The following is an 849,490-nucleotide window of genomic DNA, read 5'->3' on the forward strand; positions in this document are numbered from 1 at the left end:
GGCCAGTACCAACCAGGAGGGGCATGGGTCCAGTAAACACGTGGTGGCATTCAACCTACCCAGCAACCTGTCCATGTCCTCGGGAGCCACAGGATCAAACTCATCCCAAACAATCTCCACAAGACCACCCTCAGACGTCTCATCTGGATTGTGCTAAACAAGAGCAATTATTTCTGTATGGATGGGAATGAAGGCCACATAATTTTTTCACCCACTTCTACCTTTGGTGGCTGCTACTATGAAGCAATGAGAGCATCAGGCATGTTTTGATCAAAGGAGAAAAGTGGAGAGAAAGAACTGTTATATGCAGAGCAACATTTGGATGAAACCCATGAGGCTTCTGTACGTTTCATTCCTTTGAATGAAACCTCATTCTGTGTCAATGTATCAGGGAAGGAAGGAAAATGTTGGGTTATCAAGACAAAAGATATGAGCATTCACTCTGATCCTTCCAACAGTAGAACTGTAATAACAATGAAAAGAATATCAAGTAAGATCTTGTTTAATAGCAAAGCCACTGTCAAAATGGTAGATTTGCAATGACACAAACCAGGAAGCAAAGCAGATGTTTACCAAACTGTTTTTCTTGAACTTAGAGTGAAATATGGAATCAAGTATACAGAGATACATGGGTATATAAAGTATACAGGGACACGGTGGCTCAGTGGCTAAGATGCTGAGCTTGTCGATCGTAAGATTGGCAGTTCAGCGGTTCAAATCCCTAGTGCTGCTTAATTGGGTGAGCTCCCATTACTTGTTCGAGCTTCTGCCAATTCGAAAGCACATAAAAAATGCAAGTTTAAAAACAGGGACCACCTTTGGTGGAAAGATAACAGCATTCTGTGCACCTTTGGTGTTTAGTTCTGCCGGCCACTTGATCGTGGAGACGTCTTCAGGATCGCTGGCTCTTCAGCTTTGAAACGGAGATGAGCACTGCCCCTAGAGTCAGGAATGACTAGCACATATGTGCAAGGGAAACCTTTACCTTTTTATACAGAGGTAACAGGATTTCAACTGGGTGGACAAAATTTGAAATTTGTCACATTTTTTTTAGAGATATCCATCAAACACATTACTATTTACGGCTATTTATGGGACCGCCTGCTGCCACCGATAGCCTCCCACCGACCTGTGCGCTCACACAGGGAGGGTCTCCTCAGGGTGCCGTCAGCCAAACAATGTCGGCTGGCGACCCCCAGGGGGAGAGCCTTCTCTGTGGGAGCACCTACCCTCTGGAATGAGCTTCCTCTGGGGTTATGATTACTCCCCGACCTCCGGACCTTCCGCCGTGAACTCAAGACCTTCCTGTTTTACCGCACAGGGCTGGCCTAATACACTGCTGTTTTTAATTGGGGTTTTTATTATTTTTCTATTATAGTTTTTTAAAAGGGGTAGCCAAATTGAATAAGATTTTTAAAATGTTTTTTTCATTCTATTTATAAAATTATTTTTTATGTTGGCTGTAAACCGCCCTGAGTCCTTCGGGAGAAGGGCGGTATAAAAATCAAATAAATAAGTAAATAAATAAATAAATAAATAAATAAATAAATAAATAAATAAATAATACAAAACAAATAGATTATTTAATACATACTAGTTATTAAATTATTCATCTGTTAGACATAAAATAACAAAATACCAATTAGGCAAGACCAAATTTATCCTGGTCTTGTGCTCTCTTTGCGACCAAAACAACCTTCTGGAACTCTGAGTAGAACTGGTACTTTGCTTCCTCTGATTCTGGGCTTATCACAGTTATTGGGATGAATATCCATTTGAAGGCCTTATGTTCTGTGAAAGATAGGGTTAGTTTTCTTAAACAAAAGTCTAGAATATATTAATTTGTTAGACTGATATCTTATCTTTTGTTGAGGAGCTCAGAAGAACGCATTCAAAACTTAGTTTTGTCCAAGGCATGGAGTTAATGAATTACTGAATGTGTGTCTGTGAGTTCTTTTGTTTAATTTGTATTGCTTTTAAGCTTTATAGTTTGAGCTGTCTGTATGGTTCCATGTTTTATCTGTTTTAAGAATATTTTTGGTTTTGTATGTTGCCCAAAGTTTATTGTATATTGTTGTAAAGTTGAATGAATGAATTGTTTTATTTTCTCTTCCCATTTCACCTGTAAGAATAATAACCTTTCACAGCTAAAAAGTACTGCATGAAATAGTTTGGGCTGAGACAAAGTCACACAGTAAGTTTTCATGGATTGTCTCAAACCTAGGTCTCTTCTGGGCCAGTGCAACATCTAATCCCTTATACCATACATAGTAGGTCTCAAAAGGAATCAGGTTTCAAGTGGTTTAAGTTCAGAATTCTTGCTCTGTACATTTGCATCTCACAGCAGATAATATTAAATGATATAAGCATGCAGACATTGTTCATTATTATATAGTCTTTATAACCAATATTATAGCAGAACTGAGTACATTGAGAGAGTTCACATACAGTTACAGCATGCTTTTCAAACAAGCCATAACACCTTCATTTATCTACATAGCAAACTGTATTGTAGTTCTAAAACCAACTGCATTTTGATTTGCTTGTAAATCAGGCATTTATCTAGTATTATTTTTCCAGTTCCAATTCCTATTTTAGTACATCTTTTTATCAATAACTTAATAGTCTATATTTTCTCTCATATAGTTTCCTTATTTTTAACATTTCTAACCTGCATTTTAGGGCAAAACCCCTTCTAAGAAGTTTCTAGGAGAAACGAATGTCTACATCTAACAATATCAAAACAGCGCTCTTGTCTCAGATGTTAACTTTCAAATATAATACGGGCAATAGGACTGTGCAATGCATTTGAAACTGATGCTTCTCCTGCATGCTAGTCTGACTCAAGCCTTCTCTTCCAAGTGTTGAAGGCTGCCTCTTTATATCTTATAGATGGTCTGCATTGCACAGACAACATTTCTGCTGGGAACATCAGCAAAGCAAAATGCTTCTGTAGATGCACCTGGGAAGTTTTGCAAAAGGAGAGAATTGCTTTAATGCTTTCATCAGTTACCATGCAGGGTGCAGCAACTGTTTCAAATCTTTTGCTCAAGTCACAGCTGTACGCCGTGCAAACAAGGCAATTCCTATAATTCAGTGTGTTCTAAACCTTGATGAATTGAAGATGGGTGGATTTCAACTTCCAGAATTCCCCAGCCAGCCAATTGGAGAATTCTGGAACTTAAAAGTCTACATCTCTTCAAGTTCTCCAGGTTGAGAAATATTGCTTTAATGCTTCAACAAGAACGCTAACCCTAATCCTAACCAGGACTATTATTTCATGCACTCCCATGAAGGTATATCAGTCTAAACTCTTATTATCTTCCATTTGCAAATCATATGCTGAGCATTAAGGAAAACATGTTCAGCAAAAAATAGGAGCTATGTTGTATTTTCAAAGTTCAGTAAAAGGACATCTTTACTTCTTCATGGGTAACCTCATTTACTGTAATTATTTGAGCCTGTCTATTGAGATTTTTTTTTTTGCTTCAAGAAACATTTTGTAAGAGTAGAAAAAGTTAAAACTCACTGTCAATGCTATCACAAATAGAATGGCTGCTCTATTATTGTAGCTACCATTCATGAAAATGCTATTTATCCTCAAAAGCTACCCGATATCACCCAAAAAATGGCAATTGTAAGACCCAAATTTATTTTAAATCTACCATAAAAAATGGAATGAAAGGAAATTGAAATGTCAGGGCAACTGGACCTTAGAGATAAAATAAAATGAATTAATGCTGATAGTAGAGGATACGCAGGGAAAAAGAACAACTTCAATAAACTGGTGGGGGTTTTTTGTACACAATATAGCAAAAAAATGTCTGTCTTTTGTGCATCTCTTAAATGTGGCACAATTTATAGTCTGACCTTGTCCAGGCTTGGAAGCTAAGCAGAGTTAGGCCTGGTCAATTTTTAAATGGGACACCAGCAGGAAATAGGAGACGGGCTAGACAGTGGCAGATGAAAAGGCATTTTGAAAGAAAGCATTGGCAATCCACTTGCCTTTTGCTGCCCAGAAAACTATATATAGGTATGTGGAGCTGAACTCGATGTGTAGGAGACCTGACCTTAAGAAACTAAGTAAAAAATGAAAAATGCATTGTTCTGTAATTTTACGTTGGCTTTCCCCAATGTCATATCTTTGTATGTATTTCCAACCAAAATGAGCAGATCTGATAGATTTATGTCACCCCAGTCAATGACAGAAGCATATATCAAAATAATATCTATTCCTTCCCTCAGAATAATTGGGACTCGCAAAGAATAAGAAAACAGATTCTTTAGAGCTGAAAATAAAAAAAATAAAATAATTCAATAGCATACTGGACCAACGTACACAACATTAGATTTGAACTGGTCTTGGCATTTACAAATTTGGAGAAAGCTTGGGAGAAATTGTTATTATTCTTATTGTTATTATTCTTATTTAAGAATAATAAATTTACTGATTTAATTTTCCCAAGTGATTTTTTTTTTTTACTTCCACACAATGAGTTGCAGGACAGAAGGTAGTCATCTTTTCTCTTCTCCATTTTTTAAGACTTAGAACCCTCCTGAATCTTTTAAAACCTTCATATTAAAAAAAAAGTGTGATTGTTGAGACTATATTTTAATCCCAGGAATTACAGATTTCAGCAATTAGGCATTCTGTTTCTGATAGTGGCTATCAAAATGCCGCAAGAGGCTTACAAAAACTTCTAACTTAGAAGTTGGCCCAATGAACATATACAAATATGCACAGGTTATTATAACTGAGCCCAGAATTATGGTCATAAACTGTTGGTCTTTAAGTGGGTCATCATACCTTTTTTATGGTGGTAGTTAAGTGAACACAGAGGTCATTAAGTGAACCCATTATACTCAATGCACAGTTCTTCCCAGAAACCAGAAACAAAGACTGTGAATGTGGGCCATCTGTCAAACACCAAAATGTAATCAAATGACTGCAGATGGAAGAATTTTGAGTTCTTTGAAATTGGATCATACGTAGCTCTAAGGAGGTTTGTTGTAAGTTCAAATGGTTGCTAGTGGTGACTGTCATAAGTCAAAGGCAACCTGTTCAGAACATCTGGTTGTAAAGATCATGATATTTTATTTCTGGAATTTAGTTGCTGGAATCAGAATATTCACAATAATCACGATATTATTATTTCCTGTACATTATTGCTTTAAGTATTAAGTACCTAATTACGACTTAGTAGTAAGTCTTAAGTAGTAAGACTTCTTCAGCATCTCAGATATACTAGAAACTTGCAAGACACAATAAAACACCTAGCATTGCTTTAATTACAGCTTGGGGAAGACCAAGCTTACAAGAAATACAGATAGTCCTCCACATATAACAGTTCATTTAATGACCGTTCCAAGTTACAACAGTACTGAAAAATGTGACTTAGGACTGTTTTTCACACTTATGACCACTGTGGCATCCCCATGGTCACATGATCAAAATTCAGATGCTTGGCATATGACTCATATTTATGACGGTCACAGTGTCCTGGAGTCATGTGATCACCTTTTGCAACATTTTAACCAGAAAAGTCAATGGGGAAGTCAGATTCACTTAACAACCGTGCTAACTAATGTAACACCTATGGGGATTTCACTTAACAACTGTGGAAAGGAAGGTCATAAAATGGGGCAAAATTCATTTAACAAATGTCTCATTTAACAATATAAATTTTGGGTTCACTTGTGGTCGTAAATTGAGGATTACCTGTATTGCCAGCAGCAAAAGAGGCTTCTGATTGCTCCTAAGTATGACTGAAGTCTAAATCTCTTCTCTGCTGGAGGGGAGAATATATATATACAAAAAGTCTCCAATGGGAATTCTGTTTATTTTATTTTTTTGCCTTCTAGTTTCAGAGCACAATTTTGACTCCATTCTCGCTGGATGTAAAGCTCTCTGCCTTCTTTTCTCATGAACAGTATTTGGATAAGGATCGCCCTTCTCCTTCCTTTTGTGTGACTGTAAGAAGCCAAGGCAAAGAAGATATACAGCTACATATTTACAGAAGGGCTGCTTTGACCCTCACACCTGTTCTGACCAAATGCTTTGAGTACTTTTGCTGTCCTTATTAGTCCATCTCCCAAACCAGCTACCAATTTACTTCCAATTCTGTGATGTCTATCTTATTCATAGGCTGGGTGCACGTCTCTCTTCCTCCCCTCTCTTATTGCAAGAGTTCAGTGAGTCACAGTAACCTTTGTTCTGAATACAGAGACTAGTTGAGAAAAACAGCTCGGCTTCTCTGCAGCCTCAGTTTCTCCCCTCCTAGAATTTATTCGGTTATCTTAATCATAAGCCCATTTTATTTAAACAGACAGAAAATGCAGGTAGCCCTTGACTTACAACAGTTCATTTAGTGACAGCACTGCATAAAGGGACTTACAACTGTTTTCACACTTATGACCACTGTGGCATCCCCATGGTCACATGATCAAAATTCAGATGCTTGGCATATGACTCATATTTATGATGGTCACAGTGTCCTGGAGTCATGTGATCACCTTTTGCAACATTTTAACCAGAAAAGTCAATGGGGAAGTCAGATTCACTTAACAACCGTGCTAACTAATGTAACACCTATAGGGATTTCACTTAACAACTGTGGAAAGGAAGGTCATAAAATGGGGCAAAATTCACTTAACAAATGTCTCATTTAACAATATAAATTTTGGGTTCACTTGTGGTCGTAAATCGAGGATTACCTGTATTGCCAGCAGCAAAAGAGGCTTCTGATTGCTCCTAAGTATGACTGAAGTCTAAATCTCTTCTCTGCTGGAGGGGAGAATATATATATAAAAAGTCCCCAATGGGAATTCTGTTTATTTTATTTTTTTGCCTTCTAGTTTCAGAGCACAATTTTGACTCCAATCTCGCTGGATGTAAAGCTGCCTGCCTTCTTTTCTCATGAACAGTATTTGGATAAGGATCACCTTTCTCCTTCCTTTTGTGTGACTGTAAGAAGCCAAGGCAAAGAAGATATACAGCTACATATTTACAGAAGGGCTGCTTTGACCCTCACACCTGCTCTGACCAAATGCTTTGAGTACTTTTGCTGTCCTTATTAGTCCATCTCCCAAACCAGCTACCAATTTACTTCCAATTCTGTGATGTCTATCTTATTCATAGGCTGGGTGCACGTCTCTCTTCCTCCCCTCTCTTATTGCAAGAGTTCAGTGAGTCATAGTAACCTTTGTTCTGAATACAGAGACTAGTTGAGAAAAACAGCTCGGCTTCTCTGCAGCCTCAGTTTCTCCCCTCCTAGAATTTATTCGGTTATCTTAATCATAAGACCATTTTATTTAAACAGACAGAAAATGCAGGTAGCCCTTGACTTACAACAGTTCATTTAGTGACAGCACTGCATAAAGGGACTTACAACTGTTTTTCACATTTATGATTATTGCGGCATCTTCGTGGTTATGTGATCAAAATTCAGATCCAACTGGCTCATATTTATGACGATTGCAATATTCTGGGGTCGTGTGAAGCTTCTTCAGCTCTGACTGGATCGTGGGGAATGGAAAGATTCGTACTCCATTTGTATTCTATTTCCAGCCAACCAGTCAGACTTGAAGAAGCTTCTTGGATGAGCAGTGAAATGTCTTCAGAGAAAAACAAGAAAATCCAGTTGCCTCTTGAAACAGCTCCTTTGGGACAAGGTCTAGATGATTGAGTATCTCCATAGAAGTTTACACCTGTTCTCCAGTTCAAGAGTGGAACTCTAATAAATGGAAATAATGGAAAAGAGACCCTAAATTCATTATAATGTTTATAATGAGAATTTCATCAGAATGCGATAAAATGGAGAGAAATGTTAAACCATTGTGAGATATGGCATGCCTAATTTCATAGAATTTGGGAGCAAGCATTTCCAAATTATTTTGATTTTTTAAAGTTTTTTGTTGTTTTGGGATAGAACATACTAAAATTGGTAGTAAAGAGGGGGTTATATAGTGAGAAATATAGGGAGCAAATTTCAGAATTTTGAGGAGTTTTAAGATTAAGTACCCCATGGGCCTGATCTGGCCCCTGGGCCTTGAGTTTGACACCTGTGATCTAGCATCATCTTCCTTTGGAAAATTAACTCTCTATTTCCATGTGGTAATATGGGAGATATATGCTTGTTGTGTCTCCATTGGCTACATTCCTCATATAAATATAGGAAACTCATCTAATATGCATAATTCTTTAATGACTCTTCATTTCTTTCCCCAACAATTTATTGGCAAGACCCTGTACCAAGAGTTTCTTTGTTAAGTATTTGGTGAATTTATACTACTGCCTGTAGATCTATTGAGAATATGCTTTCTAGACCCATTCTGAATAAAACTGAATGTCATTCCTGAATCAGAGTGTCCTGAGGAGATGGTCCTTTTTAATTGGAGGGCCTTTTCTTAAGCCAAGTGCATCTTAACAGCTAGCCCTCTCTTTTGATCCAGGCAAACCAAATCCATTCGTAGTTATGTAATAATGTCTAAGAGAGCGGGATATTAAGAAAATGCATATTAATAATTGTAAGCCAATAAACACAGATTCTAAAGTAACCAGCATTTTTATTTTCTTAGAAAAAGGAAATATTTTAAAAGGATTTCTTTATTTGGCAGAGAAATATTAAAAATGATTGTTAAGATTATAAAATTTGTGGATGATTTTAAAAAGTTACAGAGACATTTTTAAAAAGTTTCTTTTCTGATTCTTCATAATATTTCAGAGCTTAATTACTCTGTTAGATTTGTAACATATTTTAAAAGTTATCAATAATTAAAACCACAATACATTTGAAGATAAACTATATGCTTATTACTTAAAAGTAAGGAATGAGTGAATCTAAAGACACTGTAAGACCATAATATATACATAATGTCTGTACATAGTGACACAATTGTGAATCAAATACAAAAGGTAAGATTGATTTTGTTGGTTCCAAAAGCATCATTTTTATCCGTATATATTTTTAGACACCTACATTTGCAGATAAGATACTATTCCCTATAAATTAATGCTGATGCAGGAACCTAAACTATATTCTGCATTAATATATAAGCATAAACTAGCTGAAATTTATTGAACCAATCAATGCATGAGAAACCAACTGTAATGTAAGCCTAGAACATGATAAGTGGTTTTCCTAACACTTTAATGTAAAAGATTATACAGCTATAATACTAAACTACATTGCAGGCATTAGGACAATTAATTTCATAAGGCTTACATATGCAAATGCAAAGATAAAGACACAAATGCAGTGTCTTAATGATATTTTGATTGTTCTAGAACCCATTCAGAACCATAGTTCAAGCTCCTGGTTGCTTTGGAGTGCATTCAGTTGAGTAATTTTGTAACCATACTTAGAGCTATCAATAACTGTTGGAATGTGAGAATCATGGCAACCAAGGTTTCATATTGTTGATTTGGGTTGATGAATATAATATTGCAAACATTTTAAACATATTGAAGACACAGAAATTTTACAACTTAATCTCTCACGGTATCTCTTCTTTCTCATTGGACAATCCCAGAATCAACAGAGGCTTGTTTCCGAGTGGTCTTTGGAGGTGGCGGTGGCGGTGTTTTGCTTGGTAAAGGAGGTGGCAGCTGCTAGAAGAAAATTTGGATAAAAGATCTTACTAGAGAATTAACTGTATTGATTCAACTATAATTTTATATAATGCTTCTTTTGTTATAGCAGGATAAAAACCTATACCTATTTAATCCACTCTCACCTCAGTCTTATGAACAGGGCTTTACTAATGACTGTAACTCAATTGAATATTCAGTAAGGACATCTAATTATTCTACAGTGTGGTTGTTAACTAGTTTATCACTATCCATGGCAGAACCATGAAGTCATTTTGCAATGCTCCATCTAGCAGTTATAACAGAATAACTGAGTTGGAAGGGACCTTGGAGGTCTTCTAGTCCAACCCCCTGCACAAGCAGGAAATCCTATACCATTCCAGACAAGTGGCTGTCCAGTCTCTTCTTAAAAGCCCTCCCCCCCCAGCCCCCGTGATGGAAAATTCACAACTTCTGACAGCAAGATGTTCCACTGGTTAATTGTTCTCACTGTTAGGACATTTAATTAGTTCTAGGTTACTTCTCTCCTTGACTAGTTTTCATCTTATTGTTTCTTGTTTTGCCTTCTGGGGCTTTTGAAAATAGGTTGACACTCCCCCTCAAATATTTGAATATCCCTCAAATATTGGAATATCATCATTCAGTAAATTTTACTTTGTCAGGAGTACTTTCCATTTTCATTTTACAATGTCTTAAGACTTGCTTTTGCACTTGTTGTTTTCCTACGTTGTCCTCCCCCCATTTTTTATTACTCTTCAAGTAAATCCATTCCATTTCATACTGTTACTAAACAAGTTATTACAATTTTAGCAATTCTAGGACTCTTCGGCAATGAAAACAAACACATAGAATATCTGTCATTTTTCCCCACTATTATCATAGGAAAAGTACAAGCTACGAGCTGAAAATATTACTACAATGTCTATCAATTTGTCTCTGAGAAAAATGTGAATATTTTTAAAAGTATGGAACGGAACAGTATTTGTCCTCTTAAACTTTGATTCCTGGCTTTTCAGTTGTCAATTCAGCATACGTTTTTTCGAACAAAGAATTTGTTTTGACATCCACTCAGATACATTAGATCCATAGTTTAAAGGTAACACTTAGATAAGGATAACTTTTTGTTTAGTAGTAGGCAATTCTTTGTGGATAAAAGGGCAATAGGTAATCAGATCATTTCCCAGGAAAGTAATGGTCACGTCAAATTTCTTGCAGAGTGTTTCCAGAGAAATATTTCTGATGTAAACACCTTGCTTCATTGTACAATAGAGCCAAATGAAATTGTTTTCCATTTATAACCATCTTGTGTTTTTCTCTTTTTTTCTTACACACACACACACACACACACACACACACACAAAAATACCAAATATCATTTAAGAGTAGTGCTGTGAACTTCTATATACCACTTTTAATGCAAATCACTATGACTTGCATTCAGATGATCTGTGAATATTGGGTTTCCTAATAATGATATTTTTCAAGACTTCTCTGTTTTAGCAGCTAGTGTAGATATTTTTCAAGACTTCTCTGTTTTAGCAGCTAATGTAGCCCAAAGCTCCAGGATGAATGCAAAACAGCTTTTCTGTGCTTCATAATCCACTTTCAAACAAAATTGCTGGAAAAAAAGGCAGCGATTTCTTGCCGTTTTGAAATAGCAAAAGTATACAGTTATTAATGTTAGAGATTCCACAAATCTCTCTTCTACAAAAGGACATGTGCAACAGTTATTATATATTGTATATACTATAATATAACTTAATAATAATTTATAATATATCAACTATATTTATAGTTGATTTGTTTCATAAATAGGTATTCTCACTGTTTCTGTAGTTGGCTTGTTGAAGTGGAAGAATGGTCTGAAGAAACTCTTACATCCATGGTCAAAATTTGACCAAAACCCCCAGTTATGTAAAAGTCAGGTAATGAAGCCATTTACATGGTGACATATCTTTCAGCTTTTCATTTGAGGTCAGTTCTGTTTCAATATCAGGATGGAACAAATATTCTGTTTCATCTCTCAGTAAGAATTATATCCTAGAGAACGTAATTATTTTTCTGTAGAGAAACTAGCTTTAGTCATGAAGTAGACCATTTGTTCTCTGCATTATTACTTACTTCAAAATCCTTTGTTATTTAGCTACAGACTGTGCACCTTTAGAGTGGCTATGTAACATAATCAATACAATGTCAGCAAATAACGGATGACTGATTTACCATAATATTTTATATTGTGAAGGGCATATGCATAGTAATATGCATTTTTGACTTGATAGATGAATGAGGGGATTAAGAACCCCAAAAAATCAGAGAAGGATACAAATTTAAAGGAAAGGGTTTCTGAAGAATTGAATACAGCTGCTGCATCTTATAAATCTTCACAGGGCAAACAATTTAGGCTAAGGGATAAGGAGTTAAGACAGCAGCAAGCTGAAGGTCCTGGGTTTCATATTAAAGGGGAAGCATTTAAATTTCAAAGGCAACTGTAGAAGGAGAAAGTGAAAAGAAAGTAAAGAACCAGAATGATATAAATCTCAGTTTAATAGAAAATATCAATAAAGGAAAAGATAGAGGAACAAGATTCTAATAAATGCCTGTGAGAACAAAGCCTTTTCAATGAAAAGTAGTGCTGCTTCCCCTCAGAATTAAGGGAAGGTGTGGTTTCATAGAATATTTAAATAATAGAAAAATATTACATTAGTCATCGCCATCAGCCATTCAGTCATGTCTGACACTCAACCACTCAATCAGCACTATCCCTGCCCCTCTGACTTACACCACCTCCTTCAGATCTGACATGGTCATCCTGCTGTCATCCATTAAAATGTCCAGCCAACAGGTACTATAGTGGTCCCTTCTCCTTTTTTCGCTGATCACTCCAATGTAATTGACTTTTTGAGTGAGCCAGCTCGTACTAATAGTACTGGAAAGCATCACCAAGAAAGTTGGACTGGAACTTCCTTCTGGATCAAAACTAATAATGGCTTTTGATTTCATGCTTATCAAGACTGTATCATTTTGATTGTCCCCATAATCAAAAAAGCCAAGAATGCAGTCCTAGATTTAACTTCCACTCATAACTTGATAGATCCTAACTGAATAATCTGCTTTAGCGCTGTCTTGATCTCAAAAGAAGATTGCAATAATGACGCCAAAAAATTACAACCTTACGTATAATGAAAAGATGAGATCGGAAAAGTGATCTTAGCAGTCTAAAATATTAATCATCTATTGAGATCGAATTCATTTTAACCCTACAAAGGCTTTTTAGAAGAGCAGTAGGACAGGGAAGTATTTTTCTCTTTGCAATTTTTTCATGTGGGCTGGAAAGATGGTCATCTACTGCAGATGCTCAATCTCTGCATTTTTTTTTTTTTTTACAATAACAGCAAGTTGGATTCCCTGGTTTACACACACCTTTTAAGATCTGGTAAGATCACCCATATTAACTTCGGATCTCTAAATCCTAGTATGAACCTGAATTGGTACAATCTCAATATGTTAAATATTCTAATTTTACAAAATAATTATCAGACTTATGAAATAATAGTTTTAGTGATTAGAGCTATTATGATATTTTTTGTGGGGGTATGAGCAAACTATCAGCAACAACAGCACTGATAGTTTGGGTAATGAAATGTCTGCAAGATGCAAGAAAACAACCATGCTCAGTGAAGAAAAGGAATTAACAATATAAAATTTCTGCATAATCCCGAGTTGTGTTATTCCATATTAAGATACTTGAAAAGGATACTAAAATACCTATGTTTGCCCTAAACTGGATTAACTCTGTGGGCCTCTGTGGCTCAGACTGGTAAGACAGTCTGTTATTAACAGCAGCTTCCTGCAATTACTGCAGGTTCAAGCCCCACCAGGCCCAAGGTTGACTCAGCCTTCCATCCTTTATAAGGTAGGTAAAATGAGGACCCAGATTGTTGGGGGCAATAAGTTGACTTTGTATATAATATACAAATGGATGAAGACTATTGCTTGACATAGTGTAAGCCGCCCTGAGTCTTCAGAGAAGGGCGGGATATAAATTCAAAAAACAAACAAACAAAAAACTCAGATATGTCATTAGAAAGAAATCTTGTATTTTAATACTATTAAATTAATTGAGTACAAACATATTCAGTAATAGATAGGGCTGCAAGTAATGCTTTGCTGGCAGAGTAGGTAGAATATAACACATTTTGAGACTGAACTCTTAGATCAATAGTAGTTGCAACTTCTTCCTATCTTCTTTCCACTTTTATAAACATGCAGAATGTTCCTCTAGTTTCTGTCTACCTCTTTACAATGAAAGAAGGGGGCAAAACCTATTAGTCCCTGCAGAAAAGCTTGACTGCCAATCACAATATTCTTGAAACAGAGATCCAAATTTTCTGGAAAACTGAAAGGTACCTTCCAATTGAGCTTACCCCTAGTGACTTAATTAACACATCCGTGTAGTTGTCTTGGCAACAGTATGGAAGTTGGTTGCTGCCTTCTTTCAAGATATTTTGTCGACTTCCAAGTTTAATCTGAGATTCTGGTATTTCTTAATGACCTCCCTTCCAAATATTAAGTGAGCCTGACCCTGCTTAGTTCCAGGGTCTGTTTCAAAATTTGTTTCTATATAGGTGAAAGTGCACTATTGTTATTCAGCAAATGTCTCAGGCTGGCTGGGTATTTATAAGCAGCTTCTGGCTTGTAAACCTGTACTAGTGAAACTTAATTATAGGCAATATCATTGGTAGCAATTACGTTTTTATTTGTAAGTGAAAAACCTTTTACTGCTTTCTTTTCTGTGTCTATTTTATATTCCCAAAAAGTTTGGCCTTTTTGGATCAATTTAAATTTCATAATTTTAAATCACTTGTAAAGGATAATCAAAATAAAATAAAAAAATAAAAAGACTCTATTTAACTTCGAATCTATGGTAGATGAACAAGCAAATTGCTATCAATAGTTAGACTATGGACTAATCACATTTAGTAGAAACAGAAAACACAGACTTATTTATTTTCCAAGCCTAAATAAAGAGGGCCAGGAGCTCTATGTATATTTTATACTTTCGTTAAATAAGGACTGTATTAGATTTTAACAATGGTAGGTTTTAAGAGAGTGACTGAAGTAATGATATGGTCTACCAAAAATTAAGGGCACACCTAGACCAATTTCCTACAGTCAGGTGACCTTCAGGAAAAATAGAAATCTTATTTAAAAGATGCATCTGGAACATGGAAGCATTTTGTCTCCAATCACCTCTCTTTAATTTTTTTTTTACTATATTAAAAGAAACAGCTGTCCTTGTTTCTCTTGAATTTGCCTTTACAGAAATGGGTGAGATATAAGGGAATGGGAATTTTTCTCCATGAATTGAACAAAAACATCTGGGGTTTGCATTTAAAATTGTGGCCAAGAAATTAAAATCGCTACTTAAAAACAAATTGTAGTTCCTTGTCTTTCTCTTCCTCTGTCTCTGGCACAAAAGGATATGCAATTGTTTATCCTTATCTACATGCATCTTACTTTATAATTTCCTTATATAGAGCTAATTCTCTCTTTTTCATAAATTATACAATATTTTGAATACACACACATAGTTGATTGCACTGTATGATAATGTAAACAATAATTCCCATAGCATTATTGAATATTAAACATTTGAGAAATATTTGTAAGATAGTATAGAAGAACTGACTGCAAACAGTAAATTATAACCTTTCTGTTTCATTTTGCCTTTATTTATTTGAATTCTGTTAATTCATGCTCATAATTAAAGAAACTTCCCTTTGCTGGTGTTATTTATTTATAACTAGGACTTATACACATGTATATATTTATACACATATCACTAGAGAAAACATAAAAACAATCCCTATAATAAAAACATCACTACCACCCTCCAAATCAAATTAAAATAACAGAAAAAGATAAAATAAGAAACAATAGTGGCTCAGCTACCACCAAGCTTCAAAATCTACTTAAAGTTTACTAATGTTATTTATAAAAACCCACTGATCTAGTTTGACCTCTATGGTCAATTTGTATCCAAAGTCATGCCGAATTTCAGATTAATAAGATATTTGCCATATAAAAATTTGATATAGTCATAAATGGTTTCTAATTTTGATAAAAATGTATTTCATTGCTTTTGTCAAGAACAATATAACTTGTCAAAAAGACAATCCTTTATTGGTTTGCTAAAGTTCTAAATACAGGTTCAAAAGGCATAGATACTATGAGCAGACAAGATGCACGGATGAGTATTGTTTTCAATTTACTGCACATGATTACATGTTTATTATGAAAGTAATAGAACTGGGGTACAGTTATCATATAATGTTTTTGTCTTCATTAGTTCTGCTAATATATATTTCTTCTTTAAAAGGTATATAAAGTTTTGCATGCAATTTTAGATAAATTGAGATTAAATTTTTATTTCCATTCTGAGTAGACTTCCTATGTTTTAAATTAAACTCTCTTTCTTTTGAATTTGTTTTCTTGATTCTATTTAGTGTGTAGCTAATTTTGTATTCAGTGAAGGGTACAATCCAGGGGTGAAATGCTCCCGGTTCGGACCGGCTCACCCGATCCGGTAGCGATGGCGGCTGGTGGCTCGGAAAACTGGTAGCAAAAATCCCTGGCCCCACCTGCTGCCCCTGCTGAGCCACGCCATCATCAGAAGTTTTTTTTTTTTTACTTTTAAAAGCATTTTTTCTTCAGCCAAAAAAATGCCTTTAAAAGTTAAAAAAAAAGAAAGCCTTTGATGATCCCGCAGCTCAGCTGGGATAGTCAGAGCCTTTAAACTCTTTTTTTTAAACAACCTCTTGGGCCTGTTTCGCAAGGGATGGGAAACCAATACTGTAGTAATGTATTAATCAGTATTCAATTACCATATTTTTCAGAGTATAAGACACACCTTAGTTTTGGGGAAGGACAATAAGAATAAAGTTCATTGGCAGGTGGATCAGCCTCCCAGAATACCTCCAATCAGCTGTTCCCATAGGTAAATTTTAGCAACAGGTCCCTTGGTTGCGAGCTCTGTGCCTTGTTTTTTTTTGCTTTTTTTTCTGCCTCTGAAACTCCGTTTCAGAAAAAACTTTTTTCTGCCTCCAAAAGCCTCCGAAACAGAGCTTCAGAAAAAAAGCCTCTGAAGTTCTGTTTGTGGGCTTCTTTTCTGAAGCTCTGTTTGGGGGCTTCGTTTCTGAAGCTTTGTTTCTGATGCTTTTTTCAGTCTCTGAAACCTCCGTTTGAGAAGTTGGGCAAGGCTACATTCGGAGTATAAGTGTTATGTCCTCCTTGCCTCCGTCCGAACGATGGCTTAATTAGCCGGCTCTTATCAGCTCTGGCAGCAAAAGAATCAGCGTCTGCCAAGAGCCCTCGATAGCTGCCAAGACGCTGGTGAGTCACAACCTTCAGCTCTAGTCAATCCATGGATTTGCCTGATACAAAGAGACACACCAGCTCTTGATGCCTTTTATATCCTGTGGGGTGTGGCTCCATGACTCAGCACTTCCTAGGCCTGCCCCTCCCCTGTTTCTGTCATTCCCTTCTCTACTGCCTACGAAACCTGGGATTGAGCCAAGCTTGATTGCTGTCAGCTGGGTCTGCAGGCGTGGCCTGGGGTGGGGGAAGAGTCAGGAGAAGGAGGCCTCGTTATCTCTTTCACTTGGCCTGCTTCTAGCTCCTGGAGCTGATCCAGGGAGGCCAGTGCTTCCGAGGTAAATCCTGACTGCCCTTCTCTCTCACTGTCCAAATCATTTTCTGGCAGCAGGCCCGGCTCCAAGGCACTTTCTGGCATGGGGCCAGGTTCGGGGGTGGGAGCCACAACAGTAAGACGCATCCAGATTTCCCCTCTTTTTTGGGGAAAAAAAGGTGCGTCTTATACTCTGAAAAATACGGTAGGTGGTACAATATGTGTATATGTGTTGGATTTTTTCTCATTTTTAATACACTTTTTTCAATGTTTTGTTTGCTTTGTGTTTTTTCTTTTTTAAAAATTTGTTGGAATTTTGTGTTTTAACTTTTTTCAAATAAAATAAAAAGAGTTTTTTAAAAAGACACAGATAAGCTACCACAATAGTTTTAGGCTGGTTAACTACTGTATTTTTCAGAGTATAAGACGCATCTTTTTCCCCACTAAAAGGGGGTCAAAATTTGGGTGCGTCTTATACACTGAGTGTATCCCCGCCCACCCACTGGCCCCCACTCTTTGGTCTCAGCCTCCCAGCAATTTACCTCCTTGCAGCAAGCAGCAAGAAGAAACAGCCCATTTCAGCTTCAGCACAGCCTAATTAGCACAAGTTGATTGTCTGTTAGATTGGCTTCCTGACTCTCAGCTGTTTTACGGGGGCCTCTGCTGCTTGCTGCAAGGAGATAAATTGCTGGGAGCAGTTTTTTTTTCTTGTGCTAATCAAGCTATGCTGAAAATGAAAATGAAAGTAAAGCAGGCCGTTTGCTGTTTGCTGCAATAAGGCAAAATTGCTGGGAGGCAGGGGCAGATTTCTTTTTCTCGTTTTCCTCACCAAAAAAGATAGGTGCATCCTATTGTCCGGAGCGTCTTATACTCCGAAAAATACGGTATATGAGCCACTGTACTGTCAGTTAGTTATCAATGAGCCAGGTTCAACCTCTGTTGCCTTCACGGACAAGCACATGATGTCTCATCCTGATTTCACTGACAACGTATAGCTCTACTAAGGATGTTCAGTAATAGCTTTAATTCTGTCTATCTGTCCTTCCATTTCTCAAGTCTTCTTACTCTTGCCGACCATATTTTTTTTCTACTTCATCATCCATTCTCATCACATGTCCAAACTATGAGAATTGTGGCTTGCTTTTTATTGCCTCAAGGAAGCTGCCACTCTCTATTTGGTCCAGGATTGATTAGAACTCCTTACTGTCTCTAAACCCATAATTCAGTGGCATCTGTTTTCTTCCTCTCATTCTGTGTATCCATCTTTCAAAGCTTTACCTTTTTACATTGGAAAAAACAAGTATCCAAGTTTGTCATTGGTCTCTAAGATTAATCTCTTTACTTCTGTAGCATGTTGGCCATCTTTATTCTAGAGACCGATAAAATTCATCTAATTTCATTTTTTTGTAAATTTAGTAAGCATGCAGTTGGATTTTACTTTTGTCTACTTCACATGTAACATTAACCTGGATTTTTCACTTTGGATACTTTTAATCTTATTTACTTTAGACTGATACAATGACCTGTTACCAAATCTAAAATTATATTTTGACTTCCATTTTGATTCCAGCTATCATATCTTTCAATTTTAATAATATATTCACTATATAATTTAAATAAATTTGGGGCAATATATGTATGTGAGTATTTCTTATTAACACTTTTAAATAAAAAGATAAAAGCTAATACAAATGAATAGAAAGTATAAAAGAAAAAAGAAAGTAATAAAAAAGTGCATGAGAAGCAAAAAGATTAAAGATAGAAAACAAAGAAAAAAATGGCTTCAAATGTTCTTCACAGCAACTGTAAGTACAAATATATTTGACCTCTCTAAAGATATATTCTATTACTTTTTTCTACAACCTATCCTGTTTAATCATCACAACCATAAGTCATAAGTTCATTTTTCCCCATTTTTTACACATAAAGTCCTTAAGCAGATTCTAGTCAGCAATAAATGTAGATAATGCTTTTTCTCTAATCAAATAAGTTGGGGCAATATCCATCTTTATCTGATTGCCTTCCTTATTATGAACCTGTTTCCTCGCACTCAATTTTTGCAACAGCTTTTTTTTATTGAAAGGATTCTGCAGAAAAATAATTAGGTGTTCTGGCACATTTATTAGTGATTGTATGATCCACATTTTGACATGATCTTGGCTAAAATATGTCAAGGATCTTATTATACTCAATAAAGCAATGGCAAATCTCCATCTTGTACTCTCTTTTTCCATTACCCATCTTTTGTTAGCTATCTTACATACATTTGCCTTTTCTGAAACCTGCCTCTGCCTCCTCCTCCTCCACATTTTCATCATCATCATCATCATCATCATCATCCATCATCATCATTGCAGTCAACCAAATGTTCAACGGTTGGATTACTGCAATGCTCTCTACATGGGGCTGCCCTTGAGGTGCACCCAGAGGCTGCAGTTAGTCCAGAATGCGGCTGCGCGAGTAGTAATGGGAGCCGCTCGTGGCTCCCACGTAACACCACTGCTCCGTAGTCTGCACTGGCTTCCTGTGGTCTTTCGGGTGCGCTTCAAGATTTTGGTTACCACCTTTAAAGCGCTCCATGGCTTAGGACCCGGGTACTTACGAGACCGCCTGCTGTTACCCTATGCCTCCCACCGACCCGTACGCTCTCATAGAGAGGGTCTTCTCAGGGTGCCGTCCGCCAAACTGTGTCGGCTGGCGGCCCCCAGGAGTAGGGCCTTCTCTGTGGGAGCATCGACGCTCTGGAATGAACTCCCCCCTGGCCTATGTCATTCAAAAAGTTTTTATTAGTCAAAAAAGGTTTATACAAATACATATCAGGTATGGTAAATTTTCATTTTTCTTATCTAAAATAAGAATTTTACTCAAATTTTTTAACACATACAACAGCCATAAGGCAAGCAGGTGACACGAAGTAGCTAAGTTTGCAAATTTTAAATACGTAATAAAGAAGAGTCAAGAATAAACAGAATATCGTACAAAAGAGAATAAGGAAAACCAACACAAATATCTTTATCACTTCCTAGTTTTGGATCTCAGAACTCTGGGTTCAGCCTGACCCAACTCCAGGGCAACAGCGGCAGCCTTCAGCCCCATGATCTATAACCTCCCTCCTTCAATTCCTGGGTCATCTGATTCCAGGAAGGCTTTGTGTTCCTCCACATAGGCCGTAGCCTCCGCAATTGTACTGATTTTTTTCGTAATGCCCTCCCGGAAAATCATCAATCCCTCTGGCATCAGCCATCTGAAGCCCACTCCCTTCTGGTACAATTTGCTTGACAAAAAATAATATTTCTTTCTTTTTCACGCACCTGTCTGGGAATCTGCCTCAGAATGGCTATCTCCTGCCCCTGTAAATCAGTGCCCCACTCCTATGTTTTCTAAGAATTTCATCTCTCGCCTCTTCTCACAAATTTGACATGAACCTCTCTGGGAACTGCATGCGTGCGTGCATATTGTGATTAACTCTATAAACTCGATCCACATCCCAATTCATGAAATCAACACCTCTCCCAAGAAATTCTGCCAACAATTTAGTCACAACATAACTCAAGTCATCATCCATCATCCATCATCCATCATCCATCATCATCATCATCATCATCATCATCATCATCATCATCATCATCATCATCATCATCATCATCATCATCATCATCATCATCATCATCCATCATCATCATCATCCATCATCATCATCATCATCATCATCATCCATCATCATCATCATCATCATCATCATCATCATCATCATCCATCATCATCATCATCCATCATCATCATCATCATCATCATCATCATCATCATCATCCATCATCATCATCATCATCATCCATCATCATCATCATCATCATCATCATCCATCATCATCATCATCATCATCCATCATCATCATCATCCATCATCATCATCCATCATCATCATCATCATCCATCATCATCATCCATCATCATCATCATCATCCATCATCATCATCATCATCAATCATCATCATTCTCAATTATCATCCATCATCCATCATCCATCATCCATCATCATCATCATCATCATCATCATCATCATCCATCATCATCATCCATCATCATCATCATCCATCATCATCATCAATCATCATCATTCTCAATTATCATCCATCATCCATCATCCATCATCCATCATCATCATCATCATCATCATCATCATCATCATCATCATCATCATCATCATCATCATCAATCATCATCATTCTCAATTATCATCCATCATCCATCATCCATCATCCATCATCATCATCATCATCATCATCATCATCAACATCATCATCATCATCATCATCATCATCATCCATCATCATCATCCATCATCATCATCATCATCATCATCATCCATCATCATCATCCATCATCATCATCCATCATCATCATCATCATCATCATCATCATCATCATCCATCATCATCATCATCATCCATCATCATCATCATCATCATCATCATCATCATCATCATCATCATCCATCATCATCATCCATCATCATCATCATCATCCATCATCATCATCATCCATCATCATCATCCATCATCATCATCCATCATCATCATCATCCATCATCATCATCCATCATCATCATCATCATCCATCATCATCATCATCATCCATCATCATCATCCATCATCATCATCCATCATCATCATCCATCATCATCATCATCATCATCCATCATCATCATCATCATCCATCATCATCATCATCATCATCCATCATCATCATCATCATCATCATCATCATCCATCATCATCATCATCATCCATCATCATCATCATCCATCATCATCATCCATCATCATCATCATCATCATCATCATCCATCATCATCATCATCATCATCCATCATCATCATCCATCATCATCATCCATCATCATCATCATCATCCATCATCATCATCAATCATCATCATTCTCAATTATCATCCATCATCCATCATCCATCATCCATCATCATCATCATCATCATCATCATCATCATCATCATCATCATCATCATCATCCATCATCATCATCCATCATCATCATCCATCATCATCATCATCCATCATCATCATCATCATCATCCATCATCATCATCATCATCCATCATCATCATCCATCATCATCATCCATCATCATCATCATCATCATCATCATCATCCATCATCATCATCATCCATCATCATCATCATCCATCATCATCATCCATCATCATCATCCATCATCATCATCCATCATCATCATCATCCATCATCATCATCATCATCATCATCATCATTGCAGTCAACCAAATGTTCAACGGTTGGATTACTGCAATGCTCTCTACATGGGGCTGCCCTTGAGGTGCACCCGGAGGCTGCAGTTAGTCCAGAAAGCGGCTGCACGAGGAGTAATGGGGGCCGCTCGGGGCTCCCACGTAACACCACTGCTCCGTAGTCTGCACTGGCTTCCTGTGGTCTTTCGGGTGCGCTTCAAGATTTTGGTTACCACCTTTAAAGCGCTCCATGGCTTAGGACCCGGGTACTTACGAGACCGCCTGCTGTTACCCTATGCCTCCCACCGACCCGTACGCTCTCATAGAGAGGGTCTCCTCAGGGTGCCGTCCGCCAAACTGTGTCGGCTGGCGGCCCCCAGGAGTAGGGCCTTCTCTGTGGGAGCATCGACGCTCTGGAATGAACTCCCCCCTGGCCTATGTCAAGTGCCTGATCTTCGGACCTTCCGTCGTGAGCTAAAAACATACTTATTTATTCAAGCGGGACTGGCATAATAGTTTGATTTTAAACTGGGGTTTTATTAATATTTTTAAATATTTTAAATTTTAATTTTAATTATCAGCCGTTTCCGTTATTCCGTAATTCGTTTTTAACTGTACATATCTTGTATTTTATTTCTGGCTGTACACCGCCCTGAGTCCTTTGGGAGAAGGGCGGTATAAAAATTTAATAAATAATAATAAATAATATTAATAATAACTGGCATTTTTGTCTACCTATTATTATTTAAGATTTAATCTTCAAATCGATTCACAGTCTGGGACTAGTAACTTAACAGTTCAAGTCCTAACCAAGAACCTAAGAGCTATTAAGGTAATATCTGAGATGTTGATGATGAGATGATATATTCTTTCTTGGTTGACATTCTTTTTTTTTTTTTTTTTTATAAAAAAGTTTTATTTTTACAATCTTATCAAATAATTCATCCAATGTACAGTTATATACAATTAGTCGGGCCTGCCCAGTCACCACCCCCCTTTTTAACCTTCTTCCCTCTTCTACCTTCTTTTACTTTCCAAACCTTCCTCTCCTTCTCTTATCTACCTCCTCTCCTCCCTCCACCCTACACTCTTCTCCCTCTTCTCCCCCTCTTCCTTCCTCTTCTCCTCTTTCCTACCTCCTACTCTCTCTTTTTTCCCTCCCCACCGTTCTAAAATGGCAACTGGTCAGACCCGACCCTACATTAATTATATTTATACATCTTCAATAATCCCTGTACATTAACCATCACTCCATCACTAACCTCAACCCCCCAATTCCCTTCCCCTTTACCCCCCACCCCCCACCCCGACTTCCCAGAACAAAATGCAGGGTATCAAAACTAACAATCATAATCTAAAATAATTCCTAAATTATAATCTCTAGTCTCTCCACGCTTATTCACACTCTCAATTCCCCTCTCCTTCAAAAATATATCTAATACAAATTATTTCCTAAATTTACTCATATGCTATTTGATATTTTTTTATCTGATACTTATTTTGAATATAATCAATCCACATTTTCCATTCTAAAATATATTTCTTGTGTATAGTCTTTCAAGTAAGCAGAGATTTTGCCATTTCTGCCAGATTTGATACTTTAAGAGTCCATTCTTCAATTGTAGGTAATTCTTCTTTCTTACAATATTGAGCAATCAAAAGTCTTGTGGCTGTTATTAAGTTCAGAATCAATTTAGTCTCTATAGCTGTACAATCCATAATTATTCCTAGTAAAAAGAACTGCGGGGTAAACTTAATCTTCTTTTTCAAAATATTCTGCATGATCCACCATACTTTAATCCAAAATGCTTTAACTTTTTTGCAAGTCCACCATATATGATAATAAGTAGCATCTTCACAATCACATCTCCAGCATTTAGCCTGTACATTAGGATACATACATGACAATTTTTTGGGGTCTAAATGCCATCTATAAAACATCTTATAAAAATTTTCTCTCATATTTTGCGCTTGTGTAAATTTAACATTCCTCACCCAAATTCTTTCCCAAGTTTCCAACATTATTGGTTGCTGAAAATTTTGTGCCCACTTAATCATACAATCCTTAACCAAATCAGTCTCTGAATCTATTTCTACTAATACATTATACAACCTCTTAATATGCTGTTGACCTTGATCTCTCATTTGTTTTAACAAATTATCCTCAATTTGCTTAACACCTATTTTTGATCTAATTTCCATCTAGCTTGTAGTTGTCCATATTGGAACCATGTATAATTTTTCCCTTCTTCCCCCATCTTTTCTCTAGATTTTAATTGTAACTCCCCCTTTTCCATACAAAGAAGTTCTTTATAAGTAACTACCTCCATCTTTTGATATATATTTATATTTTCTATCATGTGTCTCAGGTTTGCCCATATTGGAATCTTTCCATCTAATTTGTATTGATATTTCCTCCAAACCCTCAATAATGCATTTCTAATTATATTATTTTTAAATATTTTATCAACTTTCTTATCATATAATAAATAGGCATGCCACCCATATAACAAACCATAACCTTCTATATTCAGAACTCTTTCCTCAGTTAAATTAATCCAATCAGTAATTAATGATAAAACAACTGCTTCATAATACAATTTTAAATTAGGCATTTTAAGACCCCCTTTCCTTATATCCTGCATTACTTTTAATTTTATTCTTGGTTTTTGCCCATCCATACAAATTTACTAATCCCTTTTGCCATTCCTGTAATTTAATATCATTCTTAAACACCGTATCATTTGAAACAAAACAAAACCTGGGCAAAACATTCATTTTATAGCCGCTATTCTTCCCAGCAAAGATAGTTGTAACTTCTTCCAACTCTCCATTTCTTTCCATACCTTCTGCCACAATACCTCATAATTATTTTTGTATAATTTAACATTTGAAGCTGTAATATATATTCCTAAATATTTAACCTTTTTAACGATTTCAAAACCTGAAGTTCTTTCTAACTCTTCTTTTTGTTGTATATTCATATTTTTAGTTATCATCTTTGTCTTTTGCTGATTCACCTTAAATCCAGATACTTTACCATACTGACCAATTATATCTTTTAAACCAGTTACTGAGTATATTGGTTGAGATACAGTAACAACCAGGTCATCTGCAAAAGCTCTTAATCTATAATCTTGATGTTTAACTCTAATTCCCTTTATTCGATCGGAACCACGTATGTTATTCAGAAGAATTTCTAAAGTTAAAATAAAAAGTAATGGGGACAAGGGACATCCCTGTCTCGTCCCTTTCTCAATTTTAAAAGTTTCTGTTAACCCACCATTTACTATTATTTGTGCTGTTTGCTTCTGATATATTGCTTTAATTGCATGGATAAAATAATCCCCAAATTGCATTTTTCTATTACTTTAAACAAAACTGCCAATCCAATCTATCAAAAGCTTTTCAGCATCCAAAAAGGAATGCCGCTGATACTTGGTTGTTTCGTTCCAAATATTCAAGTAAATTTACGATTTGCCTCACATTATATCTCATCTGCCTACCCTTAATAAATCCTGACTGATCATTATGAATTATTTGATTCATCACTGGCATTAATCTATTAGCCAATATCTTGGTAAATATCTTGTAATCAGTATTTAAAAGTGATATAGGCCTATAATTCTCTGCTTTAATACCATCTCGATCTTCCTTCGGTATTAACGAAATAAAGGCTGTCCTCCATGAAGGGGGAACATCTCCTCCCATTTGAATTTTATTAAATAACTCTTTAAGTGGTTCAACCATCTCATTTTGTAAATTTTTATAATAAACAGCTGTGAAACCATCTGTTCCTGGTGCTTTACCGATTTTAAGTTGTTTAATTGCTAAGAAAATTTCCTCTGAAGTAATTAATTGATTCAATTCTTCTCTTTGATTTTCTGTAAGCTCACAAATATTTTGTTGTTGTAAATATCTTTCTATCTCTGTATCATCAACCATATCCCTAGAATATAACTTACTATAATACTCTAAAATGCTTTTTTAATCAAGTTCTTTTGATAAACTTCCTTACCCCTATATTCTATTTTATCAATCGCTCGTGATTTCTGTTTTTTCCTTATTAAATAGGCAAGCCATCTTCCTGGCTTATTGGCATTATTAAACGTATTATGTTTTACATATTGTAAATTAATTGCTACTTGATCTGCCATCAACATATTAAACTGACCTCTCAATATATTTATTGATTCTTTTATTTTACTATTTCCTGGGCTATTTATCAATAATTGTTCTTTCTTTTTAATTTCCTCTTCCAGTTCCTTTTTCTTTTTCTGCAATTTATTTTTGTATTTAATATTCATTTGTATAAGATTTCCTCTCATATAAGCCTTACTGGAGTCCCAAATCATCTCTATAGATGTCTCTTTTTTCATATTCATAATAAAAAATTCTTTCATTTGTTTTTTACATTCATTTACATTTTGTTCATATTTAAACAAATTCTCATTCAACCTCCATGATCTCCTAGCCTCCTTTTCCGATCAAATTCAATCCAAACTGGACTATGATCAGATAAAGTTCTTGAACAAATCTTCGTCTTCTTCACTCTAGAATACAAGTCATTAGTAATCAAAATAAAATCAATCCTCGAAAATGATTGGTGCCTATCAGAAAAGAAGGTAAAATCCCTCTCTTCTGTATTATGTTCTCTCCAAATATCTCTTAATTCCAAGTCCTCCATCATTTCAAAAAAAGCCTTTGGTAATTTCGCCTGACTTGATATCTTCCTTAAACTTTTTGTCTTTTGAGTATCCAACACACCATTCCAATCACCCATTAATATATATGATTTATAATCCCAAAATACTATTCTTTTATGTAAAACTTGACAAAATTTTCTTGTTGTTGATTCGGAGCATAAACTCCTATTAATAATGTCTTCTTTCCCTCCAACAAGAGTTCAATAGCAATGTATCTTCCTTGCTTATCCACCTCAATTAATTTTGCTGATATATCCTTCTTTATATATATAACTAAACCATTTTTTTTCTCCAAAGAGGAGGCAACAAAATGTACTCCCAGTTTTGAATTTATCAAATATTTCTGGTCTAAAGATCTAATATGTGTTTCTTGTAAACAAGTAATGTCATTTTTAAATTGTTTCAAATAATGAAATACTTTCCTTCTCTTCTGCGGTGAATTCAAACCATTAACATTCCAAGATAATAGTTTAATTGCCATTATCGGCCAAAGGAAACTTTTGGAACACTAGCCGCAAATCACATTTTGCTTTAGGCCTTGCTCCTCCCACTGTTTCCGTTGTAGTAGTTGCCAGTTGTTGTTGTGCCTTCATCTCTTGTTCCTTGCGTTTAGCAGCAGCTCTTGTCAGCCTTTGTTCTTTTGAATCTGGACCCGTCATAGGTATTTCCAACACTTGTAATAAATCTTCTTCCATCGCAATCTGTTCTTGAACCTGCTTCACTTCTCTTTCCTTCACTTCAGTCTCCTTTCTTCTAGCATCCAGTGGAGAAAGACTTCCAACTTTTAATGCCTCAACATAAAATTCTCTCGCTTTTCCAACTGTATTGAGACGATGTACTTTCCCTGCATAATATACTATTATACCAGTTGGAATATCCCATCTATATTCAATCTGACGTTTTTTAAGTTCATTCACCAGGAAGGCAAATTCCTTTCTAGCCCTTAACATTTTTGGTGGAATTTCCTTTAATATTAAAATATCCTGACCAGCAATCTGAATCTTCTCCCCCTTATATGAGGCTTGCAAAATCTGATTTCTCACTGTTCTATTTGTAAAATAAATAACAACATCCCTTGGCAACTTTTTTTGCCTTGCTATCCAAGAATTCACACGATATATTTTATCAATTTGATAAGCCACATCTGCTGGACGAGCTGCTAATATCTCAGCAAATACTTCAGAAAAATTTTTCCTTAAATCCTCTTCTTTATTCTCTTTCAGACCACGAATTCTTAGATCTACTTCCTTATTTCTGTTTTGTATCAAAATTATTGCATCATTTGTTTTTCTCATTTTACTGTGGAATTCAGCCATTTTATTATCTAATTTTGAATTATGTTGCTTAATTTCTTCAGCCTCCTCGTTCAATAAAATCACATTATTTGCCAAACTTTGTACTGCAATTACAAATCCTTCCTTAACTTCTTTATTTCCCACTTGAATTTCTGATATCTGCTCTTTCATTTCCAACATCTCCTCAGTTATTACTTTAAATTTTTCTTGCATAAAGTCTTTTAAATTCTCTTGTACCGCCTCTAAGTTCACTGTTCTAGTCTCCACTGTATGAGCTGGAGAGGCACCAGCTGAGAGATTCCAGAGCCCTTTGTTACAGTAGACTTTAATTGTTTGGCTGCCATCTTCTATAAAATTATTTATTTATTTCCAACTTAATATTCAGTTTAAATCTTCTTAACCTCTGAGAAACACAGTCTTTTAAAGCAATATTTAAAAGAAAATCTCTCCTAGATTCTAGGCAGCAAAGAGTTAAAGAGTTGAAGTAGCAAATAACATGCAATTTACCAAGAGCAGACGGCAAGCTGTGAAAGTATCACTTTCGCTTTCCACTCGTTAACTTGTTAACAATTCGCCTCCATTTTCTTGCTGTTTTCAAACTTGTTACAAAGTATCAGGGAATCGGCTTGGCTACTTGCATAAAGTTCTCCCACTTTCGTTCTGTCCGGTATAATCCTTTATTGTCCAAAATAAATCTCGGCGTTTGGTCGTGGTGATTGGTTCCGCCCAAGCAGAAGAATCCTCGGATCTGGAGCTCTTCGGGTTGCTGGAGGGAACTTAACCCTTCAAACCCCTTTTTTTTCAGGGGCTTTAGGGAAATTCAACCTCTGCCCTCAGCTCACCCCCTCCTCTTCTCCCGAAGAGAGGGTTTTTCGAACCGCTGGACAGCAGATTTAAGCTGTCCTAGCGATTCCACAAAATCCAGAGGTTGGTGATCGTAAAGATCACCGCCATCACCTACGGTGCCAAACCGGAAGTCCCCCTTGGTTGACATTCTTAAGTGAAGTATCTTTCCCCCTCTACCTTGCTTGACATTAGAAAGCACGTATCCTTCTTCTTAACCAGGGCTTTCATCTTCCAGCTCTCTATGGCTATCATCATAACTTGTTCTAAAAGCCTCATGGATCTTTTCCTCTGGGAATATTTCTCATCTGTCCTTGCTTGCACAATATCTCTTATCACAGCCCATGCCTCCTTCCCTTGCACAATGTAAGCCTCAATCCATTCCTTACATTGAACTTATATTCCAACTGCATGTTTTCCAAATCATATCCTGCTGGCCCAACTTGCCTCTTTAATTTTCTGAGTTTAACCTGTATATTTTACATGAATTATTCATGGGATGTTCCACAACTTGTAGCAAGAAATGTTCTAACTGACAGGATCACACTTCTTCATCTTTTATATCCTATTATATAGCCTATACTATGTTTTTAAAGTTGTCCATCCAGTCCAAATGTAAAGATATCCTAACTATAAAGAGTCATGAGCTTTAAATTATTTTCAGCAGGGAACTGGTACCTAACGCAAACCTTTTACTGCAGCTCTGTTTCTTGTTTTGATCAGTCGCCTGGTCACTTACATTTTCATTAAAATATCATTTCTGGCCAGTTTTCAAGGTAGCCCATGTGAAATTCACTTCAAGAGTAATGATGGGCTGGGCTTCAAGTTCTCAAAATTTGAACAGTTCAGAAAGGAAATGTATCTGGCATACCAATAATAATTGTATGCAATCACATTTCTTGCCAAGGTGTCAAATCCAGTAACAGCTGGGAACCAAAGCGCATACCTAAATTAAGAACTTTTTCTTTTGTAGTGCAACCTTCTTTACAATAGGTTTCACTTCAATCCTATGTCCTGTTTTATCAACAAAAAATTTATCAATTTTTTTTTTGCTTGGATGTGACTTTTACTTTGTTCTTTGTTTTTCCTCATCCAGTCTATTATTGCTATTAAGACAGGATTTGACACCCTTAGAGTCTTGAATCTGTATGTCAGCACTACACTGAAGTGCTCATTTCAAAGCTCTAAATGATCTTATATACTGCTTCGCTTATCTGCTGCTTCACAATCCTTTACAGCCCTCACTAAGTCACTCTATTGCCCCCAACTCTATTGCCCCCAACAATCTGGGTCCTCATTTTACCAATCTTGGAAGGATGGAAGGCTGTATCAACCTTGAATCAGTCAGAATGTACAACAGAACCACAAAGGGGGAGGAGGCAACCCAGGCAACAGTTTGGACACTGTCAAAAACAGCAGCTTTAATTTAGCAGCAAAAATATCTAACTAAAATATTGGAGACAAAAGGCTGTAAATTAAATACTGTCTTACTGCATTCCAAACTTATACAGCAAAACCTGTGTAAGAGGGAAAACAGGAGGGACAGATCTAAACAACAATTTATTTATTTAAACTGCCTGGATGCTGCATAATTGGCCTTTCGACCCGAAGGCGGAATTAAACAATTTTCCTATCTTTGTTATGAAAAACAAAATCAGAAGCACATATCCTGAAATCCTCCGATTATCTTTCAGCATAACATAAGCCTCATGGCAAATGTGATGGCAAAAATTGGACAGATTATCTGGCCTGTTTCAGCCACGATTCAGGCCAAGATATGGGGGCCGAGTCAACATTGATGACTCGGATGACCTCTGGCGGGAGCAAAATGGGTAGTGCATCCATCCTTGGTCTTCTTGATCTCTCAGTAGCAGCCTTCAATAACATTAATCATTGTATCCTTCTGGACTGGCTTCAAAAGTTGAGGAGGGCAGCAGGTGTTTTGCTAGTTCCTCCTTTCTCTGGGATAAGTTGCATTTTCCCTCCAGATATTAGAATGGTCCTGACCCTGTTGGCCTTTCATAAGGCCTTGAAGACCTGACTAGGTATCTGGCCTGCAGTCCTAAATGTGTGAAGGCACCTGTTTCCTGGTTAGGTTGATACAGATAGATTGGCTGCTATTTCTAGGTGTTGGATTTTTTAAATTTATTTATTTTATTATTTATTTTATTTTATTAGATTTTTATACCGCCCTTCTCCCGAAGGACTCAGGGCGGTGTACAGCCAAATAGTAAAAAACTCACAATATAAACATTAAAACAGAACTAAAACCAAGCATATTACAGGAATGGCTAAGATTTAAAACAATTTAAAAATCCTAAAATTTATAAATAGCCCCAATTAAAAATTAGTAAAACTTTTAAGCCAGTCCCGCTTGAATAAATAGGTGTGTTTTCAGCTCGCGGTGAAAAGTCCGAAGATCAGGCACTTGACGTAAACCAGGGGGAAGTTCGTTCCAAAGTGTAGGAGCTTCGACAGAGAAGGCCCTACCCGTGGGGGCCGCCAGCCGACATTGTTTGGCGGACGGCACCCTGAGAAGGCCCTCTCTGTGTGAGCGTACGGGTCGGTGGGAGACATAAGGTAACAGCAGGCGGTCCCGTAAGTACCCGGGCCCTAAGCCATGGACCGCTTTAAAGGTGGTAACCAAAATCTTGAAGCGCACCCGAAAGACCACAGGAAGCCAGTGCAGACTGCGCAGGATTGGTGTTACTATTACCCACGCAGCTTGTTCTGGACTAGCTGCAGCCTCCGCGTGCACTTCAAGGGCAGCCCCATGTAGAGAGCATTGCAATAATCCAAACGGGAAGTGACAAGAGCATGAGTGACCGTGCATAAGGCATCCCGGTCAAGGAAGGGGCGCAACTGGCGAACCAAGCGTACTTGGTGAAAGGCCCTCCTGGAGACGGCCGCCAAATGATCGTCAAATGACAGCCGCCCATCCAAGAGGACACCCAAGTTGTGCACCCTTTCCATTGGGGCCAATAACTCGCCTCCAACAATCAGCTGCGGCTGCAGCTGGCTGTACCGGGGTGCCGGCATCCACAGCCACTCTGTCTTGGAGGGATTGAGCTTGAGTCTGTTTCTCCCCATCCAGACCCGTACGGCACTTCGACAGCTTCGTTGGGGTGGTCCGGGGTGGAAAAGTACAGCTGCGTGTCATCAGCATACAGATGGTAACTCACCCCGAAACCACTAGTGACCTCACCCAGCGGCTTCATGTAGATGTTGAACAGAAGGGGCGAGAGAATCGACCCCTGAGGCACCCCACAAGTAAGGCACCTTGCGGTCGATCTCTGCCCCCCTGTCAACACCGTCTGCGACTGGTCGGAGAGATAGGAGGAGAACCACCGATAAACGGTGCCTCCCACTCCCAAACTCCCCAACTGGTGCAGCAAGATACCATGGTCGATGGTATCGAAAGCCGCTGAGAGATCTAATAGGACCAGGGCTGAGGAACAACCCCTATCCCTGGCCCTCCAGAGGTCATCCACCAACGCGACCAAAGCTGTCTCCGTACTATGACCGGGCCAGAAGCCGGACTGGAATGGGTCTAGATAGACAGCTTCATCCAGGTACTGGGGAAGCTGCCATGCAACCACACTCTCTACAACCTTCGCCACAAAGCGAAGGTTGGAGACTGGACGGTAATTCCCCAAAATAGCTGGATCCAGGGAAGGCTTCTTGAGGAGGGGTCTCACCACCGCCTCTTTCAAGGCAGCGGGGAAAACCCCTTCCGCCAATGAAGCATTTATAATTCCCCAGAGCCAGCCTCGTGTCACTTCCTGTGTAGCCAGTACTAACCAGGAGGGACACGGGTCCAGTAAACATGTAGTTGCATGTAACCTCCCCAGCAACCTGTCCACGTCCTCGAGAGCCACAGAATCAAACTCATCCCAAACAACCTCAACAAGACGCGTCTCCGTCATCCCACTTGGATCATCGCAATTTTGGTCCAGACTATCCCGAAGCTGAACGATTTTATCGTATAGATAACCGTTAAACTCCTCAGCACGTCCCTGTAAGGGGTCATCCCGTCCCTCCTGATGGAGGAGGGAACGGGTCACCCGAAACAGGGCGGCCGGGCGGTTATCTGCCGATGCAATGAGGGTGGAAACGTAAGAACATTTCGCCTCCCTCGTTGCCACTAGGTAGGTCTTAGTAAAAGATCTCACTAGTGTCCGATCAGCCTCAGAACGGCTAGACCTCCAGGTGCTCTCTAGGCGTCTTCTCCGGCATTTCATCTCCCTCAGCTCCTCGGAAAACCAAGGAGCCAATTGAGATCTACGCCGGGTCAGAGGCCGCAAAGGCACGACACGGTCCAAAGCCCCAGCCACGGCCCGTTCCCAGGCCGGAACTAGTTCTTCAGTCGTGCCGTGGGCAAGATCCTCAGGAAATGGCCCAAGCTCCATCAGGAACCTATCAGGATCCATCAGGCATCTGGGACGGAACCAACGCATTGGCTCCATCTCCCTGTGGTGATGAGCGGCGGTCCGAAAGTCCAGGCGAAGGAGAAAATGGTCTGACTATGACACCGGTTCTGTCACTAAATCTCCTAATTCCAGATCATTAATCCACTGTCCAGAGATAAAAATCAGATCTAGTGTGCCTCCCCCCCGTGTGTGTAGGGCCATCAATTACTTGAATCAGGTCCGTGGCCATCATGGAAGCCTGGAACTCCTGAGCCACCGTTGATGACAAGCCGGCTGATGGCAAGTTGAAATCCCCCATGACCAAAAGTCTGGGAATCTCAACTGCCACCCCGGCAAGCACCTCCAGTAGCTCAGGTAGGGCTGTAGTCACGCAGCAAGGAGCCAGGTATGTGATCAACAGACCCATCTGATTCCTATGGCCCCACTTCACAAGGAGGGATTCACAACCAGCTATCTGAGGCACAGTGGACTCCCTCGGCTCTAGGCTTTCTTTAATCACAACCGCCACCCCCCCACCCCTACCTTGGGCCCTTGGCTGATGGAATGCACGGAAACCCGGAGGGCACAGTTCAACCAGGGGTACACCCCCCTCTGTGCCCAATCAGGTCTCCATAATGCCCGTAAAGTCCGCGGACTCCCTCTGGATAAGGTCACAAATCAAGGGAGCCTTATTAGCCACGGACCGGGCATTGCACAGCATCAGCCGAAGACCCAAGCTCTGAGGGTCTTGGCCATCCGGGGAACAGGTAAGGACTGAGGGGCCGGAGCACGTGATTGCTTTTAAACATCGAGCACGTGCTCCCAAAGAACGATACGGCCCCTTGCCTCCACCATATCTGCCTCTCCCACTTACCGTACAGATGGAATAACACTCTACGCTCTGAACATCCCCCTCCCCCCCTGTCTCCGGACCAGATGGAATAGTGCCGTGAGCACGCACCAGGACTGGACATACCCTCCCTGACGGGCTTCTCCCCCTACCCGTCAATCCCCTCCCCCCCATTAAAAACCCTTATTTAAAAACCTATTAAAAAAAACCCAAAGATTCTTCTTCGATGCTTGTTTGCCTCCCAAAGTCATTGGTTTGTGATGGGAAAATTGAATAAATAAATATAATATTAGATTGCACTACTTTATTAGCATACATATCACAGTATCCACAATAAAATCCCTTGTTTGTTTAAATAATGGTTCCTGACCTACTCTCTGACACTCCCATAGGGTCAAAATGCCATTTCTCCCATTTCTTTTGCTGAGCTGAGTTACAGCAGAATCTGAAGGGGAAGTAGGCCTTCTGGGTGCTTGTTATCTTAGCTAAAAAAATCAACTTCCCTCCCTGGAAAGAAGAAGCAGGAGAAGTTGGTCATTTGTTGTCAGCTCTCAAGTCTCTGTAGATTTGTGGAACTGGAAGAACAGAAGCCTTTCTCTCTCCTTTCTCCTGCTAGAAGGAAGGGAAGTGAATGTTTTGGGTGCCAAGTCTCTTTCCAGAAGCTAAATTAATGGAGGCACTCTGGATTTTGTATTGTGAAATAATTTTCCTCGCAATTGTTTCCAGATGGCATTTCCTTACGTTGCCACAAATCATCTCACAATATTTTCAGGCAGTCTGGAAGCTTCAGGAGGAAAGAAAGATGGATAACAGCAGTTCTACAAGCTCTATTTTGTTGACAAATGGACATAGGGAACACCCATATACCCTGTTCTCCACTATATTAGTATACTGATATTACCCATATTTATCATGTTTTATTATCTGTCAAATGTAATAATTTTACCATCAAAATATTTTGAGGCTGACAATTCAGCTTGTTTGCATGCTTTGGTCTAACATGGAAAAAAATGTTAACTGTGCCTATGTGTCAGAATATAATGAATAGCTTCTAATTACAAACAGCAATATTTTCACTCAATTATTTTGACAAAATTGCATGTTCCAAAAACAAAATATGCGATCAAATTGCTGGCCTTAAGATTGATCTTTAATTTGTTTCTGTGTATTACCCTATAAAAGTAATATTTCACCAAGCCAATAAATACTATGTAGACTTACTTCTAGCAACGGTACTTACCCTTTGAGGTACAGGGGGGGAAGTGGCAGTGCTAATAGATTCATGGCTCTCCATGACATTTCCATAATCTGCCAGGCCGCCTTTCAGAGGTAATGGTGGAGGAATGTCCATCATTTCCAAATTATTCATGCCATTTAGTTCTGAATCTGAAAATAAGGATGCAGTTAATGCAACGGATTATTCACATTCACAGCTAATCTATATTATGAAATAAGAAAACACTTTTTTTAGTTTCACAAATTTCTCCCAATATCTCTTATTTGAAAAATGAGAGAGTAGCAACAAGAAACATCCAACAGCATAAAGAGTCTTTTTCTCGTAATATGTAATTGCTAATCAAGTTGATCTCTATTTTTGCTCAGAACACATTAGAAATTATAATATATGTCCTTGATTGTGACAAGTATTATAATGTGTAAGCACTATAATTTGGTGGGTGCCAGAAAGATGCGAAGTTGAAAGGCTTCTTCATACATAAATTCAAGGTTAAATTCAACAGAAATAAACAGTGCACTTGTAATGTTATGGTTGCTTTATCACATCCATAATAACCAGAAATGTCAAGACTCCTGCTGAATGATCATAAAGCTGGGAGACTAATCAGCTTTTCTTAAAAGATATTTGATACTGTAGAGTTAGCCATTACTAATCTTTGCTCCCTTTCCAACAAACCATTCTTAATCAAAGTTGAAGTTGTGTCCCATTGCTCCTTCTTTGACAGAGATGGTTAATATCTGTATCTCATCAGGTGGAAAAATTAGGAGCATCCATACTGCAAACGATCCTTCAATAACAAAAATGCATCATCTGAGATGGGAATTTCTAGATATTAATTTACAATATCAATGATTAAATCTTGGATGATGTATGAGAAGTGGTCTACAAACGCTTTTACATAGTATTGTTATAAATACTATTATGAGGAAAGAATAGTAAACCATCTCTTATACTTTTTTACCTATTATTCCTTAGTCACTGATTATAAATGATTCAGTATTTTAATTTTTTCCCCTAGGATAAACACAATTTAAAAGGACTCTTCCCACAAACAATTTAAAGAACTTGTAACTTTGTAACTATATAATTTTACTAAAATGTTAGAAAATGACTGTAATGTTACATGAGGTAAATAGCTATGAGTGGTCTTTGTTTCACAACCAAAACTGAGCCCTAAGCGAATCAGTTGATAAGTGAGTTTTGCTCCATTTTACAACCTTTCTTGCGACAGTTGTAAGTGAATCACTGCAGTTGTTAAGTTAGTAATATGGGTATTATGGAAATCCAGTTTCTCCATTGACTTTGTTTGTCAGAAGGCTGCAAAGGGTGATCATATGATCCGGGACACTGCAACCATCGTAAGTATGAGTCAGTTGCCAAGTGGCTAAATTTTGATCATATGAGCATGGGGATGCTGTAACAATTATAAGCATGAAAAACAGTCATGAGTCACTTTTTTCAGTGACGTTGTAACTTTGAATAATCGCTAAACAAACTCTTGTAAGTCAAGAACTACTTGTATTGCACAGCTTCAGGTATCATGAGGAACAATGAATAGATTGCAATATCATTGTAGATATATTCTTTTTGGGCTTTTTAAAAAATTGACAGAAGTTTGTTAAAATCTTTAATTCCAAATAAGGCAACATTCTGTACATACAATATGAAATGTGCGTTACAGGTTCTTGTAAATGAGGCCCTAGAGATGTTACAGATCCAACTTCAAATTAGATTACAATAGTCTTTTAGCCTATTGTACCTCACAAGGTAGTTAGAAGGAAGAAACAGGGATAGGAAAGAATCACATACACTGCCATGAACTCTTTGGAAAGGGGATCAGGTATATGTAGTTAAAGGGAAAAAATGTCTTTCACCTGACTACTATTTCATTTTTATTTTCTACCTCAGAAAAGTAGTAAAAATAAACTTCCTGAATTTATGTTGGGAACCTGCACCATCGAGAAACAGCCCATCAGACTTTAGCTTCATGCATGTGAAATACATCTATCTCAAACCTTTTAAAGCTTTACACTTGCAGACAACTGCCTTTCTGCAGTATTAAAAGACAGGAACTGATTGTGAGAAGTAGACAGCCCATTAAAGAGATGAAATCTCAGTCATCAGATGAGGAAACTGCACCTAACTAGTTCCAAGGGTACCTAGAAGTGGATTCCATATCTAATAAGCAAACAATTTATCTCAGCTTGGTCTGTGCTGCCAGGGGATTCTGGAAATTGTAGACTGCTCTGCAATACTGAATAAGGCAACAGTGACTTTTATAGTTTCAGCCAGCTTGGAATTGAGTTCCATATACTCTTGCCACACAATCTCCAGCTGGCCCAAGGCAATATACTCTATTGTTTTTTCCCCAAATGGGGCAATTTTAAAACTAACTTTCTAATCTTCCTGACACATATTTTATTCTTTAATTTTCTTTCTTTTGGGACATTGCAACTTTTCACACGGTCAAAATAATCCTTGCAACTGGGCCTGTTTTTTTGTGTTCATGTAGCTCAGTAATGAGACTGCCATGACTTAGCTCCTTTGTTCTTGCTTATTAATAAAAGAATAGAACCCTTATTGGGTACAAGAGAAATTGTAAATCTCCCTATCAGAAAAGGAGCAAAAACAAACTATAAGTGAAGTAAAGAATTCAGAAGTCTTTAGATAAAAAAGTATACCGATATTAAGATGCATCCTTTATATCTCATCAAACAGTTTAGAATTATGATTGTTGGTGCGTCTGTTTAGTAAAAAGGAATCATACTCTTTAATATTTCAACAGACTGTCAATCTATTTAGCAAATGTTAACTTCTTTAAGAAATTGTATATACTAATTACTAAATTAAGAACTTGTTTTACTGCTTTACAGTGGTCATTTTATCTTCCCTAATTTCTGTTAGGAAATCTGTATTTCTACACAAGTAATTTTTAATGGTCAAATCCTGGTAATGGCTAGTGCCAGGAAAAAGTGGACAAAAACTATTTTACCTACCTATTTCTACTGTAAGTTTTGCTACAATCACTTCCTTTTTTCCAGACTCTTCCATTTCCCTCTCCTCCTCCCAGCCCCCTCCATCTTCTCTACTGAGCTGCCTTCCAGGGAACAGATTGCTCTGTCAGAAGTGATCACCAACTGAAGATTTCCTGACTTAGTTCCTGTGCTTATTTTTGCTATTCTCACTTTTTTCCTTGTTAAAAGTCAAAACTGATCACTTGGAAAGGACTTTCCCCCCATTCCTTCTATTTCTCTATTTAAGCTCCTTCCATTTGCATGAAATAAGGCTACCTAAAATGAGGTTCTTGGGCTACAAATTACCTGCCCTTTTTTAGATAACAATTGAATGGATCAGGAACCTGCCATAGACCCTCTTTCCCATATATTATTTACTTCCTCTCTAATAAGTGTTTATTTATTGATTTATATTAAGCAAATACTGTATATATAGCAACATGTGTTAATCAAGAAACTTGGGCAGGTAACCAAAAAACAAGCAAACAAGGCTACCCTTAACAATTCTGTAAAGCATAAAAACCAAACACACATAAAGGTCTCCACTAACATCCCTACCACAGTGCCTGGAAGAATAGCCAAATATTCAAGGCCATCTAAATCTCAAGGTGAAACTGTTTCATAGAATAGAATAGAATAGAATAGAATAGAATAGAATAGAATAGAATAGAATTTTATTGGCCAAGTGTGATTGGATACACAAGGAATTTGTCTTGGTGCATATGCTCTCAGTGTACATAAAAGAAAAGATACATTCATCAAGGTCCATCATTTACAACACAACTGATGGTCAATATATCAATATAAATCATAAGGATTGCCAGCAACAAGTTATAGTCATACAGTCATAAGTGGAAAGAGATTGGTGATGGGAACTATGAGACGATTAATAGTAGTGCAGATTCAGTAAATAGTTTGACAGTGTTGATGGAATTATTTGTTTAGCGGAGTGATGGCCTTCGGGAAAAAACTGTTCTTGTGTCTAGTTGTTCTAGTGTGCAGTGCTCTATAGCATCGTTTTGAGGGTAGGAGTTGAAACAATTTATGTCCAGGATGCGAGGGGTCTGTAAATATTTTCACGGCCCTCTTCTTGATTCGTGCAGTATACAGGTCCTCAATGGAAGGCAGGTTGGTAGCAATTATTTTTTCTGCAGTTCTAATTATCCTCTGAAGTTTGTGTCTTTCTTGTTGGGTTGCAGAACCGAACCAGACCGTTATAGAGGTGCAAATGACAGACTCAATATTTCCTCTGTAGAACTGAATCAGCAGCTCCTTGGGCAGTTTGAGCTTACTGAGTTGGCGCAGAAAGAACATTCTTTGTTGTCCTTTTTTGATGATGTTTTTGATGTTAGCTGTCCATTTTAGATCTTGCAATATGATAGAACCTAGAAATTTGAAGGTTTCTACTGTTGATACTGTGTTGTCTAGTATTGTGAGAGGTGGAAGTGTGGAGGGGTTTCTCCTAAAGTCTACCACCATTTCTACGGTTTTGAGTGTGTTCAGTTCCAGATTGTTTTGGTTGTTTAGTCGTTCGACCTCTCATTTATATGCGGATTCGTCATTGTCTCGAATGAGACCAATCACTGTTGTGTCATCTGCGAACTTCAGTAGCTTAACAGATGGATCATTGGAGATGCAGTCATTGGTATACAGAGAGAAGAGAAGTGGGGAGAGCACACAGCCTTGGGGGGCCCCTGTGCTAATTGTACAGGTATTGGCAAGTGTATAGGACAAGTGCCCTGACAGAAAGTTTCTCCAAGCAAGTTTGCTTCACAAGAGGGAGCCAGAGCATACCCACCCTGACAGATATAGTGGAATGAGATAAAGCTACTGGAGATGTGAGTAATCATGCCATGTGTGGCTTTAGAGATCACAACCAGCACTTCAAATTGCCCACAAAAAAAATTCTCTTAGCTGTGGTGATACGTAGGTGGAGAGGGCGCCATGACTCAGCAGGTAAAGACAATGAGCTTGTCAGCTGGAAAGCTGACAGACCAGGTTCGAGACCCGTGTCCAACGTGACGAGGTGAGCTCCCATTTACTTGCCCACCTAGCAGTTTGAAAACATGCAAATGTGAGTAGATAAATAGGTACCACTTCAGTGGGAAGGTAACAGTGATCCACGTGCCTTAGCATACAGTCATGCTGGTCACATGACAATGGAAATGCTGGCTCCTTTGGCTAAGAAACAGAGATGAACAGCGCCCCCTAGAGTCGGACACGATTCTAAAAGGGAAACCTTTACCTTTACTTTTACATGGGTATATATGGTGCACCCCAACTTCATGCCCTGCTGAATTTTTGAAGGTAGTGAAAGTGAAGTTCCAAAAGCTTTTCAAGGGTAGCCCTATGAAAGTGCATTGCAACAATACAACTGTGAAGTATTTAAAACATGAATGACTGTGAGTGGTAACACCCAAACTAGGAATGGTTAAACCTGGCACATAAGAAGGATTTATGCAAAATACCTCCTGGCTACAGCTGCCATTTGCTTCCCAGCCATGAACCTGGAAAGACTTCCAAATTGCATACCAGCTGTAAATAGGGAAATGTTATCCAGGCAGAATTAACAGTAAAAGGTCTCTAGATTTAGGGTGCTAAAACTCATAGCCCCCCAGTCTTGGTAGGATTCAGCTGAAGCTTCTTTCCCATCCAGAACTACACAGCCTCTAGGCAATGGGAAAGGACTTTGGCAGCATGGCCTGGGCAGAGATATACAATATGATGATACATAATCTTATGCAAATAGATGACCATTCCCGGAGGCTTCGTGTAGATATTAAGTAGGAACAGGGAGACAGTTGTGGCATCTCTCAAAGCAGATGCACGATGCAATTATTTCTTTTCAACCCAAGGTCAATATGAGTGTGCCCCTGATGGAAATATTCTATACATTTGTTTATTAAAATAATACATCTAGACATAAAATATTTTAGACTTACTGGGCTGTAAAGTGAAAGAAAGCTTGGTTCTTGGAGTGATTGGTGGAGGAATACTTTGAGGAGGTGGCAACGGGGAAACAGATAATCGTTTTTCACTTCCCATAACATTAATAACTTGGCTCTTTGGTCTTTGTGGTCTCAATGGGCTGATCTGATTGGGAAGAAAAAGAGAATGTTAGACCAATTTGAAGTATATTTTACCCTAAAAATGAAAAAAACAGTGGTCCACAACATATTGTTAAACTATAGTTCTTAGCATCACTTACTACTGGTCATGATGGTTGATAAGAGTTGTAATTCAGTAATATCTAGTAGGCCAAATTACATACTACATTTGCCAAGAAATACAATAAAAACTAATTTGATCTTAGAGCATAGCTGTTGGATATAAGAGAGAAAACATGAATTTATGAGCTGTCAATATTGTGATAAGTGTGTTCCAATATGTACATCATAATTTCATAATGATAAGAAAAGAAGTTTTTCTCTCAAGGCAGCATTATTCAGTCAAATTAATAAAATAGCATTAATAAAAGGACCTTGGTGTGTCCTTTTCCAAAGATAAAGTGATAGATTTTTCTCTAGTTTTTTTGGGATAATAAAATGTTCCTTACAACTAACAGATTAAAAGATAGATGAGGATGAAAAATATTTCTATAATGATTCTAATCTTTATGCTGCAATCATCAACATCTTAATGTTGAGTTTTCTCATTCAGGCCACTAAACCACATACTCTTGACTAGTATTTTTAGTTATTGTTGGAACATCATACCGGTTGTACTGAATTATCTGTCTTAGCCTGTTAGGGAAACTATAGAGCTAATAAGAGTTAGATAGCGACTGATATACAGTGGAAATGCACTTATAATTTATCATGTTTCTTAGGGTAAAACAGTGATACTGCATTTTTTCCCCTGTTACTGAAAGCCAAAGATATGTTGAACTGGGAGCACTCAGAAAGCAGCGTTATCACTTTCAGGAAGTATTTATCCCCCTTGCTTCCAAATTCCATTTCAGAACATCTTCCTGTACATCTACTGTCCCTAAATATCTATGCTTATGCAGGTCTTTTGCGATTATTTTTCAATAAAATATAGAAAGCCACTATAACTGTTTTTATACCATAAATTATATACTTAAAACTCCAATCTTTTTCAGCAGAAAAGATGCAATCCACCACAAGTGGTAGTTAAATAGAGTTATTTGCTTGCACACTTCTCAAGCTAAATAATTTCAGTAGATACTTAAATACAATTAAGCGGTTTTTAAAAATTTTAAACCATGCTTTCTAATAGAAGAGATTGATCTGCAAACTGTTAGAATCAACAACTATCTCTCATCCTCTGGAGAAGAAAATTGAGAAAAAAAGATTTGCTCTTTGATTATATGTGTATCCCCCTCCTCCTGATTGTCAGGTATAGAGAAATGGCAGACAAGATAATTAATACATCTTATCTGCATAAGATTAATATTTTTAGGAAGAGCTGTTTTAAAAAATTATAGCAATATCTGTATTAAAAATAGTATATTGTAAAATAAATTGCTGCCCTATACAGTTAATACAGAATTGTCATGAACTGAGATTCAGATGACTCTGAAGCTGAAGAAGCTGTTTCAGCTGAATTAGTGGAATGTCAAGCTCAGGAGATATCAAGGTAGAAATCCCTTGAGGCTGATCAAACACAGGCATCATCAGAACAGTTGAAGCAGTCAGATGATGACTTAAATATGCAAAATATATGAAGAATGTGTAGTATAAAATGGCTACTATAAATAGGGAACTGTTTCTTCTGTTACTTTTATTTGGTGAAGCTCAAGCTAGAGAAATCGTTGCTTGCAACAAAATTAATCAAAAGAAGCAGATTTTTATGAAGTCGTTCAAGATCTGGAATACCAGAATTATTTTCAATTTCCCAGTAAAATTATAGTATGCATTTTGTGGGTGGGTGTTTACGCTTGGACTTTTTGAAATGCAAATTCATGGCCAATTTGATTATTACCTCTTTGATCTCCCTTTTCATCATTAGCTTGATTCATAGTTTATATTAAGTCAAAGTTTATTTAGTAAAATATCACAATTTTCTAAATGTGTATAATTATTAAATTCATATCATATGTTAAACTCTGAACAAGTAAGTTACATAATGTGCAATATGGGAACTCAACCTATGTTTCACGAGAGAGAGATATTAACTTTATCAAATAGTTTTAGCTTCTGTGACCAGTACCTGTACTGAGACTCCTAAATATTGTGAGTATTAGCCTTTGGAGCTTGCAAGAGTACTGAATCTGTTATAACTCTAGAATGCAACAGCAAAAATAGCAAGGGACTATCATGTTAGCCCTGTAAAACTTGACTAAGTTACCCATTTGTTTCTGAGTGCACTCCAAAGCCTCGGAAGATACATTTAAAGTCTTAAAAAATTAGGTTCAAGATACTTCACAGAATGCTTACGTCATTGTCATTCTGCATGTGTCCTAGGTTTTCATTGTACAGCTATCCTCTATCAATCTGACGCTGCCATAGTCAGTAGAAAAATGGGAAAGGGAAATTCTGGCTTATCTGGAGAGACTGGACTGGCAGCTTCCTCAATGGCCTTTGTTAAAAAATTCAGGTCTTTTTAAATAAGAAATATAAATGTAATTTAAATAATAATTTTAGCTGCCATTTTGACTATGCTTTTACTGTGATTTTTTTCTTTTAGCTCCTTTATTAATTTTATTGAATGTAACCATTTTTAATTATTGTGAATTAAATCAAATTAAGCACTATTTAATTGGATAATAATAATAGTAATTTATTAAACTTGTATGCTGCCCAACTCTCAATGACTCCAGGAGTCTCACAACTTTTACACACCCACACACACAGACACGTGTGTGTGTGTGTGTGTGTGTGTGTGTGTGTGTGTGTGTGAATCATTTACAATACAGTTGCTGCAACACTGCAGGAAATGCCTGTCTATTGAAAAATACATCATCACTATGATATGCGTGAATACAACTACATAAAGGTAATGAATAATTTCCACACATCTGTAGCTTGAAAAGGAAGGTAAAGGGAAAGATGCATACAATTTATCATGTTTATAACATATATATATGTTTATATATATATATATATAATATATGTTTATATATATATATATATAATTATAATTATATATAAAATTATATATATATAAAAATATGTTCAGTGGAACTGGTAGTAAAGATAATTAGTACCCACCTATATTTTATTTATTTATATATATATATATATATATATGTAGGTCTTTGGTTATTCGGGTTTTCTCCCGCGTAAAATTGGAAGTGTCTTGGCAACGTTTCGACGAAGTCTCATTTGTCATCTTCAGGCTTCAGCTTCGTGTTTCTGGGAGCAATGTGTGATTGCAGCTGTTTCTTCCTTTTTAATTGCTAGTGGGGGTTTGAACTGATTGGGTGGGAGCTTGACTGTGCTCTGATTGGATGGGGTTTTCTTTGTGCTCTGATTGGATGGGGGTGTGTCCTGTTTGGGTGGGGGCTTGGTTGTGCTCAGATTAGTCTGAGTTGCAGGGGGATTTGAGCTGGTGAGCTGCATTGCTGTTGTTTGGCTTCGTGTTCGTGTTCGTGCTACATCTTCATAGTGGGTGTCAGTCTGCTGCATGTATGGATTGGAGGGGTTTGAAATGGCTAATGTTGCAGCTGCGGTCTGGCTTCTGGTCCTTGGTCATGCTTCATGATCGGTGTGGGTTTGGGTCTGCTTTCTGGGTGGATGTGTGGTGGTGACATCCTGTGTGGACCTCGTGAGAAAAGGGAGATTTTACGTGGGAGAAAACCCGAATAACCAAAGACCTACATACAAACACCCACGAAAACCTCAGAAAACATATATATATATATTTATATTTATTAAAGGTGAGTTCTACTTACCTTTACTACCAGTTCGCAATGGGATCGCCATTAAACTGAATGGCTAAATGGGAAATTTCATTTTTTATCTCTCTAATTTAGAACTGTCTAGTTCAGAACTATCATACTACCTCCAACTATGTAAATCCACACCAGCTGTAAATGTAATACAGCTGTTTTCTATTTCAGCATGTAGAAATAAAGTAACCAACATTTGTTTTATTTATTGGTTTTACGGTTGTTGTATGCTGTCCAGAATTGCTTATGATGGATGACCATATAAATCTTGTACATAAATAAAGCCTTTCATACCAATTAGCATGAACAGAGAAAATTTTCCTAGATTATCTAATCTGCTATATAATGAAAATTTGAATTTAAGAACTATTGTCAAGAAAAACACATGTTGATGTCCATGCAATCACTTGAATTCAAGGGACTCTATTAAAACGCTAATAAACACTAAGGACTACGATCAATACTATGTGAAGAGGTTTCTGATAGCACAGCAGGACTTCTGTCACTTTCCTCTTTCCCTCTAGTACTGTGTGCCTAAACCACAACCTGGCTTTGGAAGATTTCCTGTCTCTTCAAAAGAAAGGAGGAATCCTTTCCCTGGCCAAATGACATCCATCAGTAGAATGGTCTCAAAGCACCAGAGTAATGATGCTTTTCTTTACCCTAATGGCTTTGCAATGTATTTTACCCAAAGACTGAAGGCTTTAAGAAGGAAAAAGGAAAGAGTTGGTACTTCTACATTCTCAAGGTATCTTACACTTTATTAATGGCATTAGTTTGGTTGATATGTTTGTTATTTATGTTATTAAGAGTAATACAACACAACACAACATTTCACTTAGTTTTACCCTTGGTTAACTCTAAGGTTTAGGCTCCCTATTTCTGCAACACACTACTGGTCTCTTAGTAGTATACAGAAGGATACCCTAGAATAGATGAGAGCACATTCTAGTAATGCATCCATTATAGTTTTCCCCAAAACTAGAATTGACATGAAAAAAAATTGAGATTTTCCTAGCATAGAATGTGTGACAATCTTCCTAAAGGATACATATGTTTATAATTGTATTAATCTAGAGGCAACTGTGCATTTAAAACATGGAGAGTATATGGTATATTACACTTCCCCTCATTTGCTTATTTTTGTGTATTGTATGCATGAGATATCATGCCTTTTATCCTCTCCCCCCATATAGAAAACTAAAAAAACTTAAACAATACAATATTTAAATGAACCAGCAGGTAATTTTGGAAACAATAAGGCATAAGCCTAAATGCAGTGGTATGGGGCTTCTTGATATTTATGATTTTTTCCCTACTTCTTCAGTAAGGCCTCTAGGCAGAGCACAGATATCACTAATAAAATAGTTGCAGAAACATCACAAATAGAGTCGTCTCGCTCACTGCCATCCAGTCCAGATTTGACAAGGCCCTCACCAGCTGACCCAAGAGCATGGATTAGGAAGATACATTAAAAACTCCAAGATCCCTTCCAACTCTGTTATTCTGTTGTCCTTTACTATTTAACTCCCAAATCTCATGATGAATTGTAAACCCAGATTAATGTAAAAAATATCTACTGTACCACAAAGAAGCATAGCAATTATCCAGTTTGGTATTTTTAAAGATTCTGTGCTGGTTTCTCTAAACAGTAGACAAGGAGCAGTAGATAACAGCAGACAAACAGTAGACAAAACTGTATAACTGAAAAATAATTGTTTACGATAGTTAGATGTAAGAGTAATTTCTTTTTGTTCTCTCACACCCCTATATGGATAGAGATAATTGGAGATTCTTTTGACTGTGCTTAACATACCTCCTTTAAAGACTGAATATAATTTATGATCATTTTAAGATTATGGTAGGCCTGGAAAAACTTATTGGATACTGATTAATCTCCACTCCCTGAATTCTCTTTAAGATGGCACAGTATAGGATTAAAAATACATATGGGGATAAAGCTGCATAATTTTCCAAATAGCACATGGGATGCGCTATCTGATCACTTGGCTAAATGATCTAGAGAAGAGGCTTCTTCAAGCGAATATACTAATTATTCTGCTTCCTCTCTGTTGCACTCACAAGGATTTATAAGTTTTGAGATATTCAAATCAGTCCTAAATGATACAAACTCTTTAGTGATGTCAGATTTTAAGAGTATAACCCCCCTTCCAGCATTTTGACAGATTGAATTCTGATATGCACAAGTTATTTTTTAAATAAAGTATGAGTAAATTATAATTACAGTTTCTGAAAGTATTACTGCTTCAGACTGCTGCAGAGGAATATCAGTTGATTTCAATTCTTTCTCAAATATTTCTTGGTGCTTGCTGTTTCTCTTTTCTTTCTTCTTTTCTTTCTTATCTTTATCTGAGTCATCTTTATCCAACTTATCTTGTGATCGAGAATGCATCTTCTTTGGCAGAAGGGGCTCAAGCACAAACCTAAACAATATTATTTATTTTTTTTAATACGCAGTTAGTACCATGAAAGCACAGCTCTTTCAGCATATTCATTCTACTTCAATCAAACAAGGAAACGTGCAAAAACATGTTTGTTTACAGATACGTACTATATGGAAACATGCATTTAGAGATTTTCATTCTCTAGGATTATTTTTCAAAACAGTTTACAATTCAATATTGCATTTTGTAAATCAAAGAACATTGGAAGGTCTTCTTAGTAAAACTGCAGCTGATGACATCAATCATCATTATACATGTTCCCTGTGGCTACTTATTCTTAAGGAACCCAATCACATGCTAATAACACCTATATGGAACTGTAGTTTATAGTTGCTAGCAGGGGTTGAAATGCTCCCGGTTCGGACCGGATCGCCCGAGCTGGTAGCGATGGTGGCAGGTAGTTTGGAGAACTGGGAATCTGTTTTTCCTCCCAGCAGGTTTCCATAAAGCTTCCCTGAAGCCTGATGGGAGGGAAAATGGACCCCCCCCCCCGTTTTTTGGTTTAGCTATCAGGAAAGCCTGCTGGGAGGAAAAATGGGGTGTGTGGGGAGGGTTCGTTTTTGAGAGAGAGAGAGAGAGAGAGAAAGAAAGAAAGGAAGGAAGGAAGCAGGGAAGGAAGGAAGGAAGGAAGGAAGGAAGGAAGGGGTACAAACCTGGCACTAGACGCAGCTTCAGGGGATAATCCAGGGTTGGAAGCGACCTGGAGGTCATCTAGTCCAACCCTGCTCCAGCAAGACATTGCTAGTGAGTTTCTGTCTTTTGATCCCCCAGTCACATAGCCACGCCCACACAGTCACATGACCTCCCCACCAAGCCATACCCACCAAGCCACGCCCACAGAACCAGTAGATTTCACCCCTGGTTGCTAGTATCACAGGATGTACTCATATTGTCTGCTTTTTAAGGAAAGCAATCACACTGTAGTAATTGTGGGGAAATTCCTGCTCCAGATTAAGGCATAACAGAACTTTCTTGCCAAAAAATATTTCTCTGCTATCTATTTGCAGCAAAATGCAAATAGGCATGCTTGCCTCCCCAAAGAATAGCCAGTTTAAACATACTTTTGCTAATGCACAAGTATCATAACCGGTTCCATTTTTTAAAAATTCTGTGTACTTTTACATGCCAAGATAAAGAACATTTCAAAAGCTATTTATAAAGCTAAAGTAAATACTACTGGTAAATGCCTATTTTATTATGTAAACAATGGCAAGAATTAGAGATAAAGGGTCTGGGTCAAAATCTTGCATTCTACCAATACATAGGTAATTACTTCTACTTCCTCTGTGCAATGGGACAGGGATCATGGTGTATGCAACATCAAAGTGATAAAACAAAACAAACAAAACTAGTACAAAAACTCATCTAACCATTTAATATTTTAACATTAAATAGTTAGGGAAATTTTAAATATTTTAATTTTAAATATTTTAAATATTAATATTTAATATTTTAGATAAAAAGAGGCTGATAAGAATCTTCCGAGCTAAATATCTTTTTGCTCTGTCTAGCTATAAGACTGATTTTCAATTTGCCTGGTTTTATGAAATAAAAGGAAATAGCTCCAGAATGAACTAGAAAAATTGACCTCTTATATCTTACACATCATGATAGACTCTTATAACTTAGATTTGATTTTTAAAAAGACAAAAAAAAGGGTACAGAGCAGAACTATAGAACACATTATGGTGCATTTACCCATCTGAGCCAGGCCTAGAAGGAGCACTGTCAGAAGAGATGGAAGAAATAGAAGCAACAGATAGTGGCCTTGAGGAGGATGGCATTGTGAACGATCGAACCATAGACCTTGGCCGACTGCCTTGCCGGTCATCTACTGATGAGGGCTACAAAACAAAACAGAAATAAAAATAAAATATAACAACTTCTGTTACAAAGACATAATAAAAAAATGAAAATGAAAAAAAGTATGGTGACTTCATCAGACATTATTAAGGGCACCGTTACTAACTGGGGTTCCAAAGATATCACTTATAAGGATCTATGATAGCCTTTCTTCAAGAAGGGTATTTCAAATAACAGTTGTTATAATTATAATTACACTCAAATTTGACAGACATTGGTATGTGTGTAGATTATGGAGCTAATCATGAAGAAGAAATACAATAATGGTTAAGTAAACAATAATTTAGCCCTGGAAAGAAAGAGGGAATGAGAAAGAAGTTCAATATCTTGATTGTCTCTAACATAAGTGGAGGTCAAGGGCAACTCTATCAGACTTTTAAATTCTTTAAATATACTCAAAAATCCCCCCAAAAGTTCTAGTAGTCTTTGTGGTATTGGTTTCCTGACTTGGCCTACTCAACAGCAAGCTAGAATTCCTATTGACCATTCCATCTCCTCACTTTTCCATCCTATTGGGTTGTACCATGGAGTAGGCTGATGACACAGATTAAGGATGTACATTCCTTCTTCAGCAAATCACCCCGTCCCCCTAGTAAGATTGTTAGCAAATCACCAGCTGCATCCAGGATTTTATATATAGGATAATAAAGATTTGATCAGTAGCTGACTTTATATGAAGAGCAGCACTTTTGGTCACCTTTACTGTTACTTTGACTTCTTTGGTTAGACTGCAACCTCAAAGGAAAAGAGGACAAACAGCAGCCTGCCCTAATTAGCCAGCAATAACCAAGTTGTACACTCTCATCTTATTTCCCCATGATGATTTTTACTTCAGTGTTTATTCTCAGGCTTCTTTCCATTCCTTGGAAACACATTCCTTATCACCAGATATCATTACAAACCTTGCCTCATTTGGTACCTACATTATAAAAAACAAGATGGAGTAGAGGTGAGCTGAATCTGACAGTTGCCTCTCTGGTGGCAACCTCACTGTTTCTGCTCAGCTCTTATAGCAATAGCAATAGTAATAGCACTTAGGCTTATATACTGCTTCACAGCCCTCTCTAAGCAGTTTAAATAGTTAGCATATTGCCCCCAGCAATCTGGATCCTCATTTTACCCACCTCAGAAGGATGGACGGCTGAGTCAACCTTGAGCAGGTGAGTTTTGATCTGCTGAACTGCAGCTAGCAGTCAGCTGAAGTAGCCTGCAGTACTGCACTCTAACCACTGCGCCACCTCAGCTCATTATTTTAAATACAGGCCCCAAGAAACTGGTGTAAAAGACAGAATCAGGAATCTCATCCCATGGAGGGATTCTATTGTCTGAAATGTAAGGAATTTCCTGGCAAGGAGCAGGAAAATGGTATGTTCTTTGTCCTCACACTCTACTTGGAGAGAAGATTTTGGCATCTGCTTCAGCTCACCTCTCCTCACCTGGGGATTGGCAATTTCCTAGATCAAGAAGGGAGCCCATGATTTTGTGTGTGAATGAGATTTTATTTGATAGTGATCTAACAGTCCCTTACATTTATTAAATACTATTATTTAAATGGACCAAAATGTTATAGAAACACAAATACCAGTACTGATATTCAATTACCTCTTTTTATAAACAAACAGAGATGGGGATAAACCTATGTAAAATACTTTCAACATAAAATTTTACAGTACTGAATACTAAAGATTTGATAGCTATTGATAAATAATATGCACACAAAATACTAGTGCTTTTCTGACAAAAATAAAACTCCCGTGCTCTCTGATCATTGATAAATAGTTCAAACCATTAATTAATAGGAAAAGGGTTCTGCACTAGGTAATGATAAAAGAGATATAACATTATCTATTTTAACATGATCTTTGCTGTGATTAATACAACTGATAGGATACCATCTGGGCATAAATAAGGTCATTAATTTTGCCACAATGTTAATAAATGATGTATAAGTAGAATTTATGTCCCTATATTTCTTTTCATGTGGAAAATATTTAGACTGGGGATGGCCAACTGACAATTACTAAAGCAATTTATCTGCCTCCAGTATTACTCCTATAATAATTCTACAGTTTTATACACTGGATATGGAACATATTAGGGGATGACTTATGGAGAATGGGAGACTTATCCCTTTTCTTGTTATCAGTTTTGTTACTGTTATTTTTAGTAATGATGGTGAATCATATAATTTAAATAACACTAAATTGAGAAAACCCTGAGCATTTTCTTAGTCTACAACACTTTTGATTCTCCCAACGCAAGCCTGATTTATCTTCTTTTTAAGGGATTGACTACTCCTAATCAACTACTCCAATTTTATCATGATTGCCTAGAAAACAAAGTGAAAATTAAAGTTTGTACCAAAGATTAACTATAATATTTATACGTGGTAAAAACTATAGGCGGAAACCACTATAATAAATATAAAATAAAGGAGAAAAAATATCAATAGTTTATGTTTTTCTTTAAAAAAATCAGATACAAATAATGTAACACAAAGCATGACTAAGTCAATCTTATATTTTTCCATATATTAGATTTGTCTTCAAAGAGTTGTATATTTTACTCTTTCCCATTCTATTACAAAAATTTTATAGTACTATGAGAATCTTAGGCTCATATCCTTTAGAATTTTCTCTGTTTATCGAAGATTATTTATATAATCTAAAATTATATTTATAATCTTAAATAGATTATTTATCTATTTAAGATTATAAATATATATATATTTGTTTTCTGAGGTTTTCGCGGGTGTTTGCATGTAGGTCTTTGGTTATTCGGGTTTTCTCCCGCATAAAATTGGAAGTGTCTTGGCGACGTTTCGACGAAGTCTCATTCGTCATCTTCAGGCTTCAGCTTCGTGCTTCTGGGAGCAATGTGTGATTGCAGCTGTTTCTTCCTTTTCCCTAGCAGTTAAAAAGGAAGAAACAGCTGCAATCACACAACTCAAGCACAAAGCTGAAGCCTGAAGACGATGAATGAGACTTCAAACGCCGCCAAGACACTTCCAATTTTACGCGGGAGAAAACCCGAATAACTAAAGACCTATATATATATATATATATATATATATAGTATATATATATATACATATATATATATACTATATATATATATATACTATATACTATACTATATACTATATATATATATATATATATATATATATATACAGTATATATATATATATATACATATACTGTATATATATATATATTCACATGACAAAATCAATCATTTTAGGAGTATATGAAGACTGTTCACCAAGAACAATTCCCTGAAAATAGTATGTCAGTTTATTTCAATTGCACATACACTAATGAGCAAGTTCAGTTTCTGGTTTCCAAATGTATATACAACTTCTAAATGTAACCCTTAGAAAGAAGTAACAATTAAAATTTAAGTAGGTACCTTAGGAGTTTTTCTGATGTCCCTCTTTTCTCAAAAGACTCTCATTTGCCACCAGCATTTTGAAGCATGATTCATGTTTCTAAATTACAGTGGCAAATCATTAGGAAATAATCTCTAATTAGTTATTAGGAAATATTTTTTTTTCTTTGATACATTTTGTTTTTCCTGGTCACATTCACCTTTGACTGCTACATGAAACTGGATTCAGCCCTTTGCTGAAGATTTTGCAAGCCAGCAACAAATTAAGAGAAAATGTTAAGAGTAAATGCAATTATCAATAGCAAATCTCATCACCAGCAATAAAAACATACCGTAATCAAATAATTGCCCATCAATAAAAAATAAAGCTGCAGAACTGGAGAAAACCTTAAAGACCATATATGCAATACTTTTATTCAAATAAAGAAATCTGACCATGGCTATCCAACCTGCTTTTAATAATTTTAAGAGTTCCCTCCACAAAACCAATTTTGTTTAATTCTGAACTCCCTTGAAAGGGGCTTTTCCTAATATTTACCAAAAATCAATTACTGTATGTTATAAAAACTCAAGTATTACTTTTTTCTTGAGAAGCCACTGAAGCAGGTTGAAGTTAGATCAGGATCATCTGCCACAAAACTTTATCATTCATATGAAAAAAGGCAAAATAGAAATTGGTACCTTGTAGGGTCCAATTAGTCTACTGTAAGACTGTAAGACCCTCTCCCTAGTTGGGCTGTATTACTATTATCCTTCTCATCTTCTCATCTTTCCCCTATTTTCTTAGCTTCTTATGACTATAACTTTGAGGTGTGTGGCTCATGATTTATGTTGACTGCTATTGTTTAGTATCCTATTATTATTTATATTGATTGATTATTTAGTATCCTATGACTATCACTGTTGCATCTTATGATTTATGAAGATTGTATTTTGTGATTATGATCATGATTTATAACTTGTTGCTTGTACGTACACTGATAACTTATGCACAAATTCCTTGTGTGCCCAATCACACTTGGCCAATAAAGAATTCTATTCAGTTCTGGTTCTGGTTTTATTCTATTCTATTCTATTCTATTCTATTCTATTCTATTCTATTCTGGCAGTATTGCGTTTCTTGGGGGAGGGAATTTCCTTTGACTGCCAGAGATACCAGAACTTCACCCATGGTTTTCCTTTTTTTATTTTTTATTTTGTCCTGGTAGCAATATTAATCTTGTGAAAGGGATTTAATGAGATCAATGTTCCTATCTGGGAGATCCCTGATCTTATCTCACTGAGTGTGGCAATGGTGCCCTCTAGACTCACAGGCATCAGAATAGGGATCATTTTAAGGGATACAGTGATGGAACCATGCTTGGTGGGAACAATAAGATAGTTTGTCTGCAGAAAAGATACCGGTAAATGGTTTTGTTCCCTGCTTCTACTTCTCCTAAAAGCAAGCAAGCAGGCAGCAGGAAGAAAGGAAGGAAGGAAGGAAGAAAAAGAAAATGCTGCTAACAGCCTTTATAGCAAGGGGGTCAAACTCGTCGTGTCATATTGATGTCAGGTGACATATTGGAATTTTTTTTGCCTTCATGGAGCTGGGGTGGGCATGGCCTGTGTTTGATGCATCCAGCCAGTGGGCCGCCAGTTTGACACCCCTGTATTAGAGGAAAACAACTACTTTGTCTGGCCACAGTGGTGGATGAAAGGTCTTAAATAAAGTAGTTTCGTACTGTCCACATATATTCCATGGATATTTAGAGAGTTCATTTTCATAACATAAACTGTCCCTATAAAATTGGAAATCCACTAATGAACACAAAAATTAACATCATTTTTATTTTTATTATTATCTCTTTTATTCATTAAACATGAAACTCAGTTAACAAATATCACAAATATCATTGACTGGCGCTGATGGTTGATACAGGTTGCTGCCAGCATCCTAGGTATCAACCAAGTATCCTCCTCCTCCTCCACCTCCTCCTCTTCCTCATTATTATTATTATCTTTCCATCACTTCACTTTCAAGCTGAAGAGTGTTTAAAAATAGCATATTTAAAGAGCTACTCACAAGACTTCTAATTCCATATTGTTTTTCAACTTTTTCTTTCAGTTGTTTAAAACAGGCTTCCATCCTCTCATGAAATGGCCTTAGTGCTTCTGTAACTTTATTCCCATGAATTCGGATGCCTTCTGTCAGGAAAGGGATCTGTAATGGATAATTACATTTTATTTTCTTTTATGATCTTCTTTCAAATGAAATTGGAACCCAGTGAGATTTTCAGCTATATACATAAGAGTTGCCAGCATAAAAATACTTGTAAGAATGTATGCAAAATATTATAACAAAATGAAAATTACAATAATTACTGTTAGTTATTCCACAAAACTCATATTTATATCATGTATATGTCATGTACAGTTTTTCTATTATCCATGGTTTTATGTATATAATTTCTTCAAGATAAATACATGTTTTTAAGAAGGCATATACTTAGAACGATAATGATGAGTCTCATGTTACATTATAACAGTCTGAACCACAATATTTTTTTTAAAAAAAACCTTTAAAAACACATGCTTTGGGCTAAAGAGAATTAATTATGACCACTAAAATATTTTATATGAATTTGTACACATCTTTGTGTATTTAAGTGTTTATAAATCGATTTGCTTACTGCTAAACATACATATCTAAACAATGGTTTAAAAAAATTTAAAAACAGAAAAAAATATTCTATTTTATGACTGAAAATAACCAAGCCTGAGGCTGCTGTCATAAAATGTCAGTTTAAGATAATTACCTCACAGTATGGAGGTAGGGCTGACCTTTAAAGTATTTTAAGAAAAGCACTTTATTCCCAAAGCTACAAACCTTCCTGTTTGTTGTTTCCTCCCTCCCTTCCTCTCTTCCTCCCTCTTTTTCAAACTTAATGGAGTGGTAATAAAATGAGATACCTGTTTTCAGTGTTTAGTATTCTTCATAGTAATCAGGCTAAGAGGCTTTTTCTTAATCATTCATAATTAAACTCTAATACTGATTAAAACAATTTTTCCTACCATCCCTAAATATCCACCTAAATTAGCAGATTTTATTATTAAGGAAGAGAAGAAAACAAGCAAACTGCACTTAATGTGTTCAAGAAATCTTACAGAATGCAATCTGGAATCTGATCTGAAGTAGAATGCAATTGCCAGTTCATTTGACTTCCAACAAAAAATAGACTTGAGAAGTATAATATTTACATATTATATTATCTGGTATCGTAATTTTTTTAAGTCACTCTTCTGCTGCTTCAATTAGGCTACTTCCTTATAATCAAACATCAATTATAACCTATTCCACTATGCAATGGAACTTAAATATAAGGTACCATAATTATAATTACTCTTCTTCTACTTGTTCATTCTTCCATTTTATTAGGCAGCTAAGAAATAAAAAGATGACTTCTCCTTTATCACATCTTATTTTTCAATAAGTGAATAACAAGGAAAAAAAACAAGCAAAAAAAAGAAGAAAGTTTTCAAAAGATGTGTTTGCTGATGGTTTTTAGCTACTGTAGTAAAATATGATAGAAATAATCCTGTATGTTAAAAAGAAAATACTGTTAAAAGTGATCTATATAAAATAAATTACTCCATAGCTTTTTAGTTATGTCACTTCCCAAATCACCATATATTCTGATTATGATCCCAAGATGCTCAGAACCACAGAGCCAACTTACTAGAATCAATAACATCATTCTTGCTCAGTAAGGCCCAGGAGAAAATATCAGAGATTTCTTCCCTTATTTTATAATTAATCTATGATTTCTTACTACCATTTGGACCTACTGAATCCCTTTGCAACGTTCTAGTACTTAGTCAACAATTTCTTTTTTTCATTACAGTTTATTTAGTGACCGTTCGAAGTTATAGCGGCACTGAAAAATGTGACTTATGACAGTTTTTCACAGTTACGACCTTTGTAGCACCCCATAATCATGCGATCAAAATACAGATGCTTGGCATTTGGTTCATATTTATGACTGTCGCTGTATCTCAAGGTCATGTGATCCCCTTTTGTGACCTTCTCATAAGCAAACTCAATTGTGGTCGTACATCGAGGATTGCCTGTATAGGGTATGTTTGGGCTCCCCTTTTTTCTTTAAGCCTTAAAAAAAAGCCCTTAAATCCATTTACTCCTGGAGAAACACAATGGATTGGCTGTTTGCAAAACTGTACAAAATATTCTCTATGTGGACCTTGCTACATTCTGGGGGCAAAAATGAGATAGTTTTAACCAAGAGAGATTCCTTTTCACAAAATATAGTAGTGAAGTTATTGTCAGGGGTGTGCTTTTTGATGCATAAGTGCAGTTTCTTGCTATGGACCTTCACCCTGTGAAGGTGATAGTCAATACATTACTATCTTTTCTACCCACTTTCCTATAAGCCTTTTCTATTCTTGTAATTTATAGCAATTTATAGTATTTTATAGCATCAGCTAGCCTTGCTGTTATGATATAAAGCTTGTCTTCATTATTGATGTATCGCCACAGCAATGGCTGGGTGGCTATAAAAAGCTATAAATCATTGGGTGAAATGGCCACTGCGTGTGGCAAGTGACTCCCTGCATACAGTGGTAAAAATGTTAGTCAGAATCCCGCTGCTTTCAGAAAACTGGATGGAGATGAGTGAAAGGAATACTGCACGGTGTTATCTTGGGAAGGGATATCCATTTCCTCATAGCTCTATCACCAGCCCTAACAAAATTTATGATATTGGAATTTTTGTATCCAATTTTGAATTGTGTTTTTAACTACAATAATTTAATTAAATTATTTAATTTAAAATACAATTCAAAATAGGATACAAAAATAGGGTATAAAAACAGCCTTCCAATACCATAAATGCTTATGAATAGTTGTTTCTTTAAAAATTGCTCCAAATGTTTTTGAGGAACTAACAGGATGTTTCAAATGCTACGAACAATCAATCCCCTTTGAAAATTGAAACCACCTCAAAGAAAATATTTCAAGTTCTCCTCCTCTAGTGGGCTATTTACATAATACACAATAATATTCACATAGATAATAATTTACACTGACTTCCTGCCATTTTCTGCAACATATTTTTTAATGTTATGTCAATTTTCTAGAGAATTAGGCATCCCACTCAATTATATATAATCTGCAAATACCATAAACAATCTCTCTATCTTTTCATTTTGGTCATTAATGAAAATATAGAAGAGTCATGGACTCCAGACCAATCCACCAGGCACTTCAATGATGAATCAATAATTAATAACAGCACTTAATTACATCCAGACTGTAGCATCAGCATGTCAAAAATGTTGAAATCGAGTTACATGCTTAATAGATTATCCATAATCTATTAAGGCTATTACTCAGTCGAATTGTGAGAAAAGACTGATCTGCAAAGATTAGTTACAAATCCATGGTAATATCTAGAAATTATTGCATTCTTTTTGATCTACTTATGGAGAGACTTCTTCATGATTTTCTCTAGAATCTTCCTAGGGATAAATGTCAGACTGACCATAAAGATTTGCTGGATGTTCCTTTCTCCGCTTTTTAAAGATAGAACATTTGCCAATCAGCTGGAATTTCAGTATTCTAGGAATTTTTCAAATGTAATATATTGAGGTCAACTGTTAGTTCCTAGTATGCCATAAATATAGTTTTGGAGACAACACATTCAAAGAAAAGAGGTATTCTATGATTATGTTTCTATCAATCTTAAGCTTTACCTGCTATGCCATAATTTCTTGGTGGAACATACAGTCTATTTTTGAAGTAGAGTGAATTGAAATACAGTATACTAGGAGGATTAACTTTGCTTTTTTGGGTTACCTATTAGCAGTTTGTCTTGAGCATCTGATATTCATCTTTCTCATCTTTATTTGCTTTCATACATCTGGAAAAATCCTCTTTGGTTATTTTTAGCATCTTTCGCTAACTTCAGCTCTCTATTTTAAATTTACTGATATCAGCTGTTCCATTTGTGGTTACCTGTCTGTACTCTTCCTTTGTGATCTGACCCTTCTTATCTGCATGTGTCCCTTTTTGATTTGCAGGTCTTCCCTAAGATTTTGTGTGTGTGTGTGTGTTGAATTCTTTTGCTGTCTTCAATTTTTCCCCTCAATGGAATTATTTGCAATTGTGCTATAAATATCTTCCTTATTTAAGAATTCCCCTCTTTCTTGAGTTCCTTTCCCCTTTAATCCTTCTTGGGTCCTACTAATCATTGTTCTGAACTTATTAAAATTCACTTTTACGAAATCCACAATATATCTTTGACTACATTATTTTAAGGTGATGGCTCAGTGGTTAAAGACACTGAGTTTGTCAGCCGAAAAGCTGACAGCCCGGGTTTGAGACCCGAGAACTACGCAATGAAGTGAGCTCCAGTTACTTGCTTCAGCTCCTGCCAACCTAGCAATTCGAAAACATGCAAATGTGAGTAGATAAATAGGTACTACTTCGGTGGGAAGGTAACAGCATTCCATGCACCTTGGCAGATAGTCATGCTGGCCACACCATCATGGAAATGTTTTTGGATAATGCTGGCTCCCTGGGCTAAGAAATGGGAATGAGTCCTAGAGTCGGACTTGACTGGACAGGAGAAACCATTATCATTACATTATTTTAGTTTCCCTTAAAATTAAGACTCCAGCATTACATGATCACTTTCTTCTAATTTCCTTGCTACTTGTAATTCCTCAGCTAAATCTTTCATGTTGATTTGTATCATGTCAAAAATACCTGATCCATTTGAATCTTCCTCCACACTGGATAAAGTTGTCTGAAGGATTTTCTAAAAGGACTATGCCTGGCACAGCTTGTCTCCTGATATCAGGGAATCTTGACCAGTAGGTTTGTGTTAGGAGTTAGTATTATTATGGCATGGGATATATAAACATTTAAGTGGTAAATGAAATAACCTTTGATAAAAATAGTAACATTTTAGCTTAAAACTCTTTAAAATAACAAGGCAAAACTAAATGTGACTATAATTATGGTTTTATTCACTTAAAAATGGATAATTCATGTTAAAGACAAAAATGTGCGGAGAGTTTGTTTAACTGGATGGTATTTGTATTTTCTAAATGTTGTCTCCCGGTACAGCAAAATCATTTTTCGACAACTGTGATATCTGGCGTGTTGTGTTCCAAATGACGATCTGTCTGTATTCAAAAGTCCCACAAGATTTTCACCTTCTCATTTTTGAGAACTTTTCCACTTTTTGCTTCCATGACTTTTTGGATGCAGGTAAAATCATATTTTTTACATAATGACCAGTGCATTAATTTAACAACTCGGTCATGTCTAGCTTTGTAATCAGTTTGTGTGATTTTCTTGCACTCACATATTAAATGTGAAACAGTTTCAATTTTGTCATTGCAAAATTTGGATTGTCAGTGGATTTTTGTATCCTCACTTTCATGGAATTAGTTTGTAGTGCTTGTTCTTGAGCAGCAAGTATTAAACCTTCCGTTTCTTTCTTGATGGTTCCCATCTTAAGCCATGCCCATGTAAAGTTGTTATCACATTATCCTTCAATGTTTTTCAAGTGCTGTCCATGCAAAGCTTTGGTTTTCCATCTATTTAATCTGTCATCCAGCTGTTTTTCCTTATATTCTGTTTCTGTTGTTTTTATAATCTCCGTTTCCACAGCCTGTAGCAATTTTTCTGTACTTTGATTCACGTAGTTATTCAAACTTTGTTTTTCTTCTTCTACAGTTTGATGGATTTGCAATAGCCCTCTGGCCCTTTTTCCCTCGGCAGGTACAACCTGTTGATGTCACTTCATGGATGTAAAACATGGTACATATTCAAAAATTTGCATGTTTTCCGGTCCAAGTTTTCCAGTTCAGCCAAAGTCCAGTTGATGATTCCAGCTGAGTAGCGTATTACTGGAACTATTATTTACAGTAATATGCTACTCAGCTGGAATCATCAACTGGATTTTGGCTGAACTGGAAAACTTGGACCAGGAAAACTACTACTACTACTACTACTACTACTACTACTACTACTACTACTACTATTTACTTTATTAATTAAACATGAAACCTAGTCAACTGACATTCAAAAATTTATCACTAATACCATTGACTGGTGCTAATGGTTGATACGGGTTGCTGCCAGAGTCCTAGGTATCAACCAAGTACCTTCTTAAAATGTACGATGTTCCAAGTAGTGCAGTTTTTTGCAGTTCCGCTGGTGTTATTGCAGGAAGCTGCAATTTGTTGATGTATCTTATAAAATTCTTGGACATGGTACCAAGTGCTCCGATGACAATGGGTATCATCATCATCATCATCATCATCATCATCATCATCATCATCATTATTATTATATTCTGCTGTATCTTCCCCTAAATCTCTTATATTTACAATGATCTGAAAACAATTTCTGAGTTCCAATGGTGCAAAATATCCTCTTTGTTTTTGCTTTTGATCATTAGACACCTCTATAGCTCTTGCTCCTCCGTTTCTGTGTCTTCATAATGGAGAATCACCTCCACTGTCTCTAAGCCTTTTTTCTTGGAACAGATACGCCCTTGTGCTTTCTCATCAACTGAAGTTTGCCCTTGATGGTTGAATCCTTTGACTTGTTCTGCTATGACTTTTCAATTGCTGAAAATATATCTTAGTTGATTTCAGCCAGGGACATGCCATAAGCCCTGTAGATATTAACTCCCTATTCTTGTACTTTTATCTTCTTTTAATCATTGATGAAAATTTTAATTTTAGTGGCAATTCAATGCATAATTATTAACACATGAAAACAGCTGAGTAAACTCAGATAAAATAGCATTTTATTTTAATTTTAAATTCCTTGAATAAGAAATAAATAAACAAAAAAATAATAATAAGTACAGTGAAACCTCCATTTAGTGGACCTCAATGTAATGGACTTTTTATGCAATGGAGCAAATTTCTGTGGCAATTTACATCATTTTCATCATTTGCATAATGAAATTGGGCATCATCTGCACATCACATAAATCACTATAATGACATACGTTTATATTTAATAGATATTTTTGAATTACAGATATCCTCTAATGATTTAGTCATTAGAAGGTTTTACTTTTTTCCTTCCATCAATGTTACTTCTTTCTGCAACATCAACTTCATATTTCTTCTGGTTTATAACAGCAAACTTCACATCTGAGATCACTTTTCCCCTTCATTGGTTTTCTTCCCTTTTCTTATTCTGTTTTAATTTATACTAACCTACTGTCAGCAGTATTTGTAATTAATTTTCTAATTAAGTAATTTCCAGTCAAAACTCACTTTTAAATACAAGAATATATAGGAGAACCATATAATTTCATAATCCCCAGAAAGTTACTAAACCTGGTTTAGAAAAATCATTTAAAAAGCTCAATGAAGTTTAAGCATATTCAATATTTTCTGAAGCCTCAGGCAGGCTGTTTTATGATGCAGAAAGCAGTGAGAAAAGCTGAAATATACACCTGTTTTCTTACTTTTAGCTACTTTGGAAAACACCGTCTATTAATTCTAGTTTCTTATTTTTAAGATTTTACCTTTTTTGGTTCCCTAACTTGATGCCTACAAGGTATATTGGATTAGTTCTCATAATAAACTCAAAAAACATATAAATTCCAAAGAAACTAAATTAAAAAAATTAAAATACAATTCATCACAAGGGCAGCAAGTTGGAGAAAAGCTGCTCTTTTATTTATTAATTACTGTATATTTTTATTTATTTATTTATTTATTTATTTATTTATTTATTTATTTATTTATTTAATCAAATTTTTATACCGCCCTATCTCCCGAAGGACTCAGGGCGGTTTACAGCCCGATAAAAATACAAATATAATACAAGATAAAACACTAATTAAAAAACTTATTTAAATAGGCCAAAATTTAAAATTACAATTAAAATGATAAAACCCCATTAAAATTAAAATTAAAAATTAAAATTCTAGTCCAGTCCTGCACAAATAAATAGATGTGTTTTAAGCTCGCAGCGGAAGGTTCGAAAGTCAGGAAGTTGACGAGTTTTCCATATTCTATACTTTAATCTGGATCTAGCATAACTTTGTCATGAAATATTTGTAATATTATCACAAATATCTTATATGTAATAAGATTTCCTCTATCCCAGTATGATAATTTACAACTGGAAGTCTAATTTATATCTCTATATTATTTTTCATCACTAATGGAATAAATTAGCCCAGGTAATAAAGATATGCATTAGAGCAGTGGTGGAATTCAAATTTTTTTACTACTGGTTCTGTGGGTGTGGCTTGGTGGGCGTGGTATAGCTTGGTGGGCATGGCAGGGAAAGGATACTGCAATATCCCCATTCCCTCCCCACTCCTGGGGAAAGGATATTGCAAAATCTCCATTCCCACCCCACTCTGGGGCCAGCCAGAGGTGGTGTTTGCCGGTTCTCTGAACTAGTCAAAATTTCCACTACTGGTTCTCCAGAACCTATCAGAACCTGCTGAATAGCACCCCTGCATTAGAGTAAATTCTTTCATGCCTCATTTTTGTCAAAAGTGGCAATAAACTATTTGAAAAAGACATTTGGTTCCTTGTCAATCTGATTTACCTGCCATGCAATTAGATCCTTTAGCTTTTCAATTTTTTCATGATCTTCTGGGTGTTCATATATGTATTTCTCATTAAAGAAAGCCTAATGGGGAAAAAAGCCAGCAGTTATTTAGTACAATAGCATTTATACAATGCATAATAATAGGTAAACATAATATTTAACGTTAAAAATGGTTCTGAGGAAAATCTTTCTGAGAAGGATGCCTATTTCACTTGTGCTCTTCTCCCCATTTCCTTAAGGGTCATTGCCACCAACTGAGCCATGGGAGACTTGGAAGGAAGGCTAATGATGGCTATATCAGAGCTTGTTTCAGCTGTCTCTTCCTCCAATAGGGTCACTGTTAACAATTGCCTTTTGGGGAAAAATATTTCTGTTTTATTAGTGACATGTTGAAATAAATATATATTGGTTATAATAGTAAAGCTAAAGTTCCCTGTCAGTCATGTCTGACTCTAGAGTACGCTGCTCATCTCTGTTTCTTGGCCGAGGGAACCAGACAATTTTCATGGTCATGTGGCCAGGATGGCTATACACCAAAGGCACATGGATGGCTGTTATCTTCCCATGGAAGTGTTACCTATTGATTTATTTGCATGCTTTTGAATTGCTACATGGGCAGGAGCTGGGACAAGTAATGGGAGCCCAACCCATTGCGCGGAGCTTGCGTGTCAAACCTGGACTGTCAACTCTCGAACTGACAAGCTCAGTGTTTTTAACCATTGAGCCATCATGCCCCCACTATTATACCAGTATAATTTTATGTTCAGTATAAAGGCACCAAATAATAAAATAATCATATTGTGATTTGGATCATCAAATAAGGTTATCAGCTTATGAAAGAAAAATAAGACCTATCTCAAATGTCAGTATTCAAAAGTATTAACTGGTATATATAAAAAATGTATAAGACACTTAAAGCATTCATGTTTAAACAGATGACCATGAGAAATGAATCAGGATATGAGCAAAATAGCAGTCTCCCACTTGTGTTTTCCAAAAAAAATATAAATAGAACCATATTGAAAGTAATACCTGTCATTACGATTATTAGACATTGATGGCCTATTACTTCATAAATGACTGTGCCTTTTAATAAAAAGTTAAGAGCAGTTCTAAAATGATTTTTGGGGAAAAATAAACTTTTTACAGTGGAAAAATAGACTGAATTGGAATTTTAACATTTCAAAAGAAGGTAAATATCTGAACAGGCATAGTATTGACTATTACTGTTATTAAAGATTATCATGATAATCATAGAGAATGAAGATTGGAATCATGCATTGTGAAATATGAGCCTTCTTTCATTTAAAAGAGTTAATGATGGGAGCATTTTTATGAGTGGAAAGAAATATATAATATAATATAATATAATAATAATATAATATAATATAACAACAGAGTTGTAAGGGACCTTGGAGGCCCTAATCCAACCCCCTACCCAGGCAGGAAACCCTACACCATCTCAGTCAGATGGCTATCTAACATTTTCTTAAAAATTTCCAGTGTTGGAGCATTCACAACTTCTGCAGGCAAGTCGTTCCACTTATTAATTGTTCTAACTGTCAGGAAATTTCTCCTTAGTTCTAAGTTGCTTCTTTCCTTGATCAGTTTCCACCCATTGCTTCTTGTTCTACCCTCAGGTGCTTTGGAGAACAGCCCGACTCCCTCTTCTTTGTGGCAACCCCTGAGATATTTGAACAATGCTATCATGTCTCCCCTAGTCCTTCTTTTTATTAAACTAGACATACCCAGTTCCTGCAACCGTTCTTCATATGTTTTAGCCTCCAGTCCCCTAATCATCTTTGTTGCTCTTCTCTGCACTCTTTCTAGAGTCTCAACATCTTTTTTACATCGTGGCGACCAAAACTGGATGCAATATTCCAAGTGTGGCCTTACCAAGGCATTATAAAGTGGCACTAACACTTCACGTGATCTTGATTCTATCCCTCTGTTTATGCAGCCCAGAACTGTGTTGGCTTTTTTAGCAGCTGCTGCACACTGCTGGCTCATATCTAAATGGTTATCCACTAGGACTCCAAGATCCCTCTCACAGGTACTACTATTGAGCAAGGTACCACATATACGGTACCTGTGCATTTTGGTTTTTTTGCCTAAATGTAGAACCTTACTTTTTTCACTGTTGAATTTCATTTTGTTAGATAGCGCCCAATGTTCAAGTCTGTCAAGATCTTTCTGTAACTTGAGCCTATCTTCTGGAGTGTTGGCTATTCCTGCCAGCTTGGTGTCATCTGCAAATTTGATGAGTTCCCCATCTATCCCCTCGTCCAAGTCATTGATGAAGATGTTGAAGAGTACTGGGCCTAAAACAGAGCCTTGGGGTACTCCACTGCATACTTCCCTCCATGTGGATGTAGTTCCATTGAGGACTACACGTTGAGTGCGGTTGGTCAGCCAGTTACGAATCCATCTGGTGGTGGTGCTGTCTAACCCACATTTTTCTACTTATCTAGTAGTAGGTTATGGTCTACTTTATCAAATGCTTTACTGAAGTCCAAGTAAATTATATCGACAGCATTCCTCTGGTCTACTAATTTTGTCATATAAATGACAACCATCTTTTAAAAGCCCCTTAAAGTGCTTCATGTTGCATTTATACAACCTTGCTTCATCATGGGTTATATTTACTGGTGAGATCTTTGTTAGAATGGTGCCAAATGCTATGATTCTGAGCCACTAAATGATGTAATGTGTATGTTAGAAAGTCACAGAATTATACCTGCACAGATTATTACAGGCCATTTGAGGAAGCATAATTAAATAAAATGATTTTCATCTGGTAAAAATAGCATAATTTTGTCTACTTATCTATCAATCATTAATCATTGCTGCCAAATTTGAGGACAATTTAAGGCTTTTCAATATTAACACATTATTCTAATCAGGGAATATAAATCAGCTCTTGGTCTAGCAAGGTGATTCATTTCCTGCCCCCATTACAGGTCACCAAAACCTGCATATGGTGGTTGAATCCAACAACAGCCACCTAAGGTTTTTTGCCCTTAGAACAAACACACCTGGGTCAGAAAATGTGCTTTTATTGGCTTACCTTATCAGCCATTCATAGCATTCTACTCTTGTACCTAGCAGCACATAGTCACTGTAATAATGGAGAAACTGTATCTAATTCCTTCAATCCTGGTTAATATAATGAGGCCCTGAGCAAGAAGTGTACTGGCTGTTGTTCTTTTACAGAATTGTATACTATCACATAGATTATGGATTTTGAGATTTTCACAACATAGGCGGGCAATCTAAGTCACAACTAGAAACTGGCAATTGTAAACCTGCAAACTGAGTCACAATTTGGGGTTAAATTGCTGCTCCCCTGGCCCACTATTGACCGTTAATAGATTCACATGACATCTGGATTAAGCCATTGTAAAAATGTGGCTGAAGGGCTCTCCTCAAAGCCTTACTCGTGGCGCCAGCTGACCCAGTGGTAGATTAAATATGGCTTTCAAATCAGATTTAATTCTTTGGGTTGTCTAATAATTTAGAGGGGAGAAGAGGAGAAAGAAACAAGGCCACATAAATTCTGTCTACTAATCCTCATTACTTATTCATCAAACAAGAAATGGTTCACCTTAGTTTCTGTCTTACCTGAACTAACTGCTACAAAAATGTTTTAAAAGTATTTAATTAGCAAATGATTACCTGTTTTTAATTTGAAATACATTCTACTAGTAATGGCTACTAATCAGTTTATTAATAACTTATTCAGTTGTGTCATTGACATTAAGCTCTTTATTTTTCATCTCTATGGCATCACTACTGAGAGAACAAAAACCAACCAAACCTTTTCATAATTGGTGAAGCCTCCCATGACTGCAGGGTCCACAATGCCATTTAGCAGCATAGACAGAGGGTTAATAGGTAGATTTGGATCATTCAAATGTTGCTGAACCATATTGTTAATTTTATCATTTGCTAACTGCATCGTTTCAATTGCATTTTCAAGTGGACTGATTTCAATCTGAGAAAACAAAGGTTTAACAACAACAAAAATGATTACAAGAGCTGTAATAGTTTGAATTCAAATATTAACTGAAAACAAGATATTTTTGTTCCTGAAAAAAATAATAATGTAGTTTTAAAATGCAATATTGAATAATGATACTCATGCTCAAAAAGTTGGAGCCATAAATACAACGACAATAAGCAAAAAGTGGATTTTTTTAGATCAACCATCACTCATGTAGAGTAACACAAAAAAGGAACACTTCAAAAGCAGCATGGCAGCTCTTTGTACATTTGATGGACAAACTGCTGTCACCTTTTACTATCATGCATTGTATCGCAGGGTCGATTCTTTTTGAAATGAAAAAACTGCAGGATGAAGAGGACTGAAAGAGAATAAAAAATTCTTAATCTCTAGCGTGTATTTCATGTCACAAAGATTTTTTTATTAAATACACAAAATAGTAGTGTACTGCAATATTTTGAAAGGTGTGCCATGAAACAGGAGCATGACGACAGTATTTCTGTTTGAACCAGCAATGCAGTTTCTATTTCCTATCAAATACAGTTGCTTCAGAAGCTGTTCATGACTATGCATGCAGCAACAGTTTTATAATAATTTTAATTTTATTCTAATAATTTAAAGAGAGATCTCCAATCCAACAGACATACCCGTTTGTATAATAATGACATATATTTGAAGTATGCAAAATGGAATTTTATATCTGATTGCTATAATTTTCATAAACTGTAGAAAAACACCAGTATCTTATGATATTTCTGAAAGACACATAATCAAGTCTTTATAACTGTCACTTACATACACACATTGATTATGTTCAACCTGTGTTAATTAACTATCTTAATTAATTATGTTTCCAAAATATTTAAATTTTAACTTGGTTATTAATGCTTCCAGCAAGCTGTGTGTTTTTAATTCATCTAGTACTGAATGAGTCTTTTGGTTGAAAGTATTCTTACCAATTTTCTACACTGGTGACTCCCAACCTTTTGTTCCTTGGAGAGAGGTTTTCACGTGGACCATAGGGGGCATGGTTTCACATGCTCTCTGCACCCCGCGGATGGGGCTTCACTGATTTGTGTGGCCCGGTTTCTGGCATGCAGCGTCCGGGTGCCAGTCCTAACCCTAACCCTAACCCTAACCCTAACCCTAACCCTAACCCCATGTTCTACATACTATAATTTAAAGGATTTCCCCCCACCCTAAAATTAACTTTCAAAGGGATACATCAGAATTGGAAACAAAAGAGACTAGAAACTAAATCTTACAAAGAGAAACTGAAGGAAGTTTGAGAAGAGAAGAATGATAGGAAATATAACTTTCTTCTAGAAGTTTCATAAAGAAGATGGACAAGATCTATTCTCTATTATTTCACAACTCCAGGACATAATATAATGGATTTAAGTTACATAAAGCCAGATTTCATTTAAATGTTAGAAAATCATTCTAAAAATAAGATCTAAAGGCAATTACACAGAGTGGTAGTGAGGTCCCCTTCAGTGCATGCACAAAGGAAGCTAATCAGCTATCATTTGGCATGATTTAATTTGTATTTTTGTGCAGAGCAGGGAGTTACATCTAATGGCCTAACAATTTCAAACTCTGCAGCTATACTGTAGTTCTCATGTTATGCTTTCTAACCTGTTCTGATACACCGTATTTTTTGGAGTATAAGTCACACCTTTTCCCCCCCTAAAAGAGGGTGAAAATTTGGGTGTGTCTTATACATCGAATGTAGCCCCACCCAGCCTCTGAAATGGAGGTTTCAGAGGCTGAAAAAAGCCTCTGAAACCTCAATTTGAGAGGCTGAAAAAAAGCCTCTGAAATGGAGGTTTGAGAGGCTGTAAAAAATGCAAGGCACAGAGCTCACAACCAACGAACCTGTTGTTAAAGTTCACCTCTGGGAACAGCTAATTGGGGGTATTCCAGGAGGCTGATCCATCCCCAATCAGCCTTTTTCTTATTTTCCTCCCCAAAAACTAAGGTGTGTCTTATACTCTGGTGCATCTTATAGTCCGAAAAATATGATAGCTTAGGCAAAAAAGACTATACAGATATTTAGATTAACATTTTCAATTTTTAATATATATTTTTTGGGAAAATATAGAATATTTGATCTATAATCTTATATTACAGAGATTCTGTACTTTTTCCTCCATAAATATCCTTCACTCTACTTTTCTATTGTTTTACAGCCTATCAACATAGCTATGATCATACTGTTATTTCATATATTCAGTGAATATACGAATCCTCTAATCTCAGTGCCTTATGATCTGTCCTATCTTCTTTTCTCATTGTAAATTTATGTGTAGATTTCACTTGAGTTATCCACTACTTACTCCAATATTTGCGTCAGTGAAGAGGAAAAGATGATTTTTATCAGGACTTCCAACCCTACAACCCATGATTGAGACACTTTTCAGAATAAACTATTTTTGACTGGGAAACTTCAGAGTAAAAATAAATTACTGTACTATGAATCTGTGATACCTATGTATATTCACCAACAGGTATGGAGAGAAGGAACAGAGATGGAAACAGAGATAGAAATACATAGAAATGACATTAGATTTTAATGGGATGTATTTGACTTCGTTGGAATAGTTTCTGTTAATTAAATGTTACTGTTTAACCCAGGGGTGGATTCTACTTACCTTTACTACTGGTTTGCAACGGGAGTGTGTGCGCTTCTGCGCATGCACAGAAGCCCCTTGATGACATCGGGGTGGGTGGGCAGAGCCTCCCGCTGCTTTTACTACTGGTTCTATAGAACCAGACAGAACCGGGATCAACCCACCACTGGTTTAACCTATAACTCAAAGGACAGAACTAAATTTGAAGTAGTGTGTTTATTCCTTATTAAGAAATTTCAGGATATATTCTACTTCTTATTGTTTTATTTTGTGATTGTTTACAATGCAAATACAGGAGTAATTATAAACTCCTGTTTATAGGGGCCTCTGGTGGCTCAGCAGACTGTCTGTTATTAACACAGCTGCTTGCAATTACTGCAAGTTCAAGTCCCACCAGGCCCAAGGTTGACTCAGCCTTCCATCCTTTATAAGGTAGTTAAAATGAGGACCCAATTGTTGGGAGCAATAAAGTTGACTTTGTATATAATATACAAATGGATGAAGACTATTGCTTAACACAGTGTAAGCCGTCCTGAGTCTTCGGAGAAGGGCGGGATATAAATTAAAATAAATAAAAAAAAACCTCTCCAAAATCAGTATTTCTTTGCATAGTTTCTTCTATTATTCTTTGCAAATATATAACTAATAAAATTAATCTGGAGAGCATAATGTTCATAGCATAATATGCTTTTTATTCATTCTATCACAAATACTAATACTAAGAAGAGGCTGATTTTAGACTGAAATTAGCACAATTTCCATTTAGAAATAAAATACTAGCAATACAGCTGATTGCTAAAGATTATTTCTGTTTCCAATAATTTACAATGCATATAATTTATTTCATGTTATTTTCTACTTTGGGCATAATATTTGTGTCAAGAATTAAGCATTTTGGAATTATAGAATTCTGGGATACATAACTGCATTAGTAGCTTTCTATCTTATATGACAGCCTGAACAGGTTCTGTGACTTTGGTGGAGGTGTATTAAAAAGTTAAATGCTCTGTTTTGAAATATTAAGATTGGTTGAGGTGATGTATTGATTTCAATTGTGTATCATTATAATCTTTATTTACAAAAAGCTTATAAAAATTAGAAACAATTATGCATAATCATGTGATATGTGTAAAATTGATCTGTTTCATATTGTCATTGCCTATCTAAAGAAAGCTGATTTCATAACAGAGGAATTTTAATCAGATAACATATGACTAAAGTCATCAAATAAACTATATTCCATCAATATCAGTGTAAAATTAAAGTATTCTTTGAGTTTCTCTGTTTGCTCATTCAGTTTTCAGTGCTGAATTTAACGATGTGGTACAGTTCATTTTAGAACATATTTAATTTGATTTTGGAAAAAAACTCCACATTTTTAAATTATATTACCATTAAATTTCTATGGTTCCCATCATAAATTACTGGGTAGTTTATTTAGAAAATACTGACTGCTCTTTAGAAGGCCAGATCCTGAAGATGTAACTGAAATACTTTGGCCACCTAATGAGAAAGAAGGACTCACTGGAGAAGAGCCTAATGCTGGGAAAGATTGAGGGCAAAAGAAGAAGGGGACGACAGAGAACGAGGTGGCTGGATGGAGTCACTGAAGCAGTAGGCATGAGTTTAAATGGACTCCAGAGGACAGGAAGGCCTGGAGGAATGTTGTCTATGGGGTCGCGATGGGTCGGACACGACTTCGCAACTAACAACAACAACAACAACAGTATTATGATAAAAATAAATGGTAAATTCCATTAACAGTAATTAAAACAGTATAAAATAAATGTATCTACGAAAAGGAATAGATGCATCCTCAATCCATATCTGGAAGGTGAAACTTCTTTAGTCAGCCAAATCATGTTGAAACAAGTAATTTTCACCATCCTCCTAAAACTTAGCAAGGAAGCATCCAATCCAACCTCAGAAGGCAAATTATTCAACAAATGGGATTACAATAGGAATGGTCTACCTCTAAGCCCCTAGCATCTTAATGTCATGTGGAGAAGAAAACTGAAGCATCCCCTTCCAAAATAACTTTGTAGGATGGACAAATTCAGTTTGGAAAGATGGTATGTAAGCTACATGAATCTCAAATCCAAAAGCCATTCTGCTCTAAAGAGAAATTCCTTACACAAAAATGCAAACCAATTGCAATGAAAGACTTGTAATTTATTCTCAAAATTGATGCAGGTAGAAATTGTGTTTCATCCTAATATAAAATAATTTATTTGAATCCTTAGTTCATTCGTGATAACATTTTAGAATCTTTCATTTCATACCCATAGCTCACAAGACTATTCTTAATCATTTCAGATGTCCCAAAACACTTCATAGCAAAGTGAAGCTCTGCTGTCCACCATTTTTAAATTCTATAAATGGATCTAGGCCAGTGGTTCCAAATGTGGTGCCCACGGGGCAATTTGATTTTTAATGGGGGCAATTGGAACCTTGTTTAAACCAAATTAATGGCCTTTTAGGCTTCCTCTGCGTGAGTAGGAGTTCACTTTTTGAATACTAAGAATTATATGCTAAGGGGGTGGGGGTGGGGCATCAGGATTTTAGAGTTGCTTAGGTGGGGCATGGCCAAAAAAAAAAAAGGTTGGGAACCACTGATCTAAGCCAAAATGGTGCCCAGATGGAACAATAGGAATGACAAGCAGATGAAGTATTTCACAATGAAGCACTTGTTGCCTTCTAAAAAAAATCAGCAATGTATTTCCCAAAGTATTTAAAGTGTAATGTTCTAGTTGTCATGAAGATAGAAGGAGAGGAGAAGCATATTTAAATTTGCAAGAATTTATAATAAAAGTAATATTGGCCTCCATGACTTTGGTTTCCTGGTCTGGTCTCCCTAGAGCAGGGGTGTCAAACTCAAGGCCCAGGGGCTGGATGTGGCCCACGGGGTGTTTAAATCTGGCCCGAAGAGCCAGCCTAGAAATATCAAAGGACCGGCCTGCGGTGCCTCTGCTGGCCAAAACACGCCACAGGGGGACCATGTGCGGCCCCCCTGCAGCCCGTTTTTGGCCTCCATGGCCTTCAGCAGCACTCTGCTGGCTGAAAACAGGCTGCAGGGCCCATTTTCCATTGGCAGAGTGCTGCAGGAGGACTGGATTGGACTGGATTACAATTTATGTGGCCTTAAGTAAGTACTGGATAGAAAACAAGCAACATTCTATGTTAATACTACAGTTTAATGCCAGATTTTACATACTACTGGTCCATTTAATCTACAATCAACAATCTATGATTGACAGCCATTTCTATTTACTATCCTGGGAATTTACCTCTGCTGTTAGATCTTGTATTATCATGTTATTAGTTGAACAATAAAAATACAATAGTATAGTATTCTGCCTGGAAAAAAACAATTTACTATTAAACAATTGGGTAAAAATTTAGAAATAAAAAGTTTAGTGGAGTATGAAGAATAAATAATAAATGTTTGCCAGTAATATCTGGTAGAAGAGATAGGAAAATAGTTATAGTAAAGAACTGTGGAAAGAAAGAAGAGAAGGGGGAAAAATTCATCTTGAGCCTATGTCAAACACCCACCATGGCCATGCCCACTCTGGCCACACCCACTATGAACCTCCCCACCCCCAACTATACATACCCCCAGTCCTCCAAGGTCAAACACAACCCTGATGCGGCCCTCAATGAAATTGAGTTTGATCCCCCCTGCCCTAGAAGGACTGATGCAAATATAATTTCATGGAACATTTCTGCAAACATTCAAAATGCAAGCATCAGCAAATTATATACATTTTGATTTGTTTAAAAGTATCGCCCATCTAATAAAGTTACCTTATTAAACAATCTTCTGATTAAAACTTACCATAAATACTGATTTGACTTCAAACCATCTTAAAATACCAGGTAGTTTATACGCTGTCACATAAATAGTTCTCTCAATCCACATATTCTGTAATTTAAGAGAAAAGTTTTGAAGTAAAATGCTTATAAACTAATAGACTTATCCTAACTCAAAATTTGTACAAAAGCCTAGAAGCAAATGTACTAACATCACTGTGGCAACACAACCACTCAAAATTGGTGAAAGAACACTTGTGCAGCCAGTTTAATTAATGTTCTTTAAGTTTTGTCATGAGTTTTTGAATTCATATAGTGAATCATCTCTCACTTCATTTCAACATGTACATAAACAGTCTATACTGCAAACAATTATTTCATCCTCTAGTATTCTGTAGGCAGCTATTTATTGAGGATAAAATTGTAGAGAACTGTTGCTTAGAAAATGAACAAGATAAAATCCCCAAATGGTGCAAATATCAGTTTCAGAAGATGGACGAAAAGAGTTTAATTTTCTCTTTTCCTATTCTAACTCCTTTAATTATTTCTCTCTTCCATCCAGTTGAGACAAGCTTTCATATTATGTGCAAAGAAGCATTTAATATTATTTGTAATTTAGCCTCAGTAAAGTGTTTATAATCTTTGTTTGCCAATAATGTGATGCATACAGGGAACCTAACTCAATGGAGCCATTTTAATTTTTGAGTGAAGTATTTTAAAGTATAAATTAGGTAAACTAAATGAAAAAACTGGTATTAATGAAAATCATTCATGCAGGAATTAATTTTTTATGACTAGAATCTTTACATTACTGCAACCACTTTTTAAAAAAACTAAACACTAAATGTTTCATATTTTTGTTCATCTTGGATTTGATGACAAGAAATTCCTTAACACAAGAAACTAAGTGTCACATATTCATACAAACTGTAAAGGTTTACAGAAAGCGTATTATGCTCTTATACAAGGACATAAAAGACATTAAGGAAAGTGCATAACATGTTCAAATTACCGCAAATTCATTGTCTGGATTTTTCTCTCCTTTTCGAATGGGTCTTGAATACTCAAACCGCTGAACCTCATTTACCCTATAGAAACTAGAAAGAGAAAAAAACATACAAGTGCATTTATATTCTCATATGGCCACAATACCTAAGATAACAATAAGTCTTTCAGTATTAAGCATTATACGGAAGTGATATTTTTATAGGGCTAATATATGTATCCTAGTAGCCTAAAATTAGGATTTTCAAACTGAAATATCACAATCACCTAAAATGATAAATGGAATTGGGTCATCCTACCCTTCCGCCAAAAATCTGAGTGTCAAGTCTTCATAAAGAATAAATATGTTGCTTATTTTTCATAATTAAATTTTAATCTATGTATAGCAAATTTTTTAGCTCTGCAATATCACAACTAGCCAGTACTGCAGGCCTGTGCAGACAAAGTAAAAAGCAAAACTTGGAGTTAGGTTTTTCTCATAAAGATACATTAAGAGATTGTGATCAGTCTTGAGCCGCTATGGCTGGTGATGGTTGAATGGAAACTCTGCATTAGGACTCTCTCAACTGAGACCTGAGAAAGAGGATTCTTTTTCTCAGAGTCTGGGAAAGAGGATGGCAGACTGAAAAATATTATAAGTTCAAAACACACACTCATTATTCTATTATCTGGAAAACTGAGAAGTAGCTCATATGTTCATCCTTAAAAAGGTTCCCCCCCACAAGAGAATGAAAATGAACTCCCTATAAATTGGGTTCTAAAAGCATTCAGTTGTTGAGATTTCTATAATCAAGTCCCTTTTCTCTTTTAATAAATCTGGTTAGAGAAGCTTTTTCAAGAGTCTTGTTTCTGGGCGCACTAGGCTGTCAAGAATTTAATGCTATTGACACTATCAGTATGCGCTACGGATTATTTGGCAAATTGTGTCATGACATCTGTGGCCTATATGTAATTTGAATCAACTTGGTGATGACATTATGACACATGACATGACTTCGTCCCTTTGCTCCTTTTGAGAACGCCGATGGCCAAATTAGTTTTTGAAATAAATAACAATGCTTTTAAACATAGTTTTCAGAATTTGAACATATGTTCTTTTAATGGTATACCAAGGCCTTAGATCAGGGATATCAAACTTGCGTTGTCACAGCGGTGCCATGTGACATATCGGGATTTTTTCCCCTTTGCTAAATAGGGTGTGGGCGTGGCCAGTGCGTGATGCATCCGGCCCACGGAGATTGATAGTATTGCCATGATAACTGCTCAGGAAAAGTTTCATTTTGGTTACTTGTTATAATATTCAGACTACATTCATTTATTTTATGGAAAACTGTATAGAAGGAATTATAAGGAGGCATAAGTCATTTTTAGTTGCAAAAATCCATAATTTCGGTTAAGAAATAAGAAAACAAAATCTGATTGAAAGTACTGATCTATCAGGGGTAATGCCTTGTGCATGTATGCAGAAGACAGAAATTGCACTAACAAAAAGCCAGGCACAAATTTTATCAATATTGAAAAATAAATGAAAACGGAGAATGAGGGACAGAGCAGCCATGAAATAAAAATTATTATTTTTTCCTGAGATAAATGTAAAAAAGATAATTTCTTGCTGCACCTTAAACTGTTTCTTTCTTTTTGTGTTGATGAATTTAGATGCAGTTCTTCAGGCCATTTAGCAGGTAATGCATTTAACCAAGTGCAGTCTACGAAATAACTACTATTCAGAGTAATTGCTCATTTCGAATGTCTGTACCTTAAAATTTGCTCTGATACAGGCTTGTGAAATTTTGATGGTAAGTCCAGTTTTGGCTTTACTGTAAAGCACTGGATATCTGTGTTACAAGTTAAGAATTACAGTGATGTCTAATTAAAGTTATGCAACTAGAATGCCTAACTTATCTCACACGCGCACACAAGGAAATACATAAACTGAGTAAAGGTAAAAAATAATTCACTCAAGTTGTGCTTGACTCTTTATGATTTCTTTTACCACCATATGGAAAGGAAATAGTCTGCCGGCTACTGTTTTTCCCCCCATTTTCCATTCTAATCTATAGTTCTAGAGTTTCTCTTGATGCATCACTCAAGTATGATCCAAACCCAAACCTGATTAGCTTTCTTCATGATCAGCCAAGTTAGGCTAAATTTCATCCCATCTTATCATCTTGGCCTAGATACATTTAATATGTAATAATAAGAGAATGTAGGTATGGCAAGAACCCCATAAGTTGTTGAGATTCTTATTATAGCAAGGCATATAGCAAACATTTAAAGGATACATTGGCCGTGAGAATTTTTAATATCTTCACCAGGAGGTGATGTAGTCTTCATTTTTTCTGCATTAGGAAACTGTGTTAATAATCTTGCTTCAAAATCTTCTCGGCGTTCATATTCTTTTCCTCGGTAAATAAAGACTTTGCTCTATAAACAGATATGTTTTAAGTTTTTGACAGGTTCCACTTAAATATACAAACGCACACAATTTCTGGTTGAGAATATCTTTGATTGCTTCTACATTGTGAAAGTAATCATTTCTAGAAACCAACAGAAAATAAAATTCTACACAAATCATTAGCTTTTTTAAAAGTGATCCTGAAACAAGAATATGCTTATACTTCCACATATTTACTTAACATTCACCAATTTTTTATTCTGACACATGTTTTTGAATTAAATGAGTACATTATAGTTTTTAATTTATGGAATAGAAAAATATTTGTGAAATGAGGTTATTTTATGATAATGACTATTTTATGCTGGTTGGTTAAATTCCCTTAAAAGTTTAAGTGCTCTTTATAGATTAAATCTGGATTTACAGAAAAAAACCTACTGACATCTACCAAACCTGTCAATTATAGATTCAACAAAAACAATGTTCCCAAAGATTTTACTGGGTCTATTCTAAGATTTATTTTCTTTGGACTGAACTCTTATGTGCATTTTTATTACTGCTATATAAGGATCAGAGTCTTTAGAAACAAAATGGATAAATATAAAAGCAGTAGGCAGGCGAGTTTTTAAAAAGGGTGTGGGGGGGACGAATTATTATTAAACATTTATTTGTGACTACTAAGCCTTACATTTTTACTTCCTCACAACAAACGTAAGAGTGCTATTGTCTCATTAAGAAAGCTAACATATTTTGATTAATATTTTTCTAAACCTAACTTCATTATATTCTGTCTATGAAAAGTTTATTTGTATTTCCACTTAGCACATAAGCAATTTCTGCTATTATATTTCTACTTTAAAAGAAAGAAATAATGTACTTGAACGTGTGAAAATTGTTCTCTTTCATTTTTTAGGATAGCACTGTTATTTCACATTCTATGCCTTACTCAAATTCAAATATTTTGGATAGCTTTGCCTCCTCCCAAGTGATTCCTTGTGGTTTTCCACAAGGCTGCATTTAGTTATTCAACATTATTAGCATTTATCTCTATAACTGTGAAGCCAGCAAGGAAATATGAGTCATTTTCTAGCAATATTTTTTAGTAAAACACAGGTTGACTTCATGATTTACTTGGCTTTTCATCCAGCATTCAACCATGGGAAATAAAACATTGGTGAATGACTTACTCAGCCTATAGAAACTGGGGTGGGAGCACAAAGTTAAATTCTAGAGCACCAGAAAATGTCTGAAAATGTATCAAAATATTAGTGAAAATTCAAGAAAAAACCTGAAACGAGTATTCATTGGTGTACCATGACCACCCACTGTATCTTCCACTCTATTTTATTCTCAATAAAATGGATTTATGAACATTTGGAATACTGTCTTTCATTCAAAGTGTATAGAATACATAATGTGTTTTTCTGGCCTGCAGCAAAATCAAAGTAGAGAAGATTTTTTTTAACTTACCCGCAAAAATGTTGGAAATCCTTGTCCATAATAACCAACTGCAAAGTAATCTGGTTTAGGTCTTATTACTTTCACAATATTTTCATAGAACTGTGCTTGTTTTTTCTGTGTTAAGAAAACATAATTTTTAGAATATTCTTTTTCTTCATAAACCTTCCCAATCACCGCTACTTACAAATAAGAAACATTTAATGCATTTCACCCTAGTTCTATAGGAACTGAGAGCACATGCACCAAGACAAATTCCTTGTGTGTCCAATCACACTTGGCCAATAAAAATTCTATTCTATTCTATAGGATGCTATGTTAAGAAGGTAAGTTAATTTGTATGCAAAATCTAACTGATAATTGGAAAAGAGAAGACCAAATTTCTCTTAATTTGTTTTATTTATGGACTGGACTGTAAGTTTTTTGCAAATGTATCAGCTAGTAGTCAAGGGGACAATCTGATAGTCAAATACAGAGAATTACTTGCAGCTTTTATAGTGGTATCAGGTGGAACAAATATACAATGGTATCTTTCCAAACGGGGCAGATTTTTAATGAGAAGATAAATGAAACTACTATTGGAAGTACGTCTTCCACCTATAATACTGTATGCTTTTGATTGAACCAGGAAAGGGTAACAATCTAATGCTCAACTCTTAATAATCTAATGCTCTACTCTGGCACTACTACTAAGAGTAGTACCCCTTAATCATAATGCTGCTTTTCTTTTCTAATATATCTTTTCTAATATCCAATACTACTACATTCAAGCAGATTCTTCCTTTATACCCAATTCTTAGATGTGAAACATGTCTGCTTCCTCTACAGAAAGACTGAAGCTACAAGAATTGATTGGAAAGTTCTGCATCAAGAGGCCTGAAAGCATTACATATATTCATTTCTTATTTATGATACAGTTAATCCAGTATGTGATACTCTTTTACCACTTCATAGGCTGCTTTTCGATAGCTCATTCTGCCATAAGATGTTGACTGCCTTGATCCCAAGGGATTCTAGAGCAGGGGTCTCCAGCCTTGGCAACTTTAAGACTTGTGGACTTCAACTCACAGGGTTTCTCAGCCAGCTTTGCTGGCTGAGGAACTCTGGGAGTTGAAGTCCACAAGTCTTAAAGTTGCTAAGGTTGGAGACCCCTGTTCGATAGTATTTTATACAGATGCATACATATGGGCAACTGTCATGGGATGAATTAGAAACTTAATTTAAACTCACTGACATCAAATTTATATCCCACCTTCTTCTTCTTCTTCTTCTGTTGTGTGAAGAGAGCAGTGTATGGGTGTTAATGACATAGGATTTGGGAATTTTGTATTTTGAATAAAAATAGACGAGCTTTACTTTTCATCAGACTTAACCCTGGAACACCCAAGATGTTTTGCATCTTTAAACTATAATTACGTTGGCTATAAATTTCTGGTTCTAGTTTGCTGCTTGATTCAATTCAGATATCATAATATTCTTTTACACCAACTTATACTTAGTGCTATATAAAAATATTATAAGAGAAGAGGAGGTACTTGAATGTATATCATCATTTATTATACCTAAAGAACAAATAATTATATACCCATCTGAAAATATATGCAAAGAAATTTGCAAAAACTTTCTGTGCACAAAGTTTCACAAGCTAATTGTTTAGCAATAAACATTTCAGTATAAATCTGTGGTCTGTGCTCTTAAAACAGGCACAGACCACTACTGAAGTCAGTACTCACTTAACAACCCACATGGTCCTTGCTTAACAACAACAACCAGAACTGTCAGAATTGCTATTGCTAAGTGATATGATCATGAGACACTGAGTTTTATAGCCGCATTGCTTAGCAACAGAAATTACAATCCAATTACTGTCCCAGGACTACCTAAAATCTAAAATCAGTAGCAAATATGCTTTATGTTAAAAAGGCATACTTCTAATTCAAATGTGTTACTTTTAATATATTGTGAAATATGCCCTGTTCAGATATCAGCACAGTCCTATGTGAATTTGCTTTGTAATTAATACGGAGATATTTATGTTAAGTATCGTGATTGGAGTCATTTACAGTGAGTTAAAGACAAACCTACCAGTACTTCGCTAAGTTGTTCGTAATCAAACATTTCATTTTCATATTGTTCTGCAAGCTCTTTGCCCAAGACAATGGCTTCTTCCCACATCTGTTAAAAATATAATTAAATTTTAATTAAGTTTAAAAACATCTTTTAAAATTTCCAGTATTTAAAACTAAAACTCAGTTAATATTTATTCAACAACAGCAGTAGCAATTTCAATTTTATCTCTGCTTACTGACAGATTCTAGTTAGCCATTCAAGGTGGCTAATCAGAAAGATAAACATAAAGAGTTAAGTAATATAAAGACATAAATAATGTAAGTATTAACCAATTCAGATGAAACTGGCTAGAAAGAAACATTCTGATTAATTTCATAAAAGTAGAAGAAGTATGGAGCTTAGCTATCCTACACTACATTCCACAGTGTGCAGTGGTTGGTTTCAAAATATTTTACTACTGGTTCTGTAAGAGTGGCTCGGTGGACGTGGCATGGCTTGGTGGGCGTGGCTTGGTGAGCATGGCAGGGGAAGGATACTGTAAAATCTCCATTCCCACCCCACTCCAGAGGAAGGTTACTGCAAAATCCCCATTTCCTCCCAATCAGCTGGGACTTGGGAGGAAGAGAATAGATGGGGGCGGGGCCAGTCAGAATTTTTACTACCAGTTCTTCGAACTACTCAAAATTTCCACTACCAGTTTTCCAGAACTGGTCAGAACCTGCTGAAACCTACCTCTAGCAGCGTGGAAGAAGTATAGAATATGACTTTTTTACAAAAACCGATGACCACATTGATGTAATTGTAAGGAAGTTTTAAGCGTGTGTATAAATCATACAACGTGCCATTATAACCTAGGGTTACGGAGATTAGGAAAAATGTATTCCTACAAAACAAGAAGAATTACCGAAGGCTAATGACAGAAAAAGACCCAGATCCATAGGCATGGAAACCACAAGTTGCCAAAATAGGAGAAAACTATGAAAAACCTTGAGAAATGATAGGATATATGTGCACAGCAGAGAGAGAGAGGGAGAGGGAGAGAGAGGGAGGGAGGGAGGGAGGGAGGAAGAGAGAATACAGTGTCATTATACGATATTAAAAGACTAGTTTTTACTATCTGATGAAAACTCCATAACAATCAACATGCTGACCCCAGAGTAGTTGTTGAGAATACAATCTGACTATTACAAATGTCTCTGGAAACTGAAATCTATTTTTTTTAAAGGTCAATAATGTCCAATTTCAGCTGTTCCTAAGATTTCTTGCTTTGGAAAAAAAAATCCTCAACATCATTTATGACATGACAAATTTCCAGAATAATGAGCTACCCTAAGTGATATATCCAGTAAATCCCAGCATTTTCCCATCTAAGTTTTAAATACGTGAAGGCAAAAGTTATCTTAAAGAGGCACAAGTGAATAAAGCTGCAAATTCTTTAAAAACAACTCCTTTGAACGAGGAAATTGCAGCTTTTTAAAATGAAAGCATAGATCTTGAGATTGGCCAGGGGATCAGAATTTTGGTACTCTTCTTGTTGAGAAAGAATCAGACTCTAAAAGAAAGCCTCTCTTTTTAATGTTAACCATTTAAAATTCAATTGAAGCAGCTATATACATTTTTTTGTTTTCTTTCGTTTTTGTCTTCAAGTCAGTCTTCACTCCTGATGACTGTTCGGCAAAGTCCCTGTAATTTTCTTTGCAAAATTTTTCAGAAGTAGTTAGCAATTGCCTCCATCCTAGGCTGAGAAGAATTGTCTGCTCTAAAGTTACTTAGCTGTCTTTGTGCCTAACATGGTATCTATAACACATGATATCATGCTTCCTAAATACATGTCTTTATCCATAAAAAGAATATATGGACCTTGTATCGGTATTGACATATCACCTTCTACAGCACTGAATATCCAGGGTAGGGGATAATACATCTATATGTCACAATGAACAGAATTAGATGTTTATCTTAGTGAAGATATGATACAATGATGGGGAAACCCATACTATAGTTTAGTATGAACTAGTATTATGGTCTAGTGGTTAAGGCACCAGGTTACAAATCAGAAAACTGAATTTTAGTCTTTTCTTAGACATGAAGGCTTTAGGCCAGTCACTCTCTCTCAGCCTGGCTCATTTCACAGGATTGTTGTTGTGGGGAAAACAGGAGATGGAAAGATTAGATATGTTCACCACCTTGAGTTATTTACAGAAATAAAGCTGGGATATAAACCAATAAAAAAATAAAGCTCACATCATTTCAATTGTGTATTCAGGATTCCTTTCCCTACGAGACAATCAAATTGATAAGCAAATAGCACTTTGTTAACTAATAGTGCCTGGAGTCAAAGCAGAAGAACTAAGTAGAAAAGGAAAAATCAAAAGGAATATTTGAAAAGGTTCATTTGAGTCAGTATGAAGGGAGATTGGTGAGGAAGAGCAACTGCATTAATCAAAAAAATGGGATGGTATGCTCTTAAAAATGTAGAAAATACCTGAAATAACGGAAGCGTTAGCAAAACTTGTGAAGAAACTATTACAATTTGCACATTTTACTGGCAAAGCATTGGGTTACTTACATGTATCTCTAATTAAAGTAAAAGAGTTACATAATTTATTCTGAAAAGATCAGACATCAATGAAATTATTTTTAAAAATGGCAGGAAATCAGAAGACTATATTAAAAAGACCCAACATTCATTCAGCTATTTTATTTCTTTGGTTTAAAGTTTACTTTTATCAAATTTAAATGCAAGTTGGTACCTCCATGGTTTCCTTTAAAAGTATACCCTACTGACGAGAGTAGAGAAGAGTGGCTAATTCAGTATTTCAGGTGGCTCCCTGCTAAGACCTAGATGAAAATTACTTTTTTAAAACTATGAGTCGCATTGGTGAAACCTCTGCACCTGGGTTAAAGGAATTGCTTTTCTCTCTCATGACTTAATGTAAATAACAGTAGTCTACAAGTAACATTAAATGCATTCTCAATAATATTTTATTTTTAAATTATTTTCTTCATAGCTTCTTTAGTCTGTCTTCTCCCCCTCCCTACTTTTTCAATTTCTTTTTCTCCTGTATTCATTTTCTTACCATCCTTTCATTATTTGCAGCAGACCCACCTTGAAAAGTGGCCATTTTAGCTTATGTTTCATATAAATAAAGTATCATAGGTATAAAGAAAAATAAATATCTAGTATTTTATTCCAAAATTGTTTATCTAGTCATTAGAAGTAATAATGTTAATATGGATAGACAAATTGCTCTTCTACAATATACTTGTAATCATCAGTAAAGTACAAGATGTACTTCAGTTGATAATTAGAGAATATCTCAGTGGCTTCCTAATCAACAGGAGTGAAATATGGAATGATGAGCGCTCTCAGGACGTCAGTTTTCTAAATATAGGTCTATTTTATCTTTCTCTTATTATCAGTATTTAGATGGAAGATTCCCAAAGGTGCTACCCAAACATGTATATTTCAGTAGTTGAATTTCCTTGATCACTGTACTGATGACAACCTTAGGAAACTAGCGCTGTGTTTTCATTTTTTTCATTCCCTACTGAGAAGCTGAAATACTTTCTCATCTTATTTATTTCTGTCCTCTACTGAAAAGATATTCAGAAGCTTCCTTCACTTATTTCTTATAAACGTACATAAATGCTTCGTGGGGTATCATTTAGATCTTTACACAAACTTACACTGACATTTTCTATAGCTTTACGTGCATGAACTGTGGGAACAATGTATTTGAAATGCTTCAAAGAAAATGTTTTGATAACTCTGAAACTAGCATTGCCAATTTGAATCTTATTAGGAACTGTTTTTATCAAGTGTATATAAAAAAACTTCATAGCACTAATAATATCCTCCTGTTTTTTCTTGGATTTACTTCTTCTGCTTCTGATTTCCTATATATTTGCAATATAAAAAGTTAAAGGTTCCCCTCGCTCATACGTGCTAGTCGTTGCCGACTCTAGGGAGGTGGTGCTCATCTCCGTTTCAAAGCCGAAGAGCCAGCACTGTCCGAAGAGGTCTCCATGGTCATGTGGCTGGCATGACTCAATGCCAAAGGTGCACGGAACACTGTTACCTTCCCACAAAAGGTGGTCCCTATTTTTTCTACTTGCATTTTTATGTGCTTTCGAAACTGCTAGGTTGGCAGAAGCTGGGACAAGTAATGGGAGCTCACCCCGTTACACGGCAGCACTAGGGATTCGAACCGCTGAGCTGCCGACTTTTCAATCGACAAGCTCAATGTCCTAGCCCCTGAGCCACCGCATCCCATTTGCAGTATATAAAGCCCTAAGATAAGTAGTTGTCTTTTGAAAGATAGATAAGGATCCTTGAGAAAGAGTGAAGCACTCAAGAAATAATGTTATCTGAAATTTCATTTCATTAAACGCATTTACAGTCAAATGTCACATGTTATCTGGTTACTGAATTAATCTGTTTCCTGATTTATACTTACTCACAAGCTAACCCAAAGGTTCAAGTTTGCAAATCACAGGAAGTCACACAAACACACACAAAAACCAACTAAGGTTAAAATTAACAAAAGTCACGTGCTATGAAAATATAGAGAATAACGTGTTTGGAAGGGAACTTGTCCAACCTCCTGCTTGAGCAGGAAACTTATGCTATTCTAGACAAATGGTTGTCCAATCTCTTCTACAATCCTCCAGTGATGGAGCACCCACAATTTCTGGAGAAATGTCATTCCACTGATTAATTACTCTCACTGTGAAGAAATTTCCAGGTTGGATATCTCTTTAATGATCTTCTACCTGTTATGTTCTGCCCTCAGATGCTTTGGAGAATAGGTTGACTTCCTCTTTTCTTTGAGAACTCCTCAAGTACAGGAATATTGCTACCATATCACTCCTCCTCTTCATTAGTCTAGACATACCTAATTCCTTCAACCTTTTATTGCATGATTTATTTTGAGATCCCATATAATCTTTGTTGCTCTTCTTTGCACTCTTTTATGTTCTCAGCATCTTTTTTGTATTGTGGTGACTAGCACTGGACAGAATATTCCACGTGTGGTTTCACTAGTGGCATTATCACTTTTTGTGATCTTGATTCCATCTTTCTGTTGATTCAGTCTAGGACTGCATTGGCTTTTTTGGCAGATGCAGCAAACTGTTGGATCATACTTAAATGATGGTCTATTATGACACCTAGATCTGTCTGTTGAGTCAGGTACCACTATTCTATACATGTGCATTTGTTGTTGTTTTTTGCCTAAGTGTTGGGCCTTCCTTTTCTCATCACTGAGCTGAATTTTGATGGATATGGCCCAGTTTTCAAATCTGTCAAGATCCTTCTGAACCTTGAGTTGATCTTCCAAAGTGCTAGCTATTCTCCCTAGCTTGGTGTTGTGTGCAAATTTGATGAGTCCTCGTCCTACCCCCTCATGTAAATCATTTATGAAAATGTTGAAGGGCACTGGGCCTAAGACAGAACCTTGAAGTACTCCATTGCATGCTTTCTTTCATCTAGATGTAGTTCCGTTGAGGACTACACATTGAGTATGATTGATCAGACGATTGTGAATCCATCTGTTGGTTGTACTGTCTACCTCACATTGTGAATCATGTGCTGAATCCATTTTGCTGAGTAACACATATGCAAGTATGAAGAAAACCTATGAAGGATTAAAATTTATCCCAGATGATATATATTGTAGACCAAATTCTGTTCTTAGAGTACTAATTATTGGCTATGCTGTTGGAGATTTGGACTGCTTTACTTCCATAATATATGGCGATTTAAAAATAATTGGAGTAAGCATTTCTCTTACTGACAGAAAAAGAATCATCTCAACTTAATAATCATGGTGCCATGGATACTTTACAAAATGCTTTGTTTAAATCAAGATACGCCTACTGCATTTTCACATTCTACTAAGTAAATTACCCAATCAAAAATGAGATTAAGTTACTCTGGAAAGGCTTATTCTTGACAAATTCATACTGACTTCTAGTAGCTATCACAGATGCTTACAGATATATATCTCTTTATGATCTGTTGCAGAATCTTCCCAAGAATTAATACTGAATGGTACTGGATTTTAAAATTTTCTTCCTGAAGGTATGAATAAGAACCCCCCTCCCCTTTCAATTTTTTGGTACTTCACCCTCTCACTATATTTATCACAGATATTAAATAAAGAGTCAACCAAAGGATCAGTTATTTCAGAACCCTAGAATGCAATCATGTGGTCAACTAATTCAGAGTAAACAGACATTTCTTGACCATCTTTCTGTCACCCTCTATCATTCTGCTCTTTATAATTATTTGTGGAACAATTAATCTCATGAAACTGAAATGGAACTTGAGTAGTTTCCTTTTATTTGTGAGCAGCTAGTATAGAAATTCCTTTCTTCTTCCTTTTGTTTTGAACACACTTGAAGAAGCCCTTTTTACTGTTCTTAACAGGGTTCCTCCTCCCCCAACTTCAGCTCATGTTGAGCATTAACTTTACTGAAACAATCTTTGTAGTATATGCAGGCACTCTTCCTTGGTGACCAATCATTTTTCTGCTTGTTATATGTATCCTTGTTTTCAAAGAACTGTACATTCATGTTGACAGAGGGCAATCTACATTTTAGTAGCTTCTTCCTAATATGCAGTAAGATTATTATCACTGCAGACAGGGTTGTGAAACCAAGAAGCTGATTTCAAGCCTTGAGCCTAACTAAGCTATGACAAACTGAATGTGTGAGATTTCTTCTAAAGTCATGTCTGAGATTCTGATAATATCTTTCTCCTTTCTCCAGTGCACAAACTGTGGTTCAGGGCTTCTACTGCCAATCATCATTATAAAAGCGGCTATGCTTTGGCCAAACATAATATATCAGTTTTATCAGCTATAATCCATGTTGTCCAATGGCCCATCTTCCTGAAAACAGAAACAATGGTCCTAAAAACCGTATCTCCTACCCAATTTTCATAGTCAATCGAAGTACTCATCTTTTCTTTTCTGTTCCTCTTCTATCAATGGAAAGGATGCATAAAAATATTCTTTCATTTTTTTCATGTTCTATCCTGTATTTGTTTTAATATTTTCTTCAAAGTGTTTGAATTTTTTTTTAAAATAAAATAAAATAGAAATAAAGTCAAAATAACTTCTCTTTGGCTTCTTGCAAGATACAGTTGCATCCTCTCTGCCTGTTTTTCTTTACTGCAAGATTTCTCTGTTCTCTGAAGTCTCAAAGGCTATTTTCTTTTTTAGGGACAGGAGGCTTAAAGCTGTTTCTCAAAGTAGAATATTTATTTATTTAATTTACATGCTGCCTATTTCTTGCAACTCTAGGTAATTTACAATATATAAAAGTCACAACATATAAAGCAATTGTTAAAAAAACCGTGCCAAAATTCATGTTCCAAGTCCTTCTAAATCTAACAATAATCCTAAGTAAGCTTAAAATGATTAATGATGTGAACAGTGAGGGACAAAAGGGCTGGAAATAAAAATGACGAAGGTGAAGGGTGCAGGGAAAAATAATTTCTCACCTGCTAGCATAAAGCAGAACCAGTGGGGGGTTTTTTTTGTTTCCAAAAAGTAAATTAATATATAAATGAATATCTCACAGATACAAGTGTATAGTCTAGGATGGAACTGTGATCTAAAATAATTTTTATTCAATATTTTATTCAAATGTATTGAAATTATATTTCTGTTTTGGTGAACTAAGAAATGAAATGTAGATTCAGTTTCTTTTTGCTCACCTATTATTTTTTTTAGCCACTCAACATTTTTTGTTTCATTCATTTGAACAGAAATTGTGAATATTTTGCTCATATGTGTTACTGTGAACAAATCTAGCTGTTGAAACATGTAATTTCTGTATTTATTTAAAAAGAAGGTGAAATTGTATTACTTATTATGAAAGAGCACTAGAATTCTAAAACATGTTATCAGCTGTATTGGATGATTATTGCAAGATGTATAATCTATTTAAAAAAATCCCATGAAAACAAAGTTAAAAATAATAATATATATTTGTCAAAAGAAGTGGTACAATTTATCATAATCATTCAGAAACAATTTGTAATCTTATTTTTATCCCAATTATTTTTAAATTCAAGAAATATTTCCTCAGATATAAGCTAGTTTATCAGTAGCAATCTTTAAAACACTTTTCTAATCTCTCCTAGCCTTTATTTAAGGAAAGTTGCTTAATGAGATATATAGGTAGTTGTTGACTTATGACTGTTATTTAGTGACAATATGAAGTTATGGCAGAACATCCAAAAGCATTTTATGACCCGATTCCAAAGGTACAGCTGAGTGCCCCTGCACTCAATCACTCTTATGACTGACTATAGGGGCTGCTGCAGTGCTCCCCACCCCATCTCCTTCCATTTACTCCCACAGGGTCTTGGGCTGGTTTTCCACCCCACTGGACTCCATATCCTATTCCTCACTTTCTTTTTGAAGATCTCCAGAACTTCATTTAGAGAAGAAAGACAGACTGCTCTGTTCTTGGCCCGTGTGGCACGATCCTAGATTAAAGTGACCAGATTTCAGCGATGGCAAAGCGGGACACCATTGACGGGGGGGGGCTGCGCATGCGTGCTGAGTCTTGCCATCTGCCTGAAGGAGGAGGAGCGGCTGCTGCTTCTCCGCTCTTCCAGGCAGGCTCGGGTCTCCTCTCGGCTCTTTTCTTCCTCTCTTCCTCTCGGGTGAAGTCAAGCGGCGTCTCTCCTCCCTCTCGCGCCCCCTTCTCCGCCTCCTCCTCTTGCATTGCCGCCTCCCATTTTCAGAATGGGAGTGAAACAAAAAAAAATCGGGACTTTTTGGAATTGCCGCGGGACGCGGGACAAATTATTAAAAAGAGGACTGTCCCGCCAAAAGCGGGACATCTGGTCACTATATCCTAGATGCGACCACCATTTTCTGAGTGTCCACAGTTCAACGTGTCCTAAATGGCAGCTACTTTGGGATTACTCCACAAGGCTCAGGAATGGAGCAGTCTCTGAAGATCTTCAAAAGATAAATGCACAATGAGTGTTGCAAGGTTAGGAGGGTTTGGGGCCTGGTGGGATAGGAAGAAGGCCCAAGATCTGTGGGACTGCAAGGGACATGAAGCAGACCACCAGGTACCTCACTGGGAGGGAAAAATATGTGCTACACCTCTCGGGGCCCCTGAGGCATTCCATACTCTGCTTAATGATCCACACACTTGTTTAATGACCACATGGACCACATGGCCACCAACGACCACATTTATTTATTTATTTATTTATTTATTAAATTTTTATACCGCCCTTCTCCCGAAGGACTCAGGGCGGTGTACAGCCAGAATAAAAACAAAATATATACAATTTAAAACAACATTTAAAAAGAGCAAATTTTAAAGGCTGATTATTAAAATTTAGATTTAAAAATTTAAAAATATTAAGAATGCCCAATTTAAAATTCAACACAAATTATGCCAGTCCCGCTTTAATAAATAGATATGTTTTGAGCTCACGACGGAAGGTCTGAAGATCAGGCACTTGACGCAGGCCAGGGGGAAGTTCGTTCCAGAGCGTCACTGCCCCCACAGAGAAGGCCCTACTCCTGGGGGCCGCCAGCCGACACTGTTTGGCGGACGGCACCCTGAGAAGACCCTCTCTGTGAGAGCGTACATGGAGAGGGTGCGCAACTTGGGCGTCCTCCTGGATGAACGGCTGTCTTTTGAAGACCATTTGATGGCCGTCTCCAGGAGAGCTTTCTACCAGGTTCGCCTGGTGCACCAGTTGCGCCCCTTTCTAGACCGGGATGCCCTATGCACGGTCACTCACGCCCTCGTGACGTCCCGCCTGGATCACTGCAATGCTCTCTACATGGGGCTCCCCTTGAAGGGCATCCGGAGACTGCAGTTAGTTCAGAATGCGGCTGCGCGGGTTATAGAGGGAGCCCCTCATGGCTCCCGTATGACACCTATCCTGCGCAGACTGCACTGGCTACCTGTGGCCTTCCGGGTGCGCTTCAAGGTTTTGGTAACCATCTTTAAAGCGCTCCATGGCATAGGGCCGGGTTACTTACGGGACCGCCTACTGCTACCGAATACCTCTCACCGACCCGTGCGCTCTCACAGAGAGGGACTCCTCAGGGTGCCGTCAGCTAGGCAATGTCGTCTGGCGACGCCCAGGGGAAGGGCCTTCTCTGTGGGGGCTCCCACCCTCTGGAACGAACTCCCCCCAGGACTCCGTCAACTTCCGGACCTCCGAACCTTCCGTCGCGAGCTTAAGACACATTTATTCATCTGTGCAGGACTGGACTAGATTTTAAATTTTTAGGGGTTTTAATTAGTTTTAATATTTATATTATTTTTTAAGAATCTGGCTTTAGAATAAGTTTTTTAATGGTTATTTTAATTTGTACATAAATGTTTTTATTTGCCTGTGAACCACCCTGAGTCCTTCGGGAGATAGGGCGGTATATAAATACGAATAATAAATAAATAAATAAATAAACATGTGGAAGAGCAGGGATTACTTCAACTGTAATGGTTACTTCTGACTGTAATGAGCAAGTCCATTATGGTTGGTGGTCAAGGACCACCTTGGTACATTCACCATCACTTCCCAAAAAGTTCATACCTTGAAGTGGCTCATATATTATAACTATACATCCTTACCTATGTTTCAAGATGGAGAGAGGGGGTCTTGTCTGAAAATTTGGAAACATAAACTATTTTTGGCGCATATTAAATATAATAGTTTGTTCAAAAGTGGATTCAAAGTGTTCCTAAATTCAAGTGTTTCCTAAATGTGAAGAGCCCGACAAAGCAAATTCAAAGTTGCAGACAGAAAATTCAAGGACAATGAAAGAGCAATAACATTTGTTACATAAATGCTAATGACTAAGTAAAAAAATTTGCTGATCTTTTGAAATGCAAAAAGGAAGGAAGCAAGTAAACGCCTAGCAGTGCTCAAACTAGCTGCCTTCTACTCCCTTTTTCCATTTATGACTACACTACTCAACACAATTAGAGCCAAAATAAAAATGAAGTTGTTTGATAAAACAATGTTCTTGCAAACTGTGAATTCCTCGTTTTGTAAAGGTCAGCACAGATTAAGGCATTGTAAACAGATACTTTACCTGCTGTTCATAAACAGCCCATTAATATCATAGTAGCAGAAATGCACAAATCAGTTCTTTAAAAAATATATAGGTACTGCAGTTGCTTCCTCCACAAGCATCTTAAGCCATTAAAGTCATTAAATATGCTGCAAAAAAATTCCAGCTTTCTAATTCAGTTTGTTTCACTGCCTGAAAATTCATATTTAAAAGCTGTCCCTATTATTTCCTTTTAGAAATAGCTACATAGAACAGATTGGATAGTTTTTGTTAACCCCCAAGTTTATCATTAATTATTATTTATCACATTTGTACATTATTTTTCTTTTAAGCCTTACAGGAAAGACAGCATATGAATGTGATGGATTATATTTCTTATTGTTAATACTTAACACAAAGTAACTCACTGATAATACATAATTTCTCTACTGGGAAGAGGAGGTGAAAAATGAATTCTAGAACTCGAAGTGTTCAATAACATCTGGTCCATCTTCAGGTTTAAAGAACTGATACTGGACGGAGCTACATTTATCTCCATTATTATTATTTTTTGTAAAATGATCAGGCAGACAACTTGTACTTATTCTCAACAATACTTGCTAGGCCAATTATGTAATTTCAGGCTGAATGTTATATTTTTATATTCAGATATACAAAACGGCTCAACTTCCAAAATTGTTTTGCTACGCTGCCTGGAAGCACTGCAATTTTGAGATGCTTAAGCCTTTCCTTGCCTGAGCAACAGACAGCTATTCTTCCTGTTGATGTCACCAGTGGGTGACTTAAAGACGAGCTAGCAGAAAGAAATCTGCTTCCAAGGTGACTGCATAGTGATAGCTGCAGGGGGTAAAGTTGGTTAAGCATTCAAGCCAGCTTCTTACCCCGTGAAGACAAAACAGATTTTGGATTTCCTCTATTCCAGGGGTTGTTGTCACTAGCCTGAGGATACAAATCCTCTCTAGGAAAGTCGGAAGAATAAATATAGGTAGTCTTCAACTTACATGTGATGACCCTGGGCTGGGCACAGAAACAACATAGCCAGAACTCCCCTTTATTGTTCCAACTTTCCCCCAAAAGTCCCACCATTCACTGCAAGTCCAGGAGCCAACTTCTAAACATGCACCTCCAATAAGTCCCGGTTGGTATTAGTCCTATTAGCTATTAGTAGAGGAACAGCACAGTTCTGAGAGCAGCCACAGTTCAAGGAATTTGGTTTCAGAGAGTCCTTCTCACAGGAAGAGTTCCCTAGGAATGCAGCACCACCCAGAGTATAACTGTGTCACTGCAACCTCGCACGTAGCCAGGCCAGGCAAGCAAGGCCAGCATGGCAAACAAGGCAAGCACAGCAGAGTATCCAGACGTCAGTAACAGCACGTGAGACTGGAAGAAACAACACTTGTTCCCAACAAACGCCCCTACCAACGGCGTCTCCCTAAATCTCATTCCTCAGGTAAGCCTTGTGAAGAGTGGCGGGATGCACTCCTCCTGAGTCGTCAGGTTGTACTGCGCTGATCCCACCTCTTCTCCATTTTCATGATTGGCGGGAGGTAATTGCTTGTCACTGAAATTCCGTCACTCCTTTGCTCCACTGCTTGCCCTGTCCTCCCTCTTCGCCCGGTCTTCCGGCGCCCCCTCTTTCTTGTTGCTGATCCTTCCCTCCCAGGCTTGGGGACCCGGGACTGTCTCATCCTGCTCATCCAGTTGTTCCTCCATTGGCCCTAGCTCCATCTCATCCTCCTTCTCAGACTCAGGCTCCGACAGGGCCATGACAATACAACTATTTGTTTAGCAACTACTCAAAATTACAATGGCACTGAAAAAGGAGATTTATGACCAGCCCTTGCACTTATGGCCATCCTAGCATTCCCAAGATCATGTGATCAAAATTCAGAAAACCAGCATGAATTTAGGATGTTTGTAGCATGCTGGGGTCATATGATTGTCATTTGCAATCTTCCCAGATGGTTTCTAGCAAGCAAAGTCAATGGAGAAAGCTGGATTTGCTTAAGAACTGCATGATTAACTTAACACCTGTACTGATTCGTTTAACAACTGTGGCACAAAAAAATTCAAAGTTTTTTTTTCCATTTAATTAAAAAAATTCATTTTTTAAATTAGATATGTTTTTTTTCTTTGAATAAGACAATCAATTTAACCGTCTCGATTTAAATTTTGGTTTCACTGGTTAGATAGGTTTGTTGTTATAGAAATGGCCAGTACAGATAGTCCTCAACTTACAACAGTTCATTTAGTGACCATTCAAAGTTACAAAAGCACTGAACAAATGGACTTACAACCATTTTTCACAGTTATGACCTTTGCAGCATCCCTATGATCATGTGATCAAAATTCAGATACTTGGCAACTGACTCAGATATATGACCGTTGTTATGTTCCAAGGTCAAGTGATCATCTTTTGCAACCTTTTGACAAGCAAAGTCAATGGGGAACCCAAATTCACTTAACAACCAGGTTACTAACTTATCAACTACAGTGATTCACTTAACAACTGAGCCAAGAAAGATACAATGGGGCAAGGCTCACTTAACAAATGTCTCACTTAACAACAGGAATGTTGAGCTCAATTGTGGCCATAAGTATGTATGTATTACTATGTAAAAATAAGAAGTTGAGGCTGCAATGTTATTATCTTCTACTATACTCAAAAGATTCGGAAGTCCGTGCCTTTTTTTTTCTTTTTCCCCTTCTATCCCACATGTTTTCCCTTTTTTTTCTCTCTGATAGTTTCCCATTATTTTCATTTTCCTTTGTATTTTATATTCTGATAAACTAATAAAAATTTGAAACCTGAAAACTATGGCAAAAATGTGGTATAAAATCAGGTGTAACTCTCTTAACAGCTGCCTTGCTTAGAAACAGAGATTATACTCCAATTGTGGTCGTAAGTTGAGGACTACTTGTATGTGCCTAGAATTAAATATATTTTATGAATGAAGGCAAATATACGGGTTCCAGGATAATGTTGCAGGATCTAATCTGAGTCGGTCACCAGGACCAGAGGTTTAGTCTTCTGAGCTTTTGTTCTCGTCCTGGAGCCCATCCTCAGGGAATTTTTTTCTAGCAAAGTGTGACTTTTCTCACTTAACAACAATTCTTGAAAATAATCATGCAACATATACTATTTTTATTTTTTTTTCACTCTGGGGAATCTGATAAGGAACTGGGATAGAATGGGGAAAAGGAGAAGGAATTTATTCAGAAGAACTGGAAATACTGAGTCCACTGTTCATCTTGTTTTTTTTAAAAAAATTGATGTGATTCTCATATAATATCTAATTCACTTTTTAGTGTCTGTTTAAGGCAGGGAAGAGAGAACATCTTTCATGTTCTCAAAAATCTAAAGTGAGCAATATCAAATTACTGGTCATTTTGTTTGATATTCTCAGCAAAGAAAAGCAATTCAAAGCTGGATATTTTATCAGTCCAGCTCTTAAGATTCAGAATCAGTAACAATAATTCAGAAGGTTCACTTTTGTAGTAAGCCCACATAGTCTCATAAAAGCAAACTATTTTCTTTAGAGTTAAAACGTAAGGTGCTGAGAAGTCTTATGAACCTGCAGAGGTTATTCCCATAAATCTCTAATAACTATAACCATTCCTAGCTAATTGGAAATGCCACTTTATTCTTCTCATGTCTAGAATACTCTTCATAATTATTCAGAACGTACTATTATTCTCACACAGAGTTTACAACTTTTGGTCAAATAATGTAACTTGGGCTTTTTTCCCCCTTATTACCTTGCCCTTGTCAAAATAATGGATAATTTCTTGATAGAGCTGATCTTTCAGTTGTCCTTGCGTTGCTGCCTGGTAGCCATCTCGTTGAGTAAGATGTGCTGCACAAGGTTCTTCAGACCACTATATCAAATGAAAGCCATGAAGAAATTAAACATTAATAATGATTAATGTACATATAGCTCTATCCTGCTTTAAACAAATCAAAAAAAATTATTAATTTATTTATTTATCAATCCTGCCATCTCACCAAAGGCAATTCTGAGCAGCACGCCTGTCGTGCAACAAACAGACAAATATAAAACCCACAAATATTTAAAAAAAAAATCGCACTAACAGTAAATATAGTGGTAACTTGATACTCAACTGCCCTGAAATTTGACAAATTTGCTACTCAATGCATGTTGATGAGAATTTTTTCCCCCGCTACTCGTCATTTGTTTGGTACTCTGTGCACAAGCTAGAAGTTGTCTATCACCTGCCTTGTGACTCATTACCCTTTCCAGCCAAAATAAAATGTCACATGCTTGTCTTTGTTTGGCACTTATTTTTTTAGTACTCATCATCCTCCTTGGACCAATTAATTATGAGTACTGGAGTACCACTGTACTAAAAGCCACCAGGGCCTCTGGTGGCTCAACAGACTAATGCAGTCTGTTATTAACAGCAGCTGCTTACAATTATTGCAGGTTCAAGTCCCACCAGGCCCAAGGTTGACTCAGCCTTCCATCCTTTATAAGGTAGGTAAAATGAGGACCCAGATTGTTGGGGGCAATAAGTTGACTTTGTATATAATATACAAATGGATGAAGACTATTGCTTGACTATTGAAGACCTGAGTCTTCAGAGAAGGGCGGGATATAAATGCAAATAAAAATTAAAAAAAATTAAAAAATTAAAAAAACACGGAATTAATTTGTGAGGAATTTTTTTCAGGATGTAGACTATGATATCAGTGCTGGAAGTTCAGACTTCACCTGCTAAAGGACATCAGGAGCTGAATGAAAAGCTATTTCATATAAAAATGCCTCACATAATCATTTATAGAATTGTTCTGTTGTAAATGAGCCTGCAGCACTGATCAGTTTTGAGTAAATAGAATAATGAGACAAGAAAGGGGAAAAAATCAGATATGATTTGGGATTTTAAGAAAAATTAGTATATGTTGTAACCCTTCTTCAGATTTCCAAAATATCAGTTCCTTGAGGGAAGATGAAGGTACATATTCTAGCCTTCTTTCTTCAACCCCAATCCCTCAATGCTGACAGGAAAAATCTGCAAGGAAAAATCAAACCAACCAATCTGCAGTCATATTGGCTGGAGATTCATGTGGCACTATATCAGAACAGGTTGAATTGTAATTGTATTATCAATCCTTGCTATCAAGAGGTAGAAGACAAACACTGAGATTGTTAGAATATGATTAGATTACAGTTTAAATTATAAAACATATTCATTAATTAGTTATTTTAAGAGATTCACAAATGAGCATACAGTTAAAAAGACTTCTATGAGATGGCAAACAATTCAATCATTGATTACTGTTCCCAGATTTGGGCCAGTACTACAATACATAATTTATAGACGTTCAAAATCAACATATGGAAAATGCAATTGCATGCCCATGGATTTCAACACAGCTGCTACCAAATGTTATGTGTGGGTCTTTTATCTTACATGGAAGAGATGAATGAAGCTTTCCTGTATTATTGAATTAATACAGGACTAAAATTATAAAATCAAACACAGGGATCCTGCCAAATGTATAAATTAGAGCTAATATATCTTAAAGAATTTTTAATGAAGCTGAATTGAATATTTATTCAAAAGTATTTATTAAAAGTATTTAAGCTAAAAGAATAATATTGATACTGAAGGTATGCAGGCATAGAGAAATCTGTTCTTTCTGTGAATATGTATCTTTATTAATTAACACAAGGAAATCAGAAAATTATGATCTTGCTTGTTACTAGGACTTTTCTCTCTTTCTTGGTTGTCTTCATAATGGAAGGGATGGTTACCAAATCAAGTTCCAAGTAGCATCATTGCTGCTTACTGAGGTTTTTTTCAATCAGTCTTATTATCTTGTTTCCACAGGTAGTAGCTGCTGCCCCTGCCCCTGTTATTCCAAAATTGCATTCATTTCCTTTGTTACTGTTATTTTTTTCTCCCATCTTCTATCCATATCCTCACTAAGACCTTCTCATCTGAAGAACTTTGGACCATAGATCCAAACAGATTATGGGTACAGCTGCATTCTTGAAAAGAGGCAATTGACATTGGCAAGGATACAAATAGGGTGGGGCTGTGTTCTGTTTTTTTGTAGGAAAGAAGAGATGCCATTTACTTTGGAAGCACTTTTCAATATTTGTTTGGAAAGTGGCAGCAAAAGAAGGAGAGAGAGCCATCTGAGTGAACGTCAGAGGCTAATGTAGAAGGACCAGTCTTCATCTTCTTAGTCAGACAGACTGGTCAGGCCTCTCCAGTATGGGTTTCAAAGGTTGCCTGAGCAGACCTCCACCGCACATCACAAGTCAAGAAGACTGTCCTTGCAGTAGCAATCACTTAAACTGCCAAAATGAGCTGCTTTATTATACTTCGTTGATAATTCAGGTTTGTGTTTGAATGCTACTGAAACGTATAAACACTCTATCTCATGTTTTGTTATTCTAAAGTTTATAACTTTATTAGGAACTTAGACTAGGTGGCAGTCCTAAATTTCTGTAAACAGATGGACTACAATTCTGAGGAAATGTGAAATGAAGTACAGTAGATAGGGATCTTCTTATCTGGATTACCTGCACATTATTGTATTTTCTTTCCTTAAATAATCTATTTCTCATTAACAATTAGAAAGCTCACAGTTTTAATAAAAGCTGTTTGGCGACAGCTTTATTCTTTAAGCCTGACCTTAATATCATTAACATTTTGTTTTTTATAATAAAATCACAAGAAATTTTAGAGAAGATGGGTACATCAACTAAAAATGTCTCTGCATTGGTCTTACAAATCTACTGCAAATCTTTTCAGTTCTGACACTGACATTTTCTTACATTTAACATAATGTAGCTGTTCTTTCATTTTCTTCTTATTTAAAGGCGTTCTTTCAATGTCCTATAATTTATCTTTTGTCTCTATTTTTTTTCTGAAACCTCTTTCTTATATAATATCAAAACAGATCACAGACTAGCATGGCTCATAACAATGATTTTAAAATGAACCATAAATCCATCAGAAAATCATTTTCATCATTAATATCAGTATCATGATGTTATGTATGGATTTTCCCCCCCAAATACTGTATGGTATTTGTACGTTTTTAACATGGCTTACAAACACTAGGATAGTCAACACTTAGAATATTGCCCAGCAAACAAATATTACATTGAAATGCTGATAGAAAAAAATGGTCTTTCTGTCTCACAGAAATGAACAAATGCCACAGTCAGCTGGTTGCTGGAAAGTTTGAGAACTTGAACTGGAGGAAAGGGATATAACATGGTCCACATGCATTATATCTTTGTGTGTGTCACCTCCATTTGCACAGAACTCCTAACTATGCAGCATGAATCCAGAGTCACAAAAGGAGTTCTATGCTTTATGTGTGCAAATGTAGAGTTGAGTTCCCTGCCAGACTCTTGTGATTCAGCATGGATCTGTAGGAAGATCTGAAAGGAATAGAAATGATGCCCTCCAATAGGAACCAGGTGTTTTAAGGCAGATGAACCTGGAGATCCTACGATATGTAAGCATATTATCTGGCCTAAATATTCATGCAAACAATATTATAGGGATGATTCAGCTTTATACCAGAATGACCCCTTTTGTGATAGATGCACAATGAAAGGTGACTGAAGAATGCAGATTATACGGTGATTCTTAATCTCTCATCTGCAGTTTTTTGTGCATTACCAGATTCAGCTTAAAGCTTTAGAGAATGCTGAAAGGCTTGAGGATCAGAAGGAAAGGAGAAAAGTTTTCAGATATTCTATCCTCCCTGTTCCATTTATGGAGGCCTTCAATCAGCAAGGAACACTTGTTTTCGGCAAAATAAGATGGACCTCACAACGTCACTTTCTTTATCTTTTCAAAAGTAATTTGTTTACTACTAATTTACCCAAAGGGTTAATTAGAACATTAGCATATGAATGGTCAAAAACCGCTTAGGAAAAACTACATTCAGCTGACCCATCTGACCATTTTAAAAGATAATGAAATTATTTTTACTGCTGTATTCAACTATCTATATTTAATCTATACCTCTATACCTCTATCTATCTATCTATCTATCTATCTATCTATCTATCTATCTATCTATCTATCTATCTATCATCTATTTTGCCATATGTATACACACACACACACACACACACACAAAAACCAGATTGAGAAAAAAAGGAAGATTTATTTGAAGTAAAGAGAATTTCATTATCTTTTAAAACTGTGTGTGTGTCTATGTGTGCATGTGCGTATGGATATCTAACTTGATCTTACTACGAAGTACAAATATTAAAGAATGCATTTTCTATCTACACATATAAACATTCTTAGAAACATTTAGTTGACTTAATAGCATTGTAAAGTAATTATAAAGGGGTGGAAGGGCAAATTGCAAGAATACAGCTATAACTACAAAGACTTATCTAAATCATCTCCCACCCCTTGATCATTATAGAAATGGGGAAAACTATTATGATTTCTTTTTCTACCAAGTTACATTTAAAGATACTTCAAGGCAAATATCAAGAGATGCTCTTGTTGTGAATAGTTTCTCGTATTTTGAAGTATCCATATTCTTCAAAAACTGTGATATTTGGAGAAGGGTACAAAGTTGTAACGAGTCACCCTGCAGTGCTAAAAAATCTGCTACCTAAAGAAAAAAAACAACTGGAGAAGAAAACGAAGCAGGTACCACTCTACAAACTTGGAATATTGCTTATAAGTTTCAATATCTTACTTGCAATATTTGGATCCAAAGCGGGAAAGACGTTTCAGATCTAGCATGACTGTTAGCTGTACTTGTCAGCATATCCTTAAAGAAGTCTTGACTTTCCTTGGGCTCACATGATAGCCACTTGATTCAGAAAAACATGTGTTAAGAAGGCATTAATGAATTGTCAACAGAGCAGTGACATGGTTGCATCATGTCACATCTCCTTGATTCAAACATATATTTTCTGCATAGCTATCATGCAAACCCTGGAAAAAGTAAGGTATCTTTAAGGCCACACTAATAAGGATGGTGAAACGTGCCCCATGCTGAATCTAAACAGATGATACATCACATCGTGGTTAACAATCTGTACTGACATTTGCGGTTATTCTCTTGGGGTACTTTGTCTTTACTTCCACCCCAGGTCCTTGGGTGATTGACTTTAAACTAAATTTCAGGCAAAAATCCAGTAACAATTCTATACCCTAGCTTTCTGTTTCTTATAAAATTGTATTTTGTATGCAGGTATTATTTATTTCTGGAGAAATTTTGCATCTTAAATTCTAAACCTTCAAGATTAAAAGTATGTGAAGTATATACCTTAAGAAGCTTTGCATGGAGAAGTAATGTGTAGGCGGCTTCAGTGTAGTTATCACATTCTTTGTGCAGGTCACAAAGTTTGTACAAATACCTGAAGTAATAAAATATAATTTTCAACAATATTACATAATAATTATGGTTTAAGATCCCATGAATTCTAAATGCTGAAATACGAAATAAAATTAATGTTTTTTTTTAAATCTTATATTTCAAATCAAAGAATACTTAGTACCTGGCATTCAAAAGAAGTCTCAGCAATTATACGAATAATGCATTTCATGAAGTTATATTTTCCATGGTTAAAAGATTCATTTTTAAAAAAATACTGATTTTCTGAAAAGGGTCAAAGTATCATTTTGGTAAGTATATAACTGAAAAATTCTATTTTTGAGCCTAACTTTATTTTCTTTAAAGTAATTCCAAAGAAACAAAAACTTCTTTGCTACTTTGAAAATAAATAAGAATCCACCCTAATATATAAAATATGATTTTTATGAAAATAGCAATTATATGTATGGATTATATTTATTATATTTAGGAGCCATAGTGGCACAAAGGTTACATAGCAATATTGCAGGCTAACTCTGCTGACTTCCAGCAGTTCGATCCTGACCGGCTCAAGGTTGATTCAGCCTTCCATCTTTCCGAGGTCATTAAAATGAGGACCCAGATTGTTGGGAGCAATGTGCTGACATTTGTGAACCACTAGGAGAGTACTATGAAGTGGTATATAAGTCTAAGTGCTATTGTTATATTTATGCTGATAACATTAGCATTGTTGTCTTAGTGTGTGTTATTATTATTCATATATTTGATAGTGTTGATAATTTTGAATCAGAATCAGAGTTTTTTTTAATATGGTGACCAAAACTGGATGCAGTATTCCACATGTGGTCTTACTAAAGCTTTATAAAGCGGTATTAATACTTCACGTGGTTTTGATTCTAGGCCTCTGTTTATACAACCAAGGACTATGTTAGCTTTTTTGGCTGCTGTCGCATACTGCTGACTCATGTTTAAGTGATCTAGGACTCCAAGGTCAAAGTTACTGTTTTCAAGCCAAGTTTTTTTTGTTTTGTTTACATTTATATCCCGCCCTTCTCCGAAGATTCAGGGCGGCTTACAGTGTATAAGGCAATAGTCTCATTCTATTTGTATATTTTTTACAAAGTCAACTTATTGCCCCCCCAACAATCTGGGTCCTCATTTTACCTACCTTATAAAGGATGGAAGGCTGAGTCAACCTTGGGCCGGGCTTGAACCTGCAGTAATTGCAGGCTCTGTGTTCTAATAACAGGCTTCTTTACCAGCCTGAGCTATCCCGGCCCTTCTTTTGCCTAATCTGTACTTGTACCTTTGGTTTTTCCTGCCCAGGTGTAAAATCTAACTTTTCTCCACATTAAATTTCATTTTGTTTGCCCATTGTTGAAGTCAGTCAAGATCTTTTTGGATTCTGAGTTTGTCTTCTGAGGTGTTGGCTATTCCTGCCAGCTTAGTGTCATCTGCAAATTTGCTGAATTCCCCTTCTATTCCCACATCTAAGATTTATGAAGATATTGAAAGTAATTGCATTATTTTAATTTTATTTAGTTCCATATGCATTTTATATATCAACCAGAATCAAACAATTTGTTTCTTATTTAATTTGTTTGCCACCCATCTGGGCAGCTTACAACATTTAAAGCAGTAAAACCATGACAATAAGGATACAAATGTATAATTAAAAGATGGGAGGGGAGGCAGCAAGATATGCAGGGGAAAATGGGATCCACTATTAGTCCATTAACCACCTCCAGCATAGTACTCCTCCTTGGGCCTCAGCTCAACTGGCAGAGATAGATCTTCAGGCTCTTGTGGAAGGTTGACGCCCCATAGAGGCTCTTGTAATAAATATATAAAATAAATACTTACATATTTATTTAGCTAACTTCGGAGAACTTACATCTCAGAAACATATATAACACCTTTTTACCTTGGCATGATTGCATATTATATTAGGATCCTGATGGTGACTGTAATGTGGGAGAGCAGGAAAGCATGGAGAGAGCAATTTTAAGACTTTCTATTCGGCTGCATTTGAAAGTCATACAACTCTATATTTCCTTCCAGTGCAGCTATTCACATTTAAGTATTTTTTTTAAAAAATGATGCTAATGCATGTTAAAAATAACAACTTATTGTCATGGAGTAGAAGTTATAGAAAGAAAGAAAAAAATCTTCCTTCCTGATGTAATGAAGTGCTACTGTCTTGGCTTCAGTTTTAGACTAATGAAACCTATATAATATGTAGCTTTGTCCTCTTCTACACTGCTACAGAATTACAGAAAATCTCTGTAATTTCTGTCATTCTGAATAGGTTACATTTTGAGTTGTTAATGATCAAAATCAAAGCTTCAAATGGAGGAAAGATACTACCTCAAAGAGGTTCCATATATTATTAAAGAGTTGCTCAAAAGCAAATAATCAGATGGTACTTTTACAATCTTTTGATAATTAGAATTATAACCTGGGGAAAGAAGGTTTTAATATCCATTGGAGAATGCAAGAATGCAGTTGTGATAATAAAAGATAATAATAATAAAAAGCAATGAGAAATTGTTCTTGCTGCAGAAAGGTGGTTGGTAATTAACATCCCCTTTCCCTGTTAAGAAACAAATTAAATCAGTGATAAACAAAAACAAATGAAAGGGCCAGGAGCTAAAAAAAAAAAAGCTCTTGCAACCACAGAAAAGGAGCAAAGAAGTACCAATCATAAAGTCATTAGAAGAAAGAAAACTTAACGACAAATAGACAGTTCAAAAGACAGTGGGAAGTGTTAAAAAAGCAAGATGGCAGGATGAGGGTGGGGATGGGAACAAAAGAACATGGTAATCCTGTCAGGAATCAACGTTAATATTTGGAAAAACTAAATGAATAAATTACATCTGCTGAGAAAAAAGAGGTGTGAAAGCAAACCTTGAAATTACATATCTATATATTCTGAATAAGAGTCTCCTCTAAGTATGCTGCCTAAAATTTAATTCTGTGATATAATAATACGATCCATATTGCACACAGCCCTACTTTAATCAATACTTAGGATTTCATTAGGTGTTTGCAGATATATGAATAAAAGGGTCTGCTTGTGCTGCATTTGTGTATATGCAAAATCGTGTATTTATTCTTTAAAAATGTCTAATAAAATTCATATTTACAAACCTTATGTACATTTCTTCTCTTTCAATCTCTTTGTAGAAATTCTAAGGAGGAAAAAAAGAAGTATCAGCCTATTTTAATGAATTTGGTTTTACACATATGTGCAAGGGTTTTACACTATACTATATTAGGAATTTATCACTCTATAATATTGTAATGTGATGTTTGCATCTTCTAGAACTCATTTTTTCACCTATGAAATACGAAAACATTGTTTTTTTAAAACATTTTATTACAAGAACTCCATATGCCCCCAATAGGGCACTTTCAAATCCTAAACCATTAGCTCTTCTCACTTTTGCAATGTACTAGTCATCATAATGTACTGAAAAACAATTTAAAACTTTAAACAAAAATTAGCGTTAAATCACCCGTTCTTGAAATCTAATAAATTAAAGAGCATATTAAAAACATAAATAGCTTCAGGTAGGAAGGAGGATGAGTGCTGATAATTATAAGATTACTGGAATAATATATTCCTCCCTTCTGATGCAGAACTAAATAAAACTCCTCCTCTGGAATATAGTTTTTCATTAAAAACACAGATGGACTACATTTTCCCCTTTATGCCTGCTATAATTCCCATAATTAGCACACCCACAGCACTGGTATTATTTGTTACTCATTAGAAAACTTCACTTTAGCTGTAAAACTCATTTGAGGTTAGGTTCAGTTTGTCTCTTCCTTGATTAAAAAAAACATCCTTTTAGAACCGAATCATAGTCTAAAACATAAAGAATTCTATTAATATAAATGACCAGTCTATTGAGAAAATGTTTCTATGCAGTGATGTTGTCTAAGAAACCTGCTGTTTGTTATGTATAATTATAGGCTTGCAGCTTTGAGCACAAATTCTAAGTTGACAGTGTTTCCAATGGACATTGTCCATTGGATTATCAACATTCAAATCATACATATTTCTTTAGCCATAAATGAAAGCATAATATGTTTTAGTTTAGTTTTGCTGGGTTAGTACTTTGATACTACAGATGGTGGTTTGATACCAATGATTGTGGTTTCTTTTGGTCAGTAGCATCATTTTGTAGCAGCTCTGCTTATTTCCATTTCCCTTTTTAGCATAACAAGTTGATAAATGGCTCTGGATTTAATAATGCAGTGCGATAAATATGTTAATGCCACTCAGTTTTATTTCTATTTCATCAAATCCAGGAATGACACCTAACTTTTCTCCTTGAGTTTTTTTTTTTTTAAATCAATTGCTGACTTGATGAGGGTGAATCTACTTATGTCAAATACAGGCAAGAAGGTTGATGATCAGAGGCCTGAATGGACTGCATAATTCTCAAGATAGGAATATATCGTTTCAATTAACAGACACAGAACATCACCACATGTGAACTGCCAACAGGAACATGATAGTGTGAGCCTATTATCTCAGTGTTTGTTAGGAAAGACTGATTATTATAAAAATATTTTCTCTTTCTGGACAAATATTATTCTGGATATAATTTTTTTAAATCATGAGATTGTAGAGTATGTGGTCAATCTGTGAGCCATGTGTAACTTTTCCGCCCCAATTTTGCAGATTCCAGAGCATTTTGCAAAATCAAGCAGTACAGATGTTGACATCCAGGGGAGTCATTGAAGAATGTGAGGTTCCCCCCTCCTCCGAATTAAGAAGCTGTTGATGGATCCAATAATTTTGGGAAACTTTCATACAGGCTGGCAGGTGGCTGGGTAAGAAGGAACAGAATCAAATTCAACCAAATGGCTTTGTAACTGAAACCTCACTTCCCTATTAGGGACTGGTGTGCAATTTGGGGGTTATCCTAGACCCCCAGCTCCTGTAGTAGTGGCCAGAGGGGCCTTCTCTCAGATTCATGATATGTATCAACTGCACCCAATTTTAGATCTGAAGGCACTACAAACAATTATTAATGCTTTCATCACTTTGCACAAGGATAATTGCAATGCGCTCTATAGGCGGCTGCCCTTGAGGACCATTTGAAGCTGCAGCTTGTGTAGAATGAAGTGGAATGAGAAATGATGACCATGCCACAGTGTGACTGTGTAACATTGCTGCTTTGTGAGCTACACTGTTTACTAGTATATTTCAGGTGCATTTGAAAGTGCTGGCTATCATCTTCACAGCTGTTGTGGCCTGCCAGTGGCCAGCAGAGCTGGCAACAGATTCGGACAGTGCAGAGGTTGGGGAGGAACGTGGGCCAGTCCTGTAGTCTGGGGAAGGCTCGGAAGATGGCTCTGAGTCAGAGCCAGAGAGGGGGCCAAGGCCATCTGGTAGTTCTTTGCTGCCTCTGGAGTCTCCGAAGTCTGACATCAGCAAGGCAGAAGAACAGCGTGAGCCTGTTACCAGTGTGCGCAGAGCTGCCACGAGACAGGAACAATTAAGGAAACAGGGTCGACTTGGGAGTAAGGCTTGGAGATGACTGGCCCCTCCCATAAGACATAAAAGAGAAGCAAACGGGACGTGAGTAATTAGTTCATCTAGCTGATTCAAGTTTTGAAAAATCTGTTTGTGACTCTGTGCCAAGTTTGGCCTTGTTCTGCGTCTGGAAATTAGCTCTTTGGCAGCATTCCATGTGAGATAGATGGGTGTTGATAACCTTCCTCTGAAAGACTGTTTATCAAGCCTTGTGGACAGTAAATGAAAGTAATTTACAGCCGTATGAATTAAAAAGGTTTGCCGGGACTAAGTTTGTGCTGTTAAATTTCTAAGGAAGCCTAGGTCAGAACAAAAGCCTTTCATGGCCATGGGCCTGGACAATTGAGGGACCATCTATCTCCTATAGCATCTGCCCATTGTGTCTTGTAGACTTGGCATGCTTTGGGTCCCATCAATGAAATAGTCCCACCTTTTCTGTTGTGGTACTCACCATTGTAATATCCTGCTTGAGATTTATATGTACCTGGGCTTATCTTATTCAAATACGTTCTTGAAAACTGGCTCTTCCTTCAGACTTTGAGTTGGCTGATTGGCTGGTAAAATGCTGCATGTTGAGAGTGTTGTTTTTTAATCCTTCTCCATGATTCACTATCTTTGTTTTATAGTTGCTTTTTGTTCTTTCTATCGCATACCACTCGGAGTTGCTATAAATCGGGCCACTTTACAAATTTTAATTTAATTAAAATATTTTTTCACCCTATAAATCCCTTTATCTCTCCTTCAAAAATAGTGTGAATATTTCATAATTGCCCATTCTCGTAATACCTTCTTGACACCAGACTTGCTTCTTGAAAGTAATTTTTTTCAACTGGAAAAAAGTCATAAACTTCAACCTTAAAAAATAGCCTATAACAGGGGTCTGCAACCTTAAATATTCAGAGCCCTTTGGACCCGTTTCTCACAGAAAACACTGGGAGCCACAAAACCTGGGTGGGCTTGGCCAACTCAATGTCACACCCACCAAGTCACATGACACCCCTCCAGCCACACCTACCCAGGTTTTGTGGCTACTGGTGTTTTCTGTGGGAAATGGGTTTCTCTCTCTCTCTCTCTCTCTCTCTCTCTCTCTCTCTCTCTCTCTCTCTCCCTTTCTCTCTCATTTGCTTTCCTCTTTTCCCTCTATATCTTCTTTTCCCTCCCTCATTCTCTTCCTCCAGCTCTCTCTCATTTCTCTCTCCTTCTCCCACTCTCCCCCTTCTCTTTCTCTCAATCATTTCTCTCTCTTTTTCCTGTCTCTCATTCTCTCCCTCCATCATTTTCTCATTTCTCTCTCTTTCTCCCCTTTTATCTCTCTCTCATTTCTCTCTATTTCTCACCCTCTCATTTATTTTTCTCTCTTTTTCCTCCCCTCTCCCTCTTTCTTTCTTTCCCTTTCCCTTCTCTCTCTCTCATTTGTTTCCCTCTCTTTTCCCTCTCTCTCATTCTCTCCCTTCAGTTCTCTCTCATTTCTCTCTCCCCCTCTCTCTCCTCCTCCTTCTCTCTCTCTCTCTCTCTCTCTTTCTTCTCTCATTCTCTCCCTCCATCATTTTCTCATTTCTCATTTCTCTCTCTCTTTCTCTGCCCTTTTTTCTCTCATCTCTCTCTCACGCATGCAAACGTGCATGTGCACAAGCAGGATACTGTCCTGGGCCGGGATCACAGCAGCAGCGACTCCTCCTCCGGCTGCCACCACTGCATGCTCAGATGTATATCAGGCTGCACTGCGCAGGAGAGCTAAAGCTCTTCCCTTCCTGCATCCGGAAGTGGCTGCTCCTCCCTGATCCCCTCCTTCCTAAGCCAGAATGAAGGGGACCATGGCTGGTGCTGCGCTGCCCATGAAGGATGCGGAATCGCAAAAAGCAGCCAATCATGGGCAGTGCGGAGAAAATGCTAGGGCTGCTTCAGCTGTGTGGCTCTGTGGAGAGGCTCGCACATTCTCAGGGTGGAGAGCAGGTCATGCGACCAGGTCAGCCCAGTGTTTCAGAGTAGAGAGCAGTTTGTGCGACTGGGTCAGCTGGGAACTGCAGGAGAGGGATCAAAGAGCCACATGTGACTCTGGAGTCACAGGTTGCCGACACCCAGCCTATAATCAAATCTGCCCAGTCCTAGCCTCCTTCCATTAAATATTTTATAAACATGGTGTCCACCTTTATTTTTCTGTTTTGAAATCATGACATTAAAAATAAATAAATTCATGCAGGTAATGCACATGCAGGAGACAGTTACCCAAATCCAGCCATTCCCCCCCCCCCCATAGAATGAAAACTTCTTGATGCTTATAAAATAAATTTTCAATCATTTCATCCTTCAACACCTGTCTTCTCTATAAGTTTTAAATGTGAGTGCCTATTAAACTGATGATTCCCCAGGGTTTCTAAATGTGCGTGCGCAAAAAACTTTCCTTGTGAGTTAAAAATAGTTATTCCACAAATTAGAGAAATAGTGCATTAATCTACAGCATACATAATGTACTTCTATGAAAGTACATACATTGCACATAAGAAAGTTTGCTGATGCTCAGAGGATGTCTACCACAATTACAAAAAAAGTAACTTATAGTCCATATTTTCTAATGAAGCAACAAAGGGGCTCCAGTAGCATTTTAAGAATCCAGCCGGAATATTTTTTCTTTTCTTTTCCAGGTTGGATTCCAAACTCCACAATGGGTCAATTTGTAGGGTAGAGGTGAAATTAAGTAACTTTTGCAGAAGCAATCCAGATAGGTGGAGTAAAGGACTAATAAAAATTAGGAACTATGTTTTTTTTATGAAGTAAAGCAGCAAAACAGGAAAATAAACGAAAGAAAAACTATGCCAAATACTTGTTTATAATAAAAGAAATAAGACCTCATTAATGATAATCCATTTTATGGACGGAATCTACCAATAAAATACTTCAAGCAATGAGTCCAGAGGTCAAAAAAACACATAAATCATTTTATACCCGTCCCCACAGAGATAGAGAAAGAGAGGAGGGAGGGAGGGAGGGAGGGAGAGAGAGGGAGAGAGAGACCTATTCTACAAATAGAAAGGGTTACGTAAAATATGTACTGCAGAAGTCTGAAGAATCAAGGGAGTTCTGAGAATTTATGTACCTGAACTCAATGCAAGATAGGGACTGAGCAACCAAAATAAATTATTAGCTGTTTCCTATATTTGAGAACTGCAAATTTATATAATAAAACTCAGGCTCTCTCCCTACTAGAATATAATTTTAATTAAAAATGCAAATTAAATGCAAATTAATTTTAAATCACCTTTAAAGTGGTTTATATTGACCTAATGGCATAGGGCCCTAGATTTTGGAGAGACCAATAGTTTCTGCCCATCCATGCCTTTCATCAGAGTGGAGTGCATTCCAGCTCTGTTCCATTAAATATTGCCAGCTTGTGGGACCTAGGAAGTATGTCTGCGCAAGTGCAACTGCACTCTCTACAAGAGCATCCCTCCAGAGGTAAGGATGGACTCCACCTGTGCTTCAAGGAAGCTTTGAAAACCTGGCTCTGGTGGCAGACCTAGGGTCTATCTTTGTCATTGTTTAATGGCCCTGTTTTGTTTTGTGGATTTTTGTTAACAGAGTATTTTAATTGGGCTGCTTATTGATTTAATGTTTCTGTTTTTATGAGGGCTTTTTTTTTTAGTTTTGTAAGTTATCCAGAGGACATTGGAATTGGTAATAAATAAATAAATAAATAAATTGATTGATTGATTTCTGGGGAGCCAAGCTAATAGTGGTTAAGATTCTAGACTAGAAATGAAACTATCCAGATTTTTGTCCAGTCCTTATGTCTTTGTTCAAGAGTAAGAAGTAAAAAAAATGTTCTCTATGGAAACAGCGTGGCAGATTACTGTCCATAACCTTTACTAAAGAGACTTGATTTAGGAATAATGATGATGATGGTGATGTTATAACGTGATAAATGGCTGGAACTATAGAAGTTGTAATGTCATTTAATAATATGTACTTCTAACTTTTATTTAGAGTTCTTTCTTGAAAAAAGAATAATACTAAATCTCAAGGATGTTTTTTTCTATTTTTCTTGTTTAAATTAGCTTTATGCTCTCTTTTTCCCCCAACTGATGCATAACCCACATGAGGGATGACAGGTAAAGAGCTTTCGAAGCTGCTCTGGCCCCATGAGTTTATGACTGTTTGCAGGGATTTAGTAGCTTAATTCCTGGAAGACCATAATAAAAGATCCCGGCAGATATTCCATGTCAACAAGAGCCAACAGACTTTCTTAAAAACTTCATGCCCGGTTTAGTGTGTATTTTATAAAGGTACTAAGGTTTCTGTTTCATTCTGTATAGGTATATTTATGGATCACTTTCCTATATTATGGCAGCCTTGAGACACCAAGGAAAAGGATTTTCAACTTGGCAGTTAAATACAGAGGTGATACTTTAATTAAACCAATAGTATATCTGGTTACCATGCTATCTGATTTTTTTTAAAAAAAAATTAATTGTCAGGTTACTTCTGGTTTGAAGCTATGCCTTCCGTTTATATTCTCAAATTTATCTTCTATTTTTATTTTCTAGAAAATTGCAGTAAACCAATGCATTAATGGTTTACACCCCCCTCAACGTATCAGACTTGTTAGTCCCCTAAATCCACCTAACAAAATTGACTAAAAAGGCTAATGTACTTTTAAGATGCAGCATTATTTACCAATCAAACTCTTTTGCCAAAGTTAGAGTTCATCATCCTACATTTCCCCTTTTATTTGTAGCTTTCTTAGTTGAATTATGATGGTGCAAACAGAACCATATATTTAATTTAGGCTTGGTTTGTCTAATCCTGATTTCTAAAGTAAACACCAGTTTTGAAGAAGAAGAAAAATAAGTTCTCAAGTTTTATTTTTTTGTGAAATATCCAGCAGGCAGAATCTTATCCACTTAATTGTAGTCATAAGATTAGGCAACCCTGAGAGAAAAAGAGATTGTGTAGAATTCTTCTTTATCCCACATATAACCATCTTATTTCTCACCAGAACATTGACTGTACAGCTCATGCGGTTTTCCTTGTTTTCATCATGCATAATAGTTCTGTAATCTAGAAGTCTCTCCATCAGCCGTACCACAAGTTTAACAAAAGTTTCACCATTTTTGGCAAGGTATTTATGTTTTCTGCAGTGTTCTAAAAGACTGAAAAAGTGATAGTAAAAAAATTAGTATTAGTCAAACTTGGGAACATCTTTCATAAAAGACTAATTTGAAATATTTTGTATCAACAAATGTTAATTAATCATAAATCCAGCTGTTATGAGCACTTACATTTTGTCAAATAACACTTTATATTGTTCATCTCCTCTTCCACCTTCCACTTCATGATCCAGTTTTGTGATTATCTCATTTTCAAACTGTAATTAAATAGAACAAGCATAAATAATTAACACTCCAAATATGTCATTATAGAAATGGTCAGGTTATAAAGTTGTTTGGCTTTACAATAAATGCAATATTTGATTGAATTTTAATAGTTTGACATCTCCAGTACTACTTCCAGCTTGTATATAATGATCTGTTGCCATATGAGCATTTGGGAAATATTTGGCCATATTGTTAAATGGAGCTTAGGTGATTTTTTTTTAAGCAAATCTAAATAAGACGGTTAATTATGGTAATAAGAGATAAGAAATCATATTCAAGGCAGGCACACTCTATCTTTCACAATAATTGTAATAGCTACAAATGCAAGCAAATTGAAAGCATTATTATGGACGATATATTAGGCTGCACTGCCAATTGCATCGTTTGGTTAAATGAAATACATTCAATTTATTTAGAAGACTACAGACTTGGCTCACCCCAGATACATCAAACAAGGAACTTCAAAGTCATTGCATTAGGGGAGGGAGACAAGGCAGAAAGCAGTTAGTAATGAGGCTTTAACATGATCGTAATTTGAAAAAGACCTTAAGCAATCAGTTCAACAGATTGTCAGTATCTTTTTCTAGCAGTTGAAGATGATTACTGTTATTGTTATTATTATTGCTTTGCAATGAACATCAGTGTGTATGAAGCACCTCCGTTAAAATCAGTAAAACAGCCAAATCTTGTTCCAGACTTATACCATTTTTTTCTGTGTAATGCCTTATACAGAAAAGGCTTTTCTGCAGGCACAACCCATTTTCTTAATTTCCTTCCTCTTCTGTTTTCCTTCCCACCCTTTCTTCCCAGCTATTAGTAGTGGAAAGTGGCTGTGAGCTACCTGTAGTCTGAGAGTTATACATGTGCTTCCTAAAGCAATCAATTGTATGTACCTTCATTTGGAAAATGTCACTAGAGTGTCAAAACATTGAATGGCCATAAAATGATAGTGAGGTGTATTTTGTGGATAGTCTTGGGAAGAGATGCAGAAAGAGTCAATAAAAGGAAGCATAGGAATTTAAGGTACAAAAACCAAATGCCACCTAGAATTATTTATTTATTTTACAGGGTTTTATAGACCAACTCAAAACAACTGAATGGGCTGCAACATAGCAATAAAATAAATCAGTATTATAAAAAAATAACAGTACAATAATTCAATAGTAATAAAGCAACTCTCTTGTGAGATGGATGCCAATAAACTTAGCTAGGGTTGGAAATCCTGGGAATAAAGATGTTTTAAAAGATCTTTTATAAGCCATGAGGAATAAATCTAAATGATTAGGATGGCTTTCTGTGGTGGCTGTGGTTAGAATGCAGTATTGCAGGTTAATTCTGCCAATTGCCAGGAGTTCAATTCTGACCATCTCTAAATTGACTCTGCCTTCCATCCTTCCAAGGTTGGTAAAACGAGGACTCAGATTGTTCGGGACAATATGCTGACTCTGTAAACTTCTTAGAGAGGGCCGTAAAGCACTATGAAGTGGCCTATGTCTAAGTGCCTTTGATATGGCTATCTGAATTACTGAATTTTTCTTGCTTCTAATTCTCATCTCTGCCCTCTCAATATCTGTACTTAAAGACAATGATTGCAACCACATGTCACCTTTTCTGTACCCCCACTTGTTTTTTGTTTTTTGTTTGCTTTTGATATCTCTGCCACTGACAAAGAAAGTTTCATCTTCATATCTTAATAAAGATCAAGTACATGTAAAATAAAAAATGCAAATTGTACATAATGTATATAACTCAAAATAATTAGGGGTTTGGGTTATACTTACCACCGAGACAGTTTGTGCATTAGAAGTATGAATGACATAAAGTAATCCTGTACTTTGACAATGCAAAATCACTTTTACTTGAACAGATAATCAAAACCAAACAGATAAAAGCACCAATGTGGTAGAAAAAGATGGTAATACCGTGAATTATGGATAAATGCAACGGGACAATAGGTATTAGCAATGAAATTATATTGTAAGTACACCAATTCTTAATTCCTAATTATAGGACAGAATGAATTTGCCTGTATGTGTACCCTAAAAACACCTGCAACGTCAACAGGTTTCAAAGCTGTTATATATTGGACACTGCAGGAGAGAAAAACACAAGCACATAAATGCATGTCATAAATGTGCCTTTAGCACAATGCAAATATGTATCTAACCCACAGGAACCCATTTAACTGAAAGAATTCATTCTCATTTCATCTGCAAAAAATTACTTAGCTGCGGCGTAATTTTTCAAAGAATTTCAGCAATTGTTTCTTCAGACATTACACTTTCTCTCAATATCATTGTGATCTGGAATAAACTTTTCTAAAATCCACAAGCTGACAAATCTCTTAAAATGTAATTTTGTATGGCATATACTTGCAGTATGCCACTCATTTTGACAGGTTAGGAAAAAAGACTAGGGTCTGCTCTGCAAGCTGGAAATACTGAGGAGGTTCACAATATTGTTGTATGTATTCCTAGGTGGGTGAGAAATGATTTTTGCAACAACCAGTTGTAGTCCTACATGCCTAGGAAATCCATGAAGTTCACACACCAAAACTGGGCTCCAAAAATCTAGATAAGCACGAGATGACAGCAATGAGTTACCCATTTCCTGCATCTCTTTTCTGTCATCTATGGATTTTGGAGCCAGATTCGATATTTTAGCATTAGATGGTTGCATAATGCAAATGCTTAACCTATTCCTGGTGTCTGTTTTGAAGCAAAATGCATTCCCTCAGACATACCATGTGTATGCCATGAACTGCTCAAAAGGAAGACAATAGGGTCCCTCCCACCTAGTTAGTCCTCCAAGAAAAGCAGCTGGGGCGACAGGCGGCTGAAAAAGCCAAGTTTGCAGTATCTGAGTCCTGATAGCACTGAATTCATCTCTCTGCTGATATTCCCTGCAGACTGCTTAAGGATATTTCTGCAAACAATTGCACCAGCAATATGTTCAATTGATCAAAAATTCTCAGTGGAGCCTATTACATCTAAGCTCATAAAATTTTTAAATATCTCCCTCATATGCCATGTATAAACAAACAATATTCAGACCGCAGATGTGTCTTGGGAGTCGTCAAACAGCACCAGGTATCTTTCTGTGACTTTATGTCAGCTCATGCAGCTTATCAGGGAAAGGAGGCTTCTTTCCATCTTTGCCAGAGTCCACAATCAAAATGGATATATTGTATGGCTCAATTTGGTTGAAGTTTGTGAGAGTTCTTGTATAATGTGGGACTAGGAGCACCACTACTCCTTTTGTTCTCCTCCATATGCTCTGCTGCTTGCCTACCCAATAGGAAGGTTGTTAATCCTTTTATGGTGCAAAGGCACATCCAATTCCATTTATTTGGATTTTGTCTGCCAGAACCCATGGCAAAGAGATCTGACTGTGTTAAGCAAATAGCCTTAGGAACTGTAAATCTGACCTCCTTACTCAGTTTTAAGGCATTCATTGGAAAGGCTAATAATTCTAAAGTCGAATGAAGCATCTCTCTTTTTTTACAATTTAAATAAAACCCAGTGTTTTTCATTTACTTTTCTATTCTACCTTGTTCTGTTTTCTTTCCTATTGCAGATTTGCCATTGCATTCTGCACTTTTCTTTATTTGATTTATTATAGTATGAGTTTTGTGTCATTATTGTTATTACATGTCCCGCTTAGTTTTGGAATAGCTTTCTTTTTCTTTCTTTTTTAATTCCCACCTTTTAAGAAATCACCAATCTCCTCTTCCCAGGTATCCTTTCTTGCTTACTATATTGTTTGCAAAGAAATAATAATAACAAGAACAATAGCAGCTGCATATCAGTTTGTAAGGTTCACAATCTGGGAACTGCTGATCCATGAATATGTTTGTGTGTGCATGTGGTGAAGTTGTAAGTCATTTCACTGAGTGATAATGTAAAGTAGAAATGCTTAAAAATATACAAGGTAGCTCTTCAGTGATCAGAGCCCTGTGATAATTGAATTTTTATTCACTATCTCAGCACTTTAGGCTGCTCTTAAGAGCTGGATATAGTTTGGCTTCCATAATATTACCAAATTTAATGATGTTCTCTAACCTTGGTGACATTTCAAAGGTGTGAGGCCTAACTATACAAACCTACTTGTCCAATTTGCTACTCCTAAGTGACACTCCAACAGAAGATGGGATTTACTACAAAATTCTTTGGCCAAGGTTCATCAACATTTGGAACTGTTTCTAAATATAAATGTTGAAAAGTTCATGGGTAAGTTGACTTGACATACTTGCTCCTACTGACTAAGTCCAAATTTTAATTAAATAAAAATGAGACTTAATTATGAAGCACTGAAACATTTCTAAAACACTCATTTTGTATAAATGATAGCTAATGATAAAGTTTGACAAGATGGTAAGAGGGGCAATTGCTAACTTTATAAAATAACAGGGGGGAAAACCCTTCTGACTATATTTCAAGAGAATACAAAGAATGAAAGAAATATTTTAGAATTCCCGTAGTAAATGTCAAAAAGAATATTAAAAATCTTTTCCCACTGCAAGCAGTCCGTTAGCAATGATTACACTCCAAGCAAAGCATTTTCTGGCCCAATTTTTGCATTTTAGGAGAAAATTAAAATGTGAGGCAAAGAGGAAAATGTCAAATAAGATGAATGTCAGGAAATACTATTCACAATAAATACTATTTTACATTTAGATTTTTAAAAGTTAATTACAAATTCTTTTGCTCAAGGAATTTTTTTTTTGCATTATTCAGCAATAGATTTTCAATTTCAAAAGCAAAACAAACCTAGAGGTAAAAGGGGAATGAATATTGTTTCAAGTATTGCTTATGTTCCAAGCAAAAAAATACAAGCACAACACACATCCAATAATATTTTAGAGCAAAGAAACAAATGAACAAACTTGGATAGATACACTGATCTCTACCAAAGAAGACTGATACCTTATTACAACATAAAACTGAGAAAAGACAAACAGGAAACTCTTCTATTTATATAACAAGAGATCCAGCTGCTATACAAATAAATTATCACAAGTAAAATGAACTTGAAATACACTGGATTTTGTTCTTCCATGCCATCAAATTCGCTACACCTATGAAATATAACACAAGGCAGATATTGATTGATTTGTTTTTTCATCTTTGTGGTGGTGGTCAGAACTTGATTGCCAAGTCAAGTTCTTTTTATCTATTATATGATTAAAACTATTTGGCTAGTACTAAATATGTACAGCAATTTATCAAAAGCATGTGAAGCTGAGTTGTAAAATAAAAATAACTGGTATGGTCTCTCACAAATTGGTTTTGTATTGTGCATTTAATAATTAATGGCATAATTACTTGGTCTGTTGTGTAGATGTTTGGGTGATTTAAGGATGGGGAATTTTGGTGGGTGGGGGTGTGTCTGGGGATTGTTATGTGTGTTGGGCTTGGTCTCTGGGTGTTATGTGAATTTTGTTGTAGAGGGGATACTGTGTATATATGTACAATGACAATAAACTTTATATATATATACAGATAAATACATGATGTGCCATCATGACTAGTCATTATTGTAGCAATAGCTTATAAAATAATTACACCCCATGATTTGATTCAACAGGATGTATCAAATTCTTGCTGCTCTAAGATTTGGATTATTTAATCATGTTTAATTTTTTTTCTTTTTACCAGTGATTTTCAATTTATTTTTGTAATTTATTTGTTCAATCAGAAATGAGTCAAGAATACATAAACAGTTGTCTGAGTGTTACTTAATGTACAGCTATGAGTTAGCATTCGTTACAGTTCACATATTAAAGCTGTCCTGACTTTTATTAAACATCCAAAAAAGGAAGTACACCATTGCGATTTTTAATTAGATATTATAGTGTTGTTGCTTTAGCAAAGGTAAAATGACTATATATGTATCATATTTATATATGTATTCACATATATAATATACATATGTGAAATCCTTTTAAATCTGTAAGATGAGGAACCAGATTGTTGGGGGCAATATACTGACACAGTTAGAGAGGGCTGTAAAGGAATGTGAAGCAGTATAATAAATTATCAAAAGTAAAATGACACCTGAAATACACTGGACTTTATTCTTCCATGTCATCAAATTAACTACACCTATGAAATCTAGTCTAAGGGCGATTGCTATCAAGTAATACCCATTAAATGCAGATAATTTTTGACCTGTGACCATACGGAGCCTGGAATTTCAATTTTAAGTTGTTATGGTCAAGCTGAAGGACCACAGGATGACATAAAGCGAGTCAACACAGTCATAAAGTGAATTGTGTGGTTGTTAAGCAAATCCATTCTTCTGAATGGGTATCTTATGCCAGAATCCGGCAACAAACATTGTAAATCATGATCAAATCACAAGTCATTTATGTGAACCGGTTGCCAAGAGTCTGAAGTGCAATGACTTGACCATGAGGTGGGATGGCAGTCATAAGAATGGATTATAAGTAGTTTGCCTAAAACTGCCCTCAAGCAGCAAACAGCCCCAGAACCACACTACTTTTGGGGCTTTTTGGTGCAACTCAGCTCTGGGACTGCAAGAAGCTGCTAAGCTGCAGTGTAGCACAAAGCCCTTTGCACCATAAAACCTCGACCCAGCCCAACCTAGCCCCATCACTAGAATAGAATAGAACAGAACAGAACAGAACAGAACAGAACAGAACAGAACAGAACAGAACAGAACAGAATAGAATTCTTTATTGGCCAAATGTGATTGGACACACAAGGAATTTGTCTTGGTGCATACGCTCTCGGTGTACATAAAAGAAAAGATACATTCATCAATAATCATAAGATGCAACACAATGATAGTCATAGGGAACAAATAAGCAATCAAATCATATTAGGAAACAGTCAATATAAATCGTAAGGATACCAGCAACCAGGTTACAGTCATACAGTCTGTATGACTGTATGGGAGGAGATGGATGATAGGAACGATGAGAAGATTAATAGTAATGCAGACTTAGTAACTAGTTTGATAGTGTTGAGGGAATTATTTGTTTAACAGAGTGATGGTGTTTGGGAAAAAACTGTTCTTGTGTCTAGCTGTTCTGATGCGCAGTGCTCTATAGTGTCATTTTGAGGGTAGGAGTTTAAATAGTTTATGTCCAGGATGCGAGGCGTCTGTAAATATTTTCACAGCCCTCTTTTTGACTCGTGCAGTATACAATTAAAGTTAAAGTTAAAGCTGCTACCCCAGGAAGCCTCAGCAGCACAGGTGAAGCCACCACCCCAGAAAGCTCCAGTTACCCCAGTCCAGCTGCCTCAGGCTCCAAGATCCTGCACTCTGCCATTCCAGTTGAACTTCACTGTCTTGTTGCTCCTGCTGGCGACAAGGCATACCTGCCCTGACCTTTTGCGAGGAGCTTCTGGCTACATGAGGCATTTGACATGTGACCATATGGAGCCATAGAGCCATGGTGACACAGTAGTTAGAATTCAGTATTGCAGGCTAATTCTGCTGACTGCCAACTGACATCAGTTTGATTCTCATCAGCTCAAGGTTGACTCAGCCTTCCATCCTTCCGAGGTCGGTAAAAATCTAGGACCCAGCTTGTTGGAGGCAATATGCTGACTCTGTAAACAAAGAGGGCTATAAAGCACTGTGAAATGGCATATAAGTCTAAGAGCCGTGGTGGCACAGTGGTTAGAATGCAGCACTGCAAGCTACTTCAGCTGACTGCTAGCTGCAGTTCAGCAGTTCAAATCTCACCAGCTCAAGGTTGACTCAGCCTTCCATCCTTATGAGGTCAGTAAAATAAGGACCCAGACTGTTGGGGACAGTATGCTGACTCTGTAAACCACTTAGAGAGGACTGTAAAAGCACTATGAAGCAGTACATAAGTATAAGTGCTGTTGCTAAATGCTATTACTGTTTCTCCCCGGTCTCATGAGGAAACTGTGATGCATGACTATGGAAGAAAGCCTTGGGTGGCCAGCAGCTATCTGGTAAAGAGTAAGGGTGGACATCCTGTGGAGTGCAGAAGGACAAGATGGCATAGGTGGGGGAAGATAGACTGGTGGGGGAGGAATTGGCCCCCTGTGGTCGTAAGTGTGAGAGGGCTGCCAAATGCCCAAATTTTAATCCCATGACGGGAAACACTGCAATGGCTGTAACTTCAAACAGTTGCTGAACCAATGATGGTAAGTTGAGATCTACCTACATATGGTACATATTCCTGTGAGAGTAAGTTTTTCCTTTCTTTGGAGGATGGGATGGAGTTGCTTTTGTTTGTTTCGCTTCTTCTTTTGCAATGGCTGTGGTTTTTATGGGAAGCTCTTTTCTTTTATTGAGTCTTAATTTTGTTAGCTGTATCTCTTACATTCTCTGCCTAAGTGATTAGTGTTTCCATAGTTGTACAGGGAGCTGTTTCACTGAACAATATCTTTTAGATATGCATTCTCTTGCCTGCAGATGTAAAGAAGAATTGCCTTGGGTTTGGTTCTGGCTAGCAAAGCCTGCAAAGAGCCTTCAATAATCCAAGCTATAGGAGCTTTTATCAGCAAAAGGAGCCACAAACATAAGTGGAAATGAATCTCTTCTATTAAGTGATAAATATAAGGAGTTAAACCAGCCAGGGCTAGACAGACAGTATGATATCTTTGCCTAACCTCTTTTATTGCAATGTGGCACAGTAGCACAGTTACAGCAAAATGAAGAATTGTCAATATTGGATTCAGCCTCTAAATTACCCTGGGCAATGTTCAATTCTGACAACCTGATGGGTCAAACAGTATATATTAACAAAGCTGTGATTTTTCAAGAGCTGTTTGAAATCACAGAGACATTAGGCAAGCTCCATAGCTCCTTGATCCATCTTGCTAGGTCTCTGAAACAGAGGGTTAAATATGAAGTAAGCAGAAAGGGCTTATTCTGGATATAAATTAGAAGGTGGTATTCAAAGTTGCTATTGAAGAAAGCCTCAAAGTATTTTCAGCTCTTGTGTTTTACTACCTGTTCACTCCTTCTCATTAAGAGTAATAATATAAGCAAGAGAATATCTACTGCATTCTTTGAGTGAACCATTATGCTGTCAAATGTACCAAATACATGTACGAGGAGCCACGTGGCTACCCAAAAGCAGCAATGGTTATAGAATTTTGCTAAATCTTAGCAATACAATTATCCCTTTAAATCTCCGTAAAATGCGGATGCTTTTGACTCTGTTCCAAGTGTATCCAAGTTATGTCTTTCAAGATTATATCACTGATACGGAAAGTGAAAAATCAGCTTAGAACGAATCCTTCCAGATGTACAGAAAAAAAATGTGAGTCTAAGCACTAACAAAGCGGCCTTGAAACTTAGAAGAAATTGGCACCCTCTTTAACAACTCTCAAGAATATCATTTATTCATTCAGAACACCAAGAAGCAGGAGGAAATTCTCAAAAAATTAGTCAACTGAAAAGTTTAGCTATCATCTATATAACACCTTGTAAAATGAAATAAGATTCACTCTGGCTCACAGGATGTATCTATAGGTAATCTGCCTAATGTCTACTGGAAGAAGCTCACGCTGCTCCCTTAATTGTCTGGATGGCATCCCTTTTGTCCAATGCAAACTTTTCTCAAATTCAGTTGCCTTCCATACAAGCAACCACTCTAAAAGGAAAGAGTGAGGATGACACCATTTGCATGAAGAAAATACTCAGTTGACATAAAGAGGACATGTTATTAACTCTTACACTGGCACATCTGCTGTGTTTGCAATGTCATCTCTTAATTTTGAAAAATTCTTATATTAAATCAAGTATTTTATTAGATCAGTATGATGTCCAGGCTCAAATGCGTGAAGACATGGAAAGTCATGTTAAGTCTACTACCATTTGCTTGATGTTTTGTTTTTCAAGAGAAATAAAAATGTGAGTTACTGAAGTTTGAAAGTTTAATGTTGGCATCATGGTGGGCACCTACAACTACCAAGAAGGCCTTTAGATAAGTCACATTTAATTGGCTCCAACATATATGCATAGTCCCTGCCCCCAACCTCATTTTGAATCTATCAGTAGACATTTAATATATATATATATATATATATATATATAGGTCTTTGGTTGTTCGGGTTTTCTCCCGTGTAAAATTGGAAGTGTCTTGGCGACGTTTCGACGAAGTCTCATTCGTCATCTTCAGGCTTCAACCGTGCTTCTGGGAGCAATGTGTGATCGCAGCTGTTTCTTCCTTTTAACTGCTAGTGGGGTTTGAACTGATTGGGTGGGAGCTTGGCTGTGCTCTGATTGGATGGGGTTTTCTGTGCTCTGATTGGCTGGGGGTGTGTCCTGTGTTGGTGGGGGCTTGGTTGTGCTCAGTCTAATCTGTGCTGCAGGGGGATTTGAGCTGGTGAGCTGCACTGCTGCTGTTTGGCTTCGTGGTCGTGCTACATCTTCGTAGTGGGTGTCAGTCTGCTGCATGTATGGATTGGAGGGTTTGAAGTGGCTAATGTTGCAGCTGCGGTCTGGCTTCTGGTCCTTGGTCGTGCTTCCTGATCAGTGTGGGTTTGGGTGTGCTTTCTGGGTGGATGTGTGGTGGTGACATCCTGTGTGGACCTCGTGAGTGTGGGTCTGGTGTCATTCCTCGTGTTAGGGACACGTTTGTCAATAAGGGCAGGTTTCCAAATGGCTGGTAGGCGGAGGTATCATCTCGTTTGTTCATGCTGTGTGGGCGTTTTCTATCTCGATGGCTTCTCTGATTATTCTGTTGTTAAAGTGTTCAGTTTTGGCGATAGTTCTGGTCTTTTAAAGTCAATATCGTGTCCTGTGACTTTAAAGTGTTGGACCAGGGAAGAAGTTAGTTCCTCTTTTGAATGAGTTCTTGTGTTCTTCAATGCGTGCACTTATTCTTCTGTTGGTTTGTCCAATGTATGTGGTGGGGCAGGCGGTGCATGGGATTTCATATACTCCTTGATTTTCTAACTCAATTTTGTCTTTGGGGTTTCTTAGGATGGTGGATATTTTTGGTTTGTGCAGAATGCTGTCTTGATGTTATGTTTGTGGAGGATCTTGCTGATTCTGTCTGTGGTGCCTTTTATATATGGGAGGAGGGCTGTGCCATTTTCTTGCTCTCTGTCTTGGGTTTTAGTGGGGGTTCTTTTGGATTAGTTTGGTAATCTTATTTCTCTGGAATCCATTGGATGTTAGTACGTTTGTGAGAGTGTGTAGTTCGGTTTTAGGTGTTGTTCGTCAGCTAAGCATTTTGTTCTAGAGATGAGTGTCTTGGCTACGGAGTTGATCTGTGCTGGGTGGTGGTGTGAGAGTGCATGCAGATAGCGGTTTGTGTGTGTTTTCTTCTGGTAGATGGTGTGTCCTAGGAGCCATTGGGTTTCTTGTAGACTAAGACATCTAGGAAGGAAGTTGGTTGTTAACTTCTGTTTCCATGGTGAACTGTATTTTGGGGTGTAGGCTATTGAGGTGTGTGAGGAAGTTTTCAAGTTTTTCTTTCCCGTGTGGCCAGATTATGAAGGTGTCGTCTACGTATCTGAGCCAGAGTTTGGGTTTGTGATCAGATTTTTCTAGTGCTTGGGTTTCAAAGTGTTCCATGTAGAGGTTGGCAATGACAGGTGAGAGGGTGATCCCATGGGTGCGCCTTCTATTTGTTTGTATTTTTGTCCGTTATAGATGAAGTATGTGTTGGATAGGCAGTGGTTGGTCAGATCTAGTATGTGCTTGGGGGGGTTATATTTGTTTTGGATAGCTGTCAAGGCTTCTTTGATTGGCACTTGGGTGAAGAGGATATGACATCAAAGCTCACGAGTAGGTCGCTGGGCTGTAAGTTTTGTTTCTTTATGATCTCTATGAACTGGAATGAGTTTTTACGTGTGAGGTGATGGATTCTGCATAGGGCTGTAGTTGTTTGGCGAGAAATTTGGCTAGGTTTTGTAGAGGTGAGCCTATGGAGCTGACTATGGGTCTGAGTGGGGGTTCCTTCTTTGTGTATCTTGGGAGGCCGAGAGCTTAGGGCATCTGGATGATTTCTCTCTGGGAATGATTCTTTGTTGGATTTCTTCGCTGATGGGGAGGCTTTTATTTTGGATCTAGTGGTTTTTCTAGGTAGGTGGTGGGGTCTGTTTTAGGGGCTTGTATGCAGGGTCTTGGAGTAGGTTGGTTAATTTGGTTTGGTAGTCAGATGTGTTCATAACCACCGTGGCGTTGCCCTTGTCTGCTGGTAGGATTATTATGCTGGTATCTTTTTTCAGGTTAAGTAGTGCTGTCTGTTCCTCTTTGGGTAAGTTGCTTTTGGGTGGCTTGCTGCTGCAGAGGATGTTGGTGATTTCGAGTCTGATTTTGTTAGCGTCATCGGGGTTGATTTTGGTCAGGCTGGTTTCAACTCCGCATATAATGGTCTCAGTGGGGATGTATTTGGGAGTGACTGCAAAGTTGAATCCTTTGGAAAGGACATCGGTTTCAGCTTTGGTGAGGATCCTATCTGAGATGTTATGCACTGTTTGTTTCATGTGTTGCTGTGAGGGTGGAGGGGTTTGTTTCTGGCGTTCTTGTAGTCTTCGGAGTTTGTTGGTGTGCGTGTCTGTCTTGAGGGTGGTCTGTGTTTCGGCTCTCCAGACGGCAAGTTGTTTGGATTTGTCCCAAAGTGCCGGGTGCATCTTGTTGCTGAGTTTGAGGTGAAGTGTGAGGAGATCTTTGTTGATTTGATCTAGGAGGAATCTTTTTGTGTGAAGTTCATTTCTGATTAAGGCCAATTCTGTTCTTTTTAGGATGCGTTTGGTGGCTGCAGAGTTGGAGTGGAATTTCAATTGGAAGCATTTGGGGATTAAATTTTCATCGCGGCAGTTTCGTAGGAATGCGAGGTCACATAAAATGGAAGCTCTTTGGACTTCTAGTTTTTCATAGGTCCTGGTCAGATGGTGGATTTCCTCCCCGTAGAGGTGCAATATTTGTTTTCTGAGGTTTTCACGGGTGTTTGTATATAGGTCTTTGGTTGTTCGGGTTTTCTCCCGTGTAAAATTGGAAGTGTCTTGGCGACGTTTCGACGAAGTCTCATTCGTCATCTTCAGGCTTCAGCTTCGTGCTTCTGGGAGCACCAGAAGAACGCCAGAAACAAACAAGAACGCCAGAAACAAACCCCTCCACCCTCACAGCAACACATGAAACAAACAGTGCATAACATCTCAGATAGGATCCTCACCAAAGCTGAAACCGATGTCCTTTCCAAAGGATTCAACTTTGCAGTCACTCCCAAATACATCCCCACTGAGACCATTATATGCGGAGTTGAAACCAGCCTGACCAAAATCAACCCCGATGACGCTAACAAAATCAGACTCGAAATCACCAACATCCTCTGCAGCAGCAAGCCACCCAAAAGCAACTTACCCAAAGAGGAACAGACAGCACTACTTAACCTGAAAAAAGATACCAGCATAATAATCCTACCAGCAGACAAGGGCAACGCCACGGTGGTTATGAACACATCTGACTACCAAACCAAATTAACCAACCTACTCCAAGACCCTGCATACAAGCCCCTAAAACAGACCCCACCACCTACCTAGAAAACCACTAGATCCAAAATAAAAGCCTCCCCATCAGCGAAGAAATCCAACAAAGAATCATTCCCAGAGAGAAATCATCCAGATGCCCTAAGCTCACGGCCTCCCAAGATACACAAAGAAGGAACCCCACTCAGACCCATAGTCAGCTCCATAGGCTCACCTCTACAAAACCTAGCCAAATTTCTCGCCAAACAACTACAGCCCTATGCAGAATCCATCGCCTCACACGTAAAAACTCATTCCAGTTCATAGAGATCATAAAGAAACAAAACTTACAGCCCAGCGACCTACTCGTGAGCTTTGATGTCATATCCTCTTCACCCAAGTGCCAATCAAAGAAGCCTTGACAGCTATCCAAAACAAATATAACCCCCAAGCACATACTAGATCTGACCAACCACTGCCTATCCAACACATACTTCATCTATAACGGACAAAAATACAAACAAATAGAAGGCGCACCCATGGGATCACCCTCTCACCTGTCATTGCCAACCTCTACATGGAACACTTTGAAACCCAAGCACTAGAAAAATCTGATCACAAACCCAAACTCTGGCTCAGATACGAGACGACACCTTCATAATCTGGCCACACGGGAAAGAAAAACTTGAAAACTTCCTCACACACCTCAATAGCCTACACCCCAAAATACAGTTCACCATGGAAACAGAAGTTAACAACCAACTTCCTTCCTAGATGTCTTAGTCTACAAGAAACCCAATGGCTCCCTAGGACACACCATCTACCAGAAGAAAACACACACAAACCGCTATCTGCATGCACTCTCACACCACCACCCAGCACAGATCAACTCAGAGCCAAGACACTCATCTCTAGAACAAAATGCTTAGCTGACGAACAACACCTAAAACCGAACTACACACTCTCACAAACGTACTAACATCCAATGGATTCCAGAGAAATAAGATTACCAAACTAATCCAAAAGAACCCCCACTAAAACCCAAGACAGAGAGCAAGAAAATGGCACAGCCCTCCTCCCATATATAAAAGGCACCACAGACAGAATCAGCAAGATCCTCCACAAACATAACATCAAGACAGCATTCTGCACAAACCAAAAATATCCACCATCCTAAGAAACCCCAAAGACAAAATTGAGTTAGAAAATCAAGGAGTATATGAAATCCCATGCACCGCCTGCCCCACCACATACATTGGACAAACCAACAGAAGAATAAGTGCACGATTGAAGAACACAAGAACTCATTCAAAAAGAGGAACTAACTTCTTCCCTGGTCCAACACTTTAAAGTCACAGGACACGATATTGACTTTAAAAAGACCAGAACTATCGCCAAAACTGAACACTTTAACAACAGAATAATCAGAGAAGCCATCGAGATAAACGCCCACACAGCATGAACAAACGAGATGATACCTCCGCCTACCAGCCATTTGGAAACCTGCCCTTATTGACAAACGTGTCCCTAACACGAGGAATGACACCAGACCCACACTCACGAGGTCCACACAGGATGTCACCACCACATCCACCCAGAAAGCACACCCAAACCCACACTGATCAGGAAGCACGACCAAGGACCAGAAGCCAGACCGCAGCTGCAACATTAGCCACTTCAAACCCTCCAATCCATACATGCAGCAGACTGACACCCACTACGAAGATGTAGCACGACCACGAAGCCAAACAGCAGCAGTGCAGCTCACCAGCTCAAATCCCCTGCAGCACAGATTAGACTGAGCACAACCAAGCCCCCACCAACACAGGACACACCCCAGCCAATCAGAGCACAGAAAACCCCATCCAATCAGAGCACAGCCAAGCTCCCACCCAATCAGTTCAAACCCCACTAGCAGTTAAAAGGAAGAAACAGCTGCGATCACACATTGCTCCCAGAAGCACGGTTGAAGCCTGAAGATGACGAATGAGACTTCGTCAAACGTCGCCAAGACACTTCCAATTTTACACGGAGAAAACCCGAACAACCAAAGACCTATATACAAACACCGTGAAAACCTCAGAAAACATATATATATATATATATCTATATAACACCTTGTAAAATGAAATAAGATTCACTCTGGCTCACAGGATGTATCTATAGGTAATCTGCCTAATGTCTACTGGAAGAAGCTCACGCTGCTCCCTTAATTGTCTGGATGGCATCCCTTTTGTCCAATGCAAACTTTTCTCAAATTCAGTTGCCTTCCATACAAGCAACCACTCTAAAAGGAAAGAGTGAGGATGACACCATTTGCATGAAGAAAATACTCAGTTGACATAAAGAGGACATGTTATTAACTCTTACACTGGCACATCTGCTGTGTTTGCAATGTCATCTCTTAATTTTGAAAAATTCTTATATTAAATCAAGTATTTTATTAGATCAGTATGATGTCCAGGCTCAAATGCGTGAAGACATGGAAAGTCATGTTAAGTCTACTACCATTTGCTTGATGTTTTGTTTTTCAAGAGAAATAAAAATGTGAGTTACTGAAGTTTGAAAGTTTAATGTTGGCATCATGGTGGGCACCTACAACTACCAAGAAGGCCTTTAGATAAGTCACATTTAATTGGCTCCAACATATATGCATAGTCCCTGCCCCCAACCTCATTTTGAATCTATCAGTAGACATTTAATATATATATATATATATATATATATATATATATATATATATATATATATATATATATATATATATATATATATATATATATATAAAATGATGTGTGGGACCTCATTGAGGAATGCAGCTAAACTCAATCTCTATTGTTCCCTGATGTGATTATCTTAATGGTCGGGAGCTTAAACACCAGACTTGAGGTGAGTGTTGAATTGCTGCTTATATATTTTAATAATGTTGCCTTCATTGAGATGCTTCTACCTCCACTTATTCTCACTACTATAAAGACTATGAAGTAATTGATTCTCACTGTTTTCCAAATAGCATTCAAATACTATATTTTTTATCCTAAACAGATCAGCTGAGGGGAAAATGATGGGGAGCCTACCATCGTTAATGTAGAGGCGGTTCTAATGACTTTTAAATGGTTTCTTCAATTCTATCTTTGAACATTAACTTCTTATAGATTAATAGCAGCCTATCTGCCTCTAGTCACTAAACTAGAAGATCAATGAACTCTTTTGTTCACCACAACTCTCAAGGTCAAGTAAATTCTCACTCGGTAAAGGATATGAAAATGGAAGCTCTAATATTCTGTTGGTTCAAATAAAGCAACATATCTCAGACACTTCATCTATAATGGACTGTCTATTATCTAATGCTATCTACTATCTACTAGTACTACTATCTACAGTGTCTCAAGCCCAAGTATTACCTTATGTTTTTATTCAACAGTATATGTACCAGAGCTAGGGCAAAATTAGTTGGAAAAAACCCAAGGCTTTTACAGCTGCTAATTTTAATTAAATTCACATATATTAGAAAAGAAAAACATAGAGAGTAAAATCCCTGTTAAAAAGGGACATGAAGATAAGAACAATAACTGGAAAACTTTACTTTGGTACTTTGTCTTACCTGCCTTCCCAAAAAACATTACTTGTTCATTTAGTATCATTCCTCAGAGGAAGATCAGCATAATTAGCACTGTCATGTTCTATTTAGCAATAATGCTAGTTCCTTACCTATACTAGACATTTGTCTTACAATATTCTCAGCTGGACCTCTTGTGCCTGTTTCTAATGCTGCTAAACTTGTTTCTCAGTTAAAACAAGGCAAAACTGTAGAGGTGACCTACTTCTGATTATTATTTAAGGCAAACATTAACTAGCGGGCACTCATCCTGGCTAATCTATTTATGCATATTTATGTTCATTCCAGATGCCAGCAGACTGGAATAAATTTATCACTGTCCTGTTGCATAAAAAAAAGGAGACAAAAGCATTCTATCTCATGCTACTGCTCTATCAGTCTGGTGACTACATAAATAAGTTGTATGACAAATGCCTTATGGAATACGGTTGAAGGGAACGTCATGGGATAAATTTTTAACAGAAGAATAGCTAGCTTTAGGAAAGATAGGTCAACTTTAGATCATTGCTGTTCTTCTGAATATAGTCATAAAGTATGCTGCTCTACCTGGGAAAAATTATATGTTGACTTCACAAATTTAAAGGCAGCTTCTGAAACAATCCTCAGAAACAAGTCCTGAAGGAAATTGATCGCGTTCTTCACTGACAGATGTGTCCGCATTTAATTACTTAGCTCCATAAGAACAATATAGTGCAAGTCTGATGTGGCTTTCAAGGATATTCTATAATTTTCCCTTCCCTATCTATTCAAAAAGGAGTGAAGTAATGCTGTATTTTTCGAACCTTCTTTTTTAATTTGTACATCAATTGTGTTTGGTGCAAGACCTCTCAAGATCAGATTTTTTTCCTCTACATTTTGATTGGTAGAACCATTTTATTGTATGCAGATGACTCAGCCATTTCACCTATATTTTAATGAGCCAGAAACAGTGCTTCAGAAATCTTGCTTTTTAGTGGAGACAAAGGCCTCATCACCAATCCTGATAAAACAAAAGTAATTTTATTCTCTAAAATCACCCTTGGAAAATGGAAGACACCAGTATTATTTAAACTAAGTCATTCAAATATCTCAGTGTATCTTTTTCTGCCTCAACATCTTAAAAAGACAAACAAGAACTACTTTCTGGTGAGGGTCGTTTGTGAATCCCACTTTCCAGTTTGCTACTCATGATCATAATAAACCTATGTTTATCATAATAAACATATGGCAGCAATTAGAATATATAAAGCAGTCATAAGTACTTGATCCATTTGGTAGTGTGTAGACCTCCAAATGTTGTAAAATGGCTCGTTGAGAAACTGTTCAGTTGACATTCTTGTGTCTTTTCTATCTATGCCCTGCTATGTAGCTAACAATTTATTACAGATGGAATTTAGCAAGATTTCAAAAGAAGCTGACGCATGGCTTTGCCTCCAAAATACTAGATTACTTTGAGAATTATCTGGGCATTGATCCTTTGGGATAATGTAATATCTTTATGGATTACTGAGAGAAATTCAGATTTGATGTCCTGTAACCTTTCCATCTATGAGCTTGACAATCACCACTATCAAACTTAATTGAATTCAATTACAATTATTTATCTCTAAATTGGCTGACCAGGCCTGTACCAAATGTTTTGTTCAGCTTTCTATTTTATACAACACAAGTGACAATTATTAATTTTTCATTTTTAATAAAAATAGAAGTTTAACCACCCTCTGACAACTATGTCAGAAAATGCTGCCTGGTTGATATTATAATTTAACGTCAACCTTAAGAAATGAATATAAATATCCTCTGTTCTCGCTGGCAGCTTTAACTCAATTAGCTGCTTTGTATAATAGAACTTAAGCCCGAGGTTCTTTATTTGCATCAGTAGTTTTGCATTAGCAATCATATGTATTATCCATTTGTTTTTTTACCATTATTTGTGATGTTTCTCTCTTATTTTATAGGCATCTAGAAATAAGATGCATCTTATTTCTATGTTTAGGTTCAAGTATATATTGTATATTAGATAACATTAATAAATATCTAGTTTGGCAAGAGTAGCTAGATGGAAGCCTCTCCTCAGTGCAAAACACATGAAAGCCCACTTGGAGCTTGCAAAAAAGCACCTGAAGGACTCACAGACTGTGAAGAACAAACTCTAAGTGGGCTTTTGTGTGTTTTGCACTGAGGAGAGTTCCATCTAGCCACTTTTCCATAAAGCCCAGATCAATAGAGGGCTGCAGTGATGGTTATCCTTCTGGAGAACTGTCCCATCTCCATACAGGATCCCTGGAGCTCAATCAGAGAGACCATCAGGTTTTTGGTCACTTCATTGTCTAAGGCCCTTCTCTCCCAATTGCTGTTTGATTAGGTGACCAGTTCTTGGAAGAGTCCTGGTTGTGCCAAACTTGTTCCATTTGAGAGTTATGGAGACCACTGTGCTCTTAGGAAACGTCAGTGCAGCAAAAAATTTATAGTAGCCTTCCTGGCTTGCAATAATCCTGCCTCTGAGCACCGCAGGCAGTTTCTTTGACCTCATGGTTATTGCTCTGCTAGAGTATGCATTGTCAGCTGTGACACCTTCTATAGAGAGATGTATGCCTTTCCAAATCATGACCAACCAATTTAATTTACCCCAGGTCAACTCCATTCAAGGTAGAGAAACATGTCAGCAACGATCAAGAGAAATGGGAAGCACTATAGCTAAATTTTACGTGTTGTTGCAAAGGATCTGAATACTTATGCCAATGTGATATTTCAGTTTTTTCTTTTTAATAAATTTTCAGACATTTCTAAAATTCTGTTTTCACTTTGTTATTATGGAATACTGAATGTAGATTAATGAGAAAAAAATGAATTTCAACAACTGTAAAATCAGGCTGCAGCACAACAAAATTGACAAAAGTGAAGCAGGTCTGAATACTTTCTGAATGGACTGTAAGTCTATTGTACTACTGTAAGTGCTGTTGCTATTTTATACAATTAAGGATTTTTCTATTCTCAAAATAAAACCGAGAATGAAAATTTCTATATGATAGCTCCTTCATTTTTTTTGTCCAAAACGATCAGCTCATAAACATTTCAGATGATATGTCTCCCCACTTACATGACTGGAGATGATATTAAAATAGGAAAATCATGATAGTTTCCAAATGAGCTAAAGTGGCGACAATACAGGATTCACACTTATTCGAAAACCAACATAGCCCAAAGGTTCCACTTCTGCCTAAAATATCCAATGTCATCAAAATGATGTCAACACAGAGTGGAAGATTAGGCAAAGCAAACAGCTGGTAGGAAATTAATAACATCCAAGTTTTTGCATTGGCACTTTAGCAAAATTATGGTAGAGATACGCCAAATATGTCTTCAGCATGAAGGTTGACTCTAATCAAACAAATCTCTCTAATCAATCCTCAGGGCCTCTAGAGAGCTCGCTTAACCTTTTAAACACTTTGTCCCTTTCAGAAACAGTCATTTCAAGGGATTTACTTCAAAATGGCTATTAATTCCTACACATACCATATGCACACACACAAGCACACCGAATACAGAAATTGAATCACTATAAACCATGATTTCAGTTGTTCCAAGTGCTGTTTTCCTAGTTGGGAAAACAGAAGAAGCACAAAGCTGAGTCTGAAAGTCCTCAGTCAAAGTAGGCCAGCCAAGAAGTGACAATTTCCTCTTGAATCTCATGACATTCACAGATAGGGAGGCAGTGATATTATCTGTCCCCCCCACCCCAAAAAAAAAAAACACCAAAAAAAACACCCCTGGAATAAAAAAATATTGCAAAATTGAGTTTGCTAGACACAACTGTGGATTTACAAGTTGTGCAGGCCTATTTTAAACAAGTGATATTAAACATGTTTTTCACATTCACCTTGATTAAAGCAAACACATTTTGTTAAGAAAACAACTCTTACCATCTGAAAACTTCTAGTAGAATGAAACTCACACTGCATCATATCAAAGAATATGGGAATTGTAGCTTTTCTCAGCTCAGTTTCGGGAATCAAAGTCATTTCTAACATGGGCCCCACCATCTCAGGAATGAACTTGATTTTATGCTGACCTGTTGGGAGAAAAAACTGAATGTAAGGGGAAAAAATTATTTTCTTATTTTAAGAATAATAAATAGGTCAACTCTAGTCTATGTAGAAATTGCATTTGTTGTATGAAAAGTACAGCCCATTATTATAAGGAGCAGGACTTTCATGCAAAAGGATGAATCTCAATTATATTAGGCCATTCTTTTTATAGCTAAAAAGTTAAAATACGATTAAAATTAATATTTTTTCTTTAGAAGATGCATTCCTTGATCACAGAACAAAATGAGAGAATACACTGGAAAAATAGTTTTTGTTCCTCTTTCATACATGATCTATCATAAAAAGAGAAAGTGTATGCATTATTTCAGACCTGATCTTTCTATTAATTCTGTATAGATGCTGGGGCAGGGAGAACAACAGTGTTGCTATTGGAGGTAAGAACTGGGTACATCATTGAACTTTGATGCATTCTTACGTCAAAGGTACAGTGCAGAATTCTGTTCCATTACCAATGTTGAAATAAGTTTCAGAGATACTCCATTATGTGAAATTTGTGTGGTATGTGGGTGTATATGTTTGTATTAGAGAGAATTTCTAGCTTTTGTGGTGCCACAGAATGCAGTATTGCAGGTTAAATCTACTCAATGCCAAGAGTTCAGTTCTGACTGGCTCATGGTTGACTCAGCCTTCCATACTTCCAAGGTCAGTAAAATGAGGACCCAGATTATTGGGGGCAATATGCTGACTCTGTAAACTGCTTAAAGAGGGCCATAAAGCACGGTGAAGCGGGATATAAATCTAAGTGCTATTGCTATTTTAGTTTACAACAATAGAGAATTTTCTTGGCTCAGCATTGTACTACTATCATACATAGATTGCTTTTAACATTGGTGCACTTTGCTTTAATGCTTTGCACGTGGCACACTTTCTACAAAAATACAGAAAAGTTTACCTCTGAATTTCTAATGGCACTTTAAAGAATTCTTATGTTTATTTTACTGAACATCCTAGCTAGCAATCTCAGCATTGTCAGTGAGGAGCCTTCAAGTAAATTAGGAAGTGCTTTTAAAAATATGAAAGAATTGTAAGGATTTATTTCTGAAACCTCATTGTTATAACCAATTCTCCTGCACCTTGCCTAAGAACTCTGACAGAAAACACATTATGAGGTCACCACATTATTTGTTAGGGCCACTATCCATGCCAGGAAATTACTCTTATTTCACAAAGATTTATGTTTAATAATGGAATTTCAAAGAGAACAGAAAATTGAGCAGTTTGAAGTAAATCTGCTAAAGAAATATGTTTCTGTGATGATTCATTTAAGCTTCATATTACTCGTTTTCATTCTTTAGGTACTTCATCTAAAACTATTTCAGAAGCTTTCTTATTCATTTCAATTAAGAAGAAAAATCCACAATTGAAATGCTCCATTTTCATTAAAGAGGCAAAGTGAGAAAAAAACCAACAAGCCACAATCATGATCTGGTGCATCAAGGAACAAGAGGGGTATGTTTGCAATGGATATATGCACAGAGAATTAAAAAATAATTAAATTCAATTTCAAAATGTGTTTAGATCCAAGTAAACTTGTGGGTCTTTGGGGGCATGTTCTAAATCTAATCCTTTCTTGATATTTAATTGAAGCAAAGTGAGAATCAATGAAGGAAAGGTCATCTTTATATGAAGTCATGGTGGCACAGTAGTTAGAATGCAATATTGCAGGCTAATTCTGCTAACTGCCGACTGCCAACTGTTCAGCAGTTCGAGTCTCACTGGCTCAAGGTTGACTCAGCCTTCCATCCGTCTGAGGTCGGTAAAATGAGCACCCAGATTGTTGGGGGCAACATGCTGACTCTGTAAACCGCTTAGAGAGGACTGTAAAGCACTATGAAGGGGTATATAAGTCTAAGTGCTATTATTAATATAATGTACAAAAATAGTATACCATGAATTGGAAGCAGAAAGGGTAATTGGAACAGATTAGAACATGTATAATCATATTAAAATCTTTCCATTCTTCCTGAAGGTTATTTACATGATCAATTCACCATCTCACCATATTTTGCACTTCAAACATTATGGCAAAAACCAATCATGTTCAGAATGTAAGAAAAAATTATTCTAACCAGGAAGGAGATGTTCAGATTTAGCTGTAGATAAAATCCATATCTGATTTACCGGTACCTCCCAAATTCCTTTGGGAATGTAAATTTGGTCCACGGTCTCTTTAAAAAGTCGTAACTCTTGCTCTTTTTTTGGCCCACTAAATGTTTTTGGCCACAAATGTGTTCCACGATCACACATATATTTTCAAATGCATTTTACTTGCTCTATCTTGCTAAGATAGATATATATATATAAGTAAGTTGTTGATTAAAAAGAGTTTACAGAACCTACCTGTGCAAATTTATCTGTCTTTGGGCAAAACATTTTGGAAATGAGATTTTTTCATCAGTGATGGCCATAATTTGTGTAAGAAGAGGATACAGCCTAAAGCTATCCATCAGTATTGTGACACTCATACAGCTTTTATAGTTCTTTAAATTGCAGAATTCTGTTAGGCATCAGTCCCTTCCTTAGGATACAATGACTTTGAAAATATATTCATTCATTTATTTAAAACATTCATCTCTTCTGACAACTCTGGGCAGTTCCCAAATAAAATAATTAATTAATTAAAGATTATCCCAAGTTCTAATCAGAATCTAATCAAGTTTTATATATCAATATTGGGTTTCTGGTTGACTTTACCCTGTCTGTGGCTGTCTGTTTCAAATGGTTTGCCAAGAAGATCTTGTGTAATGCTGATCAGGATTTTAATTTATTTTGAGCAGAATATTTATATGTTTTACATTTCTTGAAGTCAAACAAACTGATTTATTCTTGGAAAGGTGCTGAAAGAAATGTATATTATAAACATGAATATTACATGCTCAGGCAAACAGTATAGTCAATATTTAGCATTACTGCAAATTCTGAATAGCAAATAAAAAAATTATTCAAGCTTTATATGCTCATAAGAGAAGATATCTTGAGTAAACAGGGAAAAGAAGGGATAAGGGAAAGAGAATGGAACGATTAGAATCTTGCAAACATTTGGTTGAAGATTCCACTTGTATGTATTTTCTTAAAGTATATCGTGATTCCAAAGATAGAAATGTTATTTTTTGATCATTATAATAAAGCTCTGATACTGATATCTTTCATCTTGATGACAACGGTTAAATTTCTGCAATATATGAATAATTGGGAATATATATGTCTGTAATCTCTCATTTTGTGGAACTGAACAGTTTTGAATCCAATGTGACAGAAATCATATAATATACTGTATTTTCTTGGCATCTATTGTTTTTAATTAAAATTTATTTGTCGTAAAAGACAAAAATAATAAGTTCAATACAGTCAAGGGAAAAATAGGAAATTAACAAATAATTAAAACGGCTTTTTAAATCTAATTTAAGGTCAGGGGACAAAACACAAAAAACAAATATTTTTTTTTAATTCAGGTATCAACTAAGAGGAAACATTAATCTTTTTGTCCCATCTTGCATGATTATGAATCAGAAAATGATTTATCTGTTCAGTGCATCATGTGGTGTACCAGGGGCAAACCTCCTACCATGGAGGATGAGCAAAATTTATTCTGGACTGGACCAATCTGAAATTTTCTAAAACAGACAGAGGCAAAAGTTGGGCAAAATTTTGGGCAAAAGTAAAAGCTCTCCCATGAGATGAATTATAGATTTTTGGTTAAGTATTTGCATGAGAGATTTGTCTTCCAAATAGACCCACAGCATACCAAATAGGAATTTTGTAAAAAATAATAATAAATCCAATGAAACTTCAGTGTCAAAGTCCAAATGTTTCCAATTTAAACAGATTCTTCCTGGTTAAGAGTCAAAATAGTAAATGGTGGAAGAAGATAAAATAGTAAATTAAAAAAAATAGATTGGCCAAGATCTCTTTTTTAAAATGTGGGTATGTAGTTGTTTTCAGCAACAGCATGGAGATCCAGCTATTATCAGAGAGGTGTTAACTTAATCAAGGATTTTAGCAAACATAATTACATATGAATCTACAAAGGAGTTAGACCAGTAATGGTATTTAGGTAATGAGAGTAGCAAATCTATCCTCCATATAAGAAGCATTGAATGACCTTGACTCTAAAGACTTTTATGTCTACTGGGATGTGGTTATTTCCAGTCTGATGTGCAAAATGAAAGATAGCTTTTGAAAGCCTGTAGGCTTAAACAGAAATGACCCTAAGTACTTTTATATATTTACTAGACAACCTGTCACCCTTTGGGTCATCCTTTCAGAGATATTCCCTTACCAGATTCCTCAATGTCTTCAACAGCAGTTACAGAACTTCTAATATACTGCCTTCACTGGCAGAAGATATATTCAGAAAATGTTATCTGCCCATGTTCAAAATAGCTCATATTGAACTGTATAGCACAAGTCCTGTTTATGGCATTTTGCATTATGTTACAAACTGTTTTATGATAATGTTTATATCATAAATGTTTTCTAACATTTGCCATAATTCAATTCCACTGAAGCAATCACTCCTTGATCTTGGATGAATTTTGTCAGTTAGCCCATTTGACGTACCTAATGTTTTGCCTTATGGTACACTATTTCACCCAGTTAAAAATTATAGGAACCATAGTTTTAATAGCTCTATCTATCTATCTATCTATCTATCTATCTATCTATCTATCTATCTATCTATCTATCTATCTATCTATCTATCATCTATCTATCTATCATCTTATTTGTATGGACAGCATATAGCACTTGATTAGAAAATCATAAATGCATAATCACACTAAAAATAATGATTAAAAGACACACAAAACAGGAGGCAATGATACTAATCACAGTAAGGAAACCATCACAAAATCTTCCAAGTTCCCTGGGACCCCCATGTCAGCTAACATAGGTTTTAACGGATTTGTGAATGTTGAAAGGGATAGAGCTAGCCTCACTTTCTGGGGGAATATTCATTCAAGTTCATTCAAGGCTTAGAAACTTATCTTGAGGTAATTAAATACACTTTGTTGTTTACTGGATGCTGAGGGAATTAATTTTCCAGGAATCCTGGCAGTGGAGAGTTCATTTGGAGGAAGTGACTATTTTGGTTTTATTATTGTAGCGATGACAAGTTCCTCCTGTCTGCAACACTAGGCAGGAACACAAAGGCCATTTTATCAGTTCATAATTTACCCTTATCCTGACAGAAGTCAGAGATATTCAATTTATATCATCATTATAACATTGTGGCTTTCTTTATGAATAAAAACACAGTAGTTTAAATTCACAAGTTGCAATCCTGCAATTAATTACCTCTGCACATCAGTGGGCATTGTATGTGTTCATATGTGCCAGATGACTACTTTAATTTAAACATTAAAATGAAATAATTTCCTATGGCAGTTGACATTTTCTTTCCACTGTACTGCTAGTTATTTTTAAAAAATCAGATTCCAATATCTGTGCAGCAATATTTTTAATGCATCTTGCAGCGTTCCTCCCCCTAATTCTGTTTTGCTTTACGTAAAGCCACTGGAAGAGATCATTCACTGACATGGGATTAAGTATCGTCATTATGCTGATGATGATACTTATACATCTATGCCCCACACCAGCTAGGAGATGTTACCTTAATTCTGTCTCAATGTTGGGAGCCCATGGGATTCTTGAAGGGGGTCTGGTTCAACCTGGCAAGACTTAGTGGTTTTGAGTTTTGCCCACCCATCAGTGGTGAGTTTTAAAAATTTCTACTACTGGATCTGTGGGTATGGCTTGATGAGCATGGCTTGGTGGGATAGGAATCATAGTTTTAATAGCTTGCTCTATCTATCTATCTATCTATCTATCTATCTATCTATCTATCTATCTATCTATCTATCAACTTATTTGTATGGACAGCATATAACACTTGATTAGAGTGGGTGTGGCTTGGTGAGCGTGGCTTAGTGGGTATGGCAGGGGAAGGATACTGCAAAATCCCCATTTCCTCCCAATTAGCTGGGACTCAGGAGGCAGAGAATAGATGGGGGCGGGGCCAATCAGAGGTGGTATTTACCAGTTCTCCAAACTACTCAAAATTTCCGCTACCAGTTCTTCAGAACTGGTCAGAACCTGCTGAAACCCACCTCTGCATCCCATTCCCCACCTCCATTTCTGGGATTTATTTTCATCCTTGGCTCTAGATAGGATTGTACTTCCCTACTGAATCTTATATTTAATCTGGACGTTCTCCTGAGTTGCGGCTCCTGTTGGAAAGCAGGTGGCAGTTGTGACTAGAAGGACCTTTATAAAAGTTTTGTGGATTTTTTTGTGCATCAATTACATCTGTTTCTGTATTGGGAATATCTGTTCGCAGTTACTCATGCCTTAATCATTTCCTGGTTGGATTTTTGCAATACATTCTACATGGGGCTGCTCTTTTTTTTTTTTTTTTTGAAAATTTTTATTTAACAAAAAAACCCAATATCAAATCAATTGAAACACTTTACAACGTGCTGCATGGGTGTTAACATATCTTCTTGTGCATTCACAAAATAAACATTCCTTTCATACATATATCTTATATTATCTTTTCTAACATATCTTTCCATCTAACCAATGATAAAATAAATCCCATACTTTATAGTATTGCTTATCTTCTTGCTCTCTAATTTCAAATGTTAATTTACTCATCTCCGCATCATTTACATGGGGCTGCTCTTGAAGACCATCTGAAAACTGCAGCTGGTCCAGGATATGCTTCAGGGCATCTAAATAACATCACTACTTTTCAGCTACACTGGCTCCCAATAAGCTTCTGGGGGCAATCAAGGACTGATTCTTTTCCTGTGCACTCAGCAAATATGGTAGATAGCAGCAATAAATGAATAAGTAAATAAAGAAATAGTCTTGTATTAACGTGGTATGGCACCTGTTTTCATTTTTCTATTTTGGATCTTTCTTTTCTTTTTCTTTTTATTATTGTATATCAGCCAGAGTCACAAATTGTGAGAGGGCTGGCTTATAAATGTTGATGTAAATAAAAATGAGAATTGTCAGCATTTTTTAGCTTTATTTCCCAGGTATGTTGGAATACCTTTACTATCGGTTTCCTACTTGGTAACCTGTAAGGCATAATGATGAAAAAACATCCTGCTTAGTTTAAGCGTTAAATGCATCTTCTCTATAAGTGCCTGTTTATTTAGTGTGAGTGCTGGAGGGTGGTCATGTGCTGACTTGAGAGATATTAATTTTGTGTGTAGTTCTGGGAAGCTTTGGGATAAACAAAAACTTAATTGTGATCCGGTCTGGTCCTATTGTGCAATATTTTAGAATTTTTAAGAATTATTTTTATTTGGTTATTAAATGTGTGTGCCTCCTGATTACCGACAACTCCCAAATATAATTTTGAATATATTTTAAGTTTTTAATGAATTATTTCATTACTTTTATTTTATTATTGTGTTCAATGATAGTATTTTGCTTGTGAAGAAAAAATGCTAGTTAGGAACAGTATGGATAAATAAATAAATCCATCACACCCACAGACGCCTACACACATTGTAAATATGCCTATTGGCCTTAGTTATGGGAGACTAGAAAATCCAAAAGACTTGAAAAAAATCATGTTGGAGTAGAGTTCTTATATATAGTCCTTAGGCACAGTCATTCAGTGGTGACAGTAAGATAAACTCCTCCTTGTCTTTTACAGTACTCTAGTGTCAGTTCATAACACTGTACCTTATTAATCTTGGACATGTTCAGATGACATATACTGTTAGGCTTCAAGGCTACATAGATACCACCATTCAATAATTTGCACTAAGAATTATATACAGTCAATGTTAGACTATTCCTCTATTGCCAGAAGCCAGGCACAGCCTAAAAACAACTAATTTTATATTCTCATTCCTCCTACACACTTTAAAAAAAAAGTGACAGGCACAGTGGCAAATTTAACACTCAATCTTCTGCAACCAGCAGTAATATCCAATTACTTATAGTGGCTCTGAATTTTAAATTTCTTCCAGAATATCTTTTTCCAACTTAATAATTATGAGTTTGACAGGATTAAGGCAGAGAAGTTGTAGATCAAATGTCAATAATTAGTTCACAGCACTCTTTCATCGATTACTTTAGTGGGATTATTCAACTGTATTTCTGTGACTATTGAAAATAGTGATACTGCCTCTGTCTGAAAAATAGATTTATATAATATCATCAACTTGATATTATGTCAAATCTATTAGGTCAACACTTTGGAAACTGAAGTTCTGGTTGAAGAAGAGTAATAAACTGAGTACAAAATTAAGCTAGAAACCCATGGTCTATGGATAATGTTACTAGACATTTGATGATTAGGTGCAGAAATAATGTCACACTCTCCCTAAAAAAAGAGAAACCATAAAAGTTAAATTCATATGGTCTTCTTGTTGAAATCAGTGATGAATGAAACCGCTAACGTTTTCAAAATTTTTTGATGAAACAACATAAAAATATCCACAAATCATGCCATGTATGTATGTGTTTGTATATGCAATTTCTTTTATCGCTTGTCTTATAACAATGACTCTGGATGGTGTACAAGAATTAAAATCAAAATAATAAGAATCCAAATAACAATTGTTCAAAATTACAAAAAATAATCTGATTCCAATTTAAAATGCCAATAGCAGCTGAGCTCATTTAACCTTTCAGCACTCATACAAGACTTGTTCTTCATAAAAAGTAATGCTGAGGATAAACTTTGTGAAGGGCAATAGTCTTACAATGAATTAGAGAGATTGCTTTTGAAAAATGCCAAACTGAAGTGAGCGGAAGGACATTTACAAAATCCTGTGCTGTTCTGCCAAAGGAAGGTTCCTGAACAAAACTGAAAAGAAATTATTATAGGAAGAAAAGCCATCTGAAGCCCCAGACATCCCAAATTCAGTATTAACTGACACAATATAATTAAAAAGGAATGAATGACATTAAAATCCTGCTGTATTCTGCACTTCAAGTAAATCATAGAACTCATACTTTACAAAGTAAATTACAGAACTCCTGCTTAGACTCCTCCAGTGCAGCTTAGAGAAGTTCAGCATTTTGAATAACTAAAAGCTTATAATTGGATGGAACCTCAAATATAAATTCATCCAATCCAAATCAGGAAATCCTGACAGTTTACCAACTAGACTTTTTAAAAACTATGGCAAATGAGAACTCAAACCGTGTTCCATAAATCAATAACTTGCATCATCAGGAAGTTGTGTTTTAATCAATCAATCCTTCCTTCCTTTCTTCCTTCCTTCCTTCCTTCCTTCCTTCCTTCCTTCCTTCCTTCCTTCCTTCCTTCCCTCCCTCCCTCCCTCCCTCCCTAATCTCGACCCTACTTTTTTTTCTTTTTGCCTGTTCCTAGGAAGTTTCCAAAGAGGCAATTAGTCTGGACTCCTGGTGACTGCTTGGACTACTCCCTGACGCTTTGTTTTTTTTAGCAGGATTGTGCATAGTAGTGTGCATTTGCCTTTTACTTAGGGTTGAGGAGAGTGACTGGCCCAAAATTACCCAGTTGGCTTCATGTCTAAGGCAGGATAAGAGCTCATGGTCTCCCAATTTCTAGCTGAGAGCTTCAACCAAACTGTTCTCAAGTTCGTATCATAAATTTCATTCATTATACAGTATAACAACTCTGTTATATAACAACTTAAAGATGGTTATCATATTTTATCTTAAAATCATGTACAGTAAGAATACCTAACACCTTACAAAAAACCCAAGGTTTTATTTCATTCTTCAGAAAGAAAGAAAAATAAGCAGCTATCAATTGTCAGCTTTTTAGGAATATCTTATAAGAGTAACAGAACGTATCATTGAACAATCTGTTTCATGTCCATTCTTCTGCTTCAAGACAAGCCCACACTTTCCTCTTTCCAAGGTACTATACTTTTCCACATTTCTGAACATTAGCAAACATCCCCCATATCTATTTTTGTGTATTTCTTAATGTTTACTTATGTGAACCTGATCTCCTGAACAGATTTGATTCATACAATCAAAAATCTTAACTCTAAGCAATGTACTTATTATCAAGATAAAGGTAACCAGTAACAACAAATAGCATCAGCATAGGAATAGTTGCAGTAGGTTTCTATGAAAATTATCTGAAAGGTTTTGTAATTTGTAATTTATGGTTTTAGGATCAGAGTTCATATAAGGGTGTTTCAATTGTTTAATACTATGTACTGTATTTTGCTTTATTCTTGATTCAAGTGATTAACACATTGAAGTAAAGAAAATAATTCAGAAGTTTCTGAAGAGGCAGTATCTACTGTCATTTTCTTTACCACATAACTGTTCTAGCAAATTGTATTTCTAACTCATAGAATTACTATTATATTAATTTTCTTTCTTATTACATATATGAATTCACATAATAATCAGGAGATATATCGGAACATTGACTGCTTTACTACACTGAACATTCTATAACCCTGGCTAAGAATTATTCATAAAATTGGTATTTTATATTCAACACTTTTCCACTGTGGTACTTTAAAAATATAATAGATATGATTCAACCAACATTTAGGTGGCTGTCAATTTAAAAATCAAATAGTTACATTTAGAATATCTTTAAAGATTTCAGATATTTCAATTTACAATATTTGTACTGACATTTGATGAAAGCGATTGTCCTGATCTGATGTTAATTACTCCATGCAGCAAAGATTGTAAGAAAATAGCCACAATAAAATTGCAAAAAAATATGACTAAATGTTTTAAATATATTATAAACTATTTTATTAACAATACAATAAATTGTGTTTTGTTCCGTCTTGTACTCTTTCAAAATTGCTCCATATATCAATTTTAGCTTTAATCACAGGTTTCTATGGGTCATTGCATTATATGTTACAAATAATCATTTCTGGAGAAGTATCAGTGCTATGTATTACTGCAAAAGTACAAAAAATGTGTATATATATATATATATATTTGTTTACATTTATACCCCGCCCTTCTCCGAAGACTCAGGGCGGCTTACAGTGTATAAGGCAATAGTCTCATTCTATTTGTATATTTTTTTACAAAGTCAACTTATTGCTCCCCCAACAATCTGGGTCCTCATTTTACCTACCTTATAAAGGGTGGAAGGCTGAGTCAACCTTGGGCCGGGCTCGAACCTGCAGTAATTTCAGGCTCTGTGTTTTTAATAACAGGCTTCTCTATTGCCTGAGCTATCCCGGCCCAAGGTTGACTCAGCTGACTATATTTAACAAGATATAACTGTAGTCCGGAATTCACTTAATCAAATTAAAGAAGTATTGCCCTAAATTATAGAAACAATCAATCTCTTGGCAGAAAGCAAGGCTCTCCATGGGTTTAATAAGATTTATTGAAGAGAATAAACTCAAGTTACAAAAATCTGAACCTGGACAACTTTCACTTTTAGAGTTCCATTTATCTCTCAGCTAGTTAAAGTGGAAACTTTTTCAGTCTAATGACAGATTGTGTGTGAAGCCTCAAAGGGGCCATGCTCTTAACTGATAAGAGAGGAATGTCCAGGGGCCAGATAGTTCTCCCTGTATTTTGGGATACAAATTCCACAATCTATACTACTGTGGTTGATAGGAATTGTATTTCAAACTATCTAGAAGAAGCCATGTTGCCTACTTCTGCACAAAATTTGTTCTTCTTCTAGAGATACATTCAAGTTATAAAACAAGTATATTCCAGGTAGTGAGTAAAAAAAATAAAGAACATTATAAGAAAAATGTATTAGAACAAAGCCTTTTCAGCAAAATCTATAAAGTAATTTAAATATTGTTTCTTTAAGTGCTATGTGCTTTCTATAATATTTATAAATGGTATGGTCATTCACTAGACTAGGAGTGTAAAACTTAGGGTGCTTAAATCCAGCCCATGGGGCTGGCCTGGAAATATCAAAGGACTGGCCTGCGGTGCCTCTGCTAGCTGAAAATGGGCCTCACGGGCCCATATTTGGCCGGCAGAGTGCTGCAGGAGGCCATGGAGGGTAAAAGCAAGGTGCAGGGGAGCTGCACGCAGCCCCGTTCACCCTGTTTTGGCTGATAAAATGTTGCAAAAGGCTGTTCAGGCTGAAAATGGGGCAGAGGGGGCTGCACATGCCTCTCATGCCCCGTTTTGGCTGGCAGGGTGTTACAGGGGGCGTCCATCCCGTCTCACCCCCGCCCATGGAGGAGAACTACAATGTTGATTCAGCCCTCAAAGAAATCCAGTTTGAAATCCCTGCACTAGACTTAAAGATACCAATGAATTTGAAGCAACAAAGGTAAATAAAGAAACAGTTACATATTTCAAATACTTAAAAACAAAGCCAAAATTAATATTAGACTGCAATCTCCTATTTTCAAAAGAACTACTCATGCTGTATACCAATGAATAAATTTCAGAAAAGGCAATTCCTGAAATGAGTTAATTTATGGGTATAAAATAATGTGTCACATCAAAAATCTCTGCTAATGGCTTTGCTGCACAAGCTATAACAATAAAAAGCCTACTGTATGTATATTTTCTATATGTCAACTACATCATTACAAAGTAATACAGAAATAAATATACAATTATATGTCCACAAAATTTGCAAATCAGGCATAAATTCACACAAGCAGTATATCTAAAGATCAAATATTGGGATTCTTACCTAGATTATACCACATATCCCGAATCTCAAAACCAATTTGTCTTCTCATATCACCATACCTAGAGAAAGTGCAAATGTTTATTAAAATTCTTTTAATACTTTTCATTGAAATTCTTTAATAGTTTTAATAGTTTTGATAGGGGCTAAAACAAGTAGCATTTAGAACTAAATTTCATTTTATAACTTTGAATAATGGCAGCTTTTTCAATGTGTTAAGTATTATTTCCACTGTTAACCACAGGAAAAATGTAAGCAAACAATACATTGACATTCAAAAACCGTACAGAAAGAAAATGATTTAAATAATAAATAAAAAACAATTCTAAACTCACGCAGCCTAGCTCCTACTTTAACATCTGTATTTGACAATTTTTCTTAAAGGAAAAAATAATTCCAGTGGGTATTAATTTTTTTTGTAAACATTTCACTTGTGGGATTTTCACTGACATATCATATAACTGTCCCTTGTGAATCTAAGGTGGAGGTGTAGATTAATGAAAGTATTTTTCATTTCTCAGTCTCTGATATCTGAATAAAACAAATTCAGTACCCTTAGGAATATTTTGTGTTTAGCTTATTTTAGCACATATGGAATGTAGAAAATGACAAATGATAAATAGCCCAAATCAAGAACATCCAATCACATTAATTATAAAGTTATTTTTTAAAACAACCATGACACCTGTTGAGATAGTACAATTAAATTAAATGTACAATATGGTGTCTGGAAAGCTATCCAGCTAAACAAAAATAGAATATCATTTTATTAGATGTTGCATTTTTTAGAAAAAAAGACGGATATGCAGGGAAATTAGATTCAGGTGAATCCTGAACACATCCTGTGTTCAGCTTTTGGTTTTCTCAGACTAAGTGATAGCTGACTGTCCACAACCTTAAACATACAGATGACATCTAGAGCATTAGTTCTTAAACTGGGGTAATTATGCCCAAGGGATAATCTGGGCATAGCCTGTGGGTAATGGAGCAATCTGTAATTGCTAATTTGTGAATCTGGGATCTAGTTTGGAACTGTTTCTGCAAAAACACTGGTGTAAAACAACCAAATCTAGTTTGTTGAGGAAACGATATTTGAATATGGAAAAAATAATTTGAGACAAACAATTTCAAAATATAGATTTCAAGTTTCAGATGAGTAACGGTAACGAGTAATGCTGAAAAATTGCATGATGGTTTTTAAAATGTTTTGGGAATCACTAGAAAATGAAAAGTTGATGATTTCTCCTAGAAGTTATCTATGCTTCTGGGGAAATAATTGTAAATATGATAGTGAGATCATTAGTATAAAAATACTGATGAAAAGAATCTGAAAAACAACAGGTAAATCATAAAATTGTCAAAAGTGCCTTTTCCCATTAATTTAGGGACATTTAATTTAATTTCCTGGGCTCAAAATTCAGAATGAAAATAATCTATCATCAAATATCATGGTATTTATACATTGTAGAAACCCTCGGGATGTTCAGCATTTACATGAAATCTCTGAATAAGATCACTCAGCTATTGTTATCTACAGCAGATGATCTGTATATTAGAGCTTATGTATCCTGTGTGGAAGTTTATATAACCCAAATGCAATAATTTGAAGAAGGTAATTAGGATACTATAAACAATTCAAATTAAACCAAATAATTTGTTCTGTTTGATTTTAGAAGACAACCCTGCAATCTAGATAATTTACATTTTATGGCATAAGCTTGAATTAAACTAATTCAGGTCAAATACATGGATCATGACCCTGAGCTTGAACCAGAAACATAGCAAGAAACCTCAGTCAGAACTAAACCAGAACAAGAAAAGCATTTTAATTTTCAAACTGAATCTAGCCATATTTTCTCAGCTGTAAGCACTTTCTGTGGATATTCTCTTCGCTGTAGACTCTTTACTGTAATTTATGGACCTGCTTTTATTTTTATGCACACATAAACACACCTGCCAACTGTTCTCAATTGGCTGAGAAAGTCAGGGCAGTGGGAATCATTCTGTTTGAAAAATTCATCATAAGAGATCCAGACATGGCAACAGAGAGGACAAAGCATAGCAACAGAGAGGACTGAAAGTGCTCTCAAGAGCCAAATTAGTTGGACTCTGTGGCACAATGATGAAACATGGACTTCCTTATTGTAAGTCTCTAGGCAGAGAGAAAGGAATTGGAAGCAACCAAATGGGGTACTTTGAGGGCCTTGATTCAGAGAGGCTATTTTTGCTCGAATACTAACCATGTAAGGTCAGCTGCTGTGACTGGCATATTTATATTATATTAAGAACACTAGTTCAGGGATTTTTATTTTTAATGGAAGTATAGAATTTGCCACTTTGAATAAAAAACAGCTATACGGTATATGGTGTTCTAGATCTTGTTAGAAGAATAAGGCCTAAATTAAGAAATTACAATAACAGGAAGAAAATATAGCGATTAATACTCTACCAGTAAAAATCAGATATAGCAATGTATATAACCTATGATTATAATTATAAGGTGGCTTAATATGTCAACTTAAGCATTGGTGTTTATGTGTTGGAAGGGTACAAACCAGAAGAAAGGATCCTGATTTTCTGAAAGGATAAAAGATCTTGACTCTATTTATTTATGTATGTATTACATTTATATGGCACCTATCTCATTGACAAGCGACTTGGGAGAAATTTGAAGGGATTTCACCATCAACTGCTACCATGATTAGAGTTCTACTCAGCACTTCCCTGACTTTTCCATGATCATCTTGATTTCTAGTTCAATAAGCAATTCAGCTAGAATTTGCCACTTTGAATAAAAACAGCTATACAGTATATGGTGTTCTTAGAAATTATTAGATATCGAATGCATCTTGTATTCGAAACCAGAAATGATTTTTAGCTTCTGTGTTTTTACTTGCTTGTTACTTGGTAAAATAAAAATTTCCCACTGAATTTTGATTTAGTGATTAAAGCTATGTGGTAAAATATACTGAGGAAACCTCCTATGTTTAGAAAAGAAATAAGGAAGGAAAACAGCATGCTGACAGCTGAACATCTACTCCCTGAAGCTGTCATCTTAGCAACTGGCAGGAAATGAAGGTTGCCATCTGTGATTGAGAGCCTAGGAGAGTTATGTAAATAAAACAGGTACTGGATATGAGGATAAGTATTTTGAATGTCCTGTTATATTCTAGGTTTGGGTACAAACTGATGTGTAATCTAGAAGGTTAATGAGAAAAGTAATAGAGTTTATTTGTAACAATCTTTCTTATCCAGAAGAGTATTGTATTTTTAATCTATTTAAGTACGCTAATCATAAGACTTGTTAATTTTAAAATAGCATCTAATTTTCAAAATTATATATTTTTCTTTTGGTGAAACAAAAATCTAAGCAAAAACATAGAATATTATCACATTCTACAGGCCATTTAGACATACAAACTTGCATTTTCTGGATCCAATCTTCAGAAATCAGCGACCGAGTGGGAAACACCGAAGCTAGTTACTTGCTTGGTGTGTGACTGTCCATTCATCTTTCTGAACGTCTATTTATTTTGTGCAATTTGTATAAAGACATGAATGGTAGAATACAGGAGAGCCATAGGGGGATTGTTCTCAAAGAGTTTTGCTTATGTGGAATGTGGAAACATAGCAAAATTGAAGCCTCTGGAAAGAGTCAATTCATTCTCTCTCAAAAAAGATTGTTCCCTTGAGAATTGCTTGAGGTAATGACAGTCAAATAAAAACATGCCAGGAAAAGTTATCAGACAAAGCTGGGGCTTGCCAAGGCTTGTTAGAAAGTATAACACTGAACGGGAACTTGTATTTTGGAGCCATCAAACCAAATGAGGTACTCTACACAGTGGGCTTCCTGCTTCAAATTTTCTGGAACTGAAATAAAAACTGAATGCACAAATTACCACACCAAGCAAGAAGAAAACCTTCTACGCACAAATTCCAATCGTGCCTTTTATAATTTTGTCAACAATAAACTTAAAGATTCAAGATCCATCCCACCACTAAAAGATTCTAACAACAAAGAATGCAATGACGAAACAGTCAAAGCAAACCTCTTCAACATTTTCTTTGGCTCAGTTTTTGTTAACTCCGATAACACATATCCAACATTCCACAAACGAACCAGCAATGACTATGATGATTTAACTCATATAGATTTCACAGAAGACAACGTTGGTAAAGCTCTTCACAACTTAAAACCATCACTTTCTATTGGACCTGATGGTCTATGTGCATATTTCTTAAAAAAACTTTCCATTAATATAGCTGAACCCCTAAGTATTATCTTTGATAAAGCTTTCACTACCAGTTCTCTTCCCAAACTTTGGTCACTAGCCACAGTCATCCCCATCTTCAAAAAAGGAGACCCCAGCTTAGTCGAAAACTACAGACCGATCTCCCTTTGCTGCGTCACCTGCAAAGTCATGGAATCTATCATCAATCAATCCATTACCTCACACTTAGAAACTAACAACCTACTCTCCAACAAACAATTTGGTTTCAGGAAAAGTTATCATGTAACTTACAACTTCTCCACTGCAAAAACATATGGACTTCAAATCTAGATCAAGGCAAATCAATAGATGCAATCTACATAGACTTCTGCAAAGCTTTTGACTCAGTAGTACACGATAAACTTCTCCTTAAACTAACATCCTATGGCATCTCAGGACCCCTCCACAAATGGATATCTGCTTTTCTGTCTAACAGACAACAAGTGGTCAAAATTGGCAATGCTTTATCAAATCCTGTTCCTGTCAAGAGTGGAGTTCCTCAAGGCAGCGTCCTTGGACCAACACTCTTTATTCTATACATTAATGATCTTTGTGACCATATCTCAAGTAATTGTGTTCTCTTTGCTGACGATGTCAAACTATTTAACACCACAGACAACACTTCTATCATTCAAAACGACCTTGACCATCTAACCGCTTGGTCTAAAATTGGCAGCTCCAAATTTCAACCAGCAAATGCTCAGTCTTACATATAGGAAAAAGAACTCTAAAACTAAGTACATACTAGATGGACATTACCTTACAGATGACCCCATCCCGTTAAAGACCTTGGAGTTTTCATGTCAAATGATCTAAGTGCCAAAGCCCACTGCAACTACATAGCAAAAAAGCTCTAAGAGTTGTAAACCTAATTTTATGTAGCTTCTTTTCCAAAACACCACACTACTAATCAGAGCATATAAAACATTTGCTAGACCAATTCTAGAATACAGCTCACCTGTTTGGAACCCTCACCACATCTCTGACATCAATACAATTGAACGTGTCCAGAAATATTTTACAAGAAGAGTTCTCCATTCCTCTGAAAACAACAAAATACCTTATCCCACCAGACTTGAAATCCTAGGCTTAGAAAACTTGGAACTCCGTCGCCTTCGACAAGACCTAAGTTTAACTCACAGAATCATCTATTGTAATGTCCTTCCTGTCAAAGACTACTTCAGCTTTAATTGCAATAATACAAGGGCAACCAATAGATTTAAACTTAATGTAAACCGCTTTAATCTAGATTGCAGAAAATATGACTTCTGCAACAGAATCATCAGTGCTTGGAATACTTTACCTGACTCTGTGGTCTCTTCCCATAATCCTAATAGCTTTAACCAAAAACTTTCTACTATTGACCTCACCCCATTCCTAAGAGGACCATAAGGGGCGTGCATAAGCGCACAAACGTGCCTACCGTTCCTGTCCTATTGTTTTTCTTTTCTTCTTCCTATATATGTTTATATGTGTATATACTATATAATCTTTTTGTATGATGTTGTGACAAAATAAATAAATAAATAAATATTGATTCATTAAAATCTGAGCTTCATAAACATGTGAATAAATGAAGCTTTTAATGCAGAAAGTAACCAACAGAAGTTGTAAGCCTGAATTTGTTTCTGCACAGCCTGAGTTTTTGGATAAACAAAAATAAATAAGTGCTTGTGGTGTTACAAAGGCCTCTGCTACATCTTTCCATTTAATAACCCCACTGTTTTAAGCTTAGGAGAAGGCTGCCTCCATCACAGAAAATACTAGTTCAGTTCCAATTATTAATATCTTAGATTTTTACCTTTCTAAAGCTGTAATGAGCTGCATCAATAAGTCAATATGGGCGTTTATAATGAATTATGAACAAGACATTATGCAAACATGTATCTCTACAATATGTTTATATCTCTGATGCTGGGAAATTGGCATCACTACTATAAAAATGGTTACTGTTATAAGCTACAAACTAGTTGCTATCTGCAAATTCATAAACATCTCTTTATTTAACATTTTTGGTACTCTATTAGTGACAGAATTTATTGTTTGGATCCAACAACCAGTCAGTCAGTCTGTCTGTCTATCATCTATCTAATCTCATTTCTACTTTATTTTGAATAATTCACTGAGGCACATATCTCGTCCTATTTTTCCAACAATAGCAATTCTGAGAGGATGTAGGATTGAGAGGGCTGGACTGAAAGAATAGATTAAACATGGATGAAGTTCCATGTTGTTCACTTCTAAAAGTAAAAAGAAGGGGAGTATAATTCTATTATTTACAACCACTCTAAAAATCTACGAAAAGAACAGGGACAGGGAGAGGAAGGGAAACAGTGGAAATAATGTGTAACACAGTATGAATATAGACCGTGCTGTATCAAAACTCTTTGCATTCACAAAATCCTATTGGAAAGACATATTGTCTCTGTGGACATTCTCCTCCTGGAGGTGAGGTGGGCTCCCACTCTGAGGCCTTGCTTGGGGTGCATGGAGAAGCACGCAACCATAGAGTAGGTTACTGCCCTGAAAGCCCTGCCACCACCTTTTAATTCATTTTTAACATCATGATTCTTTAAAATTTTATATAAATGGTTAGGATTAAATGGTTTAAATATTTATTTGTACATCACCCAAAGTACAAATGTGAGGGAGAGGAACAATTTAAAAATTTGATAAATAAAAAGAAAATAAATAAATGTTTAAATTCAATGCACTGTAATTTATATGAGTTTTAAAACTATGAAATTTTAAATAAAATCTGTGAACTACTCCTCTAAAGCTAGAAAAAGCAAAGGCATGACAAATGTCCAAGATTTATTCATGGAATTCACATTAAAATTAATCTCAAAATTAGCTACAAGAACTTTTATTATATATTTTTGTTGCAAGCTTTACAAAGAACATAAAAACTAACACAAACTAATAAAAAGTAAAAGTAGCAAATATATTTGCAGATAATTATATTTGTAATTATACAATTATCTCTTGCTTTATGATTACAGAAGAAAGGGTTTTTTTCTAATCATCAAACCAACTAATAATAAATACTTCATTTTCTCTTTTACGCAAAAAAATTATAGGGGTTTTTCAATCAATGATAAATATAGATCTTGTTCTCCTCTAATCAAAGAGGTTAATGTAGCCATCATACAAAATTTCCATCATCTCCACATTTATAGCAATATAATATTAAACAACTGTTAAAATGAGATTAAAATGAACAGGAAAAACTAGAGGATTAAAATGGTGATTTCTAATGGTAATTCTAAGCATTTTTACTCCATTTATATGATGTAAGGTGAATGTTTGCTTTATACTTTAATTTTGGATTCTAACTTGATGCTAAAAGTATGATAAATACTTGAATCATAGTTTCAAATCTAACCTTTCATCATACTATGATTACTTGTCAACCTGTCTTGAGTTTTCTGAGCATCTCAAGTAATATTATGCTAATAAACTTTCAAGTTCCTATTCGTGGTTTTTATCTGACATACTTACTTGTTAAGTATTTTGCATCTTTTAGCACTTGAAAAATTCTCCAGTTGTAATGACTCTTGAGTAAGAAAAGCAACAGCAAGATGAAAATAGTTGTTCCAAAGCTGGAAATTGTAAAAAATACAAAAATTGTCAACATTTTAATACTGAAATATATTGATACAGGTAAATAGCAAAGATGTAATTTATATTGTGTATATTAATATCAAGAAAACATCAAGCTACTATATATTTATTAACAGAATCTTTGTGTATTGTTGCATTTGGGGAGTTCCATGCTGGAGGTGGCTGCTAGATTGATGGTAGATTTCACCTCCCCACTTGCTCTCTGCTCTCTACCTGTCCATCTTCTGTTATCAACTTCTGTTTTGTTTAGATTTCTGTTCATTCCTTCCTTTAAGTCATAGAGTAGCTCCACAAGTTTGTTTTTTGAGCAAAATTTGGCTTTGCAAAAATTATTCAATAAAGCATCTGAGCAAATTATATGACATAAAACAAGTGATATTATCTTTGCTTGATTAAAATAAAGAAATCCCAACTGGTTCCTTTATTATGGAACCAAGTTGCCTTAATGACATCCTCTTGAGTTTAAATCAGTTTCTGATTCCATTCTAAGCGATGATTATTATTGGGGTTCTTTTTAATTCAAGACTACACCCTAAAAAGATCAATTAGCTAACATACAAAACTGCCCTCTCTCTCTGAGTTGCTTTGATGAAAATAGGCAGTTTGACCATTAGTATTTGGATCTTGTTTGGTAGAAATATTCAACAGAATTTTCAAGATGAAGCTGCAGATTTTTGGGATGCCTTGGCTTACAAAATCCAGTTGGTGATTTTTGCACTTCATTAAATGCCTTATCTATTGAGAAAAATCCTGAGATACAGCAATGTAAATTTCTTACGAAGCCAAAAATATAAAAAGCTTGAAATAATAGCATGGGGAGTTCTGGGAAAGGAAAAGGAAAGCTTGAAGTCTGAAGAAGAACCTGCTTATATGAACATTAATATTTTTATTTATTTATTTATTTATATTTATAATTACATTTCTATACCGTACCATCTCCCGAAGGACTCAGGGCGGTGTACAGCCAATATTAAAATACACACACCAATATAATATAAATATAATAAATAACACTATTTAAAAACAATTAAAAGCAAATATTTAGTGGCCGAATCACTAAAACGGTCAAAGACCGATTAAAACCCATTTAAAATTTCGCTAAAATACGTCTTAAGCTAGTCCCGCTCGGTGAAATAATAAAGTCTTCAGTTCACGTTTGAAGGCCCAGAGGTCGGGGAGTTGGCGTAACCCCGGAGGTAGCTCGTTCCATAGGGCTAGTGCCGCCACAGAGAAGGCCCTCCTCCTGGGGGCCGCCAACCTACATTGTTTGGTCGACGGCACCCTGAGGAGGCCCGCTCTGTGGGAGTGCACAGGTCGTTGGAAGGCAATCGGTGGCAGAAGGCGGTCTTGCAAATACCCCAGTCCTAAGCCATGGAGCGCTTTAAAGGTGGTAACCAGCACCTTGAATTGCACCCAGAAGGCTACCGGCAGCCAGTGCAAGCCGCGCAGGATGAGTGTTATATGGGAGCAACGCGGTGCCCCCTCTATCACCCGCGTGGCCGCATTCTGGACTAGCTGGAGCCTCCTGGTACTCTTCAAGGGGAGCCCCATGTAGAGACCATTGCAATAGTCCAGGCAGGAAGTGATGAGGGCATGAGTGACTGTGCGTAAGGAGTCCCGATCAAGGAAGGGGCGTAACTGGCGAATCAGGTGAACCTGATAAAATGCTCCCCTGGCGACGGCTGTCAAGTGTTCTTTTAAGGACAGCCGATCGTCCAGGAGAACGCCTAAGTTGCGCACCCTTCCCCTGGGGGTCAGTATTTCCTCCCCCACAGTCAGCGATGGTGTAAGCTGACTGTACCGGGATGCTGGAACCCACAGTCTTGGAGGGGTTGAGCTGGAGCCTGTTCCTCCCCATCTATGGAGAAAAGACTTGAGGTAGGCCACAAAATAACCATACAGTCAAATATTCTTGTTTTAGGAATAAAATGTGTAAACATTTATGTATTATTACTAATATGCCAGTACAAAATCATGGGAACCTGGTTTTTAAAAAAACAGATTAGAAAAACCAATTAAGTTCTTCTGAAATTTGGTTTATGGTATAATAACCTTTTGGAATTTTTCTTCTTAAATAATAAATGTGAAGCAACTGTATGGAGAACAGCTTGGGTGATCTCACATCCTCTCTTTATCCAGATAGGATTGAAGGAGCCAATCTACTTGTAGGCTCTCTGTCTTTTGCTGCAAACATCAGCTCTACTTTTGGTGGAGTTATCTTCAATCCACCATTCTTCCCCAGAAGCAGCAATTCCTGGAGGGTGAATCAGGAGCTAAGGCATTTTGTCATACTTGCTCCAGCCACAAATGGAGCTTTGTGCATACTAATCTGGTAGTATTTGAACTGGTTTTGTACTTAAATGTCTTTCCATTTGAAGTAAGGAATTTTTGTGAGCTTCTTTTCTTTAAAGGAGAAATTATCCCCCTTTGTCATGTTAAATTTTAAACTTTTGTTTATCTTAGGATCCTGGAATTTCTTTATGTTTCCTAAATGTGGTTTTTAATATAATTAAAAATTGAGAGATGGAAAATTATTTGAATAGGACATGTTTGGGGTGATTCTGTTTGGATTTAACTAACATCTGGAAAGGAAAAAAACATGTTATGGCTTTGATTACAATAGACATGTTATTTAAGCTTTTTTCCCCTACATTTATTTTATGTTTTCTAATCTGATATCATTTAAATTGGCTTTATATTTAATTGCCTTTCTATTTAAAGTGAAGGGTATCTGTGATCTTAAAAAGTGAAACCACTCTTTAAATGTTGGCATGTCTACAGTTAAGAGTTGAAATATGGAATATTGAGTTGAATAAATATTAATCTAATTATCAGCAAAGAGTCCAACTCTTTGCTGATAGCTAGATTAGAGAAGATGTTATTTATAGATAACCATAAGTAAAAGATGAGGTATGGGATGAAAACAAGGTGAAGAGATAGTGAACTTTTTTATACTTGTCATGAAAAAAGTGGAGATTACTTTTTTAAGGTTGATATTTTTCTACTTTTTTCCCCTTGCTTTTTTGCATCTTCTTTCTCTTTTAGTCTGTATTATCTTTTATTATCGTAATCAAAACTTTTAATAACATTTTTATAAAAAGAACTTAAATAATATGGATAAGTGAAATACAGATTGTCATGATGTCCAAAATATGTATAAACTCTAAATATCTATAATATACAAATTATCAGTCTATCATAAATAATTACATACATATCATATCTTATGCCACATATAGATAGCATATTCAATGAGAATGTTAAAAAAAGAGGACCATAGAACTATATATTGAGAAGGACTTCTAGAAATAAGGAAGACAATATTTGGTGTATGTTTTACCTGTAGCTCAAAGCTGGTTTGATCAAGGAATTTTTTGTTCAGCATATCTGCATACTGATTAATTGCTCGCAAAAAGACTCTGAAAGATCAGGAGAAAATTACATAATTATACTTTAGTACCTTTGTAAGTTTGGCATTCCAATTAGTCATAAATCTAAAAGTGCCAGGAAAATAGATGCCATAGCAATAATTTCAAAATATGTGCAATTTTACCACTATTAAGTATACAGAATTATATGCAGATATTTCAGAATCAATCAAGGAAATTAGCATATGTAGAATCTGATAAACAACAAGAAGCCTTTGGATGAATTCATTTCTCTTTACCATAAGATCAAGGAAAGATAATTAACAATTCTATGTACATATAAAGCAAAAAAAAATATTTGTTCCAAAAAGCCACAAGTCTTCATTGTTAAGAATCAATAGCTGATGAACAGTGCTTTGAAAATTCTACTTGTCAAAAGCTTTTATCTTTCTGTATAATTTATGCATAGTTCATCAAAAAGAGTATAATTGGATAAAAACCTTCCAGAAAAGGATTTGCTTTCAGCAAGAACAAATCTTATTATTCAGTAACATAATGTAACATAACTCCCTGGTCCTCAAACTGAAGCTTTCAGATCTCCTTCACCACCATGGTGAGAAAACTGAAGTCCTGAGCCCAAACAAGGCTGCAATAAGTGAAGGGAATACTAGCAATGGTAGATCACATTTCTATCTCTTCCTCACTACTGCTGCGGCAGGTCTGAGTTTCCCTGAGGCAGAATGGAAGAACTAGCCACAGCCAACTTGCTGCAGCCAACTCGCCACGGCCAACTTGCTGTAGCCAACTCATCACAGCCAACTCACCATGGCCAACTCACTGCGGGACAACTTGCCATGGAACAATTTAACCATTTAATTTAATTATTTAAAATTAATTTTAAAAAATTAATTTTTGTCATTCACATTTCATTTTGTCCATCCTTTTGTATCCTTTTTTTAATGATACTATTCCACCATTTCTTTGATATTAGTATAATTCTTGTCCCATGGCAAATTGGCCGCAGTAAGTTGGCCGTGGCGAGTTGGCTGCAGCAAATTGTCGTAGACCTCCCCCGAGGACTTCCCCTAATCTATCCAGATTCAGCAAAGCATCCATTCTGCTAAGAAGAAGAAAAAGCTGACAAAGTCAGTAGAGAAAGGGGTATTGCAATAGCCTCTCCCTTTCTTTTTAAAGATTAAAGAGACAAAGTGAAAGTGGCGAAACCTTTACTTTCAAATATTTTATCAGCAGATTGTTCAAACTGATGTTATTAACATGCCAATTAATGTCTTGGTAAACTATCCTGACTTACTTTTTAAAAGGTATAAATAATACAAATCCTTGACATTATCTGAAAGCTTTGCAATTATAAAGGGCAGACTCTAAAATTCTTTCTGAATTATTTATCTGGTTTGCATAAAAACAAATAGGGTAAAGAGGAACCACATTAGGACAGAAATAATAAACTTAATTACTCATAATACATTTCAATATTAATTAATAAAGATTAGAAACTGAAAATATATGGCACTTCATAGTCTCTTGAAGAGACGGGAACTCTTCCTATAGAGCAATCAAGAATCATTAGGTACATTTAAAATTACTGTATCTCTTAGTATACTAAAACTAATACATCTATTTCTCTTCCATTTTGATTCTTTTCTTTTAATATTTTGAAGAGGATCCTTAGTCAGACATTTTACTTTCTTAAAAACATCCTCAGAAAGTTATTTCTGAATTTATTAAATCACTAGAGAAATCTACTAAATTAAAAACTAGGTAATTTTTTTAAAAAAACTTCCTTTTCATCTAGTTCATTATTTTTGAAAGAAGCATAATTATACATATATATCACTGTTCAACAAAATTTTATTCTACTAATAAAAAATTATTAAGATGCAAAGCAACCATACTGAGTTGGACAATTGCTGGATTCATGCATCACTCTTAAGTAAAAGCAAGTCAGAATTTGTATATACAATATGTTGCACAATAAATCATGGCTTATAAATGTCAATTTCATATAGCACACTAAGCCATGACCAAGAAATACTATGAGATATAGTATAAATTAGTAGTATATAATAGTATAAGGTAGTATAGCATAGTCCCTTCATGTTAGCATATTACTGTATTTTTGGGTGTATAAAATGCACCGGAGTATAAGACCTTAATTTCTGGGGAGGAAAACAAGAAAAAAAGAATTCTGCCTCTGCCTACCAGCATCAAGATCAGCTGTGTCCACACTTCCACTTGATTTTAATAATGAGTAGCACAGATCTTTTTATCTGTTTTAAACAAACCCTATCACTCTACATGCATTTAACTGGAATGAGTGGGGTGGGGGATGATTTTCATGGCTGCAGAAGAGGGACTTGGCACCGAAGGCTCTGCTCCCGAAATGCCCTGTCTTCCTATCTATAGCTCTGGGGGGAGGGTCGGGACACAGCCTGAGGAACAAACCTCTTCAGGATGGTGGGGGGGAGAATTTGCCCAGCAGCTTCGGCAAGCAAGGTGGGCCCCACGATTCAAGGCTGGTCACCCCTCTGGCCACCCAATGAGCAGCTAAGGCCAGACAAAGGTCACATTGACTTCACTCCCCAGCAACGTTTCAGATTCAGGGAGGGGATTGCAGTGCTGCTGCCTGAAAATGCTCCTTCCCGTTGCACATTGCAGAGGCGCACACCCTTGTCCTCCTTCTCATGATTTCCCGATTCCAAAGGAAAGCGCTTTTCGGCAGCAGACCCACGATCCCCTTCCTGATTCCAAAAGTGGGGTGTGCAGGGGCAAAAAAAGACACACCAAGATTTTCACCCTCTTTTGGGGGGTAAAAAGGTGCGTCTTATACATCGAAAAATATGGTATTTCTCATCATGAGGATGGCACACACAGAAGAAACTTACCTAAAATATAGCTGAGTATTTGAAATTATCAGGTGGAAACTGCTACAAAACTAATCATAGAATAGAATAGAATTTTATTGGCCAAGTGTGATTGGACACACAAGGAATTTGTCTTGGTGCATATGCTCACAGTGTACATAAAAGAAAAGATACGTTCATCAAGGTACAACATTTACAACACAATTGATGGTCAATATATCAATATAAATCATAAGGATTGCCAGCAACAAGTTATAGTCATACAGTCATAAGTGGAAAGAGATTGGTGATGGGAACTATGAGACAATTAATAGTAGTGCAGATTCAGTAAATAGTTTGACAGTGTTGATGGAATTATTTGTTTAGCAGAGTGATGGCCTTCGGGAAAAATCTGTTCTTGTGTCTAGTTGTTCTGGTGTGCAGTGCTCTATAGCTTCGTTTTGAGGGTAGGAGTTGAAACAGTTTATGTCCAGGATGCGAGGGGTCTGTAAATATTTTCACGGCCCTCTTCTTGATTTGTGCAGTATACAGGTCCTCAATGGAAGGCAGGTTAGTAGCAATTATTTTTTCTGCAATCACAGATGATATTGCCAAAATTGTCTTGAGTTTACTCACATATTCCTATTTAGTAGACAGCTGACTTTAGAGGAGAACAGCAGGCTTGATATCTAATTCATAATCAGATTCAATTAGTCCTCAACTTACGCCAATCATTTTATACAACAGCCTCAGAATGGGTGTTTTATGGCCCATAAAGTATTTCTGGCCATCGTAAAATGTCACACATATTTCCACAATCATGTGAAGGTATTTCAGGCATTTGGCAACTGCTTGCATTTATGACCGGTTGCAGATTCCTATGGCCGTGTGACCATGTGAATTTGTGATTATGTATTTTTTTCCGCTAGAAACCATAAAAAAACACTCATTCAGAATAATGGGATCGCTTTAGGACCATTGTAAAAGATGACAGAAAAATAGGTCCTGTCGCCTTGACTTACAACTGCAATTACCAAATTTCTGGTCCCAATTTGATGCTAAATTTAAGATGAAAAGTGAAAGTTAATTATGATACATCAATAACTGATAGACAATTTCTCCAAAACACATAGACATACACAAACACACAATGAAGTTTTGGTTTTCATCCTGTTTCTTCCACTTTTGTTCTTGATTAAGCCAAAATGTAAACAAAACTCATTGCCCGGAGGAGAAGTGGTTGAAAGTGAAGAAAAAAAAAGAACGTGCTCTTTCTACACTAGCATTATAATCAAAATTATAATACAGGTGTAGAATCTGTTCTGCTACATTAGTCTGAGAATACTTGTGTGGCAGACAGTGCTGGAAATGGATCACTAATGCCTGGAAAAAGAAAAAAATCTTCTGAAGCTTTAGGTAATCTTCTGACTAGCCAAACAAAAGCTGACGTATTTTCATATTTTAACAGAAGGGAGAACATAGTTTTTTAGAAGCAAGAAAGGGTATGTTAAAGTAATTCTGGAGAAAAAGTATTCTAGCAGCTAGTGGGGAGTTGGGTCCACACAACAGGGGGCCTGGAAGATAGAGATTATCTAGACCAGGGTTCCCAACCCCCAGGCTGTGGCCCACTACCAGGCCGTGGCCTTATTTGGAATTGGACTGCATGAGTGGCTGGCTAGAGTGCGTGCATGCATAGCTCAACTTGCCTCAAGTGGCAGGGCCCCCGTGCATGCATGCCAGCCCACTGCTCACGCAAGGGCTGCATGTGTACGCTGGCCCACCAGTCTCATGGCCCAATTCCCTCTCTCTCCACCAGTCCACCAAGCCGCAAATGTTGGTGACTGCTGATCTAGACCAGTCAGACTAGTTTCAGACTGGGACATAATAATTTATTTTTTTTTGCATTTATATCCTGCCCTTCTCCGAAGACTCAGGGCGGCTTACACTATGTTAGCAATAGTCTTCATTCTATTTGTATATTTATATACAAAGTCAACTTATTGCCCCCAACAATCTGGGTCCTCATTTTACCTACCTTATAAAGGATGGAAGGCTGAGTCAACCTTGGGCCTGGTGGGACTAGAACCTGCAGTAATTGCAGGTTCTGCTGTTAATAACAGACTGCATTAGCATTCTGAGCCACAGAGGCCCCTAATGACGCAGCACTCATGATGGCGTTGGAACAGAGGCCAACCATTCTGGTTCTGCTTACCTTTCTCGATATTATTGATCATGGTAATCTTCTGGACCACCCATGAGATTAGGAGTTGGGGAATCACAATGTTCTGTAGCACTTCTTTCTCTATGATTGGGACCAATCAGTTTTGATAGGGATAACAGATCAAGTGAAAAACTTTGTCCTATGTAAGGTATTTCAAAGCTTGACACTCTCAGCCCTCTTATTATTTAAAATCCTCCCAAAGCTGCCAAGGGAGTTCATCCATCAATTTAGTATCCAATATCATTAGATGAGATCCAGATGTACTATATATCTGGGCCCAGGCTGATCAGATAATGCTGTAAGGTATTGCTTGTGAAGATTTGGATTTGGAAGAACAGGCTCAGTTCTGTAAGCCTAATGGCTGTGGTTGTTTAGATCAGGGGTCTCCAACCTTGGTCACTTTAAGATTTGTGGACTTTGCTGGCTGAGGAACTCTAGGAGTTGAAGTCCACAAGTCTTAAAGTGACCAAGGTTGGAGACCCCTGGTTTAGATTGTCACATATTGAGAGGTCCATGACATGATAGCAGTGTTCTGATATGTCACAGGTTGCCACAAAGAAGAGGGAGTCAAGCTTTTCTCCAAAGGACCTGAGGGCAGGACAAGAAGCAATGGATAGAAACTAATCAAGGAGAGAAGCAACCTAGAACTAAGGAGAAATTTTCTAACCATGAGGATAAATAACCAGTGGACAGCTTACTTTCAGAAATTGTGGGTGCTGCAACACTGGAAGTTTTAAAGAAGAGATTGAACAACCATTTGTTTGAAATGGTGTAGGGTTTCCTGCCTGACCAGGGGGTTGGACTAGAAGACCTTCAAGATCCCTTCCAACTCTGTTATTCTATTCTATTCTATTCTATTCTATTCTATTCTATTCTATTCTATTCTATTCTATTCTATTCTATTCTATTCTATTCTCATTTTTAGATCAGAAGACGGTTGTGCTTCCTCTTTCAAGGCTGGTGCACAATTTAGGAATCAGCAGTTATAGTTAATAATATAATTGCATGAGTTCATCTAGTGTCAATTGTGACAAACCTGGACCAGAAGGGTTTTACAACAGTTACTCATGTGTTGGTTGTCCCAAAGATGCTTTTTCAGGAGACAACTGGACTAGTTGTTTTTTTAAGATGTTTTGCTTCTCATCCAAGAAGCTTCTTGGATGAGAAGCAAAACATCTTCAAAAGAAAAAACAAGAAAGTCCAGTTGCCTCCTGAAAAAGCACCTTTGAGACAATCATGACCTGCATGACTGAGAATCTCTACAAACATCATGTGTTGGTTCCTTAAATTTGCTTACATGGCACAGCCCTTGAAAGTACTTGCCCGCTGCAGCTGATCCAAAATACAGAAGCATTTAATACCCTTGCTTCTTTTAACTACATCCCTATCAGTAAGCTCCATGGAACAATTCAAAATGCTAGTTATTACCTGTATAAATAATATAATACCTAAGTATTTGAAGGATTACTTATCCCCAGAACTTTTGGACAGATTTGATATAGTTGATTAAACAGTATTTAAGACCCAAGGATTATAAAAAAGCTTTCTACTAGATCAATTTTGCAAATATGTGAGATGTTCTTATAAATCCCAGAGCATTTAATTATTGTCATGAAAAGTTTATACACTGGACAGGAAGTCACAGTCCAGACAAAATATGGCAGAATATACTACTCTAAGTTGGCAAAAGAGTAATATAAGGTTACATACTGTCTCCTGATTGATTCAACCAATAAGCTAAATACATATCTAGGGATGCTGGATTGGAAGAATATGACAAAGGTTTTAAAATAGGAGGAAGAAACATCAATAGCCTAGATCCCTTAGTTCAGATCAGTAGCATTTCTGACTACTGAAAAACTGAAATTTAATTTGGATCAATATGTTGTTATTCCTCAAGAGAAAAAATCAATAAAATTTATAAGTCTTGTAATTTAAAATGCATACATGCATTTAGATCACACAAGAGACATAACACACAATAGTCAGGATGAAGTACTAATAATCAAGTGCTTTCTGAGCGGTCTCTTTTCCCAGACATTCATGTCATTCAACATTGCTAATAAAAAAGAGTAACCCTGTATATTTGTCTATTTGCCTTCTTAAGAGAAAATATAAATAGATTGAACATATTAGACTGATATAAATTTAATAATGATATTAGTTATAGTGATATAATAATGATATGCCATTAGCATAAAAAGGAGCAAATTTAAGCCTTGCTACCTTCCACATTAAAGAAGCTGAAAGCTGAGAAGATGAATGAAATTCAAGCAATATTTGAATTGTTATTATATTTCTTTTTTGTATCTCTTTACTGACATCTAGCAATTACCTGTATTTTTGTCCATATATGTTGATTAGGTAGGTTTTCAGATTTTTATTCAAATCAGAATTTTCCAAATACGTTAATCCTATCTTATCAGTCCACAGAAGTCTCATAATTAATTTGAGTTTAATACATACATTAGATTTTAAAGAAGATTGTTCTTATTTTTACAACAAAACATACTTCTTGGATTAAAAAAAACCAATTTTTTTAAGCAAAAAATATTAAATTGTTTGTTGTCACTTGTATGACCAAGTATTCCTTTTATATCTTATTAGGTAAAGAAAACAAATACTGTCTGACACTTATCATGACAAAGTGAATACTATTTTTATGTGTTCCAGTTCTTAAACATGCCCAACAATCACATCATAGAACTCCAGCTGCCAGGAGTTGATAACTGTCTATAATCTTTGTAAATATGTCATATTATTTGATACATCTATCAATAATACTTTAATTATAACTGCAGCAACAATATAAACTATGAAAATCTAATTAGATTTTTAAAAATGAGAAGACTATAATCATCTTTAAATTTTATTTCTTTTCTGTCCTTTTTTCCCCCCTCTTTGAAATAAAGTCTTAACAAGTGATAAATCTGCCAACTTGCTCGGGTCATTAGGAGATTGTAGCATTCTATTTTGCATGTTTATTGAAGCTTATAATTTTGTTTCACAAGTGGGTTCAGCATGCTCTTAAATCATAAAGTCAGTTGACTCTTTCTGCTCTGTGGCTGTTGCTGTGTTTTTGAAGCCCAGTATGTAGAATCACTCTTTATGATAGCTTTTGTAGCTACAAGCAAAGCAATTTAGAAAACACTTTTATAGTAGCAATTTCTATATACTGCCTGCAACAAATTGCTTTGCCGTGGAAACGTTTACAAAACAGTTTAAGTAATACAAATAAATTATCAAATGATCATCACATAAACAAATAGAAAACTAGTTTTGCATCAACAAATTCACTTCAAGTTAGAAAAAAAACCCAGAATGATTTATAGGTAGTCTTGATGACCCCAAGAGGGACTGGAAAATTCATTGTTAAGTGTTATGGTTATTAAATGTTATGGTTGTTAAGTGGGGCAACACATCACCACACCTAATTTTTATGACCTTTTTTTGCTGTGGTCATTATAATAACAACAACAACAACCACAACAACAACAACAACAGAGTTGGAAGGGACCTTGGAGGTCTTCTAGTCCAACCCCCTGCCCAGGCAGGAAACCCTACACCACTTCAGACAAAAGGTTGTCCAATCTTTTCTTAAAAATTTCCAGTGTTGGAGCATTCACAACTTCTGCAGGCAAGTTGTTCCACTGATTAATTGTTCTAACTGTCAAGAAATTTCTCCTTAGTTCTAAGTTGCTTCTTTCCTTGATTAGTTTCCACCCATTGCTTCTTGTTCTACCCTCAGGTGCTTTGGAGAATAATTTGACTCCCTCTTCTTTGTGGCAACCCCTGAGATATTAGAACACTGCTATCATGTCTCCCCTAGTTCTTCTTTTCATTAAACTAGGCATACCGAGTTCCTGCAACCATTCTTCATATGTTTTAGCCTCCAGTCCCCTAATCATCTTTGTTGTTCTTCTCTGCACTCTTTCTAGAGTCTCAACATCTTTTTCACATCGTGGCGACCAAAACTGAATGCAATATTCCAAGTGTGGCCTTACCAAGGCATTATAAAGTGGCACTAACACTTCACGTGATCTTGATTCTATCCCTCTGTTTATGCAGCCCAGAACTGTGTTGGCTTTTTTGGTAGCTGCTGCACACTGCTGGCTCATATCTAAATGGTTGTCCACTAGGACTTCAAGATCCCTCTCACAGTTACTACTATTGAGCAAGGTACCACATATCCTGTACCTGTGCATTTTGTTTTTTTGGCCTACATGTAGAACCTTACTTTTAAGTGAGGTCCTACATTAAGTGAGACACCATGTGAATTTCACTTGAGACCTCTTTGTTCCCTAAGGACTTGGTTTGTTGGAAGCTGCCTGGCCAGGTCACAAATGGCAACCACATGAGTGTAGGATGTCCTAAGTGTGAGCTGATTGCCAAGCATCTAGATCACAATCATTTGGCCACAGGGACACTGTGACAATCCTAAGTGCAAGTGTTTGTAAGTAAGTTACTTTTTTCAGTTACTATGGAGATTCTCAGTCATCCAGGTCATGGTTGTCCCAAATGTGCTTTTTCAAGAGGTAATTGGACTTTCTGGTTTTTCTTTGAAGACGTTTCGCTTCTCATCCAAGAAGCTTCTTCAGCTGTTCGCTTTTTTCAGTGCTGCCCTAACTTTGAATGATTGCTAAATGAATGGTTGTTAAGAGCGGACTACTATGGTCAGCATCTATTCATTTCTTTTAATCTAAGCAGGAGCCAAGAAAACAAGATCTAACCTGTAGACCCTTTCTTGTGTGTCAGGCCCTCCATGACATATGGCAGATCCATGGGGACCAGTTAGCCATGAATTCCCAAGCTGCTTCCATCTCTGTACTGAGATTAAAGTCTCCTAGGACCATGAATCTGGGAAATTATACCACCAAGCCAGCCACGGCTTTGAGTAGTTGTGAAACAGAAGCTAACAGAAGCAGCAGGGAGGCTAAAAGCAAAGTGGTAATCCCATCTGTCCTCCAACTTTATAAAAAGGGTCTAGCTAAGTGTGGAGTAATGCTTTTGAAAGCTTCCAAAATGTCTCAGGACCTAGATGACATTTCCTGCTTCTGCCTCTAACCCAGGGAAACAGTTGATATCATAATAACCAAGTGGGCCCATTGACAACAGGGGTACCTCTTTCCCTCCATGCCCATCCAGGTCTCAATAATATACATAGGTTTAGCCCTCACATCATGGAAAAGTAGTGTTTTATGCTATTCAGTGATCTGGCATTGAATAGCAAGAGCCTGAGTCCATAGAGTTACAGGGTGGAATTGATAAAAGACACTGAATATAGGTAGTTCTCAAAATATGAATAGTCATTTAACAGCCATGACAGACCTCTCAGTGGCTATATGAGCCTATTTTGAAGTTATGATTACCCCCAGATCATTTGTCCTTGCAACTGAGCACAGTGCCTGACCAGTTCGCCATCTCCAATCCCACCCAGCTGGGACTTTAGTTTGGCAAAATTCTATTAGATATAAGCAAATAAAGGATTTAACTCAATTGGATTTCACTGTCTTGTCTCTAGGCCAGGCATGAGACTACATGCAGGAAATCTTATGGGAATTTACAATAATGACTACATTTATTTTAAGTTAATTGGGAAAATAATGTGACAAGACAGTAAAAGCTACGAGAAAAGAGCACTGGGAATAATAGCTGCTTGAAGTAATGTTTTGTATTTTTTTTCTGAATATATATACAATAATTGCAATGGAATAATTCAAAATTCAAAACACAGTCTATCTCTGCCTACTCAGGAATACAGTAAGTTCCTTGAAACTCATGAGAGTTACTTTCAGAGAAGTACATAACTTTTTCCACTTGAAAACGGTAAAAGAAAGATGGAAAGAAATTTAAGTTCAGAGAAAGAGGCAAGGTTTGGAAATTCCAGATACTGTGTATATGAAGGTACATTTCCACTGAATTAAGTGGCATTTGTTAGGCAGTGGATAAGACTCTCATACAATGATCCATCTGATGTTTTTTGTTTGGGATTGAACACTAGTTTCCTGCTATTTCTTGCACTTGTTATTGGCAGAGTAAAGAAGAGCATTAGCCAGTTAAAAGGGACTCCTGAGAACTCCCAGGTTAGTGTGAAAATGGTGAATTTAGTTTAGAAGGCAAAGCCAGGGAGGCAAAGCTTGTATATGGAAATGTCACTTTTGACATCATTTATGCTACCTTAGACCAGTGCTGCCATTTTTTTTAAAAAAAATGTTTAAAAGGACTGAAGAAATGGAGAAATACTGTGTTTCCTTGAAGAAAATAAGTCCTAGCATGATTTTTCAGGATGCTCATAATATAAGCCCTATTCCTAAAATAAGCCCCAGTTAAGATTGTCAGTCAGACAGATGCATTTTAGTCCTGTATTTCTCTTAAAGTAAGACCTAACTGGAAAATAAACCATAGTGCATCTTTTGGAGCAAAAATTAATATAAGATCTGGTCTTATTTTCAGGGAAACACGGTAAAAGGAGTTGTTAGAATAGAATAGAATAGAATAGAATAGAATAGAATAGAATAGAATAGAATAGAATAGAATAGAATTCTTTATTGGCCAAGTATGATTGGACACACAAGGAATTTGTCTTGATGCATATGCTCTCGGAGTACATAAAAGAAAAGATAAAGTTAATCTGTAAAATATATCTTACAAGCAAAAATTATATAGAATGTGACCGTCTGAGCTGTTAGGATTGATAAGAGATGGAACATGTTCCGATACTGTACATATTTAAGGAGGATTACACAGCAGTTGCCCACAAAGCAAAAGGAGGATGCCATAGGCAGACAGAAGGCAATAGATAGAGAAACAGCATTTTCTTTAGTCTTGCAAATTACTTCTTACATGCTTTATCTAATCTAATCCATATTTAATTAATGTCTTCTATGAAGTAGTCTGATAGACATTCACATCACTATGTAGAACCGTATGATTTCAGTCCTCAGTATTTGGGGAAAAAAACCGTGTTAATTGCAACCTACTTTCATGCATATTAATGTTTCATATATTACCATGAAAAATGTTAACAGATATCATTAGCTTTTAACTACGACTCTGTAGGACTGGGTGAAAATAATATAGCTTTCCAGCTTCCTCATAGTTGGGAAGTTTGCTGTGGATACTTTCTCATTCAAAGTCTCATCTAGTTCAAGGATAGGAACTGAAGAAGAGTGCCAACTCCCTTCTTCTATTTATTTATTTATTTATTTATTTATTTATCAAACTTATATACCACACCATCTCCCGTAGGACTCAGGGCAGTTCACAGGCATATTAAAACAATATAAAACAATGTAATAAATAAACATTTAAAACTCAGATTAAAACTAAATATTATCAAAGCCTGATCACTAAAACAGTAAGAACCAATAAAACCCCCATTAAAATTTGGTTAAAACATTGTTCTTAGGCTAGTCCCGCACGCTGAAATAATAGAGTCTTCAGTTCACATCTGAAGGTCCAGAGGTCAGGGAGTTGTCGTAATCCTGGAGGAAGCTCATTCCACAGGGCTGGTGCCGCCACAGAGAAGGCCCTCCCCCTGGGGGTTGCCAACCTACATTGTTTGGTTGACGGCACCCTGAGGAGGGCCACTCTGTGGGAGCGCACCGGTCGTTGGGAGGCAATCGGTGGCAGAAGGCGGTCTCGAAGGTATCCCGGTCCTAAGCCATGGTATTGGTACTGTCACTCCAAAGTGGCCATTTCACAAATATATTTCATATAGAAGGAGAAAAAAAATGCTATGCTTTGCTCCATCAAAACACCTAGCATCTAGGGAAGAAGTGTCTTCCCTTATCAATTATTCTCATTGGAGCAAATTTTGATGCGAGCCTTTCTTCCTCCATCTTCCTCTCTTTTTTCCATTCTTCAGCTGAATGCAGCCTTTTTTTCCCATTTATGTAAAAGGTGGGAAGTATTGTCGAGAAAAATAGCTAAGATGGAGAAACTCACCAAGAGCTAAGAACTTCAATTTTTCCCTTTCTGACTTGGTATAAAAGGACTGAAGTCCATAGACGTCTTCTCCATTCTCCTCCAGACAACTTTTGAGAAGGCAAAATCTTCTTTATGAAAAGAATTGAATAATAATTCGGTTCATTTAAATATAGAGAAATGATTGCAGTGCTTTTAAAAATTGTAGAATCCCTGCAGTTTAGTTGCACAGATGCTTTCACAAAGAGAAAGATACTCCTAATATTAATGAAATATTTATAAAATATGCAGAAAAATGCACAAAGACAATTTCTAATATTAAGAAGGAAAGTTGTGAAAAGGCCAATTAAAATCTCTACCTCAATTCTCTTCCTATCATATTCAAAGATAGTTGAATGTTTTAATAATTTCTTCACAAAGTTTTATATACAACATTTCTATATTCTAATTTTTAATTATTTTTAAATTTTTAGTAATAATTGCCTATATTTTGTAATGATTGTTTTTATACTGTGATTCTGATTGTTGTATGCTGTCCAGAATCACTTCTGGTGGGATGGGCAGCTATATAAATTTGGTAAATAAATAAATAAATAATAAAAGCTTTTATAAGCCCAATAAATAAAATAATAAATATTGCATTCTTGATATATAAAGACATAAATAATTTTTAGAATGAGCTATGTTTCTCTTGATTTGATACCAACCACAAGTGGTATTCAGCCGGTTTGGACTTGTTTGGGCAAACTGGTAGTAGAAATTTTGAGTATTTTTTTTAAAATTTGCATTTATATCCCGCCCTTCTCCGAAGACTCAGGGCGGCTTACACTATGTTAGCAATAGTCTTCATCCATTTGTATATTATATACAAAGTCAACTTATTGCCCCCAACAATCTGGGTCCTCAGTAGTTTGGAGAACCAGCAAATACCACCTCTGATTGGCCCCGCCCCTGCCCACCCGCTCGCTGGCTCACTGCTCACCCTGCCTGCCCAGTCATCACCTGCCCCATCAGCCCACTTGCCCCACCCCTGCCCTATATATCTTGCCTTCGCCACTTGGCCCAGCTAATCTCCATGCCTCATCTCCATGCCTTGCCTGCTCTGCTCAACAAAGGTAAGCATGCTGCCAGCTCGCCGTTCACCTCAGATTAGGGCCCAGGGATGTGCCATTCTCCAGCTCTGGCCTTGTCCCAGAGCCTCCTCCACCCAGTCACCATTCGCCTCGACCGGGTTGGGCAACATACCATTCCCTGGCTCCGGCCTTGCCCCAGAGCCTCTGCCCACACACTGTTTGCCTCTAACCCCTCTGGACTCAAACTCAGCCCCCCAAGCCGAAGCAATTTATTCAGCCTGCAGCCTGTCATGCTAGGCCGAATGGCCATGTGCGGGACGTGGGCACAGGAAGGCCAAAGCAGTTTGGGAATGGACCAGAGTCTGGATGGTTCTTCTTACCTGTAAGAAGTCCCATCCAGAAAGTGGTGCAACAGAGATTTTGCAGCCACTTCTTCCATCCCTTGCCAAGCCTCGGTCTCTCTCAGAGATGCTCCATGTGCTCTCCAGGTCGGCTGCTGCTTCTCTCCGCTGCTGCTCTTGGTGGGAGAGCGTCTTGTGCAATTTAGCAGCTGTGAGCCACCGCTTTCCTCTAAGTCCCATCCAGAAAGTGCTGCAGCTGAGAGAAACAGCAGCCATTTTGAATTCTGTTTTTCTCAGCCACTGCGCTTTCCAGATGGGACTTGGAGGAAAGTGGTGGCTCATAGCAGCTAAATTGCACAAGACACTCTCCTAGCAGTGCGGAGAGAAGCAGCTGCTGCCCCAGAGACCAGAGATGGAGGGAAGCAGGCCCAGAAAGGTTGCTTGATTGAGCCTCGCCGTGTGGCGGAAGCAGCACATGCATGGAAGCCATGCACGGAAGCTGTGCACGCATGCATGTGCAGAAGCCATGCGCACAAATGCATAGAAGCCTCACGCGCATGCGCAGAAGCTGCATGCATCTGCATGTGCACGCTCACATTTTTGGCAAACCAGTGGTAGAATTATTTGAATCTCACCACTGATACCAACCTGAGTTTTGCTGTCAATATATTACTTTTTACTGAAAAATGTAGCAACTCAAAAGTCTTCTTAGTCTAGCATTATGTGACATAGTGTCTGACACTTTTCTGCCAAACAAGCCTTATCACATAAATGCACAAGTAAATTTTTCAGTCACAGTGTAAATAGCTCAGGCTTGTTAATTATTTAGTTTCACTCACTCCGGAAGTCAAGCACAACAGTATCCTACAGTATTATTGTTCAAAATGTATAGCAATAATAACTCCTGAAAGTACTGTTTCACAAATTGATCCTCCTACAAAATTTTGCTGGTTAAATTTTTACATGCAGACTTGAAAATGCTTCTGTATATCCCACATTAAAATGTATTAGTATAGAGAAGAAACCTAGGTAACATCTCTCCGAATGAATAAGCCTAAATCATGTGTATGTATATGTTATATTTGAAAATAATGATGCATGCATGCAGAAGCTGCATGCATCTGCATGTGCACGCTCACATTTTTGGCAAACCAGTGGTAGAATTATTTGAATCTCACCACTGATACCAACCTGAGTTTTGCTGTCAATATATTACTTTTTACTGAAAAATGTAGCAACTCAAAAGTCTTCTTAGTCTAGCATTATGTGACATAGTGTCTGACACTTTTCTGCCAAACAAGCCTTATCACATAAATGCACAAGTAAATTTTTCAGTCACAGTGTAAATAGCTCAGGCTTGTTAATTATTTAGTTTCACTCACTCCGGAAGTCAAGCACAACAGTATCCTACAGTATTATTGTTCAAAATGTATAGCAATAATAACTCCTGAAAGTACTGTTTCACAAATTGATCCTCCTACAAAATTTTGCTAAAATTTTGATAAATGGTGACAGGAAAAAACTTGTCACAACAAACTCTTAAAATGCTAGTTAGAATGGGCCCAATGTGTGAAATTCATATCACCTCTTCTATTGATTTAGAATCCCAAATGCTCCAAAGTATTGATTGCATCTTTTTGTGTGATATTAGCAGCCAGTTGGTTTATAGCAAAAAATAAAAACCTTCAGTAAATAGATTTATACAGAACCTTCTTATACTGAATTAGTATATATATATATATGTATGTATGTATGTATGTATGTATGTATGTATGTATGTATATGTTATATTTGGAAAATAATGATGCATGCATGCACACACATGGCATAGGACCGGGTTATTTACGGGACTGCCTGCTGCCACCGATAGCCTCCCATCGACCTGTGCGCTCACACAGGGAGGGTCTCCTCAGGGTGCCGTCAGCCAAACAATGTCGGCTGGCCACCCTCAGGGGAAGAGCCTTCTCTGTGGGAGCACCCAACCTCTGGAATGAGCTTCCTCTGGGGCTACGATTACTCCCCGACCTCCGGACCTTTCGCCGTGAACTTAAGACCTTTCTGTTTCATCGCGCAGGGCTGGCCTAATACACTTTGGTTTTAATTTGGGTTTTTTATCACTTTTCTATTATAATTTTTAAATGGGGTTAGCCAAATTGAATAAGATTTTTAAAATATTTTTTAAATCTATTTATCAAATTGTTCTTATGTTGGCTGTAAACCGCCCTGAGTCCTTCGGGAGAAGGGCGGTATAAAAATCAAATAAATAAATAAATAAACACAAACATTCCAAATTCCTTCTATTAATAACCATCAAAATGTTATTGGAAGCAACCAGTTTCTCTGCCAGATTCACTCAATACTGTAATGTCATACTTCATTTTTTCTCAACAAAACTGTTTCAGCCAAAATGAAGTGAGATGTGTAATAAATTGACCAACTGAACCAGCCGTAAAAAGAAAGCAGTAAGCAGAAGTAAAAGATTGCAGAGTGGGGGAATTATCCCTATTCTTGTTCGTTTGTTTTTTGCTCAGATATATACATATATCCTCATCATACAATTCTCTTTTTAATTAGGCGGTGTTATGCAAAGCATAATCCAAGGGCATCTAATAGTCCCATAGATACTATTGCTTATCATGACTTTGCCAATCAAGCCTTTCACATACAGAGAGTATATAGACCAGGTATGCAGACCAGGTGTACAAGTACCAATTTTGGCACATTTTGACTACTATACCACAAGGGTGATGAAAGCCCAGTTTTACCCCAGGCATGCGCCTGCTATTTTATGCAAGTCAACATACGAATGCTGGAATTCCATCAGTTCAGAACTTCATGCAGTAACAAAAAATACAGAAGATGCATTTACTCAGGAATGCTTGTTTAAAGATTCCCTAAAATCTTTTGAATCAGATAGATCCTATGAACTTAGTTGATATTCTTTCTATAATAATTGCTGGTCTCTCTGATTAAACTGCTGCTTAAAATGAATACAGGAGACGATTAAGGAGGCGGGTGGTATAAATGGACATATTGCTTGCCTTTCACAGGCTGTGAGCTGTTACCTTCCCAGAGGAGTCTGTGATGATTTGGCACAGCCAACTCACCACGGCCAACTCACTGCAGGAGAAGAGTTACACTAATATCAAAGAACTGGTGGAATAGAATCATTAAAGAAAGGATGCAAAGGGAGGGACAGAATGAAATGTGAATGGCAAAACTTAATTTAAAAAAAAAAATATTTTAAATAATTAGGTAGAATTGCTAAATTGTCCCACAGCGAGTTGTCCCATGATGAGTTGGTCATGGCGAGTTGTTCTGCAGTGAGCTGGCCATGGCGAGTTGCCCATTCTGTTCCCAGACTTTGATCATCTGCAGTTTTTCCTGTTTGTCAGGAAGGAAAGACCCATTTCAAAACAAATAGCAGAACTGCTAGAAAAAGAAAAGCACATAATCCCAAAATAAAATTTTGATGAGTTTGAAAAGCTGACAATCTATTTTTAAAAACAAAATACAGTGTGTGATATACAGATATATCATGCCATCAGTCATTGTCATCATTCCATTTTGAGAACATTTTATACACTATAAGTCTGATTCCTTATGAACAAACTGTCATTCTAGATTTAATCCACCTATTGGAATACTGTTATTTGATGGCATTTTTAAAATATTTTTTAAAATAGGACTTTGCAGTTTTTAATAATTATTTTCCTATCATCTCATTCATTTTTATCAATATATTAAGCTGGAAAAAAAATGGAACTTCTGAGTTTCACAATGTAGAGAAAAAATAAATTTGTGTATTTGTGGAAAATTATCTCTTCTGCTAATCTTCTACAGCTATCGTTTATGGTTTTGCATTTGCTTTATGATTATAGAGAGTAGAAATGAATGAGAAACACTTCAAGTGAAAGCAATGGTGCTTTAGATTTTTATAGACTAACAATATTTAAAATTTTCAGAAGGTAGTTTAAACTTTGTTTCAAGGAATTGAGATTAGAATGAAGATTTGCAAAATTAACTAACATTAGTTATAATCATAATGTTTAAAACAATCTTCCAAAAAATTTAAATATTCTTCTCTCATAACCAATAAAACAAATACAAAACCATAGTCCAAACCAATCAATATGACAATTGAGAATTATAGTTATCAAATCTCACCAGGCTCAAGGTTGACTTAACCTTCCATCCTTCCAAGGTGGATAAAATGAGGATCCAGATTGTTGGGGGCAATATGCTGACTCTTAGAGAAGGCTGTAAAGCACTGTGAAGCGGTATATAAGTTTAAGTGCTATTGCAATAGCTATAGAAGATTAGCACAGGAGGTAACTTTGCAATTCATTTTCTTTTATGTAGATACATTTTTACCCATCTTGTTTATGGGTATGATCTTACATGGTTAAGTACTAAGAAATAGATTTATTTTAATATTTAAAGGCTTGACTTAAAATATTTTAGCTTTAAAAAAATCCTATCGTAATGTAGTATCTATCCTATACTACTTTTGCTGATTATCTTCTCTCTTTTTTGGTTCATTAAATAATCATTTTAATTTTATTGTGAGCTAAACATACTAATGTCAAATAACAGGATATTTTTAATTTTAGGACCACCTTAAGTTTAAATCTAATAACGAATCCTACAAAAATTGTCCTTAGGCAGAATGTTCCCATGAAAAGCAAGAGAAAAAGCACTATTTAAACTTGGTTTATCCTCTTCTCAAGACTTGTTCAGGCTTAAAAAGGAAATGAAAGTTTGTGATTTTAATTAAAAAGGACTCATATGCCTGAGCAGAATAGGCAGGGTGGTATTACTGATAATGGCTCCTATACTCAGCAGCCAAATGTGGTATCAACAATTGAGGGAAGAGTTAGTAAAAAATGCTGAGGACTAGGGTTTTAAGGAATTTTGCTGGCTTTTAATGATTTAGTTTGAAAATATATTAAATCATAATGTTGCTTCACTTGATTTTGGCTCAATGTTATATGTGAAGCTAAAAAATTGATTAATTCAATAAATCCATGTTGGTTAGCCAAACCATCATTTGCTACATAAATATGATCAATAATTCATTTTGGAACTAGGGAGATAATTCTAATTGCCTTCCTTGCTCTCTTGGACAAAATTAATATGTTGGCCATGGTATGTATACTTTATCACAGTGGCTAAGTGTACACTGAAATATCACTGTATAAGTGCCACCCTTTCATACTTGCATCATAAGTTTGCATGCAAGAGAATTTTTTTGTATCATAACAGACATTTCCTAACTTGCCTCCTTGGTCCATGTGTTACCTACGATGCAGGCTTAAATATCTTAGGTTGTTAAACGAACATGCACTCTGGCTTCCTATTCTAAATAAATCCCACAATCCAATTCAGATGGATCTATTTCTTTAATTTCCTTTTCAATGTAAAATAATAATTATAGGCAGTCCTCAGCATACGACCACAATTGAGCCCAAAATTTGTTCTGCTAAGTGAGACATTTGTTACGTGAATTTTGCCCCATTCTACAACCTTTCTTGCCACAGTTGTTAAGTGAATCACTGCAGTTATTAAGTTAGTGACACGGTTAAGTGAATCTGGCTTCCCCATTGACTTTGTTTGTCAGAAGGTCACAAAGGTGATAATATGACTTCACAATATTACAACCATCATAAAGATGAGTCAGTTGCCAAGCATCTGAATTTTGATCAGATGCCCATGGGGATGCGGCAACATTTCTAAGTATGAAAAAGGGTCATATGTCACTTTTTTCAGTGTCATTGTAACCTTGAATGGTCACTAAAAAAACTGTTGTAAGTTGAGGCCTACCTGTACAAGTAAACAGTAGAAATAATGTATGGCTGATTTCTATAAGCTTATTCTGATTTTAAAAACAAACTTCAACATTTGACAATCTATATGTCAAAAGTTACTGACATCTCCAATGCCACTATCGCTAATTATTTGCAAATATGTTTTTGAATAAACAATAAAATTCCAATATTCACACAATTGAAATTGGCACTGGAAAAAAGGAAAGTATTACATCGTCTTTTCAAAAATAGCTGTTACACGATAATGACTTATGACAAACTTTGTGAAGCACTCCTATTTTAATTTAACACTTCTACTTCTACTTAATTACTTAGTTCACACCAAAGCTTTTCAAAGTAACAAACACATCTACATGTTCTTGCTCCTGACACTTGTTAAAAGAGAGTGAAATATAGCAACACTTCAAATGTGACTAACACCAGTTTGGTGATTTGTTTTAAATAAGTAAAGAAGAAACTCTTGTAAAGCTTCACTCAAGGCTGAAGTATTCAAGGTGTTAATACAGAAAGCATAGTCCATACAGTCTGTGGAAATAGCTTGTTTATTTCTTTGTCATCACTGTCACATTCATTTTGGGGAAAAATATCTAAGTAGAACATATGAAACTTAATTTTAATTCATTTTAATATCACTGCATATCAGTTTTTCAGCAATATATTTCAACTCATTTTTATATTGCCTGCCCCTTAGAAATTCTTAAACATTTTTACATAGGTAAAAGTCAATGTATTAAGACAAATTTCATAAGGCTTTAAAATCCCGTCCCTCTTTTTGCCAGCAACAGAAATCTTTAATTCTTTCTCCAAAACCTACATTCTTAAAATATCCACAATATGAGATTGTTAAGCATTCTGCTAAAGGAAAATGTTGTTTTGCCCTCATTTTTACAGTTGTTTTGGTGATTTAATTGGAGAGACAGAGAAGCTTTCTAAAGAGAGGACAAGAAAAAAAAACCTAATAAGCATTAATCACCGTAAAGAAATTTATGTTTTGATTATATTCCTGAGCCTTATAGTCCATTTGCACTTGGAAAATTTTCCTTGGGCAGGGGGTGGTACTTATATGCTATTAGAATTTCAGGAATACAGTACAAAACCATTAAGTATTGAACATTTTATTTGTAGCAACGGGAAAACTTTATTTGAGTATAACATTTGAGTTTTACCAAATTAGATACTTTGGAATAAAATAAACCTCATGCTTCAAAATCTATCTTATCATACATCAGTGTGAACAGAGCATCTGGCTTGCCATTAAAGAAGAATATAGACTACCAAGTTCCATGAAATTAAAGCTACTGTATATATAAAATGGAAGGTATTGCCATACTTGCATGCTGTAAAACAGTGCTTCTCAGTGGGTTGCATGAATATTACAGGTAATTCACAAAGACCCTGAATATAACATGAGTCAAGTCCATTTAGGGGAAGGGAGGGCAAGGAAGGGGAGGGGAGGAGATGAGGATAGAGCAACATCTCCAATCCAATAGACTGAGGCAACTTGGATTACTGATCATAGCTATGGCAGTTTTCCAATGGCAGGAAAACCCAGGGCAGATTCTCCAATATATTTGCTAGGAAAAGTGCCTCACTCCATGATCTCCCTTCAACATGTTAGTGTTAATACCACTTTATAATTCCTTGGTAAAGCCACACTTGGAATACTGCATTCAGTTTTTGTCACCACGATGTAAAAAAGATGTTGGGACTCTAGAAAGAGTGCAGAGTAGAGCAACCAAAATGATTAGGGGACTGGGGGCTAAAACATATAAAGAACGGTTGCTGGAATTGGATATATCTAGTTTAATGAAAAGAAGGATTAGGGCTGACATGATAGCAGTGTTTCAATATCTCAAGGGTTGCCACAAAGAAGAGGAAGTCAAGCTATTCTCCAAAGCACCTGAGGGCAGGACAAAGAAGCAACGGGTAGAAACTAATCAAGGAGAGAAGCAACCTAGAACTAAGAAGAAATTTCCTGAAAGTTAGAACAATTAACCAGTGGAACAACTTGCTTCCAGAAGTTGTGAATTCTCCAACACTGGAAATTTTTAAGAAAAGATTGGACAACCTTTTGTCTGAAGTGGTGTAGGGTTTCCTGCCTGAACTTGGACTAGAAGACCCCCAAGGTCCCTTCCAACTCTGTTATGCTATTCTATTCTAAAATTTACTGGAGAGAGCACTGGGCAAAGAACAGGACTGTAACACACACACACACACACACACACACACACACACACACACACTAAACACAACACAAACAAATATATGGGGATGAAAAGTTTCACATAGCAAATAGGGAAACCTGGCTAATAATATTTGAAAACATAGGTAGTCCTTGATTTATGACCACAATTGAGCCCAAAATTTCTGTTGTGAAGTGACATATTTGTTAAGTGAATTTTGCCCCATTTTACCACCTTTCTTGCCTCAGTTGTTAAGTGAATCACTGCAGTTGATAAGTCAGTAACCTGGTTGTTAACTGAATCTGGCTTCCCCACTGACTTTGCTAGTCAGAAGGTCGCAAAAAGTCATCACATGCTCTTGGGACCCAGCAATGGTCATAAATATGCCACTTGCCAAACATCTGGATTTTGATCATATGATCATAGAGATGCTGAAAAAGTCATAACTGTGAAAAAGTCATAGGTCATTTTTTCAGTGCTGTTGCAACTTTGAACAGTCACTAAACCGTTCAAGATGGCTGCGCACATGGAGGCTGCGGCTGGGTGCTTTTTTCACCCATGGTGGTGATGATTTTATGTGTGTTTTTTATTTTTTTCCTTGACTGAACCCTGTGGGGCAAGGAGCATCTATAGTTGGCAAGGCTTGTTACAAATTGGACTGAAATGTGAAAAGGCCATTACGGATGATTTTATACGTTATCATAAAATACCAGAAGAGGCAGCTAGGACCTTGGCGGAGCCATGGATTACTATCCCTGCAGGTAGGAGGAGGAGGTGGAGAAAATGGAGGGACAGGAAGAAAAAGAGAGGATGTTGTGCGGGCGTTCTTTTTAAGATGAGTAAGTTTCTACACAAGCCTTCAGTTCCAAGTATATTCCTTACCAATGCAAGATATCTTACTAACAAAATGGATGAATTAAGGCTATATATTGCAAAGACTAAATTAATCAAGAACTGCTGTGTTTTGCTAATCACAGAAACTTGGCTTCATTCACTCATTCCGGATGCAGCTGTTGAGCTGGAAGGCTACATAGCTCATCAGCAGGACAGGAGTAGAGAATCTGGCAAGAGCAAAAGTGGAGGTTTAAGCCTTTATGTGAACAATAGCTGGTGTATCAATGTAAAGACTGAAGACCACCACTGTTCCATGGATCTGGAGTATATGACTCTTAAATGTAGACCCGTATATCTTCCACGTGAGTTCAGCGTGGTTTTTTTTTTTTTTTATTCAAAAAGTTTTACAAATTTTTTTCCCCCTTTCCCCCCCTCCCCTCCCCTCCCTTCACAACCTCCCTCCCTCCCCCGACTTCCCGGAACGGGCACAAGGTATAGTTAAAAATAAAACAAACATATGCAAAAAAAATTTCATCCCAACTTAATAATACACCTACAATCATCAAATCCTATCTTCCCCCCAAAACAATCAAAATAATACATCATAATCATTCAAAACAGTCTGATAACTCTTAGTCTGATATCTACGTTGAATATAGTCAATCCATTTTTCCATTCCTTTAAGTATCTTTCTTGCGTATTGTCTTTCAAAAAAGCTGATATCTTCGCCATCTCAGCCAAATTGGCAACTTTCAATATCCATTCTTCTATTGTAGGTACTTCTTTTTTCTTCCAGTATTGTCCTATTAGTAATCTTGCTGCTGTTATTAGATTGAAAGTCAATTTAGTCTCAATTACTGTACAATCCGTAATAATTCCCAACAAGAAAAATTGCGGCAGGAACTTTATCTTCTTTTCAAAACATTTTGTAAAATCCACCAAATTTTTATCCAAAAGGCCTTTATGTCCTTACAAGTCCACCAAATGTGAAAATATGTAGCGTCATCACAATTACATCTCCAACATTTTGCTTGCATATCTGGATACATACACGATAATTTTTTAGGATCTAGATGCCATCTATAAAACATTTTATAAAAATTTTCCTCAGATTCTGTGCTCATGAATTTAACATTTCTAACCCAAATTTTTTCCCAAGTTTCCAATAATATTGGCTCCTGAAAATTTTGTGCCCACTTTATCATACAGTCCTTTACCAAGTCCCTTTCAGAATCTATTTCAAGTAACACATTATACAATCTCTTTATATGCTCCTGAGACTGATTTCTAATTTGCTTTACCAAATTTTCCTCGTTCTGCTCTATACCAATTTTCTGATCTCCTTCCATCTAGCACGAGTTGCTCATATTGAAACCAAGTATAATTTTTCCCTTCCTCTCTTAATACTTGCAGAGATTTTAACTGCAAATTACCTCTTTCAGTATACAAAAGATCTTTATATGTAATCATTTCCTGATTCTGTTCTATGTTTATATTTTCTATTGTATGTCTAGGACTTGCCCATATAGGAACCTTATAATTTAGTTTATAAGAGTATTTTTCCAAACACGCAGAAGGGCATTTCTTAGCACATGATTTTTAAAGGCCTTATCCACTTTTTGTCATAAATTAAATATGCATGCCATCCATATAGCAAATCATAACCTTCTATATTCAAAATTCTGTCCTCTGTTAAATTAAACCAATCACTTATTGCAGAGAGAGCAGCTGCTTCATAATATAATTTAAAATTAGGCATTTTAAACCTCCCTTTCCGAGAATCTTGAATTATTTTCATTTTAACCCTAGCTTTTTACCTTCCCATATAAATTTGTTAATTCCTTCTGCCATTCCTCAAGATTCTTATCTTTCTTAATTATTGGTATCATCTGAAAGAGGAATAAAAATCTAGGTAAAACATTCATTTTAATAGCAGCAATTCTCCCAGCAAAGATAATTGCAATTTTTCCAAACAATCAACTCCTTCTGAACTTTTTGCCATAAAACCTCATAGTTATTCTTATACAATTTCACATTTGACGATGTAATATAAACCCCTAAGTACTTAACCTTCTTTACAATTTCAAATCCTGTTATTTCCTCTAGTTTTTCTTTCTGTTGTCTGGCCATATTTTTATTATCACTTTTGTCTTTTCTGATTTACCTTAAACCCTGAAACATTCCCATATTGATCAATTATTTCCAACAAAGATTTACTAGAATTTATAGGGTTTGTTAAAGTAATCACCAAATCATCTGCAAAAGCTCTTAACTTATATTCATATTGTCTAACTCTAATTCCTCTATCTCCTTTACTTCTCGTATTTTATCCAATAATGGTTCTAGAGTTAAAATAAACAATAATGGTGATAAAGGACATCCCTGTCTTGTTCCTTTCGCAATCTTAAAAGGTTCTGTTAAGCTACCATTGATTATAATCTGTGCTGTTTGCTCTCCATAAATTGCCCTAATTATTCTTAAAAAACCATCTCCAAATTGCATCTTTTCTATTAATTTAAATAAAAAATCCCAATGCAATCGATCAAAAGCTTTCTCTGCATCGAGAAAAATAAATGCTGCTGGAATAAAAATTTTCTTTTCTAAGTACTCCAGTAAATTAACAATCTGCCTAACATTATTCCTCATCTGTCTCCCTTTTATAAATCCAGATTGATCATTATGAATTCTTCGCTGCAGAATCAACATTAATCTATTAGCTATTATTTTAACAAAATCTTATAATCATTATTTAAAAGTGAGATTGGCCTATAATTCCCAGGTTTAGAACAATCCTGTTCCTCTTTGGTATCAATGAAATAAAAGAGGTTCTCCATGAGGGGGGAATTCCCCCTCCTAGTTGTATCTGATTAAATAATTCCTTAAGTGGACCTAACATCTCATCCTGTAAATTCCTATAATAACTAACTGTGAGCCCATCCGTACCAGGAGATTTCCCCATTTTTAATTGTTTAATTACCAAAATAATTTCTTCAGAGGTTATAGGCTGATTCAGTTCATCCGTTTGTTCTAAAGTTAAATTTTTAACCTTATATTCCTTCAAATAATTATCAATATCCCTATTCAATATATTATCTTTAAGATATAAATTTGTATAATATTCTAAAAAAGCTTTTTTAATTTTATCCTGTTGATATCTCTCTTTGCCTTTGTATTCTATTTTTTCTATAGTATGTTGTTTTTGTCTTTTCCTTAAGGTGTATGCTAACCACCTACCAGGTCTATTTGCATTACAAAAAGTATTATGTTTGGCATATTGTATATTTGTTGCCACCTGATCAGCCATTATCATATTAAATTGATTCTGTAGTAACTTTATTGCATCTTTAAGTTTTTGATCATGTGGATTATGTATTAATAATTGTTGTTTCTTATAAATTTCCTCTTCTAGATACCTACGCTGTCTTTGTTGCTTATTTCTCTGTCTATTATTAAGATATATTAATACACCTCTCATAAAAGCTTTACTGGCGTCCCAAACCATTTCTATCGATGTTTCATTATTCAAATTATAATCAAAAAATTCTTTCATCTGCTTTTTACATTGATTTACATTATCCTGATATCTAAACAAATTTTCATTTAATCTCCAAGTTCTTCTACCCTCTTTTCCATATTGCAATTCCATCCAAACAGGACTATGATCAGACAAACATCTTGGAAATATCTTAGTTTTCTTCACCCTAAAAAGCAAATCATTAGAAATTAAAATAAAATCAATACGTGAGAAGGATTGATGCCTATCAGAGAAAAAGTATAGTCTCTTTCCTCCAAATTCGCAGTCTCCATACATCTCTTAACTCAAAATCTTCTATCATATCAAAAAAGGATTTAGGCAGCTTTGCATGTGCAGGTATCTTCTTGGAAGAAATTCTCTTGTCCTTTCGTGTATCTATTACTCCATTCCAATCTCCCAATATAATGCACGATTTATAATCCCATAGAATCAACTTATCATATAACATTCTATAAATTTTTGCTTGTTGCTGATTGGGTGCATATATACCAAACAAGAGAGTCCTTTTTGTTTCTATTGTAAGTTCAATAGCAATATATCTTCCGTGAATATCTGCCTCTATTAACTTGGCTGGTATATCTTTTCTCAAATAAACCACTATGCCATGTTTTTTCTCCAAAGCTGAAGCAACAAAATGTTTACCTAACTTTGAGTTTATTAAGTACTTTTGGTCTGATAATTTAATATCGTTTCTTGTAAGCAAATAACATCATTTTAAATTGTTTCAAATAATGAAATATTTTTCTTCTCTTCTGAGCTGAATTCAAACCATTGACATTCCAAGTCAAGATTTTATTTGCCATTACTGGGCTGCTGAAGCTTTTGAGCAATCAACTGAAGATCGTCCTCCCGTATCTTTGGCCGTGCTCCTCCCACCGCTTCTGTAGCAGAATCCTGAACTTTACTTTGAGTTTGTTGCTCCTTTTCTTTACGCTTAAGGGCTCCCCTCGTCAGTCTTTGTTCTTGTGGTTGTTCCTCAGATGGTAACATCACTGGAATCACCTCAGCTTCCACACCCATTTGAGTCTCTTGAATTCTTTTTTCTATTATTTCTATTTTCAAGTTTCAGCACTGTAGAAAGAAAATCTTTGGCCTTAAGCACTGTGTCAATACGATATCTCCTTCCTTGATAATACACTGTCAAACCAACTGGAACCTCCCATCTAAATTGAATCTGGTATTTCTTAAGTTCTTGTGTAAAAAATGTAAAGTCCTTTCTATCCCTTAACATCTTGGGAGGAATCTCTTTCAAAACCTTCAACTCCTGTTCTCCTATTTTCAAGTTTTTCTGAAAAGCAACTTGCAAAATTTGATTCCTCACTGTTCTTTTCAAAAAATAAACCACAATGTCTCTAGGAAGTTTCTTTTGCCTAGCAATCCAAGAATTAACTCTATAAATTTTGTCAATTTGATAAGCAACCTCTTGTGGATCAAGTTCAATAAATTCAGCCAGAGCTTCTGATAAAATTTTTTTTAAATCTTCCCCTTTCTCCTCATTCAAGCCCCTAATTCTCAGAGCTCCTTCCATCATTCTATACTGCATCACCACCACTTGATCTTCATTTTTATCCAATTTGATTTGCATTCCTCCCATTCTATTTTCTATTTGTTGATTTGACTGAACAATTTCTTGCACCTCCTCCTCCACCACCTCCAATCTTTTTGCCAAACCTTGAAAAGCCATCAAAATATCTTCCCTTATTTTTTATTATTCTCTTATTTCTTCTCTTATTTTCTCATTATTATCCATAATCTCCTTAAACCTTTCTTCAGACACTTTCCTTGCTCTTTAATCAGATCTTCTAAAGCTGGTTCAGAACCCTTCTACCCCAGTCTTAGGTGGTTTAGTAGCCATTTCAGTTTTAAAATTCACAAAATATAAGTCTAGAAACTTCTTTTCCCTTTAAGGATAGGAGAGCTCACTTCACTTCATTAAAATCCACACATAACATTTCTTATCTTCTTAGTTACACAGGCTGTATGAAATTCCATTCGTCACTTTCACTCCCTTTCAGGCGCCATCTTTAAGAGTCAATTAAAACAAAGAAAAAAGTTTCTTTTTAAAAGGTAGAAGTCAGGAAATCAAAAATACTTGCAATCCAGTAATTGTTCGCTCGCACTCATTCCGTCTGCTTAAAGAGATCCATAAAGATAAGACAATTAGCAGAGATGGACACTTTCTTCTTTTCCTGCTTTTGCAGGCACGCACTGAAGTCGGAGCATGGCAGGAATATTTATGGGACCGTCGACCCTTCAGGGCTCTGCTTAATTAAAAACAAAGCCCCTGGGGAGGTCTACCAACACTTCCCTGCTGCTCTTATCTTTTCCCTTTCATCCAGGGAAAGAGATTAAAGCCGGCTTTTCTTGGCTTTACGATGTTCAGTATGGAGCCCCTTAATTAGGAGCTCAGCGAAGAGGTGGCGCCACCGGAAGTCCGTTCAGCGTGGTTTTGATTACTGCAGTCTATATCCCACCTGATGCCAATACTACCATAGCTTTTCGATTCTTGTAAAAAATTGTTAATAATCAGCAGAATAAGTATTCTGATGCTGTGCATATTGTAGCGGGGGACTTTAATCAGGCTGATTTAAAAGCAGTGCTCCCTAAATTGTATCAGCATGTTAAGTGTGCTACTAGAGGAGCAAACATATTGACAAAGTATACACCAACATTAAATATGGCTATGAGGTTATACAATTACTACAATCAGACCATATGTCACTATTTTTAGCATCAGCATACATCCCTCTTAGGAGATGGGCTTTGCCTATAATAAAGACAGTGAAATCTTGGCCAGAAGATGCTTCCCAACAACTTCAAGATTTTTTTGAGAACACAAATGGGGACATTTTTTACCACCCTGACTTAGAGGAGCTCTGCAACTGTTCTGTGTTATCAAACACTACACAGATACTATCACTGTGGATAAACATATTAGGATTTATCCCAATCAGAACCCCTGGATGACCAAGGAAGTCCAGCACCTCTAGCATGACAGGACCAAGGTCTTTAGGTCTGGTGATGGGGTAAGATACAGTGTTGAAGAAAGGTACTTGGAAGGCCAAGACTGATAATAAGAGGAAGATTGAGGATAAGTTTTATAGTAACAACATGAAACAGGTATAGCAAGGGATTCAACAAATTACCAACTATCAGTCGACCAATGTCATCCCTGCTGATGGGGATGCTTCGTTGGCAGAGGAGCTGAATCATTTCTTTGCTCGCTTTGAAGCAGAGACATCAGAGACAGCTAAAATACAGCCACCAGCCCTTTGTAGGCCCCACCTCATTGTGGAAGAACAGAAGGTGAGGAACATTCTGAGGACTGTGGACCCTAGAAAGGCTGCCAGTCCTGATGGTATCTCTGGCTGAGTGCTTAAAGACTGTGCTGATCAGTTGGCTGAAGGCTTTACCAGACTCTTCAAACGATCTTTATCCCAGTCCACTATTCCATCTTGTTTGAAGGCTTCCACCATTGTTCTACTGCCAAAGAAATTCCCTATCAATAACCCCAACAATTACAGACCAGTGGCATTACTCCTATCATCATGAAGTACTTTGAGAAATTGGTCTGCCGGGCACATCATTTCTGGTCTTCCGCATACGTTTGATAAACACCAGTTTGCATACAGAAGAAATAGATCTACAGAGGATGCTATAGCCATCACTCTTCACACTGCTCTGACTCATTTGGAACAGACTGCTATGTGAGGATGCTTTTTGTAGATTTTAGCTCTGAATTTAACACTGTACTTCCACATAAGACTAGTGTCTAAATTTATGGATCTTGGACTTCCTTATTCAATCTGCCTTTGGATTATGGATTTCCTGTCTGGCCACTCTCAGACGGTCAGTTAGGTAATCATATCTCTTCATCCCTTATTCTTAACACTGGTACACCACAGGGTTGCATTTGAGTCCCTTACTCTATATTCTTTATGTGCATGACTGCATTCCCACTCACACTAATAATAATATTACTACATTTGCAGGTGATACAACAGTGGTAGGACTCATCTCCGGAGAGTGGGGGGTATGAGTCTGTCTATTGAGATGAGGTAGACTGGTTGCTTTCATGGTGTGGAGACAGTAACTTGGTCCTTAACACCAATAAGACCAAGGAGCTTATAGTGGACTATAGAAGGAATAGATCAGAAATCCAGCCCTTGCTTATCAATGGAGACCAAGTGGAGCAAGTGGCCAGTTTTAAGTTTCTGGGTATTCTCATAAAAGAGGACCTGACCTGGGGCACTCACATTGTAGCACTGGTCAAAAGGGCCCAGCAGAGATTATACTACCTGAGATTTCTTAGGAAACAACAACTGAATGAAAAAACTGCTGGTACCTTCTACTGCTGCACCATAGAGAGTATTTTAACTTACTTCACCTGTGTATGGTTTGCCAATTGCACAGTGGCAGATAGGACAGCACTCCAGAGGGTCAACGTCATTGCCCAGAGGATCATTGGTTGCCCTCTCCCCTCTTTGGAAGCACTTTATAGTCCCATTGCCTTAAGAAAGTTCAAAACGTTCTTAAAGATCCATCTCATCCTGGGCACCCTTTTTTGAACTATTACCATCTGGCAGATGGTATAGGATAATAAAAACAAGGACAAATAGGCTGAAAAACAGCTTCTATTCCAGGGCAGTAACTATATTGAATTCTACTGTATAGTGCAATATTAATACAATATTGGGTTTTCAATTCAATTTTATAGAATGTGAAGGATGTGTGTTTCTGTTTTATTTTTATAGGTATAATGTACACTGAAGATGGCCTTTAATTTCATTGTACAAGGTGCAATGACACTAAACTAAACTAAACTAAACTAAACTAAACTAAACTAAACTAAACTAAACTAAACTAAACTAAACTAAACTAAACTGCTGCAAGTCAAGGATTATCTATATTAGCAGCCAGGCAGGCAGAACAGTTCGAGGAAGAGAATTTTCAAAGAATAATGATCATTCTGATAGAAGAACAATGTTTAGTAAAAAAAATAATAATATGAAGAATGAGATCCAAACAGGTCCAAGCAATATTTAAGCCTTCAATATATAAAACATAAATTTATACATAAAGGAAAAAAATTATTTGCATGGGAAGATGACTAGCCTAAAAATGCTGTAATAAATCTCATTACAGTTCTCATGCTTCACACGATAGGTTTAACATTCAAAAGATCTTAAACCAATTACATCTTTATAAATTATTTCAAAGGTATTCACTAATACGCAGATAACTTTCATCTCTTGCTACAGTATCACTGTACTAGTTAATCTTGGCAGACACAGTATTTTATTAAAAAACATGTTCTTTTTCATTTTTTTCCTTCCTGTAAAATATCAGAGGCCTAGAAGGACCAAGTTCTGATGCAAGGAGCTGAGACTAAACATGCCTACTGCAAATAATACTCAAATGTCAGCTGAGTGTCACCCACAGATACACAGGGAAGGGTGTACACTAACCCTCATTTTATGCTCTAATTATGTCTTTTCCTGTATTGAAAATAAAGCTAGGTTGCACAGACTTTGAATGTTTGCCTGCTAGCTTTTGAGTTTGAGTGAAGTCTGACAAGCCTAATTTTATTTTTCATATTTAAATCTATATTTACTCAAAAGGAAGGTTGTCTTCCTGCCTCCCAATAATTACGCATGGGTAGGGTTGATTTCATACAACTTTTGTAGAGAATCATTCTCTTTCCTTCTTGCAAACAAATAACAAAAAAAGTTCAGAAAAAACAGATTACTTAAAATATTAGAGGCCTAGAAGTAGAGACAGATTATTTAAAACAGGGGAGTCAAACTCATGGCCTGCGGGCCGGATGTATCACATGCTGGCCTGGCCCTCGCCCTGTTTAGTGAAGCGGGGAAAAGTCCCAATACGTCACATGACATGCCATGATGACGCAAGCTTGATACCCCTGATTTAAAATATTAGAAACCTAGAAGGACAAAGAGCTGTCTTGTTGTCCTTAAGTAGAGACAGATTACTTAGATCTAATGGTGGTTCTTTCATCATATATGTATCATATATATGGCTTTTTCATCATATATGTCTCACAAACATGGACTTTACTCCTACAGTCATCTGCAGAAAGTTCAAGAGCAGAGTGACTTTTTAGAAGAAAACACCTACTGCTGTTTACATAGTTTCTTCACTACTCCCTGAAATGCTTAAAAGAAAATACAGCATGCCTCATAGGAAAATGAATATTCAAGTGACTGCTTAAAGAACCTCAGTAAGCATATAGGCAAGCAAGTTGTTATTTATTATTGTGGTCTCATCACCTTGTACTTCTGGATGACTTGCAAGCCAGACTCATTGACTGGGGGACCATCGATTTGGAAGTATTTAATAAAGATCAAAGACTGAGATGACGTCACAATGCCTATAGCTACAGCTTAAGAGTTTATAGACCATAAAGGTGGGCTCCCCAAAAAGGGATGATGATGATGTGGCTATTATTCTTATGGAATATGCCATAAATATGCTATATACCTTTGGTAAGGGAGTTTTGTAATTATAGAATCCAAAATGACTTATTTCTGTGAAGAGCTGGTGACCTTTCTTTTTGACACTCATAGCACTCCAGTAACTGAGGTGTTTTTCTAATCAGTGTGTCCTACAAACATAAAAAGACAAAACTAATTGAACATTTAATGAATGCAATGATGACATATTCACTGAAGAAGAAAACAAAGACAGCGACATAATATCCTGACTGAAGAAGAACTAGTTATTACCTTCAGAAGCAATGTGGCAGCTGGAATTTATTCTTTTTTTTTTCATGGCACTTAGGTAGCTGTTTTAGCTAGCTAAAGATCATTTTGTTTTCTGAATGTTTTGGAAGGGAGGCTTTTGTGGAATAACTGGGATGAGAAAGGAAAATATGTGAAAAAAGAATGTGTGAGTTTTACAAGGGAGTAGAAATCTATACAATATTAAGAGGATATATGATTGACTATGCAAGAAGGAAGGTCAGTAAGAAGCAGAATAAGGAAAAATTACATTTTTGGAAGGAAAGTGAAAATAGGAATGGCAGTTGATTAGGTCCAGAGCTTGAGCCACCCAATCTTTAGATACTCATGGAACTAGTAAAACTGATTTATACATAGAGGATAACGGCAAATTAATACTGGAAGATGGCAAAGCAGCAGTAAATGTCACACTTGGTTGGACAGCTGCAGAAAAAATAGTGGTGACTGAATAATGGAGCTGTAGGAGAATCCAATTCTCCTAGGTTGGTTGGTTGGTTGTTTTTTTTAATAGATGAGATGTGATCTGAACATTGTAGGCATTGACAATTATTCTTTACTTTGGTCAGATCACTTTCTGTTCAAACTGCAGGTTGTGATTATATTGTACCTCTGTCAGGGTGAAGGACCCATTCAGATGGTCTACCACAGACACCTGATGTAACTGGATGGCTTTCAGATGTACTTGAGGATTTTCCAGATGATTTGACAGAATGTTATGCCCTGTGGATCTTTGGAATGCAAAGACCACTTGATGAATTTGCTTCTGCAAGGCCTCTTCCCTGTCATTTTAGGGCTTCCTGAAACACTGAATATGGAAGACAACACAAAGAAAAAGGTACTTCAAGTGGCTGTATTGTAAGTAAGTGTGAACTGACTGAGAATTGGCATGAGCTCGTATTTGTGTCTCTAGGGTGGTCATAAAAAGCAGAGGAGTGTCTGCTGTATTGCATCTGTGAGTTCCCAGCCAGTTATGCTGCCCAGGATGACCCAGAGCCTTTTAGGGGGGAGGGGAAAGGGAGAAACTACTCTTAGGCCATCCAAATAAATCTGAAGGCTTTCCTTCAGGTATCTAATGCATATTGATTCTGGTCTAGATACCAATTGACTAGAGATTGTGAAAACTAATAAAATGGGGTATAATTTCTGTAGCATGAATTCTGTCACAAAAGAAATTCTGTTTTTATCTTGTAAGAGATATTAAAAATAAAATTAACCCAGAATGTCCAAATTATGGGTTGAATGAGAGTTCCAGCAAAGAGTTTTTGAGATCTTTATAAAAGTTGTGAAATAGCAGGACATGATCCAAAGTTTCTACAGATTAACAATAACAACAACAACAATAATTCCACTGACAATAATCCTATGAAACACAAAACTAGGATACCAAATCTCAAGCAAGCATGGCAAGATAACCCATCTACTATATATAGATGACTTAAAAATATATGCGAAAAGCCCCACTGAACTTAAATCAATACTCAACACAGTTTGACTGTTCAGCAGCGACCTCAAAATGAACTTTGAACTTGAAAAATGGCTATATTATCCATTCAGTGAGGAAAAAAGGAAAAAAATAGAAGGAATAGAACTAGGAAATGGAAGCATAGTGAAAGCATTAGCAAAGGATGATGATTACAAATACCTAGGCATATTGGAAGCAGATAACATCTTGAATGGAAAAGAGTCAACGCAAAAGGAATACATCAGGAGGGTTCACAAAATCAAAGCTGAATGCTGGAAACGTAATTAAAGCTATTAATATATAAGCAGTTCCAGTGATATGCTACTCAGCTGGAATCATCAACTGGACTTTGGCTGAACTGGAAAACTTGGACCAGAAGATGCACAAACTTTTATTCTCTGAATGGGATTGGATTTTTATGCTTTAGCTGGTTTTAAATACTTAATTAATTTGTTCTATTGCTTTACATATCTTATTACTGTTAATTGTTAAAATTTTTTGAAGGATTTTGGTTATGTTAGGAGGAAGTCAGAGCTAGAGAGGGAAAATTGGTATAATAGTTTTGGGGAAAAATTTTCTTAGCATATGTTTGTTTTATTTTTAACTATACCTTGTGCTTGTTCCGGGAAGTCAGGGGGGAGGGGATTAGTGAAGGGAGGGGGATTTCTTTTGTAAAACTTTTTGAATAAAAAAAAAAAGAAAATGCACAAACTTTTGAATATGTACCACACTTTACATCCACGAAGTGATGTTGACAGGTTGCTGCCAAGAAGAATAGGGGGCAGAGAGCTTTTGCAAATTCATCAAACTGTAGAAGAAGAAAAATGAGGTTTGAATGACTTTGTGAATCAAAGTACAGAAAAATTGCTACAGGCTGTGAAAATGGAGAACATTATAAAAACAACAGAAACAAAGGCAGAATATAAGGAAAAATAGCTGGATGACAGATTAAATGGTTGGAAAACCAAAGCTTTACATGGATAGTGCTTGAAAAACATTGAAGGAAAAGGGAATGGCTTAAGATGGAAAACATCAAGAAAGAAACGGAAGGTTTAATACTTGTTGTTCAAGAACAAGCACTACAAACTAATGCCATGAAAGCAAAGATACAAAAACCCACTGACAATCCAAACTGCTGACTTTGCAATGACAAAGTTGAAAATGTTCCACATTTAATATGTGAGTGTAGCAAAATCGCACAAACTGATTACAAAGCTAGACATGACCGAGTTGCTAAATTAATCCACTGGTCAGTATGTAAAAATATGACTTACCTGTATCCAAATGGGAACATAAAGTAGACAAACTTGTCGAAAATGAGAAGGTGAAAATCTTGTTGGACTTTCAAATCCAGATGCATCGTCATTTGGAACACAACACGCCAGATATCACAGTTGTTAAAACCGAAGCATACAATTTATTGATATTGCTGTACCAGGAGACACCAGAGTTGAAGAAAAAGAACTGGGAAAAAAATCATGAAATATCGCGACCTGGCCATCGAAACTACACGATTATGGATGAAACATATAACAGCGATACCCATTGTTATCGGGGCACTTGGTTCCATGTCCAAGAATTTTACAAAATACATCAATAAATTGCAGCTTCCTACAATAACACCAGTAGAACTGCAAAAAACTGTGGAACATCGTACATCTTAAGAAGGTACTTGGTCGATACCTAGAATGCTGGCAGGAACCCATATCAACTATCAGCACCAGTCAATAATATTTCTGATACATTTTTAAATGTTCAGTTGACTGCATTTCATGTTTAATGAATAAAAGTTAATAATAATAATAATAATAATAATAATAATAATAATAATAATAATAATAATAATAATAATAATAATAATAAGTAGTAGTAGTAGTAGTAGTCGTCACCAAATATCAAGATTTGAGAATCGAATTGCAGAGACTCTGGCATAAACCAGTGCAGGTGGTTCCAGTGGTACACTGGGAGCTGTGCCTAAAGACCCTAGGCAAGCACTTAAAAGCAATTGGCGCTGACAAGATCACCATTGGTCAGCTGCAGAAGGCCACCTTACTGGGATCTGCTCGCATAATTCGCCAATACATCATGCAGTCCTAAACATTTGGGAAGCGTTCGACGAGTGATCTGTGATACGAAATCCAGCATAGTTATCTCGTTAACTGTGTATACTGTCATTTTGTGTAAATAAAATAATAATAATAATAATAATAATAATAATAATAATAATAATAATAATAATAATAATAATAATAATAATAATACAACTATCTCATTAGTTGCTGCAAAAATATTGCACAGACTGACTACAAACAATGGCATGACAAAATAGCAACAATGGTGCTATTGGAAGATCTGCAAGAAATACCATTTGCCTGCAAGCAAGAACTGGTGAGACCATAAAACAGACAAAGTCATAGAAGAGGAAGAAGCTAAAGTGCTCTGGGACTTTAGAATTCAAACAGATGGGCACCTTCCACATAACACTCCAGGCTTAATAATTGCTGGGGAAAAAAGACAATAAAAGTACACTGATGAAATTACCTAGTTTGATAATGAAACTTCTAGAAGAATAATTTTAATTGACTATAGAAGTATATAAAAGAAATGCTAATTTTTAAAAGTTTACTGTAAATTAACTTTTTCCTCATTGATTAGTATTGCTGTGGCAACCGTCAGTCAGGACTTAACAACTACCGCTAATTCAATGAGAAGAAAAACAAGGAGAAAATGAGAAAATATTTTTTTTAATCGAGGGATAGACAGTTTGCTGAAATTGGCCCTATTCATTAAAAAAGAGCATCATTAATTTCCAAAAGTTACTTATCATTCACAAAGAAGGGTATACACACAGCACTGAAAAAATAAAAAAATATTTAATCATGTTAAAAGCATTATAATTTGGCTTTGACTCATTCATCAATAGAAATTATTCACTAGAGGACAGAAATCTAAACAAGTATTGCAGCATAAACTATGATGAATGCTCAGCTTATTTTCAGCCCTAGACAGATTGTAATGTTATTTCTACACATGGCTGAAGCTTTTCCTAAATTACATTACTGTAAAATAAAGCAACTCAATATAGACTTAACACTCTAAGGAGGAATTGCCATACAAAATAAAATAAAATAAAGCTATGTATTATTATTATTATTATTATTATTATTATTATTATTATTATTATTATTATTATTATTATTATTATTATTATTATTATTATTATTGTTATTATTGTTATTATTATTATTATTATTTATTAAATTTTTATACCGCCCTTCTCCCGAAGGACTCAGGGCGGTGTACAGCCAACGATAAAACAAAATATATACAATTAAAACAACATTTAAAACATAGCAAATTATAAAGGCTGATAAATTAAAATTTAGATTTTAAAATTTTTAAATATTAATAAACCCCAAATTTAAAATTCTACACTATTATGCCAGTCCCGCTTGAATAAATAGGTGTTCTGTTTCCCTCCCCCCAATACTCCCAGCAAAGAGTCAGTCAGAGGCCTTCTTTTCTCCTTTTATTTACATAGATATATGTCCTGGCCACGTCTACCCACGGGCCTGCCAAGTTTCTGGAGATAACGAGGAAATTATAGATAAGGCCAGAATTACTCACGAATATATTCTTCCCTCCATTGATACAGTTTGCCCGCGCCAATTCATTGCTTTGTCCAAGACAAAAAACCAGGAAGTCCCGCCTCCTATTTATAGTCTCTGCAGATGTCACTGCATGACCATTATGACTTGGCTTTATCCCAGCACTGCTTCTGCTGCGCACGCCGGTCACGCCTGCGCAGCCTTGCATCACTCCAAAACTGTTCTTGGGGCGTTGCCAAATCAGAAGAAGGCTCCAGGGAATCAGGTCTTGCCGGCCCCTCCTCCTCCCTTTGAGTGGGTGCCAGGGAGGGAAAGGGCTCAAGAGAAGCACTTGACGTAGGCCAGGGGGAAGTTCATTCCAGAGCGTCGCTGCCCCCACAGAGAAGGCCCTACTCCTGGGGGCCGCCAGCCGACACTGTTTGGCGGACGGCACCCTGAGGAGACCCTCTCTGTGAGAGCGTACAGGTCGGTGGGAGGCAAAGGGTAACAGCAGGCGGTCCCGTAAGTACCCGGGTCCTAAGCCATGGAGCGCTTTAAAGGTGGTAACCAAAATCTTGAAGCACACCCGAAAAACCACAGGAAGCCAGGGCAGACTACGGAGTAGTGAAGTCACGTGGGAGCCACGAGCGGCTCCCGTTACTACTCGCACAGCCTCATTCTGGACTAACTGTAGCCTCCGGGTGCACCTCAAGGGCAGCCCCATGTAGAGAGCGTTGCAGTAATCCAACCTAGATGTAACCAGAGCGTGAGTGACTGTGCATAAGGCATCCCGGTCAAGGAAGGGACCAAGCGGACCAAGCAAACTTGGTAAAAGGCCCTCCTGGAGACGGCCGCCAGATGTTCATCAAAGGACAGCCGTCCATCCAGGAGGACGCCCAAGTTGCGAACCACCTCCTTTGGGGCCACTAACTCGCCCCCAACAGTCAGCTGCGGATACAGCTGACTGTACCGGGGTGCCGGCATCCACAGCCACTCCGTCTTGGAGGGATTGAGCTTGAGTCTGTTTCTCCCCATCCAGACCCGTACAGCCTCCAAACACCGGGACAGCACTTCGACCGCTTCGTTGGGGTGGTCCGGGGTGGAAAAGTACAGCTGAGTGTCATCAGCGTACAGATGATAACTCACCCCGAAACCACTGATGACCTCACCCAGCGGCTTCATATAGATGTTGAACAGGGTAGGCGAGAGAATCGACCCCTGGGGCACCCCACAAGTGAGGCGCCTCGAGGACGACCTCTGCCCCCCTGTCAACACTGTCTGTGACCGGTCAGAGAGATAGGAGGAGAACCACCGATAAACGGTGCCTCCCACTCCCAATCCCTCCAACCGGCGCAGCAGGATACCATGGTCGATGGTATCAAAAGCTGCTGAGAGGTCTAATAAGACCAAGGCAGAGGAACAGCCCCTGTCCCTGTCCCTCCAGAGGTCATCCACCAACGCGACCAAAGCTGTCTCCGTGCTATAACCGGGTTGGAAGCCGGACTGGAACGGATCTAGATAGATTAGGATTAGGATTGATTAGGATTAGTAACATTACAATATTATCACTGTTACTATAATAATATTAAACAAAATTTAAGAAGTGTTTTTAATGTATACCTGTTAATATTGAACATGTAAGAAAAAATGTTAAAAGGCTTAAGAAATATCCCAGACCAGTGATCCAAACCGTTAATCCATCTGTTCAGTTCTATCAAATTTTTTTCTATGTAAGGAAATAATATATTCCTAAATGCTAGAAAATCAGCACCCATAAACTTTATATTCCTAAGTGAATTGCACCACTGTGTATCTTAAAAGCAAGTACCTAAAAGATACATAAAGTACATGTTTCATTTAATAGTTGACTATTGGTATGGACAATTTATCAAGGAAACAGCCCCTTCTTGTAAACCATCAAATCACTTTCATTTTAGGCAAAGATAGAAACAATTAGGCTAATTTAATCTCCCCGATTTTCTTTTCAGTTCATTGGGTTAACAGCATTTTTAATCATTTCCTGACTAAATTTGGACAGCCATCATTATATCTAGCTAGTACTTTTAGAAGTGCTAAAAATCAGTCTTGCAAACAGCTAGAAGAATACTGCATGAAAGGCCACATCATACTTGAATTTGCGCAAGTCAAAAAGATTCAAATACAATTTACTGCTCATAAAGGGATGCCCAACCAACAAGGTGTATAGAACAGATGGCAAGAATATACAGAAGAGCTGTATGCTAGCAATAATGAAGTCTATCCTCCTCAGGATCAAGAAACAGAAACAGAAATAGAACCAGTCATCCTTTGGAAAGGTCATATGGGCAATGCATTAACTGCCAAATAATAAGGCTCCATATGTTGATATCATCAAGATAGAGAAACAAGCGTGGCAAAGTTGAATTTTTTCCCCCACCCTTCTTATTCAACCTGTAAAGTTGAAGTAAACACAAGAATGCTGGAACTCGAAGAATTAAAAATAATTGGAGTAAAGATTGGAAGAAGGAACGTCAACAGTCTTTACTATGCTGATGACATAACTCTCCTTTCAGAAATCAATGAAAGTATAAACATCTGATCAAAAGGATTAAAGAAGAAAGTGAGAAATTTGGCCCCTTCGTGAACATCAGAAAAACCAAGCTCATGACCACAACTAGGAATGTAGATGTCAAAATACGAACTGATGGTAAACAGATTGAATATGCAAGAATTCACTTTCCTAGAAGTGCAGATTGATCAAAGTGGTGAATGAAGTCTAGAAATAAAGCATCAACATATACTGGGTTGCACAGCAATGATGAACATTAAGAATACAGTATGAAAAAGCAAAGTTTGGTGACTAAAAGCAGATTAATCCACACTATCGTGTTTCCCTATAGTTGCAGAACTCGGACCATGAAAAAACTAGGCCAGAGGAAAATCAACTTGTTTAAGCTGTGGTGTTAGAGAAGGCTCCTGTGCATTCCTTGGACAATAAAAATGACAAAGAAGCAAGTTTGTGTGTAAAACAAAACATTGCTGGAAGGCCAAATCACAAAATTCTGCCTCACTTATTTCAGCCACATCATGCACTCCAGTACTCTGGTTATGCTCCAAATGGTCAGCAGTAAAAGGAAACAAGGCCACCAAAAACCAGAGTGGTGAGACACCATCAAAGCCAGATCATAAAATAACTGAAATAAGCCATAAAGATTGGAAAGTGTGGAGAGCTGGTCCTACTAAGAAAAAAAAAGTTCAGCACAATAATAACTCATGCAAGATGGGAGACGACTTCCGGTATCCAGCGGCAACGGACGTCTGGAAGGCTTCTCCTGCCTCCAGCGCCCGAATCCGGCCGCCGCCGAGGCCCTCAGGGGCCAGGTGTTCCGAAAAGGACACCTGCCGCACGGACGGCTCGCCAGGGGTCTCCCAGCCGACATACAGGACTGTGGGGACCGATGCTGGCGCGTCCTAGGCTTGGCGGGGTTTGGAGGCCACAGGCCGCGGCCATTATTTTGGTCGTCGCCTGGGCCGCTGTGCCCGTGACACCGGGCATTGGATTTATAACTGCAGCAGCCTGGTGGTGAACAGGGCACGGAGAAGAATTGAGGAGGAGAAGGGAAGGAATATCGGTAAATGTGAGTGGAGTGCTCCGGTGCGGGGGTTTTTCTCCCCTGCGGTTGGAAGGAGCACGAGTTATTCTGGAGAGAGGAGAACTTAAAATAAGAAGATTACCGGTTTTGTGGAGCTCTGGAGAGAAGAGGTGATGGAGAAATTTAGGAGGGAAGGTTTGAGGCCCCTCCTTCTGGGGAACAGTGGTGGCGTCAGCTTCCGCCTTCACTATGAGAATTTTGATGACATCACTTCCCTTGACTTCCTGGTTGACTAACTGTACTCTGGACTCGTTGCTCCTGTGAGTGCCCCTGGTGGATCCGGAGGAAATTACAAGGATACTGTGCCTGCCTGAGGATTTTGTATTTTTTTCCTTAATGGCAAAAGGTCAGAGACCAACTGCTGGAGAGATGGAGAGAATTTTGGAAAAGTTATCTAATATGGACAAGAAATTGATGAAATAAGAGCAGAAATTGTGACTATCCAAAAGGATTAAAGGATACTCAACAAGTTTCAGCAGAAAACAAGCAGAAAGTGGAAGGTTTGGAGGGCGAGATGCGGGCAGTGCAGAAAAGAGAGGAGACGACAGGCAATGCTGTGCTTGGACTACAGATGGATAAAATGTCTTATTTCCTTAGGTTTCAAAATTTGGAAGAAGTGGACCAAGAAGACTTGAGAGATGTTGTGACTAAATTGTTGGGAGAATTTCTTGGGAGAGGTGTTGATTTCATGAATTGGGATGTGGATCGAGTTTATAGAGTTAATTCAATATGCACGCACGCATGCAGTTCCTAGAGAGGTTCATGTCAAATTTGTGAGAAGAGAGACGAGAGATGAAATTCTTAGAAAACATAGGAGTGGGGCACTGATTTACAGGGGCAGGGAGATAGCCATTCTGAGGCAGATTCCCAGACAGGTACGTGAAAAAAGAAAGAAATATTATTTTTTGTCAAGCAAATTGTACCAGAAGGAGTGGGCTTCAGATGGCTGATGCCAGAGGGATTGATGATTTTCCGGGAGGGCATTACGAAAAAATCAGTACAATTGCGGAGGCTACGGCCTATGTGGAGGAACACAAAGCCCTCCTGGAATCAGATGACCCAGGAATTGAAGAAGGAACGTCAACAGTCTTTACTATGCTGATGACATAACTGTCCTCTCAGAAATCAAAGCAAGTATAAAACATCTGATCAAAAGGATTAAAGAAGAAAATGAGAAAGTTGGCCCTTCGTGAACATCAGAAAAACCAAGCTCATGACCACAACTAGGAATGTAGATGTCAAAATACGAACTGATGGTAAACAGATTGAATATGCAAGAATTCACTTTCCTAGAAGTGCAGATTGATCAAAGTGGTGAATGAAGTCTATCCTCCTCAGGATCAAGAAACAGAAACAGAAATAGAACCAGTCATCCTTTGGAAAGGTCATATGGGCAATGCATTAACTGCCAAATAATAAGGCTCCATATGTTGATATCATCAAGATAGAGAAACAAGCGTGGCAAAGTTGAATTTTTCCCCACCTTCTTATTCAACCTGTAAAGTTGAAGTAAACACAAGAATGCTGGAACTCAAGAATTAAAAATAATTGGAGTAAAGATTGGAAAGTGTGGAGAGCTGGTCCTACTAAGAAAAAAAGTTCAGCACAATAATAACTCATGCAAGATGGGAGCGACTTCCGGTATCCAGCGGCAACGGACGTCTGGAAGGCTTCTCCTGCCTCCAGCGCCCGAATCCGCCGCCGCCGAGGCCCCTAGGGGCCAGGTGTTCCGAAGGACACCTGCCGCACGGACGGCTCGCCAGGGGTCTCCCAGCCGACATACAGGACTGGGGGGACCGATGCTGGCGCGTCCTAGGCTTGGCGGGGTTTGAGGCCACAGGCCGCGCCATTATTTTGGTCGCCGCCTGGGCGCTGTGCCCGTGACACCGGGCATTGGATTTATAACTGCAGCAGCCTGGTGGTGAACAGGGCACGGAGAAGAATTGAGGAGGAGAAGGGAAGGGAATATCGGTAAATGTGAGTGGAGTGCTCCGGAGTGCGGGGGGGTTTTTTCTCCCCTGCGGTTGGAAGGAGCACGAGTTATTCTGGAGAGAGGAGAACTTAAAATAAGAAGATTACCGGTTTTGTGGAGCTCTGGAGAGAAGAGGTGATGGAGAAATTTAGGAGGGAAGGTTTGAGGCCCCCCCTCCTTCTGGGGAACAGTGGTGGCGTCAGCTTCCGCCTTCACTATGAGAATTTTGATGACATCACTTCCCTTGACTTCCTGGTTGACTAACTGTACTCTGGACTCGTTGCTCCTGTGAGTGCCCCCTGGTGGATCTGGAGGAAATTACAAGGATACTGTGCCTGCCTGAGGATTTTGTATTTTTTTTTCCCTTAATGGCAAAAGGTCAGAGACCAACTACTGGAGAGATGGAGAGAATTTTGGAAAAGTTATCTAATATGGACAAGAAATTGATGAAATAAGAGCAGAAATTGTGACTATCCAAAAGGATTTAAAGGATACTCAACAAGTTTCAGCAGAAAACAAGCAGAAAGTGGAAGGTTTGAGGGTGAGATGCGGCAGTGCAGAAAAGAGAGGAGACGACAGGCAATGCTGTGCTTGACCACAGATGGATAAAATGTCTTATTTCCTTAGGTTTCAAAATTTGGAAGAAGTGGACCAAGAAGACTTGAGAGATGTTGTGACTAAATTGTTGGGAGAATTTCTTGGGAGAGGTGTTGATTTCATGAATTGGGATGTGGATCGAGTTTATAGAGTTAATTCAATATGCACGCACGCATGCAGTTCCTAGAGAGGTTCATGTCAAATTTGTGAGAAGAGAGACGAGAGATGAAATTTTAGAAAACATAGGAGTGGGGCACTGATTTACAGGGGCAGGGAGATAGCCATTCTGAGGCAGATTCCCAGACAGGTACGTGAAAAAGAAAGAAATATTATTTTTGTCAAGCAAATTGTACCAGAAGGAGTGGGCTTCAGATGGCTGATGCCAGAGGGATTGATGATTTTCCGGGAGGGCATTACGAAAAAATCAGTACAATTATGGAGGCTACGGCCTATGTGGAGGAACACAAAGCCTCCTGGAATCAGATGACCCAGGAATTGAAGAAGGGAGGTTATAGATCATGGGCGGAGCGGCTGCCGCTGTTGCGGCCCTGGAGTTGGGTCAGGCTGAACCCAGAGTTCTGAGATCCAAAACTAGGAAGTGATAAAGATATTTGGGATTGTGTTGGTTTTCCTTATTCTCTTTTGTACGATATTCTGTTTATTCTTGACTCTTCTTTATTACGTATTTAAAATTTGTAAACTTAGCTACTTCGTGTCACCTGCTTGCCATATGGCTGTTGTATGTGTTAAAAAATTTGAGTAAAATTCTTATTTTAGATAAGAAAAATGAAAATTTACCATACCTGAAATGTATTTGTATAAACCTTTTTTGACTAATAAAAACTTTTTGAATACAAAAAATAACTCATGCAAGATGGTAATTAATAAATGTTCTCCCTCATCTATTTTTTGCACATGTACTGCTGGTACCTGTAAAAGGAATCTATCAACCAGACTGTCTACAGCACAGGTGTCAAACTCATAGCATCATGTTGCCGTCACATCACATTTCGCGATGTTTTTTCCCTTTGGTAGAATGAGTGTGGCCCACATGTGACGCATCCGGCCCATGGGCTGCCAGTTTGACACTCCTGGTCTATAGCATTAGGCAGAATGAGAAGATTACATTAGTTGGTACATACAATAAGTAATGGGGCATCAGTGAAGTGCTGGAATTTCAAAAATCTGCATTGCAAATTTTGTTTTGCACTATTCCACAGTAGCCACATTTTGTACTAACTGAAGCTTCAAAGTGATCTTTAATGGTAATCCCTCAAAAAAGTGCTCAAATAGAGCATATATACTGTAAATAAAGCAAAGCAAAACAAAACAAAACAATGAGTTATATAAAGCATTACTCTAATCCAGGTAGGTGATTATCAGAGCATGATGACAATTGGCAACCATTGAAAACAGTAATAGCTATAGCAAGTAAAGCGATTAAAGTCATGTGGCCCTCAAATTGCTGTACTAAAATAACTATTTGTTTCTTATATCATGGAAGGAGCAACCCTCTCTAGAAAGACAACATAGTTGTAATCAGTGGTGGAATTCAGCCAGTTCGCACCACTTTGGGAGAACTGGTTGTTAACTTTCTGAGCAGTTTGGTGAACTGGTTGTTGGAAGAAATCATTAGGGCAGAGAACTGGTTGTTAAATTATTTGAATCCCACCACTGGTTGTAATACATGGGGGAAAACTTACATAAAAATACTTTTAAATTCAAGATTTCTGAAAATTCTGCATTCATTGCATGTTTAGAAAACATTAGTTGTCTTAACATATTTTGAAGGTTGCCAAAGGCAGTGTTTTTGCCTTCTCCCAAGGAATAAATATGTCAGACTTCAAGCACAGGAACACAAGTTTTTTTTTAAATTTTTGGAAGCAAATAGCATTTAATAGGGGCCATGAGAATAAAATTTAATTGGATTTGCAAAACTCTTCAACAGATTCCCCCAAACACCAGAAAGAGCTAGACTGAGAATTAAGTTTAGAAAATTAAAATGTAAAAAAGAATCTTGAAGTATAATATCTCTTAGGACAAAATTTTCAAAATAATTATGCAGAGGACTTTATCTAACAGTATTCTTGGTAGAAACTGCTCCTTTCAATGATGATATGCAGTTTGATTTTTTCTGGGTCAACCCGCCACCAAATCAACATTTTGTACTAAAGTGACTACACATAACCAGTGAAAAAAAGCCAGAGAAAGTCAGTTACATCCTAGAACTTATATCCCACATGAATACAATGGTTAAACCAGATGATGCTAATTAGATTTCCAAGCATTGTATTTATCAAATTCACAAAGAGAGAAAGCAGAATCTAGGCTGCATGCTGTATGTGCTGCATGTACTAATGAAACTACTTCATTGCAAAATTAAAAATTATTCCACCTTTATGTCTCAGCAGGTGGCAGCATCTAGCTGATCTCATCTAAGTTTGGAAGCTAGGGAAGATCAGACTACTAGGCCACTTGAAAGTTAAAAAAAATAGAATACCGTAAAAGAATATTAGAAATATAGGTTAGATTGGGAATCTGAAATAGCTCCTGGAAGGCAGCAATTGCAAAAAGGTAATGGATTACTCCTCCTGAAATTAGATGTTTTTTCAATGTAGTTGCTGGGAATCTTGACTTTAGGGTGTCTTTATATTTTTATAATAGTATATTATTATAATATTATAATAGCACAGGCTATTAACTATACTATACATTTATATAGCCACCCTGAATTCAATATAGCATGGGTGGCTATATAAATGTTTTAAGTCAGTCAATCAATCAATCACAACTTTTATGAGTTATAATCCAAAACCATCATTAAAGCTATCTACTTGCACTATCATCTTCTTCCATTTTCTCAGTTATATTCAAATCCTTACACTATTCAATCAGAATGCTACTTTCCAATCCAAAAGACAGCACTGATTTTCTGAAATATGTATTACTGTGGAGTTGTTTTTTTTTTTAATGATTGTTTCTACAGGGAAACTTTTAGGGTATATCATTTCATAGATGCATCAGAGAACAAATGAGAGAATATTCAAAATATCAAATTCTTTTTCAAAGAAACCTAGAATTATTTCTATTTCTGGGGAACTAATTAGTAAATAACGTATAATAAAGAGGCATTGTTAGCAGCATTTGGGAAAAAGAAGCATGTTATATTACTCATTCTACTTGTGCTGACAAAGAATTGAAAAGATCTCCTGTCCAGTTCCAGAACTGGTACTCATTATTATTAAAAACAAAATAAATTCTGGACAGTCACATTCTTTTTTCAAAGAACCATGGAAACATAATTGAGCATAGAAACTGCAATGCATAGTTTTGTACCAGTCAACATGCGCACAGCTCAATGATTTTACTCTGTGCGCATCTCCTTCTTGAGAACAGAATCATCTCTTTCAAAAAAAAAATTGCAACAACGCCCCTCAAAAAAAATTCAAGAAATAATGAATAATTTATATTGTTACTTTCTTTATAAAGTGATGTACGATGACCAAGAGCATGAAAACCTTTCCTAGTTATTTGCATATTTTAACTTGGCAGGGATACCAGCAAAATAAGATTCTCTTATGCCTAACCCACATCAAATTACAAATAGTAGATCACATGCAATTAAATGTCAACAATTTTAATAAGATTGGAGGATCCAGATGATGCAAAAAAGCTACTTTAAAATAAATTATCATACACAAATTTAAAGCTGATTGTTGTAAATCATAAGTTCCCAAAAAAACAATTTTTAAAAAGATGCTTGTCAATAGCATCTGAATGTATAATTTAAAGACCCATTCCTTAATTTTAATTGCAATCTATAGACACAAAAATTCAACTTAGAGAAAATTTTATATCAAAAGGTATTTTCTGCCAGGACATAATACTTTAGATCTGGACATAAGTATAGCTGAATACTAGAGCATTTTTTAAAAAGCTCTTTACTGAAGCTCTATTGCAGAAATGATTTGAAGTTACAGATTTAAACCCTTAATGAAAAAAAATGAAAATGAAAAGCTGCTTAGATCTCTGTGCAAGGAATAACTTAAGGAAGATCATTCTACACTCACAGTCAGACCAGTACGATTATTTCCATTGCTCAGGTAGATAAGAACACGCAGGACCTTAATGGATGGTTTTAAGGAAGCTACTTTTAATAGTCTACCTGCAAAAGCATACTTTGATTAAACGTGCTGATTATTTGACGGGAACGCATGTTAATCTATGGCCGCAAAATAGGCAGTAAGTGTGGTAGCACAATTTCATTAGAATGGAAGCTGCAGTGCATTTGATGAAGACAGCTGCTGATTGCTAGGAAATACAATTCACAGTAATATAATTTAAACCTCAATATAATACGGACAAACAATAGGAGAAGAAAAATAGTAAAAATCATTTCTATTAAACTGATGAGTCGAAAAACTTTTTCATGTATGAATTTACTCCAAAAGATTTTTCAAGGAACTTTTCTATCTCTGTTGGAATTATTATAAAAGGAAGAACACTTAATAAATATTATAGATTGTAATTACAACAGAAAGCTTATTAAGTCAAGAAGAAGGCAATTTATTTCTCTTCACTGATCTGCTAGCCAGAAAAAAGCATTTGCTTTGTCAGGCTGGGTTAAGCAATTAGTTAAACAATGGTTTACTAATTCAACGTTTACTAATTGAAACAAGAGACAAGGAGCAAAATCAGTGATATTGTATTGCCATGTCTGAATGAGGTCACTGGCAATTTTATTAGTTATTATTTAAAATCTCTTTTATAATTCTGGTTAGCAAAATATTTAGTTTAACCAACAACAACAAAAGCTTTCCTCTGTGTGAGAAACAATGTTGATTATGAAATTGAGTAAAGACAAAGGTTTAACGATGCATGTGACAAAATAATATCTAAGAAAATGTATTTATTTTTTTGTACTTACTTATTCTGCATCATGTTCATTATAACCCAGTCAGAAGGATAGACATTCTTCCCAATAAGATTTTTGAACATGATGAATGTTTCCATAAGGAAGTCCTAAAAATAAAAAAACAAAATACACAACTATTTTACATAAAGAATAAAAGAATAAAATTAAAATTACTTTCATAGAATAGAATAGAATAGAATAGAATAGAATAGAATAGAATAGAATAGAATAGAATTTTTATTGGCCAAGTGTGATTGGACACACAAGGAATTTGTCTTGGTGCATATGCTCTCAGTGTACATAAAAGAAAAGATATGTTCATCAAGGTACAACATTTACAACACAATTGATGGTCAATATATCAATATAAATCATAAGGATTGCCAGCAACAAGTTATAGTCATACAGTCATAAATGGAAAGAGATTGGTGATGGGAACTGTGAGAAGATTAATAGTAGTGCAGATTCAGTAAATAGTTTAACAGTGTTGAGGGAATTATTTGTTTAACAGAGTGATGGCCTTCGGGAAAAAACTGTTCTTGTGTCTAGTTGTTCTGGTGTGCAGTGCTCTATAGCGTCGTTTTGAGGGTAGGAGGTGAAACAGTTTATGTCCAGGATGCGAGGGGTCTGTAAATATTTTCACGGCCCTCTTCTTGATTCGTGCAGTATACAGGTCCTCAATGGAAGGCAGGTTGTTAGCAATTATTTTTTCTGCAGTTCTAATTATCCTCTGAAGTCTGTGTTTTTCTTGTTGGGTTGCAGAACTGAACCAGACAGTTATAGAGGTGCAAATGACAGACTCAATAATTCCTCTGTAGAACTGAATCAGCAGCTCCTTGGGCAGTTTGAGCTTACTGAGTTGGCGCAGAAAGAACATTCTTTGTTGTCCTTTTTTAATGATGTTTTTGATGTTAGCTGTCCATTTGAGATCTTGCGATATGATAGAACCCAGAAATTTGAAGGTTTCTACTGTTGATACTGTGTTGTCTAGTATTGTGAGAGGTGGAAGTATGGAAGGGTTTCTCCTAAAGTCTACCACCATTTCTACGGTTTTGAGTGTGTTCAGTTCCAGATTGTTTTGGTTGCACCACAAGGCTAGTCGTTCGACCTCTCGACTATATGCGGATTCGTCATTGTCTCGAATGAGACCAATCACTGTTGTGTCATCTGCGAACTTCAGTAGCTTAACAGATGGATCATTGGAGATGCAGTCATTGGTATACAGAGAGAAGAGAAGTGGGGAGAGCACACAGCCTTGGGGGGCCCCTGTGTTAATTGTACAGGTATTTGATGTGATCTTGCTTAGCTTCACCTGCTGCTTCCTGTTTGTTAGGAAGCTTGTGATCCACTTACAAGTCTGTTCCGGTACCTGTAGCTGGTTTAGCTTAGTTAGAAGAATGTCTGGAATGATGGTATTGAATGCTGAACTAAAGTCTACAAAAAGGACCCTTGCATAGGTCTTTGGAGACTCAAGATGTTGTAGGATGTAGTGCAGAGCCATATTAACAGCATCATCTGTTGATCTATTTGCTCGGTATGCAAATTGCAAGGGGTCTAACAGCGGATCCGTGATGGTTTTCAAGTAGGAAAGCACTAGCCTTTCAAAGGTTTTCATGACTACAGATGTTAGAGCAACTGGTCTGTAGTCATTCAGTTCCTTGATGGTGGGCTTCTTCGGCACTGGGATGATGGTAGAGCATTTGAAGCAAGAAGGAACATAACACATCTCTAGTGATTTATTGAAAATATGGGTGAAGATGGGGGCCAATTGGTCAGCACAGACTTTTAAGCAAGAAGGAGTTATCTTGTCTGGGCCTGGAGCTTTTCCTGGCTTTTGTCTGTGAAATAGGTCCTGCACTTCTTTTTCTGTGATCACTAGAGGTTGTGAACCCAATGAAATGGGGTCAGTTCTAGGAGGCTTGGCTGTTGTTGGTGTGTCTGAGATGGGTGTTGTGGAGATAGGTGGCTGTAGTTTTCTTTCAAACCTGCAGAAAAACTCATTCAGGTCATCTGCCAGTTGTTGATTACCTTCAGCCTGGGAGGGAGGTTTGCCATAGCCGGTGATATTTTTAAGAGTTTTCCACATGTTTGCTGGTTCATTTGCTGAAAACTGATTCTTTAGCTTTTCAAAGTAGCTTCTGTTTGCTGCTCTGATCTCCCTTGTTAGTGTATTTCTGGCCTGATTGTACAGCATTTTATCACCTTTTCTGTAGGCCTCCTCCTTCATTTGCAAGCGTAATAGGAATAAAGGAAGAAAAGTCTCAATTCTTCAATTAAATTGAAGAAACTCTATCTTGTTGAACAAATAAATGTATCTCATCTCCTCTAAACAACATTGTATCATGCAGCAATACCCCCAAGAATCATATCATAATACATTTTTATTAGTATTGCCAGCTCCAAGCAAAGCCGATTTGCAGCAAAACTAATACTGTAGGAATAAACAGCCTTTAGATGTCTCAGACTGTAGTTTCAAAGTTCCAAATCCCTCACTACAGAGAAATACTGCTGTTGTTTTTTACAGTACATTGGGTTTTACATCAACTGACATCAAGTTGTTTTTGTATTGGGTTTTCATATATTGACAATCACCCAGATTAATTATGGATGGATGGATGGATAGACAGACAGATAGATAGATTGTAGTAAGCACAGCGAGCATAGTCAATGATTGGGAATTGAATGTTCAATCAAGAATGTTTCATCATATTATAAATTGATCTATTTTAATTTGGCATAGGGTTTCATTGGCACAGCCTGATAGCTGTCCAAAAACTTCTACATTCAGAAAAATAAAGTATTGATTTTCAGTCAGATTCCCAAATTCAAAGAGAGCTTAAAAATGCTATAATATTCTTAGCAAGTATCAATGAAAATCAGTATTTTGACATCAACAGTATACATTCCATATTTAAAAATGGTTAAGTAGCTGTTATTAACATACATTGCTAGCACCACAGAAAGTAAGTATTTCATTTTAAACATTTAAATATTTCATTTCACACATGTAACATATTTGGTGTCCCCCTATTTGAATGAATACATTCGTTTATTGTTTTCTGCTATCATGGTGAAGTTCGATGATTTTTCCAGAGCAACCCTATTATTTTTCTGAATTAATTACCATATTACCACTTTTTTCCCAATCAGATGGATGATTTGTTTTTTTAATGAAATGCTTGATTTCCTTGTTTTACAATTTAATAATTGTACAGCCATAATCTTAACAGGATTTATACTCAAGTACATAGGGACTGAATTGAACTTGTGGAATTTATCCATGAATATTTTATTTTTCCCAGTGCATACTTTATTAAAGATCCTGTTTATTTCAACTATAGGGTTTACATATCTTTCCTAAATTTGGAGGCTGAATTTTCACATACTTTTACTTTATAAAAACTCTTTATTAACTGCAGAGCAAGAACATCACTGACAATCATGTACTGTCACGCTTACATATATTTAAGCAATGTACTTTACGATATACACTCTAATATTGCAAGCAGAAACACTAACAACTCTGGCAATTCAGCAGAGAAAATTATTGAAAAAGAAGAGTTACTCCATTAGCATCAAGTCCATTTTGCCACTTTGTTTCTGAACTATTATAATTAAAATTAATAATTATAAGAGCTCATACTTAATTGCCTAAACAATTTTTTTTCTATTCTTTTCCCTTCCATGTTGTTATGGCCTATAAGCTTATAGTAGATTATCAGTCTTATGAAGGCTGTTTAGAGAGGGTGATGTTTTTTCAGATGAAGAGTAATTAGAGTGCCTTTAAAGAAAGAGTAGCTAAGTGGTTTCTGGCACACTACTATGGGATACATGAATATTGTTCTCTGACCTCTCACCATCACTACTTTTTCTCTTTCCTCCCCTAACAGCTTGCAATAAGTAGTCGGACAGAGAAAATAAGACTCAAGTAGTTAAATTAAGGACATCTTATCTATTCTCGCCAGTTTTCTTTCAAGAGAAAGACTGTATAGTATCAAGAAAAAAAAGAAGAAGACCTGGAATGTTCCTTCCTGAATGCTTCCAGTCTTCTATCCAGTAGCCAGAGAAAGTAAGCTACATAGAACATGGGTTCTTCTTTCTTAGTGATATTATCTGTTGATTTATTTTACAAAGGTAAATGCTACAGGAAGGCCGGAGGGAGCAGGGTGTGGTTGGGTGCAACTTCTGGATGGTTGGGCCATGGATATACCAGTGAGGCATAAGTGCAGAAAATCCGAGGGAAGGATAGCGCAGCAGGGCATGAGCTCAAGAAACCCGAAAGATGGACAGCACAAGGGGGTGTGAACTAAGGAAGGCCAAGAACTTACCAACTTTCAGTCTTTCAGCAACTTTCCCTGCCAAATTTTCTAGCGATAGAGATAGCACTTAGACTTATATACTGCTTCATAGTGCTTTACAGTCCTCTCTAAGAGGTTTAGAGAGTCAGCATATTTCCCCCAACAAACTGGGTCCCCATTTTACTGACCTTGGAAGGATAGAAGGCTGAGTCAACCTTGAGCTGGTGAGACTCGAACTGCCGAACTATTGGCAGTCAGCAAAATTAGCCTGCAATACTACATTATAACCACTGTTAAAGTGACCAGATTTCAGCGATGGCAAAGTGGGACACCATTGACAGGGGTGGGGGTGGGGGAGGAGGGGGGGCTGCGCATGCGCACTGAGTCTTGCCACCTGCCTGAAGGAGGAGGAGCGGCTTCTGCTTCTCCGCTCTTCCAGGCAGGCTCGGCTCTCCTCTCAGCTCTTCCAGGCAGGCTTGGCTCTCCTCGGCTCTCCTCTCCGCTCTTCTCTTCCTCTCAGGTGAAGTCAAGCGGCATCTCTCCTCCCTCTCGCGCCCCCTTCTCCACCACTCCCCCTTCTCCGCCTCCTCCTCTTGCGTTGCCGCCTCCCATTTTCAGAATGGGAGTGAAACAAAAAAAAATCGGGACTTTTTGGAATTGCCGCGGGATGCGGGACAAATTATTAAAAAGCAGGACTGTCCCACCAAAAGCGGGACGTCTGGTCACTATAACCACTGTGCTACCATGGCTCTTTACTTTATTTAATGGGAAGCTGGCAGGAAGATCACAAATGTTGATTATGTGACTGAAGGATGCTGTAGCTGTTGTAAGTGCAAACCACTTGGGAAACATTAGCATTTTGGTAGTAGCAAGTGACAAGTCTGTATATTATTATTATTATTATTATTTATTCAATTTTTATACCGCCCTTCTCCCGAAGGACTCAGGGCGGTGTACCATCAAGATAAAACAAAACGGTACAATATACAATTAAAATACAAATTAAAAAACTTATTATATTGTTGGCCTAAAAACTTTAAAATATATAAAACTAAAAAACCCCTTAAAATTAATAATAGAAATTTAAAACCAATAAAATTTAAGCCAGCCCCGCGCAAATAAATAGATGTGTTTTCAATTCGCGGCGGAAGGTCCGAAGGTCAGGTATTTGGCGTAAACCCGGGGGAAGTTCATTCCATAGGGTGGGAGCCCCCACAGAGAAGGATCTTCCCCTGGGGGCCACCAGCCAACATTGCTTGGCGGATGGCACCCTGAGAAATCCCTCTCTGTGAGAGCGTACGGGTCGGTGGGAGGCATAAGGTAACAGCAGGCGGTCCCGTAAGTACCCAGGCCCTAAGCCATGGAGCGCTTTAAAGGTAGTAACCAAAACCTTAAAGTGCACCCGAAAGGCCACAGGTAGCCAGTGCAGTCTGCGCAGGAGCGGTGTTACACGGGAGCTACGCAAAGCTCCCTCTATCACCCACGCAGCTGCATTCTGGACTAACTGAAGCCTCCGGGTGCACCTCAAGGGGAGCCCCATGTAGAGAGCATTACAATAATCCAAGCGAGAGGTAACGAGCGCATGAGTGACTGTGCACAAGGCATCCCGATCAAGGAAGGGGCGCAACTGCCGAACCAGGTGAACCTGGTGGAAGGCCCTCCTGGAGACGGCCATCAAATGATCTTCAAACGACAGCCGTTCATCCAGGAGAACACCTAAGTTGCGGATATGATTCTTCTCAATAGTTTCCTTCACATGATTTACTTAACCCTGGTTTACTTTAATATTTTCAATTTCCTGGCACACAATTATGCTATAAAATGTAGTTAACTACTTTGCAATTTACCATGACATTTAAATACTGCCTAGAATGTAGACAAGTTGTAATTCCAGCAATGGCCTGAGATTTCACACCTTTGCCTTAATGTCAAATTTAAACAAATTTAAAGAACTACTGTCACCTCCTTCAGCCTGACCAACCTCTTAAGATTAGCAGGCAAACTCTTTTCAAGCTTTTGATAAAGAGAACAATTATTCTGATGGGCACAAGGGACCGGATTATTTCAGTTTAATCATTATGGGCTTAAAAATGCTTAAAGACTACTTTAAGTCTTAAGGTAGTCAGCATATAAATCTTTTAAATTAATTAATCCAAACCAAGACACAACTGATAAAATGTGCTAAAAACAAGATATTGGATTAAAAATCTTCCTTTGGAAGATAAAATAGGACTTTGAAAAGAAGAAACAAAATTACAGAATACGTAAGCTACAGGACTTCTGTAAAGCATTATCAGTTACAATTTAATTATTTAGATAAAGTACATTTTGCTGTATATACAGTGTTTAAAAATAATAAAGCAGTTTAACGTAGCATCCAATTAATTATGCTTTTTCCAGTGGAGTATGGTAAGTAGTCAGTGCAAAATAGCAAGACTATGAAATGTTTGACACAATATGCATTGGTTTCTACTACACTGTATATAATTTTTATTATATTTATTACATACCATTATGTAATTATTATATTATCTATTTATTTATTTATATTTATTATTTATTTCTTTAACTATTACATTTATATATTAAAGCCTTGTATCAGATGGGCATTAAATTATTATGTCACAAAATATAGTGAATAAAGAAGCTGGCTTTGAAGGATAGAAGGAAGACCCACTACTAACGCAACAAGTCAGATCAATGAAACTTGAGCCTAGACCAAGAAAATAATTTGTAAAAAGGCTCAGAAGCAACACCCTCTCTATTCCCAATTCTCATGAAGACAAAAGGAGGAAAAGTAGCAGATTCACACTTGCAAATGTTTGCTAATACAGTTGTTGCAAAATATGTAGATTTACTTGTCTGAACAATGTTTGTTTCTTAGTATGGTCTACCTGATAGGGCTGGCACAAACTTTAAAGCTTTTTTGAAAGTATTTACCATCTCTTAGAAGAGACTGATTCCCCTTTCTCTTTCCTCTAGACCGGGGGTGTCAAACTCAGTTTTATTTAGGGCCACATCAAGGTTGTGTTTGACTTTGGGGGGCTACAGTGGGCCAGGGAGGGTGTAGCCAGCTTGACATCACTCGTGTTGGGGGCACCTGTGGTGACCCAAGCACTCTGCCAGAGAAAATGGGCTCCCAAGCTCTGTTTTGGGCTGCAACAGCCTCCTGCAACTCTCTGCCAGCAAAAATGGAGCTCCATTTTTGCTGGCAGAAGCACCGCGGACCATCAGATGTTTTTGAATTTGCATGGAAACTTACAGATAGCACAAGCTGCATTCTCGTCATGTTCAATAGGATGATATTGCAATGTGTGATATTTTAGGGTTAGTTTGTCAGCTGTAACCCAAAAATGTATAAACATCTGAGAAAATGTAGGCATTTATTTTTGTAACTTGTTATTCTTACAATCATTTTAATTTTTAATCAAGCCTGTTTTTAATTTATAGTTTAACATAATTAGCTAAATTAGGGAAGTAACATGTATATTATTTATTTTTATCCCTAATTTCTCCCATCAAAAGATGATTTAAATTGAATTATAACTTTACAGGATAAATTGTTAGAAGTGGTAAAGCATTACTTCCTGTATTTTGGATAGGAGTTAAAATGAATACTCTTGAGATTTCTAAAACTGATTTAAAGCATCTTCTTGTCAACATAACTTTTTAAGATTGGTTTCCCTGCTTTGAGTGTTACTAAAACAAAACACAGAAACAGTTTAGATGTATATTATCCTCTGTGAGCAGCACTGTCATCAATCTAATCTAGATTAGATAAATTTACAAGCAAGAGGCAAACTAACTTGTCACATTAAGAACTTTAAATATAGATATATGTAGTGTTTTTTCTAAGTTTATATAAAGATAAAGGTAAAGGAGTCCTGGTGGATTTTACTCAGCTAGTCATTGCTGACTATATGGGGTGCTGCTCATCTCCCTTTCAAAGCCATTGAGACAGCACTGTCTGAAGACATTTCCATGGTCATGGGATGAGCATGACATCACAGAGCACAGTTACCTTCCCACCAAAGTGGTACCTATTTATCTACTCCCATTTGCATGCTTTCAAACTGCTAGGTTAGCAGGAGCTAGGACGAGGATGGGAGCTCACCTCTTCATGTGGCACTCGGGTCTCGAACCTGGGCTACCAGCTTTCCTGGTGACAAGCCCAGCATCTTAACCACTGAGCCACTGTTCTGCCCCTCAAAGTTTATGTAAAGGTATTTAATGTGGAGAATTACTACTTTACATGTAACTATCCTATTCCTACTGCAGAAAAACAAAAAGTTTCAAGTGTAATATTGAATCTTTATATTAATTGCCTATAATATACAATACCCTTTCAATGAATATTCAGTTTCTGTTCTTTTTTTTTTCCTAAATAGTGTTTGTCCTGATTATATTTGTTGAAATATAACTTTATGTCTGCCAAATCTAATTTAAAAAGTCTGTATTTTGCATCTTTTTTAATTTCAGTTTTCCAACACTTTTTATTATATTTTATAAAAGTATTTATCTACAACAGATTGGCGATAATAAACCTTGATTCTTCATTACCGATAGTTTTAGAAGTGCTGATCTAGATCACAAAAAACAAGGATTACGCATATTGGAAAATGAGACCCAGTTTTGTGTAGCCTGCAGGCACCAGGCTAGAAACCTGGAGCCTGTGAGTTCTAGTCTTTCCTTTAGGCATGAAAGCTGGATGGGAGAGGTTGGGCCAATCATTCTCTTTCAATTCAATTCACTTCATGGGGTAGTTGTGCGGGAAACAAGAGGAAGGAATATTGGATATGTTTGCCTTGGGTTTTTTATTAAAATAAAAAGACGGGGTAAAAAAATCTCTAAAAATGACTTTGTAGGACAAGATATGAGGCAGGATTTTACATGGGTATACTGTGCTATTCATTTGTAATCAAAGCTGATTGAAATTGGATATGCTTAGGTATAAAGCAGGGGTGAAAACTTGCAGCCTGCAGGCCAGATGCATCATGCACTGGCCACCTCCACTCCCATTTTAGCGAAGGAGAAAAAGTTGTGATACATCACGTGACAATGTGTCATCACAAGTTTGACACCCCTGATATAAAGTGACAACATCTTGCATTTTACGCCCTACTGAATGCCATGCAATATAGTACTGACAAAACTTCTGGAGTAGTGTAGCTCTGCATACTCTATGCCATGTCTTCAAGCTACATTGGCTTTTCTGGAAACCTTGATTCCTCATCTAGACCTGCGTTATGTTTTCACTGCTATCAGTATGAAATGTTTTTTAATCCAACACAGTCTGAATGATGGCTACAACTTTCCTCTTTTACTTTACTTTAGACTGTTAGTAATATAGATTATGCTTCTGTTGTTATTTGGTAAAAATTTGCTCTGGCTCAGGAAAAAAATTCATTTCACACAATTATGTAGACTAATATATGCAACTTGCCATCGTTCAAACAACTATTCAGCTGCTGATATGAACAGTTAACAAAAGTTAATCCTATTTCATCAACTTTAGAAAATAAAACTTTGGGTTTTAAAAACATAGAAAAGGGGATTTATGCTTCGACTTTGACAAAATTTTAAACTGTTTTTCCCAAGATGGCAGGACTAGACAGTACTATATTATTTAATAAAGTCACAACAAAAATTATAATTTTAAAACAAATAGGACTGAATATATACTACTGAATTTTCTAGGTATGACATATCAAATATTCTTATTAATGGATCAGAACGTAAAATTTAAATACTGGTCATAAAATTGGAAAATCGCTGGCAGAAATTTCAAATTCTAGTTTTGCATCCAGCATTTTCCCGTTCAATTCCCTATATCCATATGAGAGAGCAAGCATACAGAGCCATTAAATTCAGTTAGCAAAAATAGGTTGATGCTTATTAAACATCAGCAAAATTAACAGGCAAAACAGGAATGGGGGTTGGAGGGAGGGAAGACACAGTATAGATGTAGAAGTTAATAAACTTGAAATCTTTAGACTCACTGCAAACAATACTGTATGTAATTGGGATGGACAGTTCCAAAGGAAGTAGCCTTTGCTTATTCCAGCTTCAAGCCTTTAATGTAATAACAGCAGTAAAACAATGATCCGCCTTCACCGTAAAAGATGGAGGGACCGTAAATTTGTTGGATGGTGATGATATATCTGACCCTTGAAACTTGGGCAGATGCATGAGTCAAGATAGTGCTTCAAAGAGCTTGTTTCAAACTTACACTAATACCTTAAAATATACTTTTTACATGCCTTGTGCATTGGTGCAATGTGCAATTTAAAAGATTTGATGTATTTACATTGTTTTGATGGTAAACTAAAGCAACATATTCTTTTTTTCAGATAAGACTGTACTTGGCAGGCAGTAGTAAACATTTGCTTCATTGTGGCCTGCAAGTTCCATACATTTTAAATCTTAACATAAAAAAAAATAAAAAATTGCATCAGTTGTAAGGAAAAATAACTGCTTTTAGTTCTTTGCTCTGAAGCTCCACTTTGCAAAAAACATGATTGGTATAACATTTACAATAAACGCATATACTGTTTCACATGTATTCTGAAAACTACAACTATCTTTTTAGAGAACTGTAAGACAGCCCATTAATTTTCAAGCTCGGTAAATGCCGAACTGTAAAGAGGCAGCAAATTGATATAGAAAAATCATACTTTGATGCCATATTATTGTCCGTATTTTTGTGGCTTAGATCCTAACCTTGATACTAGGAGGTAAAGGAGAAAGATGCAGCAAATCAGTTTCATAAACTTCACAATTTATTCATAATTAGATTCAATGAATTTTTCCATTTTTATGTCATTTTGCTGTGTTTTTTAATTTTCTTTATGGGTTAAATATGAGGTGCTTATTTGTGTAATAGGTGTAGTAATCACTACCTTTTGAATCATACAATGATACTAAAATAGTTCTGACCTACTGTAGTTACTGAATGGAGAAGTGACAAAAATAACAAAAAATAAGCTCCTTCCTTCCTGCCTGCCTGCCTGCCTGCCTGCCTGCCTGCCTGCCTGCCTGCCTGCCTTCCTTCCTTCCTTCCTTCCTTCCTTCCATCTATGACCAAACTGAGATGAATGTCATTAAATGAGCCAATCACTTATTTCCAAGCATATTTCTAATTGGAGTCACTAAATTGAGAAATCTGTTTTCTCTCCTTTGCCTCTATCTGCAGTCAGAGTTTTTTCCTCATACTGTCTGAAATGCTGTACCACAGAATCTAACTTCCCTAGCAACAAAATCTGTATCTAGCACCATAGTATGGACGTCATATTATCTGCTAATTAATAGATCTCAGCTAATAAATGTGAGTCTGCATTTGCAGAATGCATTTACCAGAGGCTACAATAGTGCCAGGTCATTAGAGATATCCACCCTTGACTATTAATTCCATTCTATCATACCCTAATTAAGTAGTGCTACATAAACAGAAATATAGATTAGAAAGAATCTTGAGGAGCTTGATATATTGTGCCTATTAATAATCAAATCTATCTTTAAATCTATGCATGTTTAATAATAGATCACCCATAATGATTAGGGTGGCTACTACATCAATAACCTAAGAGTTGCTTGAACAAATTAAATGATTTTAGAAACCTAGTATATACAGCAAGATAGAACATACATACAATAAACCTGTTAGTGGAATAAAGAAAGCTCCAATACAGTATCGTATATGATAAATGATTCATTTAGGAGTAGGATTCAAATATATACATTATTAATGGCACAAAATGAAATGTTATATATTTGACTCCAACCTAAAAACCTGATACAGTGTGCTTCCAAATTTTGATTTGCCTTAAGAATCTTATTTAATATAAGGATAATTACGCATTTTCTTGTTCTTGGAATGGAAGGCAAACAACAGATATACCACTGATTTTCTTGTCTGGTCATAAGTTTCTCAGAAAAAGTTTTTTCAGCTTTGTAATGTTTTATCATATAATACATTTTTTTAAAAAAAAGAAATAGTGTAAAAATGGAACAATGTTTCAGGTTTAACTTACAACAACGTCAGTTCTCATCTTCCCCAAAGTCTTGATTAAATGAGCATAATGATAATCTTCCATTTGCCTTAAAATAGCTGTCATGCTTGCAACAAAATTTCCCTGAAAATAAAGCAAAATGAACAAAGATGTCACACAATATGCAGATTATCAGCAATTCCAGGCAAATCGCAAGTTATATGAACATTTCTTTTTAAAAAATAATTAATAAAAGTATGAACTTGCTGCTGTTACTTCTTAAGTCCCTATAATTTTCTGAGCACTATATTGTTCCATGTATATGCTTTGTAAAACTTTTGGCTCTTACTATCTTTTAATAATTGTTCAAATATATTTTTCTTCTCCATAAAATACAATTAATTATATGAGGTGCTGTACCATAATTTTTAATGAGTAGATTGGATGAGAAAATAGGAATCTGTATATTATGTCCTGAAGACATGAATCCTAAATTCAGAAAATCCTGCAAAGTATTATTTTGGCTGTGTGTGTGTGTGTGTGTGTGTGTGTGTGTGTGTGTGTGTGTGTGTGTGTGTGTGTGAATACAAACACAACTGTCCATTTGATTACTGATCAATGCAAAGTATGTTTTGCTTCATTTACCTACAAGGTAAAGGAAAAGGTTTCCCCTGTTCAGTCGTGTCCAACTCTAGAGGGCAGAGCTCATTTCTGTTTCTTAGCCAACATTGTCTGAAGACATTTTCGTGGCGATGTGACCAGCATGACTATACACGCCAAGGGATGAAATGTAAAATTTGTTACTACCGGTTCTGTCAGCATGGCTTTGTGTGTGTGTGTGGGGGGGGAATGTGACTGGGTGGGCGTGGCCAACTTTTCTTTTTTCTTTTTACTTTTAAAAGCATTTTTTCTACAACCTCTTTGGCCGAAGAGTTGTAAAAAAACTGCTTTTAAAAGCCTGTGATGATCAGGCAACTCAGCTGGGGATCGCCAGAGGAAAAAAAGCTTTTAAAGGGTTCTGAGGATCCCAGCTGAGTTGCCTGATCGCCAGAACCTTTTAAAAACATTTTTTTCTACAACCTCTTTGGCCGAGAGAGAAAGACAAGACTACTTACATTGAAATTATATATTGTAAGGGACAAATTTTCTAAATCAGATAAACATATTCAAACATTTACTAGCACCTGCAACATCCTCTAAAACATTCTTCTTTTATGTTGTAATCTCATGACAATGCACTGTTTGACTGTTTTCTCCAAGACATTTTTTAAAAGCCATGGTGGTGCAGTGGTTAGAGTGCAGTATTGCAGGCAAAATCTGCTGACTGAGACCTACTAGCAGTTCGGCAGTTTGAGTCTCTCCAGCTCAAGGCTGCCTCAGCCTTCTATCATTCTGAGGTTGGTAAAATGAGGACCCAGATTTTTGGGGAAAATATACTGACTCTATAAACTGCTTAGAGAGGGCTGTAAAGCACTGTGGAGCGGTATATATTCTAAGTGCTATTGCTATTTTTAAAAACCTTAGCCTCAAACTCTTACATGCATTTTAATTCTGATTAATAGCTTTAGTAATTAATTTTCTAGTTAATGTTTTAGAATGTGGTCCTCAGGTTATGGCCATTTGTTCCATGACCATTCAAAGTTATTTCAACATTGAATGGGTAGTGAGGAGAATTGTGACCTGTACTTGAAGTTGTGGTTGTTACAGTGTCCTTATGGTCACATGATTATAATTCAGGTGCTTGGCAACTAGCTAGTAATTAAAAGGGTTGCAATGCTCTGCATTCATATTATCACCATTTGTGACCTTCCCTGCCACTTCCCATAAGTAAGGTCAATCTGTGGGGACCCAGCAGGAAGTTACAAGTCATCCCCACTGCTTTTCTGTCCACCCGTGATGATCTGTAGTACCTACCTGCCCATCTACCAACTACCCATGGCACCCACCCACCCTCCATACCAGCACCCCATAGCACCTGTCTGCTGGCCTGTACTCCACAGCATTCACTCGTGGCACTCGGATGCCTACTCACAGCTATCACTTGCCAGCTTGGTTGCCTGAGACTCTTGTCTCTTCCCATGTCATGGTCATGTGAGGTCCTCACTTAACAACCTACATAGTCCTGAGATTATGATGGCAACCAGGACTGCTGGGATTTCTGTCACTAAGTGAGGCAGTCATATGACATCACTCTTTATGACCACATCACTTGCAAATGGAAATTCTGGTCACAATTGCCATTGTAACCCAAGGACTACTTATAGAACATACTCATTCAATAGGAATTCTTAAGGTAATAATTCTAAATAATGATGAAAAAGGAAAACATACAACAACTTAATATGGGTCCTGGGGAAAAACATCAAGTTAACTTTATGAAAGTGAGCTAAGGCTTCCTGGATTTAGACACAACTTCTAAATCAATACCTTAAGGAAAGATGATTAAGAAGATATCTCCTTTGTACATTTTTGACTTATTTCCTTTTCAAACAGTTAATTACTTAAGATTAATGTTTCTGCAGATGAATCCATTTCTTATTTTTCCAATGCCTTCAGTTTTTATCAAGGGATCCTAATCCTCTCTTTGTAATTGTACAGAATTTCTTTATACGAATTACTAAGATAATGTTGATCAGTAAATAAAGAAAATTAATCATTGCACGAATTAAAGTCTACATAAAATCATTTCATGAATTATCATTATGAGAGTTTTTTTAGCATTATATTTTTTTAAAAATCATGTTAAAAAATTCTAAATTATGAAACGGCCAAAAGTGGAATAGTAGGTGTGCTGTGGGAACACTAATAACTTCCAGCCAGCTTCCCAATTGATTTTGCTTGTGGGAGACCACAGGTAATATCAGAAATTGTGATCACATGCCTGCAGGAATGTTGTGATGGATCAGTGGTGGGTTACTACCAGTTCACCTTGGATCAAGCGAACCGTAGCAGCCGAAATTGAAACCCACTACTGTGATAGATTTTGCAAACAGTTGCAACTTCACAGCCAAATGTAAGTCCCCCTTGTTCAGTGCCATCATAATTTTGAACGGTTGCTGAATGAGTGGTTGTAACCTAAAGACTACCAGTATATCCAATGACCTGATTTTATGGTTAAGAGTAATAGAAGGCTCACAGGAAACAGAAGGCTTAGAGTTAATGTACTTCAGAAGATAAACCAACTTATTACAGATTTCTAGAAATCATTTTTCTTTGTTCCTAGTAAATTGGATTATAAACTGTTAAAGGAGGATCTTAATTTATACCTGTAATTTATTCATGAAAGCAGAAATTGCTTTCATTTATGTATTTTCTTATTCCATCCTTATTGCAACAAGTTCTGGTTACCATACACAATTATTCTTAAAGCTTCTCATATCCTGTGAGGTTTTAATTGAATGAAAAACATCCCATAAACAGATTGTAACTGTATGGAATTAGATTTCTGAATCCTTAATCCTGATTTGACATCTAAATCATTACACCAGACTGATTTTCTTTCTCCTGCTTTTCAGGTGGCAGAAAAGGTGTGGGAATAAGTAAAGCATATTTTAAAAAGAATGAAATACAATTCCCATTAAAAAAAGAAATCATATGGATCAATCTGGAAACTTTTTAAAAAAATCCTAGGAATCCAGATTGGTTTCTTCATTTATTTTTTTAGGTTTTTTTTTTAGATTTAGAGTCCCCTCCCCCAATTCTATATGTGCCTGGGCACTTAGTTTTTGTGTTAAATAGGTATAACCTGGTAGTTATAGCTGAGAGCATATGCACCAAGACAAATTCCTTGTGTGTCCAATCACACTTGGCCAATAAAAAATTCTATTCTATTCTATTCTATTCTATTCTATTCTATTCTATTCTATTCTATTCTATTCTAGTTTTGAAACTACAGTATTCTGGCTGGCGGGGTCAGGAGAAGGTCATTTTCTGCCATGGCTCCTGCCCTTTGAGGTGAGATTGACTTCCAACCTTTTGACCTTTCATAAGGGCCTGAAGACCTGGCCCTGCTAGATGGCATGGGGCTCAATGGGGAATCATCGTATTTGTGGTGGTTGAACAATTAAGAGCCAATTCCACTTCCTTCCCCATACATCCAGCTCTCTCCCCATCTTTTAACTATAATTCTATTTTGATTGTAATTCCATTTCCATTGCTTTCAAAGTATTTATCTTTTATGGTTTTAATGGTTTTAATGCTATAAGATACATAGTCCTTTATGAGATGGAAGGGCAAATAAATCTAATCAATAAATAAATGCATTAGTTGATTTCTAATGGAATGGCATGGCAATCATAGAATCAGCCTTTGCTTCCTGGTTTTGTCAGTTGTGAACCATTTATGCTCTGAATGCTGTTAAGTTTTTGCTATCATTCAATGTTGATACAATACGTGCAACATGTCAGGTTGCTCAGACACAAATATACAAAGAAAAAGCAGAAAAGCTTTTAAGAAAAAATAAAACAATTTTAACCATAATTCTCCATCTTGCAGCCTCAAAAACATCAGAAATAGTAGAGGGAAAAATTAAATATATTGATCTTACCCTAGATAAGTTCCTGAAATAAAGTGTAGCCCTCACAGTGAAGAAAAATCAGAGGCATTCCTGTTTTGAGCTTGGATTGTTCCCAAAGGTTTTCATGCTAGATATCACGCTAGTTAAAACTGATGCCTACAACCTTTAAATTAACAATCAGTAATGTCAATAACATGAATTATAGTTTCTTTTTTTTTCTTTGCTGATTTGGTTCATACATTTCATTTAACTTTTGCTTTGACTTAGCATGATATGTGAACCCAGCCACTATGATTTGTAAACCATGGTTGATGGATAGATTGATCAACATTTTTGCAGTTGGAAGGATACATTTTTTAAAGTAATTATTCTGTTACTGATGTGTGACATGGATTAGGTAGTTACATGAAAATTCTAATGGACAGATGATTAATTTTATATTTATTATATTTTCTTATCACCATATCCTTACAAATCAAGATAGAAATGTACATACACTATGATGCTTGACCTTTACAAACTATAATGTTAACATTAAAAAAAAATTCTCTACCACATTTCAAATGATCGATGCACAGCATACAGAAAATAATATATTTCGCTCTAATTTCTACATGGAGTTCAGTGAAGAATAATGGAATGGGATATTCACTCAAACATTTGTATTTTAAAAAATAGGTTTACGCATTTAGGAATGTATATTTCATATGTAGAAAATAAATTCTGAATTTTATTCTTTGGTAAATATTTAAAAAAAATAGTAAAAGCAAATACAAATTAAATTCAAAAAGAAAAACTTATAAAGCAAAAAGAAAAACTGCACAGAAAAAGAAAAATATGTTGAGAAGGGAATTCTAGTCTTTATTACAAGGAAAAACAAACTGATAACTTATCAGCAACTATAAAATTATAAGCAAATATGTCTTCTTCCTATATAACCCATCTCTTCTATATGCAAAACCTTAAACCATCAACTTTTTAGTCCTGGTATCACCAAAAACTCCGTAAAGGATTACCAGAGCTTTAAAAATATATCTTTGTCTTGTTTTAACCTTGGTCAAATATCAACTTTGTATTTTTCTTTTATGTCTAACAATCTTGATCTTTAATTTGTTCAGATGCTGTCTTATTCCCACTCAAAGACTTCATCAGAGCTTTAAAAGAGCTCTTTTGTAAATCCAGTGTAAGTCTTTATGCAGTGTTGGTTTGTCTTTTGTACTTTCCCTTTGATTTTCAAAACCTTTGTGTATCCAGTAAAAAGTCCTTATCACAATAGTTCTCTTGGTTCTTCTCTATCTTGTAATCCACAATTTTTCCTATCATTATTATTTTCAACTTGAATGATTTATTTATGTTGCAATCCAATCATTTATTCATTATTTCTGATTCTACTATTTCTTCATCAAGCAACTTTTGTTTCAAACCTATCATTCCTTTATTAACATCTTTTAGATATAATCTAACCACAGAAGCAGACATTCTTATGGATATTGTTGATATTGTAGCCACTAATTTCTGGGGCCATTCTTCAAAGATCTTTAATATTTCAAGTGTTCTAGTATTTTGTGTAATTTCATAAATGCCAATTCTAAAATGTAATGGTAAAGAGGAATGACCTTTGGAGACTGGGTGAAGAGTTGTAGCCTAGGGAACGGTTTTGACAGGCAAGATAGGGATGAATTATACTTTCAGATTTGCAAGATTCTGTTAATATAGCTTTACAATAATGTAGAGTTAGTTTACTACCTAGTAAGGCTCTTATGCTGAAGCACAAAACAAAACTATATAAATTTCTTCTGTACTGCAATTGACTGACAATAACAAGCAGGAAACCTTAATACTGAACCATATATTTGTCAAATATTCACAACTCGGGTTTTCAAAAGTATCTTGCAAAAACAAAACATATGGATTTCTTTTTTAAGGCTTTCCCCCCTATATATTGGTCTGTTGAAAACCACTTCCTTCCAAAGAATACAGAAATGTACTTTCTTTCATGGTGTTTTATTAAAATATCAGATCACAAAAAACACGATAATTAATTTTCTAATCCAGAATAAAAATTTAATTTGAAATTTTCTCCTAAAAATAACTTTTAATTGATCAATATTAATTATTTATACATTATTTGCTATTTATCATGTATTTAATTTTATTTTTCTAAAAATTGCTTTTAACTGTAATATTAAATTCCAAATAGATCTAAAGATGTGTCTTAGTACAGTGAAACTGAATAATTTATAGATATATTTTGCATAAAAATCCAATCTGTGTCAATACAGAAATTATGAGTGCAGTTTATGACTGAAGATTAGTTTGCAAAGCAAAAATTACTCTTTGTGTAATAGTAATGATCTATGAAGCTTGTCTAATTTAATTGTGATGGCACTTCTTTAAAGTCTTACAAAGGAAGCAATGTGAAGAGAGGAGGTTTTATAATTTATATATTTGAATTACATTCTATTAAAAAATCCATTTCAAATAAATGGAAGAATCCAGGTTGTAATAGAATCTTTTATGGACAGAAGTCAACATAAAAGAGAGAGAGAATAGTCTGAGATATTGATCTTTTCTCACCACAGAAAACTTATTAAGACTGAATTGCTCCTGCCTCTATTAAGATCTGGTTGAAAGCCCAGTACATCACAGAATACAATTGAGGTAATCTTGAGATTTCAGTTATCTCAGTTGGGGTGAAAGTTATTTAGCTGCTTCATCAGCTTCTTTATCATTAAAGATGCATGTCACGTTAACTATAGGATGAATTGCATATGGTATACATTAACTATGTATTATAATATGGGGGTTCGTTTACTGGTTCCCTTGTTCCTGTCTTTCTTATTGCATGTATGTTAAACGTGTGATTAAAAACATTTCTGAAGGACTTCTATTTTTATTTTAAAAAGATAGATGAATAATCATAAAGAGAACACAGATCAATTTGCTGACTTTGCTGTAGTTATATAAATGTAGCTTTACAATTACTCTTGGTATAAAATTGAAATTGATTTTTCAAAAATCACATTTCTCCTTTTCTGCATGGAACATTACGCTATATTAGGGATGCAGAGATGAAACAGTAAAACATGCAACTGATTACCCACTAACCCAGCATTTTTCAAAACATTTTATAAAAAGCAATTACTTCCTGTAGCTTAATATTTGGTTAGCCTACATTTAGTAAGTCTAACTACTGTAGTGTTAAGTAGATAAGGGCTGCACTAGCTAATTTCAGGTCTTAAAATTATAGAACATACTGGTATATATCACCATGAATAAAGATTAATTTGATCTGAAATTGAAGCATTTCACAGCAGGTTTACCTAGCCATCAAGTTCATCCTTCTTATCTTTTGTTTCAGTCTCATTCTTACTTCCAGGAAGGAAGAAATGATAATCTAGAAACTCAGGGGTCCAATCAATGACCTATCTTCCTCATTTTGTTATTTCATTTCAATTCAGTAATGTGTAAGGAAATTTGATTGATACAGAATAGAGATGGGTAATGGCAGGGAATGCTGTTCTGCCACCATACCTTCTCACCGACTGGGAGAAAGAAATCTAGGAACCAGAAGGCAGGAGCTACTGCAAACCTAGAGGAATGTGCTGCAGGAATGAGTCTTCGTAGAAGGGCGGTATATAAATTTAAACAATAAATAAATAAATAAATAAATAAATAAATAAATAAATAAATAAATAAATAAATAAATAAATAAATAAATATCTTCTAAAGCTTAGCCAATACAGTTAGTGTTCACTTAGCGAAATGTTCAAAGTTATGATGGAACCTCCACACGGGTATGAATGACCCAGTTCTGAAGTTCTCATGGCCATTCCAACCATGGTCATGTGACTACATATCAGGCACTCAGCAAGCAGCTTGCATTTATGGCTGTTTGCACCATGCTGCCGTCATTGCATTTTGGCTGAAAAATGGCATTTACAACCATGGTGGTAGTTTTACGACAGCAGCATTTGCTTAATGACTGCAGCAAAAAGGCCATAAAATCAGGTCTGTCACATGGTGACCCATTTTAGAACCATTACAACTTACAACTGTGATGGGCAGGCTCCATTACAGTTCTAAGGCAAGTAATAGCTGTAAATAACTAAATGGCTTTGGTGATCTGCTGATTGTTATGCTTCTTAAATTGAGATGATCTGCTTCACCAGTTCTTACTCTGGTAATTTTCTGAGTTACTGTGATACACTTCATTTATCTCATTTATTTACTTATATCCCTTGTTATTTTTATTTTTATTTATTTATTTGTAAAAGTTTAAAAACAAACATAAAGTTACATAAAAGTTAAAAACAAACATTAAAACTAAAAACACATGGTAAGAATGGGGGAAGAGGGGTGAAGATCAACCATCTCCATTGCGCTGATCTCAGGGGTGAAATGTAAAATTTGTTACTACCAGTTCTGTGGGCATGGCTTGGGGGATTTTAATGTGACTGGGTGGGCATGGCCAAGTTTTCTTTTTTACTTTTAAAAGCATTTTTTCTACAACCTCTTCGGCTGAAGAAAAAATGCTTTTAAAAGGCTCCTCTGAGGATCCCAGCTGAGTTGCCTGATCGTCAGGGGCTTTTCTTTTCTTTTAAAAGCATTTTTTTTGCCTTTAAAAGAAGGCAAAACCTTTTCGGCTGAAGAGTTTGTAGAAAAAAATGCTTTTAAAGGGTTCTGGCAATCCCAGCTGAGTTGCCTGATCACCAGAACCATTTAAAAGCATTTTTACAGCCTCTTCGGCCGAAGAGCTTGTAAAAAAATGCTTTTAAACAGTTCTGATGATCCCAGCTGAGCCACATGATCATCAGAGGCTTTTTTTTTACTTTTAAAAGCATTTTTTCGGCCAAAGAAAAAATGCTTTTAAAAGTAAAAAAACCTCTGATGATCGCGCGGCTCAGCTGGGCATGGGTGGGGGTGAGGGGGCAGGGATTTTTGCTACCAGTTCTCCGAACCACCCGCTGCCATCGCTACTGGATCGGGCAATCTGGTCTGAACCGGGAGCATTTCACCCCTGGCTGATCCCCTACTGGAGCCCCAAGCCAACTGGCACAGCCATGTCTTTAGGCCATTACAAAAAGATAGGAGGATTGGGGCCAACCTCACATCAGGAGGCAAGTTGTTCCAGAGGACAGGAGCAACAGCAGAGAAGGCTACGGGCCAATCCCTGTGGGGTGAGAGGTCCCTCAAGTAACCTGTATCTTGCCATGAAGGGCTTTAAAGGTGATCATCTTTAATTGCATCCAGAAGCAGACTGATAACCAGTGCATCTCAAGGAGCAGTAGACTCACAGGGGCCATTTTTGAGGGGGCCAAAAACTATCCATGCCACCGCACTTTGCATCAGCTGTAGCTTCCAAATGCTCTTCAAGACTAGAGTGCATTACAGTAGTCCACTCATGAGATACTAGCCTGAATAACTGAGCACAGAGAATCCTGGTTTTTATAATTTTTTGTTATTTATTATTTTTATAAATAACTCAAGGCAGTGAACATACAAAATCTTCTTTAATTTCTTCCTCAACAACAACCCTGTGAAGTGAATTGGGCATAGAGAGAGTGACTGGCCCAAAGTCACTCAGCCTGCTTTCATGCTTTCAGTATGGTCTAGTTATTAAGACACCAGGCTAATAAGCAAGAGTAATAACATATTCCTGTTTATTAGCCTGGTACCTTAACCACTAGACCAGTGGCCCTCAATCTTTTGGGCACCAGGGACCGGTTCCATGGAGAAAGGTTTTTCTGCGGACCGGAAAGTTTTGCATGGTGCCTGCATCCTGTGAATGGGGCTTTGCTTGTTTGTGTGGACCAGTTGCTGGCATGCTGCAGATCAGTGCCAGTCCACAGACTGGGGGTTGGGGATCCCTGCACAAGACTACACTGGGTTTGCACTTTGAAAATGACTTAGAAGTGCCAGCAATCTCTTCTGAGACTATATAACACTGAACATCAAACTGCATTGGCATTATATTCCATCACAGCAGTTAAATATACAAATGAGTGATTTGTAGGAAAGAAGTAGTAACATTTGGTGACATAGAATGAACGAGAACTGCAAAGATAATATACGAAGAAAAACATGAATGTCTGTTAAAAAAACAAAAATAAAATAGGAGGTTAAGGTGCAGAAGTGATTCCTTAAGTTGGGATTCATTCAGTTAGCTCCAACAAATACTGAATATACAATACATTTAAGTTTGTGTTTATACAACTAAAATTATATATTTTTTAATTTAAGAAAGTCTGTACCCACATTAAATGCTATTTGTTTTATGATTCGGAATGTTCTCCGAGTCATAAACTTATGTTAGATTTCTTTTACAACCCAGCTACTCTCTGACATATTAGTATTACCATAGTACTATTTATATATATATATATTTTTTTTTTGCAAAATTTTTTTTATTTTTCCATAATAATTCCCACAATTTGACCAGTGTACAATACAATACAATCACTTATCCAACAATCAGTCCTATACTCAAATTATACTCAGTCAGGGCTGCTCGACTGCCACTCCCCCCTTTAATCCTTTCTTCCCTTCTCATCCTTCTTAAACTTCCCCCACCACCTTCTCCTCGCTTTCCTACTTCCCCTCCTCTTTCCCACTTCTCACTACCATCCTTTCTAACCCTCTATCTTCTCCTTCTTCTCCTCCTCCTATCCTTTCTTCTCCTCCTTCTTTCCTCCCTACCCACCTCCCTACCTACTTTCTTCCTTCTTTACTCCTCTTTCCTTACCCTTTCCCTTCGGGAGTGTTTGCCGAGCAGTCCCGACATTACACCATTCCAACTTGTTTAATTCTACCATTATTCCTGTACAATGGCAACCAATCAATTTATAGTCTTCCCTTCCCGCCTCCTTCCCCGAGACTTCCCAGAACAGAATACAGGGTATTGTAACTAACAAACATAATCTAAAATATAACATAAAACATATTCCATTTCACACCATCACACTATCAATTCCCTTCTTTCTTAAACTAATACATAATAATTCCTAACTTCACTCAAAAACTAATTGATATTTTTTAATCTGATACTTATTTTGAATATAATCAATCCACTTCCTCCATTCCAATATATATTTTTCTTGTGTACAGTCTTTCAAGTAGGCAGAAATTTCTGCCATTTCTGCTAAATTTGATACTTTACTAATCCATTCTCCAATTGTAGGTAAGTCTTCTTTCTTCCAATATTGTGCAATCAATAATCTTGCAGCAGTTATTAAATTCAGAATCAGTTTTGTCTCTATAACAGTGCAATCTGAGATTATTCCTAATAAAAAGAACTGTGGAACAAACTTGATCTTCTTTTTCAAAATGTTCTGCATAATCCACCATATTTTTAATCCAAAAGGCTTTAACTTTTTGCAAGTCCACCATATATGATAATAGGTAGCATCCTCACAATCACATCTCCAACATTTTGCTTTCACATTTGGATACATACATGACAGTTTTTAGGATCTAAATGCCATCTATAAAACATTTTATAAAATTTTCTCTTAAATTTTGTGCTTGCGTGAATTTAACATTCCTCACCCAAATTTTTCCCATGTTTCTAACATTATAGGTTGTTGAAAATTTTGTGCCCATTTTACCATACAATCTTTAACCAACTCCATTTCTGAATCAATTTCAACCAATACATTATATAATCTCTTTATATGCTGTTGACCTTGATCTTTTATTTGTTTTACCAGATTATCATCACTTTGCCTTATACCAATTTTCTGATCTATTTTCCATCTAGATTGCAATTGTCCATACTGGAACCATGTATAATTTCTTCCTTCATCCTCAATTTCTCCCTAGATTTCAACTGTAATTCCCCTTTTCCATAGTCAAAAGCTCTTTGTAAGTGATAACTTCCATTTTTGTAATATATTTATATTCTCTATCATATGTCTGGGGATGGTCCATATTGGTATCTTTCCATCTAACTTATATTGATATTTTTCCAAATCCTCAACAACGCACTTCTGACCATATTATTCTTAAATGTCTTATCAATTTTCTTGTCATATATTACATATGCGCCATCCATATAACAAACCATAACCTTCTATATTCAAAATCCTTTCCTCTGTTAAATTAATCCAATCAGAAATTAAAGTTAAAACAACTGCATCATAGTACAATTTCAAATTAGGCATTTTAAACCCCTCTTTCCTAACGCCTTGCATTATTTTTAACTTTATCCTCGGTTTTTACCCTTCCATACAAATTTATTAATCCTTTTGCCATTCTTGAAAATTTGCATCTTTCTTCAAAATTGGAATCATTTGAAACAAAAATAAAAATCTAGGCAAAACATTCATTTTTATAGCTGCCACTCTTCCCAACAATGATAATTGTAACTTCTTCCATTTCTCCATTTCTTTAATTACTTTTCCCCACAATACCTCATAATTGTTTTTATATAATTTTACATTCGATGCTGTAATGTATACTCCTAAGTATTTAACCTTTTTAACTACTTCATATCCAGTTATTCTTTCTAATTCTTCCTCTGATGTGTATTCATATTTTTAATTATCATTTTGTCTTCTGTTGATTCACTTTAAACCCAGATACCTTACTATACTGATCAATTGTCTCCATCAAATATACAGCTGAATGTATTGGTTGAGATAAAGAAACAACCAAATCATCTGCAAACGCTCTTAATTTATAATCTTGATTTTTAATTCTAATTCCTTTTATTCGATCTAAACCACGTATCTTACTCAATAATATTTCCAAAGTTAGAATGAATAATAATGGTGACAAGGGACATCCTTGTCTAGTCCCTTTCTCAATCTTGAAAGATTCTGTTAATCCACCATTTACTATTATTTGAGCTGTTTGCTTTTGATATATAGCCTTAATTGCTTGAATAAAATAATCCCCAAATTGCATTTTTTCCTATTACTTTAAACAAAAACTGCCAATCCAATCTATCAAAAGCTTTTTCGGCATCCAAAAAGAGGAATGCTGCTGAAACCTGGCTGTTTCCTTCCAAATATTCAAGTAAATTTACAATTTGTCTCATATTATATCTCATCTGTCTCCCCTTAATAAATCCTGATTGGTCATTATGAATTAATTGATTCATCAGTGGCATCAATCTATTCGCTAGTATCTTAGCAAATATCTTATAATCAGTATTTAAAAGCGATATTGGCCTATAATTCTCTGGTTTAACACCATCTCGATCTTCTTTAGGTATTAATGAAATAAAAGCTGTCCTCCATGAAGGAGGAGCTTCTCCCTTTGTATTCTGTTAAATAACTCCTTAAGTGGTACAATCATCTCATTTTGTAAATTTTTATAATAAGTAGTTGTCAAGCCATCTGTACCTGGTGCTTTATTCGCTTTAAGCTGCTTAATTGCAAACACTATTTCCTCTGAAGAAATTAATTGATTCAACTCTTCCCTTTGATCTACTGTAATTTCTAAAATACCGTGGTCCTGTAAATATCTATCTATATCTTTATCACTAATCACATCTCTAGAATATAACTTAGTATAATATTCTAAAAAAAGCTTTTTTAATCAAATTTTGCTGATATACTTCCTTACCTCTATATTCTATTTTATCAATTATATGTCGTTTCTGTTTCTTTCTTAATAAATATGCTAACCACCTTCCAGGTTTATTAGAATTATTAAACAAATTATGTCTTACATATTGTAAATTAGTTGCCACCTGATCTGCCATTAACATATTAAATTGACCTCTTAATATATTTATTGACTCTTTTGTTTTACTATCTCCTGGATTGCCTACCAATAACTGCTCCTTCCTTTTAATTTCCTCTTCTAGTTCTTTTCGCCTTTTGTGCAGTCTATTTCTATATTTATTATTCATCTCTAATAAAATTCCCCTCATATAAGCTTTACTGGTGTCCCAAACTATCTCTATAGGTGTCCCTTTATCCATGTTCAAAGAAAAAAATTCCTTCATTAGAGTTTTACATTCATTTACATTTTGTTCATATTTAAACAAGTTCTCATTCATCCTCCACGACCTCCTGGCCTCTTTTTCCCGATCTAACTCAATCCATACCGGCTATGATCAGACAAGGTTCTAGAACAAATTTTGTCTTCTTCACTCTGAAAACAAATCATTAGTAATTAAAATGAAATCAATCCTAGAAAAGATTGATGTCTGTCAGAAAAAATGTAAAATCTCTCTTTTCATTGCGTTCTCGCCATACATCTCTCAATTCTAAATCTTCCATCAAATCAAAGAATGCCTTTGGCAGTTTTACACGATTGGAAATATTTCTAAGACTTCTTTTATCTTTCTGGGTATCCATCACTCCATTCCAATCACCCATTAATATATAAGTTTTATAATCCCAAGATGTTATTCTTTTATGTAAAAACTTATAAAATTTTTCTTGTTGTTGATTTGGTGCATAAACTCCTATTAAAAGTATTTTTCTCCCTTCCAATAAAAGTTCAATAGCAATATATCTTCCTTGATTATCCGCTTCAATTAATGTTGCAGATAAATTACTCTTTATATAAACAACTAGTCCATTCTTCTTTTCTGTAGCAGATGCAACAAAATGTATTCCCAATTTCGAATTTATCAAATATTTCTGGTCTAATGTTCTAATATGTGTTTCTTGTAAACATACAATGTCATTTTTAAATTGCTTCAAATAATGAAATATCTTTCTTCTCTTTTGTGGTGAGTTTAATCCATTGACATTCCAAGATAAAAGTCTAATTGCCATTATCAGCAATCGGAAACTTTTGAAGCACCAGCCGCAAATCATATCTTTCTTTGGGCCTTGCTCCTCCCACTGTTTCCGTCTTGGTAATAACAGATTGAGCCTGTTGAGCCTTTTCTTCTTGTTCCTTGCGTTTGACAGCTGCTCTTGTCATCCTTGGCTCTTTTGGAATCTCTGATCCCATCTTAGACACATCCAACGCTTGTAAACGGTCTTCTTCCATTACTATCACTTCTTTTTCTTTAATTTCACCTTCCTTTCTCCTACCATCCGGAGATGGTGGACTTCAGCTTAAGCACATAAGCATAAAACTCTTGTGCTTTACTGACTGTATTAAGACGATGTGCTTTCCCTTCATAGTAAACTATTATACCAATTGGGATGTCCCATCTATACTCAATCTGACGTTTTTTAAGTTCGTTCACCAAAAAAGCAAACTCCTTCCTACCTCTCAACATTTTGGGGGGAATTTCCTTTAGTATTAAAATATCTTGGCCGGCTGCTTGAATCTTGTCTCCTTTAAAAAGCTTGTAAAATCTCATTTCTCACTGTTCTAGTAGTAAAATAAATAACAATGTCTCTGGGAAGATTTCTTTGTCTTGCTATCCAGGAATTCACACGATAAATTTTATCAATATAAAATGCCACATCTACTGGCCGAACTGCCAAAATCTCTGCAAAGGCCTCCGAAAAAATTTGCTTCAAATTCTCATTTTTACATTCTATTAGTCCACGGATTCGTAAAGCAAGTTCCATTGCTCTATATTGTACCAAAACAATTTCATCATCAACTTTATCCATTTTACTTTGAACTGCCTCAATCTTATTTTCCAATTTTAAATTAACTTCTTTATTTCTTCTACTTCCTGCTCCAATAAAATCACATTTGATGCCAGACCCTGTACTGCTGACACCAAACCTTCTTTAACTTCTTTATTTCCAGTCTGAATTTCTAACATCTGTTTTTTCATCTCTGACATTTCTTCTGTAATTAATTTAAACTTATCCTCTATCTGGGAAGTTTGCCAATTCATAGCATCGTTAAGAGATTCTTTCATAAATTCTTTCAGGTTATCCTGAAGTGCTTCCAAATTTAGTGATTTTTTATCTGCTGTATGTGCTGGAGAGACTCGGTGTTAATGTTCCTGGAGTTTTTGTAGCAGTTGACTTTAATTGTTTTGCTGCCATCTCTTAAAATTTCTCTTTAACTTAATATTACGATAAACCTTTTAAGTCTTTTTTTTCCAGTCTCAGTATCTCTTCTCCTTCTCATTACAATGTTTAAAAAATTTCCAGCTGGCCTCAGCAATAAACAACAGACAGTGAGACTTGTAACACTTTCGTTTTCAACTGTGTAGCTCATTAAAGAACGATCGCCATTTTCACTTTGAAGTCAGATCCAAAACTTAAAAAAAAATAACAGGAATTGATTGATTACTTGCTTTTATAATTAGAGCTCTCCTGTTTCTGTTCAGTCCGGTATTATCTTCTTTAAGTTAAAATTGGTCCCGCTAATATTACGTATAAACCTTTTAAGTCTTTTTTTTTTTTAAATCAGTCTCAATATCTCGATCTCTTCTCCTTCTCATTACAATGTTTAAAAAATTTCCAGCTGGCCTTCAGCAATAAACAGCAAACAGAGAATTGTAACACTTTCGTTTTCAATCATGTAGCTCATTAAAGAACGATCGCCATTTTCACTTTGAAGTCAAATCCAAAACTTAAAAAAAAATAACAGGGAATTGATTGATTACTTGCTTTTATAATTAGAGCTCTCCTGTTTCTGTTCAGTCCGGTATTATCTTCTTTAAGTTAAAATTGGTCCCGGAAGTTGGTCGCGGCAATTAGGTCTGCCGGAGCAGGAAAAAAGCCTCAGATCTGGAGCACTTTGAAGTTCTGAGGGGGCTTAACCCTTCGAGCCCCCTGGTATCTTCCAGGAGCTCTAGGGAAGCTCTACCTCTGCTTCTTTTTGCTCACCACCGCTTCTTCTCCCAAAGAGGGGGGTTTCCGAACTGCTGGACAGCTGATTGTCGCTGTCTTAGCAGTCCAACATGATCCAGAGGTTGGTGACCAGAAAGATCACCTCCATTGCCAACGGAGCCAACCAGGAAGGTTCCGTACTATTTATATTTTTGTAGTATTTAGTTTGTATGTGTTTAGGTTTTCTACAGTTTTATCCTTTTAATATTGTAAGCCATACAGAGTTACCCTGTGGTAACATGGATGATCAATAAATTTAATAAATTTGATTCAGTTAAGTAAAATGACTTTTGATTAATATTATTCTTTTTTTAAAAAAAACCTATTTTCTATCTCACTTTTAAAAAACTTTTCAAGCTTCTGTTTAACAATTCCATTAGGCATTTTTCTAAACAGTTAACCAGCTTTACAAGCACCTCAAGCAAACTGTGAAGCAGCAGTATTTGTAGAGTTGCCTATAATGCACAACAATTTTTAATGTCAAAAAAATGAGATTTTATACAAGTCTAGAACTGCATGAAACCATGACCAGTCTTTTCTTATCAACACCCCTTTATAACTTTGCTGGCCCTATATCTCTGGAATCAGACATATAAAGTGAAGGGCTAATGTGATATATATTGGGTGGTACATGAGCATGAAAGAAAATGCAGAGGGTGGGGGGATGAGCAGGCAATCTGAAACTGCCTGATGATCCTAGAAGGAGAAATTGTTGTTTTTTTCTCTTGGATTGAAGGGATACTATTTGGGTGTAATAAATATCATTTTTGTGCCAGATGGCACTAATTGGTAGGTTAGGGAAACAGAAATCACCACTGCTAATTAGAAAACAAATTTACAATTAGGAAAGTTGTTTAGGATCTTCTGGGAGATAGCAGGAAGTTGGAACCAAGCAATAGTCAATGCCTCAATGAACAAGGTGGGTTTTTTGTCACTTCTAAAGAAGCAGATTATGCAGCCCCAGGCTCAAGAAGCCTTCACTCTCTATCTCTTCCTTTTCATGAAAAGGCTGTGGAGAAAGTATCAGCCCTGAAACTGCATTGAACCTGTTCTGATCATTGGTCATGTAAATGACTGCAATGGATCCTAGAGAAAGGAGATTATTTGGAGCCTTCGACATCAGGTATCAGGCTGCTTGCAGCCCAGCAACACCATTTATGGATGATTTTTGGAGAGACAGAGATCTTAGGACAACAACTCTCCAGCTCTTTCTTGATCTCCAGAAGTTTCTCACTTGCTTCCTAAAATGTTCCATTTGGTAGTAGGGAATGAGGATAAATGGGCCGTGAAAATATTTACAGACCCCTCGCATCCTGGATATAAATTGTTTCAACTCCTACCCTCAAAACGACGCTATAGAGCACTGCACACCAGAACAACTAGACACAAGAACAGTTTTTTCTCGAAGGCAGTCACTCTGCTAAATAAATAATTCCATCAACACTGTCAAACTATTTACTGAATCTGCACTACTATTAATCTTCTCATAGTTCCCATCACCAATCTCTTTCCACTTATGACTGTATGACTGTAACTTGTTGCTGGCAATCCTTATGATTTATATTGATATACTGACCATCAATTGTGTTGTAAATGTTGTACCTTGATGAACGTATCTTTTCTTTTATGTACACTGAAAGCATATGCACCAAGACAAATTCCTTGTGTGTCCAATCACACTTGGCCAATAAAATTCTATTCTATTCTATTCTAAATCTATCTGGTGACCTCTACTTTGTACAGTGCCTGGAGTATCTCTCTTCTCTCCAGTCCTTTTTAACATCTGTATGAAGATGCTGCGGGATATCACCTGCTGATACAGGGTTCAGTATCATTACGCTATTGATAAATATCTTGTCCTTAGTTCAAACAGGTGATATAGCAATAGCACTTATATACCATCCCATAGTACTCTGCAGTTTATAATGTAAGCATTATTTGCATATTCCCCCCTCCAACAATTTGGGTCCTCATTTTACCAACCTCGGAAGATGGAAGAATGAGTCAACCTTGAGCCACATCAGGATCAAACTCCAAACTGTGGCCAAGGTTTCCCTGCAATACTTCACTTTAAACACTGCACCACCACAGCCGTTATATAGTAGAAGAGTTAATACACTGGAGTGGCTTTGGGTTTTTGAGCCTGATGATTCCAGGTATATTCAATCTCAAGGCTGAGCAAGGGTGTACTCCTCTATTTAAAGTTTGTCAGCAATTTGGGCCTTCCAGTAACTCCTGCCTGAGGAGAAAGTATAGCTATGGCTATAAACACTTTTTACAGCTAAATCTTATATGACAATTGTGACATTTTCTGGATCAGGAGGCCCTGTTCACAGTCTCTTGCAGAAGAAAATATGGCACTATAAATTACAGTGAATTACCACATCCCCAAATATATTTTTCAAGGAGAAATGTACTGTCAGATCAGCCATGAAACACTTAGATTCAAAGGAATGCTAATTCAGATACTAATGGATAGTAGTAGTACTCAGATGGATGAATCTGTAGGAATATGCACCATTCAAGAATTTTAAATAAACAAAGATATTGGAAATGTAGTACGCTCATTTTTTTAAATCTTTGTGTCATTATTTGTTGTGTGACATTTTAAATAAATACATATAGGTCTGTGGAAAAGTTTTCACATCCTTTTAAGTTTAAATGTTTGGATATCTGTGCTGCAGAATGTGAGCTACATATATCACCGGTACTAATACAAAAAGGAAGCTTGAATGAATAATTTATACTAACATTGATGTATATTTCATTTACTTCATAAACAAAAACATCCAATATATGATGTGCCATTGTTTCCATAATTTAAATAAATTCAAATAAAAAATGTTGTATGAACACTTTGTTAAAAAAGCAAGGCTGATTTGGGTCAACCCTGCACTATAGATAACTAAAAACTATGACACTATTTCAGTAAATTCTCACTATTTTATTATTTGTTTGTTTACTTGTATCGTGCAATTTATTTTTACAAATAACTCAAGGTGAACAGATTCAACACACCTTCCTCTTCCTATTTTCCCCACAACAACCACTCTGTTAGGTGAGGTGAGGTGAGATGAGGTGAGAGAGAGTGACTGGACCAAAGTCACCCAGCTGACTTTCATAACTAAGGCGGGACTTGAACTCACTGACTCTTGTTTTCCATACAGATTCTGCCTGCTCAAAATAAATTTTGGATAAAAGTAAACAACCATGTAATTTATGCCTAACAATCAGGAAAGAGTATAAAACATTTCTAAAGTTGTTAGGCTCTATCAAGCCACATTTGAAAGATGGTATCATGAAACAGAGACGATTTGAGACAATGGTGAATCTTTGCAAGACTGGCTATACCCGTGATGGCAAACATATGGCACATGTGCCAGAGGTGGCATGCAGTGCCCTCTCTGTGGGCACGCGCGCCATCGCCAGCTGTGTTGTGGTCTGCCAGCAGCCTGCAAAGCTGGCAATGGAGTCGGACAGCAATGAGGCTGAGGAAGAGTGTGGGCCAGTCCTGGAGGCTGGGGAAGGCCCGGATGACGGCTCTGCGTCGGAGGCTGAGGTGCGGCCAGGGTCATCGGGGAGTGAGGTGTGAACTCCAGAGCCTCCAAAGACTGACAGTAGTGAGGCAGAGGAACAGGAGGAGCCTATTCCTAGTGGACGCATGAGAAGAGCTGCCAGAAGGCAAGAGCAGCTCAAGCAAAGAGGACAACTTGGGAGTAGGGCCAAGAGATGATTGGCCCCTCCCATAAGGCTTAAAAGGCCAGCAACGGCGTTTGGGCTTTTCCAGAAACAATGCTGGTACATTTGTCTCCTTGCATTTATTTTGTATCGGTGTCTTCTGAACTTTTGCCAAGAACGGCCTTTGGCAGTTTGCCTAATTAGACCAAGGTTTGTGATAGGACTGAGGAATTTGTGTTGGGAGGAATTTGCTTTAATTTAGTTGAACTACACTGAGAATGAAGTAATTCTCATCTGTTCCAATAAAGTTTGTTTGTTTTTACACTGACTGAGTTTCCTACTACCTACTGGGGCCTGGGTCACAACAAGCTGCTCTTCCGGTTTCTGGCATGCACATGCGCACCGGACAGCTGGTCTTCGGGTTTCGGCTCTCTGGCATGCACATGCACACATGCACATTCCGGTTTGGGCATTCGGTGCCGAAAAGGTTCGCCATCACTGGGCTATACCATTAAAATAACTCCAAATGTAAAATCATCCTGGAAGTCACAAAAATCCTTGGATCTGTAGCTCTTTTTTGTTTTGGCTAAAGTCAGTATTCATGATTTCACTAACAGAAAAGCACTATCTAGATAAAAATGGATTTCATGGGACTGTATCCTTCTAGAAGCTACTGCTCATTTCAACTTTGCAAAATGGCATCTAGATAACGCTCCAGACTTCTGAAGGAATGTTGTACAGACAGTTGAGTCAACAACAGAACTTTTCAGGTCACATGGATATTGTATCTAGTGGGAGACAAACACTATGTTTCACCATAAGAATCTTATATCGAGGTAAGAACAGGAGTAATAATGCCATGGATTAGGAGTACTGTATTCTTCAAGGTCCAAACAAGTTTCCAATATGCATTGTGAATTGGATAAGAGAATTCTATTCAAAAATATCTGCTGAAGTGGAAGTGGGTTGTGCAGCAAGACAACAATTTCAAGCATACAAGCAAATCTATAAGACAATAAATGAAGAACAAATTTTCTGGAATGATCAAATCAAAGTCCAGAACTAAGTACCTCATAACTGCTGCGACAGGAACAAAAGCAAGCGCTTTGTGCTAGAAACCACCCCAATGTTTTTTATTTAATACATTTACCATAGAGGAATGGAACAAATTTTCTATACAACTATATGAGAGGCTGATCACCAATAATAAGAAAGTTGGTTGCTATTAATTCAGATAAACCAGTTATTGAATCTTAGGAAATTATCACTTTTCACCCTAGCACATTATTTTTGAAATAAAGAAAGCAAAACCCTAATGTTAGTATTTTGTCACTGATAACATATAGTAGTTTAAAATATGCAAAATTTAAATAAATCTGAAAAGAATTAATACTTTTTACAGCACTGCATATTAGGTGTGATGATTCAACCTTTCTTCCTCATTCATTAATACGTTAATACTGAGAAGACTATTGTTTCATACACTTCACCTGCTATAAACAGCAAACACACACAATGCCATATGTTTTAAAATGTAAGAAACATGTATTTTTTAAATGTGATTATTTAAACTTCAAAATTGCTAAATTGGATTGGTGGAAGAAAAAGACAAACATTTATCGTATTTTTCTGACTATAAGATACACTCCCCCCCCAAAAAAAGTGGGTGGAAATGTTTGTGCATCTTATAAGAGCGAATACGGGCCTGTTTTCGGCCTCCTGAACCCTCCCCGGTATCCAGAAGCACTCTGCAGGCCAAAAACAGGCCCATTTTTGGCCTGCAGAGTGCTTCTGGACATGGAGAGGGCAAATACAGGACCCATAGAGGCAAAAAACTATTTTTTTTTCTTATTTTCCTCCTCTAAACCTAGGTGTATTTTATAGTCTGAAAAATACGGTACCTTCCAAGTCTATCTTATGGAATATTTTGATACTTGACTGATTTGGAAGAAAAGCACCATTGTCATTTGAAATATAAATGAAAAATGGACAGCTACCTATACACCTGTGAGCTATTTCCGTATTGTCATCTTAGGGCAGCAGGATGCAGTATAGTGAAATTAAATGACAATAGCACTGCTTCTTCATGTAGATTCCAGATGTGTTCTTTCTAACCAGCAACTATCTTCTGATATTATAAACCAGAAACTTCTTATTTGGGGATCAAAATTTCGATCAAGTTGGCTTTTTCCAGCAGTTACTAATTGCAGAGGGTAACAACTTTTGGAAGGTTACTGCATTTGAGGGATTTAAAGAAAAGTTTTGCAAACCAGATTTCAAAAAAATGTTTGGACAGAATGTATGCCTCTGGAGATGATTTGCATAACCAACCTGTTTTGGTACAGATGTATATGTTTATGTATATGCACATGTATGTAACTGTACCTTACATATATACCTTTGGACATTTAAGATTCATATATAAATACTGTAGGGATATCACCAGTAGAAAATCACATCTTTCACTGCATATATAAAGCAACATTTCAAAGTTATAATACAAAGCAGAATTTACATTAAACATTACTACAGATTTACAATGATACTTTGATGAACAGTAAACTCTTGACAGTTTACTGTTTACTGTTTTGATGTATAGTTTCTTAATATACAAACATTACAAACAATTTTACAATAGTTATGTCACAGTTTGAAGTAAATTCTTTTGGAATATATCAATATCTCTATCTTAGCTTTTTTAAAATATATATATAATTTACAATAAATTTTAATTTGGGATTAGCATATCTGTTATGAACTGCAGTGAAATTGGAATCTCTCTCGCTCTAGAAAACATAACTGCCTAGAATTATGTAATAATACAATAATTTTAAAATTGATAACATGGAAATCTAATTTTGCTATTGACATTTTTCTAACAGATGCTAAGAGAGCGTCATTTATGGTGTTATTAGAGAAGCATTTTCAGTTTATTACATTAAAGAACACAAAATAAGAAGCCAGCTAGTTTGATCACAGAACAAAAACAAAATATTGAAAACCTGAACTGAGATGGTACCATGATGCTCTGCCTGTATAATGATAGAGGAATAAAAGTTGTAGCATTTTTGAATTTTTATACAGTACTGCACATGCATTATTATGTTACATAAAGCAGCTGAGATCTGATTCAGAACCAGTATGGTGATGTGTTGTGGATCATATTGGATTTCAATAATTAATTAAGAATTAATTATCTTAGGAAGCGATTTTTAATTTGTCTCTTGCTAGATGGAATCTAGCAAATAGTAATGTTGTAGGCTAGCTTCTTTAACCACCAATCCAGATTTAAAGTAGAGACAAGTAAATTCATCCTACATAACTAAACCTAACAATGACCTACACAATTTCCCCAGAAATGTAGCAATAATAGCACCAAGATTAAAGTAAATATCATGGAAACGTACAGTTGGAAAGGACCTCAGAGCACATTTAGTCAAAATCATTTCAGCCTTAAAATAATGATTTCAGCCTTTAAATAAACATGTTGCAAACCTCCAATGGCTTCATTATAAGATTTCCAAAGTCTAAGAATAATATATGAAATATGTGAACAGTTCGGCTGGATGTACATCTACTTGAGAATGCAGTAATGGTAGTAAAACAAATGTATTGATATGCACATACAAACATTTACATGCATTCCTGCAGTTACACAGATAATGTCCTATTCGACTCAGATGCTTTTACACATATTTTTCAACAGCAAGAAAACTTAGCATTATCATCTATGATAAGTACAGCTACCAATTTTTTTACAAATAAGTATCAGCAGGAGGCTTGTATAAAGAGAACTGTACTTGGTGTAGTATAATTTAGGTAGCAACTAGCAACATGTACTACAACTAGCCTGAATATGCTTCTAGCATAGCTTCAAGGTTTCATTTTATTAACAGAAACAGAAATCTTATGCTCTCATTTACAATATACACAGAGAAATACATGTAAACTCAAATCTAATACCATAGATACAAAGGGTAACCCCAAAATATCTATCTGCATAGACAGCATTAAGCCTACAACTTTTACATTCTAAGCCTAAAAGGAGCATTTCTCTTATAGCCCTAGGCCAGTGTTTATGTTCTCTATCTTCTCTAGCTTAAGATTCCACATAAAGCCATTAGGACTGCTACTTCAACTTACAGTGTTAAGTAAATATAGTGTGTGCACACAACTTCAAAGTAAAGTCATTGTATAAATCAGTGTTGATAGCCAATCCTAAAGGAGTCCTACAGAAAATAATGCAGACTATAATTCAAAATGTCAGTACTGTGAAGAAGCTGTAATATAACGTTTACCAAGATACAATGAAATCATCCAAATGGGACCAAATATGTAAGATATACTTGCATATATCCAGTATAAACTGGCACAACAAAAAGTTCTGCATTACTGGATTTCAATATATATATTAAAGCATCACAGTTATATGGATGACATCTGGGACTTTACAGAAATTTTTGTCAACCAAGAATTTTGCAAGAATAGAATCGAATAGAATTTTTTATTGGCCAAGTATGATTGGACACACAAGGAATTTGTCTTGGTGCATATGCTCTCAGTGTACATAAAAGAAAGAATACCTTCATTTTTCTTAGTCTTTCACTCATAGTTCCACAGAAACCTCAGCAAGCTTTCTATTCACTTTGAGGAAAACATATAAATGTGGCTGTAATTTACTGCCCTAATATTACTTGCTAGTCTATCTATACAATGACTGCATGCATTGTTATAATGAAAATGTAGGATAGGAAAATTCAGATCATCATAGTTTTGGAATGTATTGTAATTTACCCTTAAATTGACCCAGTGGATGGTATGAAATTGGAAACAGATTTACATGCATTTAATTCTACACCAAAGACTATGTGCTTTTCCATATATACTATGCATGACTGCATGCAAATATGAACATTTCATACAAGCTACCCTTTCCCCCATAATAAGATATCCCCTGATAATAAGGCCAGTCGGGCTTTTGAGCGCATGGCAATATTTATTTATTTATTTTATTTTATTTAATCACATTTTTATACCGCCCTATCTCCCGAGGGACTCAGGGAGGTTTACAGCCTAATAAAAATACAAATATAAATACAAGATAAAACACTAATTAAAAAACTTATTGAATAAGGCCGAATTTAAAATTATAATTAAAATAATAAAACCCCGTTAAAAACTAAATTTAAAATTAAAATTCTAGTCCAGTCCTGCGCAGATAAATAGATGTGTCTTAAGCTTGCGGCGAAAGGTTCGAAGGTCAGGAAGTTGACAGAGTCCTGGGGGAAGTTCATTCCAGAGGGTGGGAGCCCCCACAGAGAAGGCCCTTCCCCTGGGTGTCGCCAGTCGGCACTGCCTGGCGGACGGCACCCTAAGGAGTCCCTCCCTGTGAGAGCGCACGGGTCAGTGGGAGGCAATTGGTGGCAGCAGACGGTCCCGTAGGTAACCCAGCCCTAAGCCATGGAGCGCTTTGAAGATAGTTACCAAAACCTTGAAGCGCACCCGAAAGGCCACAGGTAGCCAGTGCAGTCTGCGCAGGAGTGCTGTCACATGGGAGCCACGAGGGGCTCCCTCTATCACCCGCGCAGCCGCATTCTGGACTAACTGGAGCCTCCGGGTGCTCTTCAAGGGAAGCCCCATGTAGAGAGCATTGCAGTAATCCAGGCGAGATGTCACGAGAGCATGAGTGACCATGCATAGGGCATCCCGGTCTAGGAAGGGGCGCAACTGGCAGACCAGGCGAACCTGGTAAAAAGATCTCCTGGAGACGGCCGTCAAATGGTCTTCAAAAGACAGCCGTCCATCCAGGAGAATGCCCAAATTGCGCACCCTTTCCATTGGGGCCAATGACTCGCCCCCAACAGTCAGCCACGGCTGCAGCTGACTGTACCGGGGTGCCGGCATCCACAGCCACTCCATCTTGGAGGGATTGAGCTTGAGCCTGTTTCTCCCCATCCAGACCCGTACGGCCTCCATACACCGGGACAGCACTTTGATAGCTTCGTTGGGGTGGCCCGGTGTGGAAAAGTACAGCTGAGTATCATCAGTGTACAGTTGGTACCTCACACCGAAACCACTGATGATCTCACCCAGCAGCTTCATATAGATGTTGAACAGGAGGGGCGAGAGAATCGACTCCTGTGGCACCCCACAAGTGAGGTGCCTCGGGGTCGACCTCTGCCCTCCCGTCAACACCGTCTGTGACCGATCAGAGAGATAGGAGGAGAACCACCGATAAACGGTGCCTCCCACTCCCAATCCCTCCAACCGGTGCAGCAAGATACTATGGTCGATAGTATTAAAAGCTGCTGAGAGGTCTAATAGGACCAAGGCAGAGGAATAACCCCTATCCCTGGCCTCCAGAGATCATCAACCAACGCGACCAAAGCCGTCTCCATGCTGTATCCGGGCCGAAAGCCGGACTGGAACGGGTCTAGATAGACAGTTTCATCCAGGTACTGGGGTAATTGACGTGCCACCATACTCTCTACAACCTTCGCCACAACGATTATGTGTTTTCTGTACTATATTTAAAAAATTCTACTGAAATTCAAAATTATTAAACACCACCTCAAGATTTTGGAATACTAATGCCAGAATTCTGAGAATCTACCATTACTTGAACATAGAATACTGTATATATGATCCTATTTATGGATCAAATAATAAAGAAAACTCAATAAATGTTTGAGCTTCTGCCTTTTTAAGCTGCTTTGAAATAAGACTTTATAGCCAATAGGGCTTAGAGAAACATCATAATTCATCATTTTAGCCATTGTCTATCCTCTTCCGCATGTTTCCAACCAATACTGTCCTGAGCTTTCTTTGGACAATTGGGCGCGCAATACTTGCTGATATTGCCGATCCATTTTATTTTAGGTCTGTTTTGTGGATGCAAAGAGCCATGGAAAGATACATGCTTGGCATTACAAAACAAGATAGAAAGACCTGTGCAGTAGAACTTCTGGTCACAAACACTTCTGACCACGATCAAATTGGCTTCCGTCCAAAAAATCCACAATTTTTTCCACGGCCAATTTCCCCTTCCGCGCCATTTTTTTTGTTAGTACCAAATTTCCAAAATTAGGTCTGGGTCATGTTCTACTGTACATGGATTAGAGAACAAAGGTGGGTATACGATATTATCAAGAGAGTAAAGGAATTGAAAAGGAAATGGGCTGGTTACATATCAAGAAGAACTGATGGCAGGTGGACCAAGGCAGTCATAGAATTGTGGGAAGCCCCCCCCCCTCCCGAAAAGAATGAAATATTTTGGGGGATATTAAAAGAGGCAGGATGTTATATTTCCCCAAAGGAGAAACGGAGAAACATGCTCTTAAAGGCAGAAAGCACCCCAGTCTTCCCACTATAGGAAAACTCAGCTGTCTCAAGAGGAACCCTAAAGTCTTTAGAGATGGATATTTTTTGTCCCTTACGAAATTCAGGCCAGCCAGAGACTTCCAGTTGACAGAGTCCTGGGGAAGTTCATTCCAGAGGGTGGGAGCCCCCACAGAGAAGGTCCTTCCCCTGGGTGTCGCCAGTCGGCACTGCCTGGCGGACGGCACCCTAAGGAGTCCCTCCCTGTGAGAGCGCACGGGTCAGTGGGAGGCAATTGGTGGCAGCAGACGGTCCCGTAGGTAACCCAGCCCTAAGCCATGGAGCGCTTTGAAGATAGTTACCAAAACCTTGAAGCGCACCCGAAAGGCCACAGGTAGCCAGTGCAGTCTGCGCAGGAGTGCTGTCACATGGGAGCCACGAGGGGCTCCCTCTATCACCCGCAGCCGCATTCTGACTAACTGAGCCTCCGGTGCTCTTCAAGGGAAGCCCCATGTAGAGAGCATTGCAGTAATCCAGGCGAGATGTCACGAGAGCATGAGTGACCATGCATAGGGCATCCCGGTCTAGGAAGGGGCGCAACTGGCGGACCAGGCGAACCTGGTAAAAAGATCTCCTGGAGACGGCCGTCAAATGGTCTTCAAAAGACAGCCGTCCATCCAGGAGAATGCCCAAGTTGCGCACCCTTTCCATTGGGGCCAATGACTCGCCCCCAATAGTCAGCCACGGCTGCAGCTGACTGTACCGGGGTGCCGGCATCCACAGCCACTCCATCTTGGAGGGATTGAGCTTGAGCCTGTTTCTCCCCATCCAGACCCGTACGGCACTTTGATAGCTTCGTTGGGGTGGCCCGGTGTGGAAAAGTACAGCTGAGTATCATCAGTGTACAGTTGGTACCTCACACCGAAACCACTGATGATCTCACCCAGCAGCTTCATATAGATGTTGAACAGGAGGGGCGAGAGAATCGACTCCTGTGGCACCCCACAAGTGAGGTGCCTCGGGGTCGACCTCTGCCCTCCCGTCAACACCGTCTGTGACCGATCAGAGAGATAGGAGGAGAACCACCGATAAACGGTGCCTCCCACTCCCAATCCCTCCAACCGGTGCAGCAAGATACTATGGTCGATAGTATTAAAAGCTGCTGAGAGGTCTAATAGGACCAAGGCAGTCATAGAATTGTGGGAAGCCCTCCCGAAAAGAATGAAATATTTTGGGGATATTAAAAGAGGCAGGATGTTATATTTCCCAAAGGAGAAACGGAGAAACATGCTCTTAAAGGCAGAAAGCACCCCAGTCTTCCCACTATAGGAAAACTCAGCTGTCTCAAGAGGAACCCTAAAGTCTTTAGAGATGGATATTTTTGTCCCTTACGAAATTCAGGCCAGCCAGAGACTTCCAGTTGACAGAGTCCTGGGGAAGTTCATTCCAGAGGGTGGGAGCCCCACAGAGAAGGCCCTTCCTGGGTGTCGCCAGTCGGCACTGCCTGGCGGACGGCACCCTAAGGAGTCCCTCCTGTGAGAGCGCACGGGTCAGTGGGAGGCAGATATGGCGGAAGGGGATCAGACGGTCTAGGGGTCAGCGTTCGATGTCTGCAAGCGATCGCGTGCCCGATCCTCTGACTTTTCCGTTCCCGGATGGTCAAGACCCTCAGAGCCTGGGCCTTCGTCTGATGTTATGCAACGCACGGTCCGTGGCCAACAAGGCCCCCTAATACACGATCTTATCCAGGGGCGCCATGATCTTATAGGCGTTACGGAGACCTGGTTGGGCACTGAAGGGGCGTGCCCTGGTCGAAATGTGCCCACCGGTTTCCGTGCATTCCATCAGCCGAGGGCCCAGGGTAGGGGTGGGGGTGGCGGTTGCTATTAAAGAGAGTCTAGAGCCGAGGGAGACCACTGTACCTCAGATTGCCGGTGTGAATCCTCTTTGTGAGATGGGGTCATAGGTGTCAGATGGGCTTGCTGGTCACGCCTGGCTCCTTGCTGCGTGACAGCTGCCCTGCCTGAGCTCCTGGAGGTGCTTGCCGGGTGGCAGTGGAGACCCCAAACTTTTAGTCATGGGGACTTTAACTTGCCATCTGCCGCCTGCCATCGACAGTGGCTCGGGAGTTCATGGCTTCCATGACGGCCTTGGTCCTGACTCAAGTAGTTGATGGCCCCACTCACATCGGGGGTGGCACTCTGGATCTTATTTTTATCTCTGGTCAGTGGTTGAAGGATCTGGATTTGAGAGATGTAGTCATAGAACCTTTGTCATGGTCAGATCACTCTCTCCTTCGCCTGGACTTTCTGACCGCCACTCAACACCGCAGGGAGGCGGAACCACAACGTTGGTTCCGTCCCAGCGCCTGATGGACCGGAGAGGTTCGGACGGAGCTTGGGCCACTTCCTGAGGTCTGGCTCACGGCACGGCAGAGGAACTAGCCGCAGCCTGGGCGGGCTGCGGCTGGGGCTGAACCGTGTCGTGCCTCTGCGGCCTCTGACCCGGCGCAGATCCCAACCGGCTCCTTGGTTCTCCGAGGAGCTGAGGGGATGAAACGCCGGAGAAGGCGCCTAGAGAGCTCCTGGAGGTCTAGCCGTTTAGAAGCTGATCGGACACTAGTTGGGTCCTATACTAGGACCTACCTAGTGGCACTGAGAAGCGGCGTTGCTCGCCTCCTCCCTCATTGCGTCGGCAGATAACCGCCCAGCCGCCTTTTGGGTGACCCGTTCCCTCCTTCACCAGGGGCGGGATGACCCGTGCAGGGCGTGCTGAGGAGTTTAACGGTTATCTATCGATAAAATCGTTCAGCTCGAGGCGGTCTAGACCAAAATTGCGGCGATTCAGATGAGGCGTCTGAGGGTGGTCTTGGTGACATTTGTTGGGATGAGTTTGACCCTGTGGCTCCGAGGACATGGACAGGTTGTTGGGTAGGCTGAATGCCTGCGTGTTTACTGGACCCGTGCCTCCTGGCTGGTGCTGGCCACTCAGGAGGTGACACGAGGCTGGCTCAGGCGATTCTGAGTGCCTCCTTGTTGGAGGAGTCTTTCCGGCCGCCTTGAAAGAGGCGGTGGTGAGGCCCTCCTCAAGAAGCCCTCCTGGACCCGGCTGTCTTAGGTAATTATCGTCCGGTCTCAACCTTAACGCTTGGCGGCGAAGGTTGTAGAAATATGGTGGCATATCAGTTTCCTCTGCACCTGGATGAAACTGTCTATCTAGACCCGTTCAGTCCGGTTTCGGCCCGGTTACAGCACGGAGGCGGCTTTGGTCGCGTTGGTGGATGATCTCTGGAGGGCCAGGGATGAGGGTTGTTCCTCTGCCCTGGTCCTATTAGACCTCTCAGCGGCTTCGATACCATCGACCATGGTATCTTGCTGCGCGGTTGGGGATTGGGAGTGGGAGGCACCGTTTATCGGTGGTTCTCCTCCTATCTCTCCGACGATGCATGAGCAGTGTTGACAGGGGGCAGAGGTCGGCCCGGGCGCCTCACTTGTGGGGTGCCGCGGGGTCGATTCTCTCGCCTTCTGTTCAACATCTATGTAAACCGCTGGGTGAGATCATCAGTGGCTTCGTGTGAGGTACCAGCTGTCGCTGATGACACCCAGCTGTACTTTTCCACGGGCCACCCCAATGAAGCTATCGAAGTGCTGTCCCGGTGTTTGGAGGCCGTCGGGTCTGGATGGGGAGAAACAGGCTCAAGCTCAATCCCTCCAAGACTGAGTGGCTGTGGATGCGGCATCCCGGTACAGTCAGCTGAGTCCTCGGCTGACTGTTGGGGCGAGTCATTGGCCCCGATGGAGAGGGTGCGCAATCTGGGCGTTCTCCTGGATGAGCGGCTGTCTTTTGAAGACCATTTGACGGCCGTCTCCAGGAGAGCTTTCACCAGGTTCGCCTGGTGCGCCAGTTGCGCCTTTCTAGACCGGGATGCCTTATGCACGGTCACTCACGCCCTCGTGACGTCTCGCCTGGATTACTGCAATGCTCTCTACATGGGGCTCCCTTGAGGGGCATCCGGAGGCTTCAGTTGGTCCAGAGCGGCTGCGCGGGTGATAGAGGTCGGGGCTCCCGTGTTACCTATCCTCGCAGACTGCACTGGCTACCTGTGGCCTTCGGGTGCGCTTCAAGGTGTTGGTGACAATCTTTAAAGCGCTCCATGGCATAGGGCCGGGCTATTCTGGGACCGCCTACTGCTTCAAATACCTCTCACCGACCCGTGCGCTCCCACAGAGGGACTCCTCAGGGTGCCGTCAGCTAGGCAGTGCCGTCTGGCGACACCAGGGAAGCCTTCTCTGTGGGGCTCCACCCTCTGGAGCGAACTCCCCAGGACTTCGTCAACTTCCGGACCTCCGAACCTTTAGTCATGAGCTTAAGCACTTATTCATCTGCGCGGGACTGGATTAGATTTTAAAGTTATTGGTTTTAAGGGGTTTTTTATTATTTATATTGTTTTTAAATTAGGCAATAGAATAAGTTTTTTAATTGTTGTTTTTTAATTTGTATTTATATGTATTTTAACTGCCTGTGAACCGCCCTGAGTCCTTAGGGAGATAGGGCGGTATATAAATTTGAAAAATAAATAAATAAAAAATAAATAAATTTTCAGGGAAACACTGTATTTCTTATAACTTCTATATTTAATACGACCAGATTAGCTGGCATAGTATCTATATCTATAATGAGACTATAGTATCTATCTATAATGAGACTGGAATTTATTCAATATGTGTTCATCTGGGTATTTACATGTCTCTATACATACATCTATATTATCTAGCTACACCAACACATATTTTAATGTATAACCATTTTAGGCTTACTATATTTTATTTTATTTAATCACATTTTTATACCGCCCTATCTCCCGAGGGACTCAGGGAGGTTTACAGCCTAATAAAAATACAAATATAAATACAAGATAAAACACTAATTAAAAAACTTATTGAATAAGGCCGAATTTAAAATTATAATTAAAATAATAAAACCCCGTTAAAAACTAAATTTAAAATTAAAATTCTAGTCCAGTCCTGCGCAGATAAATAGATGTGTCTTAAGCTTGCGGCGAAAGGTTCGAAGGTCAGGAAGTTGACGGAGTCCTGGGGGAAGTTCATTCCAGAGGGTGGGAGCCCCCACAGAGAAGGTCCTTCCCCTGGGTGTCGCCAGTCGGCACTGCCTGGCGGACGGCACCCTAAGGAGTCCCTCCCTGTGAGAGCGCACGGGTCAGTGGGAGGCAATTGGTGGCAGCAGACGGTCCCGTAGGTAACCCAGCCCTAAGCCATGGAGCGCTTTGAAGATAGTTACCAAAACCTTGAAGCGCACCCGAAAGGCCACAGGTAGCCAGTGCAGTCTGCGAGGAGTGTGTCACATGGGAGCCACGAGGGCTCCCTCTATCACCCGCGCAGCCGCATTCTGACTAACTGAGCCTCCGGTGCTCTTCAAGGAAGCCCCATGTAGAGAGCATTGCAGTAATCCAGGCGAGATGTCACGAGAGCATGAGTGACCATGCATAGGGCATCCCGGTCAGGAAGGGCGCAACTGGCGGACCAGGCGAACCTGGTAAAAGATCTCCTGGAGACGGCCACAAATGGTCTTCAAAAGACAGCCGCCCATCCAGGAGAATGCCCAAGTTGCGCACCCTTTCCATTGGGGCCAATGACGCCTCAACAGTCAGCCACGGCTGCAGCTGACTGTACCGGGTGCCGCATCCACAGCCACTCTGTCTTGGAGGGATTGAGCTTGAGCCTGTTTCTCCCATCCAGACCACGGCTCCAGACACCGGACAGCACTTTGATAGCTTCGCTGGGGTGGCCCGTGGAAAAGTACAGCTGAGTATCATCAGTGTACAGTTGGTACCTCACACCGAAACCACTGATGATCTCACCCAGCGGGTTTCATAGATGTTGAACAGGAGGCGAGAGAATCGACCCTGTGGCACCCCACAAGTGAGGTGCCTCGGCCCACCTCTGCCCTCCCACAACACTGCTCTGACCGATCAGAGAGATAGGAGGAGAACCACCGATAAACGGTGCCTCCCACTCCCAATCCCTCCAACCGTGCAGCAAGATACCATGGTCGATGGTATCAAAAGCTGCTGAGAGGTCTAATAGGACCAAGGCAGAGGAATAACCCCATCCCTGGCCTCCAGAGATCATCAACCAACGCGACCAAAGCCGTCTCCATGCTGTATCCGGGCCGAAAGCCGGACTGGAACGGGTCTAGATAGACAGTTTCATCCAGGTACTGGGGTAATTGACGTGCCACCATACTCTCTACAACCTTCGCCACAACGATTATGTGTTTTCTGTACTATATTTAAAAAATTCTACTGAAATTCAAAATTATTAAACACCACCTCAAGATTTTGGAATACTAATGCCAGAATTCTGAGAATCTACCATTACTTGAACATAGAATACTGTATATATGATCCTATTTATGGATCAAATAATAAAGAAAACTCAATAAATGTTTGAGCTTCTGCCTTTTTAAGCTGCTTTGAAATAAGACTTTATAGCCAATAGGGCTTAGAGAAAACATCATAATTCATCATTTTAGCCATTGTCTATCCTCTTCCGCATGTTTCCAACCAATACTGTCCTGAGCTTTCTTTGGACAATTGGGCGCGCAATACTTGCTGATATTGCCGATCCATTTTATTTTAGGTCTGTTTTGTGGATGCAAAGAGCCATGGAAAGATACATGCTTGGCATTACAAAACAAGATAGAAAGACCTGTGCAGTAGAACTTCTGGTCACAAACACTTCTGACCACGATCAAATTGGCTTCCGTCCAAAAAATCCACAATTTTTTTTCCACGGCCAATTTCCCCTTCCGCGCCATTTTTTTTGTTAGTACCAAATTTCCAAAATTAGGTCTGGGTCATGTTCTACTGTACATGGATTAGAGAACAAAGGTGGGTATACGATATTATCAAGAGAGTAAAGGAATTGAAAAGGAAATGGGCTGGTTACATATCAAGAAGAACTGATGGCAGGTGGACCAAGGCAGTCATAGAATTGTGGGAAGCCCCCCCCCTCCCGAAAAGAATGAAATATTTTGGGGGATATTAAAAGAGGCAGGATGTTATATTTCCCCAAAGGAGAAACGGAGAAACATGCTCTTAAAGGCAGAAAGCACCCCAGTCTTCCCACTATAGGAAAACTCAGCTGTCTCAAGAGGAACCCTAAAGTCTTTAGAGATGGATATTTTTTGTCCCTTACGAAATCCAGGCCAGCCAGAGACTTCCAGTTGACAGAGGCTTCTTGTTGACATCCCAGCAAGATCGAACATGGGGAACAGGTCTCTGCACTCCTGTGCCAAGTTCTCCCTGTTCATGGGCTCCAAAAGGAGCCAAAGCTACCCTGTGGGGGTGGTGAAACAAAGAGGGGTGCCCTGTGAGGTCATGGACAGTCGCAAGTCTCCTATCTGACCCGAGGTTCTTTTTACCTCTAAGCCACAGCAAGGAGAAGAGGCAGCCTAAAGATGGCTGTCACAAAGCTGGGACAACCGAGGAACAACTAAGACTGGTGCTGGAGTGAAGTAGGTTAACAGTGACTGGAACTGAGGGAGAGGATTCCTTTTCACATAAAAAAGAACCCCAAAGAATAATTTTGAACTACTTGCTCTGAATTATTTGTTAAGCGGCAATTAAGCACTCTGAGACAAATACCAGACTGGAAGGAAAAGATTTAAAGAGAGAAAAACAATAAATCTCTAAAAATACAGAAAATTGGACTGTATTAAACTGGGAAGACATGGTAATGGGAAGGCATTTTAAAATGCTGGAATTATTTACTTAAAAAATGTATCCTGTTTCTATAATTGAATTACAATTTAAACTACGATCAAAATAACTAAGATTAGACTGACTAGTGGCAACACTGAAATTTAAATTAAGTTGAAATTTTCTTTTCATCAGTTCCTGCTGACGAAAGGAAAATATACAAGCCTGGGAATACGTATATGAAGGATTGTGAAAATATTTACTGGGTTATATCTAACTACCCCATGACTACTGGAGATTCAAATATGAGAACAAGGAAATTATTTAATTAAAGGGAACCCTGAATGCTTTTGATAACTTCTAAGACTATTTAAATGGAACTGACTACCTATAGCATACAAAGAAATGTGATTACTATACTTCTTGAAAGGCAATTTTAGGTCTGAATAAATGGTTCTTGGACTACTGGACAGAAGTGGGATTTTTTAAAAAACAAAATAAGATGCTTCATAAGGAAGAAATCAGTGGAACTTTGAAGGAGATGGCATTGATTTTCCAAAGCACAAAGGACATCATGGAGAAAGGATTTAAGGAGGTTGTGGAAAAAATGGAAAATACTATAGAGGGATGATGAGTAAAGATCTAGACGCTCAGAAAAGGGAGGAGTTAAAAGAAGGAATGGAGGAAAAGATAGAACCAAAGAACCGGTGAACTAAAGAAGAAGAAAAGGAGGAGATAATAATAAAAATAAGAATGATTGATGAATTAAGCTGGGGGTGGTGGTTTATTTTAAAAGAGTTGAAAAAAGAATTGGAGATACAGGATAATACTTTTAAACAGGGGATAGGGGTTTAGGCATATACATTGGCTAGGCAAGAGGGTAGAGATGGGAAAAAGACTTAGATTGAATAGCCAAGAAGTAGATGCAGATAGAGATAAAGATGCAAGAGAGGAATATGTGAGGCAAGTCAAAAAAAGCATAACATAGGAAAGGGTTTCTCTGTTCTCTCTCTCTCTCTCTCTCTTTATGTTTTGATTTGCTCAAACTGCCCAAGGAGCTGCTGATACAGTTCTAAAGAGGAATTATTGAGTCTGTCATCTGCACCTCTATAACTGTCTGATTTGGTTCTGCAACATAACAAGACAGACACAGATTTCAGAGGCTAATTAGAACTGCGGAAAAAACAATTGCTACCAACCTGTCTTCCATTGAGGACCTGTATACTGCACGAGTCAAAAAGAGGGCTGTGAAAATATTTACAAACCCCTCACATCCTGGACATAAATGGTTTCAACTCCTACCCTCCAAACAATGCTTCAAGCACTGCACACAAGAACAGTTTTTCCCTCTGAAAAAATGAATGCCATTACTCTGCTAAACAAATAATTCCCTCAACACTGTCAAACTATTTACTAAATCTGCACTACTATTAATCTTCTCATCGTTCCCATCACCCAGCTCCTTCCACTTATGACTGTAACTTTGTTGCTTGTATCCTTACAATTTATATTGATATTGATTGTTTCCTGATTGCTTATTTGTACCCTATGACTATAATTAAGTGTTGTACCTTAGCATTCTTGATGAACGTATCCTTTATGTACACTGAGAGCATATGTACGAAGACAAATTACTTGTGTGTTCAATCACACTTGGCCAATAAAAAATTCTATTCTATTCTATTCTATTCTATTCTATTCTATTCTATTCTATTCTATTCTATTCTATTCTATTCTATTCCATTCTATTCCATTCTATTCTTTTTCTCTTTCTTTCCCTTCTTTTTTAGAATGGTGGCATGATTAGAAGTTAGGTAGAGAAACATTGAGCAATTAAATAATGAAAGAAATACTTTAATATAAACATGTGTATTACTTTCAGAATTATATAGATTTGATGATTGTAAAGAATATGATTAGAATAACTTTGTATGTCTAAATAATATTGAGATTAGAATTGTGCATTGAAACATTGAATAATGAAATAATGAATGATTGTATCTTAATACAAATAGATGTAAAGTGTGAAATATGGGAGGTAAGTTAAAAATGAACAGGATTCAAAGTACCAAAGTGGGCAAGAGATATTGGATAGAAAGAAAACGTCTTTTAATAAAAGGGTGACATGATTAAAAGTTAGACTAGAGATAGAAATAAGAGAAAGGGGGAATAGTATATATACATTTTTACATAATCTTTGAAATTGAATGGCGGTATTATTATGTATGATCAAATAATATGGTGAGTGGCATTAGACCAATATATTAAAACAATATATTAAAAATGATAGACTATAATTTAACATAAATGTGTAGTATTATTACAAATATATAAATTGGTTGCATGTAATAACTATGATTAATTTTACTAGTTTTATTTGTATTAGAATGTATGACACACAGGTGCCACACTATTCACGCATTGGTATGTATATGTAAAATAAAATAAAAAACTTGGGGGGGAGGAGAAATCCAGGCCAGCCTATTCATAAACAAAATGCCTTCAGCCCAGCTCTCCCAGGCTGTAGCTGATGGGATTAAGGATTTACATTCCCCCGCCCAAATTCTAAGGACAGGACAGGACTTTTGGGATATAACAGGATTAACCCACCACCATTGAAATAGTAAAAGACACAAGGCTCACTACATTGCACAACCCGCTGGAGCATCTCAGTCACCAAACCCAAGAACCCTATAAAAATCTATCCACTCATTTAGCCATTTTGTCAGCCATCCCAGAAACATTCTACTGTCACTGAAGTTTCTGGAAACAAATAAACAGAGACTTTCTCTCCAACCAGCCAGCCTCCATTTTATTTCCAGAGCCTTTCTCCCGGCTTGGACTGGACCAGATTTTTCTTCCCACAGAATGGATCCCACTTGATAAAAAAGAGAAAATATAGAATATCCAAATGAGGTACATTCTAAAAACAGAAATTCCAGTCCCAATTGTGATCTTAAGTTAACAACTATCTGAATTTTAAGTAGCATAAAACTGTTTTGAGTTACTTTTACCATCCCTTTTAAATAAAATTAAATACATACAGTAAGGACAAATTTGCCTCAATATATTATCTGAAACAAAAAACAGTAAGAAATGTTGTGACTGCATAAGGGGTGGGTTCTACTTACCTTTACTACCGGTTTGCAACGGGATTTCTCAATATGGGCAGGACAAAAATCCCTCACCCAATGCCAGTGAGATTAAGAATAAACTCTGAGCCTGAGGAAGAGGAAATAGCAATTGCAGAGGAGTGCCCTATGGTCCTTAGGGGAAAGAAGATTGCCAGTTCTTAGCCTAGATTGTGTCTTCATCTCCCCCAATACAGCTGCAAACTTTGCAAAGAGGGAAGCAAAGTTTAGACACCACATATTAGATACAGAATGGTATGTCATGTAGAAGAAGTCAGGAATATAGAATCAGAAATAATAGGTAGAATTTGTAGCTACTTAGATATTGCTTCTATATAAGGAAAAGGCTCCTGATGATAAGGCCTTTTCAAGAAAGAGCACCCTATGGACATTGCAGAGACTCCATCTTTTACAGTTTTAAAGAAGAGCCTGGCAGTCATACTTAAGGATGGTTTAATTGCAGAGTTGCATTAGATAACTTTCATGATCATTTCTAACTAAACTATTCTATGACTTTGCAAAATTAGGTGTGACATTCCTCTGAATCCTTTGAATATTCCAGAAATGAACTTACAAAATCTGTAATCTAAAGAAAAATCTGCAATTACCTTAATTTATAGTGCTGCCCTAATTACCACTGAAATTTAAACATATTTTAAAGGGGGGACATACCATTTATATAGTTTCCTTTGAATAAAAGCATCAGAAATGCAGAAACTTATTTTTGTATGTAGTATTTATAGGTAGAATAGTCCCTTTTTAAAACACATTCCACAGAATTCACTGAATGTAATATCCCCAAGCTCTACCAAAAATATTCCCTTTAATACAGTAATTTGAGATTAGATAAGAAATTGTTAATAGATTGCTAACAGATATTAAGCCTATAAGGGTGTTTACTTGTTCATGCATCTGTACTAAAGACAAAATTTAGCATGGACAAGATGCTGCAGGAAGAAATCACTAGAAAAAGTACTTAATGCTGTGAATACGTCAGTTGAAAAGTTTAGGAATCATCTGCATGATTTTAAACTTAAGACTATAATATACTGTATGTACAGAATGGTTAACAATATACTTAAGGATACAAATCAGAAATTCTTAAATCCTGGGTCAGAACTTCTAAGTCAGAAGGAGGTGTGATTTAAAAAAACACCTGACTGGCATAGGCAAAATGAGAGCATTTCAAATGCTACTGACTTCTCATTTTTCCTGTACATACCAACATTGAGTGGTTGTAGTTTGAGAACCTATATGATATACAAATTAAATACTGATTAAACGTAGCATATTTATTTCTGCCTCTAACACTAAGGAAATCATTCATCTAGACTCACAAATATTTATCATTTTAAAGGTATGTGGAACTGCAAAATTTGAGAACTGATATAAATAAAGATATATGTTTTTAAAAAGCAAAAAGGAAGAGCAAATATATTTTTGCCTGTGCTGCAAAACAACTGTAAGACACTGAAGTGTTCTATATGTTCAACTGACATTTAACTAAATATGAAAGCTACATAATAAATGGAAGTTTGTTCTTGATCTCGGAAAGCAACAACTAACGAACACATTTCATGGCTGCAAGAACAGAAAATACTGTATTGAGTCTTTTCAACAGTCTTGTATATTTTATATGTCTGGAACAAAACAGCAAATCTGAAAAAGTTATATTATTTTCCAACTCAAATACCACTGCATTAGTAAATTTTTAAATTTTTAAATTTTAAATATCAATTTTAACTGGGGTTGAATTAATTTATGTGAATTTTAAGGGTTTTTAGGTTTAAACATTTTAAATTTTGGCCAATTATATAATAAGTTCTTTAATTCTCTGTTTTAATTGTACACTTTTGTTTTATATTGGCTGTATATTGGCCCTGAGTCCTTCGGGAGAAGGGCGGTATAAAAATCTAATAAATAATAATAATAATAATAATAATAATAATAATAATAATAATAATAATAATAATAATAATAATAATAATAATAATAATAATAATAATAATTTCATATTTTAAATACTAATATTAAAATATACTGCCACTGGTCCAGATGGGCTGATAACTCAACATTACAAAGAACTTGAGGAGAAACTTTGAAAATAATTGACATCACAATGAATAAAATTACAGAAACAAAGACAATACCACCAATATGGGAAGAAGAATGTTTTATAATCAGGCATAACCGTCATTTATAAAGAAGGGAAATGACCAAAGGAAACCACAATTAATCTTGCTGCTGAATATAGATTATACATTTTTACAACAATACAACTGACTGACTAAAGAAATATGTCCTGGATATTAGACATATCAACCAAAAAAGCTAAATTCCAAGGAGGAACATTAAGGTAATAGCAGTTTTATAATAAATGTAATAGAATATATCAAGAAATGTAATAGGCTATATAACTTAAAAGAAAAAAACTGTATTAATTTTTCTGGATGTGAAAAAAAGCCTTTGATAATTTACAGTGGTCATTTCTACTAACACACTGAACAAAATTAACTCTGGGGAAGAATTCAAAACTTGGATTAAAAGTATATAGAAAGGGCAAACAGGAATTATTACAGCTAATGGACTACTAACAGAAGACTTTCAAATGAGCAAGGGATCACACAAGGTTGTTCTACTTATTATTTATGCTTATTATTTATTCTTGCTTTAGAAATATGGCAGAAAAAGTCCAAGACAACAAACAATACCAGATCTTAAAATCCACAGAATAAATTATCACAGAAAGAGAAAAGGCAATAAAACAATTGATTAAAAATCCAAAGCTTCAGAGAATTCTACATATAAAAACAATGTTCAAAAAATCAAAAATAAATACAAAAGAATTTTAGAAATTAAGCTGGAAATGATATCACATTTTTTTACTGTATAATTCCCTGGGTGATTCAGGCCAAGTGCTATGCCCACCGATTCATCAAGCCCCTCCTACACCATCATGAAAGTTCTTTCAAGCCCTTCAGCCAGCATCAAAACCTCCTTCACCAACTAAAGTGCTAGAAAGCAGGGGGATGCTGCCGCCCCTCATCTAAAGGCCCAGTGCATCATCAAAATCAGCACTTTGCACATAAGTGGCATCCCACAGATTTCTCACACAAGCCAAGTGCCTCATTATCGGCAATCACTGAGCAAGAAAAGCTTCAGCTATGTGAGCTCAGCAGGTAGAGGATTTAAACTGTGCAGGGATTGTCCTGTTCCTGGAAGCAGCTATGCCATCTATCTAGCTCTACCCTTCCGTGCTTTCTCATTCTTGACTATGAGCTTGACCCCAGCATATTCCTTACCAGGCCTATGGCTTTTTTCATAGCACGTTGTGTGTTTTCAGATTATGGACTGTTCAGCTTGGCTTTGCATCTCCTCCTCAGCCAGTAGTAATTGTGCGAATGAACACTCTTCATTCTCCTTTCCCAACTCTGTTTTGTTTTTTTTCTACACCCCTACTCTCTTCGTACCTCTACATCATTCTCCCACTGCGGCTTTTCAGTCAAGCAATGTTTCTTCTATGTGCCCAGCTCCTGTTGTTTCCATAAGCCTCATTGCAATCGCACCACTTCAACCATTAGCTCCAATGCTCTCCTTGAAGTTCTCACTCACTTCCCCACTGCTATCAAACCCTCAACCAAGTGTGTGTGCCCTTTGCAACTCCTATACATAATCCAATTCACTGCAATATATTATTGTGGGGTGGTGGTGGTGGTGTTGCATGGACATTTGGTCCTTTTGCTGAAGCCAGTCCATGAAAGGCAGAGTGTTCTATAATGTGTGAATTGGAGAGGAGGAGGCTTATTTTATAATGTATAAGTAGCAGGGGCTCACATTGTGATCTCGCTGAAAGCAAGGTCCATGGTGCACGATCCCGTTAGTAAAGGTAAGTAGAACCCACCCCTATCTATTGTATAACAACAATATTAAGAAGGCACATGAAAATTGAAATCTGTTTTAGTAATTACATTTCTACTTTTGGATGGAGAAACATCATTAAATCTCTGTTCACTTTTAAGTATATAGATCAAGTCTTCTTTCTGAATTCCCAATTTGTAGAGCTATCTTCTAATTAGAATACTAGTTATGACAGGAAATTCTTTCATATTTGTTATCACAACTTTTAAAAAAATATGAATTAAGAAAGAAAGAGGAAAAAGAAGAAAGGGTTAGAAAAAGAGGAGAAAGAGAAAAGGGGAGGGAGGAGTCTTGTTTATTATGCAATGTAAATTGGCAACCTTTTCAGCTTGAATGAATTACCGAGAACCTCATTCCTGCAAGTAACTATAAATGAAGAAATCATTACAATGGTGGCAAACTATATGCTTCTTCGAATATCCAACACGAATCTTATATACTGTATTATTACAGTTCTAAATTCAGTACATCTTTTTAATAATTTTGACCTAGATAGGCTACATAATAATTGGGAATGTGAGACATTTTGCTTCTGTCCTGAAACTTCTTTATGTTTTCTTCAACCTTTTAAATATGATCTACTTTTATACAGAACAAAGGCTTTTAGATCTGTCATATTTGAAATCAAAAACATTTAAAATAACAAAATGCTTCAAATACTGTTTCTCTCCTTTTAGTATCTTGTTCCAGTCTTTCAAATAAACACCTAAATAGACATGCCAATTATGATATAAATTACCAAAAAGTTAAACTGAGACTGGGTTTTATTTTTTAAAAAATCCAAAACCCAATAAACTAAAGACAGCAATTTACTTTAATCACTGTTCAGAACTTAAACCTACTCCTGTCTACTGTCTTGCACCAGTTTGAAAGGGGCCCCTGTTGGTTGCTTCCTTTATTGACCATGCCTTTTTCCAGCTTCTATGTCAGATTCTGACATCTGCAACTATAAAATTAAAACGGGCATCAGAACAGACGTGTAGAACCTCTGAATCAAAGGCTGTGTGGAGCCTTTCTTAATAACCCAAAAGAAGAAATGCCACTGAGTTTTGGAAGTGGAGATAACCAGCGCAACATATACTTTGACAACAAACTGATATTTCCTTTTCAAGTGAGCAATATCACCAGTGTAACACAAAGGCTTTAAAACTGGTATGTTTTAGTTGTAATAGTAACCATTCAATATGCCTTCTTGATGAGAACTAGTGTGTTTTAAAAACTGAATATTATTTTAAATCCAAAATGTAAACATAGTAATATTGTACGCATAAAGCATTTGTCAGCCATTTATTCACTTATTAAATGGGTGGCCCTGATTTTATAAAAATGTAATTAAACCTTAATACTTTCAGGAAATACTATATGCTATAAATGTAATTCCATTATGGACCTTTATTTTGCCCAAAAAAGGTTCTAGGTTCAGTTTTGTCCCAATTTGTGATATTTCTGAAAATACTGTGCTAGATAGACTAATGATCTGTTTTAGAGAATAAGAAACTTATGTTCTAATGTAATTAAGTAAGCAAGCTACTATCTTAACAGTAGCACTGTAGATGAATGAACACTATTATTCTCCACCAGAAAAGACTAAATATTCCTCCTTTAGCAACTGGCTTTGGACTGGCAACCTGGTCATTAAACAAAGAGGTTGCTTAAGAGCAACTGTGCTAATGATTTTACACAGGACAATGCATACTGATTAAATATAATGGTAAACAGATGACTGACAGAGACACCATGGAAAATTATAAATGCAGGCATTGGTCATAATTATTTTTTCAATACCATTGTAACTGTGAGGTATTGCTGTCCAAGGCAATTGCTAAGTGAGGACTACCAGTAATTGCTATTGTGTCTTATTCCTAGGATTTTAAATTAGAGTTTTAGATATTCAGTCTGTTCCGAAGCAGACAATATCTGATAATTAGTGAAAATTCCAAATGCTGACTGCGTATTTAATACACTCGTTAGAAATCAACCAATCAGATTACTGATAATTTATTGAAAGGCAATATAATTAACTGTGGATGAATTAAATCAGTGGTGAAATTCAATTTTTTTTAACTACCGGTTCTATGGGCATGGTGTGGCTTGGTGGGCGTGGCAAGGGAAGGATACTGCAAAATCTCCATTCCCATCCCATTCCAGGGGAAGAATATGGCAAAATCTGCATTCCCACCCACTCTGGGGCCAGCCAGAGGTGGTATTTGCCGGTTCTCCAAACTGCTCAAAATTTCCGCTACCGGTTCTCCAGAACCTGTCAGAACCTGCTGGATTTCACCCCTGATTTAAATGCACATCATTTGGTAAGAAATAAAAATATATTGTTAGCATTTGATTTTGACAGCTTGCTAATTTAAAGTAAATAGAAAACAAACAAAAACACTTATCAAACTGTAGCAGAAACATGGATATTAATGCTTTTAGGTTAGACCTCAAGTACAAGAGTGATTCATTCATTATTGGAATGATATCTTGACGACTATGAGATAAAATATGAAAGGACACACGGAAGCTGACCATACCAAAAGTAGCTGTGCTGCAAGAAAAAGTAACCTTAGCGATAAGTCTAATGATAAGTTTAATAAGATATTTTGCCAAAAAGATGTTAATACCAGAATGAACTGGTGTTGACATTCCGTTCCAGACAAGTACTACAGCATCAGTTATGGGCACAAAGCATCCAAGAAGACATAATAAACTGTCCAACAACATATTGTATTCCCATTGGCTTTCGTTTCTATGGGTACACAGGAATATGACTGGCCTTCCAATATTCTTACACCTGCACCAGCGGGCAAATTCCCTCACAAACTGCTCTATTTTCAACACTGTTGAATATGAACGAATATGTAGGAAAATCATGATTATAAATGTAGTTCTTCTTTATGTACATACCTTATTAAAAAATTGCAAGGAAAGAAACATGACCGTTTCTTGGTATAAGTGATGTATGCGTGCATAAATGACAGTAGGAAAAAGGAATGGGAATTACAGGCCAATTCCAGCACAGAATGAACATTATAAGTGGGAGGAGGAAGAGACAAAGACATTTTTCATGACAGAGATTTATTGCAGTTCTGATTAGTTATTAGTGTTGACTAGCCTACCCTAACCTTGCATTGTAATAATCCAAGGGCAGGAGTGGTTTTGTCGTCCATCCCTCAAGTAGCGTATTACATTTGCCCAAGTACCATGGGAAAAGATGTACTATGTGGAAAATTAGTGAAAATTATTAAGTAATTTCCAGTTAGCAGAGGAGGAGATGACATTTTTTAATAATAGGTCTCTCCCCCCCCACCCCCGCCAAATTAAACAGTTAACACTTTAGCCATTTCTCCAATTTATCTCTCAGAAACCTTTGTGAATAAAGTTAATCTGAGTACAAACAGTTAAACTAAGATCACTTGGTAAGCATGAATGAATAAATTTTGGGTTTCCACTAATGGTCCACCATCACTTTGGAAACTTCAAAAATATTTTTCTGTGAATATTTTGGATTTTTACTGTTTTAATTAAGACCAGATTTATTATTAATTAAAAGCATGACAAAGAATAGTCATTTTTCCTATCCCTATTTGATGTAATTATATTACTGATGTGATTATAGAGTAACTGTTTGATTATAAACCATCTGACAAATTATAAAGAAGAAAATTTGTAAACCAACTCTCCAGATGTTATTTCACAGTACAAAATATTTTATTGGTATAGCTTTTGCATTTTTCTTACCTTTGAAATGTGAACAGTTAATTTCTCTGTCAGAAAACATAGGCCTTCCCCACATCTACTTTTGTCTTTACATTTTATCATTTTACGTTTATATTTTAATATTTGTTTTATTTATTTAATGTGCAGTCTTTGGCACTCCCTGAACTTGGTTGTTTTCTTGCAGATATTTCATTATCAAACTACATAACATCATCAATGCTAGTAGGGAGTGGAGTTTCTCTGATTTTATATACTAGGTGCGTGCCCTGTCAGTTTTAATTGAAATGGTCTTGGTAATCCCTTTGATTGGGTTGTTGTTTACTGTTTTTGGGCAGTTTCTTGATTGGAATATTATTGTTTGCTTCTTGACTGTTGGTCTAATGTTTCTCTTTGGTATTAATCTCTGCTCATCTGGTGTTTTGTTTTGTTTTTTACATTTATACCCCGCCCTTCTCCGAAGACTCAGGGCGGCTTACAATGTATAAGGCAATAGTCTCATTCTATTTGTATATTTTTTACAAAGTCAACTTATTGCCCCCCCAACAATCTGGGTCCTCATTTTACCTACCTTATAAAGGGTGGAAGGCTGGGTCAACCTTGGGCCGGGCTCGAACCTGCAGTAATTGCAGGCTCTGTGTTCTAATAACAGGCTTCTCTACTGCCTGAGCTATCCCGGCCCCTTGTTGATTGCTGGTGAGAGGCATTTTGGTATTTTTGTTTTCTTTTTGGCTTTTTGACTGTCTCTTTTAAATGGTGTGTAGATGTAAGTATACTGAGGGCTACGCTTCCAGGAATTCTCCAACGTTTTTGGACTCACCTTGGATGCTTAAGATTCCCAGTTGAAACTATATGGCAGGGGCGTCAAACTTATATCATCACAGTGTCATCACATGAGTTATCGCGACTCTTCCCCCTTCGCTAAACCGGGCTTGGGCATGGCCAGCATGTGACGCATCCGGCCCAGTTTGACATCCCTGCTATATGGTATCCCAGTTGAAACTACTATATTTTTTGGACTATAAGATGCACTGGTGTATAAGATGCACCAAGATTTCAAAAACGGGCCCATTTTTCACAAATATGGGATGAGCAGGGCGGGGCTTCAGGAGGCCAAAAATGGCTGTATTGTGTATAAGATGCATCAACATTTCTACCCTCTTTTAGGGGGGAAAAGTGTGCCTTATACTCCGAAAAATACAGTATATGTTTCCAAATTTAAGATATATTCACATGCACAAAAAGATTAGAATTACACTGGTTAATAGAACAATGTAAAGCACATAGGGATTAGCACCCAAATTAATAGAGATTTTCTATCTTTGCTTGTTAGTCCATGATGTATAGTGAGCCTCCAGTTATGACACAGTAAAACAAAACTAAGTAACTTTATAGGTTTGTCACTACGGAAATGAACACTCCAACAAAATTAGCCTGTACATTAAGCAAGATGGCTGCTAATATAGCAATGCATGAAGAATAGATCAGTATAGATGGGTTATAAACAAAATGAATTCTGACACTGCACAGTTATGATCCTAAAATTTAACTATTAAAACTATCATTAATTGCACAATCCCTTCTGTACAAACATACCACATTGCTAACTCTACTTTTTCAGATGAATGTAGGTTTTAATTAAATTAAACATCACTTTTCAGATCTAGCAGCCTGATTGCTGATGAAGACAACTGATAACTAATTATTCATGATATAATTATGGAAAACATTTTCAAGCACTGACAATGTAAAAAGCTTCCTTTTATTGTTCACCCATGGTAAACACTGAAGGTTAACATAGTATCTTTGAACCATGGTATCATCTACTCGTATGACTGCATCATTTAATTCCTTGAAAAATAAATATAGCTCTATCTTATCTTATTGCTAGAATGAGGCAGTAATGACAATGTATGCTTTGCAGAGATTTAATAAACAGATTATAATAGGATAGCAGTTATCCTACTCATCCATAATTTAATTGATCAGTGCATGATATTACAGCAATCATCAGAGAAATTATGAGGAGGTTGCATCAAAGCTGGCATAAACTATGAGTCGTGCTCATATAAAAGTCATGAAAACTAACCACTTAGAAAACATTAGTCAACCAATAGTTCAGACTAAAAAATTATTCCATAGATCTCCCATTCTTAAAAAAAGGCAGATTTTTCCTGCTTCCTATTTAATGGTGCAGGAAAACTGTTTACTGGTTAAGATTGATGCATTGAAAAGTCTGAGCAATTTTAACACAAGAGTAAAGAAAACATGATAGCCAGTTTGGAGTATTGGTTAAGACAGGGGTCGGACCTGTTTCCCACAGAAAACAGTGGGAGCCACAAAACCTGGGTGGGCGTGGCCAACTCGACATCACTCACTTCCACCCAGTCACATGAAACCCCGCCCCCAGCCATGCCTACCCAGATTTTGTGGCTCCCAGTGTTTTCTGTGGTAAACAGGTCTCTCTCTCTTTCTCTCCGTCTTTTTCTCTCTAACACTCTCTCTCTCGACCCCTCCGTCTCTCTCATCTTTCTGTCTCTGTCTGTCTGTCCGTCTGTCTGTCTCTCTCATGTGTGTGTGTGTTTGTGTGTGTGTGTGTGTGTGTGTGTGTTCCCTCTTTAACCATTTCCACAAACAGGTGACGGTTGCAGTTCAATTTTTTTTTTTGCTGATGTTGTTTTTTCTTCTTTGGGAGCTTTTTACCATGATTTAAATCAAGAGTCATTTTAGGTTCCCAGATAAATGAAGCTCTTTCGTCCCCCTGCTGTAGCTCCATTGGCTGGCTCCACCCCTCGCCCTCCCCTCCCAGTCACTCCTTCTTCTCTGGCCCTTGTTGGTGCTGCGTGCACCTCAGTTACTCGGGGAGACGCATGACTTGCTCTCCGTCCCAAGACACTGGCCGTGCCCGGCTGTGGCTGATGCTCTGCATCGTAATGCCCTTCACCATGGGGGAGATGGCGTTCTCTTCGCTCCCGTTCTGGAATATCCATCCCCCGCCATCACCCTTACCTTCTCAGGCCAGGTGAGTGTGACTGGGAGGGGAGGGCAAGGGGCAGGGCCAGCCAGTAATGGGTTTAGTCAACAGGGAGCCACAGCTGGGGGACGAAAGAGCTCTAGAGCCAAGGGATGCCGACACTTGGGTTAAGACATCAAGCTACCATGAATTCAAGCCCTGCCTTAGGCACAAAGCCAGCTGGGTGACCTTGCACTAGTCACTTTATCTCAGTCCTAGGAAGGAGGCAATGGAAAACTATTTATGAAAAACCTTGCCAAAAAAAACTGTAGGGACTGGTCCAGGCAGTTTCTGAGAATTATAATTCTAACATGGATCAAAGAAAACGATTGCTTTATTTTCCTGACCGTACTTCTCCTACCAAGGAGAATCATTTGCTAGCAGTAAGACAGGCATCAGTTGCTACTGGTATGTGGTTAAGGAAGACTTAACAGTTGGATGGGGGCTTGGGACAGGAGATTTAACCACTTGTGTATAAAAATTGTCAGCAGAATAAGTCATGTATAAAAAAACAGATAAAAACAGGCGCAATAGGGAAGCCACCTAAGATCTTATAAAGGTTGGATCTCGCTGGTGAAGTTAACCACTACAGTGCATTGTAATCCTTGCAAATTATTCAAAATACGCTGTACCAGAGGTAGATTTCAGCAGGTTCTGACCAGTTCTGGAGAACTGGTAGCGGAAATTTTGAGTAGTTCAGAGAACCAGTAAATGCCACCTCTGACTGGCCCTGCCCCATCTATTCTCTGCCTCCTGAGTCCCAGCTGATCAGGAGGAAATGGGGATTTTGCGGTAACATTCTCCTGGATTGGGGAGGGAATGGAGATTTTACAATATCCTTCCCCTGCCATGCCCACCAAGCCATGCCATGCCCACAAGCCACACTCACAGAACTGGTAGTAAAAAAAATTGAAACCCACCACTGCCATATACCTGCTATCCATACAAGTTCAATATTTCCTGCAAAACTACATGCAGTTTCTAAAAGTTAGACGGAACTTGTCCAACCAGCGTGGAAATTTCTGCAGCTTTCGGATAGGGGTACGGAAATAAATTTCAAGAAAGAAACAAGGGAACAAGGAGACACAATACAAAACTAAACATAACTCGGGTGTATAGGTTTTAGTTCAGTTAAGTGGAGAAGTTTCGTTGCTTTCCGTTCCGCTGTTCATTTCCTTGCATATTTATTGGTCAAGAACCTAAATGATCCTTGCCCCTATTTCCACGGAGCCCCAAAACGTACTTTGGTTATATTTTGCATTACCGACAAACAACAACACGGGTTGCCTATGGAGATTCTCAGTCATCCAGCTGTTCCAAAGGTGCTTTTTTCTTTTTCCTCAAAAAGCAACTGGACTTTGTGGTTTTTCTTTGAAGACGTTTCGCTTCTAATCCATGAGAAGCGAAACGTCTTCAAAGAAAAATCAGAAAGTCCAATTGCCTCTTGGGAAAAAAGCACCTTTTGGACATTAACACGGGATTTTTTGGGGGTGGGGGAAGTCAGTGTCAAGAGTTTTGAGCCGTTTGTGCCGTCGCCGGTGCGGCATGGCTGTTTTCGACGGCTCTCCGCTCCCGAAGAGTCGTCGCTTGAAGGACCTTGCTCGCCCCAACCTCAACAAGTCCGCCGCTCGCGGTCTGGCGGCGTCGGAGGAAGGCGCCAATTCTCCCTAGTGGAGAAGCAGCGGCAGTTCCCCCATCCCTTTTTCCGGCGCTAGGCGGCGGCGCGCGCGCGCATTCTCACAGCCCCTACTGCCGCTCGCCACCAAACCGACAAGCTGGCAGTACGCGCTCTCCATTCTCTCGTGCATTGCCTAAAGTAGGAGGAAAGCCAGCTTCCCCGAGCGCCCGGTCTGCAAAACAGGGAGGGAGGGAGGGGGGGAGAAAACGATAGAAAATGCTTCAAAGTGAGCAGCTCTGGGATCCAGGTTTGAAACCAGGACTGGCGAAAGCGGCAACCCCGCCGCCACCCACCCGTCTTTTCTCCGCCTTTCTCCCTACAACAGCCTCCCGCCCTCGTTTTATTTATTTTTTAATCAGATCTGAGATCCCATTGGAGGGAGTTCAGTAAATGAGGACATTTCCAGGACTGCGTGGCTTCTGCTGTTACTCTGGCATTGAATTGCCTCCGCGACTCACGAGTGAATTAATGTTGGACTGCGAAATCTAACGAGGAGAAGAGAGAAAGCAGGCGTTGATAGTGGTTAGGGGTCTCCGGGAAGATTTCTTTTTCTTTTTTAAATCTCCTTGGTATTATCTTGCAGCAGATGCTCTTGCGAGAGCGGCTCGTTCCTCTGCAAGCTTGCAGAAGTGAGCCGGTAGAGATGCATCATCGCAAAGGAACTGCACTGACCTTTACTTATTTTTAAGGAAACGCTGTAAGGTAAGCAACCTCGCGCTACAAATCAGCTGAAATTTCTGGGGAAACTGCAGACGCTGCCCCCCCAGATTCCCCGAGGATCAAGAGTGCCTTGACACAAGCCTCAGCATCATGCCGGAATGAGGCTTCGGGAGAACAGTGAGTTACCATGGCTGCCTAATTAAAACTTCACAGGGAGAGAAGTATGAGCATGCATATACGAGGCGCGTAACATTTCAAGGGGGAGGGCGAAGGAGAGAGAAAGCGGTTTTTGTTATGCAATAGGACGTGGCTCCCCTTCCCATCCAACGGTAGCACCTTACAAGTTTCAGGGGAAATAAAGGCAGCGGGCGGGGAGGGGGGAGAAGCTGAGGGAATACTACTCCACATGTCCTCGAATTGCGCTCTTCTAGAAAAAAAAATGCCCACAAATCGGGTGGCTCGCTATTCATTTTACAACAAATGCTGAGGCGGACGGGGTTGCTCCTTTCCCCGGGCGTAATTTGGCAACTAATCCTTCCCGCTGGCTCTGAAGATTTTTCGCCGCCGCCGTTACTATTACTCGCTTTTCGTCCAGAAAAGGAGATTCTAAATGACGTCCGCCCTGGGGCTGGGGGGAGCTGCGTGATACACGGAGACTTATCCCAAGTCAAATTAACGTGCCACTAAGTTGAAGTGCGGTAGAGAACTTCCCACAGAAAGACACACCGCGGACCTTGGTGTGATTATTATCTATGGCTTTGAAGTCGGGGCTGTATGAGGAGAACCGTTCTCCGGAAAATTCTCCTCCCCTTTAAAGCCCACTAAGCAGGTAAATCCCATTGAGATGCGCCAGGTTAAAAGGAAAAGAAAGTGAGCAAAACGCGCGTATCGGGATCCAAAGTCACAGCGGCCAGCTCGCCGGGACCTTGCGTCCTGCTGCCTCATGCTGACAGGGAGGGGGGGAGGTGTCCGCCTTGCGTCTTTAGCACTCGAATAAAAATCCTCTCCTGTGACCTCAGCTTCTCCACTTCATAAAACGCTACAGCGAGCTCCAATAATAACTGGGCGCAAAGATTGCAGCTAGAGAAGCTGGCTTTTGGAGGAGGGGGGATAGAAAAGGCTGGAGAGTTCAAATGTCTTTTTTACACGCCCGGGAAGCCCTGGAACGAAATGCTGTGTTACTCTGAACGGTTGTCTCCAAAGATCCTGTCCCAAAGGAGGAGTAGCCTCCTTGGCATTGCAAAGCTAGAGAAGGCAGTGAAGTGGTATAATTTCGACCTTGGCCGGTTGAAATGGGTGAGATCCGACAGGCACATAGGGGATTATTTAACTCATTATTAGCTGGAAAAGAGATTAGAAAGATCATTCATTGCATCCCAATTCTGGAAAGCAAATGCATGCTGTACTAAAATATAGGAGGTATACAAACAAAATGCTATAAAGAATTGTCCATGGGTTCCTTTCCTTTCTGCATTCTGAAGTTCATACCTCTCATATGTAATGTAATCTCTGATTCTAAAGGTATGTAGGTTAGGATCAAGATTATGGATGAAAAATTACTAGGCAGACATCACATGATGTAACCATTCCATCATTATGCATTTATTCATAATTTCACTATTTAAGTTTTTAATAGAAATGTTAAACTAGGAAGATAAACTAATAGCTGCATATGTGTGTGTGTGTGCAGATGATACTTCCATGTTACAGGTAGATGAGTTATTACTAAAATTAAAAATAAATTTTAGTTTTTGTTATATTTATGTTCATCTTATAATCAGCAAAAATGCAAGTGTGCTGAATTTAACAACATACCTCAATCTCATTACTAGTAGATACATTAGAGCATTTTTCAACAATATCTGCACAATTTTCTCTTAAAGTATTTTAATGTGAATTCATGTGTTCAATATTAATTTCATATTAGTTTAATCACATTAGCATGAATTTTAAATAGGTTTTAAAGTGGGATCAATATTCTAGTTTCAAATGAATTTTATCTAAAATATTGTGAACATTTTAAATACCTGAAAATTGTTATTTATTAGAAATAAATGAGTAATCAATTAATTACAAAAATGATAATGAAATAAACCACTGATCAAAGGTTTAAAAATTTAAAGTGCTTAACATTCAGTACACTAGTTTCTTCATTAAGTTAAAAAGGCAACCCTTACAGAAACACCTTAGAATGTTGCAAGTGAGCAATTTTGTTGAGAGGGATAGATATCAGACTGAAAAAGACTGAATAAAAATAATCCAATAGTAAACTATTAACAATAGAATTATGTGAGCAACCATGAAATGTGAAGTAATTGCTATTGCATATGAGAAAAAGAAAGCGGAATTGTTTTTTAAATTAATTCCCCCACCCAAAGAAATTTAGGGCTGAGAAATAAAGTACATAGCATTGTTATTTTTGTATCAACATAACAAAGCAATCCTAAAGATATATTCACAATAAATCCTATTGAATTCAATTGGTGCCTTATTCCAAACACTGGATAAAGGATTGCAGTCTAATTGAAAAAGTTCTTAAATATGTCCTGAGTCACAAGCAGCAACTATAACCACTAATAGAAAACCAGCCATCTTTAACATAATGCTGTCCAGATGTGAGGGGATTAATATTCAAATTTAGTGGACATAGAGAGGAACAGTTTAGAGAAAATTTGAACTAAAAGAAGAGTTCTTTCTCTTAAAAACAAGTGTAGAACCCAGTATTAACACATATACACAGAACTTTATGAAAGACTGCAAAAACTAAAAAAAAAATAGTTTTTTCCATATACTTTACGAGTGATCATAAATTTGGAACTTAAGTTTCATAATGAAACTAAATATACAGTTCAATGCTGAATGGAAGTCATTTATTATTGTGCATGATAAATGCCAGTTGCTGTAGATAAATAAGAAAAAATATCTGTATTCTCAAATCTAGAAAATAATATAACTTGAAAATAGCATAAATGAAAAAAATACAAAATAGTAGTTTTTAATTATGATTCTGTCCCTAAATTTTACAGAATGCAATAAAACTTTTCAACTCTTATGTATTTGACACTTTAAAGAAACTAGTGACATTGCCTGACCAATATGCTAGACTGCCAAATTGCATTGCCAAAGATGTTCTATAGTTCTGAAATTACTTTCTAGTTTTCATTTATAAACGATGCATCTACAGGGCTCTGTGGGTCTTGCTCATAATGGTATTAAATGACAAATCTCATGCTTAAGGGTCACTTTGTTAGAATTGATTAATAAGACATAACCAGTCTTCTCATTATTGACATTACTGTTTTGGCATTTATCAGATCTTTTTTTCCTAAGGCACATCTGCATTTGCAACTTGAGAAAGGTTTTCAAACTACAGTATGTATAAAAACATATTGCTAATTAATATCCTTTTAAAATGTTAATGTTTTATAAACAAACTATGAACATAACATACAAAGGTTTCATAGGCACATTCATTTTATTTACAAAGTATTCGCTTTTCTATTAATCTCACAAATTATTTATATATAATCTTGTTGATATCCTTCTGCATACGTTTTACAGATCAATCAGTTAAAAGTGCAGTTGGTTAATATCTAACATAGTTAACATCACTGCATGAGATATATCACCAGTGAAGTAGAACATACCCCGATGATTTGGACTAATAACCAATAAAACTAATGAAATTTTGCCATATCACTGGAAAGTAGTTCTGGAGCAAATGATTTATACCATCATATGATGCACTTGACACTGCATTAAATGATGAGTCACGTAGCATGTTTTCCCTTTAAAATGTAAAAATAGTTATATAAAACATGGTGATTCTGTTTGTTTATGCTGGGTTAATATGATTCTAGTTCATGGGTTGACTTCATCAAAAGCCTATATAACTGAAAAAAATGGACAGCTCAGTAAACTCAACTGTTTTCAGTACACAATTCTCAAACAGAATTCTATATAAATTAGCTTCACAGTTCAACTGTAAAGTTTCAAACAGATTTATGTCAAGACACTGTCAGCGTGAATAATTACAGCATAGGGTTTAACATTTTTAGATAACCTCATTCATGAATCATTACAAGTGATTAATGCTCCAGTGTACATTCATGAATAATTTAATTCACAGAACCTGGGGCTAAGGGCATAACAAAAATTCAAAGACTACAGTAACCTACATCTAGTCTTGGGTATTCAGAAAACCCAGAAGACTATACAAATTAGATTTTTATATCTTCAACAGAAAGAAGACCCATTATTAAAGAAGTCCAAAGAATCAATGTATTAGTTTCAAGATAGTAAGTGCTTGAATTTTCCCCCAAACATTTTGCAGCTTATCATTTTTCAAATTGTTTTATAAACTGTGGCATTCAAGTTCTATTTACTTTTAGTTCTGTAGGCCAACCAAATTATTGGCACAGTGAATTTATAAAATGCAGGAAGACAGACATAATATATAACCAAGAAGAGAGGGGCCTTAAATTCTATGTGAGCAGCTGGAACAATCAAAAGGAGAAAAAATAATCTCAAAACTGTATAGTAATATCAATTAAAGCATTTAACTAGACATAGTATAATTATACAACAACATTGTTATTCCTCTCCACTCCTGTTTTCCTACTTTTCAGACTCTCTCCCTTATGCAGCAAAACTAGAGGTACTCAAGGAAGTTAGGCAAGTAAAGAAATAAGGCCATGTCTGTTTCTGTGCAGTTAAATGTCCTGTCTAGGATTTAGGGTTGTGCCAAGGAACTATTAGATGTAGTGATGACCATCAACGTGGATAATTTTAAATAGAGGATTGAACCAAAAAATGCATTTTAAATTAAATCAGTACATTTATAGGGGATAAAGACTGTCAGACTACTAGTTTTTATGGTTCAGTTATCTTTGATATCAGAGCTAATATGGATGAATGAATTATCAGGTGTGTTTTTGTTTTGTCAACTTTTCACAATCTTTTCATAGCCATAAAGAGACCAGAATGCCAGATTACATTTGTCCTTCATCTGATCCTCCACAGCTTTTCTTAGCCTGTTTTCATTGCACCTCACTTACATATTTGATGGTTCTTTGGCATCAGGTTAGGGAAGGCTGACCATAATGTTCCTTTTAAGTAAATGTACTGTCTCAAAATGTTTACATTAGGAAAAGCAGGAATGTTACTGAAGTGGTTATATAACTGTTTATAATTTTATTTATTTATGTACTTTCACATTCCACATGTATATATTATACATGGTAGTACATGTTTCTTTCAGCATAAGTTGCATTTTTTCATCACATATGAAAAACTTTGACATTTAATTCTACATTCGGGTCATTTAGTGAGTTATTAAAAGTACACAATGAGTTATTTCAAACAAAATGTCTACAGTAAAATATATAAAATTGCTATTGCATGTAAAGTTTTATCAGAAGACACATGACAGTTATGTTTCTGCAACATAACTAAGATACTATTTCTCAAGAAGTGGTAATGTCTTAATGACAAGAGTTCAAGTTGAACAAAATATCCTTCCTTAATCTTCAGTTCCATTTTTCTCTGCCAAATATCTGGGAAGTAGCATCATAACTCAGAAGGGCATGTACAGAGAACAAGTTACAACTAAGATCCAAATGCAGTGCTGATTTTATCTCTTCTATGTTCATACTTCGCTATTTTCATGAATCCTGTTTTTTGTTTTAATCTAAACAGTATTATTTACTCTCCCAAGTATAAACAGTACAGACTTCTGCAAACAATATATTTTCTTGAAGTAGCAACACTTTTTTATAACTTGTCATTGTTTGTTTTTTATTGAGATTTTCCTTGTTTGTCTGTCACTGAGCATATTAAAATCTATATATTGTTCGTTAAACCTCTTAAACTTTAAAAAAAATATTTAGTGTCAGTACTGTTTATACATTTGTACATTTAACAACTGAAATTGAATTTCTAGATAGTCTCAAATCATCCTTTAACAGAGGAATCGGGAAATACAAGTATGAGCTTTCCATATGTATGTACAAGAAATATAACAGTTGCTAAAGTTGACAGAGAAGAGAGATACAAGAAGAAATACCTTCCACACATAAACTGGGTCTTCTGTTGTAACTGTCAAAGACTGTTCCAGTTCTAACCACACAGTATATGCCAGGACCATTATAGCTAGCTTATAGTTAGGTTGTCTACTATTATAGTCCTCCTTAAATGCTGGAATAGCATCTGACAATCAATCTGGGCTATTTCATAATGCAATGTTGAGTTTTCTATTCCTTTAGTAAAGGAAATAGTTTATTTGACTAACAAATGAAGCACTGAACTGTATTTGTAAGATATATGACAGTAGTGATTTCTTCATAGCATTCATAGAACTGCATGGCAATTTACAAATATTCCTCATATTTGTGCAATGGTAAATTCAGATGAGAGACCAACCCATAAATGATTACTGCACTTATGTACTTCAATAAAACACTTCGATGGATTTTCATTTTCATACACATCTATGCACACGTACACACACACACACACACACACACACACACAGAGTCATACATATCTTGGAATAAAAGCTTATAATCAGTGGCTACTATGCATGGAAATAGTTTACCATAAAGAATGCAAGCCATTTGTTCTCATTGCTGTGAGAAAGCTTTCAATTCATTTAGCATCTGAAAACATACAGTGATATTACTATTTTGTCATATTCTGTTTCGGTTTTTAGTTTCAATAATATGGTAATCATTTCTAAGATGACATAGCCCTGTTTATACACTTGCTTCCTTACGATGAGACTGATCTCTTTCATAAAATGTTTTATATCATAGGTAACACTACATTGTTGCTTCCTTTTACTTTTGAGGACTGACACTCTTTTCCATCAGATTGAATTGGTGGAAGCGTCAGGGATTATTAGAATGTTGGGGCACTCTCAATAAGAATGCTTTCTTTCATGTGTCACTGTCCTGTCACTAAGCATATATTAAATTGTTACCTTATAAAGCAATTATCAACCACAACTATCTGTTGTATCATTAATAGATCATAGGAATGCTTATCTTTGTTCAGCATAGTTAAGATTAGTATCACTGTTCTAGGTTATTTCCTTTCGGTTCATTCGCCATACTGCTAATTGCCTTTTGCCATAGTGGTTAAGAAAAATGAGGTTGAATATATGTCTAATGTTTGTATATGCAAAAAACAACAACAACAAACACCTAGTAATTTTTTCACTGTGACTCCTGCCCAAGGAGGATGAATCCAGTATGATATCTGTCAGATATTACACCACAGAACACTAGGCAAAAAGTTACTGGAAACTAGCAGGTTTCAGAATAGATGAATAGCCCTTTATATATCAGTAATTGATAAAGTTCAAGGAAAGAACAGTGGTGAAACAGATTCTTATAATAACATAGACCTGTCTGTTGGGCTCTAGGTACTACTGTGAAATTGGACTATAGGCTTCAATTGCTACTAATCTTAGACTCTTAATCATGTCTATGTTATGAAAAGAACAGATGTAATAATATGTTGCTATGGAGTTCAACATCATCAAGCTTATATTGGACAAATTGGCTTGCACTTTTTGTTGCATCAAAGAAGGAATGGTATATTTCTCATTTTTCACTACATGAAGAACAGAAGCCATGATGAAATAAACCAGTTGGAATCCCTAAAGTGAAATAACATTGCTAGATATTTGTGAAAGTGCACAATTTTACAGTAATTTGTCTTTGGTTGCTTGTGTGATAGTTATGGCAACTACTGAGAAAACATTTTTTATCTTTGTTGCGTAGTGAGAGTTCTGAAAGTTCTGCAGTATAAACATTGTTTTTCTTCTGCAGATGTTATTTATTCAATCAGATGCTTCAAACATCTTCACATCATTTTTAATTAGTTTAGTTGTTGTTGCTGTGATTTCTACATCAGCACTTTCTTCCTTCACACTTACTATAGTGTTATTGGAGAAAAGACTGAAGCATTTTTGAATATTGCCTCTACTTCTTTTTACCTGTTAAGTCAGTGATTGCAATCTTATTATTGAGCTGTTCTTGAACTTTATTATTTGAGTGCTATCCTGAATATCATCAGAAAGTGCTCAGATCTTCCTTGTTCTTTTTAACTGAATGTGGTATGATTTTTTTTGTTCCTCAAATTATTTATATGTTTATTCCTCTTTGCTTGGCTCCTTTTCTAACTGCCACATTTTAGCTGAAATTTAATCAATCAGCATTGAAGCTATGTGAAAGTATTTTCTGAGTCCTGAAATTAACCTGGCATTATTTATGCATGCTTATAGATTATATTTCTTGGGAGTGGGGAAGTCAGCCCTATACACTCTGATTTTAGTTTTAATTTCTGATGCTGCAAGAGCCTTGTATATTATTGAAAAAATAAGTTAAATGGCAATTAACTCCTTTCCACTAATACAAGTAAATGTGTTTAATAGAAGAAAAATACTTATATATATATAGTTTGAACTGTTTTAACATTTATGTATAATCAGCAATGCTCTTATCACTTCTGCATTATATCTTCTGGCTTCAGTTAAATAATTAATGCCATCATTTCTCCCCACCTCCACCCCCATTACTGTCGATTTTTTGTACGGATTCTTATGACAAATCTGGACATCAACGTTTGGCATCATGTAGAAGTGAAAGGTTCACACTGTCCAAATTATTTTAATAGGGTTTTTTTTCTGACTCTGAAATACAGCTATCAAATAAATGGGCTAACCTGAAATGATAACTCAGTTCTTAATAAATTGAATATGGGTCCCACAGACTTGACACCTTAAATTAGAAGCATCCAGTTAGTTTACTATCGTAGATTATGGGTTGGCTTGTACTATGTTACAGGTTCAATAACCTTTTTCTTCCTTTTAAAAAAATTACACTGTATATCTACTAAAAAGTAAAAAGCCCCCTAAAGAATTTCAAATCAATTTTTATCTCCTTTTGTACTTCTGTTATTTTTTTATTCATATTGCTGGTAGTTAAAATGGATTTTCCTCTACATTCTAAAGTGGGTGGAGTGTGAGAATGTTTGTGTATACACACATATTTTGCACTCATTTAAATCCTTAAATGCAGAATCAATTAGTTGACAGTCAGTGGTGTAGTGGGTAAGGCATTGACTACAAATCAGGAGACAGTGAGTTCTAGTCCTGCCTTAGGCACAAAGCCAGCTGGCTGATCTTGGACCAACGTCTCTCTCAGCCTTAGGAAGGAGACAGTGGAAAACCACTTTCGAAAAACCTTGCCAAGAAAACTGCATGGACTGGTTTATACAAAACCTGATTCAAAGGCACATACAAACACAATTCCTTGTGAATTGGTGTGAGAATGATATACAAGTAGTCCTCGACTTACAATAGGTCATTTAGTGACGGTTCAAAGTTACATCAGCACTGAAAAACATGACATCAATTTTCACACTTATGACCAGAACATCCCTATAGTCATGTGATCAAAATTCAGATTCTTAGCAATTCTCATATTTATGACCGTTGCAATGTCCTGGGGTTATGTGATCCCCTTTTGTGACCCTCTGACAAGCAAAGTCAATGGGGAAGGTAGATTCATTTAACAACTGTGTTACTAACAACTACAGCGATTCACTTAACAACTGGCAAGAAAGGTAGTAAAATGGGGCAAACTTACAACAAACGTTTCATTTAACAAAAATTTTGGGCTCAATTGTAGTCATAAATTGATGAATACCTATTGTAATCATACTATGTACTGATTAACAGTCTGGCTGCCATATATTTCAGTCATTAAAACTTGTGCAAATCTTTTTGACATTCAGGAAAAAGCAGCAACAAACATAATTATGCAAACACATTTTTTAATTAATTGCTTCATTATTGGTAGTTGAAACAAGTCTTTCAAGGCAAAGTATTTTCAGTGAGAGTAGGATCCCTTCCACAAAAAGGATGGATTGCAATCCAAGAGATTTTCTCACGATCTACACTATATTCCTATTTAACTTAAGTAATTTAAGCTTGTTTAATCATCAGGCCCAAAAGAACTTTAAATAAGTAACCCTTTCCATATATATTGGGACGGGGAGTTTTGTGACCTAACTGTTGAGATTGATATTGTTATTTAATTTGTGCCATTTTCTCCCAGTATGGCCCTTTAAAAAAACAAAAAACTTCTGATTACACCAGTGGTAGTCAACCTGGTCCCTACCGCCCACTAGTGAGCATTCCAGCTTTCATGGTGGGTGGTAGGGGTTTTGTCCAATACTGAAGCATTTTCCTTTTTTTAAATTTAATTGACTTTTTAAAAAATTTTCACAGCATTATTTAAAAATATTTTCATTAGGTTTTCATAAAATTCCCCGTGACAATTTAAATTTCTGAAAATATACTATTTGTATCGCCTGCACATAAGTTTAGTTCACGTTACGTAAGGGAAACTAAATGACACTATAGTGCGACCGCAAACAAAAGAGCCTCGTCCAAGAATAGCTCACGCATCTCCCCCCACACCACCCAGCTGTAACAGTCAAGCAGAGCTGGTAGCCGGCACCCCCCCAAACCAATCCATGATGCATGAGAGGCATGCGCAGACGAAGATACACAGTGCATTACTGGAAGCGGTGGGCGGTTAGAAAATTTTACGACTAACAGAGATACAAAAGTGGGCAGTAGGTATAGAAAGGTTGACTACCCCTGGATTACACATTTAATTATAATTCTCATAAACTGTTCATAAGAATTGTGAACAAGTGAAAGGCTGTAGAAAATACAAATAATGAACATTGTAAAAACAAATGCCTTGCCTTCATTCATGTAAAACCAAACTCATATTTCTACTGTTTCCTCAGATAACATGTCAGCATAGTTGAAACATCTGTTTTTATAAACATATTTATAACACCTCATTCCAGAGCCCAGAGGTTACATTTGTATGTTGACACAATAGTACAAAACAGATCTGTGTGAGACAGCATAAACCAAGATGGTCAGTTTTTGGCTGCAGTCGCATATCTCTCCTACAAATTGATAATGCAGACTTGCTCACTTCATTGCATTGGGTTAATCCTTAAGGGAACAGAGTTAGGGCATAACTTCTCCAATCAGACCATGAACTTTCTCCAGATTGAAGGAGAGTTTTTTAAAAGCATTCTTATAATTTCCTCTTTGGTGTGTAACTCTAACTGTAAAACTAAAAACTAAATCTTTTAATATTAAGTCTAATCTTCAGAAAATAATTTATCATCACCTTAATTGTGAGATCCCTTAGCTCTAGACCTAATTTAATTAGAATGTAGGGGCAAGGATTGAAGAAACAAAAGGTAGCCCTCATCATTTCAATCACCTTGTAAGTACTGTAATTAACTACCTAGTTAGAATCCAGAATAGCTGGACAAACAATTGCCAGTTTGATCTATTAATCTCATATTTTCTGTTGTTGATCTACAAATTTTACAAAGCTATTTATCAACTATTTTGGTTCATATATGAATCTTAGCAAAGACAGAGGTTTTCTTCACTGCCCTCACAACCTTAGTGAAGTTCTCCAAATGGATAATATCCACATGGACTTTAATCCAGATTTAAATGATTTAGTTATTTGTTGATTGATTTCAAAATTTGTATATTGTAAATGTCCATCTTAAATCAACTCTGGGTGGCTTCCAATCAATAAAACAATATAGATAGTCATCAACTTACAACAGTGCCTTTAGTGACCATTCAAAATCACAATGGCACTGAAAAAAAATGTCATGCTTTCTACAGTTATGACAGTTATAGCATCCCTATGATGACATAATCAAAATTCAGATATTTGGCAACTGATTCATATTTATGATGGTTGCAGTGTCCCTGGGTTATATAATGACCTTTTGCAATCTGACAAGCAACATCAATGGGGAAACCAGATTGACTTAACAACTGTGTTACTAACTTAACAACTGCACAGTTCACTTAACAACAGTGGCAAGAAAAGTTGGAAAATGGAGCAAAATTCACTTAACTTCTCACTTAGCAACAGAAATTTGCTATGCAGTCGTAAATTGAGGATTACCTGTCTACAGCCAACAAATAAAACTAAAAACAGAAAAACCTGATGCCCCAAATCTTGAATTCAAAATACTTTCAAACAGCACATGTACATTCAAAATGGGTGCATCAAAATTTAAACAGACTTCATTCCAACTGTTTGTGCATTTTGACTGTCCATATATTAGTTTTACAAACTTAATGACAGTATTTTTAAGGGTTTTTAATTGCCCTGTTGTATTTTATTTGGTATGTAACAATTTGATTTTCTTCATAAATGAAAATTGGGGGGGGGGATCAATTTTAAATAAAAGGCTGGCCTGGACATAGCAATGGCCCGTGGTGTTTCTGGCAACCAAAATGGGTCGCAAGGGGCCATGTGAGGCCCCCCGCACCCATTCTTGGCTGGACGGCCGCCTGCAGCACTATGCGGGCAAAAACAGCCCCATTTTGGCTGGCAGGGTGCTGTAGGAGGCATCCATCCCATCTCCCCCCACCTTCCCAGCTGGCCTGCGGAGAAGAACTACAATGCTGATCTGGCCCTCAAAGACACCCCTGCCATAGAGCATAAAGATAAAGTTGCATTTTTGAAAACTACAAGATGCATAGGAAAATAAAATTCTGTAAAGAAGTACAAAACAAAAATAAAAAATCAACAGAGGTAGAACTAAAAACCGATACAGAATGGACTTGTGCATTTGGAGGTATTTTTGGAATTAGTTTGACATATGGTATAATGGTAGGGTCTTATTCCTTAAATAAAAACTACTTATAAACAGGTGTTCTTTGACTTACAGCAGCAACTGGGACTGCAGGGATTGCTGTCAGTAAGTGATGTGGTCATAAAGCACAGCTGCAGTGTTTAGTGACAACAATCCCTGCAGCTTCAGTTGCCGTTGTAACTGATTATCAGAGTTGTTAAGTGAGGCAACCCCTTCAGGCTTCCTACAACCAAAGTCAGTGGAGAAGCTGGTGGGAAGTTAAGTGCCCCAGGTCTGCAGGCAAATAAATGGTTACTACTGGGTGGGAGAGGGAGTGAAGTGGGGGGGGAGTGTGTGCAAGAGGTGCAGTGCAAAGGAGTGCATAAGAGAAGCTGAGAGAATACATGAGAATTGTGGGGCGGGTGTGCAAGTAGGTTGGGAAAGGTATACAAGAGGCATCCCGCAGGTTTGGAAGGTGCAGGTTGGGTATTTGAGCAGGGATGTGCAAGTGGCTGGCACACGCAGAGAGGGACTGGTGTATGTGTCTGAAAGGAAATAGACACTCAACCTTCCCTGCTGGTTTCCATATCCATATTGCCTTTTTGAGGAAGCCAACAATGGAAAGTTGCAAATGGAGATCAGGCTATGGGATGTTGGGATGGCCAGAATTCTGAGAATCTGTTGTTAGCCATCATTTGTTCAACACTATTGTAACAATCACTGAACAAATGGTCATAGGTCAAGAACTATGTTACCTGTTGATAGAAATTTACAAGCTCAAGCATAAAGTGTCGGTCTAATAGCAATAAGAAAACTATGTGAATATATACTAAAGTTTTCACTAAACAAATGTCTAAAATCTGATTGGTGCTTAATATTCTGAACTGCTAGTTATTTTTTCTGTTTGACGACAGTTAGGTTGCCAATACTTCTAAAAGTATGTATTCAAGCATCATTTGTGTTCTCTGGAAGAGTAGATTTTGTCGATGGTTCCAAAAACACAAAGATTTATTGACGTTAAAAAGGGGTTTTATTTTCCAGTACCGTGTACAACCAATTAGTAATAGTATATTTGTTATATTTTAGGCTGAGTAACACGATGGCCAAAGGAACTGATCATGAGATGAGGAACCTTTCATCTCCAGCCTCACAATCCCTCAATGATGAAAGTAAGTGGTATGTCCCTGGATTTCTGTTGGTTTTATCTAATAGAACTTTTATACACATGGTGTGACATACAGTAGTTTATATAAAAATATTTATGTAACTTGTTTAGGAAACCTCATATAAATTAAATATTGACCAGAGAAGAAAAATAATTCAGGCTACAGGTGACTCATTATATAGATAAATTTATTTGAGAATTAGTTTCCATTTACTGTGTTTGTAAAGATTAGAGTTTTTTGTTTCTGTATTTATTTATAGTTGGTTTATACATATCCGCATCTAAAAAATAGTGATTCTGGGCAGTAAACACAGAATTAAAGCCAGTAAAACAAAAGGAATAAATAACAACAATAGTAAACATAGACACAATTACAGCACAGTGGCACCCAAAGGCAGTCAGAATTCAGCCACAGTTATGTGAGAAAACTGCAATGATGAGTTTACCCAACCTACAGGACCCAATATCCAAGTTTTCAAGGCTTTACAAAACACCAGCAGGGTTGAGTATTACCACTATTAATCTCACATTTCTTTCTAGAAGGTATTAGTATTATTCCATAGTATTTAATTTTCAAAATTACTGTCTAAGCAAATAAGTAAGCCCACTGGCTGTTTCTCAACCATAAAATTAGCAAAAAAACAGCATCAGGATATCAGCAATTTAATACTAAAATATGACCTTGTTCCCTATTCCCTATTTAGTATTTTTATTTGGTACCTAGTTGTATCTAAGTATAGTGCTGTATGTTTTCTCATCCTGTGAGATAGATGAACAATTATTTAATTGTTCTATATTTAATTAAATTTAATTTTAGTTCCTGATACTCAGGCAGGACAAATGAAAGAATCCCAGTGATTTCAGAGTGAACTGGTATAGAAATTAATAAATTAAAATCGGTAAGCCCATTTCATTTTCTAAAAAGAAAGAGCAAACACAACTCATGCACTTAAGAGTCTTAGCAAAGAAGAATTCATCCATCAAATTACTGTCCTAAAGTCCTTTGTATCCCAAATATATTTAGTTCAGTGTTATAATACATATATTTACTTGTATTGAAGCAAAGCAAATTCTTATTCACTAACCAACTTTACTTTACAGTTGCACCAAAGTAATGAATGTACAGAAATATTAAGGATTGACAGATTTTTGCATTTGTCTTTTAAAAGTATAACTTTAGTTCGTTCAGAGTAGCTAAAAAGAACGATGTTTATGAACTATTTTGAATTTATTTTCTTGACTGATGGAGTGAAATTGAATGCACATTTCATTTTCAAGGTAACAAAGTTGCTATTTCAGTATTGAGAAACTATAAGCTATTAGTATACTTACTGATAGGCTTCATCTTGTGATCACTATTTTCTTTTTCTCATGCCAGCAAATGATTTATATATTACTCCTGTTTTATGCAAATGTAGTATTTCCTTCTCCATAATGCTATTTAACTCCTTGGCTTTTGGGTACATAAAGTATCATCATTTTTATTTCTAACCTCTAAATTCCTGCAAATCCTTCTTAATTGTTTTTTTAATGACTTTGCTACTTTGCTTTGCTTTGTTTTATTTATTTTATTTATTTTAAGTGACCAAATTTACACTGGCCTTTTTTTTTTATTATTCAATTATGGCTGATTCTTTGAGACTGCCTGGACAAGTCCTTACAGTTTTCTAGCACGGTGTTTCATAAGTGGCTTGCCATTGCTTCCTTCCTATGGCTGAGAGAAAGTGACTATCCCAAGGCTTCATGGCCAACGTGGACTATTCATGCTCCCCTAGTTTCTATACAGATGCCTTCATCACTACACCAAATTGTACCGGTATATATAAGTGCAAATAATATTTGTTATTCCCCTTTAAATGTGTTTTTTCTGGTTTATTTCTTCAGTTTATTCTATAAACTGTTACTACAAGATAGCAAGTTTAAAACATTTTCCCTTACATAGTGAAAATGGATAAAAAATAACCATGGTTATGCTCTTTTTTCATGCAATTTGGCATTGTTCTTCAGAATATAACTTATTTTCTTGTCTTAGCAATCAGGCTAAATGTTTAAAACAGATGGCTGTTTATACACATTGACATTTCTCTTAAACATTATTCTTAAAAATAACGAGTATCATCCAATTTGCAATCAGTTCGGTTCAAAATGAATTGTAATAAATGCAGATCTGTTTGTCCTAAAAAAAATTAATTGAAGCTTTTGCATTGACGAGATTTAATCTCATGGCCTAAATTTATGATTTTAAGTTTACAGTAAGTTATTTCTATCTATAATCTCCTCAAGAGTTAATTATACTGTCATCAAACAAATGTAGCAAATGAAATGAAGAACCTCCAAATAAAAGGTAAATTATAAGGAAGGATATATTAGTTACCAAAATTATTCAGTGACAATCATTCTGCAGAATGAAAATATCTACTGCATAGCATTAAAACATCAATAATATATAGCATTTTTAATAACTGTTTCAGCTGCTTTTTCCCTCCTACCTCTCCTCACTATGGAAATAATGATTTCTGCATAAATATAGAGAGCATTCAGCCATAGCCAATAGTTGTTGTCCATTTGGCCAGGTTTGAATATTCTTAACCATATATGTTTAAGCAAGAACGTTTAAACATCATGGAGAACATAATCTTTTATATGCATAATGTGTTTCTGAGGGCTTACTGTCTCATTTACATCTGGAGGGCTGTGATATTACACTAAGTTATAATGTCAGCATAAAACAATTTAAAGCAGTATTATCTTTCCTAAGATAAGTACGTAAAGTGTTTTGAATACACTTCCCTATCTAAGACCACAGATAATCCTTCCATAATGACTGTTGCATAGTAACCATTCATAGTTATGACAGGCCACCTAAAAGCTACTTATGACACCGTTCCAAAGTTCTGATGGCTGCACACATCACATTTCAGGTACTTGGCAGCTAGCTCACCTTTATGGATGGTTGCAGCATTCCATGATCATGTGAGTATGATTTATGACATTTTTTGCCAGTTTCCAGCCTTATTTGGCTGGTTTCCAATAAAAAATGCCCATAGGGATACACTGATTTGTATTTAGTCACTTGTTAATGACTACCATATTCACTTGACCATGGTGTGTGTTTAACAATTGGAGCAAAAAAATAAATTCTTTATTGGCCAAGTGTGATTGGACACACAAGGAATTTGTCTTGGTGCATATGCTCTCAGCATACATAAAAGTTCATAAAATTTTACAATTGAATTCAGTAGGGATGTTAAATAGGTAGTACAAATTCTAATATTTTGCTGTTTAAAATTAACATTTCCTTATTTCTGTATGAATATTCTATAAACTGTTACTACAAGATAGCAAGTTTAAAACATTTTCCTTACATAGTGAAAATGGATAAAAATAACCATGGTTATGCTCTTTTTCATGCAATTTGGCATTGTTCTTCAGAATATAATTTATTTTCTTGACTGATGGAGTGAAATTGAATGCACATTTCATTTTCAAGGTAACAAAGTTGCTATTTCAGTATTGAGAAACTATAAGCTATTAGTATACTTACTGATAGGCTTCATCTTGTGATCACTATTTTCTTTTTCTCATGCCAGCAAATGATTTATATATTACTCCTGTTTTATGCAAATGTAGTATTTCCTTCTCCATAATGCTATTTAACTCCTTGGCTTTTGGGTACATAAAGTATCATCATTTTTATTTCTAACCTCTAAATTCCTGCAAATCCTTCTTAATTGTTTTTTTAATGACTTTGCTACTTTGCTTTGCTTTGTTTTGGGTTACTCATTTATTTTAAGTGACCAAATTTACACTGGCCTTTTTTTTTTATTATTCAATTATGGCTGATTCTTTGAGACTGCCTGGACAAGTCCTTACAGTTTTCGAGCACGGTGTTTCATAAGTGGCTTGCCATTGCTTCCTTCCTATGGCTGAGAGAAAGTGACTATCCCAAGGCTTCATGGCCAACGTGGACTATTCATGCTCCCCTAGTTTCTATACAGATGCCTTCATCACTACACCAAATTGTACCGGTATATATAAGTGCAAATAATATTTGTTATTCCCCTTTAAATGTGTTTTTTCTGGTTTATTTCTTCAGTTTATTCTATAAACTGTTACTACAAGATAGCAAGTTTAAAACATTTTCCCTTACATAGTGAAAATGGATAAAAAATAACCATGGTTATGCTCTTTTTTCATGCAATTTGGCATTGTTCTTCAGAATATAACTTATTTTCTTGTCTTAGCAATCAGGCTAAATGTTTAAAACAGATGTAAAGCAAGGTAATAAACTAAGATGTGATTCTTCTCCCTAAGTGGAAGAAAACTGCCACCTGCAGCATCTTAGTTGAATAGAATAGAATAGAATAGAATAGAATAGAATAGAATAGAATAGAATAGAATAGAATAGAATAGAACTCCCTCCAGGACTTCGTCAACTTCCGGACCTCTGAACCTTCCGTCGCGAGCTTAAAACACACTTATTCATCTGCGCAGGACTGGATTAGATTTTAAATTTACTGGTTTTAAATGGGTTTTATTATTTATATAGTTTTTAATAATTCGGCTATGTAGAATAAGTTTTTTAATTGTTATTTTAGTCTGTATTCATATGTACTTTTTACTTGCCTGTGAACCGCCCTGAGTCCCTAGGGAGATAGGGCGGTATATAAATGTGAAAAATAAATAAATAAATAAATAAATAAATTCTTTATTGGCCAAGTGTGATTGGACACACAAGGAATTTGTCTTGGTGCATATGCTCTCAGCATACATAAAAGTTCATAAAATTTTACAATTGAATTCAGTAGGGATGTTAAATAGGTAGTACAAATTCTAATATTTTGCTGTTTAAAATTAACATTTCCTTATTTCTGTATGAATATTCTATAAAAGTATAGCTTTGATGCATTACATTAAAAGTAAGATAATGTTTTTCTTCTAGAATATTGATTTTGTGGTAATTTGAAACCCAATAAATGTGGGTGGTTCCATTGCCAAGAAAGCAGTTAAGGGCTACATTTTCAGAAGTATTAACTTTGCCTATAAAGAAATAGGAGCGCTTTTAAAACAGATGGCTGTTTATACACATTGACATTTCTCTTAAACATTATTCTTAAAAATAACGAGTATCATCCAATTTGCAATCAGTTCCGGTTCAAAATGAATTGTAATAAATGCAGATCTGTTTGTCCTAAAAAAAATTAATTGAAGCTTTTGCACTGACGAGATTTAATCTCATGGCCTAAATTTATGATTTTAAGTTTACAGTAAGTTATTTCTATCTATAATCTCCTCAAGAGTTAATTATACTGTCATCAAACAAATGTAGCAAATGAAATGAAGAACCTCCAAATAAAAGGTAAATTATAAGGAAGGATATATTAGTTACCAAAATTATTCAGTGACAATCATTCTGCAGAATGAAAATATCTACTGCATAGCATTAAAACATCAATAATATATAGCATTTTTAATAACTGTTTCAGCTGCTTTTTCCCTCCTACCTCTCCTCACTATGGAAATAATGATTTCTGCATAAATATAGAGAGCATTCAGCCATAGCCAATAGTTGTTGTCCATTTGGCCAGGTTTGAATATTCTTAACCATATATGTTTAAGCAAGAACGTTTAAACATCATGGAGAACATAATCTTTTATATGCATAATGTGTTTCTGAGGGCTTACTGTCTCATTTACATCTGGAGGGCTGTGATATTACACTAAGTTATAATGTCAGCATAAAACAATTTAAAGCAGTATTATCTTTCCTAAGATAAGTACGTAAAGTGTTTTGAATACACTTCCTATCTAAGACCACAGATAATCCTTCCATAATTACTGTTGCATAGTAACCATTCATAGTTATGACAGGCCACCTAAAAGCTACTTATGACACCGTTCCAAAGTTCTGATGGCTGCACACATCACATTTCAGGTACTTGGCAGCTAGCTCACCTTTATGGATGGTTGCAGCATTCCATGATCATGTGAGTATGATTTATGACATTTTTTGCCAGTTTCCAGCCTTATTTGGCTGGTTTCCAATAAAAAATGCCCATAGGGATACACTGATTTGTATTTAGTCACTTGTTAATGACTACCATATTCACTTGACCATGGTGTGTGTTTAACAATTGGAGCAAAAAAATAAATAAAAAAATCATAAAATCAGGTTCTGTCTGTACATGCAGTCTGTGGATTGATTTACGATGGATATTCTGGATTCCACTTTAGTCATAAATGAAGGACTACCTGTGTATTTTTTTTGCCAAAGAAAAGCAGAGGAAATAAGGGAGGAGGAGCTCACCCCTTATTTGTTTGTATTAGGATGTAATCTGATGTCTACAACTATACTATATATATAATTTTAGAATGTAGTCTGAGTCTAAACTATCTTAGACGCCAAAGAATTTAGTCTAATTGTTGTATCACCCTATCTGACAGGAATTTTGGGTAACTTGAAAACTTGCACGTATTTACTACTACGTCTTTTGGATTTCATTATTTGCTTCTGTTATGTATGTATGGTACTATTTTTAAAGTTCTAATCTGTTAATCTATTATTTTTCATGAGATGGTGTTATTTATGCATTTTATAAAGACAAAAACCATTACCTTCCCACTCCCAAAAGCAAGACTTCATTTTTAGGTAGCTAGAGGGTCCTAAGCCTTCCTTCTTTCCTTCCTCCCTCCCTTCTTACAAAAAGTCACACCATTTGAATAAAAATATCCATAACTAGCGTAGTAACAGTCTTTCTAATACTGCTTTTTGATTTCAGGTACCACAGGAAGTGAGGAACCCAGCAAATGCTTGCTTGCAGTCTCTGAGGGTGAAGTTGATTCAGCAACATCACTTGCCTTAGAAATGAAATATGCATTGGATCCCAACCGACAAATCAAGAAGAGAAACAAAGCCCTACAGGTGAGATTCAAAGACATCTGCGAGGCCCAGAATGAGCAAAGGGAAAAACAGCTCTCTTTGTTACAGCAGACCGACCAAAAGGAAGCAAAATCCATCTCTTACAGAGCAGCTTACCGAAAATACATGACAGTGCCTGCCCGAAGATCAATCCCTAATGTTACTAAAAGTACAGGAGTTCAAACTTCACCTGAACTTAAAAAGTGTTACCAGACCTTCCCTTTGGACCGGAAAAAGGGAAATATAATCAAAAGCATAGCTTCAGTTGACACTTTTCCAAGTCAAAATAATGGATTCCTAATTGATGTTAAAGAGAAAGACAGCAAAATCTCAGGAGAGGCTGTTCAGTGCAGCAAGAAAGTCACTGGATATGTGACAGCTGAATTTATTTCACATACTAATGAACGCATGAACGCAATAGAGCCGCTTTCTAAGGACAACTGTTTGGAGACATGTATAAGCACTGATTTGCACAGCTGTAGTAAAGAATCTCCTTCTCTACAGGACTCAGCAGCTTCAGTTTTAGAAGAGCCTGATTACTCTTTGCATGACAAAGCAAAACACCACACTGGGCCATTGAGGTACGAGGAAGCTAATCCAGCCAGCCAAGGAAAAGTGTTCAAGACAGAAGTAGCTTCTGTCTACTTGCCCGCATCTGGTTCACACATCTCACTGGCTGACCAGCAACATTCGGCAGCAACAGGGAACTGGTCCCTGTGTCCAGCCGAGGAGGAGGACAGAAAAAGAACTCTGCATCTTAATGGTCTGCAGTCACAAGCTGTAAGTACAGTTCAGGCCTGTCCCATGCAGGCACAGTGCCAGTCTACCCAATGTAACGAACAGACCCTTCTGGTAAATGTTTCATCTATGGAAGGAAAACAGCCTTGTCAGACAGCAGTTGCTGTGAGTGAAGGATGTCAACAAATTGTGCCTCACACTGAAGTAGTAGATTTGAAAGCACAGTTACAGATGATGGAGAATCTGATCAGCTCCAGTCAGGAAACCATAAAGGTCTTGTTGGGTGTTATTCAGGAGTTGGAAAAGGGAGAAGCTCATAGAGAAGGGTAAGTTGATTTTTAGTTTAGTTTTTTTGATATATGCAAGAATCTCATTTGGGGAGGAAAATCACTTGCATGAATTCTGTTGAAAAATTTACATGTTTCTGTTTACTCAGGTGTTAGAATTGCTCAAAAAGCATGTGCAACATATGTGTCACCTTTCTTTATTAATATGGATTATTTTAATGAATAGTTATTCCTGACTCACAGTACTTGAAAATTATAATTTAGCATCTAACTTCACAGTAATGTATTAATGCTTTAGATGACCTTTATTTCATTGTGTTCTAATGATCTTACAATGTATGTGCTTTAGTACAAAGATACTCCTAAAAATACGCTTCTGGTAACAGAACTGCTTTCAAAGAATATTAAAATTAAAATATATCACTTATATATATTTGTCATAAAACAAAGGGTCATGTTAAAGCTAATAATATCTGCTATATGATTACCCAAGAACTCTTTCATTAATTATTTAAAACCAGAAGAGACTAGGAGGCAACAGAAAAGATTGTTTAGAATGCTGAAGCTGCCCAAAACAAAAGCATCATTTCAATCACCTTGTAAGTACTGTAATTAACTACCTAGTTAGAATCCAGAATAGCTGGACAAACAATTGCCAGTTTGATCTATTAATCTCATATTTTCTGTTGTTGATCTACAAATTTTACAAAGCTATTTATCAACTATTTTGGTTCATATATGAATCTTAGCAAAGAAGAATTCATCCATCAAATTACTGTCTAAGCAAATAGTAAGCCCACTGGCTGTTTCTCAACCATAAAATTAGCAAAAACAGCATCAGGATATCAGCAATTTAATACTAAAATATGACCTTGTTCCTATTCCTATTTAACTTAAGTAATTTAAGCTTGTTTAATCATCAGGCCCAAAAGAACTTTAAATAAGTAACCCTTTCCATATACATTGGGACGGGAGTTTTGTGACCTAACTGTTGAGATTGATATTGTTATTTAATTTGTGCCATTTTCTCCCAGTATGGCCCTTTAAAAACAAAAACTTCTGATTACACCAGTGGTAGTCAACCTGGTCCCTACCGCCCACTAGTGAGCATTCCAGCTTTCATGGTGGGTGGTGAGTTTATCAATACTGAAGCATTTTCCTTTTTTAAATTTAATTGACTTTTTAAAAATTTTCACAGCATTATTTAAAATATTTTCATTAGGTTTTCATAAAATTTTACAATTGAATTCAGTAGGGATGTTAAATAGGTAGTACAAATTCTAATATTTTGCTGTTTAAAATTAACATTTCCTTATTTCTGTATGAATATTCTATAAAAGTATAGCTTTGATGCATTACATTAAAAGTAAGATAATGTTTTTCTTCTAGAATATTGATTTTGTGGTAATTTGAAACCCAATAAATGTGGGTGGTTCCATTGCCAAGAAAGCAGTTAAGGGCTACATTTTCAGAAGTATTAACTTTGCCTATAAAGAAATAGGAGCGCTTTTAAAACAGATGGCTGTTTATACACATTGACATTTCTCTTAAACATTATTCTTAAATAATCTTGAGTTGGGTGTAACTTTTGCTAATCAAATTTGCAGATAATAAGCTACTTTATTCTAGGTGGTTAAATGTATGATTGTAAAGAGCTCTGTAAGGCACTTTTTGAACTGAGTAAATGATTAACCAAATAGTAATTTAAGCTTGTTTAATCATCAGGCCCAAAAGAACTTTAAATAAGTAACCCTTTCCATATACATTGGGACGGGGAGTTTTGTGACCTAACTGTTGAGATTGATATTGTTATTTAATTTGTGCCATTTTCTCCCAGTATGGCCCTTTAAAAAAACAAAAAACTTCTGATTACACCAGTGGTAGTCAACCTGGTCCCTACCGCCCACTAGTGAGCATTCCAGCTTTCATGGTGGGTGGTAGGGGTTTTGTCCAATACTGAAGCATTTTCCTTTTTTTAAATTTAATTGACTTTTTAAAAAATTTTCACAGCATTATTTAAAAATATTTTCATTAGGTTTTCATAAAATTTTACAATTGAATTCAGTAGGGATGTTAAATAGGTAGTACAAATTCTAATATTTTGCTGTTTAAAATTAACATTTCCTTATTTCTGTATGAATATTCTATAAAAGTATAGCTTTGATGCATTACATTAAAAGTAAGATAATGTTTTTCTTCTAGAATATTGATTTTGTGGTAATTTGAAACCCAATAAATGTGGGTGGTTCCATTGCCAAGAAAGCAGTTAAGGGCTACATTTTCAGAAGTATTAACTTTGCCTATAAAGAAATAGGAGCGCTTTTAAAACAGATGGCTGTTTATACACATTGACATTTCTCTTAAACATTATTCTTAAAAATAACGAGTATCATCCAATTTGCAATCAGTTCCGGTTCAAAATGAATTGTAATAAATGCAGATCTGTTTGTCCTAAAAAAAATTAATTGAAGCTTTTGCACTGACGAGATTTAATCTCATGGCCTAAATTTATGATTTTAAGTTTACAGTAAGTTATTTCTATCTATAATCTCCTCAAGAGTTAATTATACTGTCATCAAACAAATGTAGCAAATGAAATGAAGAACCTCCAAATAAAAGGTAAATTATAAGGAAGGATATATTAGTTACCAAAATTATTCAGTGACAATCATTCTGCAGAATGAAAATATCTACTGCATAGCATTAAAACATCAATAATATATAGCATTTTTAATAACTGTTTCAGCTGCTTTTTCCCTCCTACCTCTCCTCACTATGGAAATAATGATTTCTGCATAAATATAGAGAGCATTCAGCCATAGCCAATAGTTGTTGTCCATTTGGCCAGGTTTGAATATTCTTAACCATATATGTTTAAGCAAGAACGTTTAAACATCATGGAGAACATAATCTTTTATATGCATAATGTGTTTCTGAGGGCTTACTGTCTCATTTACATCTGGAGGGCTGTGATATTACACTAAGTTATAATGTCAGCATAAAACAATTTAAAGCAGTATTATCTTTCCTAAGATAAGTACGTAAAGTGTTTTGAATACACTTCCCTATCTAAGACCACAGATAATCCTTCCATAATTACTGTTGCATAGTAACCATTCATAGTTATGACAGGCCACCTAAAAGCTACTTATGACACCGTTCCAAAGTTCTGATGGCTGCACACATCACATTTCAGGTACTTGGCAGCTAGCTCACCTTTATGGATGGTTGCAGCATTCCATGATCATGTGAGTATGATTTATGACATTTTTTGCCAGTTTCCAGCCTTATTTGGCTGGTTTCCAATAAAAAATGCCCATAGGGATACACTGATTTGTATTTAGTCACTTGTTAATGACTACCATATTCACTTGACCATGGTGTGTGTTTAACAATTGGAGCAAAAAAATAAATAAAAAAATCATAAAATCAGGTTCTGTCTGTACATGCAGTCTGTGGATTGATTTACGATGGATATTCTGGATTCCACTATAGTCATAAATGAAGGACTACCTGTGTATTTTTTTTGCCAAAGAAAAGCAGAGGAAATAAGGGAGGAGGAGCTCACCCCTTATTTGTTTGTATTAGGATGTAATCTGATGTCTACAACTATACTATATATATAATTTTAGAATGTAGTCTGAGTCTAAACTATCTTAGACGCCAAAGAATTTAGTCTAATTGTTGTATCACCCTATCTGACAGGAATTTTGGGTAACTTGAAAACTTGCACGTATTTACTACTACGTCTTTTGGATTTCATTATTTGCTTCTGTTATGTATGTATATTACTATTTTTAAAGTTCTAATCTGTTAATCTATTATTTTTCATGAGATGGTGTTATTTATGCATTTTATAAAGACAAAAACCATTACCTTCCCACTCCCAAAAGCAAGACTTCATTTTTAGGTAGCTAGAGGGTCCTAAGCCTTCCTTCTTTCCTTCCTGCCTCCCTTCTTACAAAAAGTCACACCATTTGAATAAAAATATCCATAACTAGCGTAGTAACAGTCTTTCTAATACTGCTTTTTGATTTCAGGTACCACAGGAAGTGAGGAACCCAGCAAATGCTTGCTTGCAGTCTCTGAGGGTGAAGTTGATTCAGCAACATCACTTGCCTTAGAAATGAAATATGCATTGGATCCCAACCGACAAATCAAGAAGAGAAACAAAGCCCTACAGGTGAGATTCAAAGACATCTGAGGCCCAGAATGAGCAAAGGGAAAAACAGCTCTCTTTGTTACAGCAGACCGACCAAAAGGAAGCAAAATCCATCTCTTACAGAGCAGCTTACCGAAAATACATGACAGTGCCTGCCCGAAGATCAATCCCTAATGTTACTAAAAGTACAGGAGTTCAAACTTCACCTGAACTTAAAAAGTGTTACCAGACCTTCCCTTTGGACCGGAAAAAGGGAAATATAATCAAAAGCATAGCTTCAGTTGACACTTTTCCAAGTCAAAATAATGGATTCCTAATTGATGTTAAAGAGAAAGACAGCAAAATCTCAGGAGAGGCTGTTCAGTGCAGCAAGAAAGTCACTGGATATGTGACAGCTGAATTTATTTCACATACTAATGAACGCATGAACGCAATAGAGCCGCTTTCTAAGGACAACTGTTTGGAGACATGTATAAGCACTGATTTGCACAGCTGTAGTAAAGAATCTCCTTCTCTACAGGACTCAGCAGCTTCAGTTTTAGAAGAGCCTGATTACTCTTTGCATGACAAAGCAAAACACCACACTGGGCCATTGAGGTACGAGGAAGCTAATCCAGCCAGCCAAGGAAAAGTGTTCAAGACAGAAGTAGCTTCTGTCTACTTGCCCGCATCTGGTTCACACACCTCACTGGCTGACCAGCAACATTCGGCAGCAACAGGGAACTGGTCCCTGTGTCCAGCCGAGGAGGAGGACAGAAAAAGAACTCTGCATCTTAATGGTCTGCAGTCACAAGCTGTAAGTACAGTTCAGGCCTGTCCCATGCAGGCACAGTGCCAGTCTACCCAATGTAACGAACAGACCCTTCTGGTAAATGTTTCATCTATGGAAGGAAAACAGCCTTGTCAGACAGCAGTTGCTGTGAGTGAAGGATGTCAACAAATTGTGCCTCACACTGAAGTAGTAGATTTGAAAGCACAGTTACAGATGATGGAGAATCTGATCAGCTCCAGTCAGGAAACCATAAAGGTCTTGTTGGGTGTTATTCAGGAGTTGGAAAAGGGAGAAGCTCATAGAGAAGGGTAAGTTGATTTTTAGTTTAGTTTTTTTGATATATGCAAGAATCTCATTTGGGGAGGAAAATCACTTGCATGAATTCTGTTGAAAAATTTACATGTTTCTGTTTACTCAGGTGTTAGAATTGCTCAAAAAGCATGTGCAACATATGTGTCACCTTTCTTTATTAATATGGATTATTTTAATGAATAGTTATTCCTGACTCACAGTACTTGAAAATTATAATTTAGCATCTAACTTCACAGTAATGTATTAATGCTTTAGATGACCTTTATTTCATTGTGTTCCTAATGATCTTACAATGTATGTGCTTTAGTACAAAGATACTCCTAAAAAATACGCTTCTGGTAACAGAACTGCTTTCAAAGAATATTAAAATTAAAATATATCACTTATATATATTTGTCATAAAACAAAGGGTCATGTTAAAGCTAATAATATCTGCTATATGATTACCCAAGAACTCTTTCATTAATTATTTAAAACCAGAAGAGACTAGGAGGCAACAGAAAAGATTGTTTAGAATGCTGAAGCTGCCCAAAACAAAAGCATTAGTTCATAAAAATGAAGTGCAGAATATATTGTTCTGCATTCTATAATTTTTTTAAAGCATTACTCACAAGATACTTAGCAAGTGCAGCTATTTACTCGCTTCTATAATTATGTCTTTATTTGATAATTGCAACTTCTGTTCTTTGGCATCTCACTTACCCTTCTAAAAGATATAATGCCTGTATTTCCTAGTTAATTCAGTGATTGTATTCTAACAAATGCAACTTTCTGTCTCCAGCTTCCTGTTTTGTGTAGCTCATGCTTCCCCCCACTTCAGTAAATGTTCCCTCTTTCATTCCTTTCATCATAGCAAAATTACTAATATGTGTCTTTTTTATTTGTGGCTTTAGAAGTTGCTTTCACCCGAAACAAGCTACTGATTAGTGCATGTTAAAGATGCAATAATTATAAACATGGTAATTGTTCTATGTAATAATTTTGCTTAGTCAAAATGATTTACAGCACTTATTTAAATTTAAACTATATCTATGTCACAAGGACAGGCTATACATTTCAAGTACAGCAGAATGGTTTTCAATGTTTGTAGATTTAACTGATCATTTATTTTGTGCATGCTCTTTGACATCTAATGGCATAATGCAGCCCTTTAGCTATGTGTATTGAAACTCTTTAGGCTTTTCATGTCTGTATTTCCATTATATCATGGCATTAATGTTTTGTTGCCTTAGAAAGTCTGAATGTGAGAGGAAATACAAGTATGGCACTGAAGAGGCCTTGTGGCTTGTGACTATCAAAGCAACAGACCTTAATGTTGACCTACTAGCAGAGATCCTATGGCTGATGATAACATAACATAACATAACATAACATAACATAACATCAGAGTTGATTTAGATTGATTTCATGATTTAAATTACAAACATGTAAAGTTAAAGGTTTTGTGCATATTTTTTCAGGAAGTAATCAGGAAACTACTGATGGCAACAGTACAACCCAGTTAGCATATATATAAATAAGGATTTAGGTCTTCCTGATGGAAAATAAACAGTGAAGTCTTAAAACTAACTTGTAAAAAGGACTAAGATTCAGAATACACAGTTTAACATATAAAATGTAGCCTAACCAGACTTATTCTGTGATATTACTTTAATTAGCAGTTTCTACCTCTTCTTAAAGATGCTTGTAGTGAGGGAAGCATTATTTCTATTTCACATGTTAGTTTATTGGTTGTTGTTATTCTGATGCAAAAGACCAATTCCTTTTGCATCAGACCCATTGCAAACTATCATTTAAAAAAAAGTTTTAGTACCTTGTTTCCCCGAAAATAAGATGTCCCCGGATAATAAGCACAATCAGGCTTTTGAGCATATGCACTAAAATAAGCCCTCCCCTGAAAATAAGCCCTCCCTGAAAATATTTACCCGCATGCACAGCCGGTTCCCACCATTTCCTTTGGTTGCTTGCCATACAAACAACACAAGGTGAAGAGGCGAGGCTGGAGGGGGGGAAGGGAGGGGGGAACATGCCCCACACTCCTCACATGCCCTTACCTAACGGCCGCTCCCACAACTCTAGCCACCAGGCCACTCCTGTCATACTAATGGCCGTCGCAAAAGCTATTAGCGAAGAATAGGGAGGCGACGGGACATCCGGTTGCAGCGGTGTGGCCAGGCCAATGGCATGGTGCAGAGTCCTAGAAAGCATGTCTGGAAGCACGTGCACGGCCTCAGGGCCGAATAGCTGCCGAGCAGCTGTGTCATTAACAGCCATGAGGTGACTACATTCATCGCCTCCTGCACCTCAAAAATAATAAGACCTTCCCGAAAATAAGGCCAAGCACTTATTCCGGGGATCAAAAGAAAATAAGACTATCTTATTTTCCGAGAAACACAGTATATCCCTGGGAAGGATGGAACTACATCCTTTGCCCCATTGAAGGAAAAGGGAGCAATTGATCTTTATTTATCATGGTAGAATATAAATTTGAGGGGAAATGTCATTGAGATTCAAAATGCAGACCAAGGATCTAGAAACATAAGGACACTAGGACAGATAAACAGGAATACCAGTGATTCATAACCACGAATCATTATGTGTTGTCAGAGGTTCATAAATGTTTTCACCATTCATAGCCATGACTAGGCTGCTCATGAACAAAGGTTTAGAGTTCTTTTTTTTCTTTCAGCATAGAGAAGAACAAAGACCTACTTCCCTTGTTTAGACTTAAATGATATTCGAAAACCAGCAAGACTTAAAAGTAATTGCAGGCCCTCACATAGTTAGTTTTGTATATATTTGCTTATATCTCAATTAGAGTGAACAAATTTACATATACACAGAGAGAGAAAGCAACAACAACAAATTGGTATAAATGTCATAGCTTTTAATTGACATTATTTATAAAAAAATATTAAAATAACTGTGGAAACTAAAACATAGGCTCTTTTGAAAATATTTACACTTGTATACATTTTATATTTATTTAAAAAGTTGCATGAATGTCTCATCTGATATATATATATAGTATTATGCATCCATCTCAGCAAGGATACATTGATTACTCACCTTCCTGCAGCTAATGGTTTATGGTTTAATTCATTTCGTTCTTTTGCTTAAATGAACAAAAATAAATTTCTTCAATGCTTTATGTTACTATAGCATTTTTACACTAGAAGAACCTATTGTGATTTTTTTCCATTTCAAAACTATTTCAGTACCCAGGTACTTTTGAAAGGATAAGAATTTTAGGAGAATCAAATCATATTGAAAACAGTAAATTGGCTGAGAACAGTAATAAACAAAATCTCTCTGTGAAAGTAATAAGGCTTAACCATTGTTATTTTAAAAATACTTTTACTGATATATGGTTTGTTACAAATATAGGCTCTATTTCTAATGAAGAAAAAGATAACTTTGAAACTAAAAGATTTAAATATTATGAAATGCAATGCAACAGAGGAAAATATAATTCCTGCTACTAAACACAGTCATAACAAAGCCTGCATAGGCTTGTGAAAGGATTATTTAGTAACAGCAATTTATGTAGCTATTGGATTTAAATCCTAACTTTTTTACTTAGCTTGCATTACCACTTCTAGATAATGTATGTAATCAGGATGTTAAATTCAACAGAATCCATTTAAAAAATAGAAAGTGAATTCAATATTTAGAAGGTCTGAAACTAACCTTAGTTTAATTCTTAGGGAATTAATAATATTATTATTATTAAAATCGTACTATATACGAAAGAAAAGCAGTGCTGTACCACTATAAATAGACAATGAAGAACAACAAAATGCAGCCAATTTGTCTTCTCTTTTCATAGAACTCTAGACCATCTTCTTCCTCTTTTTATGGTTTTCAGTGTTCACTCAAAATAAAATAAACAGTGAATAATCCAGATCATCACTGATGCTGGACCCTGACTTGCTTTTTTTTTTATGGGCCTGCCTATTTGTTTATTTAAAAGACTTATTTTTGCAGACCTTAGAATGAATGCAGATAACTTGGTCATTTTCATTGACAATGTTGTTTCAATCGAATAAGGGTAGACAATCAGCTTGCATGTGTGAGACTCCATTAATATATGCTGAAATAATAATGTTTGTAGATAAGGAAGGGGAGAGGGTTTAATGTGCTATATCACTTTCAAATTCTAATAAATTTTTAAGTCTAATTAAAAGTCTTACAGTTTCCTTATTAAGACTATATATGGCTTGGTTCCTTTTTATTTTTAGGATTGTCTTTTCCAATACAATCAACCCATTCAATAAAATATTCATGAGAGATCAGGGGTGCAGACCAGTAAGTTGCAATTATGGAACATCTTGGTGAGGTTAGTTTGGTCCTTTATGGTATTTCAAAAGGCTTTGAAGACTTGTCTTCTTTTAAATACTAGTTATTCAGTCAGTTTACCACTTTAATTTTGTTCTTTTACTGGCTTTGGATAATGTTTATCCTGGTGCTATTAATATATCTAATCTATAATATAATTAATTATATATACATACATGCATGCATACATACATACATACATACATACATACATACATACATACATACATACATACATCTAAAAGGGATGCAGTGGCTCAGTGGCTAGGACGCTGAGCTTGTCAATCGAAAGGTCAGCAGTTCAGTGGTTCTTTATCTTATTTCATCTATTGTAAAGAGAAAGAATAAAATTGAAAGTGGAATATACTTTTTTTTTAAAAAAAGAAAGCTAACCATATGTATTATTTACAGTAACCAGGCCTCATTTTTTGGAAGTCCACTCTATAACTAGCAAAATAATAGGGAGATAGACGAGAAACCCTATCATATATGAAAGCTCTTATGCTGAGGAAAACATCTTTTGAAGTGCTGTTTAATTCAGATGAATCCTAGTTCTAAATGTATTGTCATGTTTAATATATCAGTTGGTTTCTGTCAGAAAGTAAGTCTCTTTTTAGGAAACTAAATAAGCCATTCCTTTCAAACTTTCAAAATCTTTCCATACTTATTACACTGATTATCTGATTAAATATTACATCTGCTTGATCTCTGTTCCAGGGCAATAAACTCAATCTTTGATTTTTATTTTGAGTTGGAAGGATGCACGTGACATAATTTAAAATCATTCTCTTAATTCTACATCTTAAACTTAGAGAAAAATGTTCTCAACACAATTATGCAATTACAAGTACACTTAATCTTGCATTTTCCATTATATATCTGAAACTTTACACTTCTTAAAAGAACAGCTATTAACTGTAACAGTTAACTGATCAGCTATTAACACTTTTGTCCCAATCAGTATTTCTCTTCTACATAAATTATGTACAGCAAAATATCTGTGAAAAATGTTACATAGGTCTACAAAAATCAGATTGCTGCTTTTTGCTGTCCCATTTCCCCCTGCAAAATCCAGCTGGATTTTGAACCCTAATCCTACATAATTTTTTCACATGTATTTTTTCACAGATATTGTTCCAAGGGGAAAAACTTTATGTCGAAATCGGACCTTGACTATGTAATGAAAGCTTCTTCTCATTTGTTGAGACTTGACCCATTAAAGTAAGTCTTCTACTATCAGTGCTATCGGACTGTTATAAATAATAAATTATTTCATCCTAGTTCACGTATTAGAAATAATAAGAAAAGTCCATTATGTATAAGAGAACTAGTAATATAAGAATGTCTTGAACAACTAAGGGAAAATATAAAACTGAATACAACTACTGTTAGAAAATCAAAGGAAGTAAAAGGATTGCTGAATTTTGCACAAAATTCAATACAATACAGAATGCTCTATAATTCACTTAAAATGACATAGTAATATTGCTAAATTATAAACTTGTTGCCTTTTGCGCAACATTACTGAACCAGGAAGAACCCAGTTTGGATATTAAGGTATAACATGCACAGGAACAATAGTATACTCCTGGATATATCATACAGCATGGACTGATTGTACTTGTCCATGTTTTCGGTTTATTGTGACAGCTAGACTCATGGATATGGGTAGCCCATCAAATCTCAGTAAATTGTTCCTTATTTTTAGCCAGATTCTATCCTATAACATTGTTTGCCTATCCATACTGGTAATTCGGATAGAGAGAGGGGAAATTATTTCCTGAAAAATCCTGAAAGGCATGTACCAAATATTGGATCCAGATTCCAAAAGAAAAAAATGCTTCTTCAAAAAATAGAAACTGGGAGATGAAAGCTACAAGCTGACGTATGTTTAATGAATATTTATTATACTTCAATAAGAAGTAGCTAATATAGATTACATTGTTTTTATTTATTTCTTCTTCTTCTTTTGCTTTCACCATTTTTGCATTTAATTAGATAAAGATACATATAAAGAACATACTTTTTAACATACTAAAGTCAAGACTTCTTTTCCACAATTACAGCCTGGCTGTAATTCTGTAGATATGTTTTTAATATATTTTTCATGAATGTTTTAAAGTTTCTTACAGCTTGCAACAATTCACCATACTAGACAGTAAATACTGCAAGTATATTTTGACATATTGTTGTCAAGATATAACTACCATAGAAGTCAATTTTCTGTTGACTTTTGCCTGCAATGTCCGCTTGTTTGACTGTTCTTTCAGTTATGCTGTCTCTCTTATTTTTATCATGAACCTTTGTCCTAGGAGTTTATTTCTTATGGGAAAAAAGCATTTTAAAAAATGCTATTGTTTCAAAACAAAACTGTTAAGCACAGATCTTCCCAGAAAACATTTATTATCCTTGTACCATTAAAAAGATTATTGGAAGTTTTAGAGACTTCAATGAACTAGTTAAAACTAGCACATGACTCAAAATTGTTTTCTCCCTTTATATTTAAACTAAGAAATCATTCAGTTTGGTATATCAATCTGAAAATCTGAGTATTAGCTTGCCTAATTTAAGCCAAGCTATTCTGGAGTTCCATTATTTTATATTATGGTTTTGGTTCTTGTTTTTTCCCCCTTGTGCTGAACACCTAATTCCCAAGGAAAGTGTTCAAGACAGAAGTAGCTTCTGTCTACTTGCCCGCATCTGGTTCACACATCTCACTGGCTGACCAACATTCGGCAGCAACAGGGAACTGGTCCCTGTGTCCAGCCGAGGAGGAGGACAGAAAAAGAACTCTGCATCTTAATGGTCTGCAGTCACAAGCTGTAAGTACAGTTCAGGCCTGTCCCATGCAGGCACAGTGCCAGTCTACCCAATGTAACGAACAGACCCTTCTGGTAAATGTTTCATCTATGGAAGGAAAACAGCCTTGTCAGACAGCAGTTGCTGTGAGTGAAGGATGTCAACAAATTGTGCCTCACACTGAAGTAGTAGATTTGAAAGCACAGTTACAGATGATGGAGAATCTGATCAGCTCCAGTCAGGAAACCATAAAGGTCTTGTTGGGTGTTATTCAGGAGTTGGAAAAGGGAGAAGCTCATAGAGAAGGGTAAGTTGATTTTTAGTTTAGTTTTTTTGATATATGCAAGAATCTCATTTGGGGAGGAAAATCACTTGCATGAATTCTGTTGAAAAATTTACATGTTTCTGTTTACTCAGGTGTTAGAATTGCTCAAAAAGCATGTGCAACATATGTGTCACCTTTCTTTATTAATATGGATTATTTTAATGAATAGTTATTCCTGACTCACAGTACTTGAAAATTATAATTTAGCATCTAACTTCACAGTAATGTATTAATGCTTTAGATGACCTTTATTTCATTGTGTTTCTAATGATCTTACAATGTATGTGCTTTAGTACAAAGATACTCCTAAAAATACGCTTCTGGTAACAGAACTGCTTTCAAAGAATATTAAAATTAAAATATATCACTTATATATATTTGTCATAAAACAAAGGGTCATGTTAAAGCTAATAATATCTGCTATATGATTACCCAAGAACTCTTTCATTAATTATTTAAAACCAGAATAGACTAGGAGGCAACAGAAAAGATTGTTTAGAATGCTGAAGCTGCCCAAAACAAAAGCATTAGTTCATAAAAATGAAGTGCAGAATATATTGTTCTGCATTCTATAATTTTTTTAAAGCATTACTCACAAGATACTTAGCAAGTGCAGCTATTTACTCGCTTCTATAATTATGTCTTTATTTGATAATTGCAACTTCTGTTCTTTGGCATCTCACTTACCCTTCTAAAAGATATAATGCCTGTATTTCCTAGTTAATTCAGTGATTGTATTCTAACAAATGCAACTTCTGTCTCCAGCTTCCTGTTTTGTGTAGCTCATGCTTCCCCACTTCAGTAAATGTTCCTCTTTCATGCCTTTCATCATAGCAAAATTACTAATATGTGTCTTTTTTATTTGTGGCTTTAGAAGTTGCTTTCACCCGAAACAAGCTACTGATTAGTGCATGTTAAAGATGCAATAATTATAAACATGGTAATTGTTCTATGTAATAATATCTGCTATATGATTACCCAAGAACTCTTTCATTAATTATTTAAAACCAGAATAGACTAGGAGGCAACAGAAAAGATTGTTTAGAATGCTGAAGCTGCCCAAAACAAAAGCATTAGTTCATAAAAATGAAGTGCAGAATATATTGTTCTGCATTCTATAATTTTTTTAAAGCATTACTCACAAGATACTTAGCAAGTGCAGCTATTTACTCGCTTCTATAATTATGTCTTTATTTGATAATTGCAACTTCTGTTCTTTGGCATCTCACTTACCCTTCTAAAAGATATAATGCCTGTATTTCCTAGTTAATTCAGTGATTGTATTCTAACAAATGCAACTTTCTGTCTCCAGCTTCCTGTTTTGTGTAGCTCATGCTTCCCCCCACTTCAGTAAATGTTCCCTCTTTCATTCCTTTCATCATAGCAAAATTACTAATATGTGTCTTTTTTATTTGTGGCTTTAGAAGTTGCTTTCACCCGAAACAAGCTACTGATTAGTGCATGTTAAAGATGCAATAATTATAAACATGGTAATTGTTCTATGAAATTAATGAAGTAGTTAGGAACTACAAGTCAGGTTCCATAAACTTGCCATCTTCACATACATTTACTTATTATTGTTTCAAAACAAAACTGTTAAGCACAGATCTTCCCAGAAAACATTTATTATCCTTGTACCATTAAAAAGATTATTGGAAGTTTTAGAGACTTCAATGAACTAGTTAAAACTAGCACATGACTCAAAATTGTTTTCTCCCTTTATATTTAAACCAAGAAATCATTCAGTTTGGTATATCAATCTGAAAATCTGAGTATTAGCTTGCCTAATTTAAGCCAAGCTATTCTGGAGTTCCATTATTTTATATTATGGTTTTGGTTCTTGTTTTTTCCCCCTTGTGCTGAACACCTAATTCCCACAGTATTCTCTTACATTTAAGTATATTTATTCGTAGGTTATGGCTGTAGTAGTATTATCCTTCTCTATTACTTCCTCTTATTGGTATCATTATTATGATTATTATTACTCTGTTGTTTTGCATATACACTGAGCTTCTGCACTCGAGACAAATTTCTTGTATGTCTAATTACACTTGGCCAAATGAAATATTTGAATAATGTACTGTATATTTGTCTTAAAGTAAGGAACAGTCTCTTTCATTTTATGAAACCATGGTTTTAAATAGTTGTCCTGTACCTTGTTAATTACAGTAACTAGCATTATCTGGGAGTAAGGTTTGCATAAAGTATAATGTTTAGTCTGCCACGGCAATAAGTAGCTTGGGTCAACTGAGCATTTTTTGAACAGAACTTTAAAGACCATTGTTTCTGCTACATTAGTTCAATTACACATTGATTACTCACCTTCCTGCAGCTAATGGTTTATGGTTTAATTCATTTCGTTCTTTTGCTTTCACCCGAAACAAGCTACTGATTAGTGCATGTTAAAGATGCAATAATTATAAACATGGTAATTGTTCTATGAAATTAATGAAGTAGTTAGGAACTACAAGTCAGGTTCCATAAGCTTGCCATCTTCACATACATTTACTTATTATTGTTTCAAAACAAAACTGTTAAGCACAGATCTTCCCAGAAAACATTTATTATCCTTGTACCATTAAAAAGATTATTGGAAGTTTTAGAGACTTCAATGAACTAGTTAAAACTAGCACATGACTCAAAATTGTTTTCTCCCTTTATATTTAAACTAAGAAATCATTCAGTTTGGTATATCAATCTGAAAATCTGAGTATTAGCTTGCCTAATTTAAGCCAAGCTATTCTGGAGTTCCATTATTTTATATTATGGTTTTGGTTCTTGTTTTTTCCCCCTTGTGCTGAACACCTAATTCCCACAGTATTCTATTACATTTAAGTATATTTATTCGTAGGTTATGGCTGTAGTAGTATTATCCTTCTCTATTACTTCCTCTTATTGGTATCATTATTATGATTATTATTACTCTGTTGTTTTGCATATACACTGAGCTTCTGCACTCGAGACAAATTTCTTGTATGTCTAATTACACTTGGCCAAATGAAATATTTGAATAATGTACTGTATATTTGTCTTAAAGTAAGGAACAGTCTCTTTCATTTTATGAAACCATGGTTTTAAATAGTTGTCCTGTACCTTGTTAATTACAGTAACTAGCATTATCTGGGAGTAAGGTTTGCATAAAGTATAATGTTTAGTCTGCCACGGCAATAAGTAGCTTGGGTCAACTGAGCATTTTTTGAACAGAACTTTAAAGACCATTGTTTCTGCTACATTAGTTCAATTACACATTGATTACTCACCTTCCTGCAGCTAATGGTTTATGGTTTAATTCATTTCGTTCTTTTGCTTTCACCATTTTGCATTTAATTAGATAAAGATACATATAAAGAACATACTTTTAACATACTAAAGTCAAGACTTCTTTTCCACAATTACAGCCTGGCTGTAATTCTGTAGATATGTTTTAATATATTTTCATGAATGTTTTAAAGTTTCTTACAGCTTGCAACAATTCACCATACTAGACAGTAAATACTGCAAGTATAATCCCGTGAAGCATAGAACAGTGGCTATATGTTCTTAACAAGAAGTCTGTCCCCAGAATTTCTCAAGGAAAAAAATGTAAGTTCCAAAATTTAGAGAAATTTGACTAGTGAAACAATCATTGGCAACATAGTACTTTGAATGCAGAGCAGGTTTTTTTTCCCCCCTAGAATCATATAAAGTATTCTTAACCTTGGTGGGGGGAAAATACTGATTTTTAGTTTATATACAGTATCTTATGGCTATGTGGCCATTGTGAATTCTGATATCAGAGTAGAGACCTCTGGTATACCATAAATAACTAAATATACCTGGTTATCATTTAATTTCATATTGAAGGTCACATGGGCCACTAGATGGCGAAAATGAGCATAAACCAAAGAAATTACTACTGTAATGAGAATTCACTGAACTTCTCTTAAATGAGACACTGCAAAACTATTGTAGGTTTTGTTCTTAATCATTTGGAATACTGATTAATTATTGGGATATGTAAACATAATACATTTGTTTAGCGAATACACTTAGCCAAAAGTAAAGGGCTTATATTGCCTTTTGTTTCATTTTGTAATGGAAGAAGTAATCACTGAGCCAAAATAGAAATAGAAACCACTGTGCAATTAATGCTGAGAAGAGCTTGGTCAGAGATGAACATCAATGTAAAAATTTTCTTTCATATAGTTCAAATATTTGTATCTAAAATTACTGGAACTTACAGATAGTCCTCGGCTTACAAGCATGCGTTTAGTGACCATTTAAAGTTACAGCAGCAATGAAAAAGTGACTAATGACAGGTTTTCACACTTACGACCATCTCAGCATCTCCATGGAAACATTATCAAAATTCAGATGCTCGGCAACTGATTCAAATTTATGATGGTTACAGTGTCTCGGGATCATCACCATTTGCGACCTTCAGTTGAGCAAAGTCAATCGGAAAGCCACTTTAAACCATATTACTAATTTAACAACATTTAACAACTGCAGCAAGAAAGGTCATAAAATGGGGCAAAACCCACTTAACAACTGTCTGGATTAACAACAGAAATTTTGGGCTTAATTGTTGTTTGAAGTTGAGGACTATCTATACTTATTTTTGAAACTGGACTTGCTCCAGAATAGCTTCACCCTAAGGAATAGATCTGATAGCTGAAGCACCCAAACTAAATTCCCACCTTCAGAAATGTCAAAATAAATTTCTTCAACGCTTTATGTTACTATAGCATTTTTACACTAGAAGAACCTATTGTGATTTTTTTCCATTTCAAAACTATTTCAGTACCCAGGTACTTTTGAAAGGATAAGAATTTTAGGAGAATCAAATCATATTGAAAACAGTAAATTGGCTGAGAACAGTAATAAACAAAATCTCTCTTTGAAAGTAATAAGACTTAACCATTGTTGTTTTAAAAATACTTTTACTGATATATGGTTTGTTACAAATATAGGCTCTATTTCTAATGAAGAAAAAGATAACTTTGAAACTAAAAGATTTAAATATTATGAAATGCAATGCAACAGAGGAAAATATAATTCCTGCTACTAAACACAGTCATAACAAAGCCTGCATAGGCTTGTGAAAGGATTATTTAGTAACAGCAATTTATGTAGCTATTGGATTTAAATCCTAACTTTTTTACTTAGCTTGCATTACCACTTCTAGATAATGTATGTAATCAGGATGTTAAATTCAACAGAATCCATTTAAAAAATAGAAAGTGAATTCAATATTTAGAAGGTCTGAAACTAACCTTAGTTTAATTCTTAGGGAATTAATAATATTATTATTAAAATACTTTTACTGATATATGGTTTGTTACAAATATAGGCTCTATTTCTAATGAAGAAAAAGATAACTTTGAAACTAAAAGATTTAAATATTATGAAATGCAATGCAACAGAGGAAAATATAATTCCTGCTACTAAACACAGTCATAACAAAGCCTGCATAGGCTTGTGAAAGGATTATTTAGTAACAGCAATTTATGTAGCTATTGGATTTAAATCCTAACTTTTTTACTTAGCTTGCATTACCACTTCTAGATAATGTATGTAATCAGGATGTTAAATTCAACAGAATCCATTTAAAAAATAGAAAGTGAATTCAATATTTAGAAGGTCTGAAACTAACCTTAGTTTAATTCTTAGGGAATTAATAATATTATTATTATTATTATTATTATTAAAATACTTTTACTGATATATGGTTTGTTACAAATATAGGCTCTATTTCTAATGAAGAAAAAGATAACTTTGAAACTAAAAGATTTAAATATTATGAAATGCAATGCAACAGAGGAAAATATAATTCCTGCTACTAAACACAGTCATAACAAAGCCTGCATAGGCTTGTGAAAGGATTATTTAGTAACAGCAATTTATGTAGCTATTGGATTTAAATCCTAACTTTTAAAGAACAACATTTTAACTAACGTGAGGAGCTGGGGAGTCGCTATGAAAATGTGTGATCTAAGATTTAATATAACATTATTTTCACCCCATCTTGTTTTTAAATCTGCTTGTGTATCCCTCTCCCATTTTTCAGTTGTCTAAGTTACACCATAGCATAATTCACATTTAACGTTCGATGGCACAACTGAAGATGTATTTTACATAATTTGATGTTCTTCTATAAACATAATCTACTAGTTAGGAATTTGAAATTTGGAATTGAAATAAATGTTTGCTCTTTATTTTTCTGCAAGTATAATCCCGTGAAGCATAGAACAGTGGCTATATGTTCTTAACAAGAAGTCTGTCCCCAGAATTTCTCAAGGAAAAAAATGTAAGTTCCAAAATTTAGAGAAATTTGACTAGTGAAACAATCATTGGCAACATAGTACTTTGAATGCAGAGCAGGTTTTTTTTCCCCCCTAGAATCATATAAAGTATTCTTAACCTTGGTGGGGGGAAAATACTGATTTTTAGTTTATATACAGTATCTTATGGCTATGTGGCCATTGTGAATTCTGATATCAGAGTAGAGACCTCTGGTATACCATAAATAACTAAATATACCTGGTTATCATTTAATTTCATATTGAAGGTCACATGGGCCACTAGATGGCGAAAATGAGCATAAACCAAAGAAATTACTACTGTAATGAGAATTCACTGAACTTCTCTTAAATGAGACACTGCAAAACTATTGTAGGTTTTGTTCTTAATCATTTGGAATACTGATTAATTATTGGGATATGTAAACATAATACATTTGTTTAGCGAATACACTTAGCCAAAAGTAAAGGGCTTATATTGCCTTTTGTTTCATTTTGTAATGGAAGAAGTAATCACTGAGCCAAAATAGAAATAGAAACCACTGTGCAATTAATGCTGAGAAGAGCTTGGTCAGAGATGAACATCAATGTAAAAATTTTCTTTCATATAGTTCAAATATTTGTATCTAAAATTACTGGAACTTACAGATAGTCCTCGGCTTACAACCATTCGTTTAGTGACCATTTAAAGTTACAACAGCAATGAAAAAGTGACTAATGACAGGTTTTCACACTTACGACCATCTCAGCAAGGATACATTGATTACTCACCTTCCTGCAGCTAATGGTTTATGGTTTAATTCATTTCGTTCTTTTGCTTAAATGAACAAAAATAAATTTAGTGAATTTGGGGCAATTGCAATCAGAACATCTTTAAATATATATTAACCAAAAACCTGGTAGAGAAGTGGTTAGACATTTATCAACGAAAGAATTAAAAAATGTTCAAGATGGCTATAGAAGCAAGAGAAAAAGTGAATAAATTGTACACAGAACACTTTATTACCAAAGAGATAGACAGAGCTGGCAAATATAACTTTGCCTAATACCTCATCAAAGGTTATTAAGTAAACTTAGCAGTCTTGAGACAAGTGGACCTGTTTTATGGAATAATTGATTAAAACAGAATGAAAAGAAAAGAGAATTATTTTGAATGCCGAGAAAGAATATGTGTTCTTTCAGTTCTGGGATTGGTGCTGGGATCAGTTCTGGGATTGGTGCTTTTTAATTTATTCTTAAATAATCTTGAGTTGGGTGTAACTTTTGCTAATCAAATTTGCAGATAATAAGCTACTTTATTCTAGGTGGTTAAATGTATGATTGTAAAGAGCTCTGTAAGGCACTTTTTGAACTGAGTAAATGATTAACCAAATAGTAATTTAAGTAAAGTAAATTGGGCATATAGAAGCAAAAGTTTTTAATTTTATGTTTCCAGTTGTGGGTTTGAGATGTTTATAACTAGCAAGGGGAAAAAACATAATAGATAAATGAAGGGTAAAATGTTTAGAGCATAGGAGGAAGGATATGATGAAGAGGGAATTTTAAATCATGCATTGTATAGAAAATGTGAACAGAGAAACATCCTTTTGAACAGAGAAACATATTTATCCTTTAGATATCAGGGCCAAGTGCCAGCTATTTAAATTGATTAAAACAATTTCTAAACAAACATTACATAGAACATAAGTGGAAGTCATTATCTAAAACTGTGATGGCGAACCTATCGTACACATGCCAGAGGTGGTATCCAGAGCCCCTACTGTGGGCACACTGCCATCGCTAGCTGCTCTTCTGGTTTCACAGAGCCCTCTTTGGACACTGTCGGCAGCTGGTCTTCGTGCACCAGAGTGCTGGAAACCCAAAACCAGCTGGTTGGCATGCACATGCGCCTTTTTCCAGCGCTCCAGCGCATGCATGTTCTAGTTTGGGCACTTGGTGCCAAACAGGTTTGCCATCACTGATCTAAGACCAGTAACTTCGATGCATAAATTCATAGAGCCTATGTATTACAAGAGATACTAATTTTGAGATTCAGTGGTTACTCCATATTGGGGATGCCTCCAAATGCCAGAGGAGCAAGTTTTCACCTTACGCTTCAGAATATTTGAGAAACATCAGAATGGTCATTGTGAAAAACAAAATTGTGAAATATGACAGGCTTTGGCCTGATCCAGCTGAGCTATTATTATGTACTGTAAATATTTTACTAAATGGATTATTGTACCTATTCCTGATTCTTGTCAAATTCAATAACAAAATCAGTGATGCTATAGGCAGCCTCCAGATGACAGTAACTAATGCTTGCATTGTGGAAATGTGTAGTTATCTTCTATTAAAAATTGGGGTTACAAAGTAAGCCTTATATATTTGAAGAGGATAATATGAATCTTTGTTTACTTTTCTTTATGAAAAAGTAGCTACCGTATTTTTTGGAGTATAAGACGTACCTTAATTTTGGGGGAGGAAAACAAAAAAACAAGAATTCTGCCTCTGCCAGCATCAGGATCAGCGGCATCCTCACTTCCATTCGGATTTTGATAACGGTAGCACAGATATTGTTCCAAGGGAAAAACATAATAGATAAATGAAGGGTAAAATGTTTAGAGCATAGGAGGAAGGATATGATGAAGAGGGAATTTTAAATCATGCATTGTATAGAAAATGTGAACAGAGAAACATCCTTTTGAACAGAGAAACATCCTTTTGAACAGAGAAACATCCTTTTGAACAGAGAAACATATTTATCCTTTAGATATCAGGGCCAAGTGCCAGCTATTTAAATTGATTAAAACAGAATGAAAAGAAAAGAGAATTATTTTGAATGCCGAGAAAGAATATGTGTTCTTTCAGTTCTGGGATTGGTGCTTTTAATTTATTCTTAAATAATCTTGAGTTGGGTGTAACTTTTGCTAATCAAATTTGCAGATAATAAGCTACTTTATTCTAGGTGGTTAAATGTATGATTGTAAAGAGCTCTGTAAGGCACTTTTTGAACTGAGTAAATGATTAACCAAATAGTAATTTAAGTAAAGTAAATTGGGCATATAGAAGCAAAAGTTTTAATTTTATGTTTCCAGTTGTGGGTTTGAGATGTTTATAACTAGCAAGGGAAAAACTTTATGTCGAAATCGGACCTTGACTATGTAATGAAAGCTTCTTCTCATTTGTTGAGACTTGACCCATTAAAGTAAGTCTCTTTTAGGAAACTAAATAAGCCATTCCTTTCAAACTTTCAAATCTTTCCATACTTATTACACTGATTATCTGATTAAATATTACATCTGCTTGATCTCTGTTCCAGGGCAATAAACTCAATCTTTGATTTTTATTTTGAGTTGGAAGGATGCACGTGACATAATTTAAAATCATTCTCTTAATTCTACATCTTAAACTTAGAGAAAAATGTTCTCAACACAATTATGCAATTACAAGTACACTTAATCTTGCATTTTCCATTATATATCTGAAACTTTACACTTCTTAAAAGAACAGCTATTAACTGTAACAGTTAACTGATCAGCTATTAACTGTAACAGTTAACTGATCAGCTATTAACTGCAACAGTTAACTGATCAGCTATTAACACTTTTGTCCCAATCAGTATTTCTCTTCTACATAAATTATGTACAGCAAAATATCTGTGAAAAATGTTACATAGGTCTACAAAAATCAGATTGCTGCTTTTTGCTGTCCCATTTCCCCCTGCAAAATCCAGCTGGATTTTGAACCCTAATCCTACATAATTTTTTCACAGATATTGTTCCAAGGGGAAAAACTTTATGTCGAAATCGGACCTTGACTATGTAATGAAAGCTTCTTCTCATTTGTTGAGACTTGACCCATTAAAGTAAGTCTTCTACTATCAGTGCTATCGGACTGTTATAAATAATAAATTATTTCATCCTAGTTCACGTATTAGAAATAATAAGAAAAGTCCATTATGTATAAGAGAACTAGTAATATAAGAATGTCTTGAACAACTAAGGGAAAATATAAAACTGAATACAACTACTGTTAGAAAATCAAAGGAAGTAAAAGGATTGCTGAATTTTGCACAAAATTCAATACAATACAGAATGCTCTATAATTCACTTAAAATGACATAGTAATATTGCTAAATTATAAACTTGTTGCCTTTTGCGCAACATTACTGAACCAGGAAGAATCCAGTTTGGATATTAAGGTATAACATGCACAGGAACAATAGTATACTCCTGGATATATCATACAGCATGGACTGATTGTACTTGTCCATGTTTTCGGTTTATTGTGACAGTTAGACTCATGGATATGGGTAGCCCATCAAATCTCAGTAAATTGTTCCTTATTTTTAGCCAGATTCTATCCTATAACATTGTTTGCCTATCCATACTGGTAATTCGGATAGAGAGAGGGGAAATTATTTCCTGAAAAATCCTGAAAGGCATGTACCAAATATTGGATCCAGATTCCAAAAGAAAAAAATGCTTCTTCAAAAAATAGAAACTGGGAGATGAAAGCTACAAGCTGACGTATGTTTAATGAATATTTATTATACTTCAATAAGAAGTAGCTAATATAGATTACATTGTTTTTATTTATTTTTTCTTCTTCTTTTGCTTTCACCATTTTTGCATTTAATTAGATAAAGATACATATAAAGAACATACTTTTTAACATACTAAAGTCAAGACTTCTTTCCACAATTACAGCCTGGCTGTAATTCTGTAGATATGTTTTAAGCCCGCGGAAGGTCCGAAGGTCCGGAAGCTGGCGGAGTCCGGGGAAGTTCGTTCCAAGGGTGGGAGCCCCACAGAGAAGGCCCTTGCCCTGGGCGCCGCCAGACGACATTGCCTTGCTGACGGCACCCTGAGGAGACCCTCTGTGAGAGCGCACGGTCGGTGAGAGGTATTTGGTAGCAGTAGGCGGTCCCGTAAGTAACCCGCCCAATGCCATGGAGCGCTTTAAAGGTGGTCACCAAGACCTTGAAGCGCACCCGAAGGCCACAGGTAGCCAGTGCAGTCTGCGCAGGATGGGTGTTATACGGGAGCCACGAGGGCTCCATCTATCACCCGCGCAGCCCCAGCAAGCCCCAGTTCCTTGAAGATGCAAGCCCACTCAGCACAACTGAAGCCTGCAGGTGGTCTGCACGGACGACGGTCACCCTATGTCGCACAGGGAGATTGAGAGAAATCGTGGGAGATTAAGATTGAGAACACACACACTCCTGTTGCTGGAAGAAGGGCTTCTTCTCCTGCAGTCCCCCCTTATTTATTTATTTATTTATTTTATTATTTTATTAATCGTATTTATATACCGCCCTATCTCCCGAAGGACTCAGGGCGGTTCACAGGCATTTAAAAACATATAAATATAAATACAGAATAAAAACAATTAAGAAACTTATTTGAAAGCCCGTTAATTAAAATATACAAATAAAACCCAATTAAAACCCATGAATTTAAAACCTAGCTCAGTCCTGCACAATTAAATAAATATGTTTTAAGCCCGCGGCGGAAGGTCCGAAGGTCCGGAAGCTGGCGGAGTCCGGGGAAGTTCGTTCCAAGGGTGGGAGCCCCACAGAGAAGGCCCTTGCCCTGGGCGCCGCCAGACGACATTGCCTTGCTGACGGCACCTGAGGAGACCCTCTCTGTGAGAGCGCACGGTCGGTGAGAGGTATTTGGTAGCAGTAGGCGGTCCCGTAAGTAACCCGCCCAATGCCATGGAGCGCTTTAAAGGTGGTCACCAAGACCTTGAAGCGCACCCGAAGGCCACAGGTAGCCAGTGCAGTCTGCGAGGATGGGTGTTATACGGGAGCCACGAGGGCTCCATCTATCACCCGCAGCCGCGTTCTGGACTAACTGCAGCCTCCGGATGCCCTTCAAGGGAGCCCCATGTAGAGAGCATTGCAGTAATCCAGGCGAGACGTCACGAGTGCGTGAGTGACCGTGCATAGGGCATCCCGGTCCAGAAAGGCGCAACTGGCGTACCAGGCGAACCTGGTAGAACGCTCTCCTGGAGACGGCCGTCAAATGGTCTTCTAGAGACAGCCGCTCATCCAGGAGGACGCCTGTTGCGGACCCTTTCCATCGGGGCCAATGACTCGCCACCGATGGTCAGCCGCGATTAAGCTGACTGTACCGGGTTGTCGGCATCCACAACCACTCTGTCTTGGCGGGATTGGGGTTGAGCGTGCTTCTCCCCATCCAGACCCGTACGGCCCCCAGAGACCGGGACAGCACTGATAGCTTCGCTGGGGTGGTCCGTGAAAAGTACAGCTGGGTGTCATCCGCATACAGCTGATACTTCACACCGAAACCACTGATGATCTCACCCAGCGGCTTCATCTAGATGTTGAACAGGAGGGCGAGAGATCGACCCCGCGGCACCCCACAAGTGAGGCGCCTCGGAGTCGACCTCTGCCCCTGTCAACACCGACTGCGACCGGTCGGAGAGATAGGAGGAGAACCACCGATAAACGGTGCCTCCCACTCCCAATCCCTCCAACCGCGCAGCAAGATACCATGGTCGATGGTATCGAAAGCCGCTGAGAGGTCTAATAGGACCAGGGCAGAGGAGCAACCCCTATCCCTGGCCCTCCAGAGATCATCCACCAACGCGACCAAAGCCGTCTCCGTGCTGTAACCGGGCCGGAAACCGGACTGGAACGGGTCTAGATAGACAGTTTCATCCAGGTGTAAGGGAAACTGATATGCCACCATATTTCTACAACCTTCGCCGCAGCGAAGGTTGGAGACCGGACGATAGTTACCTAAAACAGCCGGGTCCAGGAAGGCTTCTTAAGGAGGGCCTCACCACCGCCTCTTTCAAGGCGGCCGGAAGACACCTCCACCAAAGAAGCGGTCGAATCGCCTGAGCCAGCCTCGTGTGACCTCCCGAGTGGCCAGCACCAGCCAGGAGGGGCACGGGTCCAGTAAACATGTGGTGGCCATTGTGAATTCTGATATCAGAGTAGAGACCTCTGGTATACCATAAATAACTAAATATACCTGGTTATCATTTAATTTCATATTGAAGGTCACATGGGCCACTAGATGGCGAAAATGAGCATAAACCAAAGAAATTACTACTGTAATGAGAATTCACTGAACTTCTCTTAAATGAGACACTGCAAAACTATTGTAGGTTTTGTTCTTAATCATTTGGAATACTGATTAATTATTGGGATATGTAAACATAATACATTTGTTTAGCGAATACACTTAGCCAAAAGTAAAGGGCTTATATTGCCTTTTGTTTCATTTTGTAATGGAAGAAGTAATCACTGAGCCAAAATAGAAATAGAAACCACTGTGCAATTAATGCTGAGAAGAGCTTGGTCAGAGATGAACATCAATGTAAAAATTTTCTTTCATATAGTTCAAATATTTGTATCTAAAATTACTGGAACTTACAGATAGTCCTCGGCTTACAACCATTCGTTTAGTGACCATTTAAAGTTACAACAGCAATGAAAAAAGTGACTAATGACAGGTTTTCACACTTACGACCATCTCAGCATCTCCATGGAAACATTATCAAAATTCAGATGCTCGGCAACTGATTCAAATTTATGATGGTTACAGTGTCTCGGGATCATCACCATTTGCGACCTTCAGTTGAGCAAAGTCAATCGGAAAGCCACTTTAAACCATATTACTAATTTAACAACATTTAACAACTGCAGCAAGAAAGGTCATAAAATGGGGCAAAACCCACTTAACAACTGTCTGGATTAACAACAGAAATTTTGGGCTTAATTGTTGTTTGAAGTTGAGGACTATCTATACTTATTTTTGAAACTGGACTTGCTCCAGAATAGCTTCACCCTAAGGAATAGATCTGATAGCTGAAGCACCCAAACTAAATTCCCACCTTCAGAAATGTCAAAATAAATTTAGTGAATTTGGGGGGGGGGGCGCAATTGCAATCAGAACATCTTTAAATATATATTAACCAAAAACCTGGTAGAGAAGTGGTTAGACATTTATCAACGAAAGAATTAAAAAAATGTTCAAGATGGCTATAGAAGCAAGAGAAAAAGTGAATAAATTGTACACAGAACACTTTATTACCAAAGAGATAGACAGAGCTGGCAAATATAACTTTGCCTAATACCTCATCAAAGGTTTTTAAGTAAACTTAGCAGTCTTGAGACAAGTGGACCTGTTTTATGGATTAATTGATTAAAACAGAATGAAAAAGAAAAGAGAATTATTTTGAATGCCGAGAAAGAATATGTGTTCTTTCAGTTCTGGGATTGGTGCTGGGATCAGTTCTGGGATTGGGGCTTTTTAATTTATTCTTAAATAATCTTGAGTTGGGTGTAACTTTTGCTAATCAAATTTGCAGATAATAAGCTACTTTATTCTAGGTGGTTAAATGTATGATTGTAAAGAGCTCTGTAAGGCACTTTTTGAACTGAGTAAATGATTAACCAAATAGTAATTTAAGTAAAGTAAATTGGGCATATAGAAGCAAAAGTTTTTAATTTTATGTTTCCAGTTGTGGGTTTGAGATGTTTATAACTAGCAAGGGGAAAAAATATAATAGATAAATGAAGGGTAAAATGTTTAGAGCATAGGAGGAAGGATATGATGAAGAGGGAATTTTAAATCATGCATTGTATAGAAAATGTGAACAGAGAAACATCCTTTTGAACAGAGAAACATATTTATCCTTTAGATATCAGGGCCAAGTGCCAGCTATTTAAATTGATTAAAACAATTTCTAAACAAACATTACATAGAACATAAGTGGAAGTCATTATCTAAAACTGTGATGGCGAACCTATCGTACACATGCCAGAGGTGGTATCCAGAGCCCCTACTGTGGGCACACTGCCATCGCTAGCTGCTCTTCTGGTTTCACAGAGCCCTCTTTGGACACTGTCGGCAGCTGGTCTTTGCGTGCACCAGAGTGCTGGAAACCCAAAAACCAGCTGGTTGGCATGCACATGCGCCCTTTTTCCAGCGCTCCAGCGCATGCATGTTCTAGTTTGGGCACTTGGTGCCAAACAGGTTTGCCATCACTGATCTAAGACCAGTAACTTCGATGCATAAATTCATAGAGCCTATGTATTACAAGAGATACTAATTTTGAGATTCAGTGGTTACTCCATATTGGGGATGCCTCCAAATGCCAGAGGAGCAAGTTTTCACCTTACGCTTCAGAATATTTGAGAAACATCAGAATGGTCATTGTGAAAAACAAAATTGTGAAATATGACAGGCTTTGGCCTGATCCAGCTGAGCTATTATTATGTACTGTAAATATTTTACTAAATGGATTATTGTACCTATTCCTGATTCTTGTCAAATTCAATAACAAAATCAGTGATGCTATAGGCAGCCTCCAGATGACAGTAACTAATGCTTGCATTGTGGAAATGTGTAGTTATCTTCTATTAAAAATTGGGGTTACAAAGTAAGCCTTATATATTTGAAGAGGATAATATGAATCTTTGTTTACTTTTCTTTATGAAAAAGTAGCTACCGTATTTTTTGGAGTATAAGACGTACCTTAATTTTGGGGGAGGAAAACAAAAAAACAAGAATTCTGCCTCTGCCAGCATCAGGATCAGCGGCATCCTCACTTCCATTCGGATTTTGATAACGGTAGCACAGATCTTTTTATCGGTTTAAAACCAATTCTATCACTCTATTTAACTGGAGTAGATAGGGTGTGGTGGGGGATGACTTTCATGCAGGCAGAAGAGGGACTTGGCACCAAAAGCTCCACTCTCGAGACACCCCGTCTTCCTACCTATAGCTGGAAGCACTGAAAGCCTGGCTTTCTCGCAGCAAGACCTCATAGAGATGCTGCACTTCAGTCCTCCTGGACGCCGCCATCTTGTAAACACAGTGCCGGGCTTCCCAGCAAGCCCCCTGTGCCTTTGCTGCCTTGGTCGGACCCTGATTCCGGAAGCAGCCTGGGGAAGCGCGAAAGTCGGGACTTGCTTGGTGAAGCAGGCGCTGTGCAGGGGGCAAAAGGCAAGGCGCTGCCACCCAAAAACCCTGTTGCCACGATCTTCGCTGCCTGTAGATCTTGGCTGCCTCCCTGATTCCAAAAATGGGGTGTGCAGAGGCAAAGGAAGAGCATCGTGTTTTCGGGCAGTTCCAGGCAGCGGAGATCGCGGCAACAGTTTTCTGGTGGCAGCACCTTGCCTTACACCACCTGCGCAGCCCCCAGCAAGCCCCCAGTTCCTTGAAGATGCAAGCCCACTCAGCACAACTGAAGCCTGCAGGTGGTCTGCACGGACGACGGTCACCCTATGTCGCACAGGGAGATTGAGAGAAATCGTGGGAGATTAAGATTGAGAACACACACACTCCTGTTGCTGGAAGAAGGGCTTCTTCTCCTGCAGTCCCCCCTTGTCCTTGTGCCTTCCCTTGCACCTACATTCTTACCTCCACAGCCACCTTCTCCTCCCAAACAGTCTTTGTGCCCAGAGGGGCTCCATCTGCAGTTTAAGTTGGTTCCCCTCCCCCTTGCTCTCTTAAACTGAACTGCGCTGAGCAGCTGGCAGGAGGGAGGCGTGAAGGAGAAATGTCTCAGCTCCCCACAGCCGCTTGGCGTTTTGACCACCCGAAATGGATCAGCGCAGTTTTCTTCTTCCCTTTTAGGGTGCGCGGCTCTGTGAATTGCATCAAAGAGGAAAATCCCGGAAAACGTGATGCATGGAGGCAATGCTCTTGTGAAGTGGGCGCTTCTGCATGAGAGGCGTAAGGCAAGGTGCTTGCTGCCAGGCCTGCCCCTTCTCCAAATGACCCAGACTGAGGGCAGTCGTCTTCTGCTTCTGGCCCAGGAGGCTGTTCTGGCCAGGAGGAAAGAGAAAGTGAGACTGCGGAAAAGGAGGAGGAGAAGGGTGCGCGGCTCTGCAAATCGTTTTGGGGGAATTGAGGAGGAAAACGCCAGAAAACGCAATGCATGGAGGCAATGTTCTTTTTCCTCCCTGATTGCGCAAAGCAATTCGCAGAGCCCTCCTCCTCCTTTTCTGCAGTCTCACTTTCTCTTTCTCCTGGCCAGATCCATCTTATTTATTATTTATTTATTTATTAATCACATTTATATACCGCCCTATCTCCCGAAGGACTCAGGGCGGTTCACAGGCAAGTAAAAACATATAAATACAAATTAAAATAACAATAAAAAAACTTATTCTAAAAGGCTGAATTATTAAAAAGCAGTATAAATAATAAAACCCATTAAAAACCAATATAAATTTAAAATTTAAAATCTAATCCAGTCCTGCGCGGATGAATAAATGTGTTTTAAGCTCGCGACGGAAGGTTCGGAGGTCCGGAAGTTGACGGAGTCCTGGGGGGAGTTCGTTCCAGAGGGTGGGAGCCCCCACAGAGAAGGCCCTTCCCCTGGGTGTCGCCAGACGACACTGCCTAGCTGACGGCACCCTGAGGAGTCCCTCTCTGTGAGAGCGCATGGGTCGGTGAGAGGTATTCGGTAGCAATAGGCGGTCCCGTAAGTAACCTGGCCCTATGCCATGGAGCGCTTTAAAGGTGGTTACCAAAACCTTGAAGCGCACCCGGACCAGGAGCAGAACCAGGAGCAGGACCATCTCCCGGATCAGGAGCAGAAGCCGACTGCCCTCAGACTGGGTCATCTGGAGAAAGGGCAGGCCGGGCGGTGAGCTACCTCTTGCGCAGAAGCGCTTGCTTCACAAGAGCATCACCTCCATCGCATTTTCCTCCCCAATGCAATTCATAGAGCCTCACGTCTTCATGAAAACGCAGCAGTGGGGGTTTTCGGCCGGTTCCAAACAGCACCCTAACCATTTCCGCTGTCCATCTCCCAGTGTGTGGAGACCGAAAATGTGATGCTCATTTTTGGCAATGTGAGGATCCTCGCCGCCTGAAATCACCAGAAAATGTGATGCGTGGAGGCCAACAACTTCCGAAGGGTGGAACTACATTCGGAGTATAAGACACATCCAGATTTTCACCCTCTTTTTGGGGGTAAAAAGGTGTGTCTTATACTCTGAAAAATCGGTATTTTCTCCCTTCCACATCATCTATAGGAAGATAATAATGTTTGCATTTCCTGGCAATTAATTTTTGTAACCATGCCAAAAATGCAAACTATTCCCATTTCAGAAATAGTAATAAAATATATATTATAAAATATCTTACCATATTTTATATTAAATAAATAAATCAATGTATGTTATAAGATATCATGAGATAAAGGGCAACCTATTTTGCCTACTTTCTGGAACGTTATTAAGAATACCTTTTTCCAACAGATGGTGGATCTGGATTGCTTATGGAATGTATTAATGTATTAGTATTGATGTGATTTAAGGTTTTACTTTTCTTAAACTTCCTGATCATTTAAGGTAAGGCAGGATAGAAATGGGATATAAACTAATATTTACTGTATTTTCATTACTGAATTAGCATAGTACTATTGTGTTTGTTAATTCTGAGTTGGGCCTTGCTTCATTCAGGTTTATAACTGGAATACCTCTAAAAAAGATTGAAAAAAATTAGAATATAGCCAAATCCTGGACATAGGTATAATATGTTTGATATGAACCTACTGAAACAACTTTTAGATAAAGTCTTTACATGCCTTGTTAATATAAACATTTTATCTGGTATTATTGCTTCTATTTTCTATAAGAGAGACAATCTAGTTGTTATTTCCACATTGATTTGGGAATTCCTTTTTTTATATACAATATTTATATTGTCACCCATCATATATATATATATATATATACATATGGAGGTGTGTGTGTGTGTGTGTGTGTGTGTGTGTAGGCGGTGGCTAAGACGTTGAGCTTGTTAATCGAAAGGTCAGCAGTTGAGCGGTTTGAATCCCTAGTGCCGCATAACAGGGTGAGCTCAAAGTTACTTGTCCCAGCTTCTGCCAACCTAGCAGTTTGAAAGCAAGTAAAAAATGCAAATAAAAAAATAAGGACCACCTTTGGTGGGAAGGTAACAGCGTTCCATGCACCTTTGCCGTTTAGTCATGCGGCCACATGACCATGGAGACATCTTCGGACAGCGCTGCCTCTTAGGTTTTGAAACGGAGATGACCACTGGCCCCTAGAGCCATGTGCGAGGGAAACCTTTATTTTACCTATCATATATATAAGCATAACAATCATGGGTCATGCTGAAGTGTGCCTCCAGGCCAGTGGTGAAATTCAATTTTTTTTATTACCGGCTCTGTGGGCGTAGTTTGCCTTGGTGGGCGTGGCTTGGTGGGTGTGGCAGGGGAAGGATACTGCAAAATCTCCATTCCCACCCCACTCTGGGACCAGCCAGAGGTGGTATTTGCTGGTTCTCTGAACTACTCAAAATTTCCGCTACCGGTTCTCCAGAACCTGCTGGATTTCACCTCTGCTCCAGGCATCTTTCTCTTTACCTTGCAAGGGATAAAATGTCCAGCAACAATTTTTAGGATGGGAACACAGGTAAACCTGATCCTAATAGGAAAAACGATTTGAGGACTTGTAGTACTAAGTCATGGAGGGCTTTAAAGATTAAAAGCCAGAACTCTAGGCACTATTGAAAGCAATGCTACATTGAAGAAGACTACTTTTATTATAACTGCTATAGTAAGTCCTACAAGTCTTAATGTGTTTCTTCCTTTCTCACTTTATGTGAACTAGGGAGGGGCTCTTCTGGGATGGTTTCTCAAATTAGTTTCTTGGCCCAGGCTCAAACTTTGCTTATTTGCCTTGGTAGAAGCTCTTCCTCTTGCCTTCAAGGTCATTCCCTGTGGCCTATATAATAATCAACGCAGTAATCTCAACAAAGGTGTAACTTTATTAAATCCACTTCATGTTGCTAGCAATCAGGTCACTATAATTTGAACCCATTACAACTAAATTTTCAAGGAACCCATGTAAAGTACATTGCTTTAATTTACTTGCAAGTTCATAAAAATTCATTGATGCATGATGATCTAGGTCAGCTGGAGCGCTTGGTGAAATTGGGTAAAACCCTCATGATCAGGTTTCCACCTCATACTTGAAAAATAATAATCCATGTCCAAGGCCCCATGTTTGCATACTTGCTTATTCAGAGGAGCGTAGCCCTGTCTGCAGCCAACTTTGGGACTGTTCAAGTTGGAACCTTCATCTACAACTTTATACCAGTTCTAAAATTAGCTCTCCTGCACTCCTCTTAAGGATATTTGAGATATATATGCACCTATTATTCACCTCTTTTATTAACTTTGTCTTGCAAGGATTTAATATGAATTTGTTTTGTCCTATCTAGCCCCTCACAGCCTCCAAATACTGAGTCAATACTTCCATAGTTTGCTTAGAGCAGACTGAAGTTGTGTTGTACAGTTCATCATCATCATCATCCTGCTGATATCTCATCCCACTTCTAGCAATTTCATGAAGATGCTGAATAACATGTTGGGTTTGGCTGGAGATTCGCTTGGATGGGAGGATTTAATTCCCCTTTCTCTTAAAAGTTTTACTGGAATATGTAAAATAATCTAAGAGGTGGGGAAAGGAACTCTGCAGAGGAAATTTTGAGAGCAAGAATGAGTTACATAGGAGATGCTGTTGGCCTTGTCCCTTTCTGTAGACAGAATGAACTTCTGCTGGTATATTACGGAATTCCACACAAAATATGAAAACATTCATGAGACAGTCATATAATCTCAATACTCCAATATGGTAATTAAATGTGGTAAAAAGTAAACTGAAATTTAAAACAACTATCTGGATTTTCAAACTTTTACACTGCAAAATTGATACCTATTTCATTAGAGTGGATGTGTGACATTGTGGGTATGGTATACAAAATTATGTAGTTTTTCACCAAATCTAATAAACTGAAAAGTTGCATATAAGTAATATTTTCTAAAATGTATTCAGATTTATTCCATAGCTGTTGAATAATGTGGATTTTATAGATGAATTTATTTTGTATACACTTTTTAGGACAAAATATTCATCTATCTATGAAAGAGCAAACATTTATTGTTGCTTTCAGCTTTGTATTGTTCTGATCTATCTTCTTAATGTTTATATGTGTACAAACTGAAATCTATAAATACACTGAAACTTCAATTAGAAGAATTTATAGCCAAAGTAGATATTCCTATTGGGAATGCAATTTCACATTCTAAAATCATTTTTTTTTGAAATGGTAATATATAGCAGTACTACTCTAGTACAAAGAAAGTCTAATAGAGAAAATGTTAACTATGTAATTCACCAAAGTTGTTTTGCATATTTTTTAAATCCCACTTTTATTATTTCTATAAATAACTCATGGCAGGAATACATAATACTCCTCCCTCTTCCTATTTTCCCTACAACAGCAATCATGTGGGATGGGGTTGGCTGAGGGAGCATGACTGGTCTAAAACAGGACTAGCAGTCAGAGTCTTCTGGTTTCTAGCCTGATAGAACTGCAGCTATAGAAATCATTCTGTTGAACTAAATGGAAGATACATTTAAAAACTTTGCTAATGCTTTGCAATGAAATGCTGCACTCAGTCAAGAATACTGTCTTGTGGTTCAGAGTAACAAATGTTTGCTTATTGGTACATTATTCTGAACTGTGTTTACCATCACTTTCTAAGTATTACTCAGTAGTATCACTTAAATACAGGTAGGCCTTGAATTACATCCACAATTTCAAATTGGAATTTAGATCGTAAATTGTTGCAGGTATTGTTTTCCCAGGCATGATTGTTCAATGGACAGAGAGGTTGTTCATGTGCAGAAGAGAACTGAAGCACTGGGGCTGGAGAAAACCTTTGTTTCCCGAATTTCTTTTCTCCATTCCAGAGCTGCAATTTTCGTCCTGCCTGCCAGAGAAACGCCATCCCATAAGGCGGGCAGGACTTTTGCTCTCACGGACGGTAGCTGAAATAAGGCCATCTCAAAATGCAAGCAAAAATCCAAGCTTGGATTTCAAGACAGACTTTTTCAGTCAGGAACCAGATAGCAGTCTGTGGCCCTACTTGGAGGGAAGATTGCAAAAGCCGTTTGGCAACCTGCTATAAGTGTGAGCTGGTTGACAAGGGCCAGATCGCAATCACATGACTGTGGGAGTGCAGCAACAGCTGTAAGTCCAGGCACAGATCATAAGTCCCTCCGTTCAATACTTTTGTAATTTTGAACAGTGACTGAACAAATGAAAGTGGCAAGAAGATGACAAGCAACAGGGAGAAAGCAGATCTACTTAACTCATATTTTGCATCTGTCTTTACACAAAAGGAAAAAACAATCCAACCTATCAAAAACAGCACTACAAAAAACAGATTAGAAACACAAGTTAAAATAGGGAAGAAAATGGTAAGTGAACACCTGTCTACCCTAGACGAGTTCAAATCACCAGGACCGGATGGATTACACCTCAAGGTTCTGAAGGAACTGGCAGACGAGATCACAGAACCACTGAACTATATCTTTCAGAGAACCTGGAGCATAGTGGAACTGCCAGAGGACTGGAAAAGAGCTGATGTAGTTCCAATCTTCAAAAAAGGAAAAAAAAAACCTATCAGCCTGACCTCAATACCGGGAAGATTCTGGAAAAGATAATCAAGCAACGAATCACCAAACACCTAGAAGCAAACAAAGTAATAACCAAAAGCCAACATGGGTTTGTCAAAAACAGATCATGCCAGACTAATCTTATCGCATTCTTTGACAAAATGACAAAATTAGTAGACCAGAGGAATGCTGTCGATATAATTTACTTGGACTTCAGTAAAGCATTTGATAAAGTAGACCATAACCATAACTACTACTAGATAAAGTAGAAAAATGTGGGTTAGACAGCACCACCACCAGATGGATTCGTAACTGGCTGACCAACCGCACTCAACGTGTAGTCCTCAATGGAACTACATCCAGATGGAGGGAAGTATGCAGTGGAGTACCCCAAGGCTCTGTTTTAGGCCCAGTACTTTTCAACATCTTCATCAATGACTTGGACGAGGGGATAGATGGGGAACTCATCAAATTTGCAGATGATACCAAGCTGGCAGGACTAGCCAACACTCCAGAAGATAGGCTCAAGTTACAGAAAGATCTTGACAGACTTGAACATTGGGCGCTATGTAACAAAATGAAATTCAACAGTGAAAAAAGTAAGGTTCTACATTTAGGCCAAAAAACCAAAATGCACCAGTACCATATATGTGGTACCTTGCTCAATAGTAGTACCTGTGAGAGGGATCTTAGAGTCCTAGTGGATAACCATTTAGATATGAGCCAGCAGTGTGCAGCAGCTGTTAAAAAAGCCAACACAGTTCTGGGCTGCATAAACAGAGGGATAGAATCAAGATCACGTGAAGTGTTAGTGCCACTTTATAATGCCTTGGTAAGGCCACACTTGGAATATTGCATCCAGTTTTGGTCTCCACGATGTAAAAAAGATGTTGAGACTCTAGAAAGAGTGCAGAGAAGAGCAACAAAGATGATTAGAGGACTGGAGGCTAAAACATATGAAGAACGGTTGCAGGAACTGGGTATGTCTAGTTTAATAAAAAGAAGGACTAGGGGAGACATGATAGCTGTGTTCCAATATCTCAGGGGTTGCCACAAAGAAGAGGGAGTCGGGCTGTTCTCCAAAGCACCTGAGGGTAGAACAAGAAGCAATGGGTGGAAACTGATCAAAGAAAGAAGCAACTTAGAACTAAGGAGAAATTTCCTGACAGTTAGAACAATTAATAAGTGGAACGACTTGCCTGCAGAAGTTGTGAATGCTCCAACACTGGAAATTTTTAAGAAAATGTTGGATAACCATCTGACTGAGATGGTGTAGGGTTCCTGCCTAGGCAGGGGGTTGGACTAGAAGGCCTCCAAGGTTCCTTCCAACTCTGTTGTTATGTTATGTTATGTTATGTTATGTTATGTTATGTTATGTTATGTTATGTTATGTTATGTTATGTTATGTTATGTTAAATGGTTGTTAAGTGTGGACTACTTGCAATTTTTTTCCTAAGTGCCCAGATCCTAGTGAAACTAAAAACATATTATTTAAATAATTCTATTTTTCCAACCCGTACACGATAAGAGGTAGTAATATTTATAATCGGACTTCAAATCAGATGTTCATTGTAGCAAATTGTAATTAGAACTAAATAAATCATAATTTATTGTTTAGCATTACTGATCCCAAAGTGGGCCACATTATGATATTCTCTAGAATCTGATTGGACAAAAAAGTTTTCCTTTATGTAATTAGGGTGTTATTAATTTCTGCATTTGGCCAGGAGCTTTTAGTCACAGTTTATGAAATAAAATCTCAGAACACCTAAGAACTAATTCAGCTGGGGATTCTCACCAATAATGTATTTCTGAAGGTTGAAATTTATCTCAAACTGCTGTATAAGTTATACCATTAATATTATCATTCTACCTAACCTTTGAAAATAAAGTAATTTCTGTTTAAATTAATTTGGCTAGGATTCAATAGAATATGTTGCACAACCATTTCTTCTTGGGTAAGACCTGAGTGATTGTAATTACATTGTTCAGTTTCTGGCTAATTACTGATAAAGTCTGAGAAAATATTGCTCTAAAAGTTTATTAGCCAGAGACAAAGTTATTAGAAACTTCCCTATATTAAATATATTATAATGCACAGCAATGGTCCAATAAATGTTCTTAAGTTCAGGTGTCCAGGAAAAGCAAAAAGAGCCTTAAACTCCTTCAGAATCAATCCTGAAAATGAAAGTTTATACTGGACCAGAATGGGGATTTCATCAGAGACAGGTTTTTTTTTTATGGCAAGCATGCTTTTTATTCAGCTAACTGTTCATTGAAAATGACATTTCAATTTGGTAGATGTGACTCAGCCTTGTCACTGGGTCCAGCTTCTGAAGGAAATAATCCTATTCTGAACCTAGTTCTTCACACAATATAAATTGTTATACTAAAAGAAAGACCACAGAAAGACTATTTTCCTACGATTCAGACTCAATTCTTTTTCTTTTTCAACTAGCTGTACAATTATATAAAAAAGGAAAGGATTGTATTTCTGGCCCATTCTGGCCCTATGGGAAGCTGGTTCATTTTAAAGAACTAAAGCTATGTTTTCATTAATTCTTGTGTACCTCTTTCAGAACATTAAAAGAACATATAAAATCCTCATATTAATCGGGAATAGCTATCCATTAAGCCTCATATCAGTTAAATAATAATTTACATCATAGGCCATCAATGTTATGTCACTTTTATAATTATGTAAATGATTTAAGTTCATCCAATTGTCAGTTGGGATGTTATGATAAAAATTGACATGAATCACCCAGATTAATTTGACTAAAGCACTATGGGGTGCCTGAACAGAAATTTTGCCCCTTGTTTCTGAAGTGAAGTCTGCTAAACTATTCTGTCAAATAGAAAGTTCAATGGATTTAGGAAAATGTGTATCATGATACCCGATATTGTGAGCTATTAGTGGGAATTCCTAGAGTTAGTTATTTTTAGGTTATACCAGTCGTCTGAAAGGTTTGACCTTAAGCCATGCAATATCTTTGGAATGTAAAACATGCAGAAGATCTTTGGCACAGCATTATTCATCTTCAGTTAGAATTAGAAAATATTTATCTTCCCCCAGGAAGATAAACTTCCTGACCTTCGAACCTTCCGTCGCGAGCTTAAGACACATCTATTTATTTGTGCAGGGCTGGCCTAGGGTTTTAGTTTTAAATTTAGGTTTTTTTTATTTTTTTATTTACATTTATAATATATATATTTATATACTAGTTTTTAAATGGGGTTTTGTATTATTTTAACGATATTTTTAAATTTGGCCTAGTGTAATAAGTTTGTTAAATGTTGTTTTAACTTGTATTTATTCTTATGTTTTTATTAGGCTGTAATAGTCCTTTGGGAGATAGGGCGGTATAAAATTTTGAATAATAAATAAATAAATAAATAATTTAAAAAAATCTGATTGAACTAGTCCCTTGATGGCGAACCTATGGCACGCATGCCACAGGTGGCACACATAGCCATATTGGTAGGCTCGCAAGTTCAGCTCTAATTTTTGGGCCTTCTGGACCCACTGGAAGTATGGAAACAGGCTGTTTCCTGCCTCGGGGGTGGGAGGCCCATTTTTCCATCTCCCCAGCCTCTAGACCCTTTCTAGGAGCTTGGGGAAGGTGAAAACTGCCTTCCCCACCCCCCCAGAGGCCGAAACGGCCCATTTGCCAACTTTCAGTGGGGTCGGAAGGCCCATTTTTTGCTCTTCCGAGCCTCCAGAGCCTTTCTAGGAGCTTGGGGAGGGCGAAAACAGCCTTCCCCCCCCCGGAGCCCCCCATTTGCCAACTTCTGGTAGGACCAAAAGGTTAGCCATCACTGAACTAATCTGTGGCCATAATAAGGTAATCTGAATGTATCTGAACTCAGGACATCCAATATTACTTTGTATTGTGAGCCAGAAAAGCAAATGATCCAAGTTGTAAAGTTAGTTTTCTAATTTTCTATTCCACAGCAAATACCCTATTGAAACATTATCTACCTTCACAAGAAAAGAAAGGGGCTACCTGCAGCAATTGAGTGTATATGCATTCCCCCGTTTTCCCCTGAAAAAAAAAAGTCAGAGCTTTAGGGGCAAGGAACTATTTCATTTTCTCTGCAGTTGTATATCTGACAGCTCTGCGCAAATAAAAAGATAATTTATGGCTGCATAAATTGGGAAATTTGAGAAAAGCAAATTTAAAGGTCATTTTTGTTCCTGGTACCCCATTTAAACTTCTTTGGATTCTTAACTGGATTTAAAATAATGCAATCTCTAATGCACTCACAAATAAAAGTCAAAGCAAGACAATATATAAATATGCATGAAATTATTGAGACAACCAAGAATATTAAGCATGGCTTCTTTGTTTCAGAGTCTCTCATATTTCAAGGCCACATAATATAATACATGCGCATAAGTATTTTGTCTTTTCTTACTCTGAAATAAGGCTTAAATTAAAGATTACAGCCTGATTAATTTAACAAGGGTAGGACTTTTGGGGGTGGGTGGGTTATATTTTGTTACTATACATGTATATATTCCTCTTGGTCGGGTGAAATCCTACAGGTTCAGACCAGTTCAGGTGAACCAGTAGTCATGATTGGCATCAGTTTGCCGAACTGGTACCAATCATTCCTGATGGCCCTGCCCCTGGTTGCCCGCTCAACAGGCACGCTGGGGCTGCCTTGCCCGCCACCTCCATGCACTGCGCTTGGAATGGGCTGCCACTGCTCTCGCCGCCCTCCCCGCCTGGCTGCAGACGTCCGCCTGCCCTCCTGGAGCACCATCGCGGCACCATCATTCGCTTTCTTCATTCTCCTGCCGCAAAATGAAAGTGAATGGTGGTGGTGGTGCTTTGGGAGGGCAGGAGGATGTATTCATTATAGTTGTCAGCTGCGGATGTCTGCCTGCCCTCCCGAAGCACCACCGTGGTGAACAAAACAACCCCATTGCGCTGCGCCTCCTCCTGCAGGCAAATGTGTCCAGTTGTGCGTGCCCTTTCCTCAAATGGGTTGTGCATGGGGCGCTTGGAGAGAGAGAGAGCAAGAGAGCTCTCAAACCTCTGTTTTTGTGTGTGAGAGAGAGGGGGGGAGGGAAGGAGCGATCTGAAGCAGAGGTACTGAAACTTCTGGCAGTGGTGGGGACAGTTTCTGAGCAGCTCTGAGTCAGCCAGCTCCACCTGACCTACACCCTGAGTCTCACCGTTCTCGCCCCCACCACTCAAGCAGCAGCAGGCTCTGCGGGACAACAGGGCCTCTCATTTTTCCCAGAGTGTGGTGTGTCAGCGTTCCAGAAAACCCCTACTTTCCTACATCAGGAAGAGTGGCAGCGTGTGGAAGCCTTCGGCCTAGTATGGCTTCCAAAGCTGACATGGTGTACGCTTGCTACCTCTGCTTGTCTGCTTGCAAGCGGTGATCTTCTCTGCTTCTCTTAGGATGCTGGTGCGGGCATCATGCATCGCTTGTCGGGGCTCAGCAGGTAAGCTTCTGTCATGGCACTTCCCCGAGCGCAGAGCCAAGGCCGTGCGCTTCCTCTCCAAGCTGGCCACCAGCAAAAAGCCACGTAGCCGACAGCCACTCAATGCCCAGCACGCATTGATCAGCCTGGTGGGGACAGAGCAGCCAGCCCAGTTTGGGCTTGGGCTGGCGGGCTGGAGCAGCGCTGTAGCCGAGGCCCCCATGCCAACAATCACCAGTGAACACAACTTTAGTTGGGCCATTCAGGCTGCCGCTGCAGGGCCAGCCACCTGGTGCAAAACCTTGTGTTTATACTCCTCCTCAGATTATTTCCTTCTTTTCTCCCTCTCTCCTTCCTTCCTTCCCTTCTTCCTTCCTACCACCCCAAGCCCAAGCTGGGCTGGCTGCTTTGTCCTCACTGGCAGCTGGGCAATGCTGCATGCGGGTAACCAGCCCAGAGAGGAAGCACACGGCCTCGGCTCTGTGCTCGGGAAAGCGAGGGGGAGTGGTGTGACAGTGGCTTACCTGCTCAACCCCCACAAGCAATGCATGGTGCCTGCACCAGTGTCCTGAGAGAAGTAGAGAAGATCGCTGCTTACAAGCAGAGGTAGCAAGCGTACACAATACTGTAGGAAAAATGAGAGGCCCTGTTGTCCTGCAGAGCCTGCCGCTGCTTGGGGTGGGCGATGAGAACAGCAAGACTCTGGGAATAGGAGCTGGCTGACTCAGGGCTGCTCAGAAGCTGCCCCTGCCGCTGCCAGAAGTTTGAGTGCCTCAGCTTCATATCACTCCTTCCCTCTGTCTCTCTCACACACAAAACCAGAGGTTGGAAAGCTCTCTTGCTCTCTCCAAGTGCCCCATGCACAGCCCATTTGAGGAAAGAGCATACATGGCTGGGCGCGCTTGACTGCAGGAGGAGACCCGGGTGGAAGGTGGCCTTTTCTGCAGCATCCCCCTCCCCTCTTTCGATCACCCTGCAAGGGAGGGGCTCTACCTTTGAAGAAATGGGGCAGATGGTTTGTACAGAGGATTGGTGGGGGAGGGATGTGCAGCTCTCCGGGATGGAGAGTGGGGCAAGAGAAGGCTCCGAGGTTTGCTTGGGTAGTCAAGCCAGATGGCAGAGGGAAACTCAAAGTGTTGGGGGCTTCAGAAGGGGAGAATGTGCAGGTCCTGGCTCTGACAGTGAGTGACATGAGTAGCGTCAAGTTGGCCATGCCCACCAGTCACATGACCACCAAGCCACGCCCACAGAACCGATAGCGAAAATCTTTAGATTTCACCACTGTTCTTGGTCTGAAAAATGATGATATAATGAAAGCAGGGATATAAAAAAAATTGCAGCCCAGTATTGGGGAAGAGCTATTAAGAACCTCTTATCAGTTTACAGATACCAATAATGCCTGGACATCATATTGCTAGTCTTTTTTATCTGTCTTGCCATAATTAGAACTAGTGCTGCTTCTTTCACCTAAATGTTTGTGCAGCTAAGAGAAATTTGTGTAGTTGAAAGTTTTGTAGTTATGGAAATGACTAATATAATGTTCATTTGAAACAAATGTAACATACTGATACTGGGTGCTGAGGTTTTATAGAGGGAAAGGGGAAGAGGCACATTTTTGACAAACTCCATGGATGAAATTTACGATATCCAGTCTGCCATAAATGAGACCCAAATTTCATTTTCTATCTTGGACATCCAGTAGCTCATCCCTATCATTTATACCCTCTAAGTATATTGTTTTGTTTCAACCAGAGCAACTTTAGTATCAAAACTGGAAAGTATATGTACAGGGACAGCCCAAGAAAGTTGACATTAAATGAGGATCTGTCTGCTATGCCTACTGTTCTATCCTGCTTTCCTATACCCACCTTTTCCTTAGTAGCAGCACCACCACTAGTCTGTATGTAGCTGGCCATCACCCCATAGATATCACTGAGGGATTCATTTGTTCTGATGTCACAATTCATTACTCCAATGACTCCTATGGAGTGATTCTCATACCACAACCAAAAAGCCTATATTTTTCTTTGCTTTGGGGGCAATGAAGCAACAGGTCTGGTAAGGGTCTTGGGACACTTCACTGGTCATCCTGATTGGTCACTCACAGAAGATTCTTGGTTTCACCTAATAGTTGGTATACCATTGTCATGCAGTTTTCAGTACAAACATAAAGTGGAAAAAGTCGTAAAATTATTGAGAAAGATAGATGTTGCTAAGCTTTTTATTCTGAAACAACAGATATGACTTTACCTGTAATCAAAGTGCAACACAAATATTTAATTTCAGATTATTAAAATCTCTTGTATGATTTTTACGTTGCTGAAATAACATTAAATGATTTCTCTATTCATATTGTAATAAATTTAGATGGAAATTAGGCACACAGAACATTTATAAGACATTTATATGTGGGCAATAGACTAATTATAGATGGTATTACATTTTACAGTATGCTTTAAAGTTTGTGAATCCTTTTGAATTTTCAGAATGTCTGCATAAATATGATCTGAAACTAGATAGAGAGCCCAATTAAACATATTTGAAATATTTGACTCTAATTTCTCTTTCAAATGAACTGATGATCACATACTTCGTGATATGTAGCTTTGAATCATTTTTATCAATAAAGATATGAAAAAATATGCTTTTGACCTAGGTTTTTACCAAACTTGTAAACTATATCAGAGCTCTGTATCAGGCAATTACTGTTCATTTCAAAGTGACCAATTTATTGCTTTAAGGTAAGCTGCACTCTATACTTAGGTTATATGCGTAATAATTCAAGTAATAATGCTGAAAGCACAAAGGGTGCGAATGCAAGTTACAAGAGCAATCTGTGTGTCTTCCCTGACAATGAAATGTGTTTATTGGATGACTTCTAAAATTTACCAATTATATCAGGGGTGAAATGCTACCGGATTGGACCGGATTGGACGAGTAGGTAGCGGAGATTGGTTCTGGTTCGCCGATCCGGTAGCAATCGCTGGCTGGCCACGCCCCCGGGCCACTCCACGGCCCGCAGTCCAGCCTTCGCAAGCTGGACACCGACCGGAACACCAGGAAGGCAGCTCGCCACCTGCTCGCTCTTCGGTCAGTGGCCGGGGCCCATTCCCCGAGGCCCCGGAGCCGTCACCTGCCCCAACCGGGTCAGGGAATGCACCATTCCCCGACTCCGGCCTTTCCCCAGAGCCACCGCCCGCTCTTCCTTTGCCCACTTGCTGCCCACTTGCCGCCTGTTCCCCCTTTGCCTTTGGTCAGGGCCCAGGGATACCTCATTCCCCTGAGACCCCAGAGCCACCCCCTGCTCATCGCCTGCCTCAACAGGGTCGAGGAATGCACCATTCCCCGACACCAGCCTTGTCCCGGAGCCACCGCCCACTCTTCCTTCGCCACGCAGCGTATACTTACTTTCTTCCAGCGGCTGGCTGCCAGGAAAGGCAAGCGTCCAAAAGTTACTAGAGTTCCTCTCCTTGAATATGCCGCAACCATTGCTGCTTGTTCCATGCACCGACTGTGCAAGCGCACACCGTTTATTTCATTTATTTATCAGCGGCAGGTTGGGTGTGCGCTTGCGCAGCCGGCGCATAGAACAAGGCGGCATATTTAAGGAGAGCAACTCCAGTAACTTTTGGACGCTTGCCTTTCCTGGCAGCCAGCCACTGGAGGAAAGAAAGTATATGCCGCGTGATGAAGGAAGAGTGGGCAGCGGCTCCGGGGCAAGGCTGGTGTCAGGGAATGGTGCATTCCCTGACCCAGTTGAGGAGGAGGCGAGCAGGGGGCGACTCCAGGGCCTCAGGGAATGGGGCATCCCTGGGCCCCGGCCCCTGACAAAAGGCGAAGGGCGAGCCGGCGGTGAGTGGGCGGCAGCTCCGGAGAAAGGCCGGAGTTGGAGAATGGTGCATTCCTTGACCCCGTTGAGGCAGGTGGCAGCTCCGGAGCCTAGGTGAAGGGAGAACAGGTGGCGAGGGAAAGGGAAAAGACAGAATAGATTTTTTTCCTTCCCTACTGGGTTCTGTGGGCATGGCTTGGTGGGGGGAGGTTGTGACTGAGTGGGCATGGCTGTGAGTGACATTGAGTTGGCCATGCCCACTCAGTCACAGGACACACCCACTCACCAAGCCACACCCACAGAACAGGTAGCAAAAAATTTTAGATTTCACCCCTGAATTATATCATTCTTATTGCATGTGATTCCAGCATTCCCTTATGGACAATATGTATCATTTGAATGGAGAAAATCTGATAAAAACATTGTGACAGGCATGTACCATCCACAATATGTAAATCATGCTTAGGCAATTTGATTTCAATTGTCAATATATTAACAAACTGTGTTACCTGAATATCAAAACGTATAAGTATTCTTACGTGCCTAAATGCAGATACAAAATTGACAATCAATCCAATGAGAAGTTAAAATTACCTCCACCCACTTAAAACAATGAAGAAGCAATTCTTTTAACTATATAATGTTTTTATATTTTCAGGCTTTCATATCGGACTGGTCAAGACACATCCAATTGTGACACATGTAGGAACAGTGCGTGTATAATCTATAGGTAAGTAACTTCTCATGTTTCCACTTTTCAAATTGGATAAAAATGATTTTATTCAGTAATAGAACCTGCATGCAAGCCACTGTTTTAAATTGGTATTTCAGCATGAATGCCCTTAAGAACAGGAAATTAATGTTTACTGTACTATAAAGCTAATTTGTAGGTATTTAAATACAAGAAAGAAGAGAAATGAGATGAGGATAGTGGTATGCATTAACTTGTACAATAATAGAATAGAAATTTGCAGCAAGTACTTCATCAAAATATCTTTTTTTTTCATTTAAATAACTTATTGATGTCTACAATAATAAATTTGAAAACAAGTAACAGTGGAAATTATGGATACTCGGAACATTAACTTTTTAAAAAGGTACACACCATATATTTGCAATGTATATAGCCTAAAAATGGAATGTCTTAAGTGAATGTGCACAGAACTGGTCAACAAAGTTCCAGAAGCATATTCCCCATGGTCACGCAATTGCCATTTGGGACTTTCGCTGCCAGCTTCTGACAAGGAAAATTAATGTGAGAAGCTGGCAGAAGGTCGCAAAAGGGGTCATAGGGTGTCATGCTTAATGATGTTGCAGGAGTCGCTTAATGACAGCATCCAGAAGTGCCATAACAGCCATCACGAAGCAGCACTGTCATGTGACGTGCTTCATGTGTTGTTTAGCAACAACTTCTGATCCCAATTTACGTAGTTAACTGAAGACTACCTGTAATAGATTATGTATCGATTTGCCTTTGTAAATAATACCTCCAGAAATTGGAAAAATAGCAAGCTGGTAAAAGGATAGATTTTAATTATTCTTTACAAAACTAGAATAAGTTGATAAATGTACATAAATATGTACACATATATTGCCTAAGTAGCATTTAAAGTACCTCATAGTGGTATATATTGTTTATATTTTATCATCTTTATAAGTGATGAGAATGCTGCACGTTATATTTGTTGAACAGTTTTCTGGAATAATTAGTGATTAAAATTTGTTATATTAACTGAGTAACCTATGGAGTAGTTATTGCCAGAAATAATGTAGGATGTTTTAGGATACATCTTGTGCTGTCTGTTTGCATAATCCATCAAGCATAAATTGGTGCAGTATCGATTGAGCTGCAGAGTCTAATGCCATCCTATTCATTCTCCTGTGCAATGCACGCCATTAATGAGATGAGGCGTTTGACTTCAAAAGTTCTTAGAGAATAAATTGGCTTTAGGTGAATTTTACTCCATACTTTTCAATTGTGTATAAGCAACTAATGTTTTGAACTATACAACCGTCCTTTAGCAATTAAGTGTTGCATAAAGATTTTTTAACTGATACAAACTAAATACTGTGATTGTAAGAATCCTGAAATATTGTGCATGGAAAGCCATACAGGTAATCCTAGTGTTACAATGGCAGTTGGGACTGGATGTGTCATTGCTAAGTGCTGCAGTTATAAAATACATCATGGGTCCACATTGTTTAGCAATAATAGTTCTGGTTGCTAAAACCAAGATGTGCAGGTTATTATTCAGGAAGTGGTGAAAGTCCCAAGAAATGAGCTCAGGAGGGTTTGTGGGGGGGCTACAAGGAGTGGGGGTGGCCCTGGAAAATTGATGCAGGCTATGAGCACAGGAATGCCAAGAGAGTAATTGGCATAGCGAGACACGAGTCCAGAAATTCTGGAGGTGGTTGGCACAGCAGGGCATGAGCACAAGAAGGATAGGGCGTGTAGGGCTTCCTGTAAGTACAGTAAAGCGAGGGGACTTACCATAGTGATTTGGAACTTTCTCCGATGGCTTCCTCATTGACTTTGCTTATGGGAAGCCAGCAAGGAAGAATTTGCAATCCTGCAGGACTCTGCAACTGTTGTGAGTGTGACCAGTTGCCAAGAACCTAAATCAAGATAAAAGGACTGCAAGGGCTCTGTGACAACCAGAACTTTGTGAATCAGTCTTAAAATATCACTCATTTAGCACTGTTGCAACTTCAAATGGTTGCTGAACAGATGGTCAGTAAGAAAGGACTACCTATATTTACCGGTAGATGTTCATCAATGTTTCAAAATCCAGGAAGGAGAGATTCCTTATCCTTGTCCTTTTAAAGAACTATCATTCCATGGACCCTACTTCCACCTTTCAGCAGCCTAAGATACTACATACCTAAATTTTAGTGATATACTGTAGTTACTGTCAGTTTGTGGGCATGGGTGTGATTTAAACAAAGATAGACACAGAAGGGCCGGCTCTGAGAGTTATTTTTTTCCGTTTCTGTATAATTTCTGGAAAATACTCTCATCTGCCATTAAGTTTTCCATTTTGGTTTCTTTTTAAAGGTGGAACTGAGAATAGACCGTGGGAAACAAATTGTTCTCATCCTCTTTTACTCTCTGATAGTATTTAGACTTGTTGGAAGGAATTTAAGAGTAAAATGGATGCAGTTTGCCTTCCAGAGACTTTCTATTGCTATTCTTGTCCTAAAAAGCCCATAAAACTGGATTGGAAAAATCAGCTCTTCTCTTTCAATAATGGTTTGTATTTTCTGGAGGACCTTTGGAAAGTCAGGAAGCTGATGTGACTCCCAATCTCTCCAGTTTTGTGCAGCTATGCCCCACAAATCAGTCAAATCCTGGGCTACTTTAATAGCATTTTTTTTCTTTACTCTAGAGTAGCGACTATAATGATTTATACTCTAGGTCCCTCTGTAACTCTATTTTCTGGCTTATAGCAATTTTTTCCTCTTCCATTTCCATAGCATTTTCTTGGCAGATGCCATCATCAGAAGTGATGTACTGATCCATTTGCTCTAATACACTAATCAAGCAATTCTTTGTTGCTACATGTTCTTGTGTGAATGCTAAAAATAAACTTTTGACTTGAATGGTTGCTTGCGATCATTCTTCTTCATTTTAGAAGTGACAGTTCTTCACTTGTTGAATGAAGGACAGTTCATAAATTCATTATATGCATTTCTTTACCTCTGGAAAAGGCCCACTTTCTAATGTCATTTGGTCCAACAATGTATATTAAGGCTGTTGCAATATATTTCATTCACTGATTTTATCCATTCCTTTTTTCTAATTTTCTTTCCTACTATTTTATATGCTTAATAGCTTATCCTTTTTCTATAAAGCAGTGGGAGTTAAAAGCTGATTGAGGAAGCTCAAACTTTACGGTTCAAACTTTATCCTACTGGAAGAATCTATTTCACTATACGTACGTACGTACGTACATACATACATACATACATAGTATATAAAATAATATATTGTAAAGTGCATTAAAAAAGTTCCAGCCATCTCTCATGTATGTTTTCATTCATGTCTTTGTTCATTTAGACAGTATTTTTTTCTGGCTAGGAATATGTAAACACATCTAAATTTGATCCACATTAGCATCAAACATATTCTTTCTGCATGCTTTTTCATACAAAATCTTTAAAAATATACTGTTCACTTTATCCCAACTGCTTGTTTTTAAAGCATATTTTAATAGGTGACAATAATTAGCAACCTCTATTCATGGCTGCCAGAGCAGGCCATTTTTTATATCCTTGCATCACCTTATCCGTGCTTTTCCTAGGAATATATTCATCGTCATGTCTCCTTCAGGATCGTAATTGCACAACTGCTGAAAGGAAAGTACCTTTCCTTTGGCATTGTAATATTTAGGAAAGCATTAAAGAGGAAGATGGGCTATGGGGGTGGGGAGTTGTTCCCCCCCAAAATAGTTGCTTTTCTCCTACTTTTTACCCTCACTCTTCTATACACATGTGTACATGCACACGTTAAGAAAAGCATATTCATTCAGCAGAAGAAAAGTAGAGATCCAGGAAGAAATGTAATAATATACCTCCCTGCCTTAATGAAAAATAGATGGTGAGGTAGCATAAAGCATGGAATGAGTCTATAGAGCCACTGTTTGCCAACAAGTACCGCTATTATATTTCAAGCCAAGCCAGTTACATTGAAGCCCATAAGCAATAACATCCTTGAAAGATCGTATATAGGAATTCCTACATAGAGCAGAGGTAGTATATGTTTATAAGTCATGTAAGTGAACCTCTTTAAACTGATTTTAATGAAACACACATACACAAACAAAATCCAAACATCCTGGCCTAATAAAACTTTTACTTTCAGAACTATCCAACTATATCCTCACATGCCATGTACAGCATAACTGAGGAAGTGGAATTCAGAATTCATTACATGCAATTATTTTTAAATCAAGATGACATCATGGATTCTTTATTTATGTTATATGGAACAGTAGCTAAAGTCCAATTAAAGTGCATAATTGATCAAGTATTTAAATTTTTATAGTAATATTCGATTATTTGGGTAATATGTTATTTTTTTTATACAGGAACTTTTGTTTTCTGTTTTGTCTGAAAATTAGTTGGCAATTATGGTTTTGGATGCTGCTGCTGAGTGGGAGAGAAAGGCACACCAAAATCGTGGTTTTGGTGGGGTATATTGCTGAAGCTCAGTGTTTAGTGGTTTCTAAGGTATAAAAAAATATAGCACAATAAAGTAATTAAAACTAAACATGGGATGAAGAATCTGGGGTTTTCAACAGTTCATACCAATTATGGTTAAATGATGTCTGTATGACCAATAGCGAGTGATAATAGATTTATGGTTCATCAACATCTATGGGTCTCTTAAGTTTTTCACTTCTGACTAGGATCCATCCACAAGAGACCAAGGAAATTGGGCTTGTGCTGAGTATATAGTGATATCAACACTTTGCTCTCCTTCTCTAACAAAGTAATTTATTTTCCTATTAGCCTGCCTGATTTGTTGCATTTTTTATTTCTTGTCAGGTATTGGCTGTAGGTCTTTGTAACAAGTCTTTCTTTACAAATTTACCACTCTCATAGGTAATCAAAGACTCAAAATACAAGCTGCCCTTCTTGCAGTGAGTAGCAACTTGCACATAGGCCATAGAATAGCAAGGGAGGGAGAGAAGCCCCAAGGCTTCAGTTCTGAGTTTATTTCCCTTGGTATTTGGTAGTAACAGATTGCTTTCAGTCTATTTCTCATGCTAGCTGATTGGTTGCACCTGGCCTGTGTTATTGTGAATAAAACATTATAGGGACTCATATGATCTCATATAATGTTTCTAAGGACAAAGGGCAGGGGGAGAATTTCCTGAAAATATTCTCAGTTTCTGCTTTACCAGGTCAAATACCTTGCCCATTTAACTTTACCATCAATATTCTAAATTTTGGAAATTTGAAAATATTTATGCAGAATAATACAGTAAACTACACATGGCATGGGGTAATATTTTCTACAAATAATTTTATTCATTGCAAATAGAATATAAACTAATACAAACTACAAAAATAAAGAGATACAAAAAGTAAATGAAAAATGTTTAAAGAACAAAATAAAGTAACTTCCCTTTTCATCCCAGCAAAGTAAAAACAGTTTTAATATCTTATCAGCATATAATCTTTTTTATCCCCATAACTCATCTCTTAACTCTAAAATCCCGAAAACAAAACTATCATCATTTATTCTTTATGAGCAAAATCTATATATAATTATGGAAAATCTAGATATAATTAATTCTTTAAGCTGGAAATATCAAACTAATTCTGTATTTCTCACCTGAATTTTTATCAAACTTAATTTTTGGTAATTTTTCAAAATTTACAGACCTCTTTTATAATCCAGTAAGAAAAAGTTATCTGGATCACTTTTCTCACTAAATATCCGTACATCTCCTTTAATCAGTAGAATATCCATCAGCTTCATTTGCACATCCAGAAGAGAATAAATATCCTTCTCTTCAATGTATTTAAATCCACATTCAAATTAATTTCAAATTTATAAATTATAGCTTGTTCCTGTGACTTCATTGTTGCAGAATCTATTTGTATCAAATAGTTTTAAAGACCAAAATTCAAAAATGTCCCTCAAAGATTTTGTTTCATTGTCTTAACTAGATGAATTGATTGTTTTCTACCTCCCTCTAGTGTCTCAAACCTACTTATTTATTATTTATTTATTTATTTATTTATTCAAATTTATATACCGCCCTATCTCCCGAAGGACTCAGGGCGGTGTACAGGCATTTAAAAAACATATAAATACAATATAAAACAATTAAAAAACTGATTCTAAAAAGCCCGTAAATTTAGAATTAAAATATCAAATAAAACCCAATTTAAAACCAATAATTTAAAATCTAGCTCAGCCCTGCACAATTAAATAAATACGTTTTAAGCCCGCGGAAGGTCCGAGGTCCGAGAGCTGACAAAGTCCGGGGGGTAGTTCATTCCAGAGGGTGGGGGCCCCCACAGAGAAGGCCCTTCCCCTGGGTGTCGCCAGACGACATTGCCGCGCCGACGGCACCCTGAGGAGACCCTCTCTGTGAGAGCGCACAAGATCCAATTATCATGGTTTCTTAAAACAAACAAACCAAATAACCACCATTCATCTAATGAATTCAAAACTATAATTCCGACTACACCTGATTCCTCAGTCTTTTAACTTTTTAAAATCCATATTCTAAGCAGCCTTTTGTTGTTTAATCCAAAAGTTAGTATTTTAAAAAAAACCTTTAAAATCATATTTAAAGTTCTTTTTCCAAGTGGGAGGTATCTCACCTAATTAATATAGAAAAATTCTTTTTGGTCTGAAGTGTCTTAATATTTTCAATTCAGTAAAAAAAAAATCATCTCCAAAAAGTGATAAAGAAATGAGGCACAATCTTTCATCCTTAAAAGATTGTTTTATAAGCTTGAACTTGGTGATATCTCTTGAATAAGAACTACTCAACTCAAAAGTCCATTGCAGAATGATGATTCCTGCTATCTACATATTGGGGATTGACTGTCCACAGTCACATAGATGCTAAACTTTCTTACACATATATTCCAGTAATTTGTAGCAAAAAAAATAATACTGCATTGTTTGTTAAACTATGTCACTGAATGTTTGTCAAACATTAATGTCACTGAAGATAATAGAAATATGATTAAGACCATCTACCTTGTAACTTTAATCTGTATCTTAAAAATGCCACAGATTCAGAGGATTCTGGGTAACAATTCATTTTAATGTATTAATAAGGAAAGAAAAAGTAGACCCCCAAAAAACTTTATGATTATTACATGGATTATTATTTTGTGCGCATTGTTCAGTCAGACCAAATAGATCCTCTTAGAATGAAAAATCAGATCATATATATCTTCCATTCGGAATCAGCCATATATTTTATAAAACCACAACGAAAATTTATCATTGACATTAACATATAAAAATATTAAATATTAAAATATTTATTATTTATTTATTTATTTATTTATTTATTCAAATTTATATACCGCCCTATCTCCCGAAGGACTCAGGGCGGTGTACAGGCATTTAAAAAACATATAAATACAATATAAAACAATTAAAAAACTGATTCTAAAAAGCCCGTAAATTTAGAATTAAAATATCAAATAAAACCCAATTTAAAACCAATAATTTAAAATCTAGCTCAGCCCTGCACAATTAAATAAATACGTTTTAAGCCCGCGGCGGAAGGTCCGGAGGTCCGAGAGCTGACAAAGTCCGGGGGGTAGTTCATTCCAGAGGGTGGGGGCCCCCACAGAGAAGGCCCTTCCCCTGGGTGTCGCCAGACGACATTGCCGCGCCGACGGCACCCTGAGGAGACCCTCTCTGTGAGAGCGCACAAGATCCAATTATCATGTTTTCTCTTAAAAACAAACAAACCAAATAATCACCATTCATCTAATGAATTCAAAACTATAATTCCGACTACACCTGATTCCTCAGTCTTTTAACTTTTTAAAATCCATATTCTAAGCAGCCTTTTGTTGTTTAATCCAAAAGTTAGTATTTTAAAAAAAACCTTTAAAATCATATTTAAAGTTCTTTTTCCAAGTGGGAGGTATCTCACCTAATTAATATAGAAAAATTCTTTTTGGTCTGAAGTGTCTTAATATTTTCAATTCAGTAAAAAAAAAATCATCTCCAAAAAGTGATAAAGAAATGAGGCACAATCTTTCATCCTTAAAAGATTGTTTTATAAGCTTGAACTTGGTGATATCTCTTGAATAAGAACTACTCAACTCAAAAGTCCATTGCAGAATGATGATTCCTGCTATCTACATATTGGGGATTGACTGTCCACAGTCACATAGATGCTAAACTTTCTTACACATATATTCCAGTAATTTGTAGCAAAAAAAATAATACTGCATTGTTTGTTAAACTATGTCACTGAATGTTTGTCAAACATTAATGTCACTGAAGATAATAGAAATATGATTAAGACCATCTACCTTGTAACTTTAATCTGTATCTTAAAAATGCCACAGATTCAGAGGATTCTGGGTAACAATTCATTTTAATGTATTAATAAGGAAAGAAAAAGTAGACCCCCAAAAAACTTTATGATTATTACATGGATTATTATTTTGTGCGCATTGTTCAGTCAGACCAAATAGATCCTCTTAGAATGAAAAATCAGATCATATATATCTTCCATTCGGAATCAGCCATATATTTTATAAAACCACAACGAAAATTTATCATTGACATTAACATATAAAAATATTAAATATTAAAATATTTATTATTATTTAAAAATAAATATTAATATTTAAAAATATAAACAAGGACAAATAGGCTGAAAAACAGCTTCTATCCCAGGGCAATGACCATATTGAATTCTACGGTATAGTGCAATATCGGGTTTTCAATTTCAATTATATAGAATGTAAAGTATAAATGTTTGTGTTTTTATTTTTATAGTTATAATGTACACTGAAGAAAGCATTTAATTTCCTTGTACCATGTGCAATGACAATGAAGTAAATTAAAAAACTAAACTATTACGATCATTAGTACTATTAAGGTACTCTTAAATACACATACATTTCTGCCTTAGCAACTTATGATTCAGACAACTGCATGTGTGCAGAAATTACATTAATCCTACCTTGTTCTAAGTAATTTGATAAAATAAGTGAGAATATATTCTTCTATAGTTATTTCCTAAGAGACTTGCCCTTTACACTCTTCCTTAAAAGTTTTTTGTTTAATATTTTGTACACTGATCTGTAAGTTACCAGGAAATGATTTTAATGACATAAACATTGAAAGCTATCATAACAGTTTTCAATTTATTTAGGAAACTTGAACGCTCTGTAAGCTAATTCAAAGTTATTTCAGGTTCAGTGAAAAAAGTATCTGAAATCTACCATGATTAATTTCTGCAGTAAAAAATTGATTAAAACACACTATAAAATTGAAGATCTGGAGTAATGCTAGCAAAAGCCAAATGAACCTATCATTTGTTTTTGGGTTTTTTTCTTGGACTTCAAAAAAACATACTGACTACTTATTTTAATTTCATCCTAAATGTTATGGTTCTCCTAATGCCCAATTCTGAGATCAATTGAAAACAAATTATAACTTGTGAAATGTAAGCATTCAGTCCAAAATTTCAAATAAATAAATATTAAGAGCACCAAAAGTAGATGAAAGCTTATATAAAATCAGCATCAGTTTAGGTGTGAATAGATATGTGTTATCACAAAATGAGAGGATCTGCATTTAAAACTCTCCAAAATAAACACAGGACAAGACATAAGACAAGACACAAGACATAAGTCTTGAAGCAATGTGTGTTTAATTAATTTTGTAATGAACAGTGGGGGTGCTGTATACAGTCAGTTGAGCCTGTTTGCAGCCAGTTTTTCACTCAACAAATAGCCTAAATGCACTTTCTGATCCAAACTGGTTCATCAGGTTATGTATAATTCTGACTTGTGAACTAGGGGAAAGAGAGCCATGTCCTCTTGTAACATATTATGGGTAGAAAACAAAATTATTTTTATTTAGTCAGAATGGAAATAATTGTACACAGAAGTTGAAATGTAGAAGATATTATAGGAGAATAGTTGTGCAAAAAAATCAGGATTCTGATGCAGCCTTTCCCACCAAATTTTATTAAAAGACATAAATACTTTCGAGTGGCAACTCAAATCAGATTCACAGAGTGGCTAAATTGATGCAGGGTTTAAATATGGGTAATACAGAATGGAGGGACAGTTTATAGGTTATGGAGATGTAGATTATATGCATCTAACCTTTGGGTTTTTTGGGACTGATTGTCAACATTATGTTCTTCAGAAAGACTAATGATTTTTCAACAAAGATTCTTGAAGAATGTTCTTGGTTTGAATAAACTGCAGTCATAGAGTACTTGCCTTTGTATGGCTAATTTTTTAAACAAAAGCAAAGAGTAGGAAAAATGAATTATTATGCAATGAAGAGAAGGGAAAAATATTCAGAATTTATGTTGGAGTTATTGCTTTTTAAATTATTGGTATAAATTATCTTAATTTAAGAGTAGGAGTTGGGTTGACTAAACATAGTTATCAAAAGTTGAAGGATGTTTTTTGAAGATGCAGTGATAGATATGGTGGCAAGAAAACCTTAAAATATATTAAATTTGTATTTAATGATATTAACTGAAAGACATTCACAAATAAATCTGTATTTCCTGGAAATAGGGAGATGTTCCAGAACTGTGTGGGATGTAGTGCAGGTGGTTACAGAAAGTTGAAAGAAAAATTAATTTTTTCTATAGTTTCTTATCTTAGAATCCAGGTCCAACTTTAGACTGTTATCTCCAGCAGACTTCCAAATTCATTCTGGTCTTTGTTGTTGTTGTTAGGGTTAGGGTTAGGGTTAGGGTTAGGGTTAGGGTTAGGAAAGGGAAAGCGGGGAAGCATTATTTCTATGAATACTAGTAGGTTTATTTGTAGAGTGAGAAAATGTTAAACCACACTAAAGATTTCCCTCAGTTTTGAACCATATCCAGATTATTCCCTCGCCTTCTGCCTTTATTCTTGCCTCCTAGATCTACACTCAGGTACTGAAACCCCTACATTTCAGTTTAAGATGAAAAAAATATTTTCAAAGCAATTTGTTTTACAATTATCTTTTTCTAAATCGCTGTGCATTACCATTACTAATTACCTTTCTGTTACAGCTTGAAATCAGGTATCTTTGTTTTTATAAATTAAAACTGAAACATATTTTATGAATGGTATCTCTGAGCTATAATTTCTTCTGGATCCTTCCCCCACCCCCTTAATTGCAGAGCAGTCATCAGGGTATACTCTTCTGTTTGAAATACACTTACAATTTGGGATAAATATTTTATAAGTGTAATTTTACTTTTACATAGAAATTTTGATCTTCAAACGAGTAAGAGATCTAGTTTGTTTCTTTCCTTGCATCTATGTTTTGAGATTATGTTTAGTGGCATGATGTTCTACAGCTGTTTTAATAGCTCTAACTTTATAATTAGCTGAAGTCAGGTTTATATACAGCAAGGATCTAATCTCACAGCGATAAGAGAAATAGAAGAGGTCATTATTTCAACAACTTTATAAAGTGCATAAAATATACCAAAATCAAGAGTATATTATGTGAATATATGGATAAGCACTGCAACAAAAATTTTACAATCCTGAAACCACTCATGTTTAGAATTAAGAATGGGCTTGTTTACACATTAATTATGGGTGAATCAATAGCCCTTGGTTATTGGAATTATTTTATTTATCTCTTTGGTACTATCAAGCTTACTTCTTAAATACTGGATAAAAAATAAGTGAATAACAGCCAAGGGATAACTGCAATGTAATGGGAGGAATGATTGCAGTTATATTGGGATAAAACTAATTTTTCATGTGCCAGATGTACACAGAGGCTCTAAGTATAGGAGTAAACACTGTATGCCTTTATTATCTCCTATTCTAGTGGGATTTTTATATTGTCATCCTGATCCCTCTGAATATTTTGTTGCTGAATAATCAATTTGTAATGAACTAATATAAGATATAAACATAAATTTATATTGAAGATAACCTTACAGGGAAAAACATATCTTCTGCAGCTCAGAGATAAATGTTAACTTTCCAACTACCAAGATGATTCCATTTGGATGAAAAGGAAGCCAAGTCTTCAACCAAAATCCAGCATCACATTTCCACTGCAAGCAATCTTTTCACAAAGGGTGCTGGAAGTACTACAGTTTAGCTTAGTGGCAGAATAGATCTGTCTAGACCAGGAAATTCACAGGCTAAATCCAGAAAACTCTGATGCCATTCACGATAGACAACTAAGGGTCTGACTTAGTTTAAGAAAGCTTTTATGAAGAAAGCTTCTTGTCATCTTAGTGGGGTAACAGTTCCATGCTACAATTAATATATTTAAATATGATTTTACATTTCAGATGTTACTTGTTTTGCAATACAGTATTTCTTGTCAGTATGTTGTGTTAGAGGAATGCAGAATCTGGGTTTCTTTCACATATCAAATTCATTTTCAATGTTAATTTAACAAAAACCTCTATCTTGGCAACTGATTGTGGTTCTCTTTTTTTCCTTCCACTATTTAGTGTGGAATTAGATTTTAAGCAGCAAGAAGACAAACTTCAGCCAGTTCTGAGAAAACTTCACCCTATTGAGGAAACTCAGGTTGCACCTTTGCCTTATTCTCAGGAGAGTTACTCCTCAACTCCCAAGCAAAAATCCAAAACTGAATCAAAAAAACATGGAAGATGGAAACTCTGGTTTCTTTAACTAAATCCGTATTATATGGAATTTAAGGTCGCCTTCATTTTAAAAAAAAAAACTACATCCACATGAACTTGTGGAGTTTTTAAAAAAGGATCATAGTAATTTGAACAGGTGACTGTCAGCAAGTGTTACTCTGACAATATTAAGAAAGCATTCTTTCTCACCATATGTACCAAAAAAGGCCTTTGTACCTATGAATGAACTTTCAGGAGTAAGGCATTCAAATTTCATACCTTGTCAACTTTTTATTTGAATTTCACCAATGTGGGATGTTAAAGAATTTTTAAAGCCAGGATAGAAATTCATGTTAGCAAAAAGAAAAAGTATAATTACTTGCCCATCGTTCCTTTGTTAAAAATTACATGTTAATGTTATTTTTCAGAGTCTAGATTTTGTTTTTACTCTTTGGTTTCTTTCTTGTAAAAGAAAGGGCAGAATGTTTTTCCCCTGAAGTCGTTCACTGTATATTTAATTTTCCACATATAATGCTGGGGTGGGTAGAACCATTTTCAGCACATAGATATCCTGAGGAAAGCACAATATTTTCAATGGTCTGAGACCATGAATAATCTTTTAAGATATGATTATGTGTATACTTGCCTTTATGTGCTGTAGCATTATGCCAAGTGATTGCACCTCAGTGAAATGCTGGCACCTTTGATTTACTGTCATTTTCATCACATAACCTACTGCTCACTTTAAATGGTGAGCAGTCAAAAGCCACCTAAAGTCAGGGCATGCCTTTAATTACTGGCAGTTGACAGGGTCAAAGCTAAGGACACTAAGCTCTCTTAGATATTATTTTTAATCTGTTGGTACCCAACAGCTAAGACTATATGTTCTGGCACCGTATTTGGAATGAGGGAAAGAGGGAAGGGAAGAGATGCATAATAGTAAGTAACAGATCATTGGCAGCTGCCACAATTTAATACACTTTTGTAATTTAGTCTCAAGAAAACACTATACTTTCTTGACGCACTGTGCCAGAAATTTTATAATATATTGTGTTTTGCTTTTTAAGAGTTCACAAGAGCCTGGCAGTTTTGCACATTAAAGGAAGATACTGAACCATTCTAATCCTTCTACTAAAATAATATTAGCAAATGAGAACATCGAATGAAAATGTGCAATTAACAGTTTAAGAGTAATTACACATATTGAACAAAAACAAAAATTAGTTATTTTTAGATACTTTCAATTCCATCAGTTTCAGTGGCAGGGGATCAAGCACATAATTAACTGTCCACTATTTCCTGTAATTAAACAATATCTCTGAAAAATAATTCTGTAAGCTTTCTTTTGAGATTTTTTTCCATTTTTTTAATACTTCCAATTACAATAAGGTATTTGGGAAGTTCTAGATACATAGTTTATCTCAAATTATACAGGTTTTTTTTTCATAACTAGAAAGCAGAATAAAGTGAGAAATAGTGGTGGAAATCTCCAGTGAAAAAATAATGAACGCAGATGTGCTACAATCATTTATTTAATATTTAAACCACTTTCATGTTATTTATATTGAGTTTTATTAAAATATAATTTGGTTGTTTTATGGAAAAATACCTGAGATGTGCATATGAAAATATAATTGATACATGAATTACTTCAACTTCAAAATTTCTGTTATTCTATAACTCATTTTCTACTAATATTCCAAGAGGGCTACCAATGACTATTGTAAGGAAGTATTTCTGAGTTTTATTTTTAGTATTACTTTTAAATTGTTTTTTCAGAAAGTACAAGGCTCAGAAAGTCATTTTGATGCTGCTGGAAAAGTGTGACTATTTATATTGGAAAAGAATGGAATTAAACATAATATATTTTACAGTCTTTTTAATTAAAGTTGATAACTTTAGTCGATCCCAACATACATTAGAACCTAATCCCAAATATCTTAAATAATTATATGGTATTCTTACTAATCCCAAGACACATTTTCAAAAAATACATACATAGATTAAGCTGAGATGTTGATTGTGATCCTACAGATAACATCACATACATATACAGTAATGTCAACGTGCAATGAAACATGTTTGGGCTTGCATCTCTACATGTCAGAAAGATTTTAAGTCAGTTACATCTTTTTCTTGGCTTGACACAGCTGCCCTCTGCAATTGATGTGATCGCAGGAAAATATATTTGGTTAAAGAATTTCTGGCAGATTCTATATAACACTTTATGTTTCTAAATCACATTTCACCCTTTGAATCTAGATCATCGCACATAGTCCTAATAAGCAACCTAGCTATTACAACCATTTATTCATGATCTTACCCGTAGTATGTATCATGGCCATTATTCTTAACGAGAAATGCTGATAGTAAATTTTATTCTTCAGATTTATAGTAACTTATTAAATTCTCCCAAGTCCAAAAATCAATTAAAAAGCCATCATAAAGATACAGACCGGATACAGCTATAAACATGTGCTCTCTCATGTAACAGTGAATTTCCCTGCCTCACAAATTGTTAATCTGCATGTTAAAAGCTGCACATGCATACATACGTTTTCCTGATTTTCTTCTAACAAACTTTTAATGACTCTCCTAATCACATAACCCAGCTGCAACTTCTCTCATGACTTAATAGCTTGGAAATAATTGTGAAGAAATGCACCAGAAACCTGGGCAAATTATAGGGTGCATGTCTGCGGGTTTACAGACTATATCCTGCTTTTTTTCCCTTTTCTTTAAATCTGGGCTAAATCAAACATACATCAAGTATGCATATTATAAATATGCTGCTCTGAGATTCTTAGCATATGACCTGTGTATTTCAAAAATAGCCCATATTCTCTTGGGCTTCCATCATCCAACAAAATTTCCTAAAATATATTTGCTGGTTGCCAAGTAACACACATTCCATTATATAGGAATCAAACGATGAAAAGAAATGTTAAGAAACCATTTTGGAGTTGAGAAATTGATTCAGTATTCTTAATACATGAACAAAATGTTTTCCTAAACCGCTTGCAATTTTTAATTTTTACATTTCCTCTTTCAAAAGATAAAACACATATTCGTGCTAAAAGCTACATATTGTGTTATCGTACCATACTATGTAACTTGTAATAAAAAATTTTTACAAGTGTGTAAAATGTATCATTGTATTACAGTTAGGATCACTCAGGCAAAATTTAGAATTCTGTGGCGAGAAGGCTAAAATCTGTAGTAAAGTATAATATTTAACTGACATGAAATGAAAATACTTTTATTGGAATTTGTTGTTTTAAAAAACCAGGTAGGAAATCCAAAATGTGTGTATCATTATTCCAACTTGTGTATTCCTTAATTTGCTGCTAAATTCATTAGCAATATCATGTGGTTTCAACCACTCGTTTACTCAAATACACTTCCATGTCATGCTTTAATTCCATTTCTAAATAATAAATGCTGCAGTAATTTTATATTACTTGCTATTTTCATACTATAAGGACAATATTTTCTAAGTTTGCATAATTCCCATAAAGCAGCAATGACATAGATATTTGTTTTGAAATTAATGGGAAACAATACATGTAAATATCACTTTTTTTCTTAAAAAAACAGACCACTGTAATATACTTTATGTAGTCAAGATAAAATTGAAAATATTAATGTTAAAAATGCTGAGTATATGAATTGTTTGCTTTGCTTACATTATTTTGATTATTTTTGCCTCTGAAAACACTTTTGTACCACAAATACTGGCTGAGTGTCTCTCTACTTTTTCTTCAACATTTAATTGCTGTACCAAGTTTTAAAACCCAAGGGATTTTTTGTGAATGTTTTAAAACGAAATTAGAGTTTACATAGCACTAGTTCAGCATCTGTGTAATAGCAATGAGTTGCTACTACAGTATATGTAAACTTGATAATTATTGCTATTATTAAGAGATCCCATATTTCACTACAATGAAATTGGATTTCCAACATCTCCCTCAATAAAATGAGTACAAATAATTTAAATATAAGATACTCAAAAGTATCCCTCCATTTACTTGAAATGTTCTTCAAAAAACTTTATTTATACTATCTCTCCTAAAAAGGAGAATTGAAAGTAAAAATAATAATGAAAATGAATTTATTGCAATTACAGCATGTAGAAATTAGTTATTTAATTTATTACAGGTAGTCCTCAACTTACAACCACAATTGAGTCCAAAATTTGTGTTGTTAAGTGAGAAATTTGTTAACTGAGTTTTGCCCCATTTATGACTTTTCTTGGGACATTTGTTAAGTGAGTCACTGAAGTTGTTAATTAGTAACATGGTTGTTAAATGAATCTGGCTTCCTCGTTATCTTTGCTTGTCAGAAGTTTGCAAAAGGTGATCACATACCCTGGGATACTGCAGCCATCATAAATATGAACCAATTGTCAAGCATCCAAATGTAAATCACGTGACCATGGGGATGCTGCAACAGTCATAAGTGTGAAAAATGGACATAAGTCACTTTTTTTCAGTGTCAACAGTCATTAAACGAAGTGTTATAAGTTGAGGACTACCTGTATTATGTATTTGACTTACTGATTAATCTAATCTAGAAACAATTATCAAGAATCTTTGAAAATCTCCATCAAAATGTTAAAATATTTTGGAATAGAGAAGACAATATTCTCAAAAGCCAGGATTCAAAAGACGAAGCTATACATAAATGCCTTATACCTTATCACTTGAAGGGATCAAGACAATGAGCTTTTTCAACATGAGGTTATGATATAAACTCACAATTCAACTAGACTTATCAGACCTATGTTACCTGTTACATACCTGTCTATGGTAACCAGAAATATCAACCAAGAAAGAGTTTATGAAGGAAGCAGCAAAGATCAGCTATCATAGTAAAAAAAACAAATAATGAACTCCAGGTTGAGGAAGCAACTATTTGCCTTCTAGTAACCTATTTGTATTTCTTGACTCTGGATTCTACTTTTGTTGAGTCTTGGAACAAAAGCAAGTCTCTTTTTCCTTGCAGAAATCAATGGAATTGAAGCAAATTCCAGGGCCTACTTTTGCGGTGGTGTAACTCTTGCATGGTAGCTAATCATCAGATGAAAAAACTGATACGCAAGATCCCAGTAAAGACAAGCCCATGATAGACCCAAAATATAAAATTGAGCTGCTTGAAGAGTCTCACAGTCTCCCTTACAATAAAACAGATTTTCCCATCCAAAGCATTTGCTTTCTGAGAGAATGCTACCCCTCCAGTGGACAATATATAGATGCTGGAACTAGACCAAGGGTTGGACAGTTTTATCCAGATTGCTGCTAAAGGAGTACATATTCTACTGAAGAGTAACAAAAAGGATTTTCTATTTTAAAGTACCAATGACAAAGATTTACCAGCACCAGTTCTGATTAATGCGTAGCTGATACTAGAATTCAGTATGATAAAGTATAAAGTAGTTTTAAATCTAGAAAAAATACTTACAAAAAGAGCTTAATGGCTCACTATCAGGGGTGAAATGCTGCCGGTTCTCCCGATCCAGTAGCAATGACAGCGGGTGGTTGTAGGAAAAAATGCTTTTAAACAGCTCTGACAATCCCAGCTAAGTTGCCTGATCGTCAGAGGCTTTTTTTTCCTTTTAAAGGCAAAAAAAAAGCTTGTAAAAGAAAACAAAAGCCTTTGACGATCAGGCAACACAGCTGGGAAGAGGTTGTAGAAAAAATGCTTTAAAAAAGTTGGCCACGCTCACCCAGTCCCATTACCCCCCCCAACAAGCCACGCCCACAGAACCAGTAGTAACGAATTTTACATTTCACCACTGCTCACTAGGTTGTGAATTACCTATTACTGGTGATTACACAGTACTAGAATGACAGATGTTTGACCCCTGTATATATCAGCTGTGAGATATTCCAGGAAATTCAACTGTTGGAACAAGGACAGCACTGTTCAGGCCTCCCTTTTATCCTACCAATCCAGTCTAATTTGTTCAGGGAGGGAAGGAGGGAGGGAAAGAAGGAAGGTTCAACAGAAGAAGAGGAAATAACAATGGTGAAGCAATCATCTATTTAAAAAATCATTTATCCACAGAAAAAGGTAAATATGGGGAGGAAGGAGAATTGGGTGTGTTTGCGGCCTTGACTTATTTATAACAAAGGTGGGATATAAATAAATACAAATAAATAAAAAGCTATATCCCGTTTCTGTGCTGAAGAACTGAATCATTCTTCTCTACTGTATATTAAATGGGCTGCACTTAGAATATTGCATCCAATTCTGGGCAGTGCGCTTTAGGAAGGAAAATAGCAAATAAGCGTATTGAGAAGAGAACCACCAAGATTACAGAAGGCCTGGGAAGAAAATAAGCCTATGAGGAATGGTTGAAGTTATTGGATATGTTTAGACAGGAAAAGAGAAATAAGGGGAAACAATACAATATATGTTTGCATATATCTGGAGGGCTGTCTTGTGTTCAGAATTATTCCAGAAGATAGAATAAGATACAATGGTTGTATAAGGAAGTAGACTTTATTCAGCTAGCAGGAGAAAAATATTAACTTTAAGAGCAATTCAATGACAAAATAGGCTGCCTTAAGAATTGTAACACAAAGGATGTATACAGGCAGTCCCCAGGTTATGAACAAAATCTGTTTTTAAGTCTCTCTTTAACTTGCTGTATATTAAAAACATGCAGCTTCAGCAATTCATGAAAACATTGTGCGGCTTCAGCAGTTCAGCTCAAGGAAGGAAAATGCCATTCACTAGTTTTAGTAGTAGGCAGCCAATTCATAAGTGTAAATTATCTGTAAATTGGATGTTCTTATGCTGGGGACTTCCTGATAGTTAAAAACTGAGATGACATTCATCAGGACCTATCCATGGTTGTTAAAATTCCCAGAATATGGGAATTCAATCAGCAGATGCAGTAGGCAATCCTGGAAGAGGATTGAGGGGTGAGGTGAACAGTTAGCATTGGCTTACTCAGATGAGCTCTGTTCAACAGGGGTATCAAACTGGTGGCCCATGGGCCAGCTGGGTCAGATGCAGGCCATGCCCACCCCAGTTCCACAAATGGGAAAACCATGAAACGGCACATGACAGCAATGTGACACGGCCATTTTGACACCCTTGCTGTTCCACAATAGCTTGTGAGAAAAATGCACCAAACAATTTCATGGGAACAATAGAGCTGTGTATGTTAAATTCCATCAAATTGCAATAGACAAAAAGGTCAGCTTCATCTGCCAAATACCCTCTCCTTGAGCTGACTATTATGGATTAGGAGGAAATTTCAGCTTTGGGCACTTTAGCCTAAACCTAAGGAGAAACGGAGAGACAAGATGAAGGAAATCTAATACTAGTTTTATTTATTATTTATTTATTTATTTTATTTGATTTTTATACCGCCCTTCTCCCGAAGGACTCAGGGCGGTGTACAGGCATAATAAAACCGACAATACAATATACAAGTTTAAAATACGATTTAAAAAACTTATTTAAAAAATTTATTTTATTTTAAATTCTTTAGTTCTTTTGAATGACTCTGACATTCAAAATGAGACCACATTGAAATTATGGAACATATGGAGATTATGCTTTAAAATTATGTCTTTCTTAATAGATAACGAACTAGTCCTCAAATTTTCCTACAGAAGATTTAGGAAGGAGAATCCCCACAATAAATGGCTATCTATCAGCTATATTATGGAAACCAAAGGTAGGTTGATTCCAAAGTAGTGTTAGTAGTTTACTTAATTTAATATTTTGAAATGCTTTTTAACTATTTGGTTAAAAAGTATTAACTGATTCATAGAAAAGGAAGTAATTTACTAGATAATTATTTTCCCTATTCTATAAGGCAAAATTGCTCTGCTGAAAAAGCAACTGAACAAACTAGCTGGTGAAAATATTATTATTATTTATTTTATTTACATCCTGCCTTTATAAATAATTCAAGGCAATGAACATATTTAATACTTCTTCCACCTTCCAGTTTCCCCGCAAAAAGACCCTGTGAGATAGGTTGGACTGAGAAAGAGTAACTGGCCTAATGTTACTCAGCCATCTTTTATGCCTAAATTGGGTTTTATTTTATTTGAAATAATGCTTTGAAATATTAGACACTTGGAGCCAAAGCACACTTACACCCAAGCTAAGAAGGAAACAAAAAGATCAGAACACAGGATCTACAACAATCAAATAGAAAACAATATCCAAATCAAGGAACTACCAAGTAGAAAACTACATCTCCACCAGTACTGGCAGGACAAATTATTGCATATAAACGGAGCAAACTCCACACTCATTAGCATTGATGATGTTAACTAGTTGGGTAATGAAATATCTGCAAGCTAACAACCAAACTTGGAGAGCACTAAGGAGTTCATAATTCAATCCTAAACTACATGTATTCTCTGCTATTGGAAGATTAGAAATAATATCCATATATTTTAATGGATGTTCATTTCTAATATTTAGCTAGGTGACCTTTCTAATCTGAATCCTATCCCTTATTTCTTGGAGTTCAATAGTGAAAAATTATTAAGTTATTTTACCTTCATATAGATAAATTGAATACATGGACTATTAATCAGCATCAGATTCATTAATTTCTATAATCCTAATATATATCCCTCAAACTAACTGTAACACATGCATAAACACCATGTGCAGTATCTAAATAAAAACTTGAAAAGCTCAGGAGTGTACTAAATGTCACATAATATTGATTGTGTTCCATAGCAGTGCTGTAACCCAAACAGAGTGACTGCTGTCAGATAAACAGTATATTATATATTCATGTACTGTTAAAATGCCACCCAGAAAATTTCATTTCAATGAGAAAAGATATAAAACAATTAGAGCCAACGTAGTCTTTAATATAGTGATTGTCAGTATATTATAAAATAAATTCAGAATTGCAATTTAATCTTGAGACTATTAATTTTATAAACTTTATAAATTAATTAAATTAACATAACTCCACAAAAGAAATCTAGAGATTTATACAATCGGTACTTTTCCCTAGCATGAAGCAACAAATTAAGATTTTAATGAATTATAAAATCTGAATTAAAAAATAATCTAAGATGAGGAAATGTGATTTAATTGTGAACAGATCAAGTATGGCACAATACAAGGTGTATTGAATGATTAAAAGATTATAGTTGAAATTCTCAGCCACAAAGATTACTGAATTAGCTTGTCTTCCTTACACTTTCCTCATATGATTTTGTAAGGTTTAAGGCCCAGAACCATATTCACAACCTTAAATATGTTGGAGGAGATGTGCCATCAAACCAAAAATACACGAAAAGTAATATCTAATTTCTGCAGAAAGTTAAACCAAAATTGAAGGAAAATGTGAGCTTCCAGATATTGTTGAAATTCATTATAAGCAATGGAGACATGTAGAAACTTGGTTTCTATCTCCCTAATGTTAATGTAAACTAAATTTAAAGAGATGGCACTATATTTTTGGCAGGCAATTTTGAGTGCACTTTGTCACCTAGACTGCATACACTGCAACTCAGGAAAATTTAAATGGCTATTATGTCCAATGGTTAACACTGTACAAGCCACATTGCTTCTATTTTAGTGAATCGACTTGGTTCATTCAACTCATCAAGTATAATATCTCAGGTTAAAAAAATGTAATTCTCATGAGAAAGGTGCCTTGCCTAAAAACATACTTCAGGACATGCAAAATACAGTTCCATGGAATTAATACAATACAAATACAATGCATAACAAAAAGGTGTTTCTTTTAAAATATTGTGCTTTATCAGAAAATACAAAGCGTATACATGTGGGTATGCAAGTTCAGGATCCAAAGGACAGTTTGGCACAAACCATCAGTGATATTCCAAAGAATAATTTTACTAACAGCATACTTGTATTCTAAATGTGAAAAAAACCTTCCATCTTAAAGATTACTGTGGAGTGACTTAATCAGATATGCTCAAGTATGCAAGCACTTCTGCTGAAGTAACAGCAAGTAAGTGGGAAAAAAACCCACAGCCTTTTTCTTAAGGATAGTAAGCAAGTTGTGTGTTGTGCCCTGAGAAATGCTACAGTGTTGTCAACATTTATGAAGTTGGATGCAAAGCCTAAAATTGCCAAAACAAGTGATACAGAAGACCCCTGGCTACCAGGGAGCATGGCATAGATTTAATACCGCCAATTGAAGCAAAGACATATCTATTGATTCAACATGTGATTAAATTTGGAGAGGGAGGTGTGAAAATAAAGGGCCAGAAAAGCTGAATTTTCCAAAGACAATGTATTCCTAACAAAATTGCATATTCTACAGAAATGTTTAATAGCAATGTTGAAAACTGGAACTATTACTGTATCACTGCACTAGCAAGAAAAATTCAGCAGTAGCAGTGACAGATGTATGGGACAAAATTAGGACAAATCTGTATGGCGTGTGACCCTCAGAAGGGCCTCAGCCTTGGAAGGACTTTTCAATGCCAAATTTATTAACTTGTCTATGACTTTGCAATGATAAGTGTGTGAACAAAAGTACTGTATGTGATTAGGAGATTTCTGATTTAGTTTTGAGAAAAATATTCATCACTAAATCTTGAGTCACACTATTTCAGTCTTCATTTATGAACAGCCCTCGATTTGAACAGCAATAAAGTACAACAATTAATAATTTAAGATTTCTTAACCAATCCTCTGAATTATATATGTCTTCTTGGATCAGTAAATGCTGTATGCAGCACCATTGCAATCTATGATAATTTAAATTTCTGTATCAAGGGGGAAATTACAATACTGAAATTGCATTGTGTTTTCAGAAAACTATTTCATTTCCTATCCTGAAGTAGCACCAAAGAAATGTCTTCTGGTTTCTCAACTTTTTGTGCTTTTAGCATAATGACTGAAGATTTGCTCCTATGTCCTTGTTTTGTCTGTTGGTATTACTATCTTGCCCTATCAGCACTCAGTTAGCCTTGGAATATAACATGATTAGAAGAAAACTAAAATTTCATGAAATAACTGATTTAAACCAAAAGTGCAATGTCCGGCCACATCTATAATATTCATGTTAAAGTTTCTTTACTCCAATTACCTGAATTTATGTATTTATGTCTGAAATTGCCAGATTTAGGTTGTCACCTAAATCTAGCAATTTACTTTTTGTTGTTGTTGATTTAATTTAAAGTACAGGGAATAATCAGCTTCATCTTTCAATCATATTTTCCTAAATAGTTAATTTCCTTTAATTTGTAAGTATTACCTAGCCATTACCTAGAAGTATGGAGCTGGCCATAAACTGTGAGGTCAAACACTGGGAAAAGCAACTCCTGCCTTTAAGATGATTATAATACAATTTGATGAATGTAAAAATAGAGAATCAGCAATTTTACAAAACGTATTATTCTAAACATGAACTCACCTAAATATTTTCAGCTGTATTCTCTTTGAAAAAATAACTAGCATTATGAACAAAGACAGGCTTGCAGTAGCTCACATTAATGTAAGGACTACTCATAAGTATACACTTGCCACATCATGACGCTAAGATTTTAACACTAAGCTTATTTTCCTGGGAGAAATTCTTGTAGAATTGGGAATAAAGATCTAGATTAAGGTATCAGTTTTGAGAATGCTGCTCCTTTCTTATTCATTTTAATTTTCACAAGACTATTCTAAGTCAATCAAATGTGTGTGGATGGCAAAAAGATCTATCCTTAGCTATTAAGAATTAAGTGTTACTTTTTATAACAATTTTTTACTATCATGTAATACTGGAGTACCTTCATATCAATCTTACATCCTGATGATTTAAGGAGTGACCTACGAATAGTAGTTTTAGTGGCAACAGTACAGGAATGGTTTGCTGTTGCTTTCTTCTGGCATAGTTTTTTAGTTCCCAGTTCAGTCTACAGCTCTTGTGTCTCCTGGATGTCTCCCATCCACTACTAACCAGATCCAGCCTGCTTATTTTCTAAGCTCAGAGATCAGTCAAGTGTTGCCACCTGTTGCTTCAGTGTCAAATTCATACTCTTATCAGTTTCAGGAGAAATAAAAAGCATAATAATTAATTTGACATTAATCTGTGGAAGGTCAGAAGATACATGCTAAAGTATATTTGCAATGAAAAACTGTTATTACATAATTGCTTGTATAAAAGTGAATCATCACTGATTTTGCCAGAATGAATTCCATTCAGAAATGCATTGAATCATAAAAGGTAAGTGCTCCTCTAAAATTCTTGGTGCTGTCAGCATTCATTAAATACTTATGGTCTGTTCAACTGCACTGCTTTCTCAGTTATTGCTCATTTTCCAAATGCACATATTTAATAAGGGTACTTGGTGATAAATGTCCACTTAAAGCTAATAGTTCAAATAGAATTTACTAGATTTCAGGCAACAGAAGACAAGCCTGTGCAAAATCTATCAAATCAAATCTTAAATGTATCTTGGTTTATAAAGCTATAAATCACAAAGGAAAATAAATTACATAGCACAATATTAAAATATAAAATAAGGATTACAAATAACTAATTAGCTTCTCAGCAATGCACAAGATTATTAAGGAAAAGTCACACTGATTTTCCCAATTTCCTCAAAAACCTTGAGAAAAGGAGTAAGATAGTAACATGCTTACAATCCTATTTGGCTTATCATTTCATCAAGTTAATTTTACTGGAATGCAATGGCATCCATGGATGACCTTATTGCTCATTTTTTGATGATTGGTTGAAATGAATTTGACAGAAATTCTGTACCACAAAGAGTTCAAATCTCAAATGCTCTTCCCCGGAATATGCCATGCCCAGTATAACAGCTTGAAGTGTTCCATTATAATATTTCTGAAACAGTATCAATGGCAGTTAATTGAATTTTTGATAACACAAAAAAACCCTAAAGTGTGATATATGTGAGTGTGCGTGCATGTACAGGTTCAAAAATTAGACCTTCTCCGCAGACTTTATCAAGTGAAATCATTGAGATTAGATAATTCTGTCTAACCTGAGAACTTGGTGGTTCTTTTCCCCCCACATTAATCCTTTATTTAATAGAAAATAAGCATTAGTAATTAGTAATCACATTAATCCACACATGGCAATGCTCTTCTGCTATTAAAAAACCCCCCAAATAAATTAAGTATAGAGAGCAGGCTCATATATACAATTCATGGTTTGCTTCAAAATTCATCACTGTCTAGTCTCTCACTGTACAGAGCCATAAACAATGATTTGCAAGCCACAATGTATGTTAATACAATACAATGACTTGTAAATATAAAACAGAAATTATCGTTTAGCACAGTTTGTGAACCTAATTTGGTGACTGCTGCTTTCTAATTCTTCTGAATGAAAGGGGGGGTTATAGATCACATATTCTGAACTTGCTCCGATGGAATAAATTCAACCTCTGCTAGAAAATACATACTTTACTTTTCCAGTGCATTATCCAATTGGTTTTATTTTTCAAATATATGACAGTGATCTTGTACTACCAATGATTACATCTTGAGTGCAGCTAACATCATTTGTAATTAAGCTTTTTGAACTTCAAACCCAGTCAACATACAAGACAGTCTAAAAAATGTTATTTTTATAGCATAAAATATCAATGAAACTAACTTTCAATTTCCAGACAGTGATAATTTATCAGTCATTAACTTCAAATTTATCTAAAAGGAATTATAAAGGATTGTTTCATCTCAAAATGATTGAAACTTGCTGGCATATGGCTTTTTTCCCTTCTTTCCATCCAAAGGGAATCATTTAAATACTGCTTTAAATGAGCCCATTTTCCTCCTGTTAACAGGGATTTAAAGTTACCAGCCAGCTGCTTAAAAGAATAGAAAGATCACACGTTATTTCCCTCCAAAAAGCATCAACAAAACTTCTAAGCAGCAAGACAAAACTGTACAAACAAATATTACTAGACAAGGATCCAAACATTAAAAAGCTCAATCAGTGCCAATAATATCTCCAAGGAAACAAATTAAAGTTAAACAATTTCAAGTACTGCTAAACCAGGCAAAGACAACAAATTAGCACTAAAATGGCTATAATTTGGATAGACTCAGAAAACTATTATACAAAATTGAAAGAGAACGAAAACATTCTTTCTCCTTTGATAGTTTTAACTTGGGGCCAAACATTTTATTTATTTTCTTTCTTACTTAACAATTAGTGCTTATATGCCCAAGGACACTGAGAGGCTTCCATTCCCTTTTCTTGTTTAGAAGTTTAAAACAACAACAGTAAAACAAAATAACTACTTGACAATTAAGATTTTGAAAAGTTTTAGCACCCAAGAAGACTCATTAAAATACAAACATTAAAATACAAACAATAAAACGGAGGGGGCTATTTCATTCCCCAAGATTTCTTTAAAATATAAGTTTTAATTTTTCTACTGCTAAAACATATATGCCACAGTAAAGTTTAGTTAATGGACTAATTATATAATAATATTTCCATATTCACGGTTATATGGTATTATTTAATGGAAACAAATATAAATAACTGAAGAAACAAGAATCATGTCATGTCAGTAAAGTCAGTCTTGTATTCTTGAATTCTATAAGAGCAACAGAAGAATGGGTCCTAATTAAAAAAAATCTGTTCTGAACAGGTAATAGTTCTAGACTAAAAGTGGAAATGTTTTGAGGGGTTGCTTCATACAAAGCTTCGCTGAAGAAATGTTCTCTTCAGCAAAGCTTTGTTGAAAATTAAAAATTCAGAGCCTCCACAGAGTAGTACATATCATACTTTCTTTTATGCTTAAATATTTTCATTAAAGAATGCTTACATTGCAAAAGGACATGTAAGAATGAGAATTTAATATAATTTCTTTTTATCGGAATTTATATAATTTTGTCATTGATTATGCTTTAATTTCTGATTTATCATGTAAAGCTCACGGTTTTTAATCATTTACATTGCAACTTCATTTGATTACTCATTTTACACTGGTTACTAGCTGATTACATTAGTTATATTGTAATATTTATTATGCTTTTATTATTGTGAAATGTATGGATTATTTAATACAATCTTTTCACTCATTTTTCTATGACTTGCTACCAGTTTGTCTATTTTAAATTTTATAATTTTTTTTTAATTCATCAGTCACTGTCTATAAACTAACCCTTCAATCTTAATCCAGTGGTCATCCTCCATCAGCTCACAGAATGAACCCAGAATAAAAATAACACTGAAGATAGATACAAGTGAGACAGATGGAAGAAATCCTAAAGAAAAATATTTTTAATACAGATAAAAATAATGTAATAAAAATAAATAAATTCAATGCAAATAATAATATATACTGTATCATGGTCTTCATTATTGTATCAATAGTTCCTATTTTAGGAAGAATTCCTAATTTAATCTTTAGACATTATAAAGTGAAAATGCATAAATGCCAAAACTGTTATTTATATATTGGAATGAACAAAGAGTTCAATTTCATATCTTTCAGAGCATCTGAAATGTAAAATTGCTTAGTATCAATCCCAATGAAATTAAATGGGCAATTTGGATTTTTCCAAAATATTGTAAACATATTGGGGGTCCTATAGGAGGAAACTCTAGTGGATTATGCATTTTCTTATATTATAAAACTAATTTTGTATATTTATCGAAAAGTACTTACTATGAGTTCTGAGTCACGTCCCATTGATATGACTGTTCTGTTTACTGTCCTCAATAGCTTTTCCATAATTATTTGCACATGTCGTTGTGTTGGTCCCTAAAAATAAAACACAAAAAGAAGTAGACCAAAGCCAAGAAGATTAAATAGCTTTATGTATAAAAAGGTAAAGGTTCCCCTCGCACATACGTGCTAGTCGTTCCCGATTCTAGGGGGTGGTGCTCATCTCTGTTTCAAAGCTGAAGAGCCAGCGCTGTCTGAAGATGTCTCCGTGGTCATGTGGCCGGCATGACTAAACGCCAAAGGTGCATGGAAAGCTGTTACCTTCCCACCAAAGGTGGTCCCTATTTTTCTACTTGCATTTTTCACGTGCTTTCGAACTGCTAGGTTGGCAGAAGCCGAGACAAGGAACAGTAGCTCACCCCGTTATGTGGCACTAGGGATTCGAATCGCTGAACTGCCAACCTTTCAATTGACAAGTTCAGCATCTCTTACCCACTAAGCCACCGGTTCCCAAGCTTTATGTATACAGCAAACAATTTTGAATCCTTGTTTCAGTTTCACTATGAATCAATGCTCAAATGTACTGATCGTCTAAAGCAGCATTCAAATATGGGAATTCTATTAAAATTATTCAGCTCTATAGCCATCTTTAAATAATGTAGGTAGGATAAACTAAAAGGGGAGTGTATGACAAAGCATACATCCCCAAATATATGCCATATGTATTTTCTTTTCTTTTGACAGTTCAACCATGGCAACTGGATTTCTTTTCTTGTTACTTCGAAATGTTTTATTGCTTATCCAAGTAGCTGCTTCAGTCTGAGCAAGTTGGTTAATTGTAAATTTTCTTTGGTTGTGATCTTAAATATATAATTTTCAAAATACATCTCTTTTTCCTATTGATGTTTATAATCAGGGCCCAAAAACTAATGTATTCCATGCTAAGGACGTGTATAAATAGTAACTACAGGTGATACCCCTAAACTCAACTAGTATCTCTGTATTCAGGTGTTGTACTGTATCTAGAAGCAAAGTGAAGCCCTACTTGAAAAATTGAGGACTGGCCTCACTCTCTCATGCAGTATATATGAGTTGTGGCTGCTAAAAAGGGAATTCTGATTCTCACATCAGAGAAAACCATTACTAAAAAGGGACAGATGGCAGCAACTCTCAAGAGTGGAAGTGCACAGCTGCACAGATACCGATTCAAAAAGGTGACAGTAAAACGCCAAGGAATTAAACCTGGGGACTAACATATATGGAGGACAAGGTTCCAAGATGCTCTTAAGTGACAAATTTCTCTGTGTAGATGACTTCCTAATTCTCTGCCATAAATCTACTTTTCAAACCCTATATTATATTATCTGCTTGAGAATGCAAAGCAGGAAGAGAATTTAATCACTCTAATTGGTACAAAGAGTGTACACAACCGCCCCACGCAGTGCTTACTTCCAAATGGTACTACTATAATGTACTTTATATAGAGAAGCTTCTAAAGACATTTCAATAATTGAAATTGCAACAAAATAATTCCAACCAGCCTCCCACAGTCACCTTGTAGCATAGGAGGTGGATAGCATAGAAATTTAATAAATAAATGAATACTAAAATAAACCAGTTGCTGTTGAGAGCCAAGAAATCAACAATTGTAATTAATTTAGTCCAATCACACTTTCTAATAATAATAGTGAACTTAAAAGTTTAAATAAATGGAGCAATTAGAAGAATATCGCTATTCCTTATTATATGCTTACAATAAAACACACACACATATAGAATCCCCTTTTTTTACTGATTCACACCTATTAAAACTTGCAATTGAATTTTCTTAATATTGTCTTATGGTGGCTCTTGCAGTTTTTTGCACATTACTTTATGAAGATGTTCTTCAAACGATTATTTTATTGTTTGCTAATAAAATACATTTTTAAAACAAAAATTACAAACGGAAGAGCTTCAGTATTGTGCATGTATTTGTTTTTGTATTCAAGAAACAATGAATTGGTTTCCTTGTATTGATCACCAGTGCTTGTTAATAGGTTTTCTTTTTGTTCCTTGACCCTCATAATTAAATTTATCACCAATAAATATTCTCTTCCATTTCCCAATAATTCCTTAGGAAGTGGTCTTTTGTCACCATTCAAAAATGAGTTCCCTCAGTTCAGCCTATTTATCTTTTACCTACTCTGCCTTCTCAGCAGGTCTGCTGGCACCTTCCTAAGCAAAAAGTCTTCGACTTTGCTAATCTCAGCAGGTAAAGAAACTAGAAGATAATTGCTTATGCCCCAAGGTGCACAGCAACCAACTTTTTGGGTTTTTTTTTTTGTAAATATTAAACACTGCACCACTGGATTGTATTACCAATCAAAATCACATTTCACAAAGAGAGCAGGGAGGTTTAAAACATAGGCCACTGTTATATATCTTGCATGTTAAAAAGCAGATTTCAGGAGAGTTTGCTTGCTTAATCCTTAATGAATACCAAGGCCTTTCAGTGTATAAAAGAAACTTGGTCAAAACAAGCACAAGAGCGTTATCATGCTGATGAAGTTACATATTGAGATTAGGAACAATGGAAATATAGTGCAGTAATAAATTCAGTTACTGACAGCCATACAAAAGAATTGCCATGCTGGGTGTGTCGAATTCACACTTTTGGGTAGGATATAACAATGCCTTAAAAAGTATCTGCTTAATATGCCCCTTGCTGAGAGGCTGAATCCATATCTTGTTTCCTAAACAGCTTCTCTCACATAATATTTTTATACAAAGCACTACTAGTGAACACTAGTCAGTGTCTTTATCATTCAATCTCAGCATCATAATTGTCAGATCTGGCCGATTAACGCAAGATTTCAGAGATGGAAATTTTGCATTAGCTCGTTGGTCTGTTTACCAGTGGCTTTCATTAATTTTCTCTACGTTAGAAAACTGGGACAATATTGTTAGAAAAGAAAGAAAAAAAGAAACTAAGAACTCCCTAACTAAACAGGATGGAATATGCTGAGACCCTAGTTAGGCTGAGTGGTTGCAGCTATCGTAATTATTCTTTTAGGAGAAAGGAATTACCGGAAAGCTTTAAAATTATTCTCCTAATCAGTGACATCTGTGAAATGTTGTGTATTAGTAACAAAGGGACAACCCATCTTTAGATTATCATGTAATTCTCAGAGCCGCATTCTCTATTCTTTTTAGTGTGATAGTCAATACGATATACACCGTTTTAAGAAGTTAAAACAATTTTATGATTTGATATGCATTTTAAATTTATAGGTTAATAAGTCATATTTAAACACCAATGCTTATAAATAATCAAAAAAGAAAACCAGTTTGGTCTAGTGGTTGGTTAACTCACTGGAAGACTGTAAGTTCTAGTCCTACCTTAGGCCTGAAGTCCTACTTTCAGACTATTCTATGTCACAGGATTGTTATTATCAGGAAAGGAGAAAGGGGAAGAAGTATATTTGCTGTCTTAAATTTTTTATAAAAATAATAAAGGTGGAATTAAAATAAATAAATATAAATAAATAAAAAGCCTTCTTCAAAAGATTATGGCATGAAAATCTAAAATTCTCATTGTAGAATAGCAGACAAACAGTAAGACAGAGCAGAATCACAAGGCCACACTGCCTGCCTAATTCTGTATTACTGTGCTCATTGAAATGAGGAATATTGTTAAGAAGCCTCTTAATTTCTAGATGTAATTTATCATCCATCCATCCCTATCCCTTGTTTAATTTGTATGGCAGCCCAATCACCTAAACTACTCTGGGTGCCTCTGGGTTTTCTTGTTATTTCTTTTAGGAATTTAAGTATGAGGGCAGCAACAAACAACCGGCCCCTAAACTGAATAAAAAAACAAGTGGTCATCTATACAAATCTGGTCTATGGGTTAAAGTATCAGAGCTCAATCCTGCTGAACTATAAAACAGAGATTACACTTTTACCACAGGATCTTAACTGAATAGTACAACATAGACCATCCTGAAGTGTAGTGCTTCACTGCAGTCTCTAACAGAAAGTCTAAAGTTCTCCATCAAGCTATCACAACTGCAAACAGAACTAATATGCTTGCATTCTAGTAGTTCTGGATGTTTTAGTGCCTAAACAAATTATATATCTGATAAAATAAAGATAAAATATAACATACCAAATGCATGCCATAATGCCAGCTTTTCACCTTTTCAAAGCAGAAATCTAGGTGAATGGCATTATTACAAAAACAAATGACCCATTTTTTAAGCCTCAATTTTATTCATAACATCTTTAAACATTCATAATGTCAGAGTTAAATATATACAATGGTTACTAACCACATCTTTCCTATAAAGAACTTCAAGAATATTACTGAGTAATCGGCAACAGGCATCCAGGTCTTCTTGCCTTTCCAAATGATACTTCAGTTGATCCGTCATCATTGGCATCAGAATCTCCCTACAGTCTATATATCAGGGAAGATGGGGTGGAGGAATAGATGGGAAATGAAATAGAATCAAATAGTATCTATGAAATTGCTTTATTTATGACAAAACTTCAAAGTAAAGGTAATTATCTCAAAATCTATCTTTAAAAACCCAGAAAATCACAAGTTCAATGTCATATTTTTAAAAGTAGCAATTTGGTTTTATGAATATATCCGCTATAGAGTTTCTAATCTCCAAATATGTCCATGTAGTCTCTTATTTTTATCTACAATATAGTATATAGCACTTTATGTACCTCATCACTCAACCAAAAATATATAGGTCTTTTTGAGACTTGTTGACTAAATCACACCAAATATATCTGAGTATATTATTATTATTAATAATAATAATTTATTATGGCCACCTATTCCAGAAGACTGGACTACTGGACTAATAATTTGTTTGTTTGTTAATCTAATGAATATAGCTGCCAATTTCTCCCAAATAAAACTCCGACCACCATACAACAATAAATAAAACAGCCAATATAAAATAGATAAGGATGTTCCATAAGCTGGGCACCACAGCAAAGAAAGCATATTTACTGGGACCCCTTAGACAAAGATCACTAGCCAACAGCACCTTCAGCATGCCTTCTTTGCTAACTCTAATGGAGTGGGCTAATGTAACCGAGAAGAAATGCCCCCTCCCCAGATAATCTGGACCCATGCTATGACAGAGGGCATTGTTCTCAATACATATGAGGCCATTAGAATCAATATGGTAATGATACCCTATTCTCCACTATAACATTTGAATTAAGAGATAATACAAGTGCTAAAATGATATCTGGATATAGTAGCAGTAGCAATAGCAGACTTATATAACATTTCCCAGTGCTTTACAGCCCTCTCTAAGCGGTTTACAGATTCAGCATATTTCTCCCAACAATCTGGGTCCTCATTTTACCGACCTTGGAAGGATGGAAGGTTGAGTCAACCTTGAGCTTGGTGAGATTCGGACTGCCAAATTGCAGGCAGCCAGCAGGTAGCAGAAGTAGCCTGCAGTACTGCACTCTAACCCCTGTGCCACTGCAATATAGTAATTCATTGGATCATTTAAAATGGATATGATGGGAGATCTCCAGATAATGGAGTTTGCATACTCTAAATGGATTGGCATTCTTCATAAAATGAACTACATCATTTGGGAGTGACTTCCATAGTCGTCATTGTCACTTACGTGATTTATATTTTGAATTATTGGCCTTATATGTCTGAGAAATAATGGGCATAAAGACAAATGGAGCCTTTTGTATTCTGGGAAACAGATTATTGAGTTGTATCTGGACCCAAAAGCTTTGCGAAACATTTTGAATCTAAGTATTACAAACCTCATTACAAACAAGTTTACATTCAGAAAGCCAAGCTGAAACATTAGCAGATGGAGAACTGGCTTATTGAGATTCAATTTCAACCACTTGATAGAGGCCTTGCTGAGCCAAGCCACTACATTACTAGAGATTCCTATAGATATCCCACATTTATTAACTGCAAGTTTATTCCACTCTGTTGAGAACCCTGGAATCTGTCTTTTCTTGCTTACTCAGATAAGCTTTTACATACTGTAAACATTATTTATTTTCATCAGTATATTATTTCCGGTCAATTCTTTAATACCAAAAAAAAAAATTGCATTAAGCTCCAGAAAACTGACATCTGTCTTAAACAACATGATGTTGCAAATTTCTTTCTTGGCATCTAAGCAAATTCCTAAACAGAGCCTTTGGCTATTGTCTCCCACGAAGGCCAATAACCTTCAGTGGCGTTGGCATCAGATTAAACAGGCACATTTGCTTTGTTTGCCAACTTTGGAAAACCAAACAACATTCATTAAAGCGAATGAGTCTTGCTTGAAATTCTTGATGTTCCAGATCATCTGGATCTGAAATGTTCTTGAAATGTCTCACTACACATCAGTTGATCTGAAAAGACCTTCTGTTTTTTGCTTGCCCTTTGTAAAGAAAATATTTTGTTATATGCTTCAAACAGGATAACATTTGGAATATTTCCCAAAAAGCTTTATTTCTACAAAAAGGAACTGATTCAAAACAAGTTTGTGTACCTATATCCTGGTGCTAACTGTATGCTAGATATTTCTTCTAGCTTCAAGGTTTGTTGCCATAACAGCAAGGCTCAAAAGCAAAGAATCTGCCAGAAGAGCAGCTGTTCAAGAAATGTTCTTGTACATCTTCCATCAGTTTAGGGATATTATCTATGTCTGCCATTTCCTCTATTCACACAGAGGTTGCTCTAACAAGGCATTGGTAGCTGCTGTTTGAATAGCAAGCAATTGTAGCTTTGAATTGCCTGTGAAAGGCCATTTTTGTGCTCTTGTTGGCTATGAAGGATGTGAAGGTTGCAATAAGTGCATCAACCAAAGGAACATTTGATTGTTCTTGTCGGAGATGACAGTTCCATTATATTAGAGAAGATAATTCCTGTATCTGTCTATAACACTGCTTGATTCTGGTTAGAGAGCCCATTCTATCCTCCATATTTTTCTGAACAAATTGAGAAAAAGAACCATCAAGATTTCGATTGATCCTTTTAAACAAAAAAACTTTCTAGGCACAAGGGAAGAAAAGACAAGATCTTCCTCTCTGTTGCCTGTTGTGTATATCAGTTAGAAGAAGTAACCTAAACTATTTTGAATAGAAGAAAAAAGAAGATATCAGATGTCTCTTGTTTTGGGGGACCTCTAGTTCCTGTTAAAAAGTTATGTTCCTTCAAAAATCGCCAGATTGGGGAAAAAAGGAAGGACATTATGTTTCAATCTAATTTACTGTTGCTTGTTATTGTTTAATTATTAGCTTCTATCTATCTATAGGTTTACCCAATTGTATGGGTGAGGAAGTGATGTCTCTCAGCTATTGTATGGAGTGTGGTACATCAGGGCATGATAGAGATTGACAAATAATAAATCATGTAGCAATTTAAGTCCTTTTTAAACCTATTAAAGATTTTTTGTCTTACCATGTTGTGTGAAAAGATCACTGTGAACTATTTCAATCAAACAGTACAACTTCTGAATTGTGAGACGACCCATTGGAACATTCAGTATAAAATCTGTAAATAGTTTGCTAATCAAACAAGAAAGAATAAGACATTTTTTTATTTATTTAGAAATATTGGGACATAAGTTTAAAAATCCAATATTTGAAAAGGCAAGTAAGAATTCATGTGATCTCCTGTTATTCTGATCTTATCTGTATTAACTCCTTATACATTTTTAAGACTTATGTAAAACCATCAGATTTATTTCTTACTCCTGAGCATTAATTTAATCTGAAAAATAAACATCTTCTTGATTTTCCGTTAAGTACCTTTTTCATCAAATGTTTTATGTTTTTTTTTCACTCCTATATTTTTTAAAATAGTGTGTTAAAAATGATCAGTGAAATAACCTTTACAAGTATTCAGTTTATTCCTTCAGGATTTAACTATCTGCAACTAATCATCAACAGATAATAAGATGAATTGAAACTCTGCTATGTAATTAATGCATGCCTCCTCTATAGTTTAATGCAAAGGTTGCCTGTAGAAGATACCAGTCGGATAATTATTTTTGCTCTTCAAAGTGCCCATGTGCATTGGGAATAGAAGCATGCAAATATTTCAAATTCACATTTTTATTTAATCATTTACCATTTATCTGACCACTTGAAACTACCAGACTCTAAGCACCTTAAAGAATTTACATAATAAACAAGACTACAAAATTAGAATAAAATTGATTAAAATAGTGATGGGCAATAAAAGGCTAGAAATACTGAATTATAGAAAAATGGCACTGCTGTATAAAATTAGTGCTCCAGAAAAGGTTTGCATTAATTGCTTTTAGAAGGCCACAACAATGGGGGTGTTCTATGTTTCAGAAAACAAGCAGTTCAGAGGAGGGAGGCTGCTACAGCGAAACACAACGCTCCTTAAGAAAGCTGATTCATAAATATACATCATTATGTAATTGCAAGCACACTCAAATATTTACTTTGAATAAGACTCACTGAGTTCACTATTCCCCACTCCCAACTATTTATTCAGCTGTGAAATGTATAGACCCTGCCATACCAATCTGTCAGAACACAGAGTAGCTCACAAAATAATTATAAAAACAAAGGAAAAATAAAGAATTATGTGATCAAAAGAGAAAATCCAAAAAGTTAATAACAATCAGGTTAAAAAAATTTCACTTAAGGGGTCTATCACATTCCTTGTGTCTCAAAGTTTGGGGATGAGAAATAGGCTTTAATCCCTTAAATTCCAGAAGAAGGCAATTGCAAAATATGGGGACATGGCTATGAAATGCTATGATATAGAGCTCCATTTGAAGGAGGCTTTACCATTAATAAACGAACAGCCTAGCAACTGTTTCCAAGACAATCCTAAACTTAAGCATAGGACCATCTCATGTTCAAAGAGAATTATTATTAAGTAGGAAAAAAACGTAGTCTTAGGCATATACTTAATACAGATGTCACATACGTACCTAAGTTCTTTGGGATCAAAAACAAGCTTTACATCGTTCACAATTGTTGGCAAGTATTTAAGAGCAGCTCCCTAAAAATAAGCAGAATAATTTATTTAAAGAAGAATTAAATCATACAGTTGAATTCCTTGAAGCACTCCTTGCCACTGCTTCTCAAATATCCTTTCCAATAATGTTATTTAGCTTTCCAACAGCTTTAGGCAATTACTTCCTTTGCTACCTCCTATGTTACTCTCTGGACTTAAAGAATCAGGCTACCATGTGGAAAACTTCCTGACTCACAATTCCTCCACTGTCATTTTAGTCTTTTCCATTTGTTTCAATTCATTCACTTCATTTGTTCTTTATTCCTTCTTTATCTCCAGTTGTGAACCACTGTACTGCAGTTATTCTCTTTCAATTTATCAAATAAAACCTTCAGCGCAGCAATTTTAGAATAGAGCTTTATTTTCTTCCACTTTTATAGTTGATTATATCATTAGTTCCTATGCATTTATTTCTATCTTTGTAGCATCAGAAGATTTTAAAAAATCATAGGTAATATTGTAGAGTTTCTATCTATTTTATGTAATACTTAGACACAATTGACTTGAAATAAATGCTACCAACTTTTGTACAGTTTTCATACCAGAATTACAATGCTGTTATTTTATACCAACTGTACAAGGCAGAATTCGGTATTATTTTTAAACATGCTACCAGGAAGAAATAAGATAATTTGACTTAAATCTAGTCTGGATGAAAAATTATAATTTTCTAAGATGTCATATTCTTCATTTTTATAAACATGAGCTTTATGATGCCAACCATTTGGAGCAAGGAGCAGGACAAAGTCTAATAACAACAAAATCTTTACAATTAAAATACCTTTTAAAAATAAAGGAAAGATTTTGTACTGTATTATTTTGCAAGATATAGATTCATTGAAATGAATTTTCTTTCTTCCTATAACATTACATGAGGTTCCTTAAATTCTGAGGAGCTCAACTTTTTGCTGTATCATACCACCTGCATTATTAATTATTATACAACCCGCACTATTATACATTATTATACAATAATTAGTATACAATCTGCATTATTATAATTAAACTTATAATTATATAATATATTATATTATATTATATTATATTATATTATATTATATTACATTATATTATATTATATTATATTATATTATATTATATTATATTATATAATTATATATATTATATTATAATTATATAATATATTATAATTATATAATATAATTATATTATATAATTATAAGTTTAATTATAATAATGTGGTTGTATAATAATTATTGTATAATAATATAATAATATTATAATTAAATATATTATATATTAAATACATTATTGTACAACCCGCACTGCACATCAGACATTAATACAATTGACCGCATCCAGAAAAATTTCACAAGAAGAGTCGTCCACTCCTCTGCTCACAACAAAATACCTTATGCCACCAGTCTTGAAATTCTGAGTTTAGAAAATTTAGAACTACGCTGCCTTCGGTATGACCTAAGCATAGCTCATAAAATCATCTGCTACAATATCCTACCTGTCAATGACTACTTCAGCTTCAACCACAACAATACACAAGCACATAATAGATACAAACTTAAAGTGAATTGCTCCAAACTCGATTGCAGAAAATATGATTTCAGTAACAGAGTTGTTAATGCCTGGAATGCACTACCAGACTCTGTGGTCTCATCCCAAAAACCCCAAAGCTTTAATCTAAGACTGTCTACTATTGATCTCACCTATTCCTAAGTGGTCTGTAAGGGGCATGCATAAGAGCACCAGCGTGCCTACCGTCCCTGTCCTAATGTTCCCTTTAATTGTATTCACTTTAGGTATTCAATTAATGCTTATAATTATATATATTATTTAATATGTACTCAAAAAAATAAATAAATAAATTTTAATTTGCCTACAGCTTTAATAGAATAAGTCCATTGCACTGGATTTTTCTTCCTTGACTCTTTGCTTTAAAGATTTCATTCACATGAGGATACAAATGTACTAAGCAGACTACACTATTCTTCTAGTTGCAACCAGAGTCTAACTCAGAATAAGGCAGTTCTATTTGCAGCTTTAGAGTGAGTTAATCAGGCCCCAAGTTTGTTATCTATTAACCATCAAATTTATAACTGTCTTTGTGACTAAAATATAGTTATGTCTGATGATTAATATGAAGTACTTTGGGGTAAAGTTCAGGGTACATTATTCAGTGTAATTATTTTAATTAAACCATTAGCATATCTTTACATAAGATAAGAGCTATCAATGATACAAAATAAGCTTTTTTGAATAATGCATGAAGTAATTTTTAATTTACATATTTCTCAAGATGATGCCTATTACACTGATTTCAGTTAGCAAAGTATGAAGTAAAATTTCAAGCAACCATAAATATGGCTATTCTTTCTCAGAAAGAAGGGAATAAGTATTCTATATGTTCTGCACAATTAAACATGCCTAGAATTATCTCCTCTGTACCACTGTAATACTTTTCTGTTTCTAAAGAAACAGCACCTAAATGCCTAGAGACAACAATATAATCAATATATTATAATATGTTGCTGGTACCTGACCTTCATTAATCTGTAAAAGTTAAGTTGAGTTATATTATATTATATTATATTATATTATATTATATTATATGTAATTATATTGCATTATGTTATAATAATATACTTATATTATAATAATATATAATATAATTATATTATATAATTATAAGTTTAATTATAATAATGTGGTTGTATAATAATTATTGTATAATAATATATAATAGTACGGGTTGTATAATAATTATATTATTATTAATATAATAATATTATAATTAAATATATTATATATTAAATACATTATTGTACAACCCGCACTGCACATCAGACATTAATACAATTGACCGCATCCAGAAAAATTTCACAAGAAGAGTCGTCCACTCCTCTGCTCACAACAAAATACCTTATGCCACCAGTCTTGAAATTCTGAGTTTAGAAAATTTAGAACTACACTGCCTTCGGTATGACCTAAGCATAGCTCATAAAATCATCTGCTACAATATCCTACCTGTCAATGACTACTTCAGTTTCAACCACAACAATACACAAGCACATAATAGATACAAACTTAGAGTGAATTGCTCCAAACTCGATTGCAGAAAATATGATTTCAGTAACAGAGTTGTTAATGCCTGGAATGCACTACCAGACTCTGTGGTCTCATCCCAAAAACCCCAAAGCTTTAATCTAAGACTGTCTACTATTGATCTCACCTATTCCTAAGTGGTCTGTAAGGGGCATGCATAAGAGCACCAGCGTGCCTACCGTCCCTGTCCTAATGTTCCCTTTAATTGTATTCACTTTAGGTATTCAATTAATGCTTATAATTATATATATTATTTAATATGTACTCAAAAAAATAAATAAATAAATTTTAATTTGCCTACAGTTTTAATAGAATAAGTCCATTGCACTGGATTTTTCTTTCTTGACTCTTTGCTTTAAAGATTTCGTTCACATGAGGATACAAATGTACTAAGCAGACTACACTATTCTTCTAGTTGCAACCAGAGTCTAACTCAGAATAAGGCAGTTCTATTTGCAGCTTTAGAGTGAGTTAATCAGGCCCCAAGTTTGTTATCTATTAACCATCAAATTTATAACTGTCTTTGTGACTAAAATATAGTTATGTCTGATGATTAATATGAAGTACTTTGGGGTAAAGTTCAGGGTACATTATTCAGTGTAATTATTTTAATTAAACCATTAGCATATCTTTACATAAGATAAGAGCTATCAATGATACAAAATAAGCTTTTTTGAATAATGCATGAAGTAATTTTTAATTTACATATTTCTCAAGATGATGCCTATTACACTGATTTCAGTTAGCAAAGTATGAAGTAAAATTTCAAGCAACCATAAATATGGCTATTCTTTCTCAGAAAGAAGGGAATAAGTATTCTATATGTTCTGCACAATTAAACATGCCTAGAATTATCTCCTCTGTACCACTGTAATACTTTTCTGTTTCTAAAGAAACAGCACCTAAATGCCTAGAGACAACAATATAATCAATATATTATAATATGTTGCTGGTACCTGACCTTCATTAATCTGTAAAAGTTAAGTTGAGTTATAGTATAGTATATCAATGGGAATCAAGTTATAGTATATCAATTATAGTATATCAATTATAGTATATCAATGGGAATCAAGTTATAGTATGTCAATGGGAATCACCAAAAAATACCAAGATTGCACGCTAGAATGTGAAGGATTAAAAATATCCTAGAAAAAGGTATAGTAAACCTTGTCTATATTGTTGCCAAAAAAAGTACATAGTTTTTTCCATATATAAACAAAAAATGGGAGGAAGGGAAATAAAGAGAAAGACCTAAAAAAACATGAAGTTATTTCCAATTAGAAAGCTTTTTCTAATTTACAAATTCTGGAAGCTACTTTTTCAGTATTATCTTACTGTTGGACATTATATCCTACCAATATTAGTAACAGCTTTGAGATAAATGTTCTTGCAAATTTCATTTTGAATTTTGAAAACCTGAACACTCTAATAATAATTTTGAAGTTCTGAGATAAAACAAATGCCTCTTAATTTGAAAGAAATTGTTCAAAAGTTACGTGAACCAACAAAAAAAGTTTTTTTCCTTTGAGAATTACTGCAATTTTATTAGAAAAAATTGACACTATGTATTTAAAAAAAGGCACCTGAGCTTTGGATAAATATTTCTCTAACAATATAAAATTGTTTTAATGTAACCTGCATATAAGCTAAAGTCCTATTACATATACCAGGACTGAAAGTGATTCCTATCAGTGTTCTAAAATAATTTGCCTTTCAGTTTAGCTTTGATAAATTAATGATTAGTATATTTGTTAATATATAAAATGCTAATTATCTTTATGTATTTTTTTTAATTCTACTACAGGAAGTCTTCGGTGGATTTGAAATAAATAGCACTTACTTTTATAAAATAAATTAATGATGACAATACAGACAGATGACTAATGTCTCAAATTCTAATTAAAATATTTAATTATCTGAATTATGGCTTAGTTTAAAAAGTAAAAGAAAATAGAGAGACTCTAGAATAATTTAAATTAGAAAGCTGATTAACTTTATACAAGGTCAAAGCTAAGTTTTATGAAAGCCAAATAGCAAATGCGACCTTTACTCTATTTGCAAGCTATAGCTGAAATGAGATCCTGCATGATTAGTGGCATCATTACTATGTTAGCTATTCCCAGATGCTGATATACGTGAAAAGAGGGAATATTAATTTCAGGCAATAGTTATCAGATATCAACGGAACATCAGGAACAATTACCAACAATTAAACAGTTTGTTAACTTCTTAAATTAACATTATGGATTAAAATTATTAATTAACATACTTGCACATCACTGAGCCAAGGTTCATATCCCTGTTCCCATCATAGCAAGGACAACAGAATTTAATCAACCTAATGACAACACACATTTTCATAATCTCATACCAATACAGAACAAAAAGCTAATCCTTCATTACACTTAGGTAGCCTTTTAAAAATTACCAAATTCCTATTCTACATTACTGTTCATACTTGTTAAGATACCAGTCTCCCGTACTACAATTACTACTGTCTTGTGATTTCATCTAAACAGGAATATGAACTTGGATGTTCTAACTGCCTCTTAGTGTCTGTAATTGACATACTGTTAGTTTGGGACTGTCAACCAACAAACAGAGCCATATGACCTTGCTCAGAAATATAAGGGTGAGAATAAGTAATAAATTCATATGAACTGATTTTATGTAGAAATATACACATCATGCTATTCTTTTTCACAATAAATAACATGAAAATTACACAAAAGGAAGTAAGAAATACTAAGATAAAGGAACTGAATAAGTGAAAGAAAAAATATAGTTGAATTTATTTTACATTGTTAGGCTTTGAACTTTTCATTAACTCCATCCAATCACAACCTTCTTGGTGTTCCTCTTCCTCTTAACCCATTCATTCTTTCTTCATATACTGCTTATGCGATTTGGTCCTCATTTACTCACATACTTTACATACATACCAATTGTTCCTTTTTCTTTCAGGGTAAACTATGTTTTGCAGAATACAGAAGAAAAATATTTGTAATAAAATAAAAAACCATAACATAAGAAAAAGAGTATCATTATAATAAAATGAATACTATTACATCAGTATCCGTCACATATTGCTCCATATCTTTCTATCTTGCAAATCATCACTCATTATAAAATATTATATATATATCCATTCCATACAGAGCCTTTCATTCTTTAAATTTCTTATCTCACCTCTTTCTCTATCCAATTATAATTTTTATAGTGTTTCATTTTGACCCATTCAGCCTTTATTTACTTATTTGTAGTTGAATCATTCATTATGACTACATGGTCAAATCACCACAATCTAATACTTTCATAATGGTCACTCATTTTTGTGTTTAATCCATTTAAATTCATTCATGACTTTTTCTCTGTTTCTTTTACCATATCCGTTCTCTTATACACAACCACTTTCTCCAGAGAGCCAACTTGATACAATGGCATCATTCTAGACACTGGGGAACCATGGGTTTAAGTTGTGTTTAAGCCCCAAGCTACCCAAGTGACCTTGTGTTAAACCAGATTCTCTACAGACTACAGGAAGTCATCAAGCGTAATACTGACCAGAAGGCAAACACACAAACACAAATCTATTTCTCCCTCTGTTTCTCCAACTATAGCAAACTACCAGGTTATATAAATTTGGCTACTTGCTCTTATTTTTGCTATTTACATATGACAGGCAAGCATTCAACCCATTTTGACATAAAATCTTGGTATTTGCTACATTGGTCTTCAGATCAATATTCTGTTGCATCATAAAATCTAACAATTCCCGCAAATCATTCAGATAAATAGACAACATAGTAATATGTCCTTGAAAAATATCATGAATTCTAACACATTTATTCATAAACACATTAAACAGCCAAGAAACATCGCATTCCCTTATTTTATACCTTGTTCATGTTGAAAAAATATTTTATCCCATTTATTTTCATGTATGCTTTACTTCCATTATATTATTTTATTTATTTATATTTATTTATTTATTAGATTTTTATACCGCCCTTCTCCCTAAGGACTTAGGGCGGTTCACAGCCATAATAAAACAAAGACAGTATACAGATAAAAACAAAGATTAAAAAACTTATTATATAATTGGCTAAAATTTAAAACAGTATACTGTTAAAAAACCCCTAAAAATTTATATCGAAATATGAATATTAAAATTAAACTCTTTAAAATTATAAAATTATAAAATTTAAAATTATGAAGCCAGTCCCGCGCGAACAAACAAAGACGTCTTCAGCTCGCGGCGGATATATCACTCTTCTCACATTCAACAACTAATTTTCAACTCTACATTTATGAAAAATATTTCCTAACCCAAACCTATTTGCTTCATAATATACTAGGAATTATTTTTCATAGAAGTAGGGTAAAAATAAATAAAAATACAAATATTAAATATAGCTAGATAGGATACCCTAACCTCACAGTAAGCATGTGGTTGTGTGTGAAAGAGAAGATATATAATGAAAAGAGTAAGATGCGATGCCCCCCCCACACACACAAAACATGCTCAAAATTTCAATTAAATGGTCTCTTTTCTGATTAATAAATAAACTAAATGCCATGATGACACAAACTTATTAACTGGATACATTGGTATGAAATTATTCTGTTCTCAAATCTTATTTTGCCTTCTGTTAAGTGATGACTTAACAGACTTCTGTATAATAAGTTTTTTAATTGTATTTTAACTGTATATTGTTCTTTTTTATCCTGGCTGTACACCGCCCTGAGTCCTTCGGGAGAAGGGCGATTTATAAATCCAATAAATAATAATAATAATAATAATAATAATAATAATAATAATAATAATAATAATAATAATAATAATAATAATGACTACCTATTTGCTATGTATATTTTTCTATAGAGTGACTGGAGTTTCAGCCACCATAAAGTTAATTATCCTTTAATGAAAATGACACCGTTCACAAGCAGAGTTATTATAAGAAACAAATTTCTCATTTATTTCAGTGACTAAGTACTATGTTGCAGAATACGAAAGGACTATTTTCTAGACTGATATGATTTAATAGAATTCTAATTTCATAAACCATCAATTGCTCCAAGATCTATCTATCTATCTATCTATCTATCTATCTATCTATCTATCTATCTATCTATCTATCTATCTATCTCTATCTGTTGCATTGTTTGTGATAACATGAGACAGGAAAAATAAAAAGCCATACTTTACTCAGTCACACACACACACACACAAACACACAAATAAATATACATCCCTAAACAATCTGTTCTAAATCCAAGGGGCAGGGTATGGTGGGAGGAAACAAAAAAAGCAAATAGAAAAAATCCTATTCTCAGCTGGCTCTGCTATTTTATACTATTATCCAACTCCCCATAACCCCAACACTCTTCAAAATTATAAAGTATAGTCTCAGCCGGTATCCATTTGCTCTGTCTTCGGTTTCTAAGATGATTTTGTTTTGATGTTTTCTTTGTGTAAGAGAATACAGGGCTTAAGAAGGTATAATTAACTCACTTGAGTTCATACAAAGCAATAGCATAACAAAATCATAGCTGTGCCACAGCAATATTGTCAATTCAGAAAGAAACATTAATTCCTATGGACAAATTTCCTACTTCCATACTAACACACTAGAATATTAATTTCAGCAACAAATACATTTGCAGAAAAAGTTTCATTACAAATTTCAGGCTACTGAAAATACTCTGGATGCATTTTGAACTTCATTTTTCAAACAAAGTAAAATATAAAATTTCCTGCAATATGTAAAACTGGATATTTTTATAAATAAAATAAAAAAGGCCTTCTATTTCCAAAACATACCTTTACTGTAACAGTCTGGTCGGAGGCACTGTTCATCATTTCATTAATAGATTTAAAGAGCTGAAGCAAGGATTCCCTAAAGTCAGCTTCCCCTTTATTCTCATATAGTCTGAGAAAACAAATAACACCAAAACATTTAAAGAGAGTACAATAATTAAAATTAATTAATGAGTACTTCTTTCACTAAACACCCTCCTTATCAGTCTTCTTATTCTTCCACCATATCAAGAATAGGAAAAATGCACACTAATTCTGGCTATGGTGGATTACACGGAGATACAAACCTTTCTCTAGGATGTCACATGGTTCCCCTACAACTATTGTATGGAAGCTGCAACAGCGATGCGTGAGAGAAAAAGGCTTAAGAATCTTGGTTTGAGGAAGTAAGTGGAGCTTCACTTGTCTTCTGAATAAGTTTTATATGTAATATCACAACACTGTTTTTTAAAGAACACCACAAATTGCCAAAGAGAAAATTAGGATACAATTTTTATTTATACTACCCTTAAAAATAAATCATTATTCTCTTTTGTTTGTATTAACATCTAGTTCAAAATTCAGAGTCATATTGTACTGGATACAAATATTAGACTTTTTGTTTAGAATTGACTTTTTAAAGAGTTGGACATAAAGTTGTGTGAACAATGGATGCAGTATGGAAATTATTGTCACTTAACAAATTATTCTCATCTATTCCAAAGAACCTCTAGGCCTTGTCCAGTATATTATATAAACGTCACAAACTAGCTTTAAATGGTCCAGTAACTGACAAAAATCAGCCTATTATTTTTAATAAAAACATGATAATGATAAACATTAAAGACTTAAAACTGAAATATCTCCCTCCCCCAAAAAAACATGAACTTAAGAGAACTGAAATAAACAGCCAAATGGAGGAAACTAATTTAGATATGAATCAATATGAAAAGCCCCCTGCTGATTCTGAATTTTTTTGAATAGGTATGTTTTGCCAAGAAAATATCTTTACCAATAAATCTTTATACATTTCATATGTAAATCTGTTTTTAAAAAATCACATCTGTATTACTAGTATTTTTCCTCTTTAATAAGTGGTATTGTTATACAAATTACTTCTTTATAGTAATTAAAATATCAGATAATAATTACCAAAACTAAGGTAGCATAACTAATTTTTTAGATTTTTAAAAAATTCCACTTTCATTATTTTTATTAATGACTCAGGTGACAAACATATCTAATTCTCTTCCCTTCTCCTATTTTCCCTCAAAAACCCTGTGAGATAAATGGGGCTGAGAGAGAGTAACTGTCCAAAGTTACAAACCATCTTTCATGCCTAAGGCAAAACTAGAACTCATAGCCTCCTTCATTCTGGCCTGGTGCATTACTGGACCAAACTGTTTCTAACTTTTCTAAGTATTCATATGATCAAGTAAAATTAAATTGCAACAATACTGTATTAGTACATTGCTGGGATGAATACTTGGACATTTTGTCTAGTAATTCAAACAAGATCCACATGGCCTTGCCAAACAAGCAGTACAACACACTGAGTTAACAATTTATTTATTTAGTGTATGGCATACAATGTCAGGGAAATCTATAAATGCTAGACACAATGCATTTCTGACAGCTTAACAGTTAACAATTAGTCAGCAAGAAAAGAACTGACCAACATCCAATGCTAAACATTTGGTGTTCTTTTCATCTATAACTAATGAAACTGGTAGTGATTACTGTATATCTCAAAAAAAAATACTTCACATCTTATATTATTTAATATAAAACCATCACTATAAAAACTGAAGTATTTTGAAGGATGCATTATGGACAAAGATGTTATAATACTTACTGGTTGAACAAAATTCTTGATCGCACAATAAATTTAAAGATATATTCTAGAGATCTCATAGCCTTAAATAGTTGATCAGTGACACCAGCATTGTCCACATAAGTCCTTAAAACTTTTGTCAGTTTTCTGAGGAAAACGAAAAATATAGATCATACATACAATGAGATGTAGTAGCATACAACATAAATCATGATTTGTGTTTAGAGAATTTACACAGACAACAAAAGAAAATAAAGAATAAAAAGAGAACTCAAGATATGCTAAAAATAATAAAAGCAGGATAAAAAAATTATTTTAAAAAAGAGAAAGTGAAAGAAAATGTAAAAAGAAAGACCTTCACTAGAGAATCAAAAGACTTTTAAAAAGATGCCTTCGTTTTTTGGATCAATGCTAAAGAAAATTGCACAAAGCTGCATCTATTTTGCACACAAATGTCAGAGCACTTGTGTAACTTTTTCATGACACAGACTGCAATTTTTTCACATTTTGACAAGCCAGTAAATGTAGTATGAAGACCTGTTTTCATCGTTTTCTCTGTTTACTGTGAAGACATTTCTAGATATATTACAAATGGTTTTAAAATATTCTTCTTTATTCAGGTTTTCTAAACAAAGGTTTTAGAATAATGCAACAAATATTTATGTGCAATTAAATGAAATATGTTTCTGTATCTGTCCATACTCATACAGAGTTTATTAAAAAAGAAAATGGCACAAAAGGCTTCATAGGAAGAAAATTACAACCACACCGTTTAGCAATAGAGTGCCAATCTCTATTGCAGTTGGTAAGTGAGAATTACCTGTATCTCGTTTTCCTAGACTAAGGACATATTTTGCTACTGATCTTCACATAATTTCTTGAAGGGTATCTTTATGGTTCTCTACAGTTGTCATAGGCCAAAATTCAGATATTGAGTCTGAATTTTAATTTGAAGAAACTGATCAAGCAGATCTTATAATGTCAATCTCAGGAGACACAAAGCTAACAATCATCACAGTCTGATCAAATACAGGTTTCACCTGAAAACTGGAGGAACTGGGTGATGATGACAGCAGGCCTCCCAGCACCCATACCAAACAAGCAAAGCAAAGATATTCAATGAGGCTTTTTGCCAAGCAAGGGAATAAATCACTTGTTTAGAGGCAAGAAAGTAAATCTCGAGTTCCATTAACAACTAAGTGTAACTGTAACCAGGAACAGCTCTTAAGTACAATTCAAGATTATTCTTGCAATATGCAAAAGCCCAGACAATTTAAATATAGGATTCATCAAAAACCACTTTCATCCATAACATATGTGGTTGGTTACTAAGATCAGAGGAGGTTCAGCGGCATGTGCCAATGCAGTACCATCTTCCAGTTACTCATGGAAAGCCTTTTTTTTTGTCATACCTGCAATCTGTGATTGCAATCTATCATACCTGCATATATGAACTACTTAGCTATGGACACAAAAATATCTCTCAGATAAAAAACCCAGAACAAACAAAAAAAGATTTTAATTTTGAGATCTCTCAAATGGTCCAGAAAGTAAGACTGTTAGAGAACTGGATGAATGAAATAAAAAAATTATTTTTTACTAATAGTCTAAGAGGCCCTCAGAATAGTAAGTTCGACAACAAACTGGCCTAGTCAACCTACAAAACAATGTAAGCATGTACGATAATGACTTTTTCTACCTCCTATTTAAATAACTAATTTTGAGCCATGACATAGTTATTTAACCACTTACGTATAAGCCAAAGTAGCACTGAAATGTTTCTTAATGTACGTTTCTAAAACAGGATTGAAATGCTGGAACTTCCGGTCAGCAATTAGTCCAATGATAAAAACCTGTTCAATGGGAAAAGGTATTCATTATCTTGAAAGTACAATGTTTCAAATATTTACATTTTTAGTGAAAAAAATTAGAAGAGAGCTCCATATGTAAAACATAATTCGCTGATAGGATTTCACTTCCATATATTAAATTTAAGGGGAAGAGATTAAAGTACAATTTTGAATAGACCTAAACTGAGAGTAACAATGAGGCTTTAACAATTGTCTTCAAATACAAAATAGGTTGCTGAAACATTGACCTATGAAGGTCGCCAGCACAACAGAATTCTTGCTATCTGAAAATCCATGGCATTTTACTTTAGTGTGTCTCTTGATATCTAAGGAAATTTATCCCTTTGGACACTTTTTTTTCTCACTAAGCTTGCTTTTGTTTTAGGACCTGGAATGGAATTATGTACAGGAAAAACTTGACAAATTTATACACTGATAATTTGGGTAACGATCTGCTGTTTTGGAAGCCATAACAGGCCTTTTCTCTGCAGGCAATACTGGTTGGGTTCATAGTTCTTGCTAATTCATGGTTTGTTGAGTAAATCCTTGTGCCATAAAACTACACCATAATCCACAATTTAACATTCAAAGTAGTTGGTTTTGCATACCATCTAAACCCAAACCAGACATATGATGGCTTGCCATGTTGTTATCAATCCTTCCATCAAGGAATCTAAATGAAATAATCACAGCAAAAGTTGTGATTAAAAATCTGTATTTTTAATATAGCTGTAAATATACCAGAAGCTTTTCAGCCTTGCTGAATCTTGCTGTTCTGTCCCCAAATGATGCTAATGGGTACTAAGAAATATGCCTGGATTCATGTAAGTGCCCAAAGGCAGTGTGTCAGGGATCCTAAGAAGTAGCATACACTGAAGATTCAGTCTTTATGGGTTTCTCAGCCTGCTACTATTTATTTTATTTAGGTGAAAGTTTTCACAAAACTTGTGTGTTTAAGATTACTTCTATGGTATAAAGTCCAAAACAGTATTTCATGTTGTCAATAATACCATAAGTCCTTGGAAAGTAGTATGATTGCATTGGCGCAGAAGACTTGAGATTCATAGAAGTTTCACTGCTTACAGACGACAAATATGAAATGAAATAAATCACTACAAAGCAATATATGTCTCTGTATGTTTGTGTATACGTATATAATACATAATATACATATATATTACCAAAGCATCAAACACCAATGTGTCAAATGTTTCACTTTCTGAATTCTCCATCATAATGTTAAATAATGCATCCAGTGTATCTTGAAGGAACTGGAAAAAAAATATTATGGTCAATATTATAACAGATATTCAAAAACTAAACTTTATCTAAAAAGTAATTAAATACCTACTGGTTCAACAGTGATGGTTATATTGATTTTTTACAACGGAAAATAAAACAAAAAATGCTTTATTCACATTGTCCGAAGAAAAGTATGTATATGGATACATTTTATGTTCATACATAGAGAAATGTAACTATAAAAATCATAGCCAAAGGAAAATGAAATTAAGGAGGTACACTGAAAGTGATGAACTCGGACCATATACCATCAGCCTCCAAGGTGTTTCAAGGACATTGTAGTTTTCTTGAATAATGGCTCTGTCTTTGACTGTTTTTGAGGAAACCCAGTCCTGACCGCATAGATTTTGAAATTTTTTATAGCAATGTCTATCACAAGGATGGAATATAGACCATATCTGCTGCAAATCAGCATACGTAACTACCACATTCTGCACACTTGATATATGTTCAGACTTCATTTTTAAAGAGAAAAAGTATTCTGGATCAATGACACAGAGAAGGGCATTAATATCTAATATGTACGATTTCTTACATTCTGTTCTTAATAGTATCTTCTTTACTTGAGGTATTTTTATCATATCAAATGAGGTATTGGCAACATTCCACCAAGGATTCAATAATTTAGATCTCAACAGCAGGGTTTGCAAGGTGTGAGAATGTGGCACAGTTCAGGGAAGGTATGAGGGAGAGCACAAGAGGTGTGGCACAGGTCAGGGAGGATGTGTATGAGGGACTGACCTGAACATAGTGGACTGCAAAAGAATGGACAAGTGGGGGAGACTTCCAACCTTCCCTGTCAGCTTCCCAACTGAAGAAGCAGGCAGAGAAGGTTGCAAATGATGATAAGGTGACCGTGGAGTGCTACAATCAGTTGTAAGTGTGAAACAGTTGCCAAGGATCCAGATTGCAATTATGTGATCATTGGGTTCATGTGATCATTGGGTTGCTAAAATTCTGAGGACCAGTCATAGCCACTATTTATTCAGCACCATCATATTTTAACAAGGTTGCTGAATGAATGGTGATAGATTGTAAAGTTGCCTGTATGACTGAATATACATACTTATAGAATTGTAAAGTTCAAAGGAGCCTCTGAGACTGGTGAATCTAGCCCCATGCTCAGTGCAGGAATTCAAATTCACATAGATAGTTTATGGCTTCTGCTGAAGGGGATTTCACCATTTTTCTGTGCAATTATTTTCACTGTAAAACTGCTTTTATGATTAGGCAATTGATTAACATTCAGTTGTAATCTGGCTTCCTTTATACACACACACACACACACACACACACACACACAGAGCGGGCAAGGAGAGCTCCGTCACTGGCGGAAGCAATGGCTGAGCAGCACAGCAACATCCATTACAGCATTCCCAAAAGCCCACCTTTTCAGTTCACACTTGCATGGCTCCCTGCATGCATATCCATGCACAATCCCTACCCTCATCCAGAGTCTGCACACTCTTCAGCAGTTCATAGTAAGTCTGCTGTTTTCAGCAGTTCATAGTAAGCCAAACTGATTAAATAATCTGTATTGCTTTGGATATAAATTTGGTTTAAGGACAGACTTAGGAATGGAAGTTGTTCTTAACCTGGCAACTTGCTGTAACTTAAATCCATGATTCCATGTCTTAAAATTGTGGGATAAAAGAAAACAAATCTATGCAAAATAAGATGCTTTCATTTCATTCAGTAAAAGTGGACTAGTTGCCAAATGCCCAAAATGCAACCATGAGGTGGGGGAGCATCCATCAGAACTTCGGAACCGGGTCATAATTACTTTTGGGAAAATCCATCATAAACTTCAAGACCACCTGTAGGATATTTCATTTTACTAGCAACAAGAAGCAGGATATTTTCATACTATAAAAATAAAAAATGCTGCTCCTTCCATATCAATAATCCTTGCTGATCGCCCCCACCAAGCAAAAAGATTTCTTACTTTAACAACTTCACCTCCATCAACTTTCATCAGTTGTCTTAAATTCTGTTGCAGTATATTTGTGTTGGATCGCCATTTCAAAAGCCCCAGTAAGTCCACTAAAAAGGAGGGAGAAAAGTTGGAGACAGCAGAAAAAGACTGAAACAACTCCTACCAGCTGCAATCTTACATATGTTAATCTGAATCTAATAATGTTTATCAACTGACAGAAAGGGATACAATCTTTTCCCATGCCATCCCACAAATCCACTGCAGAATGTTAAGGAAAATCTCCAAAATACATTTTCAGCATGTTATCATTGGGAAGGATAAGTACTTTTGGCCCAAAAGATCTCTTGTAAAGTACCAGATGTAGCCCAAGAATTAATAAGTCCAGATTTTAGACATATATGAATTCAGAAATCCTCTATATCACCCATCTCTTTTGGAACAGAAGAAAACATGCAAGCAGGCTATTTCACATGTTGATTCTGAATTCCTGCAATCCAATGTCATACTAATCAAATAGATAAATGAGATACATTTTTAAATAAACGCAGTTTATAAACCATACTTCCAGTCAATTTAACCTAAAATCTGGGGGGGGAAAGATTTAGCCACAGAAATAATATAAGTTTTCTAAAGCTATATAAAAGTAAGAGAACTCAGAATTTCTAAGATATTATTTTTTATGATTAATGGCTTCGTAATTTTATGGGAAATTACTGATAAATGGTTTAAAACAAGAAAACCCGGTTGCGTTTTATAGAGCAAAATATGAATCTATTTTTCTTATAGCTGTGGAGATACCTAAACTCTGGCATCTCTAACACGACATATTCATATTTGTTTTATTTGTGAAGCCATAGATAGCATCTAATCTCCATCATTTTCTCCTTCTGTTCATTGGTATTTGTGTTAATTGTTAATTTGTTAATTAAATCATCAATCGTATCAGCATGACCAAAGGTCAGGTATGATGCAAGTCCAAAATTATTAGAAGGGTCATACATTCTCTAGTTTGGGGTGGGGGGATGCTTCAAATAAGGTTCTGTCAAAAAGAATTCCAAAGGTTTTTTTGTTTGTTTGTTTGTTTACATTTATATCCCGCCCTTCTCCGAAGACTCAGGGCGGCTTACAGTGTATAAGGCAATAGTCTCATTCTATTTGTATATTTTTACAAAGTCAACTTATTGCCCCCCCAACAATCTGGGTCCTCATTTTACCTACCTTATAAAGGATGGAAGGCTGAGTCAACCTTGGGCCGGGCTTGAACCTGCAGTAATTGCAGGCTACTGTGTTCTAATAACAGGCTCTAACAGCCTGAGCTATTCCGGCCCAAGACTGGGTCGCATAAAATACACAACACTTTGTATTTTATTTCTGAATGCCTTCCATGTCAAAAATAAAAGGGTGACTTAGAACTGAAATTGTCAGCATTAATCCTTACAACACACAAACTAAATGACTTTTTTTCCTAGAATTGTATTATCATCCCTACCATTTTGAGTTAGTTTCGTTGAGCAGACAAGAGTAGAGATCTGGAATGAATCTTTACTGATAGTACAGCTTCCAAGATTTTGCAGGCCCTTGCCAGCCATGGAGTGACCTTTTTCTTCCAATTCCAGTTTAGTAGAGGGCAAACTTAAATATGTTGAAAAATCTTCCAGCTTCTTTGCTTCTGCCTGCAACATTATTCCAGAACAAAATATGTATTAATTTTTACGGTATTCACATCTCACTATACTTAAACACTGACATCTTTAACTGTTTATTTCATTTTTAATAGTGTCATAGTTGGTTGCACGTCTCCTTCACTGCTTTCACCACCTTGAAAAGTAGATTAAAATGTCACAGAGCAATACTAACACTGTTTCAACTCCAGTGGCAAATCACCAACATTATAACATACTAAGTCTGGAGGGAACAAGGAAAAGAAATACTTCACTTACTGAACAGTATGTAGTTTAAACATTCCAAAAACTTTAAATCATAAAAACTTGAATTATTTAATGAGATGTCTGATTTTTACTGAAATACCTATATGAAAAACAACTTTTGCTATTTCTTTTAATACATAGTCTTGTGCCTGGATCTGATGAGGTAACAAAATCTGATCACATTATGCAAAATTATTCTTTTATATTACTTTGAACAAAAAAAATTCTTGAATTGTTGGCTCCTCAAAGTGTTATAGCATATATTTAAGATAATACCTTGTATACTATAAGATCATGTTCTCCATCTCGTAGAGTTGTTCCATCATATCGCATTAATTTAACAAATGCCAGAGCAAATATTTTCTCAGATTTATCTTTGGCTGTTCAAAAGAAAACAAATGACTATACTGTAAAACAACTGATAAAGACGAATATAGCAATGGTAAAATACAAGATGTATATGTTAATGAAGTTTTAGAAATTATTAGGTGCTGTGTATCAAAAAAAGACTTTTGAAATATAGGCTAAAATGAAAGAAAGAGAGAAAATGAAAAAGATTGTGAAATTCAGTTTATAGTGCAAATCAATCATAAAGATACATCAAACACTCTCTATTTTGTGTGTTTGTGTATGCATACAAACACACATACAGAAAGAGACAGAGAGAGATTGGTATGTAAAACTTTGAGAACTTTTTTGAATATTCAATCTTTCTGCATATAATGATGTAAAATGTTATCTGTTCTCCACACAAATCATAAAACTAGAAAAAGAGAACCCATTTAAGCAAATGAGTCAAAATATTATTTATTTATTTATTGAGGAAAATATCCCAACAAGCTAACAACAATGTTCAGATCCTGCTGTACAAGGAGGTATTCCCAGGGGGAAAAAACAAAGAACATGGCACAGGGATTCCAGGAGTATTTATTCCCATCTGGGTCACCCAAGTTATCCCATCTGCCTAGTGAAGTACACAGGCACTTATATTGGACAGCAGCAATATGGCAAGATACTAGAAGTGGATTACTAGTTTAGGGAAAAGAGCAAAGCATCAGTTTCTACTGAGCAAGAAAAGGCAATAGTAAACCATTTCTGTATTTTTACCAACAAAACTATAGAAAATATAAAATGATTGAAGATATAGTGCTGGATGATGGGCCTCTCGGATTGAATTGCAGTCAGCTTGCTACTGAAGAAGAACTAAGGTCTTTTAGAATGCTAATGACATTTATGAGATAGCTTGACTGAAGCCTTTGGGAAAGTCCAAACCTGCAGATAGAACTACAGTCGAAAGCTGGAATGTAAGAAACATGAGCACCGAAAAGCTCAGTACTGTGAAAGATGAAGGAATCAACTATACATTGATATATTCAGTATCAGCAAATTTGTTGGACTAGAATTAGATCCTTTTGGTCAGAAGGTGATATACTGCTTACTATTCAGGACGTGAATAGAAAAGAAAAGGATTGCTTTTATAGTTATGTAGCAAGAGCAATACTTGAATACAGTATAATCAATGATTGAATAATATCAAATAGACTTTGTAGACAACTCTTCAATGTAACAATGATCTAAGATGAAACATTGATCCAGGAAAAAAAACAACCTGATGGATTTGATAATCCAATTTGAAATTGATACAATATGCATGAAGTGTTGTCAAAGACTGGAATGCCAACATTGGAAATGTAAAGGAGAAAATGTTTTCGGATTAGATGATTTCGGAATTGAAATGAAGAAGGCAAGCTTATCAAATTCTGAAAATTCAGTTATTTCTTCAAAGCTAACACTTTATTCAAACATCTAAAATGGTGACTACATACATGGACATCATTGGATGGAATACATAGAAATCAAATTGACTTCCTTATTGCTAAAAAGAGGTGAAGGAGCTCAGTTATAACATCAAAGGCATGGCCAAGAGGGGCTAAGGAAAAGATTACAGACTCTTCAATCGCAAATTTCATATTAAACTAAAGAACAAGATGAAAGCCAACCAAAGTCTACAATATGGATACTCAAGCATATATTTACTTTTTTCCAAAGAGAATATAAAAATTGCTTAAACGTCTGGAACCTCATTGAGAACCAGAACCAGAGGAACTGTACAAAGTAAATAATTTGTTAAGGATGATTATGACAAAGGACTGCCAAAGATGAAGAAACAAAGCTCATTGGAAACTTCCAGGTGAAAAATGGTGAGCTAGCAAGTCCCCAAATGAGCCAATTGAGCCAAATGAAAAGTATTGGGGAATGAAGAGGTGGGGGAAGGCTTGCCTTTGTCAGCATTGGCACAACATGACACAAAATGATACGACATTTTAAATAATCCAGGAGATATTTGAAGAATGGGGACAGAAATCAGCAGTTATCAAGTCAGCAATGAGCTCTGTTTGTATGGATAGACTATTTCCAAAAGATGTCAAAGAGGAAATGACAGATGAGGAAAAAATAGCCTGGCAGATCTACAGGATTAAAAGTTGAAAAAAGCCTGATATTCATGAGATACAAAAATATTAGAAAATAAATTGAAATATTGAATTTTTTTAAAAAATTGTAGTTTTTAAGAGATGACATCTAAAGCATAAATTCACTTTTAGTGATAAGCCAATAGAATGACCTGGATCATGACTCCTTACTGCATTTATAAAAATGGTTTACTAAAGCATTGATGTTGCTTTTGAGATGGGGGAAAAAAACTGAGGAGAAAACAAGTCCTATAACAACAATCGAATGAATTAAAGATCAAGATTATTAGAAACAAAAAAAACCCCAAGTTGGCTTGTATGACTATGGTTAACATAAAACATGTTTCTATAAACTTTTGGTTACTTTTTATTAAATTTTTGCTGAGATCAGGACTAAATATTATGATTTAAGGCAGGGGTGTCCAAACTTGGTCCCTTTAAGACTTTTGGACTTCAACTCCCAGAGTCCCTCAGCCAGCAAAGCTGGCTGAGGAACTCTGGGAGTTGAAGTCCAAAAGTCTTAAAGGGACCAAGTTTGGACACCCCTGATTTAAGGGTTTGTGTATGGATAAGGAAGGGTTATAAAAAGAAGAGATATTTTCATGTAATCTTATAGAGGTGAAGAATCATATTTGTATTTGTGGTGACGATCAGAAGTCACTTCTTTATTCCTTTTCATTTTTTCTTATTTTTATCTTTTTTTCTTTTCTTGTACTTTTTATTCTTTCTTTTTCTTTTATTAACTTATGTTTATATTAACTTTTATTATTTCTTTTAAAAAAGGTTTTAAAAAGCAGAAATCAAACTAGATGTCAAAACAAATTGTGAACATTGCCAAGAGAAGCCAGAGACAAAAAAGATAAATATCTCAAGAAGGAACTTAACAAAAAATTTCAAAGAGCTTCTTAGAAAAAATAAAAAACAGTATTACAACTATATATATAATATATAAAGACAGTAACTAATTCAAAGATCAAAGATGGAAAGAATATACTGAATTTCTGTATAGCAAAGATGTTAACATCCAACAAAGAATCAGTAAATGTTCTAGCCAAGCTACACCGACAAAACTGGAGAATGACACAGTGGAAAATAATATCTAAAAAAAGAATATAGAGAACAAATTATCATATAATATTCTTAATCCAATGCAGATTAGAGCCGAGGGAGTCCACTGTGCCTCAGATAGCCGGTTGTGAATCCCTCCTTGTGAAGTGGGGCCATAGGAATCAGATGGGTTTGTTGATCACGTACCTGGCTCCTTGCTGCGTGACTACAGCCCTACCTTAGCTGCTGGAGGTGCTTGCCGGAGTGGCGGTTGAGATTCCCAGACTTTTGGTCATGGGGGATTTCAACTTGCCATCGGCCGGCTTGTCATCAACGGCGGTCCAGGAGTTCCAGGCTTCCATGACGGCCTTGGACCTGATTCAAGTAACTGATGGCCCTACACACATTGGGGGAGGCACACTGGACTTGATTTATATCTCTGGACAGTGATTTAATGATCTGGAATTAGGAGATTTAGTGACGGAACCTGTGTCATGGTCAGATCATTTTCTCCTTCGCCTGGACTTTCGGACTGCCGCTCACCACCGCAGGGAGACGGAATCAATGCGTTGGTTCCATCCCAGGCGCCTGATGGACCCTGAGAGGTTCCTGACGGAGCTAGGGCCATTCCCTGAGGATCTTGCCCACGACACGGCTGAAGAACTAGTTGCAGCCTGGGAACAGGCCGCGGCTGGGGCTTTGGACCGTGTCGTGCCTTTGCGGCCTCTGACCCGGCGTAGATCTCAATTGGCTCCTTGGTTTTCTGAGGAGCTGAGAGAGATGAAACGCCGGAGAAGACGCCTAGAGAGTACCTGGAGGTCTAGCCGTTCTGAGGCTGATTGGACACTAGTTAGGTCTTTTTCTAAGACCTAGCTAGTGGCACTGAGGGAGGCGAAACGTTTTTACGTTTCCACCCTCATTGCGTCGGCAGATAACTGCCTGGCCGCCCTGTTTCGGGTGACCTGCTCTCTCCATCAGGAGAGGCGGGATGACCCCTTGCAGGGACGTGCTGAGGAGTTTAACAGTTATCTATACGATAAAATTGGTCAGCTTCGGGATAGTTTAGACCAAAATTGTGATGATCCAAGTGAGATGACGGAGACGCGTCTTGTTGAGGTTGTTTGGGATGAGTTTGATTCTGTGGCTCTCGAGGACGTGGACAGGTTACTGGGGAGATTACATGCAACTACATGTTTACAGGACCCATGTCCCTCCTGGCTGGTGCTGGCCACACAGGAGGTGACAGTGTTGTGTCTCGTCCGATCTCACCACCACAGCCGGGGTCTGCTTATCTGCTTCCGAACGCTGAAGAATGTCCTAGCATGCCTCCCGGCCCCAGCCCTGGCTCCATGCCCAGACAGGCTGAGGAGGGGGCATCTCCCGGCCCCAGCCCTGGCATGCCCAGACAGGCTGAGGAGGAAGAAGTACCTCCAGCCCCCAGCTCTGGCTCCATGCCCAGGCAAACAGAGCAACTAGACCCCTCCCCCTCCTCCACAGCATGTGAGCCTGAGGAAGGTCAATTACCAACAGCTGCCGATTGGAGTGACCCTCGCGTCAGAAGACTTGATAGGCGGAGGCAACAGAAGGAAGGGAGGGGCAGGCCTGGAGAAGTGCTGAGTCATGGAGCCACACCCCATGGCCTATATAAAGGATCTGCTTTCTGGCATTCTCTGAGTCAGGCAAAGTCTAAACATATCTTGCTGAAGTCACTTTCTGGTCTCCTGCCTGCCCTGAGGACTTTGCTAGGACTTTGGCAGAGCTGCAGAGGCACACCTGATTCGGATTTCCCTGACCCGGCTGTCAGCGGAGGAATGGGACACGACAGACACGAGGCTGGCTCCAGGGAATTATAAATGCTTCATTGTTGGAAGGGGTTTTCCCCGCCGCCTTGAAAGAGGCGGTGGTGAGACCCCTCCTCAAGAAGCCTTCCCTGGACCCAGCTATTTTAGGAAATTATCGTCCAGTCTCCAACCTTCGCTTTGTGGCGAAGGTTGTAGAGAGTGTGGTGGCATGGCAGCTTCCCCGGTACCTGGATGAAGCTGTCTATCTAAACCCGTTCCAGTCCGGCTTCCGTTCCGGACATAGTACGGAGACAGCTTTGGTCGCGTTGGTGGATGACCTCTGGAGGGCCATGGATATGGGTTGTTCCTCTGCCCTGGTCCTATTAGATCCCTCAGCGGCTTTTGATACCATCGACCATGGTATCTTGCTGCACCAGTTGGAGAGTTTGGGAGTGGGAGGCACCGTTTATCGATGGTTCTCCTCCTATCTCTCTGACCGGTCGCAGACGGTGTTGACAGGGGGGCAGAGATCGACCACGAAGTGCCTTACTTGTGGGGTGCCTCAGGGGTTGATTCTCTCACCTCTCCTGTTCAACATCTATATGAAGCCGCTGGGCGAGGTCATCAGTGGCTTTGGGGTGAGTTACCATCTGTACGCTGATGACACCCAGCTGTACTTTTCCACCCCAGGCCACCCCAACGAAGTTGTCGAAGTGCTGTCCGGGTGCCTGGAAGCCGTACGGTCTGGATGGGGAGAAACAGGCTCAAGCTCAATCCCTCCAAGACGGAGTGGCTGTGGATGCCGGCACTCCGGTACAGTCAGCTGCAACCACAGCTGACTGTTGGGGGAGAGTCATTGGCCCCAATGGAAAGGGTGCGTAACTTGGGTGTTCTCCTGGATGGACGGCTGTCATTTGAAGATCATCTGGCGGCCGTCTCCAGGAGAGTTTTTTACCAGGTGCGCTTGGTCTGCCAGTTGCGCCCCTTCCTTGACCGGGATGCCTTATGCACGGTCACTCACGCTCTTGTCACCTCTCGTTTGGATTATTGCAATGCTCTCTACATGGGGCTCCCCTTGAAGTGCACCCGGAGGCTTCAGCTAGTTCAGAATGCAGCTGCGCGGGTGATTGAGCCACACGTTGCTCCCACGTAACACCGCTCCTGCGCAGTCTGCACTGGCTCCCTGTGGTCTTTCGGGTGCGCTTTAAGGTTTTGGTTACCACCTTTAAAGCGCTCCATGGCTTAGGGCCCGGGTACTTACGGGACCGCCTGCTGTTACCTTACGCCTCCCACCGACCCGTACGCTCACACAGAGAGGGTCTTCTCAGGGTGCTGTCCGCCAAGCAATGTCAGCTGGCGGCCCCCAGGGGAAGGGCCTTCTCTGTCAGAGCTCCTACCCTTTGGAACGAACTTCCCCCGGTTTGCGCCAATTACCTGACCTTCGGACCTTTCGTCGTGAGCTGAAAATGCATTTATTTATTCAAGCAGGACTGGCCTAAATTTTTAATCTTAAATAATTTTAATTGGGGCTACTATTTATGAATTTTAAGGGTTTTAAATTTGATTGTTTTAAATTTCGGCCATTTATGGAATATGCTTGTTTTAAGTCTTTGTTTTAATTGTATATTGTATTGTTTTATAATTTGGCTGTACACCGCCCTGAGTCCTTCAGGAGAAGGGTGGTATAAAAATCTAAATAAATAATAATAAATAAATAATAAATAAATACCTGGGAAAAAAGATGCCAGATATTCAAACAGGCTTTAGAAAAAGCCGAGGAAAACAAGATATTATTTCATATGCATGCTGGGTAATTGAGAAAGCAAAAGAATACCAAAAAGAAATCAGAATGTGCTTCATAGATGCAAAAAGGCCATTATCATACTGATCATGTCAAGCTGTGGAATGTGCTTAGAAAATGAGAATCTCAGAAACTCTTGTCCTCATGCAAAATCTTTATTCAGGTCATGAAACCCGTATGGATACAATATGGCACAAAAAAGAGAGGGGATGAGGGAGGGAGAGACTGTCTCGGCAAAGGAACAAGACAAAGCTCTATCGCCTTACTTACTCAACCTATATGATGAAATATAGCACGAGTTAGGTATAACAAAGCTGGCTATTTTACCACAGACATTCCAATCTGCTGTGGCGTGAAACAGGGATGCAATTTAGCTCATCTACAGTTTAATATTTATATAGATTCATTTATGGCTTTTACAAAAAAAAGAATTTAAGGTCTGTGCCACTTAATGAAATGGAACAGGAACAGACACTTGACAATGCTTTGTATGCCAACAATGCAGCAATCCTCTCACACAGGTTGGAAAAGTTTGCAGGCAGTAGCAGAATTCTGCGAGAAGGAAGATCTTAGTATTAATTACTCCAAATTAAAATTATGGGAAGACCTAGCTACCATAAATTCTATGACAAATAGAAGCTCATAAAATAGAACAATTTCTACTTTTAAATATCTTGGGAGTAATTTTTCAAGCCTCTGGAATTTGGCAGGAACAAACTAGAATCCTCTTTGCCAAAGCCAATAATGGTGCCAAGATAATCTTGGTCTTTTTTCACTCTAAGGGAGGTCGAGGCATACCTGCTGCCATTAACTGGATTAAAACAAAATCTACATCCCGTATGCTGTCTGGCTGATAGAGATGCACCTACAATTATCTGAAGCCTTCGGACCAAGCCCTTGGATCGATCCATCTTTTGCAAGCACTTTTCTAGATTCCATGTTATCTGCCAAATGTTATAATTCATATGGAAACAAAATAATCCCACTGGAAATAAGATTCCATGTTTGCCTACTCTCTCATTCTATTTTCTATTTTCTTCAGGATGAAAAGTAAAAATCGTAGCTGATTTGTGTTATTGCAGCCTTTCTATCCACTCTTTGAGACCTCTAGGCCTACAGAAAAATGAAAAGTGGAAATTTGTCAAAAAAACTTCCATATTAGATGTCAGACAGACTAGACCTGTTTAGCAATTAGCAAGAGTGGGTTCCTTTCTGGAATTTTTTTAGATCTGCAAACTATTTGTTCAACTTAAATTATTCAAATTGTAGAGCCTTTGAGGAGGGGGTTCTGATTGCAATGTTCCCTCTAATTTCTAATGTGCCATGTGTGGAAAGAAAATGTTTGGGGCAGTTTTTCTCAAATCAAGTACAGATTTGGGTGCCATAAGTATATGAGTAAATTGCAAATACATGTAAAAACAAAATGAAAAAATATTTACATATTTATTGCCTAAAGCATAGAAACTAGAAAATAAAACTATATGCCACATACCTGCTTGAAAAGTTACATTTTCAAATTATATTGCTTCCTGCACTTTTCTTGTGCAGTATTTTTCAGAAGTGAATTGCCAGTTCCTTCTTCCTAAGGCTGAGAAAAGAGAAAAAAGCTGCCTTTTGCAATTGACTGATAGTGATTTTGTCAATGCCGATGGTAATCATCTGATGCACCAAATGTTCTGGGATTGCACCGAAGGCGCTTATTACTACTGATACTCTCTTTGCTTTCCTTTGTCACAGTCATTCTACTTCTATTTCAAGTCATTGTATTTTGTGATTTTTTTTCCAGCCCCTTTCTCTTCTATTCTGATGTCTCCAGCTACTGCCATGTCTACTATGCATACTTTTGTGTCTTTCTTATCAGCAATTGTTAAGTATGGAATATTATGCGGTGGGTACTATTCTGTTTCAATTCAAATGTCCCAGAGCACTTTAGCTTCTTCATATTCCATTACTTTGTCTATCTTGTGGTGTTATTAATTCTTGCTTGCAGGAAAATGGTGTTTCTTGCACATATTCCCATGCACCATTGGTTCTACTTTGTTTGTGGTCTGTGCAATCTTCTTTGGACAGCTAACTAAATAGTCCACTGTTTTTTCAGCTTCTTTGCAGAGGTGGACATCTGTTACTGTCTTCTCAATTCTGGCTTTATATGCACTTCTTAATGCTTGGTCTTGTGCAGCCAGAATTACCCTCTTAGTTCTTTCTTTAAAGTTCCTGCTCTTAGCCACTGCCAAATTTTGTTATCTGCTTTGCCTGCTGGCTCTTTTATGTACTGGCTATGTTATACCTTGCCCTCCCATATATAAGGCTAAGTAAGCCTTCATGAAGTTCTAGCTTCTTCACTGTCCTTCAGATATTCTTCCAATTCCCTTTTTCTTCTTCAACTGTCTGACATACTTGCAACATTCCAGGTCCACCTATGTTTCTTGATAAGCAGAGATTGGAACTGCCCAGGGTTAATTGCCTTGACGGTATTTCCTCAACTAAATTTGGACTTTAAAATCTTATTCACTCTAATAATGTATTCGCTTCTAACCTTCTTGAATTCAGTTGTGCTTGATGTTTTCAGCCTGAAAGATGGCCTGGTATTTGTAATAATCATCTTTATCCAGACTCTTGATTCTATTTCCATAGGGCATCTTTATTTATTTATTTTATTTTTATTTATTTAATTTTATTTGTCATAACAATATATACAAGCGTTACATAAAAGGTTATAAATATATGAACGTATATATGAGGAGAAATGAGGTACTAAAAACGTGTATATACATAGGGAAAGAAACAGTAGGACAGGAACGGTAGGCACGTTTGTGCTCTTATGCACGCCCCTTTAGAGTCCTCTTAGGAAAGTGGTGAGGTCAACCGTGGACAGTTTTTGAGTGAAACCTTTGGGGTTATGAGAAGAAACCACAGAGTCAGGTAATGCATTCCAAGTATATACAATTCTGTTACAGAAATCGTGTTTTCTGCAATCTAAACTGGAACGGTTGACATTGAGTTTGAATCTGTTTGTAGCTCTTGTGATATTGTTATTGAAACTAAAAAGTCATTGACAGGAAGGACATTACAACGGATGATTTTATATGCTAAACCCAGATCCAGTCGAAGCGAAGTTCCAAGTTTTCTAGACCCAAGATATCAAGTCTGGTGGAATAAGGTATTTTATTAGTTTCAGAGGAATGGAGAATTCTTCTCGTAAAATACCTTTGGACACGCTCAACTGTGTTGATGTCAGATATATGGTAAGGGTTCCAGACAGGAGAGCAGTAATCAAGAATTGGCCTAACAAATGTTTTATATGCTCTGGTCAGTAGCGTGGTGTTTTTTGAAAAGAAGCTACGTAAAATTAAGTTGACAACTCTTAGAGCCTTCTTAGCTATGTAGTTGCAGTGGGCTTTGGAACTTAAATCGTTAGATGTAAAAACTCCAAGGTCTTTGACAGGGTGGGGTCATCTGAGGCAATGTCCATCAAGCATGTACTTTGTGATTGGGTTCTTTCTTCCAATGTGCAAGACTGAGCATTTACTGGTTGAAATTTGTAGTTGCCAAATTTTAGACCAGGCAGATAGATGATCAAGGTCCTTTTGAATTGTGGATGCATTGTCAGTGGTGTTGAAAAGTTTGACATCATCAGCAAAGAGAACACAGTTACTTGAGATATCAATACAAAGATCATTTATGTATATTATAAAGAGAGTAGGTCCAAGAACGCTGCCTTGAGGAACACCACTCTTGACAGGAACAGGATTTGAAAGAGCATTACCAATTTTAACTATTTGTTGTCTGTTTGACAAAAAAGCAGATATCCAGTGGTGTAAGGGTCCTGAAATGCCATAGGATTTTAATTTTAGGAGAAGTTTATCATGTACTACTGAGTCAAAAGCTTTGCAGAAGTCTATGTATATTGCATCTATTGATTTACCTAGATCAAGATTAGTAGTCCATAGGTTTTACAGTAGAAGTTGTAGATTGCATGATAATTTTTTCCTGAAGCCAAATTGTTTATTTGAGAGAAGGTTGTGCATTTCTAAGTGTAAGGTAATGGATTGGTTGATGATGGATTCCATAACCTTGCAGGCGACGCAACATAGGGAGATAGGTCTATAATTATCAACTAAGCTGGGGTCGCCTTTTTTGAAAACTGGAATGACTGTGGCTAGCGACCAGAGACTGGGAAGGGAACTGGTTCTAAAGGCTATATTAAAGATTATACTTAGGGGTTCTGCTAGATTACTAGAGAGTTTTTTAAAAAAGTAAGCACAAAGACCATCAGGTCCAATGGATAGAGATGGCTTCAATTTACTTAGAGCTATACCAACATTTTCTTCTGTAAAATCAACAATTGTTAAGTTGTCATGCTCATTGATTGTACAAATTTGGAATGTTGGATGAGTGCCATCACTGTTGACAAAAACTGATGCAAAGAATTTATTAAAGAGGTTTGCTCTAGATTCTTCATCATTGTATTCATTGCCATCAGGATCTTTTAGAGGTGGCATGCGTCTAGAGTTTTTAAGCTTGTTGTTGACAAAATTATAGAAGGCACGACTGGAATTTGTGCGCAGAAGATCCTCTTCTTGTTTGGTGTGGTAATTTGTGCATTCAGTTTTTATTTGGTTGCATATAGTTCTGTAGCGTTTTTTAAAATTAGCTACATAGCCCTTTTTGTTTCTTTTCCAGAGGGATCTTTTTTTAGATTGAAGCTTTTTTATTGATATGGGTAGTTTGCTTTTCCTAATCTTGATGGTAGTTAGTGGTACATATAGTTCGATGACTCTGTTGATTTCGAGTAGAAAAACTCTATAGTGGTCTTCAGCAGTTATACAGGTTGAGAACAGATTTTGCCAGTCTAGAAATGAAAGATCATTGTTTATAGAGTCATAATTGGCTTTTTTGAAGTCCTTTTTTTGAAATCTTGAGTCCTTCAGTTTGCATTATTTTTTCCAGTTGATGGTATGGTTGGCACATTTGCCCATTTCAAATTCTATTTCAATATTTTGGCTGCATATATAGATAATTTTGAGCAGCGATTCCATTTCAGGTGATGCTTTTCCATATAGCTTCAAATCATCCATGTGTCGTGTCCCACTCCTCTGCTGACGGCCGGGTCAGGGAAATCCGAATCAGGCGTGCCTCTGCAGCTCTGCCAAAGTCCTAGCAAAGTCCTCAAGGCAGGCAGGAGACCAGAAAGTGACTTCAGCAAGATATGTTTAGACTTTGCCTGACTCAGAGAATGCCAGAAAGCAGATCCTTTATATAGGCCATGGGGTGTGGCTCCATGACTCAGCACTTATCCAGGCCTGCCCCTCCCTTCTTTCTGACGCCGCCGCCTATCAATTCTTCTGAAGCGAGGGTCACTCCAGTCTGCAGCTGTTGGTAATTGACCTTCCTCAGGCTCACATGCTGTGGGGGAGGGAGGGGTCTAGTTGCTCCATTTGCCTGGGCATGGAGCCAGAGCTGGGGGCTGGAGGTACTTCTTCCTCCTCAGCCTGTCTGGGCATGGAGCCAGGGCTGGGGCCGGGAGGCATACTAGGACATTCCTCAGCGTTCGGAAGCAGATAAGAAGGCCCCGGCTGCGGTGAAAGCGGACGAGACACAACACCATGTTAAGGAGATGGAATATTCTGGCGGATGTTTTTGATGTTTGAAAGCCATAGCCAGACTTGTTCGGTATTGTTGACAGAGGAATCAACAAATAGTAGTGTCAAAATGTGTATCCTCGAAAGATTTCTCACTTGATATTAATCTCTCCTAGTCTACAACCATTGATCAACAATACCATTGATCTTTGAACAAGCTTCCGATATTCCTACTAATTTGTGTTATTTCTAGGCACTTGATTATCTAATCATGAGGCAGGGAGTCAAATGACTTCTGGTTATCAATCCATGCTACCAGTCAGATGATTCAACAAAAAACCATGAATTCATCTTCATCTAGTACTGACCAATTTTTGCTTTTCCTTGCCTTTCCCCGCCCCACCATTTCTGCTGTTGTTACAGGTTTTTTTTTCATTTCAGCTTCTTTTTTATTCTGCTCTATCTCCTTTATCCAAACTGCATTCTTGTTTTAGTGGTAATGGAAACCTTGCAAAAGATATTCAGGTGTCAGGATATATCTGTATTCAGGAAGATCAGAATCATGTAGGCAATGGTTTGCCTGGTGACACACTATGGAAGTGAAAGTTGAATTTTGAAGAAACAGGATGTTCTGATCCAGCCTTAGCAGAATCAATAAACAGATTCCTTGTCCCAAAAAACCCCTCTTTATTTAGCTACTGTGAATTAATGGCATTCACATACCGAAAAATCCAGGCAATAATCTTTCAAAGAGTTAACTGCAGTAACAGATCTTATCAGTTCCTTGAGATAATTGCCAGGCCAGGAGCTTCTAGCCACAATGTTGTAAATTAAGTTCTGGCAACCAGAACTGGTTGCTCTGAGGCATGAACCATGATGAGCAAATCTTCTGAAAGAAATCCAAATGGTTGTCTCCTGCAACCACCTCTCCCCTTTCCTTCTATTTATTCCCCAGCCAGGGAGGGGCCATTCAGCGTCCATGTGTGCCTTTCTTCCCGAGTCAGCTCATTGTCCTCAATTGTTCTCCTCTCCTAACAGCTCTGTGCATGCACACATCTGGAACAGGCCTCAGCTGTTCTTTCTCCCCACATCTCTGCCTCCGAAGGCAGCTGGGAAATGTCGGACAGCCCTGGTTGTCTTCCTTCTTTCAACACAGAGCATCCATCAGAGCCTTCCCAAGACTCCAGGACTGGCCCAAGTTCTTCCCCAACCTCCCCATCCTCCAAGTCTGCCACCAGCTCTGCCACACCACAGGATAGAAAAAATATTGATATTTTTGAATTTTAGTGTTCAATAAGACTCTTGAGAATACCATGGACAGCCAAGGAAATAAATAAATAAATAAATCCACAATTCTCACTTGAGGTATAACTGACCAGGTTCAATTTATCCTACTTCAGACACATTATGTGAAGACCTAGCTATGGAGAAGGTTCTAATGATGGAAAGGGTGGAATGAAAAAGAAGATGACCAAGCACAAATTGAATAGATAGTTACAGTGACAATTTATGTGCCATCGGAAGACCTGAAGGATCAGGTTAGAGAAATTTCTTCATGGAAAAAAATTGATCTATGAGGTCAATAGGATTAACACAAACTTGATGGCACCTTGTCTGTCTGTCGATCTGTCTATATAATCTATCTATCAACAAATATATATAGTTAGTAATACAAAAAGTCACTAAAAACTACAAACCAAAGCTATTGATAGAAATTTTGCGATCATTTTGGAAAGTTTTTTTGGCACTGATCATATAAAAGAAGACCATGAACCTCATGATCATAAGAAAAGGCACATTTTTCTGGCAATAAATGATCTGTTCCCCACCAAATGTACGCTGGGTGTTTTAACAGTATGCATGATACATATTCAACCTCCATATTAGAGCATACATAAGTATGCTTTTTATAAGAGAAGTGATATCTCTGCTCATCATCACACTAATGGGTACCAATCAGGCTAGGGAGAAAAGTTTTATGTGTGGAATATATAAAATGCTTTAAAAAGATCTAGGAATAATTCAGGTGGAGGAGAAAATTCTACTAGAGTGGAGATGGAAATCTCCGGCTTTATCAGTTTGCATGAGTTGGACCCAAATTGTAGGCCTAAATTCATCTGAGGTTTTATCAACGCCAAGACTAGATAGTGCTGGAATCAAAAAAGATATAACATCCAGATATATTTATCTGGATGTTGAATACTTTTAAAATAATACATATATTCATATGTGTGAAAGCATTAAATAAACGCTATTAAAGTCAACAGGATGTACTTTTGACCACATATTGTGCTTCAAAATACAAATGGTCAAAATTCTACTGCTTATTTGCACATATTGAAGAAATACACAAAATCCACCTTCCACTGAAGTGCCTATGCTGAAAGCTTGTATATCTTAACAGGCCCTGATTATCATTCTAAGAGGCTGCAAGCATGCAAAGTCTATACCACAGTCATCTCGCATGCATAATTACCCAGAAAACTGAGAAACAGATATTAATAGTCCTTTACTTTTGCCTCAAAGGCATCTTGCTTCAGGCACAGTCACACAAACTACTCATGAGATCACTTACAAGCTTTGGCTAGAGCAGTGAGTTAAGTCAAAAACCTTGTTAATGACAATAAGAATAAGAGATGGATGAAGAAAATGAAGTGTTCAGGCTCCACTGGCTCTATTGGTAACTGACTATGAGCAGAAGTCTTTACTCATTGTTAACAATTCCCATTCCAAAATATGAATTGATAGGAGCATGGAATTTCAGGTACCTTTTAGGTACTAATCTCTTGCTGTTACTTATTCCATTATCACAGTTTGATCAATAATAAACTATAATGATAATAGCCAGGGACTTTTATTTCCTCATGAAAAAAATCCTTTCAGAGTGCATACATGAACAAAAATGTTGACATCCTGTATAATTTCCTGATAATTCCACCAGAAATAATCGTTTCAAAATAGTGATTCTTTTACCTTAAGGAACTATTCATGTTCATATTAAAATAACAGAATTGTATGGTAATAAATCATGTTAGTTATTTATCAAGTAATAAATAACATAGATAAAGCTGCCCTCTCACAATCTTGTTAATTAAAGAGCAGGCAATTCATAATGATAATAAACAGTAAACTGTGATTATTTGCATGCAGATCAGGAGTGCCATAGCTATTTTACAAAAGCCTACACCTTTCTGCAGTTGCTCCTCCACTCCATTATTTCCAAACCTCTTCTGTCTTGTCAAGGTAGCCTTCAGAGACTTGCAATAATTCTCTCTAGAACACAGCATACTTACAAGAAATCATACAGGGTGTCAAACTTGTCTACTACAGTTATATGCATTCAGGTAAGTCCTCAATTATCAATGGCAATTAGGGCTGGAATTTCCAATACTAAGCTGTGTAATCATAAAGTATGACATCACATGACTGTACTGCTTAGTGATTACAATCTTAACCGTTGTTAAGCAAGTCATTAAGCCAGTCATTAACCAAGAACCTCTTCCTAACTTCCTGCTAGCTTCCTATAAGCAAAATAAATAGGGAAACCAATAGGAAGTCACAACTCCTGGGCAGCTCACAAGAAGCCTGCTAGATTATCCACATGACATCAACCATACAGCAATAGCACAGCTGGGCTGGGAAGGGCTGCTACCAGGGCGGGAGGGATGAAGAAGATGAAGAAAGCTCATTGGAAACTTCCAAATGACAAATTGGAAGTTTGTCTGCAACCTCATTGTAGTTCACAATGGTGCACAAGCAACTTCTGTGGCATCATCCAAGCACAATTGGATCAAGAGTGGCTGCTGCTAGGGTAGGAGCACGTGCCCTGGGCCCTAAATGAGCTGCATCTTCTTCTTCCTCCCACCCGATGAGACACACCCAGACTGGTGCAAAGGAGACAGCATAGCATACAATGACAAATGAAGTGAAGCTCAAGGTGGCAGGGACAGCAGAGTAAACAGCAGCCAAAAGGGCAGAGATAGGGAGAAATAGGTGGGGGAACTGATGTGCACCCTGCAATCATAAATGTGGATAGGTTGCCCAATGCCCGAATTTTGATCTTCTGACAGTCAGGGTACTGCAATAGCTGTAAATTCAAGAAGTGAATGTAAGTACCATTCATTCAGCACTGGCATAATCTCAAACAGTCACTGAACAAGTTGTTGTTAAGCAAGGACTACCTATAGTGTTTTCATAAATAATTTATTCCCAATCTTCCTTCTTCCCACTTTCTAACCTTCAACCCTATTATGTGTCTATGGAACCAGTATCACTCCCCTCCCCCTTAAACCGCCATCCTCTGTACATTGAATAGGACCTGTAATTTTATTTTAGTATAAGAAAGATCAATTTTTGCTATAAAGTTTGATTTCCATTGCCAGAATATTTTAACATTTATGTAAAGCAGGATTAACACCTTATTAAGTCATCAAACTAACATCCTGCTACAACTGCAGGACTCTCAGTGATTCGTTAAGTAAGACTATACAATAACAAAATAAAAACATAAAACAATTAAAACACATAGTGCCAGGCCCAGAAAAAAAATCCAGGAAAGTTCTTCAGCTTTTTCCAGAAGGCAGACAAATTGCAATGCAAAAAAAAAAAAAAATGGTAAGGAGAATTTGAATGACAACCTAGATCAACCCAGTGACAATTTAAAAGATGTATAAGAGAGCACTGTAGCAGCAGTTCTAAACCTTATAGCATGAAGATTATAATAATCTAAAGCCTAATTACTCTGGCCAACTCCTATCTGCTGCAACTTAATTTAAATGCTTCCTACTAAAAGAATTTGTAGTTAATGGTCATAAATATATCAGTAAATTACTGTGTCTTGTTTTCATTAGTAAAATTATTAAATTTTCTGTTAAAATTATTGCTTTCATTCAATGATTAATTTTACAACAAAAGCAGCAGCTCTTTAATTACATAAGCACTAAACATTATGAAGATGTCAAATCTTACAAGTTCTAAATATAAATACTGAAGATTACATGATTAAAACTTTGATTTTTTGGCCAATATTACAATAAAAATTGAAGGTAGGTTTCTAATGGATTCAGTAACATTAGTTAGATCAGCTGTAATCTTATTACGAACTAGTAAGGCATTATTAACTGCATTAATAATAAACATGAAACAAGCTAAATACCAGTTTATCTTACTGAAACATAGCAACTTTAAACAGCAACATTAACAAGTGATGTCAATACTTGGCTTATAAGTAAAATGCTAACAAGCTTTCCCATAGACTTCATGACTAAAGAAAATCACAGCAACCCATTAACAGTATAAGCAAGTTAGGGTTGCTTATAAAACATTGTAAATATCTATATGCCAGCCTCTAAGAAGCAGACACCCAATATTATGAATTCACTTTATCTAAAGAAGTATAAAGAAGAAACTATAGGAAAAGGCATCAAGACAAGATGCCAAAAGAACAGGGGTTCAAATTAGAAAGAAATCTCTTCTTTAAAGTACCTTAAAAAAAAATAACAGTGGGTGTGAATTACTCACAATCCTGTGATGATCTGTGCCGGAACGTAAACCTTAGGTGACTGCGGTTTACATCTTCAATGGGGATTGCAACCTTCACAAAACAAAAGATAAATATATGGATATCCAACATTTTATTGAGATATAATATTTTGCATGTTTTTATTTTTTAATGGTTAATCACTCAAAGTTGCTCTGAGAGTGAGATGGGCAGTATTTAAATTTGATCAATCAATAAATAAACTAGACAGCTATTATATGTTTCTGTGCTTGTACACACACACAAATACAGAAATTATACATAAACACAAATACATACACAGACAGACAGACAAAAACATACTAGCCTAAAAGCCTGTTGTCTAATCCAGAAGAATAACAGTCAATTCAACACTCACAGTGTTTAATAATATTTAAGCTAATTGCTTAAAAGAACCAGCAAATGAATATTGTCACAGGAACTTCCTTCATGATTAATTGTAGCCCACTTCTCCTTTCTCCAGATTTGAAGTTATAAAGGTGATATGACAACAGCAAAGCCATATTTTCAAAATTATGTTAAACAACATTTATTGAAGTACCGTATTTGAAACCATAGGATCAGTTGGAACATTTCTTTAATAAGAAAATATTTCTCCAGAGTTTCAACAGCTAAGTACTCAAAACAGAATCAGTACTTTTTCAGAAAGAGAATAGTATGGAATAAAACACTAAATATTTTCTCTTTTTGTTCTGTAACCCAGACTGACTTTTCAGTTAGGCGGGAATTAAGCTGTCAAGAACTCCTCAGATGAGTAATTCAGTGTGTTAGTATGTCATTCAGTAGATCTTTACTGAACTTTACTGAATTTATTTAAATAAATAAATAAATAAATAAATAAATAAATAAATAAATAAATAAACTAATGTGAGAGTTTGCACACTGAAAGGAATTACAGTGATCAAAGCAGGGACCCGTTTCAGAAGAAAGGCAAGCTTCTACCCTCATACATTGAAATAGTTTTGCCACCTAAATTATGTCTATGTATATGTAACATTAAGTACATTTCTTCTAATAATACTCTTAATCAGAGCATTTCTGTTCTTGCTCCTTATTTAAGTATTCCTAGTCCAAACTTCAAGAAGAAAAGATTGACAGTTAACAGTTTGCCCATGAACAGAACCCTCTGGGCACCTTTTTTATATAGCATAAGGTAAAAATATTTTTTGCTCAACCTTCCTTTGTTACTGTAGCCTTAATAATAATTACTCATACCTAAGTGTGAGTTATTATTACAATTATTCATTCAAGTAATTGAAAGATTACAATTCAGAAATAAGAAATAAATCTCCTTCTCTATTTGACTAGTAACCGAGGAAAGTGAAATTGTGCTATTGAGAGCAAAAATTTAGAACAGCGAAAAGGTGACCAGATTCTAGTGTTTGATGTTTTTCCTAGACAGTAGAAGATTGTTCATCTTCTTTACAAAGAATAATGTTAACGCATCATGTTTATTTTGTTAAAGGATGCTTTCATTTATGATCCAGGTGTTTAATCTTATTGCTATCAAGAAATATCAAATCTCCCAATTGTGGTTTTTTGTCATTGTTCAGTCTTTTAAATGTTCTCTCAACCTTTAAATAAACTCTCTTGGTCACTTCCTACTTCATATCACATTAATCTCCCAAAAATTTCACAACAGAGAACTACTGCTGCTGTGTTATTCTTAATATTTTAACAATTATGAATACTTGCTGTTACCTATCAAAATTCTCTATACAATCCATTAAAAGTCTTACTGAAAGGTAAGTCAATATAAAAGCATTACCGTATTTCTTGGAGTATAAGACTCACCAGAGTATAAGATGCAGCTTAGTTTTGGGGGAGGAAAATAGGGGAGCGGGAGAGAATCTGCCTACCAGGTATTCATCTGGCTAGCTTCCTTAGTCTAGTCAGCTTCAGCACATTCGTTTCCTGTTTTTTATATCCTGCTTGGGGATAAAAAAAACAGCTTCTAAAGCACAACTGATCTTTGGAGAAAGAAGCACTTAGAAAAGCAGGCAAACCACGGAGATTGCTTCACTCTCTAGCGCCTCATTAGGGCTGAAAAAAAACTTCACAGCTGAGAGTCAGAGGGAGCAGGCAAAGCACTTCACTCGCTAGTGCCTCATTAGGGCTGAAAAAAAGCTTCACAGCTGAGAGTCAGGAGGGGACAAAGCAGAAAGATTGCTTCATTGAAAAAAAGCTTAGCACGGAGATTGCTTCACTCACTAGCGCCTTGTTAGGGCTGAAAAAAAGCTTTGAAAAAGCTACATTCAGAGTATAAGAGTATCCAAATTTTCAGCCTCTTTTAGGAGGGAAAAAAGTGTGTCTTATACTCCAAAAAATACAGTATATTATTTTTAGCAATACATTATATTTTACCTTGCATAGGAAACGGCAACTACATAGGTGTAGCAGTACTGACAGTATGTACAAAATACCTTCACTGTAGATCATCAAAGTAATTCCTCAATTCGGCAAAATAAAAATGTCTTTATTATGATGCAGAAAATACCACAACAGTGTTCCCTCTAAAGGGAAAGTACTGCATAGCTGGGACCTGACTACCAGAAAAGGCCTTTTTCTGAAAGCTATTCATCATCTCTCATTCAGCAGGAATATCTAGAGAAGCACTTCAAATCCTATCATCCCAATAGTAAATATGGCAGGTGATGCCTCTTTCAGACAGCCTGACCTTAAGCACTATTCTCTCCAAATTGCACCTAGAACTGACTCACACCGGAAAACACAGCAAAACACTGACATAATATGCTCATATCAACCATTCTGTCAGTTGTCAAATCACCCTATTCTGATCTATCTGAAGTTTCTGAACCAATTTCAAAGGCATCCCTTGCTCCCTGCAATAGTCAAAAGAAGAAGATACCAGATGTAAGTAACTGCTGCAAAGTACAAATTTTCCTGACTTTGTTGAAAACAAGTGTATTTCGAACTATTGAATAAACCCTTTTAGGAAAAGAGCAACCTGCTGTGAAATGAACAACCACATAACCAGAGAGGTAAATATAGACATATCTGGATTCAATCTCACGTTATTAATCCACATGTATTCCTCTACCCAAAAAAGGCAGTATTTGAGTAACTGACCACCTTGCTGTGTTAGATAAGGACAGTTAAAAGAAAGGTAAAGGTGGAAGTCTTGTGAATTTTGGTGATACCTCATCCCAAATCCATTGATAAACTTTCCAGTGGCTTCCTCTAGGTTTAAAAAAAAATCAAAGGTACTTTCATATTTGGAATTTCATCCTGTAATTACCACAGAACAAGATAAGATAACCTTTATTGTCCTTTTTTTTCTGTAGGACTCTGGCACACATTAAAAATGAAATTCTGTTGCCTGCTCTTAAAAGTGTATGCCTATATAACACACCTATAGATATGCTATATACATACGTATGTATATAACATAACATAACATAACATAACATCAGAGTTGGAAGGGACCTTGGAGGCCTTCTAGTCCAACCCCCTGCCCAGGCAGGAAACCCTACACCATCTCAGTCAGATGGTTATCCAACATTTTCTTAAAAATTTCCAGTGTTGGAGCATTCACAACTTCTGAAGGCAAGTCGTTCCACTTATTAATTGTTCTAACTGTCAGGAAATTTCTCCTTAGTTCTAAGTTGCTTCTTTCCTTGATCAGTTTCCACCCATTGCTTCTTGTTCTACCCTCAGGTGCTCTGGAGAACAGCCCAACTCCCACTTCTCTGTGGCAGCCCCTGAGATATTGGAACACTGCTATCATGTCTCCCTAGTCCTTCTTTTGTTAAACTAGACATACCCAGTTCCTGCAACCGTTCTTCATATGTTTTATCCTCCAGTCCCCTAATCATCTTTGTTGCTCTTCTCTGCACTCTTTCTAGAGTCTCAACATCTTTTTTACATCGTGGCGACCAAAACTGGATGCAATATTCCAAGTGTGGCCTTACCAAGGCATTATAAAGTGGTACTAGCACTTCACGTGATCTTGATTCTATCCCTCTGTTTATGCAGCCCAGAACTGTGTTGGCTTTTTTAACAGCTGCTGCACACTGCTGGCTCATATCTAGATGGTTATCCACTAGGACTCCAAGATCCCTCTCACAGGTACTACTATTGAGCAAGGTACCACATATACGGTACTGGTGCATTTTGTTTTTTGGCCTAAATGTAGAACCTTACTTTTTTCACTGTTGAATTTCATTTTGTTAGATAGCGCCCAATGTTCAAGTCTGTCAAGATCTTTCTGTAACTTGAGCCTATCTTCTGGAGTGTTGGCTATTCCTGCCAGCTTGGTGTCATCTGCAAATTTGATGAGTTCCCCATCTATCCCTCGCCCAAGTCATTGATGAAGTAGTTGAAGAGTACTGGGCCTAAAACAGAGCCTTGGGGTACTCCACTGCATACTTTCCTCCATGTGGATGTAGTTCCGTTGAGGACTACACGTTGAGTGCGGTTGGTCAGCCAGTTACGAATCCATCTGGTGGTGGTGCTGTCTAACCCACATTTTTCTACTTTATCTAGTAGTAGGTTATGGTCTACTTTATCAAATGCTTTACTGAAGTCCAAGTAAATTATATCAACAGCATTCCTCTGGTCTACTAATTTTGTCATTTTGTCAAAGAATGCGATAAGATTAGTCTGGCATGATCTGTTTTTGACAAACCCATGTTGGCTTTTGGTTATTACTTTGTTTGCTTCTAGGTGTTCGTGATTCGTTGCTTGATTATCTTTTCCAGAATCTTCCCCGGTATTGAGGTCAGACTGATAGGTCTGTAGTTTCCTGGATCTGTTTTTTTTCCTTTTTTGAAGATGGGAACTACATCAGCTCTTTTCCAGTCCTCTGGCAGCTCCCCTGTGCTCCAGGATCTTTGAAAGATATAGTTCAGTGGTTCTGAGATCACGCCTGCCAGTTCCTTCAGAACCTTGGGGTGTAATCCATCCGTCCTGGTGATTTGAACTCGTCTAGGGTAGACAGGTGTTCACTTACCATTTTCTTCCCTATTTTAACTTGTGTTTCTAATCTGTTTTTGTAGTGCTGTTTTTGATAGGTTGGATTGTTTTTCCTTTTGTGTAAAGACAGATGCAAAATATGAGTTAAGTAGATCTGCTTTCTCCTGTTGCTTGTCATCTTCTTGCCACTTTCTCCCAGCAATGGGCCAATTGTTTCCTTGACTTTTTCTTGTTTTTAACATGTTGGAAGAAGCTTTTTATTATTTTTACTTTTGTCGCTAGCCTTTGTTCATTGTGAGCCTTAGCTTTCCTCACTTCATCTTTACAGGCTCGGCTATTTGCTGATATTCTGCCTTAGTTATTTGCCCTCTTTCCACTTTTTATATTTGTCCTTTTGTCTTTCAATTTGTCAGATAGTTCTTTATGCATCCATGCTGGTTTCTTTTGTGATCTACTATTTTCTTCTTCATTGGTATTGTGTTAGACTGTGCTTTTATAATCTCACTTTTCAAAATTTCCCAAGCTTCTTGAGTTGTTTTCCCCCTGAGGATTCTCATCCATTGAATCCTTCTCAAGATCTCTCTAAGTTTATTGAAATTAGCTCTCTTAAAGTCCAAGACTCTAGTTTGACTTTGTTCTACTACTTGTATTTGCTTAATGTTGAATTCCAATATTGCGTGGTCACTTGCCCCAAGGTTCCTGTAGCTTCAACACCTTCTATCATTTCATCTCTGTTAGTGAGAATTAAGTCCAATATGGCTGATCCCCTTGTCGCCTTCTCTATTTTTGGGAAACAAAGTTGTCTGCTAGGTTTGTTAGGAACCTGTTGGATTTTCCACTTGGTGCAGAGTTTGTTTCCCAGTTGATGTCAGGGTAGTTAAAATCCCTATTACTACTGTGATGTGCTTCCTACATACCTTAGTTAGCTGACTAGCAAAAAGTTCATCTACTTCCTCTGTTTGGTTGGGTGGCCTATAGTATAGACCTATGGCAATATCGTTTTTCACCCCTTTTATATTGACCCAAATACATTCAAGATGATTTTCATCATTGTTGTGCTCTATTTCTGTAGAGATGTAGTTATTTCTTATATATAGTGCAACTCCACCTCCTCTTTTATTTGGTCTATTTCTTTTAAATAATTTATATCCCTCTAGCTGTATGTTCCATTTGTCAGTTTCATCCCACCAAGTTTCCGTAATGGCAACAATATCATATCATATTCCGTAATGGCAACAATATCATATCATATCATATCATATCATATCATATACCTACACCTAAACATATAAATAAATATAAATATTAATCACTGTCCATCTTGAATACATAGTGGAAAGAGGAGGTTTAAGAGGTCACAAGGTTGATACTGCAAGGAACAAAACTGTGGCTGAATCTGGATGTTCTGCTTCAGATACCACAAAGCTTCCTCCCAGAAGGTAACAAGGAAAAAAAGGTTGTGAAGAGGATGCGTAGCATCCCAAACAATCCTGCGGACCATGCTCAAGCAATGCTTATATGCTACAGTATGTCCTGGATAGAAGAGAGTGAACTGCCAATAGTCTTTTCTGCCATCCTCATCACTCTTTGCACCGTCTTCCTGTCTAAAACAGTAATGCTTCCAAACCAGACTATAATGCAGTAATAATCTCCAAGTATCACTTTCTAAAACAGACAATGAAGTAGGAGAAGAACTCAGTGTGATATATAGTGTCTTCATACTGCAACTAAAACAACCTATATAGGATAGAACACTATAAGTGGAAGGTGCTGAAAGCTCCTGAAAGATCTAAAATTAATAATCTAATGGCATCCTAAAAGACTAGCAAAAGAATTGACTCATAAGGTTTGTGGATCTCAGCCCACCCTATCAGATGCATGGAATATAGTCATAAGTGTATGCTGTTCTTGGCCTTGGTGGTGGAGAAGAGGTCTAAGGGACTTAACATGATTGCATCTTCTCTCAGAGCAAATGATCACACTAGAAAAACAGAGCAATTTCACTTTCTGAATGGCTGAATGGTTCAAAACAATCAGTTGTATCCAAATATTTTTGGACTTCTGAGCAACAAAGAATAGTTGTTTTGTCTTTAGATTCAGATTAGGTTTCTTGGCATTAAATATAGCAAACTAAAAATGTCCAAGAGTCAAAGATGAAAATATTTGGCCAAGCCTGACCAAGCATCTTTTCAACATACTTTGATTTCAGCAACTGAAACTCATCCAACATAATTGAATCAGACAATGCTCGGCACATCTACACTACATGTATTGAACTAATTCTGAAAGCTAAGTTGTAATGGATGTGATCAAAATGTCTTGCATACTGGTCACAGTGACATTCCAAAACTGACAACTATCTCTCTTTCTAGGTCAGGTTGCAATAGGTCACTGATCCTTTAAAAATGATCAACTAAATAATACCATAAGGCTACACAGGTCGTCCTTGACTTACGACCACAACTAAGCCCAAAATTTATTTGCTAAGTGAGACATTTGTTAAATGAATTTTGCCCCATTTTACAACTTTCCTTCCACAGTTGTTAAGTGAATTGTTGAAGTTGTTCAGTTAGTAACCCGTTGTTAAGTGAATCTAGCTTCCCCATTGATTTTGCTTGTCAGAAGGTCGCAGGAGGGGATCACATGACCCTAGGACACTGCAACCATCATAAATATGGATCAGTTACCAAGTATCTGAGTTTTGATCACATGACCATAGGTATGCTGCAACAGTTTTAAGTGCAAAAAATGGTCATAAGTCACTTTTTTCAGTGCCATTATAACTGAATGGCCACTAAATGAATTGTTGTTAGTCAGATAATGTACATGTACAATTTTGTGTCTAAAATACAGGTAGTTTTTTACTTACAACAGTTTATTTAGTGACCATTCAAAGTTACAATAGCACTGAAAAAGTGACTTTATGACCGTTTTTCACACTTACAACCACTGCAGCATCCCCATGGTCATATGATCAAAATTCAGAGGAAAGATGTCCAAGTTGCCTTGACTGGAAGATAAAAAGGGAAAGAGACAGAGATATTGTGATCAGTATAGGACTTCATCTATACTAGACCTTAGCAACATGGAAAGATTATTCTGACATGGATACCAAGAGGTTCTATATCTCTCTTATCCATTTCTTTTAAAAATAAAGTTTAATGCCAAGCATACCTTTATAGTTTCAAACCAGCGGGGTTGCTTTACTTGGTAATATATAACAGATTTATATTCTGAAAGAGCTTCATCTCCGGCCCCAGGAAAAATCACATTCTTAAAAAAAGGAAACAAAGCAAAAAATCAGTGTTGCAGTTGCAGGTATAAGCAAATGCTATCACTATATTTAAGAGACAATCAGAATAAAAATTAACTTTTAAATTCAAATATAATAGAAGAGAAATAATATTTTTGTAATATAGGCAAGTGAAATCTTAAAAATATGTAACAATATGAATATTTGAGGGATCTTTGGGACTCTCTGAGCTTGCTTGTTTTCTTGCAGACATTAACTAAGTAATATCATCAGTGCTAGGAATGAGTGCTGTTTGCTGTCAGTTTATATTCTGGTGTCTTGCCAGTCTATGTGGGTGGGGACAGTCTTAGGGATTTTTTGGCTGGGCTGTTTGCTGTAGGCTTCTTTGGCAGTTTCTTGATTGGGGTATTGCTTATTTGATTGTTGGTCTGAAGTTAACCCTGGACTTAATCTATGCTGACCTGGTTGCTGATTGCTGGTGTTCTCTTTTGGGCTGGTTGATGGTCTCTTTTGCATTGTCTATAGATGTTGTTAATGTCTGTATCTATTGATGACTGATTTATCAGAGTCAAATTTTTCTAGAAGCCTGACACTCAGACTAATCAGCCATCAATAGACACGTAGACATTACAATATCTATAGATTCAGACCAACAATCAAGTAAGCAATACCCCAATCGAGAAACTGCCAAAGAAGCCAACAGCAAACAGCCCAACCAAAGAATATCAAAGAGTGCCCCAACCCACACATATAGGCAAGTCTCCAAAGTATAAACTGACAGCAAACAGCACTCCTCATTAGCACTGATGATGTTACTTAGTTAGGGTAGTGAAACGTCTGCATTTCAACCTTGAACTACAAATATTCTCCTTTATTAATATGAATATTTATACAGGTAGTCCTTGATGTACAAGCATTTCTTTAGCAACGGTTCAGTTACAACAGGACTGAAAAAAGTAACCTATGTTGGTCCTTGCATTTGACAACTGGCATGCATTTACAACAGTTGCAATGTCTTGGAATGGCCAGCGTCGCGACAAAACGGTCGCTCACCCCGACAGCTCCGGGGTGAGCGCCAATATTCCCCCCGAAATGGGGGTCCATTCTGGACCGTAGCTGCCTCGAAGGGGCAGCGAAGAATGGGGAAGCCGCCGGCACGTTCAGGGAGGAAGCAAACTCCCTGCAACCCCAGTCTTTTTCCCCTGACCCATCGGGGAGGAGTAGCAGCTGCCATCAGCTGCTCCAAAGTTGGAGACGGCCACAAGAAGCGGGCAGGAGGAGAAACATCTAAGAAACAGATTATTGAAGTTGGGTGAGTGGAAATAAACCCACGAAGAAGTATTAAATAAAGATTGGCACAATAATGGAAGAAACATTGAAATAGCGGCTAAATTAAATGCATAAGTGAAACTGGGAAGAAACAATTTTAAAAGATACCTAAATTCTGTAAGAAAGGGTTTAAATCGGAAGTCTAGAACCCTAATGGAAATAAACTGGCTGTAAAATGTTGGGACTCTGAGGCACTTTTGAGAAATGAATACACGTTTTAAGAAAAACACTGTAACAGCGGCTAATTACTAAGTGAAAGTTAAAGATAATTGGACTTTGACAATGAGGGCTTGGAACTGAAGCTCAGAGCCCTAACAAAAAATTAAAAATAAACTTTTCTTGAATTCAAACTTTGTTTAACATTGTAATAGCGGTTAATTACCAAGTGAAAGTGAAATGGAAGGAAAGATATTTAGACCTTTACAAGAAGGGCATGGAACTGAGGCACAGAGCCCAAATTAAAAATAATGAAGAATACTGATTGATGAAAAGAGTTAAAAGAGATATTTTACAGATTCAATGGAATACCCTGGATCCCTTTTTTCTGTGTGGTTTTGGACTATAAAGAATATAAAGAACTTACTAATGGGACAAGGTTTGGAAAAGACAAAAGAAAGGCATGGCTTAGCAATACAGAAATAAAATGGCTACTGTTAAAAAGGAGATACTTCAAAACAGAGGAAGAAATGAAAAAGAAACTTTGCTTTAATCAAATTGGAAGTTTTGACTAATAATGCAGGATTTGCAAGAAAAAAGAAAGGAGTTAAAAAAATATTGTTTTGACTCTATTGGAACACTTTGAATCCCTCTACCCCTCGGAACTTGGAATTAAATGAAATATAAAGAAACTATTAAATTGACTATTGGACTATTTTGAATCCTCCACCCGTTGTAACTTGGAATTAAATAAAATACAAAGAAAATATTAAAGTGCGAAGAGACTTGGAAAAAAGGAAATATATGAGGACAAAGGAAAGGCGTGGTCTAACACTAATAAAATGGAGAATGAGCTACACCTAATGGCAAAGGAAGAAATGACACAAGAAGAAGAAGAAATGACACAAGAAGAAGAAGGAGGAGGAGGAGGAGGAGGAAGAGGAAGGGGAGGAGGGGGAGAAGAAAAAATAATTGCTACCAACCTGTCTTTCAATTAGAACCTGTACTGCACGAATCAAGAAGAGGGCCTTGAAAATATTTACAGATCCCTCACATCCTGGACATAAACTGTTTCAACTCCTACCATCAAAACGACGCTATAGAGCACTGCACACCAGAACAACTAGAGACAAGAACAGTTTTTTCCCGAAGGCCATCACTCTGCTAAACAAATAATTCCCTCAACACTGTCAAAATATTTACTAAATCTACACTACTATTAATCTTCTCATCATTTCCATCACCAATCTCTTTCCACTTATGACTGTATGACTGTAACTTTTTATTGCTATCATTAAGGGTTAAATTGTACCCTATGACCATTATTTGTGTTGTAAATGTTGTACCTTGACGAAGTATATTTTTTCTTTTTCTTTTATATACACGGAGAGCATATGCACCAAAACAAATCCTTGTGTGTCCAATCACACTTGGCCAATAAATTCTATTCTATTCTATTAATTGTTTTCAAATAAGATAGATTGGTCATTTTGCTATTTGTGATTTGTAATTATACTTAGAGGATATTAAGAGGCAGAGAAAGATAGTCAAGAATGGAATGGTTCTTGTGATTTCAGAACCATTCCCCAGATGGCACGACAGCTTCAGGAAAGGATTTTGGATGGCTAACCTCTGATTTAAATATAAAAGACCACTTTGTTATTTGTGATTAGTAATTATTCTTAGAGGATACTAAGAGGATATTTAGAGGCAGAGGAAGATAGTTAAGAATGGAATGGTTTTTGTGATTTCAGAACCATTCCCGAGATGGCACAATAGCTTTAAGAAAGGATATTTGATGGCTGACCTCTGATTAAAATATAAAAGGCCACCTTAGATTTAAATATATTAAAAATTAAGCAGAGAATTGTGTCATTTATGTAAGAATATGATGTGTTAATGATAGAATAAATATTAATGGGGAATTATTTGGGGAATGGAGGAAAGGATTATAAAATAGATTGGGGAAAGAGGAAAACGAGTTTTAAATTTTTGAGGGAACAGTTGAATAGAATGTAAGAGAACTAAGTTAAATATGAAATTGAAACTGAATTGTTAGGTTAGACATTTTATATTTGCTTTTTTTCTTTTCTTTTTTCTTTTCTTGTAGTTTTTTTATGAGACTGTTATATTTGGATTAAAGGAGTAGAAGGGGTTTGAAATTTGGGGACTAGACTTGATTTAGCTGTGGGAAAAGCATGGGAAAAGTATGGCATTAAATTATTCAGTAAATGTTCAGGAGAGAAAAGGAGGGAAGGGGTCATGCTTTAAAAATATTTAACCATGATTTAATAAGTATCTGAATAATCAATTACGTCATTTTGAACCAACCCAAAATAAGGTATCAACTTTCTACAAAAATACCTCTAATTTTTTTCCATCTTCATCATAAACAGATACTGTAACCTCTACATTCTTTGCTGTAGTTTTGTTGCCTTTGTCAAAATCTCCTTGAACTAATGTTACATAAATATCATTACGGACATCACCTAGAAACAAAAGAGAAGAACAATTCACTGATTTAGTATATTATGACTAAAAACAGAAAGCAAATTTTAAGAATTATAGTGGCTTATGATTTGTTTATCTGTTTTTTTATATTTTCCTCTAGACTATAAAAATGTCAATGCTACATTTACAGAAAGTGCATGTTAGAATAGCAACAGTTATTTAACATTCTCTGAGCCTGTGTTTTAGAGTGTTGAATGTACATAAATTTTCCAGACTATCATCTATCATCTAACCCAAAATAACACTTCAAGAATAACTCAAAATTTACAATTCACATATAACAAGAATAGCAATAGCACTTAAGACTTATATACCACTTCATATACCACTTCATAGTGCTTTACAGCTCTATCTAAGTGGTTTACAGAGTCAGCATATTGGATCCTCATTTTACCAATCAAGGTTGACTGAACCTTGAGCCAGTCAGGATCGAACCACTGGCAGTCAGCAGAATTAGTCTGCAATACTGCATTCTATCCACTGCACCATCATGGCTCTTCTAAAGAATTATCTGCACTGTGAGTAAGTGGCGGTCTGCTATGCATGACAAATGAAAATGATTCCTATTGACGCAGCACATTCATAAACAAGTATTTCTTTTACCTCAAAGAAAAAATAGACAGAATTTAACTAGATAAGGGGCGTGCATAAGAGCACAAAAGTGCCTACCGTTGCTGTCCTATTGTTCCCTTCATTATATCAAATTAATATAGTTTATGCATATTTTTTTTACTTATATATATTTTTTTTCTTCAAGATATGTTGTTTTATCTATGACAATTGTTTGTGTATACTGTTGTGACAAAAAGAAATAAAAAAAAGATATTGTTTATGCTCAACAATCCAAATAAAGTTGAAATATGTTCAGACTTCATATTTTTGACAACAAGCAACTTTTAATTCCTCCAAATACTATTTAATACAACTTCATGACTTAGCCTATGTTGTACCAACATTTTTAATTTTATCACTGTATAGTCTTACCAGGCATAATAATTTCTGGAAAGCCCATTTTCCGTGCTACAGCTGTGGTTCTATCAACTAAGTGAGGAAATTCTTTCCGTATCTGATGTATGTCTCCTGGAAGAAGTTTCAGTGTCACCCACAGACCTGTAGAATTTAGTAAAAAATATTATTTCATAAACTGGGGGGTTTACATATAGTCTAACACATTGGGATTTTTTAATTTTAATATGATGGAAAAATGTAAGCCTAAAAACAGAATTCAGAGAAAGAAGAAACTACAGGTACTTCTCAATTTATAACCACAATGAAGCCCAAAATTTCCACTGCTAAGCAAGATAGTTGTTACATGACTTGTGTCCCATTTTATGACCTTTCTGCACACAGTTGTTAAGCAAATCACTGCAGACATTAAGCAAATCTGGCTTTCCCATTGACTTGGCTTGTCGGAAACTGGCTCAGAAGGTTACATATAGTGATCACATGACTCTAAGATAGTGAAAATGTCATAAATACATGCCAGTTGCCAAGCTCTTGAATTTATGGGAATGCAACAACAATCTACATGTGAAAAACAGTCAAAAGCAGTTTTTTTCAGTGCTGTTTAAATGGTCACTAAACAAATGGATATGAATTGAGGACTACCTGTGTTTATTTTAAGTAATCAAATGATGTCATTCCATATTTGACTGCTATGTCTTACTAACTAAACCATAGATAGATAGATAGATAGATAGATAGATAGATAGATAGATAGATAGATAGATAGATAGATACATACATACATACATACATACATACATACATACACACAGCTGTGTTTTTATTCAGGAGAACAATATCTCTGGTTTAGTTAGTAAGATAGAGCAGTCAAATATGGAATGACATTATTTGATTACTTAAAATTAACACAGGTAATCCTCGATTCACATCCATTCCAGGGGTGGGTTCTACTTACCTTTACTACTGGTTCACAACAGGATCGCGTGTGCGTTTTTGCTCATATTACCCATGGTGATGTTGTGGCAGGTGGGTGGAGCTTCCTGCCGGTTTACTACCGGTTCTATAGAATAAGACTGAACCGGGAGCAGCCCACCACTGATCCATTTGTTTAGTGACCATTTGAACAGTGCACGCGCACGCGCACACACACACACACACACACACACACACATATATGAAGTGCTCCTTTTGTTTGACAACTCTGTATTTTCCATCATCCATATTAATATAGAAAGAAGCAAACAATGCCATCTTTAAAAATGTAATTATTATGCAGAGAAAAATGAACCAAAATAACTAAACACAGACTATGCAATATAAATAAATCTTACCATAAGAATACCTAGGGCCAATGAAATGAGTAAAACTCTAGTAATCACTTAAGTATAGCTCTTTAAACATTATGTAGACAAATATTTTAAATATTTATGAACAATTCTAGCTGAGATTCTAAACCAAAAAGCAGCAATTCTAATGTAATGGTGGTGCTAAAAAATATTGATCAAATGTCCCTATTCAAACCTCCTCCCCCCCACCTTTTTTTTTTTTATGACTCTATAATCCTGTAATTCGGAGTAGAATCAGAGCAACTGGATGGAGCTGAACATTTACTGGCTGGATGCCCTTCCTGACATCACGTGGAATTTGTAGCAGATATTTTCTGCTACATCTGCTGCTACCTAGGACTGAACTCTCAACTTTCTGAGTTATAAGATTATTTTACCTCTTTTTTAAAAAAATCCTTATTAGTTTATTTTACACATTAATAAATTGCAGCAGTGATACACAGACAAATTAACACAAGACTTTTGTTTTCTTAAAAACAATCTTTAAGACAAAAACAAAAAGAAGCCTTTTAATAAACTTTTAAATAAATTTTGCAAGAAGCACACTGCTATTTCTAAAATAACTTGAAAAGGGTTTCTACATCCATATCCAATTTCTATTAAGGCAGCAAGAGAACTAAATAATAAACTGAATAACAAAAAGCATCTGGCATCTTAAATACATGTACGCAAAGTTCAGATAGAGTTATTATTTTTGATACAGCCAACTAACCATGATCTCAAATTAAGATTTTTTTACAGTAAAAAATTGAAAAGAACATTAATAAGATGATGAATGGTTAGATATCAGTGAAAGATGCAAAAATGATAAATGCGTATTTTAAAACATGGCTTCAGAATGATCATCATTCTTCATGAAGCAAAAAAGGAGCAAATCAGAAACAAGAAACCTTTTCCATGCTAAGAACAACTCAATAGTTTTAGTACAAAATTTATTACTTTCCTAATCATTGCTAATGGTAACAACCTAAGGAAAGGAAAATACCTACCTTGACCCTTATGATTAACTTCTTTAGCAGCAATCACTTTGTTTATTACAGTCTGAAGAAAATCATTCTCCCCTGCCACCCTGGGTGAAAAACGGGATGATATGTTCAACTGCTTGTGTCGAATGGTGTTATCCAATGCTAGCCTGGAGAATGCACATGACGACCAACACCAAAAGGTAACAAAGATGGAAGGGGCAGAAAACCAGAAATCACAGAACAAAGACATAACAGAGAATATCACACAGGTGACAAAGAGTATTTGTTAGTCAGCACAAGACAAAGAAAAAAAAGGAAGACACAGAAAGATAATCAATCAGGAAACTAATAAGGAGAAATGAATTTATGATTTCAGAAAAAAACATAATCCAGATTTATCATGAAGGTATGTAGAATAGAGATGGAAAGCCTGAAAAAAGTTACATATAAAATAACAACACCAAAATGTAAACATACCACCCCCATGGACCAGTGAAGTCCAGTTTCAGGGATGAAATGACTACAATTCTAATAACAAATAACAAAAAGCAGAACGCTACTACAAATAAAAGTAGCTTAGTGGGGTTGGAAAACAATCAAGAAAATCCATGAAACGATTTCGCTACATGATGGAAAGGATGAAAATATTGAAGTAACAAATGAAATGTAGCATTTAGAAAAATTTCATCCACCAACCCACAGCAATTTGGCCCCAGGTTTAATGACAGCTGTTTTATTTTTTCAATGGCACCCAAAATTCAACACATGGAAAGAAAAATACTAAGTAACACAAGAAAGATGCAATACAAAAGAAATAAGTAACAGGAAGTTCTTCATAAATTGTATATAACTCATTCTTGATAAAAGCTTTTTCTAAAGAATAATTTAATTAAGCATAATATAAAAAAGAAAGCTACAAAACATGAATAGAAAATATTTTATTTCAAAAAATTTCCAGATCCGTGAAATATCTCATTTCATTTTTAACCAGAATGCTTTTAGAAATATATATCAGACAATTCATAATATAAAACAAAATAATATTATTGGGATCGTTTGAGAAATATTACTAAGAAACTATTAATTAAGCAAGTGGAGCTTTGTTTCATTTATCTCAAGCCCAATTTTATTCTCTCATTAAGGCTTTCATTTTATACCAGAAGTGCCCACCCTTGACAAATTTTAGACTTGTGGACTTCAATTCCCAGAGGTGCTTGGGGAATGCTGGGAGTTGAAGTCCATAAGTCTTAAATTTGTCATGATTTATACTGATTTATGCTATTTAATTTTCTTCTTTTTATTTAAACAGCATATGCTATTATAGATGCACCCAAATAATGTTCATTTGTTTGTGTTTATTATATAACTTTTTATATAAATTTATGTTGGCATATATGTAAACCAAAAAATGCAAACACATTCAACATTAAGCTTATTGGAACAAAAGATGCTCTTCTACTCAATCATTAGCACTAATCATAGAGCAGTCTGTATTCTGGTTTTAGAAATTTGATAAATTGATTTGATAAAAAAAAATCATTATACCCTGAGGATTATTGTTCTCTTACTTCTACTACAAGATCTAAACAATTCACATTCATGTATCATGTTTTTTCTTTAAATTTAAAATACTGTATTTTAAATTTTGTACTCAAGCTTTCATTTTAGTTCAAATACTTTATGCACGTATCTTATTTCATTGAAACAAAACAGTTAGTTCTAAAATGTACATATTTGAAACTATTAATATTCCAATACCCACATCTCTGATTCTTATCCACGAATGATACTAACAATTCAAGATTTTGAACTGCAAAGTTAAATAGAAAATGTATTCACAATATAGAGGACTTTGTCTGCAGTCAGGTTGTGCTTGTAGGAACACTGAAATTATCTTAGTTTTACACACACACAAAATCAGAGCTGGCTATTTAATTCTTTGGGAAGAGACTCTTTAATCACATAGGTTAATTCCAAAGTAAATCATTTTTTCTTCCAAAACTGTCCTGTCCATTTAGCTTTTTATTCTTCACATTTTCAAAACTGTGAGAGTTTATTTTTAACAAAGAATCATAACCTATCTATTCCTGATATCAGTCCTGATTACTTTTCTGTATTAATTTGCACTTACGGTTGAAATGGAATGAAGTGCTGCTTGTCTTCATCATCTACTTTCCCATTAATTATGTCAGTTATATCCATCACTGAATTCAAAGAGAAACAAGCCTCATTAAGGATTAAGTTACAATGGAAAAGAGTGGCAAACAGTGATGATAACAGACTGCTTAGAATTATTTTCTGTCAAGAAGTGTTACTCTGCTGAAAGAGAAACTTGCTTCACTCATATCAGTAAAACAAGGTGGAATCTTCTGGTGGTAATATTGGGTATTTATTGGCATTAACCAATGAATATACAGTATCTATATCAACAGTGGCCGGATAGCTCAGGCTGGTAAGGCCTGTTATTAAGAACACAAAGCCTGCAATTACTGCAGGTTCAAGCCCGGCCCAAGGTTGACTCAGCCTTCCATCCTTTATAAGGTAGGTAAAATGAGGACCCAGATTGTTGGGGGGGCAATAAGTTGACTTTGTAAAAATATACAAATAGAATGAGACTATTGCCTTATACACTGTAAGCCGCCCTGAGTCTTCGGAGAAGGGCGGGGTATAAATGTAAACAAAAACAAAAAAAACAAAAAAAAAACATCTACATCCATATCTATAACTACCTAAACGGATATAAAAAATTTTTTAAACTTAAAGCATTAAAATTGATAGCAATCAGCCAAAGCCAAGAAAAGAAAACCATGGTTGTGTTTCACAAGATAGGCAGGCACCTTGTCCAAGGGCTCTTGAAATGTTCTTACCTCTTTTCTATTATCCTTCCAGAACAATGGGTTGAGCCAGAATAAATCCCATTACCATGACACGCTACTTTGAAAACAGAGAATTTGGCCAGTCTTCTGTCTAGTGGCAAAGGCCACAGTTTTGTCCCCTTGAAGTCTACCTCAAAGCTTTCTTTCTGGGAGGAAGGGCAGAAGCTACCTCACTGTAGGTTTTTTTTCTGGGCCCAATAAATTGAGCTAACTGGTCTCCCCATTGTCATTTATTGTAGGTTTCTGTTGGACAGCAAGTCAACTCACACTGCGCTGGTCACTCTTGCACCCCTTAGGATCCCTGTGCACCCGCAGTGCAGCATTTCTCACATATACTCTTGGACCTTCCTGACGCATGCAGCACCTCTTCTTTCGCATCCCCACTTCAATTCATGCAGCAATTCTCACACATATCCTGCCTCCCTCCCCCATCCTTGCAAGCCTTTACTACCTGCAGGTCTGGAACTTGCAACTTCTTGCCAATTTCTCCATTGACTTTGGTCAGGTTGGGGAGCTAAGAAAGTTTCCTTGCCTAATGAATGTGGGATTCAGTTAATCATGGCAACTGGAACTGCAGGAATTGCCATCGCTAAACGAGGCAGTCATACTTTACAACCGTGTCACTTAGTGATAGAAATTTCAGTCCCAATTCCTACCATAAGTCGAGGACTTCCTGCATGCAAAAAATATGTTACAAAGAGATTGAACAAAACTATAGTAGGTCAAATTGCTTCAATCCTCAGCAGTTGCTATTATTGGCAAAATATTTTGACAATGTACTGTATTACCTGCTACACCAAAAGGTCGCCGTAGCCCAGAAGTTAATTTCCTTGTGTTGTTCTCTCTTTGTTCCATTCTGCCAACTCGTACAATCTGACACACAAAACTGATCTTCTCTCTCTTCCGGTCTTTACTGCTGCCAAGGTCCTAAAAATATGAATTTTTTTCCTTACAAAATTCTCTCACACAGCTATTTTACAATTCATACTGAAGTTTTACTATTTAGCCTGTCATTTCTTCATTTTTACAATTCTTTTTACACAGCTAAATGTTCATACAGCTAGTTAAGGGATATATTTACTTGGATCTCTTAAAAGCTGTTATATAAAATCTTGAATAATTTTGCTAGATTTAAAGGCTATTTTTCCCTCTAACTGTAAAAACTATTCAAATTTGTTTATTTTGGAGAGAGCACAGAGAAATGTTATTTTAATAATACCATAGGGAAATCCATGTAGATTTTAAATGCATTAACAAAGAGTAAACAAAACTCATGAAGCACATTCTAAATTAGTCTTTTCTAAATACATTCCCAGTCCTGAAAAATCAAGCATAACTCCATCAAGGACCAATGATCCTACATATGCATAGAAATCGGAAAGAAGACTTGCAGGAATAGAAAGAAGCCTTCTTCTACCATCAAACCATTTGTCTACCTCTATCGTTTATGTCACATTTTACCAAAGCTTCTAGCTTTATGAAGGACAGATACATTTGGACCCAAAATTCCTAGCTATCACAGTCACTGAAATTTTCTAGTGTTGGCTTTTCTTCTAATTTATGCTAGAGTGCCAGAATGGAAGGCTCAGCTCCATAATATTTAAAGGACTCTTTCCCATTTTTTTCGACGAAGTCTCATTCGTCATCTTCAGGCTTCAGCTTCGTGCTTCTGGGAGCAATGTGTGATTGCAGCTGTTTCTTCCTTTTTAACTGCTAGTGGGGGTTTGAACTGATTGGGTGGGAGCTTGGCTGTGCTCTGATTGGATGGGGTTTTTTTGTGCTCTGATTGGATGGGAGTGTGTCCTGTTTGGGTGGGGGCTTGGTTGTGCTCAGATTGGTCTGAGTTGCAGGGGGATTTGAGCTGGTGAGCTGCATTGCTGTTGTTTGGCTTTGTGTTTGTGGTCGTGCTACATCTTCATAGTGGGTGTCTGTCTGCTGCATGTATGGATTGGAGGGGTTTGTTTGGATTGGAGGGGTTTGTATGTATGGATTGGAGGGGTTTGTATGTATGGATTGGAGGGGTTTGTATATATATTTGTTTTCTGAGGTTTTCACGGGTGTTTGCATGTAGGTCTTTGGTTGTTCGGGTTTTCTCCCGTGTAAAATTAGAAGTGTCTTGGCGACGTTTCGATGAAGTCTCATTCGTCATCTTCAGGCTTCAGCTTCATGCTTCTGGGAGCAATGTGTGATCGCAGCTGTTTCTTCCTTTTAACAGGAAAGGAAGTTCAGTTAAAAGGAAGAAACAGCTGCGATCACACATTGCTCCCAGAAGCACGAAGCTGAAGCCTGAAGATGACGAATGAGACTTCGTTGAAACATCGCCAAGACACTTCCAATTTTACACGGGAGAAAACCCGAAAAACCAAAGACCTACATATATATATATATATTCCAGTACGACATGGAAAATACTGAAACAACCGGATAACTTACGGGACCGACTACTGCCACCGATTGCCTCCCACCGACCCGTGCGTTCTCACAGAGAGGGACTCCTTAGGGTGCCGTCCGCCAAGCAATGTCGGCTGGTGACCCCCAGGGGAAAGGCCTTCTCTATGGGAGCTCCCACCCTCTGGAATGAACTTCCCCCAGGACTCTGCCAATTTCCTGACCTTCGAACCTTTCGCCGCGAGCTGAAGACTTATCTATTTATTCGCGCAGGACTGGCGTAGGATTTTAGTTTTAAATTGGGTTTTTACTGTTTTAATTATATTTTAATTTGGGCCAATTTAATAAGTTTTTTAAATATTATTTTTATCTTGTATTTATTCTTGTTCTGTTTTTATCTGGCTGTAAACTGCCCTGAGTCCTTCGGGAGAAGGGCAGTATAAAAATCTAATAAAATAAATAAAATAAATAAATAAATAATGTAAGAATCACAAATATAAAAAAAATATTTACCGTAAAGACAGCTCGAAGATTGTGTAATTTATCTATGTCTTTTGGTAGACCAGAACTTGACCATCTCACTAGATAATTCTCACTATGTAAATAAAAATAAAAATTGACTGTCTTATTCATTATGAAAGCAAAAGCAGTTTTACATTAAAATATGTTAACATTATATTTAAACATACACACTGAGGGTTATTCAGAGTTTGATGCAAACCACATTTATTTATTTGCACAATTTATAGATTGCCCAATAACTCTAGATAATTTACAATTAATAAAGTAAAAATGTATAAACATTTCTTTAAGTATATCTCTCTATATAGAGATATATACAGACAGACAGACAGGTAGACAGATAGATAAACACAAATATGTCAGATCTAAAAAATGGAAATAAGGACAAAGTACGTTTTTTCTTTTAATTGTTACCGAATAAAACAATCTCAGAGTGCAAGGAAGAGCTCATTTCTTTCACCATAATACACCAACAAAAAGAGATTAGCAACATGCTATGTCTAAAGCAAAATAAATTCAAAACAGCCTTCTCAAATTCATTTTCTAGTGATGTGTCAGCTTACTAATGTGAATTTTTAAAAATACAGATTGTAAACAAAAAGCTTTATATCTATTTTAATAATCATTTATATTTGTGATGTATCATTTGTTTCAGAGCTTTCATCCTGTCTGATCTCAAAGCAGACTTGTGATGTTGACTATTATCATTATCATTCTGTTTTAGGATGAGAAAACATCTATCTCTCAGAAAAAGAATCCCTGGAAGATTTTTTGATGGATTTTATTCTTTCATGTGAAGCTATATGGAAATGCAAAAACAAAGGATACTGAATATCCATTATAAAAGTTCTAAACCTTTTAGCATTGCATTTTTAATGTCTCATATTATACAAACTGGGAAATCCACAAGAAAAGTAATTTGTCTTTTTGTTGTTGTAAAAGGAAATAGCACAACAGGACCAGAAGGTCCCAATAATGCCACGAACTATATAAATGGTAATTAACACTAAAACCTTTCATAGACACACGATGATTTAGGAAATTTCCACAGACAATTTATGGCTAATGACTAACAGCAGTATTTCTTAGATAGCCTCTTTGTCCTTCCCTGTTAATACATATTACATAATATCTGTTTTATGCCTTTAATATTTTGAAGTTTTAAAACAAGCATGGGAGCAGTTAAAGCACTGACCTTATAAACTTGGATTCCAAAGGATCATACAAAGACATAAGGACTTCAGCATCTTCTCCAATTTTGCAAACAACATTTTTCAGATTTACGAATAATGCAAATGAAGGTGTTGCAGCAAATTTTGCTTCTCTACTAATGTCAAGGTTCTGCTTTTGAGACTACAATCCAAGAGAGAAAAGAAAAAAAATTATACAATATTCTGCAATTACTATCGTTATATCGTAATACAATCAATTACATATATCTATTTTTGTAAGTGTATATGGATTGGGGTATAATTGTATAATTAACTAATCCCTAGTCACCTTAATTCCATTTATGTCTTCTCTTCTAAATGTAGAACTGTTCTAAGAGATGTGGAAATGTAAAAAGTGAAAGAACCTAAATAGATTTTGCAGGACTACCTTCAAAGTAAGTAAAAGCACAATTCACTATTTCTATGTGCCTGAATAAACAGACTAATTACACATTTGCAAATCCACACAAATCCTGGCGAAGCATAGAATTTATCATTTATGAATCCAAATTTCAGGTTCTGCCTACAATATTCCCCAAAAGTCTAGAAAAAAGTGTAATACTACTACAACCAGATAAATCAAATAATGTATTTTTGAAAATATAAATGTGAAGAACATTTTTGACTGAGCATTCTGCCCAAACTTTTTTTGTAAGATGTACAAAAGATTCAGTGCATGAGCTATCTTTTACAAGCAAAATTGGTTTCAGATGATCTAAGGCAATGGTCCCCAATCAGGGATCAGTTCTGTGGAAGACAATTTTTCCACGGACCGGGGGTGGGGATGGGGCATGCTTTCACACAAAGCCTAGATCCCCTGCATGCTAGATAAAGCTTTGCTCACTTTCCCACTGCATGTGCAGCCCGGTTCCCAATAGGCCATCTGGTATCTGTTCATGGTCCAGAGGTTGGGGACCCCTGATCTAAGACCTAACCAAATTGTGCCTGTTTCAGGTGTTTAGGTTCCATGCACAGAACAAGATGTGGCAGTTTTGCTTTGGGCAGAAATGGTTGATGAGAACAAGAAGAGAAAGTGCCAAGATTATAAGTGGCTGAAACATGGATAAAAGGGGAGTGGGGGCTTGTAACACTGAGAACAGAAACATGTCATAAGATATAACATACAGACAGACTGAGTATTCTGTGCAGTTAAGAAAAATATGGGGGCAAGAAGCGGTGACATTAGTGTTTGAAGGAAAGGAGGGAAAGAATTACAAAGATTGAAGACTCCTTTCTTTATACAGAAATGGTTAAGGGAAACAGGAGAACAGTCAAAGACAAAAGCAAATGAGGAAAAGGAGCAGAGGGTAGGAAAGGAGCTTGGACTATTAGAAGTGGACAGACCAGTGGGATATGACATACTGGAAGCTGAACAGACTAGAGAGGGGGAACGTAGACAGTACAGAAGGATGTCTATTCACCTAACAATATTTTATTTTCTTCAAACCAGAAAAAAATAGATCATTATACAGGAAATCTTCAACCTACAATTACAATTGGAACAGGGAGTGGGGAAGTCAGGGAGACCACAGGAGCTTCTGCTCTGGCACTGAAAATGCTACCTGCAAGCAGGGTTTTCAATGTCAAACCAGAGAGACAGCCTGGTCAGGTCTTTCATACTTGCCTGCAGCAGCTCGCATACCTTATATTATCATTGCTTCCAAGTATATAATTATTTAGGAGTGACAGTAATTTGCTGAAATAACTTTGCAAAGGAGCCTAGTCTCCTAGCAAAGAATCGGGGGGGGGGGGGCTTGCTCTTTCCAAAAATCCGGCCACTGCTGTTGCATGATGCCCACTTCTCTCCCCATCAGGAACAGCATGTGTATCTTTAGTAGGAAAGGCACATCAGAGCAGGAGGGAGCCAGAGGAGGAACAGAACAACAAAGCACACTCCCTCCTCCATCCTTTTTCTCTCCTGTTTTTTCTCTTTGTCCTCTTAATGGCCTCCCTCCTTTCTACCTACTATTCCTCCTGCCCCACTTTTTTTTTTGCTCTTTATGTGATCAAGCAGATTGGCTTTGGCTTGGGTTCTTGAGGGTTGAAAACATCGAGCATATTCCTTAAAGCGGAGGATGTGCTTCCTCTCTCGGAATCTGATTGATGGATCTGATTCCACTCTAGGAATCTGCACAGGAGTGGGAAAAAGAGTATTTGTGTGTGTGCGTAAAAGAGGGAGAAGGAGTGAGTTTGAGAGTGAGAAAGAAGAGGCTCCTTTGCAAACTTATTACTGCAAATTCCCGTTGCTGCTAAACAGAACAGAGAGTAGTAGCCCAAGCAGAAAGCACCAGCTTTCCAGAAAAGCAGACAGGGAAGATTGCAAATGGTGCTCTCATATTGTGGGGCACTTGGCAACTAGTCATAAGTGCAAATGGGTTGCCAAGTGTCCAGATTGCTATCACAGGATAGTGCGTGTATGAGATGTTTTGCATCCTTTCCAAGGCCATCACAAGATTGAACAATTGTTAAGCAGACTATGGTAGATTGAGAACTACCTGTAATTTCCATTGTTCTGCCAAACAATGGCTGACTCACAACAGTTTTCCGAAACCTCCAGAACACAATTGCTTGATTTGTGTTTAAAAAAAACCAGTTTCTTTTAGTATGTATGTATGTGAACACAAGTGCATGCACACACATGTGCATATTCATAGTTTACAGCCACTTATATTGTCATATCAGTCGGGAGAAATAATTTTGTATCTTACTTTTTCTTCCAGCAGTCTTTCTTCTACTTGTTTGGAAGTTGTTTCATGAGCTCTGAATAGGCTAATTGTGCTGGTTTGATCTGGATCTAATATGTTACCATCTTCATCCCTTACCACTAGATCCAAATCGAGAATTCTGTATGGAACGGAAAACACCAAAACAATATCATGGTTAACATAAAATCTGCTCAAAAACTCTGCTATCAAGTCCCTCTGCCTGCAATCCAAATGGTTATAAAATGTAATATTCAATTTGAAATAGAAGAAAGAGTGATCAACGGTCCTTTTTAGTACTCTTTTATCAGACAAAACAAAACAATACATTTTGAAACTAAGGCTGAGCAAATTTATTATCTGTCTTTTGGTAGAATATACATAAACTACCAAAAACAACACAGGAATTCCTTGACATATGACCACAAATGAGCCCAAAATTTCTGTTGCTAAGTGAGACATTTGTTAAGTGAATTTTGCCCCATTTTACAACCTTTTTTGTCACAGTTGTTAAGCAAATCACTGCAATTGTTAAGTTAGTGACATGATTGTTAAGTGAATCAGGTTCCCCATTGATTTTGCTTGTCAGAAGGGTACAAAGGGGATCACACGAACCCAAAACACTGCAACTGTCATAAATATGAATCAGTTGTCAAGCATCTGAATTTTGATCACCTGACCATGGGGATGCTGCAGTGGTCATAAGTATGAAAAATGGTCATAAGTCATTTTATTTCAGTGCCGTTGTAACTTTGAACAGTCATTAAATGAACTGTTGTAAGTCGAAGACTACCTGTATTTTACAAAACTGTCTTACAATATTTCTGAAAAAGAATGAGAGGGAAAGACTGGTCTGTATTTTTCACATAGCATTTATTATAAATTTTTATGTCTAGAAATAGCCAAACTGAAATTCTCATGTTGGATTCATTATGGAAAAACATTAATGCATATTTGCACTAAACAAGAATGGCAGTATTTTATGCTACGTAATATGCACAGAAATTCAAACTCAATTGTCTCAATTCTAAAGGATACATAGCAATCATTTAATTATTCCATCAAAACAATAATGAAAAAAAGATGCATGTAATGTTTTAACGTTTAGCACCTGGAAGTTGAATAGCTAGTTCCGTATCCAGATGGCTAAATAATATAGCCAACAAATAATGCTGAAACTTCTGGTAAATTGTATGAAAAAGAAAAGATTGAATCTTGACTATAAATGTTCTACAACATAATGGTGTTAGCAGAACTTTTTATAACCATTTCTGGGATGGAAAACAGAAAGGCAACTATTTCCACTGATCTCCAGGAAAGCCAAATAAATAAATAAACAAACACAAACAAAGCAGCTTCTGGTACTTTCCACCACATTGCAAAATGTTTAAAATACTTAAATTCTCCTTCCATTTATTTGCCTTAAGGTAGGTCTTTCTCCATTATTTTTTCCCCCACACAACAAAAACTTTTCCAAGCCTCACAGAAAACAGTCAAAGACCTCTAAAAGCATGTAAAAATGTAGTTTATGCAAGGTATTGACTAGGCCTGCTGAATCTTAATGTTGCCTTGGATAAATTCAAACTGTCATCTTAAATGTATCTCAAAATCTCATTTATTTGAGTGCGACTATGGAAAATCTAGGGGTAAAGAAAGGAAAGAGGCTGCTTTTGAAGGAAACATGTTCAATGACCATTATCATTTCACTAGAAACTTCCACAGGCCAACACATTCTGAAAACCACTGCTATTTCCAAGTTTCCAAATGTGGCTATGTGAAACAATTTACTTTTCTCCTAAGCAGCCAGAAGAATAGCATATATTATACTGGTCATCGATATGTGTGTGTGTGTGTGTGTGTGTGTGTGTGTGTGTGTGTGTGTGTGTACATGCATACATTCTGTATATATGTATACACTTACATGTTCAGAAATTTTCTCTTCTGATTGTGACATACTGTTTAGCATAGCCAGATGTGCCAATTATTTATAGATGTTTGAACAAATGACTGCCAGCGCAGGTGATTAAGTTTATTGTAGAATTTGTATTATGATTTTTTAACTTGACATGGGTCATCCTGAAAGTGGTTAAAATCTTTTTTGCAAATTGATCAGTTAGTTAATAGATTTTATTAATTTTCAAGCATTTATGAAATATATTTAAAGTTATCTTCTCTAAATGCCAATTATAGTTTATTACTAAAGCTGGGGATCTGAACTAATTAATTGGTTATATGCGTATTATCTTAACACATATTACTTAGATCAAAAATCATTGCATAGCTGTAGCTTTGAACTGACCGCAATTTTGGATACACAAGTAACAAATAAAAATTATTTACACTTTTTTTTGCTGAGTTCTCCGTGGAACAAAAATACATTTGGAAAATTATATCTTAAAACACTTTCTCTAAGCAATCAAGAAAGAGGATACTTTGAGTCTATAAATAATATTTATATTGCCGTATAAATGTTTTTAATGGACATATGATATATGGTACATAAATAGAAGTATTGAAGATCATCAAAGCAAAAAATAAAAATAAGGAAATATATGCATGTTTCAAGCTAGTCATCACGAACCTGTTTCCATAATCAATCTTTGCTGTGACTTTCTTTTTTAGCTCTTTGAGCTCATCTTGTGGAAGTGTTCCAGACAGTATTTGTGATCGCCATTCAATAAGATCGTATATCATATGTCTTACATTACGAAACATTTCTCTGTTGTCTTGCTGTGTGATAAGAATACATGTTAGTTCTCTCATTGATTGTAATCCTTTCTTTACATAGAAATATACATATATAAACAATATAAAACAGAAGTGAAAGGTAAGTATGGAAGCAGGTTTCTATAACTTCAGTGTGAAATTTATTATTTGACCCTATAGGTCATCATTTCTTATCCCAAACCATTGGTATTTCTTCAGATGGGAAAATATTACACGTGAAATCAACCACAAGTAACTCATCTGTGATTCAAGAATCAGTAGTCCAATAAAAATTAAAACTATTCATTTGCTAGAAAACTATAAATGAACATTTTGAATTAAATCTTCAGAAGATAGATTTAGGTTCAAGTACTGCATTCTATCATGAGAAGAAATTTTAAGTGGGCTGCTTAAAAAACTGTGACTTTTTTATCTACATTCCTCATTTATATTTATAACCTTTTAACTTGTTTTTCTTCTGGAAGGGATGACATCTTAGCAAGATATTTGACATAGAGGTTTGCAATAATTTTCATAAAACAAGAAATGACAAAATTATTATCTTAGTCATGATCAAAAGATCCTCAGCTGGACCAGCTAATTTGAAGGTGAAGAATTAACTGCATTAAAATGAAAATCAGCAGTATGGATTTAAATAGCATATAAAATATAGTTATCTGACGTGGTATGTTATTTGGTCCAAAGGGACCAGTTCTTACCGAGGACATCCATCCCTCACAATAGAATCAGACAGAACAAGTGCTCACTGACAGTTGGAATTCTATTACAATTAGCTGGGCTGTCTGATGTAAGACCTAATATTCGTTGACTGTCAGTCTAAGCAAATCTAGGTTATATAATTAATTATTAATAGTGGAATGCCTTCCAAGTCATATATAGATGATACACATCACAGCATAAAACTAAGCAGCAGAAAGAAAAGAAGAAAGCAAGTTAACTGATTCATTCTCTTCACCTCAACTGGAAAGGGAAAATAGAATAGAATAGAATAGAATTTTTTATTGGCCAAGTGTGATTGGACACACAAGGAATTTGTCTTGGTGCATATGCTCTCAGTGTACATAAAAGAAAAGATACGTTCATCAAGGTACAACATTTACAACACAATTGATGATCAATATATCAATGTAAATCATAAGGATTGCCAGCAACAAGTTATAGTCATACAGTCATAAGTGGAAAGAGATTGGTGATGGGAACTATGAAACGATTAATAGTAGTGCAGATTCAGTAAATAGTCTGACAGTGTTGAGGGAATTATTTGTTTAGCAGAGTGATGGCCTTCGGGAAAAAACTGTTCTTGTGTCTAGTTGTTCTGGTGTGCAGTGCTCTATAGCGTCGTCTTGAGGGTAGGAGTTGAAACAGTTTATGTCCAGGATGCGAGGGATCTGCAAATATTTTCACGGCCCTCTTCTTGATTCGTGCAGTATACAGGTCCTCAATGGAAGGCAGGTTGGTAGCAATTATTTTTTCTGCAGTTCTAATTATCCTCTGAAGTCTGTGTTTTTCTTGTTGGGTTGCAGAACCGAACCAGACAGTTATAGAGGTGCAAATGACAGACTCAATAATTCCTCTGTAGAATTGGATCAGCAGCTCCTTGGGCAGTTTGAGCTTACTGAGTTGGCGCAGAAAGAACATTCTTTGTTGTCCTTTTTTGATGATGTTTTTGATGTTAGCTGTCCATTTGAGATCTTGCGATATGATAGAACCCAGAAATTTGAAGGTTTCTACTGTTGATACTGTGTTGTCAAGTATTGTGAGAGGTGGAAGTATGGAAGGGTTTTTCCTAAAGTCTACCACCATTTCTACGGTTTTGAGTGTGTTCAGTTCCAGATTGTTTTGGTTGCACCACAAGGCTAATCGTTCGACCTCTCGTCTGTATGCGGATTCGTCATTGTCTCGAATGAGACCAATCACTGTTGTGTCATCTGCGAACTTCAGTAGCTTAACAGATGGATCATTGGAGATGCAGTCATTGGTATACAGAGAGAAGAGAAGTGGGGAGAGCACACAGCCTTGGGGGGCCCCTGTGCTAATTGTACAGGTATTTGATGTGATCTTGCTTAGCTTCACCTGCTGCTTCCTGTTTGTTAGGAAGCTTGTGATCCACTTACAAGCCTGTTCCTGTAGCTGGTTTAGCTTAGTTAGGAGAATGTCTGGAATGATGGTATTGAATGCTGAACTAAAGTCTACAAAAAGGACCCTTGCATAGGTCTTTGGAGACTCAAGATGTTGTAGGATGTAGTGCAGAGCCATATTAACAGCATCATCTGTTGATCTATTTGCTCGGTATGCAAATTGCAAGGGGTCTAACAGCGGATCCGTGATGGTTTTCAGGTAGGAAAGCACTAGCCTTTCAAAGGTTTTCATGACTACAGATGTTAGAGCAACTGGTCTGTAGTCATTCAGTTCCTTGATGGTGGGCTTCTTCGGCACTGGGATGATGGTAGAGCGTTTGAAGCAAGAAGGAACATAACACATCTCTAGTGATTTATTGAAAATATGGGTGAAGATGGGGCCAATTGGTCAGCACAGACTTTTAAGCAAGAAGGAGTTATCTTGTCTGGGCCTGGAGCTTTTCCTGGCTTTTGTCTGTGAAATAGGTCCTGCACTTCCTTTTCTGTGATCACTAGGGGTTGTGAACCCAATGAAATGGGGTCAGTTGTAGGAGGCTTGGCTGTTGTTGGTGTGTCTGAGATGGGGTTGTGGAGATAGGTGGCTGTAGTTTCCTTTCAAACCTGCAGTAAAACTCATTCAGGTCATCTGCCAGTTGTTGATTACCTTCAGCCTGGGAAGGAGGTTTGCCATAGCCGGTGATATTTTTAAGAGTTTTCCACATGTTTGCTGGTTCATTTGCTGAAAATTGATTCTTTAGCTTTTCAGGGTAGCTTCTTTTGCTGCTCTTATCTCCTTGTTAGTGCATTTCTGGCCTGATTGTACAGCATTTTATCACCTTTTCTGTAGGCTTCCTCTTTGGAATGTCGTAGCTGCTTAAGTTTAGGTGTAAACCAAGGTTTGTTGTTACTGTGTATTCGCAAGTTCCTTGTAGGTACACATAGGTCTTCACAGAAGCTGACATATGATGTTACAGTATCTGTGAGTTCATCCAGGTCTGAAGAGGTATCTTTAAAATATTCCAATCAGTGCAGTCAAAACATGCCTGTAGCTTTAATTCTGATTCCTCCGTCCAGGTTTTCACTGATTTAATTATTGGTTTTATGGCTTTAAGTCTTTGCCTGTAAGCAGGTACAAGGTGAATCATGCAATGATCAGAGTGTCCTACAGCTGCACGTGGTAAAGACCGATAGGCATCTTTTAGTGTTGTGTAGCAGTGGTCTAGAGTATTCTTGCCTCTGGTGGGACAATTGACATGCTGAAAGTATTTTGGTAGTTCTTTCCTTAAGTTTGCCTTGTTTAGATCTCCCAAAACAATGGCCAGTGAATCAGGGTGTTTGGCTTCAGCCTCCATGATTTGGTCAGCTAGAGTTCGTAATGCCTTGTTTACACAGGCTTGTGGTGGGACATAAACAGCAATTAGAAGAAATGAGGAAAATTCACGAGGCGAATAGTAAGGTTTGCAGTTGATAATTAGAGTCTCTAAATTGTTGTCACAGAATTTGTAAATTATGTTAAAATCTTGACACCAGGTTGAATTAATATATAGGCATAAGCCTCCTCCTTTCTTTTTACCAGATGTTTCTGGAATCCTGTCTGATCGTTCAATTTGAAATCCTGGAATGTTCAGGCTGCTATTTTCAATTGATTCATTTAACCAGGTTTCAGAGAAGCATAGGACTGCTGAATTGCGAAAATCAGAATAGTATTTGTTTAAGAGGAGTATTTCATCCATCTTATTTGCAAGTGAGCGTATATTTGTTAGGAAAATTGAAGGCAGAGGAGTTTTAATGCGACTTCTTAATCTGTTTAAGATCCCAGATCGTTTACCTCTTCTCCTTCGTTTCCGTCGTTTGGGTTTTTTTGTAATCCATGGCTCCGTGGGAATTGCCTCCTCCTGTGTTAGAATCTCCTCCGTGTTTGTAAAGACAGGCGGGGGTGAGATTAAAGAAAGCTGCTCCTTAAAGAAATGTTCCTTAATTTTTAGCAGATGGTCTCGTGAGTAGGAAATCCGTAGTGAGTCACAGAGAACAATTAGAAATAAAGAAACAATTAGAGAGCATTTCACCGAGGCAGCCTTCGTCGGCGCCATCTTAGAGGGTTTGGTAAAAGAACGTTTGGTAAAAAAATCTTTGGATGCAAGATCCAGCAATAAAATTGCACATACAAGGTGTGATGTATATGGAAATCCAGAAATGAAGACTGCCTTAGCTATATCTGGATGGCTTTATCCTCTGGGTATTTTTGACATTAACACAAGTTACAAAATTAAATTCACAAATTAACTTCAGCTCTTTTTAATCTACTATAATCCCCTCTCTAATTCTCTATATTCTGTATTGATCAAAATGCCCTGAAAATATTGTGTCCTGTTCCAAACACTTCACTTTAGGAAGGACACTGATATATACAGGCATGTCCAGAAGAGACCAACCAAAATAATAAAGTTTGGCAGGGGGAAAAAAAGAGGAATGACTAAAAGCTTTGAATATGCTTAGCATGGGGGGAAAAAAGACTATGGGGACTCATAATAGCTATATTCAAGTATTTGTAAATATGTCACGTAAAAGACCAGGCTAAATTCTTCAGAGTTGTTCCAGAAGATGAAACAAAGAATTTAAATTCCATGGAAGTAGATTTCAATTGGACATCATGAAAAAATTGTTAATGGTAAGAGCAGTTAAATAATGGACCAGGATGACCCAGAAGATGGTGGCTTCTTCTACTCTGTTCAGTAGTTCCATTCTTCAAAGCAAATTAAACTTATCTAGAGACAATCCTCAGATCTTTTCACCTAATACAACTGTAGGACAGTAGTCAGTTTTGAGTAGTTGTGATTTACAGGCCTGCAGTACGGATTGTCTTTTTAATAGGGAATAAAACAGTTTCTACTTGGGAAAGTTAATATGCAAAGCATATTCCTTTTCTTCAGCAATTATTTCAAATCACTGGCATATACTTAATTGGTTTCTTTAGCTTGGCTGGTTTATAGATTATGCTCCTTGGTTATCCTACAAAGAAGCATTCTAAATAAACCTACAATACTTACAATATAAAGCTGTCGCCATATTGTGGACCATTCCCGTAGTGTAGAGGTAACCTCCTGAATAAGTGGTAGTTCATTTGGTATAACAGTTTCATGTTGTCTAAGAATGTGGGAATATCAAGGGGGGGGGCAGAAAACATAAGACAATGTATTAATTATCAATATTTATTTATTTTATTTATTTATTTAATCAAATTTTTATATCGCCCTATCTCCCGAAGGACTCAGGGTGGTTTACAGCCAAATATATTAAAATACATTTAATATATTAAATGTATTTAAAATACTATCATTTATAGTATTCTAGATTATTTTTACTTAACAATTCATAAACATGGCTTGCAAAAATATGTTTCTGATGTTTAAAATCTTAAGTAAGAGATAATATTTGGTATTATTTTTGTTGTTGTTAGTTGCGAAGTTGTGTCCGACCCATGGACAACGTTCCATGAGGCCTTCCTATCCTCTATCATCCTCTGGAGTCCATTTAAGCTCACGCCTACTGCTTCAGTGACTCCATTCAGCCACCTTGTTATTATTATAATATAAATATTAAAACTGTATGAAATAGGGCTTTTTGTTTTAAAACATTAGCATTCCAGTAAGCTAAATCCCCAAAGAATAAAGTTTTCTATGGTTTTTTTTTAAATTCTATATGGAATAAAAATCTCAATATTGCTGTCCCGTAGGGAAAACTGAATGAGAACTGAAACAAACTTTTTGCTTCCTATTCAATTAGTTTGGTGGTATTCTACTGAGGATTCTGTATGACTTAACCTACAGAAAAATTATCTCATGTTGTGGCTATTTTTTTTTTTTTACAAAAGGCAACTTTAAAAAAATACTAGCAAAAATAATGAAAATATAATTCCAAGTGCGTTCTTTCTACTTTTCTTATACAAATCACCACTGAATTCCAATAAAGAAGGATATCTTGTGGATTCACTTTTTCACAGCCTACAAATAACAACAACATTCTCTTCCTAATGCATAAGTACAATGTATACTTTTTAATTTGGCAGCATTTAACAAATTAAAGTAACACAGTCTGTCTATTTAACACCTTACAATCTATAAAACTACAAGAAAATCAGACAAGTCACTTTTTATCAGTTTTCATGCTTAGGATCATTTATCCAATATTGTCTCTAATTGCAAGCAAGACACTGATTAACTGGCCCAGACATATCAACAAATGGAACCCAAAATCAACATATCTCCTTCTGAGCAAATGCTTAAATAATTGCTGCTATTGCTGTTATTTCCTTCTCCTTTCAATTAGTCTTATCCAGCAGTAGCAAGTAGGGACTTATCTCTGTTGTAGCAAAAGAGGGGGGCGGGGAATGGAAAACAAAGTCAATCACAACTTAAGAAACAAAGAACAAAACAGAATGTGAAAGTTGAGTTAAAAATGGTTTAATCCCAAACTCAAAGCAGTGGGTTTTATTTCAAGGTAAGAAGAAAATTCTTTGAATACCAACATTTTGAACTTAATACCTACTCCACAGGCATTTCAATCTCGAAATGGTTTGAGCTTAGAACATTCTGCATATTCCTTCTAAACATCTTTAGCGCTGTATAGGACTTGGCTCAGTCCCAAATGCTGAACAAAATCTTTTGTAGTTTTAAAGATAAAGGAACTTATTTTGCAAGATTCTATCACTTTACCTCTGCAAATTTTCACTCAAATAATGCATCACTGGAGCTGTATATAATTACTATATTACACATATATGAGAAATATAACATTAATTGAAGAAGTTTTGCAATCAGTCAAGAAAGGCACCATTATACAGTAATCAAATAATTTGCATTTTTATAATTTGAATATATAAAGACTATCAAAATAAATCAGACTAACTCTTTTATCAAATCATCTTCCTAACTTTTTCTATAAATGAATTTTGTTATCAATTTAATTTAAAAAATACCATCTGAACATGAAAAATAATGCTTTGTTACAGAAGACTAACATGGGAAAGACACGGTTCTGTAAGTGATCGTTGCTATTTGAGGGTAGATATTTGATGTCTGGCTTTGACATGGCCAGACTCTGAAATGGTATATCCTGTAGAACAGCAAACTGTCAGCTCTGGCGTGCCCAACGGCCCGGAGCTGCCATTCGGGGGGGGAATGGCCATCGCTACAGCCGCAGAGGACAAGGGCCCTGCATGCTACCTTGCCAGCTACTGAGGACTTGAGACGGAGGGCAAGGAGTCATTCAATCAGGAAGAGAGCGACAACACTTCATCACGACTCTCACTGCTGTCCTCTTTCAATCCCAGAGCCGGCTGTTAAGCTCATAGCCAGGATTGAGCAGCGTGTTCCAAAGAAACCCACATAAACACTTCCCCCTTAAGAGAAGGCTTTAATAATTATAATGACTAGAGTAGACTTTCCCTTTAAGAGACTGACTTTAATAATTAGAGTTACTGGAGTAGAATTTCCCTTTTAAAGGACTGACTGTCATACTTACAGTTAGAGTAGAACACATTAACCATGCTTCTGGGTCACAAGGGCAGGGTAGGTGTTGGGGATTGGATAATGAAGGCTGGGTTCGCTGTGTATTGTATAAAAGGTGATGGGAATCCCGGGCAGGCAGCCCTAACAATAATTCCTTCTAGGAGTGTCAGTGAGTACCAAGAATAAAGAGGCAGCAGTAAACCTGGTTTGTTTGTGTCCTTCAATTTTTGATCAGTTTGGAACCTGACACAGCCTGCCTCAGAGAGCACTTGGAGTGATTTGGCTGCAGAGCCTGTGGAGCAACTGGAACCAGTAGAAGATGAAGGGTTTGATCTAAGGCCTTCTCCCAATTCAACAGCAGGTAGTGCTGAGTGAAAAAGAGGACAGGTCTGTGCAGCTCTGCTCTGTGAGCCAAGGGTGTTCCCACTGGTGGCTGTTTGCACCTGCTGGGATTAAATTTTAGGGTCATGACTAGCAAGCGATCCTTAACTGGGAACAGCCATTCTATTTATTTGAACCTTGGTCTATTACGTCCTGAATTCTTCCCTGTGGAAACTCCATGCTTATAGCTAGAAATATTAAATAAGATTAAGATTCTCCAAAAATTACCAATCAGGAGATCCATTACTATCAAATAAGTCTATCCCAATACTGCCCATGTAAATAGATAAACTAAAGAATAGAATAGAATAGAATAGAATAGAATAGAATAGAATAGAATAGAATAGAATAGAATAGAATAGAATAGAATAGAATTCTTTATCGGCCAAGTGTGATTGGACACACAAGGAATTTGTCTTGGTGCATACGCTCTCAGTGTACATAGAAGAAAAGATACATTCATCAAGAATCATAAGGTACTACACTTAATGATAATAATAGGGAACAGTCAATATAAATCTTAAGGATACCAGCAAAAAGGTTGCAGTCATACAGTCATAAGTGGGAGGAGATGGGTGATAGGAACGATGACAAGATTAATAGAAGATTAATAAAGACCAATCTCATAAACATTGGCTTGTGTTGTACATAGGTTTTCAGGGAATATCAACTAGGGAAATTAAACTTTAACACTGATGGTTTACTTAACTAAAGTATCTTAATATTTTATAACAAAACATAGGGGGAAATGCAAATCAAGCTTTTGATGTCTCTCATTATTTCTCTTATCATTTGGGTTACCACAATATTCATAATTAGAAAATAAATTTTAGACTTCATTTTTTCTGCACACTAATATTTACATTCAAAATCATACAATATTTTTAAGCCCCAAAACTTACCCTTTTCCTTCAACTATTGCTTCTTTAAGTTGTATATAGGAAGAAGGAAATATGCCCTTTTAAATAAGAAAAATAAATGTATTACTAGTTAATTACAACATGCCTAGTAGAGTTTTTAATTATAATCTTTTTCTAGTGATCCATTTTAGAACATAAACACCACCGGAACAAATGGTCCAAATAATAAGAAATATAGTCTGAAATATCAGGAGAATCTAAAATAAGACCATTCCAAATGTTGGTCTATGTTAATCCATTAGACTATCTTCCTAATTTTTGGATGATCTGTGAAAAGTGTTCAATTTCTTTAAAAAAAACAACAACAATCTTACTGAGTCTTTGGACATAATTGTAAAGAATGTTTCATTGATAGTAGCCAGTTTTAGAAGCTAGTAATAGTTTAGCTCCAAAAAATTTGCGGTAGTCCTAAACAGCGAGCCCAAACAAACCTTGTATCCATCAACTTTCCTTTTGCTATGTATGTAGGGAAAGAGTTTGGAATTTTTATTTCCACTTTAAGTTACCTACTGTTGAATTGATGTAGTGCAACACAGAATAAAAGCTTTTATCACATTGACAAGCCTTCATTCCATAAACTCTCCCTCCTTATACTTAAAAACTGTAAGTTATCTTCTAATATATTTTAATAATTATCTAATTTAAGAAGGAAGCAATTTCAATTAAACATTTACACTGAAACCCAGAACTTCAAATTATTTTTAAAGCAAAACATAGGTGCAAATAAAGGCTAAATCAGTCTTACTTGTTTTTGAAGAGAGATGTAAAATATAATGAATCTAATCTACTACTTTTCAAGAAGTAAAGACAACAAATTCATGTTATTTATTTGTTTGAAAAAAAAGTAATGTTAAAATAGCATTAGCCAATTAAAAGTTTTATTTCATCAACATTTCTGCTTTAATCTAAAAAGTTTCAGACTACAATAAAACACTTTGGAGGTTACTATAAATGCCTATGCTTTTTTTAAAAGTGATGTCATTAATACAGAAACAAAATACTTACTTTTTTTGATTTTTTCCTCAAAGTATAACCTCTGTACCAACCTAAAAAATAAAATGTCTTAAGTTTTATAACTAATTGGAAAATAAAAATGCCCATATATATTATCATTCATAATTGTGATGTATCTTTGTAATATAAGAGCATTTTATTAATAGTTATTAATTTTCTGGTTTCTGGTTTCTTACCGAAAAAGTATAGATTGACAAGTATATGAGAAAATTCCTTTATTATAAATTAAATTATTCAACATAATTTTATTCAATATAAACATAAAAAGATTAAACTTCACCTTTCCAAGGACAATAATCCCACTAGCATTTGCCTACAACCTAGTAGAAAACTAATGATGGCAGTATATATTAATATATCATGTGACATGTCGTTAAAACTTAAAACACCATATAATTTCAAGGTTCCTCATAAATTCAGGTAAGAACATTAAGCCAAGCAAGTCCAACCCACAGCCCATGGGCCATACACAGTCCTGGGCAGCTAGTAATCAGCCTCACAAGATCATAATTTTTTAACATTATTATATGATTAGGCAAGCCAAAAGATTAGATACCCCTGCATTAAGCCTTATATCCCTTGAAGAAATAACATTCTCACTGTATCTTAGACTGCAAGTTCCACAGCAATTTTCCCCAATCTAGATTCATATAGTGAAGGCTACACGTCCTTTTAATTCCAACAAGAAGAAATCCAAATTAGGATGATTGTCCTACATTTTTTTTACATAAATGCATTCTCAATCAGAAAAAAGTACTGGATCACTGTGATCAATATCCATTCAAATTTTTATATGGTTTGTTTTTACACTGCTTCAGAAAACTTCCATACCTTGAGCATCAACATCTATATTCATTTCTCATTAGGTAGACAGTTCCATTTCCATTAAAGCAAAGCCTAAAATAATTGAGATGGGCGTTGGTACTTACCTGAGACGCATCTTCTAGTTCAGTGGAGACAGCAGTCAGAGTGGGTGGAGCTCCTCTGTTCAGATTGGATAACTGAGTCTGTTGAAGCTGAAAGTCCCGCCCCTTGCTGCTGGGAACCCCAGATTTTGATGAAGGCGAGAAAAACCAGACTCAATGCGTCGTGGAAAATAGAGAAACAAATTTTATTATCCAAAACAAACAAACAAAAGAGGATCCAGACCGAAATAGGGAGGGGCTGACTGCTGTCTCCACTGAACTAGAAGGTGCGTCTCAGGTAAGTACCAACGCCCCTTCTCCGTTATGGTGGAGACAGCAGTCAGAGTGGGACATACCAAAGCCTAGTGTCCCTAACTACGGGAGGGATCGGTCTGGACAGATTCAACCTCAGATACAAGTACCTGCTGCAGCACCCTACGGCCAAAGGCAGCTTCAGCCGAAGCATACTTGTCCACTCTGTAGTGTCTAATAAACGGAGAGGGCGACGACCAGGTGGCTGCCCTGCATATCTCTGGCAAGGATGCCTGAGTAGACCAGGCCGCTGAGGTAGCTGCACTGCGAGTGGAATGCGCTGTTAAACGCGGGGGCCTAGGCAGGGATCTCATCTCGTAAGCCTTAGCTATCGTATGCCTAATCCATCTGCCTATAGTGGACGATGTCACTTTACGCCCTAAAGAAACAGGAAGGAAAGACACAAACAAGGACTCTGTTCTCCTTAACTCTGCTGTTCTCTTAATGTAAATTCTCAAAGCTCTTCGAACATCTAAAGTATGCCAACGGCGCTCTAACCCGTGGACTGGGTGAGGGCAAAAATTAGGCAAATTAAGTTCCTGCATGCGATGGAAAACTGAATTTACTTTAGGAATGAATGAAGGATCCAAACGGAGCACTACTCGATCCGGATGGAAAACACAAAGATCACTGCGGACAGAGAGGGCAGCTAATTCTGAAATCCTTCTGGCAGAGGTGATAGCCACCAAAAAGGCAACCTTACAAGTTAATAGCCTCAGAGAGGTAGACCTCAATGGCTCATAAGGAGGCCCTGTTAGGGAATTTAGGACCAGCGAAAGATCCCAAGTGGGATATCTGTGGACCACGGGAGGACATAAATTTTTGGCCCCTTTGAAAAACCTCCTGATAGAAGGATGTTGAGACAAGGAAGTCAGTGGATCACAGGATAAAACCGTGGAAATAGCTGCTACCTGTCTACGAAGTGTGTTGGGAGCTAACCCCTTGTCTAACCCTTCCTGCAAAAATTCCAATATATGCAAAATGGAAACCCGGAGTGGAGAAACCCCCGCCCTTTGACACCCGGAACAAAAAGCCCGCCAAGAGGCTGAGTAAATGCGCTCAGTGGAAGGCCTCCGGGACGCTAACATAGTCCGGATAAGCCTGGCAGACATATTGTTGTGTCTTGCCCGCCCTCAGAGCAGCCGGGGCCTTCTTACCTGCTCCCCAACACTGAGGAATGTATGCCTTCCGGCCCAAGTCCTGGCTCCATGCCCCCACAAACTGCAGAAGAAGGAGCATCTCCCTGCCCCAGCCCTGACTCCATGCCCAGGCAAACGGAGCAGCTAGACCCCTCCCCCTCCTCCACAGCAGGTGAGCCTGAGGAGGGTTTACTCCCAAGAACAGCTGATTGGAGTGACCCTCGCATCAGAAGATTGGAGAGGCGGAGGCAACAGAGGAAAGGGAGGGGCAGGCCTTAATGAGTGCTGAGTCATGGAGCCACACCCCATGGCCTATATAAAGGAGCTACTTTCTGGCAGTCTCTGAGTCAGGCAAAAGTCAAACTTATCTTGCTGAAGTCACTTACTGGTCTCCTGCCTGCTCTGAGGACTTTGCTAGGACTTTGGGCAGAGCTGCAGAGGCAAGCCTGATTCGGATTTCCCGGACCCAGCCGTCAGCGGAGGAGTGGGACACGACACATATTGTCTCTTCTCATGGCGCCCCGCTCAAGCGCCAGGCGGTCAACTGGAGCCATAGAGGATCTGGATAAACCAGAGCCCCTTGAGATAACGACACTCTGCTGACAGCGACTTGAGATCTGCGAACCAAGACCTCTGAGGCCAGTGAGGGGCGATTAAGATGACCTCTGCCTGTTCCTCCAGAATCCGACGGACCACTCTCGGGATGATTGAGAGAGGCGGGAACACGTAGAGTAACCCCTCTGGCCATGGACTGCGAAGAGCATTGACTCCCTCTGCTAGATGATCTGGAAACCTGGCAAAGAAACGAGGAAGCTGCGTGTTCTGCCGTGTTGCGAACATGTCCACTACTGGAGTGCCAAATCGACGTGAGAGGTCGTTGAACAGATCTGGATGCAGACGCCACTCCGCCTGGTCGATGACTTGACGACTGAGCCAGTCTGCCTGAATATTGGACACCCCTGAGATGTGTTCTGCAGTCAAGGACAGAAGATTCCGTTCTGCCCACAGGAATAGGGTCCTTGCTTCCTTCATCAAGGACTTGGATCTGGTGCCCCCTTGTCGGTTGACATGAGCCTTGGCTGTGATATTGTCCGTGAGCACCAGTACATGCTTGCCTAATAGATGGTTCTGGAAAAAACAAAGAGCTAGATAAATAGCCCGTAGCTCTAGCCGGTTGATAGCGTTCAGTGATGGACCAGCTCCCTTGAGCCACCAGCGATTTGAGGTGTGCACCCCAACCGAAAAGACTGGCATCCGTAGTTACCACCAAACGATGAGGCTCGTGCAAAGGAGATCCCTTGGAAATCGCTGATGATAACCACCAGAAGAAGGACTTGCGAACCTCCTTGGGCAGTAGGACTTTGAAAGTGGAATTGCCTGTGCCCGCTCTTTGGAATGGCAACAGGAACCACTGGAGGTCTCTAGTATGAAATCTCGCCCATGGAATGATGGAAATGGTTGAAATCATCTTTCCCAGGAGTTGGGATAATGACAGCAAGGAAACTCTGCTTTCCTTTATTAAAGAACCAGCTAAAGATCTTAAACTACTCTGTCTCTCCTGAGATAAAGAGACTCTACCTAATATGGAATCAATATTTGCTCCTAAGTGAAGTAAACAGGTTGAGGGGGTCAAATGACTTTTCTCTATATTAATAGAGAAGCCATGTAAAGAAAGAGTCTGAACTACAATCTGTAAATCCCTTCTGGCCATTGACTCTGACGATGATAAAATTAAAATATCATCCAAATAACAATAAAGTCGAATAGGTATGGACCTAAGATGAGCTGCCATAGCAGCCAAGATCTTGGTGAAAACCCTCGGGGCAGAAGACAACCCAAAGGGCAGTGCCCTATATTGATAGTGAACCCCCTTATAACAAAACCGGAGAAACTTCCTATGATCCGGGAAAATAGGGATATGAAGATAAGCTTCAGTGAGGTCTATGGAAGTGAGGAAGTCGCCCTTCCGAACGCCATCTAGAATCGAACGAAGAGAGTGCATTTTAAACTTATGATAAACAATAAAACGATTTAGTCTCTTGAGGTCTAAAATGGGCCTCCAGCCCCCCGAAGATTTGGGAACTAGGAACAAAAGAGAATAAAACCCATGTCCCCTTTGCCTTACGGGAACTGGTTGAATAGCCCTAATCTCCATTAAATGCTTAACTGCTGCCGCCATATGGACCGTTTATCCCTGTTCCTAGATACCGGACAGCGAATGAAAAATCTTTGGAAGGAAACAAATTCCAGAGACAAACCGTATCGAATTGTATTCTTAACCCAATTATCAGAAGTAGTGAACTCCCATTGATCCGCAAAATGGGCTAACCTGCCCCCTATGGGAGGACTAGCAATGCACCTATCGATGACGCCGGAATGGACGACTTCCTCCTCCACGAAAGGGCCGCTTGGAAGGAAAGGGCCTACCCCGTGAAACTCTATCATGACCTCCTCTTTGTCTAGGAGCCCAGGACCCCTGGAACTTGGAAGAACCAGCCCCCCATTCAGAACCTCGAAAGGAAGATTGACGAGAAAGGGAGTAAATCTGGCTTCCCCTCTGCGATAGACTGAAGGTAATATCTTTCTTTTGTCTTTAGTCTCGACCAATAGAGGGTCCAACGCAGCACCAAAAAGTAGCTCCCCTGCGAAGGGAGCCGATGCCAGCCTCCATTTGTGGCGGGCATCCGCCTGCCAATGTCTAAGCCAGAGTAAGCGTCGAGCCGTCAAAGCTGAAGCCATGGATTTGGAAACAAAACGTATGGCATGTAAAGTGGCATTCGAAAATTGAACAGCTGCAATTATCTTATTCAGGTCCTGGTGGATACGAGTATCCTCTGCTGGAAGTTTATCCTGTAATTGTCTGAGCCACAACAAGGTGGACCTATTAAAGAAAGATGCTGAAGAAGCCGACCGGATTGCCCAAGCTGCACCTAGATGAGCTCTCTGCAGGACTTGCTCCGCCCATCTATCCTCTGGACGAAGGTTCTCTTCAGGCTGGCCCGGAATGGATGAGGAAGATGCCAGAGCTGCAACTGGACCATCTACAGTGGGTGTCTGTAGAGCTGAAGCTAATTTGGGGTCCACATTGAAGAAACGTTTGTCTGCTGAGGAAGGAACCGTAGAAGAACCAGGGGCTGTCCACTGGCGTTTGATTACGTCCATGAAAAGTGGGGTGCTGGAATAGAATCCGAACTTGGTCAGGTTCAGAAAAAAGAATGTCAGATGCACCCTTGGAGGATGATGCCACAGGTTGATCCGAGGAAGAACTCAATTGAGCCACATTCTTTGCCTTGAAAAGCAAGGACTTAAAAAGACTAGGAGGAAAAAGACCAGTAAATGCCGGCTGGTCAGGTAATAACCCTTCATCTTCAGACAGGTCAGGATCTCCCCTTTCTAATCCCTCCAAAAGAGAGGGATGGCTAGTTACTGAGTGGGTAGGCGAGACTGTACCCAGCTGTGACTGCATTTCCTCCTCTTCAGGATCCTCCTCCCTCACTGATAGCCTTGAATGGGACAAGGAAGCCCTCTCAGATATCTGCATGCCCGATAAAAGGGTCCTTTGAATCGTCTGTTCAATGATTGCCTGAATATGTGGCGAAACAGGCAAAAGAGGCTCTGCCCCCTGACCAACAACGTGGGTTGCAGTAGAAGGAACTATCTGAGAAAACTCCTCAGGAGACTCAATAACTGGTGCATCAACTGTATGAGAAACTGGAGGAAGGGATCCCCCCCATAATGCGTCTGTAGGAATATCCACTGGGCAACATTGTAAGGAAGCTTGACCAGGAGAGGTAGAAATAATACCCTCTCGAACCCAGCAGAAGTACTGGGTTCTGGATTGGCCATTGAAGAAGAGGGTAAATTAGAGACTGCCCTACTACATATTCTCTGCTCATCCCTCAGAGATGCTTTAGACGACTTACTGCGGCCTGAAGTAGGTGGGGCCTTGGTTTTCTGCTTGGAAACACGGCTGCACTTTGCAATAGGGGCCTTGGGAGAGACCCCTCCTGATGGACCTTGCTCCTCCGGCAATGGAGACCCCTGGCGTTTGTTGGATTTTGCCAAGGCCTTAGGCATGATGAAATATTAAGTTTCTAGACCTCAATAAGGCCAAAGAATCACTTCTCCTCTTTTTTTTTTTAAATTCAAAATGGCGGCCGCCAATAGAGAGAGGGAGAAACTGACTATTAAAGTCCGAACTGGAGGAGAACTGCAGCTGAAATAATGAGAGCACAAAGCTCCACGCCCAAATTAGCCCCTAACTCCGCCTAATGTAAACTTCAGGACTAATCTTCTGAAGACTCACTCCAAATGTGCTCAAAATGGCCACCGGAGTTTGGATAGGGGAGGGATGGAGTGAGCACTAAGCTCTAAGCGTCTCCTTCCGCAGCTGCAATAAGCAATCCATTTAAACTGTTTTGGGCGGGAAAAATCAGATTGCGCGAAATAGGAGACGGAGGGCTGGGTAAATTGCAGGCTACCCTGTGGGAGCGGAAACCAAACTCCTCAGCGATCATAATTAAAGCCGGGCGGCAAACTAATCCAAACAATTTCTATACCGCCCAGCAAGCCCTCGGCAGTGCTAGAAGCTGCCCCAACGATACTGGGAGTGAATAACTCCACTCATCCAATCCCTGCTGGCTTCGGGGGCGCTAAAAACCCCACCAAAAATATCCTGGAACGCCTGCAGCTCAACAGGATTGAAGCAGAAGTAATAATCACTTCTGCAGCCAGCGGAGAAAAAATAAGAAAAATGTTACTCACAAGTATGTATCCTGCAAGTCAGGCAGGGAGATCACAAGTATGTATCCTGCAAGTCAGGCAGGGAGAAATCCACAACGCAACCGTCCAGGCTGAACAACTGAGTCAAAATCTGGGGTTCCCAGCAGCAAGGGGCGGGACTTTCAGCTTCAACAGACTCAGTTATCCAATCTGAACAGAGGAGCTCCACCCACTCTGACTGCTGTCTCCACCATAACGGAGAATTCTCCATTCTCCTGTTTGTTTATATCAGTCGTCTCCAACCTCCAGCTCTGCAGACTGGCGGGGGCAGGTGGGGTGCTTTTGTATGTGTGCTGCTTGGCACTGGGACACAGATCAGGGGCTCGGGACCCTTGTTTATAGCAAGTTATTTAAAATCTACACAGGTTGTATACTGACATATTTTGCTCAAAAATAAATGTGTTACCCAATCTAGATTCTACTTCTACTTTCCTCATATCTTTCTGCATGAATAAGTTCTTTCCCTCTCCCAATTTTAATTCTACAGTCGTACCCGAGATATTTTTCAGATTGCCTTCATAACTATATATTGTAGTATAATTTCAGTGTATTAAAACTTTTTTCACATTTGGGGAAACAACATGCCGTACTCTAGAAATAAAATGGTAATGTCTCATTTACTATGTCCCAATCTGCAACACATCTGCAAGTGATCAGCATCATGTGTTTTTATTGCTAACAAGCCCATTCTGGTTTAGGATGAGTTTTTAATTAAAATAAAATCTCAAAAACAATAATCATTCAGAATCACGGTGCTATGTCAGACAAATTGGAAGATCTTTCACACAAAATATATCCAGTCAGCACGGATTTGGCAGGAAATTTTGACTGCAAACTGTTACATATGCCAGGCTAAGGCTCAGGGAGTTCAAAAAAATGAGGGTTTACTGTATTTGGGGCCCATTCTGTAATTATTGCTACAGTTTTTGAAATTTGCTTGCTGTTTCATTTCTATTTTCTCCCTCTATCTCTGATTTTATCCTTTTATCTTTTTCCTTCCAATATTTTTATCTTTTCATTCCCTTCTCTTTCCTTTATTCCTTTTTAATTTGTTGCTTCTTGATAGGAATTCCACATTTAATATATTGTCTTTAGTTTTCTCTGTCATGACTCAGGCTCAGGACTCAGATTCTGAATCTGAAGAAGCTACTCAAGCTAAACCGGTGGAATGTCAGTCTCAGGAGACACCAAGCCAATAATCACATAAGGCTGATTATTACAGGCACCATCCGGACAACTTGAGCAGTCAGGTGAGGATGATGTACTGCCTTCCAGTCTGTCACCCAGCCAGCAAGTAGAGAGGAGAGAAGAGACTTTTCATAAGGCTATTTGTCAAGCAAGGGAGTAACTCTCTGAAGCAGTTTGCTCAGCCCGTTTTAAGAAGCATGTCTGACATATGTTCCATTTCTGAAAATAATCTGATCTTTAGTTCTTGTTTGACATTTTTGTAAATTCTCTTCATATAATTCTGACCTTTCTATTGGCTGACAAACAATGACTTAGCTCTCAGAACCTTGGACTTAATCTGGACTATTCTCCTGTGCATTCCTATTAAAAGCAATTTTTAAAGCAAGCTGCTGTCAGAAATTATATTCTGGTTTGCATGCTTTTGCTATCTCTTGACTTGTAGAAGATGATCAGGCTGAGCCTGAGGGAGAGGTGCAACGCATCACTAGTCATGAGTCCCTTCGTGCCCACAAAGGTCTAAATCCAGTTCACCTTGAATTCCTTATTTATCACCAAATTGCTTTAACTGTTAGTAGTTCAGATTCTTGTAGAGAGCTTAAGCTTGCAATAAATCTTTATTCCCATTTGAACTGTCTGGATCTCCTGATTTCTCTGGTGCTTGACATGAATTTAAGTAAACTGTGAACCTTCATAGCAATTGTGTTTGAGTGGGTACTTGAAAACAGAAACAAGACACTCTTCTTCCTTTTATTGCCACTCACTAAGCTTGGCTACAGTACTACTGCAGGTGGAAGGCAAATAGGGAAGAGAGAACTTTTGTTCTGTAATCTAACGGTTATCTTAAATATCAACACATCAACTGATTTATTTTAGAGTACTTTAGCAAGAGGGTTTCTATTAAAATAAAATCTCAAAACAATAATCATTCAGAATCACGGTGCTATGTCAGACAAATTGGAAGATCTTTCACACAAAATATATCCAGTCAGCACGGATTTGGCAGGAAATTTTGACTGCAAACTGTTACATATGCCAGGCTAAGGCTCAGGGAGTTCAAAAAAATGAGGGTTTACTGTATTTGGGGCCCATTCTGTAATTATTGCTACAGTTTTTGAAATTTGCTTGCTGTTTCATTTCTATTTTCTCCCTCTATCTCTGATTTTATCCTTTTATCTTTTTCCTTCCAATATTTTTATCTTTTCATTCCTTCTCTTTCCTTTATTCCTTTTTAATTTGTTGCTTCTTGATAGGAATTCCACATTTAATATATTGTCTTTAGTTTTCTCTGTCATGACTCAGGCTCAGGACTCAGATTCTGAATCTGAAGAAGCTACTCAAGCTAAACCGGTGGAATGTCAGTCTCAGGAGACACCAAGCCAATAATCACATAAGGCTGATTATTACAGGCACCATCCGGACAACTTGAGCAGTCAGGTGAGGATGATGTACTGCCTTCCAGTCTGTCACCCAGCCAGCAAGTAGAGAGGAGAGAAGAGACTTTTCATAAGGCTATTTGTCAAGCAAGGGAGTAACTCTCTGAAGCAGTTTGCTCAGCCCGTTTTAAGAAGCATGTCTGACATATGTTCCATTTCTGAAAATAATCTGATCTTTAGTTCTTGTTTGACATTTTTGTAAATTCTCTTCATATAATTCTGACCTTTCTATTGGCTGACAAACAATGACTTAGCTCTCAGAACCTTGGACTTAATCTGGACTATTCTCCTGTGCATTCCTATTAAAAGCAATTTTTAAAGCAAGCTGCTGTCAGAAATTATATTCTGGTTTGCATGCTTTTGCTATCTCTTGACTTGTAGAAGATGATCAGGCTGAGCCTGAGGGAGAGGTGCAACGCATCACTAGTCATGAGTCCCTTCGTGCCCACAAAAGGTCTAAATCCAGTTCACCTTGAATTCCTTATTTATCACCAAATTTCTTTAACTGTTAGTAGTTCAGATTCTTGTAGAGAGCTTAAGCTTGCAATAAATCTTTATTCCCATTTGAACTGTCTGGATCTCCTGATTTCTCTGGTGCTTGACATGAATTTAAGTAAACTGTGAACCTTCATAGCAATTGTGTTTGAGTGGGTACTTGAAAACAGAAACAAGACACTCTTCTTCCTTTTATTGCCACTCACTAAGCTTGGCTACAGTACTACTGCAGGTGGAAGGCAAATAGGGAAGAGAGAACTTTTGTTCTGTAATCTAACGGTTATCTTAAATATCAACACATCAACTGATTTATTTTAGAGTACTTTAGCAAGAGGGTTTCTATTAAAATAGAATGAACAAGCTATCCTTCTCTTGAAAATATATTTACTTGTTGAAATATTAAGGAACGGGGTCAAAATTGCTAATATAAATCATATACAGTACATATTAGCAAACTATATTTGCTAATAAAGATGTACTATATTCAGTACAATCACAGTAATTGGTGATATTAGGATGAATACATATGTGGATTTAAATAAATAGTGGTTTAATGTTATACATCTCAGCATATGCCAAGGAATCATTATGATATTGCCAGAATATTATCTTAATCCTATAACAATCCCCTTTTCCTCACAGAAAAGTTCCTAGTGCTATCAGTCTTACTAAACACTAACATTATGGTTATCAGAATTAACTGGAAGTACAGCTGAGAAAGAATATATTTTCTCACAGCCCTAGACTGCCTTCCTCTTATTTCACACAAAATAATGTATCACACACACAAAAAAAAAAACCTGAGACATAGTCTCTATTATATGTACCTATATAAATTAATCGATTCCAGAAACTCAGATGTGCATTATAAATGGGAATTCTATATATGAATCAACTATATCCAACCACTGACTGAAGCAAGTAACTAAATTACTTACCTTTATTAAAGGATAAATAATTTATTATGGCAAATAACTACTTTACTACATGTTACAAACCAGTATCAATTTCAATTTTGCATACAGATGATTTTTTTAAGAAGGACGTCATGATTTAACCATAGTCTGTGATGTAACTTCCATATTGAGATTATGATTCCATTTTTTCAAGTGTTTAAATCCATATATAAATGACTGACATACAACCAGTTAAATCTCATCAAGCTAAATTACTAAAATAATTCATCCCTTCAACATTAAAATATGTATAGGCCTCACAGAACCATGTAATTCATAATTTCACTAAATATCATTTAAAATAATTCTTAATGTATTCAACTGGGACAAACCTTTAGCACGAACATTTTCTCAAGTGCCGAGATCTTCAAAAGCATAACTAACCAAAATTAATGGTTGTAATTTTCCTGCTTTAAGCATATTTAAATATTTCTAAATATTTAGCTATCAGTTAATATTTAGTTATGCAGGAAGCAAAACCATACCAAAAATATTAAAAAAGACATTCCTTAATTATCAGTTGATACCACAGCTGACATTAAAAAAACCTGCATGCATGGATTGTCCTTTCAAGATAGGAAAGTATTATTGTGAATAAGTTTATCATCTTGATTAAATACCATATATTAAAGTTGACTTACAAATATTTTATTAACTAATCAATAAAGAGAAAAATATTACATAATTAAAAACATTAATGTTAGCTAGAATTATTAAATAAGATTAAGATTCTCCAAAAATTACCAATCAGTAGATCCATTACTATCAAATTACTCTATCATATTTTATCAACTATCAACCCCGTCTGACAAATAATATTCAAGCATCACTTAGATCAGATAATATACAGTTCAGCTTCAACAAAAGCTGCATTATTTCTCTAGATTAAATGAACATTTCTAGTACTCGATCTGAAAAAAAAGATGCATAAATGGCTGTTTCCTAAATAAACTATTAAAATTAGTAATGTTTATTACTTGAATTCAAAATCCTCGTGAAATAATAAATATCATTACATTTTAAATGTGTACATTTTCAGTTGTGGTTTTTACTGCTATATGCCACCTAAAGTAATTGTGTATTAGTTGGATGGCCATTTAAAGTTGTTTAATGAATAGTAAAAGTTTATTTAGAAAACAGTCATTTCTTCTTCTTGACTAATGCATTTGGCATTTATTTTATGTTATGCTAACATGTAGGCATGAATTACAAAGAAATGAATTGCAAGTGTTTTATCAGATTGGCAAATTTAACTTTAAAGCTCCACCTAAATTGAAAAGTGAATAATTCTGCAAATAATGTAAAATACATATAGCATCCCAAAGCCAGTCCAAAAGAGTAATACTTTTTCAGAAAATAGAATATACTACTTTAATGTTATAGAGACAATACTCAGAAAATTAAATCCTCAAGCAGACCTTAAGAATAGAAGGGAACGTTGTCTTACCTGAACGTCCCTTCTTAGAGAGGGGAAAACGGCCGTCAGGACTGGGTATTTTCTCCTGGTTGCTGATTGGACCGAGTCTTTTAATTTGTTGTTTGTTGTCCCCGCCTCCTCCCATTTCCCTCCAGCTTTTTCGGCGAGGATCCGACCGTCGTGGTGAACTGTAATGAGAGAGAATTAGTGCCCTCCCACCCCTTAACCCCAATTAGACAGTCGCCTTGGGTGGGGCTGACGGCCGCTTTTCCCTCTCAAAGAGGGGACGTCCAGGTAAGACAACGTTCCCTTCTCCCTGTCGGGGAAAACGGCCGTCAGGACTGGGACATACCAAAGCCCAATGTCTTACCGGGAGGGTTGAAGGCGGTCTGTCATTGTTGATGAGACAAAACCGTTTGCAGGACACGCCTGCCAAACGCCGCGTCAGCCGGCGTAGGAATCCACCTTATAGTGCGAGCGAGCGAAGAGGGAGTGGACCACGTCGCCGCTCTGCAGATCTCATCGATTGATGCCTGGCGCTCAAGCGGCAGAAGAAGCCGCGCTTCTGGTCGAATGTGCCGTAATATTACGCGGCACCGGCAGAGATTGACTTTCATATGCTGTGGCGATGGCCGCCCTGATCCATCTAGCCAGAACCGATTTGGTCACCTTCTGACCCAGCGAAAGTGGTTGGAACGATACGAAAAGGGCCTCTGTTTTGCGGAAGGTTGATGTCCGATCAATGTAAATCTTCAATGCCCTCCGTACGTCCAGAGTATGCCACACTTTTTCCAAATGGTGCTTGGGATTTGGGCAGAAATTAGGCAACACCACTTCTTGTGCCCTATGGAATTGAGAGTTCACTTTTGGTAGGAAAGTAGGATCCAGACGTAGAACCACCTTATCGTTGAAGAAAGAACAGAGGTCCTGACGAATTGACAGGGCCGACAATTCCGAAATCCTGCGGGCCGAGGTGATGGCTATCAGAAAGGCGACTTTCAGCGACAGAAAGCGAAGAGAGGAATCTCTGAGTGGTTCAAACGGCGTCTTCGTCAGAGCGTTGAGCACCGCGTTTAACCTCCAAGATGGAAAACGGTGGACCACGGGCGGATTGACATTAGTAGCCCCCCGGAGAAACTGTTGAATGAGAGGCTCTTTTGACAGGGGTAAAAGAGAACCACATCGAAGTACTGAGGAAAGTGCCGCTATCTGCCTCTTGAGAGTATTGGTCGCCAGCCCGGAATCGAGACCTCGCTGGAGAAAGGCCAGAATGTCTAGTACTGAAGCCATGGAGGATACTAAATTTTGAGATGAACACCAACTATCAAACGTGCGCCACGTGGCCTCATAAATTCTTTTGGTAGAGTCTCGGCGAGAGGCCAGCATGGTGGGAACGGCCTGAGGAGGAACCCTTGCCTTAGTTAAGATGCTCCGCTCAATCTCCACACGGCTAAGCGTAGCCACTGCGGTTCGGGATGTTGGATTGGTCCCTGGCTGAGTGACACCCGGTCGTCCGGGATTCTCCATGGTTCCCGGATTGAGAGAGTCATTAGATCCGCAAACCAGGGTCTCCTGGGCCAAAAGGGGGCGACCAAGATTAACTCTGCCTTCTCCGTGAGGAGCTTCCTTATTACCCTGGGAATCAGTGGAATCGGTGGGAAGGCATATAGGAGGCCCCGAGGCCAGCTGCTGCGGAGAGCATCCACTGACTCCGCTCCACGCGAGGGGAACCTCGAAAAAAACCGAGGCACTTGATTGTTCGTTTCGGAGGAGAACAAGTCCACTAGGGGAAGCCCGAAACGGGACGATAACTCGCGGAAATTCGCTGGGGACAAGGCCCATTCTCCCTGGCTGATAGTCTGACGGCTGAGGGAGTCCGCTTTGCAATTGTCCGTCCCCGCGATATGTTCTGCCTTCAACGACCGCAGGTGGGACTCGGCCCAACGACCGAGGGAGAGAGTCTCTGTCATCAACCTGCGAGAGTGAGTGCCACCCCACCTGTTTATATGCGCTTTCGCCGTCATGTTGTCCGTGAGAACGAGGACATTCCTGTCGCGGATAAGATCCTTGAATGCCAGAAGTGCCAGACGGATGCCAAGGAGCTCCAGAAAGTTGATGCCATGACTGACTTCCGCGTGGGACCACGTGCCCTGGGCTAGGTGTTGCTCGAGATGTGCTCCCCAGCCCGACAGACTGGCATCGGTGGTAATCACGTCCCTCACTGGGTCCCTGAAGACCGAGCCCCTGGCTACCACCTCTGGAGTCCACCAAGCCAACGAGTCGGCTACCTCCCGTGGAAGACTCACCCGTCGCCTGGAAGAACTGCACCGTTTCCTCTGATGTGGCAAGAGGAACCATTGAAGAGGCCGACTGTGGAGGCGAGACCACGGGACAATATCGTATGATGACACCATTTTCCCTAGGAGCTGGGACAGTTGTTCTAAGGAAACCGACCGCGAGATCCTAGCTGTGCTGGCCAACTCGGCTAAGCTAACCTGACGTTCAGCTGACAGGAAAACCCTCGAGCTTTGTGAATCAATTTGTGCACCCAAATGAACAATGGAGGTAGAAGGGATAAGATGACTCTTATCCCAGTTGATCGAGAACCCGTGAGATTGCAATGCTTCAATGGTTAGAGAGATATCCCTATTTGCCTGTTCCTTAGATGTAGACAGAATGAGAATATCATCTAGGTAAGCTTGAAGCCTAACAGGAATGCCCCGAATGTAGGCAATAAGCGCCGCCATGACTTTGGTGAAGACCCTGGGGGCCGATGATAACCCGAAGGGTAGGGCCCTGTATTGATAGTGAGAGCCATTGAAGCAAAACCTGAGGAACCTACGGTGATCTCGTCTAATGGGAATATGCAAATAGGCTTCCGTTAAATCAATGGAGGCCATGAAGTCCCCCTGCCTAATGCACTCCAGGATGGAACGTAAAGAGTGCATTTTGAAGCGATGGTATACAATAAATTTATTTAGGGCTTTAAGGTCTAGAATAGCCCTCCAGCCACCCGACGGTTTGCTTACCACAAAGAGTCTAGAATAGAAACCCTGTTTCTGTTGGTCCAAGGGGACCCTCTGAATAGCCCGGATAGACAGCAAATGGGAGACCGCAGATTCCACGAGGGAAGCACTAATGCTCCGGAAGGCAACCGGGCAGGGAACGAAAACCGTCGGGGGAGTGGAGAGGAATTCTAAGGCCAGTCCGTGTCGAATTGTATCCCGGACCCACCTGTCCGAAGTAGACGAGTCCCATTGGGATGAGAAATAAGCCAGCCGGCCTCCAATGGGAAGATCTGATGGAAGGTTACTTGAAACGGTTGTACGGTTTGCCTCGTCCCCCCCGGAATGGTTTACGGGTAGTGAATTTGGCCCCTGTTCTAACCTGATCGTTCCGCTGGGAGCTGCCTCTGAACGGTGGAAATCTTTGCCGACGAAATCCCGACCCTCCGAATTCCTGGGCACGAAAGGAAGAAGAAGAGGAAGAAGCCTGGGAGGGCGAGGGACGAAAATAGGGCTGTTGTCGTAGATCCCCCCGTCGGGATAAAGATGGTAACACTTTCTTCTTGTCCTTGGTTTCCACCAGGATTGGATCTAAGGAGGCACCGAACAAGTGCGAGCCTGCGTAGGGGGAGGAAGCTAGGCGCCATTTATTTCTGGTGTCAGCCCGCCAGTGGCGTAGCCATAGGAGCCTGCGGGATGTGACCGTAGATCCGATAGACTTGGCTGAAAAGCGGGCCGCGTTCAGTGTCGAATCCGCGGAGAATTCTAAGGCTGCAATTACCTTGTTAAGGTCCTGATGAGCCCTCACATCTGATGTTGGTAACCGGCTCTGATGCTGTTTGAGCCACATAATAGCTGCTCTATTAAAAAATGAAGATGCGATGGATGACCTGACGGCCCAAGCTGAAGCTTGATGGGATTTGACCAAGGATTGGTCCGCTCTCTTGTCCTCAGGGCGAAGGGCCTCGTTCTCGGGACCCGTGACATGGGAGGATGTTGTTAGGGCCACTATTGGGGCGTCCACCGTGGGCACCTGCAATATGTTTTCAAGGTCTGGCGCACAATTATAAAATTTTTTGTCCGTGGCATTAGGGTTAGAGCCCGAACTTGGATGGGACCACTGCCGTTGGACAACGTCCACGAACATCTTAGGTGCCGGGATAGTCTCTGCTGGCACCGTGGGTTCCACGAACAAGTTAGTAGAAGTACTAGGTAGGGCTAGAGGATCTGCTGAGGGAGCCGCACTGCCCCCAAGGCCAGTGGTTGCCAGGGCTTTGAACAGAAGGGAACGGAACAGGTGTGGTTTAAAAAGCCCCACAAATGACGGCTGATCCGGCCCCAAGCCCTCATCCTCTGACAAATTGTCTCCTGCATCTTCTTCCTCTGACACCGAGGCCAGACTACCTTCCTCAATGGATTTTTCCCTTTGAGGACTGGCTCTGGTGGGTGCCGAACTAGGAGTATCGCCCCGTTTTTTCCCACTGTGGGACTTGGCCGAGGAAGATGGAGCCGCCTCTCGGTGAAGGGAGTGAGCTAACTCTTGACGTATGGCCTGCCGAATCATTAATCCAAAGGATTCAGGCAGTTGAAACACTGGCATCTGTGGCAACCTGGCTTCTGTGAGTTGCACGGGAGGCCCGACTTCTTGACTTACACCTGCTGGTTGGGCCGGAGGGACCTCCGTATAACTTTGGAGCTCCAGCTCGGAAAGAGTGCGGAACAACGGAGTTGATCCAGCTTGGCCCATGGGCAAGGGGGAATCCCTGTCAGGGGACCAGGAACCAGACCCCTGCATTGGCTGGGAAAATGGATCTGGAGCTGGGAGAGTAGGGAGGCCCGCCCTGTTATGCTTTTCCCTCCCCTTTGGTGAAGGGGACCTATAAGCCCTCTTGGAGGCCTTAGAAAAAACTTTTTCTAGAGCCTTATGGCGCCTCTCCTCTGCCCTCGCCCCCTTGCTGGCCTTGGTGCGAAGTGCCTTCCGACCCCTGGGTGGGGAAGCCTGGGATACTGAAGAGGGGCCCTCCCCCGGAGAATCCTGTCCTGCATCCTCCTGAGGTGAAACAGGCCGGTCTGCCTGAATATCAATGGCGTCCGCCATTTTGGAATGTTTTCCCGCCAAAATTATGGCCGCTGCGGCCTACTCACGGTTTCGCTGGGACTGCTGTAGTTCTAGGCCGACAACGCCCCGCTGTCTAGCTGGCGATTGCTGCGCTTCAAGCGGGAGGCGTAAGAAAGGCTCTCTCTCCTTTATTTTTATTTTGTTATTTCTCTCCCTGGGCCGAGCTCGTTACTCTGGGAATCAGTTCTGCTGACCGCCGCTTGCTTGAAGATGCGAAGGCCCCGGCCTGACGATCTGCTTCTATCCCCCTCGCGCGCTTCTAGCGCCAAAAAAGGAGCTGCCCAATGCAAGGGCGGACGAGCCGCTCGCCTGGCGGAGTTAGGCAGGCCTGTAAAGTTCTGAGCCTTGTAGTGCGAGGGGGAGTGAGGCCGAGGAGGGAGAGAGAGAGAGAGAGAGAGCCGCCGGTCTGGGGTGCTGCGTGGAACCGCCCGAGAGCCTCTCCGATTTCTTTTCGGCTCTTGCGGCTTTAAGCGCGTCGGGGACCCGCCCGTGAGCACTTTCCACGGCCCTCCAAGCGACGAAATTGCCGATGAAGCCCTCCGCGGGCTAGGGAGCTTGCCCTCTGCTCCCGTTGAGCCACGCCAATAAATTGTAAAAAAAAATAAAAATAAAAATAAAAATAAAAATTTTAAGGAAGGGAGGAAAAAAATAAAAATAAAATAAAGAATAACTGCCCAAAGGGCGCCAAAATGAAAGAACAAACAACCCTGCGAGCCCCAAAGCTTGAATATCAAGCCTGAGGAAAACGCAAACACGTTCGGTCCGTAGCCAACCGAGTCGAAAAAGCTGGAGGGAAATGGGAGGAGGCGGGGACAACAAACAACAAATTAAAAGACTCGGTCCAATCAGCAACCAGGAGAAAATACCCAGTCCTGACGGCCGTTTTCCCCGACAGGGAGAATTAGACTTATATACCGCTTTGTAGTGCTCGGAAGGTTGGAAGGCTGAGTCAACCTTGAGCTGGTCAGGATGAAACTCCTGGCTGTGAGCAGAGTGAGTCTACAATACTGCATTCTAACCACTGCCCATCATGGTTCATAATAGCAAACAACTTCTTTGCTTTAGAGAAGTTCAGACATTAAGATTGCACAGTGCTATCTTAAAACAGTTGATATTTGACAACTTCTATAAAACTAAAAACTTTTCTGTACTTTAACAGCCTGATTTGAGCTTAATTCTGCATTCAGCTTTTTTTAGATTAATGCACAATCTACTTGTCTCTCTTAAAATAGAGAGGAAGGGAATTCTGAGTATGACTTCTAAACCCAAGTAGTTCATTCACCCAAAGTTTATCTAGCTAATTTCAAAAAGCCAGGTTAGATCAGAATACAAGTAGAATAGGATACATCAAGAAATACTGGGCCTATAAGCTAGAATGAGAAGTTGAAAATATATAAGGTAATGGCAAAACACTGCCACACTATTTAAAAAAAAACATATGACATGTCATATCCACAAAGTCATGAGTTGAGCTAAAACACAAAATATTTTTCTCTTATTGTACTTTTTAAATAGTATAAAGAAATAATTAAATTAAAACAGAGTTGCATAGGTCCGCTTATGCACCTAAAAGTTGACACATCCTTCCATCCTTCCAAGATTGGTAAAATGAGGACCCAGATTGTTGGGGGCAATATGCTGACTCTGTAAACCACTTAGAGAGGGCTGTAAAAGTACTGTGAAGCAGTATATAAATCTAAATGCTATTACTATAAGACCATTAGAATAACATAGAATCCAAGTGTAAAACATCATTCAGAATCTAATTTATGCTGCCACCCACAACTATCATTATCCAACAATGAAGCTTGACCTTTAGAAAAAAAAATATTAAATGAAAGTGGAAATACATATAATTTGCCACTGAAAAGACACATTACTATGTATATTATAAGCAAGCAGTTTTTCATAGCTTACACAGTACTGTAGCAGTGGTGGGTTGCTACCTATTTGCCCCGGATCAGGCGAACTAGTAGTGGCAGTGGTGGGAGGCTCTGCCCACCCACCCGGACACTTCTGTGCATGCCCATGAGTGAACTGGTAGCAACAGTTTTGAAACCCGCCCCTGTACTGTATCAGTGGAAACATCTTCCATTTATGTCTAAAAGTTAGAGAAAAAGGAGTAAAGGAAGAGCAAGCAAATGTATATATTGATGAGAAAGAAAATAATTACAGCAAGAGCTTACTGGGAAGGGGTAGTAGGGTAGTAGGAGAGAATTGATAACATTGTTAAAGGAGTGCAGCATTGTATTTGTAGATTCAAGGAGACTGAAAACATAATGCATTCAAAGGTAGGCAAGCACAGCCGGATGCAAGAGAAAGAATGATTGCCTCCTATCTTACTGTACTGAAAATTCCTGGGTACAAATCCCTATTCAAAAATGGAGATTTTAATTTGGCAAATCACTTTCACCTTAACTGATTTCACAGAGCTGCTAAGAAAACAAAATGGAAAGGGCTCTGTATACATTTCATTAATTAAAGATCTCACAATAGTAAAGATTCCTGCTGCTTTAATTTATGATGAAGAAAATGCATATAAAAGGTTATTTCTGAAATAGCTGATCACCATGTAAAAGCATTGCTAGATTTTTTTTTACAAAGGAATATAAGTAATTTAGAAGATAAGTATCTTTTATATTTTCAGCATTTAAGATGGATTTTATTTATTATCTGCAAGGGTACCAAGAACATCTATCACCTTTCTAACTCCTTAACAGATACCACCAGAGATCCATACAAATTAAGGTACACAAACATTAACCTTGGGGTTTTTTTCCAGAAAAAGAAAAAAAGACATTTGCATCCCACAAAGGTTATTCATCTATTATAACATGCCTGTTTAATGTGTAGTGACTGTTAATTTTAGTGCCTATTTAAATGTTTCAATATTTCATTACGTCTCAAAATAGAACTGGTTTTCCAAAATAGCAAGACACACTAAGCCAAAATGCTAATAATAATGATTGCGAGAATAATGATTAGGAAAGAAACATTTATTCCACTTGCCTTCATGTGTTTCCAGTATGTGCATGGTGTCTCCTATTTGTAGTGACAGCTCATCTGGACCCCGGGCATCATAATTATAGAATGCTAAAAGGAAAAAGAAGAAAAAATGGTCATTATTTTAGCATTTTAAAAAATGCCAGAAAGAAAAACACCAAATGAGCAAAACCTTTAGACACACACACACATACTTTATAGTCATTATTTTGCTGACATGGTTGAAAGCACTTTAACCAAATCAAAGTCCCTTAAACATTTATTTATTGAATTTATATACTGCCCATTTCACTACCTAAACAACTTCGTAAAACGAAGTTTAACAAAAGCAAAGTATAATGAAGTTGTACGTATCCGTCCTGGGTAATGCTGTGGTTGCACTGCCCAGAGCACACTTAGCAGATAATGTGAAATAGGCCCATGGCCACCATGGTAGTCATGAACTCTCTAGCTGTTTCCAAGATTCACCCTAGAGATGGCAAATTGAAGTCCACAACCAATCCTGAGCTGGCCTCCAGCAGCAGCATAGCTTCAAAAACAGGATTTCACACCAACGATTTGTGGAGCAGCATTACTGAAGATTAACAGAGATTCCCAAATGACTGCTGCCGTGCCCCTCCTGCCCTGAGATCTTGGCTGGTGTCATACACACAGTCCAGCTGGACACATTTCAGAGAGGAGATATACTGACAGTATATCAAGCTTAACATTTTGTATAGATGAATTCAGCCTAATATACTAACAGTGACTCTTATATATGTTTAATATATAATATATATTATTATATATTATAATATATATTATATATGTTTAATATATATGGCAATCCTTATGATTTATATTGATATATTGACCATCAATTGTGTTGTAAATGTTGTAGCTTGATGAACGTATCTTTTCTTTTATGTACACTGACAGCATATGCACCAAGACAAATTCCTTGTGTGTCCAATCACACTTGGCCAATAAAAATTCTATTCTATTCTATTCTATTCTATTTATACAAAAATAAGTTCTATCAAGTATCAGGTAAATAGATATGTGAGATCGAATTTGGGTCGGTCACCTGGACCAGAGATTTACTCCTGAGGTACGTATATTTGCCTTCATTCGTGAAACAGATATGTATTTCCACTAGAAAGTATCAATTTTTGTTAATACTTTCACTGAAAACAATGTATGAAAAGTATGTAATAGAAATTAATCTAGTAACTACAAAATGGACCTTGGTAATCTGGAACATCTCTCCCTCTACACTTTCCTTCATTTGAGGCTCATTCAGTTATATTTGATTTGGATTACTTTACTGCTAGAAGCTTATGTGTGCATATATATTCCTAGCATTCAGACACGAGGATTATTCCCACTTTCAAGAAAAATGCCACTCTCAAAGAATTTATGGTAGTAGCATTGACACAGAGGGCTCCTTCTTGTTCTTTACCTAGTTTCATCTTTTAAAAAATTGAGGGGGGGGAGCCATTAGATTTGAGAATGTTACTAATATGTCTCATCAGAATGCTAAATCCTTGTCACTTAATTCCAAGTAAGAACCAGATGATCTTGAATGCTGCCCAAATTATCTAACAGGCTGGATCAGCATGATGAAATTGAAATTAAATCCAGGCAACAATGGACAGCTGATCAATATAAAGCAAGGCTAGGGGATTGCAGTTTAGCTTGTTCTCAACTAAGATCATACATCATGATATTGTGAAAATTACTGTTTCTCAGGGCAGGTGTTCATTAGGCCTATATGAAACAAACAAAATGTGAAAAAGTTACAATATTTATGTAGTTACTTACCAAACACATCTAAATTATATTAAAGTAACCAAAATATCTTTACAATTCCCAAGGCATGTCACAACGTTAGCACCCTAACATTTGGAAATCGAAAGCTGAAAAATTTGACATGTCCTAGATCAATAATCAACAGTCACCTTTATGACTGACTGATTCTAGGCTAAATTGTAGAAGTAAGAATTAATAATTACAACAACAGCAACAACAACAATTCTCTATGATTGTAGGATTTTTTTAAATTATAGAAGTGCTAAGAAAAAGCTGAAAGATGTATAAATTGGTACAATATAAATAAATAACTTTTATATCTATCACACATCCATAACAAAACTGACAGTATAATGCTTCAATGTGACTTGTAGACTCCAACATAAAATATTGAATAATAAATGAGTCAGTATAAACAGACATATTTGACTGAGATTCTAGATTATGTTTATGCAGGTATCTCTCTGTACAGTTCTATTGAATGCTTAATGGGTCTACTTTTTTGTACAAAGCAACTATGTTCAAAACATCAAAATCTGTAATATTTTAAGCTTGAAATTATCATATCAATATTTTGAAACTGATCATGGAGAGATTCAACCTAGGAATAAGGAGAAATTTTCTGACAGTGAGAACAATCAACCAATGGAACAGCTTGCCTTGACATGTTGTGGGTGCTTCATCACTGGAAGCTTTCAAGAAGAGACTAGACAGCCAATTGTCAGAAATTGTATAGGGCCTCCTGCTTGAGGAGGACGTTGGACTAGATGACCTACAAGGCCCCTTCCAACTGTTATTCTGTATTCTATTCTGTACTTCTGGATGCCAGTTTTCGTTAGGAAAGAACTACAGAATGTACACTGTAGGGAAGATGACTATTACTAGAGATTAATCACAATAACTTGATTAAATTACTTTGGGACCAGTTTCAGTCAGTTTGAGGGCCTATCCTCAAGAGATACCCTAGATCTCTGCTCTGTGGACTGCCATGGGGTTCTCTCTCTCGGTCTCTCTCTTCTCCATTCAACATCTACACAAAACTGTTGAGTGAGGTCATCCAACAGCATGTGGTTCAGAATCATCAGTAATGATAACCAATTATTTATTTCAACTCCAGGCCAGGCAAGTAGGACTCTCAACATCCAACCCCTACACCTGCAAGTTGTGTCAAACTAGATAGGAGAAACAATATCCTACTAGCATCTCTACCTAGACCAGGTAGTCAGTACAGGTAGATCCCAATTTACGACAACTTATTCAAGGATTGTTCAAGCAGTGTTGAATGAAGCAATTTATGACTAATTCCCAAAGATGGATTCCCCTAACCCTGGCAACACTGGAATTTTTTCCAAATTATCTAGGGTGATTTGTTTCACCAAATTAATTTGCTCATCACCAAATGCTTCTCTAAATTGGTCAGAGACAAAGCTTTCCATCCCATATTTCTGGCAAATATTTAAAATCCAATGTACATGCTGACATTCTATGCTAATCGTGCTTAAGTTTGCAGGTTTCATGGTTGATGGCCATGTGTCTTTATATGGTTATCAAAGAACTTCTAAAATTTTGATTAACTTTTTGATAATTATCCAGTACTGGTTCATCATCCTCAATAATAGGTAGGGTCATTTGGCTCCAACCTTCTCTTTCTACCTTGTCTGGAAGAAATTTTGGTATGGAAGGCTACTTCTATATCCAATAGTGATCACATATACCAACCAATTGGCTTCTGAAGTGAGACACAACCCATTATCAAGCCTTAATTCTCTCTAATATAAACACATTTGTAGTATTTTTTAAATAAACAGGTTATCTAAGAAAAATGAGAATAAACAAAGCATAAAAGTCTGCTTCTTGGAAAAACAACTTCAAAGGTATATACAATGAATACAAAATATTCAGAAGATAAAAACCTTCTATGGATAGTTTTTGACAGCATTCATCTTCATTTTCTTAATGGCTTTTTTAAAAAGCTACGTCAGCATTTTCTCCAGTCATTCTCTTCAATTCCTCTTTCTTATCTTCTCACAAAATCATGAAAAGTGTGGCCTGCCAACACAGCTTTAAATTAACATTTGAAATGGTGCTTTCTCCCTTTAAAACAAAAATTCTCTCTTCTTAGATCATTTTTAGAGAAGCACAAAATTGCTACAGATGTATTTTCAACTGAGTCACTTCCTCATTACATGCATATTGTAACAGAACTGTCTTAATAGAATTTCATTCTATACATGCCTTCTCTGGAGAAGCCATTACTTGCTTCACAGTACTCTGAATTAAAAGTAGTTATTCCAAATACAAGTTTATCTCAAAGCCAGTCCTATTGAATTCCTTGGGGCCAACTTTTGATAAGGCATGTACAAGATTTCACATTAATATATCAGCAAACTTTGAAAAACATTTTTTTCAAAATATAATATTTAAAAGACATCACAAAAACCAAAGACCTACTATACAGTTAAATATGTTGAAACAAACAAAAATATAATGCAGAGGACAATCTAGCCTACCTTTGTTCAACTTGGTCCCTTTTTTGTTGTGTTGAATCATGTCCTGCAATTCTCAATTATCCTGGCTTGTTCCTTTTGGTTAGAGATTATGGAAGATGAAGTCCAACACATTTAGAAGGTGCTAGACTTCACAAAGCTAATTTAGCTAACAGGAAATGTCAGGAAGATACACTATTTTATACAGTAATTCTAGAAAATGATAATACTGCACAGTTTTTAAGGATGTACATTAGTCAATAACGTATTGCTGGTCAAAAAACTTCTCTGCTGCCTATCCCTAGGGACTATACTGAAGCACTGCAGAATGTTGCGATTTTTGATTATGTATCCAAGGGTTCTATACTTTCCTAAATGATAATACATAAGAAGTTCTATACACTATACTGTCCATAGTATTTGGAAGTTGGCAGAAATGTTCCATTTTCAACCTAGACTCTGCTATTTCTAATTCTAATATTATTATTTTCAGCACAATGCATTCCACTGAAAAGCTGGCTGGAAATTACAGAAGCTGTAATAATGTAACTTGGAAAAATACCATGTTGGAGACAGTGCTTCCTTAGCATACAGAATAGCAGGACATACATGTAACAAGGGTTCTTCTACAGTACTTCCAAGACCATACAACATCTCTCAATTCTGGTTCAGTCTACAAGCCTATGAGAAAACTGCTAATCAGTCTATGACAATTTGACATTGACACTCATTACAACACAGTGTCTATACAACAATCTACTTCTTAAATAAAATAAGCTAAATAGGCATCTGATAGGAACTGTCATTCACATTCCACACTGACCTCTGATGAATTAGAAGCATTGATCCACAGTACTTTGTGATAGGATTTTAATTAAATTTCTTTTTTTAAAACCAACTTGTTAGAGAGATAGCCTGAAGCGTGTGTGTGTGTGTGTTTGAATCCATCATGCTAAGCTAAACAAAATTATGATAAGAACAGGAAACGGATGAAATGTAGTGAACAAAGAAATTGTCAGAGGTTAAAATGAAATTTAAATAAGCCCAGTTTACACCAACACTATTTTTTATGTCTGTATTTTTCTGTCCTTGAAAGTCATACCTGATTCTACCCTGTCAGTATAGAAAGAGACCATCTGAGAAAGAGAAAGAAAACCAGATTTTGAATATTAAGAAAAATGTTGATGTAGAAGCACTAAGTGAAATTCTATACAGTCCCTTTTGCACCAGCATCGGTCCTAACTTCCATAAATCGCTCACTACATTTTTCCTTCATTCACAATACCTTGATCTCTGACACATGATCTTTTAAAAGCCATGCTGTAAATTACATCATACAAGGTACTAATTTACTGAGACTCACTTGGATTCTTCACCAACAGCCTAGCATCAATTACAATGTACTGAGAAATGTATATTTGCCTTAATTCAAAACTGAAAAAAATTCAGGATAAAATAAGGTAGGCCCAGATAGCCAGAAGCACATAATCTTCTTTAGCTGATCTCAAAAACATTAAGCACAATTTAAGCATTGTTAATACTTAAATAGGAGCCCACTAAAATCTATAACTGGAAGTTAGATAAGTAAGTACTCTGGAGAACTGTTTCTAGGAGACCTTGATCCATTTCCAAGGACATTGGATGGGAAAAAATATTTTGGAGTTTTCTATAATATTGTGTTCTGAACTTCCAAATTTGCATACCCCCTACTGGGAACTTATTTGCAAAAAAAAATTTCAGCAGGAGAAAATTACAAGCCACTTTCTTACTATTGTCAAGAATGTTGACTATGAAATGAAGTCACTATAAAAATTTTTAATGCCAAAGAATATTATGCAAAATCATTTTCAAGCTGGAATCTTAGACAGATAAGCTCATGATGGTGCTGGTGCTTAACTTACGTCATGATTCTGGTGCTTAACTTATGTCATGATTCAAATACTTTCTTTAAAATTAGTTCTTGGAGCAATGACTGAAATTCCTTTTTTTTTCCATCCAAGTATTTACAAGCAGTCCTTGACTTACAACAGTTCATTTAGTGACCATTCAAAATTACAACACTGAAAAAAATGACTTCTGATCGTTTTTCAGTTACGATCTTTGCAGCATCCCCATAGTCACATGGTCAAAATTCAGATGCTTGGAAACTGACTCATATTTATGACAGTTGCAGTGTCTGGGGTCATGTGATCCCCTTTTGTGACCTTCTGACAAGCAAAGTCAATGAGGGAGCCAGTTTCACTTAACAACCGAATTACTAACTTATCAACTGCAGTGATTCACTTAACAACTGAGGCAAGAAAGGTTGTAAAATGGCACAAACTGACTTAACAAATGTCTCATTTAACATCAGAAATTTTGGGCTCAATTGTGGTCATAAATTGGGGATTACCTGTATTCACTTCACTTAAAGAGCATTTTCAAAAGTATGTTTTAAATATATACATAATGCAAACTGGCTTCAATATGTCAAAGTTCTTTTTTGCAATATATTATCAATTCTTGGCTGTTATTAATAGCACGAGTAAGAAATATTAATACTAACCTTGATTTTATTTTTAAACCTTATCAAACTGAACTATTGATTTCATTCAATCACTGCATCTCTTAGTAATTCTAAAATTACAGGTATTTTGCAGACTGCTAGAGCCTTGAGGCCATAATGTTTAATTAGTACACATTTCAGTTGTATATATCAACTGAGACAAAAGTTACAGATAAATTATATTACAGATAAATTATATTCAACATGCAAATCTATCAACATCTTTAAAATAACGATAAGAATTTATTCCTTCTTTAGACCAATCATTCTGGCAAACATCTTCTATCTATTTTCAAATACAGGTGGTTCTCAATTAATGAACATTATAATAATTAACATTATTAACATTATTCAGATTTGCAATATTTGAAGTGATATTTCTACGGAAAATATGATAATTGTTCCAGCTGGATGGAACTAGGCTATGAAAATGTTTAAACCTAATTTTTTAAATATGTATTAATGAAAGCAAACAATTAAAAGAAATGAAAGCAAACAATGAAACAATTAATGAAAGCAAACAATTAAAAGAAAATACTTATAATTGAATAAACCTAATTTTTAAATATATATTAATGAAAGCAAACAATTAAAAGAAAATACTTATAACTGAATAAAAAATTCTAAATATGATCCATAAAGGTAAGCTTACAGACAAAAAGATATTGGGTTCATATGGTTAAAGCATATAAAGAACAACTGCAGGAATTCAGTATATCTAGTTTAATGATTCACTGGAGAAGAGCCTAATGCTGGGAAAGATTGAGGGCAAAAGAAGAATGGGACGACAGAGAATGAGGTGGCTGGATGGAGTCACTGAAGTAGTAGGCGTGAGCTTAAATGGACTCCAGAGGATGGTGGAGGATAGGAAAGGCCTGGAGAAACATTGTCCATGAGGTCGCGATGAGTCAGATACAACTTTGCAACTAACAACAGTTTAATGAAAAGAAGGACTGGGTTGACATGATATAAATGTTCCAATATCTAAGGAGCTGTCACAAAAAAGAAGGGATCAGTCTATTCTCCAAAGCACCTGAAGGCAGGACAAGAAGCAATGGATGGAAACTAATCAAGGAGAGAACCAACCTAGAAACAAGGAGAAATTTCCTGACAGTTATAACAATTAATCACTGGAGCAACTTGCCTCCAGAAGTTGTAGATGCTCCAACACTGGAGGATTTTAAGAAGAGACTGGACAACCATGAAATGGTATAGGATTTCCTGCTTTACCAGGGGGTTAGAGTAGGAGACCTTCAAAGACTCTTCCAACTCTGTTATTCTGTTTATTGTCTTGCAACCTATTTTAGAAGTATAAATTGAACTGCTTTCTCTTTCATTAAATCTTCATAAGTATATTGGTAGAAGCAGAATATTTTATCTGCATCCAAAATGCACGCTTCAACTGAGCTGAGGGTATGGGGGGGTGGTTGGTTTTTTTTGTTTTTTTTTGTTTTTTTGTTTCATGCCTTCTACAGCTCAAACAATATCTTCAAATTCCTTGGTTGTGAAGTTCACCTGCACTTTACTGTTTCTTCTGATGCTCTCTTCCTTTTCTCCATTTTGTACACATAAAAATTAACAGTATTTAAAATCCCAATGGCACCTGCATGTGTACAACCCACAACTGCATACTTGCAAGCCTCAAATTAACTGAATTTTGGTTTGCATTAAACACAATCTGGTATCAATTTACAATTCACACGAAATCAAATATCTTTATAATTTGTAAAGTATCCAATTAAAAGGTAACATTGGAATTCCTTTTAGAATATACATGAATTCAATGTATTATTCATTTTGATAACATTAACTTTGGTCTAAAAACTTAATTAGAGATTTAGATATTGAGTTATATCTACTGAAATTACACCTATGCATTTAAACATGTTTAATTCAATATACTATTATATATTTCAGGGAAAATAAATAAAGTCAAGTACTTTATGGAATCTCTAATCTTTTACAATAATCTACAAATATAGTAGATCTCAAAGGCAGGTTCAGGTCTACTATATTTGTTCCAATAGTATAATCCAAATACTGTATAAGCCATATTGTTTGTATGACTGTATGATTCTGATAATGACATTACATAATTATCAAGGATAATTCCAATAACATTGACATATAAGAACAATTTACAGTCATGGTTATGTGTCAATACAACCTCAGTACCTTGAAACTGTCTAACAGAAAACAGAGGTACAGTAAACAAACTGAAAATTAAAGGAGAGAAGGAACATGTTTCCAGATGCCATAATATAATTTGAAACATTGAAAAACAAATGCATTCATAATATTGGCAAACATATAACTGTAATGAAATTATCATTCAATGAATAAAAGATGGTGGAAACCCACTTCTTAGAAATATCTTCATAGATTCAACGTTAACTATATGAAAATATTTCATTGTCCAGTTAAATTAGACCAGGTGATTCTAATTTTTCTGCTGCAATATCCACAATAATAATTACTGAGGGACGCTGTCATGTGCTTACCTATTTTTGTAAATCCAGATAAGATGAATAAATTACAGATTATATTACTTTCTGTAACCTCCTAGCTAGTATCTCTGGAGATTCTCAATCATCTAGATCATGATTGTCCCAAAGGTGCTTTCCAAAAGGCATCTGGACTTTCTTAGATTTTTTTCCCTTGAAAACATTTTGCTTCTCATTCAAGAAGCTTTTTCAGTTTATAGCTAGTACTATAGTTAATATATTATATTCACATTAAGCAAAAATATTGGTTTACAGCTTGCACATCTTGTAGGATCTTTCTCAAATTTTAACATTGCGGTAATATAAATTTCATAATAAAGGAGATATATAAAGATTAAATGAGACACAAGAGATTTTCAATAAATCTGTAAAGTACCATTCAACTGATAGTTCATTTCGTCTGAGGGCTTTCCCTACTTTTTTTTTAAATTGCAGCATTTTTGTTCTTTCTTGAAACTGGTTGTGCCAATTTAGTTTTATCTTCTTGTGAAATCTCTTCCATTTCAATATATTACAAAAAATTGATACGGTGTTCTGAAGTTACAGAGGTACAGGTGGTCGTCGACTTACAACTATTCACTTAGTGACCATTCAAACTTACAGCAGCACTGAATAGAAGAATAGAATAGAATAGAATAGAATAGAATAGAATAGAATAGAATAGAATAGAATAGAATAGAATAGAATAGAATAGAATTTATTGGCCAAGTGTGATTGGACACACAAGGAATTTGTCTTAGTGCATATGCTCTCAGTGTACATAAAAGAAAAAATACCTTCATCAAGGTACAACATTTACAACACAATTGATGGTCATAGCATACATTTTAACCCTTAATGATAGCAACAAAGTTACAGTCATACAGTCATAAGTGGAAAGAGATTGGTGATGGAAACGATGAGAAGATTGATAGTAGTGTAGATTTAGTAAATAGTTTGACAGTGTTGAGGGAATTATTTGTTTAGCAGAGTGACGGCCTTTGGGAAAAACTGTTCTTGTGTCTAGTTGTTCTAGTGTGCAGTGCTCTATAGTGTCGTTTTGATAGAAGGAGTTGAAACAGTTTATGTCCAGGATGTGAGGGATTCGTAAATATTTTCACGGCCCTCTTCTTGATTCGTGCAGTATACAGGTCCTCAATGGAAGGCAGGTTGGTAGTAATTATTTTTTCTGCAGTTCTAATTATCCTCTGAAGGCTGTTGTCTTTCTTGTTGGGTTGCAGAACCAAACCAGACAGTTATAGAGGTGCAAATGACAGACTCAGTAATTCCTCTGTAGAACAGGATCAGTAGCTCCTTGGGCAGTGTGAGCTTTCTGAGTTGGCGCAGAAAGAACAGCCTTTGTTGTCCTTTTTTGATGATTTTTTGATGTTAACTGTCCATTTTAGATTTTGCAACAAGATAGAACCTAGAAATTTGAAGGTTTCTACTGTTGATACTGTGTTGTCAAGTATTGTGAGAGGTGGAAGTATGGAAGGGTTTATCCTAAAGTCTACCACCATTTCTACAGTTTTGAGTGTGTTCAGTTCCAGACTGTTGTGGTCGCACCACAAGGCTAGTCGTTTGACCTCACGTCTATATGTGGATTCGTCATTGTCTCGAATGAGACCAATCACTGTTGTGTCATCTGTGAACTTCAGTAGTTTAACAGATGGATCGTTGGAGATGCAGTCATTGGTATACAGAAAGAAGAGAAGTGGGGAGAGCACACAGCCTTGGGGGGGCCCTGTGCTAATTGTACAGGTATCTGATGTGATCCTGCTTAGCTTCACCTGCTGCTTCCTGTTTGTTAGGAAGCTTGTGATCCACTTAAAGTCTGTTCAGGTACTTGTAGCTGATTTAGCTTAATTAGAAGAGTGTCTGGAATGATGGTATTGAATGCTGAACTAAAGTCTACAAAGAGGACCCTTGCATAGGTCTTTGGAGATTCAAGATGTTGTAAGATGTAGTGCAGAGCCATATTAACAGCATCATTTGTTGATCTATTTGCTCGGTATGCAAATTGCAAGGGGTCTAACAGCGGATCCGTGATGGTTTTCAAGTAGGAAAGCCATCAAAAATTCAGAGTGTATTTTCAATGACAACTAAATTGAGTAAGAAAGCCGTGATGGTTTTCAAGTAGGAAAAAAAGTGACATGACCATTTTTCACGCTTATGACTGTTGTGGCATCCCCATGGTTATGTGATTTACATCTGGATGCTTGACAACTGACTCCCATTTATGATGGTTGCAGTGTTCTGGAGTCATGTGACCACCTTTTGCAACCTTCTGACAATCAAAGTCAATTGGAAAGCCAGATTCATTTAACAATCATGTTACTAATTTAACAATTGCAAGGATTCACTTAACAAATGTGGCAAGAAAAGACGTAAAATGGAGCAAAACTCAACAAATTTTTCACTTAGAATCAGAAATTTTGGGGTCAATTATGGTTGTAAGTTGAGTATAGTAGACCTGTACAAAATTTATCTGAGTATCAGAATCTTAAAGATGATAATTAATAGTTCCTGTTTCAATAAATAACAAGGCATTATTAATCTGAAATCCAAAAAAAAGTTTTATTGTTTTTGTTCTTTAAATAATTTTCTACACTGAATGATGCTACCAATACAGTAGGTATAAACACAAGTGATAAGATTGGGACATGAAATGAATACATCTTCCTTATTTCAGTCACTCACAGCAAAACTAACACTTTACTTTTGTGATCATTAGAGTTTGATCACCACTGTCAATTATTCACAAATTCAATTGCAAATGAGTATGCCAATATCAAGCCTAATGTTTGTTATATGAGTTGCAGTTGCACAATAAAATACATTTGTAAAATTATCAGGCCACCATTTGTAGCATCAGAGGTTTTAAAATATCAACGAAGAACCAGGATAGTATATTGTTGCTCCTGATAAATTCAGAGTGTATTTTCAATGGCAACTAAATTGAGTAAGAAATTCATGTTCTTGTGACCCATTGTCACAGGTGAGTATAAGAAATGCTAAAAAAAAATGATTTTAAGAGGAAAGAAACTACTCACAATTCTCTACTAATACAGATATAAAAGAGAGAGAGAGGAGATAATAATAAAAACCTGGTACCCTGACCACAAATTACATTTTATAAGCTCTCCAATGGTTAATGCAACTGAATTTATTTTATTGGGTTTCTATCTCAAGTGCCTCAAATGCATAACAGTTCCAACAGTTCTTCACAATGCTAATTAATATAAAGTGACATTTTATAAATGCAGGAATTAAACAGGGGAAATATGGCATTTACCAGCTCCATTATGTATCCAGTCTCTGGTTCTCATTGCTGTTTTATTATTCATACTCTTCCAATTTTCAAACCTGTCCTCCATATAGTTGAACATAACTGTTAACTTATATATAGCTACACACAGATACCACCCCCTACAAAAGAGTATTTCACTAGAGCTATATAAAATATTAGCAGGAAACGATAGCAGTGACCTTCTAACTGCTCCAAGCATTTGTTTAGTCCAACAATACACTCATTTAAAACATTTTTTAACAAGTATCTCTTTCATTAACCGTAATTTCAAGCATTTTGTTCGCACATTCAATGAGCTAAGCCATATTTTCAGTCACACCCAAAAAAAGTTCATTAATAAAGCAATTAGTAAATTATTCAATACTACTATATAGTACTGTAGCAAAAGGAACAATGGACGTTTTTTGTGGAGGGGAAACCAAAAATAGAATAGCTATCTATCCTTTTAGATGCTCAAAATCACAACGCTTCTAACAATTAGTACAAATAAAGAAATCTGCCCTAGCAATCCCTCTGGCTCTCTTTTTCACTTAAGCCAACTGTTGGAGAGAAACTTTCTGCCAACAGCTGCAGTTTGTGCCACTAATGTTTTCTCAAGCAGTTGAAGAATAAGAACTCGCGTTGCTTTCCTGCCCAATAGCATTTTAACCCTCAGTAATGTAACCAGACACTTAAACAAGTGGCATTGTCAGTAAACCTTTAAAAAGAAACTATTGTTGTTGATGAAGGAGGAGGAAGAGGAAAGGTGTTTACTTGAAACCAAAAATATATTTGCTTCCTCAACAGGAAAGTATCAGTTTAGTAACAAGGAGCTACTACATTCCATAATCAATGCTTCTGAGCATCCTTGCTGTATGACAATCCACTTTTCTTTCACATGCAGTGTCCTCTAATTTTGCCCTTCATACAATTCCTGTTTTAGGCACCACTGACAAGCAAAATATAATTCAAGTCAGGCAGACTGAATGCATCTTTCATGATTTTACTCTCCACAAATCAAATACACGTCCAGCCAAAATTAATGTCTCCAAGAGACTATTCTTGGAGACTTCAAGAGACTTCAAGAGATATTTCAAACCAAGAAATCTGAACACACACATAAATCCTGAAAATGGTGAATCTGTCAAGAATATGCACCTACTGGCTAAAATTTACAATGCACATCCTTAAGTTTTGATGTAATAGAACAAATTTTCTTGAAACAACATTTATCTCGGATATTATATTCCATGTCAGTTTCAGCATATGCCTTATGCTTTCAAGCAAACCCTCAGCATCATATACTTTTCCATATATCCTCTATAGATTTCTACAGTGAAAACTATTACTTATTATTCAAATTCACAAGAGATATCGAACAAATCCAGAGACTTGCAATCTGTCAATACTGTAAACTCTCCTAATCGTTGGGTTTTCCCTATCAGCTATATATCATTCAAAAGCTGTATGTCAACAAGCTATCAAAGGAAAATGTTTCTAATTCCTATCTTCATCTTAGGATCGTAAAAGCAGTAATGCCATTCAAATCAGGCAGAACAAGCATAACAAATTAACAAGTTAGTTAGTTAGTTAGTTAGTTAGTTAGTTAGTTAGTTAGTTAGTTAGTTAGTAAATTTATTTGCCGCCCATAATGTATCCAAAGACTCTACTAATAAACTACTATTAAAAGACATGGTGACTCTGTGGTTAGAATGCATTATTCCAGGCTAATTCTGCTGACTGCCAACAGTTCGATCCTGACTGGCTCAAGGTTGACTGAGCCTTCCATCCTCCGAGGTTGGTAAAATGAGCCCCCAGATTGTTGGGGCAATATGCTTACTCTGAAAACCACTTAGAGAGGGCTGTAAAGCACTGTGAAGTGGTATATAAGTCTAAGTGCTATTGCTACTAATAAATGTAAATCATATGAAAATGCTAAAGTGGAAGAAAGCTTTTGCCTTTTAGAATTATCAATGGTAAGGAAATAAGAAGTCAAGAAATATGCCATATGCTAGCTGTATTGGTATGTGAGAATGACCTCTGGACATGAAAAAAGAACTACAGCCAGAGGAAATGCTCCAATAAGAGGCAGCTTAGCCCACAAAAGGATAGAGGTGTTGTGGCACACCAGTGATCAGCAGAGCTGACAGCAGATTTGGACAGTGAGGAGGTTGGGGAAGAACGTAGGCCAGTCCTGGAGTCTGGGGAAGGCTTGGACAAGGGCTCTGCATCAGAGGCAGAGAGGGGGCCATGGCCATCTGGTAGTTATGTGCTGCCTCCGGAGCCTCCAGAATCTGATATCAACAAGGCAGAAGAACAGTGTAAGCCTCTTCCCAGTGTGCGCATGTGCAGAGCTGCCAGAAGGCAAGAACAATTAAGAAAAAAAGGGTGACTCAGGAGTAAAGCTTGGAGATGATTGGCCCCTCCCATAAGACATAAAAGAGGAGCAAACGGAGGTGAGCCTTTGCAGGAAGCAATTAGTTCATATAGTCAATTCAAGACCTTAGAAGTCCATTTGACTCTGTGCTCTGTTTGGCCTTGCAAAACTAATTGGCAATTAGGTCTCTGGCAGCATTTCAAGGGAGATAAAGATGGGTGCTTATCAACATTACTCTGAAAGACTGGGTCAATTCGAGCAGAGATCTGTCGGAATCTTCACAGATTGTGAATCATTACAGGCAATGAATGACCATAATTCGCAGTCTTCTCAATAAAAGAGGTTTTTTGGGACTAAGATTGTGATTTATGCTTTGTCAGGAAACCTAGGTCAGAACAAGAGAGTGAAAAACATCTTCCTAGTTAGGCTGTAAGACAACAGGGGAGAAATGTACTTTCAGACATGTAAGATTTTGTTAATGTAATCTTACAATGAAGTAGGACTAATTCATGTCAATATGCTTTGCAAGGCTGACACTAGCACTCTGTATGATAGCAATGAAGGCTTTGAAAAGGATATTCAAATATTCTGGCGTGTTTATATCTATAAATGAAAATGGCTGATCTCACTGAGTAAGTTGAACTGGGCCCAGTCAAAACCTAGACAAAAAAACTTGGGGAACATCCACACTATTGCTATAATGTATGTCAAGAAAGCATTTTATATCATGACTAAAAAAAAGTACGGTATGTGGCAATGAATTTATCAGGAATTCAGCTTGATCTCAGATAGACTTTTTTAATATATACTATATGATATATGGATGAGAAATATCCTATTCTGTGAGGTTAAAAGAGTACACTAATTCCAAGATTTTACAGACAGGAAAATAATTTAGTGAGCATGAAGCCTTTTATCAAATTCATCACAAGTCTCATTTTGGCATTATTGTTCACAAGCCCATGTAACACTCATAGAATGTCAGTTCATGCAAGTACAGTAATTATGCATATTCTGTACAAATTCTAGCTTTTGAATGAGTCAGACACTGCACTAGAAGATTCTGATTTATGAGGCAACAAACCTGATGCCTGTCCTGCCGAAAGACTGGGAAGTAGTTTTCCAAAGGGTCCTTGATAATGCATTAAATCTTGGGGATCCTACAATTTGAAGAAGTACTTTATTCAAGTCTACATAACATGTTATCTCAGATGAAGAAGTAAGGGGATACTATAGCTCAGCGGCTTCCAACCTTTTGGGCGTTCTCTGGAGAGCAATTTTTCCATGGATCTAAGGAGCAAGATTCTATGCATTGCCTGCATCCTGTGTGTGCATGAATGGGCCTCCACTCTCTTGTGCGGTCCAGTTCCTGGTAGACTGCAGACCCAGGTCTGTGGACCAGGGGTTAGGGACACCTGCTGTAAATAGCTCTTTCATTCTTATGTAGTTGTGTCAATCTACAATATTTCCAGTTTTCTCTGGTGAAAAAAAATGAAATTTGGAATCTACTTCCCAATATTTCATTCCAGCCTTTATTTCATGAGTTTTTAACATCTATGGTTGGAATGATTTGGGGCCTTTAAAATTTTCCAGTTTTGGAGCATTCTGAACCCAAGCAGGGGTTGGAACCCCCTCAAATCTGCCAAAAGAGTTCCACTGCCAAAGATGAAGGCAAGTTGCCAATATCGGATATGTGTATATTCTGCCAATTTCTGTGGAAAACAAAAAAAATATATATTACATTCAGTTTTTAGGGCAAGCTGTGTGTGTGTGTGTGTGTGTGTGTGTGTGTGTGTGTGTGTGTGTGTGTAAACTTGCCCATTTTTTTTGGCAGCCTCAGGCTGCCAAAAATAATAAACGTTTAAAAGTTCAACTCCAGCTGATAGAAAGTCTTATAGAAAATGGCATTATGTAAGCTTGACATATAAATAAATGACTAAAGTAAAACTAAGATTTCAGTAATCATAACCCCTTTATAAAATGACTAGTATATGTCTGGATTTTATCAAACACAAAAATATCTCCTGTGCTAACCATCCATATTAATAGAAAAGGTATTAAATATAATCAGTATGTCAAAATGGTATCAAAATAATAGAAATGTGAATATTTTGATAACATTGTTTTGGTGAATATGGGAAAGAGGGAGAGGTGAAGCTATTGTGAGAATGCTGATATTAAGACTACAGTGATCTAGATGTGAAGGAGAAAAGATGATACAGAACTCATATGAGGACACAAGTAGCATCAGCTGACTTTTCCTTAAAGAACAAACTTCTTTTGCTAGAGTTGGGCAGACATTTGGTACAAGAAGCGCTAATAGGTGCTGTGTGTACATCTGTGCAAACTTCAAATCATTTTTTCTCCTTTGAGCCTCAACTGTTCCGCAGTCCAGTACAATGATGGCGAACCTATGACATATATGTGAAAGGTGGCATACAACGTTTTGAATGACAAGCCAGTGTTCAGCAATACCCAACAACTAGTCCCCAAAGCATCATCCTGTTATTTCATCATTTTCAGAAGTCACACAAGAATGAGGTGTGCTCTGGACTCTTCAAAGTCGCATAAAACTCATACAAGAAGGCTATGTTCTCTACAGCCTCTGAAAACTGTGTGAGAATGCCTATTTTGACTCTGCTGGTATGTCACCCTGAACAAAAAAGAAACAGTGCCCTATCTTGTTCCTATCTAGGCGCCCCTGAACAGCAACACTCAATCGCAATGCCAAAGTTTCGCCTGAAATAAAGGCCTGGTCCTTGACCTGAGCTCTACCGCCACTGAAAAAGGCCACCCGGTGTCATCCCCAAGATGGAACAGTGCTATTGCCTGTGAACAGCACTTCATAGGCTCTGCTGTACCAATACCTTTAGACACTGTTCTCTTTCTGTTTAAAGACCCCTGTGGCCTATCTGAGGCCTTCATTCTTGAAGTGACTCTGGAGAATGCTTTTTTTGTGGCCTCTGCAGCCACTGAAAATTGTGCAAAAGCACCTCCCATTTTCTGATTTTTTGAAATGCCAAGCTGCAAAGATTCACCATCACTGGCCTAATACTATACTGCATAATCCACTTGTAACTGCCTGATATGCTTCAGACATCTAATTTGGTAAGAGGCACTATTTTCATTCTTCACCTTCTGTTAGCAGACTTTTTTCTTAAAGCAAGACTGTTTAAGGACCCTGAGGCAGTGGCAAACAGACGTTACCCTAACACAAGCTTCTGTGCCTAAAAAAAAAGAAATTAACCCAACTCTTCAAATCTTAACATTTTTATTTTAATGAAAAGCTAAATTACCACTTAACATGAGGGTCCCTTACCCTTTTCATTCTCAACTGCCTCCAGTTTTACATCATATAGTCAAATCTCAGGGGGAGGGAAACTATCTGCGCACAGATAAAACTAGTTATTTAGCAACTCTGGAAGCTTTGGGCTACTATGCTATATTTGCAGTGATAGCAGACAATTAAAATGTAATGACTAGAATTTGCAAATGTTTTAAAATGTCTTCGTAATATTGTTTTAAGTGTCAGGCTGCTTTCAAATGACTTAGATCCTTATAGTGTGCATCCAGAGTGGGACACGTATCTTCAGCTCACACATGTATAGAGTTGTTGGTTAAGGAGCAATACTTTTTGGAGGCAATAGCTGCAATCAAACACTTTCTGTAGCTCTGAATAAGACTTCTCCATTTCTCAACTTGCAATTAGTCCAGACTTCTTGTGCAAATTGTTTCAGTTGTCTTAAGTTTGATGGACTCCTCCCACCTGTAAGTTTCACCTCTTTCCATGGATGTTTTGACATCAGGATTCATGGCAGGCTCTTTCAAAATAGTTCAATGTTTACTTTTCACCATTTTGGTTCTCTTGGATATAGGTAAGGTAAAGGTTCCCCTCGCACATACATGCTGGTCGTTGCCAACTCTAGGGGGCGGTGCTCATCTCCATTTCAAAGCCGAAGAGCCAGCGCTGTCTGAAGACGTCTCCGTGGTCATGTGGCCGGCATGACTCAACGCCAAAGGTGCACGGAACGGAAAGGGAAAGGTGGTCCCTATTTTTTCTACTTGCATTTTTACGTGCTTTCAAAACTGCTAGGTTGGCAGAAGCTGGGACTAGTAACGGGAGCTCATCCCGTTACACAGCAGCCCTAGGAATTCGAACCGCCGAACTGTCGACCTTTCGATCAACGAGCTCAGCTGTCTTAGCCCCTGAGCCACCTCATCCCTATCTCTTGGATATATATTCTGTATTATTATCCTGATAGAAGACCCTTGCCCTGAAATTGAGGCACATTGGGCATTATGTTTCACTTCAGAACACCTTGATAGTCTTCTGATTTTATTGTGTCCATACAGATCCAAGGCACCCGATTCTGTAGGCAGCAAAACAATGGCATTACATTATAGAGCTTCTTCCATGTTGGAGGGGTTTTCTTTAAACTATTGGTTTTTATTCTGTGAACATAGAGCAAGTGTGACTTATCAACAAGTTCTAATTTTGTTTCATCTGTCCAGATATAGTCTCTCAGAAGGACTGCTGCTTGCCAACATATATTCTCTATAGGGCCTCTGGTGGCTCAGACTGCTAAGACAGTCTGTTATTAACACAGCTGCTTGCAATTACTGCAGGTTCAAGTCCCACCAGGCCCAAGGTTGACTCAGCCTTCCATCCTTTATAAGGTAGGTAAAATGAGGACCCAGATTGTTGGGGGCAATAAGTTGACTTTGTATATAATATACAAATGGATGATGACTATTGCTTAACATAGTGTAAGCCGCCCTGAGTCTTCGGAGAAGGGCGGGATATAAATGCAAATAAAAAAAAAATTCTAGCAAACTACAATCTGGGTTTTTTGTGTCTGTATTTCAGAAGTGGGATCTTCTACCAAGGAAGCCATTTTCAGTAAGACAGTGTTGTATAGTACAACTTGTGTTGTACCGTGATTTTGGAGGTCAGCCAGGATCTTTATTGAAGCTTTGGTTTTGTTTCTTATTTTTCCACCATTCAAATGTTCTTCCTGTTCTGTCTGGGGTTAATTTTCCTCTTGTGGCCACATCCAGGGAGACTGGCTATGGTCTTTTTGATAACATTAGCGACTGTGGTCACAGGAACATGAAGCTTTAGGGAAATGGTAACAGCAAAGGCTACAAAAGGCTTTCTTCCAGGGGTGAAATGGTCCCAGTTCAGACTGGATCAGCCAATCCGATAGCAATGGCGGTGGGTGATTCAGAGAACCGGTAGCAAAAATCCCTGGCCTCCCCACCCATGCCCACCCAATCACCGGTCACCTGCTTCCCCGCTTTATTTATTTATTTATTTATTTTTAGTATTTGTATACCGCCCTATCTCCCTAGGGACTCAGGGCGGTTCACAGCCAACTAAAAATATACATATAAATACAAAATAAAACATCAGTTAAAAAACTTATTAGAAATGGCCGAATAATTAAAAATAACAATATACATAATAAAACCCATTTAAAACCAATTTAAATTTTAAAATCTAATCCAGTCCTGCGCAGATAAATAGATGTGTTTTAAGCTCGCGGCGGAAGTTCGGAGGTCAGGAAGCTGACGAAGTCCTGGGGGAAGTTCGTTCCAGAGGGTGGAGGCCCCCACAGAGAAGGCCCTTCCCCTGGGCGTCACCAGCCGGCACTGCCTAGCTGACGGCATCCTGAGGAGTCCCTCTCTGTGAGAGCGCACGGGTCGGTGAGAGGTATTCGGTAGCAGCAGGAGGTCCCGTAAATAACCCGGCCCTATGCCATGGAGCGCTTTGAAGATAGTTACCAAAACCTTGAAGTGCACCCGGAAGGCCACAGATAGCCAGTGCAGTCTGCGCAGGAGAGGTGTCACATGGGAGCCACGAGGGGCTCCCTCTATCACCCGCGCAGCCGCATTCTGAACTAACTGGAGCCTCCGGGTGCTCCTCAAGGGGAGCCCCATGTAGAGAGCATTGCAGTAGTCCAGACGGGACGTCACGAGAGCGTGAGTGACCGTGCATAGGGCATCCCGGTCTAGAAAGGGGCGCAACTGGCGAACCAGGCGAACCTGGTAGAAAGCTCTCCTGGAGACGGCCGTCAAATGGTCTTCAAAAGACAGCCGTTCATCCAGGAGGACGCCCAAGTTGCGCACCCTCTCCATCGGGTCCAATGACTCGCCCCCAACAGTCAGCCGCGGTTGCAGCTGACTGTACCGGGATGCCAGCATCCACAGCCACTCTGTCTTGGAGGGATTGAGCTTGAGCCTGTTTCTCCCCATCCAGACCCGTATGGCTTCCAGGCACCGGGACAGCACTTCGATAGCTTCGTTGGGGTGGTCCGGGGTGGAAAAGTACAGCTGAGTATCATCAGCATACAGCTGGTACCTCACACCGAAGCCACTGATGATCTCACCCAGCGGCTTCATGTTGAACAGGAGGGGCGATAGAATCGACCCCTGAGGCACCCCACAAGTGAGGCGCCTCGGGGCCGACCTCTGCCCTCCTGTCAACAGCGTCTGCGACCGATCGGAGAGATAGGAGGAGAACCACCGATAAACGGTGCCTCCCACCCCCAATCCCTCCAACCGGTGCAGCAAGATACCATGGTCGATGGTATCGAAAGCCTCTGAGAGGTCTAATAGGACCAAGGCAGAGGAACAACCCCTATCCCTGGCCCTCCAGAGATCATCAACCAACGCGACCAAAGCCGTCTCAGTGCTGTATCCGGGCCGGAAGCCGGACTGGAACGGGTCCAGATAGACGGTTTCATCCAGGTGCCGGGGAAATTGACATGCCACCATACTCTCTACAACCTTCGCTGTGAAGCGAAGGTTGGAGACCGGACGATAATTACCTAAGACAGCTGGGTCCAGGGAAGGCTTCTTGAGGAGGGGCTTCACCACCGCCTCTTTCAAGGCGGCCGGAAAGACCCCCTCCAACAAAGAAGCGTTCGTAATCTCCTGGAGCCAGCCTCATGTCACCTCCTGAGTGGCCAGTACCAACCAGGAGGGGCACGGGTCCAGTAAACACGTGGTGGCGTTCAACCTACCCAGCAACCTGTCCATGTCCTCGGGAGCCACAGGGTCAAACTCATCCCAAACAATCTCAACAAGTCCGCTCTCCGGCATCCCACCTGGATCCACCCAATTTTGGTCCAGACCGTCCCGAAGCTGAACGATTTTATCGTATAGATAACCGTTAAACTCCTCAGCTTGCTGCTTCTTTTAAAAAATGCTTTTAAAAGGTTAAAAAAGGCTCTGACGATCACAGCTGAGCCACGTGATCGTCAGAACCTTTTTAAAATTATTTTTAAAAGCATTTTTTACAACCTGTTTAGCTGAATAGCTTGTAAAAAAATGCTTTTAAAAGTAAAAAAAAAAAGATTGCGCAGCACAGTTGATCACACACACACACACACAAACACACGTGCACTGTTCTACTTACCCCATGCCTCCTTTTGGAGTGCACTGCACGTGCATGCGTGCAGGCATGCATGCGTGCACCTTGCATTTGGTGTGTGGTGCGCACTGCACATGCATGCGCAGCGCGCATGCACAGCTAGCAAACCGGTAGTAAACTGGTTCAGATTTCACCACTGCCTTCTTCCTTTCCTCCTCAGACAATTCTCTGATGTTCCTTCTCTTATCTATGTTCAATGTATTGAATACAAAGACAAAAAATGCCTGAGTGAGGTACTTTATTCCATTCAAATAGGCTGAATGACTGATAATGATATTAAAGACATTTGTGATAGTAATTAATGTAAACAGTATGCTTGAGAGAACAATGAAAGCCAATAAAGTTTTTGAATATCTAACTGTTACCAATAATTACATCCATGCCATTTCACTTTGTTTTATTATTTACAAGAATATGTTAAGTCATACATCAAAACAAAATGTCTGCTTTATGGACTATGAAATAAAAAAATGATGACTACCATTTGCTTGTATCAGTTTCAACTTATTTCACAGCAAATTGCGAATCTTTGGGAAAAAAGTAGAAAGGTAAATATTTAATATAATATAATATAACAACAGAGTTGGAAGGGACCTTGGAAGCCTTCTAGTCCAACCCCCTGCCCAGGCAGGAAACCCTACACCATCTCAGTCAGATGGTTATCCAACATTTTCTTAAAAATTTCCAGTGTTGGAGCATTCACAACTTCTGCAGGCAAGTCGTTCCACTTATTAATTGTTCTAACTGTCAGGAAATTTCTCCTTAGTTCTAAGTTGCTTCTTTCCTTGATCAGTTTCCACCCATTGCTTCTTGTTCTACCCTCAGGTGCTTTGGAGAACAGCCCGACTCCCTCTTCTTTGTGGCAACCCCTGAGATATTGGAACACTGCTATCATGTCTCCCCTAGTCCTTCTTTTTATTAAACTAGACATACCCAGTTCCTGCAACCGTTCTTCATATGTTTTAGCCTCCAGTCCCCTAATCATCTTTGTTGCTCTTCTCTGCACTCTTTCTAGAGTCTCAACATCTTTTTTACATCGTGGCGACCAAAACTGGATGCAATATTCCAAGTGTGGCCTTACCAAGGCATTATAAAGTGGCACTAACACTTCACGTGATCTTGATTCTATCCCTCTGTTTATGCAGCCCAGAACTGTGTTGGCTTTTTTAGCAGCTGCTTTACACTGCTGGCTCATATCTAAATGGTTATCCACTAGGACTCCAAGATCCCTCTCACAGGTACTACTATTGAGCAAGGTACCACATATACGGTACCTATGCATTTTGTTTTTTTGGCCTAAATGTAGAACCTTACTTTTTTCACTGTTGAATTTCATTTTGTTAGATAGTGCCCAATGTTCAAGTCTGTCAAGATCTTTCTGTATCTTGAGCCTATCTTCTGGAGTGTTGGCTATTCCTGCCAGCTTGGTGTCATCTGCAAATTTGATGAGTTCCCCATCTATCCCCTCGTCCAAGTCATTGATGAAGATGTTGAAGAGTACTGGGCCTAAAACAGAGCCTTGGGGTACTCCATTTGTGGCTGTGTCTATATTTATATATTACTCGTATTACGTATTTTATCATGCAATCTTTCAAATTACAGTTCCCAGAATTCCCAGACAGTGGTCCAACATTTCAATGGGAGGAAAATATAAAAGAGGTTTTATAATTTCAAATTGAAACAAAATCACAAACACAAATCTCCAATAATTTCTAATTTTAAACACCATTTCAAGTCTTTTCTGCAATTTCCCCTTCCTATGCTTTAATGTGTTCTATTCAAAGCAGAATTAAATCAGGATAAGTGCAGCCAAAGTAGCCTGTACAGGATAAACTACTAAGTTATTTTGTGAATTAATTTTGTGAATTGATTGTATCAATATATCAAGAAAACATTTCTTTTAACAGTATGGTAAACAATATTACCTAATACATAGAATGTGAATTTGGAAATTTTAGTAATAATGTACTCAATGGATAACCTTGTTCTTATTACTTCAGTTTCCTATATGTCTTAATTAATCAACAGGGTCATTATAGGAACATAGTTATCAAGCCATTGTAAAGTCTTAACACAGCTCTATCATACTTCATGCAGTTATAGAGAGAAAAATAGATTATGATGTTGCTGCCAGCAAATGGAAAAAATGAACTGCTCTCTAGAAAAGGTCATAGAATCGATCACTTGAAATTTACAGACACATCAATACAATGTTACAACAAATAGATTTCCTTGAAAACTTTCAAACCATCTTGTCCTCTCAAGTAATAGCTGTGAAAATTGTTACAAAAATATGAATAAACAACATCACCAGCTGGCAAATAAGAAGGCATGCAGTATAATTGCTTATGTTTTTATAAAGCCAAGCAGTGGCGGAATGTTTCCTAAAAGTTATACAAAAAACATAAACTTTAACCTGGATGCCACTGCCGCTTTGTAGATCTAGTGGCATAGCTAACTCAGTAAATAGCTTACTCAAACACAAACTGCACAAGCAGACAAAAACTATCAGGGTTATATTCATTAGCATTCTACTCACAGTAATAGAAACATCAATATAACTGCTTTTTTCAGTGCACTGCACGGCACATAAGAAGCAATATCACAAGATTTTTCAACTGCTTCAATGCCATGCTGAATCACTTTGATTAGCACAAAATCTTGCCAAAGCATTTTGCTTAAGTATCTTAACCAATATGCGGTTTATGACTGATAGTATATAAAATATGGCAGTTCTCAAGGGGAATTATCAATAATTAACAAGAACATTACAGATTTGTTGAGAAATACATGACATATAAGACAATCAGAATGGGCACATAAATAAAACTCTACCAATATTGTAGTTTAATTGTTCCCACCTCAGCAAATAGTACAGAATGAGCAAAAATAAAGACAGTGAGCTTTTTTTCCTCAAGTAAAATACTTTGTGATTTGCAAAGGAATGTATCTTTATAACTATATAGAAACACCTAACTGCAAGCTGAAAGAACACAACAAACATTTAAATTATTAAATAATCCCTTGATTTTGCACAGGCAGATCCATGGGGTTTTTTAAATCTATAAATTAACAAGATAATATCAACTATGTACATTACGTATTAACTATGTGTGTATGTAAGTAAATACACCATTTCATGGCATTTAAAAAAGAAGGAAGTACATATTTGATTTTTTCTAAATTGTTTCATAAATTATTGCGAACATTGTATTACAATTATAAATTAATAATATTCATATGGAATTTTAGCTTCCCCTAAGAATTGACAAGAAGAAAAATGGAAAAAGTTTTTCTTAAGTCCTTCTCCTATGATATCCTTGAGTCATTACTTAATCTTTTTCTTACTGAACGAAATTATAAACTCAGTTTCTATCACTGGCTGAATTAAGTGATGTCTCTTTTATCATCACAGGATTCGACATTCAGATTTTACTGAAGACAGAAACTAGGCCTAGGTTTTCAAATCTGAAATCTCTCTGGTTTCAAAGTAGGACAACACAATTTCCAATAACTTCAATGCGACCTGCTGGAGTGCAACATTAGAGACTTTTTTACATAAATATTAACGATACTTCTTGTGTAAAAATTGTTGCCTATTTTGCAGCTAGCATATGCTGTATTCCTATATAAGGAATTATATAGATTAGATATGGTGAAGGGTAAAATGTAGGGAAGGGTCATTGCTTAATACCAGAAGATAGAATATATGGCTATTCACATAAGTGCACTCTGCAGGACAGATTAACAGCTCCAATTATAACTGTAATCAGTTTTAAAACTTTAATTAGGAAAGCAGGGGGAGAAAACTCACTGGTGAGAGTTATATATATCCTTTCTTCTTTTAAATGACTAACCAATCCAGTCTTCATTTCCCTATCTAGTAGCTTTAATAGCTACCAACTTCCATATTTGGTCACCATCTATTTTTTAAAGTTCCAAGCATTCTAACAACAAAATCAGCTACGTCCATCTGGACCAGCACTTTAACATATTTCCTGTTTTAAATTCCATTGTGAGACAAGTATTTCTTTCAATTATTTGAACATTTATGATATTTCAATCACTGTGACTCTAAGTGGGTTCCAAGCAAAAACAATATGGTACAAACCCCAATAACGATAAAACAAGTACAAATTAATTATTACTCTAAGCATATTCTTAATACCCTTATTCATCCCAAGTAGAAAAACAAACAGCCTCAGCTGAACAATGAGAAAGACTGATGCTCAACAAAAAAAAAAATCAAAAACAATTCTTCTTCCCACCCAAGTGCTCTGACTAACCAAAGTTGTTTCAAATACAGCTCCTAAGAAATATCTGCTCTTTTTCCTACCACAAAATTGCCACAGTAGGGTGATTTATAAAAATGTTTCTGTAACAGGGAGTTAGGACCTTTGCTCCTGTGAGTAGACTTCCGATGTTTTACTCCTTCTATATTTTTTGGCAAACACTTCAAGAAATCTAATTTAATCATTGCTCTCTCCTTACAGAAAAACCTGTTAAGATTACAAACAGGCTAGCCATGTACCTGTAGCAGCAAAGCAAGACATTTATAGCTAAACCATGGAAACCACACAGTGTTAAAATGCTCAATATACATTGAGGGAGGCAAAAAACTAAGCAAGACAGATTCTTGAGGTACAAATGTAGTTGAAAAAGCCTTCCATCATAATGTGATTTTAGGAAACTTTTTTCAGGAGTGGGGGTAGCTTGTGACTAACAAAACAGGTCCACTAAATAACCAACTGAAATTGAAGGCATTCAGTTAATTTTTAACAATAGTGAATCAGTGGTGGGTTTCAAATTTTTTTACTACCAGTTCTGTGGGTGTGGCTTGGTGAACATGACATGGCTTGGTGGGCGTGGCAGAAGAAGGAAACTGTAAAATCTCCATTCCCACCCCACTCCAGGGGAAGGGTACTGCAAAATCCCCATTTCTTCCCAATCAGCTGGACTTGGGAGGCAGAGAATAGATGGGGGTGGGGCCAGTCAGAATTTTTACCACCGGTTCTCCAAATTACTCAAAATTTCTGCTACCGGTTCTCCAGAACTGGTCAGAACCTGCTGACCATCCACCTCTGTAGTGAACTATATGTAAGTACAGGACAACGCATAATCTAAATTTAAGAGTCTCCGCAACTACCTGTAAGCTAAAAAAACACAACTAACATGATTCATGGATGCTGGGTCCCTTGGCTAGGAAATACAGATCAACGCCATCCCTATGCCATCCTTAGAGTTTGACACAACTGAATTATTTATGAAATAATCCCTTGATTTTACCACAGGCAGATCCATTTTTTTACTTTTAATCAACAGATAATATAAAGTGATTCTTTCTGATTATTCCCCACCCCCCATTTATTATGAAATGCTTTAAGATGGACTATGGTATAATGGAGTCAATAATTTACTGAGAATATCCTGTCACATTATAATCCATATAGTCCCCAGAATTTAGCATTTTGCCTCAAGGCAGCTGTCTATTATCTGAATAGCAACTGCTCTTAAATTAAATTTGTACATTATTTAAAAAGACATAGGTGCAGATATGCTTATAAAAGAATAATTCAATTGTTAAGAAACCATTATTGTGGAGACCAAGATAAATGGACAGAGATTTTAAAATGTGCTTTTAATCCATTTTAAACCAGTCAATTTAATCCTTTCTAAGAGTTCTGGATAATGCTGAGAAACATGAGGAATTTGTGACCTGAATGAAAAGATGAATAATAATAATTAACAGCTTGTGCAGAAATCAGTCAGAGGCTATCACCTTGAAGCTTGATGAAAAACGTATTTCTGTATCATTCCCATCACAATGCAATGAACTATGTAATTTAAGAATCCAACAATCCTCTTCACTTAAATTATTCCTTTCTTTTTTTTAACTGAAGCAAGATTGTCAAATACTGCAATTACTATAAGCAGAAATTATATGTACATAATAAAATGGCTATTTATTAATTTGAAACATACAGGCAATTCAAGCAAATCAATAGAACCAAAAAGGCCAGAAATGAAATCCTCTATGTAATTACCAAAGAAATATTGTATGAAAATGAATATTTATTTGATTTACTTGTTTCTATTCTGCTATAGCAGACCACTATAATTAATCAGAGTTTATTATGAATCCTTATTGTTGTGATATATATATTGAATTTATATTCTGAAAGCTAGATGTGAAACTTAAATCAAATTCTTATTATTTATGTAAGACCAAAACAATAATGAAAAAATCCAGAAATTACATGGATTGGGGTATATGTAGGCACAGAATTCAAAAACTATATGATACATCAAATTGAACTATGATTTTTTTTAAATTAATTACAGAATAGACCGCAATTGGTTGGATTTGCAGAACACACTAAAATAAAACCAAACAAAATATATAATGGCTTAGTACAACTATGAATCCAGTCTAGACATGGCTACAAAGGAATCCATTTTCTCTCTTCCTTTCTTAGAGATAATTAAAGCATTTCAATTGACCTAAGCTGCAACTATCATTATAATTCACTAGGTGCACTCAAAATTAGCGCAACTTTGACTATATGGACAATATTCATTATCCTAATTAGTTAACATGAGATAGTATTTATTTATTAGATTTACATCCCACATTTTCATTCTGGAGTTCAAGGTAGTATACATAATGCTCCTAATTTTTTCTATAACCACCTTGTGAGGTGTGCTCATTCAAAGAAGGAATGCTTAATGTCCAATCCCCCAAGAGGCAGAGGAGAGATTGCAGAGGCTGTGCTCCTTTGCTTTAGACCTTTTGCTTTAGAATACATTTTCTCTGAATAGTTGCTTTACTTTCTTATTGCTCGTATTTAGGGAGGCTATAAAATCACTATTATTCAACAGATCATTTTGGCTCTGACCATAGCTAACTGATGCAATGTTATTTATCATTTGGTTAATAATGGACATTTATTGTTTTGCAGGTAGCCCCAACTTTAAGAATAAATTCCATTCCTAAGATCTGCTCTTCAGTTGAATTTTTATGTAATCCAGAACAGTATTACTGTATTGTATTATAGTGCATAAGTAGTATTGTGTAATGAACTGTTGTGCATTCAACTTGAAATGTGCTATAAAAGGTTCCATTTTTAAATATGGGTCATTCTTAAACTAGGGTTTGCTTAACCCAGGAACTTACTACATTATAATTTTTTTAATCATCAGAAATAGCGAACTATAGAAACATGTATATGTAGATCTTGACTTACAACTATTCATTCAGCAATTATTACAGAAGTGCTGAATGAAGGGACATACAACCAGTCTCCCAAAATAAAGCCTTTGCAACAGCTCTGGGTCACATGATCAAAATTCAGGCACTTGGCAACCAGTCAGCACTTACAACTGCAGGGGTATTTCAACCTCCCCAGCCACCTATCTTCCCCCGCCATGCACTCCATGGCCTTTGCCATCCTACTGATCTTTGCTGCTGACCCAGCATGCCTACCTTGGCCCTTTTCAAGGCAGCTGCTGACTACATGAGGCTTTCTTCGCAAGACCAAGCACATTGGTTTCCTTGCGCGACCTGTGAAAGATGGCCTCACAGCCAGCAGCTGCCTTCTAAAAGGCCAGGGCAGGCACATATTGACAGCAATGGGAGCAAGAAGGCAGCAAAGATCAGCCAGGACAGGAGCATAGGGCAGCAGGGACTGAGGAGAGCAAGATGACAGGAGTGACTGACCTGGGTCAGCTGAGGTTTCCTAGGGCAGCTGCAGCTTTGCGCTGCACTGCTATGACAGTCCAGGCTTGTGGGGGCAGCTTCCAGAAGCATGATGCACCAAGAAACCTTGAACCACACTGTTAATTTCATCCATATTTGGTACAATTGAAATGTTTAGTTAAACATGCAATAGCTATAAAGAAAGAAAGAACTCAACTCTATATACAGATAGTCCTTGTATTCTAAACAAAATTGGGATTGGACTTTTAGTTGATAAGCAATTAAGTCATTAAGCGAATCATCATCTGTTTAGATTCAGTTTTACGACTATTTTTACCATGGTCATTAAGAAAATCATGTGGTCGTTAAGTGCATCATGCAGTTGTTAAAAGAGAATCCAGCTTGCTTGGTTGACTTTGCTTGTCAGAAACCGGCTGGCAACATTCCAAATTGTGATCATGTGATTGCAAGATGCTGCAACTATTTTAAATGTGAGCCTGTTACAAAGTGAACGAATTGCGATCACAAGATGAGGGTGTGTGATAAGTCACTTTTTGCAAGGCTTCATAACTTTGAACCATTGTTAAATGAACATCATGTCAAGGACTACCTGTATACCTTAAAAAAAAAAGTATTTGCTATTAATTGAGAACTGAACCTGGATCTCACTTTTTCAGCTCTTCCTAATTGTTGTTCCAGGCTATTTTTCAATATTTTTTTCCCCATTTTCCAGTTTCCCCTTGTCTTTCTTCAAAAATATTTCTCAAGATCAGAATAAAATATTTATAAATATAACAGTTATAAATATAAATCTTTCAAGTCCATGCTTCACTTATGCAGATATTTGTTTCTCTTTAGTAATCATGTACTGTAATCCCTAGATTTATATAAAATATGAGACATCCAAAAAACCATCCCAAGAGCTAGTCATACAGCATCCTGAAGTGTTGTGCAAAGACTACAGTATTCTAGAAAAGAATTGAGTGCTTTCAAATCAAAGTGTCAGCAAAACAAACACAGCAATTTAAAAATACTGCATGCTAGTATTATAATATCAAGCTTGAAGAAGGAAAAGTATAAAGAAAAACAAATGCATGCTTTCATAATTAGTGCATTTCTGTAATTGTCATATATACAGGTAAGTCAAATTATGTTTTACAAAGAGACAAAAATGTCTCACAAAACAGAATATTGGAGCAAATTTGCTTGGCAGGCTTTAATAAGGATTTTTATCACATTAGTATGGTTATGTTGTTTTTGGAGTCTTTGATGGCACTCATCCTGTTAAGAAACAATGCATTTCCCCCATTAAAACAATTTTTGGCTCATCTATATTCCTGCATGAAATACTCCAGGATATGAAGCTGAGTCACCCTTACAACTGCCTTTTGCGATAATATTTATAAAATGAATTACAATGCCTTTTGTTCCAAGGCAGTAATTTTCCTTTACATCTACAATGAATATTCAGGGTGATTTATAAATCTAACCCTAAAGATTGGTTTCACAGAAGGAAAACAGCTTTTCAGGAACATTTATACATCATACAGTGTCACACTGACAACAAAGCGTTACAGATATGGAAATAAGTTATTGAGATACATATCACAAGCATTAACTCTTTTGAACTAGAGAGATTAGAAAAAAACAGTCTTGCATAGGAATGTACTGCTCAAAAGACTCAGATCTTTTCTTTTGCTCAACTCCTAAAACTGCCGTATAAATTTTAAAAAACAATGAATATATTCAAAGATTTATGTACAGAAGTTCTGCTACAAAATGATACTCCTACTTAAAGTTAGATACACATTTAAAAGATTAAGACTGCAAATGAATTGACTAAGTCATAGCTTTTGAGTGAATTAAAGTAAGTACAATCTATTATGTGGGGATATAAAATCAGCACTTGACTAATTGACAAGCTGATCCATTATATCAGACTAGTGGAGAAGTATGGATTATTCTTACAGATAGCTAAGTAATGTAAGAAAATATATAACATTTAGAAGCAGGCTTTTATCTACAAAACAAGATTATGGCTATGACTGCAGTAGTGATTCACTGACAATTATATTAATTCACACTAATTTCTTCAATGTGGTACATGGATACACTTTCATAGATTACTAGTGTTGCAAATTGGAAGAATGCTATAAACCGTTTCTCTGGACCTCAGCAAAGCCTTTAACATAAAATGGTAATACATGGGCAATCTAGTACTTACATGTTTGCCAAAAGGTGAAAAATAGCAAGTAGAGAGTGAATGTCACCCTCATGTACATCACATGAACATCTAATGAATACAGGAGGGAGGGAGGGAGGGAGGGAGGGAGGGAGGGAGATAGATAGATAGATAGATAGATAGATAGATAGATAGATAGATAGATAGATAGATAGATAGATAGATTTATATTTATATTTATATTTATATTTATATTTATATAAATAAATACATATAAAAGTGAAATCCATTCACTCATCACAAAATCTCCAGACTGGTAAAGCCTACAAACTTGAAATTTGGCACGTATGTTCCTCTTGGCTTCTAGGTGCTTGCTAAGAAAGGATGCCAATATATGCAGTATATTCATATACAGTATATTAACACGCTCTGAATCTAAGGAATTAGACATTCTACTCCCCCTCCACACCTGAAAAGTTCCAACTGCCACTTGCCTCACATTCTGTTACCTCAGGTCAAACTGGCAGACATTCCATTCCTTCACTTAGGAGCAGTCTGGAGCTCCTTACAGTACTAAACATCACTACCTCACCAAAATGTCTATGCCTTCCACCTATGAAACTGCTTCCGAACTCAAGGCATCAGAAGAGATATTCCCTTATGTGTTTCAATCACCAACCATCACTGAGCAAATGGATTGTGAACCAAATTTCTCCTGCAGAGTGTCCCAGCCCCAACTCACTTCTTACCCTGACCTCCTCAGTTCAGACAAATCTGTTCCTTCTACTGTGACACCAGATAAATAGAATAGAATAGAATAGAATAGAATAGAATAGAATAGAATAGAATAGAATAGAATAGAATAGAATAGATAAAGGGAAAAGACTATATTTCTGCTGCCCGTAAGTACAATGGATGCTTCAAAATGAGGTCTTTTGGAGCCAGAGAGATGAAGGATGGAAATTCTATCCCAACATTCAAAGTGCAGGGGCAGGTCTACCACAGGATATGGAGTATCATGGCGGGGCCTCAGCAGCAGCCTTCCATTTCTCCAGATATACTTTGTTGGTGGTAATGACAATGAGAGTCTGTCAAGACCAATGGCTACAATGGCCATAAGTGGGAAAATGGTCATGTAGCAAAGCACGGGTAGCTACAGTATATACAGTATATATACACACATACTTATCTATGATAAATGTATATGTATGATAAATGTCTCCGTGATAAACATTTGGAGATTCGTTGGAAAAAATCTGGTAGGCTCTTATCCCAATAAAAGGAGAGTGCTGGCCAGTTACTCAAGAAATATGCTGAGCTGTTTACAGCCCAGCCCAGATTTAGTCATATGATCAGCTGTTGCTCAGATCAATCATATTATTCTATACTGCCATTTTCATATATGTGATTCAATAGAAGCCAGATGACCATCATTGGGATCCTTCAATGAATAGATGAATTTCCCTAATGTCTAAATTAGTTAATAAACTTACAATCAGTAAGTTAATATGTATTGTCAAGAGCTCCAGAATATAACCAATATTTGCAACAGTGCATTAACACCCCTCAATCAAAATTTGGATACTTGGCAGCCCACCCATATTTACAATCACAGGGTGCACTTCAACACCTTCTATCCACCTATGTCCCGTCTCTGCCGTTTTGCTTGCCCTGCCCTCGATCATCCCAGCACTCCACTGCTTTATACCCACCCTGCACTCCACCACCAATCTCTCTGCCTTGCACTTCACCACTCTTGCTGACCCCATTTGACCGGGGTCTTCTCCTGATGATGATGATAAGGTGTGTCAACCCTAATCTTTCACAAGACAGCAACTGATCTTGCAAGGCCTTCCCAAGGGCCATGAAGAGCCTTTCTGGAAGTCTTTCAAGGTGGTCCTGAGAGCAACCAGCAGCTGTCTCATGAACAGCCAAGCTACACATGCTTAGTCATCACCAGGAGGAAGATGATAGCAAACGTCAGCTGGGAGAGGCAAGGTCACTAAGTAGTGTGCTTACCTCATGTTTTACCTAATCATCACTTTGCTTACCAATGGAAAGGTGGGTCCCAGTTGAAGTTGTTAAGTGAGGACTACCTATAACCTATTTACACTTAATTTTGTATTCCAATGTTAAATTGGTATATTAAAACCTCGTAGCATTTGTTGTCATTTAGTAACTGCTTCTGAGTACATGTGAATTTATGCTTCAGTCTTCAGTAACAATACCTAGCCACCCTGTTTTCTATTAAACAACATACCACCCATCTAAAACACTAGGCAACCAGTGACGGTTGAGTCATCATCTCAGAGGTATTTTCTTACCTAAACAGAGAAACACAATGACCATGGCAGACAAAAAAGTAGTGTGAGTAGCACTGACCTCTGATTTCCTGCCAGCTTCCCCATTGAGTTTCGTTGTAGAAAACTAACAAGGAGCATCAGAAATCCTTCCTTCCCTTCCTCCCTCCTCTCCCTCCTCTTCCTTGCTTTCTTTCTTTTTCTTCCTTTCTTCCCTCCCTTTCTTTCCTTTTTCTTCCCTCTTTTCCCTCCCTCCATCTCTTTTTCTTGCTTCCCTTCCTTCATCCCTGCTTCCTCCCCTCTCTCCCTGTTCTTTCCATCCTTTGACCCTTTTCCTTTCCCCCTTCATTCTTTCCTTCCTTCCTCTCTCCTTCCTTCCTTCTTTTCTTCCTCTTCCTTCCTTGTCTCTCCCTCCTTCCTTTCTCCCTTTTTTCATTTTCTTCTTTCCTCTTCCTTCCTTCCTCAATCCCATATTCCTCTCTTCCCCTACATTTCTTCCTTGCTCCCTAGAATTCCTGCAGACTTCCCCACTTACTTTGTTTGTGGGAAACTTGCAGAAAGAAAGTCAGTAGGGAAGCCAGCAGGAAGTTGCAAGTCCAGGGCCAGAAGGCAAGTAAGTGGCTGCTGCCAGAGAGGAGAATGAAGGGGTATATGAGAAGTGCTGAACAGATTAGGGAAGGTGCAATGCAACGTAATGTAAGTCTGGAAGGGGTACAAGAGGTGCCATCCAAGTCAGGGAGGTGCAAGGGTTGCCACACAGTTCAAAAAGAATGCCCAGGATACAGAAGAGATGTCACACAGGTCGGCATGGGAGCACAGGAGTACACAAATGGTTGGCATGGCATGAGCACAGAGGGGCTGGAGAGGTTGTGCAGGTGAAAGAGGCATACCTGATCAACTTGCAACATTTCCTACTGGCTTCCCCATTCCCTACTGGCTTTTCTACTAACTTGTGGGAAACTGTCAGAGAAAATTGGAAATGCAGATCACATGACTGCCACTGACTGTAGGAGCACAATGGCACTGAAAGCAGCCATAATAAATTTCATTCCCATGGGAATAATGAATCCTGGCATTCTGTGTTTGTCCATTTGAGGTACTTGGGTCAACAATTATTGCCCGATGATGCACCATTTGGCAGGGCTAGATGATTCAAAAGCTGGAATTAAGATTTCCGGGAGAAATATCAACAAACTCAGATATGCAGATAATACCACTTTAATGGCAGAAAGTGAAGAGGAACTAAAGAGCCTCTTGATGCAGGTGAAGAAGGAGAGTGCAAAAGTTGGCTTGAAACTCAACATTAAGAAAACTAAGATCATGGTATCCGGCCCTCTCAATTCCTGGCAAAAAGATGGGGAAGAAATGGAGGTAATGACAGATTTTATTTTTCTGGCCTCCAAGATCACTGCAGATGGGGACTGCAGCCAAGAAATTAAAAGACGCTTGCTCCTGGGGAGGAAAGCTATGGCAGATCTAGACAGCACACAGCATACAAGCAGAGACATCACCCTGCAAACAAAAGTGTGTATAGTCAAGGCTATGGTTTTGAGTTGCAACATATGGCTGTGAAAGTTGGACCATAAGAAAGACTGAGCGCCAAAGAATTGAGACCTTTGAACTATGGTGCTGGAGAAGACTCCTGCGAGTCCCTTGGACTGAAAGGCAATCAAACCGGTCAGTCCTAGAGGAGATCAACCCTGACTGCTCTTTAGACTCACTGGAGCCTAATGCTGGGAAAGATTAAGGGCAAAAGAAGAATGGGACAACAGTGAATGAGGTGGCTGGACGGAGTCATTGAAGCAGTAGGCGTGAGCTTAAATGGATTCCAGAGGATGGTAGAGGACAAGACAGCCCGGAGGAACGTTCACAATGGGTCAGACACAACTACACAACTAGCAAACAACATTACCAGCACAACCCTATATATCTCCACACAGAAGTAAGTCTTTCTGAGTCACTCTTACAAAAAACAACAACCCAGTGAGGCAGAAAACAAAGAACCAAATTTCAAAACCATCAGTTGCAGGAAAATGATAATGTCTATATTCACTTCGCTCTTCTCCCTTCTGTTAGCAACAATACATTTCTTTTCAACTCCACACCCTTGAAATTCATTAGAGGCATGCCACATTGTTGGACATGATCATCATTCACAGCTATTTAAAAAAAAACTTATAATATGCTGCTACTTTTTTCAAGATCGCTGGACAATAGACAAAATTTCCATTACAATAAAAGAATAAACACTGAACTATTCTGCTGCAAGCTTAAGTGAAACAACCCAACTGTACTCAGTTTTAATGACAAATTATTCAAATTTCATACAGCTAAATTTTCTTTCTTTTTTTAAAGCCTGGTACATGTCTCAATTCATATCCAAAAAAATGATCCTACTGTAACTCTGATATTATTTTATAGCATAGTATATATCACACAATCTATATCCAATAAAAATGATGCTACTGAAATTCTGATATTATTTTATGCCTGACTGTCCTTCTGTCCCATGTTTATTCCCCATATATATGTTCAATTTAAAAAAACTACTTCAACTCAGAACCTGATTGGATAAAACAATAAAATTGTCCAAATATTTTTATACAACACTATAGAATCCTAGATTGGAAGTAAATCTTGGAGGACTTTTGGTCTAATGCCCTATCCAAGGCTGGAATCCTCATACCATCCCAAATGACTCTCCAACAACTTTTCTTTGAAATCCTTCAGTTACAGAGCATCAACAATTCCAGGAGACAGCCTGTTCCACTGCTTAATAGTTCTTGCTGTCAGGAAATTATTCCTTATTTAGAGTTTGGAGCTGTTTCTGTAAAGTTGCTGCCCACTGGTTCTACCCTCGAGCACTTTAGAGAACAAATCTACATCCTCTTCTCTGTGACAGTCATTCAAGTATGGAAGATTGCTATTATGTCTCCCCTTAGCCTTTTCTTCTTTAGCTAAACATAACTCGTTCCTTTAACAATTCTTCACAGGTCTCAGTCTCCAAGCTTTCAGAGAACCACAGAGATAACCTTGGATAAACAAAGTAGTGGCAGTGGTTAGCAAAATATGGATTAAGTCGATGAAAGAAAGAAGACATTAGGGAAAAAACCCAAAGTGACTCCACTTTGACTTTCTTTCTTATAAGAGAAGGAAAGAAAAATGCTGTGAGGTTTTTAAGATTCTGTTACTCTAGCCTCTAGGTTGGCTAGAGTTGGCAAACCTCAAACCTAACTATAACTTTTTGTACAGGTACCGTGTTTTCCTGAAAATACGACCTATTCAAAAAGTAAGGCCTAGCCCAAATGGGGGGGGGGTTAATATACGCCTTACCCCAAAAATAAGCCCTTGTGAAGGGGGTAGCGTGGCCACACAGGAGGCAGTCCTTCCTTTCCCTTGTCCTCTCATAGCTGACCAGCAGATCAGCTGATCCAGCGACGGCCAGGAGTTCTGTCTCTCCAGGTACCTGGAGATATTTCCAACGTATTCTTGCCAGCCCCAGCCCTGCCCACAGCGCTAGGCAACCTTGTGGCTATGGAGCAGGCGGCAACCACGGTTTGAAAGGGTTTCCTCTGCGCCGTTCCTCTTCTCCACTCCACCCGCCTGCCCGCCCACCACACCGGGGCCTGCCAGGCACTATCCACCCCAAACCAAGTGGCAGGAAGGCTTTGGGACAGCACCCTTCTAGTACCCGCTGCCCTGGCAAAGGCGAAGCTGAAGCAGTTCAATCAATTAATTCCAATGTCTTGCAAGAAATTTCTTTTTACGGTAGTCCCACAAACGTGTCTCCCTGTACACAACAGCAAGAAACGTGACGGAGCTGGAAATCAAGTACCGGTAGGCAAAGAAAGGCTTGGAGGAATGAGGGCACCTGGGTGGTGGTGGTTGGGGCAAACTTTTCTGCCCAGAAAATCCTCGTTTGTGATGGCCAATGCTGAAAGGCACAGAAAGAGCTACCGCAAAGAAGCCAATTGGTCCGGCAGTTCAGAATACCCTTTCTCCCCCACCCCACCACTCCCCACCTGCCACCCCCTCGTTAAAAGGAGTGGGTGGCTAAGTGAGGGGCAGGAAGCCCTGCCATGTCCGGCTAGGGGGGAAAGAAGAGATGGCAAGAGGAAGCCCATCTTGCTCCGTGTGTCTCGCTTCTCCCCCACCTCACCCCTCAATAAAGGGGGTGGGTGACTAAGCGAGGGGAAGGAAGCCCTGCCATGCTCTCTCCAGCAAGGGGAGAGTAGAGATGGCAAGAGGAGCCCGTCTCGCTCCACACGTCCCAATGAAAGGCAACAGCAGCCTGGCTGCTTCCCTTCTCCGCCCTTTCTGGGGCTGCAAGTCAACTGACAGGCACATGCTCAGTCGTTCACTCATCCCTCTCTCTCTCTCTCTCCCCACCAGTTGAGATCAGCAGGCCAGATTCAGTGAGCTGAACGCGCCGCCACTGCCTGGGAGGAGAAGAATGTGAGAAATGGGCTCTCTTGCAGTGCCTCCTCTCCCTCTTTTCCTCCCGGGCAGCGGCAGTGCATCCGCCTCACCAAATCTGGCCTGCTTATCTTGGCCGGCAGTGAAGCAGCTCTGACCCAATCTTGGCCAGCAATGCTGCAAGAACTATCCATGCCGATCCCACTTCATGGCTGCGTAGACAGAGCCTGCACCAGCCACTGCTTGGAGCTCCAGTCCCAGTCCCCCTTCCCTCAATCCCAGGTTGACAGGGCGGAGGGCTGGCAAGAATGTGCCAGAAACATCTCCAGGCACCCTGAGAGACAAAACTTCCAGCCCTCACTAGATCAGCTGATCCAAGGGCCGCGGTTAAGGGACCGAGCAGCCATGAGGTGAGGTGCCTCCTGCACCTCAAAAAAAATTAGATCTCCCCAAAAATAAGGCCAAGTGCTTATTTTGGGAGTCAAAAGAAAATAAGACCCGGTCTTATTCTGGGGGAACATGGTAGTCCTCGACTTACAACAGTTCATTTAGTGACTGTTTGAAGATACAACAACACTGAAAAAGTGATTTACGACCATTTTTCACTCTTACAACCATTGCAGCATCCCTATGGTCACATGATTTACACTTGGACGCTTGACAACTGACTCACATTTATGATTGCGGTGTCCCAGAGTCATGTCATCCCTTTTGTGATCTTCTGACAAGTAAAGTCAATACGGAAATCAGATTCACTTAACAACTGTGTTACTAATTTAAGAACTGCAGTGATTCCCTTAACAAATGTGGTGAGAAAAGTCATAAAATGGGGCAAAATTCGCTTAACAAATTTCTTACTTAACAACATAAATTTTGGGCTCAATTATGATCGTAAGTTGAGGACTATCTGTACAGTCTTAAAAGCTAAGAAGATTCAAGCAGGCAACAATTACCAGACCCCCACCTTAGCCAAGCTATCAGAGCACGGAGCAGTGTTGGGAATTTGGGGTGATGGCTGCAGCCTATAAATACCATCTTTGGCCTGCAGACCTGCTAACCACACCCAGAGAGGCAGAGAAGTTAACAAAAAATCTGACCCCTTACAGAAAAAGTTTAGGGACTCTTGCTGTATCTTATATCCATAAAGCAGAATTCTATTCATGTATGTCTTGTGGAATCTGTTTCCTGAACTGGCTTATGTCACAGGATTGACAAAGCCCCTTACCATCTTTGTTGCTCTTCTCTGCACTCTCTCATTTCCCCAGCATTGTTGTAGTATATACAGTATCTGTACACAGTATCATACCTGTATTGATGTAGCCCAATAATGCACTAATTCTTTTGGTTTCTGCAACACACTGCTGGCTCATGCTTAATCTGTTGTCTATCTAACAAGGCACCCAGGTCCTTCTCACAAGTATTCCTGCTGAAACAAGTACCACTTATATTGTAAATCCACATGATTCTTCTTGAATGCAGTTTTTTGCCACTGACCTGCATTTTGGTGGAAAAGCCCAATGTTCAAGTCTATTAAAGTTTCTTTTGAACCTTGAGTCTCTCTTCTGAGATGTTATCAGTTCCCTTCAGCTCTGTGGTATTTGCAAATGTGCTGTTTATCCCTTGTTGTTGTTAGTCGTGAAGTCATATCTGACCCATCGCAACCCCATGAACAATGTTCATCCAGGCCTTCTTGTCCTCTACTATCCCCCGGAATCCATTTAAGCTCACGCCGACTGCTTCAGTGACTCCATCTAGCCATCTCATTCTCTGTTGTCCCATTCTTCTTTTGCCCTCAATCGTTCCCAGCATTAGGCTTTATCCCTACTATCTGACAGATATATAGAAAATTGAAAGCAGAAGTAGACCTAGTGATCCATCAAGTCTCCCCTTTGAGATGTTTGGGGTTTTTAATTTATTATTTTTAATTATTTTTAATTATAATTTTAATTTTTGTTGGATGACGGATATGTGTTTATCGCAAGCATGTTTAAACTTAGTTACTGTGATCAATCTAATCATTCATAAAAACATTAAAGAACAATGATCCCAGGATAAAATACTGAGAGATCCAATTGCATACCTTCACGTAGCCATAAATTCACTAAGGACCCTTAACTGGGTCAGTTATTCAACCTATTGAAATCAATCCGATAGTGGGTACATCCAAAATTGCTCCATTGTATCAAGGAATCAGTTGAGGTCAGCTTCATCAAATGCTTTACTGAAGTCTAGGTGTTCAACATCCACAGCATTCTCTTGTCTACTAATGTATTCACTTTGTCTACTAATAAATTCACTTTGACAAAAAACCATAACAAAAAAACAGCAAGATTAGTCTGGCACAACCTATTCTTAAGAAACTCATGCCAGCTTCTAGTCTGTTTGTCCCTTTTTTCTCTCTAAGGCAGTGGTTCCCAACCTTTTCTTGTTTGAGGCACAACCTTTTCTTGTTTGAGGCACCCTTGGAAAGCCTTTCAAAAGTTCCCGGCACCCTTATAAGGAAATAGATATTTAAAATCTCTGTAGCTCAAAAGTTCCCGGCACCCTCAAAAGATCTCACGGCACCCCTTAGTGCCGCGGCACACTGGTTGGGAACCACTGCTCTAAGGGCTTGTAACCCACGGTTTAATTATCTTTTCTAGTATTTTTCCAGGTACCAACATCAAGCTGACTGATTTGCAATTTCCTGTTTTTTCCCCTTTTAAAAAGACTGAAAGCTAACTCTTCTACCCCTTCTCCAGTATCCAGAAATAGTTCTCAAAATATTACACTTAATAATTTTGAGATCACATCCACTGGAATGTAATCTATTTGGCCCTGGCAACCTGAATTTATTCAAAGCAGCTAGGGTTCCATCACCACTTCCTTGCCTATTTTCATCTGCATTTCTTTTCTGCCCATTAAGACACCATTTCTGACAGATTGGACCACCTTTCCTTCAACAAAAAGACTGATGCAAAATAGAAATTAAGCAATTCAGTCTTCTCCCTGTTGTCCATCACCATATTGCCACCTTCTCCAGCCAGTATACCAAGATCTTCCTATTGTTCCACATCTAAACAAATAAACTGTTTTGTTATTTTTGGCATTCATTGAAAGCCTCAGCTTATTCTGAGCCAGTCTTCCAGATCATATCCTTATAGATTAGGGCCACTTCTTAATTTTCTTTTGTTGTATGCTTTCCATTTGTTTTAAAAAGACCATTTCACTTCTCAATTTCTTAGGGGGATATTATGCAACTATTCCAGTCTCACCTTTCTTCCCTTTTCTCTTTGGTATTTATGTTTGGAACTTAATTATCTCATTTTTCAGGATGCCCCGCCCCCACCCCACATGCACACACTATTTTTCCCTTCAGGACTTCAAGGTACTCAATCCTTCCTACTATCCAATTACTGAAGTCAGTTCTTTTGAAATGTAGAATATTTACCAGATTACATTCAGTTCCGTTTCATTTGGGAAAAAAACCTATATACTTCAGTACTATATTCCAGCCATGAATTCCAGTTCACCTGATTTTAGCAATATTTGATTTGCCACCTTTTACCACAACCTGGAACTCTTTCTGCTAGTTCCCCCTACTCTGAGCAGTAATGTAAAGGAGCTGAGTTCTTTAGTGTCACCCTTCTTAGGCTTGCCTGTTGCATCTCCTGATGTATTTGTGAGCATTCCTTCCTTCTTACTACTTCCTTCCTGCTGTAAGGTTTACTGCCTTTGGCCTAATGCTTTGAGTATGGTTCTGGATATTGGTCTCCCGCCTCCTCCTGATTTAAAGCCTGACTATTTGTGAGATGCTGCCCACTCTGCATATAAAATAGTAGTTTACTATGGGATCCTTGTCTGCTCGTCTTTAATGCATTTCATTCAAATAAAGGCAAAAAAAATGGATTCTTTTTTCATTCTTGCAGATGGTACAGCGACTTGTTTATCTGGATTGACTGAAATGATTTTACACTAATAATCTGGAATTCCACATTAAACACCTAGCTAACTCATATTCAGATTTTACCATAAAAGACACTAATGATACAGCAATTCTCCCATGTCAAAGAATCATGCCAATTATAACAACAAAGTGTTATTTTAAATCAAGAATCTCTTTCTGGGATTTAAATGATTTATAGAACAGAAATTATATATATAAACTATAGCATCAGGGCAAAATGCTCCATTTACATTCTGACATGCACAAATCATGCAGAATATCTCTTGTAAAGTAGAACAGACACAACTTATAAATTATTTTGAATAAAAAGTTGTTTGTTTTATATGAGATTGGAGCCTCACATGTTCAGGACTAAGAAGAATATCCCAATTGAAATTACAATGACTGCCATGAAAACAGCCGTGTAACATCCCCTACAATAAGCAGCAGTTTATCAATAAGCTTCCATGAATTCCATATTATATATTCATATATATAAATTGTCCATCTGTCAAGATACATTGGTCTAATTCTTACTGTGCTAAGCCATGGTTTCTTTAATCAAATGTATTTAATAAATCACAATTATATACTTTTGCATAAGTGAAAATGAAACAAACCACATTATAGCTCAAGTATAAAACATGGTCCTGCCTTCCAATACTGCTTATCTATGTAGTTTGGAAGTTGGATTGGCTTCAGACATCACACTATTGTTTGTTTTGGATTTAACACAGTGTCTTAACCCATCAAGTTGAGGTTTGTAAAGCACTAGATAACCTCTCCCTCTCTCTCTCATCGAATTCTATTTTTGAATTTTCCTATCACACTAAACAATATATTATTTTTAAAGAAAAAACTCAACTGGTGGCATTCATACATGATGCTAAGTGATAACTCAGGACTTCCAAATCACAATGCCAAGCATGCATATCATATTAAGTCAAAAACAAGCAAAACAATCACAGCAATAGCACCAAGTAATAATGTTAAAGGAGTAATACCCAATATATTGCACTGTCTTACTAAGATTTCATTCTACAAAGAAAATTTCTTTCTCACTTACATATTAGTTAATTAGAATATATTTGTATATATATATTCTGTTTGTTTCAGAAAGAACTAACATGCAAATGAATATAAACTGATTCAGGTATATTAAATGAAGTGAAAAATATTTCTTCAAAAACAGCATCACTGCAGAATATAAATTTCATAAATCTCTCACTTTTTCTATCAAACGCTAATTAAAGTTTAATAGAGAAGCTGTGAACATTACTGAATAGCAAGACAAAAACGTGAAAGGCTGTTAAAATATTCAATATATTTTGGAATATAATCTGTATCAACTACATGTGTATCTCTGTCATCATAGAAATCAAGTCCAATTTAAGAGAATTTTGCAATAGAGCTGTGCAGTTTCCTCCAGATGCTGTGCTATCTGGGAAAAATACAACTGTTTTAATGGATTATAGACAGGTGCTATCTGTAGACTCCTGTATACTCCAAAGCACCCTTTCCTTTCATATGCAAAGCACTGTGCACTGTATCACTCTCAAACCTGCAGAATTCCAGATAATCCACTATCTTGTTTCTTGGATCCCAGTGTACAAGTGGTGCTCATTTAATAACCATTTGTTCAGTGATGGTTCAAACCTGCAACAGTGCCAAAAAAAGTGGTAATTGTTTTTGGGTTAGCCCAGCCCAAGTATGACATAGAACAATTCAGCCAAAGTTCAGCTCTTTATTTGCTCACATCAGTAGACAGAATCTTGACAGACTAAACCAATACTACTCTCACCCTAAAGGATATATCCTAGGAGATTCCAGGGAGTGGCTACCCTAACTCTCTTCCTCTGTATCTGATCCAGCTCCAGGCATGATAGAAGACTGTGTTGCCTTTTATCATCCCCTCCTCCTTGGAATGTGCTTCTTTCCTCGGAAACTGCCACTTCACCATAGTCTATCACACCACCACCCCCTTCATAAGCCACCATCCCTTACATCAGATTTCTAATTACAACAGTGTTCCTCAATCACATAATTGTAATTTGCAGCATTCCCTACCAGTTTGTCAATGTTCTCTGCCATCTTTAGCCAAGCAAAGTCAAAGGGGAAGAGAGCAGGGAGTCGGAAAGTGTGATGTGAGGTCATCACTTAATGATCCATGCAGTTCTCACTTAACAACAGTAATCAGGGATTTCCAAGTCTGCAGTTGGAAGTAGTGCAGTCATATAATGTCATACTTTAAGACTACCTTGCTTAGAGATGAAAATTTCAATCCCAATTACCAGCCTTAGGCAAGCACCACCTCTAGTGACTTCTCCAGATGCTAGCCAAGCTTCTCATCCTACCTGATTTTTATTTTTGAGAATTTTTTTCCATTAAAAAAATTAGAAATACCAGTAGATATCCTTCTAACTAAACATATATATAGGTCTGCTGGATCAAGCTAAAGCCCATCTTAGTCTCTCGCTTTGTTTCTTGCAGTGACCAATCCAATGTCACTGGGATACTCACAAGTAGATGAAGACATCAATATTTCACCTGTAATTGGTATATGGAGACATGCTGCCCCAAATCAAGACACTATAATAGATAGTCAAGACCAATAATCCTATTGTATCATAAAGTTATCTAATCCCCCTAATTAGTGATTATCATTACATCTTGTAATGAACTCCACAGATTAATTATGTTCTGTATAACAAAGTGCTTTTTGCATTTATTCTAAATTTTCTTCCATCTTCAGGTGAACCCCTGTCCTAGTGTTTGAAGGGATAGAAAATTTCATCCAACTTTTTTCTCCACAACACATGATTTTATGTACCTCAGTCATATAGCCCCTCAATCACCTATTTTTCCAAGCAAGAATCTCAAATGCCCTTTTCTTATGGAAGAAAAAAGGCTGAGCCCTCTGATTATTTTTACTGCCTTGTTCTGTGTTGTTTCCACATTTTTCAAATGTAGAAACAAGAACTATTTTTGTATTACAAAGATGACATTTTATATCAACCATTTTCCTAATATCTCCTAAAATTAAATTTGCCTTTTTCACAACTGCCACACCCCCCTGTTTACATCTTCACTATCCACTATTCCCCAAGATCTTTTTACTGGTTTGTTAGACAGCTCAAGCCGCATCTGTGTTTGTTTATATCTAATGACCCAATATGCATAATGTTGCATTTATTTAAATTGAACCATATTTGTCTTTTGATCATTCTCCCACCTTAAAAAGATCTTTCTACAACTCCTCATAACCATTTGATTTTTGCAATACTGAGTTTAGTATCATCCATAAACTCAATAAGGTGACAGCTTATATCTAACTCAAAATACCAATCACAATACAATTTCAACTGCATTTTAAAAAATTGAAAGATAGCTATAATCAAAATCTTGTTTGGAAGTATACTTATATTTCCAGGAAAACATGACAACAGTAAACTGATAATTAACTACAGTTACCAGGGTAATCAATGTGTATGATTAGCTACAATGTGCTCTCTGATGAGTCTATTGGCTCACAAAAATGTGGGACCCTTAGTTTTTCCTGATGAAGAATTCTCAGATACTCTAAAGCTGGCAGAATATTTTCTAAAAATACTGCTTCAAAATGAATTCTGGATAGATATGATACAAGCAATAAATGCCACAAAAACCAAACATGGTAGTATATGTACAAGTAAGTAAACATTTTCTGTCAATAATCAGAAAACAATGTCAGTGTATAACTAATTCTTTATTTAATCAAGTGAAAGCAGTAACAGACATCTGACCCTCAGAAATACTGAATTTAAATTGGACAATCAAGGTTCAGATCAAGCAATTACCAGCAGTTAGAGCATATGAAATGAAGCCTATGTTACTAGTATCCCTTAATCATTCACAACCAAGAAAATAATAGGGGGAATCTACCAAGATAAATCAGAAACAGGAGTTCTTTAATGATATTATTTAGAGAACCAGCCCCTGTTCACAGATCATCAGGGTATCTTATTGCCTTATAACAATACTACATTACAAACAGATGAATGTCTCCATCACTTGAAGTACAAGTAGTCTTTGACTTTTTAGCACTTGAATTATCATCTCTAAATAATGGAATTGTAAAGCAAGACATCACATGACTGCATTGCTTAGTAACAGCAATTCTGGCATCAGCATTAACTAAATTCCACCAGCCATCAGCTGAGACCCACTTCAAACCAAGTATTTTGGGGCTGTCTCTCCTAGCCATGAGATTCAATAAGGTATGGGACTGCCTTTTCTTCAATCCCCTCCCCCCATCTATTCCCCCATCTGTGCCCTTTTGACCATCCTGCATCCTGCCTTGTGGTACAGCAAGCAGCCCCAGAGCACATAGCTCTGAGTGCTTGCCACATTGTGGCATAGGGGATTCCTGGCACACTGCTGCTCTGGGGCTGGAAAAAACCTCTAAACTGCAGCACAAAACCCAGTCTCAGTCCAGCCCAGCAGTGTGAAGTAAAGGGGCTTCTTGATACACCACAGCTCTGAGGCTGCAAGAAGCCCCTGAGCTACAACTTAGAATGAAGCCCTTTGCCACATGAAATCCAGTCCCAAGACTGCAGCCAGAGCCAGAGCCATCCCAGCCCAGCCACTCTCTATATCCTGCGCGCCATCTGACCTTCTCCATCTTGTTGCTCTTGCTGATGACTGAGGTGTGCCCAGCCTTTACAAGGCAGATTCTGGCCACATGAGGCTCACTTTCCTCATGAGAAAACACATGCATGACCTGGGGAAGAAAGTGTGTAGCCAGCACCTGCATGGGCAAGGGCTGACATATTTGGTCAGCAGCAGGAGCAACAAGATGGTAAAGTAGAGCTAGGATGGCAGGGGACAAAAAGGCATAAATGGGGGAGATAGGTGGGTGGTCAGGAGTTGAAGCTCCCAACATTTTGATCACAACTGCTACGATGGCCATAACTCTGGGGACTAGATCCTTTGTTTAATGCTACCATACATTAAAATGGTCATTGAATGAATAAACCTAAATCGAGGACTACCTGTATTTGTGATTTATTACTTCTAGTCAGAGAATGAAAAACTGAAGGTTTATTTATAGTTTATTTAATCAACTCAAAATTCTGGATTCACACAATAGAATGAACTACAGACTACTCAGATGGTCACATGGGTTCAAGGAAAAAAATAAATTAAAATATGGGTGATAAGCTATGAAAGTACTTAAGAGGCAGCACTTGCACTTTGATACCAAGATGCATACATTCTTCAGAGGCCCCTGCCCATGCAGTTGGATAATTAAAAAATGATTCCTGGTGCATATGAGCCACTCAATGTAGTTTCACCAATCATATAGTATGATAATGTAATTTGTTTCATTTAAACTTAACAAGAATACATTTTCCAAGTGTGGCTTATTCCATATAATGTGGGTTATCAAGGACCCATTTGCTCTTTGGTTTGCTTAATGATAATGTATTAAATAAACTATAGAAGATTTACAAAACATATGATATAAATAATACTTTAAATACAGCATGCACAATATTTTAAGTCAATTACTACTGTATAACCACAATTATTATTATGGTTATCAGATCTGTGCCTAGAACCATTAGACAAAATTAGAATTTTCAGGATTTTTTTTTGCTGTCTCTATTAGTTCTCTATTAGTTTGCAGTCCAGATCTCACAGCACTAATAATAGCTTAACTTTGTGAACCAGGTTAGAGAAAAGCAACAGATAAAATAGGTTTTTTTCCTGCACAAGACACATATTACATGAAACAAAACCACAAGTGATGCACTATGAAAGTTTATTTAGCGTTATCTGCTATTTTTACTAATATAAATACTGAATACTATTGCATAATTTCATGTTCATTATTTCAATACTTTCCAACAGTCCTAATATGAGTGAAATTAGATACTATAAGATAATACATTTGTTAAAACAAGCACTAAACATCAGATTTTGACCTATTAATAGGATACAACAGCTATGTTTCTTTACTACCAAGGATTCATTCAAAATCCACACAAATAAAGGAGACATATGGCAGACAGAGAAGGGCGGGGGAGAACCTGAGTAAGTGCAAATGTTTCATGAGAGTACAAGAATAAAGAATTTTGCACTTCTCTTTCCTCATCCCCAAGATCCTACTGCTGTTATTTTTCTACTTAGTTTGGAAAAAGCATCAGAAACTAAGAATAGCTTCTTTATTGGATAGTTGAATATATCACAGGGGTGGGCACAATGTGCATTTCTTCAAATGTTGATAAGTAAATATGGCAATAGTGAAAAATACTTTTAAAAATGTAGCACACTCACATCTAGAAAACCACAAACTATGCTCTCAAGGTATATTTGTTCTTTGTGAACTTAACTGTGATTTAATAAATTATCCAATATTCTGGATGTAACACATTTATTAACACATTGAAAATACATGTCAACCTAATTATTGCTCACTAGTTTGTTAGTCAGCCTACAAACAACAGTATTTTGAAAACTGAATTAAATCAGGGTTGTAAACCTAGATTATTCAACAAACTATGGCTTAGTATGATCTATGCACACAGCTATGGGAATAATAATGTACTCTTGCACTGCCAGATTTAAAACTCTATATCTGGCAAGTCGTTTCTTAGATGAAACATTTCTTCTTTTTTCACACATAGCTGAGAATTGTACTTCTGACATAATTTCTGATGTAACTGTCATCTTAATAGAAGAAATACATTTCATTCAGATTTATTATTTTATTTCCCCATTACTTAAATCATGCAATAAATCAAATAAAGTTTCACTGATAGTAAGAATCTCACCTTTAATGTTTATTTCTGCATATCTATCCTCAAGACAATATAATTGCATGTTCATGACAACATTGAACACTAACAAGACAGGCTGAGTTCCTATAGTGCAAGATACTAGTGTGTCCTGCAATGGGACTCAATTATAATTCCGTCAGGAAATTTGCTGAGAAGAATATTTTTTAAAAAATTTCTGACTCCATATTCAGCTTATGGCACCAATCACTAGCCAGATTTCCAGAAAAAAAGCAATATCCAACAGAGATTCATTCCTACTTGTGTATTCTATATCAAAGTAAGTCTGAGGAAGGAAGATTTAAAAAACAGTAGACACAAAATTTCCACTTCCTTTCTTTTGAAAGGAGAATTCAGCAGGCAATGGGGAAAACTTGGGTGTTGGGAGAAACTTGAGTCCTGTTCTGCAGGTTAGAAAAGTGCAGTTCAGTTGGACCTCGTTTCCCTAACAAAGTCGTGGAAGACATGGGGGCGTGTAAATTAAAACCAAGAAAAGGGGAAAATAATGAAAGGACTAAAATATCAAGGAAGAGGTAAGTCTAAACGACACTAGAAAGAAAGGAGGTAGGAAATAGAAGCCTCTCTCGGCCGAGGAAATGTGAAGTAAAGCGAAAATAGAGCCCCCCTCCCCTCCTCATCAGCGCGGGCCTTTTGAGAAGGGATGAAGCCGCTTTCTCCCGCCAGCCTCGACCCTTCCCCAAAAGCGCCCCAGTGAGGCGTCGGGTAGCAAAGGGATAAAGGACAAGTCACTTGCTCGTCAGGGGCGGGGAGGATTTCGCTTTGGCTGCGAGATCCGCTTCTCAGCCGCGCAGGCTCAACTTCTGAGGAAGTTTACCGGGAGCCGCACCACGAGCGAGGGATCCCCGCGGCGGGCGGGAGAGGGGAAAGGGAAAGCGCTCACCCACGCCGTATTTCTCCTCGCGCTTGGTGGGTATCCAACGCGTCATAGCTGAGGGGAGCCCGAGCCCGCCAGCCGTCGGGGAAAGCCGGGGAGGAGAGGCGGGGATTGACGCGGCGGTGCCGGCGACGCTGCTAAGCCGCCATTTTCCAGCCTCGGTCGCGGCCGCCCCGGGACAAGGAGAAGAAGAAAGTTTGCAGGCAACGGAGCGGTCATGTGGTGCAGGCGGAGCCAGGGATTGGGAGGCCCTGCCTGGATAGGAAACCCAGGCGGTCGCTGCGGACGGGAAGGAGGCTCCCTCGGCGGCACCGTCACCGCCGTTAAGCATCCTTCCTCGGGCTGGCGGGGCCCGTTTCCCCTCCTCTTGAAAAGTCGCTTCCCTTCCTGAGAATGACACTTCCCGGTTCTGAAACCGCCCCGCGTTGCTTCACCTTTCCGTGCCTTTAGCCACAAGTAGCCAAGCTATCTTCTTCCAAGGGATTCATCTAAGTAAGGGCAGAGGGTCCCGGGAACCTAGGAAATGGGTTACACGGAAAACGAATCCTGTGGCCAGGAATATAGAGGGTTCAGTTGTTCCCCCAAAACCCTGCATGGAGAGAGTTCAGGTAATGCAAGAGGCTGAGCCAGTAGAAAAAGGGAGTTGCTGGATGTGGTGTTAAGTTTTTTCAGCCAAATATCTCCATGTACTTATTTTTTACAGCCTTAGTCTTAAGCACTACGTTATTGAAACATGTCTCTGGTTTTATGAAAAGAAAAAGCATTTTCTTCATCTGGATTTCTAATAAATACAATTCTATGGCAGACAAAGCAACTAATTTTATTAGCTCTCTTCATTATAGTGCACTCAGTAGGTTCATCCTTTCTAATGCTAAGGATCTTTCACCAACCTCTGCATGATATAGGATGTCCAAATTGGTTTCTTGTGTTAGGTCCTGGTCCTTTTCATTTTGGGTAAGGGAATTTTGACCCGACAGTAATAGTTGCACAGGTAGTTGTTGTCTTACAACCATTTGTTTAGCAAAAGTTACAACAGACTGAAAAAGCTCTCTTACAACCACACCAGTCCTAGCAATTATGACCATTGCAGCATCACCACAGCCACATAATCAAAATTCAGGCACTTGGCAACCAGCATGTATTTACAATGGTTGCCGAGTCTTGAAGTCATGTGATTACTATTCCCAGCTGACTTCTAACAAGCAAGTCAATGGGAGAAGCCAGATTCGCTTAACAACTGAATGATTTGTTTAACAACTGTGGCAAAATGGTTTGGTGTGACTCATTTAACAGCCTTGCTTAGTAATAAAAAGTCTAGTCCCAATAGTGGTCATGTGTCAAGGACTATCTAACTATTTCGGGTATGGAGGTGAGTGGGAAAGATGATATTTTGCAATACTAGAACCACACAGCCTAATGGTAAATGCAGGAGTGAGGGCAGAAAGAGATTTGACAGGAAAGTGTGGAAGGAATTTTGGCAGAAGGCTTGGCATATTTCCAAACTTTTGGTGCAAATTGATTAGGCGTAAATTGCATAACCTTTTTTTGCCTAAAGTGATCCTTGGACAAAAATGGTAAGTTACATAATATCAATTGTTATGTTGTTGTTAGTTGCGAAGTCGCATCCAACCTATCGCAACCCCATGGACAACATTCCTCCAGGCCTTCCTGTCCTCTACCATCCTCTGGAGTCCATTTAAGCTCACGCCTATTGCTTCAGTGACTCCATCCAGCCACCTCATTCTCTGTCGTTCCATTCTTCTTTTGCCTTCAATCTTTCCCAGCATTAGGCTCTTCTCCAGTAAGTCCTTCCTTCTTATTAGGTGGCCAAAGTATTTGAGTTTCATCTTCAGGATCTGGCCTTCTAAAGAGCAGTCATGGTTGATCTCCAAGACTAACCGGTTTGATCGCCTTTCAAAGGGACTCGCAGTAGTCTTCTCCAGCACCATAGTTCAAAGGCCTCAATTATTTGGTGCTTAGCCTTTCTTATGGTCCAACTTTCATCAATTGTCATAAAGGAAGAGAAACCTGTGTTTCACAATAGGACACAAGCTCCATGCTTGTGTCCTATTTTCTAAATCAATTTATAGAAAATAATGCTAATTAATTGAATTACCTTTTCTCACACAACTTGTATCTTCTTAGAACAGTTTGGATTTCTCTTTTCCATTCACTTTTTCTTCTAGGGATAAAAGTTTTTATTTTCAGTTACTGTAAGATTTAAACCTTGCCCAAAATGCATGAATGCCACTCGCACAGGTGTTCTATGGCAACCAGGAAACTTCCAGATGTCTGTGACCAAAATAATGCAAAAGATGAAAAACAATCCTACTTTGAGATTTTAATGAAAAAATACAACCTTTTCCATATTTAAGGAAATCAGCCTTTAGCATAACATGTGAATTTCCTAGATTTATAAAATATGCTAAACCACAAATGTGTTTATGGAAACTTGTTATTATATGTTTTATTATGTTAGGTGCCTGTGTGAAACATTTACTATATAAATCTAGTAAATAAATATAAATTAATGTGTAGTGTTCAAACAATATGCTCAATGTAGTTTTCAATAGAGATGTACAAAATAGAGTTGGGCTGCATCTGGAACACCATGCATCACTTCCTGTTCTGGACAATACATTTACATAAAGACACAATCCATTCTTTGAATTCTTTATTTGGTTCATTTAAGCTAAAGTCAGAATGTTCCTGGGTTGAAATGTTCTTTGTATTTGATTAAAGTTTAATAGAATTGGATTGAGTAAAGCATGGAGATATATTGTACATGAGTGTTCTAGTGCTTGGTTTTGAATGGAGTGGCAGTTTCCCATACATAACTGTGCAATTTTGATCTTCCTGGGTTCACAGCTCCTACTCAAAGAAAGAAAGTTTTTGCTCAGATTCATCGCCAATTTTCCTGGACTAGGAATACCTTCACATGTGTTTCAATCAACTGCCACCACTCCAGTAGTGAAATTTGAACCGGTTTACTACTGGTTCACTGGTTGTGCATATGCGCTGCAGCGCATGCATAGCATGCACCATGCACTAATTAGGAGGTGTGCATGTGGAGGCGTGGGGTAAGTAGGACAGTGGGGGGGTGATCAGCTGTGGCGCTCGATCTTTTTTACTTTTAAAAGCATTTTTTAAAAATGCTTTTAAAAGTTAAAGGCTCTGATGATCGTGCGGCTCAGCTATAATCATCAGAGCCTTTTTTTAACCTTTTCAAAGCATTTCTTTACAACCTATTTGGCCAAATAGGTTTAAAAAATGCTTTTAAAAGTAAAAAAAAAAGCTCTGGGGATCGTGTGGCTCAGCTGTGATCGTCAGAGCCTTTTTTTTTTTTTACTTTTAAAAGCAGTTTTCAAAAGAAGTGGCAAGCAGGCAACCGGGTGATTGGGTGGACATGGGCAGGGGGACAGGGATGTTTGCTACTGGTTCTTGATGTCACTGCCATTAATGAAATGTCACATCAGGCCCCACACCATGGCCCTCCATGCTAGCACCATTCGATAAAGCCCCATTTGTGCCACTTCTCTATGTTCCATAAAATCTTTCGGAACACACTTTCCTTTTTCTTCAGATGCTGACAGTTGCACCCAGCCTGTGTGAGGCAGCTGCTGGCTGTGCCAAGCCTTCTTACCAAGGACATTTTGAGCCAATCTCCAAGCTGGCATCTCATTCTTGCAATCCGTTGAAAGCGTCATTTTCCCAAACCCCAAATAGAGATCTGGGGATGCTGTCAGCTGGCTGAGATTGCTCAAGAGACTACTCTCCAGACCCTGTGCTGTTGCCACCAACAAGTGCTGTTGCCCAGGATGGCTAACAGGACATAAATTGGGAGGGATAGTTAGGTGCAGAGAGTTGCAGAGTCCCTGCAGTCATAAATACAAGTGGCTGCCAAGTACCAGACCATATAACTTCAGGCACAGGTTGCACGTCCATTGTTTCAGCACCATTGTAATTTCAAAGATTCACTGAATTAATTGTCATAAATCAAGGACTACCTGTATTTCATCTCCCCCCTTATGTTTATAGTTATACTTTATTTTTTGTATTACACCTGTTTTTAATTTGTATACTACCCAGAGTCAGTGTAGAACTGTGGGGCGTTATAAACCTAAATTTTAAATAAATAATGCTGAACTTAATTATAGTTTAGATATTCAGTCAGGAGCACTACAATTTCCTTTTTCGCAATAAAATTGTTAAGAAATGACAGTAGTCCCTAAGTTTCTTAAATAAATTTAAAGTGTATATTTCACTAATTTATAATGAGATATTGTCATTAATATCATTGTTGGGTTATTGTTTTATCACAATTTTCCAATAGCTTCAGCTTTTCTTTTCTTTTTTTGCTGTGACTGGTAGCTAACCTTCAGAATCTGAAATCTAGAATCTGCAACTTAATAATGGGGGAGAAGCACAATAAATACATAAAGTTTATATTCTCTTTAAGAGGAGGAACAGACGAATGAAAATTCCACATTTCAGTCATTTTCTAAAGGCCACTCACGCACACACACACACTTCAACATTTTGATTTGGTAAGTTTCCCTGGTGTTTTGGAATGAAGTTAATTGCAGAATCAAATCACTTACAGGAGCTGTAAAATATATGATGATGAACTTGTTTCAGTTCTTCCTACAACTATTGGAGAAGAAGCATGAAAAAATTAAAAAGCAGTAATCTGGTGAATTATGTAAAATAATATTTTATGTTTTTAACATAAAACTTTTTAACTTTAAATGTTTATGGGCCACCTAACTCACAAAAAACTGAACCCTGCGTTATGATTGTCAGTTATTAATAAAACATGAATAACAGCAAATTCAAAAAGAAAAATGAAAATACAATAGTAAGATTAAAGTACTGAATTTAATACAAATATTAAAATTAATAATCAGATTAACAGAGTTTTCAATAAAATATTTAGGAGACAATCCATTGAGGATAAATACATATTTTAAGAGTATTTTTTACCTAGTGTTATCTCTATAATGAGTTTCACAGGCATGGAGTTATTGTCAGCCTCAGAACAACCACCTAATTATTCTCAGGAAGGAATATTTAAGTAGAGCTTTGGCAACCTCAAAGCATGATCAGATTGGCTGAACAAAAGTAAAAATTCAATCAGATTAACTAGTTAATATTTAAAGTTTTCAATCTTAAAACTAAGGCTTAATTTAATTTCAATTAAACTTAAAAACACACTGGCAAAAATGACTATGGAGATTCTCCATCATTCAGGTCATGATTGTTCCAAAGGTGCTTTTCCAAAGAACAACTGGACTTTCTTACAAGAGAAAGTCTTTTGAAAAAGTATCTTGGGACACACTGGCAAGAAGAACAGGTTGCATAGTATTGGATTCACTCCCTTGATTTCTTACACCTACTAAGAGTTGGACAGACAGATTCTTATTTAGCTGAAGATAGTAAAGTAGCCTCCCAGAGAACTAATCAAGTCTGGCCACCTCCTATATATGGATTGCTAGATAAAGATTAACCTTGTGAGAAAACCACCAAATTTAATTTTTACTATTTGAATTTGTTTCTGTTAATATTAGACTAAAATCTGTTTTGAAACATGAGTTGTCATAACAAATAGGAAACATAGCCTTAATATGTTCAGCGTAGAACTAATATGGACTATAATAATGTGATTAATGTACATGCAGTCTTTCTATTAAATTGTTTATGTCATCTACTGTGCATCACTGAACTGCCAGTAAAATAACAATATAACAGATAGCCACTCTTTATAAATTAACATATGTTTGTTTCAGTTCAAAAAAATCAATGAGATATATTGAATTAATTATTTTTGCACTAGGGAAATGTTTATCAATCATCAACTACTATAGTTCAGTGATTTCAGTCCTATAAACGCAGTAAGGAATAGCAAAGTATTTATTTAGAAAATTTATTCGCCGCCCATCTCGTATCCAATGATTCTCAGTGGCTTAATTTAATCAGTGTGAAAGATAAACTGTGAATCTGACACCAATTCTCCCAAGTCATTTTCTCAGTAGCACCTGCAGAAAAGGAGCGTGTAGGATGAAACACTTTGAGAATCAAACTAATATTTACAGGTAAAGCTGGAGCCCATGTCACCCTGAATCTAGGGTTTGTACCAACTTATATGAACCTGGAGGCGAACCAGGTATCAAACATCCCTGGGAATGAAGGTAAGTCCCACAATCTTTCGATGGCAGCCAAAGTTCATTCAAAGATGTCAAGGGAAAGTATTGGAATGTGAGAATGACCTTGGATGAGGGTGAGGAAGATGCTGCCTAGGGGATAAGTGAGGGGAGAGCCTGTGTTTGTATAATGGAGAAACTTAGAAAGGATCCACCCTAGTTTATCAGGTAGTAAAAAGCAGTGGTGGGCTGCTACCAGTTCTCCCTGGTTTGAGAGAGTCTGTAGCGGAGATGTTGAACTGACAGCAAACCGGTTCGCTCTGACCATCATCTGGGCCCTCCTGCCCGCCGCTGCACTATACCTATCTTTATTCCACCATTTTTAGCCCAACTGAAAGGCATGGCAGAGCAGATTGCAATGCCTCAGCTGTTCAGCCAGTCAATGCGCTTGTGCGAAGCGAACCGGTAGTAACACCGGTTAGAACTCACCCCTGGTAAAAAGAGATGGCAGATTTGTACTTTCTGACTTGCAAGTACAAACAGAATTTGTAACAGAATGTAATATAACAGAATTGTAACCTTACAATTAAGATGTTATGGGGAAGAGATGCCTAGGAAAGAGAAAGGAACCCCTAACGATTTAACAGTCTGAGAAACTTAGGAAGGATACATTCTAATGGATCAAGCAGTTAAAAATGGTGGTAGGACATTTCAGACTTACACATTTTTTTAATGTAGCCTTACAATAAAGTAGAATTAGTTCCTTTAGTTGTGCCTCCTGTCTAGTTTAGCTAGAATGGCTGACAAAAATAGAATTAGTTCATCTTGTCAAGTTTCCTGTAGGGTCTATCTGAGAGGCCAAAGGTCCCATCCGAGAAGCGAAACGTCTTCAAAGAAAAACTAGACAGTCCAGTTGCCTCTTGAAAAAGCACCTTTGGGACAATTATGAACTGGATGACTGAGAATCTCCATAGACATTCTGAAGGGATATATTCCAGATGCAGGCTTAATGGCACTGACATTAGATGTCATTATTTCAGTGTGGGACATGAACCTGCTGGATTTTACAAAACAGGAAGAAGTGACAGAAGAAAGGTGAGCCTTCAAGTAATCATGACCCATGCCATGAAGGACTTTACAGGTTACCACCAGCACCTTGACTAACATTCAGAAGCACACAGCAACCAATGCAGCTTGCACTGAGGTCATGGTTATGCAGCTACATTCTGGAGCAGTGATTTTTTTAGGAGCAGTCGCATATAGAATGCAATGTAACATAAAGTGATTAATGCATAGACGTCTGCGAGAAGAGAGCCATAGCCAGGTAAAGGATCAGTTGGGGCAATGGCTCTCTTGGCCAGAGCTGTCACATTTCCCAGGAGGTGTTATCTACTTGGACCAATGAAGTGATGGATGCTTCCATATCTGAAGGGAGTTCATCTTTCAAGTGGTATGCCCCTCTCCTAAAAAAGGCATTGTTAGACTTTTCTCAACATTTAGCCAGTGTAGAAACTTGCTTTCTTTGGAAGGGTGATCACACACACACAAAATCAAATCAAATCTACAAGAATTGCTTGAGTAATCTACAACTGCAGAGATTTATTTGGTTCTGGAATTAGAGGTCTTGTTTCCTACACGGGTAAAAAAGCATGACGTGTCGCCCTTAGGCCGCCACACCGGGAGAGGATAGCTTGGCTACTTGTGGCTAAAGGCACGGAAAGGTGAAGCAACGCGGGGCGGTTTCAGAACCGGGAAGTGTCATTCTCAGGAAGGGAAGCGACTTTTCAAGAGGAGGGGAAACAGGCCCCGCCAGCCCGAGGAAGGATGCTTAACGGCGGTGACGGTGCCGCCGAGTGAGCCTCCTTCCCGTCCGCAGCGATCGCCTGGGTTTCCTATCCAGGCAGGGCCTCCCAAACCCTAACTCCGCCTGCATCACATGACCGCTCCGTTGCCTGCAAACTTTCTTCTTCTCCTTGTCCCGGGGTGGCCGCGACCGAGGCTGGAAAATGGCGGCTTAGCAGCGTTGCCCTTGCATCACTCTCCGCCTCGGCTTTCCCCGACGGCTGGCGGGCTCGGGCTCCCCTCAGCTATGGCGCGTTAGATACCCACCAAGCGCGAGGAGAAATACGGCGTGGGTAAGCCCTTTCCCGCCCGCCCGCTAGCTGCGGGGATCCCTCGCTCCTGGTGAGGTTGCTTGACTGCCCCCGCCAAACTCCCTCAGGCTGTGCGGCTGGGAAGCGAGTATCTCAGCCAAACCCAAATCCTCCCAGCCCCCGGCGGGCATCCCGCCCGATTTCTCGATTGGGTCTAGTAGGCCAGGAGCCAAGACTGAATCGAATGTATCCCACCAATCACCTACCCACCCATCCACACAAACCTCCTAGCATCCTTCTGGTCAAGCAACGCCTGGACTCCTGGCACGCCCTCCAGTTCTTCCCCATTTTCTTCTTCTTGCTCAGATCCTCCACCCCCTCCCTCCGCTAAATTTGAATGAAAGTACTGCTTGACAATAAATGTATGAATGTAGTGGGAATCTTCTCCCAAATCTAATTTTTCCTTCATTAAACTGGCCACTTCAGCGTTTTGTTTCTTAAGAAAACCTTCCCACATCCTTAGAGCAATCTGCCTATCTCCAACCTCATTAGAGGATCCTGTCTGCACTCTGTCAAGATTAAAGGGGTGAAATGGGGCCACCATTACCTGGCTTATTTTCCCTGATGATATTCAGCACCCTAAGGCTTTCAGATGCAGTGCTTTGACCCAGAATATTTAACAACTCAGAAACAGGAGAAATACACTTCTCTCTTCACTGAATTTTAAGCTTATTAAAACAAGACCTCATCAGTAAAAGTCATCTCAAAAAATATCAATGCAGGTCATGGTTTGATCAAGTACATATTACACTGAAATAAACATCTTTTCATTTAGGAGTTTCAAGAATAATTCCTTCCTTGATGCCCATAAAATGTTAAGCAGGTTTGAAATAGTATTAAAAGAAAAGCAACTTTCCTAAAATTTTGGTAGCAAATGGTTAATACCATTAAAATAAACTGTAATTATTTTCTAGAGGGTTTTTTTACTGGTGCCATTTCAGTTTCCCATCTCAATTGCCGTATAACCGTAGTATCTTAAGAAATCTATTTGAATGTTTTGTATGATTCACTGGAAACACTCATATCTGTTTCAGATCCATTAATGCCCTCCCTCACTTTCGGCTAGTGAAATCCCAAAGATTAGAGAGTATTTGTGAGCAGAGAAGATACAAAAGCATTATCACGCAAGAGATACTGAAGACAAATATGCAGTTCTGGGCTCACTATTTGTAAACAGAATAGTCTAATTCCCCATGATTGTTTCCATCTATGAGAAAGGCAATAGAGATGATCCATCAAATTATAGGTCTATTATTTTACTCACTGTGATCGCTAAAATGTACCTAGTCCTTAAACTGGAGGATTAGATTATCCAGGAGCAAAAGTAGTAAAACAACAAATAGGCTTTAGATTGAGTTAGTAGTTGAGTATTACTTAGTCCTCCACATCTTGTTGAAAAATACATATCCAGTGCTAAATGCAGTCTTTATGCAGTATTTGTTGATTTAGTGTCTTTACATTCCTTATCATGTGGTTTGCTATGGATCAAGCTAACATTTCTGTTGACAAACACCTATTGATTGTGATATCCCTGCATAAGAGATTTTTTTATAAATTAGACCCAGTCTTGCAAGGCATTTTACTACAAACACATACACACGCAAACCCCTGCGGACTATGTATGTATACAAATTCACTTATACAGCAATTTAAATCTATAGCCATTCATGCTTCTAAATTAACCCACATACCTTTTCTTATTATATGCAGAAGGTGCCACTATTTTATTTGTAACACATGTGGGCTTTAGCCTAGCAATTATAAACCTAACCATCAATATCTGATGATTAATTGTAATCTCCCTTACATGTACCTTTCATCAGCTAACTATTCTTTGTCTCACTTTTCCTTCCCGCCTATTTAACTTCCTCTTTGCTTTCACATGCCTATTGAGCTTAGCTTGAAGGAAAATTGCAAGCATCACCTATATCTCTTATATACAGCACTTTGTTTTTTTAGCATCAGTTTTCTTTAATAAAAAAAATACATTTTGTTTTAACTGTGTTTCAGACTTTTGATTCCAATGGCAAGTTCATTATACAATTCTAACTTTTACATTTTCTATGGGAGATTGTTTTGCAATCAGGTGAAATGCTCCCGATTCAGATTGGATCGCCTGATCCGGTAACAATATTGGCGGGTGGTTCAGAGAACCGGTAGCAAAAATCCCTGCCACCCACTCCATGCCCAGCTGAGCCGCGTGATCATCAGAGGGGTGTTTTTTTACTTTTAAAAGCATTTTTTTCTTTGACCGAAAAAATGCTTTTAAAAGTTAAAAAAAAAAAGCCTCTGATGATCGTGCAGCTCAGCTGGGATCATCAGAACCTTTTAAAAACATCTTTTCTACAACCTCTTTTGCCAAAGAGGTTGTAAAAAAATGCTTTTAAAGAGTTCTGGCGATCAGGCAACTCAGTTGGGATCATCAGAACCCTTTAAAGGCCTTTTTTCTACAACCTCTTCAGCCAAAATGGTTGTAAAAAAATGCTTTTAAAAGGCTTCTCTGATGATCCCAGCTGACTTGCCTGATCATCAGAGGCTTTTAAAAGCATTTTTTATGCTGAAGAGGTTGTAGAAAAAATGCTTTTAAAAGTAAAAAAAAAGTTGGCCATGCCCACCCAGTCACATTACTCCCCATCAAGCCATGCCCACAGAACCGGTAGTAACAAATTTCATTCTTGTCTGCAATTATGAAATTATAATTTTCTTTCCCAAACTCTTGTACAATACAACAGCAAGATTTTAAAAGTTCTTTTTGCAAGGTCCAGTTTACTTATCAATTTAATATTCAGGGCAAATGGACAGAAATGTAGCAACTGGTGATTTCTGTTCTGGAGCCTGTTTAGAATTATTCTGTTCTAATTGTGAATAAGACCTAGTTAATGTTTCAATTAAAATTGTAATAGTTGTCCTAAATATTAGTCAAAGTCCATAAAATACCCCCTCCACAAATAGCTGGCATTAAATAAAGTAAAATGAGTTCTTTGTTAATCTTTTAATGTGAAAATATTACCACTCCTGTTTCTTCAGTTTATTCTTAACTGTCTTAAGCATTTAGCTTATTTACTTAACACATATCATATCATATCATAGGGGCCTCTGTGGCTCAGACTGCTAATGCAGTCTGTTATTAACAGCAGCTGCCTGCAATTACTGCAGGTTCTAGTCCCACCAGGCCCAAGGTTGACTCAGCCTTCCATCCTTTATAAGGTAGGTAAAATGAGGACCCAGATTGTTGGGGGCAATAAGTTGACTTTGTATATAAATATACAAATAGGATGAAGACTATTGCTAACATAGTGTAAGCCGCCCTGAGTCTTCGGAGAAGGCGGGATATAAATGCAAAAATAATAATAATAATAATAATAATAATAATAATAATAATAATAATAATAATAATAATAATAATAATAATAATAATAATAATAATAATATATTTAGAAAAATGGCATGTTGGAACTAAATATGAATAACATTTTAGCAGTAAGAACTTTTGAATTGTTAAAAAGGGTATAGCCGGAATAGCTCAGGCTGGTAAAGCCTGTTATTAAGAACACAAAGCCTGCAATTACTGCAGGTTCAAGCCCGGCTCAAGGTTGACTCAGCCTTCCATCCTTTATAAGGTAGGTAAAATGAGGACCCAGATTGTTGGGGGGGCAATAAGCTGACTTTGTAAAAATATACAAATAGAATGAGACTATTGCCTTATACACTGTAAGCCGCCCTGAGTCTTCAGAGAAGGGCGGGGTATAAATGTAAACAAAAAAAAAACTGTCTATCAGTATCAAGCGATATCTCAGGAAGGTACGTATTTTATAATTTATGGCCTTGAAAAATATTGCATAATCTATTAAATCACTTTGGTATATATGATTTAGTTAAAAACGTGGGAAAAAATAAACATTGGACTGATTGTTGTGAAATCAGATAGCAAAAATGTATGTTCTCAGTTCTCAGGAAATTTTTTAAAAAGTTTTTTTTTTAATGGTGAGGAGCAACAGTATGTTTGTAACGAGACCAATAAAAGCTTCCATAAACTTCAGCACTGGGAAGAAGAAGAATCTTAGGAAAACAAGTAATACATTTGTTTGTCAGAGAGAGAAAGAAACAATCCTGCAACCACTCCTTAAACAGAGTGGATTACCATTTTAAAAAGCATCTTTCTAGCATATGTTGGCTATAACCAGTGGTTATTCAATCAAAAGAAAAAAGACAAGACAAGACCTAGTGATTATTCAGCATTGTATCCCATTCATGAATAACCATTAGAATAAAATTAAATAAATTCTCATTATGCAAATTTCAGAAATTACTAAAAAGCCAGCTCCTTGATAATACCATCTTTGCATGATTTTTTGGGAATTACAATCAATGTATTAATGAGGGAGATGGTTAATATTAAAATTACAAAAATGTATTAGCTACAATTAGTGTTTGAAAATCCCCTAGTTGTTGGAAATATATCTGCAGCAAGGTAAAGTGAAACATAGCTATCTGGATGAAAGATCTTTTGTAATAAACACAGAAAATACATCATCTCAATGAAAAGGTTATTTTAAAACATAAAATGTACAATACAGAATTTTGTTTTATCTGACTTTGATCAAATAATTGTTTCTAGTTTTTACTTTGAATCTGATGCACGAGGAAGGAATTCAAATCAGATTTGGATGCAGAAGTTGGATTGCAAAAGGAAGGATTCAGAGTTGTTCTTAACAATTTCTTAAAGAGTTGTTCTTTTAATGTCTTAAAGCGTTTATGCTATTTATGGTAAACTGATCATGTAGAAGCTTCTACTTGAGAAATAAGATTATTTCAGCCAATTTCTTCTTATTGTATCTCCAAGCTTTACTTTTGACATTGTTCCAGAGCAGCAGTCACCAACTGGTGGTCCGTGGACCACTGGTGGTCCATGAGAAAATTTTGGTGGTCCCCAGAAAAATTATTTGCATTTTTTATATTGCACTAAATCAGGGGTCCTCAAGCTACAGCCCCTGGGCCGGATATGTGCAATGAAAGTTTGTGTTGCTGCAGAGTTTCCCCCTTTGGGGTCTTTTTGTGCAGGTTAGAGGGGGGCAGAAATTCCAACTTGGGGTCTGCTTCAGCCTCCTGGTGTGGGCTTTGGGCGAAGGCTGGGGGGAAGCGCCTCTGGTGGCAAGGAGCCAGAGGGCTTCGTTCCAGTGGGGCTGCATCATGGTCTGGAACTGTCTGACCATCTCAGCCCACTGAGCCTCCAGGCGCCGGTACCTGGCCTTGCGCTCCTTCAGGTCTTCCCTCTGCTTGGAAAGCCTATGTTCATAATCCTCAGTGAGGTGCTTCTGCTGAGTCTCCTTCTCAGTCAGATCCAATTTGAACTGAACTGTTTTGCCAAGTCTTTCTCATGGTGGCTGTTTAGCTCCAGCAACTGCTTTCTGTTGGGGCCCTAAGGAGCCCGGGCAGGCAGGTGAGGAAGGGCTGGCAGGAGAGGGGTGAGTAGAGGCGCCCCTCGATGTGAGTGGCATTGAGTTGGCCATGCCCACCCAGTCACATGGCCACTTTGCTACGCCCACCCAGCTGGTCATTAGGCAGATCATATTTGTGGTCCTCAGGATTTAAAATTATGAATTTAGTGGTCCCTGAGGTTCGAAAGGTTGGTGATCCCTGTTCCAGAGGACCTCCTAATTCTTTGAGAACCCAAAGAAATTTCTTTACAAATCACTTTCAGCCATTCTCTGTCAAAAGCTTTTTTACAAGTAGGATTCTGATAATAGATCTGATTGAGAAAAGCATATTTCCTTTTCTAAGATAAAATCTTTCCAATCTCAATTTTTCTTCATTTGACAATTTCAGCATTTCAGAAAGACTGTACTACATTTTAATGCCTTTTGCCACTAGGATGGTTTAATCAACAGAGTATGATATAGTTATCAAGAATAAGAACTCTACTATTTGGTCTTTTAAATATGTTAGATTTAAATTTAAAGGTACTACAATTCCAAAACTACTGCAAGTTAGAGCACATCTTACTCCCTGCACCATATGGATATTTATGTACATGCATACACATGTAACAATATTTAGTTATTTAAAATTTATATGCAACTTTATATGTGTAAACATATATTTTATAACACATGAAAACAGAGACTGATGGGAATATACACAAAATAGAATGCTCTTTTCAAAGTTTTTTATTAAATCAAGAGAGCTATAAACTTAAAATGAAAAAAATTATTTCTGTACTATAGTTGACAATTTCCACACTCGAAACACTATAAATATAACTAGTATTTTCAAAGAATCCTTAAGAAATAGTAGCACATTTAGATTTTACGTTTTTAAATTTAATTTATATGACAATTATTCCACATAATTACACATTCCACAAATAAAATGAACACTGATGAAAAAATAACTTCAGAGATCCTTCCAAATTATATTCTTTGTTCAAAAAAGCATGGAGTAAATACTGAACTATGGGAAAATGACAATGGGTTATTAGCCTCTACTATATGTCAATATTTAATAAAATCCATTCTTCCATCTGTACAATGTTTCCTCTGCCGTGGGCTACCCCAGAAAATAATAGAGAATAATAGAGCCACCCATAGTTAAAAATTGTCTTAAAGTTCAAATGCTTCAGTTTTTCCTCACATATGTCTTGTGTGGTTATGCTCAAACAGTCCTTGAAAGGTATTTGGTTAACATAGCTGAAGTCATTAAGGGAGAGAGAAAGAAAATCTATAACTGATAAATCTATAACTTTTTATCTGAAAAGTTTGGACAACCATTTGTCTGAAATGATATGAGTTTCCTACCTGAGCAGAGAGTTGGATTTAAAAGACCTCCAAGGTCCCTTCCAACTCTGTTATTTGCTAAATAATACATTAAAACAACACTGTAAATTCTATGGAGATTATATGTCAAGTTAAAATATAAATTTTAAAGCCCACATTTTGGATGTAGAAAAATTATGTATATAAAATGTAGTCTAAAAATGGTTTCCAAATAGAATTGAATTCTATATCAGATTTACTTTTAAAAAATGAAGTTATTTGTTTACATGTACTTCCACAGTTTGGTTAGCCATTCTATCAACTGTGAAGCAAACCTGGCTGAAGCCATCTTTAGCTGCCCCATAGTTGCCATGAACCCTGAGAGGGGGAAGGGAGGGGGGAAGTAGATAGACCGTCTAACCGTCAAAACAAAAAGTTTTCCTGTGGGAACCAAGTTCATCTTAACAGGTAGCTGTGACAGGAGGAGAAGTGTGGACAATGACCAGTGGCAACTGGGAAGGGGAAATTTTGCTCTTTTAATTAAATAAAAACCGCGGGAACTTTTAGAGTTTGTTTTCACCAGCTGCGCCAATATGATGTATCCGACAAGCATGTTCTTTGAGTAATCTATCTGCCTTGGAGTTCTGCTTTCAGTGAGCTGACACATTCTTCCATCCAATAAAAAAGCATATGAAATCCTTCCATCCATTAACATATACAATGCCAATTTAGTATATTTTGAAAGAATGGGTGATTTTGTGAAGTTAATAAAACTATCTCGGAATGAAATAAGATTATGACTTCTCAAATTTCTTATATTCTATAATTGATGATTTCCACCATGCAATTTCTTTTTTTAACAATTATCTCACAGTGCAAATAGCCAGCTATATACATTTTTGTGTATATTTTCCTTGCTTTGTAAGAACAAATTATCTTCATTTTCAATATTTGACAGCTGCTTAAAGAAATTCTTAGTAATTATGGGTAGACAGAATAATAACCATAGTCTGAAAAGTTAAAAATATTTGTTCCCCTCTCAAATTGTCATGACCTTGTTAATTATAGGCCTAATTTCCTTTTGGGTATAGTTAATTTCTTAAGAGTAAAAACAAAAATCAAAATGAATCAACTGCAGCAGTGTCCAAGCTTATTCACTTGACATTATCACTTTTATAATTCTACGCATTCAGGTTTGCAGAAAAATACATTGTACTATGGGCCTTTTGCAGCATGTGTTCCCTTGAGGATTAATTGAAACACAAAATCTGATCAGGATGCTTAACTAACTGAAAAAAATTGACAGATACAAGCATGCAGCATGGTTGAACGGTACCTACAGTATTTTATAAGCTACTAGAAGCTAGATAATGGCCACTACTTACAGAGACCTCGGGAACAGTTATTATATTTTTCTGTGACCCAAACTAATATAATGGGATTTATAAGCACCAAATAGATAGTGTCTTTGTTTACAGACCAATTTTATTCTGTTTATTCAGAAGGATGTATTATACTGATAATATTCAATACATACTTATTACAATGAAACAGATGCTGCCTGATCCATCAGACTAAATCAGCATTAATTTTATGGCATAAGTTGTCCCTTTATTTAGCATCCTCTCACCTGTCCCCTTTGTATCTGTTGCTATGCAAATTATAGTCATACATTGTCTCATTCGAGACAATGACGAATCCGCATATAGACGAGAGGTCGAACGACTAGCCTTGTGGTGCAACCAAAACAATCTGGAACTGAACACACTCAAAACCATAGAAATGGTGAGAGGTGGAAGACTTTAGGAGAAACCCTTCCATACTTCCACCTCTCACAATACTAGACAACACAGTATCAACAGTAGAAACCTTCAAATTTCTAGGTTCTATCATATCGCAAGATCTAAAATGGACAGCTAACATCAAAAACATCATTAAAAAAAGGACAACAAAGAATGTTCTTTCTGCGCCAACTCAGTAAGCTCAAACTGCCCAAGGAGCTGCTGATTCAGTTCTACAGAGGAATTATTGAGTCTGTCATTTGCACCTCTATAACTGTCTGGTTCGGTTCTGCAACCCAACAAGAAAAACACAGACTTCAGAGGATAATTAGAACTGCAGAAAAAATAATTGCTACCAACCTGCCTTCCATTGAGGACCTGTATACTGCACGAATCAAGAAGAGGGCCGTGAAAATATTTACAGACCCCTCACATCCTGGACATAAACTGTTTCAACTCCTACCCTCAAAACGACGCTATAGAGCACTGCATATCAGAACAACTAGACACAAGAACAGTTTTTTCCCGAAGGCTATCACTCTGCTAAACACATAATTCCATCAACACTGTCAAAGTATTTACTGAATCTGCACTACTATTAATCGTTTCATCGTTCCCATCACCAATCTCTTTCCATTTATGACTGTATGACTATAACTTGTTGCTGGCAATCCTTATGATTTATATTGATATATTGACCATCAATTGTGTTGTAAATGTTGTACCTTGATGAACGTATCTTTTCTTTTATGTACACTGAGGGCATATGCACCAAGACAAATTCCTTGTGTGTCCAATCACACTTGGCCAATAAAAATTCTATTCTATTCTATTCCAATAACGTATAATTCAAAGTCCTATTCAGAAAGCATTTTTCAAAAATTGTTTGTGTGTCCTTCTCTCTCTTTTTAAATGCGCGCACACAAGCATGTTTTATATTTCAAAACAGACAACTAACCTAAGAAGTGTTTTGAGAAATTGTAATTTCTTTGGAATAAGAAATTCACTGGAAGGCAATGTTCACAAAGGTTGTGTGGTGTTAATTTTTCCTTCATGCTGTGCCTTTTTGTCTCTTGATTGTAGAAATGTGTTCCTTTGAATTAGAAGTAAATATTATCTAGAGTGTTTGAAGTGCCAAGATTTCTGCTCTTCCTCTATATTGGTTTTGTTCATTTGCATTAAAAGACAAAAGACTTTGAAAAGTAAAATTGGGCCTGGAAAAAAAAACTTGTTCACCATAGAACTGAAATTGTTGCTCTGTCAACTCATACCCATTTAAGAAAAAGAAAGTGCTCATGGTGACATGCAGTATTTGTGAATCATAATTTTAAAGTTTTTACAGCAATTATTAAGTCATAAAGGGCAAGTAATGTATATGCTTCTGTGATTTCTTTTTTACAAGATTTGAAATTATATATGAAAATGCAGCAAAGAAGCAGCAAATTAATCCTTATATCTTTGTACTTCTATTGTTATCCAAGAGAAGAGGCTACCTACACGTATGCATGCAAATTGCATACATAGCCAATCTGGATTCTGCAGTAAACTCCATTGCTTATTCTTAGGACTCTGGGCAAAAAACAAACAAACCCTAGGCTCTGTGCAAAATCTATTTCTTGACATGCCTGATTAGGGCTCAGTTTTATACATAAGAGGCAAAGGGCATTGTGTCATCTCACAACTAACATTTTCCCATGCTGAGCAGGATGTTCAAGAGGTCAAGACATGACCACGAGCCTAGATAGGTCCCCCCCATTCAGTCTTAAGAGGGCTGATCACAGAGCCACTTTTATTAATCCAACATCAGCCATATATTTACATGGAATTTCTTATCTTCCTAAACATCACCAATTATTCAGTTAAAAATCCATCAAATGTATGTTTAGAGCACATTTGTTCATTTTCTAAAGGGGGGGAAAAAAGCAACATTTCTCACAATTTTTCTTTTAGTTTCTAGTTACAGTTTTTAGTCAAGCAAACGAAAAAAAGCTACTTCCTTTTTGGAGAACAATTTCACTGTGGTTTCTTTGACTTAATGACCTTATCAACGTTTTCAATCTTGGAGCTGTTAGAATCACAAAATACGGAATGACCTGCCAGTTTTATTATATATTTATTTATTTTTATTTATTTATTTATTTGTCACAACAGTATATATAAGCATAAGCATGAAATAACTATACGATATATAAGCATAAATATAATCATAAGTATGTAATAACTATATGAAATTGGATACAATCAAAGGGAACATTAGGACAGGAACGGTAGGCACGTTGGTGCTTTTATGCATGCCCCTTACAGACCTCTTAGGAATGGGATGAGGTCAATAGTAGATAATTTTTGGTTAAAGCTTTGGGGATTTTGGGAAGAGACAACAGAATCTGGTAGTGCATTCCAGGCATTAACAACTCTGTTACTGAAGACATATTTTCTGCAATCAAGATTGGAGCAGTTCACATTAAGCTTAAATCTATTGTGTGCTCGTATATTGTTGTGATTGAAGCTGAAGTAGTCTTCAACAGGAAGGACGTTGTAACAGAACGTATAGAACTGAACGTATAGAACTGAGCTACATGATTCCTATGTTGGTGAGCCTGATTCCATGAAACTGAGGGATCTTAATGAATGGAGAGCTCCAAATCTCCTATAAAAAAAGGAGGAGAACTCCAAATCTCCTGTAAAAAAAAGTGCCAAAAACAAGAAAGCTCCAACCGACTAAACAATCTCTAATTTCAGCAGCTGAACATTTTAAAACAAAATCAAACTAAATAAGTGCCTAGATTAGTGCAGAATATTTGTCACCTGACCTGCCACCTTTAATTTGCAGGTGTATAATCCCAGGGCAATACTGACAATCAGCCCTGAGAGAATGTACAGTAAACTCTGCTGTCCCTTAGGACAACTTCAGTCATCCTATTTTGCTCTATGTAATAGGCCTCCATCACCAGTTTTAGGGTCTCACCAGGATATATTTATTTCTCCAGTGCACAAATATATAAAACTGACAGTGTCCTACATAAAAGATGTCAATCATGGAAAGACTTGCTGACTGTCTTCTTCCACTCTTTGAGCCCAGTATGGAAATGGGGCAATGCTGCTTAGGAAACATTGCTTCTTTTTCAAAGAATCATTAACTGAGCATATTTAAGCCTACTGAAATTAAATTGGCTCTCTGCTAATGTGAGGCTACTACTGAGTCACGGAAAAATCCTGGGATAGACACAGTTTAATATATTGTATCACCTCGACCATGGATCAAAGCTGACAGCTTCTATTTAATCTGAATATTCTGATTTTTTTGGTAGCATTCCTCTTGGAAGTGTTTTTTTAAAAAAAATTGATGTTAATTTGTCCAAATAATATTGTAGGGCAGATGCTCAAATTATTGCTAGTGGAAATATTAGAACATAAAAGTTTATAGTATTTTAATAGATTGCTGTTTGCCTTATATATTATTGCACAACTGTATTTTATTAGTTTGTAATGCAGAAGAATTTGTCATTCAATAAGGGGAAAAAATCCATTACAGTTTCTGAAAGAGGGACTTTATTTAATGCTATCCCACTTCTGTTTATGGGTTGTAGAAAAAGAGTAGGATTGGATTAATTCTCTTCACTTTCTCTGTCCTCAAATACGTGATAAGTGATCTGAATGGGATGTTTGCTGCTGGATGAGGAAGTGTGCATAGCAGCTTTCTGCTGTTCTGTAAAAATGGATTGAAGCCACAGAATGCAATCAACCCAAACAGCTGCTGTTCAGTCTACTGGGCCGCCGTGAAATAAATGCTGATTGTAGGTAAGCAGTGCTTGTGGAGTAACTCTGAATAAAGCTAAAATGAAACTGCCATTAAAATATAACAGAATAACAGAACAAAATAATAAAGTTGGAAGCTCAAATTTGGGCATTTGGAGATCTTCTAGTCCAATCCCCTGTTCAGGCAGGAAACCCTACACCATTTCAGACAAATGGTTGTCCAATTTCTTCTTAAAAACTTCCAGTGTTGGAGCATTCACAACCTCTGGAGGCAAGTCCTTCTGCCGATTAATTGTTCTAACTGTCAGGAAATTTCTCCTTGACTCTAGGTTGGTCCTCTCCTCGATTGGTTTCCATCCATTGCTTCTTGTCCTGCCTTCAGGTGCTTTGGAGAATAGCTTGACTCCCTCTTCTTTGTGGCAACCACTCAGATACTGGAACACTGCTATCATGTCACCCCTAGTGCTTCTTTCTGGTAGTTAGAGGGTATGTAATCGGTAGCATGGCATGAAAACATTTTTGTTTAAAAATAATGCTAACTTATTTTTAAAAATGGAAAACTCTCTAATCTCAAATGCTTGCTTAATTGAATTGCCTATAGCACTAACTCCATTATAGTACATTAGAGTAAGTGTTACCAGGTTCCATATCATTATCAGCTTTGCTTTTGATATGAGTAATTTGAAAGATCACACTTCCATTCTTAACAAGGCAAGTGAAATGAAACCAAGCAATGCTTGCTGTTTTATAGCAGCTCAACCTGGTGTCAGCGAAGGAGGTAGAAGACAGTAATCACAACCATATAAAACCCATCACTTTTTTACATGCTTCACATGACACAGGTAATGTAAACTATTCACTTGTCTTGTGACAAGATGGGTGGCAAATAAATGTAATAAATACATTAAATAATAAATAATTAAAAAGGGGAATAACTTTGATTATATCCTTGAGGCTTAATTTTTTTAACAGTTTATTTATGTATTTTCACGTTTCATACATAAGTGCTTAGTGAACAGCGTAATGTCTGGATCAATTTATTTATATATATTTATATATATATATATATATACTCTACTATCCAGCCATTTATAAAACAAGTCCTTGAGGCTTAATTTTGTGGAGATCATCTTGCTTTTTTTTTATAACTTCAAACAACTTGCTGAAATCACCAAAAAGACACATTTATCTGTATCTGAAAAATGTCTCTCTTCAACTGAAGAAGAAATTACGATCTGAAAAGTGCATTAGAAACAAGGAAGGATGGTTCTGTGTCCATATATTTAGGCTGCATCACAGCTGCATACTTGGTGGAAGACCAGGCCTCACTGTTACTTAACCCACCAGTCGATTTTTATGTATTGCTTCTGATGAATGACAATCCAGACGCAGATGCTGATTTTAGGTTTCCTCAAATCTGGAAGAAGAAAAATGGCTTCCCAAGGTACTGTGGAGGAAATAAGCTATAATGCAAACTCCCTTTGGAGATGGTTTAACTGCCATTTTCCCCTCTGAAAGAAAAATATTTCAAATAATCTAAAAAGTCATTATGTCTCTGAGTAAATATAGTTATATAAGGTCACTTTAGAGAGAGCAACAGCAAACAGTGACAGATTTCAAAAGTGCTAATTTGAAAAGTAATAATTCTATGTAGGATTATAGAGAAATCATGCTAGACAAAATTAATTGCTTTTTAAATTGAATTATATGATTAGCCAATGAAATAAATGGTCTGCAAGTTAAATGTATAAACTTTAATATAGTTTTTCACACAATGTCACATGGAATCTTGCTTGGAAACTGAACTGGGATCAAATTTGAAAGTCCTTGATAAAACTGTTCGGCTCTTAATATAGCGTTCTAAGTCAGAGAAAATATTTGGTTTGCATGATATACTGGTAGTCTTTGATTTATAACAGTTCATTTAGTGACTGTTCAAAGTTACAACAACCCTGAAAGAAAATGACTTGTGATTGTTTTTCACACTTATAACCATTGCAGCATCCCCATGGTCACATGATCAAAATTAAGAAGACACTTGGGAACTGATTCATACTTATGATCATTGCAATGATGATGATTTACAAATGTGGTGATTTTGAGAAATATATATGATAAATGGAGAAGTAAGATAATGAAATGACATAAGATTAAGATTGGAGGTCAGGGCAGATGGTAATATTGATTATATATTAAATATTAAGTAGAGATGAAAATAAAAAAGTAGGAAAAAAGAATATTATGGCAGAAATTGAAATATATAAATTATATTCGGGAAATACTTATAAGTTGTATAAATTTTGACTCAGTCAATACTCTATTTAGAAAAAATGTACTGTTTGTTTGTTTGTATGTTTGTTTGTTTAAAAAAAAAATGAAAAAAGAGAATACCAACTTGGCAAAGGCTGACCTAGAGCATGGTCCTATGTTTCCCCTTACTATATGTATTAATCTGCTTTGCTGCTTTGCCCTTACACGCTTTCTAATTTGACAGCCAAATAGCCCCACAGATAGTCCTCACTTGTCAACCACTTGTTCAGCAATAGTTCAGATAAGTATTTATGATGGTCCTTGAAGTTTCGGCTGTTGCAGCATTCCCAAGATCAAATTTGGTCAATTGGCCACCAATTCACATTTACCATAATTACAAGAAAGTCAATGGGGAAGCTGGGTAAGTTCATTTGGCCTTCCTGCACACAGGCCATGCTGCACCATACATCCCATCCCCCTGTCTTCCTGTCATTGCACTGTGCCTCATCATCTTTTCCCCAACTTTCTTGCACTCACACTCTGCTGTACCATTCATCCCTGGGCTTCTTGCACTTATATGCCTTCGACAGGATCTGGGTTTAGCATATAAAATCATCCGTTGTAATGTCCTTCCTGTCAATGACTTTTTTAGTTTCAATAACAATATCACAAGAGCTACCAACAGATTTAAACTCAATGTCAACCGCTCCAGTTTAGATTGCAGAAAACACGATTTCTGTAACAGAATTGTATATGCTTGGAATGCATTACCTGACTCTGTGGTTTCTTCTCATAATCCCAAAGGCTTTACTCAAAAACTGTCCACGGTTGACCCCACCACTTTCCTAAGAGGACTCTAAGAGGCGTGCATAAGAGCACAAACGTGCGTACCGTTCCTGTCCTATTGTTTCTTCCCCTATGTATATATATGTTTATAGTACCTCGTTTCTCCTCATATATACGTTCATATATTATATAACCCTTTATGCAACGCTTGTATATATTGTTACGACAAATAAAATAAATAAATAAATAAATAAATAAATAAATAAATGACACCTGGACCGACCAGGAAGACTCCCATCTCTTCCGACTTAAAGACTCATGCGTCTTAGGGTTATAACGGGAGTGCTGAGATTGTCATCATTAAGCAATGTGGTCACAAAACATCACACAATGTCTCACTTTACGGTCACATCATTTAGCAATGACTATCCCAGCCCCAACTGCTGTTGTAAACTAAGAACTACCTGTAAATCTTTTCATCTAGTACTTACACTATTTAACTGTGATGCCATTCAGTCCCCATTTAATTAGCTTGCTAAAATAAATTACCAGTTCAAAACATGAAGTAACATTAATTTACTTAGGCCTGTTCTTGGAAAATTAATACCAATTTATGCTAATTACTTCATTGTTTTTAAGGTTTTTTAAAGGTTTTTAAGGGTTCAATCTTTTAGAATCAGCTTTATAATCTCCCATCATATTAATGTCAGATTCACTGGTCTTTAAATCTATAATTTTCCTTTCCCTTCTTTCAGGAAATGGAGACAATGTTTTCTATTTTCCCATCATCTAGCATTTTAGCAATATTGTAGGGTTTCTCAAAGATAAAACATCAAGTGTCAGTAACCTGGGATTTAAGCCAGACCATTAGCTTCTTCCAGAAATATTATGGGATACTTTTTTTTTTTGCATCTTGACCATGCTATATGTATTAATCTAGTGCTGAGTCTGTGAAGTGTGTGTGTGTATGTATATGTACATATATATATATATATACACTCACACATTTTACCTTCAATTTCTTAATTTTTCTTATTTTTTAAATATACAAATTACAAATTCCAGACATTGGTTCAAGATTTGTTGTTGACATAGCAGCTGCGAACAAGCCTTAACTCCAGTGATTTGATATGGCCTTTCGGTATATTTTTTTGTATTTAATTCTATTTACCTTACCATTATCTGTAGGAAAGTGATAACCAGATGATAAAATTCTCTCTAAATCTGGAAGAATCAAGACATATTAACATGTTGAAATGAGAACAATTACTATTAATAACTTCACATTTTACATTTATTATGCAATAGTTTCTAATTCCACTTGTGCGAGGAAGCTGTTTTTGTTAAATCTATGTGTAAAATTTGCAACTTCCTGATATAATTACAGTTCCCAGACTTCCTTGAAGGTAGCTTACTCACATAATTTAAATAATGGATAGTAACTGTCTGGATCCAACCTGATCTCTTTTAAATAGATTAGCCCCAAATTCCTATTGTATATTAGAGATGTGTTTACATATATCTGTCCAAATATAGATTTCATGACTGAAAAAAAAGAACCATAAAACTAATGATTATTACTGGCGGTGAGGCATTGCCAGTGAAACCTCGTGATCCTCACAGATAGCATGAACATGTGAGGACATGTGTACTCCCCATATAATTGTATACGAACAGAAATATTCTACACAATATTTGGGTAGAATAAACAAATTTTAGAAACAAATTTTACTTGTCATATTCATATTTGACTTTCATTCAGGTGCTAAAGGCAACACAATTTGTATTGCAGTGTGATTCTTTTTAATGGCAAATTGTGTTGCTGATAAATGCAGCATATGTAATCGAGCTTTTTTAAATTCTTCTAAGATATTTTTGCCATTTATATATTGCTTTGTGTTGATTAGGATCTATTATTCTCACTGCAGTTGTTACTTATCTTTCACCTTTCCGATAAACTGCCCTCTGTAGAGATATTTGCAGTCTTGTATGATTGCTGAAAACATTTTAAAGTCAACAACAGCACAGCCTATTAAAAATTCATTGCAAAAAATTAAATGTGCACCATCCACTCTGTTAAAAATAGTATGCAAAAGTAAACTATGGAGGCACTTGTCCGGCTGCAGGCTTCAGCTACATATACGCACAGACAGTTTCTCGGCTGATTTTCATTTTTACTACTAAGCCGAAGAATTTACAGTGAAACTAAGAAATGTAAATGAAGCACAGGAATGTAAACAAAGCCAAGGTTTGCCTACGAAGTTGGGTTTGAAAATGGGAGCACGCTGAATTCTTCAGCGTCAGTTCAACGTTTCAGAGCCGGGTCAAGTTTGTCAGCTAACAGCTCCAAGAAGCAGAATTCACACACAAATGTCACACACAAGCTGGCTATTGGGTGTTTCCAGCAAAGAAAAGAAGCAGAGCAGATTCTGCAGCCAGCTGACATTAATGAGAAGGTTTACTTCTTTGCTTGGTGAGGAGTTTAATAGACCCTCTTTATTCTGCTCTCCTTTCTACTTGTCACTTGTGTGGGCTGGGAGGTTTTAGGTTGTCATCCTCTGACTCTTCCAATTGCTCAGGTGTTTCCTATGTTTGATCATCCTCTTGTGTTTCCTCCTAAGGTTGGCATAACACAGATTCAATTGGAGCTGTTTCTTCAGAGACAGATTCAAACTGAAAATCTGAGTCCTAAGCCAGGGCAAATGTCTATGAAGTTTCTCAATCATCCAAGTCATGGTTGTCCTAAAGGTGCTTTTTCAAGAGGCAACTGGACTTAACAGAAACTTTTGAAAAAGCACCTTTGGGACAAGCCAGGACAATGACATCCCCTTAGATTGGTAAATATGTTTATTTTTGTCAGTTATGTAACTACAATTAATTATAATTGTGGGCATTTCTTCAGATAAATTACTAATGTCTGTTGATATGTTTGGCATGAAAGAATTTAAGTAGGGCCTAATAATATCCTAACAGAAAATATTCCTCTCTCTGCAAATACTGATCTTGCTTAGTTGATCGAGCATAATGGTTCCTGATTCTCCTCTAGACTTCACAACACAGAAATCATTCCAGCTAAAATTGAGGTGAGGACCCTTTTTGAAACTGCTGGGATACATTTTTTTCTATTTTTCATTACCTGATCCATCTCTTGTCCCTCTGTTCTGAATTTAATTTATAAAGATCTTTGGGCAGGGACTCTACCTCAGTAGATGCAACCATCTCCTAAGTTTCTGTTGACATCATGCCCTAAACAGGAAGAACAAAAATAGGCCCAATCACACCTTTTTTTTAATGAAGAAACTGTAAAAAATAATGAGAAATTCTGCTCTTAGCTGCAACTCTCTGCAAATATTAGAGCTATAGTGGGCCAAAAGAATTATATTACTGAGATACAGTACCTACTAGCATATGTAACACATTTATACACCAGATTTCCTAAATGCTAAGGTGACACACAAGTGACTTTGTTCATGGCAATTATCCTTGCTTTGACTTCTAAGAAAATCATGACCTTTTAAAGTTCATGCTGCAGATATTCCATATAGCAAAGGGACCACAAGCCAGAACAGAAGAGAGTGGAGCTAAAGAATGTGTGCTGTGCTGATCGGGTGTTACAGGTATCACTCAAAATATGGCAATGCAAGGGAACTCCTCCAGTTTATACTCCAGGGGTTGGTTAGTGGAGAAAAATATGAAAAATGTAGGTGGAAAGATGGCTAGAAAAATAGGGCATGAATACATTTGGTGCTAGGGAATACAAGCAATGGCCAAGTATAGATATTCTGTAATATTAAAGGAAATTGTGTTAGAACACATGCATTAATAAATGTTAATTCAATTGCATAAAGCGTAATGAGGTGTCTGCTTCACTACTACTTCCTCGTGTCCCACTTAGCTGTGTTACCTCAGATACATGTAACAACATTGAGAAAAATAAAAAATAAATCCAAATTTGGAAGGAGTTTGGTGGTAGGTCTACTCCTGAGAGGGAGGGAGGGAGGAAGGGAGGAAGGAAGGAATTCTCACAGCAGAAAGAGTATGTGATGCAAACTCAGAATAGTCCACCAGCTCTATTAGTAGAGAGGACCTGTAGGTTTTACTTCATCTCTATGAAAGATTACTGGATTTTAACAAGAAAGTCTCTTGTTTCCCTGAAATGGCAGTTTCCTGAACGTTGATGCATCAGGTGTGGCTAATATGAGTCATGGAGGTTTCAGTAGCCCTTGGATAAATACTATTGTCAAATGAAGCAATCTGGATTTCTGTTGTATTGAATAGTCTTAGCTTATTGTTAGACTCTGCTTTGGGGAATGGAATTTGATAGGCATATTTTCTCTCTATTTTCTCTTTATTCTCTAGCAGAAATGGTCTGAAGTATTTTTTTTTTAAAGCAAACCAGTCTTTTTAGTAGGTCATTCTCTTTTCCAACTGCTGCAGGAAAATAAAACACTCTTCTCACAAATTGATTTTTTAATTAAATCTTTTTTATACTAATATCTTTGGCATGCCTTCATGAATATACATGACAGCAATAGATGTAATTTTTCCATGGCTCATTGTTCATTTTGAAAAGCCATGAGCAGCCTACTAGCAAAATATGATATTTTGCTTTTCATCTTAAAATAAGAATAACTTGTTTTTTGCTTTGATATTTGCTTCAGACCAGCACTGTGGGTTATATCTTGAGGAAGCCACCTTGATAGCTTCTAAAGATTGTGCACCGTTGTTGCATTTATTTCATCCTTTCATTTTGAAGAAAAATTTAAAGCTCTTCCTGCTTTTATCACACCTTCATATTCTTTGAGAACAAAGGCAATTATATGTATTTATCTCTATGTAGTAAAGAAGCTTTTTTAAAAAAAAAAATAGTAGTTACAATATAGATGCATAAAACTTTTTGGAAATGTAGGCCTCCTAATATTTAACACAAAAGGAATTTTGGGAAACAAAAGTTGAAATATTTTTGCTGTTTCCCTCCTTTTGTTAATGAACATAATGGAGAAAATCCACAGCCAAACTATGAAGACATCAGTCTGAAAAAAGTTACCCTTTCTAAAGTTTTGAATTGATAAAATCTTCATGAACAGAAAAGTTTCCCTGCTACTGACCTCAAGATAACCCTAAAAAAAATAGGGCATGGTGAAGTGTGTCGTGGAGAAAAAGTGGAGTTGGACACATTTCTCTGCTTTTATTATGTGTTGCCTTAAGGAAGAATGATCATTAAACGATAATTTTGTGGCAAATATGTGGCCTGTTCTTCAAGGAAGGGAGATGAGGAAGAAGGAGTGTGCTAGCTCTGAGAGAAGAAAGCAAGGATGACTTTTGCTCCCAATTAAGAGTTGGAAGTATCCAAAAAAACAAAAAAGTCCAGGTAAATTGAAATCAGAAGAATGAAAATCTGATTCAATGGTGTGTTTTTCTACTAGAAATATATTGCTTATTTGTAGCCTATGACTGTCATTAAGTGTTGTATCATTAAGTGTTAAATTTGTACCCTATGACTATCATTAAGTGCTGTAAGTGTTGTACCTTGATGAAGGTATCTTTTCTTTTATGTACGCTGAGAGCATATGCACCAAGACAAATTCCTTGTGTGTCCAATCACACATAAAATTCTATTCTATTCTATGAAGCTGCATTTAAAGTGTTGTTTTACATGTACAGGTGGTCCTCGACTTGCAACAGTTCATTTAGTGACCATTCAAAGTTACAATGGCACTGAAAAAAGTGACTTATGACTGTTTCTTACACTTACGACATATCAGCATGCCCATGGTCACATGATCAAAATCTGTATGCTTGGCAGCTGACTCAGATTTACGATGGGCGCAGTATCCTGGGGCTATGTGATCCCCTTTTGTGACCTTTTGACAAGCAAGAGAAATCAGTTTCATTTAACAACCATGTTACTAACTTAACAAGAGCAATGATTCACTTAACATCCCTTTCAACAGCAATTGGTATGAAACATAAATGGTAGGCTCCCAAGGTATATCTTTTTTCAATCATTTTATTAAATATTATACAAGTAAAAAAAATTTGCAACTATGGAACAAAGGAAGACATTAAAATGTGTGTGTGTGTGATTTTATAGATTGTTTTAAAAAGGATGCAGAAAAATAAAAATAAAAGGAAGAAGCAAAAGAGAAGAAAATCCTCCTCCTTCATTCCCAGCAAATACAGGTAGCACTTGCAAGGGGAATAAAAATATAACTGAATATCATTTACACAGTATTGGAAAGTTATTATCTATTTTCTTTGCAATCATAGCAAATGCTTGAAACAACATATAGTAGAAAAGGTGTTTTATTTCCTTGTGTGTCCAGTGAGAAATCCTTGGGAGGTTTCAAGGCAGGGGTGAAATTCAGCCGGTTCTATCCAGCTCAGGTGAACCGCTAGTGGCGGCTGCGGGAGGCTCCGCCCACCCACGCGGATGTCACGACGTCGCTTTTTTGTGACATTTTAACCTTCTGTGCATGCACATAAGGCTTTGCTCATCTGCAGATGACGGTGCGCGCGAGCGAAGCAAACACATTTGCAAACCAGTAGGGAAGGTAAGTGAATTTCACCCCTGTATCAGGGCATACTGTAGATTAAGTTTTGATAATGAGACTCATCAATGTTTAACATAAAGGATAGCTCTGATGTTATCAGCTCTCTCCTTCTACTACAGTAGTCTTTGACTTACAACCATAATGGAACCTGCCCAAAAAATGTGATAGGATCCACTTTTACAACCTTTCTTGTGATGGTCATCAAGCAAAAGCCATAGTCGTAAAGTGAACACCATCTTTGCAAAACAAACACTGTGTCTGTAAAGCACATGCCACAGTTGTAAAGCTGTTTTTGCCAAAACCCAGAAGAAAATGCTAGGCTTTGGTAAGATGTCTTACAACATGATCACGTGACAGTAGGATGCTATAAAACATCATCATACAGTCACATGACTGAAAAGGGGCAGCTATTCGAACTTTGGAAGACATAAATACCTTTGGGAAGGTTCTTCAGAACTTCAGATGGTTGCTAAGCAACAGGTCGTAAGTTGAGGACTATTTGTAATACAAATATTGGGATAAATTATTTGTAATAGCACATAAGAAAGAAGGAGTATTGCATAGAACAATAAGGTTAGAAGCGGCATTTTGGCTATGGCATCCAATGCCCTTCTTAGTACAGGAATCTAGATTAAAACATCCCTAACAGATTGCTGTCTAACGTCTGCATGAACAGTCACTGAATGGGAGCCCACCACCTATATCTAGTTGATTGGTTCCACTGTTGAGTTTTATTATCATTAGGGTTTTTTTTCCTAGCAATCATTGAAATGTGCCTCCCTGCAACTTAAATCCATTATTTTGAATCCTGTCCTCTGAAACAATTGAGGTCTTAACCTTATTCTGTGTGAAATATTTTAAGATATATGAAGAATGTTATCATATCTGCCCCACTTAGGTACATTTAGTCTTTTTTCTTGCCCAGTTAATTTATAGATAGCTAGGGTAATGGAGGAATTATTAATATACCATGTTAGTAATAAACCAGCACAAGCTGAGATTTCCATTCTCAGAAGACATTCAGGTGTATGTGAGTCTTCCCATTATTCACTGATGTCTTTCCCCTGGTATCTCATTGTATAAGCTGAGACCTGGAGGTAAAAATTCCAGAATCGCTCCAACCACTACCTTGTTTACATATTCAAAAGGTGACTCAGAGATTAAAGTGAGCCAAAAGAGACCAGGTTGAAAACAAGCAGCTTTTTAATTGGAAAACCTCATGAATTATTTAATGCTTTCAATTGTAAATCAATATTTAAATATGCTGGCTTATATATCAGGAGCCTGTTATTGGTCCCGGTTCTACAATAATGGGAAACTTGCTAGAAACCATTTGAAATGGAGGAATTATTAATATACCATGTTAGTAATAAACCAGATAACCTCATTTGGATCTTCTTTCATAAGTAATATTGTTCTTCAAAGTTTCTAAGATTGCACTTTAGGGAATCATCATTCAGGAGAAACACATACCTTGCATTTCTTGCTAATTCACCAAGATAGTTACTTACCACTTGTATTTATTTCAGAAGCTAATCTTTCTATCATATTTATAGTAGTAATCCTGTTCAATTTAAGAATTGACATAAGATCCATTATAAGCCTAATATAGTGTTTGTAAAGTCTTTCCCCCTCTTTCGCTATAGGAATAACTATGAACCATAGTGATTTTCAGAAGACAAAAGTGAAAACTGAATATAGGTTGGGTGAGGTGAGGCAGAAAGAAATGGTTATTAGAAACCTCATTAATTCAACTGTATAATAGATAATCTGATTGTACAGCTGAATGTACAAGAAAATGTTTTTAATTTATGGTTCTATTTATGTACAAGAAACATTCTTTGTAACCTTTGGATCTCTGGAGACTTAATTCACCAGCTAAGAATGGTTCAATAGCTGTCCAGTGTAAGTCTATGTATATAATAAAGTTAGACAACATACTGTCTAAGGTAGATTCACAAAAGTCCAAATTGCCTATATATTAAGTGGTAGGAAATATAAAAGATTCCAACTATGTACTAGCTAGAACAGTGTAAAATCTCCCTGACATATGATCATACCTCAAAAATAAATGATTATTTTTTCTCATTATTGATGATAGCTTCCTTTATGCATTTTTTGGTCTGACAAAGAATCCATAGACTATCCTGATGATTTAATTATGCAAAATATGTATTTGACAAACATAACAGTTAGCAAAACATGAACACTATAATCCAACTACTAGAATTCACGTGAAAAAATATTACAAATCTATGTCTCTAATGCTAACATAGTCTACTAATTCTTCTCAAAATGGTAAACAATAATTCAAATTTTTACTAGTAGAATTAATGCACTAATGGGAAATGGGAATAGTTTTGATAATTTATCATAGGAAAGAGAGGAATTTAAATTTCTAGGATTAAAAAAAAGATTTGATCATGTGTATCTTTAAGAAACTTTCAGACAATCTGAGACAAATGCAATAGAATGTAAGAAAAAGAACATGGGAAATTAAATCCTACAATAATGGCTATTCTTGTTGTACCAGACTTTGCTTAGCACTTCAAAGACTACATTCCAAAAGTGGACAGAGAAGTGGCGTCAGGAGCTTTGACCACTGCAATGCTTGAGGCACTCATTTTGCTACATAAAAGCTGGTAAATTGGATGTGAAAAATATAACAAAGGGCCCCAAATTATAGTCCCATACACTTTAGAGGTTCTTTGGAGTTCTCAAAAGAATTGCTGGCAAGTATCATGCAGGTTTTACTTATCCTAGAAGGAGAGATTGAGAAAGCAAGGCATGTTATCTTAAGAAAAGAAGCCCAGGAGAAAATATGACAGTAATTTTCAACTATCTAATGTTAGAACTTGTTATATTGTTCTTAAGTTAGAGAAAGGCAGATTATAGCTAAATGTTAAGAGTATTCAAAATGCTAGTGTTTCTCAAACTTGGCATCTTTAAGGTATGTGGACTTCAAGGCCCAGAATTCATTAGCAGTCATGGTTTTAACAATCCTTTTCAACTTTATGATTTTATGACTCCATCCTTGTCAAGTATTAGAAAACAGTATATTCTGATATAACATTTTATTTAAAATTCACTTTTAAACTGTGTGGATCTTTGTAGGGTTCTTTCTTTTCTTTTCTTTTCTTTTTGGTTATTTATGAAGCTTTTAGAATAAGACTGAAGTATGCATCATTATGATAAGCAGAAGATACAATTTAAAAAAATATAGCAATAATTGAAGTATTCATGTTTTCAGTGAAAAGTGTACTTCAGTTTCACCATGATTGTACCCAGAATACAATTCCACTGTATATCACTGTAATCTTGCAGATGATGATGATTATTATTATTATTATTATTATTATTATTATTATTATTATTATTATTATTATTATTATTTATTATATTTGTATACCGCCCATCTCCCGAAAGACTCAGGGCGGTTCACAGCCAAAAAACAACAGAAAACATATAATACATATAAACAGCTAAAAGAATAGACAGTTAAATTCAATTGATGCCCTAAAACTTTTAAATACAAATTTAAAACCTCAATTAAACCCCTTTTTTTAAAAAAAAAATTTAAAATTTTTAAAAACTACGTTCAAGCTAGTCCTGCTCGAACAGCAACGTCTTCAGCTCGCGAAAGTCCAGAAAGTGTGAATGCTGCTCAAATTGGTAACAGCTTTCAGAGTTAATGTCTACCTTAGCTTTGATAAACATTATAGAGAGGTTGGGGTTAGAGTTTTTAGTTTCTGTAAATGGTATATGAGAAAGATCTTGAGAGACAGGGAGAAGAAATACTACACAAGGAATGGCCAGATAAGACAGGGGTCTCCAAACTTGGCAACTTTAAGCCTGGAGGACTTCAACTCCCAGAATACCCCAGCCAGCAAAGCAAAGCTGGCTGGGAAATTCTGGGAGTTGAAGTCCTCCAGGCTTAAAGTTGCCAAGGTTGGAGACTCCTGAGATAAGAGACAGCATAGCTTGCAGCTGGATATTGGGTAGATCAAAAGGTTCAGAAGTGAACCTCCCTGCTTTCTCAGAATGTAAAGGAAATGGTAGGAGAATTGTATTTTCAGACTTGCAAGATTCTGTTAACATAGCTTTACCATAAGGTAGAATTAATTTATATGGCTTTGTTTGCTGTCTAGTCTACCTGGTAAGACTGACAGTGCCACAATTATACTACAAAATGAGAAGCCTTATCTTTACAGCCGTGTTTGTAACAACTAACTGCTGTTGTCAATATGGAGATTCATGTGCATTTAGAAATTGCTTTTCAGTGCCTTCCCTCATTTGTGTCAAGCATATGATTGCCTTTTATCACTGACAGCTCAGCATACAGTATTATCTACTGAGTTGTCAACCATCTCTAGTACTATTCTGTGCTTTGAATGTGAGATGCAGCTATTTACTAGTCTTGTGTGGCATTTCTACATTGCAAAAGACTCAAGAATAAGTCTAAATGTAGTTGCAACTTGGCCTAAAACCATATTGAACCACAGTTTAATCAGTTAATTATTACTGTGTAAGAACATAACCATTTTCTTACATGGATTCTGGAATATATACAGGTGAACGTATACATCTTTACAAAGAACCATTGACAGACAGTATGGATTTTTCGTTTCTTAGGAATCATTTTCTGAATAAGAAAGACACTGTCTATTGATATCATAACTGCATTTCTTTTTCAAATGTATGGCTGAATGTCTCCTTGTGAATGAAATTGTTCTTGTGCACTCAATATATATTTTGATCCAAAACTATATAATAAACCTTAGCAGGAAATCTGAACCTGAATGAAGACAAACTGTTGTTTGGGGGAGGGGAGCGAACCAGAGCGATCATGTAAGGTTGCTAGGAAACAGACCTAACCAAAGCTTTAAGAGATTTTCATTTACTGTTTTTTCATATTATTTGGGGCAATGTTTAATTTGACTGCCTGTCAAAGGCTCTTTATAGTAAAAAAATGTAACTAATATGCCCCTCGGACTTTCTTAAGATCACAACACAGCTTGAAAGATGGATAGTATGAATCCATGTGCATGTACAGGTTCCCTGTTATTTTGGAGTATATTTTTAAATAGTCACAAGTAATGTCAGTTTGGCTAATTGAAATGTGATTCCGCTTGATTTTATATTGAATTCTACTCTGCTTCTGTATCTACTCCCTAATCCAGAACTGAGCAGGGTTACCAACCGGGTTGCAAAAATCCAGGCCACCATTAGTAACACCAAGGAGACTTTTAAAAAACTATTCTAGACTTATGGTAGACAATATATCTAATAGGTCTGTTCAAATTGTTGGGATAACAAGATAGGTCAGATGTCCTGTTGGTGTGTGCATGGCCTTGTGTATAATTTTCCTAATGCAACCAAGGAAAATCATGTGGGTATACAATGAAACAGGGATCCCTAACTCCTAGTCCAAGGCATGCCAGAAACAGGCCATGCAAACAAGTTAAGCCCCATCTGCAGACAGCACACAAAACCAGGCTTCTCCAGTCCACAGAAAAAGCTCTCTCCACTGAACCTGTCCCTGGTACCCAAAAGATTGGCAGCCACTGCAATGAAGGATGTCACAGAATTATAGGCAAAAGTCTAACAAGGACAATATTTTTGCAGAATATTGATCAGAACAAAACGTCCAAGTAAATGTGTTCTGTGTCATCTATTGCTTTCCATGTAAAAGCAAATTACCTTATAAACCTAAAAAAACTGTAATTTATTGTAAAATGTATAATTAATTCAGTGTTCTCAGTGTTCTGGTACTTTTAGAGGTGTTTTATTTATTTAGCACATTCAGGTGCATTGGATTACATGGAGTGGCAGTCCATAAATAAGGAGAGCACCAGATTGGGGAAGTAGCCTTGTTTCTTAAAATGAGTTGAATGAAGAATTACATACCACCAGAGGTCACCAGCATCTTATGCTGAATATATTAGAATGGCTAATTAAATCTGGCCTGCTTTCTAGCAGAGGGGTCAGAAGGAGAGATGATATTCCAGCGCTACAAATCTATTTTCAAAATTATCAAAAAATTATTGGATGCAGAAGACCAGTTTGTTCTTAGATCTGATATCCTCCAGATATGTTAAATTATCACTTTCGTAAATCCTAGACATTATGGTAAATTGACAAACTGTCTAAATACGGTAGATATCTTAGACAAAAGTATTTTTGGAACACCAAGATGGGAAAAGTTACAGTAGATTAATTGAATAGTGTATGTACTGTCTTTGCCTGGAGAACATATTAATCAGAATTGTTTCTGGATGATGGCACCTTATCATATTGTCTGAAAATCTAGCCTCTGGATGACATTAGTTAAATTTTGCAGAATGGCAGTTCACATATTGAGCTGACATTGATCATGGAATGAATAATGACAAGATTTCTTTCAGGCATTATACATGTGTGAATAGAATAGAATAGAATAGAATAGAATAGAATAGAATAGAATAGAATAGAATAGAATTTTGTAAATGTGTCAAATCTTATTTTTGTATGCATCAAAGAATCAATTTCAGAATGACAGAAATCTGCTGGGAGGGACAGAGGGAAGGAAGGAAGGAAGGAAGGAAGGAAGGAAGGAAGGAAGGAAAACAGGATGCAAATATTTGGAATAATCCCCTCATTCCAAAATCATGCTGTGGACATCTAATCTTCAAAGGCATCCATGTGTAGTAAAGTTCAAACTCAATCTTCACTGATACTTCTGCAACTGAGACTTCATCAGCACAACTTTGGAGGGGAGGGGTCTCTCACATGATAAGTTTTTATCTTTCATGTAATGCCTAAATTGAGCTAGAGAATAGAGTGTTCAGAATTACCCATGGTTTTTTTAAGTCAACAGCCGCTATATCAAATCTGAAGTATAACATGAACATGCTTTCCTGTGTATTTTTCAGATTAAACACTGCATGCATGCAACTGCTATTTTCTGTATTGAGAAAAACATAGCAGCTGATTCATATGGTAATTAGAACATTTGTGCAATTCACTGTAAAGGCAGATGCAGTTTCAAGTGGTCTTCGTAAGACAACCTTATTGTCCTCAGAGAGCCTCATTTACCAAAAGTATCTTCTGCCCAGTTTAGTTATTGCTATCACTTGTGTATAATGAAGTTTTCACATATTGCACATATGAGGTAATGTAAAATGGAAATCAGATATAAACTAGATGTGGTGAAGATAAAATTAAAATAGGCCACCTGTGCTGGATTTCACAGCTGGCATAAGAAAAGACTTATGTAATGTGATATATTTGTGTACTGGAGATCTAATATTTATTTATTTACAAGCTGAGTATATAAAACATTATGGCTCTCTCATATTCAAGAATGAAAATTGAATTCTTCTGCAAATGTGTGTCTGTGCTACATGACTGTGTGCTTCACACATAGTTGTGACTGCCTTTCATGATCTTTGAATTCTAAGGGAAGAGTGGATATGGCACCAAAGGGACACTTATGAATGGAATGCCTAACAGATTAGTATTAAGCAAGATGCATACAACTGCTACCATTATTTTTGTACTCCTAGAATTTTCCATTATTGTTGTGTAGTTTGAAATATTATGCCCAAACTGGTTCATAATTAGTTCTCTTCACAAAACCTGGTCTTGCATTCATTAAATATATGATACAGGAAGGGGGCACTAATTACCCATTGTTTATTTATTTAATTCAACTTATACACTGTCCAACTTTCAATGATTCTAGGCAGTTCATGAGAAAAAAACCCTCACTAAAATTAAAAAAAGAAAAACCCAAAACAATGGTCAAGCAGTTGATGTTGGTAGCTTCATCTTCAAGTTTGGGATTCTAATTCATTGGTGTGATTCTACTGTCTTCTCATTCATCATGAATAATGTACAGTTTCACAGTTTTCCTTAATGTAATCACTTGATCTGCAACTTTTCTGTTTTTTTAAATGTAAACCTAATTTCCAAAGTCAACCTAGAACAGTCAAAAATATTTCCAAAAATTAAAATATTCATCACAGTGTGTTAAGATGAAATCAGTTCAAAATGAAAAAAATAAAGAATAATAATAATACATAATGAATGTCCAAGTGAGATTCCAAATGGAATCTGTCTTTGCTATCTTTCAAACAACAGCAATAACAACAACCATTGGAAGACCTGAAAGACCAAGTGGAGAAAATATATCAGTGTGGTCACTAAAAGCTTATACTAACTTCTTCACACATAATCAATGAATCAATTTTACTAGGAGCATCTTCTTGACCATTGTAAGAAACAAATGCTGGACTGAAATAGGCCTTCACCTGATCCAGGACGGCTATATACAACTATGTACAAATATCAGAGTGTTTAGGAATCCAAGAATAAAACTAAGAATTCAATTAAGCCAAATATAATTTTGGAGTTGCTATTTTCTGCCCCAATTTCTCTTAATTCCCCCCATACAAAGCTGTAACAATGTGCAACAGAATATTTCAACACTGTAAATTTTGTAAGAAGTAGATGGAGCATATATATCATCTTCCAGCATTTGGCAGAAAAAGCAAATGTATACTTGATTCATATGCAGTAGGCATACTGTAATTGGAAGATTCTGTCCATGGGAAAGAGTCAATGGGGAGAAATCTTTAATCAGGCCATCTTTGAGGCTTTCAGTTGCAGCAGGATTGCTTAACCTTCCAGGTTGCTAATGGGTATAACACATCATTAGACCCAGCAGGGAACATCATAAGGTTAATTAATTTTTACTTATTCTACTTTCTATTCAAGGTGATGAATAATAACTTTGAATGTTTTTGGATTCTGTTTCTCTTTCTCAAAGCGATTCACTCAGGCTTTATATACTGTAGAGTCACTTTGCAATTAACATGCAGATTTTTAAAAATATAAACAGCATCTGGTTGATATATGTTTGCATCTGGAAATAATTAGGATCTCAGGAACAATAGAGGATGAAACGTAACATTTTCTTTATTCCTATAGCTCTGGAGAAAACTTCATTTCCAGTGATGCCCTTTGAATTGAGGGGAAATGTACTCTTCAAAGCAAATAATAGATACAGAAGAAGATCAGGGGTGGGATCCTACTGGTTTCACAACCGGTTTACTGAGAGAGCGTACACCAGACATGTGCTATGCGTATGTGCGCAGTTTGCAGAAAATTAAATTTCCGTGTTGCTGAGAGCAAAGAAAACAGCTGAGGAGTGGCAATCCACTCTGCCGCCCCGATCAGCTGGCTTTTGGAAGCAGAAATATTGGGCAGGCAGGCCCACTTCAAAGAATGAGTAAACTGGTTTGCTCATGGCTGAAAGTCAAAGCTTATGGTTCGCCCGAACCGGTCTGAACTGGTAGAAACCCACCACTGAAGAGAATTCTTTTCAGGACAGTAGAACATAAGGAAAAAGTTAATATTGATTGGTTGATTTCATTCTGCCTTACTCCAAGGCAACTGATTACAAGGCAACTCTGGACAGGATACAATAAACTTGCATGTAAGACAACTGGATATAGGCAGAATAGATAAATACTTTGGCTCTACTTCTTCTCCCATTTTTGTATCTGATTAATCTTGTTTTCTTATGCTTATATGTTGAGCATGAATGGGAAAACAATTGGAGAGAAAATTTGCTGTATGTCTTGCTCCACTTTGCATTTATAATTGTGTAAATCATTTGTTTAAACAATTTTGTATACGTTATACCTAGTTTCTTAGGAAATATAAGCAGCAAATGCTATTAGCGCTTGATTGAAATTTAAAGTTGAACATGCTGATCTCTAAATTCATTAAACATTACAGGAAAATAACATAGAGGATAGGGATCTGTTCACTTTTTTCCTTTCCTAGCATTTTTCCCACATGCACATGGTCTGTTTTTTTTTCTTCTTCAAATCAATCGTTTATGCATTGGTTATGACAGGAATTGATTGATTGGCTTGTCATCTGAGCATGATGTGACTGGTCCAAAGTCACCCAACTGGCTTTCATGACTAAGTTGGGATTAGAATTCACAATTTTCTAGTTTCTAGCCTGGTGCCTTAACCACTAAACTAACCTCTCTTCTGGCTTCTTTGTTCAGTCTGATACCATAAATATTCCTACTGATTCTATTAATTCTTGCTGCAACTGAAAGACTGATACTTTCATAGAAGGCTAGGAACTCAGAAGAATCAAATGTTAGATGCATCCAAGTTAATGCTCTATATGTGTTAAAGTTATAAAATCCAGTTCAACTCAGTTCATATTTTAAACAGAGAATGAGAAGATGCAGATTCTTTTTGTCACATGAACAGAAAGATAGAAATAACAGTGAACAGCATTACCTCAAAGCTACCTCAGGAAAAATGAGAACTGAAAATTATTTTCAAAAAGATGACTGTGTTCAGAAGGATTGGGAAGATGTAAACAAATAAATCATTTTTATGCAGTACTGCTGTAGGCTTTCATGGCTACAGGTATCAACCAAGAACAGGTTTTTTGGAACTCCAGTGATATGGACCAATCAGAGATCTGCTTGTCTCGTGTAAGAACCCAATCAATCCCCTTTCATTGCTTGAAAGCTGCCAAGACGTACACTACAAAGCAGCTTACACTGCATCTGAAAATGGCAGCCAAATAAATGGCCAAGTTCACAAATTGCACATATGCAATCCCTATGTTGTCTGCGATTGTTTTGAGCTGGTGGATAAAGATGAAGAGAAATTGTACTCCAGTATGAGTGCCAGTTGTGGGTAGGGCTATGTCACTTCAGTCAGCAGGATTTGGAAGGTAGTCAGTGACTCTTTAGAATAGACTGTACCCTACCCCTTCTTGAAGCAACTGTTTCTCAAAGCAGCCATATCAAAACTTCCACCCTGTCTCCAAACCTTCCCTTTCAGAAGGCTGTTAAGGAGATTGTAGTAATTCAACTACAGAAGATTCTAGAGCAGGGGTAGTCAACCTTTTTATACCTACTGCCCACTTTTGTATCTCTGTTAGTAGTAAAATTTTCTAACCGCTCATTGGTTCCACAGTATATCCGTGTGTCATTTTCTGCGCATGCCTCTCGCGCATTGTGGATTGGGTTTGTGGGGAGGGGTGCGAGCTACCAGCTCTGCTTGTCTGTTACAGCTGGGTGGTGTGGGGGGAGATGGGTGAGATATTCTGGAACGAGGCTCTTTTTTTTTTTTTTTTTTTTTATTCAAAAAGTTTTACAAAATTTTTTTCCCCCCTTTCCCCCCCTCCTCCCCCCTCCCTTCGCAACCCCCCTCCCCCCCCCGACTTCCCGGAACGAGCACAAGGTATAGTTAAAAGTAAAACAAACATATGCTAAAAGTTTTCGTCCCAACTTAATTATACCCTACAATCATCAATTCCTAACTTCCCCAAAAGCAATCAAAATAATACATCATAATCATTCAAAACAGTCTGATAACTCTTAGTCTGATATCTACGTTGAATATAGTCAATCCATTTTTCCATTCCTTTAAGTATCTTTCTTGCGTATTGTCTTTCAAAAGGCTGATATCTTCGCCATCTCAGCCAAATTGGCAACTTTCAATATCCATTCTTGTATTGTTGGTACTTCTTTTTTCTTCCAATATTGTCCTATTAGTAATCTTGCTGCAGTTATTAGATTTAAAATCAATTCACTCTCAATTACTGTACAATCCGTAATAATTCCCAACAAGAAAAATTCTGGCAGGAACATTATCTTCTTTTCAGAACATTTTGTAAAATCCACCAAATTTTTATCCAAAAGGCCTTTATGTCCTTACAAGTCCACCAAATGTGAAAATATGTAGCGTCATCACAATTACATCTCCAACATTTTGCTTGCATTTCTGGATACATACACGATAATTTTTTAGGATCTAGATGCCATCTATAAAACATTTTATAAAAATTTTCCTCAGATTCTGTGCCTGCGTGAATTTAACATTTCTAACCCAAATTCTTTCCCACGTTTCCAATAATATTGGCTCCTGAAAATTTTGTGCCCACTTTATCATACAGTCCTTTACCAAGTCCCTTTCAGAATCTATTTCAAGTAACACATTATACAATCTCTTTATATGCTCCTGAGACTGATTTCTAATTTGCTTTACCAAATTTCCCTCGTTCTGCTCTATACCAATTTTTTGATCTCCCTTCCATCTAGCATGTAATTGCTCATATTGAAACCAAGTATAATTTTTCCCTTCCTCTCTTAATACTTGCAGAGATTTTAACTGCAAATTACCTCTTTCAGTATACAAAAGATCTTTATATGTAATCATTTCCTGATTCTGTTCTATGTTTATATTTTCTACTGTATGTCTAGGACATGCCCATATAGGAACCTTATAATTTAGTTTATAAGAGTATTTTTCCAAACACGCAGAAGGGCATTTCTTAGCACATGATTTTTAAAGGCCTTATCCACTTTTTGTCATAAATTAAATATGCATGCCATCCATATAACAAATCATAACCTTCTATATTCAAAATTCTGTCCTCTGTTAAATTAAACCAATCACTTATTGCAGAGAGCAGCTGCTTCATAATATAATTTAAAATTAGGCATTTTAAACCTCCCTTTCCGAGAATCTTGAATTATTTTCATTTTAACCCTAGCTTTTTTACCTTCCCATATAAATTTGTTAATTCCCTTCTGCCATTTCTCAAGATTCTTATCTTTCTTAATTATTGGTATCATCTGAAAGAGGAATAAAAATCTAGGTAAAACATTCATTTTAATAGCAGCAATTCTCCCAGCAAAGATAATTGCAATTTTTCCAAACAATCAACTCCTTCTGAACTTTTTGCCATAAAACCTCATAGTTATTCTTATACAATTTCACATTTGATGACGTAATATAAACCCCTAAATACTTAACCTTCTTTACAATTTCAAATCCTGTTACTTCCTCTAGTTTTTCTTTCTGTTGGCTGGCCATATTTTTATTATCACTTTTGTCTTTTCTGATTTACCTTAAACCCTGAGACATTCCCATATTGATCAATTATTTCCAACAAAGATTTACTAGAATTTATAGGGTTTGTTAAAGTAATCACCAAATCATCTGCAAAAGCTCTTAACTTATATTCATACTGACTAACTCTAATTCCTCTATCTCCTTTACTTCTCGTATTTTATCCAATAATGGTTCTAGAGTTAAAATAAACAATAATGGTGATAAAGGACATCCCTGTCTTGTTCCTTTCGCAATCTTAAAAGGTTCTGTTAAGCTACCATTGATTATAATCTGTGCTGTTTGCTCTCCATAAATTGCCCTAATTATTCTTAAAAAACCATCTCCAAATTGCATCTTTTCTATTAATTTAAATAAAAAATCCCAATGCAATCGATCAAAAGCTTTCTCTGCATCGAGAAAAATAAATGCTGCTGGAATAAAATTTTTCTTTTCTAAGTACTCCAGTAAATTAATAATCTGCCTAACATTATTCCTCATCTGTCTCCCTTTTATAAATCCAGATTGATCATTATGAATTCTTCGCTGCAGAATCAACATTAATCTATTAGCTATTATTTTAACAAAAATCTTATAATCATTATTTAAAAGTGAGATTGGCCTATAATTCCCAGGTTTAGAACAATCCTGTTCCTCTTTTGGTATCAATGAAATAAAAGAGGTTCTCCATGAGGGGGGAATTCCCCCTCCTAGTTGTATCTGATTAAATAATTCCTTAAGTGGACCTAACATCTCATCCTGTAAATTCCTATAATAACTAACTGTAAGCCCATCCATTGCCAGGAGTTTTCCCATTTTAATTGTTTAATTACCAAAATAATTTCTTCCGAGGTTATAGGCCGATTCAATTCATCCGTTTGTTCTAAAGTTAAATTTTTAACCTTATATTCCTTCAAATACTTATCAATATCCCTATTCGATATATTATCTTTAAGATATAAATTTGTATAATATTCTAAAAAAGCTTTTTTAATTTTATCCTGTTGATATCTCTCTTTACCTTTGTATTCTATTTTTTCTATAGTACGTTGTTTTTGTCTTTTCCTTAAAGTGTATGCTAACCACCTACCAGGTCTATTTGCGTTACAAAAAGTATTATGTTTGGCATATTGTATATTTGTTGCCACCTGATCAGCCATTATCATATTAAATTGATTCTGTAGTAACTTTATTGCATCTTTAAGTTTTTGATCATGTGGGTTATGTATTAATAATTGTTGTTTCTTATAAATTTCCTCTTCTAAATACCTCGCTGTCTTTGTTGCTTATTTCTCTGTCTATTATTAAGATATATTAATACACCTCTCATAAAAGCTTTACTGCAGTCCCAAACCATTTCTATCGATGTTTCATTATTCAAATTATAATCAAAAAATTCTTTCATCTGCTTTTTACATTGATTTACATTATCCTGATATCTAAACAAATTTTCATTTAATCTCCAAGTTCTTCTACCCTCTTTTCCATATTGCAATTCCATCCAAACAGGACTATGATCAGACAAACATCTTGGAAATATCTTAGTTTTCTTCACCCTAAAAAGCAAATCATTAGAAATTAAAATAAAATCAATACGTGAGAAGGATTGATGCCTATCAGAGAAAAAGTATAGTCTCTTTCCTCCAAATTCGCAGTCTCCATACATCTCTTAACTCAAAATCTTCTATCATATCAAAAAAGGATTTAGGCAGCTTTGCATGTGCAGGTATCTTCTTGGAAGAAGTTCTCTTGTCCTTTCGTGTATCTATTACTCCATTCCAATCACCCAATATAATACACGATTTATAATCCCATAGGATCAACTTATCATATAACATTCTATAAATTTTTCTTGTTGCTGATTGGGTGCATATATACCAAGCAAGAGAGTCCTTTTGTTTCTATTGTAAGTTCAATAGCAATATATCTTCCATAAATATCTGCCTCTATTAACTTGGCTGGTATATCTTTTCTCAAATAAACCACTATGCCATGTTTTTTCTCCAAAGCTGAAGCAACAAAATGTTTACCTAACTTTGAGTTTATTAGGTACTTTTGATCTGATAATTTAATATGCGTTTCTTGTAAGCAAATAACATCATTTTAAATTGTTTCAAATAATGAAATATTTTTCTTCTCTTCTGAGCTGAGTTCAAACCATTGACATTCCAAGTCAAGATTTTATTTGCCATTACTGGGCTGCTGAAGCCTTTGGGCAATCAACTGAAGATCGTCCTCCCGTATCTTCGGCCGTGCTCCTCCACCGCTTCTGTAGCAGAATCCTGAACTTTACTTTGAGTTTGTTGCTCCTTTTCTTTACGCTTAAGGGCTCCCCTCGTCAGTCTTTGTTCTTGTGGTTGTTCCTCTGATGGTAACATCACTGGAATCACCTCAGCTTCCACACCCATTTGAGTCTCTTGAATTCTTTTTTCTATTATTTCTATTTCAAATTTCAGCACTGTAGAAAGAAAATCTTTGGCCTTAAGCACTGTGTCAATACGATATCTTCTTCCCTGATAATACACTGTCAAGCCAACTGGAACCTCCCATCTAAATTGAATCTGGTATTTCTTAAGTTCTTGTGTAAAAAATGTAAAGTCTTTTCTATCCCTTAACATCTTGGGAGGGATCTCTTTCAAAACCTTCAACTCCTGTTCCCCTATTTTCAAGTTTTTCTGAAAAGCAACTTGCAAAATTTGATTCCTCACTGTTCTTTTCAAAAAATAAACCACAATGTCTCTAGGAAGTTTCTTTTGCCTAGCAATCCAAGAATTAACTCTATAAATTTTGTCAATTTGATAAGCAACCTCTTGTGGATCAAGTTCAATAAATTCAGCCAGAGCTTCTGATAAAATTTTTTTTAAATCTTCCCCTTTGTCTTCATTCAAACCTCTAATTCTCAGAGCTCCTTCCATCATTCTATACTGCATCACCACCACTTGATCTTCATTTTTATCCAATTTGATTTGCATTCCCCATTCTATTTTCTATTTGTTGATTTGACTGAACAATTTCTTGCACCTCCTCCTCCACCACCTCCAGTCTTTTGCCAAACCTTGAAAAGCCATCAAGATATCTTCTCTTATTTTTTATTATTCTCTTTATTTCTTCTCTTATTTTCTCATTATTATCCATAATCTCCTTAAACCTTTCTTCAGACACTTTCCTTGCTCTTTAATCAGATCTTCTAAAGCTGGTTCAGAACCCTTCTGCCCCCAGTCTTAGGTGGTTTAGTAGCCATTTCAGTTTTAAAATTCACAAAATATAAGTCTAGAAACTTCTCTTCCCTTTAAGTATAGGAGAGCTCAGTTCACTTCATTAAAATCCACACATAACATTTCTTATCTTCTTAGTTGCACAGACTGTTTAAAATTCCATTCGTCATTTTCACTCCCGTTCAGGCGCCATTTTAGAGTCAATTAGAACAAAGGAAAAAAAAAATTCTCTTTTTTAGAAAGTAGAAGTCAGGAAATCAAAAATACTTGCAATCCAATAATCGTCCGCTTGCACTCATTCCGTCTGCTTAAAGAGATCCATAAAGATAAGACAATTAGCAGAGATGGACACCTTCTTCTTTTCCTGCTTTTGCAGAGACGCACTGAAGTCGGAGATGGCAGAAATATTTATGGGACCCCTCGACCCTTCGAAGCTCTGCTTAATTAAAACAAAGCCTCTGGGGAGGTCTACCAACATTCCTGCTCTCTTATCTTTTCTCTTTCATCCAGAGAAAAAGATTAAAGCCGGCTTTTCCTGGCTTTACGATGTTCAGTGCGGAGCCCCTTTAATTAGGGCTCAGCGAAGGGGTGGAGCCACCCGGAAGTCCCGGAACGAGGCTCTTTTGTTTGTGGTCGCACTATAGCGCCATTCAGTTTAACTTACATAACATGAACTAAACTTATGCACGGGCGATACAAATAGGGCCTCTGGTGGCTCAGCAGACGAAGTCTGTCTGTTATTAACACAGCTGCTTGCAATTACTGCAAGTTCAAGTCCCACCAGGCCCAAGGTTGACTCAGCCTTCCATCCTTTATAAGGTAGGTAAAATGAGGACCCAGATTGTTGGGGGCAATAAAAGTTGACTTTGTATATAATATACAAATGGATGAAGACTATTGCTTAACACAGTGTAAGCCGCTCTTAGTCTTCGGAGAAGGGCGGGATATAAATTCAAATTAAAAAAAAATAGTATATTTTCAGAAATTCAGATTGTCACGGAGAATTTTATGAAAACCTAATGAAAACGTTTTTAAATAATGCTATGAATTTTTTTTTAAAGTCAATTAAATTAAAAAAAAGGAAAGTGCTTCAGTATCAGACAAAACCCCTACCGCCCACCATGAAAGCTGGAACGCCCACTAGTGGGTGGTAGGGAACAGGTTGACTACCACTGTTCTAGAGCAGTGGTCACCAACTGGTGGTCCGTGGACCACTGGTGGTCAGCAAGAAAATTTTGGTGGTCCACAGAAAAATTACTTGCATTTTTTATATTGCACTAAATCAAGGGTCCTCAAACTATATACCCCTTGGGCTGGATACGTGCAGAGAACGTTTGTGTTGCTGCAGAGAATCTCCCCTTTCAGGGTCTTTTTGTGTGGGTCGGAGGGAGGCATAAATTCCAACCTGAGGTCTGCTTCAGCCTCCTGGTGCAGGGCTTTGGGTGAAGGCTAGTGGTGAAGAGCTGGAGGGCCTTGTTCCAGTGGGACTGCATCATGGCCTGGAACTGGCTGAACATTTCAGCCCACTGAGCCTCCAGGCGCTGGTACTGGCCTTGCACTCCCGCAGGTCTTCTCTTTGCTTGGAAAGCCTATGCTCCTAATCCTCAGTGAGGTGCTTCTGCTGAATCCAATTTGAACTGAGCCAGCTATTTTGCCAACTCTTTTTCATGGTGGCTGCTTAGCTCCAACAACTGCATCCTGTTGAAGCCCTAAAGAGCCCGGGTAGGCAGATGAGGAGTAGCTGGGAGGAGAAGGGTGAGTAGAGGCTGTTGAGGTGCCCTTTGACGCAAGTGACATTGAGTTGGCCATACCCACCCAGTCACATGATCACCTAGCCACGCCCACCCAGCCGGTCATTAGGCAAATCATATTAGTGGGTTATGGGATTTTAAATTATGAATTTAGTGGTCCCTGAGGTCCAAAAGGTTGGGGATCCCTGTTCTAGAGGAACATGTTAGTCACAATCAAACTTCAATAACATCATTTTTTAAATTTATAGATAGTATTTCTTTTCCTTCAGTGCAGAACAATTTGAACTAGATGTTTAAAAAGCAAACCACCTTTATATATCCTGTTAAACTGGAGTTCATTGATTTTTACATATACAATTAAAAGGGTGTTACTAGATACTTTATTAACAAAGGCATCAATGAAAAAATAAAATGTAAGACTCCACTTTTTATTTATAACAGATACATGTAACTGTATAAACCACTAATTAGTCAAATTAAATAATTTAAAATAAAATAATATATTCCAGCTAATAGAGAGAACAAAACACATACATAGTATATGGATTTACTAATATTGCCTTCACTAAGACAAGGAAGAAGACTCAATGGACAATTAAAAGAAAGATCACTGTTTTAAAACCATTAAGAATCCCCATGTCATAATATCAATGAGGAGACAGAAATGAAGATAAAGATAGTGCATAATTTTATGCAGCTATGTTTCCATTAGTGCATCAGATTTAATATCCTGCAAAAAGAAAATGAAATTATAGTTCTTCATACTCCTACAGTGTGAAGATGAAGCCATTACATAAAATACTCTTTTTTAAAGTGCTAAAATCTATTCAGCATAATATATCATATAAGCTAAATTATCCAGGATGCATATAATTCACCTAGCAAAGTGCAGCCCACCAGCTATGTCTAATGGGCCAAAAGGAGCTAGAAAAACAATTCAGCTGCATGCTTAGGATTCCAAAAACCAAGAGAAGTATTAGACCCCTGGTAGGTAGCATTACACAGGCAGTATCTACTTAAACTTCATTTTTGTTTTTTAAAGCATTACAGGTAGAAAAAAATTTCTTCTTGTACCCCTTGTAAACTCTTAGCTAAGTAGACACTGTATAGCAGAGGTCTTCAAATTTGGCAGCTTCAAGACTTATGGACTTCAACTCCCAGAATTCTCCAGCCATAGCTGGCTAGAGAATTCTGGGAGTTGAAGTCCACAAGTCTTAAAGCTGCCAAGTTTAAAGACCTCTGCTGTATAGTCTGAAAGAAGATTTATTAGGATATCCCCTTAAACACTTTTTACCAACAAACACCTGTTAGCTTTCTCTGTTCACTCAGGCAATGAGTTCATACTCCACAATATAGCTGCCAAATTTTCTACATAAATTCTTAAAATGGCCATTGCTTTGGAAATGGAAAAAGAAGTAGAAGTTATTAAAGACAGCGCTAATGTACCAGACTAGAGATGACTAAGAATAGAGTAAGTTAGTTGGGAGACTTTGAGAAGTTTGTGGGTACATTTATAAAAGACAGTATTTGTGGCTCAGGGTTGAACTGTGAGTTTCCAGGTGCTCTCTGAACTTGGTTGTTTTCTTGGCAGATGTTTCATTACCCAGCTAGGTAGCATCATTAGTGCTAGAAGGAGGTGGTGTTTCCTCTCTGTTTATATACTACTGCCACTGTTGGTGACAGTGTTCTTGATGGTTTCCTTGATTAGGCTGTTAATTGTTAACTTGTGTGTCTGAGTTGGTAGTTCCTTATCAACAATTGTCATTGGTAAGTAATCTGATCATAAAGCACAATACCATATTACTACATTGCTTAGGAAGGACAGTCCTGGCAGTCCTGGTTGCCATCATAATCCTAAAATGTGGGAGTTGTTAGGAAGGAAATCCAAGTGATGATCATATGCTCACAGGATACTGTAACAATTGTAAGTGTGAGCTGGTTGCCAAGTGCAAAATTAACAACAGTGCTACAACAGCTGGAACTTTGAGGACCAGTCCATAAGTAATACTTGCTCAATTCCATCACAATTTTGAATGGTCGCTGAAAAGTGGTCAGTAAATGAAGACTACCTATATTAACAATACTGTTCACCATTATTATTTTATTAATATGAGTTGGGTTTACCATCTTTTGTCAGTGTTTGGCTACCACGGATTGGGAAGTAGAGAGTCAATATTTAATGTTAGCATTTTAAATGTGCAAGAATGTTATAACTTTGATTAACATATTTTCTGTGATAATTATTGGAGAAGAAAACAGATGGGGACAGCTGATTTTAAATATTGTTTGTCAGGATTGGGTGATCCTTATTATATTGCTCGAGAACAAATACATAATTGCTTGCAGCAGTTGTACATTATTGTTAATCAGTGAACCATATAATAGTAGAGGCTCTAAATCCAGCCCTGGATCCTTTTATAGCTAGAACAACCTACCCCCCTCATAGTATATATTCTGATGTTTAATTTTTTGCAAGATTACTTTTTTGAATTAATGTTTAATTTATGAATTTAATTTGCTGTAGTGTTATATTAATCCTTCCCAATGTAAATGTGCTTTCCTTTCTTCTGTTCATAGAAACAGTTTTCATTTGGATTGTTTTCTGGTGTCTCATTTCTTGGTATCTAACTTGTACACCACATCATTCTTGTCAGACTCCTCTGTAAGACATGGAGAGATGACACTATTTAATTGAAGGGACTCAATTAAGTATGCCAACCCTGTTGAGTTATATTGGTTAGGCCAAGGGTGTCAAACTCGTGATGAGATGTTATTGTCACATGACGTATCGCAGCTTTCCCCCACTTCACTAAAACGGGGATGGGCATGGCCAGCATGTGACACATCTGGCCCACAGGCCGCGAGTTTGACACCCCTGGATTAGGCAGTCACCATGGACATTTTCCTTCCATCTTTCTGAGATACTGGATGTTTTGTGGATTCCTTCATGGCCATAAGAGAGAGATGCACATTAAAGATATTTACATAACAATTCTGCCTGGATAGAGAATCATGAAAGTTGACACATTTCCTGAGTAATGCAGAAGTTTGGTCCACCTCTAAACATAAATTTATTTGCATTTCTATCTTGCCATTCCTTCAGGAGCTCATAGCAGTTTTATATGTCACTACAGCTTTTCATTTTGCCTCACAACAGTCCAATTACATAGGTCAGGCAGAGACAAAGTATCGGACCAATTGACCCAGTCAAATTAACCCGTGGCTGAGAAAGGACTTGAGGTTAGATTTCCCCAGTTACTACACTTCACTTAACCAACACTTCTTTATGTATAGGAAACAGATTTATCATACCAGGGTTCCTTAGCCAGAAACATTCAGTTTTATCATAAGTTCCTTGTTTAACCTGTCCCTTTCTAATATTTTTTATCCTGTATCTTAACACATTTATGATGCTATATAAAAAGTTATTTAACACACATCTTATAGATATATTCAGATTGAATAAATTTATGAATTAGTTTCTTGTCTTTTTTACCTTCTTTTATCAGGCTGATTGACAAGTGCATGGGGTGGGTTGTGATTCATCTCAGGGTAGAAAGATATAATAAGGATTTGTCTTGATTATATACAAAGTAATACAAATATACCCCTTGGAAACCTGCTAAATATTTCTATTCCTGATAGAGGTTAATGAATTTACATTTGTAATATATATTTTTGTATTGTGCACCATCATCATTGTAGACACCAGCAGTTGAATATAGTTTGCTTATAAGTTTGTTTAATTATGATCAAACTCCAGCAAGTTTTTTTTTAAAAAAACTCAAAAGCAATGGCAACAAAAAAAATATAACAGTCATATAAAACCTAACAAATTAAGACTTAAAAACCAGATAACGAGAAGCATTGAATAAAGTAGAGTAAAACAACATACAGTCAAGCATAAGAAAAACTAGAAGTATATTGAACTTAGACCACATTAAAATGAAACAGGAGGAAAAGGCCTTTATAAGGTTATCACTCTGAGCTTAAGATATTTTAGGTGTTCTTAGGAAAATTGTGATTGATATTAACTTAACAATTCTATTGGAAATGGTAGGGTTCTGTCCCAAAAGTAATAAATGGGCTTTATTATAGATTGAGTGTTTGTTAAGTGGTAAGAATACGCCTGCATGTAAATTGGCACAGAAAGGGCTGTGGAAAATATAAGTGAAAGGGTTTCAGGTTAAATCTGATCACAAGGACAACATCTCTTGGTGAATGGAATCTTACTGGACCTGCCATTTAATAGTGCGGAGGGTAAGATATTGGAAGAAGCTAAAGAAAAGCCTCTACAACAAGTAATTTGTTAAATAACTAATTTATGGGTAAAAATTAAACAAGTAATTTGTGGGCATAAAAGATTTTCAGTTGAAACCCATCATGAAAGTGGTCTAGAGCACCCAAATTTGTCTGCTGTGTGATATCAGGTTTCAGGCTTAGCTATCTTTAAACTTAAGGGCAGGAGAAACTAGACAGAGCAACACGGATCAGCAGCACAGGTCATCTACATTAATTCATTCCACTTTGATGAAACGTCCTTAAGGATAAATTAATGGGTCCAATGACCTTCTAAAAAAACAGAAGTTGAAGAAAGAAAATGACTCAGTAAACATGGACTCTTGGCTCCAGTGGAATCATACCACTTTCCATGTGGATTAAAGTACTTAAAGCCCTGCATAGGATGGGGAAGAGCGCTCGTAATTTGTGAAAACAGAAAAATAATGTAGACCATTACACATTATTTGCTCTAAAATATATACAGAGTAATACAACTTTAAGATCTAGAGTAGTTTGATTCTGCTGAGTTCAATGACATAAATATCTAAACCTATATATATGTCATGCCTTCTTAAGACTGAAAATGGTATATAATCTTAAACAGACTCTTATGAATTTAATAACATTTTCCCACTGTTTATGGCTTTTAATGAATTTTAATGTGCTGAACTAGACAATGTATTATCAAAACAATTGATTGATTCTGAAGTTATGAACATTCCAATCCCAGTAAATCATTATTTCATATTTTCTTTCACTCCCTATAATGTCCTGCTCCTTTTTGGCACTCAAAGAAGATGAAATTACCACAAGTTTCACAACTACCTCTACACAGAGAGAGGGCAGGTAGGCAGTTCCATTGAGCTTCTATGCAGCCATGCTTTGACGCTCTTACACCAGTTGGAGAATTATACTCTAGTGCCTCAGTACTGAAGTGCTGTTTGTAGTAGTGCATAGAAGCCATGGTTACTCAAAAAGAATGTAATAGAGATTATTGGGGAAAACCCAAATATTGAAGGGGAATAGAATCAGAGGAATGGTTGGGGATCATATATCATGTTCCTTCTGAGTCAGGTATCTCATTGCATGACAAAATTCTTGGGTAAATTGGTTCCCTGTACTTTCCAAAGTCATTGGGTTACAATTCCAATCAACTCTAGCAAAAATGGGAATAATAAGGATTATTATTTGAGGAAAGCCTGCCTTAATTCATAATAATGATGCTAAGGATTAATAATGCTTTATTCCTTTATTCAGCATTGGCTTTTAGTCAACACATACAGCAGGTTTGGGTCAAGGTATGTTTGGATTAAGAAGTAATGATTACAGCAATATGAGTATTTAAGGCTTTATTCTAAGGCAGGATAAGTAAATGCCATAATAACAAAAGATAGCAATGAAATAATACTCAAACTATACATAGGCTCCAAACTATAATTAATCATTTATTTTCCATGGCCTCATTCCACTTGGCTTTGGCAAGGAGAAGAGAATAGAGTACGTTTTTCTTAGTCTATTCTTTGTTTTGCCTATTTCTCCCAAAATCAAAGAGTGTTTCTTTATATCAAGTAATGATGAAGCCATCTCAAAAGGTTTTAGACTGAAGATGAGAAAGAGTACACAGTTACCTCAACTCAAAATAGTCAAAACAAAGTATAACCATTTGGTAATTAAAATAAATGGTTGCTTATGTCTGTACTACCTATTCAACCATTACATGGGAATAGAAGGTTTCATGTATCATGCACCTGGGGTAAAGAAGTATACAACACTATGCCAATCTTCCAGCGAAACCCCTATCACTAGAAGAGCTGTTACTATAAGGCTGTTTTTTGTTCATTCTAAAATCAGAATGAAAATCAGAACCACTGCATGTAAGGTACGAAAGTTTAAAACAGCTGCTTTCTTCACAAAACCTGTATACAGAAATACGAAAGATAAAGAAGAAATTTTTTTTTTAGGAAAAAATGTGCACATGTGGAGGAATTTCAGACACTAATGAGAGACCAAATAAATATAACAAGACTTAGATTCCTTTATTAATTCATTCCTTTAAAAAGCAGAAAATGAGGAAGATGATATATAGGTCAGTGTGACTTATAAAAATAGGAAGAATATTTTCAAAGGAATAATGAAAGTAACTAAAAGCAGGATAGAAAGTGATTTGTGATACAAAAATCCATGTTTTAAGAAGTTTATTGGCTGAATTACAGTAGTACGCTGCCAACTAGTTATAAAGAATTCAGTAACTTTCAAAGTTGGAGTTGGGTTTCCTTAATTGTTTTGTTCTGATATTCCTTCAACCAACTGAAATATAAGGCCCGACACAGTAATGGAGCTGCATTTGTCTCATTTCAGGTAAGAGGAGCACAATTCAATATTTCAGGTATTATAACTGAAAGAAAACTTGGAAATATAGAACCATAAGATTCTGAAGTGTGTTGATTGAGGCTCATGGTTACATTTGGGAGAATTCTCAGAACTCCTTATTAAAAATAGTTTGATAAAAATTTAATATTACAGCCATGAAATAAGTTCAAGAGGAGCAATGAGGAAAAATCCACTAATAGTAGCATGGACATATCTGAAAGGATAAGGAAATCAAGGCAGGTGCTCAGATCAGAGATCTCGGAATACTGGAGAAAAAATGAAAAGAGTGGGACATTTATTACTCTTGTTCCTCTTAATTTCATTACAGACCAACATCACAAAATAGAAGATCATTTTGTCTCTCTCTCTCGCTTCCTCCCTCCCTCCCTCTCCCTCCCTCCCCTGTGTTTATTACTTTTATAAATAGCTTGTAAACATACTTAACATTCTTTCCTTCTCCTATATACCACAACCCCGTAAATTGGAGATAACCCTACCTCCACAATAACCCTTTGAATTGGATTGGGTTGAGACAGCGTGACTATCCCAGAGTCATTCAGCTGGCTTTCATACCTAAGGTGGGACTAAATCTCACCATTTCCTGGTTTCTATCCTGGTGCCTTAACCACTAGTTCCGTTATGACGAACCTGTGGCACGCGTGCTGGAAGTGGCACACGGAGCCATATCTCCAGGCACGTGAGCCATCGCCCATTGATCTTCTGGGTTACGGCACACTGTCCACCTGGTCTTCACGCATGCAGGAGTTCCAGAAACTGAAAGTGCAGCCGCCTGGTGCGCATGCGGGCGCCAGGAAGATGGTCTTCTAGTTTCCGGTATGTGCATGCGTGCTGGCCACTTGGTCTTCCGGTTTTTGGTGTGTATGCGCACATGAAGGCCAGCTGGCCAGTGCGCATGCACGTGCCAGAAACGGGAAGTCCATCTTCCCAGTGTGTGCACATGCACCAGGTGGCTGCTCTTCCGGTGCTCCCATGCATGTGAAGACCAGGTGGCCGGTGCACTGGAACCCGGAAGAGCAAGGGGAGTAGAGCTGCCAGCCAGGACAGGAGGGCTGGGGCTTCCCTCTATTCCCACATGAGTGGGCTTCTTGCGCGGCCCCAGCCCTCCAGCCCGTGGCACCAATGCATGTCTGTGGTCCGGAGTTCCTGGCCAGCTCAGGTGCATGGGGAAGTGGGCAGCATTTGCTGGCTGGGTGGCCCCCCACCCCGCCCACTTTTTCTGCTACTGTGAGGGAAGGAAAAGGAGGAGGAACTGCCAGGAGGGCCAGAGGAGACTGCAGCTTCTCATGCATGGAGATGCTGCCGAGGTAAGAGGTGCGTTGGCTGGGAAAGGGGGGCATTGCTGGCTTGCTCTCGGTGGGCTGGGGGAGCGCTTCATCCCAGCCATAGTTGGGGCAAAACTCTCCTGACTGCTGGCCCCCAACCTGAACCCCAGGAATGCGGACGCCTATTACCTCCAAGGCCAGGAAGAGGCTCCGGCTTTCCAGTGGAAGGAGGCATCATTCCCCACCCAACTTTCCCTGTCCAGGGCTGCGGAACTGGGTCGTCAGTGGAGATGTCCCACCACCCCAATGTGGACCAGGGGGGCAGGCAGAAGGGTGGGCAGGGAGGCGTGAGGAGCCCTGAAAGCAGGGGTGAAATGCTCCCGGTTCGGCCTCTGATGATCGTGCGGCTCAGCTGGGATTGTCAGAACCTTTTAAAAGCATTTTTTCTACAACCTCTTCGGCCAAAGAGGTTGTAAAAAAATGCTTTTAGAGTTCTGGCAATCAGACACCTCAGCTGGGATCGTCAGGCCCCTTTAAAAGCATTTTTTCTACAACCTCGGCCAAAGAGGTTGTAGAAAAAATGCTTTTAAAAGGCTCCTCTGATGATCCCAGCTGAATCGCCTGATCATCAGAGGCTTTTAAAAGCATTTTTTTAACAACTTCTTCGGCCAAAGAGGTTGTAGAAAAAATGCTTTTAAAAGTAAAAATCATAATTGGCCACGCCCACCGTCACATTACCCCCCCCCCAAGCCAGGCCCATAGAACCGGTAGTAACAAATTTTACATTTCACCCCTGCCTGAAAGGCCAAGCGGAGCCGGCACGTGCGCATCAGACAGCTGGTATTTGCATGTGCATGATTGCCAGTTTCCAGTGTGCATGATTGCACTGGAAACTGAAAGATCATCTGCTCTTCTGGTTTATTTTTATTTTTTATTTTTCTTTTATATTTTTCTTTTTCTTTTTATATTTTTCTTTTTCTTTTTATATTTTTCTTTTCTTTTATGTACACTGAGAGCAAATGCACCAAGACAAATTCCTTGTGTGTCCAATCACACTTGGCCAATAAAAATTCTATTCTATTCTATTCTATATATTTACATTTATATCTTGCCCTTCTCCGAAGACTCAGGGCGGCTTACATTGTGTAAGGCAGGGGTGTCCAAACTTGGTCCCTTTAAGACTTTTGGACTTCAACTCCCAGAGTTCCTCAGCCAGCTTTGCTGGCTGAGGGACTCTGGGAGTTGAAGTCCACAAGTCTTAAAGGGACCAAGTTTGGACACCCCTGGTGTAAGGCAATAGTCTCATTCTATTTGTATATTTATATACAAAGTCAACTTATTGCCCCCCCAACAATCTGGGTCCTCATTTTACCTACCTTATAAAGGATGGAAGGCTGAGTCAACCTTGGGCCTGGTGGGACTTGAGCCTGCAATAATTGCAGGCAGCTGTGTTTAATAACAGGCTATCTTACAGCCTGAGCCACACCGCAGCCGTTTATGGTGCACGCGCGCTCTGTACTTTCTTAAATGAGCTCTTCTGCCAAGTTTTTAAAAGTGCAGGCATCCTTTTTCCTTACCAGCTGGGTAACATATTTATTCTACTAGGACAACCTTCCCCAAGATTGAGAACCTCAACATCCAGAATTCTCAGCAATAGCAATAGCTGCATAGATAGCTGATAGAAGCCATGTTGATGTCGGGTACATCATGGCAACATTGGTCAAATGATGCAAATTATGTAATGTACAGTATGTTTCTCATGTCATTTGCATGATGACATCCTTGCACACCCAATGCTATCTGCTGTCCATTGTGCATGGCTAGCTAGGAAATTTTAGGAGTTGAAGGTCACTCATCTAGAAGGAACCCAGGTTCAAAGGGCCTTGTATGGAGCAAAAGGATTTCTCATCCCACATGATTCAGATATGGAAGAGTTAAAGGGAAATATAACTCTGAACCGTCTATCGAATCTAGGCCTGTCAATCCAGATCAGGGGTCTAAAATTCAGCCTATTATAATGCCTCAGTGGAGGGCTAGAAATGCAGCTGCTTCTCAGGCTGTCCTGCCATGGTACAGAGCCATATCTTCTCAGCTGAGGATCTTCAGGCCTGAAGAGATTGACAAGCTGCTGCCTTGCTTCCGGCAGTTGTTCTCCTGCTGTGCAAGCAGTGAGTGAGGTGTTTTTGCTTTTCTCACTTCCTTGTCACCATCAATCACCTATATTACCTCTGTAAACTTGCACTTGATTTGCCTCTGGGTAAGTTGGCATCTAAAAACAGCTCTTAAGTTTTCAATTCTTTTTATGCAGCTTCCTTTTTTTAAAAAATCTTGAGCTTTATGGAATTTACATACTGTAAATATTCTGCTCGATGTATGTGATAAATCAAAACCCAGGATCTTGCCACTTGGTGGGGGGTTGTATGTGTGTATAGGTGTGTGTGTATTATATTAAAGGCATATATATTATATTAAGCCCATGCATTCTGAAAGGACTTTAATACATTTCAGTGTAGGCTAAGCTATTGAGAATACTCAGAGGAAGTTTATCATTTTATTCCTCACAAATTAAACCTGTGGAAAGAGGAATCGGATAGACTGAATAGATTTAACTATGATAGCATATCAAAGGGCTTTCCCAAGGGGGTCTAGGACAACTCGCCATGGGCAACTGACTGTGGATAACTCGCCACAGACAACTCACCATGGCAAACTTGCCATGGCAAACTTGTCATGGGGCAACTCATCACGAACAACTCGTCATGGCCAACTTGCCACGGGACAACTCACTGCAGGACAATTCACTGTTATATTAATTATTTGACTCAATTACTTTGATCACCACATTTTCGTTGAATTATTGTTCTCTTGTGTTTCTGGATTGACATTATTTTATTATTATTGGCCATAATTCCATTGAAATTAATTTAACTTTTGTATTTATTTAATCGTCTTGCGGTGAGTTGTCCTGTGGCAAGTTGGCTGTGGTGAGTAGAGGTTGTAGCAGGAAGACTTAAATGGAGAATCCTCCCAATTCCTATGCAGTGTGCCAGCCTAATTCACATTAGAAGGCAACACTAATTAAGTCTTAGGGACAAACTATGCTGACTGCCAAAGCCAGAACTTAGCAAGTCTTGATTTTACAAAGATTGCATCAGTGAGAGTAGTAAAGTATCTTTTATTTATCCAGTAAATGGACCAGTACATTTAACTGCTGTGTAATTGTGGGATACCCCATGAATGTTATAGAAAAGTGTGGTTTTTTAAAAAAAATCTTTCTGATTCATTTACCCATGTGACAGTGGGTTTATCCTGCATCTGTAGATCTTAATGCGGTGTATCATACAAGTGATTTAACAGGTGCATTCTGAGAAAAGAAGCAATTTTATGTGGTCCTTAGCAGCCTATTTAATTTTAACTGAGAATCATAAAAGTCCCCCCCCCCATTTCTATTTGGGAGAAAAATATTTTTGAAGATCGGAGACTTCCACATTTCAACTTAACTTTAAGCATCATTTTGAATTTTGTAGTGTTCTTACAGCTGAGTGCATATACACTGCTTTTCTAAGTCTCTTATTTCTAGCTTATTATTGAGTCTGGCCACTCATGAGGGAAACCAATTTCTCTGCCAACAGAGATATCTGGAAAATAAAAATACTCCTGAGAATAAATATGTAGACTGTTGCTACTCCATTATTTTCCATCTATGATGGAAGACTTTCTTTGCCATAAATATATCACTGATAGGTGAGTGCGGAGCAAAAATAGATTCTTTGATTAAATTAAACAATTCAGCAGCTCCAGTACTGTTGGAAAATCACTGTAGATAATTTCCAGTTTAGTTTGCAACCATTACACTCCCAGCTTCAATCCCTCCATATACATCAGGGATGTCAAACTGGTGGCCCATGGACCGGATGAGTCATGCCCAACCCAGCTCCGCAAAGGGAAAAAACATTGCAATACGTCACATGATGTGGTGAGTTTGACACCCGTGATGAATACTGTAAAGTTAAAAGTAAGACACCACATAAGCCATTTTACCAATAAAAAAATAATAATTTAGAAAATGGTCTCTGACAGCCAGTCTCCATTGCAGTTGCATTTTCACTGGCTTCCCTTACAGGTTAATAATGCACTAGGTTATAAATGCACCATTAAAGCAATGAGTTTTCTGTGATAATGTCAGGTAGGCAGTCAAGATTAATAATAATACCTTGCTGGCTTCAGATGCACTACAATCTTCTGTTTGACTTTCATTATTAATTACTGTATGATCTCGAGTCACTTTTCCAAGAAAGTGGTATATGTAGATTTCCTGGGTGGTCAATCTTCTAAGATGCTCCTGACGTACAATACAAGAAACAGTAAGCAGAAAGAGTTTGCAACAAAGACTGTATAAAGCATTTTAGAATAGAATAGAATAGATTTTTTTATTGGCCAAGTGTGATTAGACACACAAGGAATTTGTCTTGGTGCATATGCTCTCAGTGTACATAAAAGAAAAGATACATTCATCAAGGTACAACATTTACAACACAATTGATGGTCAATATATCAATATAAATCATAAGGATTGCCAGCAACAAGTTATAGTCATACAGTCATAAGTGGAAAGAGATTGGTGATGGGAACTATGAAATGATTAATAGTAGTGCCGATTCAGTAAATAGTCTGACAGTGTTGAGGGAATCATTTGTTTAGCAGAGTGATGGCCTTCGGGAAAAAACTGTTCTTGTGTCTAGTTGTTCTGGTGTGCAGTGCTCTATAGCGTCGTTTTGAGGGTAGGAGTTGAAACAGTTTATGTCCTGGATGTGAGGGATCTGTAAATATTTTCATGGTCCTCTTCTTGATTCGTGCAGTATTCAGGTCCTCAACGGAAGGCAGGTTGGTAGCAATTATTTTTTCTGCAGTTCTAATTATCCTCTGAAGTCTGTGTCTTTTTTGTTGGGTTGCAAAACCAAACCAGACAGTTATATATATTCTGGATTCTGTATATAAGCTGTGGCCACTTTGAGAGATTTCATACCAGTATGAATGGTATGTATCAATATATATTGAAATCTTATGTTTTTTTCAAGAAATATTAAACATTTTATTTGATCTGATCCATGTACTAGGAGGAAGTGCCTTGAGCTACTGCTCGAGTGGGTTCACAATCTTGGATCGTGGAGAACTTAAACAAATAAATTCAGCAGAAGCTGTTTTCTAAATTCAGCAGTAGCTGCCTTACGCACATTTTTCTCTGATTTACACCTGTCTTCAGGAATATGCATGTTTATATCCATTTGAGATGAAGATTTCGATGTAACTGCTAGGCACTCTGATTAACTGGAAATTACACATCTCTTCAGTATTCATATTCTGTTTAGTCAGCTGACTTCTCCTGTTGTGTTAGGATATCAGCCCTCCAGTACTATGCTAACTGACCATGTTGCCTATGGGCTATTGTTTGATTCGGGCAATAACGAGGCAGGAGACCAGGGTAGTGACAACAGCTCTTTACTATATGGTGAACCCAGCAACTGGGCTGGGGAAAAACCTCTCCTTATATACGGTTTAACCAGCGGCTTCAACCAATCAGCAATGTGCTTGTTTCCCGCCAAAATATTTAAAGATACATTACACTCCTTCCCTCCCAGAAAACACTTTACCCATACATTTACATTTATTTACATATTACTTTTCCACGTAATCACGTAAATAGACTGGGCGTCTCCTGACTCTTTCGGACCTGCGCAGTACAGTCTCTGGGAGCGGGTTGAGTTGGCCGGAGGGGCTGTTTGCTCCTCTCGGCTCGTCCTCTAGGCCATCCGGCCCTGGATTATTTTCCGAGTTGTCCCTGCTGTTTTCTACAGGAACCTGTGGGCGTCGCTGGACCTCCGGGGATTCAGTTAAGTCCTGCGATTTTCCCGGGTTTAGGTCAGCTGTTGGTTCAAACATGGAATAGTCAGGGCCTGTTTCGTCTGACTCGGGTTGTCCGGCTAACCGTTTCCTCAATTGATCTATATGTCGCCTCCATACTCGGCCATCAGTTAACTCTACCAAGTATGATTTGGGACCTGTTATGTTTAGAATTTTTCCTGCTACCCAGGTCGGGCCCTCACCATAGTTGTGTGCCCATACCCGGTCGCCTATATCCATTCCCCTTGTCTTTTCGAGTTCCCCCTTGTATCCCTCCGGTGTATAGTTGGGATTTAAACGATCAAGTGGGCACCTGAGTTTGCGGCCCATTAGTAATTCGGCAGGGCTTCTGCCGGTGGTGGCACAGGGGGTTCGGTGTTGGACGGCTAGGAAAATATCTATTTTGGATTGCCAGTCGCCTGGCTTGAGTCTGGATAATGCCTCTTTCACGCTTCGGACGAAACGCTCTGCAAGGCCATTCGTCGCAGGGTGGAAAGGCGCCGAGAGGGCATGGCGGATGCCCTCTTCTGCCAAGTATGCCTCAAACTGTGTTGCCGTGAATTGCGGGCCGTTATCGGAAACCAATGTGTCCGGCAACCCGTGTGTTGCAAATAGGTGCCGTAGGACTGAGATCACGGCTTCGGCTGTCATGGATCTCATGAGAATGATTTCCAGCCATTTGGAGTAGGCATCAACTACTACCAGGAAGGTTTGGCCGTGGAAGGGGCCAGCAAAATCAATGTGGATTCTTGACCAGGGCCCTTGGGGTCTTTCCCATTCCCGAACCGGGCCGTTGGGGGTAGAGGTCTGGACTCCTGACAGGCCAGGCATTTCCCTACCTTCTCAGCAATTTCTGAGTCCATTAGGGGCCACCACACATAGCTTCTCGCCAGCCCCTTCATCCTTACGATCCCTGGGTGGCCCTCGTGGAGGAGGTCCAATACCTTTGCCCTCAATTTCTCCGGGATCACCACTCGATCCCCCCATAGCAGGCACCCCCCTTGAGCCGATAGCTCCCCACGCTTTTTTACAAACTCCTTAAAACGCTCGCCCGGCGCAGCGGGCCACCCTCTTTGTACCCAACCAAGTACAGTTCTCAAGATAACGTCCCGGTAAGACGCCCGAGCCACTTCCTTAGATGTGACTGGGCCAGAGTCCAGAGAGTCAATTAATAGTACGGGCGTCCCCGGAGTGGGGTCTTCGATCGCCCCCGGTAGTGGGCATCTGCTTAAGGCGTCAGCATGCCCCAACTCTTTTCCGGGTCGATGCTGCAGCTTGTAGGAATAAGCGGCTAAGAAGATGGTCCATCGGGTCAATCGTGGCGAAAGTGCCACAGGCGTTGGGCGGTCGCCAGCCAGTATCCCTAACAGAGGTCTATGGTCTGTAACAATTTCAAAGTCTCTCCAGAAAATGTATTCGTGAAACTTTTTTACCCCTGACACAATGGCTAGCGCTTCCTTATCCAACTGGCTATAGTTCCTCTCTGTCGAGGACATCGTTCTGGAGTAGAAGGCTATTGGGGCTTCTGTGCCGTTTGGAAGTCTGTGGCTGGGCACAGCCCCACCCGTCACGGGAGGCATCGCAAACCAATAATAATGGCAATGAGCTGTGATACTGGATCAGTAAGCTATCGCTCGAGAGTAGGTTTTTTACTGCTTCGAACGCCCTAGCTTCCGACTTTCCCCAAGACCAAACAGTATTCTTTCCCAGAAGCTTATGCAGCGGCTCAGCAACGGTTGCCTTGTTTTTTAAAAAGACCGCGTAAAAATTCACTAGCCCCAGGAATGCCTGTAGCTCTGCTTTGTTTTTGGGCGCTGGAGCCTTTCTGTTCTGTTTCCCTTCCCCCAATACTCCCAGCAAAGAGTCCGTCAGAGGCCTTCCTTTTTTTTCCCTTTTATTTACATAGATACATGTCCTGGCCACGTCTACCCACGGGCCTGCCAAGTTTCTGGAGATAACGAGGAAATTATAGATAAGGCCAGAATTACTCACGAATATATTCTTCCCTCCATGAATTAGCTCGCGCCAAATTCATTGCTTTGTCCAAGACAAAAAACCAGGAAGTCCCGCCTCCTATTTATAGTCTCTGCAGATGTCACTGCATGACAATTATGACTTGGCTTTGTCCCAACTCTTCCGCTGCTCTGCGCCGATCAAGCCTTCGTAATCTTGCGTCCCTCCAAAACTGTTCTTGGGCGTTGCCAAATCAGAAGAAGGCCCGGGAGAATCAGGCCTTGCCGGCCCCTCCCTTTGAGTGGGTGCCAGGGAGGAGAGGGCTCAAGAGAAGCAGGGCTTGCCAGGTCTTCTCCCTCATTTTCTGAATCATCCGAGTCCAGGAGTCTGGGTCCAGGAACCTGGGTCACAACACTATCCTCACCGCAGGGCCCTTCCCCGGGCTGGATCGGGATGCGGTCGGGCTGGGTTCTGCTCATGGAAGGCCTGCACCAGGTCAGGGCATGAGCGTCGGAGGCATCTACCCAGGAGAAATCAGTCCGTATCCCTTCCACGCGATCAAATATTGGAAACGACCCTTTAGCCAGCGAGAGTCTCGTCGCTGTGGACTTCAGATTCCTCCGACCGTCCTCGGCGACAGTGATGGGTGCTGTTGGGCACCGAAGGGGACTCGGTGTGGCCTCAGGAACCAGAAGGGACCGGTGAAAACGGGTGGATCCGCATGGATCGTGGCAGGGTCAGTCGGTAGGCTACCGGGTTGATGACTGCCTCGACGAGCGGGCGATGAATCGGTGGTCCAACTTCTTTACCGGCGGTCGGACGGGAGGTGTTTGGTGGAGAGCCACACGGTCTCCAACTGCCAGCGGGGCGTTGCCCGTCGGAGCGGTCAGCGGACCGTTGTAGTCCTCCTTGCCCGATTCAGCTGCTGACGTACCAACTGTTGGACCGCATGCAATTCCGTCAGGAAGGTCTGCGTTTGGGAACAGGAGAGTCCGGTGGTGCCAGAGGAAGAGTACCCCACATTGGCAAAGAACGGGTCATCTGAGTAGAGGTGTGCTGAGAGTTGTTAAAAGCAAACTCCGCCAGAGACAGGTAGTCGGCCCAGTTGTCCTGTTGCTGGTTGATGAAGCAACGGAGATACTGTTCCAGTATACCGATGACCTTCTCTGTACCCTGTCGGTCTCCGGATGGTGCGATGACGACAGACATACCTGCACCTCCAACGCGCCATCAGGCTCTTCCAGAAGCGGGCTGTGAACTGAACTCATGGGTCCGAAACCACCCTGTCCGGTAGACCATGGAGGCGGAAGATGTGCTGCAGAAAGAGACGGGCTGCTTTTTGCGGCTGTGGGCAGTCCGCGCATGGGATGAAGTGTGCCATCTTGGTGAGCATGTCCACCACCACCAGCACCGTGGTGAACCCAGAGGACGGCGGCAGGTCTGTCAGGAAATCCATAGAGATCGCCCCAGGGTCTGTCGGTGTCGGCAAGGGTTGGAGGAGCCGGAGGGGCCCCTGGCGGTCTTGGCTTGCCGGCACGGTACGCAGGATGTCACGAGGCATGTATATCATGCCGCACTGGGCCACCAAAAGGTCCGTGTCACCAGGTGGAGGGTCTTGAAGAACCCAAAATGTCCTGCTGCAGGGTTGTCGTGGCACTGGGTCATGACGAGGGCTCGAGTGGTCCTGTGGGCACATATAATCGCCCCGAACTTGAGTAAGTCCTCCTCCAAGGTCCAAGGAGACGTGGGGCCCACCTCCGCTCTGCTTTGCTGCGACCAGGCGTCCTGGCGCTGCGCCTCTCGCACCTGGGCCCGCAAGTCCACTGGCTCCCGTGCTGCGGCCAAGGCTTCTGCCGGCAGCACTGTCCGTGGAGGAAGGGGGTCCTTGGCGCAGAGGTACTCTGGCTTGCGGGACAGGGCATCCGCCCTCCGGTTGTGACCGCTGGGAATGTAGGTCACGCGGAAGTTGAACCGGGCAAAAAACAACGACCACCGGATCTGCCGCTGGTTTAACTTCCGAGCTGTGGTGAGGTGCTCGAGATTCCGATGGTCCGTTCACCTGATGTCGGGCCCCCTCCAGATGGTGTCGCCAAGCCTCGAATGCAGCCTTGATAGCCAGCAACTCTTTTTCCCAGATAGTGTAGTTGCGCTCGGAAGGGTTGAGTTTCCGGGAGTAGTAAGCGCAGGGAAAAAGTGTGCCACCATTCGTCGGAGCCTGTAGCAGCACCGCTCCCAGAGCCACATTGGACGCGTCCGTTTCCACCACAAAAGGCCGGAGCGGGTCGGGATGCCTCAGGACGGGTTCCGTGACGAAGGCTTTCTTGAGGGCTGTGAATGCTTCTTGCTGCGGGGGACCCCACCGGAATGCAACCTTCTTCCTGAGGAGCTGGGTAAGTGGAGCTGTCAGTGTGGCGAAGCCCGGGATGAAGGTCCGGTAGTAGTTGGCGAAGCCCAGTAGGCGCTGAACATCCTCCACCCGACGAGGGGCTTCCCAGCTACACAAAGCTTCTACTTTACATGGGTCCATGGCTATGCCCTCGGGCGAGATGATATGCCCGAGGAATTCTATGGAAGTCCGGAAGAAGACATTTCTCCAGCTCAGATTGAGTTGTTGCTCCATAGCGTTGCAGAACCAGACTGGCGTGTCGAAGGTGGCTTTCCTGGACCGGGAGTAAATCAGGATGTCGTCGAGGTAGATAACCACGAACCGATCCAACATGTCTCGGAACACGTCGTTCATGAAGTGCTGAAAACGGCGGGAGCATTGGTCAACCCAAATGGCATGACAGTGTATTCGTAGTGTCCGTATCGGTGCGAATGCCGTCTTCCATTCGTCTCCTTCTCGTATCCGCACCAGGTTGTAGGCCCCGGAGATCGAGCTTGGTGAAGATCGTGGCCTCCGCAACCTTTCCAGTAGCTCCGGGATGAGTGGCAGGTAGCGATTCCGCACCGTAATGGCGTTAGCCGGCGGTAATCACAGCATAGGCGCAAGTCCCTGTCTTCTTCTTCACAAAGAGGACCGAGAGAGGGACTTTGAAGGCGGATGAACCCTCGGGCCAGGTTTTTGTCCAGGAAGTCCCTGAGGGCGGCCAACTCGGGCTCCGACATGGAATACAGGCGTCCCACAGGCAGTGGTGCGTTGGGCAGAAGGTCCACGGGGCAATCGTAGGGCCGATGCGGGGGGAGTCGGTCCGCCTCCTTCTCGCTGGACACGTCGGCGAAGTCCGTCAGCTCAGGAGGCAAGGTGATGGCAGCGGTGGGGACGTTCTGGCCGGCACAGGTGTGGCGGATGTGATCGACGCACTGCAGACTCAGGAAAGAGATGGCGTTCCGTGACCAGGCCACCTGAGGATCGTGGGTCCGAAGCCAGGCCAACCCAAGGACCAAGGGAAAATGAAGGTCCGCCGTGACATAAAACTGGATCGCCTCCTCATGGTCCCCAATAGCCAGGCGCAAAGGCTGGGTGGCGAATTTAATGGGGCCGGACACCAGTTCTCGTCCATCAATTGTCTCTACCCGCATCGGAGGGTCCACCGGAACCACGGGGACCGCAAACTGGGTCACAAAGGCCTGGTCCATAAAGTTTGTTGTGGCCCCTGAGTCCACCAGCGCATGCGCCTGGAGCCCGTCCGACTGGTTCCCCAACCATATCCGTGTGTCCAGAATCAGATGCCGAGGGGGCCCAGAGTCTACTTCCGCAACGTCCAGTGGGGCTTAGTACGTGCCCGACCTAGGGTTTCCCGAGGTCGGGCCTGCCCGCTTTCCCGATTGGTCACGCTGTGATTCGGGGACCGGCGTCGTGCCCCACTTCGCTTGGGGCAAGAAGCGGCGGCGGGCTCCCCACAGTACAGGCACAATCCCCTTGGCGCCCGGTTCCGCTCCTGGGCTGTTAGGCGGTCTGGCCGCCCCAACTCCATGGGCTCTTCCGCAGCGGTTACAAAACGTGGGGCGACCCTGGGTGCTGGTGGTGCAGGAAGTGGGGTGCAGATGTCGACGGAGGGTCCCGGGGTGCGAGGACGGTCGCCGTTGCAGACGGGCATCGAGGCGGAGACAAAGGGCACCAAGTTGTCGAGGTATGGGCGCCCACGCGGGCCAGCTCCTCTGCAATTCCTCTGAGAGTCCCTCCTGAACGTCCCACCAGCGCTGCATCATTCCAGTCAGAGTCCTGGCACAAAAGACGAACCGCGATGTACTCCTGCAGGGGGCGTTTCCCTTGACGGAGTTCCTTAAGGCGCCTGGTTGCCGTCAGCATTCGAACGGGGTCCTCATACATGGTGCGTAGGTGCTGCCAAAAACGCTGTTGGTCCGCCAGCAGGGGGCTGTCCTGGAGCAAGAGGGGCGTGGCCCATCGAGCAGCCGAGCCGGAAAGAAGGTTAATCACGAAGGCCACCTTAGCCCGGTCGTCTGGGAAATCCTCTGGCCTCATAGCCATGTAGAGCTGGCACTGTCCCAAGAAGGTCGGGAACATCTCAGGCTGCCCAGAAAACTTATCCGCACGGTTATCGGGCACTTCCGAGGAGGAGGAGGAGTGGGAGGATGGGGGGGGGCTGCAGGCACATTCCTGGCAGCAAGTTGGCCTGCCAAGTGAGCCACTTGCTGCTGGAGCTGTTGATTAGCCGCTTGTAGCTGCTCTAACTGCTGCTGTACCTGCTGCTGGTCCATCTTTGGTGGAAGATGTTTTAGTCAGGTCTTGGACAAAATGTTCTGTTTCCCTTCCCCCAATACTCCCAGCAAAGAGTCCGTCAGAGGCCTTCCTTTTTTTTCCTTTTATTTACATAGATACATGTCCTGGCCACGTCTACCCACGGGCCTGCCAAGTTTCTGGAGATAACGAGGAAATTATAGATAAGGCCAGAATTACTCACTTAATATATTCTTCCCTCCATGAATTAGCTCGCGCCAAATTCATTGCTTTGTCCAAGACAAAAAACCAGGAAGTCCCGCCTCCTATTTATAGTCTCTGCAGATGTCACTGCATGACAATTATGACTTGGCTTTGTCCCAACTCTTCCGCTGCTGCGCACGCCGATCAAGCCTTCGTAATCTTGCGTCCCTCCAAAACTGTTCTTGGGGCGCTACAAATCAGAAGAAGGCCCGGGAGAATCAGGCCTTGCCGGCCCCTCCCTTTGAGTGGGTGCCAGGGAGGGAGAGGGCTCAAGAGAAGCAGGGCTTGCCAGGTCTTCTCCCTCATTTTCTGAATCATCCGAGTCCAGGAGTCTGGGTCCAGGAACCTGGGTCACAACACTTTCTTATTGCCTTGACCTTGCTTTCAGTGGGGTGAATTCCCTTCTTGTCTATTCTGTAGCCCAAGAACTCTACTGATTCTACCCCTATCTGGCATTTGTTCACTTTAACCTTTAGTCCGGCTGACCGGAAAATGCCCAGAACTTTTCTCAAGCGCTCCCCCAATTCCTCTACATTTTCGGCTGATATCAATACATCATCGAAATAGGGGACTACCCCGGGGAGCCCTTTCAGAAGTCGTTCCATTAAATTTTGGAATAGCCCCGGTGCCACACTCACCCCAAATTGTAATCGGGTACACTTGAACGCACCTCTGTGAGTTACAATCGTTTGGGCTTCGGCTGTGTTGGCGTCTACGGGCAGTTGTTGATAGGCTTGAGCCAAGTCTAACTTTGCAAAGACTTGCCCTTGCCCCAACGAGTGCAGCAAGTGTTGCACCACGGGAACCGGGTAGGCTTTTTGTAAGGCTTTGTTTAACGCCGCTTTTAATCAGCGCAGATTCTAACTGACCCATCTGGTTTTACTGGGTGATGATTACGCCTCCCACTTTGCGTGATCGACTGGCACCAGAATCCCTGATTTATGAGCTTATCTATCTCCTTGTCAATCTTAGGTTTAAGGGCAAAGGGACTCTCCTTGCCTTTAACCTAATGGGGGCTACCTGGGGGTCTAAGTTGAAGGAAATAGGGGTCCCCTTGTACTTGCCCAGGCAGTCCTTGAAGACATCTTCAAACTCGTTCATGAGTGTGTCTTTTAGGTTACAGTCACTTCTGTAGATGCCAGTCACTCCCATGCCCAATGCACGGAACCAGTCTAGTCCCAACAGACTTGGCAGGGTCCTTCGACTATCGTGATGGGCAGGGTCTTCTGTGGTCCGGTATCGACGCCGGACGGAGGTGGTCCCTCTAACAGGGATGCGATCTCTTAGTCGTGCACCGTAGCCGTTGTGTTTGCAGTTTGCGCTTGGCGGTTTTCGCAAACTTTTGCAAAAGTGTCCCAGGACATGATTGTGATCGCTGACCCTGTGTCCACTTCTAGTCGGCACGGCACTCCTTCTATCTTCGGTCTGGTGAAGATTTTCTTCTCGACGCTGGTTGCTGCACGGCCTATTAAACGTCGCTCGATTTGAATTGCGCCTTTTTGTTTTGACCAATCGCGGGTCGCCTTGCCGATCCTGCGCCTGATTGGTCGATTTGAATTTCGGGGAAGGTTGGGGTGCTCACAGACTTGAGCCAGGTGCTTCTTCTCGCACCGCCGACATGTAGCGTCCTTGAACTTGCATCGTTGACGCTGGTGTTGCCTCCGCAACTTCCGCATTCATCCCGGTCTTTGCCCCTCTCTCGGTGAGGCAAACCTCCTCATCCTCGCCGCCTGATTCGGGTCTGGATTTCTTCACAGCACCGGGTTTTTTGCACTCGCCGTTGGCGTGAGTGGCTTCTAGGGTTTCTTGCCGCTTGGTGACATCTCATGAGCTCTGGCCGTCCAGAGCGCTTGCTGCGTTAGATTGCTTTTTGATAGCAGCCGCCTCCGCAAACGCATGTCTCTGACCCCACGGATGAGTTGCTCTAGTAGCTCCTCGTCCAAATCTCGGTACCCACAGTCTTTGGAGGCTTTTCTCAGCGCAGCCATGTACTCGCTGATGGATTCGCCTCTTGCTGTCTGCGCCTCCAAATTCAAACACGTCGTGCTTGGACGGTGTTGGCGCGAATGGTTCTTTAGGAGATTTTGCAGAGTTTGCCACGATACCGATTGTACGCGTTGGCTGCTAGGCTTCCGCGATGTCGATGACCTCGGGACCGCAGTGGCTCAGGAAATATGCCCTTTTGCGGTTGTCTGGAACTCCTTGCAGCTCATTTGCCTCCAGGAAGCTCTCGAAACGGGTTATGTACGTTCCCCATTTCTCCCTGGCTGGGTCAAACGGCGCGGGCGGAGTGTAGCTGGCCATCGCTGCGATTCTGCCCTGAGCTTTGGTGGGTTCGGTTCTTTCGTGTGTTCAGCCTGCCCTGGTGCTCTTAACCTCGAAATCCCATCCTCGTCGCCAGTGTTTGATTCGGGCAATAACGAGGCAGGAGACCAGGGTAGTGACAACAGCTCTTTACTATATGGTGAACCCAGCAACTGGGCTGGGGAAAAACCTCTCCTTATATACGGTTTAACCAGCGGCTTCAACCAATCAGCAACGTGCTTGTTTCCCGCCAAAATATTTAAAGATAAATTACAGCTATGATTAGTGATAGGATTCAGCCAGTTCGCACCACTTCGGGAGAACTGGTTGTTAACTTTCTGAGCAGTTTGGCAAACTGGTTGTTGGAAGAAGTCATTAAGGCAGAGAACTGGTTATTAAATTACTTGAATCCTACCACTGGCTATGATATTTGGGATTTCTGGAGCAATTGTTCCAAAACACTTGAAAGTCATGGTTTAAGAAAATCTACTTTAGTTTAAAAGTTTCAAATCAACATTTTAAAGCTGGTGAACACTTGTAGAATTTTGGGAGCATATCATGGGCATTTTCATAACATAGCTTCTGTTATAGGCATGACACATCATATAACAGTCATTTGTTACAAGGTAAATTGATGCTGTTTCTCACTATTCTTTCTAATCTCTCAGGATGTTCTCTACCCTTTCGGTTTACCTTTGTTCAGTTTCTTTCTGGGCACGTGGGCTCATTACAAACAGCACTGAGATGCTGACTATTGTCACAGTTATCTTCTAAGAGTGCTCCTGGGGTATACGTGAGACCCAGAAACACCCTTTAAAACAGGGGTCTCCAACCTTGGCAACTTTAAGACTTGTGGACTTCAAATCCCAGAATTCCTCAGCCAGCAAAGCTTTGGGTTGCAGTCCACAAGTCTTAAAGTTGCCAAGGTTGGAGAGCTCTGCTTTAAAATAAAGTTTATATTTGAGATTTATATTTTCTTCAGTAGCATAATAGATTCTTATTTAATTTTACTTCCATTGAAAGAAAATAATTAGAATAGTGTAGTGTAGGGTGGGGTGGGGTTGGGTAGGGTAGAATAGGGTAGAGCAGAACAGAACAGAACAGAACTAGAAAAATATTTGCAGATGCCACTATGGGGAATCCTGACTCATTTTTGTAGAGCATAGTACAGTGTACTTATTCAATAAATTATGCTAGGTGGCCTATTCTTCCATGTATTTTCTCTGATAGTATAAGGCCTATACAGAACTTTTATAAATCTGAAATAATTATACAGGTATGTATGTTAAATAATTATAGAGGTATGTATGAAAGGTTTCACACCATTTACGTTTAACACTTGTTAAATTACTTACTGGAGTTCTGTTTCACAAATAGTAATGTATAATTTCTATTGTAACAAACTTTTTACGGATGAGAGATTTCACTGATTCTGGCTTTGCAAAGAAGATCAGGGAATGATTCCAGAACTCCAGAGATATTTTCTTATTACCACAAGTGGAAGCATATGAACAAACCCTTACAACATACGTCTCAGACATTATGTTCGGAAGTAATCCTCTTAAAATCAGTGGGACTGCTTCTGAAATAATAGCGTAGATAACTGAAGCCACATCTTATAAATCACTTGTATACTTGAAAAAGGTATCCTTAATCATTACTTGTCTTGTGTGAAATAAATTAATGTTGCTTGTGGCCCGGTGCTTACTACCCTTCATGTTAAATCATTTCAATAATTTATCTCTTTGATATTAAAGATGGAGTACAATCTGTTACTATGTATGCTACACTCTGGGTTCTTTTTCATGTCTAAGGTAAAGTACCATGCACTAGTCTCTGAACTTGCAGAAAACTTTAACAATAGTGGTTGGCCTCACTGCCACTCACTATTCTGCCATAAATATGATAATGCAAAATGGATGTAAATGTAGGTGTCCAAAACATATTAAAGGAAGCATTGTTCCAGTTTTTGCTCCTCTGTTCTCATCAAACTTCACCAGCTGCTGGGAAAACATCCACCAATCCTCTCCTTCATGTGGAATGGGAATGAGGTTGGGGTGAATTTTGACACATTTATTTATTTTATTTATTTGAATGTACTAGGAACAACTAAGACTGGTGCTGGAGCGACGTAGGTGAACAGTGGCTGGAACTGGGGAAGAGGATTTTGTTTTATTTGAAACCTAACCCCAAGGAACAATTTAGAATTATCTGCTCAGAATTGCTTGTTAAAGTGGTTAAAATGATTAAGCATTCTGAGAAAAATATCAGACCGGAAGGAAAAAGCATAAAGAGAGGAAACAATACTGTTATGTATTCATGTTTGTACCTTTAAATATTTGAGCGGGAAATCAGCACGTTGCTGATTGGACGAAGCCTCCAGCAGAACTGTATAAAAGGAGAGGTTTTTCCCCCAGCCTGTTGCTGGGTTCACCCTATATTAAAGAGCTGTTGTCACTACCCTGGTCTCCAGCCTCGTTACTTCCCGAACTTAACATTGGCGACGAGGATGGGATCTCGAGGCTAAGGAGAACCAGAACCGAGCTGAAGCACGATAGACCCGAACCCAGCAAACCCAGGGCAGAAAAGTGGAGATGGCCAGTTACACTCCGCCCGCACCGTTTGACTCGGCTAAAGAGAAATGGGGAACGTATATGACCCGTTTCGAAAGCTTTCTAGAAGCCAACGAACTGCAAGGAGTTCCAGATAACCGAAAAGGGCTTTCTTAAGCCATTGTGGTCCGGAGGTCATTGATATCGCGGAAGCCCTGGCGGAGCCAACGCCGTTGCACAGTCGGTGTGGCCAACTTTACAGACTTTACTAAAAACCACGCGCCAACGTCCAAATACGTGCGGCGGTTTGAATCGGAGAGCGAAGGCAGATGGAGGGGCGAATCCATCGGGTGACTACATGGCGCCCTAAGAAAAGCGTCCCAAGGACTGCGGATACCGTGACCTTCCAGACGAGGTGCTCTCGAGCAACTCATCCGAGGGTCAAAGACATCCGTTTGGCGGCGGCTGCTAGCAAAGAGCAACCTGGCGCTGGCCAACGCTCTGGACGAAGCCAGAGCACATGAAATGTCCTCCCAAGCGGCAGAGACACTGCAGAAGCCGGTCCCACAGAAGGCGCGAAGGCAACTCCGGTGCACCAGGAGGAGGTTCAGACCGAATCCGGCGGTGAAGATGAGGAAGGGTCTGCCGCACCGAGAAAGCGACAAAGGGACCGAGGACGAGTGCGGAAGCTGCGGAGGTCAACACCAGCGTAACGCTGCAAGTTTAAGGGCGACATGTCGGTGCGGAAGAAAGGCACCTAGCTCAAGTTTGTCGAGCGGCCCAACCTTCGCGAAAATTCAAATCTGACCAATCAGGCGGAATCGGCAAGGCGACCGCGATTGGCTCAAACAAAAAGGCGCAGTTCAAACCAAACGACTGGTCATAGGCGCGCCTCAAGTGGAGAAGAAGATCTTCACCAGCCAAAAATAGAGGATGCGGTGCCGGCTTGAAGTAGACACGGGATCAGCGATCACCATCATGTCCTGGGACACTTTGGCGAAGTCACTGTCCGTCATGACGCCACCTGCAAGCACAACGGCTGCGATCCATGACTACCAGGGAATCGCATCCCTGTTGAGGACCACCTCCGTCCGAGTCGGTCCGGACCACATAAAAAGACCCTGCCCATCACGATCGTCGAAGGAACTCTGCCCAGTCTGTTGGGACTAGACTGGTTTCGTGCCCTGGGCATGGGAGTGACTGGCATCTACAAGTGACTGTAACCTGAAAGACATTCTCTTTAACGAGTTGAAGATGTCTTCAAGGACTGCCTGGGCAAGTACAAGGGACCCCTATTTCCTTCAACTTAGACCCCAGGTAGCTCCCATTAGGCTTAAGGCGAGGAGAGTCCTTTGCCTAAAACCAAAAATCGATAAGGAGCTGGACAAGCTCATAAATCAGGGATTTTGGTGCCAGTCGATCACGCAAAGTGGGAGGCAATCGTCACCCCAATAAAACCGGACGGGTCAATTAAATTTCGCTGACTACAAAGCGCGCTTAACAAAGCCTTACAGAAGCGCTTACCGGTTCCCGTGGTGCAACACTTATTGCACTCTTTGGGGCAAGGCAAGTCTTTGCAAAGTTAGACTTGGCCCAAGCCTACCAACAACTGCCGTGAGCGCCCGCTGCGAAGCCCAAGCGATTATGCACGGGGGCCTTCAAGTGCACCGATTGCAATTTGGGGTGAGTGTGGCACCAGGGCTGTTCAAAACCTAATGGAACGACTTCTGCAGGGCTCCCAGGGTAGTTCCCTACTTGATGATGTCCTAATTTCAGGGAAAACATGGAGGAATTGGGGAGCGTTAAGAAAGGTTTTGGGCATTTTCCGGACAGCGGATTAAAAGTCAAGGTAAACAAATGCCAGATAGGGGTCGAATCCGTCGATTTCTTGGGCTACGGATAGACAAGAAAATTCACCCTACTGAGAGCAAGGTTAAGGCAATTAGGAAGGCTCCAGCGCCCAAAAACAAAGCAGAGCTGCAGGCATTCCTGGGGTTGGTTAATTTTTCGGTCTTTTAAAGAACAAAGCAACCGTTGGAACCGCTGCATAGGCTCTTAGGAAAAATACTGTTTGGTCTTGGGAAAGTCAGAAAATAGGGCTTTTGAAGCAGTAAAGAACCTGCTCTCAAGTGATAGCCTGCTCATCCAATATCACAACTCATTACCCCTAGTGCTGGTTTGCGATGCCTCCCTTATGGGGTGGGGCTGTACTCAGCCATAGACTTCCAAACGGCACAGAAGCCCCTATAGCTTTTACTCTAGAACGATGTCCTCCCAGAGAGGAACTACAGCCAATTAGACAAAGAAGCACTAGCCATTGTGTCAGGGGTCAAAAATTCCACGAGTATGTCTTTGGGCGGAATTTTGAAATCGTGACTGACCACAGACCGCTACTAGGATACTGGCTGGCGATCGCCCACGCCTGTGGCACTTTCGCCACGCTTGACCCGATGGACTATATTCTTAGCCGCTTATTCGTACAAGCTGCAGCATCGACCAGGAAAGAAGTGGGGCATGCAGGCGCGTTAAGCCGATGCCCACTACCAGGGCGACCGAAGACCCCACTCCGGGGACACCCATCCTACTTATTGACTCTTTGGACTCTGGCCCAGTCACATCTAAGGAAGTGGCTCGGGCATCATACGGGACATTGTGTTAAGGACTGTACTCGGTTGGGTACAGAGAGGGTGGCCTGCGCGGTGAGCAGTTCAAAGAATTTGTTAAAAGCGAGATGAGCTCTCGGCTCAAGGGGTGCCTGTTATGGGGTGATCGTGTAATAATTCCTGATAAATTAAGGGAAAGGTATTGGACCTCCTCCACGAGGTCACCCAGGGATCGTAAGGATGAAGGGGTTAGCTAGAAGCTATGTGTGGTGGCCACTCATGGGCAGAGATTGCTGAGAGGGTAGGGAAATGCCAGGCTTGCCAAGAGTCCAGACCTCTACCCCCAACGGCCCCAGTCAGAGAATGGGAAAAGCCCCAAGGGCCCTGGTCAAGAATCCACATTGATTTTGCTGGCCCTTTCACGGCCAAACGTTCCTAGTGGTTGTGGATGCATTCTCTAAATGGTTGGAGATCATACTCATGAAATCCACTACGGCCGAGCAGTAATCGCAACCCTCGCCACCTATTCGCAACTCACGGGTTGCGGACACTCTGGTGTCCGACAATGAGCCTCAATTCACGGCAGCCCAGTTTGAAGAATACCTGGCAGAGGAGGCATCCGACATGCCCTCTCTGCGCCTTTCCACCCTCGTCGAATGGCCTTGCAGGCGTTCCGTCCGGGCGCTAAGGAGGCGTGTCAGGCTCAAGCCAGGTGACTGGCAAACAAAATAGACTTTTCCTAGCCGTCCAGCACAGAACCCCAAGCACAGCCACGGAAAAAGCCCAGCGAATTGCTAATGGGACGAAACTCCGGTGCCCACTTGACCGTTTGAACCCCATTACACACCGAGGGTTACAAGGGGAACTAGAAAAGACAAGGAAATGAGCATAGGCGACGGTGTGGGCCCGAAACTATGGGGACGGCCCTAGTTGGTTATGCAGGCCAAATAATAAAGATAACGGGCCAAAATCGACGTGGTAGAGCTACCAGACAACCGAGTGTGGGCGCCACATAGATCAGTTAAGAAGCGAATAACTGATCAAACCGAACCAAATGGAAACAAATCATGACCAATACCAATTTGAATTCACAGCTGACAATAACCCGGGAGGCAAGACTTAGCTGAGGTCCCAGAGTTCCAGCGACGCCATCAGGTTCCGAGGGAAACAGCTGGGAAAGTTTCAGAAGTAATCAAGGCCAGATGGCCAAGAAAAGAGTCAGCCAATAATCCAGAGCCCGTTGGCTCAGAGAGAGCTGGGAGGAGAAAACAGCCCTCCGACCAGCTCAAAACTCACCAGAACTGAACCGCGCAGGTCAGAAAGAACTGAGACGCCCAGGTTATTTAGTGACTCGTCGAAAAATAACATGTAAATAAATATGTAAATAGAGGCAAAGTGTTTTCTGGGAGGGGAGGAGTGTTATGTATTCATGTTTGTACCTTTAAATATTTGAGCGGGAAATCAGCACGTTGCTGATTGGACGAAGCCTCCAGCAGAACTGTATAAAAGGAGAGGTTTTTCCCCCAGCCTGTTGCTGGGTTCACCCTATATTAAAGAGCTGTTGTCACTACCCTGGTCTCCAGCCTCGTTACTTCCCGAACTTAACAAATACATTTCTAAAAATACAGAAGATTGGACCTGCCTGCCCCAATCTTGAAGTACAAACTGAAGTTAATCTATCCGAGTTTGTTATTTGTCAGAATAATGAACATGGCATCCAGCCTTTGACTGTTCCATTGCTCAGATATCTTTATGGGGGGAGATATTGTACACAGTATCTGACATCAATACAATACAATTGAATGGGTCCAGAAATATTTTACAAGAAGAGTTCTCCACTCCTCTGAATACAACAAAATACCTTATGCCACCAGACTTGAAATCCTGGGTTTAGAAAATTTAGAGCTACGCCGCCTGAGTTTAACTCATAGAATCATCTATTACAATTTCCTTCCTGTTGAAGACTACTTCAGCTTCAATTGCAACAATACATGAGCACACAATAGATTTAAGCTTAATGTTAACCGCTCCAATCTTGATTGCAGAAAATATGACTTCAGTAACAGAGTTGTTAATGCTTGAAATAAACTACCTGACTCTGTGGTATCTTCCCAAAATCCCCAAAGCTTCAACCAAAAACTATCTACCATTGACCTCACCCCATTCCTAAGAGGTCTGTAAAGGGTGTGCATAAGTGCACAAGCGTGCCTACCGTTCCTGTCCTAATGTTCCCTTTAATTGTATCCAATTCATATCGTGATTACATACTCATACTCATATATATGCTTATATATTGTACAATTATTTCATGCTTATGCTTATATATACTGTATGACAAAATAAATAAATAAATAACAAAAATAAATAAATAAATAAATAAATAAATAAATAAATAAATAAATAAATAAATAAATAAATAAATAAAACACATACATACATAACAGCTGAAAAGCATTGCTGGCCTGTTTGGTCCACTCACAGTGCAACAGGAAATTAAACCCTCTTTACTGCTTGTAGAGCCACTAACTGAGATTTTAGATTGGCTTTAAAAAAAAGACCCACTCTCTGTTCAACCCTATTCATCTAAAGAGTTCTTTCATTTGCAATCCAGCTGAGTTACATGCCCAATCAATATTTTCATCCAAGATTATATTCTGGATAATAGATGTTTTTACTAGAGACAGACCTAATCATTAAAAAGCTGGATTTATTCTGCTAAACACGTTACATGGGCTTATCACCACAATAGGATACTAGTCACAAAACCTTGACAGAGCTGTTAAAAATATTGAGAAAATCCAATATTGGTCAGGTCTTTGAGCTGGCCTTGTAGACACTTATTTGCTGTAGGTTCATTTTTAAAAAAATAAATAAATTATTGAAGTTTTTCAACAGAATAACAGTACAAATGTTGAATTAAAGAAAAATGAAGAAAAGTCATAATAAAATGAAAAAGAAATATCGAAAACAAAATAGAGAAGCAAAAGAAAAGGAGTAGCTTCCGATCTTCTTAATAGAAATTATAGATAGATTTATATCATACCCTCTCTCTAAGATTACATCATATTCTCGTTCTTTCCATAAGCTACCTTTTCTAATCTTCAAACCCATAAATCACAATTTCATTTTTCTATTTTTTTCAGCAAGAAGTCCATAAGGGCTTTTCCAGAATAAATGTATTATTATTATTACTAATAATAATGCAGAATAATGTATTATTCTACTAATAAATGTAGTTATTGATCTTCCTCTAATCAAACACATTAGTTTTGCCATCTCTGCTATTTCTGTCATTTTCACCAACTAATCCTGTGATATGGGTATTTCAGTCTTTCTATTCCAAGTAAAGTTCTAATTTCCTTGAATGTTGATCTTTAACGTTCTTTGTATCATTATAAGTATTTGAACTCCAATATTTCTTGCTTTTTTCAAAACCTGCAGACATGATAAAATGACGCTTACATGTTGTCCACATTTCCAACATAAATTGGATGTATCTTTATACTGTACATTCTAGACAAATCTTCTGGAGTCAACTGTCAATGGTGTATCATTTTGTAAAACTTTTCTTTTAAGTTACAGCAATGTAAATATCAGTCCTTTTAATCACATATTTTCCCACTGTTTTATCAGTATGTTCCTTCCCACTGTTCCATCAATATGTTCCATCAAAATTCTTAGCTCATTTGTCACACAGTCTTACACTTTTTCTTCTTCTATTTCACAGTTCAGTAAAAGTTTATACATATTAGCAATTACATGTTCACAGTTTATATATAGATCAAATTCTGTCTGTTACTCAGTTCTGTGTCATAAGCCACCTCGAATCTTTCTCTTAACTGCGCTTTGAACACTATTGAAAACTGAATCCCTTTGCAGCAGTGGTGAAGTCCAATTTTTTTTTATTAACGGTTCTGTGGGTGTGGCATGGTGGGCGTGGCATGGCAGGGGAAGTGTCGTGTCCCACTCCTCCGCTGACGGCCGGGTCAGGGAAATCCGAATCAGGCTTGCCTCTGCAGCTCTGCCCAAAGTCCTAGCAAAGTCCTCAGAGCAGGCAGGAGACCAGTAAGTGACTTCAGCAAGATAAGTTCGACTTTTGCCTGACTCAGAGACTGCCAGAAAGCAGATCCTTATATAAGCCATGGGGTGTGGCTCCATGACTCAGCACTCATTAAGGCCTGCCCCTCCCTTCCTTCTGTTGCCTCCGCCTATCCAATCTTCTGATGCGAGGGTCACTCCAATCAGCTGTTGGTAATAAACCCTCCTCAGGCTCACATGCTGTGGAGGAGGGGGAGGGGTCTAGCTGCTCTGTTTGCCTGGGCATGGAGTCAGGGCTGGGGCCGAGAGGTGCTCCTTCTTCTGCAGTTTGTCTGGGCATGGAGCCAGGACTGGGGCCGGGAGGCATACATTCCTCCGTGTTCGGGAGCAGATAAGAAGGCCCCGGCTGCTCTGAGGGCGGGCAAGACACAACAGGAAGAATACTGCAAAATCTCCATTCCCACCCCACTCTGGTGCCAGCCAGAGGTGGTATTTGCCAGTTCTCCAAAGTGCTCAAAATTTCTGCTACCAGTTCCCCAGAACCTGTCAGAACCTGCTGGATTTCACCCCTGCTTTGCAGTTGCTCTCTTGATTTTATTTTTCTACTCTCCATGTTCTAATAACTCTGGATAAATTTAACTGTTTGTCTTTATCTACTGTTACTTTCCTATAAAATAGATCTTGTGCTGAAACCCATGAGGTTTATATTTGTCTGAAAATACATTTCTCCCCACCCCCTTTACAATCCAAGAAACTAGAGAGGGTCCCTTCTGAGCCGTTTGCACTGCCCAGTTGCCTTTTAGCTGTCCATTCTCTTGACTTTGTCTCTTCTCCCTGTCTCCCAAGGTCATTCTCAGATACCATTACATGGTGACCCTTGAAGAGCATCTGGAAGCTGCAGTTGGTACAAAAAGAAACAGTACAAGCAGTTTTGGTTATTGGCAGGATTGCTTCTTCATGATAATGTCTATCCATCCCATCCCATTACCTGGAAGAGGAGGTATGGTATCATTCTTATCCATTAAAGAGTGCCATCTAGTGGGAATTAGAAGACAATCTTTTTCATTGCAGTGCCTTCCCTGTGGAACTCATTCTCATGGAGATCAGATTGGCCCTGACCTTGCTGGCCTTTTGCAGTGCCCTGAAGACATGATTGTGTTCCTAGACCTGAGGGCTAGTGTGTCTGATAGAGCCTACGTATTAGTTTTCTTAAAAGATTTGTATTGTTCTTATATTGGTGATTGTTTTTAATTTCTCATGTTTCTTATCTTGGCTGCCAATTCTCTAGAAAATGAGAATGTGTTTTTGGTAATGTTTACAAATTGCTGAATTGAGGACATTGCTTTTTATTGTATACCTGTCTACTTCAGTCTTAATTTTACATCTGGCCTGTAATTAATTAATCTCAGGATCCCAATTAAAAAAAAGTAGATTCTTACTGGCTTAAAATCAACCCTATCCTGATTTAAACAGTTTGAGTTCTCATCAAGCTTCTAAAAACAAAAAAAAAATGTATTTGAAATGGACACCAATGATCTATTACCTGCATCATTATTCCAATAGAGAGAGAGAGACAAACATACACAGAGAGAGGGAGGAAGTGTTAATCTTTGAAATCTGCATTGTGATTGTTTTAAATCTACAAGGAGCTCTCAATCCCCAAATTCTCTTTTGGCTTAACAAAACTATAAGGCACAAAGAAACTCAGCACATCAATTCTTCTACTGCTGCTTAAAAAAGGCCCATTTTGGATCCTTGGGTATAGGGAGCTAAAGATTCACATTTGAAGCATACTTAAAAAACAGAACCCATAAGAAAAAGAAAACAATATATTATCTCTCAGGGGAAACTAGGTTCATGGATTCATTGTAATATATTTTATTGCTACTGAATGCTTTATTGGATCTGTGCAACCCTCTGAAGATAAATTCAAAAGCACTGTGTAACCTACAATGGAACATCTTTCATAGCTGTAAATATTAATCTCATTATAAAGCATATTAAGAATTAACACATATGAAATACAGGCATCTTGTACCCCTGGTTCCTTTTCTTTTGAGAGTTCATAAACACATAACTGCATATCATCAACGGCATATCTAAATGCATTGTGCACCAGAAAAATCAATTCCTTAGACATTAAAAGAGAGTGATTGGAGCTCATTTATGTTAATTATCTACCTAACAGCTACAATTACTAACAATACAATTGTTTTATGATAGCATTCAACCTCCGGTTCTTGGGAAATTTAGAACTCAGCCAGGCAGAAGTAGTAATATGCCAATGTTTTCTCTGTGTTTCTCCCTGGTTATTTGTCCTAGACCTGCCTTTACAGATTTTTCTCACAATATTTTTTTCTGAAGATGATTCATTTCACAAATTGACTGGCCATGGATAAGAAATGCAGGCAGTTTGCTAACAATCCTAATGAAACTAATGCCGGAAAATGAAAGACTTCAGGCTACAAATTTCAGTATGCATGTTTTAAAACTCTGGGATCAATGGAATTTACTCTTATAGAAATGTTTTTGGAATCAAGTTCATATTATTATCAACATATTCATCAATTAATACTATCCTATCATTTCCCTCAATTCTTGTTGTTGAAAAATGGTTGAAGTCAGGGACAGTGATTTCATAATAAAATTGTGAAGCTTAATAAGTGATTTGTGTCATCATACTAGCAACTAGAGCAATCTAGTATCTGGCTCAACAGTTGCTGCTCAATGCCCCAAAGAGTCACCAAAAAGATCACAGGAATAAGTTACGGTGAGATCTTTAATACCTTATTTGTTAAATTTATATGCCGCCCAGAGCAATGCCACACATTGCAGTGTGAGACAAGCAGCTTATAAATTTAAGAAATAAATATGGTTGTGAGACCCATTGAAGTCAGGAAGGTTATTCTGAGTTGGCAAGGCCAGCATGGGTGCTGTGGCTCAGAAACAATAACTGTGAGAGGGACCTCAGAGTCCTAGTGGATGATCATTTGAATATGAGCCAGCAGTCTGCAGCAGCAGCCAAAAAGCCAATACAATATTGGGTTTTACAAACAGAGGCATAGAATCAAAATAGTCCCGAAAATAAGACCCTGTCTTATATTTTTTTAAACCCCAGAATTTTTGGGGAGGTCTTATTATTTTGGGGCACATGGAGCAATATGGGGTTATTCTTGCTGTCTTACCTGATTTTCAGCTCTGCATTTAAATATTTTTGGGGAGGACTTATTTTTTGGGAGAGGCTAATTGTAGCGCATGCGCTCAAAAGCCTGATTGGGCTTATTATTAGGGGATGTCTTATTTTCAGGGAAACAGGGTATTGCTTTATAAAACCCTAGTAAGACCACACCTGGAATACCAATTTTGGTTACCATACTACAAAAAAAGTATTGAGACTTTGGAAAAAGTTCAGAGAAGACCAACTAATATGATCAAAGGCCTGGAGATTAAAACATATGAAGAACGCTGCAGGATTTGGGTTTGGCTAGTCTAAAGAAAAGAAGGACTAGTGGTGACATGAAGGGGTCAAATTATTCTACAAAACACCAGAGGGCAGGATGAACTATTTGGAAACTAAACAAAAGAGAGAAACCAGTGGAACAGCCTGCCTTCAGAAATCGAGGGTGCTCCATCACTGGAGGTTTTTAATAAGAGACTAGACCATCACTTATCTGAAATAGTATAGGTTCTCCTGCTTGAGCAGGGGGATGGACTAGAAGACCTCCAAGGTCCCTCCCAGTTCTATTCTATGCAAATATTCAAACCTTCCTATCTCTCGATCCCATTTAATGGACTTGGAGATGCAGTGGATGAAATTTACCCTTGGACTTCACAGTCAACATGATAAGCAAGTCTACTAATTCCAAGGTCTATCCAAGCAGTAAAAGGTTTGGCCACACAAAATCTCATGTTAGTAGAGACTAGTTAAATTAAAGCATCCAATGTTGACAGAAACAGCACGTGGTAGAACTTGGATATCTTTTCTAGTTTAAGTTGACCTTTTGTCCAGTTCAGAATTAGTATCATCAGAAAAAATATGTTAATTTAGTTCTCAAACGAGCACCATGCTTTGTTTACAAGAAGTTTATTTAAGACTCTAACAAGCACTTTTGGAAGCATTGCATTGGGCAGATGCTTCTTCCAAAAGCAGGTATCTCAACCTCAGCCAAAATGGCCATGGAGAACATTTCCCAGTAATAGGAAGCAAAGGAAAATACCCATAGCAGCCTAAACTTGCTAGTAATATTCAGACAGATCTCAATTTCTGATTGATACAATAACCATTTAATCAGTGAAGGATGCTAAATTGTATCCATGACAAAAAAGAAATATGATGAAAGGAGGGAAACCACTTTAAAAGTGAAACTGTTAAAAGATGACTTTAAGCTTCCTCAGCTATGGCCTGAGGTTGAGATGAAAATGATATCATGAATACATGGCAGAAAAAAGGATTATGCCTTTGTTAGGAAGATGCAAACATGAGTTCACAAACCAGGCATCTAACTGGCAAGATAGAAAAGAACTATTGCTAAATCCAACACTTTTCTTTTTAGGTATTTTAGAGTTCACCAAGTCATATGGAAAAATGATCATATTCACTTGAATAAAGAGAATGGAATAGTTTTAACGTACCTAATCCTCCTTCTGATTTTCCTGACAACAGCAACTCTGTGAAGTGGATTGGGCTGAAAGAGTTCTCAGTACTTTGAAGGATAGTTCTCTTTCACAGTTTAGAAAACCTGACGGAAGTTCTAGACCAGTGTTGGCGAACCTTTTCGGCACCGAATGCTGAAATGGGAACATGCACCTGTGTGCATGCCAAGAACCGGAAGAGCAGCCACCAGGCGCGCATGCGTGTGCCAAGAAGATGATTTTCTGGTTTCTGGCATGCGCATGTGCACCAGCCAGCTGGTCTTCGCGCATGCATGCATTCCAGAAACTGGAAGATCAGGTGGCCGGTGGGCATGCATGAGACAGAAACCGGAAGAACAGCCGCTCAGTGCACGCATGTGCACTGGGCAGCTGCTCTTCCGGTTTCTGGCACTCTCGTGCATGTGAAGACCAGAACCCAAAAGAGCATTGGGCAACAGGTCACGTGCCCAGAGAGATGGCTCTGCATGCCACTTCCAGCACGCATGCCATAGGTTTGCCATCACGATTCTAAACTGTGATGAAGATGGCAATACATGACTGATTTTGACCTGGCAATGAATGAAATTCTCTTCCTTTTTCAAAGCCAGATCAACTTTATTGACTTCACTTCCAAGTTCCAGCCAAGAAGCAGAAGGAGGGAGAATCCTGTCACTCATGCCCTTGGTAGATGTAGTTCCTGTGTGTGTATGTGTACAATTCTGCAGGCTTCTATTATCAGGAATTATCCTGGAATATTTTACAAGGGTCATCCTACAAACTAATATATAAATGACTTTCACCCACTCCCTTTTTTTTCTACTTCCTCATGAAAAATTCAGAATTCAGTTATGAATATCGTTTAAATGATTTGAATCCAATTGTTCAAGGTGCTGATTTCAAAGCACTTTGAAAGTACTTTTAATTCAGTTCTGAAGCACTTTGAAATCAGAGATTAATTTCCAGTTACTTGATAGCCTGGCAACAATGAGACTTGACTGAAAAGGATCAGATGAAATGCGAACATATCCAGTTCCGAAGGACTTCGTAGAATACCTTAATAATGTTGCAGCTGAGGCTTTTCATATTGAATATTCACTTTCATATAGTTTTTGGATTTAACAGAGCAAAGGACATCACAGTCTGAAATTTTTCGGGAGAGATGAAAGTTTGAACAGCAGCGGCTTTTTAAATAGCTTTCAGCATCCAAAGTGAGAACAAAGAAGCGTCTGTTCAGGCAGCTGTCCTTTTAACAACAAGATCCATAGTGCTATGCGCTATCCAGGAAACAATGCCAATGGCAAGAAATACCTCGCACGACATGCGGTCAAAAAGTGTCAGTTAAAAAACTTTGGTGCTGGAGCTAGAGAACATGTGATAATAAAGGATATTGTGGGACGGAACTGGCTTCCCACGCAAAACATAGCCCAGCGATGCTTCATCTTGATTTGCAAAGGAGAGAAAGAAAAGCACCCAAATAGGCAACCTCAGGTAAGTACCACACCCGCCTTCCAGATGTGGCTGTAAGGCCTGTTTTTAGGAATAATGTTGAGTTGGTGGAAAATTTCTCGGGGGAGAGGGGAGATGAGCATGGTCATCTTATAGCTTTCCCCAAACCGAGCCTCAACTTGACAGGTGAAATGGTTTCAAAACCAGAAAGTAAGAATTTCAGGCAGCAGAATGAGTGACATTGGTCCTAGGATTACCCAATAACTACCCTTGGGTTATCTTCTGGATTAGGAATGGTAAGGAGGCCAGTGTTTCTCAGAATAAATTTGAAACGAATCTAATTTTTTGTTATGTTTTGAGTTCAGAATCTTTGAAATAATAACAACTTGGGTGCCCCCTAATTTATTTAAATATTAATGTAGTCTTTTCTGTGACCAAAAGATTTAAAATGTCACTGCTTACAATGGCTAAAGTTGTGCAGTCCTATATCACTGGTTCAAGGCTAGGGGCTGCTAACAAATCTATGCATTCAGATTAAGAATCAGATGATTCTGCCTAAGTATGCTTGCCTTGTTTAGATGGACTCATGCACTCCTTGAAAATATGGAGTGCAGCTTTATTTCCTGATGGACAAGTTCTTGTTATATCAAGGAATAATCCTCCCCCTCCCCTCCCTCCTCCTCTTCCATTTCTGTCTGTCTGGCTTCATACGATATCTTGGAAAACAAGGAGCTTATCTCTTATTTTAAATATTATGTAATCTATTAAATCATAATAGAATGCTTTAAAACTTCCCAAAGCTATACAGTAGTAAGAATGGGAACAATATTCAAGTATTAGACAGAGGGAACAAATGTCACCACTCACCCAATGAATCTTTTATCAGTCAGCTTCCAGGCACAACTCAGCTTACTGGCACTGATCATAATGCTCTAAATAATATGGATCCAGTATGCTTCAGGAGGGAGAAGAGCTATTCTTTCTGAACCTTTCTTTACTCTCTGCAAAGCAGAACTGTTTCAGGTTTTCCCTCTTTATTAGTTTGTTAGATTTATCTCCTTCTTTACATTGAGAAATGCAAGGCAGCATACATTCATACTCCTACTTGGCATTTCCCCCAGTTTTAAAAGCAACTTTAAAGATACACTCGGCTAAGAAAAAAGGACTGTCCCAGGGTCACTCAGTGAGCTTCTGCTGAACTTCAACCTGATCTCCTGACTGCTAGTTGAGTACCTAAATCACTACACTATACTAGCTCTTTTTGTAGTATGTGAGGTTATGGGAGAAACACAAATTAACAGATTTTCAGTGACAATGTCCTCTGTGAAAAACATGGTGTTGTTTTAGGGAGGCAATAACCTTCCTAACCATCTCCCCCCCCCCAATTCTGTATCTTCCTACATACACACACCCCGCCCAGTTCTATCATTTAGTAGAGCTCTTTATGAATCACATCTACCTGTGAGAAATTAAAAATGAATACTACTGTTCAATTTCTGTTGATGCTGTAAGCTATTTAGAAGCAGGGGGAAAATATCTATTCTGATTTACTGATTAAATTTAACTGATCAAAGTTATAAGGCTAGATGTATAATATCAGAAAGAAACATATTGAGGCATCAGAAAAGTAATAAATGCATGGAGCCCATTGCTTACATTAAGAATCTGCAATTGCCATGCTTTCTTTTGCTGTGAATGTCTCTGTTGTCCTAATGGTATTAGAATTTATGTGGAAGTTTTAATCTTTATGTAAAGTGTGTTTAATATACACAATACTCTTAAGTACCACATTTCACCTCATGTTCAAATAAGGTTATTATCTTCCAAATCCAATCTGCTTTGTAAAGGTTAGAAGAAAAGGAGATTTAAAGATTAAAATGTCAAGTAGATAAACACATTATTCTGAACTGTACAGTATTCATAATCTGCAGGTCACTCAAACAGGCAGGCAGTTGTCTTTTATAAAGTAAACTCTCGTGAAATTTGAACATGACATATGCAGTAAATTATTTAAGACGTTGGATAAGGTTCTTATCTAGCCATTCTCCATTTTTTTCCTGATCAATGCTATTTGCAGAATTTTAGTGTTTTGTGAAACACATAACAACCTTTTGACTCTTAAATTGTGAATTTTAAGAGGCAATCAAAAACACTTCTTTTAGGTTTTGCGGAAAAAGTCTGATTTAAAAACAGGACAGGAATTAGGTAACACTGACTAATGTTATAATATTTAACATTCATTTAATTATAACAATGTACTGAAATAATGCAATAATAAGGGCTCAAATGTTTAAACATGATTCAGACAGAACTAAATGATATAAGGATATTTTACATTTCAGGGCCAATTGAAAAATACTTTATAGAAACAGGGACATGTGCAACTTATAAAGAAATGTTTTAGGAATAATTTTAGAGAGTTTCATAGCTACATGGCCGTCATTTTCCCATAAAGAATGGGAGAATCATAGAGCAAATCTTCTCACTGGTAAGAATATATATTCCTCACTGCAGAGCTGAAACTGGCATAAACAATGTCTTTATGATATCTCCATTCCTATTTCTTCTCTTTTCAAATTTAGAGACTCAGAAACAAATGCAGATTTGCAACTTGTGCTGTCCACTTTCTGAACTAAAACAGAGTGATGCATTCATAGCAGCATCATAACAACCCAACTTAAAGTCCAGTGGGTCATTTTAGGCTTGGCCTCCAGAAGAATTGAGGTAGGATGCATGATACCTTATTCTATATAATATCTCCAAAGGACTACAGTCCCCATATATATCTAATAATAAGACTTCAGCAGCCCACCCAGCTTATCAAATCTTTTCTTGGAACTTTTCTCATGTTCAACAAACTATTCTACCAGAATGCCATTTCCTCATCCACTTCTTATAAGAATCACCTTTTGGTTGTTCGAACCTTATTTTGTTGTATCTTCATAAATCATTCTCATAGTTTTTAATACACTGCATAAGAAAACATCTTATGTTCTTAAAAACCTCACTCAGTGGTGGGATTCAAAATTTTTTATTACTGGTTCTGTGGGCATGGCTTGGCGGGTGTGGCAATGGCTTGGCAGGCGTGACTTGGCTAGGCGGACGTGTCAGGGGAAGGAAGGAAATCCCCATTTCCTCCCAATCAGCTGGGACTCGGGAGGCAAAGAATAGATGGGGGTGGGGCCAGTCAGAGTTGGTATTTACTGGTTCTCCAAACTACTCAAAATTTCTGCTACCAGTTCTCCAGAACTGGTCAGAACCTGCTGAATACCACCTCTGATCTCACTGCATATGAAAATATCCTGAAGAAACTTTCTGCCTCTAGAGCCTGCTTTGAATAGGCCTCACATACTCCATTTTTCACATATATCCAATCACAAAAACATAGGGTACCAAGCAAAAATTATCACCATGCCATTGCATTATAAATGTATCACATGCCACTGATAATAGTTCAGGATATCATACAGTTAACTTAACGTCCTCTACTTTTGTTGGTAGGATGTTGAGTATGTAGGACATGCGAGATAAGGTATATTTAGGTATGACCGAGGTGTTCACTGTGCAAGAGGAACAAAGCACTTCTCAAACTGTATCTGAACTAAATAGAACTAAGAATTTATTTATCAGCCTGTAGTAGTTGAGGGAGTATATATGCAGTAGTTAGAGGGAGGGGAACATTTTGTTCTTATTAAATTAGTTTTCTATCCCACAGACATAGGACTGGTCTTATAAAGTGCATGTTTTAGAATAAGAATTGGAGAAACCAAATATAAAAGCCAGATTCTATTATAAGTCACCTGATTTATGAAGGAATTTTAATTTAGCAACACATAATTTGTATTTTCAAATATTTATTCTAAATAATTCTTAGTGTCAAGAATTATGAAAAATGTACATTTATATTCAATTAGGCAGTGTGGTGGCTCAGCAGTTAAAATGCTGGGGTTTTTTTAGTTGGAAAGCCAGCAGCCCAGGTTAGAGACAAAAGCATCATGGAATGGGTTGAGCTGCTGTCCTTGCTCCAGCTCCTGCCAACCTAGCAGTTTGAAGGCATGCAAATGTGAATAGATAAATAGGTACCACTTTGGTGGGAAGATGACAGTGTTCTGTGGCATGCTAGCCACAAGACTGCAGAGATGTCTTTGGACTGTGCTGGCTTGATGGCTTTGAAACAGAGATGAGCACACACACACACCCATATTTGTCAACAACCAGCAGAGTAAAAATCCACAGGGACACCTTTGCTGTTAAATGAATCCAGTTTACTGAATAATTAAAGTTATAGTTTTATAGTACTCTAGAACAGTTTCTTTCTTTTGTGAGTGTATTTTTTAAAAAGCAAGATTTTAGAAAACTAGTTTGGAATATTTCAGTTTATGTGTAAATACTCAACTCAATGTAGGTAGAGTTGCAACCTAAATACTACAACTGACAGATAAGTTTGCATCTTCTGTCCTGAGAGATAAATCACTGCCGCTGACAGCTTCTATTCTGATCCCTAAAAAGCACAGCACACTGTGCAAGTAGAGGAACCCCAGCTGGTACTTTTGCCTCCCAGATGATTTTAGTTGGTGCCTGGGGCCAACTTCCGTGTTTGTAATATTGATCAAAGGACAGGACTGAAATGTTCCCTTCTGTCTGTAGTGTAAGATTCTGGGGTGTTTTTTTCCCCCCCCTTGTTGTTGTTAAGGTTTATTGCCCATAAATAAGGACTACAGCTAATTAGCCATGGCAGAACTTGCTTGCCATCTTAAAAATGCAGGACTGAACCAGAATGTTTTAAAACAGCAGTCAAATAGCTTGGTTTTCTGTGTTGAAGGTGATCCTTATTTATATCACTCCTTTTCTCTGCTCTTATTTGTTTAAGCATTCTAAGCATATGCTTGTCATTTCCTTTCCTTTCACTGTTTAACGTATTAAAGACAATATCTTCTCCCCTTGATCATAAATGGGGATTTCAGTATTTACCTTGGCAGGGTGGGGGCATGGGAGATGAATTTGATCAAAGTCCAGATGCTATGTGGCTTCTTGTAGCAAAGACCACATTAGCACTTTTAGTTGGAAATCTAGATGAAGACCATGAAACTTACCTCTGTGTAAAGAGGTTACCAGTTTCCTGCACATTGCCAGAAGCATAATATTTATTTATTTATTTATTTTATTTTGTCACACAGTATATATAAGCATAAGCATGAAATAACTATACAATATATAAGCATATATATAAGCATGAGTATGTAATATCTATATTAATTGGATATAATGAAAGGAAACAATAGGACAGGAACGGTAGGCACGCTTGTGCTCTTATGCACGCCCCTTACAGACCTCTTAGGAATGGGGTGAGGTCAATGGTAGATAGTTTTTGGTTAAAGCGTTGGGGATTTTTTTGCACGGTAAATTGAGAAAGGTTGTTTACACATAGTCTGATTGCCATCCCAATCATACCTATGCAATTTACTTGGATTGTGCCAGCCTTACATCAGTCCTCATAAATAACTTAGCTAGTAATGTAGGAGGTAAAAGTACTAAGACTGTTTTTTTCATCTCTTTGTGATAGTGACAAAAGGAAACAATAGGGAGCATGCTCTACTTGGAACCTAGTGATTGATTGATGATGTGCCATAAAGTCAGTGTCGACTTTTAGTAATCATATAGATGCCCCGGTCTGGTTCTTCAGGTCTTCCAAAAATACATCAATCCCCTCGGTAAATGAGATCATCCATCATATTGCTGGTCATCATCTTCTTCTCCAGCATTATAGATTTCTCCAAAACGTTAGGTGTTTGCATAATTGTTTGAAGTATGATCATTTGAGCCTGGTGATTTGTATCTCAAATAGGAAATACTGTATGGGTTGTTAGATTCATGAGCTTCCCCACCCCCCTTATTTATTCATGGTATTCTCAATAATCTTCTCCAACACCAAAGTTCAAAGCATCAACAGTATTTCTATTCTGCTTCTTCTTAATCCAACTTTTATTTCCATAGAGTGTCTCAGGGAAGGTTTATTGCCTGCATAATTCTGATTTTTATAGGTAGTGAGACATTCTGGCATTCAAATATCTTTTCTAACCCTTCATTACCACTCTACCAAGTGCTAATCAGCAGCATATTTCTTGGCTGCTGATTCCTTTACTATTAATAGTAAAAGGCAAAAGCTATCTACTTCTTCAGTATCTTTATTGTAATCTTTACTGTAAAGCATTCATCTTCATTTCATTTTGGAATCACTTACTATTGATCAATTAGCACCCTTTAGCAAATCAGTCTGAGATTAGCACTTCTCTTTATAGTCAGATATCTTTTAGAACAGCGACCCCCAAACATGGCCCGATGCCAGTCCACAGACCTGGGGCTGGGGACCCCTGTTTTAGAAGACTTTCCTTGTTCTTCTGTTTGCTTCCATCTTAATTGTCCTTACAGATATATCCTTCTTATCACTTCTAAACAGCTATCTGAAATTATTTGCTAAGTTACTTTATGAAATTGTGAAAATTCTCTGAGCTATAAATTCGATCCGAATCTTTAAGAATATACTACTTCTTCCTCTGCAGCTATTAACAAATATTGTGTATAAAAATGTCTGAGAGAATATCATCAATTTTTTTAAGGTGACTATTTTTTAGCAGGAATGAAAATAATTACTCAGGTAATTAAAAATCTTATTCAACTGTTTTTACCTGCAAACCTCCAAGGTCCCTTCTAGCCCTATGATTCTGTGATTTAAACTTCTTATGAAAAACATGCTTATATAGAAAAGGTGTTTGAAACAGTTTCAGAAATGCAGTTGCACTCTAACAATATTTATGTCTCTTTAGAAATTATAAAATAAAGTTTTCCCTTAACTAAGCAATTACTTATTGTTCTGTGAACCCTTGGAATTCCTCTGTATTCAAAAGCTACCTAACAGAAGTAGCATGCTTGCTACATATACATTTCATTTTATTTATTTATTTAATTTATTTATTTGATTTTTATACCGCCCTTCTCCCGAAGGACTCAGGGCGGTGTGCAGGCAAAAGTAAAAAAAACAGACAATACAATATACAATTTAAAATGCAAGTTAAAAAACTTATTATAATTAGCCTAAAAACTTTAAAATATATAAAAAACTAAAACCCCATTTAAAATTAGTAATAAGAAATTTAAAATCGATAAAACTTAAGCCAGCCCCGCGCGAGTGAAAAGATGTGTCTTCAGTTCGCGGCGAAAGGTCCGAAGGTCAGGTATTTGGCGTAAACCCGGGGGAAGCTCGTTCCAGAGTGTGGGAGCCCCCACAGAGAAGGACCTTCCCCTGGGGGCCGCCAGCCGACATTGCTTGGCGGACGGCACCCTGAGAAGTCCCTCTCTGTGAGAGCGTACGGGTCGGTGGGAGGCATGCGGTAACAGCAGGCGGTCCCGTAAGTACCCAGGCCCTAAGCCATGGAGCGCTTTAAAGGTCGTAACCAAAACCTTAAAGTGCACTCGAAAGGCCACAGGTAGCCAGTGCAGTCTGCGCAGGAGCGGTGTTACGTGGGAGCTACGCGTAGCTCCCTCTATCACCCGCACAGCTGCATTCTGGACTAACTGAAGCCTCCGAGTGCACCTCAAGGGGAGCCCCATGTAGAGAGCATTACAATAATCCAAGCGAGAGGTAACGAGCGCATGAGTGACTGTGCACAAGGCATCCTGATCAAGGAAGGGGCACAACTGCCGAACCAGGCGTACCTGGTGGAAGGCCCTCTTGGAGACGGCCGTCAAATGATCTTCAAATGACAGCCGTTCATCCAGGAGGACACCTAAGTTGTGCACCCTATCCTTTGGGGCCAATAACTCGCCTCCAACAGTCAGCTGCGGCTGCAGCTGACTGAATCGGGATGCCGGCATCCACAGCCACTCTGTCTTGGAGGGATTAAGCTTGAGCCTGTTTCTCCCCATCCAGACCCGTACGGCTTCCAAACACCAGGACAGCACTTCAACAACTTCATTGGGGTGGCCCGGGGTGGAAAAGTACAGCTGGGTGTCATCAGAGTACTGCTGGTATCTCACCCCGAAGCCACTGATGATCTCACCCAACGGCTTCATATAGATGTTGAACAGAAGGGGCGAGAGGATCGACCCCTGCGGCACCCCACAAGTGAGGCACCTCGCGGTCGACCTCTGCCCCCCTGTCAACACCGTCTGCGACCGGTTGGAGAGATAGGAGGAGAACCACCGATACACGGTGCCTCCCACTCCCAATCCCCCCAACCGGCGCAGCAAGATACCATGGTCGATGGTATCAAAAGCCGCTGAGAGGTCTAATAGGACCAGGGCAGAGGAATAACCCCTGTCCCTGGCCCTCCAGAGATCATCCACCAATGCGACCAAAGCTGTCTCCGTGCTGTATCCGGGTCGGAAGCCGGACTGGAACGGGTCTAGATAGACGGCTTCATCCAGGTATTGGGGTAGCTGTCGCACCACAGCACTCTCTACAACCTTCGCAACAAAGCGAAGGTTGGAGACTGGACGGTAATTACCCAAAATAGCTGGATCCAAAGAGGGCTTCTTGAGGAGGGGTCTCACCACCGCCTCTTTCAAGGCGGCAGGGAAAACCCCTTCCAACAAAGAAGCGTTAATAATCCTCTGGAGCCAGCCTCGTGTCACCTCCTGAGTGGCCAGTACCAGCCAGGAAGGACACGGGTCCAGTAAACATGTAGTGGCGTGAAGCCTCCCCAACAACCTGTCCACGTCCTCGGGAGCCACAGGGTCAAACTCATCCCAAACAGACTCAACAAGACGTGCCTCCTCTCCCTCGCTTGGATCATCCCAATTTCGGTCCAGACCATCCCGGAGCTGAGCGATTTTATCGTATAGATAACCACTAAACTCCTCGGCACGTCCCTGCAAAGGGTCATCCCGCACCTCCTGATGAAGGAGGGAGCGGGTCACCCGAAACAGGGCGGCCGGGCGGTTATCTGCCGACGCAATGAGGGTGGAGGCGTAGGAACGCCTCGCCTCCCTCATTGCCACTAGGTAGGTCCTAGAATAGGACCTAACTAGTGTCCGATCAGCTTCGGAACGACTGGACCTCCAGGTGCTCTCTAGGCGTCTTCTCCGGCGTTTCATCTCCCTCAGCCCCTCGGAGAACCAAGGGGCCGGACGAGATCTGCGCCGGGTCAGAGGCCACAAAGGCACGACACGGTCCAAGGCCCCAGCCGCGGCCTGTTCCCAGGCCACAACTAGTTCCTCAGTCGTGCCGTGGGCCAGATCCTCAGGGAATGGCCCAAGCTCCGTCAGGAACCTCTCGGGGTCCATCAGGCGCCTGGGACGGAACCAACGTATAGGTTCCATCTCCCTGCGATGGTGAGTGGCGGTTCGGAAGTCTAGGCGAAGGAGAAAATGATCGGACCATGAAATTGGTTCTGTTACTAAATCATCTAATTCCAGATCATTTAACCACTGTCCAGAGATATAAATCAGATCCAGCGTGCCTTCCCCCATGTGCGTAGGGCCATCATTTACTCGAATCAGGTCCAAGGCCGTCATGGAAGCCTGGAACTCCCGAGCTGCAGTCGATAACAAGCCAGCTGATGGTAGGTTGAAATCCCCCATGACTATAAGTCTGGGGGTCTCAACCGCCACAGCGGCAAGTACCTCCAACAGCTCGGGCAGGGCTGTGGTCACGCAGCAAGGAGCCAGGTACGCGATCAACAAGCCCAACTGATTCCTATGGCCCCACCTCACATAGAGGGATTCACAGCCAGCAATCTGAGGAACAGTGGCCTCCCTCGGCTCTAGATCTTCCTTAATGACAACTGCCACCCCCCCACCCCTACCTTGGGCCCTCGGCTGATGAAATGCTCGGAAACCTGGAGGGCACCCCCCCTCTGGACCCAACCAGGTCTCCGTAATGCCCATAAGGTCCGCGGACTCCCCCTGAATAAGATCGCAAATCAGGGGAGCTTTATTAGCAAATCAGGGGAGCTTTATTAGCATTGTGCTTATAGATCTGCTGTTCCCCCTAAAATGGAACATATGCATGAGCTCTAAGCACTCATGAGAATAATTAATTTCATGCATACTGGCTTTATTCTGGATGCCTAAAGGGTGACTTTGCATGTTGTTTAATTATTGCTAAAAAAGAAGGAAAACATTACTAGATCACTTTTTTTTCAAAATGCTAGAGCAAGGAAGAGGTACCTTATAGAAGTAATGTTGATGAATATAATTCTTTTTGGTTTCTTTTAATATGCATCAGTTGATGATTAGACACGCTTATTATTTTAATGGAAGAGAAATAACTTTTCCTTGCAGTATATAAAGTAAGAGATCTATCTGAATTATAAAATGCATCATCTTTATGTTAGTTTTTGTTTAGACACATATCAAAGTTGAAATCTTGGCTTTTTCTAATGCAGGGAATTATTGCTTATGTTTAAAGAACTATTTCATAAAAGAGCACAACACAGATTTAAGCTGCAATCATTGCTATAATTTATTTCAGCCTATTGCTAACTAAACAAAGCAAAACATTGAAGGGTAGTCCTAATCCTCCTCTATGTATTCTGGAGTTGGGTCAACTTCACAGCATACACTATCCTAGTAGAGCTAACAGAATTGCACTTTAGAATTGCAGAAATGTGTACAACCACTGGATGGCAGCAAACAGCCATTGTTTTCTATATTACTTTGCTGCCATTTTGCAAACCAGATCTGGTAACTAGCTTAATGGCAGATCTTTGTATGAATAAAAAACCTTTTAAGTAGATTAAAATGTTTTAAAACATCCCAATTAATTAAAAATGATTAATTTTCTCCATCTTCTACTCCTCAAAGACATATTTGGTGTCAAGTTCTGCTGAGCTCTGGAAAACACAAATTCTTCACAACCTATCAGCAACGTATTTTTAATGCCAATTTAAGACATATCAAAATGTCTGCTTAAACATGAAATAATTCTGGAATTACAGTAATAATTTACATTGTGTTTTGCTGACTTAAAAATATAGAATTGCAAATGTCATAAACCACTAAAAATGCAAGGAGGCCCAAAAGATGAAAGAACCAAAACATCTTCATTCATATTAAAATTAGACAATTTTATCATTTTATTCTCAGCAAAGACATTATCTCTGAGATAAAAAAGTAGTTGAAAATCTAAATGAAGTATCTAATGCTTTTTCCTTGCTGACTTATTTTAGATTGATAATATTAAGTAAGATATAAGCATGACTAGATAGAGTTCAGAAAGAAGACTTACTGTTAAATTGTATTACTAGGGGAATGATCACATTAGATTCCATAGCAATGTTGATGGTTTGCTCCTGATCATATATTGTACTGCTTATGGCTATTTAGATAAAATGCACAAATATGTTAATGTTCTGCTATCGTATCGGAAATTCACAATATTTCTGCAGTAAAGTCACATTTCCCATTATTGCAATAATTGTATTATCATGGAAGAAAGAAAATACTAGTCACAATATTAGTAACACCAAAATAAGCTCATTTATTCATGGAAAAGAATCTTTACAAAGTAAAAGTAGTCAAAAATATCCTTGAAATGTAATTGGAAGATGATATCCAGAAAGTTTAGATTTTCAGAAAAGGCTTCAGTAATTTGTCAAAGATTATTCACAAAAAAGCATTTCATCTATTCAAGTCAAGTTCTTACAGAGAGCTTGATGAGGATAAAATTATGTAGGCTGCACAACAGTCAACTCTACTGAAAAATTCACTTTATCTATGACACAGGTATGCCACTTATATCTCCTGCTTTCTGAAGGTCAGCTTCATTCAGAGTGACAAATTTGCTTTGCTGGTTTTCTTACTTTTTTTTTTTTTAATCTTTGGCCAGTCTTTGAGGTTACAGTTAACATGACACTCGCCCAGAGTTTGCAAAAAGCATTTGTAATATGATTTTCTTTGGTTAGGATCTTGATTATGCAAATTAAACTTTCTATGTATTATTAATGAAAATGGCACTGTATGCATGTGACAAAACAATTATGCTACCTACATATGTTTTTAAAAATGTTGATAGTGATGGATTAGTTTGTACAAACATACCGATTAGTTATGGCTATTTGCAGTTTATTTTCTAATTGATTAGTTAATTATGATTATTTATAATGTCATCCATTGTGTAAAGTGACTCTCATATATTTATTATCTGGATTAACATTTTGTTTTTGTAAGCAAACAATTAAAACAACCCAAATAACAAATTTGGGGTCAACAAGCAAAACCACCCTAACAAGCAGAGCATGCTGAATCTCCTGGCCCAAAAAACCTGGGGACACAGCCAATCTTCAGTTCCTTGAGAAAGGCAAATGCAATGTTTTTCAAACTTTAAGATATGTGGAATGGGGTGGTGGCTGGGGAATTCTGGGAGCTGCATACCTTAAAAGTTGTCAAGCTTGAGAAAACTGGGCAACAGAGTTTGGGCCATTGGATCTCTGAAGGGATGCCATTCCAAGGGCAGCCACTACCACAGAGAAGGCACAACTCCTCATTCCAACAGAATGGCAATCAGTGGTGGGTTTCAATTTTTTTTACTACCAGTTCTGTGGGTGTGGCTTGGTGGGCGTGACATGGCTTGGTGGGCATGGCTTGGGAAGGATACTGTAAAATCTCCATTCCTTCCCCAATCCAGGGGAAGGTTACTGCAAAATCCCCATTTCCTCCCAATCAGCTGGGACTCAGGAGGCAGAGAATAAATGGGGGTAGGGCCAGTCAGAATTTTTACTACCAGTTCTCCGAACTACTCAAAATTTCCACTACCGGTTCTACAGAACTGGTCAGAACCTGCTGAAACCCATCTCTGACGGCAAGTACCTGGAGTATGCCGATGCGGTAGAACGTCATATGGATTCCATAGAGAGATGGTGTACATTCCAGAGGAGCAAAAGATAGCAAAGTTTAGATAGTTCGTGTGGGAGGAAGTTTGTCCTTAAGAGTTCTCAATATATATGTTTAATGGTGCAAGTAGACCTGTTTTAGTTTGGCAAGAATTCTGTCTATAGGTAAAGAGCAATAAAATAAAACTACTGTACTTAGTAGAGTTTCTACTTGCCTTTCTCAGTTATTGAAATCTGACACTCTCTCTGCAAGTTCTTCTGTGATGAGCAGACCACCGTGACATGTGATCCTGCAAAAAGCCTGCTTTGTGCCATGCGGTTTTATAGGTGATAAGCAGCATCTTGAATTGCAACTAGAAGCCTAGTTTTTTGTGGTTTTTTCTTTCTTTCTATTTTAGGTTACCATTTTAAAGTTTGTACTGCCCGGATTCCTAATTTTAATCGCCCTTTTCTTTTGTCACACTTTGTGTAGCCTGAGCAATTATCTTAGCATTCTTTGCTTTCAATATTATTTTTAGCCACATTTCTTTGCATGCATTTTTCTTAATTACGCTGATATTGCCAATTCAGTTTTGGATATTTGCCTACCGATTTTCTTGTACTGGTTAATGACTGCAATAAAGTTGTTCCATTTCAATATGTGAGAAAGTCTTTCCAACTAATCAAAAATGAGCTGGTAGATTATATTTGCCTCATATGTAACCTGAATCTAAATAACCAGCCTATCTTCCCTTCGCTTCCCAATCCCCTCTCCCCCAATTTAAATCCTACTGTATATCAGTCTAGCTATTTTATCTATTTTATGAAGTGAGATGCAGCTCACAGAAGCTTATGCCTTTTAATAAAATGTCTTGATTCGAAAAAGCACTACCTGACTTTTGATTTTTTTTGCCACCATAAACTAATATAGATCTCTTTCAACAATTTCCTGGATAAATAACTCTCAATAACTTTTTCCTCGAGATGGATTATTTTATAGTTTCAAGGATACTTGATATAGTCAGACATTGATTGAAGCTTTCTGATGCCTGCTTGAAGCTGCCCCACTACCAACAGTTCTCTTTTCTTCACCATCAGCCCTGATCTTTAGATCTTCTCCTATCAGTTTTTTCTTGAACTGAAACCCTTATTGCATTCTGCATTTTGCTCCCTCAGCAACCAACATTAGTCATTCTACAATCAACAATAAAGCTATTCAGGGTTTTTTTAAGTCAGTTTGAAGGTTCATTGTCATGGCAACAGTATGACTGCCACGTTAGCCTTGTGCTAATCAATTTTAACAAAAGCATCCTTATACTTTATTTGATTTTATTCTTACTCAATACTTGCTTACAGAATATAAATATTACAATGCATAAGCAGATAAAATAATATTTCTTGCTTTAAGTGATGAATATAACCAGGAGGTTTTGGGTTGTTTGTGCATTCCAGTTCAATAATGTATACTAAATTTAGCATTCCACAATAAAGATATGCCTTGGTCAAGTCAGATAGCAAGTCCATTTAGCTCAGTACTGTCTAATTTTGTTTTTTTTTCCTGAGTAGCAATTATTTTACAGATTCTTATGGCGAAAGCAATGTTTTCTATCTGCATAGTCCAAGGGCTTTGATAATCTTCAATTTAAAATTTACCTAAACCGTGGTCCATGCTAACTCAGTATCTCCCTCAGTACATATTACTGAGGGAGATACTTGGTTAGCATAGCAAATTTTACATTCATAATATCTAGTGAGAAATGGGAATAGATGAATGTGCCATACTGATATCCCCACTTTTACAGTATGAGCTTCATCCGCATGCAGTTACAAACTTCCTTATACTTTGTAGAAAAAAAGCCAAGCATTTCAAAGATTTTGCCTTCATTACAGTGGAAACATTTCCATTTCAGGGTATTTAAACATTGCTTGATATCAGTATGTTATTTAGTCTTTACACTTCCTTTGAAGTCATCAGTATCCCAATTTCCTTTTCTGACAAAATTGGCTCTGGGGGAAAAGAAGGAATACTTCACTCATTTTATTTCTCAGTCACATGCTTTCTTTGGGTCTGATCCTGTTGTGCTTAATGCTTAAAAGCTTCCGAACAGTAATGTGTTTTGGGACTGGTGTTACATACTTTTTTTTCAAATGTGAATAGGCTTGATACTAAGCCACTGGTAAACAAAAAACATGTTATTTTGTTTTGTTTACAGATTTGTAATAGCTTTTTTTCATTATCAAAAGATCAGTTTCTCTGGAGAGCAAAAGAAAGACTTTCTAATTCAGGTAAAGTAATCATTTTTAATCTTTGCAATGGGGAAGGAATCTCTGTTCTTATATTAATAATGAGACATGTTCTCTGAAAAACAGTCTATCTCCTAATGCTGGGCTAGCAAGGGACAAAGCAGATTAGAATTTCTGAGCCAAGGCAGAAAGCTTCCAAACGAGAAAGAAAGGAAAAGTATGTTAAAGAAAGTAATAGCTAGTCCATAGGTTTTAAAAACCTATCTGAACATTGACTTCATTCAGATGAGAGTACCTGTTGTGACTCCAGCCCCCGAACCTGGCCCCATGCCCGGAAGTGCCTTGGAGCTGGGCCTGCTGCCAGAAAGTGACTTGGACAGTGAGGGGGAAGGGCTGTCAGGACTTACCTCGGGAGCACCGGCTTCCCTGGCTCATCTCCAGGAGCCAGAAGCAGGCCAGGTGGAAGAAATAATGAGGCCTAAGAAGTGCTGAGTGATGGAGCCACACCCTACCGGATATAAAAGGCAGCGAGAGCTGGTGTGTCTCTTTGTAACAGGCAAATCCACTGATTGACTAGAACTGAAGTTTGTGACTTACCAGCGTCGTGGAAAATAACGAGGGCTCTTGGCAGACGCTGGCTCTTTTGCCGCCAGAGCTGATAATGCCGGCTAATTAAGCCATCATTCGAACAGAGGAGGAGGAGGACAGAACAGTACCCTAACGTACGATGTGTCACACTCTTCTTCAGACTGTGATCCTCCCTAGGGGGTTGCATTACTAATAAAGTACAGGAAGTCCCTATTTAAGGATGGCAATTAGGATGGGGATTTCTGTTGCTAAATGATGTGGTTATACAATGCAAAATCATATAATGGTGCTGCTTAATGATGGCAGTTCCAGCAATTCCAGTTGCTGTCATTTAATGAATCATGTGATGTTATTAATTTTGCCACATCATACCATCCCTTCCCTTCCCGTCCCACCCCTCCCATCCCATCCCATGCAAATTCCAGATTTCTCTATAATCTGCTCAGGAGGCATTAATGGCAAGGATAGATTGGCCCTGATATTCCCCTGTTATTTCAGCCTTTTGCTTAACTGTTAAGAGCTATAGAGTTTAAAGTCCTGCAGGCTGATTAGCATAATGCTATTGCATAATTCTGAAAGGCCACCAGCATGGCATGGCATGGCACGGCATGGCACAGCAGAGCAATGATGTATCCAGGTGTTTAAAGAGAGAATTTTATCCTTTTCATGTATCCAAATTATATGTATACTTTTACCTGTTATCTTGTACATGATTGACAAATAAATAAATAAAGAAAGAAAGAAAGAATAACAAAATTATGGCACAGGAGGCTTATCTGAAACTGGACAGGAGGGCAGATGCCTTCATTAGTCTGAAGCAACCAGTATGCACTGCTGTGACTCCAGTCTTTGCTTATGCAATGAGAGGGGAAGCAGAACATAAGCTTGGTTTAGACTTATCCGTAACTGAGTGTAGGTGGCAATGCATACCGATGCTGTGAAGGTATATATGGGTAAGCGTAGGTTGCGGATAGTTACAGGCGGGCTGATGTGCACATCTTCCAAATCTGAATTACATGTTGTGTGGAGATGTGTGTCTTGCATGCTAATTGGTGGATCTGTCTTTCTGTTGGGAAGTTTTCTGTGCTTCATTGTTTCAACATGTCCCGTTTCCCCCTACAGTCAGAGTGTTAACCTTCACAGAAGTATGAATGCAACACTATGCAACCGTCTCCGAATAATACATACATACTTTCTCTGACTACATACATACTTTCTCTGACATACAGGGATGCAGAAGTCTAATTCCCGCAATAGTCCATGCATGTTGTAACTCTGCTTGGATACTGTTGGGGAAAAAAAACCATTATATAAACGCCAGTAGGGGAAAACACTATTTTAGGCCCAGTACAATTAAGGTTGATTTAAAGCTGTCTCATTCATGGACCAGGGATACGATAACAACCTCACTGGCAGAAAATAATATGTTGGCAGGGCATGTTTGTATTGCGATTAGATGTAAGTGAGCAAGTCCTACTTCAGGTTGGTGGCCTTTTTGCACAATGCATTTGGTCTTAGAATTATCCCATGGCTGTAGTACATTAGAATTCAACCAATGTATTCTTTTAAACTAAGAGCCATAGCTTCTTTTCTTTTCTTTTTTCTTTTGCCATATGGGTGGAAAACAAAACAAAATGGCCTCAATATGTTTATAAAAATGCTAATTTCTTCTGATTGACTAGAATTAGATTCTACAAACTCCTATACCAAATCTCAGTGTAATCAATACTAGAGGAATTATAGTAACTTTCGGAGCTGTTGCAAATCTGTGAAATATTATACAGGTAGTCCTCAATTTATGACCACAATTGATCCCAAAATTTATGTTGCTAAGTGAGACATTTGTTAAGTAAGTTGTTCCCCATTTTATGACCTTTCTTTCCACAGCTGTTAAGTGAATCATTGCATTTGTGAAGTTAGTAACACGGTTGTTAAGTCAATCTAGTTTCCCCATTGGCTTTGCCGGTCAGAAAGTCGTAAAAAGTGATCACAGGACCCTGGGACATTGCCATCGTCATAAATATGAAGCATTTTAATTTCGATCACATGTCCATGGGGATGTTGCAATGTTCGTAAGTGTGAAACACAGTCATAAGTCACTTTTTTTCAGTGCAGTTATAACTTTGAACACTCGCTAAATGAACTGTAAGACAAGGTGTCATGGCCCCATTGGAGCCTTGGTCTGAGGAGGAGGACGAGACAGAGCTAGGCTGATGGAGGAATGACTGGAGGAGCAAGATGAGGCAGTCCTGGGTCCTTTGGGCCTGGGAAGGGTCACTAGCGAAGGAGAAAGGGTGCAAAATGACCAAGCGAGGGGGGAGGAGAGGGCAGGCAGAGCGACAGAGCTTCGGCGATGAGCAATTATCTGCTTCCTCCCCAGATCGCCAAGCACAGAGAATGGAGATGAGGCGGGATAAGTGCAGGGTGACCCAACAACTCAGAGGAGGACGCCCCAGCATAAGGCTCACCTGGGGAATGAGATTTAAAGAGATGCTGTTGGGAGGGGCGCTTTTTGGAAACAAGTGTTGCCTTTTCCAGTCTCACATGCTGTTACTGACGTCTGGATACTTTGCTGTGCCTTGCCCTGCTTGTTTTGTCCTGTTTGCCTTGCCTTGCTTGCCTGGCCTGGCTATGTGCGAGTTTGCAGTGACACAGTTCTGCTCCGGGTTGTGCTGCAATCCCACTGATCACTTCCTGTGACGAGGACTCCCTAGAACAGGGGTCTCAACCTTGGCAACTTTAAGCCTGATGGACTTGAAGTCCACCAGGCTTAAAGTTGCCAAGGTTGAAGACCCCTGCCCTAGAACCAAATTTCTTGAACTGTGGCTGCTCTCAAAACTGTGCTGCTCCTCTGGACTAATAACAGCCAGGAACTATTGTAGGTGCATGTTTAGAGCTTTGCTCCTGTACTTGCAGTGAATGGTGGGATTTTTGAGGAAAACTTGGAGCAATAAAGGGGAATTAAGCCTTTGTTCCAGCTCTGTTGCTTCCATGCCAGCCCTAGGTCATCCCATAAGGACTACCTGTAGATCTCTTTTAGCCTGGACATGTTATCAGCTGTTTTCTCTCTCTTTGCTCTTTCTTGTCCCTCCCTCAATTGCTTTGAGTTCCTATAAGAAAACCATTTCTGCACAACACAGCAGGGCGTATTCCCTACCCCACGGCTTTGCCTGTAGTCTTTCCCAGCTTTTCTCAAAAGCACCAGTGCTATTGTCTTCTTCTCATCTGCCTTACCAGTTCTATAATCGCCTCAGTTTTCCCCTCTGACTTACAATTTCTGCCTTGTTGGTTTTCAATTATGGTACCAATGCCAAGATTTCCTTATCTCCTACTCCACAATTTGTCAGCTGGTGAATTTTAAGGCTGAATTATGTTATCATTGGATTCAAAGACATTACATATTCTGCCAGCTGATTTAGCACTTAGTGAAGTGGCCCAAGGATCTAATGGGAACTACAGTTGACTCTATAAATTGCACTTCAGTTTGAGGAACCGTTCTCCTGAATCTAGATTATTTTATATTATTTCTTATAGTGGTCTAATTATAGTGGTCTTAGGAAGCTGACCTCAGTATATCTTATAGCACACAACTTTATCCTGCCATAGGGATCTACTGGTAGATGCTGATATACAGCACTACCGTGATATACTATCCATTCTTGAGCATGTATACATGATATAGCAATCTTATAGCCATACAAAAACAGCCCAGTTTTCCCAAAAAATCTTGTAGATGATCAGTCCATGAGTTATGTTTTATGAAATAATGATGGAAGGCTTCGGTCACCTGGAATATCTTTTATTAAATCTGGACATGGTTTAACATTATTGAACTCCTGAAATATTGTAGTCTCAGTAAAATCCAAGTTTGGAATATTCTGATTTTTAGGAATGCACTACTTTGTGCCCCTTTCCATCTGCTAAATCCCAAAAGACAAAGACCTGCACATTAAATAATGAGTAAATTCTGATCTATTTTCCATTGCATGTAACGTAATCCACAGATTAACATTTTGAGAAATGCTACTTTCCATTCAGGAAATACAGAATCCAGGTTTCATTAGGTTTATTGTTATTGCCACTGTTATTACAGGTAGTCCTTGTTTAGCTACTACAATTGAGACCAGAAACTCTAACACTAAGTGAAACACCATGTGACTGCAATGGGATTATGATTCCACTTTAATTAAATGTATCATTGCAAGTTGTTAAACTGAGACATCATGTGGCCACGACTTGTAGTTTTACTGCCTATTTGATTGTGCTTGTCAGATAAATACAGTCAAGCCAGTTGTGAAGTATGCAAATTGTGATTATGCAACTGCAGGACACTATGATGGTTGTAAATGCCCACCAGTTCCAAAACTATCAATCACATGACCATAAGATCACCATAATGTTTATAAATTCAAGGACTGCTTATAAAGTTATTTTTTCACTCTTTTGTAGCTTCAAACAGTCCATAAATAGAGCAGTTATTAAATGAGTTCTATATATTATTTAAATATTCAGAAAACAAAGTAAACCATTAAATAGGTACTGTATTTTTCTGTCTATAAGACGCCCCCATGTTTAGGATGCATCCCCACTTTTAATAATAATAATAATAATAATAATAATAATAATAATAATAATAATAATAATAATAATAATAATAATAATAATAATATTTTAATTTGTATACCGCCCTTCTCCCGAAGGACTCAGGGCGGTGCACAGCCAGAATAAAATACAAAAAGAACAGCACATAAAATATTAAGAACAACCCCTTAAAAAACTTATTCAATTGGCCAAAATTTAAAATACAATAACACCCTATAAAATTTACAGAATTTTCTTACCCAAAATTCAATAATCAGGCAAAAATGATCTCAGGAGGCAGGGGCGGGGCTTGAGCATAAGGCGGCAGCCCAGGGCCAAAGCACCAGTGGAAGGGTTGGGGAGCAGGCAGGTGACCTGCCTGCAGCGCCCATGTCAGCTGCCACTTCAGAGCTGGAATGCTTCTGTGTTTAAGTGCTGGTTGATGCCAGCCTTCCCTCCAGTGGGCCTGGGCCAGGGGTAAAATTCACTTACCTTCCCTATCAGTTTGCAGATGTGCATGTGCCATCATCCACGCATGCGCAAAGCCTTCTGCACATGCGCAAAACCTTCTGGGCATGTGCAGAGGCTTAAAATTGTTGCAAAAAAAACGATATCATGACATCCGCTTGAGTGGGCGGAGCCTCCCACAGCCGCCGCGACCTGTACGCCCGAGCCGGATAGAACCAGCTGAATTTCACCCCTGGCCTGGGCAACTGCTGGAGAGAGATGGGCCTATTTCAGTGCTTGGCGACCAGATGCCCTCGTTTCCTCCAAGCATTTCTTAGCCTACCTGATTTCCAGCTCTGTCGCATTTCTCTACTGCATTTCTTGCCATTGTGTAAGGGAAGTAAACTTTTGTGGGATTAAAAAAAAAGTTAAATCAATCAATTCCAACATTGCAAGATTTTTTTTTTTTGAGAAGTTGGAATTGATTGATTGAAGGGTTTTTTTTGTCCCACAAACTTGTTTCCCTGCACACAAGGCGAGAAATGCGACTGAGTAACATGATGGAGCTGGAAATCAGGGAGGCAAAGAAATGCTTGGGGGAAGTGAGGGCACCTGGGCAGTGGTGGGTGGGGCAAGCTCTGCAAGTGTGGCACTGCACTACAATGGAGAAATGGGAAACGAAGCAGGCAGCGCAAGGGAAGGGAAGGGAAGGGAAGGAGGAGGCCGCTTTCCTTCTTTCTTCTCCCTGCTCCTCCTCCCCTTGTGCCAGCTGCTCCATTTCCCATTTCTCCATTGTAGCGCAGCACCCAGGATCCGCTTTGATAGCGGGAGAGGGTAATTTAACAACCCGTTCACCCAGGATCAGGTTGGCTGTCGTGGGAGGCTTGTCCTGCATGTGCGACGGAGCTGAGAGATGGGGATTGGCCACGCCTCCCACGATGGCCAGCCTGACCCTGGGTGAACCGCGGTTCTCCTCTCAGCCCCCTTGTATAAGACGCCCCTCCACTTTTAGGTAAATACAGTAATTGCCCCTCAACAGCCTTTATGCTGAATGTATGGCTCATTTGTCTGGCTTAACAGTAGGCCAGAGGGGAAACATGACTAGATAGATTAATTCTACTTAATTGTAAAGGTACATTAACAGAAACTTGTTTGTCTGTAAGTACTATTCTCCCACTGTCATCTTTACAGCCTGAGAAATGAGGGAGAGTCCCTTCTGAGCCTCTTATCCCACCCACTATGCAGCTGTCTCTTATCTGACCGTTCCCTAAGGAGCATCTCTTCTCGTCTCTCAAGGTCTTTTCCAGATACCATCACATATTTTATAATCTGTATTCCTTAAAGGTCCTTAAACATATTGAAGCTCAACAGCAGTTGTATTTATGTACTTATTTGTGTTCTATATTTATACTTTCCCTTTAATTCAGAAGCTGAAAATGGCATGCATAACGCTCCCCTCTCTTGTTAATCCGCCTAACAAGAACTCTGCGCGTTGGATGGGCTAAGAGTCTGTGACTAGCCCAATGTCATCTAATGAGTTTATTCTATGACTGATGATGGACAATCTCCCTGCTCCTAATCCAATACCTTAATAATCTACTATAATAGCTCTCTTTAATAGCTGTTTTAATATTTAATAACATCATATTTAATATTTAATCAGATTTAATAGCTGGCAACATCCCAGATTATCAAGCTTAACATTTATTTCTGAAAACAGTAGTGGGAATTATTTACATAATTCCTATTTAACCAGTCAACAGCAATGACTTATCTCATTTGACACCAGGAATTAATTTTGTCCCATATTAAGACATTTGGTGAACATAATTGGTTCTTTCCTTTCCAGGGTGCAGCAAAGCTTGTTTGAGTCCCTGAGTGTTTCCTTAAATAGTAAATCAGAACATATTTTTGGCGTTCATCCAGTATGTAAGTGAAACCTTGTAGATAGTTTGCCAATAAAAGGATATATTATTCTAGTACAAATCAGAATAATATCGGGATATTCTTTTGTTACAATTGCTAAAGTGGAGGAGGTTCCATCCAATTACTTCTCCTACTATATTCATCTCTAGAGAAATTGATGTGACCCTTACAATCATAATGGGGGAACACAAACTTTTAAATACTAAGGTAATCATTGTGTTAGAGAACTTTTGCAGAGTTAAATAAATTAACAAGATAAGATAATTTTTCCTGTTTGAGGAAAAGTTGAAATATATTAATATCTTTTACCCAAAAGTACAGAATGACATTGTTAGTTATATATTTAAAGAAAATGACTAGGTATTCAGATTGTCCTTGCTGTTTCTGGCACTAGACTTCTTCTAACCTGACTTCAGGCCAATCTGTATTATCATTTTTAATAAACTGTTGTGGCATAATGGAAAAAGAGATTACTAACACTGTAAATGTTTTGACACATGTTATCAGTATGCCGCTTGAACCATTTTATTATGTGAGTGGATCCTGGGATAAGGTTATTCTGCTAAGATTCTGCAAATATATTACTCAGCTGACAAAGTGCATATGGATACCTAGGGGGAATCTGTGTGCACCCATTAAGAGAAAGCAAATAAAACATCAAGGATAGATTCAAGAAATATTATGAAGTTATGGATTTTTTTCAGGGGTGAAATCTACTTACCTTCCTTACCGGTTCAGAAGTGCGCGAACATCACATGTGCGGGCAGACCTTCTGCGCATACGCAAAACCAGGGCGGGTGACACCTGGGCGGGTGGGTGGAGCTTTGCTCCACCATCACTACTGGATCACCGAACTCCTAGCCATGATCGCTACCAGATCGTGTGATACGGTCCGATCTGGGAGCATTTCATCCCTGATTTTTTGCTGAGGAAAAGAGATATAAACCATACCAACAAAAGCAAAAGCACTAAAACAAAAAATTCAGAGATATGTGTTTCTTCCCTGTCAATCAACAGCAAATCAAAACGCTTTACCAAAATTCTATCCCAAAAGTAGAAGAAGCTTCATAAGATGAAGAATAAGGTACAGACTTCTTGGAATAATCCGTCCTTCCACAACTCATGCCTACAATCTAGTCTTCAAAAAGTGAATCATGTTCCACAAACATTTAGAGTATGTGACACCCATCTCACTTTTGCAGTGACTCTGGGCAGCTTACAAAATGATTAAAAGGTTTAAAGGGTAATAAAAATAATCAAAATTAAGAAGATTAAATAAGGAACTAAAAACCAAGAAGACAAGCAAAATGGAGGTGAAGATCTTCTTTCTACTCCATCAGTCACCCTCAGTTTAGAGTGCTCCTCTCGGGGGCCCAGACCAGTCAGCAGAGCCAGATTTTATGGCTCTTCTGGAAGGCCATGAATATAGGAGCTGATCTCACTTCCAGCAAGAGAATATTCTAAAGTTGGGGGCCGTAGCAAAAAAAGCTCATTTTCTTGTTCCGCCAGTTGAAATTTTTTGGATGATGGGATCTGAAGTAAGCTTCTGCCACCAAACACCTTGAGCTGAATCTAGAAGGAAGCTGGCAACCAATGCAACTCACACAACAGTGATATGTGCCCTAGGTAGCTCCAGAACTTTCCATACCCCTGCGTTCCATACTAGTTGTAACTTCCAAATGCTCTTCAAGGGTAGCCCCATGTAGAATATGTTGCAGTAATCCAACCAAGAGATGACCAGGGGCATGAGTGACTTATAACAATAGAATTGCAGTAGCCTTTGCATTGTCTATTCATTGGCTTTGTTTGTCTCAAAAGGCTAACAACTTACTTGAAGGGCAGTATGATAGCAATAGCACTTAGACTTATATATCACTTCACAGTGCTTTACAGCCCTCTCTAAGCAGTTTACAGAGTCAGCATATTGCCCCCAACGATCTGGGTCCTCATTTTACCAACCTTGGAAGGATGGAAGGCTGAGTCAATCTTGAGCCTAGTGAGAATCGAACTGCCAAATTGCAAGCAGCCAGCAGCCAGCAGAAGTAGCCTGCAGTACAGCATTCTAACCACTGTGCCATGATGATCATTAATAAAACTTTATAGTAGCCAATGAAGAATCTGTATATTACCAAAACTCTTATTCCCATAACCTTTAATTGGATGAAACAGTGCATCCATAAGGCAACAATTTTTGAACTAAGGTACCTCAGAAGGCCTAACATAGAGAATGAGTCCAAAATCCAGGGCACATGACTCCAGTGGAACTGAAATTTGGCAAATTTTATAAAACAATTTATGACATAAAAATTATCACAAAGCATTTTATAACAATACAAAATGTCATAAAACATTTCCTGGAATCAGCTTCTGATAGTTGACTATAGCAGAACATAGGCTACCTTCAATGCAGATAAAATCTCCAGATCTTTCCCTGAGTTTTTAAAATCCCCACCACCACTACATTAGAAGCTCTGCCATTGTTGAAGGCATTGAGAAATCTGTTAAGGAAATATCTCTGAAATAATGACCCAATGGATCATGGGTTGTCTAATTCACTTTAAAATTAAAGCCTTAATTTTTAGAGTCTAATTTTACTCTATTGCAGATGTTAACATCCCAATTTCTCCAGAATATTATAGTGTCTAATTTAAAGGGTGTGGGTATTTTGAGCTCAGCATAAGACATCTGTTACCAGGATATATAACTGATCTTTTTAACTTTATGTAAAATATTCTAAATCCTCAAAGGCTGAATGGTTTATGGTAAGATGTGCTTAAATTTACATGTGGATGTCTGTCCTAGAGGTTTGAAAATCTAATTCAAGGCGATTATCAGAAATGACTGATTTAATTCTAGAAATATTTTTGGGAAGGGAATTATTCTACCCAAGTCATTAAAGTCTCCCATTATTTACAGCTTGATTGCTTGTTTTAATGACATGTTAATAATATTGAGCTGCTTGAAAAGAGATGCTGATGAGCTGATGTTGTGTTTTTTGGGGACTAGCATGGCAAAATGCTCATTTCATGAGTGATTATTCCAAAACAAGCATCATCCTATCAGTTTCATACAACACAAGCCACTGAACTAAAAAAATGTTGCTTCTGAAAAATAGCTCTGCCTACATGAAATGTTTCACAAATGAGCTTTTTGTCAAACAACAGACTTTTTCCTTCTCTCCCTTCATTCAGTCTAACCGTTTGGCTCCAGAAGTTCCTGAACTCTTTAGATTTTTTTTTCCAGGGAAAAGATGGGAGCTGGGAAAAGGAATTGCATTCTTAGAGTGATGAAAGTTTCCACTGAACACTGATACTACATTAATTCCAAGTTACAACTTTTCCTTCCTTTTAGTATATGTTTGTATATTATAAATATAGATACTGTTGCATAGAAAAACATGCTGTTTGGCATACAAGATAAATACTCTTTTATAAATACTCATAAAGCATGGGTGTCAAACTTGCTGCGTCACGTTGCGGTCATGTGAGGTTTCGCAGTGTTTTTCCCCTTCGCGGAGCTGGGATGGGCATAGCCTGCGCATGATGCATCTGGCCCATGGGCCACCAGTTTGACATCCCTGCCATAAAATAAAATTAATTATTCCATGCAGAATATATTCCATGCATTTTTTCTATGAATTCCTATTCAATGTGAAGAATGAGAATTTGGTTTTAATTTTTTTAAAACAACAACAGCAAAGTATGAATAATAAATTGAAATGATATACATACATACATATACATATATACATATATATCAATGTCAGGCTTGCCAGTTGGACCATAAAGATAAACTAATATTACTGTATTATAAAGCTGATTAATAAACTCTTACAAGTCTGAAAGTAAAATTTTCCCACTGTCACCTTTACAGTCTGAGAACTTATGGAGGGTCCCTTTTGAGCCTCTTGTTCTGCCTACTATCAGTTGCAGGCTATGTTCTCTCTTATCTCAGCCCCCAGTCCATGGCCCAGTACTACTCATTAGCATGTTGGGACCTGGGCAGCACAAGCGGCAGGCAAGCACACAAAGCTGCATTTGCATATGCAGCAGGTGTATACATGAAACCATTTCCTCTCCTCCCTACCGCCACCACCACTACTGCCTCAAAGCCAGAAAGGTTGAAGAGTCTTATTTGACTATTCCTTAGGCAGCATCTCTTTGCCTTCTCTGCCAAGGTCTTTTCCAGATACTGTTGTACTTATTTAGCAAATCACACAAGCACTTGGATATTAAGGTCTTAATTAAAAGAAATCCAAACTTTGGATGAGATACAAGTCCATATTTAAATTTGTAATCCAGGAATGGCTTCTAAATTGAACTAAATCCCCCCGCAAATTAATTTGCCATTCTTCTACGAGGAATTATATGTGATTTCAATAAAAGCATAAAATATCCTGGCAGCTGTTATTATACATAAAGCCAACTAGTACTTTGTAAGAAGATTAGATAAGAAGAGATTTAAGAAGAGATTAGATAACCATTTGCCTGAAGTGGTGTAGGGTTTCCTGCCTAAGCAGGGGGTTGGACTAGAAGACCTCTAAAGTCCCTTCCAACTCTGTTATTCTATTCAATTCTAAGATAAAGTTTAGTCATGTCTAACATAGTAACAGCTGATTAGAAAGAGAATGTGACCTTTAAAATTTATTTCATTCTATAATACAAAGATTTAAAAATTTGTTCAGGTTGATTAAACCTCCCTCCCCCCCAAAAATCTTGATCAAAACGCAAAGAATTATAGTGAGAAAAAGTCACAATGAAATAAAACTCGCTATAATTTATTTATGCAAATTTATATTGTTAGATTCGGGCAATAACGAGGCAGGAGACCAGGATAGTGACAACAGCTCTTTACTATATGGTGAACCCAGCAGCCAGTGCTGGGAAAAACCTCTCCTTATATACAGTTTAACCGGGGGCTTCAACCAATCAGCAACGTGCTATTTTCCCGCCAAAACTTTTAAAGATACATTACACTCCTTCCCTCCCAGAAAACACTTTACCACTATTTACATAAAATTTACATCTTATTTTTCGACGTAATCACGCAAGTAGACTGGGCGTCTCCTGACTCTTTCAGACCTGCGCAATTCATTCCCTGGGAGTGAGTCGAGCTGGCTGGAGGGACTGTTTGTTCCTCTCAGCTCCTCCTCTAGGCCATCCGGCCCTGGATTATTTGCAGAGTCTTCCCTGCTGTCTTCAGGATGAACCAGTTGGCGTCGCTGGACCTCCCGGCACTCAGATAAGTCCTGCGTTAGCCCCGGGTTTGAGTCAGCTGTGGATTCCAACATTGAATAGTCAGGGCATGTTTCGTCTGATTCTGTATTATCTGTTATGCGTTTTCTTATCTGGTCTATGTGGCGCTTCCATACCCGGCCATCCCCCAACTCAACTAGATATGACTTTGGTCCTGTTATTTCTAGGATTGTTCCTGCTAACCAGGTCGGGCCCTCGCTGTAGTTGTGTGCCCACACTAGGTCGCCTGTTGCCATCTCTTGTTTTACCTTGTGCCCTTTGTAACCGTCTGGTGTGTAGTTTGGGTTTAAACGGTCTAGGGGCACCTAAGTTTCTGACCCATTAATAGTTCGCCGGGCTGCGCCAGTTGTGACACAGGGGGTTCTGTGTTGGACTGCTAGGAATGTATCGATTTTTGTTTGCCAATCGCCTGGCCTGATTCTGGACAATGCTTCCTTTGCGCTCCGAACGAAACGTTCTGCAAGGCCGTTCGTCGCAGGGTGGAAAGGCGCCGAGAGGACATGCCGGATGCCCTCCTCTGCCAAGTACCCCTCAAACTGGGTTGCCGTGAATTGCGGGCCGTTATCGGAGACTAAAGTGTCGGGCAACCCATGGGTTACAAATAGGTGCCGTAGGACTGAGATCACGGCCTCGGCTGTCATGGATCTCATGAGAATGATTTCCAGCCATTTGGAGTAGGCATCGACTACTACCAGAAAGGTTTGGCCGTGGAAGGGGCCGGCAAAATCGATATGGATCCTAGACCAGGGGCCCTGGGGTCTCTCCCATTCCCTAATCGGGGCCGTTGGGGGTAGCGGTCTGGACTCTTGGCAGGCCTGGCATTTCCCTACCCTCTCAGCAATTTCTGAGTCCATTAAGGGCCACCACACATAGCTTCTCGCTAGACCCTTCATCCTCACGATCCCTGGGTGACCTTCGTGAAGGAGATCCAGTACCTTTTTTCTTAGTTTCTCCGGGATCACCACTCGATCCCCCCATAGCAGGCACCCCCCTTGAGCCGAGAGTTCCCCACGTTTTTTTACAAACTCTTTAAAACGCTCGCCCGGCGCAGCGGGCCAACCTCTTTGTACCCAACCAATTACAGTTCTTATTGTAATGTCCTTATACGAAGCCCGAGCCACCTCTTTGGATGTGACTGGGCCAGAGTCCAAAGAGTCAATTAGCAGAACTGGTATCCCCGGAGTGGGGTCTTCGATAGTCTCTGGTAACGGGCATCTGCTCAGGGCGTCTGCATGCCCTAATTCCTTTCCTGGCCGGTGTAGTAATTTGTAAGAATACGCTGCCAGGAAGATAGTCCATCGGGTCAGTCTTGGCGAAAGTGCCACTGGCATTGGGCGGTCGCCTGCCAGCAGACCTAGCAACGGTCTATGGTCCGTGATGATTTCAAAATCACGACCAAATACATACTCATGGAATTTCTTTACCCCTGAGACTATAGCCAAGGCTTCCTTATCAAGCTGGCTATAATTCCTTTCAGTGGATGACATGGTTCGGGAGTAGTATGCAATAGGGGCTTCTGTGCCATTTGGTAACCTGTGGCTGAGCACAGCCCCCACCCCATAGGGAGATGCATCGCAACTTAATACTAATGGCAGCGTGCCATTGTATTGGATAAGGAGGCTATCACTCGTTAGGAGATTCTTTACCCCTTCGAATGCCCTAGCTTCCGCCTTTCCCCAAGACCATGCAGCCGTCTTTGCCAGTAATTTATGCAGCGGCTCGGCTACTGTTGCCTTATTCCTTAAGAATACTGCGTAGAAGTTGATCAGACCTAAGAATGCCTGTAACTCCGTTTTGTTCTTTGGAACCGGGGCCTTCCTGATGGCCCTTACCTTGCTCTCAGTGGGGTGAATCCCTTCCCTGTCTATCCGGTAGCCCAGGAATTCCACAGACTCAACCCCGATCTGGCATTTGTTTAGTTTAACCGTGAGACCGGCAGACCGGAAAATGCCCAAAACTTTTCGCAGCCGTACCCCTAATTCCTCTAGGTTTTCAGCGGATACCAATACATCGTCGAAGTATGGTACCACCCCTGGTAGGCCCTGCAATAACCGCTCCATTAGGTTCTGAAATAACCCTGGAGCCACACTAACCCCAAACTGTAATCGGGTACACTTGAAAGCCTCTCTGTGAGTCACGATTGTCTGTGCTTCAGCTGTGCTGCTATCTACGGGCAGCTGTTGATAGGCTTGGGCCAAGTCTAGCTTGGCAAAGACTTGCCCTTGCCCCATTGAGTGCAGTAGGTGCTGTACCACCGGGACGGGGTAAGCACTCTTTTGCAACGCTTTGTTAAGCGTTGCCTTGTAGTCAGCGCAAATCCGGACCGACCCGTCCGGTTTGATTGGGGTGACTATAGGGGTCTCCCACTTAGCATGGTCAACTGGCACTAGAATTCCCTGGTTTACTAGCTTGTCCAGTTCCCGGTCAATCCTGGGCTTTAGGGCGAACGGGACCCTCCTAGCCTTTAGACGGATAGGGGCAACTTGGGGGTCTAAGTTAAAAGAGATAGGGGTCCCCGTGTACTTGCCCAGGCAGTCTCTGAAAACGTCCCCAAATTCTTTCACGAGTGCATCTTTGAGGTCGACTTCGTTTCTGAAGATTCCAGTCACTCCCATGCCCAATGCTCGGAACCAGTCTAGTCCCAACAAGCTTGGCAGGGTCCCATCAACGATGGTGATGGGCAGAGTTTTCTTGTATTGTCCATACTCGACGTGGACGGACGTTACCCCTCGGACGGGGATGCGATTCCCCTGGTAGTCTTGTACCTTTAATTTCTGTGGTTGCAGTTTGCGCTTTGCGATGGCGGGTAAGGCTCTCACGAGAGTGTCCCAGGACATGATCGTGATCGATGAGCCGGTGTCCACCTCCAATCGGCACGGCACCCCCTCAATCTTTGCCTTTGTAAAGATTTTTTTCTCTACGCGAGTTGATGCGTGACCCACTCTCACGACAGTCTGATTCAACTTCGCGCCTTTTTTAAACTGACCACTCGCGGGCTGCTTGCTGCCCCGCGCTCTGATTGGCCGGTTTGAATTTTTGGCGGGAAGGTTGGGGAGCTCGACAGACCTGTGCTAGGTGCCCCTTCCTTTCGCATCGCCGACAGGTTGCGTCTTTAAATCTGCATTGTTGTCGTTGGTGTTGCCCTCCGCAACTCGCGCAGTCGCCCCGGTCGTCTTTCTCCAGCCTCCCGGTGTGGAAGACTCCTTCCTCGTCCTCACCCTCCGATTCGGCCTGGACCTCTTCATTGTGGACCGGGGTTGATTTCGCACCAGCCGTTGGTGTGACCTGCTTTTGTAAGGTTTCCGCTGCTTGGGTGGACATCTCGTGAGCCCTGGCTTCGTCCAGGGCGTTTGCCAGCGTTAGGTTGCTTTTAGACAGCAGCCGCCTCCGCAAACGGATGTCCCTGACCCCGCGGATGAGTTGCTCCAGCAATGCCTCGTCCAAGTCTCGGTACTCGCAATGTTTTGAGGCTTTCCTCAGGGCGGCCATGTATGTGCTGATGGACTCGCCTTCTTGCTGTCTGCGTTCCCCGAATTCAAACCGTTGCACATACTTGGATGGCATTGGTGCAAAATGGGCTTTTAGTAAGGTCTGCAGAGTTTGCCACGGTACCGACTGTACCGGCGTTGGCTCAGCCAGGGATTCTGCGGTGTCGAAAACTTCTGGACCGCAGTGGCTCAGGAAATAGGCTCGTTTCCTGTTATCTGAGACTCCTTGAAGTTCGTTCGCCTCGAGGAAACACTCGAAGCGAGCCATGTATGACCCCCATTTTTCCTTAGCTGGGTCGAATGGCGCTGGCGGTGTGTAGCCGGACATCGCTGCTTTCCGCCCTTGTTTTGCTGGGTTCGCGTCTTCCTGGTGAGTTCAGCTCTTTTCCTGGCGCTCTTAGCCTCGAGATCCCACCTTCGTCGCCAGTGTTAGATTCGGGCAATAACGAGGCAGGAGACCAGGATAGTGACAACAGCTCTTTACTATATGGTGAACCCAGCAGCCAGTGCTGGGAAAAACCTCTCCTTATATACAGTTTAACCGGGGGCTTCAACCAATCAGCAACGTGCTATTTTCCCGCCAAAACTTTTAAAGATACATTACATATATATTCTTCTTATTTGAATTCTACAAAACAGGATGCCTGAATTACAGCATTGGAATCTGTTTTACTTTTTCTGTTGCATGGTTTTATATTATATTAAAATATATTTATATTTTTGAAGGCTATGAATAATTATTTCAAATAAATATTTTTTGTTAAATAAATGTTGATGTATCCGATCTTTTTAACAGTAATGTTAAACCCCCTTATTTGCTGCAGGTACTGCTTTTCATCTTTAGATAATTCTATGTGATCATATATATCTTCTTTTTTAAATTCAATATCCTAATACCTATTGCTCTAGGTATTCCATTATCAATTCTAAAGCAATCTGTAGGTGACTAACTGCAAGTACAACTTCATTGACATATATTTTTCATTCATGTTTTTGGCTTGCTAGAGCAACAAGCTGGTCAGTCAATTTCTATCACAATCAATGGATCGACATTTGGCTGATCCCTCCCCTCTCTCCCCAAAAGCAGACCCTGCACTTGTGGGAAAACTGTAGAAAGACAAAAGAAAAAAAGAAAAAAGAATCTGAGACCACAATTTGAAAAATGCTCCTTTTGCTTTGAAAGAAGTTATGAATACTGACTAAACATTGGCACAATCTTCACCGTCCAATGTATGTACTCGCAAAAGGCAAGTTTTAAGAAGTCTCTAAAGGCACTCGTATATTTCACCTGCAATAAGCCATTATCAGAACAGGGCTTCTGCTCAAAGGGGATGTAAAGTCAACCAGTTTCTTTAATTGCTCGTATGAGATGATAGCTAGCTGCACCCCCCCCCCCCGGCAGCCATTGCATAGCTTCAAATAATATGTTTATTGATTCTGGTGAATCGTTTTTTTTTTGCTTCCAGTCATTAGTCTGTTCATTTAATGGTTCAGCACAGTGATTCAAGAATCAATCAACTTTTCTTCCTCCTAATCCATTTGAATTGGTATATCAAAGCTAGAATAATCTTCACGTAAGTAAAGAAGATATAAAGCTAGGTTGACATAGTGTGATAAAATGCAGAGGTGCTTTGACATGCAGATATCAAGGATGAGTAAACTCTGCTCTAATCCCATAAAGGGTCCTAAAAATAAGCAGCTACTGTAATACTAGGATCAGTTTAAGCTCTTGTATTAGAAGCAATTCGATAACTAAAAGGAAGTTTGCTCTCTAAACTTCAATCCATCCATCCCCACTCACTTTTTGGAAGCATCTGAGAATAAGGTGGCATGCTGGCTCCATAGCAGAGAAAGACTCAGAATAGGTGACTTAATTTCATAATTTCCATTTTGTTCTGCCAGTATTACTTTAACAAGTTAGACCAGATTTGATACAAACTCGACCTTTTGCCTTAGATCACGTGTCGCACATGTGATTATGAACTTAAGTATACTTCAATTTAAATCTTCATACTATTTTATTGCAGAACCATTATCAACTTGAAAGGCAGTTTCCTAGCAGCAGTGTTCCATTTTTTTAAGAACATAAAATATCCAAGTCCCAAAGGTGTTTTTTCAAGAGGCAACTGGACTTTCTGGTTTTTCTTTGAAGACGTTTCGCTTCTCATCCAAGAAGTTCTGAGCTGAAGATGTTTCTTGGATGAGAAGTGAAACGTCTTCAAAGAAAAACCAGAAAGTCCAGTTGTCTCTTGAAAAATCACCTTTGGGACAAATCATGACCTGGATGACCAATAATCTCCATAAGCAATACGTCCAAATGTTTTCCAAATTTGGCATAAAGATGAACTCCAGAGATGGTGATACTCTCCAGAGCGATTGAAAACTATCTTCTTGCTCATCTATCTTTATTAATTATAGCAGTTAACATGTCTCAGATATCTGAATGTGAGTACAAAACAATGATTGTTGTAGATCATATCTATTCTGTTGCGGTGTTACCCTTCAGTCAAAGGAGCGGTCTAGGCCTTGCCCAAACACTGTCTGCAAGCTGCTCCCATCCTTTGCTCATTTCAGCTTTGATCTAAACCAGTTTAAGAACATCTGACCTGGACTGAGGTGATTTGGCAACATGGTGCAAGAAATTCAGGCTGGACTGCAAGATGCCGTGTTCTCCCATTGACCAATTCCCCTGCTGTTATGTTGTCCTGAGTTTAATTCCAGCAGATTGCTTTCCTTCTGGGATGCGTGTATGTGTGTGTGTCAGTCTGTCTTTATGCCTTATTGGACATGTATACTTTTATGCATACACACATGCATACATAGATACAAAATTTACATACAGAAGCAAAGGTAGGGCAACAGCATACACGTATGCACAATAGGTACAATCTGGGTTAAAATAGAAATTTCTTTCTTGTATTTTCTCTGTTTGAATAGCATTGGGAGTGTTCTGCGCATAAGCAATATCTGCTGTGCTAATAAGAAAGACCTGCTGTAACAGAATCAACATTAGGTGTTCACTAGTTTCAAAGTGGAGCAGAAAATGTGCCTAGAGTTTGTATTTGTGGTAGGTGAATCCAGTGGGAGATCAGTTGTTCCTATCCTCCAAAAATAATTGCCAGCCCATCCTGCGAATGGAAAAACCTAGCAGTGTGGATAAACCTTCTGAATGCTTGAAATACTACTTGAGCCTGTCTCAGTATGAATTTACTGTAATCAGTGACACATCCTGGAATTCAAGATCGCAACAGTTATATTAAAAGGCCTGGGTTTTCCAGCCTTCGGCAGTTCAGCACTGCAGCCTTCAGCTTGCTGTCACTCATGCACACACTAACTGAAAATGAAGCGGACCCAAGAAATCGTCTTCTGGATTCCCTCTCTTTTTGTTTATTTTGTTTGTGGTGATAGCCAGGTGTTGTTTTAAAGTCAGTTCATAAGGCCTGTTCAGAGGCATCAGTGGAAGAAGTTCAGAAAAGTCCACAGGAGAGTCATAGTCTCATGTTTGGAACTCTGCCAGAATTTAAACCTGTAAAAATGGGTGGGGCTTTGATTATGCAGCTATGGTCACTATTTTCACTTAGGAGAAATTTCCTAACAATGAGAACAATTAACCAGTGGAATGCCTTGCCTTCAAAAGTTGTGGATGTCCCATCACTGGGGGCTTTTAAGAAGAGACTGGACAGCCACATCTCTGAATGGAATAAGGTCTTCTGCTTAAGCAGGGGGTTGCACTAGAAGACCTCCAAGGTCCCTTCCAACTGTCAGGCGATAGTACAGAATCCCAGCATTGGGCTTTGACTAAGGGTTGTTTGCCATTTGTGAAAGCTGCATTGTTCATCTCCTCATTATCAAATTATTTTTGTTGGAAGCAGATCATTTAAAATGTGAGGGATGTCTACAAATTGTAGCAGAAATCTTTTAATGCATTGGACCATGTCACAGTATCTCCTTACATCAATTACTGATTCTGAGGGACTAACACTTAAACAGATCCCATCTCCTTTAAATCTGGCTCGCTCCATGTTCATTTATGCAGGCTGACTTTCAGTTAGCTTAGAAGGTGTAGACCTCACTTTGGAGCAATACAGGAGGGATATGAATTCTAAAAGGCATTTTTTAAAGAAAAACCTATCAAATCTGTAATAGATGCAGCTCATTTGCCACAATCTTGGTGAATGTGGACTGACAAAATACATTGGCAACATCAGATATTGAAAATCCTCACATGGAAGCATCTTCTTAGTTATATTTCGGGCAGGGGAACAATAATGGAACTGATATAATTCTGTCCAAATGGATTGCTTAAGGAACAGTTCATGAAATCACATTTGCTACGAATTGATCCATTTATTGTACATTTGGGCAGTGGTGGGATTCAAATAATTTAACAACTGGTTCTCTGCTTTAATGATTTCTTCCAACAACCAATTCACCAAACTGCTCAGAAAGTTAACAACCGGTTCTCCCGAAGTGATGCGAACTGGCTGAATCCCACCACTGCATATGGGGTATTTTGCAACTCTAGCCATTTTCAGTTCTCTGTCTTTTTACCCTTCTAATAGTGATGACATATTCATCCCTTTCAGCTGTATTTATTCAGGTCCCAGTGAACATGAAGCAAATCTTTTCTATCCAGTATAGGCATTTATGGATAACTAGGGCCTTAACAGTGGTGGGCTGGTGCTGGTTCGGTCCAGTTCAGGGGAACTGGTAGTTTCGACCAGCGGCTGGCCCTGCCCACCCGCCCTGGTGCTATCACATCCTATATAATCACCGGTTTTTCAATGCCACACACATGCGTGGAAGGTATGAACAAAGCGAGAGCGCACATGCTCACATTTTCAATTCCAGGCGAATCAGTTGAATAGAATAGAATAGAATTTTTTTTATTGGCCAAGTGTGATTGGACACACAAGGAATTTGTCTTGGTGCATATGCTCTCAGGATACATAAAAGAAAAGATACGTTCATCAAGAATTCTAAGGTACAACCAGCAGCAGCCCACCACTGGGCCTTAAGCTTTTAGTAATCTCCTGCCACCCTGTTAAAGTTTCTTAGATCTACTTGGATCAGTTCATTACTTTTTATCAATTGCACAGAGCTTTCTAACATTAAAGCAGTCTCCACCTCTAACTTTTAGGATAAAGCTTGCCCATAATTCCCCAACCAAAGTAGCTTTGATATATTCCTTTCCTGTGGCTTCGAATGTACAGTTCTCGCTTTCTCATGCAATGCTGTCAGCAGATTCTCCGTGCTCTTCTGCTTTTGGGTAACAAGAAGATCTCTTGTGGACCAGATTTGTTTTTGAGCACAAAATATTCATCCGTTTCCACCAAGATAAGTGTTAAGTTTGGGTATTGACGAGGCAGGAGACCAGGTTAGTGACAACAGCTCTTTAATATAGTGTGACCCAGCAAAACTCTGGAGAAAAACCTCTCCTTATATACACTTCAGCCTGAGGCTGCATCCAATCAGAGACGAGATATTTCCCGCCTAAAACTCCCGCCAAAACTTACAGTAATACATTACACTCCTTCCCTCCCAGAAGGCACTTTGCCCATATTTGCATACTACTTCTCTACGTAGTCCTGCAGGTACGTGGGGCGTCTCCTGACTCTCCCGGACCTGCGCAGTTCACTTTCTGGAGTTGAGTCGAGCGTGCCGGAGGGACTTTTCGTTCCTCTGAGCTCCTCCTCCCGGCCATCCGGCCCTGGATTATTCGCCGGCTCGGGCCTGCTGTCCTCTAGAGGGACCGGAGGGTGTCGCTGGACCTCGCCTGACTCAGATAAGTCTCTGTTTGGTTCTTTGCTTACGATTTCTGTTTGTTCTCGGCTCCAGTCAGCTGTGGGGTTAATTAAATCATAGTCAGGGCTGGTCTCGCCTAATTCCGTCTTATCGCTCAATCTATTTCTTAATTGATCTATGTGGCGTCGCCAGATTCGGCCATCGTCTAGCTCCACTAGATAGGATTTTGGGCCCGTTTGGTCTATGATTCTCCCCCTCCTCCAGCTAGGGCCGCGCTGTAATTATGAGCCCATACTGTGTCTCCTATGGCTATTTCTCTGAGTTTCTCCGGTTTAGTTCTGAACCCGTCTTGTATGTAGCTTGGTGCAGCCGGTCTGGTGGGCATCTTAGCTTTCGCCCCATTAGCAGCTCTGCTGGGCTGCGGCCAGTGGCTACACAGGGGGTCCTATGTTGGACAGTTAGGAATGCGTCGATTTGTGACTGCCAATCGCCGGGGCTACTCCGTGACAGCGCCTCTTCGCACTCCGAACAAATCGTTCAGCAAGGCCGTTCGACGAGGGTGGAACGGCGCTGAGAGGGCATGTCGGATGCCCTCTTCGCCAGGTACCCTTCAAATAATGCTGCGGTGAACTGTGGGCGTTATCGGACACGATGGTGTCCGGTAGCCCATGTGTGGCGAAAAGGTGTTTTAGGGCTGCAGTGACAGCTCCCGGTTGTGGATTTCATTAGGATGATCTCCAGCCATTTGGAGAATGCATCCACCACAATTAGAAATGTTTGGCCGTGGAATGGGCGGCAAAATCAATATGTATGCGGGACCAAGGGCCTTGGGGTTTCTCCCACTCCAACACTGGGGCCGTGGGAGGTAGTGGTCTGGATTCCTGACAGACTTGGCATCGGCCTACCTGTCACTGATTTCCTGTCCATTTGGGGCCACCAGACATAGCTCCTCGCTAACCCTTCATCCTCACAATTCCTGGGTGACCCTCATGCAGGAGTTCCAGGACTTTTTCCTTAGTTTTCGGGGACCACTACCCTATCCCCCAGAGCAGGCACCCCTTGTACAGACAATTCCCTTTTTCTTTACAAACTCTTTAAACGTCGCGCAGCGGCCATCCCTTGAACCCATCCAATCACAGTTCTTAATACAACGTCCGGTATGAGGCCCGAGCCACTTCCTGAGATGTGGCTGGGCCAGAGTCCAAAGAGTCAATTAGTAGAACGGTGCGCCGGGGTGGGGTCCTCGATTTTCCTGGCAATGGGCATCTGCTCAGTGCGTCTGCATGCCCCAGCTCCTTTCCAGGCCGATGTTGTAGTTTGTAGGAGTAGGCGGCCAGAAAATAGTCCATCTGGTCAGTCTAGGTGAGAGTGCTACTGGCGTTGGGCGGTCGCCAGCCAGTAACCCCAATAGCGGTCTGTGATCCGTGATAATTTCAAAGTCTCGCCCAAAACGTATTCGTGAAATTTCTTCACGCCTGACACTATTGCGAGAGCCTCCCTATCTAGCTGGCTGTAATTTCTCTCAGCCGGGACATCGTTCGTGAATAGAACGCTATAGGGCTTCAGTGCCGTTTGGGAGTCTGTGGCTAAGTACAGCTCCTACTCCATAGGGGATGCATCAGACCAGTACTAACGGCAGCCTGCTACTGTACTGGACTAACAGGCTTTCGCTTGATAGCAAGTTTTGACTGCCTCAAATGCTCTGTTTTCTGTCTTTCCCCAAGACCAAACAGCGTTTTTCCTAACAACTTGTGCAACGGTTCAGCAACGTTGCTTTGTTTCTTAAAAATACAGCATAAAAGTTTACCAGACCCAGGAAAGCCTGGAGTTCTGTCTTGTTTTTGGGTGCTGGGGCTCTCTTATCGCTTTGACCTTACTCTCGGTGGGGTGAATTCCATTCTTATCTATCCTATATCCCAAAATTCCACTGACTCGACCCCCACCTGGCATTTTTGCTTTAACTTTCAGGCCGGCTGACCGGAAAATGGCCAAAACTTTCCTCAGCCGCCCCCAGTTCTTAAATTCTTCCCGATACCAACACGTCATCGAATAGGGCACGACTCCTGGTAGCCCTGTAGGAGTCGTTCCATCAAATTTTGAATAGCCCAGGGCCACACTCACCCCAAACTGTAACCGAGTGCATTTAAAGGCACCTCGGTGCGTAACAATGGTCTGGGCTTCAGCTGTGCTAGCATCTACGGGTAGCTGCTGGTACGCTTGTGCCAAGTCTAATTTGGCGAAAACTTGTCCGTGCCCTAGTGAGTGCAATAAGTGTTGCACTACTGGAACTGGGTAGGCGCTCTTTGCAATGCTTTGTTCAAGGTAGCCTTGTAATCAGCGCAAATTCTTATGGACCCGTCTGGTTTTATAGGGTGACGATTGGCGTCTCCCATTTGGCATGGTCAACTGGCACTAGTATCCCTGGCTGACTAATTTATCTAACTCTTTGTCGATTTTAGGTTTGAGTGCAAAAGGAACCCTCCTTGCCTTTAACCTAATGGGAGCTATTTGGGGTCTAAATTGAAGGAGATAGGGGTCCCTTGTACTTGCCTAAACGGTCCTCGAATCGTCTGCGAATTCCTCCATTAGGGTGTTTTGCAGGTTGCATCCGTCCGTGGACGCCAGTCACCCCATTCCCAACGCCTGAACCAGTCTAGCCCCAGCAAGCTTGGCAAGGTTCCTCGACTAACGTGATGGGCAGGGTCTTTTCGTATGTCCCGTACTTGACCTCGACGGTCGTTGTCCCTCGAACAGGGATGCGGTTGCCCTGGTAATCCTGCACCCGAGCCGTTGTTTTGTAGCTTGCGCTTATGCGATGTGTGGCAAGGCTTTCACAAAAGTGTCCCAGGACATGATTGTGATAGCTGATCCTGTGTCTACTTCCAGTCGGCACGGTACGCCTTCAATGTCGGGTTTGTGAAGATCTTTTCTTCGATGCGGTAGCTGCGTGGTCTATGGTAACAGTCATTCGGTTTGACTTCGCTCTTTCTTTCCTGGCCAATCGCGGGTCGCCTCGCCGATCTCGCGCTCTGATTGGCTGGTTTGAAATTTCGGCGGGAATGTGGGGTTTGCATCTCTGACTCAGAGCCGCTCTGATTGGACGATTTGAATTTTCGGCGGGGGGGAAGGGGTGCTCGGCAGACTTGGGCCAGGTGCCCTTCCTTTCACACCGCCGCAAATGGCGTCCCTGAACTTACATCTTTGGCGCTGATGTCGCCCCCCGCAACTTCCGCATTCCTCCGGGTCTTCCCTTGTCGATTTTCCGGTGTAGTGGACTTCTTCCTCCTCTTCGCTGGTTGACTCACGATAGGTTTCTTCGTGGTGGACTGTGCTCGGCTTTGCGCCCGCCATCGGCGTGAGTCGCTTTTGTAAGGTGTCTGCTGCATGGTTGGACATCTCATGGGCTCTGGCTTCGTCCAGAGCGTTTGCCAATGTCAGGTTGCTCTTGGCTAGCAACCGTCTCCTCAAACGGATGTCTCTGACCCCCCGTATAAGTTGTTCCAGCAGCTCTTCGTCCAGATCGCGGTACTCGCAATGCTTGGAGGCTTGTCTCAGGGCGGCCACGTAGTCGCTGATGGACTCGCCTTCTTGTTGCCTGCGCTCCCCAAACTCGTACCGTCGAACGTATTTGGACGGGGCTGGTGCGTAGTGATTCTTCAGGAGGGTCTGAAGGGTCTGCCACGATACGGAGTGTAGCGGTGTTGGCTCCGCTAGGGCTTCTGCGACGGCGATGACTGCGGACCCACAGTGGCTTATGAAGTAAGCCCGTTTACGGTTGTCGGAGACTCCCTGTAGCTCGTTGGCCTCCAGGAAACTCTCGAAACGGGTCATATATATTCCCCATGTCTCCTGGGCAGGGTCAAACGGAGTGGGTGGCGTGTAGCCGGTCATCGCTGCATTCGCCGTCACCTTGCTGGGTTTGGGTCTCGTAGTGAGTTCAGCTCTGTTCTGGTGCTCTGCCTCAAAATCCCACCTTCGTCGCCAATGTTAAGTTTGGGTATTGACGAGGCAGGAGACCAGGTTAGTGACAACAGCTCTTTAATATAGTGTGACCCAGCAAAACTCTGGAGAAAAACCTCTCCTTATATACACTTCAGCCTGAGGCTGCATCCAATCAGAGACGAGATATTTCCCGCCTAAAACTCCCGCCAAAACTTACAGTAATACATTACAATAAGGTTATTATTTTGCCTGCTGCAGCAGCAAAGATCAAGCATCTTCAAATGTGCTTTCTTGTAGCCCATAGCATAAATGAGGGTATATGTCTGGCTCACTCCTTCACTCAGTTCAATGGCAGTTCTTGTTGTGTCCCACTCCTCCGCTGACGGCCGGGTCAGGGAAATCCGAATCAGGCATGCCTCTGCAGCTCTGCCAAAGTCCTGGCAAAGTTCTCAAGGCAGGCAGGAGACCAGAAAGTGATTTCAGCAAGATAAGGTAGACTTTGCCTGACTCAGAGAATGCCAGAAAGCAGATCCTTTATATAGGCCATGGGGTGTGGCTCCATGACTCAGCACTTATCCCGGCCTGCCCCTCCCTTCCTTCTGTTGACGCCGCTTATCAATTCTCCTGAAGTGAGGGTCACTCCAGTCTGCAGCTGTTGGTAATTGACCTTCCTCAGGCTCACATGCTGTGGGGGAGGGGGAGGGGTCTAGTTGCTCCGTTTGCCTGGGCATGGAGCCAGGGCTGGGGGCTGGAGGCGCTTCTTCTTCCTCAGCCTGTCTGGGCATGGAGCCAGGGCTGGGGCCGGGAGGCATGCTAGGACATTCCTCAGTGTTCAGAAGCAGATAAGAAGGCCCCGGCTGCAGGGAAAGCGGACGAGGCACAACAGTTCTGTAGGAACAGAGCTGGTGCTTCCAATCACACCACCCAGCAAATCAAAGGCTTCTGATAGAGAAATGTTGCTATTCTACATCTCCTAACTGTAGGATTTCAGGCCCACTGTTACCAAAGCTGCCAGACGGCACAGATAGGTGAGCACCTCATTTGCTCATTCTTTTCATGCAATCCTTTATTTCAGGACAATTCCCCTGTTTTCTCTAGTCCCATCAGAGTTCTGCCTGCAGTTTTTAATAGCCAGGAGCTACACTTCCGTAAATTGAGGGTGAATAACTTTTCCAAGTTTTGAATCCAGATCTTGATATTTTTCCTTGCTTCATATTGGACTTTTTGTATTCATCTTGGACTTTTGCCTTAGGACAGGGGTCTCCAACCTTGGCAACTTTAAGCCTGGAGGACTTCAACTCCCAGAATGCCCCAGCCAGCTTAGGATATTATTATATATATTATATAATATATATATATAATATTATATTATATAATATAATATAATATATTTATATTATTATATTATATATAATATTATATATAATATAATAATATATATTATATATAATAATATATATTATATTATATATATTGGAGTATATAATATATTATATATATTATATATTATATATATATATATATATATATATATATATATATTATTATATATATATATATTATATATATATTAGGATATCCACGGGTCTGGATGGGGAGAAACAGGCTCAAGCTCAATCCCTCCAAGACGGAGTGGCTGTGGATGCCGGCATCCCGGTACAGTCAGCTGAGTCCGCGGCTGACTGTCGGGAGCGAGTCATTGGCCCCGATGGAGAGGGTGCGCAATCTGGGCGTTCTCCTGGATGCACGGCTGTCTTTTGAAGATCATTTGACGGCCGTCTCCAGGAGAGCTTTCCACCAGGTTCGCCTGGTGCGCCAGTTGCGCCCCTTTCTAGACCGGGATGCCTTGTGCACAGTCACTCACGCCCTTGTGACGTCTCGGCTGGACTACTGCAATGCTCTCTACATGGGGCTCCTTGAAGGGCATCCGGAGGCTGCAGTTGGTCCAGAATGCAGCGGGTGATAGAGGAGCCCTCGTGGCTCCCGAGTGACACCTATCCTGCGCAGGCTGCACTGGCTACCTGTGGCCTTCCAGGTGCGCTTCAAGGTGTTGGTGAACGTCTTTAAAGCGCTCCATGGCATAGGGCCGGGTTACTTACGGGACCGCCTGCTGCTACCGAATACCTCTCACCGACCCGTGCGCTCTCACAGAGAGGGACTCCTTGGGGTGCCGTCGGCGCGACAGTGTCGTCTGGCGACACCCAGGGGGAGGGCCTTCTCTGTGGGGGGTCCCCCCCTCTGGAACGAACTCCCCCCAGGACTTCGTCAACTTCCGGACCTCCGAACCTTTCGCCGCGAGCTCAAAACTCACTTATTTATTTGCGCTGGACTGGGTTAGTTTTTTATGGGTTTTTTAATGGGTTTTATTGATGGGTTTTTAATGGGTTTTTTAATGGGTTTTATTATTTGCTAAATTTTAATTGCGGCCAAATTGAATAAGTTTTTTAGTGGTATTTTAATAGTATTTATTTTGTAATAGGACTGTTTATTTTATCTGGCTGTAAACCGCCCTGAGTCCTTCGGGAGAAGGGCGGTATAAAAATTTAAATAATAATAATAATAATATTATCCTTTTCTCCATACTTGTTTCCCATTCACTTGCCATACCTAAAGCTTATTACTGAGAAAGGCGGAAAGGTTTTCCAGTCCTGTATTTTAATCATAAACAATGATTTTGAAAGATGTCCTACATACTGTTCCTTATGCTGTTGTTGTTGTTGTTGTTGTTGTTGTTGTTGTTGTTAAGAAGACTTCTGGATGTTTAAATGATTTACACCATTATCAGCTGCACAGATATATTTGCAATTTAATACAGATCTGTTTTTTTTTCCTTTCATGTTAGAAGGAAGAAGAGAGTACAAAAGGTGCTTCTTTGTGTAAGGGAGTATTTTGTGTATAAGAAATAAAAGGGTTTCTGTATCATTCAGTCAGTATAAATTCATGTGTGTGTGTGTGTGTGTGTGTGTGTGTGTGTGTGTGTGTGTGTGTTCGTAGGTTTTCAAGGGTATAGGTATGTAGGTCTTGGCATATTCGGGTCTTTTCCAGTGTAAGGTTCCGCTCAGACCAACACTTCCCACCTCCCCACCAGTATTTATAGAGAGACGGCAGCTCCGACCATGCTTTGCTTGCAAAAGCACGAAGCCGAAAGCACCAGCCTGAAGATAATGAGTGAGACCTCGTCGAAACGTCGCCAAGATACTCTCAACCTTACATGGGAAAAAACCCGAATATGCCAAGACCTACACACACGCACACACACACACACACACACAAATACATACATACATACATACATATACACACACTATATATTGTCCCATCTGTGTCCTTTTTTTTGAAATGTAACTTTTGGATAGTGGGTATATGTATTATACACACATTCCTATATAGAAACATATCTACTAATGTATTACTAGCATGTATTTATTTGGATAAAACCAAGTCTTTGGGATGGGTTTTAGCAGAAGTTGGCAACCTTAGATTTTAATATTGTTCAAATGCTAGGCCATAGATTTTCGATAGCATTGTAGGAGTGATGGCTCAGCAATTGAAGATGCTGAGCTTGAAGAGCTACAGCCCGGATTTGACACCCAAGTTCCTTGCAATGGAGTGAGCTCCTATTACTTGCTCCAGCTCCTGCCGACCTAGCAGTTTGAAAGCATGCAAATGCAAGTAGATTAATAGGTACCACTTCGGTGGTAAGGTAATTGTATTCCATGCACCATTGGTATATAGCCATGCTGGCCACATGAGCACAAAAATTGCCTTCGGACAATGATGGCTCCTTTGGCCAAGAAACGGAGATGAGCACTGTTTCCTAGATTCAGACATGACTGGACAGGGAAATCTTTACTTTTATAGGAGCAAAACTATGGTAATTTCTAACCACAAACTATGCCCTTTTTCAAAACTCCGAACTTGCTTTTTAATCATAAATTTGAGATGGAGCTATGTTAGCTGTATTTAAGAAGTATACCAGAAGCGCCATAGATTAAGATGGGTTTGACAGCCAAGTGAAAAAGACAAAATGCTCATTCCTCACAGTGGTTGTTTCAACAACACCAGGCAATATTAGGTGATCTTATGTCAGTCCAGCAGTGAAATGAGGTCATGCTGCGCACAGGTGCTATCTGACAGAGGGTCAGGAGACTTGGAAGATAAAGGTGTACTAAAAAACAAAGGCAGCAGCACAATAAGAAGGGGTTGACTGGCACAATTGCAATGATTGATGAAAGGAATAAACAGAAAAAAGTGGGAGGGGGATGAGGTGGGAGAGAAAATATAATTAGTTTACTTTCTCCTGAAGAGGTGTTCTTTTCTGCTAGAAGGAAGTGCAGCAGCTGTTTCTCCATTAACTATATACTGCAAGAGCTTTTTTTGTGTATAAAAAAAATAAAGGAAACAATTATTCCAAAGTCTAAATGTTTTGAAAAGCTTTTGAATGGAGGGGAATATGTCTTATCTCTGCCCTAGACTGTCATTCTCATTAAAACTGAAAATCTGAACACTTAGGTCAGTTGGAGAGGCCCAATCAGTCTCATTGCAAAAAAATTGCCTGCAAAAAGTAACAGCAAAATCATTTTCTTTCAGGCTGTTGGAAAGCTCAGATTCAGATCTACAGTATTACAGGCTGCCAGTGACAGGATGTGTCAGATAGACCAAATTCTACAAGAACACATTTAATTAAGATTAGTATTAAAAGCATTGACTGTATTAATAGACACACATATCCATCAGCAGTGCTTTTTGTATTAAATTTAAAAAAAACTTCTGTTCAACACATTTTTGGCAATGTCACCAAGCTAGAAAGTGGGAGACCATGAGCTCTAGTTCTTACTCCCATCTCAGCCATGAAAGCAGCAGGGTGACCTGGGGCCAGTCACTCTCATTCAGACCATCTCACCTTACAGGGTTGTTGTGGGAGAAAGTAGGAGGAAAGTGTGTTGGATATGTTTTCCCGGCTTGAGTTATTTGTAAAAATGATAAAGGCAGGATACAAACAATAAACAGATCTATTAGAAGTGGCTGCTTCTGCTCTTCTCTTGTTGCCTACATTTTAATGGCTCAAATAGAAGATCGAGCTAGACAGAAAGAGAGAGGGAAACAATCCATTGAATTATGACAGTGAGATCCCAGGCTGATCTTCTGAAATCTGCTCTCAACATCGAAAGAACTTTTCTGTAGGTGTAGTACCCAGGATAGTAGATATTCACTATCTTATCTTCTGTATCATTTGATACTCTTATAACTGCTTTAAGCAGATTTCATTATTTAACTCTGGTGCTGCATGAAGGGTTGACTTTACACATTATGCTAAATGATAATGCGGTTGGTTTGGTTTTAATTTAACAAATTGGGTGAATTTAGATATTGTGATTTAAGTCAATGATTTACGGCAGGGAATGGAGAAATCTTGCTCTGTCTGCTGCTTTGAACGAATGCCCTTCCTTGAAGCTGCAGCTTACCAGCCTTGGGAAATGTAGATTTCATTTACAAGATGATATTGTTTGTCTTTGGGAAAATAAGCGGTTGTTAACTGTATCCCGTAACATTGCTTTGCTTGCTAGGTAATCTGGAAAGCTTGAATTGGACCCAGAATGAAGTTAATTCACAGCCTTGCTTTATGTTGTAATATATTTTGTGTTTCCAGTCAGCTGTTAGATTTTTAACAAACTACAATTAAAACAAAATTGGTGAGAGCTAAGCTAATTTGAATATATTTGATAAATCTGTATTTGTATATGTACACTATATTAAATGTTAATGTTCTAAAATTTTAAAGTTCTACAATAATTACTTTTTCCAAGTTATATAGGAGTGTTTAGATTATCAAAAATATATAAGACAGATAATTGTTATATATATAAATACATATATGTAGGTCTTGGCATATTCGGGTCTTTTCCCGTGTAAGGTTGAGAGTATCTTGGCGACGTTTCGACGAGGTCTCACTCATTATCTTCAGGCTGGTGCTTTCGGCTTCGTGCTTGTGCGAGCAAAGCATGGTTGGAGCTGCCATCTCTCTATAAATACTGGTGGGGAGGTGGGGAGTGTTGCTGTGAGCGGGTTGGTTGGATGTGTGGTTGCATCTTGATTGGTAGATGGAGTGTGTGTTTGCAGATTGGTCGGCTGTTTCGTAGCATCCTGTGTGGGTGTGGTCCTAGTCTTTTGTGTTGTAACGACCTGGTTAATGGGCTGTGTGGAAACATCCTGAGTTCTGGGAATGTGACCTCCTGTAGTGGTAATTGGCTTGCTGGAAATGTCCTGAGTTCTGGGAATGTGACCTCCTGTAGTGGTAATGGGTTCCTGGAAATGTCCTGAGTTCTGGGAATGTGACCTCCTGTAATGGTAATTTAATTTAATTTAATTTAATTTATTAGATTTTTATACTGCCCTTCTCCCAAAGGACTCAGGGTGGTTCACAGCCAGAATAAAAACAATAATTATATACACAATAAAACAATTATTAAAAAACTTATTAAATATCAGGCCAAATTAAAACCATTTAAAACCATAAAAACCCGATATAATTTACATCAAAATATTAAAAGCTACTAAAAATTTCTATGCCAGTCCTGCACGAATAAATAGGTAAGTCTTCAAATCGTGGCGGAAGGTCCGAAGGTCAGGCAGTTGACGGAGTCCTGGGGGAAGTTCATTCCAGAGGGTGGGAGCCCCCACAGAGAAGGCCCTTCCCCTGAGGGCCGCCAGCCAAAATTGCTTGGCGGACAGCAAGCTGAGGAATCCCTCTCTATGAGAGCGCACGGGTCAGTGGGAGGCAATCGTTAGCAGTAGGCGGTCCCGTAAGTAACCCGGCCCTAAGCCATGGAGCGCTTTGAAGGTAGTAACCAGAACCTTGAAGTGCACCCGAAAGACCACAGGTAGCCAGTGCAGTCTGTGCAGGAGTGGTGTTACATGGGAGCCACGAACGGCTCCCTCTATCACCCGCGCAGCTGCATTCTGAACTAACTGGAGCCTCCGGGTGCTCTTCAAGGGGAGCCCCATGTAGAGAGCATTGCAGTAATCCAAGCGAGAGGTAACAAGAGCATGAGTGACCGTGCATAGGGCATCCCGGTCAAGGAAGGGGCGCAACTGGCGAATCAGGCGGACCTGATAAAAAGCTCTCCTGGAGACGGTCGTCAAGTGATCTTCAAAAGACAACTGCCCATCCAGGAGAACGCCCAAGTTGCGCACCCTTTCCATCGGGGCCAATGATTCACCCCCAACAGTCAGCTGCGGCTGCAGCTGACTGAATCGGGATGCCGGCATCCACAGCCACTCCGTCTTGGAGGGATTAAGCTTGAGCCTGTTTCTCCCCATCCAGACCCGTACGGCTTCCAGACATTGGGACAGGACTTCGACCGCTTCGTTGGGGTGGCCTGGGGTGGAAAAGTACAGCTGCGTATCATCAGCGTACAGTTGGTACCTCACCCCAAAACCACTGATGATCTCACCCAGCGGCTTCATATAGATGTTGAACAGGAGAGGCGAGAGAATCGACCCCTGCGACACCCCACACGTGAGGCGCCTTGCGGTCGATCTCTGCCCCCCTGCCAACACCATCTGTGACCGGTCAGAGAGATAGGAGGAGAACCATCGATAAACGGTGCCTCCCACTCCCAAACTCCCCAGCCGGTGCAGCAGGATACCATGGTCAATGGTATCAAAAGCTGCTGAGAGGTCTAATAGGACCAGGGCAGAGGAATAACCCCTGTCCCTGTCCCTCCAAAGATCATCAATCAGCGCGACCAAAGCCGTCTCCGTATTGTATCTGGGCCAAAAGCCGGACTGGAACGGGTCTAGATAGACAGTTTCATCCAGGTATTGGGGTAATTGACGTGCCACCACACTCTCTACAACCTCGCCACAAAGCGAAGGTTGGAGACCGGACAATAATTTCCTAAAACAGCTGGATCCAGGGAAGGCTTCTTGAGGAGGGGTCTCACCACCGCCTCTTTCAAGGCATCAGGGAAAACCCCTTCCAACAAAGAAGCATGAATAATCCCCCGGAGCCAGCCTCGTGTCACCTCCTGCGTGGCCAGCACCAGCCAGGAGGGGCATGGGTCCAGTAAACATGTGGTGGCATTGAACCTCCCCAACAACCTGTCCATGTCCTCAGGAGTCACAGGGTCAAATTCATCCCAAACAGTCTCAACAAGACGAGTCTCCGACCTCTCACCTGGATCTACCCAATTTTGATCCAACCCATCCCAAAGCTGAACGATTTTATCGTATAGATAACCACTAAACTCCTCGGCACGCCCTTGTAAGGGGTCCTCCCGCACCTCCTGATGAAGGAGAGAGCGGGTCACCCGAAACAGGGAGGCCGGGCGGTTATCTGCCGACGCAATGAGGGAGGAAACGTAAAGATGCTTCGCTTCCCTCAATGCCACTAGGTAGATCCTACTATGTGACCTAACTAGTGTCCGGTCAGCTTCCAAACGGCTGGATCTCCAGGCACTCTCTAGGCGTCTTCTCTTGCGTTTCATCTCCCTCAGCTCCTCAGAGAACCAAGGGGCTGGTTGAGACCTGCGCCGGGTTAGAGGCCGCAAAGGCACGACACGGTCTAGAGCCCCAGCCATGGCCAGTTCCCAGGCCGCGACTAGTTCTTCAGCCGTGCCATGGGCCAGACCCTCAGGGAACGGCTCAAGCTCCGTCAGGAACCTCTCTGGTAATGGGCTTCCTGGAAATGTCCTGAGTTCTGGGAATGTGACCTCCTGTAGTGGTAATCGGCTTCCTGGAAATGTCCTGAGTTCTGGGAATGTGACTTCCTGTAGTGGTAATGGGCTTCCTGGAAATGTCCTGAGTTCTGGGAATGTGACCTCCTGTAGTGGTAATCGGCTTCCTGGAAATGTCCTGAGTTCTGGGAATGTGACCTCCTGAGTCTTGTGCTGTAACATCCTGGGTAGTAGGTTGTGTTGTAATGTCCTGAGCTTTGGTGTTGTGGCCTCTGGAGTTCTGTGATATGATGTCTTGAGCATCATATGTGATGCAGCATCCAGGATTTTGGTTTGGCTCCGAGTCCGTGTGTTCCTGGCGTGTGTCAGCTTGCTTTGTGTGGGGATCAGAGGGGGGCTCAGCAGCCAGTGATGCCAGCACAACCCGCTCACAGCAACACTCCCCACCTCCCTACCAGTATTTATAGAGATATGGCAGCTCCGACTATGCTTTGCTCACACAAGCACGAAGCCGAAAGCACCAGCCTGAAGAAGATGAGTGAGACCTCGTCGAAACGTCGCCAAGATACTCTCAACCTTACACGGGAAAAGACCCGAATATGCCAAGACCTACATACCTATACCCGTGAAAATCTACGAAAACAAAAATATATACATATATATATGACAAAGAAATAAAGGGAATTTTCCATCCAAATTTTCCACCCAAATTGCCAAAGTTTTTAAAACTCAGCAGTCTTTCTGCTTTCTAACTTCTCTGCTACGTTCCATTCTCCAATATTAAAGATGGCAGTTGCCACCGGTTTGCTCAGTCACTGTCCCTTCTCCGCACTTTTTCTGTCTCTGTATCCAAAGAGATCTTTTTTCCCCACCACTTTTCACCAGCTCTCAGCATGTATCTCACAATCTGTCTCTGTCTCTCCAATCTTTCCGATCTTTAGACACAGTCTTTCAGATCACCACTCGCAAAGCACTTTCACTCTCTCTCCATTCAATAGTATCTCTTTCCTCTTTCCTCTTTCTTTTCCGCTCCTACCTCTAAAGCATTGCTTTTCACACTTTGCAGAGTCACTTTAATGCTGATTTGCAGATCCCATTGACTTAGAGAAGTAATTCGGTATTTCTTTTTGTTTAAACTCTCAGCACCAATACTTCTTGCTGTTTCTCACTATTTTCCTTCCTCGCCATTCAATCGGTCCGTCATGCCTCCGGACCTAGCCATAAACAGCTGGTCTCTTCTGTGCCAGATTTTGGGGTTTCCACCCTCCACAGCGGGGGATTACCCTTCTCCCCACCACCTCTGAGTTTTCCCCTTTCTATTGCTGTCCTCCCCAAGGTCCAACTTTACCGTTACCGGTCTCCAGATGCGAAAATCAGGCAAAAAGAACGGAGTCCCGTCTTCCTACACTGCACCAATGTGACGCCACCCCTGAAGTCAATACATTAATATATTTGGAGTTAGGAATTTTTGCCCCAAATGTACATGTACATATGTACCTATATTGTAATCACATTGCAATTTTAATGCCAATTATTCCTGATTTAAATAGGACTATGTAGCAACCCACATTTGAAGAGGGGAAGGTGGTTTGAACTATATGTGTGTATGCAGGGATGAAATAAAAAAATTTTCCCTACCGGTTTTGTGGGCGTGGCTTAATTAGTGGCCATGGCCAACAACAATAAAAAATAAAAAATAATAAACAAAGTACACATAACAATAAGAGATACCAAAACCAACTTACACACTTTACACACACACCACACCACACAACTGACTCACACACAATGTAAAAGCAGCTACACCTCACTCAAAATGGCCCCGCAACAAGCAGGAACCTCACACAGCCACAAAAAGCTCAAAAACCAACTTTCACACTTTACACACACACAACACAACTGACTCATACCCACACACAAAATGCCACATACAGCTTTGTGAGATTTTGTGAGTTTGTGTAGTTAGAGTGAAACACTACAGAAACACACCAATTCTCAGAAAGCTGCATAAATATTTTATTTTATTTTGTTTTCTTATTTTGTTTTCTTTTATTTATAATTTTAGATAAAAGCAGCTAAATTTAAAACATCCTTAACTTTAAACTGCCTTGTCTAAAAAAAATAAAACTCCTAAAAAACCCCCCAATTAACTATTTTTTAAAGCTCCCCTGCCCCCTGTTACCCAAGTGAAGGGACAAGGCAGGCAAATTGAGTTGCTAGCTGATGCAATTGATTGCAGCAGCCGAAGCAAGGCAGGAATAGTGAGCGAGCCCGAAAGAAGCAGCAAGCTGGCAAGTAGGCAAGTGGGGACTGGGCAATTGGGTAGGCATGGGCGGGGGGGGGGGGGAAAGGGATTTTTGCTACTGGTTCTCTGAACTACCTGCCCCCATCGCTACTGGATCGCCCAATCCAGTCTGAACCAGGAGCATTTCACCCCTATGTGTATGTACATACCACCTGCAAGCACCTTCTTACATCAAATTTATCTCTTTGTGAGGCAATGCATAGTCCTTCTTTTTATTATTATTATTATTATTATTTATTTGATTTTTATACCGCCCTTCTCCCGAAGGACTCAGGGCGGTGTACAGGCAAAAGTAAAAAACAGGCAATACAATGTACAATTTAAAATGCAGATTAAAAAACTTATTTTATAATTGGCCTAAAAAGTTTAAAATATATAATAAACTAAAACCCCATTTAAAATTATTAATAGAAAATTTAAAATCAATAAAATTTAAGCCAGCCCCGCGCGAATGAAAAGATGTGTCTTCAGTTCGCGACAGAAGGTCCGAAGGTCAGGTATTTGGCGTAAACCCGGGGGAAGCTCGTTCCAGAGCGTGGGAGCCCCCACAGAGAAGGACCTTCCCCTGGGGGCCGCCAGCCGACATTGCTTGGCGGACGGCACCCTGAGAGGTCCCTCTCTGTGAGAGCGTACGGGTCAGTGGGAGGCATGCGGTAACAGCAGGCGGTCCCGTAAGTATCCAGGCCCTAAGCCATGGAGCGCTTTAAAGGTCGTAACCAAAACCTTAAAGCGCACTCGAAAGGCCACAGGTAGCCAGTGCAGTCTGCGCAGGAGCGGTGTTACGTGGGAGCTACGCGTAGCTCCCTCTATCACCCGCGCAGCTGCATTCTGGACTAACTGAAGCCTCCGAGTGCACCTCAAGGGGAGCCCCATGTAGAGAGCATTACAATAATCCAAGCGAGAGGTAACGAGCGCATGAGTGACTGTGCACAAGGCATCCCGATCAAGGAAGGGGCGCAACTGCCGAACCAGGCGAACCTGGTGGAAGGCCCTCCTGGAGACGGCCATCAAATGATCTTCAAACGACAGCCGTTCATCCAGGAGGATACCTAAGTTGCGCACCCTATCCTTTGGGGCCAGTAACTCGCCTCCAACAGTCAGCTACAGCCACTCCGTCTTGGAGGGATTAAGCTTGAGCCTGTTTCTCCCCATCCAGACCCGTACGGCTTCCAAACACCGGGACAGCACTTCAACAACTTCATTGGGGTGGCCCGGGGTGGAAAAGTACAGCTGGGTGTCATCAGCGTACAGCTGGTATCTCACCCCGAAGCCACTGATGATCTCACCCAATGGCTTCATATAGATGTTGAACAGAAGGGGCGAGAGAATCGACCCCTGCGGCACCCCACAAGTGAGGCACCTCGCGGTCGACCTCTGCCCCCCTGTCAACACCGTCTGCGACCGGTCGGAGAGATACGAGGAGAACCACCGATACACGGTGCCTCCCACTCCCAATCCCCCCAACCGGCGCAGCAGGATACCATGGTCGATGGTATCAAAAGCCGCTGAGAGGTCTAATAGGACCAGGGCAGAGGAGTAACCCCTGTCCCTGGCCCTCCAGAGATCATCCACCAATGCGACCAAAGCTGTCTCTGTGCTGTATCCGGGTCGGAAGCTGGACTGGAACGGGTCTAGATAGACAGCTTCATCCAGGTATTGGGGTAGCTGTCGCGCCACAGCACTCTCTACAACCTTCGCAACAAAGCGAAGGTTGGAGACTGGACGATAATTACCCAAAATAGCTGGGTCCAGGGAGGGCTTCTTGAGGAGGGGTCTCACCACCTCCTCTTTCAAGGCGGCAGGGAAAACCCCTTCCAACAGAGAAGCGTTGATAATCCTCTGGAGCCAGCCTCGTGTCACCTCCTGAGTGGCCAGTACCAGCCAGGAAGGACACGGGTCCCGGAAACATGTCGTGGTGTGAAGCCTCCCCAACAACCTGTCCACATCCTCGGGAGCCACAGGGTCAAACTCATCCCAAACAGACTCGACAAGACGTGCCTCCTCTCCCTCGCTTGGATCATCCCAATTTCGGTCCAGACCATCCCGGAGCTGAGCCATTTTATCGTATAGATAACCACTAAACTCCTCGGCTCGTCCCTGCAAAGGGTCATCCTGCACCTCCTGATGAAGGAGGGAGCGGGTCACCTGAAACAGGGCGGCCGGGCGGTTATCTGCCGACGCAATGAGGGTGGAGGCGTAAGAATGCCTCGCCTCGCTCATTGCCACTAGGTAGGTCCTAGAATAGAACCTAACTAGTGTCCGATCTAGTGTCCGATCAGCTTCGGAACGACTGGACCTCCAGGTGCTCTCTAGGCGTCTTCTCCGGCGTTCCATCTCCCTCAGCCCCTCGGAGAACCAAGGGGCCGGACGAGATCTGCGCCGGATCAGAGGCCGCAAAGGCACGACACGGTCCAAGGCCCCAGCCGTGGCCTGTTCTAGAATGATTTTTCAGGTCTTGGCTGTTCCTTTTTATTTAATTTACTTATGTCAAGAGATATGGCTTATCTCTAACTTCAGTTCATTTCTGTCCAAAATAAAAAGCTTGTTCCAATAATGATGCTCAGAGACTTTCTATTTGCATACTTTTGGTTGCCAAAACTGGCTATTCATTTCTACTCTTCCCTTTTTAGTATTTGAACATACGTTAATTAAAAGAAAGTTCTCTTCTCTAACCTCATGAGTGGTAAGTCTGCTCAAGAATTATAAGTGAAAGATTTGGGGCACTTTCATATTGCCCTTTTCTCTCCCTAAACCTTTAATAGCAGTTTGAAACCAAATCCCAATTCAGATCCTTTCTTCATTTATTGTAGGAGATGACTAGGCTGACCCATAGGGAGGAGTCAAATGGGTCATCAGTCTCAATTCCCTTCATGCCCATAAGACATCTGAATCCAGCCCACCTTGAATTCCATTGAGTCTTATCTACCTCCAATTTACTTTGACTGTCAGTAGTTCAGATTCTTGTAGAAAGCATGAGCTTGCAATAAATCTTTATATTCATTTTAAACTGCCCAAACTTCCTGATTTTCCTGCATTTGACATTTATTGATTAATCTATTCATTTATTAATCAAATTTAGCCATCTCATGAAAAATGACAGCCTAGAATAATCATTTCTGCTAATCCCAACATACAGTGAGCAGACCAGTGATGGGTTGCTCCTGGTTCGGTCCAGTTCTATAGAACTGGTAGTAAAACTGATAGGAGGCTCTGCCCACCCATCACGACATCCTGACCGGGATGCCTTATGCACAGTCACTCACGCTCTGGTTACGTCTCGGTTGGATTACTGCAATGCTCTCTACATGGGGCTGCCCTTGAGGTGCACCCGGAGGCTGCAGTTAGTCCAGAATGCAGCTGCGCGAGTAGTAACGGGAGCCGCTCGTGGCTCTCACGTAACACCACTGCTCCGTAGTCTGCACTGGCTTCCTGTGGTCTTTCGGGTGCGCTTCAAGATTCTGGTTACCACCTTTAAAGCACTCCATGGCTTAGGACCCGGGTACTTACGAGACCGCCTGCTGTTACCGTATGCCTCCCACCGACCCGTACGCTCTCACAGAGAGGGCCTTCTCAGGGTGCCGTCCGCCAAACAATGTCAGCTGGCGGCCCCCAGGAGTAGGGCCTTCTCTGTGGGAGCATCGACGCTCTGGAATGAACTCCCCCCTGGCTTACGTCAAGTGCCTGATCTTCGGACCTTTCGTCGTGAGCTAAAAACATATTTATTTATTCAAGCAGGACTGGCATAAATAGTTGATTTTAAATTGGGGTTTTATTAATGTTTTAAATTTTTAAATCTATTTTAATTATCAGCCGTTTAGTAATAGTTTTATTTTAAATTCTTTTTAATTGTATATATCCTGTATTTTACTTTGGCTGTACACCGCCCTGAGTCCTTCGGGAGAAGGGCAGTATAAAAATTTAATAAAATAAATAAAATAAATAAATAAATCATGGGTGTTCTGCGCTTGTGCAGAAGTGAGCGTGCGGGTACACTCCCATTGCAAACTGGTAGTAAAGGTAAGTGGAACCCACCCTGGAGCAGACAGAAAACACCATGACCCAATCAGTGCTCCTTCCAACTGATAATAGGAGAATGCACTATTAATGTACCCCAAGGTTAATAAATTGTCAAATTTTTATATCCTTTATTCTGTTACATTTTGTTGTACTTTATTGAATTTTATTTGTGCTACCATAGCTTTCAGGTGGGAAAAAACCCAGGGGTGAAATCCAGCAGATTCTGACAGGTTCTGGAGAACCGGTAGCGGAAATTTTGAGCAGTTCGGAGAGCTGGCAAGTACCACCTCTGGCTGGCCCCAGAATGGGATGGGAATGGAGATTTTGCAATATCCTTCCCCCAGGAGTGGGAAGGGAATAGGGATTTTGCCGTATCCTTCCCCTGCCACACCCACCAAGCCACGCCCACCAAGCCATGCCCACAGAACCAGTAGTAAAAAAAAATTGGATTTCACCACTGAAAAAAACCCCTCTAATTATATTCACTTGCTTTATACAAGGCATGTTGGGTTTTAGAAAAAAAGTATCTATTTTCATATGTTTTCCCTTTTCCTTCCTCTGCCCCTGAAACTCCCTCCCTGGTTTTCCATTGTTCTTCCAATGCATCTATTTCTAGATCTTTCCCCCATCACTAAGGAAATGAAGTCTCTCTGATGATGCTTAGCTAAAACTGACCACAAACATACATTGCTTAACTCTTTCTGCTTACCCTCTGCAAAACATTTGTTTAATTAAAGCTCAGCTCAATGGCCACTTAAGCTCATCAAGGTGGTCTCTACACCATTATTGCTATATTTCTTCTCCTTTAATCTTAAGAAATGTACAAAGGGAGAGAAGTGTAGCAAGATGAAGAGAGAGAGAGAGAGAGGCCTGCATTATATTTCTTCCAATTCTGGAATCTGAAATAAAGTTTTATTGCCTTTGCTGTCAGACCTGCTAATTTTCTTAATAAAGCCAAGACTGATCTTTGCAAAAGCCATGCTGATTTCTCTCCAGCAATCTCTCTCATACGTGATTTAATGTTTTGTCCTTATTATCCTTATTTGAAACAAATCATAGGGCAAATAACTTTTAATATCCTCCACGTTTTTATAATCTCAATCTCAATCTCACTCCTTTTTCTTCTTTCAAATTGGCATTATTGAGCTTTCCTTGGCTCTCTTTTATATGGCTGCATATGGAATTTCTTTTCATAGAGATAGACGAGAGTGATCTTTTATCCAGAGCTAGGATGTTGCCATGGCATCTCAAGATGCATATCAGTAAGGCTAGAACTTCAAGGACATTGTGCACAGAGCCATAAAGTGAGGGTAGAAATAGCCAGTTGCTTAGTCTATTATTATAGTCATAGGGCTCTTTCTGTATGTTAAAAAAATAATAATCAATAATTACGTGGAATCTATGGAAAGCAAGAAGACTCTTCAAGACATGTAATGCCACCATTAAACTTGGAAAAGTATCCCAAATATTCTTCAGTTTTGGCTAATTTTGGCTAAGTGTGTCTAACCACACTTGGCCAATAAAATATTCTATTCGGTTCTGTTCTGTGTTAGTTTTCTTCCGCTGCCTAAATTCAAGCTACCACTCAGTGTGTCTTCCTTTTCCCTAGAGATTTCCCAAAATCTTCCCTTTGTCAGTGTTCCAGAAACCCACCCCCCCTGTAGAAAAGACTCAGAAGCAAACATCTTTCAAAGTTCTTTTACTAGCATAGGTAATCTGGCACAGTTGGTTGAAATCCGAATCTGGGGATCCGGGTTCCTCCCTCAGTAATACAAACTCCAAAATCCCCACCCTCATGACCCCTCTGCCGATCACATGCTCCAATCTTCAACCGTCCCATGTCGAGACATCACTCCAACCACTCCTTTTCCAGATGTGAGCTCAGCCTGACCTTAACCAGCAGGAAGAATGTTGCTATGTTTAATAGTCCCTTGAACCACCACCCCCTTCTCCTACTTTCCCACACAGGAGAAAGTAGCAACATGTGAAAGCGTTCGGCCTAGCATGGCTTCCAAAGCTGACACCCTTTTGGAGACAGCCTTTTTTATAATAATTACAATAAATAAACTCATAACACCAAGTTCTTCTAAATACCTCGAATCTCATGCAATTAATTTAGAACATGAATCAGCACATTTTATTTATGACAATCAGCCCCTGGAAAGCTATCTTTATGCAGTGTTGTACTTTGTATTTTAGCTTTCTGTCATCTACCTGGCAGAACACAGTTCTCCATCAACTTTAATTATTCTCGTAATAAAGGCAGGCTCCTTAGAGCAGAATAAAGTTGACCTCGATACAAAGAAGCAGCATGTTTCTCTAGAAAGGGGATTTTTAATGCTTATATGTCAGTAGCTGTATAAGAAGGTAAGAATAATATTTTAGACTTAAATGTGTTTTATAATTCATTGATGTGCATTTGCCCTAAAGGAGAATGTATTTTTTTTTAAATGGTAATTCTTGCACATCTGTCTAAGAAGACGCATTGCTCAGGAAACACTAATATTTCATATTATGTTGATGTGAAAAGTACAGCTTGCTTGGTTTCTGTGCCACAGACCCATTCTGTGGGTAAAGATAGCTTTGTGTCCCAATTTGTTACTATAAGACAATTATTTATTTTAGCAATAGCAATAGCAATAGCACTTAAACTTACATATTGCTTCACAGTGCTTTACAGCCCTCTCTAAGCTGTTCATAGAGTCAGCATATTGCCCCCAACAATCTGGCTCCTCATTTTAACATCTGTGGAAGGATAGGAGGCTGAGTCAACCTTGAGCCTGGTGAAGATCGAACCCTTGGCAGTGGACAGAGTTAGCCTGCAATGCTGCATTCTAACCACTGCACCACCACGACTTTATTTTATAATATTAAGTGGTTATAATATTATTCAGATAATATATATGAAATAGGTCCCTGCACAGTTTTAGAGTATAAAAAAGAAAAGTTTCAGCCATGTTAAAGAAGCATTATGTCTTTGACCCCATGTACTCCAAAGCACTTATTTTATTTGAATCTGAAGTAATGCACAACTTTTTTCAAAAGCACATTAAAATGCTGCGTGTGGCTTATATCATAATTAGATGGCAAAGAATTTTATGCTTTTAATTTAGGAGCAAAGAACTTGTGTTTTGAGAACTACATACAACTTCTTCCTGGACCCTCTTTTTATAGTTTCTCTTAGGATTTGGGTGGAATTACTGTGTTAGAAATATGCTTTGACAACATTTACATTCCATATTACAAGTTAATGTTCAACTGCCAGTCTTAAAATGTTATATAAAACATATCAAGGAATTTAATTTTGATTTCAAATGATTGTACATGGGATTACCAGATAGGAAAATATCATACGTTTATGGATTTTATTTATTTCAGAATATCTCTTTCTCCCTCCCTCCCTCCCCCTCTCCCTCCCTCTCTGTGTATGTGTTTAGTTATAATTTTTATCTGCTAGAAGGCAAAATCTATATTTTTAATCAAGTATGAACATGTTTATGCAGTTTAGTCCAAAATTTGGTTTTTATTGAAAAAGCTACAGATACATGTTTAAAAGAATTTATTAATTTTACATACCTCCTTAGGGGATATAACTGAAAAGCAGTGATGAGTCAGAACAGAAGCAATATATTGTTTAGAGAGAAGGAAGAAAGATCTGTGTCTCTTATACAACTGTTCTAGCCTTGATATTTTGTTGTCTGAGGTAGAATAGCAAATGATAATCCTATTCAGGTCAAATTTTCATTGAATCCAAGACCAGTTTTCCAGTTCCTCATTAATAATCATCCCAAGCACTGCTGTTTATTGTTATGGTCCTGAAATATTCCTCTTTCTTTTACAACATTTTGCCAACATTTTTGACAAGATTGCAGTGTATCTCAAACTCTCAAACTCTCAAACTCTCAAGAGTTTTTAATGAAGTCAAGAAACATGTTACGGACTGTGGCCAAACAACAGCTAGGAAAGGCTAAACCTCAAATCTGATGGAGCATGGGTACAAGCTCACATTTAAATCTATACTTGGCTGATAAGAGAGAATAAATATATTTCTACATCTTATTATTTAGAAACTCCTATATTGCTTAAATGTCTATGGAGATTCTTAGTCATCCAGGTCATGGTTGTCCAGAAGGTGCTTTTTCAAGAGGCAGTTGGACTTTCTGGTTTTTCTTTGAAGACATTTCTCTTCCCATCCAAGAAGCTTCTTCAGCTCTGACTGGATGGTGGGGAATGTATGTATGGCAGTGGAATTCCCCACCATCCAGTCAGAGCTGAAGAAGCTTCTTGGATAAGAAGGGCTGGATGGGCTGCTAATCGCACCATAATTTTATTATGCGGAGATTTTCTACTGCGGACCTTCTTGCCCTGCGAGATTCCCTCTCTCGCAGGCTTGGCCCTCCTCACTATCGAGGGCCCACCTTGAGGACGGGTTTTGGAACCCCGAGAGCTGGCATGCTAAATCTAGGAGGCTTAGGGGATTTTTAGTTAATTGTTTTAACCGTTTTTTAAGTGGGAGTTTTAATGGAAATTTTAAGGGGGGGAGGGAAACCGACGGGTTTGGGTTGGGGGTGGGTGGGAGGGTTAGGGCGGGTGATGGGGGTAGCCCGTCGGGAGGGAAACCAGTTCCAGCGCATGATCGTGGCGACTATCAAATGGGTTCGGAGGTTATGGGGGGGAGTGTGTTCCTTTGTGTGAGGGTGAGTCCATCTGCACGGTAAGTGGGAGGGGCAGATATGGCGGAAGGGGGGGATCGTATCGACATAGGGGGTCACGCGTTCGATGTATACAGGCGATCGCGTGCCCCGATCCCCCTGACTTCTCCCGTTCCCCGGATGGTCAAGACCCTCAGAGCCTGGGCCTTTGTCTGATGTTATGCAACGCACGGTCCGTGGCCAATAAGGCCCCCCTAATACATGATCTGATTCAGGGGGGTGCCGCGGATATTATAGGCGTTACGGAGACCTGGTTGGGCACTGAAGGGGTCTCCACTGCCACCCCGGCAAGCACCTCCAGGAGCTCGGGCAGGGCGGCTGTCACGTAGCAAGGAGCCAGGTACGCAACCAGCAAGCCCATCTGACATCTATGACCCCACCTCACAAAGAGGGATTCACACCCGGCAATCTGAGGTACAGTGATATCTTTAGATCAAACTTGCAAACCATGGGTTGGATGTGCCGCGCACTGGCAATGCCCAGCTTAGCAAAGGTGAAAAAAGTTGCAATACGTGACATGACAACATGTCATTGCGAGTTTGACATCCCTGCTCTAGATAATCTTCTTCTTCTTCTTCTTCTTCTTCTTCTTCTTCTTCTTCTTCTTCTTCTTCTTCTTCTTCTTCTTCCTCTTCCTCTTCCTCTTCCTCTTCCTCTTCCTCTTCCTCTTCCTCTTCCTCCTCTTCCCAACTGCTGCCTATACTTTTAATTGACAATTTTCTCAGCATGTGAAGAAACTAAGCAATAAAATGGGAGAATGGGCTCTATTACATAGCTGCCAAACAACTGTTGGCAACTTATTTTAATGCTTCCTCAGAAGAAGAACTAATTTTGTGCTTACAACACCGTCTCTGAATAGTGACCTGCAGTTGGGGGAAGCCAGTTTTTTGGCAGGCTTATTTTGAGCCTGGCTTATTTTGTAGTGTCACAATAATCATCTGGATGGCTGATCAGGAACTGCTTGATAAAGCAGGAGAGGTGATCCTCACAAAACATCGTAATTCCTGCTGTAGGTTTTCAGAAAACCAGTTCTGCTTGATTACCATCTCTCTAAATTTGACAAGTAAATTCTTTTGTTTGGTCTGTGTGGTACGAATGAAAGAGAGGATCAGCTACCTGCCACAGTCTCCCAGCCCTACTTTGCATCAATATCAGAAAAGGTACAAAATACAGGAAGACAGGATTTCACTATTCAGTTGTCTCAACACATCTTGACCATGTGATTGGACCACCTCACCAGTCAACAGCAAGTTAAAAAAACAGAAACAATAGATGCAAAATTTGGCATTGTCTTCAAAAAGGGCAGAGATTCTAATCTCTTGCCTTCACTGGAAATGTTTTTTTTTATTTTAATTGTATACAGATAGATAAATTTCTGCTAACCAAAGAATGATTGGATAGTACTTTAACAGAAGTAGAGAAAGACCCAATAATTTGAAAAGAATCTATACTGTTGTATACCTTCTTGCCTTCAAAATTTAGAAGATAGACAGTATATTTATTTGATTCAACAACTGTTTATAACAGGGGTCACCAACCTTTTGGACCTCAGGGACCACTAAATTCATAATTTTAAATCCTGCGGACCACTAATATGAACTGCCTAATGACTGGCTGGGTGGGCGTGGCTAGGTGGTCCTGTGACTGGGTGGGCATGACCAACTCAATGTCACTCAAATCGAGGGGCGCCTCACCAGCCTCTACTTTCCCCTCCCCTCCCAGCCACTCCTCCCCTCCCCGCCCAGGCTCCTTAGCACCCCAATAGGAAGCAGTTGTTGGAGCTAAGCAGTCACCATGAAAAAGAGTTGGCAAAACAGCTCAGTTCAAATTGGATCTGACTGAGAAGGAGGCTCAGTAGAAGCACCTCACTGAGGACCACTAGCGTAGGCTTTCCAAGCAGAGGGAAAACCTGCGGGAGTGCAAGGCCAGGCATCCGCGCCTGGAGGCTCAGCGGGCTGAGATGGTCAGCCAGTTCCAGGCCATGATGCAGTCCCACTGGAACAAGGTCCTCTGGCTCTTCGCCACCAGAGGCACTTCCCTCCAGCCTTTGTCCAAAGCCCTGGCACCAGGAGGCCGAAGCAGACACCAAGTTGGAATTTCTGCCCCCCTCTGACCCACACAAACAGATCCTTAAGGGGGAGACTCTCTGCAACACAAACGTTCATTGCACATATCCGTCCCAGGGGCCATAGTTCGAGGACCTCTGATTTAGTGCAATATAAAAAATGCAAATAATTTTTCTGTGGACCACCAAAATTTTCTCGTGGACCACCAGTGGTCCACGGACCCACCAGTTGGTGACTGTAGGTTTATAATATAAAAAGCATTTATATGAACTTTAGGTGGACAAAGCAAAGCAACATAACAGTTAACAGGTTCAAAAGAATAAGACTGTTGATAACCTGCACAAAATACTTTAAATGTATTTTAAATGATAACCTGCCACAATACTTTAAATGTCATGCACTGTCATGAAAAGTACAAAAAGTGATAGGCAATGATTTATGGCATCTGCATATGAATGCTGTAAGGAATGTCTTACTTATTCTCTTTGTTAAAGCTAAAATTATAAGTCTCTGTGTACATATGTACATATGCAAATGCATTATTTAAAAAGTATATTAAAAACTTAAATTCATATGTTCTTATATTAAAAAGCATAGAAGTATAAAAGAATGATTGCATGTTGCTTTTGCTTAAGTAGAGTGCTGATTTTAAGCTTTTTTTTTCAACAAGAGTCGAGGACTATGTGGTAAATTGTGTATTCAAGAGATAGAGGGGGCAAGGGGGGGGGTTAGAGAGAACATGGTTAGGTTCATACATTATTGTAAGCCACAATTATATCAACCTTGGTTTGTGTTGTACTCACTTTGGCAGCACATATGTATGCTTAAACAGGAATGATAGAGCAATAATTTTTTGGATTTAGGCATCACACTAAATCAGGAACAAGCAAGGCATGTGATGACTTTGTATACTACGTTAACTAAATCTAAATGTGAATATAAGCATCATAATGAATTAATTCTCAATATAAATTATAATTAAACTGTTATTGGTTTGGGGGTTGAAAAGAGAACTGATTACAGAGATAAGATTTCATTGCTTTGTACCTCTTTTTCTGAATGTTAGAGGATGTAGCAAAGTAATTAATTTTCACTCATTTTTGACATATAACTTATAACTTCTTCAGCTTAGAAATGACACAGCTGAATAAACACATCTTTGCATTTATGATTGCTCTCTTCAAACTCACGGTCTGATGTGCCAGTTCTAACTGAAACAGTACACCAAAAGGAAGCACTTAATTAAATAACTGGTTGAAAGGTGATGTGAATCTATGTTTAAACAGTAATCACTTGTTCAGAAATCAAAAGGATGTTTAAATGAGTGATCATATAAAAGTAGTGCTTTAAAAAATGTATGTAAGGGGATGACAAGTACACAGTCAAGGGTGAAATTGACAACTTCCTTGCTAATGTTGAAGCCAAACTCATTCCAATCTTCCATAGCCCTATAAGGCATAAAACAACAACAACAGATTAACTGGGATTTTGAAGTCCCAAAGGCATCCAGAAGAGAATGGGTTTTCCAAATTTGGACTCCAGTTGCAATCTATTGATGTCATTGAGGCATAATCTTATGGTGCTGCCTCAGATGAGTTAAGGCCTATCAGTCCTGAAGAAGTGGACAGAGTTCTCAAAGGTGTGGATACAGCCACCTGTATGTCATTCATTCATTCATTCATTCATTCATTCATTCATTCATTCATTCATTCAATTTATTGGCCACCCATCTCTTGGACCTGTGGATATAGCCACCTGTATGTCATTCATTTATTCATTCATTCAATCAATCAATCAATTTATTGGCCAGCCATCGTATACCTCTTATAGTTGGCAGCTTATAATTTTAAAATGTTAGATCAGACCTAGGTATTTTATAGGCCCTGGGCCACATCCAATCCTGTGTTGTCTGAAAATAGATAACTAATTGGAATATACTTTTATTGAAATGCAATAGAATACTTTTGAAGAACTAGGGTGACATGATAGCAATACTTTTTATTGAAAGTAAAAGGGTTCCAACCCTAATGGGGCTAAAACCCCGAAGGATAGCAAAGCAGAATCTTTTATACAGATGTTTATACAAATTTTACCCAAATCCTCCTTGAATCTGGCTGATCTGGACACTTTTAAACCGGTCTCCAACCTTCCCATTTGAGGAAAAGTTGGGCAGTTATGGACACAACATATTACATCCATGTGATACTGCTACTCCATGAGCTTCATTGACTCCCAATAAGCTTCTGGATACAATTAAGGGTGTTGGTTAGCTCCTTTAAAACTCTTCATGGCATGGGTTGTCCCAAAAACATCTGCTTGCCCTATACACTCCCATAGGAAAGGCATGTTTTGGTTCCTTCCTTATTGGTCCTAGGACATGTGTCTTTTAAGTCAGGGGTCTCCAACCTTGGCAACTTTAAGACTTGTGGACTTCAACTCCAAAGCTGGCTGAGGAATTCTGGGAGTTGAAGTTCACAAGTCTTAAAATTGCCAAGGTTGGAGACCCCTGTTTTAAGTGACTGATTCCGTGCTCTGGAATGATCTGCCCACCCCAATATGTGACAGGCCCCACTCTAGCTTTTAAGGCTTGATTTCCCCCCAAAAATGTTTAGGTCCAGCTGACTGGAGTCCCCTTTTGCTTGTCTAATTATCTTATTTGATCATCATTGAACATTTTATGCACAGGGTAGTTCTTTTTAAAAAAAAAATGAATAGTAATTTTTATTTGTTTATGGTTTGTTTCTCTTATGCACCAGAATCACATTGTTTGAGTTGGATGGGGCTATAAATCTATCAAATCCATCAAACAAACAAAACCAAAAATGATTTCTAAACAAAATGTTCCAGCTGCTGTTCCTTCAGGCAGAAACATACACTTATAACCCCCCAAACAGAACAAAATATGGAAAAACAACAAATTGTGGAAAAATACAACCAATGTCCACTCTTTATGACCTATCATTGCTGAGTATAAAGATTACTCTGAAGACTCATCACTGCTTTCACAAATGTTGTTTGAGGCCAGCTAATTCCTCCAGTTTAAAAAAAGTTTAGTTTATTGATACTTAGACCAAATTCTAATAGTCATTTTGTCTATATGGAAAAAAAGGGTTGTTACTCTTATCTTTCTTTTAATGGTTTTTATGTGTTTATTGTTTGTGTTGGCAAATAATAAATCTGTTCTTCTCATATGTACCTCAATATTTACTTATAGTTTATGTTTTGCTTTTGTAGTTAATCGCAGATGATATACCTTAGTGCCAATGGGACACAATAACAATGCAGGTAGTACTTGTTTAGTGACCACAGTTGGGACAAGTGTCTCAGTCATTAAGTATAGCAAAGTGGTTGTTAAGTGAAAGTCATGTGACTGTGACTGTGCTTACAGTCCTTTGTTTTGCAGTGTCAGAAGGATATGACTCCCAATGACCAGGTGAGTCCAAATGATGAAGAAAGTTTTTGAAACCTGACTCAGGAAGAAGCCAGTAAAAGGGCAAATGTTACAGTCCTTTTCCCCTACTCTCCCTCCCTTTGGAATACTCATCCTGCCCCTAGGATAATTAGCAAGAAGGGAATTAATGTTTGTATTTACATTCATTGGAGAGGAAGGGATTACAAGAGAGTGAGCACACACAATTGGGGAATATTCATCAAAAAGAATATGCTACCTTTATAACGGCTTGCTAAGGCCACACTTGGAATATTGCATCCAGTTTTGGTTGCCACAATATAAACAGATGTTGAGACTCTAGAAAGAGTATAGAGAAGAGCAACAAAGATGATTAGGGGACTGGAGGCTAAAACATATGAAGAACGGTTTCAGGAACTCGGTATGCCTAGTTTAATGAAAAGAAGGACTAGGGTGACATGATAACAATGTTCCAGTATCTGAGAGGTGGCCACTGGGAGGAGGGAGTCAACCTATTCTTCAAACCAACAATTATTTGAGCACCAGGGATCAGTTCCATGGAGGCTGGTTTTTCTGTGGACCGGGGAAGCGTAGATTCGTGCGTTTGCTGTATCCTATGTTTGTGTTTGGATGGCGCTTCACTCAGTTACGTGGACTGGTGCGGGTCCATGGGCCAAGGGTTGGCGACCCCTGCTCCAAAGCAACTGAAGGCAGAACAAGAAATAACGAAACTAATCAAAGAGAGGTCCAACCTAGAACCAAGGAGAATTTTCTGTTATTCTGTAAAAACCTTTAATATGAAACCTATTAGATTCCTGTCAATGTCAGGCAGCAACACCAAGAGGCCAAGGGCTGTCATCAACTAATTAAGGTTACAGAGTGGAGCTTGTTAGCTTGCAATTACCAGATTTAGAAGTGCAGTGTGCTATGGAGAAAAGCAGCTCAGGAAGAGATAGATTGTTCAGATAATATATCAGCCCCAGGGAGAGTTGTGAATAAAAAAAAGAAAAGAAAAAAACAGGGTTATGTGTAATGATTGTAATGGCAATGGACAGTCAGTTATTTGAAATGGCATAGGGTTTCCAACTGAGCAGGCAATTGGACTAGAAGACTCCAAAGTCCCTTCCAGATCTGTTATTCTGTTAAATTCTGTCATAAATGCAGGGATTGGTCACAAAAGTACCATATTTTTTGGACCATAAGACACACTTTTTTGTCTCCCAAAAGGGGGCAAAAATGTCTGTGCATCTTATAGACCGAATATTGCCGAAGCCCCACCCACCTGCCAGCCCTTTTTTTTTGCTTCAGCACATCCTGTTTTTGGACCAGTTTTCAGCCTTTTTCAGGCCTTTTTTGGCCTGTTTTTGAGGCTTTTTTTGGCTCATTTTGAGGGCTTTTTTCAGTCCATTTTGGAGGCTTTTTTGGGCCCATTGTTTTCAGAAAAAATGGGCTGAAAAGCTCAAAAACGGGCTGAGAAAAGCCTTGAAAATGGGCCCAAAAAGCATCAAAAATAGGCCATAAAAGCCCCCAAAATGGGCTGCAAAAAGCATCAAAAATGAACTGAAAAAAGCCTTGAAAACGGGCTAAAAAAAGCCCCGGAAACAGGCCAAAAAAAAAGACTGGAAAAGGCCTGAAAAAAGGTAGGCCAAAAACTTTTTTTTTGTTTTCCTATTCTAAATTTAGGTGCATCTTATAGTCAGGTGCGTCTTATAGGCTGAAAAATATGGTCCTTTTTTTTTTATCATTGTTGCAGTTTTCAATTAGACTCTCTGATAATAATACAATGAGTTGCCCATGGAGATTCTCAGTCATCCAGGTCATGGTTGTCCGAAATGTGCTTTTTCAAGAGGCAACTGGGCTTCCTTTGTTTTTCCTTGAAGATATTTCACTTCTCATTCAAGAAGCTTTTTCTGTTCTATCCATCCCAGGCAGAACCGAAGAAACTTCTTGGATCAGAAGTGAAACTTCTTCAAGGAAAACAAAGGAAGCCCATTTGCCTCTTGAAAAAGCACCATTGGGACAACATGATGAATTATGAATATGTGAAAAATATATACTTAGTATTACAGACAATCCAAAAAGAGCTTAAAAATAGAATAAAAGTCTGATTTAAGTATGGGATTCCACCGAAAAAAATGGAGAGAAATCTTTTGATCATCTGCACATCAGTAAGGAGGAGTTTGTTCTTCTGCTATTCTGTACACCACCAGCAACTTGTAAATAGCAGGCATATGTGTACATGTGTTTCAGAGTAACATACTGTTATGAAAGGAAAATGACTTGAAATTCAAATTAACTAGCTGTAGCGATGGTAATCACAATAATGTATTATCCTCTAAACTGCTGTTTCGTTTTTCTACATCTCAGCACAAAATCCTATCGCTCAGGCTAATTGACCTATTTCTTTTTTTTTTCTTTTTAAAAAATTTACAACAGGCCTTCCAGCTATCTAAACTCCAATGAAAGCTGTTCTCTACCTAGCAACATTCATGGCAACAGCTGAGCCTTTGTAATTGTTAAGTTTGGGCAATGAAGAGGCAGGAGACCATACGATTGACAACAGCTTTTTAGTTTATTGTGACCCAGCAAAAACCAACAGGCAAAAACCCCTCTTTAAATACTATTTTGGCTGAGGCATCAGCCAATCAGCAACGTGCTTGTTACCGCCCAAACGTCCCTCCTAAAATTCAAATACATAACACTCTTCCCCTCCCAGAACGCATTGTGCCGCTTTTTTGCATGGAATTTGCATGTTATTTTTCCACGTAGTCACGCAGGTAGACAGGGCATCTCCTAACTCTTTCTGACCTGCGCAATTCATTCCCTGGGAGTGAGTCGAGCTGGTCGGAGGGACTGCTTGTTCCTCCCAGCTCCTCCTCTGGCCCTCCAGCCCTGGATTACTTGCAGAGTCATCCCTGCAGTCTTCTGGAGGAGCCGATTGGCATCGCTGGACTTCTTCAAGTTCAGATAAGTCCTCCAATCACCGCGGGTTTGAGTTAGCTGTTGGTTCAAATATTTGATAGTCAGGGTCTGGTTGTGCGGTTTCTGGTTTGTTTTTTATCCTTTTTCATAATTGATCTATGTGGCGCCTCCATACTCGGCCATCCCCCATGTCCACTATATATGATTTTGGACCTGTTACTCCAGTGATTGTTCCTTTAAGCCATGCTGGGCCTTCACTATAGTTATGTGCCCACACTAAATCACCCGTTGCCATTTCCCTGGTTTTTTCCTGGATGCCTTGGTACCTGTCAGGGGAGTATGTTGGGTTTAATCGATCTAAGGGACACCTGAGTTTCCTACCCATCAATAGTTCTGATGGGCTGCGCCCTGTGGCTACACAGGGGGTTCTGTGTTGTATCGCTAGAAAGGTATAGATTTTGGCTTGCCAATCACCGGGGGTTATTCTAGATAGCGCTTCCTTGGCACTGCGAACGAATCGTTCTGCAAGTCCGTTCGTCGCTGGGTGGAAAGGCACCGAGAAGACATGTCGGATGCCCTCTTCTGCTAAGTACCCCTCGAATTGGGTAGCCGTGAATTGCGGGCCGTTGTCGGACACTAGGGTGTCGGGCAACCCGTGTGTTACAAAAAGGTGCCGCAATGTTGTGATTACGGCTTCGGCTGTTGTGGATTTCATGAGCAAGATTTCTAGCCACTTTGAAAATGCGTCTACCACGATTAAAAAGGTTTGCCCGTGGAATGGCCCGGCAAAGTCTATGTGGATCCTGGACCAAGGACCCTGGGGTTTCTCCCACTCCCTTATGGGGGCTGTTGGGGGTAGTGGCCTTGACTCTTGGCAGGCCTGGCATTTTCCTACCCTGTCGCTAATGTCTTTGTCCATTTGTGGCCACCACACATAACTCCTCGCCAGGCTTTTAATCCTCACAATCCCCGGGTGACCCACATATAACAGTTCCAACACGTTTTCTCGCAGTTTCTCCGGAATAACCACTCTATCCCCCCATAAAAGACAACCCCCTTGAACCGACAGTTCCGAACGTTTTTTTGTAAAGTCTTTGAACCGATCCCCCGGTGCATCGGGCCATCCCCTCTGTACCCAACTGATTACAGTCCTTATGATAACGTCTCTGTACGATGCCCTAGCCACTTCCTTAGAAGTGACCGGGCCAGAGTCTAGAGAGTCAATTAGTAGGATGGGCGTCCCTGGGGTCGGGTCTTCGATCGTCTCTGGTAAGGGGCATCTACTCAAAGCGTCTGCGTGTCCTAGGTCCTTCCCCGGACGGTGGGACAATTTGTACGAGTACGCCGCCAGGAAGATAGTCCAACGGGTCATTCTGGGCAATAGTGCAACCGGAGTTGGACGGTCCCCCGCCAGGAGTCCCAATAGTGGTCTGTGGTCTGTTACTATTTCAAATTGTCGCCCAAATAGGTATTCATGGAATTTTTTAACTCCCGAAACTATGGCCAGGGCCTCTCTGTCTAGCTGGCTGTAGTTTCTTTCTGCTGCTGACATCGTACGGGAGAAATATGCTATGGGGGCTTCCGATCCATTCGGTAGCCTATGGCTGAGGACAGCCCCTACCCCATAGGGTGACGCATCGCAGACTAGCACTAGTGGTAATGTCCCGTTGTATTGGATTAGCAGGCTATCACTGGACAAGAGGTTCTTAACGCCCTCGAATGCCCCTGCCTCAAGTCCAAACAGCCTTTTTTGCCAATAGCTTGTGCAGCAGCTCTGCTACTGTTGCCTTATTTCGCAAGAAAACCGCGTAGAAATTCACAAGCCCCAAAAATGCCTGTAACTCAGCCTTATTTTTGGGAGCCGGAGCCTTTTTAATGGCTCGCACTTTGCTCTCCGTGGGATGGATGCCTTCTTTGTCTATTTGGTAACCCAAGAATTCTACGGATTCAACTCCTATCTGGCATTTGTTGAGCTTGACCTTAAGTCCAGCAGACCTGAAAATGCCCAAGACCTTCCGTAGTTTGACCCCTAACTCATCTAGGTTCTCTGCTGAAACTAGTACGTCGTCAAAATATGGCACGACCCCCAGTATTCCCTGTAGCAGACGTTCCATTAGATTTTGGAACAACCCTGGGGCTACACTGACTCCAAACTGGAGTCGAGTGCATTTGAAAGCGCCTCGATGTGTTACAATCGTCTGCGCCTCGGCTGTGTCATTGTCTACGGGTAATTGTTGGTAGGCTTGGGCCAAATTGAGTTTGGCGAAGACCTGCCCTTGTCCCAACGAGTGTAACAGATGTTGCACTACGGGAACGGGGTATGCGCTCTTTTGCAACGCTTTGTTAAGCGTTGCCTTGTAGTCAGCGCAAATCCGGACTGATCCGTCCGGTTTGACTGGGGTCACAATCGGTGTCTCCCATTTGGCATGGTCGACGGGGACTAGTATGCCCTGGTTTACTAGTTTGTCTAACTCCCGGTCAATCTTTGGCTTAAGGGCAAAGGGGACCCGCCTAGCCTTTAACCTAATGGGAGCCACCTGGGGATCTAAATTAAACAAAATAGGGGTCTCCACATACTTGCCCAGGCAGTCCTGGAAGACGTCCTCGAACTCTTTCAGCAGTTCATCTTTTAGGTTGACTCCACTGCTGTGAACCCCGGTCACTTCCATCCCTAGGGATCTGAACCAGTCCAGACCTAGCAATCTTGGTAGGTTTCCATCTACGATTGTGATCAGTAGAGTTTTCTTAAAATTCCCGTATCTCACTTTGACGGACGTGACTCCTCGAACAGGGATCCGGTTTCCCTGGTAGTCTTGCACTCTCAGCTTTTGGGTTTGCAGCTGGAGTTTCGCGACCTCTGGCAGGTTCCTCGCGACGGTGTCCCAGGACATGATCGTGATCGACGAGCCGGTGTCCACCTCCATCTTACACGGCACTCCTTCGATGTGCATCCGTGTGAATATCTTCTTTTCTAGTCGCGTTGATGCGTGACCCACTCGTACAGTTGTTTGGTTCAATTTCGCACCTCTTTTGGATGGGCCAATCCCTGGCCGTTTCGTCGGTCCAGCGCTCTGATGATTGGCCAGTTTGAATTTTGGGCGGGACGGTTGAGGGGCTTGACAGGCCTGTGCGATGTGCCCTTTCTTTTCGCACTGCCGGCAAATTGTGTCCTTGAATCTGCAATTTTGTCGTTGGTGTTGGCCTCCGCAGCTCATGCACTCGTCCCGGTCACCTCTCTCTGCCCTTCCGGTATGGAAGACCTCTTCTTCTTCCTCGCCCCTGGATTCGGCCTCGACGACTTCGCTGTGGACTGGCGTTGCTTTCGTGCCGGTGTTCGGTGTGTTCGGTTTATGTAGGGTCTCTGCCGCTTTGGTGGACATCTCGCGTGCCCTTGCCTCTTGCCTTTTGGACAGCAACCACCTCTGTAAATGAATGTCCCGGACCCCACAAATGAGTTGTTCCAGTAATGAGTCATCTAAATCCCAGTACTCACAGTGGTTCACGGCTTTCCTCAATGCGGCCATGTACACGCTTATCGATTCGCCCTCTCACTGAACTCTCTGTCTTAGCTCGAAACGCTGAACAAACTTCGACGGCACCGGAGCATAGTGTGCTTTCAGTGTCGTTTGCAGCGTTTGCCATGGTACCGACTGTACCGGCGTTGGTTCCGACAGCGACTTGGCGGTATCGAAAACCTTTGGTCCGCAGTGACTCAGGAAGTAAGCACACTTCCGATTGTCCGAGAATCCCTGTAGTTCATTTGCTTCAAGGAAACACTCGAAACGAGCCATGTACGACCCCCATTTTTCCTTGGCAGGGTCAAATGGTGCTGGCGGTGTATAGCTGGACATTGCTATGTAACCGCTTCCGATACTGGCTGGGTTTTGTGAATCTGTTACTCCTTCAGCTCTTTTCCTGGTCTCGCTGCCTCAGAATCCCACCTTCATCGCCAATGTTAAGTTTGGGCAATGAAGAGGCAGGAGACCATACGATTGACAACAGCTCTTTAGTTTATTGTGACCCAGCAAAAACCAACAGGCAAAACCCCCTCTTTAAATACTATTTTGGCTGAGGCATCAGCCAATCAGCAACGTGCTTGTTCCCGCCCAAACTTCCCTCCTAAAGTTCAAATACATAACAGTAATCTCTTCCCTCCTTTTTCCTCCACACCCCACCAGTTAGCAGTTTCAGAGGTCAAACTGCCAAGACACCTAACACAACAGAGATCTGCTCACAGTTCTTTCAGAATTCTATGAATATAATGTAAGAATGTCAAGGAATAGGTCTTCAGTCAAAATGGAAATAGGACTAAGCTGGCTTACTGAATAGGGTAGCTTCTTTTCTCCCTCAAAAATATTATATAACCTGTAAATTGCACTCCACAGAACAGGATGTCAGAAGGTGACAAGTTTTGTGTTATATTCTGACTATAACACAAAACTTTCCAACTCCAAATACTTGTCTGAATCTGAGAAGGTTAATCCAGTTTTTTAAAAAATATATAAAATATTTTTGCACAGTATGTGATAGACACATTCTGGCTACTATTTTTGCATTAGCCACCACAGAAAAAGAAACTTGAAATTAACTCAAGCTATCAAAAAGTGTTGATTGAAACTTACTGATTGCGTTCAATGGCTGCTTGATCACTTAGCTTTTCAGTGGTTTCAGATCTAGATAAAACTGATAAAACTGATTTTCTCTCACCAATGCATATGAAAAATTAAAGGTCAACATTTCAGAAGAGATGAGAGAATGAATTTCAAAATGCTATCTTTATTTATAAAGCCAACATGCTACTTTGATAATTTATCCAAAGGCAAAGGCTATAGAACTCTTACTTGTTACTAGCAAGGAATACATAGTCAAGAGCATTTGAAAACCAAACTTAGTTCACCATTTTGCATAGGCCTGTTTCCTTCATTTGTTCCCCTTTCCCATTTGTCCCTACACATCTAACAGCTAAAATCCAGTGTTGGTTTCTTTAAAAAAAGATTTTTCCACGCAAACCTTTTAACAGATTAAAAACTCGTCAGTACCTATATTATTTAACCATGGGTCATAGGAAAGGTAGATTTAATTGCCTGATAATTTTCTGATTTGCACCCAGGATGTCAGAAATAAATGTTTAGAGTGTGAAAAACAATAGACATTCTCTTCAGAGAGAATGGCTTTGGTTTCCTTGGACAGTGATAAAAAAAAGGAACATTAACTGTCTAATACGATCAGAAGAGAAGGTCCAAATGATTGTTCTCTGTAAAGAACCATGAACTGAACTTCAGACTCTTATCCAAATAGTAGTAAAATATTCTCTCATCAGGTGGTGCTAGCTCTATTTTGGCTTATCCCAGAAGCTAAGCAAGGTTGCCTCTAGTTCAGGCTGACTAGGGAATTCTGAGAGTTGAAGTCCACATATCTTAAAATTGCCAAGGTTGAGAAATATTGCTATAGTTAATATTTGAATGGAGGACTTCCTATGTACTCTACAGCTGTGGTTAAATTGAAAAATTGAAAACTACACTAGAAGAAGCCAGTGGCAAATCAGGTTAGCAGTCCTGTCAGGAAAACTACAATGGATGCAGTTGCTATGAGGTGGCTATAAGAACTTAGTTATTGATAAATAACTGGTTCAACTGTACTAAACTGTAAGTTTTATTTGGAATTCTATGTGAAGACTATTGTCCTCTTGTTTTCCACTCTATTTCTATTTTTGTTTTTCAGTTTAGATCTTTCTTATATCTAGAGATTTGGCAAAATTACACATTGACACAGATATTCCTTATGTTTTAGGATTTGCACAAAATTTGTTAAATTCTATAATTGTGTAACATCTGCTTATCAGTTTTCCTAGTAAACTGTATTCCAGAGTCTCGTATGCAACTGCATTTCTAGTCTGCATAATGTATCCATTATATTGGAGAAATAAAAGGCGGATAGTTTGACCAGTCTCTTTGTAACTGGCTAGATATGCATCTCTGTTTAAAGTAAATATTCAGAAGGGATCCAGAAACACATAGGTATTTCTTAGCATTAAATTGTGCCAATGAGTCTGTATTTGGATCAATGACACGTCTCAGGAATTGAATTATTTAATTTACCTGTTATTTTAGTAAGTAGGGGATGCCCTAAACATCAAAAGCAAATTGGTTTTATTGAACAATATGAGAAAAAAAAATATCATCATCGTAGTGAAATTCGTAGCTCTCAGGACTTTGGGACAATTAGTTCTGTTAATATCAATTCAATTCAATTCAAATCTTTATTGTCAGTGCACAACATATGTACAATGAGATTGGTTGAGCTCCCTCAGCGCACCCCCCCCCAACACAATACAACTCACAGTGAAGACAGAAAATCTCATACCCAATAAATCATATAAACAAAACACCCACTCCTATTGCATCAGTGTGAACATGTTCATTGCGCCGGCCCTGCAGTCCATCCTACTACGTAGTTATGATGTTCTTTCTCATTCAGGAGTCTGACAGCTAATTGGTGGGTGTGGCTTGGTGGTCAGATGACTGGGTGGGCATGGCCAATAAAAATAAATAATAAAAATAATAAACAAAGTATAAAAAACAATAAGAGGTATCAAAAACCAACTTTCACACTTTCACACAACATGTTATATTTCACACAACATAACACAACTGACTCACACACAATGTAAAAGCAGCTGCACTTCACACTGCCACAAAAAGCTCAAAAACCAACTTTCACACTTTACACACATAACTCACACACACACACACACACTCACAAAATGCCACATACAGCTTTCTGAGATTTTGTGTGTTTGTATAGTTAGAGTGAAACACTACAGAAACACACCAAATCTCAGAAAGCTGCACAAATATTTTATTTTATTATTTTATTTTATTTTATTGTGGACTTCAACTCCCAGAGTTCCTCATTCAGCAAAGCAGGAAGTCAAAGCAAACTGTAATCAGTAGCTGAAGAAAAGCATGCCGTTGCCAGCCCGAAAGAGCAGTAATTATAAGTAAGTGAGGAGGGGGAATTGGCTGGGCATGGGTGGGGGCTCTTGTAAGTGGGGGCTGTTAAAAAGTGAGTTTAAAAGCCTGTGAGGATCAGGAAACTCCTCTGGGATCCTCAGAGGAGGCTTTTAAAACCTTGGTTTTTTTCCTTGTTTTTTCCCCCCCTTCGGTTGAAGAGGTTTTTTTAAAAAAAACTTTTAAAGGGTATTGATGATCTCTGCTCAGCCCTGCGATCATCAGAAGTTTTTTGTTTTTTTTAACTTTTAAAGGCATGTTTCGGCTGAAGAAAAACTTTTAAAAGTAAAAAAAAAAAACCTCTGCTGGTGCGGCTCAGTAGAGGCGGGGGAGCGGGGCCAGCGATTTTTCCTACTGGTCCTCGGAACCAGCAGCTGCCATCGCTACCTAATCGGGCAAGCCGGTGCAAACTGGGAGCATTTCACCCCGTTCTATATCTCCTTCCTGATGACAGGAGGGTAAAGAAGTGATGACCAGGGTGAGAGTTGTTAAGGGTAATCTGGGTTCACAACCAAGATTGTGGACTGTTAAGCAGAGTACCCTATGCATGAAAACGACTGAGACTGGTTGTATACAATAACAGTCACTTGCAGACAAACTGGGGTTTGATATTCCTTTACTTTTAGGGAAAAGGCAAAGTCCAAAAACAATTCCAGGTCATACACATATAAAGTCAGTCAGTCAGTCAGTCTTCTTACCAATGCAGACTTGTAAAACAAACAAGGTCTTCTTTCAGTTCAGTTCAGTTCAATACACAACAATCAGTATCTTGAGGAATCAGTAACTAGCCATGATCAAGCAACGATCATAAAGCTCAAATATACAGTTGCAGCATATCATTAGGTTACAATGCTGTAGCGTCTCTGTAATTCCCCACAATCTATAATTTACTAGTCCTTTTATACATTGGCTACAGAGCTCAACCAATCAGGATGCTTGCATTATGCAGCACAGCCTTAAAGCAATATCATGCCTTTCTATAAACATACAGAGTTAGTTTATATATTGCCTGGCCAACTAGTTAGGCAAATAACAATTTCCTGACAAGAGTCATCCCTGAGAATATTCCTCACTCTTCTAAGGCAACGAGCCCTAGCGATCTCATCTAGTGGTATCAGGGGACAGCCCATGATGTTTTGTGCTGTGCTCACTACCCTCTGTAATGTTTTTCTATCTGCAGCTGTCAGACCAGCATGCCATACTGTGACGCAATAAGTGTGGGTGCTTTCTATTGTGGAGCAGTAAAAGGAAATGGAGTCTCTGTTGAACCTTCCTGGCCACCTGGATCATGTTTTTTTCCAGCTGAGGTCTTTGCTGAGATGGACATTTGCACATTTATAATATGCACATTTTTAAAAGAAATCCTTCCAGTGTGCAAAGTATATTACAGCCTTCTTCAGTCTGGGTTTCTCCAGAGAGGCTTGTTTGTGCTTGCTGGGAATTATGGATTGAGAAAAGCTAATAGTGTGTCAAAATCAAAGTATTTTGTTTTGGTCACTGATGAACCTTAGCTAGTGTAGTGGATCCTGTCTTGGAGCAGCAATTCAACTTCTAATGAATACCGAAATAACATTTCAAGTATGAAAGTGTAACACCAGACCAAAAAACTGAGCTATCTCTTAATGGCCTTAGCACAATTCCAGAAATTTAATGTGATAAATGTATGTATGTATGTATGTATGTATGTATGTAGGTAGGTAGGTAGGTATATGAAGTTTGTGACTCTGAAACACGGCATGTAAATAACAGAATAATTCATGGAGGTCATTGAATTAAATCACAGTGAACATCGCATTAATAATACTAAGGACAGAAACTATCAAATGGAAGGAAATGAGAAATAGGCACCTTGGGCCATATTTTTCTTCTATTTGTTGAACCACATGTATCATAAATGGAAATTAATACCCTAATTTAACACTTATGTGTAGCGATACGAGTCATATGACGGAAATAAAAGTGTAATTTGCACAAAATGGAAATAAATACCCTATTTAACACTCATGTATTGGAGGTATTGTTGAAATAAAAGTGTAATTTGCACTAAATTATATTATCCTTTTTGCCTTCACGCTTAGCCACTTTTGTTTATAATACATTTTTTGCAGCAAGATAAAGGAACCTGTTTCTGTTGGCATAATGACTAGGGAGAAGAATAAATGAATATTCTGTATTTAAATACAACATATTCATTTGCGTCTGATTCTCAGATATTGCCTAGATAAAGTTCTTTCAATTTTCTTAGCAAGGGTTATCAGAAGTAGCTTCTTATTAGGACCAAAAGAAAGTGATTGGCCCTAAAGCAGAATTAGAACTCACAGTCTCCTGGCTTCTTGCCTAGTGTTTAACCAACCACACCAAATTGCAAAACTACATGTTTACATAGGAAACACAAAATCTAGAGTCACATCATGTTCATCTAACACAACAGGGTCAACAAAACCGGCTTCAATTCAAGTTTTGAAACACAGTTTTCTCTAATCCAACATAGATATGTTGAGGATTTAATTTAGGACCTGCTGCATACAAAGCATTTATTCTAAGTTACAGCAAATGTTTGAATTGAAAGTGATAACAGATGACCAGATCCACAAATTTGTTTTAGACAATAGAATGTCTTAATTCTATAGAAAAATGTATGGCATCACCCTTTTTAATAAAGCACCTCCTTATTTTGCCAGCATAACACAGGATTCTATTGACATTTTGCATGGTAATAACATGTAACGATACTTTTCCAAAATAACTTGTTGGATTATATCTTAATATAATCTGTTTTAAATGTGCCTTTGTGTATAGGAGACAAACAATAAATGAGTCATAGGCTCATTTGTGGACAATACAAACAATAGCTGACTGATGAGGAATGTATTTCACCCTTAGGGGCTTATTTTCCGCTTAATAGTTACAGAAATAAAGCTTTCGTTTTATTATGATAAAATCCTAAACCAATTATATTCCCTATGTTATAAATAACTTGTTTTATTTCCCAATCTCTAGGCTTATTCCCATTGATCAGTTTTCTGCTTTGAATTACAAATGGCCCTTGCTTATTCAAATTTCTCTTTGAGGTAGACAGGAGATGCAGCCACCATTCAGTGAATCTACTACTTTGACCAAACTGGTGATAAGTTCTGCTGTTAGGCCTACTGTATTCACTTCAGGTATCCTATTTATTCTCACACAATCTTTTACCCTAACAGCTCTTTTCCACTGCTCGGTTTTGCTGTGTTTTGGACATTTCTGTTCTGTCTGCTAGAAGACACAAATGTCCATTCTTGGTCTGACTGTTGCTTCTTTACAGCTTTGTTTGCAAGATCTCTTCCTGTCTTATTTATTTTATTTTTATTTATTTATTTGTCAAACACAACAGTATATAACAGTATATAAGCATGAAATAACCATACCAATTGGATACAATCAAAGGGAACATTAAGACAGGAACAGTAGGCACGCTGGTGCTCTTATGCCCCTTACAAACCTCTTAGGAATGGGGTAAGGTCAATAGTAGATAGTCTTTAGTTAAAGCTTTGGGGATTTTGGGAAGAGACCACAGAGTCAGGTAGTGCATTCCAGTCATTAACAACTCTGTTACTGAAGTCATATTTTCTACAATCAAGATTGGAGCGGTTCACATTAAGTTTAAATCTATTGTGTGCTTGTGTATTGTTGCGATTGAAGCTGAAGTAGTCTTTGACAGGAAGGACATTGTAGTAGATGATTTTATGAGTTATACTCAGGTCATGCCAAATGTGGCGGAGTTCTAAATTTTCTAAACCCAGGATTTCAAGTCTGGTGGCATAAGGTATTTTGTTGTGAACAGAGGAGTGGAGGACTCTTCTTGTAAAATATTTCTGGACACGCTCAATTGTATTAATGTCCGAAATGAGGTGTGGGTTCCAGACAGGCGAGCTGTATTCGAGAATTGGTCTAGAAAATGTTTTGTATGCTCTGGTTAATAGTGTAATCTTTCTGGAGAAGAAGCTACGCAAGATTAAGTTTACAACTCTTAAATCCTTTTTGGTGATGTAGTTGCAGTGGGCTTTGGCACTTAGATCGTTTGATATGAAAGCTCCATGGTCTTTGATGGGTTGAGGGTCATCTACAAGGTAATGTCCATCAAGCTTGTATTTAGCTGATTCTTTTTTCCAATGTCTTCTCATTGTCCTGACATTTCAGCTACTCCTCTTCTTCGCTGTCACATTTCTTGTCATCTTCCAACTTCAGCTTGAATCTTCTTTCTTCCGTCTGATAAATCTATAATGTATACCCCCACGCCCTGACACACACACACACACACACGCATACACACACACACACACACACAGACTGAGAGAGAGAGAGAAAGAGAGGGAGGGAGGGAGGGAGGGAGGGAGGGAGAGAAAGAAATTGTTTTTAGGACAAACTCCCATCTTCTTTATTTGCCTCACTGTGAACTCTTTATCAGTTGTCTGTTGGCCAGGATTGAGAAAGTACTGGAATGTTTGTCACTTTTAGAACAATTGTGAACCAACCTGAGAGGAACCACTTGAACCTTCCATAAATTTTGCTTCTAACAAAAAATACTTTGGGTGGTAGAAGTAGTGGTGGAAGAGTTGTCATTTTCCAGACTTTTGTATGTGAGCTTCTTCCCTCGTATATATTTGTATTCCTTGGGACGCTTTTATTTTGTTCCTGGTCACCATATGAATCCAATTTTAATAAGTGTATCAGACATAACATCATTAAAAAAAACATTCTATATTGGCTTGCATTGTACGTATGAAGCAGGGGATAAAATTTGGAACATTAGCCTAGCCGTTTATACATATAACCTCTAGTGAGTCATGACTGGCAACAATGTACATGTATTTCTCTGTTATAACATATGAAAATGATTTTCTGAGTGCTGTGATGTCTAAGTATACGTCATCTATAAAAGATTTATCTTGTTATGTAAGAGAAAGTGATCCTTTTCAGGCGTAAATATACCCATGCTATAAATGAATTCTAGAATTCATTTTAGTTTTTATTTGAAGCATATCTTTTTTGATAAATTTCTGTGAGCAAATTAGAAAGAGAACATTTATTAGACATTTAAATATCTGGTTAAATTCAAGAGCTCTGAGGGAAAAAAAACCTACTAAACGATAACTATTTTAGGTCCATTATCTTTTTTGATAATAAATGCTGACTTGATTTATTTATTTTTCTCCCATTTATTATGAACTATAAGACTAAAAGGAATTGTTATCTTCTAAGTCTAAATCTAAGAGTCTAAGAGCGTTAGGCACATCTCTTTGTAAAAATATTCTATATGCCAATAGCTTGTTAGACTTCTAGAAGATTGCAGCTTGCTTAATTATTTATATTTAGGCAAATATTTTTAACAGGTTACAAATGTTTGTTATCTTAAAACCTTCCCAGACATGAACATTGCTCAGCAAGAGCCCTTGTGTTCAGAAATATAACCCAAAATATTAACATTGATTTTGTTTTCTCATTCATCATTGATACTAATACTGTACTGAAAAGCAAAGCAAAACAAAGAAAAATTAAGCAGTATTGGATAAGATATTTTAGCATATCTCATGATGTGTATGTAAATATGTATTAAAGCTAAATAATGTTTGATGATTTGTACTATTTTTGTGAAGTAGTACTGTGCTTTTGCTCTCCAGTTTAGAGTTTCCAAATCACTTTCCCTCAGTTTGCTTAGCCATTAACATTTAACTGATTTTTAAACTAGTCTGTAGGACATGATTAGGCAGAGTCTGGGTCAAATACATCAGTATGGAGTTGCTATGGTCCAGCCTCCCGTGAACTCTGTTAACTCTTATCTAGCACCAATTTTTCTTTGACCATTCACAGATCAGACTCTTATGTATAGATAGCATATAATAAACTTGAAGTGCTTTGAACTAAACTCCTGTTCCTGGTTACCTGTGCCCGACATAGACTACCTAAACTTGGGAAGTCTGTGTCTACTGGGTTGCCTTTTCTACTCTTGGAGAGAAACACTGTCTGTACTGAAGGAAAACTGTATCTTTTACAGATTCACAATGATCCATATTTTCCCCTTCATTAGAATTCAGTATTTAAATTAAGAAAATACATGCATACACATGCTTGATGGAAATTTTGTGTCAAATTCTGCAACCTGCTAAAGTACTAAAGTGCTAAAGCCTGATTTTCTGAGACTTGGAATTATTTTTCCTTCTTCTTGTGTATTTGGCTTTTACTACCATAGGCATTGCTTCATATTTCATGTATTTTTTGGCAGTCTTAAGAATGAGGAACCTTGAAAAGAAATGTGTATGTGTGTATTTGAAAGGTGGAAATCAACATAGAATGAAGTGTATGACAAGGCGATACAATATCATCTATCCTTTTCTCAGCTTGCCTTGAAGAAGTATTTCGCAAACTAGTCTGGGCAAAAGATGGAATAAAAATCAATGGCGCCTATTTAAATCACTTAAGATTTGCAGATGATGTTGTTCTCTGTACCTGGAGAATAACTAGACATAGTAGACCAAGAAAATTGGATCAACCTATTCTCCAAAGCAGCTGAAGGCAGGACAAGAAGCAATGGATGGAAACTAATCAAGGAGGGAAGCAACCTAGATTAACTAAGTGTGGGAGTAGGAATGGATTTCCAGAGTGAAAAAAAATTGCAGACTACAGGAACCAGGAGCACTACTCAGGTGACCCTGAGGATAAACCTCCAAGTGCTTCAATGACCCTCTAAAACACAGATGTCAAACTCACCGTGTCATGTTGCCGTCACATGACGTTTCGTGATGTTTTTCCCATTTGCAGAGCTGGGGTGGGCATGGCCTGCAGGCACCAGTTTGACACCCCTGCTCTAAAAGGATGCAAATGACTAGCTGTCTGCAAGGAATATAAATCCTTCCATTCCCCACTATCCTGTGAAGCTTCTTGGATAAGAAGTGAAACGTCTTCAAAGAAAAAACAAGAAAAGTTGCCTCCTGAAAAAGCATCTTTGGGACAATCATGATCTAGATGACTGAGAATCTCTACAAACCTAGAATTAAGGAGAAATTTCCTGACAGTTAGAACAACTAATCAACAGAACACTTGACCAATGGATCTCAATGGAAGGTGATACAATAAAGGAAATTGAACAAGTGGCACAAAGAGCTATGGAAAGATACATGTTTGACATTACAAGACAAGATAGAAAGACCTGCACATGGATTAGAGAACAAACAAAAGTGTACAATACAATCAAGAGGGTAAAAGAATTGAAATGTAAATAGGCTAGTCACATAGCAATAAGAGCTGGTGGCAGGTGGACCAACTCAGTCATAGAATGGATTCCATTTGACAAAAAGCGTCCACTAAAGAGACCTAAAACAAGATAGATCGATGACATCAGCAAGTATTGCAGGCCCAATTGGCAAAAGAAAGCTCAGGACCATGTGGATTGGAAACATGGAGAAGGCCCTTCATCCTACAATGATATACAACGGCTAAAATGACGAAAAATGATGATAGCTATATTCATTAAAGTAAAAATCTTGTTAAAACCTTTTTCTTTATACATCTTCCTGAAATGCAAGCATTGTGACATAGATATTTTTAAAAAGTCAGCCTAGAAAATTGTGTCATTCTCTGTGGAAACAAGATTATGCTAGGATTTGACCCTAATCTCCTGGATTCTGTGCAGCTTTCACTGTTGATCTACTCAGTTCTTCCCTGGTATTATTCCATCATAATATCTGAATATCTCCAAATTTGTGCTCATTCTCCAAGTGTGGCTATTGACGGTTGGGTGCTCTTCTAGTTCTCAACAAATGTTCTTGTATTTTTCTCATATGGCAATGAAATCAAATATGTTAGAACTTTACCCAGGGCAAAGAAATTTTCTAAAAACTCAGCCAGCAGTCGAGGTAACGAGATCAAGGACAAATCTCGGATAAATACATTGCTTTTATTACCTATGCTGTCTCCTTTAGCAAAGTCAGCTACTCTGGAATCAAGTCCTCTATTTATATCATGGTTTAAAGCGTACACCTCTTTCTCTCAACTATATGTGGAAATAGACTTCTGCTGCTTGCCTTGTGCTTTGATAATGGTCCCGTCTAGTCTCAGGCTTTTTGCTTCTGATCTTGCCAGCTTCATGAAGTTATCAGCAGATCTGCTGTGCCTTTACAGAGACATCATTATTGCCTTGGGCAGCTCCCCTTTTCATCAACCTGAGATGATGCAGAAGTTTTTGAGAGATTGTGTCATCTGTGCAGATCAATCTTTTTGGCCAAGAGGCTGTAGTGCTACAAAGCGTGACAGACATTTTGGGGCTAGATTTTTCTCTAACAGAGCCCTAACAAAGCTCCTAACCGCAGAGAAGATCCTCTACTTAAATATTTCAAATGCTGGCATGAAAGAGTCTTACCGTTTTCTCCCTGATAGGTATTCTTGATGCCTGAATGTACAATCTCCTGCTGTCAGAAGAGAGGAAGGGAGAGAGGAAGCAGCCAAAATTGATATGCAACAATGAGGGCCCCTGCATTTAGAGGCACAGATTGTAAGCAATCAGGCTAAATGAAATTCTCAGACCCAGGCCTTATCTTCCTAGATAACCCTCATTCATCCTGTGAGTTTCTGAGGACAAAAAAAAAAAGAAAGAAAAAGAAATGAAATGAATGGATTCATTTGTGCTGCCTGAATGGAATGCTAATGAAAGGAGGTAGGGAAAAATTATTTGTGCCGGGCAGCTGAAAAGAAGGCAGTTCCTGACTTTCCCTGTTACTACTGCAACAAGTGACTGGCAGCCTAGTAAGGGCAAGGCAAGGGAATATTTTGTAACTGAAAAGAAAAAAGACAAGAAAGATGCCTTCCCAGGAAAAGAAAGCAATGTTCTTTAGTTGCATGGCATACAACCAGATGGAGACCCCTACTGTAGCATGGAAGCCAGAAAGAACAGCCTTTATATCTCAAATTAACCATTCCTCATGGGTGAAGCCATGTTGTCTTGGTAAGTTTTATGGACATTTTGCAAGACTTTGCCTATCAGTAATTGAAATGCATGGATGGGTGTTTTGTGCTGTTCGTTTAGTTGGAAAACATTTGAAAAGACAGTGGATCAATGGACGGTATAGCTACTTTTTTTGTCTAGAGCAGGGGTGTCCAAACTTGGTCCCTTTAAGACTTTTGGACTTCAACTCCCAGAGTCCCTCAGCCAGCAAAGCTGGCTGAGGAACTCTGGGAGTTGAAGTCCAAAAGTCTTAAAGGGACCAAGTTTGGACACCCCTGGTCTAGAGTATCTAATGGTAAATTTCTACTCAGAAGTAAGCTTTATTGAATTCAATGAGGCTTAGTATAAGCAAGTATGCAGAGATATACATGCAGCCCTAATCATTCTTGTCATTGTAATGACCATTGGTTTTTTTAAATGTAGCTTGAATTAAAACATATTTCTAAATTATTTTTCCTCTTGGTATCAAAAGCTCACAAATCTTGATGCAATTGCTTACATTTTGGGGGTGGGATTTTGGATCTTATTAGTTTTATTGTTTTTTTTAATAATTCAGTTTAATCTCATCTTCTTTGAACTAAAATGGTGTAAAGTGGTGTACTATTAAAAATAAAAATAAGGGAAAATATAATTCAGAAAAATCTTGTAGATATAGAAAGCATATTAATTCAGCTATATTCTTCTAAAGGAATTTGTTTATTTTCTCTGATAGATGTATGTTGATATGTGTATGTATTGTCACATACATATTCATGCTATTTGCAGCTTAACATGTACTTATATTAAATGCCAGAATTAGATATTCAATATTATTCAAGATTTTTCAGTATTTATAATGATATTTTTATGCAGTCTAATTATTGCTTTCTAGAAGAATTGTCTGCAGGACACAGGATCTGCTATGCGTTTTTTTGGAAAACAATGTTATTCATGAATTTTGTTTTTCCAGTGGCAAAAAAAGACAGATGCTGGGGCTGTGAGACACAAAACAGTTGGAAAGAGCAATGCTAAGCATCCATCTCCATTAGTCAGGGTGGAAAAAAATCCTGAAAGTTTTGATTTGTTAGTCAATATTAGATAAATGATTAATATTTTTCATATGCCTTGGTACAGCAAAGATAGTGATCTCAAAATGTAAATAATGGCTTTGCATTAATTTAGTATAACTCACATGCCAACTTGCAAAATAGATTTCACGCCATTAAAAAGAAAAACTGAAATAAATAACTCCCCAAATAAGAAGATAAATGGAAACAGGCCTAATTATCTTTTGTGATAACACCCTTAGCATGCAGCATGCTTAAAATTTGCTTATTTTCACTCAGTCTTTATGATCTATGATAATCTTATTCATATTAAAAAACAAACAAACCACCATTTATTTTTATATGGATGGCTGTACTTGGAGAATGGGAATTCTCCTAATCCTGACTAGGTTCTGTGCGATGAAGGAACGGGAATGTGAAGCAATCATAAACAAAATTACTGTGTGTATGTCTTGCATGTTATTTGTGTCTATATTTATATGCATTGAACAAATTTTGAATTAGTTTGTTACATTATGGAGAATGTAGAAAGGTGGTAATTAATAGAGTCCTACAATTGAAATATTTGAGTGGATTTAGTTACTTCTGGTAAAGTGCCTAGTTTACTTCCTTCAGGATAAGGGGGAAAAAGTATACAGTAAAACATAAAGCAGATAACATTTGGCACATAAGAAACAAGTTTTATTATTAGCAATTACAAATAGGCTAAGAAGGATGTACAAAAGGTTTCAAATTTTAAAGCTGGCAACACTTTTTAAAACAATTAATTTGGGCTTCATTGGGTTGTTTTGATTACTTTGGATGGTTATTTAAATATTGAAACACTTCCAGAAACAATTGTTCTCAGTAACATGCTTTGAGCTTGAAAGATTTACAGTTCAAATTATTTTATACATCATTAGTGAATAGGATGGTTATTGAAAATGTGAGAAAGTTACTTCTCACAGATCAGATGGAAAATGATTACTGTATAATATAGCCCTAACCCTGTTTTATTAGAGATGTCAGCTCTTCAAAATAGACCTGGTCAGGAAACAGATATCGCTAGAACAACTATAATGGTACTTTTTAATTCATAGAATCTTGAAAGCCTGACTTAGGCTGACTTAGGCCTGATTCCTTTTTCTCTGGACAAGCATGAGTAATTTCCTCACCTTCTCCTGTCTATCACAGCTTAGCTGATGTTCACATAAAGGTTGTGAATTCTTTTTGAAGGCCAGCTTTGTACTCCTCTACAGACAGCAAGTAGAGAAATGTTTATTTATTTAATCATATCTATATAGAAAAACATGACTGCGTGGCATACAATCAAAACAATCCATACAACATTCCACAATTAAAAGCATCATTATTATTGAAAGACCAGGAGAGGGCCTATTAGGTTATAGGCAAACTAACCACCTCACTAGTTCAGGATTTTCTTGAGATCTTCAAGCTTGTTGACCCAACTTTTGAGCAAATGTGTAGTGTTAGGTCCATCCACTTGTAATTCATTACTCAGCCTATAAAATTATGCTAACTTTATTGAAGTTATTTAAGTAATCTTAATCTTACTTCAATCTTATTGAAGTAAGATTACAAATTAATAAAGTGGCATCAATCTCTTGGGATCCTTCCATTGAACATGCTGCCTAGATCTACCATCGCCCATCACCTACCTCCTTCCACTTATGACTGCATGACTGTAACTTTGTTGCTTGTATCCTTATGATTTTTATTGATGTTGATTGTTTCTGATTGCTTATTTGTACCTATGACTATTATTAAGTGTTGTACCTTATGATTCTTGATGAACGTATCTTTTCTTTTATATACACCGTGAGCATATGCACCAAGACAAATTCCTTGTTTGTCCAATCACACTTGGCCAATAAAAAATAATATTCTATTCTATTCTATTCGGAACTATAGTTCACAAAGTTTTGGAAGACCGCAGTTTCCTCACCCCTGGTTTATCAGGTTTCTTGAAAATCTTATGTGAACTTAATTTTTCAAGGTTGCAATGTAATGGATGACTAGTAGGAGGAAGTAACTCACGACAAAATCAATACAGTAAATCAATTGTTTTAATTGTTAGGTTTTCATCTTTGTATGCTGTCCAAAGTCAGTTGTGAGGTGATGTAAATTATTTATATTAAATAAATATTTCCTAGTAAACATTCATAGGCGATCTAAGGCCCATATATGGGAATCTATTTGGAGCATGTATCTGAGGACTGGATAACCATTTTTGCCTAGTGATTAAGGCATCAGACTAGAAAATGAGATATCATGATTTCTAGTGTCACCTTGCACATAAAGCCAGCTGGGTGATCTTGGGCCAGTAATTTTCTCTCAGTCCTAGGAAGGAGGCAATGGCAAAGTACTTTTGAAAAACCGTGCCAAGAAAATTGCAGGGACTTGTCCAGGCAGTCTCTGAGAATTGGACATGATTGAACAGAAGGGGAAAAAAATGAAGACAGTTTCTTCCATGAAAGCCATGTACTTAATCAACTTTGAAAGTATAGTAGTGTATTTGCTATACATCTTCTTTTCAAAAAACACTACACTACTAACCAGAGCATATAAAACATATTTTTATTTTTATTTATTTTATTTTTTTATTTTTTATTTTGTTTACATTTATATCCCGCCCTTCTCCGAAGACTCAGGGCGGCTTACAGTGTATAAGGCAATAGTCTCATTCTATTTGTATATTTTTACAAAGTCAACTTATTGCCCCCCCAACAATCTGGGTCCTCATTTTACCTACCTTATAAAGGATGGAAGGCTGAGTCAACCTTGGGCCAGGCTTGAACCTGCAGTAATTGCAGGCTACTGTGTTCTAATAACAGGCTTCTTAACAGCCTGAGCTATCCCGGAATTGGTCTATATGCTAGACCAATTCTAGAATACAGCTCACCTGTTTGGAACCCTCACCATATCTCTGACATCAATACAATTGAACGTGTCCAGAAATATTTTACAAGAAGAGTTCTCCATTACTCTGTAAACAACAAAATACCTTATCCCACTAGACTTGAAATCCTGGGCTTGGAAAACTTGGAACTCCGTCGCCTTCGACAAGACCTAAGTTTAACTCATAGAATCATCTATTGTAATGTCCTTCCTGTCAAAGACTACTTCAGCTTTAATTGCAATAATACAAGAGCAACCAATAGATTTAAACTTAATGTCAACCGCTTTAATCTAGATTGCAGAAAATATGACTTCTGTAACAGAATCATCAGTGCTTGGAATACTTTACCTGACTCTGTGGTCTCTTCTCATAATCCTAAAAGCTTTAACCAAAAACTTTCTACTATTGACCTCACCCCATTCCTAAGAGGACCATAAGGGGTGTGCATAAGCGCACAAACGTGCCTACCGTTCCTGTCCTATTGTTTTTCTTTTCTTCTTCATATATATATATATATATATATATGTTTTCTGAGGTTTTCTTCTTCATATATATATATATATGTTTTCTGAGGTTTTCACGGGTGTTTGTATATAGGTCTTTGGTTGTTCGGGTTTTCTCCCGTGTAAAATTGGAAGTGTCTTGGCGACGTTTCGACGAAGTCTCATTCGTCATCTTCAGGCTTCAGCTTCGTGCTTCTGGGAGCAATGTGTGATCGCAGCTGTTTCTTCCTTTTAACTGCTAGTGGGGGTTTGAACTGATTGGGTGGGAGCTTGGCTGTGCTCTGATTGGATGGGGGTTTTTCTGTGCTCTGATTGGATGGGGTGTGTCCTGTGTTGGTGGGGGCTTGGTTGTGCTCAGTCTAGTCTGTGCTGCAGGGGGATTTGAGCTGGTGAGCTGCATAGCTGTTGTTTGGCTTTGTGGTCGTGCTACATCTTCATAGTGGGTGTCAGTCTGCTGCATGAATGGATTGGAGGGGTTTGAAATGGCTAATGTTGCAGCTGCGGTCTGGCTTCTGGTCCTTGGTCGTGCTTCATGATCAGTGTGGGTTTGGGTCTGCTTTCTGGGTGGATGTGCGATGGTGACATCCTGTGTGGATCTTGTGAGTGTGGGTCTGGTGTCATTCCTCGTGTTAGGGACTCGTTTGTCAATAAGGGCGGGTTTCCAAATGGCTGGTAGGCGGGAGGTGTCATCTCGTTTGTTCATGCTGTGTGGGCGTTTTTCTATCTCAATGGCTTCTCTGATTATTCTGTTGTTAAAGTGTTCAGTTTTGGCGATAGTTCTGGTCTTTTTAAAGTCAATATCATGTCCTGTGACTTTAAAGTGTTGGACCAGGGAAGAAGTTGGTTCCTCTTTTTTGAATGAGTTCTTGTGTTCTTCAATACGTGCACTTATTCTTCTGTTGGTTTGTCCAATGTATGTGGTGGGGCAGGCGGTGCATGGGATTTCATATACTCCTTGATTTTCTAACTCAATTTTGTCTTTGGGGTTTCTTAGGATGGTGGATATTTTTCTGTTTGTGCAGAATGCTGTCTTGATGTTGTGTTTGTGGAGGATCTTGCTGATTCTGTCTGTGGTGCCTTTTATATATGGGAGGAGGGCTGTGCCGTTTTCTTGTTCTCTGTCTTGGATTTTAGTGGGGGGTTCTTTTTGGATTAGCTTGGTAATCTTATTTGTTTGGAATCCATTGGATGTTAGTACGTTAGTGAGAGTGTCTAGTTCGGGTTTTAGGTGTTGTTCATCAGCTAAGCATTTTGTTCTGGAGATGAGTGTCTTGGCTACGGAGTTGATCTGTGCTGGGTGGTGGTGTGAGAGTGCGTGCAGATAGCGGTTTGTGTGTGTATAATGGACAAAAATACAAACAAGTAGAAGGAGCACCCATGGGATCACCCCTCTCACCTGTCATTGCCAATCTCTACATGGAACACTTTGAAACCCAAGCTCTAGAAAAATCTGATCACAAACCCAAACTCTGGCTCAGATATGTAGACGACACCTTCATAATCTGGCCACACGGGAAAGAAAAACTTGACAACTTCCTCACACACCTCAATAGCCTACACCCCAAAATACAGTTCACCATGGAAACAGAAGTTAATAACCAACTTGCCTTCCTGGATGTCTTAGTCTACAGAAAACCCAATGGCTCCCTAGGACACACCATCTACCAGAAGGAAACACACACAAACCGCTATCTGCACGCACTCTCACACCACCACCCAGCACAGATCAACTCCGTAGCCAAGACACTCATCTCCAGAACAAAATGCTTAGCTGATGAACAACACCTAAAACCTGAACTAGACACTCTCACTAACGTACTAACATCCAATGGATTCCAAACAAATAAGATTACCAAGATAATCCAAAAAGAACCCCCCACTAAAATCCAAGACAGAGAACAAGAAAACGGCACAGCCCTCCTCCCATATATAAAAGGCACCACAGACAGAATCAGCAAGATCCTCCACAAACACAACATCAAGACAGCATTCTGCACAAACAGAAAAATATCCACCATCCTAAGAAACCCCAAAGACAAAATTGAGTTAGAAAATCAAGGAGTATATGAAATCCCATGCACCGCCTGCCCCACCACATACATTGGACAAACCAACAGAAGAATAAGTGCACGCATTGAAGAACACAAGAACTCATTCAAAAAAGAGGAACCAACTTCTTCCCTGGTCCAACACTTTAAAGTCACAGGACATGATATTGACTTTAAAAAGACCAGAACTATCGCCAAAACTGAACACTTTAACAACAGAATAATCAGAGAAGCCATTGAGATAGAAAAACGCCCACACAGCATGAACAAACGAGATGACACCTCCCGCCTACCAGCCATTTGGAAACCCGCCCTTATTGACAAACGAGTCCCTAACACGAGGAATGACACCAGACCCACACTCACAAGATCCACACAGGATGTCACCACCGCACATCCACCCAGAAAGCAGACCCAAACCCACACTGATCATGAAGCACGACCAAGGACCAGAAGCCAGACCGCAGCTGCAACATTAGCCATTTCAAACCCCTCCAATCCATTCATGCAGCAGACTGACACCCACTATGAAGATGTAGCACGACCACAAAGCCAAACAACAGCTATGCAGCTCACCAGCTCAAATCCCCCTGCAGCACAGACTAGACTGAGCACAACCAAGCCCCCACCAACACAGGACACACCCCCATCCAATCAGAGCACAGAAAAACCCCCATCCAATCAGAGCACAGCCAAGCTCCCACCCAATCAGTTCAAACCCCCACTAGCAGTTAAAAGGAAGAAACAGCTGCGATCACACATTGCTCCCAGAAGCAGCTGAAGCCTGAAGATGACGAATGAGACTTCGTCGAAACGTCGCCAAGACACTTCCAATTTTACGGGAGAAAACCGAACAACCAAAGACCTATATATATATATATATATATATATATATATATATATATATATATATATATATATATATATATATATATATATATATATATATATATATACTATATAACCTTTCTGTATGATACTTACATATATTGTTGTGACAAAAATAAATAAATAAATAAATAAATAAATAAATAAATAAATAAATAAATAAAAAAAAAAATCTTATGCATTCTTCCTACCTGACCTTTGCATAATAGAATTGCTACCTTGCACTTTTTGAAATAGGTGCTAACAGGTTCACTATGTTCCAAAACACAATTATGCTCCAAAAGATAATTGTATGCTTCAGATTCAAATAGATGAGTATCTGTAATGTTAATCTATTTGCTTCATGATATCATAAACATGTAGGCCTGTAATGCAGTACATCTGTACAGTCATATTTGAAAAATGTGTTTCCTGGATTTGGCACTTTATATTCTTGTTTGGATTAGATGGCTATGTTGCAGTGATATTCATTTAACTGTAATCGTATTATGGAAATAGAATTATTTCTTACTTTCTTTAATGCTATTTTTATGACAATGGTCAGAGGTCAATTCTTTATGCTGATTTTATTTGGTATTTTAGTACTTTTATGTATGGTCGATCATGACATTTTACTGAATTGACTGTAGGTCCTTGCAAAAAAATTGTTTCCTTTTTCGTAGATGAAGTAAAAAATTCTCCATTTTCATAAAAGCAAACACCATGAAGCACAGTTAATTATGCGTTTCAAGAGTGTTCATATTTTTGAAAAGTTTGTATATAAACATATGTGGGTGATATGTCTTCCCTACATACTTTTTAAAACAGATTTTAACTTTCACATGACAGGGTTGATTTTATGTCCCTTTTGGAATTTAAGCTATTAGTTTTCCAAGGCCTCCTTTAAAGTAATGATGGAGTTTATTGTATTGAGAAAAATATCCAGATGCTTCCCAATTATGACAGGAAAATAACTGCAAAATTAAATGTAGCTTGCTCCATTAGCAGCATTCCCTGGTTGCCAACCAGGGAATGCCAAGGTTGGCTGGATGGTTGGGGCCTTGCCCCTGGAATTAGGACAGGAAAGGGCCCTGGAGGAGATTTCTAGGAAATGTAGTTTCCGTGGGAGGAGTAAAATCAGAGTGCTGGGAGTAGGAGGGTAGATTTGAGTAGCTGAGGACTGAGAGGGAATGAAAAGAAGGAAGCTGCTAGGAGGAAAAGAGGCTACGCTCCTTTGGAAAGAGAGAGAGAGATTGCTACCCCAAGGAAGAAAGCAGTGGTGAAATCTAAATTTCTTTCCTACTGGTGGGCGTGGCTTGCTGGGGTCATGTGACTGGATGGGTGGGATCAAAAGACAGAAAGACAGAAACCACTAACAATGTTCTGCTGGAGCAGGGTTTGACTAGATGACATCCAGGTCCCTTCCAGCCCTAGATTATCCTCTGAAGCTGTGTCTAGTGCCAGGTTTGTAGTCCTTCCTTCCTCTCCTTTTACCTTCCTTCCTTCCTTCCTTCCTTCCTTCCTTCCTTCTCTCTCTTTCAAAAACGGACCCCCCCATTCCCCCCCCTCCATTTTTTGGCTGGGAGCAAAAACAGACCCCCACCCCCACCTCTATAAGAAAAAAGTTCCGACCATCGTGTACCACAGCTGTGATCCTCAGAGCCTTTTTTTAACCTTTTAAAAGCATTTTTTAACCACCAGCTCGGGTGAATAGGTAATAAAAAAATACTTTAAAAAAGTTTTTAAAAAGGCTCTGATGATCACACGGCACAGCTGTGATCGTCGGAGCCTTTTTTAAAAACTTTTTTAAAGCATTTTTTACTACCTATTTACCTGAGCCGGTAGTAAAAAAATGCCTAAAAAGTAAAAAAAAATAGTTCTGACAATCAGCTGAGCGATGCATGATTGTCGGAACTTTTTTTTTTTTTTTAAAGCATTTTTAACTACTGGTTCCAGCATGTACCCCTGCATGTGCAGAGGGTACAAAATACATTATTTCCTGGTTAAAACCAGGAAGTAACAAAAACCGGGTGGGTGGGCAGAGCCTCACACCGGGATCGTTACTGGTTCTCTAAACCACCTGCCACAATCACTACTGGATTGGGAGATCCGGTCCAAACCAGGAGCATTTCGCCCCTGGAAGAAAGGATATCCATATCTTGATCTAGAGATTGTATTCTGGCTGCCATGAGAAGGCGGCTCCATATGCTTCTCACTGGGCCTGCAGAGGCCATGTTTATGAGGCAACAGGTTTAGTGAGGGGCCATTTGGCCAAACAGGACAGTCTTTGAGTCATTTTTAGCTTGAGCAACATTGCTCACCATCAGACTTAATGTTTTGTATTATTGTGTTGTTTAATATGATTTTATGATTTTATCTTAATGGGCCTTTTTAATTAAAGCCCATAACACCCTCCAATGTGTTAAAGGGATGGACGGGCCCAATTGCTAGCGGCCCTTTCAGGGGCAGCACTACATAAATATGGTACTATACAGATGGTTTATGGAACTTGTCCATTACAAATCCCTCACAATTGTTAATACTTGGGAGGGGAGTTGTTTTTTGTTTTTTTGGTATATTTTTGCCCAAAGTAGTTTAATCTGCAAGTGTGGCCCTCTGGAACTTTTTGAATTCCCACTAATCTTAACAAATGTAACTTATATGATAAATGACAGGAGTTGCACGTTTGGATGTTGTACATTGCCTTCTTTTGGTCTGTGATCTAACTTAATAGCTAATATTGTTAGAATTTAGTAAATTGTTGCTATTTCAAGGGGAAGTATGACCCAGAGGCTTTATTGTATGGAATAATCTATTCGTGCTGCCTCTGAATTAAGTACAAAGTGAAAATATAGTATATCAAAATCCCTTACAGAAAAATAAGATATGTTTTTTCAGGTAGCAGGAGCAAGACTTTACTTTTGAGAGGTTGGAATTGGCCCCGCTTGGTGCAGGAGTAATAAAACCTGACCACATTCTTGATTTGAATTGCTTGCTCATTATGTAGGGTTGGTAGTAGAGACCATGCAAAAAGAAGCTATCAGAAGGATTTTGTGATGAGACAATATAGACAGGCAAATTATTTATTTTCTATTGCAGTTGATTTTATCTAGAGCATTGTTTAGTCTTTTGGCAGTCATTTTTGCTGAAGAGTCAGTAAGAAAGTCAGAATCAATGAGAATAGATAGGAGTCGTAAAAAATGAAATATGCATTCTTGAAACACTACAACATATTGCTGCATCTAAAATTGTAAATGCTGCTTGTGTAATTATGACAATACAAGCTTACTTGTTATCTTTTACTCACCTCTCTCTCTTTCTGTTAAATAGTGTTTTTCTTTCTCACACTACTTATTCTATGATTTTTTGGGAGATTTTATTAAAAAAGAGCAATATGTAACTTTGGTGTGTATCACTTCTTGAAAATGGTTTAAATTCATCAGCACTATATGTAAATATTTTTGTGGGGTTTTTTCCTAAATAGTTTAATTATTCCTTGTAATTAATTTCAGATACATCTCTGGTTTTTTTCATTTTTGTTCTCGTTTTTATGTCTGTTATTTCTATTGGCTGCTGGAAGACTTTGAATTTAGCATAAGCAAGAATTTCAAAGAATTTCTTTAAATTTTTTTGCTGCTCCAGTGTTTGACATTGTTCAAATCTCATTGGACTAGGTTTCTTGCATATTGTAGACAAAATTTGCTTTAATCAAGGCTTTTGGTGTTTTAAAATACTTCAGAAAAGTTTCTTTAGCAAATTAGAATAAATTCAGCGCCAGTGTCTGGCACAGTGATCAAAAGTAATTGCCTATAATTTCACACCCACAAGATCCTTAACCGACTTAAAAATTCCTCATATTCTGGACATTTCACAGTTTCATTATCACAGAATTCTTCTCTCAGAGCAGCAATCAAGTTTTGAATGCAACCAAATGCAAAGGTATAAAAGAGTTTATAGTTTATGAGTTTATAAAATGTAGTGTATATAGAGAGATATAGATTGATAAATAGATGAGAAATTAGACATGCAGATATAAAACACCAGAATAATCAAGATGTCTTCATTTTATCTTCAATTGATCCAAGATCTTTTACAGAATAGTTTTGTCCAATCTAATGCCATTTCAAATGTGTTGTAATATAATTCCCATCATCCAATTGATATTGATCCATCAAAACACAGCTGTCACTGGAAGAAAGGATATTATGCAAGCTTACCTTGAGTTAGTTCTTTCACTTCCCACGTGTACATATACAGACTTCTATTTTCTGACTTCTGGAAGGGTTTGAACTCAGCATAAGACATACACATATATGTTGGGAGTCTCCAAATGTCTTCCCGTGTCCCATGTCTACACTTAACCATGGTTGGGTCTAATCCTTTACCCAGTGGTGGGATTCAAGTAATTTAACAACCGGTTCTCTGCCCTAATGATTTCTTCCAACAACCAGTTTGCCAAACTGCTCAGAAAGTTAATAACCGGTTCTCCCGAAATAGTGAGAACTGGCTGAATCCCAGCACTGCCTTTACCAAATAACTCCACTTTTGCCTTTTTGAAATGTGATCTCTGTTTCTTTTCCCACTATGTTTATTTCTTTGAATGCCTATATTCCTATATTTGGATGCCGTAGCAGAAAGTTCTGAACTTGAAAGCAATATTTCCCTTGTAATGATAGGAAAGACTTTCAGCGAACTAAGAATTTACTTGCACAAACCAGAGTACATGATTATACTCCTGAGGAACAGCAGGAGCTAGTAGTCCTTTTTATATCAGTATCTTGGAAAAAGATAAAGTGGCACGTACAGTTGTGTCTTTGATCCTCCTGAAGGTCTAAAGAAAACAGATACAAAGACAGATTACTTTACATGTCTCTTGCTATGCCTTATTGGTGAAACAGTTTTATGCTTTGCCTTGCCGCTAAAATGTTCTTGAAATAAGGTGAAAAGCACTGCTCTGTGTCTCATTTAACTTAGTTTCCAGCTAGGTTTGTGGAGTAATTTGAAACATTTCACTTGGAACGGAGGATGTCTTGTTAATTATATGACACAAATATTGTCTTTAAAATGTCCTGGCAGGGAGAATTGTTAACTGCAAAAAGCAGGTGAGTGAGTTAACAGACTTGATATGTGATATTTGCAGACTCTGGAAGTACTGCCAGTCAGTCAGCTATATAAAGCAGTTTGTATATCACTATATATAAGTCCATACTTGTTAACTCCTATGGACATCCTGTATATACATTTAGATTTCTATCATAAAAATCCTAATATAATGTACTTTGCAAGCATTTTAGAGCTGAAATAGGAAATAGTAATCTTCTCAAGACATGGATAAATTCTCTCTCTCTCTCTCTCTCTCTCTCTCTCTCTCTCTCTCTCTCTCTCTCTCTGTGTGTGTGTGTGTGTGTGTGTGTGTGTGTGTGTGTATGCGCACACAGATTTATCCAAAAGAGTATGATGGCTCAGCAGTTAAAGATGCTGAACTTGGCAGCTGGAAAGCTGACATTCTGGATTCAAGACCTATGCACCATGATTTGACATTTTTAACTGGCTGGGATGACATTCCTCAATCAGAGCTGGTACATGGTCTGGGGGTTCTCCTGGACCCTGCATTCCTGCTGAAAGAGAAGGAGTCCATATTTGTATGAATGTATCTTGTGTACCAGTTGTACCTTTTCCTAGATCTCTGCACACACCACTCATGCCTTAGCTATCTCCCAATTGGATTAGTGCAATGTACTCTACATGGGCTGCCCTTGAAGAGCATTTGGAAATTGTAACGGGAGCACAGGCAGTCATAGGTGCACCATGATATATCTATGTAACACCACTGCTACATGGGCTGCCCTGGCTGCCAGTAGGCTTCTGAGTGCAATTGAAAGTGCTTGTTGTCACCTTTAAATCCTTACACGACCTGGGACAGGTTACTTGAGGGACCACCTATTCACATGATTTCTGCCCATTCTATTAGGCAGATTAGGCAGAGTGAACCTACTTCATATCCTGTTAGTGAAAACAGTGTCACCTGGTGAAGCTTCGGCAGTGTTGTGGCTGCCTGATGGAACAGCCTCTCCCCAGAAATACAAAATCCCCTGACTCTTCAGGAATACAGTTTTCTCCTAGGCACTGGGACCAGGATGTTGATAGAGCAGGCACAGGATGGTTGATGCATAGATATCAATTTTTATTTATCTGAACGCAGTTTATTGTTTTATATGATTGCTTTTACCCTAATGTGTTTTTATTTTGTTTTAAATTTCTATAATCGTCACCATCATTATTATCTGACATTGATTCAGTCAATATGAAATTCCTTTACCACATAGAATAGAATAGAATAGAATTTTTATTGGCCAAGTGTGATTGGACACACAAGGAATTTGTCTTGGTGCATATGCTCTCAGTGTACATAAAAGAAAAAATACGTTCATCAAGGTACAACATTTACAACACAATTGATGATCGATATATCAATATAAATCATAAGGATTGCCAGCAACAAGTTATAGTCATACAGTCATAAGTGGAAAGAGATTGGTGATGGGAACTATGAAACGATTAATAGTAGTGCAGATTCAGTAAATAGTCTGACAGTGTTGATGGAATTATTTGTTTAGCAGAGTGATGGCCTTCGGGAAAAAACTGTTCTTGTGTCTAGTTGTTCTGGTGTGCAGTGCTCTATAGCGTCGTTTTGAGGGTAGGAGTTGAAACAGTTTATGTCCAGGATGCGAGGGATCTGCAAATATTTTCACGGCCCTCTTCTTGATTCGTGCAGTATACAGGTCCTCAATGGAAGGCAGGTTGGTAGCAATTATTTTTTCTGCAGTTCTAATTATCCTCTGAAGTCTGTGTTTTTCTTGTTGGGTTGCAGAACCGAACCAGACAGTTATAGAGGTGCAAATGAGAGACTCAATAATTCCTCTGTAGAACTGAATCAGCAGCTCCTTGGGCAGTTTGAGCTTTCTGAGTTGGCGCAGAAAGAACAGTCTTTGTTGTCCTTTTTTTATGATGTTTTTGATGTAAGCTGTCCATTTTAGATCTTGCGATATGATAGAACCTAGAAATTTAAAGGTTACTACTGTTGATACTGTGTTGTCAAGTATTGTGAGAGGTGGAAGTATGGAAGGGTTTCTCCTAAAGTCTACCACCATTTCTACAGTTTTGAGTGTGTTCAGTTGAAGCTGAATGAGTTTCAAACATAGAGAATGTAATCCACTGCCAGACAGGACAGAATACAATCAATTACTCAAATTCACTCTTTGGGGATTTTATAATAAGAATTATTAACATCTTCTGTGATTTTTGCACTGTAGTAACTTTTCCACAGATCTCTTTGCTTTTGCTTTAAGTTGAACACTCTCCAGCGTGACTCAAGACAATTCGTTTTTATTTATGTATAAATAAAGTAAAATCCAGCTGTCAAAATGGATGGTCAGTTACACCTAAACTGGTTTGGAATATACTGCAGTCCAGGATTGTTTCAGGCACATTTTCTCTATCCGTAATTGTTATGTATTCATGTTTGTATCTTTAAATATTTGAGCGGGAAATCAGCACGTTGCTGATTGGACGAAGCCTCCAGCAGAACTGTATAAAAGGAGAGGTTTTTCCCCCAGCCTGTTGCTGGGTTCACCCTATATTAAAGAGCTGTTGTCACTACCCTGGTCTCCAGCCTCGTTACTTCCCGAACTTAACATTGGCGACGAAGGTGGGATCTCGAGGCTAAGGAGAACCAGAACCGAGCTGAAGCACGATAGACCCGAACCCAGCAAGCCCAGGGCAGAAAAGCGGAGATGACCAGTTACACTCCGCCCGCACCGTTTGACCCGGCTAAAGAGAAATGGGGAACGTATATGACCCGTTTCGAAAGTTTTCTAGAAGCCAACGAACTGCAAGGAGTTCCAGATAACCGAAAAAGGGCTTACTTCTTAAGCCATTGCGGTCCGGAGGTCATTGATATCGCGGAAGCCCTGGCAGAGCCAACGCCGTTGCAGTCGGTGTCATGGCCAACCCTACAGACTTTACTAAAAAACCACTTCGCACCAACGCCGTCCAAATACGTGCGGCGGTTTGAATTCGGAGAGCGAAGGCAGATGGAGGGCGAAACCATCGGTGACTACATGGCCGCCCTAAGAAAAGCGTCCAAGGACTGCGGATACGCGACCTGGGCGAGTGCTCCTCGAGCAACTCATCCGGTCAAAGACATCCGTTTGCGGCGGCGGCTGCTAGCAAGAGCAACCTAACGCTGGCCACCGCTCTGGGCGAAGCCAGAGCACATGAAATGTCACCCAAGCGGCGGAGACACTGCAGAAGCCTGTCCACCAAAGGCGGCGCGAAGGCAACCCGGTGCACCAGGAGGAGGTTCAGGCCGAATCCGGCGGTGAAGATGAGGAAGGGTCTGCCGAACCGAGAAAGCGACAAAGGGACAGAGATGAATGCGGAGCTGCGGGGTCAACACCAGCGGCAACGCTGCAAGTTTAAGGACGCGACCTGCGGCGGTGTGGGAAGAAAGGGCACCTAGCTCAAGTTTGTCGGCGGCCCAACCTTCCCGCCGAAAATTCAAATCGGCCAATCAGGCGCGGAATCGGCAAGGCGACCCGCGATTGGCTCAAACAAAAAGCGCGGATTCAACCAAATGACTGTGGTCATAGGCGCGCCTCGACCCAAGTGGAGAAGAAGATCTTCACTAAGCCAAAAATAGAGAGTACGGTGCGGCTTGAAGTAGACACGGGATCAGCGATCACCATCATGTCCTGGGACACTTTGGCGAAGTCGCTGCCGTCCGTCATAGCGCCACCTGCAAGCACAACGGCTACGAGTCCACGACTACCAGGGGAATCGCATCCCTGTTCGAGGGACCACCTCCGTCCGAGTCGAGTACGGTCCATACAAGAAGACCCTGCCCATCACGATCGTCGAAGGAACTCTGCCCAGTCTGTTGGGACTAGACTGGTTTCGTGCCCTGGGCATGGGAGTGACTGGCATCTACAAAAGTGACTGTAACCTGAAAGACATTCTCTTTAACGAGTTCGAAGATGTCTTCAAGGACTGCCTGGGCAAGTACAAGGGGACCCCTATTTCCTTCAACTTAGACCCCCAGGTAGCCCCCATTAGGCTTAAAGCGAGGAGAGTCCCTTTTGCCCTAAAACCGAAAATCGATAAGGAGCTGGACAAGCTCATAAATCAGGGGATTTTGGTGCCAGTCGATCACGCAAAGTGGGAGACGCCAATCGTCACCCCAATAAAGTCGGACGGGTCAATTAGAATTTGCGCTGACTACAAGGCGCTTAACAAAGCCTTACAGAAAAGCGCTTACCGGTTCCGTGGTGCAACACTTATTGCACTCTTTGGGGCAAGGCAAGTCTTTGCAAAGTTAGACTTGGCCCAAGCCTACCAGCAACTGCCCGTAGACGCCCGCTGGCGAAGCCCAAACAATTGTAACGCACAGGGGGGCATTCAAGTGCACCCGATTGCAATTTGGGGTCAGTGTGGCACCAGGATTGTTCCAAAACCTAATGGAACGACTACTGCAGGGGCTCCCAGGGGTAGTTCCCTACTTTGATGATGTCCTAATTTCAGGGGAAAACATGGAGGAATTGGGGGAGCGTTTAAGAAAGGTTTTGGGGATTTTCCGGACAGCGGATTAAAAGTCAAGGCAAACAAATGCCAGATAGGGGTCGAATCCGTCGATTTCTTGGGCTACGGATAGACAAGAAAGGAATTCACCCTACTGAGAGCAAGGTCAAGGCAATTAGGAAGGCTCCAGCGCCCAAAAAATAAAGCAGAGCTGCAGGCATTCCTGGGGTTGGTGAATTTCTATGCGGTCTTTTAAAGAACAAAGCAACCGTTCTTGGAACCGCTGCATAGGCTCTTAGGAAAAATACTGTTTGGTCTTGGGGAAAGTCAGAAAATAGGGCTTTGAAGCAGTAAAGAACCTGCTCTCAAGTGATAGCCTGCTCATACAATATCACAACTCATTACCCCTAGTGTTGGTTTGCGATGCCTCCCTTATGGGGTGGGGCTGTACTCAGCCATAGACTTCAAACGGCACAGAAGCCCCTATAGCTTTTACTCTAGAACGATGTCCTCCCCAGAGAGAAACTACAGCCAATTAGACAAAGAAGCACTAGCCATTGTGTCAGGGGTTAAAAAATTCCATGAATATGTCTTTGGGCGGAATTTTGAAATCGTGACTGACCACAGACCGTTACTAGGATACTGGCTGGCGACCGCCCAACGCCTGTGGCACTTTCGCCACGCTTGACCCGATGGACTATATTCTTAGCCGCTTATTCGTACAAGCTGCAGCATCGACCAGGAAAAGAAGTGGGGCATGCAGGCGCGTTAAGCGATGCCCACTACCAGGGGCAACCAAGACCCCACCCGGGGCGCCCATCCTACTTATTGACTCTTTGGACTCTGGCCCAGTCACATCTAAGGAAGTGGCTCGGCATCATACCGGGACATTGTGTTAAGAACTGTACTCGGTTGGGTACAGAGAGGGTGGCCGCTGCGCCGGCTTAACGGTTCAAAGAATTTGTTAAAAAGCGAGATGAGCTCTCGGCTCAAGGGGTGCCTGTTATGGGGTGATCGTGTAATAATTCCTGATAAGTTAAGGGAAAGGTATTGGACCTCCTCCACGAGGTCACCCAGGGATCGTAAGGATGAAGGGTTAGCTAGAAGCTATGTGGTGGCCACTCATGGACGCAGAGATTGCTGAGAGGGTAGGGAAATGCCAGGCTTGCCAAGAGTCCAGACCTCTACCCCAACGGCCCCAGTCAGGGAATGGGAAAAACCCCAAGGGCCCTGGTCAAGAATCCACATTGATTTTGCTGGCCCTTTCCACGGCCAAACGTTCCTAGTGGTTGTTGATGCATTCTCTAAATGGTTGGAGATCATACTCATGAAATCCACTACGGCCGAGCAGTAATCGCAGCCCTGCGCCACCTATTCGCAACTCACGGGTTGCGGACACTCTGGTGTCCGACAATGAGCCCAATTCACGGCAGCCCAGTTTGAAGAATACCTGGCAGAGGAGGGCATCCGACATGCCCTCTCTGCGCCTTTCCACCCTGCGTCGAATGGCCTTGCAGAGCGTTCCGTCCGGAGCGCTAAGGAGGCATTGTCCAGGCTCAAGCCAGGTGACTGGCAAACTAAGATAGACTTTGTCCTAGCCGTCCAGCACAGAACCCCAAGCACGGCCACCGGAAAAAGCCCAGCCGAATTACTAATGGGACGGAAACTCCGGTGCCCACTTGACCGTTTGAATCCCCATTACACACCAGAGGGTTACAAGGGGGAACTAGAAAAGACAAGGGAAATGAGCATAGGCGACCTGGTGTGGGCCCGAAACTATGGGGACGGCCCTAGTTGGTTCGCAGGACAAATAATAAAGATAACCGGCCCAAAATCGTACGTGGTAGAGCTACCAGACAACCGAGTGTGGAGGCGCCACATAGATCAGTTAAGGAAACGAATAACTGATCAAACCGAACCAAATGAAACAAATCATGACCAATACCAATTTGAATTCACAGCTGACAATGACCCGGGGGAGGCGCAAGACTTAGCTGAGGTCCCAGAGTTCCAGCGACGCCATCAGGTTCCCGAGGGAAACAGCTGGGAAAGTTTCAGAAGTAATCCAAGGCCGGATGGCCAAGAAAAAGAGTCAGCCAATAATCCAGAGCCCGTTGGCTCAGAGAGAGAGCTAGGAGGAGAAAACAGCCCCTCCGACCAGCTCAAAACACCACCCAGAACTGAACCGCGCAGGTCAGAAAGAACTAGGAGACGCCCAGGTTATTTGCGTGACTACGTCGAAAAATAACATGTAAATAAATATGTAAATAGAGGCAAAGTGTTTTCTGGGAGGGGAGGAGTGTTATGTATTCATGTTTGTATCTTTAAATATTTGAGCGGGAAATCAGCACGTTGCTGATTGGACGAAGCCTCCAGCAGAACTGTATAAAAGGAGAGGTTTTTCCCCCAGCCTGTTGCTGGGTTCACCCTATATTAAAGAGCTGTTGTCACTACCCTGGTCTCCAGCCTCGTTACTTCCCGAACTTAACAGTAATTGTACTTCGAAGTGAGATATTTTAAAAAACGAATTGTATTGGCGGGGACTATGTTTAGCTACCCTAGTTATCCTATTGAGTAGTATTAATAACTTAGTTTTGTTTAAGCAAAGTGATATAGCCCTTATCTGTAATTTAGAATAATTAGATCCAGTATTTATCAGTCCATTCAGATATTCCAAAGACTTTTGGTTGCAAAGATGAGAGCATCTCTGTGTCTAAATGACTCTGTATTCACACTTATTAAGGAGGCCTAGTTATGGTCTGGCTATTTGGATATCAGGAAAACTCAAGATCTCCTATTTCAATTGTACAGCAGCACTATACTGATTGTTCAAATTAAAGTTTATTTTTAGACTATTGTTCTGTATTAATATCTGTATTCCCCCAACTCCTTGTATGCTCATCAAACGGCATACTGTAGAACATTTGGCTACAGAGTTAGAAACAATGGAAAGGGTTTTCTCAGATTCCATTTTTAGTATCTCTAGGAACGTCAAAGCCAGCATAGCTTCTTCAGGATAGCAAAAAAATAATAATATTACTAGATTATTTTGCCAAATGGGAATCTCAAGATAAAAAAAAATTGGAAAATCTTTGGTGGACATCAAAGTTCGATGCCAGCTATTAGGTGTACAGGACACAAATTTGAGTCAGTCTGCAGGAATTTATATGTCTATCACAAATACTATAACTAGAGTATAGATTATGTTTGGTTCTCTTCCCAATTACTACAGGACATTTTGCAGTACAGAGAAGAAAGCAATTACCTTGTTTGCTTAATTTTTGGCACTGTTATCAGCCATTAGCCCAAGAACTGAGAAATGTTATGTACTTGGGAAAAGATAGAATTAAATATCTATGAAGCCAAATTGTTTGCTAGATATAGTTTTGAATAATTTTGGTATTAAGTCACTAGGCAATTTCATCTAATGTAAATAATATATTGTTATAATCAAGCTGTGTTCAGTTTGAAACCAATATATTAATTCATGTGGATCCTTATAAAGAAAAATATTGCACAATACATGATTCAATCAAGACTGCAGACAAACAAGAAAGGATGTACTGCACAAATTCTGTTTCCAGTGAGCTCAAGAAATACTAATGACTCATTTATAAAGCTTTTTAAAATTAAAAAAAGAAATTGCTTACTATGGGGCAACTTTGTTGTGCAATTCCAAAAGAAGAAAATATATTTACCATCCAAGCTCAGAGAACATCAAGGACTTCATCTGTCAACCCTGAGCTACAGAAAGTGTATTCTCTTCTATGGAACCACATATGGCTATCAAACACTTCAGAAACATACAAATGGAGGAAATTTGCATGTAGGCAGACCTCCATCAAGGAACAACTATTTTTTTCTGTATAAATGCCTATAACAATATGTCATGCTGACCAGTTATTGTGCAGTATCGGATAAGGAGACCTGTTCTGAGAACTGGTCACATGTGGAGAGTAATTATAAACATCTCATTAAAGCAAGATTCAATTGGAGATCCAGACTTTGTATTTCAACCACAGATAGTCCTCAACTTACAACAGTTGATTTAGTGACTGTTCAAAGTAACAACGGCATTGAAAAAGGTGACATGACCGTTTTTCTCACGAATCAAATGGTCATGTGATCAAAATTCAGATGCTTGGAAACTGGTTCATATTTATGATGGTTGCCATGTCCCTCGGTCATGTGATTCCCTTTTGCAACCTTCTGATAAGCAAAGTCAATAGGGAAGCCAGATTTAATTAACAACCATGTTCTCAATTTAACAACTGCAGTGATTCATTTAACAACTGTGGCTAAAAAGGTCATAAAATGTGGCAAAATTCACTTCACAACCATCTCAATAACATAAATTTTGGGCTCAATTGTAGTTGTAAGTCGAGGACTACCTGTACACCTTTGGTAAAACCTTTACAGTCAATGAGCCCTAATGAGCAACAACCATGCTGTTTACATCAGTGCAAATTTTTGTCAATAGTGTCAAAATTTGCTGCCTCTTTGATCTTAAATAATGCCCTGAGTGAAGATATTCTCTGAATAAAAGTGTATGAATGCTATGCCATTTGGTAGCCATCTCTGCATATTAAACCTGCTCATATCAACAAATAAGTTGTTGATGGAACTTCAGCCATAGAAAAATGCTATTATGGCCGAAGTTCAGTCTTCCTATTATGTTTACTTATTGGGGCTTTTGTCAAAGAATATGTTATTCTGGTATGAATTATGCATTCTCAGAACTGATAATAGTTGAACGTGTTAAAGCTTGAAAAATAGCCAGTTTAGTGCTAAGACTTCCCTGTTCTTACTCCAGTAGGGCAGTCACATTATTTGAACTTGCCCTTATGTTAAATTAAAATTCAAGTAATGCCTGAACTTTAGTTTAATCCCTTTAAGATGATATTAATTAGTAGGAATTTAATTTGCAATCTAGTTTGCAATAAATATTGTCACTATAGAACCCAAAGCTTGATGTCCAGTTTTTTTTAAGCAAGTCCATATTTATAAAGATCAATGTTGGAGATTTGTTGTTGTTGTGGCAAAACAATTACAGAACTAAGAATATATTTCACCACAGTTAAAACAGCATGCAATCCAATGGAAAGCAAATAATCTGTTTTAAATTATCCTTTTATTAACTTATATTATCCATTTTATTCAAATCCTTTGTGAGGTTGGAGGATGCTGCCATCTAGAATCCATCAATAATACAATGTACAAAACTAAATATATACTTTATCAAACCTGCACCATGATGTAAAATGCAATGATGGCTAATACTACATGTAGTTATTTAGCAGTAATGAGCCTTTTGAATGTCAAGGCTAAATTCTGAGGCTTATGAAGTAATCAACTATAATACATGTACTTTATTAATAATTGCTATAATTTTTCCATATCCTTCATTTGCTTTAAGCTTTTGTTAAGTATTCATTACAATCATTCATAATGTAATAGAAAGGAATATTTTCTTATCATCCATGGTTCACAGTCATATACCAAAGGCGGAGCATTGCCCCACAACTATTTTTCATTAACAATGATACATACCTCTGACATTTAGTTTGCATTGCAAACCAATCATAATGCAATTTTTATATGTAGCTAAATGTATATCCTAGTGTTTGTTCAGCATAGCATTCTTTTCTTTCCTCTTTGGGGTCCTTGGCGCTCTCTGAGCTTGGTTGTTTTCTTGCAGACATTTCATTACCAGGCTAGGTAACATCATAAGTGCTAGATGCTGTTACCTAGTTTGGTAATGAAACATCTGCAAGAAAACACCCAAGCTCAGAGAGCACTAGTGACCCCACAGTTCACTCCTGAGCCACAAATATTATCTTCTGTTTGTTCTTTCCTCTTTGTCAAATAAGATGATCAGCTCAAGTAATTGCTTCCAGAACTAAGGTACAATCTCTAAAGTAGCCTAACCTGTCTTTTTCAGTTCCATGACAGCTGGAAAATATTCTTAACCTTCAGTGTCAATTTTAAACTTCTATTGACATTCTGTAATTCAGACACTTTAAAGTTCTAATTTTAAACCCTTGATTTATTCTTCCTATTAGGGGCAATAGACAATGTATTGCTCTCTTTATGTCAGTGGTACTACAATTCTTCCCTTTTTTCCTGGGATCAAGAAATATTTGGCAGCTTGCAAGGAAGAAAAACCTACGGTAAATTCTACAACATCAAAGTTAGGTCTTCTCAAAGGAAATATTAATTACAAGTGGTAGATTATTGGACACATTAATGTCTAAATGTGGAACAAATGAGGCAATACAAATACCTGGGCATACAATTTCAGGACATACGCTCACAGATCAGGCTATAAAAAATGGCCAGAAGTCATCATCTATCATTTTAAGCATTTTTTATTGAATGGAAAGCCAAACTATACCCTTGGTCTCTTGGGCTTTTCAGTGAAAAACAATTGTACAGCTTTCATATGGCATGCAGGTCTGTACCTGTAAAGATTTCTATCATTTTGAGAGGATTTTCTGGGAGGGACTTCGTGTTGTGTCCCAAATATTGTTCTATGTACTGAATCTGGTCTGATTTCCATAGAAGCACAGTTTTGGTAAAGTAGAATTGTATACTGATTGCTCTTGTTTGAGCCCTTAACCTTGTTGATAAGCTCTCTGGAAACAAAACTAATGGAACATTGATTCTAATTGTCTTCTGTGGCAACTAAAGATCAAATAAGGTATAAAATTGTGTTTGGGTCACTGATAAATAAAATAATTTTAGCAAAATAGCATAGTTCTATGTGGTGGGAAAGTTATTACACTTTCTGCTCTGGTTTCTACCTTTTCAAAAACTTCCCTCCAATGTACCAATGTGTAGTTTTACTAGCCAGGCTAAATGTTGTATTTTCTGCAATTATGTAAGATAAGATTTGTAAATATCACCCATGCAAAAGGGCTACACTCTTGTCTCTCAAGATCTGTTGAGTCAGTGATGCACATTTTATTAGTTTGTTCCTTCTGTAAAGATTCTCAACATCTAGTAATAACATCTCTTTTAAGTAACTTCCTAGGCAGATCTAATTCATTTTATGTATTTTTTAAAAAAAACGACATTAAATCCAATCATTATTTACAAAGTAGCAAAATTGGTTTCTGGAACTATGTTTACTATGAACCAGATGGTATCACAGATGATGAAGATTGATCCATAAATTTGAGTCAAAACATACTGTATTTTAAATTGCACCATTTTCTTCCATAGCTGCTCTCCAGCATTGAGACCCATTAGTGTTGTTTTTTCTCAACAGGGTATGTCAGCCATTTGTCAACCTCCAGCAACAGCTCAGGGCCCCATAACAAGGGTCATGCACCCACCCCGAATACACTCCAACACATTTTAATAAAATCTCATACTCAGATCTTTCCAAATAAAACTGCTGAGCCACAGCATGCCAAAACACCCCTTTGCAAAATGCCTCTTCCTCATCCATGATTTAATGCTGTAGGAGGGAGCAGACTGACACGTATTACTAAAGCAAAAATGAGAGGGGAGAATAGTATTCCCCTGTTGGAAATTTGCCCAACTAGATTTTTAGTTTAGTTCCAGCTATGCTTTCTGGATAGGAGAGAGGGGATGCCATCATCTGCTGGCATTCAGAAGTGCTACCCTCTAAGTACCAAGATATATTATTTATACATTTGGAGCTGATTGCTGGATTGGTGGTGGACCTTCCCTGAATGATGTACTGGAGGACTTCATCCTGCTTTCACTTGAGCAGAAGGTATTAAAGACCCTCATGACAACCGTGAACCAGTTCCAATTTTTGGAGGGGCCAACTCAATTGAAAAGTGGTGCAGTAGATTTGTTCTCAGTTTGGGAACAGATGGAACATCATCCAAAAGCAGTGGGCATTGAATTTCACCCTTTGTCAGGTCTTGTCAGATCACTCTCTGATTGCTATGGAATTTGGCTGAGGGAAGCTTTCACTGAATCCAACAATCTTATACAATTTTGGAACTGTCTCTCACCATCTGTTTTAGGAAAGGCCGTGGAGAAACTGAATCAGAGAGCTCTAGAGGAAGTAGATTATTTGAACTGTTGGGAATCAGGGTTCAAGCCAGAAAATTGCATTTGTTATGCTTGTTGATGATCTGTGAAGAATGGGGGAGTGCATCCATCCTAGTTCTCCTTGATCTCTTAGTGGCTTTTGATACAATTACATATAATATCCTTCTGGACTGCCTCTGAGGGATTTGAGTGGAGGCCACTGATAGATTTGTTGGACTGGAAGTTAATTTGCATGAGACTAAAACTCTGATATTGGGAATTTATGCCTCAAATAAAGATAAAGTACTGATATATAAAGGACTTACAGAGAGAATAATGGCTTTTTCATATGAACATTGGGATTTAATTGGGGATTGGAATGGCGTGATCTTCTGGAAAAATAGTAAGTTATTTTTAAATATTGAACTTGCTATAATTAATATATGTTATCATTTAAACAGTAACCTTTCCACAATATTTTCTGAGAAAATATTACAATATGAAATGTTTTTTTTTGATTTGATGGACAATTTATGACTTGTTGATATATGGAAACAGAAAAATGGCAATTCAAGAGATTACACATACTTTTCTCAAAGACATATATTCTTTTCAAGAATAAATTTGATTTCAAATAATTTAGCTACTAAGTTTTCTAAAGTAGACTTTATTACCAAAGACTTTTTTGGATCATAATCCTGTGAGTTTTGCTTATAAAAGGAGATCCTATTCTTTTAGATGGAGACTAAATGAAATATTTGCTGTAAAATGAAGCAGTAGTAGATTGTAAAAAGAAATTAAAGAATTTTTTTTAAAAATAATGTAAATAAACGCTTTTATTAGAGGTTATTTCATACAACAGAATAGTGAACTCAAAAAAGAAGAGTCAAGAGAAAACACAAGCTACTCTGGATGAGATAAAGAAAAAAAAAATAAAGAAATTTCCAGAGAAGATAAGTATTTCTCAACAAATTAAGCTTCTACAATGGTAGTTATCTATGTTAAGAGTAAAAGAAATGGAAATAAAAATGTGAAGCAAAGAACTTTTGAGTTTGCAAACAAACAAGGGAAGTGGTTGGCATATAATATTATGCAAAGGAAAATAAAATAAAATGATATTGAAATTACAAGAGACAGGTAGTCTGTTAACAGTGTGGCTTTGCAAAAAGCATTTTATCAGCATTATTGCAACTTATATAAAGAAAGTGACATCTCTCCAGAGAAAATAGATGAATACCTAAAGAAATAAAATTTACCAAGGATTACAGAGAAACAGAAACAGATTATAAATAGACCTATACCAATAAGGGAAGTTATAAAATAATATTAAACCAGGAAAAGTGCCTGGACCAAGTGGATTATCAGGTTTCTATTATAAATGTTATAAGGATGAATTTTTATAACCTTTATAAAACATAATGAACTTTATTTTACAGAGAAGATGCCAGAGAGTTGGAAAAAGACCAATATAACACTAATATTTAAAGAGGGACAAGACTATAGATCAATATCATTATTGAACAAGTTGTTTACAACAATTCTAGAAGTTAGGTAAAATATTTTGTAAGAATTTATTCATAAAGATTTATTTTTTACCTAAAAGGCATGATCATTTCTATCTCTATTATAAGTTCTAGTCAGGCCACCATTAGTAATCCTAGTATTAATACACTTGTTAATCATAGTCCTTCATTATTTGGTTGTTCAAAGTCACAATATGCCATTCGAGTACCAGTCATCCTATTATTTAAACATACTTAGTAATATCATCTTTCATCCTCCAATCTTTCCATCTAACTATTGCTTTATATAAAGGTGTGTATTCTTATTTCTACCTCTATTCTAATCAGGCCATCATTATATTAGAAAAAAGGAAAAAAAGTAATAATAATTCCTTTCTATCCATCATCTATTGCCTGTTTTAATACTTCAATTCTTATTCATTTTTTGGCTTGCCTCCCATACTCCTGTCTTGGATCTTTTTCTCTATCAGCATCTGTGTCTTTATCATTCAGTCTGAATATTTCTCCAATCTCTATTCTCCTAAGCTGCCAGGTCTGGAGACCCTGTCTACCCAAACCCCTACCCTTATCCCACCCAAACCCCTATCTCCCTTTCAAAAGTATCGTCCAGGTTATCTAATTCCATTTTTAAATCTCTTAAAGTCCCTTTTCCCTTGGTTTATTTCATCAATCTTTATTATCTTTATCATCTTCTCCTTCTCATCTTCTTGCTTTGTTTGCTGGTTTGTCTGTTCTATCTTTTCCTCCATTCTTCCTGCTGCCACCTCTCTTTCCTGGGCTCTTCGATCTTCATTCATTATCAGTTGTAGTATATTTTCTATTTTTCCATTTATGTCTTGCATTAGGTTCTTTATCTCTCTGTGATTCTTTGTCATAGTACTCCTAAAGCTTTGAAACATCAACACCATTTCTCTTGAAATCTCACTCATTTCCCCCTGATGGAGTATCTTGTCTTATTTTAATAAGTCCCGCTCTTACTCAGGTCCAAAAACAATATATTCAAGTCCAATGTTGCTTCTCAGAAAGTTTAATAATAATAGTTCTTTACATCTCAGGATTATTAATCAGTTCCATTTTAGTAGTCCAGGCAGCTTCCACAAATCAAAAGTCACTTTACTTTACTTAAGAGTCTTCTTATTCTCACAATAGAGTCTCCAGTAATCATAAAGTAGATATTTATAGAACAGTAATTATCACCATAGTCCTCCACATAAGTGTTGTTTATTTCTCTTATCAAAATTTTCCTAGTCTTGTAGGGGTATGGTATATTTTCCATTCACCAGTAGATGACACCTTCAACTTAGGTTTCAGCATTGTTTCAAGTCTGATAAATTGATTGATCCAAATTTAGTTCAATTTATAGAAGCAGAGATGGCTATTCAAGTAGATTCAAGTAGATAGTTCCAGCATTTTATAATACCTTTACAAAAAAATGCCTACCAAGTTTAAAAATCCAATTTTGTATGTTTTAAAAGGTCTTTAGCTTTTCTCCCCTTAGTTCTTTCTAGGATTTTTCTCTCTATGGTTGTTCACCACTTTAAGAAATAGTTCTAAGAGTCTCTTTTCCTTTTTTTTTTCTTTTAAGGTTAGGGTCTAAATAAAAAATCTTCTCACCCAGCTCCAGTTATTGTTCATCTACTCAGCTCCTTTGTTGCCTCAGCTGTCCCAGCTTTGTGGCAGCTATGATGGCTGCCTCTTCTCCTTGTCATGGATGAAAGGGAAGAAGCCCTGGGTCAAGCAGGAGAGTTGCTGCTCTCTGCGACCTGCAGGATCCCCCGCTTTTCTTCACCACCCCTACACAGTGCTTTAGCTCCTTTTGGAGCCCTCCATGGAGACCTGCTCCTCATGTCCAATGTCACCATAACATCAGCCAGAAGTCCCAATGTGTTTGTTTCAGATAATACATGTTTTGTCAAGTTTACAATTTAAACAATGGCAAAAAAATATTCTAAGCTTGTGTGGTGGGGGGACGGGGCTCCATGTTAAATATAAGGTGTTACAAGAGGAAAGGAAAGATGAGGATTTTGTTACCTGATTTGATCATTTATATGGAATTTAGGTTTTAAAAATTCTTTATTGTTAGCTGCCTAGAACTTCTGGGACTGTGTGGCATAGAACTATATGCCACAATCTTTATTTATGATGCAACTGTGTAAGTCTTTATTTATGATGCAACTGTGTAAGTCTTTATTTATGATGCAATTGTGTAAGGTTGTTCATCAAATAATTCTGGGTAGCAAACAAGTAGAAAAACAGTTAATATCCACATAAAACAATAGAAAAATAATCTAACATGCTGACTAAAAATGTCCTCAATCAACCAAGGCAAAAAACACAAACTAGATTCCATTAACATCCTGACCTTAAGGGATTTGGGGAAAGTCAGGTTTTCACACTTTCAGAAAAACCAGCATGGCCAGATCATCTGAATTTTAAAGGGAAGGTTGTTCCACAGTGCAGGCATTGTGGAAAATAAATAAACCATCTTATACTTGTGCTAAATATTATTCATTAAATTTTGGAGAAATTTGGAATCAAATTTGAAAAGAATTGTCTATATCCTTAATAACCCATGGGGTTTCTAAGATCATCTTCACATGCTCTCTTTAGTTATCAAGTATCAAGATCAGGGATTTTTCAGTGATGGCCCCATAGTTTCTATGGATATTGTGTAATCCAACAACTCCTCTTAGTCACTTTTGTTTTTCAAATGAAACGGAATAATTTTGCTTTTCGCTCTTTGTTCCTTTGCCTTCTTTTATCTAATCCAGTTTTCTAGACTAGTGATTAAGCTACCATTGGGCTTCTGGCAATATAAAATTGAATAAATTAATTATGACTTTACCTTTTCTGGAAAATGTGAAATGATAATATTTTGCCATTTCCATTTCATTAAAAATATAAGTTGTGAGATTTCTTCTAAATGCCAGGGTAGAAGTATATTAAACAATAAGAAATAATGAATATGTAAAAAATATAAATTCATAGCTTTTAAAAAATGTAAAACAAAGGAAAATTTTTAACAATTCTGTTAGTATCATAGTACTTGCTTATTATTTGATACAATGAAAATATTATGAGATACAGACAACTAAAAATAATGATTCCAGGTAATTCTAAGAAACATCTGCGATAAAAATAGTTATATTTTTCAACCTAAATTATGTCATAAAGGAATTCTTCCCAAGATTAGAATTTTGAACTGTTAACAAACATTAATGAGATACTAGTATTTTTATATTTTTAAAATTGCCTTTTAGTAGTAAATTTATGTAAAGTTGGATTCCATTTACATTTTTTAAAATTTGAATTTATATCCCGCCCTTCTCCGAAGACTTAGGGCGGCTTACAATGTGTTAAGCAATAGTCTTCATCCATTTGTATATTATATACAAAGTCAACTTTTTATTGCCCCCCAACAATCTGGGTCCTCATTTTACCTACCTTATAAAGGATGGAAGGCTGAGTCACCTTGGGCCTGGTGGGACTTGAACTTGCAGTAATTGCAAGCAGCTGTGTTAATAACAGACAGACTTAGTCTGCTGAGCCACCAGAGCAAAAAATAAATAAAAAACAACTAAAGGCTCAAATGACATCATCGAAATATTCATAGTTGGATACTGGCAATCTTTAGCAAATCATTTTGAAAAATGCTAGCTGTATAAGAAGCTTGTAAAAATTTATAATTCATGACAAATCATTCATTCTACCATATTCATCAGTGCTCAAAGACTATACAATAAGGACACTCTTCATCTTCAATTCTGTTTTATGTGTATATCTTTGAATCATTCCTTTTTCCTGAACTAATCCATGCATTTATTTTTCTTGGCAATGTATTCAGAAGTGGTTTGACCTTGTCTTCCTAGCTAAGAAAAAACGATTGGTTAGAATCATCCAGTGGTTTTCATATTTAAGGCAGTTGTAGAGCTTTGGAATATCTTGGTTTCAAGCCTGGAATTTTTAGCTATTACACCAGACCACTTGTCTTTACTTGCAATTATCAAATGCATTATCGTAAAATCATTGCAGGGAGACATTAACTCATTAATGGTCACCATTGGTCATTTTGAAAATGGTTACGAACTGGTTCATCCCCGTTTTAAGCCAGTGATTCTTAGACTTTCAATTGTGGAGTACTGAATAAATATTTGGAAAAAGTAACCACTAAAACATCTGAACTTTAAGAACCTGGAAGTTCACTTTTGGGTGTTTGTATGTGTGCATGCATGCTTGCGCCTTCAAATCAAACTTGATTCCTGGTGATTGTCTGGATTAGTCTGTAGATTTTTTTAGCAACATTTTGAGAAGTGGATCAGCATTACCTTCTTCCTGAGGGTAAGAGAAAGTGACTGGCCAAAGTCATCCAACTGATCTAGTGAACTTCTGGGTAGTGACATAGCAGCGTGGCAGCACTGAAGTAACCACAAATTTGCCAATTTTTAATTCAATGGTAGTCATGGACCTCAGATTTTGGATGCATTCTCTAAGTTCCTCCATTCTGCCCTTCAGTGGCATCTTTGTATGTAAAAGATGCAAAAATGTACTTCATAAAACAATTAAAAGAATACAAATAAATTTATATGGGATAAAGATCTTCTGAGACGGATGGGCCAAGATATGAAAACGGGTAGCATCAAAACCTTTTAAAAAAGGCAGAGGAGAGAATGCCTATAAAATGAAGAATAACAAAGAAGGACACCAGAAAAATCTTAAATTTTTTTTCTTCTGTTGTACTTCCCCCATTTCCTTCCCCTTAGGCTAGGATACTGAACTTCATAGTTTATCAATTTATCAGTTCTGTAACATTTTTTTCTCCCAATTTTTATTTCTTCTTTCTCTGTCTTTTCTCTCTGAGTTTAGTTTGTATTTGCTTTTACTATTGTAGTCAAATTTTCAATAAAAATACTTAAAAAGAATGAATAAAGTCAAAACCCTACAAATATGAGTCAAAACTGATATTCATCCATCTATACATTTGCTGTATTATGAATTTTAATCTCCTGATCTATAGCCCCACATCTTTGCATAAAGCTTTTAATTGTAAACATTGAAATTCAGTTGATATTTCATTGAAAGGGTAGGTAGTTGATATAATTAGTCCTACTCCATGATAGAATGCCTGTCATTTTAATTAAAATATAGAAGTTAGTAACAAATCCATAAATCTGTGGACACTTCACTAAAAATTAGAAGCCAAATGGTACTTTTATTGTTCAGTTATCTGCATTCTGTATCTTGAAGGTGAATTTGAGGGCAAAGTTAAAAGCTTGTAAACCAAATACATCTTACTAGGCAAAATAAAGCACTGGTTGTAGGGTGTCCTATCAGGCAACAACAGTGTCATTACAAAAACATTTTTCCAGAGAAACTAAAACTGTCAGCTCAGCCATAAGGACATTTAGAAGGTTAAGGAATGCTGATAAACTGGGAATATATATTGGGAACAGAAAGAAAGGAATTCCCTAGAAATAAACAACATTCTTTATCTCATAGTTACATCTAATGGCCTGGGTAGTTAACAAGAAGAAAAACAGTAATATCCATATAAAAATAATAGAAAAAATATGCCAAATACAAAATCTCAATCTAGGTTCATAAAGTACTATAGAGCTGTCATGGTTTAGTGGCTTAATGAAGCTGGAGATAGTCGTGCTCCAATGATTCGAGTTCTAGCACTGCATGTTGGGGTTACCTCTATTTCTGTCCACCTAACGGTTCGAAAGCATATTCTATGCAAATAGATGAATAGTTAGCACTTCGGTGGGGAGATGATTTGGTGCTCTGTGCAGTCAGTCAGATTTCTGCCAGCTCTGAACCTTCCTGATTGCAGCGCCCATTTATGAGATGGCTCTGGGGAAGGGAAGAAGGCTAGGATCAGAGGTGGATTTCAACAGGTTCTGACCAGTTCTGGAGAACCGTTAACGGAAATTTTGAGCAGTTCAGAGAATCGGTAGTAAAAATTCTGACTGGCCCTGCCCCCATCTATTCTCTGCCTTCCAAATCCCAGCTAATCGGGAGGAATGGGGATTTTGCAGTATCCTTCCCCTGCCATGCCCAACCCACGCCCACTAAGCCATGTTTCGCCCACCAAGCCACACCCACAGAACTGGTAGTAAAAAATTTTGAAACCCATCACTGCCTAGGATTATGTTTCAGGAAAAGCCACTCATCTTTCTTTTTGGTGCAAAGCCAGCTCGCCCTTCTGACGTGCACCTTGAGAAGTGCCCAAGCGTGTCCTACAACAGAACTGATGAAGTGGCAGCCAAACTACTACTCTGCAATAAGCATTGTGGTCTCCTGTCTAATATAACAATGACATGCGCTAATAACAATAGTAATGTATTATATCCCATGAAATGCCTGGCTGCTCTATTCAATCACATGAATGTTCTAATTTGCATAAATCTATAAAAAGGGACAGTAATCCTTCCCCTTCTTACACCAATGTGTCTTGGCTTCCATTTCAAACAAATTTCTTTGATACAAATATTTCCTATTTCATCTCAGTACAAATGAGTTAATGTGTGTTTGCAGTAAAGAGTGATCTAATGACAAAGAATTAGGTTATAGCCAATTTTTAAAGTTTAATTTAATAAATCTGATAAGAGATTTAGGCTTTTAACTTGTATTTCTATGAAATATTTCACAAGGAATGTCACACAAAGTGTGACATTGCTATATTTAGGGTATAGAAATATAGTCCTGAACATTCATAAATACCTTTTATTTTGCATCTGTTTATTGCTCTTGCATCTGATCAGAAAACAGCTGGTCCCCTAATCCATGTTTTGAGTGTTATTTGTTCTTATCTTTCCTTTCCTTTCCTTTCCTTTCCTTTCCTTTCCTTTCCTTTCCTTTCCTTTCCTTTCCTTTCCTTTCCTTTCCTTCCAACTCCAACAAATCTTTTTATTCAGATTATAAATAGAATAAATTTTCAAAAATATGCTTAACAAAGATCTGCAATAATTTAGAGATGATTGAAGAGTTGGTCTGCATTCAGCAGTGAATTAACTGGGTTCACACATGAAAGTGTATTTATATAAGGTCACCCAGCTTCAAATTATGTGATAATCATTGTCGGTACAAGTGTATTATGGTGGACATTATGAAAAAATATTTTAAAAATACAACTTGACATTCTTAAAAAATAGATTGGTATGAAACTCAATGAAAAGGATTTATGAATTAATTTCTGTGAAATTGAAAATAAATTGCCCTATACAATCTAATTTAGTCTCAGTTGTGTTCTATATGTTAATAGGGTTATGGCTTGGATTGGTCCCTTCTGGATTACTAGCTCCCCAAAATTTACACCTCCCTCCTTGGATTCTGTGTAAAGAGAAGCTAATTACATTACAAACAGTCAGTGTCTTTACATAATGGTAGCTTCTGACTTCATCATCCATCTCTTTCTCTCCTTCTCTCTCCCTCCCTCCCTCCCTCTCCCCTCTTGCATATGAGACAGAATACACAATTGTGAGGGTTTTTTGTTGCTAAGCAACAGGTTTCTGGCTTCTTGAATAAACTAGAGTGGCTGCCTAGCTTACTCTGTCCACAGACAGAATACATAAACATTTTTACTACTTTTATTTATTTTGATTATATTTGCAGATAATGAAGCAGGTATGATTTTAGTATTTGCTGCTTCCATTATTACTTTATGAATCTTGTCTCTATATTGTGCTATGTGTGTGCATATAAATACATATACAAAAGTGATTACTTTTTTCAAGGAAATAAAAATACAATTTAGTATTTAAGCTTTAAGGCTAAGTTTTTCTGCCCTCTTTAAATCTAAATGTAAAATTCAATTTGTAAAAAGAGTTGCAAGTCATCTTCTGCTGAAATTAATGATAGGCACAACCTCTTACTATTAGGCTTACTATTTATTTTCCTGCCACACAACTATGGTTTGTTTATACTTATAAAATCAATCCACAATTTTGTATGGCATGTTGAACTCTTGTAAAAACTAGTAAAAATTGCATAAATAGATACAAATAAGTATCTTACAAAGAAAAATAATGGTCGGTTCTGTCATGTGAATATATTCAATAATTCACTCCATCATTCATTCCTTTACCTGGATTTGAGACCTAAGCACTGTGCAACGGGATGAGCTCCCATTCTTGCCCCAGCTTCTGCCTACTAGTTCGAAAGCATGCAAATGCAAGTAGACTAATACAGGGGTCTCCAACCTTGGTCCCTTTAAGACTTGTGGACTTCAACTCCCAGAGTTCCTCAGCCAGCTTTGCTGGCTGAGGGACTCTGGGAGTTGAAGTCCACAAGTCTTAAAGGGACCAAGGTTGGAGACCCCTGGACTAATAGGTACTTCGGTATGCCTTTGAAATATAGTGATGCTGGCCACATGACCATGGAAAATGTCTTCAGACAACACTGGCTCTCTCAGCCAAGAAACTGAGATGAGCACTGCCCCCTAGAATCAGAAACGATTGGACAGGGGAAACCTTTACCTTTATATGGCAGCACTTAGTACTGTCTTAATATTTGCAATAGGGGTGAATATCTGCAGCTCGAGTGTAGGATGAGGGTGAAGGTTCATTCTCCAAGCTTCTGGGTTGGTTTCTGAACGTTTCGTTACCAGCCTGGTAACGAAACGTTCAGAAACTAGCCCACAAGCTCGGAGAACAAACCTTCACCCTCACTGTCTGAATACGTTTGTGTGGGATAGCACTCTGTAATAGATCATCATAATGTATCCTATTCTACATGTCTTTGGGTCCAAGCTATTTGTTATACTCTTCTTTGCAGCTGTATTCATTTTTACTTAAAAAAATATTTTTGGAATATAAAATGGATATAAATCAGTGCAGAAGGCAATCTTCGTTTGCATTGCCCTTTATTACAAAGTAACCTAAGGCATACTTTCCTAGTAGCTAAATCAGAACATAATTACTTGTTATTATTTAACATATCTCTGAATTTGGCAACGCAGAACTCTATACAAGAAGCAGGGTAGCAAAAGTATACGTTAGGAAAACGTCTGTGCACACAAAACCATATCTCATGGAAACATTTTTTCCCCCAAAACAGTACAGAATATGGATGGGAAGCTGCATACTTGAACAAATATTAATTTTATTTCGGCTTTTTAAAAAGACATTTATAAACTCATGTGCAAAGGGGAAGAATAAACCTTTGTCGGAATAGAATGTATTTTATAGTAAACTAAACAGACTTATCCAACCTTAAAATCTTTTTTCTCATGTACATTTTCTTCTTTAAAAAGGCGCTTGCAGAATGACAGAAATAGGAGAAACAACTGATGACAAAAGGAATAAGCATGACTCCTTGTTTTCCTTGTTCATTGTATTCTTTTAGTTATCTTTTCTTGAAATGAACAAAAGGCAACAAAGCTTCTTTTTTTGTATAATTTTTAATTTGTCTTCTGGTTCATCCCTATTTCCTATGAGCTAGAGAATTAGTTTACTTGCTTACAGTAGATTACTTGCTACTGAACAAGTAATCCATTTCTTCCTTGAAATCCAACATGCTCCATGTTATATTTAATTTTAGATTAATCAAGATTACACTATTTTCTGAATAATTTAAGGACTGAGTAAAAACAGTAGTACCCATATTAAGAATTAGTAGTACCCATATTAAGAATTACAAATCCAACCATGAAAAATAAATGTTTATTTATTTTGACTAGGTATTGTAGAATTTGTAATAAATTGCTCATTATTAAAATATATATTATAGTATTTGTACTAGCATTCATCTTAAAGAGAACTGCTTTATGTGCAAAACTCTGCTAAAGGTTGTGTCATATTCTAGTGAGTTCCAGAATGAAACAAAATTTGAGCCAGACATTTCCTTATTTAAAGCTCCTATTTCATTGCTTCTTTCTTACTACAAAAATAGTAAGAGAGAAAAAAATGCATTGAACGGGAATACCCCAACTTTGAGAAAGAGTTGCACTCCTAATTCTAGATGGCAAAACCTTGGCAAGAAATCCCCTTTTCAGGTTTTTGTTAACCACTGCCTAGTTTAGTGGCTTCACAGTCAAGCTGGTGATGAAGAAGTAACTGGGCAACCAGTCCTCAAATTTATGACCTTTGCAGATCTGTTAAACAAAGTATAGCTGAAATAGGCTCCATTTTCTTAGCTAACTAGCAAATGATCTTCATTAAAGCATACTGAAACCTGTTCATGGGGTTATTTACATAATCAATGTGGTACTTTGTGCTATCTAGAACTTTACAAGTCTCTAGTATTATTCACTATTTGAAGCTTTAGAATACTTTTCAAAGGCAAGTCTATGTGGAAACACCTTAAGGGAGCTTAAATCAAAAGTAAAGCACTGATCACTATCATTAGACTTACCTTGCCATGCAATTCTTTATATAATTATTTGGAAATAATATTATAGGGTATTACATTAATTTATGGGATAACCTTAATCTACTAATTAATTCAATTAATATGTTAATCTACTAAATATTTTGGTCCTGAAGGAAAAGTTAAGTAAGATATTGGGTCTGTTTTAGTTTTATTTCCATACTTGGAGGATTTATTTTATTTATTTATTTATTTTGTCACAACAGTATATGTAAGTATCATACAAAAAGATTATATAGTATATAAACATATATATGAGTAAATATTAGGAGGTATAAGCATATATATATATATAGGAAGAAGAAAAGAAAAACAATAGGACAGGAACGGTAGGCACGTTTGTGTGCTTATGCACGCCCCTTATGATCATCTATTATATATATTATATTTATATAATATTATAATATATATTATATTATATATATTATATATATTATGATCTTAGGATCATCTGCTTTAAAAGTTTCCTGACATAAATCAACACAAAATGATTGTTCCTTGTTGTTCAGGATAGAATGGTAACACAAGTGTCATGGTAACATATAAACATTCCATCTTCGGTTAGACTTTGATGACAATTTCTGGCATTATAGTAAAAGAGTAAAAATCAGTTTTGCCTGCTTAGAAAGATTAAGGTTTTTAACAGTGAACCCAGCTTCCTTTGAAAGCACAAATTATTTATCTTGTATGGCATCTAAATCATTAGTAAAATCTGATCCATGACATTTGTTTATGGTAAGACCTTTTGTCTTATTTTGTTTTCTTGTTTATCTTATGTAAAAGACATATAAATTGGTAATGTCCATGGAGGATAGGGTCAAAAAATAGTGGTCAGAGCACACAGTTAGAAACTTACCCACATGTACATGCATACAACCTTGTTGCTGACACAAACTGTTTAAAACTACATTAAAACATGGAAAATAAATGTTATCTCTTGGAGTATTGGCCACTATCCTTAAATTTTTGCAGTTTCAAGACATTAAATAAGTTGGCTTGGGGAGAGGGACAAAAAAAGAGGTAAATTGATAAGGTAAATTATTTAGCTTTTTGTACTTTGCAGAAAATAGTGTATAAAGTGTATAAACAATATGTATAGCATCACTTCCCATAGTAATTTTCTTATACTTTTAATTTATTTTTAAATTTAATCTACATCTCAGATGTTTAAAAGTACTGTATTTATCTAATAAGATAAATAATTTTATTTACACAAACACACAAAAAAAGACTTGCAAATTGGACAATAGCTAATAAGAGTATAGAAGATGCTATTGGGGGCAGCTGAATAAGATAAAGTGCACACAACTGAGGACAACCCACCTCAGCTGAAAAACATGGATCCCTCAGCCTGAAGACTATTCTTCTAAGGATAGCTTGCTTGTGAATTTTGACCCTTAAGCACAGTTTCTCCCTTTCCCTTTATTGTTGACGTGGTGTGATGATTGCCACTTTTGACTTTAATATCTGGGGTGGGTAAGATTTAAAATTTGAAAGCTGCAACTGATCATCCTGACCTTACAAAAGGCTGCAGGAGGCCATTGGTAATGCTATTAGAGACTGGGTGTTGCTGAATTTCTTTCACTTAAGTTTTAACAGGTTTAAAGGATAGGAATGTGAGTTGAAGGTTTCCCAAGGTTAAACTGCTCCCATTTATCTCAGGAAACTCATACAAAATTGCAGATTAATTTGATAGAAAGCACATTTGTTTTCATTTTTAATTATTGTATTAGTAAACAAAGATAATATTTAATGTTTTAGGCCCTGACATCTTTAATAGTGGTTCTTTGATGTATATAAATGAACTTTATTTTACTATATGATCATCTGATTGTAAGTTACCTTTTATTTTTTTACCCTTTTTTCTAGAGATAAGAGAAAATTGCTATGGAGTTAAAAATTGGAGAAAATGCAACGCTATTCAATTTAATAAAGCAACAAATAAAGAATCAACTTTGACACAGGTACAAAATACTGTTTCAGTTCAATCTTGTAATTAGTGAATGGTATACAAGGATTTTGAAAATTGATATATGTCTATATATATGTCTATAGCATGTTGCTCTTTGCTTTGTGTTTATTCAAAATTCACTTAATTAGCAGGAAAATCATATAAATTGATGGCTAAGATATTACTATTGTTTGCAATGTATTTGTTAATTCATATACTTAGAAAAGTCATATGCATCTTTAAAGAAAAATGCCTTCTTGAAAAACATTCTTGGTCCAAGGTTAGATGTCAGGAGACTTGGCAGGTTTTTTTTCAGAATATGGATTACATTTCAGAAAACATAAGTCCATGGGGCTTACCATATTTCATAGAAGTTGCTGTAGTTCACCTGATAAATGCCAAATATTTTATTTGACCTTAGACTGTTACTAACTTCTCAAGACTTTTAGTGAGGTAATTTTAAAGCTGAGTCCCATGGCCAAGAACCTGTATTATGCAGGATAAAACATTATGTCATTATACATTATAGTGGCCTATATGATACTATATAGTATAATAAAACTCCTATAATAGTATAATAAAAAGTGCATAAAAGCCACCTGGTGGAATTTGGCTTCTCCTCTCCCCACAGAGGTTATAGGAGCCAACAGAACCAATGAAACAACAGAGGAGAAACAAACCAGCGCTGCTTCTTCATGTGTAGATGGGTCTTTTCTCCTTTCATGGAGACTATTATAAGGAGTCCCAAAGGTGCTTTTTCAGGAGGCAACTGGACTTCCTTGTTTTTTCTTTTGAAGATGTTTTTGCTTCTCATCCAAGAAACTTCTTCAGCTCTGACAGGATAGTGGAGAATGGAAGGATTTATATTCCTTGCAGACAGCTGGTCATTTGCATCCTTTTAGAGCAAGGGTCTCCAACCTTGGCAACTTTAAGACTGGGAGTTGAAGTCCACAAGTCTTAAAGTTGCCAAGGTTGGAGACTCCTGTTTTAGAGGGTCATTGAAGCACTTGGTGAGGACACCAAGTGCCCTGAGGACACTTTATCTGTCTCCACAGGGTCACCTGAATAGTGCTCCTGATTCCTGTAGTCTGCAATTTTTCCTCTGGAAATCCACTCCTACTCTCACACCATTCAAAGGGTGTTCATCCCAAATTGTATAGCTAAAGATCTGTAGAGAGTTATCCAGGTCATGGTTGTTCGAAAGGTGCTTTTTCAGGAGGCAACTGAACTTCCTTATTTTTTCTTTTGAATATGTTTCACTTCTCATCGAAGAAGCTTCTTCAGCTCTGACAGGATAGCGGGGAGTGCTTCAGTGACCCTCTGAAAGGATGCAAATGACCAGCTGCCTGCAAGGAATAAAAATCCTTCCATTCCCCACTATCCTGTCAGAGCTAAAGAAGTTTCTTGGATGAGAAGCAAAACATCTTCAAAAGAAAAAACAAGAAAGTCCAGTTGCCTCCTGAAAAAGCACCTTTGGGACAACCACAACCTGGATGACTGAGAATCTCTACAGACTATTATAAGGAGAGGAAGAAGGTGCTATTACCATAGTTTACTGGATTTTTTTTCTCCCCCACCATCTTATTTTTATTACTGCTCACATGCAAGCTGCTAGGACAAGTTTATTCCCTAAAAACGGGGAGTAGTGGTTTTAAAACATTACTCCCATGAAATAATTTGTTGTAGGGCAACTACAACACTTTTTTTTAAAGCTACCAAGCAGTGAGGGATTATCCTATCATGATTCTGTTGTTCTCTCTTTTTTGTCTCAAAGCCTTTCAGGATGGGAATCTTTATGGGCCTACTCTTAACCTAATGGCCAAAACAACTATTGTTTATTCTAAAAACCGCTGACAGACAGCAGGCAGTATAAACAGTTGGATAAAATAAAGTAACCAAACATGCAGTGACAAACATGGGTGGATAGGATATCAGCTTTTTATTTTTGTGTTCTTCAAGTAATAATTTCTAAGAATCCTAGCTGAATGGCAAAATTTGTTTTATTTCCTCGTTTTCTTACCTGGTGCTGAGTGTGTGAGTTTTGAAGCAGTGATTTGCTGGCAATCTCAGAGGAGGTATTGATGAGTCAGTAAAGCATCCACACAATTTTCTTGGCAAAAGTACATGATAGGTTGCCACTGCCTCCTTCCAGGAATTGGAGAGAAAATGAGTGAAAAAATATTTTCCAATCTACCCTGTGGTCCTGGAATTCCCATTTATGTATTAAATAGGCCTGATTTGTTTTTGAGCTAGGATGAAATTAGTTCTATGTTGTTACTTGCTGAGGTCATTGCTAATAAGATTAAGTTCTGAGCAAGATAGAGAAGATGATAGTAATGGGCCATTTCTGCATGATGTTGATGCAATAACTGCATAGTACAGAGACTGAAACTATTCTCTTACTTTTACTGCTACCTTATAATTTCTTTCTATAAATCTATTGTCATCCTGCAGCATGGTAGTACTGAGTCTTATTATGGGCCACATAGATGGCACATCAACCCCCCAAAAAGAGCAACCCATGGCAATTCAAAGTTTTGCCACTACCACTCTGGATTATTTTACTGTGTTGGGAATTCTTTACTTCCAACATTAGATCTCAAAATGAATTGTATATCTATGGCTGCATAAAAACATTTTGTGATGTGGGTTAATCACTAAAACTTCTTGTAAGTAATGCATTATTTGTATATGTGCCTTCTGGGCTTATATGTCATTCCAATTATTCCTGCTTCTGGCCATTTATATATTCTATTTGATAACTAAAGTTTAAAAATACCTAAGCACATCACCCTATACCACCACCCCAGTGACAATTAAAAACCTCAAATAAAATTCTAAACTAGAAGAAGGGGAAAAAATTATAACATGCCTACCTTCATGGTCTGTTGGGAAAATAAATGTTTAATCGCTTTCCTAAAATCTAGCAGGGTTGGGCTGCATACAGGTAGTCTTCAAGTTATGACCATAATAGAACCTGCCCATTATGGTTACATAATTCTTATTAAGTGAGACGTCTGCATGGTCACCTCACTTAATGACTCCAATCTCCACATTCCCTGATGCAGAAGACGTTAAATGACTGTATTGATCATTAAGCAAAGCATGGGCTCTCTCAGGGATAGGTCTAGGTCTCCCAGGAGACCTAGAATAGATCCATGCTTCCCTGCCCCTGGCTTCCCAAGTCTTCCCCTACCCCTGAGGCACTCTATGCTTTGTTTCTCACCTCTCGAGGTCCCCACATGCTTTGGGCATGCTTCAGCCCCCCCTCCCCCCGTTTCATAGACTTTGGGCTTGCTTCCCACCCAACCATTAAGACATTTAAGGAGCCTCAAGCTAGTTACAAAAGCTACCGCCACACACAAAGCTGTTGCAACTGGCAGGCTTTGGGCCTACTTTGCATTCAGTCACTCAACCACACCGAGACTTGTGAGACTCAGCCTGTTACTCAGCCTGTTCCTTCAGGCCCCAGCAGCACCCAGGTTAACCTTTCTGATTTTTAAGCTTGAGAGACAGCTATCTGGCCAACATGATGCAAAATTCAGCTTTTTTTTTTACAGAGGTAGCTTTGTGACAACTTTGTGCTATTCTGCAAGCAGGTGGTAAACCTGTATAGGGGCTCTATTTTTAAGAGGCTCCATGATTATTTTCTTAAATGGGGATATTGTTAGAAGCTATCTGTACAGTGGCACATACATGTCCTGGGTATAGAATATAAAATAATTCCTCTGTATATGAAAATCACGAGTATATACAAATAAAATTGACTATTATTGCTAAAAGGAGATGGAGAAACAGAATTCAAAGCCATGGGTAAGTGATGACTGTGAAACAGAACAGTAAGCTCTTCATGTGCCAGGTCCAAGGTAAGGTAAATAAGCAGACAAGGAAAAGTATTGGTGCCTTTGAACTTTGATCTTGGAGGAGATTCCTTAGAAAATAGTAGACAGGCAAGAAAACTGATGGATCATTGAACAAATCAATCCAGAGTTCTCACTTGAAGCACAAATGACCAAGCTCAAATTAGCCTATTTCAGACACATGATTAACAATGGTTAACAATGAATAAATGGGAAATAATTTGTCAACCTGAATTATTACACTTTTATTGCAGGACAGTCAGATTAAGCAATCTGCCTTCCATGTTGGTTAACTGCAGAAATACAGTTCTAATTTTTTTCCCGTAAGGAATCCTGCTTGCTTTGGAAAGCAGTGTTGTTCTCACTTCTAAAAGTTTGCTATGCCATAATGACATTTCTTGTCCATGCTGAGTAACAGAAAAAAAATCACAATGAACTCATAACCAATGAGCCTTCTTATTCAGGTGCATCACTCTATGCATATGCAGCAGGATTTGCTGCTGCTTTTTCCCACATGTCTCTTTCCTTGATTGCACTGCATCACTTTTAATATTGCATGCTGATTTCTTTGAACAGGTAAGTTTAGAAGAATCTCTACAATTTGCTAAGGAAAAGATGGTAATATTCATGAAGGTGAAATAAATCCCCTATCGAATATGGGTTTTTTCACTTTAGTTTTCTAGAGGTCATAGCCCCTGGGCATAACCCACTGAGGAATTCTCAAGAACAAGTTCTAATAGAGTAAATTGGGCTGACCTCATTTTTTTCACTGGATTGTACTATATGGGAGAAAAGTGGAGCTGTATAATTTAACATGAGGATTATTACACTTTTTCCTCATTTTATCTGGCTGTTACATAGAACAAAAGTGTATTCTCATTCTAAGATTTCATATTCAAAAAAATTCTTTGCAACCAATTTTGATGTTGATTATTCTCCAGCAAATTTCTGACTAATCCAGCAGTCAAGATTTTATGATCTGTACTTGGCACACAGTGATAGTTCATTTTATTTGGCCTTTTTCTTATAACTTTATGTAATTTTATGGTTTTCACACTTTTATGTTTAATGGTGGTGCTGTGGTCCTCTGTTGATGGGTTAGCTAAGTTATTTTCTGAACCCAAAATTTCTGTTGCTAAGCAAGTCAGTTAAGTGAATTTTGCCCCATTTTGCAACATTCTTGCCACAGTTAGAATAGAATAGAATAGAATTTTTATTGGCCAAGTGTGATTGGACACACAAGGAATTTGTCTTGGTGCATATGCTCTCAGTGTACATAAAAGAAAAGATACTTTCATCAAGGTACAACATTTACAACACAAATGATGGTTAATATATCAATATAAATCATAAGGATTGCCAGCAACAAAGTTACAGTCATACAGTCATAAGTGGAAAGAGATTGGTGATGGGAACGATGAGAAGATTAATAGTAGTGCAGATTTAGTAAATAGTTTGACAGTGTTGAGGGAATTATTTGTTTAGCAGAGTGATGGTGTTCGGGGAAAAACTGTTCTTGTGTCTTGTTGTTCTGGTGTTCAGTGCTCTATAGCGTCGTTTTGAGGGTAGGAGTTGAAACAGTTTATGTTGTTAAGTGAATCAAAACAGCTGTTCATAACATAACTGTTAAGTGAATCTCGCTGCTCCATTTACTTTGCTTATCAGAAGGTCACAAAAGGTGATCACATGACACCGGGACATGCAACCATCATAAATATGAGTCAATTCCCAAGCACCTGAATTTTGATTACATGATCATGGGGATGCTGCAATGGTAGTAAGTGTGAAAAACGATCATAAGTCATTTTTTTTTTCAGTGCAATTGTAACTTCAAATGGTCACTAAATGAACTGTTGTAAGTCAAGGACTACCTGTAACTATTGAACTAGATAGTCTGTTAAATAGGCAATCACGTCTCCATATCTGCTTACCAACAATCCAAAAGTTTGTTCCAAAAGATTGTTCTAAGAGTGTCATATCATCTTAAATTGGTGGATTCTTTAAAGTAACAGCATGTCTTTATGACTCATGACAAAACTTGAAAAACATAAGATTATTTTAAAAATTAGTAGAGAAATTCTGTACTTATATGGGATCTGAAGCATTTATTTGAAATAATTTTAAAAGAACCAAAAAAGTTTTCACCTAGATTTTATTCTAGGGCACACACTTACTTTAAACAAAGCATTGCTGACTTTTAAATCTTCATAGAAAACTGTGAATGACTCCTAAAAACTCATTTTTCCAATTTTTAGAATTTTTTATTGCTTTGTTCTTAGATTAGTCCGGAGTCTAAGAGTATAATTCTGGGTTGAGGGGGGGATATATGAATATTTAGTGCTAGCTGACCCACAGGAATTGAAAATTGGCATGGCACAAATAAGCATACCAACCTGTACAATGCACATATAAATAAAAGCTAGTATTCTAATAATAGACTCTGTTGCTGTTGTAGATGTCTATGTCATGTTCCAGCATTTAGCAGACAAGAAATGCAGACAAGAAAGTTATTCGAGTACTTTTTACCTGGCAATCTGGAAGCCTGGCACAGAGTGACAAATAAGGAAAACAAAGTCAGTTCTACTGTGGTTTAACCCTCCACCCCTTAAATCCCCTTTACCTCACCCCTGTGGTTTCACCCCCTGGGTTCTGCCCCATATGATTCCCACCCCTCATGCACCGCCATTTTGCCAGCCTCCTTGCAGCTGCAGAGCTTTCCATCCAGCACACCATGCTTGTTTTCGGCATGCCAGGTTTCCTACACCTGCGTGCACCCATCTGTTCTGCCACCCATCAGCTGTTTATGAAGCCCGTGGCCCAGGTGGCCTTCTTCAGGATCTGTAATTTCACATGCTGTTCAGGAATGTGCTTGCCCTCCCCACAGCTTGGCAGAGAGCCCATGGTGTGGACGCCCACTGCGCGGCTCAGCTGTGCAGCTTGCAGGCTGTTGGGCATTTGGTGGGCGTGAACATGCGTCCCAGCTGGCGGCTCTCCTTCCCCACCCAAATGGCAGCCCCGATGCAGCAGATGACCCAGGGGCTGACATGGGGCCCCACTACCACGGGGAGGACACCTGGAAGGCAAAGGACATCATGTGGCCTCTCCTGGGTATGAGCTCCCTCTCCACCTAGTTGGCCTGAGTTTTGTCAATGAAATCGTTTCACCAACTGGGATGCTCTTATATCCTCGCTTCTCACCCACGAGGCTTCTGACACCAAATACTGTAGTAAGTCCCTGTGCCTATGGCAGTCCAAGAGTGGACGGCTCTCCCTCCCCACCCAAATGGCAGCTCCAGCATGGCTGGCAACCCAGGGGCTGACATGCTATGGAGATTCTCAGTCATCCAGGTCATGATTGTCCCAAAGGTACTTTTTCAAGAGACAACTGGACTTTCTGGTTTTTCTGTGAAGACACTTCACTTCTCATCCAAGAGCTGAAGAAGCTTCTTGGATGAGAATTGAAATGTCTTCAAAGAAAAAACAAAGTCCAGTTGCCTCTTGAAAATGGCACCTTTGGGATTGCTGTTGTAGAAATTTTAATTTACACTCCATAAAAAGAATTATTCAATTTGAGTTTGTATTTAAACCTAGTTGGATGAAATTTATACCCAGTTATACCCAGTTAACTTTATTTTCCATCGCAGGACAAATGTTATATGAAAATATAGAAAAATACAGAAAATAGTTTTAGAATAATTTGCTTTGTTTAGATCAAGAACGGTGGTTGTCATAGTTAGAAAACTAGTTTTAAATCATGTTGAAAAGGTTTGGGGCATATATCCCCTTGCTCATCATTTTGTCACTAAACTGTGATAAACAGTAAAGGATCTATATATATTTTACAAGCACAATAGAAGAATTGTATCTCTTTCTTCCTCTGCGAGTCATTCTTGATGCTTTTATGCAACTCCATTGAACAGCTTCCACATAAATGCTGCATAGCAGCCCACCTATGTACGTAATTCATTTTGCAAGGCACTTGGAGCTGTAAGTGCTTAAAGTACTTTAATATTTCAGTACATCGGCATGAAAACACAGGGTGGTATAGATTATAATCTGAAATTGACAGTTACTATTGGCATTTACATTGTTAAACAAACATAGGACTGTATATTCAACTGAACGGATCAATTAATCATTCAAAATAACAGTTCTATGAAATGTGTAATTTGCACATAAAATTGTATTTTCATTCTTCCTTTCACAGGCCTCTGTAAGTGGGTTTTGCACATTTCTGTTTTAGAAATTACATAAAATGAACTGGGGGAAGAAATATATAATGAGGCACAGTATAAAACTAGTGTAGATTTTATAATTTTTTCTAGATATTTTTTTTCTATGTACATTTTTCCTCTGTGTTTCCAGTTTACAGCATGTTACTTATTTGGATCTTTTCCTCTGCAGGGCTCTCTTCCATTACAAAATGCAAAAATGATTTCATCTATTCTCATTTCACAGACGATTGATGAAAATAAATCAAGAGAAAATAAGACTGCTTTCCCTATGCAGTCTGTAATCACCCAATCTGATGTTTATCACATGAACCAATCTTTGGCTAATCATAACTCAGTCAACATTAATACAGCATTCATATTTCTTCCAAGAAAATTAGGATTTCAGACAACTTCAGAGGACAATGTATTTAATAGCAAAGAAGAGAAACCATGGCATAACCAGAAGAAAGGTTTTGCTTCCATTACAATCACTGCTAAGCGAGTTGCTCCACCTTCAAACAATAAAATTCAGGCAAATACTTTTGACCCTTCTTGCTTGGAATGCCAGGAAAATAAGCAGCTAATAACAGCAGTTCCCATTTCATATGTAACTGGCTTAGGTAAACTCTCCGAATCTTTGCATTCTCAAGCAAATGACCAAAATCGAAGTGTCAGTGAAATAACGGATTCTACGTCTTGTCTGCAGAGCTGCAAGAGGCAATCTGACTGGATTTCTAGCCCCCCAAAGAGAATGATCCCCTCGGATAACACCCATAAGAAGCAGGCACCTTTTTCTTTCATGTCAAGTGTTCACCTCACTATTTCCCAACAGTGTCCAAAATCAATATATTATGTAGACAAGTCTCTTTTGGTACCTGTTGATCAACTTCAGACTAATACTCAAAAAATGCATCGGTCAGTAGTGTCTTTTCATATAAATTGCAGTTCTCAAAATACAACACCAGATGGAGTGGATAGTTTAGCTAATGGGAAGTTAATCACAAAAGTACTTAAGTTCCCAGAGGATCATAAGACATCATTCAAAGCAATTTGGAATGCAGATCTCCAAGATATCTACTTGGATAAAAAACAGAGACTGGAAATTAAATCTTTAGGAACCGAAGATTTCTGGAAAAATGCCTCTCCATCTGAAACACTGTCAGTTCTGACCAGGCCTCAGGAAGTTGATAATTTAAAACAAATAAAGAACAATGATATACCTTCAAGTGATAATCCCATGACATTATGTGGTTACATTCCTCATTGGACTTATTATGAAGGTAAGTAGGTTAAAGGGATCCTAACATAACGTATGAGATATCAAAGGCTGTCTAAACATTTATTTATTATGGGTTTATTGTGGCAGAGGCTAATTTTTTCTTCAGTTTCTCGGAAGAAAATAAACATTACAGGGTTATGAAAGGTACAGGGTTTTTTTGGGTATCTTGTTCATCCTCCTGTTCCATGCAGAAATAAACATCTCTGACAGGTGGTTCTCCCTTATCGGATAATCTCCAGGAAAAGGGAATTCACTATTGGTCAAGGCACTTTAAAAGGCATCTGGAAATTCTTTCTAATGTTCATCTTGAATCTCCTTTCTTTTAATTTCAACTTGATTGATTCCCCTTTGGAATCTAGATTTTTTTTATCATTCTGGAAACTCTCTTTTGAACTCTCTCTAGCTTCTCATTGTTCTTTTTAAAATGCGGTGCTCAGAATTGGAAATGCTACTCTATATGGGGTATAATAAATGCAGAGTACAAAGAACCAATTGCTTTTGTTAATGCAGGCCATTGCTTTTATTTGCTTGGATATTATGAAAATGACAGCCATCCAGGAAATCTTACGTTTGCTATTTAATTATTGATTCGTTAGTATTCCAACATTTGGAATACAGTACAATACAGTTGGTGTGAGGTACCAACTGTACGCTGATGATACTCAGCTATACTTTTCCACACCGGGCCACCCCAACGAAGCTATCGAAGTGCTGTCCCGGTGTCTGGAAGCCGTACGGGTCTGGATGGGGAGAAACAGGCTCAAGCTCAATCCCTCCAAGACAGAGTGGCTGTGGATGCTGGCACCCCAGTACAGTCAGCTGCAGCTGCGGCTGACTGTTGGGGGCGAGTCATTGGCCCCAATGGAGAGGGTACGCAACTTGGGCGTTCTCCTGGATGGATGGCTGTCTTTTGAAGACCACTTAACGGCCGTCTCCAGGAGAGCTTTTTACCAGGTTCGCCTGGTTCGCCAGTTGCGCCCCTTTCTAGACCGGGATGCCCTATGCACGGTCACTCATGCTCTCATGACATCTCGTCTGGATTACTGCAATGCTCTCTACATGGGGCTCCCCTTGAAGAGCACCCGGAGGCTCCAGTTGGTCCAGAATGCGGCTGCGCGGGTGATAGAGGGAGCCCCTCGTGGCTCCCATGTGACACCTCTCCTGCGCAGACTGCACTGGCTACCTGTGGCCTTTCGGGTGCGCTTCAAGGTTTTGGTAACTATCTTCAAAGTGCTCCATGGCATTGGGCCGGGATACTTACGGGACCGTCTACTGCCACCGATTGCCTCCCACCGACCCGTACGCTCTCACAGGGAGGGATTCCTCAGGGTGCCGTCAGCCAGGCAGTGCCGGCTGGCAACGCCCAGGGGAAGGGCCTTTTCTGTGGGGGCTCCCACCCTCTGGAACGAACTTCCCCCAGGACTTCGCCAACTTCCTGACCTTCGAACCTTTTGCCGCAAGCTTAAGACACATCTATTTATCTGCGCAGGACTGGACTAGAATTTTAAATTTTAAATTTGGTTTTAATGGGGTTTTACTATTTTATTGTGGTTTTAATATTCGGCCGTATTTAATAAGTTTTTTAAATTGGGGTTTTAACTTGTATTTATATTTATGTTTTACTTGGCTGTAAACCGCCCTGAGTCCCTTGGGAGATAGGGCGGTATAAAAATATGATTAAATAAATAAATAAATAAATAAATAAACATTTACCTTTATTTGAGAATTTCTTGTCTATCTACAAATACTGGGGTGTCCAGCTATACCGGTAGTCCTCGACTTACAACCACAATTGAGACCAAAATTTCTGTTGCTGTGAAACATTTGTTAAGTGAGTCCCATTTTATGACCTTTCTTGCCACAATGTTAAGTGAATCACTGCAACTGTTAATAATACGGATGTTAATTGATTCTAGCTTCCTCATTGGCTTTGCTCGTCAGAAGGTCACAAAAGCTGATCACACGGCCCCAGGAAACTGCAACCATCATAAATATGAATCATCCAAGCATCCAAATGTTGATCACATAACCATAGGGATGCTGCAACGGTTGTAAGTGTGAAAAACATAAGTACCTTTTTTCAGTGCTGTTGTAACTTCGAATATTTATTTATTTATTTATTTATTTAATTTGATTTTTATACCGCCCTTCTCCCGAAGGACTCAGGGCGGTGTACAGGCAAAATAAAAAACAACAATACAAATATACACAATTTAAATACCCCTAAAAAACTTATTCAAAATTGGCCTGATATTAAAAATCATCATCAATTAAAATCCCATTTAAAATTGATAAAATTCCCTTTTAAAATCCAATTAAGCCAGCCCCGCGCGAATAAAAAGATAGGTCTTCAGTTCGCGACGAAATGTCCAAGGTCAGGAATTTGACGTAAACCAGGGGAAGCCTGCTCCAGAGAGTGGGAGCCCCACAGAGAAGGCCCTTCCTGGGGGCCGCCAGCCGACATTGTTTGGCGGACGGCACCCTGAGAAGTCCCTCTCTATGGGGCGTGCGGGTCGGTGGGAGGCATGTGGTAGCAGCAGGCGGTCCCGTAAGTACCCAGGTCCTAAGCCATGGAGCGCTTTAAAGGTCAGAATTAACATTTAAAGTGCACTCGAAGGCCACAGGCAGCCAGTGCAGTCTGCGAGGAGCGGTGTTACATGGGAGCTACGGGTAGCTCCTCTATCACCCGCGCAGCTGCATTCTGACTAACTGAAGCCTCCGAGTGCACTTCAAGGGAGCCCCATGTAGAGAGCATTACAGTAATCCAAGCGAGAGGTAACGAGGCATGAGTGACTGTGCATAAGGCATCCCGATCAAGGAAGGCGCAACTGCGGACCAGGCGAACCTGGTAGAAGGCCCTCCTGGAGACGGCCGTCAAATGATCTTCAAACGACAGCCGATCATCCAGGAGGACGCCTAAGTTGCGCACCCTATCCTTTGGGGCCAATAACTCGCCTCCGACAGCCAGCTGCGGCTGCAGCTGACTGAATCGGGATGCCGGCATCCACAGCCACTCCGGCTTGGAGGGGTTAAGCTTGGGCCTGTTTCTTCCCATCCAGACCTGACGGCTTCCAAACACCGGGACAGCACTTCAACAACTTCATTGGGGTGGCCCGGGGTGGAAAAGTACAGCTGAGTATCATCAGCGTACTGCTGGTATCTCACCCCGAAACCACTGATGATCTCACCCAACGGCTTCATGTAGATGTTGAACAACAGGGGCGAGAGAATCGACCCCTGCGGGACCCCACAAGTGAGGCCCCTCGCGGTCGACCTCTGCCCCCCCGTCAACACCGTCTGCGTCCGGTCGGAGAGATAGGAGGAGAACCACCGATATACGGTGCCTCCCACTCCCAATCCCCCCAGCCGGCGCAGCAAGATACCATGGTCGATGGTATCGAACGCCGCCGAGAGGTCTAATAAGACCAGGGCAGAGGAATAACCCCTGTCCCTGGCCCTCCAGAGATCATCCACCAATGCGACCAAAGCTGTCTCCGTGCTGTATCCGCGTCGGAAGCCGGACTGGAACGGATCTAGATAGACATCTTCATCCAGGTATTGGGGTAGCTGTCGCGCCACGGCACTCTCTACAACCTTCGCAACAAAGCGAAGGTTGGAGACTGACGATAATTACCCAAAATAGCTGGGTCCAGGAGGGCTTCTTAAGGAGGGTCTCACCACCGCCTCTTTCAAGGCGGCAGGAAAACCCTTCCAATAAAGAAGCGTTGATAATCCTCTGAGCCAGCCTCGTGTCACCGCCTGAGTGGCCAGTACCAGCCAGGAAGGGCACGGGTCCAGTAAACATGTCGTGCCGTGCAGCCCCCAACAACCTGTCGACGCCCTCGGAGCCACAGGGTCAAACTCATCCCAAATGGACTCAACAAGACGTGCCTCCTCTCCTCGCTTGGATCATCCCAATTTCGGTCCAGACCGTCCCTCAGCTGAGCGATTTTATCGTATAGATAACCGCTAAACTCCTCGGCTCGTCCTGCAACGGGTCATCCCGCACCTCCTGATGTAGGAGAGGCGGGTCACCCCGAAACAGGGCGGCCGGGCGGTTATCTGCCGGCGCAATGAGGGTGGAGGCGAGAAACGCCTCGCTTCCCTCATTGCCACTAGGTAGGTCCTAGAATAGGACCTAACTAGTGTCGATCAACCGGGCGACTGGACCCCCAGGTGCCCTCCAGGCGCCTTCTCTGGCGTTTCATCTCCCTCAGCCCCTCGGAGTACCAAGGGGCCGGACGAGATCTCCGCCGGGTCAGAGGCCGCAAAGGCACGACACGGTCCAAGGCCCCGGCCGGGCCTGTTCCCAGGCCGTGACCAGTTCCTCAGTCGTGCCGTGGGCCAGTTCCTCAGGGAATGGCCCAAGCTCCGTCAAGAACCTCTCGGGGTCCATCAGGCGCCTGGGACGGAACCACCGATAGGTTCCGTCTCCCTGCGGTGGTGAATGGCGGTTCGGAAGTCTAGGCGAAGGAGAAATGATCCGACCATGACATTGGTTCTGTTACTAAGTCATCTAACACCAGATCATTAAGCCACTGCCCAGAGATATAAATCAGATCCAGCGTGCCTCCCCCCGAGTGCGTAGGGCCATCATTTACTCGAATCAGGTCCAAGGCCGTCATGGAAGCCTGGAACTCCCGAGCTGCCGTCGATGACAAGCCAACTGATGGCAGGTTAAAATCCCCCATGACTATAAGTCTGGGGGTTTCGACCGCCACAGCAGCGAGTACCTCCAACAGCTCAGGCAGGGCTGTGGTCACGTAGCAAGGAGCCAGGTACGCGATCACCAAGCCCAACTGATTCCTATAGCCCCATCACACATAGAGGGATTCACAGCCGGCAATCTGAGGAACAGTGGTCTCCCTCGGCTCTAGATCCTCCCTAATGACAACCGCCACCCCCCCACCCCTACCTTGGACCTCGGCTGATGGAATGCTCGGAAACCTGGCGGGCACATCTCGACAAGGGGGACCCCCCCCTCTGGGCCCAACCAGGTTTCCGTAATACCCATAAGGTCCGCGGACTCCCCCTGAATAAGATCACAAATCAGGGGGGCCTTATTAACCACGGACCGAGCATTACATAACATCAGCCGAAGGTCCAAGCTCTGAGGATCATGGCCATCCGGGGAACGGGTCGGGACTGAGGGGCCGGTGCACGCGATCGCTCTCAAACATCGAACGCGTGCTCCCTCAACACGATACGGCCCCTCCCCCCCGCCATATCTGCCTCTCCCACTTACCGTACAGATTGAGTAACCCTCTAAACCTGGAACGTCCTCCCCCCCTGCCTTCAGACAAGATGGAATAGTGTCGCGAACTAGAACAGGGGCTGGATCCCTCCCCGGCGGGTTCTGACCCCCACCCGCCAAATCCCTCCCCCCCCTTAAAAGACCCTTGTTTAAAAAACTATTTAAAAAACCCCACAACTTCTTCTTGGCCGCATGCCACCTCTCTGGGTCCCAAGACCCTTCGTTAAGGTAGGCCCTTGATAGTTTGGAGGGCCATTCCTGCGAGGCGGGGGAACCTCGCAGTTGTCGTAGTTCGGCGAATGAGTATCTCATGGGAAATAGTCCATTAACAGCGACAAGATGTCCATTCCTGACCGGCGAAGATGTTCTGGTCGTACCTGTAGATCGTCAAACCCGATGTTAGGCATATTACTGGCCACTCGGGCAGAGATATTAATCATAGTCCGTAGAAAGTCCAAATGGGTCCAGAGACAACCAAGGCTTGGCATAATAGCCTCCCCTTGGTTGTTTCCTCGGCTACAAAGATGGAAAAGTCAGTAGCCGGGATAGTATCCCTTGGGTTCCCGGCAGCGTACCATCATGGGACAAACCCGTGAGGCATGCTAATCAGGACGAAATTATGTCACCAGTACCGTCAGTGCCGTCATTGCCGTCCAACACAGTGCCGCTGTTGTACCTAACCAGGCCAAGCCACCTCTCAGTCGGCGATGGAAAACACGACCTAAGATGTAAGCCGTAGATAAAATTACGGCATTCTAGGCAGGCCATGGTAAAAGTCAGCAGTGGGGGGGAAGAATATTCCGGGCCATGTTCCGGGCCTTGAAGTGAGAAGAGCAGGGTAGGGGGAGGGGCAATAATCATGCCCGTGCAGGCCCCACTCCAGCCACCGATGTTACCTGCGGTCCAACACCCAAGACTCAGCACACCGCATACCAGCATACCGCCGTCGATGGTTGGGCCGCTCCCCAGCCGATTGATTACATCGTCGGCCGAAACGGCCGACAAACAGCTGAGTCAGGCTGGGCCGACAAACAGCTGAGTCAGGCTGGGCGTCTTCTCGCGCCCCCCCCAACATGGCAGCCGCCGTCCGCTGCTATAGAGGACCTCGGCTCCGTACTCAGCAGCCGAGAGCTCAATGAGGTCCAAAGACCTCGCTCTCGGCTGCCGGAAGGATCGCATACCCGGAGCCGAGGACCAGGCAGCCTGGCAGCCCATAGAACAGCATTGCGGCCTGAGGACTCTTAGCCGCCGTCTCCGCGGAGTCTCAGAGCGCCGCCATAACGCGCATGCGCAGAAGATACCAAAAGAACTGTTGTAAGTCGGGGACTACCTGTACAAGAGAGTAGGTTCCCAGAATCAAAGCACTAAAATATAAAGCAGTCCTAATGTTATTATGCAAGGTCTATTGATGCAAATATAAGTTATGTAGCCACAGCTGCTAAAGCAGCAACCAGTGAGGAATAATCATTCTAAAATTTAAAGATGTTCCCATGCCCGGAGAAAGTTTTGTATAATTGTAGATGGGAATGATCTTGGGAGACAGGAAGAAAAGCCGCAGATTAGACAACCATAATGTAAAAGCTATCCCAATCCACCGAAGCAGAGGGAAACATTTTCTGGAGAGTAAGAGTAAAGGAGAAAGGCTTGCAAGATTGATATTAGCTCTTTGAGATAGTCCAGAAAAGACGCACACCAATGAATATTAGCTCTATTTTTATTGTAAGTAAACATTAACAGAATCTTTCAACTCCTCTCTTTTTTTTATCTTCACTCTCCAGAAAACTAGAAAGGGTCCCTTCTGAAACACCTCCCATGCCCCTCTCTGCTTCTGCAGACTCTGAGATACCACTTGCACGATGGTTTTCTAGTCTGTGGGATTTTTTCCTCCAAGGTCATTCCCACATACTACTACACTTGGACAGAACAATGACCCCTTGCATTCTCCCTGCCCAGTTAGAATAGGCTCTAAAAAGTTGGGGAATTCAACAGAAATGCATAATTGCATACAAAAACAAATGAACATTTAATACCATTCAACAAAATGTGTCACAGAACAAGAGAGGCCCATATTTAATGTAGAAATGAGGATTTCGATATTGCGGGTACTCTAGTTAATGTCATGATCCAGCATTTTATTATGTATTTACATTTTACATCAGCTCATGCTCTCTTTAGCTATTTCCCAATCTGAAAGTCAAAATTAGCCAAATTTGTTTGGATTTCCTGTGGCTGTGGTACTTCTATTTATGTACTACTAAAATACTTGTGTCTGTAACCTTTAACTATGCGAAATGGTGCACTTATAGGCAAAATCAAGGTATCTTAAATGGACTAATTTACATAATGCATCCAAATTTGTGATTCAGGTCTCCCATGGATTGAAATTTGGCAAATGTAGACCATTTTATGGCACAAAAAATAATCATGAAGCATTTTATGATGTAATACAAAATGTCATAAAACATATCCTGTGATCAGCTCCTGATGTTGGGCTATGCTATATAATTCAACATGGGCTGAGTATTTTCCTGAATTTTAAGACCTGCCCAAGTACACTTAGGAGCTCTGCAATTGGTGAAGCCTTTGAGGAATCTGGTAAGGAAGTCTCTCTGAAACAGTGACCCAACATTATGTTTAAAAATGAAAGTCAAAGTATTTCTTTTAGCACAATACTTAACAGGCATTTGGAAGTGTGTCCATAGGGACTAACCCACAACTTATCTATGAAACAAACCAAAAAGGATCACATCTAGTAGATATCTTGTTACTTTCAGTTATCTTTCTGTTACTTACAACAGTTCAACCAGCTTTTGAAAAATGAGGCATGAAGCAAAACTATAAAGAATAGTTTGATGGAAAAATAGAACATATGCAGAATGAATTTAGGTAGGTAATTCAGTATTGACATTCACAGGAAGTAAAAAAAAATGTGCAAGGAAAATCAAAAGGCAAGTCATGGTCTTTCTTTCCTGAGTTAGAAACAGTCTGAATAGGATGATTGGTCAGCTATATTATTTATAGGTTCCCTACAGTGATCAGTATCAGTTTGTCTACCCTGTAATTCTTTTGTTTGTAGCTGTGTTTGAAAGAACCATATGTTTATTATTTGTTTTTACAATGTTGACACAATGTTGCAACTACAAATACTTGCTTAGCCCATCATGTAACTGCTGAACTTGTATCTCAGTGGTTGTTCCTTTTGGCCCCAAATGTTAAAACATTGTTAAAAGAAATCTTGTGACTGCAGAACTATTTCTTACCCGTAAGCATAGTTTTGGAAGTTTTTAAAAGATTTTCCTTTTTCCTTTTTTCCTTTTCTTTTTTAAAATTTATTTGGGAGGTTGCCATTAAAAAAACAAGCAGTAATGAAACAATAATTAAAGACAGGAGTTTTAGTTCTTCAAGAAATGTTTGCTGCTTAAAAAACTAATTCCATAATGGAATGGATTAAAAGATAGTTCTACTAAGCTTTATTCACAATAAAATTTATTAAAAGAAGCTGTTATGGTCTTTTAGAGAATTGAATTATATAGTTAATCTGGGGCTGTATTTGTCTCCAAATTTGTAAGTTTTGCAAATTTAAAATAACCAATTAAAAAAAAAATTCTGCAACTCCAATACCATTTTTCTTTTTCAGACAAAATCATAAGCATCATATTGCCATCATGCAAAAGATGTAAATTATGCAATAAACATGTCGTGTTAAGAAATAGGCATGGCAGGTCTAGGAATGTTTTTATTGTTATAGAGTAGAATAAAGCCTGTCCCAATTTTTATCTGCACTATCTGATACCAAACAGAATCAAAGTAGGTTTATCTTGAGTTTCTTTCCCATGCTTTTTTATTTTTCAGGATGAAGTAATCTTTTCTACCAGTCCTTTTTTAAAGGTTCACTCATCCCTTTCTCATTTCCAAAGCCATTCCTTCATATCAACTCCGGTACCATAGTCACATCCCACTGCTGCACTTTATGAAATTTATCGTAAAGTGATCCCTGTCCTGTTTTTGTTTGGCAACTACCACTGGATGGTAGTTGCAAACCAATCTGCCAAGTCCAATGTGCAGGAAGCAGAGATTCTTTTGCATCCTGGAGTTTATTGTATATCAATATTGGCAGCAGTTTAGGAAATGGAGATGTAGAGGGCAGGGGGAACAGCACTGAAGGAATGCTTTTCTCATTCTCAGTGCTGAATAATCTTGTCTGTATCTCTCTTAACTATTTGCTGATTTCTTCCCCTTTCTCCTAAAGCCAGATTTATATTCCTTCTGGTTGCAATTGATGCAACTTAATTACATAATTACTCTAATTTGCACAATTATGCTAGGGAAGGGGTATCAAACTCAAGGCCTGCGGGCTGGATCTGGCCCATGGGATGCTTAGATCTGGCCTACCAGGCCCATCTGGAAATAGCAAAGGATTGGCCCACGATGCCTCTGGTAGCAAAAATGGGGCACATGCAGTGCGTGTGTCCCCCTGCAACCATTTTTGGCCTCCGGAGTTGTCCAGGAGGCCTTCCAGGCCCAAAACGGGGCCTTTAGAGTGGTCCAGGAGGCCGTCCTTGACTACGAAGGTTATAAAAGGGAAGAAAAGTAAAATATTTTACTTTTCAGGCTTGCAGAATTCTGCTACTATAGCCTACATCAATAATTTATAGTTCTAGTCTTCCTATGGAGTCAGTTTCTTGATCTGGTCTCTCTCTCATAAGGTGATCAAGTAGATCAAGTAAGTATTAAAAAAACAAAGTCACAGAAATGTATGCCTCCCTTATTTTTATAAGCTTATAAAACCATGTCTGTGGATGTGCAGTCCTGTGTCATGCCCACTGTGGCCCTCCAAAGTCAAACCCAATCCTGATGTGGCCCTCAATGAAGTTGAGTTTGACATCCCTGTGCCTAGAACGTAGATTAAAACAAGAATGAAACATTCAAAGTTCAGAATTAAAAGGCAGGCAAGAGCCTTTAAAGTACTAACCAGTCCCATGGCTTTGTGTATCTCTGTGGGCCCCAAGTGAATCAGCAGAGCTGGGTCTTCAGATATTTCAAGAAGGCCAAGCAAATGGGGGCCCATGGGAGAATGTTCCAGAAGGTAGGGGCAACCTCAAAGGAGACCCGCTCCCATGGCTGCCTTTAACTGTCAAAAGCTGATCGATGTTCTACTTTTCACTTCATCTAGTTGGTCATTTTAGTTTTATTTATTTTATTTTATTTATTTATTTGTCACACAGTATATATAAGCATAAGCATGTAATAACTATACAATATATAAGCATATATATAAGTATGAGTATGTAATAACTATATTAATTGGATATAACGAAAGAAAACAATAGGACAGGAACGATAGGCATGCTTGTGCTCTTATGCACGCCCCTTACAGACCTCTTAGAAATGGGGTGAGGTCAATAGTAGACAGTTTTTGGTTGAAGCTTTGAGGATTTTGGGAAGAGACCACAGAGTCAGGTAGTTTATTCCAAGCATTAACAACTGTTACTGAAGTCGTATTTTCTGCAATCAAGATTGGAGCAGTTAACATTAAGTTTAAATATATTGTGTGCTCATGTATTATTGCAATTGAAGCTGAAGTAGTCTTCGACAGGAAGGACATTATAATAGATGATTCTATGAATTAAACTCAGGTCATGTTGAAGGCGGTGGAGTTCTAAATTTTCTAAACCCAGGATTTCAAGTCTGGTGGCATAAGGTGTTTTGTTGTATTCAGAGGAGTGGAGAACTCTTCTTGTAAAATATTTCTGGACACGTTCAATTGCATTGATGTCAGAAATGTGGTATGGATTCCAGACAGGTGAGCTGTATTCAAGAATTGGTCTACCAAATGTTTTATATGCTCTGGTTAGTAGTGTAGTGTTTTTGGAGAAGAAGCTATGCAAGATTAGATTTACAACTCTTATAGCCTTTTTTGTGATGTAGTTGCAGTGGACTTTGGCGCTTAGATCATTTGATATGAAAACTCCAATGTCTTTAACAGGGTGAGGGTCATCTGTAAGGTAATGTCCATCAAGCTTGTACTTGGTGTTTAGGTTCTTTTTTCCAATATGTAAGACTGAGCATTCGCTGGTTGAGATTTGGAGTTGCCAGATTTTAGACCATTCAGATATAAAGTCAAGGTCTTTTTGAAGGGTTGTTGTATTGTTGGTGATGTTAAATAGTTTGACATCGTCAGCAAAAAGAACACAATTACTTGTAATATGGTCACAGAGATCATTAATGTATAATATGAAGAGTGTTGGTCCAAGAACGCTGCCTTGGGGAATGCCACTTTTGACAGGAACAGGATTTGATAGAGCACTGCCAATTTTGACCACTTGTTGTCTGTTTGACAGGAAAGCTGTTATCCAATTGTGGAGGGGTCCTGAAATGCCGTAGGATTTTAGTTTTAGGAGAAGTTTATCATGTACTACTGAGTCAAAAGCTTTACAGAAGTCTATGTAGATTGCATCTATTGCTTTGCCCTGATCAAGATTTGTAGTCCATATGTTTTTGCAGTGAAGAAGTTGTAAGTTATATGATAATTTTTTTCTGAAACCAAATTGTTTATTAGAGAGTAGGTTGTTTGTTTCTAGGTGGAGGGTAATGGATTGGTTGATGATAGATTCCATTACTTTGCAGATGACGCAGCATAGAGAGATAGGTCTGTAATTTTCAACTAAGCTGGAGTCTCCTTTTTTGAAGACAGGGATGACTGTGGCTAGTGACCAAAGTTTGGGAAGGGAACTGGTCGTGAAAGCTTTTTGAAAAGATTATGCTTAGGGGTTCTGCTATATTAGTGGAAAGTTTTTTTAAGAAGTATGCACATATTCCATCAGGTCCAATAGATAGGGATGGTTTCAATTTGCGAAGAGCTTTTTCAATATTATCTTCTGTGAAGTCTATATGTGTTAGGTCGTTGTACTCATTTTTGGTACGATTGGGGAATGTCGGGTATGAGTCATTAACAAAAAACTTGTTAACAAAGACTGAGCCAAAGAATGTATTGAAGAAGTTTGCTTTAACTGTTTCATCATTATATTCTTTGCCGTTAGATTCTTTTAGTGGTGGGATGGAACTTGAGTCTTTAAGTTTGTTGTTCACAAAATTATAAAAAGCACGATTGGAATTTGTGCTCAGAAGGTCTTCTTGCTTGATGTGGTAATTGGTGCATTCAATTTTTATTTGGTTGCATATATTTCTGTAGCGGTTTTTGAAATTAGCTACATGACCCTTTTTGTTTCTTCTCCAGAGGGATTTTTTTTTGGATTGGAGCTTTTTAACTGATATGGGTAATTTGTTTTTTTTAATTTTTGTGGTGGTTTGTGGTATGTAAAGTTTAATGACTCTATTGACTTCAATTAGGAAAATTCTATAGTGGTCTTCAGCAGTGATACAGGTTGAGAACAGATTTTGCCAGTCAAGAGATGAGAGGTCATTGTTTATAAGGTCATAGTTGGCTTTTTTGAAATTGTAGTTTGGAATACTATTATTATGACGATTTATGTAAGGGCGTATATTGAGACAAAAGTCTATCATGCTGTGGTCGCCGTTGGAAAAGGGTTCTTTTATTTGTTATTTCAGCTGGTGGAGTAGCTATTGCTTTAGTATATGGATACAAATTTATCAAAGTGATATGGTATCTCCAGAAAAGATCGTGCTAGTCACTTTTTCTAGGATAATAGTTCTGAAACTCTGGACAATTATTCCATAAGGGCATATCCTGGAAGTAATTGGGCAATTTATAATTGCTTGTTGTAATTCAAGGATCCAGTTAGGACTGTCATTGCTGAGGTGCTTATATAGAACAATAGACTCTAGGTTTCTGTCAGGGTAATAACATTATTTAAGACTGGGAAAAGAATAACTGGTCAGAGAGTTAATGAATCACTGATGCAGGGAATTGGCCATTGTATAATAAATTTCACCTTGAATGCTAAGGAAGATATGTTACATCATCGGACATCTTCATATAGTAAACAGTGGAGCAAACCTCATCCTACCTTGTAAATTAAATATGCAATCTGGTTAAGACCAATTGGTTCCTTTGTGCCCTTATTAGTAAATATGGCCTCTGATGCCTTACAGCATTTTTTAGAGACGTCCTACATGGTATTTCCAGATACTATAGAACAGTGATGGCGAACCTTTTCGGCACCAAGTGTTTTAGAATGTTGAGTAATATATTTGTAGTTTATAATCTCCATAGTTCCATTAAACTTTTCAGCTAGGCAGTTTGCCTTGAAATGTTAAGGGACCGACACCAATTCCTCTATTCTGGATTTTTTGCATAATTGTATCATCACTTCTGACATTTAGTTTATGGCAGATTCATTGATCATTTCAGTTAGGCACTCTATCCCAGCATGTCTGTTAAGGCTTGACTCACACACTTGGCATCAGCGTGCTTAGAGTCATCACATCCATTCGCTGTGTCAGCCTTTTGAGACAACACAAGGACTACTGGAAATCTATTTTATTGCTGTAGAAGTATAATTACAGAATCTTGAACTCCTGTCAGAGTTTCCTTCTATCCCTTCTTTTGCCAAACAGAATGAAGGCAAGGTTATGCTGATTTTCCTTCTCACCCTTCTTTCCCGGGGTTAAGTTGATGTTTATTTAACAATTCTTGCATCTCTTCTTAAGGGCTATCTCTGTAATTCTCTGCACATGAGGTAGCATCATCTTCATATATACAACTTGTCCCTGGTTTATCTTCAGGTGCATTGATCCCTAATATATTTTGTTATATGGGTAGTCCTTGACTTACAAGTGAAATTCAGTTCTTGCTGTGGCAATAGAAAGAGCTGCCAGCATAATGATATCTTATAATGACACTGTTTGCTCTCTTAAATGTTTTGCAGCTATCAGATTTGTTGCTGTTTGGAAAACAGCAGAATAAAGCCACCTAAATTATAGTTGGGGCAAGACAATGCCAGTGTTAAGGACACAGAGAGGGGAAAAGTGAGATATCATGCTATGAAAAAAACATTTAAAGAAGAAAGTTCAAAGTTACAATGGCACTGAAAAGAGTGAAATACTGTTTTTCACAATTACAACCAGTGGTGGGATTCAAGTAATTTAACAACCGGTTCTCTGCCCTAATGATTTCTTCCAACAACCAGTTTGTCAAACTGCTCAGAAAGTTAACAACTGGTTCTCCCGAAGTGGGGTGAACTGGTTGAATCCCACCACTGGTTACAACCTTTGCAGCATCCCCATGATCATGTGATCAAAAGTCAGATGCTTGGCAACTAGTTCATATTTATGAGTGTTGCCGTGCCCCAGGGTCACGTGATCACCTTTTGCAACCTTCTGACAAGCAAAGTCACTGGGGAAGCCAAATTCACTTAACAACCGGGTTACTAAATTATCAACTGCACTGATTAACTTAAAAACTGTGGCAAGAAAGATCATAAAATGGGGCAAAAATCACTTAATAAATGTCTCGCTTAACAACATAAATTTTGAGCTCAATTGTGGTTGTAAGTCAAGGACTACCTGTATTTTGAAAAAGTATCAGTAAGGAATATAAATGGACTTTAAATAAGGGAAATTCTTCATGAGCTAGCATATAATACGGCATTTCTAATTTTTCCAACAAACCCCCCTTTCATTAGAAGTTTGGAGTATAGATTATACCTATTCTCACATGTCTATCTGGATAACTCAGTATCTTTAAGAGAATAGATAGATACCAAAGGGCCGGCGGGCTGCGGCTATTGCGGGACACCATCGGTCCCAATATATTCTCCACCTCCTGTGCTGGCCATGCCCACTCCCCACCCCCAAGGGCTGGTGATCTTCACTGGGGCTTATTACTGGGGGTAGGGCTAATATTACAAGCATCCTGAAAAATCATGCTAGGGCTTATTTTCTGGTTGGGTCTTATTTTCAGGGAAAGACAGTACCTTGCATGTTACTATTGCATAGAGCAAGATATTTAATGAGGTATTGATTTCTGGCTCATTTGTGGAGTAATGCTTTGTTTGTTTATTCAATTTATATGCCACCCATCTTGCTGCCTACTGTAAGGCATATATTTCTTTAATTTCTACATTGCATTCTGTGCAGAGACTGTCTTTAGTAATTTATTATTATCGATAAAATTAAAATAAATAAAAAGTTAACATATTGATATTGTTAGTGTGCTAACTAACCATTGTGTCCTATATACTTTTATAAACCTGTCCCGATCTAAGTTGTTTATTCTGTCTATAATCACTGTTATATAAACAAACCTATTTTGTGCAAATTTTGATAAATCCATTTAAGTCAGTGTCTCTTCCAATTTTCATATTCTAGCCCAAACTGTGGAATTCCTCTGATCTGCAAACAAACAGCTGTTAATGCCTTTAAAATCACTTCAGAATATTATAGCCGTCATGACATTTCATTTGTATTTTCTCAATTGCTGACTTTTTCTTTCAGTAGGCTAAGCTGGGAAACTGATAGGATTGTTTACCCTTTTGTTTGAATGGATCTATCTGACACTGTTTTTGAAATTATTTAACTGAAGTTTTTTATACATGTAAGGATCAACATCTGCTTTTTGAGATACCAATGCCATAAGTTTGCAACTATTTATTTCTGTGTATGTTTACTGTTATTTTGTTATAAAGGTGTAAATATAATATTTAAACAAAACTTCCAATGTTTTAAGACACAATGAATTAAACTGAATGTCAGTTTTCCCTACAGATATCACAGTATCACTATCCATGATAATTCATTGTTCTTCCAGTCTGAAATTATCTTTGAGAACCAATAAGTCAAATTTCTTTTCACCTGCTTATGATTCTTCATATGGATCAGTAGCTATCTACTTAATCTAGAATCAGACAGCTTTTCTTCTTTAAATGTTTTTTTCATACCATGATATCCCAATTTCCCCCTCTCTGTGTTCTTAACACTGGCATTGTTTTACCCCAACTATAATTTAGGTGGCTTTATTCTGCCATTTTCCAAACTGCAACATAGTTGATAGCTGCAAAATATTTAAGAGAGCAAACAGAGTCATTATAAGATATCATTATGCTGACAGCTCTTTCTATTGCCACAGCAAGAACTGAATTTCACTAAATATTGTTGCAGCACTTTTGTTGCTGATTCAGTAGATCCCAGTTTGTAGGCAACTAAATATCTAAAACTTCAGCATCCCTCAGGGCTTAGCTGTTTCTGTAATAATAACAGTAATCAAGATTCCCTAGATATTGCACCAACTGGTAACTCAAAAGCAATTAGATTTCTAGAAACTGAGTCAATTGTTGATCATGGCACTGAAAGATGTTTCAAAAATAAACGCCCAGAAATGAGTAATTCTTGATTTTATTTTCTCAAATTAAAAAGTTCATTTTAATAATAGAAGTTTAGGAACATTTTTAATGCTTTGGTTGAGTAATACTGGATCAAAACTTTTCCTTAAAAAAGTGTTAAAGAATAATCAGACACTGAAATAAAATTGCTTTAGTCTTAGAAAATCTTTACAGAAAACCTGCAATAGATATTGAAGGGCACGCAACTGTGGGCAAACATGAGCATCCCCAACATTGATCATTACTGGTTGTGATGGGAAAAAGGAATATTAGGGGTTACAGTTCTATAACATCCAGAAGGCCACAGTACCCTATCTTTCTGATTAAGAAAAATAGTCAAAAACAATTTAGGTGCCTACAATAGTGAGTTACTCTGAAACTATTAAAGGCCAATCAATTTGGACTCTCAGCTTCACCTTCAACAATATTTTCATTGTATTTAAAATGACCATAAATGGACTGCAAAATTTCAGGTGACCACTAATGGCAGCAAAGAGGGGTTTAGAACCTCTTTGGCCAGATACAGCAGATATAGTATAGTGCAGGGGTCTCCAACCTTGGCAACTTTAAGACTTGTGGACTTCAACTCCCAGAAGAATTCTGAGAGTTTGAAGTCCACAAGACTTAAAGTTGCCAAGGTTGGAGACCCCTGGTATAATGTATCATATACAGTACGCTTCTAAGGGCTTTTCTGCCCTGCTCTATCACCTCTCCTAGACCACTTTTAAAAGGCAGAAATAAATGATATCACTTTATACTCAGTTCCTTCCCCCTTTGTAGATGCCCCTCTAACATTTGAGCACATTTTCTTGCTGCAATTTTGAAGTGCGCTTTCCCCTCTTATGTTGCCTCCAGCAGTCTTGTCCGTTTTGACTAGTGCACTTTCCTTTGCTCCAGGCTATTCTTAGTACTTTATTGGCTGCTCTGCAGAGGCAGAAATGGCCCTTCAACTTGAGCCAAGGTGACTAAAGTCTTTAATGTCTTCCATAGCTACATTTACCAGGAATGCTATGGTAGCTCAATGGTTATATTTGCTTTGTAAAGAGAAAGTTGTTTGTTTGAATTTCAATGCCACAGTCATGGGTCTCTAATTCTGGACACATTCTGTAAGTTAGCTCATTTGAGGCACCTTATTTCAAAATGTTTTGATCTATGGTGCACTATTTCATCCAATTAAAGGTTACCGAATCAGAGTTTTAATAGTATGGAGATCAATGTTCTTTGCCATTGATGAAAATATTGCAAATATTTGGAAAGAATATTATTTCCTTTCTCTCAGTTTTTAAACCAACTGTGGCCCTAGTTTCAAGTAAACAAAGATAATGTAACAAACATGCTTATACATTAAGAATGCTAGTTATTTTAAATCCTGTGCCTTAGTTGTATGTTCCTGGATTCCAACTTTAAAGTCTCTCTTCAAAGATTTCTTCAATACTTTATTATGGTTTTAAAATTAGAATTCAGGCTTACCTAAAATGTAACCTTAAACTAAATTGCATGTGATACACTAGTCCTGTAAATAAACAAATGGACCCTACTGGAAAGACCATAAAACAACAGGTCGTAGATCCTGGAGAGCAAAAATTTGCCCCCATGTCATCTTTACGATTCTGTCAGCCAAACACACACATACACACACACACCATCTGGGTGAACAGAGATTTTATCTCCTGTAGTAACCTTAGCTAGATATCAATATAAAAACCTACATTGTAAGGATATGCACTCTATCTAGCATTTCAACCTCCCTAGATTTGCATAGCAAAGTCTCTTGGTGCCTGAAGGACTGTAAAATCTGCCTTCTAAAACAGCTGAAGGAAAAGCTTGAAAACAGGTTCTGGAGAAGGCCCAGGGATAGTGATTTCAGATAATCCCCAGACTGTTTCAGACTTGCTGTAATAGCCTGTTTGAATTCATGTTCTATCCAGTGTTTCCAATCTGCTTAATCACCTTCTTAACCTTGTCACAACTGGATCTTAAAAAGGAAATCTGTGTTCTTGCATAAATAGGAAGGGTGGGAAAGGGTTCTCTTGATTGCAGTCCACCAGAGCTGAGCAACTGTTTTTGCAGAAAATAACTAAATTGAAAAAGGAATATGTTTACATTCCCAGCAGATTATTAAAATTACTTGTGTACTCTTGGGTTAGAAAGGAAGCATTTTTCAATTTAGAGAGGTTTTTTTTCTTTTGAGGATTGAAAGATTCCTTGAAATTTGAAGCACCTATTTTTAAAAAAATGATTATCCATATTTTAACCACGAGTTTTGATGCTATTAGGAAAGATCACACATTTGATAGTCTGCTGCTTTTTCTTGTAGTGTCAATACCTTTATTAAACCTTGGGTTGATGAATAAGATACAATTTCAACATTGTCTAGAGCACAGGTGTCAAACTCGTGGCGTCACATTGCCATCATGTGATGTTTCACGATGTTTTTTCCCTTCACAGAGCTGGGGTGGGCGTGGCCTGTGTGTGACACATCCTGTCTGCTTTGATTCCCCTGGTCTAGAGCAACATTGGGAGGTGCTTTTTTTCTGAGATGCAATCTTGCAGTTTTTCATAAAGTTACAGAGAAGAGGCCTCTTTGTAACAAATATCATTTAGTGGAAAACATATTTCAAACAGCCTCCTTGGGTGAAATATTTGGATGTTAGAGTTCATATGTAGGATGTTCTCCTTAGACTACCATATTATAGAAGCCTAGCACCATGCAAGATATTTTTCTCCAAAGCAACTATTTCTTTTCAGCTGAGTTATCATAAAAAAACATCAAGGACTTTCTGGTAATCTGGTTTAATGAAATGTACGATCTTGGTAACTCCTTCATCTGCTAAAATTTGCATGATTCAAGATTATTTGGAGGTGGTGGTTCTTAGAGCTCATCAATTTGTCTTAAGTCTTTGAGAAAAAGAATTGCTGATTTTTCTATTATATTTGCCTATAATTTGAACTGATAAATAATGGTTTTAAACCTGTATGGCTTCCACTAGAAGCCATATAGATTATTTCTGTTTGCTCAGATCCTTGACTGACTACTACAATATTAGTTGGAATGCTTGTCATCAACTTAATGGCTAGGGTCAGCTGCTATCCAATAAGCAGCAGCTGGGCAAGATTAGGAAGCAAGGTTTACACAGGCTTTTGTAAGGTATCTTTATATTACTAGTGCAAAGAAGAATTATCAACTTCTATTTATACTGGTGAGTCTGATAAAGCAGAGTTTCTTCAAATAATCTGAAGGATTACTTCCCAGGTTTCTTGGGAACTTGCTGTTTATGAATTAAGATACCAGTAGACTCCCTGTCTATTTCTTAGTTGTTTATTTTTCTTGTTATTTCTCAACCGTCATATGATGCCTCACAGGTTGGCTATCCTCTACTGCATGCATAGTAGACTCCAAAGGGGATATAGTATCTGTCTTGTTATTTGCTAATGAACTAGAGTAAATTCCAGAGTGAGCAGAAAGTCTAATAGAAAATGCAATACCTTGTCTGCCCTTGACTTATTGGATACACAATTCTCTACTGCTTACCGTAGTAGATTTCAAAGGCAGCATGCAGACTGGTTGGTATTGTCTTCCAAGTTATTCACTAATATATTATAGAGAGGAATTCCAGAGGTCCATATAATCTATTAGAAAGTACAGTGCCTTTGTTATATGGTAGTCACTTTTGAATTGAATTTGCACACAGGGAAACACCAAAATTTTGTTTCTCTTCACAAGGATTAGTCTGTTGCCTCAAAATGGTCAACACCTTTTTAAAAATTAAAAATGTGCATTTCTTAATTTAAAAGAGCTGTAGTTCTCCTTCAGATGAAAATAGGATAGGATTAAAAACAAAAGCATACTAATTGGGTTTTAGATCCTGAAAGTAGAGAGCTCAGATTAAGATCAACCTCCAGATTAGCAAACAACAGTAAATTTCTAAGCATGAAAACAGTAAATACAGTTATACTTCATATTAAACACTATCTCAGCAAAAGAATCATAAGTCAGAATATTTTGTTTATGTATCTTTTAATTAACTAGCAAAGATTTCTTCCTAAAAATGTAATTGCTAGGTATAGCTGAAGTCTTAAAATCTTGGAGCCTTTAAAATAATGTTTATTTAGTTTTTCTGAAACACAATAATATTGAAGACTTAATAATAGGGAATTTAATTTGGCATTTTTTGAAAAAAGGATGTGAATATTACATTTGTAGCTTTTGAGGTTAACTCTTGTCTTACAAGGATGAGCTAGATCTTGTTCTAATTGGAGATTAAAGCCCTGTTTTATTACATATATGTTTCAGAACTATAATAAAAACAATCCTATGAAACAGTTTCCCTTTCAGAAATTATTTTGAATATTACAAATAGAATAGAAATATAATTATTATTTAAACCATAAGTGGGATCTCAGCTTACATTGTCACCAAACTAATTGTCTGAATCTATCATAACATTAGGGTTGTTTTTAAGTTGAAACAAATTTGGGGAAGATAATTGTAGTATTCATGGAAAGCTCTGTTTGATATAAATATGTATTTCCTCTGCTGTTGGTGCTATTTTTTTCTAGTTCAAACTTTTAATGGTGGAAGAACAGAATCATCAAAACTGTTCTCTAGACATGGGCAACTACAGAAAATCACAACCATTTGCTCATTCACAAAATTACTGCAATATTAAGTGTGACCAGCAACAAAACAGAAGTGATAAAACACAAATTATCAGAAGTCTGAGTTGATAATCTGTTCCATATCATCCCCCATAGACTCCAGGGAAACCTAGCTTTTCCAGCAATATATATCCTACAATGATTTTAAAGTGTATGTGTTAGCGTATGACACTCCATAAAATAATACAATTCTGTAGTCAACATTTTCCTTTGCAGTATGCTAATTCTCTTGCTTAATATTAAAATAATCATTAAAAATGTTGAAACTGTAGAGAGGCTCGGGGCTCAGCAGACACCAAGTGAGTTGCCCCTAGACAGGCTAATGTCCATGAGTGCAATGTAGATATCTCAGAATTAACATAATTCAGCAGTCAAGAAAAACAGAAATATCGTCCTTTAAACAATGTGAACCAATCTGCTTTTAATTAAGGTTGGCAGATACTGGCAGTGATGAAGATGTTGGCAGACATAAAAAGTATAAAGGGATGCAAGTAGAATTCATATAAAAGAAAATATTGTTTACTGTGAAATTTATTTATTTATTTACTTACCACAGTTATTTATATACTGTCTGATTCACACATTCTAAGAAATATAAACATTTTGCAATGAGTACTTTGGCAAAACCAAATAAGTTCTGGGATTCCCCAGTCTACAGCTACCATAATATCATTCCTGGAGCTACAATTAATTCAAAAGATGGAAACTGAAGAAAATGTAGATATTTTATCCATAATTATGGTATGCTGCAGTGGTGGGTTGCTACCAGTTCGCCTCGGGTTGGGCGAACCGGTAGTGGCGGCGGGAGGCTCTGCCCACCCGCCCGGATGCTTCTGAGCATGTGCAGAAGCATCATGTGCATGTGTGAGAATGCCCACGCCCACACGCGAACCGGTAACAATGGGTTTTGAAACCCGCCCCTGGTATGCTGGTAGAATATTCAGTGATCCAGATATCAGAGTTGATATTAAATCATCCATTCTTGGCTTCAATCTTTTTTTGCACTTTCCTTTGTGCCTCAACATTTGCCTTTATGTTTCTGCTGCTATTTGTAATGTCAATATCTAAAAGGCATTCTCTCTGTGTATAAACATATATTTTAAATCTTAAAAGGGTAGCAGCACAGGCCAAATTGAAGTCAGAAACTAATAATGGAGACAATCCCCCAAAGGAGAGAACAACTTTTGAGCTACTATGGCAAAGATCTTAATAATTTGAGACCAAAACTATATAGTCCTAGAAATAACTGTTGTGAAAAGAGTAGATATCTGTATAATCAAACTTCAGTTTACTTACAGCTTACAAAATTGTTGAATTATGTGAACAGCCTACGTAGTTCAACATTCTGTTCTTGCATTAGCCAGCCAAATGGAAGCAGAGCATAAATGTAGTAATATACTCCTACTTATTTTAATATACATATATCTGAATACATATTCCCCAATAGAAACCCAAATAAAAAAATACAATGCAATTTTCTAACATGAGTTTGCTCTGGAGAGTCCCCAAATTATTTATTTATTTATTGATCACATTTGTATACCGCCCTATCTCCCGAGGGACTCAGGGCGGTTAACAGGCATATAAAAAGGACATATAAATACAGATTAAAACACAAATAAAAAACTTATTCTAACCAGCCTGATTACCAAAACCAATTAAAATCAATATAAAATTTAAAATTTCGAAAATTTAAAAATCTAAAAAACCTAGTCCAGTCCTGCGCACCTAAATAAGTGTGTTTTAAGCTCACGACGGAAGGTTCTAAGGTCCGAGAGTTGGCGAAGTCCTGGGGGGAGCTCGTTCCAGAGGGCGGGAGCCCCCACAGAGAAGGCCCTTCCCCTGGGCGTCGCCAGGCGGCACTGCCTAGCTGACGGCACCCTGAGGAGTCCCTCTCTGTGAGAGCGCACGGGTCGGTGAGAGGTATTCGGTAGCAGAAGGCGGTCCCGTAAATAGCCCGGCCCTATGCCATGGAGCGCTTTAAAGGTGGTCACCAACACCTTGAAGCGCACCCCGAAGGCCACAGGTAGCCAGTGCAGTCTGCGGAGGATAGGTGTCACCCGGGAGCCACGAGGGGCTCCTTCTATCACCCGCGCAGCCGCATTCTGGACTAACTGCAGTCTCCGGATGCCCTTCAAGGGGAGCCCCATGTAGAGAGCATTGCAGTAATCCAGGCGAGACGTCACGAGGGCGTGAGTGACCGTGCATAGGGCATCCCGGTCCAGAAAGGGGCGCAACTGGCGTACCAGGCGAACCTGGTAAAAAGCTCTCCTGGAGACGGCCGCCAAATGATCTTCAAAGGACAGCCGTTCATCCAGGAGGACGCCCAAGTTACGCACCCTCTCCGTCGGGGCCAATGACTCGCCCCCAACAGTCAGCTGCGGTTGCAGCTGACTGTACCGGGATGCCGGCATCCACAGCCACTCTGTCTTGGAGGGATTGAGCTTGAGCCTGTTTCTCCCCATCCAGACCCGTACGGCTTCCAGACACCGGGACAGCACTTCAATAGCTTCATTGGGGTGGCCCGGTGTGGAAAAGTACAGCTGGGTGTCATCAGCGTACAGCTGGTACCTCACACCGAAGCCACTGATGATCTCACCCAGCGGCTTCATATAGATGTTGAACCAAAGGCGAGAGAATCGACCCTGCGGCACCCCACAAGTGAGGCGCCTCGGAGCCGACCTCTGCCCCCCCGTCAACACCGTCTGCGACCGATCGGAGAGATAGGAGGAGAACCACCGATAAACGGTGCCTCCCACTCCCAATCCCTCCAACCGGCGCAGCAGGATACCATGGTCGATGGTATCAAAAGCCGCTGAGAGGTCTAATAGGACCAGGGCAGAGGAACACCCCCTATCCCTGGCCCTCCAGAGATCATCCACCAACGCGACCAAAGCCGTCTCCGTGCTGTAACCGGGCCGGAAACCGGACTGGAACGGGTCTAGATAGACAGTTTCATCCAGGTGTAAGGGAAACTGATATGCCACCATACTCTCTACAACCTTCGCCGCGAAGCGAAGGTTGGAGACCGGACGATAATTACCTAAAACAGCTGGGTCCAAGGCAGGCTTCTTGAGGAGGGGTCTCACCACCGCCTCTTTCAAGGCGGCCGGGAAGACTCCCTCCACCAAGGAAGCGCTCGTAATTGCCTGGAGCCAGCCTCGTGTCACCTCCTGGGTGGCCAGCACCAGCCAGGAGGGGCACGGGTCCAGTAAACATGTGGTGGCATTCAACCTACCCAACAACCTGTCCATGTCCTCGGGAGCCACAGGGTCAAACTCATCCCATAAAATATCACCAAGACCACCCTCGGACGCCTCCCCTGGGCCACTGCAATTTTGGTCCAAACCGTCCCGGCTGAACGATTTTATCGTATAGATAACCGTTAAACTCTCAGCACGCCCCTGCAACGGGTCATCCCGCCCCTGATGAAGGAGGGAACGAGTCACCCAAACAGGGCGGCTGGGCGGTTATCTGCCGACGCAATGAGGGAGGAGGCGAGCAACGCCGCTTCCTCAGTGCCACTAGGTAAGTCCTAGTATAGGACTTCACTAGTGTCCGATCAGCCTCGGAGCGGCTGGACCTCCAAGAACTCTCCAGGCGTCTTCTCCGCGCTTCATCCCCTCAGCTCCTCGGAGAACCAAGGAGCCGTTTGGGACCTGCGCCGGGTCAGAGGCCGCAAAGGCACGACACGATCTAAGGCCCCCGCCGCAGCCCGTTCCCAGGCCGCAACCAGTTCCTCAGCCGTGTCGTGAGCCAGGCCCTCAGGAAATGGCCCAAGCTCCGTCCGAACCTCTCAGGGTCCATCAGGCGGCTGGGACGGAACCAGCGTACTGGCTCCGTCTCCCTGCGGTGTTGAGTGGCGGTCAGAAAGTCCAGGCGAAGAAGAGAGTGATCTGACCATGACAGAGGTTCAATAACTATTTCCTTCAAATCCAGATCTCTCAGCCACTGACCAGAGATAAAAATCAGATCCAGAGTGCCACCCCCAATGTGAGTAGGGCCATCAACTACTTGAGTCAGGTCCAAGGCCGTCATGGAAGCCGTGAACTCCCGAGCAGCTGTCGATGACGAGCCGGAAGATGGCAAGTTAAAGTCCCCCATGACTAAAAGTCTGGGGGTCTCAACTGCCACCCCAGCAAGCACCTCCAGGAGCTCAGGCAGGGCAGCTGTCACGCAGCAAGGAGCCAGGTACGACCAGCAAGCCCATCTGACATCTATGACCCCATCTCACAAAAAGGGATTCACACCCGCAATCTGAGGCACAGTGGTCTCCTCGGCTCTAGACTCTCTAATCACAACCGCCACCCCACCACCCCTACCCTGGCCCCTCGGCTGATGGAATGCTCGGAAACCCGGCGGGCACATTTGAACAAGGGGCACGCCCCCTTCTGGGCCCAGCCAGGTCTCCGTAACGCCCATAAGGTCCGCGGCACCCCCCTGAATAAGATCGTGAATTAGGGGGGCCTTATTGGTAATAATGCTAATATACCGTAAAGTTGAACTAAGTGGAAATTCTTGTTTCCCAGTTACTTTGTGGGACTGGATTTTCCAGTGGGATTCTAGTTCAGGAGATCATGTGATGTGAAACTGGACTACATGACTATCAACTTGGCAGTATGATTCTTATAATTGCAACTGGGCTACTTCAAAAGTAGGATCACCTGCCTAACAGCTCATTTATTATATGTTTAGATATTTCCCATTAGCAGGCTATTGCTCTAATATGCTTTAGATTTGAATCAATGTTTGTAACTTCCTTTTACCTAACAATGAAATCCAGATATTTAGAACACAGATATACATCAAATCAAGAATAATTATAAGATTTTTTTTATCAACTATTCAACACAAAGCTGTTGACTCACACTCTGGGCACAAATTTATGTTAGGTGTGCAAACTGGTTAATAGGGCTGTTAAATAACTTTTTGATTTGGTATGAAGAGGAAAACAAGATTAACAGCAAACTTAATCCATTTGAGGGGACATTTGAAATGTGTATTTGATATGACATTGGGCTAAAAAGAAGTTCTGCATATGATATTCAAACTGAAATAAGCCCATTCCTACTTCACAATCAAAATTAGAACTTGCACTTATAAACCAGTCCTAGTTCTCCACATTGTTCTGGTTCTTTTCACAAGCATGGCCAGTAACCAAGGTCATGATGAGCCTGAGCTTGCAGATGTTTTGGGGATCCTTATATTGGTCTTCTCAGCACAAATGTCGTTTATTACTTTTACAGCACATGAGACATAACACAGAACATAAACATAAACATAAAAGCTTGTCACATTTGTCAGTCACATATGCAGATTTTACAGGAGGCTCAAACTGAGTCTGATATGTTTGTTAGCTTGACAATTTCTTTCCTGGAAGTCCTATAGATCTTCACATTCAGAACCTACCTCTGGCATTGAGGTAATGTCACCACCAGTCTTCCATTGTACACTTTATCTGTTATCTCCTTGTCATCCTGATATGTGAGAGAGAACTGTCATAACCTCTGCTGCCTTTCTGGTGATTAAAATTCCAAAAGAAAAAGAAAAAGAAAACAAGAGGGAGGGAGGGAGGGAGAGGAAAGGGAAGGAAGGGAAGGGAAGGGAAGGGAAGGGAAGGGAAGGAAGGAAAGAAGGAAATTTCTATAGCATCATTTATTGGATAAGAGTATCCAGTTGTTTCTCCCTCTATTCCCCAATCTTCCTTTCACAGTTTGGGAGACAGACCAATATCAAAAGAGATAAATAAAATGAAATGTCATTAAAAAAAAGAAAATAATGGAAATCAATTACATAGCTGTTCAAATGGTTAAAAAAGATTTACAAATGTAACGATACCCAGATTCCAAGATGCCACTGGCCTATTACAAAACTATGCCAAAGTCGTCATAAAAAAGACCTATGACAGAAATCCAAATTAATTTATACACATCACAGAAGATCTGAAACAGAAAATATCCTCACATGCACACTGTTATAAGGCTGTCGTGAAAAACTAATTTGTACAACGAAATAAAACCCAGAGAAATAATACTCAGGTATCTCAAGTACAGGTAGTCCTCAACTTACGACCAAAATTGAGCCAAAGATGTATGTTGCTAAATGAGAAAATTGTTAAGTGAGTTTTGCCCCATTTTATGACTGTTATAACCATGTTAACTGAATCATTGTAGAAGTTAAATTAATAACATATTTCTTAAGCAAATCTGGCTTCCCCAATGACTTTGCTTATCAGAAGATCTCAAATGGGGATCACATGACCCCAGGACACTGCAATGGTCATAAATATGAGTCAGTTGCCAGGCATTAGAATTTTGATCATGTGATCATGAGGATGCTGCAATGGTCATAAGTGAGAAAAATGGTCATCATTTTTTTCATTGCCGTTGTAACTTTGAATGGTCACAAAATGAACTGTTGTAAATTGTATATATTGTGTATATATATATATTGTATATATATTGTATATATTGTGTATATATATAATGTAAAAAACCTGAAATTAAATCAACTGCAGATTTCTGGGTAAATTGTTATCTTTTTTGTTATGGAATAGCAATTTTCTGAATCAAATGTTTTCTTTGGCTTCCAATTTCCAGGATTCCTTCTAATTTTCTGAAATTCCAGCTGTTTTTTTCAGAGAATATTTCAGAAGATGATAAACCCTATTATTCCAGATTGAATTCAACCATTTCTATTATTTTTTTAAATCCCCCACCTTTTTTCCCTAACCAAGGGAGAGATTAGAGTAATTTGCCCTTATCTATGTGACAGAAGAGGGGTTTGGGAATGGCTGCAGGTTTGGATTTGCCTGAGTCTACAGACTGCATATCCACAACTTCATCCTTCATCCATTTCAGCTAATCAAGACACACAAAAAACACACACAGGCAACAAAGGCTGGCCTTTTTTTATTCTTGCTAGAGACCTGCAAATGTTTCTAGAAATCAGGGGTGGTTCAACCTTAACAACTTTAAGACTTGTGGACTTTATTTAGCTCCCAGAATTCCCCAAACTAGCCATGTTGGCTGAGGAATTTTGTGACTTGAAGTTCTCAAGTCAAAGTTGCCAAGGTTGGACACCTGTTTAGGAATAAATATTACCTCTTAGCTTAGTTGTTACAAGGACAGAAGATGAAAAGATTTTGGTGCCCAGATGCCTTCATAACCATACATGAAAAGTGGATCAACTGTCTCAAAATTTCGACCCGGATACAGCACGGAGACAGCTTTGGTCGCATTGGTGGATGATCTCTGGCGGGCCAGGGACAGGGGGTACTCCTCTGCTCTGATCCTATTAGACCTCTCAGCGGCTTTTGATACCATCGACCATGGTATCTTGCTGCGCCGGTTGGGGGGATTGGGAGTGGGAGGCACCGTGTATCGGTGGTTCTCCTCCTATCTCTCTGACCGGTCGCAGACGGTGTTGACAGGGGGGCAGAGGTCGGCCGCGAGGTGCCTCACTTGTGGGGTCCCGCAGGGGTCGATTCTCTCGCCCCTGCTGTTCAACATCTACATGAAGCCGTTGGGTGAGATCATCAGTGGCTTCGGGATGAGATACCAACAGTACGCTGATGACACCCAGCTGTACTTTTCCACCCCGGGCCACCCCAATGAAGTTGTTGAAGTGCTGTCCCGGTGTTTGGAAGCCGTACGGGTCTGGATGGGGAGAAACAGGCTCAAGCTTAATCCCTCCAAGACGGAGTGGCTGTAGATGCCGGCATCCCGATTCAGTCAACTGCAGCCGCGGTTGACTGTTGGAGGCGAGTTACTGGCCCCAAAGGACAGGTGCGCAACAGGTGTCCTCCTGGATGATCAGCTGTCGCTTGAAGATCATTTGATGGCCGTCTCCAGGAGGGCCTTCCACCAGGTCCGCCTGGTTCGGCAGTTGCGCCTCTTCCTTGATCGGGATGCCTTGTGCACAGTCACTCATGCGCTCGTTACCTCTCGCTTGGATTATTGTAATGCTCTCTACATGGGGCTCCCCCTGAAGTGCACTCGGAGGCTTCAGTTAGTCCAGAATGCAGCTGCGCGGGTGATAGAGGGAGCTTCGCGTAGCTCCCATGTAACACCGCTCCTGCGCAGACTGCACTGGCTACCTGTGGCCTTTCGAGTGCACTTTAAGGTGTTGGTTACGACCTTTAAAGCGCTCCATGGCTTAGGGCCTGGGTACTTACGGGACTGCCTGCTGTTACCACATGACTCCCACCGACCCGTACGCTCTCACAGAGAGGGACTTCTCAGGGTGCCGTCCACCAAACAATGTCGGCTGGCGGCCCCAGGAGAAGGCCTTCTCTGTGGGGCTCACACTCTGGAACGAGCTTCCCCAGGTTTACGCCAAATACCTGACCTTGGACTTTTCGCGAACTGAAGACACACCTTTTATCCGGGGCTGGCTTAAATTGAATTTTAAATGTCAAATTTTATTAATTTTAAATGGGTTTTTTTAGTGTATGGTAAATTTTTAAATTGTCAGGCTAATTTAAATAAGTTTTTTAAATTGCATTTTAATTGTATTTTGTATTGTTTGTTTTATTCTGCCTGTACACCGCCCTGAGTCCTTCGGGAGAAGGGCGGTATAAAAATCAAATAAATAAATAAATAAATAAATAAAATAAAATAAAGCAAACCTCGGAAATAATCTTAGAAGGAACAATAGCAAAAGGCAAATATAAATGCAATTTTTGGGATTTTTCAAATCAATGCCTTGGCCGTATATATGCAGAATAACATATTTGTGCAGCCACACATGTGCAACCTTCCTCTATTTGGGAATGAATTGCACCATAAGATACGACTGACTGAGCCGGCTTTTCTGCACGGGTACTTAACAAATGTCAAATAAAGGGCACACAGAGAGTACAGTACCTTCAAAGAGATTTAACTATTTCTTCTACAAATTACTTGTAAAATACCCTGGCTTATAGAGACAGGATAAATAGATCGGCCTTCAGCCTAATAGAACTACAGTAAATGAAATAATGCATGTTGTTATTACACCACCACCCCCATCAAATCTCCCCCTTTTAAATCTAGGGAATTTAATAGATAGAATAGAATTACATAGTTGCAGCTAACTTGTTTTTAATTAAGATATGCCATAAATAAGCTTATTAATATTAGCAATGTTGCTGAATAGCGTCTGGTTAACTGCTTCATTGTCTCTCATCCGTTGCTACCCAAAGATATCAGGCATATAATGCAGCCCATTGAATGGAAAGAGTGACAGAAATGCAATCCCTTGTTAATCAAGGGACAGAATTTGTAAATAGGTAATTTGAAATAAGATGTTATAGAGATACCTTAAAACTTAAAAGGATGGAAATAGCAAAAAAAAAAAAAGTATCTTGGAGATTACAATTTAAAAACAAGAATATCCCTAAACAAAATATACAGCCTGGAATATCGAGGTTCAAGACTTGAACAAGTCATTAAAATATTAATCTGCTGGTCCTCTTTGCACTAAAGATAAATGAAGACACCTAGACATGTGACTTGCTGTGTATATTTGCTCTGTGGGAGGGTATTTTCATTTTTTAAAGTTTTTTTCCATTATGCCAGATCCAGAGGTGCTTTTTCAAAAGGCATCTGGACTTTGTTTTTCCTTGGAGAGGTTTCGCTTCTCATCCAAGAAGCTTCTTCATCTTCTTTTTAGATGAGAAGAGAAATGTCTCCAAGGAAAAACAAAGCCCAGTTGCTTTTTGAAAAAGCACCTTTGGGACAACCATGACCTGTATGACTGAGAATCTCCACTGATATTTTTTCCATTAGTTTTTGTTTGGTTCTACTTCTCCAAATGTTGTTCTCTAATGTTTCAGCCTTCTGTTACTAATGTGGCTACACTCACGATCAATATATAGGATTCTTAACACAACAGGAAGATCCTTTTATTATGGTCTGCCATCAATGCAATACATAATATAAGGTTGAATTGTTCCGTCTCATGCTAATGTTTTCTTATACATGAATATCAGCTGTAGTAATATTTTCTGAGGGACGCGGTGGCTCAGGGGCTAGGATGTTGAGCTTGTCAATCAAAAGGTCAGCAGCTCAGCGGTTCGAATCCCTAGTGCTGCCGTGTAATGGGGTGAGCTCCTGTTACTTGTCCCAGCTTCTGCCAACCTAGCAGTTTTGAAAGCATGTAAAAATGCAAGTAGAAAAAATAGGGACCACCTTTGGTGGGAAGGTAACAGCATTCCGTGCACCTTTGGCGTTGAGTCATGCCAGCCACATGACCACGGAGACGTCTTCGGACAGCGCTAGCTCTTCGGATTTGAAACGGAGATGAGCACCTCCCCCTAGAGTCAGCAACGACTAGCACGTATGTGCAAGGGGAACCTTTACCTAATATTTTTTGAGAAAACTGATTTATTTTTTCCTGTCTGATAAAACAAAAGCAGTACACTTTCGTGTTCTCTATAAGCATCTTAGCCACAGAATCAGCCATATTAAATCTAAAAAAAAAAAAAGTTTTACCCCAAGGTAAGACATCCAGGGAGAATCAATATATAATATCTGCATATTTGGTGCAAGATGTACACAAATATTTAAAGTTGTATAAAACTTTTCACCTGAGTGGATAGCATGCTGACAGTTGCAATCATAGTGATTAAAACATTTCTGGTACAGAATTGTTTCAGCTCTAAAACCTAATGTATATTTTAGTAATTTCTGACTTAATTCACAATAGTTTAGGATATTCAGTTTCAGGATGAACTAATTTAGATAAGATTATAAAAGTAGAGGGTTTTATTTTTCCAGCTGTTTCAGCATGTATAATCAACCTGTATTTGTAAACAAAATATTACTTTAGGATCAGCACTAGTACTGTCATGCTGGCTATGATGTTTAACTTCCTTGCTGTCCTGGCTTCATTGAGTTTGGAGGTGATTTAGAACAAAATGAAGCAATGCAGCAATATTCTTCTCTTACTCTCTTACTCAATGCAGCAATATTCTTCTCTTACTCTATGGTTTTCTTTTGCATACATTGGAAAGGCACTACCCCGACCTACAGCTCTATACTGGAAGGTCTGAAAAGAGCTTATGGAGATTGGGAGTTGAGTTCTCCCAACATGCAAGACAACACAATATATAAAGGGACTGTGTGTTGCTACTGCCAAAGTACAGCCTCTCCTCTTTATGCACACTTTTATATGTGCTCATATCTAAAATTGAGGATGGGGAACTTTGGGGATTTAGACTCATTAGTGATTGTCTCATGTATGCTTTGTCCTTAACCAAGTATTTTCCTTCAAAAAATTTAACAGAAACCTATCCAGACTACCCACCAGCTGCATGATACTGTTTTCTTTATAAAAGAGATTGCTTTTCCACAGCATGAACAAAAAGCCATCTAGGGAAAGGCAACAAAGATGGTTCAAGGTATGGCTAGTTTATCTTGGTCAAAAGGGGAAGTAACATTTGAATGAAAAGTTAAACAGAAGGAATGTTAAGTTTAAGTTGGAAAACTGTAACTCACTCTATCAACACATCATAAAGATTGTGCTTTGTACAGCCTATAGAGGAAGAGTCTGTGTGAATGTTATTAATGGAACTATCTTGCTTGCTTGCTTTCTTAGCCATTTGTTCTCTTGTTTTCCCCACTGCATTAGATTTTCATGTCTTTTTTCATTAGCTTTTAAGTCTTTTTTTTCAACTAGGATAATAGCTAAACTCTATTTCCATCCAATTGCCATTCTAGCTGTTCTCTGTGGGTTGCATATATTTTCAGTTTGTTGTTTGGAAAGCTAGAAATACTATTCTAGATATACTTAATGAGAGATACATGTCTGAATCTCCAAACAATACTCTGAAAATGTTCCCAGAATATGAAAAAGGGCTTGCATTATCTCATCTTTTTAAGTGCTTTTCTCTTGTTTTGTCTCTTGTCCAGTACTTGCTTCTACATACCCTGTAAGAAATAATTGACAGCTGTTTATATTTTATTTTGTCCCATCTACGATTCCTTGTATGAAAACATGAAGCAGCTTTTGGAAAGATTTATTGTGTAATGCTAAAAGACAATGTTTACCAAATGCAGTTCCAGAGATTATTTAATACTTTCATATATTTGCCAACTAAATGGCATCAAATGCCAAGAATCTGATTTTACATTTTGTTTCCAACACATGCTTAAATTTGCTACAGTTGTGTCTAAGTCCACATTACAATTGATTTTTTAAAAGATAATTCACCAGTCTTCCATTATTGCTCAGTGTCTAAACAATCAAGGTATATAAATGCTGCTTTGCTGCTAGCCACAAATGCAAGTTGTATATTTTTTCTACCAGAAATTATCCCTTTTAAATTTGGGAGGTTGCATTCCTGTGGTTTAAAAATTTGCTAGAGAGGTTGAAGCATAAATCAAGTATATGCTAGCAATCCTCTCTATGGAAAGGTAATCCTTGACATACAACCACTCATATAGTGACTGTTCAGTTACACCACCACTGAAAAAAGTGACTTACAACCAGTCCTCACATAACTGTTGCAGCATCCCCATGGTCACATAATCAAAATTGGCAACCAGCATGTTTTTACAATGGTCACAGCATTCCAGGATTATGTGATTGCCATTTGTAACCTTCCCAGGTGACTTCTGACAAGCAAAGTTGAAGTGGGAAGCCAGATTTCAGAATCAGAAGAGAGCTGGAAGGGATCTTGGAGGTCTTCTACTCCAGCCCCCTGCTGAAGTAGGAGATCCTGTACCGTTTCAGACCAGTCTCTTCTTAAAAGACTCCAGTGATGAAGCACCCACAACATCTGAAGGCAAATTGTTACACTGATTAATTGTCCTCACTGTTAGGAAGTTTCTCCTCAATTCCAGGTTGCTCCTCTCCTTGATTAGTTTCCGAACATTGTTTCTTGTCCTGCCCTCTGGTGCTTTGGAAAATAAACACACACACCCCTCCTTTTTGTGCAGCCTCTCAAATACTGGAATACTACTATCATGTCCCCCTAATCCTTCTTTTCTCTATACTAGCCAAACTCAAATCCTGTAACTGTTCTTCATATGTTTTAGTCTCCAGGCCTTTAATCATCTTAGTTGCTCTTCTTTGCACTTTTTCCGAAGTCTCAACATCTTTTTTGTAATGTGATGACCAAAATTGGATGCAATATTCCAGGCGTCATCTTACTAAGGCTTTTTAAAGCGCTACTAATACTTCACAAGTTTTTGATTCTATGCTTCTGTTTATACAACCAAGGATTATATTAGCTTTTTCAACTGCTGCCATACACTGCTGACTCATGTTTAAGAGATTATCCACTAGGACTCCAAGGTTCCTCTCAAAGTTACTGTATGTAAACCAGGTTTCGCCTAATCTATATTTGTACCTTTGGTTGTTCCTGCCCAGAAGTAAAACTTGCTTTTCTGCACATTAAATTTCATTTTGTAGATAGAGCCCATTGTTCAAGTCTGCCAAGATCTTTTTGGATCCTTAGTTTGTCTTCTGGGGTGTTGGCTATTCCTGCCAGTTATCTACAAATTTGATGAGTTGCCCTTCTGTTCCCACATCTAAGTCATTTATGAAGATATTGAAGAGTACTGGGAACCTTGAGGTACCCCACTGCTTACTTCCCTCCATGTAGATGTAGTACCCTTAAGGACTACTTGTTGAGTACAGTTTCTCAGCAAGTTACAAATCCATCTGATGATGATGCTGTCTATCCCACATTTTTCTAGTTTGCCAAGAAATAAGTTGAGGTCTACTTTGTCAAATAATAATAATAAATCTTTATTGTCAGTGCAGAACATATATACAATGAGATTGGTTGAGCTCCCTCCATGGATCCCCCCAACACAATACAACTCACAGTGAAGACAGAAAATCCCTAACCCAATAAATCATATTAACAGAACACCCAGTCCTATTGCACCAGTGTGAACATGCTACACATTGTGCCGGCCCTGCAGTCCATCATACTACATAGTTATGGTGTTATTTCTCATTCAGGAGCCTGACAGCCCACGGATAAAAGTTGTTCTTCAGCCTGCTTGTGCGGCTGGCTATACTTTTATATCTCCTTCCCGATGGTAGTAGGGTAAAGAAGTAATGACCAGGGTGACAGTCATCCCAAATGCCTTGCTGAAATGTAAATATACTATTTCCACAGCATTTCGCCAGTCTATTAATTTAGTCACTTTGTCAAAGAATGAAATGAGATTGGTTTAGCATGGTCTGTTTTTGACAACCCATGCTAGCTACTAGTTTTAGCTTTATATGTTTCTAGATGTTCACAGATATGTTTTTGATTATTTTTTCCAGTATCTTCACAGGTAACATAGGATGTTAGGCTGATTGGTCTCTAGCTTCCTGGGTCTGCCCCCCACTTCTTTTTAAAGATGGGAACCACATCAGTTCTTTTTCAATCATCTGGTAGTTCCCCAGCGCTCCAAGATTTTTTAGCCATGATAAAATTATTCTGAGATAACATCTGTCAGCTTCTTCGGAACTCTGGGATATAATTCATCAGGTCCCAGTGACTTATATTCATTAAGGTCAGGCAGGTCTAAAATAAGCATTTTCTGGCTTATTTTAATTTTAATTTTTATTTCTAGTCTGACTTTTCTTAACAAATATGGCAAAAAGGTTGTAAAATTGGATGTGCCTCCCTTAACCACCACCTTGCTTATCAATGTAAATTCTGATCTCAATTGTTGTCTTATGTTGAGGACTACCTGTATACTTTTAATATAATAAAGTATTCCCTTTTCATTGAAAAACATATAGATGTGTTTACATTAGGCCACTTTTTAAAAAATACTGCTTCAATTTATTTTTGATTTGGATTTAAACATTGTAAAGTCAGTTCCAATTAGTTAGATTTGTCTTATGTGTATAATCTGTGATGGGTTTCAAAAATTTTTACTACTGGTTCTGTGGGTGTGGCTTGGTGGATGTGGCTTGGTGGGCGTGGCAGGGGAAAGGATACTGTAAAATCTCTATTCCCACCCCAGTCCAGAGGAAGATTACTGCAAAATCCCCATTTCCTCCCAATCAGCTGGGACTCGGGAAGCAGAGAATGGATGGAGGTGGGGCCAGTCAGAATTTTTACTACTGGTTCTTTGAACTATTCAAAATTTCCGCTACCGGTTCTCCAGAACTGGTCAGAACCTGCTTTAAACCCACCTCTGCTTTTAATGCTGAGGAAATCTGGATAATCCATTTATTTGTCTCTGCAGGTAACCTTCCATAATGTGCCAGAGAATCCTATCCTTAGACAGCATGCAGGGGGAAATCTTTCGGAGATCTTTCGCAAAATACAAATGTACCCTTGGAATATTGCTAATGCATCGTTATCAGAGCCAGCCCAAGAAATTTTGCAGTGTAAGACAAAAGAGACTTTCCCTATTTCCATAGTCAGTAACTGACCAGATTGATAAATGAAATTTTCTTCAATACTGCAGAGTGGAAAATGTGCTTCATTTCAGATGAGGGCAGCAGGTTAGTGTAGGGCGTGCAGAGCATGCTGTGTAGAAGCTACAGTTCTGTCCTGCAGCAAAGGAACAGCTCTGGTTCAGTTACTGCTGTTCCTCCCACACAACCGACAGCTGAGGCAAACATCTCATTCGGCTCAGCAGCATGGCAGGCCCTGATCCTCAGTCCTTTAAAACAATTACTTTATTCAGGGCAGCCTCCGCCAGTCAGAACAGGGGGGTTGAGTACATTGCTCAGATCTCATGGGGAAAAGGAAAGCGTAGTTTTGTTCTTCTCCCCTCTTATCTGTAAATTAGCTTTCTCCTGCTGTGCTGCATAGTGCTAAATTGGTTCCAACCTGCAATCTGAGCTTTTATAGCTTTATGGTGAGAAACTCAAGGAAAAAGGGAAGGATATCACCTCTCCTATCCTCTCTCTTCAAACATTGTAGAAAGCAGAAAGATTAAAAACACACCCACACTCAAGCCCACCATAATACACATTCTTTGTCTACTAACACTTCTATCTCTAATGGTTTCCCCCAGGATTACTAATTAAAATTGTATAAGTAATACATCATTTTTTGTAATATTTACTGTAGTTAGATGCAGATGTGAAAAATGCAGCATATATGATATAGTGCCGGATCCTGGATAAGATGCTTTTTAAACCAGAATATATCACAATCTGACCTATATACAAGCATATTAAGTACTTGTTAATATGAGGAATCCTTGGTGCTCTCTGAGCTCAGTTGTTTCCTTGCAGATGTTTCATTATCCAAACTAGGTAACACCATCAATACTAGTCCCAGTGCTAGTAACACTAACCAGGCTCAGAGAACCACCAAGCCCCCCCCCCATTTCACTCTGAGCTACAAATATTCCCCTTATTGGTACTTATCTTGTATATCTAAAGTGTCCTTCATCCTTGCTTTTACCAAGAATATGTATAAACTTAAGAAACAAAACTTAATGTAATAAAAGTAACAACACAAGAAATAGAAAAATATACTACTGTACAGTACAGAAGTATTGGATTTCTATACTTCTCTAATTTACTGCTATCAGAACTAGCAAAACTGAAAGGATTTGGGGTAGTCTGTATCAACTGGTATTAAAAATCCCCAAACTTAAAAGTGTTTTTATCCACAGTGGTGAGTGATCATTATATACCTGGTCTGATACACAAAGTATATGCAGGGAGCCAGTTGATTGTGTTAGTGATTTGGATTGTTGTTTCTTGGCTATCTGTATTTCAACTTTTGTAGCATTTGTAATAAACAGCAGGCAAAAGTCATGGGAAATGGATAGTGGAGGCAAGGGTGAGAAGAGGATGAAGCCGCAAATTGAAACAGACAAGGTCATCAAAAGCTAGAGGTTGCTTTTTTAGAAGCAGTTATAATTTAGGAAGATCAAAAACCTGAAGTTTGACTCAGGTAGAACTAACCATCCTTAATTCTTCTTTGTCATTTTGAATTCTTATCTAAAATGTTATTACATTTTAAAAAGATTGTAGTACTGCAGTTTTTATGCCAGTTCAGAGATTAAACAGTGTCTGAGTTTGAATGCACTTCTAGAATTCCACTTTTTCGAGTCTGATGAGAACACTGCATATATTTTCAAACCAAGTTTAATATATCTTTTAGAGTTTCTTTTTAATTAAGCTTGCTTTTGATCATTTCTTATGAGCTTGTTTTGTTTTCAAAAAGGAGTGAAGAAAAATAGCTAAAATTTCTAGAAAGCACCTCCATGATACAGAGACAGATAGTTTCTATGGAATACTTTTATTTTTATTTTTCATTTTTTAGTCTTTGTATTTGCCAGAATGGCAGTATAGATTGTGGAAACCCTATCATTCTCACAGATGAGATTTATACATTCTAACTTAAATTGCTGTGTTAACATAGAAGATTATCTAAGTATGAATTTTGTTAAGCTTATAAATGCTCACATAAGAGTATTTACCTCTTATCTCATGGTACATGTATTCTATAACAATTTCTTTTCAACAGTTCCTTAACAAGAGTTTGCAAATGACCCAGAATTACAGTATCTTCATTATTGTTATACAATACCTTCATTATTTGCAGCACCAAGCACAAGACAAAAATACTTGAGGTAACAGAGGTCCTCTAGTAACAAAAATCCTTTCTCAAAAGGGGAAGGTTTTACTCAAAAAGGGTTTTACTCAAAAGTAAAATAAAAATCCAAGCAATCTGAGCTGGGTCCCCTGCTGAACATTTGGAGAAAATTTGCAGGAATCTTGTCACTTTTAATTCTACATGTTTAGTTAGGTCTTAAGGTTTTTAAAGGACGTGCTAGTGCAGCTAAAATTCAGGAATCGCGCAAAAGGGTGAGGAAATCATGGTTTCCATTGTTTCTACTGACTAACTTCCACAGAGTTCTAGGGTTTACGAGCTAAACCTGACTTCAGAGCAATTATTTCTGTACTACAACAGAGTTGGAAATAACCAACCAACCCCCCCACCCCCCACAAAAAAAGCAACATTTGGGGATTGTCGGAAGAGAAGCAGATATGGGAGTGGCACAAACACTTGGGTGGAAATGTGCTGAATGGAATGTAGGAAAGTACACAATGCCAGATCATGCCATTCTAGCACAGCACCCTCTGTAGATCTCTCGTTTCAAAGGAATTTTTCCAATTTGGCACTACATTATTGATTAGTTTATATTGTTGTTTCCATGACATTTTGCGTCTGTTTGTTGTTTTCTGCCTCTCCCTACAGCATACCACTTTCTTCTACTGCCTGTTTATTTCTCAGAAAAAGCCACTCTACAAGGCCTCTATGCATTGGTGTCCAAAATGCGTTATCTTTTATAGTTTTGCAAACGATATGGATTGTGCAGTCTTAATTTTAGACTTGTCTTACATAGGGGACAGGAAAGTGAATGATTATTTAGAATGAAGGTTCCAGCTGAGTGGGCCCAGAAAACCTGAACCCATTCTGATTGTAGCAAGAGTCTGTAGTGAAACCATCAAACTTTAATAGAAATCACAGCTGGAGAGAAATCTTCTTGCCAAATAGGATGAGCTTCTTCATTTTTTTTCTTTGCAAAAAATTGTTTTATTTTAGCTTCACTGCTGTAATTAAGGGGCAGCTTACTCTAATTCCATTACCAAAAAGGTCATTGAACCAGCTAGAGTCTTCTTGTAGCTCCCACTGGGAACGTATGGAAGAGACAATATATTAAGTATGTTTAAGAAATTAGGAAAGATGGGATAGGAAAAAGAGAAAATGTGTGGAAGGGGAGAATCCCAATCTCTATTACAGGAACAATATTATAGCAATTTAAGAAGTACCTTCCTAATGTCAACTGAGGTACGATCAGCTTGGTATTTTATATCATAATGAGCAGATAGAGACGTGTGATCTACTTCTGTTTTCCAGCAGACTCCTGAGATTCACTATCAGAAACAAGTGCAAATTAATCATTCTAGGAATAGACAATTAAAATTGTAGAAAAGAGCACATCTGAACTTGAGCTCAGCCTAAGAATGTATTTTCAGTTCCAGAACAGATGTCTGTTTATGTCTTTACACATAAAAACACATGCTAATTTTTTCTCAACCACCTTCATTTTAGCAGCTTGAGTATTATGTAATTGGTATGAGAGAAAGCTAATTTGTTATAACAATGGATCCAAATTTATTTTCTAACCATTCATCATAGTTAATAATGGCAAATGGTATTTGAGCTCCAATCTTTATGAAAGCAATTTAGCACCATTAGCACTAAATTTATAGTTTTAGAAAGTTATTCCTTAATTTGTCATATTTTTATTATCAAATGAGGGAGGAGCAATCATTTTCTTACATACATTATATTAAAATAACTTGGCTGGCAAAAAGCCTTTGGATTGCCTTGGTTGATAGGAAAGACACCATGTCGATGGATTTTCAGGTCTTTCAGCAATTCAACACACCAAAACAGTATAATCAAATAATTCCTTAATTCCCATACCTATTCAAAGGTATACAAGAACAGGCATGCATAAGTGCTAACATAAGGTTATAGCAGGGCAGTTAAATCTGATTATTCCAATTTACTTAGAAAAGTACTGTACAAGTGAACTTCAAAGTTTATTATAGAAAAGGAAAGTCACAAGCCAGACAATTTTGGGTGATTGATATCCTTCATAAGGAATAGCATAAATGTTGGTTGAATAGTTTTTTTAAAAAAAATATATCCTCAAACTTAAGCTTATGACTTTGGCAAGTTTTAATTAAATTACATGTTAAAATTGTCTGAGTTTGCCACCAATGTCACCTTCAGCTCCTTGTGTTTCTAAGTAGCATGAAGCCAATTCTGGACTTGCTTGGGAAATATGACTCTGGCAAAATACATATATCTTTTGACAAGAAGGCCAGCTGCTTTTTCTTGGATAAACCCTACAGAAGAGTCTCAGAATCTAGGTTTATTCATCCATTTTACATTGGAATCTCAATAATCAGTCATTTGGGCTAATGGCCATTTATTAATTTGTCTTTTGTTCTGAATCAGATTACATCGTTCGCTAACCTTCTCACATTTCTACTCCAAGAAGCTTAACAGAAAACTATAAATTGCGATAAATTTCTGCCCCAAAAATAGAAAAAGCCTATCTGTAGTCGAATGTCTGAGTCAAACATTGAGCCACTGCAATATGTTTATGAAATAAATTACACCAATAATGTATCTTTTACGAAGCATACCTTAATTCTTGACAATTATTTCCCCAGTGGCTTTCTTAAAGTTGTAGCATGTACAATCTTGTACTGTGGAAATGGAAATGAAATGTCAGTGCTGCTTAGGAAAGCATTAATTTGTAATCACAGGTAGTCTTGTTAGAAAAAAAAATAACATGATTAAAAGCGGTTTAGGGAGCAAGCAAGTGAAGAGGCTAATGATCGTACACAGTTTTTTAGTCATGGTGAGACAGCACTACTTCTTTGAAATGTAAAAGTATATTAATGAATTACATCCTTCAATTAAAAAAAAATTGCTGTTTTGTAAATGACACAAAGAGTGTGAAATGGCATATCATACACAGTTTGCAATTGATTTCCTTTTTCTTAATTTTTAATAGATGCACATGGATTCTCAGAAAGCAACAGAAAGCAAAGCAGGAGAGACAAATACTACAAACTTTCATCTGCTTCCTTTCTGGAGCCATCATCTAAAAAAGAATTAATAATAGATGGTAGGATTTCTTTGAAAGACAAACATCTACCCAAAGATACATCAGAGTCCAAAGACAGAAAAGCTCAAGCTTTTCAAAACCAAAAGTTTTCTGATCTTGCACGCGACATCAAGGTATCATCAAAATCATTATTGGATGAAAATGATTGTAACAGGAAAGTTCCATGCTCCAAAGGTAAGCATAGCTTAAGTTACAAGGAGTTAAATTTTACATTATAATTAAATGGCACAGTATTGTACTAGGAGGTTTGTCTGAAAATGTCTGCTTTGAAATGTTTGCATTGGATTGCCATTGATTCCCATGCATTTATGTAAAATCAGGAAGTTGTCCATGGTCTTTAGCAGATGTCCCCAAACTCTCGTCAACTCCTTCATAAAGTTTCAGTTTGTTCATCGACTCACATCAGTTATATGAAAATAATTTAATAAATGCTACTTTAAGTACTACTAGTTCTACTATTACTACTACTACTACTACTACTACTACTACTACTACTACTACTAATAATAATAATAATAATAATAATAATAAATTGAGACTCTAGAAAGAGTGCACAGAAGACCAGCAAAGATGATTAGGGGACTGGAGGCTAAAACATATGAAGAACAGCTGCAGGAATTGGGTATGCCTAGTTTAATGAAAAGAAGAACTTGGGTGACATGATAATAGTGTTCCACTATCTAAAGGACTGACACAAAGAAGAGGGGGGGTCAGTCTATTCTCAAAGCATCTGGAGTCAAGAAATAAAAGCAAGGGATGGAAACTAATCAAGGAGAGAACCAACCTAGAACTAAGGAGAAGTTTCCTGACAGTTAGAACAGTTAATCAGTGGAATGACTTGCCTCCAGAAATTGTGGGTGCTCCAACACTGGAGGTTGTTAAGAAGAGATTGGACAACAATTTGTCTGAAATACTATAGGGTTTCCTGCTTGAGCGGAGGATTGGACTAGAAAACCTCCAAAGTCCCTTCCGACTCTGTTATTCTGTTAATACCCCACTGAGGCACTACCTTGACATGGTTGCAAAAGGTTCAGTTATGATGGACAGTGGACAGGTCTCATTAGAGGTCCCTTCAGAGAAACCATACAAAGAATGTATGTCTTATAAACAATATGGTGAAAGGAAATTTACAGTAACCCATACTGGATGAGCCATTGCATAAGTCAGCAAGGACCATGCTAGATGTTGGATTCTATGGACATCTGGTGACAAATGGACTAAAAAGATCAGGAGTATTGGCTGAGCAACCAGGGCCAGCAGCTGCAGCACTATTGAAATAAAAGTTGTTTACCCGTTGCAAATACAGAAATCTACACAGAGTGAACAAAGAAATAATCATCTCTTATCACAAACCAAACATAACAGTAAGAGGTTATCTGAAAACAATGTACCAGTTCTGGAAATAACATCCAGAATCAGAAATAACAGAACAAGGCTAGTGGATCAATATCGATTTATACAAAATAAAATATTCACTGAAACGGAATTGGAAGAACTGCAAAAGTCTATCCAGAGTGAAGAAAAGAAAGTCTTGTCAGAAGTAACTCAGTCTGTAGAGGCAAACTAGGGGGAGTTGGCAATAGAGGAAGTTAGCACATTATCGAACCAGCCACCCTGTCCTCTGCTTTTTTTTTTTGTCACAACAGTATACACAAACAATTGTCATAGATAAAACAACATATTTTGAAGAAAATATACTACTATGTATAAAAATATGCATCAACTATATCAATTTGATATGATGAAGGGAACAATAGGACAGGAACGGTAGGCACTTTTGTGCTCTTATGCACGCCCCTGATAGCCCTCTTAGAAATGGGGTGAGGTCAATAGTAGACAGTTTTTGGTTGAAGATTTTGGGATTTTGAGTAGAGACTATGGAGTCAGGTAATGAGTTCCAAGCATTAACAACTCTGTTACAGAAGTCATATTTTCTGCAATCAAGTTTGAAGCGGTTGACATTTAGCTTGAATCTATTTTTTGCTCTTGTAATATTGCGATTGAAGCTGAAGTAGTCTTTTATAGGAAGGATATTGCAATAGATGATTTTGTGTGTTAAACACAGGTCATGTCGAAGTCGACGGAGTTGTCTAATCCCAGGATTTCAAGTCTGTTGGTATAAGATATTTTGTTGTTTTCGGAGGAGTGAAGAAATCTTCTAATAAAATATTTCTGGACTCTTTCTATTGTATTTATGTCAGAGATGTGGTATGGGTTCCAGACGGATGAGCTGTATTCAAGAATAGGTCTGGCAAATGTTTTGTATGCTCTAGTTAGTAGTGTAGAGTTTTTAGAAAAGAAGCTGCGTAAAATTAGGTTTACAACTCTTAGGGCTTTTTTCGCTATGTAGTTGCAGTGAGATTTGGCACTAAGGTCATTTGATATAAGAATAATAATTAATAATAATAATAATAATAATAATAATAATAATAATAATAATAATAATAATAATAATAATAATAATAATAATAAGCTTTCTCCTCAGAAAGAATAAAGCCCTCTAAAAAAAGATTTGAAACAAAGAATAATTGAACATCTAGAACAGAATTCCCCAACTTTTCCAGCTTTGCAGACCGGTGGAGGAGGGGAGGGGATGGTTCCAGGAGAGCAGCAAGCGGTGGGCAAAGACAAGCATATGTGCACAGCTCCATTTCCGTGGGCACCAGGCATACATGCCCACTGCCTGCACAAATGGAGCAAACGCATGCTTGCCCCCTGCTTGTGCAAGTGGTGCATGTGCACACTCGCCTGCCACTTCAGGCGGCCTGTTCTGAACAAGTCACGGACTGATAGTGGGCCATGGCCTAGGGGTTGGGGACCCCTGATCTAGAACAGCACAAAAAGACAGAAAGAGGTTGCCTGCATTGAAGTTTGTTCCAAAGAAATAGCTAGCACAATTATTAAATGATGCCTATACCACAATATCAGATATAAGAATCAGCTCATGCAAAGAACAACCCAAGTAATGTACTGTATAGCACAGCTGCTATTATAATGGAATATCTTGGATACAAAATGAAGAAGAAGAGCTATACAGTGCACCACAAACATGGGACAGCAGGCATCTAGTTAAAAATAAACTCTTTCCACCTGAGCAAAATGGAAATTGCCCAAAGAGCAGAGAAACAAAATATCAATTCCTAATTGATAAGATGATTTTGGAAAATTACAAGAGGAAGAAGACCAACTTAAATGTAGCTTGGACTGATTATAACCGTGATGGCGAACCTATGGCATGCGTGCCAGAAGTGGCACACAGAGCCATCTCTCAGGACATGCCAGTCGTCACTCGTTGCTTTTCTGGGTTCTGGTGCACACATGCGCGCTGGCCAGTTGGTCTTCACATGTGCAGAAGCAACGGAAACTGGAAGAGCAGCAACCTGATGCACATATGTGCACAGGGAAGCTGAGCTTCCAGTTTCCGGTGCATGCATGCATCCACATCAGAAACCGGAAGACCAGGTGACTGGTGCACATGCACATGCCGGAAATCGGAAGCTCAGCGCACGCCGAGGAACTGCTCTTCTGGCTTCCAGTGCTCCTGTGCACGCGCACATGCACACTCCCATTTCAGCACTTGGTGCTGAAAAGATTCACCAACACTGGATTGTAACAAAGCATTTGACTCCCTGCCACATGACTGGATACTCAAGTACCTAAAATAACAGAAGTCAGTAGAAATAACAAAAGTTTTCTGCAAATATCAATATAGTTAAGATATCGCAATGGTGTTTGGATTGAACAAATATGCCATCCTTACCATCAACCAGGGAAACAAAGAGGTCTGGAATCAAGATGCCTTATGGAAATAATATCAAGGGCCTGGATGAAGAAACTACAAATATCTGGCCCTCCTTCAAGCTGGCAACATCAAGGATACTGAAGTTAGGAAGGTTAGTAGTGAATATATCATGAGAGTGAAGAAGATATTGAAGTCCAAACTCAGTGGAGGAAATACTATCAAGCAATTAATACCTGGGCAATTCCATTCATTAGATACACAGCTGGAGTTGTGGACTGGACTCAAGCAGAACTAAAAGCCCTGGATAGGAAGACCAGAAAAAATAATTACAATGAATCATGCCTTTCATCCCTGCAGCAATGTTGACAGACTCTACTTACCAAGGAAAATAGGTGGGCATGGAATGTTGCAAGTACACCAGTGAAATAAAAATATTGGAAGAGTATCTGAAATGAAGAAGTTGCATTGAAGCTAGTATACTGCGAAGGTTGATTGAGTACTGGAGAGACCAGACTGGCCTAGAAGAAAGACCAAGTGAAGAGTGGAATGTAGATATGGCAAGCAAAACATTACATGGCCTGTACATTAAAAAAATAATAGCAGGCAAAGCAAATAATAAGGCCTGGCAATGGGTAAGAGCATGAAAGTTTAAGAAAGAGCCCGAGGGCTAATTCTGCCTATATAAGACAAAGCCTTAAGAACAAAAGCATACAGAGAATGCATCCCAGAATTGAGAAGACAGTAAATGCAGCCTCTGCAAAGAAGCTGAAGAAATGGTTGACCATCTTGTTAGCTGCTGCAAGAAGACTGAAGAGACTGACTACAAACAGTGGCATGACAAAGTAGCAAACGATGCATCGGAAGAACTGCAAGAAATACCATTTGCCTACAAGCAATAACTAGTGGGACCACAAAATAATCCAAGCAATAATCAATAAAGTATTTGGTACTGTTCCCAAAAAGATGCAGAACACATAGTTTGCTTATTCACTGGTCTGAAAAAGTTTCTAGCATGTACAAAATAATTTCTTTGCTGCAACTGACTCTTCTGCTAGGTTTATTGTCAGCGTGGCAAGAAAGGGACATCAAGGACGCTTTATTTGTTATTCTAATTAAACCTGCGTTTTTAGTGAGAGGCTCATATCATATTTTGTAAACGGCTATTTGAATTTCAGATACAACTTCCTCTCTGAATTAATAAATTAAGCGAGAAAATGTTGATCATAAAAGAACAGTTAATAAGGATAATAAATAATGAAAATAATTTTAAAATCTGACTAGATTAATTTATAATGAATTGGTATCATGTTTTAATATTTATTTTATTAGTTTCTTATCTATTAGTGATAGCACTTTAGGGGGTACAATTGCCAAAGAAATAATAATCCAGAATATAAATATATTCTATCCATCATTAGTGAAGCAACTAATGTTAGATCAAAACATTCCATGTATGATATTATGAGTAGAAATGTGTAATTGGTGTAGAAGTATACCATAAACTCTGTTGAATTCTTTGAGGACTTTGAGAAAGCTCCACCCCACTGACCACCTCACTGACTTTGTAGTAGATGAACATTAAGTGCAGTTTCTGAAAGTATGTTGATAAATGTTGCATGCAACATGGCACTTGCTCTTAAAATGAGTTTTTATCAGAAGAATTCACATTTTAAAAGCTGGATAAAATGTTGTATGTCAAAGGATTAAAGTAAAATTATCAGCATCAAAATAAGTTGCAAATTTCATTAGTTGATACCTAAATTAGAGGTTGGATATAAAGCCTTTAAGTTATAAGAATTTGCAAACATAAATCATTAGGACAATTTACAGTTCAAAACAAATGAGAACTGTCAGCCTAGGATATTGCCTTACTAATGTGAAATGGGTAGTAAAATAAATAGGATTTTTAGAAATTCTCACATTTCTCATTAGAAATGATTAAAAGTAGCTGCCAATAGAATAGAATAGAATAGAATAGAATTTTTATTGGCCAAGTGTGATTGGACACACAAGGAATTTGTCTTGGTGCATATGCTCTCAGTGTACATAAAAGAAAAGATACGTTCATCAAGGTACAACATTTACAACACAATTGATGGTCAATATATCAATATAAATCATAAGGATTGCCAGCAACAAGTTATAGTCATATAGTCATAAGTGGAAAGAGATTGGTGATGGGAACTATGAGACGATTAAGAGTAGTGCAGATTCAGTAAATAGTTTGACAGTGTTGATGGAATTATTTGTTTAGCAGAGTGATGGCCTTTGGGAAAAAACTGTTCTTGTGTCTAGTTGTTCTGGTGTGCAGTGCTCTATAGCGTCGTTTTGAGGGTAGGAGTTGAAACAGTTTATGTCCAGGATGCGAGGGGTCTGTAAATATTTTCATGGCCCTGTTCTTGATTCGTGCAGTATACAGGTCCTCAATGGAAGGCAGGTTGGTAGCAATTGTTTTTTCTGCAGTTCTAATTATCCTCTGAAGTCTGTGTTTTTCTTGTTGGGTTGCAGAACCGAACCAGACAGTTATAGAGGTGCAAATGACAGACTCAATAATTCCTCTGTAGAACTGAATCAGCAGCTCCTTGGGCAGTTTGAGCTTACTGAGTTGGTGCAGAAAGAACATTCTTTGTTGTCCTTTTTTAATGATGTTTTTGATGTTAGCTGTCCATTTTAGATCTTGCGATATGATAGAACCTAGAAATTTGAAGGTTTCTACTGTTGATACTGTGTTGTCTAGTATTGTGAGAGGTGGAACTATGGAAGGGTTTCTCCTAAAGTCTACCACCATTTCTACGGTTTTGAGTGTGTTCCAGATTGTTTTGGTTGCACCACAAGGCTAGTCGTTCGACCTCTCGTCTATATGCGGATTCGTCATTGTCTCGAATGAGACCAATCACTGTTATGATAATGAGACCAATCACAAGAATATGAACTGCAGGCTGAACTTTCTGCTTCACATCTCTTCCTCCAAGAATTTTCTGAGGGGACCCAGCATTATTACTTCTTCCTTCTTTGGTTGGCTAGAGGATTTCAGACCCAAGGGGTCCCAGATAAGGATAAAAGAATCTAAAATTGGCCGTGTTGGGTTAAGTCCCATCATTGTAGTTAGGATGCCACTGCAGTGGCCCCAACCAGGAGATAGAAGTACATACCTCTGATGTTATTATCCTCCAGCAATTTATACCTGAATTTTGCAAGTTAATTATTTGTTATATGAAGAAGTGCTTTCTTTGCCTGCCCTGTATCTCCTTCTAAAGAGGTTCATTGGACAATAATTCTTCAGTCCGAATGTTCTGAAGAACAAAGGAGAACTTCTCCCTCTTTGCTGTTGTTGTGTCTTGTCCGCTCTCACCGCAGCCGGGGTCTGCTTATCTGCTCCCGAACACGGAGGAATGTATGCCTCCCGGCCCCAGTCCTGGCTCCATGCCCAGACAAGCTGCAGAGGAGGGAGCACCTCCCGGTCCCAGCCCTGGCTCCATGCCCAAGCAGGCTGCAGAGGAGGGAGCATCCCCCGGCCCCAGCCCTGGCTCCATGCCCAGGCAAACGGAGCAGCTAGACCCCTCCCCCTCCTCCACAGCATGTGAGCCTGAGGAAAGTTTACTTCCAACAGCTGATTGGAGTGACCCTCGCATCAGAAGATTGGATAGGCGGAGGCAACAGAAGGAAGGGAGGGGCAGGCCTTAATGAGTGCTGAGTCATGGAGCCACACCCCATGGCCTATATAAAGGATCTGCTTTCTGGCAGTCTCTGAGTCAGGCAAAGTCGAACTTATCTTGCTGAAGTCACTTACTGGTCTCCTGCCTGCTCTAAGGACTTTGCTAGGACTTTGGGCAGAGCTGCAGAGGCAAGCCTGATTCGGATTTCCCTGACCCGGCCGTCAGCGGAGGAGTGGGACATGACAGCTGTCTCCATTCATGCATGGTTTTATATATCATGATTGTATACCACACTCCCACCCGACATCTTTCTTTCAGGCTAGACAGTAGCATAGAGAAGTCACTTAATGTGTCTTGTTTTTTTAATCTGGAGACCCGAACTGTATGCAGCAATTTATATATAAGGACATTACAGTGTTGGCATTTTTATTTTCAGTCGCTTTCCTAATGATCCATAGCATGCAGTTTGCCTTTTTCACAGCTGCTGCATATAGAATTGGCATCTCCCGGGTGCTAGTCACCATAACACACCAATATTTTTTTTTTCTGGTTAGTTACAGACGTCTCAGAAGCTAGAGGCTTTTTGCCCTAATCTGTCATCTGCCATCAGGGTGACTGTTCATCCAGTTTAAAGAGGTCTTTCTACAGCTATTCTGGAGAGGCTTAGAGATCAATAAAGTAACATGATAGCATCTGCCTTTAAACTCGCTATTTAAAAGATGTGATATGCAGTGTACAAAAATAAAGTATTGGGGAGGAAGAAAACAATAAAAAAGACAAATGAAAATTACACTTCTTATAATGGCTTGATGGAAACAAGTCAATAGGTCTGAGTGAATGCTTTGACAGGAGACTAGTAGAATCTGGCCTCAGCAAGCAGATGGAAAACTACTTCCTCTATTACCTCTCCTTCCTGCGCTCAGAAATAACCTGAAAGGATTTTGAAATATACAATAAATGTCTTTTCATTTTCTCCTGGTGTATAATTAGTTAAATACAATAGCCCTGGTATACACCCAGCTTTAGTGGATCTCCAGCTGAAGGAAAACTTTCGTAATACTTTTTGCTTATTTATGAAACTTTGTATGATTTGACTTCCAGGGTTAAACAAGCACAAAACTCTACATTCTCTACTCAACAACTTCAAGTATATTTCTTTTATAGATGCCTCCTGGGTTTGAAAATATCTAGAAGAATCGAAAAACAAATTGGCTATCATCCCTTAATAAATAAATCTGTCTTTCTTAGGTGATTACAAATTATATGGGTCAGCCAGCCAGTCCAAAGAACATAAGATAAATGTGAAGAAAGAGATGGTCAATAGGTTAACCACCTCTGCAACCCATGAACCAGATGTTCCTTGTGAGAAATATGAAGCTTTCCAACATTCAGAGGTCTGCTTTGAGCCTGAGAAAATTCCTGCAAGCCCAATGACTCTCAGGGTAAAATATCCACATTCCCTGCTAACTCTTCATATGGTTATTGATATGGTTATTTCCTTGGAAATCCACTAGGGGTAAAAAGACATTTATTGCTCCTACATTTTTTTAAAAGCAGCAAAACAATAAGTTTATGAACGTGCTTTTATTGCTGAGAAGCAATTTGCTTACATGATACAATGAGAACTGAATTTGGAAGTGACTTATCTAGTATCCTGGTTTACCCATGCTAATATTTGCATATATTGTATACTTTTTCTTACCATCTCCCTCCTCATTATTTACAATTATTATTAATCCCTTTAATTGCAGAATATTAGGTGAATTCATATCCTAGTATTTTTATATAACTAGCTCTGGGAAAATATCTCTCTTCCTCAAATTCAGAATACTGAGAATTTGAGAACAGAGCAATTATGTAAAGAAGACAGATGCACATGTGGTTGCAGCCACAATCTGCCCGCTCTGAGTTTGGGGGGTGAGGGGTCTTTGGCTTTTGAATTATATTTAAGTATATTTTAGTGTTTACATTAAAATTCCTGGGTATTTTTTTATCCTCAAAATAGCAGAAAACCAACTTATTTTCAGTAATAGGGGTTGAAGCAGGCTCAGGGGATTATTATATGTGTGGACATGGGAATTTGAGCTGTCCATCCTGGTTTTAAATAACATATGCAAAATATAGTCAATTCCAGTATTAGACTTGCATAAGATATGCAAGATTGAATAAAGGTATTGGGCCTTGTATGCCCACCTGTTCCTCATTTCTTTATATGTAGTGGTCTCTCACCCAATCTACCATTTTTGGAGTTCTGCAATGAGTTTTTACTTGCATTTACTTCAGGAAAACCATACTGGTTATACACAGGCTTCTATTCAAATTCCCAATGTAAGTAATATTGGAACATAGGAAATTGAAGACATTTCACATCCTCTTCAATTCTTTATTATTGCATTCTTATTTTATTGTAAGCCAGCCGGAATTGCTTTGGATAGTGAGATGGGCAGCATAAAAAATTAATTAATAAATAAAATACCCTACTAGAACAAAATGAATAAATTTGATTAAGGAATATGTGCACAGCACTTGTTATCTGCTCTCATACATGTGGTAAAAGCCACTACCCATTTGTTCTATGAAGTTGCACAGTCTACATTGCCAAAAAATGCCCCATTACAGCCACTACATCTAGAATTTCAGATGACTGATTTGAAAAGAAAACTTCGTGACCCTTTCCTGGGAGAATAGAAAAATATCACTAAGGGTGACTGAATGATGCCCTTTTTCTTTCTGCTTATTTCAGGAGGCACTGGAAGTTCACAAGCCTAATTTTATTTCCCGCTCACAAGAACGATTAAAAAAACTTGAACATATAGTACAACTGAGGAAAGCACAACAAAGTGAGAATTTGGGGGAAAAACAAGGAACTGCTCTATCTTGCAAGCTTTCCTCAACTTCCATTACAAGTAAGAAGAAACAATATACTGTTCCTCATCCACTGAGTGGTAAGTTGAGTTATGTAAGCTCCATTTAGCCTGCTGCAAAATATGTCTTTTGTCTTACGCATGCATGCTACTTTTTGCCATATTTTTGAAACTGCTTCATTGTTTTCACTATTGGTGGTATGGCTAAATATTACATTCATATTTATTTACTTATTTGTGCTTTTATGTATTGGCAAATTTAAACGGTAGCAGTTTCCAATGTAATAAATGTAAAAGCCCAAATAAAAACAAAAAAAATCAGTTTAAAAAAATTAAAATAAGGGAGTTGTTGATTTATATTGTTGTATTAATTTACAATCCCTTCAATTCTTTGCAATAAATTGATTTTGCTCTCCTTTTCCCACCCATTGTTTCTAAAAGGGAGAATTATTTTGCCTCGCAGTATATTTTGGGGTAGGATAGGCAGTATGGTACCATTTGGTGTCACTGTGCTTGAGGGTATTTCCCTCTCCCCACCCATTTTAATTAGAATTTGTCTGATTAAATGTAGGAGGAAATTGAAATCTGTAGCATCATCTGTATTGACAAAAATGTTGCTGGGATACATCCATACCCCACATGCTGTAGGTCCCATAAGCATTGATTGAATGGAAATGATTGATTGTTGCAGTCTAGTCATTTGTTTAGAAATAGGACCATCTTCCTGGGAGGAAACAGACAAAGGCAAGGAGGGCAATCAAGTCTATAGTGGGAGTGAGGAGGAGCTCAAGAGACTGACAAGGACTCCCTCATCAGATGTGATGATATGTAGGAATGATACTGGGAGATAGAAGGAAGCCTAGCAGTGATTGGATAAGAGGCAGCTCAGTCCTCAGTTGGGGAAAAGCATAGGAAATGTTGTGGAAGACATCAGTGGTGAAATCCAAAATTTTTAATACTGGTTCTGTGGGCATGGCTTGGTAGGCATGGCTTGTTGGGCATGGCAGGGGAAGGATATTGCAAAATCCCCATTCCCTTCCCACTCTGGGGGAAGGATATTGCAAAATCTCAATTCCCACCCCACTCTGGGGCCAGCCAGAGGTGGTATTTGCTGGTTCTCCGAACTACTCAAAATTTCCGCTACTGGTTCTCCAGAACCTGTCAAAACCTGCTGGATTTCACCCCTGGAAATCACTTCCTGATTTTCTAAAAGCTAAAAAGAGTGAAAGGGAGAAATACTTTCAATCTTGCGAGATTCTGTTTAATGTAACCTTAAAATAAAATGTTCCCAGTTTTGCTTGTTGTCTGGACTATCTTGAAAGCTAACATCCATCTTACAAATTATTTCTCCCCTCCTCTCATTTTAGTCTTAGATGCATTTCAAGTAGAAATACTCTGAAGGCTGATTTACTAGAGATGGTCTCTTCTAAGTCACTTCCTGTGGGGACTGATCTACCTCTTATCAGTTCATTGCCTAGGCTGGAGACCTTCCTCCTGCCTCTTAAGATCATTCCCACATACCATTACACCAGGTAAATCCCCTTTAGGTCAATTGTTATACTGTTAATTGGCGTTATTCCCCAGGGCAACCATTTTGTGAGAGTGTCTATAACATTCTTCTAAAATTCCAGATACCTTCATGGCCCATTAAAATTGTTTGCCCCTAGCATATTTGGACAAATTAACTATCTTTAACCTACCTAGCTCTCATGTGTTGACATGGTTGTTAATTATTGTTATCTGGAAGCTGTCTTATAATTTGTACATTCATTAAAGTGTTAGAAACATGCTTTTAAAATACTTATTTTAAAACAAAATCGAAGAACAGTCTTTTATTTCTTAACAGCTCAACAATAGACATAGAAAGGATAGAATCTTAAGATGGTTATTATTCAGATTTTCTTGCAATCTGAAAAGATTCTTCTACTTTTCCCTGGAATCTGGGCAGTGGTGGGATTCAAATAATTTAACAACAGGTTCTCTGCCCTAATGATTTCTTCCAACAACCAGTTCACCAAACTGCTCAGAAAGTTAACAACCGGTTCTCCCGAAGTGGTGCGAATTGGCTGAATCCCACCACTGAATCTGGGTAAATATTCACGGATGTGACTTGTAGTTGTAACTCCTGAAATTCTGTTCTTGCTGGAAAAATAAGACAAAAGACATGGATAAAAGGATGTCAAGAATGCTTGAATATTGAGTATTTGTTTCTTACATTTAGAAGCTCTGATATTTATGGTTTCATCTGTTGAGTCCAGAGCAGTTTCAGATTAATTGATCTTGTTGCTTTAAATTGCAATTGTTGTTTTTGAAAGCTTTTGTTTTGAAAGTTATTTAAGTGGATAGATCGTTCAGTGGAGAATAAACCACATGCTGGCTGGAGGTAATGGACGTTGAAGCCATATCAGGTCAAGCTGTTGATGGATTAGCTAGAAATCACCTTATAAGGGCATCTTGTCTCTGTTCAGCAGCTGAACCAATAAGTTTCTGCCTTAGATGCTGTTCAAATTGAAATACTCTGAAGGCTGCTTTTTAGCTGGCAATGCTGGAGCTTTGTAGTATTAGTGGGCAAGCTGCTTCCCCATAGGAAGAAACTCTTATCTCATTGCTCCTTCTTGTTCCTGAGATTCTGCTCTTAGGACCTGTAAGGTGCATGCTGACTTGTCAATATTCCATTTTCTCCTCAGCAGTCTTAGCCGATCCAGCCATGAGAAATTGCCAGTATCCTTTCTCTCTATTGCAGGGGAACAGCTTTATGTAAATCAAGGCTTTTTCTATTATTATGGTTGGTCACACTATCAGTCAGATGTTGAGACTGGGTTTGGTACCTTTATCAAGTCTTTCCCAAGGACCTGAGAGAGGCAGATGTTGTTTGATGGTGTTAAAGGTATTGCTGCAGAATGTAAGCTGTTCCTTACATGGGTGCCTTTTGCAATTGACTGATGGTGATTTTGTCAATGCCAGTGGTGTTCAAGTGGTGCTCCAGATGTTTTGAGATTGCACCCAAGATGCCCATTACTTACTGTGTTTGCTTTTTTTTTTTACCACAGCCATTCTATTTGCAGGTCTTTAGTATTTTGTGATTTTTCTCCCACACTTTTTCTTGTCTTCTGCTGTCTCCAGCAGAACGTCCAATATCCGAATTTTTTTGTCTTTCTTATCAACAATTGTTGAATCTGGGGTTCTGGCCTGTTTGAGTTGTATATGTGATTGGCTGGATATGGTATAGATTTAAATAAAATATATCATTTCATGAGCTCAGGAAACCTTCGAGTTCTGTAGAGCATTTTGTTTTGTAACAGTAAAGAAACTAGACAATAAAGAGGTGAAGTAAATGCTGGATCATTCAGAGAAGGTTCCAGCTGGATCAAATCCAGTAAACCTATTTCATAAAAACAATGAACATATTAATTCAGACAGGCATGTTTACCAAAAAATGGACTATTTGAGACTTTCTTCTTCTCTGTCTTTGGCATGGAGATTAGGGAGGAGAATTTAATTGTTGCAGGATCTGAAACAACTAAGAGCAGGGCAGTTATTTTTGTTCCTTGTTTTCAGAAAATTATTCTCAAACTGGTTTTAAGAATAGGGGAGTGGAACTGGCAGTAAAGTAAAAAATTCCCTAGGAATCTTTAGCATTTTTCTTCCAGTTTCAAGTACTGTAGATTGTCTCATCTAAAAGCCTCTCTTCTCTAAACAGAACATCCAGATAATCTGTCTGTTTCCTAGAGGAGGACCATTCAGGCATTATTTCTATATCAGAAAACCATTACTGGGTGTGCCCTAGAGATAAACAAACCATCTCCAGGAAATCCATAATATTTAAATTCCCTTTACATTTAACGAATAGATTGGTTATTCTCTTTCATTTATTCTGTGGCCAGGGCTATTGTTCTTAGAGAAATAGAAATGTCTTTGGCTAAAGTATTAAATGAGCAAATGCTTAAATTGTTCTTTAAAAAGAGAAAGTCTTGCTTGGCCCTATTTTTCTGGATCTGTTGTGGCTTTCCCAACATTGTAGGATACTACTTCCCAACATTGTAGGATACTAATGTTCTTTCTGCGCCAACTCAGTAAGCTCAAACTGCCCAAGGAGCTGCTGATCCAATTCTACAGAGGAATTATTGAGTCTGTCATTTGCACCTCTATAACTGTCTGGTTCGGTTCTGCAACCCAACAAGAAAAACACAGACTTCAGAGGATAATTAGAACTGCAGAAAAAATAATTGCTACCAACCTGCCTTCCATTGAGGACCTGTATACTGCACGAATCAAGAAGAGGGCTGTGAAAATATGCAGATCCCTCGCATCCTGGACATAAACTGTTTCAACTCCTACCCTCAAAACGACGCTATAGAGCACTGCACACCAGAACAACTAGACACAAGAACAGTTTTTCCCCGAAGGCCATCACTCTGCTAAACAAATATTTCCCTCAACACTGTCAGACTATTTACTGAATCTGCACTACTATTAATCGTTTCATAGTTCCCATCACCAATCTCTTTCCACTTATGACTGTATGACTATAACTTGTTGCTGGCAATCCTTATGATTTATATTGATATATTGACCATCAATTGTGTTGTAAATGTTGTACCTTGATGAACGTATCTTTTCTTTTATGTACACTGAGAGCATATGCACCAAGACAAATTCCTTGTGTGTCCAATCACACTTGGCCAATAAAAATTCTATTCTATTCTATTCTAAATTCTATTCTACTTCAATGATGAATAACATAGGTGATCTCCCTCAGTTATCATGAATTATGATATCACAATATAGATAAATAAATATATATACAGATAAAGAAAATCCAAACAAGAAAATGAGCAGTTTTGTAAGAAGCCTACAACATAACCAAAAAATATGAAGACTGCTGAATACTAAACTAAGTGAATACTTTCATAAAGATTTCCTCTGTAACTTCACTGTATGTGCAGGTTTGCATTCAATTGCTACATGTCTCAGGTACATCAGTTCTGCTAAGTAAAATTCATGTTTATAAGAATTTTAAATATACATTTTTACTTTGGCTCACAAAAGCTTTTGATGGAGCTAATGTTGTAGTGAAAATGTCGAAACTAGATATCCAAATGTTTGTCCCTTAAGAATTAAGTTCCTGAAAATACTGGGAAGTAGCAACATGTTTTAAATAATTTATGTTGACAAGCAAACACTTTTAAATTAAAAATGATTCTGCATAGCACTAGACTATATCATAAAGGAAATATTTAAATCATGGTACCATCTTCCATATAGTTTAAAAAGCATCAGCAAACTATTTCTTGTTTCACTAATAATATCTGTCAGAAGAAATCTGTTCGGGCAGGAAAGGGCAACATTAATATATGAATTAATCTCTCAGATTTATTTGTGTAAAATTAATTTTGTCAGATTAATTAATTTAAAAACCAATCATGTCAGTTGACTGACCCTCCCAGTCCATTCATAAATGCAGTGTGGGATTCAGCTGCATGGAAGCAAGACCATGTAATTTAGATTTAAGCATAAGATCAAATGGAACACATTTATGGGTTCATGTTGTCTTTGGACTATGATTGTAGGCTAAAAGATTACTTTCTAAACTCAGATAATAGTAATTTAACAAATTGTGCTACATTCCTAGAAAAAAATGGGAGTCCTGTGTGTGATTTTCGAACCAATATGGAATGGAATCCCTAAGACTTGAAGAAAAATTCAATAGGATATTTGTTCTTCTCTCTCTCTCTCTCTGCTCCCACCTTTCCCTCCCTCCCTCCCTCTCTTTTTCTCATTCTTATGGGTATTTGCATTAAAGGAAATGTCTTTTGCAAAATACATTTTCTGGCTTATATATTTGGTTAGTTTCAAATTGCCTTATGAAGGATTGGTGTATGTTTGGTTAGATTACCTTTGTATTTATATATTTCGTTAGATTGTCTTTGTGCCTTTTAGTCTGTTTACAGTGTTCTTGATTTCTGAAACTAACGTTTATACAAAGTAAGAAATAAAACTCATTAAGGAGTATAACCCTACATCTAAACCTAACAAAAGAAACCTTTGTGGCAATTTCTGGGTTTGCATAGTGTGATGCGGAGGTTAAAACACAGATTTGTTTGAGTGCATGGAGACAGGATGTCTAAAGGAAGAAATGAACAGAAGATGATTTAGGATCTCTTAAATTCCCAATCATTCTAACAGTAGTGGCAATATTTTAACTTTTCCCACTAAACTAGACTGCTGAAATGGGAGGGGGGAGTTAAGAAAAATAGGAGTTGGATCTGCTTTCAGTGTAACAAGCACAGTTTTTGCCCGAATGCCGTCACTCTGCTAAACAAATAATTTGACAACACTGTCAAACTAGTTACTAAGTCTGCATTATTATTAATCTTTTCATTGTTCCTATCACCCATCTTCCCCCACTTATGACTGTAAGACTGCAACCTTGTTGCTGGTATCCTTAAGATTTGTACTGACTTTCCGTATGACTATTATTAAGTGTTGTACCTTATGATTCTTGATGAATGTATCTTTTCTTTTATATACACCAAGAGCGTATGCACCAAGACAAATTCCTTGTGTGTCCAATCACACTTGGCCAATAAAGAATTCTATTCTATTCTATTCTATTCTATTCTATTCTATTCTATTCTATTCTATTCTATTCTATTCTATTCTATTCTGGTCAGTTCAATTCCATGTACTTCCACACTGTATAATTTTCACTAACCAGTTCTTTATAAAGCAATTTAAATCTAATTTTCACTTCTGACTGCAAAACAGTGATCAATGATCACACCCAGCTAGCCAGTAACAGAACACTCCAAAATCTAATTCAGTCAGCGCCACAATGCATGAGATATTTCAGGTTCTGGAGCCACAGACATCTCTATCACATTTCATAGAAAATAAAAATTCTATGGAATAATATCATTATGGAGCAGGGGTGTGAATACATTAGAAGCATCTTCCACATACAGCCTTCCTCTCACATTTTCAGCTCTTGTTGAGTGTGCTTGTCTAATTATTTGCAAATAGATTCTGAGCAGTTGCTAGGAAGAGCTGTTCTGTTACATTTAAAATTTTGCCAACTATGGTCTTGAAATAATAGCAAGCTGGCATTTTTATAAGGAATCAAGAGGTAAAGTCCATTTATTTACACATAACTCTGATGACTACATGCACATGTCCTCATAGTTTACTTGCAATATGCAATATGGCATTGGCTTGCCACTGGGTCTCTTTTTCACTGTAGTTTGGGCCTCTGATATTTGTTGTACTTCCCATATACCGTAAGTACTGACAAAGTTTGATATTGCTTAGTTTTTCAATCATCCAAGCTTAACTCAAAGCTACTAAATACACAATAAAGTTATTTATTTATATTCAAAGTTTATGGGCTGTTCTAACTGCTGCATACAATTCCCTTAATAAAATATTTATTTTTATTCAGATATTTTAATAAAACATTTTAATAAAATGTAAAATATATTTTCATTTATAAAATTTCTTTTATAAACATAATATTTATACATATAAATCTTAATGGATTAATTGTAAGACCCAATGAGCAAGTCTAAGACCTTTTCTATATTCATATTTAAACTTCAGTTTGTTTATTGCAATTCTGCCTTGACTGAAATGCAAGACAAAGCACCCAACACTCCTGCTTCAACAACCATGTGGGGCTTGCTGGACTGAAGAATCATGACTGGATCAAAAAGTTCATGCATTTTCATACCAGAGGGCGAAATTCTGAGGTCTCACTAATCCAATCCAATTCAACTGCTCCATTGTGGTTCTTGATGGCCTGGACACAGTACTGCTTGCAGGTTTAAATACAAATGCAGACTATTTTCATAGAATCATAGAGTTGAAAGGGACTATAGAGGTCATCTAGTTCCAACCTCTTTTCAGTGCAATATTAATATTCCTTTGCAAGCTGACCAACCTCTTTTTGAAGATCTTTAATGAAGAACTCAGTACATCATGTGGCAGCTTGTTCCACTGGCTGGAGTGTATATAATCTAGACCAGGGGTGTCAAACTCACGTTGTTACAGCAGTATCACGTGACATATCGGGACTTTTCCCCCCTTTGCTAAACCAGGTGTGGGGGTGGCCAGTGTGTGACACATCTGGCCCATGGGCCGGGAGTTTGAGAGCCCTGATCTAGACATTCTACTGACCTGTAGTATTTACCTGCTTCCTGATAGTTTTAAGCCATTTTGGCTCTGATTGTGCCTTTTGGAGAACACAGAATATGTCTATTTCTTCTTCTGTGCAAGTCCTTAAGATATTTGAAGCCTGCTTGCTATAATTTTTCTCATTCTCCAGAAAGGATAAATAATCTGTCATTTGGGAAAAAAAATCTTTACTTTTGAGGAAAAAAGAGTAAATGACACAATTTGGAAATTTTTTAATGCAAAAACTCATAGTTTCCTACATTAAAAGGAAAGAAAATCTATTTTGCTGTGCTTGACTTTGTAACTTCAGTTAATCCTTGTTCATTTGTAATTCAGCAGAAAAGAGAGGAGTAGTCACTGAATCTTTATTTCTCCGCTGATGGAATGTGGCAGGAGAAATCCCTACAGGAAAGAGTTTCAAGGTGCCCCTGCTAGAGTTACAAATTGACAGAATTCTAGAGATGATTCACCTTCTGTTTCAAAGAGTCTATTGCTAACTCTTTGATTAAGCAAAGACAGATACAGTACTGGGAAAGTCACTTCTTTGTCCCCTTTATTCCAGCAGTCAACTAATCCTCAAAATATTGAGAGCTTAATTGGGAAAAATGTTATTGTTTATCCTGCTACCATTGTAAGCAGAGCATAAAGAAAATGATGTGAGGAATAATGGCTTAGATCTTAAGGGGAAAAAAATGTCGTAGGAATTTTCAGTGTTGTCCTTGCCTTTGTCCCTAAAGGTTCTCTAGATAAAGTGTAAATATATTTTAGGATTCAGTCTTTATTGGTTGGTTGGTTGGTTGATTAATTAATTAATTAATTATGTGTCATTAAGTTGTGTTCAACTTTTGGCAATTATAGATTTTATCCATGAGAACCCATCCTTCAAAGCCTTATATGGCTTGGGACCAGGTTATTTGAAGGGCTGCCTTTTCTCAGTTGCATCTATCTGAGCCCCTGAACGAGAAGGCAAGATACGTTGTGGGTCCCCTTTCTTAAGGAGGTTCATCCAGTGAGACCAAGAAGAAGGGTCTTTTCTGGTGGAACGTCATCCCCACAGAGATAAGATTGGCCCTCTCCTTGATACCCTTTGGAAAGAACCTGAAGGCAAGGTTTTGCTAGCAGGTCTTGAGGACCCCAGGATGATACAGATCCCATTAAGTCGGTTGTCTGATTGTTGTCACAAAATAAATTGTTCTTAGTTTAACCGCAAAGCCACCAAATCCACATTTTGAAAGTTTTTTTAAAAAAAGAACAACTAGTTCTCCTGCACTATTACTGAAGATAATATTTCTTTATAATATAATATCTGCAAAAATGAGATCAGCAAACGGAAGTTCATTCAAGCCATAAACAAAATTGCCAAAACCAATCTCAACCTCAACAAACTTAGAGCAAGACCTGATTTATCTTTTCTGCAACGGATTCGCTCCCGTGAACTTCACACAGAACTCAAATGAAGACAGGACGAAGGAGAAACCAACCTTTACATCGACTACCGTGCTGACTGCCTAAAAAGAAAAACCAACAGTCAATTGGCCAACATCCAACATCCAACATCAAAACAGTCAATTGGCCAACATTTAACCCCCCATCAATCAATCAAATCAATCAAAGCATCCAACCATCTGTCTCACTGAACATCAATCAAAGCATCCAACCATCTGTCTCACCGAACATCAATCAAAGCATCCAACCATCTGTCGCACCGAACATCAATCAAAGCATCAAACCATCTGTCGCACCAACCAACCTCCAACTGTCTGTTGAACAGAACCCCCAAACATTCGTAGTTCAAGCAACCAACCTTCAAATACCCTTTGAACAGAACCTCCAAACATTTGTGGATCCGAACCCCCAACCAACTATCATCAATAACTAGGCACTCACGCCCCTTATTTCCTCTTCACCAAACACTGCAGACTTTAAATGCAAATTGATAAATGCAAGAAACATTGTGAACAAATTGCCTGAATTTATCTTCATGTTAAAAAATGGTACATTTGATATTATATTTGTATGTGAAACATGGCTTAACTCATCCATCCCTGACTCCATTATTTCAGACAAAGAGTACCACATTTTTAGATCAGACCATGAAACCTGCAGAGGAGGTGGAATAGCTATCATTCATAAAAAAATCACTGAATCTAAAAAATGTTCAAGTTGCACATAATCTAGCTATCCCAGAAACTATTGTATGCATCCTATCCCTTAACACCACACTTCGATTCCTACTATGCTACAGAGCCTCTGACTACGACATTGCACATGCGAACAAGTTAACCTCACTACTATCTTGGGCTACCTCTTGCCCATATCCTCTCATCTTCCTGGGTGACCTCAGTCTACCTCTTATTAACTGGATAACAAATGATTGTACAACTGAACTGATCCAAGCTACCCTATAGCTGTCGAAGTGCTATCCCGGTGTCTGGAAGCTGTACGGGTCTGGATGGGGAGAAACAGACTCAAGCTCAATCCCTCCAAGACGGAGTGGCTGTGGATGCCGGCACCCCGGTACAGTCAGCTGCAGCCGCGGCTGACTGTGGGGGGCGAGTTATTGGCCCCAATGGAAAGGGTGCGCAACTTGGGTGTCCTCTTGGATGGACGGCTGTCATTCGACGATCATTTGGCGGCCGTCTCCAAGAGGGCTTTTCACCAAGTACGCTTGGTTCGCCAGTTGCGCCCCTTCCTTGACCGGGATGCCTTATGCACGGTCACTCATGCTCTTGTCACTTCCCATTTGGATTATTGCAATGCTCTCTACATGGGGCTGCCCTTAAAGTGCACCCGGAGGCTGCAGCTAGTCCAGAATGCAGCTGCGTGGGTAATAGTGGGAGCAACTTGTTGCTCCCATGTAACACCACTCCTGCGCAGTCTGCACTGGCTTCCTGTGGTCTTTCGGGTGCGCTTTAAGATTTTGGTTACCACCTTTAAAGCGCTCCATGGCTTAGGGCCCGGGTACTTACGGGACTGCCTGCTGTTACCCTATGCCTCCCACCGACCCGTACGCTCACAGAGATGGCCTTCTCAGGGTGCCATCCGCCAAACAATGTCGGCTGGCGGCCCCCAGGGGTAGGGCCTTCTCTGTTGGAGCTCCCACGCTTTGGAACGAACTTCCCCCTGGTCTACGTCTAGTGCCTGATCTTCGGACTTTTCGCCGTGAGCTGAAAACGCACCTATTTATTCAAGCGGGACTGGCTTAGAAGTTTTACTAAATTTTAATTGGGGCTATTTATATTTTAGGGTTTTAAACTGTTTTAATTTTGGCCATCTTGTAATATGTTTTGTTTTAGTCTTGTTTTAAAGTGTATATTGTGGATTTTTATTTGGCTGTACACCGCCCTGAGTCCTTCGGGAGAAGGGCGGTATAAAAATCGAATAAAATAAATAAATAAATAAATAAATATACAATGCTGTTACAAATCTAGGTCTTGAACAATTAGTAACTAACAATACAAGACTCAACAACTGCCTTGACCTCATCTTCTGCAATAACACAAACTCAATTTATGGGATACAAATAAAAGAACCCTTTTCCAACAGTGACCACAGCATGATAGACTTTTGCCTCAATATATGCCCTTACAAAAATCGTCATTATAATAGTATTCCAATCTACAATTTCAAAAAAGTCAATTATGACCTTATAAACACCTACCTCTCATTTCTTGACTGGCAAAATCTATTCTCAACCTGTATCACTGCTGAAGACCACTACAAAATTTTCCTACTTGAAGTCAATAGAGCCATTAAACTCTACGCACCACTAACCACCACCAAAATCAGGAAAAACAAATTACCCATATCAATAAAAAAGCTTCAATCCAAAAAAATAAAATCCCTTTGGAGAAAAAACAAAAAGGGGCGTGTAACTAATTTCAAAAACTGTTAAAGATATATGCAACCAAATAAAAATTGAATGCACCAATTACCACACCAAGCAAGAAGAAGACCTTCTGCACACAAATTCCAATCGTGCTTTTTATAATTTTGTGAATAACAAACTTAATGACTCAAGATCCATTCCACCACTAAAAGAACCTAATGGCAAAGAAAATAATGATGAAACAGTCAAAGCAAACCTCTTCAACACATTCTTTGGCTCAGTCTTCGTTAACAGTAATGGCTCATACCCGACATTCCCCAATCGTACCAACAATGACTATAATGATCTAACACATATAGACTTCACAGAAGATAATGTTGAAAAAGCTCTTTGCAAACTGAAACCATCCCTATCTATTAGACCTGATGGAATATGTGCATACTTCTTAAAAAAACTTTCCACTAATATAGCAGAACCCCTAAGCATAATCTTTGAAAAAGCTTTCACGACCAGTTCCCTTCCCAAACTTTGGTCACTAGCCACAGTGATCCCTGTCTTCAAAAAAGGAGACTCCAGCTTAGTTGAAAATTACAGACCTCTCTCTCTATGCTGTGTTACCTTCAAAGTTATGGAATCTATCATCAACCAATCCATTACTCTCCACCTAGAAACAAACAATCTACTCTTAAATAAACAATTTGGCTTCAGGAAAAAATTATCATGTAATTTACAACTTCTCCACTGCAAAAACATATGGACTACAAATCTTGATCAAGGCAAAGCAATAGATGCAATTTACATAGACTTCTGTAAAGCTTTTGACTCAGTAGTACATGACAAACCTCTCCTAAAACTAAAATCTTACGGCATTTCAGGACCCCTCCACAATTGGATAACAGCTTTTCTGTCAAACAGACAACAAGTGGTCAAAATTGGCAATGCTTTATATAATTCTGTTCCTGTCAAAAGTGGCGTTCCCCAAGGCAGCGTTCTTGGACCAACACCCTTCATATTATACATTAATGATCTCTGTGACCAAATTACAAGTAATTATGTTCTCTTTGCTGATGATGTCAAACTATTTAACACCACCAACAATACAGCTACTCTTCAAAAAGACCTTGACTTTGTGTCAGAAGGGTCTAAAACCTGGCAACTCCAAATCTCAACCAGCAAATGCTCTGTCTTACACATTGGGAAAAAGAATCCAAACACTAAATACAAACTCGATGGACATTACCTTACAGATGACCCCCACCCAGTCAAAGACCTTGGAGTCTTCATATCCAATGACCTAAGTGCCAAAGCTCACTGCAACTACATCGCAAAAAAGTCATTAAGACTTGTTAACCTAATCTTATGTAGCTTCTTCTCCAGAAACACTACACTACTAACCAGAGTTTATAAAACATTTACTAGACCAATTCTTGAATACAGTTCGCCTGTCTGGAACCCATACCACATTTCAGACATCAATACAATTGAGCGTGTCCAGAAATATTTTACAAGAAGAGTTCTCCACTCCTCTGAATATAACAAAATACCTTATGCCACCAGACTTGAAATCTTGGGTTTAGAAAACTTAGAACTCCACCGCCTTCGACAGGACCTATGTTTAACTCATAGAATCATCTATTGCAATGTCCTTCCTGTTGAGGATTACTTCAGCTTCAATCACAACAATACAAGAGCAAACAATAGATTTAAACTTAATGTTAACCGCTTCAATCTTGATTGCAGAAAATATGACTTCAGTAACAGAGTTATTAATGCTTGGAACACACTACCAGACTCTGTGGTATCTTCTCAAAATCCCCAAAACTTTAACCAAAAACTATCTACTGTTGACCTCACCCCATTCCTAAGAGGTCTGTAAGGGGCATGCATAAGAGTATAAACGTGCCTACCGTTCCTGTCCTACTGTTTCCTTTCACTATATCCAATTTATATAGTTATTACATACTTATATATATGCTTATATATTATATAGTTAATTCATGCTTATGCTTATATATACTGTTGTGACAAAATAAATAAAATAAAAAATAAAATAAAAATTTCTGTCACTTAATATCTTTATTAGTCAGCCAAAGAACAATAGCCTACCGTCTCTACTGAATAATAGATACCTTTACATTAACTTTTGCCCATACTTAAATGGTTGTCATCTTATTTATGTGGATTTAAAATATTCTAGAGAGTATAGAAACTATCAGATTTTATAATGCTTTTCTAATCTTCAAAACTCATGCTTTGTAAGTGGCTTTTTTTTAGCAGTTACAGTTTGTTCTTTTATACAATTCCTTGTGGTGTGGTGCAACAAGAAGTCAAACGTAGACAAAGAAAACCGATTCCTAGAGAAACAAAGAAAACAACATAGAAGGTTTAAATTCACTTGGAAACAATTCTGCTTGTGCAAATAACATTAAACTATAACTTAATATTAGGGGACATGGTGGCTCAGTGGCTAAGACACTGAGCTTGTCAATCGAAAGGTCGGCAGTTCAGTGGTTCGAATCCCTAGTGCCACATAATGGGGTGAGCTCCCCTTACTTGTCCCAGCTTCTGCCAACCTAGCAGTTTGAAAATAGAAAGTAGCAGCACGTAACAAATGCAAGTAGAAAAATAGGGACCACCTTTGGTGGGAAGCTAACAGCGTTCCATATGCCTTTGGCATTTAGTCATGCTGGCCACATGACCACAGAGACATCTTCGGACAGTACTGGCTCTTCAGCTTTGAAACAGAGATGAGCACCGTCCCCTAGAATCGGGAACGACTAGCACATATGTGCAAGTGGAACCTTTACCTTTACCTTTACCTTATAGCTTATATGCATCAAATTTTCCTTATAGCTTATATGCATCAAATTTTCTCATCTAGGTAAAGGTAAAGAGACTCATGTTCATACGAACTGAACTCTTTCAGATGCAACTTAATGAATTTAACTCTTATTTCATGATTGTCTTTTCCATTTTTCCATTTTCTAACCTGACTTTTAAAAGCCAAATCATGACCTAAATACAGTTGAGATTTTGGGAGATTTTAAAAACATATATATATTTGTCCTTGTCATTTTTTTCTTCCTAAAGCCTCCTTTAGGTTGTTTTTTTTAATATTCAGTTTGGCTGTTCAGCTGGGATATGAGAACCAATGGTTTCATGATTTGACTTATACTATACCTGCTGAGCAGGAAAAAAATAACCTTGAAAGCATCTCTTCTCTCAGAGTTATCTTGGAAACAAATATACTGCTGCAGAAATTTTAAACCTTAGTAGCAAAGTTTTAGTTGTAAAAATGTGGATCATGAAAGTGAAGGCATTCAAACATGTGAGACTCAATTATGGGTGAGATCAACCATGTAGGAAATAGAGATAATGTGAATTCTCTAGCTATCCCTTTCCTTGTATCAATTTTGATTACAACTTAGAAAAACTATAAAGAGGGCCAAAAAGTGACTTGTCTGCAGGTTGCTTGATCTATGGAGAGTTCATTTAAACATATGAAAAACAGAAAATTTTAGAGGATATAATGATGTGATAGAAATTGGCACACTACATATACTGAACATTTGTTTAACAAAATGAAAACAAACCTATTGAGTTTCAGCACTGAACCTTTGTCACTATGTACATCAATTTATATCTGATAAAATGAATAGAATAATAGTTTGAAGAGGCCATTTTAGACAAACTGAGTCTAGTCCCCTTAGTATTTGAATTTATATTTCTGATTCCAAGTTGTTATCACAGCCTTTGCTTGAAAATATCCAACAAAGGAAGAGCCCAATTGGTTCAAGGTCAAAAAGCTTTTACAATTAGGAATTTAATTTTTGTTATGTTCCTTTGGAATGTGCTTCCCTGTAATGTTATTAATAAAATTGTTTTAATGTTTTTAACATTAAAAACAGAGTTAAATTGGGAGACCATTATATCTGGAAAGACAAAATAGCCCATAGTCTTTAATCTGATGCCATCCCTAACCCTTTCCAACATTGCACCCATCATTACTGTAACCAAGGCCATCAGCTTGGTTGCTTGTTGTCCTCTTTTTCTCCTCTTTCTTTCCACCATTCCCAGCATTAGAGCTTTCTCTAGAAATCTAGGTATTTGCATAATCTGTCCATAGGATAATTGGAGCCTTGTAATCTATGCCTCAAGTGAGAACTCTGGGGTTTTTTTGTTCAATGATTCATTGATTCTTTGATTAATTTTCTTGACTGACAATGGGTTTCTCGAGTCTTCTTTAATACCAAAGTTCAAAAGCCTCATTGCTCTTCTATCTTGCTTCTTCAAAGTCTAACTTTCACTTCCATCATGTGTGTCCCTGAGAATACTGTTGTTCACCCTGTTCCGATTCTTTGAAAGTATAGAAAGTATAGACAGAAAACACCTGTGACCCTCCAGAGCTGTTGCTGAGATGGGTGGCAATAGAAATCAAATAAATAAATCTGAATATTTTTTCTGAAGCCTTCATAGCTGCTCTACCAAGTGCTAGTCTGCAGTTTCTGCATATTTCATGACTACTTGTTCTTTTATTATTGATGATTAATTCTAAAAGGCAGAAGTTATCTACAGCATCAGCTCTACATTGTCAATTCTAAACTGGTTGTTGTACCTACTGTCATTATATCTATATATATTCTTTATATTTATTTTTAGTCCCATTTTTTCATTATGCTTCTTAACTATGTATAGTATGATACAAAATTCAATTCCTTCTTAACTTCCATTGCAGGAATCTAATTTTTCTTAGACAAACGTTTATATTCTTTGGTGAGGTAATGTTATATAGCTAGTCCTTGAGTTACAACAATTTGTTCATAGGTTGTTCAAAGTTATGACGGCATTGAAAAAAATGAGTTATGATTGGTCCCTGAAGTTACAGCTATTGCAGTGCCCTGGTGGTCATGTAATCAAAATTTGAGTGCTTGGCAGTTGCCCACGCTTATGACCTAGGGTGCGTTTCAATTACCCCCACCTACCTATTTCCCTCCCCATTTATGTGCTTTTGGTTGCTCAGCTCAGCTCAGCTGCATTCCTTAGTGACAGGGTTGGGACTGAAGTAGAGGCTGGGCCGTTCAGCACTCTCAGCCATCTGCCACTGTTCCCAGGCCTCGACTTCAGCCTCAGAGCTGCTGCTGCCACTGACAAAGGCTTCCACAAGCCCTAAATGACAACCAGCCACCCCAGCACAAAAACCCAACTGGCTTAGCTGCCCTCCAAAACCATAGGCCCTGTCAAGCCCAGCTGACCTTCACCATCTCCTTCTTCCTGCTGTTACTGAGGTGCACCTGGCCTGACTCTAGGCCAGGCAGTTGCTGTCTGCTCTAGGGCTTTTTCCCAAAGCCATTCATGTTATTCTCTAATTGTGTGCACTATTCTGCAAATAGTCCCAAAGGTGTTTTTTTCAAGAGGCAACTGGACTTTTTGGTTTTTTCTGAAGATGTTTTGCTTCTTATCCAAGAAGTTTCTTCAGCTCTGACTGGATTGTGGAGAAGGGACATCCAGTCAGAGCTGAAGAAGCTTCTTGGATGAGAAGCGCAATGTCTTCAAAGAAAAACCAGAAAGTCCAGTTGCCTCTTGAAAAAAACACTTTTGGGACAACCATGACCTGGATGACTGAGAATCTCCGTAGATATTCTGCAAATACCTGGGACTCCCTCTACTTCCAGTTTAACAATCCATGCATCTGGAATTACAACAGAAATGGGGAGTGCCAGGATTCCTGTTGCTAAGCAATACAATCACATGATGTTACACTTTATAGTTACATCATGTAATGTTAATGATGGACATTTGGGTTCCATTTGCAGTCATAAATCGAGGACAATTTGCATTCTATAAACCATAGGGGAAAGGGCAAAAAATTAAATTTAAGGTGGTTTAAATCTAATTATGGTTACATTAATGAAACAATTACTTTGATCACACCTCATGTATTTAATAATTTTCTCTTCTGTCATATTAAAAATGACAGTTCAGTGGCAACTTGGAAACGGTTAAATTGATAAATAGTGCATCTCAATTCCCCTTGACAAAGCAGTTTTCACACATCCCCTTCTTTGCTTCCGGGTTGGTTGAGTTCTTCAATTGTCAGGACCGACAGCTTAAGACATTGCGCTGCCTGAGGTGAAGGGGGAAATGTCCCCTTTTATTCTTCAGCAGTGGTGAAGAGACAGTGTACTTGATCAAGTCTGAAGTTGCAGGTCAACTGAGAGTGCAGGTCAAACTATATAGCATGAAGCCTCTTCCACAGAATCCTTCTCCTACACAGCTGCTAGTCTGACTTCATGCAAAGGCCTGGTCAACCATGTTAATTGCTCTCTGGAAACTAAAAGGAGCTAGAAATGCAAGACGGGCTTAAATTTCCAGCACTTCGACTAACCCTGTTACCTTATTGCATGTTTCCTGATTTTAATCCTCATTCATTGTCTCCTTATAATTATGCTAAATCGGTGCACATAGTCAGCCTTCAGAGGCTTCTTAACAAGTCAACCTGCGCTGGATATACTGAAGTGTTCTTGATATTGCAGTAAAGATGATGACTGCTTTTTCTAAGCTTGAATAAAACTGGATTCGGATGAGCATTTTTCATAGTAATGCTGTCTCAGCGGCAATTCCAGAGTTGCCGTGATACCAAAACAAAGAACGGTGAAGATTATTCCCTATCTGTTTCACGTGTGAAATAGGATCTTGACTGAGAATAGAGGAGCATTAGCCCCCTCATGAATTATTGGTGGAGTTCCTATTTACATATTCCACCCCGAGATGTTTATTAGCTGTAGTTATATTGTATGCAAGAGATGCCAATTTTTTTTAGAAAGGAATGTTATATGGCTGATGCTATCATCAAACCACCTTCATGCCAAACAATATGAAACTCATTTTTATTAACTTTTGTGTTGTATAATTTTAATGTTTCATTTCAAGAAAACTAATTAATGTAAGACAAACTACTTGCTGTGGACAATACTGGATAAATTAGAGATTTCCCTGTAATGAACTGAATAAAAATGATGTTGAAATAATGACTTAAACCTCAAAAACTATGATGTATTTATTTTAGTGACAAGAATACCAGCTATTTATAATACTTTAAATCAACATAATGAACAGTCCTGGGACCTTAATATAATATATATATATATATGAGTGTTTGTGTAATGTGCAAAAGTATATGTCTTTCTTATTTTGTATGTTAATGTTAGTTCTCTCTCCTTTCCAAAGTTTTCCCAAAAATCACAGCTTAGAGAATTGTAAAGCTGATGTCCATCTCTGCATCTAATACTTGTTTGTTTCTGTTGGCATTTTATAGATTTATGTTACAGAGGGCTTCTGAAATCCATATTTTCACAAGTACTTAGAAATAAGAAAATTGACAGTCTCCCTTTGTGTTTTCAAGTAATTACTTCTGTGTTGGTTTGGAAGACATTCAGAGACACCCTTCAGTGGACTAATAATTGTTTAGAGCTTACGAATACATTCTTTTTAGCAAAAGGAGCCAATTTTCTGTCTCTTCCCAATTTTTTAATGCTTTAGGAAGGTTGTAAATGCTAACATCAGGATCTGGGATTAGGGGCCTTGAACAAAGACTTTAGATGTTTATTTCATCTGCAGTACTGTTTCATGCTTTGCTTTATGGCTTATGTATTCTCTTTTCTTCTTAGAGTGTTTATATTTTGCTATTGTATTGAGAATGCTCCATTTACACAAAATATAATTATCCTGATGATACCAATATTCTTCAGTATAAAAATCAGTATTTGTATTGCAAAAAGCTTTCCTCCACCCCGAAAACTGTCCTATTCATGATGTTATTCAGGCAAATGAATGCATCATAACACATCTTCATTGCTGAAGGGCAATGCTTTTTTGACATTTTTTTTCTAAGGGAATGTTTTCCTTGTGCTGCAGTTCAGATTCATCTACTTGGACGCTCATTCAATTCTGTTCCTCAACTTGCTAACATTTCGTCATTTAGACATCAATTTTGAATCCCTCACCTGGGTTTCAAAAGCTTCCACTTAAAATCAGAACTTCGTGGCTCTCCTCACTTCCCAGAAATCACTAGCAGCTGTTCCCTGCAAGATCTGACAGATTGGACCAGTAGAGCTGCGAAAAGGTGGTCCTGTAAATTCTTAGGAGCAAAGCTGTGAAAAGACCAATATAAATTAATCCCAGCATCTTAAATTTATGAGTAAGAGAATTCAGGGGCCCCATTTTTGCTCCTGTTTGTTTCCCAGGAGTCAAAATATACAATGTATGCAAGCAGTAGCATCCTAGGCCAGTTGTAGTTTCTGAATATTCTTCAAAGGCAGTTTTCACATGAAGTACATTGCAATAATACAATAAGGCGGTGATAAGGTCATGCATCACTGTAGTTGGGTCCTTTGTACCAGATTGGGTCAGAATTGGTGCAGCAACAAAACCAGGCAAAACTTAGTTATGGCTTCTACCTGCTTTTTAAAAGAAGCTATGAGTCCAGGAAGAGCCGTGGGTCATGAACCTGCTTGTTCAAGGGTGGTGTTTGTCAGTAGAGATAACACTGCCATTGACAGATAATCCCAGTATCTAAACAGTAATTCTGTTACTATTAGGCTTCTTCTTCAATCTGTTCTTTTCCGTTTAGATACTTATAGCTTGCAAGCAGCTGGATTTGTCATCAGTAGCATTTTCCCAAAGGCCAGGGATGGCAATATAAAACTGGGTGCAGTATTGATGATTAATGTACCTCAAACAGTCAGATCACTTCCCCCAGTCACATTAGCTATTAAGATGTAGGGGACAGAGGGGCTCCACATGTCAGAGCCACTGGGCTGACCTCTTCTTCCCACTCCCACAGCATCAATATATAAGGAACAATTGCACATTGACTCAGTAAATGGTATCACTTCGAAACTAAAAACGGTTTTTCTCCTCTTAAGTAAATACTAAAGGACACATACCTTGTGTTCATGAATAGCCTGAAGAAACTTATGTAATTATATATAAAATACACATAGCACCTTTAGAATAGAAGAAGAGAATGTGAATCAAACAAGAAGAAGATCTTGTTCCAGAGCACTGGAAAATAGTTATCATGTACATATATCATACTAATCCGAATTGTGATATATACTGCTTATAACATACAATATTTCAAGCCAGTATGGTGCGTCAAAAGAAGGCAACAAAAACCGTCTGACAGATTTACAGATCAATTCTAATTATATGTAGAAGGAAGTAAGTCTCAGTAGTTATCTCTCTGGCTCTTATTTCGAAAGAGCATCAGCCACTGAGTCTCTGCTTCTTTGGAGACATCCGTCATCACAGTTTTTTGAAGCCAAAAGTGTATTTAGGATTAGACTGTGAGTGGCAGAATGAATTAAAAAAGCTTGGAAAAAAATTGATTTCATTAGATTTTAAGGCTGCAATCCTATGGTACCTGTGTGATCTAGAGATCAAGAGATTCATCAGAGCATTTCCTCTAGAGCCTGGAGAGTCATCTCAGAATTTCAGAGACAGGGAAAGAAGTCACACTTGAGATAAATGTATTTTAATATTAGCATGTAAGCTATACAACTCCTGGATATGGTATAGGTTTCTTTCCTCTAGATTCAGTGGAAGCGAATTTAGGCATGTATGTAAAGGAAAGTTGTGCTAGAATTGGATACCTCAAACAAGAAAGATCATTCCACAGTCTTGGAGTCATTTCTGTAAAGCCCCAAACTTCTTAGCTTCATTAGTGATAGAAAGCAAAAGAATAGTGTAAGAAACCCATCCCATTCCCATAGGATTTTCAGGGGTTTTGCAGAAATACATATATTTAAGAATTCGCAATTCAATACAATCCAAATGCATCAGACAGAGGCCAGGACATTTTTTTTTTAATCCAGGAAAACTAATCCAGAAAAGACTGGGGTGCCAGCTGGAAGAACTTCATCTTTCACTTCTTTTGGAAGGTGGCTAAAATTAAGCATAATCCCATTTCAGTGGAAGCGAATTTAGGCATGTATGTAAAGGAAAGTTGTGCTAGAATTGGATACCTCAAACAAGAAAGATCATTCCACAGTCTTGGAGTCATTTCTGTAAAGCCCCAAACTTCTTAGCTTCATTAGTGATAGAAAGCAAAAGAATAGTGTAAGAAACCCATCCCATTCCCATAGGATTTTCAGGGGTTTTGCAGAAATACATATATTTAAGAATTCGCAATTCAATACAATCCAAATGCATCAGACAGAGGCCAGGACATTTTTTTTTTAATCCAGGAAAACTAATCCAGAAAAGACTGGGGTGCCAGCTGGAAGAACTTCATCTTTCACTTCTTTTGGAAGGTGGCTAAAATTAAGCATAATCCCATTTCCAGTGGAAGGCATTTCTAGAGGTATAACATTACTATAGAGAAGCAGGATCTCTGTGCCTTGGCTCACCATATTTTCCCAAAGCAAGGGAATCACCAGCTGCTTTTCCTGCCAAAATCAAGCTTTTGGCACCCTATAAAAGAACACCAACCAAACTAGCTACGGAGTCATTGTAAAATATTGCCCCCTTCCCATTTCCAAAGGTTTGCTCGGAAGGATACCACGATTAATGGGATTAAAAGCTGCCCAAAAAAGACCATCCAGATTCTAAAATCATCTACTGGTATAACTTAAGGAGTCTCCACAATAGAACAAGGGATGGATCTGATCGCAAAATTGCACAGAATTCCGTTCTTTAGGGTAGGAGGTAATAGGTTCTTCACGATTTTCTCAACAATCTTCACTAAAAAGAAGAAGATTGGAGACTGCAACAGTTATCCAATATCTCTGGATACAGTGGGGATATCTTAAGATGGGGAGCTTACCACTTCCTCCTGCCTACCTGCCCTTACAAATGTGATTGTTTATGAGAGGATGACACCACTCCAAACAAATCTGAAACGTGTGCATTGTAGCAAAGTGATACTGTCCTAAATTTCTTCAATGGGACTTAAGTAGGTGAACACAGGATGCTACCTTGATTATTAGGCAGATCCAGGGGTGAAATGCTCCCGGTTAGGACCGGATCGGCCAATCTGGCAGTGATGGTGGCGGGTGGTTCAGAGAACCAGTAGCAAAAATCCCTGCCCCCCTCCCTTCCACATGCCCAGATGAGCCACGCGATCATCAGAGGTATTTTATATTTTTAAAAGCATTTTTTCTTTGGCTGAAAAAATGCTTTTAAAAGTAAAAAAAAAAGCCTCTGATGATCACGTGGCTCAGCTGGGATTGTCAGAACCTTTTCAAAGCCAAAGAGGCTGTAAAAAATGCTTTGAAAGGGTTCTGGCTATCAGACAACTCAGCTGGGATCGTCAGAACCCTTTCAAAGCATTTTATTCTACAACCTTTTTGGCTGAAGAGGTTGTAGAAAAAATGCTTTTAAAAGTAAAAAAAAAAGTTGGCCATGCCCATCCAGTCACATTACACCCCCCCAATCAAGCCACGCCCACATTTCACCCCTGGGCAGATCTCTTATGGATATACACACAAGTTGTGTATATTGAAGCAAGTTGAAAAATGAAGAAGGTGGAGGGACCGCAGTTGCTCTTGCAGAATTAAAAATATATGTCAAGGTAGAGTGGATAGTTGAGTGAATTAGATACAGTATGTCTATGATTATCTATGCATATGTACAGTGTTTGAACTTCCAGGTAGATGCATCTCGGTGCTTTGTTTGGAAGTAAGCCGAGTGTGATTTATATGCGAGATTGCACTGGAGCTGAGAAAGAGGGAGGTCTATCTCTAAAGACAAATGATCAGCAGATGGGTTCTGTGATCAGATTATCAAATAAATGGATATTTACTTTGTCATGCAACATTCAAAGAAAGGTGATTCATTATACATTAATGACCTCTGTGACCATATTATAAGTAATTGTGTTCTCTTCACCGACGATGTTAAACTATTTTTTTAATAAAAAAGTTTTATTTTTACATTCATATCCAACAACTCATCCAATGTACAGTCACATACAATTAGTCGGGCTTGCCCAATCACCACCCCCTCCTTTTAACTCTCTTCCCTCTTTTACCTTCTTCTACTTTCCAGAGCTTTCTCCCCTTCTCTTATCTACATCCTCTCCTCCCTCCACCCTACACCTTCTTTCTCCCTCTTCTACCCCTCTTCCTTCCTCTTCTCCCACTTCTACCCCTCTTCTCCTCTTTCCTACCTCCTACTCTCTCCTCCTTTCTCCCTCCCCACCATTCTAAAATGGTAGCTGGGCAGACCCGACCCTACATTAATTATATTTATACATCTTCAATAATCCCTGTACATTAACCATCACTCCATCCTCTACCCTCATCCCGCCCCCAGTTCCCCTCCCCCTTACCCCCAACTTCCCAGAACAAAATGCAGGGTATCAAAACTAACAATCATAATCCAAAATAAATCTTAAATTATAATCTCTAGTCACTCCACACATAATCACACTCTCAATTCCCCTCTCCTTCAAAAATATATCTAATACAAAATATTTCCTATATTTCATATGCTATTCGATATTTTTTTATCTGATACTTATTTTGAATATAATCAATCCACATTTTCCATTCTAAAATATATTTTTCTTGTGTATAGTCTTTCAAATAAGCAGAAATTTTTGCCATTTCTGCCAGATTTGATACTTTAAGTGTCCATTCTTCAGTTGTAGGTAATTCTTCTTTCTTCCAATATTGAGCAATCAAAAGTCTTGTTAAAGTCCTGTTAAACTATTTAACACTACCAACAATATAGCTACTCTTCAAAAAGACCTTGACTTTGTGTTGGAATGGTCAATAATTTGGCAACTCCAAATCTCAACCAGAAAATGCTCTGTCTTACACATTGGAAAAAAGAATCTGAACATTAAATACAAGCTCGATGGACATTACCTTGTAGATGATCCCCACCCCGTTAAAGACCTTGGAGTTTTCATATCAAATGATCTAAGTGCCAAAGCCCACTGCAACTACATTGCAAAAAAGGCTTTCAGAGTTGTAAACTTAATCCTGCATAGCTTCTTCTCCAGAAACACTACATTACTAACCAGAGCATATAAAACATTTGCTAGACCAATTCTTGAATACAGATCGCCTGTCTGGAACCCATACCTCATTTCGGACATTAATACAATTGAGCGTGTCCAGAAATATTTTACAAGGAGAGTTCTCCACTCCTCTGATTACAACAAAATACCTTATGCCACCAGACTTGAAAGAAAATTTAGAACTCCGCCACCTTCCACATGACCTGAGTTTAACTCATAGAATCATCTGTTACAATGTCCTTCCTGTTGAAGACTACTTCAGCTTCAATCACAACAATACACGAGCAGACAATAGATTTAAGCTTAATGGGAACCACTCCAATCTTGATTGCAGAAAATATGACTTCAGTAACAGAATTGTTAATGCCTGGAATGCACTACCAGACTCTGTTGTCTCTTCCCAGAATCCCCAATGCTTTAACCAAAAACTATCTACTATTGACCTATCTACTATCTACTATCCCATTCCTAAGTGGTCTGTAAGGGGCATGCATAAGAGCACAAGCGTGCCTACTGTTCCTGTCCTAATGTTCCCTTTAATTGTATCCAATTCGTATAGTTATTACATGCTTATATATATATATGCTTATATATCATATAGTTATTTCATGCTTATGCCTATATATACTGTTGTGACAAATAAATAAATAAAATAAATGTTAATCAAGGAAGACAGGATTAAACTATTTCAGTTCTCCAGAATCTGTATTCTAAAACTTAACTCCTGGAATTAGAACTCATTAAAGAAAATCTGTATGAGTTTTGCTTCCTTGATTGTGTGCTGCAGTTAAGAGGCTTGACAATCGGAAACACCTGGTAAGGGGGAGTTGAAACCATGTCAAACAGCATCCTTACTAGTTGGCCTTCTGGAAGATCAGTGCTTTACAACTTCTCATGCCCAGCATGGTAGCCATTTTGCAGGTCAGAATACCAAATGTGGTCAGAATACCAAATGTGCCTACCATTCAAAGATTTTAAGAATTCTCAGACAACACCTGTAAGATATTGTTATATGATTGAGATATATGAAGATATATAGAGAGCCAATATGGTTTAGTGGTTAAGACACCAAGCTAGAACGCAAGAGGCTATGAGTTCAAGTCCCACTTTAGCCATGAAAAACAGCTGGGTGACCTTGGGCCAGTCACTCTCTCTCATCCCAACTCACTTCACAGATTGTGGGGAGAATAGGAGGGTGAAGGTTTGTTAGATATGTTCATCGCCCTGAGTCATTTCTAAAAATAATAAAGGCAGGCTATAAATAGATAAATAAAAATAAAACACCTTGCTATTCCTAATCATCCTAATTTTGCCAGGCATAATGCTATTGTAAAATGTATGTTGGTATAAAATAGTGATTGAATACAGCAGTCTACCTAGAAAAACTAAACTTGAATTAGGAGAAATGGGAAGCAAAGCAAGAGTAGTAAGTAGGAGGGAGTATTGTCTATAATCCCCCACTTTCCTCTTCAGAGAAGCAACTAGAATTCGTGTGATGCTGAATCAGAAAAATTGCCATTGTAGCTCTTGCACTTTTGATGTATGCTAAAAGCAAAAGCAAAACAGCTACTTGTCTCATGGAAGTTTGCTAATATTACTAGTACAATGTAACTTTTTTTTCTAATTATTAGATAACCTGTTCAAACCAAAGGAACGGTACATTTCAGAAAAGGAGATGCATATGCGATCAAAAAGGTAGGAGCATCCTAAGCGGCATAGAGGTTTTTCCATCATGAACTTGATTCTTTTCCCTTCATCTTCTCCTTTCCTCATAAGCAATCACAAATCCTCAGGTTTGGTCTGATTTACTTTATAGCTTTATACAAATTAAATCCATCATTTTATTGTAGGGCATATTGAATGTAATAATGGGACTGTGCAATAAATGATATTAATTTCTTGGGATGCAGTTTGTATTTTCTTAGTTTCATTTGAATATATATCACATCTATGTTATTTCGACTTTTGTTGGGCAGCTGGTTGGGATCAGAATGTTCTTGGCTGTGTTCTTAGACTGCCTGGGAGATCATCGTAGCCACTGGCTGAGATGATTCCTTTAGGTACCTTCTATCAAAGTGCAAACAGCAGCTAGCATACCCAGAGCAAAAATACAATTTGATACGATTTGATAATAGCCAATTTCTAAATACTTTCATGGGCAGGTGTGTGTTTCTGGCAGGACTACATTTGGTATCTCGAGGTGGGCAGAAAGGAGAGATGTGTACAAGAGATTCTTCTCAGATAAGGCACTCATGAGAATTATCTTTTACAAAAACTAAGATGAGAAATGCTGGATCCTTTATATATCATTATTATGTATTATATATATTTGGTTCTCCCCAAAAGTCATTAAAAAGGTACAATTCACAGTCAATATTATATTCTGAAAATGTTGACATATTTAGAATAGATACCATAACATAAACCATAATAGAGGACATTATGGGTTTAGTAGAAAAAACATAAGTAACTGAAATGATAGAAGGTAATATTTTTTAAACATGTAGATTTACTTATTTGCCTTATTGTTTTGAACATTTTACCTGCTATACTGTCTTAACATGTGGCATATTAGATCTATTAAAAAACAATTAAAGCATATTTTGAAATGCATCGCATCAAAAGCCAATTGAGAGCTGCATTCTAGAATAAGGGGCATGCATAAGAGCACAAACTTCCTGTCGTTCCTGTCCTATTGTTTTTCTTTTTCTCCTTCTTTTATATATATATATATATATATATATATATATATATATATGTATGTATGTATGTATGTATATATATATATATATATATATATGCATATTCCTCCTAATATTTACTCATATATATGTTTATACACTATATAATCTTTTTTGTATGATACTTATATATATTGTTGTGACAAAATAAATAAATAAATAAAATCAAAATAAATAAATAAAAATAATTAAAGATAACTACACTATGTTTAATTGTTGCAGAATTTATAACAATCTTCCTGAAGTGAAGAAGAAACAAGAAGAGAAACAGAAACGGATAATCATACAGAGCAACAGAAAGCGGGTTGAAATATTTAAAAAGGTAAAAGATTTCCAATCAATTGTTACAATACAAACCCAGCCCCCCCCCTCCCATTTATTATACAGTAAAACAGGAAGATGAGTCCTCAACATTCTCTTTCTATTTTTTTCTCATAACTGACCTACAGCTTTAGCATAATAAAGCAGAAATTTCATATCCTACATTCCTCCATTTGTGCTTTGAGCATCAAGGGGGAATGTAAATGAAATTTTGAAATTATACAATAAATTATGTTTATTATACAATAAACATTAATATATATATTCCATTTATACACTGCATCAACTTAATAACTTTTAAATTTTGCATATAATTGTGAAATCTTATTGGGGCATGCTCAAATTTAATAGGGCTCAAAAACCATATGTAACATAATTGTGTTAGATCCACTTGTAAGATTTGTAGAGATGGACAATTAGCCAGCTTTATAAAATTCATTTTTGAGAAAGTACTGAACAAAATAAATCTGTGTATCTCTTAAGAAAATAAGTTCTTGTCACAGTGAAGAAAAAAGTGTTTTTAATAAGAATACATGGTTTCTATTGTTATAAATATTATCTATTACGCTGTAATTATATCATGCATTGTTATTTTTACATTGCACATGTAAATTGCTTATATTATGATTCTGAGATGTTCATCCTTTGTCCTTAAAATGTTTAGTGTTACAGCTTTTATGTTTGCCTTTATGTTTGTTTTCCTTCAGCAATTATTGGACCAACTTCTTCAAAGAAATACAGAATGAATAAAGATTCCTGGATACGACACATCATTCTTCTTGGAACTCCAAGGCCTTTGAAAATTAAAAAGCCATATAAATCTAGAATGACCTTTAATCACAAAGCAACCTTATTTGTTTATGGACAAAGAAAATAGCTTGGTTTTTTTTTTAAAGTAATTCTGGAAAGTTACTGGATTAGATTCCAGTGAGACAGCTTTAAAATGGTTTTATGCAATTGTTAAGGTAAACACATTATTTATTTTCTGTCTTTTAAACCACAAAGATGACTTTTAAAATTATGACTGCAGGATATTTAAGCTTATCTACAATAAACATTAATATATGTATTCCATTTATACATTGCATCAACTTAATAACTTTTAAATAAAAGGGGAAATGAATATAGCTGTTATTATAGTTAGAAACAAACCTATAATAGTAAGGATGACTATTTAGTTGAACTTCAAATTTAAATTAATGGCTAATATAACAGGCAAATATTTTAATCTACAAAGAACTGTATTTCTGTTTCATATAATGAATAGGATACCAGTTTAAAATAATATTTAATATCTAGTTATTATAATCAAACATATTTACTAAGCCATGTAATTTTGCATTGTTCTATATTAATTTGAAACAATATATTTAAAAACTTGATTATTTCGATCAGTCAACATGAAAGGTTATACAATTCAAAATAACAAATGTATAGTCCACAAATGTTCAAATTATTATTTGTATATTCCGTGATAAAGAAAGCTAAAGCTCATTCAAATAAATAAAGGAGACCAAGCTCTATCAATTTATTAATCTCAAAATTATTATTAAAATGCAAAACAACATTCATACATTTGTATCAGTATAATATCAGTTCTAAAGTCAGAACTGAAAAAGCTTCTTGGGTGAGAAGTGAAACATCTTCAAAGAAAAACCAGAAAGTCCAGTTGCCTATTGAAAAAGCACTTTTGGGACAACATTCTTAATAGTTTACACTTTCCAACAATGTTAGATAATCCACACATAATAGGTTTTTCAGATTTAAGGATATGCCCCATACCTGATTGCTATAAAAAAAGCAGGGAGGGAGGGAAGGAAGGAAGGAAGGAAGGAAGGAAGGAAGGAAGGAAGGAAGGAAGGAAGGAAGGAAGGAAGGAAGGAAGGAAGGAAGGAAGGAAGGAAAATCTTTGCTGCACAAATAGACAAACAACTCATCCTCACCCTTCCCCACATGCTTTCTGGAGGTGGCTGATGGAAAGTTATTGGTGTTGATATTAGTAATTGCTTAGTTGTCCAATGAAACATCTGCAAGAAAACCACTAAGCTCAGAGAGCACTTCACAAGGACTTCACAGTTCAACCCTGCACTACATATATTGTCTTTATTTATTTTATTTATTTTTATTTGTCACAACATCATACAAAAAGATTATATAGTATATACACATATAAACATATATAGGAAGAAGAAAAGAAAAACAATAGGACAGGAACGGTAGGCACGTTTGTGCGCTTATGCACGCCCCTTATGGTCCTCTTAGGAATGGGGTGAGGTCAATAGTAGAAAGTTTTTGGTTAAAGCTGTTAGGATTATGGGAAGAGACCACAGAGTCAGGTAAAGTATTCCAAGCACTGATGATTCTGTTGCAGAAGTCGTATTTTCTGCAATCTAGATTAAAGCGGTTTACATTAAGTTTAAATCTATTGGTTGCCCTTGTATTATTGCAATTAAAGCTGAAGTAGTCTTTGACAGGAAGGACATTACAATAGATGATTCTGTGAGCTAAACTTAGGTCTTGTCGAAGGCGACGGAGTTCCAAGTTTTCTAAGCCTAGGATTTCAAGTCTGGTGGGATAAGGTATTTTGTTGTTTTCAGAGGAATGGAGAACTCTTCTTGTAAAATATTTCTGGACACGTTCAATTGTATTGATGTCAGAGATGTGGTGAGGGTTCCAAACAGGTGAGCTGTATCTTCTATTGATACCAGTCAAAGGAACAAGCCAGCCAATTGCCTCGAAGAATCTGACCAACTGGCACTAAGTAAGTAAGTAAGTAAGTAAGTGAGTGAGTAAGTAACTAAGTAAGTAAATAAGTAAGTAAGTAAGTATATTGTTGAAGGACAGGCAAATTAATGAAAGAGTTGATCTTTTAATGACCTTCTCATTCCTGACACAGTTGATTGTGGTTTAGTTTCTGACAGTTAAAATAGTTCAAACAAATAGTTTAAATAGTTTAATTTTAAACAAAACTTGAATTGTTTGGGATTAAAACAAATTAAGACCTTTCCCTCACCTCAGTGTGTTTGTTCAGCATGCTCTATCCCTCTCTTCTATTGATCCAATTAAATATGTAATGCCTACAGAATTGGTTCACACAGACTTGTGGGGTCGACTCTACATAGATGACACTGTATTTGTAAACACACACCATCTGTACAACCCAGGTATTGGAAAAAGACAAAGACATATGATGTTTTGTACACACTGATGCAAAAACCTTAGTAAAACTGTCTGGCTTAAAAATTAATTGATTGCTAGAGTTGATGTAGAAATGCTGGGCTCAACCTCATCAGGAAGCTGAACTCAATGACTTCAACTGGGCTAAAGAATTTACCACCATAGGGATCAATACGGTGACTGCAATGTTTACATTTAAAAAAATTGTATTTGATCTTCAAAAAATAATATCTAGTACTTTTGTTTAGTGGACTGTTACTATATTCTCTTTCCTCTGCATAGAATGTTTTTATGCTGCTTATAGCCTGACCATTGACCTGAATCTTTCTAAAAAATCATGCTATATTTATTCTACTGATACCAGAAATGGCATAGCATTTGGAAGACAGTTTTGAATTTGTCCAAAACTGCTTTTTGGCATTTAAAATTTATTCATCTCATTTCTTTTGTATTCATAGATACATGTGCACTAATTTTCAAGAACAAAGATAAAATAAATAGCAAATCTCAAAAAAAGCATCAAGTACAGTTCTTAGCAAACAGCAAATAGGATGCCTGAGGCGAATCATTGGCAGGAAACAATGGTGTATCTATATCTATATATCTATATATCTATATCTATATATCTGTATCTGTATCATCTATCTATCTATCATCTATCATATTAACTCAACTCATTCTATTGCTTCATACTTTTCCATGTGGGTGGAAAAGAATGACAATCTTTAGGAAAAATCTAGATGTTTATGAAGTCTTTACTTCTGCATTTTTTTTTTTTAAATTAATCTTTGTTTTAGGAAAACAAAGTTTAGGCAGTAAGTACTTAAATATTGTTTCAGCTGCAATTCCAGAATACCTGCTCATATGATATTATTTCAAAGTTCCAAGTTTCATAACCTTAGTACTATATTGTGGTATTAATAACATTTTTCCAAGATCAACAAGAATATAAATTGTAATTGCATTCTTATTCAGTGTGAAATGAGAAACTGATTTGTAATTGCAACTATTGCAATATTGTATTGTATTTTTATTGTGTTTCCTTTATAAATATTATATGTATAGAACTGCTTGTTTATAAAAATGTTTATACATAAGAGTTGGAGACATGACCCATATGATTTAAAAATATTGTATGTTCTTATTACAAGACTTTATTTAGCTTTTCATTTAATGATTTGAATAATATCCAAGATTTTATTTTAATATCCAAGATTTTCCTAGAATTATTTGAAGGCCCTTAATCAGAAGCAGGCTCCCAAACAAATTTGTAATTCAGAATTAAATGTCTTGGACATTAGCAAAGGGGGATTACATTATTTTTTTTCCTATTTGTTATAACTGGATTGGCACAAACAACTAACTCTAGAAAAGCATACATAACCCTTAGCAGTAACTGGAAGTTGAGGCTTAAGAAGATTGCTGTCCATAAACTGGTAAATTAGATATCTATTTGTGTTTTATTTTTTCCCCTTGACTCTTTATGTTGCTTCCACAGATGACAGTCTATTGCTAACACTATTGACTTGGTCTCTCTCCCATTATATTTCCCATTTAAAATGGGTCTCTTGGCACTCACTGATTTCTAGCTGCACCTGACTACATTTTGAAAAATATGCTTTCAATTTTCTAAAATAAGACATAAAGGAAAGCTTCAGTCTCCAGAATCATCTTTTTTGCCATAATTCTAGGCCCCATTTGGACCCGGTTAAGTTTTCAAAGAAAAATTAAAATAATTGACAACCAATGGTTTAGTCTGGAAATGTGACCTTCTACCCCAGAAGTAAGAGAAGCAAATGGGAATATTGGGACCATACTTTTAGAAGGGGGGAAGAGTGTATGGAGGATGATAGGTAACATTAACGTTTTATAATTTGTTTTCCTTGTTTCCATGGCAGTCCTAAATATCTGGCTAGAATTGGGGACAATCACCTGCTAATACATGTGAGGACTCCGAAATATTATATAAGACTCACAACTTATACAAAACCAAAAAGTATTCTTTCTTGCTATCTCCATTACTGATAGTAGTTAATTTCAAAATTCATATTGATATTGTTGTGACCTGTTGATCATTGAATCTTCTTTTCTAATAAGATATTTTATGCAAGCAGCATCAAAATAATTGATTTAAATTTATCCTGGTGCAACTCCTGCAGCATGGTCATCTTCAGTGCATTTGAATAGCATTTTGAAAGAAAAAAACTTTACATTCCTTTTTTTTAATTGGAACAAATTTGAGCTGCCCATTTGCTTCCTGAAAGTAAACATCTGCCCTATATTTCCTTAATCAATTCAGGCTTTGACATGAATCATAATGCAGTCCTTTAAATTACATTTAATATAATTTTGAGATTAATTACCATGCCTCCCTCCTTCAATATTACTTATTGGGAAAAAAATCTAGTGTTTGGAAGTTCCCTTTCAAAATAACTACACTTTTGTAAGATTAACACATTCAGCAAGTATTAAATCTTCTAGATTTTTTAAAAGCTTGGATAACAAATTGAAGTATTTCTTCTTTACTAACTGAGTTTGGCATTTTACCAAAACTGTAGGAGGGAAAATGGTTCAATAACCATCTTCAGTGACTTATGAAGTTGGATAGCAAAGAATATCATCTGTCTACCAGATGCAAAACTGGCATGAAGAAAAAAAATGCTCATAGATGATAGCGTAAGCAATTGTATAGAGAAGAGATCCAAGGTTAAGAAGTAGAGAAGTGTTATCAATAACTGAGAAAAATAGTTCCACTTCCTTAATAGAAGCCAATAATGCTGATGGATTAATATCTCAAAATGGATTTATTGCTCTATTATTAAAAGAACTTTATTAGTTTCTTTGTAACATGCTTATTTAGAACATTTTACAGCAGCTATATATTCATTATTGGAGCTGATACTTTGCTAACTATAATAAACAGCGGGATTATTTCATGGTTGTAGTGTAAATTCTCAAAGGACAGTAAAATAAGGAGCTCTAGTCTCGAGAGACACAGGCAGAGAGACAAATCATTCAAGAACAAAATTTTACATTGATTCAGAAATATTTATTCAGAAATACATAAATAAGGGTGGCTGAAACAGTTCTCTAGATATATTTAACCTTTTATTTATTTATTAAATTCATATGCTGCCCAACTCACTATCCAGAATTTTATTTTTTGCCTTTAAGAGCTGCACTTTAATTGAAATTTGTAACTGGTATTTTAAAATACTGAATTGTTACTGAAGTTAATCTTTGATACTATTTATCTTTGATATTTTTTATCTGATTTCCATTTACCATAGCAGCAAAAGGTTAACACCGCAATTTCTAAAACTGATTTTGAACAATAAACTAATTATTTAAAATTATTTCTTCATTTCTTATATTTTCTTTTTAAAAGAAATATCAACTAGTTCATAATATTTAACCAAATCATTTTATTCCTTGTAGCATATACAAAAACATAACATGAAGCAAATTACTGTTTATTTACTTAGATTGTTTTTGCATTGCTTTTCAAATGCAACAAGGGAGAAATGTACTTTCAGACTTGCAAGATTCTGTTAACGTAATCTTACAATAAGCTAAAATTACAGGTAGACCTCGACTTATGGCCACAATTGAGCCCAAGGTTTCTGTTGTTAAGTGAGACATTTGTTGAATCTGGCTTCTCCATTGACTTTACTTGTCAGAAGTTCACAAAAGTTGATCACATGCCCTTGAGACATAGCAACGGTCATATGAGTCAGTTGCCAAGCATCTGAATTTTGATCACATGATCATGGGATGCTGCAAAGGTCGTAACTGTGAAAAACAGTGCTGTTGTAACTTTGAATAGACACTAAATGTAAGTCTAGAACTATCTGTAGTTTTGGGCACGCTTTCTGGCTGCACCACCTTGCAAGACTGACATAACTTTTCCTTATCTAAACCCAACATCTTAACAATATTCATGTATGTTGCTTTCTTTTGCAGATTTTTTTTTTAAAATTGGAATTGTACAGTGTTTTCAATTTAATTCCCAAAAATGTGATTTACAGGACATGGAAACTTAGGTGAAGCAGCGGTAAGCAACTCCTTAAAGCTTCTATATACAGGTAGTCCTCGAGTTATGACCATAATTGAGCCCAACATTTATGTTGCTAAGTGAAATATTTCTTAAGTGAGTTTGCCCAGGGGTGAAATCTAAAAATTTTCCCTACCGGTTCTGGGCATGGCTTAATTGGTGGGTGTGGCTTGGTGGTCAGATGACTGGGTGGGCGTGGCCAATAACAATAAATAATAAAAATAATAAACAAAATATAAAAAACAATAAGAGGTATCAAAAACCAACTTTCACACTTCACAACACAACTGACTCACACACAGTGTAAAAGCAGCTGCACTTCACACTTCACACAGCCACAAAAAGCTCAAAAACCAACTTTTACACTTTACACACACACAACTCACACACACTTCACACTTCACACAGCCACAAAAAGCTCAAAAACCAACTTTTACACTTTACACACACACAACTCACACATACAAACACATACAGAGAAAATGCCACATACAGCTTTCTGAGATTTTGTGTGTTTGTGTAGTTAGAGTGAAACACTACCGAAACACACCAAATCTCAGAAAGCTGCACAAATATTTTATTTTATTATTTTATTTTATTTTATTGTGGACTTCAAATCCCAGAGTTCCTCAGCCAGCAAAGCAGGAAGTCAAAGCAAGCTTTTTTTTTCTTCAGTAGCTGAAGAAAAGCATGCCATTGCCGAAAGGAGCAGTACTTATAGGTAAGTGAGGAGGGGGAATTGGCTGGACATGGGTGGGGGCTGTTAAAAAGTGAGTTTAAAAGCCTGTGAGGATCAGGAAACTCCTCTGGGATCGCCAGAGGAGGCTTTTAAAACCTGGGGTTTTTTTCTTTTTTTTTTCCCTTCTGCTGAAGAGGTTCTTTTTAAAAAAACTTTTAAAGGATTTTGATGATCTCTGCTTAGCCCCGCAATCAGCAGAGGGTTGTTGTTTTTTTTGCTTTTAAAAGCATGTTTTGGCTGAAGAAAAACTTTTAAAAGTAAAAAAAAAACCTCTGCTGATGGTGCGGCTCGGCAGAGGTGGGGGGGGCAGGGCCAGGGATTTTTGCTACTGGTCCTCCGAACCAGCAGCTGCCATCGCTACCTAATTGGGCGAGCCGGTGTGAACCGGGAGCATTTCACCCCTGCGTTTGCCCCATTTTACGACTTTTCTTGCCACAGTTGTTAAGTGAATCATTGCATTTGCTAAGTAGCATGGTTGTTAAGGGAATCTGGAATTCCCATTGATTTTTGCTTGTCAGAAGGTAATCACACGACGACCCTGGGACACTGTAGCTGTCATAAATATGAACAAGTTGCCAAACATCTGAATTTTGATCACATGACCATGGAGATGCTGCAACAGTTGTAAGTATGGAAAACGGTCCTAAATCACTTTTTTCAGTGCCATTATAACTTTGAACAGTCACTAAACTAATTGTTGTAAGTCAAGGACTACCTGTATGTTTGTATTAAACATGTTAATGCTATGCTGAGCAATACTCAAAAATGACACAGCTGCTCTAATGAATTGTCTTGCTCTAAAATAACTTTTTTTTAATTTAATCTGAAGCATTCCACAGCCATGTTGTTTATACATTATTGATATTGAACATTCCAGGCCCAACTCCATCATTAAATTTAAAAAATTCAAAATTACATGAAAAATATGGCCAATTATATATGTTACAGCAAATATTTAAACGGCGTCAGCTGTATGGTGATATTTTCAAATTTTCTTCTCAATTACAAAGCATTGATAGAGGTTTTTTATTTTTTTTAATTCTAATGCTGATTTATTTTTCTAACTTTCATATCTTTATAAAAGCAGCTGGAATTGCAAGATGCAAACACACAGTAATTGGCAACATCATTTTTGATAAGAAACAGCACAGGAAACCGTTCTTAAAAAGGATATAAATTAAGGCAATTAAAGATCTCAGAAACTATTTGAGAATAAATGCACAGATGTGTCCAAAAGTGCTAAACCATAACATGCTTTAAATGATAGAACAATATGTTTTCCAATAAAGGTAGTCTGAGAAGAGCAAAACTCATTTTATTTCTTGTATATAATACAATAGATTATGGTTTGTGTGAAATAGCTACAGTATTTCAGAACCTGCAATGGTTCCATTACTCTAGCGATGGAAAATGGAGAGCAAAGGAACAATCACATCTGAGTGCAAAATAGAGAAAGCGTGGATGCAATTTTCAAGATTTCATCTGCTCCTGAGCTTTAGAGCTATTGTAAGTTCCAACCATGGCATAAAACTGCAGCTATTTGAAGGAAGTCTCTGGAATTAAACATGCAAAGCACTATAGATTAATTATATACCATCAAGCTGGTATTGATTCTCTGTTACCACTGTTCCAGGATAATCTTTCCTCTATATATGCCTTTCATGTTTTCCGATAGTGAACCCATCAATATTATAATTGAATTTGTCTGCCTTGCGTAGAATGTCGCAGTAAAAGCAACTACCTATACAGTTCTGATCTCTGTATATTTAAATACGTATCTTTTTCAAGGCCTTAATTACATGTGTTGCTGTTCTGTAGTGTATTTCTTGACTGCTGGTTCTTTAACTATTGAAAGCCCATCCCAAAAAATGGAAGCTATCTGCTACTTCAATTTCTTCATTGTCAATTCTAAGGCTGTTTTCTATATCAGTTGTCATTAGTTAGATATACTTTATATTTAATCATAGTCTCTTTTTTATTATAATTCTTGACTTTCCTTATTAAAGCTTGCAGATCATTTGCATTTTCAGCTTTTAGAATAGAGGCATAGCGTAGGTTATGATGTTTCGTCCTCCAATTCCTCCAAAAAACCATGCTCATTTTCTTCCAATCTTATTTTGTCCAACACATATTCAGCATAAATACATATGGAGACAGTAAAGAGCTTTTTCTCACTTAGTTGTTTAGTTGCTGCCAGTCTTTTCCACAATGTTCTTTCTGTACTGTAACTTTCTGTCCTACGTATAGATTTTGCATTAAGGTCTATATAGACCTGAGATGTTCTGGGTTCCCATTTTCCTAAGAACATTTTGACAGCATGACATGGCCAACTAAAAGGCTTTTCAATAATCAATAAGCATATGTTGCTTTTTTGTATTCATCACAGCAATGGGTCTTCTGTTCCTTGGTGTTTGACAATCTCTTTTCACATTCTTCTTTAACAGCTTGCTTCAATTTTAATCCACAGTTCCTCTGCATCTTTCTATGAAGTTTAGAACTTGAAAGAAATTCCTGATATCCTCATTTTAAATGGTGGGTATATGCTCAAAATCATAAACTAGTTTATATTGATTTAGAACCTGCACATGAACATTTTCAATCTGTTAGATAGTCAGCCCCTGGTCATATGTTCAGCCCCACTATGTAGGCCAGACCAGGAATTCAACACTCTAGGAAGGTTCAAACTACTTTTATTGAGATTGACCTTAATAAGAATATCTTGTTCTGTACACTTTCCCCCTTCTTACAATTGTGAATTAGAAAAGTGTTTGCCTAAGCCACTTCTGAATATTATCATTTTTCTGTATTTTTAAAAAAATGTTTCAGCCCCTTTTGCCTTAGCAATGTCAGGTGCAAGTCACCAGGAATAGGAGCTGAATTCAAAACACTTCAAGTTTATTACATGCTATCTCTACACAAAAATCTGACCTACGAATGGTCAAGCCAAATTGGCACTAGATAAGAGTCAACAGAATTAACAGAGGCTGGACTCTTGTGGGGGTGCAGCAACTCCAAACTGATGATGCATCTGACCCTGCCTTTGAGCTCCACCTGGTACTAGTTCCTGCATATCTTCCAGAGAAATGTTAAAAATAGATTTGTACCTATTGGAAATCTTCTTTCTTTAATGCCACTCTTTCATCAGAACACATGGTAAAAGTGCTCCTTGGTGTTTTATAGAACCATGTTTCATACATTCCTTCATATTTTCATTTGGAAATTCAAAGATTTTGAACATGCATATTTATGGAAAATATTTCCTTATAAGTATTCTTTCCCAGTTCCATTTGCAGATGACATATAATAAAAGAGACTCATTACACTCATTAGTAAATTAGTGAGCTGTCTGTTTGAGCTTCTTCTGAATATTATTGTGATGTTCTGGAGTTAGGAAATATGAAAAGAACAGACCTTGGTTTTTCACGTCTAAATAGTAAACAGTATGTTCTTTACGACTATCACTTTGTTGTTTGTACCTTATGACTTATACTGATTGTTTTTATTTAGTACATAAGATAGTCATATCTTATGTTGTATCTTATGTTTCATGATGATTGTATTATGATTATGATTTACCACTTGTTGCTTGTAATGAACACTGAGAGCTTATGCACCAGACAAAAATTCCTTGTATGTCCAATCACACTTGGCCAATAAAGAATTCTATTCTATTCTATTAAAAAGGGTCCAAATCCAACCCATTTTAAATAGCTGATGCCTAAAATATTTCACTGTATTGACCGTTTTCATGTTAATGCTTCTTAGGTTTCACTATAATTCTGTGTTTGCACTTTCAGATTTTCTTTTCTTTTCCTGCATGGCAATATCAGTCATGAGATGTCTTGAAGACTTTAATCTAGTCAAGTCATAAATACCCCAGCTTTTCCTCAATAGCTGTAGAAAAGAATAAGAGACAATTTTGACAATGCAATGCAAGAAGAGCTATATAATCAGCTTAGCTCGGAAAAAAAGGAACTCTACCTTGATTTTTCCTTGGTATAAGAAGAAGAAGAAATTCTGTCAGGTTTTAATGATTCTTCTATCATAATTTGTAACAGTAAAATATATTTCCAATGTTTCCTGACCCTGGTTTTGAAGAGCTAATAATAGCTTGTAGAATGTTTTCTGATCTGATGGGTCCATTATCCAATACCATATTGTCAATCACTTCAGACTCTCTATCCATTCAGTTTTCTTGGTAAAATGTAGGTGTAGTTTACTATTGCCTTTTCTCATGCAGTTGACATGTTGCCTTTGCAATTCTCAATAAAGTGATTATCTGCCTCCAGCATCTTTGATTATTTCTGTTACCCAATACAGGTGCATACTTGCTTTAGCTGGGTAGCTGGGATGACCAGACTTTGGGTGACCTTACTGTGAGTATGGGTCCTTGGCATATGCTCCTGGTGTTCTTTGCTCATCCCTCCCAAGAGCATCCCCCTCCCACCACAATGAGTAGCATAACAGCACTTGATGGGATTATACTGCCAGAAAAATAGCCATGAAAGTCCATTGCAACAAAACTGTAATTTTAGTACATTTTGCCCAGAGACTCAACATAAACCAGCAAACCTTCATGCTGTGAAATCCAATTAGACCAAAAAAATTGAAACAACATTAAGGCATGGCAGAATCTTTGATAACTGTAACTGAGAGTCAACTAGAATATTCCTTATGACCACTTTTCTAAGGAGCTTTCTGGTTTGGAAATCTTCACTAAATTCTATTGCTATTTACTAACAATGTTTTATGTGTTTCATAGTAAGTTAAATCAGCATGTTTACTGCAGCCTCAGTATCTCAATCCCTTATTGAAATATGTGCTCTCTTCTCTGATTAGAAAGTGTAGTTATTCAAGTTGTATTTCATACCGTAGAAGTATAATGACTTGCTTAGAAATATTTGTTAATATAACTGTTTTCTAGTTAAAAAGTAAATATTAAAAAAGAATTTATATTTGAGCTTGAAGCAAAACTGAGCAATCACTTCGTAAGGAAGCATGTGGGTGATGGAAACAAAGTATGGCAAGTAACAGACAGTAAACAAGCAGAAACCTGCAATATTTCAGAAGCATATAAATGTAAAATAAGGGGCTCTGCAAGCAATCAAAAAAAAAAGGGAGGGGGGATCAGACTGAAGTCCAAAAGGGTTGTTTTTAAGTTATTTTATTATCTTTAGGCTATAAAGTATTTTGCAGAAGAAGTATTTCATGACATAAAGTTTTAACCTACTTAGAATCCCTATGTCAGTATTCCAAGTAATACCCCCAATGAAAGAAGACTCCAAGGCTAGAGGTTCCTCAAAGTTCCATTTTATTAGAGATGTCATATTGGCACATCTGGGAAAACCTGAATCTGAACGCTTCCAGGTTTTCCCCACCCAAAAGAAAGTCCAAGTTCCTTCCCCTATACCCACATGTCCATCACATGATCCAATCAATGCACCGACCCAACTGGATATGTCTCCCAATCACACCACTCCAGGTGCAGGCCAAATGTCCTTGACTCTCAGAGAAAGGAATGTTACTATGGCTAGATATCTCCACCACTCCATGCAATCCCCCCTCCCAGTTTCCCACAGCACTAAATGTGGCAGCCTTGAAGATCCAAAGAAAAGATGGCCTGCAGGGCTGACACCCTAGGAGACAATGGGAAACCATCAGTGGGGGGGATTCTACCAGTTCTACCCAGTTCGGGAGAACTGGTAGTGGCAGCGGTGGGAGGCTCCACCCACCCACCCGGATGTCATCACAGACGCTCTGTGCATGTGCAAAGGTGGCACGCACACTCATAGTTTCGAACCGGTAGCGAAGGTAAGTAATTACCACTACTGGAAGGCATGCTATTATTAGTTTATTATAGGACTTTCCCATCCCAACCCATGATGATGAGAGATAATCTTTCTTTTGGCCATTGAGCCTACTATGGAATAAAGAAATGATAAGATACGAAATGTGTGCCTATAATCTTCAAAACATATGCTCAGGTTCTCAAGAAAAGAATTAAATATGCTAAAAATGGATATAAGGGAACACAGACTTTTAAACCATGAAGGTAAACAGATGTGGATCAATAAACTACCTGTACTGAAACTTTTTTTGGGGGAAGGAATAACTATTGAAGAAAACATTTAAATGATCTGTACTCATGGGTATCCTCCAGATGTTTTAAATATCATATCTCATCAAATCCAACTTGCGTGGCCAATGGCAATGAATTGTGGAAGCTGCAATCCATAACATCTGGAGATCATCAAATGGTCCATCCCTGCCCCATTATATATACAGAAATAAAAATATGTCCTAAAATATTAATAAAAATATTAATTTGGACAAACTCCATTATAATTTAATCTGAATTAATGGAGAAAAAAGCCAACAACAAAAGCCTGCATTCTCAGTCAAATAGGCTGCTCAGTAGTAGAGGTGTTGAAAATGACATTTTCACAATGTATGTGCTATAACTGAATAATTTAAATTACGCTTGGTGGCATTCTAGAAGTTCTACTTAATGATTTTTAACATTCATTTCAAATGTGATTTTATTTTCCGAACGACTTACAAAAGACTATAAATGCATTATCTTTTTTTCATAATGTTTCATGGCGGAGCTGTTACATTTATATATTTATACAAAATTTTACACTGCTTTATCATTCTAATATGAAACAATGGTTTGGCAAAATATCCCTACAAAGCCTCCAAACCTCTATCATTCCAGAGCATGAATCATCCTTTCTGAGATATAGAGCAATCCTTTTATTATTGATAATGGAATCTTATAGTTGTTTATGAAGAAGTTAGACCTCATCAATACTATTGATGCTAGCTGAATATAAGATTGCAGCCAATTTATATTGCTATACTTAAAGCATGAATAATCGAGGATTATCTAGGCACAGCTCCACTCTTCTACAGAACAAAGGAAACAGATTAATAAACAGGCTTATTGGTCAAGCTGTGATGGAATGGAATGGAATGGAATGGAATGGAATAGAATAGAATAGAATAGAATAGAATAGAATAGAATAGAATAGAATAGAATAGAATAGAATAGAATAGAATAGAGCAGAGCAGAGCAGAGCAAAATTCTTTATTGGCCAAGTGTGATTGGTCACCCACCCTCCCGGACGTCGTCATGGACGCTCTGCGCATGCGCAGAAGCACCGTGCACTAGTGAACAAACACGCACACACTCACAGTTCTGAACTGGTAGCAAAGGTAAGTGGACCCCATTACTGATAAAAGCTATAAGAGATAAATCATGATCATAGTCATCATATGGCTCGGGACAGGGGTTATTCCTCTGCCCTAGTCCTGTTAGACCTCTCAGCGGCTTTTGATACCATCGACCATGGTATCCTGCTGCACCGGTTAGGGAGTTTGGGAGTGGGAGGCACCGTTTATCAGTGGTTCTCCTCCTATCTCTCTGACGGGTCACAGACGGTGTTGGCAGGAGGGCAGAGATCGACCGCGAGGCGCCTCACGTGTGGGGTGCCGCAGGGGTCAATTCTCTCGCTTCTGTTCAACATCTATATGAAGCCGCTGGGTGAGATCATCAGTGGCTTTGGGGTGAGTTACCAACTGTACGCTGATGACACTCAGCTGTACTTTTCCACCCCGGGCCACCCCAGCGAAGCTGTCGAAGTGCTGTCCTGGTGTCTGGAAGCCAGTACGGGTCTGGATGGGGAGGAACAGGCTCAAACTTAATCCCTCCAAGACGGAGTGGCTGTGGATGCCGGCACCTTGGTACAGTCAGCTGCAGATGCGGCTGTCTGTCGGGGGCGAGTCATTGGCCCCGATGGAGAAGGTACACAACTTGGGCGTGCTCCTGGATGGTCGGTTGTCCTTTGAAGATCATTAGGCGACCGTCTCCAGGAGAGCTTTTTATCAGGTTCACCTGATCCGCCAGTTGCGTCCCTTCCTGGACCGGGATGCCCTATGCACGGTCACTCATGCTCTCGTTACCTCTCGCCTGGACTACTGCAATGCTCTCTACATGAGGCTCCCCTTGAAGAGCACCCGGAGACTTCAGTTAGTCCAGAATGCGGCTGCGCAGGTTATTGAGGGAGCGGTTCGGAGCTCCCACGTAACACCTATCCTGTGCAGACTGCACTGGCTGCCTGTTGTTTTCCGGGTGCGCTTCAAGGTATTGGTTACCACCTTTAAAGGGCTCCATGGCTTAGGACCAGGCTACCTACGGGACCGTCTACTGCCGGCCTCTATCTCCCCGATGGAGAGGGTGCGCAACTTAGGCGTCCTCCTGGATGGGCGATTGTCTTTTGAAGAACATCTGGCGACCGTCTCCAGGAGAGCTTTTCATCAGGTTCGCCTGATCCGCCAGTTGTGCCCCTTTTTTGACCGGGATGCCCTATGTACAGTCACTCATGCTCTTGTTACCTCTCGCTTGGACTACTGCAATGCTCTCTACATGGGGCTCCCCTTGAAGTGCACCCAAAGGCTCCAGTTGGTTCAGAATGCAGCTGTGCGGGTGATAGAGGGAGCCACTCATGGCTCCCATGTAACACCACTCCTGCGCAAGCTGCACTGGCTGCCTTTGGTCTTCCGGGTGCACTTCAAGGTGTTGGTTACCACCTTTAAAGCGCTCCATGGCTTAGGACCGGGTTATTTATGGGACCGCCTACTGCCACCGTTTGCCTCCCATCGACCCATGCGCTCTCACAGGGAGGGACTCCTCAGGGTACCGTCAGCCAAGCAATGTCGACTGGTGGCCCCCAGAGGGAGGGCCTTCTCTGTGGGAGCTCCCACCCTCTGGAACGAACTTCCCCCAGGACTTCGTCAACTTCCTGACCTTCGGTCCTTCCACCGCGAGCTGAAGACATATTTATTTATCTGCGCAGGACTGGCATAGAATTTTAGACATTTTTATTCGGTTTTAATCTTACTTAGTGGGTTTTATTGTTTTAAATATATTTTAATCTGGGCCATATTTAATAAGTTTTTTAATTATTGTTTTACCTTGTATTTATTCATTGTGGTTTTATCTGGCTGTGAACCGCCCTGAGTCCTTCGGGAGAAGGGCAGTATAAAAATCTAATTAAATAAATAAATAAAAATACATTAATCATAAATCATACAATACAACATTTAGTGATAGTGGATAGCTAAATAAGCAATCAACATAAATCGTACTAGGAAACCAAATAAAACAATATAAATTATAAAGATACAAGTAAAGATTAGTCTAAAAATATTAATTTCTAATTGATAGGAATCTTCCAGAAATTTTCTATACTCAAAAGACTGATATAATGCAATGGTCTGGCTCAGACATAAAAATACTGTATTAAGATCTGGGGTTTATTAGACTGAGAGCAAACCTTTGTCCAAACACTTTCTTTCCTCTCGCTTTTCCAGTAGAATGAAGACTTCCAAGGGGAAGTATTGAACCATAATTTGAATTGTAAAACAATACATTAACTTTATAGACTGTAATATATAAGCATCTGCAAACAGCATGATTCTTTTACCTTCTATTCCCCCTTGAAGTAGTTCTCAGTAAATTAGGGAAGGACTTTTTTTAGCCTTAGGCATGGATATAATTCAAACTCTTCCCTCTGCAATACTTACATACCTTACTAAAGTCTCATGTACTATAACCTTAGAATGCACAACTTCTTTATCTCCTAGGATCTGCTTGGCCATCTCATTTCATCTATCTATCTATGAAACACAGGAAGTTATTTAAAAGAGAAAAAAACCAGAACAAAATAAAGATAAAAAAGGAACATAAACATAAATAGGCAGGAAATATATTACTAGATTCATGTATACATAAAAATATTTGGATAAGCATTTCAGTGAATAGCCATAATCAGCTACAAAAGCAACAGATACAATGAATAGCCATATTTCGTTATAATTATAGCTAATCTATATTAATAAGTGAATGGTTTAAAGTTGCTAAAACATCAATTTTGCAAAACACAGAGTAGTTGGGACCATATATTTATCTTTTCAGTGCTGAATAAGCCTATCATCTCTAAGTAGGTCACTGAAAATCAAATTTCATTTGTCCAGGTATCATTTTTCATCAATAGCAATATATTTCAAAGGAATGTGTGCATCTAAAAATACTAAATCTTATCACAAAGTTCAAACTTCATTTTTTAAAAATTAATATATGGAAATTATTCTGTCAGATGAATCTTCATTTTAGATACTCTTGATTGACATTAATTTTATTTTGCATATGAAAGTATCACTGGAAAAATAAGTATGAATTATGATACCAGATGATTGAGTGACAATGTGATAATTCTAGTTAAATTAGTGAGGATGAAAAGCAAACCCACTGGAGAAAAGAATAAAACAATTCAAACTTGCCTTATCAGATTTGGCATCCATGCTGGTCAAAGGCAGAAAAAAATATATTCTATATTTATTGATTTGGTATTTCAACTTACCAAATGAAATGATTCACAGAGACATTATGACACTTCTGGTAACTTGTAATTATTTCAGAAATATACTATAGTGTTATTGATAGCATCAAATGAGATTAATTAAAAGAAATGATGGGATTGATATATTTAAAACTACGTAAATTTGCTCATATGTTGTTCGATTAACCTGAATGAACTGAAAAAAGTTGTACAGCTTCCTAAATGAAATGACTTTAAGAAGCTAAATTACATGAAGAATTACTGAGAGAACAATCCATTTTATTTTATTTTTAATATTTATTATTTTTATTTTATTATTTTATTTTTATACGGCCCATCTTCTAAGGTGACTCTGGAATCTTTATCCTTTAACCATGAGATCAGTCAGCTATTCTAGTTCATGGGAAAATGCCATAGTACATTTACCATTGCTGATTTTTATAATACAGGTAGTCCTCAATTTATGACCACAACTTGAGCCCAAAAGTTCAGTGAGACATTTGTTAAGTGAGTTTTGCCCCAATTTATGATCTTTCTTGCCTCAGTTGCTAAGTGAATCACTGAAGTTGATAACTTAGTAACCCGGTTGTTAAGTGAATCTGGCTTTCCATTGACATTGCTTGTCGGAAGGTCACAAAAGGGGATCACAGGACCCCGGGTCACTGCAACCATCATAAATATGAACCAGTTGCCAATGATCTGAATTTTGATCATGTGACCCTGGGGATGCTGTAAAGATCATAAGTGTGAAAAATGGTTATAAGTCAGTTTTTCAGTGCCATTGTAACTTTGAATGGTTACTAAATAGAATAGAATAGAATTTTATTGGCCAAGTGTGATTGGACACACAAGGAATTTGTCTTGGTGCATATGCTCTCAGTGTACATAAAAGAAAAGATACGTTCATCAAGGTACTGTTGTAAGGTAAGGACTACCTGTTGTAAGGTAAGGACTACCTGTATCTCATATAATTTTCCTCTGTTTTTGTCCTAGATGTTTTTAGGGTCAGAGGAAAGCAAAGTCAAGTCCTTTTCTAATATAAATCTGGACATCTCTTTCTTACGACTCAAGTGGTATCCTCCAATGGAGGAAAATATAAAGAAATTACTATATTCAGATTCTATATGAATCTTCAAGCATTTCATCTATTGTATCATAAATTCTTTTAGCTCCTCTCATATCATTGCACAAGCTGCAGAACTTGATAAGAATGAAAATTAAGAAAGCTAATAGCTATACTTTGACAACTTTGGCCTGAAAAAGATTGAAATCAAATGAAAAATTTCCTAAGGCAATCCTAACTCTATAGGAAAAAAAATTGTAGCATTACCCCAGAGATCCTAATCAATTCAAGGATCAGTTTTTGTTTTGTTAGAAATTAAAAGACTAAATAATGGAAATAATGGAGACAGCAGCAAAAAAAGTTTTTTTCTAGTGAATTATTATTGTTGATACAAATAAGCATCTTTCTAAGCTAATTCTACCAATAGAATGGGATAAGCATTTGTTTAAAACTAGATACCAGTGTAGTGTTAAGATTTTGGATTAAAATCAGACATAGAGGCTCACTGCATTACACTGGATTAGTAATACACTTGATCCATCCTATTTCACTGAGTTGTTGACATGGGAAACATATCATGGGGAGAAAATTAGGTTTTGTATTGTGCTTACATATACTGGAAGTGCATACAAAACAAAAACACTGAATGCTAATATTCAGTTGTCAGTATCAATTAAGGAGATAAAGAAGTTTATTTTACAACTTAGAGGAGGCAAGGCCCTGGATCAGGGTTTTTATCCCACTGGAATGTTAAAAATCTATCTTAGGGTGGTTGGCCCCTTTATTTCCCTATCTAGATAGTACAATATGAGACCCAAGAGACTTGGTAATTATAATTATTATCCCTATGTTCATGAAAAGCAACCAAATTGACCAAAATAACTATTGCCCTTTTAGCCTTTTGAATACTTTTAGTAAACTGTATGAAGCTGCCATCTGTTGTAGAATAGAAACTGGTTTAAGGAGCATTAAATGTTCCTGCACAATGGAACACTGATAATGAGATGGAGATTAATTATCACCAATCTAAATAACACTCATTTTTCTGAAGATACCTAAAAATCATCATGGTCGATAGGTCCAAAATTTCAAACATCTGTGACTGGTTTTTGACATTTTGGAAATCTCCCCACCCCCAAATATGCTAGATCTGAAAATGCCTAAAGGGAATTCAAGTACTTTGTTTTAACTACCCAAAAGATAAAGCTCAATTACTGTATGGAGCCTGTCTTCATTATAATCTAATCTCCCTATTCTGGAAATAATGGAATATAAAATGGTAAGATCTAATGTCCAAGTTCTCAAATGTATTCCAAGTGTTTTTAATACTTAAAGCTGGGCTACTGCTGTTTGAAATCAGGATATTAGTCGCCATGAGTAATATTTGATTAAAGTTCAGTCTAACTTCTTCAGGACTTGCCTGTTTAGTATTGAATGTTTTCTAGCAATCTTCAAGGTGATACCTTTTAGAGGTTACATTCGGCTTATATAGCTTTTCAAAGTGATCACTCTTGACTTTAAAGCTTGATCATGCAAAAGCAGAAATTAAAGTAAGAGCCAGTGATATGGAACACTAATAAAATATGTCTGGTTCCAAGCTATTACATCCTTGATAGCATAAATTGCTCCAACAAATCAGCTAAGTAGCTTTATAACTGAACAATTACAAAATGAGCCTTGGTGGTGCAGTGGTTGGAATGCAGCACTGCAGGCTACTTCTGCTGACTGCCAGCAGTTCAAGTTTCACCGGCTCAAGGTTGACTCAGCCTTCCCTCCTTCCGAGATCAGTAAAATGAGGACCCAGGTTGTTGGGGGTAATATGCTGACTCTGTAAACTGCTTAGAGAGGGCTGTAAAGCACTGTGAAGCAGTATATAAGTCTAAGTGCTATTGCTATTGCTAAATATAAAAGGGTTACTCATTCACAATACAAAATATTTTATTGCCTGCTGTGCTATATGGAAAATATAGGAAAATATGATATAGTGAGATAATCTGCCATTGTGGGTCAATAGAACAAGCAGATTTCATGCTGTTAAGACATGACTTTCATTCAAGATATTCACAGTTCCCCCATTGTTTCTGTTTTACTATTTTATTCGAGTAACTTTGAAGTGTCACTTGTTTCTAACTTACTTTCCAGTCAAATTTTAAACTATGTCCAAATGTAGCTTAATTTTGTGAAGTAGATTGCAATGTCAAAAAGGAAAGGCTTAACACAGATCCTCACACTTGAACTGTCAACACTTTGAGACAGGTTTTTCTCTTATTGTTATGATTTTATTTATATATACTGTATGTATGTGTGTTTATTTATTTTGCTTTTCTGTGTTCTGGTTTACAACTAAGAATTCCGGAAATATATTGCAGTTATATTTTGAGGGCAAGGTTTTTGGAGCAAGGCAAGACTGAAGTGATAAAATGTTAATTTTTTTTTTTGCTTGAGAAAATTCTCTTTCGTATCTTTAATGAGCATTCATAGACAAAAACAAAGTTATCATCCCACCTGCAGCTTATTTTTACATCATTTCTGAAAAATACAAGGCCTCAACTTGTTTAATGTAATAATGGCGTCTTGAAATTAACTCTGCATCTCCTCACAGTTCACCAAAAGTTACATATTTCTTGGAACAATTAAGTCTTTAATAGGGGAGGAAATGTGGATCCGTAAGTGACCCTTTCAAAAATTCAGACTAAGCAATTCATAGGGAGTTTTTAACTTGGTTCAACATGAGATGGAGACAGAGTAGTTTGCATTTTTTTTTCTGCTGAGTGTCCTGAATAAACCTAAATGGGCTTTTTTGCACTGAGTGCATGATTGTGGATTGTTTGGATATGATTTCTTTTTAAAAAAAAGCTTTCTAACCAGCTCTGTCAGCGTATGAGGCCAACTTCGGAAGCAAATGATGGAAGCAGGAAACAGCAGATGTTTCAGAGAATGGAACATTTGTTCCATGAGGTCTCCTCTACTTCTAATCTAGTCAGCTTCTGCAATGTATGGTGGAAGTTGCTGCACCATTATTGGTGCTGCTGTAAGATTTGGTTATGAATTCCCCTTAAAGCAGAATGGAAGTTGTGGCCTTGATGAAGAGACCTCCAAAAGTAAGTTAAAATCCAGACGAGTTCATACTGGGTCATTCAATTCTTTACATATTCAACCTCCAAGCTTTTAAACATCAAAAAGAACATCTAAAATTCTGCATGGGAAACAACTGTCAAACAATGCAGGTCCCACAAGTTGGATTTAAGTTAGTCCTAGTATTATGGGTAGATTAGCTGCCTGGTTACCGCATTTTACACAAACGGAAGCTCCCATGCATTCCTCAAGGGTAGCACATCAAAAAGTTAAATAATTAATAAACATTTCATATAAAAGTGAATACAATTATACTCTGCACAGTTAAAAATTAATTTGTCACATCCTAAACTACAATCCAGTCACAACTTTTAGAATAGACTAGACAACCCATCATCTGTTGTACCATTTTTTTCAGAGATATTTCCTTACCTAAACAAAAACAGAATGTCTGTGGACAAGGAAAAAAAAAAAGTGGGAGTAGGGACAACTTTTGACTTCTGTCATCTTCCCCATTGACTTTCCTTGGAGGAAGCTGACAAGAGACATTAGAAATGACAATTATATGATTATGGCTGATAGCAGCAGTGCAGAAGTGTGAAGCAGCCGCAACATTGCCAAATTTTAGTCCCATGGGAACCACATGTCTCAGATTTTTGATGCATTCTTTAAGGTAGCCTATTTGAGGTATGTTGTTGCCCTATGATGCAACTGTTTACCCAATTAAAGGTTACAAACAAATAAATATGAGAGTTTAGTAGTATGTAGATTTAGGGATCATTTGTAACGTTTGGTAATACGTGTAGTCTGGGGCTGCATTGTTTTTACTTAATCAAGTAAAATGCTCACCTTACAATTCTCTTTTAAATTCTGTTTTTGCTGCTGTCCCTAATAGTAAAAAAATGTCCATTAATTTCTGTTTCCCCAGTCAAAAGGCATTTTGAAGGAGTAATTATTAATTATATGATGCAATCCACATCTAACATCTGGTTGAGACAATTAATCCATTTGAAGCTCATACCTTAAAAGAAAAACAAGATAATATCTGTACCTGGTGGAGAGCTTGCAAGTATTCATAACTGACCAGGAAAGAAGTTATAATTTTATAACTTTATAAAAATTCTAATCAATTCTAAGACATGATGACTCTTCGCCATTCGTCCAGTTGAATTCATTCAAAATGAAAAGGAAGAAATGTCAGCTCCTGTTTATCCCTACCTTGTGTGCCATGTTTATTCAAGGTATCTCACTTTAAAGTCAAGTAATTCTGTATTACTTCTTTTAAACCAGATTAAGGTTATACTTCCATTTGCTCAAAGACTTGCTTTTTTTTTCATCCACAACAACTTTCCTAAGAGATAGGTTGGAGTGAAAGAGGCAGACTGGTCCCAAGTCACAAATAATCTTTTAGGCTTCCACAGTGGAGGGTAGATGATGCTGTACGCTAGATCTATGGTTGATTCAATATCTAGGATAAAAAGATCTATGATGGCATCTACTTTGAATATTACTAATGCGCTGAGATAAATCCTCAATAAAATGCAGGACACCAACAGAGACTAAAAAAAGTGTCACACATATTTTATTACCTCACATTATTTCCTCAATACACTAGTTAGTTAGAAGAGTTAGAATAACTTTATTGTCACTTTAAATGTACACTAATCGGCATACATTAAAATGAAATTTCGTTGCATGCAGCTCTCAAAGGGTCTCCACCTCCAATATACACTAACACATAAACATGACAAAATAAATAAATACAAAATTATGCATATACTCACATACCCACATAGATGACACAGAGAAATAACAGTCTAGTTTGGATGTATACATGTACATGGTGAGAAAAACAAATATTGCGAATTTATCAGAAGGACGGCATAGGGAACAAAGCTGTTCGAGAAGAGGTAACCTTGGTTGATGGTCTATTAATGTTACCAGTATATGTATGCATTAACATGCAGCTTTCATGGTCTGCTTTGCCACATCCTTCCCAGAACTCTGGCTTTTTCTTACATGAGGATTTTTACAAGTAATTGTAGCAGGATGTCTGGTCATAAACACTGTCCACAGGACTTCTATATCCTGTCCTGGGATTTCTACATTCGAACTCTCTCACCCTGAGTTCTGGAATGGCTGGGTATAACTGTTCCTCCAAGAATTGCCTGGGGCAGATACTTAAGCTGCCACCATATGATTTAAATGGGGGGAGATCCCTTGGGAATTTCACCAGGAATTGGGATATGCCAGAAGAGGCAATCCTGTTCTGAAAACACAGGGGTGAAATGCTCCCGGTTCGGACCGGATCAGCTGATCTGGTAGCAATGGCAGCAGGTGGTTCGGAGAACCGGTAGCAAAAATCCATGCCCCCCCACCCGCCCAGCTGACCCACGCAATCGTCAGAGGCTTTTTTTTTTTTACTTTTAAAAGCATTTTTTTAAAGGTAAAAAAGCTGAAGCTTGCTAGGCAAAAAATGGGGGGGTGTAGGCAAAAAATGAGGGTGGAGGGTTTGTTTGAGAGAGAGAGAGAGAGAGAGAGAGAGAGAGGGAGAGGGAGAGAGGGAAAGAAAGAAAGAAGAAAGAAAGAAAGAAAGAAAGAAAGAAAGAAAGAAAGAAAGAAAGAAAGAAAGAAAGAGGGAGTGGGAGGAAAAAGGAGAGGAAGGAAGGACTACAAACCTGGCACTAGATGCAGCTTCAGAGGATAATCCAGGGCTGGAAGGAACCTGGAGGTCATCTAGTCCAACCCTGCTCCAGCAGGACATTACTAGTGAGTTTCTGTCTTTTGATCCCCTAGTCACATAGCCACGCCCACCCAGTCACATGACCCATGACCCCCCCCCCCAAATCATGCTGACAGAACCGGTAGGAAAGAAATTTAGATTTCACCACTGTGAAAACACTGTTTTTAAATAAATGGCTATAGTTTCCCCTTTTAACATGCTACTGGGCCAACCAACGCAGAGTATGTGGAACTTAGGCAAACTCAACCCTGCAGCGGTAAACAAATAAATAAAGGATGTTTGTTTTAATAAATGGCACAAAATAAGTGCTTGAGTGATTATAACTGCATCAAATTATGGGAGGCCTAGGTATACATAAAAAGCTAGCAAGACACAGAGAGGTGGGAAATTAGTGTTATGCAAAGATCCAGATTTATGGGAAATTAATGCTGTGCAAAGATCCAGATTTAAAGATCAAAATTTGATTTGGAGCATGCATGGGCATATAGATAGGACTTGTTGGAAATTCCTTACACTGAACATTTCTGCCCAGAATCATGTGACACGTGCGAAAGACAACCAGACATGGCCAAGAAAAGATAGAGTTGCTTTAAGGCATTCTGATCCAGGAATAGATCAGAATGGCCCACAATGCATTTTAGCTTTTAAATCTAGATTTCTGAAGAGTTTACAGGAAATGAGAGTAAGGGTAAAACTATGCCTCTGAGCAAAAGCATAACTGAAAAGAAATAAAATGCTTCTGATGTTTCTGCCTATACAAGCCCTCAGCTTAACTACCATAATTGAGCCCAGAAGTATGGTCTAAAGCAGGGGTCTCCAACCTTGGCTACTTTAAGCCTGGTGGACTTCAATTCCTTCATGTGTTTGGCAGGAGAACATATACCACCAGAAGTGGCATTATCTTCTCCTGCCTTGTATCATCAGAAGTGCTTTGCTAGAAAGTGAAACTAGAACAGGGTGTATTGAGGCAGGGGTCTCCAACCTTGGCTACTTTAAGCCTGGTGGCCGTCAATCCCAAGATTCCCCCAGCCAGTGGGGGGGAGAATTCTGGGAATTGACATCCGCCAGGCTTTAAATTGCTAAGGTTGGAGACCCCTAGTTTAAGGTCATGGCAGTTGTTAAATGGATACCACATGACCGTGCCTGATTTACAACCTTTTTTTCCAGAGGTCATTAAGCAAACATAGTGGTTGTTAAGGAAATCCATTTTCAGCAATAGGCATTTTTTTCCTAGAAACCACAAATAAACATTGGAAACTGGCAAAAAATGCTGAAAATTGAGCCAATTGCCAAGGGCCCAGAATGCAACAATGTGACTGCGGAAGGGAAGGGAGGGCATCACAAATTTGAAAACGGGTCACAAGTAGCTCTGAAAAGGTCCATCATAACCCCAAACATTTGCTAAAGGACTGCTTGTTAAGTGAGGACTATCTGTACTTTCCCTCCCTGCTTTACCTTAGAGGTTCCAGTTCAGAGATTAGGACAAATGGCCCAAACCCAGATCTAGCCAGAAAATGTGCTTCCAAGATCCTTGCTGCTCCCATGATTTGTAGTCCACTTGGGGGGGAAACAAACTTTTTGCTCTTTCTTCCAACTTGAATAAAATCTGCCTATGTCACTGGAAAAAGATACAGATTTTATACAAATAGTCACCTAGTACCTATAGCTGCCCATCTATACTACAATAAATATTGACTTATATGAAAGAACAAGGATGCACAATGTTTTGACCAGGACAAAAACTAAAATCAATGAATTGAAATGGAATTAACATTACATTAATTGCAGTTGATATGACTACTTCCCATACATTTAGTATTTTCCACCTTCTGCCACATTCAGTTACAATTTGGTGGCAACAGAAGGGCCATGAAAGTTGCACCCAATATTTTTTTCTGGCTAAATTTGTACATTTGTATTTTAGGGGGGAGGCATCCCTAACAACATTTTTCTTGTATAAGATTTGCGTTACAATTAATGATACATGATTACATTTCTTCATTGAGACTGGGTTTATTTTAGAAAGCATGAAACAAGTTTTTATGGACATTCAACTTCACGGGTGTCAAACTTGCAGTGTCACGTTGCTGTCACATGACATATCATGACATTTTTCCCCTTCGCAGAGCTGGGGTGGGCGTGGCCTGCAGATGACACACCCGGCCCATAGGCCGCCAGTTTGACACTATGCTGAAGAATCCCCATGTGTTTGGCAGGAGAACATATACCACCAGAAGTGGCATTATCTTCTCCTGCCTTGTATCATCAGAAGTGCTTTGCTAGAAAGTGAAACTAGAACAGGGTGTATTGAGGCAGGGGTCTCCAACCTTGGTCCCTTTAAGACTTGTGGACTTCAACTCCCAGAGTCCCTCAGCCAGCAAAGTTGACTGAGGAACTCTGGGAATTGAAGTCCACAAGTCTTAAAGGGACCAAGGTTGGAGACTCCTGTATTAAGGGACACAATAGGTCAGCAAAATAAAACTCTCAGAAATCTCTAAAATGGGTCCAAAATTAAACTAGATTTGGAGATGGTGGAGTAAATTCCCTTTCACCGGAATCAATAGGAAGAGATGAGAAATACTAAAATAAACAGGAGAAATTCTAAATCCCACAGAGCTTTGGATGCAAAAAGCAAGGTTCACAGATTCATCTGACCTCCATAAGCTATAAAGATCTGTTAGATATTGAGGTCCCTAGGTTAAATGTTTTGGGTTTTTTTTTTGTTTTTGTTTTTGCACAGACATATGAGCAGAACTTTCTCAGTCACAGCATTTCATAAATAAAAGAAATCAATCAGGGATAGGCAAGTTCTGTCATTTTAAATTTAGTGAACTACGCAGTCTTTTTTTTTCTTCTCGTCATAATAGTAGCAGTTGTGTCTGTGTGGTCTCTACACCAGTAAATCCCTCTGCCTTCAGGATTTATTTCAAATGTATCTACCAGGTGGTTAAGTATTAGAATTGCAAAG

At 38.1% G+C, this 849,490-nt stretch overlaps 4 protein-coding genes across 12 annotated transcripts; 3 read left to right on the top strand and 1 right to left on the bottom strand.

Annotated features, from left to right (window-relative positions):
* Nucleotides 1-8,592: 8,592 nt before the first annotated feature.
* On the bottom strand, nucleotides 8,593-521,862 carry DOCK1 (dedicator of cytokinesis 1). Of its 6 annotated transcripts, XM_058189022.1 has the most exons (53): nucleotides 521,522-521,859; nucleotides 515,364-515,458; nucleotides 470,884-470,967; nucleotides 450,115-450,155; nucleotides 449,092-449,147; nucleotides 445,349-445,445; nucleotides 440,039-440,187; nucleotides 437,464-437,599; nucleotides 434,740-434,897; nucleotides 433,536-433,617; nucleotides 431,423-431,561; nucleotides 429,890-429,962; nucleotides 427,783-427,925; nucleotides 425,466-425,591; nucleotides 424,335-424,459; nucleotides 420,407-420,505; nucleotides 412,279-412,351; nucleotides 394,353-394,456; nucleotides 393,638-393,821; nucleotides 392,158-392,255; nucleotides 390,092-390,181; nucleotides 388,813-388,913; nucleotides 387,082-387,207; nucleotides 385,251-385,359; nucleotides 376,260-376,330; nucleotides 374,747-374,853; nucleotides 371,619-371,746; nucleotides 367,306-367,401; nucleotides 219,841-219,942; nucleotides 207,525-207,619; nucleotides 157,757-157,835; nucleotides 154,294-154,394; nucleotides 146,525-146,583; nucleotides 133,714-133,862; nucleotides 112,667-112,752; nucleotides 112,381-112,537; nucleotides 104,990-105,030; nucleotides 101,792-101,882; nucleotides 96,262-96,381; nucleotides 81,449-81,538; nucleotides 79,376-79,480; nucleotides 77,793-77,934; nucleotides 77,267-77,345; nucleotides 75,518-75,602; nucleotides 74,531-74,617; nucleotides 67,874-68,050; nucleotides 64,054-64,137; nucleotides 55,522-55,659; nucleotides 49,905-50,050; nucleotides 47,987-48,185; nucleotides 41,831-41,981; nucleotides 35,878-36,023; nucleotides 8,593-9,610 (listed from the first exon to the last, which is right to left on the bottom strand). In XM_058189022.1, the coding sequence occupies exons 3-53, from the start codon at nucleotides 470,906-470,908 to the stop codon at nucleotides 9,515-9,517; spliced, it is 5,541 nt and encodes a 1,846-aa protein (XP_058045005.1). In that variant the 5' UTR covers nucleotides 470,909-470,967; nucleotides 515,364-515,458; nucleotides 521,522-521,859; the 3' UTR covers nucleotides 8,593-9,514. The 6 variants fall into 6 exon arrangements, with proteins under 6 accessions (XP_058045005.1, XP_058045002.1, XP_058045003.1 ...); XM_058189019.1 differs by lacking the exon at nucleotides 515,364-515,458 and having other exon boundaries at nucleotides 521,522-521,862; XM_058189020.1 differs by lacking the exon at nucleotides 515,364-515,458 and having other exon boundaries at nucleotides 8,593-9,607; nucleotides 521,522-521,860.
* On the top strand, nucleotides 271,433-293,753 carry LOC131201243 (inhibitory synaptic factor 2A-like). 3 transcript variants are annotated; one of them, XM_058189029.1, is made up of 3 exons: nucleotides 271,433-272,027; nucleotides 285,645-285,727; nucleotides 292,503-293,753. In XM_058189029.1, exons 2-3 carry the CDS (start codon nucleotides 285,658-285,660, stop codon nucleotides 293,708-293,710), a joined length of 1,278 nt encoding a protein of 425 aa, XP_058045012.1. In that variant the 5' UTR covers nucleotides 271,433-272,027; nucleotides 285,645-285,657; the 3' UTR covers nucleotides 293,711-293,753. The 3 variants fall into 3 exon arrangements, with proteins under 3 accessions (XP_058045012.1, XP_058045013.1, XP_058045011.1); XM_058189030.1 differs by having other exon boundaries at nucleotides 271,433-271,892; nucleotides 285,645-285,734; XM_058189028.1 differs by having other exon boundaries at nucleotides 271,433-271,892.
* On the top strand, nucleotides 296,265-358,957 carry LOC131201489 (inhibitory synaptic factor 2A-like). The gene is given in 6 exon segments (XM_058189492.1): nucleotides 296,265-296,286; nucleotides 297,708-297,867; nucleotides 297,869-298,909; nucleotides 304,380-304,472; nucleotides 339,055-339,126; nucleotides 351,560-358,957. Coding segments are annotated over 6 exon segments (1,572 nt in total). The 3' UTR covers nucleotides 351,744-358,957.
* C6H10orf90 (chromosome 6 C10orf90 homolog) lies at nucleotides 521,015-822,640 on the top strand. 2 transcript variants are annotated; one of them, XM_058189026.1, is made up of 10 exons: nucleotides 521,015-521,153; nucleotides 602,587-602,740; nucleotides 731,649-731,743; nucleotides 739,994-741,083; nucleotides 782,806-783,093; nucleotides 791,566-791,759; nucleotides 793,061-793,262; nucleotides 819,838-819,901; nucleotides 821,170-821,269; nucleotides 821,976-822,640. In XM_058189026.1, the coding sequence occupies exons 2-10, from the start codon at nucleotides 602,608-602,610 to the stop codon at nucleotides 822,012-822,014; spliced, it is 2,205 nt and encodes a 734-aa protein (XP_058045009.1). In that variant the 5' UTR covers nucleotides 521,015-521,153; nucleotides 602,587-602,607; the 3' UTR covers nucleotides 822,015-822,640. The 2 variants fall into 2 exon arrangements, with proteins under 2 accessions (XP_058045009.1, XP_058045010.1); XM_058189027.1 differs by lacking the exons at nucleotides 521,015-521,153; nucleotides 602,587-602,740 and adding exons at nucleotides 607,781-607,860; nucleotides 610,401-610,542.
* The last annotated feature ends 26,850 nt before the right edge of the window (nucleotides 822,641-849,490 follow it).

Source organism: Ahaetulla prasina, chromosome 6, assembly GCF_028640845.1.
Source record: "Ahaetulla prasina isolate Xishuangbanna chromosome 6, ASM2864084v1, whole genome shotgun sequence".
Classification (NCBI taxonomy): Eukaryota; Metazoa; Chordata; class Lepidosauria; order Squamata; family Colubridae; genus Ahaetulla; species Ahaetulla prasina.

Bases quoted from the DNA above. Each gene is read 5' to 3' on its own strand.
- LOC131201243 (XM_058189029.1), top strand. From the start codon at position 285,658: ATGGCCAAAGGAACTGATCATGAGATGAGGAACCTTTCATCTCCAGCC. The intron at 285,728-292,502 runs GTAAGTGGTATG...TTTTGATTTCAG, and splicing joins ACAATCCCTCAATGATGAAA to GTACCACAGGAAGTGAGGAA.
- DOCK1 (XM_058189019.1), bottom strand. From the start codon at position 521,846: ATGCTTAACGGCGGTGACGGTGCCGCCGAGGGAGCCTCCTTCCCGTCC. The intron at 412,352-420,406 runs GTATGCTTGGCA...TGTTTTGTGAAG, and splicing joins GCTGGTTTGAAACTATAAAG to GTTGCAATCCCCATTGAAGA. The intron at 75,603-77,266 runs GTACAGACATTC...TTCTCTTTCTAG, and splicing joins GTATCAGAGCAAATTTTAAG to TTTCTATAGGGTAAATGAGG.
- C6H10orf90 (XM_058189026.1), top strand. From the start codon at position 602,608: ATGGTGACCCTTGAAGAGCATCTGGAAGCTGCAGTTGGTACAAAAAGA. The intron at 602,741-731,648 runs GTATGGTATCAT...CCTTTTTTCTAG, and splicing joins CCCATTACCTGGAAGAGGAG to AGATAAGAGAAAATTGCTAT. The intron at 741,084-782,805 runs GTAAGTAGGTTA...AATTTTTAATAG, and splicing joins TCATTGGACTTATTATGAAG to ATGCACATGGATTCTCAGAA.